Raw genomic sequence first — 1,153,433 nt, 5'->3', positions numbered from 1 at the left:
CATATTCCTAGCCTTGGTTTCCTGTCTTTTAACTAGTTACTGATCCATGAGAAGACCTTCCCTATTATTCCATGTCTACTTAATTTCCTTAAGAGACTTTGGTGAGGGAACTTGTCAAAGACTTTCTGAAAATCCAAGCACACTATATTCACTTGATCACCCTTATTCACATGCTTGTTGACACACTCAGAATTCTAATAGATTGAGGCATGACTTACCTTTACGAAAGCCTTGTTGACTCTTCCCCAACACACGGGGGTTATCTATGTGTTTGATAATTCTGTTCTTCACTATAATGTTTACAAATTTGCCTAATGCTGAAGTTAGGCATACTGGCCTGTAATTGCCAGGATTGCCTCTGGAGCTCTTTTTAAAAAAATCAGCATTACATTATCTACCTTCAAGTCATCTGGCATAGAGGCTTGTTTCAGCAATAGGTACATACCACAGTTACTAGTTCTGCAATTTCATATTGGAGCTCCTTCAGAACTCTTGGGTGAATATCATGTGATCCTGGTGTCTTACTGCTGTTTAATTCATTAATTTGTTCTAAAACCTCTTCTCTTCTACTTATGCCTCGGAAGACTGATGTTGAAAGATCTGGTGTCTCCAGGAAGCTGCCTGAGGTCCTCCCAAATGGTAGAAAGGAGTATACCAAAAGAAAAAACTTGGATGCCTGGTGTGAAAAGTCCATCATTGACCATTTCAAATGTGCCCCACAAAAATCACTTCATGATCTGCTTCAGCTGTCAGAGTCTTGCTTACATCTGGCAGCTATTTTTCATGAGTTTATCTGCAGCTGCTAGTCATATAGTACAGAAGATACTTATTGTATTATAATCTCTATTTAAGAAACCCCCTTTGTAAAGGTCCAGTGTGGCTCTCATTGCCTGCGAGCTGAAGGTCTCCCATGGAAGGTAATTTACCAGTAGCAGTGACTTCACCCCAGAGAGTGAGCAAGCTTCAGGCCTTAGTAACTGATCCATCTCATTCTAAATAAAGTTGTGCAATAGATACATCTGCAATTCCTCTGAAAGGTGGTGTCAGAATTCCATTTTAATTCATCAATCATCCTTCCAACATTTTCCTTATACTCATATGTCTACTCTAGTCAGGCTCCTCTCCACAAACCAGTGTGAAAAAGTCTCTAGAATTTTATCCAAGAAAGACTAAAGCTGTGTTTCGTTTCACACCTGTACGGTAAAAGAGAACTATGTCTAAATGACTGCTTGTCACATCGTTACATTTTGGCATCTTTGTAACTTCAAGGTCATGTCAAGGCATAATTGGTCTGAGTGATGCTTCTGTAGCAAACCTCTGTACAATTTCTATCCAGAATATTTATAGGGAAGCCACATGGTCTTTCCTGCACAACTTTCAAGAGCATTACCATGTGGTCTCGGTCTCACAAGAAGAAATAAGTTTGGGCTCACTGCTGTTACAGAATCCATTTTTAGGCTTACAAGGGCCATCTCTTCCAATACTAGTACTTTGGGGACATCTCTAGAATTGTTCGTTTATGTACTTGTGTGAGAGAAGATCTCTCAAGAAAAACACATTATTTCTGCCTATCCCACAAAAACATACTGAAAGCTCATAAGAAAGTTGCATTAAATTCACAAATTCTTCCTGCCTGACCAAATTTTTCATACTTGGGTGCCAAAAGTTGGGCTTCTAAGGCCATATCTAGGATTTACAGCAGTGCAGAACACCCACAAGTCCCAACGATTTCTATGAAAATCAGGACATATACTCCAGGGCCTAACTTTAAACATCCAAGTTCAAAGGGAAACAGACAAACGAACCATTTCTTTCAGGCCAATCCAAAACACCCCCCACTCGTGGAACTCCCATTGATTTTAAATAATCTTCCCTGTGTGTAGAGGCTTACAGGGCTGGATCCTTTCCAGTGTACACTTCTTTGTTCTCTTCATTATGCTATCAGTCTATGCAGTAACTATCAACACAGTTAAGTCAGCTCAACCAAAAATACCAACTATTTCAAATTCACTTGGCATACTTACCTTTACAAGTAATTTTAAAGAGTTGTATTCAATATAAATATTAAAATAGCTTTTTGGGATAAAAATGTTTTCCTAGACTTGCTGGGCTTTCTTATTTGATTTCAATTATTCTTGATTTGGAGTCACTTCTGACGCTTGTTTCTTTATTACATTACTTGGTTTATGAAACTTAAAAAAAATTCATGTAAAACAAAAAGTGAATGGGAAACACAAAATCTCTAGAACTTTCCCAAAACTCATCCTACTTTTCAGTCTATGACTGTGCACATGCAGGTAGATCGCTGCACCCAATAAATACAAGGGATCTCTACACAGGTGCAGGTTAGCTTCTGTGGAGCCATTGCAGGATCAGGGCCTAAAGCAGCTATTCTCTAGCACCTGAAAAGTTCAGGATCCATAAAGCACTTCCACAGGCAGAGAAAAATACATGTATTTATCACCAGAAAAAACAAAAGCATTTTTATGAGCAAGTTGTTACTTTTTCCATAGAACCTTTTAAACATTATTCAGAAGACTTGATGGGTCTTCTCACTGGTATCACCACTATCTCTGGGAGCTGATTAACTAACCTCCTTACAACAGCTTAAAGTGGCTTGAAAAAATCTTTACTCTGTCATTGCCTAGATTTTCATTAGTTCACAGGAGACGTTCAAGGAGTCAGATAGGTGGTTTAAAAAACTGGAAGGGGGCAGAGAGTGTGGACAACTGTTGCTACTTTCCTGGTATTCCAGCTGAGAAATGTCTCTCCCTCCTGAACAGTGATCGTCCTGCCTCAGACCCACCTCAGTTTCCGATCATCTTTATTTGCACCCTGGGTAACCAGCCCACTGTAAGCGGATATGATATCCTAAAGTATGTTTCTCTAGCTACTAGTTTTTTCTTCATCTTGAGATCCTCTGTCCTTTTGGAGGTATGGGCAAGTGTAACTGACATCAGCATATAGGTCATATGCAACACTGGGTGATGCCAGGTCACTTATTATCTCCCCTTAGAAGTAGTGAGCTGTGCTCCCTCCAACGCAAGTGTATGTGGTTCAAGGTGCATTTACCCAACTATGGTCATATGGAAAATATCAATTTTTCCCCTCAAAGAACAAGTAACCCAACTGTTTACATGACCATTCCAAAAGAAGTTTTTAAAACAATGAAAGCTCCAGATTTAATGATCATTCCGTTTTTTAAATCTGTGGTCTTGTTCTTTGCTTACGTATAAAGTCCTTGGATTTAGAATGGATGAAGCTTCTTATGCTGCTGGTAGCAATGAAGAGGATTTTAATTAACAATATGGCAAAGTAAGAACTGGTGGGTGTAGACAATTAAAGCAAGCAATTAATAAAAACTGAATGCAATAAGTACATTCATTGTAATTCATAAGTAAAATCACACACATACTTCCCCACCACCCTTGCCCAGTGGAAATCCAATTTTTTTTAAGCCCAGGAGCTTTTCTATTCCTCTGGAAATTTAGCAACTCATTCCATCTATGAGAAAGAAGCCTATGATGTAAGCATCGAGAACTTTATTTTCATTTCTCAGTGCAAACTGTTATGCAAGCAAGAGGGAGTAACTCCCTGCAAGTCTTTGCTTATTGTTAACATTTGATAAATTGCTAACATTTGATACAGAAAGCTGTATGAAGAAAATGTTGCTTCCCCCTTACTAGCCATCGCATAATATTCTATTCTTTTCACAAAGATTTAGGGAGCGGTGTATTTAAAGCTTTCCAAGTTTACTGGAACTATTGCAGTGCCATGAAATTTAAAAAAAAAAAAAAAAGTTTGCCGTATACTAAATTTATGATGTTTCTACAGTGCAAAGAAGCCAGCTTTCTTAGTTAGTTAGACCCCTGAAATTCCTTTATAAACAAAGGTTTGATGGGAAGGTATAATTAAGAATTCATAAAATTTCCCTTGCTTTCACTTGGAAAGCTTTCAGGTTGAATGATCTACTGTAGGTGTGGCCCAAAATGCTGGCAGGTGAAAGAGAGCAAGAGAGAAGCATTTTTGTACAGACAAATGTACTTTGCCATATAATACAACTATAAAAAGTTAAAATATGGTCCCAGAAATGACATGCATTATGCAATAGTTGTGATTGACTCAATAGGCATAATATAATGCACACACGTTGGTAAAACTTATCAAAACCACAGTGAACTGTGAAGTATAAAAGAAAAATCACAAGATTCTTTCTTTAGGCACACACAAAATAATTCTGTTTCTCACCATGGCACAAAGGGAACTCTTCATGTAGTCATGGTTCCATACTGTAGTTTAGATTAAGGCCTGGTATAAATGAGAAATGCTGATTTGTGGATTGTTCACTTTGTTATAATTTTCCAAGAGTAATAACCTGCAGGGAACAGTCAAGTTAATACAACATTTCAACTCAGAAATTGGCCTGAATGCAGCCGATGGGGTGTATTTAATGAGAGTCTGCCTGCTGATAAAATGTTATTGCAGGACATAGAGGCTAAGGAGCTCCTCTTATTTTCCATCCTAAAATGTAACCTTAGACTAATGAAATTTGGGCTAATAGTTCTCTGGAATTGTAATACACTATGTTTTACTCTATTTTTAAAAATGGGCTGTAGTTTATAACCTGTCATTCAGCTATTAGGCAACCATATGGATAGCATTTTGTCTAGTTTATTCTCAAAGGTAAAGGCCTGTGATCTGCCAGAAGATGCAAGTCCCACCAGTTATTTTTAAGCTTAACATCGCTGTGCAATAAAACTGTATATTGCTCAGTTTATGCAGAATGGAAGCATAATTTATGTCAGCTAATGACTTGCGACAAATGTATTTGTCTATCTTCTTTGCATACTCACAGACTGCAATGTAACTACACTTTTCTCCAAAGTTCCCTACTTCAGACCGGGCAAATAAATTATATTGAAATGTGAAAACAATAATAATGAATAAGACAAAAATTGGTATTGAGCAACTGAACTGAAAAATCTAAAGTGTTAAAGAAACTGCTGCTCTGTTCCAAGAATTACATGAGAACAGCAGATGTGTACTACTGAAGCTATCCTCCTCCTCCTCCCTTTCCCAAACAGTTCAGCAAACACCTTTAACACTCAGCATTCCCTTCACTTCCACCTAGGGTGACCAGATGTCCCGATTTTATAGGGACAGTCCCGATATTTGGGGCTTTTTCTTGTATAGGCTCCTATTACCCCCCACTCCCTGTCCCGATTTTTCACACTTGCTGTCTGGTCACCCTACTTCCATCAGCTCAAATAAGGTTAAATGTTTATAGAAACTAAGGTGAAGTCTGAGATAAACAGGAATCCACTGTGAAAAATAATGGTCATAGTCTTGATATCTTTATTCAGACAAAACTCCATCTGAAGTCAATGGCAGTTTTGGCCCACTGTGTTTTATGCTAAATTTCAAATATCCGAATCAAGCAAATACACTGCCAGTAATTTATTATTGCATGGAACTGGTGTTACTTGTGTGGCAACCACCATCTTGGTTGACACTGGGGATTAAACTGGGGACGTCAAGAAGTCGAAGTATGAGTATCCGCAGCTTGAGTTTAAGAACCAGGTTCTTAAACTGAGAGCTGTAAAAGACCCACATAGTCTGTGGACTGGGCACAGCGGAAGGCATAATACCCACTAATGAGTAGATTATACTTGCACCTGTAGGAACTCCAGAATTTACCAATATGCAGATACATGTTACAACTGTTGTACTGTTACCTGGATACATAAAAGTGTTACTGCATTCACACAACAGAACTATCTGACATCCAATATAACATAGGAGGTTTCAAAACTTATTCACAGTGGTAAATCAACACAGACTTTGATTCTGGGATAGTTTTCTGCCCATTATTACTAAACTGTGCATTGGAAGATACTAAAAAAAATTACACACATGCATACACACAGTACAGGCAATCCACTAATGCATATTTTGCTGCCTCTTCATAATTTTGCTATATAAATAATCATTAAACAGCATTTTTTTAAAAAAATCTAGATGTTACTCTCTAATTTAGGATTTTTAACGAAACAGTCTAGCCAACTTATTATACAGGAATAGGATTGAGCATTTGATCACAGAGGCACACTGTATATTTTCAAAGATGGACATTTAACAAGGTGAGTGATTTCTTAACAACAAGAGTTCCACACAAAGTAAAAATTAGAGGCTTTAGAAAAGTGAGAATATGATTTCAGAGACCTAGGTGACAATAATCACAAATACGACTATCCTATTTCCCCCCATCCTCACTTTTCTGTAAATACTTGACAAAAAAAAGCTTTCCATTCCTGCTCCCACAAATGAATAGATATGAAACTGGTAACCGGATATTAGCAAGGGCAATGAAAAGAAAGATTTCTCGGGACCATATATTGCACTGCTCTTGATCCAAACACACAGCTTCCATCCACATCAATAGAAATGAACAAACAAGAAAAAGAGGGAGATTATGCAGGAGAGGTCCACTGTTTACAAAGGAGCCTGTTTGCCTCTTGATATGCATATGTAACTCCAATTGGTGCATACCAGTTGCTGAAGGAATATAACCACAAATCCGTGGAAAGTAAACTGACTTCTGTTTAAATAATGTCCCTTCAGTTTACTATGCATATACTCATTTTTAAGGGCATTTTCTAAAATCCTGAATTGATCCCATGAATAAAATTGGGACTCACTCCCCCCATTAGGCAATTCGGTTTTGTTTGGGGGAAGTTTGGCTGGAGGACAGCTATCAAGGCCCCTTTTTTCCTTCCCTTTACTTGTCCCCCCACACTCAGAAAAGGTTCTGTGTCGCAACAATCTCGCCTCTGGCAGAGGAGACTTATTGTGGTTCCTGCAGCTGTTTTGAGCACTGGCCAGAGGAACTTGCTCAAGACCAACAGGAGGTGCTTCCTCACATGTTCAAGTCTCTTTTGCATGGATCTTAAACTTGGATGAGAAGACTAGTGCCAAGTCTAGTACATTCTGTCTTTACCAGCTGTTCCATTTTATTATTATTAACTTTTCTGCTAGTGAAGTTAGTGCTGGGGAAAGTTGCTGGGTTGGGAGCACAAGTAGCAATAGTGAAACCCCCTCTTCCCTCCCCCCCCCCAATCTACCTTGTTGAAGTGCCTCAACCCTAAACTCAAGGGATCCACTCTAAGACCAGAGCTGCTAACAAGGTCACCAATTAGTGTTAGTTTGTGATGTGGACACTCGTTTACCAGGAGCAGGACTAAGAGCACAACCACCCATCATAAGGAAATGACTTGGTAACAACTGACCTGGACCAGATTCACCTGCACTAGATTCAGACTGGTGACCTAGAAGTGAAAGGTTCCATTCCACTGCCAATCCCACAACAAAATTTCACTAACAATCTGTTCCATTACCAAACCTCAAGCCATTTACTATTGCCAGTTCTATTTTATAACTGTTATGTTGATTTCTGATTTTTAATTTTGCCATAGATATAAAAACCTTGTAAGCTATAGAAACAGATTTCCCCTGGTTTCCGCCCTCTGCCCCCCCCTTTCTTAAAACAAAAAAAAAAAAACACTCAAATAAAATTTTAACCAGTGAATTCAACACACAGTCTGTATTACCAATAATAATAATTATTATTATGCATTAAATTCCCTACACAATGTACTGAAAGTGGACCTATTTATGACTTAGCTTACCAAAGAAATATTCAAAACTATGTTGATTTAAGGCATGAGGGATTTTCCTTTGCATTATATAAATTTCTGATTTAAGTGGCAGGTTTTCTTCTTGCCGCAATGATTAGGGAAGTAATTAATGAGCTACCCAGCAAATGTCACATTTCACTAAAATTGTAGTAAGACTGTATGAAGTTGTTACATTCGGGATGGAACATGACCATGTTTGTAATCCATCCAAATAGCTATATCTAGCGACTATTTGGAAACTGGAGCAGGCTAACAATTACAATTATTTGAGGCATTGGGTTGTAGATCTGTATGGATGAGAGTAAATTGCACTCCCAACACAATGTTGTCAATACATACTAAAAATAAAGCACTTAAGTTTCAAAGGGGCCATTAAGCTGTTAACTGTCCACTTAACACTAAAGCAACTAGCACTGCTGGTCAAATAACTGTTTGTACATGATTATACTTCAAATTTGGATGAGAAGCTATTGTCTGTTACATGATTTGTGCAGATGTGTTTTTTAATGGATTTAAATCTCTAATAAGAGAAAGGGTCACTCTCCAAGACTAGGAAAGCAACAAAACAAAGGATAAAGTACAAATATTGTTTCTTCCATCTACTTTCCAGCTGCCATGAACATTAAGCTCTTTTTGTGCGCCAGAAAAAAATAGAATGTCAATAAAAATCAAGTTTCAGAGTAGCCGCCGTGTTAGTCTGTATCCGCAAAAAGAACAGGAGTACTTGTGGCACCTTAGAGACTAACAAAGTTATTTGAGCATAAGCTTTCGTGGGCTACAGCCCACTGCATCTGAAGAAGTGGGCTGTAGCCCACGAAAGCTTATGCTCAAATAAAAATCAAAATTCTGTTCTTTTCAGGTTCTTACACCACACTCATCACCCTGCTTCCAAGCACCTTCCAGAGTTAAAAATAAACAGTGACTAATATTTGTCAAGGTGTGTTCCTCTTCATTCCTCACCCTAAAGGGAAAGATTGCAGATGTATAACGTATACCTATGTGTGAGGGGGAGTTAATCTGATATGTTATGTGCAAGAAAGCAAGTTTGAAAAAAATGTGCTTTGCACTGGGACTGGAAAATGCTAAGATTTGTGGTTGTTCTTTGATTCTGTGGATGTTAAGGCTGGTCTACACACTGGAAACTTTCCTCAGCACAGCTACGTCTCTCAGGGATGTGAAAAATCCACACTCCTGCGTGAGGTAGCTAGGCAGACCTAATTCCCTGTGTCGACAATGCTAGGCTGACAGAAGAATTCTTCCATCAACCTAGCTACTGCCCCTGGGTTAAATACAGTGACGGGAGAACCTCTCCCGTCGCTGTAGTGAGAGTCTACTCTACAGTGAAGCGCTGCAGTGGTGCAGCTGTTCACTATTAATTCACAATGAAAATTCCTTGCAAAGACAAATCTGTGAGCCCGTACAAAGGTGCAGCAATGTGAAGGGTTAAATATAACTTAGCTGAAAAAAGAAAAAATAAGAATACACCCATGACTGGCTAAGTTTTTCTTTGTTACTGAATAGTTTCCATCTCCCTTAGGGCTCAATCTTGCCAATTGCTAAGTGCCCTCATAACCCATCGATTTCAACAGGAGTTTGCTCAGCCCCTTTTAGCTCGCAGAACCTTTCAGGTCAGATTCCCAGTAAACAAAACTTCAGGTTTTTGCATCAGATCATCATCATTTTCTAAATGTTTATAAGAACCTTAAACAAAACATTACACTGTGATCTTTATATTTCTCAGCTAAAGAGGAGCCAGATCTTCTGCTGGCATAAATAAGCTTAGCTCCATTGAGCATATATAGGATCAACCATATTTTTTTTAAAGACATGAAATAAATTTTAATACCTATCAGTTATCCTGGTAGAGTGACAACTGAAATAAAAAATAACAATAAAATTAATTGCAGGTGTATCAGGAATATCACATTTACATGTTTATCCACAGTTGATTTTGGCCTACAGCAAAAAAAAAAAAAAATGGATTTTCATTTTCAATATTAATTGGAAGAGAAAAAAATGCCAAATGTGTGAACTATTAAAATACATTTTTGTTATTGGATTGCAGGGGGGGGGGGGGAGATTTGTAGTTAATCAGCGTGTGGTTCAACAGTTTATTTTTGTGCCTTTAATTACTCCATTACATATACAGATTGCCAGACTTTATTAGGCTATGCTGTAGGTAGATAAATTAGAATGAATTTAATAAACTACAGATTATATAATCACATACCCATATTTTTAACACAGTGAACCATGTCTAATCCAAACAGAACCTTCAAGTTTATCAACAGAGGATTAATTTCACCAGACACAGAACAACTAAGCTTCAACTAGTAAGGTTTCTGGGGCTATTAATATGGAGGATAATTGTGACTATGAGATTTCTTATGTAGTGTTAGGGCCTGATTCTGAGAAGTGCTGTGCATCCTTAACTTCAGTGGGAGTGGAGGTTTCTCACAGCCTGTCTCTTCGAATCAGGCCTTTAAATAAAAAGGTATTAGCATGTTAAAAAAAGCCACATGTTCTGTGAAACAAACAAACAAGGTCCAGATCATGGAGCTAAATGGATTTAAGCCAGCTGAGGACCAAACGATTAAAATTATATCATTTAACCAGTTAACTGTTAACCTAGGTTGCGCCGACTGGCCTAGTGTGGCCGGGGCTGGGATCCCTCTGGCTGGCACGGGGTCACCGGGGTTAACGGTTAAGGTTGGTTAACAGTAAGCCTAATGCTTACCGGTTAACCAGTTAACCTTTTACATCCCTAACGGACACTGGACATATAAGGCTAGATGGTGATATAACAAGTGGCACTGCCCTCAGGAACAGACGTGGGAATGAGTTGCAATTTCAAGAGCCACAATTTGCATTGCTCTTCCCCCATTATGCCAGAATGGAAGTCATCTGGTACTGGTCTGTACCAGCAGCACCACCAGAAATAAAATAATGGTCTAGACCAGAAACAGGTGACTTCACTTCAGGAACAAGAAGCAGAGAACAAATTACTTCCCCCTCCAGAATGGCTCAGCTCCATGGAACAGTGCATTAGAGGACAAAGCCAGGCTTGGCTCATTTCTCACCTCTGTCCGTCCACACCTTGCCCATCTGAAAGGGAAATGGAGGAGTGGCCTCATGGAAGATGCTGTCCTTCCTACACTGGGATCTGCAACATAGGTAGCCCACACTATGCTGTAAGGTCACACCTTATGCCCCCTTGCCCTTATGAACCCACTTAGAAGAGTGAGACAATATTAGCTTTATTAATGTAAAACTGAAGTTCCCAGAAAAGAGGAATATTACAATAATATTTTCTTTTTTAAAAACACTTAATTGTGTGTCTACACGTGCGCACGTGCGCACACACACACACTTTTTCAAGATACACCTCTACCCCGATATAATGCTGTCCTCGGGAGCCAAAAAATCTTACCGCGTTATAGGTGAAACCGTGTTATATCGAACTTGCTTTGATCCGCCGGAGTGCGCGGCCCCGCCCCCCCGGAGCACTGCTTTACCGCGTTACATCTGAATTCGTGTTATATCGGGTCTCTTTATATAGGGGTAGAGGTTTACAAGCAAAAAAATAATAAAAAGCAAAGGTGTTTTTCCTTAATCTTTTATCATCCTTACATCTTATCATGAATTTTTCCTCCTCCTTTCATACATAAAAGTTAAAAAGAGATTAATCCCTTTAGCCCATGTATTTTGTACTCAGGAATATGATTTCTATTTTATTTACAATTTCTAATGTTTCTTTTAAGGCTTACCAATAATATGTAATTTGCAGGTAGTCATAGGGAATACACAGATACTGCCCTTATAATCCTCTTTTGGCAATCTCATGGGAAATCCATTATTCTGATCCCTATATGGTCAAAAATCAGAGCATGTAGTGGATTTAATGCTTGAATTCAGGCCATCTTTCATAATAGGCTCCCCTCAAAGCAACTTTTCTTGCTGTATTTCTTCCATATGCCCACAGGTCACAGGAATATTATTTGACACACTAAACCAAAATTCCCTGCAGTTAAAGTAAACAAAACAAAACAAAACCCAAACAATACATTTCTGATAAAACTTAAATTAATAAAAGTAGCACTTCATATAGTGCAGAAACATTTTCTTCTAATGTTATACAGTAACTCCTTACTTAAAGTTGTCCCGGTTAACGTTGTTTCGTTGTTGATCAATTAGGGAACATGCTCATTTAAAGTTGTGTAATGCTCCCTTCTAACGTTGTTTGGCAGCCGCCTGCTTTGTCTACTGCTTGCAGGATGAGCAGCCTGTTGCAGCTAGCTGGTGGGGGCTTGGAACCAGGGTGGACCGGCAGACCCCTATCAGCTCCCCCATCAGCTCCCTGCTCCCCTAAGTTCCCTGTGCAGCAGCTGCCTGCAGTTCAGCTGTGTCCCTCCCCCCACTGCCATGTGCTGCTCCTGCCCTCTGCCTTGGAGCTGCTCCCGAGACTCCTGCTTGCTGTGCGGGGGGGAGGGAAGGAAAAGGGGAGCTAATGTCAGGGTGTCCCCCTCCCTCCTGCTCCTGCACCCCGCTTACCCCATCTTCCATAGAGCAGGGGGGGCACACCAGGGCTCAAGATGGAGGGAGCTTGCAGCAGCTGCCTTCTCAGCAAGCTGATCTAATTAACAAGGCAGTGTACTTAAGGGAAATGCGCATACAGGTATCTCCGTCCATTCCTGCTGCCTTGTAGAGTGAGAGAGTTAAGCCTTGAGGGCTCAGCCAATTGCTAGTTCATCATTTAGCAGTAAGGGAAATATCCCACCCTCTGACTCTTCCACCTCAACCAAGTTTCACAATCATCATCACTGTGTACCAGTATTAAATTGTTTGTTTAAAACTTATACTCTGTGTGTGTGTGTGTGTGTGTGTGTGTGTGTGTGTGTGTGTGTGTGTGTGTGTGTGTGTGTGTGTATATATATATAATATAGTCTTTTGTCTGGTGAAAAAAAATTCCCTGGAACCTAACCCCCTCATTTACATTAATTCTTATGGGGAAATTGGATTCGCTTAACATCGTTTCGCTTAAAGTCGCATTTTTCAGGAACATAACTACAACGTTAAGTGAGGAGTTACTGTATTGAGCTAAAATAATATGTAATTATGTGGGCTTTACACATAGTTAAAGGTTATGCTAAAATACTTCAGACAATCCTAAAGGCTTCACAGCACACTGGCATGACAATTTGAGTCAGAACACGTGTTTCATTGCTCCACTGTCACATGAGATCTTTGCAAAAGGGTAAGGAAACAAGGAAGCTTACTCCTGTTAAGCCCACTGCTTTGAGATGAAAGGGGCTACAAAAATAAATTTCTGTTACTCTTCACTTTACCAATGAGGATCCAGTTTTTCTTCAATGAGCACAAATGATTGCTGTCTATATAAATGTACTGTTTGAGACCAATGCATATTAATCTATAAGCATCTCACATAACCAGTTTAGGGCCAGGTCTGAAGAAAAGCAGAGCAACACAATTCCTGCTCACTTCAGTGCGCAATGGCCATGCAGCATATATTGCTAGGAGACTACAATTGAAGTCTTCCATTTCATAGCAAAGAATATTACCATGTAGGTGAAAGTGCAGTCCTGCTAGCTCAAGTGAACTGATTCACCGCATTAAACAGCACTAAAGCTTGTTAAATGCTTCTTCCCTGTTTTATTCCTTTCATTCATCCTCTAATCAACTCTATGCCAAAAACAGAGAAGGGACAGGTACTTCCTGGCTTTGAATGTTTCCTTATGAAAAAATCTTTTAGAATGTAATAGGATTAGGTCAATAGGGTTCTACAGAAATTATTCTAAATAATCTATTGAATTTAATAGTGATTAAATATCCTCTTGATAATTTTTGTGAATCATCATACAGAGTTTTATAGCATGAACATAATTCTCTATTCAATTCTACAGTAGTCCAAAAAACAAAAACATAAGTTATTCTCTACTGAATTCTATAGGATTAATCCATAAGAGCTGGTAGGGTTGAATACAGTTCATAAAGGTGAAAACTGGGGCTTTGCCACAAATTCTATGTATAGGGCAGCACAGTTTACAGGAAAGAAGGTAGATTTTTGCCTTTGTTTTTCTGGATATCTTGGCCCAAATTCTATCTTTAATTACACTTATGTAACCTCAATATTTCATTGGGACTACACCGGCTTAACTGAGGGCAGTACTTGGCCCTGTGTTTACATAACGTCATGCTACCGATTACTTAAAATCTTGAGTTCCATACCTGTACACACTGTGGTACTGTTATCTAAAGCTAACAGCTGCCCATACATCTGGTTGCTGCACAAGTAAATGTTTGCTATTCCGCCCTATAAAAGAAACCTCCCTCTATCAAACCAAAATAATCTTTCATTTTTTATTTTTCTTGCAGCAGACTTTAGTTCATGTCCATAACTAAGGGTACGTCTACACTGCAAAACAAAAACCAAACAAAACAAAACACCAGGCAGCAAATTTCAGAGCCCAGGTCAACTGACTCAGGCTTGCGGGGCTCGAGCTATTTTTAGCAGTGTAGACATTCCCACTCGGGTTGGAGCCTGGGCTCTGCGACCCATCCCCCTTGCCAGGCTCCAGAGCTGAGGCTCCAGTTCAAATGGGAACATCTACACTGCTATTTTTAGCCCTGTAGTGTGAACCAGTTGATCCGTGCCCTGAGACTCACTGCCGCAGGGCTTTTGGGGGTTTATTTTGCAGTGTAGACATAGCCCTTAGTTATGGACATGAACTAAAGGCTAAGAGGGTACCCCTAAACCAACAAGCTTAATCTGTTTTTGAATGCACCACATGGTATATAATCAGGAAATGCAGCTACAACGTACATATGTTTTAACAGGATGGGCCAGATGCTATTGCTGAACTTGGAACAACAAAACACAAAGCCTATCAAATGATCATCTAATCCCTGAGAAATTTCTCTTTAATTCTAACTTCTGACACACACTTTTAACTGCTGCTTTTACAGCAAATTCGAAAAACAACAAAAAAACTTTCCCTCATTTTAAATCCTTGTTTTCTATGGCCCTGACTCAGCATGGCAATTAAGCACATGCCTAACTTTAAGTATGACAATAGTCCTATTGTCTTCAATGGGACTACTCATGAGTTTAAAGTTAAGCATGTTGCATGGGTACCTTGCCAAAATGGGGTCCAAGATCATAGGGCACGATAAGCTATTCTTAGTAGTAAAGATTTGCACTATTATCCTTGGTAACTGCTTGGAGGATCAGACCAATAGTTAGAACTGCAATGGACCTAGTAGATCACGGGGTTTAACCCCAGCAAATGCAGGACAGAATCCCTCAGATAGAAGATTATTTCATAACCTGGATGGTGTCCATTCCGTTCTTTTCCAGGAAAACATACTCAGGTTTGATGGATTCAAGTTTCATTACACCACATTTGTGTTATTAGCAACTTAAAGAAATCAAAGTGCAGACCACTAAACAGAAATGGACGTCACCTCATCCCTCAACCTATTTGTACATAAAATACCAAATAAATCCCCTCACTGTTTAAACCATGTGCGCCACTAGGAACATCTTTCATACAAATTAGCATCAAACTTCTGAGCTTTTCTATTTTTGGTGTTTCAAACTCCAAAAGCATTTTTTTTAATTTACATATAAAACAGCTTTTAGAGGAAAGTATACCTCATACAATGCCAGTTTCATCACCAAGAGTACAGTAACTTAATTGGAAAGGCGGGGAGTTGTACTTTTAAAAGTATGCACATTTTCTCAAAATAAATTACAACTGTCAATGGGCTGTAATTTATTCAAATTGTTATGTGCAAACACACAAACATGACTTCTCATTTTCAAATCATGCTGCTTGACTATCTCTTCACGGACTATCAAAAACTGCTAGTGGAGCCCTGGTTGTGGGAAAGAAACGAACAATTAAGTCAGACTTCTGGGAGGTTTTGGAGGTTCTGGGGGGGGTTTCTGTTTGTTTTTATAATTGTGTCTTAAGTATATGAACTGGATTTTTTTCAAGTTCAAGGCAAATTACCACACATGTTTAAATGCCTTTAATTAGATATATGCAACATTCACTGGCTTTTTTACAAATTTTTTTGCATAGACTATTGGGCTTTTTAGGCCCAAGCCCCGATAAGTTATTTAAATAGATTTTCTTAGTGAACTTCACCCCACCCAACTGCTAGGTACTCTCTTGTTTTTGTAGTAGGTCCTAATAAATTCTGACACCCATTGTACTGCCAGCTGCCCAAGATTCAACCACTGGTACTGTCCTCAACCTCAATGAACTTTGTTAAAGTGCTTTGATATTTGTTCAAATAAACTTTATTGAGGTTTCAGGCAGGTTACCAATGCAAATATGCCACAGCACACCTAACTAACTAGCGACAATGAAGTGTTGTAGCCCTGTCAGTCGTGGGGTATGAAAGAGACAAGGTGGGTGAGGTAATATCTTTTATTGGACCAACTTCTGTTGGTGAGAGAGACATGCTTTTGAGCTCACCTGGAGGTGACCTGAGGAAGAGCTCTCTGTCAGCTCGAAAGCTTATGTTTCTCACCAACAGAAGTTGCTCCAATAAAAGATATTATTACCTCAACCATCTTCTCTCTCTAGTGACAATGAAGGCACATATCTGGAGGGCAACTATTGAAGAGGTACAATGAAGGACTTAACACTTTGGGTGGTGTGGGAGAACATCAGCATGTGCATTACAAGCTATCAGCCCCAGAGAAAAAAGTTTGAAAGGCAGAAAATTGGCTTGAAGTTACCCTTTAGAGCTGTTTGTCTCAGCTCAGCAGGGGAAGAGTAGAAAATGGCATAATATCTATGTAAAAATGACAGTTTTCACTTTTTGTGAATATGAAGACATGTTTTTTGCAGGCTTCCCTGTGATGTGTAATGTGCCCACAAAAAGGAACAAAGGCCTGATCCAAAATCTAATGAAGTCAATACTTGCATTGACTTTATTGGGCTTTGGATCAAACCCTGAGGGCCTTATGGTAACCTCCCACTGAAAAAAATTGCAGCAGGACAACAGAGGGCACAGGACACTGACATTCACTTCTTATCATTTCCAGCTAATGCTCTTTGCAGAGAAGGAGGGATTTGAGCCCTGATTCTGCAAACACTTAGGCACGTGCTTAACTTTAATGCCCGGAATAGTGCCTGGCTGCACCATGGAGAAGGCACCAACTGCAGGAAAAGGAGCACCCAGACCAGGGCCGGCTCCAGGCACCAGCTTAACAAGCAGGTGCTTGGGGCGGCCAAGGGAGAGGGGCGGCACCTGCGGCAATTCGGGGGCGGCAGGTCCCTCACTCCCTCTAGGAGCGAAGGACCTGCCGCTGAACTGCCGCCGCCAATTGCGGCTTTTTTTTTTTTTTTTTTTTTGCTTGGGGCGGCAGAAATGCTGGAGCCAGCCCTGACCCAGACTACTAGATATACTGTTCCTGCAAGGTGCAGCCCTCCAGTCTCTGGCATCACATTTCGCTTAACATTTGCCGATTAATATTAGCAGAGGTGGATTGGAAGTTATTGCTGCAAAGAACAGCATTAACATCTGCCAGAAATGCATAAGTATTTGCATAGAGCTTTTTCATCTGCCGATTTCAAAATGTTCCAAAATGGTAGGTAAACATTAGCTCTTTTACAGATTACTGTGGATGAAGATAGGGACACCAAATGAAAATTGTTCCAGAGTCTAGCTTTTTTCCTCCTTTTATTGCAGGTGTCAAAGAAATGCATTTATGTTTTTATATTATATAGCCTGATAAAAACTAGTAGCTGGAAAAAGCAACAGCCCTCTGTGCAACAGTAATAGCAGTGAATGGTTGTCTTCTTTTTGCATGAGTGCTATTAACAGTGAAAAATGATTCCTCCTAATCCCAACATGGTTTGTCTGGACATATGTATTCTATTAATGCAGATACCCTTGGCTTCAGTTCTTTCCTAATAGTCACTGACGATTAAACTAAACATTAAGGATATGAAGAAACCTCATAAATTAAACAGTGCACAAGTCTTTGAGCTTTACCCAACTTCCTCTCCTACTCCAGGGGTTTCACATAAACTTCAAGACAGCATATTAATCTTATAGCTGGGTTATAAGTGATAAGGTATTTTTCTAATTGAGTCTGCACTGGTTCTAAATCTTTACTACCTTATCTATGTTCTCCCTCCCCATCTCTCACCTCCCCCCACTGATAAGATTTTACTGTATTGGAAACCTTTATTGTATTAACTACAACTTTATGTTTACTATAATGATGCTTTTCTGTATATACAGACATAGATGTCCCTTTTGCTGTGTCAAATAAAAGAGATATAGAAATTTAAAATCTAGATAAGGTTTTACGTGACTTTTGGTGCCTCAATTTGTTTGCTCAGTTTAAAATGCCTTAGTAGCATAAAGGCCCTACCGTCAATCAAACCCTAACCCGGCCCCCTTGACCCCTTAAGCCCCACCCGTTGACCCCTTAGTCCCTCCCACCTGTCACTAGAAGTCCCGCCCTATGGGGGTATTACTTCCGGGGTCAAGGTGGCCACATGACCGGAAGCAAGCAATGTTGTCCCTTTGTAGGTGTTAGTATCAACTATCACCAATGCTATCGGACTTGGGCTATTTCCCTGCTTGTGTGAACTAATTCTATACATATTTCCCTCATCACCATAGTATGCAAGTATCTTCCAGTAGTGCCTTAAGCAACCTGACAAACATCTGTCATGTGTGGTTTGTTCTCACTCATCCTCTCTCCAGAGGGAAGATTTCCCATCACCTATGAACAGATGTCACATGATTGTTACTTAACCAGTCATGAGGAGGGGATGGGGGCAACAGGGAATAGTAACCATGAGAAAAATTTAAAAGGACATTATAAACTTACGATTGATACAAAATATAAGTTTTAAACAAGCTAAAATGTTTCCGTAATATTTTAGAATGCCAATTAAAGCACATTTTAAACACACATTCCACTGCAGGGTCAGTTTCCAATATTGCATCATTAAATGCCTGAAAATGAAACGGACAATGAAACCAAAGTAAAACTGACAATTGATTTTTTTGTCCAAATTGAGAAAAATGTTTAAACAAAGAATATAACTAATGACAAAACAAATTTTAAAATTCTTTCCTTCCCAATAACCTAAGGTGTTATTGGCAACATAGATAAATTAACAGTGTTGGTGTAAGCTAGTCAATGGAGCTTTGCTGATTTACACTAGTTGAGGATCTGGCCCATAAATTTTAAGCTGACAGTGTCATTTTTTTTTTTCCAATAGAGGTATTACATCTATGGAATGAAAGTGTTGTTTTGTATAATTACAAAAACACAGTTGATGGTGTTAATTTATTAAGGGAGCTGAAGAAGTTCATTGGAAAGCTCCGAAAGGTAAGAATTCTTACTGACAATTTTACAAATGCCTTTATCTAAATTTATGGACCATAAAGTCTAACAAATATGATTACCAGTGAGATAGCATCATTTTCAATAACACAATGTTGCTCCAGAACAATCTATTTTATAAACCCATCTATTCTGGCTAGTTTGTTTACTCAGATAGAAGTAACACTCTTACTCCTTCTAAAATGACTGAGCATTTGAAACATTATTTGATAATAGTTTACAGGCAGAGTCCACTTTCCACCATATGAAAAGAAGAAACAGTCTCAGAGTCTCTCTTGTAAATGCCAACGACTGGCTTATGTACTCTTTTCATGTAATTTAATAAATACAAAATATAGACAGTACATGAGCAGACAAGTATGGTATTTATGACCTAGAAATGCAGCTGGGGGAGAGGGGGACAATTTATATCAGAGGGCAATAAATTTTCTCCAAGAACTTTGATAAATTTTTGATACCAGCAGCTTCTTGGATGCCCTATGCTACCCTTAATTCATTAGGTTCATAATTAGTACCGGCCAGACACAAAAGAAACAGACACTTTGTTAATTAATAGTTAATTTTTACTCTTTTAATCCAGTTGGTAGTTTGCATTAATTGAAGCACAACAGACTGCTGTTCAAGACTTAAAATACATTCATGTGAAGTACTAACCAACCCTAAATCTGGTGAGGGTCTATTCCCCTTACTTGTGCCCAAACAATTCTCCTGGTAGTGTCAAGGGGAATCATGTATGCGTATTGATGGAAGCAGCATATATATTGATGGAAAAAGAGACTCCAGAGAAGATGTTGCTGGATTACTTATTCTGGTATAGATATCTGTGACCAAATGATGCTGTCTAGGAGACAGTCTCATTAAAAAGTAAAAAAGAAAGAGAAAGAGAAAGAACAAGCTTTGAAATAATAAAATCATTAAACAAGAGCAGCTTGCAGAGCTTATTAAGAAGGAAACAGACTGAAAATACATTTTTTCAAAAATAATTGCATCCCTTATTGAAAATGGAAATGAGCGTGTGGTAATCCTTTCAAAATCTGAGGAAGTGCTCAAATTGATCCAGTAATAAGATGTATATCTAAAACCTGCATATTAAAGTAACATTTAGGACTTATCAACTAGCTAAAGCAAAGAAACGAAGAGCTAAAAAGTTTTTTTCCAGCCTTAACTCTCTGCCCATTAGAACTAGTCAGGTTATTCACTGCAAACAATGGGCTCTCAATTTTTAACTCAATTGAACTCACTGGTTTACTCCTGATTTACACTGGTGCAGCTTTTTTTTTTTTTAATTTGCTCCCACAGAAACAATATTGTGAATGGTGTCTAGTTATTGCATTGGTCTCAGTAAAGTGCATGATATGATCTTTCATGTTATATATGCGCTTCATTCACTCTGTTGGACAAAGTGGACGCCGAAATCTAATCTAACTTCCTCTAGTCAGATCATTACATGAAGTTTTAAATACAGGTTATGTTCCTTTGTGAATTTACCCATGGCATAATGAAATTCAAAATATGTAAAGTAAATAAAGATTGCTTTGGCATTCTAATGGAATTTGCACTACCATCTCATCCTTTCTCTGGCAAATGTGCATGCAGTCATTGAAAATCTACGTTGTTTTGCTTTTTGGATAGTGGAAGTCTTTAAAGTAAGAACAAATGACCAGCTATATGGGTCAACACTCGTATAGCTAATAAATTTGAGAGTAAAATATGTTTCTGCTCCATACATAGTAACTTCTATTCACACTGTATACAATCTTGTGTTAGACACCTGATACAACACACACACACACACACAAATACTTAATTTTACATTGACATCCTATTACAGTAGTTAGTGTGTTAACAGGGATGGAATTAAAGTTATCTGACAGTGTATTATCAGTGTCAATCACAACATACTGAAGTAGCACTTTTGGAATATACCACCACCAAAGACACCAGTCTATATTAAGAACTATAGGCCCACATCTTGCAAATTGCTCAGTGTGAGCAGACCCGGTCCTCAAGCAGAGCCCCAATGGCTTAAATGGAGCTCCACCTACACAGAACAGCTTGCAGGATCAGGGCCTCACCGTCTGTAAAATTTCAATTTAAAAATATGTCTTTTGTAATTTAGGACAGGCCAGAGAAAAGGAAAAAAAAATTGGAAGTCACAACAAAAACTGACCAGTCTGAATAGAACTAAACAAAATGAATCCTTTTTTAAAAAGCAGGAGGATTAAGTTTCAGCCTTATGGGAAGTTGAGTTATAACATCAAACAAAGTTTAAAAATGGAAATAGTAACTGGCTCGTGGCTAAAAGCACCAAATTCTTGTTCTGTCATTCCATAATAGTGCACTTTGCCAAATGAATAGTCACTACTGCAATTTCATTTAATACACATTTGGGGGAGTTTTCTGTTTGTTTGTTTGTTTAAAGTTCTGTGTTCACTTGCCATAACAGACAATATTAATCCACCACGTGCCTCCAAAATGAAAAATGTATACTTAAATTTGCCAAGTTATAGTTGTATCTACTTTTTTTTTTTTTTTTATTAACACACACACACCATGGCCTCATTTTCCAGCTAAAATGCTGAAAATAATAAGGAGTTTAGCAGATTTATGCTGCAGGCATTCAAGTATGAGAAAGGAATCCAACCTGAACTTCTGTTTGTGAAAGAAATATTTTTTATAAATGGAGATATCCCATCTCCTAGAACTGGAAGAGACCTTGAAAGGTCATCAAGTCCAGCCCCCTGCATTCACTAGCAGGACCAAGTACTGATTTTGCCCCAGATCCCCAAGTGGCCCCCTCAAGGATTGAACTCACAACCCTGGGTTTAGCAGGCCAATGCTCAAACCACTGAGCTATCCCTCCCCCCACATTATTATCCCCATATAGAAATAATATATTTTCATATGGCACTGAAAGTTTGTTTTCCTTAATTTTCTTACAAGTCTACAATGTTAAATTGGAATCCTCAATGTTTTAGCTGTAAATTAGCTGATATCATTTAAGTTATATTAAGGGGAAAGAAGCAGGCAGGGAGAATGAGGAAATAGAAGACATAAATCTCCAGGGATTAGGTATGCAGACGATGCTGATCCCCCACACCCACCCTATAGGGGTCCAAGTCCTACCTGTTATACCACAGCAAAACCACAGTATTTCTAGGAAACAAAAAGCAAGTTCAACCTTTATATCTGGAAACATCTTGGGAAAGTGTTGCTGTCACCACAAGTCCAATCAGGACAATAGAAGTTGGAGATGGAAGAAACCTGATTGATCATGGAGCACATCCTCTTGGAAGCACTAGAGATAATACATACCTCACATACACACATTAGAGAAAGGATTAATCTGATAATAGATTGATATTGCACTGCTTCACTTGGAGCATCATAAACAACCGAGGCAACAGTGTAAGCAGGACACCTAATAGTACAGGAATTGCAGGAAAAAAAGAGAAACTTGCCTGAGAATTCTCAAAAATTATAAAAATGTAAGTAGGAGTGGGAAAGCATTTTCACAGTCAAAATTTTGTTTACTGAAAAGTGAAAATTCAACCATAGGCTGAGGATATAATACTGCACCCTGTGTACAAAAAAAAGTGTACATGTTTATTTTAATGTAAGCCTTTGCTAAGTGGCTTTGATTCAAAATGTGACACAGTATTCCAGCAGCAACCCACCTAACCACATCGATTCTAAAGGACACAGTAAATAACGTGAGATATGTGACGTGCCATGCTATTTGTGGAGGTTGTCTCCTTTACTAGCAGTCATTTACTCATCCAAATGAGTTGTAATATGTGTTCCAATCTGAATCATGGAAACTAGCCACTGATTTGTGTAAGTAACTTCTTACTTCTTTGCTGAAGGCATTGTTGAAATAACTGACCCAACTGCTAAAACAAGCTTCTTCCCCCAGCCTTGCCTCATTCCCTTTCAGTTTTACATACCTCCACATATTGGATCAGTCTCAGGAAACCCACATGAATTTGCTGCACAAATTCATTTCAAAGATACACTTCTACTCTCAAACATGCAGTTTAAAAACAGAGACTCACAACTTGTTAAAATATGTGTGCAATCAAAAAAATGTAGCATTTTCAAGACCAAATGATCATTTAGACTGGATTTAATCACAGAACCATCAGCAGCAATAAATGGAAATAAGTGCATAGAACTTAGAAAGAAGTATTAACTATTCTGCATTCAGGGCAAATTCTACTCTCAGATGTGCACACAATTTTCATTGAATCTAATCAGCAGTGTGCATGCATATCGAAACTCAGAAACTGACATATCTAGTTGCCATGGTAATAGAAATAATAGAGTAATATTTTGTTTAAGGGACCAAATCACTGAAGTCAGAACTACCATTAAAACTATATTGCATTTACAGTGGAAGAGTGATTTAGGAGTAAATTCAAACCTGATGTGAGTAGGCAGCTGCCTACACCAGCCCGGAATTTGACTCTACAATTACAATTCTCTATTATTTAAATATCCACAGGAGACTCTCTTATTGGTTCTTAAAGTTTTTTATCATAATCCCCTATCAGCAGTTGCAATGAGGATACAGAAATAGAATTTTTGCATATGATAGGATTTAATGTGTTTTGGTTGTAACAAATCAAACCCGGCATATTCCATGAGAGCTCTCCTTATGAGGTTGATTATTAGTTATATTGTGGTAGTGCTCAAAGATCCAGTCAGGCGATGGGAACGCCTTGTGATAGAAGCTGTACAAACACAGAGAAGCACACAGTCCTTGCAAGCCCAGCAAATACTAAAACAGACTTTACATGTGTGCACCAGTGGAAATAGAGCGCTGAATGAAATATATATTATTTCAAAGCTTGACAATAAGCATAACTGGAGAAGTGGGAGGTGGGTTACATTAAAATGACAGACAGTGTTGATTAGTAGTTAGAGCAGGGGTCAGCAACCTTTCAGAAGTGGTGTGCCGAGTCTTCATTTACTCACTCTAATTTAAGGTTCTGCGTGCCAGTAATACATGTTAACGTTTTTAGAAGGTCTCTTTCTATAAGTCTATAATATATAACTAAACTATTGTTGTATGTAAAGTAAATATGGTTTTTAAAATGTTTAAGAAGCTTCATTTAAAATTAAATTAAAATGCAGAGCCCCCCGGACCGGTGGCCAGGACCCAGGCAGTGTGAGTGTGAGTGAAAATCAGCTTGCATGCCGCCTTTGGCACGCGTGCCATAGGTTGCCTGCCCCTGAGTTAGCGCATGGGGCTGGAGGCCAAAATCCTAAATCTCAGCTCTCCCCAATCTCTTTGTGCCTCAGATTCCAAATTTGCCAATAGGCAAAACAATACTTAGCTACCTAAGACAGGAATTGTGAAGGTTACATTGCCTCTTTGCCAAGCAGTAGCAGATTGCCAGGGCCTTGCAGGTCAGTTACCCATTTGGAGCATAAACTGATGTAGAATCAAATATTATTTTCCTGTAATATGTTTACTTGAGTGCACTTTGTAAATAAATAGTGTTTCACTGAACAGGACACAGGTAATTCTCTTCGTGCAGAAACCTCAAGTAAATCACCATTGCCCTGTCCACTGAGCAGCTGATTTGTGCCCTTTTCTTCCCCTCCCCTGAGCCTCACAGCTTCATAGTCTCTTCTTCCTTTCCCAGCACCCAACATTTACACCCGAGACATCTCTAGGGACAGTTCTACACTACAAAATTAAGTCAACCTAAGTTATGTTGATGTACAACCACCGCAGTGATTAAATCACTTTTGCATGTCCACACTACGCTCCTCGTGTTGGCGTGGTGCATCCTCACCAGGAACACTTGCACCGATTTAACTATCGGTGTGAAGCATTGTGGGATGGCTTCTGAAAGGCAGCAACAGTCAATGAAAGCAATGCAGTGTCTACACTGACACTGGGTGGACCTAATTACATTAACTTAAGCTCTCATGGAGGTGGAGTTAAGTCAGTGTAATCAGCGAGTGGGAACTACATTTTAGTGACATAAATGTAGTGACATTTAGGTTGACATAAGCTGCCTTATGTTGACCTAACTCTGTAGTGTAGACAAGGCTAGGCAAAGCTATGTCAGTCAGGGGTGTGATTTGTGACTGATAACTGTGCGGGCCAAAGCTTCCAGTGTTTGTCCAGTATAGCTTGTTTTGCTTGGAGGGGAGAAAGGGGGACAGGAATACACCATATCGGCAAAATCGCAGTTTTGCCAATATAAGCTGTGTCCACACTAGGAACACTTTGCAAATATAGGGGTACGTCCAGACTACCCGCTGAATGGATCTATCGGGGATCGATATATCGCGTCTCGTCTAGACGCGATATATCGATCCCCGAACGCGCTCCCGTCGACTCCGGAACTCCACCAGGGCGAGCAGCGGTAGCGGAGTCGACGGGGGAGCCGCGGCTGTTGATCCCGTGCTGTGAGGATGGGAGGTAAGTTGAAATAAGATACGCTATTCCCGTAGCTGAAGTTGCGTATCTTACATCGACACCCTCCCCCCCCCAGTGTAGACCAGCCCTAGTAGACCAGTGTAGCTATAGCAGCAGAGTGCTCCTAAGGTAGACCTGGCCTAAAGCTCCTAAAGAGACCATATGGCCTGAAAGGAGTCTGGGTGCCTACCCTCCTTGTGTAGCTGCTCTGCAACACAAAGGAACTGCAAAGCCTAAACTATCAGACAACCTACCTTTCTATACCCTTAGAGACCTTTAACATACCATTACTGAGTCTTGGGATGCAGTTAACGAGTGCTTATACATCAGTGACCGCTAATGTGCAAGCCATTAGCACTTTCCACAGCAATTAGTTACTTAAATGTCTGCATTATACCAAGAAGATGTCACTTATATATAAAGGCCATCGAAATAGCAAGTATTCTATTTTTTGGTAATTAAAAATGCAGAAACAAGCACTTCAGATTTTGTATACATTTGAACTTATCTTATATATTGGTATATACATATGAACACACAGATACTCACTTTCATATGTGTAGGCATACATAGTAACACACTAGAGGAGGCTAGTTAAAATACCAACTTAATAAGAGTAGGAGCCGTGCATCTGTCAGAGATGGAGCTGTCAGCAGGCAAAACACATACAGTGTTTTAAACACACACACACCAGTACAATTTACATAAGTTGAGCATTGTCTACTATCAATATTTTGTTCCTCAAATGCACTTAGGCTGTAGTGTAGACATAACCTATGTCAGCAAAATATATGTCACTCAGAGTGTGAATATTACACACACACACACACACACACACACACCCCAAGCAACATAAGTTACACCGATGAAAGTGTTTTGTGCACAGCTTCTCCCGCTGACATAGCTTATGCCGCTTGCGAAGGTGGTTTTTTTGTCCACCTAGAGTGTCTTCACCAGACTCGCTGCAGCGGCTCAGCTGTATCAGTACAGCTGCGCCACTGCACGTATCGATATACCCTTAGTATAACTATTTGCAGCAAGTGCACTTATAAGTTTGGTTGCCAATTGGCATTGCCTTCTTTGTTGATTATGGTTATAAGAAGGCTTTTTTTCTTTAAATGAGAAAACTAATGAATAGATTCCTCAACCCTCTATTTTGAAAGCACTTGTGCTCAGGCTAAAGGAGCAAAAATTGAGAGCTCTTGTTAAGTTATTGGCAGCACAACCCTGCCACCCATACGCACGCATTTTCCCTGTGAGGAAAACAGCCAAGGTATGTCATAGTTGGATCAGTAAATAAGCAATCTTCTTGCAATATAACCAGACAATTACTTATTTTGATAGGGCCCCACTCTACATACATTAACTCACACACACAGGGGCCAATTCTGCCACCTTTATTCCTGCCGAATGTTACCTCGCTCCCAAAATATTTGCAGAATGAGTACTACTCAGTATGATTAAGGTGGCAGAATTAGGCCCTAAATAAAGAAGTATTATAGTCTATTTTGACATAGCTGAAAGCCATGAATTACAGTACCAGAGAAGTGTTATAGCAAACCATTTAATATAGGCAGAAACAGTATCAGACTTCATACTGCACACACTAATCAAATAGCACTATTGTCCTTCCTTGCAGTAAGGTGCATGTGAAAAACAAACAAAGTAAAAATGATATGAGTTAAAGAGTGAAACCATGTGTTATAATAAGTCTAACAAAGATTGTCAACTCAACATGTCAGAGTCCAAATGAGGTATCAAATAACAGACTCCCACAACATGTACCATGACCTCATGGCCATAAAGTGCAAAGTGAAACTCAACTGAATGTTGTGTGTCTGGACCAACATAAACCTGATAGAACTCTCTCACCAGCCCTTAACGTCTTTATGCATTTCATGGAATCACTAAAGGTGATAAGGATGAATGACAGCATTGCTTAAGAGGGGATGACTTTCAATGAATCGTATCTATGAAGGCTTTTATACCACCCTCATCATCAAGATGTCTAGACTGTGTTTGGCCATTCTTACATGACAAGCGAGTTCTGGAGTTAAGGGCCCCTCGCTTAATATCACATCACTGACCACAGATTATGCTAATTGCAACTGTGGCACAACAGACTGGGAAGAGAAGCAGACTTTCTGGCTGACAGCTATAGCAGCTCACGCATCACCAGTACAACAGCTATGTGTGAAGCACTGCTTAGGAGGTAGACACACTGGATTCCACGCTACCTTTAGTTTCCAAATGATCTTTAGAAGTAACCTGAAATAGAAAACATTACTGTGGTCTAATTTTGAGATGAGAAAGGCATGAATAATTGTAGCAAAATCCTATTCATGGCAATAGCGAGTATGTAAGTATCAAGAGGCAACTGCAGATCTAACATGATGGCCGTATTGCAAATCTGCATAACAAAAAGCTGGCACACTCTTTCCAGCATGGGGGCAAATAAGATCTTTGCCATCTTTTTTAATAGCTTTCACATTATGCCAACATTACCAGAGTCTTGGCAGGTTGAAACTCAAAAAAGCTGAGACTAAATTTTGATTGTTCTGGATAGGAGGCTATTTCTACAGGGTAGAAACTCGCCTTCTAAAATGCAATTAGAGGGAAATTCCTGTAATTGTAAATCAGGAATATTCATTATGTGTATGATATAAAGGCAAATAAGATGACATACTGATTATTAATTTTGCATATTTGTGAACTTAGTACATTTCTTAAATACAATATTCATTAATATAAGGTGATCGTACCTCCTGATGCACACATGCATCACCAAGACTTGGAATAACCCAAGCACCACTGGGAATATCAGCAACTTCTATGCCAAACCAATTCATCAAGATACAGACAATCTGATGAAAGTGAGTTAAGGCAGGCATGTACGTTCACTATGCTTGTTCTTGAAGAGTTACAAAACAAAGTAAGGTTTGATCTAAAAGGGAACATGGAAGAACTGTAGCATTATGAACAAACTGGTTGGACCAGTCACTTATACTGCTGCCTAAAACTGGTCTATGAAAGATTACAGCAAACGCACATACCCAAATGCAAGAGCCAGCCCTCAGAAACGTCATGAGATTGTCTGACACCCCATGAAGGAGTTTGTCTCCCTAAATTAATAAATGGATTACAATGGATTTAGACTAGTCTCAAGGGCAAGTACCTTTTTTTCTTTATTGTATGTAAAGCACTTAATACACTGTTGTTGCAATAAATAATATATTCACATTTTTTACCCTCAGCTATGCATATATTTTATCCATTTCTATATATTTCCTATAGTTATTCTTAATTTAAGGCCCAATCTTTTGTTGAGAGTAATTTTGCTCACACAAGGATTTTAATCTGACCATTTTTGCCAGAAGCATAGATTGAGGATGAAAACCAAGGGCTATATATGATATACATTTGGCTGCACCTTTACTGCTATATGTTTCCCTCCTTACATATGAGAAATTCCTTGAAGGTAATGAATTTTTTGCACTAAGGCTGGGGGTAAAATATGGTCCTAAGTGGATGGATGTACATTTTTGTTGTTTGTTTGTTTTTAAACAGGTAGGATTAAGCTTTTCATACATAAGGTACCAGAATAAGGTCTGATCAACACATAGTTTTTGAACAATTTATGTTGTTTTATCAAAATAAGCTATACTAATATACACACTTTTATGCTGGTATAACCACATCTACACCAGGGTTTGCACCAATTTAACAATATCAGTTTCTAAACCAATACAGTTACTTTGTTACAAAAAGTATTTGTGTGTAGACAAACCCATAGATGTTAAAAGGGCATTCCACCTTCTTTTCTTATGCAAAACTACCATTGCAAGTCAATGGGAATTCTGTGCTAGAATGTAGCGTAATATATGGCTCTGATACAAATCTGGGACCATATAATGTCCTTGACCCATACATGCAATTCCCATTGGTATCTGGTAGACAGATGACAATATATGACCCAAAAGTTGTAAAAGAAACTTTTACCATTGGTTTAGCAGTATAAAGCAAAATTTGAACATGAGTAAAACATTTTGTTCTGTGCAGTCTACAGAATAATCTAAAAGACACCATAAACGTGCATACTAACATACATTTAGTGATGTACAAATATTGCAGTGTATTGGACATGTGTTTTTATTTCATATTAAAATGAATAAATGAAAAACCCTTAAGAAAAGTAGAGATCCAAAACACCAGACACTATGGGAAACCGAAGAGAACCTCTGTAGTTAATGAGTTGCCCAATATTTTGCCTTGCACATTCCCAGTGTATAATACTGTGCTCACATGAATGGTTGAGCACTGAAAATCAAAACTAACCTGATGCAGAATACAGTGGAAAGCAGGTTATCTGAACTGTAGTGCTACCACTGATTTGCCAGTTACACTTCAGTTTGCTATTGATGAAGTGCACTAGACAATAACTGGCACAACTATTACTGGAAATTACTACTATTAAAACTATTACTGTGACTGGATTGGTGAAAATGCATGTTAGCTTCACTGTTGTGTTAATCTGGGTTTACACCAACATGTGTGAGACAGATTCTGATCTCGGTGTGTTTACATTTTCAATAATTCTGTTTTGTTTGGTTTTGGAATGTTCATGATTCCTTTTTTATTATTAAAACGTCAACAACATTAATAATAAATTCAGTTGTCTCTCAGCTGTATTGAAATTTGTTTTTAATACTCAAAGTTTGGAGAAAGATATAATTTTATAAAAAATTGACGTTGAAGTCATCTCCTTAACCAAAACTTAAAGTTGTACATTTTTGGCACTCTAATGAGCACTGTACTAGCATCAGCTCTTTGTATAGTAAAGAAGTGACATTCAGTTGAAATTTTTAAAAAGTGAATGCTCAGAAGTACATCCAATTTAAAATTTCTCAGATGCATCATTTTAGTTTACTGTAGCACTTCATCGGTTTGTATTGCTGCACAAATTCATTACAATATATTTGGATTTACAGTCAGGGCAGGGGTGCTGTATCAGTTTTTATAGTGGGGCGGCTGAAAGCAGAAACTGTGTATTTGGTTGTTATTACTACTTCAAGCCAGGGGGTGCTGCTGCACCCCAGCATCCCTCGTTCCAGCCCCCTGAGTCTGGGCCCAGGATATGTGGTATCAAAAGGATGATCCCATGTACCTGAACCGTGAGGCAGGTTCTGGAGTCATGATGATGGTCTGATCTATCATCCACCCATTACTTTGAAAGAAACGTTAACATTTGGAACTGCTATTTTATTATTCTCAAATGAGGATTCATCCTGTATCATTCACTTCAATGGTAATTTTACCAATTAAGTCAATGGAAGCAGTAAAACACGCCACCAAAAAGCATTCTTCTGCTGCTCACCTTTAGTGATCATACATTACAGTGAACTATCAGGCAACTGGCATTTTGAAGATGGCATACTGCGTTTTATCTTTGTCAACAGGTCTAACTCTCCTGGTGTGAAAAGCTACTGCCAAACAATTATACGGTGGAAAAAAACATACTCGTTATCACGTCTTTACTGCTATTTAATAGATTGGGGTCCTGGTCCATACCTAGGGCTCCTAGACAGGACAGTAATACCAATAAAACAATAACAATTGCTACCTCTTAATACTATAACCTTTAGTATTACCCTTACACCTAAACTCAGTCTGTGTTTCAAAACAATTTTATCTGAGCTGCACAATCACAGCAAACGGAGTCAACTCCCCCCAAAACCCTGCCCTCATTACATCAACAACAGGTACGAACTTGCTTCTTGGAACCAGAGTGTCTCTTGATTTCAAGATTGTGTAATTAGCTTTTCTAAAAGGGGTGTTTCTCCTTTTCAAAGATGGTTTTATTGTCCAGAGTCACGAAATGCAAACTCACTTATGCTCAGCTCTTCTAAAATACTTTCTACAACTATCAGGTCTTTTCTCAAGCGATTTTTTTTTAACAAAAATCTGCATTGTGTTGTTGTTGTTGGAGGATTTCCAAGATAAAGACGATTTTCCCTGGAACTGAACTTGGCTATCTGCTCTTGAAACTTACAAAAAAAAGGGGGTGGGGGGTTGACCAGCCAGAAGCTGTTTTTCTCCCAACACTGAAACCGGTTCCTTAACGTATTAAAATCTTGCAATAAACTAGTCTACACAGTTTTCAATATGCACAGATCAGTGCAGGGGATAAGAAGAGAAACAGCAAGCGCAGCTGACAGTAAGAGACATGCAGTTCATTCATAAAGCTTGCCAATTTGTTTAGACTGGGCACCACACGTACAAGTGCTTCCCGTTTTTAAGAAGAGTGGGGGGAATGGACACATATTGAGCTTTTTCCTTGGTGTATTTCTGTCAGATAAACAATGCTCAGGAAACGATTAGGAGCAGGTGAGAATGACTAGCGAAGAGACCAACATCACTGCAGTTGTTATAAAACTTAGGCTTGCATGGAACATGAGTTATTTGGCTCAGGCATGCATGTGAATCATTCGTCGTCCCCCCCCCCATGTTGTATTAGTTACAGGAAGACGATAATAAGCCTGGGGCAGTAACCCCTTAGTAGGGCAACCTAACCTCTTGTGAAACCGACACAGCAGCCTGCCACTGCTTCTCCCCTTGTGGCTTATTACCCCACCACCGATGCTTCCGAAAGGCACTAAAACACTTCCAAGTATATTGACAAGATGTGCACGCGGACACGCCGGGAGGGATTGCTTGACCAAGCTGCTTAGGAAACTCATCGGGCCAGGTGCTGCTGGGTCACACCCCGGCAGCCCCACGTGCGGAACCAAGCCAGGGCAGAACATGGCCCCCTAGTTAGTAAAGGGGAGAGTGGGAGCTAACAGAGGTGCCGATAAAATATGGGACGTTTTGTCTTCAGCCAGCCTAGGAGATCGCAGCGCGGTGTGATTACTGGGTGAGGGGGAAGGACGTGCCAAGGCTTCCCTCCCCCGGAGAAAGTAAGCCCCAGACTCAGGAAGCGGCACGCCGCGAAGCTGTCACAGCGCGGCCAAGGAGTTGGGACATTGCCCCCCTGGCCCTGACAGCGCAGCGCTGGAGGAGCGCCGGCCGGCGCCCGGAACTCCAGCTATGGAGCCGGAGGAAAAGTTTAAAGCTTCCCCGCCCCCCAGCCCTGGAGGCAGCGGGGCTCCTTCCCTCTCCCCCCGAGCCGCCCCCCGCTGCCCACAGCGCGGCCAGCCCCACGGGGCGCGATCGGTACCTTTCTTCTTCTCCACTGCGGCGCTGAGGCAGAAGCAGGCGAGGAGCAGCACCAGGACAGCGGCTCTCCCGGCCCGGAGACGCCCGCTGGCTGCTGCCCGGGGCCGGCGGCTGCAGTCCCCCATCCCGGACTGGGAAATAATCCCCGGGGCTCGGCGCGGCTCTTTCCTCGTCCCTCCGGCGGCGCTCAGCTCCTCTCCCCGGGTCCGCGCCCCGCGGCTCTGCAGACCATGCTGAGCTGCTACCCGGGCACCAGGCGGCGGCGGCGGCGCTGGGACTAAGGGGCTCCGCGCTCCCCGGCGGCTGGCAGCGGCTCCCACCCCACGTGCGTGGCAGAGAAAGTGCCCGGGGTCTGGCGGGAGCCGGCGGCTGCTCCCGGGTCTCCTCCTCCGGCGGTAGCTGCGCGCCCGCGGCTGAGGGAGCTGACGGCTCAGGCAAGAGGCAGCTCCGCTCTCTCCCCCTCCTCCTAACTCCTCCGCTCGCAGCAAAACTTTCCCCGCACGCAGCGACCAAGCCAGCCGTGCTCAGGGGTTCCCTCTGGGGAATCCGCCCGCCCACGAGGGGGCGGGCCGGCGGGGATAAGGGCGGGGATGAGCAGGGGGAGGAGGCGGCCGTGGTGGCGCCTCGCCCTGCTGGGTTCCAGGTGAGGGGCTGGCCGGGGAGCTCACCTGCCCGGGGGGCGGGGAGGAAGCTAAGGAAATTCCCCTCCCCAGTCTCCCTAGGCCCTGGCTCCCGCTGTCCCACCCCTGCCCAGCCAGGGCATCTCTCCCCTCAGCTGGAGCCTGCCGCTTGCATTAGCATTTGCTAAAGAGAAGATCGCACCTTAGCTCTGGCTGCAGCTTTGCAGCCCTGCCCGCCAGCAGCCCCCTACCTGGGAAGGGCAGGAATAAAGCTCTGCCTCAAGTCTCCCTGTTTCATCAATAGGCGGCAGAGTAAGCTAGGCACTACGGGGAAACGCTTAGAAGGGAAGCCAAGAGAGGACTGGAGCCCTGCTCGCTTGCACATTCGCTCGCTCTCTTTTTCGGCGGTTACACGAGATGTGGCCTGACTTTGTTGGACGTTCCTACTTTACACCCCTGTAAGTAAACGCAGGATCAGCCCTCCTCTCTGAGTGAGAGAGAGTAGGATGGCTGGCAAAAGCGAACTGGCAAATCTAGTCTCCTATGTTCTTGAGGAGGCGAGAATGGAAATAAGTTACTGAGCAACTCTATCAGAAAACAAAAGGCTGATACGGAGCAATTGTGGGTGATTGAGGTGGGAGGCTAAAACCAGTCGGTCGCTCCTTTGCTTTCAAAGGAGAGATTTGCAGATGAACTTCTTAAAAAACGCCAACAGAGCTTTATAAAGGACCTCATAGGGAAAAGTCAGTTAATCAATAATTACCTTGTGAAGTTAATGTTTGAAAAGGTTATGACATAGCACTAGATCTTGGAGTTTTGTTACTGGCTTCTATGGGACTGATCCTGTTCCCATTGTGTGCATTTTACCCCAAAACACTTTAAGGAGTTTGTGTGAGAGAGAAAAAAATGAAGACAAACTACATTATTTCTATGCATCCTTTCTTCCCCCAGTAACTCACAGTCCCATTGGCACTGATCCTACTTGGGACTAATTTTTTTTTGCTATACTGTATGCTTCTGTTCCTGTTTTGACCTGGATCTTCCAATCTTTATACAACCCAAAAATCCTCAAAAATCATTAGAAGTGTTACTTGATTAAGGAATACTGAATTAAACAAAAATAATTAAGTCTTTGTTTTGTATTACTGTATTTTTCCTTGTACAAACCATTATACATACATACACATACACACACACCACAGTAAATGATGTTTTTATATGGCAAGCATTATATACTGAATTTGTGCATCTGGAAATCTTGTTACACTATCAGATGCATTCTGGGTAGATCTGCTAGCTTTCATTAGCTGAGACAAATAGGATTTTTTAATCACACAGGGCCAATATAAATAATCTTTGCAGCACTGTGGGATAACACCACATCTTACAGGTTGCAAACTGCACTATAAGGATAGATGCTGGATTAACGCCACTGGGAGAGAAGTTTGTCACAGGAGGCATAAGAAGAAAGTATAATTTAAAGTCTAATGTAACTACCTCCTTGAAGATAGTGCAAGAATAATTTATTTAACAGTCTGCATTAGCCTCCTGAGTGCTAACTTGGTTATATTTGGCAATAGGACCAGACATTAACAGGGTTCACCAAAAACCAAATAAACCCCAAACCAATTCTGCAGGTAAATATATATATTCAGACAGTATAAAGATACCATTTACAAAAAATAATTAAGGGTTATTGGCTTTTTAAAAATAAAGAACAAGAAGGAAATCAAAAAAGTGATGACTGAAAAACAAACTAAACAAAAGAAAGAGAAACCATCTCCAAAACATGAACCCAATAAAAGAACACACAGAAGTCCTAGGTGTTGAAAGTGTTTTACATTCTGGTTGTGAAACCATCTGCAATTCTGAGCTGGAGCATTTCACATCTCCTTTATCTATGGTCAATCATCTTTTCTATGTGAATTTGTATGAAACTGACTGATCATGAGAGAACGCCCATCTCACTTCTGACCTAAACTGAAGGCCAATGGAAGTCTAAAGGCATGTCTACAATGTACACTCTTTATGGTGGCATGTAGAGTATATATAATATACACCCCCTTAGCATGTGTATGAATAGCAGTGGAGACAGTGAGGCACTGCTTAGGCAAGTAGAGTGTAGATATGCCTGAACTCTGTGGGTACGTACCCTACACAGCTCTCTTCTCTACATGCTCAAGCAATGTCTCCCCCACATATAGTGCTATTTTTAGCAGTGTAGGGACCTGCTACATCCCCACTGTTGGAATCTTTCCCATCACACGGAAAGGCTCTAGCAACAAAGAAAAGGCATGGAGGAGACAGTGAAGGAAGGCTTCAGAAGTTTATCATTGCCAGAGCCTTTCCCCACCACAGCTGCCTCCCCTCTGCCGCAGCCTTTCATTGCCATGTATAGCTACACACCACAGAGTGTATGTATGCAGCTTGCTTTTCATTATAGCCTGTAGCTACACATACCCTATATGCTACCACTAGTGGAGTGCAGTCTAGATGTAGCCTCATAAAATTCCCCCATAAGTTATCCTTTCTCCTACTGCAAATGTTCAACTCATTTTCCATGTGGGAAAGGCTCCTTCAGCACTGACACTATGGAGTTGTATAGCAAGCTGCTATCAATTTTTTTCCTGCCCTGTCCCACTGAGTTCAAATGTATTATGTTCATGACACCTGAGCTCTACTAGTCAAGGAAGTAAGATACATAAAGACATGCCAAGACCTGAAGACCCTATGCTGCAGCACAACTGGGACACTGCCAAACCTGTCAGGTCTGCAGATGTCTCCTGTTCACATGACCAAATAATCGCTGAAATTGTTACAGTTTACATAATATATCTGCTTCAAACACAGAGGCCCACATCCTCAGCTGGTGTAATTTGGTGTAGCTCTACTGAGGCCAATGTAGTTATGTCAATTTGCACCAGCTGGTGATTTGGTCCAGGGCATGTAATATTGCAAAACATTTATTGCATCAGCGGCATCTCATTGCGTGAATCAAAGGTCATGGAACAAAGATCAATTCTTTGACCAACATCTTTTAAATGAACATTTCTTAGAGAGGCCATCATACTGAATGTGAAACATTGTATCAGTTTTCTTCTGTATTATTCATTTATTCCCATTAAAGCATGTACCCAAAATTCTAGGTGTGAGCCATAGACATATGGCCAAATTCTGTTACATGGAGCAAAGCCCATTTAAACTGGTTTTGCTCTATGTAAGGACACTACAGGCCTGAGGAACAGAATTCTAACTTTCCACTGCTCATGTTGCCTCGGCAGTTGGGCTGTTGTCCCCTACTACATGGCATGGGGAGTATGACATTGCACTCCATATGTTTTATAAAAATATGTTTATAAGTGTGAATGTGATGTAACTGGAATATGCTTTATGCAAAAGGTCTCTTGTAAGGTATCATTACAAAGGTTATAATCTACTGAGTGTGCTCATCCTATTTGTATGAATGTATAATTCTTGTATCTAAAACTAGGAATACGAAGTATAACTCTGATGTCCTATTGTAATTATGCAAAGTGTGGGCCATTAATGGTGGTTTAGAATCTTGATGGCTCCCATTGTCTAGGACAATTGGTTGTAAATGGCTCTGTTTACTTATAAGCCTTTCTGTATACATGTGTGCCAGCCAGTGAGTAATGAAGTCTTACAGTGACATGTAACCATGTCACATGATACTGGAATCCATCTTAAACCTGGTGCTTTTCCATTTAGAAGGAAGGGTGGGAACCGAGAGACACAAAAGATTTCCACCTTGTGCCAAAGATATAAAAGGGGGTGGAACAGAACAAAAGGGGTCCCAATCATGAGAAAGTCCCTGCTTTTCACCTAGGATGCCTGCTGGAACTAACAAGGTCTGTACCGGGGAAAGGATTGGGCCCAGACTAGGACAGAGTCTAGTCTGTGAAAGAAGCTTATTGGAACATCTCTGAGGGTGAGATTTACCTGAAATCAGTTTCTTAATGTATTAGGCTTAGACTTGCGTGTTTTGTTTTATTTTCCTTGGTAACTTACTTTGTGCTGTCTGTTATTACTTGGAACCACTTAAATCCTACTTTTTATACTTAATAAAATCACTTTTGTTTATTGATAAACCCAGAGTAAATGATTAATACCTGGGGGAGCAAACAGCTGTGCATATCTTTCTATCAGTGTTATAGAGGGTGGCCAATTTATGAGTTTACCCTGTATAAGCTTTATACAGAGTAAAACGGATTTATTTGGGGTTTTGATTCTATTGGGAACTGGGTGTCTGGGTACTGGAGATAGGTGACCTGCTGAGCAGTTTTTGGTTAAAGTCTGCAGCTTTGGGGGCGTGGACCAGACCTGTGTCTGTGTTGCAGCAGGCTAGTGTGTCTGGCTCAACAAGGCAGGGTTCTGGAGTCCCAAGCTGGCAGGGAAAATGGGCTCAGAGGTAAATTCAGCATGTCAGATGACAATCCCAAGGGGGTCTCTGTGACCAAACCCATCACAGGGAGAAATAACTGACATGGCCTCATTCCATCAAACCCCATCAGTGGCAGAGGTGGAGTTAGTCTGCATGGGGGAGTGAGGTTGTGTTGCAGAACAAAATGCAACTTCAGAACTCCATTCTGTGGTGGGTAGAGGGGTTGTGGAATCTTGTTGCATGGAGTCCCTGCAGCTTGGTCCTCCACTCCAATAAAGCATAGGTGTGCTTTGCCTTCCATTGCCTTCTTGCAAGGATGGTGTCAGGATTTGCCCCACACAGTGAGAACTTGCAAGTAACTATTCATTTATCTTAGTGTGGTTCTTTTCTGTGAGTTGGACAAGGTGGTTTATCATGAGAGGGAAAAGAATGAAAGAGCGTTGATTAGAAATAATTTAATCTTTGATTTTTCAGATTTCATCTGCATTGTGCTGGAGCTTGTAGAGATTGTAATTTGTATGACATATTCTGCACCTCCCTATTGAAGTTTTAATGCAAGAACTGAGGAAATGATTTGTAGCACTTCTAAGGCACTTGACATGTTCAAAACAATGCACAAACCTTAACTAGTTAATCTTCACAACTCTCCTGTGAAGCAGGTTAGTAAATACAATCTCCACTTGTTAGAGAAGTAATTTGGCAGGGCAGAGTGTCCATAACAGAACTGGGGTTAGAACTCAGGAGGTCCTAATCCTAAATGCTGTGTACAAACCCTCAGATCATGCTGCCTCCAGAGAAGATACTCACTGTATATATATCACATATATTATATATATCCACATAGACACAAATATTAATTGTTTGCATAACAGAATGTAGGAAGAGCTGGGCCGGTACACAGATGGGCACTGGAATTAAGCCTTTGTTACCATAAATCCCTTAGTCAATATTTCTTTACAGAACATGTGATGTGACTGTGTCCAAATCAAGAGGTTTTTAATTTCAAGTTTGTACTGTCTCTATCTATGCTGTCCTGTTCTGTGGATAAACAGAGGCCTTCAGTCAGCAGTGTATCAATAAAGCACCTTCCATGAGTACTCAGTCAATTAAAAAAATAAATAAATCTGATATTTGCAGCAGTGGATTATTCCCAGATTTCAAATGGACACTCATATAAAGTCTAATGCATGGGTGTGGCATTGAGATTTGGTTTGCCCCAAAATCCTACACCACAAGTGACACAGTTAGAACTGGTCTGAATTTCTTTTCCAAAATGGTTTGATGAAAAATGCTGCTTCTGTTGAAATCAAAATATTGTTTTAAAAAAACATGCTGATTTAAACAAAATTTTGTTTAGGATAAAATTCAATGACGCAGAACAGAGTCATTTATTTTTTTATTTCACAGTGACTTTTCAAAACAAAATCCATTTTTTTTTTAATATTAACATACTTTTTTAAAGTAAAAAAAAATCAAAAAATCAGAACAAAATGTTTTGATTTTATTAAAACAAAACAATGATCCAAAGTGAGGTTTCTTTGGAATTTTCATTTTGCAGGAAAATTCTATTTTTTGTTTGCTTTCATTCTGTTTCAGAATGGAAAATTTTTTGATATCATAGATTTTCCTAGTTCTAACTGTCAGCTATCTATTTATTCTCTGCCAGCATAGCTCCTCCTTTGAATGAGATGAAAACAAACCCCACTTTTGTCCAATATGTAGCAACAATCCAGGTGTATTTTGGATATCACTTAAGGTGAATACATGAAATGCCAAATGTGAGGATAAAACTCAGTCAATATTCAATTTAAAGATTGCTAATTATTAGACTGCAACACATGAACAGAATCATTATCAAAGGCAATACATGATTGTAGCTTCCATATGCTTACTACTTACCCTTCTTCTGAAATCTCTCTAAAGCTGCCAGAGGACTTGGCATTGACACTGCTATCCATTAAAGAGATTCAGAAGAAAAGAGTGAGTAAAAAGAAGTGTTATTCATATGCCTGTGCTACTCCACATCCTTTAACACTGGAACAAATCCTGAAGTCTTTAGCCAGTCCTTACTTAAGCAAAACTTTCAATGAAGTCATTGGGAGTTTGACTGAGAGGACCTCAGGACTCTCTGTTGGGATGATGATGACGAACACCCTTTATAAGATCTTTGCTACTAAGTAGTCCAGTAGCTTCCTATATAGAGAATAAGCAGTTTGCTTTACTTCAATATTTTGTTATTGTTTGGTATCTATATTAGTATGCTATGTAACTACTTTTCTTGGACAAATGTCATGTATATTTATACTATAGCAATGAGATTGTAATCTGTTATCAAAGCACCTGACTTCAATATAAATTTTGCTTATGCTATGATTACAGACTGCATAATTATACAAGACAGCTATTATTAAAATGTCCATATTAATAAACTGCTTATTACATTATGGTCACAATGCAGACTTCTTCGACAAAGGAAGAAGCTTTGTTCAGTCCTGTATTCTGCCCTCTCTTTACAACTCCTGTTTACTGAGTATGCTTCCATTTTGAATGATTTCTTAGCAAAGCAGAAAATGACAGAGCCCTGATCTTACTCTCATTGCAGTTAATAGAAGTTTTGCCTTGTGTAGTACCCCAGAACAGGGATTGAGCACGTAAACCAGTGGGCCCTGGATTGGGATCACATATTGTATCTAGTCCTTTCCATCTCAAGTCAGCTTCTTCCTCTCTGCCACCTCTCCCAATATCCACCCTCAGTTAAATAGCACATACCAACATAGCAAACTGTTGCTTCAAGCACTAGCTGCTCAAGTGTTCCCAGCAAATGAGGTGTATGGCTAGGACAGACATAGGTAAGTTGATGTAAAATATGCCATGTCTATGGTGCTGAAGGGCAAGCAAGTGAATTATGACCTGTTTGAAGGGATGCATGTCCTGATGAGTTTATAACACTGAGTCAGTGGACAAAGGAAAGAATAATATGAACAGAATAGCTAATGGAATTCTTTTCTTATTCATCCATCTAAGTCTGATATAACAAAGACATAGGCAGGTATGCCAAGGGATTGTGGCATTGTAACACCCCAAAATATCTGCAGCCTCCAGTCTTTATCTGCTGCTAATTAGTAATTGAAAAATTCAGATTTCCATGCATCTGAACAAGATCTCATTACTTTGGATGATGGAGACCAGCATGTTTCTGGGTTTGACTTGCTCACATTTTAATCTTATTTTTCAATTTTTCACTCAAACAAAACATATTTCCCAATGTTTTGAGGCCAACAGTTCTATCCTCTACTTCATTCCAAGACCCAGTCATCCAATAACCAGCAGTAGATGAAAGTATGATACACACAACTTGGAGGTGAATAGCTCTTTGAAAGCTAACATGGGACTGACAACTCTTTTCTCAGCCCTATAAATGTAATGGATATGCTAATGATCATAGACACATCATTGCCTTTTGCAGCATTCTCATCCTCATCGATTAAACCCATGAATAACTTCTCTTTGCCTATGCTTCTACAGAAAAACATTCAGTGCTCATAAACCATCTTTTTGTTTAAGATTAATGTTTATGGCAAAATCCTCTAGTGTGAATGCAGTTTTATCTCTATACATATTCTGATATTGCTATAGCTTAAGCTCAGTCCCCTGACGGTCACAAGCTATTCTAGTATAAGTACAGTTATATTGGTATAACTGCATAGCTATGTTGGGTAGGGTGACCAGATGTCCCGATTTTATAGGGACAGTTCCGATATTTGGGGCTTTGTGTTATATAGGTGCTTATTACCCCCTGTCCCAATTTTTCACAGTTGCTGTCTGGTCACCCTAATGGTGGGGGAAGAAAAAACCCATGCACCCCCTACTGTCGTAGCTATGCTGGTCAACCTTTTAAAGTGTAGACCAGGGCTCAGTTGCCAGTCAGAGGCAGAAGATAGAGACAAGTTTAGAAACATAAATCAATACAGTTCACTACTGGAAGAATTGTGGTTGTCTTTAAATACTTCTCTCATCTTTACATATTCTCCTTGTTCTCTCCCCCTTTCCATGTTATTCTTTCCCCCCCATCTCAATTTATCTCCCTCTGAAGGATTCTCTCTTCTCTCTCTTCCTTAGACAAAATAACCTTTTTCCTCTTGAGCAATTTCTCCTTGATCCTTGTGCTTTCATCTCTTCCACCTTTCCACTTGAATTCTTTCTCTCCCCCTTGCTCCTCCTTCTCAGATCTCTCATCTTCTCACTGTTTTCCTTATCCTCCACATTTTGTTTATAAAACAAACCAAAATCACAAATTTTAGGGTACTTGAAATTCTGGACCTGAATCTTAATTTAACAAGTTTTCTCTGTCTTTATAATGGGTTGAACCAAAACTCAAAATCCAAACAATCTCAATCCTTTACTTTTACCTAGACAACCACCAGATATGGGAACTAGCAGAACATAAGAATGGCCATACTGGGTCAGACCAAAGGTCCATCAGCCCAGAATCCTGTCTTCTGACAGTGGCCAATGCCAGGTGCTTCAGAGGGAATGAAAATAACAGGTAATCACCAAGCAATCCAGACCCTGTTGCCCATTCCCAGCTTCAGTAGGATGACTGTAGTGCTGTTTTGGGGGTCCATCCACATAAGAGGTGTATGAAAGCTGCAATCTGAATGCCATGCTCATTGCACCTCCCTATTGATGAATCCAAATCTCAGAATATCCATCCTCTCTATCCCTCTCCTTCATATCAGCCCTCTCTCATATCCTTCCTGAGCTGCTAGCTCTTCAGCCTTGCCAACAAGGCTCTCCTGTTCAGAGAGGTGGACAATCTTTGCCTTCTCCTGGTTACCACTAAGGTTTGACCAACTATAGTTTCCTCTCACCCAAACCAAAGTTCAACAAACCAGAAGACAATCCAAAATAAATGTTACTCATTGCCAACCTGAAATTAACATAATACCAATTCCAAATGCATGCTCCTGTCCCTTCTCGAAGGCCTCCCAAGTAGGGAACATGCATTTTTCTGCATCATTGCTAATAACGTGGTATGCTGAAATGAGCAGAAAATATGCAACAAAATAGCTTGGGGCTGGTCAACATTGTCCTCCTCTTTTATCAGGTCCGGTGGGCTATTTCAGATCCTGTTGTATCACGTACCTTCATCATCAACAGACCAATTGCAAAAGACTCTTTATTTAATAGTTTGCGTTGTTGTTTTTTCAGCTGGGGCTGCAAAACCCAGCTAACTTTAACCATTGAATGCATCACCAGAGCTCTGAACCCATCCAGTCTTTCAGCGGCCCCCTCCTTTTACTAACCCCTCTCCCCCCTCCTCCCCTACACACACTCACTCAGTTTATTTGGTTAGAATTAAAAGAACTAATCCTGAAATTTTCAAAGGGGTTATTGGAGTTAGGCCCCCAGCTTCCACTGAAATTCAGTGGGGGATGGCAACTAACTCCTTTAGTCACCTTTAAAAATCCAAGTTAATATTTTACAGGAAAGTATTTCCTTTTTCCAAGATGTTGATTCTATGAAAGCAAAAAAATGACTCAAGCTGCCTTGAAATGGAAGTAATCTCATTTCTCCATTAGTCTGAGCCAGATTGTGCAACCCTTACTCACCCTGCTCATGCAAGTAGATCTGCTGACTTTAATGGTCTTGTTTGTGTGATCAAATTTCCCATTCACACAAGAGTTGCCCAATCTAGCCCTTTGGCAGTGAAGGTCTTGCAGGAATTGCAAATAATCCTACAGATGGATTTAGTTAATTAAGATTTTCCCTGTTTTCTGTATGGCCACAATTGAAAATTGTAACAACCAGGATACTGGCATTAGCCTTAGTGGTCAAACCAGGAGCTAGGAGTCAGGTCAAGCAAGTACTGGGAGGTCAGAGTCCAGGACAGACCAGAGGGCAAACCAAGAGTCAGGCATCACGCAGGGTCGGGTGCCAGAGTCTAGGGTCCCCCACAAGCAGGGCCTGGAGCAGAGACAAGCTGTCTGATCCGACTTACCCCGCTGTGAGGACGGCGGCAAGTTGACTGCTGCGGCTCCCCCGTCGACGGCGCTTACTCCTACCTGGGCTGGTGGAGTACACGCGTCGATTCGGGGATTGATTATCGCGTCCCGACGAGACGCGATAAATCGATCCCAGAGAGATCGATTTCTACCTGCTGATCCGGGCGGGTAGTGAAGACAAGCCCTTAGTGTCATGGGGTAGCAAGTCAGGCATAATGGCCTAAATTCAGACCTGGTATAGGAGGGTACAACTATATTGACTTCAATTGAATTGGAGTTGCTTGCAACAGATCTGAATTTTTCCTTCCATCCCTCCCCTCCCCCCCCCCCTTTTTTTAAAGTTTAGTTTAAAGAGAATACAGTCCCTCATCAGTGCACTATAAGGTTAGTAAGAAGGTTAAGGTTAATGGGGACAGCATGAGTGCATCATGCATAGCATGATACTGAGGTTTGTCATTCACAGATCCCTTACTGACCTCAATTTGTTATCTCTGAAATCTCACCATAAAATGACATAACATGGAATGGAATTCAGACCCACTTGAACAAGCCCGCGCAGAGGATGAGAAACTTTTTCTGAGTTGAACAACCCATGCAAACTTGTCTTGAAAGATAACCAGGGTTGCCAAGTTTTATTTTATTAAGTTTTCCAAGATACAGAATATATTAGAAATGTTTTATGCCAAATTTGTTTTAATCTTGATACAGAGAAAATGGAAACTAAAGGGATTAAAACAAGAGATTTTCAAAAAGCATTTAAAGGAGTTACGAGCACAGGTTGTATTGGCTTTCAATGGGCCTTCTGTTTCTTATTCCCTACGTGCTTTTGAAAATCTACCCCAAAATAAATAAATTCTCCTGCAAGAAACAAGCACTTACTTAAGAGTCAGCTCACCCTGAGCCTTGATACTGGCTCAGTGCTGACTCACTGTGTTGCTTTAGGCAAGTGTCTGCCTTTTCCTCTTTCAGTTTCCCCATCTGTTAACTGGGGATAACACTTTCTTACCTACCACAGTGCAGTGTTCTGAGGAATGGCTAGTTAGTGTCTATACAATATTTTGGACCTGTAAAACACTATACAATGCTATTATTAAAATTCCATTATTTTATCTGGGTTTTGGTTTGAGGTACCTGAGATGGTGAAAGATACATGTTTGATGTTTTAGGAATGAGTCTCACTGTCTTTTCTTAACAATTTCAGAAGTGAAGGATCTCCACCTTCAGGAGATTCTCCCTGAAACTGAAAGTTGGTAAAGCCAACTTCTTGTACTGACACTACTGCTCTCTACTCCTAATTACACATGGGGTGACGAGCACTGAATAAATCAAGCTTGCCTGGTAAACAGTAATTGCCATGTTGTGGTTAACCACTACATTAATATTAACATCTGACACTTCAGTCTCTATGAGGGATTATTTTTTTAATTTATTAAAGGCTTAGGGGGGAAAACATAGGGCTGGATTCTCAGCTGGTGTAACTGGATGAAACTCCACAGAAGTCCATGGAGTTGTATCCATTTACACCTGAAAAGGATCTAGACAGGAACACTGCAAATGATTTAGATGAGTTTTGGTGAAAAATGGTCACACATGGATACAAACTATATTCAGGTTGAAAACGGACAAGGTAATTCACTACCATTGAATATAATATGGGTTGAAATGTTTGGTTTTAAAAATGCAGGGTATTTTTAATAGCAGCATCTCTCTAGAAATGGTATTTATTTACTTTAGTGGATGTAAAATATGCCAGAATGATAGCCTGGGAAAATGAAAGCCTCTCTTCATTCATTCACAGAACAAGTACAGGAGGAGAGTAAGCTTCATCTCAATGCTCCACCCATATGCCTCAACTCGCAGTGGGAGAGGACCATTTCCAGAGAATAGGAAGGCTGATCAGTCTTCATGCTCATTTGGCCTTCGTCCCGTTCCCCTCCACCCATCAAAAGTGCCAACAGCATTGCTAACAAATGCAAGTTTTCATGTGGGGTTTTTGTGCTGTGGACACATGTCCAGCTAGAAGTGAACTGGGATCACCAAACTCATTTCACACAGGCTAAATAGCCATCGGATGGTAAGAACATTCCCTCACTGTCATTATATACTGAATTAGAACTGGAAAGCTAGAGGTGAATGTTTTTAGATCCTGGGGTCAATCTCTTGAGTCATTCATTGATCTCATGTGTATCTTCTCTTTCATTTGTCAGAGAGAATATGCCCCATCCTCCACAATGGGCATCATTTCTGTATAGGGAAAAGTGAACACACCAAGTGTCAACTCAGAATTCACCTGACATTCTTCCACTGGGGGGAGGGGAGTGGACTCATACGTTTTCCCACTTACAGAAAAGTTTTGACCCACTGACTTCCGTGGTATTATCATGGAGGAAGGCAATATTGAACATGCGTGAAGGTATCAGAATCTGGCATTTAATATGTGATATCAAACATATGTTAGTAATATTGAATATTTAAATCCAAATTTAATATACAGTATGCATATTAGTAATCAAAATACTGCATCACAAAAAGTGAAATGTGGAAAGATGCCTTGTGGATCCTGTTGTATATTTTATTATAAAACAATTATAATCATGAATTTCTGTTTTTATTAGAGATATGTAAGATTATACAGTTGTTTTTGAAATTCAAAAGGTTTTATTTATCATGAAGCCAAAAATTAATACAAATGAAAGTTTGCATACTAAAACAGAACTCTGAACTGTGAAACACCTTGCCCTGTTTATATACATTTGTAAATTGTATGCATTTATATGAATAAACTAATATTATTAAAATTAATGTATAGTGCACTAGTGTCCCTGGGTCAGATCCTCAGCTGGTCCAAGTCAATGGAGCTATGTTGATTTACCCAAGTTGAGGATTTAGACCTACATTTTTATTTCACAATAAATTGCAGGAACATGATGTTGATTATAACTAAACATCTGCTCCCTTTTTTCCAGTAGCTAACTTATCAAATCTGTCCACGTACTAACTGATATGCCCCATACTCATAGACATGGCATGAAAATGAATATGAAAAGAGATGAACCTGCATCTACTTGTCTACAGAGAGAGGTTCCACACGTAACAGAAATTTTCACAAAGACAATATCACTCAAAACCATAATGTTTGCTGTCTAGGACATTCACTCCTAGATGTAGAATCCCTGAAATGGTTTGCACTGAAAGAGAAGAAAAAAAGACAAAGAACTGTATTTTATCCTTTAGAGACTTTTATACAAATGCCACTGTGCTACAGATCTACAAAAAATATAAGGCTTTGTCTTCACTACCCGCCGATCCGGCGGGTAGCAATCGGTCTATCGGGGATCGACTTACCGCGTCTAGTGAAGACGCGGTAAAATCGATCCCTGATCGCTCTGCCGTCGACTCCGGAAATCCACCTCGGCAAGAGGCGGCAGCGGAGTCGGCGGCAGCGCGGCAGCGGTCGACTTTCCCGCGTCCTCACCGCCAGGTAAGCCGACCTAAAATACGCAACTTCAGCTACGGTATTCACGTAGCTGAAGTTGCGTATCTTAGGTCGGACCCCCGCTGTAGTGTAGACCTAGCCTAAGAGGGCAGAAACATGATCTCAGCATTGGCTCACACTGGTGTTCAATATACACAGGGAAGTCAATCTAGATTGTAGTGTTAATGAAGGGGGAAAAACTCATCAACTTGCAGCACGGCATAGGGACAATTTAATTGAATGATTTTGGGATTTTTTAAAATTGTTTCAGGGCTTGTTTTTCCTCTTTTTGCATAGAAATCAGTTTTATTTTAAAGTTGTACTCATTTTTCTGTAGCGCAAAATTGCATTTAGCAGCTATTTATCCAAAATAAACCGGAACTGGACACAGTATTCCAGTAGTAGTAGCACCAAATACAGTGCCAAATACAGAAGTAAAATAACCTCCACACTTCTACTCAAGATTTCCCTTTTTATGCATCCAAGTGTCCCATTAACCTTTCAGCCACAATGTTGACTGGAAACTCATGTTCAGCTGATGATTCATGACCCCCAACTCTTTTTCAGAATCACTGTTTCCTCAGGTAGAATCCCTCCTCCTGCCTAGATACACCTCTACCCCGATATAATGCTGTCCTCGGGAGCCAAAAAAATCGTACTGCGTTATAGGAGAAACCGCATTATATCGAACTTGCTTTGATCCACCGGAGTGCGCAGCCCCGCCCCCCCAGAGCGCTGCTTTACCGCGTTATATCCGAATTCATGTTATATCGGGCCACATTATATCGGGGTAGAGGTGTATATACATTTAGCCATATTACAATGCATATTGTTCCCTTGATAAACTGGGCACAAACAATCCAGATCGCTCTGTATCAGTGACCTGTCCTCTTCATTACTTACTACTCCCCCAATTTTTATGTTATCTGCAAACGTTTTCAGTGATGATTTTATGTTTTCTTTTATAAAAGTGTTAAATAGCTTAGGGTCAAGAACAGATCTTTGTGAAACCCCATGAGAAACACACCCACTCAATGATGGTTACCCTTTACAGTTACATTTTGAAACTTATCAGTTAGCCACCTTTTAATTCATTTCATGTGTGCCACATTAATTTTATATTGTTTTAGGTTTTTAGTCACAATGTCATGACGTACCAAGTCAAACGTCTTACAGAAGTCTAAGTGTATTACATCAATTCTATTCTCTTGATCAACCAAACTTGTAATCTCATCCAAATCAGTTGGAATAGTTGGCAATGCAGTTGTTGTTTGGCAGATTCCACAGATACTTTCACGTGTGCAGTGCTGTTAGTTGTTCTAACAAATTCAAATGGGAAGTTCTGCACCCAGAGAGAAGACAAAAAAAATGTTAAATGATTCAGGAGTTATAAAGAACCTGTTTTTTTTAATGCAACCTTCACATTCTACTAAGTCATTGTGAAATTAACAATACTGAGCAAATATCAGGGCTCTTGATCGGTTTACATTTAGTCTACAATAAGATTACTTTCTGGCGGTGAATCTAGTTCAAAATTTTCTTCAAAGCATGCAGCCTCACTGGACATGCATGCTTTCAGTTTGTTGTTGTTAGAGAAACAGTATTTACAAGTCTTGTGGCAAGGAGAAAAAACAATGGTTTTTAATAAGAGGAAGAGTAATTCAGCTGAGCTTAAGTGGAATTGTACAAGCAAGCTGGAGAGAACTAACACCAGATGGTTCCATGCAATGTAATCCTCACACTTTCAGAGCCCTCCCACAGGAGATCATGTTAGTTATCAGAACAAGCGCTCACTCACTGGTCATACTCGGGGAGCAAGAGTAGAGCTGGATGGGAAATGGTTTTTCCATCCTGCAAAAAATTGAATTTAAACATTTTCCCATTCTGTACTGGGATGAAAGAGGTAGCAAGAGACCCACTGAAGAAGATCCCAGTGTAGACACTAATTTGGGATATGACAGACCCCTATTCAAGTCTCTGTTTTGCCCAATTCAGAGCAAACATCTCTCAATATTCACTGGTCCAGAGAAAGAAACATATTCTATACCTCGGTGGTTAGGGCACTCACCCAGGATGTGGGAGATGCAGGGACTTGAACCCACAACTATGCCCTAATCTCTGGGCTATAGAGTCAGTTTCTCTCTGTCTGGCTCAGTGAATATTTAATTATTTCTACAAAGTGGAACAGCTCCAACAGGAGAGCTTGAGAGAGAGGCTAACTATAACCTGGTGGTTATTGCACCTGAGCTGTGGGAGACCCAGGTTCAAGTCCCTGATATGTCTGATACAGAGTACTCTGATACAGAGAGCTTGAACCTGGGCTTTGTATATCCCAGGTGAGCGGCCTAACCACTGGACTACTCTTTTTCTCTCTCTCAACATAACTTCTGTTGGGAAAGGTTCTCAGAAACACATACATTTGTGCAAAAAGTTTGCTTCAACAAATTGGCATTTTTGAATGAAAAACTGTTTTGTCAAAATAAACAAAAAACAAAAACCATACCAGCTCTGGGCATGACACTGTTGCTAGCCCTTTGTGGAATCAGAAGCTTTATACAAAAGTTAATTCTTTTATGGTTCACTTACACCACCCAGACACAATCCCCAGCATGGCTTATGTGTGCACTCTACAATCTAATCTAACCAACTTTTTCATGCAAATGACTACACCGTTTATATGTTAAATAAACAACATTGGTAAGTTTTGCTACTTTGGTCTGTTCTGCAACTCTTTTGTTTACAGTAATAAATCTAAGTGCTGTTCTAGTCTTCTATTGTTAGATACATATGGTCCAAAATCAAGCGATTTAAGAGTCCCTATTCCTGATACTTCTCCCTAAATTCTTCAAATTTTGTTCTTCTTCCCAATTATTCATTCCTTCAATCAATCAATCAGGGAACAGAAACAGCACCAGGTGATTTCTAACCAGTCACAGTGAATAAATACTACACAATTTTCATATGTCAAGTATACAGCTATTTGTGATCAGTTCAGAATTTTAAAAAATTCCCCCAATAGTGAGATGATTAAATACAATAATTAGTAAATTTGAGAATCACAACGGGCTTGCAGACACTCCAGGAACAGAAAGAGGCCAAATCAATCACCCTAACTTTTAGTTGTTACCATGTACTTAACAAGGTTACTAAGAGGTCACTCTGTATGTCACCGGGTTGGTGACATAGAATGAATCTGTATAAAACCACTTCTTGGATCAGGTTATCCAATCACGAGCAAGCTCACCAACAGGAAAGCAACTTTATTTCTCCAGCTTGCTCTGGCTGACTTTATTGCTTGGCTGACAGTACAGACAGAGTTATTCATATGATCTTTCTACTGTAGTTCCCTTCTCAGCAATTGACTCCCACTTACATCTTCTAGTTCTTTAAGCAACCATAGTACCAAAAATGTGACTGATCTGGCCCTTCTCTCACATTGACTTGCCCACACGTCAATCATGATTTTACAGATTTGTTTTTCAGAATTGCTCACCAAACATACTTCCGTTTTTACAAACGGTGTGAGGCAAACGCTCCTCTATGGCTTTGGTCTCTGGAATTCTGTGTGATTGGCTACTGGTTATAACCTACGGTTTCTGTTCCCTGAATTGATGACTTACCCTTTAAATAAATAGGAGCAGTGCCCAAAGAAATCACTAAGACATGTAATTTCCCATGTAAAAAGGTAAGGAGAAATAGGTAAGCAGTAAACAGGCTTAGAACATGTGGCAGGCGAACATATATTATATATATGTTTATGTACGTGGATCCCTGATTTTAAAATAGGTGGATTCCCAGGCAACTTAAGAGAAATACACCAGATTTATTGACTGTCGTATCTAATACATTGTACTTTTTCTTGTCACATTCCCACCATGTAACTGCATGTATTGACCAGATGAACACTTTGGGCTTGAAAACACTCATTTATGCATGGATATCTGGAGTTGGATGAATAAAAGATTTTCCCTCGAGCATTCATGTGAGCAAATGTAATGGATACTAGTCAAGGTGCTTAGTGAGCCTCTGGAAGGTACTCAGCTACCATGGTGATGGGCATGATATAAAGCACCTGAAAATAAAACCCATTCATACAAATGGTTGCTAAATCCAGCTCATTAGATTTCCTGAACACATTTACAATTTTCTCCCCCTGCATCCCCACACTATTCACACAGCCAGCTCTCCTGAAACCCCCATGCTCCAAGAGAGACCACGAGAATCTGCACCCTTCTCTTCTTTGTATAGAAACTTCCCTTCACAGGAGGATCTCAGAGGAGAAATCAGCCGAGTTAGCTACACATAGCTCACTCTTAGAGGGCATGCAGCCAAGTACCTAAGGATTATTGCATTTCATGAGCACTAAAATGACACCTCAGGCCTTGTCTACACTGGCAAGTTTCTGCACAGTAAAGCAGCTTTCTGTGGTGTAACTCCCGAGGTGTACACACTGCCAAGCCACTTAGTGTGCAGAAACTGTGCAGTTGCAGCGCTGTAAAAGACCACCCTGATGAGAGGCGTAGAGCTTTCTGCGCCGGGGCTACAGCGCCACGGTGCCAGTGTAGACACCGTGGTCGATTACAGCGCTTTGATTGGCATCTGGGAGGTGTCCCACAATGCCTGTTCTAGCCTCTCTGGTCATTGGTTTGAACTCTACTGCCCTGTCCTCAGGTGACCATCAGAGATGCATGCAGCCAGGAGTTCTTCTCTACCCCGGGGGAGGCTAGCCAGTCACAGCTGTCGGAGCTTAGTGAAGCATAAACAGGAGAGGAGGCCCCTCATAAGTGGCTTTGATTTTGGGAATCACTGAAGTGAGTTGTTGGGGACAGGAGGGTTGCAGAAAGCAGGCTTGTGTCTGTATGATGCGCGTACCACCATATGCCTAGTCTGAGCGGTGGAACAGGGTGTTGATTGACTCCCTCACTTCATGGGAATCTGCCTCAGAGATCTCCAGGAAACTCTCACGGAGATACTGGGCAATCTGCTGCCACGGGTTCTTTGGCAGAGCTGCTTTGTTTCTTTCCCCACTAAGGGTAACTGTCCTGCGCCATTCTACCATCACTGCGGGGACAGAGGGACCGTTGCTGCACACAGGCGAGCTGCATAAGGGCCAGGGCGGAAGCCACAGTCTTGGAGAACACCCTCCCTTGATTCCTTGCTCACCCTCAGCAGCGAGATATCTTCCATAAGGAACACAGCCTGTGGAAAATGTGGGGACAGTAATGATTATAAGCCCCCCCACTACAGTTCTGGCTCTCCCTAAAAGCCACATGCCCAGTGTACAGTATGGTTCTGGAACACTAATTTCCCCTGCCCCTGCAGTTGTTCACCATTTGGGGGTCTTGTGGCTCATGTGTGCTTGCCTGGGTTCAGCCAGTTAGTGACAGATATGTGAATAGTGGCTGTGTTTTAAATCACTGAGCCAGTGTTCTCTGTGTTGCAAACAATACTGCTTCTGTAAAATGTTGCATTTTGGCTTCATGGAGATGACCTTGGGAGCCCAGCTTCCCTCTTTGTTATCACCGGCTGAACGGTTGCGCAAAATTAGAAAGTGGCCACGAAGAACTCAAGAGGACTTTGAGTGAGGTCATGATGTAGTCCACGGCCAAAGAATTGAAGGAGTGGCAGGACAGCGAGAAGAGGGACCGAAAGGACAATGCGGCACGCCATAATGAAGCCACAAAGCGGCTCTTAAATGTTATGGAGCACCAAGCGGACACGCTCCAAGCACTACAAACTGAGCAGCTCCGCGCCCGCCCTCCCCTGCAGCCGCTGTCACAAAACTCTTTCCCGTGTGCCCCCCAGACACCACTAACACACTCTTATCGACCTCCTGGCTCCACTCTGTACCCGCAGCATTCCACTCCTGCCCCGTCACAGTCCAGTCCTGCGGACTCCCAATACCCACTGCACTCAACATCCGTCCCTCTGCAGTTTAGCCCTGTTGAAGTACAGTATCCACTGCACTGTACTCCAAAGGACAAGGTTGCATATGATACCTGGACATACACAAATCTTTAACCGTCCCGGGACCTCTCCTCCTCCCTTCCCCCATCCCTCACAGTGCTGATGTGTTTTTTTGTTTGTGTAAGCGGGGGAATGGTCCCGCTATTGTGGGGAACTTTCCTGGCTTCTGCACTACCCCGGTGAAGTGGGATAGCGAAAGGATCTGAGTCCTCAATCCCACTTCCTTTACCCAGAGGCCTCCCTGCCCTTGAGGACTCCCCTTCCCCTCTCCTGTCTGGCAGAGTCCTCGTAAACCCTGACAAGGCTGGGCCCAGGATTCCTGGGGGTCTCGACCCCCAACCCTGCTGTGGTCACCCAGGACAGGGGCTAGGGTGTCCCCACTCCGGGGTACTCTCTCTGCACTGGGCACCTCCCTGACCCACTGATCATTTCATACAATTTAAAGCAAATACAAGTTGTTTAATTAACAATTAATTTAAAAAAAAGAATAAGGAAAAATGGGAAAAGTTAAAGGAAAAAACATCACCCTGCTCTGTGGAAGGGAACATCACAAACAGTGTCTCTGGAACGTCAGGGCAGTTCACAGTCTGTTGCTTGTAGGTCCCAGGCTCCTTCTCAGGCCCTGGCTGTGCTGCAGAGACGCTGCAGGTTGGACACTTGCTCTGGCGGTGGCCACACGCTCTCAGGCTCTAGGTGGCAGGACCCTTCTTCCCAGTGTCGCCCCCGCCCCGTCGGGGTTACAATCCCCCTCCAAGTCTGGCCTGCAGAGCCTCTTGGCTGAGGTGTCTCCCTGTGCTGGGCCCGCTGCCCAGGGTCCCCCTTCTCTCCCCAGCTGCTCACCGCACCCAGCTCCGGACTGCTCCAGCCCCAGCTTCAGCTCCACTCTGCCTCAGCGTGGCTGCTGCTGCTGCTCTGCCTTCAGCTCCCTGGGCTGCTTCTCTGGCTCTGGTTGCTACAGCTCTGCTCCCAGCACAGGTCTGCTCTGCAGGCTGCTTCTGTGACTCTGCTCCCAGCTCTGACCTGCTTCCTGGCTGCTTGTCTGGCCCCTCTGGCTCTGGTTGCTGCAGCTCTCCTCCCAGGGCAGGTCTGCTCTCTCTGGGGTGTGCTCTGGCTTTGGGGCTGCAGCTTTGCTCCCAGCAACTTAGGTTGAGCCCCTGCTCTCTCCTTAGCTCGGCCCCACTCTGTCTGACTCAGGCCATTCCAGTTCACACGGAGGACAGGACCCTCCTGACTCCCTGATTAGCCTACCCGCCCTGTCAATCAGGCTGATCTGGAGCATTGGCCTCTCCCCATTGTTCCCGGGGACTGTCAGTCTCAGGCTCCTGATTTCCCATCAACCCTTCCCCTTTTAGTGCTGGGAGCTAGCCAACCAAAACACCCCCACTGAATGTTAGTAAGGGGGCAACAGTCCCCTTACATTTGTCTCTCTCCTCCGGTTGTTGTTTTTTAATAAGAGAATTGTGTTGGTTTGAAAGCAATATTTATTCTATTAATTGAAAGGAAACAGAGCCCTGCAAAGCAACAGGTAATTTTCTTAAACCTTCACAGTGCATCATCTGCACCAATCACAATAACCTCCTAGCATTACAAGCTTTGAGACTGTAGAAAAGTGTCTGACCAACAGCCCACCTTATTTTACACTTCAGCAGTAGGGTTTGTAGAAGTTAGAAAATGCGGTGACCATAAAACGACTTAGGCCAATATTTTCAGTACAATGCGGTTATGTTAGAAGTGGTGTGCTTAATTCTCCATGCACTGCCCTGAAAATTATCCCCTTAATATTAGCCTGGGATTTAGGTAAAAAAGACAAACCCAAGAAAAAGTACAAGATGTCCGACAGTCAGAAGCCTGGGTGTTTATACAGGAAACTTACAGGGGCCAGGGACATTCCTATACCACTGCACTTAACTACTCCAGACATGGTTGTACAGTGATTAGGGCACAGGGTTAGGCAACAGTATATTTGCATTCCAGTTCCACCTCTGTCACTAATTTGTTGTGTTTCAATGAGCAAGTCACTTAACCTTTCTGTTTATCCATCTCACAGGAGTTTTGTGAGCCTTAATTAGATTATTTAAGATCCTCATAGGACAGGTGCTATCTATATAAGTTTAAAGTATTAATTCATCAAAATTCTGAGTTTTCAAAAACAAAAATAAACCCCAATTACTTGATTAGAAAAAAAAAATCTCTCTCAAATCCAACCATTGAGGTTTTTCATAGTGCCCCAAAAATTTCCACATGGCATAAGGAATTGTATGTAAGAAATTCAGTTCTACTTATTCAGTTTCCCGTTGAAGACGATGTGGTGAGGTGGAAACCCATTTTCAGTGTTGGTGGTCTTGCCCTAAATTACACAGCTTCTAGGAGTACAGTGTTAGTTGCCTACAGTAGCTTGTTCCAGAACTTTGAGCTGGAGCCAGGACAGTAGACAAATGAAGTTCATGGTTGTTTTGGAGCCTGATCCAGTGCCCACAAACTCAATGGGCATCTTTCCACTGAATCTAATGGTAGGAGGACTTGGATGTTGGAGAGACTGTCTGCCAACCTTGGTGAAGTCAAGGCGACTATGGGGCAGATCCTCAGCTGGTGTAAATTGTCTTAGCGCCATTCATGTTCATTTATACCAGCTGAGAATCTACCCCTATGACTTACAATGGTCTGTACACTGAATCTATGGCATACAGTAACTCCTCACTTAAATTTGTCCCGGTTAATGTTGTTTCATTGTTACGTTGCTGATCAATTAGGGAACATGCTCGTTTAAAGTTGTGTAATGCTCCCTTCTAATGTTGTTTGGCAGCCGCCTGCTTTGTCTATTGCTTGCAGGATGAGCAGCCCGTTGCAGTTAGCTGGTGGTGGCTTGGAACCAGGGTGGACCGGCAGCCCCCTATCAGCTCCCTGCTCCCCTAAGTTCCCTGTGCAGCAGCTGCCTGCAGTTCAGCTGTGTCCCTCCCCCCACTGCCATGTGCTCCTCCTGCCCTCTGTCTTGGAGCTGCTCCCGAGACTCCTGCTTGCTGTGCGGGGGGGAGGGGAGGAAGAGGGGAGCTAATGTCAGGGTGTCCCCCTCCCTCCTGCTCCTGCACCCCGCTTACCCCATCTTCCATAGAGCAGGGGGGGCACACCAGGGCTCAAGATGGAGGGAGCTTGCAGCAGCTGCGGTCTCAGCAAGCTGATCTAATTAACAAGGCAGTGTACTTAAGGGAAATGCGCATACAGGTACCTCGTCCATTCCTGCTGCCCTCTGTAGAGAGAGAGAGTTAACCCTTGAGGGCTCAGCCAATTGCTAGTTCATCATTTAGCAGTAAGGGAAATATCCAACCCTCTGACTCCTCCACCTCAACCAAGCTTCACAATCATCATCACTGTGTACCAGTATTAAATTGTTTGTTTAAAACTTATGCTGTGTGTGTGTGTGTGTGTGTGTGTATATATATATACACACACACACACAGCATATATATATATAGTCTTTTGTCTGGTGAAAAAAATTTCCCTGGAACCTAACCCCCTCATTTACATTAATTCTTATGGGGAAATTGGATTCACTTAACATCGTTTCGCTTAAAGTCGCATAACTACAACGTTAAGTGAGGAGTTACTGTACTAGAGCACAAGAAGGAGTGCCTCCTAAATGGGCTCCCACACATTGACTATGCAGGTTCCCTTTTATAAACTTGGAACTCAGAGTATTCCACTATTGCTATCTCCTGGGTTATGTATGGTTTGAATACTTCCACTACTTCTATTTGCTTCCTGTGGACAGACTCTGTAAAGTGCTTTGCACCTCAAATTCCATTGGCTCCTATGGGGCCTTTCAGAGCCTTATACTGCCTTCCAATAAAATAGAACCTTAAAAAAAAAATCAATAGGGGAAAAAATTATCAGAACTTTTTTCAGGGGCTAATTCCACCCTGATTTGATTATAGTATATTTATTTAATTAATTTTGATTTATTTTGATTTATACTATGCTGTCTAAGATCAGAGTGTATAGTTTACTTCATCCCGATACAAATTATTATATTATCACTGCATTTCAATTAGTCCAGATTTATGGACTGAATCCAGAGCCCAGCTCCTCTACTCCCTTCGTGTCAGAGAAATAGTACAGAGGGATCGGAAAGCAGCTGGATCTCTCCAGCTGCAGATGGATTTCCCCAGCTCCTACCCCATCCCTCTTTTAGCTCCTGTTTAGAGGGCATGCCAAGAGTGTTCCCAATGGGAAGGGGTGTTGCTGGATCACTGCTACACTTCTGCAATCCCCAGAGGGGGCTGGGTGTAGTTCGAGCTATACTAGAGATATGATATATGGTGAAAGGGAATTACACTTTAAAAAATTTGTCCCACAGTATAGTCAAGAACTTTCTTCAGAAGCAATTGTTCGCACTAACTACCCTCTAGGGCTGCAGCTTCCATTCTTTCAGTTAAAAGTGTTTCTATGCTCTGCATTAGTGGATACCACCCAACCGAATAAATGCTACTTATAAGAGTGCTGAATTTAGGATGTGGTTGGGAGCTGGGAAAATATGCTTTCTCTGTTACTTGCCAACTTTGTGGTAGCATAAAGCAGAAGACAGACATCAAAACATTAGCTCTCAGAATGTAAAATATAGACTGTATAATATCTTTCACTTACTGGAGCCTTGGTCCAGTTTGAAGCTGTAAAGATATTCACAGCTGCTTTCAAGTACGTCCAAGATGAACATGGCCATGCACAATGGCTTAGTGCTTTTGATAACTGCACTTGAATTAAAATAAACCAGTCTGATAGAGTCATAATTCAGGGCCAGATTCTGAACCCTTTACTCATGCTTGACTACCATATTACTGCTTGCCAGGGTACTGTACTGGTCAAAATGAATTAAGGTAGTAGATTCTCATGCTCAGCCATTTAGCTTCAGTGCTTATGATTGCATCAGTCTACGCTTGATATTTAACCTAATTCCTTCACCACAGACGCCTATTTCACTTTGGGGTGCAATTGTCTTCTGCTGAGCAAAGCCCAAGAAAATGACCTTTATATGAAGAACAACTATGGGGGGGGGGGGAGGAATGGAATCTTACCCTCCTAATCTCCCCTCCCTAAACAAACTCAGAGCACAGGGCAATTCTGTAACTACTCTGTGACCACTGCCACAGCACATGGGTTAGAGAAGCAGCCACGGTGTCTTGTTTTATGCTGAATCAGGAAGCAGGGCCACACTTGACCTCTAACCTCCCTTGAGGTTATAGGGAACATATCAATTTGTTTGCAGATAATTTGTCTAGATGGTTATATATTTTGGAATGTTTAAAAAGCTCTAGTTCCCATTCTAAAAGAAAACATTGTGGGTGAATTTACTGCTCCCCCAGGTCAGGAACTAATAGTGCTGGTTAGGAATGTTTAGATATGGAACTCCCCAGAAACTCTAATGAAATGGCTGTACTCTGATGAAAGCAGCATAGAAATGATCCCACTGGCTAGAAATATATATATATTTTCAAACATGTGGGCATCCGTTTGTAGTGGGTAGGTGGTATATTTTTCTACTGACACATAGATGTGTGCATTTTTTGTGGCAAAATGTCTATTTTTCAAGAAGGTCCCCTATCTTGCCCTCTCCATTTTATTAATAAATTTTGCTCAAATTTCATCAGATATTTTTAAACATTACTAGGTCTTTACGAACTTTAATTGTTACAACACCCCATCATGAGAAAGGTAAGTATTATCATACCTATTCTTCATATGAGACTAATAATACTTCATACCATTTTTGTAAGGCAGAAAGGTTAAGGACTAGATTTTGCCTATAAACACAGCCCTGAGCAAAGGGTGCTGTATAAGCGGCACTGTCCTAAGAAGTAGTCCCAGGAGGTGCTGTGCTTCACAGACACTCCTCTAAAGTTATAATTCCCTACCTGATTCCCCATTGCTTTGGGATGGCCCATAATACAGTAATTTGTTGCTGATCTATAACAGCTGCGTATTATGACAATTTGCAAGCTGGTCTAATTGGTTATTGGAGGTGGAGCCAGTGCTCTGTCAACTTCCCATCTGCTCCAGGAGAGAGGAAGTAATGGACACAGATGGCCACTTACTTCTGCACACCCACTGTATGGGTAATCTGTGCAGTTGTTCAATGAGGAGGTGGTTACTCCTCCTTATGCTCCTGTTTGGGCATGTAGTCCACATCATAGCCCATAGTGATTTGATGAAGGCTACAGAGGGAAATCAGTGTCAGAGCTGTGACCAGGACACTGAAATACTCTGCTCTCCATTCCCTGCTTAGTACACCAGATCCTGCTGCCACTTGTGCTCTTGAGTTGCCCCTCCTATGGTCAGAGGCCACGTTGGCTATTCAGCAGAAGAGCTGGTTCAACTGCAGGCAGCCAGCAGCCAGGAGAGAGTACTCAGGAGCAGGGCTTTGGAGCTGTGCTCCGGCTCCGCTCCAGCTCCAGGCAAAAACCTGCAGCTCCACTGCTCCGGAGCTGCTCCGCGCTCCAGCTCCAGGCTTCGCTCCAAAGCCCTGCTCAGGAGCCCTAGCATCGTTGGCAGCAGCCTGAGTGACATGACTCTTTCCCATACTCTCCAATTGGCCTTGAGTTACTCAAAAGGTCAAGTGTCCCACAAGTGGCAGCCTTGCATTACTGGAGGGAGCCATAAGTAAACCATGACTTTTAAAAATCATCTTGAAAAACTTTCACCCTTAGGTATAATGTATCATTGGTATTATAGTAGCCCCTAAAGGCTCCAGCCAGCATCAGAGCCCTATTGTTGTAGACACTGAGTTCCATTTGCAGGGTTGTCTTCACAATAACAGGGGTTAGAATAGATTGTTAAGCCCCACTCTAAGGTTACAACTTCAGCCAGGACAGCAACACAGAGCTGGATGCTACACTAAGTTTTCACCTATGGACTTCAAATAAGTTGAAATTAATTCATATTTGATATACAGTCTTGGAGCCTTAAAATCTCACCTGTCCTACTGGAAGTTAGGGCCTTTTTAAAATAGAAATCAGGGCCAGATTCACTAGTACACTCCAGCTGTGTTGTGCAGCTCTGGTGACACAAAGCAACCATTATTAACCCACTTTCACTGTCTGGTTAGACTGGGTTTGGAGCTGCTTTGTATTGCCAGAGCAATGCAAAGGAGACAGAACATAACAGTGAATCTGGCCCTCAGTATTGTTGTGCCTTCTTCTGATACCAGTGCCATGTTCTAAGGCCAATGTTGTCCTTCTGCCAAGTGGTAGCAGGTGTCTGGGACCTTGCCAGTTGTCTTCCCAGTAGGGGGAGAACTCAGTGATGTGAAGTCTGGGATACTTTAAGTGTGACTTGCTTAATTTAAACACATAATCCAGTCCTGAAATGAGATGGCCAGACAGCACGCAATCCCTTCCTCCAGGAATCCCAGAACAACACCAGTGCCCAGATCTCAGGGAGCAATTCTGCCTGAAGAACTGACTCTAATCAGAGCCCGAGGCAAATAGCAAACTCTTGTGCTGATTGTGTAACTCCCTCTCTCCACAAGCTGCTTCTACACAAAAGCCTTGCCTAATCCAAAACTAACAGTGACAGCCCATCTCCTCAAGAGTCAAAACTTGCTTGTACACTAAGAAAAAGAGCTGGCAAGACTACGTGAACAGCCCCACCTTATGACACTTACCATAAGAGTATATTGCTCAAAGGTATTCACGCTGTTGGGCAAATGGAATTATAAGGCTTCAAGACTGTAGCTGTTCAATGAGAAGTATTTTGGTTTCCATTTAGTCCATAATGTACAGATAGCAACTAACCTGGGGAGAACTACAAGAAATGCTGCAGTGAAATTTGGTTTGTATAACTCCCAAAGATGTGAATACTTAGTGAAAATTTATCCCAATTATACCACAGTCTCATGGACCTACAGCACTAGAAGAAAATCTTGGCATTTCTGTACTTACACTTGTACTCCAATCTAGAACCAGGCAGTGCGGAGAAGAATGAAAAATATAAACAAAAATTGTTCTGTAATGAGTGTGACGTTGTGCAGTCTATATGGTTTTATAAAAACTTGATAATAAGTCAATATAATGTAACTGGGATAGTTTTAGAGAAAATACGGTAATAAGTGAATATAACGTAACTGGGATATGCTTCATGCAAAAGGTCTCTTGTAAGGTATCATTACAAAGCTTATAATCTACTGAGTATGATCATCTGATTTGTATAAATGTACCACTCTTGTATCTAAAACTAGAAATATACAATGTAACTCTGAGGGCCTATTGTAATTATGTAAAGTGTGGGCCATTAATGATGGTTTGGAATCTTGATGACTCCCATTAACCAGGACCATTGTCTGCAGATGGTTGTGTTTACCTGTTAGTCTTCCTGTATATGTGTGTGCTGGCAAGTGGGCAATGAAGTCTTGCAGTGACATGTGATCATGTCACCTGAACTGGAATCCATCTTTAACCTGGTGCTTTTCCAGTGAGGGGGGGTGGAAACCCAGAGGGACAAAGGGTTCCCGCCTTATGCAAAAGATAAATAAAGGGGTGGAAGAGAACAGAGAGAGGGAGGAGCCATCACGAAGAATCCCCTAGCTACCACCTGAGCTGGAACAAGAGCTGTACCAGGGGAAAGAATTGTGCCCAGGCCTGGAAGGTGTCCAGTCTGAGAAAAACTTACTGAAACATCTCTGAGGGTGAGATTATCTGTATTTAGTTTGATTAGACATAGATTTGCGCATTTTATTTTATTTTGCTTGGTGACTTACTTTGTTCTGTCTGTTACTACTTGGAACCACTTAAATCCTACTGTCTGTATTTAATAAAATCACTTTTTATTTAGTAATTTACTCAGAGTATGTATTAATACCTGAGGGAGCAAACAACTGTGCATATCTCTCTATCAGTGTTATAGAGGGCGAACAATTTATGAGTTTGCCCTGCATAAGCTTTATGCAGGGTAAAACGGATTTATCTGGGTTTAGACCCCATTGGGAGTTGGGCATCTGAGTGCTAAAGACAAGCACACTACTGTGAGCTGTTTTCAGGTAAACTTGCAGCTTTGGGGCAAGTGATTCAGACCCTGGGTCTTTGTTGGAGCAGATGGGCATGTCTGGCTCAGCAAGACAGGGTGCTGGAGTCCTGAGCTGGCAGGGAAAACAGGAGCAGAGGTAGTCTTTGCACATTAGGTGGCAGCTCCCAAGGGGGTTTCTGTGATCCAACCCGTCACAGTGAGATCTCTCATCTTTCTCCTAGATCCAAATCCAAAACTGGTTCCCCTTTCTCCACACATTTTGCTTTTGTCTAAAAATAAGATTTTCTGGTTAGAGTTGACAGGAATAATAATTAAAAAAAAAGTTGCAAAATCTTCAAATTCCCAAGAAACCTGAACTTGGTGTACAGGGTTTATGGTTACTTTGTGGTAGATAAAACACCCTTGAGATTTAGTGGGACAGTGGCCCTGCCTGATGTCCACATACCAAAGGTATAAAGTGAAGGAAGCAGCCATAAGATTCTAGAGAGTGAGCCAAGGTTCCTTATGAACTGCCTTACTAATAGCTTACATCTATTGAACATAGCGCCTCTTATCCCTGAAGTTCCCAAATTGCCTCTCAAACAATTATACAGGGTCACCACTGAAATGCAGCCAACTATGGGATGAAAAACAACTGTGTAACAGCAAACAGTTACACTACCCAATAGGACAGGAAGTTAAAAAAAAGAAAAAGACACTCATATGCAATTGCAATTATAGGTGGAATTTTGGATTGCAGAATGTAAACACCTGAGTTGGAATTTGGCCATGTTCTCCAGAGCTAGTACCCTACTACTAAAAAATTAGAATGGGATCTTGAAAGACCAAAAGTGATCAGGATCTCATATGTATGTCTTAGTAAGAAGACAGAGCTGGAAGAAACATTATACCCCCAGTACATCATGGAGTTTTGGTTCTGTTTCAGAATGAAGAATGCCATCTACTGAGTTACCTATATCCTATAACACGTAGGTGTTTCTTGAAATCTTCTACAAGTATTGATACCAAGGATTCTGCTTAGCATAAGAACTCTGAAGCAATCACAGCACAAAGTGGTCGTGCTGCACACTTAGAACATTATTATGGGCAAATCAGGAGCATTATGTTTGGTCATTCTAGCTCATGACAGAAAAAGGGTAGACAATACTTTCTGCAATCTTCCCTGTATTGCCCTATCTGCAGATGGAACTGTGCATATGAATGGGCACTGTTTTTTAGAGAAAAACATATTACCTTCTGTGATGGGGCGCACTTGCCCCACACTGGTACTGCGAGGGTTAATGCCACTCTCTGGGCCAAGGAGGCCACACTCCCATGGCCCTGCGGGGCATGCTCCAGCTGAAGACTAGGTATAAAAGGGAGAAGCTCAGCTCATTCAGGGCTGGTCACCGGAGGGGAAGGACCTTGAACAGAGGCTCCAGCTGAAGAGCCGTCCCAGTCATTGCCTGTAGGAGCCGGAGATCCTGAGAGTCAGACTGGAGATCTGTGGCCAGCAAAGTCCCAGGGAATCATCCATGCTGAGGAGCCTGGAGACCCCGATACCCCATGGACTGTGATTTCGGGAAACATGGTAGGAAGTGACCCAGGGATGGTGAGCGAGTGGTATCTCCCACCCGAGTGAGGTCAGCGTATTTCAGTGGGATTCCCCACTGACCCAGTGATGGACCACTCCGCCACTGTTAGGGCCCTGGGTCGGGGCCCAGTGGAGTTGGGTGGGCCCGGGCCCCTCTACCAGGCCGCCACCCCCACCTGGAGGTGGCCCGCTGTGTACTGGCCGCTAGGTTGCACTGCTCCATGTCTGGAGGCTGTGATATTGACTCTGGCTGTTAGGCCATGATGACCTGCACACAAGGGCCACTATAACTGACCCTGGCCATTGGGCCACACATCCTTGAGAGGAGAGTGGCCATATTGACTTTTTCGATTAGTCCTCAGCACCCCAAGACAAAGTCTGGTTGTAAGTATGTGACCGCGGGGAAGTAATTACCACACCTCACCCCAAGAGGGGATGGGGCGTACTTGCCCCGTGACACCTTTCTAGCTGGGGCTTAGGTGCTGTGACAAGCATTACTACAGGAACACATCTTCACTTTTGTGGCTGTCAAGCCAGGTAAAAAAGAAACTTTAGCATGGAAGTAGGGCAGCATGAAGTCCTGTAGAACTGCTACAAAAATGTTGGCAAAAGCTTTAGCTTTTTTTCCCTCTTATGAAGTCACACAGTTTTGTAGCACGTGAACTTTGCTTGAAGGCTTATCAACATTTTATTACTCTTTAGGAATACTTACTGAAACTTTAATTAATGTATCCCTCAGTGAAAGAGCATTGTTGAGAGTGTAAGGCAGTTCCAAGAGGTGAACTAAATTCTGAACACTCCCTTCCCTCAAGGTAAAACGTGGAAGAACAAAACAGTTGCTAAACCGGATGAGCAGAAACAACTGGAAGTACGTCTCCTGAAGGGTGGTACATGCTCCCTCCTCAATGTCAGTCAAGAGTAGCACCACCAATTCTTTGCCTTCTCCTAATCTTGAAAGGGTTTGGAGAGTCACACTTCTGTTTATACGCCGGCATTTCCCCTAGCAAACCACATGCAGACATTATCTGATACTGCCTTTGATCCATGTACAGATCTCCCACTGATGGAAAATCAAGGGTAATAAAGGGTCCTAAATATCTAGGTTGCTTACTTGCTATTTCCAGTTAGTGTATGAGCTCCTGATGTGACAGAATCTCTCTGACAGGAGTATAACAGTATGTACACTGCAAGAAGACAAGATAAACTCAGCTTAGTCGGGATGGCTGCTTTGTGAGTGTATCTCCTAAAAGGAACCAGTTTAACTTAATGACAGTGAATTGTAATGACTGATACTTAACTTGGACATTATTAACATACATTTGGGGTAATAGGAATGCATTTGCCCAGTGATGAATGTAGGACTAAAGTAGGTAAGTGGGTGGTTAATGACATTAATTGTTGTAATTTTTTGAAGTCTGGCATAAGTCCAGAGTAAGTTCTGTGACTTCAGAGGTGTTACAGAAGATTTACAACAGGATAAACAGAGAGCAAAATCAGGTCTGAAGTATCTAGTAAAGACATTGCCCAATACCAATCTGTTCCTCATCTGTATGTTCATACAGAAAAATCACTCAAAGTATCTAAGAAGGTTTTCTCCTTAATAAAAACCCACAATAGCTAGTAGGCCAAGTACTGCTTTCTGCTACTCTCGTGTATCCTCACTGTATTGTTTACACCGCAGCTAGGGCTTCCCAGAATAGGTAGACAGACATGTATTAGCTCTGCTTGAGTTAGCATGCTAAAAACAGCAGTGTAGTACGGCAGTGCCAGCACGGATATGAGGAGGTCCACTGGCAAAACAAATGTGGTACCTCTAACAACCATTGCAGCTAGTTTCATCAAGCCTTGATTTGGGAATTAAAGTAGCATGGAATAATAACATTGAGAATGCTGAAAGAGAAGAAAAGCGTGAACCAGTGCATCGTCATGGAAAACAGATGAGGAGAAAGCTGCCCAGCATCCCAGGCACCCTTAAGCCTGACCTCACTCAGAAAGGAACTAAGTCTGTTTGGGGGGAATGGATGCAAAAGCCACCTGGAGGTGGAATGAGATGCCGCCATACATTCAGATAACCATTCTGGTCAGACACCAAACCTGAATTCCTTTTAAAATCTGCCCATTACAAGGAGTAACCAGATTTAGCAGTTCAGCCCCGTGGATTCTGACAGTCATTGGAGGTGATTGTTTCCTGTTTCCCTGACAGAAATATTTCCCATTCCTACATCTTTCTGGTGCACTGCAATGGGTATGACACCTATGGGTTGCAATGAATAACAATTATTTAATGCCTGGCATGTGTGAGGCTAATAGCAAAGAGCAATGTGTTCCTAAGGAAGACCACAGTACAAGTGGGAGCTGTTTCTCCCTCCACCTGCCTTTTTAAATGTATTTACCCAGGAGAGCAATGCTGAGATGCTGCATGTGGTTTTTAGAGAGAGTTTCTGCTAAAGGTATATCAATCATCAGTAATATAGCAAGAGCTATACAGAAAGACTGCACACTACATGTTCTAGATTGTATTAAATACACACAAATAAGTTGCATTGTTCTTGTGATTCTAATCATAGTACAAACTGGAGTGTAGTTGTGGCCAGGCATCTGAAGGTCAATGTACAACTTCCATTATCTTGACTGGCAGGAATGGGCCATCAGTGTGTTGATTCCAGGTTCTCTAAGGTCTGGTGCTCAAACAGGCCAATTTTCAAAAGACAACCTCTAATTGTGGTTGTTTGCACATTTTGTGCACCACCCTGGGGTATGTGGTTAATACAGACTATCACATGTGTAGGTAGAAGTGCAGAAATTGCATAAGCACAAGTGGAGACCAGGTAGAGGCCCAGTGAAAAATCAGGCCAAACATAGGCGCCAACTCCGTGGGTGCTCCGGGGCCGGAGCACCCCCGGGGAAAAAATGGTGGGTGCTGAGCACCCACCGGCAGCCCTCTACCAGCTCCCCTCCAACCCCCCCGCACCTCCCGTCTGCCGCAATCAGCTGTTTCGCAGCGTGCAGGAGGCTGGGGGTGATGGGGGAGGCCTGGGGCAGAGCCGGAGGTCGAGCACCCCGGCACTTTGGAAAGTTGGTGCCTGTGATGCCAAACACATGTGTGTATGTGCACACGCACACATGTATTGTTATTTTTAACATCTTTTCCCTCATAAATTAGAAAAAATATTAATTTTATTCAAATTTGGATACAGCTTCCTGCCATGGGAGAGGGTCACTCATTTTAATGCATCTGCTTTCAAACTTTAAAGAACAGAAATGCCATTTATTTTTTAAAGTTTAAAATACAATTAAAGCTGGTTGAAAATTTTCCAGTGAATATTTTTTTAGACTCCAATGGAACCACTCACAACGGGTGAAGTTAAACACATGTCTAAGCCTCTGCTGGATTAGGGCCTAAAACAACAACTGAATTACAAAGGCATCAAGGGGAAAAGTTATAATCAAACACACCATTTTAACATGTATATATACCTTTCACCTAAAGACCTTCGAGCTCTTCAGACTTCTAATTACACCTCTACCTTGATATAACGCTGTCCTCAGGAGCCAAAAAATCTTGCCGCGTTATAGGTGAAACCGCGTTATATTGAACTTGCTTTGATCCACCGGAGTGCGCAGCCCCGCCCCCCTGGAGCACTGCTTTACCGCGTTATATCCGAATTCGTGTTATATCGGGTCACGTTATATCGGGGTAGAGGTGTACATAACACAAAAACCAGAGGCCACTCAATAAAATTAATAGGCAGCAGGTTTAAAACATACATAAGGAAGTACTTCTTAACACAGCACACAGTCAATCTATGGAACTAATTGTCAGGGAATGTTGTGAAGGCCAACACTATAACAGGGTTCAAAAAAGAATTAGATAAGTTCATGGAGGATAGGTCCATCCATGACTATTAGGCAAGATGGTCAGGGATGCAACTGCTTGCTCTGAGTATCCCTAGCCTCTGATTGCCAGAAGCTGGGAGTGGACGAGAAGGGATGGATCACTCAATGATTGCCTGTTCTGTTTATTCCCTCTGAAGCACCTGGCTGTGGCCACCATGAGAAGACAGGATACTGGGCTAGATGGATCACTGGTCTGAGCTAGTATGGCGGTTCTTATGTTTTTATGTAATTAAGTGGCCCATTAAAGGCCAGATGCCAAATCGCAAATATAACATTTTAAATATACATGTAATTGTATTTTTTGGATAAGCATAAATGTGATGGATGGAGCCACCATCACTTATATTCTCTCAGTTTGCAACTTCCACCTTTTGGTACATTAAAGCAATACCAATGCCTGTAGAAAATAAATACATTGTTAACAGTTGTTAATGTAAAGGTGTAATATAAGCAAAAGATATGGTAGTACTGAGCTTGCAATAAAATTGCAGTAGAATTGCACAGGACTCAAATGCTTCAGGAATGAAGGTTTAAAATTCAGGTCATCGGTGTTAGGTTTGGTATTTCTAGCTCAGATCAAAGGGAATTCTCTTGAAGAGAAGAACTCAATTCGTCCTCTTGTCCCAGTATGATGCCTGCCTCTGCATAAGCAAAATGCTCCAATTATGGTGTTCATTATATTAACAGGGTATCTTTGTACCGTGCCGTGCACAGCGATTGCTATGCAAATGAAGAAAACCCATGGACTATAGGTCATTTTGACAAAAATAATAGTTCAAAACTACAATTGCTTTCTCCATGATGGCTATGTAGTGTGACCAGTTCTGCTCTTATTAACATACACCTCTACCCCGATATAACGCGACCTGATATAACACGAATTTGGATAGAACGTGGTAAAGGAGTGCTCCGGGGGGGGGGGGGGGGGGGGAGGGGCTGCGCACTCCGGTGGATCAAAGCAAGTTCAATATAACGCGGTTTCACCTATAACCCGGTAAGATTTTTTGGCTCCCAAGGACAGCGTTATATCGAGGTAGAGGTGTACCTGTGTTACTCACTGGTGGGTTACATGCCCCCCACTGTGCCTGATCCGCAGGGAATGCAAGTCTGTTACAGCCCCCACTAGAGAGCCCAACTCTGTAGAGACTCATGTTTTCCCCTCCATAGGTCCCTGGTTCAATTCCTGGTGCTGGCAGCCACCACCTATGTATTCACATTGACTTCATGTCAAGCTGGTGATGTGGCCAAAGAGTCAGATCTGCCATTTCTATTGGTGAAGATCTGTCAGAGGTGCCAAATGGATTCAGACCAGCTGGGGATATGGCCTTTAATCTGTAGTGTTGTGTGTAAGCACATTTACTTTGTACATGTAACAGATGACTATCATAGACTCTGGGTCAGATTCTGTGCTGCACCTCCAAAACAAGGGGTGGGAGAGGGAGAGCAAGGACAGCTTGAAGTAACCTCCCTGCTACTTAGCTAATTGTTCCTCCCCCCGCCCCCCCCGGGCTGGGGACCCATCTAAAAATTGAAGTTATAGCAGCCTCCCCAGTGTTGCCTATGCCTTGGCAGAATAAGCCGTTGTGATTTTTGGACCTAAAAATTTACCCTAAGTAACAGTGAAAAGTATGTGAAAGTTCATAAGATGTCACAATAACTTTTGACTTTTTGCCTGCCTGAGAATTAACATGGAATATAGGTCACGTTATTTTTAATAAATGAATGTTATGAACAGGTGGTAAGAAACCAGACAGAAAAATGGAATTAGTCCAAACAAAAATGGCCTTCTGATATAAGTCAAAGACTATGGTGAGGGTAATACTTGGTAAACAAGAAAATGTGGAAAGGAATTTACCCCTGCCATGTTTGGCCTTAATGGAAATGGATTTAATTGGCGGACAAAATAACGAGGATAAAATATGCTAAACACTTTTACTCCTTTTTGGGGTTCTTAAAAACACACTTTGGGAGGAAAAAAGAAGAAGAATCAACCTCTCCCCAGCTCATCCCCTCACCTGCCAGCTTTACAACTCATCTCAGCTTCCTCGACCTCGAGGCAGCAAAAGCAGATGTGGCAAAGGGACTTTCTTCCTGAGAGGAAGGCTGGCTGGCCTTGCTCTTGTTTAAGGAACTTTGTTTTCACTTGCCAGTGCTGAAAGTCATCACATTATCATGCCATCCAGTCATCAGCGGGGCTATCTAATTGTCTGCATCGCAGAGACATACAAGATCCTGTATAGTTTTCCCTTCCCTTGTTGTGTTCCCCTGCCTCTTTCCTCCTATCCTATCTCTTATTCCCACAGCTATTAATTGAATCCTGAAATCAACTGTACTGCATTCATACAAGCCTGCCTTGCCTAAGGAGAAAGGATCCAAACAGATGTTTCTGATCAGAACATGAACCAGGGTCTAAGCAGGTGTCGTGGTGGACTTGTTGGCCAAAGCATCCACTTGTAACTAACTAGCAGTCCAGTATTCCAAAACCTCAGCAAAAGCTGTGTTTCACCCATCTTTTCTATCCTCTCTCTCCTCCACCTTGTGTCCTCTACCTCTCCCCCACCTTTGTTAAAAACAGGATAAGTGAATGCGCTGGGCACATCAGTGCTGAGAGTAAAATTAACCATTTCCTTTTAATCAAAGAAAGGTTATTAATGAAAATTAAAGACTCTGATATTTTGATTCCAATTGAAGAGTGACTTTGATAGCATCTGACTAAATTTGTTTTTTGTGATTACTCAGCTACAGTTTCAATATAAGTACTTATTTTTAATTCCTTGTTCTTTGGGTGTGTTTAATCAATAAACTTTCTGCTTGTATGAATTGGGTGTTTGCCAATTAACCAAGTCTATCCACGGTCTCTCTAGAAAATACCCCCCTGCCTATCTATCACTGTTTAATGTTGAACAGAGGTTAAACACCTTTAACTCTTTAGGCCTTTGAGATCAATATTAATACAGCAGGCCATAGTGACATATGCTATAGTCCTATCTCCTCCTGCCCCTGGTATGCCCCCTACTATTCCAGGACTTGCATAGGGAGTCTCTGTAGAGCCAGTAGAGGTGGCCCAGCACAGCACGAGGAGAATTTTCCCTTTGCCCTTGCAGACTTTTTATGGTCTGTCAGTGCCTCCAGACCAGCTAAAGCATTGCTTGGCTTGGTTAATCTGCAACAGAGAATTTCCCACCTTTCTTAAAGTGGACATCTTAATAGACACTTAATACCTTCCTACCATTCACAACTGCACTGACAATATTCTCTCCCATTCCTCCACACCCCTGTAATTCATGGTTACATAACATTCATGTGGCAACTATGACAAAAGTTTACATGGAAAATTAACATTAAAATAGATTAAATATTTTCCCAGCATCTGCCATTGTAATCTAGCGATTAGAAACAATTAGAACCATGTGAACTATCAGATCTCTGGACCACAGCTTGGAACTTTCTGCTGTAGAAGTTATACGGTAATTTAGAAGACCCTTCCCATTGATTCCTAGATCAAAATAAAATAGAAATAAAAATCAGTGCTCATTTATACCCTGTTTAGAATCAACTGACTTCAGTGGTTTTACAAGGTGTAAGTCATTGGAGAATTTGTCCACTAATCTTTAATATACATCCATATTCTGAGATCGCAGCTTGAGTCACTCTCTTATTCAACAGACTGGGTCTATTCAGTGCTTGCAGAAACTCACAAGGACTGACTGCACTTCATGTGCACTATATTCATTTTAAAAATTGTAAAGAAATTAAATAACAACAAAAGTGGGTATGACAGAGGGCCTGATTCTCATTTATACCGAGGGTTCTTTACCCTGAAGAGCGATGTAAAAGGGACCATAGTATAAACAAGAATCTGGCCCAGTGCAACCAGAGCATATTCTTTAATGGCACCTAGGTTAAGTACATTAAGTAATCTCACTGAGCTTTAGAAGAAAGCATAGGCCACCTGCTATCCCAGGGATAGCCACATGCTAGTTGCGAACCTTAAAACTCACAGACTTATTTTAACTTCCTTTCCATGATTACAAAGAGTCTAAAAGAAGTACTCTAATAGTATCCCTGACTGAAACATCTGAACAAAAAAAAATCCCATAGTATTTTTCTTATGTGCAGACAGACACACCCCACACTGAGACCATACAGTCTGACTTTGTCACTCCTCCTCCATCAAACTGCTTAGTCTCTCCAGTGATTCATACACAAATCAGAAAAGCTACAGGCCTAGCAGACATGTGGTTTCCTGTCCAGGAACACTGAAGTTTTAAAGGAATAAGCAATGGCAATAGATAAATAAAATGTTAGCAATAGAATAGAAATGTGAGATTTGGGGCTGTATTTGTAATGTGAATTGAACTGTATTGAGCATTTTTAGAGGATCTGAGTAGAGAATGGGGACCAAAACCTGCCCTTAGTTACACTAATGCAACTCCATTGAACTCACTGCTGTTGCAACAATAAAAGCAAATTTGGATAATCTATGCACTGTTATAATAATTGGGGCCTAGCAGGCCTACTTTAATTGTTAGCCTAATTGGCAAAAAGTGAGCAATTGTCACCACCATCTGTTATATAACACTGTTTAAGAAAAGATGCAAGAAGGAGACAGAAAGACTGAATTAATTTAAACAGAAAGGGTCAGCTGACACCACTCAAGGATTGCGTTACGATTATGACTGGTGAACAAGAGGAGCAGAAATCAATAAACCAAAGTTGATGAGTCAGAAATTAAGCCTAATTTGTGGACAAATAATGAGATGTATTATTCCAACCATCTTGGGGGAGTAAAGGGGGAACTTTTTACCATCACTGCAGCTACGGCATAAGGATTGTTGCCATGACACCAGACACCTCAATACTCCAATGGGGATACTTGACCATCATTGCTGCACCAGAGAGGACCCCAACAGGATACATGTGAGATCCTGCTGTGTCTTGCCTTTCCTCATGGGCTTTTTTCTATCCCTCCTCCCCACGCCTATCTTCCTTCTGTCTTCTCTCTCTCGGCTTTTCACCTGCTCCTGGAATCAGTTGTACTGCATAACACCAGCATGGTGAGCTGAGATGGCTCATTCAGCTCTGCTTGGCCTGAGAAGGACCAGTGAAGAAGAGGGACCTGACCAGACCAACCAGATTATTTTTCTGACCAGGCAAGTGAGCCAGGGTCCAGAGTGTGACAGTCTGTACCCTCATGTTCACCCCTTTACAGAATTATGATAATTTTTCTGCAAAGTATGCCTTGTGCGGTATGATTTTGAAAAGTCATAGTCTGCAGAACATTATTGTCCTGTTAAAATATGTGTGGCAACAATATATGTAAAGTTATACAATTACTGAGACATTTCACAATTCTGGGGAACACCCACAGACCTGTTCCTCAGAGACAATAAGGCAAACTGATACCTCAGACATGTGTCAATAAAATCAAATGGACTATCACCTGGTTAAGTGGCCATTCTTTGGCAGGAAAGAGGGTGTGAATGAGTTGACAAATGAACAGCTTGAGGTTCCCGTTCTGACAGACTTTCTGCCTCCTGAATCCAGCTGGAGAGGATTCTTGCACAGGAAAAGAGAACTATGAGAAAGGGGAACCGACACCCCAAAATACTCCTCCATTTCTCTCTGCTCATGACATCACCACCACCTGAACAACAGGAGGAGGGGTCCTGGCTGAAAGGATTCCAGCCAGAAACACTGCTAAAGGATGTGGTGAGAGAAACCTCTTGCTTTGTATTCATTTAACTTGTTAAGTTAGATATTAGTTGTGTTTTGACTTTTATTTCTTTGTAACCTATTCTGACTTTTATGCCTCATTACTTGTAATCACTTAAAATCTATCTTTCTGTAGTTAATAAACTCATTTTATTGTTTTATCTAAACCAGTGTGTTTGGATTGAAGTATTTGGGAAACTGCATTTGAGATAATAGGATTTGTGCCTATCATTTTCTAGTAATGAAATGACAGACTTTATATGAGCTTGTATTGTCCAGGAGAGTGCTGGGCAGTATACGATACATATTTCTGGGGGATAAGTTTGGGACTGGGAATTTGCTGGTGTTGCTCTGCAGTGTAATTCAGGAGTGATTGGTCATAGTGATCATATAATACAGCTGGGAGCAATTTACATCCTGGAGGCCGTGTGTGAGCAGACCAGGAGTGGTTGCTGTCATAGCAAAGCAGTGTAAAAGGCACCCCAGGTTGGAGAATTGAGGGAACACAGCCGTTCAGCAGTCCAGATTGTACACTGGGTAATGTCACACACAACAACAGCTGTCAAGGATGATCTCCAGCCCAAGGCATCCATCTGTGACTGACCAGCCACCCTTTATCCTAATAACATCAACAAAAGCTATATTTCCCCCATCTTTACAATCCTAGTTCTTCCTTCTTTCTGCATCTGTCTGTTTTGTCTAAAGCAGGAAAGTCCCAACTCAGAATTGAACAACAGAACAAACCCCTTTCTCTCCCATTGAGAAAGACTGTTTGACTGAAAAAGAAATTTTAACCAATATTGACTGCCTCTAAAATGGGACTCTAATAGGTTTTGATGAAATTTGTTTTGCATAAACAATCCGTTTCAGTGCTCTTTACCTCATTTAGACTCTTTTCCTTTTGTGTTTTTCTATCAATATATTTCTAAACTTGGGCATGAATTTTATAGTGTTTACCACGGAACAAAACAGGCTAAGATCTCTGAATACCAAAACTTGTTTAAAACTGTTTAATGTTGGACAGTTTCAGGGTCATAGTAACACCTTTGGCTCTTTGGGCCCTTTTACTTCATCTAAATAAATACACAAATACCTAGCTGGAAATATTCAGCATAAATGAAAGCAGAGCTGGGACCTATATTTATTCATGAAACAAGTAGAACATGCATTTTGCATTATCTGCCATTACATGTGGCACACAAATAGAATAACCATTACATGTTATTGTTATAAAGTAACATTTGTCTGAAAGTGACTTCCCAAGGGACCAAAGAAATCTGGTTGTCTAACTGAGCTGATCTTCTAATCAACGTGGAGAAAAATTATATTTAATATGCTTGGGTATATTCTGAAGCAGTCTTACAAGGCAGGGACCATCTTTTTATACTATGTTTGTACAGTGCCTAGCACAGTGGGATCCTGGTGTATGACTGGGCTCCTATGTGTTATTGCAATACAAATAAGGATAGTGCTCCGCAAGGGTAACCTATTCAACAGCTTTTCACCTACATTTACTAAATTTTAATTACATTAAAAAATATAAATTACTACACATATTTTAGCAGTTTCATTGTTGAGTAACATAAGGGAAAAATTGGGGCCAAAGACATTTCATGTTCCAAATATCTGGTACAGTCTTATTGAAGTTTCAATATTCCAGAGGAACATTAGTTCTAGATTAAACCCCCACAAAGATCATTACCTTGGTCTATTGCAGCTAAGATCTACAGGGGAAAGCAAGAGTAAATAACGTATGCTAACATTTTATTTAAATGTGAAATGAATGCAACAAAAATATATACTTTCAAGTGACACATTTAGGTTATAAATACAATGGGCCAGATCAACCCCTCCTCCACCCAAACTGTACAGGAAAAGTTTCAGCGGGGTAGAAAAACTCTGAAGAGTCTGCATAGAATTCCTTCCATATTGTTCCAGGGGCGGCTCCCTTCCCTTCATGGATCAACCAGAGAGATCCATCCACAAACATGTAGCATCACAGACGTTCACTGCAAATCAAGGCCACCTACACAGATGTCTGCAATAGCTTCAGCCTCCAGAACCCTGCCGTCTCTGCACCATCAGCACAGCTCTAAGCATCTTGGCTGTAGATTCCTTGAGGACCCAATTTAAATGAGGTCTGGTGTTTGTACGACACCTTGCACACCTGGTTGGTGGCTCAGGCTCCCCTGTGTTACCACAATTACAAATAAATAAGTTTTCAATCAGTTTCTAGGCAATTTCACTTTCTGGTTCTCATATTCTAGCTGAACATTGCAATGTTTGAGAGTTGCTGGAGTCACAAATATTTCAGGGACAGGTTTAAAACTAAGCAAAAAAATGTTATTGTCAAAATTTAAATAAAAATCATTGAAACATTTCTGTTAATAGTAGTTTTAAGTGAAATAATTTAAAAAAAAGAATTCCAGCCATAGGGACAAAGTCCTTATGTAGAACTTCACTCCACAAGTAGCTCCATTGAAACCAGTGGAACTATTCATGGAATAAAATGCTACTGAATGTGATTAAGGGGGGTCTACTGCCCTAAATTTGGGATCCAAATTACTCAACAGAATCTTTCTCACATATTAAAAACGTTAAATAATATGCAAACATTTTTAAAAAAATGATGCTACGCATTCGAAGGTAGGAAGATGAATGCAGTCATGTTAACGGCTCATATTTTCTGTGACTAGATGGATTTAGTCGCAAAGCATTTTTCATGAGTATCAGATTAGTGCATGGAAATAATGGTTAATTAAGGATATGTCTTCACTGCAAAAATATTGTGTTTTTATACTGAGATGACTCTCTTGCTACAAAATGCTAGGGGGAAGACACACCACTGCAGTCTTCAGCTTGATGTAGTCAGTCAAGGAGAGCCCCAGGTCAGAGGCATACGTTTGACCTAGACTAGCTACATTGCAGTAAAAACCTACCTGTGCCTTGTCTCCACTAGGATTTTACATTGAGATAGCTATATCAACGTAAATACGCACCTTTTACCCCATGAAGAGAAAGCCTAAGTATGGTCCTGAACCAAAGCCTATTGAAATCAATGGAAAGACTCCTATTAGCTTCAATAGGCTTTGCATGAGGTTCTATGTTCCAAGTAGTATGAATGGTAGTTTAAAGTAGCACATTTAAGCCATATGTTGCTAGGATACTGCACTACTATTTTGGCTGCAAGAGAAGATTACCTAATCCTAGGGGGGTCTGAAGGGGAGGACACAAGGAAGTGCTGGATGGGAAAAACATCAGTAGGCCAAGTATTTCTGGAGCAATGCAATTGAAAATTTTATTTTGCATTTAAAGATGAGTCTTAGAACACTTTTCAGTTTTACTGCCTCCAGAACTCTTCCTACTAGAGTGCCATTCACTTCAAAGGCCAGAGCTGCTGCAACAGAGGAAAAGGCTGAGACCAGCAGGAATAGGCAAAAGGTGGGTGAACAGTGTCAGTGGTTCAGACTTGCACAGTTGTAAACATATGAGGAAAAAAAGGCAGGATTTAGGACTAATTCCCTTTTATTACAGGCAGGGCCGGCTCTAGGCACCAGCAAAGCAAGCAGTTGCTTGGGTCGGCAGATTTGCAAGGGGCGCAAGACTCCAGCATGGGAGCTGAGAACCAACAGGGGGCCCTGGGAGCTGTTGTTCCTTGGTTAGCTCCCTGCCTATAGAGCCAGCCCTGGAGCAGGGAAAGAACTACATTTCCCAGCATTCCCTTGGCCACTAGCAACAGGAAAGGGTGTGGGAAAGGCGTATGGAACTGAAATCTGCAGCTTGCTGTGAATGGTAGGAACAGAGCCAGCTCTAGGTTTTTTGCCACCCCCCCCGCCGCCCTGGGCTCCCCCCTGCAGCCCCAGCTCTGGCCCCCACCTGCAACCTCCTGCTGCCCCAGCCCTGGGCTCCCCCCTGCCCACACCCCCTGCCGCCCCAGCTCTGGCCCCCACCTGCACCCTCCTGCTGCCCCAGCCCTGGGCTCCCCCCCGCCCACACCCCCTGCTGCCCCAGCTCTGGCTCCCACCTGCACTCCCCTGCCGCCCCAGCCCTGGGCTCTTCCTCCCCCCCCCCCACCCCCGCATCCCTGGCCACCCCAGCTCTGGCCCCCACCTGCACTCCCCTGCTCCCCCAGCCCTGGGCTCTCCCCCCACCCGCACCTCCTGCTGCCCCAGTCCTGGGCTCTCCCCCCACCCGCACCTCCTGCTGCCCCAGTCCTGGGCTCTTCCCCTCCCCCCCGCCCCCCCCCTGCTGCCCCAGCTCTGGCCCCCACCCGCCCCCCCCTGCCGCCCCAGCCCTAGGCTCTCCCCCCCCACCCGCACCTCCTGCCGCCCCAGTCCTGGGCTCTCCCCCAAAGAAGGAATTGGGGGGACTAAATGGATGGTGCACCTCTCTATCTGAAGCCTAGCAAGGGAGGTATGTGGATCCCACTAGAATTTAAAATGAAAAGTAAGGGAGGGGAGGCTCTGGACCCGGGCAGCTTTAGATACAGTACCAGGCACTTAGGAGGATTTCCACTTCTGAGCCATGAAGCAGAAATTGACTTTTCCTCTCCAGATATAGCTAATATTCAGAAAGGGAATCTAGCACCTGCCTTCCAGATTTGAACACCCTCAAAATTCAGGAGTGCTCAAGCTCAATTTGGGCAGCTGTTACTTCATTTCCCCCAAATCAAATATACTGATCCACTGTAACTTGCTGTAGAAAAAGTAGAATAAATTGAGCAAGAAATGCTTCCCAGTGGTTATTAGGACTGGAATTGCTATTTTCAACAGCCATTGCTTTTTTTTTTTAGTTTTAGTTTTAGTTTTATTTGTTTAAAAGGAATACCGTGATAGTGCATTCCCCGTAGAAACACAGAATGGAACAAAAGAATAATAAAGGCACCTCAACTTTTCCTCATTTATGTAAGACAGTCTTATAATATGCATCCAGATATCCTCCAGTCACACAATCTGAAAATTGTTCCACTTTACTGCAGTTCTGTAACCATATGGGAACCAATCCTGTCTGTGTTCTGTGCACATCCAAAATTCCTGGTGAATGACCCGCCCTGGGAGCGAGTTACCAGTGACCCAGGGCTGGGGCAGCAGGAGGGTGCAGTTGGGGGGGAGGGAGGGGGAGAGCCCAGGGCTGGGGTGGTGGGTAGCCAAAATTTTTTTTGCCTGGGGCAGCAAAAAACCTAGAGCTGGCCCTGCTTCTATAAGGTGTTTTGAGTCAAGCACCCCAAAATCACTCAGCACTTAGTAAATTTAGGCTAATCTATTTTAGTAACCAAAAATTTTAACACAGTCATGCTCAATTCTATGGCCAAGGCACATTTTGGAGGTCTGCTTTGCATATTAAAAGGCATGTAGCAAATTGTTTAGAAAAGCCAGGCACAGGCAGGTATGATCTGGAAACACCCTTTCAAGAGAAAAATGTGGACAAAAACCTGAGTTTCTACTGTATGTCAAGAACTGTGTGGTGAGGTGAATACTGCTTTTTAACAAAGTGAATCATTCAAACACATCTTATGTAGCCGTGTGCGACAGTGCAGCGGAATCCCGCACAGTGTGTGGCAACGTTGGGTTAAGAATTCTCACTTGGGCAGCTAAAGGCACCAACTCCGCTTGGTTTATTAAATCTTCAGTATTTGTCAACAGGCCTTGGAGCCTATAAAGGATGAGACTATAAACCCAGAGCTGGGGGGCGGGGGGGGCACTGTACTGAAAGCTTGATGAGTTCACTTACTAACTATGATCCTACAACTGATTCTGAGCTGCAAGAAGCATGATCTTTTATTTTAACCCTTGCAGACTGAAGCCTTTTATTAATTCTGGCTATAAGAAGCCTTCAGTTTACACCAACACTCAGAATTGTGTTACGGAATTGTTGCCCTTAGTTTAACTAGCTGACACACCAACTGGTCCAGAATATTATACTTTTATCCCTTTCGACCCACGCTGACCTCATTTCCCTTCAGCCATTTGGCATTCTCGGCTGTTGGTCTAATAATAATATTACAATTTGGATTTACATCTCTTGGGTTAGAGACAGGGCTTTAGTCCAAACAACTAGGTTTTTTCCACATAGCAGTTCCAACCAGAATATTAAATGGTCTATAAAGAGAGAAATAGTTTGTGACAGAGACATGGAACATGCTCATATAGAGTCATCACCTTTTGCTATTTATTCTGCAGGGCAAGTACTCTGCATTGAGATGTCTTGATCAAACAGAGTCACAACTTGATGCTAATATAATTATGTGCAGGTATCAACCTGATGTGCAGTTGAAATCTTTACCCATCCTTTGAGCGCATCACAAACAAAATTGTATGCTTAAAAAAAAATCTGGTTTACATTTTTGGTTTTGGTTTGGATCAGCAGTGGGAATATAGAAACACAGTCAGAAAGGCTAATCTACACTATTTCCAGGACAGCTGGCCCCTCACTACTTGCAACAATTTTTTCATCCATATTGGATTGTTTTTCCAAGGTCATCAGATAGTCACAGTGTCAGTAAAATTTGTGATTAGTCAATGAAAAAATTCATCCCCTCCCACACTTGCTACTAAAAACACTTTGCAGAATTTGGTGTTCTATAATCTAGATGAAGCCCACAGAGCCCATTCCTTGTCCCATCCTACATGCTTCATTTATATCCAGCTGTGCATAAATTATAAGTGTATTTGGGCCTTGATCCAACTCCCAATGACTTTAATGAGAGTTAAAGGCCTTTTTACACATTGCTGTAGCCCCTTTCCTGTTTCTAGAAAAATCAATGAAATCTGCAATAGAAGAAAGAAATGATTCACAGTATAAAAGAGCATGTACATTGTGCCTGCCAATTAGCCTAATTTTGGGCCTAAATCTGAGAAGCGCTTAACTCCCCTTTGATTTCATTGCAATCAAAGGGGAGTTAAGGAGATTTAGTACGTATCTCTTGTGAGTCACTCAACACTTTGCAGGATCTGGCTACCAGCTAGAAACTAGATTATGCCCCCAGTCCAAACCTCATGTTCTGTACTTCTTTTGCTATTTACATTCTTGTAAATGTAATATCCTTAATATTGCCATGCTTTTACCCCCGCAGAGCATCTAAACTCATAAGAACTAATAAAACCCTGCTTTGGGATTTAACTATTTATCAGTTAGCTGTTTTGATTTTTTGACAGCTGTCATTTTATAGCATTTTTTATTTAAGCTCCATTTGCCAGATAGCACATTTTAAAATTACATCATCTCACTTTGACTACTAAAAATGATGTTTGACTCGCATCCTGGCAGCAATGAGTATCTGATATGAAATGGTGAAGTGCTCTTACCACTAGTTAGCTTGTGCCATATACACCTTCATATGTCTCTGTGGATTAATATTTGTGTGGGACTGAAGTTCTAGGAACATGTAAAGTGGAGTGATATAAACCGATTAAGTGCGCCTTCATTGTTTAGTTGAATTCTCTTCGGTTAAGAAGCCCACAGTTATTGGCCCCACATGGAAAGAATTAATTTGAGCTACTTACATTCTTTATTTCGATTTGTTTACATTGGGTTGCCTTGCACTGTAAGAATTTTAAGTCACCGTAGTCTGTGTTTATCGGCAGCCAAACACGAATTATTTTTGTACTCTTCTCCAAATAAAACTACTTTCTTTAAATCCAAACCTATTAAAAATATGCAGCTGTAAGGTTACACCCACTTCCTTCAAATTACAAATATTAAATCATTCTGTCAGGGCTTCCCCTGTAGAAACATACAATGAGACCAAAAAGCAGGAGGGAAATGCTGATAATGCACTAAATTTCATTTTGGAGCCTATCGCCAGCCATTGCAAAAAAAAAACATTTCTTATTTAAAAGTGTTGCACTGAGTCAGCTGAGAGGCCTTCAACTGAGACAAAAACCAAGGGCCTGGCCATATGTGGTTCCTAAGGATCTCATGACCATGTTCATAACAGTAGAGGCATTATGCCCCATGCTCTGACCAAATACCAATTTGGGATATTATAGTCTGCTTCCCAAAACGTCCTTCAGGTTCAGTTCAATGAGGTTTTTATCATTTCCTGTCCTGAGTTATTGTGTAGTGTCCTTGTGTGCTGCTGAACATAAGTTATGTTTTCCTAGGACATCATTCACGTACTTAACAAAGGTGTTGTAATGCTTAATTTTCAGTCATTAGTAATTGGGCCCAGACACACGGCACCCTGCCACAAAGAACAAAGAGGAGTCAGTGGCCCTGTACCAAGGAGCTTACATTCTTGTTTGTAAGGTATCTTGAGCAGTGATGTGCTGAAGGGGACTCCCAGGAAATACTATTAGCCCCTTTCTACCAATCTGAAATGGAGGGATGGGTAGTTTCCTAGCCTGTGGGAATTCACCCTCTCTTTGGATGCTGTTGAATCATCCCTGCCAGAAAAGACTTTGCTCCAAAGCTCATTAAAACAATTGTTTGATTTTGAAATGCATCAGATTGTGCCAAATGTCAGATATATATAAAAAAAATTAACAAGGGAGGAATGCCCTGACTTCCTGCACTTGATATCAGCCTCTCACTGCAACGTCACACATGCATACACACAGCCCATGTTTCACACTATACAAACTGAGCACTACTATTAATATACTCCATATATTTTTCAGGAAGAAAGTATAAACATTTCTAGCCAGTGCACTTAATACAAGTTTGTTTGCCAAGATACGTTTCATCTTTCCTTGCTTATGACTACAAGCTAGTGTGTTTAAATGGGAGAACAAATGAGTGGATTCTCCAATCCTTGGCATTTCTTTTTTGAGGGGTCGATCCTGCAAAAGGGTTGTGCATTCCACCCCCAATCCAGCAAAACAGTTAAGTGCATGCTTAACTAGAGACATATCTAATTGAAATGGATTTTCTTTCCTCATAAGAACAACCATACTGGGTCAGACCAATGGTCCATCTAGCCCAGTATCCTGTCTCAGACAGTAGTCAGTACCAGAGCTTCAGAGGGAGTGTACAAAAAAGGGTAATTTCGGAGAGATCCCCCACGTCTTCTCTTCCTGGCTCTGGTAATCAAAGGTTTAGGAGTGTCCCAAGTATGGGGTTGCATCCCTGACCATCTTGGCTAATAGTCATTGATGGACCTATCCTCCTTGAATGTATTTAGTTCTTTTCTGAACTCAGTTGTACTTTCAGCCATCACAGTGTCCCATGGCAATGAGTTCCACAGGCTAATTGTGCATTGTGGGAAAATGTATTTCCTTTTGCTTGTGTCAAACCAGTTGCCTATTAACTTCATCAGCTGACCCTCATTTTTGTATTGTGGGAAAGGATAAATAACATTTCTTTATCCACTTTTTCCACACCATTCATGATTTTATATACCTCTATCATATCCTCCCTCAGTCCTCTCTTTTCTAAACTGAACAGTCCCAGTCTTTTTAATCGCTCCTCGGATAGAAGCGGTTCCATACCTTTGATCATCTTTGTTGCTCTTCGCTGAACCTTTTCCAGTTCCACTATTTCCTTTTCAAGATGGTGCAACCAGAACTGGACAAGTATTCAAGGTGTGGGTGCAACATGGATTTACAGATTGCATTATGATCAAGGCTTAAATTCAGCTGGAGCCCACTGGTAAATATTTTCAGCCCCAGGGGAGGCACCGGGGCTCGGGGCTTCAGCCCCAAGCCCTGGCATACACCCCCACCCCCAGGCAGGGCTAAAGCCTGGAGCCCCGAATGGGGAGAGGACTCTGGGAAATAATAGTTGAGAATTGAAGACCTGATTATGATATTTTCTGTCTTATTTTCTATCCCTTTCCTAATAGTTCCTAACATTGTTAGCCTTTTTGACTGCTGTTCTGCATTGAGTGTTTGTTTTCAGAGAACTATCCACAATGACTCCAAGATCCCTTTCTTGAGTGGTAACAGTAGGGTTACCATACGTCCGGATTTTCCCGGACATGTCCGGCTTTTTGGGCTCCAAATCCCCGTCCGGGGGGAAATCCCAAAAAGCCGGACATGTCCGGGAAAATCAGGACATGCGGGGCCGGGGGTGCTGGGCCAGGCCGGGGGCCGGTGGTGCCGAGCCGGGGCCGGGGGGCCGGCGGTGCCGAGCCGGGGCCCGGGCCGGCGGTGCCAAGCCGGGCCGGGGGCCGGGCCGGCGGTGCCGAGCTGGGGGCCGGGCCGGGGGCCGGGCCGGCGGTGCCGAGCTGGGGGCCGGGCCGGCGACCGGGCTGGCGGTGCGGTGCCGAGCCGGGGGCCGGGCCGGCGGTGCCGAGCTGGGGGCCGGGGGCCAGGCCGGGGACCGGCAGTGCTGGGCGGGCCGGGGGTGCTCGGCCGGGGGCCGGGGACCGGCAGTGCTGGGCGGGCCAGGGGTGCTCGGCCGGGGGCTGGCCCGGGGCCGGCACCCCAGAGCCTGAGCCGACCCAGGCTGGAGACGCCGGGGGGGCCAGACTGGGCCGCGCCTCCTCCCCCCACACCCCCCTTACCTGCTTCAGGCTTCCCGCGAATCAAATGTTCGCGGGAAGCAGGGGAGGGGGCGGAGTTGGGGCGGAGTTGGGGCGGGGGGGCGTGGGCGGGGCGGGGCCGGGGCCCCGTGGAGTGTCCTCCTTTTGGAGGCTCAAAATATGGTAACCCTAGGTAACAGCCAGTTTAGAACCCATCATTATATATGTGTAGTTAGGATTTTTTTTTCCAATGTGCATTACTTTTCACTTTTCATCTGCTATTTTGTTGTCCAGTCACCCAGTTTTTTTTAATGAGATCCCCCTGTAACTTTTCACAGTCAGCTTTGGACTTAACCTCAAATCACCCACAAAAACAAAACAATCAACCAACAATAGATAATTTTTCACAGTATGCATAAATGCTACACAACTCTGAATGTTTTTCCCACCCCATCAAATCATTTCATTGCAAGGCTGAACAAGCCCATCAGAGATAAAACAAGAGCATGCTGTTTGATCCTTTCGCAGGGCCCATCCTAATAAATTCAGTCTTCCTTATGGCTATCCTAATGCTGTTAGAAAAATCTAAGGAGGGCTCAGAAGGTTAAGTGGAAGAGCCTGATCACCTCCAGCTGAGGACTATCTATTTAACTTGAACATGGTGCTGGGGCTGTGTGCAACCTGGGCTTATTCTTTGCTTTTGGCTGAAAACTTACAGCAAATCTCTACTTCTCAACCTTCTCAATGTACACACGATGCTTTTCTGAAAGAACAAGAGAAAAATATTAGTGTCTTGGCCAACACTGTCCCTCACCAACTGTCTAGGAATCTATTGCAGACTACAGAATGGCTGCCTTGTTTGCCAACGTAGTAACTGCCTAGTTCTACTAGTCTCTAATTCACCCCTTTATAGAGCATGTTAGAGAACGACTCGGTGCTCGGAGCACAAAATATAATATACAAGTTGTGTTCCATTCAACTTCACCCTGTAGAGTCAGCAGGGGTTGCAAAGCTGAGATCAGTGGGTCAGCAGCTACCTGCAGCTCATAGAATGGCAAGGCTGCAACTGAATCATATTCAGTGGATTTAGCTGCCAAATAAGAGATGCCTTCAAGGAAGAAGTGTGGGGTGAAAGAGCAATAAAGTAAGGCAGTAAACGATCATTTCCAGATGCAAACATGTAGTTTGGAAAAAAGTTTGAAGAATTTAAAGAGGAGAGAAAAAACAGTCACTTGGCTTTCCCTGTTAATAGTGGGAGGCCTGGATAACGTGTGACTAGAGCTGTCCAAACAAGGGAATTTCCATTTCATGGGAAATTCTGGATTGGCAATGTTTCATTTCATTCTGGCTTGCATGAGGGAGGGAGTGCTGGCAGAAAACCAGGCAGGTTGGTAGGGAAGCTGGCCAGTTGGCCAAGTTTCCATCAAAAATTTGGGCAGAATCATCATGTTTCTGGGGAACTCTGATTCTCGCTGAAAACTGTTACATTTGAACATTTTCAGCCAGCTCTGAAAAGATCATATTTTAAAGGCATAAAGAAAAGGGAGCAGAGTTTAGGTCAAGACCCCAGCTACTGTGTGCCACATTTTGGACCTAAATTATATAGTCATGTCCTCCAATTGGTGTTTCAGAGCTCAGGGGAGATTTTCAAAGGCACAAATGGCAGTTAGGCACCCCACTGCTATCTGTACTTTTGAAAATCTCTTCTATGCTGAATTCTCCTGGAAAATGAGAATTACACAGCAATGTTAGTTAATTATGAAATCGTATAACTCTCAGTTTTAGTGAAATAACTGCAAAAATACACCACAAAATGAAAACAGCCAACATACATGTTTTTCATTTGAAAGTACTACAGGAATACCATGGCAACTGGTCAGAAAAGAGTCAATAATTTTCCACCTTTTTTTTTTTAAACAGTTTTCAGTTTTTAATTTAACAAAATGGACAAGAGAAAAAAAAATCTAAAATTCTCATTTTAAAAAGAAAGGCTTGTTTTGTTGAAAATGTAAAATACAATTCCTGTGTACCCTATAGCTCTGGAGAAAGGGAGCATTACTGGACTCTGTGGCTGGCTGGGAAAAGGAGGACCAGGGATGTGCAGCAGCCTGAGGGACAAAAAGGGAAAAACCATCTATTTGTGGGAATCACAGGATGTAGCTGCCATCTAGGATTTATAAACTCTGCTGGGTGGTTACCTCTCCAACTCTGTGCATCTCTGACACCAGACAGGACCTGAAGCATTGCATGACAGACAAATTCCCCTAAGGAGAGATCTGATCCTCTGAAATCCCTTTTGGCGGCTTTGGGGGAAGAGTACAAGGGAGAAGGAATACAAAACAGCAGGTGCGCAAGCTGAGAATCTGGAAGATGACAGGAAAAGAGACTTAGATGCAGACTTAAGGAATGCAAATAGATGTATGCAATAACTTGGCATGAAAGGTAAATTGTATGGTCTTTTATGGTGCAACATAATGCATTATAGATGAGGCCCAGGTTAAGATTGAGCTTTCATCTTTAAAATCTGCATTCCCGGACTTCTGAATGGTTGATTTCTCCAACCTCAACACTGCTAGGTTTTGCATGGAACACGTATGGATGTTTGGTGTATTTTGTGTTTCATTTACACAGGCAAGAGGAACTGAATTTGCTTTGGGGCATTGCCTCCATTCACAAACTGCATTCGCATACACATTCTCTGTATTCTGAGTCATAGCAGTGAATAATGAACTACATCAGTGAACATTCTCGAGTGAATATATAAGCAGCCTGGTATTCTGTCACTATTCACTGGCTTTTTAATGAATTCTCTTGAAGCAGGTCAGTACTCTGTCTGACCTCCACAATCTTCCATATATGAACATTCTTCCTTAACTTCAGCTTGTACTAAAACACTCCAGCCTACTCACTTTACATCAGGAACTATCCTTAAACCAGAAGTGATGGGGGGAGGGATGGGGGGTCATGCACCCCTCCCCCCCGATTTGCTGCTTGGCTTGGACTGAGCCTGCTCAGTAACATCTGCTGAAGCCACTGCCCTCACTGTGCCCCTCCCACTATCAGCAGGTATGGGTCGTCTCTGCCTCAAACAAACTTTAAGACAGGGTTAAGATTGGAAATATAAATACCTTAAGCAAATAGAAACTCATTAAAAGATTGTAGTTTAAAGAAACCAAACATTTGAATGCTGGAGTTTCAGAGCTAAGCTTTCACAAAACAATGAGCCAGGCAGGCCTTAGTATTTTTTTCAAGCCCTGTGAAATATTATGCCACCAACCTTCTCATCTTCTCCCCAATTTCCAATTCCACCCACTCACAGATAATTAGATGCCTAACTTTATGCTTCTCAGATTCTGCTCTCAGTTACACCTATGCAACTTTCATTGCTTTCAGGGCTGATGAATAGGAAAAAAACAGCTCATGCTATGAAGACAATGGGGTTACTCAGGTGATCCTGAACTGGAATTCAGATAATTCTGCTGACATAGCAGCACCAAATGATTCAACATAACCATCCCAGAACTGCGTCACCCCTGAGAGGCTGACAATAGTAAAAAAGGAGGAGAAAAGGGGAAAAAAATATCCTTAAAGTAGGCAGCTATGAATCTAGATACACAGGGCAGATTTGTTGATAAAAAGGAATTATTTGTACTAATTCATTTTTCAGCATAGTACCACACTAAATCTGTCTCATACCTCTACCACTGTAATGGAGAAAGAGACAAACCCATAATTTTCTAGTTTTGAAATAAGTGTTACTACTTATACAAAATCCCAGCTTTTAAAATAAAGTGCTTTATAGTTATCAAGACAATTTCCAGAGGTATATATTGATTAATTCTCATTTCCCACCACTTAGGTGAGGATTCCTGCAAAGAAATCATCAGTGAGTAGGAAGCTTTGAAATTCCATATGCTACTGTTAGCTGGTCTTCACTAAACAGAACACAGAACTTCAGTTGTGCTGGTATGTACCCCTAGTATCTGTAACACCCTAGTCTGACCCCATCATGCTTGGCACAGATAAAATTACTAGCTCTCCTTAGATCAACAGGCAAAAAAAATATGGAATTTTGTTGTATATACTTTGGAAGAGGAAATTATATTTTGGTCTATAACCATTTTAATAACATTTATTATACCCAGCAAAGTAAGAGGTAGCATCATCCATCTATAAAGACTTTTGATGGGGGTTTTAACAGTTTATCATAGGTCAAGATGTACATTGATTTTAGAGTTCTTTAAATTGAATGCCTACACATCACACAAGTTCAGTAGCAATTCTTGCTTGGATTCTTCCAGTGCTGGGGGCTCCCGAACCAGATCCTTGGCTGGTGTAAATCTGGATAGCTCTAGCAAAATCAGTGGGGCTATATCAATTGAAGTCAATGGAGCTATGCTAGTTTACATCAGTCGAAGCTCTAGCTCAGATACTGTTTTGTGTCAATTAGTGTTGTGCAGAAGTGACCCTCCCTGCTCCAAAATGGAGATTTTATGAAAAAGTATTTGCAGTGTATCCAAGCTTTCAGAATTTTCTGAACACATCTGTTCTCCATGACCATATGCGGTAAAACAAGAGATCATCCACAAAATGAATCATTAACTACAGAAGTATCCAGGATAACTGAGTGAAATCCTGGCCCTATTGAAGTCAATGCCAAATCTCCCATTTAGCGTCAATGGGACCAGAATTTCAGCTTTGGGGTGTAGCCTATCTAAACTTTACTAAAAGTGGCTCAACTATCAAAACTAAAAAACATGGGAAGAAAAGCAGACACCCCTTTCTTATGCCATATGCCAGTAGGATCTGTTTTGTAATATTCTTAAGATGCTCTTAGAATGCTTGTATAGAATTTTTATTCATTGGATTAAAGTTACTGAGAAATCCCTTTTCTTTCATTACTGTGGCCTCAATTCTATAAAGTACCTAAGCACGTGTGTAACTTTAAACATGCAAGTAGCCCCATTAACTTCAAATGAACATGTATATGTTTTTTCCTGGAGCCTGCATATACACCCGCTCAAGGGACCTGAAACATTTTCTATAGCTATGGCCAAAACTTGCCACCAGCCCCCAATTTATTTGTAACAGAGAATATTCTCTAAATTACAAATTGTGGTTTTCATTAGCCAAATTATTGCTCTAAGATTATTGATGCAATCATTATTTCTACTCATGGGATTCATATTTAAGCAATTCTCTCCTCCTATCTCCTTGAGTGTAATAAACTTTTTAAAGATTCACATAGTTCTCAGCAGTGTCCTGATTTAATACAGAACTGTAATGCAGAGACAGCTTGAAGGCATTAAGTAGTTCCTCTTATTACGAGAACTAGCCATATGAATCTAGAAGGACTTCTATTTGGAAGTCTACAAATTATTAGATCAATTGGCAGTCCATTGGGATTTGGTGGGATTGAGTGTTTTGATTGCATCTACCACAATATTTTCTCAGAGGTAGTTTGTTTTTCATAGCAGGCAGTTTGTTATGGGCTAAACCTTGTTGTTTGAATTTATTCAAAGAAATATATGAAAGCATTATTGTCAGCCTGGACTCTGGAGCTGCATAAATAATGAATTTCATGTTGACAGGTTTATGGAAGAGGCCATTCCTTGTTTCTGTTTGGGAGATGGCATATCCACTCTCTTTGCTTTCTGACCAACCACACCAAAGATTGCCTTGCTTTTTCATCCCATTGTGTTGGGTCCTAAAATTAAATTTTCCTGTTACAGTTGTGACATGGATGGACAGTTTATTATGAACCACGTTAAAGTTTGATTGCCTTTGGGCAGGCTGTTAATGGTATTCCTGCTCAATATAATTAACTCTCTTTTTCTAAATCAGAGATTATATTTTTATGCCAATTTCTGTGATGGGATATGTGGAAACCTGATCTCAGATTCTAGCTTTGTAGGCATCTCGCTGTATCCCGCAGTTGGTGCTTTTTCTTTTCTAGTGTTGAAAAATAACCTTGAATTTCTGTCAAAAACTGTGATATAACTTCTTGAGGAACTTAAAAAAAATTAGTATATACATATGTATAATAAAGATGAGTAGGAGTACTACTGATATTTATTTGCATATAAAATATATGCAATCCTTTAGATGTCTTAGAGCTTCTATTACATTATGGGAGTTGTATATATTGCAGTACATTGAGGAAGTTCCACTCCTACTTTTCTTACTTTGGAATGGGTCTAGTTTTAGAGCTGTCTAAAGAAATACCTAGTGGGTAATTAAAATAACTCCCTAAACCTTACAAAATCCTGTGGTAGTAGAGACATGATAATACCTATTTAGTAGGGCTGTCAAGCGATTAAAACAATTAATCGTGATTAATCGCACTGTTAAACAATAATAGAATACCATTTATTTAAATATTTTTAGATGTTTCCTACATTTTCAAATATATTGATTTCAGTTACAACACAGAATACAAAGTGTACAGTGCTCATTTTATATTTATTTTTGATTACAACTATTGGCACTGTAAAAAAGCAAAAGAAATAGTATTTTTCAATTCACCTAATACAAGTACTGTAGTGCAATCTCTATCATGAAAGTTGAACTTACAAATGTAGAATTATGTACAAAAAACCTGCATTCAAAAATAAAACAATGTAAAATTTCAGAGCCCGCAAGTCCACTCAGTCCTACTTCTTGTTCAGCCAATCGCTCAGTCAAACAAGTTTGTTTACATTTGCAGGATATAATGCTGCCCGGTGCTTGTTGAGTTAACTGCAATTAATTGACAGCCCTATTTAGGTTGAAAAGGGGCTGTCATTCACACATCTGGCATGGTGTGAACATCTTATTTTACCTTTATGGGGCCCTTAATGAACCATTAGTACCAGCTTTTTTCTTAGCTATAATTTTTTATTAATTTTTCCAAATACAACAAATATGGCAAAATACCAGGTTCATCATAATACACAAAGTAAATAGGGTTAGAATAAATGGAGGGGTGGGGAAGCAATATATCTATCTTCAGTGTCTACATTACTCATAGACCTGTAAAAAATCAGTACAAATCGCTTTGAATTTTTTGGGGCATGCCCCTTCTGCAGAATGCCAGTCATTCATTAGCTGTGAGGTCAGCCATATCTCCAAGCCAGGCATCAATGTTTGGTGGGGATCGACTTTTCAATTTTTTGCAGGATACATTTTTAGGCGACCAAAGCTGCATGGTGGAACCTTGCTGCCTGGTTACCAGTGCGTGTGGTTACCTAGGGTTACCATATTTCAGCAAGCAAAAAAGAGGACGGGAGGAGCCCTGCCCTAGCCCCGTCCCGTCCTGCCCTAGCCCCGCCCCTGCCCCTCCCACTTCCCCCCCTCAGAACCCCCAACCCTCCCCCCGCTCCTTGTCCCCTGACTGCCCCCTCCTGGGACCCCTGCCCCTAACTGCCCCCCAGGACTCCACCCCCTACCTAAGCCTCCCTGCCTCTTGTCCCCTGACTGCCCCCTCCTGAGACCCTCCCCCCATCCTAACTGGCCCCCTAGGACCCTACCCCCTACCTGTACCCTGACTGCCCCAACCCTTATCCACACCCCCACCCCCAGACAGAGCCCTGGGACTCCCACGCCCCATCCAACCACTCTCCACCCCCTGACAGCCCCCCCTAGAACTCCCAACCCCCCCCGCTCCTTGTCCCCTGACTGCCCCCTCCTGGGACCCCTGCTCCTAACTGCCCTCCAGGACCCCACCCCCTACCTAAGCCTCCCTGTTCCTTGTCCCCTAACTGCCCCCTCCTAAGACCCCCCCCAACTGCCCCCAGGACCCTACCCCCTACCTGTACCCTGACTGCCCAAAATCTTATCCACCCCCCCCGAACTCCCGACCCCCCCCCGTCTCTTGACTGCCCCCTCCAAAACCTCCCTGCCCCTTCTCCGACCCCCTGGCCCCCTTGTTGTTGGCCTTCGCCTAACGTCTCTGTGAGCTTGCTCAGGAACAGCCTGAGCCGCTCGTCCCGGCATGCTGGGCAGCAGTGGAGGAGGAGCGGGGGAGGAGCTCCAGACTGCCGGAGGCGATCTGCGAATGCAGGGAGGGAGGAAGGGAGGGAGGGAGTGATCTCTGCTGCAGGGGAGAGGAGGAGGGGCTCTCTCTGGCTGTCGGAGCCCCATGTAAGTGGCACCATCCGGCCGGCTGCCGTTAGCCGCGCGCGCTCTGCATGGGGGGGGGGTGTGTAAGTCCAGACATTTACAAATTCCCCCCGGACGCTATTTTTAGCTCAAAAAGCCGGACATGTCCGGGGGAATCCGGACGATTGGTAACCCTAGGTTACCAGTCTCCCCTTTTTTCCAAAGCAGCTACGGTACATATGATGTAGCGCAACAGGATTATTCTGTTTTTGAAGCAACTTCATAATATGTTCTGTTTTCCTAAGGTGAAGAAATTGTTAAGAATTAAACTTAAGGAGTGGACTCCAACTTAGCATAGAATTTCATATTGGGTCTTTGACCCATCTCCTACCAGAAATTCATGATACCGGGACACCCCCAAAACATCCGAGTTAATGTAGCAGCAAGGAAGTTACATTTCCAACAGTGGCCAGCATTTGTGAGGCCCATTACTATTAGTCTATGCAGGACCATTACTTTTCTTGAGTGCTAACAGCTAATTTAGACACCATCATTTTATATGTATAGTTGGGATTATGTTTTCCAATGTGCATTACTTTGCATTTATTTTGAATTTCATCTGCCATTTTGTTTCCCAGTCACCCAGTTTTGAAAGATCCTTTTGTAGCTCTTCGCAGTCTGCCTGGGACTTAACTATCTTGAGTAGTTTTGTATCATCTGCAAATTTTGCCACCTCACTGTTTACCCCTTTTTCCAGATCATTTATGAATATGTTGAATAGGACTCACAGCAGAATAGTGTCTCACATATTTAGCTCTCTCCATTCTGAAATCTGACCATTTATTCCTACTCTTTGTTTCCTATCTTTTAACCAGTTACCGATCCATTAGAGCACCTTCCCTCTCATCCCATGACAGCTTACTTTGCTTAAGAACCTTTGGTGAGGGACCTTGACAAAGGCTTTCTGAAAATCTAAGTACACAATATCCACTGGATCCTCCTTGTCCACATGCTTGTCGACCCCCTCAAAGAATTCAGGTAGATTAGTGAGGCATGATTTCCCTTTACAAAAACCATGTTGACTCTTCTCCAACAAATTATGTTCATCTATGTGTCTGACCATTTTGTTCTTTACTATAGTTTCAACCAGTTTGCCCAAATACGTTCATAAGTAAATGCTTTACCTGGAGATATTTCCACACTCTGGAGCAGGGCAAACCAAATTTTTGCTGAAGATCTACAAATGGCTGAAATTTATCACTGTCAATTAGCTGTGACACTGTCATAATTTCTCTCTCCATCCAATCCCTCCACAAGACCTCCTCCTCTACATGGAAGAATGAATGGAAGTGGAACTTTCTACCCAAGTTTGACCAAACTTGCCTCACAGTCATTATTGTGGGATCTCTGGAGCCATCAAATCTATAATAATTTGATCCTACAAGGCCTGAAAGGGGGAAAAGTTAGACCAATACTCATTCAATCTGAATTCAAGGTAGGGCCTGTGTGGTCATATTTAACAGTCATGAAGATGTCTGGCTTAACGGAAAGGAGATATAATAATTTTCCAAGTTAGGAATGAAAAACCCCTAGATAGCGGGGGAGCTGTAATTTGTTTGGAGCCAGTTTCAGTTTCTTACCTGCACCCCAAAGGAATGTTCTGAAAATTTTATTGAATTTCTTAAAATAAGTTTGAGGAATGGAAACAGGGAGCCCCTCGGGGCATACAAATTCTGGGAAGGACATTCATTTTCAGTATATGAATTTTATCGCACAAACCATGGTTAATGAACTCTGTCTTCTCAAATTGTTAGGCACTTGGGCAATAACTGGTTCTACATTAATCTTAGGAATGTCCCGAACACTACTAGGAATCAGAAGTCCTAAAGATTTCATGTAACAGGATTACCATTGAAAGTCCCAATTTGAGAAAAGGCCTTTGAGGGCATATTTGTTAACTACCAAGACTTGATTTACTTCAATTCATTTTATATCCTGAGAGGTGTGCAAACTGATTAATAGTGGTTAGAAGGTTGGGAATGGTAACCTCAGGCTTAGATACAAATACACGACCATCATCCACATACAGCGTAATACTGTTGCTCTGTTTGGTCCACCCTCATCTGTTGATATGCTCAGATGGCGATGGCTAAAAGTATGTCTACACTGTGTCGAAAGACCTGTGGCTCAGCTGCAGCTGGCCTGGGTCAGCTGACTCGGTCTCTCAGGGCTCAGGCTGCGGGGCTATACAACTGCAGTGTAGATATTAGGGCTGAGGCTGAAGCCTGGGCTCTGAGACCCCACGAGGGGGGAAGGGTCCCAGAGCCCAGGCTCCAGCCTCAGCCTGAATATCTACACTGCAATTTTATAGCCCCAGAGCCGGAACCCCGAGAGACTGAGTCAGCTGACCTGGGCTCTGAGACTCGGTGCCACGGGGTTTTTATTACATCATAGACACACCAGAAAAGTTCTACAGCTAAATCAGACAGATGAGGAGAAAGAGGGTAGCTCTTCCTCATACTTCTCTGTAATGGAAATGATACCATTCGCAACTACCTTGGAAGTGGGGTTAGGGTATAAAAGCTTGTTCCAAGCAATAAACTGATTCCCAAATCCAAATTTTGCCAACACATGAAAAAGATAGTCCCAGGCTATGTGGTCAATGGCCTTTTTGGCATCTAAATGGCAGCTCAGGGTTCTTTACAATCTCTCAAAGTAGCAGTTATATCAGAGATGGGCAAACTACAGCCCGCAGGCCATATCTGGCCCGTGGGACTGTCCTGCCCAGCCCTTGAGCTCCCGGCCGGGGAGGCTAGCCCCCGGCCCCTCCCCTGCTGTCCTCCCTCCCCCGCAACCTCAGCTCGCCGCGCCGCCAGAGCTCCAGGGGGGTTTGGATGGGTCGGAGGTTCTGAAGGGGACAGTCGGGGGCAGGAAGTGGGAGGGGGCGGATAGGAGGTTGGGGCCAGGCTGTTTGGGGAGGCACAACCTTCCCTACCCGGCCCTCCATACAGTTTCGCCACCCGATGTGGTCCTCGGGCCAAAAGTTTGCCCACCCCTGAGTTATATCAATCAGCTAACAGACATTGTCTATTACGAAGGAAGCTGACCTGACTTGTGTGTATAATAGCAAGAGCTTTAGCTAAAATCTTAGCATCACAATTGATTGAAGTACGGTAATTACTGTATCATCCAAAGTCTTTCCCAGGTTTAGGAATAACTGAAATTACAGCTTTTCTTAGAATAGGAGAGAGAGTTTGCTCATTCTTGGCCTCACTGAACATATTCAATAACCTAGGTGTTAAAGTTTTAGAGAACTTTTTGTAAAATTCAATAGGCAACCGATCTGTGCCAGGAGTTTTTCCAAACTTCATTTCTTTTATAGACAGAGTCAGTTCCACGATTCTACAGGGGCATTCTGAGTGTCAGAGATCTGTGGCAGGGATAATCCCCCCAAAAAGCTTAAACCAGCCATGAATGTATGTACATATGAAGTACTTGACAAGTATTAGTGTTTCTATGTGGAGATGGAGATTTACCAAGGACTGAGTTCAGAGTTTCATTAAAGTCTTCAGCAGTAATAAGATAGTGGTCCAAGTCCTTTATACTCCTAAAAAATTATGAAAAAATTTGGGATCATTGTGGTTTGGCCGCTAGAGACTGGCAAAGATGATTATAGAATTGCCAATTTCAGCTTGGAGGACAGTAAATCTGCCCTCGCTGTCAGATACTGTGCTCAAAATATTAACATTAATTTTTTTATGTATCAGTATAGCAACACTCCTCGCTTTAGAATTGAAGCAACTAGAAACTGAGAGGTCTACCCAAGGTCTATTCAGATTACTTGCTTCAAGTTCTGTCAGATGTCTCTCAATGTCAACATTCTCTATTTTAAGCACTGAATATATATATTTCTTTTAATAGGGTTATTAAAACCCTTTATATTCCAAAAGACACATTTCATTATTGGAGCCATCATTGTTAAAATATACCAAATAAAATGAGAACAAATGAGAAATTGCAATTTTTCCTGAGCAGCATACAGTGTTTGCATATCTAAGCAGCAAAAATTATATAATCAAGGGATAAGATGTTGCTTCCCAGTACCTATTCTACCGGAGCAGGAAGGAAAATCTCTGCCTGAGAGGGTAATGGGAGAGGGTCAGAAACAGGAATTAAATAAGTGAAAAAACAAAACAGAAAAGCTGTTGTATTTCATACAGTAAAAAAGAAGAATCTGTTTCAAGAATCCAAAAAATACACACTTGCGTAGGCACTGACTCAGTTGATGCTCTGGGACTGGAACACCCAGGGTAAACAAATAGTGGGTCCTTGAAAGTTGGTGCCTGTGCACGCTTGACACCCACAGGGGGTGGCCAGATCAGGTGAAGGTCTTCACAGTCCCTGGAACCACAAACATTACCACTAGTAGTCACCTATTACTAGTGCTTAATTTGTGCCAGGACTTAGCCATGGCACCTCTAAGCTTGGCAGTTCAGAGCTCTGGCACCTCTGGAATTGCTGCATCAGTTATGAACGTAAAAAAATTTCTTGAGCCTCAGCACCTAATTGCTTGAGCCCCAGCACCTCTTTCATTACAAATTAAGCACTGCGTATTACCAATAAAACCTTGCTACAAGGAAGCACCATCTAATAAAACAATGGTTTTATATATTTTATATAGATATATATACTAATAAAATTATTGATTTTACATTGATGCTCCTTTCCCATGAGTTAAGGCAAAGGGTGATTATCAATTTGCTTCCTATTAACCCTTAACTCCAATGAGTGAGAAAAAAAGAAAAGGAACTAACATATCAGTATCAACCCGTGGCCGCCAACCTGTTTAGAAGAGCCATATTGCATCTGAGGGAGTAATATATAAATTCCATAGGGTCAGATCATTCCATAGATGTCTCCTCTTGCTAGGTAGGAGTTTGCAGATTTTTCGGGGATTTTTCTACCTCCAGAGGAGAACTGAATTCTCACCATTCTTAATGTGGAGCATTGCTGGGTATTTAATAAAATTCTTCAAGTACAGCTTCCCAGCCAATTATTTTGCTTGGTTAAAAGCTGCCCTTATTGCAAACACATCATGGGCATAATTTTGAAAGAGCAGTATTTTAACTGCTGGTCTTTCCCATAACAGCTCCTTTTTACCTCTGGATTTCTGCAATATAAGCTCCTTAGAGGTGAACTGCACAATCAGTGCTTTAGGCCAGTTTCCAGGAGCTGGCTTGGGGGCAAGGGCCTGTGTACCTGTTCTGTATCAAAACAAAACCTAGCTGCAGATCCAACAACTTAGTTAGCAATTTATGGACAAATTCAGAGGGGTTACCTTTCTCTGTTCCCTCGGGGACACCCACAATCCTGACATTACACTTTTGTGAGTGGCTTTCTAGATCAATTAGCTTGGTCTTAATAGTCTTGTTATCAATTAACAAATTCATCACAATCTGTAATTTCAGGTTTCAGAGTAGCAGCCGTGTTAGTCTGTATCCGCAAAAAGAACAGGAGTACTTGTGGCACCTTAGAGACTAACAAATCTGTAATTTGTTCTCTTTGAGATCATCTTCCACGCCAGAAATTTTGTGTTCTGCTTCACCCATCCATCTGGGTAGAGCTTGTAGGGCACTCTGAATCTCAGTCATGGCGGTCTTTAGGGTGGACACTATAGATTTAATTTCAATGGTATCTGTGGCCACCTATTATAGCACAACCATCAGCGGCATTCCATCAGGCTCAGGCACCATTTTGTTTTTAAAAGGGCAGGGAGGCCTTTCTTCTCTCTCTCTCTCTCTTTTTTTTTTTTTTTGGTGCTTTCAGGTTCAGAGAGGAAGATGCAGAGCTAGAGGGTATCTTAAGGGTTTCAGTAGTCGGGCGCAATATTTCTCAGGGTTGGATGGTGGGTTTTAGGGAATGTTTGGGGATTCCCCATGCAGGGCCGGCTCTGGCTTTTTTGCCGCCCTAGGCAAAAAAGCCACCGGCCGCCCCCCCCCCCCCCCCATTGCGGCCGCGGGCCCGCAGTCCCCGATCGGCCAGAGCGCCGGGGGGACGGCGGAGAGCCCGGCCGGGGCTCTCCGCTCTCCCCGGCGGCCAGAGCGCCGGGAGCAGGGCGGAGAGCCCGACCGCGGCTCTCCGCTCTCCCCGACCGGCCGGAGCGCCGGGGGGAGGGCGGCGAGCCCGGCCGGGGCCCCGCTCTCCCCGGCGGCCGGAGCGCCGCGGGGAGGGCGGCGAGCCCAGTCGCGGCCCCACTCTCAGGCCGGAGCGCCCCGCCGCGTCGCCCCCCTCCAGGCGCCGCCCCAAGCACACGTTTGGTGGGCTGGTGCCTGGAGCCAGCCCTGTCCCCATGGGCCGCTTCAGAACTCAAGCAACTTGCCTCCACCTTTGTCATACCGCCTTCTGGTGTCTCTTGAAGCACATGCTTAAGTACCACTTACTTTCATGAGACTAAAGAAAATTTTTAAGGACTTTGCAGGATAGGGATAGGCTTAATCATGTGTTTAAGTATTTTAATAAATTGGAGCCATAGGGCCCTAGTTATTACAAATTATTAGTCTGTCTCTTATGTTCATGGGTTGAATGAGAGCACTGCAGGCACACACTAGCTAACAGATCTGTTCAGACACCAGAATTTCCATCCCTTGGGAAATTCAGACATTTAAAAACCAATTCATTCCAAATCAGAGGGAAAAGCTAAGATTTTCTGCAAAATGAGAATTCTGAAAAACTGATTCAGAACGATCAAAACCCTTTGTTGAAACACTGACTCATTTTGATAATGTAAAACGGTTATAACAGAATATAAATAAAACGAACATCTCAATTTTAACGTAAGTTGAAACGAAAACCATAAAGTCAAAATAATTCATTTAAACATTTTCCCATAGAAAATGTCCAAATGAACACATCCCTGAATGATCCAGGAACGCCTTAATGACAACTGGCAGGGAGCACAGGCAATGCACAGAGATTTACAAGGATCCCTTGGTTCAGATATGTGCATAATAGTACATCAAAGGTTGGCATGTGAGGTCTCTACCAAGAGCCAGCAGCCTACGGGTCATAATTATTGCAAGATGTTTGTATGAGAAATGGATTAAGAGCTATGTACAATGTAAAATATTAGGTTCCAAAACTGCTGAAATAAAGCTGGTCACCTGAGTCAAGGCAAGCCTCAGGGCTGATTCTATCAGTATATAAAACAAAAAACGTCTGTGGGGACAAGCTATATTTACTGTCTGGGCCAGATGCGGGCCTGAACATTTACAAAAACAAAAGAACCCCAAGATAAGTCTCCAATGAGGGGACCTCCTGGGGTAAGAGACAATGGTCAATAACAGCATAACCCCCCACCCCACCCACAAGAGAGGAGAGAGCCAGGATTTTATCCTGCACCTAAGAGTCAAGCAGACAGCATATCTTGTGTCATGAAAAAGGGATCACAATCTGCCTGGCTGGAAAGTGCTGGTGAGAGATACTTTATTAGCTATGAGAGTGCCTTTGAGAAACAAGGAGGATGAGGTAATATCTTTACTTGACCAACTTCTGTTGTCCAATAAAAGATATTACCTCACCCGCCTTGTCTCCTAATATCCTGGGACTGAGAGGACTACAGTTACACTGCATACAATGAGAGTATCTGGTTAATTAAGTGTAGGCTATAGAATGCGTGTTTTGATTTTATTTTACATGTAACCATTTGTTTCCAGTACTTCTACTTGCTATCACTCAAACCTCTATACTTTGTTAAATAAACTTTAACTTGTTTTCACCATAAATTTAGTGATCTGAGGTGAAACTGGTAAGCTAGGGTGTCCTGTTCCTTTGAGAGCAGCAAATCTGTGAATACTGTGCATGCCCAGCAGAACAGGGGCTGGACACTTTAGGGAGATGCTCAGGCTTGGAGATTGGAAGGTGACTATCGCTAACCTGCAGAGAGAGAGAGAGAGTGGGGCCCGTATAGGCTTAAAGGATTGGGTGTGTGTAATACCAGAGGAGTTGGGGAGCTCACCCCTACCAGGCACAGACAAGGCTTCCTCACACTAAAGGCAGGTGGTAGCAAGGTGTCTCACAATCCTGGGAAGTGTCACACTCTGCCAAACATTTGAATTTAGAAAAAATAGAATTTTCCCAATGGAAAACTTCCGTCTAAAATTTTTGACCAAACTTTACCAGTCAATATTATTTTTGGCTCTGATTATGCAAAAAGAACTGTATGGGCATCTGTCCTGTGCCTATGCAGATCTCCAAGGAATTCAATACAAGGTGCAGAGATCCATCTGTGCAGTTCTTTTTGCCAGATCCAGACCTCCAGATGTATATGCCATGACTTCATGTCATGAAGAAGGAAGGAGATAGTCTCTCGTGGTACAGCTCTGGTGAGACCATGCCTAGACCATACATACTGCATGTAGTTCCTGGAGCCTCCGAGTACTGGAAAGACATCAGCTGTTTGAAGGACCATAACAACCAATACATGTGTAGTTTTAGTTGTATATATTTTTTCAGTTAGTACATGAAACATCAGATTTACTGAAGCCCATATGAGACCTAACCTAACTCAAAATAGGCCCACCCATGGGAATATATTTTTTCTCATCCCATTTTTCATTTATTATTTGTATTGCAGTAGCCTGCAGGAGCTCCAGTTATGGGTCAGGATCCCATTGTGCTAAGCACTGGACAAACAGAGTAGTCAAACCCTTATTTATTTCTAGAGCAGGTGAAGCAGTAATTACAAGGAATGCCACAAATGCTCTGACAGCCATCCACAGACAGTCATTTGAGCATCAGTCTTTTTGGATAAATATGCATTTCATATGGAGACAATGAGCAGGCAGCAAGCTTGTTCACTAGTGAACGAAAGCTCTTTTACTTGGGTTTTGAATTTTACATTCTCCCTTGACACCCCACGCTGGCAACACAGATTTGCCAGTCCTAACTGGATTTTTTTTTATTGCTGGATTTTTGTAACATTTTGATTCAGCACTGCAATCATAATACACTTGCTATAGACTCCAAATAATTTGCTGCAGTTCCTATCTCCATCTGTACGAGGGAGACTTGGGTAGCTACTACCAGCCCATGAAGAGTAGTAGTCACTATTTATTATTACAATAAAAAATTGCCATCTAGTAGTTAGATCAGGGGACTGGGAGACAAGACTTCTGGACTCAGTTTCATGGCTGTAAAGTAGTCAATAGTCTATTCCAGGAATGCTTAATCCAGGCCACGATTTAGAGAAACCTATGTGGTAACACCATACAGCACATGTGTTGCTCAGTCCAGCTCTCATCTAACCTCCCACTGAAATTAATGGAAAGACTCTCTGTGAAGCAGGGTGTCAATGCAATGGCGCCCCCTCTGGCCAAACATGGCTCAGCCCCTGAGCTCTCATAGCCTAGTGGGGCTGTCAGTCTATTCCTGGTGCCCAGGGGTCTGAAAACTCTTTCTTCACACCCAAATCCATTAGGAGGTTATAGTAGGGGAACCCAGACCTGCCCACTCTACTGGGTTTCAGCTCACGGCCCTTGAGCTAGATAAGCAGGACCAGGGTTCTTCAACTCTGACAGTGCCCTGAGCTCCTTCCTACCTTCCCCTGGATCTCTGCAGGCTCTCCAGCCTGTTAGTCGGTTAGTCCCCTTCTGGGCTGTTGTCGCTGGGCAGGGGCTCCTTTCTCCAGCCTGCTCACTCCTCTGGTAGCTGCCCCACCCTTCTGCTTCCCAGCCTTTTTATCCTCCCAGCTGTTGAGAGACTGCCATTCAGCAGTGGCTAGCAGTGCCTGCATTAACCCTTTGGTTGCTGGGCTAGCGTAGGGTATGTACACTCCATGACACTCTCATAGACATCAAAGGGCTTTGGATCAGGACCTCTGTGAATTGGAGAACTACAGTATCTGTTTGTGTCCAGCATATTAAATTCCCTTGCCCTTGCACTCACTACAACTGAGACATGGAGACACTGCAATGTCAACCATTGACTTGCTGTTATAATCTTGGGCAAGTCATTTGAACAAACCTGAGTGAGTGAAACTCAGTGGGGATTTGGGCACCTCATTCAATCTCCTTTGAAAACCCCAGCCTTTAATCACTCTGTTCCTCAGTTTCCCCATCTTTAAATTGGGGAGAATAATATTTCAAACCCTTGGAAAATTGTATTAATCTAGTAAAGATTAAATTATTAATTTATTAATCTAGCAAATACTAAATGCAATTCATGATGTCACAACAGCAACCAAAATTCATTAACAGTAAGGGAAACAATGCAAGCATCAAAATAGTCAAGGAGTTATCCGTTCAGATTTACCTCTCCTCCCACACTTCTGCCTACACACCACGTACAGGCCTGGGGACCTTCGCCTCTTGTACAGGTTCATCACAATTTTCTTTGATTTCATTATACTGTATAACTCATCCATGCACTGAGCCCGTGCCAGGGTTCGATACAAGAGTTTCCAGCTCAAACTGTAATTCTCTGTTTCAAGTGCAGCGTTGACTTGGCTGGGCAAACAGTAGGTCTCTGCAGAGCACTGGAAAGGTAGATGCAAGAGAGACAGGGTGCAGAATGCAGTTTCTGGCCCATGCTATAAAGGTGAGTAGAAGCCATCTGCTTATATGTTGAGGGGTGGAGGGAGGCAAGGCCTTCTGCTGCCCACTAATGGGAAGAGGTGTGTATGTGCTGATGCCTGTTCATTCCGGTTCCATACCATATATTTTTGCAGGATGTGGAGGGCTCTCTAGTCTTCAGCCCCTCAAAGAGCAGGATCTTCCAGCAAGATTCTGTTCTAAGCTCCTATTTTCATTAACTCTTTTTCCTTTAAAACTACTTTTCAGCAGTGCAAGATTTCTCTTGTGATTATGAATTTTGTATGGGTTACAAGTAGAGTGAGGTGAATTTTTTTGTTTATTTTTTGTCCGAAAAATGCATTTTGGGGGGTTTGTAACTATTTGCTGAAATTGGGTAGAATTCAACTAATAGTTCTGGTTGAGGAAAAAAACCTGAATGAGTCAAAATGTTTCATTTAGAAAATGTCAAAACGTTTCATTTTGATTTGAAACAGTGTTGCAATTTCAAAATTTGGCCAATTATAAAGAAGTGGGGAAGGTATGAGAAAAACCTGAAGTGGCTAAATTGAAACAAAAAACTAAAAGAAAAAGAATTAGTATAGAGTCAACCAAAATGTTTTGTTCAACTCTAAATGAATTAAAAAAAAATGAAAATGTCGTGTTTCAAATCAACGTGAAATGTTTTGGTTGATTGAAATCAAACTGGATTTTTTTTTTAAAACTCGGATTTTTCATTTTGGCCGCTGGGCTGGAAAAAAACATTATTTGCTCAGCTCTAGTTACAAGGCACTGCACACTCAATGAAAGAGATTCAGTAGCTAGATTGTATCTATCCCTGGGCAGAGTTCAGAGAGAAGAGGGTGGGGGAAGGAGGGCAGGAAGTAATTCAAGGAGCCTTCTCCTTCCCCCCCCCCGCCCTTCTCCTCTGTGTAGGGACCAGTCACAGTCTCAATTCTTGTGGGCTCTGCAAACAGGTGAATCTAACACCACCAGCAGAGAGCGAGAGAAAGAGAGAGCTGGGAGGGGGCAAGGTCACGATTCTGTAGAACTAGGCCATCGCAGGGGGCGTGCATGCTGCATCCATAAAATGGAGCAGATGCCACCACAAGCATATGCTCCCTGAGGCATTGTGTCTGCCTTCCATATAGTGCCTCCAGGATCAACTGATTAGGTTTACAACCTGATGATCTCTTCAGCCTCAGCGCAGTGACTAAAACCACAATCTATCCCTGTGACTTTAAACATGAACAATGATTATTCTTATACCAATAGCTTTCAATCACACAACATTACAGCTTATCATTCATAAGTATGTGGTACTTGAAATACAAAGTTATTTATGTGAGAACAATACATAAGAACAGAGCAAAATACTTGAGTATTGCTCCTCAAGTATACTTCAATCTTAAAAATTCCTCTTTCCACTGACACAACAGATACAAGTCAAAGCACTATATTTATTCCTAAGAGACGTGGGTGAGTGGGTAAGGCCCTGGATTGGGAGTCAGGAGACCTGAGTGCTATTCTTGGCTCTGCCACTGATCTGCTGTATGACCTTTGGCAAGTCACTTGACATCTGTTTCCATCCATCTGTCTTGTACATTTAGATTGTAAATTCTTCAGGACAAGGACTGTCTCTCACTATGCATTTGCTCAGTGTCCAGTGGGATCCCAATCTTAGTTGGGGCCTTTAAACACTACTGTAATACTAAATAAGTAAGGGGATTGTATTTTATTTTTTTAATAGAATATTTCCTTTAACTTTAATCATGGCCTTGCTGGCACAACGCTATCATATACTGCTAGACACTTCTGGAGAAATGCTCAATACCAAGTCTTTGATTTGAATCTTTTAAAATGTATTATTGCTTTTAAAGTGAACTTTCCACAACACATTTTCTGCACTTCCAGCTAAGTAGCTGAGGCCTTGTCTACACTGCCACTTTACAATGCTGCAACTTTCTCTCTCGGGGTGTGTGAAAAAACACCCCCCTGAGCGCTGCAAGTTTCAGCGCTGTAAAGTGGCAGTGTAGACAGTGCACCTCCCAGTGCTGGGAGCCACTCCCCTCGTGGAGGTGGGTTTTTTATACAGCTGGGAGAGCTCTCTGCCAGTGCTGGTGCCGTGACCACACAAGCCATGTTAAAGCGGTGCCGGCAGCGCTTTAACGTGGCTAGTGAAGACATGCCCTCAGCTAATGTTAATAGCACCTAGTGGGTGTTACCTCACCACTTGCACTGCAGAGCTGAACTGAGCAATTAAGTAAAATTCCACCTCACTTAGACCTGTGGCTGAATTTAACTCCTTAATGCCAGGAATCAGATTTTCCTTAAGGGGGATATTCCTTATTTGCTGTGAGATGCACTGACACCACTGCAGGGCCGGCCTTAGGGATGGGCCACCCGGGCAACCACCCAGGGGTGCCATGCTGCAGAGGGCTCCACGTGGCAGTGCAGAGGTGCGCACTGCCAGTATAAAGTCAAAAACTCCTCCTGGCTGGCAAGGGAGCTCTGCGTGGGGGGGGGGGGGGGGGCAAATTTCTGCCTGCTTCCTCCTGGTGGAGAAACATGGGCAGGGGGGGCGAGCACTGTTGCACAGATACTGCTCATCCCCACCACAATATTCCTCCGCGCCCCCTAGTGGGCTGTGATGGGCAAAGCGAGAAGCAACACCAAGTGCTCCATGTTTCCCCACCTGGGCTGTGCTGTGAGGTGAGCATCAGAAGCCACTGCTCTCCTGTCCTCCCCACACACAGCCCAGAAAGTGACCAGGAGGTCACTCCTCACTCCTCCCCTCACAGCCCCCTAGGGGTGTGTGGATGAGCAGCTTGGGGGGCGGGAAGGGGGCCCCGAGCAGCAATGCCTGCTGCTCCATGCATCCAGGTCAGCTTCCCCATGTGGGTGCAGGGATTGGGGCAAAGGGGCACAGTGCTGGGATTAGGGGTGCAGGGGGAGTGCGGGAATTAGGGTGAAGGGGGCACAGTGCAGGGTTTGGGGCACAGGGAGGCCAGGGTTAGGGGCATGGGTGTGTGTGCAGGGGTTAGGAGTGAAGGGGGCACAGTGCAGGGATTGGGAAGCCAAGTTCACCCAGGGCACCATTTTCCCTAAGGTTGGTCCTGACTGGAATCAGAAGAATGAAATAAGTTTTCTTGCTTCTTGATGAAAGGGTACAGGGAGGACTCCAGATGTCAACAATTCTTAAGCTGTCTTGGAAGAGGGACTTAAAAGAAACACTGTATAACTAGAGGGGAAGGTAGTCGAGTTGGACAGGATTTTCTTTTCTGATTTATAAAAACACGCTTAAGGCACTATTCCAGTCTGATTTATGCATCGTCTGGGGTATACTTTATTATATGGGAAAATTGACTCTGCTTTTTACTGACACACAATTGGGATTCAACCTTATTTAGCTTGCATGCAGCAGAGAACTTTTCAACATTTGGGCGGGGGAGGGGAGGAAGGGGGGAGGAGAGAGAGAGCGCTCCTCCAAATAAGAGGAGCAGAGAATAGAAGTTAAAAAAAAAAAAAAGTGTGCACCTAGTATACTGGTTCATAAAAGCACAGGCTGTGGCACTGGAGGAGGGGGGAAAATGGGGCCCAACTGTGGCCACACCTGTCCCCAGCAACCTCTCTTGGACCCAGTAGTGTGCAAAGTAGACACTACCACCCTAATCTGGACTAGAACCCAAGTAGTGCCCCAAAATCACCCCCCCCTCCCCCATGGCCTTGGGGGGAAATTGCAGTGAATAGCCAGCCAGAGGCTCCAGCTGAAGGAGCCAAAGCAGGGACCTCTGAACGTTCAGAGACCTTTCTACAGTTGACTGGACTTCCTATACCTGTGCTGATTGCCTACTTGCTCCAACCCTTGCTCCCCCTCATCATCATCACCTCAGTATCCCTCCTCAACTGCTCCTCTTACTCTCTTCTCCCCTGCCTCATCCCCCTCACCTCGCCTTCTCTTCAATGTCCCATCTCCCTTCCCTTTTCTTTCTATCTGGCTTATCCCCTCTTAACAAAACCCCCTTCACATGCCATTGGCTTGTGTGTTCTACCCCCTCCCTCAGCTTGTGCTATTCTTGTCTGTTTAGACTGTAAGCTCTTTGGGGCAGGGACTGCATGCTACTCTACCTTAACAGCGCCTAGCACAATGAGACCCCATTCTTGGCTGGTGCTTAGATGCTGCCATAATAAACATGAATGATTAAATGAAAACCCCATGAAAATCTTCTGAAAAGTAAAATACCCAAACCATAATCCTTCTCACCCCCCATTTTATGCAATCTGCACTGTGTGGTAAATATGCCATCCCTAAGGCCCCACAGCCCTTGGGTGAAATCCTGACCCCAATGAAGTAAATGGCAAAATTCTCATTGACTTTAACAGAGGTAGGATTTCACCCCTGATTTTAGTAGTAACAATGTGACTAGAGTTTACTGTTCTTGAGTGATTTCTCCAGTGTATGAGACTGTAGGAGGAGGTCCCGACTCACCCCTGCGGCGCCTCCTGCTGGTCATCCAGGGAATTAGCTCACCAGCCCCTGGAGCGCCCTCTGCAGCCCGGTGATCCGCCTTATCCTCTTCTCTGGCCCCAGTGTCCCTCCCAGGACCCCGGGGCCCCTTTGTTCTGGGTGCTGCCCCCTGGCAGTACCCACACACTAGGTCTCCCCTCCCAGGGAAACCCCCACCCACTAACCCCACCTCGCCTCAGGATAAGATCACTGCCAGTCACCAACTAGCCCCCACTCTCTGGGGCAGACTGCAGTATAGGCCACAGGGCCGGCTCCAGGCACCAGCCCACCAAGCTTGTGCTTGGGGCGGCACCTGGAGGGGGGCGGCGCGGCGCTCCAGCCGCCGGGGAGAGCGGAGCCCCCGCCGGGGCTCGCCGCCCTCCTCCCAGGGCTCCGGCTGCCCTCCCCCCCCGGCGCCCTCCCCCCGGCCGCCGGGGGGAGAGCGGAGCCCCCGTCGGGGCTCGCCGCCCTCCCCCTGGGGCTCCGGCCGCCCCCCCCCCGGGGGGGGGGCGGCCGGAGGCTTTTTTGCCTGGGGCGGCAAAAAAGCCAGAGCCAGCCCTGATAGTCCACTCATCACTGGCAAGGTTGGGTTTGGACCTGCTGCCTCCGCCTAGCCCTGGGCTGCCCTCTGCAACCCCCAGTACCCCTTGGCCTATTACCAGGCCGCAGCCTGGGGCTATCCAGGCTGGAGCTCCCCAGCTCCTCAGCCTTCCCCAGCCCTGCTCCACTACAGATACCCTGTCTAGCTCCCTGCAGCCAGGCCCTTCTCTCTCTGAAGGCAGAGATAGGGCTACCATACGTCCGGATTTCCCCGGACATGTCCGGCTTTTCGGTCTATAAATAGCCGTCCGGGGGGGATTTTAAAAAATCTAAAAATGTCCGGGATTTCCCCCCGGTCGGCTATTTATAGATAGAAAAGCGGCGGCCAAGCGCCGCTGGGCACCCAAAGCCCCTTCCCGGCTCCCCCCATCCCCTGCAGCCTTACCACGCTGTCCGGCCCCGCAGCTGTCTTCCCCCTCCTCCCCTCCTCTGAACGCTCCGCCCCCCTGCTCCTCCCCCTCCCCTGCTTCCCGCGAATCAGATCTTCGCGGGAAGTCTGAAGAAGCAGGGGCAAGCGGGAGGAGGCAGCAGCAGGTAAGCTGGGGGGGGGGGGGGCGCGAGGAGGAGAGCTCCGGGGAGGCGCAGCCCTGGCCGAGCGGCTCCCTCCGGCCCGGGCCGAGCGGCGCCCGGCTGCCCCAGCGGCGCCGGCCCGGCTCGGGCCCCAGCAGCGCCGGCCCGGCTCGGGCCCCAGCACCCCCGGCCCGGCTCGGGCCCCAGCACCCCCGGCCCGGCTCGGGCCCCAGCACCCCCGGCCGAGCACCTCTGGCCCGGCCCCAAGCCCCGCAACCTTGGCCGGAGCGCAGCCCGATTCCTGGGCTCTTTAAAGCCGGCCCTGGTCAGGGGACAGGGAGGGGGGGTTGGATGGGTCGGGAGTTTGGGGAGGGGCTGTCGGGGGGGCAAGGGTGTGGAGAGGGGTTGGGACAGTCAGGGACAGGGAGCAGGGGGGGTTAGATGGGTCTGGGGTTCTGGGGGGGCTGTCAGGGGGCAGGGGTGTGGAGAGGGGTTGAGGCAGGCAGGTAGCAGAGGGGGTTGGATGGGTCAGGAGTTCTGGGGGTCCTGTCGGGGGCGGGGAGCAGTTGGATAGGGCATGGGAGTCCCCAGGGGTCTGTCTGGGGGCAGGGGTGTGAATATGGGGTGGGGGTGTGGATAAGGGTCGGGGCAGTCAGGGGACAGGTAGGGTCGTAGGGCGTTCTCAGGAGGGGGCAGTCAGGGGACAAGAAACAGGGCGGCTTAGATAAGCGGTGGGGTTCTAGGGGGCAGTTAGTGGCAGGGGTCCCAGGAGGGGGCAGTTAGGGGACAAGGAGCGGGGGGGTTGGAGGTTCTGAGGGGGGCAATCAGGGGGTGGGAAGTGGGAGGGAGTGGATGGGGGCGGGGCGGGGCGGGGCTAGAGCGGGGCTCCTCCCCCCCCCCCAGTGTCCTCCTTTTTGCTTGTGGAAATATGGTAACCCTAGGCAGAGAGAGACTCTTGAGCTGCCTGGCTCCCAGCCTCTTATATAGGGCCAGCTGGGGCCTGATTGGGGCGTGGCCCAGCTGTGGCTACTTCCCCAATCAGCCCAGTAGCTTTTCCCTTTGCCCCAGCCCTCTGCCAGGGCTCTTTTAAACCCCTCAGGCAGGAGCGGGGTAGCCACCCCGCTACAGAGACATAAACATACTTCTTTGGAAAACATGCTTTGTTGCTAATTTCTCTCTTAATAAACTTATTTATTGTAAGGAAAACCCCAACCTGACTCCCCAAGTCAGAGTAGTGATTATTTCAAGTGACGCTTGCAGTGTTACAGCCCATTCATGCAGAGGGCACAGGGAGAAAAATTGATTTTATAGTTAAAGTATAGAAGAGTATCCTTATTATTAAATATTAATATTGTAGTAATGCCTAGTGGGCCAATAGGAATCAGGACCCCATTATGATAGGTACTGTACAAAATACATAGGGAAAGACTGTCCCTGCCCCCTTCTTACAATCTAAGAAAGACAATCTGCCTTTTCTTCTCAACTCTTTCATGGACATCCTGTGTGTCCTAGGCTAGTTATTTCATTGTCCTTTACTCCATTTCCCCCGTTTTTGTGATACCAGTAATTACTCACTTCAGAGGAGCGCGCCTCCCATATGCCCCTCATTTAGGGAACGATCCTTCATTTTAGCCCAAAAGTTACTTACTTTTCACACACATTAGGTGCCCCCCGACTGTTATTGCCACAAATTATTTACATCATAAATAATGAACCAGAGGTTATAGAAAGAGTCATTTATGCTACAGGAAGGACTTGGAATATTGTAAGTTTGTTGCTTAAATAAATGATGAAAATAAGGGACAGGCAACACTGTCTCACATTTGGGCACTGGCAAGTTGTGAGGTATGCACAGGAGTGCTCTGAGGCTTCGTTCACTAGGGTTTATAGAGCGCTTAGGATGGAAGCTACAATGGAAGCGCAGAGCTCTACAGTATTAGTCTGTCAAGCCCAGATCATTTTTTCAGATCCCCTTTCTCTTATAGCTGCCTTCTAGGCTTGCAAAGAGGTCCTTGGACGTCAGCCTTAAGTTACAGTTTTCACAGTGCCTCAACTGGAACCAGGGCTTTTAAGGACCCTCCATGCCAGCCCTTTTACCCAGCACAAAGGGGCCAGAGCAGGATCTTATCCAACCAGTCCTCTCTTTCCGTTCTCTCTCTCTGTTCCTCTGTCTGAAACACAAGGCTAGAGGAAGGATCCAAGCATGACCAGGAGAGTGCTCTGTTTAACACATACTCCCTTTTCTCTGCATGGCTCCCCATTCTGGCCACATGCTAAGTAGATTAGGGACTTCTAGTGATCACTGTGGTTCAGGGAGACAAGTGCAGTGGTGATAAGTAGCCCTATGACTCTGCTACAGCAGTGTCAAAGGGATGCAAAAAGGAGGAAGTTGGACAAGGCAGGAAGGAGAAACCAAAAGCAGGAGATAAAAAATTCATTTAGGGTAGGTCTACACTTACTTCCTGGTCCGGCCGTAAGCAATCGATCTTCTGGGATCGATCCCGGAAGTGCTCGCTGTCGACGCCGGTACTCCAGCTCGGCGAGAGGAGTACGCGGCATCGACGGGGGAGCCTGCCTGCCGCGTCTGGACCCGCGGTAAATTCGAACTAAGGTACTTCGATTTCAGCTACGTTATTAACGTAGCTGAAGTTGCGTACCTTAGTTCGAAGTGGGGGGTTAGTGTGGACCAGGCCTTAGTGTAATTACTTGTTGGAACGGTTGTAGAGAGAGATGTAGTAAAATCTCATATTGCTTGGCATCTTTGAATCAAGATATGCTTTAGGTCAACCATCAGTTATCAAGCACGAGGAGGGAATTACAGGGTGAAATACCATGGCCTGTGTTAAGCAGAAGATCAGACTAGACAATCATAGTGGTCCCTTCTGGCCTTAAAAAACTATGAACCCATATATTCCTCTAGAACTGAACAACTCTCCCTGGAACCTGTCCTTAATCTAAATTCCACTGGATGTATTTTTTTTTTAAATACATCCAGTGGAATGGCGCAGGTACCATTAAATTCTGTCTTTCCAGAATCAGAACTGATAATCTACATCTTGGTATGTGAGGCATCAATAGGAAAGATTGGGAATGTAGCAGAGCTAAAGGTAATAAGAACGTCAGCCACTATGGTATGAAACCATCAGTTCCTGTCTACTTTATACTTGAAGAGGTTCTCTGTTTTCTCTGAATTAGGTGTAAATGTTTAGATCACTCCACGCTGAGACTCACATTCCTCCTTATTGGAGCCAAAGAAATTCATAGTCAAGTATACAGATAGTGAAAACCCCACCCAGATGCTGGCATAAAGATGTATACTCTCAAAGTCATTTCTGATTAATTCTGTGCTGCAAATACACACTCTGCAAGCAAAGTAAAGCCAATTTCTTGGGTGTACACCAAGTTTAACAGCATAATTCATTCCCTGCATCGGAGAGGATCTTTTCTCCCAGAGAGGGGGAAGATACATTTCTCTTCAGTCACTCAGACATCCCGAAATCCATATGGATTTTTAGGCATCTGTGTGAAGGGGAAGCCTCTCTCTGAACTACACTCTCTGAACTTCCTGTCAGCAAAGCTTCTGGCCAGGCCTATCCCTTGAGGTGCTAGAAAATGTGAAGCCAGGAAGTGTACAGTGAGTTGCATTAGCTTGTGTGGGAAAATAGAGTGGAATTTCTGCAGGCTCGGAGATGGATGATACCACACAGAATGCCCATTCTGCAACTCTGTTACATTAAAACCAGGAGGAACTACTGGAAGCAATAAAACTACTGAAAGCTCCCATCAAAGCAGAAAGAAGAACTGCTTTCCCTATCCTTAGCAGTCTTATGCGAGCTCTGAAAGCAGCCAACTGCTGCACAGGAGAGAACCACGCTGTACAGATTCCTTTTCGTGTCTCATCAGCAAAGATGGAAGAAGCAAGCTGCAGAAAAAGGTGGAAATTGGACAAGACAGAGAAAAATAAAGAGGAGAACAAGCTCTGTAACCTGGGATATGTGTCATGCAGGGGGGGAAAAAATCTCCTTTAAGACAAGGAAAACAAGAAAGAAGCACATCTTTCCCCCACATCCCAAAGTCTAGACGAAATATGAGAACACCCAGGCCAGATTATGATACCCTTACTCACACTAACTATATACCAGGAGTGGCTGCAAATTTTTGATTTTGCTGAAATATTTTGATTTTTCCATTGGGAAAACCCCTTAAAATATTTCATTTTGAGACCAGTTTGACCTGAATCGATATACTTCAGTTTGTTGAACTGACTCAAAAGGTTTTGTTTCAAGTCAGTTCAGTATTAAAATATTTTCCCCTATGATGGTGCATTGCCTTATGGAAGTTTTAGTTTGGATGCCTAATGCCTCCATTCCTTCCGACAGGCCAGTCTCCCTCGCCATGTTACATCTCCTGTATTGCAATGCAGTTTCCCCTTTGACCAAGTGGCCTGGTGCATCACCTAGATGGGAGATGTAATCTGGACAGGGAACCCAGCCCACAGGCTAGAAAGGGGTATCAGGCACCTAATTACAACTCCCATGAGACATTTCCAGATTGAAATTTTTTGCAGCATTTTGTTTTGTAAAAGTTTCGATATTTCAACTTATTGTCCCAACATGAGAAACCTGATTTCCTTTTCTGATGAAACTACAGGTTTGGTTGATAAAGGTAACTGTCTAGATGTAAGATGCTTAGACTTTTGTTAGATTTGACTTAGTACCACACAACATTCTGCTTAAAAAGTTAGCACTATTCAGTATTACTAAAGCACACGTTAAATGGATTAAGAACTGAATAACTGACAGAGCCCCAAAAGTTATTTTCAGTGGAGAATCATCATTGAATGAGGGTGTTTCTCGTGGAATTCCACAGAGATTGATTCTGGGCCTGATGCTATTCAATATTTTTATAACATTATCTGGAAGTAAATATACAATCATTATTGATAAAATTTGCTAATGACACAGGTTGGTGGAGTGGTAAATAATGAGGAGGGCACGGCCATCATACAGAATGAACCAGAACACTTGGTAACAAGGACCCATTAAAAGAAATGCACTTTAATACATCCAAATGCAAGATCAACCATCTAGGAGCAAAGAATGCAGGCCATACCTATAGTATAGGAGACTATCCTGGAAAGTAGCAGCTTTGAAAAGGATTTAGAGATCATAGTGGACAATCAACTCAACATGAACTCCAGTGAGATGCTTTGGTAATTAGAGCTAATATGACTCTTGGCTGTATAAGCAGGGAGTAGTGAGTAGGAGCAGGGAGGTGATTTTTCCTCTGTATATGGTCTTGGTGAGAGGTACTAAAGGGCAGTTTTAATCTAACAGACAAAGGCATAACAAAAATCAATGGCTGGAAGTTAAAGCCAGATAAATTCAGACTAGAAATTAGGCACAAATTTTTAATGGTGAGGGTGATTAACCATTGGCACTAACTACCCAGGGAAGTGGTGGATTCTCTTAGTTTGAACTGTAATCCCATCTCCTGGAGCAACAACCTTGGTGTATGAGAAATTCATCTCCATTATCTGCAGTCTAGGAGCATGTATGTATTCTTCCATTCATCTTTGGTACCCTTCCTTTGTGAGACTGACTTCCTGATCCAGAGGATCAGGGAAGCCAGTTCTATTCCGTAATAGCCCTATATGCCATCTATATAATAAATAATAAAACCTAGCTCTTATATAAACCTTTTCATCCATGGATCTCAAAGCACTTTACAAATGAGGTAGGTATTATTATCCCCATTTTACAGATGGGGAAACTAAGGCAGGGAAAGGTGAGGTGACTTGCTCCAAGTTTTCTTTGGTCCCAGTCCTGTGCTTTATCCTCTAGGCTACACTAAACAGTTCCATCTTTCCCTTTTTTCTCTCAAGGTCAGCAACTCTGGCCTTAAGGTGCTTGTAATCAGGTGCGGACTCACCCCTGCAGCGCCTCCTGCTGGTCGTCTTGGGAATTAGCTCACCAGCATCCGGAGCGCCCTCTGCAGGCCAGGTGTCCCACCTGTTGTTGGCCCCCATGTCCCTCCCGGACCCCGGTGCTCTTGGCTTAGGTGCTGCCCCCCTGGCAGTACCCCACTCTCTCTCTGGGTCTCCCCACCCAGGGGAACCCCCCCGCATCCCAGTGTCACCTCAGTTATGGCTACTGCCAGTCACCGTCTAGCCCCCGCGCCCTGGGGCAGACTGCAGTCTCTCAGCCAATCATCACAGGCAACAAGGGGTTTGGACTGGCTGCCTTTACCCACCCTCAGGTTGCCCCTCTGCAACCCCAATACCTATATGAGCCTAGGACCAGGCCCTGCAGCCTGGGGAGTTGCTGGCCTAGGGCTTCCCAGCCCCCAAGGCCTTTCCCCAGCCCTGCCTTACTCTAGGTCCCCAGGTGAGCTCCCTGCAGCCAGGAGGTGTGTGTGTGTGAGTCATGTCAGAGGGAGACTCCTCAGCTCTGGCTACCCTGGCCTTCTTATAAGGCTGAGTGGCTCAGTTTGGGGCGTGGCCCCAGCTGCAGCCACTTCCCCAATCAGCCGGGGTTTTGCCCCTTTACTCAGCCCCAGCCCTCTGCAGGGCTTTTCCAACCCCTTCAGGGCTGGAGCGGGCGTTCACCCCACTACAGTGCTGTACCTGGGCTCTGAGACCCATGAGCTACTCATGCTTACTTAAGAGATAACCCAGTTGTAAAGTCAATGTAAATCCTACAGGAGCTCTAACACAGCTGAAAGTACCAATACAGGTGCATATTCTTAGAACTTAATACTTTCAAAACACAATATATAGGAATAATGCCTTACATTTACATAGCACCTGTCATCCAGAAGGACTTTACAACTCAATCCCACGGCGTATTTGTGTGTGTGGGGGGGGGGGGGGGTGGACATTGCTAGCTATCTCATTCACCACAGAGCTATATTTCACATGAGCAAATAAGTAACTGAAATAAAGACCTTTTTAAAAAAGAGTAACAAAAGTATTTAGCAACTAATAACTGTACCATTTCCACATGCTGTCACTTTATACACCTAATAAATCTATCTTTCTTCCCCCAACTACTGGAGCCCACATCTGCAGTATGCTCCTCAAAGAGGCAACAAATCTTCTATCCTTTCATCCCCTGCTGAAACGCAGCCACATGCCAGCACATAGATGGCAGGATTGGGATTCAGAGCTCTGCATTAATTCCCTGGACAAGTAACTGAACCTCCATCTCCCCCTCTGCAAAATGGAGATCCCAGTGCCAAAAAGATTAGAAGTGCCACATATGTGTTCAGTATCATCCCATGGTGTTTCATGGCAGCCATTGGCTGCCAACTATAATTAATAACTATCCTTTTAGAAGAGGAAGCTACTAATGGTTTTAATAAATGAAGCTACACGCAAATTTTTAGAATAGCAAAAATGGGTTTGTTGACCTTGCAAGAATGTGGTCTACTGTGAGGTTATCAGTATTGCTTGTAGCATCTGTACCTATGTAAGTTATGGTTCTATTTGTGCATCCTTACATTTTTATGGGTCTTAGCCTCAAGGTCTTCAGAAGGCAACTGTCATTTGACACAGACTGTCATAGAGGAGACATGCAGGGCCTGGTTCTCCACGGTCCTGCACGTTGGGTCATCATTTACACCTCTTCACAGTTGGTACAAGTGCTGTTATTTTGAGCTGGTCGTATTTTACACCCACTGTGCACAAACGTAAATGACGACACAGGGTGCAGGGCGGAGGAGTGTTATGAAAGAGTAAACAGTATTGGCCTAACGACCTCGCTTCTGTTCTTTGTCTTGTTCACTTACACTAAAACTGCTACTGGAAGAACATGGTTATTCTTTTATATGGAAAATATAACACTACTTCTTTCCTTCCTTCCAAACAAGCCAGACTAAGAGGTCAGACTAGAAACTAGATGATCACAATGGTCCCCTTCTTGCCTTGGAATTTCTGAAAAATATTGGCTCATATGATTTCGGCATTTCTGCTTCTTGTCCAGTCTGGAACCTTGACTTTCAGAAGGGAATAAAAATAATGGAAATAGTTAAATGAACATTTCTGTCTTTTCAGAGTTTAGATTCCAATTCTGTCCTGAAAGTAGAGATCCTTATTTTTTTCCAAACCAGGTCACCCAGCTCTTACTTCCATTGGGCAAAATTAGACATGGATTGTGTGCCATAGTCCTGGAGCAGCTACTGATTTTATAGCGTCTATATCCCTCTGAAGGCAAAAGCATTCTTCTTGTCAGCATGACTTTCATCTACTTTGATGCAGCTGCTGAACGAGTTTTGATGCACTTGGAGCTGGGGGATGAGATTCCCAGGTTGCACATACATACTTGCATGAGTGAGCTAAAAATAACAGTGCAGCTGGGATAGCATGGACAGTGGTGAGCAGCAGCACAGGCTAGCTGTGCCGAGTACAATCCCACCTGAACCCCATGGGTACATATTCAGAGAGGCCCACGCTACCCCAGATACACTACTATTTTCCAAAGGGAAAATGGGACACCGTGTGGGGCTAGTCCAAGCATCCCCTCCTCCCCCATGCAGGGCTGGCCCAAGCCGCTCACCAGAGGCCTGCCCCCCACTCCCCACACGGGGCTGGTGTCGCTGCTCACCCGAGCCCCGCCTGCCCCCCAATCAAGCTGTGCCTCCCCCCTGCATGGGCTGGCGTCGCCACTTGCCCTCCTCCTCCACACACCACTTTTTTGACAAAAAAGTCAGGATGGCTGGGACAGGGCTTAAAAAGGGACTGTCCCGGCCAAAACAGGACATATGGTCACCCTAGCACTAACTCAATAAGTGTTAGCATGAGTATGTCTATGTGAGCTGGGAATCACATCCCTAGCTCCAAGTGTAGGCAGAGCCTTAAACAGAGATTTGATGTAAGAAATCAGTTCAAAAGAAATACACGAGGACCAAATTCATGCTTGATGTAAACTTACTGAATGAATCGGTCTTTGGGAAATCACACAGGTACAATAGGTAGAGACATTAACTGATACTGATAGAGGAAATTAACTAAAAAACGAAGAGCTCTGGCGAGATATTGGCAAAGCTAACTAGTCATTTCTTCTTGTGCAGAAAGGGATAGATTATGACAGCTTGACGTAAAAAGAACTGATTTGTTTGTGTCTATTCTGCACTAAAGATGCATGACCCTTCAAGACTTTGAAACAACATGAATTGCACTGGATTCCATGTAGCTTTAACTGTAATGCCCAGGACAAATACTGACAACTTAAAGTTTTGAATCCAAGAGGGCTAGGTTAGAGTCTATCCCTCATTGGGCTATCAAAGATCAAGGTTTTGTTTAAAAGATAAAAGGCCTGATTCTGAAACCAATACTTCACAAAGGTAGTCCTAGTGAAGTCAATGAGCCTGTTCCTGTGAATAAGGACTACAGGACTGGGCTGAAATGACTTTTCTGAAAGGCCAATGGACAGCTTTACCAGGCATGGAAGTTAATCTATTTCCTGTCTGAATGCATGCTCACATATAACCCTTCAAAAGTGACAACTGAAACAGTTGAAACTCTTCTGAGATTTCCCAGGACATGGGAAGAGATTCATTCAGAGCTTGTCTAAATTATTCCACGTAGCTTGTCTGAATTATGTGCAAATTCAAGCAGTTTCAGAGCAGTAGCACAGGCTCTAGAATCAGCACCTGTGAAACTGGTTAAATATTTGTGGTTAGATCTGGCTAACACGGAAGCAGTGAAACTTGAGTCACAAAGTCTATTATTTGAGTAGTTCATTTTTAATTAAAGGTCTCTGTGTTTTAGCTAGATTTTCACTCGTGTGGTATTCTTGATTTTGGACATCATTTGTTCCTCTACTTTGACTGGCACCGATTTGAACAGTGGAAGGATCACTGCTTGGTCTATGAAAAAGTTTCTGTGGATGAGAAAATGAAGAAATTCCGACTTTATAGCAGAATGGCTTTGGGGCCAGTTCAGTAAATTGTGTCAGCCAGTGCCTAAGAGAGCTGATGTCAGCTTTCCATTGTCCTCCCCTGGGACCTTTCTGGTTATTCTGAAAATTCCTGATTGGATAGTGGCCCCAGCATGGCCCTGGTTTCTATTTTGTTCAGTAAAGAGCAAGCAAGTCTGGCGATTAAACAGCTTTTCACTTAAGCAAAAATAGAAGCTGTAATTGATGCACGTGATACCTGGAGTTCAAAGGTGAAAGTAAGTGTCCACGCTGCTTCACAGAGTTTCTCTCTGCATCTTAGCCATGTGATCAGCAGCATTCCTAGTCAGAAGTGACGGGTGAGGAAGGAATGAAAGGCATGAGCAAATCCTCTAAAAGGAATAAAACCGGAGAAGCAATAGACATGAGGCCAAATTCTGCTCTCAGATGTGACACACAACTCCTATCGATTTTACTAGAATACACACTTCCCAGGCTGAATCTCGCCATTATAATTACCCAAGTGAAAAATGCTTATTTTAAATTGTACCTTTCCATTTTATTATTTTAATAGAAAAAATATCAGAAACTGTCCTACGTCACTAGATAACACATATTACTTATATTACTACAGTACCCATGGTGTGCTAGGCCCTGTGTGATCATATACAGATTCTCTCACTGTTACTCACATTGTGCAGTGCTTTACTCCACATGCAGTCCCACAGAAATGAGAGTGAAACCAGGCATAGGCGCTGACTCCGTGCATGCTCCGGGGCTGGAGCACCCACAGAAAAAAAAATAGTGGGTGCTCAGCACCCACCAATGGGCCCCACAGATCAGCTCCACCCCCTCCCCCCAGCTCCGCCCGCCCGCTGAGGATCAGCTGTTCAGCGGTGTGCAGGAGGTGCTGGGGAGGTAGGGGCGGAGCGAGGGAGGGGTACAGTTGGGGGAAGGGGCGGAATGGGAAGGCACAGGGCATGGGTAGGGCCTTGGAGGATGGGGTGGAGTGGGGGTGGGGCCTGGGGTGGAGCGGGAGTCAAGCACCCCCAGCAAATCAGAAACTCGGCACCTCTGAAACCAGGGATTCAGATACTAAGTAAATGAAAGATGATAAAAGAACCTAAATAGAAGTATGGATGGCAGAATCTGGCCTACCGGAAGGCACAGTTGCTGCTGCAAAAAACTTTTTTTTAAAAACTCAGTCAGGGGATGTGGTAGTGGATTTATCACTAAGCCAGAGGCCATTAATATCATCCTTTCATCCAAAGCATTATAAAGATTTTGTCAACAGCAACCAACCCTTTGGTACTGCTGGATGCTATACTGATACAATGGTCTTCTCCATTGGACTTTAATTTTTTTTTAAAAAGGGTTAAAATAATGAATAAAGACAATATTAAAAAGGAAACCTGTAATTTCTTCTTTAACATTTTTTATTCTAAGAAAATCACTTACAAGTCAGAAACAAAATGACCTTTAAGCTCCATAAATCAATATGACAGGCGATTCAATCAACCACATGCCTTCTCTGATTTAAACAGCTGCTAACTCATAGAGCAAGCCGAGTTCAGGTCCCAGTGGCTCTGCAAATGGGGAAGAAAGCAGCAGGTTTGCACTTTTGAAACCACTGAAGCCTAGCTGAGGAAATCACTGACACAAGTGAAATAAAAGGTACTGAATATTTAATTGACACGAGCTACTGGTACTGCACACCTTCCCATTCCATTTTCTCTCCCCTACATGTACTGTCAGAAGTGCCATAGAAAATCTACTCTCTGAGGATGGAGTTATGTTCCTATTGTGAGGTATGAATCAAGCCTGGTTTGAAATTTCAATGCACTTTACAGTAGGTACTTAATGAACTTTAAAGCAAGAACTATAACTATTGTGGCAGTCGTATAACTATTAGCACCAATATGGAGGAAGTAGAATTGAATAGACTCCGGGTGCCAAGTTCTGTTCTGACATACACCTACCAGTCCTGATTCCCCTTGCACTGGTGTTACACCAGAGCAACTCAATTGGCTTCAGTGGAGTCACTTCTGACATAGACTGGTGTAAGTAAAAGGAGAATCAGGCCCACAGAGTTCAATGGAGTTTCACGGAATTTGTCACAGAATCTACAGGGCATGAACCCCCACAGATTTATTTGGATTCAGTTCACACAGTCTATATTTTTTCCACTCCAACTATGTATTTGTATATACTATATCAAATAATGAAGATTCAACAGCTTAGAGAGTGTCCACATAGCAGCAACCTTGCCTTTTCTCAACTTTAGGAAGCAAGCCACATAAAGAATCACAAATAACTGATCAGCGCGAAAGATTCATAGCCTTCTTTACAAAAGCTATAAAAGTCAATCTTTCAGTGTAAATTGCTAATGTATTCTCAGCTTCATGATGAAGTCTGTTTAGGAATATTGTTTAACCAGCCTTCAGGATCAGTGGGTTTGATGTTTAGCAATTACTTAGAATCAGGTGTTCAAGTCTCTGTCCTGTTTTATTAATGAAGGAAACATACTGTATAGATTAATTCACTGAAAGAAGGAAACAAAGGGGAAAAAACAGCAGAAGATGGTCTCTGTTGGTCTTCACTCCATTCAATTAATAGATGCTCACCTCTTGCTCAGAAATGCACACAGGGGAAAAAGTTAATGCAAAAACTCTGAAAGAACTATGAAGATGGCACAGTCCATCCCTTGTATGCTGTACCAGTGGGGGTGTGAAGTGGGCAGACTCTCAAAAACAAGGACAATAATGTCCCAACTCCATGGAACCCAGCCAGATGCACAGATACTGTTTCCTTCTTTGACACCCTCCAGCCTCAACATGGACCATGCTACCATTGTTTGGCTGGCCCATGACCAGGTTATCTTATTGCCCTAGATTATGCAGTGTGAGTTTAGGGATTCGCTTTTTGCAACTTTAACTACATAAAGTATGCAGCTTATTGCAATCCCATATCCTCTTTTTCCAAAAGTTATTTTGGCCACACAGATCTGTTGCAGAGAAGAGGTAAGTGGTTCATCAGAAAACAAGGCTATTCTTTCCCACCTGAATTGCTTTGCCCCCCTTCATACTGTTCCATCACTACTTTTCTCCACAGGTCTGTTCCCATCCACACTGCTTAGGTCTTAGATCCTTCAGGCGCATACTTTTGTTATGTCTCCAGATTCAAATTAACCCATCATGCTTTTTTAGTGAACCAGTTGAGAGCAATAAGAAAACAAAGCCGCAAAAATGAAGTGAATTAATAAAGCAGATTCTTATTCACAAGCTACATCCAGCCTCACTTCATTGTTGGATTCCATCTCTAATTCCAGCTGCAATGGCTACTGTCAAACACATCTTTTAAACTCTGTCCCACAGAATGTTCCAAAACCTTAGAGGTACAGTAACACCACATTTCTTAAAGCTCTTGTATCACAGGTCATCTCTTGCTCACAACAACAGGAGATTCAAGAGCAAAACATTGAAGTCAAGAGCAGCCCCATGGTTAGGGCAGCAGAATTTTGCCTGAAGTGTGTTGTCTAGATAAGAGAACTATGAAGCTCAGGAGTTCTGGTACCCACAGATCAAACAAAAGGCCATTCCTAGGGGATACTCCACACAAGTTTTAGTCATTTACTATAAGTCACACTAATCTTACTTGAAGCATTTTTTGAGAAAAAAATTGGAAAATATTTAAGAACACGGACTTTACCTTCCAACTGGAAGACTCACTTTCTCACCAACCACAATCCACCAACATAAAATGAGTTTAAACCTTGGAGAAACACAGTATTGCTGACTGGATCTTGGTGAACAAATGATTTATGCTGCATTTGCACTTAGTCTAGCTGAAGCCCCGTCAATAAATAATTCTTGATATATTACTCATTTTAGTAGTTGGAAGAAAGACTATAGAGTGAAATCCTCAGCTGGAGTACATCTGTGTCGTTGTATTGATCTCAGTGAGGCGACACAGACTTACACGAGTTGTGGACATAGCCCTATATTTTTCCTAGCTGCTTAATTTATTTTCTTTTTAAACCAAAGAATGGAATATTTTAGTGGAACAGTTTATTATATGGATTAAAGGAAAAATATGAGTTGGTAGCATGTTCCAACACTACAGGTCCTTCGAAAGTGCAAGTTCCTCAGGCAGAAACCACAGTGAAATATTTTCAGTCCATTACTTCATCTGCTCAAAAATTCCTCAATAAAAAAAAAAAATGCATCGATAGTCCAAAACTCAGTCATTTATCCTGCATTGCTTCATTTCTTGGAATCTGCTTGAAATCTCTCTCTAAAAATATATACCGGGAGAGAGGAAATTAACAGCTGAAAAAGTAACTGCTTGGAAACAGCTTTTCGTCATAGGCATTATTAGTGTCCCTGGGACAAGAAAGGGTTTGTTTTTGCCACAAGTTCTGTGAAATATTAAATGCAAAAAACCCACTTAGAATTACATGTATGATGAAATATCCAGGGCTAGACCATGCTTTGAGGCAGAATCCAGAGTCAGGGGCGATGCACAGACAGACTATCCAGAAGGAGCATCTTGTGTTTCAAAGATTCCTGCTATCTACGATACTTATATGGCCCCCACTACCTTAACATCCTAGCACCTCTATCTGTAATATATTTATCTTTACAACTCTCCCTTGAGGTAGAAAAGTCCTGTTGCAGATGGGAGCTAATGCACAGGAGACTAAGTGATTTGCCCAAGTTCAGACAGGTGGCACAAGGAACTGAACTCTCAGGGTAGGGCCCTAATCACTGGACCATCCTTCCTCTCAAATCCTCCTGGGGAGCTCCTATTGCACTGGGCAGGGGAGTGATCTGTGAAACCTTATGTAGTACAGCATACTCCCCTCCTCACAGTATGATCAGCTAGCTCTCCTGGCAGCCAAGTGCAGGTGGCATGGGTGGATCACTTGCTCCATCGCTAAATTGAGAGATTATTCATTCAGTGCATTTTCCATTCTTTAAAAAGTTATCCTTCTCTCAATTTACAGAACCTTACAGCCATGTTAGAGCTCAGCCTTGTCTGTTTTCCAGACTCTCTTAAGATTCTCCAAAATTCACCCGGGAGATTACATTTTCCATGCTTAGTCTCTACCCAGAGCTGAATACTCTACTTGTGACAAGTTTGAGCAAAAGCCCACTAGATTTCAGTGGGGATTGGGGGAAAAAAAGCAGTCACCTCCCAAATTAAAAATAAATCTTATCCCTGGTTTTTCTAGATATTGTTTCAGCAAAAACAGCTGATACTTTAAACTTGACATAGGACTGGTCCTCAGGGGAAAAAGTATTTAATCAAGTTCTGACCATTTCGTTATTATATATAGAACTATGCTCAGTAGATAATCACTGTCTAGAGTTTCACACTTATAGGCAGCTGTTCCATGCATATATGTACAGCTTGGGCAGTATGTACCTTTATAAGAGGGTTGAGCGGCTTTACCTCACCGCTATTACTAAAATACAAGCATTCCACCCCCTGGCCAATCCGCTGAAGCCCCTATATTAACCCTCCATTTTAAGCACTTATTCTGCCTTAATGTCTTAACTTACTCCACCTTAAGGACTTCAAGAAACTTAAAAGTTTAAAGACTTATGGTAGTTGAAAAATTCATGCAGTTTACATTTTTTCCCTGTTTACTCCCTCCTCCCCCCAACTTTTTTCTTTTAAAGAACTTAGGAAATGAGATGCAAAACAACATTGAGGCACTAGTAAGGAGGTACATTAAAACAAATAAACAAAAAGTCAGGAATGGAAAGACTTTATGGGTTACATCCAGACTTCTTGTGAGTAAATGCAGCTACTCATTTCAGGATAGTATTTCAATAGTAATTGACTTTAGTGATTGCTGCTGAGTGCTCAACACCTTTCAAAGTCACAGCACTTATATAGGTGCCTAAATCAGGATTTAGGAGCCTAAAATTAGATTGAAAATCCTTTGCCTATATGTTCAGAAGTTTGTAGGAATTAACTGGCTAATTTTCCTAACATCCATATGAAGGGGGTCGGTAAGTGTAAATTAGCCCCATTTTATAGATAGGGAAAATAGAGATAGACAGACTCACCACCACCACCACCACACAGTGATTCCCGGGCAGAGCCAAGGTTAGAACTCAGTGTGACGCTGTTTAGAAAGAAAATGACTATATATTTTGCTGTTGCTACCACGGATATACAATTGTGATAAATCTTATGCAAAGTATGCCTTGTAAGGCAATTGGAAAAGTTGTGATCTGTTGAACAATGTTATTCTATTTATATGTGTGTATTATGGTCGTGTATGAAATTATGAATCTTTGCTATATGTTTGTTTCTCAAACATATTGTGTTCCTGGGTAACACCCACAAGACAGATTTACATCCAGACCGGCCAACTGTGGTTGAAGGGCCATTAAAGAGAATCAACTCTCCCAGTGGGCCCCTCCCAAGGGCACCTCAGAGAACACGTAGACAATGGATGCTCATGACTCAGCAAGGCACATAGAACATGTGATCCATGACTCCATGTTTGAAACAGTAACTTTCCATGCACATGGACTGGGGGATATAAATTAGAAAGTGTGACATCATTCCCTTGCCTCTTTCCTGCTTCAGATCTCTGGATTATGATTTTTAACAAAGAAGAGCTTTGAACAATGGACTGAGGATCCCAATATTTGGGATGAACTAGAGAGACTTATTACAAACTAGCAGATTTGACATCACTGCTATTATCCTGATCTACAAATTCTGAAATCAACTGTAATGTATAGGATTCATTAATAACACTTCCTTTTTTATATTAATAACCCTTTAGTTTTTAGTTAGTAAAGGATCGGCTACCAGCATGATTTTTGTGTAAGATCTGAAGTATATTTTGACCAGGGGCATGTGTCTTCTTCTTTGGAACAGGAAGAACTTAATATACGTGATTTTTTGTTTAAATAATCATTTATCACAGAAGATTGGTTTGTCTGGGTGGTACATGAGGGGCTAGAGGAACTGCCTGTGGCTTCATACTAGCTAGTATAGTTTTGGAAGCACACATTTGTTACTGGCTTGGTGAAATCTTATGAGAGAATATACCATCAGTTTGGGGCACATGCCCTGTTTCCTGGCAGTCTGACCTAAGATTGACGCTCTTAGCTGTGTCCCATACCAGACAGCATGACACTCATGACCTCCTAACTCCAAAACCCATGCTTGGTCTTACAGGGCACTGCTGTTTCTCACAGTCCAATAGCTCAAATTATTATTCACTTTTTAGCACCACCCTTGAACATTCATTCCCTTTTTGATTTTGTCCTTGAACAATTCATCTCAGCTTTGCCCTCAACACAACACCAAAGGGGAAGTCCAAAAGAAGAGCAACGGTTGCATAAAACTTACAAAATTTTATGGAGGAGGGAAAAAAAATCTTTTTAATGTGCCAATTTATTGAATCATAATTTTCCATGTTGTAAAATAGGTACAGCATTCCTAAGGTTGGTACATGTTTGTAATGCATTCCTCTTGCAATTATCAAATGACTCTGCTTCCTTTCGGTGTACATTCACCCATAAAAGTGTGTACTGCCTGGTCTGTGGAGAACTGTATGAAACTTTCATAACCCCAACAACCCAAGCTCACCGAGTGGTGTAGTGGTAAAAAATAAGTAGTGAACAAACTAAACTCCATATTCCCCAAATGTGAAGTGAGTAAACTCAGTTTAATTGCATTTACCATTGACTACATTACTGAGTTCACCATGGTTTGTGAACCTAGCAAGCAAACCTGGGACCAAGTTTTGAGTGAATCTAGGAAGAATTTCCCTCTCCATGGGAGTCAGAAATGGATTTACTGATCATTTTAAATCATGAGAAAAACTCAAGACTAGGTAAAATTAGGTTAAAATCTTGGTGGTTTCAGCTGAGGATTTTTCTGAGTTAGGAAATAGTTATTAATTGTGTAAAAATGGTAAATAGCACCTGCAATGATGCATAAAATTCTAGAAACCTCATTACCAAGTAAGGCCATTATTACATAGTGAATGCTACAGCACCAATCACAGCAGTACTTGGATACTACGTTTTGCCAAGATATTAAACAAGGAGGGCCATCCAGAATGGTTCAGCAGGTGGGTAGGATTGCTTAGGAGAAAAGAATAAGAGATAGATAGAGTATGCATACTCTAAGTGATGATGACTAAGAGGAAAATTCATACGGTAAGACAACAAATATCTGGAGGAGGACTAAAGCAAAATAAATAGGATAGAGCTAGGAACAATGGGATAAAATTTAGAAAGGAAAATTTGGCCTGAAAATTAGATGACAGGAACCACAAGATCTATTAGGTTATAAACCAGAAAGGAATGGGTACAGAATTAGCTAGGGAAAAGGTGAAAGGCCTATCACTTGGTACATATAACAGTACACTAGTACACTGAAGTGTCAATATTTACTAATAGTTACCAGAGTTACTGCTGTTCTTTTCTAAGTATATGGATAGTGATCTCTAATATTAGAGAGGGAAATACTTTTGAGAATTCTGTCATAATGGGAGACTAACTTCCCAGATATAGATTGGAGAATAAATGCTACTACTACTGGTAGGTTCCAGTTATTCCTGGATGGGATAGATGACAGCTTTCTTCATTGAATTGTCACCGCACCAACAAGTGGGGAATACTAAAACCAAGTCTAAAATGGCAAGTAGTGAGGACATCATAGAAGAGTTGGTCATACAAAATAACCTTGTGGCGAGTGATGACAAGCTGATTTAGTTTAAATTAAAAGGAAGGATACTCAAAACCAGGTCGTCAGCTATGTTTTTTTTTTTTCAAAAGGGCAGGCTTTGGGAAATAAACTAATTCCCTTAATGAAGTCAGCTGGACTGAAGAGCTCAAGGGCTTACATGGAGAGGCTTGGAATTTCTTCATATCAAATTACAGGTATATACAACTACCTGAAATTTGCATCCCAAGAAAAAGGAAAAAAACTTGGAGGGAAAGGCTCCAGACCCAGCTCAATGAATAACCATCTCAAAAAGGTTATTAAGAGTAAGCAGAGAGCCTATAGGGAATGGGGGAAAGTGGTTGATCAGCAAAGAAAGCTGTAATGTGGAGGTTAGAAAATGAAGAATAAAGTGAGACTTGCTAAAAGTCAAGCTGAATTAACTCTTGCCAAGAAAAACAAAATATTAAGATTTTTGTATTTATATAAATAGAGAATAAGGAAGGATGAGGTTGGACTGCTAAGCAGTGTGGTTAGAAAGGATATTGAAGATAATCTAGGTATGGCCCCAAACCTGAATAGATACTTTGCCCCAATTTTCAATAACGACGATAATATGGAACATGGGTATGAAGGCAGTAGGGCTGATGGAACTGAGTGTCTAGAAATGCAAATTACCACATCTGAGGTGGAAGAAAAAAAATTAAAGAGCTTAATGTGCTCACATCGGGGAGCCCAGATAACTTCAATCCCAGAATACTGAAAGAACTGCCACATGAGATTGCTAGTCCAGTAGTAAGGATTTTTAATAGATCTATCTATTCTGGGGTAGTGCCATATGACTGCAGTGTATCTAATGTTGTACCTATATTTCAGACAGGGAAAATAATGATCTGGGCAATTACAGACCTGTAAATCTGACCTTTGTAGTACGCAAGGTTTTAGAGCAAATTGTGAAGGGAAGAATAATTAAATTTGTAGAGGTAAATGGTAATGGAGATGTAATGCAACATGGGCTTACTAAACGTAGATCATGCCAGACTAACCTGATTTCCTTCTTTGAGAAAATAACTGATTTTTTTAGACAAGGGAAGTACAATACATCTAATATATTTGGACTTCAGTAGAGCATTTGACATGGTACAACATGGGAAGTTATTAGTTAAATTAGGGGAGATGGGGATCAGTACAGGCATCATAAGGTGAATAAGTAATTTGCTAAAGGGGAGAATGCAAAGGGTTGTGCTGAAAGGTGAATTATCGGACTGGAAAGAGGTTATTAGTGCAGTTCCTCAAGGATCGGTCTTGGAACCAATCGTATTCAATATTTTTATTAAATGACGTTGGCACAAAAAGTAAGAGGGCGCTGATGAAATTTTCTGACACTACAAATTTGGGAGGCATTGACAATACAGAGGAGGATCAGAACAGTATATAGGAAGATCTGGATGAACTTGAAGACAGGAGTGACAGAAATGGGATGAAATTCAATAGTACAAAGCTCAAGGTCAAGCAATTAGGATCTAATAATAAGAATTTCTGCTAGACGCTAAGGGTTCATCAGTTGGAAGCAACAAGGAAGGAGAGACACCTGGGTGTGTGGGTTGATCACAGGATGATTATAAGCCATCAATATGATGCAGCTATGCAAAAGGCAAATTCTATCCTAGCTTGTATTAGGCGAGGAATTTCCTGTGAAGATAGAGATGTATTAATGCCATTGTACAAGGCATTGGTTAGACATCATTTGGAATACTGTGTACAATTCTGGTCACCCATGTTCAAGACAGATGAATTTAAACTGGAACAGGTGCAGAGAAGAGCTACTAGGTTGATCCGGAGAATGGAGGGCCTATCTTATTGAGAGGAGACTGGAAGAACTTGGCTTGTGTAGTCTTGCAAAAAGAAGGCCGATATGATTGCTCTCTTTTAATACATCAGAAAGGTAAATACCAGAGTGGGTGAAGAGCTATTTAAACTAAAGGACAATGTTGGCACAAAAACAAATGGATATAAACTGTCTATGAACAATTTCAGGCAGAAACCTTTTATTTTCCAAACCATCAGAGGGGCAAGATTCTGGAACAGCCTCCATCAGGAGTTGTATGGGCAAACCACTGAATTAGTTTTAAAAGAGAGCTGGACAAATTTATGAGTGCAATTGTATAAAGGGGTTGCTTTGTGATGATGGTGGGCAGGGTTCCATAGCCCTGGGCCTCAATTCCAGTTTATGTTCCTCAAGCTCATGCTTCAAGGTTACAGCTAGCCATAGGCAGGGGTTGGAAAGGGATTTTTTCCTCTCCCCAGTATATTGTGGGAGATTCTTTCATCTCCTTACTCTGAAGCATCAGGAATGGCCATGGCTGGAGATGGGACACTGAGTAGGGTGGACAAGGGCTGTGAGGTGGCACTGAGCACTCTCTCTCTCTCAGGTGCTTGACTGGCTGGTTTTTGCTCACATGCTGAAGATCTAACGGATCTCCATATATCGAATTGGGAAGGAATTTTCCTCCAGGTCAGATTGGCAGCAACCTGAGTTTTTTTCCGCCTTCCTCTGCAATGTGAGAGTGCGGGTCACTTGCCAGGAGTATCTGGGTCTCTCCCACTTAATCATTTCCCTTTCACTGCAGGGGCCTCAGGCCACAGTGCTTCCTATTCTCTGCTTATTTCACATCATAATCTAGTTTTCTGAGGGTCTCATTTACTTTGGTCCTACTTCCGTTGTTGGGTTTGTTGGTGTGCAACTGCTAGGTGGTGTTGGTGACCTGTGACATATAGGATGTACGATGATGTGATTTAGTGGTCCCTTCTGGCCTTAAACTCTATCCGGAGTATAAGGGGAGAAGATGGTAGATAAAGGTAGCAATGTTTGGTAAACATGGGCAAATGCTGTAAGTGGACACTAGGGAATAAGGACATAAGAATGGCCATACTGGATCAGACTAATGGCCCATCTAGCCCAGTATCCTGTATTCCAACAGCGGCCAGTGCCAGATGCTTAAGAGGGAATGAAATAGAAGAGAGCCATATCGTGGATCCATCCCCTGTCATCCAGTTCCAGCTTCTAGCAGTCAGAGGTTTAGGGACATCCAGTGCATGGGGTTGCATCCCTGACCATCTTGGCTAATAGCCATTGATGGACCTAACTTATCTAATTCTTTTTTTGAATCCAGTTATATTTTTGGCCTTTGCAACATCCAGACAGTGAGACCATACTGAATTAAGTGCAAGTATCTCTAGGGTCCATTGTATTAAATGTATATTATTGGGGGGACAGGACTGTATGTAACCTCTCAAAGGGAGAGATGTGACAGATATGAGACCTGGATATTCAAAGGACTATATTGAACCATGTGCCAGACAAGAATGGACTTTTGGAATGAAAGGAGTGGGTTTCCTGGGGCCTATCTAGGGGGAAGATGATTGCAAATTCCCCACCTCCGGTTACGCAAAAACCCAGCCTTTTGAATCTGTGCCCTCAAGAGTGAGCCATTGTCTGCTGAACACCTGTTACCTGAGGACATAACTTTTAAAACAGAGAGAGAGAGAGAGAGAGAGAGAGAGAGGCGGGGAAAGGGGGTTTGAAGAGTAACCTAGGAAGGTAGCGAGACCTGAGCCAAGAGAGATTAACTCTATAAAGTTATCTTAAGATACAGGCAGCAGCAGCAAGTTTAGCAAACTAAGGATATAAAGGAAAATTTAGCCAGTATGTAAAAATATTTGAGAAAGGTGGTTATATTTTTAGCCATGAGCAAGGAGTGTGGCTCCAGGAGTTAAAGAAGTTGGGAACCCGCACTCCTGGTTTTTATCCTGGCTTTGAAAGGTGCGGGTCATTACCTGCTCTTGCAAAACCTGAATTTGTTCCCTCAGTATCTGTTGCTTTTGTTTGCATGCCAAATGGATTGTGGGAGTGCTCTTACATGCTTTAGTTAACTGTTTTGGGACAATTCCATCTGTTAATGCATCAATTCTAGGTGTTAACCTGCTCAATTTTGGTTTTTCACTTTGAAGTTCTTTTTTATTCACTCCCCTGCAATTGAGTCGCAGCTCCTGTCTCCTAATGTGCTTTCTGAACTGTTCCATTTTCCCCTTCATTTGATTTAATAATTCAGTGAAAGTATTGTTTGCTACTTTTTCCTTCTGTGCACTTACTCGTCCTATTCTGACAGGCACCAGTCTAGGTCCCAGTTTAGGTTTTACCAGAACTTGGATTTAATTATATGGTGGTGGGTTGCAATGCAGCAGACCCCATTTTATCTTCTAATTTTGCTAGGACCACCTTTTTCCATTTCTGTCCCATTCTTCAGGCACAGGGTAGCTACCTGAAGCCTGCTGTTGACCACAAGTATTTATAACAAGGGATGGCACATCTTTTTTTGTAAGTTTTTTACAGCTGTTTTCAATGTTTTATTCTGTTTTTGTGCTTGCTATCTTTGGGGATTTGCAGGGAGGGGATAAGGGAGTTCCCTAGCTTGTGGTTTTTTGCCATGTTAGATCATGATTCCTACAGAGGACAGCTCACTTACTTACCTGATCAGCGGTCGTCGATCACCAGTGTGGTTAGATGTTTGGATGCATATGTGTGTGTTCCGTCTGCCACCCCAGCCCTGCGCAGACAGCTGGCACAGCAGACCTTGAGCAAACCGCCCAGTGACCACAAGAGCCATTCAGGGACAAAGGCAACCAGCCAGGTTTATTGTCAATGAAGCACAGTATTATCCCGCAGACTCTACCGGATCACTAATACATGTATGTCCATAACAATGGACCAGCTCAGTGAGCAGTGCGACTTTCCGTTCCTTCTTAGGCCAGATAAAAATACTCCCTTTGAGATACATCTTTATACCCCAATAGAAGCAAGTTAGCACTGCCCCTCTGAGATAGTTACTGCCCCCTGATGTGGCTAGTTATCACCCATTACCTTGTACATGTTGGTTCAATCAAAACATCTCTATTACGTATGGTCATCCTGACCTTATCTTTTAGGAGGGGTCAGTGTGTTCCTGTTATCCTTGGGAAATGTATTTGTACCATCCTTAATATCGGGATGTGTTTGCGTAAGTATTCTGTGACTAGCACTTCTTAGGCATGTGTATTTCTGCAACATCAGCCAGATTCTGAAAGCAGGTCCTGCCTCATACCAGGCCTCTAATACAATGGCTTATGTCTCAGGCTCTCTTCCTATTACATTTAGGTTGCACTGTGCTTGTGGTCTGAATAAACAAATGGCTGTATTGCTCAGGATTGCCAGTCCACACTTGCCAACCTTTCTGTTTCTGCTGGAAGGCCTCTGTTTTGGAGACACCCTCTTAGCCTATATACATTGGCAAACTTCCTGGATTTCTTGGAGCCCATCACTCATTCAAAGACGCAAAACAAGGATGGCACGCCAGGCAGCAAAAAGGGCCATTAAAAAAAATCACAATCGCTAGGAAATGAGAGTAGGGACCACATCAAAGTACATTCTAAACACTGGAAACGAGAGCCATCCTCACAACAATGAAGGGGAAAAATATCTGAAGAGGTGATGCTGCCTATCAGAGAGAAGATTGTCCCAGACGTTTCCCTATTACACATATGCTACAGAATATTATACCACAACTATTGAATTCTATCGGTGGTTACAAACCCATAGAAATTATATTTTTCTGTTAAATTCTCTAGATTTTTAAGAGTAATTTCTATAGAACCCTTGTGGTAGCATCTCTATTAAACTCTACAGGATTTTTCATCAGGGCTGGTCTTTATGTCCACAGGATCAAATTTCTACCTTGGAAAAGTCTCTTTGGTGATCGGTTATGCCGATGTATTTATGGGAGAGGGCGGGGGGGATTTTTAGCAGTTAATGACACAATATAACATTTTACCAGGCTCAAACTGCTACAGGCTAGAGCATGCTAGGGATTTGTAAAGCATGACGCCCAAAAGCAACTGCAACAGAGATGCAGTAAAGCCTCAGACAAGCCCTGAAGAATTCCACAATTCTTTTAGGCAAGTCCTGTCCACCTTTGCCATCTGTCTCAATCATCTTTGCTTCCCCACAATGTTCATTTGGTTTGGATTTTTGCAACCCCCTCCCATAATCTGGTAGGCCTGGCTCTCTGCTGCCTTCCTCCTTGCATAGTTTACACTCATGCAAAGCTGTTGTAAAAAGCTACTGAATGAAAATGGTAGCATCTCACACAGGCGTAAGGAACTTGATCAAGGTGAGAGGCAGTAGAAAGCCAGATTCTTTATGGTATAAGCATTACATGAAAATTCATCTCAAAGCTATCTTAAAGAGCGCAGCCCAGGAGTAAGCTCTGAGTGTCCCTATTTAGCTCAAGTATAGAACTCAATAGACAACATCTGAGAAACATGGGCGATGGGTATAATAGACCAGGGGAGGGTAAGTCTCCCCTAACCTAGGCCGTGGGGCCACCCACACTCCCCACCCTTGCTCTCTCTCTCTCCCCTGAAGCCAGTGGGGGCTCAGCTCCGGCCAGCGGCACGGAGCTCAGGGCTTGGGCTGATTGATGGGTCGGGCCAGTGCTTGGGCTGGCTGGCGGCCTGGGCGGGCACTCAGGCCCGCTGGCCAGTGTGGTTAGGGCGGGCTGGCTGGCTGGCAGGCCGGAGCTCAGGGCAGCTGGGGCGGGGGGGGGGACCAGTGCTCGGGGCAGTTCAGCCAGGGTTCCTCTGGCCATGGTGGTGGTGGTGGTGGAAGAGGCGGGGCAGGGTGGGGCCTTGAGTGGAAGGGGCGGGGCCTTGGGTGGAAGGGGCGGGGCCAGGGGCTAGCCTCCCTGAAGGGAGTGGTTCAAATACTGCCCATGCTAAGATAGATAAATTATAAGAGTGAAGTCTTCAGAAGAGAGCATATTGTATTTCTTCTCCCTAGTAGGTTGCATCAACTGAACATTAAATGGTAGATACCTCCAGCAGACAGAAAATTCTTAGAAACTTAAAGGTGCAGTATGCAGAAAACAGACTACAGTTCATAGCTACATGCCATATTATTGGTTGGGGCTTTTTTTGATTGCAAAACGAAAACGTCAAGTGGTTCACAGAGTCCCATTTATCTCAACCTAAAGACTGAATTTAAGTGGGGTGAATGGATAAATGGACTGTACTTTGGCCTACTTCCTATTCTTAACAAAAATGCAAAAAAAAATAATATTAAGATAGTAATATCTTATTTGTCAACTAAGCAATTAATCCACATTATAACAAACCTAAATAAGTTAGGGTGGTAATTAGCTTGCTTGAAAAATACTGAAAACTTCTCTTGGGGGTGGAAAATAATTCTTTTTAGCTCAAAAGAATTAAGTATAAAATGACTAGGACCAAGAAAGCAATCCGATTGACTAAAGTAAAGTTCCAACTCATGCAATTAATGATAATTATTATTAAACATTTTACTGCAGTGTCTAGGCGCCAACTGCACAACCTCAACCATATTATTCAAATAATAAAATTATAAATGGAGCAACACACTCTAGGGCATGCACTTGTGAGATAGCTGTACTTCTGGTTGCTTGAAGGACTTCGCTACTTTCCCTGGACCTCACTACGAACCTGAGGTGCGTAATTCTCTCTAACAGCTGCACGTTCCATCATGTATCCTCTCTTTCTGCTAAAACACTCCATTTTCTCATGGGCTTTACTCCAGTGGACCTCACCAAGCTATTATTTTAATGTGTGTTGTGTTTTGAATATGCCATGAGCCAATGGGTTGCCTTGTCCATGTTTAGCTCATGCAAAGTCTTTTGTATTCAAGTTTTCACCAGAGTTTGCTGCTTTTCCTCAATCTGCAGTTTGGTGATTCTAAAACCTCATAATTATGTTACCAACAAATTAAAAAAATATAATGTCATGATTGAGCTGTGAATAAGTGATGCTATGAAGAGTAACCTTTGAACTGCATGAAGCTGAGAGCTTAACTACTCTGTTTAATTAGGCAACCCCCAAAGGCACTATTAGAATTATTCATCAGCATCACTTTCATCTGGGACTGTGTGTGTCGAAATTATCCCTGGCAGCTTGCGTGAAAGAAGGGGAGCCCTTTTATAAATTGCACTCAAGACGTAGGATACTCAGTAAACACAGATGTGTGTTTTGACAATTGCAGAGTTGCCAGATTTAACTTCAAACACTTAACAGAGAGCTAAGCAGCCAAAGCACTTCATAGAGGCCTGGGTTTATTTTCTTTAATTGTCTCATATAATGTTTATAGCAAAAGTATGTGGGGTGTTGGGACAACAATTATTAAAATTATACAAACCCCCAAACTGACTCAAACTGTCCTGCTCTTCATGAAATCATAGCTTTTCTGAGAAACCAGTGAACCAGAACAAAAACCATCACCATGGCCACCAACAACAACAAATACAGGGGAAAAATTCAGTCCAAAGCCTGATTGAACAAGAAAACCTTGCAGCCGGATCCAAAGCTCAAACTCAGGGTCTGAAAGCCACACAAGTTCCACAGGCTTCAGCTGACAATGTCCTATTGCTCACTATAGAATGCTGAGTGCTGTCTTCAGATGTCTAAAATGCCCCAGTGGACCTCAGTTGTTGTGGCAGGTTACAGAAAGGCAATCTCTCAGATAACTAGGTCCCAAAATCCCAAAATCATGCAGCATTTTAAAGATTCCAAGCTCTTGAATACTACACCTGAAACTGAATTATTGGCAATGCAGCATGAGGAACACAAGTGTGAGCTATAGCTCATTATACCAGGGTGGATAACTGGGGTATAGTCTTCATCAGAAAGGACAGGCTGCAGTCTCCTGGATAGCTGCAGATGGAAGGAGATGTGATGAACAACTGCTGCTGTCTGGGGTTCCAGAAATAGAAAGAACCAGCAGGACAATGAGTATGGGAACCACAGTGGAAAATGGTGGCTATGCACTCAATATAGGTGCAAGCATGGTCTTCCCCTCTCTACCTCTCAATTTAATTTATTTAGATTTAGTAAAAACCGTACCTGTTTAGCACTATAGGCATCTTCCATTTAATTTAAAAATACCTACTTGGTTTAATTTTTTTTATAATCAACAGCCATAAAAAGAATTGCCTAAGAACTACTAAAAAGTTGATCTAATTCACATATAGCACCCATCATTTTCACAGACTCAGAGGATGCCATCCCCTTTGTTCCCTAAGTCATGGATAACAAACATCTTTTTGCTCCCCTTATGTTTCCCCAAAGTCCATTGTCCTTTGCTCTGTTTACCTTATATGTAAAGGTACCTTCATTGTCCTCTGTCTGCAATCAGGCTGGTCAGACAGGCAAATCCATATTCCTTTGTCTAGCAGGCTGAGTTTATGCACTGGTTCCAACACACATATATATAAGAACATATTTCCAGCATGTACATACAACTCTTTGTACCCAATCCGCACATCCATCACACAATGTTATTCCTGACCAACGCATTACTAGCTTACACACGATACTTTACAAGATACTTATTATGACAACAATGTGTCGGGAAGAGTATGTCAGGCCTAATACGAGTTTCTGTATAGTGGGCCATCTGCCAGTGAACACTGAGGGCTCTCATGGTCACAGTAAATTTTTTACTTCTCTAACTTTTTTAAAGTGTAACTGTTCTATTGTCTGAGCCACTGGGAGCCCACAGACCCAAATGGCCCAACTCAACTCCTACTGAAGTCTTTAGAAAGACAGACTGACTGACTTCAGAGGGAGTTGAACTGATAAATCACTTAGGTTAATTTCATGGTTGATACTGGGTGGGAGTAGCTCCATGCTGGTGAACTAAAAATAAAGATTTCTGCAGCACCCTAATATGTCTCATACTGATCCTGTAAAGCTTTGCACCGAGCTTAATCAAGAGTTCCCATGCTCAGTGTGAGATGCACAAACATGGAAAGAACTCACCTGAGTCGAAGTACCCTGAACTCAAGGACAATCGGTTGTTCACTGCAGCTCAAAATGTATTATTTTGTTTTAGAGTAATTTAAAAAATTGCATTATGGGTGCGTGAGCCCCCATCACTAGTCTATCTGCACACCCCTTTCCTTCCCCAGCTATCAGGATTTGAAAGCCTCCACATTTTTTCATCATGAAGCCTTCCTACAGGGTCTCCTGGGCCCCAGGTGAGTGGTTTCAAAGGGTCCTATGGTGAACTGATCTCAAAGACAGAAAGCAGAAGAGTTCGCTCCAGCCATGGATGGATCAAGGCTAAAGTATTGCCCACACTGGCCATTAACACAAAGCCACAAAACCTAGCATGGGGACATGGAGAAAAAAGGGAAGCCCTTCTCCCCGGAGCCATTAGCGCTGAGGCCTCTTTAAGTGAAAAATATTGGGGGGGGCTTAGGACTGGATTTCTTTTTGGGATACAGAGTCTGCTGTGGTTGATCCTATCTTAGCAATGGTCCTTGGCATAAAAGAATGTGCAGCCTATATATATATATATATATATATATATATATATATATATATATATATATATATATATATATATATATATATATATATATATATGAATGACAGCAATAGAGTTATGTTTGTTTAAACAGTAGTCATGTCAGGTTGTCATCTCTTGAGTTGGTTGTCTACCTTTGAGGGTAACCATTCCTGCAGTCAAATCTTTCCTCTTAGGCTACATCCTCACTACGGGGGGGGGGGGGGGGGTCGATTTAAGATACGCAAATTCTGAATTCGACGTATCAGATCAGACTTACCCTGTTGTGAGGACGGCGGCAAAATCGACTGCCGCGGCTCCCAGTCGACGGCGCTTACTCCCACCTCCGCTGGTGGAGTAAGCGCGTCGATTCGGGGATCGATTGTCGCGTCCTGACGAGACGCGATAAGTCGATCCCCAAGAGATCGATTTCTACCTGCCGATTCAGGCGGGTAGTGTAGACCTAGCCTGAGTCTTTGTGCAACAAAGCGTGAGCCAGACATGCCATGACTACTCTGGAAAAAAGAAATGGCCTACTACAGCACCTGTATCAGAACTACAACTCTAGCTACCATTATATGGCGGGCGTGCTGCCTGCGCACAACATAGGCAAATAATAATTAAGTGCAAATCTGCTTGGAAAGGCAGCTACAGTAAGAATGGTACTCTCTTACTCAATAGATCAACTTTGGGTATATTCAGTCACATAATGACTTTAGTGACAAAAATATATTTTTACTACTTGTTAGCTTCTATTTGCCTTGCAATGTCAACACAGCTATGAGAAAGGGAGCTCAATTCTATTCTGGCTCATGCATCATCTATACCAGTGCAAATGCATAATAGTTCCAAAAGCCTAGGTACTGCCCTCTGTTACAGCTATGCACGCCCACTAAGTACAATGGAGTTACTCATCATATTGTGCACCCCAGTCGATCTATTAGCTGCTTTGGGGGGAGCAAGAGGCTGGTGACCCCTGACCACTACATTGATACTGTGAGCACATAGGAGGGTACAGAGTGCCTTTCCCCTCACAAGGCATGCAAAACTCCTTGGGGGCAGGATAGGAGCTTTTGAAGCATTCCACTGGAACAAACCAAACATACATCAGTGACGTTATGCATCATTGCCAGGAATTGTGGGATAGATGCAACAATCCACAGGGCCTGAAAGACTGGCAAGGAGAGGTATGCGTGGGTGTGTTGAAACAGTCTGGCTAGTGTGGATTCACCACACCACCATAACGTGCACTCGGGTGATTACACCAGTACACATAGTGATGATGTAATTAACACTCTTCTGCAGATTTTTTGCTCATTTTGCCACTGTTTCTAAACATTTTTCAAAAGGGAATGAGGAAGGCAATTTTGATTCACGGCCAACTCCTGCAGTCTTTCCTCTGTCAAAACTTCCAAGGACTTCAACGAGACATTTGACTGGATTAGGACTGCAAGATTTGGCCCATCATCTCTCTTCAAAAAATGGTATAGGATGCAGAACCATCAGGCTCTTTCTGGTTAGGACTTTTCATCCCTGGATCCTAATGCTGCTCTGTATTGCATAACTGCACACAGCTTGTTTTATTTAGCTCAGATCTGGCCCCTGAGAACTGGTACTTCTTGTTGCAGTGAACGGAGATGAAGTAGAGAAAAGTAAGCCCATTGTTACTTGGGAGCATGAGGCAAAGAAATTTGGAAGTGTTATATATTTGGCTTACAAGATGAGCATGTTTCCTACCCTCACCATCCACAGGGACCAATTGAACTACAGACTTTTGCACATTTAATCTGGAAAAAATATTTCTTTCACAACTGCAATGGCACTGCCAATTTCCCAACATCTCTAGCGAGCTAGCAGAACTCCTTGGCCCCCTCTTTCATGGCAACTGCAGTCATTTTCAGACAGTTAATCCGTTTTGTTTTCTGGATTTTGCCAAGGTGTCTGGTTAAGACTCTTGACTGTCACAAAGGCCACAAGAAAGCTGTAGGTTTCCCTCTCTCATTAGCAGTCAGCTTTGTGCTTCCTTTGGGAGAGCTGAAATACTTGTTATCCTCTTACCCTAGTGAAAAAGATCATATACTGCTTGGAGAGTGCATAGCTCTGCTGGGCTGGTCTCTCTTATAGTCCCCCTTCAGCTCCTCACAGAGGTGTTGGATGGCTTTAGCTGTTAGCCTGAATTTCTGGACAACCTGGGCCACAGCGAGGTTAAGGAAGGTTGAACCTCTGCTTCCCTTTCCTACTATCTTTTTCCCCAGTGTAGCCTCACGTTATACAGACATGGCATGATTAGCCACTGTGCTACAAACTTTCACAGTCTTTTCCACCACTGCTCCCTAGCTCCTAATCTTGACTTTTCTCCATTTGGTTTCCAACTAGATTTGCCCCTGGCTAGCTGAACCCCTCTCCTAGGATATTGCCCTAAGGTCCCTGAGCTACGTGTTTATCTTTTCTCCTTGCTTGGTAAATTAACTAATCTGCCCACAAGTTGGTGATATCCCAAAAGGTGCTGAGCAAATGCAATTCCTCCTTCAGCCCAGTGAGAACTGTGGGTGCTCACCAGACCAACATTTCCCTTCACCACAAAAATATTATTAAAAACAGATGTGGGACTGGCTTTAACCACACAACTTCAATCGTTTCTCCCAATCCCCACATCCATTTGGGAAACTGGCATATCAAGCCTGAGCACAGAGAGCTGCAATTAACGCAGTTAGCACGCTGAGAAAACGAAGCGGTTGCTATTAATTCCTTGTATACAGGGTTACTGTAGTTATACTTAGAGACGGAATCAAGCCACAGAATTCAGGTTTGGTTTTAAAGCCACTCAATATCTGACAAAGTTTAATTCCAGGGTTTTGGTTGAGCTTGTTATAGAAGGAGAATCTATCTGCAGATCTTGAATCTGGCCTCATGCTTTGAATAATCCCAAGGTTTGGAGGTGTTTGGAGCTAGTACTTAGAGTAACATAGGAAATAGAAACAACAAGGAGTCTGGTGGCACCTTAAAGACTAACAGATTTATTTGTGCATAAGCTTTCGTGGGTAAAAACCTCACTTCTTCAGATGCATAGAGTGAAAGTTACAGATGCAGGCATTATATACTGACACATGGAGAGCAGGGAGTTACTTCGCAAGTGGAGAACCAGTGTTGACAGGGCCAATTCAATCAGGGTGGACGTAGTCCACTCCCAATAATAGATGAGGAGGTGTCAATTCCAGGAGAGGAAAAGCTGCTTCTGTAATGAGCCAGCCACTCCCAGTCCCGTCTTGGAGAGGTTTGGAATCTGATTGACAGAGCAAGACGGGTACCCAGAAATCACCTACTACAGGACAGGCCCAACAAGGACAACAACAGAACACCACTGGCCATCACATACAGCCCCCAGCTAAAACCTCTCCAGCGCATTATCCACGATCTACAACCTATCCTGGAAAATGATCCCTCACTCTCACAGACCTTGGGAGGCAGGCCAGTCCTCGCTTACAGACAACCCCCCCAACCTGAAGCAAATACTCACCAGCAACTACACACCACACCACAGAAACACCAACCCAGGAACCAATCCCTGTAGCAAACCTCGTTGCCTACTCTGTCCCCATATCTACTCTGGCGACACCATCAGAGGACCCAACCACATCAGCCACACCATCAAGGGCTCATTCACCTGCACATCTACTAATGTTATATATGCCATCATGTGCCAGCAATGCCCCTCTGCCATGTACATTGGCCAAACCGGACAGTCCCTCCGCAAAAGAATAAATGGACACAAATCAGACATCAGGAATGGTAACATACATAAGCCAGTAAGTGAACACTTCAATCTCCCTGGTCATTCTATTACAGATTTAAAAGTCACTATCATTGAACAAAAAACCTTCAGAAACAGACTTCAAAGAGAAACAGCAGAACTAAAATTCATTTGCAAATTTAACACCATTAATCTGGGCTTGAATAGGGACTGGGAGTGGCTGGCTCATTACAGAAGCAACTTTTCCTCTCCTGGAATTGACACTTCCTCATCTATTATTGGGAGTGGACTACATCCACCCTGATAGAACTGGCCCTGTCAACACTGGTTCTCCACTTGCGAAGTAACTCCCTGCTCTCCATGTGTCAGTATATAATGCCTGCATCTGTAACTTTCACTCTATGCATCTGAAGAAGTGAGGTTTTTACCCACGAAAGCTTATGCCCAAATAAATCTGTTAGTCTTTAAGGTGCCACCAGACTCCTTGTTGTTTTTGTAGATACAGACTAACACGGCTACCCCCTGATATAGGAAATAGAGATGGGGCTCTAAGTACAACGCTTGATTTTAGATTATTATATTGAATTACAATAGTAGTAGTGATCCAGCTATTTGGGTGCTGTGCCCCAGAAGGACAGTGTTAGGGTTTCCATTCCAAAACAAATATTTCTAGGTTCTATATTCCAATACTTTGAATATTAGCCAGATGATGATTCTTGAATAAAACATCCTTGGACAGTGAAGCAAAGAGATGTACATATTGTTGGCTCCAGTAATGGTGAAGATGCACCAAAAGGCCTGTTTCAAGTCAAATGTTGAAATTAGCATCTAAAAACAAGATTCCTGCTCCTGCTCAAGAGAAGCCTCATTTTATAAGCTCTGCACTATGGTAAGCAAAGAAAGTGTTAGAAATACTGCTCAGGAAATATGTGCTGCCATGACAATCCTAACGCAGGGATTTTGCAAAATATTCTCCTGCTCTTGGTTAACTTTGGATTTCTGACAGCTCATACATCAGGCGATTCATAGTTAAGAGGTCTGCCTTGTAAGACTTGTTTTTGTTCCCTTTTTTGGCTTCTATAACCGAGCTTCTCATATGAGATTTGTGACTTTTAAACAAACTCTTCCTTCGGAATAAGACATTTTTCATGCTGGAATTCCACAGTGCAATAGTTCTGAATGTATTACTCCATTTGACAAATGTAGTGTAGCAATTCAAAACTAAGGACTGTATACTGTCCTCGATACACATGCACAACTCTCATTGGGATCCAGGTTGGTATATTATCTTAACTGTGTACTTTACATAGATACCTGAAAAACAATTGTCTGCTTCTACTGTGAAAGCTTATATATCAATATTCTGGCATATATGATACCAATGTAGTTCTCTAAGTTCCTTGTACAGCCACATGGATATATGATGACTAGAGCTGGTCAGGAAGCATATCTTATTTCTCAGGGAGAAAAAAAAATCAAAGAAAAACTAATATTTGTTTTCTGCAAAATTTTTAAACTCTTTTTGTGTGCAATTTTTGAAAATGAAACCCCTAAATAATTTAGTGAAAAGGGAAATTTTCATGAGAAAATTTACATTTAGTCAAAAAGATATTTTCTCTAAAATATTTGGTAAAACATCTCTGACCAGCTACAATGCTGATGCAGCATTTGGTGGCTAGCATTCTTATTCAAGGACTTCCATAGGTTGGAGAGGGATATAAGTTACAGGACTAGAAATTGAAGCTATTTGTTCTAGTGACTAAACTCCAAAAATAATCCTTCAATATAAATGAGACTTAGGTTACAATTAAAAAAACAAACAAACAAAAAAGATATTAAAAAGTGTCTAACTTTAGGCTTTTGAATCCGTATTTAGGCATACGAGTTTGTGGCCCAAATTTTAAGACTGCAGAGCACTAAACATACCCTTTGACAGGTGTAATGTCCAGCTCTAGGAGACAGACCTGCATGAGCTCTGATTGAGCTAGTGCACTAAAAGTAGAAATGTAGCTGCGGTGGTGCAAGCGGCCAGCTGCTCAGAGTACGTACCTAGCCTCTTGGTTGGTATCATACTGGGGCAGGTAGCCCCTCCTGCCGCTGTGGCTACACTTCCATTTTTGATCCAACTGCCACGGGTATGTCGCCTCAAGCTGGAAATTACACCCCCAGTTCAAAGTGAAGACATGCCCGATGAGTGGCTGGGCTCTTTTGAAAATCGAGCAACTGATTCACAATACCTAGCTTTAGGCACCCAATTTTGAAAATCCTGGCCTTAACTTCCACATAAGTTTGTTAATTTGTGTGTTTTATTCATGCAAATCAGCTTCATTTACAGTAATATTTCAACAGACAAAAGGATTTTGTTAAATGTCAACTGAACATTGGACAAAAAGAACATCAGTTTGACTCCCCCCAGTGTAACTCCACCGAAATCAGTTACTCCCAACTTACACCAGTGTAGCTAAGAGCAGCATCTGGCCTATTAGCGCTTCCTGATCTTCAAATGCCCCTTTGTAGTATCTTCCTCTGGGCATGTTCTGAATCCCTGGGACAGCCTTGATCCTTCAAAATTAAGCAGATGGTCCAACCACCCCATTGGCCTCTTCTGTAAGGAACACTGGTTCTAGCAGCTGTAACCCTGGTAGATGAAGTCCTGGACAGGGCATTACTGGTGACAGCTGTGTGACTAGCTAACCTTTGATTGATGGGTCATTTGTGATGGCTCTGGCTGCTAAAGAGATTGACAAAACTGAGGCCATGCTGACAGCTCAGAAGTTTTATTCACACTGTACAGAAATTCATTTTATTCTCTTCCTTCTTGTTGGTCATTTTACAGAGATATAGCCATGCACTGCTGCTCTTGCTCTGTGCAATCCTTGTCTACATCCTAAGCCCTCCTTGTCCTTTCACAATTTGAATCTGGCAGGTACACAGGTATGGTCTCTGTGTTAAAAGGAAATAAAACACTAGACTATAGTAAATCTGTAGGCCACAGACAGACAAGCCAGAAACAACAATTAAAGCCACAATGCTGAAAAGTGACTGCAAAAATGACAATGGGATTTCATATTTATTGGATGACACTTATTTCCAGATTGCATATGCTCATCTTACAAGCAAAAAGATTTCTTCCAAATTCCAGCGCTGCAAAGTGCAAACCCAACTGGACCAAAGAGCCAGGCTGAGTTCTTTCCTTCTCATGCATCACCACCAGTTATGAAGGGTCTACTGACCAAGTTATGCCCTCAGTTAAATTTGTGTAAGCCCATTGCTTTCATTGGGTTTGCCCATATAGAATTGATTGGAACTTGGTAAACATTTCTGTTGATGCACAAGAAGAAACAGAACCCAGGTCCTTCTCCCATAGCCACATTGGCTCTGCCAACTTCAGGAAAACTTGTTTTTCCTCAATAGAGTCAGCAGATATGACAGAGTGCAGGTCAGCTGAATAAGAAGGTGCTAGTTTTACATAGTCACTTTTCAAACAATAGAACTACAATTTACGCTTAGTATAAATGTGATGGAGTAATAAATTGGAGCGCTTTTCTCTTTACATACCCCACACAAGATTTCTCTATGTATGGTTTCCGAATCTCCATTCATCTAACATTTGACATCTCTTTGGTTTCAGCTGCCAGCTATAGAGTTGATTTCAGCCTCTTACCAGAAATGGGGATATAAGTCCCTTTCTAACCAGAACCATGCACCCAAGTTTGAAATTCTGCTCATGACTCTACTCCCACCTGGACCAGGTGTCCACAGCTGAAAGGGCTAACGCAGTACACACAGTAGCCTAACACAACTACACATGCTTCAACATTTTTTCTATCCAGGATCAAGCATGAGGAACCCCCTGTAGCTGCAGGCATGTCTGGCTGACTTCTCCCACCTGACTTAAAGACATTTTTGTAGGTGGAACTCAGAACTCAGTAGATTCCAAAAATCACTGAAAGAACTGATTCTTAAAAATGAACAGAATTCAAGCCAAAATGACTGTTTGCAGAAACATTCTGCAGTTCTGCTTCAAAGGGTTATATAAATATTTTTTATTTCATAGAATCATAGGAACGGAAGAGACCTCAAGAGGTCATCTAGTCCAGTCCCCTGCACTCATGGCAGGACTAAGTATTACCTAGTCCAACGTTTCTCAAATGCGGCCACATGCGACCAGCAGGTCGCATGTGAGGCCATGACAGCCTCCTGGGTGATGATGGGGTGGGGGGCAAAGCATCAGCTCCTCCCCTTCCCTTCCTGTTGCTCCTGGATGCCCTGCCCTGCATCGCCTCTGGAGAGAGGGGGGGTACAACGCTGCAGGACGAAGGTGAGTTCTTGACCCACGTTGTGGGGAGGGGGTTTGGACGTCAGGCTCCAGAGGCAGGATTTCAGGAACCTGGCCGTGTGGCCCCAGGCTCTGACCATGGGGCAGTGAGTACTGACCCCCCCGACTCTGGACATGTGACCCTGGCCTCCAACTGCGGGGCTTCAGCCTCTGGCCCCTGGTTCCAGCTGTGTGGCAGCAGGCGCTGGCTCCCGGCTCCAGCCCCGGGCTCTGGCTGTGCAGTGACAGGCGTTGGCCACAAGCGCCGACCCTGAGCCTCCGCCACACGGCAGCGGGCTCCAACCAGGGGGCTTTGGGCGCCAACCCCTGGTTCTGGCCACGGGGCAGCAGGTGTAAAATAGAGAGAGAGATTTTAAATGGCAATAACCAAGGATTGCGTCGAAGTCCTTTGACCCCAGTAAAGTACAGCCAGGCCCATGCAGGCATTGAATCCAATCTTAGTTACATTATTGTAAATCTGGGGCAACTCCACTGATCTCACAGGGACCCCAAATACACCCCAGTGTAAGTCTTGGATAAGAATTTGGCCCATTAGATTTTAAGCCACATATATAAAGTTTCCTTGTCAAGTTACTTCTGGGATTTGTAAATTCTTACCCAGAATTTCAACATGACGACAAGTACCTTGGCAAAGCCATTTTTACTGAGTGAAATTCACCCTTGTGCAGAGGGCCCAGGAATTAAAGTTGCTCATGGGGTGAAAAGTTCACCCACCATGAAAACAAAATAGGTGCAAAATGAATGCAGGGTACAAACTATGAATAGTCTCACTTACCCCAATGCCTGACTGACAGCTGATGTCAGGCAAACCTTTGGGACCAGATTTTTGCATACTAAGAATGTGGCACATGGAAAAGATATTTACTGCATGTTATTTCAGGACTTTTAAATCTGACATTATTGGTGCCATTAAGATAGAAAAACAAGTCCATAAAGTCTCTGAGATCTGTTGGATGCTTCTCAAAACCAAAGGATGCACACAGAGGTAGTAATTGTGTCATTCCAGGAATAGAGAAAGAACAAACCCAACAAAGTTGCAGATGATGCCTTTCATTGTCCAAACAAATACATGAAAAGGAAGCAACCTTCATAAGATGACGGAAAAGCAGAGCAGATGGTAGAAGGTACGGACAAAATGGTGAGTGTTGGTTCAGACTCTATAGAATAATTAATTGCAGCAACGTAAAGCTTGAATTAAAAAATTAAAGTCAAGGGCCATTTCATCTCCTCCTGGTGAAAAGAACAAACTCTGCTGAATACTCAGTATGTCGCCGTCAAATCATGTCATTGGGGGAGTGACATGTGTTCCTGTTTCTGCATATAGTGTTTAAATGGCCTCTCTAGCTGTGATACTTGGTACACTAAATGCCACTTGGGCTGCACACCCCGAAACTTTTAACACGAAGTTGGGCATGTGCGTATTTGGAGGATGGAGTATACAACCTGGTAGATTGCTAGCCACATGCCTCAAGGACTATGTCCACACTTACAGGTAAATAAATCTCATGTGTGCACAATATAACACAGCACCCATGGGAGGCAACGGGGCAGAAGACTCAACCCTATAGACCTGTACTGTACCAAGACTGGTGTGGACATTTTAACTCCCAGGGTTTCCATATAGCTTCCTGGACTTCCTCCCCTATAGTAGATATTTCTCTCAGGAGCTATGATCTTATGTGGATCCCCTGGGTGGCTGCCCTGGAACTGTGGAAGGGGTTCCTATGGTAGAGGCAGTCATCACAAGATGTTGCCTATTGAGCCAACATTATCTTCCATGGGGAATCCATGTGGAGTTGAGGGAAGAAAAAAGCCACAGTCCTGCTCTATCTCCTGACAAGTGGAGCCCAAACTTGGAGAGGGTATTCCACCAGTCTGGGGCCATGCTGGGTGAAAATAATATGGAACTGACATTTCCTCCTTCCACATGGACCCAGCCTTTTTCACCAGGTCTGGCTCATATCTACCATCGTAGCAAAGAGCGAAGCATCCCGCACGTTGATACCATACAGATGTGGAGTGGATTGCAATTTCTTCCCTATATAACTGACTTGATTACAGTGACATGAGGCTGTACTGATTATAAAAGGGGTAGGTAAGATTAATGACTGGTATTAAAAATATGTAGGATTTGGGTGCCCCACTCAGGTTGCCACTTTAGAAAATTAGACCCTTCTAGATTTTGGCCTCCTAAGGGTGAAGAAGAATGATAAATTGTTTTACCTTTGACAAAAGAGATTTTTTTTTTAATTGTTTTAATTTGCTCCCAAGATCTTTCTAGACATTTCAGGAAACACCATCTCATGGCTCTCCCTTCTCCAATTGGAACAATAAGACTTCCTGGGAGCAAGGAACCCAGAGAGATGCTATCTGCATATCATATTCCAGTGACAATTAATCAACTGAACTAGAAGCAAGTCAAGATTTCCATTTTACTTGCCTCCTTCCAGTCATCACCCTGCCCTTTCTGTGTACTTGCCAAGTCCTCCTTACTCCCCTCTTGGCTGCTCCTGAAGAAGGGAAGAGACTGAGTTAGTCCTAATAACTTAAAAGCCTCCTTTGAATGTTTCATGCAGCACATTATCTTATCAGGAGCTGCACACACAAAAAACAGGTCTTCAAGGCATTTCACTTAATAAATAAAATTAACTAAACAGAACTTTACGAGAGCGCAAGCCTGTCAAATTTTAAGGGCCAGTTTTGGAAAGGGGCCTCAACCCAGCTTGTGTTTCTTTATGCTCAACATTGCCATTTTTGAGCACTGTCGCTTGGGCACATGCAAGCAACACATCTACATGAGCAAAACCATTACACTGCATCTAAGTATGCCCAAGGCGGTTTGTTCATGAACATTCTGCAACAGCTGTGCACACAAATTGCACATGCAAGTTCCTGTGCACATTAAGACGTGCAGGTACAAATGCAGGCCACATTTGGAATGCTTGGCCCACTCAGAAGTACAGGATGCATATCTTTGTTCAGTCTTTTAAACTAACCATAAGCAAGTATTCTACTGTCTGATAAGCCCCTGGCCTGCTCCCTTCAGGGAAGTGGATACAGTCAGTGTAAGGGGAAATATGTGTGCACAATTTTCAGTGTGGGGGACAAGGTGAGCTTATCTGTCATGTTCCACAGCCAAACGTTTCAAACTGAATGCCTGAAGGTAGGCATCTGAATAAGTGACCTGATCTTCAGAGGTGCTGAGTACCCACAACTCCCACAGACTTCAGAGGGAGCTCAGGGTGTTGAATACCTCAGAAGATTAGGGCACTTAAAGGGGCCTAACATTAGACATCTAAAGATTTGCAAGTTTTAGCCATTAGGTTTAAACTGTTTGTCCAGGCAAAGTGTGTTGCTGAGGTTTATTGGAAAAAAACAACAACAACCCACCACTAAAACCCTTCCAGATGTTTTGTGAGAGCAAGAAAAGTAAAGAGCACAGCTGAAGTCAGAACTGCAGTACTATTCTTGTTTGTCTTTGTTTTCAGAGCTGCTTAATGGACTAGAAAAGCTCCTAACACTACATGAACAGTGAGGTTTACATTGCGTAGATAAGGTAGCAATTTACACACAATTTGCAAGGGCCTGACTTAATCTGCAAACGTTTGTAGTCTGCAAACATTATATAAATGTGTGAGGACTAATATTAATTAGCATTAGGTATGTAAGCTATCTGCAATCTGTCAATACTTGTTACCGTAAACGTATGTACACACTTGAAATGGATACTAGTATACACCACTGTCCTTGCTGACGGAACAGTAATTTACATTGCTGTGCAAGAGATGTGTGCCCATAAATGGGGATTTTGAAACATGTACACATGAAGATAATTGTTGTGCCCCAATGAGACACCTACCATGCTATGTGTCAAGTTACATATGCCATTTCTTCCAACCCAGCACTTACACACACTTATGATCTTTCTAGCACACAAACCCCAGTTCTAATACTGCAACTCCAAGTTACAATCTATGTAAGAAAGAATAGGGGAATAGCTTAGTCAAGACTTTCCTGCGTTAATTCCTGAATCTGCATCCTTCACTGATGTGCTCAGCCCAGGATGGGAGTGCGGGTAACCTTTGTAAACCAGATAAAAGAAGAAGACCTTGTCCCTGCCTGACTACCCCTTACAGTCTCTACTCCAACTCTGCTCATCGCTCACCTGGCTACCATTTCCCTGGCCCAGCAGGAAATGGCAACATGCTTTTGGGAGTGCCAATCAGCCACTCTTGCCCTCCCAAGACCATTCTCTCCTTCTGGCTGCTCGTTGCGGAGTCAGGCTGGAGCACACAATGTGTAAATTAGAGCCTATATGACCTGTACATCACTGTTTACACATGAATAAACTTTATATTACTTTCAGTGAAATACCCAGGATAAGACATTGCCTTTCCCCTGCATTTAGAGGGAGCCTGTGTTTAAGCAATCAGCCAAGGGGGGGAGGGGGTGGGAGGAAGAGAGAGAGAGAGAGAGACTCAGACTTTAGGCTTTTAAGTCCATATTGAGGCACCTATCTAACTTTCAAAAGCATGGACTACTTGACACAGCTCCCTTTTAGGTCTGTGTACACTGTTGGGGGATCAGGACTTTTAGTGATCAGGTAGGTGCCTCAATAGACACTTATAGAAGCCTAATGTTAGGCTTCTATTTAAAAAACAAAATTAGCTCTTGTCTTATGGTCATTAGCACTGCCTAAAGTCAGGCTACAGCGAACTGGATCCTTAAATCCTGAATTAAATCAATAGGAGCTGCAGTAGCTCAGCCCCTCTTGGGATTTGGCCCAGGATGAGCAGATATTTTGTTTTTTGTACATACACTGTTTTACCAATTCACCTCATCCCTCTCCAGCTATATCCCTCTACTGGGTCTTCCCTTAGCCAAAGACTGCCCATAAAATAAAGTAGTAATGTACAGTTGAACCTCTCTACTCTCTTCCAAGTACTGTAACTCCTCACTTAACGTTGTAGTTATGTTCCTGAAAAATGCGACTTTAAGCAAAACAATGTTAAGCAAATCCAATTTCCCCATAAGAATTAATGTAAATGAAGGGGTTAGGTTCCAGGGAAATATTTTTCACGAAACAAAAGACTATATTTTATATTTATATATATATATATATATATATATACATACACACACACATACATACATACACACACACACACACACAGAGTATACATTTTAAACAAACAATTTAATACTAGTACACAGTGATGATGATTGTGAAGCTTGGTTGAGGTGGAGGAGTCAGAGGGTGGGATATTTCCCTTACTGCTAAATGATGAACTAGCAATTGGCTGAGCCCTCAAGGGTTAACTCTCTCACTCTACAAGGCAGCAGGAATGGACGGAGATATGTGCATTTCCCTTAAGTACAGTGCCTTGTTAATTAGATCAGCTTGCTGAGACGGCAGCTGCTGCAAGCTCCCTCCGTCCTGAGCCCTGGTGTGTCCCCCCTGCTCTATGGAAGATGGGGTAAGCGGGGTGCAGGAGCAGGGGGGAAGGGGACACCCTGACATTAGCCCCCTTCTTCCTTCCCTCCCCCCCCACACAGCAAGCAGGAGTCTCGGGGAGCAGCTCCAAGGCAGAGGGCAGGAGGAGCACATGGCAGTGGGGGGAGGGGCACAACTGAACTGCAGGCAGCTGCTGCACAGGGAACTTAGGGGAGCGGGGAGCTGATAGGGGGCTGCCGGTCCACCCTGGTTCCAAGCCCCCACCAGCTAACTGCAACGGGCTGCTCTTCCTGCAAGCAGTGGACAAAGCAGGTGGCTGCCAAACGACATTAGAAGGGAGCATTACACAACTTTAAACGAGCATGTTCCCTAATTGATCAGCAACGTCACAACGAAACAACGTTAACCGGGACGACTAAGTGAGGAGTTACTGTACGAGTGGAAATACCGTTATATGAACTAACAGATTTCATTTATTGTATTTTTGTTAATCAAAGCTGGTTTGGAGTTTTAGAGAAGCATCTGGAAACATTTGTTTAAAAATAAATTGCTTTTAGTCTGGATTTTGGATGGCAGTTTCTGGCTGGAGTGAGCTTTTAGAACAATTTATAAGAGATCTGCTGGCAGAGGATTCCATATAGTGCACAGCTACAATTAGAGCAGTATACACAAAATAATCCCAGAGTTATTTTTACTGCCTCTATTTGGATGTTTATATTTCAGCAGGAAGCTACACCAGACTGAAGGATTTGATCCTGTTCATACTGAAAGTGGTGGGGGCTTTGCCTCTAATTTTCACAACCTTTTCACCGTATGAATGCCATTCACAATACTGACACCTTCTTCTGCCCCTAAATAATTCAAGAACAAAAAGCCTACCCCCAGTAGAGTTTTGACCCCAAAAAGAGAGAAGTGCCACAGACTCTATGAAGTCCACTAAGGACTGAGCTATTGCTACCGATGTTACCTGAAAGGCACTTAGATACTATAAAACCCCCAAGATAAATTTTGATGGAAGTCAAGTCAGGGCCCAAATCAATCTAATCTGTCTAGATATTTCTAAAGTGGCATCACCTTCATATCTAGATGTCAATGCAATTGTAATGCAGGAACAAAGGATAATCAATTCAGCCTCTGATAATTTTATATATGGCTCTATTGATCAATTAAAATACAGTAAGTGCTATAATTTTAAACAGGAAAATAGTTACTAATATTACTACAGGCAAGGCTCAGACTGACCTCCAATGTAAAATACTGTATCTCTTCAAATTAAAAAGAAACTAATGGAAGTTTTCTTCTCAGGTTGTTCAATTTTATGACTGTTCTGATGAAGACTCTCTCCTAACAATAACCTTCGCTTGAGACTAAAGTTGAAAGGGAACATTTTTCAAGGATCTAAAGTTCATGATTATCAGGCTGGCTGAGTGACTGGGTTTTCCTGCTAATTCTAAGTAACACTCTTTTCCCTCTGTGTATTACCCTGACTCAAGCCAGATGGTAGAGTGACATGGAGACATCCAGAGAACAGATGATACATTCAGAATACACTATCAACTTCAGCACGCAGCACAAAAGCCAAGCTAAGTTCCTCAGAGTCAAGCCTCTTACAATATTTTGAGATTTATTTTAAAACTGTTCCTCAAAGGAGTGAAGAAAACTAGATCTGAGTCTGATTTGTCTGGGGCCTTCAAACTTTCATTCATTTTTTGTTTGCAGTATTGTTGTAGCCATGTTGGCCCCAGAACATTAGAGAGACAAGGTGGGTGAGGTAATCTCTTTTATTGGACTAACTTCTGTCAGTGAAAGAAACAAACTTTCAAGCTACACACAGCTCTTCTTCAGGTCATTAATAAGACCTGAATGTAGTTACTCAGCAAGTACTCAGTATCTAGCTCACTTTCTTCTATACAGGAGCATAAATAACAACAGTATGCAAAAATCTGCACTAATAATAATTTAGATATTGCCACGATTTTAGATGTGCACAAAAGCCAGAAAAATTCAAAGCTAATGTTCCCATATCATATGTAACAGCCACAAAACAGTATATAGTATTTTGTATTATTTAATATTAGGGATAGTTCTGAGGCACAATCTTTGTGAATATCTAGACTGGGGATGGTTCTGTTCATTAGATAGGTGGAAGCCTACTGCAAACAACAGACCTAGGTTCAGATTTTCCAGAAGTTTTGGATTGTAATGATCTAACATGTTACTTTGGGACCATCTCCACTCTATCTGGCATGTTCATGCCTGTGCCTTATGCATACAGCACTCCTTGTACATTCAATGTGGCACAGCCTTTCACCCTGATAATTCAGAAATACTGGAATAGACTTTCCTGGAACTTGCCAAATAAATTAATTTCTGGGTTGGAGCAAGGCTGAGAAATATCAGCTTCAAAAGGTCATTTTAAGGAGAAGTTGTAAGCATCTGAAAATAGGAATTTGGAATGAAAGTGCCAATTTAACACGCATTTGTTGTGAAATCCACAAGTTACCTAGTGATCAGTTTAAAGGGCTGTGCACCATGCAAAGCAGACCATTCAATGGTTTTAACGTTTTCTGATTTTAATCTCTAGGCCACACTCATCCCCATAGTCTTCTAAGGGTGTGCACCATTGCCAGGGTCCTGGATGACAAAGTCCACCAGGGTTAGATTACGCTAATGCAAAGCAGCCTTGGCCTCCCTTCCATCAGGTACAAAGAGTCCATCACTAGCCAGGATGAGATGTGGCCTGGATAACGCCAATTCACAGCATTCCTGCTGTGATGCGAGGTTTATATTTTATGAAGTTCTTATGAAAGATGCTATACCATATAAAGTTGTATTGCATTAATCTTGGTCCTGTTAAAACCAATGGGAATTTTGCCTTTGGGTCCTCAGTTGCCCCCTGGAACTAAAAGTTTGTTCCCAATAACCTCATAAACTAGCACTTTTCATTTGAAAAACATAAGGAAATCCCAGACTAGACTGGATTCTCTGGTCATCCTAACAATGAACTGAAGCAATACCCTCAGTCGGAGATAATCATAAATGCCTTCCTGTGTGCAGAAAGTACTTTCCCCCCCCAACTTAGTCATACAGCAGTTTATATAGGTTGGCTCTAGATTGTTGTAATTGGAAGGGAAAAAATCCCCAGCATTTGTAAATTCTTACTGAACAAAGAACAAAAAACGTTGGTGGAAATTTCATCAGCATCATTAAGAGGTGTGTCTCAGTGACTGAACTGAGGTTCTACACTTGGAGATTCACCCACTGATACATACTGGTGTGATACTAGCACTCCTCTGTCAGCACTGTGTGAACAGGTGAGGATTGCAATACTGGCCTCGTCTTCCCGTCTGTGCAGTGAGGAGATATGTTGTGCTATCTGAGGAATGTGCTCAACTTGGCTTTTTCTCCAAAGTACACCAAGCAGACGTGAATCTACACACTAAAGCTCAGTTCATCTTGTCCAAGATGATCTAATTCCTTTAGAGTGAGCCGCCTGACACTTCTGTTTTACATCTCCCAGAGACTGTCTCCCTTACAAAACACAGATAACAGCTTCATAGCATCTGAACAGTGTTTCCTCCATCTGCTTGGTAAATTTAAACACAACACTGTCTGGTGCAAAGGGAACCAAATATAGAACTTTTTAATGCTCTCTCTCTCTCTCACACACACACACACACTATACACTGCCGTTTCAGATCCAGGCACTGTTCAAAAACAGTGCACGTCCCAGATTCTAAAGCCACATGTAGATGGAATTCAAGAAAAAACACAAAATTCTAATATCATTCAGTAAAAATGGAAGTGTGTTTCTTTTGGGTGTTCTGTGTAGCCTTTCTTAGAACTGATTGACATCAAAGGACCTTTCCACTTACTCTTATGCATTTGTACTTTGTTGGTGGAGATTTAGAACTGTGTTTTCTCCACCTATACCTGCACATGTATATATATATATTGGATAGCACCATTATGACACTTTGGGGTTCAAGGGCAAGTGGTGACATAACCCCTAACTGGTCTGAGCCCCAAAACATCACAAACAGACCTGATTTGAGTGACTTGGAATATATGAAACAACTTGGGATGGTCTTCATTGCCTAGAATGTTGAAAATATTAGGCTGTAAATTGACGTAGGGGGGTATTTTGGAATAGATGTGTAAAACAAGTCTGATGTAATTCTTACTAGAGATGGGTCTCAGCCACAAAGTTCAGATAAATATCTCAAATCCAACCTCAAGCTCAATGGTGTTAGGATCCATAGTTTTGAGTTAGCCCATAGGTGCCAGCTGCAAAGTTCGTATCTTCATCTGAAGCTAGACTAATTCAGATTGGAAATAAGGTGTGAAATTTTAACAGTGAGGTGTGACAAGATGGCCAATGTAGTATGGTGGGTCCTGCGCTTTTCTTGGTGTGGGGCTAAGATGCCACCCCTTGCCCCTGCTCTTGGGGCACCAAGGGCCCCTCTAGTGGCCCGGGAAGGTGGTAAAGGAGGGAAGAGGGGGAGGGGTCTGGGTTTGCTCCTTACTCTGAGCCCCAGCCCCTCTCAACCCATGGGGTTGGGCTACTTGGGACGAAAGACAGTGTTGTCGTGATAGGCTGTCCGTGTTGCTGTGTTGACTTCCGGCTCTATGCTGGATCCGGAAGTGAAAAGGTTGTAGGGATAGGAACCATCTAGTCACTCATGCATTCCTCTCCTTATTTGTGTGCATCCATTGGAGTGGGGCGTGGTCCGTGACAAGGGTGAACCACCACCCAAGTAGGTAGTACCGTAGAATCTCCATGGCCCATTTAATCGCTAGGCATTCCTTTTCTACTACAGCGTACCGTTGCTCCCTGGGCAGGAGTTTTCGGCTGAGGTAAAGGATTGGGTGCTCCTCATCCCCCACCATCTGTGAAAGGACGGCCCCAAGTCCTACCTCCGAGGTGTCTGTTTGTAGGATGAATTCCTTTGTGAAATCTGGGGCTATGAGCACTGGATGGCTGCAAAGGGCCATCCTTAGGTCTGTGAAAGCTTCTTCTGCTTCCTCGGTCCACTTAACTATCTCCGGGCCCTGAGCTCTTATCAGGTCCATCAGAGGTGCTGCCCTTGTGGCGAAGTGAGTGATGAACCAGCAATAGTACCCTACTATCCCTAAGAATGCTCTGACTTGCTTCTTGCGGATCGGGCGGGGCCATTTCTGTATTGCCTCCACTTTGTTCCATTGGGGCTTCATCAGGCCCCTTCTGACTACATACCCGAGGTATCTGGCCTTGGCTAGCCCTATTGCACATTTGGATGGGTTAGCGGTGAGGCCAGCCTGTCTTAGAGTACCTAGTACCGCTTCCACTTTCCCCAGGTGCGTCTCCCAGTCAGGACTATGGATTACCACATCATCTAAATGGGCAGAAGCATACTTGGTATGGGGTCGAAGTAATCTGTCCATCAATGGTTGGAAAGTCATGGGGGCCCCAGGGAGCCCAAAAGGGAGGACAGTATATTGGAAGAGGCCATCAGGTGTAGAGAAAGCAGTTTTTTCCTTGGTGTCCTCAGACAGGGGGATCTGCAGTAACCTTTTGTCAAGTCCAAGGTTGTCAAGTATCGGGCCTTGCCTAACTGATCCACCAGCTCATCAACATGTGGTATCGGGTAGGCATCGAATTGGGATACCTCATTTAACTTCCGAAAGTCATTACAAAACCTCAGGGTGCCATCAGGCTTGGGGACCAAGACAATAGGGCTGGACCACTGGCTGTGGGATTACTCAGTCATCCCAAGTTCCAGCATCTTCCTTACTTCTGCCCTAATTTCTTCTCTCTTTGGCTCCGGTATGCGATATGGTTTTATCATCACCCTTGCTCCGGGACAGGTGATGATGTGGTGTTGGATCAGCATCATATGACCTGGTTGTGTGGAGAACACGTCTTGGTTCCGCTGGATCATTTCGACGACCTCTGTTCGTTGTTCTGGGGCTAATTCGGGGGATATCCTTACCTGCCCTTGTGGGCCATCTGCCTGGGGTGGAGCCGGCAGGACAGCCAGGCACATCTCCCGATCGCGCCAGTGTTTCAGTAAGTTGACATGATAGATCTGCTCTGGCCTTCGGCGGTCTGGCTGCTTTACTTTATAATTCACCTCCCCAACGGCTTCCACGATTTCATAGGGCCCATGCCAACTGGCCAGGAGCTTACTTTCTGCTGTTGGTACCAGCATCAGCACCCATTTCCTGGTTGAAATTTCCATGTTTTTGCCCGACAACTGTAGTAGGTTCATTGGGCCTCTTGTGCTTTCTCCAGATGCTCTCGTACTATGGGGGTCACTTGGGCTATTCGTTCTCTCATCTGGGCTACATGTGCAATGACATTTTTCCCTGGGTTGGGTTGGGTTGTTCCTCCCATTCCTCCTTCGCAATGTCCAATATGCCACGTGGGTGGCGTCCATACAGTAGCTCGAAGGGGGAGAAACCAGTAGATGCTTCTCGTATTGCAAACATCAGGTATGGTAGGAGGTTATCCCCGTCTTTTCCGTCTTGGGCCACCACCTTTTGGATCATACTCTTGAGAGTACGGTTAAATCGCTCAACCAGACCATCTGTTTGGGGATGATAGACTGAGGTCCGCAAGGCTTGGATGTGGAACAGGGTACATAATTCTTTCATTACTCTCGACATGAAGGGAGTCCCTTGATCTGTCAGAATCTCCTTAGGGATGTCTACCCTAGCAAAAACCTGCACCATTTCTTTTGCGATTTCCTTGGACATGGGGTTTCTTAAAGGAATGGCTTCGGGGTACCATGTAGCATAGTCCAGGATGACAAGTATGCTTCAGTGGCCCCTGGCCATTCTTTCTAGTGGGCCCACTAGATCCATTGCTATCCTTTCAAAAGGAACTTCAATTATAGGCAAGGGTACCAATGGGGCCCTTAACTGAGGTCGGGGACGATGCAGCTGGCACTCTGGGCAGGAGGTGCAATAGCGTTGGACTTCTGCCTGTACCCCCGGCCAGTAGAACCTTCTTAGGACTCTATCCAGGGTCTTGTCTGCTCCTAAATGTCCCCCAAACAGATGAGTGTGAGCTAACTCTAATACAGCCCTTGTGTGCTTCCGTGGCATCAAGAGCTGTTCTACTACTTCCCCCCGTATTGGTACTACCCGGTACAACAGATCCTGCTTGATTATATAGTATGGCCCTGTGCCTTTGGTTTTCCCTTCTACTGGCACGCCATTTACCTCTACTACCTCCTCCCTCACGTTTGCATATAGTGGGTCATCAGCTTGGTCCTGCCCAAAACATTCGTGTGCGGGACCAATCTGGCCTGATTCTATTGACTTGGGCGCCCCTCCTTCTTTTGGGGTGCTTCCGCTTACGCTGGGGGCCGTCTCTGGGTCTCCACGGGGCCTCCTCCCAACCAGGGCAGCTCTCTGGTTTGCTGCCAAGATCCTAGTTCCTAATCTTTTGTCAGCCCCCCTTTCCCGTCTGGATTTCCGGGACTTCCCGGGGGGTGAAAATAACTCTGGGGAAAACCCATCAAAAATTGTGGTAGGGTCATCCATGGGCACCTCAAATTCTGCTCGGGGTTTACTTCCCTCCCCTAACTCTACGGGGGGAGTAGGCGCTCGAACCCAGGAAAGTCCCTGCCAATTAAGACTGGGTAGGGGAACTTGGGGACCACCTCTGCAGTCATCTTGGTAGTATTTCCCTGGATCTCAATCCATATTGGAATTGTGGGGTAGAAATTTACTGTGCCATGGACACATGGCACTCCAGTGCTCTTGGCCCGGCTCAGTTGGTCTTGCCCCACTAACTTCCCTGAGACCAATGTGACAGCACTCCCAGAGTCCACCAAAGCTATGGTCTGGATGCCATTCATCTTTACTGGCCTGGTGTACTCATGTTGGGCCGTCGCGACCCCCATCAGGCTGATTAGGCCACATTGGTCCCCAGGATACCCCAGATTACATTGCATGGACTCCTCCCTGTTGGGGCACTGGGCTGCTATATGCCCCAACTCCCCACACTCATAACAGTGATATCTCATTCCGGAGGTTGCCCTCTGTCTTGGGCCCTCTGACTCGCTTCTCCAACCCTCTCCCCCCGGACCCTCAGGTCCCTTTGGGGCCTCAGGCCGCTCCTTGGTGCCTATTTTTCCAGCTATGGCTTTCCTGGAGTTCTCAATGATCCAGAGCCTCGGGGTCGGGACTGGTTTCCTGAAACACCGTGTTTCACCTCCCGGGGTTTCGAACAGTTCACAGGCTGCCATTGTCTCTCTACAAGGGTGACTAGTTCATCATAGGTGGAGGACTAGTTCGTCATTCTGGCCTACCCAGGCTCGGAGGCCCGAGGGTAGTCCCCTCGTATAGCAGTCCAGCACCAGGAACTCCATCATTTTCTCCGAGCTGAGAGCCTCCGGGCATAACCACTTCTGGGCTAGGTGGATTATTCAAATAGTTGTGATCGCGGTGTCTTGTCTTCACAGTACTGCCATTCATGGAACCTCCGGGCTTGCAAGGCCGTCGTTACCCCTGCCCTGGCTAGGATTCAGTCGGGGGTAATCTGCTGCCTCCTCTGCGGTCATCTCATAGTAGGCCTTCTGGGCCTCCCCGCACAAAAATGGGGCAAGGATACCTGACCACAGGTCTCGGGGCCAGATTGTGACCCACCCTGGATTATGTTCACAGCGCAGAGATCCCACTCCTGACACCATGTGTGACAAGATGGCCAACGTAGTATGGTGGGTCCTGCGCTTTTCTTGGTGTGGGGCTAAGATGCCACCCCTTGCCCCTGCTCTTGGGGCACCAAGGGCCCCACTAGTGGCCCGGGAAGGTGGTAAAGGAGGGAAGCGGGGGAGGGGTCTGGGTTTGCTCCTTACTCTGAGCCCCAGCCCCTCTCAACCCCTGCGGGTTCTTACCCTCTTCCCCCTTGGGTGGGGTATCTTCGGTCCTTAAACGCTGGAGGAGGGAGTCTCCCTCCCCTGCTGGGGCAGGGTCTCCCTTACTCCGGTTTTCTGTTCTTCCAAGTCTCACAGCACACCTCCAAGCTCCAGTCCTCTCTCCTTCCTTCTTCTCCCCTGACTGCCTGAAGCAGGGGGTTTTATTAGGTTGCTAACAGGGCCTTAATTGACTACAGGTGCTCCAATTAACCTGTAGCAACCCTCCCTAGTCTACAGGGAACCACACCTTAATTAGCCTAGGGCTTATATACTTCCCCTCTCCTACTGCTCCCTGGCCCTCCTGTATCACAGAGGGTAATTAGCCATTGGTACAATTTACCAAGGGTCATGGTGGATTCTCCATCACAGGCAATTTTAAAGACAAGATTGAATATTTTTTTAAAAGATATGCTCTCAGAATTATTTTAGGGAAGTTCTGTGGCCTGTGTTATACAAGAAGTCAGACTAGATGATCACAATGGTCCCTTCTGGCCTTGGAATCCTTGATTTATGTATCTGCATTTGGATCGCAAAGAGCTTCCAAACGGCTTTGCAGACCAGCTCAGGAAGGACATTTTATGTGTACAGAATGGTGTAGAAAAAAGAGGAGTCAAGGATGGTGATGAGGGAGCTAGCTAAATAGAAACTTCAGTCTTCAAGGCTGTCCATCAAAATCTTTGGCCATCATTAAAGTCACTTAGATGAAAAATAAGAAAAACAGCATTTAATTGTCCTTTTTCCATTCTATGTTCTGTCCTATGGCTTCTTAATTTTAATCTCTCTCAGACTATGTCTTCACTAGAAACCCTGCAGCAGCACAGCTGCAGGTGAGCCACTGTAGTGCTTCAGTGTAGACACTCACAACAGCAAAGGGAGGAGTTCCCCCATCAGCATAGTTAATCCACCTCTCCGAGCGGTGGTAGCTAGGTCAATGGAAGACCTAGTGTTGTCTATACCAGAAGGTAGGTCATCTTTTGGATTATTCACATGCCTGAGCAATGTAGCTGAGTGGACCTAACTTTTTAATGTAGACCTGGCCTCATTCAGTGTTATGTTCTTCAACAATACCCTTCCAGTGTCTTGGACACTTGAAGATGCATGTGCTTCCACTTATAGAGGAGTCTTGCCCATGCTCACAAGGCCGGAATTTGGCCTTCCCTATAGGTGATTATAAATTCAAGAGCTCGCTTTATAATCAGGTATATTTCCAGCAATGGATGTAGGAAATATAGCTGTACGCTTTTCATTTATCTTAATGGCAGTCATCTAGTTTAATCCTTATGCTGATACTTTCACAAATAGCTCTTGTTTATGTGTATAGTTCCCACTGAAGTTAAGCTTTGCAGAATGGAATCCTATAATTATACTCTTAAGTGATTAAATATTTGTCTGAGAAGTGAGTCTTTCCAACACTGGTTCCAACTGAACTGAAAGAAATTAAAATTGGTTCAGACTTTGTAACTGGATTTTATAGTACTTTCATACCCTAGGTGAGAAAAATATTTTCAGACACAATGGAAAATGGTGATTTTTATTTCCTACAAGACATTTGCTACAAGACAATTGTGTAAAAAAAAAAAACCACAAAGAGTGGAACTAAAAACTACTTAAATTAGACGTAGGATTTGTACTGTTGGAACAAACACTAAGCTGTTTTTTTAAGCTTAAAAAAAACCAAAACAAAAGTGCCAAGAACTACGCTCCTCCATTGGTCTCATTCCTACATTAATGACCTGACCATACTTTTCATTTCCTTTAGTAACATGAGAGCTGCAGGCATGTGGATGAATGGCTACATGTACAGAACTTACAAGTGGTTGATGCAGGGTTGAGCCTTGAGCCCAGAGAAGGAGGAGAAGAGAGATTTACAACTAAATGCCACCAATAGAAGCAGGAAGATGCAAATGAAGGGATTATATGGATGAGAAAAAGGACATCCTAGTCCTATCTGTCCTTATAAAAATTACTCACTATTCTAATGGTCCAACACATAACAGCTTACAGTAATATTACTGCAGCTATGAAGTAGTACAGATGATTACATTTCTATTACAGCATAGGATGATCAAGGGTGAGCAGCATGCCCTGGATATAACCTTTTGTTGTTGCCCTGGATATAACCTGGATGCAACACTCAAGCAGAATTTCAAACCAGAAAGTATGGTTTTAACTACTTGACTTCCATTGACTCCAATGGGAATTTGACAGCTAACACTCAGCATGCTGCTTTGAAAATGTGCCAGTGAAGTCCTCACTAGGGCAAATTCAGCCCTGTTATAAGCAAGCACAGTGCCATTTTGGCCCATTTATTTCAATAGCATTTTTGCTTAACTACAGTGTTTAACCCCTGGAATATTGGGCATTACATTAGAATGCATTCAGATTTATATTTGAATTTCTTCCTCTGAAGTGTCTAACAGCAAAACTTCAGACCCAGAACTAGGCATCTTTTAATATATATTTTGATGATGATGTCACCAAATACTACACTGCAACACTAGTTCCCTAGTGTCTCTGATCTGCTGATGTTAAAAATAAAGACTTTTTTTCTATTTTCTTAGGGCTTTTACCTTTCCCAGACACCACATTCATCACAAAAAACTATTTCAAGTGAGGAAGAAAGACCTTTAGCATACTTTTGATGAATAGTTAACATCATATCAAGCACTGGCAGGCAAGCTCTTTTTCCCTGTTAACTTTTAGATTAATTTTTTCCTCCCACTTTGACTTAGTTCCTTTAATAAGTATTAACACACTTTAGCCACTGGCAAGGCCGAGAGGAAAAAAAATATGTTTAGCATTTCCTAACAACTGTTTGCTAGAACTGATAACCCCTCAAAGTCCAATTAAGCAAGCTGTAGACACGTGATAAATAACTGGGGAGACTGAAAAAGTGTGTGTGTGTGTGTGTGAGAGAGAGAATTTTAAAAATAGAAATATTGCTGCTTCTTTCTGTTAGGGAAATTTAATTAAATATCTTCTTAATTCTTCCCTGAAAGAAGGTTAATCATACTGGCAAGAGCCCTAAAAAGAGACAAGCAGGAAATTTGTCTTATCCATTTTAAATGCCTGTTATGAAAGAGGTGAAAAAAATGCTATTGATAAAAGTTTTTTTTCTGGGAACCTTTTGGCATCTTCTCAGTGATGCGTCATTTCCACTCAGCCATCTGAAAAGAAACACAATGTTCCAACTTGCTTGTATGTCTGAAATGAAGTGGTCCATGGGGCAGTGATGTAAAATATACATCAATCCCATTCCTCTTTCCTCCTCCCACTCCTCTGGAAGAGGTGGACAGACAGCATTATTTCCTGAGTTAAGGTGCTTTTTAACTGCTCTTAATACTTAGAGAGAAAATCTGCTCCTAACTTATCATAATACCTGCCATCACTTGATTGTAATATTTTCAGCAGAGCCCAATCAGCCATTTCATGGGTTTATTATTATTCGGCCTTACTGTGCTGTGGAATGAAGTCTGGCACACAAAGTATAAAGCAGGAGGCTTTTTTATTATTATTAAATCTGGCTGACATTTATTGAGCCATTTTTCAGTTCTACAAAAGAAGAACCACCCAACAAGGGAAGTAGTTTTGTTATTACAGGTTGTTTTTGCTGTCCTAGAACCAAAAAGTTGCTTCCATTTAAACAGTATGATTCTGTATGCAATGAGCCCATATTGTGGGCTTTGGACATAAAAAGCTTGTAATAGCTAAGATAATGGGCCAGATTCAGAGGCAATCTGTAACATGGTTCAAGTTTCACATCCAAGCCTCATTAAAATCAATGACAGAGTTCCCATTGTCTTCGCTGGGACCAGAATTTCACTCCCAGAGTGAAACTTTCAACTTTCATGCACAAGGTCAGGGAGAAGGGATTCAGATGAAAAATAAAGTGGAGGAAGCAAAAACTACTTCAATTTACAATTTCTTACACTTTTCTCTTGTGAAAGACTATAGAATTTAGGTTTCCAAAGGTTTCCAAAGATTTTGGGTTCAAAAAAATCTACAGAACGTTAGAGAATTATGCTTTTTTCTATAAAATGTTTAAGCCAACCTGTAGAATGCAACATAGGATTCTATAGGTCGGCTTAAAATAATTATAAATGCATACCATTTTCTATTAAGTTCTGTAGGACTTTTCCATAATGGCTGTTATTTGAGTCTCTGAATTTAGCCCAGTGGCACTCAGATTCTGCAAGTGATGCACAACCTTCCATTGAGGTTATCATTACTTTTTCCATAGGGTAAACCTACAGAAATGCACTGCTGATAGGCATGCATAGGATGCCGGCATTGTCCTTTAAATGAGACATGCCCAAAACTATCAGATGGAAATTTAGATAGCTGGGTATTCCTGATCATCGTGACCACTGCCAAACCAAGGCAGTTACAATGATCACAGTACACAGCCCAGTGCAGTGAGGCCTGAACGTTATTGGGCCTCTGTGTACTACAGTCATGCAATAATAATATATTTTAAGACTGCCTTCCCCATTCTCACCCTTGGCCAGAATAGGAGGTCAGGTGCCTTATTTTTTCATATATGAAATATTTCACTAAAAAAAAAAAAAAAAAAAAAAGGGTGGCATTTTCCAGTGGTGACAGCAGCAGCACGTTATGCTACCGTTCTGAGTTCAAAGGAATCGCCTGGCTACAACTCTGCTGGCTCAGGTCAGAGATCAGGTACATAGTGAAGGTAATGGAGATGGGATCTGTCTTGGTTACTCCGCCAGTAATCGTGTACAACATGATTCCCCACATACTGTTTATCTCAGAAGTACCCATACAAGTTAAAATGTGAAACCAATCAACTGCGACATGATACAGGTGATCTACACCCTGGACTGGCTCTTTGACTTGGGTGCACGGGAGATTAAAAACTACATGATGTTAAACAGCACAGAATTAGTGTCTAAAAGGTCAGTGAGGGGATCACTTGTTGGGAGTTAGGTACTTTCCTGCAATCAAATCATTATGTGGAAAGGCGCAGATTTCTGAAGTCAAGCCTGGTTTAAACTGGTACAACTCCACTGGAGTTGCAGCAATTTACATCAGGTGGAAACTTGGCCCATGAACTTTTTAGTTTCCTTATTTTAGTATAAGTGTACAATGTGGTTGAGGGACATAAGAACATAAGAACATAAGAACATAAGAAAGGCCGTACTGGGTCAGACCAAAGGTCCATCTAGCCCAGTATCTGTCTACCGACAGTGGCCAATGCCAGGTGCCCCAGAGGGAGTGAAACCTAACAGGCAATGATCAAGTGATCTCTCTCCTGCCATCCATCTCCATCCTCTGACGAACAGAGGCTAGGGACACCATTCTTACCCATCCTGGCTAATAGCCATTAATGGACTTAGCCACCATGAATTTATCCAGTCCCCTTTTAAACATTGTTATAGTCCTAGCCTTCACAACCTCCTCAGGTAAGGAGTTCCACAAGTTGACTGTGCGCTGCGTGAAGAAGAACTTCCTTTTATTTGTTTTAAACCTGCTGCCTATTAATTTCTTTTGGTGACCCCTAGTTCTTGTATTATGGGAATAAGTAAATAACTTTTCCTTATCCACTTTCTCAACATCACTCATGATTTTATATACCTCTATCATGTCCCCCCTTAGTCTTCTCTTTTCCAAACTGAAGAGTCCTAGCCTCTTTAATCTTTCCTCATATGGGACCCTCTCTAAACCCTTAATCATTTTAGTTGCTCTTTTCTGAACCTTTTCTAGTGCTAGAATATCTTTTTTGAGGTGAGGAGACCACATCTGTACACAGTATTCGAGATGTGGGCGAACCATGGATTTATATAAGGGCAATAATATATTCTCAGTCTTATTCTCTATCCCCTTTTTAATGATTCCTAACATCCTGTTTGCTTTTTTGACCGCCTCTGCACACTGCGTGGACATCTTTAGAGAACTATCCACGATGACGCCAAGATCTTTTTCCTGACTCGTTGTAGCTAAATTAGCCCCCATCATGTTGTATGTATAGTTGGGGTTATTTTTTCCAATGTGCATTACTTTACATTTATCCACATTAAATTTCATTTGCCATTTTGTTGCCCAATCACTTAGTTTTGTGAGATCTTTTTGAAGTTCTTCACAATCTGCTTTGGTCTTAACTATCTTGAGTAGTTTAGTATCATCTGCAAACTTTGCCACCTCACTGTTTACCCCTTTCTCCAGATCATTTATGAATAAATTGAATAGGATAGGTCCTAGGACTGACCCTTGGGGAACACCACTAGTTACCCCTCTCCATTCTGAGAATTTACCATTAATTCCTACCCTTTGTTCCCTGTCCTTTAACCAGTTCTCAATCCATGAAAGGACCTTCCCTTTTATCCCATGACAGCTTAATTTACGTAAGAGCCTTTGGTGAGGGACCTTGTCAAAGGCTTTCTGGAAATCTAAGTACACTATGTCCACCGGATCCCCCTTGTCCACATGTTTGTTGACCCCTTCAAAGAACTCTAATAGATTTGTAAGACACGATTTCCCTTTACAGAAACCATGTTGACTATTGCTCAAGAGTTTATGTTTTTCTATGTGTCTGACAATTTTGTTCTTTACTATTGTTTCAACTAATTTGCCCGGTACCGACGTTAGACTTACCGGTCTGTAATTGCCGGGATCACCCCTAGAGCCCTTTTTAAATATTGGCGTTACATTAGCTAACTTCCAGTCATTGGGTACCGAAGCCGATTTAAAGGACAGGTTACAAACCTTAGTTAATAGTTCCGCAACTTCACATTTGAGTTCTTTCAGAACTCTTGGGTGAATGCCATCTGGTCCCGGTGACTTGTTAATGTTGAGTTTATCAATTAATTCCAAAACCTCCTCTAGTGATACTTCAATCTGTGACAGTTCCTCAGATTTGTCACCTACAAAAGCCAGCTCAGGTTTGGGAATCTCCCTAATATCCTCAGCCGTGAAGACTGAAGCAAAGAATCCATTTAGTTTCTCTGCAATGACTTTATCATCTTTAAGCGCTCCTTTTGTATTTTCATCGTCAAGGGGCCCCACTGGTTGTTTAGCAGGCTTCCTGCTTCTGATGTACTTAAAAAACATTTTGTTATTACCTTTGGAGTTTTTGGCTAGCCGTTCTTCAAACTCCTCTTTGGCTTTTCTTATTACACTCTTGCACTTAAGTTGGCAGTGTTTGTGCTCCTTTCTATTTGCCTCACTAGGATTTGACTTCCACTTTTTAAAGGAAGTCTTTTTATCTCTCACTGCTTCTTTTACATGGTTGTTAAGCCACGGTGGCTCTTTTTTAGTTCTTTTACTGTTTTTCTTAATTTGGGGTATACATTGAAGTTGAGCCTCTATTATGGTGTCTTTAAAAAGGGCCCACGCAACTTGCAGGGATTTCACTTTAGTCACTGAACCTTTTAACTTTTGTCTAACTAACCCCCTCATTTTTGTATAGTTCCCCCTTTTGAAATTAAAGGCCACAGTGTTGGGCAGTTGAGGTGTTCTTCCCACCACAGGGATGTTGAATGCTATTGTATTATGGTCACTATTTCCAAGCGGTCCTGCTATAGTTACCTCTTGGACCAGCTCCTGCGCTCCACTCAGGATTAAATCTAGAGTCGCCTCTCCCCTTGTGGGTTCCCGTACCAGAATGTGGACCATGACCACATTCATCAGAATCTGGCCTGAAGTAAGCTAACCCAGTGTAAAGTTGAAGCAGGATTTTCTTTAAGGGAGAAGGTAAGAGACTCAAACTCCACTTGTGACCTGGCTATATGTGTCTAGATTACTTGGGAGCGGCTTACATACTATAGAAAGCCCCAACGTAGGCAGAATAAAAAACACAGTGAAAATATGCTCAATGAGCAGGACAGAGGGAAAGGGGGTAAATGACCCATATGGAAAACATACAGCTGTTCCTCCTGGTTAAAGTGGAATACTAGAATTTGGGAGAGGAATTTTAATAGAGATCAAAAATGATACAATTCCCTTGAACATTTACACTCAGCCTAATATGACCAGATTTTTCAAAAAATATTCAGCACCCAACAGCTCCTACTGAGAACAGTGAGAGTTACTGGGTGCCAAGCACTTTTGAAAATCTGGCCAGAACTAGATAGGAAGGGAGTAGAGTAGTGCGAGTAACTGATCTTTCAGTTTGCTGGAAGATCTAGAAAAACAAATAATCAAAAAATGTTTGTTTCGGGTCAACCTGTTTTGAATGAAAACTGAAGGAAATTAAAAAACAAAAAATCATTGAATTTAGCACAGCATCTCAGATCACACCACATAATTCATGGAAATAATCTTAATTATCTGCAGTACCGTAGCATTCAGAGGCCCCGCTCAGGATCATTTGTACAAACACATTAAAAGACAGAACTTACCCTAAAGAGATTACAGTTCAAATTAAGACAGGAGGCAACAAATGAGTCTTAACATTGTGAGAATTGGGGGACAGGAGGACAAGAGTAACAGTGATAAGAATGTGTTGTTATACTTGATAACCAGAAGGTTTCAAGTAAAATTTTGATTTAGATAAATAACCCAGAGAAATTAGTGATGTCAGTTATCCCTGCTGGCTACTATTGTTTGTTGCAATTTATCACGGGTAATAGCATCCAGTGGTTAGGATGCTAGCCTGGGATTTGGGAGACTGGGATTTGATTCTCAGCTCTGCCACAGATTTCCTGTGTGACCTTGGGCAAGTTACTTTGTGTCCCAGTTCCTCTGGGAAGTGGGAATAATAGCACTTTCCTACCTTGCAAGGCTGTTGTAAAGATAAATACACTAAAGACTATGAGGCACTAGACAGGATTGTAATGGGGAAGGGTCATAGAGAGAAATGGGGTGAAGAGTGATTTGAAGGACAGAATGGTGGCTTTACAAATTAATTTGGGGATGGCTTTCTATGGGAGTAGCATGGCGGTACAAAGGCTTTCACAAAAGATAATTTTTTGGGTCCCCTCATAGCTAGGATTTTTATCTGCAGATAGTAGATCTGTGCTTAAATTTGCTTATGCTTGGAGGAGTCCAAGTAGGATACTCAGTGCAGGGACCTCCTGGGAAGTTTCCCTGGAACCCTGCAGTCCAAGACTACATGAATACCAAATGTGTAATTTACACACACAAAGAATCAAATCTGCAAGATTTAAATTTAACCTCTACATCCCATCATTTGGGAGATGTGTGTTTTTGTAACCAACATCTACCTGTTTCAACCTCCCGCCCTTTACCTTTGTTCTTCATTCCAATATTCCTCCCCTTCTCCATGCCACACATTAGATAAAGAGCAAACATATTATCCATTTGCCAGAAAAGTTGTTAATGGTTATTGAATCAAAGAAGATCTTTAACAAAAATTGACATGCATTTGGCCCTTTAATATTATCCTATATCAAAGTCAAGCACATCATGTTGTAAAAGATTTTGTACACAATTGCCCATAATCTAAAGCTACCATGCCAGAAATTGAATTAACAAGCCTTTCATTGAGATCAGCTATCCAGTTGCAATTCAGTTCTCAAATGTCCAATCCAAATTCAGTGCAGTAAGCTGAAGCAAGGGAACAGTAAGAGGCACTGAACTGAGGCAACGAAGCAGGTGAGGCACTTATGAATTGTAATATTTCAGGTTTCTCTGGGCAGAGCATCATTCATATGGATAATCCATAACCCACTGGTCAGAAAAATTGGGGAACAGCATGAGGAGAATGTCTGCTTAGTCATCCAGACTGAGAGCCAGAGTGATATTTTGGATTTGGCTGAAAATCACTCCTGTGGGATTTCTGGCACTTGTCACAAAAATGTGTTTAAAATCAAGAGGAGTTAAAGCTGCAAAGCATAGATCTGGCCTTCCCCAAAGTTCATTTGACTCCAAGGGTTTAGTTTAAACCCATCTCTAAACTGAAATAGTTGAATGTAACCCATCTAGATTTGCTCTACTTTGGTTCTGCTTCTGTCAGACTCAAGAATATAGGCCAAAAGTTTGAAACTTGGGTGCCCAAAGCTTGGTACTTGGGGCTTGTCTACACACACACAAACATGCAAACCCTTGTCTGGGTTATAGAGGAGCAAAACTAAGCAATTTAAGCCCGAGAAGAGTGTCAACACACAAAATTGCACTGAGCAACAAAAGCAGGTTTAAAAAAAAAAATCAGTTAATTGAGAGCACAGGTGTTTGTGGAAACTATCTCCCCCAAAGTCCAAACCATGCAGAGCATACAGCTATGCATGGTTTCAAATCAAGACCATGAAGTCTTCCCCGACTAGCTGAAACGCAAGCCAGGTTTGCCCAATTTTGCCCATGTTTGTTGAAAGTGTCACAAATCTTGACGATTTTGCAACAAAGCTTTGCTCAGCCCCGTTACATAACCCTTGTCTTCCATGACTACACTTAAAACGCTACAGTGGCATAGCTGCACTGCAGTAGCACTGGAGTGTAGACCCTCCAGTGATGGAACAGTTTCTCCCGTTGTTGTAGGTAATCCACCTCCCCAAGAGGCAGTACCTAAGTCGATAGAAGAATTCTTCTGTCAACCTAGTGCTGTGTACCCTGGGGTTTAGGTCAGCTTAACTACATCTCTCAGGGGTGTGGATTTTTCCTGAGAGATGTAGCTACGCCAATGTAACTTTTCAGTGCTGGATATTTGCATTTTCCTCCAGATCTGTTGCTTATCAGAACAGTAAGAAGTTTGGACTATTAAGAAAAGGCTCATTCATTTGAAGTTTTTTGGTATGAGTTGGATAGTTCTCTTTTTCTCTCTCTATTTTTTTTTTTGGGGGGGGAGAACAAAAATGGAGAAGTGCAGTGCAAAGTCAGCACAAGAGACAGCAGGACAAAGTAACAGGCGATAATTATGGGTATGGCTCTCACACCTTTGCACTGTAAATTTTTAAAAATGCTGCTGCTGAGATCCTGTGTTTTGGGAACCTCTTACATTGTGAGTAAAGCTGAGCTTTCACTTCAATTTCTAAATAAATTAATGGCATTGCAGAAAAAAATCCAAACATTTTTCTTTTAATAAAGTATTATTGTGCTACTTTCCTGACTTTCTTCTCTTCTTTTTCACACAGATCATGCTTTGGCAAAAGCGTTCTATAAGTAAACTCTGAAAAACTATGGAACATATAGTAGAAAATTTGAAGAGCTACCTCTGTTTCTAAAGAATTCAGATTGAAAGAACATCTTCAACAAAGGACAAAGTGAAGTGACTAGTATAAATACTGACAAATTCTTACCAAGATGTTGTCTAAACTAAGCTTTATTCTGAAGAATTTCCTATCATTAACACCAGTGCAGCTCCACCAATGGCAGCACTAATGTAGACAAGGCACCGACAGCATTTTTACCATCTTGAGTAAACCAAGCAGGTTTAGATAGCACCATGGTTAGGATTCCGTCTACAGCAGTGCTCCCTCCTTTGCTATAGACAGTGAAGATGTAGTGGTGTTAGCAATGGTAGGTATTTCTCCCTTCTCCCCCATAACAATTCCTAGTGAAGAGACAGCCTCAAGTTATCAATTCCTGTTCTACAAGTACCACACAGAATTCTATTTTCAACAGGTTGTCTGTCATTGACTGTATATCACACCAACTCTTAAAGGACGTATCCTCTGTTGAGCAGAGATTGATTTCCGCTTCAGCCTCAGTGTACATCCTGTACATGTTCCCAAAAGGTGTGAGGGGCTCACCTCCTTGTAAGACATATTGGAAGTATGGCTTGATTTAACTGTCAAGCTCACTCAGTGCCCACTACAGGAGATTGTCATGTCACTCATCTTTTCATTCTGGAAGTGGGTTTCAGTTATTTGACGCACGCGCAAAATTATTTTTAACAGCATCCAAAAGCATGCTGGCAGTTTCCTTGTCTTCATTGCCTAGAGCTGTATCAGCTGCCTCCTCTCTAGGACAGAGAAAGCAACACTGACTTTTTTCCCCAGTTGAAAAAAAATTGTTAAAGTGGGATCTCGCCCCCCCTTTCCCCTCCACACACACTTTGAATCATTTTTACCTCCTCTCCTTCCCACCCCCACCTCCCCCATAAGAAAAAAGGGAGAAATAATTGAGAGAGATTTTTTTCTTATCAAAACTAAACAAAAAAATTAAGGAGTTAATTTAAAAAGATTTCAGCATCACTATTAAAGCATCCATTATTTAAGCATCACTACTAGCACTATTCCAACATCAACAGGAGTACCACTTTCAATGAAGACTCGGACTTTAAGGCCAGAAGGGACTATCATAATAATAGTCTGACCTCTGCTCATTGCAAGCCGCAGAACCAAGAGTGAGCAAAAGATCAGAATACATTTGAAATTGACAAGAAAATTGAGAGAGATAGGCCAGATATTGAAAATCTTTCTAGTTTAGAGATTTGATATTTAGAAGTGGAACAAGTGATAGTTTACCTGCTGCTGCACAACAATACTTTGGATTCAACATTCAGATCAGTCTTTGACCACACAGCTATCTGTTCCATTACCAGCTGTTGAGCACACTCTGACCGACAGCCATAGACGTGGTATAAAAGACTTATTAGAATAGACTGTGGAGCACATCCATCACGCTGGTATCTGAGAGCAGTTCCTTTGCACTTTCTGTTACTGGACCCATCACACTTCATCTGGGTGAGGAAACAAATACAACCCAGGTCTTCTTATGTAATTGCAGATTGTTCAGTTGTGTCTTTATTCACTCCACCAGGGACCATCGCTAACACAACCTATCAATGAGTGGAGAGGAAACCCTCTTATCTAAGCCATGCTGTCAGTACATTTCAGAAAACAGCAGCCTTACTGAAAAGGAGAACAACTTATCCTCTCCTTTAAACCACTGTATTATTCAGCTCATGCAGCTTCTCCGTGTAAAACTAACTCAATATTTTTTTCCACCCTAACTTGCATTTATGCCCAAAAGTTTGGCTACAACTCAGATCAGGGTCTGATCATTTGGGTGCTTATCCTTAATGAAGTAACTCTCTGAACCTGAGCTTAACCCATTATCAGTAAATTGCAATTCGAGAGCATAAGAGTGTGCTGGTAAATCATACTTGAAAGATAATTATACCTATAATTTATATCAGTTTTTGTCAAGGACAAGGACAGTTTAGAAACTCACACTATATTCTCCATGCTAGCTTTGAGAATTCCATTCATATGTGGAAATAGATTAGATGCACTAAAATCATGTGTATGCTCTATTGTTACCTATGTGGGCTCGACCAGAGATCTTGCCAGGCGAGACATATAAGACTGGCACCACCATTCTACTTTCTTTTATTGCAGAGCCAAAATAAATGTTGTGCTGTTGATTCCTGCAGCCAAAATAAGCATACAGCTAGGCTAAAATTGTCCAATGGCTCCAGTTTGCTGAGCACAACTTGGGTTAAGAGAGGTTTGTAGTATCCCAAAGGCACTGCTCTCAAAGCTCTTGGGTGAATGACTTACTCAAGCATGTCTCTGCAGAGGGCATAAAAGAACATAAGAGGTAGCATCACAGGGCGGGGTTCCCTCACCCTGGATTCTTACCGCAAACAGTCCTCACATATATCAGTGGCAAGCTCAACACCAAGTGCTTTACACCAAACCTTTACCTACTACCATGGCACAGAGCGGGGAGGAGAAGAGATCTGGTTTCTCTGAGGTCTTGGGCTTCTCTGGCCTACCCTTCCTCCCTGCTTTCTCCTCCTTCCTCTCTTAACTGTTTCCAGCTGATAAGCTGAATCACCCAGTCAGCTAGTTAAATCACTTATTATTTATTACCCCATGGGGGAACACTTCCAAAGTGCACAGGGTGGAAAGTCAGGCTGTTCTCACGCAGTCACTGGTAGCAATTCAAATGACAATAAGAAAGCAACACAGACTGATGATCTGGAGGACATGCAAACTGTACAGCAACATGTGCTGCCCATTGTTTGTGGTGCTCACTACTGCAGTGAAAACAGGGTGTAACAGCAATAAAGGAGATGTTGCAGTGTTTTAATGATATTTTCACTGATCCTTTTACATCCATCGCACTATCTTAGAGGACTCTTTTTTGGCAATAGCTACTTCACGGACAGAATGCAATACACACACACACACACGTTATTTTAAAGATTACATATATAGAGCAGAGTATGTTCTTATAGTGCTTGGTTTCATTTCTTGTGAATATTCTTGACCATCTGTCAATGCAGTTTTGAACAGCTGGATTCATGGATCAAATGGCATCACTTTCCAAAGTGCTTATTCTCTGAAGGCAGACAGGGGAGAGTCTCAAACTAAACTCACTTTTCAGCAAACTGTTTTGATTCGCTAGAAGCATTTTGCTTAATTGCTCTGCCCCGTGCATATTCTCACCCATTCCAGACAGATTAAAAAAAGATGGACCCACCTATGCTCTAAGGAGCCAAAGAATAATGGGCTTTTTGGTACTTTCCATTTGCGAAGGGAGTGGCAAAGGTGAATCAGATCAACACCAAGGAGATGCAAGATTGATGTTTCCCTCTCCAGGTTAGATGGGTGGTTGCTAAATTTTCTCTTTTCATTCCAACCCATTACCTAATTCCAATTTAGATAATTACATTCCGCCTACCAAATGCTCTCCCTGCAGTTAAAATTGGATATGGTATTCTTCCCTCCTCATTCCTAAGTTATTTTGAAGTGTAAGTGTTGCTGTATACTGTTAAATAGTTGCCACAGTCCATCCTATAATATGGGGGTGGAACATTTTAGTTATGGGTGAAGTGAACACATGAAAGACTATAGGATTGGGATCCTCTAGGTGAAAAGAGTGACAGTGTCATCAAATCTCTTGGAAACCAGTCAGAGCCCCCGCTCAGGCTTTTCTACAAATGTGGCTCCTCCTTTCGTTTGCAATTACAGGGCAGCTGAAGTCAAGTGTGTTTCCTGTATGATGGGCATGTCAGGATGTAGCCATATCCTATTTAAAGAGTGATTGTCCTTTCCCTGGAGCTGCTATTGGGACAAAGATGTTCTATCATTAGTTTTGTATTAATTAAATCTGCAATGCCCTTTCTATTTTGGTTAAGTTCCCACCACAGTTATAAGTTGCTGGACAAATTATATCAAGTGCCTATTTTACACAATACATGGAGACTCACGTGTTTGTTCAGTTCTTCGGCTTGCATAAGCAGCTTTCTAACAGCAGCCTTTAGCATTACACCAGCTATCACCGCTTGATCAAAAAGACCTGGGCCTGATCTGACACATATCTAGCTAGGATAGTGGAGTTCTTAGATGTAGGCTAAAGGGAGAAGTAGTACATGTTTTTCTTCCCCTCTTGTTGCTGTGCTGCATTCAGAAAGGGATAATTCATGGTCTGTAACCCTTCTGTTGCCCTGGCAGAAAATCACTCCCCTATTATGACAATCAGGGTCCAGACACCCCAGGGAGAAAAGAGGGAGTCTGAACACCCCAAATAAGCAATTGAATCATCTAATTGTATACAGTATTACCGTTCCATAAAAGTATTGAGGTATGATATAAAAACTGGTGATACTCGGATCATGATTATCATTGTGCATAAAGAGTTATGTATGTGTGCTGGAAGTATGTTCTTAAAATATGTTTTTGGAGCATATCTGATAAACAGGTTTGTCTAGACAAAGGAAGGTAGATTTGCTAATTTGCCAGGGTAAGCCAGAGACAAAGAAAGTACATTTACGTATAAGAGAAACAAAGCAAGCTAACGAGATACAGCTTGGCGAGCACACCAAAGTCTGTAGCCCCTGGCTCTGGAAGTATAGACAATGGACTTTGGGTGATATAAGGGGAGCAAAAAGCCATTTTAGTAATCCATCACTTAGGGGCCACAGGGTACAGCACCTACAGAGCCTGTGAGAGTTTGGATGCTGTATTGAAATGCTCTCTCTGTAACTGACCTTGCAGACTCTGCTGTGAAACAACGTGTTGGGTAAATTCTGAAAAGCGTAGGGGGGAGCACAGCAGTTGTGACTCTCACTCACTGCACAGCTGTAACTTGTGGGTCTTAGTCCCCCCCCGCCCCCAGTGATTAGATTATATATAGAGATTTATGAGTCTGCTACTGTCACCGGCCTAAGAGTCCGGGGCTCCTAACTGAAGCGTTAGAGACTCATGATTTTTTTTTTAATCTAGAGTTCCTGGGTTCAGCCTCTGCAAGGGACTCCTCCAAAGGTGGTGTGAACAGTGAGTCACAGCAGTGACCCATACAGGAATTTGAACTACTATGGACAGCTGAAGCTTGAGGTGTTTTGCTGGCTGGGACTGGGGGATGCCCAATATGTAACCCACATAAATCCAATGTCAGCATTTGTCTCCTCTAGTGGCTAGAACCTGTGTAGAAGGGGGCCACCAGTGCTGGAACTTTGGCCCTGCCCTCTACTCCGCCTCTTCCCTGGGGGCCCCACCCCATGCTCCTGCTCTTCCCCCAGAGGCCCCACCCCTGGCCAGGCCGGAAGCTGGAGCTGGGCCGGGTAAGAGCCACCCAGCAAGTCCCTGACCCTCCACTTGCCCTGGGCAGGGGGTCCCCCAAGAGCAACTTCAAACCTGTGTCCCCGTCCCCCTGGGCAGCTCTTACCACAGCCCGGCTCCAGCTTCCAGCCTGGCAGGGCGGGGCCTCCGGGGGAAGAGCAGGAGCAGGGGGCGGGACCACAGAGGGCGGTGGACCATATGCCCTCCCTCCCACGTCTACTGAGGTATAGATCCTGTCCGGAGGTCCCTGGTTCATTCACTGCAGACAATCTGACCAGGGGCATTGTTACACTGTTATATTAAGGTTAGTGTAATGAGAGAGTAGAGACCTGGCCTTTCCATGTATATGCCAGGGGACCAGAAAATGGAGGAAGCAAGTGATTGCTGGAAAGAGAAATTAGAGAAAGGAAAACTTACTGCAGTACAACTGAGCAGGATCTGTTCCACTGTGTCCAGTGCATTCTTGTAGAGACAGATACTTGGAGATCTTCATCTTTGTCAAATTCAGGGGCTTTTACCCTAGGCAAGAAGTAGTGTGGGTGGGGATAGGTGTTAATCCACTGGGGTTTCCCTGCACAGGTTCGAATCCTGCCGACTACTGCATTGTGACGTTCTGCTCAGGACACCCAGAACTGTAAGCCATTGTGTTACCACGCTGCCTCAGCAAGAGTGAGCTTTGCTGGAGATTAGACTGTGTGTCAGCTCCCTGCCGCTGCAGCCTGTCTGCTTTACCTGGAGACTGTTACCTGCAAGACAAGGTTAAGACTAGCAATCAGTGAACCCGAGTTCCCCTGAGACGTCTCCCTGCAGTGTCCAGGCCCTCTCACTGGACATTCAAGAAATTAAGTTTCCTGCCTCCAAAGAGACAGTGTACACATCAGCCTGTTAGGTTGGCTGAAGACTCTCACTTACTTCAGTATAACAGCACTGAGATGGTTTATGGTAAAACTAAGAAAAGGTTTATTAACAAAGAGCAGAGATATAAGTGATACTAAGCAAGAATAAAAACAGTATGGTACAAAGAAAACAACCTTAATTTTAGCAAGATATAATCTTTGCCTAAACTGTTTTCTTACTTACATCAAGTTACCAGCATCCAAACTCTTCCAGGCTCTGTGGGTGCTGTACCCTACGTCCCCTAAATGATGGATTATTAATGATTGCTGATCATTTTAACAGGTGGAAGAGGCTAGGAGCGAAACCTATTGGGAATTGCTGCGGGGAAGGAAATGCTGAAGGAAGAAATAAGCAAGACAAAAAACAGGGAAGGAGGGAAAACAGAAAAAGAACAGGAAAGTGGGAGAAATAAAGGGCAGAAGGAGACGTGGTCCTGAGAAACATACTCTCCCAGTGAGGGATGCAGAGTTGACTGTTGGGTCCTTAGTGTTAAGTCCCTAAAGGCCATATTCTACTCTTGATCTTTGTGCAAACCTGCCATTGACAGATGTGGGTAGCCTGTTGAGGACTGAGCAGAGGATACACTCCTCATTTTATACCTGGCCCACGGAACACATCCAGCATTCTCTATAGACTGAGTCTGACCTCCCTGCTCTAGCCCTCTGGGACAAGACTGCAAGTAAGATAGCAATTGCCAAACTGTGATGAGATTTTGGATAATATTGTTTTAAAAGGATTCCAAATCAAACTCAAGAGTTAATGTATCATAAGTGGAAAACATATATGTATGCTATTTAATTAAGCAGGGCAGCGTGCTTGGCAGTGGAGTGGTGGTTGTTCACCGTCTATGGATAGCACTTGAGATCATATTACCTCTCTGCTGATGACTGGTGGTTAACGTGAACAATTTTTTTTTTTTTTTATTTGGCACAGCACTATTTAGGTTATCTGGGACTTGGCCAAGCCCAGAGGCTGCACTCGTCTTTCTTCAGTTATGCAAACATTTCAAAGTACGTGCGTGCACACACATACGCCCATTTCTCATGAGGAGAGAGAAATGCTGCAGACAAAGGGCCTGATCTTGACATCAGTAAGAATTTTGGCTAATTAAAGGGAGCAGGATCTGGCCCAAACAGAAATTAAATGGAGATTTTTACAAAAAGAGACTGAGAGGAAGTTTTGTCCAGCGGTTATGGCTCTATGCCAATGAATTCCTGAGGTGATTGGGCCAGTCACTTATTCTCTTTATGCCTCAGTTTCCCATCTGCAAAATGGGGATAATAGCACTTCCCCACCTCCCACAGGTGTTGAGAGACTGAATGCTTTAAAGACTGAGGTGCTCAGACACTGCAGTAATGGGGTGGCCATATAAGTAGGACAGTTTGTGGTGGGAAGAGACTGATGGACCAGCTGGTCAGAGTCACTACTTAATAACACCAAAAAACAGGTTCAGAATTTCATAGTAGCACTTTAAAAAAAAAAGTATCTATTAAATGTACCACACAACACTTCACTTTTCCTGCTGTCAGACATGCTAATTAATTTATTTTTATTATTTGGGAAGGGGAGGGAGTAATAATAGGGCAGAAACCTTTATCCCTCCCACCTAAACAGGCTTTCACAAGTGATCCTTGAACTTACAACTGTGTCAGCTCTCTCCCACCTAAAATAAGTAAATAAAATCAAGCCCTATTCTTAGTTACCTAAAAGAAATAAAGATATTTACTGGCACTCAGAGTACAGCATATGTTAGACGACAGTCAACTAACAAAAGATGGCTGCTTACTTTTTCCACTGAAGTCTGCTGTAATAGTTACATAGTAATTCATAAGTAGTCATCTGTGGAGAAGATCCACATATTACCCAACATCACGACCCATGGGACTTTCAGGATTTCCAAGGCTTATACCTCACTTCTGACTTACAGATGCTCATTTTAAACTCACTGGCAAAGGTCCCTTTGAGTTGAACGAGTGCAGGATCAGGTTCTTAAACTTTTTAAAAAACACAGTATGTAAACAAAACACAATGCTGGGTTTAATTAGCTTTTTGTGGTCGTTTTCATGAGACCCATAAAGACAGGAGGAGAGGTCTTCTTGGGACCTAGCACCACGGCTCTCCATTTTGATCCCTGCACAACTTAATCCTGGTTTGACAATGTTTGGCAGGCATGAAGCACTGAATACTTGTCCTTCGTGATTGGTAGAGAAATGTAGCGGTACAGGTGGAAAGCAATAAAAGCAAGTAGGAGCCACAGCAGAGACCTGTGGTCTTTTGGCCATTCAGAGACCTTTCTACAGTTTTAACTTCCTTTGCCTGTACTGATTGGCTGTTTGCGCCTGTCAAGGATAATTCCCCACTCTGGCACTTTGATTGCATCAGGTGGGGGTCCGCAAGGATTCTAAAAATTAATACTGGCCACTCAGGCTTGTATTAAACTCCGAAGGTTACAGCTTCTCTCTGACCTTGGATTGGTAGATGCTGCCACCATCCAAGTGCAGAACCCCTTTGAGAGCCCAGGAAGGTACACTTGGGAATTCCTTCCTGTAGGGTACCCTCAAGCCCCTTCACCCCCCATCAAGGAAAGAGCTGAGATAGAAAAAGAAAAAGAAATCAGCTGTTGCCAGCAGCTAATTAAATGACATGCACAAACCTCCTAAGACAAACAAATCCAATTCTGTTCTAAAAAAAAAAAAAAAAAAAAAAAAAAAAAAAAGGTAAATTTTAATAATAAAAAAAACCACCTCGGAACTAGGCTATGGCTAGATTTGAAAAGAGCAACTACGAGGATTAGGCATCAAGAATAGCTTTCTTGAGGTCAAGCTTAAAGGTTACAAGCAAAACAAAAGCACCTGGGGTTAGCGCAGAGGAATCCAAAAGCCATAAAGAAATAGAAGGGATAAACCTAATTGCGTCTTCCTAGACATTTTCTGATCTACTTACATACCTGGCGGTTTAAATGAGTAGTTTTTAGATATGATACTGATGATTTTTCATACCTGGCCCAAACTTCTCACAGCATAACTCTGCCCTGTTCATCTCTCCCCGGGAGAACAGACAGACAGACAAAAGGGAAGTCTTCGTTAAATTTTAAAAAGTTCTAGCCTTCCCATTGGTTCTTTTGGCCAGATGTCCACTCACTTCCTTTTACCTATGCATAGCAGAGAGACTTTTTAACCCTTTACTGGTAGAGCAATTAGAGAACAGCTACTAAGAGGGATTTTATAGCTACCCTTTTATGGACACCCAGCTAGCCAGTAGCTATAAAATCCCTCTTACTAGCTGTTCTCTAATTGCTCTACCAGTAAAGGGTTAACCTCCCCCGCCCTCACAGTCCCTTCACCTTCACTTCACTTCACTCCACACCTGCCCATTTTACCCTCTTTTCCTCAGCTCCTTTCCAATCACTTTTCTTTCCAGTTAGCTGATCCCCTCCGAAGTAAAACCACCCCAAAAATAAATAAATCATGGAGCTAGCATGAGGTTTGCAGCTATCACATCATTCACTTCGCTTGTACGTTCTATCCCTTCCCACACTCCCTGTCTGCCTTGTCTGTTCAGACAGTCCCTTTTTGGGGCAGGGACTGTCTGTTACTCAGTGTTTGTGCAGTGCCTAGCACAATAAGGCCCCATTTTTGGTTGGCCTTGAGGCACTACCATAATAAACAAGATGCATAATAATAAATCAGCAGATACAGAAACCATTGAGAACATTTGGCTAATGAGACAGAAGTGGCAGAACTTTCCAAAATATCTGACAAGTGCTCATGTACTTAAACGGTTATAGCACAGCAGACACTGCAACCTTGGAGCGATTTATTCCTCTGATACCTAAAGAACGAACTCACAATAAGTGTCCTAGCAGGTGTTAATCTCTTTCAAAACTGGGTGCATGTGTGGCGTTTTGCCATCATTGCCCCTCACACAGTGTTATATGCTACAGAAGATTTGGGGGGGAGGGCGGGGATCACGTATCAGTTAAGTGGATTAAATAATACAACCCCTAGGGACTTGAAAGGAACACTCAAAGCCAGGACCAGCCTTAAGCACCAGCAAAGCCTCTTTCAATATCATAGCTCAACTCACACTCAATAGCTCACACTGGCCTGATTTCCCACTGAATCACCTGGGCCAGAGCTGAGGCAACAATTTCTAATGAGATTCCCTTGGTCTCTGGCAATGGGATTGGATAGGTAGGCAATTTAACCAGGCTTCTGGTGTCTTAAGTCTCTGCAAATGACAAAGCTGGCCATCTCAATGGTACAGTACAAGATACCATGTGACTGAGATGGACAGTCACCCGGCTCAAACATTGAGCTGCAAATATCAGCTACTCAGAGAAAACAAGAAAGTAAAGCAGTTTGTCAGTAATCTACAAAGGCTGAAGCTTGCTTACACAACACATTCAGACTAGGATGTTCAAAGGAGCCTTAGGGAGTTAGGTCCCAACTCCAATTAAAGATCAGTGTGAGTTGGGGGCTTGATTTAGGCTGCTTTGCAACCCCTGACTCAGCCAATTTCAATCCACGAACAAGTTTTTAACAGTCTCAAATAAAAATGAAGTAAATCTGGTTTTGACCATTGCAAATTATTTGTCCAGCTCTAATTATTAATCTCTTTTCATGCTATTGTATCTTTTCAAAACATTCACCTGTAGCACTCAAAGTTTTCATGGCTTTCTACCTTCAGATGAATGACATGGTGTATAGATAGTACTGAGATTTCTCCCCTCTGCTTTCTACTAATCACTACAACATTTCACCTTTTCAACCCTTCCCCAGAGTGGTGTAGCATACAGATCAGCGACAGTTGTAAGAGAATACTAATGTAACTTAATGACAGAAAAACCCTACTATTGTTTAGTTTAATCTTTGTTCCCCCAGTTCATAATGGTAGGAGCTCTTACCTGAATAGGGCAGGAGAGAACAGACCTCATTCTCTCTCCAACTAGGTAGAAAAGGTGAACTAACTACTTCCAGGTTTCAGAGTAGCAGCCGTGTTAGTCTGTATCCGCAAAAATAACAGGAGTACTTGTGGCACCTTAGAGACTAACAAATTTATTAGAGCATAAGCTTTCGTGGGCTACAACCCACTTCTTCGGATACTTCCAGATGCACCTTAGGGTCTAACCAGCTGAAGGCAATTTAAAGCTTCACAGGTGCCACAATAACCAGTCAGTGGAAAAGGAGGCAGTAAGGGTAGTCTGCTGAATAAAAGCCTAGAGCAGAAGAGTAGGTTACTTCAGGCAGTTATTTTTAAGAGATAAGGTTCCATTTTAAAACAAGTCACTGAGTGCATCTCAAGGAAGATATTGTGAGGCTTAATTCACTACTAACTAATATGAGTACAGTCCTTGGAAAGAAGGGCCTGTTTTGGATCTGTTTGCACAGTACCTAGCACAAACGAAGTTCTGGTCCAGGAGTAGGGAATTTAGGTGCTAGTGCAATATAAATCAAATAATATATATGTAAAATTAAACACATTTGTAAATGTCCTTAAGCTATTAAATAATTATGTATTGTATAAGTAACATAGTCTGAGTCTTAGGCTGTCTGTTATAGGGATATTAAACTAACCTGTGAAATGAAAAGAAAAATCTGTTTGTGTAGACTGCATTTTTATTCCTGCAGGACACTTCAGTTCCCTGTATTTGATCTTCTCCACATTCTGTAAATCCTTGAATTTTGAGTTTCATAATTTGCCAGTTACTTGCCTGCTAATACTGACCATGTCACCTAGAGGTTTCTTAGGAAAGGTAAGTATTGTAATTTAAAGTCTGGGAAAAAATGAGAAGGAAAAAGGCTTTGAATTATCTCACATAAATTCCTGTTACTCACACAAAAAATTTCTTATACCAGTTCCACCATCCTGCAGTGGCTCCTCTGTTCCTAATTCCATGGATGAAATGCATCTACCTCTGGTTACATCTGTTGCAGAGTTGCTTTCAGAACTCAACCACCCATTGAAGTAAATACAATTCTTGCATGAAATACACCTGAAGTGTCCTGTCATAAAAGACACAATTATTTATCCTGTATGAATGCAAAGGAACAGCAGGGCATTATATTTGCACTATGTCAGATAAAATCACCAAGACTATTATTAAGCTACAGGCTTCAAGGAATAAGTTGATCTCCAGTTGCAGAGAGCTCACCTGATTACATGCAGCATTATGAAGACTTTAGACTGCTGTTGGCAATGGGACAACAGACTAGAGGGTGGCCTGTTTCAGGATGGCAAGTCTGGGATATCTAATCTATTTTGAACTCTGCTGTTCACCTGTGGACGCCTTGGGTTAATGTCACAAAGCAAAAGGAACCAGATGTTTGAAGAAAAAAAGACAGACATTTATATAGAAATCAGATAAACCCCTTAGTTTTTCTAATAGTTTTGAACAAAAAAAAGTCTGCCCCTCTGGAGACAATAATGGTCCAAATTTCATCCAGATTAGATTCTATGCAACTTCATTGTCTGAAGGGAAATTTGGGCATGTGGGCTGAGGAAATGCTGCTGCTGGTGTCACCCATATACTTAAAATATAAAAATTGGCCGTGTTTTAACCTTTTAAATAGCATTTGAGATCCCATTACCTCTAGTTTAAATAGGTGCATATGTAAATACACCTCTACCCCGATATAACGCGACCCGATATAACACGAATTCGGATATAACGCGGTAAAGCAGTGCTCTCGGGGGCCAGGGCTGCACGCTCCAGCAGATCAAAGCAAGTTCAATATAACGCGGTTTCACCTATAACACGGTAAAATTTTTTGGCTCCTGAGGACTGCGTTATATCGGGGTAGAGGTATATTTTCTTTACAGTATGGCAGGCTCTTTGGAAGATGTGCCATGAACACAGAATAGTTTGTTGGATGTGAGAAGAGTCTGCACCAGGTGGTGTTCAGATAGACTAGAAGGAACAAATTCATCCTTGGCATAACTTCACTGAAGCCCTTGAAGTAACACCAGTGATGAATTTGGTTCCAAGACATTTGTTTAAACTATTTAAAAGGAACACAGACCTAACAGATGGAAAGGAAATAATTTTCCAGCAAATTAAGATGATTATGAAATATTGATTTGAAATTCGGAGCCTCTGAGAACCTTATTTAAAAAAGCTTCCTGAAATGGACAGCACATCCTTTCACGTGAGGCAGAACAATCCTCTCTCTGATCTGTGGACTCACCAACTCTATTCAGGTTTATTATTAATTACTTCTTAGAGATGCAGCAGTAGCAGGGAAAGCTTAAATGGGGTGATATATCTAGTAGACTTTTCCTCCATACTAATCCTTTTTATCTTTGAATTAAGGCCATAGGCTATGGAAGTTAATTCCACACTGGATGTGATGGAACTGTAGTAACCTGTGAAAACTGCAACCTTGACAAAGAGAGTTAATCACTTCTTGCATGTATAGGCTTGTGAAACTGAGCAAAGATTTACATCAGTAGGAAGTGTGTTTTTCTTACACTGATTGAAGGACATGAATCTACACGCTAACTCGTTCTCTCAGTGTCATCCAGTAGGGTTAATAAAAAAAAAAAAAGCTTTACATTCATTCTAGAGGAACAGTGACTGACGAAGCAATTTCAAACACAGAGCCGAAAGACTTATTTATGCAGTGTTAAATAAAAGAAACAAAGTTTTAAAAATGAAAACCTTCCTGAGATTGTGATGGAAGAAAAGATTGAGAGACTTCATCTTCCCCCTCAGTAAAATGCAAAATTATTGCACTAGTTCCTCGAGGTTCCAAAACAACATTTGGGGAACCATTGTGCAAGCTGCTTTACAAAAACATAGTAAAGACAGGTCTACGCTCTTTGAATTTACTTTCTTATTTTTAAATCAAATTCCATTACAGTTTAAAAAAGGCTATAGCAACAAATCCTGCATCTCACTACAAAGCCTTCATCTTGGCAGGGGGTTAGACTCGATGACCCTTGTGGTGCCTTCTAAGCCTGTGGTTCTATCAAACCCTATGGATCTATGATTCTACATTGGCACAGATGCACTGCTGTAGTGCTTAAGTGAAGATGCTCCTATGCTGACAGGAGAGCTTCTCCTGTCAGTGTAGTTAATCCACCTCCCCGAGAGGCAGTAGCTATGTCAATGGGAGAAATTCTCCCCCTGACATAGTGCTGTCTACACCTGGGGTAGGTCAGTATAACTCTGTTGCTCAAGGGTTTTTTCATACCCCTGAATGACGTAGTTATAGTGATATAAATCTGTAGTGTAGATCTGGCCTAAGAGAACATTCCTAATCTGAAGATCTAAATAGAAGAGAGACAAAGGAAGCATTAATCTCCCATTTCACATATAGAGAATTGAGATACAGAGAGACTAAGGCCTGGATTTTTAAAGATATTTACACCGTGCTCTGCTCAGCATTGCAACACTTAGCTGAGGAGCCCAAGTAATTTTCAAAAGTGGTTTAGGGCAAGTCTAAACCACAAAATTAAAATGACCTAAGTACGTCAACTTACAGCCACTGCAGTAATTAAACTGCTTTTGCGTGTCCACACTATGCTCCTTATGTCAGCTGTACATGGCCTTACCAGGAGTGCTTGCTCAGATTTAACTGTCAGTGTGGGGCACTGTGGGACGGCTTCTGAAAGGCAGCAACAGTCGATGTAAGGAACACAGTGTCTATACTGACACTGCATCGATCTAACTACATCAACGTAAGTGCTACACCTCTCAGGTAATGGGTGAGTTACATTGGCAGGAGTTGCATTTTAGCATAGAACTTACAGAGTTAGGTCGATGTAAGTTGCCTTACATCGACCTAACTCTGTAGTGTAGAGCAGCACTTAGACACTTTTGAAAATGAGATTTAGGGCTTGTCCACACAGGGTGATCCAGGAAAATTAATCTGAATTAACTAACTATATGAATTTGAAGTGGTTTAGTTAAACCGCATTAAACCCATGTATTAAGACCCTTTTTCAGAATTCAAGTGGCCTTAATTTGGTTTATCTTAAATTATTTCCAAAGTGAATTAAACTAAACCAAATTAAGGTCACTTTAATTCTGAATAATGGCATCAAAGGGATTTAATGCACTCTAATTAATCCACTTCAAACACACACCTTTAGTTAATTCAGATTAGCTTTCCTGGATGTCCCTCAGTCTACAAGACCATTGGCTCCTAAATTAGTTATACCTTCCAACATCCAGATACCTTTAAAAATCTGACCAGGTCACATAGGTAGAACCCAGAATTGAATACAGAACTTCAGTCCCTGATCAGTGACTTAGCCAGAAGGCCAACATACTTCTCCAAGAAGTGTTCTTTCTAAACTCTAAATAGGGTTCATACAACACACCTTCAATTGACTTTAGGTTAGAAAGCCCCACATCATTAAGTGGGACAAGTTTTTAGCTTTGTGTACCTATGAAAGCTTTACTTTTTCACAAGTTGGTGACATTTTTCATTATTTTCCTCTAATAATATAAAAGGTACAGGTTTGTTTTCTCTTTATTCCCTACCTCTTCCCATTTGAGGGCTGCCAGCCATTTTCTATACTCAAGGAGTAGCCACATACATTTAGTCTGGTTTATTTTTATTTTTGACTACCAAAAGCAGGAAGAATGGACAAAACTTAAGTCTCTAGGAAGGAGCTAAGTGTGCTTTCTTTCCAACAGGCTGCAGCAACTGCAGGAACAAAATAGCTGCTCTCTCTGCAGACAAACAGGATTCATAGGTATTTAAAGGAGCTGTATGTAGAACAGAGACTTCACAATTTCTTATCTTCATTGTAACAGCATGGAGGTCACTCCAGCACACGCCCTGTGCTCAGGCATGACATTGCAGTTGAGTCCTTGCCTCAGTTTCCCCTCCCTCAGGGTATAAACAAACCCACGCAGGCTTTCTAGTATTAAAGAGCACTCTCTTCAGAGAGTCTCATTTAACAGAAAGGGATAACATGAAAACATAAATAAAAGCTTCAGTCAGCTACTTCACTGGACACGATCCACCCCTGGGTTAATCAGGCTTATGTCTCATCCCTCTAACCACAAAGCACTCTCAGGCTGGATTTCTTGCCTGGAGCTTGGGCCTCTGCTGGGCATGCAGCCACAGGCTAGTCTTCCCCAAACAGGGCATCACTCTTGGTTGAACCAGTCCCTAGTAGCTCCACAGGCAATGCCATGCCCAGTTTGCTCTCCTGGGCTGCTCCAGTCACTGGCCTGGCTTCACTTTCCCTCCAAGCCTGCTCCTCTCTCCCTGGGCCTCTACTCCCCAGGGAGACACCACAAGGAGTAGTTTCTTGCTCCCTGACATCTCTCTCTTCTCCAGCAATTCCTCTGTTCTGGCTTTCATAAGCCTTTATTAGGTCCAGGTGCTCCTTATCTAATTACCTGCCACCCAGTTACTTAGGTAATTAACTATCCACAGTTGGATCTCGGCTGGCTCATTCTTCTTAGCATAAGGGGCCAGCCCCCATGACATTCACATACAACAGTGACAGCCCAGTAAATTGCCAATATTCATACCAAGACCCACGATTCAGAACATCTGGTTTAAGAGGAAAGATGTGCTGCCTGAGAGATTTCTAAATGTCAAACCTCCTCTGAGTGCTACGTCTAGGTTTTATTCAACCGGGAGTTTTGCCACTTCATTACTGTACATTAAATTACTTGACGTTTTACACAGAATCATGAGATGATGTGTCATTCCATAACAGGACAACCCTCACATTCTTGTTTTACTGCCATAAACAAACAGTTGGGCCAGGGATTTAAATTCCTCTCAGGGTAGGTTGGCAACTTTTCTGTCTGTGAGATCAGGGGTTGATAACTAAGACAATGCAAAACTCGGAGGCTTTGACTTATAGGGGTTTGCATGAACCTTTAGATAAATTCTAATTTCTGTTACACCTGTAGCTTTCGCAAGCACTAAGTTCACACACAAACACGTGAAAACGTATGATACAGATCACATTGACTATAAAGGAGAAAGTCCAGTGGATTGACTCAGTTCATTACGCTGTCTGGCTCAGTCAGCCGTACAGTTTCAAACATCATGGAGCTGTGTTAGTTTTGGATTTTTCTATGATTGACTAATGAGTCACTAGCAAATTATGGTCTGCCTATGAGTAGGCATCAAATGTGTGGGATAAGCCAGGGTGGATTCTATGAGAAACTAGTGAAAAAGGAGTAGAGGGAATGAAGGAAATCACCTCGTAATTGAGCTCAAAGGACAGTTACGCCAGTAAACTTCAGTTTCCCAAGTATATCCTTTCAATAAATTAAAATGTAACTTCACTTGCATGTTTTTCTGTAAACAAAATATAATCTCTTAGAGTAAATCATAGCAGGAACATAAGAACATGCCATGGCACATCAGACCAGTGGACCTTCTAGTCTATTATCATGACCCAGAATGTGGCTAATGCCAGAGGAAGGCACAAGAAGTCCTGCAGTGGGCAATTAAGGAAGAACCTGTGTATAAGAAAAGTTCCCTCCTAATCCCCCTCGGTTAAAAGTTGGTTTATGCCCTGAAGGATGAGAGTTTATATCCCTTCTAAACATTATTTTGAACCTTCTAATCTAACTGCCAAGGTTCACAATTTCCATCTAAATGACCAGTCCTTTTTTGAATCCTGCTAAATTCTTGCTCTCAACTAAATCTTGTGATACTGAGTTCTGTAGGCTAATTGTGGACTGTGTCAAATAGTAGTTCCTTGGGTCAGTTTTAAAATTGCTGCCTTTCCATTTCATTGATTGTCCCCTTGGTCTTGTATTATAAGCAAGGATAATTAGACACCATTGATCTACTTTCTCTCTACCTATCACTCATTGTCTTGTATACATTTATTATGCCTCCTTTTATTCACTTCCTCTTGAAAGTAAATAGCCCCATTCTTGTCACTCTCTCTTTATATGGGTGGTTTTCCCTGCCTCTGTTACCATCAGTCTCTGACCATCATTTCTCCTATTCCATTCATTAACACATTAAAAAACCCCAGTGCATCATTTAAAAATGTAACCAAATCGTCATATTTCTTTCATGCAGCAATCAAAACATACGTGTTAAGGCTATATTCAGGCATATCTTAGCTTTTTATATACAATAAATGATATTACCAGCATTAAGGTGAAGGTCTGTCTAAAATCTGTTGTAATAACTACAAGTCTGGCTCCATTGGGAAGCGTATTCAGATTTCCCTTTATTCTGTAAGCTTTATTTACTCTGTTTGAGCCTTGACCTTAAACAGTATTCAGCATAGTGTCTGCCCTATAAAAACAAACGATAGTGTATGCACTGTACATCAAATACAGAATGTTATTTGAGGGATTACTGAGGAGAGTTCTTATAATAGTCACAAAGTATTTCTCAAGTGGTCACTATTTACTCAGGGATCCTGACTATCTGGATCTAAATTTCCCTCTAACCTTCCCCACAATGGCATTATTGCTTTACTAAGGGCTCAACTGTACTACATGAAAAGCAAATACAAAGCTTTACTTGTTATATATTCAAAACAATATTTCAGCAGAGACTTCCACGGCCTTTTACTTTATATATTTACTATTATAGCAACCATTTTATTTCACGATGAATTTTATACATTATGGAGTATTTCCTTACACTTCAGGCAGGGGGCATCAAAGAGATGAGTTTGACTGTAGACTGATTTAGGAAAGAAGGATGAGTCCATTGGCTAGGGTGGTAGCCTAAGACTCAAACCTAAGTTCAACTGTCTTCCCTGCAACATACTTCCTGTGTGACCTTAGGTGAGTCGCTTAATCTCTCTGACTACAAACTGTAAAATGTTGATGATAGCAACATTTCCCTATCTCCCAGGGGTGTTGCAAGAATAAATACATTAAATTGTGTGAGGTGCTAATGTACTCTGGTAATGAGGAGCTATACAAGTCAATAAGATAGAGTTAGGGGTACAGAGGTAATGAGAACTGGTAATTAATATCCCACAGAAACCATGTCACCCTCAATATCGTTGTGCGATACTTTGCTTATTCAGTCTTTCTATTTACAGATGGAATTGTGAGGCAAAGCCTGATTCCACTGAAATCTATGGCAAAACTCTGACTTTATTGAAACCAGGATTTGGGCCTTTGTGTTTAAGGGGATTTAAGTATGGTTTGTCGTAGATTATGAAATCTAGCCCCAGGGTTATTAACTAAGATTACGTGTCTGGGCTTTTCCTTTCTGGAGTAGATGGGGTTGATTGCTATCAACTAGCCAGCACGCAAAGGGTTAAAGTGTTTGTGTTTAATCCAAATGCACAGAAACGATCCTACTTTGCCCAAAAGGCTGGATCATGGGTGAAAGGAGTGTGGGAACCGCACAAAGGGGATTCTTCTCGTCCTTGTCAAGTGCAGCATGAGGTGTGCTATTATATTCCTGAAGGAGGTCTGCCAGCGATTGGTGTACAGGCCTGAACTTGATCAGCTTCTATGTTTTTAATGTCTCAATAGTCTTATAAATCAAAAAGATTTTTAAAAAAACTGCGGAGAAGTAAGCTTAACAGCTCATACGAAACCCTGGAGCTCTAGTATGAGCACAGAAAATTAACTCTTTCTCCACTCTGTAGCACAATACACAACTCCACTTTAAGACATGTTATCAGAAGGATAAATAGTTATTTAAAAATTGATTAGGGTTGGGTAGTGTCCAGCAACTAAGCACCATTCCCCATTTGATGCACCTTCATCCTTTTGCTTCCTGTTTATTTGTGAATGCTTATTATTCAAAAGCTCCCCCATTAAATTTAGCAAAAAATGGTGGCCCTCTTCCCTCTGCAGCAGCACTGAACCAATGCCCCAGCTTTTTACAGGTACTCATGGTCCTGAAAGTTCTGCCAGTGCTGTCAACTCCTGCTATTTTCTGAGGGGTGTTTGTTTTTCTAAGAGCCCCAGCATCAAGTAATTGTGTGCAAATCTCAGCTTTTATTAAAAGAAGTAAATTTGTAGCCCTTTTGATTACAGTAAAAAGCTGGGAAAATGTGACTCCTAAAGGCTCAAAACTGAAAATCTCATTTTTTTTTTTTTTTTTTTTTAAATCTCATGGTTTTTGGAAGGGAGACTCATGATTTTTGAATATTTGGGATTGGCACTACTGAAGATATAAAATCAAACTAGAGAACATGTGTGGTCAAAGATCACATGCCACTTTTTGCTGGGATAAAGGTATAAATCCTGGCGTCCTGGCAATATTCCATCTGGAGTAATTATATTCTGCTCCATTTAATTCCCTTCAGTTTGAAATGAGTTTTAGTCTGTATGCTCCTACCTCAAAAAGATTGTTGTGTAGAGTTCCTGATGCAGAGTATCTGCTACCTTTTATCCTCAGAGGTAAAGAGATCCCTTTACATATCAGGCCAAATGTTTTTTTCACTTGAAACTCCATTGGTCTAAGTGAAATTACTCTGAATTCTCACTGGTGAAAGAGTAGAATTTGGCACAGAGTCTGTAAAACACTTTGAGATACTTCAAGATGAAAGGTTCTATTAAATGGAAGGAATTATTATTATTAAGTTGTGAGCTACAGCAGAAAATCTATGAGAACTTGGAAGCTAGCCTAAGAGAAAAGTTTTATTAAACAAGATCAAACTAGCCAATTGAGAGCATGTGGCGGGGGGGAAGGAGAAGAAATGACAGAAATGTAATTCATGTGGCACAAAGCCAATGCCAATCTTGTTGGTGCATGTAAATAAATCCCTGTTTTCTTCACCTTCCAGCTAAAAAATTAAGTTTTTATAAGGCGCACATTTCTTCCTTCACGATTCATCAGTTGCTTTGGGGACTGATTCTACAAATTGGGCTCCTGCAAATTTTGTTCAGCATTTCACAAGATTGGGCCACTGGGTTTACTTTTTAATTTGGTCCCTAGCCTATTGCTTTGCATTTACTTTGATATGTACATATAGTTCACACTTATCTGATTAAGCGAACTGATTAAAAAAAGTCAACAGGTTGTGCCCTTGAGATTTATTTTATCTTGGGCTGGAAGAGTGGGTGGGGACAATATGCTAATATCAGTGATGCTTATCTCATACTATCCCTTTGCTGGATTTCACTCCTTCCTGCCCAGAGCTTGGAAACCATGGCTATATGCCCACATGCTGTATAGGCCCCTCTCTGAAGCTACTATCTTGTTTTCCAGAATCTCAGTTATTTTTTTTTTTAAATCAACAGTAGTAGTACTAGAACCCTCAACCAAGACTGGGGGGGCCTATTGTGCTAGGCACTTGTATATACACATAGTAAGAGACAGTCCCTGCCCTAAAGAATTTACAGGATACCTAGAGAGACAAGACAAACAAAGGTAACTTAGCCAAGGTCACACACAGGTCAGTGGCGCAGCTAGAAAGGCTCAGTCTCTCCTTCCCCTTTTAAGGCCTCCAAACAACCCATGTATGGGGAACACCCACAGTGAAAGCAACAGGAAAGCTCATTTTCAGAGCACACGCTTCTCCCTGGAAGTGGCTCTAAAGTTTGGTAGAATGAACAAGTCTGAATCTCAAGTGAGCGAGGCTTCCCCTTCCAACAGCAGAGAGGTCTGTCTGTCTCTCAGCATCAGAGAGCAGGAATGTCTCCTGTAATTACGCTAGCACCAGACACTTTAAGTAGCAGCCCTTGCTGTGCTCCATAATTAATGTTCTTTCCCTCTCACTGCCTCTGTCTCCTTCAATAATATAAATGCCAAATACAGTGAGCTGTCCTTTTAGCTGGAGTTTCTTTTTTTAGTCATATCTTCAGCATATGAAACCTTTTGTTTGTTCAGTGAAACATCCAGCCAAACTCTCTTCACCCTTCCCTTCCGGACAAGCATAAACAACCACCCGTCACTCAGCAGTACGGGCTAATCCTCGGGACATGCATCTCAGAGCAGTTAGGAAATTCTGGTATCATTTCTTTTACTCATATCATTGGACTCATGTAATATTTAGAACAAGGCTCCTATAAGGGAGCTTAGACTTTCACCACAGAAGGTGGGTCTTTGGAGATCGGCAACTGGCCTACAGCAGGAGCTACAAAATGTGAAGTGGAAAAAAACAATTGAAAATCTTCAGCCTTACCAAGAAGGCTTCTTGCTGCAGAATTTTTGACTTTAAACTTGGAACAATACCACTGTTTTGTTATACAATTCCTATCAAATATAAAGTTGGAAAAAAAATATTCCCCTGGACAAAATCACAATCACAGAAATCTCTTTATCCACCTGGATGATGCTCCATTACAGTACAGGGGCATTTGTTTCAAATAGAGGAAAGTTTCCCAAAGCTGAAAGTTTTGCTCTGATTTCTTCAGGACACAAATCCTAGAATGGCAGAGTAAGCAGAAGACAAGTAACAAAAGAAACCATTACTGAGAAGAAGGGAAATTGGTTCTGAAAAGTAAGAAATCCCATTTAATTACTCTTCATTATATTCAGTTGTTATTCTTCAGATATAAAAAAAGATGTGCACTCCTGCAGCTTGAGATGACACACACTCATTAGCAGCTTTGGGGTGACAATGTATGGGGCACTTTTCAACTGAAAGAAATTATGGTGCTAATGTGACTTTTAGGCCCATCTACATTTATAGGGGGACAGCTGCATTGAAAACTGCATCATGAATTCTATGAAAAAGTTACACTTGCTGTGGGGTGAATAGAGAAGTCAACCATGGGATATGGTAATGAAAGGGTTACACTTCTGGGGAGTAAATAGAAGGCAGTGCATGCACTCCTGGACTGCTAGGTTTACATGTGGGTGAGTGACTGCACCCAGTTGTTAAATGGTTTCAGCTGCAAAGAAGTGAACTGGGAAGTGGCCATGGTTGTGCTCTAGTTATGAAAGGCCAAGAGTTGCTGGAGAGTGAATGAGAAGGGGCTGCATGTGCTCTGACATGGACACGGGGTTACACTTTCTGGGAAATAAATGGGAAGGAGGCAGAGAAGGAACATTAATTCAGACTGGCCCTATTCCCCCTCATGGGCCATGGCTGACTGAAGAGTGGCTCGTCTCCAATCCCTGGCCTTTCAGTCTCCTTTTCCTCCTCCCCACAAGTCCTCCAATTTCCCTCTCTCTCATCTGCAATTTTCTCTGCCTCTTTTCTCTCTGCATTTGGCCTCTATGCTTCCATTAAATCTAATTACCAAGAGCTTTTGTGCTCGGGGACTCTTCCTTTAATGGAGTTGAGCCCAGCTGTCTGAAGTGGGCTCCAGTGAACACATGGCTGAAGGGGACTGGTGTTTGAGGCATTTTTTTGTTTTCTGCTTTTCTTGTCAGCTAATTAAAGTTGTGGAGTATATTAAAAATCTTTACTTACATTTTTCGAGAAAGACCCTTTGAAAGGGATATTTTCTAAGTTCTCTGCAGGAAGAATCTGGTTGGATGCAGAACTGGTGAGTTTAAGTGCACAGGGCCTTACATTTCACAAATCCATTTCTACCTCCAACTACCACTGAGACAAGAAAAGCATTCTGAGGACTGGTGGACCCGAGTATGAGAAAGGAAATGCATGAGTTTGAACAATTACTGTTCGTAAAATGAGTTCTAGTTCTGATGAAACGTAATGGGAAATTGAAATCTGCTCTCCATAGAACAGGTATAAAGCATCAGTGTAAATTTCACCACTCATCCCACATGTATACCTAAACTGTGTTCTGAAGGGGCCAACACTAACGTGATTGGATTGTCTCCAGTACTCACCCAATTAGTAGTCTCTCTGGGTAGATGGTCAAAATTGTAAACTGCAGTGATGGTTTTTCGGATGTAGACACCTCTCCACTAGGAGTGTTTGTGTTTGAACTGCAAAACTCATTTCACATAGGCCATTTCACTGCAGCCACTAAGAAAGGGTAACAATTTTTGGTCACTACTAAGGTGAAATTCAGACTTTTGGCCAGAAGTTGAAAGGTGCCATATCCCATTATAAATTCTCTGACTAGTCTAGTCACAAGAAAATTAATGTTTAAGATGTTTAAAAAAAAAAAGAAGAAGAAGAAGATGGTTGGGAAACAGTTGGGTCAAGGTCTCCCCCCCCCTCCCCCCATAAGACTTCATTAGACACTTAGGGCTTTGTTACCTAAATAATTGTAGACTAAGCATTGCAGATCCCCTTCAGTCTTTTGTGTTCTCTTTTATCAGTATCAAAAGACATTCTTAAGTGAATCATACCCAATAACACACTTGATTAAAGAGTAAAATCCCTTTGGTCCAGCTAATTGACAAAACTTGTACCAGTATTTATTTACATAATTTTAGGAAGACTGAAGGATATCTTTCATCATTATCAATCACCAGGAAAAGCATAACTGGAGCTTTCTTTAAGGTATGCAGCTTAATCCTATTGGACTCTACTTAATGATGATATATAATGAATATATAATATAACACAATTTAGTAATTTTATGTATACACACATACAGCATAGGTAGTGATAAATGCAGATTATCATGCATCTTTGATAGTCTCACCTCCATTCTGCTCAATAATGCATCTCAACCAGGATTATTTCTAACATTCCAAACTCTGAGTGGCTTCAAACTGCAGCCATTTAATAAATAAATACTTTTAAAAAGGCAACATTTAGCAATAGGTTTCCTTCTTTCCCCCAAATCTGGAATTTATTCCCTCAAAATTATACTGTTCAGGGTGAAGGATAGTTAATCCTTGACCAGTGTCAGGAATATGGTCCAGTATCATGCAAGCCATGAGATCCTGGATACTGGCCATTTGTCACTCTGTGCAGATCAAGGTGAGAGACTGGTCCCAAGGGGCAACTTAGATTGTTCTTCACTGCAAAAAAGATGTGGGTTTTTTTTTTTTTACTTTAATATAGCTGCCTCAATGTAAAACCCCAGCGGAGATAGAGCACAGGTAGTTTTTACCTCAAGGTAGCTAGTCAAAGTCAGCTCTGTCCCCCTCAACTGGTATTCATCTTGATGTGACAGAATAGACCCCTGTGTTTGCACCCTACACAATTGTAATTATTTTTGTATAAGATATGTCTTTTAAGTTATCATTTGAAAACTCATAATTTGCTGGCCAGTATTATCCTGATAAAATGTGTGTGGCAATATTGTATGTGAAGTTATAAGATTTCCCTGTATGGTGTTATTAACATGTTCCAAACCCCACAGTCCTGCCCATACAGAAGCGTGCAAACAGTTCTGTCCTAAATAAAGGAACATGTATTCTATTTAATTTGCATTTAAGCAGTAAACAAAGTCATCCATCAGGAAGTGAAGACAAAGGAAGTTCAAATAGGTGAAAAAAACAGCAGGGAACATCATTCCACATAGGTTCGCAACTGGAAATGTTTTTCGGTAGAGGGATAACACTATAAAAAGGAGGGACAAACACCAGAAACGACTCCTCCCTCTTCCTCTGCCCATCATATTCACTTTACCTGAAGAGACAAAGGAAACAGGCACTGGACTCTGAGGGTGGGGTCTTGACCTAAACAGTTTGGTCAGTAAGACTGCTGACAGCCTGTAGTGAGAAAACTTTGCTTTGAATCTAATGCAGTTTGTTAAATTAGGCATCAGTAAACATATTATCTTTATTTCTAACTTTTATATCTCCTTACTTGTACTCACTTAAAATCTATCTTTGTGTGGTGTGACAAAGTTCCTCCTCTATCTTGGTGGGTCCTGTGCTTATTGGTGGATTTTCTTGCCCCAGAGATTCACCATGTGGGTTGGGGAACAGCCCAGAGACCTTCCCCTCTGGAAGAACCCACAGTCCAGGTCAATTGGGAGGTTTGGGGGGAACCCAGGCCCACCCTCTATTCCAGGTTCCAGCCCAGGGCCCTGTGGACTACAGCTGTCTATAGTGCCTCCTGTAACAGCTGCATGACAGCTACAACTCCTTGGGCTACTTCCCCATGGCCTCCTCCAAACACCTTCCTTATTCTCACCACAGGTCCTTCCTCCTGGTGTCTGATAACACTTGTGCTCCTCAGTCCTCCAGCAGCATTCCCACCCCCTCTCAGCTCCTCACACTCTCACCACAAACTGAAGTGAGCTCCTTTTAAAACCCAGGTGCCCTGATTAGCCTGCCTTAATTGATTCTAGCAGCTTCTTCTTAATTGGCTCCAGGTGTCCTAATTAGCCTGCCTGCCTTAACTAGTTCTAGCAGGTTCCTGATTACTCTAGTGCAGCCCCTTCTCTGGTCACTCAGGGAACAGAAAACTACTCAACCAGTGACCAGTATATTTGCCCTCTACCAGACTCCTGTACCCCACTGGTCTGGGTCTGTCACGGTAGTTAATACATTTGTTTTACTGTTTTATCTAATCCAGTGTGTTCAAGCTGAAGTGTCTGTGTAACTCCATATGGGGCAAAAAGTTGTGTGCATCTTATTCCCGTAAAGGAATCAATATATATGTAATGTCCAAGAGAGGTCTGCACAGTACAAGACACATTTTTTGGGGGAGGAGGGGAAATCTGGGACTGGGTGTGTGTTGGGGTCACCCTGTAGCATAACCAAGGCTGGATAAGAGCCAAGGTGTGATTTAGTCTCAAGTAGGATTTATTCTCTGTAGTTTCCATTTTAACAGAATGTATAGGGTCAATAGAAGAGGAAAAGACACTTAAGACCCACCCACCCCCAATCCACTGGCCTTTGTTGTCCTGCAGATATGACATTTTAATCTCTAAAAGCAGGGAGGAGTGGGTGGTAGCCTCATGGTAGGGGAGATGGTGGGGCCATGGGAAACATAGTTCTGTTCATTTTTTGTTATTTATTTTTCTGTCATTCTTAATCTCCTGATTTAGCAAGGAGTGAAGTGAAAGTACTTGAAATGCCACACAAATGCTATTTTCACAATATATTGGAACTCCATAAAACGCTAAGCAAATACCGTCAAGTTGGTCTGATCCATAAACAACATTATATATACCCACAACTATGTGGGATTGTAAAGATTAAATATGACACACATTGTATATACACATATAAATGTTCAAATACAGAAAAATGCATTTTAATACAGTAACTGATTATACTGATAGAAGACATTTTAGATAGATAGAAGATCTATAAGATCTACAAGATAGAAGTGATCAAATAGCAAGTAGTGACATGCTGCTTTTGAGTCTACTGCTGTTGTAGATGCCTTGGGGTATTTTTGTTTAGATAACATTGGTTATATAAAAGGGAGAGAGACACACTGCAAAGACTAAAATTAAAGATGGGCAATAAACCTAGGTCTGCTGAAGATTTGACATTTTCTTCTCAGGAGTCCACTAGACAGGATATGGGGTTTTCAGCTTCTCACATACCCAAACTCATGGATACTACTACAAAGAGGCTGTGTGCGCTAAACACTATGCCAGCCTGCAAGAAGGGCTTGAAAGCCAGTTTCCACATGGCTCAGGGGGGCAAAAACCAAACAAAAACATCTGTAAATAGTGATCGATGAAGACAATTTAGCTCTGACAGAAAATACTTATCCAATGCTTACTATTCTTGCTAGCATGAAAGAGGAGCTGGTATTGTAGTATCTATATTGACACAGTCTGTTAGGACACATTGGGACAGGACAGAGAGTCTTGGAAAGGGCTAAGTCAAGCAAAACTGGCAAATGTGTTTCTGTGAGGCTTGGGTATTTAGAGGGACATAGGGTAAATAGTGACTAGCTGGAGACAGGTGGAACAGGTTAGTTTAAAAATGCAAATTTACTGTTTTGAGGCTCCATTAAACCTCAAGATGTCTATCTGGTTGTACCAGATATCATCTTGACATACTCTCCCCTACTAAATAATGTTCAAATTGCTGGATTCAAGTTTCAGAACTGAATTAGTTTTTAAACCTTCCTTTGAAGGAACACTGCCATCTAGTTGTAGCTTTCCTAATTATGATTAGCAGTAGCAAGCTTTTTTAATTTAAAAGACATTGGTTATAAACCTGCATCAATTAAAACAAAATATTTTACGGACAAAATTCTTCCCTCCACTACAGGTGCAAAAGGAAAGTGAATGGGAGCTGTACATACATGTCTCCGAGCAAAATCTGGTCTCAAGAGTATGTTTTTTCAGAGAATACAGTGCATCCTAAATTCCCTGAATCACACGGGTGAAGAGGGAAGGAGGTTGAATACGTTTGGATACTTGAGGGTATTTTCAGTGTAATTAATAGTCATGGGGCGGTGGAGGAGGGAGATGATCCTGTTTCAGATACCAGGAAGTTGTGAGTAAATGATAGGAGAATAGAAGTCGCACTGTATTTTAAATCTTACTGGGGTATATACATGGCCCTCATTACTATAGTATCTGAGTGCTTCACAATCTCTAATGTATTTATCCTCACAACACTCCTGTGAGTGTAAGTAAGGTAAGCACTATTATCCCCCATTTTACAGATGGGGAACTGGGGCACAGAGACAATAAAAGGCAGATACTCAAAGGTACCTAGGCTCCTAACTCCCATTGAAATCAATGGGTAGCAGGTGCCTAAATACTGCTACCCATTGTTACTTGACCACAATCACAAACAAAGCCTGTAACAGAGCAGGGAACTGAACTTGTGTCTCTCTAAAGTACTGGGTTAGCATCCTAACCCTTGGACCATCTCAATGAGCTCGTGAAAGGATATATAGACCCCAGATGAATGAGGAAGGCATCATCGAGGCCCTGTGTTAACAGCTTGCCAGGTCTGGATAGGTGGGACTATCATGTTTGGTAGGGAGGAGACCTTTAAAATGGAGGAAACTGCAATTAGCTGGGAAGAGAGATCTCCCTGAGCAGGAAATGGCTGGAGCGACTTCTGAAACTGCAGGAAGTATACTCATCCAGGAGATTTCCAGCCCCCCGTAAGCCTGACAGTGTGAGCTCAATTCTGTAGCTCAGCAAGAAGGACTCCTAGAAAACCATACACAGACAGCCTGTCATAACTATAAAGGGAAGGGCAACAGCCCTCCTGTGTACAATACTATAAAATCCCTCCTGGCCAGAGACTCCAAAATCCTTTTACCTGTAAAGGGTTAAGAAGCTCAGGTAACCTGGCTGACACCTGACCCAAAGGACCAATAAGAGGACAAGATACTTTAAAATCTTGGGGGGGGGAGGCTTTTGTTTGTGCTCTTTGTTTTGGTAAGAGTTCGCTCTTGGGACTAAGAGGGACCAGACATCAATCCAGGCTCTCCAAATCTTTCTGAACAAGTCTCTCATATTTCAAACTTGTAAGTACAGCCAGGCAAGGCGTGTTAGTTTTATCTTTGTTTTCTCAACTTGTAAATGTACCTTTTGCTAGGGTGTTTACCTCTGTTTGCTGTAACTTTGAACCTAAGGCTAGAGGGGGGTCCTCTGGGCTCTTTAAGTTTGATTACCCTGTAAAGTTATTTTCCATCCTGATTTTACAGAGATGATTTTTATCTTTTTCTTTAATTAAAAGCCTTCTTTTTAAGAACCTGATTGATTTTCCTTGTTTTTAGATCCAAGGGGGTTGGATCTTGATCCACCAGGAGTTGGTGGGAGAGAGGAGGGGGGATGGTTAATTTCTCCTTGTTTTAAGATCCAAGGGGTTTGGATCTGTATTCACCAGGGAATTGGTGAAGAGTCTCTCAAGGCTACCCAGGGAAGGGAATTAGCACATTGGGAGTGGTGGCAGCGGACCAGATCTAAGCTGGTAGTCAAGCTTAGAAGTTTTCATGCAGGCCCCCACATCTGTACCCTAAAGTTCAGAGTGGGGAAGGAGCCTTGACACAGCCCCAATGTCAGAAAGTACTGCTGGCCCTTTCCCCTTTTAGTTGACTCCAGGAAGAAGTTATTCTTGGGTGCATTGGAACATTTATTTTCCTTTTGATTCCCCCTATCAGAAAAGACACAAGTCCCACCACAAAGGGGGAATGCAAGGACTAAGAAACTGGAGCCTTAACATAGGCCACCTAGTGTAAATAACTGGGCATGGCCAGGGATTCCCACTGTCTGGGAGATAAAACTAGGAGGACTCTTTTACAGAGCTGGTGAATTTTTTCAGATTCTTAATTTAATGCATCCTGAGGGAATTCATGAATGGATCCAAAATAGAGTTCTAAAATTTGTTACAGGTTTTTAAACACCACCACTTTGGTGGACTTGCTGGGCTAGAGGTATTGCCTTACATTGACATTACATTCACATTCCAGACAGTCTTTCACTCCCTGGGAGGAGGGAAGGAGTGTTTAGCATTTCTCACCCTTGAACCTATGCCTAATTAGAGAGCAAATAGGAAAAGAAAACAAACCACCACAAATGTCTAATTTTAACTCTGATTCCAACTTCCTTAATCTATGCCTCAATTTCCTCGTCTGTAAAATGGGGATAACACTGTTTGAATGCCTCTAGTGGCCATTCTAATTTGCACTTAATACAGGCAATGTTGGACTAACCCCACATTAAGTGGGATTCTGCTCTGAAGAGCGTCTATGAAAGTGGTAAACTTGTGACTCTATACACTAGGTCCCTATGTATAAAATCAGAAATATAACTGCCTACTTTACTGGTCTTCTGCTTTTTTACTCCTATCAGCACTGAAGAGCCAGTACAGCCATGAGAGAGTTAGCTGAGTGAGCTACTCTGCTTCACGCTGTCTTCAACAAAATTGTTAGCCAAGTTACAATTACAGAATTTATATTTAATTTATATGGCTGGTGTGAGCCAAATAGAACCCAAACTGATTTTCAAATCCCAGGCTCACATTGATGGGGGAAAAAATCATTCTTTTACTTGTCATCTGAACGGATTTGATATAGAAGTTACTGAGAAACATGGAACTTTATGATGCAATTTCTACAGTCGCTTGTCAGAGCAGAACTGCACTTTAACAAGTTGGGTGTGATGGTTTGGGGGCGCCTGAAGGCTCAATGGTGGACTGTCAGCAGAGCTCAAGATCTTTCCAAAGGTCTTTCCGAAAAGGTAAACTCTTTGGAGGATCAGAACTCAATGTAGCAAAAGAGGCAGTGAACTTAAAAGCAAAGTTATACTGTTGTTGTAAAGAAAGATCAACAAATGATCTCAATGGGGCTGAGTTACAGGCTCTGATTCTTTGCTACCTTGCAGCTTCTGCTGTCATTTAAGCTTATTCAAAATGGGTGCAAAAATACCACTACCAGTGTGAATGGAGAATTCTGAGTTGGTAACATTTTACTGACATTACATGCAGGTGACAATGATTATAGTAGATGCAAAGCAGTGGAGAATCAGGACCAAAGAATATAAGGAAGTAAAACAAATTTTTGACTTGTTTTAAGAGGCTGGAGGACTGGCTAGTTACATAAACTGAAAAAGGAATCCCTGATTAGAAGCAAACAAATAACAGTCATAATTTTCCATGATTTTTTAAAAATTAACTTCATTGTTACATAGAACCACCCCCCTCACCCCCAAATGGCACGATCTCTTTAGGACATTCAGTAGAATTTGTGTCTGAATTGTTCTGCCTAATGTCAACTATAGTCTGTATCACTCTTGTTCACACTGTCTGTTCACTGTGCACGTAGCAGCAGCCTGGAAAGCTGCTTTTCTGTGGATGCAGTTATACACATTGTGGGAATGTAGGACACAAACAATGAGTGTTGAAAAAGAGCTTAGAAGGGTTTTTTGAACTTGTGTTTGTTTCATTGCTAATGAAACAATCGATTTCTGCTCAAAGCATATGTGGTCACAATTCAAATAAACCTATAAAAACAGTTTATAGGAAGCTAAAGCATGAAAGCATTCAAAGACAAACAATGAAAAAGAGGAAAATCAGAAACCTGTGTCTCAGAATCTATGATGTGGCTGAAGAAAGACAAACAAGCAACTAGCCTATGCGTTGCTAAAGGCAGAAATGGTGCAGAACTATGCTGAAACCTGAGTGTGGGCTGCTACGTCTCAAGCTGTATCCTTCTCCCAGATAGCTCATTTCGGTTAACTCTAGTTTGGCATGTCCTGTTTTTGGTAGCAAGCATCCAGATGATAATCTTCCCATTAGCCATATATCTTTCAGCCACTGAGAGGGGTAAGGTAATGTCTCCTTGAGATTTTAGAGGTTGCGACATTGGTAAAAAGAGGTTAATTATGGCATAGAAAATATACAGCAGAACCTCAGAGTTACAAACACCAGAGTTACGAACTGACCGGTCAACCACACACCTCAATTGGAACCGAAAGTACGCAATCAGGCAGCAGAGACAGTACAGTACAGTACTGTGTTAAACAAACTACTAAAGAAACAAAGGGAAGGTTTAAAAAAAATTTGACAAGGCAAGGAAACTGTGTCTGTGCTTGTTTCATTTAAATTAAGATGGTTAAAAGCAGCATTCTTCTTCTGCATAGTAAAGTTTCAAAGCTGCATTAAGTCAATGTTCAATTGTAAACTTTTGAAAAAACAAACAATGTTTTGTTCAGAGTTACAAACATTTCAGAGTTACAAACAACCTCCATTCCTGAGGTGTTCGTAACTCTGAGGTTCTACCGTATTATCTCATATCTCTTCAGTATTTACAAAAATAGAAAGGGATGCAGACTTGAGCTCCAAGTGTTACGCTGTATTAAGTATTACAAACAAGGTGTCATTTTAAGCTATAAGTATATTGTTCAAACAAGTGGCAAAGGCAAGTCCCAGCACCAGTGGTGTTCTGGCATTTCTCTCTCCACACTTCCTGGTTCTTTTTGGTGTCAGTGGAACGTTTTGGATCTGCTCCTTCTTTTGGACTGCTGTGGTAACTTGCTTTTCTCTGAGTTCTCCACAACTTGAATTCATTTGTCCTCAAGCAAGGTTGTATAATCTTCTAGCTTCCTTTCCCAATCTGGAGACATCAAGTCAAGTTAAACATAAAAAATGTGCATCCTCTTAGTGGTTTCCAAAATTAGTACTTTTCACACACAGAGCAAGTGGACATCTGTAGAAACTTAGTAATTCTCTTTCCAGTAGTTATTTGAGCATATTTGGTTATTTTTAACAATGTTTTTGGAAAAAGCTTGTTGCCCTGTTTTTCCAGTCAGCACCTCATATTGCTGAGATTTGTGATTTCAGTGCAAGTAAGGGTAGCAGAATCTGGCCCTGTGTTAGGCAGCCTTTGGGAAATTAATCAAGAGTCTCCATATAATTCCTGGGGGACAAGTGTTCACATCACAAAATCCACCACCTTGATTGGTACTGATTGGTTCTTTTGTTGGGGCAGTCTCAGCAGAGAGAACAAGGATTGAATATGCTACAGAAACTAAAACTGGCCATTCCAGATCAGAGTTCAGGCATGTTGTCAGGGCAGTGTGGACAAGTTTGCATTTCTCCTGCAGTGCTGTATTTGTTCTGTGGATAAATAAAGACTTGAGATCTAAATCTAGCACCTTCCACAAACACTGATTGAAGCAAAAAATTAAAAGTTTGGGAGAATGTTTATACAGAATGGAATATACTTTATCAGGGTTTTCATGGTTTACAGAGAGAAGGTACGTTTCCTGTGGCACAGAACGTTAGAAATGTGGGCCTGATTTTGATCTAACTCAGTGTAACAGTGATGTAATTCTACTGAAGTCGGTAAGCTGCTCCTCACTTACACTGATGTAAATGAGATCAGATACAAGCCCATCGGTGTCTTGATAAGAGATCACTACTATTTATGGATGTAGGTCTGATTTCTGGTCTGCCTGTCCTGATGGTATGAGGTTTTTCCTTATTTTTACCTCAGTTTTGTTTTCTGGCAGATCCTGCAGCAAGGTCATAATCTTGCATTTGTGATGATCAGTTGCCATGAAAAGGGTAGTAATGTTACAAATTTTGCATGAAAGAGTGTTGGATTTGCATACAGTATTCAATACTGAAATGCATCCTGAGACAAATTTTAGTCCCTATGACCTTGCTAAAGAATCAAATAATAGGAGCAGGTGGACCGTGAGAAAGCAAACTCTTGTTTAACTTTTGGGAATTGATGGATTTCTCTGGGTAAAAATGATTAATTTAATTTGATTTTTGGTATAACTGTTTTGCTCCTTTAAAGTTCATGTGAAAGTATTTCTAAATGTCAATCACTTACTTTCATTGATCTAGGGATTATATTTCATGCAACTGTTTCTATCACTGAGTCCAATTTGCTAGGGATACATTTTTTTAGACACTCCTCTTATTAGAAGCTTGTCTACCTTATTTAAAAGATAGTGGCTGAAGCAGGCATGTACTATAGAGTTCTATATTTTCCGAAAGGTTGTGTTCAATTTAGCAAGTTAAATATCAGTCTTAACATTTAGATAAAATAAAAAAGTCCCAAGTACTGCTGAAAGGCATTTTGCTTTTGCGATATTCACATTACAGGGAACACATGAGATTCAATAACAGCTAATAGATAAGAGTTTTGTATAACAGGTTGTCCTTGTCCATGACATTTTTGCTGTACGTGAACAGCCAAATAACAGTACATAATGACAAACTGTCATGCAAGATAAGGAAATCAGCTGATGTGGCAAAAGCATTGGTCCATAATAGAATCCCAGATAATGGGGCCAGGAAGAAACCAGTTGGGTTTCTATCAGACTACATTATACTCAGTACATCATAACTTCTACCATCTTATCTAACCTGTTTAATATCTGTAGGGATAGCGCCTTGGCCATCTTGCTTGGTATCAATTCTGCTATTCAATTTATCTTATCACTAAGCAATTTTTTCCTGATGTCTAGTTGAAAATATCTTGCCTGGATTACTGCAGTGAATAAAAACCCCATTGCATTTGTAACTGGAGTCCTAACCCTGGTGTCCTGGCCCAGTTCCATTTTGAGTCATTATTATATTCTGCTTACCTAACATTTCCCATCTAGTTTTAGTGGAATATGGTGTTTTTCACTTTCTGTCCTAACTGTTACACAGCGTTCATAGGTGCTGGAACTAAGAGTGCTGGGGGTGCGTCACCAGCAAGCCCATCAAGAGAAATTTGGGGGCCTGGTGAATCATGTTGCTGGGTCCTCACCCCTTCCCATTTCACTTTACTTACACAGATCTTACCGATATTTTTAGGGAGGGGTGTCTTTAGCTCTTGGCCCCAGTACGACTGAACCCACCCCCCATCAGCCCTGTTCAACAGTTCAAATCCAACTGGTTGCAGAGGAAGGAGAGACCAATTTTTGGTTTCTTGGCTGAGTGATACTTAATATCAAGAGTGCTGGTGGTTTTTGATGTGGCTATGGAAACTAACCAATGGGAAATATAGGCCAATACTACCAGCATAGGAATTGGAGTGGTAATGCCAAGAAACCAAAAATTGGTCTCTCCTTCCTCTGCAACCAGGATACCAATCATTGGGGCAGTGATGAATGCATCTGCTGGCTTACAAGTATTGAGTATTCATGTTAGCAGTTCTCCTCAAAAACTGGCTCCTCTCAAAAGCTAAACTTTTCATGACAAATCATTGACATTTATCCAAATTTTCTTCAATATTTCCCCCCTGAAATCTTTTGTGGAATGAAAACCATGTTTTCTTATTGAAACAGGTCAATGGAAGTGTTGGCTAGAATGTCGGCAAAAATGAAAAGTGGATCCACTTCAAACCCTGCACAACAGAAATAAATGAAATATTCACAAAATTATTAACCCGTTTCCCCCAACTGGCTCTTAAAAATATTATGTGAGGACATAAACACAAGGTTTATGCATCTTTTGGGCTTTTTCTATCTCTTTATTCCTCCTCTTCCCCTTCTCCCTTTAATGTCACTCCCTTCCCCTCCCCCCACAGTCTCCCGTTTGTTCCCTTCTTTGTTTCTTGTCTTTCCTCCTTACTTTCTCAGTAATACCCATTTCCCATTTCCCAACCCTTCTCCAGCTCACTTTCCCTCCCTCTTCGTCCCACAACTCTCTCTGGCCCTAACACATTAATGCTCCCTTCCCTGAGTCCTTTTATTTGTACCTCCCTCTTCTCCTTCACACAAAATTTGAATTTTGCCCTTTCCCCACTCCCGCCTGATTATGCAGTGAAATCACATGCTTCTGGCCAACCTGCCCTCTTTCCTACTCTATTTCAGCCTTCCTTTCACAAGGGATACTCCGGCCAACAATAAAATTAGCATGGATTTGGTCCTAACTACTCTTTGGTGATTACACTTCACAGGGCGTAATGGAGTGTGAAAGAATCAAGTTCACAAATTGAATGAACTGTTTTCTGCAAGGTCAGGTTAACAGCCTAAGGCCAGGTACACATTGCGGCTGTAATTGTGATTTTTGTAAGCAGTTAAGGGCACAGTCAGCTTAAGTGGTTAAAAATTAAATAGCGTGGTCTGTCCACACAGCTACTTTTCTGCCATCACAACAATGTTTTTACCTCTACACCTTGCACTCTGCCTAACCATGAGTGAATTCTGGGCAGCAGTCCCATAGACCCTTAGGACCAGTCACCCCTGCCAGGAACTACAGGGAGTTTTACAGAGCCCACCCACCATTCTGCCTAGGATCAAGGGATAATCACCTGCCTCAGCGGTCACTATGGCCATTTTCCATCATAGACTGTACTGACACTACAGCATGCTTGATCTGCTTAGCTTCTGCATTCTATTGCTTAGCAGCCTGGCCACAGAGTGGGTCAAATATGGTAACAGCACCCAGAGCACTCAGGTGTTACCTGAAAAGGAGGCAGAAGCATATGCAGTTTATGTCCGGCTACAATGCTCTCCTTGTAGTTCAGTTCAACAGACTCAGGGCCAGGACAAGTTCTACCTATTGGTGGGACAATGTTATGGGTATCTAGACAGACAGTGACTAGCTGAGACATTTGCACCGAACTAATCCCATTTGACTCTGAGTTCAGAGCCAGGAGCTACCTCACTATGGAAAATCCACCTTTTCGGAGAACTGCTGCCCCTGTTGACAAGAGAGTTACCATAGTCCTGGACAACGCTGACTGCAGCAGCCAGTCAGGACTCTTTGATGCAGGGGAGAGGTGGGGAGGGAAAGGGTTAGACCAGAGTATTTTACTACAATAAAGCAAGTACCTGTGTGATTAATGTTACCAATATTTGTAAAATAACAGAGGGTTTGGAACCTAACTATGCTGGGGGTGACTCCCTTCCCAGTTTTTACTCCTCAATCAGGCCATGGAGTTCTCTTGCTGTATGGTCTCATAGACTCATAGACTTTAAGGTCAGAAGGGACCAATATGGTCATCTAGTCTGACCTCCCGCATGATGCAGGCCACAAAAGCTGACCCACCCACAACAGAATCCTCCAGGCTGCGACCCCTGCCCTATGCTGCGGAGGAAGGCGAAAAACCTTCAGGGCCTCTGCCAATCTACCCTGGAGGAAAATTCCTTCCCGACCCCAAATATGGCGATCAGTAGAACCCCGAGCATACAGGCAAGATTCTACAGCCGGACCCTCATTTTACCTGCGATGGCACGTTAATGCCTAATTGACTAAAATCACGGTCATGCAAGCTGTGGTGGGATAACATAGGTCACTTCCTGGAAATAAACACTGACTAGTCTGGCAAGATTCATGATGCATGAACATTAAAGAAATCCTGCTTCTACAGGAAGGGACACTGTCCTCTCCACACAGGAATATCAATTGTGTGATAACTGTGATTCAGTATCTTCTGATCAGGGACTGTTACGATCACATAGAACCCAGTCATTCCTGTATCTAGTTCGACAACATCTTGTTGAAAAAGGTCATATCTTTTAAAAGACATCCCCATAGGAAGAGAACAGGACCAATGAAGGAAGATTTGATCTAACATAGAAGTAACACCAGGGATCTGGGAGGAGAAAATAAGATTTGATCAAAACGTTTTCAGAGATCCTTTTGGGGCCATGAGCGATGAAAGGAGAATACTGTCATGTGACAGCAGTACATAAATCACAGAAAGAGTTGCTTTTTTCCCCTAACACTGAAGGAGGAACTATATCAGAAAAAGAAAAGCAATATTTGTAATAGAGGTGTGACACACAAGAGTGCTTGTAAGAGACCGATCTTAAATTCCTGGCTCCAGAACATTTACCATATGCTGTCTTAACTGTCCCTTATGAAGTCAACCCTCATGGAGCAGGGCTTCAAAAGGTTAATACCCAAAACATGATTGAGGTCAGTAACCACAAACTAATGGCTCCCGTTACAGTATTATTCCTAAAACTACTTAGTTTCTTTCTCCTTCCTTGTAGAATTTCTACCTAGAGTTTTCTCCAACCTCTTCTGACCTTCGCTATGGACATAAAGACACTGTACATATCAAAGACAGATACTGGATACTAATCAAAGTGATGTGCCAATAGGTTATTAAGGAAGGTTTGGGGCTTACTGACCATTAGGAAGTCTTGTGTAATGAGAGACAGCCTGTGTCAATATAGTCTGATTAAAAAAGCAGAAGGCCAGAGCCCCAGAATTTTGCTTATGATCATGTCAGAACCAATATTTTTTTTCCATTTAAAGGTTTTGTAGCCTTTCCTCATGACTGGCTCTTTCTACAGGCCCTGAATAGCTATACTGACCACATCCCCCTCCCCTCCAAAAAAGATTATCCAATGTTGTACACTGAAAAGTTGATCTAATAAAAACCTGCTTTTTTAATAAGAGTGAGAAATTTATAACAATTATCAATACGGTCTGAAGCAATTTTATTTCTCCACATCTCAGTGTACACAGATGTACTGCGGTGCCACCGAGTGTCAAAATTCAAAGAGTCGTTTCACATGCACAGCTCTACATTAGTCAATATTTAAAGGTGGGCAAATGTGCATAAACAAATATATGCATTTACCATGGCTGTGCATGCTGAAGAATCCATTTTCACATTCAGTTGTCATAACAGTGCACAGTTTTGTATCTGCCAGTTTGGAAACAAATGCACAGGTAAGTGAAAAATGATCCCAACAACAACTTAGGAGTAAGTGGTGATGAAAACTTCTCTCTCATATCATATTTAAGAAAAAGAAAAACCAATCTCAGTTCTGACGTAGTCATAACTCATTAGAGAGCATAGTATACCAGACCAAATTTTTTGAAAAAAATCACAAATACTATCCTATGCCTGACCTAAAACAAAATACTTAACAAGTTCTACTGGATACTAAAGAGGTCACAGACCACAAATTGCTGGAGATGCAGCTACGCACATGCCTCATGGTTTGTCGACACATGGAGTTATTCTGGAATAGCTACTGTGGAATAACTATTCTGGAATAAGTGTGTCCATATGTGGAGTTATTCTGGATTAGTTATTCTGCTTTAAATTCACAAAGTTTCATGTGTAGACAAGCCCCCATTATCACAGCCTTTGGTCCATGAGAACCAAACACCTGGATTATTATCTGCACCTGTTCCTCAAAAGCACTAAACTATACCAATATCCCTTCTGTTAAACTGTTCCTCTTTAGCCTCAATGAAGACGGCTCTTCTTTCATACAAGAGTGAATTTTACTCATACGCTGGACAGAGCCACACCCTCCCCCAGTCTCAGAGTGGAAATCAGATTTATCATCTACCATCATAGTGAGAGGGAGGAGGAAACATCTTCCAGTAAGAGCCAATGAGTCAATCTGGACTTGTACTTCCCCATTCTGGGAAATGTGCAAAATATTTTCATGCCAGAGAAGCCACTTTCTGATAACATGTTGATACCTTTTTCTCCTTCTCACCCTACCTCTCTCCGTTCCTTTCTTCTATGCTGCTTCCTCAGTTTTCATTTTGCACACTCAATAATATTAACACATTATTAAAAACAAATAAATAAGGTGTTAGCTGAATGCTGTTAATTGCTGCACTCCTACATAATGCCATATCCCTTTTATTTTGTTGCTTTCTATTTTTTTCTCTAAATAATGACATATTTAGGACTAAACTGAAACTTTAAATGTTTTTCTTTGAAGTTTGCCCATCCACTGTTGTTTGCTTAGAATGAATGATTGTTTTGTTTTTTAAAGAAACCGCCATGACAATAAATATTTATTAGAACTAGCTGGAAAAATGAGGTTTCCCCTCATGGAAAGTTTTGATTAAAATGAAATGTGTTATACATACACATGCACACCACATTTTCAGTGGAACAAATCAAAAATGTTTTGTGGGTTTTCTATTAAGCTTTGAAATTTTCTGTGAAAAGCAGATAATTTTCATGAAAAATTTCATTGAGTCAAAACCCCAATTTTCCATTAAAAACTGTTTAAATGTAAAAATGTTGCTCAACTCTAATAATTAGTGCTCACAAGATGCTAGATACTGTCTGTGGCTATATATAAAGGATGGTACATTCCCTGCCCCAGAGAATTTACAATAGACTTCTTCCAATTCATTTTGTCTGTAATTTCGTATGCTGTTGTCTGTTTATATTAAAATATCTATATCTATGGGAAGAAAAGCTTTCTGAATAAAAGGTAGAAAGAGTTTCATAACCAATTTGCTTTTCACTATTTATTCATGGTGAATGTTTACTTCTGCACTGACTCAGATGGAACATTGAAGTTAGACTAGTCAGTTTTATTATAGTTCATCCGCAGTTCCATTCTCTCTCTCACTCTCTCCTACTTTAGCACTGTGCTAATGTGCAGATGTGTTTATGTTCACTGAACTGCCAGGGCATATTTGTGTCCTAAAACTGTTGTCAATTGTACTTTTAAAAATGTATTGCGGTGTACTCTCTGCTAAGTATCTTCCACTTTCATGGACATCAGCGGGAGTGGAGTGCACTCAACATCTCACAAGAGTCAGGCCACAGTTGCAAAGGGGGGCGGGGGTCAAAAGACAATACATTTTCACCCACTGAGGACTCCACATCTACCCACCACTTCTGCAGGACTCTATTGAAAGAGGTAAGCTGCAGAGTAGTTTGTTAAGACACAAAAAAAAAGTAGATGTAGGTACATCTGTAAGGTTAAGATATGCTCAAAATAGATCTTCTATCATCCATAATAGAAAGGGAAAGTATTCAGGTATGAATTCCTCAGGCCAAGTCCCAGAGTAACATTACCAGGAGTTTCTTTTACCCAGTCACATCAGTCATTTTCTAGACGCTTGTGACAGGGCACTCTACTGTAGTCACAGCAGGTGGTGCCCCCTCCTGGTTGTTCTGGAGATTTAGCTCTGCACAGCCAACACCCCTTCCTGCAGTTGCACTCTGCCACACTCTTGTCTTTTGCCATCTGTGGCCCCTCTCTTGCTCCAGGAGCCGCGGCTTCCTTTTCGTGACTCAGCCCTCTAGCCAGGTCCCTCACCACGTATCCCCCTTGCGGGGTACCAAAGTCCTTCCGCACAACTGGTCTCAGGCGGTCTTATTGGGCACTACCTGATGATACCACTTCCCTAGTGCGGGTAGAGGAACCCAGGCCTGGCCACTACTCCAGGTTCCAGTCTAGGGACCCTATACCTGGCTACTGTGGTTTCACGTAGACCCTGTTGCTCCTTCCCTGGACTCCTTCCTACAGCTTTTGGTTCCACCCACTCTGGGTCTACCAGCTCAAACTCCCTCCTCACAGGGAGTAAATATAGACTACTGAACCCCGCAGTCTCAAACACACCTCCCTTTTCCCAGGGAGTGACTGCAGACCCCTTCTTTGCAGCCCCCAGCTGCTCTTAGCTTTATACAGCCCTTTCCTGTTCCCATGCTCCCTGGCTCCTCCTCCAGGTGCAGCCTGGCGAGTTAATTGGCCCCTTAACCCTTCCAGGGCTTGTGTGGGGTGGGTGCTCCTTCACAAAGCTTCAGCCCCAATACACTCCAACTTCTTCAGGCAGCAATCAGATAGCTTCAGAAACTTTGGTCCAGCCTAAGAGCCTCTAATTCTACTTTTCCTCCAAAGCTAGTTTGGGACTACCTCCTCTTTAGTTCCTCTAGCCGTAATGAGCATCATCTGAAGGAATCTCCCTCCGCAAGCAATTAGCAGCTGCAACATTTTTGCCATAGATTCTAAACCTCTGCTTTATTTGCCTTGGGCTCAGCCATGTATAATTCATCAGAATTTTCAAAGTTGCCAAGTGTCACAATATTTGGTGATTTTATTTAAAGTCCCAGCTCCAAGTAATTATATTCATTAAAAAAAAAGTTTCTAGCATGCATGGTAGCAGAGAAGAGCTTGAAACCATGAACCAAGTGGACTCTAAAGGCTCAGAAATCAGAACACACATAAAAAGAATAAAGATGTTATTATTTCAAAATAAAAAACCCTCATGATTTTTAAGCCAATCTCGTGATTTTTGAGGCCAGACTCGTGATTTTTGCGCTCTTGAAGTTGGAAATACTGGATTTTACACACCCAAATTTAGATTTGATTTAAAAAAATGGTTATGTCTAAACCAAGTCTCTGATGCTGCAAGCTGCTCCACATGAATGGGCCCCTGTGCCTGCAAAGCAATCAGCTGACATCAAAGGGGCTCTCCCTACCCAGAGCCGCTTGCGGAATCATGGCCCCTTTCATGAACTCAAGCAACTTAAGAGTTTATCCCGATCATGTGGCCTATACATCACAAGCAATGCACCCTTTAGTCATGCTCCCACCCATAAATTCCCTCTTCCCTTCAAAGCTCCACATCAAGACCCTGGCCTCCCTCTTCAGTAATAATTCCCTCCATCACCCATTTATCTGGAGGCTCCTCATCCAGCTGGTCATGATCAGCTCTCATTTGCTGCTCAAATCCCTCCCACAGATTTTCTGTTGGCAGCATGTTCAATGTCTTCTTTCCCTCATCCCCTTTTACAGGAAGAATGATCAGGAGAGGAAGATTCCAAACCCTCCTCCCCTTCACGGACCAGTCTTTGAGAAAGTACCAAGGGGATCAAATAGACATTGGCAGAGAAACCGAAATGTGCAAGCTCCATTTGCAGTTTATCTATTAGTGTAGCAATACTTAGGCTGATGAAGGAAGTGTCTTTGGGTTCTTTAACCTACTCTACAGCCCAATGACTGAGTACCTGAGGCACTCATATTCAACTGGAGAGGAGCATTCCACATAGTCTATGTATACTTGTGCATGCGTCAAAACACTGCATGAGAAGTGCTTTAATCCTTTAAAACCTGTTTAGATGGAGAAATAAAAAATAATGGAAAAATTCTGTTCATATTTGTGTTTTAATTTCACTTTAATGAAAACAGCAGTTGTACACGACCTCTAAATTTACACACTGCCGTGAGCATGCATCGATTCCTGTGTTTGTTAATGTTTGCTGGGTTCCAGGACAAACTCAGACAATGGCTCAGAATTCTGAGTCTAGCCTGATTCAAAATAGTCCCAAATAGATTTTGCGAGAGGTCTTAATGAACTTGTTGCATGCTCTGGCCCTTTTTGAGCTCTCAGTTGTTCCTCAGTGGCTGTTTCCTGTTCCTCTATGTCTTTCTCCTGATCTCTTTCCTGTTCTACACAGACCTTTTCATGAGCTTTCTCCCATTCCTCTAAGTCTTTTTTCTGTGCTCTTTCTAGGTCTTCACAAAACATTTTATGAGTTCTTTCATGTTCTTCTGGGGCCTCTTTCTGAGCTTCCTCCTGTTTCTCTGGAACCTTTTTCTGAGCTTTCTCATGTTCCTCCAGGGCCGCCTTCTGAGCTTTTTCTGGCTCATCCAAGACCCCTTTCTGAACTCTCTCCAGCTCCTCTAGGGAGTTTTTCTGAGCTCTCTCCAGTTTCTCCAGAGCTTTCTGGGCCCTCTTCTGTTCCTCCACGGCTTTCTTCTGAGCTTTCTCTTGTTCCTCCAAGACCCCTTTCTGAACTCTTTGCAGCTCCTCTAGGGATTTTTTCTGAGCTCTCTCCAGTTTCTCCAGAGCTTTCTGAGCCCTCTTCTGTTCCTCCAGAGCTTTCTTCTGAGCTTTCTCTTGTTCCTCCAGGGCTTTCTTCTGAGCTTTCTCTTGTTCCTGCAGTACCTCTTTCTGAGCTCTCTCCAGTTCCTCCAATGCCTTTTTCTGAGCTTTCTCCAGTTCCTCCAGGCCTTTTTGAGCCCTATCCTGTTCCTCCAGGGCTTTCTTTCGAGCTCTCTCTTTTTCCTCCAGGGCCTTTTTCTGAGCTTTCTCCAGTTCCTCCAGGCCTTTTTGAGCCCTCTCCTGTTCCTCCAGGGCTTTCTTTCGAGCTCTCTCTTGTTCCTCCAGGGCCTTTTTCTGAGCTCTCTCCAGTTCCTCCAAGGCCTTTTTCTGAGCTCTCTCCAGTTCCTCCAAGGCCTTTTTAGCCCTCTTCTGTTCCTCTGTAGCCTTCTTCTGAGCTCTCTCTTGTTCATCTAGGGCCTCTTTCTGAGCTCTCACCAGTTCTTCCAGGGCTTTCTGGGCTCTCTCCTGTTCCTCTCTGGTCTTCTTCTGAGCTCTCTCTTTTTCCTCTAGAGTCTGCTGCTGAACTCTTGCCAGTTCCTCCTGGGCTTTCTGGGCTTTTTCCTGTTCCTCTATCGCCTTCTTTTGAGCTCTCTTCTGCTCCTCCATGACCTTTCTCTGTTCTCTTTCCAGTACCTCTAGGGCCTTCTGAGCTCTCCTCTGCTCCTCTAGGGCAGCCTTCTGCGCTCTCTCTTGCTTCTTATGAACTTTCTCCAGTTCTTCCATAGCCATATGAGCTTTCTTTTGTTCTGCCAAGGCCTTCTGCTGGGCTCTTTCATGTTCCTCCAGGCCTTTTTTCTGAGCAATCTCCAGTTCCTTCAGGGCCATCTTATGAGCTCTTGCCAGTTCCTCCAGGGCTTTCTCAGCCCTCTCCTTTTCCTTCTGGGATTTCTTCTGAGCTCTCTCCTGTTCTTCCAGGGCTGCCTTCTGAGTTTTTTCCTGTTCCTCTAAGACCTTCTTCTGAGCTCTTTCCAGTTCCTTCAGAGCCAGCTGTTGAGCTCTTTCCAGTTCTTCCAGAGCCTTCATCTGGGTTCTCTCCTGTTTTTCCAGCACCTTCTTCTGGGTCCTCTCCTGTTCCTCCAGCAACTTCTGCAGAGCTCTATCCTCTTCCTCCAGCTCCATCTGCTGAGTTTTCAACTGTTCTTCCAGCTCAGTCTGCAAAGCTATCAACTGTTCCTCCAGATCCATCTGCTGAACTGACTCTTGTTCTTTCAATGCCTTCTTCTGAGCTCTCTCTTGTTCCTCCATTGGCTCCGGTTGATTGTCCTCCTGTTCTTTCAGCACTGTCTGCTGAGTTGTCTTAGGTTCCTTCATGGATTTCTCCTGTTCCTCCAGGGCTGCTTTCTCATCTATCTCCTGTTCTTCCAGGGCTTTCTGAGCACTCTCCTGCTCCTCCAAGACTTTCTTTATCCTCTCTACCATCTCCTTAAATTCATCTTCCTTGCACTTTTGCTCATACTTCCTCCAGTGGTGAGTGATTTTCTGGGCCCTTGGCTGTACCTCATTCAGCATGGCATTGGTCTCTTCATCATAATCCAGCTGACAGGCCAAGGACAGGTCCTTGGCAGCCTCCTGCCAGTAACCTAGGAGTTGGAGCGCTTTTCCTCGCCACTTGTAGGGCTGTGCGGAGTCAGGGTTGATATTTATGGCTCTGTCACAGTCTCTAATGGCAGCATTTGGCTTCTGCAACTGCACATAGACACTGGCTCGGTTGGCATATAAAATTGTAAGCCGTGGGTTCAGTTTGATGGCATCTGTGAACAAATCAACAGCTCTCTGAAGTTCTCCTTTACCCATTGCATCAAAAGCCTCCCTCTTCTTTTCAATGGCCTGCTTCATCATTTCGTCTGTTACCTTCAGATTCTCATCGCCCATCTCTTGGGGCTCATCCTCATCGGGTTCACTCACCCCTTCGTTACCGATCTCCAACTCACTCTCCACACTGGACTCTTCCTCACTCTCAGCTCTCCCCTGGGCCTTCAGCTGGAAATTCTCCTTATCACCATGGGCCACTGGCAGAGCTCCTTCTTGTACTGTAGAGTATTTAAGGTGTGGACCCCATTGTTCCCAGGAGGCCTGAAGCTTAACTCTTTCATGTTTCTGGGTATCCTGAGGCTGAGCTCTTTCCTCTTCTTGCCAGGCCTCAAACTCATCTCTTTCCTGTTCCTCAGGTGTCTGAAGTTGAGCTCCCTCCCTCTCCTCCATGGCTTTCTTCATTCTCTCCAGGGCCTCCTTAAATCTCTTTTCCTTTTGCTTTTGCTCATACTTTCTCCAGTGGTGGGTGATTTTCTGGGCCCTTGGCTGCACCTCATTCAGCATGGCATTGGTCTCTTCATCATAATCCAGCTGACAGGCCAAGGACAGGTCCTCAGCAGCCTCCTGCCAGTAACCCAGGAGCCGGAGCGCTTTCCCTCGCCACTTGTAGGGCTGTGCGGAGTCAGGGTTGATATTTATGGCTCTGTCACAGTCTCTAATGGCAGCATTTGGCTTCTGCAACTGCACATAGACACTGGCTCGGTTGGCATATAAAATCGTAAGCCGTGGGTTCAGTTTGATGGCATCTGTGAACAAATCAACAGCTCTCTGAAGTTCTCCTTTACCCACTGCATCAAAAGCTTCCCTCTTCTTTTCAATGGCCTGCTTCATCATTTCGTCTGTTACCTTCAGATTCTCATCGCCCATCTCTTGGGGCTCATCCCCATCGGGTTCAATCACCCCTTCATTATCGATCTCCAACTCACTCTCGGGCTCCTCACTGGACTCCTTCTCCCTCTGAGCTTTTTCCTGATCCCAGGAGGCTGTCTTATCAGCTCTTCCTTTTGCCAGAGCCCTTTTCACTCTCTCCAGTGTCTCCCTGTGCTTACATTTTTGCTCATTCTTTGTTTTGTGTTCAGAGTTCTTCTGGGTTCTCACCTGCACTTCCTTTACCACATTACTGGCATCTTCATCATAACCCAGTTTGCAAGCCAAGGCCAGGTCACAAGCTGCTTCTTCCAAGAGCCCCAGGAGCTGGAGTGCTTTTCCTCGCACCTTGTAGGGCTGTGCTAAGTTAGGGTTGAGCTCTATGGCTCTGTTACAGTCACTAATGGCAGCGTTTGGTTTCTGCAGATGCACAAAGACATTGGCTCTGTTAGTATACGAGTTGACAAGGTATGGATTCAGTTTGATGGCATCTGAGAACAAGTCAATTGCTTTCTGAAGTTCACCTTTAGACAGGACATCAAAGGCCTCCCTATTCTTTTCATTGGCCTGCTTCGTCATCTCATCTGTTAGCTGCAAGTTTTGGTCTACCATCTCTTGGTGATCATCTTGGTCTGGTTCAATGACCTCCTCTGCATCAGTTTCCAAATCATTCTCTTTGTTCCCAGCCTCTTTGAGGAGCTTATCTGACTCCCTGACCATCTCACCTGCACCTGTATGGCTTGAAGTGGGAGACATGGAATTTTCCATACTCGCTACTGATTCCCGAAGGAAGCGGCGATCTTCAGAATTTATAAAGCCCTGATTCAATTTTGCCAAGTCCTGCATCTCACTGTGAACTGTCCTAGGATTCATGGTGCCCATCCCAGGAGAGAGTATGGGACACAGTTTGGTCTCAATGGAGGCGGAAGGAAGTAAAAGCAGGAAAATGACTCACTCCAGACAAGGATTTGGTTAATAAGTTAACTTGAGGCCTCCTGGCAAACATCTTTCTTCCTTCTTCTTCCATTGTCCTGAATCCTCTTACAAGGCTAAAAGTCATCCTCAGGGTCCTATTGACTTCATAAACTGCAATGGTTTTTGTGATGTCATAAATCGTGTCATCATCAGAATCCTGAGATGTGTTCTTAAAGTCATGTGCTGCCAATGTTTTAAGAAGGAGTTCCCACAAAAATTTACCTCCTCAGACTATAATATATTTTGTCTACCAAGGGTGTGTATGCTGCAGACAGAAGTGGGTACAAGACTGGGGAATTTATTCATTTGTCTTCTCATTTGAACAAAAATTCTTTTTCACCACCATAGGCAGAATCTGACTAACAATCTTCTATTAAGCTGTGCTTTGCTGATATGTTTATATTCCATTAGTGAAAATATACTAACTATGTTGATACTATAGCACAATGTTCAACTTGAGTACTTTGAAGCGGGGAATGGGAATGAAAATCTCAGGGCGAATATGAGGGATATCCTCTGGGACATTTTCCAAACATTTGGGAGAACTCGTTTATGCCAAAGTTATAAATTGTTCTTCAGAAGCATTTTGAAGCAAATATTTCAGGAGGGATGATTTAGCTGCATCCAGACAAGCCAAGAACTCCACCAGAGTCACAGAAAACACCTCAATTTCACTTCAAAGGGCTCCTAAAGTGTTTTCTGCATGTCACTGCGATGTAAGCATCTTTACATAACTTTTTTTCATCAATTCAGGGTTGATGGGTCAGCCTCTGTGGATCTCCATCGCCTGTGATGCTGGCAAGCCAAGTGCCAGCTTATGCCAAAGTCCCCATGCATCACTTGGATACTGACAAATACATAGCTAGAATTAGTCTGGCTCAGCTATATATTAGTATTGATGAATAGATATTAGAGTTATAAAATGTGCTTAGCGTTTAGACTTTATTGAATGTTTTTAAGTTGCTGCATGCATTAATCCCACTTATAGCACCCATATTGTAAGGTAATATTGGAGCATTTGCATTGTGATTCTCTGTAATTGTGTAAATCACTAGACAGGAAGGAGACATGAATTAGTATGAAACGCTAGCTTTCAACAGAAGGTGTTAGGTCCTGCCCAACAGAGAAGGCCCACAGACACCAGATGAACTATTGTGGAACATGTAAGGATAAAATACTTTGTTGATTGCTCTTCCCATCCCCCTGCTCCTCCAATGAAGAGAACATGTGAGTGAATTCCTCCCATCAGCTGAACTGGCCGCTCAAACAAGGGGTGGGGGGAATGGGATAAAAAACCCCTAACAAGAAGACTCTTGAGTGCAAGGTTTTCTAGGCATAAGCAAGAGATCTCACATGTTTAGCCTGGGTTAGCCCTAAGGGACATATAGGGCTTGCTTATTATAGAAGTTTCTATTACCTTTTGGAGCCTAAGACAGTAACTCATTTGTGTGTGTATGTTTACCTGCTTTAACCCTTGTCAATAACTCTCATATTTCCTTTTCCTAGTTAATAAATCTTTAGATAGTTTATTATGGGATTGGCTACAAGTGTTGCTTTGATGCCACTGACCTGGGGTAAGTGACTGGTTCTTTGGGACCGGGAGTAGCCTGAATATTGTTGTGATTTTTGGGGTAAGGGACCATCTGTCACAAAGGCAAGGTTGCCTAGGTGACAAGATACATCGGAGTACCCAAGGGGACTATCTGTGACTCCATGATTAGGCTGTTATAGTGCATGAGGAGTTTACACTTGGTATTTGGTTGATGAAATCTAAGTACAGAGTTCACAGCCAATTTGGGGTTTGTGCCCTGCTCTTAACACTTTGCCCTGAGGTTGGTACTCACACTTTTGAGCCACTGCAGGACAGCTTCAGTAGGTTGGCCCTCCATGGTACAGTCCATTAGATATCAGACTTTCCTAGGTATTCACTTTGTGTCATTTCTGGAATTGGGTTCTGCTCTCGAAGTTCCAACAGTCTGGACTGGCATGATGGGGTGCTAGAGCAAGGACATTTCTCAGCTGTAAGATAGTTTCTCCAAGTCCCTCCATGGCCAGGCCAAGACGAAATCCTGCCGCTTCTTCCTCCACAGCATACAAAAATCTGTCCTTTCCTATCCATCTCAATGGCTTAAACTCTTGTCCATGCTCTCAGCATCCCACTTCTCAACTACCACCTCCTTCTCCTCCCCTCTGACCTTCTGGATATCCACCTCACCACCTTGCCCCAAAGTCTTTGAATAATGAGGTTGTCAGAATCAGCCTCACCAATTATTTACCTTTGAACCCCACTCATTGCCCATTGCGCTATCTGGGCGAGGGAATATCCTTTATTGGACCAGTTTGTGTTGATGAGAGAGAGAAGCTTTTGAGCTACACAAAGTTCTTCTTTCCCAGACCTGAAGACAAGTTCTGTGTAGCTCAAAAGCTTCTCTCTCACACCAACTGAAGCTGGTCCAATGAAATATGTTACCTCATCCACCTTGCCTCTCTAATATCCTGGGACCAACATGGCTACAACACTGCACACTGCACTACATACTTCTTGGTCTTGCATTTATAGCACTACATCCACACATCTCCAGTGTGTACCTCAGACCTTGTCTTTTTCCAGGTTTCTCCCAATCCTCCCTTCAGCCAATGATGACCTTTGAACATGGAGCTTCCACGCAAAACCTCCTCAACAAGCGACCACCCTCTCTTCACTTAAATTATTATTATAATTCACTTCTGCCAGATCATCTACGCAGAGTCAATACACTTAAGACAAAAACCAACCAAAAAAGAAATGCTCAGTATAGCCTGGAAACAGGAATTAGCACAGGAACAATAGAAAAACGTACTATTCTAAACTATCAGAGTGGTAGACCCTTAATAAAATCAATTATCCTAAATATGCTAATATGCTATGATAAACATGCTAATTCTGCACAGCTCTGGTACTGAGAAAAAAGTGACTAGTGATTTCACCCTCCTCAGCTTACCAATCCATTTTTTTAAACTCAAAAAGGGGAATGAATGGAAACAAGAGATGAAAAACTAAAACACAAATTAGAATGTGACTTTTACTGTAGTAAGTCTAATGGTGCCACCTAGTGGAAGAAGGTGATTACTTTAAATGTATCAAACATTTATTTTAGCTAGGTCGGGGGTCTCAAACTTCATTGCACTGCGACCCCCTTCCGACAACAAAAATTACTACATGACGCCAAGAGCGGGGACCGAAGCTTGAGCCCATCCAAGCCCGGCTGTCCCAGCCAGGGGGTGCAAAGCCAAAGCCCAAGGGCTTCAGCCCCAGGCAGGGGGCCTGTAATCAGAGCCCTGACACCCATGGCGGAAGCTCATGGGCTTTGGCCCTGGGTGGTGGGGCTGGGGCTTGGGCTTTGGCCCTGGGCCCCAGCAAGTCTAAGCCAGCCCTGGCGACCCCATTAAAATGGGGTCCCGACCCACTTTGGGGTCCCGACCCACAGTTTGAGAACCACTGATCTAGGTGTACAATACAATCTCTAAATATATTTTTCTTAAAATGGTTGCATGAAAAATGCAGAAGGAAACACTTCTGAAAATAAAAATTCATTTCATGTTACCACTTAATATTTTAAAGTAATAATAAGTTAAACAGATCTTCGATGGGCACCCTTAAATTTTGATATTTCTTCTTTTTCTTCTTCTTCTTAACTCTCTCTCTACACAAGGCAGCAGGAATGGAGGGAGATATGCACATTTCTCTTAAGTACAGTGCCTTGTTAATTAGATCAGCTTGCTGAGACCGCAGCTGCTGCAAGCTCCCTCCATCTTGAGCCCTGGTGTGTCCCCCCTGCTCTATGGAAGATGGGGTAAGTGGGGTGCAGGAGCAGGAGGGAGGGGGACACCCTGACATTAGCCCCCCTCTTCCTTCCCTCCCCCCCGCACAGCAAGCAGGAGTCTCGGGGAGCAGCTCCAAGGCAGAGGGCAGGAGCAGCACATGGCAGTGGGGGGAGGGACACAACTGAACTGCAGGCAGCTGCTGCACAGGGAACTTAGGGGAGCAGGGAGCTGATAGGGGGCTGCCGGTCCACCCTGGTTCCAAGCCCCCACCAGCTAGCTGCAACGGGCTGCTCATCCTGCAAGCAGTGGACAAAGAAGGCGGCTGCCAAACGACGTTAGAAGGGAGCATTACACAACTTTAAATGAGCATGTTCCCTAATTGATCAGCAACGTAACAACGAAACAACGTTAACCGGGACGACTTTAAGTGAGGAGTTACTGTATATATAAAACAAAACAGGTGAGATTCTCCGCTGTGCTACGGTTCCTTTGCACTGCTCTGGTCCTCCAAGCTTTACTGACTTTGCTAAGAGGCTATGCCAGCCTAACCAACTATGTGGGAATTTCCCATCTATCAATGGAAGCCCCAGATGGCTGAGAGCTGGCTAGCAGCATTACATCACCAGAGCTTTGATCCCCCAGAGTGCAGAGCATGGCTGGGGGAAAGCGGCTTGGCTGGTGTGCTGCCATGCCTTGGAAATGCCTGGCTGTGAGAATGGCCCCTTGTGGTCATAGGCAGCTGGGTATAAATTACAACAGCCCTAAGGCTGCTCCACCTTACATCACAGGCCAAATTGGTACTGGGTGGCCCCCAAAACCAGGGAGCGGCATAAAAATCTTGTAGTGAGTAGCATAGCCACCAACTCTGGGGCTGGAGCACCCACGGAAAAAAATAGTGGATGCTTAGCACCCACCAGACACTTGCCGATCAGCTGTTCGTCAGTGGGTGGGAGGCGCTAGGGGGAGGGAAGAGGTGGAGTGAGGGTGGGGGAAGGGGCAGAGTGGTGGCAGAGTCTCAGGGAAGAGTGGGGGTGGAGCACCCACCTGGAAAAATGAAAGTCAGTGTCTGTGGTGAGCAGAATCTAATCTGTCTAGGGCATTAGTAACGCACACATTACTGTAGTAGCTGGGCAATCTTGAATGATCACAAGTGATCAGAACCTCTGTTTTGTATTTGATCCAGAAGTTAGCACTTCCAACAGTATTATTCCTCCTTTAACACTGTGCTGGGAAACGGTTCAGTAAAGACCCAGACAGAAGAATGACATCTACTGAGTCACAAACACCTTCCTAGAGGTCTCCTATCCTTCCACTGACTCTGCCTGACCCCAGTTTAGTTTATAAGATCTGACAAGATCATAGCCTGAGTTATTTGGCTGCATATTTATTACAATATTATCAACCTGTGGATGACAGAGTTAAATGCATTGTAATCCATGCGATCACAGGTGTGATGAAAAATTCCAGACTTATTTGTCAGAATTGCCAGTCACAAAGCTTATCCAATCAGGTGCTGCTTTCCACTCAGATGATTAAGGAGCAGTGTAAATATTTGTTTACATCAGGATCCATGTATATATAAAATAAAAATCAGGCACATATTGAATTCTGGGGCTGTCATTTTATTTTGGACTTTGGAATTTTCATGTGTTGATCTCACACAACTGCAGATGAAATTAACAAAAGCGCTGAGTGCTCAGCAATTCTGAAAATCCTGGCAACTAAATAAATGATTCAAGCTTCACTATTTTAGTTTGACGAACTGTAACAAGGACCCCTTGATGGAATTACAGCAGCACAATTCACAGCTGCCTGTTATTTATGCTCTATAATGTGTCACCAACACCTGTTATTGCAGTAAAATATGTCTGCTAGTATTGCAATGAGATTGTAAGCTCAGATGTAAATAAAATTTTGTTTTTCTCTTGACAATGGCATAAAAGGTTAGAAACCAGAAGTAATCAGGAGTATTTTAAAATCAAATGTGATATAAATCTATTGTGTTGTTATAGAATTTGATATCTATAAAAACAACAGAACTTTCATTTTTCAGATGCATGTTTGAATGTGTGCTTGTATTATTAAAGGTTTTCAAGAGATTTCATATGCTACATTGCTCAATCTCCAGCATCATTTCTGCACTACTACTTCTTGTGTTTAATACTCACCCAAAAGGCAGGCTAGCTGGAGAGAGGACTCTTAACTGCATTAGCACCCAGGTCAGTCTCAGGCTCCTCAAGGTTTTGGAAACATCAAATTCACACTCCCCATGCCCAGATGCTTTACACAGGCACCAGCCTAGTCACTCCCATGCTAACATTACATAGTTACATTATCTCATTTGCTTAGCCACTTCCATATTCATAACTTGATAGCTATTGCTACAATACCTGGTGTAAAACTGGTAACAGGTTGACTGCTCTACTGGGGAGTAAAATACATTGCATGTAAAACTGAGATCCACACTATCAAAACTAAAATTCTTGATTTCTTCCCCGTTCCCGCCACCATACACACACACAACCAGACAGACCATGATTTTCAAAAGCTTTTGTGGATATTACAAGTTTATTAAAAATACACTATCATGCTGTCAGGAGTGGCTCATGGTTGTGAGTGCCTATCTCAGTGCAGACTGTAAAAACCAGGGCAGACACCGCAAACTGGTGGTGAGTTCTATAATTAGATTTCACCAAGCCAGTAACAAATGTGAACTCCTGGATCACTATGACAGTCTTACCGTGGAGTCACAGATGGTCCCCTTAGGCCCTCCAGACAAACTGGACTTCGTGATAAATTGTCACTTATACCAAAAATCACACCGTACATATTCAGGCTGCTCCCAGTCCCAAGAGACCAGTCACTTACCGCAGATCAATTGGTACCCTAGAATGATCTTATACCAATGACAACACCTGTAGCCAATCCTGTAATAAACCACCTAAAGGTTTATTAACTAGGAAAAAGAAATGAGAGTTATTTACAGGCTACAGCAAGCAAAATTATACATACAAATGGGTTATCATCTAAATCCTAAGAGTTTTAGTGACCTGTTAATTGAAAGTGTCCTTCAGGGCAGACCCAGGAGATCTCTGACTTCAGTTTGGTGTCTCAAACCCTGTCAAAGTTTGAACACTGAAAAAGATGGAAAATTTTCCTATGATTTAGTTTTATTTCCTTCATTTAGCTTCCAAGTCCACAGGATGAGCTTCCTTGCACATAGCATTTCCAAGGTGTGACTTGGCCATTAACCAATCCTTTGGATTGCGATGTTCCTTGATGGTCCAGCTGATTTTGATAGTCTTTCTGGATGGGCAAGGGCAGGGGAACAATGCCCGTGCCTGGGTTCACAAGTTCAGAGTACACATTTTCAAAGTTATAAAGCAAAACTTCCATGCTGTAAGAAAATATGTAATACAGACATTGCAAGTGAGATTAATGGGTGCAGCAATTTACAAGCATTTCAGAGTCTAAACACTAAATATATTCTTATAAGACTACTATGTATTTTGAGAAAAACTAACATACAGGTGAACTGGTTTGGTCTCCAGCTATGAGTTTGTTTGTTCTTAGCTAATGCCTGCAGTCTTGGCAAGAACTGGCACCTGGTTTGCCAGCATCGCATACACTAAAATGGAATCAGATGGATCAAAGAGAAGGTGGGTGACACCTTTAATCCCTGTATTAGTGATGTGAATCCAGCCCAAATCAGTGGTGACCATAAACTATTAGCTGGTGCCTATTAGTTGATGTTTGTGGTGGAGTGAGCTGGTGGTGACAGTCCATTTCTCCACTAGACTGGTGCCCATATTACAAAAATGAATCCCACAAGTCACGGCCACTGGCACGCTTATCACTCTCAAAAGAGAGGCCAAAGAGTGAATGGGCATAAAGGACAAACTGCCCTATCACTATGATGGTGGCCTGTCCAGTTCTTGGTGAAGCACAGTGGGACAGTGTGGGGAAGCGGGAGCCACTTCAGACCTGCTCTGGGAAGACAGGATTTCTGTTTCTGAAGCTGTCAGCCTGACACCTGTCACCAACACTAATTTCACACTATTAAAATGATATTGTCAAGGTTTTCAGAACAATCATTTCCTCTGCCTTGACAGCAATCCCATGTGAGAGTTCTTTACTTCCATATTCCTTAAGGCAAGTTTTGATTCATAGATTCCAAGGCCAGAAGGGACCGCTGTGATTATCTAGTCTGACCTCCTATATAACACAGGCCTTAGAAGTTCCCCAAAAATAATTCCTGGAGCAGATATTTTAGGAAAAAAAACCCAAACCCCAATCTTGATTTTAAAATTGTCAGTGATGGATAATCCACCACAACCATTGGTCATTTGTTCCAATGGTTAATTACTCTCGATGTTAAAAATTTACACCTTATTTCCAGACTGAATTTGTCAAGCTTCAATTTCCAGACATTGGATCACATTACACCTTTCCCTGATAGATTGAAGATCATCATCATCATCATCGTGTTCCCATTACGCCTTTGGCATTTAGGGCAGCGACAAAGCTCCTCCACTCCTGTCTGTTTCTGGCAAGTCTTTCAATGGTTCCCCAGCTGTGCCCCAGGTTTTTCAGCTCGGCTTCCACAGCTCTTCGTTGTTTTCGGGAGGCCTCGTTTTCGCTTGCCTTCAGGTGTTCATCTTATTGCTACTCAGGTGATGGAATTATTGCTACTCATCTGAAGCACACGGACATTCCATCTCCAACGCCTGCTGGAAATGATGGTGCTCATGTCCTCTTGGCTGCACTGTGTAAATAGATCTTGATTTGAGATTGTTCTGGGCCAAAAGATACAGAGGATTTTTCTGAGGCAGGTTGTATGGAATGAAGACAGTTTGGACATGTCATACTTTCTCATTCCCCAGTATTCTGCACTACAAAGTAATGTTGAAAGTATGCAGCTCTGATAAATCTTGAGTTTGGTTCTGGTGTTGTATTTTGATGATTTCCAGGCTGTACTTAAACTCCTGAAGGTGTTCCTGGCTTTATTGATTTTGTTCTGGATGTCCTGGCTTGTTCCACTGTCCTGGATGATGATGCTGCCCAAGTATGTGAATGTTTCTACATTGGTGAGAACATAATCCTCTATCCGTACTGGTGATGGTGAGGCAATATTAAAAGTCATTATATCGGTCTTATTGCGGTTGATTTTCAGTCCAATTTTCTGGCTGAATGTGTTGAGTCGAGTTGTTTTTTCTTGTATATGGTGTTGGGTATGTGATAGGAGAGCGAGATCATCTGCGAAGTCGAGGTCTTCAAGGGATGAGAAGGGTGTCCATTTAATGCCTCTTGGCATGTCTTCTGAAGTTCGCTGCATTACCCAGTCGATGGCAATGCTAAAGAGGATTGCAGACATGACTCACCCCAGACGTACTCCTGTTTGACTTCAAAACTGAGCTCACTGTGATCAACACTGCATGTAAAGTTGAAATAAAAGCTTTTGATGACATTGATTATGCGGAGAGGTATTCAATAGATTGAAGAGCCCATTATTAAATATTTGTTCCACATGTAGGTACTTATAGATTGTAATCAAGTCAATCATAGACTCAGACTTTGCAGCCAGAAGGGATTATCATGATCATCTAGTCCCAGAATCGGCAACCTTTGGCCCATGGCCCATCAGGGAAATCCGCTGGCAGGCCGGGACGCTTTGTTTACCTGCAACGTCTGCAGGTTTGGCCGATCACATCTCCCACAGGCCGCGGTTCGCCGTTCCAGGCCAATGGGGGGCTGAGGGAAGCGGCGGCCAGCACATCCCTCAGCCCGTGCTGCTTCCCGCAGGCCTGGAACAGTGAACTGCAGCCAGTGAGAGCTGTGATCGGCCGAACCTGCAGACGCTGCAGGTAAACAAACCGTCCCGGCCTGCCAGCGGATTTCCCTGACGGGCCGCATGCCGAAGGTTGCCGATTCCTGATCTAGTCTAACCTCCTGCACATTGCAGGCCACAGAATCTCACCCACCCACTCCTGTAATAGACCCCAAACCCCTGGCCAAGTTACTGAAGTCCTCAAATCATGATTTAAAGACTTTTCAAATTACAGAGAATCCACCATTTACACTAGTTTTAATCTACAAGTGACCCATTCCCCATGATGTACAAGAAGGTGAAAACCTTCCAGGGTTTTACCAATCTGACCCAGGAGAAAATCCCTTCCCAACCCCAAATATAGTGATCAAACAGACACTGAGCACATGGGCAAAAACCCACCAGCCAAATACCTGGGAAAGATTTCTCTGTGGTAACTCAGAAAGCTCCCCATCTACTGTCCCATCACCAGCCGTTGGAGATATTTGCAACTAGCAGTCACAGATTGGCTACGTGCCATTGTAGGCAGTCTTCTCACACCATCCCCTCCATAAACTTATCAAGCTCAGTCTTGAAACCAGTTAGTTTTTTTCCACCCACTGCTCCCTTGGAAGGCTGTTCCAGAACCTCACTCTTCTGAGAATTAGAAACCTTCATCTAATTTCAAGCCTAAACTTGTTGATGACCAGTTTATATTAATTTGTCCTTATGTCAACATTGGTGCTTAACTTAAATAAATCCTCTTCCTCCCTAGTATTTATCCCTCTGATGTATTTATAGAGAGCAATCATATCTCCCCACAGCATCCTTGGTTAGGCTAAACAAGCCAAGCTCTGAGTCTCCTCTCATAAGGTAGGTTTTCCATTCCTTTTCCATTTCTTCTCCAGCCCTTCTCTGCACCTGTTCTAGTTTGAATTCATCTTTCTTAAACATGGGAGACCAGAACTGCACACAGTATTCCAGATGAGGTCTCACCAGTGCCTTGTATAATGGTATGAACACTTCCCTCTCTCTACTGGAAATACCTCATCTGATGCATCCTAGGACTGCATTAGCCTTTTTCATGGCTGCCTCACATTGGTGGCTCATAGTCATCCTGTGATCAACCAATAGAGACAGGTCTTTCTCCTCCTCCTCCTCCTCCTCCTCCTCTGTCGCTTCCAGCTGATATGTCCCCAGCTTATAGCAAAAATTGTTGTTGTTAGTCCCTAAGTGCATGACCTTGCCCTTTGCACTATTAAATTTTATCCCATTTCTATTACTCCAGTTTTCAAGGTCCTCCAGATCTTCTATTATATCTCCTCCATATTGGCAATACTGCCCTACTTTATGTCATCCACAAATTTTAATACATTCCCACTTTTTGTGCTAAGCTCATTCATAAAAATGTTAATATAGATAGGGATAGGTCTTGGGACCTGAGAAACTGCACTAGTAACCTCCCTGCCGCCTGACAGTTCACCTTTCAGTATGACCAATTGTAGTTTCCTCTTTAACCAGTTCCTTATCCACCTTTCAATTCTCATATTAACCCCCATCTTCTCCAATTTTACTAATAATTTCCCATGTGGAACTGTATCAAATACCAGGTAGAGTAGAGCTACTACATTTCTTTTGTTTAAAAAATCATTTATCATCTCAAAGAAGGAGATCAGGTTGGTCTGGCATGATCTACCTTAACTTCTTCCTCTTTCAAAATTTGTTCTAAGAACTGGCACACAATTGAGGTCAAACTAACTGGTCTATAGTTTCCCGGATTACTTTTTTCCCTTCCTTAAAAATGGGTACTATATAAGCAATTCTCCAGTTATTGGGTATGACCCCCAAGTTTGCAAATTCATTAAAAGTCCTTACTACTGGGCGTGCAATTTCATGTGCCGGTTCCTTTAACATTCTTGGATGGAGATTATCCAGCGCGCGCCCCCCGCCCCGGTTTGGTCTCAGTAAGATGCTTAAGTTTAACTTTCACCTCAGATGGGGTAATTTCTACTTCCATATCCTCATTTCCATTAGCCACCCTGCCACTACCACAAAGCTCCTTATTACCCTTATTAAAAACTGAGGCAAAGTATTTGTTTAGGTGTTGGACCATCCCTAGATTATCTTTAATCTCCACCCCATCCTCAGTGCTTAGTGGTCCCCCTTCTTGCTACAGGGCTTCATTCTATAAGTCCTTTGCAACTAGAACTTCTGGTGAATTTGGCTCACAATTCATAGATACATTTAAAGATTGTGAGATGCTCAGCTACTATGTTAATGGGGGGGCACATAAGTATGACAGACAGATAGATAACCAAAAAACTGATAAATGGATTTACATTTATTTTACAAACAAGAAAAAAGTGCATACCCTGTATACAAGGAGCCTCCTTGAGTTCCCTGATACAACCCACAGTTAAATTGCAGCTCAGGGTCAAAAAATCAATTTAGTCTCTGTCAAGATTTCTCTTCTTTCCTTAAACTTGTACCTCATTATAATATGAGAGATTGTGTTGTCCCATGGTATTTTACAATACCATGCATTTTGAAGTGCATACATTAAGTTGGCATTCCATGGATGAAATCTTGGCTCCACTGATATCAGTGGCAAAACTCCATTGATTTAAAATAGGCCAAGATTTCACCTTATATGGTTATTTTCACGCCCAGAGAATGTACTATGGACAGATTCTATCTTCTCTTCCATGTGCACATATGAGGAGAGGTGGAGAGAGCGCACAGGGAGAAGCCAAAATCCAAGTGTTCACATTCCCTCAATCCAAGCACCAAGGGAGCCATAATGCCACTAGACACCATGAACGGGGTGAGGTTGTGGTTAAGTTGGAGAGGGTGCATGCTGCACTACTTCTTAGCGTGCTCTCCCAGCTTCTCTGGAGACCATTTCTGCCTATCACCTCCACAGAGAGAATGTCTCTGTGAACCACTGCTGGTGGGCTGTTTTTCCCCAACCCTCTGCCCCCTCGCCAAGCTGTGGGTTTTACAGTCACAATATAGCCCCAACACTGTTGCTTAGTGACTGCATATTAACCTGCCACCTTGTTCCTAAACTATCATGAGGTTGTGTTTTGTTTCTGGTTGGTCTCTGCTGAATTTGGATGAATAGTCATTCACCCAAGTCTAGAGGCAAGTTGGAAAAAAAAAAAGGTAACTGAGTTTATAAGATTGAACTGTTCAAGTTGGAGAAAAAATTCTTGGAGTTTCTACAATGCGCCATCCAAAACAACCATCCAGCTGGATAGCACGTAACAATCCATGTAACCAATAAAACAAACCGAAAAGCTTTAGTGCAGAGGAATAGGATAGTATCCCTTTAAATAGTTGTGTGCCCTCTAGTAGTGCTCACAGTATTCTATCATCAGAACAAATCTGCTACCCGAATATATGCTAAGAACAGGTGACAGTGTCTTGCAACCTGTCACAGCTGCTGTTTCCAACCTAACCCTTTGATGGGTGTTACATCTCACTGCCACGACAAACCAATTCTTACAAAACAACGAGTATGGAGTCCATTTTTATTCACCTGATTAGCTATCAATGAAATCTCATGATCTGTAATTGCACTATACCTGGGTAAAGTGGAGGCACTATGGAACAGTCAGACCTGTTTCCTGAGCATTAGAAATGAAAATGACCAACATATAGCAGCACTGAGGAATTCTTGCCATCTTACTTGCCTATTTCAATTAATATTCCCATGCAAAAATGAATGCTTTTAGATAAGTGCTCCTTTCCTAAACATGCACAGAGACATATAAAAGAAATCTAAATTGAATAAAATTACTGATGTAATTAGGACAATCTTGTGATGTTAGAGGCCTGTTTAATAGCATTATGCAGGAAGTGCCATAATTAAAGAGCAGATTTTGACACTAACAACAGTAGCATAGAACATAAAAGTTATATTTACAAAAACAAATTAGTGCCACAAAACGTTACAAACTGATCCTTTCAGAAACATGTTTTTCAAACTGAACAGCACACACGGAAAAGCTCTTCTGGGGACTGCATAAAAGAATACCCGCCTTTTCACTCTAGGAAATCCTGCCATGGATGTATGTAAGTCACAAAAGGCATTTCTGAAAAGAACACAGACAGAGATGATCACATCAGACAGCAGAATAATTAATTAATATATGGAGATATACCTATCTCATAGAACTGGAAGGGACCCTGAAAGGTCATTGAGTCCAGCCCCCTGCCTTCACTAGGAGGACCAAGTACTGATTTTGCCCCAGATCCCTAGGTAGCCCCCTCAAGGATTGAGCTCACAACCCTGAGTTTAGGAGGCCAATGCTCAAACCACTGAGCTATCCCTCCCCCAATAAGGCTTGTGGGTAGAAAACTTCAGCAAAAGCCATGTACTTCATTATCTTCTAAATGAAGGAAGACCAGATGGCTCAGATAATTGTAAAAAAACCTTCCACCTATCCCTTGATATTACTTAAGATGTTATATTACTCACTTCAGGCTGGATCAATATGTTTGAATTTTTTTAACAAAAAGTTAAACAGATCAATAACTCAGCCCTGAGAGAACTGGAAAAATGGAAATACATGTGGGCAACACCCATTTACATGTTCTTATATAGTGCATTAAAAATAATTCCTTGGAGCAATGTTACTTAGTTTAGGATATTTTAAAAATATACTTTAAACATTAAAAAGATTACATTCAGAAAACAAAAAAATCTCTCTTTAAAATTGCTGTCAGAATTTTTATTTGTTAATTACTCACAATATGAACAGTGCTGGCCAAGAAACAAAATAAAGACAGTGTCTAGCCTTAAAATATAAAAAACAGAAACACAGAAAATAGGTTTCCCAGCACAAACTATTTAATATGTTGTTTGGTAAAGAGTTCACCTGACAAACTCAAGGTTAGTCACACAAGGCGCCATAATCAGAGGTGATGTGTAAGGTGTTGTAAGTTTCCTATCTTTAAATGGGCATGAAAGAGTCTAAGGTCCTGTCTACACTAGAAGGGTTTTGCCAGTATAGTTATATTGGTATAGCTATACCAGTAAAACCTTCTAGTGTAGATAGTTATGTCAGAATAAAAGTGCTTATACCATTATAACTTATGCCAGTTCTCTCTGGCATAAGCTATACTGGTACAAGTACAATTATACCAATATAATTGCACCTATTCTAGAACTTTTACTGGCATAGCTATGTTGGTAAAAAAAAAAAATAACTCCCATAACTGTTAAAGCTAGTCTGGTAAAACTTTTAAAGTGTAGACTAGGCCTAAGAAATAGCTAGTAAAATACAGAAAGGATGACTTACTGACACAGTTAATTTCCATTGTATGTTTTACCCACTCATTCATTACTAGTGTTGCCAACTCTTGCTATTTGATCATGGGGTTTGTGATATTTGGTGTTTTATTTAAAGACCCAGCTGCTGGAGACATTTGATTTAGTGAGAATCACAGCTTTCAATTTTTTAAAAAGTAAGTTTCTAGTCCTCGTGGTTGCAAAGCAATCTTGAAAATGTGACCCAGGGGCCACTAAAGCCTCAGGAAGCAGCCGAAGAAGAAAAAGAACCCAAAGTGTATTGTTTAAAAATCCCATGATTTTTAATTCACTCTTATGATTTTGGGGCCCTGACTCATGATTTTAGAACACCTGGAATTTGTAATGCCAAGGGCCATTAAAGCACAGGAAAAACAATTCCTGAGGTCTGGTCTACACTACAGACCTATATTGGTATAGCTATGTCTCTCGGCGGTGTAAAACATCCAGAAACCTGAGCGATGGAGTTCTACTGACCTAACCCCCGCATAGACAGCATTATGTCAGCGAGAGAGCCTCTCCCATCGACATAGCTACCACCTCTCATGGAGGTGGATTAACTATGCCCTGAAATTGATCTTTCCATGAAAGGTCACCAAAACATCTTTCTTATGGGACTTCAAATATCCAAGTACCCGTTGAACAAGAATGTTGAAATTTGGTTCATTCATTCATTATGGGCCACCTTTAGAACATCTTGGAGCTGCTGAACCAGCAAGGAGAGGGAATGAGCCCAGCAGACTCCTGGGCCATTGGAGAGCGGACTGGAGCAACTGTATGTGTAGGGGAGAGAGGTGGCAGGCAATAAATAGCAGAGTTGTCTTTGATTCAATCATCCCCCCCGCCCCCCGCTCTGCCCAGCTGACAGGAACCCCCCCGGGAGCAGCTAGCCAGGGGCAGCTCCAATGCGGGGGCCAGTAGCAGCAGCGGGGGGATGGGCATTCCTGCTCCGGAGGCACCCCAGGCTTTTGCCCCGTTGGTCCATATTGAAGGCCGGCTCCGTGTAGGATAGGTAGAGATGTGTCACCTGCATATTGCTGGCACTGGAGTCCATGTCATCTGACCAGTTCTCCTGATGTTTGCATACAGAGGCTGAAAAGGACCACAGAGAGAATTGAACAAAATTACTATTATCTATTGTCAGCGAGGAAAAGAGAGTCAAAAGGAGGAACACTCTGGTTTTATGGCCAACTGTTGCCCGGAGTTATTTTTTAATCTTTTAATCTTTGTTGACACTCCTAGATGATGCTGAATACATAAATAAAATTATATTTAATATAAAAAGTCAGCCCACAAACTATTAACTTACACGTGGCTGAAAATAAAGAAATACACTATATTGGAAGTACAATCTTAGGCCTGGTCTACACTACGAGTTTAGGTCGACTTTAGCTGCGTTAAATCGAATTAAGCCTGGACACGTTCACACGACGAAGCCCTTTCTTTCGACTTAAAGGGCCCTTTAAACCGGTTTCTTTACTCCACCTCCGACGAGGGGATTAGCGATAAAATCGGCCTTAGGGGGTCGGAATTGGGGTAGTGTGGACGGAATTCGACGTTATTGGCCTCCGGGAGCTATCCCACAGTGCTTCATTGTGACCGCTCTGGACAGCACTCTCAACTCAGATGCACTGGCCAGGTAGACAGGAAAAGCCCCGCGAACGTTTGAATTTCATTTCCTGTTTGCTCAGCGTGGAGAGCACAGGTGACCACGCAGAGCTCATCAGCACAGGTAACCGTGATGGAGTCCCAGGATCGCAAAAGAGCTCCAGCATGGCCAGAATGGGAGGTACGGGATCTGCTCGCCATATGGGGAGATGAATCAGTGCTGGCTGAACTCCGAAGCAGTAAACGAAATGGCAAAATATTAGAAAAGGTCTCCAAGGCCATGAAGGACAGAGGCCATAACAGGGACGCACAGCAGTGCCGCGTGAAAATTAAGGAGCTAAGGCAAGCCTACCACAAAGCCAGAGAAGCAAACGGAAGGTCCGGGGCTGAGCCGCAAACATGCCGCTTCTACGCGGAGCTGCATGCCATTCTAGGGGGTGCAGCCACCACTACCCCAACCGTGTGCTATGACTCCCTCACTGGAGAAACACACAGGGAAGAGGGTTCGGAAGAGGAGGATGGAGAAAATGTAGATAGCTCACAGCCGCAAGGAAGCGGAGAAACCGGTTTCCCTAACAGCCAGGATATGTTTGTCACCCTGGACCTGGAACCAATAACCCCCGAACTCACCGAAGACCCTGAGGGCACACAGGGGACCTCTGGTGAGTGTACCTTTGTAAATATTACACATGGTTTAAAAGCAAGCGTGTTTAATGATTAATGATTAATTTGCCCTGGCAATCGCAGCCAGTACAGCTACTGGAAAAGTCTGTTAACGTGTATGGGGATGGAGCAGAAATCCTCCAGGGACATCTCCAGAAAGCTCTCCTTCATGTACTCCCAAAGCCTTTGCAAAAGGTTTCTGGGGAGGGCTGCCTTATCCCGTCCGCCATGGTAGGACACTTTACCAAGCCAGGCCAGTAGCACGTAGTCTGGAATCATTGCATAACAAAGCATGGCAGCGTATGGTCCCGGTGTTTGCTGGCATGCAGACAACATCCATTCCTTATCGCTCTTTGTTATCCTCAGGAGAGTGATATCATTCATGGTCACCTGGTTGAAATGGGGCAATTTTATTAAGGGGAAGGGACATTCAGAGGTGCCCGTTCCTGCTCTGCTGAACAGAAATATTCCCCGCTGTTAGCCACGCGGTGGGGTGGAGGGGTGAAGTGATCATCCCAGAGAATTGGGTGTGTGGGGGAGGGGAGTTAGTTGGGTTTGTGCTGCATGTTAACCCTGAAACCGCAGCCCCTCCTTTTACATTGCAAACCCATTTTAAATGGCCAACCCAACGGGTGCTTGGTATGGGAAATGAGAGCACTACTGTTTGAAACCATTCCCACATGTTAAGAAGGTTAAAAAAGCCAAAAGACTGTGTCTTACCATGGCTGCCTGCAAGCTGAAATCTGTGGCCTGGCACTGCGTGAGTGATCTCTCACACCAAACCGGCAGGCCCTCAATATAAGAGGAAAAATGCGACCTTGTAACGAAAGCACATGTGCTGTGTAATGTGAACAGCAAAATTTAACGTGAAAGAGTGTACCCATTGTTCTCTAAAATGTGTCTTTTTTAACCACCTCTCCCTTCTCCTCCACCAGCTGCAAATGTTTCTCCTTCACAGAGGCTAGTGAAGATTAGAAAGAGAAAGCGTAGGACGCGTGATGACATGGTTACAGAACTACAGATGTCCTCCCACGCTGACAGAGCACAGCAGAAGGCGTGGAGGCAGTCAATGACTGATTTCAGAAAAGCACAATATGAACGAGAGGAGAGGTGGCGTGCTGAATCGCGGGATGAACAGAGCAAGTTGCGGGCTGAAGATGATAGGTGGCGTCAGCTTGCACACAGAAGGCAAGAGTCGATGCTCCGGCTGCTGGAGCATCAAACTGATATGCTCCAGCGTATGGTTGAGCTGCAGGAAAGGCAGCAGGAGCAGAGACCGCCGCTACAGCCCCTGTGTAACCAACAGCCCTCCTCCCCAAGTTCCATAGCCTCCTCACCCAGACGCCCAAGAACACGGTGGGGGGGCCTCCGGCCACCCAGTCACTCCACCCCAGATGATTGCCCTAGCATCAGAAGGCTGGCCTTCAATAAGAGTTAAAGTTTTAAACTGCAGTGTGTCCTTTTCCTTCCCTCCTCCCCCACCCATCCCGGGCTACCTTTGCAATTATACCCCTAGTTGTGTGATGAATTAATAAAGAATGCATGAATGTGAAGTAACAATGACTTTATTGCCTCTGCAAGTGGTGCTCGAAGGGGAAGGGTAGGGGAGGGTAGGGTGGTTGGTTTACAGGGAAGTAGAGTTAACCGGGAGGGGGGGCAGAGGGTTCATCAAGGAGAAACAAACAGAAGTTTCACACCGTAGCCTGGCCAGTCACAAAACTCGTTTTCAAAGCTTCTCTGATGCGCACTGCGCCCTGCTGTGCTCCTCTAACCGCCCTGGTGTCTGGCTGTGCGTAATCAGCGGCCAGGCGATTTGCCTCAACCTCCCACCCCGCCATAAATGTCTCCCCCTTACTCTCACAGATATTGTGGAGCGCACAGCAAGCAGCAATAACAATGGGGATATTCTTTTCGCTAAGGTCTGAGCGAGTCAGTAAGCTGCGCCAGCGCGCTTTTAAACGTCCAAATGCACATTCCACCACCATTCGGCACTTGCTCAGCCTGTAGTTGAACAGGTCCTGACTCCTGTCCAGGCTGCCTGTGTACGGCTTCATGAGCCATGGCATTAAGGGGTAGGCTGGGTCCCCAAGGATCACGATAGGCATTTCAACATCCCCAACGGTTATTTTCTGGTCCGGGAAGAAAGTCCCTTCCTCCAGCTTTCGAAACAGAGCAGAGTGCCTGAAGACGCGAGCATCATGTACCTTTCCCGCCCATCGCACGTTGATGTTGGTGAAACGTCCCTTGTGATCCACCAGGGCTTGCAGCAGCACTGAAAAGTACCCCTTGCGGTTTATGTACTCGGTGGCTTGGTGCTCCGGTGACAAGATAGGGATATGGGTTCCGTCTATCGCCCCACCACAGTTTGGGAATCCCATTGCAGCAAAGCCATCCACTATGGCCTGCACGTTTCCCAGAGTCACTACCCTTGATATCACCAGGTCTTTCATTGCTCTGGCAACTTGGATCACAGCAGCCCCCACAGTAGATTTTCCCACTCCAAATTGATTCCCGACTGACCGGTAGCTGTCTGGCGTTGCAAGCTTCCACAGGGCTATCGCCACTCGCTTCTCAACTGTGAGGGCTGCTCTCATCCTGGTATTCTGGCGCTTCAGGGCAGGGGAAAGCAAGTCACAAAGTTCCATGAAAGTGCCCTTACGCATGCAAAAGTTTCGCAGCCACTGGGAATCGTCCCACACCTGCAGCACGATGCGGTCCCACCAGTCTGTGCTTGTTTCCTGGGCCCAGAATCGGCGTTCCACGGCATGAAGCTGCCCCAGGAACACCATGATTTCCACATTGCTGGGGCCTGTGCCTTGTGAGAGGTCTATGTCCATGTCAATTTCCTCATCACTCTCGTGGCCGCGCTGCAATCGCCTCCTCGGCTGGTCCTGGTTTTGCTTTGGCATGTCCTGGCTCTGCATATACTCCAGGACAATGCGCGTGGTGTTCATAGTGCTCATAATTGCCGCGGTGATCTGAGCGGGCTCCATGATCCCAGTGCTAGCTATGGCGTCTGGTCTGAAAAAAGGCGCGAAACTAGTATCTGACGGACCAGGGGAGGGAGGGAGGGAGGGAGGGGCGAGTGACGACATGGCGTACAGGTACAGGGAATTAAAATCAACAAAGGTGGCTGTGCATCAGGGAGAAACACAAACAACTGTCACACAGAATGGCCCGCCCCAAAGATTGAACTCAAAAGCCTGGGTTTAGCAGGCCGTTGATTTGACGGAGGGAGGGGGAAGCAAATGAATACAGAACAAATCTATTTTTTACATCTTAAGACGACGGTGCAGCATGACTGATAGCCCTCGGCATCTTCTGGGTGCTTGGCACCAAATACTGGGCGCTTGGCAGTTATAGACACATTTTTCCTGTATGATGACGATGGCCTTCAGGCCTATTGCACGATCTGATGCTCAGGGAAGACTCTGCTAATGTGCGATGGGCGCTTGGCAGAAAATGGCATACTACGACTGATAGCCAATATCGTCATTGTGAAGGCAGCAAAATATGACTGGGGGGATGGGGGACTGGGGGATATACGGAGTTCCAGCCACTGCTGTACGACGATGACTGTTACCAGTCGTAATAAACCATCTACTGCCAAAAGGCAAAAGGCAAGGGCTGGTGCAATGCAGCCCCACGGCTGCCAGCACCCAGATCGCCGATGAAGGCTACCACTCATGCTGCACCGTCTACCGCCAAAAGGCAGTTAGCTGCTGCTGCTGTGTAGCAATGCAGTCCCACATCTGCCGGCACCCAGATGACATATGGTGACAGTGAGCTGAGCTGAGCGGGCTCCATGCTTGCCGTGGTATGTTGTCTGCACAGGTAACCCAGGTAAAAAGGCGCGAATCTATTGTCTGCCGTTGCTCTGACGGAGGGGGAGGGGCCTGACGACATGTACCCAGAACCCCCTGCGACACTGTTTTGCATCATTCGGGCATTGGGATCTCAACCCAGAATTCCAATGGGCGGCGGAGACTGCGGGAACTCTGGGATAGCTACCCATAGTGCAATGCTCCGGAAGTCGACGCTAGCCTCGGTACTGTGGACGCGGTCCGCCGACTAGAGCAGGTAGAGCATTTTATGTGGGGACACACACAATCGGCTGTATACAACCGATTTCTATAAAACCGGCTTCTATTAATTCGACCTAATTTCGTAGTGTAGACATACCCTTAGCCTTCAGCAGTACTAGCATTATGCTGAAATAAAATATTGCAAGTATTTTATCAGGGAAAACATTAATGAAATAGTTTCTCTTTAATCACCTCTCATACATAAATGTGTCCTCTGTCTCACTGATGCATCTATTTCTCAGTTAACTTCTTTATCTTCTATTTGCCCTTTCAAAACTTTATTCTGGATTCTTCACACCCTTTGAGTTTCATTGTCATTTTTTTTATACAATCCTTGTTTCTGTCAAAATCATATTTTTAATGTCAATGGAGATACAAATATTCAAAATGACCATGTTAATCAGTTCTTCTGAATGTTATTGAATAAAAATTTTGGATTAAAAGGTCAACTTTAAAAATGCACACAATAAATTCACTGATAAAAATCTATTCTAACAGCATCCTGCACCTTCTCCACTGCCACACATTACATTATTCATGTTATCTTCACTGAATTTTAAGCAGTGCAAATCAAAAGATGGGGCTTGTTGACTGCTTGAGACTTGCACAATTTCTTTCGTGCCCACAGTGCTGAAGGCTGATCTAGTGGCACTTCTTAAATTAATGAAGCTGATGCAGGGAAATAGAGCACAGACACTTAATCACTTCCTTCAGAACAAAGAAGCGTAGCTATCATTTTTCCTAACATTAATCCCTTAGTATGCCCTTCCTTCACACGCACACTTCCACAGCCATTGTGGAGGGGAAATCATCATTCTTCTCATTGTAAATCATGTAGAGATGCTCAGCAAATAAACAAAGACTTACAATCACATTAAGATCCCTTAGTGGAATGAAAAATAATTTTTAAACCCTCAGAAGCAAAGATATTCCAAAGATTTCCCAGGACAAAATAAATCACAGATATTTATGATATTATAAAATTAAGAAATAAAGGCCCTATCTATCTTAGGATCCTCCATAGCACTGGTTTTCAAACTTTTTTTCTGGCGACCCAGTTGAAGAAAATTGTTGATGCCTGCGACCCAACAGAGCTGGGGATGAGGGGTTTGGAGTGTGGGAGGTGCTCAGGGCTGGGGCAGAGGGTTGGGGTGCAGGGGTGAGGGCTGCGGGGTGAGTCTGGGAATGAGTGGTTCAGGGTGTGGGAGGGGGCTCTGGGCTGGGGCAGGAGGTTGGGTGCGGGAGGGGGTCAGGGCTCTGGACTGGGGGTGCAGGGTCTGGGGTGGGGCCAGGGATGAGGGGTTTGGGGTGCAGGAGGGGGCTCCAGGTTTGGGGGGGCTAAGGGCTGGGGCAGGGGGTTGGGATGCAGGAGGGGGTTAGGGCTCTGTGTGCAGGCTCTGGGATGGAGCCAGGGATGAGGGAATTGGGGTGCAGAAGGGGACTCCGGGCTGGGGCTGAGAGGTTCAGAGTGCAGGAGGGGGCTCAGGGCTGGGGTACAGGAGGGGGTGTGGGCTCTGGGAGGGAGTTTGGGTAGGGGCGGGGGCTCAGGGCTGGGGCAGGGGGTTGGGGTGCAGGAGGGGGTGCAGGGCACAGGCTCTGGGTGGGAGTTTGGGGGCTTGAGGGGGCTCAGGACTGGGGCAGAAGGTTGGGGTGCGGGATGAGGGCTCCAAACGGCTCTTACCTCAGGTGGCTCCTGGAAGTGGCGACATGTCCCTCTCGCTCCTAGGCGAAGGGGTAGGGTGCTCTGCGCACTGCTCCCGTCCATAGGCATTGCCCTGCATCTCCCATTGGCCATGGTTCCTGGCCAATGGGAGCTGCGGAGCTGGTGCTTGGGGTGGGGGCAGTGCACAGAGCCTCCCTGGCCACACCTGTGCCTAGCAGCCAACATGTCACCGCTTCCGGGAGCCACGCGGAGCTGGCCACTGTGGCCAACCGGACTCTTAACGGCTAGGTCAGCTGTGCTGACCATAGCCGCCAGGATCCCTTTTTGACCTGGCATTCTGGCAACCCTATGTCAGCCCCAGTTCTTCCAGTCAATTGAGCATTTGCCTCAGCTAACTGACCTCCTTTCTTCAGTACCCCCAACTGATTTCCTGCCCCTCCTGAGTCTGTCCCCACCAAGCCATGCAACTTACTGGTCCTCTGCCTCCCCCTTCCTCCCTCAGTCAATTGATCCCGTCTCTCGTCCCTCTCAGGCTGCCCAAGCAACAAAACCTGTGTCTCTCTCGGTAAAACGAGCGTGTGCCTTCCCACATACACACACATCCAGCCATTTTAGACTGTGCCTCGGCCCCCACTCCAGCAAATTCACACTTTGCCTTCTACAATTTATCTGCTGGCTTTTTTCCAGGCTAAGTGATTCTCAGTAGCATCCTGTGGGCTGCACTGGATACCTGCAAGGGAGGGCAGCTATCCTGTAGTAGGGATTCAGGAGAGTGAGTGGAATACCTAACCTAATTCCCCTGTGAGCAGGAAAGAGCTGCTCTTTCTCTTCCCTTCCAGCCCCTGGGATGCAGCAGGCAGCCCTTGACAAGCTGCAGCTGGGGAGAAAGAGGATATTCAAATCTCTCCTGGCTTACACGAGTCTGCTAAGTACCCAAGGGGCAGCAGGAAAAGCAGTGAGGAGGGGATGGGGAGATGCCCTCTATTGCCTCCCCCTTGCTACCAGCCTGGTGTCTCCTCTGTGACAGTCTGAACTAACTGAACACAAAATATCTACCTGTCTCTGCTGACAGCAGAGGCCTTAGAGATTTAAAGGTGCAATCCATGAAAAACAAAAGTGTTAATAGTTACACCACTAAGTATCGCACGGATCAAAACACTGATAATTTGATATCTGTCTGGTAGCCTGTGTTAAATGAGTTTTGTGGTCTTAGTCTAGTGGATAAGTGCCCACATCTAAAAACCATCTCAGCTGACAGTGTCATCCTTGCTACAAATTTCAGCATAGAACACCAGGCCTGGATGGCAGTGAAAACTGATTACCCTTTGATCCCAATCAAGGATGAGGCAAATCAGTGGAGCAGCAATGGGAAGTTTGTGCTACAGCTCATACTATGGATAATTTGACTGCTTCGCTTTTCAGTTCTAACAATCTGCCCCGTTCAACTGTACTCACCCACTCCTGCCTTCTCAAAATAAACCCTCAACTCTCTTTTAAAGCCATAGAGGGTCCTGTGGCACCTTTAAGACTAACAGAAGTATTGGGAGCATAAGCTTTTGTGGATAAGAACCTCACTTCTTCAGATGCAAGTCTCTTTTAAAGCACACTGCTAAGTATTATAGTTGTTGTGTACATGGGTTTAACTCCCTACATTTTATAACATCTTTGCAAGACCTATTCTAGCCCCATCAAAGCTCTGTATGTAGTCAAATATATTAAACATGGTGTTGAGATATTTATACAACTTGCTTTCAAATGCAGTCTCTTTGACGCTTTAAAAGCATTGCCAAAAATATACAAGATGGCAGAACCACACCGTTCTATTTATTAATAATAATAATAATAATGTTTATTTCTGTAATACCTAGGAACCAACCAAAAATGGGGCACTATTCTGCTAGGCACAAACACAGAATAGCAACCAGTCCCTGCCACAAAGAGCTTACTATCTAAACAGACAAGATAGGGATAATGGATAGGGGAAAGGCATATAACATACAAGCCTAGAAAACAACATAATGGTGGCAAATGTTAGTTCCATGATTTGTTTCTGGTGGAGTTTAGTTAGGTGGAGATTAGCTAAACAGAAAGACAAGTGTAGGGAGAGGAGATGCTGAAGGGAAGGGGCTGGAGGGCAGGAGGGTAGCATTAGCCTGCTAAACCCAGGGTTGTGAGTTCAATCCTTGAGGGAGCCACTTAGGGATCTGGGGCAAAATCAGTACTTGGTCCTGCTAGTGAAGGCAGGGGGCTGGACTTGATGACCTTTCAAGGTCCCTTCCAGTTCTAGGAGATAGGATAGGATAGGTGTAGGTTTATTCTCTTGTGTTTGTTTTTTTTAAACATAATACCCATCACCATATAGCTGGGTTCTGCACAAAAGCCTAAAATACCATTAATTAAAATAAGGCAGGGATTCAAAGACCCAGCGAGAAACAGACACTGCCAAAAGAAAGCTAAAATAAAAATACTCCAGAAAGCATTTTCTCATCCTAAAAATGTATGAAGAGACACAAAATATAAGACAGGGCTGCCGCTTATAAACAATGAATATCCAGAACCAAATCTACATTAGCATATTACACTATAGGATAATAAATGTTTCTCTCTGCTGAGAGTTATTATTTATTACTTATCTACTGCCACAAATTCAACCTTGTAAAACTCATGAAAATTTATAAGTACAGGCAAAAAACTTACTTGCCCATCCCCATCATGACGACAAGTAAAATGAAGAGAGGTTGAGGTGGAGTAGTAGTATTTTAGTCACAAAAAAGTGCTCGTCCAGGGCAGGTAGAATTTTTCGAACCCGCTGTAAGGTTTGTAGCTGGCTCTTTATAAATATATGAACAGATAAGATCCTTGCCCTGAAGACCTTAAAGCCTAATTCATGGAATAACTGGTCAAGGACAAGGAAGGAAGGGACTGTCACTGGAAATATTCATGAAAGTGGATGGAAGGAGGAGAGAGAGCACTTGGTGCACACATAGAGAATCCAGACTTTCTAACTCCAAATCTAGTGCTCTGTCCACTGGACCGCATTGCTTCCCCTGACCTGGACCTGAATAGATAGCCTGTGCAAGCTGACAGAGATCTACCCCATTCAAAAGGCAGATTGCTGCATTCCACACAAGGGTCCTGATTCAGGAAAGAATCCCTATTCATGAAGGGCATTTAAGCATGTACTTAAAGTTATGTACATGCATAAGCCTCATTAATTTAAAGGGGCCATAAGCAGGTGCTTATGTGCCCTTCCTAAATACAGCTGCTTTCCTGAGTCAGCTCCTCAATAGCTCTTGCCCCACATAAGGCATGGTATAGAAATTCAGCCTGGAGACCTAGGTAACTGGGGTGAGGTATTTAAGATTTTTGTTTTTTCTGTCTATACAGGTAATTTGAACAAAGAAAAAGAAATACAGCTGGCCAATAATACATTTAATTTTATAATATGTTTCAGTCATAGTATTCTAGGCTGTGAAACAACAGCAGAATCAAACCTATAAAAGAGTGAATCAGTGAGCTAAGCATATAAAATTTCACAAGATAAGTCCACATAAAATAAAACTAAATTATTGTGCCAGACCAAAAATGTTTTCCAAACCAAAATGGTCTTTGTAATACAAACTTGAGACCTCCCACTCTGAGGTGCGGAGAACCCACAACACTGAATCAATAGGAGGTGAATGCACTTCCAAGAGAATGCACTGAGCAAGTTGCAGGATCCAGGTCTGAATTTATGGCACTTCCCAATACCAAAGAGACGGTATTCTACAAAGCTGAGAGTGCAGAAACAAAGATAATAAGTATTCAGAACCCTTAACAGCTTTATGTGCTTTCCATCCATACATCACTATCATAGGTTTTATCATTTCCATTTTACAGAAATTAAAGAAGTTAAGTGACTTGCAGCAAATCACTATTCATCTATTCTGCCCTGTAAGAACTTAGGACCTTGATTTTAGAAGGTGACATGGTATAACCCATAATTGCACATAATGATTTCAGATGTTCAAGGGTAAAATCAAAGACTTCGAAAACAGATTTATTCATGGCATGAACACGGGCTGCAAACACATCACTGCAGACACCATTTTGTTCCTCTGCTACAAGCATGCCATCCACTCCTACTCTGAAACTAAATGGCTTCTTGAGTAGTGTGGCTACATGTCCCTGAAAATCAAGAATGACCCACTTCCCAGGGCCTGACTGGTTTTACAAAAACAGTATTTTATCTAAGTTTACAAACGCCCCTGTCAAGGCTGCTTCCCCACTTTGAACTTTAGGGTACAAATGTGGGGGCCTGCATGAAAACTTCTAAGCTTAACTACCAGCTTAGATCTGGTCCGCTGCCACCATTCCCAAAGCTAATTCCCTTCCCTGGGAAGCCTTGAGAAACCTTTCACCAATTCCCTGGTGAATACAGATCCAAACCCCTTGGATCTTAAAACAAGGAGAAATTAACCATCCCCCTCCTTTCTCCCACCAACTCCTGGTGAATACAGATCCAAACCCCTTGGATTTTAAAACACGGAGAAATTAACCATCCCCCTCCTTTCCCCCACCAACTCCTGGTGAATACAGATCCAAACCCCTTGGATCTTAAAACAAGGAGAAATTAACCATCCCCCCTCCTTTTTCCCCACCAACTCCTGGTGAATACAGATCCAACCCCCTTGGATCTAAAAACAAGGAAAAATCAATCAGGTTCTTAAAAAGAAGGTTTTTAATTAAAGAAAAAGGTAAAAATCATCTCTGTAAAATCAGGATGGAAAATAACTTTACAGGGTAATCAAACTTAAAGAGCTCAGAGGATTCCCCTCTAGCCTCAGGTTCAAAGTAAGGCAAACAAAGATAAACACTCTAGTAAAAGGTACATTTACAAGTTGAGAAAACAAAGTAAAACTAAGACGCCTTGCCTGGCTTTTTACTTACAAGTTTGAAATATGAGAGACTTGTTTAGAAAGATGGGGAGAACCTGGATTGATGTCTGGTCCCTCTCAGTCCCAAGAGCGAACAACCCCCTAAACAAAGAGCACAAACAAAAGCCTTTCCCCCCCCAAGATTTGAAAGTATTTTGTCCCTTTATTGGTCCTTTGGGTCAGGTGTCAGCCAGGTTACCCGAGCTTCTTAACCCTTTACAGGTAAAAGGATTTTGGAGTCTCTGGCCAGGAGGGATTTTATAGTACTGTACACAGGAGAGCTGTTACCCTTCCCTTTATAGTTATGACACGCCCCCCAAATCACAGATAGTGTTGGACAGCCGGTTCCACACTGGCTGTGATTTCTTCCTGGAGCTCTAGGAGAAAACAGAGTTAATAAGACACATGCACCTTTAGATATACTACTGATTATATAAAAACTAACAATATGTTCCATTCCAAGAACAATTTTTAACCAGTTGACTCTGGGAAACTTTCCCGGGAGAGTGCATCAGCCACTTTGTTAGAAGCTCCTGAAATGTGTTGTATTTCAAAATCAAAATCTTGGAGAGCTAAACTCCACCGAAGAAGTTTTTTGTTATTCCCCTTGGCGGTATGAAGCCACTGTAGCGCAGCATGGTCTGTTTGTAGTTGGAAATGCCGTCCCCAAACATATGGGCGCAGCTTTTCCAGCGCGTACACAATGGCGTAGCATTCCTTTTCGCTGATTGACCAGTGGCTTTCCCTCTCAGACAGTTTGTTGCTGAGAAACACGACAGGATGGAATTCTTGATCCGGTCCTTCCTGCATTAAAACTGCTCCCACGCCCCGCTCGGACGCATCTGTGGTTACTAGGAACGGTTTGTCAAAGTCTGGGGCCCTTAGCACAGGGTCAGACATGAGCGTCGCCTTAAGCTGGTGAAAGGCCTTTTGACACTAATCAGTCCACTGAACTGCATTTGGCTGTTTCTTTCTGGTTAGGTCTGTCAGCGGGGCGGCGATTTGGCTGTAGTGTGGTACAAATCGCCTATAATATCCGGCCAAGCCTAAGAAGGATTGGACCTGTTTCTTTGACTTTGGAACCGGCCACTTTTGGACAGCATCCACTTTGGCCTGTAGGGGATTTATAGTTCCTTGACCCACCTGGTGCCCCAGGTAAGTCACTCTGTTTTGGCCTATTTGACACTTTTTAGCCTTAACAGTCCTGCCTGCCGGATGCGCTCGAAGACTTTTTCCAGGTGCTCCAGGTGTTCTGTCCATGAATCAGAAAAAATGGCCACATCATCAAGGTAGGCAACTGCAGATTCTCCCAATCCCGCTAGGAGACCATCTACAAGTCTTTGGAAGGTGGCGGGTGCATTTCGCAACCCGAAAGGGAGTACATTGAATTCATACACCCCTGCCTGGGTGACGAAGGCTGACCTTTCCTTAGCGGGTTCATCTAGTGGTACTTGCCAGTACCCTTTGGTTAAGTCTAAAGTAGAGATGAATTGGGCATGTCCCAATTTCTCCAATAGCTCATCTGTGTGTGGCATTGGATAGTTGTCAGGACGAGTTACAGCATTTAGCTTACGGTAGTCCACGCAAAAGCGTATTTCCCCATCTGGTTTGGGAACTAGAACCACTGGAGATGCCCATGCACTGTTAGAGGGGCGGATTATACCCATCTGTAGCATGTCCTGGATCTCCCTTTGTATAGCAGTTCGGGCATGAGGTGACTCCCGGTAGGGTGGGGTTCTAATTGGGTGAGCATTACCTGTGTCAATGGAGTGGTATGCTCGTTCGGTCCGTCCTGGAGTGGCTGAGAAAATTGGTGCAAAGCTTGTGCACAGCTCCTTGATCTGCTGTCGCTGCAGACGTCCAAGGGTCGTGGAGAGGTTCACCTCTTCCACGCCACCATTCCTTTTTCCTTCGTAGTAGACACCTTCAGGCCACTCCGCGTCATCTGTTTCCTGGGCTGTAAACTGGCAAACGTTTAATTCTCTGGAATAAAAGGGCTTAAGAGAATTAACATGGTATACCTTAGGCTTTATGTTGGAGGTGGGGGAGGCTATGAGATAGTTAACAGCTCCTAGGCGCTCCTGGACCGTGAATGGTCCTTCCCACGACGCTTCCATTTTATGGGCCTGGAGCGCCTTTAAGACCATGACTTGGTCTCCTACTTTGAAGGACCGTTCTCTGGAATGTTTATCATACCAGGCCTTTTGCTCTTCCTGAGCATCCTTTAGGTTTTCTTTAGCAAGGGCTAAAGAGTGTCGGAGGGTGCTTTGTAGGTTGCTTACAAAGTTTAGAATGTTAGTTCCTGGAGAAGGCGTAAACCCCTCCCATTGCTGCTTCACCAACTGTAATGGCCCCTTAACCTCGCGGCCATACACAAGTTCAAATGGTGAAAACCCTAAATTGGGATGTGGTACAGCCCTGTAGGCAAAAAGCAACTGCTGCAACACTAGGTCCCAATCATTGGAGTGTTCATTTACGAATTTACGTATCATGGCCCCCAAAGTTCCATTAAACCTCTCCACCAGACCATTGGTTTGATGGTGATAAGGGGTGGCAACCAAGTGATTCACCCCATGAGCTTCCCACAGGTTTTTCATGGTCCCTGCCAGGAAATTAGTTCCCGAATCTGTAAGGATGTCGGAGGGCCACCCTACCCTGGCAAAAATATCTGCTAATGCCTGGCACACACTTTTAGCCCTGGTGTTGCTTAAGGGTACTGCTTCCGGCCATCGGGTAGCAAAATCCATGAAAGTCAGTACGTACTGCTTTCCTCTGGGTGTCTTCTTTGGGAAAGGACCCAGAATATCCACAGCTACTCGCTGAAATAGGACCTCAATTATGGGTAGTGGCTGGAGAGGGGCTTTAACCTGGTCTTGGGGCTTTCCCACTCGTTGGCACACCTCACAAGACCGGACATAATTAGCAACGTCCTTGCCCATTTCCTCCCAGTGGAAGGACTTCCCCAACCGGTCTTTGGTTCTGTTCACCCCAGAATGGCCACTGGGATGATCATGGGCTAAGCTCAAGAGCTTTACCCGATACTTAGTGGGAACTACCAACTGTCTTTGAGGATGCCAGTCTTTCTGGTGCCCACCAGAAAGAGTCTCCTTGTATAAAAGTCCTTGTTCTACAACAAACCGGGATCGGTTAGAAGAGCTGAGAGGCGGTGGGGTGCTCTGTGCCGCCGCCCAAGCTTTCTGAAGGCTGTCATCTGCTTCCTGCTCGGCCTGGAACTGTTCCCTTGATGCTGGAGACATCAGTTCCTCCTTGGACTGTGGACTGGGGCTTGGCCCCTCTGGAAGCGATGCAGGTGCTGGGGCTGTTTCCATTGACTGTGAACCGCTGTCCGCTGGTGCACTATGTGGTATTTCAGGCTCTGGCTGAGCCTCTTGGGTAGGGTTATCTGCTGCTTCCGCCAGTTCAGGTTCGCTGGTGCCCTCTGGCATTGGAGTTGTAGACGGGTTTGCAAGCGCTGGACTCAGTGCTGGCAATGGTTCTGGTGCTGGTTGCGTTGCCAGTTCCGGTTCTGGGACTGGCTTTGGCTGGGTCTTTGGGACTGGATCCACTACGGCTGTTGCAGTCGTTGGCAGGGGATCTGGTTCCACCACCTTTGTTTGGGTCTCTGGTAACACAGACGGGGCCCTGGTGGACGGCTCAGGAACAGAGATAGGGGTGAAAGCTTGTTTAGCCTGGCTGCGGGTGACTATTCCCACCCTCTTGGCTAGCTTCACATGGTTGGCCAAGTCTTCCCCCAGCAGCATGGGAATGGGATAATTGTCATAGACTGCAAAAGTCCACATTCCTGACCAGCCCTTGTACTGGACATGCAACTTGGCTGTAGGCAAGGTTACAGACTGTGACACGAAGGGTTGAATTGTCACTGGAGCCTCCGGGTTGATGAGTTTGGGGTCCACTAGGGATTGGTGGATAGTTGACACTTGTGCCCCAGTGTCCCTCCAAGAGATAACCTTCTTTCCGCCCACTCTCAAGGTTTCCCTTCGCTCCGAGGGTATGAGAGAGGCATCTGAGTCTGGGGATCTTTGGTGTTATTGTGGTGTAATGAACTGTAATCGGTTGGGGTTCTTGGGGCAGTGAGCCTTTATATGTCCCAGTTCATTACATTTAAAACATCGCCCTGCTAAGGTATCACCGGGGCGATGTTGGTTGGTGGAGACTGGTGTGGTGGGGTGAGAAGGCGTCTGGGGTTTCTCTTGGGATGTGGGTGGGGCCTTGGGTTGTCCCCGGTGGTAAGGTTTTGTTTCGGCTTGCCCCTTCTGATATTCGCTCCAACTGCTACTAGTTTTTTTCTTTTCTGTCACCTCCACCCATTTGGCTCCAATCTCCCCCGCCTCAGTTACAGTTTTGGGCTTCCCATCTAGGATGTACCTTTCTATTTCCTCAGGAACACCCTCTAAAAACTGCTCCATTTGCATTAGGAAGGGCAACTCTTCCGTAGATTTAACATTTGCTCCTGATATCCAGGCATCCCAATTTTTCCCAATGTGGTAGGCATGTCGGGTAAATGACAAATCTGGTTTCCACCTTAGGGCTCTGAACCGCCGACGGGCATGCTCAGGTGTTAGCCCCATTCTGATTCTGGCCTTGTTTTTAAAAAGTTCATAACTGTTCATGTGTTCCTTAGGCATTTCAGCCACCACCTCTGCTAAGGGTCCACTGAGCTGCGGCCTCAGCTCTACCATGTACTGGTCTGGAGTGATGCTGTATCCAAGGCAGGCCCTTTCAAAATTTTCTAAGAAGGCCTCAGTATCATCGCCTGCCTTGTAGGTGGGGAATTTTCTGGGATGGGAAGTGGTACCTGGAGAGGAGTTGCTAGGATTGGCTGGTGTATCCGGCCTAGCCCTTGCTACTTCCAGCTCATGCTTCCTCTCTTTTTCTCTCTCCTCCATCTCTTTTTCTTTCAGCTCCACCTCTCTCTTGTGGGCCCCCTCTTTGGCTTTTTCTTCTCTTTCACTCTGCTCTTTCTCGAGTTTTTTTAACTGAAGCAGTCTGATTTTTCTTTTCATTTTCTTCTGCTTCTAGTCTGGCCAGTTCTAGTTTGTTAGCTACATCACTGGTACTCATTTTCCTGTTTTCTTGTGCTGGGTCACACCCCTCTGCAGTTGACTGAAACTGGGATGTACTCAGCTCAGGCTGCTGCTGAGTTAACAGAGACTTTCTAACTAGCTACTCCCGAGGATGTAAAAAGAAAAAAAAACAATTCAGCTTGTAAATTCCTTTTACCAGTCGTTTGCTCATTAATTGAACCCTTCTCTTAACAAAGGCCCTTGTTAAAAAAACTTAACACCTCTGCCTTCAGGCAAGGAGAGATAAGATATGCATCTACCTTCAGCTCTGCTTTCCAAGCAGCTAGAAGGAAAAAAAAATCTTACTGGCTTTTGGGTTTAAAATGATTCCCACCGCTCTGCCACCATGTGAAGGCTGCTTCCCCACTTTGAACTTTAGGGTACAAATGTGGGGGCCTGCATGAAAACTTCTAAGCTTAAATACCAGCTTAGATCTGGTCTGCTGCCACCATTCCCAAAGCTAATTCCCTTCCCTGGGAAGCCTTGAGAAACCTTTCACCAATTCCCTGGTGAATACAGATCCAAACCCCTTGGATCTTAAAACAAGGAGAAATTAACCATCCCCCCTCCTTTCCTCCACCAACTCCTGGTGAATACAGATCCAAACCCCTTGAATCTTAAAACAAGGAGAAATTAACCATCCTCCTCCTTTTTCCCACCAACTCCTGGTGAATACAGATCCAAACCCCTTGGATCTTAAAACAAGGAGAAATTAACCATCCCCACTCCTTTTTCCCACCAACTCCTGGTGAATACAGATCCAACCCCCTTGGATCTAAAAACAAGGAAAAATCAATCAGGTTCTTAAAAAGAAGGTTTTTAATTAAAGAAAAAGGTAAAAATCATCTCTGTAAAATCAGGATGGAAAATAACTTTACAGGGTAATCAAACTTAAAGAGCTCAGAGGATTCCCCTCTAGCCTCAGGTTCAAAGTACAGCAAACAAAGATAAACACTCTAGTAAAAGGTACATTTACAAGTTGAGAAAACAAAGTAAAACTAAGACGCCTTGCCTGGCTTTTTACTTACAAGTTTGAAATATGAGAGACTTGTTTAGAAAGATGGGGAGAACCTGGATTGATGTCTGGTCCCTCTCAGTCCCAAGAGCGAACAACCCCCTAAACAAAGAGCACAAACAAAAGCCTTTTCCCCCCCCCAAGATTTGAAAGTATTTTGTCCCCTTATTGGTCCTTTGGATCAGGTGTCAGCCAGGTTACCCGAGCTTCTTAACCCTTTACAGGTAAAAGGATTTTGGAGTCTCTGGCCAGGAGGGATTTTATAGTACTGTACACAGGAGAGCTGTTACCCTTCCCTTTATAGTTATGACAACCCCCCAATCCCCCCCCAACTCTGGGCAACTTTCTCTGTGCAAATTTCCAGCATAAAGACTGAAGAAATATGCACCTCAAGGACAATTCTTCCCCAAAGCTCTCTGTGATCTCCCTCATCCAGATGAGACTTTGAGTGACCCCTCTTTGCCCACAGGGAGTCAGACACCAAACCCCATCTGACTCCGGGCAGTGTTCTGAGGGGCAAGCTTATAGACAACTTAGCCACACCATCATCACATGCATCTAGCTACCAACCTGTCTGCTGTCCTCTGTACTTCTTCCATCTCCCCTGCATCAGTGCAGTGGTGAAACAAGACTAGGAAAGCACAGGGGGTTAGGAAGAGCGGTGGAGGGAGCATGTTTTTGTGGAATGAAGGGGAACGAAGGAAAAGGATGAAAAGTAGAAAAGTGAGCACAGTTCTCTAAAGCTCAAAAACCAGAAGGCAAAAAGAAAAGGTTCCCATATAGTTTTCTTAAAATCTCATGAATTTTTAGCTAGTCTAATGATTTTGGTAGTCCCAATTACTGAATTTTGAATGTCTGGGGTTGGCAATACTTATGAATCATAGAAGTGTAAGACTGGAAGGGACCTCGACAGGTCATCTAGTCCAGTCCCCTGCACTTCAGGCAGGACTAAGTAATAACTAGAGTCTAGTTACTAGACCATTCCTGATAGGTGTTTGTCTAACTTGTTCTTAAAAAACCTCAAAGGATGGAGATCCACAACCACCTTAGGAAATTATTCCAGTGCTTAACTACCCTGACAGTTAGGACGTTTTTCCTAATGTCCAACCTAAACCTCCCTTGCTGCAATTTAAACCCATTGCTTCTTGTCCAATCCTCAGAGGGCAAATGCCGTACTAAAGTCAAGATATACCACATCTACCGCTTCCCCCATCCACAAGGCTTGTTACCCTCTCAAAGAAAGCTATTAGGATTGTAAGCTGTATCTGTTTTATGTACTATTAGAACTATTTGTATATGTTATTTTGTGATTTTATTGAAATCGCCATCTTGAATTTTGTAAGTTGTAGTTGGAACTCCATATTTGTGTCCTTTCCCCCCCATTAGTTTGGCACCCTTTCTGAGGCGTAATTGCCTGATTGGTTGCCGCACAGACTTAATCTACCTAGCAACCCAAAAGGTGAGAAAGTACTTAATCTACCTGACCCTAAACTAATCTGCCCAGAGACAGAAGGATATATAGAAACCCAGTGCAGCCCGTGTCCATTCTATCTGCGCGGTCTTCGAGAGGCAAGATCAACATCTCCAAGGAGTCAGAGTTTACCTGAGTAACATCATGTCTGATCTGAGTTCCTCCTGTGAGATTCCAACATCACAGTAGAAGGTCCGGATCCATCCCGCTGAAGCTGAGGCAGACTGAGTTGACACGCCGTCCGTTTTGTGTCTCGGTGTCATCCATCTGAAAGTAACATTAATCATTATTCATAGGCCTGTAGTCTGTTAAGGTAATTGGTGGGGTCTGGGCTTCAAGCCTACCTTGGGATATAAATCACGGAGCTGTTATATATTCAGTTTGTTCTGTTTTATATACATTGCTTCCCTCTCTCCCATTACTGTATCTTACCTTCAATAAATTACTTACCTGCTTTGCACCCTTATCATTACCTCCCTATTTTATTTTAAGCGACACCAGATGATAGATGCTCGAGGGATAAAAGATCCTGTCTATAGGGGCGGGGGTCCTGCTAAACAACTAAATTAAAATAGTTATGAGCCCATCTAGTCTGTTACTACACAACATCCTGTAACAGGTTGGCCTGACATGATCTTTACAAATCCATGTTGACTGTTACTTATCACCTTATTATCTTCTAGGTATTTGCAAATTGATTGATTATTTGTTCCATTATCTTTTCGGGCACTGAAATTAAGCTGACTGATCTGTAATTCCCCAGGTTGCCCTTATTCCCATTTTATTTATAGATTAGCACTATATTTGCCCTCTTCCAGTCCTCTGGAATCTCTCCCGTCTTCCATGAGTTTTCAACGATTATTGCTAATGGCTCATATCTCCTCAGACAGCTCCTTGAGTATTCTAGGATGTATTTCATCAGGTGCTGCCAACTTGAAGACATCCAATTTGTCTAATGTAATTTTTAATTTGTTCTTTCCCGATTTTAGCCTCAGATCCTACACATTTTCACTGGCGTTCAGTATGTTAACATGTCCGATTACTACTAACCTTCTTGGTGAAAACTGAAACAAAAGTCATTTAGCACTTCTTCCATTTCCACATTTTCTGTTATTGTCTTTCCCTCATCATTGAGTAATGGGACTTCCTTGTCCTTGTCCTTCCTCCTGCTTCTAATGTATTTGTAGGATGTTTTCTTGTTCCCCTTTGCCTCTAGCTAGTTTAATTTCATTTTGTGCTTTGGCCCTTCTAATTTTGTCCCTACATGCTTGTGCTGTTTATATTCCAGGATGTTTGTATTCATCCTTCATGATTTGACTTAGTTTCCACTTTTTGTAGGACTCTTTTGAGTTTCAGATCATTGAAGATCTCCTGGTTAAGCCAAGATGATCTTTTGCTATACACAAAAAGAACAGGAGTACTTGTGGCACCTTAGAGACTAACAAATTTATTAGAGCATGCTCGGGGGTCGCATAACTAGTTAGCATGGTTAATTCCGATAACGAACGAGACTCTGGCATGCTAACTAGTTATGCGACCCCTGAGCATGCTCTAATAAATTTGTTAGTCTCTAAGGTGCCACAAGTACTCCTGTTCTTTTTGCGGATACAGACTAACATGGCTGCTACTCTGAAACCTGTCATTTTGCTATACAGTACTTCCTATCTCTCTTATGCAATGGGATAGTTTGCACTTGTGCCTTTAATAACGTCTCTGAAAAACTGCTCTCTTGAACTGTTTTCCCCTTAGTCTTGCTTCCCATGGGATTGTACCTACCAACTCCCTGAGTTTGCTAAAATCTGCCTTCTTGAAATCCATTATCTTTATTCTACTGTTTTCCCTCCTACCATTCCTTAGAATGAATCATGAACTCTGTCATTTCATGCTCACTTTCACCTCAGCTGCCTTCCACTTTTAAATGCTCATCCAGTTCCTCCCTATTTGTCAAAATCAGATCTAAAACAGCCTCTCCCCTAGTAGCTTTCTCCACCTTCTGAAATAAAAAAATGGTCTCTAATGCATTTTAAGAACTTGCAGGACATCACCCTTGTTTTTTTACCCCTTTTTTTACCCAGAGACTTTCAACAAATTTGTATCCTATTTCCATCTCAACCTCAGTCCAAGTGAATACATCTTTGATATTCAAGGCGTCATCAACTCTTCCCTGTTTTCCCTGCCTGTCCTTCCTCAGCAAGCTGTACCTTTCTACACCAATATTCTAGTTGTGTGTTATCCCACCAAGTTTCTGTGATGCCAACTATATCATAGTTGTGTTTATTCACTAGTACTTCTAGTTCTTCCTGTTTATTCCCCATATGTCTTGCTTTAGTATACACACATAAGATAATGATTTCATTTCCCCGCTATGTTTCCTCTTGTCTCCCCTTTGTCCCTGCTATAATTGCCCATGCTCCCCCCAAGAGTCTAACCCTTCTCCCAGGTCACCATTTGTTTGACTTACCTCTGGGCTTTTGTCTCCTAGGTGTCTGAAGTTAGGCTCTTAAATACATATTTGGACAGCTGAATAAAAGAGGTCTTATTTTAGCAATGCTGAGCACCCCACACCTCTCCCCCAAAATCACACTGAAGCCAATGGAAGCTTCAGGGGATGCTCAGCACTTTTGAAAATTCTGTCCATTTTTGTGTAGGTGCCTAATACAAATTTTGAAGCCTAAGTTCAGGTACCCAGATGTGAACATTTGAGCTCTATTAGGGCATGGGATTTTCCTCTTGCCCAACAAATCAAAAAAGCTGTGCCCCGGGTTTGCATTTTATTTGAAAACAGCAGAAATAACTTACACATCAAAACAAGGAAAATAACAGCCACTGTCCCACTGGCTGCCTACCCATTCCCCCCTACACAATGCTGCGCTGCCTATATGACCCCCCTCCACTGTATTCACTGTTGGGAAAGGCCACCCTTGGGAAACTCTAGCCCAGAGGCTTCCCAGCTGGGTAATGCCTGCAAGAGGTGCATTGGATCTCTATGCAGAGAAGGAAGCAGAGCCCATCTTTTTGTTCTGCGTTTGTACAGCACCTTGCACAGTGGAGGGATCCTCATATCTGAATGGGGCTCACAGTTCCTCCGGCAATACAATTAACACAATGGCTCACTACAGTGCTGCTACTACTATGGGACGCTCCATTATGGCAATGTAACCGCTCAGTAAAAACGAGCGCGGGAGCTGTTACCACCCCAAGCCCCCTCCCACGATAGGGACCCATTGGGGAGCGGGGCACTACAGAGCAGGGGGCTGGACCGCATTGAAACCTACACACGGCAAAGAGAAATGTACGTGACGTGTCCACCTCAGCGTTCCACCCCCCCCACCCCTCCTTTCTTAAGTACGTAACGCTCTCCACCTGCGCACGCGCAGCTTGCAACACCCATCCTCTCCCCACCCGCAAGGGAGTGGGCGTAGCCTGCCGCATCTCCTCACAGCGCATGCGTCAGCGAGGGGCCGGGCCTGCCATCATCCCGGCCGGGATCAGGCGACAATGGCCTGAAGAGGGGGGGCGTAGCGCCGGAAGTTCCGGCGCAGTTTCTCTTTCCGGTTCCTAGCCGTGACTTGTGCAGTTGCTACGTGTCCTTAGCGCGAGCGGTTCGTTCGGTCCCGGAGCCTCAGGTGAGAGCGGTAGCGGCGCCTCCGGTGGGGAGGGGGCGGCGCTTCTTGAGCGGGGCCCTCGGGGAGCGAAGGCGGCCGAGCGCCGCCGCTGTCCGTGCGGGGCCCCCGCCAGGCCCCGGGGCAGCGCGCTGGGCTCTCGCCGCCGGCTCCCCCCGGTAGCTCTGAGGGGGGCGAAGAGTGGGGGGCGCTGCCTCTTTCCCCAGCCCCCCGGTCCGCCCCTGCCCTGGGGCTGTAACGGGCTGGCGAGCCTCGCTGCGGGCCCGAGGTTCGCTGAGCTAGTGTCTGAGGGCTGGGGCCGGCCTGGAGCCCACACGCAGCAAACCCATCTCCCCTGCCCCCAGCCCTAGGGTGACCAGACAGCAAGTGTTAAAAATCGGGACAGGGGGTGGGGGGTAATAGGAGCCTATATAAGAAAAAGACCCAACAATCGGGACTGTCCCTATAAAATCGGGACGTCTGGTCACCCTACCCGGGCCCGAGGGGGCGGAGGCTGCTACACTCCGTAAGTGGAGTGGGTGTCAAGGGAAAAGGGAATGTGAGTCCGGTGAAAGCTTTGGTTATGGCTGGTCCACAATATCCTGGCCATAAACCAGCCCCCCCCCCCCCTCTTTCCCTCTGCCAGATCCGCTAGTCTCCCTCCTGCCCCCCCCCAGCTTGAGGAGTCATCCCTCTTCTTCAGGGAGAACCCAGCAGTGAATCACAGCAGGGTCCTGCTCCCTGAGTACGGCTCCTGGGTGGTGTGGTAATACAAATAATAAAAGCTAGTGTGAATATATCAAATGTTGGGTGATCTAATTCCACAAGGAAAAGGGCAGTAGTTTCACGTCTCTACATGCTTAATAATGGCAGCTGACAGCAGTATGTCGCCAAACTGCCCGACCCCTGCTATTGTAGGATGGTTTGCCTTACTAAAGAAACTTCTGATTTGTATTTCATTCAAGCAGATTTGCAAACAAAACTGTAAAACCTGTAGTAGATTTGTAATTCATTGCACCCCTCTAGCAAGTTAAAATTTTGAAAAGGAATAGGTTTTAACTGATAATTTGAAGATATTTGAAAGGTATCACATGGCAGTTGGATCTTGCCCTTTGTAGGTACAAAAACCTCCTTTGCTATCTAGGGTTTAGATTAGGGCTGTTGATTAATTGCAGTTAACTCATGTGATTAACTCAGAAAAATTAATCACGATTAAAAAAAGTAATTGCAATTAATAGCACTGTTAAACAATAGAATACAAATTGAAATTTATTAAATATTTTTGGATGTTTTTCTATTTTTTCAAATATATTGATTTCTAATACAACACAGAATACAAAGTGTACTGTGCTCACTTTTTGATTACAAATATTTGTACTGTAAAAATGATAAAAAGAAATAGTATTTTTCAATTCACCTCATAAGTACTTAGTGCAATCTCTTTATTGTGAAAGTGTGACTTACAAATGTAGATTTTTTTTTGTTACATAACTGCACTCAAAAACAATGTAAAACTTTAGAACCTACAAGTCCACTCAGTCCTACTTCTTGTTCAGCCAATTGCTAAGACAAAGAAGTTTGTTTACATTTACAGGGGATACTGCCTCCTGCTTCTTGTTTACAATGTCACCTGAAAGTGAGAACCGGCATTTGCATGGCACTTTTGTAGCTGGCATTGCAAGGTATTTACGTGCCAGATATGCTAAACATTCATATGCCCCTTCATGCTTTGGCCACCATTCTAGAGGACATGCTTGTATGCTGATGATGCTCGTTTTAAAAAAAAAAAATGCATTAATTAAATTTGCGACTGAACTCCTTGGGGGAGAATTGTATGTCTCCTGTTCTGTTTTACCCAAATTTCATGTTATAATAGTCTCGGATGATGACCCAGCACATGTTATTCTTTTTAAGAAGGTTTTCACAGCAGATTTAACAAAATGCAAAGAAAGATACCAATGTGAGATTTCTAAAAATAGCTACAGTACTTGACCTAAGGTTTAAGAAGCTGAAGTGCCATCAAAATCTGAGAGGGATGAGGTGTGGAACATGTTTTCAGAAGTCTTAAAAGAGCAACACTCCACTGCGGAATCTACAGAACCTGAACCACCAAAAAAGAAAATAAACCATCTGCTGGTGGCATCTGACTCATGATGATGAAAATGAACATGCGTCAGTCTGCTCTGCTTTGGACAGTAATCGAGCAGAACCTGTCATCAGCATGGACGCATGTCCTCTGGAATGGTGGTTGAAGCATGAATGGACATATGAATCTTTAGCGCATCTGGCACGTAAATATCTTGTGACGCTGGCTACATGTGGACTTGTAGGCTCTAAAGTTTTACATTGTTTTATTTTTGAATGCAGTTATTTTTTTGTACATAATTCTATATTTGTAAGTTCAACTTTCATGATAAAGAGATTGCACTACAGTACTTGTATTAGGTGAATTGAAAAATACTGTTTTGTTAGTGCAGATACTTGTAATAAAAAATAAATATAAAGTGAGCACTTTACACTTTGCATTCTGTGTTGTAATTGAAATCAATACATTTGAAAATGTAGAAAACATCAAAAAATATTAAATAAATGGTATTCTATCGTTTAACAGCGTGATTAATTGCACGATTACTTTTTTAATCGTGCAACAGTCCTAATTTAGATCATGACACCCTCACTTAAATGTTTACTGTTGGTTTGTTTTAACTACAACCAGAACAACAAACACACCTCCTGGAAGTGTGTTCAGTCAACTTGTAGATGAAAACTCTAATGTGATAGTATATCAGTAAGCCAGTTAGATTCAGAATGTATAAACTGGTAACTATAGAAGGAATAATGGAGACAAAATAGAGGAACACTATGCAGGAGAATGGGAACATCAATAAGACTCGAAGAGGATGTAAAAATTGGAAGTCAAAGTTCATGGTTCTTTGGATTGATTACTTGACTGTGCCTCCATCTCCTGGATACAAAATACATTGCAACAAAATATGGATTTTTAACAGCTTTGTAGACTTAAAAAAACCTAGAATCCTGACATTGTGTGTGATTAAAGTGTTAACATTTTCACATTCAGTATTTAATGTACATTAAATAAGACCAGCAGAAGGGCAAAGGGAGGATTTGCCTCTTTATGTAAGATGTGAAATGATTTTTCAAAATGATTCTTGAAACAATCTATGTATTAAAATGTGACACTTACTCTTGCAGGCAGTCATGGATCAAGTAATGCAGTTTGTTGAACCCAGCCGTCAATTTGTAAAAGATTCCATCAGGCTTGTTAAAAGATGCACTAAGCCAGACAGAAAAGGTAAAGTATGCAAGAAGGAAGATTAAAGGGGAAAAAAACCTAGGGCCATAATGCTCATTACACTTTAATTTTCTATCTTATGATATTGTCTGAAACACAAAGAACAGGAAGTTCATGTGTTTATAGGCAACATGATGTCTATCATGTTGACTGATTCTTAGTTTTGCACTTGTGTAGCAAACAACCTGTTTTGCAGTCTGAAAAATCATGAGATAGACTTCATTCTGTGTATAACAACCAATTTGAAAGTTTTTGTTTGTTTTTTTCTGGTATACATCTTGCTGAAGTCAAACTTGTGATAGCAGTATGGTAGTGAGTTTCTGAAGCAGTCTACACAGCTGAAGTGTTCTGAAATGTAAATTGCTTAATTTCAGAATCCTTTTGATAATGGCTTCTATGGACACTTCACATCCTGATGTTTAGTCTGATCAAATTAATCTTGTCCAGTGTCACTAACTTGATTTTGCTTGTTTTCTTTTGGAAATTGAATGATTTAGTACTTTGTTTACAATATTGTCAGTGACTTAAAGCCAGATAAGCTAACTTGAACTTTTAAGTAATGTGTGATTCTGTATTTTGTAATCCTGCATTTTGTAATCCTGCAAGTATTAATCCCTGGAAACCTAGTATTTCTAAAACTTGGGTTATTTTTAGGAATGAAATAACGGTGTCTTTGTCTCTGGGCATTTACCATCTAAAAGGCACTTCTAAAGTGCCTTTTATCTTAACATTGGGAGAAACTTTCAAAGGCACAAATCTCTCCATGGTCATTGTAGTAACCTAATCTACTGCATTTTAAGTGGTAGGTTTAAATTTACAGGACTAAAACCTATAACTTCTTAAATTGCAGAATTCCAGAAGATTGCCATGGCAACAGCAATAGGTTTTGCGATAATGGGATTTATTGGTTTCTTTGTGAAATTGATCCATATCCCTATCAACAACATCATTGTGTAAGTAAATCTGATAAAATGGTAATGCCAGTATCAGAACATGAATAACAAAGTGTTCAGAGTTGTATTGATAACTAAACTTAGTATTTCAATGAACATAATCATAAGGCCGCTTTGGTATTCATTTATCCAAGTACTTATGTGGCCCCCATCACTATAGTACAGTATAGTGAGCACTTCAGCAACTTCATCTATATCTTGCAAACATTCAGGAGTTTTCAGTAAATCAATTTTGCTCTCAGATATTAGTGCTTCATCTTTTGTTTACTAAGTAATATACTGCAAAATTTTAGTGCTATTCATTGCACTTGTAGATGAGAGAAGATGGCCCAAGATGTTTAGAAGCTAAATGTTGAACATTTAAATACTCCTGGGGAATTCTGTACCACTGTGCAATGCAGAATTTGTGCAGAATTCCATGTTTCCCCTGCGGAACTGGGCTGCAGAGCTGCTGGCTGCCACTAGGGGCTGCTGGACTCAGCAGAGTACAGCTTACAGTGAGTGGTGTGCCCAGCCCAGTGGGGATAGAGGCTGCACATTGTGGCTGCCCAGCTTGAGCCTCATTCTCCTGGGAACAGGAGAGGGCCTGGGAGACCCAGCTCTGGCAAAGGGTGAGGAAGAGCAGGGTCGCACCACACCATGTCCCCTGGCGGGACAGTAAAGAAATTGGTGGTGCATGCAGGTGGGATATGGGGACCCCACACAATCCCCTCCAACACTCCTCAAGGGGAACTGGGTCGTCAGAGGGTTTCTTTAACTCCTGGGAAAATCTTTTTAGTCGTTGTATGTATTGTTGACAGGTATTTTGAAATAAATTACCAAACTAATTGAAACTGGAGTGCTTTATTTGTCAAAATAAAACAATATCAATATGCAGAATTCCCTCAGGAGTAAATACTTGCCACATGTTTAGGCAGTACAGTAGTTTGTTTGGATTTTGCATTTTTAACTTTCCACTTTAATTTTTAATTAGAAATTTCACCAAGTGGCTTGAACACTTGCAGAGAATGTAGTATAAATGAGGCATATAGTTTTGAGAAGTTAATGTCTTGAGATTGTATTGGAAGAAATCACCCAACAGAGCTAATAAATAATAGTACTAAAAATACCTTTATTAAAAGTAAAGCAGTGTTTCCAATTTTACATAACTTTTGTACAATATACCACAATTTGTGTATTAAGCTTTTGCATATGAACATTGAAGCTTAAATCAATCTGGTAAGTAGCGCTACAAAAATCACTGATATTGAAGGTTTCAAACACTTCAGTTAAGACTTCTTAATTGGTTAAAAAAAGCAGTCGTTTTGGCAAAGTTGTTCTCAACCATTTCCCTAGTAGGGATGCATATTACAACAAAAGTTTCAGGACCTCTCCCATCTAATCAAAGAAAAGAGGGCGACTGTAATCCTTTTACATCTGTTTACTGCCCCTTTGGCAGCAAGAGTGGCATAATCCTCAAATTATTATTATTATTAAAAGTACTCCTGTTCTTTCCTCAAATTAAGAAAACTCTCTCCGAGCAAAGATGAGACTAAGGAACTGTGTAATGTCTGTGCTGTTTTTAAGGCATAGTGGGGACTTAGTTCCAATTAGAATGGGATGATGTAACTTAAGATCTTGGTCTTACTTGAAACTGATCAAACTCTCTTGTTCTACAGTGGTGGCTGAACACTCATCAAGAAGATCTGTTACCTGAAGTTTGGAGTGATGGACAATGGGTGTGGGGTGGGGGTTTGTTTACTAATATTCCATAAATCTGTATCTTGTTTACTTACTGCTATAAACCAGGTTAAGATTTAAAACAAGCTTGACATCTCAGTTAGTCTCATTTTGTTTTACTGACTCTTTGAAAACTGTAGGTTCAGTAAATAAATAACTTACCACTGTGTGTTGCTCATTGTACGAGATGAGGTAAAGTGACTGAACTGCCTTTCTTGGTTTTTGCTTTCAGTAGTAGAATAATTCTTTACATATTTTGGCCCAGCATTAGGTGGTACTAAAACCCAATTCTAAATCTGTTCATATTAAACACTAACCTACTGCCATTTTCCTATATTGTGTCTTGTAAGCGGGGGAGGGGAGACCCCTACAAAAAGGAATGTGCCTATATAAAGTGTTGTCAGAAGCATAAAGCAAGCTGAAAAGACTTCACTCTAGTCTTTGAACTGAAGTAATCTTTGGTTTTACTTACAAAAAGTAGGGTAGTTTTTCAGATCTTGTTCTAAACACCATCTCTGTAAGAGGCAACAACTGAAATACATACTTACAGATCACACTGTCGGCTGAGGGCCCTTATCCTTCCTTACCAAACAGTTTTGGATTCCACTAATGTCTTTACAGTGCTTTTCAAGATGGTGCAACTTGACACCAACATTAGCACTAAATTTGTTATATACCATCGTGTTTAGCATCTATTCAATGACGTATGCATTCTGTACCCACAAACTCTTTAAAAGAAAATATACCAGTTTGGTTATCACAGCAGTCTCTTAAAATTTTACAAATTAAAATGCAACTTTATCCAGTTGTTTAAAGAACTTGCATGAACTTCTGCAGACAAAGCTCATACAGTTGTGACAAATCTAAACTTATTAATCTATAAAAGCTTGCATACTAACCGTTTACTAGCACTTTATTAGTTTAATGCTGCTCACCTTCTGTTAATTAGAAGTTTGTAAATAGTACTTGATGCTGGAAAGTAGAAGTAAAATGGCAGCACAGACAACAGCATTAAAAGAAATACTCAGCCTGCTATTCTAAACTTCACTGCAGCGGTATTATTTATTGCTGTTTTTCTTTAAAATTTGCAATTAGCTTTTATGTCTACTTCACTTGAGTTATGTTACTAAACATCAGGGTAGAAGATCAACCTGTTCTAGTCACATTAAACAGCAAAAGGTTTACTTATACAAAACAAGTACTGTAGTATTGTAAGTCAAGAACATACATAATACATCAATTAAAATTTGACTTGAGAACAGATTCTTCAACCACTGATTAACAGTAATATTAAAACCTAATATGGACGCACTCCTGCAAGGAGTAAAGTGGGTCAGTCTATGCTCATTAGTCCCTTTCAGTGCTGCTGGTTTAGGAAGTGCATGTGTCCTACACATGGAACTAGAATGAGAGAGTCTGTTTTGTCACTACTATCTTCCTAAAGATTTTTCACTTGACCGATTGATCTCCACTATCTTTCCCTTCCCTCTGCTCCTCCAAAAAAAAAAATATATTTTTTTTTTACTGCTGGCACAGTAATTCTGTTTCTGTTAATGAGTGAAATTTTCCAACATGTTTAATGTCTTTGGTTAGCTGAAAGAAAGGCAGTTATAATCTTAAGCATTTTTTGATACCCATTGTCCACAGCAACGGTTCATCTGTTTCTATGGTCACAACTCCAGATTCATCGTAGGTATTTGAAGTGCTGACAAGTGTTCCAAACTTTAGCACATGATTAGCTGTAAATAATAAAAATAATTTAAATAAACACCAGGGAAATCTCTTTACAAAGGCATTTAAAAAACAAACTGCCAAATAAGTAAACAAAGTGACATTTATTTCCTCTCTGGTTAAGGAGGTTTAAATTTCATGTTGACTGCACTGAGGACAATATACTCTAAAAATCTATATAAATCCTTTTGTTCCCTAAATGTTTATATCCAAACCATTCTTGAATCAATATGTGCCATCTCAAAGGTAATTGTGCATAAATCTAAAAACTAAATCCATCATCTCTACTACAGAATAACAAAGTAAAATACAACCAATCTTAAAGCACAGGCCAGCAACTGACAGTAGCATGTGTGTGTTTGAAATTTATTTTTTCTGCATAAACTAATTGAAAATAAGAATAGGTGAGAGAATCCTTCATTTTCCACTGTAGGTTAAGTTAAGAATTCAGCTGTAGTTCAATCATCAATTCACATTTTTAAAAATACCGGTGCTTTTGAAAGGCAGCTGAAGGAAACAACTTACATGAATCAAGTACTTTTTTGGCCCAGAGTGATTCATAAACAAAATATAGGCATCATCTCCTTTTGGAATGAAGAAAACCCAGGGGTAGAAGAAAACAGCTGTTTAACAATGCACAGCAATAGTTTAGGAAGGGAACTGAATGTAGTAGCCAACTGAAATTCCTGCAAGGGGAATTTTAGGTAGGCAGAATTGTAATTACTCAAGTTGGAATTTGGCCAAGATAGCAGGGCTGATTCCTTTACACTTGCAGGAAGTACCAGGGGATCTTTAAAGGCCAGTATGACTAAAAGAAGAGAAAATTGTCATACTCCTTTACCACCTCCTTTCCACCAATTTAAAAGTTGGGGTGTACTTGTACCTTTGCCACATATCTCCCATGCAAGATGATGTACACCACATACATTGGATCTCTAGTCATTAAAGCTTGTTTATATTAGAATTATTATTTTTAGCTTTTAATGTAACTACAGCTGGAACTGAGATACATGAGCAAGGCTCTACATACCAAAGTTTGAGAACCACTAGTCTAAGCAATTTCTCTTGTAGCTGAGGTGCTCAGGAAGTGAGCTTGTTCCATGCACAGACCAATGAAGAAGGGGCAAAGGCTATGGGCCATTTTTGTTCTGGGTTACTTTCCACCGCCAAACTGGCAGCAGTTTTCCAGGGAGCGAAGTAGCTTCTTACATTATATAAATGGATTCGCATTGGCCAGGATCAACCTGCGATCTGCTAGCTGACTTTTATCTCTATCTGTACCTGCAGCAGCAAGCCATCTGGAGGGGTGGAAGGGAGCGGGGGGCTTAGGGGGGAGGGGGTCTTGCAGGGAAGAGGCAGCACAAGGGCAGGGACTGGGGGGAAGGGGTGGTGTGGAGGAGGGGGGCAAGCTGCTGGACAGCCCCAATTCTGACCTGATGCCCAGCTCTAGCTGCTGGCTGCCGGCCCTGAGCATGCTGCACCCCCCAGGCTGCCCAAGCCGGACACCGTGGGACAGGCACTGCCATGAGACACGGCACCAGAGCCCAGCTGCTGCTGCTCAAGATGTACCTGCCAGGTACTGGGCCTGCTGCCTCAGGGGACAGGACGGGGCCCAGGCTCGGAGCCCCCGCTGCACGCATGGGCCTGCCCTTCCTGCGGGGACCTGGCCTGAGAGGATAGGGATGGGCTCCCAGATCTTCTCACCCATTCCTGCTTCCTAATCCCTGGGCTCACTGACTTTCATCCCTCCACTCCCTGAGTGGGCAGCCAGGCGGCCCTGCTCCTTGGCACTTCATGGACTCTCTATCCCCTGCCAGGCACCGACTTTCTTATTTTCTCCCCCTTCCCCCTGACTCTCCCTTCTTGCTGCTCCCAGCCTGGTCGGCGGACTTTTTATCCTATTTAAAGCACTCCAGGCTCTGCCAAAAATTGGATTTCCTTTTCTTTGACATGTTTCCTGGCTTCATAGCCCCAGCCGGGGGGAAGCAGCTGCAGCTGCTGCGAATGGAGGCTGGGGCCCCGGGCGCTGGGAAGAGGCAAAGCGCCTCCAAAGCGGTTTGGGGCTTGGCTTGGCCCTGTGTGAATGCATCTCTGTCTCCACTCCAGATCCATACAGCCCTGTCCTGTTGTATCTGCATCCGCTCCACTATCCTCAAAAAGGTCCACAGATTTGCAGGGCTCTATATATAAAGATTATAAAGTCCATCCATGTGTGTATTTTAAGATCAGTATGTCCTGTACCAATTTCTGCTTAGCAAGAGCATGAACTCCAAGATTATCCCCAATTTCTGCTAAGCAGTATCACTAGGCTAAGGCCTTTGCAAGCCACATTAGAGGAAAATATTTACAAGATGTGCTTATTTTATCCATCAGTTACTTTATTACTAGCTGATGGGTAAAATAAGCACATAATCCACAAAATGGTAGCACGATCTACATGTCAGGGTACAGGGAGACCTTCGGAAACAGAGCTCAGGAGTGTGTAGAGACCAGCAAGACCATGTCTGTGGTCTCTACGCCCTGTCAACGTATGCAGCAAAAATGCATCCGTTGTGGTGGATCTGAAGCTGGACCCCTCTGGATTTGCAATTAAGTGGCCCAATGTAAATGAAAAAGTCTTTGCTTTCTGGGAGCACAAAGCATGGAAAGTTACATCTATCAACTAAGTAGTGGGCTGCTTTATCTGCAGCCCAAGGCCCAAAGAAATTCCCATTGCAGACATGAATGTGGGCTGGGCAGTTCACGTGCATTGACTGGCTCCTTGCCTCCCACAACTCACTATGCGGGACTATCTCCCTCATCTTAAATCACAAACTAGAGGAGTTGCCATAAATCTAGGGCAAAACAATCTCTCTGCATAGCCTCAAGAACTAGGACAGACAAGAACTAGGCCTAACTTTATAATATACTTATTTTAAAGTAATCCTTCCTCAGGTCAAACCTTCAGTTGCTGCTCCTATAGGCCCTACCCTCACTTTAGTTGCTGACTTGGGACTGCTAAGGAGAGGCTTCTCTCCTCTGTCAGCATTCATTATGGTAGTGTCCAATTCACACAGCCCCTTCAAAATTCTTCCCTAAGTCACTAAAGGTCTTGGAAACCTTTCGGATCACGGAGTAGTCTGCGTTTTTTACTCCCCCACCCTGATAACATTCCCCCACAGCATGACTGCCATACAGGAATACAGAAATTCAACAGGAAAGAGCTACTATGTTAGGTCAAGACCATACCCGCCCCAAACTGGTTACCTACAGTGGTGAGCTGGAGCCGGTTCACACCGGTTCGCGGGAACCGGTTGTTAAATTTAGAAGCCCTTTTAGAACCGGTTGTCCCGCGTGGGACAACCGGTTCTAAAAGGGCATTTAAATTTAACAAGCGCTCCCCGCCGCGGCCTCAGCTCACCTCAGCTCTGCCTCCTCCCATGAATGCTCCCCCCTGCTTCTCCTCCCCCCTGCTTCCCGCGAATCAGCTGTTTGCGCGGAAGCCTGGGAGGGCTGAGAAGCAAGCAGGCTTCCCGCTCAGGACCAGGAAGACGGAGCTAAGGTAGGGGGAGGGGGGAGCAAGAAGGGCCATGCACCCCGGCCGGTCTCCGGCCGTGGCCCTGCCCGGCCCCGCGTCCCCGCCTGCCCAGCTCTGGCCGCGGCCCTCCCTGGCTCCGGCCGGCCGCCCTCCCCGGCTCCAGCCGCGGCCCTGCCTGGCCCCGCGTCCCTGGCCGCCCGGCTCCGGCCGTGGCCCCGGCCGCCCGGCTCCTGCTGTGGTGTGACGCGGCCCGGCTCCAGCAGTGCAGGTCCGGCCGCGGCCCCGCATCCCCAGCTGCCCAGCTCTGGCCGTGGCCCTCCCCAGCCGCCCGGCTCCTGCCGCGTCCTCCGGTCCCGGCCGCACAGCTCCAGCCCCGCGACTCCTGCCCCGGCCCCGCGTCCCCGGGCTCCGGCTGCCCGGCTCCTGCTGTGGCGCAATGCGGCCCAGCTCCGGCAGCGCGGGTCCGGGAGCGGTGGCGGCCGCAGCCCCGCATCCGCAGCCGCGCGGCTCCGGACACGGCGGCGGACCTCCCCAGCCGCCCGGCTCCCGCCGCGGCCCTCCCTGGCCCCGGCCGGTCGCCCGGCTCCCGCCGCGTCTCCTGGCCCCGGCCGCCCGGCTCCCGCCGCGTCTCCTGGCCCCGCATCCCCGGGCTCCGGCTGCGCAACTCCTGCCCCGGCCCCACGTCCCCACACTCCAGCCCCACGTCCCTGGCCCCCCAGCTCCGGCCGTGGCCGGACTGTAGCGCAGCCAGCCACATCCAGTCAGCGCGGTAAGGGGGCAGGGAGGGGGTGTTGGAGAGAGGGCAGGGGAGTTCAGGGGGTGATGGGGAGGTGGATAGGGGTTGGGGCGGTCAGAGGGCAGGGAACAGGGGGATTGAATGGGGGCAAGTGTCCCGGGGGGGCAGTCAGGAAGGAGCAGGGGTTGGATGGGGTGGTGGGAGGCAGTCAGGGGCAGGGTTTCCAGGGGCAGTCAGGGGACAGAGAGAAGGGGTGGTTGGATGGGGCAGGGGTCCCGGGGGGCCATCAGGAATGAGAGGAGGGGTTGGATGGAGCGGCGGGGGGCAGTCAGGGGACAGGGAAGGGGGGTGGATGGGGCAGGGTTCCCTGGGGTGGGGGGTGCATCAAGGAACACGGGGGGTTGGATGGGTCAGGAGTCCCAGGGGGTGGGCCATGACCCCCTCGTGGGGTGAGGAGGGAACCGGTTGTTACGATTTTGGCAGCTCATCACTGGTTACCTACCTTTCCTGTTGTTCTTCGAGATGTGTTGCTCATGTCCATTCCATTCTAGGTGTGCATGTGCCGATGTGCGTGGTCATCTGAGATTTTTGCCTTAGCGGTATCCGTAGGGTTGGCAGTGGTGCCCCTTTGAGTGCCGCACTTATGTGCCAGTATATCAGGCGCCACCGACCCTACACCCTCGGTTCCTTTTTGCTGGCAACTCTGACAGAGGGGCAGGAGGGTGGGTAATGGAATGGACATAAGCAACACATCTTGAAGAACAGTTATGAAAGGTGGGTAACCGTTTTTTCTTCTTCGAGTGCTTGCTCATGTCGATTCCATTCTAGGTGACTCATAAGCAGTGCCAATGGAGGTGAGCTCAAAGTTCACGGTCTTGCAGCACTGCCCTGCCGAAGCCAGCATCGTCCCAGGCCTGCTGGGTCAGTGCATAATGGGATGTAAATGTGTGGACAGACGACCAGGTAGCAGCTCTACAGATCTCTTGGATCGGCACCTAGGCTAAGAAAGCCGCTGACGACGCTTGCGCTCTAGTAGAGTGCGCTTTGACTATTGCCGGTGGAGGCACACTCGCCAGCTCGTAGCAGTATCGGATGCAGGCTGTGATCCAGGATGAAATACTTTGAGCAGACACAGGGTGACCTTTCATCCTGTCTGCCACCGCAATGAACAGCTGTGTTGACTTACAGAACGACTGTGTCCTATCGATATAGAAGGCCAGCGCCCTCCGGATGTCCAGGGTGTATAACCCGCGCTCCTCTTCAGATTTATGGGGCTTCGGAAAGAAAATGTCCTGGCCAGTATGAAACTGTGAAACTATCTGGGGCAGGAATGCTGGGTGCAGCCGCAACAGGACCTTATCTTTGTACACCACCATACAGGGTGGTTCTGATGTAAGCGCTCTGATCTCAGACACTCTGTGAGAGGACGTAACCACCACCAGGAATGCAACCTTCCAGGAGAGAAGGAGAAGACAGCAGGAAGCTAGAGGTTTGAAGGGAGACCCCATGAGCCTCGACAGCACAAAATTCAAATCCTGGGGAGGGACAGGATCCCGGACATGAGGGTAAAGACGCTCCAGACCTTTCAAGAACCGGGCCACCATGTCGTGCGCGAAGACCGATCTTCCTTGGAACGGGGAGGAGGGGAGTGTGGAAAACCAAAATAGCAACCAGATGGACCCTGATCAATGACAGGAACAAGCTCTTATGTTTGAGGAGCAGAAGATAATCCAGGATCACCTGCAGCGAGGCCTGCTCCGCCCGGATGCACCAATCCGAAGCTCAGCATGTGAATCTTTTCCACTTCTCCCAGTAAGTCGCTCTGGTGGAGGGCTTTCTGCTACCCAGCAAGACCTGTTGCACCTGGGTCGAACATTCACGCTCTTCCGCATTCAGCCATGCAGCAGCCATGTTGTCAAGTGCAACGCCTCCAGGTTTGGGTGCAGGAGACTGCCATGGTTCTGGGACAGCAGGTCCGGCCAGAGAGGGAGTCGCAGCGGCGCAGCTACCGAAATGTCCAGCAGCATGCCGAACCAGTGCTGGTGAGGCCACTCGGGGGCTATCAGGATAACCCTCACCCTGTCCCATTTGAGCTTCACGAGGACTCTGTGGATCAACGGCACCAGCGGGAAGGCATACATCAGGGCTCCTGACCACAGAAGCAGGAAAGCATCTGACAGGAAACCCCTGTCCATCCCCCAGAGTGAACAGAACACATGACATTTCCTGTTCTGGCGGGATGCAAACAAGTCCACCTGGGGAGTTCCCAACTTTCGGAAGATCATACTGGCTGCCTGCGGATGGAGCGAGCACTTGTGGCGAGACGAGATGGTTCTGCTGGGGCGATCTGCTAGCACATTCTTGGTCCCGGGCAGGTGCGCGGCTACCAGATGAATGGCATGCCGCACACAAAAGTCCCAAAGGCTGAGAGCTTCTTGGCAAAGGGCCGATGACTTGGCTCCGCCCTGCCTGTTGATGTAATACATTGCGGCGGTATTGTCCGTGAGGCTCTGCACCACCTTGCCCCTCAGGTGGGGCAAGAACGCCTGGCAGGCCAGGCAAACCACCCATAGCTCCCTGACATTGGTGTGAAGGGCCAGATCGTCTCTCAGCCAGCGGCCTTGAGTGCTGAACTCGCCCAGGTAGGCTCCCCAGCCCAGGTATGAAGCATCTGAGACCAGGGTCAGGGTTGGGGCCGCGAAGGTAACACCCTCCAACACTGACCCAGGGTTCAACCACCACTCCAGGATGTGATCCAGCACTATGACTACCCGATCTAGATCGTGTCTGTTGGGGGTGTAAACCGACACCAGCCATGTTTGCAGATGCAGGAGGTGGAGCTGGGCATGACTAACCACGTATATACAGGCAGCCATGTGGCCCAGCAACCGCAGGCAGGTGTAAGCCGTAATGAGCGGATGGTTCTTCACATGGGAGATCAGGTCTGACATGGCCTGAAAACATCCCTCCGGGAGGAAGGCCCTGGCTCGCTTGGAGTTGAGAACCGCCCCTATGAACTCTATGCATTGGACTGGCTGTACGGTGGATTTTTTCTTGTTTATCAACAGGCCCAGATGGAATGCACCAGATCAAAGCTTCTCTGCACTTGATCCCGAGACCTGCCCTTGATGAGCCAATTGTCGAGATATGGGAAGACCTGGACCCCTCGACGTCTGAGGTGAGCCGCCACACATTTCATGAAGACCCTTGGGGCCAATGAGAGGCCAAAGGGGAGCACCGTAAATTGGAAATGGCGTTCACCCACTATAAAATGGAGGAAATGTCTGTGACCTTGGAATATGGAGATATGGAAATAGGCGTCCTTCAAGTCGAGGGCAGCATACCGGCCTCCCAGATCCAGGGGGGGGATGATGGAGGCCAGGGAGACCATGCGAAATTTCAACTTTTTGAGAGACTTGTTGAGGCGCTGCGGGTCCAAAACGGGTCTGAGGCCCCCTTTTGCTTTCGGGATTGGGAAATAATGGGAGTAGAAACCTTTCCCTGCCATGTGCCGAGGGACCTCCTCCACTGCCCCGATGCGCAGGAGGTTTTTGACCTCTTGAACGAGTAGTTGCTTGTGAGAAGGGTCCCTGAAGAGGGACAGGGGTGGGAGGAAGGGGCAGCCATAAACTGCAGGGCATAACCTTGAGATGCTATGTCCAGCACCCAACAGTCCGAGGTGACTTGGGACCAGGCCGAACAGAAGGGACAAAGACGGTTGAAGAGTGGGGTGGATCCTGGAAGGTGACTGGGGTGTCGCTCTCGACCGCACCCTGAAAAGGAGCGCTTTTGGTCCCCGGGGTGCAGTTCCCTCTGCCTCGACCTCCGAGCGTGCCTCTTGCACCAAGCCTAGTGCTGTTGGTGCCACCAGCTGTTGCTCCGAGGCGGCGGCTGATGAGTGGTGTGAAGGGGGCATTGCTATAACCAGCACTCCCCACATGCTCAAATAAGGCCTCTGAGCTGGCCACTGGCCGTGTTGCCAAGTCGTCGCCATTGATGTTGACACGGCCTCAGGTGCCCATTCGTGCCGGTGCAGTCTAGGCAAGGGGCTGAACTGGGCTTCTATGCTGGAGGAATCTCCTTCTGGTGACCACGGTGGGGCAGTCAATGCCTGGGTTTGTTTGCTGACCGTTGCCGTCGGAGACCAGTGCCCAGAACAAGGTGATTGGTGCCTGTATCGTGGGGACTGGTGCCGGGGGAACTGGCGGCGCAATGAGGAGCGCTCCCACAAGGCAGGCAATCGGGGCGTGTGCCGAGAGGATGACTGGCAGGAGGGTGAATGGCGTCGGTAGTACAGAGATTGGCGACTTCCTCTAGGCAATCCGTGTTGAGATGGCAGGGACTGCAAACGTGGCACCAGTGACTGAGGGCGAGCCCCAGAGGGTCTGGGCTGTGACTCCAGTGATCTGCGGTGCGGCGGTGGAGACCGCTGCTTCGTCTTGGGGGATTGGCAGCACTCCACTGCTCCCTGAGTGGTCTTAGCAGCTGGCTTGCCCTCGTGGGAAGCCTTTGCTGGTTCCTGAGGCACGTGCTGCATCGGCGGTGCAGGCAGAGGCCTGTGCTCAGCGCCGGGGGAGCCTGTGAAAGCGTTGGTGCTGTCAAGGTTTTAGGTCCCATGCCGCTCCCAGGAGTTGGTGGTGGACCTTTCACGGGGCTAAGGACCCCAACTGGGGAGGCAGAGGCCTGTGCTCAGCGCCGGGGGAGCCTGTGAAAGCGTTGGTGCTGTCAAGGTTTTAGGTCCCATGCCGCTCCCAGGAGTTGGTGGTGGACCTTTCACGGGGCTAAGGACCCCAACTGGGGAGGTACGAGCGTGCAGCTCCGGAGTGGCTGGGCAGCCCGTAGCGGGTCCCTTGCCTGATGACCCATGGCCCTTTTTGCCTGGTGCCGGGGAGCTATGCTTTTTGGTCTTCTCTTCAGGCACCGGTGACGGGGGTGCACTGCGCACAAAGGCCGATGTACTTGGTGAGTCCTGGTGGGGTTGCATGGAGGCCGGACGCAGGGCGAACTCCATGAGGAGCGCCTGTAGCCGAATATCCCGCTCCTTTTGCATGCAGGGCAGGACGTTTTTACAAATTCGGCACTTCTCTGTAATGTGTGATTCCCCCAAGTACTTGAGGCATAGGCCTGTGGCAGTCCATGCAAGGCTTAAACCCTGGAGCCTGGGGCATGCCCCTCCTGGGGTGAAGTCCCCTCTGGGACCCTAACTGCTAACTACTAACTAAATTTAACACTAACTACTATAGACAAACTATTGACAAGGCCCTAAGGCTCGAAGTCAGTAGACGAAAAACCTCTAGCCTTTGCAATGCAAGGAAAGGCATTCTGACTAACTCCCATGGGCGGTAAGAAGGAACTGAGAGGGCGTAGGGTCAGCAGCGCCTGATATACCGGCACCTGAGCGTGGCACTCAAAGGGGCGCCACTGCCGACCCTATGGATACCGCTAAGGTAAAAATCTCTGATGACTGCGCACGTGGGTGCACGCACACCTAGAATGGAATTGACATGAGCAAGCACTCGAAGAAGAACACAGGTTATAGTTCCAGGAGGGCTGTATCAGACAAAAACTACTCCTGAGGGAATTCTGAGCCAAAAATTTGAAAATTCTGCACCAAAAAAATAAAAATTCTGCACACAATACTTTAAAATTCTGCAAATTTTGTCAATGAATAAATGTGAAGGCTCCAGCATGGCAGTAGTGGGAAGCACAGGACACTGGCTGCATGGAGGTGGGCGATCACCTTGCAGCTCCCCCATGGGACATGGACTCGGCGGTGAGACTGTACCTGACCCTGACACAGTGCAAGGGCCAGGCCCGCCCCAGAAACACCCTGGGGCCCTGCCCCTCTGCGCCAGGCGTACTAGGTGTGTGCAGACAGGCTCAGCCCGGCAGGATCCAAGTGTGGACGGACTTATTGTGGGGGAATCCAGATGTGGACTGAGAGGATTCTATGTGGGGCAATCTGGGTGTGGGGGTGTCCGAGTGCGCGGGGGAATGCACAGGGGCTCATCGAGGGGATTCCAGGTGCAGGGGCAATGGGACTCTGCAAGGGCATCCAGGTGAAGGTGGTTGGTGCTCAGCGGGGGGGTCTGGGCAGTGGTGAGCTGGAGCCGGTTCGCACCGGTTCACACGAACTGGTTGTTAAATTTAGAAGCCGGTTTAGAACCGGTTGTTAAAGGGCTGGGCAAACTCCGGGCCGCAGGACCGTCCTGTCCAGCCTGCCTGAGCTCCCGGCTGGGGAGGCTCCCCCGACCCCTCCCCTGCCTTCCCCCCTCTCGCAGAGCCCGGCGCCAGCGCTCTGGACCGCTCCTGGGCAGCTCTGCAGCTCCTGCCGCTTTGAGGGGCATGGTAAGGGGGTGGGGCTGTGAGCTCCAGCGGGCCGCGCAGCATCCATACACACTGCCCTGAGCAGCATGGTAAGGGGGCCGGGCCGGGAGTGGGAGGAGGGGTTGGATAAGGGGCAAGGAGCGGTTGGAGGGGGGCGGAGGTTCTGGGGGGGCAGTCAGGGGACGGGGAACGGGGGGGGTTGGGTAGGCGTGGGAGTTCCGGGGGGTCTGTCGGGGTAGTGGTGGATGGGGTCAGGCAGAGATGAAAGTAAGCCGGTACGCCTCGGTATGGCGTACTGGCAGGAGCCGGTGCGCTGTACCAGGGCAGCCCGGCTTCCCCAGGCGGCAATTTAAAGGGCCTGGGGCTCCCAGCAGTGGCTGGAGCCCCAGGCCCTTTAAATTGCCGCCACAGCCCCGCTGCTGGAGCCCTGGGGTAGCGGCAGCGGGGCTCCGGGGGCTATTTAAAGGGCCAGGGCTCCCGCTGCCTCTACTGCCCTGGGCCCTTTAAATAGCCCCCGGAGCCCCGCCACCACTACCCCAGGGCTCCGGGGGCTATTTAAAGGGCTGGGGCGGTAGAAGCAGGGGAGTCCTGGGCCCTTTAAATAGCCCCCAGAGCCCTGGAGTAGCGCCGAAGACCCGGTAGGGAACCGGTTGTTAACATTCTGGCAGCTCATCTCTGGGTATGGGGGGAATGGGGTTCGTTGGGGGTATCAGGGGCTCAGCGGTGGGGTCTGAGTGCTAGGGGAGTGGGGCTTGGGGGGGTGGGTGGGGGGGTTGGTCTGGGTGCAGGTGGTTGAGGCTCAGTTGATAAGTGTCTGAGTGCTCATTAGGGTGGTCCAGGTACAGGGAGGTGGGGCTTGTCGGGTTGGGGGTTTGAGTGCAGGAGGCTCAGCGGGGGGTGGTCTGGCTGTAGATGTAGGGGGTTGGGGCTCAGCTGAGGGGTCTGAGTGCGGGGGCGGGGGTTGAGCTTGGCCAGGGGCTCTGGATGCAGGGGGTGAAGGTTGGCACAGTGGGGGGTTGAGTGTGGTAGTCTTGGTAAGGGGGTTCTGGGTGCAGGGGGGCAAGGCTCGGTGCGGGGGTTTCGGTATGAGCGGTCCAGAAGCACGAGAATTGGGTGGACAGGGGTGCAGCTCCCTGTACAGTGACCCCTCCCCCTATGGCTGAGAAGCGATGCAGTATGGAGCTTCCTGCAGCCAGGGAAGGTTTCTGGGTGTGGGTCTGACCCAGCCCCAGCTGTTCCTTACAGGGGAAGAGGAAGTCCTGTCCTCCCCCAGCCCAACCGGGACTAGCAGCTGAGCCTGGCGCAGGGTAGGAGCCACCAGCCGTGGCTTCACCCTCCTCTTCCTCCCCCCGCCCCATGATTTACCTCTCCGCCAGCTGCTCCAGGCACCCAAAACGACATGCCTGCACTGCTGGGGAGGGGCGTGTGACAGCTGTTATGGCTTCCCTTTGTTTCCCCGTCAGAAGTCATTTTTTCTGCAGGGAAGCAAAGAAATCTGCAGCGGACGCGAATTCTGCATACGCACAGTGGTGCAGAGTTACCCCAGGACTAATAAGACTCATGCTACAGTTATTCTTAGATAAAGGCCAGAAGAATGGAAGGAGTTAGTGTCGGCTGACTATATAATGGCTGGCTAGCGTTAGAGCACTGGACAGACATGTAGGAGAGACTTGGGTTTTATATCCAACTCTGCCACTGGCCTGTTGGATGAATTTGGGCAAGTAATTCACATCTTCGGGCCTCAGTTTCTCCATCTGTAAAATGGGGATAATCATACTGACCTTTGAAAGTGCTTTGAGACCCACTGATGAAAAGCTCTGTGTAACAGCTAGGCATTTTCATTAGATTGGAGTCAATGGGAGAACTACTCCATCATAAGAGAGAGCAGCCTCTGCAGCTGTCTAGTCATAGAAGCCTATGGAGAATCCCTTCCTCTGGAGAAGGCCTTAAAATAGTTTGCATGCTTTGTTTTGCAAGCTTTGCAGTTCATCTTATTTCTTTAAAACCAACTCTGCATTTCTGAACTTTCATGCTAAAAATTGATGATCAAGTTAAACATTTATATGATCAAGTCAGCTCGTAGAAGCTGTTTATGATCTGAAATGTCATAAAATTTCTTTACACTGTCTCACAGACATTTAATTTTGTCATCTTTGAATATAGTACACAGATTATACATTGCAGCTTTAGGGAAAAACACAAAAAAACTCTAAACAACCTATCTGTTGTTCAGCCCAGGACTTTTCCTCTATAAATCTGATGGTTTAATAGTAGTATTTATTGCACCTTGCTTAATATTACGAAAATGATTCCTATTGTTTCATCTCCAAGTATGAAATAAAGGCTCAGTAACAAAGCAAGCATTAAGAACCTGTCAGCTTAATAAAACAAAACTGGAAGCAGTACATCTTCATGAATAAAATGTTAAAAATGAAGTAAGTTAAAAGAGGGACAAGACTCTCTAATATCCCTGGGACCAGCACAGCGACAACACTACAAACATAAGTTAAAAGAAAGATTGTCAGTAATAACTTCCCTTCTATCCAATAGGGGGAGCCTTTTATCTTCATCTACACAGGATTTTCTTCTTTGCAAGGATGGAAACAGAGGTGACCATGCAAAAGGATATAAACAACACTTTATTGATTCACACAGTTCAAATGGAAAAGTTCAAATGATTTGCTTTCACACCCAGCCAACATTTCAACTAGTGTAATTAAGAAAGCACATTTTTAAGACAGCAAATGAGCAGTAATGTGTGGCGAAGTAGAGTTGAGCTGGCAAAGGTAATAGAACTAATGCAGCTTCTGTTTAACTGTTAGTCTTACAGGGAAAATTTATTACATCCTAATGTTTGTGTCACAACATCATGATGCTAGGTTATAATATTCTCAAAGTATCAGAAAATAGAAACAGTAAAGCTCTATTTGTTAATATCTGATCCCTTCATTCCCTGGCCAATGCAAGATTATTCACCATAGTCCATGTTCTTATGCTGTATCAAATCTAGCTTGAAAAGTCCCAAGTAATAGCTCATCTACTCTTTTCAGGAAGTTTTTTCTGCTATTCACTCCAATTAAATTTCCCTTTTTTTAGTGCCATCCCATTACTGCTATTTATACCTCCATATAGACCTAGGCAGAGAACAGAAGTTATATTTTTGAGGGGATTTTGAGATTTCAAAATCTGTTTTCATTCAGTTTCAGAACAGAAAAATTGCTTTTTCTATTTTGACTTTATTTTATAATTATAATACAGAATAAGAAAATTTATAATGAAAGTCATTTCAAAAGGAAAAATCAAAAGTTTATATCCAATAATGTTGAAACATCTTGTTTTGATCTTGGAAGTTTTTCCCTCCTTTTTCCCCCTCGGAATTGGAATTTTGGTGAAAATGAAATGATTTTGCAACGTGTTTCAATTCAGACGGAACTGAATTTTCTGAGGGAAAACCATTCTGCTGAATTTCTTCTGACAAGTTCTACCCCTATGTGCTATATTATTTTTTCATATCCCTCCATCTGTAAAGCCAAGCTACTCTAATACCACGAGTCTAATTGTCCAGGCTTCCAAGGGAAAGAAAGTATAACATACATTTTCAAACTGTAAAAATTACCTAAAAGGAACTCTGCCATCTGTGATGCTGTGCTTTTAATGTGTGACATCACAAGACCTTCCGGGGCTAAAAGCAAATGCTAATCTGCCTTTGGAAAAGTGGGGATCTCTTTCAAATGTGTATCTTTTCCACTGATAAAAACCTCCCATTTCTAGCCTTGATGAATCACAGCCTGTCTCTGGTGCACAAAGGAATATTGCCTTGTCATTTGGGGGGAAGTCAATATTTGGGGGGGAAGAAGGAAACAGTTCTCTGGTGGTTTTTGAATGATATGACAGCCAGATATTTGGAATGCTGGCAATAATGTAGAAAGAGGTGGATTAGTGGGGTTGATGATAGATGAGACTTTTGAAGGGGCATGATACATATAATTTATTACATGGAGATCACTACTACATATGTACATATTCTTTGGTATATTTTAACCTCTAATGATCAAATTATAAATAAAGCCTCACATAATCTGTGGTAAACTCAGTGTTGGCAACTCATGATTTCATTGCAGGTCTTGTGATATTTGGTGTTCTTCGTAAAGCCCCAGTCCCAGGGGACATGTGGTTAGGTGATAATCTCAGCCTTTATTTAAACCAACCAACCAACCAACCAACCAACCAACCAACCAAACAAAAAACAGTCAACCAAACAAACAAGTTGCTAGCCCTCGTGGCTGCCCAGAAAAGCTTGAAAATGTGACCCAAGGCCACCGTAAAGTTTCAGAAACCGGAGGACAAATAAAAAGAACAGAACATTTATTTTTAAAATCCTTATGATTTTAATCTAATCTCATGATGTACTGGGGCTTTACTCATGATTTATGAACTGGCAATGCTGAATGCTAGGCCTAAATTCTGCTGCCAAGCCACCTGTTTTCTGTGGTTCCACAGCACGGCAGACTGGACATTCATCTGCAACATCAGAACAATTAAAACAATTGAGTTGGGGTTTTTTATTATTATTAAATTATAACCCTCAGCCACAATACAGCTTCATTGTGCTAAGCACTATAAAAACAAAGAGTAAATGGCAGTCCCTGATCCTAAGAATGGGATTTCAAATATTGTATAAATTTTAATAATTGTATGTATTCATATTTTAATATGAATAACCCTTTAAGGTTACTTCCATGGTTCCCATGTGTCATAAGTAGTATTGTTTAAAGATGAGGTTCATTCCTGTTTGGAGAGGCCTGCGTAGGCCTATGCACCTCTTACAACTCACTTAAATCCTCAAAATATCATGAGTGGGAAATAAAGGATGCATAGCCCTCTGCACAAGGAAGCATTTCACTTTAATACACCATTGGATATGGCATGTAGTGGAGCTGGCCACCCCCTGAGCGCCCCCTTTTGACTAGAGGTAGCTCTGCAGTGCTCCGCCCCCGTTGTTTCCTTCACAGGGTTCCTTAAACTCAAAAGTCCAAAGGAAATAAAAACAGTCTCCAAGGGGGTCCAATTTATTCAGTCTTCAAGCACACACTGGCCTTTCAGGCCTGAACACCAGCTCAATGTCTCTTTCCCCTTAGTTGGCGGGATTCTAGCTCTCTTTCTCAGAGCTTGGCACAGCTCAAAGTCTCTGTAAGAGCTAATCTTGCTTTGCTGCGGCCGCCACCCATCACCCCCCGCCATAACTTCACAGTTTTCTATTTCTAGAACCACCCCCATCCCCTGCTGCTTTTTATAGGCAATCAGCTACTTTCCCAAGGTGTGCCTCCTTTAGTACTCAGGGTTGGCTAGCCCCAGGCCCTCCAGCCATTAAGGGGAGAGCCATTCTGTTACATGGCACAAGGGAATCCTGAAATTAATCTTAAAGGGTTAATTGAACACAGTATTCTCCAAACTAGTTAATTGCATAAATAAATAGCACTAGGTAAGAAATGACATTTTGGGGTGGTGGCGGCAGTGAAGTTTCTGAAGAATATTATAATTATTGCCATAAGTTATTAGTATTACCATAGCACCTCGGACCTCCAGTTACAGACCAGGATCCTTCTGTGCTAAGTAATGTACAAACAGAGAACAGAGATTACAATGATAGACCTCTCCCAACATTAGCAGTTATCGATGCAAATCAGTATTGTCCAAATGGGGAAAGGGGCAGGTTTAGTGGGGAAATTAAACATTGGGTGTGGGAGGACAAAGAGCCAAATTGACCCCCAACTCTCTCTCCAGTCGTTTAATGAATCAGGTCCACAACATTTAGGCCCTGATCCTGTGGCTGCCACCAAAGAATTGGGGCCTTACTTTGACCCAGAAGTGTTGGAGAGTCCAATACCCTTGTGACCAGAAAGGTTGTTATGGTGAAGTGTCTGCCTCCCTTTCTCCTTCCTCCTCTTCCCAGTTCTGTGTCTCAATTACTTCCTGCAATATGTAAGGTCACACCTTGCCAGTTTCCATTATTGCAATAGGTGCCAGGGTATAAGCACAATGCCTCTAGTGGCATAGATATGTGGAATATCAGAAATAATTAATAATTAATTACTAGCCTTATTAAAATGCATGCAATCCTCTCTCTTTCCCCCTAGGCAAATGTGGCATTAAAAGTGATAGAAAATTAAGATCAATAAGCTGAAACATACGTTAAAGTGAAATATTGAATTACAATTTGCTATCCTATTACAATTTATCTGGAGAGGATTTCCCTGAAGTCCTGTGTAAAGAGCAAAAAATCTGCATTTAAATGGGAATATGTTAGTAATGCATGAGCTTGTGCTTTGCAGGTCACCGTGTGCCTGCAGAAGAGCAAGCATTCACTTTACTATTTATTTTTTAAAAATTATAAGGTTATAGCCTGATTCTCCTCTCACCTCCAATGTTTTTACCCTTGTGTAACTTGACTGACTTTGATTTATACTGGTGTAAATGAAAGGAAATATCAGGCCCTTAATCTCGATGTGCTGAAAACTGCAAGTCTTAAATAAAATAAAACATGAACTGCGATTTTCTACAGAGCTGTATGGAGAACAGCAATTGTTTCTTGGAGAATTTCAGACTTTTGCTTTATTCCAGTTTGGAATGAATACCATACATTTTGAAATTCTCTGTAAACTAGAATTTAAAATTTTTTAAAACCAAAATGGTTCACTTCGATCTTTTCAAAATGAAATTCCATCAGGCAGGCTGACAGGGAGCCAGTAAGCACCAGTTCCCAAGCTCTCAGACTCTTGGCACAGCTGGGGCTTCCAGGCTCTTGACTCCCTTCATCCCACCATGCCCTCCCAATCTCACTGTGCTGGTGATACTTTAATCCCTGTCACCGACATACACAGTTGTGTTTTTTTATTATTAGGATGAACTAAAGGGGAGAATGCAAGTTAAAAGGTATCAAATGCGTCTCCCTTCATTAGCGATTCACCTTTAGACAGCAGTTGGTATTTCCATCACCATGCTCCCCTCTTGGGCAGTTCCAGTGGGGGTGAAGCAGCATTAGTTTCTGGTGAGGCCTGCTGTTTCGAGTCTGCCTGAGGGCTGCACTGAGTTACCACATCCTCCAGTAAACACTAACCAGTCTGCAATCTGTGGTGTGGGGTACAGGTGTGTGCGTGGGCGCTACATTGGCACAACTCCCTCTTCCAAGTGGACTTTCCACCACAGGGGTCTTATGCCTGCAGCCAACATCAGCCAGAGGTGAATCAAACCCCAAGTGGCAGCTTTAACTCTTCATTTCATTGCTTTCTCTGGCTTGAACCCCAGACATTTATAAGCATGGTTTTCTATCTATCAGGACATGATTAATTATTTTTCTCCTCCTCTCTACACTATGTTCTCTGGGTTCCTGATAAATTATGTTACACACCAATTTATGCCTTATTAAAAAGGCCTTCATTTTTGTTTTTTATTTTGTTTAAAATTTTCCAGGAAATTATTGATGTTTATTACAAAAATAAAAAAAGAGTGAAAATCCATGCAAAAAATTAATTTCACAGTTTTCCAGAGCAGGGAGTGAGGTCTGGGGGTCTCCCAGGTATGACCAGGTTACCAAGTGGCCATCTCTCCTTCCAGAGCAGGGAGCCAGGTCCAGAGAGTTTCAGCACTTCTTTATTTAGGACTTGAGCACTGATGTACATAAATGCATGTTCATGTGTCAGTCAGTCTTGCATTTATACGTAACCTAATTTATTATTAATATAAACATCTACCTAATATAGTGTTTTGGATTTTCTTAAGTTTATTGCTATTTTCATGTAGTGGTCCAAAATTTTTGTGAAAAAAACGAACAATAGCTTTTGTAAACCTGAGAATTTTTTGGTAAAAATTGGTTACCCCCCCCCCCCCAAAGCCTTACATATTAAGAACATAAGAATGGCTATACTGGGTCAGACCAAAGGTCCATCTAGCCCAGTATCCTGTTTTCCAACAGTGGCCAATGCCAGGTGCTCCACAGGGAATGAATAGAACAGGTAATCATCAAGTGATCCATTCCCTGTTGCCCATTCCCAGCTTCTGGCAAACAGAGGCTAAGGACACTAATAGCCATTGATGGACCTATTCTCCATGAACTTATCTAGTTCTTTTTTGAACCCTGTTATAGTCTTGGCCTTCACAACATCCTCTGGCAAAGAGTTCCCCAGGCTGTGTGTGTTGTGTGAAAAAATACTTCCTTTTGTTTGTTTTAATTTCATTTGGTGACCCCTAGTCCTTGTGTTATGGGAAGGAGTAAATAACACTTCCTTATTTACTTTTTCCTCACCAGTCATGATTTTATAAACCTCTATCATATCCGCCTTAGTCGTCTCTTTTCCAAGCTGAAAAGTCCCAATCTTATTAATCTCTCCTCATATGGCAGCCATTCCATACCCCTAATAATTTTTGTTGCCCTTTTCTGAACTTTTTCCAATTCCAATATGTCTTTTTTGAGATGGGGCGACTACATCTGCAAGCAGTATTCAAGATGTGGGCATACCATGGATTTATATAGAGGCAATATGATATTTTCTGTCTTATTATCTGTCCCTTTCTTAATGATTCCCAACATTCTGTTAGCTTTTTTGACTGCCACTCCACATTGACTGGATGTTTTCAGAGAACTAGTCACAATGACTCCAAGATCTCTTTCTTGAGTGGTAATAGCTAATTTAGACCCCGTCATTTTATATGTATAGTTGGGATTATGTTTTCCAATGTGCATTGCTTTGCATTTATCAACACTGAATTTCATTTGCCATTTTGTTGCCCAGTTTTGAGAGATTCTTTTGTAGCTCTTCACAGTCTGCCTGCGACTTAACTATCTTGAGTAGTTTTGTATCTTCTGTAAATTTTGCCACCTCACTGTTTACCCCTTTTTCCAGATCATTTATTAATATGTTGAATAGGACTAGACCCAGTACAGACCCCTGGGAGACACCACTATTTACCTGTCTCCATTCTGAAAACTGACCATTTATACCTACCCTTTGTTTCCTATCTTTTAATCAGTTACCAATCCATAAGAGGACCCTCCGTGTTATCCCATGACATCCCATAAGTTCACTACATGAGCCATTGAGCCAAGATTTAAAAAATGTTTCCTAATAATAGAAAGCTCCCAGCTTTTGTAATGTATTGCTTATTCCTTTCGCTTGTAATATGTTTGTATGAAAAAAAAATCCTTATAAAAGGCCAGACTGGACTTGGGTACAAAGCTTAAATAAATGGGTATTGCACAGCGTGGGAGAGAAGAAATTCTGCTCACATATGCCAGGTGCAGGAAACCAGCACAGCTGTTATAGAGCCTACAGAGTGGTGTTGGCCAGTGGATCTGCATAGGCAGCACTGCCCCTCAGCCCAAAAGAGTTCCCATGCATGGCTTCTCCACAGCCTGCCTCCCCATGCACTAGAACCACCATGGCTCTGCTAAACATATGGTCTCTTGTGCCTGTGGAGGGAGTTGAATGTGCCTAAGGGTATCAACCTGAAGCCAGCTCGTGGTCTGCGTTTTATCTGAATTTAAACAGGTAGGCCTCATCCTCATGTAGTCTTACAATGGTCTCCAACAGTAATTCAGCTCTATCTCCAATATCTTACATTGATACACCCGGGTTGATTTGCCACTCTGGGACAGTGTGCAAATATGATTAATGTGTGCACGGAAAGGGCTCAATTAGGCTTCCGAGCCTGTGGTGTTTTGGTGAGACAGGAGCACAGCACCCAAGTGGCAGTGACTGGAGCCATTAATCATGGGTAAAGCAACAGGTGGCTACAATTGTTAGGATTAATGCAAACAAACCCAGTACTCAACCTGCCAACTAAGGTGGCTTAGGAAGAAGCTTTCCCTGGGAGCAGGTTATCCCATAATTGTCGACTGCAGGGATTCTTTTTCAAACATCTGATACTGGCCACTGTTGAGGACAGGATGCTGGACTAGATAGACCATTGGTCTGACCCCATATGGCAATTCCTATGTTCTTAATACCTCCCTTGGCACTAGGAAGAGTATAGTCAGAAGTGGCAGCTGTTGTTCCAAGTGTTAGTGTGCACTGGCCTTCCAGCACTAGCCAAGGTGCAAAGGAAATGGACGCCAGCCACGTTTCCAATCCAGCCACACATGCCCCTATTGGGGTTTGCAATGCTGCTGGCAGTGCTAGTCACTGCACGCAAGGACTGCAGCCTGTCGCATTACGGTTAGTGGGCTGGAGGAGGGGATGAAAAAAGGCTCCCTACATGCAAAATTCCAGAGCAGACACAATTTGGCTATTAGTGCTCCGATTATACATAGCAGCCTTTGCTCAAACTAAGCCTTACAATAAACAACTCTACTGTGCAGGCTTTAATAGCAAACTGCCATTTCCTACAAGAACTTTATAGTGTTTATGGAAATATGATATTGCATTTACATAGGCAAATGAAAAGAACAAACTAGAGCATTCATCCTCATGCACACAAGGTCATCACCAATGAAGCAGCTGCGTTTTTGTCTAAACCATTCCTGTTGAAGGGGTCATTATTATTATTTTAAAAATATACATTGATCTGCTGCAGACAGCTCACAAGGTGTATGCTCATCTCCTTGCTCTCTCTGGCAGCTGATCTATTTTTGAGCTCAGGTGAATGACAAATAAGGCCTATTATATGTCTAATAGAAAAGTGACAACGTTTATCTTTATCCTTTCTAGCAGCATTGGGCTGGGATGTTTTTAAGCTTCCAATATGTAATTATTTTTACTCCTACAACCACTACGTTATTACTTAGAATTTTAGATTACTGCACTTTCTTCATAAAAACAATTAGACACAGATAATATCACTCCAAGGATGAGGCCAAGCCAATTATTTCTGTTACAAAATGTCCCCTTAGATTTGCATGTGAACTTTCAAGGTTTTTTGATTTTTAATTTTAATCACTTGGTCTTTACATTAAACAAATTCCTTCTACTAGCAACACACTGTGTACATCTAACATCTACACGATTTCATTTATAAAGCCATTACTGAAACTTTTTTTTTTAAGCGGTCTGTTTATATAAAATCTTGCAGATGCAAAATATAGTGAACATGCACAAATTGTTGGCATTCATAGAGTGGCAGCCACTGCCAACTTGTTCTGCAGAAAATCAGCAAAGTGTCTATGGGCACCCAGAAAATACAGCAAGGAATTTCACAAGACCCCAAAGATAAAAAAACAAAACAAAAAAACCTCAAGCCCACGATCCTGCAATTAACTGGTTATTCCCATTGAAGTCAATGCAACTATTTGTATAAGTAAATGTTACAAGACTGGCAATTACTGGTATGAGTAAAAGTTGCATGGCTGGGCATCAATACATTTTAGCTAAATATATTAGCCTAAATCCTGTGTGGTGCTGAGCACAAGTAACTCCCATTAACTTGAATGGAAGTGATAAACAGCTATCACCTCTCAGGATGTGCCTCACTGTAATGTACAACTTTTTTCTTGGTAAAAGATTATTCATTGAGAAGCAGGGAAGGAATGTGAGGCTTTTACAAAAGTCACAGAATTGTATGTTCTGCTCTGTTTTCATTTTGATACAGCCAAACTTGATATGTTTAAGATCTGCTTTGCAAAGTTAGGGCTTCCAATGTCCAAAATTATCAAGTGTTTTCAGCACTAAACAGAGATGGTTGGTAATGGTTCCAGCATGAAGTCATCCTGTAATATCATATGTGGCAACATTGTGACAGAACATCTGTGAAAATATCGTGACGTCGCCATCCACCTTGCATGTGGTTACACAAAACACCATTAAACTTTGTTTTCAAATAAAATGGAATTCATCTTGCTTCCTACATTTTTATTTTTTACAATACAAAGTAGGTACGGTTTCAAGGGCCCCCTTTTACAAGGTGCTGAGTGTCTCCTTCAATGCCTTAACTTCAGTGGAGGTGGAGGGTGCTCAATTGCAGGTCAGGGCCTCAAAGCAAAAACTGGACTGAGGTGGGGAAAAGGTGTGTCCTAATGAAAAATCCAAGCCAGCATGTATACAGGGAGTTGAATCTATATAAATCCATGGTGTGTCCAAACCCATGAATACTGCCTAGTTCTGTTCATTTCGTCTAAAAAAAAGAGATAGTGGAACTGGAAAAGGTTCAGATAAGTGCAACAAAAATAATCAAGGGTATGGAATAACTTCCATATGAGGAAAGACTAAAAAGATTAGGGCTGATCAGCTTAGAAAAGATGACTAAGGGGGGATTTGATAGAGCACTGGTTCTCAACCACGGGTACGCATACCCCTGGAGATATGCAGAGATCTTCCAGGGGATACATTAACTCAGATATTTGCCTAGTTTTACAACAGCCTACATAAAAAGCACTAGCAAAGTCAGTACAAACTAAAATTTCATACAATGACAAACAAGAGGAAGTATTTTTTCCACACAATGTACAATTAACCTGTGGAATTCATTGCCCTGGGATGTTGTGAAGGCCAAAAGTATAACTGGTTCAAACTAGAGCTAGATAACTTCATTGAGTATAGGTCCATCAATGGCTTTTAGCCAAGATGTTCAGGGATGAAAAGGTATGCTCATGATCATCACAAGTCTCTGACAGCCAGAAGCCAGGAGGGAAAGCCTGGCGTGGATCTCTCCAAAATTGTCCTGTTCTGTACATTCCCACTGAAGCTCTGGTACTGCGCACTGGGCAATATGGACCACTGGTCTGACCCAGTATCGTTCTTATGTTCTTATCTCTGTAGTTGTCTAATATACATTTTTTCCAGTGTGTGCATAAGCTGCCCTGTGTGTCAATGAAGAGAGCATTTTAGAGGCCTGCTCAGCAGTTGAAGGTCCCTTGGATTCCACAGCACCCTTGATAAAACTCTAGAAAAGATTCCACAAGGAACAATCCTGTATCAAATTGGGATAGGCTCTTTCTTCTCTCTTTCTAACTTCCGTGGACTCCGATTTTTATTTATCTAATTGTACAATACCTATTTCCAAGGCTTACACCAGGCTAATGGATTCCCTCCCACCCATCCCCCCAGCAAAATGTGCATGGCTTTTGATAGTTTGGGAATGTTTGCATTTGGATGTGGCAGTAAACAGCTGAACCAGTTCCACTGAGAACATTGAGAGCTGCCACGTAAGAACCTGGGCAGCAAGGGATACTAATGTAAGGGGACTGTTGCCCCCTTACTAACATTCAGTGGGGGTGTTTTGGTTGGCTAGCTCCCAGCACTAAAAGGGAAAGGGTCGATGGCAAATCAGGAGCCTGAGACTGACAGTCCCCAGGAACAATGGGGAGAGGCCAATGCTCCAGATCAGCCTGATTGACAGGCTAATCAGAGGGTCAGGAGGCCAGGGAGGTCCCGTCCTCCGTGTGAGCTGGAATTGCCTGGGTCAGACTGAGTGGGGCCGAGCTAAGGAGAAAGCAGGGGCCCAAGCTGAGCTGGAGAGCAGAACCGTGCCAGATCCAGAGGGGCCAGAGGCGCAGCCACAGAGCCAGAGACACAGCCCAGGGAGAGCAGATCCTGTGCTAGGAGCAGAGCCGCAGCCACAGAGTCAGAGACGCAGCCCAGGGAGAGCAGATCCTGTGCTGGGAGCAGAGCTGCAGCCACAGAGCCAGGTGTGGTGAGCAAGTGGGGCCAGCCAAGGGGGGACCTTGGGCAAAGGGCCCAGCACAGAAAGACACCCCCAGACAAGGGCCCTTGCAGGCCAGACCGGGAGGGGGACCTTAACCTGACGGGGGGCTGACGCTGGGAAGAAGGGTCCCACCACTCAAAGCCCGGAGGTGTGTGGCCACCACCATTGCAAGTGTCCAACCCGCAGCATACCTGCAGCACAGCCAGGGCCTGAGACGGAAATCTGGGACCTACAAGGAACAGACTGTGAAGTTCCCTGATGTCCAGAGACACTGTTTGTGATGTTCCCTGCCACAAAGCGGGGTGATGTGTTTTCCTTTAACCTTTCCCATTTTTCCTTATTCTTTTCTTTACATTAATTGTTAATTAAACAACTTGTATTTGTTTTAAATTGTATGGAATAATCAGTGGGTCAGGGAGGTGCCCAGTGCAGAGAGAGTACCCCGGAGTGGGGACACCCTAGCCCCTGTCCTAAGTGACCACAGCAGGGTTGGGGGTTGAGCCCCCCAGGAATCCTGGGCCCAGCCTTGTTGGGGTTACGAGGACTCTGTCAGACAGGAGAGTGGAAGGGGAGCCCTCAGGGGCAGGGAGGCCTCTGGGTAAAGGGAGTGGGAGCGAGGACTCAGATCCTTTCGCTAGCCCACTTCACCGGGGTAGTGCAGAAGCCAGGAAAGCTCCCCACAATAGCGGGACCATTCCCCCGCTTACACTAAGATAGCAGAAATTCCCATAAATTGGGCTGTTGGTTTTTCACATAGTTGTGAGATTCACAGTTCATTTTTATTCTCCCTGATTTCATTGTCACTGATTCTGGAGGAGGAGGAGGCCATTATTATAGTAGAATGCCAATCTCAAGGATTAGAAGTCAGGTCCCCCAAACTATAAGAGTAGCTTTAAAATCTTTTTTTTTTAATTGGGTTTCTTTTGCTTTGCCTTCTGGTTTCTAAGCTTTTAGGTTACACTCACTTCAACATTCAAGATTTTCTTGTTAACCATCATGAGAGCTGGAAACTTACAATTTTTTTCATGAATCAGCTAAGAATCTCCTGATTTCAGCAACTGGGCCTCTAAGAAAAACATAAATAACTCAAAACTTGCTATAAAAATCACAAGAGCTAGCAACACTTGCTATTGTACAGATGAATTGGCAGGATAAAGGAATTTAAGTAACTAAGCTATTAGTTCAGTATTACTGAATTGGTTTTATTTAAAAATAAAGGGTATTATTATTACCATCATTGACTTTATTGAAATTATGCAAGCCACCATTTTCTTTCTGTTCTCTCTCTATTATAAACCTATATAGTCAGAACTTTTGACATTATTTTCTATAAAAATATTAATAATAAAACAACATAAGTTAGCCATTGAGCTCTAGGTATCTTCTGCGTGACCCATTACTGTAGCAGCTGACTGCCTTAAAAATTCTAGAAAGGACACAAATGAATTGTATTGGTATATGAATTTGTACGTCAGATTGCTTATGGCTCAGATATATTGGGAGATTTTTCTTAGTCTTGTTTGTGTTACATTCTTTGGCTTATTTTATCAACATACCAAGGGTTTCTATTTGCTGTAAATAAGATAGGGGATTTATCAGCTTTAAGACGAGCCAAGTCCCAAAGATCTTACTCTTACACTGAGCTGAATGCAAAGATCTTTATTCTAGCACTGAGCTCAACGTTGAGGTCTTTAACTCAGTTTTCCACTCTGGTGAATTCGCATTGGTTTCAATAGTGAGTACAGCCCATAGTGAATACAATTTTCAATTGAAAAAAAGTTCTCATTCTCTGTAATCTTCTTTGAAGTTCCCCCCACCCCACTCTTTTTTGGGGGGGGGGAGAGGGAGTCCCTTTTGCAAATTGGCCTAGCAATATCCCTGAATTCAGAAATGTGTCACATACTCATAGGCCTGTGATCGTTAAGGATTCAGTGGTTCTGGATATATTTTCCTCCAGAGACCACAACATAGAACAAGACTTCTGCCTAGGCTGAGTGAAATTAAAAGCCTCGGGATTAATCATGCAGTTTTGTATTAGATACCGACCAAGTCATGTGATGTAATCTCTTGACCCTTAAAAGCAGAGGCTTAATGCACCACTAATTTAATGTACTGGTATACTCTGCAAAGACATTAATGTTTTAATAGTGCAACTGATTACATGTAGTCCAATCTTCAAATATGTTGTTCAAGATGAATTACAATAGTAACACTGCAGTACAATGATGTATGTCAGTGGTCTCTACAATTTTAGGATATGGAGGACCTGGTATTGGCTTTCAACTTAACCATAAACCTGAAGTAAAAAAGAAACTTCACTCTCCACCTTAAGAACTCTGGAGGAAACCAGAAGGAATACAAACTACAAAGGCAGTGCCACCAACTGGAATAAAGTGTTAAAAGAAGAGACTAAATCACCTACATTATAGCTTGTCTGGATTTCTGTCAACACCAACTAATTTCCAGCAGTTGGGGTTAAAAGACGATGACAACTGCAATTGTAGAGTAAGGAAATACACTCTCAAAGCATATCTTTTCAGGACTGTTCTGAATTCTTGTCAAGTGAATCTGATTTATAGCATGGGACATGCCTCATCTTGACTGAAATCTCTGTTCTTTTTCAGGCAGATATTACTCAACACCAAACACTAACATTTGAGAAGCAGATGGAAAGACATCAGTAATTACTGAAATCACCTTTCAATGTTTTATTTTAAATTTAAAAAACATTTATAGGTGTTTAGTATTTTATTTCCACTCATTGGACATGGTGTATAAACACTCCCTGATTTCAGGTTTCAGAGTAGCAGCCGTGTTAGTCTGTATCCACAAAAAGAACAGGAGTACTTGTGGCACCTTAGAGACTAACAAATTTATTAGAGCATAAGCTTTTGTGGGCTACAGCCCACTTCTTCAGTATCACTTAATAAAATATTTGATATTTATATAGCACTCCCTGTTGCTTTACAGACATTAGTCAATCCATCCTGACAAAACCACCAAGTAGTAATTATTAATCCATTTTACAAATAGGAAAATGGAGCCCCAGAGAGGTTAAGAATATACCTAAATCTACACAGAAAACGGTGTCATAGCTGGGATTATAAATCCTCATGGGGCAGGGACTGTCTCCTACATATGTTTGTACATTGCTTAGCACAGCGGTTCTCAAACTGTGGGTCGGGACCCCAAAGTGGGTCGGGACCCCATTTTTTAATGAGGTCATCAGGGCTGACAAACTTGCTAGGGCTGAAGCCCCACCACCCAGGGCCAAAGCTGAAGCCCACAGGCTTCAGTCCTGGATGGCAGGGCTCAGGTTACAGGCCCCAAGCCTGAGGCTGAAGCCCTTGGGCTTTGGCTCCCTCGCCCAGGGCAGCGGGGCTCAGGCGGATTCAGACTTCTGTCCCCCATCCTGGGATCGTGTAGTAATTCTTGTTGTCAGAAGGGGGTCACGGTGCAATGAAGTTTGAGCACCCCTGGTCTAGCACAATGGGCCCTCAAACCCAATGGGGGCTGCTAGGAGCTCTCATAATATAAACAACTAGAGCTCATTGAAAAATAGCTATTTTCTGTGAGAAACTTCAATTTTTTTTTTGTTTTCAGCAAAGTTTCACATGAAAATATTTTGTTTGTTTTTTTCAATGAAAAAACAAAACCTGAAGATTTTCAGTTTTTTAAACAGTTTTTGGTAAAACTTTTAAAGATTTCATCAGTTTTCAATTTCCAGTTTTTCATTAAAAATCTCAAAAAAACATTGTTGAAAATAAATTTCCGTGAACATTTCTCTCAAATGAAAAGCCATTTTTTGTCAAAACTACTTTTCAATAACAAATTTCAATCAGTTCTATAGACAAACAACAATGGAGAGCTCCTGCACTCATTCTGCACTCAGGTCATGCCTTCCTCAAAGCACCAGAGGGATGAAAATATTACACTGTAAAAAAGCTTTTAAATCAAAGATGTCATGGACAGCAGACTAAGGCAGTCCTCAAAGATATGGCAGGAATATAAGAGAAGGAAACAAGCCACAGACAAAAGAGATGATGATGATGCAAAGCTGGGCAAGTATTAATACCATCTGCCATCTGAAATTTCCAGGTGATGGGGAAGATAGCTAGTGTGGGTGATTAATTCTAACTTTATTTTTTTTGTTTGTTTCCACACATCTTTTAAGTGTATACGTTTGCTTAAAATTAAACCTGTCCCCAAGGCACAATTGTGTATTTTCAGTCAAGTTAAACTAATGATAAGAACATTCCAGCCTATTGTATCTTGAGGTTTAAAAGACACTCAGCACTAGACTGGTACCACATGGTTACATAAGAGTAGTTTTAATGTACTTCCTATGCCTCACCTGGTGTGTTTAGCGATAGTTTTAGAGATATAATGTCACCTGCATTTTCCCCCTATGTTCTAATCTACAACAGGAACATACAATGAAAACACAGCAAGAATTCAGGGCCATCCTAACAGAATAATCTGGAAAATAGAATAGGCGTGTAATCCTGCTCTCTGATATCCCCATCACCACAATTTGAGTAAAATTAGTTATTGCACAAGCAGAAGTATTTTACAAGGCATGCAGTGATGTACATATCTAAAGACTGAACCTGGCACAATGTACAGTGATTGTTGGGCATTTTCATGACAAGTCAAATCCAGCTGTTTTAAAAAGAGCCAGACCTGAACATGTACTCACAATAGAGGTTCGACTTTTTGGATGCTGTAGAGATATGCATACTTTCTTCCTAAGCATTTACTTGGCTAGTGGTTTGGAAAAAGCCAGCATTTTATGGGTTACCTGTCATACCCTAGAGATTTCTCATGCTCAAACCTGGGACAGAATGATGTATATACAATATTCTGTGTCTACTGAAAAATAGAATCTGCTTTTGGATTAAAGGCATCTCGACATCACATTGTTATTAAATATGCAGCATTGCTCCTCCACTGATAGTGAGCCTAGCTTCAAGATCCCACAATGTCAGTGATCAAGGAAGTTTTTACATTTATATATGTGTGTGTGTGTGTGTGTGTATGTGTATATACACATGCACATGTATAAGTGTATACAATAATAGTGCAGACTACATGGGCAGTCAAGTAGCAGTTTTTTCCCCAATGCTTGTTTCACCATATTTTGGTCCCACGAAAGATGCATGTATTTCCTAGTGGGATTAAGATTTTCCTGGTGCCTTTGGTGTTTGCTCCAATGCTGGCATAATGCTTTGGCTTTTGTTGCCACGTGTAGTTTCAGCAAATCAGAGACAATCTTCAAGATACCTCTAGAAAACTCCCCGATCATTCTAGACTCAGTGGTCTTGTCTCTTACACAAACAAACCATCTTTCTCTGTGTCTTTAACTAGATCATGTTTACAGATATTTCTTGAAGCTAGTCAGGTGTCAATAACCTCTGATAAGAAATTCTTTTTAACAGAGTTCTTGATACTCACTTTGCAGGCATTTATTATTTGTTATTATTATTATTATTATTATTAAAGATATCATAGATCCAGATTCAGACTTGGGCTCTGGCTGAAGAGAATTTCCTCAGGGATTAGCTATATTGGTTATACCATGGCCAGATCCAGAAGACCTGAGACTTCAGGTGTCCATGGCTATTAATATTACTATGGTATCTGACCTTATTTTCTTGATCATCTTCTGGATTGATGGAACTGGTGGAAAAAATCATACAGTGTATGTGAGATAGGGCATTTGGCCTTTGAGGCCCTTTGCTGGAGAGCTATATCTGGAATATTTTGAAATTCTGCACTGAGGCAAACGTTTTGGCTGTTGGGATTCTAGAGACGTGTGTGAAAACTTCTGAATGAAGACTCGATTCTCTTTGATCTACTTTCTCAGCTAATTGGCTTGGTAGCTCTTTCCCCCCCTTTACGTGCATGGCTTTGACTGACTGAAGATTCTTCCTGTCCAACTCTGAACCCTGATGGCTTCCTTAAACATACTGTTCCCCCTTGTTGATTTATGTATTACACTGCCACAATGTGGTGAGTCATGAGCGAGATGTGTCTCTTCTTTAGGTGGTCTTCGACTTTCATTTGAGCATCACTGAACCTGAGTTATTCTGGAAGCAATACGAGCTCGTATTGCAGATGATCACACACTTGTCTTGTTACATCAGATTCCTCCCTTGAGAGAAAATTCTTTCCTATTTCTGCTAATAGTCCCCTTCACTACCTGTGGTCCTATTTTTGTTTTCTCTAAGCTTTTACAGGGTGTCCTTGAGCAATAAGTTTGTAGCACTCTCATATAGTCTTGCCAAGGTGAAGATTTCTATACAAGAGACATCCATCTCAAGCAGCTCAGTAGAAGTCATAGATTGGAGTAGTTGTTGAATGGGACAGTTGTCATGGTGCATTGTAACTATCTGTTGTTGTCTTTCCTGAAGCTATTTCTTCTGTTTATCCATAGCCTCAAAGATTAGATTTTCTGTGCTGGGCTCTTCTGATTATTATGAATCTGTTTTTTAAGTCTGGATTTGGATCCTGGTGTTTCTCTAGCCTTTTGTTTTGAATTTGCTTGTCTCTCACATGGAGATGACTGCTCACTTGACAAATTTCTTGGGGATCTTGTTACAGCAGATGGAATAGATTTGTACTAGTAAGTAGAGCTAGTTGAAAATTTTCTGAGAAAAACCTTTTTAATCCAAAGTGAAATTTCCATAAAAAATGTCTGGTTTTGTTTTGGGAGATTGGAGGTCATCAGAAAGATAAAAACTCCAAAACATATTTTTGTAGTTTTCAAATAATAAATAAATAAATAAACCTTTCTATGAACCTACCCACAACATTTGAAAAAACTAGACGAGGACAAAAAAGTCTTCATTTTTGTAGAAAATTTTCATGGGAAAAAAACCCATAATCTTTCTCCCATCATCTCTACTGCTAACAAAGCTCACATCTCCGATTGGCAGAGCTTATTTGCTTATGAAGATAGGATTCCTTTAGATCCACAACTCTCCTGATGCAATAGCTACTAAGCTAGTCTAATATTTCCATCCAGAAACACATTTGTTTGTTGTTTTAGGTCTAGCACTGCTCAGGTACTTCTATAACCTTTGGGGACCATAAAGAAGACTAAGTGCCTGCCAAAGAACTTTTTTGTTGATGCTTCACAGCACTTGTCCCCAAGTGATGGTAAATGTACTTCTTCCTTTAACTGAATCTCCCTGGGAATTGTTGATGCTGTTGATTGCATTTATCTTATGGAATTCAATGCAAATATGAAATTTCTGGGTCGCCACCACTTAGAATCATAGAATATTAGGGTTGGAAGGGACCTCAGGAGGTCACCTAGTCCAACCCCCTGCTCAAAGCAGGACCAATCCCCAACTAAATCATCCCTGCCAGGGCTTTGTCAAGCCTGACCTTAAAAACCTCTAAGGAAGGAGATTCCACCACCTCCCTAGGTAACCCATTTCAGTGCTTCACCACCCTCCTAGTGAAAATGTTTTTCCTAATATCCAACCTAAACCTCCCCCACTGCAACTTGAGACCATTGCTCCTTATTCTGTCATCTGGTACCACTGAGAACTGTCTGATCCATCCTCTTTGGAACCCCCTTTCAGGTAGTTGAAAGCAGCTATCAAATCCACCCTCCTTCTCTTCTGCAGACTAAATAATCCCAGTTCCCTCAGCCTCTCCTCATAAGTCATGTGCTCCATGCTCTTTTGATTCAGAAATTTTCTCTTTCTGATCTTTTGTTTTCTGATTCCCCCCCCCCCTTTGCAGGCCTGTGATTTTCACTAGATTTCTTAGAAGAGCTAGGATTGTTGGGAGATGTTCTGTATTTTCTTTCAGTTTCAGTACAAAATTCTGCGCCACCTTAATGTCCCCTTTGTTCTGATTGAAGTATAAGATCAGACGTATTTCAGATTGTGATTTAGAACTCCTTGATTAAATGTATCTCTTGTCTGATTTCCTTGATGGTTGCTATGGCTTTTGGATAGTGTGTCTTATTTCCACAAATTGGAGTCTTTAGTTTTGATTGACATGTTCAGGAGCTTGGACTTTTGCTTAGGTGTTGTCTAATTTATGGCCTGAATCTTGCTTTTGTGTCCTCATGAAGTCAGTGTGATGCTCCTTTCCTTGTTCCTGAGATAAGGGAGAGCCTTAACAAAGAGATTCTGATTCCTCTTCTAAGGGGAAAGAATGATCCTGCATAATCTTGAATTTCAGACTCATTGAGAGGAACAGCCACTTCAGCACATCGAGGTACTGAGGAGATTTGAAGACTATTTTGAGGCATTCCCGTAAAGGTGGCATCAGGCATTTTAGCACTAAATGGGAAATTCTAAAAAAAATTATCTAGTTGGGGCTCCCTTGTTATGAAGAAAGTTGAGGACATCCCCTTGGAACAGGGCGCTGCTCCTGAGACACGTGTCTGACCCAGAGCACCATTTCAAGGCCTCAGCTGAAAGCGAAGGTCACGCAACAGCTGGTCAGAGAAGGAAACACAGGGTCAAAGGAAGGACTTGGCAGGGGGTCTCCACACCAGCCACATGGAAGGTGTGGCAGGACATACTTGTGGGGAGCATGATAAAAGCCTTAATGGTGAGAGACTTTAGGAGAGGTTATGCAGCAGGTCCAGAGGTTCCAGAAAGAATCACAGAGTCTAATACAAATTTTGTTTTGAGCTGAGATAGAGAGGTGAGCCCATGCATGAGTAGTGATATCACTACATTGCATGAGGATGTGATCTTATATGCAAGAATGAAATCAGGTTATACATAAGCTTTGTTCTAAGGAGTTCATTCTGGGGCATGTAAGTGGAGATGAGAGCAATAAAGTGTAAAATTTGAAAGTGATGTGCAAAAACGTAGCAATATGACTGTTTTAATGTAATTGGCAGCCAGGTGGATAAATTTCTGCATGCTACTTTGAATGTGTAGCCATAAATAGTCAGCTGATTCATGGGCAAAGGGCAAGGACCCTTAAAGACGGCGGGAACTCTGCATAAAGTTGTTACTCTGATAACAAGTCTAGAGTCAATCAGCTTCAAAGAATGATTTACAGAAATTCGAAGTATATGATGTTGGAAATGGACCTAGGAGCTTAATGCTAATGCTGTACACTAGGACAGTCCCCTGTTTAGACAAGGAGTTGGACTTGCTAGGTTATTGCTAAAACCCATCACTTTGGGGCAGGAGGCAAAAGGCAGCCAGTGGGTTGTAGCCCACGAAAGCTTATGCTCTAATAAATTTGTTAGTCTCTAAGGTGCCACAAGTACTCCTGTTATTTTTTTAGAAGGGAAAATGACATTTGGGAAATCTGCTCATTTGATGCAATTCACTAGCTGATCTCTTTTGCCTGAGATAACCATAGGTAAACTCCCATAAGGATTTTCATTCTCTCTCCTGAATCCCAGAAATGAAGTCAGCAGAGGCTGAATGCAACAAGGAGATGACCTGCTTAATTTGTAGAACAGAGAACAGACAATATCATTGACATAGTGTAATGAGCCGTTTCCCTTCTCCCCACTGTGATTAATGGTGTGGAGAGGAGGCCTGCTCTCTGAGCTGACAGACAGGATTCTGGCCCTAGGGGCATGCCCTATATATCGCTCTGTGTGAGCACATGCATGAAAGATTGGCAGCTTAGAGCTGTGTCAAGGACCTCTGCTATTGTCCAGCTTACTCTTTTCCAAACTCCTCACACAATCTGTCTAGCTTCCAGGGAGGCATCTTTAGAACAGTATTACTTGATGGAAGGAACTGCTCTTCTTGATGCACATAGTGCAAAGTGATGTGACAGTGACTGACAGCAAAAGGGGTGTGTGTGTTGCTTTAGAACAGTAAGAGGTGGTCTGGGAAGAACAAGAAAAGATTCCTCATTAGAACATCATGTCTGCATTGGAAGACATAAGAGTGAGTTGCTGTTTATTCTAGACACTAAAATCAGTTAAACTGACATAAGTGTAGTGCGATAAAAATGGTTTTCGGGTGAATACTTTGGGGCTTTTTTAAACCTGATTTTCCCCAAATGGAAATTTTTAATACGTTTAGGCATCTATCAATGCGCTCCCCTCCCCTCAGTGTTAATGGGCATTGCAATGAGAACAGACACCTCAGAGCCTAATCCTACCTTAACTTAGACTGACATGGTATGCTCCCAGGTACCTCAGGCCCTGACTATCCTCTCACACCGGAAATCCAATTATGAATTTTTATTAAATAAAACAATTAGGCTGATAAAATACACAAGGCTGAGGCGCACTGTGTATTATTGGTGTTTTTGCAGTCATGTTATGGGTTTTAAGGTCCAAGAGCAGAAATTTCTTCCATCTCACATTTTTGTATCAAAAATGAAAAATACACCCTTTGTGTAAAATCTGCTATTCTAAAACATGATGTGTTCAAAGCTTTGGGTTTTTTTGTTGTTGATTTTATTTTGCCTTTTTAAAAAAAAACTTGGGGAGTTGGAAAATGATAGTGAAATCAGAAAACATTACAGTAAAACTTCAGTAAACTGCAATAATCTGAACCAATAGTGCAGCATCTTGTAGTATTTGTTTTCAAAAAGGGAGGTGGGGTGGGAGAGAAGAATGCTATTACAAAATATGGCTAATGAAAAGACCAGAGACAGTAAAAAGATGTTAATGGGAAACGGGCTTATTTGAATGTATACTACAGCTGGATTTGATGTTCAGGGATTTCTTTTTACATAAAACACCAAGTTTTAAAGTGGCAGTAGTCATACCTGAAACCTCCACCTCTGCTGCTATTTGGAATTATGAGTTCTACAAGCTTTCCATAGGAAGCTGCCAAGCCTGCAATCAGCCTCAAGGAATTGCCTCGCTATTAAGATGATAGCACTGTACGTTTCCTTCCATTGTATGTATATGTACATCTGTGTCTATTTCAACCACACAAGCTAGTGTTGGGCCCGGTCTACACTTAAAACGTATACTGTCATACTTATGTCAGTCGGAGGTGTGGAAAAAACATACTGCCTAGCTGACCACTATACTGACAAACCTCTCGCTGTAGATGCAGCTATGCCAACAGGAGAGGGCTTCAGTCAATGTAGCTAATGTCATTCAGGGAGGTGATGTTTCTATATGGGCAATCTCCTTCTGTCTGCATACGCTGCATCTACAGTAGGGGCCTATGCCAGCATACTTACACAGGCATAGGCTCTGTAGTGTAAATATAGCTTTAGAAAAGGTCTTCTATGGTAATTGTCTCAATGCCAGTGCAGAAATCATTTGGTCCAGAAACAAGGCTTGAATTCTGGACCCTCAGATTAAAATTTTGATGCACTACCATCTCAGGTATCCAGGTGTATATAAATAAAGCACTGGACAATATGCTATAGTACACTGTTTGATACAACATTAATACACACAATTTTAGGAGTGCTCTAGGAGTCATCATGAGGCAATGTAGCCAGAGTACTGAACTGGGACTCAGGATACTTAGGTTTTATTCTGACCTCTGCCACTGGCCTGCTGGGTTACCTTTGGCAAATCAGGTCATATCTTTGTGCATCAATTCCCCCATCTGTAAAATGGGGATAATGATACTGACATCCTCGGAAAAGCCCTTTGAGATCTATGGCGGAAAAGCACTGTATAAGAGCTAGGTATTATTATTATTATAAATAAAATCTCCTCCACTAACAGATTAATTTGAGATGCTCCCAAACCAAAATGCTGGATGTAACTGCCCCTAAAACTTTATAGAAGTTTGGATGCAGGTGCAAACTTTGCAAGTGGCCCCCATCTCAATATCAGGGTCAAACTTTCTACAGGTTTGAAAGTTCCTGCCATTTCTATTAGTATTCCCCATCATATGTATGAGAAATCTCTTTCAACCAATAAAAACTTTAAAGCAAGTAGAGTGTGATCACTGCAATGGGATGTAGCAAAACACTGAAGCGAAACAGCTCTTTGGAGTTCAGTTGCAACCCTGAAGGGCTCAGGCATACCTTTAGGATCAACTCACACTCAGTTTGGACCTAGCCTCGTTGGGTCAGCTAACTGCTTTTTCCTTTAGCCCATGATTTAGCAAAGCACTTAAGCATGTGCTTAAAGCTAAGTACATGTAGAAATCCTGTTAACATTGATAGGATAGTACATGCCCGAGTGTTTTGCTGAATTGAGCCCCCAATCAGTATTAGATCCAGGATTTGAAAAGGGACATGATGGTGTAGTGAAAAAGGATGGAGTTAAAAATGTGGAGCTTATGAGGATTTTAAAAAAAACGGGCCAGGGGAGTGAAGAAGAGCTTACATCTACAGGACTTCAGAATATCTGGAACTACCAGTGCCTCTAATCCTTATTAGGCTACATCTACACTACGGGGGGGGGGGTCGATTTAAGATACGCAAATTCAGCTACGCGAATAGCGTAGCTGAATTCGACGTATCAGATCCGACTTACCCTGTTGTGAGGACGGCGGCAAAATCGACTGCTGCGGCTCCCAGTCGACGGCGCTTACTCCCACCTCCGCTGGTGGAGTAAGCGCGTCGATTCGGGGATCGATTGTCGCGTCCTGACGAGACGCGATAAGTCGATCCCCAAGAGATCGATTTCTACCCGCCGATTCAGGCGGGTAGTGTAGACCTAGCCCTAAAAACCTATTTTGACTTAAGCTCTTTAGTTATGCTCTAAATAATGGTGAAACAAATCAATAATTGTGGGGTCTGAAAACTATTCTCTTTTCCCCAACAGCCGTTTTCCTTACGGTGATTATTGTAATTCCCCTCCCTCCCCGCCCGTCTCTTGAATAAATGAAGGACACTTGCTTCACTTAGATAGGCCTTGTCTAAGCCAAATGGCTATACATTTTGACATGCACTGTTAAGAAGCACATGGCTCTGAAACTAAAGGGCATTTGCTAAGAATGGATTGGGGTTCAAAAACCAGTGAATCTGGAAACCAAGTTGTCTCTCCCATTTTGGCACAACTTTGTTTCAGAGGGCAGCAGTTGTTTTCTTTCACACATTACAAGAAAATGGAGTTAATTTGACCCTATGCAATTTCAAGGGCACTCTGAAAACCTGGTATTACTTTCTGAGGAAGTTAAGGAGAGGAGGGGGGGAAAAAGCCCAAACCACCTGCCTTTAACACATGAACTAGAAATGTGAACTTGGAAATACATTCCATGAAGTGATCTAGACATTCCGACAGCTGCAATTTATCAACATAAATTACTGTGCTTAGCTGCAAAGCTTCTGTCATACAAAGACAGTGCACTTCCTAAATTGCCTACTGCCCTCTTCAATAATAATCTTAGTTTTTAAGATCTAGATATCCACTGATCAGAGACACCTCAGTGCATACAGAGACAGAAAAATTCAAGTCTCATGTACATCATTGGACACATTCGCACACTGCTCTATTAATCTTTAGATTAGGGTCATTTTTCTGCCTAGATGTGGCAACAGATTACTTTTAGTGCAGAAAATGGGGGAGGGACACTTAGGGTGCTGCTGAGCAGTAAACAAACCTGCCTCCCTCCCTTTAATTTTAATCAAAGAAAGAACCTTCTGACAAAAGTTTCTGTTAAACCCCTACTGACATCCACAGATAAAATTTGAGGAACACAACAGCATGAAAATATCAGGAGCTATGGTAGCTTTAGTAAATATAACTGTAGTTTTACTAACAAAAACACCATATACTGTAGATCCAGTCAACTAATTATATATATATATTTTACACACTGCATCACTGAATTTTGCTTTCTCTGATCTCAGTTCATCAGGATCAAGTTACCTGGCAGCTCTAGAGGTGTTTTTCTTTTTTTTAAAGTCTGGTGTCTCCTGTTTGACCCAAGCCACTCACACTGCTCCTTCACATTTTCACCACCTCTTTTTCAGTTGTCTTCCTGGGGCCCAAACTTCACTCACACAAAACAGGCATTGAAGTCTATAGGAATTTTACATGAGTGAGGTGAGCAGGATTTGACACTTGAACTTTTTCATCTCTGACGACTTGTTACCAGTACTGGTGTATGTTCCCTCTTCCCTCACTGTGCAATGTTTTTGAATCATATCAGTTTGCTCCTTAATTTTCATTGCTGATACTGATGCTTGTGTGTTGTACTCTAATGCTCCTTTGCTTGAGACTTTTAAAACTAAACTAGATAATGCACCTGAAAATACACTGCAGGGAATAATCCTACATAGTTAATGGGTCTTTGTTTAACAGATCTTTTTCATCTTCGATGCCACCTCTTCTCAGTTATACTTTTTGAAAACCATGTCCACCAGCAACTCAGTTTCATGGCAAATGCCCAAATTTGTATTCAGGACACTTAATTCTCTACCCACATCAATATAAATCCAGAGTAACTCTACTGAAATCAATGGAGCAACACCAGTGTAAAACTGGTGCAAGTGAGAGGAGAATCAGGACCAGGAAAAAAAAAGCTGCCCTTAATTCAGTCATCATATTGTGTTCACCTTTCTTTACAGACTTCCTGCTTGTTGTTAGGCTTGACTCTTCAGAACATGCTTTCTAGAACCCATATTGTGTTCTCACTTTCTTTATTGCCAGTCCCTCCTGATGGCATGTCAGGGTGCAGCGAGTGCATGAAGCACTCTGACAATCTCAGACCAATGGAACAGCCCATATAGAGCCATTCCTGTAGCTGTAAGTTAGATCAGCACCGAGGATGCTCTAATTTATGCCAGGGGCCAAACTGGCCCCCCAGATTGTCCCAGAATTAGTATGGGAGAAGAGGGTGGAAAGATGCTCCCTCAGGTGTTGTGACCTCAGCTCAGGAGTACCTGAAAACTGAGATCTTTGGATGTATTTATACAGTACCCATATATAAAGCACAGTCTTAGCAGCCCTGTTTATATATAGTATACACACACACTTTGCAATGTGTACCTCTAATTGTCGAGGACTGTTTCTATTTTCATTTTATATATATAATTTTTAAGAGGTATTACCTCAGGCTGTCTTATACTACTGGCTATAAAAAGTTGTCAGCAAGCATCTCATTTTTAATTTATATGATAAACTTTTGGTTTTGTATGTTCAAGATCTGAAACAACTTCATTGCCAGTTAGAAAAGTTCACAAACAGATGGAGCCCTTACATGGCTGCTGTCTTTTGGTATTGGGGAAGCCAAACACAGACTGGAATGGTTTGAGAAAAGAAGGAAGATATTGAAATCTGAGGAACAGATTGTACTATTATCAGGTGGCCCCATGCATTAACCCTGGAACCAAGAGTCATGTGTTTTGCTAATTGTTCTCTCAAAGGTTTATCATTTACTAGGCAGCCTTCAAACCCTAGCTGCCATTTGTCCTGCACAAAAGGAGCCTCTTTATTACAGACTCTCATTGATATTAAAGACATTTGTCCTACAGCACAGGAAATCCCAAGCAAGACAGAAGAACTTTTAAGGCTTTGGGACTTTAGGATGTTAACATTATTTCTGTTGTATTGCATCTTAGTATAATGTAAAATGATACATCCATGCACTAGAGAAAGATCTCTCCATTTTTAGAAGAGTTTCTTGCAGAGTATGCTGGTTCTTGATATTTCAGATGCTAAGGACGATATTGCTAAATTCTAGTCTCTTTTCAAGCATTCACCACCCAGGGCCGTCTCGTAGTTGCACTGTGGAGGTGAGGAAAGAAATTTATTCTGCCACTGGGCGGGAGACTGACCAAATGAAATACAAAGGGCAGGCTGGAAGTAGCATCCTAAAGCACATGTACAAGTGGTGTCCAGGGGATCACATTTTGCTTCCATCTGGGCACTAAACCAAGGACAAAAGACCTGGCTCAGTTGGACTGTTGGCTGCGAAGAATGGCTGGGCCCTGCCACTACATAACAGGGTGAAACAGTTGTACATCACATTGAGAAGGCAAACGTTGAACCTTATTATGTTAATAAACTCACAGTTTTTGTTCCCATGTCAGTGGAATGGAAGCAAAACATTAACCAATGCACTTAAATGCACATGGGAGAAATGGAGGAACTATGGATAATGTTTGCTTTACCCAGGGGCAGATTAGGGTTTTGTGGGGCCCCTCGGCCACAGCAAGTGGGAGCTCCTCCCCACGCCTTGCGCTTGCTGTCCCCCGCCTCCCCCAGCACTCCTTCCAGGGAAATGGGGTCAGGGTGCGGGGGCTTGCCCCTCTCTACCCACCTGGTGCTTCGTTTGGGGGGTGGGTGAGCAGAGCGGGGCAAGCTCCCATGCCCCATCCCCACAGCATGGCTGGAGCGCTGGGCAGGTGGAGCGGGGCAAGCCCCTGTGCCTCGTCCCCGCTGCCCGGCTGGAGCGCTGGGTGGGCGGAGGGGGTCGTGGCACAGGGGTGCCCATTTTTCCAGGGCCCCCCAATTGGCCAGGGCCCCAGGCACGGATCCCGTTGGCCCAGTGGCTAATCCGCCACTGGATTTACCAATGAAAAATATTTGCCACTTCGCAGATGCTCAGACATGAGTTGCTCTTAATTGAAAGGGACATCATTAATTTTGATAATAGTTTCACCAGTGTAAATCCAGAGTAACTAACTGATTTCAATGGGGTTATTCAAAATTTACACTGGTGCAACTGACAGCAGGATCTGGTCCAGACTCTGATGTTAGGGCTCATTTACATGAACAATTAGGCAAGTTAGGGTGTGAATCTACCCTACACTAGCCTGACATGCACTAGCTGTCTGTGTGGACCCCGCTGATGTGCTTTAATAGTTCATTAATGAACTTTGATCTACTCCCATCTCAAAGAGGACTAGATGAAAGTGCATTAACATCAGCAGGTCCACACAGACCTATGTTGGCGGGAGAAGCTCTCCCGCTGATGTATCTCTGTCTACATAGGGGGTTAGGTCAGTATAACTACATCGCTCAGAGGTATGAATTTTTCATATTCCTGAGCAAAGTAGTTATACAGGGTCCCCCTCCCCCCTGCTCCCCGCTTACCCCATCTTCCATAGAGCAGGGGGGACACACAAGGGCTCAGGACTGAGGGAGCTTGCAGCAGCTGCCGTCTCAGCAAACTGATCTAATTAACAAGGCAGTGTACTTAAATGGGAAATGCGCATACAGGTATCTCCGTCCATTCCTGCTGCCTTGTAGAGTGAGAGTTAACCCTTGAGGGCTCAGCCAATTGCTAGTTCATCATTTAGCAGTAAGGGAAATATCCCACCATCTGACTCCTCCACCTCAACCACGCTTCACAATCATCATCACTGTGTACCAGTATTAAATTATTTGTTTAAAACTTATAGTGTGTGTGTGTGTGTGTGTGTGTGTGTGTGTATATATATATATAAATATATATATTTATTTATATATATATAAATAAATAAAATATAAAATATAGTCTTTTGTCTGGTGAAATTTTTTTTCCTGGAACCTAACCCCCTCATTTACATTCATTCTTATGGGGAAATTGGATTTGCTTAACATCGTTTCGCTTAAAGTCACATTTTTCAGGAACATAACTAGAACGTTAAGTGAGGAGTTACTGTACATACCCTCAGGAACACTATGTAAATCTAGGGTAATTTTACTGAAGTCAACAGAGTTACTCCAGATTTACTAAGATCAAAACATGGCCTTCTGTGAATACCCTGTACTGAAAAGGTTCCAAATCAAGTTAATGATCTGGAAACAAAACATTCTTGTACACGGTCCTGACAGAGGCACTCACATTGACCCAATCAGATGTAATGACTCAAACAACACTACAGGTTATTTAGGTCAGTTTCCTGTAAACTGAAAGTATTGGACATAGGAGACCACAAGCTTTGTGCCAGAAATCAGCATTTTAATAATTATGTAATTGCATGTTTTTTGCAATCTGGTGACTATTACTTATTTTTAAAACATCCAAAGAGTAAAACAGTCATCACTAGACGTTCTGGTACTGTAAATTTCATAATACAGTTTGCAACAACTCAATAATTACTGTGAATAATTCATAATGAGGGTTATAATAATGTGACATATTTCAGTGTATCCCTGTGATTTAGGATGTTTAAGTGATTAAAATAAAATCAAAAATTAAATTCAAATATAATTATTAGAAGAAAAATAATTCAATTATTTTTTTTTAAATATAACAAATCCAGTCTGAGTGGAGGAGTTGGTACCCAAATCGTATGATATCATTAGCAATGTTTGTTTTAAAAATAAAAATGTTAAACATCTGTAACATTAATAAAAAAAGATCCTGATACCACAAAAGCTAATGCATATGAATAACTTCATGCATGTACGTGGTTTTGTTGTTCAATGGGACAACTCGTGTTTAAATATTTGCAAAATGGGGACCACATTTTTCAGAACAAAACAGTTGTAAAATAATCCATCCTAATTAAAAAAAAAAAGATATAAAAACAGAAGCATTTCTACTTCTCTTTTAAAAATCGTCTGGAGGGGTTCAGAAAATAAACAGTAGGGTAGTGCAATACTTAAGCCTTGTCTACACTACCGGGGTAAGTCGACCTAAGTTACGCTATTCCAGCTATGTGAATAATGTAGCCGGAGTCGATGTAGCTTAGGACGACTTACTGCATTGTCTACACTGTGCTGCTGTGACAGGAGATGCTCTCCTGTCGACTTACCTTACTCCTCTCATTCCGGTGGAGTACCGGAGTCGACCAGAGAGCGTTCTGCGGTCAATTTAGCGGGCCTTCACTAGACCCGCTAAATCAATCCCCGGTAAGTGTAGACATGGCCTTAGAATGGCAGTGTTAAAATAAAAGTCATCAGTCTGATTTGCTTCAGTGTAATGCCATTGATTTCATACCACTCCCCATCATCATGTATGCTGATGTAATTCCATTGATATCAAAGTAATTCAGTGGGGAATTGGGCACATATTTCTTAACGGTGTTACTACCAATATATTAGATTATGAACATAGAATGGATTTCAGATATTCCATAGCCAAATCTTGCTCACCTTACTGAAGTAAATAGTAGGTTGGTATAACTAAGGCAAAAATGTTTTGCCCCCACAATAGACTACTCAACATTTAGCACAAGTCCCGGTGATAAAGAAAATAGTTACATTCTTTATTTCAGGCAGCAGCACAAACTGTTTCAAATGTTCATATTTTAAAAAATAGTTTTAATTTACATTTAAATATTATTTTTAAAACATCTTTAGCAGTTTTTTTAAATGGTCAAACAATTTTAGTCCCAAAATATAACTATTGGACTGTTACCACAAGACACCAGAGATCCAGGAAAAAAGATGTACATCAGTTATTTTTTTTTAAATAATTTTGTCTTTTAGCCAAGGAGTTAAACTACAAAGGGATTTGTGTCCACATTTCACAAAGAAACATGAAGGGCCCAATTCTATCCCCTTACTTACATTGAGTAGTCCCACTGAAATAAAAATCAAGCCTTTTAACTTTCAATAGTTGCACCGAGGGGATCATTTCATTGCACAACAGCCACTTATTTTCCTTTGACTAAAAGGAAAATGCTTATCACAAAAGGCTACACCGGGAGATTATACCAACTCCGGCTCCTTTCATTTTCCCTCTTGAAAGCCAAAGATCAGAATTCTAAGTGGATAGTGAATTTTCCAGCTTCTAATTCTGTTCTAGTATGCTGGTAGGGATGGAGCAAGGCCCCCTATGATTGGATCTACTGTGGTTCCAATAGACATGGAGTTGGCACACAGGTGATTTTGCATTGCTGAAACTGGGTTCTGTGCTAGGGCTAGAATAGTGCCTCTGGAAGGACTGCAGAGCTGCCCTTACCCAAGAGGTGGATGGATTTTGCTACCAGCCATCCTGTAATTCTCTGTACAAAGAAAGAGGTCATTCACTCAGACTGTGCGGGAGAGAATTTTCACCTGTAATGAACTATGCCCTAATTTCCATTGCACTTTACAGAATGCAATGAAATATTTGTTAACCTAATTAAGAAGGTTACATCAAAAATCCAAGGCAGATGAGTTTTTACCCGAAGTTTTAATAATGACCTTTTTGACAGCTTGTGGTAATTTTTTCCCAATGCCCATTTAGCTTCTTAATCATTCATTCTCTTTAATAGACACAATATGTACCATAGCTTTCCTGTTTGACAATTCATCACTCGAATGGCTTTGACTGCATTGAGGCGCCTCTAATGTGCCTATTTTTACAAACACTAGATGGGATAATAAAGTAGGCTGAACTATCAAGCTAAAATATTTAAATACTACACACTGTCCACTATGTAAACACCCCTCTTCCCTGACTGTGATAAGTAGGCAGCAGAGCCTATGGTGATGGGGGCTGCAATAGATAAGATAGGTTAATTAGAAAAATAGAATGCCAGCATTTCTCTGTATATATTTCTGAACCTTTCTGATGACTATGGGAGTCTAAGACACCATATGTACACTATAGAGCAGGGGTCGGCAACCTTTCAGAAGTGGTGTGCCGAGTCTTCACTTATTCACTTTAACTTAAGGTGTCGCGTGCCGGTAATACAGTCAAAGCCATTCGAGTGATGAATTGTCAAACAGGAAAGCTATGGTACATATTGTGTCTATTAAAGAGGATGAATGATTAAGAAGCTAAATGGGCATTGGAAAAAAATTACCACAAGCTGTCAAAAAGGTCATTATTAAAACTTCGGGTAAAAACTCATCTGCCTTGGATTTTTGATGTAACCTTCTTAATTAGGTTAAAAAATATTCCATTGCATTCTGTAAAGTGCAATGGAAATTAGGGCATAGTTCATTACAGGTGAACATTCTGATTGGTTGCCTATCATTCATTCTTGAGATGCTCAGGGCTATGGTGGCAGCAGCATATTCAACCTCCTGGTTCTCGTGGCTGCCCAAAGGTGCAGTGTTTGCATGGGAGGAAAATAACGTTTAATTTTACTTCTTTATTGGAGAAAAACAATTTAACAAACGGCCCCTGAAATAAGGCATTTCTTAGAGAATTGACCAGTTGAGGTTAATGGCCCTTGGCCATGCTGTGGGCTATAAAATTTCCCAGCCAGCCATTAATTTCCAGGAAATGCTGTGTGCCTCAGTCATTATTGCTTAAATAAAAACACATATTGTATATGTGGCTGACTCAAATTATTATTGGAATTTTGTTAAGCGCAGATAAGGGTGTAAATGTAATGTGCTTTAAAAAAAAGGAGGCTTTTTTTTTTTTGGCAGACAACGACGTGTCTGGCAGTTGAAGGAGCATTTAGAAGTCAAATACATGCCCCGGGAAATGCCCTTGTTTTGTCCTTACGTGAAATGGTCACGTGATTAGAAACTGGAATTAATGAAGATACATCTTCATTAAATAAAAGCAGTGAATTGCCTTTATTCTTCTTGCACATTCATGAAGAAATACAGTTGTGGGTTGTTGGGTTAAACCTCGTTTAAAGTGAGGCTACGTGTCTACATTTAAAATGCCACAGCAGCACAGCTACAGCTGTAGGTAATCCACCTTCCTGAGAGGCAGAAGCCAGGGTGATGGAAGAATTCTTCCATCAACCTAGCATTGTCTATGCCATGGGTTACCTTGGCATAGCAATGTCTCTATAACTATGTGGATTTTTCACCCCCCCCCCCAAGAGACATAGCTATGCTGATGTAAATTTCCAGTGTAGACCAGCCCGTGCTATAGCGACTAGAGGGGTTCTCAGTGCCTCAAGTCTTCTGTCGACATAGCGGCATCTACACCAGGCGTTAGGTCAGCTGAACTGCATCTCTCAGCGGTGTGGGTTTTTCACACCACTGAGAAATGTAGCTATGGCAATGTAACTTTTGCAGTGTACACCAGCCCCGAGTGTAACAACCACCCTTCACTCAGGTCAAAGATAAGGCTTGGTCTACACTAGGAAATTAGGCCAGCATAACTACATCGCTCAGGCGTGTGAAAAATCTATACCTCGAGCAGCATAAGACAACCTAACCCTTGGTGTCAGCCTAGCTACCGCCTATCGGGGAGGTGGAGTACCTACGCTGACAGGCGAAACTCTCCCGCTGGTGTAGGTAGTGTCTTCACTGAAGCAGTGCAGCTGCCCTGCTGAAGCGTTTTAAGTGTAGAGAAGCCTTATGAAGCTATAGCAGTCTCCAAGACAAAGGCACACCCAAGGTCACTCAGTGTTGTAATGACTTGGGCAGAGGGGTTCTAGCTGGGCATTGTTTTGTGTAAGGGTGAGAGAGAGGGGGGAAGAGTAGAAGACAGCACAGAGAGAGACAGAGACCTGGTCTACATTTAAAAGTTAGGTCCACACAGCTATGGTGCTCAGGATGTGAAAAATTCATGCCCCCGAGTGCTGTACCTCTGCTGACTTAAACTCTCAGTGAAAACATAGCTACTTCAATGGAAGAATGCTTCCATCAACGTAGCTACTGTCGCTCGGGGAGGTGATGTTCCTACAGTGACAGGAAAAACTCCTTCCGTTGCTGTAGGAAGCATCTACTTTATGGCGCTACAGCAGTCTAGCTATGGCACCGTAGCTGTGCCACTGCACTGCCCAGGGCCGGCTCCAGGCACCAGCTTGTCAAGCAGGTGCTTGGGGCGGCCGCTCCGGAGAGGGGCGGCACGTCCAGGTATTCGGCGGCAATTCGGCGGACGATCCCTCACTCCGCCTTGGAGCGAAGGACCTTCCGCCGCAGATCGCGACTTTTTTTTTTTTTTTTTTTTTTGGCTGCTTGGGGCGGCCAAAACCTGTAACGTAGAGCTGGCCAGAGACACACACATCCTGGACAAGCATGGGAGAAACCCTTCTGGGTCTGGACAAGTTAGCTAAAGAGGCTTGGGGCTGCAAGCAAAGAATCTCTCTCCTATTGTTTGATTCCTCCATGTTTGGAGGGGAAAGGACTTTGTACCAGGGTACTGAACTTTGACTAGCTGTACAAACAAGATTGGATCAAAGGTACCAGACTCCATCTTAAATTTCTCCTCCCAGCCGCAACAATCCTCATGGCCCTGCATGTTGATCAGCTGCTAGAGTCACAAAGGGTAACAATACATACTCCCCACCCCAAAAACCATATATTGAACGGTATATAACCTGCACAAGCATATATAAAGAGGTGTGGTGTAAGATTTATTGGCATGAGTTTGGGATGCTTGTATTATATACCTGTGGCAATCATGAGTGTATTATGCAGACATCCCAAATGAGCATCAATAAAACCTATATCTCATAACTCATGTATTCTGTATATGCCCCATGCTACAGAAACACCAATTTACAAGTGAGAGTTTAACAAAATTTTATTGAGGCTGTATTTTGCATCCCCAGACCTATAAAACTAGGGACTTTAGTTGCCATCAGTCAGATGACACAGGGATTGGAGGAACTGAAATATTATAACTAGTAAAATTTTAGGAGCCTCTATAAATGATCAAAAATAAATTTTCTATACAGTGTCATGACTTTAAAGTCCAACAATTTAGGTCTGGGCCTATGACAGGTTTGAGGTCCAGTATCTTGTGATTATGAAAGGCACTAATGAGAGCTTTATACCAACGGAACGAGGGGATATACCAGATTTCCAGTGGGACACACAACATGTGTGTCTAGCTGTGGACGACCCAGAGATACCAGACTTTAAAGTCTTGAGAATTTTATCTAGAGGAAAGTGGTCCTAGCTCATTTTTAGAGGTGTTTTACATTCATGAGCTATATTTTTTTTCTCCCACTGAAACAGAAGGAATCATGGGGTGGATTGTGCCTTTAGACACAGACTTATTTAAAAGGTAGGACATAGCTGTATCATCCCAGGAGTAGTCTGGGAAAAGAATTGTGACTTGCAGTTCTTACCAGCAGCAGACTACTTTCCATTGTCATCTTGGAGGGGCAGAGCAAAGCCTCTGTCCACTCCTCACCTACCTGTAAGGAGAGGAAGTGCAAGGCGTGCAACTCCTACTCTGCCCCTTGCACCTCAAGTTGACATGCGAGGAGTCTATGGGTACGTCTACACTTACCTCCGGGTCCGGCGGCAGGCAATCGATGTTCTGGGATCGATTTATCGCGTCTTGTCTAGACGCAATAAATCGATCCCGGAAGTGCTCGCCGTCGACGCCGCTACTCCAGCTCGGCGAGAGGAGTACGCGGCATCGACGGGGGAGCCTTCCTGCCGCGTCTGGACCCGCAGTAAGTTCGGACTAAGGTACTTCGAATTCAGCTACGTTATTAATGTAGCTGAATTTGCGTACCTTAGTCCGAAGTGGGGGGTTAGTGTGGACCAGGCCTTTGAGAAAGATAGAGAGGTTTTTTCAGCACTCATTTGGGAGGATCTGTGTTACTGACTCATGGCTTTGCCCCTCGTAAGTAACTAGGACATCCTAAATTAATGCTAATAAAACCTACCTACCATAAACACACCACCTTGTATATCCTATTTATGCTGTACACACACATGCACATAGTGTCTCTAACCTCATCTTCAACTCCTCTGTCTCTTATCTCATTCCAGCTCTTTCACCCACAGGACAGTGGTGCCTCCCTACACTCACTCCTCTAGTGCCATTCTGCCTTTTCATCACTCTCTCATCTTCCCCAACAAATATGCCCTCCTTTCTTCTTCCTCTGCTCCCCAACCCGCTTTCATTCCCATCTCACATGGATTCTCACAATTCATAACTCAATCCTTTCTCCAGCAAAAAGTGAATGCTCCCCAAACAAAGGATGGCCTCACTTTCAGAGTTGCTGAACACTTACAGTTCCCACTGACAAATCAGAGTTGGGCTTACACACAACCATTGAAAAATAGTCCATAATGGAAGACTTTCAGCTTTCTGAATTTATCATTTATAACATACAACCTTCCAAATTATTTCACCTCAAACCTGGCTTGTTTTGTAGATATCACCAAGACTTACTAAAGGTAAGTCTGAAAATGTGGTAGTGCACCTAAGGTTGTGAAAGAAGGTCCAGTTAGTCTTCTTAAACTGTAAAAGACTCAGCCCATACATTATGTCTTGCTATATATTTGGACAGGGACTAACACATTATCGGCACTACCATAATATACCATAATCAAGGCTATGTTTGAGTCACGGGTATTTTTAGTAAAAGTCATAGACAGGTCACGGGCAGTAAACAAAAATTCACGGCCTGTGACCTGTCCATGACTTATACTGTTTACCCATAACTAAAACTTGAGCTGGGACCCGTGAGTGCTCTTGGGGGGGTGGGAGGGCAGTCTGGGAGCACCGAGGGTCCTGGGGGGTGGCCCGGGTCCCCGGCTGGTGCTGGGGAGGCGTGTGGCAGTGTGCAGCCCGAGACTCTGGCTGGCACTCGTGGGGGTGCGGGGTGGGAGGAGCGGGCAGCGGTGCGTGGCCCGGGACCCCTGCTGATGCGGGGGGGGGGGGCGGAGGGGGTGGTGGCAGGGGTGGTAGGCTCCCTACCCAGCTCCGCGTATCCTTGCAGCTCCTAGGGGGAGGGAAGGCTGGGGGGCTCTGCGCGCTGCCCCTGCTGAGTTCCAGTTCCGCAGCTCCCATTGGCCGGGAACCGCAGCCAATAGGAACTGCGGGGGCAGTACCTGCAAGTAGGGACAGACAGGGCCGGCTCCAGGCACCAGCTTACCAAGCAGGTGCTTGGGGCGGCCACTTCGGAGAGGGGCGGCACGTCCAGCTGTTCGGCGGCAATTCGGCGGACGGTCCCTCACTCCTGCTCGGAGTGAAGGACCTCCCGCCGAATTGCCGCCGCAGATCGCGATCGCGGCTTTTTTTTTTTTTTTTTTTTGACTGCTTGGGGCGGCCAAAACCCTGGAGCCGGCCCTGGGGACAGAGCGCAGAGCCCCCTGGCCCCTCCGCCTAGGTCAGGAGTTGCAGGGTCATGCCAGCTGCTTCTGGAGAGCCCCCCCAGGTAAGTGCCGCCCCGTACTCTAATCCCCTGCCCCAGCCCTGAGTTCTCCCGTCGCCACCAGCTGGGAGCTGGGGGTTCCCCCACAATGCCGCCCCTGGTGGCAGGGAGCTCGGGGGTTCCCTCGCCGCCCCAAGTGGCAGGGAGCTGTGGGGGCTGCCAGAGGCGGCAGAGGTACCCCACAGCTTTCTGCCCCAACGGGCAGCGAGGGACCCTCCAGCTCCTGACCACCGCAGGCTGAAGTAACAGAGACTGCTGGAAGTCACGGATTCCGTGACTTCTGCAACCTCCATGACTAAATCACAGCCTTAACCATAATACACCTCTACCCCAATATAATGCTATCCTCGGGAGCCAAAAAATCTTACTGCGTTATAGGTGAAACCGTGTTATATCAAACTTGCTTTGATCCATCAGAGTGCACAGCCCCGCCCCCCCCCCGGAGCACTGCTTTACCGTGTTATATCCGAATTCGTGTTATATTGGGTCGCGTTATATCGAGGTAGAAGTGTACATCATCATCATCAGTTGACAAATAACTTCTAATAAAAGGGAAACCATATTTGAAGACAGGCCAAAGGGAGCAAAGTTAAGATTGAGTTTTCAAACTTAATTCTGCATTTCCTGGAAAATATTCTCCATTGAATTGCACTTAACATAATCATTGACATCTGTGCAAACTGAATGTAAGTGACACCATTCAGCATTTTACACCCACTTTGGGCAGGTACTAGTGACTATAACTGGTGGACAATTGGGGCCCATTGATTTCAAAACCTTGATTTTTCAACCTTAACATTGTATTTCCTGACAATTACCCAGTTTACACGAGCAAACACTTGTTTGCAAATATGCAAGTTTTGCGCACACGCAGTATGGAAGCCTGTAGTGGGGAGTAAAAAGCGACAAAGAGTCCTGTGGCACCTTATAGACTAATAGACGTATTGGAGCATAAGCTTTCGTGGGTGAATACCCACTTCATCAGACACAAGGTAGTGAGGCGGTCACCCCGCTCCAGCCCTGAAGGGGTTAAAAACAGCCCTGGGAAAGGGCTGCAATGGGGAGCCAATAGGAAAAGGCTGGGAGGCAGCCAATCAGGGCCAGGCTGGGCCCTATAAAAGAACTGCAGGGCCAGAAGGCAGAGCAGTCTCTCTCTCTAGCTGTGGAGAGAGAAGGACCTAGCTGCTGGAGAGAAAAGGGTACCTGGAGTAGAGTAGTGCTGGGGAAAGGCAAGAGAAGCTGGGGAGCTCCAGCCTGGTAACTCCCCAGGCTGCAGGCCTTGTGCAAGGCCTAAGGAAGGTAGTGGGACTGCAGAGGTCCAGTCCAGGGTTAGGCAGCGGCAGCTGATCCAAACCCCCCTTGCCAGTGATGAGTGGTTTACAGACTGCAGTCTGCCCCAGTGAGCATGGGCTAGAGGATGACTGGCAGTAGCCACTGAGGCAAGGTGGGGATAGAGGGTTGGGGGTTCCCCTGGGAGGGGAGACCCAGACTGTGGGTTACTGCTGGGGTCAGAACCCCGAGGTAAGGGGCAACGGGGTCCAGGAGGGACACGGGGGCCCTAAGGCAGGCGAGACACCGTCCTGCAGAGGACGCTCCGGGCTGGAATCGAGCTAATTCCCAAGATGACCAGCAGGAGGCGCCACACCTTTGAAGCTTTGTCCCAAAGTGCTAGCCATTAGTCTGTTCCAGGAGCCCACTGAGGCAATGCACCATGATTAGGAAAGTCAGTAGGTGATTCAACAGAAAATACTCTAGCTCTCTTTCTTCCATTCTACAGAACCTCAACTTATTTATGCACGTATGTGAAGTCATGAAAGAATCAGGACACAAATATTAATTTTGTGCCATAAAGCTGATGAGCAGTATTGCAAATATTTGGTACTGCAAAAGTCACTGAGAAATGTACGTCCACTTATGACAGCATGAACCCCCTACACCAATGAATTTTAGTAATTATTATTATATTTCATGCACCAAACAAATGGTGCATAACAGATTATCTTAAAATGTGAAGTTGAAGAGATGGTGAAGCAGTCTTTCTGCCTTGGCAGAATGAATAGAATGAAATTCTAGCCTGTGCCATCCCTCTAATCAGAGAGCTGGCAGTAGTACTGTTAATACATAACTAAGACTTCTTATTTTAGGTTTTAAGCAATAAACACCAAAAACAAACAAAAATAAACAACAACCCCAAAACCCAAACCCCAATACAAAAAAAGAAATTATGTTTATCCAATACACACCAGAAAAACACTGGAACATCGTTACTTGTATATAAGGACTTGTGTACACAGAACTGCAATGTAGACTACGGGGGTGGGATTTCTAATGCGCACTAATGTGTTGTACATTAACTGGTCCATGTAGACCTTGATGGTGCACACTCAAGGTTCCCTAGTGGGCTTTAATGTAGTGCTGCGTGAAACAGTACTCCATTAAAGCACCTTAGGAAACAATTATAAAATGATTACTCAATACAGTATATACTACTGTATTTACAAAGGAAACTAACTCCCCCAATTTTGGGGGATTACTAAAAACTCAAAAATTGCTAAAAATAAAACCCAAAATATGAAAAAACAGAAGTCTTCTATATCTATATCGATATATATAAAATATGTGTGTGTGTGTGAGTGAGTGAGTGAGAGAGAGTGAGAGAGAGAGTATATATAGACACATTTACATAACCATATATTTACATTTATAGCTAATTGCATTTTGTCCTTTTCTAACATTTGAATCTCTCATTCACCTTTCATGCACATTATTAAGTGATATGCCTCTCAGAAACGCTACGGTTCCAGGAGAACAAGGGCACTTACTGTGACGACTGAGATCTTTGACAACTGATTTACGCAAATCTACCTGTCTCCATTGTTAGCTATCCTCCCCACTTTTATTGTCCATTTATTCACAAGTTACATATCTAAATCCTAGATGAAAGCTCCCTTGGGCAGGGACTGTATTTGTACAGTGCCTCATAAAATATTTGTTTATGCCTTGTTGTGGTTCCCACGCACTACTGCAACAGAAATAGTCAAATAATAAATAGTAAATTATAACAGCTTAAATATGAGCCACACTTTTCCCATCTTGCAAACATTTGGAAAAAAAATCCTTTCTGCACCACAGACCTTTTGAATTTTTCTGGCAAAAAAATGAGAGATTGTGAGACCGCCCTACCTCAAAACAGCCAATAGCTCAGTGATTAGGGCACTCACCTGGAAAGTGGGAGTCATAGCTTCAAGTCCCTGCTCTGCCTGATTCAGATCAGGGACTTGCATTTGCATTTCCAATGTCCCAAGTGAGTGCCCTAACCATCAGGTGTGAGGGTATTTGGGGCACCTAGGGCTATGAGTCACTATGTTACTCCCTGCCTCCAGTGAGAGGGAATCTTTCTTGTGGTGTCTGGGGGTCAGCTTCCTCACACCACCAGCCTTTCAGTCACTGAAGCACTCTCCTCTGGGCTATCCCAGCGCCCTAACTTTACCTTGCAGATTAGCAGTCGGTGCATCCCAAACCCGAGTCCCTTTGAATGGTTCCCCTGTGGTATCCAGCCCCTGACACTGGCTACTCACAGAAATTCCAGATACACTGCTCCCCAAGCTGCAATATATCCCAGTTTTATTTAAACCACTACTTCTGTAAACTACACAGCACTTGTGAGCACTTACAATAAAACCAAGTAGGTTTATTTGAAAAAGAATTAACATTTGACTAGAAGTGTGACAAAGTGATGGAAACAACTGGTTACAACACAATCATAAAATGTGAACCTGGGTCTACATTTATCAATAGTTACCTTTCCAAAGTAATAAAATAGGTTTCTCCCCAAAGTTGCAGAGTTAGGCGGTTACACAAGAACCAGGATCTAAACGTTCATGACCCCCCCACACTTTTTAAGGTGTTTCCTCAGTGAATGGATATAGAGTGCCTTTCTCTCTGTTATACTGAAACACTCATTTTCAATTGTCTTTGATGGTTTTCCATTGATGGTTCTGGGATGTGGCCAGGGCAAACAACAGAACCTTGTATAAAATTATCGGCTGGCTAGGGAGGTGGGGGTAGGGAGGGTTCCCTCTTGCTTGAATGGGACATCTCTGAGATACATTACCCCGGTGTCTAATTTTTACTCTAAGTCCACAACGTATATTTTCAATGTAAACATATTAATCCTTAAATATTACCCATACATACATTTTGCAGTGATTATGAGACTTGACAAGGCATGAGCTTTCTGTAGATACCTTACATATTAGTCTTTATGGATAAATATCCTGCAAGATGTCTTTGCTGTTGTGAGTTTGTTGGGTCTGAGGTGAGTTATTTGCAAAGAACAGGTGACCCTTTGCCATGGAGCCTGTGTGTCACACCACAACCCACCACATGCTGGCTATACTGGGGTAGGTCTCTCTCTCTCTGACCAGAAAGTTGATCCTGGGCCTCAAAAAACTTTCCCAACAAAAATTTAGTCCAAACTAGTATGTTCGCACAAAACATTTTGGTTTTGATGAATTTGCATTTTCTGACAAAAAAGTAACATTTTGTCAAAAAATTTCTCCTTAGCACTAGTTGGGGATGCTCAGCTCCTCTGGAAATCTGGATTTAGGTGCCTAACTTTAGACACAACTTTGAACATTTTGGCCATGGGTAACTGAAAAGTGAAAACTTCTGACTGTTTTAAAAATTTAGTTGGCATTGACAATAAAATAGAAAGTTGTGGGAGGATGGTTAAAATGACTGATTAGTTCTTCTCTATCATTAATTTCGATAACATCATTCACATGCTGGAGATGATTAAATGAATCATTAGTACACTGTTCTCTGGCATTTTCTACAAACAAGCTCAAATAAATATTTTCCTTCCGAGCTAAATAAATACATATTTTACACGCCCCCCTCCCCAGCCCCTCTGAAAACCTATGTTAAAAGAATGTTATTCAGATTGCAAAGTCAAGCACTCAAAAGTTAAGAAATGTCAGAATTATTTGGCGTCCTTGTGCATATGCATTATGATCCATTTTTTAATCACTTGATCACACTATTTTTTTCCATTGCCTCACTGACTTCAGTGGGTTTTGGATCAGGCCCTTAACCAATTAATTTTGCTAATTATTTTGCCAATTTAATACTCTGGAGCAAAATGACCACTGCATTTATGCCCTTGGGACTGAAAATATGCTGTAGAGGGTGAGACTCAAATTATGATGGTGCTGAACATGGCGCAGATGGCTGACTGGCACTGAAATAACGTGAGATGAGTAGTAGAGTCCTGCCTGATCTTGATATGATTGAACATACATTGCTGGTAAGGTCTTTTGTTTGTATAAAGAATTTTGGGCCAAGCCCTCACAGTGAAAAAGGGTCTCCTGAAAGGTTAACACGTTCTTCAGCATACTAAAGAGAGATTGCTGCTAGCAGCAGTGTGATCCACTTAGCTTATGCATACAAAAGGAATTTTCCTGCTTCACATTTTTGAATTAGTCCATCACTCTTTGTGAAGGATTGTAAGTAATGGACCATAGCCAGCATCTGGCCAGTCGCTGCCTTGTTTTTATTCTGATTTATGAACAAACAACTTCTTCCCAGCGTGATCAGGATAAAAGTTACCAGCTGATGGCCTTTTCAGCTGTGAGGTTTCCATAAAAGTATTACCTTGTGGAAATCAATCCTTTAAGATGTGCTCATGGAGATGTAGGATTGAAAACAAAGAGTACCAAAGATTCTTCAAGGTTTGTGTATGGTTTACATATCTTGTAATTCCATAAGGTGTTCTCACGCACTAGTGATGAACACATTATAAATAACCAATTAAAACTGAAAAAGAAAATATCTCTACAAGATGGAGACAAAAACATTTCATATGATTAAGGGCTCATCTACACCAGCATACTGTAAGGTGTGAATTTAAACCTATGTACTTTTACTGCTATACCCCTCACGTGGATACTTATTCCGCTGCAAGAGTACTATTTTTCAGTTTACCTATGTTGTTTTGGAAGGGGTTTAAACTAAACCAAAAAAAGCCACTCTTATACTGGAATAAGTGTGTCCAAATGGGGAGTTATACAGATATAATTACACCAGTATAACCGGTAAAGCTTTCCTCTTGTAGACAAGCCCTTATGCTTGCTCAATCTCTACTCAACCTCAAATCGTTCTCTCATGAGAGACTAGCACAATTTCCACGGAAATCAATTTCCCACAAGGCTAGCACCAGAGACATGACAAACTCCATGTATAAGACCAAGGATGGATTCTTGGTTCCCAGTTCCTTGGTCCCCAGGCCGTGCAGAATTGGGTGAATGCTGAGGAAGGCGACATAACTGGTTGTCGGGGACAGGATGCATTTCACATCACTGCACAGTAGCCCCACCCTGGGCCAATTAAAGAAGGATATAGGAATTTCATCCCAAATCATCCTGCAGCAGCAGAGTGGAGGCGGAAACATGGAGCTTCAAAGCAGTGGGAACAGCCCAGATCTCTTATGGCTCCAACCAGGGCCAACCAAAAAACATACATTGTCTTTAAAGCTGTGATAAACTGTGCTACTCTCCATTAGATCTGTGACGTTCTATGCTACATGCTGTCACTCTGGAAGCAAACATGATCTAATCCAGTGCATCAGAATAACAACTTTTAATCTGGACAGAATAGAAGCTGCTCTGCCCTGCACTGTCCAATTTACATTTCTGGAAGAGACACGACCTTATCTGGTTCACTGCCCAAGTGCTGCTGACAGAACCTGGGCCACAAACCTGTGGGAGTGGAACATCTACCAGGAATGGGAGCACAGTGCTGCAAGCTGCCTACAGCTCTCTCCTGAGGGAGCCTGGTTGGACTGAAGGGGCACTGATTCAGCACATCTCCTGGACAGTCGCCATTGGCAGAGCTTCTGGGGGAAGTTAAAGCTGCTCCTCAGGAAGAGGGGTGGGGAAATCCCCACTCTGATACTTCTGTCCCCCTATGAGCCCCAGGGAGTGCAGTTTGCTGTGCAAACCTGGCTTTACGTTTCTAGTGAAAGTAGGACATTCAATTCATGTGGGGAAGCAACTGAAACTGGTGATTATCCATTCTAGCAGACTCACACATACCTACTGGGGAGCTAAAAATCAAGATAGTCACAGCTAGCAGAAGTTTAGAAGAGGATTAGTGAGCTTCAACACCATGATAGCAATAAGTGCTGCTAACACAAGTCTTTTGCTGAAAGCCTGGTCTACACACAAAGTTATCCTGGTATTAATAAAGAAGTGACTTTATACCAATTTAGTTAAACCAGAGCAATAGGGGATATGAATACTCATTTTGGTTTACACCTGACTTATATCTTATGTCATCTACACTTTATGTTAGTAAATTTACTGGTATGCGCGCTAAACAGATATGATCAGTTTTAAACTGATATACAATCAAAACCATTTTAAGTTCAACTGGTACAACTTCTGTGTCTACACAAGCTCTAGAGCAAAGGTTTATATTTTCTATTGAGGACCTCCTATGGTAGCTCATCAGGATGGCAGATGAGTCCTCTATCTTCATCATAAGATGCCACTCCCATTTGTCTCCTATGCCCCGATCAAGTTTTTGAAGAACAAACCAGGACTTTCCCCAGTTAAGGCTCCGATTCAGCACTTGAAGCATGTGCTTAACTTTAAACAAGTGAATAATTCCTCTTTGTCAAGCACAAGTAGTCCCAACTAAAAGTACCCATGTGCTTTAAGTTAGGGTTGTGAGTTCAATCCTTGAGGGGGTCACTTAGGGTTCTGGGGCAAAATCTGGGGCAAAATCCTTGGTCCTGCTAGTAAAGGCAGGGGGCTGGACTCGATGACCTTTCGGGGTCCCTTCCAGTTCTAGGAGATCAGATATCTCCATATAGTATTAAGTAACTGTGTGACCGGAGGCCCAGGGGAGCCAGCTGAGGTCACTCAATTAGGGTGAACGGCAAAGAATAGGGCAGACAATCCCAAAAGCTGGTGGATATTTCAATACTTAGATTTACCAAGCCAGCACAAAACAGCTTCTTTATTACCTCACTGGTTACTCAGAAGTCAACAAAACAGTTCCCTTAAAGTAACCCAGCCCCAGGCCTCCACCTAGTCACCCACGTCAAATATGAGGAGGATTAATGAAAATCTTATTCATTATATAAAAGAAAAGGTTCTACCAATCCCAAAGGATCGGACACATTACCTCCCAAGTTAATGAATATTCAAGATCTTACCCAAACACATGCTTACAGCCAATTCTTATTAGCTAAACTAAAATTTATTAAAGAAAAGAGACAGAGTATGGTTAAAAGATCAATATACACACAGATATGAGTTCAATTCTTGAGGTTTAGATTTATAGCAGAGATGGTGAGCTTTGTAGTTCCAAAGAGTTCTTTTAGAATTTAGTCCATAGGTTATGTCCAACATCATATTCAGGGTGTTCCAGCTTAGGACTGGGATCTCATCTTGTGACTCAAACTTCCCCTGATGAAGCTTAAGCAGATCTGAGATGACAGGATCAAGACCCAAGGGTCTTTTATACAAATGTTCTAGCATGCACTTGACCATACAATCCTGGATAAACAATAGGCAATCAGGGTGACTTTGAAGTAGGTCTACTTCCTAAGCATCCCCGGTAATTATTCACACAGATTAACATAAGGCAATTGCCTGTTTTTCCACCATTTGCAGATGATTTGCTATACATTTCAAAGAGATTAATACAGCGACATCCTATATTTAGAGTTTATTTAAATGTTAAGATGTTATTTTGATCTCTGAATTAACAGAATACAGCATAGACAGGGACTGTTTGATTACATTGCTGACCACTACCAAATATAGGTAAATACACAAAAACACAAACATTATCTCCCCATATGTCTTTAAAGGTTGAATTTGAGTCATTCATCCTGCAGGACGCTTAGCCCTTTCTGGTCATGCATCACAAATGCTTAAGTGCTTTACTGAGATAGGGCCTGTGTTAATGAGAAATATGGGTGCTCAGAACCTCTGAAAGTCAGTTATTTAGGCCTTCAGTTTTTTTGCCTTGGTTTCCGAGTTGGTAAAATGGGTAGAATACCACCTACATAACAGATATCTTCTGAGGCTTTTCAAATTCACATCTGACCATTTTAGATTCTCTTTCTTTCACTTGTTTCCCCTCCTCCCCCATCCTGGCTTCTCTCTTGGTCTCCAACATTTTTTTAACAACCATAAGTTCTGTACCCAGATACATACTGATGAGCACTGTATAAATAAAAATTAATTGATCCAAAGCTGTACAACTCTGTCACACATTCTCAAAAGGTGCTATATACCTTGCTAGATACCACTGCAACAGACACTCTATCAAAAGCCTAAGATAGATAAATGTAAACTGTCATTATCATAGTAAACACCACTTATGGAATCCAAGCTTTTGAGTTTACCAAGGATCTGACTGAGGAAAAAAACAACAAAGAGGCTTACCATGGTTCGGAGTGATATATAAGTCCTGTACAGATGTACATAAGCCAATATTACACAGAGATGTGTAACAGCTAAGGCAGGTTTTGTGCCCCAGTAAATGGTAAACAAACTGCATGAGAACCTGAAGCAAACCCTGCACCCGATCAACAGGCAATAATTAGTTGTTGACTGGGCTCAGATCACTGTAACTTGGTCACTGGTTAAGAAATGGCTAGGGAGTAGGCAAAGAAATATTTCTCCCAAGAAATCAATTCAGCTGCCTCAGGAAAATATGATTAATGTTTTCTTGGGAGGCCGCTGCACTGGAGGGACAGCTATTTCTTTAGACATTATTAATATAGAGTGCACTTCTGCTATAAAATTCATTCAAGTAAGGCTACCTAGGATTGAATTACCGACCTGTCAAGTCTCAAAGACTTGCCCTGTAATACGAAGTTTCTGTCCGAATCTTGTGTCCGCACAACAAATCTGTTATTTCTCTGTGTTTCTGCAATCTGATGCCATGTTTCTGCAAGTGTATGTGTAGGCTGTTTGATATGTTCCTCCTGCCCCCCGAAACCACTTTTGCCTCTGTGATTAGGCTTAGATAGGCTAGAATGGCTGTGGAAAATAGAGAGGGACAATAGAGTGACCCAGGCAAAAAGGAGGCTAATGGCAAAAAGATCTTGTTATATTAAACATTTAAACTGTTGGGGGGGGGGGGGGGAGAAGAGAAACTTAAATCTCGCCCTTTATCAATGAGATGAAAAATATTCCTTCCTTATATTTTATAGCTTTATACTATAGGAAATGGTTTCTTTATAGTGTTGTTTAACTTGCTTTGGAAGTTATTGTAGGACTCACACCTCTACTGAAAACCAATCTGAACACAGCATTATAGCATTATTTTTCCTTAGCTGCCAAGACACACACACGTGTGTATTATATACGTAGATACAAACACTCACACCTGTCTATACACATGTACATATACAGCAGCTAGACAGTCCAAGAGAAGGACACTGTGTTTGAGTTTTTTGTTTTAAATAACATGCTTACAATTTTTAGTTCTCTTCTCAAGAAAAAGGACATTACAGAGGTTTATTGGAAGGTTTCTTGTTACTGCAGAATAAGACAATTTAGACTCATGACACCAATGTCATGATAAAGTAGAAGTTACTGTGAAGTAACAGGAAACTTTTCTGCACTTCACTTTTTATCTGGGATATTTTTATACATGAGCAAATGAGCTCATATATCATCCAGCTTGTCATTAGCTTATCCAAAACTCGACACAGAGTATAATTGTTCATGATGTGCAAATAATATTGCAAGTACTAAGAGCTGTCAGAAGTATTTAGCAGGGCCAAAAGTCACCAAGACAGGGTAAATGTAAAACTTTATAATGTAAATAGCTTCCTCCTACCATCTGTAAGTCCACTGAATTTGACCACACCTGGTTTGAGGTGTTGGCCTCTTTCCTCTGTTCAGAGAAAAACCTGTTTATCAACAACCCAACATGTCAGGTTTAAACACCTTTCAGTCACAGACTTTAAATCATAATATCAGTGAGTATCCATAATTCCGTGCACATCACTGTCACATACATTTCATATTGATTATTGACCACTGTGTTATTAGTTTTCAAATGATGCCGTTCAAGGCATATTTTGTACAAATAACATTGCAGTGTTGTGTAGGATGAGAACACAAGAGTGCCTGGAGGCACGGGGGTAGTTTATATTAATTGCCCACCCTGTAGCTACTCTGGAAATAGACACATATGTTCAGTCTCCAGGGCTGTCAATCTGGTGCATTTTGCCAGCATTGAAGTTCATCTTAAAAATAATAAATAAATAAATAAAGTAGCCACCTGGACTAATTTTCTGTGTGTCCCAAATTACTTCATTTACATAACGATCACTTGGGGAGGGCAGCTCCAGATCTCCCTAGGCAGGTGGAGCGGGACATCATGCAAATTGTGTTCATTACTCTCCTGCAAAGTTGAAAATGATGAAGGAACAAACAATCATGTGGCTAAACTACAAGGACCTAGTCGTCTTAAATTTTCTGTTTTCTATCCTCACATCCCCTTTATGTTCTGGATGGGGAAAAATGTAAAGAGGCATACAACAGATGGAAGACGAGAATTAATGTGAGAACAGGAGAAAGAGAAAAGAAAGACAAAGAGAATGGGGACCAAAGAGAAGTTGTGAAGAACAGAGAGGAAATCCCAATTTTACATATAAATTATGTAATAATCCTTCAGTTTTACCCCCAGATTTCAAACCATACTATTCTTTTTAACCCAGAAATGGGTTTACCAAAAGTTGGCAACCTGAGCAATCATTCAACCAATACACAACACTGATTTCTGAACAGAAGAGATTCCAAACAGGCCTGCTATTAAGCATGGGCAATTAATTGGCCTTCTGTTTTAACAAATCAAAGGAGCAGAGAAAGTCCACATTATCTTGGCTTTTGCAGAAGTGACCTCCTAAATTTATAATAAACACTCAATTGAATGTGCTGATTTACAGCCAATAAAAAAATCTAGATGTAAATGTTTTATCTTTAGTAGCATGGAAATGCCACTAGAGTGCTCATTTTTCAGTCTCAAAGTTGCACTAATTCTTAATAAAATATTTTGAAAAACTCTGATTAATTATAGTAAGAAAATGTTAGTCAACACAGCACTTGTTGCCATTAGAGATTATGCAAAGGTGCCAGATGACACATTTTCCTGTGCTACGGATTTCAAATGCTACATCAGATTTAATCCCTCCAAACAGCAGAGTTTAGACCATATGTCTTCTGTATGACAACATCAAAAGGTGCATGTAGGGGAGTGCTGAGGAGAGTTTGTTTTGAAAGACTGCAGAAATGGAGAGGATGTAAAGTGATAAAGTAATCCTTCTGACAGTCGAGGAGTCAACTGGCTACATTCCACAGGCTTACAGGGAAAGCAACATAGATGCTACTCTAGAGAGTTTGCAGCTGCAGCAAGGAGCAGCACTGCCGTAAGCTCTGTAACATAACTGCTCTAAGCTGACGGGAGAAAGCTCTCCCATCATCTTAACTACTCCAGCCCCGCGAGTGGCAGTAGCTCTGATGGTGGGAGAAGGTCTCCTGCCAACCTAGTGCTGCTTACACTGGCGCTTAGGTTGGTGTAACTTACATCGTTCAAGGGGGTGTTTTTTTCACAACACTGAACGATGTAAGTGCTAGAGCAGACCTAGCGTTGGGAGCAGACAAACAACAATGCCTGCTGTGGAGCTCAGAGTACATACCTCTAGCAACAAAGGCTAGCCAGTCAACACAAGTTTAGCTCTCACTTGCATAAATGACAAAGGGGAGCCAAATTGTTCTGTTATGCTACGAGGTACCGGTGACTGCATCAATCTCAAATTCTTTGAGATTGAGTGTGAACAGGACTCTCAATTAATGTAACTGTCAGGATAAATTAATCGCCTGCCTCTCCCACGTAAGACAAAGGGAGTTATGAACCTGCTCAAGAGTTTTGGATTGAGTAGGCGGAGGGGTTTTGCTGTTTGGGAAGGGGAAGATAGGGCAGGGCAGGAGGCAGAACACACAGAATAGAGATTCTGGGCCAGAGCAAGAAGGCGCAGCAGAAGCCTGTAAGCACTGGTGTGGCCGTGGGAGACACCTACAGAGGTCACTGAGGTCAGCACTATACCCCCATCTGGGGTTGACCTTGCCTATTTTAGAATGAGAATCTCAGCCAGTCTTCAGGCAAGTCCCTGGACAGGCAACTTTCCCCCTCATTATCTCATTATTACTGTTTCACCCAGTTTTCTTCTTGCCAATTGTAAGTACTTACATTTTATATGTACACGTACTACTACAAATATATATGCAAAAATAAGTGTTATGCCACCAAAACATACACATCTCAACCTGTACATAGAAGAAGAATAGATTGTGCTGTGGAGATAAGGCAACAGTGTTATAGATGGTTATAAGCACATCAGGAGATTCATAGATTCCAAGGCCAGAAGGGTCCATTGTGATCATCTAGTCTGACCTCCTGTATAACAAAGGCCAAAGAACTTCCCCAACATAATTCCTACAACATATCTTTTAGAAAAAATATCCAATCTGACTTAAAAATTGCCAGTGATGGAGAATCCACCACGACCCTTGGTAAATTGTTCCAAAAATTAATTACCCTCACTGTTAAAAGCATGCCTTATTTCAAGTCTGAATTTGTCTAGCTTTAACTTTCATCCATTGGATTGTGTTACGCTTTTGTTTGTTAGAAGGAAGAGCCCATTATCAAATATTTGCTCCCCATGTAGGTAACTATAGACTGTAATCATGTCATCTGTAACCTTCTCTTTGTTAAGCTAAATACAGTGATAGACTCAAGGAGCTCAATCTCAAGCATGTTTTCTAATCCTTTAATCATTCTCATAGCTCTTCTCTGAGCCCTCTTCATTTATTCACCATCCTTCTTGAATTGTTGCCACCAGAACTGGACAGAGTATTCCAGCAGCTCTTCAATTTAATGTGTGCCATGTTAACTTTCTATCTTTCTAGTTTTTTAATCAAAAGTCAAATGCCTTACAGAAGTCTCAGTCTATTACATCAACACTATTACCTTTATCAACCAAACTTTTAATCTCATTAAAAAAAGATATTAAGTTAGTTTGACAGGATTTATGTTCCAGAAACTGATGTTGATTGGCATTAATTATATTACATTCCTTTAATTTTTTTGTTAATCAAGTTGATTATCTTGCCCAGGATCAATGTCAGACTGACAGGCCTATAATTACCAGAATTACCAGGAGAATGTGTAATAAATCGTAGCAAGCAACTCACTGACCTCCTGGACTCTAACAATCTCTAGCCATTGTGACCCTAAGAGTACTCCAATGCTAGAGGGAAAGGGCCTCCTGGTATCTACCAGTGAGTCTCAGCTGGCCTGATCAGCTCAGTTTTCCCCATTTCACTGTTGTCACATAAGGTATCTTATGCTAACTGGTAACAAGCTGGTCATTAACACAGTTACCTGGTGTATTTATGAGTGATATATGAAAAATTATAAATATGCGCTAGAAGTATGCTCTTGAAATGTGTTTGGCAGGCAGGGCTTGAATCACCCCACCCTAGACAAAGGAATGTGGTCTCCAGTGTAAACTGAGCCAAGGCAGACAGTGGAAGTACATTTATATAAGAGGTAAACAAAGCCGTCGAACTTGAGATTGGAGATCGCCACTTAACTATCATGATATGGGGAGGAGATTGCAAAAATTAACATGACAGCTCCCTGATGGACACAGAAAGCTGAGCCCTCAGGAGCAGGGCCGGCTCCAGCATTTCTGCCGCCCCAAGCAAAAAAAAAAAAAAGCCGCGATCGACGGCGGCAGTTCAGCGGCAGGTCCTTCGCTCCTAGAGGGAGTGAGGGACCTGCCGCCCCCGAATTGCCGCAGGTGCCGCCCCTCACCCTTGGCCGCCCCAAGCACCTGCTTGTTAAGCTGGTGCCTGGAGCCGGCCCTGCTCAGGAGGGTTTCCTGACTTTGAAAACAAAGAAACTTGGAAGATATAAGCAGAGAAAGCCATTTTGGCATCCTTCACCTGAAGAGACAAAGAAACCAAGTGCTAGGAGCTCTGTGTTAGCGCCTGGCTAAGGACTGGCCAACCATGCTGGAAGAACAACTGTGGTGAAAAAACTACTCTGAACAAAAGGCTCTAGTTTGTTAAGTTTGGTTTCAGCCTTAGAAACATATTTTTACTTTTGCTTGTTTGTAACCATTTCTATCCCAATTCCTTCTACTTGGTATCACTTAAATCTCAGTTCTTTGGTAATAAACGTAATCTTGTTTTATTACACATCCATCTGAGTGCAGAGTAAACCGAAGAGTAAAATCCTCAGCCAAACTAACGGGTTCGTGCTGCGCCCTGACTCTCGAAAGAAGCAGTGAGCTTTTGTGAGTGTTAGGCTGCGCACTAGAGAGGAGGCTTTTAGTGAGACTCAGGACTGGAGGGGCTGCTGTGTCACCTTGCATGGAGTAACCAAGCTGGTGGAAGCTAGGATGAGGTCACTGTTGTAAGCAGGCTGCTGGTGTCAGAGCTCTGAGCCAAAGCTGCATGGCACAAAGCACCCAGGGTTACAAGGCAGATGGTGACACAATCCCTTACTGGTCTGGCTGAACCCCCAAAGCATCACAACCATTTATTTAATAGATCTATTAACTCTTTATGAAATATATATAAATGGAACCCTAATATAAAGGGTGACTAAATTTCTAGAGTGTCCTATTGGTTTAATCCCTGTAAGCATCCACTAGCAGTGTCTTTTCCACTTGTTTCCAACTCTGCTAACCCCCTTGCCAACACTTCCTTGTTTGTCTAGAGCAATTCAAGGGGTTGTGGGAATCAGTAACAGGGAAAGGAAGGTGTAAATGCACAAACAAGCGAATCTGGTGTAGCATTAGTGGACTCCTTGAAGTGCAACCACCATGAGTCGCAAGGCAGGTTAACAGCATCGAAATGAAAGCAGAGTTATTAAATTAAGTAGGAAGGCTGGGAAATCATGCACTAAACAAACAGAGAAGGAAGCAGAAGGCAATCCAAGCTGTTGTGCTCACTCTCATGTGCACATATCTTTAACTTTCAGCAAAACAGTTTTATCATAATTCTGCAGTCGCTGGCAGGAACATCTGAAAAAAAAAATCTCCCTCCACGGGCACAAGTTCTTCCACAGCTGGCCAGCTGCTTTACTAGCAACACTTTGTGTTGTCTTGGGGGAGCAATGTCGGTGCAAGATACATTAAAAAAATTCTGCAGCATGTACCTGCGAAGAACAGTGTGTTCTACTTACTACCGTCACTGGGGGAGGGGGAAGGGCAGGTTCAGCTTCTTTTAATAAAGCACTTATCTACAAAGCAATATTTATAGAAATGTAAGAATTGCCTTCCCACTCAATATTAAGTGCTGGAAATAATTAAAATACTGAGGGGAGAAATGGGAGAACATAGTGACCATTGGCTTTTTGACATGCTGCAGGCTGGAGTCACCCCAGAGATAAGGAGATATTTTTGAATTTGGATTCCCCTCCCTCAAAGAGCTGTAGCTTAACAAATTCACAGAAGGCCAGCATTTAGCAAATAGGAAAGGATGCGCCAGTTTTGTTGAAACATAGGTCAATTGCAATTGTCAGGGCCATTTATATTGCATGGATCCCCACTCTTGCTGCAGAACTGTAAAGAATCTCGCTCTCTCAAAATATTTTTTTCTAGCTCTGATCATAAATGTAAGCCAAAGCAATGTTACCCGGGCAGCCTGAAAAACCAACAGCTAGGAGATATTCAGAATGCTGCATTCATCACAGCACCTTGTTAACTATCAAACCTGAAGGTGACAATTTAAATATCAGGGCAACTATTTCACTGCTGATCATTTTAGCAGAAATATTGTGCGTTTGCCACAATCTCAAGCTGTCTTCCAAGCAGCCTCAGGTGGGGAATTTAATATCAAAAGCCATAACAAAGAGAACCACTGTTCCAATTCCACACTTTTAATTCTAGCATTTATTTAATTAAACACTTACTTTTTTTTAAAAGGACTTGTCTACATGGGAAAGGCATACTGGTATAACTTCCCCCTTATTTCAGTGTAAGAGGTGCCTTTTTCAGTTGGTTTGTCGCTTGGGAAGGGGGTTAAGCTAAATCCAAAACCACACTCATACCAGAACAGAGTGTCCACACGGGGAGTTATATTGTTATAACAGCAGCAGTTAACCATACTAGTATAACTGGGAGAAAACATGGCCTTGGGGCTTTTTTACACTACAGATGCTACAGTGGCACAGCTATGGTGCTGCAGCTTTAGCACTGTAGTGCAGACGTTTTTTCCCATCACTTTAGTTAACCCACCCCCAGATACATTCTTCAACCTAGCCGCATCTACACTGGGGGCTAGGTTGACCTAGCTAGAGTGTTTTGGGGTGTACGTTTTTCACACCCCTGAGTGACACAGTTAGGTCAAGCTAATTTTTCAGTGTAGACCAGACCTTGGATATTATTAAATTGCAAGCAATGCCCAGTAGAAAGTCAGTAATGGGTCCCATGGAAATCACAGAGATCTCTGAATATGTATGGGACTGAGCAATGCAGTGGTACCCACAGCCCTATGCACATTACACATGGTGCATACCATTGAAAGGGCTGGATTAAGGTACAGGCAACCTAGGCACATGTCTAGGGCCCAATTCATTGGGGGGTGGGGGGGCACTTGAGCTCTGACTGATCTGGTTCAGGTATTGATGCAGGAGCTGGCCCAACAGCAATGGTGAGGAGGAACAGTGCTGGCTGCCCCACTGGCCACTCAGGTTTGGTCCCATGACCCTCCGTCATGATGAGGCGGGAGTGGGGCCAAAATGGAGTGAGTGATGTTGAGACCTGGTGCACAGGGGTCATAGCACCACTCCGGTTTGGCTCCGCAACCCCTCTGTGACAGAGGGACCATGGAGCCAAATGTGAGTGGGCAGGGGTTGGGCCAGAGCTGCTACTCCTTGCCACTGCCATGGGGCTGGCTCCTGCACCAGGCTCCCTCCATCCTGGGAGCCTATTCTGCCTCACCCCACTTCCAACAGCCGGTGTGTCCTCCCCCTCCCCACTCTGCCTGCAGGACTCGCTCAGCAACAGCTTCAAGCTCTGTTACAGCGTGTAGAGCTGCAGTGAATGCCTGCGTGGGGAAGCCAGCCAAAAGAGGGGCGGCTGGGAGCCCTTGGGGGTTGGGACCGACAAGGAGTTTTTGCCCAGGGTAAGATAAAGCGTACGGGTAGATGTCATGCTAAGTTAAAGTGAGAGTGATTCAGTGCACTGGAGTGATGTGAACTGGAGAATACAGAAGGAGGGGTGCCACGTCTACAAATCTCAAACTATCCTCCCAGGAACTAATTTAAAAAGAAATTTTTAAAGTTTTTGAGACTTTATGGAACACTTCCTTTTACAGCCACAGGACTAGCTCCCCCTTGAGCGCTCAAAGACCAGTGAGGAGGCAAGTGTTCATCCTCTTGCCCTCACGATTCTTCCACTCCTAAAATGGGACCCAGGTACATTATGTGGTGTGTACCAACTACTCATCAACCTGCAGGCCTGACTGGGTTTTCAACACCCACATTTCCTCCCTTTTGGAAGCTGAGAGCCGTGATACTCACCAACACCCTTCTTAGAACAAAGTATTTTTACTTAGCACTTGGAACACAGCATTACAAGGAAAAAATTAAAAAAAGAGAGACATTAAAATAACAGACAACCTACAGGCATATTTAATCTCATCTAATCTTACACTTCACTACAAGCTAAAGTTGGATAGGCTTTCCTCTCAAGTCCAGTTCTTCCTGACTATGAAGGTCTCTCACTCTCTCTTGTTCATACTGGTTTGGGTTAGTGCCATTAAAGACACTTGTGCTGGCATTGTCTCTTAATAACCCTTACAAGTCAGATGGTGATGGTTACCAGGAAGGACCTCTTCTCTCATTGCCTAGGTGGGTAGACTCTACTTCCTTGACAAACCCCATGGGTGAAATATCCATTCCCATACATGGTACAGAAACACCACACTAGTGTGGAAATAGTATGCATAATTCTTAAAGAGAACTGCAATGTTTGTCATAGTAATTACTGGTGGAGATTAGGGAGATTGAAAAAGTAAAACCAAAACAGAGTGAAAGGAATGGAGAAGCACCAGTATAAGTGCACGGAGAAGGAGTTGGAGGGATGGAACGAGCTAAGGTGAAAACAAATGAAGAGAGTGAATGGGAAGAGGAGGAATGGAGGATAGTCTCAGTCTGGAATTTGTTTCCCTGAAATGGAGTGGTTGGAATAAAAAGAATGTCCAATTTAGGATGGTGGTGTGGTTACATCTAGATAAAGTTTTCTCTGACAGGAGGAATTCTGTTTGTCAGGGGAACCATTTTAAAAATTGCTGTTACGTCACAGCTTGCTGCTTCAGAGCAAAGAGACAAAAGAAGCTGGCTGTGGTTACAAGTACAAGTGAATTTCCAGTTAAAATAGCAACAGTAGCTTTGAATCATTAAAAAGGTACTTAGGAGTAGCATGTAGAATATCTGTATTATTGGCAGTCCTATAACTTTTGATTAGTTCATAAAGCTTGATTGGCAAATTGATAAGGACTTATTCTGTTCTGTTAAATGATGAAAAACTTTCCAAAATATAGATGCTTATTCCTTCCTTATTTAATGATATAGGTTGACAACTGAGTGCATCTATTACTGGATGTAGGTGTGTGCATGATTAGCCCCGCCCTCTGACACACTTGAGCACTTCCTCACACTTCCAAAAAGTGGTATGATTGGCACAGCAAAGGACTCTCAAAGTTCCTATACATATATTAAATGTAGCCACCACCTGTGATTCCCTCCATGAGACAAACTCCCCTTGGCTTTAGGAGTTACACCTCTTTCAGTGTAGTCAATCTAAATAAGATTTTCCTGTTTCCTTTCTGCTTATACAGAATATAAGTAATTTGCCTAGTTGAAAAGACAAAGCAACCACAGAATAAATGTAGTGCAAGGGCACCTGTATCTTTTTCTAGAACACAGAAGTTTCATATAATAATTACATAATGTTTTTCTTATGCTCCAAACTAGATGTAAGAAAGTGTCATGTAAGTCAATTAAGTTCAAAAATTAGAAACAAATAGGCTTGTGTGGGGGACAGGAGCCAAAAGCAGCAAAAGATTTACTGTTTTATGGCAACTTTATATAACTGAATTATTACAAAAGAATATTTAAGACACTTTCACATTAAAAAAATTAGTACTTTCAGAGCTTGCGATGTTGTCAGATTCCCAAGATTGGGAACTATACTTCTCTCTTTCCTAGCCTAAGAGTCTATCAATAGGTAACAAAAGCAAAGCAGCAAACATATCCACCTCTCCCTCACTGAAAATATAAATGTCTTAAGTACTTTCCTAGACCAGTGTAGATACAGTACTGATTATCCTAATGAAATATTTGACATAAGGGGGAACATTACTGTTTCCCTCACATCAATGCATACAAACAGGGATTTGTGTGTATCTATGTGGAGCAGCTGAGAGCAAGGAAACTCATCGAAAGCCAACTTCTTAACCCTGAACTTCCCTGCTTCCCTTTTGTGCTTGCTTTACTTTTTATGTTATTTTTCCGAAGCATCTTTTGACTTTCAAATTTCAAAAAAGTTCAGAGTTGTCTTTGAAAGATTGTGTTCCACCTGCTGTGTCTCACTGAATTCAAACAGGCTGGGTAGAAGCAGCTAGAAAGAATTCCTTTTTATAATGCTCTGCTACAACCCACTGATTGTGCCATCTGTCCAACACACAATGAAGAATCTCTCAACAGAGAATAGCTGTGGGGGACACCGTACACTATTTGTAGATCTATGTTTGATAAAAGATAAGAGCTTGTATTAAAATGGCAAGCTTGGCTGCTTTGAACATGTTAGATATGCAGTATGTTTCTGGCACAAAGAGGGAGGAAAATGATAGAGCTGTCCAGATGGAAGGGGAAGCAAAGCCACAAGCTGGACAAGAAAAAGGTGCTCCTGCCTGTGTGAAGACCATGTCAGTGAATTCTGCCTAGCATGAATGCAAAGGAAGATCGCAGAATGTGCGATGTTGGAGTTTTAACAGATGACTCTCTGCAATGCAGGAAGACGTGAGGGGGAAAAAAAAATACAGCTTTAAATACCATGCAAAGGAAGTGCAAAATTGCACTAATAAAAATGGTAATGCTAAGGACCATGGATACGTATTTTATGTAATTATTATGGCAGTTCCAATAAATCTTTCCACACCAAATAATTATGTAGGAATATCTCTTGTTGTGATAATAATTGCTATAAAAAGGCTCCTAAGTGGCCCTTCTGTCATTATTTTTTATTAGTATGGCTAGGAAACACTTATGCTTTTGACTGGTATGCCATATGATAGCGAAAGAGTTACATATGGGCCAGTAATTAGGATGCCAGTTTATACCTTTGGAGAACAGGGTTCAATGCCCTGCTTTATCAAAGAATTCCTGTGAGACCGTTGGACAAGTCACTTAGCCTCTCCGTGCTTCAGTTCCCCCTCTGTGAAATGGGGATAGCAGCACTGCCCTACTTCACAGTGGTGTTGTGAAGATAACCACACTGAAGATTGTGAAGTGCTTTGAGATCTACTGATGAAAAGCGCTATATAAGAGATAAGAGGCGGTTACTTACCTGTAACTGGAGGTTCTTTGAGATGTGTGGTCCGTATTCGGATTCCAGACGTGAGTGCACATTCGTGCCATATGCTGGAACGATTTGTATCAGTGTCCTTTGACCTGCACGTCCGCCGTGTGTCACACTCGTGTCTGCAGCTGAGGCTATAAGAGATCACGTGGGTCGATGCCACTACAGTATCCTTCTTACCATTCAGCAGTATAGTCCACAGCAGAGGGGATGGAGGGCAGGTATTGGAATCAAAATAGGGACCACACATCTTGAAGTATCTCCAGTTACAGGTAAGTAACCCTCCTCTTCTTCTGCAAGTGATGGTCCCTATAGGGATTCCAAATGTGGGTGAGTAGCAAGCAATGATCAGCGTGGAGATGGGTGTGAGGACTCATGAGAAGTCATAGCCTGTAGTATGGCGTGGCTTACAGCCACATCCACAGCTGCTGCCAGGTCAGTGGCATAGTGAGAAGTGAAGGTGTGAACAGAGCTCAGTGTAGCTGCCCGGCAAATGTCCTGCCATGGTCCTGGCAAGGCAGGCCACCATGGCCACATGCACCCACATGGAGTGAGACGTGTCTCCAGGAGGTGGAGGTACATTAGAGAGAGCGTAGCATTCATGAATGCAATGGGAGATCCATTTGGAGATGCAACTCCTCCATTGGGAGCTGCAAGGAGAGGGCCTGTCTCTTACAATGTTCGGCAATGGCGACAGAGAGCGTGGGTGAAGCTGAAAAGGATGGGTGCGTTGGAGACAGAAGGCCAGTGCACTTAGGAGATCGAGAGTGTAATGTTCTGTCCCTGTGGAAGGTGTGGCATGGGGTTTGGGATAGAAGACGGAGACATGGATGCACTGGTTGAGGTGGAATGCAGACACCACCTTAGAAATAAATTTGAGGTGCAGACATAAGGAGATCTTGTCCTTGTGGAAGACGGTGTTGGAGGAGGGGTCAGCCACCATAGTTGCCAGTTCACTAACGCATCACGCCAACGTGATGGCTACCAACAAGATCACCTTCAATGAGAGGGAGAGAGCACATGGTAAGGGGTTGAAAGGGTGGCCTGGTGTGGGCAGAGAGGGCGATATTAAGGTCCCAAGAAGGGACAGATTTGAGCACCGGTGAAAAGGCATCAAGCAGAGCTTTGAGGAAGCCAACAGGGCTTGCTTGTGTGGAAAAAAAGAAGTACTGTCCATTGGGGGGAAGGAAGGCACTGAGCGTCGCCAGGTGCACCCGGATGGAGTTGTGTGCGAGGCCTGATGTTTTGAGTTGGAGAAGGTAGTCTAGTAGGCTAGGAATGGATATGGAGTCCAGCGGGTAATGGTGGTGTTGAATTGTTTCCATTTCTCTTGATAGCAGACACTTTAGTGACAAGATGAATGAATCCCTGCATTCACACAAAAGTTTGAGGGTGTCATAGGGAATGTCCTCAAAAGTGGTTTGAACCTCTTTGGGAATCTGGAAGATTGTAGCCAGGAATCCCGATGGAGTACAACGCTGGTTGACAAGGAGCAGGAGGCAGTGTCAGCAGCTTCCCTTCATCCAACAGCGCCTGGAACTGCCGTTGCTTGTCCAGCAGCAGAAAATCATTAAACTCCAAGAATTTGAAATGTGAAAATCATATTTCGGCAGCATGGCTTGGTAGTTGGCTATACAAAACTGGAGTCCGATGGAAGAGTAGACCTTTCTGCCCCAAAGGTCCATTTTCTTCACCATCCTGTCTGGAGGGGTGGACTTGAGATGTTGTTGGCGAGTGTGCTTCGTCGCTGCAAGGACCACCAGCGAGTTAGTGGGCGGACAGGTGAAGAGGAAATCTACTCCGTTCAAAGAGACAAAGTATCGCCTTTCTGCTTGTTTGGGGGTAGGGGCATGGGATGCCGGTGTGTGTCAGACTGTCTGCACCAGCTGCAGGGTGGCCTCTTGGATGGGGAGGGTCCCTGCAGTTGGAAGATGTTCAGGAGTTGGTGTTGTGTGTCCTGGAACTCCTCCATTGGGAGCCCAAGATCTGCCACCATGCACTAGAGCAGCTTGTGGTACTGCTTATGATTGTCAGGAGGGGAGAGAGAGGTTGGGATCAGTGCCTCTTCTGGCAATGATGGGGCTCCAGTGGGGACCAGCAGAACCAATGGTACTGACTGCACTACTTCCTCCTCCCCTTCTTCGTAAACTGAGGGAGCTGCAGTTTGAACAGGGGATGGCTGGTACGAAGTCATCGATGGTGCACCACTGGTGTAGGGCCAAACATAAGGGTCTCCGGCCAGTAGTGGGCCCCGCGGGTACTGGTACCATGGCTCCGTGGCAGGGTCATATGCTGGAGGATAAGACAGTCTGTGGTGGGGAGACTGTAAGACAAGGCAGACGAGAAGGAGGGCTCTGGCTCCGATAAGCCCTTAGAGAGTCAGAGGATGGATCTGGCAGTGGCAAAGGGGCACGACTCTCCAGCAGGAGCAGCAGTGGTTCATCTGCCATAGACAGCAGGACCAAGGAGCCCATGGGTCCAGAAAGTAGAGAGGAACACGGGTATGGCAGCAGAAGCTCCTCAGTGAGCAACAGCGGTTCCAAGTGGCCCGGCGTGCAGGGGACCACATGTGGCAGACTGGAGGGGCCAAGCAGTGATGATGGTGCACGTGGCAGTACTGGAGCAGTGACAGAGCTGGTGAGGGTACCGGTGGATCATGCCTGTGCTTCTCCTTGCTCTCCATCCAGGATTTTTGGGAGCTGGAGCAGCTGGGTCAACACACGACTTCTCACCTGACCTGGCTCGGCTCAGAGAAGCAATGCTGCATTCAGGGCCGGCTCCAGCATTTCTGCTGCCCCAAGCAAAAAAAAAAAAAAAAAAAGCCGCGATCGGTAGCGGCAGTTCAGCGGCAGGTCCTTCGCTCCTAGAGGGAGTGAGGGACCTGCCGCCCCCGAATTGCCGCAGGTGCCGCCCCTCTCCCTTGGCCGCCCCAAGCACCTGCTTGTTAAGCTGGTGCCTGGAGCCGGCCCTGGCTGCATTTATGGGCAGCCTCAGACAGGGACCTATCCTTGTGCCCATGGTCATGCTTCCTATGTTCATGGTGGGGCTTGTTGGACCTCTGCAGTAGCAACGGAGCCAGTGCCCAGGAGGTAGATACAGGGGCACTGATGGATGTTGATGGACACTGCTCCAGCAGTTCCACCAGTCCCGGATCCAATTGCGCACACAGGTGCACAGCCTCTTCCATGAGGAACTTGCGTAGACAAAGTTCACTAGCTTCCTGCATGTGGGGTGGGAATGAGAGGCAGATGGTGCAGCGAGTGATGACATAGGCTTCGCTGAGGCAGTACAAACACCACTGGTGCTCGCTGCTCACAGAGGAGTGTTTGCGCATCTTTTGAAGCTGACTTGGTGTGGCATAATCCCTGGGGACAGGGGACAAACTCCAGAAGAGAGTGAACCTAATGAATTACACTACAAAAACAAGAAAAAAAAATACTATCAAGAACTATGTACAAGGAAAAAAGAATGGACAAATCACTCTTTTAGCAAGACTAAGAGTATGAAGGAACAGAGGTTCTGTCTCAGGCCATGCAGCGGTAAAAGGGAACTGGAGCAGAGTCGACCTGGACAGCCTCTCATAGCCTTGAGCATGGACACAAGGACAACGCACAATGCACGTGCGGGTCAAGGGACATTGATATGAATCATTCTGGCTCTGGTGCACGGCACGCATGCACACCCACGTTTGGAATCCATATAGGGACCATCCCGTGAAGAAGTAATATTACTTGTGTTACAGTCTTCTCACAGAGAATTTTAAGAGTTTAGAGCACTTAGGTACAATGGTAAAAAGAGCTACAGACCAGAAAAAGGGCCAACTTCAAATGATTTAGAAATTCAGTTTGGATACTTATTTGATCCTTTTGAGGTATCCCTTCTGCAATCCTGTGCACTCTTACACCACCCCTTTGATGATCTCTTGCTCCTGGGGAAATGCTAGGTGACCCATTTTCTATTTGGTTGCATGTGCTCTACAGAGGAAGGCTGGGCAACGTGCTCCTTTTCCCGCCCTGTTGTGACAGGTCTGTTGAATGGGCTCTTCAGCTAGGTGGTGGAAGCCAGCAGCCTGTCCACCGAGTCTTACCTCTTCAGTTTTAGCTGTATTCTTGAGCTTTCTTGGTAGTCATGCCCCAGAATGCATTGCTGATAACTGAAACCCCAGAGTGGGTGAGAGTCTAATGACTTTGGTGCTACTAATACTGAAGAGAATTGACTCCAAAGTTCAAACACGTTGTGTAAACAGCTGCTAATGAGCAATATGCTCTGTGCTAAGCTTCAAACAACAGCAATGAGAATGCAGTCACTGGAGCAGGGACTTGAACCCAGCTGTTCCTCCTAGATGAGTACCCTAAACACCAGACTATGGAGTCAGTCTCATTCTCTCCCAATGACTAGTCAAGTAAATAGAACAGATTCAACAGGAGAAATTGAGACACCTACCCCAAACTAGCTAATAGCCTGGTGGTTTGAATGCTCAGGTGCTATGGGGAAGACCTTGGTTCAAGTCGCTGCTCCAAAGCAGAAATTTAAACCAGGTTCTCCCATATCCCAGGTGAGTGCCTGAGCCACTGGGCTATTGAGTATCAGGGGAACACCATCTGCTGTTTTATGACTCTAGCCCTGCCTTTTCTTTCCTTTTAAGTTAAAAATGCCTTAAATCAAAACAATTTTTTCAATTTGCTGAAAATTCCAAAAAAATATTCAGTTTTGGTTCTAGCCGAGCTAAAGCTCTCTCCCCCCGCAATTTTTCAGAACTGCCAGTGAACCAAACATTAGTTATCCATATAGGTCTAGTCAAAAAATCAGGAAATTCAACATGTTAAAGTTGCTCCTATTATACATAGCAGGACTACTTATATGATTGTTTACAGGACTGGGACCTTAGAAGATTTATACATTTATTACCCAAGTTATTATTTATTAGTGGCACAGTTCTGGAGTTAACTGCATCTCTGCTCCCTCCAGTGTTTCCTCAATATTGCCCTGTTAGGTTTCAGGCTTCCAGCCGTCATCTCCCTACAGGGCAGAGTTTTAGGGTTGCAGCTCCCTTGGAATTTACTGAGCTTAACACAGCAGGTCTGACTTGAATCCAGTTCTGCTCGCTCCCAGGGGCTCTGACTAGGGTTGCCAATTTTGGTTGGATGTATTCCTAGAGGTTTTGCCACACGACAATCTAATTCCTGGAGAGTCCAGGACAATCCTGGAAGGTTGGCAACTCTGACAGCGTTTATCAGTAAGCGGCCAACTTTCACAAAGCACAGTACATTTATTTTGGACAAAGTATTACCAAGAAAAACATATAATAAAACAACAGACTACCCACATGCTAAGTTTTGCCAGGTGTTATCCATCCTCCATATGGAGGTTTCAAAGTCCTTCAAACCCTTCTAGCAAGGTTTTGCTCTCTTGGTGAAAGTCTCATGTCAGTTTGTCGATCAAGTGAGGGTCTACAAGTCAGTTCAGGCTGGCCCTTTATAGCAAAGCCCTGTTCTTTCTCTGCTGGGCCTCTTGAACCTGGTCAAACTCAGTATATGCTCTCCCCATCCCCCAGGGTGGCACGACTCCAGAGTTGTTTACTTGTCTAGGGATTTGCAGTAATTACCTCTCACTGATTTTAGTTCCAGTTAGTTGTACCTCTCCCCCATAGAATCAGAATACAATCCCTAGCTCACAAAGGTGCATCTAACATTTATAGATATAGCAGTCTCAAAGATATTGCATGTGCCCATAATATCTGTCACAATTAGTATTACAGTAGAGCCTTGAGGCCCCCATTGTGCTAGGTACTGTACAGACACATGGTAAACAACAGTCCCTGTCCTGAAGGGCTTAGGATCAAAACAGAAAAGTACGTTAAAAGAAGGGAAGGGAAACAAAGACACAAAGAGATACACTGGCTTATCCAAGGTCATACACAGCAGGTTGGTGGCACAGCCAGGTATAATAATACCTAGCTCTTATAAAGCTCTTTTCATCAGTAGATTTACCGAGGAGGTCAGTATCATCATCCCCATTTCACAGATGGGGAAACTAAGACACGGGGAGGGAAGTGACTTGCCTCAGGTCACCCAGAGACAGAGCTGGGTCTCAATCCAGTGCCCTATCCACTGGACCACACTGCCTCTTACCTAAAGCATAGCTGAAAATTAACAAGAAAGTAACACACATTATGTTTCTATTATGGTGTTAAATCTCAGTGAGAGCATTCAAACCACTAAGAACACAGCAAATTGATATTCATTGTAACATGCAATTATTAATAGCAGCACTCATGAGGTGCTTTTTATATTCAAAGCACTTTGCAAACAATAGGGCCTATGCTCTCTCCCATCTGCGCAAGTCACTCCATTTGATGCTACTGGGAGATTTCCCTGTGTGAAGGGAACTCAAGTCTAGTGTTGCAAATGGTGCTTTTTACAAATGTCACAGTCCTGAAGTTCCTCCCACCCCTTATTAATTTTTTATGCTTGGCTTGACAAAAGTTAAGTTTACAAACAATATGAAGAACTGTCATGTCCCTTTCTGTACATGACTGAGCCATCTAGGAGCGCCTCAGCCAGGGCCGGCTCCAGGCACCAGGCAACCAAGCTGGTGCTTGGGGCGGCACCTGGAGGGGGGCGGCGCGGCGCTCGGGCCGCCGGGGAGAGCGGGGCCACAGCCGGGCTCGCCGCCCTCCCCCCGGCGCTCTGGCCGCCCTCCCCCCCGCTCCCTCCCCCCGGCAGCCCTGCGCTCTGGCCACCGGGGGGAGAGCCGAGCCCCAGCCGGGGCTCCCCCCCTCTCGCCGCTCTGGCCGCCGGGGCTCGCCGCCCTGCCCCCTCTGGTGCTCGCCGCCCTGCGCTCTGGCCGCCGGGGGGAGAGCCGAGCCCCAGCTGGGGCTCGCCGCTCTGGCCGCCGGGGGGAGAGCCGAGCCCCCGCCGGGGCTCGCCGCCCTCTCGCCGCTCTGGCCGCCGGGGCTCGCCGCCCTGCCCCCGCCGGGGCTCGCCGCCCTGCCCCCGGCGCTCTGGCCGCCGGGGGAGAGCGGAGCCCCCGCCGGGGCTCGCCGCCCTCCTCCCAGGGCTCCGGCCGCCCTCCCCTCCGGCGCCCTCCCCCCCCGGCCGCGGGGGGGGGTCGCCGCCCTCCCCCCCCGGCCGCGGGGGGGGAGAGCGGAGCCCCCGCCGGGGCTCGCCGCCCTCCTCCCAGGGCTCCGGCCGCCCTCCCCTCCGGCGCCCTCCCCCCGAGCCCTGCCCCTGGCCGCCGGGGAGAGAGCGGAGCCCCCGCCGGGGCTCGCCACCCTCGTCCCGGGGCTCCGGCCGCCCTCCCCCCGGCGGGAGAGCGGAACCCCCGCCGGGGCTCGCGGCCCCCCCCCTCCGGCTCCGCCCCCCCCCGGAGAACGGAGCCCCGGCCGGGGCTCGCCGCCCCCCTCCCGGGCTCCGCCCCCCCCCCGCGGGGGGGGGGGGGCGGGCGGCGGCCGGAGGCTTTTTTGCCTGGGGCGGCAAAAAAGCCAGAGCCGGCCCTGGCCTCAGCTCCCAAACACCCTTGGTCACATGTGGGACTTGCTGATCAAGTCAATGACTCATTCCTCAACTGTCAAACAGGGAGTTTTCATTTTGACAATGTTTAGCTTCTGAAGAAGAAAATGCTGACCCATAAATTCTCCCTTGATCAATATATATATATATATTATCTCTTTGCATATATATATAAGTCAAACACAGGTTTATATGCAAAGAGATAATAGGTATAATCCCCAAAAAGGACCAACTGCCCTTTCAGGCATAATTCTGCTGCTTTTTAACTAATCTACGACATGTGTGATGGGTAACTCCACCCTGTCTGATTAGAGAGTAGTTTATTTGTTTCCTGTGGAACAAAACATCTTTATGAAAGAATCAGATACTGTGTAGCTCTGGGATGTAAATAATGTGTAAAATACAAGAAACTGCAGCATCCATTGTGATCTCGGAAGCTGCTCCTTCCCTAGCAGGGTCGGTGCTGGGGAGAGACCTTCATTGAAGTTCCCTCTGTGACCACCCAAGGTGGGGACTTTCTCCAGGTGGAACTAGCCCCCAAGGGCAGCCCTGGGCTCTGCTGAGTTTAACTCCTGATCCAGAGAGTATGCACAGACCCTTTAACAACAACTAACAGTTGTCTTTCAAATGCTTAACAACCTAACTTTGATACCATCTCTCCTGCAGAATACATCCAGTTTCCATTTCTGTTGAACACAGACATGTAACTTCTTAAAAAACAAAACAACCCAAAACCAACAAAAATACCACCAAAGCTTTCTTTCCTGAAACAAGTTACTGCCCAACTCATCTTCTGTTACGAAATATAAATCATTGCCAGACCCCAAGGCCCTGCGCCACAAAAGCTCTTAAAATCGTCTCACCAGCTGAGAAGTTGTCCCGAATACTGTATTGCACAAAGCGTATTGTATCATTGATATTGTCATACAAGTGATTGAGATTGCCCAGAGTACATGAGGATATGCAAACAATTTTACAGACACTTCTGGTTGCTCTATGAGGATTGCTAAGGAGGATTTTAAAAATGAGCTTTAAACCATTTTATTTAATTCACCTTAAAAGTTGTTCTGAGTCAAATGTTTTCAAAACTCAGATATTTTAAGGGAAATAATGAATACTGTTAAGAATCCAGTTTATAAAAGGAGAAATTCATGGGAAAATGAGGCAAACTTTATGGGAGAATAAAATTATGGCAGAATTGCTGAAGAGCATTCCCGAGTTCAGGAGATACCATGTTTTATTCTAAATTATTTAATAAAACAGTAACAACACTTTGTGCTTATAAAGTTCCTTTGCATCCCACAATCTCAACGTCCTTTATTAATTATTTAAGCTGCCAAATGCTCCTGTGAGATTCAGCAGGTAAGCATTATTAGACCTATTAAACACATATAAACCAAAATTACGATGCTAAATTATATGCAGAGTTATTGCTTTTTAAATTGATTTCTCTCTATAAAAGAAGATGCCGAGTTTACTATTACTTTTAGAACAGGATTTTATGGGTCAAATCTTTAGTAGGCAGAGTTTCACTGCACATTTGCATATACAATTACCCAATTAGCATGCAAAACCTGGGTAATAGTGCACACAAATGGATAGCAGGGCAAGCACAATCCAAACCAGAGTTGGTGATGGGATGGAGAAACTGACATGCTGATCAGTGGTCCATCTGCTCCTGTTTCTGACAGTGGCCAGTTCCAGTCAATTCAGAGGCAAGCATAAGAAACCCTGTATTAGGCAGTTATGGGATAACTTACCTCCAGGGAAAGTTTCCTCCTAATCCCCTACAGGGTTGTTACATGCTATGAAACATAAATGTTTATATGCCAAAGTCTTTTTAAAATATTTACTATTTTAATTCTGGATGGTTTCATTACCCATATGACTATACAGTAGTCTTGGATTCCTGCTAAGCTCTTGGCCTCAATAACACCTTTCAGCAATGAATTCCAAAGGCAAACCACACATTGTATAAAATTGTTTTCTCTTATCAGTTTTCAATTTTCTACCTTTCAATTTCACTGAATGTCCCCTGCTGACTATGTAGTCTGCATTTTGTTTAAGTTCCAGAAGAAATGAATATTTACAGCAGTAATCATTGATAAGTAGTGCCATTTTAACTAAGGTTTCAGAGACATACACTGAATTATGAATTGATAAAATGCAGTGCATCTGTTCTCAAATGTTAGGTACACAGAGTAGGATAATTTTACTTATTGTTTTATTACAAAAGCTAATCTTACTGTATGAGACTGACTACTCGAGCCAGCTATCAATACAGGAATGTCTAGGGCAATATGATTTCCTTCCTTTTGCATTCAGAAAAGCAACTGGTCCATTTCTTTGGTGCTGGCAGTTCTGAAGTTCACATGAAATAATTACTGTGGTTGTTACTCCCAACCAAATTAGTGATGGTGGAGACTGAACTATAGTGTCTAGGCTGTAGCAGGAGCTATATATTTGAATCATACTATACCAGCACTAGCAAACCTTAATCTGACAAGGCCTAAGAACTAAAATACTAAATAGTTTCATGTATTTTTTTTTCTTTCCCAGACAAGAAACAATGGCACATTTTTTCTTTTTCTGAAGGGAATAAGCAGCTTAGAAACTTAGACCCTCATTGCCAATACCATACATTAACTCGTCAACCGTTGGGGACGTTGGCTTCAATGTCATCTGCTCCCACCAGGCTTTCAATTTATTACAGAGGAAAAAACTTGGACCAAACCATCGAGCCAGTTCATTGATGATGTTACACTCCTATACTCTACCAAGGGGACCTGGTTTCAACAATTAAAGATAATGTCTTTGAACACCCTGCCAGAACGAGGTCAATACAATGAACACCCATGGAGATTTTGGACTGGATAAAATACTACTGTGAGAAGGCCTCTCCTCTTTCACAGCTTCTCAGATGTCTGCTGTCAGTGAATGCCTTCAAAAGGCTGGCTTTTGCATTCTACTTCTTTCAGCCTGCATAAAGTTTATAATCATTTTATTCTGAGATGACGTGAACAAGCCAAAGTTAGCAGGTGCAAGTCTCAGGTACTAGAAAGTATGCAATGTCAAATTTTTAAAATAATGCGATTTTATCCCCTGATTTATAAAGACAGTTCCTTTGATTATTTTTTGATGCTTTGGTTTATCTGAATGGAATGAAGAAGTTCTTCCTCACCTGGATTTATACACACTGGTTTATGTCACTGCTTCACTGACCTGCACTGTATTGCAGCTAGCAGAGCAGAACTGTGTACAATTTTTCCAACTACATCCAGGTACATACATAAAACTGGCAAAAATGATTCTGCTACCCTTATAAACATTCATCGACTCTGAGTACAGACACAAGGCTACACAGGTCCAAGAGCAGAAGCCAAGACAAGATAAAGTATTGACTACTCAGATGTTTTCTTTATAATATAGTACATGAACAAGTTCCCCATGTATTCAAGCTGTATCTATTACAAGGTATGTATTATTTATTCATATTGCTTGAACTATTCCCTGCATTGATTCCGTTATATTTCAAGACGTCTGATTGAAAAGTCAGTTAAGAGGGAAAGGGCAGATCCATTTATAGGGATCTTTGACATCCTTGGGGGGCTTCGTCCAGTTGATGTCATGTAATTCTTTGCCCTCTACCTCATACATTACTTTTCATGTATCTCCATTCTCCTATAAGTAAATCAAATGACCTGTTCAAAAATCAAAAGTGAAATGTTTTAGCTCATGGCAGAACAATTCAAGGAATAAAAAAAGATCTTGAACTTCTAATTATCCTACAATGGCCCAACGGAACATAAAAAGAATAAATCAAGTAAGAAAATACTACAGCGGCAGTCAGCAGATATATTTCTCTCTGATTATTATATACTCTGTCAATGTCAAACTCTGTCATTAGCATGTGCAACCCCCTTTTCTTTCCCTCCCTCTCCCCCGTTACCCTAGTGAAAATGTTTGGTGGTGGCATAAAAGTCACAAAGAGAAAATGGCTGCAGTCAGAATTTTGACTCCTTAGGGTACTACCAGCTGCTAGTGTGTTTCCAGGACACCAAAGAGTTTATAGAGTAACAACAATATTGAAAACTGTTTCATCTAATGAGCTAACACTACACTACCGTTTTGCCTTTTCACTATAGGTAGTGCTATGAGCTACAAAGGTGCTTATGAAATTTTTCCACATGCCTTTTTTCCAAACCCTAAAGCGGGCTCATAAAAAAAAATCCCTAAACGCAACATGCACTAGACTTGAGTCTTGTGTGTTCATATGTCCTGCTACTCTCACACTTCGCATAAAACGATTCTCAAAGGCCAGCAGAAAGAGAGTACATCAGAGGGCCTACATTCAGAGATGAGTCTAACCTGACAACTTATTGTAATACATCCCTTAGGGTCCATTATTTTAGATCCCTTATGTTTGCTTATTCCCCCATACACATCAGTCTCTAATTAGCCCTCAATCAGTGGAAGGGAATCAGTGATCATACTGGCCCAATTTAAAAATGGGTAAATTTAGATAAAATAATCAGGTAATTCTTCCTATTAGGATTAGGCTCTGGAATAGTGTCCTAAGCACAGGTGCAAATGCCTGATTGTTTGGAACATTTAAAACCAGGCTGGACAAAACACTAGGGCACAGACCCTCAAGGTGGTGTAAACTGTCAATGGATTATGACAATTTTCAACAGCTAAGAATGTGCCCCAGATAATATTTTGTAGAATACAATCCTGCATTGGCAGGAGAAGAGTCTAGAGACGTTAAGATTTTCTAGATGTCTGAGTCTGTGAATTCACACCCCACATGGAAACACTGAGGATCTGTTACTGTCAGCCGCAAGAGATTAAAAGTCACCAGCTTGGAAAAAAAATGAAATTACAAAAAATTATATATTTTGATCTGTATTTTGATTTTTTAAACACCCCCTGCCAACCCCCATTGTGTGTGATAATAAGTGCTCCCACTCCCCCAGAATTTATTAGGTAAAATCAGTTCAGCTCCCTACCCCCCGCAGCTCACTCCCCCACTCCTCCTGTGGTTCTTTACCCCCACTTCCAGGCCTGAGGGGGCTGCTGCAGGGTCTCCCTTCGCCTTCATAGGGAGAGGCAATTCCAGGGGCTCTACTCCCCCCCCCCCCCCCCGCCCAACTGTCCTGTCCCAGGAGGCAAGGCCATCCCTTCCAATTATGGTGCCCTATGCAGCCCAAGCACCTGCCCTCCCCTCCCCCCCCCCCCCCCCCAGCAGAGGGTCTGGGCTGTGCTCAAGGCCTGCAGTGCCGTGGAAGCAGGAGCTGTGGGGGGCACCACAGGCCCAGCCCGGGGGATTAGCGGGGGGGGGGGGCTGGCACCAGCAGCAGGAAGCGGAACAACCCGCCCCAGCCCACTCCACTCCCCCTGCCCCAGCCGTGTCGCTCGGGGGAGGGGTCTTGGGGGAAGGGATTCCCCCCCACCCCACCCCGCACTCACCAGTGGCGGGAAGCAGAGCGATACAGCAGGGAGACAGCAGAGTGGAGCGCGTGGAGCCAGTGGAGTGGAGCGGGCTGGGGCTGAGTTGCTCTGCTTCCCGCCATCGCCAGTGAGTGCAGGGGTAGGCCTGACCCCTGCTGCCATCGCCAGGCCGCCCCGCTAATCCTCTGGGCCACGTCCGTCGCTGAGGGAAGGGGCTTGGGGGAAGGGGTGGAGGGAGTTCTCCAGGCCCCGCACCCCCCTAGGAACACATGGGGGGCCAGCTGGGAGATGGGATTGGCCGCCGGTGCTGCCGCATACGAACCATGCAGCTGCGTAGGGCACCATGAAATTTGGGGAAATTTGTGCCCTACGCAGTTGCATATTCTGTGTATGCCTAAGGACAGCCCTGCCAGGAGGGGTGCTGCAGTAGGGAGGAGTAGATACGCTGTCCTGTCTGTTTCTCTCATGAGGGGCAAAGGGGGAGCAGAGCTGCACTAAGTTACTGGGCTCTTTGCTCCCTCCTCCCCCCTTGTGAGAGCAGGGAGCATGGAGGGAAGAATGCAAGATGCACTCCAGCACCCTCGGAAATCCTGTTGCTTTAAAAAAAAAAAATCATGAGTTGACAATACTACATATATTCACTTTTCAAGGCAGCTACCTCGTCTCCTGGTTAACCTTACTAAAAATAGCAGTTATGCTGGCAATTAAATATCAACAGGATGTTGACCCTGGGACCAATTTTATGAGACTTTGAATTAAATTTCTACTGCTGGTTACACCTATGTAACATCTAAGTGCAATGAGGGTGCATAAGTGTAACAGAGCAGAATTTAGCCATCTATTATGAAAATAAAGCGATGGTGGTAGTAAAAACTCAGACATTTTCAAAATAATAAACTGGGTTTATAAAAGTGAAACAATCAATTTCCTTGTTCTATTTTTTTCTTTCCAGAAAAAAAAAAAGATGATTATTTAGCTCAGACACATGTGACTTTTAGCAAGCTAAGGCCCCTGTGCCTCAATTTCCTATTCTGTACAACGGGAATCGTGACACAGAGCCCATTTGTGGTTCAGTACTCTGTCAGCAGCTCTTGTCATGCCTGACATACTCACTACACTTAATACACTTGTAATCTGTATCTAAAAGGTGGCATGCAAGATATCATTGGAAAACTATCAGAGGGGTAGCCGTGTTAGTCTGAATCTGTAAAAAGCAACAGAGGGTCCTGTGGCACCTTTAAGACTAACAGAAGTATTGGGAGCATAAGCTTTCGTGGGTAAGAACCTCACTTCTTCAGATGCAAGTAATGGAAATCTCCAGAGGCAGGTATAAATCAGTATGGAGATAACGAGGTTAGTTCAATCAGGGAGGGTGAGGTGCTCTGCTAGCAGTTGAGGTGTGAGAAACTACAGAAGCAGTTTCTCCTCCCTTGGTGTTCACACCTCAACTGCTAGCAGAGCACCTCACCCTCCCTGATTGAACTAACCTTTGTTATCTCCATACTGATTTATACCTGCCTCTGGAGATTTCCATTACTTGTATCTGAAGAAGTGAGGTTCTTACCCACGAAAGCTTATGCTCCCAATACTTCTGTTAGTCTTAAAGGTGCCACAGGACCCTCTATTGGAAAACTAATAACTCACTGTCATGAATATGCTTGCATTGTGTATGCATAAGCATGTACAAAAAGTTATGAATATGCACTAGAACTATACTCTTAAAATGTCTTTGGCAAGCAATGTATAAGCACAATCTACCTTAGATAAAGAAATGTGTATTTGATTCTCTGAGCCGCTAAGTTGTCAGGCAAAGACAATGCAAGTCCATTTTTACATATGAGGTAAACAAAGCTATCAAGCCAACAAGTGTGGGAGATGACAGCAGGGTGTCTACACCCAGCATGAGAGAGAAGCTTAGTATGGGTTTTACTTTTCAAAGAATACATTTCAAAGGTTTACTGGTCTATAAACATGGGGGCCGGGGGAGGGGGCTGAACCTCAAGTGATAAGCAATTCAATCAACTGATTGTATATAATATTACTATATTATTAAAGAGTATTGAGCTGGGTCTTTTATGAAAGCCTGTGCTACACTAGTGATTCATATCATTGAGAATTGTATGTATTAATACTACATAAGGAATGAGGAACACTCTTTAATATTATGCTTTACAGTCTGTGACCCAAACAAAGGGAGAAACAGGTTTTCCCAGCCATGAGGGAACATCACAGCTATCTACCTGTCTCCAAAGAAATGAAGCAAGGTGTGACCAAAACAAAAATGAAAGCTCCATTTACATAGAAATCATACAGGGGATTCGGAAGCCCACAGGAAGGGAAGAACAGCATGAAGTCATCCTGTCTCTTGAAGCAAGGTCACTGACCTATGGAAGATATAAGCAAAGACAGAAGCCATCTTTGGCATCCATCACTAGACAGACAAGGGAAGAGCACTCTTGCAAACTGAGAAAGATGGGTCCATCAAACAAAAGAGGCTGAAGTCTCCGGGAGGTGAATATCGATGAGGAAAAAAAAAATCCCATCTTGAACAAAAAGAGTACCTTGCTATGTTAAGTTTTACACTTTTAGATGCACGTTTTCACCTATAGTTTCTTGTAACATTTTCTAACTTTATTCCTTTTACTTGGCATCTCTTAAATTTATTAACAAAAACATAGGTTTTTTGTTGTTGTTGTTGTTTTTACTATAAACCAACATGGTGCTGTATTTAAGGGGAAGGATGTATTTACCACAGATAAATAAATAAGCTGCAATGTGCTTTTGTGTCAGCAGAAGTAGAAACGAAATTTATTATTTCTCTGAACTGTCCAGGAGAGGGCTGGACACTGCAGAGCACATGGTTTTCCCAAAATTCAGGACTGTGAGTGTGTTGGGGTCACAGTCACCTTGCTGGTTGTAACCAAGGTTGGCGGAAGCCAGAGTGGGGCTGTAGCCAGGCTGCTGGGATCAGAATAGCTAAACCAGGGCTGGCTGCATAGCATGCTGACACTCAGGGAGTAACCTGCATGCTTGCACAGTGGCTGTAAGTGTCCCACACTGGAAGCTACAGCAGCAAAGCACTGTAATGACACCCAGGGTTGCGGGGCAAGTGGAAACACAGCCCCTTACTGGTCTGGATTGTATCCTAAACCCTGTCACAAGAATATAGTATTTTTCCTACCACACAGATGTTGTCAGGTTAACAAATATATTAACATTCGTAAAGTGCTTGTAGATCATTAGATGGCAGGTGCTATTTAAGTGCAATAAATCATTTCTTTATGCATCTCCTCTTACTCCTCTGCAGAGACGCAGTAAGGAGGAAACTTGTCATTCTTCCTTTTATTAGTGAATGCAGCTGGGAGCTAAATACACTGGTGACTCCGACTAACTGATTTGCTAGTGTTTATGCACGTTGTAAGCAAGGAACACTAAATCAGAGCATAAACAAATCTTAGGTTAAACCCTAGCACATAAAAAAACTATGTTCTTGCAATTAGCAGTTCCCAATTTTATTTTCCCCGTTTAATTTTCAAATAATTCCTATACTAAAACATAACAGCAGATTGCCCAGAGAGAAAATACTGAAATGGTTATTTTCCCCAAATTTAGAAACCATCTGTTTTGAAGTTTTATTTGGCTAAGCAAATTACAGGATTCACAGACTATCTAACTCTTAAATACATACAAAATACCCTTTTCCTAGTTTCTAAGAAGAATGTATTTAGATAAGTTGTTCTGCAGAATACGTCCAATTTATCCCTTTTCTATTAACTCTAGCATCTGTTTTGCTGCTGCTATGTGTAACAATCGCATCAAGGGTGCTCACAAAGGTTAATGCAGACAATAGACTGGCAGTACTTTGACGTGTAAAGAAACAGGGCTACCATTTCACTTGCATCTTAAAGGTCAACAAAATATAACCTAATTCACTTCTCTTATACAGACACAAGAATAGGCACATAAGATATGCACAGGCAAGTTTATTTTCAGTACTGCAATGACACAGTGAAAGTAAGTTAGATTTCAGCACTGTAGATAAACTGATGTCAAGAAACAGAGCGTATAGAGCAAATACGTATAGAGCTGTAATAATTCTATGGTTGTCTTTGGTAATATTATTAAAGTTTCCAGTGAATATTATGTACAAAGAAAAGTTACCTTGTAATTAATAACTGAGTTATTTATACAATACCAAGAGCCAATGTTGAATCCAATCTGCTGTAATACAATCTCTTTCAATTAATCTAGTTACCAAATATTGTTGTATTGATTGTCAAGTAATTGGCAAGTGGCAAATCAAATGAAATTATAGTATAACCCTGATTACATGAGCCCCCATCATCCAAGCCTCCCTTTCTAAGGAACTGCTTGCTCATCTTGTTCCATCAGCTTCCAATGATCAAAACACACTTGGTAGTGCTCAAGTGGCTCATATAATGGGAACTCTACTGCATGCTCTCATACAGCCCTAAGCATTGCATTTTACATTTCTTACCATTTGCATCCATTTATCTAATCACAGTCTGCAGTAACTGCCATACGTCAGCAGTTCAAAACCACTTTATTTAAAGATGGAAATGTTGAGCATAACTGCAACATAATTATTTTAACATTCTGTGGAGCTCTGTTAACTCATATTTCTGTCCCTTTTCAGGTTTAATATACATTAAAGAAAATGGCATTAATTTACATATACATACCCCCACTCTCTCACAAGCAGTGATATCCATGTGATAAACTGAACTTGGCATGAAACTTCGACCATCTCCTAGGCACTAAGCCCACTGATCCATCTCTGCTGGTACTACTACTATTTCAAACCTCTGTGCTATGTCTAACACGCATCATTTAAAAAACAAAACAACCCACCATAAAAATATTTCTCACTTTCCCTCAACTGTAGCATCCCTCCCATCCTCCTTTCCCAACTACACTGGCCTGATGTGTAATACTGACCCTTGGACTAATGACAGCTTAAGTCTGCTGCCTTGCAACCCTGGAAGGCAAGAAATAGAAGCATTTTATCTGTCAATGACTGGGACATTGGGGCAGTCATGCCCGGGTTAAGAGCAGGAGTCAGGCCTAGTGGATAGAGCAAGAGCTGGTAGTCAGGAAACGGAGCCCAGTTTCAGAGCTGAAATCAGAAGTCAGGACTCAGAGTCAAGGGTCAACACTGGGCTACCTGGAGCAGGGCAAAGTAGGAGCAAAGCTGGCAAAAGCAAGCACAGAAGCTATCATAGCGATGGGTGAATGCTTTGAGCAGCTGCTGAACTATGGCTGCTGCAGGGCTTAAGAGCTGGTCTGCTGACTTGTCCAACCAAGGAGGCAACCTACTGCTGTTGTTAGATTGCTCAGAGACTGGCTGTGCTGCAGGCCCTGATTCCTGACATTATCACTGGAAAGGTCAGAGTCCTACTTTTCCAACGACCATGACTCTCTTTGCTAGCTTGCAATAGGATTTTTGCTATACCAAGTAAACAGTGAAACCTTGAAAGTGAAGTGGTTATTCATCTATGTATTTTTCCAGAATAAGCGAACTATGGGTGTAATTCAGCCTTCTGCCCCAGGATTTTTGTGAACAACTTTATGGGGATTTGTAGGAATCAAAATCCAACTCCCCAGTCAACAGAGAGGCCCACAAGGTTGCACTGCACTTCCCACTCTGTGGCTGCTACACCAACGTAGATAAGTGTCTATATAATGCTGATAGACACTGGTTGTTGGTGGGCAGGATTGAACTTGGGACTTTTGGACCTAAATGCATGCGCCTCTACTGCATGAGCTAAACACCACATGGCTCTTAGGCAAGGCTGTAACAGATTCATCAATCTCTAGATGGCCTAGGTGCCACTAGAGAGGGACAGAGACTACACCAAACAGGCATGAGTTACCCTGCTAATTCCTTCAGACCCCTGTGCAAGGTATTTGGATGACTAGATGCATGTCTTACACTGGAAAGTGTTAATGACTGACATCAACTGGGTCTTTGATCTTTATACAACAGACCTCATTAGAGTCAATGAGTGTCCTAAGTGCTCTTCATTCAGGGCTAAATGAGAGGACCAATTAAGCCCCTTTTACAAAATCACAGCTGGAAACAATGGAAGCCATGGCCAAGGCTTGGCAGGCCTGAGCAAGGACAGGGAGAATAAGGGTATCTCTACACAGCAAAAAAAAAAAAAAAATACCCACGGCTGGCCTGTGCCACCCAACTCAAGCTCGCGGGGCTTGGGCTTGGGGGCTGTTTCATTGCTCTGTAGACGTTCAGGCCTGGGCCTGAGCTCTGGGACCCTCCCACCTCACAGGGTTCTACAGCTTGGGGGACAACCTGGCAAGGCCCTGAATATTAGCAAACTGTTCGAGCCAAAGGGGAACACGAGTCCCTTCCAGCTCTATGAGATAGGTATATCCTTAGATTCTAATTTAGCATTTATCTGCTATGGTTACGCTTATGATCCATTTTCTGACTGTGCACATTCATGACATATTGTGACCACAGGTGTAATCTGTACTGTGACAAAAAAAACCCAGAGGATATAAAGTACTATCAGACTGCCTGGCCTATTCTGTAGATGGCACTGTATGTTAAACAATGATCTTTTCCCCTGCCTACCCTACAGATACTGTGAAGCATTATCTAAACACAGTATCTAACACAGCACGAAAAACATGCTTACTTACATCCAAGGGATCATTCCACAATATTAACCTTTAAGCATAACTCTGGAAGGGATCTCGAATTTGCAATTTAATTACCAGATTCCCCTTGGTAGGTCACTTACTTGCACTACTGCCCCAGTGAACCTGCAGGAGGTACTGCATAGAACGATTCCTAACTTCAAATCTTAGATATTTTTAAAAAAGATTATTTCTAATTATAGCAAACATGAAATATGTACTGCACAATGGCTCACCTCCGTCCTTTTGAGAATCAAATGGCTGTGCATCACACAGTTAACAAGAGCCAGAAAGAAGTGGTGTGAAAACAAGACTGATTGGAGCCGCCGGGAATCATGTAAATCGAAGACTGAGAGAGACAGGAGCAAAGGAGCAGTTGATTTTTGCAATGGGACACAATTTTTCAAGGTGAATTTAGCTGTGGAGCTGAAGTAATACTGGAGCCATTAAACCACATCCTTCACTCCTTACTCAGACTGAACACTCATTGAAGTCAGTGTCAATTTTGCCTGAGTAAAAGATACAGGACTGGGACTTTGACTTATAAAGCTGAGGAGGAAAGTCTTAGAACCATGGAGGAAAAGAAGTCCAAACTGTTTCAGGAGTACTCTATTTAGCTCAATAGCTCTTCCACTGGCCTGCTAAGCTGGGTGACCTCGGGCAAGTCATAGCCCATCTGTGCCTCAGTTTCCCCATGGGTAAAATGGGGATAATGATACTGACCTCCTTTGTAAAGTGCTTTGAGATCTACAGATGAAAAGTGCCACATAAGACCTAGGTATTATTATTTTATATGAAAATTGTTAGATAAATTACCAGTAGGTGGCACCAAAGAATACGTAGCAAACTTCTTAAGTTTGGCAGAACCAAAAAACTTCTTGTGCACTGCAAGTGGCGTTTCCCAGCAGCTCTTTACATCAATTCTTAAGAAAAAGAAGGAAGAAAGCTCTATTTAAAAGACTTGCTCCAGATTTTTGGTATTTTATGCAGTTCTATTATGAAAACTTGATATTTCATTTTAACTACCATTACAAAAATGCATTTTTGTTTTGGCTAGTTTGTCTGCAGGTTAATATTTTGTAGACCCCAGCATATAACATTATGTTAAACTTCTTTTCCATCCCCTCCACTAGGAGTGCTTTTTGCTATGTAGGGTATTTGTATTAGTGGCATAAAAAGTTTCAACCCCAGTGAACAATTTTATAACCAACTATGAAAATAGACAGTTTGGCCATTTTTAGGTCACATGAAGGCACAACATGTGGCTGCTGGAAGAAGTAATTTCAAATTTATTATGGGTAATTCTTTAACTCAGAAGTGTTATGTTCTCTTACTTACAAATTGGCAGGTTGGTACTATATCCTATTACTTTTGGCTATTTGAGACAAAATATAATTGATTAGAAACATTTCCATATGTACCAGAGTACATTGTCAACCAAATTGTCATAAGAGAGTGTACTAGATGCTTCAATGGCAGCTGTATTGATAGGATCTTACGTTGAGTTATAGGTCAACAAGCAAGAGAGTTGGGATATGAACAAGCTATGAACAAAATGTTTGAAGAACACTTGTTCACACAACCCTAGTCATGGTTTCATACTTCACCCGGACAATCCAAAGCAAAATTAGGAAGAACTCATGTAAATTATGATTGCCATTCCAGAACACATAATATACGGGTCATGATTTTAAAGTCTGTTATTTTGCCAACTCGCAGAGATAGAAATGGGAGCTTTATAGCATTAGAGAGAGGAGATATTAGGGGGACCCAGCACTCATGGAAACTACTGAGATTTATAGATTTAAAGTTACTATTACATTTTAGGTTATTTTGGAGGTTGTCTCTCTCAGGATATGTCTACACAGCATCTAGGAGTGAACCTTCCAGCCCGGGCCCACAGACTCACGTTAGCAGGGTTGACGCTAGTACTCCAAAAATTAGTTGTACAAATGGTGCTTTTATGTTGTGGCTCGGGCTGGAGCTTGGGCTCTCAAGCTTAGAGAGAGGGGTGGGCTTGACAGCCCACGCTGCATCGTAAAACACCATCTACACAGTGAATATTTATGCACATGTTTAACTTTACTCAGTGAGTAATCCCATTGAAGTCCATTGTACTACTCGTGCGCCTCAAGTTAAGTAGGCATGTAAATCTCTTGGCTGGGCCCACACATCATCTGGATTTAGCATCAAGAAGTTCTACATAATTCCCTAAGCCTTCACGATTAAGATGAGTGAGACATTTGCCCACTACTTCAATAAGCATAGAATCAAGCATCTATAAAATATTAATTCTGCAACATATATGGCATATACAAAATACAAGACAATGTGGTAGGATTGAAAAGGTTTTATTTTACTCATGAGTAGTAAAGCTGCTCATAAGTTATGCAGGTCATCCCAAAGTTCATGTTATTAAAACCTTTTTAGTCATGCACCATATCACCATGTATGCTGTATATGCCATATACTTCATAGAAAATCTTACAAATATTTAGAGAATTAAAAAATAGTTACTGTTCCTATGACATAACAAAAGAATAAAGTAGCTACAGATTAAGTATGAAGAGCAATCAGTACCTTTTGCTAAGTAATAAAACAAATACAGATTCAAATCTTTAGAGCCTTTCCAAGTTTTACATCTAGATACTAGAAAAAAAGTACAATATTTGGAATTGATGTGAGCCTGACTTTTTTAGCTGCCCACCATACCATCTAGAACAGCAAATAATGTATTATTGCTATTAAATAGGCTGATGATTGGAAACACACCACCAGTTTATAAAAGAAGATCCTATATTTTAAGTAATTATCAGCCAATTTCAGAGCTACTAAATGCAGTAAAAAAACCCTGAAGGATACTAATTCATTCACACCTCCAAATCAGTTCTTGATTTGACAATACCACAGTGCTAATAAGGGCACAATACAGATTTCTGAGGGAAAAACAGCTTTCTACAATTAATGAGTTCATAACATTTTTCTATAATACATCGTTTTATAAAATGAACATGATTGATTTTTTTCTTTAAAAAAATAAACCCATACCACCATCCCTGATGTAGCACCTCCAACTGATTTGCTTCAAAATTAAGAGCCTTATTTTTGATGAGTGCTCAGATAGCTGATTAGAAAATTGTCTTACAAACACAGTCATTAAACAGTAAGCCAATCAGGAGAGCTACAGTGGTGCTGGAGGCAGGGTGTAAATTATAATAAAGTAATGTGCCACATTGGGGAACCTAGTGGTGCAATTACGAGACATTTTTTATTGATCGTTAGATTATAACTGCTACATTCTGGCTTGTACCAGCAATTTATTATATACTCTCTGTGTGTGTGTGTGTGTATATACATATACACACACACACACACACACACCTTTACCTCGATATAACGCTATCTGCTGGAGCCAAGAAATCTTACCGCGTTATAGGTGAAACCGCGTTATATTGAACTTGCTTTGATCCACCGGAGTGCGTAGCCCCCACCCCCCTCCGGAGCACTGCTTTACCGCGTTGTATCCGAATTCGTGTTATATCGGGACGCATTATATCGAGGTAGAGGTGTATATATTTTCTATACTGTAGGTGCAGAAAATAGAGAGGAATATGCATTCGCTATCTATTTGCTGTATGTCATTTATTTCATCGAGCTATTATCATTATAGATGAAGATGCTTTGACTGGTTTGAAAATGTTTACTGTTTTTATCCGTATTTCCTTATAATAAGTAAATGAAATCTCTTTCCAAACAAAATATTAAGTTTGGTCATTATATACAGACATATATACACATACCTCACATATTATGCGTATGTGTAGATTATCGCTCCCCTCTCCCCCCCACAAAATGGAAAATACCTTAAAAGAGCATTAAGGTGTCAAAAGCAAGAACTCCAAAGTTGTCTCTGCAACTTTAATATTGCCCCTTTGTGTGTATGCATTATAACACAGTCTTTAATTACATGATCTCATACTATTTTTTTCACAGGACCACTGATTCACTCAGTGCATAGGATGGATCTGCTCAGGGGATGAATCTGAGTTATGTAGTGAATGAAGCTTTTATGTGTATGAACCCTGCCGAATTCCATCATGTGGAGTCATAATGACCTCTACATGTGTCAGCAGCACAGTTGGAACCTTCAGATCCACAGCACAGAACTAAAGGAATAACTGACAGCAAGATAAGATTGTCATCCTCTGTTTGGACCAGCCACTAACTGGACCAGCCACTAAGAGGACTACGTTAACATGAAATAGGTACCTTTTAAAGCGTACTAACAGAGCCTACCTGGGCAATTAGAGAGCAGCACATTAGACAAGCCCACTGTTTGGGGAAAAACAGATTTGCCACTATCCTCTATATCTGGAATCTAGGCAGAAAACAGATAATTCCAAATCATACCCATTTTAGTCAAGATTGCTACAGGCTACAGTTAAGTGTCACACTGAATCACATATGAGCATGGACCATATATTTTTCTGTGCATTGTACAAAGCCAAAAGCATGCATGGTATTCAACAGAACATCACCACCAACACCACTATACCATCACATGGTGGTGAGGGAAAAAGCCTTTACTCTTCTATAGAAATAATTATGGACTGATGGCATAAACCAAAAGAGACCAGAGTGTTGTAGGCACTAGAGCTGGGTGAAATATCGCTGAAAAATGTAATTTGGGAGCAACCAAAACTATTCACAAATTTGTGTGAAGTTTAGCAAATAGTTTTGGCCAAATACAAAAATTAGATTATTTTTTTGTATTTTGAAAAAGTCAGAATGGTTCATTTTGAATTGTCATTTCGTTTGACCGGAAGGAAAGTTTGTTGGTGTTTCATTTCAGCAAGGGGGGGAAACAATAAAATCAGTTTTGGTTTGAAATTCTCCTCCTTCAGTTTCAGCCACCACACTGAAAAATCAATTATTTACTCAGCTCTATTAGGCACCCTTTGGAGGCAAACTGTTTAATCCCACACTGAAGTACCAGAACTCTGGAGTCTCTTTTACTGCTTGACAAAACACACACTTATCCCACTACACTGGTAGCTGGAAATTCTAACAACTGACAGAATGTGGGAATAGCTACACTAAGACTCAAAATGGAAAGTGAAGGGTGGGGGTAGGGTGGGTGAAAAAAGAAAGGGCAAAAAAAGAATAAACCAACATAACCAGCACCACTTGGCACCTTTATTATGACAACTTAGGTGAGGACAAGGGCAAGAGAAGGTAATGTTTCTCAGCAGCCCTGGGATGAAGATAACAACGAATTACACTGATTTTTGCAGTATACAGAATTAAAACATAGATTTGCAAATATGCTAATTGGAAGCAAATCAATTTTTAAGTGTACAGTCTAATAATTAGCTCTATGCACAGGCAGTTTAAAAACAAATACAATGGGATAAACTATATATTTCTTTAACTTAGCTCATGAGCTAACACATCCCACTTTTAAGTTACAGGAACTTGAACCAGACATGATTGATTTGTCCTTCTTTCAGTCCTTGCCCTTTTGTGATTCTGCAGAGAACACTAGGAACCAGCAATAACTCACCACATGCCTCAGAGATCTTTTTTGTTTTTGGAAATCTCTCAGCAACATGACATCTCACATTTGTTATGGTTGATTCTGGGCATTTAAATATGCAAACAATTAAAGTATATTTGCAAGGCATATGACAAATGAGCATTTGCACACTGGCCAATTTTTCATTGACTTGCATTCAAGAACACGATTATATTTCAGCTTTGCCTCCACAGTTGTCTAAATGAGTTGATTTCCTAATATTCATGTGGGCAGGTTGACTGATGAGAATGACTTTAGTATAAACTCAAGAGTCTCTCTCCTGGACAAATTCCACTCCCATTAAACTGGTATAAATTCATAGTAATGGTTGAAGTCAGTGGAGTCACTCTGGATTTAAAATGGTGTAATGAGAGCAGAATCTGACCCTTTTCCTCTTCCGACATCTCTTCCCCTGCCACACAACAAAAAGCCTTCTAAATTTTTTACACTTCCTACTTGGCCTATTTCTGTTGATTTTTAAGTGATTTTAGTATTTTAAATTAAGTCTTTGATCTATATAAATGAGTCGAAGTACCACAGCTGGGACTGGAGCTAAACTGGTCTTGAAAGGACATAGAGGAGATGCAAGGGGAAGAAAGATTTCATTCTCCTGAAACCTCTCCTACACCAAATGTCTGAAGAAATGTACCACTGTACTTAACAGTGGAACACAGCAGGATTCAAACATCGGCCAGGCTAATTCAGTCTAGTTTTACTTACAGTTATGTTCCCAAACCATATAAGAGGGGGAAATTTCTCTATTGCAGAAGAGCTGGAACCTTCCCCCAGATTTCAGTGGATGTCTGGATTTGGGGAGGAGATCCAGACTTGAGGTTTGCGCATAGACTCTGCTTTTACCAGGAGGGACCAAAAACCCAGCTCCAATGCCTCCATCACACACTTATGATCCAAATTTTGTGGCTCATTCACAACTGTAAACATTACTTTTAGGTTTTAAAACTTGCAGCTACCATAAACTGAGCTGAGCACTGCTTCAGTGTGGAACACTTCCTAGTTTTAAAATATTTTATGCATTGGGCAGTGCCCCTGTCGTTGCTTTGTTAACTGTTGTTCTGCTTTGACATCAGTCTGCCCGCACCAGGACATCAGCCTCACTAAGTATATTTCAGCAGGCCTTGTCTTATAATAACTGATCAGCCTCCTTGAAGGCAGACAACAAAATGCTTACAGCTGAGCAGCTAATTTGCTGGCAACAGGCTGACACTGCCCAAAGCGACTGTAGCAGCAGCACTGATTCTGATGCCCAGTGCTAAACAGATTTTTAAAAATAAGGAAACTGGAAGGAAGCAAGGTACTGCCCATGGGAGCTCTGAAAATGTTTCCCAGTTACCGAACTAGAAAGATATTTATTTACTAATAGAATAGAAGGGGACTGGATGCTTCAAACTGTTGATTGTGAAGCCTTTCACCTACCGGTCACTAGTTAAAATCCAGCCCACGCTGGAAATTGCTGCACTCTGACAGCTGTTTGGCAGCCTGTAGAGATGAGTTTCATTTAGTTGTCTCTATCCAATTTCTAGTGGCCAAGTCTCAGTATCATAAAAGCCATCATCACAACCAGGACCAATCATTTAACACTCTGAGAAGAGGCACCAAGGATTAAAGGGGTGTGTTGATTATTTGCCCGCCCTAACTGGAAGGAGGCCCATTGGCAGGGCATCATGGGGAAGCTTGGATTGCTGTGGACCATACTGTATCCGATTTGGGGGAATAAACAGCTCTGCACAGTCTCCACTGCTGTTAATTCAGAACTTTTCCTGAACAATAAACCCATAAAATAAAAGAGACTCAATTGGTTTAAGATTCCAAATCAGTAGATCAAATGCCATCTAAAATGCACTTAAAACAACAAGCCTGAAAATCAGCTTCTTCTTCTCTTTGGAGCTCCAAGTTCTGTGTTTCCTCTGCAAAACTTGGCCATAAACACTTAAAACAGTGCAGTGCCTTTAAAATAAAATTGTAGCCGTAACAGTAATGGCAGCATCCCTTTTTCTTTTGTGGGTGGGTGGCAGGATTCTTCAATTTCATGAGCACAACAATTAAGCAGTTTAGAAACAAACAAGGAACACAAAAATAATAAGTAATACAGCAAAAGTTTGATTTTTACTATCAATGGCAATATTTAAAAAAAAGTTGTGGTTGATATTAGCAAAACTATTGACAACAACAGAAGTAAGAGCTTTCTCTTATTATTATTGCCTCCTTGTAGTCAAACAGTAGGGAGACTCTGTTGCATAGAAGTAGTTCACAGCAGTATAATTCCCACTCTACAAAAGCCAGTTTGCACAAAAATTACATGGAAAAAAAACCATACACACAATGTGCTCATTCACTTGCAGAGGTTAATAATACAGGTATCAGAAGGTACAGCATATGAAAGGAAATATGCATTGAGTCATAACTTACTATTTGCTAGTGCGATCATTCCTTACTATAGAAAATCCTTAGAATGCCATTATCCTCCAGCCAGCTTCCCTTATCAATAGCAGTACTGCAGCTTTCTTTCTTCATTCTCAGTTAACCTCCATGAAGGGACCTCAGAGGATATATACTGGATAACACTAGCACTTGAAGATTTCTTTTCTTTTTAAATGGTATGAAGCTGTTATCAGCAAGCAGCCAGATGAGTCAAATCAGAGCTAGTATTATCTAAATTCTCTGTTGTAAATCAGATTTTAATGGAGAAAAGATTTATATCCCTTTGGGACCAGGTAAGGAATATGTTATTAGTGTGATCCAGAATGTGTACTTTACAATAGTAAATACAACTAGGAGTTGTTCCCCTGAGCAATTTTCCAACTTCTCCAAATTTCTTTGCTCATAAGGTGGAAACTAAAACAAATGAATCTCCCATTTTTTCCCAATACTAGTAAATGACAGTTTGTAAGGAAACATTTATACATATATATATGCGCATGTGTGTACATACATACACACACACACACGTGCATATGAGAGCTTTTTATACATTTTCATCACATGGGAATTTACATATGCCCAGAAAGAAAACTGTGTTAAACTCATAAGTAAGGTTGATAAGTGAATCAACACTTAAATATACTGTAGTGCAAGAAAGTTAGAGATAAAATAAAAAAAGAATCTAAAAATGCTGGAAAAAATGTTATTTGTATTACAATAATGTCTACATGTCCCAATAAAGATCCAAGGCTCTATTAATAGTGTGACAGACCCAGACCAGTGGGGTACAGGAGTCTGATAGAGGGCAAATATACTGGTCACTGGATGAGTAGTTTTCTGTTCCCTGAGTGACCAGAGAAGGGGCTGCACTAGAGTAATCAGGAACCTGCTAGGCAGGCAGGCTAATTAGGACACCTGGAGCCAATTAAGAAGCTGCTGCTAGAATCAATTAAGGCAGGCTAATCAGGGCACCTGGGTTTTAAAAGGAGCTCACTTCAGTTTGTGGTGCGAGTGTGAGGAGCTGGGAGCAAGAGGTGCAAGGAGCTGAGAGTGAGAGGGTGTGCTGCTGGAGGACTGAGGAGCACAAGCGTTATCAGACACCAGGAGGAAGGTCCTGTGGTGAGAATAAGGAAGGTGTTTGGAGGAGGCCATGGGGAAGTAGCCCAGGGAGTTGTAGCTGTCACGCAGCTGTTATAGGAGGCACTATAGACAGCTGCAGTCCACAGGGCCCTGGGCTGGAACCCGGAGCAGCAGTGCGGGCCCAGCAGTATCACAGTTGGAGGTACCAGGAAGACAAAACCCCGCGGTCCCAATTGTATGACCTCATCCATCTCGCACGAAAGTGGTTGCAAACAGAGTCCCGGAGTCCGGAAGAGATACTAGCGGTTCTGGTCATCGACCGATACATGAGGGGACTACCACCAGACCTTCGTGCCTGGGTAAGCCAGAACGAACCCTCCACCTATGACGAGGTTGTCACCCTGGTAGAGAGGCGAAGGACAGCGAGGGAGCTGACCCGACCAGTTAAGGAAGAGGCACTCCGGGTTAAACTAGCAGCACCAAGCCCTAAAGTTTGGGTGACTGGGCCACCAGGAGGGCCCCGGTGGAAAAAGAGAGAGGCTGAAGGCCCATCAGAGGCCACAAAGAGTCGGAGCACTGAGGGAGAAGAGGATCGTGATGTTAGACTGCCCAAACCAAGAGACCGGGGAACGCCTAGGGCTCCATACAGATGTTATGCCTGCGGGGAGTGGGGACACAGCTGCACAGTGTCCCAATACTGAGGAGCCTATGCAGTGTAACCTGGGGAACTGGGCAGATCCATGCTCCCTAATCCACCTTGTGGGGGACTCACTAACCCCACATATGTATACCAGACCAGTGAAACTAAATGGGGTAGGGACCACAGCATTGGTTGATTCGGGGAGTGCTATCATGCTTATCTCAGGGACGCTCGTGAAGCGTAGTCAGCTGCTACAGGCTAAACGTACGGGGATAACATGTGTCCATGGGACAGTTAGTTACTACCCCACCATCCCAGTAAAAATCGAGATCCAAGGGAACACTACTGAGGTAGCAGCAGGTGTAGTCCCTAAACTCCCATACCCGGTGCTCATAGGGAGGGACTTCCCAGGGTTTGGAAACTTACTCCCAGTAGGGGGATTGGAGAAAGATGGGGACCCTAAAATTGGTGAGGCATCCACAGCAGACTGTCAACCCCCAATCTTCTCTGAAATATCCCCAGATTTGTTCTCCACTCCCAGACAGGGTAGAAAGACAAAAAGGGAAAGAAGGGCAGCTAAGGCTTTGGGAACCCGAATACTGACCCAAAGCCAGAGGGTCGCTCTTGTAGGTAGGCGGACCCACGCAGCTGAAAAGGAGGCCACGCAGGAGGGAGAAGCACCTGAGTCTGACCCTCACCCTAATGCTTCTGAACCAGTAGAGGTAACAGAGACTGGGCCCCTAGATCTTGGGCAGATTAGCCCCGGGAGAGGAAATTTTGGACGGGACCAGGCAGAAGACCCAAGGTATGACAACATTAGGAAGGAGGTGACTGAAATAGATGGGGTCCCCGTGGAAGGGAAAACCCAGGGACCAGGACCCTATTTCATAATGAAGAAGGATCTCTTATACCGGGTTGCACCAGTACAGGGGCAGAAGGTACAGCAGATCCTAGTACCTCAAAAACACCAGAACGCTGTATTAAGTCTTGCTCATAGTCATCTTTTTGGGGGGCATTTGGGGGTAGAGAAGACCCTGGCACGAGTCCTACGACGGTTCTTCTGGCCCGGAGTACATGAAGAAGTGCGGAGGTACTGTGCCTCCTGCCCGGAGTGTCAGCTGCACAGTCCCCGTCCCCACCTGAGGGCACCTTTAGTACCCCTTCCCATCATAGAGGTCCCCTTCGAGCGAATAGCCATGGACCTAGTGGGACCCCTGGAGAAGATGGCTCGGGGCCACCAATATATACTTGTTGTTTTGGACTATGCTACTCGCTACCCAGAAGCCGTCCCCCTGCGGAACACGGCCTCTAAAACTATAGCCAAAGAGCTGGTGGGGATCTTTGCCCGAATGGGGCTACCGAAGGAGATATTAACCGACCAAGGAACCCCATTTATGTTGAAGCTAATGAAGGACCTCTGTATGCTGCTCCATATATATACCCTGAGAACTTCGGTCTACAATCCGCAGACTGATGGGTTGGTAGAAAGGTTTAACCGAACCCTCAAGGCTATGATAAGGAAGGTGGTAAGTCGGGACGGGAAGGATTGGGACACCCTACTACCCTACCTTATGTTCGCTATCCGGGAGGTACCTCAGGCCTCAACTGGGTTTTCCCCCTTCGAGTTATTATACGGGCGTCACCCCCGTGGCATACTAGATATCGCCAAAGAGATCTGGGAAGAGGAACCCAATGAGGGGAGAAATATAATAGAGCATGTAATGCAGATGCGAGACCGGATAGCCCGGGTTACCCCTATTGTACGGGAACATTTGGAGAAGGCACAGGAGGCCCAGCGAACCCATTACAATCGCCAGGCAAAAGTGCGACAGTTCCAACCAGGGGATCGGGTTATGGTGTTGGTACCCACGGCAGAAAGCAAGCTTCTGGCCCAATGGCAGGGGCCCTATGAGGTGGTTGAACCCATGGGGGAAAGTAACCTACAAGGTGCGGCAGCCAGGACGCAAAAAATAAGAACAGATTTATCACGTTAACCTTCTGAAACCCTGGCATGCACAAGAGGCATGCACAACGGTCCAAAAAGACCTAACCCATGAAAACAAGCCTTCCAAACAGGTGAGAGTGTCTCCCGATTTAACACCAGACCAGAAGAATGAGGTGTCTGAGATGATCTTCCGGAACCAAGATGTGTTCTCGACAAAACCGAGTCAAACAACCGAGATATATCACCACATCGTCACGAACCCTGGGGCCAGAGTATCAGAGTATCTATCGGGTGCCAGCAGCAAAAAGGGAGGAAATAAAAGCAGAAGTAAAAAAAATGCTGGAGTTGGGGATCATCGAAGAATCCCACAGTCAGTGGTCCAGCCCAATCGTGCTGGTGCCCAAACCTGATGGCACCACAAGATTTTGCAACGACTTCCGGTGACTAAACGAAGTATCCCAGTTCGACGCGTACCCCATACCTCGCATAGATGAGCTAGTGGACCATCTGGGTAATGCCCGGTACTTGACTACCCTAGATTTGACAAAGGGGTACTGGCAGATTCCCCTTGCAGAAGACGCAAAGGAAAAGACTGCGTTCTCTACACCAGAGGGTCTTTTTCAATATACTGTCCTCCCTTTTGGACTACATGGGGCCCCAGCTACCTTCCAGCGCCTCATGGACAAGCTATTAAGCCCGCATAACAGTTATGCTGCTGCCTACTTGGACGATGTGGTCATTCATACCCCAGACTGGGAAACCCACCTGGAGAAGGTGGAGGCAGTCCTCGATACCTTCAGGCGAGCTGGCCTTACAGCAAACCCTGCCAAGTGTGCAGTAGGGTTTACAGAGGCCAAATAACTTGGCTACATTGTGGGAAAAGGTTTGGTAAAACCCCAAGTGAGCAAGTTAGAGGCCATCCAAAATTGGCCCCGACCAAGTCGCAAGAAACAAGTCCGGGCGTTCCTAGGTGTGGTGGGGTATTACCGACGATTTATCCCCCACTTTGCCACAAGGGCAAGCCCCCTGACAGAACTAGTGAAAGCCTGTGGACCTGATCTGGTGAGATGTCTGACGCAGCAGAAGAAGCATTCACAGACCTACGAACTGCCCTCTGCAGTAACCCCGTACTGATAGCCCCTGATTTCACCAAGGAGTTTATCCTGCAGACGGATGCATCGGAAGTAGGGTTGGGGGCCGTTCTATCACAGATGGTCGGGGAGGAGGAACACCCAATTCTATACCTCAGTCGGAAACTCCTTCCAAGGGAACAAAAATATGCAGTGGTGGAGAGAGAATGCCTCGCTGTAAAATGGGCCATGGAAACATTGCGCTACTACCTGCTCGGGCGCAGATTTGTCCTCGTGACCGACCATGCCCCTCTTCAATGGATGCAGCAGAACAAGGAGAAGAACACAAGGGTGACCAGATGGTTCTTATCCCTCCAACCTTTCCAGTTCCGTGTGCAACACAGAGCAGGGAGCCGTCATGGCAACGCCGATGGCTTGTCACGTGTGCACTGTCTGGTGTCCCAAGCTGCCCAACCCCTTGGTGTTGAGCAGGGGGGAGGGATATGTGACAGACCCAGACCAGTGGGGTACAGGAGTCTGGTAGAGGGCAAATATACTGGTCACTGGATGAGTAGTTTTCTGTTCCCTGAGTGACTAGAGCAGGGGCTGCACTAGAGTAATCAGGAACCTGCTAGAACCAGTTAAGGCAGGCAGGCTAATTAGGACACCTGGAGTCAATTAAGAAGAAGCTGCTAGAATCAATTAAGGCAGGCTAATCAGGGCACCTGGGTTTTAAAAGGAGCTCACTTCAGTTTGTGGTGCGAGTGTGAGGAGCTGGGAGCAAGAGGCGCAAGGAGCTGAGAGTGAGAGGGTGTGCTGCTGGAGGACTGAGGAGCCCAAGCGTTATCAGACACCAGGAGGAAGGTCCTGTGGTGAGAATAAGGAAGGTGTTTGGAGGAGGCCATGGGGAAGTAGCCCAGGGAGTTGTAGCTGTCACGCAGCTGTTACAGGAGGCACTATAGACAGCTGCAGTCCACAGGGCCCTGGGCTGGAACCCAGAGTAGAGGGCGGGCCCGGGTTCCCCCCAAACCTCCCAATTGACCTGGACTGTGGGTTCTTCCAGAGGGGAAGGTCTCTGGGCTGTTCCCCAACCCACATGGTGAATCTCTGAGGCAAGAAAATCCGCCAATAAGTGCAGGACCCACCAAGATAGAGGAGGAACTTTGTCACAATAGCTAAATCATCAGTTGATTCGTCCAGCTATTACAGCACAGATTCCAAATTAATTTATAGTTGAGACACTTAAAAATATGTGATGGTCCAGAAATCAAGTTTTTAAAACAAGCCTTTCAGATCTTTTTCTATTAACTGATGACAAAACGAGGAAAAGCCTTTTACTTTTTGTCACATTTAGCGTGAAAAATAGCATCGATTTACACACCCAGGGTTGAATTTATAATATGTATAAGCATTCTGTCCATTAAGGTTAACTGGGGAGGGGTGTGTCTCATACTTCCATGCACAAATGAGCAGGCAAAGGTCTGCCATACCCAAGCTATCAGCAAAAATTTCGACACTTATGTCACACTTCATAGCAATGTGTGCCCTCCTTCCCTTTGCTTCTTTATATTATCCTTCGTGGGTGAGCTGCCATTTTCAATTTAAGTGTAAAATCACGGGCAGAACAGAAGTCAGGAGGATCATTAGTGATAGCTAGTACTAGAGCTACAGCATTTTTCCAGCAATTTTAATCTAGAGCTTGTCATGAGAGAAAAAAAGCTTGTTGCAATGGAAATTAATATGCATTCTGGATTTGGGGTATTTGTTTCACTGCTTTTTGTTCTACCATCATCTGAATAATAATCAGCTTCAGAATTTGAGTTATTAATGGTTAGGTTCAGCCACTTACTTGGGCACAGGATCAGTTTCAGGCTTTAGAGTCTCAAGTTGCTTTTGGAATACCTAGAGAATCCCGGCATTCTTAGGTTCTATACTTTCGTGATGAAGAGGTTGAGGTATAAATAATAGAACTAGCCAGATTTTGTGATTAAAACATTAATAATGAGACCAACCAAGTCAGCTGGAGCAACTGATGTGCAACGTGAACATTACCCAGTCAAATAATGCAAAGTGCAGTGTTTGGTTTCTCATTAAAAACAGAAAGGAACAAGGAAAGGAAGGAAGTAGAGCTGCTGTTGTAATGTTAGTTTCCTACCGATAGGTCACATTGTCATTTCTATGCCTGCTTGTCTCCCTGCACAAAAAAGGTAACTGAACAAAATGAAAAAAACTCTTGAGTTTTTTCCCTATATAGTGCTCATCACCATAGTATCTAGATACTGTACCTCCCAGAATTCAGCAGCTAATCACAGTATTGTTGGTATCATAAGCATTGAGGACAACTGAATTCCCAGTCCAATACCATATGCAAATTGTGTCTGATACCATTCCAACCCTCCAAATCCACTCCCCTCAAACCAACCATGGAGTGGTTAGTAACCCATGTCCCCATAAAAAACAAACAATTCTTTGGCCAATAGAATAAGGTTTAAACTCAGACTTCTCCATACAGAACATGTCTGAATGGATCAACCCAATTACGTGTGTGACAGATTTTTAGTATCATTTTAGTATACATTTTTAATACACAGCCCCAGCCTAACGTATTCCAAATTGCCTGTTCCCACTTTTCTCTTAAGTAAAACATCTATTAACATAAACTAGACTGTAAACAAAAGGTACATGATAAGATGGAGAAGAGGTGAGAGCACCTACTAGGAGACAATTATGCACCTATTACACAGATGACCATTTAGCAAATTTTCTGGTCAGATGCTGCTGCTTATACTATTTATAATTTTGAAAATTATTCTGCACCCTCCTGTCCAAATGGGGGGAGGGGGGAGGGAAAGCAAAAGTGGCTCAGTATTTACATACATAAAAAAGCAGACAGCCACTCCACCCCCATTTTGCGAGTTTAGGCTCCTTTTTAAAATTCTAGCCTACACGAGTTTGGTGCCCCAAATCCATGGAACTTGGACTCCTAACTCTCTTAGGCTCCTTTTAAAACCCCAGCCTTAAGTTTTCAGACAACCACATTTTGAGGTTATATAGTGTAATAATGACTGCACACCGTGCTCTCTTTAACAATAATGATCCACATTAGCTTTTTGTGGTGCTTATGTCATAGAAAGTTCTGGATCACATTCACTTCATGCATGGCCCTATGCTAGGGGATTCCCCATACCTCTGCATTTTCTTGTGATTCAAGAATGCCCAACATGGAATATGCCCGACTGCTATATATGTAGTTACTCTAGCAAATATTTAGAATAACTCTTGCCATTGCTAAACAATATTTATTTCTATCTGGTCAGAGTATATTTAGTTCAAGCAGGTCAAACCAGCACAGTTTGGACATTCTCTTTTCTCTGTGATCAAGGGCAATAAACCTTCAATCTACCCATTCCTTTCCCTGTTTAAATGTCACTATGGTAATAGCCTCTTTGACAGACATGGCGGGCCCTTCCCATGAAAATGAACATTATCGGGTTGGACATTCCCACTGGATTCTCTGACTATCTGATTCCATAGAAGGCTGTGGATGGTAAGGCAAGTTTAGAATTGACTATCTGCTAGCAATGGTCTTTGGGGAAAGAGCTATCACAACATTTTCCAGACTTTAATTACAATTAGGATCTACAAATGCTGAGTTATGATAAGCTATGGAGCTTTTGCCAAATTGCTATCGTGTTTTGCAAATTTTCTCTCATGAAAGAGACCACAGCTTTAGAAGCAACAGAAAATTCCATGGGACATATTATACGGGGTAGCAGGCAGACTCTCTCCAAAATTACCCTGACAATCCTCTCTGTTTCCCAGCCAGGGACCTTGTTAAGGTGACAAAGATCATGTCATTTAACTCAGGGAAAATTCAATGCATTTGAAAAATAACTAGCATTTGAAACAAACAAAAAGTTTCCTCACAAAGTTCATCGCATTTTGATACAGTGCAGTGTGTAACTTCAGCTGGCTATTTTACGAAATGATGTGAACTCCTTAGACTCTGCTTCATTAACTTAATGGTGGTTTAAGCTTCCTTCTCCTACTCTCTGTAAGTCTGGGAAATTTATTGAGACATTATGTTACTCATTTTTTATACAGTAGACACAAAATTCATTGTACAGCCAAAAGCATATGAGTGAGGAGGATTTAGAAGAATCTCATCCTATCCCTATCATTGAGAACACATATCATAGAATATCAGGGTTGGAAGGGACCTCAGGAGGTCTTCTAGTCCAACCCCCTGCTCAAAGCAGGACCAATCCCCAGACAGATTTTTGCCCCAGACCCTTAAATGGCCCCCTCACGGATTGAACTCACAACCCTGGGTTTAGCAGGCCAATGCTCAAACCAAGTCTTTCAAATTAGAAGACGAGTGCTCCTTTTATATGGTACAGCCAACCCTTACAGACCAGTTGAACTGTGCCAGCCAGTCAGCTCTTCACCCCAATTTCCTGCATCTGGAAACTTCCTTCCATTCTTAATTTAATGCAGAATTCAGAACCCAACTACTAGTGAGCCATTGCTAACTAGAGATTTCAGCTGTGCACACTCAAATCTGCAGTGGAATTTAAGGCTTTCCAGATGCTGAACTGCAAGAGACCATGTAAAACTATGTTTTGCCAAAGATTAAACCCCTAGTAAAAGGTAAACGCCGACAGCTAGATGTGAGGCAGGCAGTAGTGACACAGTAGGCCCCAGCAGAGTGGCTGGACCTCAGATTCATCATTAAGATAAAGAAGGTATTCCTGTGGATGGGCACAAGGGTCTACCTATGTAGATCAGACTGCAGGATTAGGACCCAGGTTAGAATCATAGGACTGGAAGGGACCTCAAGAGGCCATCTAGTCCAGTCTCCTGAACTCATAGCAGGACTACGTATTATCTAGACCATCCCTGACAGGTGTTTGTCTAACCTGCTCTGTGGAATCTCCATCATTGGAGATTTTTAAATCTCCTTGGCAAATTTATTCCAGTGCTTAACCATCCTGACAGCTAGGAAGTTTTTCCTAATGTCCAACCTAAACTGCCCTTGCTGCAATTTAACCCATTGCTTCCTGTTCTATCCTCAGAGGTTAAGGATAATAATTTCTCTCCCTCCTCCTTAGAACAATTTTTATGTACCTCAAAACTGTTATGTCCCCTCTCAGTCTTCTCTTCTCCAGACTAAATAAACACAATTTTTTCAATCTTCCCTCATAGTTCATGTTTTCTAGACCTTTAATCATTTTGGTTGCTCTTCTCTGGATTTTCTCCAATTTGCCCACATCTTTCCTGAAATGTGGCACCCAGAACTGGACACACAACTCCTTGTCAGCCTGGAGTAGAGCAGAAGAATTACTTTTCACATGTTGCTGACAACACTTCTGCTAATACATCCCAGAATGAGGCTTTCTTTTTTTGCAAGTTTTACACTGTTCACTCATATTTAGCTTATGATCCACTATGACCCCCAGATCCCTTTCTCCAGTACTCCTTCCTAGGCAGTCATTTCCCATTTTGTATGTGTGCAACTGATTGTTCCTTCCTAAGTGGAGTACTTTGCATTTATCCTTATTGAATTTCATCCTATTTACTACAGACCATTTCTCCAGTTTGTCCAGATCATTTTGAATTTTAATCGTATCCTCCAAAGCACTTGCAACCCCTCCCAGCGTGCTATGCCATTATCTAAATCATTAATGAAGATATAGAACAGAACTGCACCCAGAACTGATCCCTGGAGGACCCCACTTGATATGTCCTTCCAGCTTGACTGTGAACTGCTGATAACTACTCTCTGGGAATGGTTTTCCAGCTTGTTATACACCCACCTTATAGTAGCTCAATCTAGATTATATTTCCCTCATTTGTTTATGAGAGGATCATGGGAGACCATATCAAAGTCAATTACTAAAGTCAATATATACTACATCTACCACTCCCCCTTTTCCCCCTTATCCACAAGGCTTGTTATCCTGTCAAAGAAAGCCATTAGGCTGGTTTGACACAATTTGTTCTTGACAAATCTATGATGACTGGTTTCAGAGTGGTAGCCGTGTTAGTCTGTATCAGCAAAAACCCTGTTAGTCTCTAAGGTGCCACAAGGACTCCTTGTTGGGTTTTTTTATGATGACTGTTACTTATCACCTTATTATCTTCTAGGTGTTTGCAAATTGATTGCTTAATTATTTGATCCATTATCTTTCCAGGTACTGAAGTTAAGATGGTTGGTCTGGAATTCCCCAGGTTGTCCTTATTTCCCTTTTTATAGAAGGGCACTATATTTGCCCTCTTCCAGTCCTCTGGAATCTCTCCCATCTTCCATGACTTTTCAAAGATAATCGCTAATGGTTCAGATAGCTCCTCAGTCAGCTCCTTGAGTATTCTAGGATGCATTTCATCAGGCCCTGGTGACTTGGAGACATCTAATTTGTCTAAGTAATTTTTTAGTTGTTCTTTCCCTATTTTAGCCTCTGATCCTACCTCATTTTCACTGACATTCACTGTGTTAGATGTCCAAATAACACATTCTCTCCCCGCCCCCCCATCAAGTAACAGGCCTACCTTGTCCTTGGTCTTCCTCTTGCTTCTAAAGTATTTGTAGAATGTTTTCTTGTTACCCTTTTTATTTATGTTATTTGTTTATATTCATCTCTTGTAATTTGGCCTATTTTCCACTTTTTGTAGGACTCTGAGTTTCAGATAATTGAAGATCTCCTGGTTGAGCCAGGGTGGTCTCTGGCCATGCTTCCTATCTTTCCTATGCAATGGCATTGTTTGCTCTTGTGTCCTTAATAATGTCTTTTTGAAAAACTGCCAAATCTTTTGAACTGTTTTCCCCTTTAGACTTGCTTCCCATGGGATCTTACCTACCAACTCCCTAAGTTTGCTAAAGTCTGCCTTCTTGAAATCCATTATCTTTATTCTGCTGTTTTCCCTCCTACCATTCCTCAGAATCATGAACTCTACCATTTCATGATCACTTTCTCCTAAGCTGACTTCCGCTTTCAAATTCTCATCCAGTTCCTCCCTATTTGTCAAAATCAAATCTAGAACAGCCTTTCCCCTACTGGATTTCTCCACCTTCTGAAATAAAAAAATGTCTCTGGGTTAGTAGAAGATGGCCTTTACGGAACATTCCAGTATTTGTGAACCACTTCTTTGGTTCTTTCCTTTTCAATTTTAATGCATCTCCACAACAACAACAAAAAGTTGACTTCATCTTCTTGGGTAAAAATACCCTGCATGACTCAAAGGAAAAATTTCCTCTTTTTATTTTTCTGTCAATAGAATTTTGTCGTCTTTTTCTCTTCTAACAAATACTCCTTTTTTAGGGCAAATGCACTTTACCCATTTTAAATAATAATAAAGAAAAGATATATTCATCCAGAGTTGACAAATAGACAGTATATGTCAAGCAGTTCTCAGAAAGTGAGGTGGCTTTAATAATCTGTATCACATTATTATTTCTCTCTCATAACTTTATGGCTTATAGGCAGGAGTTTAGGCACTTGCAGACTTACCTCCCTGAAGAGTAATGTATAAGGATGGTAATGCATCATGATCTCAACAAATGTTCTATTTAAACAGTATTATGATTCCCAAAAGCAAAACATATTACAGCCTGGGTTGTCTTAGGTTTTAATATAATGCATGCATTTCCTTTTCTGACTTTTTTATTGCTGGAAAAACTTGCTCCACTAAAGTTTACTATTTCCCTTTCCCCCTCCCCCTTAAACATATAGGACAAGATTTAAATGTGTGTTACACGGGTGTAAATCTGAAATAACTCCAATGAAGCTATCCCTAATTTGAAATGGTGTCAGCAATGAGACATCTGACTTACTGAGGTTCCATTTTAAGCCCGTCGTAGTAACGTTGTAACAAGGGTTCCCAACTGGAATGAGGCCACACCACTTGCTTTCAAGTCCTGTGTTTACATGCAGTTTGTGCTTTCCCTGCAATACAGAAAGAAGTTTTCTTTAGACAGTAGCAACCAAGGACCAGGAAGCCATTTATACAACACATTTTAAAAATACAGTAGAACACATCTGAATTAGAGACAGGACTGATCTTAATTCTCCCAAAGTTCAGAAGTATTTGGATCTGGGATTTCAGTGCGGCCTATCATACAGAGAGAGGGACCAATCAAAGATCCAGATTTGAAAGTATGGGATTTTGAATCTGGGCTTTTGGTTTGGTCCGGTCCCATCTCTAATCTGAATCCAATACTGTTCATTATTCCTCTGCACTAGCATTCACATCCAAAGTTAGATTGTTTTTTCCTCCATTTTGGAGGAATCCTGATCTAGTCATTAATTTTTTTAAACTGTTGACTTCCCACGTAAGCTGTGTAACACTTTAGAAACAAAACTAGGCAAAACTTACCTAGTTTGGGGGTTCATCACAAAGCCAAAATTTTGGTCACATTTGTAAGTTTCATGTACTTTCCTTTCTGGAAAAAGTTCTAAACCAGTAATGAAACTAATGGGATTCTACAAAGTTTAAAAGGGTTCCAGAGAAATAAATCTAAAATCTATGGAATTTAAGAAAATGACACCCCCTTTTTAGGTTTTTAAACAGCATCCAAAATAATTCCATAGCAGGGATACAATTATCTTAAATATGTTGATATAGAAAGTTATTTTCTATTATGTATTATAGGACTTTTCCATAAGGGTTTGCGTGAATCTTAGCTGAATTATAATTTGGAGTGAAAAATTAATACTTGTTTCAAATGAAACTCATGAGGTGTGAACCCATTTGAAATATAATGATATAAGAACACTACAGTACGACATGCAGTGAAACAAACTCTCTATTGAAACTGAGTTTCTCATATCTCTAATGATAACTCATTTCATAGCTGTTAATATTCTCTGAAAGAGCTACTTTTAGTGATGAATTATTTAGGCTTATATTTGGCATAATACCCTTCTATTAGCTGTCCTAGACCCCCAATTCAGCATATTAGTAACTTTAAGCATGTAAGTAGTCCCAATGAACTAAAGAAGAGTAGACAGTGCATTTCACAGTAGAGGGACAATAATTATCTGTACTCAGTTATATATGAAATTGTTTCCTGTAACAGAGCTAGCAGGAAACATCAAGGAATGAAAGATGGAAATTGTGCCAATATTTGTGGAAAAAATATCAGATTCTTCCTGTATAATTAATTTGTTCTACATAACAAAAGAGATAAGATGCTTCAGAAGCACATGATTTTGGCTTTTATTCTCTCAGCTGCATGGGAGCACTTAACTTCTGTAAGTGCTAATTGGAGTCACAGACATAATTCCCTCTCACCACAGTGAAAAATTTAGATTTTTTTTTATGGTTTATTAATTTCTCTACCAAAATGGGTATTTAAAAAAAATACAAAACCAAGAAACCTAAAATGTATCACTTACTGAGCGTATTATAAAGACTAAAATCCTGTTTAAAGCAAAAGAAAACTAGTTGTGTAACTCAAGCAATATCCTAAGTGGCAAGTAAATAACCTTTTACTGAAAGAAAATATTGTAAGCTTCAGCCTTGTATTTCATGTTTCCTCTCCTACAGCAGCCTCCACCACTGTGAAGTGACAGTTAGAAGACGAAAATGAAGGAAAAATACCTTACTGCCAAGATGAATTATCTGAGGTGTTTAACAAATTCTACTGCTTATGCCAAATACCTTATAAAAATCCTCAATATGAGCCATGCTCTCAGTTATCAAATGAACCTTAGAAAAGCTGTCAATTAAAAACTATCAGAGTTAATAGCTTTAACCTGTTTGATTGTTTGCAGAGCAAGACGGAGAACAGTTCGACATTGATTACGTCCAGACTACCCGCCATATCGGCGGGTAGCGATCGATTTATCGGGGATCGATATATCGCGTCTCGTTAAGACGTGATATATCGATCCCCGAACGCGCTCCCCGTCGACTCCGGAACTCCACCGGAGCGAGCGGCGGTAGCGGAGTCGACGGGGGAGCCGCGGCTGTCGATCCCATGCCGTGAGGACGGGAGGTAAGTCGGAATAAGATATGTCAACTTCAGCTACGGTATTCCTGTAGCTGAAGTTGCGTATCTTACATCGACACCCCCCGCCCCAGTGTAGACCAGGCCATTGTCTATCTTCTCAAATCACAGAACTTCACAAGGTGCTGAGCCACAGGTTTCCATGGGTACTACTGTGGGTGCTCCACAAATGCAGGTATTTACAAATTCATGCCGAATGCCCTTTTAGAAATGCAACAGGCGTAGCTATTTCTCTACTGCAATGTTTCTCATATCTTGTGAGCATTACCTTCCTGGGAAATTGCTCTGGGCCCTGGTCTACTCTACAAACTTATGTTGGTATAACGTCCCTAAGCAATGCAGTTATACCAATCTAACTGCTGGTGTAGTCAGTGCTGTGTTGACAGGAGGGTTTCTCTCATTGACATAGGTACTGCCTCTCGGGGAGATGGAGTACCTACATTGAAGGGAGAAGTTCTCCTGTTGGCACAGGTAGAGTCTTCACTAAGCACTGTAGTGGCACAGCTGCGCTACTGCAGTGCTTTAAGTGTAGACAAGCCCTGAGTTATTCCGCAAGAGGTGCAAGCTACAAAGCTCCATTTCAGAGAGCGGCTGCTTATCCGATCAAACAAACAGCTTCTGTTTGCTTGTGTGTGAGTGAGAGAGAAGCAGGGGGCTCTCTTTGGAAGTGCCGACAGCTAATGTTTGCTTAAGAGTGAGTGAGTGAAGAGGGGTGTGGGGTGGGGTTGCCATTGCTGACAGCGGCTGCTTATCTGGTCTGAGAAAAAAACAAGCAGCTACTGTTTGCTTTGAGTGAGTGAGAGAGAGGCGGGGGAGGGAGGGGAGGCTGAACTTGCAAGACAGCGTGCCTGACACACTCTCAGCACCCTAAAAACCCACTCTCTCCCCTCCCATGCTCCCTGTCACACTCCACCCCACCCCCCCATTTGAAAAGCACGTTGCAGCCACTTGAATGCTGGGAAAACTGCCCATAAGGCACCGCTCCCAATGCAGCTGCAAATGTGGCCACGCCAGTGCGCTTTCAGCTCTCAGTGTGGACAAACTGGAGCGCTTTCCCTAGTGCGCTCTCCGAAGGCTGGTTTAACTTAAAGCGCTCTACAGCTGCCAGTGTAGCCATGGCCTTAAAGTATGTTACTTATACAAAGAACATGAGATCTTTAAAACAGAACTACCTCAGGTAATTATCAAAGTGTTGCCAATTCTCAGGGTTTTATCACAAGAGTTATGATATTTCACATTTTTCTTAAAGCCCCAGCTTACACAGCCAAGTGAGTAAAGAAGAATCTCATCTTTCATTTAAGAAAGAAAAGAAAAGTTTCTAGCCTTCATGCTTGTGGAGAAAAGTTTGAAAACAAACACTAAACACTCAAAACCCAGATGGTAAATAAAAAAGAATTTACAAGCTAAATACACATGTATTATCTTAAAATAAAATCTCATGATTTAAGCCACTCATGATTTTTGAATTCTCAGAGTTAGCAATATTTAAAGGCCCTTTGTTTTCGGTTTTTACCAATTCTTACTGAAATTCTGGAAGTGCTGGATCTCCGCAGATACAACTCTCTCCTTCTGGAATGGGGAGCAAGCTCCAGGGGATCCCTCTGGCACCTGAGGGATGCTCCAGAAGGACAGTCGGCCACTTGGTAAGCTGTGTGTCCTGTCCCCCAATACTAAACCTAATATTTTCCCAGAAAACTGTGAAGTTAATGTTTGCATTGATTTTTATCTGTTTTTAAATTTTTGTAGTAAACACTGACACATTGCTAGGAAATTTTAAACAAAGTAAAGCCAGAAACAAAGGGCCTTAGCAATACTGTACAAGGAATAAATTGACTTATTTAAAAAAAAATCATACATTCTTAGGGAGTTTATTTTGTTTTGGGAAACAAATTTGTTAACTTTTTAAGATATGAGTTCATTTCTTTGGCAGAAAGTTTAAAAACAACAACACGTTTGTACAGAAAGGGCTAGACAGTCAAAGCACTGTGAGCCGCCCACAGGGAAAATTAGGTGCAGAATGATATTTTCAAGTTCCCATGTAGAAATCTTCCATAGAAGCAACACTTAATGGAGAATTCACAAAATCAGAGTCATCATTATTGGTAACTTGCAAATACAAACATTAATTTGTTCTTATTTTTAAACGTTAAGATTAAATAAGCAAATACACTGGTACTAAAAAATGAAACTGATACTCTGTTTGTAGAAACCTTTGTAGAAACCAAAGTTACAAAGTTTAAGAGTAAAAAGAAACCCAAAGATGGATTAAAATTACTTCCTTTTAAGTTTTTACCTCTGAAGTAGACAGCTGAACTGCTTTAGCATTTTAACTTATAAATCAAATATCAACATTTTCTAATGTTACAGGTGATAATAATGGCAAATAATATAGCTGTATTGATTTTTATCTTACAAAGTAGTTTTGAAAAAAAATGATCAGTTTTGAGAATTGATTCAATTTATTTTTCCACTTTGTGTCTGGTGCTGGGAAATGAGATCAACTTCTAAGTTTAGCAATATGAGGAAAATATCAGAAGGTTGTTTTTTTAGTGTGTTTTATCCAAACAGGCTTAACTTTTACCCTTGTTTCTGATGTTTTACTCATTTTAGGTGACATTTTAATAAGAAAGCACTAACCGAATAGGGGACAAACACAAAAATACTTGTTGTTAGTAAAGAAAAATCCGAGAAACAATTTTTCCTGTGTTAAGCCTCCTAAGTCAAATGGAACTAATGAAATAATCAGCTGAACATTGGGTGCACCTATACCTAACACACGCATCAAAGATAACAGGAATGTATAACCTTTGTTCAAAAATATGAAAGTTAAATTTGGGTAACAAGTAAAGAGTATCAAGTTGCAAGCAGTTGGGCTTAAGTCATTTATAGTGCCTAAGTGTCACTTCACAGAAACACAAAGGCAAGGACCCTGTCCCAACGGGCTTACAGAGTAACTTAAACAAATCCAATACAACTTGCAAACAATAGAATATATAATATAATTAAAGTGGTTCAAACACAAAAAGGTGTGCAGACATGATAGGTGCAGAGCTCAACATAAGCTGACAAAACCAATTTTAGACAGATCTAAAGAAGGAAAGGGATAGGAGTTGGCACATGGCAGTTGAAAGATTGTTCTGAATATAAGGTGGAGTATGGAAAAAAGGCACAAGGTCACAAGGAGGAGGAGACAAAAGATTGAAACAGTTAACAGAGAGGTTGCTGGCAAGCATAAGAATGAGGGGGGGGTATCAGCGGAGAAGTAGGAAGTGGATGTTATGGAAAGTGGTGAAGGAGTGTGAACTTTAACATGGAAGGAAAAGGAAATCAATAAAGAGACCTAAGGACAGAAGTCGTGGTCTGAGCAGGAAGGACGATGGTCCTTAGCAACAACATTTGGGGTAGATTGGAAAGAAAAAAAAAAGGGAGATGCAGATGGTCAGGGAGGGTTCTGCAGTAGAGGAGATAAAAATAATTAATGAATGGACTAGTGTTTCATTCGTGGGGATTCAGAGGGAAAGACAGATTTGAAGGTATTTGGGAGGAAAATGCTTCAATTTGATGAGAGGAAGAGAGGAGCCGGACATGACAATGAAGTTTTAAGCTTGGGTGTTTTTTTCAACAGTAAAGGGAAAGAGACGAGAGTTTATGTGGAAAGATAAATTTGGTTTGGAACAATATGGAGATTCAGGAGGTGAAGGGATATCCAGGAAGACACACTGAGGACATATGGAAATGTGTGACAGGACAGATGATGAAAGGTCATAAATAGAGAGGCAGATATAGAAGTCATCAGCATAGAAAGGGATGTGACGGGCAGCTATTCTTCTGCCTCAACAGGACTCTACTGTGGAGCCCAGAAGGCTCAATATTATCCAATATTCAACAAACACAACAAGGTAAGCCACAGGGTCAACAGCAAGAAGCCACAGACTTCAGTGCCAGCAGTATGCAGTTGACACTCTGTTCTATACAATATCAATACTTAGTCCTGCCATGAGTGCAGGAGACTGGACTAGAAGACCTCTCGAGCCCCTTCCAGTCCTACAATTCTCTCTCTACTTCAAACACATGCAAAGCCATCATCCATCTTGCCCAGTGTCTGGGTGTGGTAGCTCCTTGATGAAGAGTATATGGCTGAAACTAAATCTGGGTAAGATGGACACAATGGTGACAAGAGAAGGAAATCATTCTGAAGAACTGGCTGAAACCATAACATCATCCTCAAATGAAGGAATATGTCCTCCAGTCAAAGTTTTGTATTGTGTCAGGGTTCTTCTAGTCTTCCAGCCTTCTTCTAGACTCTTCACTGCTCCTGGACACCCATATGGCATTAGTAGTCACAAATGACTTATCAACCTCTGGCTGGCCAAAACATTGCACCCCTTGCTATTGCATGAAGCTCTGGCCACAGTAATGCACACTCAGGCTTGAGTACTGCAGCACTGTGTATCTTATATGTTAGAAGTGAATGTCCTGAAGAAGTTCCAAAAGGTGCAGCCACAGGGTAGCAAGTCTTCTGAGTAAAAGAGGGTGATCAGAATTCATCACCCTGGTGCTCTGCCCACTGCCCTGTCACCCTGTCCAATACAAATTTAATAAATTTGTCTCAGGGATCACCTCTTTCCATGACCATGACTTTCCATGGCAGCTTGCCCTTCATCTGTGCCCATTGGGACACTCAAGTGCAGGGAATCAGGAGTTCCTGGGACCTTGCCAGCTGCTATACTGACTATGATTCCCACAATATTCTGAACAAAATTTAAGACCTAACTCATTATATTAGCTTTCTTTCAGTGACTACCCTATAAGTGGCAGCACAACAAAGTCTGAGCACAGCTGTCATTGTGTTATGTAAGGAAAGGGCAGAGAATACAATATGTCTTACTGTTTTCTTTACATACATGTTTGCACTTAGACATAATAATGCTGAGTACAAAAGATTACCTAAATGACAGGCAGATAGTATTTGAGTCCATGGGAACAAATTAAATCTCCAAAGTTACAGTATAAATGGAAAAGACGAAGGGAACAATGATTAAACCAAATAAGAATATGTTTATTTGTTTAAAACCAAATGTTTTGACAGGAATATTTTAAACAAATTCTGGTTCCATTTCTATTGGTGTGGGATTTTATAAAAACTGTTTTTTCCCCCCAACCTTGACATTTTAGGCCAGATTTGTTGCCAGAATCTTTCTGAATATGGTAAAGCTTTCTTAAATGAATATCCTTTAAATATGTAATATTGTAGTATTGGTATAAAGAGGTGTCACAAAGCAAGCGGTTGTGTGATTTGTCAAAGGAGTCTATGATGCAGAGTACCAATTGTATCAACATTAATTACACAATGGGGCTAGAGCTGGTCAAAAGTGGGGGAATTTTTTTATTTTTATTTTTTAAATTCTGACCTGCTATATATGAGATCTTATTAAATCAAAAAAGTGAAGATCACTTACATCTGCTGTAGTGTGTATTTTAAATTGAATTGATTGATAGTTCTGTGTTACCCTAAAATGGATTCAGCTCCGATTGCTACTGTTTCCCTTTATGATTCTCTTAGAATGGGAGACTCTTAAGAGCACATGCAGAACAAATACAGTGACCACCAACACAGTTACAAATAAAGTCTTGTTTGCATTATAAGGTATAATTGTAGCCAGTTAGTTCATTTTATCATTTAATTGTGTTATTGTTGTAGTTAACTCACATATTATATGTAATCAATGTGTGATGAATAGATAAGTAGGACAGGATTATACGAGTAGACAATTGACAAGTATTTAGGAGTGATAGATTTGTATTACAGATATAAGTCGGGTAAGGCAGTAATGCACGGCCTACACTATGTTGGGAAGGGACTCATCTAAGTGCTTGGTGAAAAGTGTCATCACTAATATTACATGGTGCTGTAATCTCAGGAGAGTCAATTATTTGCTCTTTGCAGATAATTTATATTTTATATATACAGCGGTGACCACTTACATGTTTAACCTTGGGGGATAGTAAATCTCATTTTACTGGCATTCACCACTAGAGGGATTTTATCCCATAGACTTGTCATAAATTGTTTGAAGCAGATGTGTTCATTAATTGGGTCTAATAATCATTATAATTCACTCTCTCTAGTACCTGGGATTTAATTCACTGTGGAATAGTTCCTTTATTAGGTGTGCCTCTTCTAGGGTAGCACTAGAAGTGTAAAGCCCTATCTTGCAGATAATTCAAGCAACCAGCACATGCAGTCCCATTAATTACAATGCAATAGAACTATTTACAGTTGATTGGACCCAGTCCTGCAAATTCTTCCTAAGGTTGGACATTGTTTTGAAGTGCAATAAATTTACTATTTTTCAAATACAGTGTAGCCAATTAGTTATTTTGACCATTTAATTGTGGTGTTGTAGTTATCTCACATATTATATGTAATCAATGTGTGATGAATAGATAAGTAGGACCGAATTATAGGAGTAGTAATTGACTCCTGAGATTACAGCATCATGTAACATTAATGATGACACTTTTCACCAAGCACATTAGGTGAGTCCCTTCCAAACATAGGGAATAGCAGGTAAAGTACCTTTCTACATTTGGAACAGTAATTTTGTCCTCTGCTGTCAAGCCCATATGATGATTGGTGAGTGGTCAGCAATGGTGGTGGTGGTGGGGGGGCGGGGGGGAGAATGATGCAATCTTCAGGGGGAAAATATGTTTCCATCAGTTAAACTGCCAGTGGTGAAGACATTACAAATATACACACAAATAAAGTGAAATTACAACACAATCTGAAGTGAGCAGCATGCTAGATGGGAGTATGAACAAGTTATTATCAGAGGGAACTTGGGAAATTCAATTCTTGCACACAAGAGCATCTTCAGCATTCACAGGTGCCTCATAATTTAACTGTCAATCTACTGTATGAATGTCCCCTCCAAGCACTCATTTTATTAACCCTTATCTGCCAACTACACATGCACCTACACAACTCTTTCCAGATGATCAGAAAGGTGCAGAGAGAAGATGCAAATGGGAAGTACAATAACCAAGAATATCGTGTTTCTTCTCAAATTTCCAACTAGCTTTTTACTGGTCCATTGTGACATTTTATCCTTAAGCCTGTGAGTTTGATATCCTATACTCAGCAGGCCTATCATTATGGGCTAAGTACAAGTATTAGCATTTTTAGTGATTTCATGCTTAAAAATCAAAACCACTCTAAAGGCCCTAATATTCTGCAATCCCAAAGTGATGAGTATTACAACATAATTTTCCTCACAATCCATTATTTTAGAACATTTAATATTATCATTCAATCCTTTTTAGTGCAATTCTATGCAGAAGAGTCTAGATAGTCTCTCATCTACATTCATTCTGTCCTTTTCCTATGATACCAGAGATCTGTGAGAGTTAATTCACATGGCAAGGATATTGTTCATATATCTGTGGCACAAATAACTTGCTGTGAGAGCTGAGAGGCTCAATTGCCTCTTCACTGTACTATTAAACCACTACTTATTGCTGCCAGATGCCTCTGTACCAAGTCAAGATCAGCTTAGCTTCAAATTGAGTAGATGGTTTCATTGCTTTCTTTGTAAGAACAATACTCTACCACATATTAGAAGAAAGAATGCTACAGTGGTTTCAAAATCAAGTTAGCAAATCTGTACTATTCTTCTAAGGAACTATGTCAGGGTTTGGCTACACGTGGTAAACAGTATTCAATTGCTGATCTTAAGCATGATTTAAACAGTTGTGACTGAACTGGTTTGTTTAACCAACTCGTTATTAAGCATGGGTTAAACAGAGATGTGGTCAAACTGGATTATTATGCAGCGTGGCCAGCTAGCCTAAATGCAACCAAACCATGTTATCATGAGTTAAAAATCAGTCTTCTCTTCTCCAGACTAAACAAACCCAATTTTTCCGCCCAATCTTCCCTCATTGGTCATGTTTTCTAGACCTTTAATCATTTTTGTTGCTCTTCTCTGGACTTTCTCCAGTTTGTCCAGATCATTTTGAATTTTAATCCTATCCTCCAAAGCACTTGCAACCCCTCCCAGATTGGTATCGTCCTATAAGTGTACTCTCTATGCCATTATCTAAATCATTGATGAAGATACTGAACAAAACCAGACCCAGAACCGATCCTTGCGGGACCCCAGTCGCTATGCCCTTCCAGCATGACTGCGAACAAGTGATAACTACTCTCTGGGGATGATTTTCAAACTAGTTATGCGCCCACCTTATATTAACTCCATCTAGGTTGTATTTCCCTAGTTTGTTTATGAGAAGGTCATGCAAGACAGTATCAAAAGTCTTACTAAAGTCAAGATATACCACATCTACTGCTTCCCTCCTATCCACAAGGCTTTTTAACCCTGTCAAAGAAAGCTATCAGATTGGTTTGACACGATTTGTTCTTGACAAATCCATGCTATTATTTATCACCTTATTATCTTCTAGGTGTTTGCAAACTGATTGCTTAATTATTTGCTCCATTATCTGTCTGGCTACAGAAGTTAAGGTGACTGTTCTGTAATTCCCTGGGTTGTCCTTATTTCCCTTTGGTCACTTGGTTCCTTTGGTCACGTGTCCCTGCAGCCATAACCCAGAGGCTGTTTGCAGCATCCCCAGGAAAGCTTCTCAGTGGGTGATTAGCATTTTAAGACCTATTGTTCTCCCTAATGGCTCTTCCCAACTGGCCATCCAGACTGATTGCATTCTGTCTAGTGGGCATTCCCCAGGTGTAAAAACATTTGTAATAGATGCATAGACAATATTCCTAACTTCAGATACAAAAATGATACATGCATACAAATAGGATAATCATATTCAGTAAATCATAACCTTTCAAATGATATTTTACATGATCCATCTTGCATAAAATATCTTAGTTATGCCATAATCATATCATAACCATATCTATGAAGAATATGGGGTGTAATGTCACAACTACATGTACACCTTTTCGGTTTTACTTCTGGTTCTAGGAAGGAGTAATCTGATGCCCTTGTAGCAGTGCTCTCATTGACAGACCTTGCTTCAAAAATCTGGGGTCTTTCCTCTCCCAGCTGACTCTGAAGAGAAGTTATATCTCAGGTGTCTGTGCTGAGGATGACTGATTATCCCCAAGTTCCAACCCTGCTAGTATTAAAGACAGAGAGCCCTAGTTCCCTAAATCAGGATATATTAAAGACTAGGGTGTCCTGCAGAAGCAGTTTCTTCCCTACCACCATCCCTTTCTCATGTAACAGCAGAGTCAATTGAACTTTACAGTGCATAAAACATATTCCTTTTGGCAACAAGATGTATAGTGAATGTGGAATTTCTATTAAATATTTGTAGAGCACATGCTGGTACAACTCCCATTCATTTCAATAGGAATTGTACCCACTAATATCAGGGGTGAATTTGATCCTTAGAATCCAGAGGAGAATCCCTGTCACATTAAAATAATTTTAAATGGGCCACATTTGGTCCTAAACTATTTCACAGTGCTGTAAGTGTTACAGTCAAACCTGCACCCTTTCTCAAAGGTCTCTGAAGGTCTGAAAGTAATATTTGCATTTTCCTGGCATCCCATTTATCATCACAGCCATAAATCTGAGAGATTATCTCTACAAAATTAAATTGATATATTTAGAGTACCACCAAAAGGTAAAAGAAATTGTATTGGTTTGCAGCAAGGACAACAAAAAGCCCTGACGATATTTAACTGCTTACTGCTTGCTGGACAAGGTGCTGACCTCCTGCACCTGGAAAAATTAGTATTTAAAAACCTGAATCTTCTGACTGACAGCACATCTAAGTCTTAACACTGATGTACACCTCATTTGCCTTTTATACACCAAACAGCATTTGCACTCTCAAAATATGTGACTAATAAAGGCAGCCAGAATTAAATAATGCTGTACAAATTGCAGAGCAACATGAGGCGAAAAGAAGAACCATTACACAGAAAATATAAAACTAATGATCAATGTAATCACGCTTCATGTTGTAACAAAAACCATGTAAGTGTTGAGAGGTTGTAACAAGTAATGTTGCTTACTCTATGCCTTTCATATGATACTATAGTGATATATGCTCAGTATACTGAAACTTTTAGCCAGTTTCAAACAGCAGCAGGTTGAACATAGAGGGTACCTTCCTGGAGAGAAACTAGACTCCAGGTCTCTTGTGTCCAAAAGCAATAAGGACTTTTGATAGGAGACAGGGGCTCTAAATACACAACCCAAAACTAAAGAACAGAGACTGATAAACAAAGACAGGTTGGATTATTCACAGCCTGTGTTTCCAAGGTAGGAAAGGTAATTTTGACAAGAGCTGTCCAAGTCTAAAGATGAACAAAACAGTTTCTTCCCAAGAGAGAGGTAGCAATAAAGAGAAATTCTGAATAAAATGGGATGGATGGGAAGAGCACATATGGCTGAGTTGCTGAAAGCCTGAAAAGCCAAGCAATAAATTCCACATAACCTGAAGTACCAGTAACTTCTGGGAAAAACTACATGGATGTGCCCAGCATTAAATAGCATATAATCAAGGATCCTTTATTAAATAGGATGTAACAAGGAGGGGGCACCCCTGAATTCTGTATTCCTTTGTTCTGAATCTTGTCTGGCTATAGAGGCAGCTTCCCTTTGGAAAATAGGAGTGCTCTTTAACTCATTCTTTCAGCCCATGAAATGAGAAGCCCACTTACACTAATAGAAGAGATATTAAGCATAACATTTTGAACTGAAATGAAGATTCTATTTTCTGAGATCCCAGCCAAACACAAATTGTCAGCAGACAGAATATTCATGCAGAGCTGAAGAATTCGCATCTAACGTTGGCTTAAATTTGTTAAGTTCCAAAGATATTATATATTTATATATTATTCTCCAGGTGATGGACTAATTATTTTAAACTAATCAAAAAGGCTCAGATTATCATAATAATTTTTAAAGAAGTAATTAACAATTTTTGGGACCTCAGTTTTTTGGAGGCCAATCTGATACACCTTAGAGAGGCCTGATTTTCAGAGAGCAGCTACTTAGCATTTTTTGAAAATTAAGTCATTTTATGGTGTCTCAAGTTGAGTAGTCAAAATTTGAGGCACCAAAATTACTAGTCAGTACTGAAAATCTTAGCAAGTGTGTAAATGAGCTATAGAAAGCCTATAATGGCTTAATCACTACATTCACCTTAATTGTATATTTATTTATATTTGAACAACTAGTTTTATATTGGATGTGTAGGGATTGAGAATGATTGTTCAGCATTCTGACACCTTGAAATTTATTACATGAAATATAGGTAAAGAGGGGTATTGTTATACCAAATGAACACGGCCCATTACTGTTTATACAAGAAACCATTTCCTACATGCAGAGTAAAAAAGATAAGAAAGCATGTCTAAAGCAACCTATAACTCAAAGAGTTAAATACTTATAATGACCTCCTAACATCTGAAACAGTAAGAAACTGAAAGAAAGAAATCAATTACTTGACTTAATTATTTAAGGATTAGACTCCTGAAGAATTTACCTTTGTTTTTAGCTATGGTTAAACCAGGAAAAAAAAGTTAATTACTTTTAAGTCATACTTGATTAGTGAATTTCAGAAGAAAGGAGAGAAAAAAAAAGTTTAAAAACTATTCTATGAGAGTAACTGAGTTTGTAATAGACCTTATCTACAGAAGTGGAAAAATTAATTATGGTTTGTTTTTATTACTGCTGGAGAAATAATTTTGTTTTAAACCAACACTTGAAAAACAATAATTGTTCAAATAATTTCAACTTCTAACTTTAGAATAGATTTGTTTAACTAACAGCAATAAGTACTAATGAGCATAACTCTGATTAGCCAGAAGAGGGTCTGTATTGGGTATTGTGTGAACAAAATTGTCTTTCTAGAATTAGTTTAAGAGAATGAAGATGGATTAATACTGAGTAACATATGGATTTCTCTGTTACTCTGCCAAAGCTGCAAGCAGTGGGAGCTATACGGAGCTGGAGCTATACTCTAAGGCAGCGTCTCTCAACCTTTCCAAATTTGTCTTGCGTACCCCTAAGTTTCATCTCATTTAAAAACTACTTGCTTACAAAATCGGACAAAAATACAAAAGTGTCACAGCACAGCATTACTGAAGAATTGCTTATTTTCTCATTTTTGCCATATCATTATAAAATAAACCAATTGGAATCAATATTTCAGTGTATAGTATACAGAGCAGTATAAAGAAGTCATTTTATGAAATGTTAGTTTGTACGGATTTCGCTACTGCTTTTTATGTAGCCGGTTATAAAACTAGGCAAATATCTAGATGAGTTGATGTACCCTCTGCAAGACCTTTGCATAAGCCCAGGGGTGCACATACCCCTCGTTGAGAAGCATAGCTCTAAGAGGAGATGGCTGAGGGTATGTGGGTGCATGTTCTCTCTGGGCTTGTCTTCACTGCTAAAATGTTGTGGTTTTCACCTTGGGAGTTATGGTGCTGACCCAATGAACATACCTTGTGGTAAAAGTAAAGTACCTTGTTTTCACTGTGTTTTTACCTCAGGAAGAGCGTATACATTAGTAGCTCAAAGGGAAACAACACATCTCTTTTTTAGCAACAAAGACGAGCCTTGTGATGGCTACTCAGCTTTGGAACTCAGTATCATCCTTGGTCTGTAATAACCCTAGTTTATTGATTTTTAAGGAATGCTTCTGAATCTACTTCTTAGCGACATGTATTTCAAACAAACTGGTGAGAAAAGCATGGAATAGTTCATTAAAATTGTGTAACCCTTGTCTATTCCACCTATTTGACAGGGTTTCTGGAGATGGCTGAGCATACTACAGACTGAGCATACTATGGCTGAACAGACTACGGAAGGTGGAAAGGAGAATTTTTGTAGCTAATACAGCTGGCTGGCTGACCTGGAGATCACTCCTGTTCAATTTTTTTTTCCAATGCTGCTCAGTGTATTATGCTGCTGTAAGATTAAGTGTTATTAATTATTTGTATTACATAGCATTGAGGAGCCCTAGTCATGGATCAGGATGCTATTGTGCTAGGTGCTGTACAACACAATAAGACAGCTCCTGCCCCAAAAAGCTTGCAGTCAAGTGTCACGGTGCCTGGGTAGGCTGTCCTTTTTGAGACCCCAAAATGCACCCCTTTCAAATAGTAGGCCCATGCTTCCACTTCTCTCTGAGATGGTATCCTGCAATCTGGCCACTCTCCAACTGGGTCTCTAGGTTACACCTCCCTGGGTGCCAATCGTGTTATCTAGCAGGTCCAACTGGACTTGGACCCTGCCAGAATTCTTCTGCGGGAGCCTGTGACACAGAAACTATCCCTGTCAGCTTCCAGATGAGCTGACCACTTTCCCCCTCTGCTTCTACAAGGAACTGCACGCCATCCTCAGTGGCGACCCCACCTCCACTGCCAAGAGTCCCGTGGATACTTCGGGGGGACTGAAGGCAGCAGCCAGCAGAGTCAACCCTGAGGACAAAGTGGTTGACAAGAATGTCAAGTTGGAGGAGGATGTGGGACAGGCGACAGGGTCGTCTGGTGGAGTGGCGAGCCAGGACCTCTTTTTGAATCAGGAGGGGTCTAGCCAGTCCCAGTACTCTGACTCTAGTACACCAGAAGCAGGAGAGGAGAGCTCCGGTAAGTACTCACTTTGCTTTTATATTGCACAGTGACATGAGGTAGAGGTGTCCTTTATTTTGTTACATGGTGCACATGGGAGAAGGGATAGAAATTAACAACACTAGGTACTGTTTGCATCTGCTTCTGATTCCTCTGTGCAGCTATGCAGTGGGGATCCTGCAGAAAAGTTTGTTAATGCACACTAGGATCTCTAGATCTAGATTTCTAGATCTCTAGAAAACTTTCCTAAAGGTACTGTGAAATCCTCTGCCAAAGTTTCCTTGGCAGAACTGCTTTGTTTCTTCCCCGATGTAAGAAACTTCGTTGTGCCAATCAGTAATTACTTCTGCAGGACCCAAAGCAGCACACAGGCAAGCAGCATATTGACCCGGTCTAAAGCCACACGCATGCAGGAGATGTACCCTTGCCCGCCTCCATGATGCACTGCGATCTATTCTCAGAACTCCTAGCGACAGGTGGCGGTGATTTGCACAGTGGGATAGAGCACCAACTGTGGACGTGCTCCACCGACACAAGGAGCATTGTGTGAACAGTCACAAGCGATGTAATTACAGAGGTTTATGATCATTGACAAAACTTAAGTTGACTTAACTCTGTAGTATAGACATGGCCTAAAAAATAAATCCAACCTTTTCCCAATTTGTCACATCAAGCGTAAGACAAGGAACTACAGCTGGCTACAGACTGACTGACTGGGAGCATAAGGAAAGCCTAGAGGTCATGTAAAGAGATCTTTTTCACTTTTATTCAAATCTAAAATCATAAATCAAATATATATCCCACAACAACCATGCTTCACTTTAGGACAGGGCTGCCCAGAGGATTCAGGGGGCCCGGGGCAAAGCAATTTCGGGGCCCCCTTCCATAAAAAAAAGTTGCAATGCTATAGAATACTATATTCTCGTGAGGGCCCCTGTAAGTCCCGGGGCAAATTGCCCCACTTGCCGCCCCCCCCCGCCCCCCCCGGGGCGGCCCTGCTTTAGGAAGAATACTTATATAATGAGCCATATCTATGCTGGTGGCAGAGCAGGGATGGGGAGCAATTGGCTGAATGGAACCAGAGAAGGCCTTTAGAAATTAACTGACTGGGTGGGGCAAGTCATCCATTTCTTCTGCTTTTTGAAGGCTTTAGAAAGACACTATGCAGAAGGCCAATGTGCATTTCTAACCTTAGGTCAGACGTACTTGTCAGTCAACACATCCAGGATTTTTTATGCATATGTTAGATCAAAACACCATCTTCCCTCTAAGAAAGAGACATACTTCATTTAAAAAAATAAAATAAAATTTGTTTTTTTGGAAAAATACATAGAATAATCATATTTTTGTTATGATTAGAAAGCCAATTCAGGAATCCAGGTTTTCTTTGGAAGAGTTTTCCAAAAAGGATTGCCTATACTGATATCTCCCTAACAAACCATGACGTCATAATACATTGATTCAATTTATAGACTTAATTTCTATTCAAATGCATTAGTAGTGTTATAAACACTTTCCAATTTATGATTCCTATGTAATTAATTCATAACTAGAGTGGTTGAAAGCTAACCAATTGTACACAGTCACTTAACAGATTTTATTATACTTAAGCAATAAGCAGGTGTGACGCAGAGACCCCTTGGAAGAGGGTCCCGTTTTTTGCAACATCTCTGACGTCAGACCTGGCAAACTCACGACACCAAACAGGTCTCACAGGATATTTATCCACAAAGACCAATATGTAAGGTATCTACTGAAAGCTCATAACTTGTCAAGACTCATAACCATTATGAGATACATGTACAGGTAATATTTAAGGAATAATGTATTTATATTCATGTATGCTTTATAGACTTGGAGTAGAAATTAGTCATCAGGAGGTAATTTATCTTGGTGATGGCCTATTCCGGCAACAGGGAGTTATCACCCCACCCTGTTTGGCCGGTGAGATGATGCAAGGCTCAGTTGTTCAACTTCACACAATACTAAGACTTTGAATGGGAAACCATCAGAAGCAAGGACAAATAATCAAATCCACTTACAGGTAAAAAAGAAATGTAACAAGCCAGGAGTTTGCACCTTGTGAGAACAAAACAAAAGGTTGTTTTCAGTATAACACAGGGAGGGAGAAGCACTCTGTAGCCATTTCATTGACGAAACCCCTTGAGGAAGGGAGTGCTTTCATGAAGGTTTGAATCCTGGTTCTTGAGAAATGGACGGAACTTTGGGGAGGAAACCTACTGGATTAGATAGGAAAGTTAACTATTGTTACCATTTGTTTTCATCACACTCTCGTTTCTAGTTAAATCCTCATTCTCTCTTAAATAAACCTTCCTTTGTTTTATTATAAGTGCTCCCAAGTGTTGTGTGGTTTACAAGGTAAAACTGGAGTACACTGCACCTCTGGGTGCGGAGGATCTGGAATTTATGTGAGTAGCCAGTTTCAGGGACTGGGATGGTACAGGGGAACGATTCAAAGGGATTTGGGAATTGGGCTGCACCTATTGTTAACCTGCGAAGTGAAGTCAGGGTTGGCAGAGCCCAGCGGAGATGCTTAAGTGGCTGACAGGCTGGTGGTGTGAGGGAGCTGACACCCAAACACCATGGGTAAGGTTCCTTCTTGCTGGAGGCAGGGAGTAACAAGGTGCCTCACAGTCCTAGGTACCCCAAGAACTGTCACTGCAGAATGTTACATATCAGCATTTATTAGACATAGCTACTTGGCTAACAAGTTACTTCAAACAACCACTGCTACAGGGTTCTATTGGTCAGTATGAATTTACTAACTAGTTTCATTTTGATATTTGAAATTAATTAAAAATAGAACTTCCAATTAAAAAAATCCTGAATTAAGTCAATCCAACTAATTATCAGGAGACATGGTGTCTCTTTCTTTAAAATATAGAACTGCGTCAAGAATTAAATTTAAAATGACACGTGCAGACACAGCTAGACAAGGGGAACTTTATTATCTTGATGCATGGATAAGAACATAGTATAAAGACCCTTACTATTAAGCACTAGGGAATTTTTTGAGGAAGAGACCTGAGTGTTCCTCCACACCTATCAGCTGTCCCGCCAGCTCCTGCTTTCAATAATGCTCAAATATTTTTTGGCTTAAACTACCGGTCTTCCTGATCAGGTATCCAGTAGTGAAAGAGAGCCAATTAAATATAATACAAAAGGTATTAATAACTGGATTACAGGTACTTGCATATAAACTAGTCAAGTGCCACAACGGGGTAAGATTGAGGGAAGCAATTTCTTGAAACCTTAAAATGACTGCTGTTGCAGATGAACTGTTCTATAATGGCCTATGGATACTGAATGCTACCTGCTTACTGGAAAGTTTACGATACATTAGTTTTAGTTTAATAGTGGGCTGTAAGGAAAACCTGCAGGAAGGAACCAGTGCTCAAGATAAGCCACTCATTAGTAAACACTTAAGGCTTAAGAGTCAATGCTCTATTAGCTGGGGTGGGGTGGCAGCCAAAAGCCTGGGAACTGACCAGAAAAAGGGACTCCGGCTGAGTTAAAAGGACTCTCTCTCTCTCTCCAGAGCAGGGGCTGTGGCTGGGGAGCTGTTGGGAAACCAGACTGTCAGACAGGCATCCACTGGAGTATCTGAAGAAGCTAGGACTGCCTCGGCCACCACCACAGGATGGAAGGGCTTTAGGTAAGAGACATACCTGTAGACCCTTGCTTTAATATCCCTTCTCTCTAAATGCTTAACCCTCTCTCCCCCACAGTTAAAGCAAACAATACTTTGTTTTGAGAAGCCTGTCTGGCCTTTATATACACCACTGGTCACAGACTCCCAAAGGGAAGAACTGCACATGCCAAACCCAGTCGGACCTGCCAGGAAATGGGAAGAAAGAAAAACAAAACAAAAACAAACTAAAAACACACACTCAAGCAAACAAACTCAGAATCGTCCATGCTTCCGACATGGTTTATATTGGCTACCAGACCAGAGATGGTCCTGAGTTGCATAGTTCAGATAACAGAAATTAGTATCTGTATTTTAAGTTGGAGGGTGTTTAAAAGTCATGGTTAAAGTTTCGCCAGTTATACATATGAAGCCGCCATAAAGTTCAGATCCCTTTCTGGATCCAAAATTTCCCCAAACTTTATTGGCAGTAAGACTTGGGGTTTTGGTAAAAGTCTCTCTCTATACCAGACATTCATAAACCTGGAAAACATGTCACAGCATAGAAGCCAGGGGACAGACTAGCAACGGTGAAATATTGTTGGAAGAGCTATGAAGATATTTTATGAAAAACATGGAGTTATCTTGAGAGAAAAATTTGGGATTTTTTTAAGTGAGAAAATTTCAGAGTTTACCAAACTGTGAATTCCACATATTTGCATTAATAGTTTTGTCTCTTTTACATATGTATTGGGTGGATAAATATTTTATGGAGACATTTTCTCCTACCTGCAATTTCTAAAGTTTGCAGCTGCTGCCACTCAAACAGGAACTATATTATATAGCCCAGTGATACTCAGACTTAGGCTCGCGAGCTGCAAGTGGCTCGGTAATGTGTCCATCTAAGTTATTAACCAATCACAATGCTTTTACTAGGGTTATTAATGCTTTTACTATGTTATTAGTAAAAACAACAGTACTTGGTCAGTCATTTTGCTGTGAGAATAATATATAAACTAAATATTTCCTGTCATATTGTTTAAATACAAATATATAGTGCTATCGTAAATGAAACAATGAATTCTCACCATTGTAGCTCTTTTGGATAATGATGATCACTAATTTGGCTCTTGAATCACTGAGGTCTGAGTATCACTGATATAGCCAGTCCTACAATCTCCTGAGATGTTGATTTGTCTTCAGTCTAGAAAGATATCATTCATTACAGAAAATTCTCTCTCAAAGTACACTTGAGAATATCCGCTATAAGTCTACTGGTAGTTCTGTTGTGAAAAGGGCTTCATTGTGTGTGCATGGTTCTTTTGTTTTTTTAACGTCAAAGTTAATAGTTGCTTCAGAACAGGTATCTTTTTTCCTCTTGCTGTCTTTGCAGTTTTCTTATCAACCACATAATGCTTAGCCTTTGTATTATTAGTACTGTATATTCCTTAGGCAATTTTCATCAAAGCAGCTAGCAATTCTGTCCAAAAATTTCAAACACTCAAAAAAGGTTTTTCAACTTCTTGCTAGAAAACAAGGGAAGAGAAAGACCTAACGCAACATAACAAATCATAAGCTATTACCCTGACCTAGAGTTACTGAATGCATATATCAAAGGAAATTGACTGATTCCTTGAATGTCACAGTTAAAGTGCTATGTTTTCTTTCAGCATGTTAAATGTCGGCAGCTTAAGATTCAAAGTTTAAAATGCCATTTTGTTTCTTAAGACTTGTACTCTCTTAACATCCTATGGGCTGATTCTGCCTTTTGATCCATCCTGCAGTTCTGTAGTTTGTGATTTTTTGGGTTTTTTTAATCCCCAAACACTTTGCACCAGATTTCTAAAGCCTGCTCTCTCTTTTAGTATCTGCCGTTTGTAGGCATAAATAATTGCCGACACAATTCAGTTCATTTAGACATTTAAATACTTTATTGCACTAGGTCAAGAATTTAAACACATAAATAGCCAAAATTGCACAAACACAGAGGTCTGGATAGAGCTGGGCTGAAGACCAGCCCTTTACACAGCTCTCTTTAGGGCCTGATCCAAAGCCAATTGAAAGCAATGGGAGTCTTTGCACTGACTTCAATGGAGTTTGGATTAGGCCCTTGAGGGGCTTGCTCACAACTCTCATCTGCTTCAAGGCCTTAGAGATATGCATGACTTTTACATCTAGGAGAGATTTTAACAAGATTGTTTTTCCATATTCCACCATCAGGAGCAGGAATATCTGGTGCAATTTATTAAACCCTCTAAACCCAGGATGGCCTTTTGATATATAACCTTTGTATAGTGTAAGAAGTTGGCATTTGGCAAGTTACCACACAATGAAATCAGATACTGCAGTTTTCCTCTATATTCAGAATAGGAGCTGTGAGATAAATCGAGAACTAACTGCTGGGAAATGTTGGCTTTTTAATGGTAAACACTGTAAAAAAAAAAAAAAGCAAAACTGGCCACTTAGGAACCCTACAAAGGATATGAGATTACGCATGCAGGAATTTTGATCCATAAACTGTTGACTATATGACACTAATCCATGGGTAACTATATATATCCATACATAAAATATATTTCTTTAAAAACTGTGACCATTGTAACACAAATAATAGTCTTCATTTAAAAAAAGGCTGAATATAATGCAGTACAAGTAAATTAAATTACTCTGCAGTATGTAAAAATGAAACACATGCTAGATGCTGAACTGGCTGATTTATACGTAATGATCCATACCACACATGGAGCTTAAACACAGGTTATATTTGCTAGAAGCAAGGATATTTACCCCCTGTGCATAACCAGATAGATCCTAAAGCACAAGAGAATCACACATGGTGTATATCACACACCCCTTAAGAAATGCAGCCATTTTTGTCTTGTGTACCTTTTGCATCTAAAAGAACAGAAATCTACCTTTATTTCTTTTCTTTCACAGCATAAGTCTTCTGTCTTTCACATAAAGAATAGGTGAATGAAAGAGTGAGAAGGCTTAACAGGAGTCAAAGGCAGATCTCACCATAGGGACTTTTGATTTTAACAAAATAAATTTATTGGTTAAGAGACACAAGGTGTGTGAGGCAATATCTTTTATTGAAGCAACTTCTGTTGGATCAGGTCCAATAAAAGCGATGGGGGGGGGGGGGGGTAGAGAATAAGTCAATCTTCGGCTTTGATTTGGTAGTGAAAGTTCACATCCTCCAGTATGAAGTGTATGGCAATTACCCAGTTACCTGTTAATGTTTAACCTCAACAATCTTCCCTGTAAACCATGTTAATGACTTCTGCAATTACTGGCCCACAGGAAGTCACAGTTTGAGTGAAACAGCATTGCACATAATTATGCAACACAACTAAAATCCAACAGGCTGCAGGCCAAATCTTTGTTCCAGTGTAATCAATGGGACTTTTATCAGTCTTCAATGGGATGAAGGTTAGATTTTGTGGCTTTAACTAGCTCCTCCCAGAACTTGCAGATTTCAGCTGCTACAACATGCACTGCAGAGGCCTCAGCATGTTGAAGTGGGCTAAGATTAGTGGGTGGGTGAGTGAATGCCCCAGCTACATAAATCACACACACACACACACAGTTTCCTTCCCGTCCCTCCCCCACACATTAGGGTTGCAAAGGTTTTATCACCATCTCCAGACTCAGCTTATGGAAAATGCTGCCACTTTCCTTCCTCTCAGACACAAAGAGCTCAACCCCATCTATAGCGCCAATGGTTCCCCATTAATTTAAGGCATGATCCAAAGACTGTTCAAGTTAATGGAACGGGTCCCAGATAAAAAATGCCCTCCTTGTTCTAAAACATTCCATGGAATTATTCTGCTATCTTTCCTGTTCACTGCCCTCACCTAAAACTGGACTGCTCTCTTTCCCTCCATGTAATCTCAACACTGTTGATGTAAGATACCATCCCTCTGCAGCTTTGGTGTCTGCACAGAACAGCCTTCCTCCATCTCTCAGATCTTCAACTCTCCATCTCATTTAAAAACCAAAAAAATCAGCTGAAAACATACCTTTTCTCCCTTGCCTATAAAATACCTCTTATTTTTTCCCCACTCTACTGCAAAGTATGTTGGGTGCAATTTGTTTGAAAGACAATGTGCAAAATAATGTTGCCAGGCACTCCATTTCTATAAATTCTACAAGAGAGATGCAGCCATTTTGAAGAGGCAAGCTTTTTCTTGACACAATACTGTGTCATCACTAGGCCAGTATAATCTCTGATGCAGCTGCAACTGTTCTAATTTATTTTTCAACTAATAAAAACTAAATCTTACATAACTCATTCCAATACTTTGTTACAATAAGTCATTTGTAATTACATAGCTGGTAAGTCACTGGCTAACCCAGAGGACAGTCCTTGATTTAACAACCACAATATTTTCCGAAATAGAATATCCTCATATAGACATCTATGTACAATTAACAAAACAGCTATGTACAAGTGCTGTAGATGTGAGCCATTCACGATTATCTGCTCTACTCCTCACCTCCCTGCCTTTAGATTATCTACTCATTTTTTAAAAAGGCACCAAAAGATCCTCTCCCTGTAGTTATCTAAACAGCTCCACAGTACATGCCTTAGGGAGAGGGAAAAAAACAACAACAGAATTTGAATGATTCCACTGACTCATATTCAAACTATAGAAAACTGCTTCTGAATGCAAAGGGTGTAAATTAACTGATGTACCTTATACTTCCCTGCAGATTGGGGGTCTACACTATTTCTGCCCTAGTGTAAATAACTTTATGATATAAAGGACCCATCTCTGAGAAGTACAGCACTTCTGTAACTCCCATTAATTCTTAACCTCTTGGGATCAGACCCTTTGGATGTTGCACTTCAGTTCTTCATCCCATAGGTGGAAGGATGAGAGGTATAAGAATTAAACAGGTTAGTTTGGGTCACTGGCATCAGTTATAATTAGACTTGGAAGAATTAGATTTATATAGGCAAATGTCAGTAGACGTCAATTTCACCATATATATATATATATATATATATATAAACACATACACACACAGCCAAAAAAATTATAGATAGGCTTGAGAATGTATTTGAGTTTAAGGATACTTTTTTTTTCATATTCTGACGTGTGAAGTTGACAATTTGTTTAATGGTTATACAGCTTTAACTTTTTGAATCTCACCATCTACTGTCATTATTGTCTGGCTCTCTTCTTGTCTGACCTCCTTCCCAAAAATATTTTTCCCCACCACTGTGGAAAATTTAAGGTAGATTAAAAAAAAATAAATATAAACATCGAGATCTGTCAAAATTATAAAAAATAAAAATTGAGTTCTGCAAAGTATAGTTATAATTATGCTTGCAACTGACAGCTGTATGACTGCTATGATGTGATAATTCTGGCATCCTATTTACATTTAATTAATAGTCATTTGAGGGGTTACCAAACAAAATATTTTCATTTGAATACAAAGGGACATCTTTCAAAAGACACTTTATTAATCCTTTTCTTAGCGCAAGTTTGAATTCTGCCTAATATTTAAATATGAGAATGAAGGTCAAAAAGGAATATATGTCTTGTTAGTCGAAGTTACTGAACCAAGGCCATTACATTAATTATTATGGAATGTATACCACCATTAGGAATTAAGATTGAAATAAAAATTAACAAGGATAGGCAAATGAATGTATGAAGCATTTCTCTGAAAGCAAACTCTCTTTTTAGTCTTTGCTCTGACAATCATTAGTTTCTAAGCAAGGTAAGCACTCTTGATTGTTAACTTGACATTTTAGAAAAATAGTCAGCAGCATAAAAGTCCCAGAACCTCTCCTATCCAATCTTATTTTAGTACAACAGTTAGTATTACAACTTAATGGATATGGTATCAGCATATACAAAATCTTTTCCCTGAACGGTTTGCCTGTTTTTCTTGTATTTTCCTACAATTTCTTTTTGATGTCTAATGATATCATTTTATTAATGCCAGAATCAATTTGTGCTTTCAAGATGTGTTTCTCAGTCCTCACCCTTCTTTTTCCCACAAAAACATGGGAAAGTGCTTAGTTAAGCCAGTTACCTTTGAACGCCCAAACACTACAAGCAACTGAATTTTTAAAAAGACTAAAATATGAAATCACTTATGTGGGGTCTCTTTGGTTTCATTGGGAGCTTCAAGTGCACTGAAATGTACAACTTGACCTATACTCTTTTAGGCATATATTTTCTTCTCGACATGTAGTAAGAAGATGGCCTGAAACATAAGCCCATGTATCAAAGGCCTGGTATGAGGCCTGAGCTAAAGTAATCAAAACTTTGCTGATATAAAGCAAAGTTAAGTTGTGAGCAAGAGGCAGGCTCTGTTCACAGAATTTGGCAAGCATAGGACTGATACTGCAAAAACACATATTCCTAAGAGGTGCTAGGCACAAAACACTCATGCAAGCACATTCCAGAAGGCTGGTACCAGAACACCCCGATAAACACATTCCCCAAAGATAACAGGAACATGCTGACCTATCTTAAGGGAGAAGGTCAGGATGACAGCATGATGAATAGAGATGTTTTGATCGAACCTACAGGTACAAGGCAATGGGTGGTGCCCTAAAACGTCAGAGGGTGGCACCCTGATACGTCAAGGGTAATATGTAACTTGTTTGTATTGGTGTACAAAGAGGTATCTCAGAGAGAGTGTCTTTGTCCAGCCGAGGGGGCAGTGGAAAGTCCCGCCACTGACTGAGATGCATCCATTGTCATGGGCATACATGTGCTAGTATAATTATAACTGATGCCAGTGACCCAAACTAACCTGTTTAATTCTTATACCTCTCATCCTTCCACCTATGGGATGAAGAACTGAAGTGCAACATCCAAAGGGTCTGATCCCAAGAGGTTAAGAATTAATGGGAGTTACAGAAGTGCTGTACTTCTCAGAGATGGGTCCTTTATATCATAAAGTTATTTACACTAGGGCAGAAATAGTGTAGACCCCCAATCTGCAGGGAAGTATAAGGTACATCAGTTAATTTACACCCTTTGCATTCAGAAGCAGTTTTCTATAGTTTGAATATGTGTAGACATTGATCTGGGGAGCTAGGACTGTGCTTTGCTGACAATAAACCTGACCAAGTGTTTTTGCACCTTAAGGGATTTTGTAGTCATTGGGCGGTTCACTCAAGATCTGCTTTGCCAGCTATCTGCACAGAGCTGGGACAGCACACAGGGAGAACACACTCGCAGCCGAACATCTGATGACACGACATACAACTCATATTGAACACATAGAAAACAGGTTTGTTTCAGAGCCTGGACAAAAAAGTATTTTTATTTTACCAGCACTATACCACAGTTAATCATGTGAATGTTTTTTTTCTTATAAAAACCTTCTTTCAAGTGCTTATTTCTAGACCACAAAAATTTGCTTCAAGCAGAGATATGCAGAAGTTAACATTCCTAGCTTCTGTCAGAAAAATGAGGTACTTGCCCATTCTTAAGTCACTGGTGTTAGTGAGTTCAGGTTAGTTTAGTAAAATTAGATTCTATTTTAAAGTTTAAATTTACTCACTATTAGTATAGAGATGCATTGGTGCCCTGGGGTTCCTTTTTAAGAAAAGCAGCAAATTAGAAACAATTGTATCTGTTTAATTTATGGAAGGAATTTAATACAATAGAAATACGTGAACTGAAAAAACAATTGCAGAGAGAATTTTTTCTCCCCATTTTTCCCTTTTCTTTTAGTTAAGTTTCCAATAATCTTTCACACTGGGTTTTGGTCAGTTACCACAGAACATTGAACACGGTCAAAAATCCATGACTTGGAGCAACCGTAAACACATCTATATTGTTTCCAGCCGTCAGAGCTTGCATCGCTAAATTATGCAAGATTATGATAATTTTGTAATGCCAAATATCCAAGTATAAAACAGTCTCTGATTATCCCAGTAAGGGTGATCATTTTGGGAGCACAAAACTTATTTAGTTTAATTCAGTGAACCTTCCCATCCAACATTAACATCTCAAAAACACTTAATGGTTCCAGGTTCAGCATGGTATGGCTAACCGGAATTATGAACATCTTACTCTCTTGGTTTAAGTGTGCCATTCTTTAAGCACTGTTACCCTTTGATTTTACAGAGCTGTTTGAGTTCAGCATCTTCTTACATATTAGTACCAAGATACTTGTCCTGATTTGCTTCCTGTAGTGTTGGCATTGCATGAGTACCACAAATCAGTGATTTCTTTGGCTGAATTGAATAAGTTGTCTCAGAGAACAAGCAAACTCTGGAAGACAAGAGGTACCAGTAATCCTTTGCCTCTGTAATTAGAAGACTCTCTAAGGCTACGTCGGGGGGAGGATCGATTTCAGATACACAAATTCAGCTACGCGAATAGCGTAGCTGAATTTGACGTATCTGATCCGACTTACCCCGCTGTGAGGACGGCGGCAAATCGACCGCCGCGGCTACCCCGTCGACGGCGTTTACTCCTATCTGGGCTGGTGGAGTATGCGTGTCGATTTGGGGATCGATTATCGCGTCCCGACACAACACGATAAATCGATCCCCGAGAGATCGATTTTCTACCGCCGATCCGGGTGGGTAGTGAACACCAGCCCTTATACATATCAGGAGACTTTTCTACTCATGAACCCTCACCAACCACAGAGACTTTTGAAGAAATTCAGAACAAGAACTGCAGTAGCAGATGATGTGTAGGAGAAATTCTATAGCAGCATTACTGAAAGACGGTGTGGAATTTTCAAACGCACTCAGTGGTGGTCTAACGCTGTTCCCAATGAAGTCAATGGCAAAATTCTCATTAACTTCAGCTGGAGCAGAGTTAGGCCAATGCTGAACACTTTTGAAACTACTACTCAGTTTTTTATAACACAATGTAAATGTTCAAGTATAATTTCGGTATTGTAAAGATTTCTCACTTTTTTCTTGATGTTACTTAAAATATATTAGCAAACTACATTGTTGGGTTTTAGTTTGGTGTGATATGGTCATTGTTTTTGATCAAATATATATACACACACACACACACACACACAAAATAATTAAGGCTACGATTTAATCAAGAGTATTTTTAGTAAAAGTCATGTACAGGTCCATGGGCAAAAATAAAAAAATCACTACCCATGACTTGTTCATGATCTATACTAAAAATACTCATGATTAAATCTTGGAGGGGGCGGGGAGGGAGAAACTCTGCAGGTGGGGAGGGAAGCCAGGGGCCCACTGCTGATCCAGCCCTCGCCAAAGAGGTAGCCCCGGGGGCCCCGCCGCCACCAGGGAGTCCCGGGGGGCCCGCCACCGCGGGGAGGGGGGGCGCGGTGAGGGAGCCCCACAGGGACCGCTACTGCTCCGGCCGCCCCAGGACTGCTGACTCCCTGGGCCAGCCGCATCGGCTGCTGCTCAGGCGGTCCCCGGGGCCAGCTGCCTGGGGCCACCAGAGCAGCAGCCGGTGCGGTTGGCTGCAGGACTGCCTGAGTGGCTAGCTGCAGAGCCGCTCCAGCAGTGGCCAGTGTGGCTGTCCCCTGGGGTCAGCCACACTGGCCGCTGCAGAAGTCACGGAGGTCACAGGAAGTCACGGAATCCATGACTTCCGCGACAGACATGAAGCCTTAACTATAATACACACACGCACCTGTATGCACAGAGTGGTGTGGGATGTGTGTGTATGTATATGTGTATATATACACACACACACACACACAACCACTCTGTGCATACAGGTGTGTGTGTGTCATGCTAACCTAGATATATAGATAGATAGATAGATAGAGTCTGCAAACTTTCTTCCCCCTTCCAATTCCACCCCAAAGTCAATTCAATTAAAAACATAAAAGGATCTCTAGCTAAACTGTGGTATGTAATCTATCACTTAAATCTGCTTCTGTACCAGATGACTGGACAATAGCTAATGCAATGCCAATTTTTAAAAAAGGCTCCAGAAGTGATTCAGGCAATTAGTGGCCGATAAGCCTAACTTCAATACTAGGAAAACTGGTTGAAACTATAGGGAAGAACAGAATTATCAGACACACAGATGAACATGATTTGTTGGGGGAAGAGTCAACATGATTTTTGTAGATTCTAATCTACTAGAATTCTTTGAGGGGGTCAACAAGAAGGTGGACAAAGGTGATCCAGTGGACATAGTGTACTTAGATTTTCAGAAAGCCGTTGACAAGGTCCCTCACCAAAGGCTGTTAAGCAAAGTAAGCTGCCATGGGATAGGAGGGAAGATCCTCTCATGGATCAGTAACTGGCTAAAAGATAGGAAACAAAGGATAGGAATAAATGGTCAGTTTTCAGAATGGAGGGAGGTAAATAGTGGTGTCCCCCAGGGGTCTGTACTGCGACCAGTACTGTTCAACATATTCATAAATGATCTGGAAAAAGAAGTAAGCAGTGAGGTGGCAAAATTTGCAGATGATACAAAACTACTCATGATAGTGAAGTCCAAAGCAGACTGCAAAGAGTTACAAGGGGACCTCACAAAACTGGGTGACTGGGAAACAAAATGACAGATGAAATTCAAAGTAATGCACATTGGAGAACATAATCCCAACTATACATATAAAATGTTGGGGTCTATATTAGCTGTTACCACTCAAGAAAGAGATCTTGGAGTCATTGTGGATAGTTCTCTGAAAACATCCACTCAATGTGCAGCAGCAGTCAAAAAGCTAGCAGAATATTGGGAATCATTAGGAAAGGGATAGATAATAAGACAGAAAATATCATATTGCCTCTATATAAATCTATGGTATGCCCATATCTTGAATACTGCATGCAGATCTGGTTGCCCCATCTCAAAAAAGATATATTGGAATTGGAAGAGGTACAGAAAAGGGCAACAAAAATTAGGGGTATGGAACAGATCCATATGAGGAGAGATTAATAAGACTTTTCAGCTTAGAAAACAGACAACTAAGGGAGATATGACAGAGGTTTATAAAATCATGACTGGTGTGGAAAAAGTAAATAAGGAAGTGTTATTTGCTCCTTCTCAGAACAGAAGAACTGGTGGTCACCAAATGAAATTAATAGGCAGCAGGTTTAAAACAAACAAAAGGAAGTATTTTTTCACACAATGCACAGTCAATCTGTGGAACTCTTTGCCAGAGGCCAAGAAAATAACAGGATTAAAAAAAGAACTAGATAAGTTCATGAAGGATATGTCTATCAATGGCTATTAGCCAGGATGGGCAGGGATGGTGTCCCTAGCCTCTGTTTGCCAGAAGCTGGGAATGGGCGACAAGGGATGGATCACCTGTTCGTTCATTCCTGCTGAAGCACCTGGCATTGGCTACTGTCAGAAGACAGGGTATTGGGCTAGATCAGGGATCATTGGGCTAGATCCACTGGCGGGCTGGGATGGGAAGCGGCGGCCAGCACATCCCTCGGCCCATGCCACTTCCCTCAGCCCCCATTGGCCTGGAACGGCGAACCGCGGCCTGTGGGAGCTGCGATCGGTCGAACCTGTGGATGCTGCAGGTAAACAAACCGTCCCAGCCCACCAGCGGATTTCCCTGACGGGCCGTGTGCCAAAGGTTGCCGATCCCTGGGCTAGATGGACCTTTGGTCTGACCCAGTATGGCAGTTCTTATGTTCTAAAGGTAAGCATGTGGTAATTATTAGAGATTGGACAACATTCCCAAAACCAAAATGTTTTGGTGCAAGTGGGTGCCTATACATAGTATAATGCATATATAAAGCATTAGACAACCTCAAAACTACAGGCATTACTGCCAACTCCTCCTAAAATATATACTGCTTATATTTTTCATTAGCTTTCTCTCCACCTCCTCCCCCTGGTTTCTCTACAGTGATATTTCACTGTGGTCACTCTGCTCTACTGTTCACTATGTTTATCCCCTGGATATTTTCCTATCTCATTTATATCAAGTCTATTACATGGAATAAAAATCAACCCATGTTTGAGCTTAGCTATTTGCACCACAATGATCATAGCCAAATATTAGCCAAAACAAGTTCACTTATTCATAAATAAAAGAATAGTACAGATGGGCTTGAATTGGAACCTCAAATTTGAATTCAAGAATTTGACAAAAGTTCAGATGTGAGTTTGGAACTGACCTGTGTTATTCAGGCCCAGGAGTAGAGATAAAAATCCATCAAATTTTGGTACATGAGGATAAAATCAAAAAGGTATAAAATTTTGAAAAATATAGAAGGAATGAAAAAATGAAAAGTGTAGATATTTAACACAGGTAAAAGTGTCTTGTCAAGCAGTGGATTTTTTTCCTTCTTACTCTTGACATATAATGTCAGTAATGCCAATAAGAGTTGCTAAACTAAGACATGTCAAGGCACCATTTCTTAGCTTGACATAACATTTTGACAAGTATTTTAAGCTCTCAAACTTTAATGACTATGGAACCAATAATATGAATACTCTGAATATATGTTTTGATCGCATGCTGTCAATTAGCATCTTTCTCTAGTATGATAAGCACTACCACCAGTAACCTCTCCATGTATGGGGCAGGGCAAACTAATGAACTTGTGAGTAACACAATAATCTTTAAAATGCGTGTCAATAAAACTTTTACAGCACACAATTGCATATTTTCTATATTTTATGTATGTATGTATATACATACACCGGACCCCTGCTAGAATGCGTGTCTATATAGTGGGAATTCGCATATAATGCGGTCGCGGCCATGGATCCCAAATTTAATGACTTTAATTACAATTGATTTTAACATGGTTCCTGCTATAACGCATTAACGCCGTACCGTGAATGGATTCCAAAACCCGCATTCTAGTGAGGGTCCGGTGTATATAGACACACATACAACAAACATGCATACAATTTAAACAGACATTGGACTAAATTCTGTCCTCTGCTACACCCAGAAAATCAATTTTACAGATGTAATTTAGGCCAGGATTTTGCTCACTAAACAGACATTTAGTTTTTAAATAAACATATATACACAAACATGCATACCCCCAGAAATCCCATTATAAGATGTTAAATTAAAAGTGTCAGGAACCAAATTTCCCTGCTTGACACCAGGGTCCAAAAAATTATAATTTAAATTAACTTCTGCCACAACAATCACATGTTTCCTGCAGGCAATGTATTTTGAGAGCAATACCATGAACTCAAGTGCTTTAGAGAATGTGACTTCCACTTCCACAATGACATAACTTTTTGAATAAAGCTAGAGAACTTCCATCTCTGTTAAATTAGTAACGCATGCATTGCTTTGGTGATGCTTAAAATATCTTTAATAATTCAAACTAGATCCTGCAAATATTAAATGTCTGCTCAACTTTTAACTTGTAAGTATGGCTGGAAGCTGAATCCAAGCAAATTCAGATTAGAAATTAGCCACACATTTTTTTAACAATGAGGGTGATTAACCATTGGAACAAATTACCAAGGGAAGTGGTGGATTCTCCATCTCGGAGTCTTCAAATGCCTTTCTGGAAAGTATGCTTTAGCCAAACACAAGTTCTTGGGTTCAATACAGGAGTAATGGGGTAAAATTTAATGCCTGTGACATACAGGAAGTCAGACTACATGACCTAATGATCCCTTCTGGCCTTAAACTATAATCTATGAAAGCAGCCCCAGTGAAGTCAGTGGAGCTATTCACAATCTTAAAATAAGGTATGTGTGTTGTCTGAAGGATGGGGACCTTCATAAGCACTGAAAATATAAAATAATGTTATGACTATTATATGGTTTTAAAAGTAATTTGGGCTGGTTTATATTTTTAAATAGGATTTACCAAGAAATACACTTTTTTTTTTTTACTTATGTCTAGGGCTAGGGCTGTAGTTTACAGTATTGTGATGAGGCTGAGAAATCTCACACCAGCAAAGACAGAGTTCAAAGAGCTTATGGCTCACCTAGCCCTGCCCATCTATACCTGCAGCCAAGGCCAGGCCTGGAGGAGGCAGAAAAGGTGGGAAACTGGCTCGGTTCAGGGCTGACTGGTGAAGGAGCAGGCGCTAGCTGCCTCCCCTCATGAGGGGAGTATCACTAAGAGCCTGACAGTCAGAACAGCCACTGGGGAAGAAGCACTGCATCCCTGATTGAGGAGACTGCTGAGGAGACCAAGGAGCACCAAGGTGCGAGTGAATTGAGTGACTTAACTACAGAGACATTCTAAGGTTAGGCCAATCTTACTCCATCCTCCCACCCAGAGGGGCCTGAGGCTGTGGCTGGACACTGCAAAAGATCCACAAGGGGGCAATACTCAAGACAAGCCATTACAGACTGTTTGAGGCTTGGCCCCTATAGTCCAAACTGAAGAAACAGAGGTAAGAAGCAAGGGGCTGGAAATCAGGCGTTCCCACTAGGGAGCCCAGCCCTCTGAGCACCCTATTACAGGCATATCATGACAAATGGCCCAGAAATTAAATATGATGAAACGGAAACAGCCCTTTTAACCAGGGGAAGCATTGATCATCTTGGCAAGAACTATAATTCACAATGGGGTAGTATACAAATAATTTGCAGTAGATATCATTATGTTGCTTTTTCCCAGAGTAGTAATAAAACAGTGGCACAAAACACTGCTCCCACATGACTTATAACTGTACTCAAGTCATCCTTTCTATCTATTCATCTTATTCCTTTATGCACAACAGTTATAACATTATGTTTAATAACTCCCTCTTCAAAAATCATGTTCCTTTCTTGAGAACACATTATGGATGTATAAACACGATGAAATGTTCTTAGATAATACTTTTTTTTTTTTAAATTATGTACTCACTATGTATGTAAGAACATAGCTAAGGGGAAAAAAGTTGAAGAATATTTGTGTGGGGGGGGGAGAACACGTACAGCCATATTTGTCTGCAGGCTCTTACTTTTTCGTAAGGCTAGTTTTAGCTTTGTGATAGATGTGAATTATGGATCTATGTGGATGTGTGTGTAATATACATCACAAATTACATATTTTAATTATGTATTAAATTATATAGTGTATTTTTGTGATTCTGCTTTGTAGTCAACATTTCAGCTACGTAGAGAAGAAACTACTTTCCAGAACCATTTTCTATTGCTACTGCTGTATTTTGCCCCTCACTTATTTTGATCAGTGGAGTAATTTGGTTACAAGGATCAGATTGGGAGTAATTCCTTTCATTTTCTTTGATGGTTTATAAGGTAGGAAAGACTTTCACACATTTCTGATTAACACTCAAGAAAATTAATTCAAATTAACTAAAGGTGTGAATTTAAAGTGGATAACTGCATAAAACCCTGTGTGGAGACTTTCATTCCGAATTAAAGTAGATTTAATTTGTCTTGGTGTAAATTAAAGTAACCTGAATTAAGACAAGTTTAATTCTGTATGACAGTGTCTACCACAGAGGTTTAATGCACTACTTTAAATTCAGACCTTTTAGTTAATCCAGATAGTTAATTATTCAGACAGTTTAGTTAATTTTCCTGTGTGTCCCTGTGTAGAAAAGTCCTCAATTAGAGGGGAAGAATGTTACATCTTGTGATACTAGTTAGAGACAGTTCTGAGCAGACTGACATACTTTGCATGATTTGTTCTATCCTTGGAAAAGGAAAGCTTTACTTTTATGATAGTGTCTGATTTAGGAAGCTCACAGTTTTATGCCTCTGGATGATGCAGTCGCCATTCAGACAAGATTTTTGTTTATATATATATATATGAAATACACACACACACACATATTTAACCTTTGCCCACATGGATACTCATAACAATGAATCCTGTGTGTGTGAACCTACTCCTACCTGAGCGTTTCCATCAGAACATCTATGATTAGTTTTGAAACTCTTAAGGTCTGCCTATTCAGGCCAGAGTAGGTCTCCACTTAACACTTTTTGCCAGTGGCAGATCGGGTTTTTATGGTAGTGATCTGTAAACAGGATATTAGGCTCAGTTTTTGGTTAACACACTGTTTCTTTGGTAAGTCAGATGTCCTGAAAAGATTAATGGGGTACTTAGTAAATTATTTAAATAGCCTCATGACATATGCTGTTTGAGTACACATTATAGAGAGAGACAGAATTTCAATACATTACTATAATGCCTCAAGTTTCTAACAGGGATTGGGTCCCCTTTTGCACCAGCCACTGTACAAATGCGTAAGAGTCCCTGACCTGCAGAATTTACATTTTAAGACCCAGATCCTGTGAATACTTACTCACATGAATTATTCCATTGATTTTAATGGGACTAGTCTCATGAGTAAGTTTAAAAATATGCATAAGTGTTCTGAGGATCAAGTCCTAAATAAATGGTGGGAGAAAGGAAACAACTTTATTTAACAAACAAAAACATCTTCTTTTGAACATACAGTACTATGTGACAATGGTAGTCCATTGTATGCAAGTGTATTTTACACATATTTTGAAATATTAAATTATAAATAGTCTATGTCTCCATAGTCTACACAAGTTTATCAGATGCATCAGGTGAGCTCCCAGTAGAGGAGCTTTGTGTATTACAACGGTATCAGCCATTAGTGGTATTTGCTTAATTTAATAAAATCAGTATTTTGAATCAATAACCACTATTACAAAACAATAGCAAAGGACAAGGTATGTGCACGTGCACATGCAGGAGGACAGTTGTATGATGTGGTAGGAACAATTCGCATAATATTACCTCAGACGGGCCTGACCAACATGTGCTACTGCTAATAAACTTACAACTCTTTTTCAAGGAGAATCTACTGCAATGAGAGTCTCTGATTGGAAAAATATTTCTCCAAAATAATGATGCTGTGATCTGGGGTCATCTTCAACTTCTCTTTCCACCCCCCCACACATCCAACTTTCATTTTTATCCTGACAGCTAAATACCCTATTTGTTCCTCACTCGGACTACTGCTATCCCCTCCTCTTTGGGACCTACACTGTGCCCCCTACACTCCATTCATAGTGTGGCTAAAATTATGGATGATCTGACCACATCATGTTCATGGATCTGATCGCAGAATCATAGAAATGTAGAGCTGGAAAGGACTTCAAAATCTGAGGCAGAACCAAGTAAATTTAGATCATCCCTGACAGATGCTTTTCCAACCTGCTCTTAAAGACCTCCAATGAAGGGGATTCCACAACTTCCCTTGGAAGCCTATTCCACAGCTTAACTACACTTATAAGTTTTTCCTAATATCTAACCTAAATTTTCCTTGTTGCAGATTAGGCCCATTATTTCTTGTCCTACTTTCAGGACACATGGAGAACTCTTGATCACAGTCCTCTTTATAAGAGCCCTTAACATATTTGAAAACTGTTATCAGGTCCCTCTTCAATCTTCACAGGAATACTATGCTTGTGCTTCTCCAATCTTCTGAGATCTCACCCATCCTCCAGGACTTCTCAAAGATAATTGCTAACAGTTCCAAGATTGCTTAAGCTAATTCCTTAAATTCCCTAGGATGAATTTCATCAGGCCCTCCTAACTTAAAGACATCTAACATCTAAATATTCTTTAACCTGTTCTTTCCCTATTTTGGGTTGCGTTCCTTTCCCCTCATGTCACTCTTGTCTTTGCTCTTTTACCAACTGGACTTCTGCAACACCTCTAGTGGAAATATTTTTTCCTTGCCTTCAAGGCCATTGCATAACTGCGGCCCTGACTATATAGTTGATCTACATTCTTGCCTGTCTCCTCTTGCCCGTTTTATTCTGCCAACATGTGATGCTGTATGACTGAAATATGACCGTGTATATAATTGTTGCTACCACTGTTATACAATTGAAACAAATCTTGTACAAAAGTATATCACGTAAGGAGGTGTCAATGAAAAAATTATGATCTGCTAAGTATTTTGATCCTGTGATACAGAGATGATACATGCATAAAGTTATGAATATTGCCTGTTTAGCTGCATTTCAGATGTGTTTGCTCCTGAAATAACATCCGCAAGATAATTTACATCTAGTCTGGCCAGCACATTGTGAATGGACTATTCAAATTGACGGTCCATTAAAGAAAACTTAACTCTCACACTGGGCCACAGAGGAAACTTGTCCCACCCAGCAAGTCTCCCTGCGGATGCCTTAGCCTCCAAGTGGGCAATGGCTGCTCCTGTGAGTTATCAAAGCCAGGTAAGGGCATGTGACCTGCTCATGTGACCCTGGACTCCATCTTGTGACTGTAATTTTCCATAAACTGAGATTGAGCTTTGTTTGGGACGGTAACATTCCATCCACATGGGGGAGGGTATAAAAGACTCTGGAAACATTTCCATTTTGTCTTCATTTCCTGCTTCATTTCTCTGGATTGGATTTCTAACAAGGAAGCTCTAAACAAGGATTGATGACCCTCAAGATATTTGGGTAATTTCCAGAGAGACTTTTGCAAACTAAAGCAGTTTATTCCATCACTCCTTCAAACCTGATACAATCATTACAAAATTCTTGTATGTATATAATCTATTGACCATATTAATTCTCTATTTCTTTTCTCTTAAAAATAAACCCTTAGATTGTAGCTATTAAAGGATTGGCAACAGCGCGATTATTGGGGAAGATCTGAGTTATATATTGACCGGGCTATGTGGCTGGTCTCTTGAGATCAGAAGAACCCTTTGTTTGATTAAATTGGTTTTCAATAACCACTCATCATAAAGTCTAGTGCCTAGGTGGTGAAATAAGGGCTGGAATGCCTAAGGAGACTGCATTTTTGACTTCTTGTTAAGCAGTGTGGTGAGACAGAAGTTTATGTTTGTTACTGGCGTGGTATATCTAACATTAGAATAACCACCAGTTTGGGGTGGGTCTGCCCTATTTCTTAGGGGTTTGTCCTGAATCTTGTATTCTCAGCTGTAACCCACTGAGGCACAGCGATAGAACAGTACTAGCTTTGACTCCCAATTCATCTGCTTCTCCCACAACCGATTCAGTACCTTTCTCCATGCTTCCCACTATACTTCAAAATATTTTGGCCTGCCAAACCACATCTCATCTTTTTTTTACCAACGTTTAGGTCAATATCTACTGAGCACACAGCATATGCATTCCTTGGTTAGGAAACACCCAGAACTAGAGATGAGGTAAATTTAGAGTGTGGAAATTCTCTCTTTGTCCTCTCATCCACAAATGTTTTTTCTGATTACGTATGAAAAGAGTAACATTATTGTGCTTCAGTATTTTGCGTGGATGACAGCTCATTGCATTGGCGACATAAAGTATGAATTTTCTGTGAAAATTCTTGGAATGTGAGCAAAACTGAAGTCTAACTCTAAACTCATTTCTATGCTGTTCTATGCTTCTCTTGTGCTCATCCAGCTATGAAAGACTGTCACGTGTGTAATTATTTTTCTCCTTACAAATATTTTAGGGAGGTGAAGGTTAGGAATGCTTAAAAAAGAATTTAATGAAATAAGCATGCACACAACCATCCTTTAACCTGCCATATGTGTGATCTGTGATGACAATCGTGAAGGGTTTTGTAATATTTTGATTAGGGGAAAAATATACTTGGATGCTAAAACATCCACTACTCAAATACAAAGAGAAGAGGAGAAGGAGAACCTTGTGACACAGGTTTTCAAACGAGTTGAACAGTTTACCAGAATTTGACTAGCTAGTCCTCTTCTTCCTCTCTCTTTGGTGAGGTTGTTCATAAAAAATAACTTATGATATTAAATTAACAGCTGTTGATGTAAGATAGCTCTTGTGTTTTTTAGAATTGAGATTATTAATTTTCTATATACATCTTATTTTCTCCTAAATGTAATGCTGCTGTAGCATCACAGAATATATTTCTGAATGCTATAATGAAGTTGTTACTGTTCAGGGCAACTACTCCCGTATTCGTCCTTTGTGGTCCAGCAAGGGCACCTACTCTTTGGGTTCCAGCTCCCCAGCTATCTCTCTCCCTTCTGACCAGAATATTTCCAGGCTGCACAATTCTCTGCCTATACTGTGAATCTCCCAGAAAGTCAGACTGCCTTAGCAGGCCTGCTTTGCTTTCGTCCTCAGAGGCTACAAACAGCACAATTGCCCACAACATCCAACTCCAATAAGGGCTCTGGCATGTGAACAGTCTTTCAAACCCCTCCAAGAGATTCTTCTGTGGTTACATGTTTGTAACAGCTGTTAATGCACAACAAGCACATCCATGAATCAGTGAGTTTCTCCTTTGTAGAGTAAGGTTCAAAGACCCAAAGAGACCCTGAACAGGTAATCATTCAGACAACGAGCTTCTCCTTAGAACGTAATTTCAAAGGATTAGGTCAGGTGGGGGGGTAGGAGGCGGGAGGAATTTGCATTCCCTTCCCCCAGGTACTTCCTAGGAAACCCACTTAACTTTAAAAGTTCACATTATTCCAAATAGTCCTTTGAAGCTCGCAACACTGCCCTGGAGACATTAGTCATGTCTCCCCCTTAGAGATGTTATATATAGTCCCACACTAAACACACAAACATTTGCATTTTAATACAATGAACTCCTATGATACTTAATTCAATAAGGTTTGTCCAAGATATTGCAAGACACTGCCATATTTATAACAGAAGTGATTTTATATTAACTTTTTGTTGCTTTTTTGAATGTCTGAGAATTCATAAACAAGAAAAATAAATATTTTAGTTTGGAACTAGGTTTGTTTCATCAATAAGGTAGCTCACGGTCAAGTTAGGGTGGCAAAATGACCCATGGATAAGGTATTTAATTAGGACTCAGAAAACCTAGGTTTTATTCTCAGATCTGCCACTGGCTTTACTGGGACTTTGGACAAATCACGTCACCTCCCTGTGCCTCAGTTTTCCAATCTATACAATAAGGATAATGATACTGCCCACCTTTATAAAGTCCTCTGAGATCTATGGATGCAAAGTATTATATGGGTTCGATCCTTAATTTCTGTAACACAGGATCAGGGCCAATATAAAAACTAGGTATCAGTATTACCATTACATCTTGCATCCTCTCAACAAGACAAGAACATGGCCATGTCAAAACAACTATTCCCACCAGGGGCTCACTATGTCAAACATCATCACAAGATCAACAGTATCACAGACAATTGATCGACCTAATGAATTCCGCATAGCAATCCTCATTCATTGCCAGCAATAAATAAATAATTAATAAATAATTAAATAAAACCTTGCCATCTCTGTACCATACCCAGACCTAAAACTACATTGAGCAAGGGCTGAGGAAGCCTGAATTTTAGAAGTATTCTCAGATTTACTTTTCCACCATCTATCTCTGTAACTTTTCTCGCAAAGAAGATTAAAAGCCAAGGGGAAATTAGCAAGATGACAAGTGTCAACAGATGGTTTCTGAGAAGGCCCTAAAATTACTGCCTCATTGTAACCAGTGGGGGCCTGAAGCTCCCTGAGCATCTCCAGAACCTCGGTGCGAAATAGTGGCACATTCGAGCAGAGAAGATGCTTGTTTTTATCCCTTCAAGGAAACAAAGCTCAATCTGCTTCTCAGCAACCATATCTATGAAGTACAACAAGAACTCCTTCCCATAACAGATTTTCATTCTGCTCCCAGGAGGACACAGTGATGTGTCAACTTCAAACAACATTTGTCTGTGCCAGTCTCAAGTCTAGAGACTTGTGCCATTTTTAAAATGAGGAACTTTCAATCACAGCACAAAGTTTCCTGATACTACACAAATAAGTTATTACCTTTTCTTTATTATCAGAAGATAGTGGTCAAGTAAATGTTGGTGACCAGGTGTACTTCTGTCCTTGCCCCAAAGGGGTGAGCAAGGAGGAGATGTGTCTCATCAGTTCTATTTGAGTAGCACCATTCTGAACATGGTTAACTACGTCAGCTACCTCAGCCTAATACTGACAGTTATTTCTAAGTGTTTTGCACCTTTTAACAAACTGTTCTCAGTTACACATGACTGGGGATAAAAGGTAAATGTTCAAGGTTTGTTTGTTTTTTAAATATAGTTTCCTGAAGAATGGATTTGATATTTGAATGTGTCTGTTTCTAGCAATCAGAGAAAGGCTTTTGTTAAGAGACCTAATTCCTAAATTCATGTTGGTATAAGACTTCTTCAAGGTCAAATGAGATATATAGCAGAATGTAAAGTGCAGTAGTTTGGTACCAGGTCTGTACAGAGTGGTTTTTACGAGGAGGAATTACTATTAGTAAATGAATAAAACAACAATGGTTGTTTGGTATTCACGCTGTGTCATAAATAGTGGATGTGCTGGGAAGAAAGGAGTTCCACTGAAAAGTCAAACACACAAGTGACCTAGAGGCAGCTAAGCCACTGACAGTGTAGCACTTCAGCGGAATTCATTGAACCACCACATAAAGAAACTAAAAATGTCTGTAAGAGTGAGTGGGGTGGAGTTTCTTTAAATGGACAGGTCTCTAACTAGATGTACTTTCATTCACAGCATACATGAACAGGCACAATGGATAATATTAGTATTTGTGTGCTCCCAAGAACTTCGCTTTCCTTGCATAGAGGGACAAATGTAGGCTCTTCAGCCACAGGGAGGTGTAGAGAACCCAAGAAGGAATGAGGCTTCAGAGGGTGTACACAAGGAAACTACTCTGCAGCAGCAATCAAGGAGCAAGAGGTTGTGGGGCTTTGAATTCTGTCTCTTCCATCTTCCACCCATAGAAAGCAGGGAAGAGGAATGAATGCCCCTCATGGAGACGATTCTGGTATCTGCCTTCCCCACATGAATCTGCCAGCTGTCGTTCATTTAATTACTTTAACATTTCCATTATCCCCAAGTGAGAAGTTATTGCCAATGCCTTTCTTGTTCCCAAATTCCAGTGGCACAGACCATGTGGGTAGCTCTTCCTTGTATACAAATTTAACAGGTTTGCTGCTAATGATAAGCTCTTACTTTGGCATGCTTGAGTTAAGCCTACCACCATGACCTTCCACTGGCCTCTTCTTCTGAGGTATTTCCCCAGCTGAAAAAAACTGCCAGTAGTTATAAATTGGAGAAAAATGCCTATTTATTAGGAAGAAGTTTTTAATTTTATTTCCCCCAAGAGAGATGTGAACAGGGACGGAATATGCTGGCCTCTATTTGCCTCAGGAAAGGCATTCTACTGTACTACACTTTTTAGCAGAATACATGTAAGAGGCTTAAAATGGCTCAGATTCAAGAAGCAAGTTCTTGTTTTATTGCCAACACTTCGGTTTCTAGATGGGAACCAGGCAAGCTAATTACTGGTCCATCAGATAATTTATTCCTTGAGTTAGATCAAAAGGATTCCCTTCTGGGTGTAGTTCTTTCATCTGCCTCAGGTGTTTGACATTACTAAAACTGAAGACTGTAATTCCATTAACAAAGAATGGGAACTTCTAATAAAATTAACCATTCAGAAACAGATGTAGAAATCAGTGAAGTTTAGATATTTCCCTATGAAGAATTCAATGAGTATTACATACTGATGGGAAAATACAGAGAGAAGACAGACCGATTAATTTAGCATTATGGACTGGATGGAAAATGGGATACTATACCTTTAAACTTGCAGGCCCTGATTCAACATAGCACATGCTTAAGTCTAATTGAATTTAACTACTGTATGCTTAAATCTAACCTGTACAAGTAATACACTTTTGCCCTTTGCACTAGTATAATGCTCCTGGCTGTTGAGCTTCTTTTAAAAATTGTATTTCATTTATTACAGAGTTATATAAAGATTAGACTATAGGAAATAGTTAATAAAAACATAACCATCAAAAGTAAATGGGAAAATATGTCTGCAACAAAACATATCAGTAAGGCTACAACAAATTCTAATCATTCAAAAACCACATTCAGAAGCCAAAGAACACCACAGATGTTGCTGGGTCTGGTACTATTCAATATTTTCATCAACGACTTGAATAGTGGAGTGGACAGTATCCTTATAAAACTTGCAGATGACACTAAACTGGGAGGGATTGCAAGCACTTGGGAGGACAGGATTAGAATTCCAAATGACCTTGAGAAATTACAGAATTAATCTGTATTGAGCAAGATGAAATTCAACAAAGACGTGTACCAAGTATTTCACTTAAGGCTAGTCTACACTGGCAACACTAAAGCGCTGCTGCGGCAGCGCTTTAACATGTCTTGTGTTGTCGTGGCACAGTGCTGGGAGAGCACTCTCCCAGCGCTCTAAAAAAACCAACCCCCACGAGGGGCCTGGCTTCCAAAGCAGGGAACGCGGCTTTACAGCGCTGAAAATTTCTGCGCTCAGGGGTGTGTTTTTTCACACCCCTGAGCGAGAAAGTTTCAGCGCTGTAAATTGCCAGTGTAGACAAGCCCTTAGGAAGCAAAAATCAAATGCACAACTACAAAATGGTGAATAACTAGCTAGGTGGTAGTACTGCTGAAATGAATCTGGGGTTATGATGGCTCACAAATTGAATGAATCAACGATGTAATGCAGTTCCAAAAGAGGCTAATATCAGTTTGGGGTGTATTAACAGGAGTGCTGTATTAACAGGAGAGGTGGGAGGTAAGTCTCCAGTTCAACTCAGCTCTGGTGAGGCCTCAGCTGTAGTATTATGTCTAGGTCTGGGTACCACACTTCGGGAAAGATGTGGACAATTTGGAGAGAGTCCAGAGGAGAGCAACAAAAATGACAAAATATTTCGTAAACCTAACCTATAACGAAAGGTTAAAAAACTGGGCATTTTTAGTTTTGAGAAAAGACGACTAAGGGGCATACCTGACAACAGCCTTTAAATATGTTAAGGGCTGTTGCAATGAAGACTGTGATCAATTGTTCTCCATGTCCACTGAAGGTAGGAAAAGTAGTAATGGGTTTATTCTGCAGCAAGAGAGATTTAGTTTAGATATTAGGAAAAACTTTCAAACAATAATGGTGGTTAATGGTGGAACAGGCTTCCAAGAGAGGTTGTGGAATCACCATCACTGAAAGTTTTTAAGAATAGGTTGAACGAACACCAGTCAGGGATGGTCTAGATTTACTTGGCTCAGTGCAGAGGGCTGGACTTGAGCTTCTCACGGTCCCTTCCAGCACTACATTTCTATGATGCAAATCATCATTAAAATTGGTAACCAATATGAATATCATATTTTATTTAAGTATAAAAATGGGAAGCATTAAGGGAATATGGAACACAATGAGTAATCAAAGTTTCACTGCGTTTTTTTAAACATTTATCTCCAAAATTATATTTTGTTTGATAGTAATAAAAATATATACTTCCAATGGTTAATATTACAGGGCAGAACCTGTTCCTGCTGAAGTCAATGGACCTGATCATCGGCAAACCCTCTCAGTTTCAACCAACTTAAAGGTGATAGCCTTCTGCATGGTGTCTATCAGCACCTTGAAGGACATTGTAGGGGGTGATACCTGATAACTGCACGGCTTCGGCAAATCTGGGGATATATCTGTACATGGGTTGGAATAATAAAACCATGTTGGTAGTAACAGAAGAAAATTCAGATTTCAAAGTCACTTTTTGTGGTGAGACTGAATAGATCTCACTAAGTCAGTAAGGACATATGCTCATTTATCAGAATGGTATAGCATTCTCCCCTGGGCCTCAGATATTACTGAATATAATCCTTCTTTACAGGCTGATCCTAAAGTAACAATAAGAGTAAATGTAGTCAATCCATAAATAGCTCAATCCACCATGAAAGCAGAAACAGAATTAACACTGATACTAGAAGGGATTTTGAAAAGCCTGAGCAATTTTACAATGGGATCAAATTTAAGAGATAACATTTTTCAATATCGTTATGGGACTCGGGTATGGATGAATTCAATACTCTGAGATTTGAGCTTTCAAAAACATTTCCTGTTTTTCTGTAAAAGAAAATGTCAGTCATTAAAGACTTGATCAGTGAGTATTTTGCATTCTGAATTTTCTGGTTTTCGTAGTAGATAATAATTGAACGTCATTCTCTATCATCTCAATTTTTCTGGCATTTACATTCATTCTAGGAATACAAGTACTCATTTTTCCCTTCTACAATTTTAATAACATGTAGTAAAATACTTTTCAGACATTTATTTTCCTTCCAGAAGCAACTGTTTTATAGATTACAGATCCCAGGACACCTGCCAATTTCTCTACAACATTCAATCAAAATTACATGGAGGATAGAGGTGAAGAATCTCACCTCTTACATACCCCCACCTATCATGAGAGTCCTGCTAATATTAGAAGTGGGAAGCAAACCACAATATCATGTTTCCCCTTACAGAACCTTTTAGGAGAAATTCACCTCAAATAAGGCAGTAGGATAGGGGAAAAGATGCTCTATGGAGAGGCAGTGTAGTCTATTGGGTAGAGCACTGGCGAATCCTGGGTTCTAGTCTCAGCTCTGTCTGATGTGCTGCATGACCTTGGGCAAATCACTTCCTCGGTTTTCTTTTCATTCTTTTGCTGTCTTGTTTATTTCTGCTGTAAGCCAGGTCTATTTCTTACTATATGGCTTCTAACTGAGGCTTTCTTGGCAAAATCTGGAATTGATACTGCTTCCTGTATTTGGATAAACCAAGCAAAATGATGATCTTCCAGTATTTATTATCAATATGAATTCATTGTTACAAGCATATGCATGCATGAAAAGCAAGTGTATTCCAAAGCTGTAGTAGAGAATCTAAGAGTTGACTGAAAAGAAAAACTCTTCTGGCCCTTTTGTTATGAATAAAATCTTCTAGATCAATAGAATCTGAACTGCTCACTGCAGTCTGCCTGTCTGCAGAGAGCGTAAAGGTATGTCTACACTGAAAAAAGAAAAGAAAAAATAAGTGTTCTTAATTTGGGTTAGCTAACCCACATTAGCTCACCCAGGTTAAAATAGTAGTGGACACATGGCAACTCTGCTTTTAACTGAGGTTAGCAAAAACAACGAGTCTGGTGGCACCTTAAAGACTAACAGATTTATTTGGGCATAAGCTTTCGTGGGTAAAAACCTCACTTCTTCAGATGCATAGAGTGAAAGTTACAGATGCAGGCATTATATACTGACACATGGAGAGCAGGGAGTTACTTCGCAAGTGGAGAACCAGTGTTGACAGGGCCAATTCAATCAGGGTGGATGTAGTCCACTCCCAATAATGGATGAGGCCGTGTCAATTCCAGGAGAGGAAAAGCTGCTTCTGTAATGAGCCAGCAACTCCCAGTCCCTATTCAAGCCCAGATTAATGGTGTTAAATTTGCAAATGAATTTTAGTTCTGCTGTTTCTCTTTGAAGTCTGTTTCTGAAGTTTTTTTGTTCAATGATAGTGACTTTTAAATCTGTAATAGAATGACCAGGGAGATTGAAGTGTTCACTTACTGGCTTATGTATGTTACCATTCCTGATGTCTGATTTGTGTCCATTTATTCTTTTGCGGAGGGACTGTCCGGTTTGACACCTACAAGATCTTTATCAAGCATTCGTAAAACTACAATACCCACCTGGGGAAGTGAGGAAACAGATTGACAGAGCAAGACGGGTACCCAGAAATCACATACTACAGGACAGGCCCAACAATGACAATAACAGAACACCACTGGCCATCACATACAGCCCCCAGCTAAAACCTCTCCAGCGCATTATCCACGATCTACAACCTATCCTGGAAAATGATCCCTCACTCTCACAGACCTTGGGAGGCAGGCCAGTCCTCGCTTACAGACAACCCCGCAACCTGAAGCAAATACTCACCAGCAACTACACACACCACACCACACCACAGAAACACCAACCCAGGAACCAATCCCTGTAGCAAACCTCGTTGCCTACTCTGTCCCCATATCTACTCTGGCGACACCATCAGAGGACCCAACCACATCAGCCACACCATCAAGGGCTCATTCACCTGCACATCCACTAATGTTATATATGCCATCATGTGCCAGCAATGCCCCTCTGCCAGGTACATTGGCCAAACTGGACAGTCCCTCCGCAAAAGAATAAATGGACACAAATCGGACATCAGGAATGGTAACATACATAAGCCAGTAAGTGAACACTTCAATCTCCCTGGTCATTCTATTACAGATTTAAAAGTCACTATCACTGAACAAAAAAACTTCAGAAACAGACTTCAAAGAGAAACAGCAGAACTAAAATTCATTTGCAAATTTAACACCATTAATCTGGGCTTGAATAGGGACTGGGAGTGGCTGGCTCATTACAGAAGCAGCTTTTCCTCTCCTGGAATTGACACCTCATCTATTATTGGGAGTGGACTACATCCACCCTGATTGAACTGGCCCTGTCAACACTGGTTCTCCACTTGCGAAGTAACTCCCTGCTCTCCATGTGTCAGTATATAATGCCTGCATCTGTAACTTTCACTCTATGCATCTGAAGAAGTGAGGGGTTTTTACCCACGAAAGCTTATGCCCAAATAAATCTGTTAGTCTTTAAGGTGCCACCAGACTCCTTGTTGTTTTTGTAGATACAGACTAACACGGCTATCCCCTGATACTTGAGGTTAGCAGTTCACATAAAAGCATATAGAGGAACCAGGTTTTGAACTAATCTGAGTTAAAATCTGGTCTGCCAAGTCTTCATTGCTATTTAATCCGAGTTAGCATCGTATCTTTTTTGCATGTAGACAGACCGCAAGACAAAACATGAGAGGTATGATCTATTCCCATCAGTCTCAATGGGGTGTTAACTCTGAAACCTGAAGACCACAATGTAACAGTCATATTATTTCATTGTTGACCCTTTTAGTAGAAACACCTAATTAATGTGGTTATCTTACAATTTTAGGTCGCCTTCCCCATATCTCCTTGGCTAACAAACCCAGCTGCCCATACTTCCAGCTGTTTCCCTCAACCCATCATAAGTCCTGAAGTGCAGTCAGGAACTAATCAATACAAAAGTCTGCGGCACAGTGAATAAAACCTGAAAATATGCAGACAGTGTCGAAAAAGTCAAAATAAATATCACAGAGGCTACTGTACTGAGTGTATTATTATTTTTCAAATATAACTTAATGAAAATTCATTTAAAAAGAAATTAAAGGAAGTTGCTGAACAATTTCCAGTCTGGCATCATATATGAAGAATTGTTTGTATGGCAAAGGAAAATGTTCATATTGCATCACACACACAAATGAACGGTATCAGAGTACTACAAAAAGAAGTTAGTAAAAATCAAGATTACAAAAAAAGTGAAGAGCAACAATGCCAACATGAAAATCCCAGACCTAAGAAAATTAGTCTTTTAACAGAAAGCTTTTTTCGATACAGTGCATCCTGTTTTCATGAAACTGGAAGGATCAGTTATTAAAATACTAATAGAGTCCCATTACAACAGCTAGGGTCAACAGCAGAAGTAAGCAATCTCCCAGGAAGAACTTTATTAGATTCAGGATGCTCCAATATGCTCATGTATGAATTGCTGTGGGACCTAATTAGAAGTTTGGACAAAGATTGAATATTTGATAGCAGAACCATAGAAAAGTAGTGAAATCTGGGTATTGACTACCACAGTCCAGATTTTAGAAATACAAAATTAATCTAATTAGCTCATTTCTAGTTAAATCTGTATACTCTTTGGAAGCTGCATTAATCAGAGGTTAATAGGAACAACAGTTGCGTGATTAATCTAACTGGCCACAGGATATTACCCTTGTATCATAGAAAATATGGCTAAAAGAGGATTTGTTTAGTAATGAAAAATGTACCTCGTTTGATAGTGGCGGTTTGGATATATCAAGCCCATGTTAAAAGTTAAAGCCTAGCATCCTGCAAGCACTGTCTTCAAGTTTCATTGCAATTTAGTGCCCTATCCTGCAACCCTTACTCATGTTAACAGCTCTTACATACGCAAATTGACCTCTGAATTCAAAGCAGTCACTTGCATGAGTATAGGCTATTTGTGTATGCAAGGCACATAAAATCTTTAATATTTTACACGTATGCCTGCATTAAATAGAAACATTTTGTAAGTATCTGCTGTCATACACTGCAAACAGTCCCTCCACTTACCCTACACAAAGTGCTCTGTCAACACATTTGAATTATACCATCTCACAAAATTCAGGATTATTCTAAAACACTCTTCTGAAAATTGGTGTAATACTGCATTTCTCTACTGATACTAATTATGCAATTCAAAAGGATAACAGCGTTTACAAGGATATTTTTAACACTGTTTTTATTTAATATTTGTAAATTTATTTGACAGCAATCATGTGTCATACTGGAATAAAACAACTACACAAAGTATCAGTATGAGAAATTTGCCCTTAGATTTTCCTGTGGAAACAGCAAAAAGTAGGATAGCTCATAAATTCCACCCAACTCTTAAAATGTGAATGGGAAAAAATTAATCACATCTGGATCAACTGAATTCAGTAGATGCAGGAAACAAATGGTGACAGTTACACAGCCTTGACCAAAAGAAATAGAGGCTTTTGTAGGCCACTTTTATACAGTGTCATCAAAGCTGCAATACTACAATAGTGAATCCAATGACTTTTAGCCCACTGATATTTTCCTACAGGAGTTGGGCGGGAAAGGAATTCTTTCTAAATAAAAGTGTTGGAGTGCTGACTCTCATTTCTTTTAAGGGTAGAAGCTGGGTAAAGCTATCTTCTTGTGATATCAAATGAAGTTTCTGTTTCAGCAAGGAAATAGTGCATTCCTCAGGGTGAGCTTCTTAAGAAGCGAGGGAGCAAGAGTATTGGCACTTTTAAGACTTTAATTAGGACTATATTTATATTACTATATACCCATTTACATAAACATCACCCTCACACCCCAGCTGAGAGGCGTGTTGTACAAATGCATATAAAGACATGGATCCTGCAAGAAAGAACTTTCAGTATATGGATGGAGCATCCTGTAAATAGGCAAGCAAGTACCTTGCATTGACAGGCTTAGCTACATCCAAAGACTTTGGAGGCAGCAAGACATTTGCCCAGTACTGGGATTAGAGCATCATGATTAAATCTGACTGCAGGGAAAGCTAATGTAAAATGACCCAGCTTTAGGGGTAAAATAAAATGGCCAGAGTTACTATCATGTCTTTATTCTCCTAGATACTTCTGTTTTGGCATTCCTCAAGCAGACCCTCACTCCTCTGGAACCATCTTTGGTAGCCAATAACTAGGGGAGAACTTTAAGTGATTCAGTATTGTTTCAAGTATAAATCCACCTGCTAAGCAAGCCAAATTAAAGTGTATCATAACCTTTTCTGGAAGGCATTAGTATATCAGTCTTATGAAGCCTTAGAAACATAACGTATTTCACAACAATCCCAGAACCCTCAGTGAAGGTTCAGACTCCCAGAGGAGGAATTCAGTCCATTTTCACTGTTGCTAGTTTTAGACATCAGCCATTCAGCTGGAATGAAATGCCTTATTTTCTTCAATAGCCACAGAAAGATTTGCTTTCTCAGGAAGAGTCCATTTTATCCTTAAGAACTCCATAAAATGCAAGGTCCTGAATTAGGCCAGCTGTACAAAAAGAGGTCTTTGGAAGTAGAAGAACAGAGATTCGTTGCTTTGATTAGAGTGGTGATGTCCTCATGCTAGCAACAGAAAAACTAAACGAGACGCAACCTTAGAGGAGGAGGAGGAAAATAAATATTTTGATATCTCTAGAGCAGAATCTTAAAGATCTCTTTCACTCAGGCTACCATGGCTTCATTGTAAATGAGACTACCCTCACAATATGCCAAGAGTATATTCAAAATAGACATTGATTTCCAAAATTTTGTGGAGGAAGAATGAGGAGAGACTCAAGAATTGAGTCTGCCAATTAGGAACTTCAATAGGAGTGAAATCAGGACCTTAGAGACAGTCTTGTATCAGAAGAAAGGCAGTAGGGAAATAATCTGTGCTTACTCCTCAGAGACCATTTCTCTGAGTTGGAGGTGAAGGCGTGATTCCCACCTGAAAAACATACTTGCTCATTGAGGTAGCAGGCTAAAAATAGTGGTACTAACCATGGTAGTATGGGCAGTGGCAGCAGCACCACCATTAGGGCTGCCTCAAGTACAAACCTAGCTCATGCTGCCACTGCCTGCGCTACTGTAGCTACACTAGTTTTAATGTGCCAGCTCAATCAGAGCTAGCACACGTATACCCACTCAAGCTGAGAATCACATTCCTAGATTAAGTATAGACGTAGCTTAAGACACACCTGTTCTGTGAAATTCATGATACTGGACGCATGAGGGAAACTCAGAGGCTGACCACATATTATCTGGATTTCCCATTGTCTTTTACCATACAAGCAGGGACATAGTGGCAAACAAGGCAAAAAGATGTTGCCACACCAAATTGCAACCACAAACCACAGGAGAGCAAGTACCTAATCTTATATTTTTTCTTGTTGATGCGTGCTGCACTGACTGTGTCTAGTCACATAAGGAGCAAAAGTTTTGATTGGTGTGAAATCAGTTCACAGAACTTGACATGTGTGTATGTGTGAGAGTGAGAGAAAGACAGGCAGACATTTGCCTCTGTTGAGTAGTTTGCCTATTAATTGAGAGGATGGACTTGGGCCCCAGTCCTGCAAAACCCTGCACTGTGCAGAGCCCAAATGACTTCAAAGGCATATGAGTTTGCCCGTGTGGAGTCACTGGCAGGATCAGAGCCTAAATCTGTAGAGATGAAGAAGAAATGGTACTTCCCCCCCTTTTTTTGTAGGTGTAGATCTGGAAGCGAATTAAAAGCCTGTTAGTTATTATTACAACTATTACCAACAGCATTATCTTGCACTTCTGTAGAGCTTTTCATCTCAGGATCTTATGGTATTTTACAAGTAAGTAAACTCCACAACACCCAGTCTGGTAATTGTATTTCACTCCCTTTACAGATGGGAACACTGTGGCACACAGAGGTTAAGTGACTTGCCCTAGACTACACTCTGAGTCGGCAGTAGAGCTGAGAAAAAAAACACAGGAATCCTGACCCCGAGACCTTAGATTTAACCAGAAGGGATACACTCCTAATATTATCAGCATTCTATTTCCTTCCTCAGTTTCTATGACCATTATTATATTCCTCATTATTTCTTATGGGAAGGAAAAACACAAGGAAGTACAACACAGCATGGAAGAAATAGGTCAAAACAGCATTTCTGGAGAGTTAGATAACTGACAAAAGTATTCTTGTGCAACATATTTTCAAGTACAAATAGCAATACTTCTTCCCACATCTCAACGGTGGAATCCTGCAAGGGGAACACGGAACTCCGCTCAGTATAATGAAAAGACATGCCTCATTAACTCTTGGACATCTTCTCATTTCTTGGTCATAAATCCTATTACCTTGTATTACAAACTGCCATAAAACTCACAGATAAAAGATAATTTATGCTCAGTGTACAGAAGCTAATGTTTCTGTACTCCCGAGAAGCACAGTACCAGAAAATGAGAAAGTATGTATGTGAAACCTTAAGCCATTCGTACTGAGCATGGGTAGCATGATAAACATGACTCTGAGGGCCTAATGTTCTTCAGCCAGGGTATATCCTAATGGTAATTGACATTAGCAAAATTTCAAGCATAAAAAGTATGGACTAGTACATAAAATATCCTGCTCATAAGAAATGATTATTCCTTATTAAGGATTCTTTTTTCACCACAGAGAGAAATATGATCACTATTCAGTGCAGAGATATGTATCCTATTTTTAATTTTTTGCTTAAATCATCACATTGGAAACTGCTTCAAAGGAAATGTCACCTGCTGGAGCATCTACTCTGCCTCCCTATTTATAGTCAGAGGAATGTGACATACTAAAAAAAAATAATTTCCACTAGTATGCAATCTTTCCTTTGAAGAAACCAAAGTGCTTTACAAGTGTTCGGCTAAAAACGAAGCTCTTAAAGGTATTATTTTACCCATTTTACAGACAGGTAAATAAAGGCACAGAGAGAGGTTAAGTGACTTACTAAGGGCACAACATGAGCCAGCGGCATTGCTGCTTTCCTGACCTAATCATGTTGTCCACTTCTACAAATTCAGCCATACATAGAATTCAATCTGTCAATTGATTCTTTTAAGATTCACAATGAATGAGGCAGGAGATCATTCTTAAAAAGTATAAAAAACTGACATTAAATTGATTAGGTTATATACTTTCATATACTTAAAAACACATTGTATGAACAGGGATTATAAATGCTTTACCAAAAAATCCTCTGTCCTCTGATAGATATATTAATTTATAATACAGGTTCCTGCAATTAACTCTATCTGGGGCTACATCTTAAAACAATCCAGAAATTTAAACTGATTAAGACTGTGGCAGCCTCCCTAGCAAGTGGCATATCTCAATGGGAGATGACACCAGTGCCCTGGGATCAGCAGTGGCTTCCAAATCTGTTGATCTTCAGGGCACAATGAAAGGATCACCGTTTATTCAGGCTTTTGGGGAATGAGAAAAATGATAAAGACTGGTGTTTGTGGGTGAGGCAAGATAGTCACACCCCAAAATTATCTCTGCTGATTATTTCTGAGGGGTAGGACTAGGGAAAGCTGCTGGCTTTATGTTAATGTCACCCTGTTTCTAACTATGTCAAAGATGTGTACAGCACGGGGTAGGTGTACTCTCCATTTTGGTTATAAATAAAAAACAAACAAACAACATATAGGGAGGATACATAATATAGAACTATACTATACTCTTATGTTAATAGGAAAGAGTCTAATTTTATCTTGGAGCTAAAATGCTTTTTGCTCATACTTTGCTGTCCCAGAAACCCAACAACAAAAATGGATCCTTCCTCCTGAAGAGAGAATGCTTTCCGATCTGCATGCTACATGAACGTGAAAGATTTCCTTGCAAGACGTTGTCACAGTTAAGGGAAACTGTCTTGTGTTCTCCCTCTGTGGTCCAGCAAGGGCACCTATTTTTAAGCCTTCGGCTCCCAGTCGTCACCTCTCTTGGGCAGAAAACCCTATCTTTTCCCTACCTAACTGGGATTTTTCCAGGCTACACAGTTCCCTGCCTACATTGTATTATTCCCAGGTAGCCAAACTACCCAAACAGGCCAGCGTCAGTGCTTTGCTTTTCCTTCAATGGCTATCAACATCATAGTTGCCCACAGTTATAAATTACCACAACTCTTTCTAAGCAAGCATATTTATTCTTAAGGTGAAAGCATCAGAGAGAAAACATTAAAACAATAAAAGAACCTACTCGTACACTAATAAGCTTACCAGAGATCACCCCCACTCCAACAAGGCCTCTGGTAGGAGGTCGTCCTTTAAATATGACAAAGAGGTTTTCCTGTGGTTACAAATTCCTAACAGCTTCAGCTTGGAGCAAGAACGCAAACTGTGCATATCAACCTGTTTCTTTATACAGCTTGGGCCTTTAAAAGCTCCAGCCTCCAGGAACAGGTGAACTGCAAACAATGGATCTCTCCTCAGGGCATAGCTTCCAAAGGTTTCGATTTTGAACAACAGGTGGAGGGCATTTGCTTTCATCTCCCCCCAAGTATTTCCCAGGAATTCCACTTCACACATACTGCCCCCCCCCCAAATCATTCTTGTCTGCCACATTGTTCAGTATAGTCCTTTGATCATCCAGGCCCACAATAATACGTAACCTTTGCATTTAATATAATGGACTCCAAAGATACTTAAACTTAATTCAATAGGGTTTTTCAAGAATATTGCAGGACACTGCCACATCTGTCACAGATATCCTTATCAATTTTATAATTTGTCTTCATGTATCATGCTATCCCACTTCTTTTGTTCCTCACTTGCATTATCTCAAAAAAGTCAGTTCATCTCCCACTGTGCTCTAATTCTCTCCTACCTTGATTTTAAATTACAAAGCAAAAAGAGCTGTCATTTTCCATAGCTATTTACAAGAGAAACTATCATAATGTAAACCTAAATTGAACGGAATAGGAAGAAAGTACTTCCAATATAGGAATATTATTTATTCCTATTTATAAACTACTTATTTGACCTTATCTGGAAAACAGAGGGTTAAAATTATTTTCCGAAAGAATGGAAGATAATGGAGATGACAAGTTTAAACCAGCAATGAAATGGAATTGTGTGTCAGTTAGTTTTAAGATTGCTGTAAGATTCCTGCCCCCTGAATCTGCCCTTTATTTCTAAATACTAGAAACAGCCTGGAGTTATAAAAGTCATCAGCTGGCAATGCTGTACACCAGCCAGAAACTGAGTGAAAGAAGCATTAGCCTATGCCAATGAAAAACAGTATTAACACGTTTTGTAAAAGTGTAATAAAGGGGTAAAAAATTATCAGTAAAACAAAACCCCCCACTTAACACACTGCACAAATAAGTAATAATGATACAAAGGACTTTTGTTCAAGTTGTTAGGGGGGTGAATTATTCCTTCAAAATTACATAATCTTAGCTCTGACATTTTAGAAGCCATTTATAAAAAACAAAGAATTAAAATAGCTACATGATAAAAGCAAATATTTTAAATGCTAAACTGGGCATTTCTAATCTTATTGAAACTCCTCAAAATGCTCTAGCTAGCCTTCTCAAAAGTTTCCTAAAATTAATTTAGTGTCAGTACAGTATGTGCAAATCACTCACAGGCAAATTACTTCCCACTTTCAGATTTGATCGCAATTATCCTTCAGCCCAGGTTTTTCCTCACTTTGTTCGGTATCTAGCCTTTTAGCTCTGCAACTAATAATCACAGTCATTCCTTGTCATAGTGGCAAATGAGCTCCTGTGCCCAGCATCCCTCCTACAGACAGAGTGCCTCATGTTGATAATGTAGAATTCGCCTCTGTGGATTTAAATCTGCAATCTCTTATAGAACCCTATTAATACCTCTCAGATTACAGTGAAGCATGCATGCATAGTGCAGGCTTGGTCATCAACCTTGCCAGTGAATCTCATTTTATAAGACAAACTGGATAGAAGTGTATAGCTAGTTAAACTTCTAGAAATCCAGCCATCAGAAAAAAATATTTCCAAACAGAAGCCAATAAGTAGCTGTTAGAAAAAAAGCTCTTTTACTCAGCTTTTGCTTCTAAATTAATTCTTAAAAGTGAAAGCTGCACAAGATATCATTTGTGTTAGTTTCTGAATCAATAACTGGATAAAAACCTGAACATCACAAAATCAACACATTTCTAAATAGATTCCCTCATTAATCACATCTGGATTTCTGTCAAAATAAATTGCACCACTCGGACTATATGAGAATTCTGTCTGACATGTTTGTCAAGCCCTTGAATTTTCCCCTTTTGTTTCTCTCTCATGTGACAGTCATATATTTCTGTTTAAAATGAAAAACAAAGGGGAGAGGGAGCTACGTTTAATTCCATTGGAATTTAATTTAAAAGTTGAAAGATATTTCCATTCATAACCAATTACAAAACTGAATAAAGTTTTAGCTCTTACTAAATTTTCACTTTTTCAGTTTCCCACCCTCTATTTAAAATCTGTTCTTGGTGAGTTAATCCTGATCTCTACAGACAGAAGGTGCAAAATATACCATTCCTGCAGGGGTGCGGCCATAGGTCATCTCCCAGCTGCTAGAAATATATTTTAAATCTAGAGTCTAATTCTACAATCCTGAAGCAAGTGAAGCCTTGCTGAGGGAAAAGGCAGTTTTGACTGTTGGAATTGCAGGGTCATGTTTATTGGGGTCTCACACTTCATTTCACTTACAGTTTGAAGTAGGTAGATGAGGGAACATTCTTGAATAACTATAACTGGAGTGGGAGTGATATTAGTTGCATGAAAGAGAGTCTCCACTGATGCCATGACTTGGTCAAAGCGTCCTCCAAGTCCACCCAAGGTCACAATCATATCAATCTAAAAGAAAAAAAAAATCAAAATTAAAAAAAGGAGAACTTTAAGGACAGTTCTCTAAATACAAAACAAAATATCAGAGTTTATATGACAGGAACACAAACAATGCTTTAACTTCAGAGGTTTTCACCCAGATGAACAGTCTTTGGAACAGGAATGTTACTCCAGGATTTGGCCATCTGTCTGCTGGCGACTTCTAACTATCTATGGGCTATTACTGGTCTATTTGCAACTCCAGTGACTTCAGTTAATTTGTGCCTATGTGTTGGTGAACTCACTGGCAGCTCAAAAGTCCAAATCTTCAGAGGGGTCCTTTAGCTCACATTAGTTGCCCATGTGCTCATGAATTAAACCCAACAGCCACAGCTGAGGACACTTTTGAAGATACTATCTGTAGAGGCACTTGCTCTGTGTTCCCATAGCAAACAGAGTCTGATATTAATGTCGTTCTAGTACCATTGAATACTATTATGTGACTCCTGGGTTAATAAAACTTCATGTATTTGCTAGGGCTGTAGACTAATGCTTTATAAATTCATGGTCAGTGATGGTTAATCTAATAACGAAAGAACAGCTAATAACATCACACATGCACATAGTATTTTTCATCCAGAGATCTCAAAGTACTTTAACAAACATAAGTATTATCCCTGTAGCGGGGTGGACACCCGCTCCTGCCTGGGAGGGCTTGAAAGCAGCCCTAGAGAGGGCTGTAGCTCTAAAAGCTGGGCTGATTGGGGAAGCGGCCGCAGCTGGGCCACACCCCAATCAGGCCACAGCTGGCCTGTATAAGAGTCTGGGAGCCAGGAGCTCAGCAGTCTCTCTCTGCTTGTAAAGAGAGAAGGGTCTGGCTGCTAGGGAGCTGAGCAGGGTACTGGGAGTGGAGCAGGGCTGGGGTAAGGCTAGAGGAGCTGGGGAGCTCCAGCCTGGAAAACCCCCAGGCTGCGGGCCTACCTGAGGGCCTAAGACCAGTACCAAGGCTGCAGAGGGGCAGCCCAGCTATAGAGAGAGGCAGCAGGTCCAGCCCAACCTTGCCTGTGATGAGTGGCATATACTGCAGTCTGCCCCAGGGGGTGGGGCTAGATGGTGACTGGCAGTAGCCGTACACTGAGGCGAGGTGGGGTTAGTGGGTGGGGGTTCCCCTGGGGGGGAAACCCTGAGACTGAGGGGTTCTGCAAGGGGGGGCAGAAACCCAGTGAAGGGGCACCGGGGTCCTGGGAGGGACATGGGGGCCAGAGTGAGGTAAGGCGGATCACTGGCCTGCAGAGGGCGCTCCTGGCTAGAAAATGAGCTAATTCCCGAGGATGACCAGCAGGAGGTGCCGCAGGGGTGAGTCCCACTCCTACAATCTCCATTTTACAAATGGGGAAACCAAAGCAAATAAATGCTTACGGGTTATATGCTCTCACCCCCTTATTGCAGAGTACCTTACTTCAGGAGCAAACCCTCAATTGATTCGGTCTACTCAATCAGTTAAGTATTGGTGAGTGTAAGGATGGCAGAATCTTGCCCTGAGTGACCTGCAATTCTCCCCATAGCAAGTCAGGGGCAGAGCCAGGAATAACATTCAGGTCACCTGTCCAGTTGCCTGGCCAATAGAAAACACTGCTTGGAATAGGTCACAGTCTGCAGACTGGGTTATAATCTCAACTCTGTCACTCAACAAGCAAGGCACAACCTCTTCATGTTGTATCTTTCCTTATCAGTAAAATGGGAACATTTGCCAGTCTTTGTAAAGGGTTTCCAGACCCTCAGACAAAAGGTATCATCTACATGTAAACTATGATTATTAGTAGTACCATAACATAGGTCAGTTATGCTCAGTAATGACTTTTTTTAAAAGATGCTATTTTCACATTAGTCGTAACTAGGGCCTTGCCACAACGCAGCTCTAAAACTTTTACGTCTGCTGTGAAATGGCCATCTGGTGGAATTTCCAGTTTTATAGAGCTTTAGTCTACAGCCAGAGTGACTACATGACATTTTACGCAACCCATGAGCCACATAATGGTACTTCATGTATCTGGAATGATATATTAATAAACATCAGCTTCTATTTTTATTACAAGGGCTAAGACTTTATGATTGTGGCATACTTGTTTGCATGCAAATTAAGCCCCTTTCCTTTAGTCAAGAATATTGCCACCTCTCCTACTACCCAGGGACGGCCTTAGTGAAAATGGTGCCCTGGGTGAACTTGTATTTTGGTGCCCTCCCCTCCACCCCCAATCACCACCCTTGGCTCCTACAGGCTCCCTGGGGCCCCCCCGGCATTGCCTCTGGGCCATTACTTATACTTCATATGGAATGTCCACAGGAAAGTCCATTCAGTGTAGATGGGCGTCTCCCATGGTCCATTGTGAGTTACGTGTAGGGTGACCATATTTCCCTATACTGAATACGGGATACCTGGCAAAATTACTCTTATTCAGGTGAGTTCAACAGCAATCAATTGTACAAACATTCAAATTAACATCAAGTTGACTGAGCCCGTTAAAAATAAATACTGCTAGTTGGATTCTTTTTATTTACTTTCTTATCCTTAAGGCTTTAGGGTTCACATAGGGAAGGGTGACACACAAACCCTACCCCCCCACACACACAGGGAGGGGTGACACACACACACTCCCGTACATCTCTCTCACACATGGTGGGGAGGGGGTATGTGACCACCCAACCCAGCCCCCTCTGCCCGGCGCTCTCAACCCTCCATGCCTGGCTGGGCACCCGGGACGGACCCGCCTCTCCTGGTACCTGGCACTGTGTCTTCCCGAGGCAACGTGTGTGTGTGTGTGTGGGGGGGGGGGGGTGGGGGGGAGAACGCAGGGTCACATGCCCCCTCTCCCCAGATTTCTGCCAGGGTTCACACCAGAATGTGGCTGCCAGCAGCCTTTCGGCACTGTGAGGGAGGGAAGGGATGGGAGCTGCTTCCAACTGCAGAGGAGGGGAAGGGATGACCTGGCCCATGTCATCTCTCCCCTGACCCCTCCCGTGTGGCTGGAAGTAGCTTGTCCCTTCTTGCCCACACAGTGTCGAAAGGCAGTTAACACCTCCAGGCTGCTGCTGACCACCGACATAACCCAGCCGTCTCCTATCCCCCGGCTACAGCGCTTACAGGAAGGGGTTAAGCCTGAAGGATGCATTGTGCTCCACGGCCCAGGAAACCTGACTGCAGGGGCTTCAGTGAACCCAGCCAAAGAGGTGAGTCAGCAGGGGAGGGTACCCAGGGAACAGAGCAGGCCTAGGCTCCCTGGGGATAGGACCCGGGACAGGGTGGTGGTGGTGGTGGTGGTGGTGAAGAGGTGCTAAGCCCCTGCCCCGGGGGGTGGAGGTGGGGCGCTGCTGTGGAGCCTGCAGGTTCAGGGTGTGAACAGGCTGGAAATTGCTATGTCCCTCCAGCCACTCCACAGCTTAGCTGAGGGGTGGAGAGGCTTCCCCAGGCCAGCGCTGTGTGGGGCTTTGGCACATGCAAGGCTGGGCTCCTCCTGGCCAGTGCCCCAGGCCGGAGGGTCTTCAACTTTCCTGGGGTGCCTGCCCAACCAGAGGCCGTGGGGGAAGGAAGGAGCCTTCTGACCAGGCTGTTGGTGAGCTGAACGCTCTGACCAGGGACTGCTTCTCTGCTCAGCACTAGGAGCGGGACACACTCCGCCGGGGGCGAGGGAAGATATGGAGGAGCAGCGGAGCTGCGGGGGCAAAGGGACAAAGCAGGGAGAGGAGAGTGAGGGAGGAAGCACGTAAAGGGTCCCACCATCAGCCTTGCACACCTACCCGCATCATCGGCCACTGAATCCCCCCCACTCACCGCTGGTGGGCAGATGACTGGCGAGCAGGGATCTGGCCAGCAGCAGGACCCACCAGTACTGATTGGTGGGGGGGGGGGGGGGGGGGGGAGGAAGAGAGAGAGAGGGAGAGAGACAGAAAATATGGGACAGTTTGCCCGTTTTTAAGAAAAAGTCGGGACACTTGCAGAAGGTCTTAAATACGGGACATCTGGTCACCCTAGTTAAGTGTCCCTTGATGAGCCACTTACTTTGACTAGTCCTTCCAAGATGTGCTGGCTAACTACCTTGTGGGCATTACCCCAGGAGAAAGCATTTGAAATATAGGTATAGAGCCAATACTCATAATTTCAAATACAAAAATGATACTTGCAGACAAATAGCATATTCAGCAAATCATAACCTTTTCATAGACATCTTACATGCCACATTTTGTACAAGATTTGTTGCAAATATTACAGTGGTTGCAACGATGATCTACATGGTCATGTTTTAATCAGATAATGTCACAATGAGTAACTGCTACAACTAGCAAATTCCTAGGCCACTGTCAGCAGAAGTAAGGGTGGCATGGTATATGGTGTATTGCCACACTTCTGTGCTGCTGCGGTGGCTTGTGGTGCCTGGCGCTTGGCGCTGTCACATGGTGGCTGCATCTTGCCTGAGCCCACGGCCCTCCTGCAGCCCCTAGCCACTCCTGGCTCACCACGCATTTTGACGGGAAGTAGCAAGCAGTAATACCAACAGTAATAATACAAGTGTGTGTGTGTGTGTATGCGTGACAGTGTGTTTGTGTGTGTGTGTGTGTGAGAGCGCCAGTGTGTGTGTGACTGTGTGTTGGGGGATTGTGTGAGACACAGAGTGTGTGTTGAGGAGTGTGAGACTGTGTGTGTGTGAGAGACAATCTGTGTTGGGGGACTGTGGGTGTGGGTATACGTGGGTGTGAGGGAAGTTTGAGAGACAGTGAGCGCACTGTCACCTTAAGTTCCCCCTCTTCCCCTGCTAGGTCCGGCTCCCCCCCCCATGTGGAAGTTTCGCTCCTCCTGACCCCGGCCTGGCTGGCCCCCGCTGGAGACCAAGCGACGCAGGGATGCAGGCAGGGAGGGAGTCAGCTCTGCTTTGGACAGCGAGCGGTGGGCCGTGCCGCCAGTGACCAGCTGGAGCTCTCAGCCGGCCGGCTGAGGAGCGAGGGGGTGGGGAGGTCGAGGAGAAGCCTGCCGTCCCAGCGTGGGGGAGGGGCCGGAGAAGACAGGCGTCCGGCCACAGCCACCCAGGGGAAGCCCGAGCCCCTTGTGGCACCATCCTGAATATGGTGTCCTGGGTGTGGGCCCTGTTTGCCCAGCCTTGCTACTACCCCCGAAAAAACAACATTGAACTAATGTAATAATTGTTATTAGCTGTGCACATTTAAATGAGAAATAACCAGAGCCTTCCAATGGAGAAAGCACTATTTTCCTATATTGATAAAGATCACACAAATCTAAAATAGAACCAGCATAATCTTGGGTTTTCCTCCACTTTCCCTGCTTGTCTTACTGGTCTTCTGTTTAATAAAGTTATATAGCCTAGATCTCTGGCTAACTTATGCTACCTTTTTCATTGTATTGATTCTATTGTAGAAACAAACTGTGTTAGTTTGACTGGCAGCAATTCCTATTTAACAAAGCTGAATCTGATGTTATATTGTTACAAAAAAAGAAGTCCTTTAAATCACTAACAATAGAAAGGCCCCAAACCCGCAACTGACAGCATGTGAGTGGATTGTTATACCCGTCTGGAGCTCCACTGACATCAAAGAGGCTCTGCAAAGGCTCAGTGGGTGACCTGCATACAACATATGGTCAGCTATAAGATTGGGGCTTTAATTAGCCCCAATGAGCCAATTTTCAGAGAGCTGCTCTTTAATTTTATGATATGGGTTTTCTACCATATGGGAACCTGGAAGGATTGTGTTCTTTTGTTTGACTTTGATATTTTCTGTCTTTTAATAAAATGGAAGGGAACACACTTTATTTTGACTTGTTGGACTGTTATGCTGCAATTTTAATATTACACCTGACAATATTTACCGGTAAGTACACACTATTTAACTTGGGGTGGAGGAGAGAGATGGAAATTTGGCTAGTTTTCCTCATACACTACACATTTCCCTCCATTGCAAAGCTGCCAATTTGGATGCTGAATTTTGCTCTCAGATACGTACACAAATGATACCTCTTGTCATGAACTATAGGACCTATTGAAAACAATACTGTAAAGTCCTGGCTGAATTATTTTGTGATACTGGTAAAAGATTTCTAATTAAAAAAATAAGGTTTTTCTATTTCTATTAAAGTGTACTATAGTACTATACAAAAATGGTCTAAAATATTATTCCACTAAAAATAATGGCACTACATTGTTTAGGTAGATTAGTGTACAATACAGTACTTTTAAAAAAAAGTTTAGTTCTACCTTAGTGTTTTAAACATCACAGGAATATCCTGCTGAGCACAAAACTATAAAATATCAGGGTTGGGTGAAAAAAGATTATATTAATTTTCACGTGATCCTTATATCTGTTATTCAGGAACTATTTGGACTTGGGAAGACATATAATAGAACTGTGATGAGTAGGCAAGTGAAGACAGTGCAGCATCACAAAAGCAGAAAGAGAGAAGTCAGATTTTTGTTGTTTTGATTGTCGGCGTCCCTGCCTTACAAAAGAATCCTGGCATCAGCAGCGACAAACAGGTGCAGACGATATACTGATTTATAAAGGATCTGTTTGAAGCACTAGGTGTCAATGCAAACTTCTCTCTCTCTCTCTCTCTCTCACACACACACACACACACACACACACACAAAATGCACATCCACACCATCCAAAAATCATAACCTCCACTTACAAAGTAAAATCATGAACCAACAAAACAAGAAACGTTTTCCGGTCTTTGATATGCCAATGGATATGCCTCGCAGACACACAGACAACCCCCCCCCCCTCCAAGAAATATTTCAGACTATGGGGCAAAAGAGGAATGAATTCCAAAGCCCAGAACTTCTCACAGATTCAGAGATTTTATGGCCAGAAAGAAATCATTAGATCTAGTTTGACCTCCTGTACAACACAAGCCATAAAATTCTACCCAGATACCCCTTTAATGAGCTCCCTAACTTGTGTTTAACTAAAGTGCATCTTCCAGCAAATCTTCACTTTGATCATCAGCCCTTTATCTACAATTTGTTTTCATAAAGTGTTCTCCATTCACAGCAATAAAAATACAAAATATTTTTTGAAGTTTAAATCCTTAGAAATCATGGCCATTTAATAGCTGTGCGTGGACAGGGTTGTACTCCTCACACACCCACTGCACCTTCTCCAAGACTCATCCATATTGTTTAGCATTTTACAGGACAACTCACTTTAATTCTGAAACAACTGGAGTCTAATGACCAATGTAGCGGTCTTTAAATGATGTACTTGTGAATTCACGACACAAAGGATTTCAGGAGTTACTAACATACAATAAAATAATACAGCAAGGGAGTCAAAAACATATTACTTTGTACCTGCAGCTCAAAAGAGGCTGTTAGATTTTTCTCTCGCACAATTAAGACCTGATTCTGAACACATGGTAACCACAGGGAACAAAGGCTGCCATCACACCATGATCAAGTTGCCTAGTTTTTGCTACCTTTCCTATTGAGACTATTTAAATGTACAACTGGCTTTAAACAATATTCCTCCATATACATTGGTCTCGCTGACTTTCTTCTTTTTTGTGTGGACAGGTTAATTACCAAGAAATTAATTATGTAATTAAAGAATGCGTATTTAAGGAACACAGGGTCGGCCCACAACATTTTGGCACCTGAGGCGGGATGACGCCCCCATACCTCCTTGCTTGGGCCAAAACTTTGAAAGGTCTCAATTCTGCCTTCTTCCTGTTCTACTCCTCTCATGGTACTGCTCTGCTACCTACCCCAATAAAGGAGAACTAACAACTTAAAAGGCCTTGTTCAAAAATTTGAAGTACCGTATATACTGGTTCATAAGCCGATTTTTTTTTTAGTAAAAAAGGGAAGCACCAGAGAAGGGGGTCGGCTTATGAACGGGTATAGAGAGGGAGACATGGGACACAGCCCCTCCCCCCCAACAGAGGGAGCAAGGAGAGGCAGCACAGCCAGCAGAGCCAGGTGGGAAGAGGCGGGGCCAGAGTCTCTCCACTTCCGGCCACGCTGCTCTCCCCCCAGCCTCCGAAGCAGCTGCAGCCAGGTCAGAGACATCCTCCCTGGCCCTCCCCAGATAAGGTTGGAAGGGATGGGATGGGGAGAGTGTGGGGGTCCCGGGCTAGGGGTGGGGTCATGTGGGGTGTGGTCACAGGGGTTACTCCCCTGACTCCCAGCTTCTCCCCCCCAAAAAAATTTCCCCACCAGTTGCTGTCCCGGCCCGTCAGGGTAAGCAGCTGGCGCACCAGGACACTTTGTTTACTTAGGTTTACCTCCGTGCCTGCGGACGCTTAAGGTAAACAAACCATCTCAGCCCACCAGCGGCTTATCCTGATGGCCCAGGAGCCAAAGTTTGCTGACTCCTGAATTATAGTGTCGGCTTATGAACGGGTTATAAAAATTTTCCATTTTTACGTATCCATCTGGGGGGGGGGGGGTCGGCTTATAAACGAACCGGCTTATGATCGAGTATATACGGTAACACTTAACTTTCAAATGCCTGAACAGCAAATATAACTTTGCTTGTCTGCATAGTAAACACTGGCATTTTTCTCTGTTTGAATAATCAAAGTGATGCTTTCCGTGCCTTCTTGGTTGCAAAGATTTGAACTGCTTCCTGCTGAAGTTCCACAGTCTGGGCCAGCTCATGGTCTATTGAGATGGTTGCAAGGCCAACCAGCCTCTCCTATGTCATTGTAGAACATAGATGTGTTTTTATTAACTTCAGCTTGGAGAAGCTGCGTTCTCCACTGGCAACTGTTACAGGAAGTGTTAGAAGTATGCACAGAGCAACAAAAGCATTTGGAAAGAAGATGGTCATCTTATTTGTGCACATATATTCCAGAACAGCCTTTGGAGTTGATCCTGCTGAAATGTATCTTGAAAGGGCTTTGAGTTCATCACCTAAATCACTCACATCAATATCGCGCATGTCATCATGTGTCAACAGTGTCTCTAGAGCCCTGCATTGCTGGTGTAGGTCTTCTTCAGGTATAGTGAGGAGTTTTGGAATATCATACAACATCCCAAATATACTGCTGTGTTCCTTGAGCTGCATGAAACCGACTGTATTGCACAATCTAGCACCTGGTTAAAGAACTCAATTTTGAATTGTTGTTTGGGGTCTCTTATGGGATTATCCCATGCCTTGTAATCAAAATGTCGTCTTCTTCAGTGATTCTGTATTCTTGAATGGGTGGGGAAATAGCTTCAGTGTGAAGTTCCTCTGCCAACTTCTGTGCACTCTTCAGAAGTTTTGAAATCCCTCATCTGACCGGAAAGACTGTAGGTATGACTTTGCTTTGTCCAGTTGTTCCATTGCTCCAGATAGATCATGGTCAACACCTTGGAGTCTCTTGCTTACAACATTTTTTTTTCAAACAAACAGTATGTCATGCCACAACACTAAGCCACATAGAAATTTGAAGTTAGGTATGTTTCTGGTGATTCCATTTCCCTCTTCCACTGTTCTCCCACGAACAGTTCCTGTCATAGCATTATCCTTCATAATGGCAACTATGGCATCATCTATCTTCCCAATTTGGTGTTTGATAGGCTTTATCGCCTCCATTCAACTTTCCCATTGTGTGGCACTCAGTGGTTTCAGTGTCAGAGAGGAGGTTCCCAGATGTTGCTCCAAAATTTGCCATCGATGAGTTGATGCAGAGAAAAATACATAGATGCTTTGAATTACATTAAAAAATTCAGCAGCCTCACTAGAAGCTGATGCTGCATCACTGACCACCAAGTTCAATGAATGAGAACTGCATGGGACAAAAAAAAAGCTTGAGGGTTTAACTCTCGGATCTGTGTCTGCACTCCTCTGTTCTTTCCTCTCATGTTGGCACCATTATCATAGCCCTGACCTCTCATGTCAGCTATCACAATTCCCGTATCTTCCAGCTTTTTAAGAAGCACATTTGATGATACTACAGCTCCTGTAGTATCATCATTGTCAATAAATTCTAGAAAATGCTCTCTGACAGTCACCACTGCAGGGACATTTTCACTAGGTTCTGTTGTTGTTACAAAACGCACCATTAAAGTCATTTGTTATGTATGGCTGATGTCAGGTGTGCAGTCCAGAATAACAGAGTAATATCTTGCTGACTTCAGTTCTGCCACAATCTTCTGTTTGACTTTTGTTGTCAGTAACTGTATGATCTCATTTTGAATTGTTTTTCCAAGGTAGAGATGTGTGTACATTTATTGGGTGGTGACTCTTCTTAGATGCTCCTGGAGTACAGCATCAAACTCAGCCATCAGCTCCACAATTTTAAGGAAGTTTCCATTGTTTGGCATATACAGCTGATCTGAAGTGCCGCGCAGCGCTAGGTTTTGGGTAGCAAGCATTCTCACAATGGCAATGAGCCTTTTCAGAACATTTTGCCAGTAAAGAGACTCTGATGCAATCTTCTCTTGATGCTGATCACCTATGGTGGCCTTTAACCTTAGTCTCATCTCAAGCTCTTTCCACCTATGGAATGGTCTCTGGTGATTTGCTGCCTTCTCATGGTATGCCAGATTTCTAGCCAGATTTTTTCCAGTTCTTTGTTCCTGTAGCACCCAATGTGGCTGGAACATTAGACTGGAAGAGTTTGCAACAAAAACAGTATGCAGCATTCTGGGTTTTTGAGTACATAAGCCATGGCCTCTCCACTTTTTTACCATTGGGGATTTCACACTAGTAATGTGTTGGATGGAAACTTCTATTTTCATTGTCTTTGGGGAACATGATGTTTTTCACTTGCCGTGGCCCATGCAGTACAAGGAAGTCCCTCAGGCTACTGCTCAAGTGGGTCCACAGTCCTGGATCATCTAGACTTAAGGAACTAAACTCAACAGCAGCTGTTTCTTGCGCCTCCACCACACTCTTCTCTGATCTACACTTTTCTTCAGGAATGTGCATGGGTACATCCATTTGAGATGGAGATATGGATGCTGCAGTAGCTGCCAGGTCACCTGCACTCTAACTGGAAGATCAGGCATCTCCACTCACATCCTCACTGGGACCAGAAGGCTCATCGTGAACATTTGTGTCTATGTATCTCAGGAGAGCTCCTTCCTGCTTAGATAGAAAAGCTTCCTTTGCTTTCTTTCTTTTTCTGAATGCTGCCCCAGGGGGGCGTTTTCTTCTTTCACTCATGACTGCTGTTCTGTGCCAGCTATAGTAGCTCTCAGCACTCAATTGAAGGGGACAAATAAGCAGGCTAGTAGCAGGGCCTGAGTGAGGGAAGATATCAGCATTTTAAGGGCCTAATTGTCTCCTACTACTTCAGTTGACTGCCTGTTTTCCTCAAGTGGGTTCAGGGAAGCAGGAGGAAACAGGAAGTTCCCTGAGAAGCTGGTGTTAAATCAATCCAGGCTCCTGGGGGTGCTAGAGAGGTACACAAGAGGCTCCTCCTCCTCTCTCTCCCTGCAGCTCCTGCTGCTTTCTGTTATTCCCTCTCACCTTTTCTCCTGCCTGCCTGTTATGTCTCTTGTGCCCTCCTTCCTCCAGCACAGCACTCCACCATCTCTGTGCATCTAAAGCAGAGAGAATACATATGTACCAGCAGCAGACACAATTTTCTACACTCTGGGTTCTAGTGGCGCCCCCTCACAGTCTGGCACCTGAGGCGGCCACCTCAGTTCGCCTCATGGTAAGGCCAGCCCTGAAGGAACAGGTAAAAGGGAGGGCTCTAGGAAGCAGTGTGAAATGGGTGAAAAGGGTTTCCTATCTATACATTTCTACTATGACCATCACTGTGGTATCGAGATGCCAAATACAAAGTTAAGAATCACACAGAACACCCACTCTCAAATCTTTTGAAGCACCTTCACAGTCAGTGCCTGGCTGTATTCTATCTAGATTCTCATATTGTGCTCATCAGCATAGTACTGGATATCATGAACATGCGGATCACGGTGGCTTGGTTTTTTTAAAGAGGAAAGAGCACAATCTCCCGATAACCAGATGAAAGAAGGCCTCTCTTACCTCTGTTGCCATCTTCATATCTTACAGTAACCTTGAGACTGTGCGCTGTGGCACACAGAGGGAAAAATGTCCTCCTGTAGATGGTAAGGTTAATGCTCTGGGCCCATTCCCAAAGGGCTTCACCCTTTCTACCTGGGTTCAGCTCCAGTCAGCTAACTTTCAAACACACATGGCACTGGAACCTATTCCATCTTATGATCTCCCTTAGCGAAAAATCTGAAGGAGATATGACTGAAGTCTGATCCTTCCATGACTTCACTTGTAGGCTTTCAGGGAAGAACAGCTGTTTGACCAAAAACTCTGAAATGTGTCTCAGAAGACTGGGCAAAACCAGTGTAGTGCTGTACAGTTCAGTCTTATTATAGTTTATATGCAAGTCAGCAACACCTTCTGATCAACAGTGTCAAAAGCTCCCAAGAGATTGGTCATATGAGCATGGATGTTTTGTCCCCTCTCTGTGACTATGGAGATCCTCCATCTCTAGTGCTATTTCTGTGCCATATCCTGGTTAGAAACTTGATTGTGAAAGGGCTGAATGCTGTTTCCTTCTACTCTCCCATTCCTCTACTAGTTCTCATTCATAAAGAGATTATCCCTTTGTCCTTGACAATTTTTTTAAAATTTCCCAAGCACCCATCCCTCACAGATATTGGAGAGCATTGCCCTTCATTTAATTGCTACAACACATAATAAAGGGGGTTATTTGGAGAGTCAAATACCTTAGCAATAACCAGATGCTTGCATTTACCTGCTGAAAAATGAGAGTATAAATGGCACTGAGTTATATTTATTGTCTCTTGGTAACACTGTACCAAGTTTGATCAATTTAGAAGAAAAAACATTTTTCTCAGTCAGCCCTGCAAACTCAGCCCGCAATCTCTATTTCCAGCTGTACTTTTTCTGCTTCATACATCAGCAGCAGTATTGAGGATTCTGCCATTTGGAAAGTAGTTGACAATTCCTTTGATGATGCACGAGCCAGAATAGATTTCAGTTCACCTTCCTGTAGCTGTATTAGCTCTCTAGTGCTAGCTGGAGTGTAAAGTAGTCAATTTATTGTGATTTTACTTTGCAGCATGCGATATGTAAATTTAGTAATCTATAAATATGTCAACATTTTTAGGCCAAATAGCTGCTAAAATCAATAATTTTTGTTTTACAATATATGTTGGCCCTTCATTTCCTAGTAAAACAATCATATATTGACATCAGAAGTTTGCTCAGGTACAATCCTCTTACCTCTAGCAAGAACTTGCTCATTGCTCTAGCCAACTGACTCTCCAAGGGAAAAAGAACTCTCAGATGATGCCTGTCACTGTACCTGAGATGATAGCCCTCAATCAATTTCATTGTCACCTCACTGATTCCATTAATCTTGACATTATTTCGTTCCAGGTCAGTTGTTAGCTCCTTCACAGTCTCTCTCTCTCCTCTTATGTTCCTTGCCTTACATTTTTGCTACAGTACTTTTCTATTCATAGCTCTTTTTTTAATTTTAAGAAGGGAAGATTTAATTCACTGTGATAGCAGCAATAATATGCCAATGGATTGTGTTGGTCTGCTTAAACTGAGCAACATATTTGACAGTGAGATACAAAAAGGGAAAAAGATGATCTAATGGCTAGATCACCGAATTGCAAGTTAAGGGATTTTCTCAGCTCTCTTATGTAACCTTGGGCAAGTCACTTAAATTTCCATACCTCAGTTTCTCTACCCATAAATAAAATAAATTATAAATATATTTGTTTTACCTGTATAATGCCGTAAAACATAACACAGTGTTTGACAGCCGTTGATTTAGGTTCTGTAAGGAAGGAAGGCCAGTCTGTGGTAAAGACACTGGGTTTGGAGTTCATTTTCTGACTCAGCCACAGACTGTGTGTGACCTTGGACAAGTCACTGAATCTCTTTGCGTCTCAGTTCTCCATCCACAGAACAGAATAATAATATTCTCTTTCTCCCTCCTTTTGCCTGTTGGAGTGAAGTGCTATGGCCTGTGTTATGCAGGAGGCCAGACCAGATGATCAGAATAGTTCTTTCTGGCCTTAAACTCTATGGATGAAGGGTACGGTATTAAAGCAGTACACATCCTTGTTGCCCAGACTTACAGCATATATTTGCAGGTGTTGCGTTAACTTTCTTTCAGTGATCTCTATGGGGATTATGTAAAATCTGTATCTAGCACCAGAGATGTGCTTGACACTGTGCACATAAATTAAAAGACAGTCCCTGCCCCATGGAGTTTCCATCATCAATTAAGAGCTCTTTGAAAAATTATCCAAATTTTTTCCACAGTAATTTGTTCTTTGTGAATGGTTTAAATCTCATGTTTCATTTCAATAAACTCCCTCGTTGTCTGATTATTGGTTAAAGGAACAGAGGGCCTGATCCAAATAGAGGGCTCACTTTACCTAATAAGAGTCTTTCCCATGTCTTTGATTTGGGTTGGTTCAGGCCCTACATGACTTTATAACCAAAGCTCTAAATTTAAATCTAAACAGATTTTCTTCTGTAAAATACACTAAAGCCTAATCAAGCTTTATGCCTGTTGAGCTTTTGCAGGTTTAAAAACAAAAACAAAAACAGGAGTGCAAGAGTTCCAGTGAAATCAACCACAACAAATCCAGCAAAGCAAATCACTGCTCTCAGGAAAGAATTTAACTGAGATGATTAAACAGCTTCCCTTTTACTTTCAGAGACCAGTCCTTCACTGCACTGAATAATGCAATTCTCTGCTCTGGCAGTTTGATGCTGCAATCTGAAAACAGAGGACCCCGTGAAAGACTGGAGAGGAAAAAGCTGGATCAAGTATGACTGAAAACAAATTAACTGACAAAGGTAGTAACAATGAAGTAAGCTTTAATAAGACTGCAAACTATAACCCCAGCCACTGGTCAAAGGTATCATGATCAACAGGAGATTATACCATAGGCCTAAAGTTTTGCATTCAATCATTAATAAAAATAGCTGTAAAGAAAAACAAAGGATGTGAACTCTTCTTGACAACTTGTGGAAACTATTCTGTCGGGATTCCCAATACCAGCCCATTTTAAAATGTTAATCTATGACCGAAGTGTCATAGCTAAATGAAAGCTGTATTAGTGACTCTGTTTTCTGATGGGAGAGAGAAGAAAAATGGCCTGTTAGAGGCTGACAACAAAGTGGAAGTTTTTGGAAACACTGCGGACAAACACATGCCCCTGAATGTGTTCTTTAATACCGTTGTGACGTTGCAGTCTATATAATTTTATAAAAATATGCTAATGAGTGAATATAATGTAACTGGAATATGCTTCATGCAAAAGGTCTCTTGTAAGGTATCATTACAAAGCTTATAATCTACTGAGTGTAATCATCCTATTTGTATAAATGTACCACTCTTGTATCTGAAACTAGAAATACGAAATATAACTCTGAGGGCCTATTGTAATTATGCAAAATGTGGGCCATTAATGGTGGTTTGGAATCTTGATGACTCCCATTAACCAGGACAATTTTCTGCAGATGGGTGTGTTTTACCTGGAAGTCTTCCTGTATACGTGTGTGCTGGCAAGTGGGCAATGAAGTCTTGCAGTGACATGTGATCATGTCACCTGAACTGGAATCCATCTTTAACCTGGTGTCTTTCCATTGAGAAGGAGGGGATGGGAACCCAGAGAGGGACAAAGGATTCCCGCCTTATGCAAAAGATATATAAAGGGGTGGAACAGAACAAAGAGGAGGAGCCATCATGAAGAATCCCCTAGCTACCACCTGAGCTGGAACAAGAGCTGTAGCAGGGGAAAGAATTGTGCCCAGGCCTGGAAGGTGTCCAGTCTGAGGAAAAAACTTACTGAAGCATCTCTGAGGGTGAGATTATCTGTATTCAGTTTGATTAGACATAGATTTGTGCATTTTATTTTATTTTGCTTGGTGACTTACTTTGTTCTGTCTGTTACTATTTGGAACCACTTAAATCCTACTTTCTGTATTTAATAAAATCACTTTTTACTTATTAATTAACTCAGAGTATGTATTAATACCTGGGGGAGCAAACAACTGTGCATATCTCTCTATCAGTGTTATAGAGGGTGAACAATTTATGCTTTTACCCTATATAAGCTTTATACAGGGTAAAACGGATTTATTTGGGTTTAGACCCCATTGGGAGTTGGGCATCTGAGTGTTAAAGACAGGAACACTTCTGTTAGCTGCTTTCAGGTAAACCTGCAGCTTTGGGGCAAGTAATTCAGACCCTGGGTCTTTGCTGGAGCAGACAGGAGTGTCTGGCTCCAGCAGGACAGGATGCTGGGGCCCCGAGCTGGCAAGGAAGACGGGGTAGAAGTAGCTTTGGCACATCGGGTGGCAGCTCCCAAGAGGGTTTCTGTGATCCAACCCGTCATCTATGTTAAGTATTCATTTACTGAGATGTGATCCAAAAGAAACTGAGCACCCATGACCTACATTTAAAAACAATACCACAGTAGTTAAAATACATAAATCATCCAAAGCAGCAGGACTTCTCCTTCTCCTGTCATCTAATCACTAGTCAACAGACCAATATGATTCAAACCCACCACCTGAGACCAAACAGAAATCCTTCCCTCCTTTCCTCAGTGCTGCACCAGGGCTTGCTCAAATCACATTTGCTTTGCAGCATATCCAGGTCAACAGATTCAAGAAATGTCAATCAGAGAAGAGAAGCATTCCAAAGGAAAGGCACTCTTCACTGAGAAGGCTCTGCCAGCAGTTCCCTGCTGTTTATACCGTGTGTGTCTCTCTCTGTGTGTGTCCGTCCAGCTTAAGCACCTCTGCAGATCTTCACTGCAGCAGTAAGGCACAGACTGAGAAATAGTCTCATGTAGGAAGGTCCCAGACCATTCAGGGCTGGAAAGGGCAAAAGCACAGCTTTAAATTCCACCAAGTAGCTCAGAGCCAGAAAGCACAAATCCCAGGGCACCGGTCAAATGAGGATATACACCTTCTCACACCTCCCTTATCCTCAGACAACTCCCCATTCACTTCATGATAGACCACCTTTTAAAGTCCCTTTCTAAAAAATTTTGCTTCAGCCTCACCTACACAGAGTCAGTATTTTGTAAGTTATTTTTGTTCTCTAACCCAGATAAATATTTCCATTCGCTTGAAGAGCACTGTAGCAGAATTTCTTTACAGCTTTGTGGGTAGAGTGCCTCCTGTTTCAAGTTCACATGCTTACATTTAATTTGTGTAGGTAGGGATATTTAGTTGCTTAATGTATGTAGAAGAGAACTGTAATAGGTTCTTTAAGTGACATGGGGGAAAATGCCCATGTCTGACCCTTTAACTGGGCACAGTCAACTTGAAATACAGTCAGGTATTATTTTTTTAAAGATCAGTTTAGTTTCAGAGACCACTCCTTAGCACTGCACCATCCCCACCTCTTTCAATTTTTTTCACATTCCTACTTTTAAAAATATTTTTCTCTTCCTTGCTGCTATATGAAATCTTACAAATGGCAAGAGACACTGACTTCATTATAAACCATTCACAAAATTTTGTCCAATATATCAAGTAAACAAGGTGAAAAAATATAATTTTTTCCTCTGATCTCATTCAATTATAACTAACTGAGGTGTTTTCTGTCAGGCATGTATGTTTCAAGTTGACTGTGTCTCTAACATGAGAGGAAAAGTAAGTAATGGAAAAAGGGTGATTTTCTCCCATTTGCTGAGCCAACCTTCAAACATTGGGGGGTGGCGGGGGGACAAATCACTGGGGTATTACTTCCAATAAAGTCCTTGCGACTCCATAGTTCTGCTTAGGGTCAAATTTTTAAAGGTAATTAGGTACCTAAACATGCAAATAGGTGCCTAGTGGGATTCTAAGCATGTAGCCACCTAGCTCCTGTTGAAATCAATAGGAATTGGCCACCTACATGCTTTTGAAAAGTCCACTTAGGCACCTATCTGCATCTTTAAGTGCATAATTACCTTTTAAAATCTCACTCTTAAGAACCAAGAACTATGGTGAAAAGCAGTACTGAATACAAGCTGTTGAATGAATAAAACGTGAGTAATCTGATATGATTTGGCTTGATATTATTTCTCTTGCAGTAGCACCTAAGAGCACAAGTCATAGATCAGGACTCCATTAGGAGCAAGTTTGGTAAGGATCCATGCTTAGTTTTCCCATAGTGCCATCTTTTATTCTTAGAAAAAAAAAATCTAGACTTAGGAAAAATGCACATTGTAAAGATTTTTTGTTTTAAAAGGGTAACCATTTTTATTTGTATTTCAACATTCCATACCACTATGTAATGACATTCATCTCCAAAAAATTACTTATTTTAGGGGGGGAAAGAGACAAATTTTCATTAGCTAATAAGTGTATAAAACACCAACAGTGAGACTTCTAACCTTGATGCCTAAAGTGAAGTTCACCAAGTCTATATTTAAGCCCTTAAATAAGTGGCCTGATTTTCAAAAGTGCTGAGCACCCAACAGATCACATTAACTTCAGTGGGTTTGGTAAACAGGTCTTCCTTGTGAGGGAGTCTATTCTATTTCTCCTGTGGCAAGGATGGGTTAGGTATTGCAGCCCGAGGCCTCTTTTAGAACTACTGCAGTGTATTCAGAGTCATCTATGAGAACCAGGCCTATCTATTTGTCATCTTAAGTTAAATGTCCGCTGTTTTCTAAAGAGGAGCAGCAGAAGATGGGATTTGAAGTGCTTCTTTATCACGATCCTCTAGGGACAATTGAATCAACATAACTAGTGTTCCAGCTGTGGGTCATAGATGCTACAGACACATGTATAATCTGGGTCTGATTCTCCACTTGCACCAGTATTTCTAGTGAGGTCAATGAAGTCACCACAGTAGTATAAAACCAGTGCAAGAGGTGAATCAGGTTCACGTATAACAGTAGTGGAATGGTTGTCAATCTGAAGCACTAAGGAGCATGCAAGCCTATACCCATGTCCTGTTTGAGTATTTACTCCTGGTGGAAGTGTCTGCCACTCGCCAGAGGGAATCCAGCCACTAAATCCCCAACTGTTTTAATTCTCCAGAGTATGAGCAGAGACCAGACCAGACACTGCCACTGTCTTAGGGCCTCTGGGAGAGCTCTCGAGGTGAAGATCTTCAATCTGGCACCCCTGCCTAAGAACTGTGTCCATATGGCCCCCTTCCTAGTCCCCAGCGCTGCCTCCTCAGACATTTCCTTCTTAAACGCACATCCTCTTCCAAAATCCCACCCAATGGTACAAGCCTTCTGGGTTACCTCTTCGAGGGGGCACATAGTGGGCATAACTTATAAAACGCACAGACACGTTGCACAGTAATTAACACCATTTATCTTTAATCACATGATAAACACACAGATCCTCAGAAAAAAATCCTACACATATATCCCTGCCTCAGTTTCCTCATCACTCCAGAGCAGGGGTTCTCAAACTTCATTGCATCGCGACCCCCTTCTGACAACAAAAATTACTACAGGACCCCAAGAGGAGGATTAAAGCCTGAGACCACCCAAGCTCCACCACGTCAGGTGGAAGGTCCTGTAACCTGAGCCCCGTCACCCATGGCTGAAGCCCTTGGGCAGTGAGGCTCAAGCTTTGGCTTTAGCCCTGTGCCCCAGCAAGTCTAACGTCAGCCCTGGTGACCCCATTAAAACAGGGTCATGACCCACACTTAAAGAAAATAAATTGGGGGAAGTTTCCAGCCAGCCCATTGTCATTCAGATGTTTCTACCCGCATAGGCAGTCCTTGAGTTCTTATGGGTTAGGGTTAGGACACAGCCCTCCCAGTTCAGGGTAGATTCCACATTTACTTAGAGGCAATAATGCAGAAATATTTATAGTAACTTCATTATATCAACCAGAATTCATAAGTTGTAAAGACAGAACTCCCAAATCATCACAGGTCGTCATTTAGTCCCTTCTGGAAAGGGCCAAGTGACACGTAGTGCTAATGCCCTCAACTCTCAGTGATCACAATGAGAAATGAGGGCGTTCTGCACTCCTCAGGATCGGGCACTAGGTTGACAACACTTCAGATTCCATCGTCCAATCAGGAAAGATTTACTAAGGGCTTGTCTACATAAAACCTTGAAATGAATTAACTAAAGCTATGAAGTTAAAGTGCAGAAGTTAAGTTATGTGCTCTAACTTCACAACTTTAGGGTATACCTACACTGCACGCTCCTTTCCGTGGTGTGTAGCGTAGATACAGGCATACTCCCCCTAGCCCAGATATGAACAGCAGCATAGACTGTGAGGCACAGCTTAGGAGAGTAGAGTAAAGACAGGCCTGAAGGGCCTGGGTATGCAGCCAAGTACATATCCTACATGGCTCTCTGCTTACCCAAGTCATGCCTTCTCCAGCTACATGTTCTCTTCAGGAACATAATGTCCCGCTGACTCCCCGCTGCTGGAGCCCTTCCCCACTTCAGGAAAAGACTCCAGCAGCAGGGAAAAGGCTTTGGCAGGGCCAAAAGGCTCAGCCTTGCCCTGTCTCCCTCCTCCCCCCCCACACACCCCTTTCCTCCTTGCCGTGAAAGGCTCCAGCAGCAGGGAGCAGCTGAAGCCTTTTCCCCACTGCCTCCCCCCACCACAGCCTTTCCTTGGCATGTGTAGCTACACACCGCAGCATGGACACAGCCTGATTTTCACTGTGACGTGTAGATACATGTACACTACACGTCACCGTCAGTGGTGTCTAGTGTAGACATAGCCTTGTTAACTTAACTTTCCCGAATGTCCCTGTGTAGACAAGCCCATAAAAGGACTCCTTAATAACTAATGAAGAGACTTCAAATATAAACAGTCCTCAAAAGCACAGGCTCAAGAAGTCAAATCAGCTTTAGTTTATTCATCCATTATTCAGATTTACAGGGAATTTTTATAATCCAGTGATAGGTTTAAAGCGTTATCTTTGTCTGGAAAGTACAGATTGTTCTTTCTTTAACTGTTTAATCTAAAATACCATCTACTTTAAAACTGAGCTCTGAGACTTTTAATATAGCTTTATTATACTCCCTGCTAAAAACAAGGTTATAGCAGATCTTCATTTCCTTATATAGGCCAACAATATAAAAATGAATTTTATTGAAACTCCTATTGCCTTTCAAAAGGTTTAATGTTAATGCTTTTAAATTAATAAAACCACCAATGTCACTGTGGAAAAGTTAAAGAAAAATACATTTTTTAAGGTCACTGGTAATATATTAGCATTTTCATTTAAAAATCACATTTTTCAAAGCATCTCAACAGCTTCAGAACCTAGCTCTTTTAAATGTACAGTATAAGTCCGAATCTGAACTTTTTCTTTTTATCATTCTATAGAAAGTGTTTGCATTAGTTCAGTCCCTTTTCTATTCAAGAGAAACTATCACACACACACATTAGTAAAGTCCCGGGTTTATTCTGCAGTGTGAACTAATGTTGATACTGCTGGGAGACTTACCACCTTGGGAAGTGACTTGTCAAGTCTCAGACAGGATGTTAAGCTGGGTCTAGGTTATACATTACACACATGGAAAACCTAGAAGGAAAACCCAGGGTGTTGTGTGAAGTGGTACTGGTGATTCAACAGGTGAGGACTCATCTCTTTGAGTCAGTACTGAATCTATGGTCCACTGTGGTAATACAGGTATGGAATGACAGGAGGTGCCAGAGTTTGACTAAATATAAACCCAGGCTAGATCAGTCATGGTCATTGAAGACGACATGAAATTTTTGCCAGAGCAGATGTGTTAGCCCCAGCACTTGAGTCAATTCAAACTTGGAAAGTTATACTTTACCTATTTAAAATTAAGCAGGTAATTTCAACTGAAGAAGTTATTCCTCATTTTCCCTCCTGGAAACTGATTTGTAAAAAGGAGGGCACCCAAAATAACAAGGGGTGTGGGTGGTGGTGAAGCTTGCCAGCAGCAGGGTCTGATGGGATAGGAAGGGAAACAAGCTGGCAAGTACCAAAGATGGGGAGAAAGACAAGCTGGAAGAGCAAGAGCTATGTGAGGTTTGACTGCACAACTTTTTCCTGATCCTGAAATTCCTGGCTGCCTCTCAGAATCCCAAGTGGAAGGGAGAGATGGGGCAGAGTGTAACTTAGTTAGCTTTTGTGGTGTGGGGCTTTAAACCCTCTATTGATGCTGACTTTTTGATTGATCTTATAAACCCATCGCTATAGGAGGAAAGAAAATGCAAGCAACATTTTCTCTAATCAAGACATTCTAGATCAGGGGTCGGCAACCTTTCAGAAGTGGTGTGCCGAGTCTTCATTTATTCACTCTAATTTAAGGTTTTGCGTGCCAGTAATACATTTTAATGTTTTTAGAAGGTCTCTTTCTATAATATATAACTAAACTATTGTTGTATGTAAAGTAAATAAGGTTTTTAAAACGTTTAAGAAGCTTCATTTAAAATTAAATTAAAATGTAGAGCCCCCCGGACTGGTGGCCAGGACCCGGGCAGTGTGAGTGCCACTGAAAATCAGCTAGCGTGCCGCCTTCGGCATGCATGCCATAGGTTGCCTACCCCTGTTCTAGATGAAGTTAAGTTGTATGAAGAAAGGTTATTCTCCCTTCACATACATTGTTGGTAACTTTATAGGCTTCAGTGGAGTTACTGATTATTGTCACTATCAAGTGGTGTGGCTTAATGGAGACAGTACTAAACTGGGACTTGGGAGACCTGGGTTCTACTTCTGGCTCTGCCACTAGCCTGCTGGGTGACCTTGGGCAAGTCACTTCCCCTCTGTGTGTCAGTTTCCCCATTTGGGAACTAGGGATAATGATACCGACCTCCTTAGTAAATCACTTTGAGATATATAGTGCTTTGCATCAGTAGAAAAGCTAGGTATTATTATTGTTATAATAAGTGTGTTCAACACCTAAGTTTAAAGGATTCCTTGTAGTAATATGCACTACATGAGGGGGAGGGGGAACGTGCTGTTTATCTAAGAAAGCCAGGTTTCATTAAACAGTAGACACAGTAATATATTACTCCAGAGAAGAATAATCCTAAATAAATTTATTGCAGATATTAAAATGAAATGAAATTGTCCAAATGCTGATATGAAGAAGGACTTCATGATTAAAGTGGTAAAACAGGATGTGCATACTGAAACATCAAGTGACTTAAACCGTATAAAAAGGGCACATGCCAGAAGGGACAGAGAGCTTTCCTGACATGGAACTGTATCCCATGGACCTTAAGAGAGCCATAAACTAGAAGAAAGATATAAAACAGAGAAACATCTGACAACCTTGGAAACAAAGTCTAGTGTCAAATTCTGTGTTGCTTTACTTCATCCCTCTCTCTTATCCATTCAACCCCCATTAAAGTAAATAGGGTGTACAAGGAGAAAACAAGTCAGAATCTGGCTTTTAGAATTTAAGAAGTGTAGTCTTGCTTGTATCCTTCTGCAATGTACTACAATGTCTAATTATCCACACATATAATTTGATGATTCAAAAATTACAGAATTATATTGTTATTTTATTGCACATTATTTGGTTATGGATACACAATGTGATATCAAATGAGGGCATGTAAAGCAAAAGCAAGCACTCCAGAGATGTTAGATGCCATATTGAATCTGTACATGAGCATTTTTTTTTTTTTGGACTGTCTAAGGAACAGTAATCACATATGATTAACAAACGATGCTATGAATTATTTTTGTTAGCGAAAAATTCCCCTTAGAGGCCTGCATGATAGATCTTGACTGACATTTAACTTTCCCTACAGACATAAAAGAAGCAATTTCCATGGGGAGTATAAGCAACTCTCACGCCAGTCCAGGAAAAACTCTGCTCAGATATCCAGGCTTCTAAATGTTGTATTTTGTTCTAAGACAGAATATGTTACAGTTGATTGTGAGCATGCAATACATATTGAGTGCATCTAGTTTCCTAACTTTTTATCATTGCTTACCTGAAGAGCAAATAAGGAACACAGTGTAAGCTCAAAATATTTTGAACAAGTATGGATGATATAAAACAAAAAGTAAATTCAACACTAGTGCAAGGGAAAAGATGTTGGGGCCCTCTTTATACTTCTAGTTGACTAGTGTGATTGCCTCAACCCCAGCTGGCTTGAGGGTAAAAATGAACTTGCACACATGAGTTTAAGTTCTGGCACCAGGAAAACATCTTTTACTCAGTAACCATTCACATAAGGAAAAGGATTCTGAAGCCAAAATCCAAAAAGTACAATGAAAGGTCTTCCTACATTCCAAAAAGGAGTACAGTACAATACCTTTTTGTTCTCCTCAAAGTTTCAGACACCAGGAGCTCCTTTCACCCTCTGCTGCTTTTATTTTTTGGGGAACCAAGTGATTGTGTGACTCATCACTATTCCCTTCTAGAGATCAAGCTGGCCACCATGATAAGCCTTTTGCCACAGAATCAGATGGTTGCTACCTTATCCAATGTCAGCATTGCTTGAATCTGGCTGTACTCAACAGTGTTTTAATCCTCTGGTTTTGGGGTCCATTCGACTCATCCCTTGATACTTGTAAGCAAAATTTTCCAATTTGGGTGTTGAAGGTTAAACACAAAATCTATTAAAGGGGCCAGATTTTCAGAGGTGCTGAGTACATGCATCTCCAATTGAAGTCACAAGAGCTGCAAGCACTTATCTCTAAATCAGGATCAGGGTTTCTCAGGCGAGACCCCTAAAAATTGAGGCACCCAAAATTAGTGTCCATGCTACTCCTGACAAATGACACTTAATTCTTGTAAGCAGAAGGAAATGTCAACAAAAACTAAAACTTTAGATTTGTGATGCAGTCTGGGATTTCATTTGTGTCATTTATGTATATCGAAGCAGTGATTGTTTCTGCCATAAGGTGGGTGCTAGAAAGAGAAAGGTCAACAATAGAAAAATAAATGTATGTATTCCATCAAATTGCACGGCTCACAACTGATGGCAGCTTAGGTATTTTATGCAATAGACGCCTCGAACACGAAGTAGCCAGCATTTAATAAACACAGTAGCTATGTTTGGAGAAATCATGCCCTTTTCAGTTGATTGTATCCTCAGAAAAGCAAAAGGTTAGTAACAAATTCAAAGTCAACACCTCAGCTGTCATTACATATAGCAGCATAACAATATAGTTGAATTGAAAAGTTAGGTATTGTGCGATAGCAAGCATTCTGAACAATTAAGGCAATTACACTTAGGTTTGTGCTTCACAAAATATCAAGTATTTGAAGTGTGATATCCTTTATCAGTCTTAACAATACAATACATTACACTAGTCAATGAAAGGGGGATCAAAGCAGTCAAAGATTTAAGGAAGAGGTTACTTGTTTCTGAAATGCCTTTGTAGACGTCACACTCCTACTGCACCAATTTTAACTGTGTGGTGGTTATTCAGTTTTAAACCTCTCATGACATCCCTTTAAAACCCATCTGTCCACAGTAAATTGGACTGATAAGAGCATAGGGTGCAGAACTCAATTAAGTTTAGGTTTACCGTAGTCCCTCCTCATTCTGGGTCCATTTCTGCCACCCTCATTCATAATGAGCAGCACTTGACTGGCTCAGTGGTCAAAGCAGATTCCGAAGCTCACCAGTTCTGATGTCTGTTCTCACAGATCTTGGTGTTACAGGGTGAGGCAGCCTTACACTATCTTGTGCATAGGAGATGAGGTAGGGTACAAAGGAGTAAACATATTTGAAAGGGTTTCCTGACTCATAACTAGCCAGACAACAGCATCTGCAGTATGTGGAGGGGAATCACCCACCTCAGTTTTTATCAGGATGGAGAATCTGTATTGATGGGAAAAGCACATAAAAAGGTGCATGGTGGGAGATCCTTCACCAGAATCTTTAGAAATGCCTCAGGGAATTGCTTCCCTATTAGAAGGTGAAGACATTTCAAAAGGGATTTTAAGCAAAATAGATGCATTATGTATTTGCACAGAGAACAAGGGAGCAGGGTGGGGGTAACATTAACACTCCCTTCTTCCCTGCTTCCACAGTAAGAGAAAGGGAGCTGGTGGAGGCTGGAATCTTTACCCCCCCCCCTCCCTCCCCCACCACCACTGAAGTGGAAAGAGTGAGTGAAAGGCTACAGTTTCCTTCACCTCTCATCTCTGGGGAAGGCAACAGGAATTGGTATTTCCTTTTTCTCCTTTCAGGATTTGCCTTTCGCCCAGTAGGTTATCCGTGGAAGGGAGAGATCTTTCTTCAGAGGAGGACTAAAAGGGGATTCCCTCTTCTTTCCCTGTCAGGTGCTGTTGCTGTTCTACTGGAAGAAAAAGATGGGATCCCTAGGAACTCCTCCTCATCAGCTCCCCCAAGCCAGAGAAGGGGGAGCTAAATTCCATGTCTCACTCTTGGCTTAACCTTTGCTTACTCTGAAAATAGTCCCTTTGATTTCAAAGGGAGTAAGCCGTTGGTCAACCTGAGGTTCTTTGTTTTCTTAACTCCTTTTCGCAGGGCAGCATCAATGTCCAGAGTGCCAAGATTTTAAGAGTTATTTACATACCCAAGTGGGACTCTTGCTTTGAACACCAGCGCCAGCAACCACCCACAAATCACTTTTCAACATGTTAGGCAGTTCATTAAACACAAATCAATACAAGCTGTCTTAAGAAAGCTGTTTGTTTGTCCGTCTGTCTAGGGTAATTTCACCTAGCAAAAACAAATATTTACTCTCCGTGCAGATTGTCAGGGCTACAGTAAATAACCATTTCATTTCAGTGCAAGCTTAACGCAGCAGCCTAGGCTCTCTCGGGAGGAAGAGTTATAACTAGGGTGACCAGACAGCAAGTATGAAAAATCGGGACAGAGTGTGGGGGGAATAGGTGCCCATATAAGAAAAAGCCCTGAATATCGGGACTGTTCCTATAAAATCGGGACATCTGGTCACCCTAGTTATAACACTACCACAGATTGAAAGATTAGTTGGCTTTACCTGGAGACCTTTTTCTTCTATCTTTTTCTGAAGTATCTGAAGGCACTTGGTGAAGTCAGTGAAGTCTTGATCCGGTGTCTCTATCAACTCACATCCCTAGCAATAAAAATAGGAAATGAGAGAACACAAAAGGTCAATTATTTCTCAGTTTCAAGAACAAGAAAAAATGGTTTCTCTAGTCGTTTGCTGGTCTTATGATGTACATCATGACTATGTAGATTGGATTATATATTGGTGTATGTTGTTCTTAATTAAATGAACTGTGGCCCATTTGCCCACAAGTCTGTGCATAGAGATGCAGAATCAGAATACAAACTAGAAGGTGGAGAGATGCTGAGGACCTAAGCCCCACACCTAACTAGATACACAAGTTACCCTACTAAATTCAGAGAGAACATTTGAGAGTCTGGATACCCACGTCCTTAAGTGGTTTGTTGGATCGGTGCCTTCCCAAGCAATGAAAGTTGCAAGTACTCAGCACCTTGTAAGATCAGACTCTTTTCCAGTAGTTGCCCCGGTGCTGCAATTGTTACATTTCTACTATATGCTGAAACTCGTGTATAAACGTAAGGCCACAAAAACATCAGCTTGCTGGAACCAGCAACGTTGTGTAAGTTAATTTGCAAGGATTTAAAAATCAAGCCTCCTTATACTACAGTAAATAATAAATAATAGAGAGAACACGTTAAAAATGGAACAGAGCAGTTCAGATTTCTTAATTCAGAGCTAAAATAATTCCTAAGTCTCTGCCAAAGAGCTGAGTAAGGAAAAAGTAATGTCTACCGTATAAAGTCACCATTCAAAGAGGTTTCAAGGATACAAAACACCCGTATGGCATCATAAATTATAATAAGAACCACACTTGCTAGATTTAGAGGTTCCCTTACCTACCACTTCAAGGTCTCCTTAAAAGCTTCCTGGCTCTATGTCTGTCTGATTCATTTTATATTTCTGCCCTACACCGTAGTGACCGATAAGAACATTAGGTTCTCACCGCTCAAAACATATTATAAGAGTCTAAAAAAATATTGCATACAATGTTGGTAAGGCAAATAAAACAAATCTTGTCAAGTTTCTCCCCCATCTCCATATTTAAAATATAGGGCCAGAAACTCAAAACAGAGGCAGAATTCACTAGTGCAGCATGCAAGTAGCGCTTAGTTCAGTGGTCCCCAACCTTTTTGTGGCCAATAGCACATTCATGTTTTCAGAAGTGTGTGGCGGGCGCCAACAATATTTCAAGGCTTATTTTGTATTTGTACATTAAATAATACGAAAAACATCGTATTTAATATTACATAATATATGAATCCATAAGATAAAAAAGGTAATTTTACATGTAAAAGGTATTAATTAAATTATTCGGCAATTACTTTCACCTTACCATATGAATTTGATCTTTTTTATCTACCTATAAGAAAAATTAAGGAGTTTTTACAAAATAAATATCAAACAGTTTTCATCTTATTTATTTTAAAAAAGTAAAACATTGTTGAACTGCTGGTCCAAATATATTTATTATTCTAACTTTAACATAGATAGCCAGTTATGGTTAATTAAAAATATTCTTTGTATTGTTACTTGTATCTGGATTTCAATAAACAAACAAACAAACAAACATGAAAAAAAGTTAAACACAAGTTAATCATACGCGCTCATCAGCACTTAACGGAAAATAGGTATCATTCATTCATGTGGTTTTTCTAATAAAGTCAGTGTGATTTTTGGCACTGCATTTCTTCAGCCAATTTTTCGTAGTTGGGAGAGTAGGATGATATTCCCGTTCGTAAGCAATCATCAAGATGGGCATCTGTAAGCCGAGATCTGTATTTTGATTTTATGATGTTCATTGTTGAAAACAGAACTTCGGATAGATAAGTGGAACTAAAATAAGATTTTATTTTGTATGCTACATTTTTTAAGGCAGGAAACTTTTTTCGGTCAACCAGATTCCAAAAGTTTTCATCTGTTGCGCAGGATTTTAGAACAATATCATTTTGAAGGTCCAAAATCTCCAGTTCCACATCTTCTATTCTTACTTGAATGAGACTCTCAATCGATGAAGCCATTTCTATTACCTCTATTTGGCAAGTAAAAGGATTCACAAGAAAGGCAACTACAGGCTCAATGATGGTGAACTGTTGAAATCTCTTTTAAAATTGTTCCAGAAGTGTTTGAATGTGGATAACAAATGGTGATGGGTTAAAATCACTGTCACATACCATTTTCTTCATACTTGGGAAATGTACGAGAGACTTTGTCTTCATATGTGACATCCACAAGATCAGTTTTGTTTTGAATGATTTTACAGAACCTATCGTTTGAGCCACATGTTTGTCTTTTCCCTGGAGCTCAAGATTTAAAATGTTCAATTTGTCAGTGATGTCGGCAAGAAAAGCCAAGTCCATTAACCAGCTGGAGTCTTCTAGTTGCTCAAAGTTCTGATTTGTGGACTTCAGAAATTCTTTGATCTCTTCAATTAGGCTTAAAAAATGTGCAAGAACTTTACCTTTGCTCAGCCATCATACTTCTGTGTGCAAGATAAGATCAGATTGTTTATCATCAACATCTTCCAACAGGGCCTTAAAAAGTCAGTGTTGCAAAGGTTTTGCTCAAATAGAGTTAATTATTTTAATAACGACATTCATGACGTGTTGAAAAGAAAGAACTTTGCCGCACAAAGCTTCTTGGTGGATAATGCAATGATGAGACAAAGTTCGGAAAGGATTCATTCTTCTTGAAGAGTGCAATGAATCCATTGGTGCTGCCCATCATTGCTGGTGCCCCATCAGTGGTGATCGCAGACAGCTTGTGTAGTGGCATACTAATTGATGTTGCATATGATTTGAATAAATTATAGATGTCCTCACCCTTTGTTCGCCCTTTCACCCTTTCATAGGCAATACTTGTAGTAACTTTTCTTTTACGGTGAGGTCACTAAATACCATCCTCACCATAACTGCCAACTGCGCTGTATCCGAGATATCTGTCGACTCATCGAACTGCAGTGAAAACCAGTCATATATTTCCAAGTCATCCTTTAGCTGAGTTTGCATGTCGCTTGAAATGCATGTATCCTCCTCGTAACTGTGTTGTCTGATAACTTCAAGTCTTGTATTGCCGACAAAATCTCACGCTTGTTAGGAAATCCTTGAAACAGGCAATCAGCACCAGTCAAAAATGCTTCCTTCAACAATTCACCATCTTGAAAGGGTTTTTTCTTCTTTGCGAGCAATTTTAAAGGAAGCAATGGTAGCACTTTTAGACTTTACCACCTGTCTAGTGAACACAGATTGCTGGGCAGATAGAAGAAAATTAATCAACTCAAATCAAACCTCTCTCAACTCAGGTTTAAGTGGATGGCTAATGCCAAAAGAGCCGTGATTAGTTTGGAAATGGTGTTCGACATTATGTTTTTTTGGCATTGCAACAGTACTACCGCACAATAAGCAAACACATTTCCCTTTATTTTCAATAAAACAATAGGAGTCTTCCCACTCTGCGTTGAAATAATACGTACATTGTCTTTTATTTGAACCACTCATTTTGGGGCAAAATGTTAAAAAAAATAATAAATCGCAAAGCACAAGAAAACAACAGTATCAGTGCAGCAGAAGAATACTCACATATAGGGCCGGCTCCAGGCACCAGCGGAGCAAGCACATGCCTGGGGCGGCACATGCTACAGGGCGGCATTCTGTCCATTCTTGGGGCGGCAGAGTCTGAGGCCTGGTCTACACTACCCGCCTGAATCGGCGGGTAGAAATCGACCTCTCGGGGATCGATTTATCGCGTCCCGTCAGGACGCGACAATCGATCCCCGAATCGACGCTCTTACTCCACCAGCGAAGGTGGGAGTAAGAGCCGTCGACGGGAAGCCGCGGAGGTCGATTTTGCCGCCGTCCTCACAGCGGGGTAAGTCGGCTGCGATACGTCGAATTCAGCTACGCTATTCGCGTAGCTGAATTTGCGTATCGTAAATCGACCCCCCCCTGTAGTGTAGATGTAGCCTGAGCGGGTTTTTTTGTTTCTGCTTCGGCAGTTCGGGCATGGGTTATTTTGGGTTTTTTTTGGCCCTTTGGCAGTTTGGATGGCGGCAGCCCGAGCTGCCCTTTTTTGGGGGGGGGGGGCAGTTCTAGCCCGACGATCTAGCCAGCTTTCTATCCACCTTACAATCCATTCATCCAGCCCATACTTCTTTAACTTGGCAGCAAGAATACTGTGGGAGACCGTATCAAAAGCTTTGCTAAAGTCAAGGAATAACGCATCCACTGCTTTCCCCTCATCCACAGAGCCAGTTATCTCATCATAGAAGGCAATTAGGTTAGTCAGGCATGACTTGCCCTTGGTGAATCCATGCTGACTGTTCCTGATCACTTTCCTCTCCTCTAAGTGTTTCATAATTGATTCCTTGAGGACCTGCTCCATGATCCAATGGTATCCAATGGTTTCTCACATAATCAACAACTTTCCTGAGGCTGATACAGCATCTATTCCTCAAAGCATTTGATCCTTGGACTTTCCTCTCTCTAAAATGACCTGAACAAATGGTAGCTTTTTTTTTTTTTTAAACTTCTGGGACTTGTCTGCTTTCTTTCTTGTCTGCACTCCGAAGCCTTCTCCTCTCGAAAAAAACTCACCTCAGGGCTTGAATAGTGTCATCTCAGCTCACCACCAGACACCCAAAGCAATTAGTGCCTCCACAGTCGCTTCAAAGCATCCATGCTTATTACAACAGGTATCCAACCTGTTCAAAATACTCTACAGACAGCTTTTACACCCAAACTCTTGGACAACAGAAAGAAACTGTCCACAGAGCGTTTAGAAGAGGATGGGCACTCTTTAAGGGGAAGTCCCCTGACCTCAATGAAGTCATTAGGATCCAGCCCAGATCTGGTGAGATCCACCTTTGAATGCCTTCCTCTCATTTTGTGCAACTTCATGTTGTACGGTCATTAAAAAGCCTCAGAGAAGTTGTGAAGATTTGTCATATTACCCCAAACCAGAAAGGATTTTCATCCTTACCAGAAAGATGACAGAAACCAAACCCAGGGAGGTTAGTGTGTGGTACGGTTTCTCAGTGGAATGTTGCTAATACTGTGAGGCCCCTTTTTGAAGATATTGAACTGGCACTGAGTTGGACAATAACATTGCTAAATGTGATTCCTTAACTGAAGCCCACTTGAGAAAAAGAGTCTGCTCACTCACTAATAGTGGGGCAGGCTCATTGTTTTATGTCTCCAGTGACAGGAGAAACTAGGTTGTGAACGACTGCATGAAAAGACAAGAACCCTCCTCAAACTGTTAAGAGTTCCCTAACCTGGAAATCCCAGACTCCAATGCAAGGCTCGAATCGTGCTGGAACATTCTGGAACACCATCCTAGCACTTCTTTGGGAACTAGACCACCATTCTGGCACTTTCAGTACTATCACTTATGGGGTACAGAAGTGCCGGAACACACTTCCAGTACCTTTTTTCCATCTTGAGCATAGCCCCCATAGCCAGTCTTATAACAACAAGAAAGTGAAGATGACTAAATCAATGGCAGGAATGGTTACTCCCAAGCCTGGGGTGAAAGGACAGGAGAGTTTAGGACAGCTCCTAAATTCACAACAGAGAAGGAGGGTCTTATCTTTTGACAGGATCATTCCTTGGCTCCAGAGTGCTGGCAGAAGTAAGCAGTTTATAGGTCAATTAAAAACCCCCTCAACACTGAAGTATCCCTTTCTGCAATCACCAGCAGAGAGTCGTATCTCCTCCCTGCAGAGTTAATTTCTGGCAATTGCAGGCAGACTATAACTCTGCATTAAAATCTAGGAAGGCTGAACTACTTTACACTCTATTTTTCAACTGAGGGTCTATGGCAGCTTTTACCATTTACCATTTTCTGTTAAGAAAGCCATCTTGTAGGATGCTCTTGGAAAATAAAAAAAAAATATTGAAAAGCAGCCACAAGGCAGTTCTCAGAAGACTCAACTGCAAGCTGCTGGATGTAAGCTGCTGTAGTGAAATATCACAGTTCTTGGAGAAACCAGAGGTATGCCACACTTCAAGTGCAAACACCAAAAATATTCTGAACAGTCTCACTAGAACCTTCAGAGCATATTGACTGTAAAAGACCTGGAAGAAAGATTCCAGGAGTCCTGTTCTCTACATTCAAACTGGCATTTGAAGTGCTTAATTTAGTAACAAATTCAAAAGGTTGCTAACTAGATTAATAGCAAAAAATGAAGTCATAACTTGAAGAAAAGAATCCCATAAAAAGGAGGAAAAAGAAATATGTTTCTACTCAAGCTCCAAAGCTGGTACAGCTTTGACAATTGCCCACATTGTCCTGTGGGTCCCACTGTAAGTCATGTTGGAAAATAATGAAAAGAATGTGTAGGAAAAAAACCTGAGTGATCATGGAGGACTTCAATTTGAGTGACACATGCTGGGGGTCTCATACTGCCAGTACTAAAACATCCTTGGAATTTCTAAATATTATAAATGACCATTTCTTAATGCAGAAAGCCTTGCATACCAAAACAGGGGAATTCTATATTAGACCTTGTCTTGACGGATGAGGAGGAACTGATCACAGATTTAAAAATTAATAGTAGCTTAGGTACAAATGATCATGACTTGACCACCTTTATAATGTGCAAACAGAATTAAAGACCAGAGCAGTGATATGAACACTTGGTGCTTTAAAAGGGCCAATTTCACAAAGCTGAAAATAATTATGACACAAATCAGCTGGGAAGAATGTAATAAAAAAAATGTGAATTTTAATTGGAAATTGTTTAAGAACACTTTATTAGATGCCCCCAAAGCCACAATTCTACAACTGAGGAGAAGGCTGTATTGTTTAAAAAAACCTGATCTGGTTTAGAGGGGAAGTGAAGACAGTTATTTTTATTTTTTATATAACAAATGGAAGAATGGGGAAATTGGCAGTAATGAATATAAATCAGAAGCGAGGAACTGTAGAACGTTAATAAGGGAAGAAAAGAGATACAAAGAGAAATTTATGGCCAACAGAGTTAAAATAAATCTCCTTCTGACTGTCTTTATGTATATTAGTAACAAGAAGAATCCTAATAATGGTATTGATCCACTATTACATGGAAATGATAAAATGATCAATAATAAAGCAGAAAAGGCAGAAGTGTTCAATAAGTATTTCTGTTCTGCATGGGGGCGGGGGGGAGAAGATAATGTAGTCAGATGATGAGGATGATATCACTCTTTCCATTTCACCAGTATCTGGGGAAGATGTTAAACAAAAGCTACAGAAGTTGGACATTTTAAAATCAGCAGGTCAAGACAACTTACATCCAAGACTTTTAAAAGAGCTGGCTGAGTGGCTCACTGGATCATTGATGTTGATATTCAGTAAGTCTTGGGACAATAGGCAAGTTCTAGAAATCTGGAAGAAAGTTAATGTTGTGCCAATTTTTAAAAAGGCTTGTTAGTCTGACATCGATCCTCATCAAAATAATGGGGCAGCTGATATGGGACTCAATTAATAAATTAAAGGAGTGTAGTATAATTAATACCAATCAACACAGGATTATAGAAAATAGATCCTGTAAAACTAACTTGATTTTTTTTAAATGAAAATTACAAGTTTGGCTGATACAAGTAATAATGATATAACAGATTTAAGACTTGATACCACATTTTGATTAAAAACTAGGACGATATAAAATTAAATAGATTAAAAGCTGGCTAACTAATAGGTCTCAAAATGTAATTGTAAATGGTGAAATCATTATCAAATAGATGGGTTTCTAGTGGGGTCCTGTAGGGTTCGGTTCTTGGCTCTACGATATTTAACATTTTTATCAATGTCCTGGAAGTAAACAAGATCACCACCGATAAGGTTTTCAGATCATAAATGTATTGGGGAGGAGTGGTAAATGATGAATAAGACAGGTCACGGATACAAAGCGATCTAGATCTCTTGGTAAGATGGGAACAAGCAAACAACATGCATTTTAATATAGCTATATGTAAATGAATGCATCCAGGAACACAGAATGTAGGCCATACTTATAGGATGCGGGGGGGGGGGGGGGAGGGTCTCTATACTGGGAAGCAGTGACTCTGAAAAAAATTGGAGGTGGGAGTTGACAATCAGAGGAAACATGAGCTTTCAGTGCAACACTGTGGCCAAAGGGCTAATACAAACCTTGGTTACATAAACAGGGGACCTATGTATTTGACACTGCTGGAATACTGTGTCCAGTCTGGTGCTCGCAATTCACCAAGGACATCGATAAATTGGAGAGGTTTCAGATAAAAGAGTCACAAGAATAACTAAAGGATTAGAAAATATGTCTGATAGAGATAGCTTCAAGGAGCTCAATCTATTTAGCGTAACAAGGAGAAGGTTAAGAAGTGTATCTTGATTACAGTCTATAAGTACCTACATAGGCAACAAATATTTGATAATGCACTCTTTAATCTAGCAGAGAAAGGTAGAACATGTTCCAATGGAGGAGTAGTTGAAAATAGACAAATTCACACCGGAAATAAACAATTTACCAAGGGTCGTGGTGGATTCTCTAGCTTTGACAATTTTTAAAATGAAGATTGAATGTTCTTCTAAAAAGATGGGGATGTTCTATGGCCTGGGTTATACAAGAGCTCACACTAGATAATCATAATGGTCCCTTTCAGCCTTGGAATCTATGAATCCCCACCAAAACCACTCCTGCTACTAATTGCCTCTTCAAATTCAATTCAGATTCCGCATTCTCTTTCACAGCCACAAACAGATCTTCTGTTTGGGGTCTGATGACCTCTTTAGGACTATTCCTGCTGCTGCGATGCTAGAGGAATTGGCGGATACCAAAGCTTGGCCAACATGGGTTGGAGAAGGCATGTCTGTAGTAGTCAAATCTTTCTTGGTCTCCTTCATGACAGTGTCCGAGTGACTAAACTTTCCATAGACTTGCATGTTCACTGACTGATAGATAAATCTGTTGGTACCAACATACCAAATCTAACATTTTATATTATGATTTCTCACTTTTCTTGATCAACACTTCAAATCAGCTCTTGTCAAACTTCATTGCTTTATTCATGAATAACAAAGTTCTTCCAGACACAGTTTTCCAAGGCAAGCAGAATTTAATCAGACACTATAATAATTGCAACACTAAGCAATAATATCTGTAACGTTATATATACCCTCTTAAACTTAATGGTGTTAACCTTTGGGAAGAAAACTAAAAGCAAAGCAAATTTTACATTAAGACAATTCAATATCACCGCAGGAAAGAAAATAGGAGATTGTGTCTGGCAACCACATCACATTACAGAGTGGTAGGATGAGGCACCATGGAATTAGGGCCTTTGTTGTTATGCCTTGTTATGACATTTATAAATGGTTCGTTACTAAATAACAACAAGACTAAGAAAGAAATAGGATTCTTGAATTCTGAAATGGACAAAAATGGACAATCGGACGCTGGAACATTCGCGCACTACTTGACCCAAAGGAAAATTGAGCCTGTAGAAGAATCTCATTAGTAGCAAAAAAGCTATACAGATATCAAAGGGATATCACGGTCTTATCTGAGATTAGACTACATGAAAGCAGCGCACTTAGAGAAAAAGAAAACGCTTTCTACTGGTCAGGTTACAAGGCAACTTAAAACATCCGCCAACACAGATTAGGTCTCGCAATAGCAAACCCCATCAATAATCAGCAACCTCTGTCAATGTCAGAGCACCTAATGACGTTGAGGATACTACAGTCCCACAACAAGTTTCTGACAATAATAAGTGCCTATGTCCCAACACTACTTGTTCCCAAAGAAAAGATGACTCAGTTCTATGGCCAGTTGAGTGACACCTTAAGAAACATACTCAACAACGACAAAATCTTATTACTGGGTGACTTCAATGCTTGCACTGGAAATTATTACATCACTTGGAACAGAGTCATGAGCAAATTCAGAAATGGGTCTCCAAATACAAATGGAGAACTACTCCCTAGCAAGGTCAAACTCTGTGCAGAGTATTCAACGTGCCAGAAAAGTGGTTCTATTCTTGGCAGTACTCTCGGTTAAAATGTCATTAGTCATCATAATGCCTGAGGGATCTTTACATTACCAGGGCTAGGCGAGGCACAGAATGTTTTGTGGATCACCAGCTTATCCGTACTAGACAATCTCAGGATTCACAGTCCTAGATTGAAAATTGCCCCCAAAACTAAACAGATGTGTCCAGGTCTCAAAATTTTGCACAGAAGAGGGGAGAACCCAGTTAGTAACTTCCATTCATGCTGCACTATTAAGCTGTGCCAATTCAAGAGTAAGTGGACTGTCGATGAAAGGTGGGGTGCCTTTCAAATTGCAGCACAATCAACAGCTGAAGAAGTCCTTGGTGACAAAATGTGGACTGGTTTGATGCTAATGACAATATTCAAGCACTCTTTGTGGCCCATCAAGCCATGTACAGAGTTAAACTGAAGAACCCCTCCTCCTCAAAATCTGAAGTGCAGAAAAAGCTGCAGGAGATGGAAGACACTTGGTGGAGAAATAAAGGAACAGAACTACAAGCTCTTACTGATACTAATAACACCCGAGGTTTTTTTCAGGCGTTAAAGTCCATTTACGGACCATGAAGAGCCAATAACTGTCCAATCCTGTCCACTGACGGCACCACCATCCTGACTGAGCAAGTAGGATATTAGAAAGATGGAAAGAACATTTTGTGATTCTCCTCAATCGTGAGTTGAGCGCATATGATCAAATAGACTCAATCAAGCAAAGAACAGTCCAATTTGAACTCGAAGATCCACCAACTTCGGAGAAAACCAAGAATGCATTTATGGAAATGGCAAACAGAGCTGATGAAATCCCAGTTGAAGTGTTGAAACACAGTGGTCCTACACTTCGTAAAGCTTTACTAGACTTACTTACTTTCTGCTGGGAAAATGAGGTTTTACAAGCGTAAAGGGGACAGACATGATTGCGGCAATTATCATGGCATTGCACACCTCTCCATCGCTGGTAAGACCCTTGGTAAGCTGTTGCTGAAAAGACTTCAGGCTATTGCAAATGATATACTCCCTGAATCCCAGTGTGGTTTTCGTTCATCATGCAGCACTGCTGACATATTTACCCTACGCCAGTTACAGGAGAAAGCTGCTGAACAACAAATACCCCTGTATGTTGCCTTTGTCAACCTTAGTAAGACGTTCTACTCCATCAGATGCTCTGTTCTGTGGTGACTTCTTGCAAAGTTTGGCTGCCCAGACAAACTAATCAATCTTATATGCTGCTTCCATGACAACATACAGACCCATGTATCAGTGGGTGCCGACTCATCTGATCTTTTTCCTGTAGCCCATGGGGTTAAACAGGGCTGTGTGCTTGCCCCTACATTATTTACTTTGTTCTTGGCTAGAGTGCTAGAAGTTGCTGCACATACTACCCCTACAGGTGTCACTTTAGAAGTCTGCCATCAACTCGGGTTGTTAAACGCCCGCCGATTCAAGGTCAAAAGCAAATCCCAGCAAAATGAAATAAAGGATCTATTGGATGCTGATGACTCAGCATTTGTCGCCCTTTCTGAGAATGACCTGCAAGATTTGCTGAATTCCTTTGGCCGTGCTATATCCCTTTTTGGCCTTTGTATTAAATGTAAAGAAAACAGAAATCCTATGTCAACCATCTCCTGGCAGAAGCCCATTTCTTCCATCACCACAAGAAATAAAACTGAATGGCTGCCAATTAAATAATGTCAAGTCCTTCTGCTACCTAGGTAGCACAGTTACATCAGCAGCATTGATAAAGAAGTTTCAGCACATTTCAAGTCAGCAGCCTCAGCTTTTGGTAGTCTACAAAAAAGTCTTTGGACAAGATGGGGCGGGGGAGGGAAGGTCAAAGTGTCCACAAACTGCCAAAAACTTACAGAGCTGTGCTCCCTTGTCTTCTATACTCTTTAGAGACCTGCCCCCTTTATTGTCACCCTATCCCACAACTTAACTGCCTGCAACAATGCCACCTACGCAGCCTAATGGGAATCAATTGCTCTGACACTCACCAACAATGAAGTACTACAGCTAGCAGCCATGCTAGCATGGAGGCAAATGACTTGGGTCAGCCACATCATACGTACGGATAACAATCGACTAACTAAGAGTTCTAGATGGTGAATTTGAAAAAGGCAGTAGGAAGGCCATCCCAAACTCCACTACAAGTACTGCATCAAGCAGCACATACAGTCTGCCGGGATGGACTTAATGACCTGGGAGAATATGGCACATGACAAGCGAGCTTAGCACTCTGCTATGAAGGAAGCAGAATGTCCAATAGAACAGCAGTTCTCAACCTTTTTCTTTCTGAGCCCTCTCCCCCCCCGCCCACATGCTATAAAAAATTCTACGCCCCACCTGTGCCACAATAAGTGGTTTTCTGCATATAAAAGCCAGGGCCAACGTCAGGGAGTAGCAAAGCAGGGCAATTGCCTGGGGTCTCATGCCACAGGGTCCTCTGCAAAGCTGCATTGCTCAGGCTTTGGCTTCAGCCCCGGATGGCAAGGCTCAGGGTCCAGGCTTCAACTCCATGTGGCAGGGCTTCAGCTTTCTGCCCTGGACCCTAGCGAATCTAATGCTGGCCCTGCTTGGCGACCCCCCTCAAACCTGCTCGCAGCCTCCAGCAGGCCTCGGATCCCTGGTTGAGAGCCACTGCAATAGAATATTGTCACGCCACCTTCGTGGACAGTAGGAGGGAACATAGACACCAACTTGCCTTGGCACGTTTCCTGAACCCTATATGTGGAAACTGATTTCCAATTGTAGTCATATTTAAAGACAAGTGACAGTCATTATGGGAGCAAAGGAATTACAACTGCGCTTGCCTGCTGCACAATGGGTTACAAGAGTGAAAGTCTGAATCCTTCTCCATCTACAAGCATCTTTGTACACTGAAATTTTTCTTCCAGCCACATAACTTTTGAACCAAAAAGTTTTCATAGAATTATATATATCTTTGCCACCATTTGTGTCCTCAAGTGCACCCGGCAGCATGGCTATTGAGGAATAAGGTACGAACCCATTTTTACAATCTCAACATATGAGTCTCCATACGGCCACTGGCCTCGACTACCAGGTCAATGTAAGAGGGGGTCGCTCTGTGGCTTGAGAGAAAACAGCTCTAACACATCTTGGAAATGTTGAGATGCTACTTCTGACAACATTCCCTCTCAACATTCTTCTCAGGCTGACAGACCTTAAATCAAGTTATGGAGTAATGCCTCATTTTATATTGTTCAAGGGCTCAGTGAGCACCCCCAGAGCCTGAAACTGATTTTCAGATGGGGACAGACTGAAATGCATCATGAGGTTTTCACAACAGTGAGAGAGAGAGAGGATTTGAAGAAATAAAGGCATATTTGGGCTTAAGCAGCTGTGAAGCATGAGTGATTCATACATTTTCCACAGGCCAGGCTAATTTAGGATGGACTGGGATCTAAAAACATGCAACAGACTTGAGCTGATTAATTTGTTTTAATTATCAATCAATAGGAAATTAGTGAATTAAATACTTTTTCAATTTTTGTGAAGGGACAGAGCGGGGCTCACTGATTTCTTTTAGGAATTCCAAAGGATGCTGAGTAGAAAAACTACTGAATGATTTCCTTTTGGATCAGACTTATACTAAAACTAAAAGAAATCGTTTGACTATTTAAGAGAACAAATCATTTAATTATTTTAGAGAACAAAACCAATTACTGTAATTGGTGAAAGGGACTTTAAAAATCCAAAGGCACAGAATAATTAAGTGAAATGCATTCTTTCCAGTTTCTGGACTCAGCTTTTAGCTTATTGTTCAGCAGTATTACAGAGCTAATATTATGCAGACCACTTGTCTTAACTATGGGGTTACTTCATTTCAGCCTTTAACTTTGGGGTGGGATGATCTGATTTGCTAAAACGTCACACTGCAAGTGACATTGCAACTCAAGATTAACAAAAGCAATTTATTAATCAGGTTTCAGTATATGCAGCAAAGTCCAAACAATCAGGGGGAGGGATAGCTCAGTTGGGGGAGGGATAGCTCAGTTGGGGGAGGGATAGCTCACTGGTTTGAACATTGGCCTGCTAAACCCAGGGTTGTGAGTTCAATCCTTGAGGGGGCCACTTAGGGATCTGGGGCAAAATCAGTACTTGGTCCTGCTAGTGAAGGCAGGGGGCTGGACTTGACCTTTCAAGGTCCCTTCCAGTTCTAGGAGATAGGATATCTCCATTAATTTATTTAGTACTCCTGGGGGAATTCTGCACCACTGTGTGCATGCATAATTAATGAGCCATGCATATTTTATTTTTTTGTGCAGGAAAAAAAGCTTCTGCAGGAATGTTGCTGCAGTTCCACCTTTTGTCCACCAGAGGGCACTGTGGCACTGGAACAGAGCAGCCACTCCCAGCTAGGGAAGAGAAAGAGCCTGCCTTCTTCACAGAGCCTGCCGGACCAGGTCAAGAGACAGAAGATATGGGGAGACAGACAGCATGGGGCTGCTGCAGGGTCAGACAGGGGCTCATAAGGGCTAGTGGGGGAGGAAAGACTGGGTCAGGGGCTGAATGGGAGTTAAGGCGCAGGGCCACATGAGCAGAGGGGGGAAAGGGTGCAGGGCCACATGGGAACAGGGGTGTGTAAGTGGGGGGTGGAGGGACATGTGGACAGGGGGTTCAAGGACACATAGGGGTGCAGCAAAGATGTGCCTGACTGAATGGGAGAGGCTAGGGGTCAGCCAGAGTCTGCATGGGGGAAAGCCCCCTAACAGTCCCTCCCCAACCCCCCAAAAATCTGTTCCAGACTTTTCCCACGCATACCAAACAACCCTTCAAGTTCACACACAGACTTTTTCTCGGCAATTACTTCCCTCTCCCTCAACTCCTCCGTTACCCCAACTCCCCCAAGCCTTTGCACTGCCTCTAAGGGGTGTGGGAAATACAGTTCTGTATTGAAGTTTAAATGAATTATTACTCAGAGTTCTGTATTAATATGTCTAGTAAGGAATCTATTTGTCAAAAACAGTTTTTGAATCTTTTTTGTTGTCTCTATTATTAGAGACATATTTGATGACAGGTATTTTGAAATAAATGACCAAAAATAATCAAAACTGCTGTGATTATATTGACAAATAAAATATGCAAATTTTTGCAGAATTTGAAAATATTGTGCGCAGAATTTTTTTGGTGCAGAATTCTCCCAGGAGTAAACCAAAATTCTTACTCAGGCAAGACACCCATTAGCCTAAAAAACAAAAGTAAGGACATGACTTCTTACTAAGCAAGCATAACAATTTATCAAATGAATACCACCTGCTGGCATGAAACAGAAAATATAAAACACATGTACCCCTCCACAAACCAAAATCTACATGAACTTGTCAAATCTGACCAGTGCTGAAAAAAGCTCTACAGCTGAAACTTTGACTTCAACATCTGCAGCCTCCTTCCCTGCTGGTTCCTTTCTCAAACTGTTATTTTTTCAAAGTAAATAAGATGTGGGGTTGTTTTTGTTTGTTTGGTTTGATTTATTTTAATGAAGCAGCATGTGGCTTCTGGTGGAAGATGGGTTTTTCACACCATATATTTGATGCTAAAACAGCAGCAATGGAAAAATTGTCCACCATTGAGAAAAAAAGAACTGCATATTGTTTTAAGAGATTTCAGTGATTTCCTATATGTGCAAAGTATGAGAGATAATTTCCTTCTTCTTTATCCTCCCACACTCGCAGGTGCTTAGGGCATCCACCAGCTTATGCTATTTATTCCAGTCTTGTGCTGGTCTGTTTAGGCTTCTGATTGTCATGTTGATTGTTTTGGCTTCTTTCTCCGTTGTTCTGATTAATGTTTCTCTAGATTGCCCTCGCTCTCTGTTTCCAGCTCGTGTCCATGTTATTGCCATCAAAGTCATGATGGTGGCATCCTTAAAGCGTGTCCTAAATATGTCCATCATTGTCTTCTTACAATATTTGATGTTTTAGATTGGTTTGCTCTACTTAGAAATTCTGATGTTGCAAGAAACTCTTTGCAATGGACTCTGAAGATCTTTCACAGACATTTAACTTCGGAATGAGCAGATCTTCTCACCAATTTCTGTTGTGGATTTCCTTGACTCTGTCCATAAAGGAGGACAGACATGAGCCCTTTGTTAAAAATTCATATTTTGTGTCAGTGCCAATCATACTACTATTCCAAATATTTAAAATTCATGTTTAGATATTTGTTACTTGACATCTAGCATGGTGTCAACTCACTGTACATATCCCTCCCTCAATACGTAAAATAACTTACTTCTTCTAGTGTTTCTTTCTCCACTCTAATGATTACTTTTGTTCCCTATGTACAAAGTATGTACACAGCATAAATGTACAAGTTAATGCACAAAGTATGAAAAATATTGTTTCATTACAGAGAAAAGTTGGGAAAGAAGGCAATTTGCTAACTATTAGAAATGCAAGATCAAAAGTAGAAATCTTTAGAAGGACCCTGGGCCTGGATTCTGCAGTCACTTACAGCAGTGTCCATCAAAGACACTGTGGTTACATGGACAGAAAAAACTGTAAATGAGAGCAGAATCAGGGCCTGTAAGTTTATTTGCAGGATACGGTCCCAGAGATTAATCACATCAAAGCAAGAGGCAAGCCAAAGACATCCAACTGCAAAGTAAAGACATGCAATAATAGTAATAGTCATCACTGTGACGGGTTCGTTCACAGAGATCCCCTTGGGACTATCGCCTGATGTGCTGAAATTACCTCTGAGCCAGTTTTCCCTGCCAGCGTGGGACTCCAGAACCCTGCCTTGTTGAGCCAGACATGCTAGCCTGTTGAAACACAGACCCAGAGTCTGGGCCATGTCCCCAAAGGTGCAGACTTTAACTAAAAACAGCTCAGCAGTTACCTGTCTCCAGCACCCAGACCCCAAATGGTATCCAACCCCCCCCCAAAATCCGTTTTACTCCGTATAAAGCTTATATAGGGTAAATTTGTAAATTGTTTGCCCTCTGTATCACTGAGAGATATGCACAGCTGTTTGCTCCCCCAGGCATTAATCACTTACTCTGGGTTTATTAATAAACAAAGGAGATTTTATAAAGTATAAAAAGTAGGATTTAAGTAGTTTCAAGTAATAACAGCCAGAACAAAGTAAGTCACAAAGCAAAATAAAACAAAAACACGCAAGTCTAAGCCGAATACATTAAGAAACTGATTACAGGTAATATCTCACTCTCAGAGATGTTCCAATAAGCTTCTTTCACAGATTAGACTCCTTCCTAGTCTGGGCCCACTCCTTTCCCCGGTACAGTCCTTGTTAGTTCCAGCAGACATTTCAGGTGGTAAGCAGGGGTTTTCTCAGGACTGACAGCCATGATTATCTGCTATAGCTACAACCAAAATAAAGTACTGACCCTGAAGTTTGACAAGGAAAGAATTGTAGAGATTTAATGGATTTTTCAGCTTCAGTGTTTTGTTACTCTCTTGGTAGGCAGATTTAAACAGGTTTTACCCATTCAAAAGAAAGTTAAATAAACTGTTCTGTGAATAAGTCAAATACTCTGAAGCTAACAACGACAACAAACACCAACAAAAGGATACTTTATCAGAAGCTTTATCCTCCTCCTCTGACAAAGATCACCAAACCATCTGGTAGCTCAGTACATGGTAACTGGAACACCGACATCTGGACAGACCCAAGAGAAACCTCAGACAAAAATTAAACCATTGGCCTGCAGAAAGGTTTTGATACCATTACTGTTGAGTATGCCCTAGCTACCAATGAATTACAGCTGGAAATGTAAGGTGCTTGCTTTAAGTTAGAATGCCCTCACTGGCTTGGTTCCAGTTACCTCAGAGGTCACCTCTCTCCTTTACAACACTATTGTAGCTGATCAGCAGAGGTGCTCAAGTTCACTCTATTTAAACAGGGGGATGATGAGAGACCATTTGCCATGAGGGGTCTTCAACACCGGAAAAGTTTTTTCTTAATTGGTCTCTAAGAGACTGGATTTGTTAATCTTCTGGGCATGGTTTGAAGCCTACCTTTTATCTCAAGTGGACTACGGAGGTTTGGCAGTTAGGCAGCATTTTTTTCCACCCTGTGTAGGACTCTACTAAAGTGAAGACCTGTTCAGCTCAGCTGAAGAACTGATTTATTGTGTTGTGACACATTTTTGCGGCTGTGGGTTTTAAATAGTGTGAGGTGCCTCAAGATTGGGAAAGATGCCAAATGCATGAAAATTAATAAAATAATGTGCAGTTTGTTAACAGCAGCAGCTCAGCAAGCAGCACAGTGCATTACTATACAGTGTGTTGGGACCCTTCCTTGTTAGGTTACCATCACCTACATCTCATAGCAGGAATATTCCAATTCCCTAGATTTTCCTATACTCTACAGAACCTACCACTGGCATATCCAATGCTCCTACAGGCTTTCACACACATGGTGTAGTAAGCTAATACTGTGTGTGATATTACACACCATATTCTTTATGGAAATATGCTTATGTTATGGATATGACAGAACAGAGGTACTTTATGCAAGATGGGTCTTGTAAGATATCATTGGAAAGGTTAAAGTTTACTGAATGTGATTATCCAATTGGTATGCCTGTATCATTTCTGTATCTAAAGTTAGGAATATGGACTATGTAACAATTACAACTGGGTGTGTATTGGGAAGACACCCACCAGATGACAGGCCATCAGATTTGATGGGCCATTAGGACGGAACAATAAGACCATGAAGATACTAATCTCTCTCCCTCCTGGGACGTGTCCGGGGGATGTAACTGCGACACTACTAGATCAGGTGGTCTTGTCACCGGATACTAAACATTTTCTGGGACTTCTTGTAACTTCCACTAAAAGGAAAGGGGGGAAAAATTTGGGAAACAAAAGGATTCCTGCCTTATGTAACCCTTATTAAGGGTGGGGAGGAAGGCAAATGGGACTTCTCTCCCTGGCCAGTCTGCCCAAGAAGACAGATTGTTAAAGACACCTGAAGGGAAGGCAAGGGGGGAGACAGGGGTCCAGTCTGAAAAGAAATATAACTGGAACTCTAAGACACAGAAACTTTGCAACCTGCCTAAAACAAAATGTAGGGTAAGAAATTACATTTTGTAACCGGTTTCTTAACTATATTGAGCATAGCTTGCGGATTTTGTTTTATTTGCTCAGTAATCTGCTTTGTTCTGTCTGTTACCTCTTAGAGTCAGTTAAAATTCACCTTTTTTAGCTAATAAACATATTTCTTGTTTATAATATAACTCAGTTTGTGCAATTCGTAGGGGCGGGGGGGAAACTGTGCATACCTTCCTCCACATTGAGGGAGGAGGCGGATTTCATAATATACCTTTGGGTCTGCACTCCAAGGGAATTGGACACCTGAGTGCTGGGGCAAGTCCCTTAAAGCGGAGTCTTCCCAGAGCTGATCTCAGAGTCTGTGTCTTTCTGTTGCTGGGTGTGACCCTGCCTGTGTGCTGGAGGAGGCTTAATAGCCTGGCTCAGCAAGACAGGTAAAAAGGGTGCACGGGTTGGCAGTACAGGAGGGCTCAGCGGTATCCCAGTACATCAGGTGGCATCCTAAGGGGTGCAACCTGACACACTGTGCAATACATAAACTATTTTATGCACACCTCGCTGTCCCCAGGGGGAAGAGTTTTTCTCAAGCAGGTTTTGTTGTAGTGATTCTCACAGGGCCTGTTCAAATCTCCCTCTGTTAACTGCTCCTACTACACTAATATACTGTATCCACTGAGGTGTCCACTTTGGGTCAGATTCTGATCTCTGCTACACTGGTGTAATCCAGAATGAGTTACTCTAGCTTTGCACCAGAGTAATAGATCAGAATTTGACCATATGCACGCCAGGGTAACTCAGGTCAGATTCTGACCCAACATCCCCCAGTTGATGAGGGGCAATGGATCAGTTAGTGCATCTACACATATATCAAATTGCAAGCTAAAATCCTTTGTATAAATCCTTGTAGTTATGGAAGTTTATCCTACTGTTTTTGGAACAGAATATTAGAAAAGCTTTGTAAAGAGTAACAAAGTAAAGGCTATAATCATACACACTACTTACTTTAGAAACAACAAAATTGTCTCTAAGATAAAAATGCACAAATTGTACTGAAGTCAATGAGCGCTGTGTGCAAATACCTGAGGCCCTACGTGAGTCAATGTACTGCTCCGAAAAGGTAAACCTCTGCCTTGGGAAAGTGAGATGTTTCATTTTCTGTGGCAGCGTTCATATGTAAGAATCACCTTTGGAGGTATCCTCCTGTGCTTTTAATTCCCTAGCAGTTGCTTCTATTTACAGGTTAAGTTTATTGGTGTATGAACCCAACCTAACATGCCCTCATTCTGACACTGAAGAAAGCCTGGCACTGAAGTGGAAATTCATGTTAGTGTACTGCTGTATAGACTGACAGTAATATCTCTGGGTAAGTGCATTATAGTAGAAATCATTTGCACTGGGACCAGGAAAAGAGCATATAGAAGCTAAACAAGTCAGAAGGTGAAGTCTTCACCTCCATGGTTTTGGCAAATAAGCCCAAGTTTTAGGGATTTCTCTTTGTTCCTTACAACTTTCCAATCATATCTTAACAAAAATACTATTTTTTTAAAAAACAGAAACAGGTGTAAGTAAAACTTCAAAGCCTGCTCCTCTCTGCATTTGTATTAATGATCCAAAAAAGGCTACAACTTCAGAAACCAAGTTATGGGAGGAGAAAATAGGACAGCAACACATTTGCTTGTGCACAATTTTAAGAGGTGACAATTCCCTTACCACCATGAAAACCATTTTCTGAAGAATATCTGTCAAAATAGCTTCTAAAAAAATGTTTCCTTCTCAGGTCACAGTGCGCAGCAGCTCTGCACACACATCACATTTGAACACGTTGCTACGCACACTTTCAACATCTGCAACATTCGGGATTTTCTGCACTCGTTTAGCAAGCACCTACAGAAGGTTTAAAAAAAAAAAATCAACATCCCACCCCCACAAGTGCAATGGGATTATCAAGAAGTGAGAAACTTGAGAGAATTACCCTTTAACTACTCCGTTAAATTCTTGTCAGGCATTGCTCAAACAAACAGTAAATATGCTTCCCCACTAAATTTTCCAGAGTGGGGTGCCTTGTGTGACGGTGATTAATAGAATCAGATCATAGGAGCTAGAGATTAAATTGACCTGTTTGGTCATCTTGTCCATCTTCCTGCCAGTGTGGAATTGTTCCATACAGTGTATTCTTAAATGCTGTGTGCAACTTAATTTTAAAATGTCTCCAGCAATGTAGTTTCACCACTTCCCTTAGAAGATATTTCACAGCGTAACAGGTCCCATCAGAAGCTTTTCCTGATATTCAGCCTAACTGTTCCTTTACTTAATCACATCCCATTACTTGCAGGAACTATAAAATAGTAAATACTCCAAAGCCTGTGTGATTCCAAAAGCTTTAATGAGACTTTGATGGCTAAAATACAGCATAACACTTTAGAAGTGAGTGTTCTGGCAGAGCTCGCTTTTGCGAATAATAACAATATCATGTTCTCTTCCTCGTCAGCGCCTTTTCTTTAAGTCACATTTTGAAATCCCTAGCAAGGGGAGAAAAATTAAAAAACGTAACATGTATAAAAGAAGTGCATACAATAGATGAAACCATCGCTGTTGATGGAAGCCAGCAAAGCTCCTCCTTTCAGCTGAGCTCATGGTGCACTGACTTAGACAATGAGACTGCAGTTCCATGATTGAGTTCTGCCACACACAATTAATTTGTGGAGTGGTGTGTTGGTCTGAGAGGTCCTACTTTTAGACTGGCAGGTACTACTCTGCAAACATTTGTATTAACCAGACGTATAAGGTCTGAAATCCATTGACTATTTTTAGAAAGTGAGAACTCCATTCATGCAGAATGACAAGTTGGATGCACTTGGCATCTGAAAACCATTCCTGGGGCTTACTATTAACCGCAAATAAGAAACCGTTGGTGTGGCCCTCTTTTCACTCATCTGTCTTATCTGTGTATGTAGTGAAAAACGGTGTTGTGATCAAGACACTAGGCTAGTGTCAGAGTCATCAGCTGAGGCTGGAGCGGATGTAGGCTGGAATATGGGCTGACTAGCATGGAAAAAAGCATGGTTAGAAGCAATCTGTTGAAATTACTGGCAACGGGAGCGTTCCTAGCCAGATAGTGACCATTAGCAGCTTGGAGAGACTGCATCCCATAGGAGCTTATATACCTGCCTTGGGATCACCTGGGGTGGGTCCTTACCTATGGATTGGCTGAACCCTGGTTGAATGACATGGGTCCTATCATAAGACCTGAAGGTAACTGCCTAGGATGATTCATCACACACTCTGGCTCAGGGATAACTCATCAGGCTTAAGCAGGCTCAGAGGTACCACAGATGGAACTCCGGAGATGTAGGTTCACTTACTGACTCTGAGATGTAATTCCTGTGTGACCTTGTGCAAGTCCATTGGAGAGCCACACTTAGGTTGCACAATCCTGTACAACAAAAAGATCTGCAACAGCTTCCTGTGTGATCGGCATGCAATGGGAATTGCAAATGCTGGAGGATTTGCTGTTATGTGGACCCTCCTGCACTCCTACCAGTTCACAGAAGGGATGCATGAAGGCCTCAGAGCCACAGCAGTAGCCAAATAATAGCTCCACAGTTGGAGGTGCAGAAAGGGATTCCTCTGCACCATTTCCCTAGCTTAGCTCTTCTACTCTAAGCCCAGCTATTCTATTTCTTTCTTCTATGTCCAGCCCAGCTATGCTACTCAGGCTGGAAGCTGAGCTAATGATTTGGCCAGTGAGGTTGATCTAGGGTGAAATCCACTCAATAGTAAAACTCCCAGGAGACAGGATTTCACCTCCAATCCTTTACTTTACAGAAGCAAGTTTTGCCCACAGGGACAGCTATAAACATAGCAGGGTGCAGTATACGAGTCTAATGCTCCAATAAATCTTTACTGTATATGCTCTATATATAGGTATGTGCCCAATACTGTATGCACTGTTTAGTGTTATGGCCTAATTAGTCAATTTGTGTGCCTGTGTAGGGGTGCAATTACCTGCAATTACTGCCTGGAACAATACTGTCAATTTTGCATGCAAAACTTGCATACACTTTTTCAAGTAGCTATGAATAGTCATCTGTGCTTTGGATAAATAATAAGCTCTTAAAACAAACACAAATAATATCCCAATCTTTATTTTTATTGGAGGACAGATTAGAAGGCATACAAATGCATCAATTAAAATCTATTCAACAGCTCTCTTCTTAGCCCTGAGGCAAGTTTCTGCTTCCTTTTCATAGAATGAATTCTCTCAAAGGCCTAGGCTGGAAATTAAGGATTCCATCAAGTAAAAATAACAATTCCACTGCAGAGGATGGGAATTGCTGGTTTTCATTTTGAATACTTCATTGGGAGTTCATAGCAGAAAGGATTTAATAGCAGACTTAAGGCAAAGGTTGTGCTCACTAACAAATTATATTACTACTAAGTGAAAGATGTTATTATTTAATACTTTTCCTTCACATAAACATTTAGCATCATTCTCTTACACTCCCAAAAATTTTACATGACCACTAGTTTTTTCATATACTGGCTTTACTTTTCCTAACTTTATTGGTGTATGTTATGAAAATGGAATATAAACTGGAGTCTTCAATCTGACAGTATTTTGAACGCGACAGCCAGCTACTGAAATTACTATCTAAATGCAATCTAATGGAATAATGTACCATATTTTAATGGTTTTCTTGTAGTGAAAAACTCTGCATGCTTTGTATTAATTTGAATGAAGTGAACAAAGGATCTGATTAGATTATTAGTTTTAATGAAAAAAGAACAAATACAAATTTAGCTAACAATGAATGCATTCTACAAGGTACAAGTACAAGGTAAGAGGCATGTGCACTGTATGTTTCTGGAACACACCATATTAGTGTGTCTTAATTATAGCAGAAACTTCTTCCTTCATAGCAAGATCATCCAACATTTTGCTAATATCATGCCTTAGAGAGCTACAACATAGGACATTTTCATTAACTATTTATCTGTTCCCATAAAATTTGGCTCAAAGTGTTGAGAATGAATAGCATTCCTTATAAAACAACTAGATTATTATATGCAGGAAGAAATATAGTTCTCCCTATGAGAGGAATTAGTAAGACACTGTAAATAACATCTGCACTCTTACTGTACATCATTTTGGTGACAGACGGTACCGCCATGGAGTCTGATCAACGTTACCACTGAAGCAAAGCCAATTATCTTGATATGTTTGTATGACAAATTGCTGTTATTAGTCAACATTAGGATGTTCGATGAAGTTCCATGAGGCAGACATTAACCCCAGACAGACTTGTTTTGTACTCTCAAAAGTATCTATGTAAAAATTTAACAGGCGTGGGGGAGGCGGGAGGAGATTTATTCACTTTCAGTTACAGCAGGGGCGGGCAAACTTTTTGGCCTGAGGGCCGCATCGGATTTTGGAAATTGTATGGAGGGTCGGTTAGGGGAGGGGGTCGTGGCCTGGTCTCCCCCCCATCTCCCCCCTCCCGGAACCCCTCCCCCGCACTCCCTGTCCCCTGACGGCCCCGGGAACCCCCGCCCGACTGCCCCATCCAACTCCTCCTCTCATTCCTGACAGCCCCCCCGGGATCCCTGCCCCATCCAACCACCCCTTCTCCCTGTCCCCTGACTGTCCCCGGAACCCCTGCCCCTGACTCCCCCCTGCCGCCCCAGCCAACCCCTCCTCTCATTCCTGACTGCCCCCTGGAACCCCTGCCCCCATTCAACCCCCATTCCCCACCCTCTGACTGCCCCGACCCCTATCCACACCCCTGACCAGCCACACAAACTCCCCTGCCCTCTATCCAACCCCCCGCTCCCTGCCCCCTTACCGCACAGCCTGGAGCACCGGTGGCTGGCGGCACTACAGCCCTGCCACCCGACTGGAACCAGCCACGCCGTCACCACTGCGCAGCACAGAGCACCGGGTCAGGCCAGGCTCTGCAGCTGCGCTGCCCCAGAAGCTCGCAGCCCGCCACCCAGAGCATTGCGCCGGCGGCGCAGTGAGCGGAGGCTGCAGGGGAGGGGGAACAGCAGGGGAAGGGTCTGGGGCTAGCCTCCAGGGCCAGGAGCTCAGGGGCCGGGCAGGAGGGTCCCGCAGGCCGGATGTGGCCCGCGGGCCGTAGTTTGCCCACCTCTGAATTATAGCATACCATAATTTCCAGACATATTTTCCCCCTAATTTCTAGCCCTGCAACTCATCCTGGAATCTGAAAGAGTTAGGCTGTGTTGTTCTTTCAGCCTCTCACATTGTCCTTTCAGCCTCTGACATTGTCATCAGTGAGAAAGGTTCTACAATTTCATCTTAGCTGAATTTTGCTCATGTGTAATGCAAAACAGAATCCAGCTCCCTCTCCCGTAGCTGTACTGGCTTTGCAGAAATAAGAGTAAAATCTCGTTTTATCTACATAAAATAAGCTGTTAACTCCAAATCTCTTGAGCTACTGGTAGGGGAAACCACAGTTTCTGTAGCTACAGCGGTAGAAAGGCTCTTGGTATTTCTGCTCACCTGCCGTCACTGCAGTTCTGTCAGCTCTGCCTGCTGGAGTATGGGAAGTAGGAAATCTTGAGCCTCCTTGAAAGACCACTCTTCAATTGAGAGTACAAGCAGATACACCAGGAGGAGAACTGATGGGCCCTGTAATTCCCTGAAACTGGTGTGGGAGAGGAGGGATACATGACATAGGATGACTTTGGGAAGCAGATAACAGACAACTGTCCATTAGAAGACACCACCGAGAAGGGGGATTTTAAAATCCATGGAGGCAGAGGAGACATTGCTGAAGGGATTGCATGCAATAAAAGGCAGCCCAAATACTTGGAGCAAAATATCTGAGTGATATTTAAGCCAGTATTGAAGCTATTCAAATTTTTTTTAGTGAGTCGCACATTCCTACTCCATTTTGTTTGTGAAATTATCATGCATTTTTGGGATAGGAAGAATTATGGGTTATCGCCCTTACCTAGATTTCTTGTCTCACTTCAGCTCAGTGGGGTTGTTGTAAGAGCACGACAATCCTTCTACTGCAAGCAAGCAAGCTCTCAAAACAAGGAGAAATGGTACTTTGTGCACCTCTTATTTGAAATTTTCTTCTGCCATTGCAGAGGCCTCAGGCACTGGTGCACCTCAGTCTCCTATTCTCCGCCTATGGTAAATAGTCTAGTCTGCTGTGGACCGTAATACTTTGATTTAATTTTGACTGTTGGGTGGTGGTGGTGGACTGTGAGATGCAGGAGGTCTAAGATGATGATCTGAGGGTCCCTTATGGCTTTAAAGTTTAAGACTCTTCAAATGCAAGCCACTTGAGAGCTATGAGTCAGTACTTTCCCCTATCACACTGGAAATTTCAGATGACCCAAGCAGAAGTCTACACTGACACAGATTGTACCTGCATCCTGTCTCACTATGGTCTGTTCTCTCACTCATTACACCCTGTATACATTCTAGATTTTAAATTATTTACTTCTCTGATCTCAACTCCCTATTTGCTTCTGGAGGCTCCTAGCATGTTGGACGTAGTAGACATAATAATAAAGTCACATGTAAAGATTTAAATTGAGAAAACGTATTTCCAATTTTTAGCATCATTCTTGTATCCAGTTTACTGCTAGAAATATTTGAAGATTGTTACCTCATATTAGCCTCTAGTGGTCCTAAATCATTATTCACAGACAACCCCCCAACCTAAAGCAAATACTCACCAGCAACCACACATCACTGAACAAAAACACTGACCCAGGAACCTATCCTTGTAACAAAGCCCGATGCCAACTCTGTCCACATATCTATTCAAGTGACATCATCATAGGACAGCCATACCATCAGGGGCTCGTTCACCTGCACATCTACCAATGTGATATATGCCATCATGGGCCAGCAATGCCCCTCTGCCATGTACATTTGCCAAACCGGACAGTCTCTACGCAAAAGAATTAATGGACACAAATCTGACATCAGGAATCATAATACTCAAAAACCAGTAGGAGAACACTTTAACCTGTCTGGCCATTCAATGACAGACCTGCGGGTGGCTCTTACACAACAGAAAAAACTTCAAAAACAGACTCCAACGAGAGACTGCTGAGCTGGAATTGATATGCAAACTAGATACAATCAGCTCAGGATTGAATAAGGACTGGGAATGGCTGAGCCATTACAAACATTGAATCTATCTCCTCTTGTAAGTATTCTCTATCTCCTCTTGTAAGTATTTATCAAACTGTCTGTACTGAGCTATCTTGATTATCACTTCAAAAGTTTTTTTCTCTTACTTAATTGGCCTCTCAGAGTTGGTAAGACAACTCCCACCTGTTCATGCTCTCTGTATGTGTGTATATACATCTCCTTAATATATGTTCCACTCTATATGCATCCGAAGAAGTGGGCTGTAGCCCACGAAAGCTTATGCTCTAATAAATTTGTTAGTCTCTAAGGTGCCACAAGTACTCCTGTTCTTTATGCTATTAAACAGGAACACAGAAAAAGCAGCAATTGTCATATTCTGGGGTTCAATTCAGACCAGTGAGAGATTGTGTCACCACTTGTATTACAACCCTGAGTACCCTGAAATATTTGTGGCTCCCTTCCTGGGACATTCACACAGCCAGCACCCATCATGCATTTGTTATTCTGTATGCCATACAGCTCTGATTCAACCACGTTGAATCCAACAGCCTGCCAGCAGTTGTCAAACACTTGGTTGGAGTCAGCAGGTGACCCAAACACACTCCCTGCCCCGAACTTCTCCAGACCATATGTTCAGACATCTTCAATCCCCTCCAGCAACATTCAGATGAATAAGAAGATTCATTTGCTCCCTTAAGGAGACAAAACCCACCAGCTTATTAACTTGGGGTAAATATACCGTTCCCTTTAAACACAGCACTGAGCTGCTTATGGTAAAAATGAAATAAATAACTAACAAAGTACACATAAGATTAAGTGAGTTCAAGTATAAGGAATGAAGATAGAGTGACAAGTGAAACAAAACATTTCTAAAAGTCTAAAACTTAGTCCAGCAAGAATCATTCTTTGTTCAAGATGGTTTCTCCTCAAGTTATTCTTCTTCCAAGCCACAGCGAACTCTCTCTCACACTTTGTCTACACTACAGGGGTAAGCTGACCTAAGTTACGCTACTCCAGCTACGTGAATATCGTAGCCAGAGTCGATGTAGCTTAGGTCGACTTACTGTGGTGTCTACACCATGCTGCGTCGACAGGAGACGCTCTCCCGTTGACTTACCTTACTTCTCTCGTTCCAGTGGAGTACTGGAGAGCGCTCTGCCATCGATTTAGCAGGTCTTCACTAGACACTAGTGCTACATCAATCGCAGCAGCGTCAATCCCCGGTAAGTGTAGACATGGCCTCAGTCAGGAACTTCCTCAAAAGCAAAAGGGGATGGTTTCCCTTTTCTTCCTAGGTGAAAGATCTTTGCCAAAGCAGGTTTCTCATTTATATTCAGTTCCAGAGGCTTCAAAATCCCTGCCCCCCCAATCCCTTGGTTGATAGTCTCATCTTTCTCAGCTGACAAGAGCTCTGTTCCCTTGTGCCTGTCTGTGATAAATGCCAAAGATGGCTTCTGTCTCTGTTTATATCTGCCAAAGTTCAATGTCTTTGTTTCAAGATGCAGAATGACCTCATGCTGTTCTTCCCTTCCTATGGGTTTCCCATCCCCTTGGTGATTTCTATGTAAGTGGAGCTTCCATTGTTTCTGGTCACATCATTGTTAATTTACATAAGAGACAGGTAAATAGCTGCCTTTTCTCCTGTCTGGGAGGGAACCTATTTCTCCCTGTTTGGCCCCACACTTTAAAACATAATTGCATTAAGTATCCATATTTCCTCATGTAGTTTTACTAGACATTTCACAGTCATTTTAATCACCAGTGTGTCATTAGCTTTCAGAAACAACCTCACTTTATACACTTTTATGATATAGTAATAGTGTATACAAGCAGTTGATTCAATTGCTTGTCACCCGAGGTTCAGCCTCTATCTTCACAGACGAGTAAACCTTTGCAATGTATTATTTGAAATGTAAAACCCAGACCAAGTTTCTCTCCCCTGCTGGGTGTAGACGCCCTGCTATCTTCTCCCCCCGTTATTAGTGTGAGGCTTGCCTCCACCTTTTGCTAGTTTGAGGGATCTGTTTTATGCCCAAATACACCTCTACCCCGATATAACGCTGTCCTCGGGAGCCAAAAAATCTTACTGTGTTATAGGTGAAACCGCATATATCGAACTTGCTTTGATCCGCCGGAGTGCGCAGCCCCACCCACCCGGAGCACTGCTTTACCGCGTTATATCCGAATTCGTGTTATATCGGGTCGCGTTATATCGGGGTAGAAGTGTATACATAAATTCTCATTGTCTTTCAAAGTATTTTAGAAGTAGCTCCCAGCTGGGGAAAACACATTCCTTTGTTTGGGACAGACCTGATTGCTAACTCCCCTGACATACCTGGTTTTAATTAAATCATATTCCATAACTCTTAATACCAACCACATATATAACACAAGAATATTAATTATCAGTGAGTTATTAGTTTTCAAATGGTATCTCAAGGCATATGTGTATGGTGTGAATACAAGGATGCTAAGTGTCACAATGCTGTTAAAGAGGAACACAGAAAAGCAGCATTCCTGACTATGCTTGGAAGAACATTGGAAATGCATCTGGAGCTGCAAAGACAATGGAACATCTATATAAACAGCTACCATAATCTCACTGGATTTGTACCTAAGAAAACAGATTCAAAAGAAAAAAATGAGGATATGATGAAGTGATGTGATATGTGATGAAGACATGAAGAAATGGAAAGCGTTCACAAATAAATGAATGTGGGCCCCAAGAGTTAATATATTGTTATAATGTGAAGACTAAATTATGCAATCAGAGAAGCATTGCATTGAGTCAGAAACCAGAAAAGTTGGAAGTGGTCTCTCAACAAACAATATCTAACTCTTTAGTGATAACCCATATCACTTTATACCATTCAACCCTCCTCCACCAATAACTCACTTCCAGACTGCCATGGTCCCATGGCCCTACCCCTCAAGTGTATGCACATGGGAAGCACCCACAACAGGAGCAAATCATGTATCAACTTTTAACAGAGCTATCAGTAAAACATTTGTCCCCCTCAATGTTTGTTTTGCTATGCTTCATTGTACCACAATAGTAAACTTTCTTGCTCAGAGGTATGCTTGCAAAAATGGCTTTTATGGTTGATAAATTAATCACAGCTGACATTTATAGCTTCAGATGCCACAATGTGATAGGGAACCACTGAAGAAGAGCTCTGTGTAAGCTCGAAAGCTTGTCTCTTTCACCAACTGAAGTTGGTTCAATAAAAGATAGTACCTCCCCTACCTTGTCTCTCTAATATCCTGGGACCAATATGGCTACAACAATACTGCGAACAACAAATTACTTAAAAAAAAAACAAAAAAACCCAATGTTAATTGTGAAGGACATGGGGTTGCTTTGTAATAACTTATGAATACTAGGTGTTTGATTGTCACATGAGGGGCAAGCAGAAAAGAGTATAATAGCTTCAGACACCCACCCATCTATCAATGCTTAAAGGGCAACACAAAGAACCATTGGCTTTGAAATTTCACCTCCAACACCCTGCTGAGGTCTCTGGACTGGTTTTGGGCAGCAGATCCAAAAGGCCTGGGAAACTAAGGGCTTATTTATACTTGCAAAGCTGCACTGGTGCAGGTGGGCCACTGTAGCGTCTAGTGAAGACGCAACCTAAACGGATGGGAGAGCTACTCCCGTCGGTGTAGTACTCCACCTCCCCAACAGGTGGTAGCTATATTGACAGAAGAAGCTTTCCCGTTGACAAGCGCTGTCTACACGGGTAGTTCGGTCAGTATAACTGTGTTATTCACACCCTTGAGTGACATAAGTTATGCCGATATAGGCTGTAGGGCAGACATAGCCCAAGACAAAGAAAATCATGTGATTCCACCCCAAGAGAGGCAAAGGCTCAAGGCCTGATACCTGAGAGAGCACACTCAGAGACCAGAGAGGGACAGAGGTGCAGCTAGCCCTGTAACCATAACATTAAAAAATGTTAAAGTTGTCTTGGTAAAAATGCAGAGACTGGGTAATGCAAAATTTAAGATTCCAACAACATTAACACAGGCATATTGCACATGTGAGAATGTAACAGGGTAAGGAGACTACCCCATGTACCTCCCTACACCTTTAAGATACATCTTTGCACAGGGGAGCTCCAGAAGGCATTATTTCACATGACTTCAGCTGCAATGCCTTTTGCAGTCACACTCTGGCTGGAACACTGCATCTTCACATGCACATGAAGGCAAAGCTGCAAGAAGACTAGATCTGAGGTTTCTGTTTGGGCCTCCCTATTTCAAAAAACATATAGGGCCAGAGTTTCAAAGTTAGGCACATGTAAATTATTTGTGCACACCTAGTTTCAGAATACAAATACCAGATGTACAAACGGGCATTTTGTGAGTATGGGGCCTGTGTGTGCATGCGCGCATCTGGTATTTGTGCTCTTAATTTTGGCATGCATAGGTATTTGCAAGCACATATCTGAAAATCTGTCCCAGAGACTTAAAAAGAAAGGTGAATGTGTTCATCTAATTTAAATTAGGAAAGCATTAACTTCAGATTTATTAGGACAAGTTTCAGTAAGAGGAACCAGGATTTTAAAAGGTATCCTCAATCCAGGAATGAAGAGGAGAGCCAGCAGTAGGAGTGGATTCTCTGTGTGCTAAACTACTAATCCAGATTAATATCTGCTACAGTAAAATTAACTTGGTCAAGTGAAAGTGGATTTCAGTCCTATAAAGCATGAAGATCCTGCTTTGTTTCAAAACCAAGAACACTTTACTCCACTAAAGCAAACCAAGCACCAGAAATTTTATACCGAAATATCTGTGGAGAGTTATTTTCAGGTACGAGTACCGCATTATATGTAATTTGATGAGTTACTAAAATTATATTATGTGCCTTACTATTGTAAATATATAATATGTATGTTTATTAAGACAACACTGTAGATTCTGTGTGCAGTGTATATGGTTAATTAAATGTTTAGATGGCACGTTTGCTCTCTACAAAATTCAGGAGTTTTATTTAAGTATCTTTGCATATTACTTGCAAATCATTCTAAGAATCTTGTCAAAACTTAGGAGAAGTGGATTTGTGAAAAATGATTGCAAGAAACTTTGTGCCAATAAATCACTTTAATTTCCAAATACCAATACAGAAGTTAGCAGTGTCGTAGCTGTGCTGGTCCCCAGATATTAGAGAAACAGGGTGGCTGAGGTAGCTTTTTTTTCCTTTTTTTTAATTGGACTGAAGTTGGTCCAATAAAAGATATTACCTCACCCACTTAGACTCTCTAACTCAGGAATTAACACCCTACATTATTTGACAATTTAATTTATCAATTTAATTGTCATTAAAATAAAATCTATGTTCTCTACATAGCAAAAGCAAAAATAAATTAAAATCATATTAAGCTGACTATTAAACTGTAATAAACAGGCTAGATGATTTTAAAAATACCTTTCTCAGAAGACAGGCAAAATTATTAGTACATATTAATGTACACAGAAAGGCAATGTTGGCTAGTGATTAGAGTTTGGGACTGAAAATCATGACTTCTGGGTTCTGTTCTTTGGTCTGACGCTGACTCTACAGGGAATCTTGGAAAAATTATTTAGGCATTTAAGTTGAGGATCCAAAAGTTAGAGGTTATATTTGAAAAGTTGGACTTAGCCTCTAAGTCTCAGCAGACCCATCTGAACAATAAAATACTCTCAATGGTATTGCAAACATTTAATTAATGGTTATGGACTGCTCTGAGATCCTTCCATGAAGACATCACATAAGTATACTAGATATTACTACAGTGGGAACCCTCAGAAGTAATTGACACACAGATTTTAAGAAGTGTGTGAATCAGGTACCCAGCAACATCAAGTACAAAAATACATGCACACAATTTGTGCTTGAAGTTACCATGACTTCATGTCTAATCACAGTAATTGCATATGCAGGTGACCAGAGGGAGGTGGCCAGTTAAAAGGCATTTCTGCAAATGGTTATCTGATTGCACAATTAGTTGCAATCACAACATGCACAAATGGAGTTCAGACAGTATTCTATAGACAATTTCAAAGCCTGGAATTCCGGTCACATTTTAACTCAACTCCTTTGGTCAAATCCTGAGGTCTTTACTTGTTGGTTACTCAGGCAGGACTCTCAGGAAGTAAGGATTCGATCTCTTCACTTCACATTAGAAATAGAAATCTTTTAAAGAAGTTTGGGATTGTGCTGAAAAGTGTCCTATGAAATGGTTACAGTTTGTGCCTCTGTTGTCCCTTAGATTTCCATGTATATGGCTGTAGCGAGGAGACTCCTTTAAGTGTATTTAATTTAATGGGAGTCACACAGCTTAAACATTTTGAACAAGGGATAGGGATAGACTACACATCTTTTAGAGATATACATCTTTCTATATCTACCAGACAAAAATCAGATTTAGCCCAGCTTTCTAATGCATCTTGTAATCTTCATGTGAAAGGCTCTACATAAGTGTGAAGTATTATTATTACCTAAAGGAATCTTATCTTGATCTACTGCTCTCTCTGATCATTCCCCTCATCGGGCACCAGCCTCCTCTCTGTCCCCTCAACCATCTCGCTTCAGTCAGTGTGGGGATTTACAGCTGGTCTGTAGCTTGCACTATCCATCAACCTTAAGGAATCCATCTCTCATACAAAAATCAATATTTAGTCCTTTTCCCACAATACTTCGTTTTGCTACCCCTCTACCTAATTGTATGCAAGTCTGCAAAGCATTGAGGGACAGAGTTTACATGAAACAAACTTGTGTTGTATTATGTACTGCTTTACCAGAAGATTCTTGAAGCTTAAATCAGAGCATAACAATCCACTTTGATCCTCGGAATTGTGAAATCCTTGCCAACCCCACCCTCCCAGCCCCCTTTGATAAGCCTTCCTTTAAAAAATGTTCTGTGTCATGTTATCATTTTAAGAAATGGGATTTAAGGCAAATGGTTGGCAAATTCACTAGCTACTTCAGTCTAATAAATCAATGCCTAGTTGCACTGCAGTTCTGGCTTCTGATCCATTTTGTAGATGGCTGTATAGCTTTTGATTAGTTGGGGTACAAATTGCACAAGTCACCACCAACAGGTTCGTAGTTAGGTAGCTACATAAAATTATGTATATAATGAGATTAGTGAGTCAGAGACGTGAAGACTTTAGTTCCATACAAACCACCATAATTGCAGTTACAGAAAAATAAACATAAATATAGATAGCAAAGTAACCTCCACTGAATTGTGCATACTCCCTATTCAACGGATACCATTAAAGTGAAGAGAGAGAAAAACAGTATGTAGAGGAAGCACCATAAGTGGGCATGACAATCCAATTTGCATCAACCTGTCATTTTGATGTCCCTAACTACAAGCTGGTCTGACCATCTTTTATTACCCTATTGTCCTTTCACCCACTCATATCCAGGACCATATCTGATTTGGTCTTGACCCTTTGCCCATGTTTGTTATTCCAGGAGACCATAATTAGGGTTACGACAGTTATGGTAAGCTATTTGCATCAACAGATTTCCTAGTGGATTTGATACATTAATGCAGTTTTGCTCCATGGTTATAATACCAACAACCCCCTACAAATACTTTATGTTGAGAATAAGCTGTTTTACAGTTTACTTGTCCATTACAAGATACATATTGTTAAGTCTTATATCCCTTGGTCAAGCACTCATACTAGCTACTTATGTAAACTACCAGACCCTATAGGCCTCTGACTTATTGCAAAACCTATTCAAATATTAATTTATGTATTTTATGTTTGCATTGCAGCTTTAATGGCTCTCATTATTACCACCTCCTTAAGTATCCTAGCATGTGAATTATAGTTAAGTTTTGATTTCAATCGAAGATCAGGTTAGAGCTCAAAGGTCATCAGTTATTTCAATCAAGACCAGGCTGAAAATCCTGGCTCCAATGGGAGTTTTGCTATTGATTTCAGTGATTTCAATGGGGGCAAGGATTTCATCCAAGGGCAGTTGAATTGTGTAGCACTGCTCAGGTTTCATTGAGAAGTATGGCACTAAAGGCTATAATTAAGGCATTATTCACAACTACTGTAACAGTTTATTACCATAAGGTGGGATATTCCTGGTTGAAATATATGCAGAAAGGCTTTCTACTGAAGAAAGAAGCTTCTTGACAGTCTGTAGCACCACTTTGATTCTCAGCCTGTCAGTCAGATTCTGAAGAGGGTTCCAACCTGTTCACAGGAATTCACTGAAGACCTCGGACAATGCTACTGGGATGTTCCGCTGTGGTAGAGGAAAGGACCGGAAAGGAATTGGCCCTGGTGCAGGAGGTGGTGGTCAGATATTGTCATTATGAGAACAAATTCCCAGTCAGACTACATGGGCACCAAGAACTCTGAGACAGGGTTGGTATTATTGTGCTGGATAGGCGTGCTGCCAACAGAGCTCCAGCTCTTCTCAAAAGGGAGCAGCAGACCAATGGGAGCGCTCACACTATGGCCATGTCTACACTTAACAGAGATCAACGCTGCTGCAATCGATGCAGTGGGGGTCGACTGACCGGGTCTAGTGAAGACCTGCTAAATCGACAGCAGAGTGCTCTTCAGTCAACTCCGGTACTCCACTGGAACAAGAGAAGTAAGGTAAGTCGACAGGAGATGCTCTCCTGTCGATGTAGCGTGATGTAGACACTGCAGTAAGTCGACCTAAGCTACGTCAACTCCAGCTGCGAGAATAATGTAGCCGGAGTAGCGTAACTTGGGTCAACTTACCCTGGTGGTGTAGACAAGGCCTATGAGAGCCTAGGGCTGCAGAATTCACAACCCAGATTTGCAGATCACAGGCAGACCAGTATAATAAGGGTAATACCAGAAGACTATACACAATTTTCATAACTCACTTGGACCGGACTACCAAAGAAAGTAAAATTATTCAAATTCATGACCATTGGGTTGTAGGATAACAGATGGTGACACTTCAGAGCATCTAGTTCTGTAATAAACTGTAAAAATGTCTCTCCTACATCTGCCCACTCATCCTCTACCAACTCCTGGGATTGTTTTAATGCTGCAAGCCCTTGAACATCTAAAGATGCTTCCCCCCCCCTCTCTTTCTAAAATCAACTTGCCAAAGAAATCTCCCCTCCTCTGAAATGTAGAATTTCTCCCTCAAATTACACCTGCCTGAAGCCTAATATGGGCAAGATTCACATCTGCACCAGTAACAGCTTCTCTAGACAGAAGAATGTCACTAAAAAGTTTTAAAGTTTATTTTAACAGCTTCACAGAGACAAAAATAGAACTTATAATATCAGACCTGGGAGATTCCCAGCAGGACACAACACATGCTTCTAGCCCCAGAAGGCCCATGATATTGATCTTTAAAACTGTAGGGTACAGAAAAGCTATTTTAGGTTGGTTAGGGGTTTTAATAGCTCCTCTTAGGCCCAGCACAGTTAGATTTATGGCAACTGAGGCACCTTTTTTTTTTTTTTTATAGACAACAGAATAAAAAAAATATTCCCAATACAGTTTAAGACCTCTCTCCACACACACAGTAGTGCAGTCAGCTGTCCATTCCATAGCTGTGAAAGTCCAGATCAGAACTTAAGGAGAGCCTTTGTGGTTACATTAGGCAGCAAAGAATATTTTTATTTCCTCAGGGATCTTGAGAGAGCTACAAGGATCTGTACATGATAGAACAGTAGGTTAGTCTGTCCTGAAACTGCAGAAGAGATCGCAGAGGAGGACTGGGCAGATTTTGGAGCTACTACTTTTTGTTGCATCTGCAGGTTTTCTACCAGGATGTGATCATAGCTGGAACTGCAGGGGCTGGGCCTCTAGGGGGAATGAAGTTTCCAGGAACTCTTCCTGATCTTTCCTGGCCTTTAGCAGGTTGACAAGGTACACCTCAGTGTCTTTCCACTTGCTGGGTTCCCAAATCTCAGTTTAGTGCTCTAACTCATCCGATAACTTCAGAGGGGCCTTGCCATCTGGCCAACAATTTGGATTCTGAGGTGTGAACCAGGAGTAACACCCAGGCCCCTGGTTGGAAGTCCTGGACACAGCTTCCCTTGTTGTACGCCTGTGCCTGCCCCTTTTATGCCTTGACTAGATTCTCTCTTGCAAACTTGCCTAAGAACTTTAACTTCTCTCAGCAATAGCACATACTGTACTAAGTTTGCAGCTTTGGAATTTCATTCCTCCCATGTCGCCTGAAGGAGGTTTAGGATTCCCCTTGGCTGTCTCCCGTAATTTGAATGGGGGGAACCCTGTTAATGCCCGATTGACTTCGCGGATAGCGAACAGGAGCGGCAGAAGTAATTGATGCCAGTAGCTAGGTTCCTTGGCTACCAACTTCCACAACGTACTTTTCAAGGTCTTATTACATTTCTCTACCAGGCCATCAGACTGGGGGTGGTACACACCAATCTTATTAAGGCTTTTATCTTCAACAGGCTATGCAGTTCCTTCATGAGTTGCGACTAAGTTGGTGTTGTGATCTGTTATTTTCGGAGGAATTCCCACCCAGACAAACACTTGCATGAGCTCCAGGGCAAGGGCCGTTGCCTTCGTGGGGTGGAGTGGAATCACCCTCAGGTATTATGTGGCATAGTCCAATAGATGACTATTATGTGGTGGAATCCAGCAGCACTCATCTCCGGGAATTAACATTTCCAGCCTCCAGAGCACCCTCTCCCTATCAAAGGGAGGGGTATCAGTGGGGATCAGGGTACCTTCCATTGACTTGCCCATTGCCATTCTGGGTAGGAGGTACAGTACTTTTGGTGGATGCCTGGCCAATAAAATAAAAGCGTCACTCGGTCAAGTGTTTTCTCCTGACCAAGGTGTCCCCTACAGTGTATGGCATATACCAGGCCTAGTATTTCCCTGTGGGTCTTCTCTGGGATGGAGGTGCTGATTCTCATCCCTCAGTGAGGGTTTTGGGATGGTGGCTGTAGCGGGGCAGTAACCCCACTCCTGCCCTAAAGGGCTTAAAACAGCCCTGGGAGAGCGCTGTGGTAGGGGAAAACCTGGGCTAATTGGGGAAGTAGCCACAGCTGGGCCATGCCCCAATCAGGCTGCAGCTGGCCCTTATAAGAGGTCAGTGGACCGGGGAGCAGTCAGTCTCTCTCTGCTTTCAGAGAGAGAGAGAGGGAGGGAGAGAGAGAGAGAGGGAGGGAGGGAGGGAGGGAGGGAGAGGGAGAGGACTGACTGGCTGGCTGGCTGGCTGGCTGCTGGGAAGCTCAAGGTACCTAGAGTAAGGCAGGGCTGGAGAGCGCCTGGCTGGCAACTCCCCAGGCTGCAGTCCAAGGCCCCATAAAGGTACTGGGTTGCAGAGAAAGGCAGCAGGTCCAGAACCCCCTTGCCTGTGATGAGTGGCTTATACTGCAGTCTGCCCCCGGGAGTGGGGGTGAGTTGGTGACTGGCAGTAGCCTACGACTGAGGCAAGGTGAGGATAGGGGGTGGGGGTTCCCTGGGGAGGGGAGACCCCGAGACTGAGGGGTATACTGCCAGGGGGCAGCATCCCAGATAACGGGGCACCGGAGTCCTGGGAGGGACACGGGGACCAAGCGGCAGCGGGACACCAGTCTGCAGAGGACGCTCCGGAGGCTGGAAATGTTAATTCCCAGAGATGACCAGCAGGAGGTGCCGCAGGGGTGAGTCCCACACCGCTACAGTGGCATATCAATCACTTTCATCCTCCAGCCAGGAGAATCTGTGTGAACTGTTCTAGGACAATTATTTTGGCTACCTGGGCTCCTGTCTCTTTGCTGAGCTGGAGCCACGACCAGCAATGTTCTCTCAGGTGCTAGGCCACCGCCCATGGCTGTGCCCCAGGTGTGAACCTTTCCTACAGAAACCGCTGGTGGTACGTCACAGTGGAAATTTGAAAGGCAACTAGGATGGCCACCGTAAGTTGTGGATAGTCTTTTGCAGCCATCACATCTGCACAGCCTGGGCCACTCCTGTCAAGTAGGGTGTTAGCTCTCTGCAGGCCAGCAAGCCACCATAGCAACCCTTGCAACGGGGACCAGGAATGCCTCAGAGTCATCCTGCAACCCCATTTTTGTTAGCTTTAGTGGAGGTCTCAAAACAGGGAGTGGGCTGTTTCCACACTCCCCAGTGTACCCTGATCTGAAACAGCATGGCCATCTGCTGCACCACTTGTTGATCTCTTTGCTGGGAGGCTAATTCCCCGGTAAGCTGTTGCAAGACTTGCTGCTGTTGATGTGTGGTCAGCTGCCGGAGCAACTGAGTGTTGCTGTTGCTCTTCGTCCATACCCATTTCAACAGCTTGTCCACATTCATCTTTAGCTTGCTCTCCTTTTTTAGGTTGCCCATGTTCTCCACTACTTTGTAGTGGGCTTCATTCAGGGGCAGCAGACCTAGTGGTCAGGCCATGACCAAAGAGTCCCTTTAAGTCTGGGGACTGAGGGGTGGATGGTCAAGTCACAGTTCATCACCTTCCCTGGAATCTTCAGACAGCCAGGGGAGGAGAGAAGGGTACGGAGACCTTGGCCTTCCCCTCTTCACCTGGTCCCAGCCCAGAGCCCAAGTAGAGAGAGAGGCAAGGGCTGGGTCAGTCTCTTTTTGGCTTCCACTCCAGACCTGCCTCCACTGGGCAACTTCCTACTTTCTCTGTTTTTCCTTTGGTTTGGTGTGTGGCTCCAGACTTTTCCTTCCATAGGCTCAGGAATTCAGAGGATCAGCTCACCCTCAGAATCAGTTGTTCCCCCTAGACAGGGAGAATGGGGGACAGGCCCTTGGCCTCCCACCTGAGTCTTACAGTCCCAGTCCTTCCCCTGAAGATGAGTCTGCTTCAGCAGCTGCTGCCTGTCTGCCTTCTTGCAGCCACTCTTCTTCACTCTCCCTCCACCTGATTGCCAGAGCTCCCTATTTAGCAGGTCCTCCATAGAGACCGTGCCCAGCAGCTACTGAGGGGCAGGGCCTTCTCGACGCACCATTGCTCAACCACTCCTTTTAAGGTCTGTAAATCACACCACTTGCCCTTAGTGCCAGTTTCAGATCTCTCATGGCATGGAAGGAAGTAGGGCTCCTAGTATGTTCCCACCACTCCAACAACCCATCCCATTAGAAGCACACAGCTTGCATTCCCCCACACCTACTGTTGAACTGTGAGTAGGCTTCTTCTCAGGCAGATCCACAACATAGAATGAATTGTGCCCAATTGTGTGGATGAAGCCAAAATCTGGCTGTATGTTTTCTATGACTATATTCCATTCTTTGGTATCAATGGTTCACTTAAATGTCAGTGTCACCTAGACAGGCATACTAACTGCTGCCACGTTCACTCAGAACTTGGCTCACACTTACACCCCTTTCAAAGAACCTGACCTGAGTTTGTAGCAAAACCAGGTGAGTTGGGGGGTTTGAGTCCTGCAATGTAAGAGCGCAACTCTAATTACTTACAAATAACCAATAACAGATACCGAACGTAAGCTCTTTGAAATGTTCTGCCCTCAGAGATAAATAGTGAGCACCTAAAAATGAAGACAAATTTTCTCTTATATTTGCTCCAAGGTGAAATAGATGGATAAGGCCCACCTACATCTATCCTAAGAGTCTTCTGCAGCTGGTGCTATATTAGAGCTGTCTTTTGCTTGAAAAGGTTCAATCACAAAATAACTCTGTTCAATTTTCTTCTCTAGATTAAGCAATCATTGTTTAATACACTCTCCCCCCCCCCCCACAACCCTTGTATTTATTTTCTTTCTAATGAATTTCTCCTTTTCTAAGTGTTCCAATGTTTTCTCCATCACAGATTGACAGACTGGAGCAATGTCTTTTTAAGAGATCACAGAATTAATTTCTTTGGAACTCTCAGGAAGAAGTATCTTCTAAAGCAATATGGTCTTTACTTTTTTCTAGACTATTTATCAAGGGGAGGAAGGGAGAAAACACTTTCACCTTGGACTGAAAAACAACCCTATATTGAGGGCCCTACCAAATTCATGGTCCATTCTGGTCAATTTCCAAGTTGGTAACTTTCACGATTTCAGCGGTTTATATCTGAAACAATCACGGCTGTTCTAACCATGAGGGGTCCTGACCCAAAATGGGATCATGGAGGTGGGAGCAGGGGGTTGCAAAGTTATTGTGGGGCCGGGGTCCGAAGATTGCCACCCTCGCTTCAGGAGCCATGAGGGATGAAACCGCGAGCCCAGCTGCACTGAACCCATCTGAAGCCCTGATCCCTGGCTGGAAACATGAGGGGTGGAAACCTCGAACCCAGACTGCCCCAAGCCCCAGCTGGTGGGCGGAAGCCCTGAGTCCAGGCAGCCCCAGCTGCAGCTGCCAGGAGCAGAAGCCCCCAGCCCTGGCAGGAGACGCTGCGGGAGGAAGCCCTGAATTCTGTGCCCGGAGCCGTGGCAGAAGCTGTGGAGGGAGGCAGACACCCAGAGCCCAGGCTGCCTTGGCTGCAACCGCTGGGAACAGAAGCCTCCAGCCCTAGCTGGAGCCGCTGCAGAGAGGAAGCCCTGAGCTCCATACCCCGAGCTGCGGCGGGAGCCCCGGGTAAGGGAGGGGTGGAAGCCAGGATCCCAGCTCCTCGGCTGCTCCAGTGCAGAAGTGAGGGTGTACACCCTCATTTCTGCACTGCCTCTTGAGGTGGGTCTGATCTCCCCACCAAGAGTGGCTGTGCAGTGGAAGGACAACTCCTGTCCCTCCCCGGTCCAGCCAAACTAGCAGCTAGGAGCCCCAGGCTCCCAGCATCACAGGGGGGGGAAAAAAATCAGATTTCATGGTCCGTGACACATTTTTCCATGGCCATGAAATTGGTAGGGCCCTACCTATATTTAACCCAGAGTTGAAGAATAAGATAGGGGATCACTCAGTAAGCTGGGTAGATGCAAACAATATGCATTAATACAGCTAACTGTAAAGTCATACATCTAAAAACAAATATAGGCTAGATTTATAGGATTAAAAACTCTAACATGAGAAACAAGTGACCTGAAAAAGATTTGGGGGTCATGTAGATAATCAGCGGAATGTGAGCTCCCCATGCAATACTGTGTCCAGAAGTGCTAATACAGTCCTTGGATGTACAAACGGGAATATCAAGTAGCAGTGGGAAGGTACCATAACCTCTGTATATGGCAATGGTGCCATTGCTACTAGAATACTGTATCCAGTTCTAGTGTCCACAATTCAAGAAGGATGTTGATAAACAGGAGAGGGTTCAGAGAAGAACCACAAGAATGATTCAATGATTAGAAAAATATACTTTAGTTACTGACTGAGGGAGCTCAATCTATGTAGTTTAATAGAGAAGATTACGGGTGATTACTTGATGACAGTCTGTAAGGACCTATATGGAGAAAAGAAATTTGATAGAGGCTTCTTCAATCTAGCAGACAAAGGTATACAAGATTCAATGGCTGGAAGCTGAAGATAAAAATTTGCACCTTATTTATAGTCTAAATTTGTCTAATAATGAGAGTAATTACCTATTGAAACAGCTTATCAAGGGTTCTGGTAGATTCTTCATTACTGGAAATTTTGAAATCAAGATTAGATTTTTTTTAAAATATATTCTCTAGTTCAAACAGGAATACATTTAGGGAAGTCTGATGGAGTGTGTTATACAGGAACCATAATTTTGACCATAATTTTATTTTGACCTTCTGACCTCATAATTTAGCAATAAAATAATCCGTGTAGTTTTTGGTTGAACTATGAACAGTTTTGTTATGTAAATTATTGTTAAAGATTTTTTGCTTTGCTTCTTTGGAGAAAGCACATTTAAAATAAGTTAGTAGCACCATCTAAAAAAAGGAAGAATTAAGGCTGGAGTTTTTAGAAGACCCAGAGGTGGACTGGCACCCAACTCCAACTGAAGTAGTCTCAGTCAGCATAAGGGCCTGATTCCAGAGTAAATGAAGAGTCTCTCATTGACTTCAAAACAAGCTGAATCTCAATGGAGTTACTCTGGATTTAGAATTTGACTCCATTTCTTCTCCTTAAAAGAAGTTCCAACAAATAAAAAGAATGAACCAAATTTTTATTTTAGGGAATATTCATGCAGTTGTATCCATCTATCTACTACAAGTCTTTTCTGCATTGGAATAGGTAATTCTGCCTTATCCCTTTTAGAAATATAGACACTAGCTTGGGAGGGGATGGTTAAAAATAGAGGTTTCAATGGTACTTGGAGATTTAAAAAAAAAAAAAAAGGCATCTAAAAAGTGGTAACATAAGCCCAGAGTCCTAAAATTCCACCAATGCTGCATGTAAAGGAAGTGTCTATTTGACAGAAACTCACTCTTATTTTAGGATATTCACTCTGCAGGGCAGAAAGTGTCCTGGAAGACAAAGAATTTTCAATATTTTCAAAAAGAGGAGCCTAAATTAGGCTCCTGAGTAAGTGGTCTGATTGACTTCATTGGGAATTGTTGGGTCATCACCACTTTTGACAAACAGCATATTTATTTAGAAACCAACAAGCAGTATTTTCAAAAGCACCTAAGTGACTTAGGAGCATGTTGCAATTCCTTTCAATGCAACATATACTCCCCAATCACTTAGGTGTTTATGAAAATCCCACCCTGGATTAGGTCTCAGAAGTACAAATTTAAAGTCCTGGTTTTGAAGACATTGCCTCAAATATGCAGAAGTGTACTATATTGGAAGGATATGTTTTAATAATATTATGGCATAAGGGAAATAAAAGGTATAATACGACTGTCATTATAGATCATTCACCATACTTCCTGTATGGACAGGAAGTTGCAGACTGCAACAGTGACAGTATTCAATACAGCACTGTTCAATGTATGCAAATGTTAAAGCCATGAGAAGTAATCTCAAGAAATTTAAATCTAACTGTAGCGGTGTGGCGTCTCACCGGCGCGGTGCCTCCTGCTGGTCGTCCTGTGAATTAGCTTTTCCAGCTCCGGAGCACCCTCTGCTGGCCGATGTCCCGCTTGCCGCTGGCCCCCCGTGTCCCTCCCGGACCCCGGTGCCCTTTACCCGGGGGTTCTGCCCACCGCAGCAACCCCCAATCCAGGTCCTTCGCTCTCTACAGGCAGAGAGAGACTGTCTCTTGGCTTCTGGCCCACAGCCTTCTTATAAGTGCCAGCTGGGCCCTCATTAAGCCAGCCACAGCTGTGGTCAGCTACCCACTCAGCTTCCCCAGCCATTCTTAATCCCTCTTACCCTGCTGCAGCCCTCTCCAGGGCTGCTTTTACCCTTTCAGGACCGGAGCGGGGTGACCACTTTACACTAACACTCCTTGTCCTGTAGTTGAAATATTGGTGGCTTGCCTGGTTTTAGTTGCCCATGTACACTAAAATATTTTGGCTGTGAAATGGAACTATCAGCAAGAGAAGTCAAAAGTCCACCCTCATGGTGGCTGGTAGAGAGAGAAGAGCAGACATACAACCAGTCATAAAGGAACTTACTCTACAAGTTGTCCTCAACTGACAGTTTAACGAACTAGAAAGGCTATTGCAGTCTAGCTCGGTAAAAGGAGGGAGAGGAACCAGGACAAGTATCCAGAGAGATCTCCTGCATCCATACAGCCTCACATACCTGAGATCTGTTGGACAGGTACAGAGCTTGCTTATGCTTTGGGGCTTACTCTATTTGTCCTTACAGCCATGTATGCAAACCTCCGGACTTGGCTGTTTGTAAAGAATAGCTAATGCTACCTATCTTTATTGTCATTCACTCTGGCAGAGAAAACAGAATAGGTGCAGTTCATACTAATCATGATCTTAGAGAACTAATAATAATCTTATTTTAGAGTGAAACAAAGTAATTACACATTTAAAAAAGACATATGTTACTTTGTTCTACTCGGGCAGCTTAAAAAAAATCATTTCAGCAAACCTCTAGCAGGCCACGATTGGTTTGTTTGGGTTAGTTCATCCTTCGCAGTCACTTGATAAACAGAGGCCAAGTAGTGTGTGTAGTTAACCCACTTCTACAAAATTGCCTACCCATCACAATAGCTCTTGATAATTTCTGACATTTCTGGAAGGGTACAATATTACTTCCATTAGGCTTCAGCAGAAGACCAACATAACCTAAGTTATCTTTTACCACTTGTTAGAAAACTTGATCCCAACAAGATCTGAAAAATATTGTTTCAGAACAGAAAAATGTATTAGTGGCATAAATACTATAGTTGTTAACATAGCAAATACTTTGGCTTCTGCTGAATAATCACATGGCATATAATCAACCTAGTCACAGAAATCTAAATTGTATATACAATTTGCCCTGTGAAGAATGGAATTATCTTGTCATAAAAATATTTAATTTACTTGACAAACTAATATTATATTAATATAGTAAGGCCCCCTTAAATGAATACCTGTTTATGGAGGGTTTTTATAAGAAGAGTTATTTAAGGCTTGGTTACACAGGACTATGATTTTTGCTATAAAACTGATGTACTGGGTTGGCTGGGCAGCTCTCTGTGGTGAGGAAACTCTGGATACCCCTAAAGTTCAGATATATCCAAAGCTTAGACACACTAACCTACTATCATTCCCTAGATCCAATCTCTGCTGTAGTAGAGCTGTGCCATAAGATCTGGCAGCAGCCATCTGCCAACTGTGTCAGGTATCTCTAAAGGGAAGGTCCCACACTTTCCTCACACCCCAGGCAGCTGTTTTCAGCAGCCTTCCCATCATTATTTGAGGGGAGGCTTCACAAAGTGCCATCCCCAAAAGCAGCAGTGGTATCTTTTTGAAAGCGTTACAGAACAGAAGCGTGTCCAAGAAATCAAAAAGGACATGAAACTTGAGCTTTCCCAGAAAGGCTGAGCTCTCTGGGACATCACTAGCAGGAAAACCACAAATCAACGTTAGTAAATGGCCAGCACAGTTAGAGATTGGAGGAGGAACCAGGGAGGCATTAAGAATGTTCTTCCAAACCTAAATTACATTTCTATTTGAGTCCAGTTTAATGAATGGATGAAAGTTTGTGGTGCCGTGTGGTGACAGATTTAGGGCTGGTCTACACTAGAAAATCCACCCCCGAGTGACATAGTTAAGCCGACCTAAGTCCTTGGATAGATGGCGCTAGATGAACAGAATTCTTCCGTTGACCTAGTTACCGCCTCTTAAGGAGGAGGATTTACTACAGTGGCTTTTATAGGTACAAGTATGGAAAAAAAACAGCTCCGTATTATTAGAGGGTCAAACAATTCTCCCTCTCACAATTCAATGCGAGGGAAGAATGATGTCCTAAATGCAAACCATTTTTACTTTTAAAAATATTCTTTTAAAAATTAATTAATTTTAATGACCCAGTTAAATTCCTCAGGATTCAGTTTTATCCTGTACCCAGTCATATAATTTAAGATTTAGAAAAAGAAATGCATGAAAATAGACACGAGATATTTATAACCTTTAATATACGTGTTAAAACTGATAACATAACTAATTTTCATCAGTTAACATGGGGTGATAACTGTTCACTTCTCCTGACTACAAGCATTTTCAGCCTCTAATCGACACATGTAGCACTTAGTGAGCAAACAGAAACACATTTATAGCTGAGCAAAACACTTCAGTGTGGAATGTAAACATACACATTAACATATTTGTAATACTGAGGCAATGTTCCTGAACCTAATAAATACATTGGCAGGGAATGCACTTTGTCAACACCGTATGCATTTAGCATTAACACAACCTTGATGAACAGTAAAAATCAGGAAATGTAACAGGAATGCCAGATGTGGAAGCAACTGAAGAGTTATTAGAAAGGAAAGTTTTGCAGTGGTAGCCTCTCTGTAAAAATAAGCAGTTCTCAAGGACTTAAAAAAAAAAAAAAAAAAAAAAAAAAAAGGGAAAACAAGCCTCTAAATCATCAATTAAAAGAGATACTGGACCTATAAATGCATATATTTATAGTGTCTGATCAGAGATTTGAACTAATGCCCATAGAAATCAATGGCAAACCTCTCCCATTGATTTCAATGGGGACTGGACTGGGCCTTCTGGTTTTAGGCATAAGTGTGGATCCTGTATTATTTTAGGAACACCCCGGCAACTTCTTTACTTTCAAAAACTTTTTAAATGGGCTTTGTTTGAGGCACAACAACAGTACAAGTGGTTGTTTCATATTTTAATGTTTAAAAGATTCTAATAGAAACGCTCAGCTATATTAACAAGGCGACAACACTGGTGACAGCAGTATCACCACATGTCCTCTCCATGTATGGTATCTTTTCCCCTAGATATTTCAAACTATGCAGGCCAATGGAAAAGATAGCTTAGGCTTTTATTATGGGATCACACAATATGATGAAGTTAGTGCCATTTCATACATTTTAATAATCAAAGGGGCAGGAGTAGTGAAGGATATATTAAATTCCTGTCCACCTCAGATATTATATACAGCAAATCCTAATTAAAAGGGGAAGTGAGATATAGTATTCCAAAAAGAATTATTTGACAGTTGCAGGGTAATTTTGTCCAATTTTAAAGATATTGAATGCTTAAATGGGGGGGAGGGGTCAGGTTTGAAATAATTTTTTTAATGTAAAAGTTGAATGATTTTAGGCAGCCTTCTTCACTACTGAACTAGCAAAACCAAGACTGTAGCATAGAAAAATAAAGCTCAGGTTGAGCTTTTTATTCGGCAATAAATACGTTTGTTCTGTCCTGTCCTCAAAACAAAGCGCTCCTAACCCATCGTCTGTGCTTCACATTTATAATCATCCAGTACACAATTAATATCCTGTTAAACTTCACAATCAAGTGGCTTTGTTCTCACACCTCTTCATCCACTATTACATGTCACATCTAGAGAAGATAAACCAAGATAAATTGTTTTATGAACTTATTTAAATCAGGGAGCACTGATTTAAATCAAAGTGATTTACATCACTGATTTTAATAATGATTTACATCAGTATGCAGGAAGTCTTGATGTAAATACTTGATTTAGTCTTCTTTGGAAGACAACTAAAATGTGCAAATGTCAAAAGTTTTATTTTCATTTGTTGGTAAATATTAAAACATGTTGATTTATAATTACATATAGTCCTTATACTAAAGGTGATGCTTTTTGCTAACCAGGAAGATATAGAAGATCACTTTTAAGCAATTTATATAGCTTAACATAAAAAAAAATTAAGAATTTGAATAAATGTAACATTTATTATATTAGAAAATGGTGGCTCTTATTTACTAGATAAAGTTTAATACAAATCATGAGTAAAAATTAATTTGGATAGAAAATGGAATTCAGTTAAAATGCACAAAATACAGCATTTTAAAATTTTTTCATTAGTTACATAAAGCTACCGTATATGTGCTGTATACATAAGAAGAAAAGTGTAACAAAACACGTTTGTATTCAAAACTGATTTATTAAACAAAGGAAGTATCATTGGTAATTAGTGAACTGAATGTTTCCAATCACCATGTCCTTCAAAATTTTAAGAACTAGTAGATCTCATCTTCTCACACCTCATTTTTATTCATAGGTTAGAAGAGGAAAACAAGCGTTACTGTTTTTTCAACTCCCAATCAGTTTCTCAATTTTGAATGAACTAATCATTGAACTGATTGAACAAACATAAATAAAGAAAATATTCTCTCTGCACCTGCGTAAGAGGCTACTGCTGTCAAAAGCTGGTTTAGCATTTCAAACTGGTTCTTGGTATGTGGCCAGTGACTTCCACCAGCTCAGTGGTTTGACTTTCTTTAAAAATGTTTACTGCTTGAATTTTTTTAAGTTTAATTTAAATTTTAATATATTATAGTAAATTTAGGCCTTCATATAGGTTGTCAAAATTAAATTTGAAGTGAATAGATTACAAAAGAAAAATATAATTTAAATTAAAATCTGTTTTAATAAATTGCAACTTGATTTAAACACATTGATTTCCCCCCCCCCACCCTGATTTAAATGACTGCCCTGTAACACATGACATAACATTGCTGAGCCTGTTAAGAGAGAAAGGAAGGTGTTGCTGTATAATCCTCACATAATGTTGCTTGCCTATGAGCATGACAACAAATCAACCTAAGGATTCTGAAGGAGCTTACCTGTTCCATTTAAACCCTTTTGACTTTCGGAATATACCAAGGGATGCCGTATTTCCTATAACATTAATGTCATAATGAAACAAATGGACCTATTCTCTTCTTATTTACATCTGGTAAATAAGGAGTAAACTCACTGAGGTCAGTGGACTTAGTATGAAAATAGTGTGATGGGAAAAATCAGGCCCATAACTGTCTCTTGCACCTTGACAAAACTGCTTCCAGATCAGTATACTTTATATCATACTTAACGTCATATGTGGGCTTCAATACTTCCTCTTAACCAGCAGGGTGATACATCCTGTGACAACTACTTCCAAATGAGTATATTTTATGACATGATTAATTTCACATTTAAGCTTTAACAACTAACTCCTCTTATTCAGACACTTCAAAAGTAATGCATTTATCTCAATCAACCAATGCTGCTTTAAAAAGTAGGGTTTGACACACTGACATTTTATGCATAAGTGAAAATTAAATGAACTATAAAATACATTTATAAAACCAGAGAGAAATGTAGCTTTAGTTTCACAAATATGAACAAACTTACTTACTTGCTGGTGAAAATTAGCAGAATGACACAATTTGTTACGGACCAGTACCTTCAAATATTTGAACACAACTCACCCTTTATCTAGCAAATATATCAAGAGCATATGATATATAAATTAAATATCATACAAACTTTTCCGCTATTTAGAATCTGATGAGCACATAGGGTGGGATTTTCCAAACCACTCAGGTGGTGGCCTAACTTTGCTCCACATGAACCCATACAGTTGTCCAAGGGCATGTCTACCCTCAAAACGAGCATAGCGGCGCAGCTGTGCCTATGTAGTGCTTCAGTGAAAACACGACTATGCCAATGGGACAGCTCCCCCCGCCCCATTGGCATAGTTAATTCACCTCCACGAGAGGCGATAACTATGTTGACACTAGCAACCCTCTCATCAACATAGCGCTGTCTACACTAGGGGTTTTAGGGCTGGTATAACTGCGTCACTCAGGGGTGTGGATTTTTCACAATTTTATCCATCTATGCAGAGCAACAAAAGTTGCTCCATTTTCCCATTTGCAATCATTCACTCGGTTTCCTAATATAAATGTTTCATTTAACAATTTATCTACATGCCTTGATATCTTGTTTATCCCAGTCTCTTATTCCATGCTGTAGAAGCTGAGCTCAAAGGAAGGGGAAAGTTAAAGATCAATTATTTTTGTAGCAGTTGTCCCCCCGTTTAAACGTCCAAAAAACCAACCCAAATCAAACCAAACCAAAAAATGGGGGGGGAGAGGGAAGGCGGTGGAGCGCATATAGGCAGGGCCCTACGAAATTCATGGCCATGGGTGGGGGGGGGGGGGGGGGGGGAAAGGTGTCACGGACTGAAATCTGGTCTTTTGTATGCTTCTACCCTATACTATAGGGATTTCACGGGGGAGACCAGCGTTTCTCAAACTGGGGGTTCTGACCAAAAGGGAGTTGCAGGGGGGGAGGTGTCGCAAGGTTATTTTAGGGGGGGCCGTAGTATTGCTACCCTTACTTCTGCGCTGCCTTCAGTGGAAGCAGGAGAGTGGCGGCTGGTGGCTGGAGAGCAGCAACTGTTGGCTGGGCGCCCAGCTCTGAAGGCAGCACCCTGCCAGCAGCAGCGCAGAAGTAAGGGTGGCAATACCACACCATGCCACCCTTACTGTGGCCACCCAGCTCTGAAGGCAGCAGCACAGGAGAATGGTGGCTGCTGACTGAGGGCCCAGCTCTGCATGCAGCAGCAGAGAAGTAAGGGTGGCAATACCATACCATGCCATCCTTACTTCTGCCCTGCTGCTGGTGGTGGCTCTGCCTTCAGAGCTGGACTCCTGGCTAGCAGCCACCGCTCTCCAGCTGCCCAGCTCTGAAGGCAGCACTATCGCCAGCACCAGTGCAGAAATAAGGGTAGCACTACTGCAATCCTCTCCACCCCCAATTAGTTGTGAGGGGTCACAAGCTCCTTTTTGGGTCAGGACCCCTACAATTACAACACCGTGAAATTTCAGATTTAAATAGCTGAAATAATGAAATTTACGATTTTCAGAATCCTATGACCATGAAATTGGCCAAAATGGATTGTGAATTTGGTAGGGCCCTACATATAGGGGTGCAGAGCCTTAGCTGGTATAATTCAGCCTAGCTTCACTGAAGTCAGATCAGTGTAGCTCCACTGATTTAAAAAGGAAACTGCCATTTTACACCAGCTGAGGACCTGTCCCAACGTATCTGGGTAGGCATCATCTATTTTTATGTGATTCATAGGTGTATTGTATATTACAGACTGAAAACAAAATTAGATGGCTATAGGAACTGAGTAAACTACTGCTAGTCCTTTACTATCCCAAATGTTGCAGTAGGAGACAACAGTGTGGAGTACTAGCCAAATCCTCCTTTTTTGCCCCCAACAGAAAAATTTCATACATTTACTTCCACGTTTACATCTGAATTTCAGACCAAATTATTTCAGTTTAAAAAAAAAAAAAGTTTCTTTCCTCCAGCCAAGCACACCCCAACAGGATCTCAAGTCAAGCGGTGTCTTTTCTGGCTCAGGCACTACCAACAATAGTACAGATTCTTCAGGTTAGATTATGCCCTCAGTTACAGTCGTACAATCACATTGAACTACTTGCGATCTTTACATCACAAATACAAAGTTATAGGCTTACAGACACTCTTTTCAGAGTTGAATGGTACATAGGACCAAATTCAGAGTGGACTAAGTCACAGAATCACAGAAATGTAGGGCTCGAAGGGACCTTGAGAGGTCATCAGGTCCAGCCACCCCTGTGGCGACACAGGACCTAATACACTTAGACCATGCCTGACAAGTGTTTGTCCAACCTGTTCTTAAAAATCTCCAATGACAGGGAGTTCACAACCTTCCTTAGAAGCCTATTCCAGAGCTTAACTACCCTTATAGTTAGAAAGTTTTTTCCTAATATCTAACCTAAATCTCCCTGGCTGCAGATTAAGCCCATTACTTCTGGTCCTTTATTCAGTGAACATGGAAAACAATTGATCAGTCCTCTTGATAACATCCCTTAATACATTTGTAAACTGTTATAAGATCCTCTCCCCCCCCCCTTTTCTTTTCTCTTCTCATGACTAAACACGCCCAGGTTTTTTTAAACCTTTTGTCATTTTTTGTTGCTCTCCTGTGGACTCTCTCCAATTTATCCACATCTTTCTTAAAGTATAGCACCCAGAATTGGACACAGTAGTCCAGCTGAGGCCTCATCAGTACAAAGTAGAACAGGACAATTACCTCCCATGTCTTACATATGACACACCTGTGAATACAGCCCAGAATTATATTAGCCTTTTTTGCAACTGCATCACACTGTTTAGCTCATTCAATTTGTGATCCACTAACCCACACATTGTTTTCAGCATGACCACCACCTAACCAGTTATTCCCCATTTTGTAGTTGTACATTGATTTTTCCTTCCTTAGTGAAGTAATTTACACTTCTTATTGGATTTCATCTTCTTGATTTCAGACTGTTCTCCAGTTTGTCAAGGGTGTTTTGAATTCTAATCCTGTCCTCTCAAGTGCTTGCAACCCCTCCCAGTTTGATGCCATCCACAAATTTTAGTCTCCATACCATTATCCAAGTCATTATTGAAAATATTGACTCGTACCAGACCCAGGATTGGTCTCTGTGGGACCCCACTAGATACATCCTCGCAGTCTGACAACGAACCATTGATATCTACTCTGAGTACAGTATTTCAAACAGATGTGCACACACCTTATAGAAATTTAATCAAGACCACATTTTCCTAGTTTGCTTAGGAGAATGTCATATTGGTCTGTGTCAAAAACTTTACTCAAATCAAGATAGATCATATCTACTACTCCCCCCATCCAGTAGGCCAGTAACTCGGTCACAGAAGGAAATAGATTTGTCAAGAACAAACCATGCTAAACCAACCTATGTTGGCTATTCCTTATAAACCTTAATATCCTTTAAGTGCTTAAAACATTCCTTTTATCATATAAATTGTAACAGGAAAAGGAACTGGCATAAAAAGGTGCAACACCCCCGATATAGCATACACCTTCTAATACCCTCCTACTAGTTCTCCCTCACCAACCCCACCACTACATTATAGCAGTCCCTTGTTTGAATCCGTCGACATGCAAGCTACACCCACTTACCAATGTGTAATTTACAGCACAATGTACAACCAACTATTAAGTCAAATGTTCTCTGTGGTAGCACTCTTCAAGCCTGATCTCCCACTACACTTTGAAATTAGCAGTTTACTTAGGCAGAATGAGTCAGATAAACTCTAATAATTGGCACAAATAACATTTTTTAAAACTTCACTTTGCAAACATTAACCAATTAAGCATGAGCTCTTAGGAATTAATTTAGTTGCTGAATCTGGATCAGATTCACAAATTGTTAGAAGATGGAAACTCTAGGTCTTAGGAACACAACACATGAAAACTCATGATCAGATGGGAGCTCTTAGATCAGAAGACAATGCCAACAAAGCACCTTACATCCATTGTGCCTTAAGCAAGAACTCGCGTTGGGCCTGGAGTGGTAGCATATTACAGCTGAACTAGCAGAGGAGAATTGGGCCATTAGCTATTTTCTATTTCAGTCTCAGTAGGAGCATCCTTCTGTATGTTCTCCTACACAGCTGAAACCCAAAGAAGAAATATCAGATCTGTGAGTTTTTGAGGCTAAGTTACCCACCTCATGAGGAACATACAGTCATTTAGCATGTTTGTAACTAGTGCCTGCAGTGCTTATAAGCAGAGTTCTGCAAATTCACAGATGTTACTCCAAAAGGTCAGTTTTCTTAGGCCTGAGGGTAAGACTCAGAACACAAAGTCCCAGACAAACAGACTGCTAAAATGTTATGTGCAGTCCAATAAAAGATTTTACCTCACTCACCATTCTCTCTAATGTACAGTAGTTTAAGAATAGTGATTCTAAACATGATGTGGTGACTCTAAATATGAAGGGGAGTTTAATCAATAGCCAAGGCAAAGACCTAAGAAAAGGGAAAAGGTTAATATTAACTGTGTTGGTGGAAAATGTGCTGGCTGCATTAGCTACAAATTAAGGTATGCAGGGATCTGTCCAGAAGTCCCACTGAAGTCTGTATTAGTCAGTGCAGGACTCACTGTTTCAATATGTAAAAAGCAACAGAGAGTCCTGTGGCACCTTTAAGACTAACAGATGTATTGGAGCATAAGCTTTCGTGGGTGAATGCCCACTTCGTCGGATGCATGTAATGGAAATTTCCAGGGGCAGGTATAAATATGCTGGCAAGAATCAGTCTGGAGATAACGAGGTTAGTTCAATCAGGGAGGGTGAGGTCCTCTGCTAGCAGATGAGGTGTGAACACCAAGGGAGGAGAAACTGCTTCTGTAGTTGGATAGCCATTCACAGTCTTTGTTTAATCCTGATCTAATGGTGTCAAATTTGCAAATGAACTGAAGCTCAGCAGTTTCTCTTTGGAGTCTGGTCCTGAAGTTTTTTTGCTGTAAGATGGCTACCTTTACATCTGATACTTGTTTCAATATGTGATCAAGAAAGCAGCAGCAAAAAAGTCTTAACATACTGTTTGTTGCTTGAAGGATAAAATCATAGCCCATGAAAAATCACATTTCTGAAAATATCTGTAGAGCTTATGTGGGTGCCCCGCTACATATAAATCATAGGAGATTGAGATCAGGAAGTAACAATTAGTTAGGAAAAACTACAGTCTTTCAAACTCAGACTTTCAGAAAGTTCGCAATAGTTTTTTGCCAGGAAAATCTCTACACATCTCTACCATATTGAGGTAATGCTGCAAATTCCCAACTAAAAGCCAACTGCTTCAAAGTCGCTTTGTTTTTTCTATACATTATTACTTATTACATTGTATTGAGCCACTCATATAACACAAGGCCTGGTCAAATTCCTCAGAAGCCAAGAGGAATTGAGGATGATCAGTAGGTAGTAAGGATTTCTCACTAATGAGTTGGGTCCCATGGTGCTTTAACAAAAACCAGTGCAAATACATTAAAGGGATTTAATTTACCTTGACCTTGTAGTAATCCTTGACTTCAGGCCTAATGGAATCAAAATCGCCGCTGATGTAATCAGGCAAGAAGCTGAAAGAAAAGCAATGAACAGTAAAATGGAAAATTAAGGCATCTTATTTTCTTAAATTAAAAAAAAAAAAATGGGGGAGGAATATTCTTCTCTCAAAGGAAAAGAAACAAGATTATGAAGTAGTCTACATCCAAAATTAATACTAACTAAGTAAGCCCCTATCTGAACATGCTACAGGTCTAATAAACTGGTGTCCTCTCTATTCTAAGGGGCAAATACTACACCTTTACATAGACACATGCAGCTCCCAGATGGAGTTGAGCAGGAGCTGTGCATGCATATTTTAAGAAAGATTGGCTCTAAATCTCTCTCTTTTTAAAAAAATTTAAATACATTGCCATCAACAAAACAGCTTAAAAGCCAATTCATTATACCGTACCATCTAGTCTCTTAGGATCTTGTTCCTTTGTTAACAGCAATAATAGTTTCAGGGTGTCAGACATTTAGCAGAATTTGTTCTTTTATTCAAGTGTTGTAAGACATTATAAGCAAGTGGAATGCAACATAATCTCTCTGCTTGCATTGGCTTGAAAGAATAATGGATTACTTGATGGGAGAGGGACACCACAAAAGGCCTAAGTGTGAGCTTCTATGTTGGCAAGCAGCACATAGAAAGTTTTAAATCTCCCCCAAGGGATCTGAATTAGCCCTCTGCACCTTCAGATGTCATCAAGCCTTTCAAGCTTTTGTGGGCTGGCAGCCACTAAAGATAATTTGTTGCCCAATTTAGCACTCAGGAATCTGTTCCATACATTGCACCCACACACACAAAAAATAGCTAATCAAATAAAAATTACATGAAAATCCATTTAATTTGGCTTTCATTCTCCTAGTGATTTAGTACACTAGAAATGTGCTGAATAAAGTCAGTTTGGTTAATCTTCTTCCTGCTGTGGTGTGCTTAGATGCATTGCATGAGATGCTGAGTTTATTTTCTCTCTAAATACCTATGGAGAAGAGGACACATTGTATTAATATTGGCAACTGCTCATTTGGTTTTTCAGGTGGTTTGTTTTTTAAGTTATTACTGATTTTCTATTTTATTATGGTTCCCTCTCCTTTTTTTTTTTTTAGTTTATTTATTAAACTTGCCAGTGATAAGTACTCCTAAAATTATCTATGCCCGAGGTTGTGGAAACATTATCTCCTTAAAAAAAAAAAAGAATGTCTAAGATCCATAAGAACTTAATTTAAATTAAATTCTTAAAAGCATTTCTCCTAAAGTCTCATTGTCTTTGCTGTAAACAACAGAGGAATGGAGATTTTAGGGTATTTATTTTACCTTAATTGGATTGGTTTCTCCCCAGTATAGCTTTTAAGTGCATCAAACAGATTTGTAAATGCCATTATTATTTTCAAATGTATAATGAAACTTTAACTATGCTATACGAAGTATCATTTAAGGGTTTTGAAGAAAATAGTTTTCCCCCTTACTAAAATCTTGTAAATTTAGATTTAGATCAGATAGCAAGAGAGATGAAAAGGCAAGATAGCATTATGAAAGTGCTGGTTACTGTTTCATAGATAAGGCTGAAGTTAGTTTTGAAGTTAAGTAGGGATTGGGCCATTTTGTAACTTTCTCTTGAGGTCAGCATGATTTTTCAAAGGATTTATAAGTAAATTCACTCACTGGCATATAACTTAAAATTAATTTTAAAAAGGTCCTTAAAGAAATTTAGAACCGCATCAGGAAAATTTTCTCCCACTTGATCTTAACAGAATAACATCTTCTTTAAAGTTCCCACATGATTAAAGCTCATAAAAATCTTCTACACTAGTTATATTAGATTTTTTTCTTTAAAAACTTAATAGTTATTTGCCATCATTGTTCTTAATAACTGAAAGTTGTTTTTCAGCAGGGGCTGAAAGTAATACTCTTCTACACAGCATTCAGCATAGAACTACCCTCTTTCAAAACAGCCACCAGTGAAGCCAACCTGTTCTTAGGGAAAATGGCAATCCCCTATGCTGTCTGGTTTTACCCAAGACTCCTGTATACTTGAGCAGGACACACCATGTTTTAGGTAATGCTCCTGTGCACCCACTGACGTCAATAACAAAACTCTCTACACCTGATCCTCTCATTCTCATCAGTGTAGCCCTACTGACTTCAACACAAGTATAAGTGAGAAGAGAATCAGGCTCATTCACTTCAGTGGAAATAGGATTGGACTCCTGGTTTGTTCTATTCAGACAAAGAACACCTGTTCAATAAAGCTGCTATCAATTTAGTTTGCTACTGAGTTATTAATTAGAAGATCTCAGAAGCCTGAGAAACTTCAAAGGTGAACTCCTATCCTTTGTTCTTTTCCCTGCTTTCCTACTTGCTAATGCAGGGAGGCTATTAAAACTAAGTTTACTCTGGATGTAAAAATGGTCCCCCCCCGCCCCCAAGTCAATTCCTGCCCTTCACCCCACCTAAGAAGGAAAAACAGTTGTTATGAAGAGCATCATATGATATCTCACATTTACTTCTATGAACTTCCATAGATCATTAGCTGCTTTATAATTAATCTTGCTCAAACACCACAGACAGTCTGGAGGATTTAATGTGGGCAAAACTGTCCTTTATGATCACCTGTTTTCTTATGCTTTAATTCCTTACACTAATTACTAGCTGCAGTGTTTTTCTAACCATTAAACATTTCATAACATTGAAACATAGATGTTTCAAGAGACATATTGAGGGGCTAGGAGCAGAACTACAAGAGAAATCGAAACAAAACACATCCTCTCCAGGTTGCAATTTACCCCAGAGATTCTGGCTTAACCCAAATTGATACTAAGGGTATGTCTACACTACGAGAGTAGTTCGATTTTACTTAAATCGAATATGTGGAATCGATATTACAAAGTCGAACGTGTGTGTCCACACTAAGGACAGTAATTCGACTTTGTGCGTCCACACTAACGGGGCAAGCGTCGACATTGGAAGCGGTGCACTGTGGGCAGCTATCCCACAGTTCCCGCAGTCCCCGCTGCCCATTGGAATTCTGGGTCGAGCCCCCAATGCCTTCTGGGGAAAAAAATGTGTTGAGGGTGGTTTTGGGTAACTGTCGTCATCCAACCGTCACTCCCGCCCTCCCTCCCTGAAAGCACCGGCGGGAAATCAGTTCGCGCACTTTTCTGGTCAGTGACAGCGCGGACGCCACAACACTGCGAGCATGGAGCCCGCTGCGACCATCGCTGCAGTTATGGCCGTTATCAACACCTCGCACCTTATCATCCACCTTTCCCAGAGGCAGATGCTGAGAAATCGGGCGAGGAGGCTACGGCAGCGTGGTGAGGACCTGAACTCTGAGAGTGGCATAGACCTGTCACAAAGCACAGGACCCCACGCCGAGGACATCATGGTGGCAATGGGTCATGTTGATGTTGTGGAACGGCGATTCTGGGCCCGGGAAACAAGCACGGATTGGTGGGACCGCATAGTGCTGCAGGTCTGGGATGAATCACAGTGGCTGCGAAACTTTCGCATGCGGAAGGGGACTTTCCTGGAACTTTGTGAGTTGCTGTCCCCTGCCCTGAAGCGCAAGGACACCCGGATGCGAGCAGCCCTGAGTGTCCAGAAGCGAGTGGCCATAGCCCTCTGGAAGCTTGCAACGCCGGACAGCTACTGGTCAGTCGCGAACCACTTTGGCGTGGGCAAATCTACCGTGGGGGTTGTTGTGATGCAAGTAGCCAACGCAATCGTTGAGGTACTGCTCTCAAAGGTAGTGACCCTGGGAAACGCGCAGGTCATCATAGATGGCTTCGCCGCGATGGGATTCCCAAACTGCGGTGGGGCTATAGATGGAACTCACATCCCTATCCTGGGACCGGACCACCAGGCCAGCCAGTACATTAACCGAAAGGGCTACTTTTCAATGGTGCTGCAAGCACTGGTGGACCATAGGGGACGTTTTACAAACATCAACGTCGGATGGCCGGGCAAGGTTCATGACGCTCGTGTTTCCAGGAACTCTGGTCTGTTTAGACGGCTGCAGGAAGGTATTTACTTCCCGGACCACAAAATAACTCTTGGGGATGTGGAGATGCCTATAGTGATCCTCGGGGACCCAGCCTACCCGCTAATGCCCTGGCTCATGAAGCCCTATACAGGCGCCCTGGACAGTGAAAAAGAACTCTTCAACTACCGGCTGAGCAAGTGCAGAATGGTGGTGGAGTGTGCTTTTGGACGTCTCAAGGCGAGATGGAGAACCTTACTGACTCGCTGTGATCTCAGCGAAACCAATATCCCCATTGTTATTGCAGCTTGCTGTGTGCTCCACAATCTGTGTGAGAGCAAGGGGGAGACCTTTATGGCGGGGTGGGAGGTTGAGGCAAATAGCCTGGCTGCTGATTACGCCCAGCCAGACAGCCGGGCGATTAGAAGAGCCCAGCGGGACGCGCTGTGCATTCGGGAGGCTTTGAAAGCTAGGTTCCTGAGTGAGCAGGGTAACCTGTGACTATTAAGTTTGTTTACAGAGAAGCTGAACCTGCCCCCGTTTCTTTACCCAGTAAATGTTCACTATCCTCTCCAATTACATACCCCGTTCACCCCGTTCACCCCCTTCCAACACACGTTTAAAAATAAAATCACTTGAAATTTGTTAATGAACACCGTTTTCTTTATTACTGTTTTCGCGGGAAAGTGTTGAACCTGGGACGCAGACTGTGGTGGGGAGCAGGTGTAGTGTAGTGATGCAAAGGACGCTTCTAAACTCCAGGAATGACAGGCTCCACACTGGTGGACTGGTTGTTTCAACGGAGCCTGCCACCCCTCCTGTTCGGGACTCTGTGTGTGGGGGCTATGTGACTTTGTGGCAGGGGGAGGACGGTTACAGATCCCCTGCTGCGTGGCTCTGTGATCCAGGATAAGGACCGCTGCATAAGATCTCTAACCGCCCTCCCCCGCCACAAAGTCACATAGCCCCCCCCCCACATAGAACATGAAAACCACCTCCCAGACTGACCAGGGTAACTAGTGAATGCAATGTGTGTGTGCCCTGCTGCTGAACCTGCCCCCGCGTCTGTACCCTGGTAAAGGTGACTGTCCTGTCCAATTACCAACCCCCTTCCCCCCCTTCAAACAGACTCTCCTCTAAAAGAACATGATGGAAACAGTAATTAACAGAAACGTATTTTTTATTAGCAACTACACATGAAACTGGGGGATGAAACTGGGACGGGGGCTTGGGTGAGGCGGGAAGGAAAGGACTTATCAAATTTGGGGGAATGAGAGCCTTCTGGTACTTGAGCAGTCTGCAGGGGTGGAGTGAGAGTTTTCACGGACTCTGCCGCCCCTCCTTCTTGGGACTTTGGGTGAGGGGGGGTATGGGACTTTGTGGCGGGGGAGGGCAGTTAGAGATAGACTGCAGCGGGGCTCTGTCCTCCTGCCTCCGGTCCTGCAGAACATCCACAAGGCGCCGGAGCGTGTCCGTTTGTTCCCTCATTAGTCCAAGCAGCGTTTGAGTCGCCTGCTGGTCTTCCTGCCGCCACCTCTCCTCCCGTTCCATGTGTGATCGGTGCATTTGGGACAAGTTCTCCCTCCACTGGGTCTGCTGGGCTGCCTGGGCTCGGGAGCAGCCCATAAGTTCCGAGAACATGTCCTCCCGTGTCCTCTTCTTCCTACGCCTAATCTGCGCTAGCCTCTGGGAGTGTGATGCCAGGGTAGTTCGGGATACAGTTTCAGCTGTGGGATGGGAAAAAGGGAGTGAATTCCTCAGAAAGATAAATTTTTGGGTGAACAAAGAACATAGTCTTTCTCTGTGAATAAGACCATGCACAGCACCTATCACATGCGCACTCAGGACAAGGTCGAATTTTCGGCCTTCGCATTCAGTGCCTGGGGTTATGCAGTGCAGATCAGACAAGCGGGACAGGACAGCAGAATTTGGGTAACAGGCTGACATGGTAAGCCGTAGACTTGTGGCTGCTTAAAACTTTAATAATAGCACTGGCCTCCTTTCACGTTCAAAGCGATGCCAGTCCCTGCTGCCAGCAATCCGGCAAGCATGAACTCTGCCCCGTCCCACCCCCTCGCGGCTGTCCCAGGGAAAGATCCCTGTATGCTGCTCCTCTCCCGCCTCCACCGCGTGGCTCTAAACCTCCGGTTACAGTTCTGTAAAGGAACAGGCAAGCAGTCCCAATACTAACATTCCCCTACCTAATTCAAAGCAGGTCACCATGAGCGACATCACTCTGATGAGGATTTCAGAGACGGAGAAAGAACGGATGCTTCGGGAAAGCCTGCAAAGACCAGGGCCGTATGCTGCCATGCTCTGCAAGGCAATGATACCCGAGTACTTGATTTTCTCCTGGCGCGGAAACGTTTCCTACCACGGAGGACCCAATAAGGCCGCTCTCCCCGGGAACCTGATGCAAAGGCTTTCCAATTACCTCCAGGAGAGCTTCGTGGAGATGTCCCAGGAGGATTTCTGCTCTATCCCCGGACATATAGACCGGATTTTACTGTAGCTGCACTGGCAGGGACTAAACAGTAGAGCGCCTAGGGCAAAACAATCATGCTAAACCGGACATTGTTAGATTTTTTTTCAGTAGTTGCACTGCCAAGGACTGAAACGTTAAGCGCCTAGGTCAAAGTAATCATGAAAAACCCATTGTTAATATTGTTAATATTCCTGTTCTGTTAAAAATAAATGTTTACATGTTTAAAACACTTACTGACTGATCCTTCCCCTGATTCTGTGTCCGGGTTAACGCCTGGGGATGGTTGGTAGGGGATCTCTGTAAGGGTGATGAAGAGATCCTGGCTGTCGGGGAAATCAGCGTTGTAAGCGCTGTCGACTGCCTCGTCCTCCTCATCTCCTTCCTCATCTTCCCCGTCCGCTAACATGTCCGAGGAACCGGCCGTCGACAATATCCCATCCTCAGAGTCCACGGTCAGTGGTGGGGTAGTGGTGGCGGCCGCACCTAGGATGGAATGCAGTGCCTCGTAGAAACGGGATGTGTGGGGCTGGGATCCGGAGCGTCCGTTTGCCTCTTTGGTCTTCTGGTAGCCTTGTCTCAGCTCATTGATTTTCACGCGGCACTGCGTTGCATCCCGGCTGTATCCTCTCTCTGCCATGGCTTTAGAGATCTTCTCGTAGATCTTTGCATTCCGTCTTTTCGATCACAGCTCGGAAAGCACGGACTCATCGCCCCACACAGCGATCAGATCCAAGACTTCTCGATCAGTCCATGCTGGGGCCCTCTTTCTATTCTGAGATTGCATGGCCATCTCTGCTGGAGAGCTCTGCATCGTTGCCAGTGCTGCTGAGCTCGCCACGATGTCCAAACAGGAAGTGAGATTCAAACTGCCCAGACAGGAAAAGGAATTCAAATTTTCCCGGGGCTTTTCCTGTGTGGCTGGTCAGAGCATCCGAGCTCAGATTGCTGTCCAGAGCGTCAACAGAGTGGTGCACTGTGGGATAGCTCTCGGAGCTATTACCGTCGATTTCCATCCACACCTAGCCTAATTCGACATGGCCATGTCGAATTTAGCGCTACTCCCCTCGTTGGGGAGGAGTACAGAAGTCGAATTTAAGAGACCTCTATGTCAAACTAAATAGCTTCGTGGTGTGGACGGGTGCAGAGTTAATCCGATGTAACGGTGCTAAATTCGACATAAACTCCTAGTGTAGACCAGGCCTAATAAACCGTTGCTAGTTGAATTTCCATCCATGGAATTTTACAAACAGTAAACTCAAGAAACAAGTACAACCCAAAACAAGTAGCTTTGCTGTGTCCCTAGAACACACTGCTTTGGCTTCTGATCAATACAACTGCTACATAGGTTTCTCTCCTATGGGCAAAATACATCTTTTTAAAATGTTGACTTCAAATGGATTCAGCTTCACCTAATTATCTCAAAGCTAGGCATGCCTTCCTGAGAGGCCTGGGAACTCTGGCTGAAAATTAACCCCCAAAACCCCAGGCCACTGCCTCTCCCTAGAAACACCACTGGGGGCTGGAATAGAGCAAGGCTTCAGAATCTCCCGCACGGGGCACCAAACTGCCTGAGTGCCCAACCACAAGGTTATTGTAACTTCTCCTTTCTTCTCTTCCCCCAAAACATACAAAAACAAACAAAGGAGGAAAAACTTTGAAAGGGTACAGCATTCCTGAAGGATGCAAAAGACACACACCATGGGTTAGATTCACAAAGTAACTTAAATGAGCATCACCATGCCTATCTTTTAGGTGTCTGGAAAAGCACTGGGATTCACAAAATCAGGGTTAGGCATCTAGGCTTCCTACACAATGAATGGGGAGAGAGAGGCACCTCAGAATGGGATTCACAAAAAAACAGATGGCTCCTTGCCTAAGGTAGCCCAGGGGAGCTGCTAAGCCCCGCTGCCTCTCTCAGAGATAGGAATATAAAATTGGCCTGCAGGGGTGCAACTCTCTCTGCCTGGGAGTCTCAGCTGTAAACCCTGTTCTATGTGACAGTCTGTACCTCAAAGCAGCACCCTGGAACCCCCATATTCACCACTGTCATATAATTATATGTTTTGTACAAAGTATGCCTTGTGAGGTATCATTTTAAATGTCTTGATCTGTTGAACATAAATATCCCATTGGATTGTATGTTCTATACTTATATGTGAAGTTATGAAGTATTGCTATATGTGTTACTGCAATATGTTGTGAGGTTGGGAACACCCACGGCCAGCCTTTCAGTTACAATAAAGGAGTAGCCATCACTGACCAGACGCTCATTAATGGCTCATCAACACACAAACCACTATCACAGAGGCTCCTTAGAGAAGGCACATATGCAATGGAAACTGCTTGACCAATGGAGACTGCCTGGCCCCCACATCACAGCAAGAATCTTTCTAACAGCTGGAAGAAAGTATAAAAGAGGGAGAATGATATCATCATGTGGCTTCTCTCCCCCACTCCATGCCATCTCAACACCTGGAGGACCATCTGGAGGAAAAAGACTTTGAACAGTGAAAGAATGATCCCGGACTGTAAAGGGAGTCCAGTATGTGTATTGAGGAATTGTAAGCTTTTCTTTCTCTCCGAAGGCTATGAACAGCTATAATTGCCAGCAGTTGCAAATTATGACACAACTCTCTAAAAGCACGCACATTTATTCTTAAGGTGAAAGTATTACAGAGAGAACATATTTAAACAATAAATGAACCTACATACATGCTAAAAAGCTTTCCAGAGGTCACCCCAATTCCAGCCTGGGGTCTTATAGGTGTCAGTTCTTCAAAATCCACAAGTGGTTTTCCCTGTAGTTACAAATTTGTAACTATCTCAGATTCAGAACAAGAACACCCAGGAACAGTTCAGTCTTTCCTTTATACAGTTTGGTCATTTAATGTTGGTCTCAGGGAACAGGTGATTAGAAGACAAGGCCCACCCCTCAGGACGTAGCTTCAAAAAAGCTAGTGAGCATCATGTTGAGTCTGAAGTGTTTGCAGAACTGGGACTGGGCCCTTTACTAACTCACTTTCAAACTTTAACATAAAGAGTAAAATGCCTTTTTATACAATTAAAAAAATCACGTTATAAGTCATTTTATAATAAAATACAGTGTGGTTTTCTTAAATAAATTACTCTGGCATAACTACTCAGTTGTATCATTAATTCAAAGTTACGATTTCCTACTATTGATTTTTCTTGTGATGTAGCTCCTTTAGCATATAATGGTGTGCAATGAACCTTTTTAAAACAAATGTTAACACTGGAGACATGAACATTTGAAGACAGAGTACAGTACAGTTTGCTTTCAATTACAATACAACAAACATCTTCAGGAAGCCAGCCTGTCCAAGTCCATATTTCCACTTAACCCTAAAGTGGGTTCTTTGGCTGCTCTGTTGTGAGTTTCACCCTAAGGGAATTAGGGTTGGTTTTTAGCAGGCGTGTTCTGTGAATTTAGCACTTAGAGAAGGATGCAGTAGGACAGCTGTGGGGACTGACGTGTCCTGTTCATCCTAAGAACAGGTACAGCAGGAGATTTGTGTTTTTGTTACATTCAGTTCCCATGCCTATTCAATCTATCAACTCTCTACTGAGATTATGCACAAGATTGTCTGAGACATGGAAACTGGTCACTAAGGGCTGAGACAACTAACTACAGTAACTCCTCACTTAACGTCGTCCCGATTAACATTGTTACGTTGCTGATCAATTAGAGAACATGCTTGTTTAAAGTTGCGCAATGCTCCCTTATAACGTTGTTTTGCAGCCACCTGCTTTGTCCACTGCTTGCAGAAAGAGCAGCCCGTTGCAGCTAGCTGGTGGGGTCTTGGAACCAGGGTGGGCCGGCAGCCCCCCTTTCAGCTACCCTAAGTTCCCTCTGCAGCAGCCGCCCAGCAGGCTATCAATTGACGGGCAGTTCAGCTGTCCCTCCCCCCACTGCCGTGTGCTACTCCTGCCCTCTGCCTTGGAGCTGCTCCCAGGAGCCTCCTGCTTGCTGTGCAGGGAGTGAGGGAGGAGAAGAGGGGTGCTAATGTCAGGGTGTCCCCTGCTCCTGCCCCCTGCTCCTGTACCCCATCTCCACAGAGTGGGGGGAGGGGGGGCACGACAGGGCTCAGGATGGAAGGAGCTTCCTGGCAAGAGCTGCTGTCTCAACTTGCTGATCTACTTAAAAAGGCAATGTACGTAGAGTGCGGGCAGCGTACTTAAAGGGGCAATGCACGTCTCTCTTTCTCACAGACACGGTGTGTGTCTCTGTCTTTCCCTCTCTCTCTCTCACATGCACACATGGTGTGTGTCTCTGTCTCTCTCTGCCATGCTGTGTCTCCTCCTTCCATTCGTGCTGCCTGTAGAGTGTGAGGCTACATTAACAATAATGTGTTAACCCTTGAGGGCTCAGCTAAATGCTAGTTCATCATTTAGCAGTAAGGCATTCCCTGGGAAATATCCCACCCTCTGACTTCACCACCTCAACCAAGCTTCACAATGATCATTGCTGTGTACAGTATAAAATTGTTTATTTAAAACTTATATTGTGTGTGTGTGTGTGTATAGATAGATAGATAAATAGATAAAAAATATAGTCTTTTGTCTGGTGAAAAAAATTTCCTGGAACCTAGCCCCCCCATTATTTACATTAATTCTTATGGGGAAATTGGATTTGTTTAACATCGTTTCACGTAAAGTTGCATTTTTCAGGAACATAACTACAATGTTAAGCGAGGAGTTACTGTAATTTCAAACACATCACCAAAAAAGCTACTAGATGACAGCAACTTGCAGTCACAGCACCTTCATCTGTATTTGAACTAGTCACCCAAGGTTAACAGACTCCATATGCTATAAATGTACTGTTATGTCCTGCAGAGCAGTGGCTCTCAATTTTTCCAGACTACTGTACCCCTTTCAGGAGTCTGATTTGTCTTGCGTAACCCCAAGTTTGAACTCAGTTACTCACTACTTGCTTATAAAATCAGACATAAAAATACAAAAGTGTCACAGCACACCATTACTGAAAAATTGCTTTCTTTCTCATTTTTACCATATAATTATAAAATAAATCAATTGGAATATAAATACACCTCTACCCCGATATAACGCTGTCCTCGGGAGCCAAAAAATCTTATTGTGTTATAGGTGAAACCGCATTATATCGAACTTGCTTTGATCCACTGGAGCGCGCAGCCCCGCCCCCCCGGAGAGCTGCTTTACCGCGTTATATCCGAATTAGTGTTATATCGGGTCGCGTTATATCGGGGTAGAGGTATATGTGACGCTAAACCATCTTACTGTAGTCTCACCACTCTGTTATTCACAAAAACCACAACAACAAACTAGAGTAGAGTAGGGTAGAGGTGTATTGTACTTACATTTCAGCGTATAGTATATACAGCAATATAAACAAGTCATTGTCTGTATGAAATTGTAGTTTGGACTGACTTTGCTAGTGCTTTTTCTGTAGCCTGTTGTAAAACTGGGAAAATATCTAGATGAGTTGATGTACTCCCAGGAAGACCTCTGAGTCTCCACAGGGGTACACATACCCCTGGTTGAGAACCACTGCTGCAGAGAATAGTTTTTTAGCAGAATTAAAGCATGGGTTCTCACGATTTTTCCATAGTGTGAACCACATCTTAAAATATAGATTATGGACACTTCCACTTCTGTTCATGATCCCATAGTCTACCTCCACTTTCACTTGCAATCACAAAACTTCCCTTATTATTATTTGTATTGCAGTAGCACATGGGAGGCCTCATCATGGAGCAGGACCCAACTGTGCTAGGTACTGTAAAAACAGAACAAAAAGAAGACCCCTGCCTCAAAGAGTTTACTAATCCTTAATGACAGCAACAGTAACATCTTATACAGAAAAGCAATATTTGGAAATTATATAGTGTACTTTTAGCTTCTTGTAGTGAGACTTAGCAGTTAGAAATGTGGGAGAGAACCAGCACCCTGGCCACAATTCAAGCGAAGCACTTCAGCACACACATAATGCTTTGCTGAATCAGGACGCATATGACCAGCCAGCCTGCTGTGGACTACCAGAAAGTGCTGCATAGACCACCGTGTTAAGCTGTTTCCTAATATTTGGCAGTCTTGGAGATGAATTTCTTTCCAATGCCTCTGAAAAGCTATAACATTCAAGAACATTAAGTATTATTTAATTTGGAAATGCTATGATTTAAGGAAAAATATAAAATTGTGTGAGGCTATCACTTCAATAATGTATGCATTTATGCTTACCTCTAATGTAGTGTGCCACCCTGCAAATAATAAAAATGTAGTACTTGAAATAAATTGTAGAATAGATTATCATCATCTCTAACTACTACCCAAAGCATACATCGGGGGAAATTTTCTGCACAGGGACAGCCAAGCAACTTCCATTATCATTAATAAAAATCATGCTGCAAAATTCTCTGTTCTGAAAACCTACCCCTTAGTGACAAGAAGAAATGTTAACGATACGTAGAACTATTGGATTTATTTTTGCTAATGTTTGAAATGGTTCTCCCGTCACTAATGAGCTATGCAATATAAACTAAAATGCTACTCCAAGATTCAGAATAGCCTGACTTTCAAAGGTGCAGAGCACCTGCAGATCCCACTGGTTTCAATGGGAACTGGCGTTGTCCTTCTGAAAAATCAGGTAATAAAATCTTCACAGAGTTGCTGAGCACCCTTAACTCCCTCTTTATTATTTATTGCTACTGACACATTACTTAAAAGGTAAGTATAACTGCATGCTCCATTGCAGTCATAAGTTTACTTAATTTGAAAGCAATGAGAGCTAAGGGCCTTCAGCACCTTGCAGGAAAATTCTTACCAGCACAAGATCAAGCACTATACTTGGTTTTATTTGTTGGAGTCATGGTGGTTTGAAAAGGGAGGAATGGAGGTTAACAGAATCATCCATCCAAAAAACGCCAGCTTAGCTCAGGGCAGGCCAGAGGAATTTTGTAATGGGATACACCCTGCTGTGTCTTCAAAAAAGGAGCATTGTAAATCCTTACCTAGCATGACTACACACCACAGCACATGGGTCTGAGAGCTAGGAGGATGACCACTTGTCCCTTGCTGCCAGACTATGGTCACAAAAAGCAGCCAGTGCAGAGAACAGGCCACGGATACAGAGTGATCTGGATTGCTTGGTATGCTGAGTGCAACCAAACAATATGCATTTTAACATGGCCAAATGTAAACATATACTGTAACCGAAGGCATCCTATATTCACATCCTACACACTATTGTAGTAATCTTTATAAAACATATGCCTTGTGAGGCATCATCTAAAAACTAACAACTCACTGGTCAATAATATCCTGGTGAAAAGTATGTAGCAACATTACATGTAAAGTTATGAACATAAGCTGAAATTATGACAGAAATATGTTTACCAGACAAGTCTGGGTAGGGGTAAACCTGTTCCTCGAACACAAAAGGAAAGCTGACGCCTCTAGCCAGGTGTCACCAAAGCTGATTGTCAGTCACCTATCAAGTGGCCATTCTTTGGCAAAGAAGGGGGGCAGGAATAGATTGATCTGCATTTTAGCAAGCTACCACACGGAACCTCTTTCCCCATGAGACTCCATGTCTCCATCCTCACAGCAGGAAGCAATTTTATTTCTAGGGGTAACCCTCAGGAAAATACATTTTGAAGGGTGTCTGGACTATTCAAGTGAGGAAGAAAAACACCCCAGGGTTATCTTCCCCCCCTCTCCCTATCTCTCTCTCTCTTTCACCTAAGAAGACAAAGGAACCAGCCCTTTGATTTTGGGAGGGATCCTGAAAGGTTGGTTAGCAATGTTGCTGGGTACATGTGGTAAGGATTTTACCTTGAAGCAAGTCGAGTTTGTTGAGTTGTAGTTACTAGAAAGCGTTTTATCCTTGTTTCTCTTGTAACCATTTCTGACTTTAATGCCTTATACTTGTTCTCATTTAAAATCTCTTGGTAATTAAATAAACTTGTTTTACTTTTTAATCAAAATGAATCCAGTGTTGTGTTTAAATTGAACTGCTTGGTAACTCCGGTTAAAAAGCAAACTGTTGAATACTGACTCTTACAAGGGCAATAGACCTCTAATATCTGAACTGTCCAGGAGAGGGCTGGGCAGTACAGTGCAGAACACACATTTTTGGGAAAATTCAAGACTGGGAGTGTGTTGGGGTCACCCTGCAAGTGGTAACTGAGGTTGGTAGAAGCCAGAGTGTGACTGGAGTGTTGCTGGCAGGCTGCAGCTATCCACAGATACTCAGGGTGTGAGCTGCATGCTGTTTGTGAGGGGCCCAGGTTGGCAAAGCACTTTGAGGCACTGAAGGTTGCAGGGCGGGTGGTGACACACCTCTCTAGATTGCACCCTGGAATATGACATACATATCTATGAAAAAAGAATGTAGGCCATACTTACAGGATGGGGGATTCTATCCTCAGAAGCAGGGACTCAAAAAAAGATTTGGGGGGGGAGGGGGAAGGTGGACTATCACTTGAGCATTGGCTCCCAGTGCAATGCTGTGGCCAAAAGGGCCATTGTGATACTTGGACGCATAAACAGGGGAGCCTCAAGTTAGGAGTAAAGAGGTGATTTTACCTATGTAGTTGGCGCTGCTAGAATATTGTACCTAGTCCTAGTATCCACAATTCAAGAAGTATGTGGATTAACTGGAAAGGGTTCAGAGAAGACCCACAACAATGATTTAAGAATTAGAAACCATGTCTGACAGTGATAGATTAAAGGAGCTCAATCTATTTAGTCTAACAAAGAGGAGGTTGTGGATGAATTGATTACAGTTGGTAAGGACCTACATGGGGGAGAGAAATTTGGTAACAGAGGGTTCTTCAATCTAGAAGAAAAAGGTATAATACGATCCAATGGCTGGAAGCTGAAGCTAGACAAATTCAGCCTGGAAATATGGCATAATTTTTTACCATTTGAACAATTTACCAAGTATCCTGGTGGACTCTCCATCAGTGGCAATTGTTAAAATCAAGAGCAGATGCTTTACTCAAACATATTTTCTAATTCAAACAGGAATTAATTCAGGGAATTTCTACAGCCTGTGTTATACAGGATGTCAGGCTACATGATAACAATCGTCCCTTCTGGCCTTGGAATCTATAAATCAACAAACTACACCTGTAACAGGATAAGGGAAAATGAAGAAAGAGTGTCAAGTTTTAGAACGGACCTAGTTCAGTGTGGCTCAGCAATGCAAATGGAATCCCAATTGTTAGCTCTCAAACTCCGGAGCCTCGGCATATAACAATGGCATCCAGAATGCTTAATACGGGTCTCTTTCCTACCACTCTAACTGTCTGATGCATCACCTATTGCTAACAAAACAATCACTGGTCAGCACATCCCTGAAACACCTGATTAAACTTTAAGCATGTGCTTTAGTCCTACTGACCTTAATGGGACTTTAACTCATGCTTAAAGTTAAGCATGTGCTCAGGTACTTTGCCAAATAGAAATGGACTTAAGAAGCTGCTCAGGGGCTTTGCTGAACTGGAGTCCTAGTCCCTGATCCTACATTGAACTCCACACTGCAGAATTACAGGAGTGGGCGGGTGAGATTCTGTGATCTGTGTTGTGCAGGAGGTCAGACTAGACCAGGGGTCAGCAACCTTTCAGAAGTGGTGTACTGAGTCTTCATTTATTCACTCTGATTTAAGGTTTCGCATGCCAGTAATACATTTTAACATTTTTATAAGGTCTTTTTCTATAAGTCTATAATATAGAACTAAACTATTGTTATATGTAAAGTAAATAAGGTTTTTAAAATGTTTAAGAAGTTTCATTTAAAATTAAATTAAAATGCAGAGCCAGGATCCGGGCAATGTGAGTGCCACTGAAAATCAGCTCACGTGCCGCCTTCGGCACACGTGCCATAGGTTGCCTACCCCTGGACTAGACGATCATAATGGTCCCTTCTGACCTTAAAGTCTATGATTCTATGATTAAAGTTTATGAATGCCATTGAACTCACTGGGACTCCACACAGATGCAGGCATCCACTCACCAGAGATTAGTGCAGGACTGGGCCCTTATGTCCTTAATGTGGGAGACAGGGCATGCATGTTCATTTTTCAGAGTGCTTCTTGCTTGGAGGCACATTCTCCTCTTTATGTCCATACATAAGTCATATCAATGATTCAGTTGCCTAGGTGCACTGAGCAGAGAAGAGATGCCTTACAATTATGGCAATACGAAAAGAAAAGAAAAGAAAAGAAAAGAAAAAGCAAGAAAAACCACCAGGACAAAAACTACTGCAAATATAGGTTTAACCTGAAGCCAAAAGGATTTAAAGAAAAAATAAAGTGTGTGTCTAAAATGACACCATATCCTTATTGATTTGACAAGACGACTCCCTTGTGGTTAGTTAAAATATCTCTTGCTCTAGGTTCTAACCTAGCAATAAGTCAGACACTGTGAACAAACTCCCTCCCCTCTATTAATTTAAACTCTCTCACTCCTCAGCATCATCAAGGATGTATCTGAGCCTTGCAGATTTATTTCTATTCTTCCTTCCTTCCTCACTCCAAACAATGCTAAACATGGCGTAAAGGAAAACAGTGCATTGTGGGTTCTGAAATGTTCCTATTAAAAATATACATTAAAAAGAGATTGCTCCATTTCAAAAATACACGTGAACACACAGGGAGACGAAGAGTGGAGGATAGGGAGAAGCCGCATAGTGTAGAACTGTTAACAGCCAAACAATTGTATTTGTCTAACTACTGCACAGCTGACATTTGATAAATGAGTAGGATATGGAAGTCTTATGAAACCTTTTGCTGCGGTCCTCTGCTGCAGCTTCCGTGCATTGATGGAACATAGTGATGTTCCATTGGACAACTGGCATTTTTTAAATACAACCACACCTGGTACACCGTGTAACACTGAAGCACATAATTACAGAGACAGAAGATAAATATAGGTTCAGAATGAGCGCTGGGTTCATGCTGGTGCCTAGTGATGTTTACAATAATTTTTTCTATTTTCAACAGTGTAACTCAGGCAAATATTCTCCATTTACTATGTACCTTAATTATAAGACACACACATATACATTTGGTAGCCTGGGCTACCAAAAATGGCAATTGGGACAAGAAATAAAGGATGTAGCAAAATATTTAGTAGGGAGTTCCACTCTTCCGAGGTTAATACCTGGGTGAAAATTAGACAGCAAGAGGTCTGCAGAGAACACAGGGAAATTTGGATGTCTAAGTCAGGACTTGGGCAAGGCTTCTGGCTTGTCAGGTAGTAGGATACATGAGCACGTGGGACAGCTGAGTTTGTTTTTTCTGTTCCAACACAGGGATCTCTGTGTCAGGACAAGATCTGAAAACATCTTATGGGAAGGTGGCACATACAGACGCTCCCCGACTTACGCAAGCGTTCCGTTCCAGAACACCTTGCATAACTCGAATTTTGCGTAAGTCAGAAACATATACCCGACCATTACGCAAAAAAAAACCAACAACAAAATATTTCTAGGTTATGGAACTTTTTCCGTAAGTGTGGATTTGCATAAGTCAGGTTTGCGTAACCCGGGGGGCGTCTGTACTGCATTGTTACTGAACACTACCAAGAAAATCAGCATGAGGGTGTGGGGCGGAAGGGGTGGTTCACAGCTTGAGAGACACACTCACATTAGTTCTCATCAAGCTAGCATGCTGAAAATAGAAAGGTAACCACAGTAGCACAGGCAGCAATGTGTGCGAGCCCATGCTAGCTGCCCCAAGTACAAACCAGCCCAGACCCCAGGGGTACATACTCAGAGTGGCTAACCTGTGCCTCCGCTCACCACTGCTTGTCCTACACAACTAGTTTGAGTGCACTTGCTGATGAGAGCTAACATGAGTATGTCTACTCAAGCTGGGAATCACACTCCGAGTTCCAAGTGTAGACGTAGCTATAGGGTAGTCTCTCAGCCTCAGGTTTTATACAGCCATAGAGCTGCAGATGATGCACCAAGAAGGGTGCAATGACATCTAATGTGCAATGGAGTTCCATAACATAGAGGTGGGTGAAAACTCTCATCACGCTTGAATTGGCCAAATATTCTGAACAAAGGTGGGATCTGTTGTACTTTCTAGGCCAGGTGGTGATCTGAATCACCTTGAGCATTAGCTAGAAGATGCTAAAGCATATTACGTGTTGCTATGCTACTGTGATTCGATGCAATCTTTGAGAGTTAGAAGTTTCTGGAATGGTATGGTACTACTGCTCCATTCTAATTTCAATAATTAACTGTAACAGCTATTTATGTATAGTCATTGTCTAATTCACATAATTATGTATGGAAAACATAATGTATACAATCTTGTTCTCCAAAAACCATAAACCTCCTATTCCTTGAGCAAGCAAAGAGTATCTTTATGTTGTTAGCAGTAGCGGGTGTAGGTCCTCTTTTTCAATCGAGCAAGACAAACACCAATCAATACTCTTGCCAACCAGTTAAGGGGGACCATCATGAGGGTCTGTAAGGAGGCATGGGATGTGGTGTTGTCATTAGGCTGATGACTCCCAACTGTATGTGTCGTTATCTCATCCAACTCAGATGGTGTAGTACTGCTCTTCAGTCCTTGTCTTGATGAGATTGAGGCATAGATGAGACCAAGCTGGATGAAACTTAACTAGACAAGACTGAGCAGCTGGGAGAAGATGGCAGAGGTAGTATCAGTCCCTGTGATTGAGGAAGTATGTCAACAGTCAGTTACTAGGATTCTCAACTTAAGAGTTATTTTAGACTCCCAGCTGCTGTTCTATTACCATATTACAGCTGTAAGCTGGTCAGCTTTTCATCTGAATCAGGCTAGGGGGTTGTGACTTTTTCTTTCGGATGCGGGCCTTGCCACTGTTACCCAAGCCTTAATTACTTCAAAATTAGAAACACTGGAATGTGCTCTGTATGGGGCTTCTCCTTGCAACCATTCAAAGACTGAAGCTGGTGCAGAACACAGCAGTTCACTTACTGAGTGGGGCATCTCGCTGGGAGCACATGTCACCAGAGCTCCAGGAACTACTCTGGCTCTGTCCATTGGTCTCCAGGTGGAGTTTAAGGTGTTGCTTATGACCTACAAGCCCTAACTGTCCTGAGACCAGCCTACTGGAGGTATCCCCTCTGTTCCCAGGCCAGAGGGGATACCTCCAGTAGGACATCTATGGTCAGCAGGGCACTTGAGCTGGATCCCCTTCATTATAAATGAGATGGGATGGCTGGCAAGGCGTTCTCTGGGAGGGCTCCAGGACCCTAGAATCTGCTCCCTAAGTTTTGAAATAGCCCAAATTTGGTGACCCTTCCAGGACAAGACAACTGTTTGGTAGGTGTTTTGGAGAGCGCTGAGCGTGACCTTTCCACAACAATACAGGGCCGGAGAGGAGTTTCTGTAGGTAGCTGGCTGAGTTCTGGTTGAAATGATTAATGCTACTGGGATTTTGTATTATTAAGGCACCTGAGACCTTGGATAGGCATCTTTTTAATTATTTTAAATCTAAATCAACAAACTGACCATATTAAAGTTGAAACCCCTATTGAAAGACAGATTTTGCTAGTAGGGTACAGCACAATTTCCCTGATCACTGTGGAAACTGATCCCATCTCCCCCACCCCCATCAAGACTATTCCTAGAAATTTTTTCTAAAAATTCTCTATATACAGAGCATATAATACAGTGTAGACATTGTACCCAATGCTCTGAGAAACTCTTAGCAACAACAACATTTTAATAGGTAGGAAAGTGTTAAACTGATCTGCACTTGGCCTGTGTCTTTTTGGGCTTGAGCATCACCTGCAGGGTTAACTGGAGTAAACAGTACCAAAAAATTATATGAGTCAGCAAAGCCAGCTGATGTGAATTTGAATACACACGAGAAGCTGGGCTCGTGAGGAAGAAGCTAGTATTTTAAATAAGTTTGTTTCTGACCATAACTGCACTTTGACCTCGCTGCTCAAACTCTAGTTAAATTTCAGAAAACAATAGAAGAGTTTCTCATCCCTACTTCTCACATGTAAAAAACAAAACAAAACAAAAAACTAAGCTGTGCTCTGTTCAACTGAAGTAAATAACTCAATCCTTAGGCTTTCTTCAGTCTGATTTGTTAAATTTAAGATTATTTGCATATACAAATATATTTCTTCTTTTTTTTTTTTCTAGTGGGGTTGGGGGAGGGCAGAATGGACAACATAGTGTGCATCCATTGGAACAAAATCTGCCACTGACTCCTGTAAGATGTTGAAGTCACTGAAGCAAACATCCAGGTTCATGCCTATGCTCTGCACCTTAATCAACATAACAGGCTGTTTGGCTGACAGTGACTTGCTGTGGGTTTGATTTTTTTCCCCTCCTCCTTCTTCTTGATCCTCTTCCTTTGTGAATGAACTGAGATGTAACAAATAAAATCCAATAAACACAGCGAGGGGCAATTCCACACTGATCACTAATGGGCTGTCTGCTTTCCCAAAGACTGTGACCACTGAATAGAAGAAGAAAAGTCAGTCTTGTTAATGTGTTGCTTTTGCTATGTTTGCAGGCACAGATTCCCTCTTGCTTTGCAGTCAGTATAGCTACTAAATGTTCTCCGCAGACAAGTAAAATATTTCTAAAAGTCAGCCATCCCCAGTGCCTAAATGCCAAAGCATGCAAAAGGGACAAGGCAGGGGAGAGGGGGGAGAAGAATAAGATAATAACTTTTACTGGACCATCTTCTTGTCTCTCTCACCAACAGAAATTGGTCCAATAAAAGATATTCCCTCACCCACCTTGTCTCTCTAATATCCTGGGACCAACACAGCTACAACAACACTGCAAACAAAGCATGCAGAAGAAATCTGTAAACATTATATTTTAGAGTGAAGCGGTATCTGAATATGTGTGTAGTAGTTAATCAGCCACAGAGTCCAATGTTATAAGGGGGAAGGGCACTAGTTTAGATAATTAGATAAAAATCACAGGACCAAATCCTGATGTCCCATGGACAGCACACAGAGTTTTGTTTGAGTATGGACTGAGGGGCCTATCCTCAGCCGGTGTAAATTGTGAAAGCTCCTTCAAAGTTAATGGAGCTATGACAATTCACAACAGCTGAGCATCTGCCTTTGAGCGGGGACTTTAGAATTTGGCTTATAATAGGTAAAACCAGGCAATGTAGTTAAGAAGAGAGAGGTTGTATAATATTTTACGGAGTGTTCATTTGATTTCAGAGCATTTGACAATTTTGGAGTAAAGTTTCTTTCTGCTTATTATATAATCTACCATACAAATTGAAACTGCAATGGGTACCATCAAAACATTAGGTGTTTGCCAAAACACAGTATTTACCTTTACCACGTAGCACTTGTAGGAACTACGTGTAGAAAGAGAAATACTATAAATACTGCAGTAAAATGAACTACTCCAGATGGTAAAGGTTTTTAAATAGAACTTACTGAACTAAAACATGTATTAGCAGCTCGTTGTCAGTACAAGGATTTAGCAACAACACTCATTAAGAGGCACTGTGAATCTAAAATCCCGTGTTGAAAATTCATCTGTTAGGGCCCAATCCTACAAACACACACTTGATTAACTTTACACACATTAACAGTCCCACTGAGTTCAATGAAGCTACTCATGTATGAAGTTACTTGTATGCATAAGTGTAGGATCAGGTCCTTACTGGCCGGTAAATATTTACTTTAAGATTTTCAATATTTTTGCTACTTTAAGTATATGTAGGAATGAAAGAAACAAAATGCACACCAAAGGTCTCCATGTCAAAATTATATGTTTTTGTACTTGAGAGTCAAAAAAGGATTACAGTTCAATACAATGTTATTGGTTTAGAAAGAAAAGATGTATTACAAGTGCTATGGAGCCCCATATTATGTTAAATTTAATGTCAAAACTTTGGCTGCCACCTGTCTGCTAAACTCCTTCACCCTTCGTAGATCTAACTATCGTCAATGCTTCATTAAAAGCAGTGACATTCATTTCTGAGGCCAACTTTTAAATATGCCTCAACCAGTCCTTTATTGTATCTGCACCTTTAGTCTTACATCAGTTCCTGATGCAGAATTTTGAGTGCAAATGCCAGCATTTAGCTATCTAACCAGCTGATGAACAATCCGGTAGTTAAATGTCTAAATTCTGTCATTTGCACTCACAAGTTTGCACAGACCATCAAGAGACTCAAATTATAGGCTGTTTTTAAAAATATTACTGTTAACATTTACTTTTCATAGATGCATTAGTGTATCATATGTTAAGAAAGTGTAAGGATGATATTGTGTTTTGATTTTTAGTTCCCACACTTTGTTTTCACTAATCTTACAGTCTTATTGTGTGTATGTATAGTACCTAGCACAAAGTGCCCCCGTCTTTAAAAAAAAATTATATCAGAGCAATCATAAGGGCTAAACATACTTTTCATTTTAAAATATTGAATGTTGTTGATGTCAGCCGCAGAGTATGAGAGTATAACATCCTTCCTCACCAACCTTCATTATGGATAAGGTTGAAAAGGGGTTACAAAAATTATTATTTGTTGCCTTTTAATTAAGTTACACTATTCTATAAATACTGTATGTAGCAACTACCATTTTTATTTATTTTATTATATTTCAAACACTGATTAATGCTTCTTATGGAATCAAAAATTACATTTTACAGTTTAAGGATATTATATTTACAGATAAATATAATATACAAGACAGTATAATAAGTTACCAAATATAGTAAACTGACTTGCTCCTCCAGAGAAGACATTTACAGCCTGATTAAACACAGCCTCATTCCTTGTGCAGCCATTTACACTCATCAAAATTGGGTATAAAATGCCACCATTCCAATTTGGTAGCATTTTACACTCTTGTTTGCTCAAGTGTAAATGACTACATACAATGCAGATGAGTGGCGAATCAGACACTTTGAATTAATTTGTACTTAGCTGCCCTGAGGAGGAGCCCATAGACCACTTCCAATGACAGTTACATTACATTCAATGTCATTAGAGATGGCATTTAGTAGTTGGTAGAATACTATGGATGACAGTGTGGTCCATTCTTTCTGTGAAAGATTCATTGCTAGCTAAATTTTTCACATCATTTTAAGACTAATATTTGCATCAGGCTGTTTATTCATGAGTTTGAAAGATTTTCAGGCGTATGCAAAGTTGTGAGGGATAATCCAATCTGCCCGATGAGACAGGTGAAGGATGCATATTTTAACAGGCTGCTAGAAAACATTTTTCTAGCTGAAGATACTTCCTTAATTGTGTTGAAGAGACAATGAAAGTAGTGCTGAAGATACAGAGGACCTGATTTCATCATGTTACCAAAATACGAGCCAAAGTACAAATATTGCAATTCTAGATAATTAAATATATATTGGAAAATGGGAGCAAAATAAGCAGTAAGGTTCTAACAGGTGTGCCTGCAAATCAGGGTTTGAGCTTATGTATTGGTGTTCGTATGCAGGCCAATGGGCACAATTTAGATAATTCACTTTTGAAAATTTGTCCCTAGAATATCTAAAGGATGAGACATCAAGAGGCACCTAAGAAGCTTTAAAAAATAATTTTGGCTAGACTGTGCCACCCTTTCTCACGCTGGTTAGTGTTCCACTAAATGAGCCTACTCACTTTCATAAGTGCTTACCACTGTGAGCAAAGACTGCACAATCTACAAACAGAGGAAGGCAAAATCAGATTAAGGCAATCTGCTACCATACGCATAACCCACGTGTCCCACTAATGCCATCCTCATGCCATGTCCCATCCCTTCCTTGGGATGGCAGTGGCTGGTGCCACCCACAGAATCGTTGTTTAGTGAGAGCCAACCATCACTCCTCTTTGGGCAGAATACTTATCCACCCTTTCCAGAACACCATCGCCATTATCTTCAGGTGCACTGAGATTCAACTGGAGAAAGGAGGACACAGCCCCCACTACCCCTATAAGAGCCATGATTAGGTGGCATTAGTGAGGGCCCCCTACCTACAGAGTCCTTTCTAGAACTCAGGATGCTGTCAGTGGGAGTGCCCCAGAGCTGCAGGTTTCAGATTTAACATTATACTGTGATGAATGGGGGCAATTAACAACTCTCTCAGCTATTTATTCAGGCTGTCTGCAAACTCAGGCAGACAAAGCATCGGTTACACTCAGGTCATATTTGAGGGCTAGAAATATTTAAAGTGAAAGCTGACATTCCAATATCATGTGACTCCAGAAGCCAGGCCCCTACGTGTATACCCATAGTGTTTCTGCCTTAATTTAGCCCTGAGTAAAAGCAGGGTTTCTGCAATTTCCCATGTTGGTTTTTTATATAATACGGCTATTGTTTATAAATGCAATTTATTTTGACACACAAAATAACTAAGGTTTTGACTTCTTGGGGCAGAGTAATTAGGAGTTAAAACTTCCAACTGCTGGTAGCTTATGTTTCTGTTTAGATAGTGTAGTGCATACGGTATAGAAGATTAATTAATTCTTCACTGATCTCTGAAATTACGAAGTGCAATATCTGGGCACAAGGCTGTGAACAGAAGTCTGAATCAGCTAATTTATACCATGTTTTCAAAAAATCCACATCTGGATTGACAACTTGTCTCCAACACTTGTACCAAGGTCCCCCCCAATGCACTTTAAAATGTTGAAATGCTACCGAAAGCACGAGGACTATAAGGAAAATTCTGATGGGACTCTTAAATAGGGTCATGACGATGTTTCTATAACACTGGTGTGAAATTTAAAGGCATGAAAACTTGTGGCAGCGTTTCCAGTGTGAACACAGTAAAAAGCACATTACACTCTGATTAGAAATGAAGTTCTACCTAGCTGGAAAGGCACTGCACTTTTGATGAAAGTTCTCTTAAGTATGTCAGGAATGTTATTAAAGTTCCTAGAACCGCTCTTGAGATGTATTATGATTACATATATGCATGGCAAAGCTGACCACTTAATCCCCCTTCTGTCATATCCAAGTTCAGGAATAAAAATTACACTGACACCCAGGGGTATTTTATAATAGAATATGTAATAAAATAATAAATTTGCAGATGATTTCAGCTTTGCCTTGTGGTACTGCATCATACACCAAATACTTCACAGCTCCTCATTCATTACTATTTAATTACAACATAATACCTTTCTTTCAGACTTAATTAACCTTTCAAAAAGAGTTTCTGACCTTGGGGCCCTTCTGCACATTTGCAATGTGCTGTTAGAATATTACCCTGCCAGGAAACATTTCCTCTTATGCTGAGATTTAATGAAATACAGAGGTATTCATGGGGAATGTATGAGAGATGAGATAGATCCCTGCACATGGCTGCTTAATAAACATGATACGATTAGCATCCAAAATCAACACTGAGACAGTAAAAGATAAGAGTTTTTGAAAAAAAGAGAACAATTTCTTTTTAAAACAGTTATTACACAGAACAAGACCGTGGAAGCTGTCCCTACCACTTCCACACATGCTGCTATCATTTTTGCCTATATAATTCTTATTTGCTTAAGACAGCAAAAGATTAAGTAGTCCAGCGAGTCCCACAATCGAGAAACAGGGGATGGAGAAGAAAACAGAGGCATGGATCCAACTCTCAGAAACTGCTGTCGAATTTGAAATTCTTTGATTCTAAAAGGAAATCAGAGAGCAATAACCTTTTTTACAAGATGGGAGATGGAACCACAGAGCATGCAAGCATTTATATTTCTTTATGGCAAAGCTTAGAATTATGGATCAATGTTGGCCCCACGGTGCCAATCAGCACAGTTGCATTCAGAGCATGTGTAGGTTCAGTAATTTGCTTGCTAGCACGGCTGTTAATTCCTCAAAAAAAGATTCTTATCATATGAATTCCCATAGAGAGACAATATCTCCGGAAATCCATCATGCACTCCTCAACAAATCCCCTCCACACACAAAAAAGCCTCAAACAATCATCCACTTTATACATAATGTTTATTTTATCTAAAATAGAGATCAATTTTTTTTAAAAACAAAGAGATGGTTTCCCTCTTATTCGTCCATTTGGTGATTAAAAGGAGAGTTGTCAAATACAACTCAAAGTTGATTTTTTAAGAGAATGTCACTAAAATTATTTAGCCCTTCTCCTTTCCTGAATTATATGTTTGGGATAGTCTCTCCCTCCACCACTTGTTATGCACAAATCCAAACGGACCTGCTGAAACCTACTATATAGGACGAGAGCAGCAATCCTATTGCCAGTAGTGCTGATGCTTGGATAGCCAAACACATATTTTGTTTTACCTATAAAGAGCCTCACTTGCTTTCTTAAAGCCCAACAGTGGAGCAACCACAGTGATGTTGAGTAATCTTTGCTCCTCTGGCAATTGCACATCCATGAGTAGTCACGAGCCCATCGCAGTCCAGAGGCTTTGCACCATTTTGATGGTTAATCGTGTTTTCTTCTTCCTACCAGCAGGTCTTTTGCCTTTTCTGGGTTGAGCTTCAGCAAAATCGCTTGATTTTTAAACACTGGAGGATGCCGATGATGGCAGAAGCTGTGCTAGCAGAGAGACAGACGTACAGTTGGGTTTCATCAGCACATGGGTGTCACAGCATTTCATGATCTCCCTCAGCAGTCTCATGTAAATGTTGAAAAGTCTACAGACTGAAGGCAAAAAATAATGGCCAGTTCTTGAAATCTGGCCCACTATTTGCATGTCTAGCACTCTGAAGACTATAAATGAATTTTAGAGCTCCCAAAATATTACAGATTCCAAATAAAGAACACCACAATCTATTCCCAAATCAGATGCTTAAAAAAAAATTGTACTAACACCATGAATTGTATCATCTCAGCCATACCTGAATATCTAAATCTTGCTCTTTAGCCATTTCTGCATTGCAGAAAAAGATGAGAGAATTGTCAAATATATCATCCTTTATTGACTTTGTCATTACTTCATAGCTCAGGCAGTCTAAAAATACTTATCTACAGCTCTGCTCCTTATCAATCTTCTTTCTGACATTCTGTTAGCCCTCTCCACAATAATGGGATCATCCTCTGTCTCAAGCCGCAAAGACCCTAATAGTCTACAGTGAGATATCCATCCCTCTCTGTCCCCAATGTTAACGATGCATAATTGAGCGGGGCAGATAAGTAATTATTTGCTGTTCTTACATGCCAATCACCTCTTTCACTGAGCTTAAAATAGAAAGTACTTTGTATTTTGGGGGGAACCCTCCCACACACTGTGACCCAGATTCAGGAAGGCATTTAAGCACATGCTTCACTTTAAGTGAATTTCCTGAACTAGGGTCCTGGTGAGGGCTCTTCAACTTTGGAATTCACTTCCGTCTTTAATCTGAAATAGTCTGAATCTGTCATCTACCAGGCCATGCTGCAAGGCCCAACCATTTGTTTGGGCTTTTAGAAAGGGATGAGATGCTTGGGTGGGTGGGATTTCAATCAGAAAAGGGATTGGAACATTTCTCCAAGCACTTGCCTATTTAAGGAATGATTATTATAGAATCATCTGCTGCAGTTACTATTTCTGTGGTAGGTTGAGCCCAGGATAAAGTCTGGAAGCATGTGAAATCCAATGGGCAAGTTAATGATATAAAGATAAGGGAGGTGTCATTTGAGTTGTAAAAATATATAGTATCAATTTCAATGGTGTCACCCTCTGTGGTGTGGCAGGGGGCACTCGCTGGGCCTCTGTTTGGTGGAAATGTTGATAATACAAGGTCATCAGACACGGGTCAAGTTGGATATCATTCAAAAGCCTTTATCCCACGAACACTTTAGTACCAAACATGACAAACCTAGAACAATTAGGTAGTTATAGATTCCAGAAAATGTTTAAAAATCAACTTTAAAAATTCTATATATACTCTAATACAGCCATGTCAAATATGCAGCCCCAACAAAGTTACTTGTGACTGACAGTACTATGTTATCAGCTAATGCTCAGAACATGATAGCTGATAAAGAAAATTAATGTTACAGATTACAATAAACTGAAAGAGTGCTTCAATATGATTTGCCACCACTGAATTAAGACACAGTTTGGTGGTACTGATTATCAGTTTTGTTTATTATGCCAAGAGTTATAATAAGGCACAGGTTAAGACATCAGCATCCAGCCAGAAATTACTGGAATCCAACCGCAAACAATATGCACATATTTGCAGAACTACACAGCACATCACATAATTAATTACAATCCCAAAGTAATTTATTACAAAATCCTTGTTTTTCCTTTGGTCTTGATCATTTTTAGGCATCAATGGGAAGACAAAGGGTACTGACTAGTAACTGAATCTTTGGAGAATACCACCCTTGAGGACCTGGTCAAACACTGCTCGATGGCCCTTACATGCTGTAAGAAGTGCACCCATAAACTGAATTTGGCAAGATTGGAGAGTACATAGAGCATCAGGAAAAAAATTGAAGATGCCGGGACAAGTCCCACACTAGGCCCCATGACATGCATTTTGAGAAGAACACCATCTTCTTTTGCCATAAGATAGAAGCCAAAAGGCATTCATTAAGCACAGTTTTAACATTTAAGACAGGTGAGAAACTGTATGAAGCAGTCACTCTTAAAGAGAATGTTGCACGGGAGGTAAAGTGGATGTATTGACACAAAAGATACCCAAGCGTATGACATTGCATATCACACCGAGTGCAACACCAAGAGTATATGTAAAGTGCCCCATCAAAAGGTAAAAGCAACAGAAACCAACACTAACTTTATTACTGAGACTCAGCTGGAGTTTATAAATTGCCTCACAGAGATTCTACTGGATGGGAAAATAGCAGCAGTGGCTGATGCAGAGGCAAAGTATAGAGAAATATGCTTTGAACAGGATTGGAGAGGAACAAATGCTTAGCAGAAAGATTCTTAGAACACTTATTGAAGATGAACTGTGGGATATGGACATAGTTTTTAGCAATCCTATCCAGAGAAATCAATTACAGCGCATAACCTTCAAAGCTGCAAAAGATCAGGCACTATCAAAAGTGGAAGAAAGCACTTATGTCAGGGATACAAATGTTTCCAGATGCTTTTTCTTTATTTAACAGAAAAGAATTTTTCCCTGAAGTACACAGAAGTTTCAGGGATCTATAGCTGATGCCCTATCTGAAAACAATACTCTGTGGCCAGTACTTCTTTAAGTTGTATACTGGTGTTTGCAGTGACTTCAGCACCAGCGAGTGTGACAGTAAGCAAGTGGAGCACAAGGCAGCCCTTGTATCACAAAATCTCATGTACAAGTGGAAAGGCAGGGTTCCAACATATACATGACAACCATGCAGCATATGAATAATCTATCAGTAGTGGCTGTTAGTTCAATAATTCATTCCAAAACCCACAGTAAATTCCTTGTGCAGCTTCCACTCAACACTGGCGCTTCCATCGACTACAACAAAGTACTCTGCCTGGAGACTGCAAATGCAAACGTTGTTCACTGCATGGAACTTAATGAAGGATTCTACATTCCCCCAGACCTCATCAAAGGTAGGTTAATATTTTGTGCTGCTAATAACTTAGGCTTCTTTGAAGATACAGCAGATGGCAAAGGTGCCCCTTATGCTACGGTTGTGGGTCTGCTACCAGGAGCATATTAATAGGGACCAGTCCCAGCATCAAGTGCTGTCTGGACCAGCAAAGAACCATTCTTTGAAGGAGCTTCCTGACTCATTCACTTTCCAATCAAGGTCCAACAATTCTGAAGCCAAGAAGTCCAGTTTTCAATGAAGCAGCAGTTACATTGACTGTAATAGAGCTTTCTACATTTACCAACCTGGATCTCACTTGGTTATTGTGCATGCAAAAGTGGGATGCATTCCAGAGGCAAAAAAATCATTGCTGAAGAGATAGAAGATCTGGATACCCATGACACTACATATCACACCACATTATTTCAGGAGAAAAGGTACATTTCAACATGGTCAGCCTTTAACTTGGTGTTAAAGCTTTGAACTACATAAGGTGCCAGAGCGAATGACCTATGTATGCATCCTACCAATCATACCTGCTAGCCCCACTGATTGCTCACTTCAGTTAACATTTCTTATGCAGCTGGAATGCATGAACAAATACATTTGTGGTACTGAATCAAAACTTGTCACAACTCTAGTGTGACGTTCCCCCGGTGTTATCTGGACCAGTGATCTGCTAGGTCCCTCCAAGCCTCGACTCTGGGAGCCAGCCTTACCCTGCTCTGCTGTGAGAACCCCCACTCACAGGCTGTTCACGCACAGCCTCTAGCATGTAAGCTGCTCCCGGCTACGTGAGTGAGCACTTTTGGCCAGCCGCTGCTTGGATTGTGCAACCGAATGACACTAGCCAATATCTCCGGTCCCAGACACAACCCTAGGAACCTCCGTCTTGCAGTGTCCAGTTACACCCGCTGGACGCTGCAAGCTTATATGAGTTCGTCAATTTAACAAAGAAATTGATATGTACCAGGCTTGTTATCCCAAGGAAAGTCTCTGACACGCTTCAAACCAAACACACTGCTTCAAGTATAACAAACAAATAAATTTATTAACTACAAAAGATAGATTTTAAGTGATTATAAGTCAAAGCATAACAAGTTGGATTTGGTCAAATGAAATAAAAGCAAAACACATTCTAAGCTGACCTTAACACTTTCAGTGCCCTTACAAACTTAGATGCTTTCTCACCATATGCTGGCTGGTTGTCCTTCAGCCAGGCTCTCCCCTTTGATCAGCGCTTCAGTCGCTTGGTGGTGGTGTCTGTAGATGGAGATGGAAGAGAGACAGCATGGCAAGCGTCTCTCCCTTTTATCATGTTTTCTTTCCTTCCTCTTGGCTTTGCTCCCCCCCTTCAGAGTCAGGTGAGCATTACTTCATCGTAGTCCCAAACTGACCATGGGAATGGGGGTGACTCACTCAAGAGTCCAACAGATCCTTTGTTGCTGCCTAGGCCAGTGTCCTTTTGTTCCTGTGAGGCTGGGCTGGGTTTGTCCCATACATACCCTGATGAGGTGTGAACTGCACTTCTGCTCTTGGAGAGTTTTGCCTGGGCTTGTTTTAAGCCATGAGGACACATTTTAGCCTCATAACTATATATATGAAATTACAACCTATAACATTACTATTACAACAATGCTCAGTGCATCATGAGCCTTCCGAAGACACCTGACATGACAAACTTTGCACTGGATACCACACAATCATATTATAAGGATGAACATGGGGATGCAGGGTGTTCTCCTGAGGTACAGAGTGTCACAACTAGACATGGGCCTTTACGGGCCTGTGTCTAGCAGTGGTGGCCCTAAACAGAGATGTCACCAATGAAGACTTTGATAAATAAATGTTTTCAGTCCGATGTGCCAAGGCTAACTCCCCTAGGACTAGTTAAGATCAATGCCTTTTTTAGTTAAGCAATACATCCCTGTGTTTAAAGTATAACTTTAAAAAATGTTGTTTTTTTAACATTTGCTCAAATATATATCTACATAATTGTTTAGGTTTGTCATATTTGGTACCATTGTGTTCATGGGAGAAAGGGCTTTCTAATGATACCAACTTGACCCATGTCCAACGTCACTCTATTATTAACATTTCCACCAGCTGAAGGACCCTGAGCTGGGAAAGAGTGGCAGAGAGTCCCACCCGCCATGCCACAGAGGGTAGCACCATCGAAACTGTGATTCTGTCGATTTTTTACAGAATCAAGTGAGACCTCCCTTACCTTTCTACCACTAACTTGCCCATGGAAGGAGATTTTAACTACATTATACTCCCAGATGCCTTTTAATTTTTGTATATAGATCATAAATAAATACATTTATCTAGATCCCATTTTATACTTCAATAAAGATCTTTAATTCAGTCACTTAAAACTACAATGAATGAGAACTATCTGTTAGGAATGTAAATGGTGGCCTGGAATCTGAAATCAGAATGGCAGTTATCTGCAGTGCAACTGGATGGCTAAAAAAGTTTGCTCCTGAACACCGTAGTTGAATATATGTGACTGACAATTATGTGTGAATCGCTACAATGACCAAAAGTCTTTCTATCAAGTGGTTTTGGTTCTCCTGAATGTTCAAGTCAGCTTCCAATGTTGTGCTCTGTTGTTGTTTTTTTTTTTGACTCCTTCAATTTACTCTCTTTTCAATTGGAGCTATTTTTTGCAGTCTACTTTTGGAAAATTTCAACGAGATAGATAAGTGGTCAAAAACAGAATGAATTTTTTTTTCTCTCACACGCACCAAATCTGGAAAAATCATCCTTTTCTTTACATAGAAATACAAACAGAAAATTGAAAAAAAAAATCAAAATTTCAACATACTGTATCTACATTAGTGATTGTAGATATCTTCCACACCCACCCTAAAATAGCTTACTTTATCTACCCATCAATAGTATATCTAATCTCCAGTCCCTGAAATATCTAGTACTTGGTTGAGATTATGGGTGAGATCCTCACCCCCTCTCTAGCCACTTATGGCAGGGAACGGGCTAGAGCTAAAGGCCTCATGTCCAGCTGTGGGAAGATTCCCCAGTGCAGGCATTACGGAGGACAGCCCAAGGACCACCTCACAAGCCTTGACATAGGGGGCATGCCAACGTAGGAGGGGAATGTTGTGCTGTGGAGGTTCTGGGCAGTACTGCAGCCTATAAGGCAGCCTGGAGAGGGGGCTGTAACTCAGACAGACCTGCAGCACGGTCAAAGTTATACTAGAGACCTCTCCAGCCCCTGGAGCAGCCTCCAGTCAGAAGGTAACAAATGTGGCTTAAAGCCACCTTAGCTAATACACCCCCTGGGCTGAGAGTTGTGTGTGCATCTCTTCAAGATTGCAGTACAGAATCTTACCCTATGTGTTTCCAACATTTGCATCCAAGACCTAATGTCAGATAGTCCAAAAATAAAGCGTGCATCAGTTTGATCTAAGGCATTTAAGGTTTGATGCACTTCCTAATGAAATCAATAGGAGACTTTGCATTGATTTCAATAGGAGTTGGACTGGGCCCTTATTTGACAACTGCTGTCTCTGTCTATTCCTGTGTTATGAAGTTAATACAGGAAAAATCACCACCACCAAAAATTAAAATAAAATCAATTTCAGCAGAGCTCGAAGCACACTCATATAACTCATTGGAGCCACAGTTTCCCCACACTCACCAGCTGCTTTTTAACACACAAAACAAAAATAAAAATTGAATATAGCACAGAAGCAATTTGCAGTGTGCCCACAGATAATCACTGGTCATGGTTTTCTCCTAAAAAAAATAATAAGAATTGCGAACATGGAGAGTTTTATTAATTCTCATATTATGTTTGCTTCCAAGCATTATTTATATGACCTTTTCTTTACTCTGCAATCAATTTAGTTCAACATTCATGGGCAACTCAGAGGAATAAACTATGAAAGGAGTGCATATCAAATAGTCTTGTGCTTTCCCATGGAACACATATCTCTTTCCAATCCAATTTCAAGATGTTCTGTATACAGTGCATTCAACCATACTCCGGGTTAACTAGAATTACTGAGTATGGACCATTATGTAGATACATAAACTCAGACTGCTTTGCATATTATTCTAGTTGCTTTCAGTATTCTTCTGAATTCACCCATGCTTTTATCTCCATTCAGCAAGACTACTGCTATTCTCTTCTCTGGTCACTCCAGAGCCCACCTCTGACATGCTGTGAAGCATGAAGACATCCTTCATATCTGCAGACAACTCCAATGGGCCCTGATGCATTTCTATTTAGTTTAAGAACCTCCAAATTCTTAGATCCAGATTACCACATGGATTTTATAGTCCACCTCTTCCATGCCTGTTTGTCTACTTACTGAAAATCTTGTCAGTGTGGGGTAAGAAAGATCTTCTGCACAGCTCCCGTCATCTACAACAGCCTTCGTGCGTCTCTCCACATCATTGATGATACATATTCAATTATTATCCAAAAACACACCTTTTCACCCTTGCCCAAAACTCTATAATTCTCCATCTGCTATTAATTTTTACTATAAAACTTTTACATGCATTATTTAAAACATTTTGGAATACAGTTTCTATGAAAGGCAACTACAGAAAACACTGTATTCCATTTTATCATACTATGTGCAGGACTTGGAAAGTAAAAACATTCATGTGGTCCTTCTTGATTTTCTATTTCACCAACAGTCTCTTAGAAAAAGAATCTAGCAGTAGATGTCACAACCCAGCCAGTATATTTGTGTTCATAGTTCAGTGTGCAGAGTAATTTGCTTGCACAAAAGTCTGAATTTATGCATGTGGATGGAATTTGGATGTGTAAATTTGAGTTTTTGTGAATACAGTGAAACTAAGATCACAGCTCAAGAGGTATTACTGTGTACATTAACTGATGGATAAATTGGTTTTGGTGCATAACAACTTGAAGTCGGCGCCGTGATCACTTACAACTCTAGCTTCTAGCCAAGGACACAACCCATAGTCTTCAGTGACAAAAAGCTCAGAGTAGCATAGCAATCCACCATACAGATTGCTTAATGGATGACTGGTGGCATTAGCCACTTGCCAGGAACTACTTTATTGGCTATCTTAGATGGCAGTCGTTGCCTAGCCAACCAATGGAGGTTGCCTCTTGAACTGTCTTTGCCCGAACTATGCACCAGTCAAGACTGCCGCACAGTCATTTTTTAGTAGTTCCAGCACTGACAAGGAGATGTATCTAGAGACAAAATTACACAAAAGAAGACTACCTTTCCTATCATTCACCATGAAAGCCTGGATTTTTCACTACACAAATACAAGTGTGCAAGTTCATGGCCAAACATATAAGAAGCTAGGGTAGCTAATTTCCCTAAATGGTTAATTTCTGGGAGCCTAAGTATACCTTTTCATCTTATTCTTGTTTATTCATTACAATAAATATTCTGTCATAGTTATAGGATGCAATTCTTTGTTCTTAATAGCATTTTCTGTGAAAACAATTGTGATGCACAACATTTTAGAATGAAAAATCTGAAGGAGGTGATTCATAAAATGGAAAGACTTGCCTGGACTAAATTTAGATTAAAAAAATCATAGAAGAGGAACTAGGAAAAACAGTTTAAAAATAAATGGATTTACATTTGAAAGTTATATTTCCCCATTACCATCAAGTATGTACAAAATCCCCTTTTTGTGAGCTACTGACTTCACTAACAACACTAAATTTAAACAGATTTGTAGTACACAGTAATCTGTTTTCAAAATGAAGGTGCATATTTGAATGCAAATTGTTTAAGTTAGAACTTCAGGCTTTCACATATTTATAAAAAGTGAGCAGGGCCTTGAGGAGAAAGAGAATGGGAAAATCTAAGAAACATTCAGAATCTATTTATGCTCTAACAATCCCTAATACATTTACTGAAAAAGCATTTCAGTGACAGAAGAAAGTAATCTGAATAATTTGTGTTCAGGTGCCATGCTTACTCCCATTACACAACTTCCTATAAAATTTGAAGTTTTGTGGCGTTCTCTCTCCTGCCACCTTCAGCTTCTCTCTGGGCTATGAGTTCATAAGCTCTGAAAAAGAAAACAGGTACCGCAACACTGCTAACCCTTGCCTAGTTCTCCATGGTGTGGCAGCGCAGCATAGCTCACTTTAAGGCTTGTATGTTGAAGCTGTTGGCATCATGCACAGTTCTGTACCTATGGCTTGAATGCTCTTCTGTCTTCTTGGCATTCTTCTCAGCCCTAATGAAGCTTCCTTTAAATTGGAGATACATGTTGTTGAGTCTGAGTTAATGTTGCTTTTTGAAAATTTACAAATATGAACAAAAAGTCATATGAGCTTCCTGTTATGTCCATCTTTCTTCTTATTTATTTATTTTTAATAGGGGAAACTCTTTCCCACATGATGTAAAAATTGATTTGTAATTCCTTTTTCTTCTATTTAAAAAAAAAAAAATACTAATCTATAAAAGACACTATCACCCACCTGACCCTTCATTTCTATTGATATTCAGGGCCGTAATAACTCCACTGGCACATTTTTCACCTTAATGCTACACAAGTAACAAATTTCCCAGACATTGGCAGTTACTCCTAATGCACAATGAACTGGAACGCTAAACGAGAGTATTTTAGACTAACTCAGATTTCTTTCTGAACTTCTTTTCCACTAGTGTGACAGTGTACAGTATTTCATTGCTAGGAAATCCTAACTCCTGTCACCAAGATGGCTATAAATGACTTACCATGCCATAAAGCTGGAAATCACCCAGACTGCAGTGACATTGCTCTACTTACAGTATGCTGGAGGCACAAAAGCAGTCTATCTGCCCATGGAGCTGAAGCAATAAAAACCATTAGATTGTGGGAACAAAGTTTAGATGAATATATCCCTATTTTACCCCAAACAGGTTCTCTGTCTGGCAGCTGTCACAGCTTCCCTCACTCCCCAATCTTATTATCCATTGTGGAGTAATTGTATTTTCATGAATTGCTATCACGTATAAAACACGATCCTCCATTTTCTTGGCTGGTAGCTACCGCTTAGCTAACCTCCTCCTAGTCTCTTTTCTAATAGAGAGGCAGAATTATTATATTATTATATCGAGGGAAGTAATTATTCCCCTCTATTCGGCACTGGTGAGGCCACATCTGGAGTATTGCGTCCAGTTTTGGGCCCCCCACTACAGAAAGGATGTGGACAAATTGGAGAGAGTCCAGCAGAGGGCAACGAAAATGATCAGGGGGCTGGGGCACATGACTTACAAGGAGAGGCTGAGGGAACTGGGCTTGTTTAGTCTGCAGAAGAGAAGAGTGAGGGGGGATTTGATAGCAGCCTTCAACTACCTGAAGGGGGGTTCCAAAGAGGATGGAGCTAGGCTGTTCTCAGTGGTGGCAGATGACAGAACAAGGAGCAATGGTCTCAAGTTGCAGTGGGGGAGGTCTAGGTTGGATATTAGGAAACACAGTTTCACTAGGAGGGTGGTGAAGCACTGGAATGGGTTACCTAGGGAGGTGGTGGAATCTCCATCCTTAGAGGTTTTTAAGGCCCGGCTTGACAAAGCCCTGGCTGGGATGATTTAGTTGGTGTTGGTCCTGCTTTGAGCAGGGGTTGGACTAGATGACCTCCTGAGGTCTCTTCCAACCTTAATCTTCTATGATTCTATGATTTAGTGGACAGAGCACCATACAGACAGTCAAGGGACTGGGATTCTACTCCCAGTGGACACTGCCCTGCTCTGTGACCTCAGCCAAGTCATTTCACCCCTCTGTGCCTCTGTTTCCCCTCCCATCCTTTTTCTGTCTTGTTCAATTACATTGGAATGACTTCAGGGAAACAACTCTCTAGTACTATGTGTATGAATGGTGTCTATCCAAATGTGGCATTTCATTTGAGCTCTCTAGATGCCACCAGAACACAAATAACAATAATAATAATACTTCCCATTATTAAGATCTCTTCCAATCTGAAGACATCAAGTGCTTCAGTGCTTTGTTAAAATTTAGGGGTAAATTTTGCCCTCATGTAGGACCTGCTCCTGCTCCCAGTGAAATCATTGGCAAAACTGCCACTGAATTCAAGAAGGTACAGGTCCTAATACAGGTCTATCTTTCATCAATAATGTAACATTAGAAACTTGGATGGGAAATGGCCATGTGCATAAGGACAGGATTGGTCCTTACTAAAGCACCCACCAAGCGTTATCTTCATTTTACAGATGGGCACACTGAGGCACAGGATGGTAAGCCCTGTACCACTGACTCCTGATTCCCAGTTCCCTGCTCTGACCACTAGACAACACCACCCCGCATAAGTGAAATTTACTCCATTATGCCTGATACATTTCCTTAATATACATAGGGATTCAGTTAACTTATCATAGAGCTGATGTGCATGAAGGCAATACTCTAACAGTCCTTATTGGTTGACTAGAGAAATCACAGCCATCTGTCCATGGCTTACCTTATAGTTATTTTTCCTCCCATAACATAAAAAGAAGCAATCTACACTGAGACAGAAGAAACTACCATTTCATAAACTTTACAATAGTGTGTACAGAAGATGCCATCTTTCTGGTGAAATTCTGATTTTTGGGAGTTACTTCTCAGGGCCGTAATTCACCTGCGACCTCTCTCATGTGTTTTCCTATTGAAGCGCTATGATGATTTGTTGGAAATGAGCAACGCTTTCTGATAATGCTGGTTATGTGATTTCCATCTTTAATTGCAATAGCTGCAGACATTCAGCTAAGAAAAGCAGTTCCACCTCAGTCTTGTAGTGTAACTGGTAACTCACATTTCCTTGCAGCTGACTTTCTGGTATTTTACTTCCAAAGGACCTACCCACCTGAACAAAGTTTCTCAGGAACATACTGTATGTAATATAATAACTATAATCAACAGTGCCTCTAAGTAAACTTAGCTGTAAAATGGCTTTTGCAGCTGCTTCCAATGATATCTCCTTCAAAATTTATTCCCACTTTGTGTGATCAGAAAAACATACTACTTCTGGCCCTCCAACAGTCCTAAAATGAATCAGGATAATACTTAGGCAACTTTTCGATCTCTAGTTTACAGCATCTGATAACCAACTGTCTAGAAATATATCATACTGACTTAGTCAATAATTCAAGATAATTACAGCCTGATGCTTTGGATCTATATTGCTCTTTTATACCAAAAATCCAGTAGTAAATCCCTCTCAGATGTACCAATCATTTGCACCTCTCATCATTTCTATGAATGTCTGATTCAGAGACCCAATAAGACTGATATGCTTACATAATGTAGCAATTTTATTGCCCACATACCTTTAGGAAATATTTATTGATGCAGGGAGCTAATTTTTGCTTAAATTTAGGATTATAACCACCAAAATTTTTAAAGAGCTTTGCTAATTCTGAAACAAACTTTGAATTTCATTATCAGAGTAAAACTATTAGAAGAACAATATATTTGAACATGTATGGATGTGTATCAAAGTTTAATTAGTAAAATTTTAAATAAAGAAATATTTGTAATCTTAATTGTTCCTACTATTAGAGGCCTCATCTGCACTAGAAAAAACAAAACAAAAACACATTAGCTAATCCCACTGTTTTTGTAAATAGTCTTATCCTCCTAACAAGGATTTAAAAAAGACTCAGCCAAAACAACAACAACAACAACAACCCTGTTAAAACCATTTTTTACTCTAGCCAGGGGAATAGTGTTGAAATTAGTTTTTTTAAAAAAGTTTGTTTTTAAAAATGCAGGCCAGATCCAGCATCTCATAAGAGATCAGGCTAGATGGTAGATTTACCAAATACTGATCTTGCATGAATCAGAAGGAGCCTGAAACCCTGATATTGGACCTTAACAGCTGTAGTCTTTTTAGGGTTAGGCAGAGAATGTTTAATGTAAAAACTCCTTCCCTAAAACTCTTGCCAAATAAACTGATTTATCTCTTTTAAACTTTTTAGCCTTTTCTAGAGGTTCTTGAACTCTGGGCCTTGAGTTCAAAGGACAATTCCCAACCATCAGCTAACTGATGGTGCAGAGAGTCATTTCAAAAGATATTTTTCTTTATATTCTGCCTCATAATTTTCCTCAATTACAGAAATGTACTTTGGGAACAGAAAGATGTTGCTTGTTTTTTTTTTAAAGACAGCTTGCATCCTCCTGAACACAAATGCTTCATAGCTTTTTAAGGGATCATGATGATCATCTGACCTCCTGTATATAAGACAGGCCATAGAACTTTCTGTATCAAGCCCATAACTTCTGTCTGAGCTCTAGAATATCTTTTAGAAAGACACTCAGTCTTGATTTAAAGACTTCAAGTGATGCAGGAGCCACCACATTCCTAGGTAAAACATTCCAATGGTTAATTACCCTCACTGTTAAAAACTTACACCTTATTTCTAGTCTAGAATTTACAATACTCTGTTGTTTTTAAAACACATGAAACTTGTATTCGCTGCTGCCCTATTAAAGAACACTTCTGTTGTTCTTGTCCTCTCAATTCTATTCAGTTTTCTTTACACTATGCTGCCAGCAGTGACTTATGCTTCTTCCTTGGATTACTGATGAGGACAGCAGCCTCCTATGATTAGGCAAATTCTAAATTTAAAAAAATCGTATAAATATTAAATCAAACTAAGACAGGCTGGCTGCTGAATTGGCGCCACTAAATTGTGCTTACCTCTGGAGAACACAGGCAAGGCTGTCGGGATTTACTGGCTCGTCTCACCATATGTGATCTTTCCACATTTCATTCAAGGGAGCATGCCTGCTCACCCTCAAGTAGACGACTGCTCAGTTCTTCATTTCAGTAGTGAGTATGCTGCTTACCTTTCAAAATCCTGGGGTGAAATCCTGGCCCAAATAAAGTCAATGGGAGTTTTCCCATTGACATCAATAGCGCCTGGATTTCACTCCTGATCTCTTTATGCATACATAATCTCCTAGTTATTTCAACTTCAACAGACTCAGGCTCTGAGTGACTTGCCCAAGGTCACACAGGAAGTCTGTCACACAGCTGGAAATTGAACACAGGTCTCCTGCATCCTCTGAACCACAACACCATCCTTCCTCTCATACTGTCCAGTTCTACTTTACTATGGCCTTAAGGTCTAATTAACAAAGGTCTTAATGCCTGTAAATCTGAAGTAAAGACTACAGAGCATTTACCACCATTCTAGAAAGTAGTATTTCAGAGACACATGAGTGAGTATAACAATTGCTTTTTCCAGTGTCAATATTATAACAGTTTTTAAGGCAGCTTCACCTTTATGTGCCTCAGATGGCTAGTCACATGGAATTAATGCCTTAAGTCTTAATCAGAAAGTGTTTAAAAAAAAAGTTGTTCAGAGATGGACAGTTAAGTAGTAACCTACCTGTAGAGTGGATACCATCACTCCATAACAATTCAGTGAAATGTGCTGCAGCATAGGATGATCAGACACAACAGAATAGGACTAAAAGGTTAATTTTCTTTTTTTGGGGTGGGGGGAACCTCCTTCTTGCTGTACATTAGAGCTGACAAAAAAACAGGAAATATATTTGCAAAAATGTTCACAAAATATTTGTCCTGTATTCTCATTGATTCTAAGGCCAAAAGGGACCATTATGATCTAGCCTGACCACCTGTATAAGGTAGGCCATAGAACTTTCCCAAAATAATTCCTAGATAATATCTTTCAGAAAAAAAGCCATCCAATCTTGATTTAAAAATTGTCAGCAATGAAGACTCCACCACGAGATTGGGTGAATTGTTCCAATTGTTAATTATTCTCACTGTTAAAAATGGATGCCTTATTTCCAGTCTAAATTTGTCTAACTTACACTCCCAGCCATTGGACTGTGTTATACCTTTCTCTGTTACACTGAAGAGGCCATTATTAAATATTTGTTCCCCAAGTAGGTATTTCTAGACTGTAATCAAGTTACCCCTTAGCCTTCTCTTTGTTAAGCTAAATAGATGGAGCTTTCTGAGACTATCCTTTAATCATTCCCATGTCTCTTCTCTGAACCCTCTGCACATTAATCAGCATCCTTCTTGAACTGTGGGCCCCAGAACTGGACACAGTATTCCAGCAGTGGTTACATCAGTACAAAATACAGAGGTAAAATAGCCTCTTTTCTCCTGCTCAAGATTTCCCTACTTAGGCATCTCAGGATTGCATTATTTTTTTGGCAACAGTGTCACCCTTGGTCACAACAGTGTCACATTCAGCTGATCACCCACCCCAACCCCCAAATCTTTTTCAGTCACTGCTTTCCAGGATAGGGTCCCCCATCCTGTAAGTATGGCCTGCATTCTTTGTTCCCAGACACTCATTTACAGTTACATATGTATTGCATTTACATATGTATTCATTACATTTAATACATATGTATTAAAATGACATTGTTTGCTTGCATTCAGCATATCAAGCAATGCAGATCGTTCTGGATCAATGACCTGTCCTCTTCATTATTTACCAATCCCCCAACTTGTGTCATCGGCAAACTTTATCAGTGGGTTTATGTCTTCTTCCACGTCACTGACAAAAATGTTAAATGGTGTAGGGCCAAGAAACAGACCCACTTGATGATTTCCTGTTTACCGTTATATTTAGAGATCTGTAAGTTAGCCTATTTTTAATTCATGTAATGTGTTCTGTGTTCATTTTATATCTTTTATGTTGCTGGAATTTTGAAATTTACTGTCTCCATAGCTGGCTGAAAAATGGGATTTTTTAAAATGAAAACTGTTGTAACAAATTCATCTAGATTTCACTCCCACCCCGACTTCTCCAATTTAACAAAATCCTAATTTGGAAAATGTCAGCAAGCTCTAATGTACATTCATATTTCAGAAAAACAAAATAACTTATTTATAATAAGAATTCCATCTGCAGTTTTTAACATTTTAAATATTTTAAGCTAATGATTTTGGGCCAGGGTGCAACCTAATCTATGTGCTGCAGCCTATAAAGCACCCTTTCCCCCTGTAGCCATAAGGTTTAGCCAGATAAAAAGTCCAGCATGTGGGGGAGGGAGGAGCCAGGAAAAAGCATGGTCTGTGGAGCAGCTACACCTGGCTACCTCAGCTGTGAGCAGGAAAGGGGCACTGTGATGGGAGTAGACTAGGACCCAAAGACCCCCTGCTGGAGGCCTCAGGGTCCAGCCACATCCATCCCAGGAAAGGAGCAGTGGAGAGGTCCTCCAAGCAGGCTAGAGTGGCTGCAGGGGAAGCAGCCAATCAGAGAGGTTGCAGGGAGCAGCCAATGAGGGCCCAGCAGGCTCATATAAAAGGAGCTGAAAGAGCCTGGGTAGAGCGGTCTGCTTGCAGGGACCGAGCCTGAGGATATGGCCCTACCGGGGCCGGGACTACTTACTGAAAGAACACAGACACACCCTGTCATAAATATAAAGGGAAGGGTAACAACCTTTATGTATGCAGTAACATAAAGTCCCTTGTGGCCAGAGGTACAGAATCACTTACCTGTAAGGGGTTAATCAGTTCATTTAACCTAGTTGGCACCTGACCAGAAGGACCAATGGGGAAAGAAGATACTTTCAAATCGAGGAGAGAGGGGGGAGAAGGTTTTGTTTGTGCTCTGTTTGTTGGTTCCTTTTTGGGACAAAGAGAGAGACCAAGCAGGTAAACCAGCTCCCAACAAGATCCTGAAATGATACATCTAAAATTACAGAAATTGTAAGTAATTACAAGGAAATATGTTAGATTATCTTTTGTTTTAGCTTGTGAATTTTCCCTAGGCTAAGAGGTAATTTTATTCCTGTTTTGTAACGGGAAGCAGAGTCAGAGGGAATCCTCTGTGTTTTAAATCTTTTTATTTACCCTGTAAAGTTATCTTCCATCCTGAATTTGCAGGTGTGATTCTTTTACCCTTTTTTTTTTTTTTTTAATAAAATTCTTCTTTTAAGAACCTGATTGATTTTCAGTGTCCTAAAAACCAGGGATTTGGTCTGTGCTCACTTTGTTAACCTATTAGTTGGTATATTATTCTCAAGCCTCCCCAGGAAAGGGGGTGAAGGAACTTTGGGGGATATTTTGGGGGACATAGGGCTCCAAGTGGCCCCTCCCTGAATGTTTGTTTAAATCACTTGGTGGTGGCAGCAATACCATCCAAGGACAAGGAAAGGAATTTGTGCCTTGGGGAAGTTTTTAACCTAAACTGGTGGGGGGTCTTTCATGCGGGTCCCCACATCTGTACCCCAGAGTTCAGAGTGGGGAGGGAACCCTGACACACCCAACCAGAGGGGGCACTCACAAGAGGTGGGTGCTGATCTCATTACATTTGGTACTAGAAGGGGGATTCTTTGGACCAACCCCAATTAACAAGGGACATGTCTATGGAGGAGGTAATCTGCCTGTTGGTGGCAGGCCAACAGCAGCAGGTAACTGAAATGCAGAAGCAGCAAGAACGCAGCAGTGCACACAGACCCTGCTGATGCAGCTGATAGAGAGCCAGCAGAGGCAACAGGAGACCCAGTTTGAGACACCACAGTGGTGGCGTGAGATCCATTCCAAGAAGCAGAAGCAGATAGAGAGATGCTTGAGCCACATGACACCTTGTAATGTAGGGAGTTTAGCAGGCGAGAGGCCTGAAGCCCAGCCATGGAGATGCTATGCGTGGGGACAGTTGAGACATTTAAGAAGGTCCTACCCTGGCAGGAACCAGGGAGGAATGGGAAGGTTTAACTGCTTTTATAGTGGAGAAATGGGCCACATAAAAAGATTTTGCCCTTTAAAGAATTGGGCTCATTGCAAGGGGAAAGGCAAGGGCCTGAAGGATAGGCCAGATGAAAAGGGGACTCCAGGCACAAATCCCTATGATTTAGGGGTATGTGCCCCAGAGCTGACAGGGGAACCAGACAAGGGTGTCTCTGGGCAGCAGAACAGTAGGGCTATTGTAAGGGTCCCAAGAGATATGCAGCCCATGGCCAAAGCAAGGGAAGAAGTGGTATGTCTTGCCTGCAGGATGGCAGGGCATTTAAAGAGATATTGCCCTCTGAGAGAAAGGAGGGGCAACAATGGAAAAGAAAGATATCCCAGGTTGAGGCAAGACTGGGACAGTCAAAAGAGACTGGGTGGGTTTCTCATGCAGGAGAGACCAGGACGGTGGCCTAGGACGGGGAGAGTCCGGGACTGACTACGTAAGGAAGCAGAGGGACTGGGAACCAGAGGAAGGATAGCAAAAGGGGTTCAGATGGTGCCCCAAGTGCAGAAGGATAGTCTGGGGATCCAGACAGAATCTCAGGAGCAGCGGGATACAGTTGGGACGCAGACAGATTTTCAAGGTCAGCCAGTTACAATGGGAACCCAAGCTGGACCTCACAGTGAACAGATTAGCATAGGGGCTCAGACAGGGTCACCCCAAAGGAAAAAGGTAGAGCAGAACAGTTCTACAAGTCCCTCCTAAATGTTGACGAGCTAACCAAGCATCTGGAGTCAACGGAGCATGAAGTGGGGATCTAAAGTGCCTCAGAGAGCAGCTGGTCATGGATCTCCAGCTTGCTAAGGCGGAGTAAAAGCACCTGCTCCACTTGATACCAGGACAATAGTAAAGCGCCCTTTGTGTGAATGAGAATCAGACCCAAAGTCTCAGTCTAGTCTTTTTAGTAGTATACCTTAACAGGGGTGGGCAAATCCGGGCCCTCGGGGCTTTGGATCCGGCCCGCAGGATTGCCACCCCAGTGGCGCAGCGGGCCCCGCACCGCTCCCAGAAGCTGCCGGCACCGCGTCCCTGCGGCTCCTGTTGGGGGGGGGGCAGAGGGCTCCGTGCACTGCCCTCGCCTCCAGGCACTGCCCCCCGCACTCCCATTGGCCGGGAACGGGGAACCTGGAGGCGCAGCAAGAGCAGTGCGGGGAGCCCTGTGCCCCCTCCTCCAGGGGCCGCAGGGACGTGGTGCCGGCCGCTTCCAGGAGCGGCGTGGCACAGGGCCAGGGCAGGCAGGCAGGGAGCCTGCCCTGGCCCCGGTGTGCTCTGCTGCCACCCCGAAGCTGCTCCAGGTAAACGGCTCCGGGCCAGAGCCCAAACCCTTCCTGCACCCTGCACCCCAACTCCCTGCCCTGAGCCCCCTGCCACACCCCGGACTCCTCCTGCACCCCCATCCCCCTGCCCTGAGCCCCTGCCACACTCCACAATCCTCCCTGCACCCCTGCCCTGAGCCCCCTCCTGCACTCTGCACCCCTGCTGCACCCCAACCTGCTTCCCTGAGCCCCCTCATACACCCTGCACCCCTCCTCTGCCCCAATCCCTTGCCCTGAGCCCCTTCCTGTACACCGCATCCCCTCCCGCACCACAATCCTCTGCCCCGGCCCTGCATGCAATTTTCCCACCCAGATCTGGCCCTCAGGTCAAAAAGTTTGCCCACCCCTGCCTTAACACTATAATTAATTTATAATTAACATACTGTGGCTTTTAGTTTTTGATACAATACTATTAACTACCAAAGCTGTGAATTAATAAAATAGAAGACTATGCCTGCATTAAAAAAATAATTAACATGTCAGTAGTCTCTGAACAGACAGTTCTTTAATAATGTTGGACAGGGAATTTCAAGAAAAAATATTTTAGAAAAGTAAATGAATATTCTTTCCAGCAGACTTAGTTTCTTTAAAGGAAAATATAAAGCCCTGCTGGATTTAATTTTTAAAGGTTGACTTTGATGGTATAATTTACCTCCTCAAAAAAGAACACTCCAAGGGCCAAGTATGTAGAGAGTATATGAAACTATTCAGTCAAGGTACAATCAGCTATTTTTCCTGAATTGCATTTATATTAAATGAATGAAATGTGTGCAGGAGAGATGAATGGGCTATGGAATGAGGTAAGATGAGAGTTCTAGAATATTGTTGTTCATATTTCACAGCTCATTTTGTCTCTATCTGCAAAACGTATCATGTTTTTTATCAACCAAAACTGCTCGCTTTGTGTCAAACAGCTTCTAGTTCACATTAAGGGTCAGGTTGTGTCTGCTGCTGCACTGGGGCAGAGGGGAAGGGGAATACAGAAAGTAAAGGAGACTCCTTCATTCTTGCAACACTAGGCAGTGGCCAGCCTCCATCACAGTCATTGTGATCACTGATCTTAGGCATCATGTTCCCCACGGATGCCAGGTACAGGTTGCGTTGTGATTTTTCCCAACTTGGCAAAGAGGCAAAAAACCCACCAAAACAACACACCACACACTGCACCTTTATTTGGAGCTGATAAGGAAAGGGGGGTGGGGAATCTCATGAAGTTTTAAATAATTTAAACACAAAATTCATGCTATGGGATTCACTTTGCAAACTAGTAAGCTTGCAATTCTGTAAAGAAAACACAAGACTCAGGAGTGAATCCCCCTGTCTACCAGCTAGTTAGGCCTATCACCCTTTCATATCTGCCCTTAAATATAGCTTTACTTACTTACTTGGTTTATTGTCCTTATCCATTCATGAAGCTTTGACCAAACCGATCCAAACATACTAAAAACACACTCAGTTGATCCAGAGCAGGCTTCAAAAGAGTGCACATCTTTTAACATTGACAAGACTCTGAATCCAGTTGTCTTGTCTTCCATTATTTTACTTCCAAAATATGACACCATTTTGATGCAATGCACTGTGACACAACCTTCTTTGCAAACAGACGTGGGAGAGAAATCTGCTGGAAGAAAAGGAAGGAACCTCAGGATTATGTTCCATCAGTCACATCCTTTCCATCAGTCACAGCCTTTTCTTTTCTGGACATTGTGACATTTGTATTCGGGTTTGGTCATATATAAAGCTGCAGCATTGGCTCAAAAGTGACTTAGGAGGAAGAGTGATACTTACTTGATCTCCAATATCATCTCCTACAAGCACCTACATTTTCCTTAGAGGCATCATCGAACCTTTCTTGGGACATTGCAGAAGCTCCTTCACTAGGAACCCACCAGTAGATGGGATTTGCAAGGTTGCTCCACATGCCCAACTCTGCTGAGCATATGAGGCGTGACAGGACCATAGTACAAAGTAAAGATGTCAAAGAATAAGAGGACTAGACTTACAATAAAAAAAGAGAAATGTTTTAGGCTGTTTCACATTTCTAAATGTTGTAATATAAGGCAGAGCTGGTAAAATCATTAAATACACCAGGAAATATTGCTATCCAGTGCCTCTTCTATACAAATCATTACATAATTGTATACTGAATATTTGTATGTAAATGAGATGATGTGGTGGATAAGACTAGTGGATCCCTTACTTAATACAAGTATACAGAATACAAGTATCACTACAAGGTTAGTAAAGAATAACAAATCAATTGCTTATAAACAGTCCTCTTTAACTCTCCCCACCCTCAACCACACTCTCCTCTTGCGTCCTAAGCATGTTGGCTAATGTTTCATCATATGAAGATTTAAGGAGGAAAGAAAGAGCCTGGCAACTTGTTAAGGGATGTACCAATCATCTCTTGAGACAGGAAAATGCTCAGCATTCATAAGTAATTACAGAAAAATAAATTATACTGGTCTTTTCTTGGTAATGCTGTAAATGTCCCCCCAGAAAAAAAAACCAGTCAATTATGTATTTCATTTACAGGTGTTCAGCTTTTGTTCATTTCAACTGGGTATCACTAGTCTCTTAAATTACAATTTTAGGGGACTGGGGGGCTACTTCCTTTACTGTGCAGATGCTGTATGTTTACACTCTACTTCAGTTAAAATGACGATGAGTCTAATGAAAATATATTGATCAGAATAAAGGAGAGGGATTAGAGAAAGAATGTGCAGACAGAAAGTGCAGGCCCATTGATGCACTCACTCAAGATTAAAGGTAAAGTATTAGAAAATATTATTATTAATGTACCTCTCATGATTTCCTTCTGTGATATGATACAGGCGATTAGCACCTCCATCAGCGCAAGCTCTTAGAACAGCTGAAAATAAAGAAATATGTTGTTAAGATACTGCCACTATAAGCAAAAAATCTTATTTTTTTTACTTTTAGACATGTCTGTGATGATCAGCACAATAGTGACTGAGAACCTTACAAACATCAGTAGACAAAGCTTCACAACAACTATGTGAAAACCTATTGAAGCATTATCCCAGTTATATGGTCTATGATACCGAGGTACAGAAGTTATTGTGAGACCTTGGGTAAATCAGTTATATCCATGGCGGAGCAGAGAATAAACTCCAGAATTCTTTGGTTCCCAATCCTGCATCTCAACCACAAGACCACTCTTCACCTCCTCCTTTCTCAGGCTTTAGGACTTCTTATGTTTAATTAGAACAGGTTTTCTTAAACAAGTGCAACCCTCCATGTGAACAGTCTTATTTCAGTTTGGCTTTAACTTGCATTTGTTCCCAATGAATGCAAGGTAAACCAAAAAAGGCACTCAAACCAAAATAAGGATGTCCACATGGGTTTGCACTTGTTCAACTAAATAGTATTACTCCTGTGGGAATTCTGTGCCACTGTGCATGTGCAGAATTTATATCCCCCGCAGATTTCTTTGCTTCCCCAGAGAAAAATGACTTTCTGACGGAAGCAAGGGAAAGCCACAAGAGCAGTCATGCAACCCTCCACAGCAGTATGTTTCAGGTGCCCACGGCAGCCAGCAGAGAGGTAAATCACTGTGGTGCAGGAGGCGTGACTGGGGAAGACCCGGCTCCGTACCCTGTGCCAGGCTCAGCTGCTAATCCTGGCTGGGCTGGGGAGCATGGGACTTCCTCTTCTCCTGCACGGCATCCAGGGCTGGGTCAGACCCACCCCCAGATTTCTACCCCAGCTACAGAAAGCTCTGCAAACACCTCTCCTGCCCCCTGCTTCCTGCACCCATCGGTCCTCAGCTGCAGGGGGAGGGATCCCTGTACAGGGAGCTGCTCCCCCATCCACCCAACCCCTGTGCATCCAGAACCTCTCATACCCAGACCCTCCTGCTGATCCTCACCCCCTCTCTCTCACACACACACACACACACACACACACACACTCTCAGAAACCCTCTGATGAGCCCCACTCCCCCTGCAGCTGGACCGCCCCAATGAGCCACCTACACTCGGATCCCCACCCCACCAAGTCCCAGTCGGCCACACCTGGATCCCCACCCCACTGAGCCCCACTCCCCCAGCATCTAGACCCCGCTTGAAGCCCCCCAGACCCTCCTGCCGAGTTCTATCCCTCCACATCCAGACAGACACACACACACACACACACACACCCGCTGAGCTCCAACCACCTTCACCTGGACCTCCCTGCAGAGTCCCATTACCATTACACCCAGAACCCCCCCAGCAAGCCCCTGTGCATCCAGATCCCCCCGCACCCAGATCCCCCACTGAGCTGCCAACACGCAGATTGCCCCTCACAGAACCCTCTCAACCCACACCTGGATCCCCCGACACTAAGCCCCTGCACACTTGGATCCTGCCTTGCTGAGCCTGCCTGCCCACACCTGGTGCACAGGGCATGGAGGATCAGGGCCCTGGGATGTTTCTGGGCCAGGCCTGGTCCTTGCACTGTGTCAGGATTGGGTGCAGCCTCCCCACTGAGTCCATGTTGGGGGGGGTGGGGGAAGGGGGAGCTGCACAGTGATCTCACACCTCTGTGCAGCCAGTGGCCTATGTTCCCCAATGCCATGCTGGAGCCTCCACATTTATTTGGCAAATAAAATTTGCAGAATTTTAAAATATTGTGCGCAGAATTCTTAATTTTTTGTTACAGAATTTTTAATTTTTTGGCACAGAATTCCCTCCGGAGTAAAATAGGTTTAAGAGGTGAATTTAAACCCACCAACATTCCCACACAGTCAAGGCCTTAGTAATAGTACCCACATTGGGTATGTCTACACTGCAATTAAAAACCTGCAGCTGGCCCGTGCCAGCTGACTCGGGCTCACAGGGCTTGAGCTGCGGGGCAGTTTAATTGCAGTGCAGACTTCTGGGCTTGGGCTGGAGCCCAGGGTGTAGGACCCTGTGAGGCGGAAGGGTCCCAGCGCTCAGCCTGCAGCCCAAGCCCTAATGTCTAAACTGCAATTAAACAGCCTCGCAGCACAAGTCCTGTGACCCTGACTGAGCTGGCACGGGCCAGCTGCGGGTGTCTAATTGCAGTGTAGACATACCACAGACAATGATTTATGCACAAAATGGAATAGGCTGTTAAAAGCACTATGGTCTGGTCTGATCCGATCCCTGTTTTTCTTTGTTTGCTTTCTTACTTACATTCTCTGTCCCCCAAGGCAGAAGTCTGGCTCCACAATGGTAACCAAGTAGGCAACTAATTCCTATACTGTTCCACAGATGGTTTGACTCAATTGATATACCATGGTATTAGCTTTAAGTATTAAATCTTTAGCTAGCCTGGTCCAGAAGAAGCAAAATCACAATCAATTTGGATGCCATCATTAGATCACCAATTGATTTAAATTGTACTAACAAGCAGGGATGTGAGGCTTTATTTTGATCCTGTAGTTTGCCATATTTTACCTTACATTTTATAAGAGGGAAATGTATTCTAACTGTATCATTATGAAATACAACAAACACCCAGACATCATTCATAAGCAACCCTACTAATGATAACCTACTAGGCATACAGCCTTCTCTCACACAGGGCTTTAAAATATGACATGCTATTAAAAAAGTAAATGACCATCTTATATTACTCAGACTCCGAGAGGTGCAAGCCTCTTAACAGCAATATCCAGGATAAAAGAAGCCCTTAGACCTACATAGGGTCAGATCACTCTCTCCGCTTCCACGAGTAGAGGATGACTGATCTAGGGTTACCATATTTCCACAATCAAAAAAGAGGACACTGGGGGGGGGGAGCCCCGCTCTAGCCCCGCCCCCGCCCCATCCACTCCCTCCCACTTCCCACCCCCTGACTGCCCCCCTCAGAACCCCCAACCCCCCCCCCCCCGCTCCTTGTCCCCTGACTGGCCCTTCCTGGGACCCCTGCCACTAACTGCCCCCTAGGACCCCACCCCCTATCTAAGCCTCCCTGCTTCTTGTCCCCTGACTGCCCCCTCCTGAGAACCCCCCACCCTAACTGCCCCCCTAGGACCCTACCTGTCCCCTGACTGCCCCGACCCATATCCACACCTCCTCCCCCAGACCCCCGGGACTCCCACGCCCTATCCAACCACTCCCCACCCCCTGACAGGACCCCCAGAACTCCCTACCCATCTATCCAACCCCCTCTGCTCCCTGCCTGCCTCGACCCCTCTCCACACCCCCTCCCCCAGACAGACCCCCAGGACTCCCAAGCCATATCCAACTGCTTCCCGCCCCCTGACAGGACCCCCAGAACTCCCGACCCAACCAACCCCCTCTGCTCCCTGCCTGCCTCGACCCCTCTTCTCCACACCCCCGCCCCATATCCACACCCCCTCCCCCAGACAGACCCCGGGGACTCCCACGCCCTATCCAACCGCTCCCTGCCCCCTGACAGGACCCCCAGAACTCCCGACCCATCCGACCCCCTCTGCTCCCTGCCTGCCTCGACCCCTCTCCACATCCCCGCCCCATATCGACAACCCTTCCCCCAGACAGACCCCGGGGACTCCCATGCCCTATCCAACCGCTCCCCGCCCCCTGACAGGACCCCCAGAACTCCCGACCCATCCAACCCCCTCTGCTCCCTGCCTGCCTCGACCCCTCTTCTCCACACCCCCGCCCCGACAGCCCCCCCCCAGAACCCCTGACCCATCCAATCCCCCCTACTCTCTGTCCCTTGACTGCCCCCTCCAGAAACCCCCTGCCCCTTCTCCAGCCCCCTGGGCCCCTTACCCTGCTGCTCAGAACAGCATGTCGGGCTCCACGTGGAGCCCGACACGTGGCTGCGCTCCCCAGCGCAACACACAACCCGGTCCCTGCCCCCCGCACAGTGCTGCTGGAGCGGGGCGCTGGGCAGCAGGGGAGGGGGAGCAGGGGAGGAGGAGGAGCTGCCGAGGCCCGATGCGAACGGCCCGGCCGGCCGGCGATCTGAGAATGCAGGGAGGGAGGGGAGGGGATTAGCTCTACATTGGCCGGGCTGGACTCCGGCAGCTGATCTGAAGCTGCGGGGGGAAGGGCTCTGGCTGCCGGAGCCCCATGCGAGCGGCTGAATTTCCTGCAGCCCTGCCGCGCTCTGCATGGGGGGGAAATCCCGGACATTTGTAGTTATTTACAAATTCCCCCTGGACGCTATTTTTAACCCAAAAAGCCGGACATGTCTGGGAAAATCCGGACAAATGGTAACCCTAACTGATCTCATGATCTGGGGTGAGATGGGTGATGGCTGAGGAGGGGTGGGGGGAGGGACGGCATCTCTCTCCCTTCCCTCAAACTCCAAAGAAGTGCTCCAAGTGGGGTAGTTTGCAAGATTTTGGAGGAAGCGCATTGCATAATAGCAGATCAGCCTGGACTGGCTCCTGCTAACCCCATGGATTTCAATGTGAAAATCCAATTATGAGTTAAATACTGCTCCTTCCTGCATCCCTTTTGCAGTTACTGCCCAATCAAACAACACAGCCCATACCAAAGAGGCAGCATGGTCCAGTAGGTAAGTTACTGGACTAGGTTCTACTCCTGGCTTAGCCACGGACTTCAGGTGTGATCTTGGGTAAAACACTTAAGCTCTGTGTGTTTCCTCTCACCCTGTGTCTGTCTTATCTATTTAGATTGTAAGCTCTTTGAGATAGGGAGTCTCTTACTAGGTGTCTCCATGGTACTTTGACAATTCGACCCCAATATCAGCTGATGCCTCTAGGTGACAGTGGAATAGAAATACTAAATAATAAAAGCATGGCCACTTCTGCCCCTGGACTGGGCATACACTTCCCTGCAGCTCACTAGTATCTGCAGGATTATGAGGTACCGCACTAGACACTTCAGTGTCTCCCCAGTGTTTCTTGGAAACTTTTCAGTGCCAGCCTATGCAACATTAGTGGGTTTTTTTTAAACTTGGGAATTAAACACAAAGAAACTAAGTTTTTGAGAAAGCTATCTGAAAACCAGAAATTCCATCATGCGTATTCATATTGACACCCACATTGGCCATCAGTCGGGCTGGAACCTTTCAATCCACCCCACAGGCCTTTGCCACTTGAGCTAACAGAGTACATGATGACAGCAATAGTAGGCTGGCATTCTCTATGTGAGCCAGCTGCAGGGTGGGAAGAGAATTAGACACATATATTTTGCTAGTGGGGTTCAGATATTTGTTGACAGAGGAATAGCAAGAATCAGGAATTTGGGGTTCCAGTCCAGATTTTGAGCTCTAGTGGTCACAGACCCTTTTGCTACTTTCCCCAAACCCCAATCCCTTTTGCCCATGACTCCTCCAGACTCTTCTGGTGCAAGTCCTGTCTCCCCACCCACATCCCCATCCCCCTATCACAGACCAGGTCTACAACATAAACTTACATTGGTATAACTGCGTTGCTCAGGGGGGTGAAAAATCTATGTCAACAGGAGGGCTTCTCCCATCACGGAGGCAGGAGTTATTAAGCTGACAGGAGAGCTCTCTGCCGTCGGCTTAGAGCATCTTCACCAGAACCACTGCAGCTGCGCCGCTATAAATGATGAAGTGTAGACATACCACAGTCTCCTTACCTTCACCAAGCCCAGTCTCCACCCCCTGAGGCTCCTCATCCTAGTATTAGCCTGCTCAGTTAGTCCAGTCTCCCTCCCTGGGATCCTTGCCCAGCCTGTTGCATTCCTCCTGCCTACTCAGAGAGCTCCTTGTCCCAGTCTCCCCCAACCTGCAGGCTCCTTGTTCAACCTGTTTCTCACCCACGAGCTCCTCCTCACACGGGTGCCCAGTCCCAGTAGATTTGATCCCAGAACGACAGGGTTCATTCTTGTTAGCAGGAGCAAACAATCAGAAGACCTGACAAAGGTTGTTTCAGAGTCTGTCCGCAGTTTGTGATACATTATCAGGTTCCTAACTGCTTCTGAGTAATCAAATAGCTTGAATGGCAAAGAATACATCTTTTCACCTGCGTTTGGCTGGAAGGTTGTAACCTTTTCTCTCAAATGAAGATATCACTACAGTTACCCCGTGCCCTTGTTACCTTGAGATTGGATTACTGTAATTTACTTTTACACAGGGATATTTGTAAAGATAGCTTCAGCTAGTATACAGTTGGAAGCTTCAGTTAGTATATAACTTGGCAGTCCATTCAAGCAGCAGTGCTCCTTGCAGGGAGAGCATATAGCAGCTGTGTTACATGATCTACACTAGCCATCAGCTTGTTTCAGAGCGCATAACAGTCTTGTAATCTAGAAGCCTAGCAATGTTTGGATTCTGGCTACGAGCCAGGTTCTTTCTCCTCTTAGGATACCACAGCTGTAGATCAGCTGCGACATTTGTCCTAGCTATAGCCACAAGAGGACTGCAGGCAGGGCATTCTCAGTGAATGGCCCATCGATTTGCAACCTGCTTCTCTCCTCAGTTCAATAGAATCCCAAGTTTGTTATCTTTCTGGACATGCTCCAATGTCCATCTCTTTTCCCAGGGCTTAAAGTAGTGGACAGGTTAGAATTTATGGGGATGTTTATACAGATAAGTGAGAGGGAAGAGCCCATTACTAGTCTTTGGTTTATTTTGAAGTGGCTTAGATCCTCAGCTGTTGTAAAGGGGTATAGCTGCATGACTTCATTGGAGATGTAACCATTTATACCAGCTAGTGTATGCACCCAAAAAACAAACCAAAATAAAGAGGAGCTAAAATAAAATAACCCTCATTTGGTCTGGTAATCACTGTTGGGATTCTAATAAAGACCTGAAGCTCAACATTCTTTCCCTCTCATGTGCCACTCTCAAATTAAAATAGTTGCCTTATGTAGCTGGAGTTTAAAGAGACCCCCCTCCCCTCCCCCAACCCCCTTCAGTCCTCTAAAGTTATTTAGAAAGCCAACAAAGTGCTGATCCTTTACCTGCAAGTTAATGACTTACATTGGTATGGACCAAAGCCCCAGGTGCTTTAGGTAGCTAGCAGGTAATTAACTGTTGGGCGAAAAGTCAATAACTCACAGTATGTTTACAGCTCTGGACCAAATCTTGCTTGATAAAAAGTAATTATATGTATTAGCTATAAGAACACGCAGCACTATTATCCAGAGGAGTTTAAGCAGACAGTCAGCAATCTTGACCTTACGATTCAGATGGAAAAATTCTCTATGCAAAGATAAAACAAGAAAATAGAAGCTTATTTTATACAGTGCCTTTTATATTAAAGATGAAAGTGCTTTACAAATAGTTAACTGGCCACTGCTTAGTGCACCAACTGTGTAGGCAAATGTAGCAGGTTCTAGGCATTCATCAGCAGCTCACCCAAAATCGTTAATTATTATTATTATTTGCACTACAGCAATGCCTAAAGGTTCCAGCTAAGATTTAGGCCCCATTATGCTAGGCACTGCGTACAAAGTACATAGCAAGAGAAAGCCCTTGCCCTAAAGAGCTTGCAATCTAGAGAGACAAGACAGACAAAAGATGAGGGGAAAGAGGCAGAGGTGCTCAAGGTCACAGCAGAGCTGAGAACAGAACCCATATCCCTTGCGAGCAAAGAAGCTGGGGGTTTTGAGATATGGAATATCAGCCAAGATACGGATGCTATCCCCTGCTCTTTAACATCTACCTACACAGCCCTTAGACACAGTTTAATATTTAATCTGAAAGATATCTCTAGCAGTGCAGCACTATGATTTGGACAACATCCCAAGGGAGGCAGAACACAGCAGACATTTTGATAGGCCTCTTACAAGAGATACAAGAACAAGAAACAAATGGAAAAATGATCCTATGGTGAAGCTGCCAAAGAAAGGAGCCCTCAGTCAGTGCAAAAACTGGAGGAGCACTCAACTAGTGTCCATCCCAATGAAAATAATTGCACCCATTATGCTAAATAGACTAAAGAAGGCAGTAGATCAGAGGTGGGCAAACTACGGCCCGGGGGCCACATCCGGCCCTCCAGACATTTTAATCCGGCCCTCGAGCTTCCGCCGGGAAGTGGGGTCTGGGGCTTGCCCTGCTCCGGTGCTACAGCCAGGGTCTTGCCCCACTCCGCACGGCTACCGGAAGCAGCAGCACATCCCCACTCTGGCTCCTCCACATGGGGCAGCCAGGGGGCTCTGCACACTGCCCCCACCCAGGGCCGGTGCTTCCACTAGGTGACCCTAGGCAGTCGCCTAGGGTGGCAGCATTTGGGGGGCAGCATTTTGCCATCCTCGGCAGAAATTCGGCGGCGGGGGGTCCTTCCGCTCCGGGTCTTCGGCGGAAATTCGGCGGCGGGTCCTTCACTTGCTCCAGGACCCGCCGCCGAAGTGCCCCGAAGACGCGTAGCGGAAGGACCCCCGCCGCCGAATGCTCAGAGGAGGAGCTTCCGCCTAAAGCAGCAAAAACCCTGGCACCGCTCCTGACCCCACCCCAAGCGCCGCCCCCGCAGCTCCCACTGGCCAGGAACCACAGCCAATGGGAGCTGCAGGGACGGTTGCCTGCGCACAGGGCAGCACACAGAGCTGCCTGGCCACGCCTCTGCATAGGAGCCGGAGGGGGGACATGCCGCTGTTTCTGGGAGCTGCTTGAGGTAAGCGCCGCCTGGAGCCTGACCCCCTCCCATGCCCCAACCCCCTTACCCAGCCCATATCTCCCTCCCACCTTCCAAACCCCTCGGTCCCAGCCCGGAGCACCCTCCTGCACCCCCAACTCCTCATCCCCAGCCCCACCCCAGAGCCCGCACCCCCAGCTGGAGCCCTCACGCCCTCTTGATCCCCAGCCCCCAATTTTGTGAGCCTTCATGGCCCGCCATACAATCTCCATACCCAGATGTTGCCCTCAGGCCAAAAAGTTTGCCCATCCCTGCAGTAGATTCAAGGCTATGGCAAGAACAGGCAGAGTTCAGACAGAAGAAATCATACATAGATAAGAACATAAGAACGGCCATACTGGGTCAGACTAAAGGTCCATCAAGCCCAGTATCCTGTCTTCTGACAGTGGCCAATGGCAGGTGCCCCAATGGGAATGAACAGACAGGTTACACTGGTCTACAATTTTTGAGAAGTCGTCTGCTTCAGAGATAAAATGTGCTATTTATTATGTATTTTGATGTGCTGAATTCAAATATGACAATTAAAACAACTGATTGGCTACTGTTTCTAAGATATTTAAGTTTTTACATTTTATGTCTATGTATATTGTGTAGATAGTAGAGTTTTAATCATAAATTGTAAACCTAGGTCTTTTCATGTGTTTATGGTTGCTTTACATGATAATATTTCACCTGTCCTGTTTATGTAACACTTTAAAAATCAGCAAAAGGGTTATATAAATAAAATTTATTATGAAACAAAAGGCAAAAAACTATTATGTACATAGTTTAGTCCTATTCAGTGTCTACTCGGCGCTTCTTGGCTTGTCTCTTGTATTCATTAAATGGAGCATCTCTTGTCACTGTCCAGCAATAGTCTGCAAGCATTGATGGGCTCTGGATCGTGAACGATGTTTAGGGCTGCCATCACACCATCGATGTTGTTGCAGGCTACAAGATCACCTTCCAAGAAGAAGAATGGGACAAGATCCTTTTGACGGTCACAGAACATGGAAACCCTAACATCACCTGCCAGGAGATTCCACTGCTGTAGTCTGGAGCCCAACAGCTCTTCCTTACTCTTGGGTAGTTCCAAATCCCTAACAAGGTCATTCAGTTCACCTTGTGTTATGAGGTGTGGTTCAGAGGAGGAGGATGGGAGAAAATGTGGGTCCTGTGACATTGATGGTTCAGGACCAGAAGTTTCATCCTCTTCCTCTTCCTCGTCTGACTCAAGTGAGAATGATTCTGGTGCATCAGGAACCGGCAGTCCTTCTCCGTGGGGTACTGGGCGTATAGCTGATGGAATGTTTGGATAATGCACAGTCCACTTTTTCTTCTTTGACACACCTTTCCCAACTGGAGGCACCATACAGAAGTAACAATTGCTGGTATGATCTGTTGGCTCTCTCCAAATCATTGGCACTGCAAAAGGCATAGATTTCCTTTTCCTGTTCAACCACTGGCGAAGATTTGTTGCACAAGTGTCGCAGCATATGTGTGGGGCCCACCTCTTGTCCTGATCTCCAATTTTCCAGCCAAAATAAAGGTGATAGGCTTTCTTAACCATAGTGGTTATACTGCGCTTTTGTGATGCAAAAGTCACTTCACCACAAACATAGCAGAAGTTATCTGCACTGTTCACACAAGTACGAGGCATCTCTGCTCACTTTGGCTAAACAGAAATGTGTCCCTTTGCAAAATCAAACACTGACAAATAAGAGAGCACAACACTGTATGATTTCTAGAGCTGATATAGGGCAATTTGTTCAGCAGAGTGATGTAAGCTTCGTTATGATTGCATCATCCATGACTTCTAGGAATAACATGATGCAATTCATATCATGTATGACGCAATACCAGCTTCAGATTTCATCATTCATTGTTTTGCCTAAAAAGCAAGTACTGTTCAAACCCAGTCATAGATTTATTCATAGATCTAGTCAAAGATGTATTTTAGTCATTTCTGGTTTAAATTGAGATCCCTTCCCTTTATAACTCACTTATCCTCCGCCATTCCCAAGTCAAGGGTCGTATATACTGACCCAATCGCATATCTTGAAAACTAGAGCCAATCAACAATTTTAAGCATCATTTTCGTTCTCAGTGACCCAGAATTAGTAAAGTTTGACTATATTTATTTCAGAAGCATTTTGCCTGTAGAGCAGTGTTATCATCAAGTGATCCATGCCGTCACCCAATCCCAGCCTCTGGCAAACAGAGGCTAGGGACACCATTCCTGCCCATCCTGGCTAATAGCCATTGATGGACCTATCTTCCATGAATCTATCTTGCTCCCTTTTGAACCCCGTTATAGTATTGGCCTTCATAACACCCTCTGGCAAGGAGTTCGAGAGGTTGACAGTGCATTGCATGAAAAAATACTTCCTTGTGTTTGTTTTAAACCTACCACCTATTAATTTCATTTGGTGGCCCCTTGTTCTTGTATTATGAGAAGGAGAAAATAACACTTCCTTATTTACTTTCTCTATATCGCTCATGATTTTATAGACCTCTATCATATCCCCCCTTAGTCGCCTCTTTTCCAAGCTGAAAAGTCGCAGTCTTATTAATCTCTCCTCATACGGAAGCCGTTCTATACCCCTGATAATTTTTGTTGCCCTTTTCTGAACCTTTTCCAATTCCAATATACCTTTTTTGAGATGGGGCGACCAAATCTGCACGCAGTATTCAAGGTGTGGGCGTACCATGGATTTATGTAGAGGCAATATGATATTTTCTGTCTTATTATCTATCCCTTTCTTGATGATTCCCAACATTCTGTTCGCTTTTTTGACTCCCGCTGCACATTGAGTGGATGATTTCAGAGAACTATCCACAATGACTCCAAGATCTCTTCCTTGAGTGGTAACAGCTAAATCAGAGCCCATCATTGTATAGGTATAGTTAGGATTATGTTTTCCAATGTGCATTACTTTGCATTTGTCAACATTAAATTTCATCTGCCATTTTGTTGCCCAGTCACCCAGTTTTGTGAGATCCTTTTGTAGCTCTTTGCAGTCTGCCTGGGACTTAACTATCTTGAGTAGTTTTGTATCATCTGCAAATTTTGCCATCTCACTGTTTACCCCTTTTTCCAGATTGTTTATGAATATGTTAAATAGGACTGGGCCCAGTACAGATCCCTGGGGGACACCACTAACATAACATTCTGTGACCGTGGCAGGGCAACAGAACTATAGGGCAAATGATACCACAAGGAAATTAATCCAGCTGGAACCAAGACAAAAAGTCATGCACCTTAAAGGAGAAAGGCAAGCAACTTATAGATCATAACATTGGGTGTTCAATAATATTGCACATTCATGTGGGAAAAGAAGATTCTGTACATGTACAGCATGTTCAGCTGTGATGCTCTGAACAAAAGATAAAGTAAAGGCACATAAGGTAAAGAGAACAGGTTTTTCTAACCACAACCAGCCCAGGAATACAAACTTAACTGCAATCATGTCTTGTAATTGCAATACTATGTATTCAATTCTCTTACAAGAAGGGCCTTTTAGGGATGTTGAAATTAACAAACATAATTAACTCTCCCAGTTGTGAGAGTTTATCCCATCTCCTCATATAGCCCCACAACTTTCTCTTGCCATCGTTTTCTAAGCATAGCTGTTCACATCTATCTCCCACATTCATTTATTGATTTGGTAATCTAGTTACCATAATTAACCTACTGAAATAATCTACATGTAAGACAACCCCTAATTAGTGACTTGAAAATGTGACATTTATATGTAAAACTATATGATAGAAATACACAACATTGCTTGGATTGCTTGCTACAACATATGACTAACAAGTTCTTTGCCTTATCATTAAAGTAATAATACTAGCGATCAGGAGCAATGGAATTGTGCATTTATGTTTTCTGCACATTTTTGCTTAGTTCTACAGAAGTTATGAGAATCCAGTCACAGAATCCATGGATTTCTTTTGCTCCAGCTCTCCATGCAAAATCTACCCCATACTGTAAATCCATGTAATTTTCTGCTCTGCAGCGAGACATTAATGTAACTATAATGTCTACTTTTGACCATTTAAAGTAAGTATATTTTAAGCTAATTCATCTACAAGTAAAAATGTCTAGTCTTGTCACTGATATTTAATTGTACAACATTTATCCCTATATTTTCAGTGCTGCACAGGGCTTGAAATAACCATGATTAAGCATACCATCTGTGCTCAGGTTACGCTGTGATATCAACCAAATTAACAAGATATAAGATTCTTTCCTAACCAGCAGTTACAAGTGTGCATTCACGCTGTTATAAGTCAGTGGGAAATGAGAGCAGCATCACAGCGGAACACTCAGCACTACACAGGATTGAGCCGATAGTTATGACTGTGTCTGCAATTGCATTTACAACTTTGCATATGCTATTTCAGCCTCTGAACAAGTTTTGTTTTTAACAAGTGTTCTAAACAAAATGATGGTTGCTATTTTAAAATTCTACAAGTGCAAAAAGAAAAAGTCTTATCAGTTGCAGATGTTTTGTATGAACAGCAAAAGACAACAATGTACTTGTGGTGAGGTAATTCTGGGTTCTCTTGCAAAACTACTGAATTCCTCCTGCAGTTATTGCACCGGGAGTTGTGAACTCTTTAGATCTCACAAGCCAAGCAGGGGCAGGATTGTTCAAGTAGTTAAATGGGAGACCATGAAAGAAAAGCCAGGATGCTGCACAGTTTTGTTACTGATTTAGTAAATCGCATTTTTCCCTCAGTCAATACTGAATCAATGAACTGCTATATGGTGTTCTGGGAGGGCAGAAAAAACACCACTTACATCATTACAAACTAGAATGGTTTCCCCCAGGGAAATTTGACAAAAATGGAAAAATATTTTTGTTGATGTTTTCCATGGACATTTTTGAGTTTTCAGCTGAACAACCAAGATATTGGCCAAAAGCTGACAAATATCAACCAAAAACACTCACATTCTCACACACACACACAATTTCAGCTCAAGGAGATGTTTTAAGGCCCTGTCAAAGGCAAAATTCTGCCATCTACTAAAATTTGTGAAGCGGAAGGGACTCTGAGGATGAAAACTGATAGCACATATAAAATCAAATATATTCTTATTCAACTTTTTCCTCATATTTATTTATATTTTAAGATGTGCCTATACATCACTCATCTCCCACAGTATTCTTGCTGCCAAGTTAAAGAAGTATGGGCTGGATGAATGGACTGTAAGGTGGACAGAAAGCTGGCTAGATCGTCGGGCTCAACGGGTAGTGATCAATGGCTCCATGTCTAGTTGGCAGCCAGTTTCAAGCGGAGTGCCCCAAGGGTCGGTCCTGGGGCCGGTTTTGTTTAATATCTTTATTAATGATCTGGAGGATGGTGTGGACTGCTCTCTCAGCAAGTTTGCCGATGACACTAAACTAGGAGGCATGGTAGATACACTAGAGGGTAGGGATCGGATACAGAGGGACCTAGACAAATTAGAGGATTGGGCCAAAAGAAACCTGATGAGGTTCAACAAGGACAAGTGCAGAGTCCTGCACCTAGGACGGAAGAATCCTATGCACTGCTACAGACTAGGGACCGAGTGGCTAGGTAGCAGTTCTGCAGAAAAGGACCTAGGGGTCACAGTGGACGAGAAGCTGGATATGAGTCAACAGTGTGCTCTTGTTGCCAAGAAGGCTAACGGCATTTTGGGCTGTATAAGTAGGGGCATTGCCAGCAGATCGAGGGACGTGATCGTTCCCCTTTATTTGTCATTGGTGAGGCCTCATCTGGAGTACTGTGTCCAGTTTTGGGCCCCACACTACAAGAAGGATGTGGAAAAATTGGAAAGAGTCCAGCAGAGGGCAACAAAAATGATTAGGGGTCTGGAGCGCATGAGTTATGAGGAGAGGCTGAGGGAACTGGGATTGTTTAGTCTCCAGAAGAGAAGAATGAGGGGGGATTTGATAGCAGCCTTCAACTACCTGAAGGGGGGTTCCAAAGAGGATGGAACTCGGCTGTTCTCAATGGTGGCAGATGACAGAACAAGGAGCAATGGTCTCAAGTTGCAGTGGGGGAGGTCTAGGTTGGATATTAGGAAACACTATTTCACTAGGAGGGTGGTGAAGCACTGGAATGCGTTACCTAGGGAGGTGGTGGAGTCTCCTTCCTTGGAGGTTTTTAAGGCCCGGCTTGACAAAGCCCTGGCTGGGATGATTTAGTTGGGAATTGGTCCTGCTTTGAGCAGGGGGTTGGACTAGATGACCTCCTGAGGTCCCTTCCAACCCTGATATTCTATGATTCTATGATTCTATGATCACTCATTGTGCATAAATAGTAAAAAAATGTTTATGAACGGACCTGGTCAAAAAATTGAAAAGTTTTTCATTAAAATCTTCACCAAAAAAACACTGTCTTCTGCTTCGCTACCCCGACCCCTTCATTTCTATTTTATATGAGTCATGAAATCCTCCTTTCCCAATTACCCTTTCAAAGTCAACAAACATCACATCTTACCCCTGTTAAGCCTGTTCAGCAAAATATTCAAGTACATACCTAACTTTAGGCATAGATTGTTCCACTGAAGTAAACGGGACTGGTCAAGCACATTGCCTGGTCAGACCCTAAGTTCCAAACCAATCGGTGCTTTAATAGGATCGAAACAACATCTTGAATTGTGACCAGAAACTAACTGGAATTCAATGCAGATCACAAGTATAATATGCCTAGTTGAAATTAGGGGTATGATTCCCTGCTTGGTTAGACAGGCTGACGCTAGCTCTCATTGAGCTAGCATGCTAAATATAGTAGTGCAGCCCTGGTCGCATGGGCAGCAGCAAGTGGTATGGGCTAGCCCTGCACAGTACGTATCCACAGGATTTACGCTGGTTTGTACTCGGCATGGCTAGCTCATGCCGCAGCTACACTACTTTTTTTAGCACGCTAGCTCAATGAGAGCTAGCACAGGTATGTCTGTATGATCCCAAGGAACTTGATCTATTGGGAATTGATTGTCCACATCAAATTTCTTGAGCTGAAGGCAGTACAATTGTTCCTCCGGGCTTTTAGGTCTTGGGCCACAAACCCAAGGCAGCGCACATCTGAATAAACAACAGTACAGTGTTGTTGTTTATAAGCCAATAGGTTGACACAAGGAGCAACAAGCTAGCTCGGTGGGCTACACAGAATGCCATGCTCGGATACCTTTCAATGCTACTGGCCTAGCAGTTCTGTCCAATCTTCAGTCTGCTTGCAGCTATCGTAGGACATTACCAGGAAGAGCTGATTGCAGCCAAGCAGACGTCTCAGAGAAGGGGATTCTGGTGGCATCTTGTAAATTGCCCTTCTGTGAAGGAAGCCGCCAATCTTCAAGTCTTACCATTTTTTCCTTTCCCCTCCCTCCATCCGTTTCTAATCAGAGTTCTCTGTTCTGAATTTGTATTTGAGGAAGGTCTGGCTACTTGCACATCTAGTTTGTAGAGAGCTTGGAAATCTACCCTGCACTGCACTAGCCTACCACGCAGTAATTGTTCATGTGGACCCTGCTGGCATACGCTAACAATTCTATAGTGCTCTTTTATCTACTCCACTTTGAAAAGGAACTAAATCAAAGTGCACCAAGGAACTGTTAATGCACAACAGCAGGGTCCAAATGGACAGCTGGGCACAACAGGCTAGTGTGGAGTAGATTCACACCCCAGCTTGCCGCCACTGTGAACAAAATGTTCATGTAGACAAGCCCAAAGGGATATTTCATGGAGAAAGAGAGGTTTCTGTGAGGAGGGGTTATACTGGGCTTCAAAAACTTAGCAACCAGCTAGGGGGAGCTGCTACCTGCAGCAATAACATTTAGCAGCAGCCCTGATTCTAGAGTGCTGCTTTGTGTTGTATAAAGGCAATTTACAAGATACGATCAAAATCTCCCTTTTATGTGCAAAAAATCAAAGAAAACAAAACAGTTAAAATTAGGATATCTGAAAATCAAAAATCAAATGAACATTCATTCAGGGGAAAAGTGCTTTTCTTTTTCTGGTTTCAGGGTTTTCACTGAGTTCTCAGCTAACAAATGTCATTCTTGGGCAAAAAGGAAGAGATAGTTGAACAGAACATTATTGGCTCATGTCATTTTTCTTAATATTAATCCCCCTTTTAGGACAGACATCACCCATCCTCCCACCCACCCACCCTGAAAAGGAGAAGATAAACAAGGACAACAAATTTCTCTGAGGCTTTCTCCACTGGCAGGTGGCAAGCAGGACACATGGCCACACAGCCATGATCCTCTGTGGAGACTATGGGAGCCACCACAAGGCTCTAGGGCAAGGGTTGCCAACCTGAGCCTTAGAAGGAGCCAGAATTTACCAATGTACATTGCCAAAGAGCCACAGTAATACGTCAGCAACCCCCCGTCTGCTCCCCCCACCCCCACTCCCAGTGCCTTCCACCCACCGGCAGCTTATCAGCACCTCCCCCTCCCTCCCCGCACCTCCCAATCAGCTGTTTCGTGGCATGCAGGAGGCTCTGGGGGAGAGGCGGGAGGAGCGAGGGCATGGCAGGCTCAGTGGAGGGAGTGGGAAAGCGTGGAGTGGGGGCAGGGTCTGTGGCGGGGGCAGGGGTTGAGCAGTGGGCATCCCCCGGCACATTGGAAAGTTGGCACTTGTAGCTCCAGCCCCAGAGTCGGTGCCTATACAAGGAGTCGCATGTAGCTCCAGAGCCACAGGTTGGCCACCCCTGCTCTAGGGCAAAGCAGCATCCTGAAAATGCTTGACCCAGAGCAAAGCAGAGCAAAGTCTATTTGTGTGATAGGTATTGTTAGATGCCTTTACTGTGATTTAAGAACAGGAAACAAGGAGGAAAGCTAGCATCATCTGACCAGTCAGGTGTCTGCAGAACAGCAGCAAGTCCGACCTGGGTCACTAGCGATCCATAGGCCACAGGATGGGAATCACTAGTTACTAGAACCTGGTTAGCTCTGAAGGGGCTTTGCACCTGTTAATGCCAGGATTGAATTTAGTCCTGCATTCATAGTGTTTTTCTCTATTAAGCAGTACTTCAAATACCACTCTCCTTCCACTGATTTCTTAAATACATCCTGCCGATACCCCAAGACTTTATATCCACTTCACCACAACTTGTCTACAGGTGTCTTGAACTTGGAGAGAACAAGTATATAAAATCACAAATTAAAGTTAAAACTACTGAAAGTGTGTGTTGCTGGGTTTATTCTGCATCTATTACCTGATTTTGCAGATGAAATGGAGATGTTTCAGTGCTGATGGTATTTGTGAAGTTTTAAAATTAGATTGTTTAATAATTCAGTGCAACATGCACTGACTTTAGGTTTTGACTGACTTTTTATTTCTTCATTTCATGTTGTTTTCCATAGCAGCATCATTGATTTCTGACACAATGAAGACAAACAGCTACAAGGATGATGGAATGCTCCCACTATCTGTGATTTTAATTGCCATTCAGGATTTCCATCAAGCAAACTTTAAAAGCAAACTAACTTCATCCTTAATGAAAAAAATAAACTCTCAACATTGACAGCACTTATGAAAACATATTTGTGAAAGGCAAGATTGTCTATGCACCCACTCAGGGGAAGTTCAACACCCTCTTACTCCCTGCACCAGCTATAGGTCTGCCAATCCTCCAGGTTTGGCAGCAACCCCGGTGACTACTGAAAGCAATCCAGGAGATTTTAATAGGATATTTTAAGAAAATGACATTGTCATGTTGTGAAAAAAAATCTCCTAGAATAGCTTCAGTCAGAGTTGGCAACCCTAATGAGCTATTTCTGAGGCTGGACTCAGCACAGGTGGGGGAAGAGCAGCTATTTCAAGCCCACAACTCCCATCGCCCTGGTGCATGGGGAGGGGTCAGGCAGACATAGCGAATGGGCAGGCTTTGATTCCACACTTGAATATGTTGACCAGCAGAGCTGAGACAGCATGGAGAGAAAAATAATCTGCTACCATTATAGACCAGTAGCAGAGTACTTCCCTGCCGAAGCAAGCATCACAATTTCTTTTCTAGTGTGCTTGTGGGGCAGTGCGCCTAGATGCTGTCACAGATCCACCCACCACACTGCCGTGAGGGAAATCCAAGCCTCTAGATCCCTGGGTGTTTTAAGTCTGCTGGGTCCAGACACTGCCCTGGTCTTTGGGGTCCCTAAGCACACTCGTGGGGTACAGATCCTTTGTCTATATTCCCATCCCGAGAGCTGGGACCTGCTGTCCAGTTGCTTAGCCCCTTGGCTCAGTGCTCATATTTCAGACTCCCCCATGCTTAAACAAGCCCTCTCCCCAATGTATGAGTCTTCTGGTTTATAGTTTAACTCCCTCTGGAGGCTTGTGGTAACTGTAAACCATTTATCACACACTTTGCCCAGAGTCTAACACAATCATATAAAGCACAAGAGAGCACAAATAATTTAGAAAACAAACAAACATCCTAATGGCAATGCCCCTTACTAGCTTACCCTACCCTCAGGACTCCTGGTAGGGGGCAGGAGGGGGAATATGGGCTCAGAAAAGCAGGCAGAGCCCCAGCCTCATGAAGGCCCTTCTGGGTGTGGTGTTCTGTCCCATCTAGTGGCACCGAGACCACTTAGAGAGAGAGATATTAATGAGTCTGCTCTACAGCCTTAGCTAACAGCCAGTTAGCTTTTAACTCATGCGGTAGAGGCTCATGCACTAAGCTCCAGAGGTCCCAGGTTCAATTCCACCTGCTGATAACCGGGGTCTGTCGGCATTTCACCTACATGCTGGGTTGCTTCTCTCTCTTCACCTGGAGATCAAATGGCCAAAGACCCCACATAGATCAGCTCCTTATATAACTTTTAGTCCCTTGTCAGATGATGTCCTGCTTGGCCACCCCAGGTGAGCATAAACCCTGGCTAGGTGACTTCGTTTTCAAGATGACTTCTCCTCTGCTAAGCCAGTCATCCTGGCTGGGAGCCAGTCTATTGTCTATAGCAGTTATATTTCCATAGTCAAGCCCTTAAATTCAATGACCCTCTATTGTTAGGCCTGTGTCCCCTACCATTGTTGGAACTTTCTTCCAACACGGAGTTGAAAGGACAACTAGAGAAGACAACTAGTCCCCTCCCCCATTCAAAATGGAGTTTGCAGTCTAACAAAGATACATACAGAGAGGCATTTGGGATACAGCAGTTTTCATAGTAACACTTCATAATCAGTGGTCCCTCATCTATTTGCACAGTGTTTATCACTGGCAAGGGTGCCCAGATTTCAGCCTGTTGGAATTGGGGTGAGGGCTGGGCAGGCCACCCGACTGCCCATTCATGTTTGGCCCACTTATCCTTTTCATGGAGAATAGGTCCACCAATGGCTATTAGCCAAGATGGGCAGGTATGCAACCCCATGCTCTGGAAGTCCCTAAGCCTCTGACTGCCAGATGCTGGGACTGGATAATGGGACGGATCACTTGATAATTGCCCTGTTCTGTTCACTCCCTCTGAAACATCTGGCACTGGCCACTGTCAGAAGACAGGATACTGGGCTAGATGGACCATTGGTCTGACACAGTATGGTCATTCTTATGATATTAACGCTGCAGCCCCTTGCACCATGTCCTAATACCACTCATTCAGTTTTGTCCCCACTGCCATGTGAAGGAGTTTGGGGCTAAACTTGAATGGGCAGTTGAGCAACCAGTGCTGCTCCTCCTTGCCGCTGCCGTGGGGCCAACTCATCCACCAGAGCTCCCTCCCAGAGGCCTGCCTGGCTTCTCTGCACTTCCAACAGCCCGTATCCCTCTTGCTCTGCCCGCAGGACTTGCTCAGTGATGGCCTACAGACCTGCTACAAGCACGGAGAGCTGCAGTGAGTGCCTGCATGGAAGAGCTAGTCAGGAGAGGGGCAGTGGGGAGCTCTGAGGAGTGGAGACGAGGGAGGTCATTTGTGTGTACTATGTGAAAAATTTCTGCTGGGCACCCCCAATCATAATATCAACCAGAATTCATACAGTTTGTATAGACAGATTCCAAATTGTCATGGATCCCATTTTTCACTCTGGGCACAATGTAAACTTACAGTCTAACCCAAAATAAAGAAAATGTAAGATGAGTACTCTGATTTCAGACATAGTTATGATTTGTTTTTAAACATTTTTGGCTGATCAATTGATTTGATTTTGTTTTCTGACACTGGATTATACATGGCTTGCACTTGGTAAATCTGGTCATTTTTGGTCCCTCACTAACATTTAGCAGCATGAAATATATTAACCATGGTATCCCCAGGACCAGAGTAAAATGTCTGGTTCTCCTTATCACTACAGAATATATTTCCCAACAAGCATCTTATTCTGGAATCCATCTGTAACCCTAAATGGCAACTTTCTTTCATTGAAATTTCAAAACAAAAATCAGATATTCCAATTTTCTTAGAAGGAGACTGGAATACCACAGTGCATGAATTCCTGAACAAACCCAACTCAAGTGGCACCTTGTTGAAAAATAATCCAAGATAGCCTGCCTTTCAAATTGAAAGATCTCCATTTGAAAGTTGCTTGGAAACTTAAACACGTAAAAGAAAGTGACTACCAAATCCAACTAGAGATTAAAAGGACCTATTAGAATAAATCCAATCCCTCAGCCAATGCATAATTTTTCCCCATAGTATATTTTGAAATGCTTTAATGGGGTACATTAGAATCATTTGTTCACTTCTTGTATAGATTTCCCATCCACCCCCAGTCTTTACTTAACAAATACATCCTGCATGGATGCCAAAATAAGTAATTACTCCTTTCAGATCACATTCAGCATTCATATTCTCAGTTAGTTTCAGAGTATGGGATTGCACCCCAGGCACACAATGAGTGTGTGAAGGCTTAAAGAAAAAGCGGGAAACACAGAGTACAAGTAAATAATAAAAGCAAGAGCAATGGAGCACAGAAATAGGAGAACAGAAAATGGGATGGAGATTAAAAAAAGAAAATTGTTAATTAAGGTACAGCTTAGTTAAAAGAGCTAACAACAAATAACCCAATTAAAAAGATTGTTGGTTTCTGTTAATGGATGGAGTAAGCTACTCTGTGGGTGGAGAGTATACATTTTAAGTTAGCCACAGTTAACAAATACCTAAAACTGTCTAGTCATGCTACTCCATTCGAGTTATGCTCCTGGGGGAATTCTGCACCACTGCGCAATGCGGAAATTAGCAGAAATGAACATTGTGCATGCAGAATTTCCTTTCCACCACAGAAATGGGCTGCAGTGCTGCTAGTCGCCACTAGGGGCCACTGGACTTGGCAGAGCCCAGCTTGCACATAGAAGACACTGGGAGGGAGAGGGAGTTAGAGCAGTGGTTCCCAAACTTGTTCCGCCGCTTGTGCAGGGAAAGCCCCTGGCGGGCCGAGACGGTTTGTTTACCTGCCGCGTCCGCAGGTTCGGCCGATCACGGCTCCCAGTGGCACGGTTCACTGCTCCAGGCCAATGGGGGCTGCGGGAAGCCGGCGCGGGCCAAGGGGTATGCTGGCCTCCCTTCCCGCAGCCTCCATTGGCCTGGAGCAGCGAACCGCGGCCACTGGGAGCCGCGATCGGCCGAACCTGCGGATGCGGCAGGTAAACAAACCGGCCCGGCCCATCAGGGGCTTTCCCTGCACAAGCGGCGGAACAAGTTTGGGAACCACTGAGTTAGAGGGTTCCTGGCAGCTGCAGTTCCCAGCATGCCCTGAGGGAAGGAGAAGGCAGCGCGCAAGAAATTCTGTGCAAGCCTGGGAATGAATATCAGGCTGTTTCTCCCTCTGGATCCCTGGGCTCTGGGGGGAGGAGGGGGGAGGAGGACAGGAGTCTGGGCTCTGGGGGGGAGGGGCAGAGGTGAAAGTAAGCCGGTCCGGTCCGGTCCAGCATACCGGTAAGAGCTGGTGCACAGCCGAGCGTACCGGCAGGGGGCAGCTTCCCTGGGGCCAGCAATTTAAAAGAGCCCAGGGCTCCTGCCAACTTTGCCACCACATTGTTTAGTCTTTTTTCAAGATCCACTCACTATATAAACTCTTTCCATTCTAGATCTGTCTTCTCTGCTACTGGAGGCCTTCAGCCACTTGTCTTTCCCTGATATTTGTTGGAAGAGACATCAATATCTTGTTGAAACAAGTGACTCAATGGCTGTAAAATGACAGAACCTCCTGCACTCCATTGTATGTAGACTAGAAATTGCCATGATGAACACAGCTTTGTGTTTGACAGTCTACTGTACTTCTCAAAATCTTCCCACAATAGGTAGTCAATAAACTAATCATGGACTTCATATGGGACAAGAATAGTGATGGACATCAGGTCCTTATGTCCTCAGGCCCTAATTCGGTAGTGCATCATTATTCAAAGCAGTCAGACATGTGCTTTAAGTTAAGCACATACTTAAATGGTTTGCTGAATAGGGATGAATTTAAGCATGTGTTAAAATGATGCTTTCCTGATTTAGAGTCTTACGGAGGACTGGTAGCCTTTTAAAACCTGATGTATAACTGTATTATTTTGCCTTCAACATCAAGTGTTCTCAGAATCACAAATCAAAACTTTTGTTCAATATGGAAGAAAAATACTGCTCTGCTTTTTTCTGCATAGTGGGAACTCATCCATCCATTAAGTGAAAACCTATATTTAGCACACCCGGAGCTGTACTACAATATTGCTTCAAGAAATTCACTCCAGTTGAAAAAATTCCCCATGCACTTTGTTGTCTGAATTGTAACGCAGTATACAATGTAATATGATGTTCACTTATTAAAACTATTCAATAAAAACATATTTAATAGATGTGAATTCTATTATTGTGATTCTTCCCTTTAAACTTTGCTAGCTAATAAGAGCAGGTTAATGTGAAGACAAGGGTTCTTAAAATGTGACTTGAGTCACCATTACATCAATCCTGTGTCAACCTAGCTACCAGATGTGCTGCATTACCCAATATTTGACGTTTTTCATTAAAAAGTAGTATGTTCCACCCCCCACCCCATTCTGGTTTAAATACACAGCACTGAGAAGACGGCTTTGAATTATTTAACTGGGATTTTATCTTTCACACATCCTGACAGCATACAATTTATATTATAGTTATTGAACCTTATAGCTTAAAAATTACAGTTATTTCCTTATGTACATTCTTATGTTCTTTCATCTGCCTCTTGGTTCCTTGTTCTACAGAAATAAAATTTCATTCTTTTCCCCCTTGCCTATTTTGTCCCTACACATCCATCCTCACTTCCCTCTGTCCCCCTCAAACCACCAACACTTCTGGGCTTTACAGGGAAAAACAACTTAATTTTAGGGATAGTAGTCTTATGTGTTAATCGATCTATCTATATATACAGTAGAATCTCAGAGTTACAAACACCAGCGTTACGAACTGACTGGTCAACCACACACCTCATTGGAACCAGAAGTACGCAATCAGGCAGCAGCAGAGACAAAAAAATAAAATAAAGTACAGGACTGTGTTAAACGTAAACTTCTAAAAAAATAAAGGGAAAGTTATAAAAAAGATCTGACATGGTAAGGAAACTTTCTGTGATTGTATCATTTAAATTAAGATGGTTAAAAGCAGCATTTTTCTTCTGCATAGTAAGAAAGCTGTATTAAGTCAATGTTCAGTTGTAAACTTTTGAAAGAACAGCCATAACATTTTGTTCAGAGTTAAGAACAACCTCCATTCCCAAGGTGCTCATAACTCGGAGGTTCTACTGTATATAAATGCAACATGAGAAAAGCAAAAACCACACCTGAAATGAGGCAACTTCTCCTTCTCCTGCACCATATCAGCAAAGATATCTATATACTAGTCATCTTCCCATTGCCTGCAGTCAGTAGAATGACTCCAAAAGCTACTTTTGATTATTTTGCACTTGTAACGCTTCACAATCAAGTTCAGTTTATTCACAAACTCCTCTTTGGTATGAGTTTTCTTGCTGTAGACCCCTTCTTCTTCCTAGGATTATTGACAGGGAGGCCAACATCTTTTATATTTGATTTGGTCTCATAAGATCATAAGCCCATTGGAACAGCCACTTATCTTTTTGTTGTATGTGTGTACAGTGCTTAACAAAATGGAGCTCCGATCCCTGACCAGGTATTCTAGAGTTTGCCACAAATGCAAACAACTACAACTAGAGCCTGTCTGATCAGTCAAAAATATTTCATAATCTGTCTCCATGTATGATTTCATCACACAGAACTTTAAAAGCATCTTTTTTTACCTGTTAAGGGCATACCAAGCCCAAGCCATCAGCTGCAAATGGATTTCCTAACTTGCCTCCCTGAGCTTGGATATTGTATGTTTTTATACAATAGAGAGAAGGGTAGTTTCACTGACAAAGTGAAAAAGGACCTTCTGTTGCTATCTTCAACAGCAGAAGGTCTTGGCACCTGGTTGAAATTTTAAGTGGAGCAACAGGGGTGGCTGATAAGTTTCAAACAAAAAGATTAAATGATTCCTTTATGAAAGCAGATCAAAATTCCATCTTTATAAAGTTAAAAAGACACCATGGTGATCTCATTTATTCATCATGTGCACAGGTAAAACTGAACATTATTAACTCACAGTTCAATCTATCAATATTCCCCTGGCAGAGAAAGAGTTTCACAAATTTGGTTTAACAGCTAGCCTTCCGGTCTAAGAAATATTTGTTGCTGTTGCCCTTTTAGGAAACCAAAATCAATAGGCATGAAAAACAAAAAGCATATTAAAACCAGAGAAACTAGGTAGGTGAGTGTGGTGACATACTTGCTTGGGTCCAGATTCTGAAACCCTTACTCGTACTAAGTAGGTTCCTCACCCTTTGAGAAGTGCTACATGCAGTATTGGAGGCTTTTTCCTGCTCCTGGAGCCCCCTGTAGGTTGTCAATCTCACTTGTTGAATGTTCAGTGACTCAGCCCTCTGGCCCAGTCACAGACAAAAATGATCCCCTTCTGGGGTAGCAAAGATCAACAAACTGTCTGCCCTCACCAGGGTCTTCAGCCTCAATTCTGGGCCCTTTAAATTCAGCCCTTCACTTGGGCTTCTAAATGAGTCTTACCCCCTCTCAGGGCTTACACCACTTTGCCAGTAGCCAGTGGGGGAACCTGGATCTGCCCACTATTCCAGGTTCCAACCAGGGACCCTATGAACAGCAGCCACCTACTGCTCTCTTCAATTAGTTGCCTCTGCTTTCCTGGGTCTCTTCCCATCTGGTCCCTTTATCTTCACCCCTTGTCTTAGGGTCCTCTCTCTCAGCTTAAGCAAATGCAGCCTCTTGAGCTCCTGTGGACAGAGAGAAGCACCCTTCCTCGCTCCACTGATTCCAGCCAGGAATTGACCTGCTAAGGCCCTGCAGCTACTTTGATCTGAGCCTGCAGGTCTCTGATTGGCTGCTTCTGTGCAGCCTCCACAGGCAGACCTGGAGAATCCACCTTCACTGCCCCTTTCGTTAGGCAGGGTGTGGGAGGACTGGCGGGCCCTGTACACCCCATCATAGGCTACTTGAGGAATAAAGTATTACTCAACATGAGTAAACGTATCAGAATCTGGCCCTTACTGAATACCTACCGTACTATGTTCAAATATAGTGTGCCCATAACTCTGGTAACATACCTAACTTCCACCTATTAAAGCTCCACACCTAATACATTATTTCCTCTTCTCCTCCTGCTGTTTTGCCCCTATTATCTTTAATCCACTTGGCTCCTCCCATTGTTGTTTCACCTATTCTTGTTTCCACATTGACGATCACCAGGCCTTCAATCTGTCAACACTACAAATGTAGTCAGTCAGTCACTTTCTTTGCACAGCTCACACAAAGCCATGCACTGGTTGGTCTCCCTTCTACTGTAAGGAACTGTCTTCCCCGCAGCATCTCCTATCATAAGAATGGCCATACTGGGTCAGACGAGTGGTCCATCTAGACCAATATCCTGTCTTCTGACAATGGCCAGTGCTGGATGCTTCAGAAGGAGTGAACAGAACAGGGCAATTTACAGAATGATCCATCCCCTGTCGTCCAGTCCCAGCTTCTGGCAGTCAGAGGTTTAGGGACACTCAGACAGAGCATGAGGTTGCATCCCTGACCATGTTGGCTAATATGCATTGATGGACCTATCCTCCATGAACTAATCTAATTCTTTTTTGAACCTGTTATACTTTTAGCCTTCACAACGTCCCCTGGCAAAAACTTCCACAGGTTGACTATGCATTGTGGGAAGAACAAATTCCTTTTGTTTGTTTAACCTGCAGCCTATTAATTTCATTGGGTGACCCATGGTTCATGTGTTATGAGAAGGTTAACAAAACACTTCCTTATTCACTTCCTCCACACCATTCATGATTTTATAGACCTCTACCACTTCCCCCTTAAGTCCTCTCTTTGCTAAGCTGAACAGTCCCAATCTTTTTAATCTTTCTTCACAGGGAAGCTGTTATATACCCCTTATCACTTTTGTTGCCCTTCTCTGTACTTTTTTTCAGTTCTAATATATCTTTTTTTGAGAGCGGGTGACAGACCTGCACATGGACATACCATGGATTTATATAGAGGCATTATATTTTCTGTCTTATTATCTTTCCCTTTCCTAATGGTTCCTAACATTCTGTTAGCCTCTTTGACTGCTGCTGCACACTGAGCAGATGTTTTCAGAGAACTATACACGGTAACTCCAAGATCTCTTTCTTGAGAGGTAACAGCTAATTTAGACCCCATCATTTTGCATATATAGTTGGGATTATGTTTTACAATGCACATTACTTTGTATTTATCAACACTGAATTTCATCTGTCATTTTCTTGCCCAGTTACCCAGTTTTCTGATATCTCTTTGTAACTCTTCAGTCAAAATTGAACTTAACTATCTTGAGTAATTTTCTATCATCTGCAAACTTTGCCACCTCACTGTTTACCCCTTTTTCCAGATCATTTATGAACATGATGAACAGCACAGCCCAGTACAGATCCTCCGTGGACCCTGCTATTTTCCTCGCTCCACTGTGAAAACTGATCATTTATTCCTACCCTTTGCTTCCTATCTATTAACCGGTTACTGGTCGATGAGAGGATCTTCCCTCTTATCCCAGGACTGCTTACTTTGCTTAAAAGTTTTTAGCGAAGGAACTTATCAAAGGCTTTCTGAAAGTCCAAGTACACATTATCCACTGGATCACCCTTGTCGGCATGCTTGCTGATTTCCTCAAAGAACTCTAATACATTGGTGAGACATGATTTTCCTTTACAAATGCCATGTTGACTTCCTCAACAAAATGTGTTCATCTATGTGCCTGATAATTCTGTTCTTTACTATAGTTTCAACCAATTTGCCTGGCTTATTGGCCTGTAATTGCCAGGACTACCTCTGGAGCCTTTTTAAAAAAAATTGACATCACATTAGCTATCCTCCAGTCATCTGATACAAAGGCAGCTTTAAGTGACAGGTTACATACCACAGTTAGCAGTTCTGCAATTTCATATTTGAGTTCCTTCAGAACTCGTGGGTGAATATCATCTGGTCCTGGTGATTTATTACTGTTTAATTTATCAATTTGCTCCAAAACTTCCTCTATTGACAACTGAATCTGAGACAGATCCTCAGATTGTAATCTTAAAAAGATGGCTCAAGATTGGAAATCTCCCTCACATCCTCTGCAGTGAAGACCAACGCTAAGAATTCATTTAGCTTCTCTGCATGATCTTGTTTTCCTTGAGTGCTCCTTTAGCACCTCAATCTTTCAGTGACCCCACTGATTTTTTGGCAGGCTTCCGGGTTGAGTTGTACTGAAAGCTTTTGCTGTTAATTTTGCTGTCTTGGGTCTATTTTATAACAAAGAATGATTTTACTTCTAATTTGCTGTGAAAACTTAAAAATTGGAGTGACAGTGAACAGAAAATATACCCACAGGAAAGACAGCATCTTTTCTCTGAGCATGGATATATTTTACACACGAATCTAGAAAAAATGTGTTACAGGAACTAGTGTAATAGGCAAGAAGAAACATAATAAAACAAAATTGCCACACCATTTCTATGCAGTGTTGTTGTAGTCATGCTGGTCCTAAGATATTAGAGAGACAAGGTGGATGAGGTAATATCTTTTATTGGACCAACCTCTGTTGGTAAGAGAGACAAGCTTTCAAGCTTACACGGAGCTCTGGGAATTGTACTCAGAGTGTCACAGCTAAATACAAGGTGGAACAGATTGTTTAGCATAAGTAGCTAATACATATTTCTAGGGATCATTTCTAGCGATTTTCAATAACACTATTTAATGATCCATCGTTCATAAGCAATAAGATTAGAAGGTGAGTCATTTATGGGCAATCAGCCTCCCCAGTCCACCTAAACATGGAGAGGCCCCAAGGAAGCGATCATCTGAAAGACTCCTTCATCTGATCTGTTCCTAGGGAGCTGCACAGGACAGCAGATCTGGGAGGATGGGGAAACTTGCAGCCTCCTACCCTCTCTCTCTCTCTTATCCTGCCTTCCTTCCCACAGTTGAAATGGAGCTAGGAAAACAAGCCACTGTTGGCTCACCACTCCATAGCACTCTACTAAAAGAGGAGCCACCACGTCCATAGGCGCTGACTCCGTGGGTGCTCCATAGCAGGAGCACCTGCAGAAAAAAAATAGCACCCACCAATCAGCTGTTCAGTAGCAGGTGGAGAGGGCGGAGCAGGGGAGGGAAAGGTGGGGTGAGGTGGGAAGAGGATGAGTGAGGGTGGGGCTTTGCAGAAAGGGGCAGAGCAGGGGGTGGAGCATCTGCCCAGAAAGAAGAAAGTTGGTGCCTGTGACCAGGTCAATTAACTCCCTGTAAACTAGGAGTACGACACAAGCTGAAGAAAGCCTCTCCCAGCAGGACAAAGAGAGGTTCACTTTGGAATGGGTGATTGTCCACCTTCTTTGCTTTCACTCCTCTCCCCTCCCCAGGATGCAGCAATCTGTGATTCTGCAAGGGAAGGATGGACAGGAAAGTGAACTATGTTATTTCTTCTGCTCATTCCAGGAGAAGCCAACCATCCCAAAATACATTATTTAAACAACAGGCACTGTTTAAAGAAACATTTACTGCCCACAACAGCTACAGTCACTGTGATATATTTGCAGTATTTCCTAATCTCTGTGTAAGAAAATACCACACATTCAGCAATTAGGTGAAGTAATGCCAATTGTTTAATAATGCTCACTGTATTGGAGACAAAAATACTAGAAAAAATTATGGTTGCATAACAAAAGATAACTAAAAGTAACCATAAAAACATTAAAATAATTAAAGCTAGATCTTAAAAATAATGATTATTACAGTTTGGCTGCAGAACTACTGCAAACTTCAATAATAATGTTTGTAACCACATCAGTCGCTTTGCTCTTGCAGAAATTCAGTTTTGGCTATGCAGTAGTAACAGCTCACGAACAACATTAAGTTTCCACTTTATATTAAAGTAAAATGGTATTAGCATGGTGCACTATGTCTACCCCTGCTGGGATTATTTTCATGCTGGAAAAAACAATGTTATTTTTGTATTACCAAAATATGTTATCTATTTTAACAGTAGAAAATATATTTCACCCACACAAACAGTAGAAGTTTCTCTCATTATTAACTTAAAATTTGTAGCCAGCAGTAACGTAGCTAACTTTTTTCGCTTTAATCAATATGATTTACATAACACTAACTCACTTGTGTACTAAAATTAATAAATCAGCATTCAGTCCTAACATTTTTGCTCAGTTCTTACCCTCCCTAGGAACTTTGCCTGAGTAATGTCTAAGTAATACAGTATGATTTATAATATATTTATCTCAGAGTAGAGCCCAAAGACCTCACTCAGGATCCCATTGTGCTAGGCACTGTACATTAATAGTGGTAGACACAGGGTATGTCTATACTGTAATCATGGGGTACGATTGCAGCTAGAAGTAGACATACTTGAGCTAGCTTTAATTTAGCTAGCTCGGTTACAAGAGAAGTAAAGCCACGGCAGTGCATGCGGGCAAGATGCCTGAATAATTTCTCAGGGTTCCAGTGCTGAAATGCGCGCGGGGCTTCACTGTTCCAGCATCCAAGCTAGCTCATTAAAGCTAGCTCGGGCATGTCTGCTCAAGCTGCAGTCACACCCATGATTTACAAGTTTACAATCTGAGAAGATGAGCAACAACTGTAAACTCCTTGGGGCAGGAACTGTCTTTTTGTTCTGTGTCTGTGTAGCACAAGGGGGTGCATGACTGGGGCGCCTAGCACGTCCTGCAATACAAATAATAATAGAAAGGGAGAGAGGGACAAAATCAAATAAACATATTTATTACACACACATAAGCGGGTCAGATTTTGAAAAGCACACAGTGTTGGCCTAGCTCTCCTCCCAGTTTAATCAATGGGACCATTGACTTCCACGGAAGTGGAGTTAAGGCAAGTGCTTGTGAAAGTCCATCTAATGTTCTGAAAGCCCAAAACATTTATGTTTTGTAATAACAAATAAATATCAACTCCTACAACTGTCCCTTCACTATTAAAAAGTGGCTGATTGCTTGTAGGTCCTGGGGTAGAAATGAGTTTGGATAAGAGACTTGAAAAGGAGGTGATCGGTGACCTTACGTTTCAGTTAGGGGAAGGATTAGTTTAGAATAAAGTGCAAACGTATCTATGGCAGGAGCAGAGAAGTAGGTGATGCAAACTGGTAGCATTCAGAGGATGAACAATGTGAGGAGACCGGGCTGTAAGTGACACACTTCACATCACTTTTGTTGCTGAACTCTCACTGACCCATCTGAATTAGACCTTGATATTCAGAGTGAAATTAAATGCCCCCCAAAAGTTATGTGATAACACTCCAGATTATTATTTTTCTTAAATGTTAGAGTCAATTTAATGCAAGTAAACAGTGCCAGCCCTGGAGGCTGAAATCCTCTATATGTAGCAGATGACAAGGAAGGCAATACAGATTACATGTCAGTAGGTGGGCGTAAGGAGTCTACAAAACTGTACAGGAGTGACAAGGGACATTAAGAGCAAGACTCACTATCCACTAAGTTCATTTTGCACCATTTATACAGTGCAAATTGAAATTAAACTGGCCAGGGATTCCCCCTGGAAAAATCCCCCTACGTAGGGGGAATCTCTACTCCTGTAAAGCTGGTGGTGGTGATGAAACTGCCTCCTATGCCAGCTGCTCAGCATTCCAAGGTGTAAGTGGAATGAAGGGAGATTATCAGGGTTGAGCTAGGGAGGTGGGCAGGGGGTAAGCGCCACGGCCCTCCTGCAACTCTAACATCTGCTGGGACCAAGCAGCCAGCCATAGGGCAGCTACAGCCAGCTCCCTGCAGCCACCACTATTCACTACGTCCAAGCGAGAAGTGGGACCTGAAAGAATCAAAGACTTGGTATGTAACATAGGTATTTAAGCACAAGCCTCACTTGTAGCACGATTTGTCCCTTGAATTCAATGGTCCTACTTACAGGTTTTAATCTAGGCACATGCTTAAGTAGCTTGCTGAATTGGAGTTTTATTCCATTGTGCTGGATAATATTAAAGTAGTGGGTGAGCTACATGAATCTAAACCTTCTTACACCTCCAATTAGTTACTTTTTTGGCAACACTTCCCTCTTCTAGACCCTTAATAGGCAAGTTACACTTGCACACTTTCTCTTGCATCCCTTTACCAATGGGTAATTTACATCACTTTACCATGATTTCTGAAGCTAACATAATATTCATATTGGGCCTGATGCTCATTTATGCTGAGGCCGTTTTACACCACTCTGGCAATGTAACAGAGCCTAAAAAATTGGGAGTAAATTATATTTGCACCCACTTTACGTCTTCTTTAAATGACTAGAGCAGTGTAAAGAGGCCTTAGTGTAAATGAGAATCAGGCCCAATTTAAGCACTATGTGGATCAGAATTGCTGGCATGAAGGCCGTTCCTGGCCTGGTGATAAACTGGAGACTGGAAGAAGATAGGAAACTTAAATATGTTCAGGATAAGCTGCTGGCAGGTGATACAGGTGCAGAAAATTAGACACCAAAGATAAGAGGCAACATGTTTATTCCAGTCCTGTCTCTGGCAGCAGGTGTCACTATAAGGCAGCTGTAGGAGAACTCTGGGTGTACTGAGATACGGGGGCGAGCATAAAAACAAAGGATGAGGACAACTGAAAAATGAGGAGGAAAAAAAAGTATTATGGATGGTCAAGCAACAGCATCAAGAATAGTGACATGGAAATTCTCAACAGCTGGTAACTGGGCACAGTTCTCACGTTAAGTGATATTTTGTTTGCAAACAAGATCAGTGGAAAGCAGCTTGCTAGTATACATCTGATAAATAAATACTTAAGTATGGAAAATCTCACATTGTTAGAATTAGAAGCAGCTATAAATAGCATATATTATATCTGAGGGGTTTTCCATTTACATGCAGAGTGTTCTCTCCTTTACTGGTGTCAGTTGCCTGCTGTGCATTTAAACCATAACTACAATATTAAGTGAAAATAAAAAGCTATCTACTGCCCAAATAAAGCACCTTTCAGGTGGAATTGTTCATTGACTTCAATGGGAAGAGGTAGGACAATGTGCTTCTGAAAAAAGCCATCCTAAAGCTTTTCTAGCAGTGGTTCTTTTGAACCTAAAACTGCACATTTTAAAATTCCAATCAAAGTTTATACAAATTGTTTTAGTAAGAAACACATGAGAGGTGGTGGGGTGGGATCACTGAAAAAATCACATCTGTCTTTTCCAAGTTCTCTTTGGGTTTGTGAAATCCTGAACTCTGGAAAAAAAATAAAATAAAAGCCCTGCCTTGATAAAACTGACCATCTATCCAATATTATCAAATAATTAAATGGGAAATTTATATTAACCTAGCACTGAGTCACTAAATTTAACTCACAAAGGCTCCTAAACTATAGTGCCTATAAAGGGCAAGTGATCACAGAGTTAGGATTAAGTGGATTATTTCCAAAAATCTGAACAGATTCCCATTTCCTCTCCCCCCAAAGGCTCTCTCATTGTTTCTGTAATTTAGGGGTGCTACCTTGTTGTGGCTTTGCCCTGCCCAGAATGCAAAATTTTAGTACCAGTAGTCAAATTTGTTGGTCTGGTCTTTTTCTCATGGTGATACCTGGGATAAGCCACTCTCTACTTTAGACCACACATCATCTTGGGACTAGTCTGTTAAGCATATCATTAAAATGTGAGTGTAGCAAAATTTATTGAGACTCTTGAGAGTGCAGTTTGAAGACACTAAATAAAACCCTTGCAGTGATCATTGAAACCACCAGAGCAAAAGAACCATCCCAGTAGACTCAGCATAAACAGGGTCTAATATGTTGTATGAAGTTATAAGTAGAACAATGGAACAGACAAAGGGAGCCAACTAGAGGGCAGGACAGAAGGATGAGGCCCATTTAGTATCTGTAAAAGCTTTTCTTAATGTATTCAAATAGACCTCAACTTAAACCCAGATGTCAGGACAAAAATGGATCTTAACTACCACATTATCTAGTCTAGGAATATAGAAGGCAGAATTTCCCACACAGAACATAACAGAGTAGGGTCATGAATTTATTTAGGTATCAATTCAGCAGGGTACGTAAGCACATGCTTAATTTTAAGCATGTGAATAGCCCCTTACCGAGCTCCAGGGGACCACAAGTGCCTAACTTCAAGCCTGTTCTTAAAGTAAGTAGCTTTTTGAATCAGGGACTTATTACCTAATCTGCTCCCATTTAAACCATTCCCCCCTTTTTTGTTCCTTTATTGGATACTAAGAGCAAGGTGAATACAGCTGAAACACAAATCATTGGCCTGAGGAATGGTTTTCTAACCAACTGCAAATACGCAACTTTGAAAATGAATTTTGCCATCTAATACATAAAAGAGAATCTAATACATAAGCTGAAACAGGAGAGGAGAAAACATCAAAGGTGAAAATTATTTTAAAATGTTCAATAGATCAATAAGTGCACAAGGGATAGATTCCTAAAATTCTGAATTAACATAATTGGCAAAAGAAGAAACATGGACCTCGGAGACCATCAGTATTGGGGGTGCATCTAAAATACAGTGGATAGGTGAACTAGCTAGTCTTAAACTTTTGAGATCCTAGCATCTCTACATACTTTTTAGTTCAAGAAGTGAAGGCATTTTATCTGGCAGTAACACCATTATGTTCAAACCGGCTGATGCCAGTTCACTTCTGCTTGCCCTAATATGGAAATTAAGTATTTATAAAACCCCTGTTCACTTTGATATCTAAGTACTGGGCACAGTTTAAAAATACAGTAAGAGAATGTCCAGAAGACAGTCAGTTTAGTTCTCTACGTGTAGTCCAGACACCTGATTTGAGTGTGTTCAGGTCTCCAACCTGCATGGGTTGTTATTAAGGGGTACTCTTTTGGGCTGTCTGCTCCTCCAGTTCTCAGGGGAATCTTTGAAGGGTTTCTTACAGCATGAGCTGAAGATGGCAAGAATTGATTCTTTCCCTGGTCTAATTTGAGAGGGGAGATTGACCTGCTGTCAAGAAGGCTCTGCCCTCTGCTCCTTGAAGTCTGAAACATTAGCTGTCAGTTATCATAGTCACAAGGCCCATGTTATAAACAGACTGCCAAAAAAGTAGAAAATGACTCATTTTTAAACAGGTGCAGCAAAAGCAATCCCAGCGCTTCCACAGGGAAGTGCGAATAATTACTAGACTGGAAAAGTGCTGCATCACCAGTCCAGAGATTGCTAGAACATTGCTTCCTTGATTTACTGAAGCTGATGGAAACGGGACTGCTCAAACTTAATATGTTAGAAGCAGCTTGCAATTGGTCTTGCTTTAATGGTTATAGGCATGGAATAGGAGTCAGCGCTGTTGCTGCTGCTGCTAGAGACAAATATTCTACATTCTTGTTTAGTTCAAGAGGTAAAGCTAATGCTTACAAAGTAGGGTCACATTCCAGTAGGGGCAGATAGTGCTGAAGCTTAAAAAGAGACTGACACCGATCACGATCTTGAAAGTGCTGTGCACCTGCAACTCTTATAGAAGCAAATGGAAGTTGCAGGTGGTCAGAATCTCTCAGGATTTGGCCATAATTCCTGCTAGGTGACCCATTAAAGTAGAATCAAGAGTGTGTGTAATTTTCCCATGGATGCCAGTGTGAACTCCCCTTTCAGCTTTAATTGAAGTGAACATTTATTTAGCAACTGTCTTTTTCAAGGGCACTGATTTTATGTTGTTTCCTATGAAGTATTCTTGTAGCCCATGTTTTCCTTGGGGGAAGATATGAGAACTTACATAGCACACAACTGTACAACTGAGGTATTCTATGAGACACACAGACACTACAGAGCATACAAAATTGCTCATTGACATGGCTGTGACCCATGAACCACTCAGTACCATTTGGAAAGGGAGTTACAAAAATATCCTTCTTCTGGTATGTACACTCCAGTTCACAAAAGAATGTCATGTGAGGTCTCAAAAAACCAAGGTCACACTGGTCATTAATATCATTGGGAAATGTATATACAGATTCTATGTGTAAGGAATTCTGGATGTATACTGAGAATATGTTTTAAAGTCTGGTTCAAGGCATAGTTGACAAACGGGTTTCCTGTCAGACCAAAGATGTTTATTCACCTGTCTCTTTGGTTATCACAATGGAAAGTCATTTACATATGAAGGGGCTGAGGGACTGGGGTGCACCTACTGTTAACAGGCAAGGGAAGATGAAGGCTGGCCTAGCCCAGAGGAGAGTGCTTGGATGGCTAACAGACTGGTGGTGTCAAGGAGCTGACACTCGGTTAAGCACCAGCAAATAGTCTCTCTCCCTGGAGGCTGGGGAGTAACAAGTTGACTCAGTCCCGGGTATTCTGAGAACTGTCACAATGCAATAGCAACACCTCAAAAGAAGCACATATGGTTTATTGCAACAATGAACTTGTATAAGTCTGTATCTTCAGTAAAAGTTTTTTTTTTAAATTTTCTTTCATATCTATGTCACATCTGCTTTCCCTCTCTGAGTTCAGCACTAAAAACTTTGTCAGCCAATAGTTCTATCACACCATTCCATTCCCCTTCTGCAACTGCTTCAGTGGAGCAACAGCATGTACTACCTTGCAAGTAATGGTAGTCAGGTCAGGTCTCTTCAGATGTGAGCAAGGATGCTTCTGCAGGGAGCAATGTTGCATGTGGTTTCTCTTGATGCTGCTAGCTGGCATAGCTTTATATTTAGTCAAATCTTTGCAAGGATGAACTATGAACCTCTGCTCTGGAAATGGGGAAAGTATTATGGATTTTCAGCCTTCTCAGATTATTGGTGTGGTGGACAGTCAGGAGACCATGGCTCTGTTCCTGGCTCTGCCACTCACCAGCTATGAGATCTTGGACAAGACACTTCATCTTTCTATGCCTGTTTCCACTGTCATCATTTGTCTTGTCTATTTAGTCTGTAAGGTATAGAGTGGCTAGCACAACTGCAGTACAAATAACATACAAAACACATGCCAAAAATAGACACCTTGCAACAGTATCTACAACAGTAATCACCAACCGGTCGATCCTAGAGGATCTCCCAATCGATTGCAATCTCCGGTGGTGCAGCGGGGCTGCCGCTAAGACAGGCTCCCTGCCTGCCCGGCCCCTAGTTCAGTGGTAAAACCGGAGACCACTTTCCAACAAATGTTCTACTTTTTTTTAAAGTAATGATTTTAAGGGCTTTTTTGGGGGAGGAGGGAATGTAATTATGATGTAGCAAAAAGATATCAGGATATGTGTAATGAAAAAAATATTGAATTAGTTCCTAAAATATTCAATATATTCATACATTCAGAAGATTTCTGTTCCATGGAGTAGCAAAAGCATGTTAAAATTCTATCTGTTTTCCTTATTTACTTTCTTCTAACAACATTAAGAGGACTGTACCATTGGCTAGTTTTGCAATTTTTTTTTATTCTTCCCTCTTTGGTGGTTGCAAAGACTTTTCTTAAGCTGTCCATACGCATGTGCACACACACACTTCCTGAAGGCAATACTGAACTTTGTTGTCAAAATGTCAGGGTCTCAAAAGTCTGGCTTTTAGGCAAAATGCAGATGTTTGAATTCTAAAACATGGATTGTGACAACATTGTTGCTTCACTGCTTGTGATGCCATATCTAAACCTGAATTTAAATCTCCACCTGCACAATAAAATGAGAGCTATCAGGTTGTATTCCATTTTTTATGCAAACTAGCTGTAGCAAGTTGCCAATACGTCCCACAGTTTGCAGAAGTTGGAGCTTTTCTGTCCTTATGTGAATCTAGATATGTAATTTATCTATCTTTTTAAATGTTCTACAACAAAAGAGCAACCATCCTAAGCTCTGGGCACCCCTAACAATCTCTTAAACAAAAAAAATCCAACATAGACTCTTACAACAAATAGACTCCCTCAATTATTCCCCACACACAATTCAGAAATTCAGAGCAAATACAACAAAAAAATTAAAATTCTCAATAAATAAATCCCCACCAGAGTCCCTCTCCCACGACCCCCTGCCTCATCCATCTTCTCAAAGGTCAGGGAAAAAAGATGGACCTTACATCATATTCTGGAAGTAAAATTCAAGCCATTATAGGAGTCGGCGGGGGGTGGGGTGGGGGAGTAAATTCTAATGGTGCAGGGTCCTAACAGAGTACACCCTGGCAGCAACCCCCTCTCTTTTACATCAATGAAAATCCAGCTCAGGTGCCACAGCTGACCACAGTTGTGGTAGTTTCTCAGAGAAGGGCTGGGTCTCTTAGGATCTGAACCACAGCTTACTAAAGTCAATGGGAGTCTTTCTATTGAAGTCAACAGGCATTGGATCAGGCATTTAGATGGAAAGATTCCAGGCCATTTAGCTACCATGTTGGATAACCTGTGCATGAGCTTGCACAGCTGGTGGTTTGTTTGTTGTTGTTTTTGGGGGAGGGGGGGATTGTATATATAAAATCTTTAAAATGAAAACACTTACTTAAATTTCCATTCCCCACCTGCTTAACTATGGATCAGCACTCCAACAATACCTCCAGAGATTACTCTAGCAAACAGTGGCATACCATATACAATAACAATATAATTTACAACACCACATATACATCAATAGAAAGGAAGAGCTTAAATAAAGTACAAGGACATATATACTGAACAACATATTTGACTGAATGAATTGTCCTATAAAAAAACATTCCGTGGAGTATGGAATGGGAAAACCCAGACCTCACAACATCTGATGAACTTTCAATTGGGACACTGTAAGCAATTATTAATTTCTGATGTGTTTCTTCTGTTAGGAGCCCATGCTCCTCACTATTCATTCATACATACATACATTTGCCCTTCAAATCTAGCCTCTCACACTTGAATTTTTCCCATGCTGCTGCTCTATTCCTGCCTATGTTTCTCTCCACCAATACCAACATTGAGGAGGAGAAGAAAGCAGGAAGACAACAGAAAAAAGGAGAAAATAAACTAGTTCAGCCAAAGATTTGTGAAAGTTTTTTTTAAAATGCATACAAAAAATCTTTACCTTTAATAATGTTTTTTAGTTAAACGTTTCAAAGAATCTTTTCCTTATTTCTTGCCAGTCACTAGATGCTGGTCCTGTCAACAGGGTGCTAGGTGCTGGTCCTGTCAACAGGGTGACTTGCATGGAGTCCTCAGTTCTGTCTGCTTTCTTCTGAGTATGATGCTGTGCTACCTATCTTCTGTACTTATACATGGCCCCCATTTCCATAGGATAAGAGCGCCTCACAATTTTAAAAATATTTATCCTCACAGCACTCCTGTGAGGCAGGGGAGTACTATTATCCTGATTTTACAGGTGGGGAACTGAGGCATAGACTTGGCCACGGTCACACAGGAAGTCTGTGACAAAGCAGGGACTTGAATCCAGGTCTCCCAAGTTCCAGGCTAGTGCACTAACCACTGGACCACCCTTCCTCTCTAATCAGAGAGACACTGATACTGTCCCTCTGCAAATCCCATGGGTTTACTGTTCTCATGCTTCCAGGGATTTGTAATGATAGGCTAATCTGCCAACCCCTTGCCCATAATGTACACATTTAGGGTAGGATTTTCAAAAGCACTCAGTGTTGGCCTATCTCTGCTCCCACTGACATCAAAGGGAATGTTTCCACTGCCTTCAGTGGGAGTGGAGTCAGGTCAGTGCTGAGGACGTTTGACAATTCTTTCTACCCTTAAATTGCCCTCCAGAGACAATCTTCAGAGTGGCATTCAAAAAGCATAAACGAGGGGGGAGGGAGGGGAGAGCTCTGCAGTGGACTCAGAATAGTATCAGTTTGCACATAATACAACTTTGATATGTTTTCTTCATAACTCTAAAGCTGTGAATTCTCCCTTAAATAACAGATTTTACAGATATTGATTAACATCATGTTGTGCTGCCCTTCCTCCCTAAATCCACCACTGAAAAAGACCGAAGACAAGTTTTATATAATATACATATGTACACACATGAGGCTAGATGCATCCAAAGCCTGAGCACCGTATTAATAAAATTCAGAAGAACAAGGCGGAGTACAGAACATTACTGAACCATAATTTCTTTGTTTTCCCAGAGTTATCTTAAACCCAAGAAACACATTTTTCATGCTGAGGCTGTCTGGGGGCGGATATCAACGGTATCAAAAATTCATTATGTTTGTGAATATCTGGAGATCAAAATTTCTCCATTGTAAAATATCACAGGTGGTTTGAAAATGAAAAAGCATTTATTAAATTTGTATTTTTGAAGATGTCAGATAATTCACTAGAACCAACCAGCACACACTCAGCAGCCTCTCTACCCAGCAACTAATCCATCCAGCACATATCTCCCTCCTCCAAGCCTGACCCAATATAAACCCAATCTAGAAACTCCCCTCAAGCAGATAGTGAGATTTGGGGGCACAAGATTCTGTGGCAGGATTTTGGGGTCAAGAATGGAAAATGTTTGAGACTCACTGCACACTAAAGTGAGCACTTCTGAGGTGCCACAAGACTGAAAGCAGCATTTATATACTTTAAGCTCTAATGCTACTTGTCGCCTTCTGGAGAAATGGGTATTCATGTGCAAAACACTACTAACGGTGAAGATAATTTACCATTGAAGATGGTTGGAAATACTGAAAACTGAAATGTTGACAAAAAATGTAAACAATTTTTGTGGATTCTTTTTAACATTTTAAATCGAACAGTACAAAAATTCTCATCTCAAAATAAAATAAGAGACTCTAGAGAGGGTTGTTATCTTAACTTGGAAAATAATGAAACTTTTATTACTCCAGTTTTATGTTTGAAATATCCATGCTCTAAAGAGACACCTGAGAATGCACAGTAGGGTCTGATTTTACAGTGAAAGGTGGGGGAACTCATTCCTAGACTTGCATTGCTCATTTAGGACTTGATTGTGCAATGTGCAGCACACCCTCTGCTCCCACTGCAGTCAGCCACAGTTAGGCCTTGATCCAGTAAACAACTTACACACATGTTTAAGTTCCATTGAAATTAGTGGGGCTACACATGTGCTTGAAATTACGCAGGTGGTTATGTCTTTGCTGACTAGGGATTTATTCATGTGCCTAAAGCTAAGCATTGCTTTGGTGACCTGGGGCTATAAATCAGTGGGCTTTGAGAGAGGTCAGCATGTCACAGGAGTGATCACAACATGTTAAAGGTCTAACTCCCTCCACTTCATTTTATTCTTACATGTTCTGTAGCTTGTTTACATAGCATCTCACTTTCCGTAACACAGAATGGCAGACAAACTGACCGGGCATTCTCCTGCCACAGCCACAGACCCAACTAGCAAGTCATGGCGTTAGTCCAATGGAGCCCATTTTGATAACTTTCCAGGCATGCTGCAAAGCTCATCCTTTTCTCTTGGTCTTTTGAGATAAGGCAGGCCGAGATCTGGAGACATTTAGGTTTATTTCTTTCATCATATTTGCTAATGGAATCTTATTTATTTCTCAAGATAGGCTGAGTAAACTTTTACGGTATTGTACAACTATACTGTGTATTTTAAATATCAATTTAAGTAAATAAAAATGAGGAGAAAGCAACCTGAATTTGGCCCTCGAAATGTGATAACATCCATAGATAAACTGAGACACAATGTTTGGTGACTTCCCCAAAGTTTACCAAGTGTGAGTGTGACACAATCAGGAATACAACCCGGGATACCACCACCCCTCTCCACCCCCTCCAATCCCACATATACCTTTTCCTCTCCACTAGACACACTCAAGCACAAGCTTCTTGTCATCATGACAATAATCAAAAGTAACCGTTGTTATATTCTGGCTAATTCTTAGGGGGGATATATTAAAGTATTTTATTGAATGTGTACTTCCCCACTTCTACCCTCTTGGAGGGAGGGAAGGAACATGCAGGAACTCAAGAGACATGAAACCCACCTGCACTGTGGGCCCTCCCCTATCAAACATCTGCTTGTCTACGGTGGTGCTCTACATTAGCGCCCCCCCGGCGCTCCAAATGATACAGACTCCAGAGACCGGGAGAGCAATAGCTGAAGCTACCACATGGCCCCTGATTTCCTGCTCCCTCCCACTGAGGCAGACAGGGCCACCCCAGATTCTCTATTCCATGCAAGGATTTAGCTTACAGGGTTAATACATCTTCTCAATAAACAGCCTCTGTGCTATTTCCTGCACATCAGTGATGGCCCGATTTGTGACTCCTTTACACAAACTGGTGAGTAGTTAATCACACGAGTAGTCCTACTAACTCCAGTGGTGCCATTCAAGTGTGTAACTGCTCACCAGAGTGCATAAGGTGGTTGCTATCTGGCCCTTTGAGCATTCTCTGCATGGTGATAATCTTGCTTTTATGGGAGTTTTGCCATGGCTTCTGGGCCCGGGTTAGCTCATTTACAATCACTCTTGCCAAAGTACTCGCAGCAATAAAAGGGAAATACATACCTATATTTCAATCCCTATCCTATTAATAAAATCTGAATAAGACATTATTTAATCATTATTCTAAACTGAATATAACATTAATATAAGCATAAAAACTGAGGAAGTCTGAGTACACAATTTTACTTTTTTTTTTTTTTTTTTTAAGGATGACCATTAAACTCCACTTTCCACTGCCATTTGTGAGTTATGTGGTAATCCCAAACACATGAAAATAAATTGTTTACTCCACTTCCTCCTCCTCCCCTATGTTCTTTGTATTTATGGTGATTGTAACTATGCTACTCATAAACAGTGATGGCAAACACAGCATTAACTAATACAAGAAAATCTCATCAGGGAAGGGCAAAGTTATCAGCAAATTTAAAAACCATTTGAAGTTAGCACACAAATCCAGTTCATAGTAGCTTTTGAGTAAATTCAAAACAAATTCCCCTCACTGAGCACTGAATTTAGAAAGGAGGAGTGCAGGGGGGGAGAGAGGGGAGTAGAGAAATATGTGAGCAAGTAGAGCCAATATGTATACATTCTCCTTTTTAGCATAGTTACTGGGCAATGCTATTTCCTATGCTTTTAAATATACAGCTTTAAATTATTATTTCCTGTGCTTTTTAAATATATAACTTCAAGGGCTTCCAAGTCATTATATTGAATGCAAACATCTGGGGGAAAGGAAATTTAATTTTTATATATATATATATATATATATATATATATATATATATATATATATATATATATATATATATATATATATATAAAATGAGCAATTTTATAATGAAGAAAGACCAAGCAGAATTCCAACTAAGACTTTTTTTCAGAAGCAATGGAATAATCCAAACAAATTTATCACTGATGAATGATTCCTTCTGCTCATGTCCTTCTACGAACACATTCTGATTGATTACTGTTTATCTGGGACCATCTCCTTTCTTTCTGATATTACTTTCTCTGGCATGATGTATCTGTAAAATCTCCTGGATCCTCAAGAGATCTCCTAAAAGGTAGATGATACTACATATTCAATATATCTATATGCTAGATATACTTTAATACCTTACAACAAAAGACACGAGGAATTTTTAAACATTGCAGAAGAAAGCTGGTTTGTATATTTTGGGAGCAGAGAAACAATGTCTATTGTCACTACCATGTCTCTTCAACCGTAAATGCAGTTTCAGAAATACTTTGATTCATATTTGGGGGGAGGGATAGCTCAGTGGTTTGAGCATTGGCCTGCTAAACCCCGGATTGTGAGTTCAATCCTTGAGGGGACCATTTAGGGATCTGGGGCAAAAATCTGTTTGGGGATTGGTCCTGCTTTGAGCAGGGGGTTGGACTAGATGACCTCCTGAGGTCCCTTCCAACCCTGATATTCTATATTTTAGGTAAACAGAGTTTCATGTTAACTTTAGTGATATTCCAGCTAATATGATATGCTAATATATTTGAAAAATGGTATTAATATGCAGAAATACTACATATTTCTGGTACAGTTACATAATAAAAGAAAATATAGCCTCTTAAAAGAATGCCCTGGACTGCCAATCAACACTTTAGAGACTCACCTGAAGGGTGTAGGTCTATATGAGAGTGCATATCTAGGGTTACCATATTTCCACAAGCAAAAAAGAGGACACTGGGGGGGAGGAGCCCCGCTCTAGCCCCACCCCTGCCCCACCCCATCCACTCCCTCCCACTTCCTGATTGCCCCCCTCAGAACCCCCAACCCCCCCCCACTCCTTGTCCCCTGACTGCCCCCTCCTGGGACCCCTGCCACTAACTGCCCCCTAGGACCCCACCACCTATCTAAGCTGCCCTGCTTCTTGACTGGCCCCTCCTGAGAACCCCCTACGACCCTACTTGTCCCCTGACTGCCCCGACTCTTATCCACACCCCCACCCCATATTCACACCCCCGCCCCCAGACAGACCCCCGAGGACTCCCATGCCCTATCCAACTGCTCCCCGTCCCCTGAGGGGACCCCCAGAACTCCTGACCCATCCAACCCCCTCTGCTACCTGCCTGCCTCGACCCCTCTCCACACCCCTGCCCCCCTGACAGCCCCCCCAGGACCCCAGACCCATCTAACCCCCCCTGCTTCCTGTCCCTGACTGTCCCAACCCCTCTCCACACCCCTGCCCCCCTGACAGCCCCCCCCCAAACTCCCGACCCATCTAATCCCCCCGCTTCCTGGCCCTGACTGTCCCAACCCCTCTCCACACCCCTGCCCCCTGACAGCCCCCCCAGAACCCCAGACCCATCTAACCCCCCCTGCTTCCTGTCCCTGACTGTCCCAACCCCTCTCCACACCCCTGCCCCCCTGACAGCCCCCCCCCCAAACTCCCGACCCATCCAACCCCCCTCCCTGTCCCCTGACCAGGGCCGGCTTTAAAGAGCCCAGGAATCGGGCTGCACTCCGGCCGGGGTTGCGGGGCTTGGGGCCGGGCCAGAGGTGCTCGGCCAGGGCTGGGCCGGCGCTGCTGGGGCCCGAGCCGCCGGAGCCGGGGCCGGCACTGCTGGGGCCCGGGCCGAGCCGGGCCGGGCCGGGGGTGCTCAGCCGGGGCTGGGCCGGCGCGCTCGGCCGGAACCAGGGCCGGCGCCGCCGGGGCCCGAGCCGGGCCGGGGGTGCTCGGCTGGAACCGGGGTCGCCACCCTGGGGCCGGAACCGGGGCCGGAGCCGCTGGGGCCCGAGCTGGGCCGGAGCCGCTGGGGCCGCCGGGCGCCGCTCGGCCAGGGCTGCGCCTCCCCGGAGCTCTCCTCCTCGCGCCCCCCCGCCCCAGCTTACCTGCTGCTGCCTCCCACTTGCCCCTGCTTCTTTTCAGACTTCCCGCGAAGATCTGATTCGCGGGAAGCAGGGGACGGGGAGGAGCAGGGGGGCGGAGCGTTCAGGGGAGGGGAGGAGGGAGAAGACTGCTGCGGGGCCGGACAGCGTGGTAAGTCTGCAGGGGATGGGGGGAGCCGGGAAGGGGCTTTGGGTGCCCAGCGGGCTTGGCCGCCGCTTTTCTGTCTATAAATAGCCGACCGGGGGGAAATCCCGGACATTTTTAGATTTTTAAAAATTCCCCCCGGACGGCTATTTATAGACCGAAAAGCCGGACATGTCCGGGGAAATCCGGACATATGGTAGCCCTATATGGCATATCCCACATGCTCTCTATTTACCCCTGTCTACACAGCTATTTTTAGCCATGTAGCATTCCGCTGCATCCCTGCTGCTGGAGCCTTTCCCCTCCTTAGGAAAAAAGACTCCGGCAGCGGGGAAAAGGTCTGGCAGGGGAAGGCAAAGGGGAAAGGCTCAGCTTTTTCATACTGCCAGACCCTTTCCTTGCCACAGTGAAAGACTCAGGCAGCAGGGAGCTGCTGAAGCCTTTTCCTACTGCCTCCCCTCTGCCAGAGCCTTTCACTGACCTGTGTAGCCACACACCGTAGTCTGGACACAGCCTACTTTTCACTGTGGTGCGCAGCTACACTAGGGTTACCATTCGTCCGGATTCCCCCGGACATGTCCGGCTTTTAGAGTTAAAAATAGCGTCCGGGGGGGATTTGTAAATGTCCGGACTCCCCCCCCCCACCCGCAGAGCACGCGCTGCTGACAGGGCAGCCGGCCGGATGGTGCCACTTACATGGGGCTCCGACAGTCAGAGAGAGCCCCTCCTCTGCTTCCCCCTCCTCTCCCCTGCAGCTGAGAGCACTCCCTCCCTCCCTGCATTCGCAGATCACCAGCCGGCCGTTCGCACCGGCAGTCTGGAGCTCCTCCCCCTGCTCCTCCTCCCCGGCACGCTGGTCTGAGCGGCAGAGTAAGGGGGCCAGGGGGTCGGAGAAGGGGCAGGGAGGTTCTGGAGGGAGCAGTCAAGAGACAGGGAGGGGGGGGGCTTTATGGGGGTGGGGGTGTGGATAAGGTTTTGGGCAGTCAGGGTACAGGTAGGGGGTAGGATCCTGGGCGGGCAGTTAGGGTGGGGGGGGTCTCAGGAGGGGGCAGTTAGGGGACAAGGAACAGGGAGGCTTAGGTAGGGGGTGGGGTTCTGGAGGGCAGTTAGGAGCAGGGGTCCCAGGAGGGGTAGTCAGGGGACAAGGAGCGGGGGGGCTGTCAGGGGGCAGGGGTGGGGAGAGGGATCGGAGCAGTCAGGGGACAGGGAGCAGAGGGGTTCAGATGGGTCGGGAGTTCTGGGGGGGGCTGTCAGGGGGTGGGGAGTGGTTGGATGGAGCGTGGAAGTCCCGGGGGTCTGTCTGGGGGTGGGGGTGTGGATAAGGGTGGGGGCAGGTAGGGGGTAGGGTCCTAGGGGGCCAGTTAGGATGGGGGGAGGGTCTCAGGAGGGGGCAGTCAGGGAACAAGGAGCAGGGAGGCTTAGGTAGGGGGTGGAGTCCTGGGGGGCAGTTAGGGGCAGGGGTCCCAGGAGGGGGCAGTCAGGGGACAAGGAGCAGGGGGAGGGTTGGGGGTCCTGAGGGGGGCGGGAAGTGGGAGGGAGTGGAAGGGGCAGGGGCGGGGCTAGGGCAGGACTGGGGCGGGGCTCCTCCCGTCCTCTTTTTTGCTTGCTGAAATATGGTAACCCTAAGCTACACATACCCAATGCGCCACTGCCAGTGGTGTGTAGCGCAGGCATAGCCTTACTTAGATCCCACAAATGACTCCATACTGTGAATTCCTGCACCCACGTGAAGCCCCACTGAAATCATTAATGTCAATTTAAGAGGAATTTTCTAAATGCCATTCATCGTTTTCCAGTCCTATGTTACAACCAAAACAACCAGAGTTTTGCTATTGGGTATACTGTACTACTAACTTTATATTTACATTCCCCCCGCCCTTTCCCCCAATTCAGTCTTGTGCTGCATTTATTTTATTTGTTTATATTAGCACACTTCATGTGAACTGAGCCCATATCGCAAATTAAACTGAAGTCAATTTGGAGAGCAGTTCGGAAGCTTAATTAAGTGCTAATGATTTTGGCATTTGTTTAGGTTAGTCTCTTTACTTAATTTATTGATGTGACAGTATATAAATGTGACATGGTTTATAAAAGACACTTGAAAAGCAAAAGGGTTGGTCTTGGAACATTCAGTATTACATACCAAGAAAATCAACAGGTATAATAAAAAATATTTTAAAGAGAAACTGTTAGGTTAAAAATCAGTCTTACAAACCAATCTTTTTCCACTTAAGTTATTGTAACACTTCAGAGCAGAATTATTAGATTCATTGACTGCAATGGGAACAGCGAGGTTTTCCCTTTTTCCTACAGCCCCTGTTGTGTACTATAGCTGGGTGAAAAAATTCCATCAGAAAATGAAGTTTCATCAAAATGTTTCACAGGAATGTGTCGATTTCAATTAAATTATAGATAGAAGAAAGTTAAAATGAATCATTTTGATAATACACTATACATTATGTTTCTACCTTATCAAATTGAAATGTTTCAACAGTTCTGAATCGAAATTTGTTCAGAAGTTCCATTTCATGGGAAATGTTGAAATTTCAAGCTTTTCATTCTGAGGCAGAATGAAAACAAGTTTTGAAATGTCAGAATTTCCAGTCTTCTGACCACCTCCAGTAACAGGTCATGCACCTTCTACCAAGAGGTGCTGCATTTCAGTTGAGATGATTGTATTTGGGACAACATTTTCATTGGGAGCTGTGGGTGCTCAGCATCTCTAAAAATCAAGGCACTTACCTAGCTACCTAAATATGTGGTTGGATGCTTAACTTCAGGTGCCCACATTTGAAAATTCTGAAGATAATTTTGGGAGTCTTTGAGATACAGACATTATACAGTGAAATTCATCCCTGTACAGAGGACCCAAGATAATGCCTGTGCACCACTTAAGTCACACATAAGCCCTATTTTGAGGCTTTAAGTGGAATTTACTATACAGGCTCTGTGTTGATTTCTCAGTATGCACAAGAGTGCATTTCATTCTCAAAAAAACACTAAATTATTTTATTGTGCTTTGAGCAGAGAAAGGGAAAAAAAGGTCTGATGAAAACCAAACCCTACAGTATCTGGACTGTATTAAAAAGACTTTGACAACATTTCTTAGTAAACATTCTAATCCATGAAGACAGGACACATGGGGAAAGGGATGCAATAAAAACAAAGTGTTTATATAGCAATCCAGAATATCTGTATAAAAGATAATGAAGAGCTAGTGAACTTTGACATCAATCAGCTATATCTATCAACAATGGATTATAGCTAAGGCAGAGGTAAAGGGAAAAAAATAGAGGAGTCATTCTGGAAAGCATTTTAAAAATGGTTTTATAGATATACAACACAGAGCACACAGACTTATACAGAACATGAATTTCAAGATGGATGTGTATTAACAAGTGTGGCTGCTTGACCAACAAGCTTGTATCAAAAGATACAATAAAGACTAATGACATTTATTGTTAGGAGAAAAGAGCAGGAACAAAAGAGGATTTGCCTTATGTAGAACAATAAAGTGACAAAGGAGCCATTTGATCAAACAATCTCCAATGGACTTATACAAAACTAAACATTTGCACACACTCAACCATAATCAATAAAATAGCAAGAAATAAAATAGCAAGCTGCATCTAGGGTTACCAGACAGCAAGTGTGAAAAATCGGGACAGAGGGTGGTGGTGGGGGTAATAGGAGCCTATATAAGAAAAAAGACCCAAAAATCGGGACTGTCCCTATAAAATCGGGACATCTGGTCACCCTAGCTGCATCGAACCAAAACAGCAACTCTCAGCCTCACTGCTCCAATAGAACACTAGTAACAAGGAAATCATATGCATCACAAGTGAGACAGTTGCCAGCATAGTCTCTGCTCCAGTTTGTTTGTTTGCACAACACCTGTCACAATAGCGTATCACTCTAGTTAGTCTCTAGGGACTTCCACAGTATGTATGTTAAATAATAAGATTTTGAGAGGAAGAATGGTCTTACGGCAGTGGACTGGAACTCAAGACATCGAGATTCAATTTTCAGCTCTGTTACAACACCCTCCGTGACTTTCAGTAAGTTACTTGGTTGCTACATGCCACCGTTTCCCCATTTGTAAAATGGGCATAATACTAGTTCCTTTCTCTCACCTTTTGACTGTCTTGCCTTTTTATTTTTAATTTATTGTTTTAGATAAAATATAAACACATAAAACAAAACATATATAAACTACATGGACAAGACAGAAATACCATATAAATAACAAAATTCAGTGTTGCTTGTTTGTAAAACCTCGGGGGAAAACCAACCAAAACCAAACAAACAAACAAAATAAAAACACCTGAACCCACAGAGGTCATGCAGGGCATCAATTGTTGAAGTGACTAAATAGATAAATAAGTGAGAATATAACCTATGCGTATTGGGGTCTAATATATACTAAACTGCAAAAGTATGCAATAGATTCATGTGTGACCAGACGTCTTCATATTTTTTCCATTAAGGCAGTAGTAGAAAGTTCACTAAACCAGTCTGTGTATGAGAGAGGAATGGCAGATTTCCATTTTCTCAAAATAACTCTTTTGGCCACTAAAATAGTTACTGCAATCCATTTCTTAATGTTAACTGGTAATACTAACTCATCCAGCACTAATAAAACACACAAGCCTAAGCTTTAAGGTGTCCGTTTCTTTAATTTCCCTGGTTTCAATGGCAGTCTTTTATAGCTCATTTTCCAAGTGAGCCATTTGGGAGTTTATATCACATACATCTATAGAAAGGCAATTCATATCTTTTGAGACTGAATCCGGTCAGTCTGTGAGGAATTCTTTCAGTGCTGCGATATCCTGGCCTAGGTTCTGTGGTGGCCTTGCGGTCTCCCCCTTCAGCTGTTTAAGTGATTCAGGCTTAGCTCTTTTGTTGCCTCTCATTTGTCCATGGGAATCCATATTCAACAGTTTGAAGTTTATCCAGGGGATTAATTTAAACTTGTATGACAGAAACTTATTGCCAATTTGCTAGAAAAGTAATTACTAAAGATGAACTGATATGTGGGGAGTGAGGTGGTCTGGGACTAGGCAACCATCTTCTTCCTGGGTACCATGTGACCCCCATCTTGTCTTTTTAGATTGTCAGCTATTAGAGGTAGGGACTGTCACTGTATGTTTGTACAGAGCCTAACACAATGGAGCCCTGATTTTGGTGGAGGCCTCTAGGCGCTACTGTAATACAAATACTAAACAACATAAATAACAATATGAGCAAGAAAGAACTTTGCTTCCCGTCTGCTTTTTGTCATATTAAATCCATGCAGCCACAAAAGAACACCAGTGCGACTCACTCAAAGAATCAGATCCCTGAGGGTGCTGCAGGAGGCTCAACCGGGGGCATTTATTACAGAAGTGATGCCCCTTGTTGGTGGTGTCAAAAGCATTGTGCTGCTGGAGATGACATCTCTGTAATGAGATGCAAAGCGAGGTTCAAACCATTTGCAGTCATTGAAGGTATCTTGATCTTTTCCAAGAGATGGGGTATTGTCTTTAGGGCCAAAATCTGCTATCAGCTATGTCTGTGTAAATCCAAAACTCCATTAGCTTCAACTAAGTAAGCCTGGATTTACACTGGTGTAACAGAGAGCTAAACGTGACCCATCATTTCCTGGCCCAACTCTAATTTAGGTAATAACATCCTGCCAACTTGAATTTCCTGTACAGTATCAAAGGGATACCAAAGACTTCTTCCCTAGTTACCGTAAACTGTTGTAAAGTAAGGTTATGGCTGAAATAACCTCTACCTACTCAAGGAACAAAATTATTACAATTCTACATTCTAATCCTACTGGCCAGGAGCCAGCAAAAGTGTAATATTGCTCATATAGCTCTCGGAAAACAACAGAACATTTAAAGGGGCTGCTTCGCATAATTCAGTTGTTTTCATCCCTCCCTACCCCACCTTCAGGCAGCTACCAACTGCTGCCCCACTTACATATGTATCGATGTAAGGAAAGAGTACAGTTGCCTCCTTTGTACTCTGGCTTTCCACATAGCTCTTCACTACTCAATGCATAAAGGTTCAATGGGAATTTTGCCTGAATAAGGACTCCCCTTCCTATGCCACAGCAAGCACGATGGGAACTCCAGGAGGCATTCCACATCATCCTTACATATTGGCTGTGCCTAGATGGCACAATTGAGTTCTTAGGTATCTCCTACCTGTATACCCAGTGTCCCATGAACTAACACAATCATAAAAATGCAGGGCAGGAATGGACCTCAAGTTGTCATCTAATCCAGTGCCCTGCGTTGAGGCAGGTCCAGGTATACCTAGACCACCCCACCAGGTGTTTGTCTAACCTGTTCTTAAACACTCCAATGACAGGGATTTCACAGCCTCTCATGGGCCCCTATTCCAGTGCTTAACTACTCTGATAGTTGGAAAGTTTTTCCTAATATCTAACCTACCTCCCCCTTGCTGCAGATTAAGACAATTTCTTCTTCTCTACCTTCAGTGAATATGGAGAAAAACTGATCACTGCAGTACCTCACTGGATATATTCCATTCCCCCCAGTTTGACAGCGAACCTCTGATAACTATTCTATGGTCTTTCAAATAGTTTTGCACACAACTTATAGTCATTTCATCTAGACCACATTTCCCTAGTTTACTTAAGAAAATGTCATGTGGGACTGTGTCAAAAGCCTAACTAAAATCAAGATATATATCAAGTCTACAGCTTCCCCTCTATCTACTCGGCCAGTAACCCTGTCAAAGAAACAAATTAGTTTGGCATGCCATGGTTTGGCATGATTTGTTCTTGAAAAACCCATGCTAGCTATTCCTTATAGCCCTATTATCATCTAGGTGCTTACAAACTGATTGTTTAATAATTTGTTCCAGAATCTTTTCATGTAGCAAAATTAGGCTGATCGGTCAATAATTCCCTGAGTCCAGTTTGTTTCCCTTTTTAAATACAGTTACTATGTTTGCCCTTCTCCAGTCCACTGGGATCTCACCCATCCTCCATGAATTCTCAGAGATAATCACTAACAACTCTGAGATTGCTTCAGCTAGTTCCTTAAGTACCTGATGGTAAATTTCATCAGACCCTGCTGACTTGAATACATCTAACTTATCTAAATATTCTTGAACCTGTTCTTTCCCCCTTGTTAATATTGTGTTAATTATCTGGTCACAATTAATCTTTTTAGTGAAGACTGAAGTAAAACAGGCAGTAACCACCTCGGACTTTTTGATATCAGTTATTAGCTCTCTTTCACCACTAAGTAGAGGACTTAACACTTTCCTTCATCTTTCTCTTGCTCCTAGTGTATTTACAGAACCTTACTGCCTTTTATGTCACTTGCTAAATAACTCATTTTGTGCCTTAGCCTTTCTGATTTTGTCCTTAAATGCTTGTGCTATTATTTTGTACTCATCCTTAGCCATTTGTCCATATTTACACTTTTTGTAGGTTTCCTTTTGTTTTTCAGCTCATTAAAGAGCTCCTGATATAGCCCTATTGGCCTTTTACTGTTCTTCCTATCTTTCCTTTGCATCGGGACAGTTTGCTGTTAAGTATTTAATACTGCCTCCTCAAGAAACTGTCAGCTCTCCTCAAATCCTTTTCAGGAGACTCCTTAGATTTTCTTACCATGAGACCTTAACTACCGGTTCTCTGAGTTTGTTAAATTCTGCTTTTTTGAAGTCCATTGTCCTTATTCTGCTGCTCTCACTCCTTCCTTTCCTTAGAATCATGAAATCTATTATTTCATGATTACTTTCACCCAAACTGTCTTTTATCTTCAGGTTTGCAACCAATTGCTCCCTATCAGTCAGAATCAAGTTTAAAATGGCTGTCCTTCCGTTTACTTCCTCATGAAAGAAAAGTTGTCCCAATACATTCAAAGAACTTATTGGACATTTTCTGTTTTGCTGTATTACTTTCCCAACAGATGTCTGGGTAATTAAAGTCCTCCACTACTACCAGGTTTTGTGTTTTGGGTATTTCTGTTATTTGTTTTAGAAATGCTTCATCATGGGTAGCGCGTGCCTCCGGCATTTGGGGAGGCTGGGCGGAGCCCAAACTGAGCCCCCGCCCACTGGTCCGCCCCTGCCTGGCCTCCTCTCCCCCAGACCCTACCCATGCTCTTCCGCTCTGCCCCAGGCCCCGCTCCCGCTTGGCCCCCTCCCCATAGGCCCCTCGCCCACTGCTCGCTCTCCTCCTCCGCCCCTCCCCCTAACTCCACTGCCCACTGGCCCTCCTTCCTTAAGGGTGTGTGACAGGGGTAGGGGGTGGAGAGGAGCGAGTGGTGGGGCCCTACCTAACAGCTGACGGGTGGGGCCAGTGCGGGGGGCCTCAAGTGGTAGTGGCAGCGGCACACCAAAGGCAGTGGGTCGGCCTGTTTGGGAAGGCTTAGCCTCCTCTGGCCTATGATACCTGCCGCCCATGTGCTTCATCCTCTTGATTTGGTGGTCTATAGTAAACCTCTACCATGACATTGTACCTGTTTTTTCCCCTTTTATCTTCACTCAGAGATTTTCAGCCGGTCTGCATGTCACCGGCTTCTGGACATCAGAACAAGTGTATATATTCTTGATGTTGTATGCAACACCTATTCCCTTTTTTCCCTGTGCTCCTGAACAAGCTATACCTCTCTCTACCAATATTCCAGTCATGAGGTTTATCCCACCAAGTCTCTGTGATGCCAATTAAGTCATAATTTAGCTTACATGCTAATACTTTCAGTTCTTTCTGTGTGTTCCCCATACGCCTTGGATTTGTGTATAGACATCTAAGATTTGAGCAGATTCTCTCACTGTTATCCCTGTTGTTACTCCCATAACCCTACTGTAATTTTCCATTTCCTCCACAAAATTTAGCCCTGTGTTAAGGTCATCTTGTTTTACACCTATCTGTTGGCTTTTGTCATCTGCTCCTTTTGGACCTAGTGTAAAGCCCTCTCCCTGGGTTGACAAATCAGTGTGCAAAGACACTCGCCTTTTCTTGGTCACATGGACCCCATCTCTTCCAGTGTGCAATAACACGGCATAACTTCGTTAAAGAGAAATAATTATGTAGGAACTGAATGTTTTCAAATGCTTTACTAAAGCTTTTAGACACTGCAGGATGTGCTTTATTGACTGATTTATGTATGACTGATGCACTGTGAGGTGACCTCATGCGTTTAACTACTCAAGGCTTGTATGAATGGACAAAGAAACACACTGGAAACTCTTAACGTTATTCTGAAAATCCTCCAGTTCACCACCTCTTTTGTTTTGCTGCTAACTTACTTTGAATCCTCCACGATATTTTCTCTCTACCTCGTTGTTCCCACTATCACTTTTCTCCCTTTCTCCTCTTTCTACCTATTCATCCCCCCTCTTCCCTTTGATTCTTCCACAGCAGTAGCACTTTAGATCACTGTTTGCACAGAAGCACAGGCCTGGCTGGCTGTACTCCTTTGTGCCGTGCCAGCAGCCAGGCTGCTTTCTAGCTTACTTCCCCCCTCTTCTTTTTTTTTTAACCTAAGGAGATAAACTAGAGACTGTGATTTATCTTCTTAAGTAAAAGTTCAAAGCAGCCTAGTTGCTTGCAAAGTGCTGAGGAGTGCAGTGGCTAGGCTAGGGGACAAACATGGCATTTCCTTTTGAAGTTCAGACGTCTGAGAAGAGCTGGCGGCCAAACCTCAAAGGAAATTGCTACGGCTCTCCTCCTCTTGCCAGCCAGGCCTCAGTACATTTTGACTTTCACTTAGAAACCTAAATCTGCAACACTTAAGAAAAGGCTCACTTTAGCCTTAGGTAAAGGCAAACCTTCAAATATGCCCAGCTAGCTCCAGAGTGCTTCTGAGACGGTGGATGGAAGCCGGGTGGAGGAAACAGATGCTAAAGGCTGCCTTTGCACTAATGGTTCATGGTGCATTTTAAAGCAATAAAAAGATCACAAAAGATTTTCTATTGTGGTTTTCCCCCCACCCATTTTATTTGTGTAAAGGTGTCTTGAAAGCAATTATGCAAATAGGAAGGTCAAATCCTGCTTCTTCTGTGTTAACATGTCCTTGGGAACTATGGTCCTCCAGGGCTCTAGAGCTGCAAAAGAGAAATACTCAACATCAGCCAGGCACAGGAATGGAGCCAGGATTGTAGCCACCAGCATCAGTCAACTCCTCAGTATCAACCAGGGTTGGCCCAAGAAGAGTTGGTGTTAAGGGCTGATGTCATACTCATTTGCTCCACAGCAGATTTAAACACAACTACAATCCGCCCTGCCCCGCACCACACATACGCACGTGCACACACAGAAAAGGCCCAATCAGTTAATCAGAACTCAGCTTTGCCAACAAATGTCAAAAGCTATATTATGATGCTAGAGTTCTAGTAGCCAGCATATTAAACTTCAGATGTGTCAAGGAGGACACTGCATTTTTTAAAAGGGCACATTCCTTTTGTAATATATAATATATGGAACTAAGGAAAGGGGATCAGGTTTCAGGAGAGACCTGGACCGGAGGGGGACTAAAAGCTCAGAAATGCAAGCTTGGGGCAGGTGGCTGGGAATGACACAGCAGAGCCTGACTGAGTAATGCTGGCCTCTCCTCACATTTTATAAAGTTGTTTTTTACAACTCTGCTTGCTTGATTGCCACATCACTTATTGATAATCAAACACTAGGGAGAATATTTTCATAAACAGCACTCTGGCCAAAGTTCAGTGTTATTTATTACTTGTTGAGCACTAATCACATGGTCAGTGCCGCACAGAACACAGCAGAGGTAAGAGCCTACATTTTCAGAACTGACTAGTGATAGTAGAGGCCAAATTTGAGACACCAGAGGGGCCTTATTTTCAGCAAGCACTGAGCACCAACTCTTCTGCCCCAAGGAACGTATGGCTGAACTACCAATAGACAGTAATTCAGACATGCAAAATGCCATAAGACCAGAAGGTGAAGCCAATCCGTAACAGTGCAGCAGGTTTTTTGTTTCCTTTTTGTGAATAAATGACAAGCTTTTTGGGGGTGATGGATTAACAGAGATAGGCTTCCTGGATGACATGTTTTGAGGAAGGATCAAAAGGAAGAGGGAGTGAAGATTTGGCACCCCAAGATAGAGAAGTAATTCTAGGGACTAGGGGTAGACAATTTTAAGCTGTTCTTCAAAACTGAAGCATATGATACTACACAATCAAACTTATGTCCTGGCCCAGTTGGAATAGAGTGATTCATATGGCAATGGCTACTAACTAACAAACCTGGAAAATATTTCTCTGAGATTTACAGTCAAATCCTTCCATAGCCCCTTTCTGCTTTGCTTTACTTATCTCAGCCACAATAATTTCAACCCCAGAAGAGAAACAGGGATATAGTTGACATTCCTGCTGCAGAGCAGGTACAGTGGTTTAAAGGTGTTCACTAATGGAAAAAAAGCAACCTGAAAACTTCCAGCGTGCCGTGCACATTGTTACATCCAAAACCAGCAACAGCATTTGAAGTGTCTCCTTATCTACTGTTACAAGTCAGCAGTTTATACTGTGAACACATTTTTCTTTCAGTCAGACAAACTACATGACAGCTAAAAAAGACTGACGCTGGATCAAATGATATAAGACAATTTAGAGAGAGCCAGATAAAACAAGGCAAAATATTGACTAACAGTTCAGCTGCTACTGTTCACTAATGATTATAATGATTAATACTACATTTTCATTTATATATAACCATAAACCAATAATGAGCTAATATAACTAATATATTTTAATGTATATGGCACCTCGTGGCACGAAGTCTATGGGTGCCTAACAACCACAGCTAATGTTGCGCCTGCTGCCCATTCTCTTCAACCCACCATAACTTGACATCATCCTGAGCGGGGAACACGGAATCCAGGTTCTTCCTTTCTGCAGCCAGCCTGCTGCTCCTGCCATTTAAAGTATGTTCTCCAACAAGCAACTCTGCTGGGATCACCAGGGATAGGGAGCCTTTAAGACGCAATCTCGCCCTTGCTCCAGGTGGTCTCCTGCTCCACCTGTGGCCCTGATCTTATCACTCAGGCTGGACCTGGGCTAGAGATATTTTTTTGTTAAGACCAGGTTCTAGAGAATTTGAATTCTGTCTCTCTCTTTGTACTGCAAGGAATGAAGCTGACACCTCAAGAACACGTTTATTTGTGCCTTGAGGCTGCCTTAGAGACAGATGCCAGCTTGAGTATCAGTTTCCCTTGTAATGCTGTCTATTGGGTTTTTTCTACTTGTTTCCTTGACAGATTTATACATCTGTTCTGATAGCTTCTCAAAAACATCCAAAGAATAAAGCGAGATCCCTAATGCATTTTTGGCCCCTTCAGTAACAGAGTTTGTATTGGATAGAAAAATATTAGGAGAAGTACTCCACATCAGCAGCCATCCCACATAGCCAAGCATCTACAAGGAGCCCTGCTTCATTCAGAGCTAGATTTTTCAAAGGGCTACAATTTGCAAATGGCCTGGCCTCTCTATTAGATAGTGCTAATTGTTCAGGCAAAATCTGCACCACAAAATAAATTACAGGCCTAAATCTAAGTACTGGTGCCTCTGGCTACCTGATCTGTGCCCACAGTTGGGAAAATAGAAGTGAAGTTACTCCAAGATACCTAGAGACAAGTTTTACAGGTGCACATTGCTTATGAAATAGAGAGTTTGGGCCTCTTGGAAATATGGATCGTAAATTACACCTTTTTAGGAGATTTTTCCTTCCTCCTACACTAGCAGCATTGTTTTTTTCCTGCCTTCTTATGCCATCCACCCCTTCATACTCTATGCATGATGCCTCCTTTACCTTCATCCTCAACTCTACCCCAGCACTTCAGCTCCTCCTTCCTGCACGACTCAGAAATTCGATACCATAGTAGATAAACTCCTATGTTGTTCCTGAGCTCTGCAAGAGTGGTTGATACTCATAGTTGCTTTCCTGAACACTATCTGTGACTCCTTTAGCATCTGGCTTTCTGAGCACTTTAGCATTCACAGAGTCCCGTCACTCACACTGAGCACCTAGATTAACCACACTTCCATGTGCAACTCACTTTTCATTTAGAACATTGGTAAAACTAACAATTTATAGCACATAAACTGCTTATGTACAAAGTGTTCTTTATAAACAAAACCAGTTTTTTTGTGGAACACTCAAAGAACTTTTTCCTCACCGCCAAATTTAAACTTCTTATCCTCAACCATTTTAATGCCAGCGCTTTTTAGTGGGGAGGGGGATAGAGGAATTGATGCTATATTATCATGAGAAAAATGTATTTTTTCACTTTCCTTGTATTCCAACAGAGCTGAACCTTTTTGTTCAGTTATTTTTAATTTTAAAATCACAATTGTACAATTACCAAGCCTAGAAAATTTCATCTCAAAAGATGAAAGTTTTAGCAAGTTATAAGCAATCGACAAGGGGCTGCAATGGAAACTTTCACACATCCTTGACTACAGATATCTTTAGTGCTTCAGCCATAATAAAGAGAAAAGAGCTGTGTTAGGCCTGGATATAAGTACTTGTCTTAGTTTTTCTGTGCTTTTTTTCTTTTTACGCTGTACCACTGTGTGCATGTTTATACACTGTTATAATTAAAATTTAGTATTTGGCCCAAGTTAGGAGGATTAAGCATATTTGATTATCCTTTATATTACCGTATTTATTACTATTTTATTACCTGGTTGGAATGATTTATTTAGTCATACACTGCTTTGCTGAGACTCAACAGGGTCAGTCGTAGAACAGCAATGCTTTTTTTTTTTTAGTTAATTAATAGACAACGTGTTTTTATTGTGGAAGGTAACAAAGACAGTGAACTCCCACTGTACCTGCAAGGTGTCGGGGGTCACAATTCCTTGGCACACATTACCAAAGGGATCTGCATGATCCCCCATAGCCATGTAGGAAGCATCAACACTTTTATTTCCTCCATTCACTCTAAGTTGTATTTGCTGCAGATCTGCAGAACTGGCTGAGTTAATACTACATCTGGGAGCTGGATATTTTATCCCACTTTCATTAAACTTGCTTCCTACACAGATTAGCCTCATGGAGTCACTAGATAGGTTTCTATTAAGTTTACAGACTCACTTGTTCATCATTACCTCTTTTTAACTAGCTTTGATTCAGCCTTTTTTTTTTTAAAAAAAAAAGCCCATTAAGATGTTTCTAGGAAGAGTATTATGCTCTCCAAAGGAGAGTAACAAAAATGATAAAAGATTTAGAAAACCTGACCTATGAAGAAAGGTTAAAAAAAAATTGGGCATCTTTTAGTCCTGAGAAAAGAAAACTTTAAGGGGAATCTGATAATGGTCTTCAAATATGTTAAGGGGTATTGTGAAGAGGACAGTGATCAACTGTTCACCATGAAGGTACGATAAGAAGTAATGGGCTTAATCTGCGGCAAGGGAAATTCAGGTTATATATTAGAAAAAATTCTGTAACTATAAAAAACAGTTACCTACCTTTCGTAACTGTTGTTCTTCGAGATGTGTTGTTCATGTCCATTCCATTCTAGGTGTGCATGCATCCACGTGCATGGTCATCAGAGATTTTTGCCTTAGCGGTATCCATAGGGCCGGCTGTGGCGCCCCCTTGAGTGCCATGCTCATGCATTGATATATCAGGCATCGCCAGCCCTATGCCCTTTCAGTTCCTTTTTGCTGGCTACTCTGACAAAGGGGCAGGAGGGCGGGTAATGGAATGAACATGAGCAACACATCTTGAAGAACAGTTATGAAAGGTGGGTAACCGTTTTTCTTCTTCGAGCGCTTGCTCATGTCGATTCTATGATGGGTTGGACCCCTCTGTCTGTGGTGCCACCTGATGTGCTGGTGTCCCACTGAGCCTGCCTGTTACACCAACCTGGGCTTCCTTACCCTGTCCTTACTGTGCCAGTCCCTCAAGCCTTCTCTGGCACACACACAGGTAAGGCCACACCCAGCTGCAGACACTGACTGAAATCAGCTCTGTGTGGGAGAATTCAGCTCGGGGATTTACCCAGCACTCACATGCACACCTCCTTTGGGGCGCAAACCCAAAATAATATTGTCTTGCGCTGTATAGAGAGATCTGTACCGCCCAAGCTCATAAAAATCACCTTCTCTCTCAATGTGGAGGGAGACATGCACAGCTTCCCCCCTGCCCCCGATATGAATTACACAAATTGGGTTTTGAAATAAACAAAAAAGTTTATTAACTACAAAAGGTAAAATGTACGTTATTATAATTGATAGCAAACAGAACAAACCAGATTACTGAGCAAATAAAACAAAACACGCAACCTAAGCTTAATTCACTAAAGAATCTGGCTACAAATAGTAATTTCTCACCCTAAATGTTGTTTTAGGCAGGGTTGCAGACTTTCTGCAGCTTAGAGTTCCAGTTATTTCTCTTCACAGGCTAGACCCCTGTCTCAGCCTGGACTCAGCCCTTGCCTTTCCCCAGCTTAGTTCCTTTGTTTCTTCAGGTGCTTTCAGCAGTCTTCCTTCTTGGGTGGGGAGGCAGTGGAGAAGAGACTTGATTGACTCACTTCCCAGGCTTAAATAACATTTACATAAAGGTGGAAATCCTTTGTTTCCAGTGGAAAAATACCAGCAGTGTCCAAGGTGGTACTCCATACCAGGTGACATTATCACATGACCTTGCAGTATTAAAGCAACCATGAGACAAGGTTTATTTGTAATATCCACAGGAAGGAACTCCAGGAAGACAAGAGATCAGCGTCTTCAAAGACCCGTTGTCTTTCCTAATGGCTCATCCAGGCTGATTGCGTACTGTCTGGTGTAACCACAGTTGTAATTGTTACATAGTCAATATTCCTAACTTCAGATACAGAAATGATACATGTATACAAATAGGATAATCATATTCAGTAAAACAATCTTTCCATGACCCATCTTTCATAAAACATCTTAGTTATGCCACAGTCATATCATAACAATATTTCTATGAGGAATATGGGGTGTAACGTCACAGGTTCCATTCTAGACTCACAAGCAGTATCAATAGAGGTGCGCTTGGAGTTCATGGTCTTGTAGCTTGTAGCACTGCTTTGCTAAAGCCAGCGTCGTCTCGAGCTTGCTGGGTAAGCACATAATGAGACACGAACATGTGGACAGATGACCAGGTAAGGGTCCTACAGATCTCTTGGATTGGTATCTACGCCAGGAAGGCTGCTGACGATGCAGGCCATGATCCAGGACGAAATCCTCTGAGCAGACACTGGGCGACCTTTCATTCTGTCTGCCACCACAATGAACTGCATTGACTTACGGAACAGCTTCATTCTATTTATGTAGAAGGCCAGCACACTCCTGACGTTCAGGGTGTGTAGCCTGCTCTCCGCATGAGGCTTTGGAAAGAAATCGGCTAAGTATATGTCCTGGCCAGTATGAAACTGGGAAACGACCTTGGGCAGAAAGCTGGGTGCGGTCACAGCTGGACCTTATCCTGGTAGAAGACTGTAGCAGGGTGGCTACCCCGCTCCTGCCCTGAGGGGTTTAAAACAGCCCTGGAGGAGGGCTGCAGCTCTAAAAGCTGGGCTGATTGGGGAAGCAGTCGCAGCTGGGCCACACCCCAGTCAGGCCACAGCTGGCCTGTATAAGAAGGCTGGGAGCCAGGAGCCCAAGCAGTCTCTCTCTGCTTTCAGAGGGAGAAGGGCCTGGCTGCATGAGCTAAAAACAGTCTTTCTCTAGCTGTAGAGGGAGATGGGCCTGGCTGCAGGGAGCTAGAGATAGGGTACCTGAGTGGAGCAGGGCTGGAGAAAGGCAGAGGAGCCGGGGAGCCCCAGGCTGCAGCCTAGCATAAGGCAAATAGGTACTGGGGGTTGCAGAGGGCAGCCCAGGAGTAGGCAAAGGCAGCAGGTCCAAACCCAACCTTGCCTGTGATGAGTAGGCTGATACTGCAGTCTGCCCCAGGGAGTGGGGCTAGATGGTGACTGGCAGTAGCCTGACACTGAGGCGAGGTAGGGTTAGTGGGTGGGGTTCCCCTGGGAGGGAAGACCTAGCGTGTGGGTCCTGCCAGGGCGCAGCACCCCGAGCAAGGGGCACCGGGGTCCTGGGAGGGACACAGGGCCCAGAAGTAGAGAGCAAGGCAGATCACCGGCCTGCAGAGGGCGCTCCGGAGGCTGGGTCGAGCTAATTCCCTGAGAGACCAGCAGGAGGCGCCGCAGGGGTGAGTCCACTCTGTTACAAAGACCATATAGGGCGGCTCCGAAGTAAGCGCTGATCTCGGACACCCTGCGGGCCGATGTTATTGTGACCAGGAACGAAACCTTCCAGGAGAGAAGCAAGAAAGAACAGGAAGCCAGAGGCTCAAAGGGAGGCCCCATGATACTTGACAGCAGGAGATTCAGGTCCCAGGGAGGGATGGGATCCCAAATGCGCGGGTAGAGACACGCCAGACCTTTCAAAAACTGTGCCGTTATGTCGTGAGCGAAGATCGACCTGCCCTGGAACAGAGGATGGAATGGCAAGATAGCGGCCAGGTGGACCTTGATCGATGACGGGGACAAACCTTGCAGTTTGAAGTGAAGCAGATAATCCAGGATCTCCTGCAGCTGGGCCTGCTCGGCCAGGATACGCCGTTATGAGGCCCAGCATGTGAACCTTTTCCATTTGGCCAGGAAAGTTGCTGTAGTAGAGGGTTTCCTGCTACCTAGCAAGACCTAGTGAACACAGGCCCAGAATGCCCATTCATCCGCGCTTAGCCATGCAGTAGCCAAGTCGTCAAGTGCAGCGCCACTAGGTTCGGGTGCAAAAGGCTGCTGTGGGTCTGGGACAGCAGATGCAGCCAGAGGGGCAGCTACCGAAAGGCTCAGCAACATGCTGAGCTAGTGCAGGCGAGGCCACACGGGGCTATTAGAATAATTCTAGCCCTGTCTTGCTTGATCTTCATAAGGACTCTGTGAATCAACAGCACTGGCGGGAAGGCGTACATTAGCGCCCCCGAACATGGAAGGAGAAAGGCGTCTGATAAGGAGCCCCTGTCCATCCCCAGGATCGAACAGAATACATGGCATTTTCTGTTCTTCCTGGACGAGAACAGGTCCATCTGAAGAGTCCCCCACCTCTGGAAGATTATGCTGACCGCCTCCAGATGGAGCGACCACTCGTGGCGAGATGAAAAAGTCCTGCTGAGGTGATCTACTAAGACATTCCTAGATCCGGACAGGTATGCAGCAATCAGATGCATGGCATGCCACACACAAAAATCCCAAAGGTGGAGAGCTTCTTGACAACTTAGCACCGCCCTGCCCGTTAATGTAATACATCGTGGCGGTATCGTCCATCAGGATCTGCACCACTTTGACCTTCAGGTGGGGCAAGAAAGCCTGGCAGGCCAGGCAAACCGCTCTGAGCTCTCTGACATTGATGTAGAGGGCTAAATCGTCCCGTAACCAGCGGCCCTGGGTGTTTAGCTCACCCAGGTGGTACTCCCCAGCCAAGGTTCGAAGCACTGAAGACCAGGGTCAGCGACGGGGACGGGATCACGAAGGGGACTCCCTCCAACACCAACCCGGAGTCCAACCACCAATCCAGGGACGACCTGATGTGGTCCGGACCCTGATTACCCAGTCTAGGTCGTGCCTGTTGGGGATGTAGACCAATGCCAGCCACGCTTGCAGAAGCCAGAGATGGAGCCAAGCATGGCTGATCACGTATGTACACGTGGCCATGTGGCCCAACAACTGAAGGCAGGTGTGAGCTGTGGTAAGTGGGTGGCTCTTTACCTGGGAAATCAGGTCCGACAAGGCCTGAAAACGCACTTCCAGAAGAAAGGCTCTGGCTCGCGTGGAGTCGAGAACCGCCCTGACGAACTCTATTCACTGAACAGGCGTTAAGATGGATTTTTTTCTCATTTATTAACAGGCCCAAGTTGCAATAGATTGAGACTCCTCTACACTTGCTGCTGAGATCTGCCCTTGATGAGTCAGTTGTTGAGATACGGGAAGACCTGGATTCCTCGACGTCTCAGGTAAGCAGCCACTGGTTCCAGACATTTTGTGAATACCCTCAAGGCTGATGAGAGGCCAAAGGGCAGCGCCATGAATTGAAGATGGCGTCCGCGCACTATGAAATGGAGGAACTGGGTCCTTTCCCTGATGCCCCATGGCCTGCCTTGGCCAGTACCAGGGAGCCATGCTTCTTCGCCTTCTTTCTGGACACCGGCGATGGGGTGCACAGCGCACTGAGGCTGAGGTACTAGGCGAGTCTTGGCGGGACAACTCGGAAGCCGGATGAAGGGCAGCCTCCATGAGGGGAGCCTGCAAACCAATATCCCGCTCTTTCTGAGTCCTGGGTCAAAATTTTTTACAAATACGACACTTGTCCTTCACATGTGATTCCCCCAAGCACTTGAGGCCACTGCTATGGGGGTCACTTACAGGCATAGACCTGTTACAGTCCACACAGGGCTTAAACCCCAGAGACCGGGGCATGCCCCGCCTGGGGCGAAGTCCCGGCTGAGACTTTAACTTCTAACTCCTAACTACACTTAACAACTACTAAAGACTAACTACTAAAAACAACTATTTACAAGGCCCTAAGGTTTGAAGTCAGAAGAGACGAAATCTTTAGCGCTTGCTATGCAAGGAAAGGTGCTTCGACTAACCACCACGGGTGGTAAGAAGGAAATGAGAGGGTGTTGGGCCAGTGGCACCTGATATACCGACGCATGAGCATGGTGCTCAAGGGGGCACCACAGCCGGCAAGGCAAAAATCTCCGATGACCACGCAAGTGGGTGCACACACACTTAGAATGGAATCGACATGAGCAAGCACTCGAAGAAGAAATACTGGATCTAGGTATACCTGTTCCTGCCTCAGTGCAGAGGGCTTGACTAGATGACCTCTTAAGGTTCTTTCCAGCCATGCCTTTCTATGATTCTTTGATAATCAAAAGATATAAGAGATTACTACACTCTGCAGCTTGATCAATCAATTGATACACTGGAGATTAATATGGGTAATTCCCATGAGCTTTAATAGGTGTTATACATAAATCCTAAATGCACTGCTGATATATTCAGCTTCTTTGAGTACACACCCCTGAAAACCAGCTAAAGCATACAGGGTACAATATTATTGCAATTAGTGGAATTTGTATTTCCTAATCCGTTTTATACTGAGGCCCCACAGAAATTGCTGCTGGACAGTTGTGAGAGGGAAAGATGTGTTTATGGCTTTTCAGTAGATAGCCAGTTGTCTACAATCCAATCTCTGTATGTCCTGGGCATGCAGACTATGATTTATTAATTCCTGAATGGACATTCCAGTATTTTGCATACTAGCCATTCAGTTCTGTGCCATGTATTCCTTTTAGTTTATGATGTAAATTCCTGGGAGGGAACAGAACCCTTACAATACAAAAACATCATGGGGAACCAGTAAAAATACTATAATAATGGGAATGTATCTGTCATAGAAAAATTATACATGAAATATGATCAACAGCAACCACGTTATGCTAGATCAGGGGTCGGCAATGTTTGGCACGCGGCTCGCCAAGGTAAGCACCCTGGCGGGCCGGGCCAGTTTATTTACCTGCTGGCGCGGCAGGTTCGGCCGATCGCGGCCCCCACTGGCTGCGGTTCGCCATCCCAGGCCAATGGGGGCGGCGAGAAGTGGCGCGGGCGAGGGATGTGCTGGCCGCGGCTTCCCGCCGCCATTGGCCCGGAATGGCGAACCGCGGCCAGTGGGGGCTGCGATTGGCCGAACCTGCCACGTCAGCAGGTAAATAAACTGGCCTGGCCCGCCAGGGTGCTTACCCTGGCGAGCCGCGTGCCAAACGTTGCCGACCCATGTGCTAGATATACACAAGGGGTTGAACATTCAGGAGTTGGGATGAACAGCAACAAAACGATTACTAGGGTGAGATCCTCACCTGGGATAGATCAGTATAGCTCCATGGACTTCCATTGAGTAATAGTAAATCACAATATGTGGGATGCTTATTTTCATCTAAACTATATGGTTTTCTTCTGTTAAAAAACAGTCAATACAGTGGGAAATATGACAAATATGTATAGAACAATACATGAATGAAATCTATAATGCCCAGTAACAAAGCAATCCTGGATGTTCAAAAACAATTTTTTTCTTCGTTATTGCACACATTTATATTATTTTATACTAGCTTCCTTTATCATCCTCAGCCATGGATTTTAATTATTGTCAATAAGCACTAATGAGATCAGGGAACCAGAACAAAAATCAGTGTACACACATCAAAAAGACTGATTAAGTATTATGCATAAGATGTGCAAGTGATTAGATTAGAGAGGTTTTACAAAGGAAGTTCTCATAATAATGCTGAATTACAACTCCTTTATTTCTCTCTTTTTAAAAAAACATTATTGTTCAGTGCTTTCTCCTGCTATTAGTCAAGACAATTTGAAAGTTCACTTTTAAAACAAAGGTTTTATTTTCTATCTTTGCACTATTGGCATTGCCTTTTTTAGTAGTTTGAAAATATAGTTTCTTTCACCTACCACAAGCCTGTCCTTTTGCACTTAACGCACATTGATTTTTCTCCCGTCTTTTTAAAGGAACACCAGCCTTCAATGCTTTATTTTGTTTACTTCATCAATGAAATCAGTGGAAACGTGCACCAGACATTTGAGAACAGAGTTTGGTAGTTAATTGCTATAGCAGAGAAAGTAGGAAGAAAACAATACAGTGCTCTTCCGTAGGTCTTACTAAAAACAACAGCTTTTTTACATACTTTATTGCAAGGTCTTTCTCTGGACCAGGAGAAATTAAGCATTCCTGTGACAACAAACTTCTTGAAGCCAGGAGTAAATCCAATAAAGCATTTGTCAAAAAATCATGCGAGTTCCTGGGCGAATGTTAAAGTATGACATTCAGTGTGAATTCACACAAATAAAATCAAACACAACTTACCTACGATAACAACAGCAGAAATAAGACAGTGTACTATAGTTCGTTTTCTTCATCTTAAGAAGCGTATTCAATAACATTGGGCCAGGTTGGGGACACGGTGATTTAGTGAGGCAACACTTAAAACGGGGGTCTCAAACATGCAGCCCACGGGCCACATGCGGCCTGCAGAGTTATTTCTGCGGCCCGCCATAGACGCCGACTCCATGGGTGCTCTGGGGCTGGAGCACCCATGGGGAAAAATTAGTGGGTGCTCTGCACCCACTGACAGCCAAGCTTCCCCATCCCGCAACACCTCCTCCTTCCTCACCCCCAGTGTGCCGCATCCCCGCTCCTCTGCCTACCTTCCAGCGCTTCCCGCCACCAAACAGCTGTTTGGCAGCGCTTAGGACTTTCCAGGAGGGAGGGGGGAGAAGCGGGGACATGGTGCACTCAGGGGAGGAGGCAGAGAAGAGGCAGGGTCAGGGCGGGGATTTGGGGAAGGGGTTGGAATAGGGGCAGGGAGGGGGCGGAGTTGGGGCGGGGACTTTGGGGAAGGGGTTGGAATGGGGGCCGGGAAGGGGAAGAGAGGTAAAATATAAATTAATGGATCCTGTCAGCACAGCTACATTTAGCATTTCTTCAGCAGTACTTTAGCGGGGGATGTAAAGAAAATAATTTGCACTGATGTCTTTGAGCTACTCATTGGGGGAGGAGATTCTTGGGGCAGCGGTATGAAGGAGGTAAATGGACTCATTCTTGTGAATGATGTTAGTTACTTTAAATCCGTCTGTTCTGTGGAACAGGCCAGGAGCTTTCTTCTTTCTGTATTACTTTTCTTCCCCCATGTCAGTGAGTTTCCCTCATTCTGTCTCTTCCCATTCTCCCAATCACTTTCATTCTGCTTTTTAGTTACTCTTCCAGTCACTTACTTTTCAAATCCTGTGGTCTGATTATCAGGGCCATTTCCAACAAGGCCTCAGGTGAGAGAGAGGGGCAATTTTAGACCTTAGGGCTAAACATGAACACTGCATACAGCTGGGCACACCATCGGCTGGGGTAAATTGTCAGAGTTCAGTGGAGGTATGGCAATTTACACCAGCTGAGGATCTGACCCAGCATTTCTATTCTGTAGGGCTATTATAACATATCCAAGGTTTCAGTGATGCGGCCCTAGGGCCAATTTACTAGTCCTCATGTGCCCCTCATGGCGATTTGAATTTGAGATCCCTGACTTAAAATAATGCCAATTTCAAATGTTTAATGCCTGTTCCAACAAATGCTCAAATTCTTAAAATAATGCCAAATGAATGCTTAAATTCCAATTCCAACAAACCATTTTTTATTAAAGAACTGCTAAGGGTAAAACCTGCTCACATATGTTATTAGAAGCCAAGTTACAAAACACCTCTTATGCACACACGTGAAGCACCACATTACACATGACATTAAACACTGGCAGTCTCCACCCTGCACAGTAAATTCCCTTCCACCTCCTACACAAAGAAACACACTGCACACAACACAATAATTTAGTCTGCACGATAATGCAAAGCCTTGACTAGAACCTCAGTAACATAAATATGTAGTCTGCATGGACACACATACGCTGGTTATGTGTGATCTGTCATGTGTTAGAGGGGCAAATATGAGGTCATAGTTAAGGTTTTACGTTATAGTGTTGGAAAAAGGACCAAAACATTTTATGTCTTGGCTGTACACACATACTTTCCGACCCCAGCAGATCTATTTTTGGAAAACATTTATTTTTTAAAACATAATTTACGTTTCTAAATAGTTTTGTGTCTATTTGGTGATGGATTTCTCTTGACTGGGAAAAGGCATTTGATCGAGTGGATTATAACCATCTATTTAAAATGATTTGTGCTTTTGGGTTTGGGCCCAGTTTTGTTTCCTGTATAAAGTTACATACAGTAATGTATACAGAGTAATTAAAGTGAAAGGTGGTTTGAATTCTCTTTTTTAATATACACAAAGATTGGGCAAGGCTGACCTCTCTTCGGGAAGTTTTAGCCCCCCCCCCCCCCCCCCATGGAGCCTCTTAAAAAAACTGAGAATTTGCTTTAATAGCACTTCCCTTTCAATTCCAGACTGTGAACCAGTTTGTCAGTCTATGGCAGGGGTCGGCAACCTTTCAGAAGTGGTGTGCCGAGTCTTCATTTATTCACTCTAATTTAAGGTTTCGCGTGCCAGTAATACATTTAAACATTTTTAGAAGGCCTCTTCCTATAAGTCTATAATATATAACTAAACCATTGTTGTATGTAAAGTAAATAAGGTTTTTAAAATGTTTAAGACGCTTTATTTAAAATTAAATTAAAATGCAGAGCCCCCCGGACTGGTGGCCAGGATCCAGGCAGTGTGAGTGCCACTGAAAATCAGCTCACGTGCTGCCTTTGGCATGCGTGCCATAGGTTGCCTACCCCTGGTCTATGGTGAGAACCAAAATGCTCATGAACACAATGTACAGGACTTACTAGATAGTCAATGTTTTTGAGAAAGCCTCGTCTGCTCCCACCCCTCTGGGATGGGAGGGTAGAGGGCTTGAGCCACCAAATCACTCAAGATCATGCTTAATTTTAAGTAAGTGAGGATGTGACATCGCAGTCTATACGGTTTTATAAAAATATGATAATAAGTGAATATAATGTAACTGGGATGTGCTTCATGCAAAAGGTCTCTTGTAAGGTATCATTACAAAGCTTATAATCTACTTAGTGTGATCATCCTCTTTGTATAAATGTACCACTCTTGTATCAAAAACTAGAAATATAAAATATAACTCTGAGGGCCTATTGTAATTATGCAAAGTGTGGACCATTAATGGTGGTTTGGAATCTTAATGACTCCCATTAAGCAGGACCATTGTCTGCAGATGGCTGTGTTTTACCTGTGAGTCTTCCTGTATATGTGTGTGCTGGCAAGTGGGTAATGAAGTTTTGCAGTGACATGTGATCATGTCACCTGAACTGGAATCCATCTTTAACCTGGTGCTTTTCCACTGAGGGGGGGTGGAAACCCAGAGGGACAAAGGGTTCCCCCCTATGCAAAAGATATATAAAGGGGTGGAACAGAACAAAGAGGAGAGAAGAGCCATCATGAAGAATCCCCTAGCTACCACCTAAGCTGGAACAAGAGCTGTACCAGGGGAAAGAATTGTGCCCAGGCCTGGAAGGTGTCCAGTCTGAGGAAAAAACTTACTGAAGCATCTCTAAGGGTGAGATTATCTGTATTTAGTTTGATTAGATATAGATTTGCGCATTTTATTTTATTTTGCTTGGTAACTTACTTTGTTCTGTCTGTTACTACTTGGAAGCACTTAAATCTTACTTTCTGTATTTAATGAAATCACTTTTTACTTATTAATTAACTCCGAGTATGTGTTAATACCTGGGGGAACAAACAGCCATGCATATCTCTCTATCAGTGTTATAGAGGGCGAACAATTTATGAGTTTACCCTGCATAAGCTTTATGCAGGGTAAAACGGATTTATTTGGGTTTAGACCCCATTGGGAGTTGGGCTAAAGACAAGCATACTTCTGTGAGCTGTTTTCAGGTAAACCTGCACCTTTGGGGCAAGTAATTCAGACCCTGGGTCTGTGTTGGAGCAGACGGGAGTGTCTAGCTCAGCAAGACAGGGTGCTGGAGTCCCGAGCTGGCAGGGAAAGCAGGGGCAGAAGTAGTCTTGGCACATCAGTTGGCAGCTCCCAAGGGGGTTTCTGTGATCCAACCTGTCACAGAGGAATCCTGTTGAATTCAATGAAACCTCAGTAGAAACGTTTCCTCACCAGGTTTGCTGGGGAGTTTGTGTCTGAGCCAAAATGGTTCAAAAATACTGGGTGTTATCTGTGGGGAAATGATTAACATAATCAAAACTGAGAAGCATCAGAAAGAAAGAAACATTTCCCCTGCCTATGAGGAGCCAAGAAGAGTTTGTAATGAGGAGTGGGGGAGAGGGAGCAGCTGACACTATGCTCACAGGAGGATGGAGAGGGAAGGAGCAGAGACCCAAGCACTCTCAATGGCACTTTTCTCTCCCCATCCTTCCAGTAATAATTGGGTCAGCAGCTCCTCACCCTCTCCCCAAAGCCTGGGAAGGGGAATATAGAGCAGCACTGGAGCCACTCTCCTGAGACCTAGGAAGGGGCAAAGGAGGGTGAAAACCTCCTGGAGCTGCTCCTCTCCATACCTGTGGAGGAGAAGAGGAGGACCCTGCTCAGCTGCCTCTGCCCCACAGGCTGGGGAGTAGGGTTGCAGGGTGGGGCCAGAAATGAGGGGTTCAGGGTGCAGGAGGGGGCTCTGGGCTGGGGCGGAGGTTTGGGATGCAGGGGAGGTGAGGGCTCCAGCTGGGGGTGCGGGCTCTGGTGTGGGGCTGCGGATGTGGGATTTGGGGTGTAGGAGGAGGATCCGGGCTGGGACTGAGGTGTTCAGAGTGCAGGAGGGGGCTCTGCGCTGGACAGGGCGTTGAGGTGTGGCGGGGGGGTGGAAGGGCTCTGGCTGTGGTTGCAGGCCCTGGGGTGGGGCTGGGGATGAGGGGATTGGGGAGTAGGAGGGTGCTCCGGGCTGGGACCAAGGGATTTGGAGGGCGGGAGGGGGATATGGGCTGGGGAAGGGAGTTGGGGGGCAGGGGAGGATCGGGGTGCAGGCTCCAGATGGCACTTACCTCAAACAGCTCCCAGAAACAGTGGCATGTTCCCCCTCTGGCTCCTACACTGAGCTGTGGCCAGGTGGCTCTGTGCGCTGCCCTGTCCGCAGGCACCACCCCCGCAGCTCCCATTGGCCATGGTTCCCAGCCAATGGGAGCTGCAGAACCAGCACTTGGGATGAGAGCAGCGCACGGAGCCCCCTAGCTTCCCCTATGCGTAGGAGCCAGAGGAGGGACATGCTAGTGCTTCCGGGAGCCGCGGCAGGCAGGGAGCTTGCCTTAGCCCGGCTGTGCTGCCGACTGGACTTTTAAGGGCCCAGTCAGCAGTGGAGGCGTGGGGGCAAGGGGCTGACTGGGGGAGGGGTGTGCATAACAAATTGCTAGGTTAAGGGATGGGCAGATGTAGGGCTGGGTGAGCATGACCGAATATGGAGGAATACAGAATTAATTAGAATGCTGGTGCTTGGAGAGAAGCTGGAAGCGCTACACACCTTCAGCCAGCCAGAAAGAACTCCTGCCAGGCGGGAGACAAAAATCACTGGACTCGATACATTGGGAAAGTTGGCAACACTAACTGCCACACTCAAGTTGAAGGTGGGCAGGGGAGTTCAAAAACCAACAAACCAAAATCCACAACATAATCTTTAACAAAGTCAAGATTTTGGGGGGCCTGATTTACGGTTTTTGAAGTTTGGGGGGCTGGCAATTATGGGACTGATAGTGGTGCATTCCTGGCTTTCTACAACTGTTTTACATATTTTGAGATTTTTTAACAAGGTTATTGGAAAGTGCTTCCACAAGACTCCATGGTAACTGCAAAAGCCTGAGCTACTTTCTAACCTTCAAAAGTCTCAGAACATTCAAAACGCTTATAGAAAGCCAGTAATGCTTGTTTTCTGTTAACTTTATAGACTTATTGGTACAATGTCATAAGAAAACTGTACAGAATTGTAAAACTGTGCCACATTCACATGTTGCTAGTGCTGCCTGGGAGGGAACAGTTGATGGTGGATGAGTCTATAAAATCACACATGCAGGCCTGCATGTAAACTTATTACTCAAAAGAAATCAGGTGCTCTTCACCAGAGGACTCTTACTGCCATAAATGTGTTTGGGAACCACCTGATTCATGAGGTGTCTACGTCCTACCCACTGTGTACAGAAGAAGACTCTATTTTTCAGGTGTTTTTTAACGTGTACTAGATTGCAACCCCTCTTTGACCTGATTAATTCATAGTCACAGATTCCAAGGTCAGAAGGGACAATTGTGACCATCTAGTCTGACTGCCTATACTACGCAAGCCATAGAACTTCTCTAAAATAATTCCTAGAGCATTTCTTTTAGAAAAACATCCAAACTTAATTTAAAATTGTCAATGATGGAGACCCTTGGTAAATTGTTCCTGGTTAATTACTCTCACCATTAAAAATGTACACCTTATTTCCAGTCTGATTTTGTCTAGCCTCAACCTCCAGCCATTGGATGGTACTTCTAGACTGTACCCAAGTCTGCCCTTAACCTTTTCTTTGTTAGGATAAATAGACTGTGTATATCACTATAAAAGGCATGTTTTCTAACCCTTTAATAATTCTTGCAATTCTTCTCTGAACCGTCTCCAATTTATCAACATCCTTCCTGAATTGTGGACAACAGAACCGGACACAGTATTCCAGCAGCAGTTGCACCAGTGCCAAATACAGAGGTAAAATAACCTCTCTACTCCTATTCAAGATTCTCCTGTTCATGCGTCCAAGGGTTGCATTAGCCCTTTCGGCCTCAGTGTCACACTGGGAGCTCATGTTCAGCTGATTATGCACCACAACCCCAAATCTTTTTCAGAGTCACTGCTTCCCAGGACAGAGTGCCCGACCTGTAAGCACAGCCTACATTCTTTGCTCCTAAGTTTATACATTTACATTTCACCGTATTAAAACAATTAAAAATTGTTTGCTTGTGCCCAGCTTACCAAGCAATACAGATGGCTCTGCATTAATGACCTGCCCTCTTCATTATTTGCCACCCCCCAATTTTTGTGTCATCTGCAAATTTTATCAGTGATAATTTTATGTTTTCTTCCAGGTCATTGACAAAAATGTTAAATAGCATAGGGCCAAGAACTAAGCCCTCTAGGAGCCCACTAGAAACATCCGTTCAACGATGATTCCCAATTTACAATTACATTTTGACACCGATCAGTTAGCCTGTTGTTAATCCACTTACTGTGTGCCATGTTAATTTTATATCTGTCTAGTTTTTTAATCAAAATGTCATGCAGTATCAAGTCACATGCCTTCCAGAAGTCTATAATATCAACACTAATACCTTTATCAACCAAACTTGTAATCTCATCAAAAAAGATATTAAGTTAATGTGACAGAATCTATTTTCCATAAACTCATGTTGATTGGTATAGCAGGGTTGCTGGCCCAGGAAATGAAATTGGGCTCGGCAATCCTGTTCCACAAGAGGGGCTCCCAGTTGGGCCAACTAAGAGGGGGCAGGGAAGAACCTGGGGGCTATGACACCAGGGTGTTAGAGTGGACAGGAGTGAGTCAGTCAGGAGTCAGACACAAGAGGGGCAGGAGATGATAGTTGCCAAAGAGAGAAGCGACAAAGAGTCTTGTGCCACCTTATAGACTAACAGGCATATTGCATGCATCTGACGAAGTGGGTATTCACCCACGAAAGCTTATGCTCCAATACGTCTGTTAGTCTATAAGTCTATGAGTGCCACAGGACTCTTTGTCGCTTTTTACAGATCCAGACTAACACGGCTACCCCTCTAATACTTGAAAGAGAGAAGGTGGTTCCTGCGAGCAGGCGGATAGCAGGAGAGCGGCAAGAGGAATTTGCTGGCTGGCATCCCCAACCTAGAGAGCCAGGTCTGGGCAGGTCTGAAGGCAAGAGCAGCAGCAGGAGGAGATGCTTGCTGGCTCTAAGCTGGAGAGCCGGAAGCAAGGGCCAGAGAAGACTGAAGGAAGAGAGAGCAGCAGAGGGACTTTATGCCCTGATATCTCCTCTCTGGAGACCTGGGCCCTGGAGGAACCAGGTGAGGTTCCCATCAGAGAGATTATGGGAGCTCCCGCTGGGAAAAGCAGCGTTGCATCTAGAAGGAAGAGCTGGGTTGCCTGTCTTGGCAGAGTGATAGAGGAGAATTGACAGAGTCCAGGTGAGGCAGAAGACACCAGGATGGTGAGAATGAAGCTGGGTTTTAAGACTACTTGCAAGGGGGTGATGTGAACTCTGTTTGGGACTTTAGGTTATGGACTTTTGCACTATGGTTTTGTGAATAAAGCATGTTAATGGCCTTGAATATCAGCTCATATGGAGTTACTGGGGACCCAGGAGGGAAAATGAGATGAGGGGCCAACATGCAGGGCTATCACCGGGGGGGGGGGGGTGCCTCACAGGAGGCCACACACCTACAATTAGCATTAATTATATTACCTTCCTTTAGTTCTTTATTAATAAGTCCTATATCAGACTAACATTTTCAATGTTCTGTGTATTGGCTTTTCACCAAGTGTATTATCTTTGGCATTAAGTAGCAGTTTAGCAAAAGATAAATAATATGCATAGAATACTATTTGTAGCGTGTCAGGGAACGCTGGTATATGTAACAGAAGGTAGTAAAGAATTCTAGCTTCAAGTGTGAGTGATGTTCAATGTTTACCCACTTTCTTGTGGTTTTAATAAATAATGTTGAAATTACATATTTAAAGATATTTTTCTAACTTGACACGTTTCGAAAAGGGCTGTTTAGAATGAATGCAGAATTAATGTTATGAATGGAGAATTGTTTTCATTTTTACTGTTCTATGTATGTTATTTAACTGATTTGGGCTGGAGTTTTAAGAAGAATCCTCTGGGAATTAGGTAGCTAACTTCCAAAGGCTCCTCAGGTAATTCAAGTCTCTTTAATGAACTAGAAGGAGCACTTCAGAGGACCAACCAGCAGGGTACATGCATCTCAGAGGAAACTCTAGTGAAGAGCTTATGTCGGGCATTTGTTTTTCAGGGTTTACTAATTTCATTTTTCTGGGTTTATTTTTTAGCAATATTTGAGTTTTCTGTAGATGTCCAAAAAGCAGGGGCCTTGGGAGCTCTCTCTTTATATACATTGTAAAGACAAATGAATATCTTATACATTACTCAGTATAGAAGTATATACTGTAACACACAATGTCTTTGTAATGTTCCCTATGGGGAGGGGCAGAAAGGAGGTTATATAATCATGGAGAGTGGAACCAGTGGGGAAAAGGCAATTAAGTACCTGTACACTGGTGGTCCCATATACAAGCCAGTCTATTAAAAGCTACATTCAACAGCATCAGGATTTCAAACCCTTTTCTTCAGGGTTGAGTTCTATTTGTCCCAATAAAACAGATCAGCATTTAAATTGGGTCCTTTCCCCTGACCCAGGGTCTCCAGCAGGAGCCTACCCAGCTTCTGGTAGGTCTCACTCCCCAAGCCCTCTGCTTGGGAGTTAAGGTGAGTCTCTTTTTCCTCTGCTAAAGCAAACTGGCTTCATGCCTTTCTAAACTGCTCCTTTCAGAACTGTACTCCCTAGGTCACCTGCCTAGAAACTAAGAACCACCTCTCTGTACCCTTCTCTGCCCCCAAACTCAGGCAGCCTGTTTCTGAATCATACAGCTTTGACCCAGAGACTTATTCCCTTCACCTGGGGAGGTGGGCTGAGCCCAGCTTGGAATGGAGCTGTGATCCAAACCACCCCCTCCCAAAAAGGGCCAGCTCACCCTGTAACAGGACCCAATTCCCATTGACTTTCAATGTTAAAAACAACTCCAGTGTCAGCTCTGCTCCAAGGCCCAGATGCTCAAAAGTATTCTGACTCCCAACTTCCACTGATTTCAATGAAAGTTGGGAACCTGAACACCTTTGACGATCTAGGCCCAAAAGGCTATATGCTGCTACTGATAAAAGGAGGAAACAAGTATGACCCTTTGGTAGGAAAAATCAGGATCCAGGTGGTTCAGAAAGGACTTCCCACCAATGTCTATTTAAATAAAAACCTTACTTGTGTGTAAGAAAGCCACTGACCTCAACACCTTTTCTCCCTTCCACCTCTGAACCAAGTCCACAGTTCTCCAGGGAGCAAGTGGTTCACTATTTGTTAAAATTTAAAAATTGATAACACCAATTTATTAAAAAAACAACCAAACAAAAACCCTTTTCTTCTTTCTTGCTCAGGGTCACCAGGCCCCCTCAGGACTAGTTCTGCATTGTTTTCTGTAAATTATTCTAGAAGCCTGTTTATCCAAACACCCGCCTCCCTTTCTCACAAGCTGACAGCCTATTTCTCTGTTCTATTGATTTCCATTATCTGAACTCCCAATTATGCAAACATATTTAGCCTCACCCAAGCAGTTTGGATTACCAGGATTCTCCTGTAATTTAAATTACTGATATTGTTAGTACTCATTTATCATTTAGACTCTCAATCCCACTGAAAAACCAGCCAGCTTCTCTGCAGCTACTGTTTCTGGTTGTTTGCTTGCTCTTTTGTTTCACATATGAGCAATGCTTTTTCGGTTTTGTTTTTACAGATACAATCGGGAACATTTGCTCTCCCTACTCTTCTCCCCTCCCCCCCCCAAAAAACAACACCACAAAAACTAAGTAATTTTTAGAGAGATAAGAAACAGGTACTTTGGTGACTCAAAGAACTGGCCACGCAGTCTTTCCTCTCTATGTCATTGGTGTGAATCCAGCTCATGTAAGTAGCAAAAGTATGCATAACTGTTGACTATTTTGTTTTTAACTGATATGAAAACAGTTTGGTGTTTTCAGTGTGTTTCCAAATGGATAAGTGTCCAAATTATAAAAACTTACCACAACAACTGGTAACTGGGGACCACCTCAGCAGAGGTTCCACTGAAAAGACATTTACCTTTTTCTGTAACTGGTGTTCTTCGAGATGTGTTGCTCACGTTCATTCAACTTAGGTGTGTGTGCTCGCCACGTGCACCGGTGCTGGAAGTTTTTCTTTCAGCAGTATCCGTAGGGGACTGGCTCTGATGTCCCCTGGAGCGGCACGCCTATGCCGTGGCATATAGGGCACTGCCGGCCCCCTCCACCCTCAGTTCTTTCTTGCTAGAAATTCCGACAGTGGGGAAGGAGGGCGGGTCGTGGAATGGACATGAGCAACACATCTCAAAGAACACCAGTTATGGAAAAATGTAACTGTATTTTCTTCTTCAAGTGATTGCTCATGTCCATTCAACTTAGGTGACTCCCAGCAGTACCCCTTAAGGCGGGTAAGGAGTTCACAGACATGCAGATTGCAATACAGCTCTGCTGAACCCAGCATCGTCCCTGGCCTGCTGAGCGATGTGAACATGTGCACCGAGGACCACGTCGCGGCTTTACAGATGTCCTGGATCGGAACGTGTGCCAGGAAGGCCGCCGAGGATGCCTGCGCTCTGGTCGAGCAGGCTCTGTCTATCGGCGGCAGAGGGACTTCCGCTAACTCGTAGCAGCTCCGAATGCAAGAGGTGATCCAGTTAGCAATCCTTTGCGTGGACACTGGGAGGCCCTTCATCCTATCAGCTGTAGAGATGAAAAGCTGAGTCGAATTACGGAAAGGTTTTGTCTGATCTAGGTAGAAAGCCAGGGCCCTTCTTACATCCAAAGTGTGGAGGTGCCTCTCTTCACTAGTCTCATGGGCTTAGGACAGAAGACTCGAAGGAAGATGTCCTGGCTCATGTGGAAAGCAGACACCACCTTGGGAAGGAAAGCCGGGAGCTGGACCTTGTCCTTATAGAAGACCATGTACGGCAGTTCTGAGATCAGGGCTTGCAGCTCAGAGACTCGCCTCGCCAACGTCACCACCACCAGGTACCTTCCATGATAGGTGAGATAGGGAGCATGAGGCCAAAGGCTCAAAGGTCGGGTCATTGAAACTGGTCAGAACCAAGTTGAGACCCCACTGAGTGGCCGGGGACCAGACTTGAAGAAAGAGCCTCTTGAGGCCTCTAAGGTACCTGACTGTCATCTCATGGTAGAACACCATCTGCCCCTGGACTGGCGGATGAAAGGCCGAAATGGCCGTCAGATGCACCCTGATAGAGGAGTGCACCAGGTCCTGGTTCCTTAAATGAAGCAGGTAGTCCAAGATCGACTGCATCGGAGAATGGGAAGGGGAGATGCCCCGTTCGGCCGCCCAGCGGGAGAACCTCGTCCACTTTGCCAGGTAAGTCAGCCTAGTCGAGGGCTTTCTACTCTTGAGGAGGACCTTCTGGATCCTGTCTGACCAGGGCCGCTCATCCGGGTTCAGCCACGCAACATCCACACTGTAAGGTGGAGGGATGTGAGGCTGGGGTGCAAGAGTTGGGTGTGATCCTGTGACATCAGGTCCGGTCGGTTCGGCAGAGGCCAGGGAGGGATTGCTGACAAACTCGATAGCGTCCTGAACCAGTGCTAGTGGGTCCACGCCAGGGCGATCATGATAACCTGCACCTTGTCCCTCTTGATTTTTGCTAGGACCTTGCTGATGAGCAGAATCAGAGGGAACACATACATTCAGCTTCCTGCCCATAGCAGGAGGAAGGCATCGGAGAGGGAGCTCTTGGCCAGACCCCGTCTGGAGCAAAACCTGTGGCACCTCCTGCTCTGCCTGGTACCGAACAAACCCACTTGGGGAGTTCCCCACCTCTGGAAGATCATGCCAGCTACCTCCGGGTGGAGCACCCACTCGTGGTAAGAGGAGAAGTCCCTGCTTAGGTGATCTGCTAGCATTTTCCTGGCACCTGGAAGGTGACACACTTATAGATGGATTCCGTGGTCGATGCAGAAGTCCCAGAGATGGAGTGCCTCTTGGCAAAGGGCCAAGGATCACGCTCCGCCTTGCCTGTTGATGTAGGGGCCTGGCTGCGGTCCCGCCGACATAGTCTGCACCGTAGGTGCCGGAGCCTGTCCTGCCACTAGGGAACCTGAACCTGAGCCAGAGCCTGAGCGGTCGCTCCTCTGCAACCAAGACGGGGCTGATTGGTGGGGCTCTGTCCCGATGGGTATCCGTCGCCCCTCCCGGAGTTGGATCTGGCTGACCTCGATGAGTGTCTGGATCAGGGCCTCAGCGACTGGCGGTGCTTGGTGGATCTATGATGGCACCAGGCCAGCGATCTATGCCTCACGCTAAATGAGCAGTATCAGGACGTGGAGTGGGATCGGGAACTAGAGAGGGCTTGGCTTTGTGAAGATGTAGCCGGATGCCATGACACTGCCCTCGGGGATCGGTGACGGTCCGTGAAACGGTATTGTTGGTCCCTCGACCTGTCCCTAGAGCAATACCAGTGCCTCAGAGATTCCGGGCACTGACACCAAAACTCCTGCCGGGGGGCGCGTGCCTCCAACGGTCTGCGCCCAGCTACCGTCGAGCCACACTCGAGCCTCTCTGCCCCTGTCTGAGGTCCAGAGATCAGATGGGGCTGTGAGGCTTCTGCCTAACACGGTTAGAAGCATGTCAGCTGTGAGAGGGCGACAGGTTGCGGGACATCCCCTGCGATGGGGAGCACTGCCGGAAAGGTTTACCCTGGGACAGGGACCCTGAAGGGGCTGGAGTGGGCAGCACTGGGAGGGACATAATGTCTTGCACCGCTGGCAGGGCCTCTGGCGTGGATGGCACCCAAGGCTGATGAGGACCTCCGCCACTATCCAGGGTAGTCGGCGGGGAGCGGGCTGGGCTACACCACTCGATCTGAGCTGGGGCCCAGGATCCCGAAGGGGGTGAAGAGGCGCCTGAGACAGGGCATTGGTCCACCCCCAGACTTGTCCTTTCCCTTGCGGGAAGCTGGAGATCTTCCTCGCCCTGTCTTCCTGGGCTTCTTGGCTGGAGCCATGGAAGGAGACCGGTGCCAGCTCGTAGAAGGTACCGGCAGGGCGCTGTGCACTGAGGTCGTGATGCTCTACGCCAAATTGGAGCACTTCTCCAGCATCGGGGTAAGGGCACACTCCATCAGGAGTGTCTTCAAACGAATGTCATGCTCCTTCTTCATCCTGGGCTTGAAGGATTTGCAGATTTGCACTTATCACTAATGTGACCTTTGCCCAAGCACTGTAAACAACTATTATGTGGATCGCATGGGCCTTTTACAGCAATCGCAGGGTTTAAAGCCCCATCCTGAGGCAAAGCCCCTTTAGGGACCTATAAAGTCTCTAACTTAACAAATAGGTTGAACTAATTAGAGGGAAACTATATACAATCATATTTGGAAGAGGCAAATGAGTTCGATCGAACAAGAAGTAACAGCTCTAGTTGAAGCAGCACGAGTTCCATGTACCGTCACTGGCGGCAAGGAGGAACTGAGGGAGGAGGGGGCCAGCGGCGCCCTATGTGCCACAGCGTACGCACGCCACTCCAGGGGGCGCCAGAGCCAGTCTCCTATGGATACTCCTGAGGGAAAAACTACTGGCACCGGTGCATGTGGCGAGCACACATGTTATGCTTATAAGAAGCACACAGGATCTTTTTCAGGGGAAAAGGCAATACGCCGTGTTTATTGAAGATTCAACAATTAGCATATGCATTTAATAAATTACACACACACACACACACACACACACTCTGTCCCGCCAGTTGGTGTTATAGTTACCAGTCCAGAGCCAGGATCAATCTAGTGGCCGCTAGGTTGATCACAGGTAGGTAGGAGGCGGGTTCTGTCAGTCATGACATGATGCTCCAGGGAAGTCTTGGCAGGACGAACCCAAAGTTTCATGGCAGGGCACCCTGTTTATATAGTGATTTTTCTTCATTGGAACCAATGAGTTTTGCACCGTCATGCTGTAATCAATTGTTGTTTGACGAGTGCTTGTTTTCTTAAATTGTCCTTTGTATTTTTTATTTTGTTTTTTTATTAAGTCTTTTAGGGAGTTATTCCATGCTGGTTTTGATTACAGCTATTTTGTCCCCATTGATAGGTGCCTGTCTCATTTTTAGAGTCCATAATCTGCCCTCTGACATTTCAATAGGGCGTGTTGCAGCCTCCTGGCGCCCTTGCATCTGTCTCCAGTTTTTCCCTAGAACATCTGGTTCAGCGATGGCCTTCAAACTTATCTCTTAACACACATTGCATTCTTTTACTTATTTTAAAATGCTAAACCTACAACAAAGTGGTGACCCTGAAAAGGTCTGTTACTGCCTTGAAATCAGCCCAGACACAGATTCCAGCTAATGCATCTTTACCAAATGGCCCATTAGGCCATTCCTTTCTGCTATTCAAAAAGGGTAGCTGGCAGAATATGGTCAAATCATACATCAATACATGCTACATTATGATTATTTTTCATTCTTTATTCTAAATTATACAAAATACAAACATAAAATGCTACTACTACACACATACCTAAGTTGAATGGACATGAGCAATCACTCGAAGAAAAACTAATATTTCTCCCACCATGACACAAAGCGTCACACTAGATTTCTGTTATCATTTGCACTGTGAGAGAATGCCCAATAATTGATATTAAATTTGTGCTTATTTTTTCCCCACAGAGTTTGCCAGCCCTTATAAAGATGGAATCAGGTGTCAAAACAGACAAAAAAACATTAGTAGTACTCGCCCAAGTTCTCTGCCAAACCCAGTCCCACCCACTTGAGGTGAAATAAGGCATCTGAACAAGATGCCAATTACACAGATTGAGCAGATCTTCATAATATATGTCTTGCTTCTTTCTTAAGTATCTTGATCAGCAGGAAATAATTCACAACATTAATATTTAAATTGCCATTAAGCTTCAAAGTCAACGTTCCTCTGATGTCAATAGGAGCAGTTTTTGCAGACTGTCTACAGATTCAGGAAGTTTTCACTCTGCTCTCAATCTCAGTGATATCATCAACAATAAAGTCCAGAATTTTTTTTTAAGTTTAGATTCTGGAGCGCAGCAGAATGGAAGCCTCCACAAATCATACCAGCTTGTCGAGTTGCCATGATCTGGCCCAATTTGTCCTCTGACAGGAATATTATGTTCAGGGTTATGTCTTCTTTTAAGGGAGTTGCTACCGAAGCTTTCTGTGGGTGTAAGAGAAGAAAGGGAAGTTTTTGGTGGTTTGGTGTGTTTAAAATGTTTTACCACTGATCTCGACTCTCTTGAGGTAGCGGTCATGCATTTTTATAAAGAGATCTGTGTTGAGCTTTATATTAAAGGTACATGTATAAATTATTTATTAACCCTTTATAAACTATTAATAGATGTTATATGCATGTTACAGACATGAGTCGTACGTGTTATAAATGTTAAACACCTTCATAAACGATAATAAGCAACCTCATGATCTGCTGGACTCAAGAACTGAATAACCATTTATTAAAACATCCTATTAATTATTTACTAACCCTTTATAAACTATTTATAACTGTACAGCGTGTGACCAAGATCTGAAGGAGTTCTCCAGATTTGCTCTCACCTATGGAAGAGTTTCTTTTCGGGGAAAGCTCAGGCCTCATTACTACTGCAGCACAGACTAAACTATGACAGTAACTTTACTAAAGGTCAGTAGGCTGTCTACGCTACTCGAAATGACATAAAGAGAAGCAAGAGGAAATGTCACACCTGGTGGGTTAGACACAGAGTCGGTTCTGATAAATGTGGAGCCAAAAACCACCCACACAGATTGTGGGAATTTATTAAGTGCTATTGGGCAAACAGAGTTACACTGAAAAAGAGTGAGCATAAAATAGAGTAAAGCTTCTACACCTTGGGTGAAATCCTGGCCGCACTGAAATCAGTAGCAAAACTCCTATATACTTCAGCAGGGTCAGGATTTCACCCACTGTCTTTCTAATCCTGAGGGTCTCAGGGCATGCCTACACTGCAGTATAAGCCCATGCTTGAGCCCAGGCTCCAGGCTAACCCCCTTGCAACTGGGCACCAGTAACGTTTTATTGTTAGTTTTCTTGTAACCATCTCTGATCTTTATGCCTCATTATTTGTACTCACTTAAAATCTCTCTCTTTGTCGTTAACAAACTTGTTTCATTGTTTTATCTAATCCAGTGTGTTTAAATGGAAGTGTTTGGGAAACTCCATTGGATGGCAAGTTGTGTGCATATTATTTCGATTAAAGAAATAACAAGTTTAATATAACTTGTATTGTCCAGGAGCGGGCTGGGCAGTACAAGATATACATTTCTGGGGGGAAATCTAAGCCTGGGGGTGTGTTGGGGTCACCCTGCAGTATGACACAGCCTGGTCAGAGCCAGAGTGTGACCCAATGTGGCTGGCAGGCTGCAGTTACACAGACACACTCAGGATGTGGTTTGCATGCTGGAAGGCTGTTTAAAAGTGGCCCAGAAGGGAGCTTTTCTTCAGCAAGGCATTGTATGGCACCCAAAGTTGCAGGGAAGGGTTGACACATCTGCTCATTAGTCTGGATTGTACCCTGGTATGTCACAAGCACATTTCAAAAGAACTAAATTTAAATTTAAAAAATTAGACAGCAATGTCACTACCCTCAATTGGTATTTAGTACAGATAACAACAAAGTTGTGGGAGATAACTGAAAGCGAGACTGGAAAAAACTTTGAAAGTGGCTCTTTAATAATTTAAGGTAATTTTACATAACTTTCCCCCCATTCTTTCCAAGAATTAATATATTATATTAACTACTTGTTTACGCTAGGCTTTTCTTTATGTTTTGTTAAAACCTGTGAATCTGCCATTTTGTAAGTGCATTTGATGTCTTCATGTGGAAGTGCGTATCTAAATCATGTTCCAGCTCACAGACATTTCATGGTAGTCTGAGAAAAAGGACCTGCTCTAAAGCCTACTGAAATCAGTGGAAAGACTCCTGTTAATATTGGCATGGTTTGGAGCAGAGCCAACGAGGTTTAGAAGTGCTTGTGTGTATGTGTCAAGTTCTTTAGAGTGTTTTGCCAACAAGAGCTGTGGGAAGCTATTTCCACTGTTACTCTCTATGCACTAATAAATTACCTTCTAAAATAAGGTAACAACATGATTAAGGCTGTATGGCCATGCAGCTATGTACAAGCTTCACAGGTGCTGAAGGCATTTGGCCTCTTGCCTTATTACACCCAAAGTGTCCATATAAGTCTTGCAGCTGTAAACTATGTTGAATGTTATTCTTTATACAGTTCTCAATAGCCAGCAAAAAATCTATGGGTTGCTCTTCAGGGATACCCATATTTTAGCATGATGGTAGCTTTGTGCCATCTCCTGCCTATTAATCAATACTAAATGTCAAAGATTCTCACTTACATCAAAATGTATATTTACATATTTGGCTGAGATTTTCCAGTTGAAATTCATTGGGATATGGGCATCAAAGTCCCTTAGGTTCCTTTGAAGATCCCATCCTATATTCATTTATGTGCAGTTAAGTTACACTGGTCTACAATTTTTGAGAAGTCGTCTGCTTCAGACATAAAATGTGCTATTTATTATGTATTTTGATGTGCTGAATTCAAATATGACAATTAAAACAACTGATTGGCTACTGTTTCTAAGATATTTAAGTTTTTACATTTTATGTCTATGTATATTGTGTAGATAGTAGAGTTTTAATCATAAATTGTAAACCTAGGTCTTTTCATGTGTTTATGGTTGCTTTACATGATAATATTTCACCTGTCCTGTTTATGTAACACTTTAAAAATCAGCAAAAGGGTTATATAAATAAAATTTATTATGAAACAAAAGGCAAAAAACTATTATGTACATAATTTAGTCCTATTCAGTGTCTACTCGGCGCTTCTTGGCTTGTCTCTTGTATTTCTCCATTGTTGCAATGTCCTGGTGAAATCGCTCGCCGTGCTCGTCGCTCACTGCTCCGCAGTTCGGTGGAAAAATATCTAGATGAGAGTGCAAAAAATGTATCTTTGGTGACATGTTGCAACCAAGGCTTTTGTATGCCTTGAGGAGGTTTTCCACCACCAACCTGTAGTTGTCTGCCTTGTTGTTTCCGAGAAAATTTATTGCCACTAACTGGAAGGCTTTCCATGCCGTCTTTTCCTTGCCACGCAGTGCATGGTCAAATGCATCATCTCAAAGAAGTTCACGAATCTGAGGACCAACAAAGACACCTTCCTTTATCTTAGCTTCACTTAACCTTGGAAATTTTCCATGGAGGTACTTGAAAGCTGCTTGTGTTTTGTCAATGGCCTTGACAAAGTTCTTCATCAGACCCAGCTTGATGTGTAAGGGTGGTAACAAAATCTTCCTTGATTCAACAAGTGGTGGATGCTGAACACTTTTCCTCCCAGGCTCTAATGACTGTCGGAGTGGCCAGTCTTTCTTGATGTAGTGGGAATCTCTTGCACGACTATCCCATTTGCAGAGAAAACAGCAGTACTTTGTGTATCAAGTCTGCAGACCAAGCAAGAGAGCAACAACCTTCAAATCGCCACAATGCTGCCACTGATGTTGGTCAGAGTTTATGCACCTCAAAAGTTGTTTCATGTTGTCATAGGTTTCCTTCATATGGACTGCATGACCAACTGGAATTGATGGCAAAACATTGCCATTATGCAGTAAAACAGCTTTAAGACTCGTCTTCGATGAATCAATGAACAGTCTCCACTCATCTGGATCGTTGAGGGCTGCCACCACACCATCGATGTTGTTGCAGGCTACAAGCTGTTCCATGAAGAAGAATGGGACAAGATCCTTTTGACGGTCATAGAACATGGAAACCCTAACATCACCTGCCAGGAGATTCCACTGCTGTAATCTGGAGCCCAACAGCTCTGCCTTACTCTTGGGTAGTTCCAAATCCCTGACAAGGTCATTCAGTTCACCTTGTGTTATGAGGTGTGGTTCAGAGGAGGAGGATGGGAGAAAATGTGGGTCCTGTGACATTGATGGTTCAGGACCAGAAGTTTCATCCTCTTCCTCTTCCTCGTCTGACTCAAGTGAGACTGATTCTGGTGCATCAGGAACCGGCAGTCCTTCTCCGTGGGGTACTGGGCGTATAGCTGATGGAATGTTTGGATAATGCACAGTCCACTTTTTCTTCTTTGACACACCTTTCCCAACTGGAGGCACCATGCAGAAGTAACAATTGCTGGTATGATCTGTTGGCTCTCTCCAAATCATTGGCACTGCAAAAGGCATAGATTTCCTTTTCCTGTTCAACCACTGGCGAAGATTTGTTGCACAAGTGTTGCAGCATATGTGTGGGGCCCACCTCTTGTCCTGATCTCCAATTTTGCAGCCAAAATAAAGGTGATAGGCTTTCTTAACCATAGTGGTTATACTGCGCTTTTGTGATGCAAAAGTCACTTCACCACAAACATAGCAGAAGTTATCTGCACTGTTCACACAAGTACGAGGCATCTCTGCTCACTTTGGCTAAACAGAAATGTGTCCCTTTGCAAAATCAAACACTGACAAATAAGAGAGCACGACACTGTATGATTTCTAGAGCTGATATAGGGCAATTTGTTCAGCAGAGTGATGTAAGCTTCGTTATGATTGCATCATCCATGACTTCTAGGAATAACATGATGCAATTCATATCATGTATGACGCAATACCAGCTTCAGATTGCATCATTCATTGTTTTGCCTAAAAAGCAAGTACTGTCCAAACCCAGTCATAGATTTATTCACAGATCCAGTCAAAGATGTATTTTAGTCATTTCTGGTTTAAACTGAGATCCCTTCCCTTTATAACTCACTTATCCTCCGCCATTCCCAAGTCAAGGGTCGCATATACTGACCCAATAGCATATCTTGAAAACTAGAGCCAATCAACAATTTTAAGCGTCATTTTCGTTCTCAGTGACCCAGAATTAGTAAAGTTTGACTACATGTATTTCAGAAGCATTTTGGCTGTAGAGCAGTGTTTATTAATCTATCAACTTCTCTGAAAATGTCTGTATTGTTTCTCTATAAGGACATTAAGTGGCAGCATTCTAACCATTTAACTATTCCTGCCATGGATACAGGATGAAGCTTGTAATCTGCATACACCTATAGTATTAGGCCATTTTTATTTCTCAAAATCAAATGTAATAACATTCTGAAAAAAGGTTTCAGAGTGGTAGCCGTGTTAGTCTGTATCAGCAAAAACAACAAGGAGTACTTGTGGCACCTTAGAGACTAACACATTTATTTGCGCATAAGCTTTTGTGGGCTAAAACCCACTTCATCAGATGCATGGAGTGGAAAACAGTTGATCCCCCACTTGGTAAGGCAGCGCCCATCTTTTCATGTACTGTGTATATATACCTGTCTACTGTAAATTTTCCACGCCGTGCATCTGATGAAGTGGGTTTTAGCCCACAAAAGCTTATGCGCAAATAAATTTGTTAGTCTCCAAGGTGCCACAAGTACTCCTCGTTGTTTTTATTCTGAAAAAAGTGACTATTATCTTAATCAAAATGTGTGACTATTTATACAATACTAGTTGATGATAAATACCAGGACTAACTCATGATCCTCAGGTTTTATAGTCAAAGAATCGCATGAACAAAGGGATATCACAAAAACGGTTTAACATTAATTGCTTTGTTACACTGGTCACTCAGAACACTTGTGTGAGAAGCTCTGCTGTTACTTCAGTTTCTCTCTCTCCCTCCGATCATATCTTGTGTCTGGAGCCTCATTAGCACTTTGAAGCTTCAAAAGAGAGACCTGCCTCAGAGTCATAGTTAGTGGGTGCCATTAAAGTATATTCTGATTTTAGACATATTACTGACTCCAGAGACGTTCCCTATACTTAAAATGGGGAATGCTGCTGGAACTGGTGATGTCTCTAAAACCAGAAGGAACTGTTTAAGTGTACTCACTATACCCATCCAAGGACTGTAGAATTAGCCGCTGGCCCATGTTAGGGGCAGTACAGAAATACACTAACCTAGGGGGGAATTTGGGAAAGAATTATCCCTCCTTGAAGTTCCCCAGCACACAGAGGACACTATGCTAGTTTTAAGACAGTGTCATAATGAGCCACCCAACAGGACAGTGTGATGGGGAACTATGGCCCCACCTTCTCCCTGCTCTTTTGGGGCTACTGGCACTCATCACAGTGCTAAGGGAAAAAGTCCTTCAGTCCCATGGGTTCAGGGAATGCAGTCCAGGCCCCTGCATGGGGAGGGGGAACTATGGAGGAAATGACTTTTTTCACCTTCCTCCACTCCCCACACCAAGGGCAGGAACATTCTAGCCCATAGTATAGTACAAGTTTTGTTTCCAATCATGGCACCATTTCTCAATGCAGCTTTTAGGCCTTCTGTGAGGCTTAAAGCCACTATCAGCTGGTATCTGCTATTGCACAGCTCGCAGTGCTGCCTCTCACAGAAGTGCCAGCACTAGATCCTACACACCTGATGAGGAAGAACAGGCGAAAAGAAAAGTTAGTTCCAGGTAATCTCAATGAATGATCTCCTTTCTTTCAATAATTTAATGATTATATAAGTCGGACTGAACATTTTCCAGCAGACATGCAGTAGCATATCTTCTGAGCTGATGTTGTTTCAAGTATCCAGAATAGCTAATGGGAAATATCAGTGTTCTTCCATTACAATACAATGTTAGATGCCATAAAGCAAATAAAACATGAATGATGCTGGGATTAGGAGTAAAACAAAAGGCCTACCTATTCTTTCCTTAAAAGAGCACTCTAATTAATGGAAAGCATCTTCTGGAGCTTGGTAGGGACTACTAAAATGGATGCCTCCTTATTAAATCTGAACAGACACACAAAATCTAAGTCAAATCTGTTGCCCAAAAAGGGGCTTCAAGACTCATTTTTCCCTGCTTTATGGTTTGTGAGATGAGTCATCAACTAAAGGATGCTACACTGTCATGATAAATAAATGCTTAGACTATGCAATGCTACCATAAAAGCTGGAACCCAGGTTTAATATGTAGTTACTCATATTACTTTAAGAAGTCCCAGAAGAACTCACTAAGATGGCAAGCTTGTAAAATAAATGGCTAAGACTTGCAGCAAACTTGAACAAATTCTGCACATCTCTAAATTTAATATCTAAATATGAAACTGCATGCACCAAGCTTTTGTAGTGCATACGAGAAGCCTGTTTTAGCAAAAATTTATTGCACTAATAACTTTGGAGCCTACCTATTGTCCTGCATGTTTCAGAAAGGACACTGTACTGTGTATTTAAATTATCAGAGATGGAAGCTGGGTTGCAAACAAACTGTAAAATGTTCAACTGCGTCAGCCAAATTGATGATGTGTTTATTATTTCTATCCTTTCTCCCACTTTCCATATAGCAAGATCTGTTGCCAAAGCATTTTCAGAAGGTGAATACAAAGGGTATCTTAGCATTGTAAGTACTGAACGAAATCTGACTGATGCATTAATGCTCATTCAAATCTCTAGATCGAAAAAAAAGCAATAAAGTTAAATGTATGATTTGGAAGTGATCTTAAAAAACTAACCTGCTCCTAAACTCACTGCAGAAAGCAAGCTCCAAAAGTCCCCAACAAGAGCATTACCTCTCCCTCTCCCAGCCAAAAGGTGAACCTCAGAGGTATCATTAGTATATGGCTTTTAGAAAGCTGCACTGAGGGTTTCACTCCATGGGTACGTCCAGACTACCCGCCGTATCGGTGGGTAGCAAATCGATATATAACGAGACACGATATATCGATGCCCAAACGCGCTCCCCGTCGACTCCGGAACTCCACCGGAGCGAGCGGTGGTAGCGGAGTCGACGGGGGAGCCGCAGCCGTCAATCCCGCGCCGTGAGGACCCAAGGTAAATCGATCTAAGATACTTCGACTTCAGCTATGCTATTCACGTAGCTGAAGTTGCGTATCTTAGATTGATTCCCCCCCCCCAGTCTAGACCAGCCCCATGACAAAGATGCATAGGCTTCCAAAGGGATGGTCAAGAAAAAAGGCAGCCCAGGTGTCAAGGCTGTATCCCCACTTTGAACTTTAGGGTACAAATGTAGGGGCCTGCATGAAAACTTCTAAGCTTATCTGCCAGCTTAGCTCTGGTCCGCTGCCACCATCTTAAGAATTCCCTCTCTGGGAAGCCTTGAGAAACCTTTCACCAATTCCCTGGTGAATACAGATCCAAACTCCTTGGATCTTAAACAAGGAGAAATTGACCCTTCCCCCCTCCTTCCTTTCTCCAACTCCTGGTGAATACAGATCCAAACCCCCTTTGGATCTTAAAACAAGGAGAAATCAATCAGGTTCTTAAAAAGAAGGCTTTTAATTAAAGCAAAAGGTAAAAATCCTCTCTGTAAAATCAGGATGGGAAAATAACTTTACAGGGTAATCAAACTTAAAGAGCTCAGAGGAATCCCCTCTGTCTTAGGTTCAAAGTATAGCAAACAAGATAAGCACTCTAGTAAAAGGTACATTTACAAGTTGAGAAAAACAAAGTAAATCTAAGACGCCTTGCCTGGCTTTTACTTACAATTTTGAAATAAGAGAGACTTGTTTAGAAAGATGGGGAGAACCTGGATTGATGTCTGGTCCCTCTCAGTCCCAAGAGCGAACAACCCCTTAAACAAAGGACACACACAAAAGCCTTTCCCCCCCCAAGATTTGAAAGTATCTTGTCCCCTCATTGGTCCTCTGGGTCAGGTGTCAGCCAGGTTACCCGAGCTTCTTAACCCTTTACAGGTAAAAGGATTTTGGAGTCTCTGACCAGGAGGGATTTTAGTACTGTACACAGAGAGCTGTTACCCTTCCCTTTATAGTTATGACACCAGGCAATGTAAATTCAGATTTAGACTACTGGTTTTCAACCTGGGGGCCATGACCACCCTGCCTTTCCCAGATTACAAAATGGGATGGGGGGGGGGGGGAGGTCTCAACTAGACAGGAAGGGGATGAAGGGTGGGGATGGTGTCCTGGTAGGGAAAAGGTTGAGAACCACTGAAGTAGACTAAATGTAGGCAGCAGCTCCCACATGGCTTTTGCCCTTCCTAGCAAACTGACCAAAGAAGCAGGCTAGAAAAGCATCCTTGCTGCTAAAGTGCATCTCTCTTTCTTTAATGAACAGAAAGCAAGGGATTAAATTTGGCTTTCATTGGCCATTTAGGTCTCCCCACTTTCTCCTCCTCTTCAGCAACTGGAGGGAAGTCTGCTCCCACACATTCCTACTGAGGAGACATGGGCAGTGAGATAATTATTATTAATAGTTATTTATATTACTGTAGCGCCTAGGTGCCTCATGAAGGATCAGGGCCCCACTGGGCTAGGCACTGTACAGACATGTAGTACAAGACAGTCCAAGACCAGAGATTTTATAATCTAGGTAATCCTAGTTGCTCATAATCCCTCCTTGTCCCAATCCACAGAGTTTAGTTCTATTATTGTTATTTGCATTGTGGTTGTGCATAGGACCCCAGTCACAGACCAGAACCCCATTGTGCTAGGCATCGTACACACAGAACAAAAAGATGATCCCTGCTGTAAAGAATGTACAGGTTAGGACGGGGACACCATTCTCCTTTACATTATTGCCCCTGTCAAACTTGTGGGGAAGAGGCAAGAGTTACTTCAGAAAGTCTGCAATCTTTTAGGCAATTTGAGTATGCCTTTTGGTTATCAAACCAAAAAAAAGGGGGGGGCATATATCATCCTAGTATAAATTTACCCAAATGATGAGATAGCTCAGGTTACTGGCAATGAGACACAGAGTTTCACAGCTGTCATCTCGTAACTGTTTACTGGGAATTTGACTGAGATCAGCAGACAAATGACCATATCACAAACAACCCCCAAATGTTGGAATTTCTTGACATCCTTTATAGTAGCCAAGACACCAAAGCTTAAATGAACATGGCAAATGCTTCTTTTACTTGGGGAGGTGTATCCAGGTAAAGATTGAGCCACACTGACATAGATGTTTGCATTACCACCGTTTGTGTTGTACCAATAATGGAGAACATTAATTTCCCACAGCATTAAGTTTGTCAATCAGTTTCATTATCACACCAAAGAACTGTTCTCCTGACACATGGTCAGTAGATCTTGAAGCTCATTCAGGTGGGCCAGAGTTAGTGGAAACTGACTATGACAACTAGAAAAAGATCATTTCAGTGCCACACCCATGATCTGAGTCTGCATCTTAATTTAAACAAGGTTTATAAATCTGGAAAAGGATTAAGAGTATTTTGCAAACTGAGCGAGAGAGTAGAACTGAGGTGATTTAGATCATATTATGTAATTCCATCTACAGTCTAGTTTACTTTTGTGTTTGCTATCAGAAAAGTAACTGGACTGGTCAGACACTAAATATGTAAATAAAATGGTGAAACAGTGCTAAAGGAAGATGAAACATAGGCCAAGATTTTGAACTAGCAATTTTATAACTAGTTATTAGTCGTTTTGAACTAGTAATTTTGAAAGCCTCAATTTCTTGCTGCCTACCTTGAGACACCTTCCGGGGGCCTGATTTTCAAAGGGTGTGCAGGTAATACTTTTTGAAAACTGAACCCTTTTAAGATGTCAATTTTGGCACTCTTAGGCCTGGTCTACACTAGGAGTTTATGTCGAATTTAGCGCCGTTACATCGAATTAACCCTGCACCCGTCCACACCACGAGGCTATTTAGTTCGACATAGAGGTTTCTTAAATTCGACTTCTGTACTCCTCCCCAACGAGGGGAGTAGCGCTAAATTCGACATGGCCATGTCGAATTAGGCTAGGTGTGGATGGAAATCGACGCTAATAGCTCCGGGAGCTATCCCACAGTGCACCACTCTGTTGACGCTCTGGACAGCAGTCCGAGCTCGGATGCTCTGACCAGCCACACAGGAAAAGCCCCGGGAAAATTTGAATTCCTTTTCCTGTCTGGGCAGTTGGAATCTCATTTCCTGTTTGGACATCGTGGCGAGCTCAGCAGCACTGGCAACGATGCAGAGCTCTCCAGCAGAGATGGCCGTGCAATCTCAGAATAGAAAGAGGGCCCCAGCATGGACTGATCGGGAAGTCTTGGATCTGATCGCTGTGTGGGGCGATGAGTCCGTGCTTTCCAAGCTGCGCTCCAAAAGACAGAATGCAAAGATCTATGAGAAGATCTCTAAAGCCATGGCAGAGAGAGGATACAGCCGGGATGCAACGCAGTGCCGCGTGAAAATCAAAGAGCTGAGACAAGGCTACCAGAAGACCAAAGAGGCAAACGGACGCTCCGGATCCCAGCCCCACACATCCCGTTTCTACGAGGCACTGCATTCCATCCTAGGTGCGGCCGCCACCACTACCCCACCACTGACCGTGGACTCTGAGGATGGGATATTGTCCACGGCCGCTTCCTCGGACATGGTAGCAGACAGGGAAGATGAGGAAGGAGATGAGGAGGACGAGGCAGTCGACAGCGCTTACCAAGCTGATTTCCCCGACAGCCAGGAGCTCTTCATCACCCTTACAGAGATCCCCTACCAACCCTCCCCAGCATGTAACCCGGACACAGATTCAGGGGGAGGATCAAGCAGTAAGTGCTTTAAACATCTAAACATTTATTTTTAACAGAACAGGAATATTAACAATATTAACAATGGGTTTTCCATGATTACTTTGCCCTAGGTGCTTAACGGTTCAGTCCCTGGCAGTGCAACTACAAAAAAAAATCTAACAATGTCCGGTTTAGCATGATTGTTCTGCCCAAGCCACTCTACTGTTTAGTCCCTGCCAGTGCAGCTACAGTAAAATCCGGTCTATATGTCCGGGGATAGAGCTGAAATCCTCCATGGACATCTCCACAAAGCTCTCCTGGAGGTAATTGGAAAGCCTTTGCATCAGGTTCCTGGGGAGATCGGCCTTATTGGGTCCTCCGTAGTAGCAAACATTTCCGCGCCAGGAGACAAGCAAGTACTCCGGGATCATTGCCCTGCAGAGCATGGCGGCATACGGCCCTGGTCTTTGCAGGCTTTCCCGAAGCATCCTTTCTTTTTCCGTCTCTGAAATCCTCATCAGAGTGATGTCGCTCATGGTGTTCTGCTTTGAATTAGGTAGGGGAATGTTAGTATTGGGACTGCTTGCCTGTTCCTTTACAGAACTGTAACCGGCGGTTTACAGCCACGCGGTGGAGGCGGGAGAGGGGCAGCATACAGGGATCTTTCCCTGGGACAGCCGCGAGGGGGTGAGACAGGGGCAGAGTTCATGCTTGCCGGATTGCTGGCAGCAGGGACTGGCATTGCTTTCAATGTGAAAGGAGGCCAGTGCTACTATTAAAGTTTTAAGCAGCCACAAGTCTACGGCTTACCATGTCGGCCTGCTACACAAATTCCGGTGTCCTGCCCCGCTTCTCTGATGTGCACTGCAAGACCACAGGCACTGAATGCGAAGGCCGAAAATTCGACCTTGTCCTGAGTGCGCATGTGATAGGTGCTGTGCATGGTCTTGTTCACAGAGAAAGACTATGTTCTTTGTTCACAACGAAATTTATCTTTCTGAAGGAATTCACTCCCTTTTTCCCATTCCCACAGCTGCGACTGTCTCCCAACCCAGCCTGGCATCACACTCCCAGAGGCTAGCGCAGATTAGGCGTAGGAAGAAGAGGACACGGGAGGACATGTTCTCGGAACTTATGGGCTGCTCCCGAGCCCAGGCAGCCCAGCAGACCCAGTGAAGGGAGAACTTGTCCCAAATGCACCGATCACACATGGAACGGGAGGAGAGGTGGCGGCAGGAAGACCAGCAGGCGACTCAAACGCTGCTTGGACTAATGAGGGAGCAAACGGACACGCTCCGGCGCCTTGTGGATGTTCTGCAGGACCGGTGGCAGGAGGACAGAGCCCCGCTGCAGACTATCTCTAACCGCCCTCCCCCGCCACCAAGTCCCATACCCCCCTCACCCAAAGTCCAAAGAAGGAGGGGTGGCAGAGTCCGTGAAAACTCTCACTCCACCCCTGCAGACTGCTCTACTACTAGAAGGCTCTCATTCCCCAAAATTTGACAAGTCCTTTCCTTCCCGCCTCACCCAAGCCCCCGTCCAAGTTTCACCCCCCAGTTTCATGTGTAGTTGCTAATAAAAAATACGTTTCTGTTAATTACTGTTTCCATCATGTTCTTTTAGAGGAGAGTCTGTCTGAAGGGGGGGAAGGGGGTTGGTAATTGGACAGGACAGTCACCTTTACCAGGGTACAGAGGCGGGGGCAGGTTCAGCAGCAGGGCACACACACATTGCAGTCACTAGTTACCCTGGTCAGTCTGGGAGGTGGTTTTAGTGTTCTGTGGTGGGTGGGGGGTGCTCTGTGACTTTGTGGCGGGGGAGGGCAGTTACTGATCTTATGCAGCGGTCCTTATCCTGGGGGCGGGGCTGCCCACTCCGGCGGATCAAAGCAAGTTTGATATAACGTGGTTTCACCTATAACGCAGTAAGATTTTTTGGCTCCCAAGGACAGCGTTATATCAGGGTAGAGGTGTATGTGCTCACACCAACACTCAAGTATGTGGGAGCTCACTATAAGAAAGTGGGAACTTTGCCCAAGATTTTCAAAAAGGGCAAGTGACTTAGGGTATGTCTACACTACGAGAGTAGTTCGATTTTACTTAAATCGAATATGTGGAATCGATATTGCAAAGTCGAACGTGTGTGTCCACACTAAGGACAGTAATTCGACTTTGTGAGTCCACGCTAACGGGGAAAGCGTCGACATAGGAAGCGGTGCACTGTGGGCAGCTATCCCACAGTTCCCGCCCCCCCTCCCTCCTGGAGCCCTGCTTTACCGCGTTAAATCCGAATTCGTGTTATATCGGGTCGCGTTATATCGGGGTAGAGGTGTACAACTCAATTGACTTCAGTGCACTTATACCTGCTTAAACCAGTGTTGAATTTGGCCCTTGATGTTTTAACTTTACTTTAAAACATTTTTAATGGATTAAAATAACTTGATTAAAATCCTTAGTAAAGACCCAAGTTAATTATGTGAGTACAGATTTTTAAAATTATCTGGAGTCTGTACATCACTTTGAAAGCATTTTCTAGACTTACAAATATATTTTCTTTCTGAAGCTGCTCATGCAGCCAAAATTGTCAAGTCCAGATGAATTCTGAGCTTATCAAGTTCCTTAACTTCAAAATATTTGGGCTTCCTTCCAAGATCTGGAGGAAAGTCAAATTCACTCAGTGTCTCTGGACACGCCAAGATGTAATCTTCCAGGTTCCTCTACCTTGTCCAGAGTGGAAACACTTCTTTCATAGCTTATCATTCCACACAAATGCAATGTCCTGCCAACATTGAGGGTTAATGAGAGTTAAGGACTAACCCACAGTGCTTAGTGTATCTGACCCTGAAGTAGTGAAGGGATAAATACAGGTTCAAAGATGAAGCCAAAATTTTGTTCATTCATGCAGTCACTCCTCTTGTGAGAGTGTAAAGGGCCAAATGTCAGCCTTTGCCTTGACTTTTGTGGATCATAACATCTCCCAGTAATCTTGTGCAGCAGCTTCTCTGTCAAGTTTCACAAAGTTGAAAGTTTCAATTGTTTGAGAGTACCAGTGATAATATAGCCCCAAACTGATAATTTCTTTTTCCTGTTTGGGGAAAAATACACGTTATCCATCATCTCTCATTCACTACCAAGCTGTCAGTGCTCAACTCAGATTCCACGATGCCAGTCTCCTATTGCCCACTTGTTAAATTTTGAAACAAACACATTCATGCTTTTTCCCATGCTGCCCCACACCTTTGCCCCAGGCGTCTTGTAAACATCTGCAAAACTACCTCATTATCCATCTTCAAATCCCTCTTCAAAACTCTCATTGCCCTAATGGCTACAAAAAACTTGATACCCGTCAGGCTGGTGGTGTCCTGGCCAATACTGGCTCATTGTTCACTTGTAGTCTCCCATCTGCCTGTATCCATCTGTTGTCTCTTGTCTTAGACCAGTGGTTTTCAACCTGTGGTGACTGGAACCCTGAGGGGGGGGGGGGGGGTCTGCAGACAACGTCTAAGCCAGGATCCGCAAAAGGTTGTCATTACCATAGAATAGTGGTTTTCAACCTGTAGTCCCCAGACATCTGGGGGTCCATAGACTTGATCTTGCTCCCATCCCAAAACCTGACTTCAACAGAAGCATGAGCAAGCCCCTTGTATGCCAAGCTTCCGACTAAGGGCCTGATCCAAAGTCCATTAGCTTGAATGAAACTATTCTCATTGACTTCAGGGGGCTTTAGATCATGCTCTAAATTATAAACTCCTGACAACAGGGGTTTAAAATAAAAAATGATGCTAGAAACCTATGGAGTGATCCTACTCCCCCTATCATCAGTGGAAGTTTTTGCTATTCTCTTAAATGGAAGCAGGGTCATACCCATAACTAGGGCTATGACTTTGTCAGGGAGGTCACAGAAGTCACGGAATCCATGACTTCCAGAGACCTCTGTGACTTGAGCCCCTGCCACCCCTGGAGGCTGGGAACTGCGGGCCCAAGCTCCCATCTGCCACGGCCAGCGGAGGTACCACGCAGCTCCCAGCCCTGTGGCCAGCAAGGGTGCCCCGGAGCATGGAGCGCTGCAGCCAGCGGGGGTGTCCCAGAGCTCTGAGCCAGAGCCACTGCAGGTGGCGGGGGTGCCCCGAGCTTGGAGCCACCAGTGATATGGGGACCCTGCAGCTCTGAGCCAGGCACCCCTGGGTGGTGTGGGGAGCCTGCAGCTCCCCATTTTGTCGTGCATATTTTTAGTAAAAGTCACAGATATTCATGGAAGCCTGTGACCTTTTTCTTTATTGCCCATAACCTGTCCGTGACTTTTACTAAAAATAGAAGTGACAAAATCTTAACCTTACCCATAATTAGTGCAAAGTGAGTAGGGTGTGAAAAAAAATGTCTTTCCCCTCAGTAAGAGCCACTTTCCCTTTCCCTCTCTCTCCATCTCTGAAGTCAGGCTGCTGTGTAAGGTCTTCCATCCACAGTATATTAAGTCTATGATACCATAATTCCAGCTGATTTGGGGTGGTGGTGGTCCTATTTTTATACACATACCTATTTGAAAAAAACATGTTATTCTTTATGGGCCTGTAGCGGGGCAGTTACCCCACTCCTGAAAAGGGTAGGCTGATTGGTTGTGGCTGCAGCTGTGGCCGCTTCCCCAATTAGGTCACAACTGGCCCTATAAAAGGGCTGCAGGGCCAGAAGGCACTCAGTCTTTCTCCAGCCCTGGAGGGAGAAGGACTGGGCTGCCTGGGAGCTCAGGGAACGGAGCAGGGCTGGGGAAAGGCAAGAGGAATTGGGGAGCTCCAGCCTGGTAAATCCCCAGGCTGCAGGCCTTGCTAAAAGGCCAAAATAGGTACTGGGGTTGCAGAGGTGCAGCCCGGGGTTAGGCAGAGGCAGCTGGTCCAACCTCCTTGCCAATGATGAGTGGTCATGACAGACTGCAGTTTGCCCCAGTGAGAGGGGGCTAGAGGATGACGGCAGTAGCCACTGAGGCAAGGTGGGTGAGAGGGTTGGGGGTTCCCCTTGGAGGGGAGACCCAGAGTGGGGGTACTGCAGGGGCAGAACGCCAAGGTAAGGGGCACCGGGGTCCGGGAGGGACACAGGGGCCCTAAGGCAGGCGAGACACTGGCCTGCAGAGAGCATGCCGGGCTGAACAAGAGCTAATTCCCAAGACAACCAGCAGGAGGTGCCGCACCGGTGAGTCTCGACCTCGCTACAGGGCCAAATTCTGTGCTGTGTAAATCTATGAAACACCACTGAAGTCAACAGATCTCCATCTATTTACATAAGCAGTTAATATGGCCTATGGCCCTTACGGGGGGAGGAGGGGTTATTCCGTTTTATTTTATTTCTCTCCGTCTCTCCACCCCACCCCCCCAAAAAAACCCTAATGCCGCAAAGCTCATTTCTCACCCAAACTGGAAAAGGGTCATCAACCCAACATTCATGGTCAATCCCTTATATTATGTTATGTTGTTGTTGTTGTTGTTCCTTAACCAATGTGTGACTCCCCACTTTATGCCTGTTGAGATGGAGTGAATTAGCAGATTTTCTGATTTATTTTGTTTGGGTGATGTGCTGGAAGCCTGAGACATTTGCTGAATAAACCACCTTCCAGTGCATCTTCTTGTGTAAATTGCTAATGCTACCTCCCAAATAATGCATTGTGAGATCTATGGGTGATGGAGGCTGTCAATTTTATAGTGTTTATCTACCTGCATTTCATTTAATCCTTTCTTTACCTTTCAAGAGGTCTTCTGTGGAAATAGTGCCATAATGTTGAAAGACTACAATGTCCATCTACGTTTTTTCCCAATGCTCAGGTTTTAGTAACATTCTTGATATATATTCTTTCATGTAATGCTCAACTCTGCAAGATGCTGAGCACTCAGTCAAAATCTAATGATGCACTATAGCATGTGCTTAACTTTAAGTATGTGTAGTCCCACTGAAGTCAGTGGCATTACCCGTATGCTTAACTTAAATGCTTTGTCGGATCAAGCCAGCGCATTCAACACTTTGGAGGATTAAATCCTAAATGCAACATCCTTAAAGTGAAAATAATAAAAACTGCCAAGACATTCAAATGTCTGTTATTTTGGGTGCTTTAATATACTAAGAAGCCAGCTGGAACTACTATGAAGAGACCCTGATTTCCAAAAATTGCTGAGCACCTACCTCCTGAAAATCAGGTCCCTTTCATGTCGCTCAGACTGAGCCCCTAAAAACTGAGGTACCCAAAAATTACCAGTCACTTTGGAAAATCTTAGCCTTTGTGTGAGAATAAAAAATAGCTTGAGCAAGTTTCTTTCAACTGCACACCTGAACAACACCTAAACAACGAGGCTCCTAAGAACATAACAATGGCCATACTAGGTCAGACCAATGGTCCATCTAGCCCAGTATCCTGTCTTTTGACAATGGCTGCTGACAGATGCTTCAGAAGCAATGAAAAGAACAGGGCAATTTATCAAGGGATCCAACCCCTTTCATCTAGTCCCAGCTTCTGTCAGAGGTTTAGGGACATCCAGAGCATAGGGTGGCATCTCTGATCATCTTGGATAATAGCCAATGGCCTATCCTCCATGAATTTATCAAATTCTTTTTTGAACCTGGTTATACCTTTGGCCCTCACAACATCCCCTGGCAATTGGTCATACAGGTTGACTGAGCGTTGTGTGAATAAGTACTTCCTTATGCTTGTTTTAAACCTGCTGCCTATTAATTTCATTGGTTGACCCCTGGTTCTTGCGCTATGTGAAGCGTTAAACAACACTTACTTTCTCTACACCATTCATGGATTTTATAGACATCTATCATACCCCCCTTCAGTCCTCTCTTTTCTAAGCTGAACAGTCTGTCTTTTTAATCTCTCTTCATATGGAATCTGCTCTATAACCCTAATCATTTTTCTTGTCCTTCTCTGTATTCTCCAATTTTAATACATCTTTTCTGAGATGGGGCAATCAGTATTCAAGGTGTGTGTGCACCATGGAGTTTTACGGTGGCATTATGATATTTTCTGTCTGATTATCTAACCCTTTCTAATAGTTCCTAACACTGTTAGCTTTTTTGATTGCCACTCCATATTGAGCAGATATTTTCAGAGAAGTATCCACGATCTTTCTTAAGTGGTAACAGCTAATTTAGACCCCATCATTTTATATGTATAGTTGGGATTATAATTTTCCAATGTGCATCACTGTGCATTATCAACACTGAATTTTATCTGCCATTTTCTTACCCAGTCACCCAGTTTTGTGACTTCCCTTTGTAACTCTTGACACTCTGCTTTGGACTTAACTGTCTTGAGTTATTTTCAGTTGTCTGCAAATTTTGCCACCTCTCTTTACCACCTTTTCCAGATCATTTATGAATATCATAAACAGATCCTTGTGGGACCCTGCTATTTACCCCTCTCCACTCCGAAAACTGACCATTTATTCCTACCCTTCATTTCCTGCCTTTTAACCAGTTACTGATTCATGAGAGGACCTTCCCTCTTATCCCATGACTGCTTACTTTGCTTAAGAGCCTTTGATGAGGGACTTTCTGGAAGTCCAGGTACATCATCCACTGGGTCACCCTTGTCCACATGCTTGTTGATATCCTCAAAGAACTGTAATAGACTGATGAAGCATGACTTCCCTTTACAAAAGCCATGTTGACTCTTCCTCAACATATTGTGTTCATCTATGTGTCTGATAATTCTGTTCTTTACTGTAGTTTCAAGCAATTTCCTTGGCATGGAATTTAAGTTTACCAGCCTGTAATTGCCAGGATTACCTCTGGAGCCTTTTTTAAAATCACGACATTATCTATCCTCTAGTCATCTGATACAAAGGCAGCTTTAAGTGACAAGTTACAATCACAGTTAGTAGTTCTGCAATTTCATATTTGATTTTGTTCAGAACTCTTGGGCGAATAACATCTGTTCCTGATGACTTATTACTCTAATTTATCAATTTGTTCCAAAGCCTCCTCTATTGACACCTTAATCTGGGACAGTTCCTCAGATTTGTCACCTTAGAAGAATGGTTCAGGTGTGGGAATCTCCCTCACATCCTCTGCAGTGAAGACCTATGCAAAGAATTCATTTAAACTTCTCTGCAACTGCTTTGTCTTCCCTGAGTGCTTCTTCAGCACCTTGATCGTCCAGTGGCCCCACTGATTGTTTGGCAGGCTTCCTGCTTCGGATGTACTTAAAAACATTTTTGCTGTTAGTTTTTGTGTCTTTTGCTAGTTGCTCTTCAAATTCTTTTCTGTCCTACCTTATTATACTTTTACACTTCATTTGCCGCTTACATTACTTTCTATTTTCCCCAGTAGGATTTGACTTCCAATTTTTAAAAGATGCCATTTTGTCTCTAACTGCCTCTTTTACTTTTGTTGTTTAGCCATGTTGGGGTTTTTCATCCTCTGATTGTTTGGTGTGTGGGTTTTTTTGTTTGTTTGTTTTTTAATTTGGGGTATACATATAGTTTGAGCCTGTATTATGGTGTTTTTAAAAGGTTTCCATGCAGCTTGCAGGCATTTAACTCTTGTAACTGTTCCTTTTAATTGCCGTTTAACTAGCCTCCTCGTTGTTGTGTAGTTCCCCTTTTTGAAATTAAATACTTTGGTATTCCCCACCCACCCATCCACAAAGAGATTAAATATAATTACATTATGGTTGCTTATACGGAACAGTTCAGCTATATTCACTTCTTGAACCAGATCCTGTATGCCACATAGTCCTAAATCAAGAATTGCCTCTCCCATTGTGGGTTCCAGGACTAGTTGTTTCAAGAAGCAGCCATTAATGGTGTCTAGACATTTTATTTTGGCATCCAGTCCTAAGGTGACATAGTCCCAGTCAATATAGGAATAGCTGAAATCCCCCATTATTATTGAGTTTTCTGTTTTTGCAGCGTCTCTAATCTCCTTCAGCATTTCACAATCACATTCACCATCCTGGTCAGGTGATTGATAGTATATCCCTACTGCTATACTCTTATTATTCAAGCATGGAATTTCTATCCATAGAGATTCTGTTGCACTATTGGATTCACATAAGCTTTTTACTATATTTGAATATGCTTTCTGTCACATATAGTGCCATTCCCACACCAGTACCCTGGTATTACTGTGTCCCATTGATTATCATTGTTCCTCTGCGTTTCTGTGATGCCTATTATATCAATATCCTCATTTAAGACCAGGCACTTAATTTCACTCATGTTAGTATTTAGACTTCTTGCATTTGTATACAAGCACTTGTAGAATATGTCACTGTTTAGCTGTCTGCCTTCATATGATGTAACTGAATGGGACTCTCTTTTGTTTGACTGTTTCTTTTCAGTTTCTACCTGTATTTCATAGAATCATAGAATATTAGGGTTGGAACAGACCTCAGGAGGTCATCTAGTCCAATCCTCTGCTCAAAGCAGGACCAACACGAACCAAATCATCCCAGCCAGGGCTTTGTCAAGCCGGGCCTTAAAAACCTTTAAGGATGGAGATTCCACCACCTCCCTAGGTAACCCATTCCAGTACTTCACCACCCTCCTAGTGAAATTCATCAACTTCTATCCTCCCCTTTAGGAGGACATAGAGTATCCCCTTTAATGAATGTCTGTCCGAACCATGTGCTACTCCACACCTGTTGGCTTCCCCCAGCCCTTAGTATAAAAACTCCCCTACAACTTTTTTAATTTTACATACCAGTTATCTGGCTCCATTTTGGTTTAGGTGGAGCCCATCCTTCCTTGATAGGCTCCTCCTTTCCCAAAAGATAACCCTGTTCCTAATAAATCCCTGCTGCCAAAATCGTCTCATCCATTCATTGACACCCTGCAGATCTGCCTATCTAACTAGCCCTGCACGTGAAACTAAAAGCATTTCAGAGAATGCTACCATGGACGTTCTGGAATTTAAATCTCCAACCTACCAGCCTAAATTTGGCCTCAAGGACCTCTCTTCTACCTTTCCCTATGTCACTGGTATATGTACGACGACCTCCGGCTCCACCCTAGTACTGCACATAAATCTGTCTAGATGTCTTGAGAGGTCCACATTCTTCACATCCCAGTAGGCATTTCAGCAGGTGGTTCTCCCAGTCATCACAAACCCAGCTATCTATATTTCTAATAATCAAATCCACCATTACTATTACCTGTCTCTTCCTAATAACTTGGGTTCCCTCCCCAGGAGGGGTATCCTCAGTATGAGAAGATACTATGACATCATCATGGAGGAGGGTCTCAACTATGGGATCGTTTCCCTCTGCTCCAGCTTGATGTTCTCCTTCCCCAAGACTTTCATCCTCCTCAACAGCACAGATACCGTCAGATGGGGGATGGGACTGACCTACTCTGTCCCAAAAAGTGTCATGTATGTACTATTGTCTTCCTTAACTCCTCCAGTTCAGCCACTCTGGTCTCAAGAGCCCATACTCTGTCTCTGAGGGCCATGAACTGTTTGCACCAAATGCTCACATATGCCACCTGCCCACAAGGCAGGTAATCATACAAGCTACAGTCAGTGCAATAAACTGGATAGCCCCCAGACTTCTGCCTGCATTATTTTTACTCTTGCTGGGGTTTGTTTATTCTGTGTGTGTGTGTGTGTGTGTGTGTGTGTGTGTGTGTGGTCGGTTTTGAACAGTGTTCAAGAGTGTACAATACACAAAAATACACAACAAATAATTTTAGAGCACTTAAAGGATAGGAGACAGTTACATTAAATCTGTACTGATGACTTGCTTTGTTTTGGTAGGTTTGTCTGATTCTTTGTTCTTTAATTTATCACACAATACTTAGTTTCAAACTCTAGGCAATGTGACAAACCGTTCAGCAAATAATACAACATATCATGGAAAAATAACTGCATGTCTTTCCAAAACTTTAGATGTGCATACTATTTTTAATACTACATATATGTAGCGAGATCACATAATGGAACATCCTATTATAATGCATCTGCACAACCAAGCAGTGTTGTAAGAGGTGAGAATTTTGACACTGAATTTTCTGACTTCTACGACTTTTCTGACTTCAACCTTAACATTGCATTGCAAATATTTTCCTGAATATTTACATTTTGCATGAGACTCACTTGCCAGCTTTATTTACGGAGACAGCTTATATGTAGCACAGTTTGCTTAACAGACCTTAACCGAACATGTAAATTGCTCGTAAGAGTTTAAAAAAAAACCCACCAAATTTCATTTAAAATGTAGTTGAAGAGCAAACATTCCTTCGGGCAGTAAAGAATACACATTGCATCAACCAAGTGGCCCAATAAATACCGTGATGGTCCCAACTATTACAGAATAGTTCAACTGTTCAGTGGCTGAGTTCCTCAATATTAGAATCACGGTCACAAAGCAATCAAAACTCTTAAAAATCTAAGGTTGGCAATATAACAAAATCTAAGTGATTTTAAAAAGGGGAGATCCACTTTTAAAAAGCAATCAGTGATTGAAATAAAACCACCAGGCTAAGACTAGTGGAGAGGTGTTTGCATCAATACAGGCCTTTTTTTGTTCCATTTGTCTGCCCCAGCACAGGCCTGGAGTAACAAGAAGAGAGACTAAAAGGTGAGCATCTGATTCAAACCCCAATGAAGTTAGTGAAAAGACTTTCATTGACTTCAGTGGGCTTTGGATCAGGCCCTAGATTAATTACTACTATTATAAGGTCTCACACTTTGGGCCTCTTTGCTAATGTAGTGGATCCATACTAAGATCTGCCTACAGCAGGGATCGGCAACCTACGGTACGCGTGCCAAAGGTGGCACGCAAGCTGATTTTGCCTGGCACGTGGCTGCCAGACGGGGTCCCAGCCGCCGGCACCACTCAGCCCACTGCCAGCTGAGTGAACGGAACCCCAGGCCAGCAGAAGGCTGAGCGGGGCCGGCGGCCGGGACCCCAGACCGGCGGCAGGCGTGCCCCCCGGCTCCCCCCCCACAGCGCTCGGGTTCTGCGGCTCCCAGGAGTGTGAGCCGCCGGGGCGCGGGGCCCTGAGCCTGCTGTGGGAGGGGCGGTGGCGAGAGGGGAACCAGGGGGGGCGCACGGGGACCGCCGCCCGCATGCATCCGCTGCAGGAGCCCCCCGGGGGGGGGCACCGGGCCGCAGCCCGGGCAGGCATGCCCCCCCAGCTCCCCCGTCACCACGCTCGGATTCTGCGGCTCCCGGGAGTGTGAGCTGCCACTGCCCCTCCTGGAGCTCCCTCCCTCCCGCTGCCTCGCACTCCGGCAGCATGTTTTGCCTCCACATGGAGCCAGCGTCTGACCGGCATGGGCATGGTAAGGGGACTCTCGTGGGGCAGTCAGGGGCAGGCGGAGGGTTGGATGGGTCGGGAGTTCTGGGGGTCCTGTCTGGGGGCGGGGAGTGGTTGGATGGGGTGTGGGAATCCCGGGGGTCTGTCTGGGGGCGGGGGTGTGGATAAGGGTTGGGGCAGTCAGGGGACAGGTAGGGGATAGGATCCTAGGGGGGCAGTTAGGGTGGGGAGGGTCTCATGAGAGGGCAGTCAGGGGACAAGGAACAGGGAGGCTTAGGTAGGGGGTAGGGTTCTGGGGGGCAGTTAAGGGCAGGGGTTCCAAGAGGGGGCAGTCAGGGGCCAAGGAGCGGGGGGGGGGGGGGTTGGGGGTTCTGATGGGGGCAGTCGGGGTGGGAAGTGGGAGGGAATGGATGGGGGTGGGGCTAGGGCAGGGCTCTCCCCTCTTTTTTGATTATGGAAATATGGTAACCCTAGGTGAGGAGGGAGCCAGGGGGGCGCATAGGGGCTGGCGCCCGTATACATCCACTGCAGCCTGCAGGAGCCCCCGGGGGGGCACTGGGCCACAGCCTGGGCAGGGAGGGCGGCTGCTCCCCGCTAGCGGCGCCGCCGCCTTTGCAGGGCTGCTGCCCCCCTGCACCGCGCCGGCTCCTCCATGGCTGGGGCTCGCTGCTGACGCAAGCTGACGCTCTGGCTCTCTGGTGCCTCCGGAAGGCGGCTCCTCCCTGCCGAGCTGCTGCAGCGGCCCAAACCCGGCAAAGCCAGTGAGTGCACTCGGGGCGGGGGCCACTGGGGTGAGGAAGGGAGGGCTCGCGGGGGGGCTGTGCACCCTCCAGGGGAGTTCAGGGGGCAGGGAGGGGGGAACCTGGTCTGGGGAGCAGCCCTGGGCACGGCTGGCCCCTGAGCAGGCTGGCCCCTGGGTCTATAAAGGCTCATTGGGATTTGAATGAACCAATGTGCAAGGGGCGGGGGGGGCCGCAGGGTGGAAGTTTTGCCTAGGGAGCAAAATATCCTTGCACCGGCCCTGCCCCAGGGTGTGTGTGCGTGCACCCCAGGTTAAGAACCACTGCACTAAACTGATGAGATCTGCATTTTAATTTAATTTTAAATGAAGCTTCTTAAACATTTTAAAAAACTTGTTTACTTTACATACAACAATCGTTTATAGACTTATAGAGAGAGACCTTCTAAAAACGTTAAAATGTATTACCAGCACGCGAAACCTTAAATTAGAGTGAATAAATGAAGACTCGGCACACCACTTCTGAAAGGTTGCCGACCCCTGGCCTACAAAAACAATATTCTTGATAGGTATTTACTCCTGAAGAGCAACCCCTCAAACCCTGGACTGTGAAGATGGAGTGAAGTAGCCAGTGGATGCCAAGTAATATCCCAACTATCTGATGCGTCACTAAAATGTGGAAACCTCCTCCAGAACACGGCACAACTTTTTCAATGCACATAAAGTGACCTCTCCTTATGTGAGCACTCATGCACTCCCCAATAAGCTCTTCTCTCTTCTCATCCACTCTCACTCCTGCTTTCTTCCCCAGTCTCCTGATCTTTACTTCTACCATCTCACTTTTCCACTGTATTCTCTCCTCTCCCTCTATCTGCTGACTTCCCCCTATGTAGGATGATCATCTGCATTTCAAAGAAGTAAAGGACAACGGCATGCAAATTGCATGACAAAGCTATTTTTTAAAAGGATGGCACTTCACAATGTTTTGTCAATAAAACATTAAAAAAACATAATAATGGCCATACTGGGTCAGACCAATGGTCCATCTACCCACCCCAGTATCCTGTCTTCTGACAGTGGCCAATGCCAGGTGCTTCAGAGGGAATGAACAGAACAGGGCAATTGTTGAGTGATCCATCCTATGTTGTCCAGTCCCAACCTCTGGCAGTTAGAGCATGGAGTTGTGTCATGATTCATACATGTATCAGTCAAAAATTTAAGATTCACAAGTTCAGCAAAAACTTGACAAAATTTTGAATTTTAGTGAAAAAATAGCATGCAATGTTTGTAAGTATTTTCACAAATTATGCCCCTCTTTTCAACCAGGTCTAACTCCAGCATCTGATCCTTTGCATCATTATTGCTTGAAATCATAGGTTTTATCTGCTCAATTGTTTCTTTGTTGTTTGTTACTGACCTAATTCATGGACATTAGTCATTGAATGAGGAGCATCCCTTAAAATAGGCAATCCCACTGCCATCAGCCTATGGACTGCCTCCCTCTGCTTCATTGTCCATAGCCGCATAACTCCCCACACTATCTGTTCTTCAGTCTGGCAGCAGAGTTCTCTCGGCCAGCTTGCCCCTCACCTCACTGGTCCTCTCCCTCCCTTTATTCTGAGGTTGCTTTGCCTTGATGAACATACTTGCCTAGATGGCTATGGCTACAGCAAGCAGGTCAGTTCTAAGTGTAATGCCAGTGAAAATCCAATGGATATTTTAAGTGGAGAACTTTCTCCTTTCTCTCAGCTCAGGCATCTGTGCCAATTCTGTGTACTTACTCCTGGCCCTTGGCTTCCCATGCCACAGCTCTGTAGCCAAAGCACTTGCTGGTTATATTCTTTTTTTAGCGGCTCATCCCTTCCATCTTTGTACTGGGCGCTCTGAACTTTCCTCTTGGTAACAGTTTCTGAAGCTTCATGTTTTAAACAGCGTCCGAAAATGTGATGGCAACAGGATATATAGTAGGATGCTATCAAAGGCTTCCATACAGCAAAACTTTTGACAACAGAAGTTCCCTAATGGGATTTGCATCCCAGCTCAGTAGTAAAAAGCATTGTAATAGCCTCCCTCCACTATTTTTTTTTCCTTCTGCTCTAATCATCTGTTAGGCTTTTCCCTAGCACTTCAAAGCAATTCTCTATTGTTCTGTTACTCTGAACTAAAGCTCAGCAGGGTTTAGCTTTTCAAAGCACCACAAAGGGAGTTCTTAATTATTCATCATTCTTCCATTTAAAAAAAAAAACACACAACAAATCTGCAATTCTTTAAACAAACAAAATCTCCTCTTAGATCTCAGCATTTCCAGTTGCTGAAATTGTGCAGAACTAAAAACAACACAAAGCTTACAGTCTAATGGCCACCTACCACAGCTACTAGCTAAGGACTTTATTCGATCCTACATATTAAGGGAAACAAGATTGAACGGTGGTTACAGCATGAAACAAAGTCAAGGGACTTGCATTCTGTGCTTAACTCTACCAATGACTTACCGAGTAACCTTGGGCAAACCAAATTAGACCTTCATTTTCAAGTGTCCACTAGTTTTGGATAGCTCAATTTTAGAATGTGCAACCTAAGTCACCTGAGCTATGATTTTCAAAGTGCTGCGTGTCTGCACTTCTGAGCAGGAGGCATTTGCTGTGACTAACCTTTGAAGCCTCTCATCTTTATGAAAAGAAATGTAAACCTCTGAGTTCACTACTGGGAACGTGGTAGAGTTAATTTTCTTGATTTGGAAATTTGGGAATGGAAACTCTTGGGACAGAGCCTCAGCTGATGTAAAATGCTGTATTACCAAGGATCTGACCATTGTTATTGTTTTGTTTTCAAGTTTAATGTGCAGTAATAGCCCATGCTAACCTTGACCACCTTTTCTTGCTTATAGTAGTACATTCTCAAGCCCATGCACTCAAGAAAGCTGATAACTCTGCTCAGACTCCTGTAGTTAACGAAAATTAACTCACTGCATGAAGTCCAACATCAAGCCTTCTATACTTGGAAAATATTAAAGTTTTAAATCTATAGCAAGTGTATAGAATGATGAACTTAAATTACTAAACATGAAAAAGAAATTATATTCTTGATTTGATTTAAATTTTTCAGAAGGAAAAATATACTCCATTGTTGACTTATCAGGTGCCTAGCATCACCTCAGAAAGGATGAAGAAGTTTTGCTGAGGCCAGCAGTAAGAGTTACTGCTAGTCCGGATGCCTGCATGAAATTGCAATAAAGCACATAAGTCCATGTGACATTCCAATCACCATTTTATGAACATTTTCCTATTTATTAATAGTAGCTGCTCTAAATTCTCTTAAGTTTTATGCCAGCTGCCAATTCTGGGTCTGGTACAAATTTGAAATGTATTAGAAGTATGTTCAGCTGGAAATGATGAAAATAAAAGGTGAGGAGAGAGTACAGCATATGCCAACACAGCAAGTTCATTGCAGACTAGTAACAGAGCAACTGAATATATATATGTATTTAATAATTTCAAAGGCTTAGGTGAATTGCTCCAACTCTTTTCATCATGATAAATTGAGGCAATGAAGGAAAAGATAGCAGTCACAGGGGAGAATAACCTAGATTTTCAGCCTCAACCTCAGAGATTTAAAAAAATAAATCGTTGAGTATATTGCGGACAAAAGCATATGGAACATGACATGTAAGATGGTATATAGTATTTGCAGACAACCTGCACTGTGATACTTAATATATGCTTCTAACTTTTTCCTTGCAAGAGTTTTTGTAAGCGGTAAATAACAATGTGAGTCATCAGTAACACAAATTACTCAAAAAAAGAAGTAATGTGTAGTTATTAAACAACTTCCAGTGATAACCTACTCCATTCAATAGCTGCCCTATCATAGTTCAATACTGAATAAGACTGACCAGCAGTTGCATTGGCACAATTTTTATAATGGGGGTTGCTGAAAGCCATTGAACAAAACTGTTAACCCTGTATATCAGGGGTTCTCAAACTGGGGGTCAGGACCCCTCAGGGGGTCACGAGGCTATTACATGGGGGGTCATGAGCTGTCAACCTCCACCCCAAACCCCGCTTTGCCTCCAGCATTTATAATGGTGTTAAATATATAAAGAAGTGTTTTGAATTTATAAGGGGGGTCGCACTCAGAGGCTTGCTATGTGAAAGGGGTCACCAGTAAAAAAGTTTGAGAGCCACTGCTGTATATGATGGAAACCACTTCAAGCCACCAGGTGCTACTGCACCCCATCTGACCAGGATAGATAAACTGGCCCACATTTAGCTCTAAATCTGATCGTGATTTTGATAGTGGAAAGGCCTTTGTAAGATTTCTCCTGTTTTGGCTGTAGAGCAGAGTCTAGTTTCTGGTCTTCTCCTCAAGCTGTTCATCTCTTTTTCTTGCTTTTACTTCTTATCCGTGATCAGAACTCTCATAATATACCTATGGATCGTTTTGGGAGGTAAGAAGGAAATTGCTGGGAGGAAGCATAACAAAACCCAGCTAGATCTCAAATTCCTGCAGAGGGAGGAGTCCCACATGGAAGACAGGAGGAAGAGGGAACCTTCCTCCTGCTATCCATACCTAGGGAGTGCTCCCAGAAGGCAAGGAATTCTGCTGGCCAGTTTAAGGAGGAAGCTGAGATTAGCCCCACCCCCACATTCATAGATTCTAAACCAGAAGGAACCATTATGGTCATCTAGACTGAACTCCTCCATAACACAGACTACAGAATTACACTCAACGATTCCCCACTCAGGAAGTCCTGATCCATTCAGCTGCTTACTCAGCATGTGCCCAGTACCAGTAGTGCCTAATCACTACTGAATATGCAGCTCACAGTCAAGGTTTGGCCAGCCCCAGTGCTCTGAGAGTGTGCTGGTAATATATTTCAATACAGGGGCTGAAGGATATTTTGTAGCAAGAGTGCCTAATATTTAGAAGAAAATAAGAACTTGAGCTGTTCTGCCTGATTTATAACTTTCTGTGACAGCCTTTATTTTCTGATGAAGTCAAAACCTGCTTCAGGAATGGACAGCAGCTAATGCTATGGAGTATCAACGGATCAGCAAGATAACCACAACCATGTCTTTCTTACACAAGGCACAGACATAACATCTGTCAACAGCCTAGAAACAGGACTTGATTAACCAACACTCAAACCTGCAACCAGATTTTACTAATAAATCCTTGGATACAAGCCCACCCAATTTGGAGCAGGAGAGAATCTAAGGAAGAACACTTCTGTAATACATCTTTCCCCACTCACAAACTTAAAGAGACTATTTAACAGCACAGCCTAACATTTCTAGAAATACAATACTGTATGAGAATTTTATCAAATCCCTGTAGAATGCTAACATATTATTCTAACTCTTTAAGTAATAACCCTATTTTTTCAGCGCATAACTGCTGCTCTTTATAGCTTTCATCATTAATCTTTCAGCCACGGAGAGGATTCTGAATGCACAATTATTTATCATTCTGCCACCAAGTGAGGGCACACGGACAATGCCAGAGCATTAGGATACGAGAGATTATAAGGGCAACATTTTCAAAAGTGAGAAGCAACTCCTGGTGCCTCAAATTCAGGTGCCCAACTTGAGATACTTTTCAGAAGGCAGATGTTCAGCACTTTCTGAAAAATCAGATCCCTTTCAAGTTGTCTCAGAAGTTGGGCATGCAAAAATTAAGGCATTCAAAATTGCTAGTCACTTTTGGAAAAATCCGGCATAAGTGACCTACATTAATGAGAAAAATTGGTCTTTTAGAAACTTATTGTACCTTCCAGATGGCCTTTGTGGTTTTGGTGTCCAAAGTCTGGGCTTCCTTGGGTTCTGAATTAACGTGGAGACTGCTTCAGTCTTTAAATCCAGAATCCATCCTTTTGTAGACATATTATATTTCAAGTGTTACCATTTTTTCACACCATCTGTAGACAAGCAGTAGTAAAGTACAGACTGATATGGTATTTTAAGTGAGAAGCAATATTGATACTGGAAGCTGCAGAGGTTGGTGAAGTTTCTTATGAAGGCAAAGATCCATGTACAGCATGACTGAAGAACTATCAACAGAAGGAAGTGGTACTGATCTCTGGTCCACAGTATCCTACTACCAGAAACTGGAAGACCTCATGTGGGTAGAGTGGTGAATGTTGCTATATTTATTCCTAAAAAAGGGCTAATTAAGCGCAGAAATCACATTATAGTGGCCATCACAAAGCACAGACTGGAAATAACTTTATTCAAACCTATGCAATTTGAAGTAGTTCTTTGCAAATTATGTCAGTAAAAATATCTGCCAAGAAAGTCACAAATAAAACAGAGGCTAATTAGCTGTAACAACTGATTCTTGAGGTCAAGCGAAGTTACACCAGGGATGGATTTAGCCCAGAACGTCCAAATTTATCCACGTGACTCGATAAACTCGGGACAGAGCAAAATGTGTAGATCACCTCACACCTTTGTTCTCACCTATTGCTGAGATGATAGGACTAATGAAACAAGTTATCTTGTTAAAAGGACACCATCCACTTGAAAATAACATTTCTGTCTGAACACTTTGTACCTGCTGCAACACCAAAGACTGCTGTAACTGAAAGAAGTTAGTCAAAAAAATATTTTTCTCCATTTTTCTCCAGGATCTCTCCTTTATTTTTTACTTTGTGGATTTGACAGCGCGTTGTGTACAGTCGGTTCTCTGTTTCTCCTGTAGTCACAAAGAGTGGTATTTTGAATAGATTCTAAGTGACTTATGAGAACAAGTCCTATTGGCTTTCTAATGGGAATTGTGCTCCTAATTCACTTAGACACTTTTGAAAATTTCATCCTTCCTAGTAGGAGTAATTGTTATTTTCATTGCAGTAGCCCTAAGAGGACTGGGTCCCATTGTGCTACGCTCTGTCCCTCATTGTATTAAATTGTATTCAAGTTGTTATTTCACTCCCATCATTGTAGTGTAGCAAAGGAAGTATTTCTTCACACAACGCACAGTCAACCTGTGGAACTCTTTGCCAGAGGATGTTGTGAAGGCCCAGACTATAACAGGGTTCAGAAAAGAACTAGATAAATTCATGGAGTATAGGCCCATCACTGGCTATTAGCCAGGATGGGCAGCGATGGTGTCCCTCGCCTCTGTTTGCCAGAAGCTGGGAATGGGCAACAGGGGATGGATCACTTGATGATTACCTGTTCTGTTCATTCCCTCTGACACACTTGGCATTGACCACTGTTGGAAGATAGGATACTGGGCTAGATGGACCTTTGGTCTGACCCAGTATGGCCGTTCTTACAGTAAAAAGTGTCCCTGTCCCTAGAGCTTACAGTCTAATGCTCCCATCCTGCAGTGGTCCTGTGCAGGTCTAAGAGTCACCACACACACATCTGATTGCAGGAGCAGGGCTTAAATATCAAATAACAGACCAAAGGAAAGGTATAGCAGAATACAGCATACAAGCAATAGGGTCAGGGTATTGCAATACCATCAGAAGGCAATTGTTGGCATGTCTGGTATATAGTTTATGGGAGAAAGAGACAATTGCATGGTCAAAAGCAACACAAGAAGACATAGAAGTAGATAAGAAAGGAGCAGCCCAGCTGGTAAAGGACTTTAGGATACCAACAAAGAAGCTGGTGCTTTGTTGTGGAAAAGGGGGAGCCACTGGAATGATTAAGAAAAGTGATGCGGTGAGTAGAAAAGATGATCTAAGCAGTGGCATTCTGACTAGACTGAAATGGGACAATGCAGGCTACAGGAAGGCAGAGAGGAAAAAGATGCAGTAATTAGGACAGCAAGTGACCTGGGCCCCGACAAGAGCTTTAGCTCCTGAGATGATCAGTTATTCTTATTCATTTTTAAATTATGGTAGAGCCCAGAGGACCCGATTATGATAAAGGCCCCATTGTCCTTGGTGCTATATAGCTATAAAGTCAGAAATATTCCATGCCCTGGAAATTTTATAACCAAAGTTTCTTCCCAGACTGTATCATTATCCTTTCCACAGAGCACCACCCTCCCTCGGGACACCTGTACATTGTAGCCATCCTGCCAAGGAGGTGAGGAACTGCTTGGGGCCAAAACTGGTGCAGGGGTACAAGGCCTCTGCAGAGATGGCCATGGCCTTCTGTGAAACCTCTGGGAGCCATCACTTTTGGAGACAGACCCCATCGAGGTTCAGTGAGGGAATTTCTGCAAGGGGATATTTCCACCTAAAAAGCCCCACAGGTTTCAGTTCAAAATTAATCCACTTCCTGGGGTTTGGCTTTAACAGTAACTCAAATAATAGCAACACATAAACCTCTCCCTCAGCATGGCTATTCCTCTGAAGAGACTTCTCTGTCTCATACCCTAGTTTCCTACAACCATGGAGCCTCTCTCACCCTTCCTCATGTCCAAGGTAGAATTAACAATTCGCACCAGCCACAATAAGTCAGCAGGACTCTCTTTCTGCAGGATTCCAAACTTGTTAACAGGTTACACACTGCCCCAGTGCTTTATCAGAAGCTAGATTCTTTTTTTAAATTGGTCAATTAAAAATATTCAAACTGACAGCATCTCTTTAAATCAAGCTCCGTTCGTAGCAAGTAAGAGTAACTCCATGAATGAATATTGGAAATTAGGTTTCTGTCTCTGTGCTGCAGCATTTTAAGAATATTTTAGGCAAGAATTCCGAGCAACCTTCTGAAAGATTGAGCTTCTCCACTGAAAAAATGAACAGCTTAAAGCATGTAAAAATTTCTAAAAAAAATCCCTACAAAATATTAGTAGCGTTACAGCAACCATGCCAGAGATTATTAGCTCTACATTTACTAAACAAAGCAAACATGCCCAACATGCACATTTCCAACAGAAAAAAATCCTCATATTTTTATAAATCTTTGTACATGGTTCATTTGATTTTGATTAAAACTAACACATTTTGCTGATGACCTATCAGGAACGTTCACTTCCTAAGTTACCAATGCAGCATTGATCTACTGCACTCTCTCAGTAAAACCATCATAATTCCTGAGGATGCCTCTGAAAAGCTGCCGTCTTATTTTACATAAGTGAACATACATGCACCCCTTCCCAGTCCATGAAGTTCCCACTGAAATGCATAAGAGATGCAGAATTTGACTAATCTGCTTATTTGCTGCACTCAACAACAAGGAATGTATTCTGCTGATTCACATTCCCACCCGGTGGTTGCTCTAGTTAGTGGAAATTGCCACATTGAGAGTCAATGGACATAGGGTAGATTAGCTGGGCAGCAGCTAAGTAAATAAGCAAATGAAGATATATGAAAGTTATTATTACCTTTGCTCCACAGAGGATGAAAGTAACCTTTCTCCAAAGGCTGATTAAGAATCAAAAGGCAAAACGTCAGGTTTCCTATAAAAAAAAAGAGATGATAGTGCTCATTAACAAGTAAATTGACTTCTCCCCTAATTTTCTTTGCTTTGTTTGCACCTAACATCCCTTCCTATTTAACGTTAGGCTAGAAACTTTGGAGCACACTTCACTAATTGCCCTTCTTAGGTTTCATCATTTCAGATATATAGAGGCAGCCAGAGATTCATTAGAAACATTTTACTTGGTAGTTATTTTAGCAAGTCCTTTTCATTTATAACAGTTGTTCTCTGCTAATGGGCCCCCTCAATAGGACCCCATGTCTGTGCAGCTCTCTTGTTCAAACCTCTGTCTTGCTGTTGCCGCCTGTGCATGACATTTAATAGTATTAGCATTCTGGGGAGTGCATGTGTTCTATTAACAACAGAAGCTGTTGATGTCTCAAGATAAAGTTCTCCTCTCAGATCTACTCAGAAGTTCTAGGCTCTGATTGTCTGCTCTCCCTTCAGGTGCAGTATTCCTGTTGACATCAACAGCATCTGCACCTGTGTGGAGAGTGGATAACGGCAGTCAAGATTTGCTGTGCAGAGCTGGAAGAACTTTGCCTTTAAACTGTTTGTTGACACACTTAGGGAGCACTGTGAAAAAAGTTATACAAGCCAAGAGTTCTGAGAGACAGAAAAGACTGCAGCTACATTATTCAGCATTACTGTTAATTATTTATTAGCATTACAGGCATGGACCAGGGCCCCACTGTGCTAGACACTGCACAAACACAGAACAAAGAGATGTTCCCTGCCTCAAAGAGCGTACAATCGAAGAAAACAACACAGGGAACATACTTGACAAGATATAATTATTTTACCAAAACATATGCTTTTTAGCATACGTCTGTTATCATGGTGATTCCACCGCCTAAATCTCACTCCTGGAAACAGACTATCACCAACACGCAGCCCTGCAAGTCTGCAACTAACCAATCTGCATTCCCACAGCCTGAACTGGCTTGTAAGCCCCACCGTCCTTAGACTTTGTCCAACACAAGTGACAAAAATGAACACCCAAAATGCAAAAGTTTTAAAATAAATGGATACTTGCTATTCCAGACTGTGGCTCCAGGGAGCAAACGTAACCCCCATGCCTTATTAGGGTTGCATATGCTGGGAATAGCATTTATTTTGTTTCCTAATTATCTATCTTGGAATAGAAGTTTCCCCTGGAGCTTGATTTCCTTAAGCTATCAGGTTAATGAAGTCTATTTGATCATGTGAAGCCAATGTAATTGCAAGGAGAAATGATCTATCCCTAGAAGGTCTTCCGTGCCTCTGAGCACATTTAGTAGAGCAGAAGAAAGAGTCGTGCGGAAGTATGAGGAAACATAAAGGTGAAGAAAATCTCTGCAATGTGCATGAAAATCTTGGCAAAACAAGGAGGAGTTGCATAAGTTGAGCCACAAATGAATGTGCATGACAGGTAGGAACCTGCAATCTACTAAAAACTACATCAGTCTTATTGTAGGGCAAATCAGACCATGAATGTACAAACACAAAACTTTTCACATGAGTATCATTATATGCTGTGATGGGGCATTGGAATGCTATGCTGGAAGAATCACATGCTCACCACCAATGGGGAAGCCATTATTGAGATAAGAGCACTATAGCTCTGCTATAAATGAGAAGCTGTAGCCTGGCTCCTGCTTGACTCAATGAAGAAGACGATCAGAAGAGAGGTCAGCAAAGTACAAGATTCAATACTCACTTATCTTTTATTGCAAACATCTGAACTGGGGGGTCGTAGGCTTGTACTTACTTACATACACCATGGGTGTCATTACAGTCTTGGCCTTTACCTCATCACAGTACTTTCTGATGGGTGGTGTTATGCAGAACCTAAACTGCTGAGCATGACGAGGACTGCTCCCCATTTCAGCACTTTGTTGATATTGCTCTACTCTTCTGCCCATTCCCTCTACAATCTGCAGTAGGGTAGAAGCTAACACCAAATATATATGGTCAGAGAAGAGTTGAGGAGACCACAATAAATAAATGAGAGGTGGGTGTGGAACTCTCTTCCATCCTGAGTTTGAACGTGTCTTTACCTTGTACTTGAACTGACAGAGACAAATAGGAACAATACAGCCGGGAACGGCGAACCGCGGCCACGGGGAGCTGCGGGGGGCCGTGACTGCGGATGGTCAACGTCAACAAAATGTCTTGCGGCCCGCAATCAGATTACTCTGATGGGCCACATGCGGCCCAAGGGCCGCAGGTAGCCCACCACTGCTTCAAACCACAGCAAATGAAAAATGACTAAATGTTAATATTTGTGCCACCAAAGCAAGCACAAACATCAACATTTTAACAGTGCTCATTGTACTGATATACAACTAACCAAAAAGGGCCAGATCCTCAGCAGGCATAAATTGATAGTGAAGTATAAACTGGAGCTACAACAATTTACACTCACTGAGAATCTTGACTAAAAATGGCTATTAATAAAATGGAGATTTCTGATAAATGTGAAGACCAGAGAGAAACTTCAGCTAGTACAATCTACAGCAGCCCTCTTGCTAATCAAGAAAGATTGTTAAGAGTAACTACAGCATTGCTCCATGCGCTCTACTGGCTTCTAATTTGAAAAAAATCCACTTCCAGGTCTCCATCTTTAAAATCTCTTAATAAGTTAAGAAGAATCTATCTCATGGCTGTCTGTCCATCCATTACTCAAGAAGGCAATTAGCACGAGCTGAAGGTTAACCAAACTGGGCTGTGCTGGACTAACAGGGGAAGAAAATTCCATAGTCAAGGGTCCAGCAGGGAAAATAACTTGCCGGCAACCCCCTGATATGGAGATCTCTCCTGAGAGGACACTTATTGACCTCAATTGCTGCTGAGGTGCACATGGAGAGAGTTGGTCCCTCACGTAGCTTCTTACAGTTTTAGTGCAATTCTGTCTTTTATTATGTACTTTTCTTGTGGACTTTATTATTGCAGACTGTACAAATCAAGCCATCTGTAGCGTGAGGAGTAAAAAAATAAATACTTGCATACAACATAAAGCTTAAAATATAAGTTGCTCAGTTTATTTTGGTCCTTATGGCATACACAAAAAAGAAAAGGACCAAAATCCAACAATGCCAGTCCCTTCATAATCTCAGGAAACTGATTCAGTGGGATTTCACACTTGATTCCTAATTTTGGTTTTGTCTTCTGATTTTTAAAAAACCTCTATCTATTTAACCAACTACATGTTTGTTTGTTAATTTCCAATCATATCCAAGTTTTCCTATTTGCTGCTTATAGATCCTTACCCACTTTTTTGTGACAGTACATACCATTTTCAAACACAGTCCTCCATATTTATGGGCATAGTTTCTGGGCACAAATTATTATAGGTGCACAAATGTGTCACAGTCAGTTATACCCATAAAACTACAGGTATAAACATGGGGAGACAGTTCAGGCAGAACTGATCATTTGGCTCACACTGTTTTGTTAGGTCTTCCTAAAGGAACTTGCAATCCTTAGTCTTGAATAGCCTGATAATTTTTATGTCGACAACAAAGTATGATTTCTATTCACTCTCTTTTCTAGATTGCACACAAGTATGTTAAACAACAATTCTCGTATTTACCCCGGCATACTCCCACTTAATTATTAACCCCTTTCAATTCTGAAAATTGGTCCCATATCTGTCCTCTTTGCTTTCTAACACTTACCCAATATTACTCCTCCTCTGAGTTTTCTTAGTAGCTGCTTGTAAATGACTTAATCAACTTTTGAATCTCTCTACAAATTATATCTAATATTTTGCCTCTATGCATTATTTAATTCTTTCAAAAGAATTCCAATATGTTTGAGAGACACAAATTTACTATTATAAAAGCCTTTCTGGCCTATCCCTATTATCTTACACTCACCTAGGTGCACTATAAATATTTATAATATCATTATACATTTTTTTATAGATTGTCCCTTGCTATACACCAGTCAGCAGGCTATATGGCTCTCACAAAATCAGCATATATATTTTTAAATATCAGCTTTGTCTGAGATCTACCATAACATATAACCCTTCCTTATTTCCCTTGGGTGTCAGAAAAATATCTTAAATTACCTTACATACTATGAGTTTCTTTTCTGTGTGTTTTGAGGCTAGAAAAAGTTTTTATTACATCAAATAAAAAGGCCTTTGGGGAAGACACGTACTACGCTTGTTCTTAGCGGAATGATGTAAGCAGTAAGACACAATAGGGCATGTGTTGTGCTAAGATATTGCCATGCCTCTGGGTGCTACTGAAGTATGAATCCAAAGGCTGAGCAACTTCAACCATACAAATGGTCTCCTGTCAACCAATAATATTTACATTTTATTGCTTGCCTGAAGAACAACCATTTCTTTACCATTCCCAGTGATCTGATGAGTGGTATTCTAAAGGGGGGAAGAGGAGAGGAAAAAGGAGAAGAGATGCTCATTTCCATGGAAAGAGGAAATTTTACCTTCTAGCAAAATACTGCATGAGTCTAAACAGAAAGTTGCAAAGTAAAAGGAAATAAGATATAAAAAAATAAAAATATTTCCTCCTACCCTGTAAAGGATATTTCAGGGATCTGGATCATATAAATACCAAGATAGATGGAAGTCCAAATCAGGCTGATTTCTGTGCCCCTCATGAAAGACTCTTAAACAAAGTATGCTGTCATAGGATAAGAGGGAAGGTCCTCTCATGGATCAGTAACTGGTTAAAAGATAGGAAACATATGGTAAGTATAAATGGACAGTTTTCAGAATGAAAAGAGGTAAATAGCAGTGTCCCCCAGGGCTCTGTACTGGGACAGAAATGTTTAACATACCCCTTTTTCCAGATCATTTATGGATAACCAATGAGGTGGCAAAATTTGCAGATGATACAAAACTACTCAAGATAGTTAAGTCCAAAGCAGACTGCAAAGAGTTACAAAGGAATCTCACAAAACTGGGTGACTGGACAACAAAATGGCAGTTGAAATTCAATGTTGATAAATGCAAAGTAATTCACATTGAAAAACATAGTCCCAACTATACATACAAAATGATGAGAGTATAAATTAGCCGTTACCACTCAAGAAAGACAGCTTGTAGTGATTGTGGATAGTTCTCTGAAAACATCCACTCAATGTGCAGCAGCAGTCAGAAAAGCTAACAGAATGTTGGGAATAATTAGGAACAGATAGATAATAAGACAGAAAATATCATATTGCCTCTATATAAATCTATGGAACGCCCACGTCTTGAATAGTGCATGCAGATGTGGTCACCTTATCTCAAAAAAGATATATTGGAATTGGAAAAGGTAAAGAAAAGGGCAATAAAATTATTAGGGTTATGGAACAGCTTCCATATGAGGAGAGATTAATAAGACTGGGACTTTTCAGATTGGAAAAGAGATGACTAAGGTTGGATATGATATAAGCTATAAAATCATGACTGGTGTGGAGAAAGTAAATAAGGAAGTGTTATTTACTCCTTCCCATAACACAAGAATTAGGGGTCACCCAACGAAATTAATATGCAACAGGTTTAAAACAAACAAAAGTAAGTATTTCTTCACACGACACACAGTCAAACTGTGGAACTCCTTGCCAGAGCATGTTGTGAATCCCAAGAAATTAACAGGATTTAAAAAAGAACTAGATGAGTTCATGGAGGATAGGTCCATCAGGGACTATTAGCCAGGATGGGCAGGGATGGTGTTTCTAGCCTCTGTTTGCCAGAAGCTGGGAATGGGCGACAGAGGATGGATCACTAGATAATTACCTGTTCTGTTAATTCCTGCTGAAGCACCTTGCATTGGCTACTGTCAGAAGACAGGGTATTGGGCTAGATGGACCTTTGGTCTGAGCCAGTATGGCCATTATTATGTTCTTATTCAAATGCAATGATAGAGGAGATATGAGACCTTGCTAAAAAAAACAAGCTTTACTTTGGTAGGACAATGTAGCTGACACTGAAGCTACTACATGCTTTGTGAGGATAAATAGAGGGCTTCAGTTTTCAGGTACTGTCATTCCGGCACTTTCCACTGAGAACAAATTCACTTAAAAAACCCCAAACATACCATCATTAGGCACTTAATCACTGTGTTAAAGCATGGGGACTGGGAACTGGGATTTTTCTGATCTTCTGAAGTAATACCACTAAGGCTATGTCTACACTGGCAGAGTTTTTTCGCCGAGAGCTTCGTTGCTGATAATAAAGTGCTTAAAGGAAACTGCTGTCGTATGTTCATATTGTCTTCCACTGGCGGCATAGCGTGTTCACACTTGCGGCACTAGCATCACCAATGAGAGCAGTGCACTGTGGGTAGCTATCCCACAGTGTAGCTCTCCCCCTTCTGATGCTAGGTCTTGTGAGAAGGCGGAGGGGATTGAGGCGCATCATGGGTCCAGGCTCATTGCCCCATGATGCACTGCTTTCCGTCCCAGTATTCCATGTGCTTCTGTCTTCAGTTCGCATCATTTTTCAATGGCCCTTGTTTTCTGCTTTCCCCACATCTATCTGCAGGAATGGATCCCGCATTGCTCTCTACTACTCTGCTAGCTCACACTAGCACATCATGAGTGGCAGTGGAGTTATTCTTGAAGTTACAAAGGCAACGGCAGTCACAGTTGCCTGACGTGGTGTCCAACATGGAAAGTAACAACATTAAATTGCTTTTGGCATTCACGGAGGAGCTAGCACAGAGTGGTGGGATCACATCATTATGCAAGTCTGGGATGACGAGCAGTGGCTGCAGAACTTTCGGATGCGGAAAGCCACCTTCCAGAAACTGTGTGATGAGCTCGCCCCAGCCCTGCGGTGCAAGGACACCCAAATGAGAGTTCCCCTCTCAGTGGAGAAGCGCGAGGAGCTCGCAATGTGGCAGCTGGCAACTCCAGACTGCTACCGGTCAGTCACAAACCAGTTTGGAGTGAGGAAGTTGACCGTTGGGGCTATGCTAACGCAAGTGGGCAAGGCCATTAATTGCATCCTGCTGCGAAAGACCATGACTCTTGGCAGCATGCATGAAATTGTGGATGGCTTTCCTAACTGCGGAGGGGCGATACATGGCACACATATTCCAATTCTGGCACCAGACCACCTTGTGACCGAGTACATCAATCAGAACTTTTCCATTGTTTTGCGGGTGCTTGTGGATCACTATGGACGTTTCACTGATATTAATGTGGGGTGGTCCAGAAAGATGCATGACACACATCTTTAGGAACACTGGCCTGTACAGAAAGCTGCAAGCAGGGACTTTCTTTCCAGACCAGAAGATCACTGAAGTGGAAGTCGAAATGCCCATAGTGATCCTGGGAGACCCGGCATACCCCTTAATGCCATGGCTCATGAAACCATACACGGGAAACCTAGACAGCAGAAAGGAGCAGTTCAACAACAGGTTGAGTAGGTGCAGAATGACCACTGAATGTGTGTTTGGCCGATTGAAGGCATGCTAGCGATGCCTATATGGCAGGTAAGACCTGAATGAGGAAAATATTCCCATGGTAATAGTCGTGTGTTATACGCAGTATAATATTTGTGAAGGGAAGGGAAAACGGTTTACTCAGGGATGGACTGCTGAGGCAGAATGCCTGGCTGCTGATTTTGAGCAGCCAGACACCAGGGCTATTAGAGGGGCACAACGTGGGGCAATAAGAATCAGGGATGCCTTCAGGCAACACTTTGAAGATGAAAATCAGTAATGTTTGTTGCAATGCTTTGGACTGCAATGGTTAATTACATTTGGTATGCTAGGAAGCAGTTGTGATTGTTAAGGCCTAGGATTCAATGTAAGGAACTAATAAAAGTGCCTGTTGATTTGCAGGTGCCATGAGGTACCATACCTTGCATGGAAACAAATGGAGTGCTTATAATTCAAAAAAGTTTTGCTTTTATTGCCAAATAAACCACAACACCACACAGACTCTATTGGTGGGGGAGAAGGTACTGGGGTGGGCGGGGGGCTGATTTTCATAGCTGAGTATAGGTCCAGCTTTCATTTGAAAAGCTGGCTGCGGGGGTGGAGTGTAGGGGAAAACGCGAAGTGCCAGAAAGCGGAAAGGAATGCGCAGGGGGACTTTTGGGAGTGCATGGGAAAGAGTTCTAAATGTGCTAAAGGGGAGGGCAGGCATGCATCAGCTCAGTTTGGAGTGTTACGAGAGTCTGGAGTATGTTGGCTTGACGCTCCAGAACTTTAATCAGCCTCTCTGTGGCATCCCTGTTGTAAGAATCATTCTCTTGTCTTTCCCCTCCACTTCTTGCGTTCAGTGTTTTCTGCCTCTGACTGCTGCAGCACCATCCAGAACATATCTTCCTTGGTCCGTCTCAGCTGTTTTCTCATCTTGTTTTCTGTTTTCTCAACAGACGCTCTGCTGCTGTTGGGGGTTGGTTCTCAAGGTCAAGTCTGGAGAAGCATAATTAACAATAAAAAGAAGCACTACTGTCAACTACACACAGAGCATTGAAACAGTAACACTGTTGGTAACATACCTATCACTTTCTCGGTGACCCTAGGCAAGTACACATGAGGCAGAAGACCCCAAGAATGGTGAGTGAACCCAGGGATAGGGGTCTTGTGTATTTCAGAAAAGCAATCTGAAAAGGTCTCAGGGCACTTATGGGGGCAACACTATAAACTTTCCCACTGTTTTCCACAGGCGGCGGTCACTATGGAAGATATCTCACTCCTGAAGGTAAGCAGGGAAGCAAGGGTACATCTGCTACATGCTTGCGGCTTCCACCCCAGTCCCTATGTTGCTCGCCTGTGTGCACTTTTGGTCCCTACCCAAATAATTGCAGAGTGGCATGGGAAAGTGTCTCTCAGTGGGGGAAGGAACAAAGCAGCTCTGCCAAGGACCCTCCGGCAGAGGATTACTGAGTACCTGCAGGAAAGTTTCCTAGAGATCTCTCTGGAGGAGTCCCGTGAAATCTCGGAGTGCATCAACTCCCCGTTCCGTCATACTGCCTAGCTGTGCGGGGAAATGCCCAGCACACAGAAACAAAGCCAGCCTTCTACATTTCTCTGCCTTCAACCCACTTCAGAACTTCACAAAGCAAAACCACTTGCCAGGGGTCTCCTCTCCTGCTTCTGGCTCACCAGAGAGTGACTGCAGAGACTGGCTAGACACCTGAATGGACGCATCACAGGACTCCACATCTTCAGCGTCCACCTCTTCATCAATTACTTCCTCCTCTGGGTTAGGTCCACTCTCCACTGGCTCCAGACCCGCCAAAATATCCACGGTGCTCTTTGCGGTGGAGATGGGATTGCCACCTAGGATAGCATCCAACTCCTTATAGAAATGGCAGGTCTGGGGCGCAGCACCGGAGTGACAGTTTGCCTCCCTTGCCTTCTTGTATGCATTCTGCAGTTCCTTCACTTTTGCTCTGCACTGCAGCATGTCCCGGTCATATCCCTTTTCGTGCAAGCTGCGCGCAATCTGGCCATAGGTATTGAAATTCCTACGGCTGGAGAACAGCTGGGACTGGACAGCTTCCTCTCTCCAAACACTTATCAGATCAGTAACTCTGCAGTGGTCCAAGCAGGAGGTTGTTTGTTGTGCGGAGCCGCCATGGTCAGCTGGGAAGATGTGATATGAGCTCTGCACGCCAAGCAAACAGGAAGGGGAATTTCAAAATTCCTGGGGCTTTAAAGAGGGAGGGGCGGAAGGTTGTTTACCTGGTATCAGGGCAGCAGAGTTGAAACTGCTGACCAATGTGGTCAGGATGGGCATTGTGGGACACAATCCGGAGGCCAATAACAGCGCTAAAGTCAATTACAGTGTCTACACTGGCACTACGGTGCAAAAAGCCTTATGACTCTCATCGGGGTCATTTTATTACAGTGGTGCAACTGAGAAGTTTCAGCACAAAAAGTGGCTTTGTAGTGTGTACACCTCTGCTGTTTCATCACCAAAAGTTGCCTTTTGGAGAAAAAAATTGGCAGTGTATACCTAGGGTTACCATATTTCAGCAAGCAAAAAAGAGGATGGGAGGCGCCCCGCCCTGCCCTAGCCCCGCCCCTTCCACTCCCTCCCACTTCCCGCCCCCCTCAGAACCCCCAACCCTCCCCCCGCTCCTTGTCCCCTGACTGCCCCCTCCTGGGACCCCTGCTCCTAACTGCCCCCCAGGACTCCACCCCCTACCTAAGCCTCCCTGTTCCTTGTCTCCTGACTGCCCCCTCCTGAGACCCTCCCCCCATCCTAACTGGCCCCCTAGGACCCTACCTGTACCCTGACTGCCCCAACCCTTATCCACACCCCCACCCCCAGACAGACCCCTGGGACTCCCACGCCCCATCCAACCACTCCCCACCCCCTGACAGCCCCCCCCAGAACTCCCGACCCATCTAAACCCCTCTGCTCCCTGTCCCCTGACTGCTCCGATCCCTCTCCCCACCCCTGCCCCCTGACAGCCCTGCCCCCAGAACTCCCAACCCCCCCCCGCTCCTTGTCCCCTGACTGTCCCCTCCTGGGACCCCTGCTCCTAACTGCCCTCCAGAACCCCACCCCCTACCTAAGCTTCCCTGTTCCTTGTCCCCTAACTGCCCCCTCCTAAGACCCCCCCACCCTAACTGCCCCCCAGGACCCTACCCCCTACCTGTACCCTGACTGCCCAAAACCTTATCCACTCCCCCAAAAAAAGTCCCCCCCCGAACTCCCGACCCCCCCCGTCTCTTGACTGCCCCCTCCAGAACCTCCCTGCCCCTTCTCCGACCCCCTGGCCCCCTTACCCTGCCACTTGTCTCGGCACGCTGGGCAGCAGGGGCGGAGGAGCGGGGGAGGAGCTCCAGACTGCCGGAGGCGATCTGCGAATGCAGGGAGGGAGGGAGTGATCTCTGCTGCAGGGGAAGCGGAGGAGGGGCTCTCTCTGGCTGTCGGAGCCCCATGTAAGTGGCACCATCCGGTCGGCTGCCCTGTTAGCCGCGCGCGCTCTGCATGGGGGGGGAAGTCCGGACATTTACAAATTCCCCCCGGACGCTATTTTTAGCTCAAAAAGCTAGACATGTCCGGCGGAATCCGGACGAATGGTAACCCTAGTATACCAGGCCTAAAGCAAAGACAGTTGAATGACTTCCTGGAATGCGTTTTTCCTGTGATGGGTGATGTCTCCACTACTGTATCAGAATTTCCACTATAGCTTGTGATTCTATTGCAAAGAATTCATTTGCAGTGGGAATCTGTCACAACAACACTGGGATGGCTAAGAACACAGTGCTTTATGGAGCCAGCATATAATCACTAAAGAATGCTTATGCAGACTTGTATCCTGGAAGTGGAAAGGGTATTACTAGAACTGGTCAAAAAATTTCACTTTGAAATTTTATTTTTTAAAAGTCAAAATGGAATGAAACATTTCAATGTTATTGAAATGTAATTTTCCAATCAACTTGAAACATTTTTTTTCAAAAATTCCATTTTGCAGAAAATTTCAAATATTTTCACGGAATAGAAATCCTGGTTCCTGCACAGCTCTAGGTATTACTAAATTAAAAAATGTTAGAACAGGAATTTTTTTTCTATTCAGGAACGAGAATTCCACATAACATAGAATGACTGAAAAACATCTACTCAATATGAGTGACTTAGTGAAAGTGTGGGATACAACATCAAATAAAACCTGGCTTTTCAATTCCAGGAATTCTAACAAGCTGTTTTTAATGAAGGCTTAGAAAAAAAAGGTTTATATGTCATCATTCCTGAGATTAAAAATATAGTTGGTGGCAGAATAATGTTCTACCATTTTATCAAAGCCCAGATTTTTGGGTAATGGTCTCTGTTCTGTTCTTATTCACACTAGCACAAAACTAGAATTACTTCATAGGTTTCACCTCAGTTATTCAGGCTTCACATAAGTGCAAATGAGAAAAAATTGGCCCACAACCTTATGTACTCCCCAGCACCAGGGTATGAATGCCTTTAACTTGCAGAAAGAAAGATCATTCAGACCACTAATTATGATCTCATACTTCCTCACTAAGTCAATTTCTTACTACGCTTTGTGAGGTACCCTTAGCTAATTCAGGCTCTTTCTTGACACCCCTCAGCCTTTTGATTTCAGACATAACTGGTCTTCTTTTATATAGCCCCAGACTTTATTCTAAAAAAATGCATTTTACAATAATCAAATGAAGATGCAAGGTATGCTCATTTTGCTTTGTAAGAATGAAGAAAAGAGAACAGACACTTCACACTTCTAATATGTGATGGTCATTTAGGAGATTATCTCACAGTTTAAGAGTGTGGATTCTAAGATGGTGTAAATCAATAAAGTTCCATTGGAGCTATGCCAATTTGCACCAATTGTGCATCTGGACCAAGATTTTTAAAAGTCAGAAATATAATTTATTTTTCTGTAGCGCTGTGCTAGTTTCTAAAAGCGCTATTGCCAGCTCTTTGAAGCCATGCATTTATTTCAGAGATGTTTTTAATAGCAGTACCATGGAGTTCCCAAACATGATCAAATGGAACCCCATATCAAAAGCTGAGAGAGCAGCGGTTTTGTCAGAAAAAAAAATTAGGCAGCACAGTTATCTGAGAAAGGGTTCAGCAGTCTTCTGACCATCATGTACTTGCTGCTGTAAATGTTTTGTTTTTTAAATGTTGCAACTTCAGAGTCAGGAGTTTCTTACACGAATTGCAGATACAGTCCCCTAATCTACTCTCTGGTGTGAAGATGATTTTGCCAGTTAAATTTTGACTCAGAGGGCCAGATTCTGATTTTATTAGCACTGTTGTAAATCAGGTTAGATCACTGACGTCAGATCAAACAGATCATTACAAGATCAAAACCTAGCCCGGAGTATCGATAAGTTTCTTTCTATGACTCTGTACTCCACTCTAACAGTTCCTCCCCCCAATATATATATATACATATTCATCACCACATCAACTGAATTGTCAGTCCAGGACCAAATTCTGCTTTCTTATGCTCAGGAGACTACAGAGGGATAAGATGAGGACAAAACCTCTGATTCCAGATCAGTTATTACTGGTGAATTTAGACCCAAGAACCCAGCTTGACCCTCAGATCTGCAGTTGCAGGGCTGGCAGCTGGGGGAAAAAAATGTTTTACCTGAAAAATGAGCACTGTAAGTTACTGAGATACAGCAGACATGGAACCTTGCAATGCCATTTTGAGAGTCACTTTTCAGATAGAAACTCATTATATGTGAAAGTCAACAGAGAGACACTTCTAACATACAAAATAACACAACTGATGCTCAGTCTCCTGCTCTATAATTTGAAGCTACTTACATGTAATAGTCTGTACCTTATCTGCTTTTAGAACTAGCACTCTGGAGTGTTATAAGGAGTGATAAAAAGAATATGGGACACATAAATACAAAATTAGCCAATATTCTATTTAATATTTAAACAAATTCAATAGTAAACTGATTTCCCAAGTAACTGGTATTTCTAAATCTGAAAATCTTCCATAGCATCAGTTTCACTAAAGTCTGTGCCCTGTGTCTGTGCACTTGCTAACAAAGTAGTTGTCTGCCCTAATTCTGAGATGCAGTTCAGTTAATTATACCCACTATTTATAAATTATTTCTGTAGTTGCATTTTACTAGCCTGAATCCCAAGTCACCAAATGAGATGTTTACTCTTCCTCTTAAAAGTGACAACTCCACTAATAAACCAGCAAAAATTATGCCAATAGATCACAGCCCCTACAAATATGTTCTCCGGCTCTTTTAAACGAATCATTCAAATCTGCACAGCCAATTGCTTTTCCTGTGAATGCAGTGTTAGAAAACGTATTTTCAATGTATTTTTGCTGTTAATTTTTTAATGTACATTCTATTGATTTTTTTAAAGTATTTTACAGCCATTAATTCTCAAGGTAAATGCCAAGAGGGATAGGAAGAAACAGGGATTTGTGCAGACACACACATATCAGTCTTAATGAAAAGGAGGGAAGTGGCATTCTCTCGAGAGCTTAGCAGTAGAATATATGTGGAAGAATTCAAACCAAATCAAAAACTAATTCCTCATAAGAATCCACTAACACGGCCATGCTCATTTATATTTTGGGCTCACTGCTGCTCGAGTCAACGGCAAAACACCCAAAAAGAAATTCTGTCAACTATGTTTGGGTGCCCAATTTGAGACACCTAGGGCTGGATTCTTCCAGAGCATTTAGTAATGGTCCAGGGACATCTACATCGAGCACATCACCGGCCACCGACAGTACCAGGAGGCGTGAGCCAGAGTGACATTGTTCTCCCACTATGAGAAAGGGACCAAGTGACCTTCTCCATTGGATCATATGAACTGGAACCATAAACTCCCTAAACATTAAATCTCACCAAATGAGGGTCAATCCATCCTCATCATCATATCCACTAATTATACTCCACACCCAAACACAATCACTCTATGAACTTCATACCCTCATATCTCAATGTCTGTACTTTGACCCATCAACCTTTACCCCCAATCGGGGATATTGCAGATTATGTATTCCTCATGCCACCTGATCTTTTTGCACCCTCGATAATCTGTATGTTATTCCCTGATAACCAGAAACTTCTATGCTCAAACTCTGTTCAAAATTTTTTTTTAACGTCATCTTAATAAAATTTCATAGCACTTTGTGTGTCCAGAGCAGAGCTTCTATTGACTACAGTTCTGAGTGCTCGGCACTTCTGCATGTCAGACCCTCGGTGTCTCAATTTGGGTACTGAGAAAATGAAGAACACACAGTGGCCATGTGGAAAAGTTTGATTTCAGTGACTTGCCCAGTATTGTACAGGAACTCTGTGGTACAGGCAAGGCTAGAATCCAGTTCCCCAGGGAGCATGCAACTCCTTTTAACCACAAGACCATCCTTTCTCTTCCTAGCTATCTAGATATTTTAGGTATTTATATGGCCCCCATTACCATAGTATCCGAGCACCTCACAATCTTTAATATACACAATAGTCCTGTGAGATAGAGGAGTATTATCTCCATTTTACAGATGGGGAACTGAGGCACAGAGAAGCTACATGGGTAAAGTGACTTGTCCAAGGTCATAGAGGAATGCTGCGATGGAACAGGGACTTGAATCTAGGTCTCCCATGTCCTAGGCTAGCATCCTAAGTACTGAACCATTCTTCCTCACTCTCTTTCCTGCATTCCCCTGCCTCGTTCACTATATGCCTTCTAACTTCTGCAACAAACGAGACAGGGGTCCTACAGACAACAGTCTCTTTCACAACCCTGATTCATCTGCAGAGCAGGTCTATCCAATGTACTGAATAAGGCAGACATTCAATGGAAAAATAGTAAGTGATCATGTAATTCAAAACTGTATCATACTGCATATGTCCAGGCTCCTACATAACCCCTCCCTACCCTCAGCTCCTGCTCCAACCCCCTGACCCAAGGCTGCCATCCCCCTTCAGGCATCTACTCCTCCATGCCCTACTTCCAATTTCTCACCCCTCTGAATTTCAGTCAGGTGGCTTCCTAGTTCACAGCACATGGGCAAGGCAGTTAGGGCAAAGGAGTGACAGCTTTCATACCTCATACTCTCACTTCCAGTGCCTGGCACCAGAGCTGACCCCAGAAGCAGGGAGGAGCAATTGAAGGGAAATTCCTGCTCAGCCCCTGTTGTTCTGGTATGGAGCATGGTCAGTGGCTCTCTGTGGATGATGCATGCACATCAGCACACACAAGCTGTAAGGAGATGGAGCATGCTCAGTGCAGACAGAACCTTCTGAGAATTCAGCTGCCAAATGCTAACATATCTCTACTGAGCACATGTGAACTGAGATTTTCCAGAGGTTTATAATTTGACCAAATTTTCAAGAATTTTCACAGGGATGGCAGACACACCATTGATACCTGGGTGACTTCCTTGTCAAATTTAATGTCACTCACTCATGTGAGGGACCATTGCGCATCATGTCCCAAGTGCCGGTGGAGAGGTCAGAAAAGGATTCCAAAGGCCCCTCTGGCACCACTGCCCATCATAGGGGTGCCCTTTGTTAGAAAAGTCCACAGCCAGGTAAAAATACAGATCAATGATACCGGACTATGCCATTGTGAGAGCTGTGTGTCCTTAATGGGCCATCAACACATAGATACCTAGCCCTGATGTAAATCCATCTGGGGTAGGAGGTGTTATGTTTGAGATAGAGATAAATAGCCAATATTCATAACTTCAGATACAGTAATGATACATGGATTTAACCAAGATAATCATTCTTGACAGATTGTAACTTTTCCATTGATACCTTACATGATATACTTTGTACAAGAATTATTGCAACTTTGTAACAATGGTGACTGTATTAATGTAACTCATCATTTTTATACAGTATCACAGCTCAGTTTGGGATTTCTATATGCCATCACTTCCACACCCCCTCTCCTTTAGTTCCTGAGTTGTGGTGTCAGGGGGCTGATCCAAATCCCCTCTGTCCTGTGAAAAGAATTCAGCATTTTTATTTTCTGTGCCTCTGTGGTGGGAAACTTAAAAGCTATACAGCTGCAGCAAGAGGTACATTGCATGATGTGTGGTTGATCTTTCATTGGAGTTTAACCATTGGAGTTGTTCATGGTGAGTTACTAGGTAGAAGGGCTGCCTCCATAAGTACTATCACAGGTCATCGACAACCTATTTCGCTGCTAGGGCCTCCTTCTCGATGACCAAGCATGCAGCCTCCCATGAGAACATCTTTCTGCTAAAAAAGAGGATGGGATGCTCTTCTCCTCTGATTCTTGAGACAGCACTGCTCCAAGCCAGACATCAGCTGCATCAGTTTGTAAGATAAGCAGCCTCAAGAAGTCTGTGGGGAGACAGCACTGGTTCCTTGCTCAATTGGTCTTTCAGTATTCTACATGCCCCATATCACAGCCTTTTGTCCAATGGATTTTTGGGGTGGAATTTTTTTTTTACTAGGTCTGTTAAATGGGTGGCAATGGTAAGGAAATTTGAGATGAATTGCCGATAGTACCCTGCTAATCCCAAGAAACAGAAAACTTGCTTCTTGGTGAAAGCGACAGGGCAGTCTGCTAGGGCTTGGACTTTGTCCACTGCGGGTCATAACTGTGCCCCTCCCACTGTATACTTCAGGCAGGTGACTTCCTGGGTGGCCAGCTGACACTTGGTTGGGTTGGTCATCACTTGTGCCTCCTTAAGAGCTTGTAGTACTGCAGTGACATGTCTCATGTGGTCAGTCCACCCTTCACTGTAGATGATGATATCATCAATGTAGGCAGCTGCATATGAATCATGCAGCCACAACACTCTGTCCATCAACTGCTTAAAAGTGGCAGCGGCCACATGGAGCCTGAATTGATATAACCCAAATGGAATGGAGGAGGTGGGCTTCTCTTTAAACTACGATGTCAAAGGGATCTGCCAATACCCCTTTGCTGGGTCGAGGGCAGATATATATTTGGCCACCCCCAGTCTTTCTAGCAGTTTGTCAACTTTGGCAAGGGGCAGGTGTACCTTAACTGTGCCCCTTGTAGGTCTCCATATCAATGTTTTTCCCAGAATGTCTTTCCTGTGGATGCCTCAGACAGCGAGGAGCCAATGGCCACCCCCTGTGATTCAGTGAAACATGTAGGGGCATGTAATATGCTCATGTGACCCTGCTCTCCATCTTGGGCCTGTAACTTTCCATACTGTGGGCTTTGTTTGGGAAAGTAAATTTTGATTCACATTGCAGAGGATATAAAAGATACCCGAGGAATCTCCCATTTTGCCTCTTTCCTGCTCCAATTCTCTAGACTGTGGATTTACAACTAAAAGGAGTATTTTGAACTATGGACTGAGGCACTTCCAATCTTTTGGAAGTTACCAGAGAGACTTTTGCAAGCCAGCAGTCTATTCCATCACTGCTACAAACCTGATATAAGGACTTTGCAATCATTTGTATGTATATGCTATATTAACCATATTAACTCTTTTCTTTTCTTAACAAATCTTTAGTTATTTTACTTAAGGATTGACTGACAGCATGATATCTGGGTAAGATCTGAGATACTTATTGATCTGGGGTAAGTTTCTGATCCTTTGGGATTAGTAAGAACCTCATATATGGTGAATTGGGTTTTCACTAACCTCTCACTATCTTAGACCTGTTTGTCTGGATGGGAGCCAAGGGCTGGAATGCCTAAAGGGGACTGTGTTTGGCTTCTGGTTAACCAGTGTGGGTACTGCAGAAGCTCTTTGGTTACTGGCTTGGTGAATCTAATTATAGAATAAACCACCAGTTTGGGGGAGTGTCTGCCCTAATTCTCACAATCTATCCTGACTGTGGCATTCTCCATGTGGTCCATCCCAGACACCCAGTCACATGGGCCCAAAGGGGTTAAAAGATAATACTGGGCCCAAGTACCCCCCCCCCCCCCAGACCTGCCCAGTATGGCAGAGTGGGTTAAAAGGACCTCAGAAGCCCTGGGAAAGGGAGGTGGACAAGCCGCAGGAAAGACTAATCCTTCCTTGGAGGGACCACAGAGCAGATAAGGTCCCCAGGCAGTGTTTTCTCCAACCACCACCCCATCTGAGAACCAGCAGGTCCTGCAGGACCCTGCTCATTAGGACTTTTTGTTAAGCTATTGACCACTTTGGACTATACCCCAAACTGAAAGAGCACACACGTAAGAAGTAGCCCAGAGTGGCGGTGGCGAACTTAGATTCTCTGTAGTGAGGACCCTGTCAGTGTTACTTGCCACAAGGCCCTGAGTGGCGACCCAGTGGAGGAAGATCCCAGGTCTCCCTACCACACTCCACTTAAAGGGAAAGGCCCAGATGTGGGTGGAGACCCATACACTCCTGACCTAGGATCAAGAACCAGGCACCTCTACCATCCCCAGAGAGAGACAAGGAGCTGGTGGTCAGGTGTGCTAACCACTAAGCCACCTGGTCCTCCCTGTACCCTATCATTTTTTTTAATCTAGTAAAATGTTTTAATGGGCAATCCAGACCAACACTGAAATAAATCTCTGAGCAGAACACTGATGCAATGGTTTTTAGCTACTGCACCTCCCAATCTCTCAGTCAAAACATTTGTTTAAGTAAGTGAAGATGCCACAGAACTAACAAAGTTTGATTATCTAGGTTGTTACATGGTCCACATCACCATGTAAACACAATCATTTCTGGATTTTACCTTCATAAAACCCTGTGAGGTATCAGTTATCACCATTACATTACAGATGGGAAAGTGAAGCACAGACTAAGTGACTGCCCAAGGTCACACAGGAAGTCAGTCCCAGTCCAGTCCCCTATAAGCTAAAACCATTCTTCTTTCCTAATATAGCATAGGAACAATCAGCAAGCAAATATGGAGCCATTTGTCATAGATAAAGCATCTTCCTAATTTGCCACCTTATTTCTCAAATGCCCAGGAGATTTTTATACATGTTCTATGAAATCTAGCAAGCATCCTAGATGCATAAACAAAGTATTTCTTTGAAATGCTACCATTTTTCTTTAAAGTCCTTCTAAGTGGCCGTGATCCCCTGAAATCCGTTTGCAACCCCTACGTGGAAAACCATGATCTGGAAGCAACATAGGCAAGTGGTTAGAGTAGGGGACAGGGAGTCTGTACATCATTAGCAGTGGCCAAGTCATTTAATGTTAATGGACACATGTATTCTAAAGCACTTTGAGATCCTGTGATGATGGAGGGAGTGGGGGGAAACACCTTAGAAGCAAAACATTGATATGGAGAACTATAAGAGGCATAGTTAAGGTAGAAATTGAAACCTTATTGGAATATTTCCTAACTTGCTAATGTGAAACTGTTTTGCTAAAGTGAATTAATTTTCAGTCTTCACTGTGCATCAAGAATCATTTTTGCTGTGGGACAGGATGTTAGGTTACATAAACACAGGAATAAATTACAAAGCAAGGGAAAAAATTATTCCACTAGATAAAGCTCATGCAAGGCCACATTAGAGAAACTATACAGAGTTTTTGCTAATGACTTTAAATTAGGATATTCTTTGTCTGAAAAAGCAAAAACTGAAGTGGCAAGAAAGCCCTAAAAAAAGTAGGATTATTGAACTAAACAAGTTCAGGCTAAAAAAAAAAATAGGCCACTATTTTCAGACAAGCCTAGCACTACATCTCTATATCCATATTTGGGCATGTAAATGAAAGTGGCTTAGTGCCTATATCTCCTCTTGGAGTCACCATCACCATCACACCTGGCCATGGACAACCATCATGGTAAGCAAAATATTGCATATAGAACTGTATTCTCCACCCCCTCATTTTATGCCATTTGTGATCACAGGGTCTTTGGTTTGGTTTTTGGATTACTTAATTTGCTTGTCTTCAGGAATGTGTTACTGGGCCATTCTTCGGACACCGTATACTTTGGGAAGTCTGTGCAAAGAGATGGGTCTTCCATTTCACTTTAGGGGTGTTGAAATTCAGTCTTATCTGAAAGGGAGTTCTATAGTTGAGGCAGTATCACGTTGCCAAGAAAATACTCTCAGGAACAACGCCCACATTTATCTGGCCTCATTCAGCCATAGAGTCCTGTTGGGTTGAAAGGAGAGGAAACATCTGATGTAGCCAAGGTCCAGCCTATTGAGGGCTCAGAAGATACGGGTCTTGAAACAGATCCATTCTTAGATAGGGAAGTATATACAGGACAGTACGCAATGCACCAGACTAATATGCTATTGTTAGTTTGTCTCACCTAATAGCCAGGCCATGCTATACTGAGCTGGCTGGAGCTTCTGCAAGGGTTTTAACTGTTATCCTCACCTAAAACACATTGTAGGAATCAAGCTTTGAGGTAACTAACTGGTCCACAGCCAGTCTAGAGAGGTGCAGCCTCCTGGTGAGCCCTCAGGTGGGGAAGAGCGCAATGGACTCAAGAAGGACAGGCACAGTGGTTAGAGAACAATACCCAGATGGTTTATGGTCTCTAACCCGCACCCTGGAGTGGGATTGAGGAGAGAATCCAGGAGCCACAACTGACCGGCCCCCAAACCAATGCTGCTTAAGCCTGACATAGCAGAGAAGCTGACCATAGGATTGCAAACCATCTTGATGATCTGAGAGATGGACGGGCAAGTCAAAATTTTCACCAGTTCTTGGGAATACTACTCTCTTTTTACAATGCCTGGGGTGAGTTTTATCCACCTGCTTTTGACCAAATATTTCTCTCTCTCAGTCATCAGGATGGCTGGGTAATGACACACTCTGCATTTGACAAGAAAAAGGGATGTAGACTTGGGTATCTGCAGTATACTGAAGGCACTGAATCACACTGTAAATTTGCTTTAGTAGTACAATACTAAATACTCAGTATGTTTATCTTTGAGGTAATAACGGTGAGCTCTCTGCACTCTTAAAGTTAATCATTTAACATCTTGTTGGCAAAGGGATCTAAGAAAAGTTAAGTAAATCTAGACTTATACAGCTGAAAAGATTAAACAGGAGCTGGTAACAGTGAACAAAGCAACTGCACATATTAACCTTAAAGTGATACTATACAACTGTAGTATCAGGTAAGCTAGACCATTTAGAAGTTCTGTTTTTGTAGTGTACTGTATTATTTTTTAACTTTGTAAATGCAAAGCCAGGGATAAGTGCTTAATCCAAATAAAAATATACAGACACAGACAGACAGAAAGGGAGAAAAATTAAATTTTCTCTTTTATTCTGAAGCTTCAAAATAAACATTCTTTCCTATAAAGCCTCAACTTTTAGTTATTACTTCTTTCTTCTGAACAAGATATTGAAATATCTTCACTTCAATAAAATTAGTGACAGGAGCCCTCTAGACATGTTACTCTAGATATCCCTGCAATTTCAAAATTGAAAAGAAAAGAAAAGAAAAGAAAAGAAAAGAAAAGAAAAGAAAAGAAAAGTTGTGAACTTTCTAATTGGTCAATAACTGTCTTCCAAGGCCATGCTGCAGAGTGTTAGGCCTGGTCTACACTATGACTTTAATTCGGATTTAGCAGCGTTAAATCGAATTAACCCTGCACCCGTCTACACAACGGAGCCATTTATTTCGAAATAAAGGGCTCTTAAAATCGATTTCTGTACTCCACCCCGACGAGCGGAGTAGCACCAAAATCGATTTTGTCATTTCGAATTAGGGTTAGTTTGGCCGCAATTCGATGGTATTGGCCTCCGGGAGCTGTCCCAGAGTGCACCATTGTGACCGCTCTGGACAGCAATCTGAACTCGCATGCACTGGCCAGGTAGACAGGAAAAGCCCCACGAACATTTGAATTTCATTTCCTGTTTGCCCAGCGTGGAGAGCACAGGTGACCACAGATAGCTCAGCTCATCAGCACAGGTAACCATGCAGGCCGATAATCGAAAAAGAGCACCAGCATGGACCGTACGGGAGGTACTGGATCTGATCGCTATATGGGGAGAGGATTCAGTGCTAGCAGAACTTCGTTCGAAAAGACGAAATGCCAAAACTTTTGAAAAAATCTCCAAGGGCATGATGGAGAGAGGCCACAATAGGGACTCAGATCAGTGCCGCGTGAAAGTCAAGGAGCTCAGACAAGCCTATCAAAAACCAAAGGAGGCAAACGGTCGCTCCGGGTCAGAGCCGCGGACATGCCGCTTCTACGCCGAGCTGCATGCAATTCTAGGGGGGGCCGCCACCACTACCCCAACCTGTGACCGTGGATTCCGGGTCGGGGATAGTCTCATCAGCTACACCTGAGGATTCTGTGGATGGGGAAGAGGAGGAGGAGGAGGAGGACGAGCTTGCAGAGAGCACCCAGCACTCCGTTCTCCCCAACAGCCAGGATCTTTTTCTCAGCCTGACTGAAGTACCCTCCCAACCCTCCCAAGCCAGTATCCAAGACCATGACCCCATGGAAGGGACCTCAGGTGAGTTTACCTTTTAAAATATAAAACTTGTTTTAAAAGCAAGCGTTTTTTAATGATTACTTTGCCCTGAGGACTTGGGATGCATTCGCGGCCAGTACAGCTACTGGAAAAGTCTGTTAACGTGTCTGGGGATGGAGCGGAAATCCTCCAGGGACATCTCCATGAAGCTCTCCTGGAGGTACTCCAAAAGCCTTGCCACAAGGTTTCTGGGCAGTGCAGCCTTATTCCGTCCTCCATGGTAGGACACTTGACCACGCCATGCTTGCAGCAAGTAATCTGGTATCATTGCCTGACAAAGCCTGGCAGCGTATGGTCCCGGTGTTTGCTGGCATTCAAGCAACATCCGTTCTTTATCTTGCTGTGTAATCCTCAGGAGAGTGATATCGCTCATGGTAACCTGGTTGAAATACAGGAATTTAATTAAGGGGACAGAGGTGGCCGTTCCTACTGGGCTGTTTGCCTGTGGCTGAAAAGAAATCCTTCCCTGCAGTTAGCCAAGCGCAGGGGGGGGGGGGAATTGGCCCTGAGCTTTTCGCGTTTGGCTAGCAGGGATCTTCCCTGTTACCAGCCACGTGGTGGGGGGAGGGGTACAGCGATCATCCCAGAGAATTCATGGCGGGAGGCGGGAGCGGGGGGGTTAGTTTGGTTTCTGCAGGGATCTTCCCTGATACCTGCCACGCGGTGGGGGGAGGGATAAAGCGATCATCCCAGAGAATTGGATGGGGGGGGGGGTTAGTTTGTTTTCTGCTGCTGAAGGTTAACAGGAAAACCGCAGCAGTCAACAGGCTTTGCTTGGTATGTGGGAAAGGAGGGCGCAGAAGCCGAAAGACAATGGCTTACCATGGCTGCCTGCAAGCTGAATTCTGTTGCCCGGACCTGCGTCTGTGATCTCTAACACCAAAGCCACAGGCACTCAATATTAAGATGGAAAATGCGACCTTGTACTGAAATCACATGTGCTATGTAATGTGAATAGTGTTTTTCACCATGAAAGAGTATAAGCATTGTTCTGTAAAATGTATCATTTTAAAAACTTCTCTCCTTTTTTTCAACCCTCCCTCCAGCAGCTGCAAATTTTTCAAGCCTCCCTCCTCCATCCCGAAGGCTATCTCAGATAAGGCGGCGTAGAAAGAGGACGCGAGACGACATGTTCACGGAAATAATGGAATGCACCCACAATGAAAGAGCTCATTTGAATGAGTGGAAGGACACTGTATCTAAATTTAGGAAAGATGCCAGTGAACGTGAGGTCATGAGGGACGCTCGAGATGAGAGGTGGCAGGCTGCAATGCTGGGGCTGCTGCGTGAGCAAACGGACATGCTCCGGCGTCTGGTGGAGCTTCAGGAACGGCAGCAGGATGACAGAGTGCCGCTGCAGCCGCTGTATAACCTCCCTCCCCCCTCACCATGTTCCATATCCTCCTCACCCAGATGTGTAAGAACACGGGGGGGGAGGCTCCGTGCACCCTCCCACTCCACCCCAGTGGACAGCCCAACCAAAAGGCTGTCATTATATTGAATTTGTTCAGTGGCCTTTTACTTCCCTCCTATCCTCCTCCCAAACCTCACCCAGATTACCTTGTTGGTTCTCTCCCTATGTTTATAATCACTTAATAAAGAATACATGATTTTTAAACGATAGTGACTTTATTTCCTTTGAAAGAAAGCTGGGGGAACGGGGAGGGTGAGTTCCTTACAGAGAATGAATGAGTCAATAAAGGGGGCGGGTTTTCATGAAGGAGAAACAAACAGAAATTTCACACTGTAGCCTGGCCAGTCATGAAACTGGTTTTCAAAGCTTCTCTGATGCACAGCGCTTCCTGGTGTGCTCTTCTAATCGCCCTGGTGTCTGGCTGCGCGTAACCAGCAGCCAGGCGATTTGCCTCAGCCTCCCACCCTGCCATAAAGGTCTCCCCCTTACGTTCACAGAGATTGTGGAGCACACAGCAAGCAGAAATAACAATGGGGAGATTTCTTTGGCTGAGGTCAGAGCGAGTCAGTAGCGATCGCCAGTGACCTTTTAAACGGCCAAATGCACATTCTACCACCATTCTGCACTTGCTCAGCCTGTAGTTAAACAGCTCCTGACTCCTGGCCAGGCTGCCTGTGTATGGCTTCATGAGCCATGGCATTAAGGGGTAGGCTGGGTCCCCAAGAATAACTATTGGCATTTCAACATCCCCAACGGTTATTTTCCGGTCCGGGAAGTAAGTCCCTTGCTGCAGCCCTTTAAACAGAGTAGTGTTCCTGAAGACGCGAGCATCATGAACCCTTCCCGGCCAGCCCACGTTGATGTTGGTGAAACGTCCCTTGTGATCCACAAGTGCTTGCAGCACCATTGAAAAGTAACCCTTGCGGTTTATGTACTGGGTACCCTGGTGCTCCGGTGCCAAGATAGGGATGTGGGTTCCATCTATCGCCCCACCACAGTTAGGGAATCCCAGTGCAGCAAAGCCATCCACTATGACCTGCACATCTCCCAGAGTCACTAGCTTTCGTAGCAGCACCTCAGTGATTGTTTTGGCTACTTGCATCACAGCAGCCCCCACAGTAGATTTGCCCACTCCAAATTGATTCCCGACAGACCGGGAGCTGTCCGGCGTTGCAAGCTTCCACAGGGCTATCGCCACACGCTTCTCAACTGTGAGGGCTGCTCTCATCTTGGTATTCTGGCACTTCAGGGCAGGGGAAAGCAAGTCACAAAGTTCCAAGAAAGTGCCCTTACGCATGCGAAAGTTTCGCAGCCAGTGGGAATCGTCCCACACCTGCAACACTATGCAGTCCCACCAGTCTGTGCTTGTTTCCCGGGCCCAGAATCGGCGTTCCACGGCTATAACCTTCCCCATTAACAGCATGATCTCCAAAGCACCGGGTCCCGCGGTTCGATAGAATTCCATGTCCATATCCTCATCACTCTCGCTGCCGTAGCCTGCTCCTCGCCGCCTGGTTTTCCAGGTTCTTGTTCAGCATAAACTGCACGATAAGGCGCGAGGTATTTACAATGTTCATGACTGCTGTCTTGAGCTGAGCGGGCTCCATGCTTGCCGTGGTATGGCGTCTGCACTGTTCACCCAGGAAAAAGGCGCAAAACGGTTGTCTGCCGTTGCTTCCTGGAGAGGGGGGAGGATATACCCAGAACCACCCGCGACAATGTTTTTGGCCCCATCAGGCATTGGGATCTCAACCCAGAATTCCAATGGGCGGAGGAGACTGCGGGAACTATGGGATAGCTATGGGATAGCTACCCACAGTGCAACGCTCCAGAAATCGACGCTAGCCCCGGTACATGGACGCACACCGCCGAATTACTGTGCTTAGTGTGGTTGCATACATTCGACTTTATACAATCTGTTTTACAAATTCGAATTATATAAATTCAGATTAATCCCGTAGTGTAGACATACCCTTAGGCCTGAATTCCTAGCCAAATTCCAGTTTGGATTATAATTACAATACTTCCCGTAATGTTTACCTAGCTCCTTCTGCAGTTTCAGTGAGATATAATAGTTTTTTACTGCACTAGACCTTGATATAATATTGCTGTGCTGTTCAGTAGCGGCTGTATGCAATCAAAGAGGGGACTATTTATCAGTTGTGGATTAACTGATTTGTGAAGTGCACTGAGAACTTTTGAGACTAAAGTAGATATGTAAATGGAAGGTGATCTCTGCATCCACAGAGGATTTGATCCTAAGGAATTATGGGTGAAATCCTGGCTCCATTGAAGTCAATGGTAAAACTCCCTTGACTTCAGTGGGGCCAGGATTTCACTTTATTCTTTCTGACAAGCACTGATTTGCCTAGGCCTGTGTTGTGAGGTACTCCTAGGATCATGGTCAATCTAAGACACATGTTAGGACCACAGAGAATACTGCTACTGTAGTAGTAGTTATAGAGCTGCTCACAGGCTTGGAGAGCCCCATGACGATCCCCTGTAAGTTTGCAGGCCAGGGCCGCCCAGAGGATTCAGGGGGCCTGGGGCAAAGCGGGGGAGCTGCGGCGCTTGTACTCACCCGGCGGCGGTCCGGGTCTTCGGCGGCATTTAGACGGCGGGGGGCCCTTCAGTCGCTCCGTGTCTTTGGCAGCACTGAAGGGCCTCCTGCCGCCGAAATGCCGCCGAAGACCCGGACCGCCGCCGGGCCAGGGCTCGCGGGGCCCCTGTGGGGCCTGGGGCAAATTGCCCCTCTTGCCCCCCCCCGGGCAGCCCTTTTGCAGGCTGGGAACTGGACTTGGGCTATATTGCACAAATAGCCATGGTTCTCAATGTTGTCACATGTAATTTATCCCATATGTATCCAAAAGGGAAAGCTGTGATTAATTTTTAAAATGAACAGACTTAACGATAGTTCTCCAAGTGCCAGCTGAAACTTTTGAAGTACAAAAAAAAAAAGTTATAAATACCCTAAAAAGGAAAATACAGACTCCAAGCCCTCAAAGTGAGATTCTGTTAAAAATATAAATCAAGGAAATATTTACATTTTTATCCTAGAGTTCTTATCCTAACAGATGAAGGACATAAAAGGAACGACTGCGTTTTGGCAACAACATTTAAAAACATTTGACTTCTAAAACAATGTATTTTGTCTTCATTTGCTTCTCTTAGAAGTTAATACTTGGAGGCTGAATTTACTACCTAATGAAGGTATAACGCAGATCTGTTGCTGGTATGAGACATTCTACAATTCTAAATCCATTACAGGCTCCTTTTGACAAATGGCTTTTAAGATCAACTTTTGTTTACTGCATGATTAGATAAATCTGTATCTACAGAAAATAAGCTAAAATACAAAAAAAAAAAAAAAAAAAAAAAAGCCAGAAAAATCACATTACAATATCAGAGCCACATAAGGAATTTTTATGAACTCTGGAGAAGGGCTTGACTTCTCATTTTATTGTACAATGTGTCATTCATGTTGCCTTATGGTAGAAAAATACGATCAAAAACGAAGGTTGTAAGCACGCTGATACTCAATTAAATGGGTCTACTAAAATCAGAAACTGGCTAACATTTATATCCAGTAGTTTTATTCCAAAATGTTAAAGAAACGGCTTTAGGCTACTGTTGCAGCATTGACATTCCTTCTAGAGGTGTCCAAAACTACATGATGTAGAATATTAATACGCATCCCCCTAGCTTAAAACCTTTTGTCCAAGAATTTCAAAGCACTTTACAAAAGAGGGTAAATAATATTAGTCCAATTTTATAGCCAGAATAAACACTATGAGGCATATGACCCCACCCCTGCAAACCCTATGTTACATATTTAGTTTTACTTATACAAGTAGTCACATCACAATTAACGGGACTATTTGCATGAGTAAAATGCTATTCAAATGAATAAGTGTTTGCAGGCTCAATCCCTACACAAAGGCTATATTTAAGGCTGCGAGTCTGTCATGGAGGTCATGGAAGTCATGGATTCTGTGACTTTCCATGACCTCTGTGACTTCTGCAGCTGCTGGGCTGAGCCAGGCAGGCCCTGGGCCAGCAGCAGCAGTTTGGGTGTGTGGGAGGGGCCTCAGGGCTAGGGGGTTGGGGTGTGTAGGGAGGCACTTACCTTGGGGTGAGGGGCCCCCCAGCTCCCATTGGCATGGCCCTGCAGCTCCTAGGTAGCGGAGGAGCTGGGGGTGTGGGGAGGGGGAGCTCCACATCACACGCTGCCCAAGCCCGCAGGCCCCGCCCCCGCAGCTCCCATTGTCTGCGGTTCCCAGCCAATGGGAGCTGCAGCAGCGGGCGCTTGTGGCGGGAGCAGTGCGCCAAGCCCTCTGACCCCTCTGCTACCTAGGAGCTACAGAGACACAGAGCTGCGTAGGGAACCCCTGCCAGGCCCGCCAACCATCCCGCCCCAGCAACAGTGGGGGTCCCAGCAGTGCGCCGCAGCCCTCCCCTCCCCCCCAGCAGCAGTGGGGGTCCTGGGCCGCGCTGCCCGGCCACCCCCCCCACCAGCAGGGTCCCCCGGGCCACCTCCCCCAGCACCTGGGGCGCCCCCTGACCGCACTCCCCCCCGAGCACCCATGGTCCCCCACCCAAGCTTTAGTCACGAGTATTTTTATTCAAAAGTCATGGACAGGTCACGGGCCATGAATTTTTGTTTACTGCCCGTGACCTGTCCATGTCTTTTACTAAAAATACCCATGACTAAAATGTAGCCTTAGCTATAATAACTGCTTTTATTTTAAGCTGCTTGTACTTGTTTATGGTTACGTGCTTTGACATGTTGCAGATCACAACGATCATTAAAGATAACTATTACTTTCTTTCTTCCTCCAAAATACAGTAAAGCCTGTAAATAAAGACAAGCTTTAGGGCCAGTAAGAAAGGTCCTTATTCGCAACCCATCTTTTCAACTAGATCATTCAACTTTAATACTAAAACTGTCAGACTTAATTAAGACTTATGGGGCATAACCATTTCAATGCCATAAATCCATATTGCAGGAAAGTAACATGACTGTCTCAGTGAACATCTCTTTTCAAATAAACAATGTCTCTCTTTGAGATCTAATTTATGTTCTTTATATGGAACTTCATACTGTAAATAGCTTTGGTTCTCCTGCCATGAATATACCAACTGTCAGGAAAGAATTTCATTCTGATGTTTTCTGGTTTATTTGACTATTTAAAATGGACTTTAATGCATATTCCAATGTTTACGCTGCTATTCTACCCAAACCAACTGTAACTTTCTGAGATTATTCAAAATTCTGCAGAGCATTACACGTGTCTCCTATTCCCTTTAATCTTCGCCTTTTAAGGTCAGACTTACAGACTTTAAAGTACATACAGCTGTCCACATGCTCTCAGCGCCTTAAGTAGAATTATTGTTAAAAGAGGGTATATCAGCAAAGAGATCCTAAATTAAGCCCGATTCTCAAAAACACTTCTAAAGTCCAGCTCTGAGGGCTGGGTGATAAGCACTCTAGCCCGGTCCAGGAAAAAGACTTCTATACATGTTTAGCTTTAAGCATGCGAATAGTCTCATTCATTTCAGTGGGGCCTGGTCTACACTAGGCGTTTATGTCGAATTTAGCGCCGTTACATCGAATTAACCCTGCACCCGTCCACACCACGAGGCTATTTAGTTCGACATAGAGGTCTCTTAAATTCGACTTCTGTACTCCTCCCCAACGAGGGGAGTAGCGCTAAATTCGACATGGCCATATCGAATTAGGCTTGGTGTGGATGGAAATCGACGGTAATAGCTCTGGGAGCTATCCCACAGTGCACCACTCTGTTGACGCTCTGGACAGCAGTCCGAGCTCGGATGCTCTGACCAGCCACACAGGAAAAGCCCCGGGAAAATTTGAATTCCTTTTCCTGTCTGGGCAGTTGGAATCTCATTTCCTGTTTGGACATCGTGGCGAGCTCAGCAGCACTGGCAACGATGCAGAGCTCTCCAGCAGAGATGGCCGTGCAATCCCAGAATAGAAAGAGGGCCCCAGCATGGACTGATCGGGAAGTCTTGGATCTCATCGCTGTGTGGGGCGATGAGTCCGTGCTTTCCGAGCTGCGCTCCAAAAGACGGAACGCAAAGATCTATGAGAAGATCTCTAAAGCCATGGCAGAGAGAGGATACAGCCGGGATGCAACGCAGTGCCACGTGAAAATCAAAGAGCTGAGACAAGGCTACCAGAAGACCAAAGAGGCAAACGGACGCTCCGGATCCCAGCACCACACATCCCGTTTCTACGAGGCACTGCATTCCATCCTAGGTGCGGCCGCCACCACTACCCCACCACTGACGGTGGACTCTGAGGATGGGATATTGTCCACGGCCGCTTCCTCGGACATGGTAGCGGACGGGGAAGATGAGGAAGGAGATGAGGAGGACGAGGCAGTCGACAGCGCTTACCAAGCTGATTTCCCCGACAGCCAGGAGCTCTTCATCACCCTTACAGAGATCCCCTACCAACCCTCCCCAGCATGTAACCCGGACACAGATTCAGGGGAAGGATCAAGCAGTAAGTGCTTTAAACATCTAAACATTTATTTTTAACATAACTGGAATATTAAGAATAAGAACAATGTGTGCTTCATGATTTCTTTACCCTGGGCGCTTAAGTATTCAGTTCCAACTATTTAAAAAAAATCTAACAGTGTCCGGTTGTGCATGATTCTGCTGCCCAAGCTACTCCACTCTTTAGTCCCTGCCACTGCAGCTATATGAAAATCCGGTCTATATGTCCGGGGATAGAGCAATAATCCTCCACGGACATCTCGACGAAGCTCTCCTGCAGGTAATGGGAAAGCCTGTTCATCAGGTTCCTGGGGAGAGCGGCCTTACTGGGTCCTCCGAAGTAGGAGACGTTCCCGCGCCAGGAGACAAGCAAGTACTCCGGGATCATTGCCTTGCACAGCATGGCGGCATAGGGCCCTGGTCTTTGCAGGCTTTCCCGAAGCATCCTTTCCTTCTCGCTGTCCGAGATCCTCATGATAGTTATGTCGCTCATGATGACCTGCTTTGAATTAGGTAGGGGACTGTTAGTATTGGGACTGCTTGCAAGTTCCTTTACAGAACTGTAACCGCTGGTTTACAGCCACGCGGTGGAGGCGGGAGAGGGGCAGCATACAGGGATCTTTCCCTGGGACAGCCGCGAGGGGGTGGGACAGGGCCAGAGTTCATGCTTGGCCGATTGCTGGCAGCAGAGACTGGCATTGCTTTCAATGTGAAAGGAGGCCAGTGGTACTACTAAAGTTTTAAGCAGCCACAAGTCTACGGCTTACCATGTTTGCCTGCTACAGAGATTACGGTGTCCTGCCACGCTTCCCAGATCGGCAGTGCAAAACCCCAGGCACTGAAGGCGAGCTCCGAAAATTCGACCTTGTCCTGAGTGCGCATGTGATAGGTGCGGTGCATGGTCTTGTTCACAGAGAAAGACTATGTTCTTTGTTCACAACTACATTTATGTTTCGGAGGAATTCACTACCTTTTTCTCATTCCCACAGCCACATCTGCGACTGTCTCCCAACCCAGCCTGGCATCACAGTCCCAGAGGCTAGCGCACATTAGGCAGAGGAAGAAGAAGACGCGAGAGGACATGTTCTCAGAACTAATGGGCTGCTCCCAAGCCCAGGCAGCACAGCAGAACCATTGGAGGGAGAATTTGTCCCAAATGCACCAGACACACATGGAACGTGAGGAGAGGTGGCGGCAGGAAGACCAGCAGGCGACTCAAACGCTGCTTGGACTTATGAGGGAGCAAACGGACACGCTCCGGCGCCTTGTAGATGTTCTGCAGGAACGGAGGCAGGAGGACAGAGCCCCGCTGCAGTCTATCAGTAACCGCACTCCCCCGCCACCAAGTCCCATACCCCCCTCGCCCAAAGTCCAAAGGAGGGGCGGCAGAGTCCGTGAAAACTCTCACTCCACCCCTGCAGACTGCTCAAGCACCAGAAGGCTGTCATTCCCCAAAATTTGAAAAGTCCTTTCCTGCCCGCCTCACCCAAGCCCCCGTCCCAGTTTCACCCCCCAGTTTCAAGTGTGGTTGTTAATAAAAAATACGTTTCTGTTTATTACTGTTTCAGTCATGTTCTTTTGAGGGAGAGTCTGTCTGAAGGGGGGGAAGGGGCTTGGTAATTGGACAGGACAGTCACCTTTAGCAGGGTACAGAGGCGGGGGCAGGTCCAGCAGCAGGGCACATACACAGTGCAGTGACTAGTTACCCTGGTCAGTCTGGGAGGTGGTTTTCATGTTCTGTGCGTGGTGGTGGTGGTGGGGGGGGGGTTTGCACTGTGACTTTGTTGCGGGGGAGGGCAGTTACAAATCTTATGCAGCGGTCCTTGTCCTGGATCACAGAGCCACGCAGCAGGGGATCTGTAACCCTCCTCCCCCTGCCATAAAGTCACATAGCCCCCACATACACGCAGTTCCGCTCAGGAAGGCTGGCAGGCTCCCTTGAAACAACCAGTCCGCCACTGCGAATCCTGTCATTCCTGGAGTTTAGAAGGATCATTTGCATCAGTACACTACACCCGCTCCCCACCACAGTCTGCGTCCCAGGTTTCAAACATTCCCGCGAAAACAGTACTAAAGACAACGGTGTTCTTTAACAAAATAAAACTGATTTTATTTTTTTGGAAGGGGGGGGGAGGGGGTCTGTAACTGGAGAGGATAGTCAACATTAACTGGGTAAAGAAACGGTCGCAGGTTCAGCTTCTCTGTACAGAAACTTAAAAGTCACTGGTTACCCTGCTCACTGTGGAACCTAGCTTTCAAAGCCTCCCGGATGCACAGCGCGTCCCGCTGGGCTCTTCTAATCGCCTGGCTGTCTGGCTGTGCGTAATCAGATGCCAGGCTATTTGCCTCAACCTCCCACCCCGCCATAAAGGTCTCCCCCTTGCTCTCACAGAGATTGTGGAGCACACAGCAAGCTGCTATAACAATGGGGATATTGGTTTCGCTGAGATCACAGCGAGTCAGTAAGCTTCTCCATCTCCCCTTGAGACGGCCAAAAGCACACTCCACCACCATTCTGCACTTGCTCAGCCGGTAGTTGAACAGTTCTTTTTCAGTGTCCAGGGCGCCAGTGTAGGGCTTCATGAGCCAGGGCATTAGCGGGTACGCTGGGTCCCCAAGGATCACTGTAGGCATCTCCACATCCCCAAGAGTTATTTTGTGGTCCGGGAAGTAAATACCTTCCTGCAGCCGTCTAAACAGACCAGAGTTCCCGAAGACGCGAGCGTCATGAACCTTGCCCGGCCATCCGACGTTGATGTTGGTAAAACGTCCCCGATGGTCCACCAGTGCTTGCAGCACCATTGAAAAGTAGCCCTTTCTGTTAATGTACTGGCTGGCCTGGTGCTCCGGTCCCAGGATAGGGATGTGAGTTCCATCTATAGCCCCACCGCAGTTTGGGAATCCCATCGCGGCGAAGCCATCTATGATGACCTCCACGTTTCCCAGGGTCACTACCTTTGAGAGCAGTACCTTAACGATTGTGTTGGCTACTTGCATCACAACAACCCCCATGGTAGATTTGCCCACGCCAAACTGGTTCGCGACAGACCGGTAGCTGTCCGGCGTTGCAAGCTTCCAGAGGGCTATGGCCACTCGCTTCTGGACAGTCAGGGCTGCTCGCATCCAGGTGTCATTGCGCTTCAGGGCAGGGGACAGCAACTCACAAAGTTCAAGGAAAGTCCCCTTCCGCATGCGAAAGTTTCGCAGCCACTGGGATTCATCCCAGACCTACAGCACTATGCGGTCCCACCAGTCCGTGCTTGTTTCCCGGGCCCAGAATCGCCGTTCCACAACATCCACATGACCCATTGTCGCCGTGATGTCCTCGGCGCTGGGTCCCGTGCTTTCTGACAGGCCTGTGCTACTCTCAGACTTCAGGCCCTCACCGCGGTGCCGTAGCCTCCTCGCCTGGTTTATCTGCATCTGCCTCTGGTAAAGGTGGATGATAACCTGCGAGGCGTTGACAACGGCCACAACTGCAGCGATGGTCGCAGCGGGATCCATGCTCGCAGTGCTGTGGCGTCCGCGCTGTCACTGACCAGAAAAGTGCGCGAACTGATTTCCCGCCGGCGCTTTCAGGGAGGGAGGGAGGGCGGTAGTGACGGACGGATGACGACAGTTACCCAAAAGCACCCTCGACACATTTTTTTACCCAGAAGGCAATGGCGGCTCAACCCAGAATTCCAATGGGCAGCGGGGACTGCGGGAACTGTGGGATAGCTGCCCACAGTGCACTGCTTCCAATGTCGATGCTTTCCCCGTTAGTGTGGACTCACAAAGTCGAATTACTGTCCTTAGTGTGGACACACACGTTCGACTTTGCAATATCGATTCTACATTTTCGATTTAAGAGAAATCGAACTACCCTCGTAGTGTAGACATACCCTGGGATTACTCATGCGTTTAACTTTAAACACATGCTTAAGTCTTTCAGTGGATCAGGCCAAAATGCTCAGCACTTCTCAGGATCATGCTCTACTGGACAAGTAACCAAATCATAAAACCCACTGCAATTAGCACCATTGTTGTCATTTTCAACAGAGAGATCAAAAACTTGACACGCATGTAGACTGAACTACTTACAGTGTATCCAAGTCTGGAGTCTCACACTATTTGGTGTTTTTCTTAGTCTATAAAATTTTGCAGGTTTCGGTGGATTTTTGTTTGTTTTAAAGCCCTAGTTCCTGGAGTCATGTGATTATGTGAAAATCTTAGGTTTCATTTTTTTAAAATGAACATTTCTAGACATTGTGGCTGCAGAGATAAGCTTGAAAAGGTGAACCTTAAGGGTTCAAAACCCAAAACCTCAAATTTGTTATTTTTAAATCTTAAGATTTTTAAACCAGGCTCAGGATCATTTTGGTGTGGCGAAAACCTCTCATGCTACAGTCCATACTCAACCTGGTCTGTGGATAAACAGAAGTCTTCAGTCTACAGGCCTGCCAATCCATCACATTCAATTTATTGAAACACAATAATAAAATTAAAAAAAACTCTCCTCTTTTCAAATAAACATTTTTCTCTCTAATTTTTAAGTGGGTTCTGGAGGTCCCTTTTATGCAGTGGCCACCATCTTATCCTGAGGATTGAACCAAAGACCTCCAGAGCTAACACCATAAGCTGCTACGGCTTGAGTTTATGAGCTCTCCAACAAAGAGCTCACACAGACCCATGCTGTGTGCAGATCAGTCCCAGAGGGCGGCACATAACAGACACACGGGGGCTGCAGGCATCCAGGAGATTATTTTAAGAAAAACAGCCAAGTCACTGAACCTTTCTGTGCCTTATTACACCATCTGAAAAATGTGTTTAATAATGCTGCTTTGCACTTACATAGTATTTCCATCTGTAGATCTCAAATCACTTTACAGAGGTGCATATGCATTATCTTCCTCATTTCACAGTTGGTCTCACTAAGTATACAGATTTGAAGTAATTTGTATGAAAGGCACCGTGTTTTAATGAATATGCTTTGAGACTGAAATTATCAGCCAGTGGTTCTGTTCCCAGCTCTGCTACCCACTTTGATCCCAAACCTACACTGAGATTCACTGGGATGGACCCAGATAGAATCCAGCTGAAGTCAGTGGGACTCTGCAGGGGAATAGGAATCTGTACTAGAGAATCCCAATGCTGATTCAAGGCCTTTCTATGTAATGTTGAGCAAGTCAATTAAACTTCATTACTTTTCCCATCTGGAAAATGGGCCTTTGCACACTCCCCCAGGTCATTGTCACTGCCAGGCAGGAAGAATGACAATACACAAGTGATGTGGTTTTTTAGGCTGCAACACTGTTAACTTAATGCCTCAGTAGTTATCCTGCAATAACTCATACAGTGCAGGTCACGATTCCTTAACAGTTTCCCCTGGTGGAGGGCTGTTGCCACCTCCCTCCCCTCCACAGAGGGTCCCAGCCTGTTACTGGTATCCCACCACCCACACAGGACTGGGGAAAAGGGGGTTATCTCCTCACTGTACCAGACATGAAGAGCCCCAACCCCATTCCCTAGCTTCTTTAGGGGATGCCTTCCCCCAAGTCCATTTCCAATTCTGGAATATGAGGAAACCAGGCCCACTGTGGAACAAGACCCTGCACTGGACACCTGTCACCAGGTGTCAGGACCCCAACAAGGCAGGGCCAAGGGTCAGAGCAGGGGAAAACCTAAGGCTGGGAGTAGCCTCAAGTTTCATAGGGAGTTCATAGTCAGGACCACGCTAGGATTGATACCTAGGGTGAGAGTCCAAGTCAGGTTTCAGGGTCTGAGTCAGGATGCGAAATCCAAATCAAGCCAAGGTCAAGCCAGAAATTCAAGAGCAAGGAGTAGGAACGGTCATGTCAGCTACAGAATCATAGGACTGAAAGGGACCTCAAGAGGTCATCTAGACCAGTCCCCTGCACTCATGGCAGGACTAAGTATTATCTAGTCACACAGGTGTTTGCCTAACCTGCTCTCAAAAATCCCCAATGATGGAGATTCCACCACCTCCCTAAGCAATTTATTCCAGTGCTTACCCACCCTGACAGTTAGGAAGTTTTTCCTAAGGTCCAACCTAAACCACCTTGCTGCAATTTAAGACCATTGCTTCTTGTCCTATCCTCAGAGGTTGTCTGGACACTTTCTGGAATGCTCTTTGGGTTTCTATAGGGCAAGGAGCCAACCAGGAGCCATGGGGCTGCTGTCTGTCAACTCCTTGAGGCAGAACTTCCCCAGTCTATGTCCTCAGCAGGTTAAGGCAAGTGGAGCACTGGTTGCTCTACAAGCCTAGGTTCTAGACCCGTGAGGCCTTACACCAGCAAACAGCTTGTCTGACTCTCCACACCTCCAGCTGGGTTCCCAAATAGTTAACAATTCCCTTCCTGACAATCAGCCAAAAATACACCCGGCTCCCTGGTCAGAGAGGTGAACCCCATCACTCCCTGAATAACTCAGGTACCAAACATATTACTGTTAGTGGGTAACCACCAATTCCTACATAGTATTGTGAGGTAGTTTTCAGACTAATTTTCCAAGCCAAAGTTGGGGGTGAGGGAATGCTAAAATCTTAACTATGAAGAGGCTAACATCTCTGTATAATATAGTTTGTAGATTTTAAAGGGGCCCATTAGAAGGGACCATTAGATCATCTAGTCTGACCTGCTGCATAAAACAGGCCAAAGAATTTCACCCGGTTAGCCCTGTACTAAGCCCAATATCTTGTGTTTGACTGAAGCGTATCTTCCAGAAAGGCATCCCATCTTGATTTGAAGACATCAAGATAAGGAGAATACACCACTTCCATTGGTAGTTTGTTCCAACGGTTAATCATCTGCACTGTTAATATAGAGCAGTGGAGTCAAGATCTATGCCTGTGGGCCAAATCTTGTCCACTTGAGGTAGTTATAGTAAATGTGCATCTTCTGCAGAATATACACATGCAGCTTTTACACTGTGGCACTCACTATTTCTAGCATTCATAGGTGAAAATAGAGCAAGTCAAAATTCACCATATTTCCAGTTTTTGATGGAAAAAAGGGCTGAATTTTTCACATTTTTGAGAAAAAATCATCCATTTTGACCCGCTTTTGAGCCAGCTGAAAATTTACAAAATTTGAAATGTCAATGAAAAATATGAATTTTTCACAAAAATCGTCATGACAAATGTACCCATTTTTCAACAAGCCCCAGTTTCAAGTACTGTACATAAACCATTGCTAAGTCTGCTGCAGAGAGCCTGATACAATGGCTCATTGGGTTATTAATGTGAGAACATAATGATGGCAGTTTACATGTCAATGTTAGCTTGACATCGCTATTATTTTAGTAGATCGGATGGCGAAAGGTGTGGGAATGAAACCCATATGGTAGAAATAGGGAGTTGCTGCAGAAAGAGAAATGAAGAGAGACAGAAAGGAGGAGAAAAACCAAGGCAGAAGGGGAAAGGAGCAGAACTAAGGGTGGAAACAGCAATGGTCACAAAGATGAGCATATTTTCTCACTGAGTGTGGCTGATTGTGACAAGACGGTCATTAACAGTAATAACTAAAACCTTCATTACTAAATAAAGGACATATTCTTGCCTTAATCTTTGTATAAACCTCCCACTGAGGTTAGCAGATGTTATGCTGTAGGCTAGGGACAGTATGTAGTCCTGAACTTATACTCAGCCCATGAACCATAACTAAAAATGCACATGGTCTTTATTTCTTTTAGAAATGGACTAATCATTGTCTTTCTTTGTCTAGCATTAAGCATTTTTATTTTACACACCTACATGGACTATCAGGGATACACCCTTAAGTGGTGTTTTTCTAACATCGATCTCTTTGCCTTTTTTATATTAATTATTATTCCTCTAATCCGCCTCCTGAAGTCGCCATAGAGGATCCTTCTCCTCTACCTGACACTATCTTCCTTTACTCTATCCCTTTTCTCTTTATATCCATCTTCATTCCTACAACAAAGAGATACATCAATGATTTTGACTCAAAAGAGTCACTGAGGGTAAAATTTTCAAAAGTGCCCAAGTCCCATTGAAAATCAAAGGAGCCTAGGCGCTTGTGAAAATTTTACCTTTAAGGTTTCTCTGATTCTCTTGTTTCAATTTTCTACCTACCTATGTTACTCTGTTCAAATTCATTAAAAAGAATTGAGACTTAATTTTTCTTTAAAAAGGGAATTTGGTCTTCTCCATGGAATGAGTTTAGCACCCATGGTGCAGATCAAAGAGGGAAAAATAGAGAATGCTGTTCTCTATAATGAAATCATTATTTTCCAATAGAAGAACTTTGCTATGGGTTCTGTGCACTTCCTAGACAGCAGGGCCTGATCCAAAGGCCAATGAAGTCAGAAGGAATCTTTCCAATTACTGCAATAAGCCTTGGATAAGGCCCTGTGTAGGTGATGTGCAGGGGCTTTACAGAAGTGAAATACATTTCCACAACTTAGAGCCAGAGTACTGAAGACTATGAGACTTGAATATCAGCTGCAGCCCCTCCTGGTGACTTCTTCGGTACGTTGTGGCCATTGGATCTATAAAGAAGCAGATCATTTTTCCCAATTAATACCCTCCATGCAGGCCCACATAGGAGTGACCCAGGGGCCTCTTCCTATGGCACCCAAGGGGAGTAGAGGCCTCTTTGTGGAATTACACTGCCTGCAGACTTCCTCAAGCAGCCCCAATGTGGGACTTACGAGATTCAGAGAGTCTTTTGTTGAGGTTTTGCACTATGGCTGAATTTCACCGGAGAAGTGGATATCTTGCAATCTGTGGGCAGGTCTACACTTAAAATGCTGCAATGGCGCAAGCTGCACCGATGCAGCTGCACTGCTGTAGCATTTTAATGAAGCTACACTAAACCAACAGGAGAGAACGTCTCCCATCGGCTTAGTTAATCCACTTCTGTGAAAGGTAGTAGCTATGTTGGCGAGAGAAGATCTCCCACCAACATAGTGCTGCCTACACTGGCGCTTGGGTCAGAATAACTACATCTCTCAGGGGTGTGGATTATTCACACCCATGAGTGATGTAGTTATACCGATGTAATTCTGTAGGGTAGACCAGGGCTGTGTACTTTAGTGCACTGAAACAATGAAGGACTTTCATTATATTGCACTATAACTGGATGTTAACTATATCCAAGTTCACTTTAAGAGATCTCCTCTGGAAACACATTGTTATTTTTTAACAGCTTTTAGGCTTTTTATACGACTACTACACGGCCACCGTACCACCCCCACCCCAAAAATAACCAACCCAAAATTGTGATTCTCATTGATGGCTGTGATAACCATTACCAAGGTCAGAGCTGATAAACTGCAGATTTGATCCAATCTACAAGCTTCATATGCCTCCAGCAGATATAGATTTTTAATAGGAGGCTGAAATTTTATCTGAATGTAGTTAAAATAAATAAAACATATGAAATACAAGTGACTTATTCATATAGTATGTTCAAACGTCAATGTGGAGTAATGTGAACAGCATCACTAATGGTGAAGAGAAGAAATAAACAGCTGTCCTATGTCAATTTTGTACTTGGAATATAAAATATAATTTTAATAAAAGTTCATAATTTCCTTAACAGTTTAGATCAAACTTATTTTGACTCCCATTGGCTTCTATTTAAAAGCCAATGAGGAGAAAAAACAACTGGCTAAACATATCTTGCCTTATGAGATGATAATGCTGTATTCAGTTGGCAGACCAATTCAATAAGGTTTTTGTTTTGTTTTGTTTTTTAAATCAAAAAGCCAAATAAAATTTTCTAATATGAATAAGCCAAGGATTTAAAAAAGAAAAGCCTTTTTAATGAAGAACAAATGGCATTTAAAACATAATAGCCTTGAGGCCTAATAGCAAATGTCAAGTTATTTATTTAAAAATATTTTTTTTAATAATCACAGTCACCATTATGTGTAAAGGGAACCATTTTTAATGAAATGGGTGCTACTTATACCAGCCTGACTCTCTGAAGACTACTGGCTGTTCTAATGGAAAATGAAAATACATATGCCTGGAAGCAATATAATAAACACAATAAAAATCAATGAAGGAAAGAGAAACTCTAGAACTTAATACTGTCAGTATCTTTGCTGTTCTTCATGCTTCATTGCAAAAAGTTCCATTGGTTATAAATTCACAGCTTGCACTTAAGCCCACAGACATCCACTACTTTTGCTTGCTGTCCTGACAGCCTTCATATTACCTCTCTCAATAGAACCAGTTAGAATGCAGGCAGCAGTTAATGTTTCTTTAGAATACACAAGATGTGCATACTAATGACAACCATAATTGAAATGATTACATCAAAATGGAGGTAGTATTGACCACAGTGGCCAATAACTATTTCTTTTAAGATCAGTTTTATCATTGACAATTCTTTGTTATCTTTATCAGCCACAAGGATAAATATATTTGGTGACCCTTATTTAATAGTTATGTGAGGTTGCATACAGGGAAATTTTCAAAATTAAGTATGTGCAGTTGTACATATCACTCATTTGCACAAATGCAGTCTTCTCCACTTGGGTTTCCCCTGGTGTTACTTGCTGAGACTCTGAAGATGCTGGCAATGTGAGCTGTGCACCAAATCAAATATCGGTGCGTGGCTAATTAGACACCTAACTGGCCAAGTACAAGTGCACATACTTAATTTACACACATCTTGTATTTGCAAATCTCTTAGGCAGGCATGATTACGGCCCTGATCCAGCAAAGCACATGAAAAAGTGCATAAGTGCTTTGCTGGATCGAAGTCCATGGGCAAGATCCTGTCAGGAGCCACTGATTTCAGTGGGGAAAGGATTTCACCCTATGTACCCAACTGTGAAAATTTGGTCCTATACATACCACATACCTTCATGCTGCTCTGCCTGACATGTGGTTAAAAGAACAGGTTGGGTCTTTTAAAGCAGGCAGTTTCATGGGTAAAAAAGAAATTAGTATCACAGAGATTCCATCTAGTATGTTTTATTCACAATATGTATACAAGCCCTGTTCACCTTGAACAAGGACAGCAAACAGCAGCACCAAAGCTCCACAGAGATAATTCAGCCTTCAATTAAGCCCGTGTTCCCGGCCCTTCATCTGTTTCTCCTCTTTTTAACTCTTTACCCTCCTTCTAGCATTTCAGCTTGGCCAGACAACCACCTTAGCCCAAAACCTCCATTCCTGCTAATACACAGCCTATTTTTTCTGTTCACTGAGTATCTTTGGCCCTTTTGGAGTCCTCTAGTCTGAGATAACCAATACAAGAATGCACGCTCAACCCATGTACCTTTAAGAGCTGCATTAGACATGCCTACGTGAGCTACTCCTGGGGGAATTCTGTGCCAAAATATTAAAAATTCTGTGCCAAAAAATTTAAAATTCTGCACACAATATTTTAAAATTCTGCATCTTTTATTTGTCAAAATAACACAATATAATCATGCCTGTTTCAATTATTTTGGTGATGTATTTAAACTACAATACAATGGATGGAGAATGGGAGTGGGAAGCATTGGAGGAAATCCCCAAACCCTCTTTGTCTAATAGTAATGTAACTAGGTTTGATCCGTTATTTCTAGTTCTTAGTCAAATATATGCAGCCATATGCTCAGTACTACATCATAGGCAACTGAAGAGCAAGTGAGGGATGGGGAAATCAAACTCACAATTTATATTGGCTACTAACCATCTCAGAAAGGTCAGTAGTAAACAGTTCATGAGCACATTTTTTTTATTTCAGTCCAAAAATTTAGACCAGTTCTAATCACTAAAGCACCATAAGCATTATAAAGCCATACTGTCATTTACAATAAGGCTCCATACACCACTCTGGCAATGTAAAGGAGCATTAAATCTTTTGGGGATTCACTAAGAACAGTGGGAACAATTGACTAAGCAGGCAGGCTGCTACATTCTGCTCTGCCTGAGGGACACAGCCTGCCTGAATGGACAGAGCCTGCCCCATGCCTACCTCCTCAGAAACACCCCAAAGCCCTGCCCCTCCATGTCAGGTGTGCCGCAATAGCGAGCGAGAGAGACAAAGTCTTGTTTGCTCGCACACTTAGGGCACGTCTTCACTACCCACCGGATCGGCGGGTAGCGATCGATCTATTGGGGATCAACTTATCACGTCTAGTGAAGATGCGATAAAATCGATCCCCGACGGCTCTGCCGTCGACTCCGGAAATCCACCGCGGCAAGAGGCAGAAGCGGAGTCGATGGCGGCGCGGCAGCGGTCAACTCGCCGCCGTCCTCACAGCCAGGTAAGTCGACCTAAAATACGCAACTTCAGCTACGCTATTCACGTAGCTGAAGTTGCGTATCTTAGGTTGACCCCCCCCCCCCGTAGTGTAGACCTAGCCTTAGCCCCACCCCCAGCAGTGATTGACATCTCCCCAGGCATGCACGCTCGCCCAGCCCCGCACCCATACCCCAGCGGTCATTTACATCTCCACAGGCTGCTCTGGGTGCCCAAATCAATGTACCTGTGCTGCTGGGGAGGGGTGCATGACTGCTTTTGCGGCTTCCCTTTGTTTGACAGTCAAAAGTAATTTTTCTGTGAGGAAGCAAAGAAATCTGCAGGGGACATGAATTCTGCGTGTGCACAGTGGTGCAGAATTCCATCAGGAGTAATGAGCCAGCTATTATCGAATACTGTGAAGTAACTTTTGCTAGGTCTCCCTTAGTGTAATCATTTTTATGAAAAGTCAAGTTCTTTTATCTCAATAATTCAACAACATGCATTTCTTTACTACCTTTGCCAGAACCATACTGCTGTACATTAACATGATTTTGTTATTTTACTAAAGAAAGACACTATTTGGATGGGTTTGCCCAATCAATTGTGGTAAGCAACTGAATTTAAGAAGTTTAGCACCTGTGGTGTAAATCAATGGAGTTTAGATGGTGTCAAACTGGAGTAAGACAGTGGAGACTCTAATTCCTGGTTCCTCAGAAAGCCAATCTCACCGCCAACAAAATATAATTATATATGGTACTCACCTCTGCAAAACTTTTCTTGATGAGTCACTTTTTAAAATAAGTATAAACCTGTACTTCAAGTATTTTTGAAATTCAAATGACAATCCACTAGGCTGCTCAGTGCACTTTTACAGACAAGCAAATGAATCTTTTCTTCTAATTACCTCCGTTCTGTGATGTGGAATGCTAAAAATCAAGCAATTTCTGCATTAAAAAGGTGATTAAAATGCCCCATTTGGCACCAAATGCTACCATCATAAAAACAAACGAAGGAACCTAAAATGCATTTCCACTTTCTGAATATCCCCATGAAATCTAAAAGCCATGAATTTCAGATCAACGTGGATTCAGGAGTCTGGTCACTTTTTTGAAAATTTACATTATTCCGGTATGACAGCATCAAAATTGTTCAGAACATTATCAGACCGTCAATAGCTAGAAGATACTAAAATACTAGTTGGCCCATAAGGGGCCAGATTTTCAAAATGGGTAATACGCTCTTCACATACCTGACTGCTGTATTTGCAAAAACTGACCTGCATGCATACATACACCAATTTTGCATGCACCCTTTTGAAAATCTCGCCCAAACTAGCCATCTAGCAGAGGGATCCTTTGTAAACTCAGTAGTAAACTAAATGGCAGGCTTGTTCTTGGAACATCCATATAGAGCACTAGACTGGTGTGAATATAAAAGGAGATAGAATGTCACTATCTCAATTATTTTGGTGACTGTGACATTCTCCTTGCAAAACAGTTCCATTCACTAAGTGATGTGCTTCCTGATAAAAAGCAATTAAAAACAATAAATTAAGTTAACTAAATGCAATACTAAAATATTGGGTTGCAACACTGCAATGGGGCTTTTTGCATAAGTCTAATTATATGAGGAATGACCTAGAGAATTGGGTCCTTTTTTCCTAATAGCCCAATTTCACTCCCATTGAAAACAAATGGGAACCCGTTGCCTAATAATGTAGAAAATTATAATTATCCTAATATACATGTTCTGTTTCTGTGATAAAAACCAAACTGTCCATTTAAAGTTAACCTGTCACCCACCTTAAGACATAGGTTTGTAAATATCATTTATTTGTGTTAATGATTTTGAGCATAGTTTGCAGTTAGGAAATCTTTGTAAAGTGTTTATAATAAGTCAGCAATATTAAATTTATAATAAATAAGATTTTTCTGAGTTAGGGCCAGTTAGATGATAGGAGACTCATTTTGGAGGGATCAGAGAGGGTTGCTAGATTTGAACATTAGTTCAATTTGTACATTTTGTTTATTAACAAATTTTGTATTTTCCCCCAGAATTCTGGATGGCAGGGTTTTTTGAAACTAAATCAAAATAAATAATTAGTAAGAAAATTGGCAGCAAATCTCATGTTCTTTAATTAGAGGGCTGCCTCTTATGAAAGATTTGCCTTGCTTTGATGCAGCCACTACTTCTCGTGGAGACCTGGCCAATCTAATTTCAGAAAGAGCAGAACATGAGGTTTTTGGTGCCCAAAAGAAGGAAAAAAATGAAGAATGTTCCATCTCTTAGTCTAGTTCACTTAGTGGACTTAGTGCTTTGAGCAGCGGGTTGGAGTAGATGACCTCCTGAGGTCCCTTCCAACCCTGATATTCTATGATTTTATGACTAAATCATGAGCATCTCCTAAAGCTAGAAGTGTGCAGTGCTGTATGAACTGTAACATGAGGGATTCAATCTTGTCCTTTCCTGTTAGTGATCATGGAAGTTTCTTCTGTTTAGAGAAGCAACAACATGCACCCACAATACACCATTCCAGCCTGGCCTGTCGGATCCTATCCTGGCAGGATTCCTGGGGCAAAAGATATACTAGACCATGCATCTGTTCTGCCTCCTTGCAATAGCTAGGGCAAGATTTGCCCAACTGTCTGCCTCTACATCCCATTTATAAAATATATTCCAAATGAGTGTATGTACAGCCCTTTGAGTAGTTTGGTCTAGAGGATGCAAAGCTTTTTGTTGAGAAAACTGGGTAGTAATTCTGTTTTCAGGTAGGTCAGTTCATCACTTGGGCCATATGAAATATCCAGCCATGGAAAGAAGAAAAGAGACACTGTCAAGTCAAGAAAGTGAGAGAACAAGGAGCTGTGTTTGCAATCCCCACAATATATCACAAGCATTTACACTGTATTTGCCAATCTATTATGGGCATACTGCATGTGGCTCAAATGTAAAAGCCTCTCTTTACAACACCAGACTTTTTTTTCTGTCCCCTTGCCACTTCCCATTGCACATGATCCATGTTGCTAAACAAGACAAGACTGATGGTAAAACATGCTTAACCCCCAGAAGTCCTGCAAAGACAGAAAGAATATTATGAGCCTACACTTAACCATTCTGAAGTGACTCCATGTCCACATCTGGATCCATTAGCAGCAAATTCAATACCTGATCCCAAAACTTGCGTAGATGTACCTTTGTTGGACAAGATTTGCTCTGCCATAAAGAAACTTGTGAAAGGGGTGTGCTGCCAGACCCGACGGCATAATGCCTGAACTTCTCAGGTATGCCATAGAGCCCCTAAGAGTAGCATTATACCATTTTTTTTGCCATAGCCTGGACTACTGGGAAGGTACCTGCAGCATGGAAGGAAGGGATCCTAATCCTGCTCTATAAGGGGACATGCACTGTGTGCAGTAGCTATAGGCCAATAACTCTGCTCTCTAGTCTCTGGAGCAATCTTCACACATGTCCTATTCACCCAGCTCCAGCCTCTCTTTATGAAATACCATCACCCAGGGCAATCGGGCTTCACTGCTAGGCGATCTACAATGGGCACTATACTTGCTCTCCATCTTTTATCTGAAATCCACTGTGAATTTAACTGGCCTCTGACAGCAGCACAGTAGTCTCAAACAGCCTTCAGTTCTGTCAATGCAGCTGCCTTGTGGAAGGCCTCATGAGGCATCAGTGTTCCTGACATCCTCTTGAGGCTAATTTAAGATCTACATAATGACTACGGGGCAGAGGTGCGTTGGGGGACCCATAGGTCTGACAGGTTTCACAGTAGATCAAGGCTGAAACAGCGATGTGTCCTGGCACCAGCCCTGTTCTGCAACGCAATGAATTGCCTCCTTGAACATAGCTCCACAAATATCGATATAACTGTCAGTTCAACCTCTTTTACAGACCTGGATTACATGGATTAGGTTGTCCTCTTTGGTCCAGACACAAATGATCTCAAAGATGCGAGAGCTTCCAGCATAAGGCAGCTGCTCTTGGGTTAAGGGTTTCTTGGGCAAAAACAAAAATCCAGAGCGTTGGCACAAAAGTTGAGATTCAAGACAGCTGTGGGTCAGGTCACATGGTGAAAACAGTGAATGACTTCAGCTGTCTAGGCTGATAGTCATTGAACGGGCACAGTCAGCCAGACATCCTAAGGAGAATGGATTTAGCCACCTCAGCCAAGAAGGACCTAAATAGGTTCTGGAGCCAAAAGAAGGTGAAACAGATTTATCAAACCTAAATACTTCTGATCCTCTTATATGGATCTGAAACGTGGATGTTGCTTAAACAAGGCATGGAGCCATTTCATATGCACTGCCAGTGATAACCACTGAGTATAAGATGGTTTGACTTTATCAGCAATAGGGATGTATCATTGAGAACTGGTCTCGAGAGGACTGAAGTCATCATCATTAGCCAGCTGGCCCTTGTTTGGTCATTTTGCCTGCCTTGGAGACAAAAGTCCCAACCTATCGAGCTCTGAAAATTGGACTGGAGGTAAGGAGGGGGCACTACCCAGTCAAAGACTGGCAGTGGTCACGTAGTCACCCATGACTAACCTGGCTGGACCAGATTACTAATAATAATATCCCTGTGGAGCTCTTAGACACCTGGAACATAGGTATGTGTGGGCACTACACACCTCTGCTATCTAAGCATATTGATGCTAAGAAATGTATGCATGTACTTGAGGTCAATATGGAGCAATAGCTGTGAGATGTGAAGACAAGCATTAGTTGTAGACATTTTCAGTGAATACAGCAGCGTTGCTATCTATGAAGCCGGCTCCCCTGGCACAGGTACTTCATATTTCTAGTATTCCAGTGGAAAGTAATTTGATGTCTTTTGAAAGCAGCACTTTAAATTATTCCCCATGGGGGACAATTTTCCTCCAACATACTTTGTTTACTGCCTCTGCTGCTTCTAGCAAGCGGCTTGATAGATGCCAATAGAGACAATAAGCTTTACAACGCACATTTTTCGATGGCTGAAGACAAAATTCTCTGCTTCTTGGCACAGTTTCCGACTGATTATGATTCCTAAAGAATTCATTACCGCATAGTGAAGTGATCTATATTTCTGTCAAATCATGGTATTTCCAACTTACGGAGAATTAAGAGAGATATTTCAATGTACAAATCACATACTACACTATAGGAATGTTTTCTGCGCTCATTTTTCCCCCTGTGACCTTGGTGTCCTTACACCCAAATGACGACAAGGGGTCATTAACTACCATCAGACTTGAAACAGGATTGGCAAGAGTATAATAAAGCACTCATACCACAGTGAATGCATTCAGAGATCGTGGTGATAGCCTTTTAAAAACACAAACAGACAGGATTAGAGCACTTTAGACTTTGAGATCTACTAACAAAAAACATTATGTAAGACTAAGTATCATTATACTGTTATTATAATTTTTCCTTTTACTGGACATTTTTGCAGTATTGTTGTTATTATTTGTATTAGAGTAGCAGCTAGAGTCCCAGTCCAATGATTCATGAATGAATCCTCTGGCCCATGCTACCTCTGCACACTCAATCAACAAAAAAGGGAAATAACCTGCATTTTAAAAATGTTCTGAATTCTGTAAGACAAATTCATATCGTAGCGCTGAAGTATCTAAGTAGGAATAAGTTTTTAAAATCTCAAATATAAAGGCTTAGTAACGACTTCAAGGTCACTACAGTCACACTATGGTGCTGCAGCTGTGCTGCCATAGTACTTAGACACTTCCTACATCAATGGAAGAGGCTTGTCTGTCAATGTAGGCAATCAGCCTCTCAGCGAGGTGGTAACCAGGTCGATGGACAAATCCCTCTGTTGACCTAGCCATATGTCTACACCAGGGGTTAGCTTGACCTAACTATGGTGCTCAGGGCATGAAATTTTTCACAGCTCTTAGCAACGTAGCTGGGTCAACCTAAGTTTTAGGTGTAGACTAGGCAAAATACTTTAGCACTTGTATGTTGACCGTGTTGGTTCCAGAGGCATTGAAATTTCATGTCCAAGCATTGCTGCATACCTATATTCATAATTAATGCTCAGATCCAACAGTAGCGTAGCTAGCGGGGTGCAGGGGAAGCAGCCGCTTCCCCTCAGCACATTTTCCAAAGGCGGCACCTGCCGGGCCGGTGCTGGGGGCAGCACGGCCAGAGGAGCCATGGGGGTGGGGGGGCGGCGGGCGCAGCCGGAGAAGCGAGGGGGCCGGCTCCTCGGCCATCGCGCCCCACGCTCAGCGTGGCCCCAACATCGCCGCAGCCACCTCCTGCCTGCGGCGGCTCAGGGCTGGGCGGCCAAGCGCTCCCCGCCCCTTGCTAATGCGGTAGCAGCAGCATCTCCCGGCAGTGGCTCGCGGCCCCCGCATCCCATCGCGGCGGGCAGGGGGAGGCGAAAGGGCCCAGCGCCTTTAAGGCCGCCTGGCTGGCGAGCCCCGCATGGAGCGCACCGAGCGCCGGGAGTGGGCTGGTGTTTACCCCGGACAGCGACAGGAGGGTCAGGGCCCAGCCTGGCCCGGCAGCGGCATGGAGCGAGGCTCGGCCAGAGACTCACGAGCCGGAACCGGGATCCGCCCGCGGCGCGGAGCCGGGATCAGCCGGGGACAGACTCTGGCGCGGCACAGGAGTTTGGAGCCCGGGGCAAGGGGGACGGGACCCCGTGGGTGGGGCCGGGTGGTGCAGCCCCGCGGGGGACACCTGCAGAGCGGGCTGGGCAGGAGAGACTCTCCCGGGACCGCGGGGGGACGGGGGTATCCGCACCCCCGGGAAGCCCGCAGGAGTCCTGAGTCGGGCCCCGGGGTTAATCTGGGGGGGAAACGGGAGGAGCCAAGGGGGGCGTGGCCTGAGGAGGAGCCAAGGGGGGGGGCGCCTTTTTTATGTTTGCTCCCCCTACACTCAGAACCTGGCTACGCCACTGATATCCAACACTCGCCGGTTGGATTCTTCCTTATTTCCAAACAATATCTTCTGTTTATGTAGTTTGCTTTGCTGTGGAGCTAAAAATCCCTTTTGGTTATACAATATATTTTCTGTGTAGAGATTCCCTGCTTTTATGGCCAAGAATAAACTACTGTATGTGTTTTTTATAATTTGGTCACGACTGATTCACTCAAAATATATTCATGCTTATAGAGTAGAGCAATTTCCTACTATTTATTCAACTTGTGAGAGTTCTAATTAAAAACAAAACAAATAATTATTTTGCAAAATGATTTTCACAAACCCCATTTCTGCAGTTTCTTAAAAAAAGACTGTGACTATTCCTCCCTAACATAGACCTCCTAATTGCCATCAACACCTTTTGTCATCTCCTGAGTAAATTGCTACAATGATTTAGGGCTACTCTTTAAAAGTGCTATGTGGCTGCCTGCTATTTAACTGGTGTGAATCTTTCTGAGCACATCATTACAGAGTTCAAGACTAATTACTTCCTGTTCAGCTTCAGGCTCCATTCAGGCTTCTGAGGATGATCTTAAAGGCCCCAATGTAGAAAGGTAGTTAAGCACTTATCTCACTTTAAACATGCGAGTAGCCTCCTTGCAGTCAATGAAACGACTCACATGCCTAAACAGAGGCAAGAAAAGTGTTTAAAGTATCTTGCTGAACTGAGCCTAAAAGCCCAGGTAACAGATATGTCCATTTGTGATTGTAATCAATGTAGTATGTACACCTCTACCCCAATATAATGCTGTCCTCGGGAGCCAAAAAATCTTACCGCATTATAGGTGAAACCACGTTATATCGAACTTGCTTTGATCTGCCGGAGCGCACAGCCCCGCCCCCCGGGAGCACTGCTTTACCGCGTTATATCCGAATTCGTGTTATATCGGGTCACATTATATCGGGGTAGAGGTGTACTTAAAAATGTGACTATGTTTAGCTGATGGAGAGCTTTCAGACACATGTATTTCATAACTTTGACATATTTTGTCACAACAAAGTTCATGCTTTTTCTCCAGATTTCTCCTGATGTACACATAAACCATGATTATAGGCACAGAATTTCTCTCAACTGCATTTGCTTCATCTGACCTACCTTAAAAATACAATTAATGTGGCAAATCAAAACTGTTCGCATCTGCCACTAAAGACAACCTTACTAGATATTTCCAATCCCTTCAGGTCCTTATTCTTAAGATTAGGATTATGTTTGTTTCCCTACAGTTCTCAGATACTTCTCTTCTATGTCCTGGGAACAATTACAAATCTGTCATTGGCTCAGTAATCTCTTTACAGCCTGAGTTCTTAAATGATTCAAAGCTGGCCCCGAAACTCTATCCTCAGCAATTTTAGCTTATATAAAATTTGTTGTAAAATGAGATGGAATTGTTGGGTTGAGAAACATATAGAATTTAAACGTTTGTATCAGAAACTCTGTACCTGTGAATGTTTTGCAAGAAAAAGGCTTTTCTTAGGTAGCATTTACTTTAAATTACCCATGTTTCAGGTGTCATTTAACCACGTCACTGAGTGACTGTAGAAACAATTGTTGGCAGGATTTTTTTTAATGGTTTTGGTTACAGGTACAGCTCACAGGGCTGAGCAACCTACACAACATCCTGCCCATTTTAAGGAAGGGAGAGGTAATTTCAGCATTTCCACCTTTCACCCTCTTCTTCCTCAAATGTCCCACTTCGCAGTAATTCTCCCAAGAGCACAGGAGAGTTGGACGTGACTAATTCCAGAGTCCATGACAATGTGCAGTCAGGGGTGCCGGAATGGGGGTACCAGGAGGCCATGGCCCCATCACTTTTTACCTGCCTTAAGGGCGAGTGATGGGGGGGACGGGCGGCAGAGAGGAGTAAGCAGAGGGTAGGGGCCTTGGGGTGAAGAGGCAGTGCATGGGCGGGGCCTTGGGGAAGAGTCAGAGCAGGGGCAGTGCCTCGGGGAAGAGGCGGAGCAGGGGGTGGGGCCACAGTTCAGGCACCGGTGGCTCCACCACTTCTAGGGAGCTTCCGGGGCTCCTGTATGCAGTGACAGGACAGACACCAATACAGTTGTTACACAGTGAGCCTGAATCTGATCACCTGGTACATTTGGAGCAGCTTCAAGATAAACTGATTTATAGCAGTGTTTAGTGAGAGGAAAAATCAGACCCTTGGTGCACAGGAAGGACAGATGGTTTGATTCCAAAGCAGTCTATTTTTATAGCCAATTAATGCTGATGTTCACGGAAAAACTGTCTTTGAAAGAAAGAATTTGAGGTAAGAAAGAATGGATGCATGAGCAAGGAAGGCAGTTCTAGGTTCAAGAGGTAGCAGGAAATCAGGCATGCAGACAGGAGTGGGAAGAGGATACAAAAGGGAACAATGAGGTGGCAGGGTTGGAGGAGCAGAGGGAGCATGGACTGAGATGAAGAAAATGATAGAGTTGTGCAGAGCCTTTAAGGCATGGGCAAAAAACTGAGCTTGATGCAAGTTGGGGGGAAAAATGCTATTGAAGAGTTTCAGCATAAGGAGTGGCACTGTCCAAGCAGTGGGCAAGGAACATTTTTTAACAGCTCTCCCCCAAAGGTCCAATGTGTTTGATGAGGAAAAACACTGAGAATTTTGCTTACAATTTTGCTGTTGGATAAGTGGGTCTAACAACTTTCCATAGGCAAGCATGGAGAAAAACTGCATGTCCCACTGTAACTTTATTCAATTCCACTTTTATTTTTCACTTAGTCACCACTAGGCAGCAAACTTTGGTAGGAAGCTTTCTGACAATACACAACAGAGCAATTAAAACAGAACAGGTTTTAATACAAAACCTTGTTACACATCTCTGGATTGCTACATTTCACCTCACAAAAATGTTTTCAAACATGACACCAACTGGGAGGGCATAGATCAACTGAAACAAATATTATACATGATTTGAGTTCCTTCACATGCCAGCTTGATTAAATTTTTAACACAATCCTCAGGTTTTTGGTCTATTTCAGGGGTCGGCAACCTGCGGCACACGTGCCAAAGGTGGCATGTGAACTGATTTTTAGTGGCACTCTGCTGCCAGCCAGGTTCAAGGCTGCTGGCCCCACTCAGCCAGCTGCCTGCCTGGATGGACAGAACCCCGGGCTGGCAGCGGGCTGAGCAGAGACGGCGGCCGGTACCCCGGCTAGCAAGGCTGGTGGACGGAAGCCCAGATCAGCAGCGGGCTGAGTGGCTTCCCGGCCGGCGACACCGCTCAGCCCGCTGCTGGTCTGGATGGACAGAACCCAAGGCTGGCCCCACTGCCGGTCTGGGGTTCCATCCACCGGCCCCTGCCAGCCGGGGTCCCGGCCACCGGCCGCGCTCAGCCCGCTGCCAGTCTGGGGTTCCATCTGCCAGCCCCTGTAAATGTAAAATTTGTCACTAGCACGCGAAACCTTAAATTACAGTAAATAAATGAAGACTTGGCACACCACTTCTCAAAGGTTGCCAACCCCTTGTCTATTTGTTACAAATTAAGACATTTTATATGGATGCAAATAGAGGGAGATGGCATAAGAGGCATGCATGGATATTGAGCACACTTGTCAGACATCAGTTGGCACACGTCCAGCTCACCCACAACCACAACATACACCCAAATCTCATTGAAAAGAAACACTCATTGGAGGCATAAACTGGCACCCAAAGCAGAGATCACTACTAAGCACTTATGGCTATGAAGATGCAATAATTTAATATCTGCTTTACACAAATTTTTAACAGGTGAATCTGTAACCTACTGGTCAGTGTGTGTTACCTGTCCCACTCTGCACTCAATCCAGAGACGACGTGGGCCTGCTACTACATCCCCTAGCTAGAGAATCTGGCTCTTTAACTCTAGCCATTAGAGACTCATGCTCTCAAGCTCTCGATGCCTCGTGTTCAATCTCTGGTATTGCAAAGGTACCGGCCATCGCAAAGACAAACACCAGGATGTCGATACTCTCTCCTAAGAATGAAACCACCAACCTTGATAAAGCTACAACTGGTTCACAACACAGAAGCCTGTCTGTTCAGTAATATGGGCTGGTGAAAGAATATCACATCCATGCTCGGCTCTTTTCATTGCCTCCTCACTGAATACCAGCTCAGGTGTAAGATTTTGGACTTCATCTTCAAAGACCACGCCCTGAAATTAACCTAAATTGTCAAGGGGAAATGCCTCAAGTCTATACACTGCTACCTCGATATAACGCGACCCGATATAACACGAATTCAGATATAACGTGGTAAAGCAGTGCTCTTGGGGGGCGGGGCTGCGCACTCCGGTGGATCAAAGCAAGTTCAATATAACGCGGTTTCACCTATAACGCGGTAAGATTTTTTGGCTCCCGAGGAAAGCGTTATATCAAGGTAGAGGTATACTGCCATAAACCTCCCAACACTAGTTCTTTCCACTGTAACTATTCACCTTGAGAGAGAGAGCACTTCTTCAGCAATTGGACACAAATCTAGAACTTGTTCCCAAAGATATCTAAGCAATCACAAACCTCGGAACCTCCCACTTCTTTAACTCAACTTAAGCTAAGTTTAAAGCAGGAGAAACTGGCTCTCAAGAACAAGAATGAAAATAAAAGTATCCTATATGACTCAAAAGCATGAAGTCTAACTAAGGACCGTTCTACTCTACAAAAGCAATTAGCTATATCAAGAGACCAGGTTACACATTTTTGTCCTCCAACAGAGTCAAAACATGGCTCAGTTTTACCATGTAGATATGACCTACACATTTTAAGAATCATGTGAAAGCTTAACCAAAGCCCCCTGAGCTGTATCATAAATGAGTCAAAATATGGTTCAAATCCCATCTATACAACAAAACCACATTTGAACCATGTTAATATTGTTATCTGGTCTCGCAGCATAGTAGCATTCTCTACTACAGATGGGACCGTTGCTAAGCTCTATTATGTTTAATACTACCATAGGTATTTCAGCTCCCCACAAGATTCATCCATACCAGATCTATTTATAGAATTTTTTTTGCAAAGACATGGATAAAAATATAATGCCAATGGTTTCTATTGCTATTAAAACTTGCTATCTCCATATGTAAAAAGAAATCAACATACAAACTTGAACTGTTAACTCTGGAACTGTTAAAAGTAGTTCTTTCTGTGGCAACGAAACTTCATATTCACAAGAGCAGCTTTTTGGGTCAGACCCACAGCTGGTGTAAATTAGCACAGCTGCATTGAAGTCAGTGAAGCTATGCTGACGTGCACTTGCCAAGGGTCTGACCCTATTTTATTTGATTTGATTTTGCTTAATCTCTGTGCAGTATGTAGAGGGAGTAGAGCTAAAAGAGTTGTTTTAAAAAACAAGAAGAACAGAGCCAGTGTCAGCGTAGGAGGAAATATTACAATAATACATTCAAACAGCATTCCCAACAGACCACCAGCAAGATATAGTTTTTATCTCAAGGTTTGTGGTTATTTTCGATAGCATAAAACCTCGCATGGTGCTGCATGCCACCAGCTTGGTAATATTTTGAAATCATCCACAAAAGAATACGACTTTATTGAATCTGCCTTGCTAAGTAGAGAATTTCATCTATCGGTTGCAAAGAAACTATGGCTGCAGAATGGGTATGAATTGAAAAATGAATGAAAGGATATTGTAAGGGAAACTAAAGGGATTCTTTTGGCTTATTTCAAAAAGTTGGAAAACTTTCTTTAGTTTTTAGTTTTAAGCAAACATTAGCAGGCTGAACAGGTCAAAGAAGGGTGGATGGAGTAATTGAGTACAGTTTAAGAACATGAGCAGTTTGTTCTTGCTGATAAATTAGACAGCTGCTCTGAATTACATTTCATGCTGTTTTCACACAACAGCTAATTTCCTGCTGCTAGTTCTAAATCTACTTGGAACTGTACGCAATTAACTCCATCACCTTTCCTTTATCCTTCAAGAAAAGCATCAATTTTATTTGCTTACAGTTAGTTCTCAACATATTTTCATTTTTCCCCCTCCTAAAATATCATAGGAAAAATACACACTTGTAATAGAAGAAATGCGTTAGCGTCCCAATGCACATTCTAAAATGGGTAGGTATAATACAATTTTTTTTTTAAAGGCAAAAATATCTACACTCTTGTATTAAGGTATATCCATTTCATTGCAAGCTTTATTAAACTAATGGATTTTTTCCACTATCTGCATATTTTACAGTTCATAAAATATTTTTTCTGTATACAGAAAAATTACAGTGTTTAGTATCAGCCTTTTTGATTGCTGAATCCAATTTACATTTTTACTTCAAACCACTTCCAATCAACATTATGCAAATTATACCATAATTGAATGCAACATAAAACTGCAATCCTTTCTAATGAAGATTTAGGAAAAAGGGGAGGAAAATACCCACAGTTATAAAGAGCATTTATCAAGAATAAGATCACTTTGCTATAATTCAATATAAAGATACGTACAAAACATATTTTTGAGAGAGATGCCTCCTTCAATGGTTTATTTGCCATTAACCCCAGTGTATCGATGGTACAGGAAGAACGGTGGTTCTTTGGAGTAAGGATACTAAGATTTGAAGGACAGCACTTAATTAAGTTCTTAATTTTAATCAGAGGCTTAAATCTCACTGTCTTGAGTGGGACTTAAACATGTGCTTAACTGCTCTCCTGAACAGGGATGGATTTAAGCATTCATATAAGTGCTTATCTAAGTAGGGGCCCAAAGATCTGATCCAAAGTCCACTGAAGTCAATGGGAGTCTTTCCACTGACTTCAATGTGCTTTGGAATTAATCCCAACAGACACTACAGCATCATATAAATTCCTATAAATAAACACATTCATTCAAAATAAATTATAATACTTCTCTCACTCAGGAGTTGAAACCAACTTCAGCTCCAAGCTTTATTTCTCTCTCTCTCTCTCTCTCTCTCTCTCACACACACACACACACAAAATGAAGTTGGTTATTATCTTAGACATCATTAATAAAAATTTCAGCATAGCAGCATGACTTTTTTATGAGACTTTTTAAAACAAAAAATTCTGATTGTAAATGCAAAACAGTAGATTTTTTTGTAGTAGATAACTTGAGTTATGTCATATTAAAATAATTTATCTTGCAATTTAAATTTCATTCTGATGTTTCTTAGCTACGAATGGAGAGAAATTTTAATTCAGTTCCAAACTTCATATTACACACTAGAGGTTCAAAACAAAAATATTCCTATAACAATGGCATAAATTGCTTTCCTCCCCACACATTCGCTCTCTCTATACGGTTCTATTTAAGTCAGTTTTTCTATTTGCCACCATAAATTGTTTGATACTAAAATAAAAGAGCTTCATTTCAAATTCTGCCAAGCTATTAAAAAACTGGAGCATGTGCAAGTTGAAATTATTTGTACTAATTCATAAAACATATCCACACATTACAGCTAACTTCTCTGGGAACAAGCAATGTCTGCTCACAACATTATAATTCAAAATTATTGATCCACATTTAATATAGTTTCTACTGTTGTTTTCTTGTTACTTGTTTGAATGCTGAGAGTGCAATCATAAGGTATGTTTTCAGCTGTACCAGCCATAACAGTTCAGCCATAACAGAAGCAAACACTATTCCCAGTGAAGTCAATGAGAGCTGTGCCATCAAGGCTAGATCTGGTCCAGAATTTAACCACATACTCCTGATAAAAGTCATTTATAAATACAAAGTAGGGCTATCTATTAATCGCACTTAACTCACGTGATTAACTCAAAAAAATTAATCACAATAAAAAACTTAATTGCAATTGCAGTTTTAATGGCACTGTTAAACAATAGAATACTAACTGAAAATTATTAAATATTTTAGATGTTTTTCTACATTTTCAAATATATTGATTTAAATTACAATACAGAGTACAAAGTGTACAGTGCTCACTTTATATTTTTATTACAAATATTTGCACTGTAAAAATGATAAACAAAAGAAATAGTATTTTTCAATTCACCTCATACAAGTACTGTAGTGCCATCTCTTTATCATGAAAGAGCAACTTACAAAACTAAGGGGTTTTTTTGCTACATAACTGCACTCAAAAAACAAAACAGTGTAAAACTTTAGAGCCAACAAGTCCACTTAGTCCTACTTCTTATTCAGCCGATTGCTAAAAGAAATAAGTTTGTGTATATTTATGGGAAATAATGCTGCCCGCTTCTTATTTACGTCACCTGAAAGTGAGAACAGGCTTTCGCATGGCACTTTCACAGCCAGCATTGCAAGGTATTTATATGCCAGAGATGCTAAACATTTGTATGCCCCTTCATGCTTCAGCCACCATTACAGAAAACAGGCTTCCATGCTGATTATGCTTGTTAAAATATTAATGTGTTAATTAAATTTGCTACTGAACTCCTTGGGGGAGAATTGTATGTCTCCTGCTCTGTTTTACCCACATTCTGCCATATATTTCATGTTAGAGCAGTCTCGGATGATGACCCAGCACGTGTTCGTTTTAAGAATACTTTAACTGCAGATCTGGCAAAATGCAAAGAAGGTACCAATGTGAAATTTCTAAAGATAGCTATAGCACTTGACCCAAGGTTTAAGAATATGAAGTGCCTTCCAAAATCTGAAAGGGATGAGGTGTGGAGCAGGCTGTCAGAAGTCTTAAAGGAGCAACACTCCAATGTGGAAACTAGAGAACCCAAACCACCCAAAAAGAAAATCAACCTGCTGGTGGCATCTGACTCAGCTGATGAAAACGAACATGCATCGGTCCGCAGTGCTTTGGATCATTATCGAGCAGAACCCGTCATCAGCATGGACTCATGTCCTCTGTAATGGTGGTTGAAGCATGAAGGAATATATGACTCTTTAGTGCCTCTGGCACATAAATATCTTGTGACACCGGTTACAACAGTGCCATGAGAACGCCTGTTCTCACTTTCATTGTAAATAAGGCCTGGTCTACACTACGACTTTAATTCGGATTTAGCTGCTTTAATTCGAATTAACGCTTGACCCGTCCACACAACAAAGCCATTTAATTCAAATTAAAGAGCCCTTTAATTCGATTTCTGTACTCCTCCTCGACGAGAGGAGTAGCGTCAAAATCGGTATTGTTAATCCGAATTAAGGTTAGTGTGGCCGCAATTCGATGTTATTGGCAATTAGATGTTATTGGCTACCCACAGTGCAACGCTCTGGAAATCGATGCTACTACGGTAGCTTGGACGCACACCACCGAATTAATGGTGCCTAGTGTGGCCGAATACATTCGAATTTATAAAATCGGTTTCCTAAATTCGAATTATATAAATTCGGATTAATCCTGTAGTGTAGACATACCCTAAGAAGCAGGCAGCATTATCTCTTGCAAATGTAAATAAACTTGTTTGTGTGAGCAACTGCTGAACTGGACTTGTAGGCTCTAAAGTTTTACATTGTTTTATTTTTGAATGCAGGTTTTTTTTTTCATAATTAGACTCACAGACTCATATAGACTTTAAGGTCAGAAGGGACCATTATGATCTTCTAGTCTGACCTCCTGCACAACGCAGGCCACAGAATCTCTCACCCACCCACTCCTATAACAAACCCTGACCTATGTCTGAGCTACTGAAGTCCTCAACGTGTGGTTTAAAGACTTCAAGGTGCAGAGAATCCTCCAGCAAGTGACCCGTGCCCCACGCTGCAGAGGAAGGCGAAAAAACCCCAGGGCCTCTGCCAATCTGCCCTGGAGGAAATTCCTTCCCAACCCCAAATATGGCAATCAGCTAAACCCTGAGCATGTGGGCAAGACTCACCAGCCAGACACCCAGGAAAGAATTCTCTGTAGTAACTCAGACCCTATCTAGTGTCCCATCACAGGCCATTGGGCATATTTACCACTAATACTCAAAGATCAATTAGTTGCCAAAATTAAGCTATCCCATCATACCATCCCTTCCATAAACTTATCAAGCTGAGTCTTGAAGCCAGATATGTCTTTTGCCTCCTCTGCTCCCCTTGGAAGGCTATTCCAGAACTTCACTCCTCTGATGGTTAGAAACCTTTGTCTAATTTCAAGTCTAAACTTCCTGATGGACAGTTTATATCCATTTGTTCTTGTGTCCACATTGGTACTGAGCTTAAATAATTCCTCTCCCTCCCTGGTACTTATCCCTCTGATATATTTATAGAGAGCAATCATATCTCCCCTCAGTCTTCTTTTGGTTAGGCTAAACAAAACAAGCTCTTTGAGTCTCCTTTCATAAGACAGGTTTTCCATTCCTCGGATCATCCTATTAGCCCTTCTCTGTACCTGTTCCAGTTTGAATTCATCCTTCTTAAACATGGGAGACCAGAACTGCACACAGTATTCCAGATGAGGTCTCACCAGTGCCTTGTAACAGTACTAATACCTCCTTATCTCTACTGGAAATACCTCGCCTGATGCATCCCAAGAACGCATTAGCTATTTTCATGGCCATATCACATTGGCAGCTCATAGTCATCCTGTGATCAACCAATACTCCGAGGTCCTTCTTCTCCTCTGTTACTTCCAACTGATACGTCCCAGTTTATAACAAAAATTCTTGTTATTAATCTCTAAATGCATGACCTTGCACTTTTCACTATTAAATTTCATCCTATTACTATTACTCCAGTTTACAAGGTCATCCAGATCTTCCTGTAGGATATCCCGGTCCCTCTCTGTATTAACACTACCTCCCAGCTTCGAGTCATCCGCAAACTTTATTAGCACATTCCCACTTTTTGTGCCAAGGTCAGTAATAAAAAGATTAAATAAGATTGGTCCCAAAACTGATCCCTGAGGAACTCCACTGGTAACTTCCTTCCAGCCTGACAGTTCACCTTTCAGTATGACCCGTTGTAGTCTCCCCGTTAACCAGTTCCTTATTCACCTTTCAATTTTCATATTGATCTCCATCTTTTCCAGTTTAGCTAATAATTCCCCAGGTGAAACCGTATCAAATGCCTTACTGAAATCGAGGTAAATTAGATCCACTGGGTTTCCTTTGTCTAAAAAATCGGTTACCTTCTCAAAGAAGGAGATCGGGTTGGTTTGGCACTATCTACCTTTTGTGAAACCATGTTGTATTTTGTCCCAATTATCATTGATCTCAATGTCCTTAACTACTTTCTCCTTCAAAAATTGCATACTACAGATGTCAAACAAACAGGCCTGTAGTTACCGCATCACTTTTTTTTCCCTTTCTTAAAAATAGGAACTGTGTTAGCAATTCTCCAGTCATACGGTACAACCCCTGAGTTTACAGATTCATTAAAAATTCTTGCTAATGGGCTTGCAATTTCATGTGCCAGTTCCTTTAATATTCTTGGATGAAGATTATCTGGGTCCCCCGATTTAGTCTCATTAAGCTGGTCGAGTTTGGCTTCTACCTCGGATGCGGTAATATCTACATCCATATCCTCATTCCCATTTGTCATCCTACCATTATCCCTAAGCTCCTCATTAGCCTCATTAAAGACTGAGGCAAAGAATTTTTTAGATATTGGGCCATGCCTAAATTATCCTTAACCTCCACTCCATCCTCAGTGTTTACTGGTCCCACTTCTTCTTTCTTTGTTATCTTCTTATTTATATGGCTACAGAACCTTTTACTATTGGTTTTAATTCCCTTTGCAAGGTCCAACTTTACATGGCTTTTGGCCTTTCTCACTTTATCCCTACATGTTCTGACCTCAATAAGGTAGCTTTCCTTGCTGATCCCTCCCATCTTCCACTCCTTGTAGGCTTTCTGCTTTTTCTTTATCACCTCTCTGAAATGCTTGCTCATCCAGCTTGGTCTACAACTCCTGCCTATGAGTTTTTTCCCTTTTCTTGGGATGCAGGCTTCTGATAGTTTCTGCAACCTTGACTTGAAGTAAATCCAGGCCTCCTCCACCTTTAGATCCACAAGCTCTTCAGTCCAATCCACTTCTCTTTAATAATTTCCTTAATTTTTTTAAGTTAGCCCTTTTGAAATCAAAAACCCTAGTCACAGATCTATTTTTGTTTATCCTTCCATTTAGTTTGAGCTCATGATCGCTCAAACCAAGCTTGTCCCCTACAACCATTTCTTCTATGAGGTCCTCACTACTCACCAAAACCAAATCTAAAATGGCATCCCCTCTTGTTGGTTCAGCAACTACTTGGTGAAGGAATCCATCAGCTATCGCATCCACAAAAATCTGAGCCCTATTATTACTATTAGCACTTGTCTTCCAGTCTATATCTGGGAAGTTAAAGTCTCCCATAATCACATTAGTATTTACTTAATTAAAAACATTAAAGACGTCTCTATCCATATCGAATCCCGGCAGTCTATAGCACACCCCAAGCACTATCCCAGGGGCGGCTCTAGTAGCTTTCTTCCCCAATGTGATTTTTGCCCAGACAGACTCTATCTTATCCATTCCATCACTTCTTATTTCTTTACAGTCTACCTCATCATTGATATACAATGGTACTCCACCACCTTTGCCTTTATTTCTGTCTTTCCCAAACAGCACATACCCTTCAATACCTGTACTCCCATCATGACTACTATTCCACCATGTTTCTTTTATCCATATAATATCTGGTTTCACTTCCTGCACCAATAGCTCTAGTTCCTCCATTTTGTTACCTAGGCTCCTTGCATTAGTGTACAAACATCTTAATTTTTGCTGTTTGGCTTCTCTCACATTCTTTACCTGATTAGGCACAGACATTCTACCGCCAGTATCACCTATTAGACTGGTATCTACACTACCCTTCCTCCTTATGTCCATTCTCTTACCCATGGCTGTATCCTTTCTTACTTCGTTTTCTTCCCTCTCAATGTTAAAATCCGGCATGGAGATTACCTGGACATCTCCCAACCATCTCCCCCAAATTCCTAGTTTAAAGCTCTCTTAATCAGTTGTGCCAGCCTCCATCCTAGAAGTCTATTTCCCTCCCTACTCAGGTGAAGTCCATCCCGAGAGAACAGTCCTCTGTCCATGAATGCTTCCCAGTGGCCATACATCCCAAAGCCCTCCTTATAGCACCACTGCCTGAGCCATCTGTTGATCATCATAATCTTGTCACACCTTTGTTGCCCTTCTCTAGGAACAGACAGAATCCCACTGAAGAGGACCTGAGCCTCGATTTCCTTAAGCGTCTTCCCCAGCCTGGCATAGTTTCCCTTGATACGTTCCAGCGAGAATCTAGCCATATCATTTGTTCCCACATGAAGAACAATCAGTGGATTCTTTCCCGCTCCTGTGAGGATCCTCTTCAGCCTCAGGTCCACATCCCATATCTTAGCACCCGGCAGACAGCACACCCTTCTGTTCTCCGGATCAGCTCTAGTTACAGGCCTGTCTATTCTTCTCAGTAAGGAGTCCCCTATCACGCAGACCTGCCTTTTCCTGGTGATGGTGTGATTCTCCAGTCTATCCCGTTCCCTCTGGCTTCAAGTCCTCTCGATTCCTATTGTCCCTTGCAATCCTCCACAACCCATCCCGTATCCTCCTGGGGCTCATATTTGGTGTTGTTACCTCCGTTGACTCTTCCCCACTTCCTATAGGACTAGCTGCTCTTCTCTTCTTCCTTGCCCTCTCACCTTCAGCGACCACCTGCTGTGCCCCTTCTTCATTTTCCAACTCCGCTAACCTGTTCCTGAGCTCTTTCTCTCCTTCACTAGCCCGTCTTTTCCTCTGCCTGGTTCTCTTAGTCACATGCTTCCACCATCCACTTTCCTTACCGAGCAGTCCCCCCTCAGAGTTCTTTGGTCCTGCTTCCACCTGCAAGTCTGAGCTTTTCCCTTCAGCCTCCTCATGTCTTTGCTCCATCATCTGCTTGAACCCCCTTCTAAACTCAACCAGAGTTTCCACCTGCATCTCCAATCCTCGGATCTTTTCTTCCATCAGCTCTATCAGGCGGCACTTCATGCAGACGAAACTCTTTTCAGGTACCCCCTCCAGGATCATGTACATTCCGCAGCTTCCACATCCAGTCATCTTCATTGGGTCTTCCACAGCTTGGGTCATTACCACAGCTGCCTCTGTATCTGTCATAGCCTTCTCACCTAAGTCCTGTTAGTCCGTCCGGGAAACACAAACCAAACCAAAAGACCACCACCCACAGCAACACAAACCCCCGAGCACCAAAACACTGCCAGACCACCACACACTCCCTTCATTAGCCTGTCTGTTCTTCTGCCTGGCTCTCTTAGTCTTCCCCTCAAGCTCCCCTTGCAAACTCCCACTCAAGCTCCCCAGTTTACAGCTCTGTTTGCTGGCTCCTGTGCCACTGCAGCTGTCTAATTCTACATTTGTATATTCATCTTTCATGACAAAGAGATTATACTACAGTACTTCTATTAGGTGAATTGAAAAATACTATTTCTTTTGTTTTTTACAGTGCAAATATTTATAATAAAAATAAATATCAAGTGAGCACTGTCCACTTTGTATTCTGTGTTGTAATTGAAATCCATATATTTGAAAAATGTAGAAAGCATCCAAAAATATTTAAATAAATGGTATTCTATTTTGTTTAACAGCGAGATTCATCGCACAATTAATATGTTTAACCGCACGATTAATCACAATTAATTTTTTAATCCCTTGGTAGGCCTAGTACCAAGTAATAAATTAAGGCCCTGATCCTGGGGTGAGCGCAGTGTTGCCAACCCTCCTGAATGTATAATACATCTTCTGATATTTGGGTCTATTGGGATATTTGAGACACACAAAATTTTGTACAGATTTAACTGTTTTGGTTAGAGCTGTGATATTATTAGGGCCTTTGTTTTCATATTTTATTTTATTTTCCTCAGGAATTTATCAGTGTGTATTACCACCACAACAAAAACAGGTGGAAATCAGTGCAAATAACTATTAATAATTTTTCTGGGTAAATATCGGGGTTTATTTTGGTGAACGGAAAGACGGGGGGGAAATATTCAGTAGATTAATGCTCTGAATTCCGTTCATCAATGTGGTTTGCTGCAGAACTAAAACAGAACTCAAAACACAATGCCATCTCCGAGTTTAAGAAAACAATATATCTCTAATCCCCAAATAAAACTTTTCATTTGAATAAACAGTTTACTATTGTAGACTTAGAACTATTAGCCTATAAATATTTACATTTAATAATTGGGTCATACCATTTGCAGTGCATACACTCAACTTCATCCTTTTCTCCTGTGTTTTTTTTTTTAATTTTCAAATACTTCTTTGTGTTCTGAAACATATTCTGATGCAGATTTTCATTTTCTTCCCATTTTAATGTGTCAAATCTTTAAACCATTATCTGCTAGCAGCTTGAAATGTGTACGTGATGGCCGTGAGATTCATCAGTACGTTCAGATGCGCACGCTCTTCAGAGCTTGCATGCGTGCCTGTTTCTTTATTCTGTGTATCTAAATAAGAATCAGGCTCAATGAGTTAAATTCATCTCCAGTGCAACCCTACGGGCTTACAACAAGGAATGAATTGTGAAGCTCATTTTTTTTCCTTTCCATTTTGTTGTGATCCATTCTTGTTTGTGCTAACAAACAGCCAGCTACACTTTATTTATTCTTTTTCCATACATAAAATGATGGATCTTGTGATTAACCCAGAAGAAAAAAAGCCTATTAAAAGTCGCCTTTTTTCAAACTGTGTTTATTTATAATGAACATACAATGTTAGATTTTTATTCCACTAGAGAGACACTTTTTGCTACTGCTAGTTTTCACTATTATTTATATAACAACCTAGCTGTACATGGTGCTTGGCAAGAAAACATATTAAACAAAACCAACAGCCTAATTCCAAGCACAAACCGTTTGCAATATAAGCATATGTACAAATAAAAAGCAGAGCACACAGGGCATATGCAATGCAGTAGCTGGTAGGCTTTGTAAAGGAGATGGCAGTTCAGCAATCACATGACAGAGGAGGGAGCTTAGTGTACGGTGGTTTGGAAGCTGTTCTGAATCTGCAAGGAAGAGGGCATGAAACTGGAATAGGAAAAAAGTGGCAGTGAAGAGAGATGTTTGGGTAGAATAAAGGAAGCAAATGGGGGAATAAGAAGAAATAAGGGTACAGATATGTGGTTTCATACAATGATTAACATGGCACACATTAAATGAATTAAAAACTGGCTAACTGATAGGTGTCAAAACGTAATTGTAAACAGGGAATCATCAGCAAGTGGGTGTATTTCCAATGGAGTCCTGCAGGGATCAGTTCTTGGCCCTATAATATTTAATATTTTTATCAGTGATGTGGAAGAAAACATAAAATGATCACTGATAAAGTTTGCAGATGACACAAAAATTGGGGGAATGGGTAAATACAGAAAAAGACAGGTCACTGATTCAGAGGGATCTGGATCGTTTCGTAAACTGGGCACAAACAAACAATATGTATTTTCACATGGCAAAATGTAAATGTGTACCTCTAAGAACAAAGAATGGAGGCCATATTTACAGGATAGGGGACTCTATCCCGGGATGCAGTGAAAAAGATTTGGGAGTGAAGGTGGATAATCAGCTGAACACAAACTCCCAGTGTGACACTGTGGCCAAAGGGCTAACGCGATCTATGAATGCATACACAGGAGAATCTTGAGTAGGAATAGAGAGGTCATTTTACCTCTGTATTTGGCACTGGTGCAACCGCTGCCACAATACTGTGTCCAGTTCTGGTGTCCACAGTTCAAGAAGGACATTGATAAATTGGAGAGGGTTCAGAGAAGAGCTACAAGAATGGTTAAAGGATTAGAAAACATGTCTTATAGTGATACGCTATACAGATTGAGTCTAACAAAGAGAAGGTTTATAAGTACAGTATATAGGTACAATGCAATGGCTGGAAGTTGAAACTAGACAAATTCAGCTGGCAAATGAGGCATAATTTTTTAACAGTGAGAGTAATTAACATTTGGAACAATTTAGCAAGGGTCGTGGTGGATTCTCCATCACTGAATTTTTAAATCAAGAGGAGATAGTTTTTTTAAAATATATTCTCTAGGAACTATTTTAGGGAAGTTCTATGTCCTGTGTTATACAGGATGTCAGACTATTTGATCACAATGATGCTTTCTGGCTTTGGAATCTAGGAATCTAAATAATTCATAGCTAAACATACTTCAGAAATCAGTTTAGGAAGGTACAAGATGGCTCTCCCAAAAATTCTCAGATAATTTGCTTTTATAATTTTCTACTATCAGAACCGCAATATCCCCCTTGACCTACATGCAACTTTGAGGATGGAAATGGAGAAGAAAAGGCACACCTCTCAGCATCACAGGGTTAGGTCCCCATTAACCATCCTCCTGTTGGACAGCACATGGACCAAATTGTTTCTGTTGGCACCATCTAAGACTGTGTGTGACTACATTACAAACACGGTCTTGCAAGGAAATATTGCTTTACAAAACACGGTTGAGGTTTAGGGCAATAAGTACAAAGTGGGGTCATGTTCATAACTTGTATAGAGGACAACTATATCCTAATCAGGTTTCCTGGCACAGCTGGATGTGTAGTGTTGGCAAAACCAATAATGGGAAAGTGAAAAGGTAGTTATGGCTTGTGATTGGGGTTTGCGGATCTATATTACAGCCCACACTCCAAGTGCATTTCCACTTGATCATAAGTGGAAATGTAAATCTGTCTTCCCAAGTGGATGATTTAGTCGGAGGTATTTGGAAACGTTACAAAGCTGTAATTAGGTGCATTTAGGAAAGGAACCTTTGTGTGCTTGTTAGTACATAGGATTGGGAGTCTGGAGACACGAGTTCTATTCCCATCTCTACAAATGACTTGCTGTGTTACACTGGCAAGTTAATTGGCCTCTCTGTGATTCAATTTCCCCTTCTTTAAAACATAGGTAATGCCTAATTCACCACAGTGTACTGAAGCTCAATATACTTGTATTTGTAAAGCATTTTGATATCTCATATGAACAGCTCTGTAAAAGTGCAAAGCACTATTGTTAGAGAATTGCAGCTTGTGGTATTTCTGCAATATTAAGTTAGCTCATAGTTGACTAGAAAATTACTTTGTGTGAAAAGTTGAATGCTACACTCAAAAATCTTCTCTCATTTTCACAAGTTTTACACAGCTTAACTCCAATAATTTCATTTGAGTCAATGCCAATTTGAACCACTGTGACAGGAAATAAGCCATCTGTCTGTGTGGTGTTAACCACTATCATACCCTGTGAAGGGCTATTGACCTAGTTCTACTGAACAACTGACAGTGTCTCTTCTGTAAGAAGATGCAATTCTTGGGGGGGGGGGGGGGGGGGTTGGGTTAAACCATCAATTATGCCTGCAATCATTCTTTGGGAATTTAACATTCTGACATATAGAGGAACACTTTTAAACTTTCTTTTTCCCTTGAAGTAAGTTGATAAGCTAAGAAGTAAGAGGCAGAAATGGGTAACTCAGTAAGTAAATTATGAAAAAGAAGTGTGTCAATACATTGACAGGACTGTTTTTTCTCTCTTCCCTACTACACAGATTTCCACAGCTGTCCACACAGCAGAGGGGGGCAAAAGGGGTAGTTTTCCCCAGGGCACACGCCCCCAAACTGAGTGCCATTGCAACCTGTAGCACTGGGCTGCAGTACCACTCAGGTTTACCAGAAAGTGGCCACCAGACCAAATTTGAGTGAGTGGCATGACCTGGCATATTGGGTCACAGCACCACCCAGCCTCCCCTCCCCAAAACCTGAGTAGCGTTGCAACCCCATGCATCAGGTCACAACGCCCAGAGCAAGAAGCCAGGTCCGGCTCTATGGTATAGGAGTCATCACCTGGTGAGTGCAAGGTGGGCTTACTCACCAATCTCTCCACCACCACCCAGAGCCTCCCTTCATTGTTTTTGCACCCTTGAGGGGGTTTTTTTTTGGAAGGGGCCTGTTTCAGATTTTGCCCCAAGCCCCCAAAACCTCTATGTGGCCCTTAAAATTTCAGTGTTTCCGATATTTAGTTACAAGATTACATAATCTGGTACTGAGAAATTTCAAAAAAAAATTCAACTAATTGTTTTTAATCGATTAAAAACAGTTTAGGGAGAAATATAATCACTGTCTGTCAACCCTCAGAAAGCAGCTAGGATCTAAAGTGAACAGTAAATGTTGTAACAATACAACATTCTAACTCATGAGATTTTGTTCCATATGATACTATATTTTTATAACTCACCTCCTCCTCAGTACACAGATTCATGAGGCTTTTAAAGAGAGAAAGTAAAAAAATAACTGTGTGATAAAGCACTCCTAAACACATCTCCATGGCTTAGCATCTGCTGGCTTCCGTAAATTTCAGAGAAAGTCTGCTGGACAGCAATATAAGGTGGGCGCAAGGTGGAAATCAGTTTTCTAGCTTGCCTAAGGTCTAATATTGCAGTCCACGTTTCAAGTGAACTCTTCATTAGATGTCACTTCAATAAGTTCCGAACAGTAATTAAACCAAAGAGGACACGTTGCTCCATGCTCCGTATTCATTCCTCCGGAGACATCGAATAGAACTTTTTCTGTAGTCAGCCCATCGTGTTGACACACTGCTGTGAATATATTTACATTTTAATTTCAATGGTGGTTAGAAAACAAGTTTCATCGGTTTGCTCTGATGGGAAATTCCTGTTACAAATTGTAATGCTTTGTGGTTCACAACAAGCTCATAACATCTTCATTGGCTATGTTTAATTACAGCTCTCTTTTAAAAAAACAAATCTATAATATTGTATAATGAATGCAGGTATTTTTGCTATCCTTTTGATACAGGCTTGCTTTATTTTTTCCAGCCTCAGATATTAAACTACGTGGCAGGTGGAATGAAAATATGAAGATTAAACATTTCTTCTAACTTCCCATTTCCAGTCAGATTTACTTTGCTTCCATACTGCTTTTATCTCTTTTGAATGATTAAAAAGTACAAAGCTGCTCACACATGTATGGGGGTTTGTTTGGGGGCTTTTTTGCAGTGGGGAGAAAGGTCTAATCATTTTCCTGCATCATTTTCCTATCTGCTTTGCCATAATAATAATAATAATAATAATTTTCCATTTCTATAGTCTTTCATGCAAGGAACTCAAAGCGCTTTACAAACCATTAAAAAAGGAAGAGTGAGTTTTTGCCCTCTGCACTTGTGTCAAATGGTGCTTTACTCCAGGAGTAGTCACATTAATTTCAATGAGGGCTATTCACAGAGCAAGGTTGTATTCAAAGTGAATATACGGTAAAAGAACCTGGCCTTAAAACAACATATGCCCTCTCTGTTTTTATTTTATTTTATATTTTACAAAATCAGCAATGAATGTAACGCAGTGCTTCTCAAAGTCGGGCAGGTGCTTGTTCAGGGAAAGCCCCTGACGGGAAGCACATCCCTCGGCCCGCGACGTTTCCCGCAGCCCCCATTGGCCTGGAGTGGCGAACCGCGGCCAGTGGGAGCTGCTATCGGCTGAACCTGCTGACACGGCAGGTAAACAAACCGGCCCGGCCCACCAGGGGCTTTCCCTGAACAAGCGGCGGCCCGAATTTGAGAAGCACTGATGTAAAGGTTCTGCCCCAGTGGAAGTGAATACATTTGATGTACTCAGGGGAAAGGACTGGAGATACAGGGTTCTATGACCACATTCTGCAATGGGAAATAGAATAAACCTTTGTGCAGGAAAGCACCCAAGTGTTCAACTCCTTCAAGGAAATTTTTCAACAAAAATATTTTTTTCCACTGGAAAATGCCAATTTATCAAAGCTGAAACTGTTCACAGGGGAAATAATCAATTGTGATGAATTTCCTGTTTTGAAAATATTTTGGAAGAAAGATTGTCAAGATGTTCCATTTTGACATTTTCTGAACAAAAAATTCCAGTTTTTTAGTTCAATACGACAACTTGTTTAGAAATTTAAGTTAGCTATAGTAAAAATAAAATAAAAATAAAAGAGGTTGAAATCAAACCAAAACCATATGAAATTATTTAAATGAAATATTTCAGTTGGCATGAGTCTTTCTGCTTCAGTGCATGACTTATGGGCTACAGTATGGACCATTTTTCCCCCTTGATCAGCTTGTTTCCTTTGTCCTTGATCAGACTCACCCCTTCCGTAGGGAATCCCTGGGGGAATCTGGGATCCAGAAAGCAGGCAGGGGCCCCTGACTGATTCAGGCCTCTGCTAAAACATTTTCCTCTTTGGGAGCCAGTCTAGCAATTACATTTCAATAGTCAAAGCACTTTAAATCCATGACCCTCTTCTGATATTCTTTTGGAATCTCAACCCAACATGGAGGCAAACAGACATTAGAGAACCCAAAAAGGCTGCTCATTCAAGATGGAGTTTGCAGCTTGGTAAAGATACAGAGTTCATAATCTCACACAGCATTCATCTGTTGTACAGATTCCCAAATCACCACAGATGCCTATTCTGCTGTCTTCCTGAGGTCCACAGGAGCAGGGACCCTGCTTCTATGGACTGCTCCGCTGGCTAGGTACCATCATTTTTCTTTCAAAAGAAGCAATGTCTTACATTTAAATCACCAGAGTGATTTATTTGATCATTATTTGATATATAATCTTTTATCCGTTTCCATGACACAGACACAATAATTACTAACAATGCTAATAACTTCATTCTCATAATTGTTTTTATTGGTTTTCAAATCCAACTTATGCACAAAATTTTATTTAGTTCTACATCCATCAGAAGTTACAAATGGATTTATTTTTAACCATTCTATAAGTGGAATCTAGAAAAAAATGGAGACACCCGTTCCAGATTTTTGAGGAAAGGGGTGATTTTTCAGTTAAGCCTATAAACTATTGCAAGGATTGACTTGTAAGTTTCCAGAAAATTAAATATTTACTAAGAGAAAAATTTTCCTATGAATATAAATATTTACTAAGAGAAATTGGGGTAAATTTTGTAATAATCTTCATTTGTTTTAATGCCTAACAAAGTGATTTAAAATCCAGTCCAATAGAAAAATAGAACACAAACTTTAACTATGGATGTTAGTGTGGCTTCCATAACGTAACACCTTCATGACTGAAAGATTCCCAACATACTTTGAACAAACTAAGGCCCCAATTCTGCGAACTCTTACATGTGTGCTTAACTTTAATCCCAGGAACAGTCCTGCTGAAGCCAGGATCGGGGCATACTATACAGACATGGATCACTTATTTAATCCACAAATGAAATGTAGTCAACTTCCGGAGTGGAAAATGGCAGGTGATTACCAGTGCACAGCAACACTATGAGTATTGTTAACCCCAACCATTCAAAAATCATGAGCGAGACCCAAGAATGTAATATCCATAGCTGAAATTTGGCCAGGACACCAGAACAAACATCCCTACTCTTGCAAAAAGTGTCAAGTGATCTTTAATACCCCAAACTGACACTGATTGTACACCATTTCAAAAAGATTACTGGAACATCAAAACTGAAAATTGTATCAATATCTAAGTCAAAATTAAGACACTTTCTACCTGAGTGGAAATCTAACATTCCCAGCTAAAGATATTAAAGAAAGATATCTCTGGTGACGATGAGAGTGGTAGAGCACCATTACTTAACTGTCACTATGTACCATGTAGACTTAAGGAGGGAAAACAATATGTTTGTTACAGCCAAAGAATACTCTAAGTGATAAACCCCATTTGTTTGCAGCATCTGTTTGCTATCTCCCAAGACTAATTCTTTCTGACAAATTTAACAAAAAAATGGTAATAAAATGCTTACTATGGGCAACTTAATGCTTATATAGACTTCATATTCCTGTAAAACCACGAAACATATCAGGCATTATTGTATGGAAAAATAATAAAAGATTTTAATTTAGTGCTATAAAATAACAGTCTATGTATTTTAACATTTCAAATATTCCTTTCCCAATTTTTAAGATCCGTTTCCTCTTAATTCTGGAATTGCTCCATCAATAGGAATCCCCAGGTTTCTAGTGATGTTTAGAAAAGATCATCAACTGATAATACTTATTTTGTTAACTCTCTTCAGAAGCTTAATTCTTAAAGAAAAAATCCAATACAACTATAAAAATGCTAATTAGGAAAGTTTTGGGGGAAATGCTGCAGACTTAATACCACTATATGCACAGGAAATTAATTCTGTAGATGATGTGGAAAAGATGGCTTATAAAGTTAACGAGATATTACTTAAGGCAAGAGAAACAATTAGGCTATTAACAGTGAAGATAAACCAAACATTGTGCCATCAAATATAATGAAACTAATTAAAAGTGAAATGAAAATTAAGACATGAATATGAACACAAAACCAAATGAGATAAAAGGCAAGAGTTAACAGATTACAAAACCCCAACTGTGCTGTAACCGATAGCATCTAAAAAAGCTTAAGCAGTAGTAGTAGTAGTAGTAGTTGGGTTTTCGTTTTCTGTTGTGTGTTGTTGTTTTTCTTTATTTCTTTGTTTGCAGGTGCCTAAATAGAAAGATCTGTTTTCCTTCAGTGTTTTTTGGAAGGATAAAAGACATTTTTGTGGACATCAAAAATAAATGATCTTCTCTCCTCAAAGACAGGATATACCGTAATTATCATAATGAATTCTGAAAAAGCAATAAACTGTAATGTACACTTAGCTAATCATTATGAACAATATACAATGTGTAGGGATAGATTCTGATGTCAGATATGCAGGTATACAACTCGTATGCTTAGGTGACTTTACAAAATAGCATCCTGTCACTGTAGAAGTGCAACAGGTGCCAAAATACATTACTAGAGCCCTGCAAATCTGCGGATATCCGCGGACCATTTTTGCGGATCGCAGATCAGATGCAGATACAAATTTTGTATCCGTGCAGGGCTCTACACATTAGGCCTGATTCTGATTTCACTTACACTACTTTTTAAGCTAGTAAAACTCAAGTGACTTCATTCACTGGGGTAAATGAGATCAGTATTGGAACCTTTGGCCCAGCAAACTAAGTTTTGTACATGCAATGCAGCCACCAACTTGGATTCCACGTGGCCCTTTAGCAATGTAACAAGCATACTTGTTACGTTGCTAAAGGGGCATAGGAGGGGGTTCGGGGTTGGGGTGCGGGCTCTGGGCGGCGCTAACCTCAGATGGCTCCCGGAAAGCGGCAACATGTTCCTCTGGCTCCTAGGCGGAAGGGCAGCCAGGGGCCTCCACACGCCGCCTGGTCCACAGGCGCCGCTCTCACAGCTCCCATTGGCTGCAGTTTCCAGCCAATGGGAGCTACGGAGCCTGTGCTCGGGGAGGGGCAGTGCACAGAGTCCCCGCGGCTGCCCCTCTGCCTAGGAGCTGGAGGGACATGCTGGCCACTTCCCAGGAGCTGCGCAGAGCCGGGCAAGAGGAGCCTGCCAGCCCCACTGCGCCGCCCACCGGACTTTTAACCGCCCAGTCATCAGTGCTGACTGGAGCTGCCAGGGTCCCTTTTCAACCGTATGTTTCGGTCAAAAACCGGACACCTGCCAACCCTAGATGTATTCAACGTTGAAATAAGATGCAATTTCCTACCAGTCAGGGTAATTAAACATTGGAACAGCTTATCAGAGGATGTGGTGGACTTGCCCCTGCTTGGAGTCTTCAAATTGAGATTCCAGATCTTTCTAAAAGACATATTTTAATCCAGCTTCTGGGGAAAATTCTACAGCCTATGTGTATGTATGTGGGGGTGCGGCAGGCTGGAAGGTTGTGGTCAGTGCCTTCTGACCTTGAGGTCTACAAACCCCGCTGTTCCATTCTCTCCCTTCCTGGGCCATAGAAAGAATTGAAAGCTGTACATTGTCCTCAGCTTACTCACAATCCTTGCAGCTCTGCATTGAGACAAAAACTGTAATTGCAGGGGTCCAAAAGGATTTTGCTCCCATGATGCACAGTTGGATAGATGTATTCTGGGTTTTTTTGTTTTCCTTTCCATCTTCCTCTGAAGCCTCAGGAATTGGCCACAGCTGGAAAGGGGATGGGGATGAGGGGTGGACCACTGCCCTGAGCTGGTGTAGAGAATCCTGATTCTTAGACACCTGGCTGGGGTGTCTTGCTCACATGCTTATGGTCCAATTCAGTGCCAAATTTTGGCTTGTGAAGAAATTTCCCCCCAGGTCAGACTGGCAGGGACCTTGGCAGTTTTTAACCTTTGTCTGCAACACAGAGCATAGATGACCTTCTAGGATCATCCGGGCATATCCCACTTTATCAACTCCATTTCATTGCAGGGGCCTTGAATTTTGGTGGCACCTTGGTCTCTCCTGTTCTCCGCCTGTTCCACACAACAACAATTTAGTCTCCTGAGGACTGAAAAAAAATGCTTTAGTCTAACCCATGTTATTGGGCTCAACCCAGGGGTAACTGGGTAAAATTCTAATCTGAAATATGACTTAAAATAATGATTTAATAATAATACCTACAGCTTGTATAGTAGTTTTCATTCATGGATCTCAAAGCACTTTACCAAGGACGTCGGTATCTTTATCCCCATTTTACAGATGGTGAAACTGAGACAGAGGTGAAGTGACTTGCCCAAGGTCACCCAGCAAGCCAGTGGCGGAGCTGCAAATAGAACCCAGGTCTCCTGAGTCCCAGTAGGGTGCTGCGTCCACCAGGCCACAATGAGGTTTGGTGTTGCTCAGTGATCTCCATATTCAATACGCCAAGTTTACAAAATGAAAGGGGTTTTTTGCACACACAAGGTCTTGTCTACGTGAGGAAGTTTAATTGATTTAAGTGAAGTAGTGATTTTTAAACAGGGGTAGTTAAACAAGTACAAACAGCTGCACAGAGACTCAGATTTCAGTTTAAACCAGGCTCATTTCAGATTAGCTTAACTCTATTAGGAATCTATTTAAGCTAAAGCAAAATAAGCCACTCTCAAACAGAAATCAGAGTATCCACACAGGGGTTTACACCAGTTTTAATTACATTAATTTAAAAATCACACCTTTAGTTAAGACAGTGCAATTTTCTCATATAGATGAGGCCAAATTGTGCAAACTACCCCTTGGGATCTGAAAGTCAAACTGGTTTCTTTCCTCCCCAAGCACCATCAAAGATGTTATTGGCCAAACGATGGTACACCTACATAACCCCATTTCTTCAAATTATGCCCTAAATAACTCCTCTGTAAACTAATTGGTACAGCCCTGTGAAAATCTTTTTTTTTATTTTCTTTTTCAGACATTTCATTTTACCCCTCCCCCATGTGATAAACTAAACTAAATGAAATTACGGTAGATTCCTGAAAAATTCCTGGTGAGGAGAGAATGGAGGGTCTGCAGAGAGAGCCTGGCCCAGTGAGGAGGGGAGGTCCTGGGGTGGAGAGGGCTGACAAGTGAGCCCACCCCACACTGGCGGCTCCTGTCCCGCACAGCTGGTCCCTGGCTGCCTTCTCCAGGCATTATGATCCAGCACACAAAGTCACCTCGCCACTCAGATTTGACCTGCCCCCACCTCATGATCAGGGCAGGCAGGTCAAACCTGTGCAGTGCTGCAAACCTTGCTCTGGGTCACAATATCTCTCACAAGTGTCTGGCCCACCCATTCCCCTGGTCATTCTATTACAGATTAAAAAGTCACTATCATTGAACAAAAAAACTTCAGAAACAGACTTCAAAGAGAAACAGCAGAACTAAAATTCATTTGCAAATTTAACACCATTAATCTGGGCTTGAATAGGGACTGGGAGTGGCTGGCTCATTACAGAAGCAGCTTTTCCTCTCCTGGAATTGACATGGCCTCATCTATTATTGGGAGTGGACTACATCCACCCTGATTGAATTGGCCCTGTCAACACTGGTTCTCCACTTGCGAAGTAACTCCCTGCTCTCCATGTGTCAGTATATAATGCCTGCATCTGTAACTTTCACTCTATGCATCTGAAAAAGTGAGGTTTTTACCCACGAAAACTTATGCCCAAATAAATCTGTTAGTCTTTAAGGTGCCACCAGACTCCTTGTTGTTTTTGTAGATACAGACTAACACGGCTACCCCCTGATACTTGATGCCTGACAAAATAATTCCCATTTGTGAATGTGTGAATTAGCCCAGTCACATCTGCTCTCTTGCACATGTTAATAACGCGTACCTAGGAGTAAGAACTCCAACTTTCCAGCTCTTTGGCTTTCTTTTTAAGGAAATTAAATGCCAGGTTTAACAGAGGACACAATAGAAGGAAGCTGCATAAGAGGGGGAAAATAAGGAGTGATACACTAGTGAAACTCCATCCACAATCCCAACTCCACTCTGTCTTAAAAGTAGTTGGATGTTTCTGCCAAAAAATAATCAGCATTTATAACAGGGTCATGTAAATGTTTGTTGTTAGTCTTCAGAGTCAACACCCATTTTACATAGAAGTTTGTACCCTTGTAAGGTGTGCTGTGTTAGGCTAAGCTATCTGCATTGGTTCACATTCAACTAGGCACAAAAAACTTAAGGTTATTAAAGGTCCTGATTATTCCCAGACTTGGCACCTGATCCTTAGAGATACTGTGCATCCATATCTCCCACTGACTTCAATCGGAGTTGCTAGTGCTCAGCTTCTCCCAGGCTTTACCTATGTGACTATCTTCATATGTTTAAAACTCATGCTCTTCAATACCACATACTGCAATTTCAATGTTTTCAATTCAATGTTGAATAAAGTCTTTTTTTTGTGTCCATGACTGCTGTAGAATTTTTTATCAGGTTTCAGAGTAGCAGCCGTGTTAGTCTGTATCCGCAAAAAGAACAGGAGTACTTGTGGCACCTTAGAGACTAACAAATTTATTAGAGCATAAGCTTTCGTGGGCTACAGCCCACTTCTTCGAATGCATATAGAGTGAAACATATATTGAGGAGATATATATACACACATACAACTCCCACCTGTTCATGCTCTCTGTATGTGTGTGTATATATATCTCCTCAATATATGTTTCACTCTATATGCATCCGAAGAAGTGGGCTGTAGCCCACGAAAGCTTATGCTCGACTAAATTGGTTAGTCTCTAAGGTGCCACAAGTACTCCTGTTCAATTTTTTATCAGTCACTTTGAATTAGCAATGTTCTAATACTACAGGGATGTTTTAAATGCCACAGAATAACACTCATATTCATAATTATACTATTAATTTAATACTACTACTAATAATAATAATAATAAAAATAATATCTAGCTTTTCATCCAAACATCTCCAATACATTTACGGTATTAAAGGTGGATAAAATACACTTTGCCTATGGGGCAACTGATGCACAGAAACGGTGTGATTGTAGCACAGGTACACAGACCCATGCCAGCTTTAATCCAGCTAGTGTAGGTAACAATAGCAGTGAAGACATGGCAGCACAGACTTCAGCACAGGCCCGCAACTCAAATACGTACCCAGGGTCTCCAGTGGGCTGTACTGGGGCAGGGAGTTCATGCTGAGTACGTGCCACTATGCCTTCACTACTATTCTTACCTGTGCTATAATTACACCTTCATTTACAGTGTATATGTACCTTAAATGAGTTGCTCAAGTTCACACAGCAATACAGTGGTAGAGTATGGAAAGTACACTTGACACCCAGTATCATCCATCAGACCATGCTGCATCAGTATATAAACAAAATGGTGTTATGATTCTACTGTATAAAAATGAAATTCTAATTCGATACGAGTTTCCAAAAATTTATCTTTCTATGTGCTATACTGACACAACAATTTTCTATCACTTTTACTGTAACTGGATCAATCCAGTTGTGGTCAGTTGCATTCTATTCCATGCTGTGCACCATCAACACAACTATCAGTTAAAGTCTGACAGGTCACAGCAAAGAAGTTGAACCTTTCACCATAATACTATGTAATTCCCTAAACTAGTTTTCTTCTTGTGATTTTTGTCCAACAACTCTGCTGCATCATGACCAGACAGCAGCAGCCAAAACAAAATGCACAACAGATTGGCTTGAAATAAAAAAGAACTTTGGTGGAATTGCTGTTTTTCCACATCACGTCTGTTCAACCTTAATACCAAAAAAATAATTTGCCTTGCTCCTCTTGGTGACATTCAAAGGGGTGGAAGCAGATGTTATAATCTACAATAGAGTTATGTCATCACTATCACACAGGATAAGGGATTGCTTCAAGAGCTGATGAGCCAAACTGATAAATTTAGTGGGAAATTTAAAATTCAGCTGAATATTTAAAAATAAATGGAAATGGAAAAACCCTGTGTCCACATGGAACCCTAGGTGAAGTGTTCTATGCAGACCTAGAGGTCTTTGTGCAGCTTATTTCAACACTGGGGCCTAAAGTTTAATACAAATCAAAGTCTTATATACATTAAACGGAACAGTGGCTAAATGTGCTGAAACATTAACTGACAGGTTACAAAATGATCCAGATTCATGCTCTTGAACTTCCCTCTTGCTGCTTTACCCACTTATCTGTCATGATATTTGTCAGTATTTGATGGTACATATTATTGATCAGAAGCCCCTGACCACCGCTCTGCTGGCTTTTTGCACGTTCATTTTCCTCAGCTACCTCTAGCTAGAGATGTAATCCTTTCCTGCACCTTCATGACCACCGACATCCATTTTTTTCCCTCCAAAACTTCACCTTGAAAAATTTGCATGTATCAAATTCAGTGGAACTACTCTATCTGCGCCCTAGCTTACACTGTACATCTCCTATTGCTCCCAACTGTCTTATTTTGGAAACATGACAGCATTATTTTAGGATCTGGTGCCTATGCTAGCACATTTCAGACCTTAAATGCATTCAGTTCATGCTTTGCTCTCATAGGAGACTGGCTATTTACTTCTATCCTCTGAGGAAGCTCATAGCACGAATGACAAAATGTCAAAAATAATTAGGAAAGCTAGTTCTATATACCCCACAAAGAACAAAATGTCTTTTTTTTTCCTTTTAGCTGTTGTTTTTTTTTTTTTAAAGAAAATTTTTTTGGCCTTTGCCATCCAGCAAATTAATATCATTCCTCATATCACTTAAATGTTGCCTGTATTCATTTCTACAACCTTTCATTTTTGTTTAAATTCTGTTCTCTGACATTATCCCTTGTCCTCTACATTCATGTACATCCGTCTGTAAAGGTGCCAGGAGAGAGGCTTTGCTTCCCCTCCCCAGTGAAATCGCCTATAATTCTGGCTACTCCAAAAATGTGTGATAGCTTCATGGTATATAGCAGTTCTGAAAGAGCTCTCTCTCTCCTTCCGGTTGTGTTTTAGGTTATGTATACACTACAGCTTAGGTCGATATAAGTTATGTCACTCAGGCTGCCAATCCCGGGGGCTGGGGTAATTAAGTTGATGGGAGAGCTCTCTCCAATCGGCTTAAGGCGTCCACACTGTAAGCTCCATAGTGTAGCCATAACCCCATTTTTGTGGACAACCATTAACATTTGCCACACCTACTTAGGAGTTACGCTTACAGACAGAAGGTGAGATACAATTGATGGTGTAAGCAGAAATGCCTCTTGATGCACAATATTAGGGAAACCGTTATAGGGGCATAACCCATTTCTAATAACAATCGTCTTTTTGTTACGTTTAGTAGATAAGGGGGTTTTTTTGGTTTGTTTTTGTTTATTTAAAAAAGGAAAGGAAAGAAAAGCAAAAGCAACAAAAAACCCAGATATGAATACTCTGAGATGAGGTTGACTCACCTGTTTTAAAACCACACCTAATTCATAAGAATTTTCCATGGGACAGAAGTCCATCATGTACCTCCCTTCACAAAGATACTGCTTTGTGCTGCCACCAATTATGACCTTAAGCTAAGTAGAGGCCAATCATTCATCTTACTCACTCTCCCTTGTACCAGTTTAGTTTATGGATAACATGATTCACTAAGGCAGATCTTACAGATGACTGTTATGTCCCAGCTCACTGGGAGCCCCTTAAATCAAGACACGGTGACTTCTTAGAGCGGTACATTATTATATAAGCAGTATTGACTATGTCTGTGCTGTGGGAATATTCATTCACACTGTAAACTCTCAGGGTAACATCCTAGCTCGTTTTCCCAGTTTTCACCCTCTAAGTCCCATCCTAGCATGCACTAGGATAAGTGTAAACTTTGGGAAGGATTTTGTTAAGGATGTTTTTTTTTCTCTATTTGCTCAAAGTCCCATTTAGGAATCTAGAAAGGATGTCCCAGAAAAGCACAGTCAGACTCTTTACAAGCAACTTTGCTGGCACTCTGTTATAAATGAATCTTTGTATTGTAACTAATATATGCATAATAGAACCCATGAACCAGAAGTCCATTATCTAACACTCTCCTGCAAAGCATTTACTCACTCTAGATCAGTGATTCTCAACCAGAGGTACATGTCAGAGGTCTTCCAGGGGGTACATCAACTCATCTAGATATTTGCCTAGTTTTACAACAGGCTACATAAAAAGCCCTAGTGAATTCAGTAGAAACTAAAATTTCATACAGACAATGACTTGTTTATACTGTTCTATATACTATTCATTGAAATGTAAGTACAATATTTATATTCCAACTGATTTATTTTATAATGATATGGTAAAAATGAGAAAGTAAGCAATTTTTCAGTAATAGTGTGCTGTGACACCTTTGTATTTTTTGTCTGAAACTTGGGGAACACAAGTCAAATCAGACTCTTGAAAGGGGTACACTAGTCTGGAAAGGTTGAGCCACTGCTCTAGATACTCTATCTAATGTATGCAGATCTGTTACGTAAATGCTGAATATCAGTAACAGTAGTGCTAAAGTGAATTTACCTCAGGAGATTTTGCCATCTGGTGCACCTCACCGTACACCCCATCCTCTCCCATATCTCACCCTTTACTTTGATCACATGGAGCCTCAGACACAGTCTCAGTAATTCCTATATTTACATACCTTTAGTTTCATCTCTGTGATTAACTCTGTTAGAAATCATGTTTGGACAAAGCAAGTCAAAATGTATTGACACTCTAAGTCTTAAAAATGCAAATTCAGACAGCAGAATGATCTAATGCAAGGCTTGATCCTGCAAACCTTTTTCATGCATGAGTGTTCTTCCCACTTCTTTGCCTTCTGCAGCTTTCCCCACTGGACAAACAATTGGACTCATAGATTTTACATTTTTTTTAACCAATGCTTTGTGCACAACATACATATTCTCCTGCAAAGATTAACCATGCAGATGGGAACGGAAAGGGAGTGAGAGTACTATTAGTAGCATATTGGTCACTGAACTTACTGCAGCCCAGAAAAGGCTACAGGAGCAAGTGAATACTTTTTGTTGGAGTATTATGAATACCTGGGTGATAATCACTGGGCTAATGATGTAATTGGCAGTAACTGGGTGGATGCAAGTAAGACAGGAAGCAAGGAGCACTCAGAGGGGAAGCTCAGAAGGTGAGCTGTGCTGAGGAGAGAGGCTGCATAGAAAGCTCCTGCTACACGATGCTTGTGGCACGTTCAGTGTGTAAAAGTCCACAGGCATAAAAGATACATATGGTGAAAGGAAAAGAGCCTGGGCAAGTTTACGACCATTAGGTGACAGAAATAGGCTAGACGGTGTGGCACAATGGAGTAGCTGAGGGAATGCCCTGTGACAGGGTGAAAAACTAATGCAAAGATACCCCAGGGCAACAACAGCATTCAGACTACAAATCTTAAAACATTTGTACAGTCATACAAAACATTCCAGCTCTTCATTTTGCCACCTAAATTTACATTTCTTCTCTCCTGTTCTCATTTACGTCATGTAGGCTGTGTGACTGCACTACTTTAGATTTCAGTTGTTTTGTTAGCGCTCTGAACCCTTTACATTTATTCAGTTCCAGCTTTGTTCTCAAATGAGACTGGCTATTTATTTCAGTAAATTTATTCAGTACATGTAAATTTGGGTGAGAAACTGAATAGTTTGGCATAATGGTTATACAAGTTCAGCATAACTATTTCTCTTGCTTTCTACATTAGGCTTTTTCTTCCCCCTCATGGAATTTACAATTATTTATAGATAAATAAGGATACAAACTATGGAAATAATATAAAAAGTTTTCTGATATCTCGCAATAACTGGCAGTAAATTCAGCACTATATGCACAATGTCTTATTGCTGCAATCAGTTCTTCTACTTACAGGAATCTTAACTGATCACACTGCTTTTATATTTTTACATGTATTGTACATGTTCAAAATGTTGAGAAGAAGGATATTCATATGGTTAAAAGTCCCTAGACTGAAAGTCAGGAGAGCTAGGTTCAACCCCCAGCTCTATCAAAGACTTCCTGTGGGATCTTGGGCAAGTCACTTGATCTCTCCTTGCATTAATTCCCCATTTGTAAAAATTGGGATAATATTCCTTTTTCTCAGCCTGTCTGTCTTGCTGTGATGGGGCGGCTGCCCCTCACTGGCAGAAAAGGGGTTAAAAGCAGCCCTAGAGAGGCTGCACCAGAGGCAACCAATCAGAGAATGGCTGAAGGGAGCAGCTAATCAGGGCCAAGCAGGCCCATATAAAAAGGGAGATGCAGGACAAAGGCTGGCTCTGCTGGGAGCCCAGGGAGGAAGGACTGTGTCTCTGGAGGGCTGAGAGAACTGCCAGCACCCTGGACAGAGCAGTGCTGCGAGGACGGACCGAGGGAGCGAGACATAGCTCCTGGCTGGCTGCTGGGGTTTGCAGGCTGAGGCAAGGGCAAAGAGGATGCTGGGGCCTCAAGGAAGTGGCCAGACAATTCGCTGCAGTAGCCACTAAGGGAAGTGGCTGAACAGCAGACTGCAGGTCCCCCAGAAGTGGGGAGCATAGTGTGTGGCACAGCCAGAGGGCTGTGTCGCTGAAGAGGATGCCGTGGTTCAGGGAGAGATGTGGGTCCTAGAGCAGGAGTGACAGCGGCGAGGTACCGCCTGAAGAGGGCACACTAACACGCAGAACTAATTCCCAAGACAGCCAGCAGGAGGTGCCAGAGTGGTGAGCAAACCCCATTACACTTGCCTATTTAGACAGCAAGCTCTTCAGGGTACAGTATTCTCTCACTATGTGTTTGTACGGCACCTAAGTACATCTGTCCTTGGTCTAAGCACTACTGCATTATAAATAATATATAGTACCCACACAGCATACATACAATTGACCAAATTCTCACAAGTGGTTGTCTTCAGCATTAAACACCCTCATGACAAGAACATACTGACCCTGGAAGCCTTTCATTTAGTGCATCGAGCAAATTTATGGGATCTGATGAGTCAACTCAGCTGCCCATGGCCTTGAGCTGAACACCCATTCTGCTTTGAGATCTCAAATACGCGGGTGACATTGTCTTGTTGGTTCAGTTTGGTGAATCGCTGCAGCTGAAGGCCAATCTGGTCAGGCAAGAAGCAATGCACACTGACATGGCTATGAATCCAGATAAAAGTAAGTCTTTGGCCATTACCATCAAGCAGCCTCCAGTCCCTGATTACAACCAGTTCAATATTACCCTATCCGGATGGGACATCGAGCAGATGGTAACTGTCAAATGCTTCAGCAGCACCACAGACTGTACTGGAGGATGCATGAAAGATATGGGCACTCATGTAGCAGCAGTTTCTGCCTTGTTTTGGTCCTTCAGCAGCCTCTGGGGGGACATTGTGACATCAGGCTTGCTAGGAAACTGCAGATCTATAGAACCAGTTACACCAACTTCACTTGGATTTGGATTAGTCCCCATAATTTTAAGAATTGAAACTGTGACCTTGTTACAGGGTAGCAGACTAAGAATGTGAAGAAAAGAAGGTCCTTCTTTTCAGTGACCCACAGGCTCAAGTGATAAAACACTGAATTAAGAGTCATGCTGGTAGTCATTGTATCATGGCACAACCATCTTGTATCAGGACATGAAGAGAACCATTAGGGAGCTAGGAAAAGCAGATTCTAGGGGAAACCCTAAAAACAAGCAAGTTCAAGCAGGAAGTTTAGGCTAAAGCTTATGTTGTACTATTGTTTTTGAGTTACTATCAGCACAAAACCCCATGAACGAGGTGAGTTTGGCCATTAAGGGTTTGATCCTAGACCTATTGAAATCAATGGAAGAGCTCCCCTTGACTTCAGGATCAGGCCCTAACTCAAGGTCTATGCGCTTTGTTGAAGAAGGAGTCAGCCTATTTACAGCCCTGCTCTTGCGGTCCTGGGAGTGGAGAGGAAAACGGCACATTCTGGCCCTGAGAATTTAAAGGAAGTGTCAATTTAGAAATACTGTTAATAATAACAACTACTAAAGATTATTAACCCTGATGACATTTTTCAAATTCCAATTTACTCTTCACTGTTTAGGCTTTTAATTTACTTTGTATTTCTCTCCACTTAGACAATGAAAAAATGAACAAAGTCAGTTTTGCTTTTGTTTGCAATCTGTTTCATTTTCGGGTTCTCATTGCTACAAAATTTCAATTTCAAAGATTTCAGGCCTGTATGATTATGAACAATTTTTCCCTTACAATTTAAAGGAAAACATTCATAGAATTATTACTATTGGTTTTGTAAAAGCTTGTTTTTTTCAGAATCTAAATTTTGGGTCAAGGATGAGATGACAGAGTTGGGCCTCATTATTCCAGTTTTAAACCAGTTAAATCAGTTACACCAGCTTAAAACTAGACTAATGAGGTGGTAAGTCAGGCCCATTAATTTTAACAGCAAAAATGTCAGGAAATTCAAACATTATGGTTCTCTCAACAAAAATAATGAAGCCATATTAAATATATTTTAACGAGCGGTGGCTGATTTGGGGGGCTTGCTGGTTTCCCATGAAAGGAGAAATCGGAGATACAGGCTCAAGGTTTTTTTTACCTAGTGTAATTTGTTCAGTTACAAAGTGTACTCAAGTCCTATAGAAAAGGAACAGACATGGTCACAAACTACACAAAGGCAGAAACCTCAACTAAAGTACCACGTGTCAAGTCTCTGCCAAGAAGCAGTTCCCTTGGGCCCTGTCTCCCTAGCTCTCCTTTTTAAACACACTTCCTATTCCTGAGGCTATGTCTACACTATGTACACCAGCAAAGCGCCCCTAGTGTGGATACAGTGTATACTGGCAAAAGCCCAGTTTGGCCAGCATAACTGTATCTAAACTAAGGTCTTTTTCCTGGCACAGCTATGTCGGTCAGGGATGACTCCTCTTGACACCCCTCATTGACACAGCTATGCCAGCAGAAGCTTGTATTGTAGCCGTGGGGGTTTTTCGCCAAAGAACCCCTAGGCAAAACCACTTGCAAGAAGCACCAGGTCTCAAAAAGATGAGCCTGAAAAATAACTCTCCTGTTGTGTGGCCATCCGACAACACAAAGAAACCTCAGGAAAGGTTGGAGTGCCCATCCAAAGGAGAGTGCTTTAATCAACACAATCTGTTTATTGACTGTCTGGGTGACTGGGGTTAGAGCATGTGGTGCCTTTAACTCTTTCTATAGGAAGTTTCCTACTGTGCTTATACATTAGCGACTCATGACATTAACATCTTTTGCTAAAACAATATTCACCCCTTTTTAAAAAAGAAATGCGTCCAACTCTTATCACAGAAGCAACTAAGTACTTCTGACACAAATTACAATCATACATTTCTTTCAACTATTCCACTACCATTGGGGCTGCCAAAAAAAAAAATAATTTGTGGGGGAAAAAACAAGAAAAATAAGAGTAAAAAAAACCAGGAAAATCCTAAAAAAAACAATAACAAAGAGGAGTCATAAAAAAAAATTTAAATAAAACATAAGAGACCAAAATCCTGCTCCCATTGAAGTTACTGACTATATTCCCATGGATTTCAATCGGAGCAGGATGTGGCCTGACAGACATGCCTTACATCATACCCTGAAGTCTTCCAGATATAGGTTCTGGCAGACAATCCATGAAGACAAGTTACAGAGGCAGGACACTCTACTGAGAAAATGCTGCTGGTGTTTAAAAAAAAAAAATCAATCCCAGGAAATGACAGCAAGAGCCTCTCAGTAGCAATTGGGTATAGGGCAAGACACAAATTTAACAGCGTTCCAAAAATGCTATTTGTAGTTATCTATATATAGCGTAGCTGAGTGAATGTTGCTGAAGAAAATTTAACTTTTCAATTTCCTAACTTTTTAACGATGCAAACTTAATGATGCATTAACACAGTTGGTTGCATTCATCAAATATAGAAGTCACTTGTCCGGGTAGAATCCTCTATTCACATACACATGCTGGAACACAAATGCATATAAAAGATGCTTTTTAAACATCATTCTCAATTTACAGAAAGACATAGGCCAAAAATCAGACGTGGATGTCTAAAGGTGGGTGTCAGAGTGGCAGCCATGTTAGTCTGTATCCGCAAAAAGAACATGAAACAATGGGTGTTACCATACACACTATAAGGAGAGTGATCAGTTAAGGTGAGCTTTTATGGTAACACCCATTGTTTCATGTTCTCTGTGTATATATATATATATATATATATATATATATATATATATATATATATATATATATATATATATATATACACACACACACACACACACACATCTTCCTACTGTATTTTCCACTACATGCATCCGATGAAGTGGGCTGTAGCCCACGAAAGCTTATGCTCAAATACATTTGTTAGTCTCTAAGGTGCCACAGGTACTCCTGTTCTTTTTAAAGGTGGGTGGTAGCTCTGGGCCGTGATGAGAACCATTTTAGGATATAGATGGGAGGTGTAGGAAGGATAATCTCTCTGACTTTAACATTCGTTTGATCCTTAGTCCAAAACAGTACAGATCATCTGACCTTTTGAGCATACTGCAAACTACGTCTATTTGGACATGGGGTTAAGAATAGTGGGGAGAGGACTCATCTATGGCAGTAGGGCTAGGTGGGTTGTGTGCAGAGTAAAGATAGTTGTTTTCTTGCGGTATTTTGTGTTGGGTGAGATCTGCCACTACTTTTCTTTTTTTATAGATTTTTTTTTATTTTAACTGAACTTCGTCCTTAACAATTGCCAAGGAAGCCTCTAAGATAGGCTCCTTTTAGTGTGTTAAATTGAGATACATTTTCACAAGCAATTGAAAAAAGTTTTCTGGACTAAGCTGTCAATCAACAATGCTGTTAGCAAGAGGCCGACTCTTAGATCCATGCCTAATCAGCTTATTAAATTTGGAAGCCAGTAGAAGGAGGATTACCAACCGTACTTGGCAGCCTGATACTGTTTTTCATTGAATGAGGGAGGAATTATATTTGTATTAGGTTTTGGTCTAAAACTTGGGCGTCAATAAACATGAATGTGATCAAGTGCAACATTTTAACTATCCAAAAACTTGCACTGAACGTGGGCTAATGGTCTTCACATGTACAAGCTGAAAACAGATCACAAATACAAGTATTTATTTTGGGGTGGGCTGGGGGGGAATAGAGGGTTTTGTCATTTTTGGAACCCAAGACTTTCAAGCCTGGACCAGTCACCTCGTATAGTTTTTCCTGTGCAATAATTTACCACGTGTTCCCACTTCATATTCAGCTTCTACTTTATTCAGACTGGGTTCGTATTTGCAAACAAACAATTTCTTATTTTGTTTTCCATATTCAGATATCAAGCCTAAATGTGGACTTGTATCTGAAACCTTTATGCAGTTTGTATATGATTTTATAATAAGGCTGCTGTGAAACCATAAAATATTTATCTTTAAAAACTCATTGTGGAGGGTACCGTCAGGACTAAGGAAGGAAGTCAATATCCTTCTGAAAGCACGGTTGCTTCATTGAGTCCTGGTCCTTTCAGCAGGGCCATTATACTGTTATGAGCTGGGTAAAACATTTTTATGTGTTAAGTTAAAACTTTGTTAAAAATAGTGTGTGAACGTGCCGTCCATTTAAGCTAGTGGTAAGAGATATTTAAGGAGTCACATCTAAAACAGAGCACAATGGAGTCTGCCCAGAAACTAGCAACGTGTGAGAGAAGGGTTTCCTTTGGCGTTTTTCTGATCAGGAGGGTGAGTGTAGAAAAAGTATAGCTTGGGGAGATGTGGGGGCAGACAAGAAACTGAGGAAGACTCAGAGGCAGGAAGAAAGCCAGCACAAGGCCCAAGCAATAGCCTGTAAGAAGGGAGAGACCCTGGAGAAGCCTAGTGGACAGTTTTGAGTCTAGTGCTGGCTAAAGAGGCTTAGAGCTATAAGAAGCTGTCCCATTTTGTGGTTCCGCCTGTGTTTAGAGAAGCAGGACTTTGTACATTCTTTGTAAATAAATAAGATTACATCATAGACAATACCAGACTCCAATATCAATTTCTACTCCCAACTGGACCATCTCCAGGACCCCAAACTTTGACTAGCCACTTAGAACATAAGAACGGCCATACTGGTTTAGACTAAAGGTCCATCTAGCCCAGTATCCTGTCTTCCGACAGTGGCCAGTGCCAGGTGCTTCAGAAGGAATGAACAGAACAGGTAATCATAAAGCGATCCATCCCCTGTCGCCCATTCCCAGCTTCTAGCAACTTACCTTTACCCATTTGAGTTATAGGATGATGAATAAAAATGTTCTTGCCCCACCTAACCCCATTTTTTGAAAAAGATTAAACAGCAGAAACAGTTTCTATTCACTTGTTTGAATGGTAAAATTCTCATATAATTCAACTGTCAATTAAAAACATTGTTATTCACATGTTATATCACTTCCAAGTATAGCAGTGGTTCTCAACCTATTCACCATTGTGGGCAGCATCCAATACTACCTGTATGGCCCTGAAGATGTCACATGGGCCGCAGCCGTGTGCTGACTGGGCCGCAGGTTGAGAACCACTGATTTATAGTAACTCTTTTCTTTGTCAGAAAATAGTTTACCCCTGACTACACACAACATTAAGCTATGGGGGGGGGGGCGCGGGGGTTTCAGGTGATATAATACACTTATAGAGCAACGTTTAAGTGACAAGTGGCTAGTCAAATTTCAGGGTCCAGGGAATAGTCCAGTTGGGAGTAGAAATCAATGATGAAGTCTGGTATTGTCTTGGGTGTAATCTTATTTATTTACAAAGCATGTACAAAGTCCTGCTTCTCCAAAAGCAGGCGGAACCAAAAAAGAGGGGACAGCAGAAACAGTTTCTATTTCTAATTGGTTAATATGCCATCTATAGCCCACAATTTTTGCGCTTTTTTCAAAAATCCCACAAACCCGCATAGCCCTCCTCGCTGTCCGCCATCTCTGACAGAAGCATTGAGCCTGCACAGCTCTGCACTACTGTCATAAGCATTGCAAGCACAGGACGCATGATCCTCCGGTATTTGCAGAGCCACAAAAAGAACCAAGTCAGTGGGGAACATGATGATTTCTTGAAGAACAGATCACCGTGGCACATAGAAAGAACCAATTCAAGTGTGTTGGTGGAGTGCCACTTCTGGGCCCGAAAAACAAGCACTGACTGATGGGGAGGGAATTGCTCAGTTGCATGAAACTATAGGTACAGTATAGGGCAATAGCACTGAGTACTGTCACCATTTTCCACAGGCGGTCGTGATTTTAGCTGGTATCTCACTCCTGAAGGTAACAAAGGCATAGAGAACACAGCTGCTGCTGGCATCCCAAAGCTGCCTGGGCCCGTGTGTGGCTCACCTGTCTACTGCAGTGGTGCCTGCTGAAGTTATCGTTGACTGGCATGGGAAAGTGTCCTACTGCTGAGGAAGAAATAAGACAGCCCTCTCTAGACCTTTTGGGAGAGGACTGCAGAGTACCTCCATAAAAATTTCATTGAGATCTCTCAGAAGGATTCAAGGGACATACCTGTGCATGTAAACAAACTGCTCCTCATGGCCTCCGCTCCCTAACTCTACAAGGGAATGGAAAGCCGATAACAACTCTACCTCTCTTTGTTGTACCGCTACCTCTTCTAGTTAGTAGGAGCAAATCAATGAAAAGTCAATAGCTGGGTCCTGCTAATTTGGGGTTGCCATCAGTACATCATTGTAACGGGAAATACAATTACACACTTACCTGAGGTTCCTTCCCCTGCACTGGGCTTACCCACGCTTGACAACCAGGGCTGATTAGACAGTGGTAAAGTCTCAAACAGGTCCTGGCTCATGACATAGCTAGATTCCCTGGTCGCATGTCCCCCATCCTCCTCTTCTTCCTCCTCCACCTCCTCCTTGCTGTTTAGGCCAGGGACCTGTGGTTCGGGCTTCTTGAAAGTATCCACTGTGGTCAGCAGGATAGATTGGCCTTCTGATATGCCTGCTGCAGTTCCTTCATTTTCAGGCAGCCCTGCTGCTGATCTCTGTTGTTCCCCCTTCTCCTGCATTCCGCGTGCAAGCTGCTCATAGATGCTGATTTTTCTATGGCTGGTCCATAGCTGTGCTTGCACAGCTTCTTCTCCCCACAGGCCCAGAAGAACCAATATTTCCTGTCTACTCCAAGCTAGAGAGCATGTGGCCAGCATGGTCAGCTAAGCAGTTGTATGCAAGAATGGAGAGCAGCTCGGTATGCTTGCCAAACTGGACAATCAGGGAAAGACATTTTAAACATGTGCAGGGCTTTACAGGGGAGGGGGGCTTTCCAGTCTCTGTGACCTCTGGACAGTGGAGTTCACAATTGTGACCAGAGCAGTCAGTGCTGGGCATTGCAGGACAGCTGCTCGAGGTTCTATTAGGGTCGACATAAGTAATGCAGCATCCACACTCATGCTATGTCGACCTTGGTATTTCACCCATGGATCAATGCTTCTCAGGCAGCTGGTGTTACTACATCAGTATAACGGGACACTTACATCGTTGGGAGACAAATTTTAGTTTAGACATATGCACAACTCGGTCGATGTAAGGCGCCTCATGTCAACCTAACTTTGTTGTTTAGACCAGACCTAAAGTCTTGTGGATGTATGGAAGAGCAGTTAGGTGGCCCTGTTGCTTCCTCCTGCTCTCCTTCCCTTAAATTTAATGCATAACTTCATAGTTCCTGTGTACAGAAACAACTATACTGCTATATAATTGTAAAACACTCTTTATTCTCTCCTGTGGCTCGCTTGTGACATACAGGTGACCTTGCTTTAACAGAACAAAAGCTCTAGTTTCAAATGGAGGGGGCGGGAAAGGGGCGGGGAAGGATGGAAAGGGTTACCTGCAATAAATGGACATTTCAGCTTTACAGACAGTTACCTGGCGATATTCTTTTAAAGCTGAAACAGCTTTGGCTCATTTAACTGGAGACAATGTGATTCCAGACACCAGTGAAATAACTATAACATCAATGTAGCCCATATAAACTTAAGTTTTAAGAGGTACTTAAAATAATCATCTTGATAAAACCTCAAAGCCCATTCAAGTTGATGAAAAGGGTAAAGAGACTATCAAAGAATACATCCTCTTCTGAAGGAATCAAATCCAAGCCCCAACTACCACCCCTGGAACTGGTGTGGTTCTGATACACAGTGGGTATGGGGAATAGGATATAAGGGAGACAGCCCCCACAAATGGCTCACACTCCCCACACGATGTGAAAAATAGTTTCATGGAACTCTTTGTGGGCCAGGATACAGAGAGCAAGGCAAGAGGATTCTCTGCTATGCAGAGCCTTCCCCTCTGCAGGAGGGTCGATAAGGAAGCCACCAGGGAGCTACCTTGCTGGTGGACTTGAGCAATGGAAGATGTGTCTCTCTCTTTCATCCTCCTCATCTGGCAGAAGTTACGAAATGACAGAAGTTGTATCGGGGCCCCCTTAAAACTAAATAAGGTCAACATTTACACTGTAGATGAAAGGGCTTTTGTACATCAAAAAGTAAAGTTTGAATTACACGTGGGAACAAACAGAAATCCAGTGTAGATTATGGCATACAATGCTCCACATTAGCAATACTGCTGAGTAAGTGGACCTAGCATACCTTACTACCCAAAGATTCCAAGTACTAATCAGGTGCAGGCCTGTCTAAAGCATACAGCAGCACCCCAATGTTAAGGAGACAAAGGCATGGTATGGAGCTCTCAAAGTCCACTGTAGTTAAAGTTTAGTAAGACTAGTCTCACTGCAGAACCCACAATGGGCAATCTAGGCACAACACCAAGGTCACCAACCCGCATGGAAAGGTTATAAACAAACCATAGGAGGGAAACAAAGGGTGGTACACTGTAGAAGGCCCTAGATCTTTTAAAAAAAGAAAACAGAGCTGCTTTTTAAATGATTTCACAAACTGTAATATGACAAACTGTTATGAGCCCTGGGCATTTGCTGTATCACACTTGAACAGTTATGTATACAATCTACCCCACGCCACATAGCTGTGCTGCAGAATCTAAGTTTTCATTTTTAAAAAAGTATCTAGGCCCCCTGGTTGCAAAAATAACTTTCCAAATGTGAAACAAATGTAAATCAATGGAATACTGTCTGCAGACACAGAGTGCCTCAGAAAAAGCTGGAGAGCCACTGAGTACTTTCCCCCTCCCATTCATTGCAATGGAGCATTAACTGATGCCTGCCACTGACATTTTAAATATCACCATTTGCTATGTGTTTTCCATGACAGGATGACCTTAGCTATCCTGCTGCAAAATCCGAGTGGAGACAAAGCACTGTAGTTTTACATTGAGATGAACTAGGTGAGGCCCACTGTGTGAGTTGGAGGGGAGATGTGGGGGAAGGGGAGATGGTACAAAATATATCGGAAAGACAGAACAGGTTGCGCTGGTGTGGGAGTGGCACTACATGTGAAAGGAAGTGTAGAATCAAATGAAGTAAAAATCTTAAATGAATCAAACTGTACCATTGAGACTCTATGGATAGTAATTCCATGCTCTAAGAAGAATATAGCAGTAGGGACATATTACCCACCATCTGACCAGGATGGTGATAGTGACTGTGAAATGCAGGAAGATTAGAGAGGCCATTAAAATAAAAAACTCAATAATAATGGGGGATTTCAACTATCCACATATTGACTGGGTACATATCGCCTCAGGCCAGCCTCCTCATCAGCTTTAGGCCTTGTCTACATAAGAAAATTTCACCAACTAAACTAAAGGTGGCATTTTAAACTGATTTAGTTAAACCAGTGCAAATCCCTGTGTGAACACTATTACAGTTCAAATCATTTCTCTTATTTCCATTTAGTTTAAATGGATTAGGAACCAGTTTGAAATATACTGAAATAAGAGTGTCCACACAGGAATTTGCACTGATTTAACTAAATCGGCTTAAAAGCAAATTTAAATTAAACCAATGCAACTTTATAATATAAACATAGCCTGAGGCCTTGGATAAACTGCACCACTTTAACAGAATATGATTTGAAAGGGATATAGTTAATCCAGTGTAAACTCATGTGTGCGCACACTCTTATTAAACTGATTCCCATCACAATGACATCGAATTGGCTCTACTAGCAACAAATGAAGGGGAATGTTAGGCCTTATATATTAACCTTTCAAAATAATAGATGATAATCGAGCTGTCTTTCAAACCAAGAACGCAATTCTTAATGTTGTGCACACAAAATATACTTATTTTCAGGGTAAAGACTCTTGAAAGAGATTTAAATAGTAAGAAGAGGTACAATACCAGTGGGAAGCAGACATTCCAGCGGAGTAAACACGCGTTCCATAGCTTATTAACTTTCTGCTTTTAAAAAACAAAAAACACAGAAAACAGTGGGTTAAAAAGATTCCAAGTTCTTGCAAACCTCAGCTGTCAATTAAACCTCGCTTATTTTATTGGCATATTCTTGAAAAAGCACAGTTCAAGTTTACTCTGAGCAGAGGAAATGTACAGACCAAGGTTTGTTTTCCAAAGAAATAAACAAACAGCTTTAAAAGCGTTGTAGGCTGAAGTTGCGGGTAACTTGCAGCACGCAGGGCGAGCCCGTTTCAATGGGAGAGGGGGATTAAGCCACAGGCACATTTGGCTCTTGCCAAGACCTGATACATTTCGCCACACGGCGCCAGCGCTTAAAGCCAACGCAGAGAGGGGCAGGAACAGGGAAGCAGGAATCACAAGCATCCTCTATTTGCTGAGCTGAAACAGCTGCTTTTAGCTGCAAACTCGGCTAGCAAACTGGGAGGGGACTCCACGTTTAGATCTGAAAGGCAGAAGTGAGAAGAGGAGGCAGAGGTGTGAGGGGGCTTTCTCCCCTAGGAGCCTGTACCCCACTGGGGGGGAGTAGGTCTCCCCCCAACCCCCAGGGAAGCAAATGGTGACAAGAGGCGCCGTGGAGGCAGCAGCAATAGCGGGGGCTGCTGAGCACGTGAGTTTCAGCCTAGGAAGCAAAAGTAGCAGCTGACCGTGCAGCGCCCCCTGCACCAAGCACGGGAAGGGAGAGCGAGCGGGCGGGCTGGGAGCGGGGCGCTCGCGCCGGGGTACCTGAGACTCCGTTCCCTGCTGCTGCGGGGCCTGGCGCTAGGACGGGCGCGTGCAGGTGCCCCGGGGAGAGGCGAGGACAAGGGAAGGGGAGGAACGGCGATGGCATCGATTCCGGCACTGATCCGTTGCTCCGCGATCGATGTAGAATGGCTGCAGCAGGAAGAACGAGAGGGAGAGTGCCCAGCCCATGCAGGACGTGGGCAGGGAGTGCAACTGCAGATGTCCTCGCAGGCTGAGCACCTTTCTCTGCTGCTGACTCCAATGGGAGCTGCAGGTGCCCAGCCCCTGCGAGATCATTCCTGGGCTGTGCATTTTAGATGCCTGACTTCAGGCACTCACCCACCTCGACTTTTGGCCCCCCCGGCTAAGCTGTAAAAAGAGAGAGAGAGAGAGATGGCAGCTCTTTTTATTTAGGCTCTGTCCTCTTGCACGAATGCTTTACTAACCCCACGTGCGGCACTAGTAATTTGCACTGGCTTGAAAATGTTATATTTTTGTCTTTGCGGGGGGAGGGGGCGATGGGAGAATGGCAGACTTATCTTTCAAGGGAAAATATTAAGCTCTACAATCAATCTGTAAAGAAAGTCAGGAAGAGGACAACAGCTACAAAAAGAAAAGGGGTGCTTTAATAGCAAAGACAACTCAGATTTTCTTGCATTATCTATAATAGTGTAGGATATATGAGAACAGCATGCTGAGGAGAGTGGCAATGACCCAGTTCTGCTCCCTGTAAAAGCAAGTCAGACCAACTTTCCACCACAACCCCTGCCAGCAAACCAAAAGTACAGAAGAAATAGGTGCAGAAAAAGAGTTGCAAATAATACAAAAAAAGCTTTTGCTGATGTTTGAATATTTTATATTTTTTTCAGTTAGTGTCAGTACTGGATGTGTGTAACAAAAAACAACTTGGTAAGAAAAAATTGTGGGAGAGCCTATTTGTTTTTTATTTCTCTTGAACTAGATTTGGGCAGAGTGATATTTTGAAAAAAAAATATTAAATAAAGCTGGAGGACTGCAAAGAACAGTTTTTAAAGCATTGTATTAAGATGTGAGGAAGTACAGTTCTGGGGTAACAGATTGCAAGATCTCTGAGACAAAAATTGTCTGAGTATGATTCTGCAAACACTATAAGGCATGGTCCATTGACTTCAATTTAAGTACTTATATTGCTCTCATCACTGTAGTATTTGAATGTTACAGTCATTAATGGACTTCTTTCTTCAGAATATCCCCCTGTGAGACCGGAAAGTACTACCTCCATTTTAGAGATTGGGATCAGAGGCACTGGGTAGATTAAGTGACCTGCCCAAGGTCACACAGGAGGGCTGTGGCTGATCTGAGAATTTATCCCAGATCTAAGGTCCCAATTGAGTACTTTATCCCACTAGAGCAGCCATCCTACCCCAATAGGACTATTTAGGGTGGTATACTCTTTGGGCCTGATCTAAAGTGCATGGAAGTCTATGGAAGGGCTTTTACTGATTTTGGTAGGCTTTGGTTGAGGGCCTATAGCCAGTAGAAAGTGTGTGTTTAATTAATAAAGAGCTTGACTCTGCACAGGCTTACAGATGATCAGTGCTTAAATTAATAATAAAGAATGTTGTAGGTCTGTGTTACTCTGAGATGTAAAGCTGAATATATTAAGATAACTTCAGATGTGTACCTGTTGGTATAACAAGTGATGATATAATGTCTAATGCTAATAAAAATCAATTTAAAATCTAAAGGTTTTTTTAAAAAACAAAAACACCCCCTTCCTTTGTATTAACTTTTCCAAACAAATGGAGGTGTTGCATGAAGCAAATGAGAGAAACCATCATGCTTAATCACAAAAAAAAAAAAACCCAACACCTGTTAGAAACATTCTGGTTTAGGATTTTTTGTATGATTGTGCAGTCAACATACAAATAATAACTATCATCCTAAATTATTAAAACTAAAAGAATCTGGGGCTTAAGGTTGCAATTCTATAACTGGACTCCTGCATCCGTGTGGAAGTTAATTGTCTTCAGGGTGATTCTATGCAGGCATAAAGGTGCACTCATGCAGCTCAGATTGCAAGATCAGGGCCTGGATTACTATATCCTTTCTGAGGCTTACTTTTTTCAATGCTTTTGGCTTGGATCATGAAACTAGACTTCACATAAAAGGTTTTTGTTCCTAGTCAGTTTCACTTTCTAGTTTCCCTGCACTCACAATACAGACAGATGATCTTTAAATCTAAATAAGCATATTTTCATTTATATTTAAGAAAGTCATGGAAACTGTTTCCATTTAAGACTGGGTTTTGTAAATATATGCAAAATATATAACAACAACAGAAAAACAAACAGCATGAGGCCTAAAGTATCTGACAATATCTCTTTAAATTTAACTTTTAAAAGGTTCTGGATGGTTCTGTCATTGTTCTTTGAGGCCCTGAAAATGTGGCTTTTAGTTGCCATCTTTTAGGTTGGTGTCTGATTTAGCTGATATTTCATATTGACGCTACTAGAGCTGGTTGTCCTGTAACTAATGCCCTTTCTTACTCTGTTACTTCTCAACATCACCTACCATCTCTTTCTTTTTTGAGTTCTCAGTGTTTTCCTGGGTTTCAAGGCTTGCTTTGACTGGCAGCCTCTCAGAGGAAATATAAGATTGCTCTTTTTTTTTTTTTTTTTTTGACAATTTAGAGGAATTATACTGAGCCCTGCAGTAGAGGGCAGCAAAGGAACATGGCTCAAGGATTCAGATGGCAGTTGCTATTTTCAAGTTTGCTAGTTGCATTTATTTCCAGAAGAACAGAGACAGTTGAAGCAATCTGGGGCTCCTGCAAACCCATTCAATTGGAACACCTTGCTCCAGGATTTAACATGCCACCTTCTCTTCCATTCAAACTCTATATTATGTTGGTTCAGAGGCTGTGTCAGAGAAGAGGAAGAGAAATAGGTAATGTATCCAGAAATGATATATGCATTGGGGAAATTAAGAAAGGCAAATTAAGCGAACAGAGGTTTCCAGTTAAACTGGAGGATAATGGAGCTAATGTGCCCAATATAAAGGAAAGAACACCCCAGTTCCCTAGAGATATCAAGCTCTCAGTTATGTCGCAGCCAGTACTGCGTAACATATGGACCTGAGGCATGATCAAAAACAAACACACTGCCCCCGGCGGTGGACCCCATTAACAGACTCCAGTGGCTTTAGGTTTGGCAACATTGGTATGTCTACACAGCAAAGAAAAACCCGCGGTTAGCCCATGGCAGCCAATTCGGCTCACAGGGCTCGGCCTGCGGGGCTGTTTCATTGCTGTGTAGACTTCCGGCTCAGGCTGGAACCTGAGCTCTGGGACCCTCCCATCTACCAGAGTCCTAGAGCCTGGGCCTCTGCCCAAGCCCAGAAGTCTACACACACTTAAACAGCCCCGCAGACTGAGCCCCACGAACCCGAATCGGCACAGGCCAGCCGCAAGTTTCTCTTTGGTGTGTAGACATACCCATTGTCTCTGAAAAAGTATGTAGCCTTTAGGCCTTTTGATCTTTCAGGAGTGTTCTCCAGCAGTTTGCAAAGACATTAAGGATAAAGATTAAAATCTTCACACAATTTTACTCCTCAAAGTTAGCAAGAAAGTCAGGGCAGTGGTAGATGAAGTGCTTTTATCTTGAAGAAGCGTGGGGGGGAAATAGATGCAATCTGGACGCATTTTAATGAAAGATATTAAAAAATGGTGACGGACTTACTTTACACTACACATACCAGCAAGGCCATCCCCATGACAGCCCTTAGGATCAAATCACCTCCCTATTTCAAAATTGTCTTCCCAGTCTTGAGATTCTATATTTCAATCGAAGGATCGATCAGATCTGGACAGTATTTTGGAGCATATCAACACCATTCTTTAGACAGGGTAAAGAGCAAATTTTACATAGGCTGAGTATGCTGCTTCCACAACATACCTGGCTCAGGAAGCAATAGAATGGATGCTACCACTAAGCCTCTGTGGCGCCTCTGCTCTCATCCTCTTATTTAACATTCTCATTGTCTTTTTTCTTTCAGTTTTGCTGATTGTTTTCCCAACCATGGGTCCAGTGATTCAGTCTCTCCTGATGCTGCTTCTGCTTCACCAACATCTGAATCAACCTTTCTGGGAACAGTTTCCTGCCTGTCCTCAGTGCAGGGCCGGCTCTAGGATTTTTGCCGCCCCAAGCAAAATCAATTTTGCCCCCCCCCCCATTTTTTTCTTACCCCACCCCCCCGGCCCCGCCTCAACTCCGCCCCTTCCCCAAATCCCCAGTCCTGCCTCCTCCCCCCAGGCTCTCAAGCCTGGGAGGGAGGGTGAGCAGCGGCGCGCGAATCAGCTGTTTCGCGCGCTGCGGCCGCTCGGGATCTCCCCCTCCCTTCCAGGTTTGAGAGCCTGGGAGGGAGGGGGAGCAGCGGCGCATGAATCAGCTGTTTTGCACGCCGCGGCCGCTCGGGATCTCCCCCTCCCTTCCAGGTTTGAGAGCATGGGAGGGAGGGGGAGCAGCGGCGCGCGAATCAGCTGTTTTGCACGCCGCGGCCGCTCGGGATCTCCCCCTCCCTTCCAGGTTTGAGAGCATGGGAGGGAGGGGGAGCAGCGGCACGCGAATCAGCTGTTTCGCGAGCCGTGGTGCGCGAGCGGTGGCAGCAGCGGAGGTGAGCTAGGGTGGCTGGGGCACATTTTTAGGGGCGGCCCCTAAAAGTGTGCCGCCCCAAGCACCAGCTTGTTTTGCTGGTGCCTAGAGCCGGCCCTGCCTCAGTGGCTAATCTGTCCAGCTGATGTGAGGCGCTGGTTTGGAACAGCATGCCTTTTGGTCTCCCTCTTGTTTGTCTTTTCTGCCCCCCTTTCACCAGTTTTCTGCTGCTGTTTCTCTCCTGTCTTTGCCCCCTCTCAAGTTCTGCACCTCTCCATTTGTCTTCCTTACCTCTTCTACTTTCATTCTTTCTCTACTCCTTCACTGAGTTCTTTATCTGTGCCTATGAGTATGTCTACATTGCATCTAGAAGTGAACTTCCCCACGTGGCCGCACAGACTTGTGATGGTGGGGCTTGCACTAGTGTGCTCAAAAAGTAGCTACAACATATACACAGCTATTTTTAGCGCAATAGCAGGAGCTGCACCACTTCAAGTCTGGGAGGCTCCATCCCAGATGCAATGTAGACATACCCTGAAAGCTCCGGGTGTAGTGGTCAACTGCCTGCCAGTGCCAGCCACTGTTGTAACAAAGCAACCGTATCTCTTTCTAACTGCTATCTATTGTAATGCAATATTTATCATAAGGGAAGTGTTACAGGGGGAAATCAGTCATGAGTGAGTGGGCTGACAAAGGGACCTTTCAATCCCTTCAGCATGTGCAAGAATTTGTAAGGAAACATACTTTATCTGCATGCTCTGCTGCAAGGACGGGGAGGATTTCATGCTATCCGATCTTCATTCTTGCTGATTGATGAGCTTTTTGAAAAAACACTCATCTTACTTGGGTGAACCTCTTTTATCCAACATAATCTTAAAGCTCTTTAGGAGTTAACTCAGCAGCAGCAGCAGTCCCTTGATTAGAGGATGATCTCTACCACAGATTTAAATTAAGAGTTAACTATATAGGAATCAGTTCACTCCACAGTGAAATGCCATCACCTCTAGGGTGGAACCTGACAGTTATCTAACAGAGAACAGCAACAGTATCACGCAGACCATATTGGTCCCTTCAGACCTTAAAGTCTATGAGTCTATGAGTTCAGGACAGAAAGAAAGAGAAATACAGTGTCCAGCTGAACACTGCAAAGGAAATTTTATGTAGACAAAATGTGTGGAAAGTGCCATGGGTCCTTTAATGACAACAAGCAGTCAGGCCACTGATTTTGCAGGAGCTCTGAAAAACCAAGCAGCTCCAGCAGCATCCTGCAACATCAGTTTAATATTCCAAAGTAAGAGCATCACTTAATGACCACCAGCACCACTTCCCACTGCACAAAGGAGGTCCTCTGTTAAGTATGGACCTAGTACATCCCTGGTTAGCATAGAAGATTTGGCAAGATTTCCTCCTCCTTTCCAAGTTGGCTATCAAACCTAAAAGGTGGCTTTTTCTACTGTGTTTGTCCTTGCCCGGCCCCCATTACTTTGGAAGGGCAGTGAGAGGTTGCTGCTGTGAGGCTGCTCAAGAGTGCAGTTGGTGGAGGGGTGCCTAAAAAGTAGAGGTCGAGATCTTTTGGGGTTTTCTTTCCTTTGGTTTAGTTAAAAGGGAAGAATCTTGGGAAGGGTGGAAAGCTCTACCCTATGTAAGAAAATACATTAAACAGACAATAGAATTAATATCTGATAGAGGAAGTTCCTCAGATTGGCAGAAAACGTTATGGACGAATTCATGGGCCCTTTAAAATGTCCCTGATAATTAGTCAAGTCAGGCCATGGACTCAAAACATTTCCCTTCTCTTAGTTTTGCACAGGTTTAGTGAGCTGGCATTTATATGGAGACACTGCTTTTTTAAAAAAAAATAAGAACTATATTTAATTTTGGATACATAAGACTTGGGGTGAACTAATTTTGTTTATGAAAACTATCAGTTAGTTGAGCAATTGCCACAGAATGCAGTTGCTGCATCACTAACACTGCACTTTAGCGTTACTAGAACCAATCAAACAGGAAGAGCTGTAGGATGATTAGTAAGGAGGTTCTACAGTATTTACATAGAAATGTATATTAGCCCCAGAGGTCCTTCAGGCTTGAGGCATGCTGGTTGGCTAGTATGAAGAATTTGCACTGGTGCTGCCTGTGCTATTCCTATTTTGTAGCTAAACAGAGAAATTCAGTCTTCACGGCTGTCAATCTGATACCCCCACCCCTTCGAAAGAAAAGTGAAGACTATTTTCTCCTTGTCTTCCTTTAAAATAATCCCACAGTTAAAATGGAGCTGCCTGGGAAGAGTTCATTCCAATGTCTTTATGCAGAATAATCTGGTTAGGAATGATTAGCCAGCTCAGCTGTCCGATTGTCTGAACATCCCTAAATGCTTTATAATTCAAAAAGTGCAGACATCTGTAGATAAATAGGATGCTTTATTATAGATATTATATCTGTGCAACTCTCCTGTGTCAACCATTTAAGTCCCCACAACTCCCTGAAACACCATTTTGAGAGGTATGATAATTCAGGGAAGAAAGACCCACAAATAGACAGTCAATCACAGCCAGCCAAAACTGGGTAGCACAAACAGCTTTCAAGATCAGCACTGGAGCCAACTTCCAATTAGGGTGACCAGACGTCCCGATAAAATCAGGACCGTCCCGATATTTAAGTGTTTGTCCTGATATTTCACTCTGCCGGCAGCACTCAGCTTTTTTTTTTGCTCTGCTGGCGGACACCTCCCCCCCCCCCCCCCCCCCCCATGTGTCCCGATATTTTCTTCCTCTCATCTGGTCACCCTACTTCCAAGTCATTCTGAGTCTCCTTAGGAGATAATATTTTTAAATCTGCATGAAAGATTCTAAGTGCAATCAGTTGCTGCAGTGGTGGATTGCTCACCAAAGATAAATCTTGTGGATTATTTTAGGTCACACAATTGAGTAGGAAAGAGCAGTGGAACATAATCCTGTGGCCACTGGGTAGGTCCCTGAGCCAGAAGACCTGGGTTCTGTTCCGTGTTCTGCCACTGACTCATGCTGTGACCTTAGCAAGTTGATTAACCATTTCGTAAAATGAAGTTAATAAAGCTTACCCCACTCTTTAAAAGCAGACAAAGGCACTATATAAGTGCTTATTATGAAAGAATAAAGGGAAGTCTTAGTTTATTATTCAGTTGTATAAGAATCAGGGGGAAAAGCCATTTACTAAGGGCTAGTCTACACTAGAAGCATTACAGCAGCACAGCTGCACCAATGCAGTTGCGCCGCTGTAGCACGTATGGTAAAGACACTGTATGCTGACGGGGAAAGAGCTCTCCCATCAGCATAATAAAACCACCTCCATGAGAGGCAGCACCTATGTTGGCAGGAGCAGCTCTCCTGCCAACATAGCGCTATCCACACCAGCGCTTAGGTCAGTGTAACTCATGTCACTCAGGGGGGTGGCTTATACACCCCTGAGTGACATAAGTTATATTGACAAAACCCTAAGACAACCAGTAATACTATTCTGTGGTTAAAAAAAGGCAACTTTCTGAAAGAAGAGGATGATATTCTTATGGATAAGTAGTATAGCTTTTAACACTATCATGCTTTTTTCACAAAACCAACTCCGGTCTACAGACTACTGAGGCCATTGTCCATAGATTGCATCTTACGCTTTTCAGACATGTCGCAAGAATGCCAGAGGATGTTCCTGCAAACGCCGTTCTCCGGGGAGCTTGTACATCTGGGATAAAATTCCACCAGCCATGGGGTGGAGGCGGCCCAGCAGCAGATCCCCATTACATGGGTTCATCAAGTCTGTTCCAATGTTGGACTCTTGGGCTGTCAAGCCCTTGAGCAGCGAACAATTGCTATGGCTGACTGTTCAGATAAGTGTTGAAGAAGAAGAAACTAGTATAAGTGTGGAAAGTGGTATATGGTGACCTCTGAGGCAGAAGATCTGGATTCGATTCCTGATGCTGCTCAGTAGATTTGCTGTGGTTTTAGGCAAGCTAGTTATCTAATCTAGCTAGGAATTTATGAGATGCCCCATTCACTGTGATGTCTAGGCACAAGAATGAAGACATAAGAATATTCCAGAGAAATGCTGCAAAGGGAGAACTCTGCACTCTGTTCTGCCTATTGCTGTTACTTAAAAGAAGGGTATTCTTTTGGGTGTGTAAATTTTGTCTGACAAAAAATTGCCTCAGTGCAGAAAGGCCAATGTAATGAACTGTTTTGCATTTTCCTCTTAACACCTGTCTCTGACTCAGTCTAATTTCTTGTGGCAATATATTCCATAGTCTAGGATAGTGATACTCAGACCTCAGTGGTTCAGAAGCCAAATTAGCGATCAACATTACCCAAAAGAGCCACATAAGTGTGAATTCATTGTTTCATTTACTATATATACATATTATTCTCACAGCAAAATGACTGACCAAGTAGTGTTATTTTATCAACTACAATTGGTTAATAACATAGTAAAATCATCCTGATTGGTTAATAATTAAATCTCATAGTGTTTTAATATCATGTGCTGCAAAGAGCAGCATTAAAAAACCACTTGCAGCGCAGGAGCCTCAGTCTAAGTATCACTGGTCTAGGACCTTTCACCAAAAATGCCTTGCCTCCGGTTCTTGATAGCTTCACCTCAAGTCTTGCTAGGGGCTCTATCCCTGGCAAGTATAGTTCTCTCACTGGCCAGTAGATGAGGAGGCAGTCTTTGGTAAATCAATACCAGGCACTTGAATTAGGCCTGGAAGCAATTTTAGAAAGTGCATGAAGCCCCGGTGTGATACATGTCTGTCTCACCCAGAACAAGTGCTGCTGCATTCTGAATGAGATGTAGTGCATGCGGCCAACTGGTAAAGAAAGTTACAGTAGCTAAACTTAGCAGTGAGGAAGGCATGTGTCACAGTTACCAGGCCCTCAACCCATAAAAAACAATTATTGCTACCATCATTTCAGCATTCAGGAGTCAAGATACCAATTCCAAACCCACAAACTCTTGTTGATGGTAGGAGGGTGAAGGCTGTCTATGGCAATGTTAGTGAACTGAGTGAGCTCCTGTAAGTGCTTTCATCTTAGAATTAGCATAATTTCTCTCATATGTGGGTTTAGCTTAAGCAACTTGTGCTTCCGAGCTTTGTGATATGTGCATGACAGTATTTGACATGTCTGTCGAAAAGAAGACAAAGTGGGGTAACACCCATGGCTGACATTTACACCCGTACTGTGGTCTGAGCAATTATGCTTGGCCCTTCTCCACTGCCACTGAGAGGTCATCCATTAGTGCCACCAGGGCCGTTTCTGTTCGAGCCAAAATCTATTTTGACTAACATGCTTGCTGGTTTTGAGTTTGGGTCCCAAGCTGACAAGAGCTACACATGCTACAGGGGGCATGGTGTCAGAGCTCAAACCCTCAAGTATATCTACTGGGGACTTGAGTTGAGGAAAGTGTCTCTCTCTTACTATAGTACTCTTCAGCTAGAGCAAGGAGCAGCACTGACTAGCTGCAGAGGATTTCCATTGACATTTACGGATTTGAGTAAAAGGAGAAATTACTAATGTACAATATTTAACAATAAAACCCCCACAATGCATTCTGGCTGTCACACCACTTCCTGGTTTACATTTATAGGTTTCACCACAGTTAACACCTACAGGCAGGGTACGCACATACACATATGCTTATAGATTAATATATTGCTTCTACTTTTAGTTTAGTTGCTTAAGTTAACTGCAGGCTAACCTATGAAAGCATTCATATTTAAATCTTCAGAGTAAAGCACTTTGAGAGCAAACCTATTAAGGTTAATAGAATGAACTTACAATGCCCATGGTTAGGGAAGGGGGAGTGAGACGCTCAGTAAATTGTTCACCAAATAGCCTGTCACCTCTGGGTTTGCAGCTCAAGTCCTACCAATGTATCACTCCATTATCTTTAATGAGCTTAATTTTAAAGTGCTATGCTCTTCAAATTTCAAATATCAATGTCAGCTTTGCTATCTGCCACCTCACTCTCCCCTTAAATGCTATAATAGAGAATGTATATGGAATGTAAAATGCAAGGATATTCTAGATAAATACCAAATGTCTAAAGTTAACAGAAATGCTTTTTTTTTTTTTTTTAAACGGCCCACTGATCCAATCTAACTAGAATTAAACATTCGTAGAAAGAAATCTTAAATTGAATGAACCCACAAAATTAACTTTTTCAAGGGGTGGGACATAGGGGGAAATACAATTTGTAACAAGTAACTTTCTAGTTAACATTTCTTTGCTCTTAAGAGTCAGAGATTTGCTATTTACTAAAGAAGTAAGGCCAGATTTTCAAAGGTATTTTGAAGCCTAAAATACAGATAGGTCCCTAGTGGGATTTTCAAATGTGCCTAATTCCCAATGGACTTTTGAAAATCCTACTAGGTACCTATCTAGGAGCCTAAATACCTTTGAAAATTTGGCCCCTATTGTGTGACCACTGCACTTAGTTGTGCTATACCACTATTTAATGAGCCATACAATGGAGGTTCTCTCTCTCTTTGGAAACTGTGGTCTGCTCATCATTGTACTAACCATATTGGTTCATTAAACATCCCATGCCACATTTGAAGAATAGGTGTGTTAATCCCTGTATCCTGGTCAAATTGCAGTGCATTTCCCAATGTACCCTCTGCCGCATGACTAATATTCATAAATTAATATGATCATCTAACCTGACCTCCTGTATAACACAGGACATACAATTTCCACAAAATAATGCCTTTTGAAGTAGAACATATATATATATTTTTAAAGACAATCTGATTTGAAAATTGGCAGTGATGGAGAATCCATCATGACCCTTAGTAAATTGTTCCAATGGTTAATTACTTTCACCATTAAAAATGTATGACTTTTTTTCCAGTCTGAATTTATCTAGCTTCCAGCCATTGGATCGTATTATACCTTTCTCTGCTACACTGTAGAGCCCATTCTCAAATTTCTGTTCTGCATTTAGGTACTTGTAGATTGTACTCAAGCCATCCCTTAACTTCCTCTTTGTTAAACTAAATGGATTGACCTCCTTGAATCTATCGCTGTAAGGCATGTTTTCCAGTCCTTTAATCATTCTCATAGCTTTCTCTGAACACTCTCCAATTTATCCACAATTGTCTTGATTTGTGGACACCAGAACTGGGCACAGTGTTCCAGCAGTGGTTACACCAGTGCCAAATACAGAGATAAAAATAATCTGTCTACTCCTACTCAAGATTCCCCTGTTTATACAGCCAAGGGTTGCAGTAGCCCCTGTGGCCACAGCATCAGGGCCGGCTCCAAGCACCAACGCAGGAAGCAGGTGCTTGGGGCGGCCAATAAGAAGGGGCGGCATGTCCAGGTCTTCGGTGGCAATTCAGCGGCGGGTCCCTCTTGGACCGAAGGACCCACCGCCGAATTACCGCCGAGGAATGAAGCTGCCGGTTGAGCTGCCGCTGATCGCGGCTTTTTTTTCCCCCCGCTGTTTGGGGCGGCAAAAAAGCCTCAGCCGGCCCTACACAGCATCACACTGGGAGTCCATGTTCAGCTGATTATTCACCATGACCTCCAAATCTTTTTCAGAGTCACTGCTTCCCAGGATAGAGTCCTCCGTCCTGTAAGTATTGCCTACATTCTTTTTTCCTAGACGTATTTATTTACATTTAGCTGTATTAAAATGCTTTGCTTGCCCCTAGCTTATCAAGGGATCCAGATTGCTCTGTATCAATGACCTATCCTCTTATTTATCACTTCTCTAAGCTTTCTGTCATCTGCAAACTTTATCAGTGATGATTTTGTGTTTTCTTCCAGGTCATTGATAAAAATATTAAATAGCGTAGGGCCAAGAACAGATTGTTGCAGGACCCTGCTAGAAACACACCAACTCGATGATTACATTTTGAGACCAAGTCAGTTAGCCAATTTTAAATCCATTTAATGTGTGCAATGTTAATTTTGTATCTGTCAAGGCTGCTTCCCCACTTTGAACTTTAGGGTACAAATGTGGGGGCCTGCATGAAAACTTCTAAGCTTAACTACCAGCTTAGATCTGGTCCGCTGCCACCATCCCAAAACTAATTCCCTTCCCTGGGTAGCCTTGAGAGACCTTCACCAATTCCCTGGTGAATACAGATCCAAACCCCTTGGATCTTAAAACAAGGAGAAATTAACCATCCCCCGTCCTTCCTCCCACCAACTCCTGGTGAATACAGATCCAACCCCCTTGGATCTAAAAAACAAGGAAAAATCAATCAGGTTCTTAAAAAGAAAGCTTTTAATTAAAGAAAAAGGTAAAAATCCTCTCTGTAAAATCAGGATGGGAAAATAACTTTACAGGGTAATCAAACTTAAAGAGCTCAGAGGACCCCCCTCTAGTCTTAGGTTCCAAGTACAGCAAACAGAGATAAACACTCTAGTAAAAGGTACATTTACAAGTTGAGAAAACAAAGATAAACTAACACGCCTTGCCTGGCTGTTTACTTACAAGTTTGAAATATGAGAGACTTGTTCAGAAAGATGTGGAGAACCTGGATTGATGTCTGGTCCCTCTCAGTCCCAAGAGCGAACAACCCCCAAAACAAAGAGCACAAACAAAAGCCTTCCCCCCCCCGACAGATTTGAAAGTATCTTGTCCCCTTATTGGTCCTTTGGGTCAGGTGTCAGCCAGGTTACCCGAGCTTCTTAACCCTTTACAGGTAAAAGGATTTTGGAGTCTCTGGCCAGGAGGGATTTTATAGTACTGTACACAGGAGAGCTGTTACCCTTCCCTTTATTGTTATGACACGCCCCGCAAATCACAGATAGTGTTGGACAGCCGGTTCCACACTGGCTGTGATTTCTTCCTGGAGCTCTAGGAGAAAACAGAGTTAATAAGACATATGCACCTTTAGACATACTACTGATTATATAAAAACTAACAATATGTTCCACATTCCAAGAACAATTTTTAACCAGTTGATTTTGGAAAACTTTCCCGGGAGAGTGCATCAGCCACTTTGTTAGACGCCCCTGAAATGGGTTGTATTTTAAAATCAAAATCTTGGAGAGCTAAACTCCACCGAAGAAGTTTTTTGTTATTCCCCTTGGCGGTATGAAGCCACTGTAGCGCAGCATGGTCTGTTTGTAGTTGGAAACGCCGTCCCCAAACATATGGGCGTAGCTTTTCCAGCGCGTACACAATGGCGTAGCATTCCTTTTCGCTGATTGACCAGTGGCTTTCCCTCTCAGACAGCTTTTTGCTGAGAAACACGACAGGATGGAATTCTTGATCCGGTCCTTCCTGCACTAAAACTGCTCCCACGCCCCGCTCGGACGCATCTGTGGTTACTAGGAATGGTTTGTCAAAGTCTGGGGCCCTTAGCACAGGGTCAGACATGAGTGTCGCCTTAAGGTGGTGAAAGGCCTTTTGACACTCATCAGTCCACTGAACTGCATTTGGCTGTTTCTTTCTGGTTAGGTCTGTCAGCGGGGCGGCGATTTGGCTGTAGTGTGGTACAAATCGCCTATAATATCCGGCCAAGCCTAAGAAGGATTGGACCTGTTTCTTTGACTTTGGAACCGGCCACTTTTGGATAGCATCCACTTTGGCCTGTAGGGGATTTATAGTTCCTTGACCCACCTGGTGCCCCAGGTAAGTCACTCTGTTTTGGTCTATTTGACACTTTTTAGCCTTAACCGTTAGTCCTGCCTGCCGGATGCGCTCGAAGACTTTTTCCAGGTGCTCCAGGTGTTCTGTCCATGAATCAGAAAAAATGGCCACATCATCGAGGTAGGCAACTGCAGATTCTCCCAATCCCGCTAGGAGACCATCTACAAGTCTTTGGAAGGTGGCGGGTGCATTTCGCAACCCGAAAGGGAGTACATTGAATTCATACACCCCTGCCTGGGTGACGAAGGCTGACCTTTCCTTAGCGGGTTCATCTAGTGGTACTTGCCAGTACCCTTTGGTTAAGTCTAAAGTAGAGATGAATTGGGCATGTCCCAATTTCTCCAATAGCTCATCTGTGCGTGGCATTGGATAGTTGTCAGGACGAGTTACAGCATTTAGCTTACGGTAGTCCACGCAAAAGCGTATTTCCCCATCTGGTTTGGGAACTAGAACCACTGGAGATGCCCATGCACTGTTAGAGGGGCGGATTATACCCATCTGTAGCATGTCCTGGATCTCCCTTTGTATAGCAGTTTGGGCATGAGGTGACTCCCGGTAGGATGGGGTTCTAATTGGGTGAGCATTACCTGTGTCAATGGAGTGGTATGCCCGTTCGGTCCGTCCTGGAGTGGCTGAGAAAATTGGTGCAAAGCTTTTGCACAGCTCCTTGATCTGCTGTCGCTGCAGACGTCCAAGGGTCGTGGAGAGGTTCACCTCTTCCACGCCACCATCCTTTTTTCCTTCGTAGTAGACACCTTCAGGCCACTCCGCGTCATCTGTTTCCTGGGCTGTAAACTGGCAAACGTTTAATTCTCTGGAATAAAAGGGCTTAAGAGAATTAACATGGTATACCTTAGGCTTTATGTTGGAAGTGGGGGAGGCTATGAGATAGTTAACAGCTCTTAGGCGCTCCTGGACCGTGAATGGTCCTTCCCACAACGCTTCCATTTTATGGGCCTGGAGCGCCTTTAAGACCATGACTTGGTCTCCTACTTTGAAGGACCGTTCTCTGGAATGTTTATCATACCAGGCTTTTTGCTCTTCCTGAGCATCCTTTAGGTTTTCTTAGCAAGGGCTAAAGAGTGTCGGAGGGTGCTTTGTAGGTTGCTTACAAAGTCTAGAATGTTAGTTCCTGGAGAAGGCGTAAACCCCTCCCATTGCTGCTTCACCAACTGTAATGACCCCTTAACCTTGCGGCCATACACAAGTTCAAATGGTAAAAACCCTAAACTGGGATGTGGTACAGCCCTGTAGGCAAAAAGCAACTGCTGCAACACTAGGTCCCAATCATTGGAGTGTTCATTTACGAATTTACGTATCATGGCCCCCAAAGTTCCATTAAACCTCTCCACCAGGCCATTGGTTTGATGGTGATAAGGGGTGGCAACCAAGTGATTCACCCCATGAGCTTCCCACAGATTTTTCATGGTCCCTGCCAGGAAATTAGTTCCCGAATCTGTAAGGATGTCGGAGGGCCACCCTACCCTGGCAAAAATGTCTACTAATGCCTGGCACACACTTTTAGCCCTGGTGTTGCTTAAGGGTACTGCTTCCGGCCATCGGGTAGCAAAATCCATGAAAGTCAGTATGTACTGCTTTCCTCTGGGTGTCTTCTTTGGAAAAGGACCCAGAATATCCACAGCTACTCGCTGAAATGGGTCCTCAATTATGGGTAGTGGCTGGAGCGGGGCTTTAACCTGGTCTTGGGGTTTTCCCACTCGTTGGCACACCTCACAAGACTGGACATAATTAGCAACGTCCTTGCCCATTCCCTCCCAGTGGAAGGACTTCCCCAACCGGTCTTTGGTTCTGTTCACCCCAGAATGGCCACTGGGATGATCATGGGCTAAGCTCAAGAGCTTTACCCGATACTTAGTGGGAACTACCAACTGTCTTTGAGGATGCCAGTCTTCCTGGTGCCCACCAGAAAGAGTCTCCTTGTATAAAAGTCCTTGTTCTACAACAAACCGGGATCGGTTAGAAGAGCTGAGAGGCGGTGGGGTGCTCCGTGCCGCTGCCCAAGCTTTCTGAAGGCTGTCATCTGCTTCCTGCTCGGCCTGGAACTGTTCCCTTGATGCTGGAGACATCAGTTCCTCCTTGGACTGTGGACTGGGGCTTGGTCCCTCTGGAAGCGATGCAGGTGCTGGGGCTGTTTCCATTGACTGTGAACCGCTGTCCGCTGGTGCACATTGTGGTATCTCAGGCTCTGGCTGAGCCTCTTGGGTAGGGTTATCTGCTGCTTCCGCCAGTTCAGGCTCGCTGGTGCCCTCTGGCGTTGGAGTTGTAGACGGGTTTGCAAGCGCTGGACTCAGTGCTGGCAATGGTTCTGGTGCTGGTTGCGTTGCCAGTTCCGGTTCTGGGACTGGCTTTGGCTGGGTCTCTGGGACTGGATCCACTACGGCTGTTGCAGTCGTTGGCAGGGGATCCGGTTCCACCACCTTTGTTTGGGTCTCTGGTAACACAGACGGGGCCCTGGTGGACGGCTCAGGAACAGGGATGGGGGTGAAAGCTTGCTTAGCCTGGCTGCGGGTGACTATTCCCACCCTCTTGGCTAGCTTCACATGGTTGGCCAAGTCTTCCCCCAGCAGCATGGGGATGGGATAATTGTCATAGACTGCAAAAGTCCACATTCCTGACCAGCCCTTGTACTGGACATGCAACTTGGCTGTAGGCAAGGTTACAGACTGTGACACGAAGGGTTGAATTGTCACTGGAGCCTCCGGGTTGATGAGTTTGGGGTCCACTAGGGATTGGTGGATAGTTGACACTTGTGCCCCAGTGTCCCTCCAAGCGATAACCTTCTTTCCGCCCACTCTCAAGGTTTCCCTTCGCTCCGAGGGTATGAGAGAGGCATCTGGTTCTGGGGATCTTTGGTGTGATTGTGGTGTAATGAAATGTAATCGGTTGGGGTTCTTGGGGCAGTGAGCCTTTATATGTCCCAGTTCATTACATTTAAAACATCGCCCTGCTAAGGTATCACCGGGGCGATGTTGGTTGGTGGAGACTGGTGTGGTGGGGTGAGAAGGCGTCTGGGGTTTCCCTTGGGATGTGGGTGGGGCCTTGGGTTGTCCCCGGTGGTAAGGTTTTGTTTTGGCTTGCCCCTTCTGATATTCGCTTCAACTGCTACTCGTTTTTTTCTTTTCTGCCACCTCCACCCATTTGGCTCCAATCTCCCCCGCCTCGGTTACAGTTTTGGGCTTCCCATCTAGGATGTACCTTTCTATTTCCTCAGGAACACCCTCTAAAAACTGTTCCATTTTTACTAGGGAAACCAGATCTTCCAGAGAGTTAACATTTGCTCCTGATATCCAGGCATCACAATTTTTGTCAATGTGGTAGGCATGCCGGGTAAATGACATGTCTGGTTTCCACCTTAGGGCTCTGAACCGCCGACGGGCATGCTCGGGTGTTAGCCCCATTCTGAGTCTGGCCTTGTTTTTAAAAAGTTCATAACTGTTCATGTGCTCCTTAGGCATTTCAGCCGCCACCTCTGCTAAGGGTCCACTGAGCTGCGGCCTCAGCTCTACTATGTACTGGTCTGTAGTGATGCTGTATCCAAGGCAGGCCCTTTCAAAATTTTCTAAGAAGGCCTCAGTATCATCACCTGCCTTGTAGGTGGGGAATTTTCTGGGATGGGAAGTGGTACCTGGAGAGGGGTTGTTAGGATTGGCTGTTGTATCCGGCCTAGCCCTTGCTAATTCCAGTTCATGCTTCATCTCTTTTTCTCTCAGCTCCATAGCTCTCTTGTGGGCCTCCTCTTTGGCTTTTTCTTCTCTTTCATGGGCCTCCTCTTTGGCTTTCTTAGGGTTACCATATTTTAAGTGTCCAAAAAGAGGACACTCCACGGGGCCCCGGCCCCGGCCCAACTCCGCCCCAGCCCCGCCCCCTTCCCCGGCCCCGCCCCTTCCCGGCCCCGGCCCAACTCCGCCCCCTCCCCTGAACGCTTCGCCCCCCTGCCCCTCCCCCTCCCCTGCTTCCCGCGAACATTTGATTCGCGGGAAGCCTGAAGCAGGCAGGCAGCAGGTAAGCTGGGGCGGGGGGGCGCGAGGAGGCGCAGCCCAGTCCGGCCTCCCTGGCCGAGCGGCTTCCTCCAGCGGCCGGCCGGCCCAGGCCAAGAGGGTCTGGCCCCGGCGTCTCCCGCCCGGCTCGGCTCGGGCCCGGGGGCGCTGGCCCCCGGCCCCTGGCACAGCACCGCCGGCCCCGGCCGAGCACCGCCTGCCCCGGCACCCGGCCCCGGCTCCGCACCACCGGCCCTGGCCCCCGGCCCCGCACCGCCGGCCCCGGCCTGGCCACGCACCGCCGGCCCCGGCCCCCCCGGCCCCTGCACCGCCGGCCCCCGCCCCCCCCGGCCCCGCGCCGCCGGCCCCCGGCCGAGCACCGCCGGCTCCGGCCCCTGGCCCCGCACTGCCGGCCCTGGCTCCGCACCGCCGGCCCTGGCCCCCAGCCGAGCACCGCCGGCCCCCGGTCCCGCACCCCCGGCCCCCGACCCCCAGCCCTGGTCCCGCACCGCCGGCTCCAGCCCCCGGCCGAGCACCGCCGGCCCCTCCCTCCCGATTTTCCCGGACATGTCCGGCTTTTTGGGATTTCCTCCCGGACGGGGATTTGAGGCCCAAAAAGCCAGACATATCCAGGGAAATCCGGACGTATGGTAACCCTAGCTTTCTCTTCTCTTTCTCTCTGCTCTTTCTCTTTTTCTTTCAGCTCCATAGCTCTCTTGTGGGCTTCCTCTTTGGCTTTCTCTTCAGCTTCTTGCTCGAGTTTTTTTAATTGAATCAGTCTCTGATGTTTTTTTTCATTTTCTTCTGCTTCTAGTCTGGCCAGTTCTATTTTGTTAGCTACTTCTTTGGTAGTCATTTTCCTGTTTTCTTGTGCTGGGCCACACCCCTCAGCAGTTGACTGAAACTGGGATGCACTCAGCTCAGGCTGCTGCTGAGGTAACAGAGACTTTCTAACTAGCTATTCCCGAGGATGTAAAAAGAAAAAAAAACAATTCAGCTTGTAAATTCCTTTTACCAGCTGTTTGCTCATTGATTGAACCCTTCTCTTAACAAAGACCCTTGTTAAAAAAACTTAACACCTCTGCCTTCAGGCAAGGAGAGATAAGATATGCATCTACCTTCAGCTCTGCTTTCCAAGCAGCTAGAAGGAAAAAAAAATCTTACTGGCTTTTGGGTTTAAAATGAATCCCACCGCTCTGCCACCATGTCAAGGCTGCTTCCCCACTTTGAACTTTAGGGTACAAATGTAGGGGCCTGCATGAAAACTTCTAAGCTTAACTACCAGCTTAGATCTGGTCCGCTGCCACCATCCCAAAACTAATTCCCTTCCCTGGGTAGCCTTGAGAGACCTTCACCAATTCCCTGGTGAATACAGATCCAAACCCCTTGGATCTTAAAACAAGGAGAAATTAACCATCCCCCCTCCTTCCTTCCACCAACTCCTGGTGAATACAGTTCCAACCCCCTTGGATCTAAAAAACAAGGAAAAATCAATCAGGTTCTTAAAAAGAAAGCTTTTAATTAAAGAAAAAGGTAAAAATCCTCTCTGTAAAATCAGGATGGGAAAATAACTTTACAGGGTAATCAAACTTAAAGAGCTCAGAGGACCCCCCTCTAGCCTTAGGTTCAAAGTACAGCAAACAGAGATAAACACTCTAGTAAAAGGTACATTTACAAGTTGAGAAAACAAAGATAAACTAACACGCCTTGCCTGGCTGTTTACTTACAAGTTTGAAATATGAGAGACTTGTTCAGAAAGATGTGGAGAACTTGGATTGATGTCTGGTCCCTCTCAGTCCCAAGAGCGAACAACCCCCAAAACAAAGAGCACAAACAAAAGCCTTCCCTCCCCCCCCAGATTTGAAAGTATCTTGTCCCCTTATTGGTCCTTTGGGTCAGGTGTCAGCCAGGTTACCCGAGCTTCTTAACCCTTTACAGGTAAAAGGATTTTGGAGTCTCTGGCCAGGAGGGATTTTATAGTACTGTACACAGGAGAGCTGTTACCCTTCCCTTTATAGTTATGACAGTATCGTTTGTTTCTTTTTTAATCAAAATGTGAGTACAAAGTGAGTCTATTATATCAACACTTACATTTATCAACAAAACTCATCAAAAAAAGATATCAAGTTAGTTTTACAGGATCTATTTTCCATAAACCCACATTCATAGTCATTAGTTACATTACCCTCTTTAATTCTTTATTAATCAAGTCCCGTATCAGCCACTCTATTACCTTGCCAGGGATCGATGCAAGACTGACAGGCCTATAATCAACCAGGTCATTCCATTTACCCTTTTAAAATATTGGCACAGTATCTTTCTCCCAGTCTTCTGGAACTTGTCCAGTGTTCCAAGAGTTATTGGAAATCAGCATTAATGATCCAATGAGTTCCCCAGTCAGCTCTTTTAAAACTCTTAGATGCAAGTTATCTGACCCTGCTGATTTAAAATTGTCTAACTTTATTAGCTGCTCTTTAATGTCCTCCTGAATTAGTATTGGAATAGAAAGTGTTTCATCATCATCATACGGTACAAATATATCATCTGTTTTTCTCCCAGATACAGAACAGAAAAATGCGTCAAACACTTTAGCCATTTCTGCATTGTTACTGATAATTCTACCATTTCCATCTAGTAATGGGTCAATTGTTAGGATTCTTTTTGTTTCTAGCACACTTTAAAAACTCCTTATTTTCCCTTTACTCTGCTGGCCATAGATTTCTCCTTGTGTACCTTTGCTTCCCTTATCAATTTTCTACAGCTCTTAGTTTCTGATTTTTATTCATTACTGTCAACTTCCCCTTTCTTCCATTTGTTATATATACAGTTTTTTTTACAGCTCCCTTCACTTTCCTTTTAAGCCAGTTGTGTTTTTAAGCAGCATGTCCTTCCTGATTATGGCTTTTTGGGCATCTAGTAAAGTATTCTTAAATAATTCACAATTATCATTCATCTTGCTCTGTTTAAATTCTACCTCCCAGCTGATTTGGCTAATAAAAAGACTAAGTAGAAGAAGGTGTGAAAATCCTTCTGCCAAACAATTTGAGGATGCTCAAATCACTCCCAGTCCCATTAGTGTGAGTGGTGTATGTGCGTGTCACTAACTGTTTCCCAAAGTAGAAAATGCCTAAAAGCTTGTTGTCTAACTAGTAAGAGCTCTCTGGGCTAAAGGAGTGTGTAACTGGGGTGACAGCCTCCTTTTGCATAGGGTTTCACTACAGCAGCCTGCCTCTGTTTCTTCTCTTGGACTGTTCAAAAAACTCAAAAAACACTTTTGTCCATTCCCAGCCCTTCTCAAGTTGTGCTTCATTAAATTAACAAACTTTAAAAATAAAGTTTTCAAGTCCATCCAAAAGTTCACAGAAACAAAGGTTTCTCTTCCTCCGCCCAGGCCTTCCTGCCTGGGGCCTTTCCTGCTTTGATAGGCCATCCCAGGCCCTACCTGGCTGGAATCCCAGAACCTTCTGCTAGCGCTTACTCACTCCTAGTAGTCTCTAATCCTTGAACATTCCTCCATTCATTGCAGTGTCCTGCTGCTCTTTATAAGGCAGTCACCCTCATCGCTCCTAGCTGCAGCTCATTCTGTAATCAGGGTTGGTTAGCCCCAGCTTTCCAACTGTTAAGAGGCAAGCCACCTTGTTACAAATGTCATTCTAAAGGTGATGGATGTGTGGGATTCTAAAAATCATTTTGTTACTGTGCAAGATTGCCAGAAGGACTTATTGATTGTATTTCAATGATAACCTTGATTTGACTATTGCATAGTATTATTGTAAATTAAGCTCGGAAACTATAAATTAAATGTGCTAGTGACATTTCGCTTAAACTCGTATTCGTTTTTATAACTGCTTGCTTATTCTTTTAATAACAAAAGAGACACTGGACTGGTTTATCTCTAAAAACTTCCATGCAAACAAAGTAACCAACCTAGAGGAAAAAGGTAAAATCATGAAAAATGATTCCTGAACCCTGGATAATATTTCAATTACTTAAAATAACACATTATTATCCCCATGAGCCACTCTTGGAATAACAGGAGTACTTGTGGCACCTTAGAGACTAACAAATTTATTAGAGCATAAGCTTTCGTGGGCTACAACCCACTTCTTCGGGGTACTTGTGGCACCTTAGAGACTAACAAATTTATTAGAGCATAAGCTTTCGTGGGCTACAACCCACTTCTTCATTCCACTCTTGGAATGTTGACCTAGTTAGTATGCTAAGCAAAAGGAAACTTGGGTTAAAGTTGAAAACTGCCTTAAAAATGCATGTGAAGGAGTTGTTCAAAAGTTCGCAAAATGTTGCATTTTTTAAATTATGTTTTTGTTTATACATCGTTAGTGAAACGGATTTAATAATGTGATAGATTTGCCTGGCCTCAGTATAGGAATTGGATACAACAGAATACTTAAAAAGATAATTCTGAGGGAGAGGAGAGGCAGTGTAGGGCAATTTTAATTGAATGTGGATTTTACATGAACAATCATGCTCTAAGATTTAAGAGCAAAACCCATCCCAGATCAGTAGACATTAGAGATGAAAGAGAGCTAGTATTAGGTCATCTATTCCATCTTGCTCCCCGACGGTGTATGCTTCTGAGCCAATCTAATCCAGAAACACACTGCTGTCTTGTACCTAAAAGGATTCTCCCTGTGCCTCACTGAGTAACCATGACAGTTCTCAACTTTGGCAAAAAATTGAGTAGAGACATCAAAAGTTTGCTCTTAAATACCCATTCAGAAAGCATAATGTAACAATCTGTTGGTGTTGAATGGACACAATGTTCAGCCTTTTTCCATTTGGTTAGTCACCTGTCTAAAGCACAGGTCTAGCCTCCTACATCACTTGATTCATTTAAAAGTGGTCTGGATAAAGCACTTGTGAGTAGAGTGTAGTGAACAACCCAGCAGTGACATGGGGTGGATAAGAGGTGTAATAGGTCTTCCCCTCTCTCTAGAGTCTATGATTCTCTAACGGGAGTCTATATTTTAAAATGCATGCTTGCAATGAAAGGTTAGCATTTTGAGTCAGAATCTAATCAAGTGTCTGGCATACAACATTTCAGAAAATGTCTCTTGTTACTCAAAAGTTGAACATACCTTTCTTTCCTTTGCAAAAATATATAAACAGAGACATGTAGTATATGATTTTTTCTTGATATTACTGGTAAGTTATTTTTTAAAAAATATTTGTAAGCAGCATGGTATAGCGGATAGAGCACTAGATCATATCAGACCCAAAGAAGAGCTCTGTATGTGTGGAAAGCTTCTCTCTCTCACCAACAGAAGTTGGTTCAATAAAAGATATAATCTCACCCATCTTCTCTCTCTCTAAGGCACTAGATTATGAGTCAGTGGTCTATTCCCAGCTCTGCCACTGACCTGCTGCGTGACCTTGGGGAAGTCACTTCACCTATTTCTGACTCCATTTCCCATCCCACCCTGTCTCTTCATTTGAGATCATGTCCGCATTATCCTGGATGTTGTAGAAACATAGCAACAATATAGTATGTTATTAAATAATACAAGTGGTACATGGAGGGTGGAGAAGAAGATACAATCACATACACGTATTTTTGGTATTCATTTGCATGGATTTAAAATTATTATAAATAGCCAAATACCATCTAACCCCATCTGCCCTTAAAGCCAGCGATAACTGGCTCATTTCTTACAGGCATAAAACTAGAGGTGAATCATTTCCTTAGAGATCAGTTCAGGCAACATGTTCCATGTATAAGGGGCATCGCAGAAAAAGGTGCAGAAAAAGGCACAGCAGACTATTGGTTGAGCAATGTGATAAGAGGCAGACACCTAGGGATGGGCAGAATTGTGAATGGCCATGAATCTGGGAACAAAAAGCTTGAACTTGGTGCAGGGAAGGGATTCAAAATGTGGTTAGAGCAACGGGCAAGGATGGTGAACTTGGCAGCTGTATTTTATATGTACTGGAGCAGGATGACAAGGATGTTAGGGGAGACCAGAGATGTGGTGGTGGTGGTGGTGTTATAGTAATCAAGGTGGAAGAAAAATAGCACAAATGAGAGTTTTGGCTGGCTGGCTGGCTGGCGAGAAAAAGATGGATCTTAAAAGGAAGTAGGAGCAAGATTTGGACACAAAATGGATGAATAGTCAAAGAGGGAGAGGTTGAATATTTAGGTTACAGACTTCAAAGATGGAGAGGATGGTGGAGTTGTCAGTGACGTAGAGGGGGAGGTGAAAATGAGAAGCTTTGGTCACGTTAAGGAGAAGGGGAGGGTAAGACCCCAAGAAGGAGATGTAAAAGGGACAAGCTAAGGTGCAGGACTTAATATAAAGAAACAGATCAGAAGTGTAAAGATAGATCTGCACATCAATGGCATAGGCAATGTTCAATGACATACTTACCTTTTATTCTACAGTAATTGCCCAGAGCATTGCAATAGCACTTTGTAAAATGCACTGTTTAGTACCATTACTGTAAAATGCTATAGTGGTTTCTTTGTAAAGGTCAAAGATCAGCAAGCTTGACCTGGGAGAAGTTAATAAAGGAGATGACAATTCCCGCAGCAAGACCACATAGTGAACCCAGAGGTACAAAGAATCCCCAATAGTCAGCATCAACAAGCACAAGATGTTGAGAAAAAAGCACCCTTTTAAGTTATATTCCACCTCACGCAGCCCAAATGGTTGTCCAGTTTGATATAAAGTGATCGCTTCAACCGGCCTCTCTTCCAGTTGCTCAAATGATTAATTGATTCAATTTATGCAGCTCTATGTAAGGCAAGTATTAGCTCTGTGAAAATGGCATTCTTCAGGAAAGAGCAGAACCAAAAAGAAATTCAAAACTATGTAGCTAAATAATCACCCAGAGCTCCATGCTTGAGAAGGATCATCCCCTGTCCATGTGAGAAGGGGACTTAATCACTTTTGCATCATGGCTCCTAGACTACAGAGAAGATCGCCTCACATATGCAGATCCTTGACTTGATGAACAGGACAGGAGAGCTGGGCATCCCAGCCTCAGGCTGAATCACTTTCGCTCTGAGCCCTGCCTGGGACAGCAGCACATAGAGGGAGCTACACAAGAGCCCTGTTGATGGTGGGGAGGTCATGGAGGGCAATGTGGGATATAGCCTCTGTGCAAATGGCTCTGGACTCTGACAGCTTTCTGAGGTCCCATGAATCTTAGGGCAGATTTGAGGTGCTGAAACCCCTTTGCACATTAGGATGTGGGCCCAGAATGACTTCCTGCCCTCTTCCTCAATAAAGACATATGGAGTAGAACTGGCTTGCCCCATATAAGGTGACCAGATGTCCCGATTTTATAGGGACAGTCCCGATTTTTGGGTCTTTTTCTTATATAGGCTCCTATTACACACACACCCCCCGCCGCCCCCGTCCCGATTTTTCACACTTGCTGTCTGGTCACCCTAGCCCCATATAAAAACAGCGGGGTTTTAAAATATATATACACATATATAACATACTATATATAATTTAAATGATAAAAAAATCTAATATGCCCAGATAAGCCCTAGTGGAATCTAGTGCAACTGCACTGACACGAGTGGGTCTGTATCTCCCTTCACAGGGCTGGAATTTGACACAATTACTTTATCGATCCAGCGGAAGCTGAAAGCATTTGAAAGATGATGCTTTTCATTCTTTGTGTGCAAATGTGGGAAGAAAAGGCTACCACCCTGACAACTGGCACTTGTGCTGTAGAATCAAAGGTTCCTTGCCTATCCAGCTGCAGTACCAATATGTCTACCAGATGCTGCTGCTACAAATGGAGAGGATGTAAGTTAGAATTGGGGGGGGAGGAAAATGACCAAAATAAGACATGGATTAAATCATTTAATATTCTCCTTTACAGATTAAATAATTCTCCATCCTGTAACCATTGCCTAGGCAAAGTGATAAGAGCAGATCACCTGTAGCAGACACCTTTACCTGAGTCAGTGAGGGAATGAATAGAGGCTTCAGACTACTCAAATGGAAAAAAGGCTGGAGTTCCACTTGTATATTTGAAAATAAAATACAGACACCAATTTATTACTGCTTACGATTTAAAGATACATATATTTCTAAATCTGCTCTTGCAGTAATTGGTCTTCTCAAATGATGGTATTTAGCACATCTTCTCACTCCCTCCCCTGCATGTCAGCCTCTCTCTCTTACAGCTCTTTCCTTTGCTCTGGCTCAGATCCAATATCCTGATTATTATTTTGGACAGAGCCATTCATACCACCATTGTTTCTGACAGAATAAATGATAATCACTGCTCATTCGTCTCCCACTACTGAAGCTGTTTAAGTTGGACCATGGCACCAGTCGAGTGAAGACAAATTTTGGTAGTTCCTGCTTATTATTCATTTCCACAGTGCTTTCTCATCAGCCAGTGGTATCCACACAGGGATGAAAAGTGAGGCTAAATTTAGAATTTTATTAGTGTTTACTTGACTGCCGAAGACTATCAGCAGGATACTAATTCTTCTCCCAAAGTATTTTCATGCAACTTTCTACAGTACGGAGATCTCGGGCCATACTGATCTCAGTTACGTGTTTAAATCAAGCACAACTCAGTTGAGTTTGAATTTATAACAGTAACTGGGATCAGAATTTGACCCTTTAACTGCAGAATGTAGTCATTCTTGGAATAATACAAATTAGAGGCCAACGGGTCTGGGCAGGTTTGTACTTGGGGTGGCCACTCATAGACTTTAAGATCAGAAGGGACCATCATGACCATCTTGTCTGACCTCCTGCACATTGCAGCCCACAGAACCTCACCCACCCACTCCTGACTCACCGCTGCCTGTGCTACCATGACTAGACTTTATTTTTAGTACACTAGTTTGATGAGAGCTAGCACAAGTATGTCTACTCGAGCTGGGAATCACACCCCCAACTCCAAGTGTAGACATAGCCTTAAAACCACCTAGCCCATCCCCTACTTTGTTACCTTTGATTTTCTGTTGTTTTGTTCAATTTACTTTTAAGTATAAACATGAAAAAAGAGGAAGAAAAAGAAAACTAACTTCATCCCTTACCATGAATGTGAATAAACTACCTTTGTAATTTAAGGTATACTTTACTCACTAGTCTACACAGTCTTCCATTAAAAACAAGTAGTGGGATGTAGTAGCAGCAGCAGCAAGCTCCAACTATGGGACCTACAGAAGGCTATCTTAACCTGCTGCTGTGTTCCACTACTCAGAATACTTGCTGGAACATTTGTATTTGCTATACTGCATCAGACCCAGACATAATATCAAATATCAGGTATTCACACTCTGCACAAGTTTAAATGAACACATTGAGGGCCAGAGTTTCAACAGAACTCAGCTCCCACTAAAACACACTTTCAGCTGAACTCTTTTTTCAATGAAGTGTTTTCATATGGGAATATAGGTAGCTTCAAGGCCAGAGAGAGTTCTACTCTCATTTAGGCACTTAAACGAAGCATGCTTAATGGGAGTGACTGGTTGCAGAGTACTTCTGCAAATTCATAGATTCCATGGCCAAAAGGGACCACTGTGATCACCTAGTTTGACTTCCTGTGTAACACATGCCATAGAAATTCCCCATAATAATTCCTAGAATACATCTTTTAGGAAAACATCTAATTTGATTTAAAAATTCTCAGTGATGGAGAATCCACAGCCACCCTTGGCAAATTGTTTCAATGGTTAATTACTCTCACTGTTAAAAATGTACACCTTATTTCCAGTCTAAATTTGTCTAGCTTCAACTTCCAGCCATTGGATCTTGTTATACCTTTCTCTGCTACACTGAAGAGGCCATTATTAAATATTTGTTCCTCCTGTAGGTGCTTATAGATTGCAATAAAGTGTAATCTCTTTGTTAAAATAAATAGATTGAGCTCCTTGAGTCTATTATGATAAGCATGTTTTCTAATCCTTTAATCATTCTCATGTCTCTTCTCTGAATCCCTCCCCAGATTATCAACATCCTTCTTGAATTGTGGACACCAGAACTGGACACAGTATTTCAGCAGTGGTCACACCAGGGCCAAATACAGAGGTAAAATAATCTCTCTATACCTGCTCATGATTCCCCTGGTTATGCATCCAAGGATCACATTAGCCCTTTTGGCCACAGCTTTGCATTGGAAGCTCATGTTCAGCTGATTATGCACCATGACCCCCAATTTTTTTTCAGAATCACTGCTTCCCAGGATAGAGTCATCCATCCTGTAAGTATATTCTTTGTTCCTAGATGTATACATTTACAGTTAGCCATGTTAAAATGCATATAATTGTTTGCTTGTGCCCATCTCTTCAAAAATCTGACTGACTCAATAAGATTTCCCAGATAACAAAGTATAGTTTAAAAAAGAATTAACACTGAAAGTGTGTTCCACAAGAGTCCAGTGAACACTCAAAAGAAATGCTACCATTTCTTTACAAATTTCGACAAACTCGAAGTGAACCATTATGGAGTTTAATCAGTTTACCATTATCATATGATCCATTTTCACCCTCTCTCACTTACAATGCCTCCCCAACTTTAACCCTGTCTCTTGATTTATTCTGGAATACATATGTGCTGTTGATGTGTACTGTTGACTTTATATATTCATTATTAAGTGTGTAGTATAGTTTTCAAAAGAAACACAGTGTGTTGGAATCCTGGTCCATGACAAGGGCTCCTAAGTACTATAGTAATAGAAATAGTAAATAATAAAAAGGGTGTGTTAAGTCAATCTAAATTCTCACAGTGTGATGTGATGGTGGAGTAGAATACTCTTATGAATAGAATTGGAATGACTGATCTGTTCTGTATTAGATGCCTGAAGAAGTGAGGTTCTTACCCATGAAAGCTTATGCTCCCAATACTTCTGTTAGTCTTAAAGGTGCCACAGGACCCTCTGTTGCTTTCTACTCCATTATATTACTCCTTTCAGGAACTGAGGGCTTGCCTACACTTAACGGGGGATCAACAAGCGGCGATCAATGCATCCGCGGTTGATTTAGCGGGTCTAGTGAAAACCCACTAAATCGACCGCAGATTGCTCTCCCGTTGACTCCTGTACTCCACTGGATCGAGAAGAGTAGGGGGAGTCGATGGGAGAGTGTCTCCTGTTGACATCGCGTAGTGTGGAGCCCACAGTAAGTAGATCTAAACTACGTCAATTTGAGTTACACTATTGCGTAGCAACTCAAATTGCGTAGCTTAGATCAAATTTCCCCTGTAGTGTAGACAAGGCCTGAGCTCCCTATCCCCACTTCCTGTCCCCAAGAAGAGGAAAAAACAAAAATTTGGTGTTCATAGGCCAAGCCATTTTCTGAACTATGAGGAGACAACAATTTTTTTTCTGCACAATAAGTAAACAAGAGGAGGATTAAAAACAAAATAAGCCCCCCCCTTCTAAAAACCCTTTAAAACTACTTTTCTGGTGTTTTCAAAACTTCCCCCCCAAAGTCTATTATTTGATGAGATATGGCATGTGAAATTTCGGGAGGATTTAATAATTTTTGGGAGGATGTAATAATTTTTGGGAGGATGTTAGGGAGAATTTTTTTGAAAAAATATTAGGCCACCACTGCGTCATAACATTTTTATGTATAGGTTATCTCTGCAATATTATGGGAAGACACCCTTAGCACTGGATCAGGTTTTACTTTCCACCTTCCTATGTCAAGGCCAGTTGTATGATGCTCATCTAAACAGCTGCAGAAAAGATGCCCTCACTTTTTGCACACCTCCCATGTTTAAACAATTTATTTTACAATTCTACCCCCTTAAATAGGAGGAAATATGGTCCAGTTTTAGTAGGGTACTGGGAGTCAGAACTCCCTTGGTTCTATCCACAGCTCTGACATTGACTCACTGTATGATCTTCAGCTAGTCCGTTAAGCTCTCAGTATCTGCATTTGCCCATCTGTAAAACCAGTACCTGCCACGGGTTTTATGGGGCTTAATTCATGTTAAGCACTTTGAGAATCTTGTTGAAAGGCATTTCACTCCATAAAGGTAGGCTATTATGATAGCCTCTGACAGGTAAAACCTGCAATTATATGGCATTGTTTTAACATTCATAATATACAGCGCTGTCTTACCCCCTCCTTATATGTGATGCTAATTTCCTTCAACTGTATTGTTTGAACCGGTTCCCCTCATTTGGGAATCTAAACAGGGGATACTTATCTAATGGCTCTTTGTTATAATGCTTTATAACACCTTTACACACTTTCTATGCATTTTTCTTCTGAAAACTGTTCTCAGTAATTGTTTGTTTTCCTAATAAAAGACTGTGCAGTACATATTTCTCTCCTTTTCTCCCTCGTGCCATCTATTTTCTAGTAAAAATGGGTCCATCCCCGCAGACTTTGATTTAAACACCATGTACCTTCAAAGTGCTCAGACTCCGAATTCAGATCCAAATTTGGGGGCTGGCCTGTATCTATAGAAATCCATTATTTGCCAAATGGAAAAGGGTATGGGGGAAAATAGATTCCAGGGGGGAAAAACAATTTTCATATTTCTGAGACTATTATGCACCAATGTACAGTTAAAAGAAAACACCTGAACAGAGTTACCAGAGAGCGAGACCTTTAAACTGGGCAAGAGCTAAATATGCTGGGATTGTCCTATTGCTTTCTGAAATTTGTTCTTTGTTCTTCAGAGTATATAAAGGGTGCTCATGAAACACTAAGCTACAAATGCTTGCCAAATTAAAGACCACACAGCAATAGTGTAAAAAAGGAACAGTTATAATCACAGATGTACTGTACATAAAATAGCCATTTCCTTCTTCAAGGATAATTGCAAAAGTTGTTTGAAAATAATCAGGCTCTTATTCAGCAGATCTGGAGGACAGAAGGCAGCTGTACAAATATCAGCCACCATGACAGAGTGTAGCCAAAAAACAAAGCTGAGATTGAAATGTGCTGGTAAAAAAAAAAAACAAAAAAAAAACCCCTGTTTTAAATGATGTATAGCTATCTCTGAGCTTTTTGTGTGCCCATACACACATGCACATCATATGGTGACAATATTCATACATTAAAAGCAATTTAACATGCACTCTTTTATCACCTTACCTGTCCTCTGCCCACTAGCCACCTCCTCCATGACTACTAACACTCAAAATCTCTGAGCAGCTTTTAATAGCCACCTTTCTTGTCTTTTTCAGCTACATTTCTCTCCCCTTCCCCGAATGCCCCCCCACCTTCTAAAATGGGGGATTTCAGTCCTGCACTAGGATCAGATTTAAGATCTTATAATTTGTGGACTAGAAATAGGGACCTTATGCTCCTGGAAAAGGGGTGATGCCCTTTCGGTGATTCCCAAAAGGATACACAGTACCTGCTACTGGCCTGACATATTTTAGCTGTAGCACAACTTTAAAATCTATTTTTTAATGTCTAGCAAAGTTATTTTGAATATTTTAGATGTTATTTCTTGCCTTTTGGACCCTATGTGACTGAGTTCATGGTAACTAAGGTCTCCAGTGGAGGGATACAAAAATAGTTCTAATCATTAAAAAAAATATATCTAAAATAGTTCTCTGTAAAATATGATACACAGAATTCATAATGATTTAGTGTGGCATGACGTGTTTATTGGCACTTGGTTGAGACGACCTTTAATTCACTCAAGACTTGACAAGGTCAACTCCCTACAACCTTTGTACAACACTATCAGGTACTTAGAACAGAAGCTGTCTCACGTAGCCACACAAACATGATCCCCTAAGGCTAACCAAAAATGGAAACAGATTGAGAATATTTTTGAGATCAAAATGCCTTTTCACCACCCCCCTCATCATAGGAGTTTGTTGGCTCAAAAGCCTCAGAACATCTCAACTACTGCAGTGTAGTAGCAGGATTGAGGTGTTCTCCAATTTAACCAGAACCTAACCTGTTTGAGGTTAAAACCCAACACCTTAAATCGCACCTAGAAATGAATTGGGAGCCAGTGTAGACTGAAGAATACAGTGGGGTGTGTTGCAGATGTATTGTTCTCCGTGCAGGAAATACTTGTAGCATCTCCAGCACCTCATTAAGGAAATAGGGATGATCCTGTGTTTGGCACCTCTGTCCCTTTGACAACTGGGAGTTCAGTCTGAATCCAATCAATCCAGCAAAATATAATGAAAAGTCCTTATAAAAAATCCTTATCTCATCTTTGGAGGCAGCAAGCACTTATAAAACCGCCTACAGCCAGGAGCAGGTCTGCTGACTGGGACTTTGTGGATATTACAACAGAGGCAAGAAACCCCTCGGCATAGAGGGCACATTTTTATTCCTATACAGATGGTAATGATCCTGCAAGGCTTGACCTCGGACTAGGAGTACTACTACTGGCAGACAGGGGGCAGCTGGGAGTTGCAGAAAGGGGAGGCCTAGAGTGATGATAAATGTATTAAGCTTTTTTTCAGTGAAGAACAAGCAGTTAATGGAATAGGAGCATTTGATAGTCAATAAACAGATAAATAAGAGACTGACAGCTATAGATTACTAGGGTTCTGGTGACATAATAAATCACAGGAGCACAGGTCATCTGGATAAGGACATTACCGAGCCCCTTCACGTACTTCCTTGTAATTTATAGTGTACGTATTATAAAACAAGCCTGTGAACAACACAAACTAATAGAATTTCTTTTTTATTTTTTAACCAAGGAGCTATAACCAGCTAAAGATTGCAAGTGTCAATTATTTTTTCTCCACAAGCAATCGTTCAGAGTGAGTCTTCTCTATAAAACTCAATAGTTTACTTTTTCTGATACAAAATCCACATATATTTATAATTCATCATTGGGATGTCATGCCTGTGAATGACATTTTTCACAGCTGTATGATAAATAATACTTTGCAGTCTTTTTTAGCATCTATTAAGGGAGGAACTCAAAGCACCTTACAGTGATGGATATTTCCATTTTAAATCTGGAGAAATAGCTGTGCCTATCCTGAGATTTTCTTAACACTTTCCACCCTCTGTTGCAATTGTGGTAATCCTTGTGTAGATAGACATGGTGCTGCCATTTTTACAACTACATCATCTATTGCAGTTCACAGCAAGTCTAGACAACATACTGGTAAAAAAATGACAGCAGCTAGAGCTGATTGTGACAGCATAGTTAAGGTTGAGGCAGAAGTATTCAGTTTATCGTGAGTTTTGAAGCTTTATTTTGTAAAAAGTTCATAAAAATGGCAAAAAAATGCAATGTGGAATGTTAACTTTGAGTAGTATTTTACGATTTTATGGTTTGATGAAAATTGAATTATACAAAGAGAATAATGAGTTGTTAATTTTAGACATTTGGAAACATTGGACTGTCTCTCCTTTTATCAGACATCTTTTGCAATAAATCTAAAACATGGTTTGTTCCACATGTTGCTCCTCATGTGCTCATTAATATTATATATATAGGAAGTATTTTGTCTGTCTCATAATTTTTCATTTTTTTCCTCCAGAAACTGAAAAGTGCCAAGAAAAGCTTGCTGTATTTGGCAGCAATGATATAACACATCCACTGGGAGACACTGAGTCTGGAAAAGTGAGAAGAAAGAGACTCTCACCAAATATCTCTGCAGAAAGGTCCATGAATTTGCAGCCAGGAGACTGAGTTAATATCTCATTGCTACTGATTGCCCTTCATATTTTCATGCATTTCCCCACCCTAATTATTAACCAAGACCATAGACACCAGCCCTATAATGCTAGTATAAGATGCCCTGTTTTACAAATCAGCTAACACAGGCTACTGTAGGCACAGTTGGGAGTAGCATTCAGAAATGAGCCCCTGATCCCTGCTTTGGCCCCTTTATACTGGGTAAAAGGGCAGAAGTGGCATAGAGGGGGCTCTCAAAGCCCCAGTTCCAACAGGGAAGGATTCCACTGGGAGAGGCACGGTGGAAGGCCGCTATAAGGCTTCCCTCTCAGGCCTCCCACTAGGGTGACCAGATGTCCTGATTTTATAGGGACAGTCCTGATATTTGGGGATTTTTCTTATATAGGTGCCTATTACCCCCCACACCCTGTCCTGATTTTTCATACTTGCCATCTGGTCACCCTACCTCCCACACAAGCCATGTGTGTAGGGTGACCAGATCACCACACTAAAATATCGGGACACATTGGGGTGCCATCAGCCCCACCCACAGTCCACCCCCGCTCCTCCCAGGCTTTGCCCCCACTCTGCCCCAGGTCCTGCTCCCTCCCCGCTCGGCCCCCCCACCACGCCCTTCCTCATCCCCCAGCCTGCCACTGCTTGCTGCATCCCTCCTCAGTCCCCCACCCACCGCTCGCCTCCCCATCCGCTTGGCCGCCCGCCCGCCGCTTGTCTCTTCACCCCCCGTGCCCACCACAAACCCCTACAGCACTGACTTCCCTCTGCTGGGTGGGTGCTCGCCCACCCCCTGCCTCTTCCCGCCCCTGCACCGCCCTCGCCCCACCCCCATTCCACTTCCTTCCCCCAAGTCCCTGCCCTGCCTCTTCTCTGCCTCCTCCCCTGAGCGCGTCACTTACCCGCTCCTCCCCCCTCCCTCCTGGAAAGTGCTAAGCACCGCCAAACAGCTGTAGGCGGCGGGAAGCGCTGGTGGGGGGGGAGGAGCGGGGACGTGGCACGCTTCGGGGAGTGGAGGGGGAGAAGGAGGAGAGGAGTGGGGAGCTTGGCTGCAATTTTCCCCCATGGGTGCTCCAGTCCCGGAGCACCCACGGGGTCAGCGCTTCCCTCCCGCTCACCTCCTTACCTGAGTATTGGGACGAATGGCATCCCGATCGTACATTGATCAGGATGTGGGACAAAGGGTTAAATATCGGGACAGTCCCGATTTTATTGGGACATCTGGTCACCCTACATGTGTGAGCATGCTGGGAGCAAGCTTTTCCAGGGGGCCTCTGCCAAACAAAGCACTGAGGAGATTCCAGCACTGCAGCCTACAGAACAGCTTGAGGAGGCTGCTGTGATGTACACAGGCTCCCAGGGTGATGTAAGTTACGTAAGGAGGCACTACAGTCCCTGGAGCAGCCCAGGATTGGGAGGACACAAAATCTCCTTTAAATCCCTGCTGTCTTTGGGCTGTGAGTTCTGTGCTGAATTCGAGACCTGGGGTAAGATTCTGAGCTGCTCCTCTAATATGGTAAACCTAAACCATAAACACACTGCTTTTCATTCTTGATTGTGCTTCAATTATTCTGTCTCAAAGAACTAAACCAAGCACTCCTTTTCCAGAGCCAGGAATAGAAGCTAGGATTCCTGATCTCCAATATAAAGCAACAGAGGGTCCTGTGGCACCTTTAAGACTAACAGAAGTATTGGGAGCATAAGCTTTCGTGGGTAAGAACCTCACTTCTTCACTTCCTTGCATCTGAAGAAGTGAGGTTCTTACCCACGAAAGCTTATGCTCCCAATACTTCTGTTAGGCTTAAAGGTGCACAGGACCCTCTGTTGCTTTTTACAGATTCAGACTAACACAACTACCCCTCTGATACTGATCTCCAATATGTTACTGATGTCTAGCAATCATGTAACCCACTAGGAGGCAGTATTATTTAGTGGTTAGAGCACTGGACGGGGGTTCAGGAGTCCTGAGTTCTATTCCCAGCTCTTTCACTGGTCTGCGGCATGATCTTGGGTAATTCACCTTCCCTGCCTGTGCCCCAATTTCCCCATCTGTAACATGATACTGAGTTCACTTTGTAAAGTGCTTTGAGATGTGATGAAAAGAGCTAGATCACCTCAGAGATTGGATCAGTGAGCTACTGGCAATGTTCAGGAAGATGAGATCGAGCCAGGAGCTGGGTCATTGCCATCTGTGCTTGTTACAATATCTGTATTGTATTTTAAGTACACTTCCTCCCCCTCTACAACATGGCTGTACTTTTGGTTTCCATATGGCAAGATATTTACAAGGCTGCTCCTGTTATTTTTGATGCTGGGCAATGAATCAATGAAATGAATTGCACAGGTAACGTCGGTCTGGGTCGGGCAGCCCTTTTACACAATGGCAAGTACTTACATGAACAGTCCCACTGCTCTCCAGTGGGAGTAAGGCCTATGTGCCGTGAATGTTAGTGTTGTGCTTCCCAGTGATATCATTTTACCATTCATTAACATTCATTACACAGTTGTGCCTAAGTGCTGAACTGCACCACTGCTCTCTCGGGCCACGTAGTTCAGACAAGTATTTATGCACATCAGAGAAAATTTTCAAATGTGTTTTAGGAACCTAAGTTCCTTTTGAAAGTGGATGTAGGTTTCCAAGTCACTTAAAATTTTACCCATCCTCAACTTTAGGCATGTGATTAGTTCCAAAAAATTAAGCATCTTCCTGAATGGGCCTTAATCATTGTGTGCAAATTACTCTATGCACCTAGTTACACTAAATTTTCCAGTTAATAATATTATTATTACAACTTGAATTTTCCAACATAATCCATTAATACGTGAAGGATATTTTGGAGGGCTTTTTATTACTACTAAACAGGATCTTATTACTTTATTGAGATGTAATCAAGAGATATTTTATATACAATTGCATTTTTTTCTTTCTACAACTTTATTGACGTGAATTTGTTTCTCACTGGTCTGATTCATTTATTTTACTGCAATGGTTCCCTCATTAGTAAATACTAGAAAGTGTTTTTTGTAATTGCTTTGTGGGGTTTCTTTGAGGAACGAAATAGGTACCCAGCCTAAATTTGTATTGATTTCTGCACCCAGGGATGTGCCAAACAGAGTACTGATTACAGGCTAGAGGAGCAAAGGAAACTGCATTTTGTTCTCTTTCAGTTATAGAAAATCACTTTACATTTTTCAATGACATTAATAAAATCTTATAGCAGCACCTGTCCAATGGCATTTAGGTTATGCTCCCTATGTTTATTTCAACACTGTATATTTTCTTTAACACAAAAAAATATTAAGTTAAAAGAACATCCATGTTGCAAAGTCAGACGTTCAAAAGTTAGGAAATACCAGAATTAAGGTTGTCTAGGCAACCTTAATTTGGCCTTCTTCTGCATATGCATCATGATACAGTCTTTAATTAGATGATCACAGACTATTTTTTCCATAGGACACCTGCCTCATTCAGTGCTAAAGATGGAGCTGCTCTGGAGATTAGTTAGGGTTATGTAGTAAACGAAGTTGTCCGTCTGGCTCTTGCCTAATTTGTTGCAGAAACTCCCACTCTAGACTCCTAAATCAAGTTTCCCCCAACCTGCCCTAGTATCTTTGCCTAACCAGTCCCAGTTCCTCCCATCTTCTAGCTCTGCATCCAATCCATCTCTCTCATCTTCTTCCCTGCACCGCACTTGGTCCTTCCCACAGACATTCCCTCTTTCCCTCCCTGGCCTCCTTGCCACAACTCAGCGCCTTTTCCTAATCTGTTTGCCCAACTGGTCCCAGTTCTTTCCCCCTCCCACCGAATCCTGGCTCCTTGTCAGATGTGCCTCCCATTCTCCCAATCTAATTTCCACCACTCCAGTGATCCAGAGTCTCTTTAAACAGCCAGTCCCAGTCTCCACTCATCTCCCAGTCACAATTTCCTACTCCCCCTTATCTTTGGAAGCTCTTTTCTGTGACTATGTCTTCCCTGAAAAAATGTGTTTTTCCCCCCTTGATGTAACTAGTCAAGATCAACCCCGTGTTCCTATTAAAGCCTGAGCTGAGTTTGTCCTTGTAGCTTATTACTGAGCTACTGTAATCTATGCAACCTTTGGAGTCTGCATGCTTCCAAGCTTACTGGGTCTGAACAGCATCCAGACACTCTAAGTCTGGCCTCCCAGGAACATTCCTGGGATGCAGACTGTCTGGCTCCCTCCTTGAAAAGTGGGACCCCTCAGTCCAGCTGCCCTAGCCCCTGGGACCCGTGCTGAACCCTCCAACTCTCCCCAGTAGCTTATGTACAGTGTAACCAGAACTCCATGCTCAAGCTGTGGGCACTCTGATTTACACTCTAACTCTTCTGGAACCCCAAACCTGAAGAAGAATGGAGCTCAAAAGCTTGTCTCCTCCACTAATAAAAGTTGGCCCAATAAAAGACATTACCTTACCTACACTGTCTCTCTCATATCCTGAGACCAACACGGCTACAACATGGTCCTTTAAGGTCAGACTCCAGACTGGCCCTGTAACACAACCCAACATGGTGGTACAGCATATAATGAAAGACATAATCAAGGTTACACTCAAAATGGAGGCTGAAATACAAGATTTTTTTCAGGAAGTCAAAATGGGGACACACATAAGCCCAAAATGTCATAACCACCCACCTCAACTAGCTAACAGTGAGGAAAAAATGACCTATGCCTGGTCTCCAGTAGGATTTAACACCAAGATAGCTATCTCGCTATTAGGGCCAGCTCTAGGTTTCTTGTCGCCCCAAGCAAAAAAATTTTTGGCTGCCCCCCACCCCAGCCCTGGGCTCTCTCTTCCCCCCCCCGCACCCCCTGCTGCCCCAGCCCTGGGTTCCCCCCCACCAGTGCTGACTCTGCCCGCTCCCCCCTCGCCTCCAGTTGGTCCGGCGCTGGCAGGGTCGGGGTAAGCAGCGGGGCTCCCGGGCCGCACCTCAGCCCAGGGTCCCTCCAGCCAGGGCTCCTGCCTCCAGGACCAGCTGGGACGTGGGAGGACAGAGCCGGGGGACCGCCCCAGCAGGGGGCTGAGGAGCGGGACAGGGTAGCCCCAGAGGGAGCAGAGCCCCCGAGAGCGGGACGCAGGCCCCGCATGGCAGCGCCCCACCCTCTATGGCCGCCCTGCTGCAGTCCCTGGGCGGCTCGGGCCGCTTCGCCCAGCCCCGGCTGCGGCGCTGGGGGGCAGCCACCCTGCGGCACCTGCAGGCGGCTCCATGTGCCCCGTGGGGTGGCCCCCAGCCCAAGTGTCCCCCGCTCGGAGCCTGCCCGGCCCAGCCACAAGGTGCAGCACTGCTTCCCCGCGGCGCGAACTGCAGCAGCCCCAGGGTGCCCCCTGCGCACGACGCGCTGCTGCTGCCAGGGCTGGCTCTAGGCTTTTGCCGCGGGAAGCAAAAAAAAAAAGAAAAATGCCGCCCTTGAAAATGTGCCACCCCAAGCATGTGCTTGGTTTGCTGGTGCCTAGAGCCGGCCCTGCTCGCTATTACCACACTATTTTTTTGCAGAGAGTCAAAGCTTTAGTTTAATACAAGTATTTAATGAAAACAGGAATCTCTGAGACTATTACTTTACACCTCCCCTTGAATTTTTTTCTGTTATATATAAAAACTAATACAGGGTGACAAATATTTGGACAGTCAAAAATGGGATATGAAGTGGAAAAGTCTGAAGACCAGTTATTTAATGGTTAGAGAAGGTTGCTCTGAGTGCAAACTCCCAGCTTTGATTTCCAGCTCAGCTACTGACTCATTGTATGACCCTGAGAAGACCACTCAGTCCCTCCGTTTACCCACCTACAAGAACAAAATAATACAAACACTAAACTGCGCCGTGGTGAAACTTACTTATTTAGCATATACAGCATTTTAAAATCCTCAAATGAGAAGTGCTATATAAGCAAAGATATTTCCTGAATCTTCACTTTTATGTACATTCCTAAATAGTGGTTTTTTAAGTGCATGCTTGTACTGCTAAGCCAGTAACAAAAGTCTTGCAGAATCAGACCCCCACAAAATGGTGAACATTCTCTTTTGCAAGTCAGTGCCCACAGGGCTCTCTCTCAAATTCCAAGTACAAATTTTCTATGGAATTTGTAGCAAGGGATTGTGAAACTTTGTTAAAATGGAATTTGAGTAACTTGAGCATTTTGCTCTGTTCTCTTTATCAAGGTTTCAAAAAAAGACCACACCAGAGTTAGTTCAGATTCAGGTCACCTAAAATTTGCGGGTTGGGGGATATTAAGAGTTCAGGTTTTGATCCTCCTTAGCACTCAAGGCCAAATATGTTCTGAACTTCAGTAGTTACATCAGAGATAGTTTGGCTAATATGTATTCTAGCTCTGCTAAAAGCATACCAGTTGCTTTGTTATGCTATTGCCAGGGCCGGCTCTGGCTTTTTTGCCGCCCCAGGCAAAAAAGCCTCCGGCCGCCCCCCCCCCCCCGGGGGGGGGGGGGGCGGAGCCCGGGGGGGGCGGCGAGCCCCGGCGGGGGCTCCGCTCTCCCCCCAGCGGCCGGGGGGAGGGCGCCGGAGGGGAGGGTGGCCGGAGCCCTGGGAGGAGGGCGGCGAGCCCCGGCGGGGGCACGGCGAGCCCCGGCGGGGGCTCGGCTCTCCCCCCCCCCCGGCGGCCAGAGTGCCGGGGGCAGGGCGGTGAGAGGGCGGCGAGCCCCAGCTGGGGCTCGGCTCTCCCCCCGGGGAGGGTGCGGGGGGGAGGGCGGCCAGAGCGCCGGGGGGAGGGCGGCGAGCCCGGCTGTGGCCCCGCTCTCCCCGGCGGCCCGAGCGCCGCGCCGCCCCCCTCCAGGTGCCGCCCCAAGCACCAGCTTGGTTGCCTGGTGCCTGGAGCCGGCCCTGGCTATTGCACAGGCAAGCCAAAAATAATTTGTTTTTTCCAGGGTTCTTGATCTAGCTTTATAACACATATAGTTGGTGAATGTAAATTAATGGTTATTACAGCATCTGCTCTGCCTTTCACTTGTTTTTATAGTGAAAAGCTGACTTGATTTTTTTGTTTTAATAACACAATAGTCACACACCTGCTGGAGCCCTGTTATATTGCTACTCCAGGGAAAGATGGTTAATTGCATTTCCTGCCTATTAGAAGTAGGGTTTGCTAGATTTAGTATCCTATTCGGTGAGGTTCTTTAAGCATCTTATCAAAGCTTTTTTAACACTGTGTTAAACCTACTCCTCCTTAGCTTGCTATATTTTCTTAAAAGGCCACTGTCGAGATAAAAATCATGGTGCCTGATTCTGATTTCAGTCATAAAGTGTAAGTCCGGAAAAATAAATTCAAATTTTTTTTATGATTTCTTTTAAAACACCACCACCACTAACAACACCACAACACAGTGGGTGGCCTGAGAGCTATATGTGGCCCAGGGAGTAATACAATGCAGCTGCAGGGTGACAAAGGAGCAGGGTTGTGATTACTGGCAAATTTGGAGAGGGGAAAAATCAGTTTCAATTCAGTTAGCAAGTAAAAGAAATCATTTAGTATCTTTTATTATATCTAAATGTATCTGCAGTTTAAGGAAGGTAGGTAAAACATGATAGATAAAAACATCCCTTAATGTTAATAGGAGAAGCAGACCCTAAGTATGGAGTGAGCTGCCGAGACTTTTAGTATAAGGAGCTATCTATGGCTGGAGGTATGGAGGCTAGTGATGAATAACTAGTCACAGCCCCCAACTTGTCTGAAAGGGCCCATGGATTTTGCAAGTCCACTGCCACTAGGAAGAAGGTAGAGTGCCTAGGGCCATGCTATTTTGGCTGATCTGGGCAATGCTCATTCTTATTCTGTCCCTGACACAGAGGGATATGGTCATGTGCTCCTCAGTCACTGCTCTAAAGAATATGGAGCAGGTGTTGGAGACACGAAAATCCTGGAGGGGCTATGGCAAATTAGAAGCAGCAGTGATCAGGCACCCACACTAAGAACAGCTGCTTGATGATGCCAATTAAAAAAAAGAGAGAAAGAAAGAAATAAGACTGGGGTAGCGAATAATAAAAGAACAGGAGCACAATAAAGTCAAAATCTGGAAATTACAAAGTAAAGCCAAAGCCAACTTTTGTCGTTCACTATTATGATTATCAATGGAACCATTAGCAAAAACACAACACTAACCATAAAAGTTTTCCATTGTTTTGTCAGTTCCTGGGGACTCCCCACTTTTCCAAAGACAGCACACTGCTGCACAGACTGGTATGGGTCCCTGTTATGGGATGCATCGTAACACTGAGTATAAATTAGGAACCTCATTTAACTGCCTCTATCTACATGAGAGGGAGGATGTTTATGTTGTGTATGTAGGAGACTGGTTTTGAAATCCAACTTCAGTTGCATGAAATTGACTTCCTTATGGTTTCAGGCAAGCATTTCCCTGTACTGGAATAATTACACTTCTAAAATCCCTTTTACAGTAACAGACCTACCAAGTATCACACATACATTGGGCCAAATTACATCTAAGTCTAGAGGAAATCAAAAGTGGTATACTTTAGGATCAACTTTTAGCCTGCGAAACATGAATATTGCATTTGTGTACTTATACTACAACTTAAGTAATACAAATATGCTCGAACCCTAAGGCCACATCTATGCAAGTCACACTGGAGTATAGCCACCAAAGTTTGTATATTGCTCGAGTGCATGCATTCTTGGCCACTTGCATCAGCACTGCATGTACTCACCAAGGGTGAGTGTGTCAATGCAAAGTGCAGTGAACCATGGGTAATTAACCCAGTGTGCCACATACTTCCGTCCAGTGCAATGCCTTTGTGGAAATTTTTGCAATATGTTGTAAGATAGAAATGACTTGTCCAGAGATCTCTGGGAGGTAGGGATCAATCTTCCATCATGCAACTTTCTCGATCCATATCCCATAATTTTAATGCTTTTTTAATAAAAAGAAATCTTACAAACCCACATGGCATTTTTTGGTTTCCGCCATCTTTATCAGAAGCATGGAGTCCACAGAGCTCTGCACTATTCTCATAAATGTTGCAAATACAGGCTGCACAATTCTCCTGTATTTGCAGACCCCAAGGAACTATCACAAAAATGGGGCCATGACGATTTCTTGGAGTTTGCAGCGTTATTGTAGCCATGTTGGTCCCAGGATATGAAAGACAAAGTAGGTGAGGTTATAATCTTTTATTCGGGGAAAGAACAAGCTTTTGAGCTATACAGAGCTCTTTTTCAGATCTGGGGAAGGAAGCAGGGTGCCTCAGCTAAATACAAGTTGGGACAGGTTGTTAAGCATATGGGGTAACACATGTTGTAGAAGGTCACTTGAAATGGAGTGGGCAATAAGGGTTAGGTTAGATTGTTATACTTAAACGGTTTGAAGTGGGTCATTAAGGGTTAGCAGGCAGGTGTGTGCTACAAATTATTGTAATGAGCCATGAAATCAGTATCCCTGTTAAATCCATGGTTTTTGGTGTCTAACAGACTTATGAATTTTAGTTCACAGGCTTGCATTTTGAAAGTGTCATGTTTCCTTTGAGGACAAGTATTGAAAGATCAGATATAGTGACCGCTTTGTCATAAGTGTTCTCCCATGGGTGATAGGGTGTTCTTTTCTTTTATCATTTTTATGTGTGAGTTCATTCGAGTGTGTAGTGACTGTCGCATTTCACACACTCAGTTGTTATTAGGGCATTTGATGCACTGGATAAGATATACCATATGTTGTGATAAGCATTTGTAGGACCCATGAATCATGAAAGGTGTGTTGTAGGGGGGTGTTGATCATCGGAGGAATGGCAATATGTCTGCACGTTTTGCATTTGGTGTTCTGGCAGGGTCTGGTGCTGCTTTGAGTTGATGTCTCTTGGTCTGTGGAGAGCTTGCTTCTGATGACTAGCTTTGTGAGGTTGGGGGGTTGTTTGAAGTCCAGAAGAGGGGGTTTAGAAAAGATTTCTTTCAGGATGTGGTCCTCATTAGGTATGGGTTGTAATTGCTTGATGACACCCCGCCTGGGCTCTGGTCTGGCAGACCAGGCTCATTATCCTGGGCAATTGGGTAACTGGTCTAAGAGAAGGTCACTCTGAAAACAAACTCCTTCAGTTTTCTCTGTTTACCTTGCCACTGGAAGTGTCAAGGGAGTGTCTGAGTTGGTGCACAACTGCTCGTTCACTTTAAACAAATTATTGTGGAGCCTTTGACAATCCAGCAAGTCCTGCTGCTATGGGGGGAATGGTGAAAGTAACAGGTAATGGAAATTGCTGGGAGTCATAGTCGTGAACTGCACAGGTCAAGACTTTGGTCACTGTGTTGACCTGGGATGACACCATAGTCTGGCAGCATCTTGATTGATTCGGCTGTCCTATTTAGAGACAGCACATGGTTATGTACCAGCCAGCTTCTGAACAACTTTATCAAAACCCATCAATAAGCTTCGATGGTACCATGCTCCAAGCTGTCAAACACTTGACTTATCTTGGCAGCATTTTGAACAACGAAGCAACAATTGATCACAAAGTGGATGTGCCAATTAAGAAAGCCAGAGCCACATATGGTTGTCTCCATCACTGAATCAGGAATTAACATGGAATCGGTCTATAGACAAAAATTAAAGTCTATAATGCTATTCTCACGACATTGCTCTACTGGCGTGAAATATGGACCTGTTATCAATGGCAAATTAAAAAGCTTGACAGTTTCCATTTGTGACAGCTGTAATTATTACAAGTATCAGAGGGGTAGCCATGTTAGTCTGGATCTGTAAAAGCAGCAAAGAGTCCTGTGGCACCTTATAGACTAACAGACGTATTGGAGCATGAGCTTTCGTGGGTGAATACCCACTTCGTCGGATGCATCCAACGAAGTGGGTATTCACCCTTGAAAGCTCATGCTCCAATACGTCTGTTAGTCTATAAGGTGCCACAGGACTCTTTGATAATTATTACAGGGAATCAAATGGCAAGACTGGGTTTCTATCACTGTAGTCATGGCAAAAGCTGTTTCAGTCAGCATTGAGGCCTACTTGATCTGCACCGAATTGAGATGGACTGGATATTTAATTCATATGCCTGAGACCTGTCTATCAAAACAAGTCTTATATTCCAAATTAAGCCCTGGAAATCTAAGCATAGACAGCAGATGAAATGCTTCAAAAATACCCTGAAACAAAATCTGTACAAAACAAATATTTCTGATTTGATCTTTGAGCAACTGGTGATTGATTATATTGCATGGCACCACACCTAAGGGCAGGCGTCCATGACTTTGCAAAGAATCACGTTGATCAGCTGGAAGTACACGCCAGGCATGAAAACAATGTGCAGTTCAATCAGCATTACTAGGCAAATGCTTCTGTGGCCCATGCAGCAAGCGTTGTTCTTCCCGAATTGGTTTATGGAGTCACGGAAAGAGCCATTAGTACGAACTATGATTGTTGATGTTGCCCGTGAAATCAAGGTGACTAGCATCATCACCCCATATGGGTTCCAGTGTGGGGTTGTAGGTAACAACTAGGGGTGGTGAGTTTTATTTTTTTTCCTGTATGGAAGCTGGTTTTCCTGGGGTATTTGGGTGGCCCCTTCCATGATCTGAGTCTAACGGAGACTAAGTTGCTGTAACTTACAGGCTAAGGGGCAAGAAACAACGAGTATAGCTAATAAGGCTCTTCAGGGACAGGAATGGTGTCATACTATGTGTACGGAACAGCTGATGTAATACCTAGTGCAATGGAAGGCCTCATTTGGGGCCTTTAGGTGCCTCTGTAATACAAATAATAAGAATAACTGACTTCATTACCTGCTCTAACCATTAGTTATATTCTCTCCATACTGAAGGAACCTCTTAACAATGGAAGTGGTGTTAACAATCTACATAAACAATTACAAACTGTAGTTGTCCTTTAAAAAGGTACAACAAAGACAATGACTTTCCAAATACGTAAATGGAATTAAAGTACATAATACATGAACAGGAAAAAAAATCCACTTTGGTTCTCCCTAAGGTGGCACACTGCTTTTAAAAATATCTGAGCCATGACCAAAATAAGACAACAGAAATGCCCAAAACAGGACACTTTGGATAATGTAATGTAACAGTTACTAGCCACTCGTAATAGTTTTCATAGGCCTGCTCTTCACCAGTCCAGAATAAATGATTCATTTCATTAGGGCATTAATGCTAAACTTTCAGCAGTGTTACTGAGTTTGAGTAAGGCAGCCTCCCATACAGTGTCACCAGCATGTTCCTGAGATACTTGCCCAAAGGGAAAAAAAAACAGCAATTTAAGAGAGACATTCACCAAAGACAGAGAGGCTAAAATGGTCTTTGCCCTTTTAGCTGGTTAAGATGAATGAAAATATCTGCTTTGATGTTTTAGCTTGAAGAAAGTTGCTCTAATGGGAAGTAATTATGAAAATGGCCGTTGGGAATAGGATGAATTATGTTATGGAAAGGAGTAAAGTATAGAGGATTTGTCATCAGGCTCCTTGTCTCTAAGTGACTGCAGGCTACTGTTTCCCTGTATCTCAAATGAATTTAAATATCTGTAAAATGGTATAACTGTTCTCACCTACTTCACGGTGGTGGTGTGTGGCTTAATTATTGGACTGAAAAGTTAGAGATCATCAGGTGTATAGTGTTATAGAAATGCATCACACTGTATTAATATTAATCGAAAATAGCTTACCAGGGGGAATGTAGAAGAGAAGGGGTGGCCTGAGGCAACTGAACTACGTTTCTCATGAAGCACCACTGTGGCATGTCCAAACAGAAATTGTTCACTTTTTGGGTGTTCAACATTTTAATGAAAATTTGAAGTTTACTGCCAAAACCAGGCACTTTTCATTAAAAATTTTGATTAGCCTGTCGGAGAAAAACAGAGTTCTCACTATACCACCAGGGATCTCTCCCTACAGGGTATTCACACAGGAGAGACTAACGAGGATGGCCATGACCCTCCTACACCTCCCTTCAGCAAAGAGCGTTGGCTAGTCTCAGAGAGACGGCGCCGCTTATTCTGTTGCATCCAGTGAGATGATCAGACTGTCAGTGGCTCACACGAAGAGGAAAAGGGGAGGGAAGATGGGTTCACACACTCCTAGACCCAGGTAGCCTCCTCGCCGGACGATGCCAGGCCGAGTTAGCTTACCGTGGGTTGGATCTCCTAAAAGATCCTCTAGTTACCGGGCTTGCGTTAGAGTAGTTCTGGTCACGAGCCAAAAGACTTCGCAGAGTACTCTGGGCGTCTTCCGGTAACACTCAATTCACACTGGTGTACACACACACACACACACACACACACACACACACACACACACACACACACACACACACACACACACACCAAGGCCTTATTCCAGGTACTATTCCCAAGTACCTCCAGGTACTATTCCCAAGTACCTCGATGCATCACTCGAGGCGGTAAAAACCCCTCCTGAGGCGGTAACAACCCCTCAACACCGGTGCATACCTATGCACCTCGCATATGCATACAGGGGGCGGCAACAATTCCCCTAAGCCGCTCAGCATCTGACCTTGCTGCACAGTCAATAAGTTCGGATGGCGTGAGCCCAACAGAGACAGACGGCCCCACGGACAGTCCTCCTCCGACACCCCAATAGAGATTTCAAAAGGTCTCTTACCTCTATTGTGGCGCCATGGGGTTCGAAAGGGAACGATCCGTAGCAGCTGCCGGTGCTTCTGTGGGTGTTGCCATCCCGGACGAGCCCCCAAATTGTCGGAGAAAAACAGAGTTCTCACTATTTGTTTGGGTACAGCAAGTCAGATGCTTTATTAACTCTCACAATTGCGCAGAGGGAGAGAGCTAAGCAGGTCTCTCTACAGGTAAACAATTACAGCAAACCTTTATACCTTTCATTACAGACAATAACAAGCAACAGCTGCATTTTGTTTATACATAGGCCATCTTGATATCTTATTTTTCTCACTTGTTTTGACTCTAGCCTACATACAATATTTTCTACACATTATCTACACAAGGTCGCAACAACTTCTCACACAGTTCTTTCCCACTCGCCTCACACAATCCTCGCTTCTACAAATCTCGCGTTATTAGGGTTACAGTTAGCCTGACTCTTGCTAACGAACTGTCATGCATTGCAGTTCCTTCCTGTCAGTTCTTTCTCTGCTTCCACAAGCCCAAAACCCAATTGTGTTAAAAAACACTTTTGATGGAAAATTTTCAGCTAGTCTGTAAAGGCATGGCACACCTCTCGGGAGCATCCCTTGTTGGAGTGTGTATGCCTGCCCTTTCTTTCCCTGTAGCTCTCTTTGGTCAGGTCCTTAATTACCCCCACAACTTTAAATGGTCTCAGCCTGAGTATCGCACCGTACTCCAGGGCTTGCCTCCCTGGAGGCAATGTCCTCACCCTCTCTGGGCCTTTCTGGCCCCAGCTCTCCTACTGGGCCACTAAATCAGTTCAGTTCCTCTTCTGGGGTACATCAAAGTCCACGCCACTTCCCCAGTGGCTAATGGAGGGGACCCAGGTCTCCCCTGTACTCCGAGACCCAGCCCAGAGAGCCTATATATAGCAGCCGTCCACAGTATCCCTTTATCTAAGCTGCATTGCTGCTAAGATACTCTGGGCCACTTCCTTGCAGTCCCAGCAAATTCTTCACCCTTACCTCAGGACCTTGTCCTGGTTGAATTCCCTTAAGCCAGACAGGGGCTCCTTCTTGCTCCCCACGGTCTCTGCCAGTACTGCTCTGTCCAAGGTCCTGTAGCTCCCTCAGCCAGCACTCCACCATCCACACTCGTCCAGCAAGGAAGTGCCCTCCCTCCGGCCCTGCAGCTCTTTTATACTAGGCTGCTGGGCCGTAATAGGCTGCCTATCCTGCAGCCTCTCTAGACTGCTGGAGGACCCCACTCTGCCTTTTTCTGGGGCGGACTGTGATAGGACCGCAGTTTTGTTGAAATCAAAATGTTTCTCAGGAATGGGAAAATGAAAATCAATTATTTTGACTTAATCGTTTCAATTCAATTTGTTTAGATTTTTATATTAAAGTGTTTTTATTAATATATCTATTCTGTTTATATATTAATTACAATGTTGCAACATTATTGAAATGAAACCAATTTGATTATCCAAATCATTTTTAGAAGTTTTATTCTATGGGAAATTTCAAAATTCTGATGTTTTGTTCAGAGTCAGAACAGTTCCCATTCCTCCTGCCCCCGAAGTGTCAGAATTGCCCACAGAATGGAAATTCTAGTTCCTAATCAGCTCTAGTTAAAACTTAAACTCCTTTCCCGTGTGAGAGTTACATTCTTTTCTGCCCACTCTATAGAATGTAGGCCAGATTCTGCTCTGTTATACCTGTGTAAATCTGGAATAACTATGGGATTCTTTGGAGCCTTTCCTCTAATGTAACAGAGGCTATGTTTACACTTTAACTGCTACAGCTGCAAAGTTGTAGCTGTAGTGCTTCAATGTAGACACTCACAGCAGTGACAGGAAGGGTTCTCCCATTGCTATAGTTAATTCCTGTCTCCAAGAAGTAGAATGTAGGTGCTGTCTACACCAGGGTTTAGGTTGGCTTACCTGCATTGCTCTAGGGTGTGGATTTTTCACACACCTGAGCAACGTAGCTTGGTCGACCTAACATTTTATTGTAGACCTGGCCTTAGAGTGCTGTTGGGCCCAGTAGATAATGTGTTGGTCCTGGTAGGGGCCAAACAAAGTTAGTTTACTGGAAACCATCCAGATCTTCTGCATGCGATTCCCTCATCCTGAACTTATTGGCCACAGAGTCTCTCCAGTCAGTGCCCTTTGTACTTTGTCAGCATCTTTACTGTAATAATAAATGCATTAAATATGTGTTCCCCTCCTCTGCTAAATACAGATGAAAAGACTAAGCCACATAACATCAAGCAAACAGTGAGTTACAATGGCTGAAGATGTGCACACTGCTAAAATTGCTTTATGAGGGAGCCTTCGAAGGAGTTCTATTTCTCAATTACTCTTTAGCTCTTTTGGGTTGTTTTTGTGTTTCTCTTTTATCTCTAGAGTGAAGAGATTAAGGAATTCATTCACGTGGAACTTTTCAGGCACTTGTTCAAAGTGAGGGGTAAGAGGTAAACTGGATAAAAGCAGCGTTGATGGACTGCAAGCAGGACAGTTCTTGAAGTGTACACAGATGAAAAGCAGGTGTTATTTGCCATACCACTATGGGATCTGACCCATGACTCTCACTTTTTGTCAGACACAGTTTACAATAAGTGGAGATCTAAATTGGATTGCCTGATTCTTAAGGTATTTACGCTATTCGATTTAAAATATAGGGGAATGGAGTTATTCAATATAAACCAATTTTTGAAATGCAGATCTGCATACTGAATGTTCAGTGAGAGACAGAGTGCATAGATTTAACTCTGCATCCTGTTTTGTGTAAACACAGCCCATTAAATGGTGTCTTCATTAAGCATCCTTCAGCTCAGACATTCAAAGTTCTGCTGTCGACTGCACTGGTGCAAATCCAGACACCGCTAGTGTAACACTGTATTTATAGTGGTGAAAGCAGAATTTGGCCCATTCTGTTTAGATCCAGCAAGGAGTATGGAATGTTACGGGGATAAACTGTATTATAGCTGTAATAGTAGCTTTAAATTATTAGATCATTGGGGTCTTTTTATTTCATACCTGTACAGTCCCTAGTACAATGGGCTCTGTCCCTGATTGGGGCCCTTAGATGCTACTGCGATACAAATATATTCAGCACTATAGATAAACAAATATAAAAAAAGACCACTGCTTTCAAATACTGGGGCAATCTCTATTCTTATTAAAAACTCTACGGTAGTCACTCTGTCCTATTGAACACTTTGCAATAGCATTACTGCAGTAATTTGGGATATTGCTGTAGAACGTTGCAATATTTTAAATAAGGGTTTATTTTGTTTATGTAGGCAAAAGGCAGCAGTCTTCATTTTGTAGTGAAGGCCAATTAGATTGCAAGGAGAATGGACATCAGGAAGATAACATGAACAAAGACAGACCACTCCAGAAAGTAGCTAGAAATAGACTCCATCAACTGATCAAAGTCTTCAAAACTGCAGCATTAGTGTGAATGCTTTGAAAGCTTGGTTGCAAGATGCACCTCTCTAGTCATCATTAGCTGGTGTTGTAGAGCAGTTTCCTTTTGGATTAATGAAACTGATCTTCAGAACAAATAGGTACAAACTGGCCATGAATAAAGGTGGGCTGGAAATTAGATTTCTAACCATCTGAGGAGTGAGGTTCTGGAACAGCCTCTTACTAGCAGGGGTAAACAGCCTAACTAGTTTTAAGACTGATCTTGATACATTTATTAAAGGAATTACATGACAAGGTTGCTTGTGATAGCTGGAGACTGGATTCAATGACCCAAGAGGTTCCTTTCAGTCCTGTGTTTCTATGGTAACAGTTATTATATTTGTGATATAACAGTTTAATTTGGTTATATTAACTTAATAGGGTTTGGGAATCCAGAGAGAGGACTAGAATGAGAAGCTGCTTAATAGCCAAAAGGAATAATCAATTAAGGTTCCTTTTTTGCATACAAAATGTATGACGCATGTAAGGTTTGGAACTGAGGAATAATTGGAGGTAGCTGGACAAACTGTAAAAAGAACTGAAGAAGCGGAAGAAATTGGGAAATGAAACCACCAGGGTTGTATTGTGTCCTGATTTGGTTTCAGCAATATAAAGGCTGATTCTTTATAAAATCCAGAGATCAGAGTTGGGAGTAGAGCTGGATGACATTTTTGGTGAATAGATTATTCACCAAAAATTGAATGGTTTGGCTCAATTGAAATTGCACATCAACTGTCCCTGAACAGTTTTGACAAAAACAAAAAACCCACCAAAATGGTTGGGTAATATGAAAATGAAGTGGTTCCAGTTTCAACTCAACTTCAAGTGCCTACTCCAAATACTATTTAATCATTAGACAAAATGGATCAGCTTCAACAGGAAACATTGAGAGAGAAACTCACACCAGAAAGGTGCAGAGCCCAGTGGCTAGGGCACTCTCCAGCACTTGTAGGAGACCAGAGCTCAACTCCCTCATCTATATCAACCAGAGCAGGTGTGATGCTTCCCATAGGTACCCAGGGAGGGTTGTGAGGCACCTCACTACCACCTGCCCTTAGACTAAGGAAACCTTGCCTGTGCTTCTGTTGGTCATCTCACTGACTTCACCCACCACAGGTAACACGAACAGTCGCCTCTCAGCCTATGCAAGCTCGGCTGTCCCTCTGCAGGCTAGCGATAGGCATGCTTCAACCTCAAAGTATCTGGCTGAAGCTTCCACCCCTGTTCCACAGGACACTCAGTGTTCACAGACTCACTGTCCCAAAGAAGCAGTATACCTCAGCTTATCAGTTCCACCTAAATCACTGCCCTGTTTAACACACAGCACTTAGATAGGTTTATGGTGAAAACAAGCAAAGGTTTATAAACAATGACTCAAATGATAGCAAATTGAAGCACTGGAAACAAATGGTTACATATAAATTAAAATCATAACATGCACTGTAGAAGTTAGACTTATTTAACTACAGTAGATATGTTCATGCTTATAGAGCCAAGCTCACCCCAAAGTCCTTCTAGCATTTTTCAGCCAAACCTGGCTGTGATCCTTTTGTCATGAGACAAAACATGCTGCCAGCTTGCTCCCTAGGTGAAGGATACTGTGTGTCTCTTTGGAAACTCAGATATATTAAAACAGTCCTTTGATCTTTATTCCTAAACAGGACATCCTCCTGCTTTATGTTCCTTCCTGTGGATTTCCTTTCCTGTGATCTCTTGTTGATTTCATGGTCTTGATTAACTAGCGGCTTAGTATGCAAATAGATTTGCATTGTGAAAGACCCAATACACAATGACAGACAGAGATAAGCATCTGCCATCCCCTGCCTGAACAGAATATGTCCAAAGCATGTCGCCTTTTGGTGACCCGTCTTTAACTTCAAGGTTTTAAGAACATGTTTTCCGTATAGGTATATAACTTCCTAAATATTATCCATTTTGCAAGGATTATGATGACCAGTGTACTACTGGCTCTCAGTAGAGACTTTATATGCACAATAATTCACTAAAGGTTAGTATGTACTTGACCCAGGGAATCACTGTAAAACTCTTGACCTTCTGTGTCCTTTGCCAGTTGGCACAAATTGGGTCCTGGGTCTCCTACATTCCAGGGGAGCGCCCTAACCACTGGGCTAAAAGTTATAAGGAGACCACCTCCCTTTCGTCCTCCTCTGTGAATCTAGTTCTCCTTTGCATTTGTTAAAATGCCCCAAATCAAAGCAAAAAACACTGAGTTGGAAATTTTGAAAGACATTGTTTTTGGTTCGATCCAAAATGAAATTTGATTTTTCACAATTGTTCGTGAACTGAATAATCCGTTATCTGCCCAGCTCTAATTAGTAGTGCATGTGTGTCAGGAGGAAAAAAGCCAGGTACTGCCATCTTCTAACTAAGGAAGAGAACATAAAAAGATGTTTTTCCTTAGATTACACCAACAAATAAGAATCTGGATCCCTGTAAATGCAAAATGATGTATTTTTCAGTCCATGTTTGAGATGCTTTGTTCTTTGTGGATATTTGTTGTTGCTAACAAAGAATACATGTGCACTAGCAGAAATAAATCCAGAATCTAGTTGAGGGCCTCATTTCCCCAGAATTATTTTCAACTCTGTAGAGCTAGAACCTTTGCCAAACCCTCATAGAGGGGCATCTGCATGATTAGTGGGGGAAAAACATGCTGGACAAAGGGGTTACAGTCAAAATAATGAAACTTAGATACCTCATGTTAGGCACTTACACCCATGTGTAGACAACTTAAGAAGTGGCCCAATTTTCAGAGGTGCTGAGCACACTGTCCCCCATTGAAAAAGTTCACATGGCTACTCTTTACCAAAACCATACAGCCAATCAGCAACAGAGCCAAGAAGAAAACTCAGGAATAGGTTCTGAGTCCTGAATTTTAACTGCACTGCCTCATTATAATCTACAGGAGATTAATTCAAAACCAGAGTGTAAAAAATTCAAAACCCTTTTAAACAAAATTCCAGAGGGACTTAAACATTTTACTAGTCTCCTCTCTAGGGATATAGTTTACAAATTCAATTTGTGAAATATCCTTACAAGAAAGTATTATACATATTTATTTTTAAAAATGTTTGCCCCTCTCTGCCTCAAATTAAATTAAACATGAATTGACTGTAAATTAAATAGGAGAAAGAATTATTTAAATGTATTAAGTGGCCAACCTGTTTCTCATAATAATAATTGGAAAATTATTATTTACTTCTCATTCACTTGTCTTCAGTGTCCATACAACAGGTGAAAGCATACAAAAAAGTTTAACATAAACCTGTGGCATCTGATTTAATGTCTGGGGGAAGAGGATTTAATACACACAGAGCTGACATTGAGAGCTTGGGGAATAATTTATCTAAGAGATTTGGAACTGTTTGATCAGATGAAGATTCAAAGCCCCCCAAAACTCTGCTGTACTTATGGAATTACTACACTACAGGATTTATTACTTTTAGAGGAGCAGATCAATAACAGTCTGTGAAAAGCTGGAGTTAGAAACAACTTGAACTAAGACAAGTGTTCGATATAGAGTTTAGAGTTCACAGACTTCAAATTGTCCAGTAAAAAAGAGACTGATGCTTGACCTTCATCTGGCATCCCATGCTAGAGGAAGAGAACATTTATTTGCAGCAAAGAAGAAAAAACTGGAATCTGTGTGGGAGGGCATGTACACTTGTTACAGACACTTGGTAGCCATTTCGAAGCAGAGACTGGTACTGCAGCATAAAAGCTGACACTCATTTTAAAACAAATTTGTATATGTTGAACTAGCCTTGCCTTTCTCCAAGCTCTGAGGTCCATCAGCCATTAGCATAGGTATGTGACAAACATTAGGCAATAACTTAGAGTACTGAATTACTAGTAGATGGATATTTTGAATGAAATTACAGATTTACTGCTTTGTCTTTCTCAGATCCTGGCCTCATTGATTTCAATGGGACCAGGATTTCACCCAGAGGCTTTGGTGAAGCTCCATGTGGATGCCACAGTCTGCCTGAGCACAATAAATTGCATGATTCAAAAAAGTCCTTTTATTATATTTAATCCCTCCCCACCCCAAATCCAGTAATTAAAAAATAAAAATACAAATGTTCTAGGATGTTAAAATTTAGATGCTGAACCTGCAACTGAACCATTTGCGGACTGAGAGATCTGCCCTCATAGATCTTGTTCCAGAGCCTGTCACTAACACTTTACACCAAGGGCCCTATCACTGGGAGGTTCTGCCATTGATTCCAGTGGAAGCAGTAGGAGCATTATTACTGAACACAGAAAGACATGATAGATAGAGACACAAAGTGGAGGAGGTGTAATATCTTCTACTAGAACCACCTCTGTTGGTGGAAGATGAAAGCTTTTGAGCTACACAGAGCTCTTCTTCAGGTCTAGAGAAGGAAATGAGAGTGTTTGAGCAGGGTTGAGTTGGGACAGATTGTTAAGCAGAAGGGGTAATGCATGTTGAAATGGAGTGAGCAATAAGGGTTAGATTGTTATGCTTAAAGAGTTTGAAGTGGTCCACTAAGGGTTAGCAGGCAGGTGTTGTGCTACAATTATCATAATGAGCCATGACACCAGTGTCCCTGTTGAGTCCACAGTTTTTGGTGTCTAGCAGAGTTAAGAATTTAAGTTCCCAGGCTCACCTTTTGAAGATACTGTTGTGCCGGTTTCCTTTGAGAATGAGTATTGAAAGAGCAGATATGGAGTGATCACTTTGTGAAACGCATTCTCCCATGGAGTAATAGGATGTTTTTGTCTTTTATCATTTTTCTGTGTGAGTTCATTTGAGAGCATAGTGATTGCCTAGTTTCACCCATATAGAAGAAGTTGTTGGGGCATTTGATGCTCTGGATGAGGTACATCATATTGTGATAGACATGCATGGGATCTTGAAAGGTGTATTGATCAATATAGCAGTGGAGATATGTCTGCAGGTTTTGATGCAAAAACAACAACAGATGTATTAGAGGTAGGGAGCCAAAGGGAGGCAGATGTCATAATGGGGAAAGCACTCTGACTGCATTGCATAAGATGGGAACCTCAATCCCTACTCAAGCAACACTTCTCTCTACCATAGATTCCTCTTGTGCACTCCTGACCCTTTCAGTGGCTCCCAACATCCCTCTTTTGAAGTCTATTTGGAGGATTGGTGGGCGGGCCAGACCCCTGGATCAAAGAGCCTGTGTAGCCATTTAGGCTCAACAACTTAAAAAGAAGAATGTATTGTGCTCAGAAGTGACTGACAAGCAACGTAATCAAGGCCAGCGGCAAACGTACAGAGCTATCCTGCATGGCGTGCACTTCTTGGTTTTTGAATTTGAGTTAGCTGCTTCGAAAACTGCATGGAAATCGATGTAGCTGGAGATTTTTGCCAAGTTAGCATCATTTTGGGTTGAATCATACCCCTGTACTAACAAACTCTACCTAGAGAGTGGGTTTTCAAACCTGAGCTTTTGGTGAACTCTCTCCTGTTGTTCTGCCTCTGACCATGTTACCAGAACTAACTCTGTATGTCTCATACAGCCTCTACACAGAGGAAAGAAGAGGATGTATAGGAGCTTTATAAGCACCACAGTAATTGACGATTTTATACTCTAAAGGACTTATTTAATTTGTCCTACTGCCAGTGAAAGAGGTTCCCTATTCCTATGGCTTTGGGCAGACTAGTTTTAGGTGCCTCTACGTGACAAGGATTCTGCTAGCTTGCTCAAAAGTTTAACCCAATCTAAAGTGTTATCATTCTGCCCCCAGGTACACCTCTGCATTGACTTTGAAGAGCGCAGATTGTGGCTCACTGTTTATTTTTATTGCAGTATCACCTAGAGGCCCCAAATGAGATCAGGACCCTACTTCCTAGGTGCTATCCAAACACATTGTAAAAGACAGTCTCTACCCTAGTCTACACAGTCAAGGCAACGTGTGGGGAAAAGGAAGAAGTATTATCTCTATTTTACAGGTCAGGAATTGAGGCATAGAGAAATTAAGGGCTAGTCTACACTACCCGCCCGGATCGGCGGGTAGAAATCGATCTCTCGGGGATCGATTTATCGCGTCTCATCTAGACGGATAAATCGATCCCCGAATCGATGCACTTACTCCCACCTCCTCAGGAGGAGCAAGTGCCATCGATGGGGGAGCCGCGGCGGTCGATTTGCTGCCGTCCTCACAGTGGGGTAAGTCGAATAGGATACGCTGAATTCAGCTACGCTATTCGCGTAGCTGAATTTGCGTATCTTAAATCGACCCACCCCCCTTAGTGTAGACCTAGCCTAAGTGACTTGCGTAGTCACACAGCAAGCCTGTTGCACAGAGTTGGAACTTGAACCCAGATCACCTGAGTCTCAAGTCCTGTGCTTCAAACACAAGACCATTGTTCCTCACTGAAACCACATTTAAAAACGCTGAAGAACAAGAGCAGATACTTCCATGTATGTTTGGAAGAAAAACCCATTCCAACCATCCTCAAACACTTCAGATGCTAGAAAGATTTAGGACAATACCTGAAAATGAAGCAACAACAGGATGATTAATGGAATGTAAAGTAAAACTACTAATGTTATGGAAGAGGCTTAAACATAATATGAATAATAAGACCTGATTAAAATATGTAAAACAAAAAGAAATTTTTGATCTAAGGCTAAACATAATTCTGCATACTTCAATATTTAGAATTTACAGGACTCCAGATACGTAGTAAGATGACAGATCTTATTAATAAGCACTAGAACTGCAGAAGAGAACAAATAAGACCTCTGATATGATGTAGAATTGCTTGTACGTGCATATACCTTATATGTCTTGTCTGTTTAGATAAGCTTTTTGGGGCAGAGACTGTTTGTATATATTTGTACAATAGCTAGCATAATGGGACCTGTAAGCCATTGGGTCAACACGAGACAACATCAAATAAAGCTCACAAATGGCAACAAAATTGCAGTCCCATTCTTCAGGGATTGGTTTGTTTCTCAAAAGCCAACCAACCAACAGCCACAACCAACCAAAACAGTCCATAATAAATAAAACAAATAAACCAGGTCCTGCTGCCTGGCACCTTTCCCCTGACCAGGGATCTCCTGCAGGTCTCCCTGTTGGCCTTCTATGTAAGCCTACAGGTTATCTGGTCCTGTCACCTGATCCCTGGCCTCACATATGTCACTTGGGATGCAGGTAATTGGTCAGAGATGAGGCCAAGTGCAGCTCTCTGACCTGGTTGGCTTCTAGGTGTTACTGCAGTAAAAATGTTGAATAAATTAAAATTAATGATGTGTACTCATTCTGGGAAGAAATATTTTGAAAGTAAATTCATTATACTGGGAAAAAAAATATTCCTATAGACAAGGGCGTCCCAAACTTTTTCCCACTGAGGCCATGGGTGCAGCTGCAATAGGCACTGCGGCCCACTATTGCCATTTCTTGAGGAAAAGTATTAATTTTAATTACGTACATATAAATTATATGTACCAGCAGGGGGCTATCTTTCCACTCCCCTCCTGACCCTGGCCCTTCAGTGCTCTGGCCTGAGGTCAGATGCCACCCCTCCTCCCCAAAGGTAGTGCACCCCACTGATGCCCAGCACCCCCCTCCCTTGCAGAGCCAGGGGCAAAGCTTTATGTCCCCATCTTACGATAAGCAAGGTGCCCCTGGCCTCTGCCCCCCAGGGGCGCTGGTGGAGGGGGCGGCTGAAGTCCCTTGGTGTTGCCTGTCACTGGTGGCAGGCACAGCACATTCCCCTTGGCTTTGGGACTGCCACAGCGCCTCCTCAGCCCACAAGGCCCAGTTTTCCTCCAGCTGGGGAGAAATGGGGGAGGGGGAAACAGAAAAGAGACAATCTGTTACCCCAGTCAGAGCAGGGGTTCAGCCCCAGAGAACCCCAGCCTGGCCCTGGGGCAGAGGGGGTGATACTGAGTCCAGTTTAGTCCAAGATGCAGGACACTGACAGATGGCTCATAGGCAGGTGGAGATGGAGGGGGGCTGGCCTGGCCTGGCCTGTGGTGTATGAAGATTTAAGGGTGTTTCATAGAATCACAGACTATCAAGGTTGGAAGGGACCTCAGGAGGTCATCTAGTCCAACCCCCTGCTCAAAGCAGGACCAGTTCCCAGACAGATTTTTGCCCCAGATCCCTAAGTGGCCCTCTCAAGGATTGAACTCACAACACTGGGTTTAGCAGGCCAATGCTCAAACCACTGAGCTATCCCTCCCCCCCCAAAAGGGGTGAGGCAGCAACATTGTGGGGTGTGTGCGGGAAACCCCAAGTTTGGGGGGAATGAGGCGGGGGAACCCCCAGTCGGCAAAATGACTGAGCAAGCCCAGCTTCCGGGGCCAGGCTGAGGATGCTCCCGCTGGCTGCTTCATGCTCCACCCTGGCGAGGGATGAATGGCTAGGGACCCTGCACAGCCTGCAATGGAGGGCAGGGGTGGCTCCTAGCATGGACAGGAGAAATGGGAGGGGGAAGGGGACAGGTCTGTGCCCTGGGGAGGAGGGTCCTCTGACCCACCCCTCCACTGCAAAACAGCACACCCAAACCCCACTGCCGGCCATCGAAATGGAGGGGACAGCTCAGAGCACAGGGTGGGTGTGTGTCCACGATGTTCCCACTACAAAATAGCAACACCTGCTGCCTATAAGCCAGACACTGAGGAAGGGAGGAGGAAACCTTCCAGCTGTGCCTCTGCTGCTCTCCTGACCCCAGCTTCCCCCTCTCCCCTGAAAAATTCCTCTCTTCCAGACCCTCCCCCCTACACATGCTTACCATGCAGGCTCTGTCAGGAAGGGCAAGTGGGTGGGGCTGCGTGCCCTGGAGCTGCGTTGATGGACCAGGGTTGGGAGGTGAGTGGAAAGATGCAGTTGGGGAGGAGGGGAGCAACACACCTACATGTCCCCCAAATCTCCACCCCCTGCCGGCGGACCACCCGGGACTGTGTCACGGCCCATCTTTGGGCTGTGACCCACTGTTTGGAAAATAAATGTTCTGTCTTACATGGAATAATCGAGACTCAAACAAACGTGTTGGATAAGTAATGGACATGAAAGTAGCATTCATATCTAGTAGGAATGGACCAGCCCTTGTGGAATTCTTTTGCCTCATACAAGTACATCTCTCAGTACATTTTGGGCATCTACAAAACTAGTTAGAACTTTATAATCTTTTTTTAAAGACAAGCCTATGTAATTTATCATGGGCAATACTATTAGACAGCCAAAAAACAACTACCGCCACTGCATCATCTTAGACCTGCAGTGTATCCATCTTGCCTGGTGATAAGCCCAGACACTCCACAGGAAATCATAAGCAGCCCTAGGACATACCAGATACAGTAGCACATTTTATTAGAAAAGGGAGAGTGTGACATCACCAGCCAGAAACAACTTCAGAAATCTTAATTTAGAAGTTGTATGGGCCTATGAATGCTGGGGAGAGAGGAGAAAGACAGCACTAGAATAAAAGTAAAGCTCCCTTGTGAGCTAACCCACTACATTTTCCATATTCATTAGAAAACATTCAAGTTCTTATGCATATCCAAGAGATAATAGCTGCTGGACATTTTAAAAGCTCCTGTTCCTGGAAGTCTATCAGCAAGTCTTTTCTGCTCTATCACCTTGGGACTAACAGCACTCTTAACGTTGTCCTAAAATCCTCTGAATGATTTCATTCAATGAATTACTCATTGTCTTAAGTATAAAAAGCCTTGGTCCATAAATAGCTCTTATGGATATACAGCCTTCATTGCCAAGATTATTAAACACAGCTAAAAGTGAGCCAAAAAACTTTTACCAGTGCACCTGGGTGGCCATAAATAATAAATTGCATACAGTTCTGCAAGTAGAACAGCTTCCACCCATTGAACATGCTGGCCTTTGCTTTGTTCTTCACTCTGAGGGTACATCTACACTGCAGACATGGAGTGTGACTGCAATTTGTGTCCACACACCCAAACTAGCTTTAATCTAGCTAGCTCAGATCCTGGAGCAGTGATGTTGCAGCAGCACATCCTTCAGTGCAGGCGGTACGCAGCTGCCTGGAATCCTGGGTAACCACAGCTAACCTGTGCTGAAGCCTGTGCTGCCATGGCTTCACTTCTCCAGTACGTACTCTAGCTAGGGTATATCTACATGTGCTACGCTTCAGGGTACGTCTACACTCCAATCCTAAATTGCTTCTCTTGATTCGGATTCATCCAAAAGAAGAACAGGCACACATGCTACATTTTGTAACTTGAACCAATAAAAGGAGTTCCTTTAAAAAAAAAAAAAAGTATATGCTTTAGCTTTTCAGCAATGAATTGGGGGAAACCATGTACTCTATCCCTATTCACCTGAATATTTCCCTCCAAGAATAAAGAAGCCTTAGAAATATAGAATGCCTTTTCCTCAAGAAATGCCAGTTGCGTGTCCAGGATATGAAAAGGCTCAAATCTCACCTCTCCCACATAACAGAACACAGTATTCATTATTTATTCACTGAGCACCTAAGAGTGTGCTAGGTGCCATCCAGGCACATAAAGAAAGACATGGTTCCTGTCTCAAAGATCTCACCATCTAAGGCCCTGATTCTGCATCTGGATCCATTAGCACAGAGCCTGAAATCATGCAGAGTGCAGTCAACTTCAGTGTGATGCTGCATGGCTACTGCTGTCCATGCAAGTGGATCCAATACAGAATTGGGCCTAAAATCTGGACAATGACAAAGAAATTGTTACCAAGAAACAAACAATGGGGCACGGCTAAGGGAGAGGAGGACAAGTCTTACAAATACACAATAATGGGGCTATTTTATAAACCCAAGGGGGTTTCTTTTCCAGGTTATTTGGGGTCTGGTCGCCCCAGATGGCCCATCCTACCATGGTCATACATCCAGTTGACTGCTCATGAATTGTTGTAATCATCATGAGATTCTGTAGAAAAGGGCAGGGTAGATAGATTGGAGAAGTGACAGCAGGAAAACTGGAGAAAGACAATGCATGAGGGTTACGACTTCATAGAATGGGTATTCTTCAGAACCTTCCTAGTCCAGCAAGACTCCACTTATCTGTTTCGAGAGCTGGTGACTCCTGGCCCAGCTCTCTAGTCCAAATTCAATTATATACATTGACGCCCAGTTCTGGCATCACTCTTACAGATATCACGTCTGCATCATCTTCCTCTGCAACAATTCTGAACAAGCACCTACTGGGTCAGCCCGACAGACTTGGTTTAGCTCAGTCAAGTCATTGAGCATAGTCTCTCAAGCTCCTCACCATTGCCTCTGACCTCACTATGGACAGTCTTAGGGTCTGCACTGAGAAGTGGCTCTGCTCTTGTAGGTCCACCATCCCAACTACTTTAAGCAGTCAGTTCTTAGGGCTCCAGGCAGCAAGTCCCAAGACTTCAGACTATCCCTAGTGGCAAAGAGAGACAGCGTAGATGTTCTACACGAGAACCCCTGGCATTCTCAACACAATGGTCATAGGGTGGCTTTTTGTAGCCTTACTACACAGGGTTGTGTGGTATTGACTATAGGGTTTGGTATTCACCCTACAGGAGTGGGTAGCAGAGCCTCAGTGGCAACCTCCAAGAAGTAAGGTGTTACTGGCTGGCATCTGGGGAAGCTGAGATCTCTAGAGTGCTGCCCTGGTAACTAGATCCAATTAGGAGAATCAGCAGTGAACCATGTCTTCTTCCTCCAAAAGGTTCAGGAGTAATGAGAGAATTGGCAAACTTCAGGAGGAGAAGTGTAACCTCCCTACCCAGATGGGTTATTAAAACCCCAGCCACTCAGGAGGAGTCAATCCCTCCTCGGCAAGAGCCTCAAGAGCCTGACTCAGCCTAAGGAGAACTGTTAACACTCATAGTTACTCCCGCCAAGGGAGTTATGGTTACATCTTGAAAGTACTACTAAATAGGTAAATATTTACCTAGACATATGCATGCATACATGTGTATAGTTGTTTGGATATAGGTACCCACTTGAAGTATGTAGGAACTTCAGTTATACAATAGCATGAAAGTCATATCTTTTATTTGAGGTTCATGATGGGAGAGGAACAGAGGAGGAATGTGAAGGGGTAAAACTCAGAGGGATGGAGAAGCATGGTGCTTGGAAGAATAATGGGATCCAATGGGTAGGGTTCTGGCACACATCTGAGGATTATGGTATGAAAAAGAACTGCCTGTAATTGGAGGAGCTGAACACATTCTGTAATATTTACCTGGCTAGTTTCTTAATATCGAATTAGAAATAAATGTATTGTACAAATTACTGGCATGTTTACTCACACATCAAGTGGCTAGTAAAGAGGAGAGAAGCATCATTAGCAAAGGCAATAACAAGGATTTACAAATAAGGAAAAAAGGGAAAAATCATTATTCTCTATTTATGGCTGTAACAGGAGTGACTGAGCTTTTCAAATTGGTCTCATATATCAGTTACTTTCAATGACAGATGCATATATTTTATCACAAGAGGTAACTTCAGGATTTGTGTTAAGCCAGATGAAAGTTCATCTTATCAGGCAATATTGTATACAGGAGGAGCATAAAAAAAAAAAAAAAGCAATCCAGCAGAGTTGCTTCATCTTTCTGAAGTAGATATATTGAATTCTACGAAGTTTACTGTGTGTAGTGTCTTTCAAATGAGACAATAATAAAGCAGCCCTGTTGGCTTTCCGTAAACATTAAGTACATTAATGTAAAAATAGGATTGTGCCCCTGAGCTCTTGGTCAAAACTTTCCCTTCAGGTTCTGCTGTGTGGTATGCTTAATAGTTACTTCTCTGCCATGCCAGAGATGACTGCATTCTAGTAGTGTTATATGTACTGTATATAGTTAAGCACGTTTGGGGTACAAGGTTATAATATATTTATTTCCTGCATCAAAGAGAATTCACATTTAATTAATTTTTGCTCTGTGAAATTAGTATGGCAGATTATAGAGGATAATATCTTTTCGGATTATATACCACTGTGACTCAAGGTTTTTTGAGATGTATGCAAGAGTTTGGCACCTAAACCACAAGGGTCTAAATTGTTTTTCTATTGCTCATTTTGTAAAAACAGAAGTGGAGAAACAATCCACTTGTCCTTGGTAAAGTTGAGACATTTTACCATAAAAACATTACAAATCACAAAAAATCAAAAATGGCCAAAGATGCTGAGCCTCCATAGAGAAATTCAGATGCAACCACAAAATTAACATTTATGTTGTGGTAGTACCTTCATCCTATGGCATTTAGACTCAAGTGTCTAAATCCTTTTTGAAAATACGAGATTTAATTTCTTAATTCAGGTAGGCATTGCAATGCTGAGTGCAGAAATGCCTACATAGCTTTAAAAATCTGGGGAGAGAGAAATTTCCCCACCCAGAATAATCAAGTTCCCAGTCCTTATATTGGAGATAATGTCAAGGTAAACCAATGCACTCCCCTCTTGCAGAAAGTGCAGCTGAATAGACAAACAATAGCACTTAGCAAAGTGGGAAGAACCAATTCCATTCATCACAATGGGGTATTAGCTATGAACTTTAATTATCAGGGACAATGAGGAATATGGAGTTAAGAAGATATAGTTGCTGCAACTGTAAGCATACAACTGGAAAAAACTGACCTTTTGCTTCACAGTTAAGCAAGGAAACCCAGAGACTGTTCGGTGGAAGAAGACCACTACTATGCAACCAGATCAGCTACAACATCACCGGCTCATTCACCTGCATGTCCACCAATGTTATATATGCCATCATATGCCAGCAATGCCCCTCTGCTGGCTACCCCTCTGATACTTGACTACTATGCAAATAAACTTTAGCCTGACTAAGGCTAAGCAAAGCCATGTATATGCACAATTAGCTCCAATTTCAAGGAGTTCAAAGAAATGCTTGCAATTTAACTTGGGAAGGAACAGGAGAATGACGACACCAGAACTACTCATGGAAACAGGAAGCTATGCAATATTGAATGGCCCTGTAACTGGCAATAGATATTGGAAGCCACATTATTCTCAGATGCCTCTAATCTAGATGGTATATCATTGTGACATTTCGGAATGCAATCCAGACCAGTAAGGGGCTGCATCACCCCTGCCCTGCAACCTGGCATGCCTTACAAAGCCTTGCTGCTGTGGCTCCTGCCTGGGCTGTTCATAAACAGCCTTCTAGCATGCAAGTCACACCTTGAGTGTCTGTGGATAGCTGCAGCCTGTCAGCACACTCCAGTCACACTCTGGTTTCCACCAGCCCTGGTTACCACATGTAGGGTAACCCCAACACACTCCCAGTCCTGGATTCCCCCACCCCCAAATGTGCATTCTGTACTGCACTATCCACCAGCCCTCTTCAGGACAGTTCAGATATCAAATGTCTGTTGTATACAATATACAATTTGCCACTTTAAATAGAGTTACACAGTTCACACTATTGGATTAATTTTGATTAAAGAACAAAGAAAAGTGTATTTCACTACAAAGAGATAGGTTTTAAGTGAGAACAAGTAATAAAGAATTAAAGTCAGAAATGGTTACAAGAAGAAAAAATGCTTTCTCAACTTAAACTAGACTTGGTTTAAGGTGAATTTCTTACCACAGATTCCTGGTATCATTGCTGACCAAGTTTCAGGTCAGGATGTGCATCCAAAGACCATAGGCTGTTTCTTTTATCTTCTTAGGTGGAAAAGAGACAGATGGACAGGGAGACAACTTTGGTGTTTTTATCCCTCACTTCTATAGTTCAGTCACCCTTTGAAATGCGTTTTCCTGAGAGTGACCGCTACATAAAGTTATTAAGAGCTGAGAGTAAGGAGACAGGGAGTCTCATGGGGAAGGAAGGAAGGTGTCACACTGTTCTTTGCTGGCCCCTTTATTTCCCAAAGAATGGCTACTTGATAGGTGATGGTCCATCAGTATTGATAACACCTGGCTGGGGAATCAACTTGCCCTTTGTCTTTGAGAATGAGGTTTACCCACTTGTCTGGTAAACATACTTCAGTCACGATTTTAGCTTATGTTCATAACTTTACATATAATGTGGCTATGTACCTTTTACCATGCTATTGACCAGCAAGTTATTAGTTTTCATACGCTACTTTACAAGGCATATTTTGTACAAAGATTACTACAAGATAGAGTATAGGGTGTGAATATAGGGGTGCATTTCATCACAATCATATAATCTATCATGTAAAGGTTCATAGAGGGGGCAACAAAAAGACAGTAAAATGTGATGGTACAGCATTAAAATCTGTGCAACAATTTCAATGCCTTGGTTCAGTGTTGAGTCATGTGGGGATGTGGATGTGGATATTAGGAGCTCCATAAAGAGCGATTGATGTAAATGGAAGGAGTTGACAGGAATTCTCTGTGATAAGACTATACCAAGTTAACTAAAAAGAGCAAAGTGTATAAGATCATGATTAGGGAAGCTGTGATGTACAGGCCAGAATGCTGGCCAATGAGAAAGAGAGAACAACAACTGCTTCACACTGCTGAAATAAAAATGCTCAGGTGGACAAGGGCTGAAGGGCTACTCAGTGAAATGGTATGAGCCATGATGCAGGTAGCCTCCATCACAGAAAAGCTGAGGGAGGATACTGAGATGGCTGGGTCATATGAAGCCATGGGATGTGCATATGTTGGCTAGAGACAGAAGAGCTAGTAGTCACAAGACAAAGACCATGAGAATATTTTGAAAGAGGTGGTTTGAGATGCTGATGGGGGACATTAAGAAGGTTGGTGTCAGCTTGTAAGACCCACTTGACAAGAATTCTTGGACATGAGAACAACAGCTGCAGACCCAAAAGTGGGACAGGACAAAGAAGATGAAGATCAAATAAACCATCACTGCAGCATCTGACCACCTATTGCACAAACACTATGGTCAGGATGTTGACCACTAAGGAGGAATTCATTCACTCCTTACACAATAAGAGTGACCACAGCCTTTACTTTTAAAACTTGCTGGTATAGGAACAGAGAAAGAGAGAAAGGGTGGGCAAAAACACTTTAGAGGGTTGATAAGGTCAGTCTGATCTACATAGGGGTCAGTGATGAACAGGTTCCAGTGCTGACCAGCAAGTATTTCAACATGAGGGAGACATAGAATGTAAGATACCTATCTTTTCTGAACTGGGAAAAAGTATACCTATAAATTATCGTTGTACCTACATAATTTTTCCTTGTGTAGGCACTAAAAGGGCTTTCATTAGATTTGATAATTACCTTTCAGGTTTTTTCCTAACGAAGTTGTTTTCATGATGACATTTGGGATTTAATCTGTTTTCTGGGGTAAATTCACACAAAGGTGCCCAGTGGAGGAATAGAATAAGCTTCCACCCTCTGAGAAGAGATGATAAATCGTTTTGAGTCATAGTATTGCTTTGGATTTCAGTAGAGCCAGGCCAGAAATGAGTTTTCCAATCCTGCAAGTGTTTGAGGTTTCAAAGTTTTGTCCCGGATCTGAATGAAAAGTCAAATTTGTGACTTTTCATGAACCAATAATCTAAAAAAACTGGGTCAGGTCAATAGGAACATTTAGAGATTACTGTAACAAAATATGTTTTGTTTAAATTTTAATCTTTGATTTTTTTTTAAAGACTTTTTAGGTATAAATAAGTAAAAATTCAAAACCTGAAGACATAGGGGCATTGACAAATTCCTTCTTTTCAAAGATGTTTTGAACTGGGAGATTTGCCAAAAACTGACCCTTTCCCACTAATGGTTTCAGTTTTGAAAAACTGACATTTTCTAAAGAAAAAATGTTTTGTTGGAAAATTCCTGACCACCTCTAGACTGCAACCAAAGTCGTGGAGTACAGATTCCTGTCCTATAGAGGTTGATCAGTGCCAGGTGTAAGGTCAGCTCCATGCAAGAGAAAAGCCTGAAAGTCAAGGCTGAGAGAGTATGTCTACACTGAAGCTGGGAGACAGGATTCCCAGTATGGGTAAACAGATTCATGCTAGTTCAGCTTGAGCTAGTGCACAAAAATAGCAAAATATTGTGGAACAGGCTAGCCACCTGAGTCCAAGCCTGCCTTACCCAGAATCCTAGCTCAGATGACTAACCTGAGCTGCTGTCCATATGGCAAGTACATACTGCTATTTTTAGCATGCCAGCTTGAGCTGAGCTCGTGTGAGTCCACCCCACAGCTGCAGTGTAGATATACCCTCATGAGAAGTCAAGTTACAGCAGAACGTGTTCAGCAGGAAACGTTAGGTGCTCAGTAGAGTACAGCAACAAAATTAGTTGGGACATCCTTGCAGGGAAACACAGAAATAAGGGCTAAATACATTTGTCAACATATTCAAACCTGGGTGACATCCGTGGTTCAGCACCTCTGAAAAATCAGGCCACTTCCATTCAGGTGTCTAAATATGGCTTTAGGAGCCTAACTTTGTGCAGTCTACAGGGTAAAAGAGGCCAATGGGGCTAATATGAGGGTGGCACAGAATAGGCTAGGAGAGGGAAACTTTTTGTTAGGCCATCAAATACATTCTTTGAGAATACAGGAGTTCTTGGGGTTGTTTTTCATTTAAATAACTGAACTTTTATGTATGGATGGATAGTGTGATGCTTATATTACATATGCACATATACCCAGCCAAATTCCAACAAGTTGTACATCAGATATATACCACCATATCAGAACTTCATATCGCAGAAGCAGAATTTGTTGATTTCACTTGCCATGTTTCTCTGGAGGGGGCAAATTAAGCAAACAACAAAAACACAAAACACACTGGGCAAAACCTCATCCTGAAGAAAGTCTGAAAATTTCTACTATGGTATAGGAAAGTGACAATCACACCTTTCATTCAGATCTTAGACTAAAGTTTTCAAAAGCCCCTAAGGAACTTAGGCTATTAAGTCCCATTTTCAAAAGGAACTTTGGCACTCAGTAGCCTAAATCTCATTGAAAGACATTGAGACTTAGGCTGATAAATGCTCAAGGGGCAAATTTTCAATGGTATTTAGGCACCTAGAGATGCAGATAGGCACCTAGAGTGATGTTCTAAAGTACCTAAGCAGCTCAGGCACCTATGGGAGTTAGACCCTTAACCAGCTTAGGTGCTTTTGAAAATCCCACTAGACACCTATCTGCATCTTTAGGTGCCTAAATACCAGTGAAAGTATGGCCCCAAAAGAAGTTTGGAAAAAAGGAGTTTTAGGGTTCTAAATCCCTGAGTTGCTTTTGAAAATTTTACCACTACTGTTTTCCCTTCAATCTGAAGTGCCTCCAGGATTAATTACCATAGTTAATTCTAGTAAAGGATGAATTCTGGCTTTGAGTTTTATTATTGCAGGCTGGATTTTCTCTTCTACAAGATTAAGATTTTTGTTCTTTCACAAAAAATTGGAATGGACTAAACTCAGAAAATAATGATGTACAAGAGATATCCAGGGGATATATTATGGAGTGGTACATTTAGAATTTACTGTACCTCAGAGGGTCCTTCATTTATTAATGCCTCTACAGAATAACATTAAACAGGGCAAACCAGAATGAGTTAGAATTCTTTGGTGTTCAGTTAGCTGCACATCTAACATGCAACTACAAGCACCAAGACAAGTCCTTTGGCAAAGAAACAGTCTTTGTACTAAATATGCCTAGTAGTTATATTATTACATACAGAGACTTAATATGCACTTTTCCATCTGATGTACTCCTCCTGGGAGGAGGAAGAGAAGCCAAGCAAATTTTTAGCATTTAGACTTTAAGCAATTGAATAAGCGATACCTTATTTTGGCAGTCTGGATAAATGGAGACAAGTTGATGACAGGTCAACAGATTATCAATTAAAGATATACAGCTTTTTCAGAGCCAATCTCTGGATTTAGTAAGGATAAATGACACCAATGTGCAAAGTGCCCTATTTCATAATGAAAGGCTAGAAAGCATCAATGAGAAAGAGTCTGAAGGTATACAGAAATTTCCTGCTGAATTGTATTAAACTATACCTGCTTTATTAAAGCCCTCTCACTGGGATCACACTTTAAGAGAACATTGAAAAAAGAGAAAAGCTTTTGGCTTTTCCTCAGCTATGTAGTAACTAACAGAAGTATAGATATGATATTCAGATATGAATATACCCAAGTAATTCTCATTCTGCTGTTTTTATTGAACTCTGGTTGGTAGGTTTAGCTGAAAATTCTATATCGTAAATGATAAAATAGGAAGGTAGCTTATTGGGTTGAGTTTTTGGCTAATAAGGAAAGATGGAGAAATATTTGGCAATTCCTTCATGTCTTCTAAAAAGATCTCTATACCCCTCTTCCACACATGTATTGGCACTGGTTAAGCAAGGGTGACATTGTACAGTGTTAGGTGATGGATTTAGAAGAAAGATTCTGATGATATACAGTGATCCATAAGCATCTGTCATTTTTCATGCTTGCAGCTAGCTGCACTTATGGACTGCCATCTCTTCTCTTTCTTTTGGCTGCTGAGCCATTGGCAATAAAGAAATATAATGATCTGCAAGTGACAGGGAAAAATGTAAAAGAAAGAAAATACACATACAGAGCTGTTTTAGATGATTAGAGACTTAGAACATAATTAATCTCTATCAATTAAGCTCTATCAAATTCTAGTAAAGCTTTTCTCCCACCTCCGCTGTTTCTAAAAGATTTCTGATTACCAAATCAACAAAAATAATCCCCATACAGTATGACTAGAAGGTCTGTTTACTCTGTTTTAGCAGATATGCTTTTAGTGGGATTCAAGGATTGTTTCTGTTTACAGTACCAGAAATCACCCTATTTAAAACAAACCTACACAGCTCTATCCTAATAGGATGATCAATGTTAGTGCATTTTAAATTAGTTATATTTTCTAAAATTAAATACACAATAATTAGCAGCAGTCTTTATAATTTAGAGAACCAGATGAGAAAGACTAGTTATTCTGCAAAGTCTGTAGTATATAGCCTAATATTTATAGCATCAGAAGTGTACATGGTACCACACAATGGGTGAACTTTGCCATAAAAATAATAGGGTCTTGCCCCAATGGGCTTATCTTCTAAAGAAACAATTTTGAACAAACCTTGAGTAGCAAATGGTCATTAAATTATTATATATTTCAGAACAAATGCTGATAGGCTTAGTATTATTTATACACTGCCCAAAGGTATGCTGAGAACTTTACAGCACAGACATAGTTCCTTCCCCAAAGAGCTTATAATCTGATTTTAGATATGATGCAACCAGCAAGAAACAAATAAGCAAGGATGGGGACAAAAGTTACAGTCATAAGGTCATAAGTTATGGCATGTGCACATTTTAAAGTTAACTTACTGATATAATGTTACACATTTCAGAACAACCCTATAGCCCCTCAGAATCAGATCTGGAATATCTCACTAAGCACACTTATTCTGTGAAATTTGGGAGAGAAGAGGGGGAACAAACTTGGTGAATATTAACTGAGATGTATCAGAGGGGTAGCTGTGTTAGTCTGGATCTGTAAAAGTAGCAAAAAGTCCTGTGGCACCTTATAGACTAACAGACGTATTGGAACATGAGCTTTCGTGGGTGAATACCCACTTCATCAGATGCATGTAGTGGAAATTTCCAGAGGCAGGTAAAAATATGCAAGCAAGAGTGAGTCAGGCTAGAGATAACGAGGTTAGTTCAATCAGGGGGCATGAGGCCCTCTTCTAGCAGTTGAGGTGTGAACACCAAGGGAGGAGAAACTGCTTTTGTAGTTGGCTAGCCATTCACAGTCTTTGTTTAATCCTGAGCTGATGGTGTCAAATTTGCAGATGAACTGAAGCTCAGCAGTTTCTCTTTGAAGTCTGGTCCTGAAGTTTTTTTGCTGCAGGATGGCTACCTTTAAATCTGCTATTGTGTGTCCATTAACTGAGATGTGATTCCAGACTTATGGAGCAGTATGAAGGACAACATGGCATCAGCAATAGGTGAAAGAGCCAAACAGAGCTGGAAGGAACTTTGAGGTGGACATTGTTGAGAAGAAAAGGAAAGTGGTGTCAACAGCGCAGAGTTAAAGAGCACTTTGTAGGGGACAAGAAAACTTGAACTTTATGGGGAAGGGGAAACATTTAGGCCCCAATCCTAAGATTAACTTTACTACCAAGAATAGTCCCAATGAAATCAATGGAATTTCTCACAGTATTAAGGTTAAATGTGTGTTTTCAGAATTTGAATGTTAGTAATTTAATAAGTCTTTTTTAAGAAAAATTAATATTTTTCTGGTTCACATACCATTCACTTTTAGAGTTATTGGCTAATATCACTGCTCTCTTCTTTAGACTTTCACTTGACGTATTCATAGAATCATAGAATATCAGGGTTGGAAAGGACCTCAGGAGGTCATCTAGTCCAACCCCCTGCTCAAAGCAGGACCAATCCCCAACTAAATCATCCCAGACAGGGCTTCGTCAAGCCTGACCTTAAAAACCTCGAAGGAAGGAGATTCCACCACCTCCCTAGGTAACCCATTCCAGTGCTTCACCACCCTCCTAGTGAAAAAGTTTTTCCTAATATCCAACCTAAACCTCCCCCACTGCAACTTGAGACCATTACTCCTTGTTTTGTCATCTGGTACTACTGAGAACAGTCTAGATCCATCCTCTTTGGAACCCCCTTTCAGGTACTTGAAAGCAGCTACCAAATTCCCCCTCATTCTTCTCTTCAGTAGACTAAATAAGCCCAGTTCCTCAGCCTCTCCTCATAAGTCATGTGCTCCAGCCCCCTAATCATGTTTGTTGACCTCCGCTGGACTCTTTCCAATTTTTCCACATCCTTCTTGTAGTGTGGGGCCCAAAACTGGACACAGTACTCCAGATGAGGCCTCACCAATGCAGAATAGAGGGGAATGATCACGTCCCTCGATCTGCTGGCAATGCCCCTACTTATACAGCCCAAAATGCCATTAGCCTTCTTGGCAACAAGGGCACACTGTTGACTCATATCCAGCTTCTCGTCCACTGTAACCCCTAGGTCCTTTTCTGCAGAACTGCTGCCTAGCCATTCAGTCCCTAGTCTGTAGCAGTGCATGGGATTCTTCTGCCCTAAGTGCAGGACTCTGCACTTGTCCTTGTTGAACCTCATCAGATTTCTTTTGGCCCAATCCTCTAATTTGTCTAGGTTCCTCTGTATCCTATCTCTACCCTCCTGCGTATCTACCACTCCTCCCAGTTTAGTGTCATCTGCAAACTTGCTGAGGGTGCAGTCCAGACCATCCTCTAGATCATTAATGAAGATATTGAACAAAACCAGCCCCTGGACCGACCCTTGGGGCACTCCGCTTGATACCGGCTGCCAACTAGACATGGAGCCATTGATCACTATCCATTGAGCCCAACGATCTAGCCAGCTTTCTATCCACCTTATAGTCCATTCATCCAGCCCATACTTCTTTAACTTGCTGGCAAAAATAATGTGGGAGACCATATCAAAAGCTTTGCTAAAGTCAAGGAATAACACATCCACTGCTTTCCCCTCATCCACAGAGCCAATTATCTCGTCATAGAAGGCAATTAGGTTAGTCAGGCACAATTTGCCCTTGGTGAATCCATGCTGACTGTTCCTGATTACTTCCCTCTCCTCTAAGTGCTTTAGAATTGATTCCTTGAGGACCTGCTCCATGATTTTTCCAGGGACTGAAGTGAGGCTGACTGGCCTGTAGTTCCCCAGATCCTCCTTCTTCCCTTTTTTAAAAGATGGGCACTACATTAGCCTTTTTCCAGTCATCCGGGACCTCCCCCGATCGCCATGAGTTTTCAAAGATAATGGCCAATGGTGCTGCAATCACATCCGCCAACTCCTTTAGCACCCTCGGATGCAGTGCATCCAGCCCCATGGACTTGTGTTCGTCCAACTTTTCTAAATAGTCCTGAACCACTTCTTTCTCCACAGAGGGCTGGTCACCTCCTACCCATGCTGTGCTGCCCAGTGCAGCAGTCTGGGAGCTGACCTTGTTCGTGAAGACAGAGGCAAAAAAAGCATTGAGTACATTAGCTTTTTCCACATCCTCTGTCACTAGGTTGCCTTCCTCATTCAGTAAGGGGCCTACACTTTCCTTGACTTGCTTCTTGTTGCTATCATACCTGAAGAAACCCTTCTTGTTACTCTTAACATCGCTTGCTAGCTGCAACTCCAAATGTTATTTGGCCTTCCTGATTTCACTCCTGCATGCCTGAGCAATATTTTTATACTCCTCCCCGGTCATTTGTCCAAGTTTCCACTTCTTTTAAGCTTCTTTTTTGTGTTTAAGATCAGCAAGGATTTCACTGTTAAGCCAAGCTGGTCGCCTGCCATATTTACTATTCTTTCTACACATCGGGATGGTTTGTTCCTGCAACCTCAATAAGGAATTCTATTTAACTTCATTCATTCAGCATGTCTATTTTTCTCACTTTATGTATGTTGGTCATGTCAATATTACAAGAAGTTTCAGGAATGTTAAAAGGAATCTTCAATCCAAGTGAAGTTAACTCAAAGTCACAATTCTGAAAGTTGCCTGGATAGGTTTAATGCAGAATATTATACTTGGTTTCAGTCACCGGAAATTGATGATGAAATATTTTATTGTCTATACATCTTTTAAAAACAAACTCCTGACATTCCTCTTTTCCCACCTTAACACTTGCAGAAATCCATTCCTATTTTGAGGCTTAAGTAGTGCCATAGGCCTTTTGCTGGTTCTCTGCACTAGTGTGAAATGCACTTTTACTGAGTAGTATAAATAGTAAGGATAAAGATGGTGGTTTTCAGCTGAACATACCTAGCTTAACCACTCCATAAACTTTCCATATTAAACTTATCTTCCAAGTAGTATTATCACTAGCCTGAATTTTTCCATTAAATATTTAACATAGACTTTTATAAATACTTCATGTATGACGCATAAAAATAAGCAAATTTATTTCTCCCCCTTCTGCTACTAAGTTGATATTTCACACTTTAATATATTTTGTGAAACAGGACTATAAACAACACTACACTAATAACGACTACTGGGATAAACAATAAGACATCGTTATCAGGTATGCAGAAGATTCGAGGCATAGGGGACATAAGACCAAGTAGGAAGGAGGTTAGAGGCATCAGTATAATACAGAATTCTTCCAAGATGCATACTGAGACCTAGGAGTTTTTATTTTATGAGATACTTAAACCACACATTACTCAAGTCATCTGCTGTTGGACTTTATCTGATCACAGCCTCTCCAAAAGCTTAGTATTCTTTCCCTATGAAGTAGCCCTGCAGAATTTTATAAGAATGAAACTAATAGGATTCTACAGAAATTATTCTTAAAAAAACGGTAAAGTTTAATAGAGAATGATATCCATTTTATAGGTGTTTCAGACTCTCTTATATAACAGGCATATAATTATCTATTAAATTGTTTAAGATGGTCAATAGAAATAGAATTTAAGAAATAACTTAAGCTTTAGAAAAAGTGGATAGTTGTCTTACAGTAATGAATTTGACCTTAAACCACTGGCGTCAATAAAACCATTGCTACCAATTTCAGAGACAGCAAGATCTGGCTCAAAATTGAATTTAGTTCCAGGAACTTAAACTCAGATTAAAAGCATGACATGATAATCGTATGGCGTGGAAATCTCCTGAAAAGCTATTTTGTATCATTTAACAACTTCCATAATGAGGGCTCTCCTCACCCAACTTCTTCCTAACCAATTCTCCACCCATTAGTCTTCTTTGTGCTTGTATTTTGACTACAATTTTATTTTTAAAATGTTGCTTATTATTGAAGCCATATCCATACATCTCAAACCAATCAGGTATGACACTTTTTTTTCCTGATACACTGTGTTTGAACTTTAAACTTGGACTTTCTGTTATACTCTGGCTATAACTCCCCTGCTCCATATTGGGAGAACTGAGCTGAAGTTAAATAAAAACGCAGATGCTTATTAACTAAACTAACAAGCCATATCATAATGCCCTGTATTGCTATTGTGCATTATGAAATATGCAGCCAAAGAAGAACTCTCCATTCTATTCCACTGACCCTTGCAAGTTTCTACTCTTTTCAGAACATAGAATTAACACTAGTCCAATTTCAGTTTAACTTTTTCATCAGTCCATTTTTCGTGTCTCTCTACTTCTGCACAACTTAAGGATTATTGACCCCATAACTTAAAGAGTCCATAGTTTTAAGCTTCTTTTATTTCTTTGGAAAAGAATAAATCAAAGGTCCATTTTCATTACATGCTATCCACTACACAGCTTGTCATTCTGGGTTAAATTCATCCCTGTGCAGAAAGCCTATGCATGACTTAAGTCCTATCTGAAACCTATTTTGAGGGCTTATGTGGTGCATGGGGCTCGCATTGGATTGTTCCTCTGGATTAATTCTTTCAGAGGTTGACACTGTGGGCCAAATCCTCATCAACTGGTGTAAATTTGTGACTCCAGTGAATCTACAAAAAATTTCATCAACAAGATTCTTTACCTCAAACTTCCAGGTTCTTACAATAGTACATTTCTGTGCTAGAAATAACATTCTCAGAATATTGGTGGTTTTTGCTCTGGCTGTTTTAGTATTTGGTACTTCAAATATGACTGTCTCTGGGGGGAACTTTCTATTTCTCATTCCAGTAGTATTTTTGGTAACATTTATATATTTTTTACCAATAATTCTGTATTTTTGGGAAACACAATTATTTCTAAGTTATTTTCTTCATTGCAAGCTTTCTAGCACTGCTTCTGAGGCAGTAATTTTATGCACAACAGCCTTCCTGGTGTATAATAGAATCTATTAGAGCTGGTTGGGAAAAGCTATAAATATATTTTCCATTAAAATTTGAAATGAAAATGACACATTTGTCTTTTTTTTCTTCATGAAACCAATCTCTTTTTTTTAACTTTTTGTCCTTTTTCCATTGGAGAAGGGAGGAAGACTGCAAGAAAGTGTGGGTGTGTGGAGGAAGAAACCTACTTCTTTTGGGTTTTGACAACAGATTAGTTTTTGCCAGGTTTTGGGTCTATGTTTTGGTAAAAATCTTTTTTTAACCAACATTTTCTGTTTACAGTTGAAGAGCCATTTTTCCATAAAAATGTGTTGACAAAAAAATTCAAAAAGCTCTAAAAACAATTTTCAATTTCCATTGAGTTTCCATCCAGTGATAGTGCTCCTCATGTGCATAATTTCTAAGTCAAAAGCTTTTCCTGCTTCTTCTTTAACTTATTTTGATATTTTATTCAAGCTATGTAAGATTTAATATATCCTATCTGTAATCTCTTTCCTTGAGTGTCCAAGAATAAAATTATCCCCAAACCAGATATTTCAAAAGTTATATAGTTTTATCACAGAAAAAATGGAGGAGGGAAAAGAAATATTAAGTCCCTTCCTATTTCTTATATTATTCAGTGTAGTATCTTCTTCATTCTCTAACACTTATTGTAATATTTTGTGCCACTTTCGATTAAGCTGCTTTCTCAATGATCTTAAAAACTTTGGAGCAAGTATTTTACATTCAGTAATTGGAGTAACTGTAGTTATCTTTATTCTTTATCCCTTTTTCTTTCTAGTGTCATAATTAAGAAATGTTGTTGGAATTCTCATTGGTTTCGATGGAAGCAAAATTAGGCCAACAGAGATTGCTTTTCAAAATTCCACACCTAGTACGTATTCTTTACTCTTGGCCTATGGAAACTCTTTCAGTATGATTCCAATAAATTCACTGGCTAATAATATAGCTTGAAGTGTGGGAGCCCTGTGACTCCATTTTTTTGGATATTACTATAGAATTGTCTTTTCAACTTGTGGATTTAAAAAAAAAAACAAGCAGGAACATTTGCAGTCTTCTCCTTATTTCTCAAAGAAAATCCTATGGAAGCATATAGAAAAGACAGCCAGTTCACATGTCTACTTAAGTAGGTACATGGCCCATTACTAGGTTTTTTTTCCAGGCTCTGGCTTCCTTTCTGAATTGTTGCAGGAGGAGGAGGAGGAGGAAGATAATCTTACAGGACCAGCTTTTCTACAATGCTGTGGCCCATTTACACTGCGATGGCACAAAAGGGTGTCAAACCAGCTGGATCGCTCCTCCTGTGCATATCCCTGGTTTGCATATATGTGTGGGGGGAAAGATAGATCTATCACAGCCCTCTTCCTCTCCTCCAGTAACCCTCATGTGCTGAAGAGTGGAGTGGTATGGCCAGGGAAAATGGAACTTTGGAGACATTAGGCAAAAGGCATAGGATACAGCAGCCTCAAGGCTGTTCTAAGCTATCCATGCCTGAACTTGCATAGAACTGGCTCCACAATGAGAGAACCTTAACAAGCTCCCTTGTGCCCCTCTTCTCCACTCCCCCATCCTCTGGCTAGGCCCAGCAGTTTTTGAGTACAACAGAGGATCTGGGGCAAAAATGTAGTCTGCTTTATCTATTACATACACATTTAAGTATTTTATTTTTGCAGAAGTCCATGAGAAATTGCATGAAGCTTTGAGCTTCCCTGTGTTTTGATTTATTAATATAGATGATAGTGCTAGTTTTTGATGATTTATTTTATAACCTGACACTTCACTAAAGCTAATTAAAGTAGCACCTGGAGAACTGGAGGTAATGAGGATAAGAGCTGTGCAAGCTGACACATCGTCTATTTACAAACCTGTTTTTTGTTCTTTGGTTTCAATTTTGGGTTGTGTAAAATAAATAGATTTTTAAGGCCAGAAGGGAGTATTGGGATCATCTAGTCTGACCCACATAACACAGGCCATAAAATCTCACTGAGTAATTCCCACATCAAGACCAGAACTTTTGCTTGAACTAGAGCATGTATTTTAGAAAGATATCTATACCAACTAATTTTTCAAGGTAGTGGCTCTATTGCTACAACAAATAGAATTGATGACAATGTACTTTTCTTTTTCCGTATTTATCTTCCTGGATACTTACATGGTCCTCCACACTGTAGTATCTAAGCTCCCTAAAAACATTAATGGAGTCTATCCTCACAAAACTCCCATGGCATTAGGGTTACCAGACAGCAATTGTGAAAAATCGGGATGGGGGTGGGGGGTAATAGGAGCCTATATAAGAAAAAGACCCAAAAATCGGGACTGTCCCTATAAAATCGGGACATCTGGTCACCCTACATAGCATAGGAAATCATTATCCTGTTTAAGGATGCAGAACTGAGGCACATGACAGATTAAATGATTTGTCCAAGTTTATGGATTGCCACAAAATGAACTCAGGCCTCCTAAATGCCAGTCTAGAATACTATATTTTAGTGTTAAGTATATGGCATATTACTGGTTTTCTAAATTTGGGGTGAATACACAGTTTATAATAGTCCATTAAAAATAGCCACTCAACCATATCAAAGGCCTTCTATGCATCAAGGTGATTAGACATGTTTCTGTTTCTTTAACCAGGCCAAAGAGATTAAGTTAATCGTAGGTAGTAGATTATCGGATTATTGCCCTCCAATAATAAAGGCTGTTTGTTTGGTTAGTCTCCATTCTTGCTGCCTATATTTTAGCATGATTTTAAGATCTATATTTAAAGAGAAATTGGTTACTAACAACCATAATCATGTGTAGCAGAGCTGGTCAGAAACAGGAATTTCAATTCTGCAGAATATTCTGACATTTCTAAACTTGTTTTCATTCCAAGTAAGAGCAAAAAAGAGTGAAGTTTTCTGCAGAACAGAAGTTCTGAAAAAATTCAATTTAGAACCATCATAATATTCATTCTGCTAATACTGAAATATTATAACGGTATAAAATATTAAATATATTATGCTAATAAACATAATTTTAATAGAATAGTCTAAATGCAATGAGAAAGTCAACATTATTTGTATTGACTTTTTCCCCATTGAAAATGTTCTCAAAATCAAAACGTTTCTGCAAAAAAGTTTTGATTTAAAAGAAAATAGCATTTTCCGGCAGAAATCTCTTTCATTGCAACGTTTTGACCAGCTCTACTCTATAGGTTTGATCTCCTTGAATAACAATGAAATGGCAGCTTTCTGCTTTCCGGGGGATTACCCCTTTTTTAAAGTTTCAGCAAAGGAAAGACATTCTTCCTAAAAGTTTTTAAAAAAAAATAGATGTTTCAGTCTCCACTTGAGCTATTGGCTCCTCTAATCTAATTGCATCTTCTGATATAAATGGCAGCTTCACTTTTTAAAATATTATTGTATCTACTCTGTATTGGGATGTGATATGACATAATAGGTATAGAAATCCTGAAAAGCAGATTTAATAGATCTACGATCCCTTATCATACCCCTTTTCAGTTCTTATTTGACAAATTGCTTTCATATGAGCTCTCCTAAGGAGATAAGCCAATATTTTTTTTCAGCTTTGTTGCCCTTTCCATAAAAGGCATTTTAGCTAATTTTCTTTACCATGCTGCTTTGTCACTCAATAGCTTATTAAGTCCTTCCCTTATAAGTGCTCTGCATTCCTTTTGATTTCATACAGTCTTATGAAGAGATTCCAATCTTTGTTTTTGGGGGGGATTTTTTTAAAAGCAGCAATTATTTCCATTTTTTTTTTACTTAAGTTACCACATATACCAAGCAACCTCCCTCAAATTACTCCCTGGACCACTTTCCATAGGGTACAATCACTGCTGTCTGCTATATCATTGAGTTTTATGTAGTCATATATATTATTTTAGCAGCTATCCTTAGGCTCTATAAAAAGGTATCATATCCAGCATTTTCATAGAATCGTAGGACTGTAAGGGATCTTGAGAGGCCATCTAGTCCAGTCCCCTGCACTCATGGCAGGACTAAGTATTATCTAGACCATTCCTGACAGGTGTTTGTCTAATCTGCTCTTAAAAATCTCCAGTGATGGAGATTTTCTTACATTTGCCTCTGCCATTTCAAAGGCATAGGGGCATAATCTACATAGGGGCATAATCTACTATAGTATTATCAACCCCAACTTGATACACCTTTCAGAGATGTTTTGGTTCACAAGTATAAGCTCTATTTTGAGTATGAGCACTGACTATTTGAATAAAACATATACTCTCTCTATATATTGTATTCTCCACATACCTATTTGTTACAGTTCAGCTATGATTTGGGGCATCATGTTTTTTTCTTCCTACTATATAAAATCCCCCCCCCCCACACACACACACTGATTGACATTTTGTACTATGCCACTAAGCAATTAAGATGGATTCATGTCCTTTTGATTCTGGGCTGCTGCAGAGGCTGGAGAAGAACCCTTGAGTAATTTAGGTAAACCACATTTAGGTAAAACTATTTCCAACTGCCTGTGTGTTGTGGCCCTGCTTCTTATCTCCACATGCCCCTTATTCTCCTGGCTGCAGCAGTCTAAGGAGCCTTAATGGAGAAGGGAATTCCTCCCTTCATGCCTAGCTTTAGGTATGAGGCCCAGTTAAGGTTCTCTCTTAAAATTAAGCAACAAAGAGTCCTGTGGCACCTTATAGACTAACAGAAGTATTGGAGCATAAGCTTTCGTGGGTGACACAGTGGGTATTCACCCACGAAAGCTTATGCTCCCATACTTCTGTTAGTCTATAAGGTGCCACAGGACTCTTTGTTGCTTTTTACAGATCCAGACTAACACGGCTACCCCTCTGAGGCCTGGTCTACACTAGGAGCTTATGTCGAATTTAGCAGCGTTAAATAGAATTAACCCTGCACCCGTCCACACAACGAAGCTATTTAGTTCGACATAGAGGTCTCTTTAAATCGATTTCTGTACTCCTCCCCGACGAGGGGAGTAGCGCTAAATTCGACATGGCCATGTCGAATTTGGGTAGGTGTGGATGGAATTCTACGCTAATAGCTCCGGGAGCTATCCCACAGTGCACCACTCTGTTGACGCTCTGGACAGCAGTCCGAGCTCGGATGCTCTGACCAGCCACACAGGAAATGGCCCGGGAAAATTTGAATTCCTTTTCCTGTCTGGCCAGTTTGAATCTCACTTCCTGTTTGGACATTGTGGCGAGCTCAGCAGCACTGGCAACGATGCAGAGCTCTCCAGCAGAGGTGACCATGCAATCGCAGAATAGAAAGAGGGCCCCACCATGGACTGATCGGGAAGTCTTGGATCTGATCGCTGTGTGGGGCGATGAGTCCATGCTTTTGGAGCTGCGATCGAAAAAACGGAATGCGAAGATCTACGAGAAGATCTCCAAAGCCATGACGGACAGAGGATACAGCCGGAATGCAATGCAGTGCCGTGTGAAAATCAAGGACCTGAGACAAGGCTACCAGAAGACCAAAGCGGCAAACGGACGCTCCGGATCCCAGCCCCAGACATGCCGTTTCTACGAGGCACTGCATTGCATTCTAGGTGCGGCCGCCACCACTACCCCACCACTGACCGTGGACTCTGACGATGGGGTATTGTCGATGGCTGCTTCCTCGGAGATGTTCGCGGACGGGGAAGATGAGGAAGGAGATGAGGAGGACGAGGCAGTCGACAGCGCTTACAACGCTGATTTCCCTGACAGCCAGGATCTCTTCATCACCCCCAAGGAGATCCCCTACCAACCCTCCCAAGGCATTAACCGTGACCCTGAATCAGGGGAAGGATCAGTCGGTAAGTGTTTTAAACATGTAAACATTTATTTGGAACAGAACAGGAATGGAATATTAACAATGGGTTTTTCATGATTACTTTGCCCTAGGCGCTTAACTTTTTAGTCCTTGCCAGTGCAACTACTGCAAAAGTATCTCAAAATGTCCAGTTTCTCATGATTAGTTTGCCCTAGGCGCTCTACTTTTTAGTCCTTGCCAGTGCAGCTACTGGAAAATTAGGTCAATATGTCCGGGGATAGAGCTGAAATCCTCCTGGGACATCTCCATGAAGCTCTCCTGGAGGTAATTTGAAAGCCTTTGCATCAGGTTCCTGGGGACAGCGGCCTTATTGCGTCCTTCATGGTAGGAAACTTTTCCGCGCCAGGCTATCAGCAAGTACTCTGGGATCAGTGCCTCGCACAGCATGGCCGCATACGGCCCCGGTTTTTGCTGGCATTCACGCAGCATGCGGTCTTTCTCAGTGTCCGAAATCCTCCTCAGAGTGATATCACTCATGGTGACCTGCTTTAAATTAGGGGAATGTTAGTATTGGGACTGATTGCCTGTTCCTTTACATAAGTGTAACCGGCGGTTTACAGCCACGCGGTGGAGACGGGACAGGGGCAGCATACAGGGATCTTTCCCGGGGACAGCCGCGAGGGGGGTGGGACAGGGGCAGAGTTCATGCTGGCCGGATTGCCGGCAGCAGGAACTGGCCAACGCTAGGGGCATTGCTTTCAATGTGAAAGGAGGGCACTGCTATAAATTGAGCTTTCAGCAGCCAAAAGTCTACGGCTTACCATGTCCACCTGCTACACGAATTCCGCTGTCCTGCCCCGCTTGTGTGATCTGTACTCCAAGACCCCAGGCAGTGAATGGGAAGGCCGAAAATTCGACCTTGTCCTGAGTGCGCATGTGATAGGTGCTCTGCATGGTCTTGTTCACATTGAAAGACTATGTTCATTGTTCACAAAAATGTATCTTTGTGAGGAATTCACTCCCTTTTCCCCATCCCACAGCTGCGAGTGTCTCCCGACCTATCCTGGCATCCCCCTCCCAGAGGCTGGCACAGATTAGGCGCCGTAAGAGAAGGACACGGGACGAGATGTTCTCCGAACTTATGGGCTGCTCCCGAGCCAAGGCGGCACAGCAGACCCAGTGGAGGGAGAGCATGTCGCAATACCAGCAATCACACAGCGAACGGGAGGACAGGTGGCGGCAGGAAGACCAGCAGGCGACAAACGCTGCTTGGACTAATGAGGGAGCAAACGGACATGCTCCGGCGCCTTGTAGATGTTCTGCAGGACCGGAGGTAGGAGGACAGAGCCCCGCTGCAGTCTATCTCTAACCGCCCTCCCCCGCCACAAAGTCCCATCCCCCCCTCACCCAAAGTCCCAAGAAGGAGGGGCAGCAGGGGCCGTGAAAACAGTCACTCCACCCCTGCAGACTGCTCAAGTACCAGACGGCTCTCATTCCCAAAGTTTTGATAAGTCCTTTCCTTCAGTCCAAAAGCACCTCACCCAAGCCCCCGTCCCAGTGTCATCCCCTACCTGTGCAGTTGTTAATAAAAAAATACATTTCTTTTAATTACTGTTTCCGTCAGGTTCTTTTAGAGGAGAGTGTGTCTGAAGGGGGGAAAGGGGGTTGGGAATTGGAGAGGACAGTCACCTTTACCAGGGTACAGACACGGGGGCAGGTTCAGCAGCAGGTCACACACACATTGCAGTCACTAGGCACCCTGGTCAGTCTGGGAGGTGGTTTTCATGTTCTGTGTGTGGGGGCTATGTGAGTTTGTGGCGGGGGACGGTGCTTACAGATCTTATGCAGCGGTCCTTAGCCTGGATGACAGAGCCACGCAGCAGGGGATCTGTAACCGTCCTCCCCCGCCACAAAGTCACATAGCCCCCACACACAGAGTCCCGAAAAGGAGGGGTGGCAGGCTCCGTTGAAACAACCAGTCCACCACTGCGGACCGCTCTAAGAGCAGGAGCCTGTCATTCCTCAAGTTTAGAAGCGTCCTTTCCATCACTACACCCGCTCCCCACCACAGTCTGCATCCCAGTTTCAACCCTTTACCACGAAACCCTTAATAAAGAAAACGGTGTTAATGAACAAAGTTCCATTTATTTTATTTTAAAGGTGTGTTGGAAGGGGGGAAACGGGGTGAAGGGGGTATGTAACTGGAGAGGATAGTCAACATTAAGTGGGTAAAGAAACGGGGGCAGGTTCATCTTCTCTTTAAACAAACTTAATAGTCACAGGTTACCCTGCTCACTGTGGAACCTAGCTTTCAAAGCCTCCCGGATGCACAGCGCGTCCCGCTGGGCTCTTCTAATCGCACGGCTGTCTGGCTGGGCGTAATCAGCAGCCAGGCGATGTGCCTCAACCTCCCAGCCCACCATAAACGTCTCCCCCTTGCTCTCACAGAGATTGCGGAGCACACAGCAAGCTGCAATAACAATGGGGATATTGGTTTCGCTGAGATCAGAGCGAGTCAGTAAGCTTCTCCATCTCCCCTTGAGACGTCCAAAAGCACACTCCACCACCATTCTGCACTTGCTCAGCCGGTAGTTGAAGAGTTCTTTTTCACTGTCCAGGGCGCCTGTATAGGGCTTCATGAGCCAGGGCATTAGCGGGTAGGCTGGGTCCCCGAGGATGACTATAGGCATCTCCACATCCCCAAGAGTTACTTTGTGGTCTGGGAAGTAAATACCTTCCTGCAGCCGTCTAAACAGACCAGAGTTCCTGAAAACACGAGCGTCATGAACCTTGCCCAGCCATCCGACGTTGATGTTGGTAAAACGTCCCCTATGCTCCACCAGTGCTTGCAGCACCATTGAAAAGTAGCCCTTTCTGTTAATGTACTGGCTGGCCTGGTGCTCCGGTCCCAGGATAGGGATGTGAGTTCCATCTATAGCCCCACTGCAGTTTGGGAATCCCATCGCAGCGAAGCCATCTATGATGACCTGCACAGTTCCCAGGGTCACTACCTTTGAGAGCAGTAGCTCAATGATTGCGTTGGCTACTTGCATCACAGCAACCCCCACGGTAGATTTGCCCACACCAAAGTGGTTCGCGACTGACTGGTAGCTGTCTGGCGTTGTAAACTTCCAGAGGGCTATGGCTACTCGCTTCTGGACAGTCAGGGCTGCTCGCATCCGGGTGTCCTTGCGCTTCAGGGCAGGGGACAGCAACTCACAAAGTTCAAGGAAAGTTCCCTTACGCATGCGAAAGTTTCGCAGCCACTGTGATTCATCCCAGACCTGCAGCACTATGCGGTCCCACCAGTCCATGCTTGTTTCCTGGGCCCAGAATCGCCGTTCCACAGCATCAACATGACCCATTGCCACCATGATGTCCTCGGCGCGGGGTCCCGTGCTTTGCGAGAGGTCTGTGCTACTCTCAGACTTAATGTCCTCACCGCGCTGCTGTAGCCTCCTCGCCCGATTTCTCAGCATCTGCCTCTGAAAAAGGTGGATGATAAGGTGCGAGGTGTTGACAACGGCCATAACTGCAGCGATGGTCGCAGCGGGCTTCATGCTAGCAGTGCTGTGGCGTCCGCGCTGTCACTCACCAGAAAAGTGCGCGAACTGATTGCCCGCCGGCGCTTTCAGGGAGGGAGGGCAGGAGTGACGGTTGAATGACGACAGTTACCCCAAACCACCCTCGACACATTTTTTTCCCCAGCAGGCATTGGGAGCTCGACCCAGAATTCCAATGGGCAGCGGGGACTGTGGGAACTGTGGGATAGCTGCCCACAGTGCACCGCTTCCAATGTCGATGCTTGCCCCGTTAGTGTGGACTCACAAAGTCGAATTACTGTTTGTAGTGTGGATGCACACGTTCGACTTTGTAATATCGGTTCCACTAATTCGATTTAAGTAAAATCGAACTACTCTCGTAGTGTAGACATACCCAGAGTCTTAAAATTAAGGTTCTCTCCTAAAATACCCTTGACATGTGGGGAAAGGATAATTAATGTATTCTTTCCCTCCATTTAAAGAAAGCAATATCTTGCCCTCATACACATGTACATATCCACCCACTATCAAATAAAGGACTGCTTTTTTCTAATTAAGGTGGCAACTTCTGTTTCTTCTTAGAAAATGCAGGTACTCTCATGTCCAATCCAACCCTTTTGAGTTTAGCTATCTCTTTTCAAAGAGATTAATTTTTGTGTATCTATGATATTTGGAGGCAGTTTTGTAAGATGTTGCTTCCCCCCCTTTTTTCCCTTTTGCTGGGTTATCTAGATGTTAAGATTCTAAGAAACTATTTCATAAAGGGATAGCTCAGTCATTTGAGCATTGGCCTGCTAAACCCAGGGTTGTGAGTTCAATCCTTGAGGGGACCATTTAGAGATTGGGGGGAGGGGAATCTGTCAGGGACAGTACTTGGTCCTGCTAGTGAAGGCAGGGGACTGGACTTGATGACCTTTCAAGGTCCCTTCCAGTTCTATGAGATAGAATTTATAATAATATAATATATGGAGATATACCTATTAGTCTCTATTAGGTGGCAGAATTAGGGAAGGACATATTTAAACCAACTTTTTTTTTTAATTCTTTTAATTCTGTTATGTGGACACTATATCAGAGATGAAGATCTCTATCAAACAGAGTCATTATCCGTGAAAGAAAAAGGGTGTATAACAAGGAGGCAGTCTGGCTTAGGTGGAGGAGGGTTGGGTTGAGAAAAATGTAAACTGCATCATTTCTAAATTTTTGATAAACACAATGAACAGGGGGATGTCAGCCTCTTCCCCCTCAGGGATAATCTTCGTGAACATTTCATATCCCAACCTGAATTTAGTTATCTTACCCCTTCACATCTTTATTCCATTATGTATGTAGTTTCATTGAAGTCAAATGGGACTTAAGTGCATGCCTAAGTACTTTCCTCTCTAAAGGCCACAAATAACCACATTGACTTTAGTGGGACTGCTCAAGTGAGTAACTACTCCCATTAGTGAGAAAGAGTTTCATAATCTGGCCCTAAATTTGTGACCAATTTTACAATGCTATTTTAGTTTTAAACAAATTTAAGGGTTTAGGTTCCAATCCAGCAAAGCATGTAAGCACATGAATAGTTCCATTGACTTCAACAGAATTACTCACATGCTTAAAGTTAAGCACATGCTTAGGTACTTTGCTGGATCAGGACCTTACTGTCTGCTCTTCACCATAGCACATAAGTGTTCATTTCCAATTTTGACCAAATATTTGCAGAATTTCAGGTTGAATGCAACATTTAGTTTCATTTTAAAGTTTTTTAAAACTTAAAAAAATTAAATTCAAGTCAAATTCAAAATGAAAAGTGGTTGCAAATCAATTTTTTTTGAAGTTTTGGGTTTTTTTTAAATCAAGACAATAAGATGAATTTGACACGTTTTGCTTTTTTAAATTTGTCACAAAGAATGCAAACACCTTTTGTCTGAATAGTTTCATCCAGCCCTAGTTGATATTCATAGTAAAGTGAATAACTGAAACATTTGCAAAAAGTCTTCAGTATGTGGCCATATTGTTAGGCCACTTCATGATCTAGTCATTTAAAAATGTCCTCTTGCCCTCATGTCATCCTTATCACAAACAGTGGAGTAGAAAAATGGGATTCAATCTATTCTTCCCCCTGGAGGAAACACATACATCAACTCTCATACCATTCCTATTATTAAATGGCACAATAAGTGGAAGCATATGAAAAGAGTTCCGTCTTCAAGAAAAGGCACAAGGAAAATGTTTTTAAATAAAACTTCTTAGCAGCGAAGACACAAGAAGGCCGCATCCATCTTTTTAAAAACATTCCTCTTTTACAGACAATGGGAGCAAATGGACTCACTTTTCAGAAAAGGTCAAATCTTTGGAGTCAGAGAATCCTCAGTATCATTTGGGAGAAAAGACTACATTCCCATTCAAGACTCAAAAGAGACACATTTATAGAAGGAACAGGAGATTCCCCACCCCCCTCCCCAGTACTGATGAACCAAAGTTGTCAGAACTGGATGAGCTGCCCTTGACTGGACTGGGGGAATACAGTGGCAACGGGAATTTTGAGAGCTTAAAAACTTGAGATGGATACCAGTTGGGGAACCAGTGACAGACACAAAAGGAAGCTGATGCATGGAGGACATCTTAATCTTTGGGTCTTTAAATATCTACATATATCGCTGCATCATCTTATGTAAATTGTCTTTGTAACATTTAAATTATAATAACTACACCAGAAACAAGTTACCATGCTACATAGGATTATGTAAGCAATTATTAGAATTGATTTTTCTTTCTTTAGAAAATAAAGAACAAACAGTATATTATGGTGAAGTAGAATCTTCTTTCCAGTAGAAATAAGTCTAAGGACAAGTTCTTGCAGCTTTTTCTGCTAACCTGACTCCTCTGAATGGTCATTAAACTTTACAAACACTGGCTTTGCAATAAGCAGAAAGTTCTTGAGTAAAGAGACCACAAATGTGATACCTGTTTTAAAAAGATCAAATATGATTTAAAGCCCATATGAATTCTAATGAAATCTAATAAAAGAATAAGTGGCTACAACTGTGACCTTACTACTATAGCATAACATTTTAAAAAGAGTGATCATAGATTACTACATAAGGATCTAAATTAGATAAAATCTGTTTAGTTAGTGTATGTGACAAAGTGCAGCCCATAGAGCACTATAGTTTGCATTATTGCTAACTAACTATCAACAATAAGTTGCAAGCATCATGATATTTAGCATTTTTCTTAAAACCTCTGCTCCTGGAGTTCTGAGAATCTCAGCTTGCTTTATTTATTTTTAAAGAAAGGAAGTGTCTAGCTCTGCTGGTTGCAAAGAAAAGCTTGAAAACATGAATCCAACACGACAAAACCCAGATGGTAAATAAAGAACCATCTTGCCTTTTAAAGCAAAAAACAGCAACAAAAACCACCGAAAAATAAAGCCACTTGGTGATGACAATGCTGAATCTGACTCATGGCCACCATAATCATTAACTGGGCAGTGTAGCCCACCATGATTAATTCTATTAAATAAGAATATGGTGATTAGCATAATTAGATTGCCAGTGTGGTTCACAGCTAGGCAAAGCTTGGGCATTCAAGAATAAAATAGGCCAAGAAGGCTCTCCACTCCCAGCATTTAAACTAAGTAACAGCACATACTTTATAATCAAGCCCAGGACTAGAGGCATCTGAGCAGAACTTTCCCTATCATTACTGCTCCCAGCTGTGGCAGGTCTGGGTCCATGCACCAGAATCGAGAGCAGGAAGTCTGCCTCACCCCTGAGCTGAAGCATTGCTCATGGACAGTATCTTTGGGGAATTAAGCTGCAAAGCTCAAGCAAGTCTCCCCCGAGCATCTGCTAACTGCAATTTTTAAAAGGCTTATATCTTGGCCAAATTTGGATAGATTTTCATAGTGATAGTAAAAAGCCCCCACCCAGCCAAATCTCAAGTCCCTGCTCTAAAGCCTGGGGGCGCTAGAGCTTCTCAAAGAAAAGGTTACCAGCATTTTTTAATATGGGGAAAACAATGTATCCCCCCCCCCAAGCTGCATTCTTAGAAACAAGAGATCCATTTTGAGTGCAAATTTCCAAAAAAAAATTCAACCTGAGGAAAACACCTGGCGTGTGAAATTTCAGCCCAGCCAGTTATAGTTTGGCAATGTTATAGGCTTCTGAAAAATGGTGTTATAATGTGCAGCATTGGGCAACCTTAATAATAGGCAGTGTGAGCAGCCCACACACATACAGGACTAAAAAAAAAAAAAAGAATTAAGACCTTGCTTGATAATGAGGCAAAAATAAGTTCATAATTTATCTTTTACTGGTAGATACTTAAAACCAACTGAAGAGAAACTCTGAGAAATCAGAATGAGAAACTCTTGCTACAGATTTTGCTTGGTTGTGAACAAGGTTTAAGATTTAAATGAAACATATTTCATGCCCTGGGAAATCATTCTGGTGATGAAGCCCTCTGAATCTGACTGTGTTGTTGAAACAGAAGTTTGTTTTGCCTCTAGGAATTACAAATTGCCTGTTTGAGAGTAATTGAGCCAAATGGTAGCGTTAGCCCCCAAGTGAAATTAGTCCCACTATATGGAATTTAAAGCAGCTACAAATTTGTTCTATGTTCTTGATACCTAAGCAGTGACATTATTACTTGGCAGCAGTTAGCCAAATACCTGCATCTCTTTTTAATTAAGATATCATTGCTGCACTCTTTTTGTAAATATATATAAGTAAGACCACTATAATTTTCATTATGTCTAGGCACTTCACATGCTAAATAATTTTTTTTTTACACCATCTATAAAAGAAATAACCTCATCGCCAAAACATACTCGCATCTGAAGTGGAATATATATTCTGGTTTTTGGTTTAATTTACATTTTATTTTTAATGTTTTAAAAAAATCCATCTACAAATAAAGTAGTTCTCTCTGTATTTCGTGTGCAGGTGACAGTGTGAGAAAACAATAGGCCGTTACCTAATATTTGGGCCCTCCTTTATGCTAAATTATGGTGGTGCAAGAATAAAGCATACAATAGTGTATTATACATACATGCACCACAAAAACATAACTAGAGTAAAGGATTACTTAGGCTGCAAAGTCAACCACTCAAAAGTTAGGAAATGCCAGGATTAAGGTTGCCTGTGCAACCTTTATTGTCCCCCTTGTGCATATGCATTTTGATACAGTTTTTAATTACATGATCACCTACTATTTTCTCCACAGGCCCTCTGTGTCATTCAGGGCACAGGATGGACAGTGCTCAGTGAACAAAGCAGTATTATGTAATGAATGAGATGGATGTCTATTGATCTCCCTAGCATGCTTTGGGATTGTTTCGTTTGAAAATTAAATGCATACCTGAGGCTTATAGTGCAGTTGGCTGTGGTGTAACACATTCTCAAATTTGAGGCCAGTTTAACATAATTTCCTTTATCAGCTTTTAAATACCATTAGTACTGATCATTCCAAAGGCTCAAACATACATACTTTGTACACTTACACAAAAGATAGAGAGATCAGAGGCATTTTGCTCTGTTCTGTGTGTGGAACCTCAGGTTGGATAGTGCTCCCCCTCTTGTGGGCCTTAGGAATTCAGCAGAGTAGGGAAGGCACCAGCATGGAGTAGAGGGGTATTTTAACAAACAACCAGGTTCCAAAGCCACTACCAACTATTGGGATGGACTATCAATTATTTTTCTTATTGGTAGGAATAATTATTTAGTAGAACTTTGTAATAACTTAGTTAAGGCAAAGCCTGAAGGGAGGAGGGGTGAACCTGACTCTCTGTGCCCTTTTCTTGATGTGTGGAGCATAAGTGTCAGTGAAAAACAGGCATACTGGAAATATTTACACCTGCCAGACTAACCACTGGAAACCACAAAACCGCATCCTGTTTTCACTTCCTTTGTAACCAGCAATTTGATTCTATTTGATCAGCTATGTAACAGCTTTGATTGACATGTCTTTGTAACTTTGGGGTATAAAAGAGGAATTGTAAGTTGGGGTTAAGTGGATCTCATCATGGACACATTGAGAAGATCTCCAGCCACAGACGCAAAGCTGGCCACTGCAACGCTGTAGCTGAAGAATCACCCAAAGACCACTACAAACTCCTGAGGGGTGTTTTGCAGTTTGGGGTACTCTATAACCTATTGTATTTGTGCATGCTTGAGACTAGATAAAGCAGTGACTAAGTAGAGGCATTCCATTGGGAGTGCAGGGAATTAATAAAATACTGGCTTTAAGTGAAAGCATGTGGTTTTGATTTGTTTGTGCCAGCCACATAGCAGACAGAGGTGCTGCACCTCCCTTGGTTTGTCCTGATACCAACTCGGAAAGAGAAAAGTTACCAAGAGCTTCACATTCACTGGAACCAGGGTACTGAGAAATTAGGGTGACCAGATAGCAACTGTGAAAAAACAGGACAGGGGGTGGCGGGTAATAGGTGCCTATATAAAAAAAAGTCCCCCAAAATGGGACTGTCCCTATAAAAACGGGACATCTGGTCACAAGAGTAATAAGGGTTACAGAGAGCTTGGGGTTCACTAGAACACAGGTACTGAAAACTTTGACTTCACTGGAACCCCAGGTAACACATGGCAGAACCCTTAAGAACTATGTAGGATTGAGACCTATATGTCAGTGGTCCCCAAATTGTGGGACACCTCCCCCTAAGGGGATGCAGAGGAACACTGGGGGGGGGGCATACGGCTCTGCTCTGCCCCCAGGCCAGCTCCACCTCAAGCCCCTGCTCCTCCCCCATCCCCAGTTCTGCCCCCAGTTCCACCTTCACCCCAAGCTCCCCTGCTGAGCCAACTGTGCAGTCATGGGGGGAGGTGGTGCAGACAGATTCCATTACTGGTAAGTGGTGGCCGTGACAGGAAAAGTTTAGGCAACACTGGCTGAAGAATTATATAGGCCAGGGTCCCTCAGATCCCTGAATGATATTTGGTTGCTTTGAACACCTTCTATGCTTTTTGAAGGAGGATTTTGCTCTGACTCCACATGTGAAATATGTGGCTCAGACCCATCTCTAATTTCAGCACATTACACAATGAACTGAGGGCCCACGAGAGTGAACATATCTTCTGCCAAGGTGATTGAAACAAGATAGTAAGATGAAGACAGGGAGTGTCAGAGTTTATGTGGAACAAACTATGGAAGTTACTTGATATATGGCAGATATAACAGTATAAGAAATAATGGTAAGGAAAGAGGAAAAAGTATTGCAACCATACGACAAATTTCTGAAGTATCTGTACATGCAGGAGACAACAGGGGAAACTGGTTACCCCCTCCTGATGAGGACATAAGAACAGGTAATTGGGTCAGACCAATGGTCCATCTATAAGGGTCTATGGACCAGAACCCAGGTCTGACTTTTCCACCATGCTACTGGTAAGCTGTGGGAGCACTGTGGCGAGCATGTGCTCCAGGAAGTACCACCCAAGGAAGCCAGAGTGATAGTATCTTGCAGCCCTCTGATGGGCCAAATGCCCTATTTAACCCTAGGAATTACCCCGGGAAGTTGTCTGGACAATCACACAGATTTTGACCTACAGTGACTCCAGACATTGCCTTGTCTCCTGATCTCCAATACAAACCTGACTCTGACTCTGATTCCTGCCTGGTTCTACCACTGACTTCCAGTCTCTGACCCCAGCCTGAATCTGACCCAGACTCTTGCTTATTGAACTTGACTCTTGTGATTCCTCTGGCTCCTGCTCAGCAACTATCGTCCCTGATGTGCAGACCCCAACCCAGCTGTGACTGCTCTGCCAGACTGCAAACACCCCAGTCCCTTATACCATCTAGCCCAGTATCCTTCCAGATGATTCAGAGGGAGTGAACCAAACAGGGCAATTTATCCAGTGATCCATCCTGCCATCCAGTCCCAGCTTCCAGCCAGGGCTGGCTCCAGGGTTTTGGCCGCCCGAAGTAGCCAAAAAAAAAAAAAAAAAAGCCGCGATCGCAATCGCGATCTGCGGCGGCAATTCGGCAGGAGGTCCTTCGCTCCGAGCGGGAGTGAGGGACCGTCCGCCGAATTGCCGCCGAATAGCTGGATGTGCCGCCCCTCTCCGAAGTGGCCGCCCCAACCACCTGCTTGGTAAGCTGGTGCCTGGAGCCGGCCCTGCTTCCAGCAGTCAGAGGTTAGGGACACCCAGAGCATGGGGTTGCATCCCTGACCATCTTGGCTAATAACCATTGATGGACCGATCATCCATGAACGTATCTAATTCTTTTTTGAACCCAGTTATATTTCTGGCCTACACAACCCTCCCTTAAGCCTGTTACCTATTAGTTTCATTGGGTGACCACTGGTTCTTGTGTTATTTGAAGGGGTAAATAACATGTCCTTATTCACTTTCTCCACACCATTCATGATTTTATAGACCTCCATCATGCCCCCCCCTACCACCACCACCTTGGTCATCTCTTTCCCCAGCTGAACAGTCCTAGTCTTTTAAATCTCTTCTCCTATGAAAGCTGTTCCATTCCCGTAACCACTTCTGTTGTCTTTCTCTGTACTTTTTTCAAATTCTCATATATCTTTTTTGAGACAGAACAACCAGAACTGCACATAGCATTCAAAGTGTAGGCATATCATGGATTTATATAGTGGCATGATGATACTTTTTTGTCTCATTATCTATCCTTTTCCTAATGGTTCCTAACATTCTATTACTCCTTTTTTTTTAAACTGCTGCTGCACATTAAAAACATCTGCTCAGAGAACTAGCCACAATGACTCCAAGATCTTTCTTGAATGGTAACAGCTAAATTAGACCCCATCAATTTGTATGTATAGTTAGGATTATGTTTTCCACTGTGCATTACTTTGTGTTTAGGAACTTTGAATTTCATCTGCCATTCTGTTGCCCAATCACCTAGTTTTATAACTCTTGATCCCTTTGTAACTCTTGACACTCTGCTTTGTACTTAACTATCTTGAGTAACTTTGTATCATCTGCAAATTTTGCAACCTCACTGTTTACCCCCTTTTCCAGATCATTTATGAATATGATTGTCTGTTACAGCTGTCCCCGTTGGATTCCTTTTCCCCCTTCCTTTCTGTTTGTGCTGAGTGGCCGCCCCCCGGCCATGGAACTGACCAAAGTCACAGCCTGGCCCTGCTCATGGAAATGGCTTGTGCAGACTGACTGGAGCCATTGCTCTACTCAGGGCGGGGGGGCTTTTCGCTCCTTTATCTAGCTTCTTTGTTCGGACCCGGCTCGGTGTAGGGTGCTCTGCCCAGGTATGCAAGACCTAAAGTGACCACATAGCTGAGCATATGAGTCATACCTGTGACTCAGAACTTGCCCAGACATGTCCTGTGCCTACCTGCAGTTTTCCCTGCCTTCTCTCCTCCCCTGGATTAGGGGGAACCAATCAAAGTTACTGGCGGGAAACTGCGTGAGTTTGCCCTTAAAACCAGACATTTTCTGATCAGACCCCCGGGAGAAGGTCCTTGCTTTGCCACCTGGTCTGATCAGCTAGGGGTCTTTGGGGGGCCCTCCCCGCTCTCGTTTGTTTTTGAGCATACCCCCGTTTCTAAACTCCCCTCCCACGAACAACGAATTTGTGCCTGGAGATCTCCTGATTATTGTAAGCGAATCAAGTCCTCTCTGCGTCCTCTGATGCTGAAACTGCTGTTCCTGCTGCTGCTTTGGGGATTGGTTAGGAAAAACCTCTTGCACAGTCCCCTTGTTCTAGCTGCTGGCTTTCTTTCCCGAGCAGGCAGACCCAAGCTAACTTCTTGGTCTGTATCTGTAATCTGCTTCTAGCTCCTCAGCGCCTTTGCTGCTAGAAATAAGCCTGCTTGCAGCCACCACTAGTTAACCCCCCCCCACCTTGGAGCTGTATCCTGGGCACACACCACTCTGCCCTCTGGAACTACCCCTAGTATAAGGTGCACCCATTAGGTTAGGTTTAGCCTTTAGTCTAGATAAATTGTAATTTCATTTTGCATAGCTGTGGTTAAGTTAGGTTTAGAAAATTGCTTGCATTGTACTCTGTAAGTTAGGCTTAAAGAATTGTTGCATTGTGTTTTGTTACTTGCTAATTTGTGTAGTCTTGGTTAAGTTAAATCATAGATAAGATTTTGCTGTGTTCTGTATAATTGTCTCTCTGCTGTTTAAACTTGCAGCCTGTCTGCTCTCTGTGTCTCTCTCTCTCTCTCTCTCTCTTAATCCCTTCCCCCACGTGCTCACCCCGCTCCTACTGCTGCCAAACCTCAATTGTATTACTGAAGTCTAGCATAAAACCCCATTGGTTACCCTTTTTATCTCTAACACCCCTCACATTTTACATTTACACCACTGTGACACATTTTTACCTAGAGTTGTTGGTTATTTAACACATTTTACCCATAACTGTTAGTTGGTTATATGCTGCTGTGACACACCCTTTACACAGAAATTGTTAGCTACCTGTTACATTTATACTTCAGTGTTAATTGGTTACCAACTGTATTGTACCCCACTGTATTGTACCCCACTATTGAAACCCCCTATCCTATTTACTAAAAGAAACCCCTCCCCAATTGTCTACCTTAACAAACCCCATACCCCTTACTATTGAATTTTCCCTGTTTTTGCATTTTCTTAATAAAGTTTATTTTGCACCCCACCAGTGCATTAGTTGTCCTCCAAGATCCCCTACCTGCTGGCAGGGTCAATGATGAACATCACTGATCCCAGTACAGATCTTTGGGGGACCCTACTATTTACTTATCTCTATTGTAAAACCAACCATTTATTCCTACCCTTTGTTTCCTATCTTTCAACCAGTTACTGATCCATGAGGGGACCTTACCTTTTATTCCATGACTACATATTTTGCTTAAGAGCCTTTAGTGAGGGACTTTCTGAAAGTCCAAGTACACACTATCAACTGGATTACCCTTGTCGACACCTTCAAAGAATTCTAAGACTGGCGAGGCATGATTTCCCTTTACAAAAGCCATATTTACTGTTCCCTAACAAATCACGTTAATCTAGGTGTCTGATAATTCTGTTCTTTACTATAGTTTCAATCAATTTGCCTGCTACTAAGGTCAGTCTTACTGGCCTGTAATTGCCAGGATCACCTCTGGAGCCTTTTTAAAAAGTCAGCATCACATTAGCTATCCATCAGTCATCTGGTACAGAGGCTGGTTTAAGTGATAGGTTACATACCACAGTTGTTAGTTTGTAATCTCCATGCAGCTTGCACACATTTCAGTCTTGTGACAGTTCCTCTTAATTTCCATTTAACTAACCACCCCATTTTTGTGTAGATCTCCTTTTTGAAGTGAAACCCTGCTATGGTGGGTTTCTTTGGTATTTCCCTCCCCTACAAGGATGTTAAATTTAATTACATTATGGTCACTTCTACCAAGCGGTTCAGCAATAATCACATCTTGGACCATATCCTACGTGCCATTTAGGACTAAATCAAGAGTTGCCTCTCCCCTTGTGGGTTCCAATGACTAGCTTCTCCAAGAAGCAGTCATTTGTGGTGTCTAGAAATTTTCTCTCTGCAGCCAGTCCCGAGATGACATGTTTACAGTCAATATAGGGATAGTTCCCTATATTGTTATTGGGTTTCCTGTTTTTGTAGCCTCTCTCATCTTCCTGAGCATTTCCAATCACCATCACCATCCTGCTCAGGTGGTCAGTAGTGTATTCCCACTGCTATGATCTTATTATTCAAACATGGAATTTCTATCCATAGAGATTCTATGGTACTGATGGATTCATTTAAGACTTTTACTGTATTTGACTCTGATTTCTCTCACATAAAGTGCCACTCCCCCTACTCTATCATTCCTATGTATTTTTAACCAAGTATTACCATGTCCCATTGATCATCATCATTCTACCAAGTTTCTGTGATGCCTATTATATCAATTAATCTCCTCATTTAATACCACACAAAGTTCACCCTTGTAGTATTTAAGCATTCTAGCATTTATATACAAGCACTTATAAACTATCAATGTTTAGTCAGCCTTCATATAATGTAACTGAATGGCACTATTTTGTTTTACTGTTTCGCTTCAGTTCTCACCTGTACTTTATCAACTTTTATCCTCTTCTTTTTACTAGACTAAAGAGTATCCCTTTCAATAAATCCTCCCCTAAGAGACCATCTGTCCAAATAGCATTCTGCTCCATGCCTGTGAGCTTTTCCCCAGCCCTTAGTTTAAAAATTCCTCTAGGACCATCTTAAATTTACATACAAGCAATCTAGTTCCTTTTAAATTTAGGTAGAGCCCATCCTTCCTGTATAGGTTCCTTCTCTCCCAAACAGTTTGATTGTTACTAATAAACCTAAATCTTTCCTTCCAACATCATCTCATTCACACATTGAAATCCTACAGTTCTGCCTATCTAACTGGCCCTGGGTATGGAACTGGAAGCATTTCAGAGAATACTACCATGGAGGTCCTGGCCTCTAACCTAGCAGTCTCAATTTGGCCTCAAGGACCTCTCCTATCTTTCCCTATGCCATTGGTATGTACCATGACCACTGGCTCCTCCCCAGCACTGGACATAAGTCTATATCTAGATGTCTTGAGAGGTCTGCAACCTTCATACCCAATAGGCAATTCACCATGCTATTCTCCCAGCCATCACAAACCCAACTATCAAATCCTCCATTACTATTATCTGTCTCTTCCTAACAGGGGTTCTCTCTCCTGGAGAGATATTCTCAGTAGGAGACGAGTCATGACATCATCTAGAAGGAGGGTCTGAATATGACAGCTCACATTGTCCTAAGAGTGTATGTCCATTTCTACTCTGAATAAGAAAAAGGTAACAATATATTTTCAGATTTGAAGATAATTTCATTCCAAGGAAGACTGTCTTATGCCTCATACATTTTTCAAATGTATGGAAGGAAACAACTGATCAATATTTTAAACTTAAATTCAGACCATGCAGCGATATGCAAGGTTTAATGAAGTGAAATCTTTCAAAATGACAAAGTTTTCTGTGGGAGTATTGTGGCATTAGGAGCAATTATATAGGGTTGATTTAATCAAACAAGATATTTGCTGGCAGATCAGACTGAATTTCTTTCTCTGAAAGCATCTGTTTAAACTTTTGAAAGCTTTTTGTACCCTTTGTTGTATGGATATTAGGGTGTCTAGAAAAAGACACCAGGATAGAGAATAAATCTCATGTAAATGAGGTTGAGAGTGTGCATCTTTAAAAAAAAGTTTGCTCGTAAGTAGAACTGTGCTGAAAAAAACCCCTTTCCACTTTGAGCATTTGCATACAAATTTATGGAGCAATTTGGAGTCTATTTACAACTTATTAATTCTGTTTGATGATGAACTCTATGTTTATCAAATTACAAATGCTATTTTGATTGAAAGGCTAGTTTGCCTTCTCTGCTGTCTTTTTATCTCCATCCTGAGTTGAAATTCCAAGAGATAGTGACAGAGTGCTAATAATGTGGAGGAGGAGGAGGTCATTAAACCTTTATGGTCCTCTATTCAAGTGGAAGCACCTTTGGACAAAAAGTTCACTACTGCCCAGAGGAACCAGTCTACGCAGGTGAGCTGGTAACTAAGCAACTGATCAGCTGATAGGGGTTTTGGAGCTCACCAGGATATTATCTGACAAAGGAAACTGGAGACCTATAAAAGGAAGGCACTCTGATCAGCCATTTGAGAGAGGTGAAGAGACCAGGACCCCAAGCCCAGGCTCACCAGGAGGAAGGAAGATGATGAGTGTAAAGCAGAAACCCAGACCCCATGAACAGATACTGACCAATTCCAAAGAGCTCTTGGAGTGTAATGAAACAGAGGCAGGGATTTGTGTTCAGCAAACAGTAAAGAATTGCCCACAAGCTTAGAGCTCTTGGAAAGGGGGTGCTTAAATTACTGGTGTGTCTTAGGGGTCAGCGGTGGTCCTGGGTAGGGTTGCCACCTCCAAAATGCAGAAAAACTGGTCATTGGGCACTCCCACCAACAAAAAGGGTTCTGGTCCCAACTCTGGCTAATTACTCAAATGTTTTAGAGAACCATGTTACACCCTCAGTCTCTCTCTTACACGCAGTATTTTGATGTGAATTTATCATTGTTCTGGCCTTATGCTAACATGGCACTGCACTCCAGCCTAGGGGGTGGGAGTTGTAGAGCGAGCTAATATGTCCCAAGTTGTGGGGAGGGAAGAAGCACATTAAATCTTTGAACTGGGAAGGTAATACAAGAACTGGCCAGACCAATTAAAAACCAGCCAGATGGCAATCCTAGTCCCATGGACCTAAGGCAGCTGGTTTGCAAGATCACACTTCCACAAAGGGGTAGCAGACAGAGGCTGTGCTGAGGAAGCATTCCAGAGAGACCAAAGACAGACGGTGCTGGACCCTACCCTCATTAAGGGAAGCTTAGTTACATCATGGTGGGACTCAAACACAGCAGCTCGGTGAACATGCAGAAAGGGGAGCTCAGTTAGGGCTGTGACAATTATTATAAATGATATATTTTGTGAAGATGTGATTTTTTTTCCCTATTAGTGAGAATTTTATCCAAATACAGATGCTGAGCTGGGTTAACTGAAACCTTATGATTGCTTCCTCCCTGAGCATCCTGAGCTACCACAGTTGTGGGTTCAAAATACTTGCACTTTGCTCAACCTTGCCTGTTCATTTCAAAGTGCCTTGCCTGAAACCTGACTTCTGGAGGAGCGCTGTTGGTACTGCAGCCCCCAGCCACTGGATTAAGCTACATTACCTGTTCCAATGAGAGGTAGCAACTCAGTGTTGTTTTAAGACATTTTTCCATCTTTGAGAGGTTTTTGTGGGGAAATTTTGACTGAAATCTTGTCTGCTGTTCTAGATTATGTCCTTTTTTTTACATTTTGCTATTCAATATTATGGGCAGTTTCCTTAATAATGCCCACATTAAAATGAGATGAGTATCTCATGAAATTGTCACAGTGATTGTGTACATAAATAGATCAAGTACTTTCTTGCCAGGGGATTCAGTCTCTATTGGCCTCAGGACAGCAGGAAGACATTCCTTCCCCTCCTCCCCACTTTTTTAAAGGATATTTTCTCCCAATGGGTCAAATCCGGAGGGGTGTTGAGCAACTGTATTTTTTTCTAGAGTCAATGAGTTGCAGGTGCTCGGCACCACTCAGGATCTCTATGTCTCTTCTGAAGGGGGACTGGCTTCACGAACACGCTTGCTAAAGTCTGTCTAGAGGAGAGGGAAGCATCTGAGATTTGAAAGACGCCAGAGACTCAGAGTTCTCTGTGTTCAGAATTTCATAGAACACGTGTCTTGGGCACCTCCCTGGGGGATAAACTGGTGACCACTAGAGCTGAACGCATGAGTCTCTGTAGCTTGAGCTAAAGACTCTAACTGAAAGCAATAACAGAACCACATCCTCTGTGGAGTGAGCAGAAGGGGATGCTAGTGCATGCTGACCAGTGGGTTATACCACCATCCTGGAGAACTTTGCACTTATGCCATAAGCCAATTCTGTGGATGTGTGCTGTAATATTTAATAAGCACTCAAGTTGGTTGTAGAGAAGGCACTATTGCATGGCACTCAGCTCAATCAGATTCTGTTGAGCCATCTAAGAACATATATTCACATAGGGCATGTTCTAGGCAAATATGCCTGTCACTCCCATACCCATTTTACATCATTTTATTAGAATAGCCGTTCACAGTAACAATAATCCCTCTCCTTAAAGGTGCATAGTTGAAGAAGCTTTTAGAATTTATGATGGAACCAGCCTACAGAGACACACTTAACTTTGAATGAGAGTCCTTTGTACATGCAAAAGCTAAAGAAACTGCAAAACCCCAGGTCAGATAACTTTAAAAAGAAGATGGGAAACAGTTCTTGGTTACAGCAATGAATGTGACTAGAAAGCAGCATGTTGTATCTTAGCCTAGAAATGAATAGATGCTCAAAAAGCTATTTTGTAGCAGGTGGGGGAACTAACATAGCACTAGATCTTGTTCCGCTGTTGGCAATGATAAGAATGTGGATGGAATAATCCCTTTGCTTACTGCTGCAGCATAAAGAGCCAAGAAAACTGAGCACATGCCATGCAACAAACACCCAACCCCCCCCCCCCCAGAAAAAATCTTCAGCTGAGGAATTTTCTGTAGGCTCTAAGGGGCAAAACAAGAGAGAAACAACTGAATTTTATCTGTGGCTCTAAAATATGACTATCATTTAAAATAGGATAGAAACACTCATAGAAATTTGGATTCAGTTGCAAGATTAACCTTTAAAAAAAAAAAAAAAAAAAGCAGAAGGAGAGGGAATAGAAGGTATAATATTCCAGGCAAAAACCAGGTAGAGTCCAATTGAAACAACCCAATTTCTTTTTCTAACAGACTGAAGTCCAGAGATGTTGATGAATTCTAATTTAGACAAGGAAAGCACTAGGCTGTAAATCCAATCAGGGATTTACTGGTCTTGTCAACTGTTTTGTGTAAGATAATAAATACCTCCACATCTATTAAGAAAGTGAGGAATGAGACTAAGGCCTGGTCTACATCTAAAACGTAGGTCGACCTAGCTACATCTTTCAGGGCTGAAAAAAATATTCACACCCTGATCAGTATAGTTAGGTTGACCCAACTCTCAGTGTAGACACAGACAGGAAAGGTGGATGACTTACATCGATGGAAAACCCTCCTCTGTTGATGCAGGCAACATCTACACTATGGTTTACAGTGGCACAGTGCTGTAGCTATGCCGCTGTAGTGTAGGCAGATCCTAAGAGCCAGATCCTGCTTCCATTGAAGCCAAATGGTAAAATTTGCATTAAATTCAGCAGAAGCAGCAGTAAGCCCCGTTGAAAAGTCATTCATTAGCTGGTGTGCATCCTTGCGGCTGGGTGCAATGTAGCAGGCCCTCTGTCTCTGTTGCCTCATGGGCCACAGCGTGGGCCACTCTGAGGTCTATTCCTTTTCTCAACTCAGGCCTCCAGACAGGTTACTTGGAGCCTCATCCCTTCCAGGGTAACAGAAAAGTCCAAACAAACCCTGAAGTTCACTGACCTTATCCCACCTCTTCAGTCTTGGTTCAGGTGCAACCACGTGGGCTGCTGGGGTTGGGGGTGCCGGGATTAGGGTGACCAGACAGCAAGTGTGAAAAATCAGGACGGGGGTGGGGGGCAATAGGAGCCTATATAAGAAACAGACCCCAAAATCGGGACTGTCCCTATAAAATCAGGATATCTGATCACCCTAGCCGGGATTGGGGGCACCGGGCTCAGGGTGCTGTTTTTTTTCATGACAAAAGGGAAAATGGAATGTCTGAAGTTAAATGTTTCAGGTATTCCATATGTGGACTCATTTTTCACTAACCTCCTAGAATGTTCTGGACCTTTGTAGAATCTCCTGGAACCTTCCAGACTTTTTGAGAACCACATTTTCCTCCAACCTCCTAGAATATTGTCAGCCACGCCCTTGCAGGTACATAAGGGGTGGGGCCTCGCCAGTCAGATATAAGTGTGACGGGTTGAACCCCTCCCCTGTCCGGGATGCCACCTGATGTACTGGAGTTTAACTGAGCCTCTCCTGCTCAACCAGCCTGGGTTCCCGCTCCCTGCTTTGCTGAATTAGGCTCTCCGGCCTCTTGCAGCACACACACACACACAGGTAGGGCCACACACGACTACAGACACAGACTGAAGTCAGCTGTGTGTGAGAGGGCTCCCGCAGCACTCACATGCCCACCCCTTTTGGGAGACAAAACCAAAATAATACTGTCTTGCACTGTATAGAAATATCTGCACCGGACAAGCTCATAAAATTCACCCTCTTCCTCAATGTGAAAAGAGATATGCATGACTTCTTGCACACCCCCCCCCCTGCTCCCAGTTAGAAATTGCATAAACTGGGTTTACTAATAAGCAAAACAAATTTTATTAACTATAACAGGCAGATTTTAAGTGGTTCAGGGGATAGAAAACAGAATAAAGCAGATTACTAAGCAAATAAAACAAAATACAGAAACTAAGCTTGACACACTAGATAGGGTAAGAATTTGCTAATTTGTATCCTGAATGAGAAACAGGCTGGCAGAGTCTTAAGGCACAAGTTGCCTTGTCTTTCCCAGGTTTTCTTACACAGGCTAAAATTCCTTCCAGCCTGGGACCATCACTTCCCACCTTTCAGTCTTTGTTCCTAAGGTGTTTCCAGGTGTGTTGTAGGGAGAGTGAGGCCCCCTCACGGTATCATTATCTCTCTTTGATATCTTCCCCCACTTGCTGGAAAGCTTTTTTCCTTTGACCTGGGTCAAACAGTGCCCATTGTGTAGAGCTATCTCTGAGAGGTTTCTATTGCACACAGTTCCTGGGGTACTCCTTATGCTTGTGTGCATTTCTTCAATAAGCCACTAACATTGTTTGGCCTCATCCAACGTAGCACATTTGAAATACAGAGACATGGTCAATATTCCCAGCTTCAGATACAAAAATGATATATGCATACAAATTGGATAATCACATTCAGTAAATTATAACTTTTCCAATGGTATCTTACAAGACCCATCTTGCATAAAGTACATCTCAGTTATGTCATATCAGTATCATAAGCATATTTCCATAAAGAATATGGAGTGCAACATCACAATAAGAACAAACTGAAGTGAAGTGAGAGCCCAGCTGCGATATTGTGAATCTTGTTTTATTGTGAAAGTGTACTTGTGTTTTAAGACTTGAAGAGTAAGTAGCAACTAATAAAGGACATATTTAATGAGATGCCATAGAGATCTATTGAATGCCTGTCTACCCAACAATATAAAAGAAATACTTTTACTTCTTTTATCATGCTTAACACGTAATGTTTGATGACTGTCTAAGACTGCAGAACATAGACTTTTGCTTTCCCTAATACCGTCTGTTTTCCCCCATAGAAAATAAAAGAAGAAGCCTTCAGGGGCTCATCATAGGAAGCAAAAAGTTCAATTGCAATCTAGTTTGCTGCAAGGGGCAAATTTGATGGGAAACAAATGGGGTAGGGAGCACCAAAGATGCTCCTTGACTGGGGTGCCATTTGGTCTAGGTCCAGCCTTGGAGGGGGGCGGTAGGGAACTTTTTCTCTGGGGTCTAGTCCAGGGCGCTTCTGATCAGCAGCAAGGATCTATTTCTTATTGTCCCTCTCTAGCTCCTTGCGCTGCTTCCTACCTTTACCTCTCTGAAGACATCTGTCATGAAGCTGCTTTCTCCAGTGCCCTCTGCCTTATGCTTTGTCTCTCTGCAGCTTTCACCCAGTCTGTTACCAAGGAACTTTCTCGGGAGACTCTTAGTCTCTCTAGTAGTTACCCTCTCCTGTCTGAGCCACAGCCTTTTACCCCAGCTGTGGTTAATTGTCCAGTTAGTTGCAGCTGGAGAGGTAGCTGGGCCATCTACTAAACCCTTCCTGGCTGCCACAACCTGGGGTCTATGCATAGCAGACATGCCATTTATAATGGAGTTTACTTTGTTTCTGCTGTGTCAACTTGAGCACTGTAGAGCTGTTCATGCTTTCACCCACTTAAACACTTTAGTTTAACCCTTTCCAGGCTCAGGCCCTTAATTGTGATGAAGAAAATGTTGGTCAGCAGGTGAATGCATGATAAAGGCCGGAGACCCTCACAACTGGTAGAAGATTATTTCTATTATTTTTCAGGGAGAAAATGGAGGATACAGAATTCATGGTAAAAGTTTCAAAGCTATTTAACTGAGTTGGATGCCCATTAATTTCTAGGGATAACTGGACATCCAGATTCCTTCAAGTCCTTTGAAAAATCTCAGGTCCAACCATCCCCACTTCCACACTCCTAAATTTGTCTCCTTTTCCAATCAATCCCAATCTCTCCCCCCCAACTCCTAGTGTCTTCCTCTTGCCAGTTTTCTGTCTCAGTCTATTCCTTCTGCCACTCCCTGTACATCCATCTCTTGCCCCCTCTACTTCCTTTTCTATGCTACCTGGGAGTCAGTAGGAGGAGCACTGAAAGCACAGGGAGGGACAGACTTCCTGCTCTCAGTTCTGAGATTGTTTCACTTCCTGAGCCATGGAACCAGTGGGATGAGAACCCAGGATCTTTGGCACCCTATGTGAAAGCACTGCTTCTAGGCCACTAAGCATCACAGCAGCCCACAGCCACTAGGAGCAACAATTGCAGGGAAAGCCTAGCTCTGGGATGGCACATGCTCTGTTCTGTGGGGACCATGCATGGGCAGGCTAGGCCAGTCACAGGTGCTCCGAGTAGAAAATCTTTGCAGAATTTAGGTGCCAAGTTATAATAAATCTGAGCATATGAAAACAGATTTTTTTTCCAGAGGCTCATAACTTGATCAAATTTGGGTAGTATTCCCATAGAAACAGCAAATTGATGATACCGCCCCAGTTTTCAAAACGTATTTCCCTACTCTTGTTCTTGCAAATGTGGAACCATTTTTTTCTGAAATGTTAAAAAAAATCAAACTAACCAAAACAAACCCTACCTCTCCCCTTCCCCCTCCAGAAAAACCCCAAACAAACCAACAACAAAACCCCCAACTCAGCCTGAGGCAGACACCCAGCATGGAAAATTTCAGCCCCAATGATTTAAGCTTGGCAAAGTTATAAATAACTGGAAACAGAGTTTTATAAAGGAAGTGTCCAGGCAATATTAATGGTAGGCAGGCTACTAGCCCTGCCTATAATAATGCGGACTGTGCAGAGAGGATACACTGTATGCTTTCTCATGGACACTTAGTTATGCTTTCCTGTTTTGTTGTTCCCTGAGACTAAATTCAAATTCATTTAGGCTGAAATGATCCGTTTGCTGTATCAGTATGGAGGAAAGCAATAATAACCATGCAATTCATAAAAGCCTGCTAGCTTGTATATCTGTATAGATGTCTGCTTTCAATGCAAACTGACAAATCCAAAAAAGGAGGAAAATGCAGAGGAAGTGTTTAGTCTTCCCTTTAAGCAGAGAGATGTCTGTATAGCATAGCAAGTATACTTGGTAGAAAGCCAGGCTATTCTTCAACATATAATGTGTGTTCCTATTAAAGGCTATATTCCAGCAATAAAAGTCAATACTAGTTGAGAATTGTGTGTGTGGGGGGGTGTTGTCAAATGTTAGATTGTTTGCAAATAAGTGGATCCAGCTGATCTTTTTGCAGTTATATGAGTGTGTTCAGGTATATACATTTTATATTAAAATATCAGTTTGAAGAATGAAAGACAAAGCATGGAAGTATGGGGGAAAAGGTTTACGAATGAAGGACTAAATGATAGAATTTATAAGTGAAATTTAAAGAAAGTTACAGGTCATTTTTCTAAACATTGTCCATAAGTTTTAATATATAGATCTCTTCTCAGCAAAGCTGGTTACAAATGCTGTCAATTGTTTTTGCAGAAAATTAGGTTTTCAATACAATTTTTGCCCCCCACAAAAAGTATTTGCTTTCTATGGAAAATTTTGATTTTGTCAAAAACAAAACAAACCACCCCAAAATGGACAAATTTTTATTCATATATGCTGCCACAATGCCTCACAGTAGTTGTAGTTCAGCTACTTCATGCCCCAGTTCTCTTCTTTTGGCCAGGTTCCCCAACCAGACTACATCTCCCATAATGCACCACGGCAACTCAGCAAGAGGGGAAAATCATGGTGCATCATGGGAGGTATAGTTGAGAAAGGGAGCCCATATAAAATGTTGGCACTCTGCACCTGTACTACAACTCTTATGAGAAACTACGTAGCGTTTCCAAATCAAAATTTTGGGGTTTCAATTTTTTTACTAAAAAGTTGAAAGATTCCAGTGAAATTGTGAACAATTCTTTTTCATCTAAGTTTTTCTGGGAACTGTTTTTCCCAGCCAGCTCTGCTTTTAACTTGCTTCTATAATTTAGTATCTGATCCAGAGAGTCACTGAGCATCTCCCTGCGGGGTGCTGAGGGCTCTCTGATGAGAAGGTGAGCCAAGCATGCTCGTGCCTCGTTGGGTTGATTCTTTATTCCAATGATAAAACACCATATTGTCACTGACACCTTGTGAGTGATCACTTATGAATAACTTGATTTCAGTTTACCAGGAATGATGAGCTTCTGCTGCAAACTGCTATTAAAAATCATCATTTCCCTACCTGTCAGGCTGATGCTCGGTGCAATAGATACTTCTGTGAATATTACATATCACTGCATAACTGTAACACGAGCAATGATTCTGCATTTCAAATGATACCCCAAAAGCAAGTCAGATATAGTAGATTCTTATATATTTTATAATTTTGAAAAGGCTATTATGCAGATTCCTGAGCTTTATCTTTTACTCATCCCCATAAACAACATACACTATAATTAAAGCAAAGCATGTCTTAGAAGAACAAAATAGATTTAGCATCTCCCATAAGCACAACTTTGTGAAGGGGGAGAACAAAAAACTTGTAAGACAATAAGAATATACTCAGTGATTATGTGCTCTGGGGCCTATATGAGAACAGTTCATACTGTAAGCATGAGAGGGATTACAAATTTGCTTGCTCTGGCAGCAAGTATATGCCTATTAACTGCATCCAGCTGTTCCAGAAAAAATGTACTGCCAAATATTTAAAGGATCTCATGATTTAGCTTCAGGCCATGTTTCTTACAACAGAAGAGACTGGAGAAACTGTGATTTCAATACAATTAATAAAATACCAGTTATTCTACACAAAATATAAAGAATAGTTCACTGTATATTTTATCTGTCATGTTTAAAGCCACTCTCACCACCCAAGATGTCTTTTCCCTAGTTGATCCTCGTGTTTACAAGTGTATGACTTACTGTTGCAAGAAATCCTCTGCCTTACTAGTGTGTAAATAGTATAGTATGCAATAATAGCCATAAAAACTCACCCTCTGCCACGCCTTGCAGTGCCTGAAAAGTCATAGAATGGTTTCCACAGAGCAAGAAAGAGAACATGTGTTGGGTTAGAACTAAATTTGCTATAGAATAATCCACTCTTCCGCCCATCCCTCACTTCCCCCGATAACATAGAGAAAGCAATATTATAGAATCAAGGCCTTGTGGGTACATCTGCACTGCAACAAAAGACCTGCAGCATGGCCACAGCTGGCCTGGGTCATCTGACTTGGTCTCATGGGGCTTGGGCTGTGGGGCTATAAAATGGAAGTGTAGAAAGTTAGGCTCAAGCTGGAGTCTGGCTTCTGAGACACTGCAAGGGGGGAGGGTTTCAGAGCCTGGGCTCCAATCCAAGCCCGAACATCTACACTGCAATTTTTAGCCCTGCAACCTGAGCCCTGCAAGCCTGAATCATCTGACCTGGGCTTGGAGGCTTGGTGCTGCAGGTTTTTTTAATCATAGTGTAGGCGTATCCTGAGACAAACTGCTCCCCACGTGGTAATAAATAAATACATTCCTGTTACCATTGAAGACTACAGTGGTCTCTTACTTTCCTAAAGGTTCCATTTTAAAAAAAATTCCTAGCCCTTCTGTGGAACCATCATTATCTACACTTTTTTTTTCTACTTTTAAATTAAATGAGACTTGCGGGAAAAGATTTCAACAATTCAACCTGTTTATGAGGTTCCTAAAGAATCCCAGAAGTTATAGATGGAAGATCTCATGCTAACCTAATATTATCTTGTTCAACCTCTTACCAAGGCAGTGTTGCTCTCCACAACATATTCTGAGGTGCTTTATTCAGTCTAATTTTAAAGCAGCGAGACTTCACAAGTTTCCTTGGAAAACTATTCCAAAGCTCAATAGTCTTTTTTGTTTGGAAATGTTGCCCGAAGCCCCAATTTCTGTGTGGTCAAGAAGATTGAAATTCAAGGAATGAGTTATTTCCTTGGAAGAAAAAAACCCTTTTTGAACATGAGTTTTCATCCTACGGGTCATGTCACCCAAGTGAACGGAATAAGTCTGAAAGAAATGGGACAGTCACAACCACCGTTCCTTTCTATAAAGTTAGATGGAAGGGCATTCCCAAGACTTTTTTTCTGTTGTAACATGGGTCACTTTGATGTCCTGTCCCTTTAAATGTTTGGGCACTTTGTACTCCGCCCATCGCAAAGCCTCACTTTTGTCTTGGTTTCGGTTTTGCTGCCACAGCAATAAAACCACCACAGCAGACAGCTGTGTTTAAATCAGCTCCCCTTGTGTTATCTCCTTCTCTACTCTACCAAACAGACCATAGGCAATGAGGATTTTTTAGCCCACAAATGTCTAATGCTCTCCTGCCTGCACATAGTAAAAGAAAAAGGAAGCAAATAAATAACCGATAATAAAAGGAAAAAAGTTCACCTAAATGCACAAGGTGGCAGACTGCTACTTTTGCGGTAAGGGACAGTGTGAGCCAGCAAGCAAATAAGGGCAGGAGAAAGCAGAAGGTGGCTGCCAGAGACAAAGCAGTGAGGCGGGAACAGCCATATTTGTTCTCATGCAAGCTAGGGAGACAACCTTTAGCCTGTGCTGAGGGTCTACAGCCAGCAGTGGGAGCCTAAGTACAATCAAAAGAGTGATTCTGCAGTGTAAGCACCCAGCCAGAAAAAGGAGATTAAGTGCAAACAGTGCTCAGTAAAGAAAAAATAAAACAGTTTTCCTTTGGAAGAGAAGATGTCTGGGAGGCTGTGAAGTACGGGGAGGGGCGGGAAAATGGCTACTTTTGTGGGCAATGTTAGTGAATTCGACAAAAACAGTGAATAATGGGTGGTGTACCTCAAACGGTTTGAGCAATTTTTAGCCTGAATTCCATTCCAGATAAACAACAAGTTGCAACCTTGCTGACAGTGATGGGTCTGAAGGCATATGGACTGCTGTGTGACCTATTGTCTCCATCTGTGCCCGGAACTGCCACGTACATCACAGTTACTGCAGCAACGCAGGAACATTTTTCTCTTACCCCATCAACGATAGCAGAATGATATCGGTTCCATCAGCAACATCAGGGAAGTGGAGAGTGGGTAGCACAGTTCATTGCTACTCTAAGGAAGGTGTCAGAGCATTGTCAGTTCAGATAAACATTAAGTGATGCACTGCATCACCAGTTGTCTCTGGATTATATAATGACCAGATCCAAAAGAAGTTACTGACTGTATCAGCGCTTACATTCAAGAAGGTTGTTGAGATAGCTATTGCCATTGAATCCACAGGGAAGGATTTTCTGGAATTTAGTGTGAGCCAAGAAGTTCATCTCCTGAATTGGCAGGGCAGAAGACCATGAGAATGTAAGAAAAATTCCATATGGCTGTTGTGCACAAAGCTACGTTCACTGAGAAGGATTACTGGGCACGCCAGGTCATTTGCAGAAAGGACACATTGCTGTGACCTGTTGCACAGTTTAACGATCAGCAACACAGAATAACTTCCATCCAAGAAGACACGTATGAAGGCTGAAAATATCCCAGTTTATTTTATGCAATCAAAACACATGATTTAAATAACTATAAAATATACCACGGTACCAAGTGGAATGTGCCCTGTCCTATATACATTTTCTTAATTTTTTTTAAGCAACTTAAAAGTAAATTGATATAGGACACTTATTTCAAAATAAGAGTGTTCATACACAGACATCAGCACACTGGACTTCTATCTATTCAGAGGAAATTTGAGAATCACTTGTATAGAGAGAGGGGCCCATCATTTCTTTTGTCCCCTGCGCCTCCCCACTATCTTGCTGGTTTCCATACCTTGTATATTACCATAGTATCTAAGCAACTGAGATGCCCACTACTCACACACTTCTCCCAGAGCTAAGGCTATTGCCATATCCACCCACTTGCTCACCCGCTGGCCTAAAGGCATGCCATACACTCTTGTTTTCCATTTCTTTCCTGGCACTCCCAGCTCTGGTGCTTTCTCAGCCAGGGGAGCTTTATCAACAAGAATATTTCACATACAGCTGCCCATTCACACATCCTTGGGACCAGCTCTGATGAAGTCTTATAAATTAAAGTTGAACTACTCTTGCTAATATAAATTGACAAGTTATATTCCACTATGCCATTTATAGCATTTGTCCACTCACCATTTAAAAAAGCATGTGGTAACTGCAATGGTTCTTCTATTCATTAGAGCAAATGAGTGAAGCTTTCACTCTAGTTTCCAGATTTTAGTTCAACATATGGTTGCAAAGCAGTAAAGCATTTAGCAAATAGTGCAGTTTTATCCATGTATATAGATGGAGTGATCCCCATGGTGTACGTTAAAGGGAAGTGTGTTTATGGAAGACGTCTATGATCAGGAAGCCCTGGGTGGAACCCCTTGAAAGCGCCAAAATACAGGAGGAGGTTTTTGGCAGCTAAATTGAGAAATAAAGAGGTGGCTAATAGCTGTTAACATTGTGAACTCATGTATAGTCTCTTATTCCCTTAAACTCCCTGTTGAGGGACCTTACACATACTAAGTGCCTTTTAAAACTTTTTCAGTTACTTTACTTTAGAGCAAAGATAGGTCAGAGACAAACCTCTTATAATAAAAAGTTTGTATTTAAGTGGAATTCTGGTTGGGCAGAGGGTACATACTTATCTAAATTGTTGCTATTGAAAAAAAACAACACTCTTCTTTCTGGAACCAATATTTTTAAAGGCTTTTTCTAGTGTTAACTGTTATACACCTATTTATTCTGAGACTTGAGCTGAGTACAAAGACTATGCGTTTATTAACAATAACCAGTGCAGGTGGGAAAATCCCAGAGCTCAGGCTGCAGCCCGTGCTTGGAAATATCCAGCAATGAGCCCTGTGAGCTCGAGTTGGCTGGGAGGGCCAGCCATGGGTGTCTAGTTGCTGTATAGACATATCCAGAGAGAAAAGGGTGGGAATCAAGAGGGACCAGGACAGCATGAGTCTGGGCTCCAGGGGAACAAATGGAATCAAAGAAAGGAAGACATTTTAGATCGTAAGCTCTTTGGGACAGGGACTGTAAATAAATATTTGTACAGAACCTAGCACAGATGGGACCCACCTGTTCCTGGACTGGAGGTATTACTATAACCCACTTGTGAGTGGGTGTTACATGTCACTGTGATGGGGGAACTCATCACCAGAGTGCCCCCATGAGCCAGAGTGTGGCATTGCAGGAATTTTTGTACTCTACCATCCCCTGTTGTCTGGTTCTAGTTCTCCAGCGGTCTGCAGCTTCTATGGGCCAACCCTTCAGCCAGGTCACCTTTCCAGAAATAAAAATACATTGAGAAAAAAACAGTTTAATTGTCTTCAGCCCCATCTGGGACTATCAGTTTTTACCTCTTTTAATCCTGAGGTTTGTGCTTCTCTTGCTGGGGAAGGGGAACTCAGGCCAGCCTTCCCCTCTGGGTTACAGCCCAAGGAACTTGTATTAGGCAGCTAACACCTGCTCCTTCCAATCTCTCACCGCTTCCCTGTGCTGCTCCTACTTTATTTGCTGTTTGTCTGAGTCTCTCACAGTGCTGCGGACCTCACTCCTCCAATTCTGGAGTTCTGTCTCCTTGTATGGTTTCTTCCCAACCTGCTACTAAGACACATCAAGGCAACTTTCAGCCTCTGGCAGACACCTTTCTCTGCCAGAGCAGCAGCCTTTATGTGAGCTGTTTCTAATTGGCCCCTTCAATTCAGCTGGAGTACTAATTGGTTCATATATCAACTCTTTCCTGGCTGTTACAATGTTGGGTTTATCTACCCCATAGTCCCCCTTTATGACAATCCATAGAGGATATGGATTTGTTGCTGCATCTAATTACAGAGTATTGGCTCTTCAGCTCAGACTGTAGCAACTCATGCTTTTAGCTATAGAGGTCCCTGGTGTGTCGGCTAAGACGGTGCCCATCACACTATAATATAAAATTATTAAACATTTGACAGTATCAAAGGAGAGGGGAAGAATAATATAGTCAAGAGGGAACTGAAAAAGGAATGGGCAAGAATGTAATTTGTCTGGCTAGCAATGGCTTCCCCCCCACCTTCCTCTTTCTCCTCGGAGGCTGCCGTCTTGTTCTCTAGAGTTCCTTTTATAAATTATTACTTGAAACCTTTATGATTGCAAACAGAATCTTCAGATTGTGACCTGGGTGTAAACCAATGCAACAGTGTTCACCCAAGACTGCAGGCATACAGAAACAGTAATTCTGAGTGGTGTGAACTGCCTCCATTCATCAAAAGTTGTGTTGACTCTGAAGCCTAAAAATGGTAGTTTAAAATGTTAGATTTCTTTTGTGGCTCATCGAAACACACAAGACAGTGAAGAGAACTGTGACATTACACCCCATATTCTTTATGGAAATATGCTTATGATATGGATATGGCATAATGGATATTTTATGCAAGATGCATCTTGTAAGGTATCATTGGAAAGGTTATCATTTACTGAATGTGATTATCCAATTGTTATGCATGTATCATTTCTTTATCTAAAGTTAGGAATATTGACTATGTAACAATCACAACTGTGTGTGTATTTGGGACAGACCCACCAGACAACAGGCCACCCGTGATGGGCCATTAAAAAGAAACAATTAGACTTTGAAGATACTAATCTCTCTCATTCCTGAGAGGCATCCTGGGACATAGCGGTGACACTACTAGGTCAGGTGGTCCTGTCACCTGGTACTAAATACCATCGTGGATCTCTAGTAATTTTCCACTAAAAGGAGAGAGCGGTCAAGACTGGGAAACAAAAGATTCCAGACTTATGTAAATCTTATTTAAGTTTGGGGAGAAAGGCAAACAGGACTTTTCTCCATTGCCTTCCTGCCCAAGAATGGCGGCTCTTCAGGTACTTTCAGCAGTCTAAAGAACTAAGCTGAGAGGAAAGGCAAGGGCTGAGTCCAGACTAAGACAGGAGTCTAGTCTGTAAAGAGAAATAACTAGGCCTCTAAGCTACAGAAATTCTGCAACTTGCCTAAAACAACATTTAGGGTGAGAAATTACTTCTTGAAACCAGTCTTTAAGATCTTAAGCTTAGTATGTGTGTTTGGTTTTATTTGCTTGGTAATCTGCTTTGTTCTGTTTGCTATCCCTTATAATCACTTAAAATCTGCCTTTTATAGTTAATAAACTTGTTTATTATTAAACCCAGTTTGTGCAATTTCTAACGGGACGGGGGGCAAAATTTTTTGCATATCTTCCTCCACATTGAGGGAGGGGGCGAATTTATGAGCTTACGTTGTATAAATTTCTCTACAGTACAAGACAATATTATTTTGGGTGTACTTTCCAGAGGGGAGCTGCACTAGCGGAGTCTTCTCATAGAGAGCTGTTTGCAGACTCTGTGTGATTCTACAGCTGGTGCATCCCTACCTGTGTGTGTGCTGCCAGAGGACGGAGAGCCTAATTCAGCAAAACAGGGAGAGGGAGCCCAGGCTAGGAGAGCAGGCAGGCTCAGTGAAATCTCAGTACATCAGGTGGCATCCCAGAAGAGGGGTCCAACCCATCACAAGAACATCACATTATGAAGATCTGTACAATATTGCAATGACCCGGTTTGGAAGAGAATGCTGTTTCTCAAGTGTAGTCTGTTGCTAGCTGTCCTAATTTAAGGTGATTTAGACACCTTTTTTAGATATGGGACTATAGAGTGCTACATCATAGAATCTAGAGATGGGAAAGATTTATGCAATTGTCAATCCATCTCTTGCTCACTACAGGACTTTTCCCCTTATTTTAACTCCATTTTATACTCCACTTTCATCTCTCAGGCCTGGTCTACACTAACCCTCCAATTCGAACTAAGGTACGCAACTTCAGCTACGTGAATAACGTAGCTGAAGTCGACGTACCTTAGTTCGAACTTACCGCGGTCCAGACGCGGGAGGCAGGCTCCCCCGTCGACTCCGCGTACTCCTCGCGCCGAGCAGGATTACCGGAGTCGACGGCGAGCACTTCTGGGTGCTCCAGACAAGACGCGATAAATTGAACCCAGAAGTTCGATTGCCTGCCGCCGAACCAGCGCGTAAGTATAGACAAGCCCTCAGTTTGCACAAAGCTGACTTTTAAATAGAAACATGTATGGGTAGAGCAGCAGAAAGCTACCAGTCTCCACACTCTCTCTGAGACCAAAGAAAGTCTCACTGAGTGTAAGCTCATATAATCTCAGTCATAACCTTACCCTCAATTTCAACAGTGGCTCAGTTCTTGCTTCACACAGTCAGAATTTGCTGTCAACACACTAGCATAAATTTAATCTTTTTTCCTCTCATTCTTCACTGTAAACTTAATAGGAGCAATGAAGCTGAGTTATGATGAAGGACTAATACCTAGGTGAATCAAAATAATTTCACTAGGTTTGGTTGCACCAGGTCTCCAGAATCTGCAATTGTAGGGAAACAATTCCAACTGTACCTCTCATTTATTATTTGAACAATCGTCTCAAACATATGCTTCCAAGCTAGCAAGTTTACATTTTAAATAGCTACAGATCAAAATGTTGCCCATTTCTATACACTGTCTAAGAGCCGAAGAAACAAAAGAGCACCAAAAAGGAGTATTCAATCCAGGGCATTAAAGTCAAAGACGATAAGAGAACCTTGCAAGTCAACTGCTAAACATTTAATACTGCTGCTTGGCATGAGGTTTTAAAGCAGAAACAGTTTAGGCTTTCTGATACCTCTAGTGAATTGGGTAAGTGAGGGACTTATAACCATGTCATTGATTAAACACCATCTTAGGGACAGCGTGAAATGATATAGGATTAAAAAAGAAGTTTGAGATGGTGTTTTTATGTAAAAAGTTCAGATAGGTACAAATAATATATACATGGTAATCACTAGTAAAGCAGAAAGTGTAGAAACCTAAGAAAATCTTATACTTCCCTGGAGCAGACAGAAAGAAAGAAAAAAAAAAGGAGAAGAATGACCTCTGACTCTCAGTATAGGAAAGATTGTTCATGTATACATTCATATTTATCTTCTCCTCCCACAGCCTGTGGATTACCTTCTTGCTTGATGCAGCTTCTTTCTATTAAAGAAGCAATTCATTCTTGTACTGTCAGCTTCACATTTTTTTCTAGTGTCGCAGGAGAGCAGTCTTTGCTGTCAATGTGATAAAAAAATAACCCAAGGGATTTTCTTTTGACAGCCTCTGGAGCCTAGACTCATCATATAGGATACATATTTGTGGTATGTCAGGAAGCCCAACTTTCATGGTGATCTATTCTAGCCACTACACTTCTTGAAAAAAAAAGAAAGAAACCAACCCATTATTTTTCACAGCCTAACAAACATGTTTATAATTACCAGACAGACAAGAGCAGCAGCAACATGCAGCAAGATCTCTCAAACCCAAATGATTGGTTTTTGATGTAGTAATGCTATTGTGAGGGGCAGCATTTGGAGCAAATGTTTTTATTTTAACATGGTTTACTTCCATACTGGCTCCCTATTGTCTTGCATATCAAGCTTAATTGTCTTGGTTGAGATCTTCAAAGGTTTTAGCTAAATTTCCATTAGAATTAATAAGTTGAACACCCTAATGGGCTTTGAAAATCTCAACCCTTGTCCTTGCTGTATACCACACACCTCCTGCCTATATCCCTGACCTGTTCTACTTCCTGCCCTCTCCACTACTCCTTCATTTCCTTCTACGGACCTTCTTCCATGCTGCTCCTTTGAATGCTCACCCAAAACAAAGCAAACTGCCTGACCTCATTCAGTTCCCTCCCAAAAACTCACTTCTGCCACTAAGCCTACAAAAGGAGAAGGGGAAAAACCCAACACCACAAGAACTCGGCAGCCAATTGAGAGGTGCACTGGCCTTTCTGACCCAGGTACCCTTGCAATCGTATAATTCCTGTTATGTCTCCCTTACCTCTTTTTATATGCTTAGGATCTTCATTTATGTCATGTCAAATTTAGTCCCTGATCCTGCCCATACTTGTGTATGTGAGTAGTCCCATTGACTACTAGGGTAACTCACTGTAGATAACTAGTCTCCATGACAGTTTCTTGGCATAAAATACTGGCATTTTCAGTTCATTTTCAGCTACCTTCTCTCTGCTATCTATGGCTTCATCCCTACAGCTATTACTGGTGTAGGTATCAATCAGAAGCAATGCATGAGATTCAACATCTGCATCTTTTGCTCCAAATATAAAGCTGGGCAGCTAAAGGAGCAGATCTTCGGGAGCCACTCTAAGGGTATATCTACACTACGAAATTAGGTCGAATTCATAGAAGTCGATTTTTTTGGAAGCAATTTTATACAGTCGATTGTGTGTGTCCCCACTAAGTGCATTAAGTCAGCGGAGTGCGTCCACAGTACTGAGGCTAGCATCGACTTTCGGAGCGTTGCACTGTGGGTAGCTATCCCACAGTTCCCGCAGTATCTGCCACCCATTGGAATTCTGGGTTGAGCTCCCACTGCCTGATGGGGCAAAAACATTGTCGCGGGTGGTTTTGGGTACATGTCGTTAGTCACTCCTCCCTCCGTGAGAGCAACGGCAGACAATCGTTTCACGCCTTTTTTCCACGCAGAAGCCATACCACGGCAAGCGTGCAGCCTGCTCAGCTCAGCCACTGCTGTTGTGTCCTGGGTGCTGCTGGCAGCAGACAGTACAATAGGGCTGCAAACCATCGTCACGCTTCCGCTGCCACTCTGCTCTCCTGCTCTGGCAGCAGATGGTGCAAAAGGGCTGCAAACCATCGACATCGAACGACCGCTTCCGCTGCCACTCTGCTCTCCTGCAGACGCCATACCACTGGCAGCAGACAGTGCAATAGGGCTGCAAACCATTGTCATGTTTCCGCTGCCACTCTGCTCTCCTTCAGTCGCCATACCGCAGCAAGCATGGAGCCCGCTCAGATCACCATGGCAGTTATGAGCACTGTAAACACCTCGCACATTATCCTGCAGTATATGCAGCACCAGAACCTGCAAAAGCAGGTGAGAAGGCGACGGCAGCACGGTGACGAGAGTGATGAGGGCATGGATACAGACTTCTCTCAAAGCACGGGCTCTGGCAATTTGGACATCATGGTGGTAATGGGGCAGGTTCATGCCGCGGAACACAGATTCTGGGCCCGGGAAACAAGTACAGACTGGTGGGACCGCATAGTGTTGCAGGTCTGGGATGATTCCCAGTGGCTGCGAAACTTTCACATGCATAAGGGCACTTTCATGGAACTTTGTGACTTGCTTTCCCCTGCCCTGAAGCTCCAGAATACCAAGATGAGAGCAGCCGTCACAGTTCACAAGCAAGTGGCCATAGCCCTCTGGAAGCTTCCAATGCCAGACAGCTACCGGTCAGTCGGGAATCAATTCAGAGTGGGCAGATCTACTGTGGGGGCTGCTGTGATCCAAGTAGCCAACACAATCACTGAGCTGCTGCTATCAAGGGTAGTGACTCTGGGAAATGTGCAGATCATAGTGGATGGCGTTGCTGCAATAGGATTCCCTAACTGTGGTGGGGCAATAGACAGAACGCATATCCCTATCTTGGCACCGGAGCACCAAGGCAGCCAGTACATAAACAGCAAGGGGTACTTTTCAATGGTGCTGCAAGCACTGGTGGATCACAAGGGACGTTTCACCAACATCAACGTGGGATGGCCGGGAAAGGTACATGACGCTCACATCTTCAGGAACTCTGGTCTGTCTGATCGGCTGCAGCAAGGGACTTATTTTCCAGACCAGAAAATAACCATTGGGGATGTTGAAATTCCTATAGTTATACTTGAGGACCCAGCCTACCTCTTAATGCCATGGCTCATGAAGCCATACACAGGCACCCTGGACAGTAGTAAGGAGCTGTTCAACTATAGGCTGAGCAAGTGCAGAATGGTGGTACAATGTGCATTTGGATGTTTAAAAGCACGCTGGCACAGTTTACTGACTCGGTTAGACCTCAGCGAAACCAATATTCCCATCGTAATTACTGCTTGCTGTGTGCTCCACAATATGTGTGAGAGTAAGGGGGAGACGTTTATGGCGGGGTGGGAGGTTGAGGCAAATTGCCTGGCCGCTGATTACATGCAGCCCGACACTAGGGTGGTTAGAAGAGCACAGTAGGGCACACTGCGCATCAGAGAAACTTTGAAAAACAGTTTCATGACTGGCCAGGCTACGGTGTGAAAGTTCTGTTTGTTTCTCCTTGATGAAAACCCGCCCCCTTGATTAACTCTACTTCCCTGTAAGCCAACCACCCTTCCCTCCCCCCTTCGATCACTGCTTGCAGAGGCAATAAAGTCATTGTTGTTTCAAATTCATGCATTCTTTATTAATTCATCACACAAATGGGGGGATAACTGCCAAGGTAGCCCGGGAGGGGTAGTGGAGGAGGGAAGCACCGGGTGGGGTGGTGGAGGTGGGGAGGAGGGAAGGACAAGGCTACACTGCACTTCAAAACTTATTGAATGACTGCCTTCTGTTGCTTGGGCAGTCCTCTGGCGTGGAGTGGTTGGGTGCCCAGAGGTCCCTCCCCCCCGTGTTCTTGGGCGTCTGGGTGAGGAGGCTATGGAACTTGGGGAGGAGGGAGGTTGGTTACACAGGGGCTGCAGCGGAGGTCTGTGCTCCTGCTGCCTTTCCTGCACCTCAACCATACGCCAGAGCATATCAGTTTAATCCTTCTGTAGCCTCAGCATTGCATTCTGCCTCCTCTCATCACGCTGCCGCCACCTCTTGCTCCAGCCATCTATTGTCTTGCATGTCCCTCCAGTCCTCCCGTTCATTTTGTGCTTTCCTGGACTCTGACATTGTCTGCCTCCACGCATTCTGCTGGGCTCTTTCAGTGCGGGAGGACTGCATGAGCTCAGGGAATATTTCATCGCGAGTGCGTTTTTTTGCCTTCTTATCTGCGCTAGCCTCTGTGATGGAGATGATAGTGGGAGCATTGAAACATTTGCAGCTGTGGGAGGAAAAAAAGGGAGAGTTGGGTTGACCATTTAAAATGGGTTGGCCATTTAAAAAGAGGGGCTGTGGTTTTCGGGTTAACGTGCAGCACAAACCCAACGAATCCCCCCCCCCTTACACCCAATTCTCTGGGATGATCGCTTCACCCCTCCCCCCACCGCATGGCTAACAGCGGGGATTATTTCTTTTCAGATACAGACACACAGAGAGATAAAGAATGGATGTTGCTTGACTGCATTCCAGTAGCTTTACTGGTCGCAAATACATCCCAAGTCTTCAGGGAAAATTAATCATTAAACACACTTGCTTTAAAACCATGTATTATATTTACAAAGGTACACTCACCAGAGGTGCCTTCTCCGCCTTCAGGGTCTGGGAGCCTGGGTTGGGAGGGTAATGTCTCCAGGGTGATAAACAGTTCCTGGCTGTCGGGGAGAACGGTTTCTCCACTTGCATCCTCCTCCTCCTCCTCATCCCCAAAATCCTCATCCCTGTTGCATGAGACTCCCTTGCAGGAGTCCACATACAGGGGTGGGGTAGTTGTAGGGGCACCCCCTAGAATTGCATGCAGCTCATGATAGAAGCGGCATGTCTGGGGCTCTGACCCGGAGCAGCCGTTTGCCTCTTTGGTTTTTTGGTAGGCTTGCCTGAGCTCCTTAATTTTCATGCGGCACTGCTGCGGGTTCCTGTTATCGCCTCTGTCCTTCACGCCCTTGGAGATTTTTTCAAATATTTTGGCATTTCGTCTTTTGGAACAGAGTTCGGATAGCACGGATTCGTCTCCCCATACAGTGATCAGATCCAGTACCTCCCGTCCGGTCCATGCTGGAGCTCTTTTGTGATTCTGGGACTCACCTCTGCTGATGAGCTCTGCATGGTCACCTGTGCTGATCAGCTTGCCACGCTGGCCAAACAGGAAATGAAATTCAAAAGTTCCCCGGGCTTTTTCCTGTCCATCTGGCCAGTGCATCTGAGTTGAGAGTGCTGTCCAGAGTGGTCACAATGGAGCACTCTGGGATAGCTCCTGGAGGCCAATACCGTCGAATTGCGTCCACACTACCCCCAAATCGACCCAGCGATGTCGATTTCAGCACTAATCCCCTTGTTGGGGAGGAGAACAGAAGTCGATTTTAAGACCCCTTTAAGTCGACAAAAATGGCTTCTTCGTGTGGACGGGTGCAGGGTTAAATCGATCTAACGCTGCTAAATTTGACCTAAACTCGTAGTGTATACCAGGGCTAAGAGAAAGTCTGTTGTCCTCCATTGAAGGCTGGCATCACATGTGAGTGCTCACATGCAAATCTGATCAAGTACATTTTTGTATTTGATGATAGAGAACAGGAAAGGCCTGATCCAAAGCCCATTGGCATCAGTGGAAAGACTCCCCTTGGCTTCAACAGGCCCTAACTGCTTTGCTGTTATCTGCTCCTGGTATTCCAGTGAGTTCCACCCAAACACACAAAAATTGCAGTTTGCAAATAAAATTCATTGTAATATAAAACGTACATGTGTAAGTTAGATTGGGTTACACTGCTATGTGTATTGCTATGCTATCAAGAAAATCCAGACTATATACCTCAAGAAGGGAAGCTTAGAGATTCATGAAGGAGCTGTACAAAGCAACAGAGGGTCCTGTGGCACCTTTAAGACTAACTTCTGAAGTTAGTCTTAAAGGTGCCACAGGACCCTCTGTTGCTTTTTACAGATTCAGACTAACACGGCTACCCCTCTGATACATGAAGGAGCTGGCCAATCCTTGTTCAAACAATAGTTATGAAGATGGGGGTGAGGGGAACATGAAACAGTGCTCCTTACTGGCAGTACCCACAAATATAGACCTTGCCGAAGACTCAGGGAATGGGCCATCAGACCTGGAGATAGTACAATGAGGGTGGAGCCCACATTTTCCTCATTACCATTACTTTTGCAACAGCAAAGGTACATTGGTGGGTTGTAAGGCTTGCTGGAAGATAGCTTTGGTGGGCGAGGAAGGGCTGTGAGGTGGCTGGTGTTGAGAGGATGTTCTCTGTATGAGTTTCCTCCCCACAGATTCTCAAAATATACTGTAGCTCAAAATCAGGCCCCAGGCCCATGTGCAGTAGGTTCAATGTTTATTCAAACTGAAATTAGTTAAATATCAAACACTTACCCAGAGAACTAGGCACTGTACAGGTATGGTGTTTCTTTTAAAGCATGCCTTATTTCACACAACTTTGCCAAATCCTGCTTGTGCCAGAAATGATCACTGAGGAGCACAATAAAACTTTAATTTTTTTTAAAAAAGGTATCCTCACCTAACCTAGCAAATAAACTTTTGAGGTAACAATGAGCACATTTTTGTATGGCTCAGTACGTACTGCTCACAATAGAGGGAAACACGCGTGCCTTTTCAAGGGAGCTCAGGACTCCATGTGGTTCAAACAACCTGCATCTGCTTTTTTCTATTTAGCATTTTGCAGACCATGCTGCCTGGCACCACCTTCACTGCAAGTTGCCAAAGCACTGGCAGAAGAACGAGATATCTTGGCACCAGCTTATATATGTTTTCTAAAGCCATACAAAAAGAGGACTTAAGGGATATGCAAATCACTCTTCCATTGCAAAAGGTTTGTTACATATTATCCAGCTTGCTTCATCCAAATCTGTTTTATTGTGTTTTAGTAGCCAAGTTGAAAATGGAACAATACATAGACTGCATGTTCTTGTTTTATGTCCCAACAGTAATGGATCTTATTTTGATTTATGTCTGTGTGTATACTGTTATCCAGTTGAAATTGCTACATAAGTATTTAAGAGAAATCGCTGCATGCAGGAGTAAAGCTTTTCATTAATTTCCACTGTGCTTTTTTCAATTTTGTAAGAATGCAGACAACTGTAAACTGTTTTTTGGCAGCATGTGCCAATAGTAGATCTGTGCGTGGTGACTCTCAGCTATCCTGTGCTGGAAAGACTTAGAAATGATCATCATCGAGCTAGAAATGATTAGTGGCTTCACAAGGGACATGCCAGAGTGGTCATTGACATCCAATCCTAAATGGTGATGAAGACTGGCAAACAGCAGTTGTTTCACGGTTTGTTTTACAGAGGTCAGTCCTCAACCCTCCTTCTGCCTCCTCTGTTATTCCCTTTGTTGCACCCTCTAAACTCTATGTATGAATATTTGCTTCTAAGGCATGCCACACAATTACAGGAACTTTCATAGAAGATCATTAACCCGTAACTAATAATCCTCTCCATTACAATATGGACCTGATTCTCCTCTGCCTTGTACCTGGTATAGTCATTTACATCTGTGCAGAGCGAGAGTAAAATGCTACCTCTGATATAAGTGGGCTGAGAATTCTGCTATGGCACTATTCTACACCCACTAAGCACTTATTTTGAATGTGTATAAATAATTATATGTAGTACCAGTAATAAGTACATTAAGCAGCTGAACTCTTAAATCTGGCTCACATTGCACCGAGCTTGTAACAAAGGGCTAATCATACACTTCCTGAAAAGATTTTTTTTTTTTAAAAGGACTTTGCAATGTTTAGGCGTCTGCTATGCTGTGACCCCCCTACTCATCATGCTGACTAACATTGTCTCTTTGTGCTCCTCATCAGTATCCAGCTGTTGTCCCATCTTATACTTAGATTTAAGCTCTTTGGGGGTAGGGACTGTCTTTTTGCTCTGCATTTATACAGCACCTACCATAATGGGGTTCTGGACTGGGGCTCCTAGGCTTCAAATAATAATAAGTGTCACTAGTTCCCCCCGTCAGGCAAGCCATTCTGCAATATTAGGTGCTTTGCACATTTCTTGTCCAATAGTAGCAGTTGATTAGTTACTAGGGTTGCTCTCACTAAACACTTCGTATGACATGATCTTGAATGACTGTTAATATCAACTAGTGAAAGAGTTTTAGGCCATATGGAATAGCAATAGACAACCCTCCCCCCGCCCCCACCACAACATTTATTCATGGTTTCTTCCCTAAAGTAATTTTACTGTAGGGGTAATTTTTTTTAACTGGAGATTAGCTCTGATTCTGACGCTCTTCCACTCAGTACCATTTAGTCTGATTGGTGTGAGTAAAGATTGCAGAACTGAGCCCTTTGTGAGCACAATAATTTGGGCAATTTCAACATTAGGGCAAGGAAAAGTCTGGACATGGCTCCCTCTGGAGCCCATCAGGGTCAGTTGGCCAGAAAGTTTTCACAAAAGACTCTCTGCTCCTCGAGGGATAAGTGGAGTTCATGATTTTTGAAGCACTTCTAGCTAGACAGCAAAGGACAGAGGTTTGAACCCAAAGATGCCCTAAAAGGCAAGTCCACCTTTGTCTTTGTTTTATTTAATATCAAATTCTAAGTAATGGTTTAGCAGTTGGCAGTAAAATGAAGGGAATAAAATCAGAGTTTAGGACCTATGCTCATTTCCTAGATCCTAGGCTGCCAGGACCCTAAGAACATTGCTGGAATATTTTACTTTGCTAACAAATGGAACATCTGAGTCTTTTTACTGAGAACACTCAGCTAGAGCAGCACTGATGCAGGATGTTTTAACAGTAGTCCGAACCTCAGTCCTTCATCAGCTGTTGTAAATGGCTGATATATTTCTGGGCACTTCCCTCCTGCCCAGCTAGCTAGCTCACAGTTAGCTGTTCTGGGCTGGAGAAATCCAAGGATTTTAGTCCATCAGAGCAGCCCGGGCTGCACCGGAAGCTCTACCTAATCCAGCTGGGGTGGATTTTTACTTTAGTTACTGGATAGGGATGCCTGCACCTGTGTCCCTTGGTAGGCTGCAGCTTTCTGTGACTTCAGCCCAAGTTGCCTAGCTCTGCACTGTCCATCCCCTCTAAGGTGTCACCACCACTGCGCAGCCTTGGAGCTACTGTCACTGCTCCTTGGCCCCATCCACCTCTCCCCAGCTGCTGCTGCTGCCTCCGTGGATCTGCCACCACTCTGCATTGTTCACCGTTCAGCAGTCTCAGCTCAAATGTCAGGGAGGGAGGTCAGTAATGTCTAGGACCTTTGCCTTGATAGAGGCATTACCGGTGAGCTGCTCCCAGCTGAAGGCAAGACCATATTTTCTCCCGTGTCCCTTCCCTACCTCTGTCCAGGCTCCCTTCACCACTGTCGCCGGGACAGTTGGGTATCAGGGTGACCTCCCAAGCACACTCGATACTGATGTCTTATCCTTGTATCTCACAACATGGGCAATTGCATGGCCCCAGGCTCAAAACTTAACTGCATTTTAACCAAAATGCCCCCAACAGTCCTGTAATTAAAATGACAGGGAGGTATGGCTTAGTCAGTCAGCTCTCCTACAGCTGGCACAGGGCTCTGTCAGTGGATCCCTGCCGATCTATGGTTCTTAAGCAGCTCTGCACTGCTCCTTTTCCACTTCACTAATAGGTGACAGCACTGAGCTCCCTTCTCTTTCGGGCTTCAAGTCACAGGGTGTACATTACTGGGGGAGGGGAAATACAATTTGAGGTTATAACAGTGTTACAAACTTAACATAAAGGATATTCAAGATCTCATTCCTCTGGTTCCAAATCCTACACCTGGATCATTATCGTCATCCATCTGCACAATCTCGGGCTGTTCTTTAACTGGCCTAGTGAAACATGCAACTACTTCCTTGGTACCTTAGCCATTAGAGCAAGAAAGGCAAAAATGGCACTGTAGCCGACTCACCATCCCAGAGCACCCTGTTATGGACTTTTGGACAGTCTCCTATGCTGAGGACCTGACCCTCTGGCCAAGTCCCTCTAGAGTCCCACCCCTTCCCAGTTCACCCCTGTCCTTAGAGTCTCAAATAATGTTCACCATGATTGGTAAAGCACATCCAACTCAAACATCTTCAGCCCTTCCTTGGGTCCTCACTCCTCCTCACTCCTTGTCTGCAGAATGGTGACAGATAGAATACCGTCAAGCCATGCCCACATTTTCCAAATTCGGTATGCACAATGCTAATTTTTAGACTTCAGACACTACTCATGTGCTTGGAGTTAAGCACATGCCTAAGTGTTTACAGGATCAGGGACTTAGACATGTAATTTTAGGCACTCAAGTGTCGGCAAGAGTTTATAAACACACTGGGGAGAACATGAAGCCTCTTTTTCAAATACTTAACTTTATGCAATTATGTACTCCAGATATGTATTCATGCTCAGCAGATAACATGCTCAGTCACAGGAAACTTGGGGGGAAATTAATTAAAATATGCATTTAGACACAAAGTGGAAATATTTAGATATAAACATGGGCATTTAGTTTATTGCACCTTAGACCCATTTAGGCCTCACTAGAATTAAAATTTGTCAATTATGACTAAAGTGTGCTATAAATCCAGGATGGAAACATATTTGCCATGTACAATCAAAGCTGACAAAGGCTCTTTATAAAAAATGTAGCATAAATCTAAACCAAATTAGAATACTTGTAATTATGAATAATTTAGAGAACTGATATGCTGAGGATTGTGTACTTTATCATGTACTGTATTTAAACATCACAGGGAAAATGAAGGAGTCTCTCAGGCAGAGGGGTGGATAGGTAGGAATATTTTATCAAGTGGGGCAGTGGGGAATAGGGAAGAAGAATCTATTGTGCGGAGGGGGAAATGGAATGAGGAAGTGTCTCTAGACCTAGTGCCCCTGAGGGCATGTTGATTGTCAGAGAAGGTAAGCTGGACTTAGTGTAAATGAAAATAAGGAGTGTGTGCATTGTGGTCTAGAATTGAGGATCTGGGACATACGTATAGTTCAGTTAGCGATACAGTCAAGCGTCAGAATTCAAATGTGGATCCAAATTTTGAACTCACAAAAGTTAGGGATGAGGTCTGCTGCAATGGACACATCTGATAACAGGTTTAATTTTGGACCCCCCATGCCCGCCCAAATCTCAGTTGGTGTGTTCCTCATCAGAATCCCACAGTGTATGCAAAGCATTATGGATTCTTGAAACTTTTACAGTAGAATTACAGAGAAACAACAACAAAACATGCAAACACCAACGTCAACATGGGCAACCTACATGCAGAAGCAATGTGTTGCAAAGCAGCCTGAAAACTGTACTCATGAGCACAATAACATGAACTACCTCCCAGTTATACACTAACAAAAGAACAAGTACAGTCAGCCTCACTGTAACTAGTCCATAAACTTAGTCTCACCATAATAAAGCTGTACATCTAATAATATGGGGATCCTCATGAGTTTCAGAGTCTGAATGCTTATTGGAACTAACTGTTATGGAACTTTGCAGGCTAGACATTCCCCAATCTCACAACAACTTCTGTGAGAAACATTTTCCTCAACAAACACACTACACCCTTACCTAATGCGGTCTTCTTGTGGAGAGGGGTGGTCATCATCTATGCTCCCTACATTATTACTAGTAGTTCCCTCTAGTGTCTGCCAGGAAGCCATGAAGCAGGGCATCTGTTCTGGTCCCAGATGGCATTGGGAATCAAAGATATTATGAGCCAATGTCTAACACAATGCAACAGGAAGCTACACAAAAGCTGCTCACTAATGTTTCTGCTCACTGTTTTTTTCTGACTAGCTCAAACAGGGCACACAACACACACAGAGTCTTTGAGAAAATGATTGCTGATTTTCCTTCCTGACCACCTAGGCTTATTCAGTCAGGGAACCCGAGCTAGTACTAGTACCATGTAACTGATGTCACCAATCATAACCAAGCAACCCACCAAACTTAAAAGTGCAAAAAATAATTCAAAATGTGTAATATTTTTGTCCTCATACCAAACAGTTTTGGTGCAAAATTTCATTTTAAAGACGTGGAATATCATGTAATTGCGCTACATTTCAAAAGCCCAATGACAGGCATATTCTAACAAAAATTGTCTTACTATGAAAGTGTCACCCAGTCCTAACTGTAAGCCCGTGGAATGAAAAGGTACTATGGATAAACATTTCAGAAGTGCCTAAGTCCCATTTTTAAAAGTGACTGAAGTACTTAGGGCCCAGATCCTCAAAGGTATTTAGGTGCCTAAGGGTACGTCTATACTTACCTCTGGGTCCGGCGGTAAGCACTCAATCTCTGGGATTGATTTATCGCGTCTTGTCTAGACGCGATAAATCGATCCCGGATCGATCCCGGAAGTGCTCGCCGTCGACGCCGGTACTCCTGCTCTGCGAGAGGAGTACGCGCAGTCGACGGGGGAGCCTGCCTGCCGCGTCTGGACCCGCGGTAAGTTCGAACTAAGGTACTTCGACTTCAGCTATGTTATTCACGTAGCTGAAGTTGCGTATCTTAGTTCGAAGTGGGGGGTTAATGTGGACCAGCCCTAATTCCCACTGAAAGCAATTGAAGTTAGGTGCCTAAATATTTCTGAGGGTCTGGGGCCTAAGGCTATGTCTACACTGTACCTGGGAGCAAGTCTCCCAGGCCTAGTAGACAGACTCATGCTAGCAGGTTCACCTTAGTTAGTGTGCTTAAAATAGCTTGTGGATGTTGGAGTCCTGGCAGAGGCTCAGACCCATGCTCAAGTCTGAGCTTAGGCCGAGGCTTGGGCTAGCCACCCATATGGCAACATCCACCCAGCTATTTTTAAGCACTTCAGCACAAGCACTGCTTGCACGAGTTTGTCAGCCCAGCCTGGGAGGCTCGCTTCCAGCTGCAGTGCAAACATACTGTATGTGCCTAAATCACTTCTGAAAATGGGACTCAGGTGCTTATGAAAATTTTACCTTATGAACTGCACCCTTCTCAAAGGAGAATATCACCTTCTTGGTCCTGAGCCTGTGGTGAGAGCCATGTAGAGGAACACCCTGAGCCTTCCTGGATCTGTACTGAGCAGGACTTCTGTGCTTTGTATATTGGGGTGCTACAGGAAATAATAATAATAGAAACTCCAAGAATACACAGAGTTTAAATTCTGCTACAGATTTTAAAAAGGCAGGAATATTTAAGGTCCTTATTCAGCAACAGCTTATGCATATGCTTAGCTATACTATTGTGACTAGTCCCATTGATTTCAATGAGCTACTTATCGGAGGATAAATAGTTGCAGGATTGTGACTTAAAATGGTAATTATGTCCTCTGTATTACTGAAACACTTTGCAGCTGTGGTACATCCAGTGGCAGATTGGACAATATTACGTGGGTTCTGTCCAACCCCCTAATTTTGTTTTCTGTGATTATGAAGAACACATTTAGGTATGATATTTATCCTCGGTTTATATTTATCCTGTAGTCCTGATTCACATGAGTAATCCCACTGAAGATAAACTCAGCAGGACTAGGCTCATGACAATTTGTTAGGAAAGTCTAGATATAGATGTAGATATAGATATAGATACTATTTTTAAATAGCTGGAATGAATCTGAATAAGCTAAGTCAGAAAGGAGCTCATGGTAATAAATTCTTTTTTATGTATGAAACCTAACCCCATTTAATTGAAAATTATTCAAAATAGAAATCCCTTTGCTGCTAATTAAATTATTAGGAGTAATTTAGGATGTTCTTAAATCTGTCTTTAATCATATTTGTCTAGACCTCAATGATATAATCATAGTTACAGAAGAAGCTACTTCTATTGAAAAAAATAGCAGAATATGCTCATTCATAAAGTAATTTCTCTTTGAAGGTGTGAAATAGCAGCAAGGGATTATAGAAAGAGATTTTAAACAATTCTTTCTTCCAAAACACGTTTTAGGATATACTTCCTGATGTTTTTCGATCGATAATGTGATATACACCAGATTACAAACATTTTGTACATATAAAGTGCAAAACCAATCAGACCTGCATTTATGTAATATCAAAGCTGCAATTTTAAAATAAAGCGTTGTAACTGTGCCTCCGGGGGTCACAACTGAGAATACCAAATTCAGGACAGACTGCTGAGAAATAGGGCAGACACACCCCAAAACTGGTGGTTATTCTCCCCTAAGATATACCAAACCAGCAACAAAAGTAAATTTCTGATTCACCACACTGGCTAAGAGAAGTCAGAAAAGCAGTCTCCTTAGGCATTCCAGTTCTGGATTCAACACCCAGATACTAGACTTAAAGATGAGTGGTTATTTAAAACCAATTTAATCAAACAAAAGGGTTCTTCTGATCCCAAAGGACCAGCCACATACCCAGGTCAATATATAACTCAGATCTTACCCAATAACCACGCTGTTGCCAATCCTTTTGTATCTAAAATCTAAAGGTTTATTAATAAAAATATAGAAAGGTGAGAGTTAAAATTGGTTAAAGGAATCAAATACATACAATAATTGCAAAGTTCTTGGTTCAGGCTTGTAGCAGTGATGGAATAAACTGCTGGCTTGATAAGTCTGGTTGCTTCCAAATCATTGGAAGGTCCTCGGCAATGTTCCCTCTAATTTTTTCGATCCATGTGCAGAATAAATTTTGTTATGTGCACCGAGATATGTGAGGATATGCGCCACCAGTACAAACAAAAAACCTAGACATAATATATACTTTAAAAAAGTTACCATAGGGATAAATACTCTAGCCAGGACAGGTTAGGCATTTTAGAACTCACTACTCAAAGAATTAAATTTAAGTGTAAGAGAAATAAAAATTATGAAATGCATAGACCAGCCAAAACACTAAAATAACACACACTGAAAGAATAAAATTACAGAGAATATATATGCATTGCAAGAAGTACCAAGAAGTAATAACAACAATAATACATGTATGTGTTGGGAGGTGAGTGTGAAAGAGACAGAGTGTATGTCACCCAGAGACTGTGTGTGTGTGCACACGCACGCGTGTGTGACACAGAGAGACAATGTGTGTGCTTGCTGCTGGGGAAGTTTCTGAGAGATGCAGTGCACTGTCTCTTTAAGGCACTCACTGAAAGCTGTCCTGAGCCCTGTCTCCCCTCCCCAGCTCTGCAGAGATGGGGTACATGGGCAGAGGGAGGAGAAGGAGAGACAGAGACTGTGTGAGCTGGCTGCTGGGGAAGTCTCAGAAACCATGCACTGTCTCTTTAAGAAAGGCACTCACTCACCATTCAGACCTCAGAAGCTCTGAGTCCTCCTGAGCCAGGCTGTCCCTTCTCTCCTGCTCTGCGGAGATGGGGTATAGCAGCAGGGGGAGGGGGAGACCCTGACATCAGCACCCCTCTCCCCACCCGCTCTGCACCGCCAGTATGAGGGTCCCAGGAGCAGCTGCAGGATGGAGCAATATGGCTGCAAAGCAGCGGCGCGAGGGGCACGCTATGCTAATCAACTGGGTGGCACTTGAATCTCTCCTGGGTGGCTGCCCAACCGCACAGCTTACAGGGAACACAGGTCCTCAGTCCTTTGTTTAGAATGCTCCCATTAGTACAAGTTCATAGTCCAGAGGTCTGAGCAGGAAAGAGGCAAAATGGAGATGTTTCCAGTGCCTTTTATAGCTTCTGCCAATTGAAGGGAAACCCATTGTTCTCACTGTGGAAAATTAAGGTAGCAAGATGGTGTTTGGGGTCAGATGGGCAAGTCACATGTCCATGCATGATTTCACTTAGTCACAGCAGAAGCCATTAACTATACTCCAGATGGAACGTTCCCGGGAAAGTCCATTAAGTGTAGATAAGCATCTCCCACGGTCCATTGTGAGTTAAGTGTTCCTTGATGAGCCATTTAACTTGAATAGTCCCTTCAAGATGTGCAGGCTAAATACCTTTTGGGTGCTACCCAAGCGCAAACATTTGAAATCCAGGTATAGAGCCAATACTCATAACTTCAAACACAAAAATGATACATGAATAGCATAATCATTTTCAGCAAATCATAACTTTTCTATTGACACCTTACTTGAAACACTGTTTAAGCTTTATTGCAATCATATAACAGTGGTAGCAACAACGATGATCATATTTTAATCAGATAACGTCACAAGCGCTAACACTATTGTAGGAATCTTAACTGAGCCACATTACACACATCAGTAGGATTCTCTTCCTATCACTGGTTTTACACTTATGTAACTCCATTGACTGCCATTGAGTTACTTCTTGTTTACACCAGATTAAATGAGAGGAGAATCATCCCCATGCCATCTTGTAGCATTGTGGTAACAATTCCATAGTGAAGGCAGTAAGATTACTTTCCCACCATTCTGTCTTCAGGAAAGCCAAGTCAAGTGCACCTTACACAAAAGAGTATATATGTTTTCTCCATAAAACATATTGAATTCCACTTTGCCCCACAGCAATTACTAACTCTCCCCTCCCCCCCGCATAGTACAACATGCCTACAGAAGCTACGGGAGAGGAAAACTTTTCGGGGATCCCCTTGTGCGGATCTTTCCAAAATCGATGGGAGTTTTGCCTGAGTGAGGACTCCAGGATTGAGCTGCTTGGGGTGAAGGTAGGTCCAAAAGAGATGGGGATGGGACATAGTAGAAGACTAAAACAAAGATTGTGAGAGGAGGTAGGAGCTATCACAGGAAAAGGGATAATGAAGGAAAGGAAAGAGATTACAGATCAGACTCTGATGTCAAGAATGGGAAAGACACTGCAGAAGAGAACAGCAAATAAAAACACAGAAAAATAATACTGATAAATGAGAAAAGAAAGCAAGCGGAACCAAGAAAAGAGCTGTGAGAAACAGAGTTAATGAGAAAGAGGAAATAAAGACATGAAAAAAGTGAAAACCAAGCCACCAAACAAACATCTTCCAGAGCCATAACTTTGAGGTTAGTGCATTTTAACTACTGAGGCTATGTCTACACCACGCACCTTACAACGGTGTGGCAGTGCCGCTGCAGCCGCGCTGTTATAAGGTGTGCTGTGTGACTGCTGTTTATCGCCAGGAGACAGATCTCTTAGCGACAAAATAAAACCACCTCCAACGAGGGGCAGTAGCTTCGTCGATGGTAGTGCGGCAAGTGCTGTCCACACCAGCGCTTTTCATTGCTAAAACTTTTGTCATTCAGGGGTGTGTTTTTTCACATCCCTGAGTGACAAAAGTTTTAAAGACAAAAGTGCCAGTGTAAACATAGCCTGAGTCACACATCTACATTGTGTTGTGCTATTCTTTTACAAAAAAGTTTGATAGGCATGAGGGGACTCCACTACAAATCCAGGAGACCAGATTACATCTCTCATGATGCACTTCAGTCTTCTCTCTGGTGGAAATGTCCTGGGTATACCATGAGAGATGCAGGCCACTTGGAGCCCAGACCGTAGTGGGAATAGGGACATGAGGCATTCATACAGTTACTCCCATGAGGTACCACAACTGCTCAGGAGGACACAGATTAAATGTCAAATGGACTTGAAACAAAAGTTTTAATTCAGTTTGGACAAACCAACATTTTGACACTTCCAAATAAAAACTTTTCAGAACTCTTAATTCCATAAAACAAAGGTTTGATATTTCAAATTTTTCATCCAATTCAGGAGGGAAACAAATGTTGAAATATCAGAAATTCTCACTACCTGGAAATTCAGATTTTCAGTCACTCCAGGGAGCAGTGAAGGGGTTTCAGGATGAATGTAGACAGACTGGATGGGAGACAGTATTCCAGGAGTTTTAATTTTCCACTTTAAGAAACAGTATCTTCCACTGCTTCCCAGGATCTTTGCCGCTCACAGGCACATCTCTTCACTTCCCCACCTTATTTTGTCCAGTCTTCCTCCTTTTCACAACTTGAGGGTCTCTTTTATCTCTTCTATGGACACTCCCTGTCCCTGGCTGTATTGCAGGACCTTTGGCTACCAGGCATTCTCAGATGAACAGCCCCTTCAAAGTTTACAAGCCTGCTACTATTTAGCTTGTGGGCTGATGCGGCAAGGTTCAACCTGAAGAATAGATTGGGTGGGGAAGATGCATTCTTCTGAGCTGGATTTATTACAACTCATCTAAGGAGAGGTTGTGTAGCAGTGCATGTCAGGGGTTACTATTTGTCTCGCTAAGTTTTTATAAGGTCATCCCTCACTACAGTATTTGAGTGCCAGCCACAAAAACAAACCTCCTACAAAAATCTTTCTTAACCCATCTAGTAGGAACAACCTTAAGGTTGTTGGTGGGTTTTTAAAATATATAGGGAACTCTTAAATCAAGGCACTGAGATGCAGAAGTGAGGTACTTCTGAGGTTTATTGATTCTGTTTGCATGCAGAGCATAGTCACGTGTCAATGATTAAACTCCCAAAGTCCTGTCCCTGCAAGCTTTGGGCCCAGCATAAAGCCTGGGGACAGCCTCTTCTATGGTTATTCTGATCAGGAATCTGAATAATCCTGAGGATATCTCCAGTGCTAGATGTCAAGCAATGAACATCAAAAGCAGCAAACAACTTTCATAAACTTGAAAAAGATTTGGCAAAGTGGCACAATTAGCATGGATACAAAAGTACAAATTCTTAACAGCAGCATCATGCCTGTCCTTCTGTACGGAGAAGAGTCATGGAAATCTACAGCAGAAATGGATAAGAAGATTAATTCAGAGTCCATCAGAAGAGTTTCCTGCAACATCAGAAATCCTAAGCAGAGCAAGCCAATCTAAAGCATCAAATTTGGTAAGAAGGAGTTGATGGACATATTTAGGACATGCTTTAAGGATCCCACCAACAAGACTTCCATGGCAACTGATAATATGGACACCACCTGGAAAGAGGAAAAAAGAGGGTGACCTAGAGAAAAACACTCAGAACAATAGAGAAAGAGGCAATCAACATGACACTCAGAAGCCTGAACAGACCAGCACAAGACCGAAATAAATGGCAGAAATTGGTGGATGCCCTATGCACCAGCAAGTGTGGGAGGGTAAAGAAGAAATCTCCAGTGACAGCAGTTTCTCTGATTTCATTCTGCAATAAGAGAGAGGAATAAGTGGGGAATGCAGGCGATCTGAGAGATTTGAAAGTTTTGTCTATTTCATTACTCTAAAGAGGTTATTGGGCCAAATTCTATGCATGTAGACTAGTGTATATCCAGAGTAATGCCACTGACTTCAGATTCAATTGACGTCAATGAAGTTACTCTAGATTTATACCAATCTGAGAGAAGGATTTGTCAGTGTATGTGTGTTCTGAATAATGATGAGTTAAGTATCAGAGGGGTAGCTGTGTTAGTCTGTATCCACAAAAACAATGAGGAGTCCGGTGGCACCTTAAAGATTACCCACAAAAGCTTATGCCCAAATAAATCTGTTAGTCTTTAAGGTGCCAATGATGAGTTAGGTACTTAATTGGAACCCCAGAGTGCAAGGTTGACCCAAAAATGTAGCAGTGTGCCTTCCTGACATTGAGATAAGCATGCTTGTATCTTGCCATGCACTGGATGAAAATCCGATTCAATTATAAAAACATATCAGAAGACAGGAGCCCTGGCATTTTGGAAGCTGACAGACTCGAAGAGATCATAGTGCCTGCTCCTGTACATGAGTGGCTGATAGGCCCAAACTTAAATTCACTAATGAGAAGTTCTCTTTTTCTACTGCAGATGAGTCAAAGCACTACTGCACCAAGGACACAGATAGTTTGAGTGCCTGCCATCTTGCTGCTGAAAGAGTCATATTTATGTCAAGATGCTACTTAAGTCCTGGGGACATTCTGTCATAGTGTAATTTTAAATATAGATTGATCCCCACTCAGAGAGGGAGAATTGATTTTCTTTAAGATCCAATTGTATTAAAACTAACTGTCTGAAATGGACCAAAGGCCAGATAAACTTTTTAAACATATCTTTCTCCACGGGTTTTATTGATACAGGTTTTTGGGTGGGAAGAGAGAAAATAATCTTTCTGCATTGAGCCTTTATCAGGTCCATTAAACTATTCCCCAACCTTTAACTGGTTGACTTTGAAGTTTTAACCTCAGCATCTTTCATCTGATTCTTTAACTTTAACATCTTTAGTCCCCTCAGCCCCAATGCAGCCATTGGAATAGTGGCTAACAAGGGAAGAAAATCAAGGTGAATGATCTGTGGAGTTTAAGTAATTCTCTACCTTTTGCTTGGCATTAGAGTGGGAAATTGCAGCTTTTTTATTGCAATGCTCTTTTGTCCCCGGAAGGACATAAAAGCTGTACTTAAAATGATTACAGATACGCACAATGTTAGTAAACTTCCAACTGGAGGGAGTCTATTGTTATTTTTGTCTGGTTGGGAAATAGACAAATCTGAAGGGAGCACCACTAGAGCTCCAATTTTAATGCACTCTTTTTCCCCCTGGACCTGGAAAATGAGGAGACATGAGATTGGATTCTTTGCCATAAAACAGGGCTTCCCTAAGCTGGACAGCATGCAGACCATTGAAACTCAAAGGAATCTCCAACCTTACCTGAAAAGGTGATACTATTGAAAAAATATTTAGAAGCATACATTTAAAAAAAAAAAAAGAAGAAGAAAATTCACATTCTCTGACTAAATCCACAGTGTGCTCCAGCTTTCACCAGCTAGCATATGGTCCCCAGAAAGCCATACCCAGTATGGAAAATTAGAGCAGCCCCTAAGGTGCTCAAATTTGCACTAGAGTTGGGGCTGCAAAGAGAGCATTAACCAGCTCCCAGGGAGCCATTGGACACAGCATAGGATCCACCCAATTGTTTAATATAGAATAATCTGTCCCAAGTTTACAGAGCTGCTCAGTCTCGGGAAGGAGCACATGTTGCCTCCTATCAAAACATACCTGAGCTACCACTACAGACTGGAGATTTCAGAGACCCAACGCAGAACACAGAATCTGTGTTGCTAGCTATCAGAGACCCTGGACAAATTCCATCTGAGTCATTCTTCCACCTGCAGCTCATCTCCTCTTCACTCCCTGCCACATAGGCCAGGACTTAAAGCCACACTTTGTTAACTTGGAGTTAAAGCTGTACATATCCATTTACTGAAAGGAAAACAAACTCTAGGAGAATGTTGTAGTTGAAGAAATATTACCTTGAATGTCCCAAGTCAGGATTACACTTAAAACAAAAATATGAAATAAATTTAACTCTGCCCCACCTGCATAATTTTGCTCATAGAACAAACCCCCTCCCCAAACAAACAAACAAACAAACAAACCCCCCTCCCCAACACATACTGGCACACCTTCATCAGGAATCTGATCTCCCAGTTATCTAAAACTGCCAGGTGGCCCTGCGATACTGTTGTATGATATTTAATATTTTTATATTATTAACAAACTAAGTGCAAACTTCACTCCTTATCCCTACACTTTGAACCTGCATGGCATTCTCTCCTTTCTTTTCTACCCTGTGGATGAGAGATCTGCAGAGTGGACAGAAGAGGTGAAATTTCCCTTTGTCATCCAAATTGTTTTAATGCATTAGAGTTAAAAGATATTCCAAATCTGGCCTCTGAGGTACATTACTAATAAACTCTTTGCTTTCAGACATTTCTTTACCTCTGACTGTTTCCCTTTTCAGTTAATTTTCTATCCTGAAGTTATTATTTTAACCTCATAACTCCCTGCTTTATTAAATTATCTTCAGCATGGAATCTTATTACTTTTTGAAAATGTAAGTATACAAAACACAATGTAGTTCCCGTGTTTGCCATGGCAGCAATATCTCTCAAGAACTAAAGTGAATTAAAAAAAGACTTTTATAAATCCTTGTTAGATATTTAGAATCAAATTACATATTTCAAGGTCTTTTATAGCACATCCTTCAAAACATTTCCACCATTTATGAAGCTAAGAAATCTATAATTGCCTGCTACAGTATATTTTGCGGCTTTTTGTTTGTTTGTTTTTGTTTTGTTAAGATAGTGGTATTAGGTTTGCCATTTTCCAGTCCTCTGGAGTGTGTCCTGTCATTAGAAAATAGCTCTCCATATTCTTTGTCCTCTGAAAAGGCTGAAGCAAAAAAAACTGTTTAACAAATCTGCCATCTCCATCCTTGTCTCCAATTCCCTACTATAATTTTTTAGTGGACCAATTTTCTCTTTTATGGTCTGTCGACTGAGACTATATGTGAGGAAACCTTTATTGTTAGTTGAACATTCCCTTGCAATTTGGACATGGCAATACTGAGTAATTTTTACACCTCTAATTGTGAAAAGAACATGAATCCAGGTTGGCCTGTTATACCATCAAATGGCAATTAAAGGCACCCTGGTCAGGCTTTTTACTGATATCAATTAAAAACTAATTCTACTCCATTATTTGCCATTAGAGAGTGGTCCAATCACACCAAAAGCCAGGATCATACAAACCCACATTTTTGGGAGATTTGAAGTTTGTGGCTGATCTCAGTATCAAGTAAGGGCTGGTCTAAGCCCCATCCCCTCACCCTCATATCTGATCACTCCAGCCATAGGGAAAGTTTGATCCAGACCCTATAGTGGAGTCCGCAGGCTCTTCTATGACTGTTTGGCCCAGAGGAGGAGTTGGGCAGACTTTGTATAGGGAAAGTAGGCAACGCTGACTCTGTACATTTAATATGGGCACTAAAAAGCCAGGCAGAGAATGCCAGTTTTCTATGTCCAGCAGACTCAAATAAAGCTTCTCTTTTACATTGATCACAGCAGAATAATCTCTTTTCTGGTGTGAGGAGCATTATGGATCTAATTCTTTCATTGAAAATGTCATTTATTTCCTGACACATCTGATAGGACCACTAGTGGCCAAATCCCACTTTATTCATAAGAGTAGGGGCTCTTTTGTTTTAGACTGTTTCCTTTGTTATTTCTTTTTAAGTGACACTGTCATTGATCAGTTACTGAATAACTTTAGACATTTCCACTGAAACAAACCCTTTCAAGATTGACAACAACAAAATTTGTTTTTTATATTCACTTGCAAACTCTGTAAATCTTGCTTTTCCTCAAAAAATAAACACTTTCTCTCTCCTTTTACCCCCAAAGGCAAAATGGCAGGAGTTCTGCTACACTGAGTAACTCTGTAATGCCAAAATCTGTCTTTACGCTGGGCAAGAGAATGGGAATGACTATGGAAATGGATTTTAGATTCAAGCTTCTGACCGAACAGTGCCGAGGAGGCCATGTTACTCCAAAAAACATGTTACTACCATCCACTTTTGAGGAGACTAGTGATGGTTCTTCTCTGGAGCAAATACTCGGTTCCCCATGAAGAGCATGGCTGGCCCCTGTATCCTCTCACCCTCTCTTAGGTGAAACCACATTTTTGTGCTGGGAATTAACAATGATCAGCATTGCAGCAACCTGCATAGAATGTGGAGGGAGGAGCACAGATTGCAGGAGGGAAGAGTATGGAGGAGGTGGCATATTGCACACACCCCCCCCCCCCATTTCTGCTCAGCCTGCTGTGCAGGAGAGAGAGTGGCTCTGTCCTTCTCTCACCGCTTCTGGTGCCTGGCACGTTTGGCCCCTGTCACCGGGTAGGGAGTGGAAGAGGTGGGACCAGCCACTTCTCCTCCTGGCTGCTCTGGGTTACTGCTCTGTGCAGCGTGGCAGTTGCCTGAGAGAGAGCCTGCTCCACGCCCGGGCCCAGCTGCTGGGGACAGGGGCTGAAGGAGCCGGAGTCCCCTCTCCCTCCATCCACATTTCCAGCTCACTCGGCCCGTCCCCAGCAGCCGGGCCCAGGTATGGAGCTGGCCACTGCTACCACCTCCCCAGCTGGGATCCCTCTCAGGCAGCATCTGCGCTGCACAGAGGCAGCGACTGGAAGCTGCCAGCTTCAGCCGGAGTGAGAAGTGGCTCCATCCTACCCCCCAACCCAGGCCTGCCTGCCAGGGACTGAACATGCCGACGGGGAGGTAACTCTGGTGGAGCAGGGTGTGTGTGGGGGTGTAACGATGCGGCGACTCATCCCTGCGGTGCCTCCTTCTGGTCGTCCAGGGAATTAGCGTTTCCAGCTCCGGAGCGCCCTCTGCAGGCCGGTGTCCTGCTTGCCGCTGGGCCCGAGTTCCTCCTGGACCCCGGTGCCCCTTTCAGGCCGGGGTGCTGCCCCCTGGCAGTACCCCCACAGATCTGGGTCTCCTCTCCCCGGGGAACCCCCACCCTCTATCCCCATCTCGCTTCAGTCTATGGCCACTGCCAGTCAACATCTAGCCCCCAGTCCCTGGGGCAGACTGCAGTGTAAGTGCCACTCATCACTGGCAAGGGGGGTTTGGACCTGCTGCCTCTCCTACCCTTGGGCTGCCCTCTGCAACCCCAGTACCTTTCTTTGGCCTTTAACAAGGCTTACAGCCTGGGGGGTTTCTAGGCCGGAGCGCCCCAGCTCTTCTGGCCTTCCCCCAGCCCTGCTCCAGTCTCGGTACCCTGCTTAGCTCCTAGCTGCCAGGCCCATCCCTCTCCACATCTAGAGAGAGAGACTCTGTGTGCTTCTGGCCCACTGCCCTCTTATAAGGGCCAGCTGGGCCCTGATTGGGGCATGGCCGCATCTGTGGCTGGTTCCCCAATCAGCCGAGGCTTGCTGCTTTTCCTAGCAGCAGCCCTCTCGCAGCCTCAGCCCTCTCCCAGGGCTGATTTCAAGCCCTTCAGGGCAGTAGCGGGTGGCCACCCAGCTACAGGGGGTTACTGGGCAGAGGAGACGTGGGGCAATCATGTGTCCTCACCTTTAGACTGTGCCCTCCCCAGTATCGGGAGGCACGTGTTGTCTATGGGCAGCAGTCAGCCAGTTTGCACATGGCTTAACTGCTAGTTGCAGTTGTAACATCTCTAAATAATTCTCTTAACAAAGATCCAGTTTAGTATTACAAGCAAGAAGTCCTTTCATGTTATTACCCAGTAAGCAGTACATGAAATAGTCAGGTCTAAATGGAAACTCAGAGAGTCAGGTTCAGGCTGTAAATTGTTCTGAAATTATGTGTAAGTGGCAAAGGAGTAGAATTTGCACTGATCTGGCATTTGGTGGTCATGCAAAACCAGTGGAAATAGGTGTGAAATAGGAAAAGTATTGAATAAAAGTGTGCAAGTTCAAGCAGACTTCCCATCACCCAGTTTTGCCCCCTTCTGTTAGTTGTTTTTTCTGCTGTGACAACCCCCTGCCTGTGTATGTTATGCACATTTTCTGAAAGCCAAATCTGTGCATGTTACACTGCTTTACTTTGCTTTAGAGCAAGTTGGTAAAGGCACCTGCTGACATGTAAAACACTCCATTCTGTTAACTTGTGTTGAATCTGGAGAGCTGATTCTTCCACAGCTAAAAACAGAAAAAAACAATAACAAAAACCAGGCCAAAGCCTGAAGTTTTGTCTCAACAACACAAAGTCGCACTGACTCCAGTGGGCATTTGGTCCTAAGAAGAATTTAGAAGGTCTTCAGAATGTAGATCTTTGTATGGACATACTTTAAAATCTTCTTTTATTTCCTATTCATTCCCTCACTGAAAACATACTTCAATGGATTAATTTAATTGGCTTGCTAATGGAACTTGTTTATTATGTTTTTCTTTTTACATAAAACATTCTATTTCCCAGTGTGACATTAGTTAAATCAGAGGATTTTATTATTTTATTTAGCTGCTCTATACATGCCAGCATACAAAAGCCACAACACACTCTCCTGAATACCTTTTTTTTTTTTTTTTTGAGAGAGAGAGAGAGAGAGAGAGAGAGAGAGAGAGAGATAAAAATACAGTCCATTCACTTAATCTGTTCTTTAGTAAGCTAAGTAGCAGCTTGGCTCTTCTTTCCTGATATTTTCCTTGCTCTGAGCCACTGACATTTTTGATGACTTTGATAAAGAGTCCCTCAGTTCAGTAATGCCAAGTAATATTTTCAAGCATTACAGATTGAAACTAAAGTTCAAACTGATTAAAAGAACATTACGTTTTATCCCCAGAACCAGTTCTAATCAATTGTTGGAAGGCGATTTAAAAAAAGTAATAATTATACTAGGGCAATTCTGAATTGGACATGTATACCAAAGCCACACACATTGCATTGGTTTCAGAGAGCTATGGGATTAAGAAATAAAAATACAAATATTTAAACAGTAGTAAATCTTCTGTTGCAGTTTGTTATGCAAGGAGTAGGTGAGCAGAGAGAATGGTGTCTTTTGCAGATTGAACTGCAAATGAAGTTTTAGAACAGGGGTAGGCAACCTGCGGCACGCGAGCTGATTTTCAGTGGCACTCACACTGCCACTGGTCCGGGGGGCTCTGCATTTTAATTTAATTTTAAATGAAGCTTCTTAAACATTTTAAAAACCTTATTTACTTAACATACAACAATAGTTTAGTTATACTGTATATTATAGACTTATAGAAAGAGACCTTCTAAAAATGTTAAAATGTATTACTGGCACACGAAACCTTAAATTAGAATGAATAAATGACTTACACACCACTTCTGAAAGGTTGCCAACCCCTTTTTTAGAATAAAATATTTGTCCTAAAAGACTTGTTTAATTAGAATCAGAGTTTAAGGCTAGAAGGGCTCCAGATAATCTAGTCTGACTCTTGCACATCACAGATTACTAAACCCTACTCAGGTACCTCTCTATTATACTCAGTAACCTGGATTACACTAAAATGTTACAGGAGACTAAACTATATGGCGTACCACAAGCAGAGAACAGGAGGGACCAAGGTGTATCAATACCCGAGGCCCTTGCAGTGGCAGGGAATTCATTTGGGGATATATATGCCCTGGATGATCCAAGCAAGCAAGTGACCTACACCCCACGCTGAATAGGAAGACAAAAATACCCAAAGGTCCTTGCCAATCTGATCTGAGGGAAAATTTGTCCCTGAGCTTGAAAACAGTGATCGATTTGACCTTGTGCATGTAAGCATCTCCCACCAGCTATAAACCTGAGAAAGAATTCTCTATACTGCCTCAGAGCACTGACCCACCCATTTGGGAGACTTTCTCTGCACTTGTTTCAGTTTGAATTAATCTTTTTTGAACATGGTGACCAGAACTGCATATAGTATTCCAAATGACATCTTACTATTACCTTGTACAATGGCATTAATACTTCCCTACTTCTACTGGAAATATAATAACTCCTCACTTAAAGTCGTCCTGGTTAACACCGTTTTGTTGTTACGTTGCTGATCAATTAGAGAACATGCTCGTTTAAAGTTGTGCAACGCTCCCTTATAACGTTGTTCGGCAACTGCCTGCTTTGTCCACTGCTTGCAGAAAGAGCAGCCCATTGGAGCTAGTGGTGGGGGCTTGGAACCAGGGTGGACCAGCAGCCTCCCTAAGTTCCCTGTGTGGCAGCCTCCCAGCCAGGGCCGGCTCTGGCTTTTTGGCCGCCCCAAGCAAAAAAAAAAAAAAAAAAACCTGCGGCGCGGCCGGAGCACGGTTGCAGGGGGACCGGCTGGGGGGGGGGAAGGGGAGGGAACGGGCGGGAGAGAGAGAGAAGGGGGCGGCCAGGGCTACAGCAGGGGCGCTGCCACGCGGCCCCTCCCGCTGCGCCGCCTCCTGCTGCCTGCCGCGAGGGCTCCGCTCCGGTCGGCGGGGAGGGAAGGAAGAGGACTGCAGGGCGGCCAGAGCGGAACAAGAACAACAACAACAAAAAAAGCAGCCGTGCCGCCCTAGGATTGGGCAGAATGCCGCCTCCAACAATCTGCCGCCCCAAGCACCAGCTTGCTCAGCTGGTGCCTGGAGCCGGCCCTGCTCCCAGCAGGCTATCAATTGCTGGCAGTTCAGCTGTCCCTCCCCCCACTGCCTGTGCTGCTCCTGCCCTCTGCCTTGGAGCTGCTCCCAGGAGCCTCCTGCTTGCTGTGCAGGGAGAGTGGGGGAGGAGGGGCTAATGTCAGGGTGTCCCCCTCCCCCTTCTCCCCGCTTACCCCATCTCCATAGAGTGGGGGGGGGACACGACAGGGCTCAGGACGGAGGGAGCTTGCTCGCAGCAGCTGCTGTCTCAACTTGCTGATCTACTTAAAAAGGCAATGTACTTAGAGTGGTGTCAGCGTACTTAAAGGGGAAATGCACATCTCTCTCTCTCTCACATAGGGTGTGTGTCTCTGTCTGCCATGCTTTCTCCCCTCCCTCCATTCGTGCTGCCTTGTAGAGTGTGTGGCTACATTAACAACGTGTTAACCCTTGAGGGATCAGCCGAGTGCTAGTTCATCATTTAGCAGTAAGGCATTCCCTGGGAAATATCCTACCCTCTTACACCCTCTGACTTCACCACCTCAACCAAGCTTCACAATCATCATTGTTGTGTACAGTATTAAATTGTTTGTTTAAAACTTATGCTGTGTATATATATAATATAGTCTTTTGTCTGGTGAAAAAAATTTCCCTGGAACCTAACCCCCCCCACCCCATTTACATTAATTCTTATGGGGAAATTGGATTCGCTTAACATCGTTTTGCTTAAAATCGCAGTTTTCAGGAACATAACTACAATGTTAAGCGAGGAGTTACTGTACCTCATCTGATATATCTAGGATTATATTTGCCTTTATCACAGCTGCACCCCATTGGTGGCTCATAGTAATCTGGCAACTGACTAATACGCCAAGGTCTCTTCATTCATATTCATCTGAGTCCATAGCTCATAGCAGAAATTTTTCTTATTAATTCCTAAGTGCATGAGCTTGCACTTTGTACAATTAAATTTCATCCAATTTCTATTATTCCAGTCCTCTAGGTCATCCAGTTCTTCCTATATATTATTCCAATCTTCCTCTGTATTGACAATGCCCCCCAATTTGGTATCATTAGCCAAATTCATTGGCATACTTCTACTTGTTGTGCCAAGATCATTAATAAAAATATTAAATAAGATCAGTGGCAAGACTGATCCTTGAGGGACTCCAGTAGTAACGTCTCTCTGGCCTGATCGCTCCCTCTTCAACATCACCCCCTTTATCAAGTTTCCTACCCACCTTATAGTTCTTGTCCCAAACCCCATCTTCTTCAGTTTAAACAACTAATTTTCCATGTGGTATCATACCAAATGTGTTACTGCAGTCCAGATATATTAGGTTTACTGCATTTCCCTTACCTAAAAAAAAATCAATCATATCATCAAAGTTAAAGTTAGACTGGCATGATCTATCTTTGGTGAGCCAATGTTACAATTCATTCCCTTTACCTCCATGTACTTAATTATTTTTTTCCTTCAAAATCTTGAAGAGCCTTTCATCCTATTAAAGTCAGATTAACAGGTCTGTAGTTGCCTGGATCTTATTTCTATTTCTTAAATATAAGTACAACATTGGCTGTTCTCCAATCATATGCTACCACCACCAAGCTGATAGATTTATTAAAAATCTTTGTAACTTAACTTGCAATTTCATGTGCCAGTTCTTTCAATATTCTGCAGTGGAAATTATCCAGTCCCTCTGATTTGAGCACATTAAGCTTTCGCCATTTCTATACACATTTCTATCAGTCATCCTACCTTTGTGCCCTTATTCTATATTATCCACCTTATTAAACAGAGGCAAATATTCATTTAGTTTTTGGGCCACACCTATATTACCTTTAATCTTTACCCCCATTTTACTGTATAGTGGCCCTACCTCTTCCTTTCTTGTTCTCTTTTTACTCATATATTTCAGAAATGCAAGAACAATATTTAATTTTTTTGTGTATGTTTGGGGACAACTGCAAACAAGTGGGAGCTGCTGTAGAACAACGTCAGCAGCATGGTCTTCTGTTGATGGAAATATGGATATGAACATACAGACCTATCAAAAAGAGATGCGACTGAGCTGTGAGTTCAGATCACCAGTCAAATTCAGATCAGAACTTCCCCACTGTTTGAGGCTGTGCTTGCATCTGGAATTTTGGCTTGGTCCCACTCCTAATATGCCTGAAATTAGGATATGACAGACATAGGGATTCTATGCATAAAAGGTTTGGACTGTTCAGTGCACCAATATATTCTTGAAGAAACCAAATGAGTCGGTAGGTTCAGAGGTATTCGCAGTAAAATATTAGACATCTACATTTAAGAGCTAGCCCTTCAAACTATTCCACAGGGACAGAGAATTCTTCATAGAGCCCCATTGATTTCTGTGGAGATCCATATGGATTCACAGGTCTGGGTGCATGGAACAGCGTCTGCGATCTGGCTCTTAACAAACAGGTGGACTCTTAAGATGATCCAATGGGTGAAATTCTGGTTCTACTGAAGTCAGTGGCAAAACTCAACTTCAGTGAGGCCAGGATTCCAGGCATTGAAAGGAAGATAAAGAATAATGTAAAGAAGCTGATTCTGATGATAAAATAACCAGGAATAATGTTAGGATGGTCAAGTTGCCTGAAAGACTAGAGAAAGATAACATTGTTTCTGATGCAGACCATCCCCTTTGCTTCTGAGAACACTAAGGGGAGGAGCAGGATCTGGCCTTTGGCTTTCCTTGTGTCTGACTGACTGTGCTATACGGAAGTCTGTTCTACTGTCCCTCTCTGTGCCATCCCCTGATAATTATTTTTTCTTTGTGCTGCAATACATACATGACCTTGCCTATGCTCCAGGATTTTTGTATGACATTACACACCACTTCTCTCCCCTCCCAATCCTTTATCCGTGACTCTAAAAAAAGAATTAAAAACAAATAACTGGCTTTTAAGGAACAGGGGTTTTAAATGCAAAAGCTGTAAACCCACTAATTTCCACATGAATATTTAGAACATGTATTTCAGCAAAGATTACTTACAATTATTGCTTTTGAAAATGGTTTCACCCCATGTTATGCTGCTGAACTCTAAACACAATGACCTTAAAGTCAGATATAGTTGGGCCACATGACCATACCCAATGGGATTCTTTCATATGGAGCAACAATTGCTGCAACATTGCAGCAATCCTATTTGACTGTACATAGGCAATAAGGGTTGGATCCATGAAGGGACTTAGGTGTTGCAAGGTTGAGCATCACAGCACCATAGGCACCTAGAAAAATCACAGGCACCACACTGGGATTCACAAAGTTGAGTTAGGCGCATAGGCTCCCTATATAACACAGGGCGAGAGAGACTCCTAAGAACATGATCCACATGCTAGACAGGGACCCACCTAAGCTAGCCAATGGGAGATACTGACCAGAGGGATGTCTGCTAAGCTCCATCCCCTCTCAGATATAGGTGGCTAAGTCCAGGCTCAGGGAGGCACCTCTCTCTGCTAGCACTCCATGAATGGGAACCCACTGTCTGGAGTCAGGCAGCTTAGGTGCCTAAGCTGCTTTTTGAGGGAATGAGTTAGACACCTGCCTCGCTCCACACAAAGTGTCTGGAGGAGGTTGTGGTGATTTCTACCTTTTAACTAACCCAGTGGGTTAGAGCACTCACCAGTGATGTGGAAGACCCTGCTTCAATTCCCCTCTCTCAGCCAGAGGGGGAGAAAAGATTTGAACAGGGGTCTCCCCACTTTCAGGAGAGTGCTCTAACCACTGAGCTACATGCTGCTCTGATGACTTTAATAAGATATTGAAATGCTATAGTTTAATGTATTAGACAGCTTTTCCTGTTAAAAACCCTGTTGTTTAGACAGTGTACTTCTGGAAAGGAGATGTAAGCCAATTTTGATAAACAGAGAAATCATGAGATTAATTTGCATTTAAGATTCTTAATATTCATTAATTTGCTTGTCTCAAAATGGCAGAGAAACCCATCTCGCTAAAATAGTGGGAGTCAAATTCCTGGACTGGTACTAAAAGACAATTACTACAATCGGGCCTATCATTTCTTATTTCTCTAAACTAAGATTTTAATAATTTTTAAATACAATTTCCTGGTGTTTGACACCTTAGAACAGTGGTGAGCAACCTGCAGGCCGCACATGGCCCATCAGGGTAATCTGCTGGCGGGCTGCCCGCAGCTTCCAGTGGCCGCGGTTCATGGTTCCTGGCCAATGGGAGCTGCGAGAAGTGGCACGGCCACAGGGACGTGCTGGCCGCCACTTCCCGCAGCTCCCATTGGCTGGGAACAGCAAACTGTGGCCACTGGGAGCTGCGGGCGGCCATGCAAATGTAAACAAACTGTCTGGCGGCCCGCCAGCGGATTACCCTGATGGGCTGCATGTGACCCATAGGCTGCAGGTTGCCCACCACTGCCTTAGAACACACCGACCCCACACATTGAACACTGCTATTTTAGCTCCACCTGGCCATCTACCTCTTCAGGTTACTTTCTGTGAGCCCCTTTGGCCAAATTTTAATGACTGTTGCAAAGTTTCCACCACATCACACCCTCTCACGGCTCTATATGGCAGCTGTACCTCCATCTCCCCCCGTGACCTTCTTCAGCCTACTTTGGCCATTGGTATGACCTGACCCTCTGGCCAAATCACATAACTGAGTCCAACCCTTTACAGGGCCTCAAAGTCTTTCAATTAAAGTCCAAGAGAAAATAGCAATACAAATAAGACTTCAGCCCATTTGGGTTTAGCTAGTAGACTTCTTTGCGGGCTAGCCCCATCTTCAAACTATCCCAACTCTGGCCCCAGTTCTTCGGTCTCACTCCCACTACTGGGGACTGTCATGTTCTGCTTATACCCAGGATTTCAAGTAGGTGGCAGCTCCTGATTAGCCTCTCTCTCCAGTCAGGCTCCCAGCTCAGGACTTAGCTTCATATCTACAATGGCTTCTCTTGCTCTCATTTCAGAGCACAGCCGCTCTGGCTTCTTTCTGTTTGAAGGCCCTCTAGTTCTGACTCTAAACCTCCTCAGCTTCTCTCACACCTGTGCCAGACAGAAAGCCCCCAACTACCTCTCACTTCAGTCTCCTCCCTGGCCTCTCTTTTAACAGCCCTTTGCTCCTTCCTTTATGAAGGCCCAGCTCCTCTCTAGCTGGGCTTGATCACCAATAAGGCCAAAAACCCCTCCAGGTGTAGCTCAGTAGGTCAATTGGCCTCTCTAGCCACTTTAACCTTTTTAGACACCTGGGTGTGGTGGGTATACACCTGATGACAGACTCCATACTCTTTCCATCAGCACTTTAACTATCTTCAGAAATGTCAGTTTTGAAGTTAGAATCTTTGTGTAAAGCATCTTCATACTCCTTGATGATTCTGTCCTTGTGTAATAGTTCATGCAGCAATATGAAGTCATTTGACTCATTTGCTTGGTCAGTCACCAGTAGGGGATTGCAATTAATAAAATCATACAAAACAGCTGTACACACCTGTCACTAGTTGATTAATCTCTGCACCTCATATCACATTACATGAGGAACTCTGTTCTACTGCCAATTGTACAGTTAATCAGACCTTATGCTCATGTAGGCTGTATAAAATTTCAGTTGGTTCACTTTAAAGATTTGCACTTCATATTGAGAAGCCAATGTACCACTTCAATTTATCAACTTTTTAAATACAAAACAAATACTTCATGGTATTTCTTAAATACCACTAATATTTAACAAAGGTATCTTATTGATCACATTTCTAATTTATAAAAAGACAGCATGGTCTGAACTATTTGCAATACTTTGTGATCAGGTTGCCTAGGCAATGAAACTTCCTTGAACTGAAGGGGATTTTTACAGAATGTTTTGTATAAGAAACTATGTCAGAAAATTAAAGTCAAGCCTTAATAGACACCAGGAATTGAGAGTGGTTAAGTCAGCTATTGGAGTTAGTCAATCTATAGCTCCTGGGTGGGAGGCTTAGGCCTAAATTGTGTCAAGGATTCTGGCCAGTGTGTGGATGCTTATATCATTAATAAGATCGTCCTTGTTTGTATCACCACTACATAAGACAGCATTAAAAATTAGAGGTATTTCACAATTATAAAATTGATCTAGTGTTGATTTGTAATGTCTTAGTTCAAAGAGACACCTACCTAGGAATATGTTTTATTATGTAGTGCTCAGCAAAGGCTGATTTTGATTACTGAGGAAGACAGGCTAGGACATTTTTATGATACTTAACCCAGTTTTTGTGAACCTGTGAGGTTTCATGTACATAGTCATGTCTGTAGGCACCACAGGTAGTGAATATCAATATTTCTGGGAGCTTAGGCACTGAAGAGGTGGCTCTGGATATACTTATTGTTCTGAGAAGTAAAACAAAAGAAGAAAGGGCAGGAATAAAAAAGCGGGTCCAGATGTGACCAAATTTGTATTATTCAGGGACTCCTGCAAGGTCCAGATGCTGTACAAGGACTCCAGCAAATTTTATAAACCCAGTAAAAATCCCTGTGGATTTTATAATCTCTATGGGGATTTTGGCGGAGATGATAAGCCTTTCAGTGACTCCTAGGAAGTTTGTAAATCCTGTGTGATTCCTACAGGGATTATTAAATCTGCCTGAGTCATATAAAGTTTGTAATTCCTGCAAGGGTTCTTGGGAGGATTATGAACTTGATCCAATACCCACTGAAATTAATGAAAATCCTTGCATTGATTTCCAGGGCTAATCCAACACCCAGAGAAAGCCTGTTTAGGATCAGGCAGGGGTTATAAACCTGGCAGGAGTGATGCAGTGGTTTATACAACATTAATATTTCACAGATACCAAATATATTCCATCTTTTGAAACCAATAATGTATATTCAAGTGTTACAAAACAACCTTAAAAATGAAGTTTCTAGTTACAAATCTTGATTAAGCCATAGTTAAAATACTTAATCACTTATACAGGGGAAAAAGTTTAAGAAGGTTTAAACTTCCCTGTCCACCAGAAACTAGAAAATTGTAAATCAAAGATGAAATCATTAGAAATAATGGTGATATAATTAAAGTACATCAAGGAGTTTTCATTTTGTACCTGTATTCCCTGTCCATCATCCATCCCAAATAATGAGACAGCTTTGTGTCCACGCATTCTATGGTACATCTTCACCCCTGACCATAGGAGCCACATTAATACGCTGTATCATACTCAACATACTGCAGAACCCATCCATTATATATGTGCAACCCAGCACAATCACAGATCCTCTCCTCCAGTTCAGCCTTCATTTGCAGAACAGTCATAGTGTTTCACTTCTTACAATTCTTATACACGCGAAAGTCCTACCCAACACCCATTGCACCTTCCCAACCTGTTTGTCGTAAGACAGACCTTGATAACTTTTACAACCATTTTAACCATTCGTTATTCATAATTTGTCAGCTACCTCCAGATGTTGAATGACATCTTCCTTATGTTATTTTGTGATTTTGCTGGATACCTCATCCCAAGTAAAGATGGTTAAATATGTCTGCAGACATAGGCTGTGGAATTCTTAAAGTTCATAGATCAGCTGTCACATGGTTGTGTGTGTTTTTTAAACCACACTGTTGTTATTCTGAGAGTCTTTAATGGGAGTTGGTTTGAGCCCCTCTGGCCTCTTGCTCCCCCATTTCACTTTCTATGCTCTGACAGCTATTATTTGGACTCCTATAGGCTCCTGACCTGCTGCCAGAATTTCTTCCTTCTGCCCTTGAAGTCTGAGCAACACAGAACTTTCCCTCTGACTAGCTTCCTTTTTTATGACTCCGGTTCTTCTGTCTCTTCACAATAATGTGAAATATTAGTCTCTTCTGAGTTGATGGGGTTAGACAATCATTATCCTTGTATCGCACATACCAGAAAAGGATATGGGCTTTAGAAGAGGAAGTTATTGTTAGAAAAGCACATGATGATAAAAGCTGAGGACTAAAATAAAAGCTCTCACCTATTCAGGAATTATGTTATGCTACAGGAGACCTAGCTTCTTTCATTTTCAAAGAAGCTACTTATATTTTGATTTATAAAATTTCAAGGTAGCACTTAGCTGTCCCTTAATTGATCAGTAAGCTTCCCCCCCCCCCATACATTGCTTTTGCCAGTAAGCCATATTGCTGTGGCAGAAATGCACTATTTTCCATTTGCAATAGGGAAGAAAACTATTGCTCGATTGCTGGATAATTAATTCTGATTTACACAGTTTTACACTTGAAAATAAAGGTTAATGTCCTCTCGGTCACCCAAAATGCATAAGGTTCCTGCAGCATGCACTGCCATTCTCTCCCTGCTGCTTGTGTTGATTGTCTAGACGGGAGGTTGAAATTATTTCATTATCAGTCTATTTTAAATTGGACCTCTGTTAGTTAAATATCTCATTCTATCAAACTGCTGAGTGTTTTCTGAAAATAGTCAGGTCATTTTGATAACAAATACGGTTCTGTTGGTTCACTTCATACTGTTTTACTGTACTGGAGATTCATATTTGTTACATGATTGCAAAAAGACACAAAAAGTGTCATTAAGCCAAATTAATTCCTTTAAGGACTATCTTTAAAAATGTATGAAACAAACCTGACTGTGTTTGGTTTTTCTAAAATATTGAAATGGCCTAAATCTGAAGCTGAGGGTCTATTTACAAATGGGAGGGATAAAGGACAATCAGAAAAATGGAATTTAGCCAAACTTCATATTAATTATTCAGACTTTAAATGCTGGCTTGTCTAATATTTTCCTCTTTGTGCTTTTTGAGCCATGTCCTGTGTAATAGAGTATTAAAGGGCTATTGACATTTAATATTTCTATAGAGATTTCCTGAAAACTAGAGAGAGGGGCCTGAGCCACAAAATTAACATCTGGATGTGGATCTAGCTTTGTCAAAGACTGAGGGTGTTGCAATCTGGGGTTTGGTCCCATCTTGGCTACAGGCCTTGTAAAAGTAAAAAAAATAAATTACAAACACCCCCCCCCCCCCAAAAAAAACCCCTTTCTGATTCGTGGACAAAGATCAGAGTTGGAGTGCTGTGATTCATACTCTGTTGTCCTAAGAAAGATCATATCCATCATATAGTGTTAGACTTGCTAGAGTTTGGGATGTGGTTTCTTGTAACTGTAACAGATATATTTGGTCCTTCCTCAGCTCAGGGGGCTGGACTAGCCAACCTCTCATGGTCCCTTCCAGCTCTACATTTCTATGATTAGAGCAACACACAATGGATTTGCTTCATTTCTGCCAGTAGACCCTGGACTGTGGGCCCCTGTGGTGGAAAGACTGCCTGGTAGATAGAATTGTAGTGGTTCAAGGTGTCACTGGAGGGTATAAAGCTAGTCGGCGGAACCTGTCACAAGGAGGCTGGCTGCGGTATCTGAAGTAGGGCCAGTGTCCCTAGACAAGTGCTCCCATTTGGCTAGTTAAGCGGGCGAGGCAGCACTTGGGATATGCAAAGGATCAAGAGAGACCAAGTGAGTCAGGAATGCCTGGGTCAGTCAGGAGAGACCCAGTGAGAGGGAGTCCCAGTGAGTCAGAGCAAATTGTTTCAGTCAGGAAGGGTAGGTGAGAACTACCAAAGACCAGTGGACTGCAGGAGTCCTGGAAGGAGGCACAGGGTGGTTCCTGTGAGAAGGCAGAAGATCAGTAAGAGCTGGCTGGTGTCCCCAATGCAGGTCTAGAGAAGGATGAAGGTAGGGGAGCAAAAGAGGAGCTTACTCACTGATACCAGGGCCAGAGAGCTGGACCCAGAGGAACTATGAGAGGGCCCCTGGGAATGATGGATGCTCCTTTGGCAAGGCGGCTTCCCAGTAGAGCTAGTGGGGTGGGGGTTCCTTCTGAGGTGGGCAAGGTTGTACTCCACTTGAAGGACTAGGGTGGCTGTCCTGGTACAAGGAGAGGGAGGACAGAGACTGGGAGTGGCTGAAGGCACTGGTGTATGGCATGTGCATCATGCTGGGACAAGGCGTCCGGTGATCTTAATGATTATTTGCACTGGGGGTGGTGAATGGAATTATTTGGGATTTTGATTATGGACTGTTTTGAGCTGTATTCTGGTAACAAAAACATACTGATGCACTAGAGGACAGTCTTGCTACTATGGACTTTGAAGAGGCAAACTAAGGCAGGTGTGCCTGCCATGCTGTGGCATGCAGGAGGGTATTCCCTATGACAGACCCCTAAAAGCAGTCATAGTTGGGCAGGAAAGAAGTATGAGCAGTTCCCAGTGAGCTGTGCTAATTTGTTGCATCTAATGGGGATTGGCGGTTGGGAGGTTCCATACTTTTAGACCTGCTTTCTCCAGTGATGGTGACAACAAACAGTATCTTCCAATGGGGAGCAAGTTTCCCACGAGGCAATTGCCTTTGTGTTGGATTAGAGCAGTGGTTTCATTTTGTGCCCAAGGAGATTGAGGGAGATCTCTATTTTGTATGATTATCTGCACCTCAGTTTACCTGCTTGATCTTATCTATCTGACTGGATGGAGTTAAACCAAAGGGGCTGTTAGGAAGAACAAGGAGAAAATGAAACAAGGGTCAGAGCGGAGACATCTCTGGGTAAACTTAAAGTGGGTAAGGAAACAGTGGCTGTGCCAGTAGTTGGGAAGGCACTGTTTCCAGGCACCAAATGGAATTACACAGCTGGTTTGCCAAGGCCAGAACTTAGAGCACAAAAGGGGCATAAACTGTTAAAAGCACCCTGTGCAGAAAGCGGCTGCAGGGGAAGGGAAAAGAGAGTTGCTAGCTTCTGCTTGAGGGGGGACACTGACAAGGAGACACATAGAGAGAGACAGAGAATACAGCAGCGCAGCCTCCCAGCCCACAAGCCAGGGAACCTGGGCAAAGAGGAACTTATCAGGAAAGGATAAGGATTAGACCCAGGCCTTTTGTTGTTTTAACCCTCTTCTCCACTTGTTATGTATCTTTGGCTGAATAAGCTAGTTTTGAAAAAGCTGTTTTGAGGCACTGTAAGTCAGGTAGTGCTCTCATCTCCAGAAAGGAAGTTTCCTGCAAGGGCAAAACCCAGGTGGTCCTGCTAGAAGAGCAATGGTGGGTAAACAGGGAGATTGCAAACCAAAATCCAAGCTCAGAGTGGTTGAACTGCAGCTTTCAGAGAAGTGAATGAATCCAAGCTTAGCACCTGAGGGGTGCACTTGAGCAGCTCTGCATAGGGGTGTAAAGCACAGTTTATCCTATAAATCTGACAGTAACCATCAGTCTTCATGTGTTAAATATCTGGCACCTCTTGGTGCCTACCATCAATACTATGCAGTGGGACACATTAGGAATGTCGTTGATACATTTCATAGTGTCGACTGCGTAGAGACTGCCATGTGGCTTTGTGCTAAGGAGACAAATGACCACAGTCACCTTAGTTTCACCTTCAGTTAAAATAAAAATAAACTGCATGTTTCAATGGGAGCTTATGGTACTTTTAAATCTCCTTAGATTTGTAAGATATTCCTGCAGCAATACATATAAACAATATCTAATACAAGTCAAGGAAAGTGACTCTGTTGCCTTAAATTTCAGTTTCTGAATGCCCCCCATTGTCTTGAATCTCTGCTAACCTACCTAGGTAGAGGCTGTTCCTCACTGCAAGAGCATGCTGCCTCTAGCAATTTGAGATTTGTACAACATTGACAGCCATTTCTTCTTGTCCTTCTGCATTGCTGGTTGTAAAGCGCCATAATTGTGCCAAATACTAATGGGTAAGTCTTCACTGCAATTAAACACCTGTGGCTAGCCCATTGTCACATGCTGGGATGCAATCCAGACCAGTGAGGGATTGTGTTACTACATGCCCTGTGATCTTTGGTGCCTCACAATGCTTTGCTGTTGTAGTTCCCAATCTGGGCTGCTCCCAAACAGCCTCAGGTCACACCCCGAGTGTCTGTATGCTGGATAGCCCTGAGTCAGTAGCTCTGACCCCAATAGCCTGTCTACAGCTCCTCGACAGCTTACACCAACCATGATTATTATTTGCAGGGTGACTCTGGCACACTCCCCATTCCAGAATTTTCCCAAAACCGTGTGCTCTGTAATGTCCAGCTGTCTCCTAGAATGTTCAGAGAAATAATATGGTTCCTTTGCTCCTTTAAGGAGCACTCACTTTATTACAAACACAGCACTGTTGGTTTAGATTAATAGTAAAATAAGTTTAAACAAAAAGAAAGGATGTTAAGTGAGTTGAAGTATCAGAAAATTAGAGATAGTTACAAGCAAAAAATACATAAAACACACATCTAAAAGTCTAAAACTTAATCTAGCAAGTTTTGGTTCAAGGTTTTGTTCAAGATAACCTCTTTCACTCACAGTCTTCCAGCAAGGTGGTGACTGACGTCTCTTTGATCAGATTCTCTTCCAGAGGTCCAAAGGTGCTTGTGCCTTTGTCTTCTTAGGTGAAAGACATAACTTGGGATTTCTGCCCCTTTCTTTTATAGTCCAGTGAACCTTTGAAGTGAATTCCTCTGAAGGATATCCCTTAAGTAAAGTTTATTCAAGTGTGACCTATGTTCCCTCTAAGCTGCGTGGCTGTGCAGGTGGGGAGAGGTGCCCCCCCGCCCCAGCCCAGCCGCGGAAAAGTGCATCTCACCCTGCAGCGGCAAGAGAAGGCTGGAGGGAGTCCTTTCTCCCCGCCGCAGCCCCAGGGCAGCCCAAACCCTTCATCCTCAGCCCCACTCCAGATCCTGCACCCCCAGCCAGAGCCCTCACTCCCCAACACTCTACCCCAGACCTGAGCCCCCCTCACACTCCAAACCCCTCGGCCCCACTCCTACCACATATCACCTCCATATTGGTGCACATAACAAAATTCATTCCGCCCAGGGATGCGAAAAATTAGAGGGAATACTGACTGTGACAAAGGCAACATACAGCATGGAGCTTTCTTCGTCATCAGACTCCTTCTCCCCGTACTTGTGATTGCTGAAATGCAAATTGTTCTTTTTCCTGCCATTTCCTGCTGTCTTGATGAACCTGTTTATAAGTAAGTAGTAAACACCCATTCCTTTGTTTAGGATTGACCTGTTTAATAACTTTTGCTTAGGCAAGCCTGTCTTGTTTTGAACATGAGCTTATAACATCGTACATGGGGAATTCTGAACCTGGGATCTGAAACCAATTGAGCTGCCTGCCCCCATAATCCAACCTGCTCTGTCTTTCCTTTCCAGGACTGCTTCCTAGGTACTCATCCTATAACTTCTTGCTGCAACTTTCCTATCCAGATTCTACCTTTTTAGTAGAACATTTGCTTTTTCTAGCATTGCCTCTTACTGAGCACAAGCTGCCCTTATATCTCCCAGGAGGCCTGGTTCTTAGTCACAAGCTCCCTCTCTCATGAGACCTGTACTCATTCCCTTCACCTGGGAAGGCAGGCTAAAACTGGCAGAGGCGAGACTGAGCCCCAAGCCCCCGTTAAAGGACCGGCTCACTTTGTGACAGGGAGCTAAAAACAGGGCTTAGAACGGAGCACTTTAAGTTTGACCATTGTGCCATACTAATATTTTTTGCACTTCAGTGCATAAAGTGTTATATGCAGCAGTCTCTATTCTGAACTATTTTAATCACTTACTGAGTTTAATGCACATGAGCTTTATGGTCTGGGAAGATTTTATGACTGATTCCAGCCTTACAAACTCTGCATACTGCAAAAAGACCTATGGCTTTAAAATTTCCTGCAAGGCCCCTGAAAGTCTTAGAGTAGCTATTCACTGCAAAGTGATCCTGGGCTTGGCTAGCCCAACTAGAACATCCCTGCTTCAAAGTCCTATCTGTGCCAGAGCTGTGTATGTGCATTCACACTGGGTCTCTACTAAACCATGTCCTGAGCTGGACTTTTGCCTGGACAGCCCATGGCTCCGAGTTCTGCACAAGCTGCACTGTGCTATGAAGTCATTCACTGCATATTGTGGGAGAACTCGCTTGTCCTTTCTGAGCCCCTGTGCAGAAACTCACCAATTCTGTAAAGTTAAACAACAGATGGCAGGGCATGGACCTACTCTGGATAATGACCTATTCCAGCAGTTGTTAATGCAAGTCACATTTTGGGAAAAGTAGAAGAGGAAAAAGGAGGCAGGTGCAGGGCATGGGACATGGTCAGGAGCAGTAGTTGTTTGTTGCCCTGGGAAGGCAATGGTGTGGCTTGCTAAGGAGATCGCAGACATGGTGGAGTGAAGATAACTGATGCAGGGTTTAATAGCTGGGGAATCTGTCTATGCTGACCAGTGGTTTTGAAGCAGGACCACAAGTACAGAGTGGTGGGATCACATCATTATGCAGACCTGGGATGACCAGCAGTGGGTCCAGAATTTCTGCATAAAGTTGTGTGTGCAATGTGTCTGATCCTTCAGTGCCTGGACACAGAGATGAAGGAGGCCATACCAGTCCAAAAGGGGTTGTGATTGCCATCTGGAAAGTGATTGTCCCAGACTGCTATGGGTCTGTGGCTAATCAGTTTGGTGTTGGCACATCAACTCTTGGTGCTGTAGTGATTGAGGTTTGCAAAACAATAATTACTCTGGTTCACCCAGGGGTGGTGAAGATTGCTAATGCCCCCTGCAAAGTCCTCAGATTGTGAGGTTTCAGCAAATGGGGCTCCTGAACTATGGTAGGGTCATTGATGGCATATATGTCCATAGTCTACCTTCAATGGGTGCACATGAGTATGTAAACTGGAAGAGGTACTACTTGCTCATAAGGTAGGTCTTTATCCATCATAGAGGTTGGTTCAAGAACACCATGGAATTCAGTAGTAGGGTTCATGATGCCAGATTATTTTGGAAAACTGATGTTTTCAAATTGGCACAAGTTGGGACTTTGATATCCCTATTAGTGGTTAGGACTAATGGAGTGTCTGTGCCCAAATATTTTGGGGGAACTGAGCTTATCTTCTACAGTCCTGGCTCATGATGCCTTAGGCTATTGGAAGAGAGACTGATAGTAGAAGGTTTAATTAAAACAGTGAATGGTTGCAGGATTGTTTGCATTTGGAACACACTTTGGATTCTGGGAGTCCAGCCCAAGAAACTCATAGGTGTGCCCCAAAGCAGTCTGTGGGGTAGAGGCCAGCATCAACTCCATGTCCTCTCCTTCCTCCACTCTCTATAGCCCCCCTTCCTCATCCAAAAGCCCACACAACAGGAAAGTGGGGTGCATGCTCAAGGCAGGGCCAAGTACCCAATCAAATTCATTGTTGATCAGGCACATTTTTAGTCAATTGCTGGCTGTGGCATTGTGATCCTTAGCCTTCCCATATGCCATCTTGCAGGCTTTTGTATTCTCCCTGCACTGAAGGAGGGTGGAAGTATAGAGGGAGTGGGTAAGAAAATACAGCCCAGGTAGAACTGTGGGGAGGCACTGGAGAACTATCAGCATCCAGGCTTGACTAGCCTTCCTCCTCACTTCAAAGTCGGTGGGTCGGCTTCCTGGGCCAAGGCAAAGCCTGGGCTCAAGCCCATACCCTCAACACTGTATGGTAGCATGGGTTTATAGCACTCTCAGGCCTGTGTGAGAGGTTTTTCTGTGTAGATAACAAGGAGTTAGGGGCAACACCCAGGTTAGAATCTGGGCTAACTCTGCCGTGAATAAGTATTTACAAGCAGTATGTAGCCTTCTGTAAATATTGGACTTCAGCTCATAAAGGTTTATGGTACAAAATGTCCAAGTTGTCCTCTTCATCTGAGCTGGTGCTTCTCTCTCTGCATGAAATAAATTCTGGTGTTTCTGTTCCATGCTCACTCTCAAAGTCCACATGGAGCTCTTAGGCTTTTCATGGATAGAATTTTTGAGCACATCAACCCAGTTCTGTGGTAGAACTTGATTTGTAGTATGGAGTCCCACACTCTGGTTCATCAGCAGATATCTGATGGGGCTGGAAGGGAGGGAGAACTGGGCACCATTCTTATTAAGCCAAGGGCATGAAGTATTGTATACAAACATTTTCATGTGCTGAAGTCTCTCCATCACAAAATTGTCTGTATAGTATATGCTGAATTATGTTTTGGGCATGAGTGTTTATGAATACAATTAACCCCAGTACAAAAGTCCAACATAAAGCCTATGCAATGCACTACTAGGCCCTCAAATAGGGCTTATATTGAGGACATAAGTGAGACTTAGATGAGGTATAAACTTGTCCTGGGACTCCCAGCCCTTTACACAGGAGTAAATTTTATCCCATGTGCATACCACTTAATGCAATGAGAAGACGACAAAACTTAATGGCTCCTTTTCTCCCCCCTCACAAGTCATTGATCTAAAAGATCCCTGTTACCCCCTACCTTGTAGCTGCCACAGACTTTCCCCATCAAAACTAAGTCTGAAGTGGCATCTCCATACTCTCTACCAGTTGCTCCAGTCCATATGATGCTTCCAGCCTTAGCTTGAAATGAACATGAACTTAGGGGCACCACAAAGACTGGGGCTACTGTGTTTCTAAGTTCCATGGTGGTCCTTGAAGTCCTTACAAGCACTGCATGGACCAAATCTGCTGAGAGGGAATGTGATCCAGTTTCATCAAATTTAATTTTGTGTGGGCAGAAGACTAGCCTCATGGAGCACATGGAGAGTAGGAACAATTAAAGCCCTTTTTAAGAGAGCACTTAAGCCCATGCTTAACTTTAAACATGAGTTGCTTCATTGGTGCTATTCATGTGCTTAAAATTAAGATTGTATTCAAGTGCTTTGCTGGATTGGTCCTTAACAAGTAAAGATTTATTTGCCACAGTTCAACTTTTGCAGGAGTACACTTAACTTAAGAAGCGTTTTCCTTGTCAAATGCAATGAAATTCAGAATTTGCCCTATTGAAACTGCTCACATTAAATTTTGTGTACATTGAGCATTTCTAAAAATATGATCTTTATGTTTAAGCATTAGGAACTCAGAAGCATTAAAAATGAAAAATGCTAATCATTCTTTAGATTTTTTTAGTTAGGCTATGCAAGATGTTTTATAAAAAATGTCTTATACTGAAAGACAAGTGCAAGAGGCAAGAAATTTTGGTGTTAGAGATTCCAAAAACATTTTGATCCAAATTTCAAACAAGGATCACATTTAAAATCCTACAGCAGAAAATAATGGTTTCATCATTTTAGATTAAATTAAATGTCATTGAAATTAAATTTAAGTTGAACTCCTACCATTGACAAAGCAAAGACCACAAAAATGTTGTTGATGTCAGTTCCCCCTCCTCCTCTCTCTCTCTCCATTTAAACTATCTGGGTAAAAATTGGGCTTGTAATGGAGACCTGATTGCAACTGTAAGTATGAAGTGACTAGTGGATCTCCATAATGCTGTACCACATATATATCTCTTTACTTGTGTTCCCTATATTGCTGATTATTAGAGTTACATCTCTAGCAAATGTAAAATTTATGGAACTCCCAAAAAGAGCTATGCATTTGCTAGACAAAGAGAAAGAGGAAATATTATTGCACATAAATATTGTCAAAACCTGCTTCTTTCCACATGAACATTTTTTCTTCATATTTAAAGTTTATAGCAGAACACAGGGTACAGAGTTTCTCTTCATATCCGAAGTTTATAGCAGAGCTTGAAATACATATTAATATAGAAGCTGTAATGTATTCTGAGTTAAGCTGTCATAAAATCTGGGGCTTTTCACATCATCACTTTTGAAGGTCGGTGACACAGAGAAAAGAGGCATCTGTATTGGATCACCATGAAGGTTTGTAATACATTGCATTAAATACTGCAATATATATCATTTTTATATGTTTTTGATGAAGAGGCAAAAGTGCATCTTCTACAGTTGCTTTTCAAAAATTGCTCATTTGTTTGGAACGAGAGTAAAAGAGATTGAAGTTAAACATTATTTATGGATACATTACCACTCCTCACTCCAGACAGAGCTGAAATGAGAAGAGGATTCCAATGATATTTCATTTAGAGTATTGATTTTTCTGAGCTCATCCTATGAAGCTATCATATGTGCATTCCAGACAAATATGAGAAAATTGTAGATATGCTAACTGGGTTTCTGTATCCCATTTTTTTTGGCTTGGATTTTCTCGTGTTGCTAATTTTGTGGTTTTTACTTTCCTAGAAACTCTAACCATAGCAAAAACTCTGCACTGCTGTTTTAGACCTGTTCCTATAGTGCTCGTGTGAGCCTTCCATTCAGAAGGTACCCAAATGACTTTACAAATGACGGGTCAGAAGCCTTTTGCCCACCAATGAACAGCAATAAAGGGTGGCAGCTGTTTAACAGCACACAAACACTGGTCAACTGTTTAGTATACTGCAGCCATTAGGGAATACATCTGGAGAGCTAGAGGAGTTTCAACCTAGAGAACCAGCATAAGAAGAGGTTGCTGTTTCTAGTCTTCCTCCATATGTGGTCCAAGACAAGGTAAAGAGGTGTGAAGACTAGGGGCCAAATTCAGAGGTAATATGTAAGGAAGTCCAAGTTATCCCTGGTAGAATTGACATGCTTAGACCTGCTTCCCCACTTATATATAAGGGAGTTTAAATGGATGTCATTTAGATGTCAAAAGGATGGATGTATTTATGTTAAAGCTAGGTGGACGCTACTTTAGATTAAGACTCCATTTGTTAACATGTGAGTTGTACCAACATACATCCTTCATAATCAGACTCAATGGGCCAAGGCAGTGATGCATATGAGAGTTACATATTGGTAAATATATAGTAATCTAAATAAGTAATATGGTCAAAAAAAATCTTCCTATTCTATTGTTTTTCCCCATAGCCTACAAAGGTTGGGCCTCTCATGGTCTCTTGGTGTGGCCTTTTGAGAGGGCCCCAGCTTCTCCTGGCTAACCCTCCTTAGCTTGTCTTCAACCAGTTCAATACCAGGGCCATCACCTTTAATTAAGGCAAGCAGCCCTTCAATTTTAGGGCTTGCAGTCTGCTTCAGTCACTTGGTCATTTTCTTGGAGGCAGCCAGTTAAGGGCTGTCTCCCCTTTGCTGTCCCAGGCATTTCTGGCTCCCCTTCCTTCTCTGTACTCCTTCCTTTATAAAACAGGCCTTGTTTCCTCTATTGGTTGCAGCTGTCGGTGCCTGTCCCCAAAATTGTCAGCCTATAAACAGGAGAGGTTCTCCTCGCCCCTCTGTCTAGGCTCAGAATGGAGTTTGTAGACCTCATTACAGGTCCCTTTCTACAAAAAAATTTCAAAAGAAAGCCATGGAACTAGATTTTTTCTAGATAATCTTCCATTTCTTTAATGTCTGCAATAATTTAGATAATTCAAACCCAGATACTTAAGACAATTCTAAGGAAACATTTCCGTTGCCTTTCTGACATTTCAGAATTTGTCCTTACACCTGTATACATTGGGAGTATATGGTAATCCAACCCTTGACCTCTCTCTGGATGAAATAGCATGGGAATGAGGGGAGGGGAATGAAAGATTAGTTTATCTTTTGCTTCCTAGACATTAGTTCCTCCTGTGCTGCGGACACATCGGGCAGTCCAATTCTTTGATAGACTTGGCCAATGAGAGTGTCTAACAAAAAGAACGGAGACTGCCCTTCACACATGCCTGAGGGAGATACTACACATTTAAAGGAAAGGCAAAATAACAGAAATGTGAGAGGAAGAGAACTGATAGAGCAACATGTTAGAAAATATCAAAGAAAGCAAGCTTTTGCCCTCCACTACAGAGAATTGCTTGAAAAGTCTTGAGGCATACATCCAAGTTCCACCACTGAGTTCAACTTGATTTTTTTTAAAAAATTATCTACTAATTTTATCTGAGTGAGGTTAAGGGCATGATAGAAACTGAACATGGTCAACATTTTTTAAACTAAAGTTTCCATTAAAAATAAAAAAATTTAAAACAATTTTTTAAGAAAGCATTTTTTCCAAAACTGTTTGAAGAGCCCCAAAAGGAAGAGTATTTGGTCTTAGTTTACTCTTCTCCTAACCCTCCATCTCAGCCCCCTTTTTCAGTGGCAAAACTGAAAAAAAGAGTGGGGTGGGGGAAAAGCGAAAGTTAAAAATGTGAAAAGTTTCAAATAAATCAATCTATTCCTGTTCTAAACCTGAACAAAAAACAAAAACAAAAAAACCCAATCCATTCTTTTCCCCACCAGAACGCTCTACTATTTATGAGGCGGTCCTAATACAAACCAAGGCCCAGATCCTCAAAAGTATGTAGGTGCCTAACTCCCATTGATTTCAATAAGATTTAGCTGTCTAACAACCTTGGAGTATCTGGGCCCAAATATTTCAGTTGCAGAGTTACTAACTTTCCCTTAATCTCAGGAAATCACTTTTCTCTGGGAATGCATTATTGGGCCACCTTTACCATTAACTACTCAATGTGTAGGGCATTTATACCAGTGCAGGTACAATACTATCAACTCAGCATAGTAGTGCTGTGCAACCCTTGCACATCAATGTAAGTGACTACACAAAGTATCAATGGTAAATTGGGCCCATTATGTTTGGTGGGTCCTCTTGTGACTTTGGCAGTATTAGACTGGGACATGTCCACACACTAGGACCACTAGTTGGAAAATGCAGAATGCACCTTTCTGACCCAGATTATTATTTCCAGGGGATTCTCTAAGTGTTAAACTATTGTACTTATTTTGGGGGTTGACTAAGGAATGAATGGACAACTGAGCTCCTCTCGAGATGGTCTCTCCAGGTCAAGATTGATGCTCAGTGAGCAGCAGAGCAGAAGCTAGTGTTATTGCTGCTTCTCAGGATAGTTTAAGATTTAGCAATTTAAATCAATTGTACTATTGGCAGTGTAAGATACTACTCAGTGTCAGTAAAGGTGGTAGAATCTGGGTCTGTATAACACACAGGAATGGAAATTTCAATTCAAGGAATGAGTCTAGTGGCTGCTATGAAGAAGTCAATAGTAGGTACTCATCTCTTTCTGAAAGGCACAGCCCAAGGGAAGAGGGAGTGGAGGTTATTTTAAGCTACCCTGATGCCCCCAGGATTGTGAGCTGCTCTGAGGGCCAGTGAGACACCTAGCATAGCTTCATGGCTGCCTATGGGCTACTCTGCATCCTGGAGCAGCCCAGAATCTCCATAGCAGTATGAACTATCAGGTGTCCCCTCTTGACACCTCCCATCCAACCCCTGTGCTGGGGGTTGCAAGGGTGCTTGTGTTGGCTGCCTATGTTGACTCTATGCAGTGGTTGCACTAGGGGAATTTCTCCTGATCTAAGTGTGGGGCTTTCATGCAGGGCCGGCTCTGGCTTTTTTGCCGCCCCAGGCAAAAAAGCCTCCCGCTGCCTCCCCCCCCCCGCGGGGAGCGCGGCAGGGGAGGGCTCCGAGCCCAGCCGCGGCCCCGCTCTCCCCGGCCGGCCAGAGCGCCGGGAGGAGGGCGGAGAGCCCGGCCGTGGCCCCGCTCTCCCCGGGTGAGCGCCGCCCCCCTCCAGGTGCCGCCCCAAACACATGCTTGGAGGGCTGGTGCCTGGAGCCAGCCCTGCTTTCATGGCCTCTGTATAGCAGCAAACAGAGAGTCATAGTGTCGGGGAGAAACCTTCCTGATATTTTGCCAACTTGAATACCGCATATGGGATTTATGAAGAGAAAACAACCAGCTTTTAAGCTGTGGCATGCCTCAATAGAAGCCAGAGTTGACTTGCCTTTCTTATCAGAGGGATGCTACAAGAAATCAAATGCTGCACTCCACTTTTTTTTTTATATGCAATATCCAGTCTGAGGTTTTTTTCATATATGGCTTTATGGAACAGATCTATATTAATACTTCACACTGAATTATAATTGCATGACTTATTAACTGAAGAACATTATCAATATTACTATACATCTGTTACAGATGAAATGGCTACCTGTGTGGCTGAGAATAACCCAGTCACTGTTTTATGGACTCACGATCCTCTATAGAGAGTCACCAGTTTACATGATGTTCTCAAGTGTGGATTTTATATTTAAATTTTCCTTATTTGAAAGATATGTAAACAACAAGTAGGCAGAGTTTTTCTTTTTGAGTGTTTTCCCAAGCATATTTTAAAATAATGACACATAACTAAACTTTAGCATTTTTGTATTACTTTTGGTCCAAGGTTCTCAAAATGCTTTCCAAATCTGGGTGTTCGCACTTTACAGATGGGTAAACGGAGACTGTGGTGGGGCAACTGCCCCATCCCTGAGAAAAGGGCTGGAACAGGCCTTTGAGGCTGCGCAGGCCGGCAGCCAATTGACAAAGGCCTGTAGGGAGCCAATCAGGGCAGGGCAGAGGCAGCCAATCAGGGCCGGGCGAGGCCCTATATAAAGGCTGGCAAGGGAGAAGGACTGGCTCCTGAGGAAGGAGCTAGCACCTCCAACAGAGCAGTGCTGGGCAGGCTCGGGGGAGCAAGAGAGAGCTCCAGCCCCGTTACCTGCCAGGCTGCGGGCCCTGCTACAAAGTGCTGAGGAGGAGCACAGGGCCAAAGGGGAAGTGGCCCAGGGAAGGAAAGCGGACAGGAGGGGAACGAAGGAGGGCAGAAGGAGGCTGCCGCTAGAGGGCCCCTGGGTCGGGACCCAGAGTGGTGGGTGGGCCTGGGTTCCCCCCTTCCCCACTTATACTGCACCTGGCCACAGAAGACGGTGGCCAATACAGACTGCAACTTGCCCCTGAGCTAAGGGGCTAGAATTTGGGTTGTGGTTGGCCACTGAGGCAAGTGTGAGTCCCAAAGACTGCTGTTAAGCCCCCCCCAGAAGGGGGTGAGTCTGGAGTAGTGGGCACTACCCTGAAGAGGATGTTGCCAAGCAGAGAGCAACGTGGGTCCCAGAGCAGAATGGACAGCGGACAAGACACCACACGCTGAGGGCACTCTGCAGTGGACAGACCTAATTCCTGGAGCAACCAGCAGGAGGCGCCAGCGGTGGTGAGTCTTGACCCTGTCACACAGACCAAGATTTTCAAAAGTGACTAGTGATTTTGCCTCAGGTTTTTGGTGCAACTTGATACATGTTTAAAGGGGCCCAATTTTCAGAAAACGAGGAGAACAGCACCCGTCATCTGAAAATCAGGTCCCGTAGGTATCTCTAAGGCCTGGTCTACACTAACCCCCCAATTCAAACTAAGGTACGCAACTTCAGCTACGTGAATAACGTAGCTGAAGTCGACCTACCTTAGTTCGAACTTACCGCGGTCCTGACGTGGCAGGCAGGCTCCCCCGTCGACTCTGCGTACTGCTCTCGCCGAGCAGGATTACCGGAGTCGACGGCGAGCACTTCTGGGTTTGATTTATCGCGTCCAGACAAGACGCGATAAAATCGAACCCGGAAGTTCGATTGCCAGCCGCCGAACTACCGCGTAAGTGTAGCCAAGCCCTAAGTGGGCACCCAAAGACTCCATTCACTTTTGAAAATCTTGCCTAAGGCAATTATTTTTTCTTAATTTTTAAAGTTTTTGTTGTTATTGTATAGAAACACCTGGAATAGGCAATAAAGCTTTCAGTTGTATAAAAGTCTAGAAAAACATTGCCTGAAACTGTGCTCAACTTGGTTCATTTTTCACTCAAACTGCATACTGTACGTGGGCCATAAACTGCCACAGGGTCATTTAACATGGGGCACCAATTCAAATTAAAAAAAACGTAACTTTGTCTCAAACTTTTACCAAATATAGATTTTGTGGTTTGAAGAATTCAGTTTATTTTTAGCAAAAAAGAAGCAGCACATGCTTTGGCACTTTCTGAATTTGGCTGGAGGCAAAAATACTAAAAACCTTTGAAAAGGTTCTTGTGCTATTTCTGACAGAGTCCAAAAATCTAACAATAATGGAAATTGAAAGAAAGACTGATTCTTCTGAGATTTCAGTCCAATTTCAAAGACCAAAGAGGTAGGATATATCTGAATAAGCACACAAACTAATGTACTGAAACTCCAAACTAACACAGTCACAGTTTTCACATCTGAAGTTCCTCTGTTATGGCAGAGTAAACAGACATGAAAATTAAGGCAGAAGTTCACTTCCCTAAATTAGATGTAAATTTTTCACCTGTAACATTCCATATACTCTTACATGCCTCCTGTATAGACTTATTGCCTATTTCATCATTAAGATGCTCATTATATTCCCTTACAGTTTTTTAAAACAGTGACCCTGGGTAACTAGTGATTTTTTAAAATAGGTTTTAGTAACATTTTATACCCGTCTATTAATGCTAGTATATGAGCAGCAGAAATACACAATTCCTTCAGGATTATTTTTATGCTGACAATTTTATTACTATAAAAATTTCAGGGCAGTTTAAGTTAAGACCAGGAAAATGGCTATTAGGGTGCCTTAAGAAATGACATTTAAACAACCATGTGTCTAGTTTTACTAAATGAACCTATTTAAAGCTTCCTGTACACATTTAAAGAGATTTTAGTAAATTTTTTAGAAAAATAGCTATCTTTTTACATGTTTCTGGAGTGTAATAATTAAAGTGATCTGCTTACCAAGCAGTAAAGTCAAATTCTATTATTGGTCACTCTAGCCTGAAAAATCTTTGGTAGGCAATAAACCAAACAAAAGCTTTCCTAAATATATTTGTGGGGAGGGATAGCTTAGTGGTTTGAGCATTGGTGTGCTAAACCCAGGGTTTGAGTTCAATCCTTGAGGGGGCTATTTAGGGATCTGGGGCAAAAATCTGTCTGGGGATTGGTCCTGCTTTGAGCAGGGGGTTGGACTAGATGACCTCCTGAGGTCCCTTCCAACCCTGATATTCTATGATTTAGGGGAATATGATTGCTGACTTTTCAAAGGCCTGTATTTGCTACCTAAAACAAGTGAAGTATTACAAAGTTACCACCAGTGCTGTTACCACTGGAATTTCTGCAAGGGAGGGATGCTAAACAGGAGTTGGATTCTGCTAGAGACAACTCAACCATTTCTTTGCCATCTTACAAACTATTGCAAAAACACTTCTCAGGTTATCCTGAAGTCCTTACCCAGGGAAAACTGCAAGTCATTTCAAGGCAAAATGAAGTCAAGTTGTAAATTGTGATTATGTAAGAAGACAGGACCAGATCTACAGACAGAGTGGATATTTACATTAACTTTATATATATTTATATATATAAATATTTACATATTTATATTTACATATCATTTACAATGATATGATACTGAATCTTAGCCTACACACTAAGCAGCAGAAAATAATGAAGTGTAAAGAGTAATGCTGACAAGAAGTTTTTTGGAGAAGGGAAAAGTAGGGAAAGAGAACAAAGGATAGGAAGGACTGTAGAAGTTCCATCTCTTATGCATTCAAGGGCACATACTTAGTTTTTCTCCTCCTTTGTTTATAGACTCAGGCCAAGGTTTTAAAAAATGATTAGTAATTTGGGGTGCCTCAATTTTTAGGTGCCCACTGAGTACCATTTGCTGAAAATCAGGCCCCTCTGATCTGTCTCTAGTGGAGTATCCAAAATTTAAGCTGGTCAATTTTCACTAGTTACTAGAGCTGGACACTTTTTTTTTAAGCGAATAGTTTATTCACTGAAAAGTGTAGTTTTGATCAACCCGAAACTATTCACGAGTTTGTGCTGAGTTTGCCGAACAGTTTTGACCAAACAAACTGAAATTGGCTGGTAATGTTGACACAAACTAATGTTGCTGTAATGTTGAAATAAAATGGTTTGTTTTGACATTAGTGAACCATTTTGATATTTTTCAGTTTGGAGTCACAAGCCAGCTGGGGGAAGAGGTGGGAGCAGCAGTCTCCTGTCTTTTAGCTCAATGGTGAAGACACTTACCTGGGATATGGGAGACCCAGATTCAATTTCTCCACATCAGCCAGAGGTAGAAGGGATAGGAACTTGGGTCTCCTACACTGCAGGAGAGTGCCCTAGCCACTGGAGCAGGGACCTGAACTTGAGTCACTCACCTACAACGGTGCAGCTCTATCCACCAAACTATGGAATCAATCTCACTCTTTCCCTGGCCTAATGACTAGTCATTGTTACCAAATTTCCTCCTTCTTCTCTGTGAATCTAGTCCTCCTTTGACTTCAGGCCATTAACAAAAGCAAATATTTTTAGTTGGGCCAAATGAAACATTTCATTCAACTCGACTTGAAATGTTTTCTGACTTTTTGACTCAGACAATTAATGAAAAAAAATCATTTTTGGATTGACCTGAAATGAATTTCTTTCATTTCCCCCCCTCAGAATTGCTAGTGAACCAAATAATCCATGATTTTCCCCGTTCTACTAGCCCCTGGGAAATCTTGGCCTTCAAAGATATCCAAGATGCATTTTTCCTCCAGTATGATCACAAGGTACTCAAAGATACCTACTAATTTTACCCTCTGTAAGCGCCTCTTCTCACAAACCAGCACATTTCAAAGATCAATCATGGGGAGGCCTACAGATCTTGGAGCCTGTCAACACAGCTAAGAAATCATTCACTGGGTGAGTTTTATACAGCAACGCCCTCCCAAGAGTAACTGCATCGCTACTGTGGTTGCAAGGCAACAGTTCTTGAAAGACCTCTGCCTGTGTTGGTTGAAGTAGTATTCACAATATAAAATACCACAGTATGGAATGTATTGCAAAACTATTCAGAGAGTGCCCTGCCTTTGCAAAGATACAGCCTGCACTGTGTTTTCCATGTGTAAATTTTGAATCAATGTTTTCCCCTTCTTCCTAAACCAGGTAAATACATCATCACGTTACAGTTAATAGTGCTAATATTGTAGTTATATTTTAGTGACAAACTTTCTATAATTTCATTTTTACAGCTGTAGCAGCATCTTGTTTGAATCTTTTAGCTTCTCAGCTCAGCAGAGAGATTCATTTAAAAAGCGCCCTATTTTCTGGGTTTTTTTGTTGGCCACGTTTAATAGTTTGTTAGATTTCATGAGCTAGAGAGCTTTTTATCCTAATCTTCCTCTACTCGGCCATACATACAGAATGGGTCCCAGAATCGAACCACCTTGGTTTTGCAAAATGAAAACTAACCGATAACATATTGCAAAATAATCAAAACCAAAGCATAGCTTCTGCCACCCATCTCTAGGTTTAGTTATATTTTTAAGAGGTGTCTAAAACACTGATTGGTAAATGTTATACATACATTTTAGTAGTATTATTATACACAATAGACTATCACAATACGTGTATGGCTGTTTGATATGTTTAGATACACTTTGCAATAAAGCCTTGAGCTCTTTCCCCCCTTTCTGTACTTCTTGCATTTTCACATATATGGAGGGGGTCCGTACAGCTTGAAATGAAAGAGCTGAGCATGAGCTTCCTGACCAGAGTCCTCCTCTGTCTCACAGCAACAGTAAGAGGAGGTTGCCTTCCAAGTAAGCCTCACAAACTACCCAGCAACAATAGTAGACAAAACATGCTTCCTGAAACTAACTATAGATTTTTCATTTCCATGATCAGACAAATATAAAAATGCCCAGAATGTTTTTGAGAGAATCAATGGAAGAAATACACCTGCTTCAAAGACAATTCAGTGCATCATCTCGCCTTCTGACAGAATGCAAAGCCATTCTGTTGCCCAGATCTTGAATTTCCTTAATGAGTTTTCTGCTGGAATGTCGTAAGATGCTCTATTAAATCAGATGCTATTACACAAGCTAAAGACCTAAACAAGATTTGTTTTTAAATGATTCCCTATCCATCATTTTACTATTCAAAATTCAGACTATGAAAATAAAATAGGTACCATCTCTAAAATAAAACAACTTTGATATTTACCTAACTCTTCTCATTAGTGCTTTTAATGTGACCGGAATGCTGCCATTTAAATGAAGCTCATTCATGCAAGCAAATTGATTGATCCAGACAACTAATTGAATGCTAAATTCTCCATTCCTTTTGCCTGACATATTTCCTATGCCAACACTCAGTGTAAATCTGTTCAGCTCAGCCTATGCTGACAAAATGCTGCGACACAGGTCAGTAGACCTTTGGGTTGCTTGGTTTCAGTTCAGATAATTCTGTAGCCAACTGTAGTTAGTTTCAGCTTGATGCTAATTTGCATTTGACACAATAGCAAACATTAACAGGTGCTAAATAAAGACATTAAAGCTTGGTTCACTATGTAATTCATGCAGGGAAGAAACTATCACACAACAGGTTTTCCAAAGGTTGTATTTATGTACTGCGTATTGGAGTTGTGCAGCACTTTAAGAAGAGAAGAAGGGTGTTCTTGTGGTTAAAGCATTGGACTAAGCCTTAGATGATCTGGGTTGAATCCCTGGATCTACCATAAGCTTCCTGTGTGACCTTACCAGGGCCAGCTCTAGGCACCAGCATTCCAAGCATGTGCTTGGGGCGGCCCTTTTCAAGGGGTGGCATTCTGGCTCTTTGGGGGCGTCACTTTTCAAGGGGCGGCACTCCGGCTTTTTTGTGTGTGCTTGGGGCAGCAAAAAACCTGGAGCTGGCCCTGGACCTTACCAAGCCACTTTTATTTTACAGATCAGAGACTGAGGCACAGGGGAGTAATATTACTTCCTTTCTCTTATCTTTACCTGCCTTGTCTATTTAGACTGTTAGTTCCTGCCTCAAATAACAGTTTCCTAGTAGGTGTATGTGCAGTGCCTTGCACAGTGCGGATCTCCACAAGGCACACAGGGGAAGAATACCCTGTCATGTATCACTGCTCCTGCTCTCACGCTAGAGGGCTCTATAGCACCATGTTCAAGCACATTCCGTTTGCAGACTGCTAGACTAAAGCAAGGTGGGGTGAGTTGTGCTTCTCTGTTTTAGGAAGCAGGCTGTTCCTCCCTGCCCCAGGGTTCTACTGAATTCTAAAAACAAGGTAGTGTCACATTGTAACCTTCCAGCAAGAGTATTTGTGTTTTTAAACAAACTTCTCTGTGCACATGCTGAAAAACATAACACTCCCCACATGTTGCAGAGCGGCAGGGGACACATTATTACTCTAAGGGTATGTCTACACCCAGCCGCTAGTTCGGCGGCTGGCAATCGAAGTTCTGGGTTCGACTTATCGCGTCTTGTCTGGACGCGATAAGTCGAACCAGGAAGTGCTCGCCGTCGACTGCGGTACTCCAGCTAGACGAGAGGAGTACCACGGAGTCGACGGGGGAGCCTGCCTGCCGCGTGTGGACCGAGGTAAGTTCGAACTAAGGCTTTGTCTTCACTACCCGCCGATCCGGCGGGTAGCAATCGGTTTATCGGGGATCGGCTTACCGCGTCTAGTGAAGACGCGGTAAAATCGATCCCTGATCGCTCTGCCGTCGACTCCGGAAATCCACCTCGGCAGGAGGCGGCAGCGGAGTCGGCGGCAGCGCGGCAGCGGTCGACTTTCCCGCGTCCTCACCGCTAGGTAAGCCGACCTAAAATACGCAACTTCAGCTACGGTATTCACGTAGCTGAAGTTGCGTATCTTAGGTCGGACCCCCGCTGTAGTGTAGACCTAGCCTAAGGTACTTCGAACTTCAGCTACGTTATTCACGTAGCTGAAGTTGCGTACCTTAGTTCGATTTGGGGGTTTAGTGTAGACCAAGCCTAATCCAGAGTAGCCTCTGAGTGGCATGCACTTACCCTCCCACCTTAGGGAGTAAGGGCAGCGGAAGGACTGTAAGCACATTGGGGCAGGAACTGTTTGTTTGTTACGGGGCTCTGGTCCATGAATGGGGTTCCGTGTTTCAATACGGAATAAATAATACTAATCCACAGACCCTGGCTTTCTATGGATCACCCTTGATTCCCACTGCTCTCTGTAAGGCACTGGGAGGGGCTGTGGAGCTGAGCCCTGTAGCACTCAGAAGATACATCCCCCCTATACCAGCTCTGAGAATCCTCTTCCCTACCCCATCTCTCCTGCAGAGAGAGAGAGAGCTCCTACTGGTTCTACTGCTCACTGGAGAGAGGGATTTGTTCCATAGGGCTCACGTTGAGAGCCAGACTCTATTTTACCTGGTTTGAGAAGCCATTTGAACCAGATCCTCAGCTGGTGTTAATTGGCGATAGCACCACTGAAGTTAACTTTAAGCACATGTGTAAGAGCTTTGCTGAATCATGGCCTCTAAGGGTGTGTTTACACTGGAATAAAAGACCCAGGGCACGTCCGTGGCTGGCCTAGGTCATCTGACTCAGGCTTGCAGGTCTAAAAATTGCTGTGTAGACCTTCGTTGGGTCCCAGAGCTCAGGCTCCAGCCCAAGCCTGAACACGAATGTCTACACAGCAATTTTACAGCCCCGCAGCCCATGAGCCTGAGTCAGAGAACTGGGGCCAGCCATGTTTTTTTTAATTGCAGTGTAGACATACCCCAATAGCAAGAACTATGTTTACAGAGTGTAGAGCAGGGATCGGCAACCTTTGGCACGTGGCCCATCAGGGTAAGCCCCTGGTGGGCCGGTTTGTTTACCTGCTGCATCCAGAGGTTCGGCCGATCGCGGTTCCCACTGGCCGCGGTTTGCAGTTTCAGGTCAATGGGAACTGCGGGAAGCCGTGGCCACCAAATCCCTCAGCCTGTGCCGCTTCCCACAGCCCCCATTGGCCTGGGATGGCAAACCGCAGCCAGTGGGAGCTGCGATTGGCCAAACCTGCGGACGCGGCAGGTAAACAAACTGGCCTGGCCTGCGAGGGGCTTACCCTGATGGGCCGTGTGCCAAAGGTTGCTGATCCCTGGTGTAGAATATGAACTGATGTCAATGTATTTGGGGTAGCTTGCACTTTCCTTTGCCAGGCACCCTCTCCTGCTGTAGTTCCCACTTTTTGGGTTGCTTTGTTTAGCAGAATCTGCCACCACAAACGCTGTGTCTGGCCCTTTGTCTTTCTGTTCACTTTCAAGGTGAATCATCCTCCATCCAAATTGCTTCACTGAAACAATCTAGGCCTGTCTATTAATCTGCTTCAAATACATCGCGTTGAAATAGCTCTGAGGAAAGTAATCTATTAATTGTATTGATCCTCATTTGTCCCTTTTTATTGCTAGTATTTTCCTCAGGTGGATACTGTTTAATCTAGAGATTGTATTAAATCAAAAACACCACATAGAAACACATGACCTCAGAGTGAGAGTTTAAAAACTTGATGTAGATTTTGTAACTTGGGTCCATCACAGGTTGAATGAGATAGTGACTTTTAAATCACTCAGCCATAACATATAGTGTCCCCTTTTCCAAGGTGTGACAGGGTGCGACTCACCACTCCATTGCCTCCTGCTTGCTGTCATGGGGATTAGCTCTTCTCACTAGTGCACCGTCTTCTGGTGGTGCCTTTCCGCAATCACTTCTGCTCTAGGACCATGTCACTCCCAGGACCGTGGCGTCCTCTTCAGTGACACAGCCCTCCGGCTATGTTATGCTCTGGGTTCCCCACTTCTGGGAGCTCTGCAATATCTGTCCAGCCACGTCCCTCAGTGGCAACTGCAGTCCAGAGTTCTGCCACTTCCCCAGTGACGACTGGGGGAGGGAGGTGTGTGGGGTGGAGACCTAGGCCCACCCACTACTCTGTACCCTGTAGATGGTCTCCACTTTCTGCATCCCCTCTGACTCCTATGTAGATCTCCCTGGGCCACTTCCCCACAGCCCCAGCACCCTCTTTGCCCTTGCCTCAAAGCCTCAACCTGCAGATTCCTGCAGCCCACCAGGAGCTGCCTTTAGATTCCCAGATCTCTGTCTGCAGCACTGCTCTGTCCAGGCTGCTTGCTGTCTCCAGTCTGCAAGGCAGCCAGTCTTCCTCCCTTCTCAAGCTCCAGGGAGTGACTAAAGCTGCTCTGCTCTGCAACCCTTCTTATATGGGCCAGCCCAGCCCGGATTGGCTGCTCCTCACAGCCCCTCTCTGATTGGTCGCTTCCCAAGAGCTCTGTTAACCCCTTAGAATTCAGTGTTGGGCAGGTGCCCCATCACACAAGGCAATAATTAAGCTATTTTTTTCTTATCCATGGTTTCAAATGACAATCTCTCCATCTACTCCCACACGGGTGACTCTAATTTACCCACTAATAATTCCATAGGGCTTTAAGATGCATAACTAGCACAATGCATTTTAAATGAGAACAAAACCATGCTGTAGCTGAGTTGTCTGTTCAGCCAGTGGTCAGGACTAGCTCTCCAGTCTCTTAGTTCAATGTGACAGGAACCCCCTGAATGGGGTTCATCTGGGTCAGCTACCTTGTTAGTAAGTCCCTATTCCTGCCCATCACAGGACTAGGTGTAGAGGGATCTGGGGTGGGTAGGAGGACGCAGGCCCTCCTGCTCCACTGGGACCTGGCCCAGGGCCCTGAAATTGTGCCAGTGCGGGATGGCCTACACTCATCCCATCTCCTGCTCACCTTCACATAGGCCATTTCCTACCCACCCAATGTCTTAGTTTGGGGAAAGGCTGCTGTTTAATTGTACTCCTTTGTTCCAAACCACAGAGTCTCGGGGTTGATGCAGGTGACCCTCTGGTGGTTCTCTGTACTTCTGGGGTGCTGTCTGGAAGGGTGGGGGAGGATTCACAGCTGGACCTCCTCTGCAACAGCTCCTTCTCCGCCTGGAAATGGCTTCTCTCCATCCCCTGCCTGGGCTGCTGGAGCTGTTTTTATACTGCTCCTTTCCTCACAAGCATGCTTGGCAGTGTCTGAGGGTGGAGCTTTCCTGGCTCAGTACTGCTCCAGCCTTTATCTGCCTCAGCCTTAGTGTGATGTTTGTAAACCCCACAACAAGGGTTTGGGTTTTTTGTTTGTTTGTTTTGTTTTGTTTTTTTGTTTTTGTAATGATGTGTTACAGGAAATTTGGTGCAATACAGGCCATATTCCTTGTATGGGCCTATATGGAATCTATGTATACTAAAAGCAGAGTTCTATAACTGTTTTGGCCGATAGCTCTATTTTATCAATATTTCAATGACGACTTCAAAAGCCAATATATTTTTATAAAAACAATCTGTTCCAGGTCATTGGCTGGGCATCCTTGATGAATAATGTCACTGGGACTCATGGTGCCCACACAGATTTTAAGGCCACAAAAGGCAACTCACACAAAGGTCCTACTTTTATTCCCTTTCAAGTCAATAGCTAAACTCCCATTAGTTTCAATGGGAATGGGATCAGTTCTACTTCTTGGTATTTACCGGTGACTGCAATTATGGGCCTAATTACTTAGTTACACCAAATTCAATAGAATTACTCCAGATTAATCCTGAAAACAGAACATGGCTCATGCTTTTCAATAATTATGAAGATTTATCAAGAATATTTTAGGTATTATAGGAGAAATTAACACACACAAATTTCTGAAAGTCCACTCAACATATTTATCTTCCTACCTATGTTTACTTAGGGTCAGTGTGGCGGGGCCAGGCTACCCCGCCTTAGCCCGGAAGGAGTTAAGCCCCAGGGACTGTGTGGCGGGGCCAGACTACCCCGCCTTAACCCGGAAGGAGTTAAGCCCCAGGGACTGGCAGCGGAAGTCCCGCCTCCCTGGGCGGACTGGGCATGCTCCAAGTGCTATAGGAGTATAAAGGGAGGGAGACCAGCTCATTCTGGGCTGGAGCCCGTAGGACCTGCCGGGGAAGCGCCTGCGGCGGACCAGCCACAGCCGTTGGCTGCACTGGGAAGAGATGCCGTCCACGGCCCGCTGGTGCCCTGGCAGTTGGAGGAGACTCAGGGGACGACCGAATCCGCCGAGTACCAAGGACCCAATGACTCCTGGGAGACCCCAACGGAGAACTTGGTAGGAAGGAACCCCGGGAGGGTGACAGAGTGGTACCTTCCCTCCCCCCGGGGAAACTCAGCGTGTTTCGGTCGGAACCCCCCGCTGAGTTGGGGGAAAAGCACTACGCTACTGTTAGGGCCCCGGATCGGGGCTCCCTTACTGGGGCTGTCGCACCCCAATGACATGGACTCTGGCCGCTAGGCCACGCTACCCTCCACCCGAGGGTTGCTTCCGGGACTCTGGCCGCTAGGCCACGCTACCCTCCACCCGAGGGTTGCTTCCGGGACTCTGGCCGCTAGGCCCTACTGCCCGGTAGCCGAGGGTTGCTTCCGGGACTCTGGCCGCTAGGCCCTACTGCCCGGTAGCCGAGGGCTGAGTTACAGACTCCTGCCGTCAGGCCGCGTCTCCTTGAGGAAAAGGAGACGACATAGACTCTGGCCGCTAGGCCATACTGCCCTGGACTGAAGGGCTATTTGACGGACGGTGGCGGATAGTCCACGCCACTCACAACCTTAGGGGCGTGGACTGTCACAGTCAGCTTGAAATTCCTTTACTCATACTACACCCCACAAATACTACAGTGGACATTAATGGGACTACTCATGGTGCAAGGTATAAGGACATCACAGTCTGGTCCTTAGATTTTAATAGTAATTAAAGGCTCTTTTCTCCAGTGTTGACTAATTCATTTTACTTTCTTCATTGTTTCATCATTTAGCAATTCTGATTGCTGCCTATTCCTGGCCAACAGGCCATGCAATACTATCACTTGCTAAGTCATTGATCTCAGACCAGCACTAACATGACTGCTGTCAGAACCTGTTGTGGCTCCTACTTTTTCTGCATTTGTACCAATGATCAGCCTGATCTGGAAGCCAAGAGTAGATCCCCCCCCCCCCTGTTTTTTAAGAGGGCATGTTTAGTTTAAAATATCGAGTACTAGAAATGTATAATTTGAAGAAATGAGCAGGTTGCTTTGCTCTTATTATTGTTTGCAAAATGTTCCTTTGTCATGGTAACTGCAAACAGTATGAACAAGAATATTTTTAAAAAGCACTCTTTATTGCCTCCAACAATCTCTTCCCTATATATTTTTTACCATAATGGCACTCTATATCATCTTTCTGCATATATTTTGGCACTGCCATCTAAAGTTTCTCAACCATTTGAGCTGTAGGAAATACAAAAGAAACAAGTGTCTGAATTCTCAATGTTTCTTTTTTTACTGCTGTGCATGGAAAGACAAAAATATTTATATCATCTATATAAGTAAACAGTCACATGATAGTAGTATAGTGCAGAAATAAAAGTAAAAAGATAAAGATGCAATTAATCCTCTATTTCAGCAATTTTACCACTACTTTCAGAGATTACCCTACATATTTATTTGCCCATTCTGTTATCACCTGTATGAAGGCTGGAGCCTTAATACTTTATCAGTATGTAAAGAAAACAGCTTGTTTTTGAAATGTTACCATCACTTTAGTTAGTTTAAAAAACAATACAAAATTGCACATCTTTACACTTGTTAACATTGTGATATACTCAGGGTACAATATAGACTAGTGAGTAGCTGTATCACCCCAGCCCTTTAGCCTGGGGTGCCCTTTACACTGCTTTGCTGTTGTTGCCTCCACTCTTAGCCCTGGTCTACACTACTAGTTTAGGTCAAATTTAGCAGCGTTAGATTGATTTAACCCTGGACCCGTCCACACGACGAAGCCATTTTTGTCGACTTAAAGGCCTCTTAAAATTGATTTCTGTACTTCTCCCCGACGAGGGGATTAGCGCTGAAATCAACATCACCGGGTCGAATTTGGGATAGTGTGGATGCAATTCGATGGTATTGGCCTCTGGGAGCCATCCCAGAGTGCTCCATTGTGACCGCTCTGGACAGCACTCTCAACTCAGATGCACTGGCCAGGTAGACAGGAAAAAGCCCCGGGAACTTTTGAATTTCATTTCCTGTTTGGCCAGCGTGGCGAGCTGATAAGCATGGGTGACCATGCAGAGCTCATCAGCACAGGTGACCATGCAGTCCCAGAATTGCAAAAGAGCTCCAGCATGGACCGAAAGGGAGGTACTGGATCTGATCGCTGTTTGGGGAGACGAATCCGTGCTAACAGAGCTCCGTTCCAAAAGAAGAAATGCCAAAATATTTGAAAAAATCTCTAAGGGCATGATGGACAGAGGCTACAACAGGGACCTGCAGCAGTGCCGTGTGAAAATTAACGAGCTCAGGCAAGCCTACCAAAAAGCGAAAGAGGCAAACGGCCGCTCCGGGTCATAGCCCCAGACATGCTGCTTCTACGATGACCTGCATGCAATTCTAGGGGGGGCCCCCACCACTACCCCACCCCTGTCCGTGGACACCTACAAGGGGGGAGTCTCACACAACAGGGATGAGGATTTTGGGGAGATGGAGGAGGATAGCGCACAGCACGCAAGCGGAGAAACCATTCTCCCTGACAGCCAGGAACTGTTTATCACCCTGGAGCCAATACCCTCCCAACCCGGGCTCACGGACCATGAAGCAAGCGTGTTTAATGATTAATTTGCTCTGAAGACTTGGGATGCATTTGTGGCCAGTACAGTCTCCCCTTTTATATGGCCAACCCAACGGGTGCTTGGTATGGGAAAGGAGGGCGCTGCTGTTTGAAACCATTCCCACATGTTCTGAAGGTTGAAGAAGCCAAAAGACTGTGGCTTACCATGGCTCCCTGCAAGCCGAATTCTGTTGCCCTGCCCTGCGTGTGTGATCTCTCCCACCAAACTGGCAGGCCCTCAATATAAGAGGCAAAATGTGACCTTGTACCAAAAGCACATGTGCTATGTAATATTAACAGCTTGGTTCACCATGAAAGAATCTACCCATTGTTCTCTAAAATGTGTCTTTTTAAATACTACTCTCCCTTTTTTTCCTCCTGCAGCTGCAAATGTTTCAACGATCCCCCTATCATCTCCATCCCAGAGGCTAGAGCAGATAAGAAGGTGAAAAAAACATTGCGATGAAATGTTCTCTGAGCTCATGCAGTCCTCCCACACTGAAAGAGCTCAGCAGAATGCGTGGAGGCAGACAATGTCAGAGTCCAGGAAAGCAGAAAATGAACATGAGGGAGGGACGAGGTGGTGGGAGCAAGAGGAGAGGTGGCAGCAGCGCGATGACAGGAGAAAGAATGCAATGCTGAGGCTACTGGGGAATCAAACCGATATGCTCCGGTGTCTGGTGGAGCTGCAGGAAATGCAGCAGGAGCACAGACTGCCACTGCAGCCCCTGTGTAACCGCCTCCCCTCCTCCCCAAGTTCGATAGCCTCCTCACCCAGGAGCCCAAGAACGCAGAGTGGGGGAGGGCCTCCGGCCACCCAACCACTCCAGCCCAGAGGACTGCCCAAGCAACAGAAGGCTGGTATTCAATAAGTTTTAAAGTGAAGTGTGGCCTTGTCCTTCCCTCCTACCCTCATCCACCACCCCACCCGGTGCTTCCCTCCTCACCCACCCCTCCCGGGCTACCTTGGCAGTTATCCCCCTATTTGTGTAATGAATTAATAAAGAATGCATGATTTTGAAACAATAATTATTGCCTTTGCAAGAGGTGATCAAAGGGGGGGAGGGCAGTTGGCTTACGGGGAAGTAGAGTGAACCAAGGGGGCGGGTTTTCATCAAGGAGAAACAAACAGAACTGTCACACCATAGCCTGGCCAGTCATGAAACTGGTTTTCAAAGCTTCTCTGATGTGCAGCGCGCCCTGCTGCGCTCTTCTAATCACTCTGGTGTCTGGCTGCGTGTAATCAGCGGCCAGGCGATTTGCCTCAACCTCTCACCCCACCATAAACGTCTCCCCTTTTCTCTCACAGATATTGTGGAGCACGCAGCAAGCGGCAATAACAATTGGAATATTCTCATCACCACATGCATCTGACGAAGTGGGTATTCACCCATGAAAGCTTATGCTCCAATACGTCTGTTAGTCTATAAGGTGCCACAGGACCATTTGTTGCTTTTTACAGATTCAGACTAACACGGCTACCCCTCTGATAATTGGAATATTGGTTTTGCTGAGGTCTAACCAAGTCAGTAAACTGCGCCAGTGCGCTTTTAAATGTCCAAATGCACATTCTACCACCATTTTGCACTTGCCTATAGTTGAACATCTCCTTACTACTGTCCAGGGTGCCTGTGTATGGCTTCATGACCCATGGCATTAAGGGGTAGGCTGGGTCCCCAAGGATAACTATAGGCATTTCAACATCCCCAACAGTTATTTTCTGGTCTGGGAAGTAAGTCCCTTCCTGAAGCTGTTCAAACGGACCAGAGTTCCTGAAGATGCGAGAGTCATGTACCTTTCCTGGCAATCCCACGTTGATGTCGGTGAAATGTCCCTTGTGATCCACCAGTGCTTGCAGCACCACTGAAAAGTACCCCTTGCGGTTTATGTACTGGCTGCCTTGGTGCTCTGGTGCCAGGATAGGGATATGCGTTCCATCTATTGCCCCACCACAGTTAGGGAATCCCATTGCAGCAAAGCCATCCACTATGAGCTGCACGTTTCTCAGAGTCACTACCCTAGATAGCAGCAGCTCAGTGATTGCTTTGGCTACTTGGATCACAGCAGCCCCCACAGTAGATTTATCTACTCCAAATTGATTCCCGACTGACCGGTAGCTGTCTGGCGTTGGAAGCTTCCAGAGGGCTATGGCCACTTGCTTGTGAACTGTGAGGGCTGCTCTCATCTTGGTATTCTTGCACTTCAGGGCAGGGGAAAGCAAGTCACAAAGTTCCATGAGAGTGCCCTTATGCATGTGAAAGGTTTGCAGCCACTGGGAATCATCCGAGACCTGCAACACTATGGGGTTCCACCAGTCTGTGCTTGTTTCCCGGGCCCAGAATCAGCGTTCCATGGCATGAACCTGCCCCATTACCACCATGATGTCCAAATTGCCAGGGCCCATGCTTTGAGAGAAGTCTGTGACAATGTCCTCATCACTATCGTGATCACGCTGTCGTCGCCTCCTCGCCTGCTTTTTCAGGTTCTGGTTCTGCACATATTGCAGGATAATGCGCGAGGTGTTTACAATGCTCACAACAGCAGCAGTGAGCCCAGCGGGCTCCATGCTTGCCGTGGTATGGTGTCTGAAAGACAGCAGGAAAGCAGAGTTGCAGCAGAATCGGTGGATGACGATGGATACCACGAGAATAGATATTTATACTGAACGACAAGAGGACCTGCGAGGTGGATTCATGGCACCAGGAGAGCAGAGTTGCAGCGGAAGTGGTGGCAGATGGTGGTTAGGACCCGGGAGCCCATGATAGACAACATGGAGAAATTCGCTGTCGAGGCAATATCAACAGAGCAGAGTTGCAGCGGAAGCGGTGTATGATGATGACGATGGTTTGCAGTCCTACTGCACCGTCTGCTGCCAGCAGTACCCAGGACACAACAGCAGCGGTGTTGGTGAGCTGAGCTGAGCGGGCTGCATGCTTACTGTGGTGCAGAAAAAAGGCGCGTAACGATTGTCTGCCGTTGCTTTCACGGAGGGAGGGGTGACTGACGACATGTACCCAAAACCACCTGCGACAATGTTTTTGCCCCATCAGGCACTGGGAACTTAACCCAGAATTCCAATGGGCGGCGGAGACTCCGGGAACTGTGGGATAGCTACCCGCAGTGCACCGCTCCATAAGTCGATGCTAGCCACGGTAGTGAGGACGCACTCCGCCAACTTAATGTGCTTAGTGTGGACATACGCAGTCGACTGTATAAAATCGATTTCTAAATACTGACTTCTATAAAATTGACCTAATTTCGTAGTGTAGGCGTACCCTTAGACTGCTCACAAACAGCCGCCAGCATGTAAGTCACTCCCACCTATGTCTGTATGTGACTGCAACCTGAATTATACTGCAGGGTGACCCCAACACACTTCCAGTTCCAGATTCCCCCCCAGAAAAGTATGTTTTGGATTGCCCAACCCTCTTCTGGACAATTCGAGTGCATATAAAGTTGGTCATTTTATTAATAGAAATTATATGCACAAATCCTGTTACCCCAAATGGAGATTCCCAAACACTTCAGTTCAAACACACTGGTTTAGATAAAACAATAAAACAATTTTATTAACTACAAAGAGAGAAATTTTAAGTGAATACAAGTAATGGGGCATAAAAGTCAGAAGTGGTTACAAGAAAAATAAAGATGAAACACAACTAGTACCTAACTTAACAAACTATGTTAAATTCAAAGCAAAAGTTTTCTTACCACATGCTCTCAACAGTTTTATGGACCAAACTTCTTAGGCCAGGCTCCCTTCCTTTGTGTGATGGCTGCTTTCTTTGTTCTTCTGGTGCAGTGAATCAATGGACAGGAAGAGAGTGAGGAGGAGTGGTCCCTTGGGGGTGTTTCCCCTTCCTTTTTTATTCTTCCACTCCCCTTTGAGAAGCATTTCCAGCTGGGATCACAGTGACCAGCAGTCTTTGTGGACAGGAACCCTATGCTGTTTCTTTGCTAAGATGTAGAGTTTTCACCCACGACCCCTTTCCTGCCAAAGAATGGCCATTTAGCAAGTAATGGTCCATTGACCTTGTTGACACCCAGCTGAGACGTCAGCTTGCCCTTTGTCTCTGAGGAACTGGTTTGGCCACTACCCACACTTGGGACATGTTTTAGTAACACCATACAGTGGAATCTTATAACTCTACGTATAATGTTGCTACCCATATTTTACCAGGACAATAATGACCAGCAAATTATGAGTTTTCAAATGATACCTCAACAAGGCATACTTTGTAAATATATTACTACAATAGCGTACAAGGAGTGAATACAGGGTGTGACAGACCCAGACCAGTGGGGTACAGGAATCTGGTAGAGGGCAAATATACTGGTCACTGGATGAGTAGTTTTCTGTTCCCTGAGTGACCAGAGCAGGGGCTGCACTAGAGTAATCAGGAACCTGCTAGAACCAGTTAAGGCAGGCAGGCTAATTAGGACACCTAGAGCCAATTAAGAAGAAGCTGCTAGAATCAATTAAGGCAGGCTAATCAGGGCACCTGGGTTTTAAAAAGGAGCTCACTTCAGTTTGTGGTGCGAGTGTGAGGAGCTGGGAACAAGAGGCGCAAGGAGCTGAGAGTGAGAGGGTGTGCTGTTGGAGGACTGAGGAGCACAAGCGTTATCAGACACCAGGAGGAAGGTCCTGTGGTGAGACTAAGGAAGGTGTTTGGAGGAGGCCATGGGGAAGTAGCCCAGGGAGTTGTAGGTGTCATGCAGCTGTTACAGGAGGCACTATAGACAGCTGCAGTCCACAGGGCCCTGGGCTGGAACCCGGAGTAGAGGGTGGGCCCGGGTTCCCCCCAAACCTCCCAATTGACCTGGACTGTGGGTTCTTCCAGGGGGGAAGGTCTCTGGGCTGTTCCCCAACCCACATGGTGAATCTCTGAGGCAAGAAAATCCGCCAATAAGCGCAGGACCCACCAAGATAGAGGAGGAACTTTGTCACAAGGGGTACAGTCTGTCACAAACATATAAACAAAAACATAATTAACCTTTTAAAATATTCCCTGTTATTTAATAGACAGCTCTTTTATCCAGGGCACTAATGTAACTTTTGGTCTCCTATTCCCACCATTCCTTGTGGTTGGCTGGCTTTTCTGTGCCCTGCTTATCACAACCAACAGAACTGCTGACAATAGGGCTAGTAAGAAAAAGGTAGGAAACATTTTCCAAACTATTTCCCCCCCCCCTTTTTTTTATAAACTTCATCAACATTTTCAAAAAGTGACCAACTCTAGTAAAAGATGGCACAAATTTATCACAAAAGTTTCTCTCATTCTTTCACAACGAAAGTTCATGGAAACTTCAAAAGAGTTTCAACTAGCTCTGATAGGCTGTATCAGGATGCCTTCTGTTTAGGTGTTGGTTTGGCTAAGCAATTCCAGGATAAGTAGCATTACTTCCCTAATGGGGTCCCAAAGAGAAGAGACTGTTCGGCAGTAAAGTCATTGCAGAATGCTCCTAAAGAGAAAAAAAAAACCCCAATCTAAGTAAAATTATCTCACATTTATTAAGGGGAGAGAGAGAGAGAGGAAACAAAAAACAGGTAACAAGAGAAACAGTGTGCATTACATATTTGTTGCTAAACTCTGCCAGAGCAAACTCAGAGAAGCACCATTCATACAGATACAAGGAATAAGCTATAGCTTATATTTTCCAAGTGCCCATCCTCTCAGCTTCTCTTGTCTTTCAGTGACTCTTTGACAAAACGTGTGTAACACATCCAGGCTCTGACATCAGGTACCTTTCCTTCTTCCTGATGTCCCCCAACATTTTACAAGAGGCAGTGGGATGCAGCAGAGCTCAGTTTAAATTCTTGTCTCTGTTCCTCTGAGGAAGGAAGAAGCACCTTGTGTCACTGAAGAGATGCATCTCTAGCCAACTAAAGAGCTTTTCCTTCTCACCCAGGAGACTAGTGGCCAGGACATGGGATCTCAAGGACAAGAAAGAGAAGAATGGGAAAATTGGGATGAAGGAGAAGTACAGACAGCCTGAATTTGGGGCTGATCCTGCCAGGTGCTGATCAATAAAGTCAATGAGTACTGAACTTAGCACTGAAGGTGCTGAGAGGTGAAGTTAATGAGAACGGAGAGTGCTAACATCACACAGGAGGCTGTCAGCACCATGAAGAATTGAGTCCCCAAAAAAGTGGTTATTCTTCATCTGTCCTCTCCTTCAAATCCGTCAACATTAAGTGTCAGATTTAAAAAACAAAACAAAACCACAACCCAACACGCAAAGTCAGTAAAAATATTGCCTGTTTAGTTTGCACTAAATTAGACACTGTAATAAAACTATCACTTTATAATATTAACTCTCAAAGTCTTCATTTTCCTCACTGCCACCTCCACTAACTCATAGAAACATAAAAATTAGTGAAAGGAAGGATCTGCAGACAATTTCTATTCCATCTTCTTCTCAGTGCAACATATACCATGTACTACGTCAGCTTACACTTTGATTAATTGTAACTAATATTTTCAGAAAATACGAGTTATCTGCCAGTGCAGTCAGTTTCACTCTTGCTGTTTTACTGACAATATTACATTTATCTCACACAGGTGGGTTTTGTTGACAATGATACCCTATTCTTTATTGTGGGTTATGTAAAATAGTAGCTCAGTTCGGATAACTCCTAGTTCACACACAACAAATCTGTAGTAAAAATCATAGGGTCTGATTCTTTTCTCGCTAACACCCATGTAAGTTTATTGACTTCTGTGGAGTGATCCCAGATTTTACACCAACCCGAAAAGAGAATCAGGCTCCCCATATGGCTCTTACTCAAATCTATGGAGGTTATTACTCTTTATTATGAAAAACTCAACAGACCATGTTTTAGAAGGGAGTGAAAATATTCATTGATGAGAATAAAAACTCTTTTGTAATGTACCTGACATTAAAAATAGTAGCACAGTAAGCTGACTTGTACCAATTGCTTCTCAGCGGGGCTATTGTCATTCAAGTATAGGTATGACAGTTAAAGTACAATAAAGTACGATATTAGTTGTATTATTGAAGACATTTTACCTACAGTTACAGCTATTGAAATGATCTGCATTGTTGTTGAAATATATGTTGTTTTGGAAGCCCTGCCTGCAAGGCAGAAATATGATCAGTTTTTTTCATAGCAATATGTTATGCCACATGCTTTGTTCTCTGGAATTTCAGATGAGTGGGCGAATAATTGACAGGAGAGAGAAAGCTATTATTTTGCAAGACTGGAAAGTCAAGATCATTGAGGCTTTTCGATAATTATGGTAGAACACTAACAAGCCACAGAGCACAGTAAGTGCTGTTTGCATGGCAGTGGTAAGATTGCTTGGCCACAAAAGGGAAGGAAGGCGAAAAAAAGACAGAAAACCAACTTCTGTTTAGAGAAATAGTCTGAGTTTTCAAAGATACTGAGCAACCCCAGCTCCCATTCATGCAAACGAGAACTACAGGTGCTCAGCACCACTGAAAGTCAGGCCACTTCCCTTTAAGCATCTAACTAGGGACTGAGGCATGATTGCCAAATTGTAGTGGAGTCTCCAGGAAATAAAGATTAATTAAAGATTATGTCATGTGAAACCTCCAGAAATATCTCCAACCAAAATTGTCAACCCTGGATGTTTGTGCAAATCTGTTGTCCCTGAAGACAACTGCAGTGATATCAGGCTACTCTTTAACTCTTTCCTTTTCAAAACTGATGCAGTAGCAGAAGAGGAAACAAATCCAGAGGATAGATTTTTTTTTTCCTGTTGTGCTAGCCAACATGATAGGAGTGGCAAAAAGGAAGCTTCTATCAGTGAAATTAAGATGCCGTAGGCTTCAGTTAGCTGAATTTAAAAATTTGCTGCTGCTAGGCTGTGGCTATCATACTATACATGAATGACAATTTAGATTTTCACTTGACTAGCTGCATAAGATTGATGACAAGTGTCATAATTAAGGAAAAAGAAATTTTACTGATTCTGGATAAGTGCGCAGCACATTTTAAAGTTTCCTTGAGAAATGTGTCACCTTTTTCTCTTCATTGCTTAAGGCCACATATTTAATCCAACGAATAGACCAGGGAATATGCCAGAATCTTAAACAGCATTACAAGAAAAAGAACATCAATGAGGAAGCTATGTGTCATAGATGATGGCAACTTGCTCAAATAACCCAGTACAAAGGGTCAAAAATTGTTGCTCTTCGGTACTGCAAGTTATGTTTTCCATTCAAACATAAAATGCTAGATAATCACAACAGTCAATACGTCTTTAACAAAGGCCAGAAGCTGTTTTGTGCTAAAAGCAGCAATTGTTAGGCCCCATTCATACTACAGCTATAACTGTGATTATGTAACCTGTTAGAAGTTACAAAAATTAGCTTGTGTCCACATGGTGACATTTGTTGTCAGAACCATACTTTCACATCCCCATCCAGCATTCTGGGCAGCTACCTCCAAGTGCCTCAGCAACCGTTTCCTGTGCCACAACAGGGATGTTAATGGTTTTTCTGTGCCAACTGTGATTTCTGGGGACCCTGCATACTCAAAAGGCAGGGATGTGTGGGGTATTGTCCCAAAGAGGAGTGAGTGCTATGACTGGTAAAACAAATGCGGAGCATTTTCAGCCTGGTCATGGCTTATGAGTGACATATTCAGATAAGTCCTGATGCATGGTACAGAGTTGCCACAGGTCAGGTATACAGAGTAACACCCTGAACATGTGGGAAAGTACACCTTGGGATAGCTAACTGCCGAGAGTTATGGGACGTAGGAGAACCTGGTTTGACAGCTACAGTGACCCCCATTAGAGGCGACCATCTGTACAACAATGTAACTAGAGCTGGTCAAAACTCAGCATTTCCATTCTGCAAAAATTTCCAACATTTCAAAATTCCACTTTTGCCCCAAATTAGACTGAAAAGGCAAAATATCCTGTGAAATGAAAATTCTGAAAAAAATTCATTTTGGAACTACTGGAATGACCTTATTTAAGTGTTTTGTTTCAATAAGGTTGAAGCCCTCACTTTTGCCTTTTATAATATAATTTTGAAACAAATCACTGCAACCTTATTGAAATGAAATCTTTTGATACTTTTTTGTTGGGAATTTTGACAAAGTTGGCACGTTCCCACAAAACTTTTCAATTTCAGCAAATCGGCATTTCCTGATGGTTTACTAGTCTGTCGGAAAATTTTCAACCAATTCTAAAAATAGCCATGTGCCTAACTACTTACAGCTACTAAAGTTTGCGCTAGATTAGCCCACTAGCAGGGACTGTGCATGGTCAAAATTAGCTAGTTATTAACGAATGGCTAAACATTTGCTGTGTAGACATGAACAGTGTTTTTTTCCAATTGTGCCCCTAACCAAATAGTAGCATGGGAAAAAAGTGGTTGTGTGGACATTTCCAAATTTGTGAACTTACATTTGTAATACCAAAGCGTCTTATGGCCATAGGCTTAACTGATTAATATATTAGTCATCTGACAGACTGAAATCTAGAAGTGGATTCTGGAAAGATATGAAGAGCTGAGGACAAATAAGCATGGCATTCATCAACTTTGTAAATGATTACTAGTATCTGGAGATACTCAGCCAATGTACTAAGACTGAAGACTTAAAGAGATGTCACTCTTTTTAGCACCAGACAATAACATGCAGCAATCATCTGTATGCATCATCTGGAAGTCAACAGTAACTTATATTATATTCAAATACTGGAAACTGTTACTAGTTGTGACAATGGCTGCAATGTATTTTTATGAGTTATCATCAAATAGAACTCCCAGTGGTCATAAATGCCTTCCTTGGACACCTGTAAATAGAAAAGGTAAAGAAGCTTTATTCATATCTAATTAACTTTGGCATGAGATAGACCAGATGGTGGAAACACCAGCTCTTCAACATACTGTACTAAGGAGAGAATAAACTAAGATGGATTTTCATTGCTTGCAGGTGAAATCATTGCATTTTTTCTGACTAGAGTGCATTTGCATAACAGTACAGTTAAGGTAGCTGATGAAATACAGCACAGTACTTTTGAAATTGGCTTTTCAGATTTTTAATTAGATGTGTAGGTGGCAACCCATTCTTTTTAGAATGAAGCAACAACATCTTCAGTTATTTCTAATTGCTTTCAGTATTACAGCGTAGCACAATATTGTAAATGCATAGAATATATGGGGATTTGAAAGGCGGGAATAATTGCCCTGATTTAAATGAAAGCAAGCATAAGTATCTTTTTTTGACAACCCACAGTTCAGTGTGAAGATTATCTGCTTCTACCTACCTTGTGAATTCCAAATTATAGCTAATATTAAAAGACCAAATTCTGAAGTCCTTGATCAGTTTTGCCTTAGTCGTTACTCAGACAAAATTCCCCTCTAACCATAATGTTTTGCAAGTTCTTGACTTTCCAGTGAATATTTTCATTTCATAGGCTCTTTAAAAAGAGTACATCATACTTGATTTTCCTATTAGATACACATTAAGAATGGTATTTAAAAAGATGGTGGACAGACAACTCACTTGTCTAGAGTGATGACAATGAAAAGAGCAACATTTGGAATTATGTCGGATGGGCAAATAATTAAATGATGCAATTAGCAACATTGCAATCAACCGAAGTAGCAAAAACCCGATGTAATGGGGCCAGATTGATTATAGACCTGATCCTGCAAGGGACTGAGCACTCCTAGCTCCCAAGGAAGTCAATAGGAACACTGAGCCCCATGTGTATAAAGAGATCATGAACCAGAGCCTTAAAGGTACCAGGCAGAGCTAGTCAAAAGTTTTCCAATGGAACATTTTTATGCTGGAAAATGCCATTTTGTCAAAATCGAAACTTTCCTTGGGCATATGTTGATTTGGTGAAATTTTGGTTTTAAAAAATTGAAATGAAGCATTTTGCTAAGATAAAAAAAAATCGCATTTCGACCTTGTCATAATGTTTCTATTTTTCTTTTTGAAACCTTTTTGTTTCCAAATTTCATCATATGCATAACAACATTTTTTAAAAGTCAAAATCAGAACAAAATGTCACAATTTTGATTGACCTAAAATGAATTTGTTATGAAAAGGTTTCAAAGTGTGAGAATTTTCTGCAGAATGGAAACTCAGATTCCAACATTTCTAGCACAAAGCTCCCCCTGGAAAGTGCTTCACATCCTCAATTTCCATTGAAGTCAGTGGGAGGTGAGGGCATTCACGTTTTACAGAATCTGGCGCTGTGCTGGTTAAGTGTATAGCAATGTACTTACCTTTCATCATTTGAGAACAAAATTTGGGATAGAGAATTCTGCAAGGAAAGTTACAGTAACCCTCCCCCCTCCAATATATAGTAAAACGTGAGTGAATTTGCTGCAATATTAACACATTTGTGTTTGTTTTCCTTACATGAGAGTGTTTTTATGAAGATGTACTGATTTGTTACGAATACAGAAAAAGATGTTAACCACATTACATTGTTTTCATACAACTTTTACTCTAAATCACATGGCACTCGATGCAATAAATGAAAGTTCACCTGTCTGGGTTTAAAAAAAGGGTTCATTTTATAGCAAATTAGAATAGATCATCTGTCTCTCTTTGCAACTTCATCAGGAACTGAAGCCTCACCTCAACACATAGTCTTGTAGTTATTTATTTATAGGGACACTATATAGTTTAGAATTCTTAAGTGGCTAGAGTGATGCAGTTCACTTTTTGCTGTCTAAAAAAGGCAAAGTGCTGAAGTGTAGCATGCACAGAGCCATACATCTTTCAAACTGGCTTTGCCTCTCCCTTTAAATTTGCACTCTAAAGTCATACTGCTACCCCTTTGGCCTGAGTAGTCAGCCCATATTTGGGGCCTTACAGCGTTGTGTCTATTAAGAGAAGTCAGTGATATAAATCAGGTATCTTCTTTGGTGGCGAGGCTTGCGTGTCTCAATGATCCCAGAATGATGCTGCCTGGAGTCATGTACTCCCTTAGGGCTAACCATGGCAGAATGGTCAAGGGCTAGGTTCCAGACAAAGTGTGATCCAAGAAGTCCCTAATGGCAGAGCAGACGGAGGATAACTGCACAATGGAGGTGAAACTGTTGTGTAATGTTACAACAGCTGTGAAGGTGGATTAAGGCTACAGCAGATAGAGGATCTCCAATTGTCATGTGTCCATGCCATTGGTTTCAAGTCCTCTATCTGTCAAGGACAGTGGGGTGACTGTTGTGCACCAGTCTCCCCACTTTAAAAGAAGTCCTGCACAGGCATCTTCCAGTTTTGGGGGAAATAACATTTGCACAAGTCAAAAGTCCAGGGGCATTGGCGAGTGGTGATGGGAACAAGACAGTGAAATCCGGAAGTTCTTATTCACAGACCGACACACAGGCAGTGGGTGTGTGGTACAGTCGTCTTGCTCGAGGATTGAGGTGGGTCGAGCATCTCAGCAGCTGCACCCACGACTGAGCAGTTCTTTTTAGGATCCACTCTGCTCACCCCACATGGGGAGGAGGTTAGAAAAGGTACCCTGAAAATAGTCTTTCCTCTCTTTTTCCTGGCTGGATAGCCGCATCCAGCAGGATCACCACCTCAGCAGTCAAAAATCCAAGAAACTTTTCAACTTTGGAACTTGGAACGTACGTACCCTGATGGACAACTCAAACAGCGACCAACCAGAGTGACGTACAGCCATTATTGCTCGTGAACTGAGTCGGTTTAACATCAATATTGCTGCTTTGTCAAAAACTAGAAGAGCTGATGAAGGACAGGTGAGGGAGGAAAAAGGAGGATACACCTACTTATGGAAGGGAAAATCTATAGATGAACCCTAATTGCATGGAGTGGATTTTGCTATAAAGAATAAGCTTGTAAGGTGCCTCTCTGAGGTACCAGTTAGCATCAATGAGCGGTTTATAACACTCTGATTGGGGCTCACCAAAAATCAACAGACAACTATTGTGAGCGCCTATGCACCAACACTGGATGCCGATGAGAATGTAAAGGAAGATTTTTGTTCTCAGTTGGAAACCATTTTATTGGAGACCCCTACTGTCAAGGCTGTATCCCCACTTTGAACTTTAGGGTACAAATGTAGGGGCCTGCATGAAAACTTCTAAGCTTATCTACCAGCTTAGCTTTGGTCCGCTGCCACCATCTTAAGAATTCCCTCCCTGGGAAGCCTTGAGAAACCTTTCACCAATTCCCTGGTGAATACAGATCCAAACTCCTTGGATCTTAAACAAGGAGAAATTGACCCTTCCCCCCTCCTTCCTTTCACCAACTCCTGGTGAATACAGATCCAAACCCCCTTTGGATCTTAAAACAAGGAGAAATCAATCAGGTTCTTAAAAAGAAGGCTTTTAATTAAAGCAAAAGGTAAAAATCATCTCTGCAAAATCAGTATGGAAAATAACTTTACAGGGTAATCAAACTTAAAGAGCTCAGAGGAATTCCCTCTGTCTTAGGTTCAAAGTATAGCAAACAAGATAAGCACTCTGGTAAAAGGTACATTTACAAGTTGAGAAAACAAAGTAAATCTAAGACGCCTTGCCTGGCTTTTACTTACAATTTTGAAATAAGAGAGACTTGTTTAGAAAGATGGGGAGAACCTGGATTGATGTCTGGTCCCTCTCAGTCCCAAGAGCGAACGAACCCCTCAAACAAAGGACACACACAAAAGCCTTTCCCCCCGCAAGATTTGAAAGTATCCTGTCCCCTTATTGGTCCCTGGGGTCAGGTGTCAGCCAGGTTACCCGAGCTTCTTAACCCTTTACAGGTAAAAGGATTTGGAGTCTCTGGCTAGGAGGGATTCCATAGCACTGTACACAGGAGAGATGTCACCCTTCCCTTTATAGTTATGACACGCCCCCCAAATCACAGATAGTGTTGGACGTCCGGTTCCACACTGGCTGTGATTTCTTCCTGGAGCTCTAGGAGAAAACAGAGTTAATAAAACACATGTACCTTTAGACATACTACTGATTATATAAAAACTAACAATATGTTTTATTTCAAGAACAATTGTTAACCAGTTAACTCTGGGAAACTTTCCCGGGAGAGTGCATCAGCCACTTTGTTAGAAGCTCCCGAAATGTGTTGTATTTCAAAATCAAAATCTTGGAGAGCTAAACTCCACCGAAGAAGTTTTTTGTTATTTTCCTTGGCGGTATGAAGCCACTGTAGCGCAGCATGGTCTGTTTGTAGTTGGAACCGCCGTCCCCAAACATATGAGCGTAGCTTTTCCAGCGCGTACACAATGGCGTAGCATTCCTTTTCGCTGATTGACCAGTGGCTTTCCCTCTCAGACAGTTTCTTGCTGAGAAACACGACAGGATGGAATTCTTGATCCGGTCCTTCCTGCATTAAAACTGCTCCCACGCCTCGCTCGGACGCATCTGTGGTTACTAGGAATGGTTTGTCAAAGTCTGGGGCCCTTAGCACAGGGTCAGACATGAGTGTTGCCTTAAGCTGGTTAAAGGCCTTTTGACACTTATTAGTCCACTGAACAGCATTTGGCTGTTTCTTTCTGGTTAGGTCTGTCAGCGGGGCGGCGATTTGGCTGTAGTGTGGTACAAATTGCCTATAATATCCAGCCAAGCCTAAGAAGGATTGGACCTGTTTCTTTGACTTTGGAACCGGCCACTTTTGGATAGCATCCACTTTGGCCTGTAGGGGATTTATAGTTCCTTGACCCACCTGGTGCCCCAGGTACGTCACTCTGTTTTGGCCTATTTGACACTTTTTAGCCTTAACAGTTAGTCCTGCCTGTCGGATGCGCTCGAAGACTTTTTTTAGGTGCTCCAGGTGTTCTGTCCATGAATCAGAAAAAATGGCCACATCATCGAGGTAGGCAACTGCAGATTCTCCCAATCCTGCTAGGAGACCATCTACAAGTCTTTGGAAGGTGGCGGGTGCATTTCGCAACCTGAAAGGAAGTACATTGAATTCATACACCCCTGCCTGGGTGACGAAGGCTGACCTTTCCTTAGCGGGTTCATCTAGTGGTACTTGCCAGTACCCTTTGGTTAAGTCTAAAGTAGAGATGAATTGGGCATGTCCCAATTTTTCCAATAGCTCATCTGTGCGTGGCATTGGATAGTTGTCAGGACGAGTTACAGCATTTAGCTTACGGTAGTCCACGCAAAAGCGTATTTCCCCATCTGGTTTGGGAACTAGAACCACTGGAGATGCCCATGCACTGGTAGAGGGGCGGATTATACCCATCTGTAGCATGTCCTGGATCTCCCTTTGTATAGCAGTTTGGGCATGAGGTGACTCCCGGTAGGGTGGGGTTCTAATTGGGTGAGCATTACCTGTGTCAATGGAGTGGTATGCCCGTTCGGTCCGTCCTGGAGTGGCTGAGAAAATCGGTGCAAAGCTTGTGCACAGCTCCTTTATCTGCTGTCGCTGCAGACGTCCCAGGGTCGTGGAGAGGTTCACCTCTTCCACGCCACCATTCCTTTTTCCTTCATAGTAGACACCTGCAGGCCACTCCGCGTCATCAGTTTCCTGGGCTGTAAACTGGCAAACGTTTAATTCTCTAGAATAAAAGGGCTTAAGAGAATTAACATGGTATACCTTAGAATTTATGTTGGAGGTGGGGGAGGCTATGAGATAGTTAACAGCTCCTAGGCGCTCCTGGACCGTGAATGGTCCTTCCCACGACGCTTCCATTTTATGGGCCTGGAGCGCCTTTAAGACCATGACTTGGTCTCCTACTTTGAAGGACCGTTCTCTGGAATGTTTATCATACCAGGCCTTTTGCTCTTCCTGAGCATCCTTTAGGTTTTCTTTAGCAAGGGCTAAAGAGTGTCGGAGGGTGTTTTGTAGGTTGCTTACAAAGTCTAGAATGTTAGTTCCTGGAGAAGGCGTAAACCCCTCCCATTGCTGCTTCACCAACTGTAATGGTCCCTTAACCTCGCGGCCATACACAAGTTCAAATGGTGAAAACCCTAAACTGGGATGTGGTACAGCCCTGTAGGCAAAAAGCAACTGCTGCAACACTAGGTCCCAATCATTGGAGTGTTCATTTACGAATTTACGTATCATGGCCCCCAAAGTTCCATTAAACCTCTCCACCAGACCATTGGTTTGATGGTGATGAGGGGTGGCAACCAAGTGATTCACCCCATGAGCTTCCCACAGGTTTTTCATGTTCCCTGCCAGGAAATTAGTTCCCGAATCTGTAAGGATGTCGGAGGGCCAACCTACCCTGGCAAAAATGTCTGCTAATGCCTGGCACACACTTTTAGCCTTGGTGTTGCTTAAGGGTACAGCTTCCGGCCATCGGGTAGCAAAATCCATGAAAGTCAGTACGTACTGCTTTCCTCTGGGTGTCTTCTTTGGGAAAGGACCCAGAATATCCACAGCTACTCGCTGAAATGGGACCTCAATTATGGGTAGTGGCTGGAGAGGGGCTTTAACCTGGTCTTGGGGCTTTCCCACTCGTTGGCACACCTCACAAGACCGGACATAATTAGCAACGTCCTTGCCCATTCCCTCCCAGTGGAAGGACTTCCCCAAACAGTCTTTGGTTTTGTTCACCCCAGAATGGCCACTGGGATGATCATGGGCTAAGCTCAAGAGTTTTACCCGATACTTAGTGGGAACTACCAGCTGTCTTTGAGGATGCCAGTCTTCCTGGTGCCCACCAGAAAGAGTCTCCTTGTATAAAAGTCCTTTTTCTACAACAAACCGGGATCGGTTAGAAGAGCTGAGAGGCGGTGGGGTGCTCCGCGCTGCCGCCCAAGCTTTTTGAAGGCTGTCATCTGCTTCCTGCTCGGCCTGGAACTGTTCCCTTGATGCTGGAGACATCAGTTCCTCCTTGGACTGTGGACTGGGGCTTGGTCCCTCTGGAAGCGATGTAGGGGCTGGGGTTTTTTCCATTGACTGTGAACCGCTGCCCGCTGGTGCACTATGTGGTATCTCAGGCTCTGGCTGAGCCTCTTGGGTAGGGTTATCTGCTGCTTCCGCCAGTTCAGGCTCGCTGGTGTCCTCTGGCATTGGAGTTGTAGACGGGTTTGCAAGCGCTGGACTCAGTGCTGACAATGGTTTTGGTGCTGGTTGCTTTGCCAGTTCCGGTTCTGGGACTGGCTTTGGCTGGGTCTCGGGGATTGGATCCACTACGGCTGTTGCAGTCGTTGGCAGGGGATCCGGGTCCACCACCTTTGTTTGGGTCTCTGGTAACACAGACGGGGTCCTGGTGGACGGCTCAGGAACAGGGATGGGGGTGGAAGCTTGCTTAGCCTGGCTGCGGGTGACTATTCCCACCCTCTTGGCTAGCTTTACATGGTTGGCCAAGTCTTCCCCCAGTAGCATGGGAATGGGATAATTGTCATAGACTGCAAAAGTCCACATTCCTGACCAGCCCTTGTACTGGACATGCAACTTGGCTGTAGGCAAGGTTACAGACTGTGACACGAAGGGTTGAATTGTCACTGTAGCCTACGGGTTGATGAGTTTGGGGTCCACTAGGGATTGGTGAATAGTTGACACTTGTGCCCCAGTGTCTCTCCAAGCGATAACCTTTTTTCCGCCCACTCTCAAGGTTTCCCTTCACTCCGAGGGTATGAGAGAGGCATCTGGGTCTGGGGTTCTTTGGTGTGATTGGGGTGTAATGAACTGTAATCGGTTGGGGTTCTTGGGGCAGTGAGCCTTTATATGCCCCAGTTCATTACATTTAAAACATTGCCCTGCCAAGGTATCACCGGGGCGATGTTGGTTGATGGAGACTGGTGTGGTGGGGTGAGAAGGCGTTTGGGGTTTCCCTTGGGATGTGGGTGGGGCCTTGGGTTGTCCCCGGTGATAAGGTTTTGTTTCGGCTTGCCCCTTCTGATATTCGCTCCAACTGCTACTAGCTTTTTTCTTTTTTGTCACCTCCACCCATTTGGCTCCAATCTCCCCCGCCTCGGTTACAGTTTTGGGCTTCCCATCTAGGATGTACCTTTCTATTTCCTCAGGAACACCCTCTAAAAACTGCTCCATTTGCAATAGGAAGGGCAACTCTTCCGTAGATTTAACATTTGCTCCTGATATCCAGGCATCCCAATTTTTCCCAATGTGGTAGGCATGTCGGGTAAATGACACATCAGGTTTTCACCTTAGGGCTCTGAACCTCCGACGGGCATGCTCAGGTGTTAGCCGCATTCTGATTCTGGCCTTGTTTTTAAAAAGTTCATAACTGTTCATGTGTTCCTTAGGCATTTCAGCCGCCACCTCTGCTAAGGGTCCACTGAGCTGCGGCCTCAGCTCTACCATGTACTGGGTTGAAGGGATGTTGTATCCAAGGCAGGCCCTTTCAAAATTTTCTAAGAAGGCCTCAGTATCATCGCCTGCCTTGTAGGTGGGGAATTTCCTGGGATGGGAAGTGGTACCTGGAGAGGAGTTGTTAGGATGGTCTGATGCACCCTGCCTAGTCCTTGCTGCTTCCAGTTCCATCTCTTTTTCTTTCAGCTCCATCTCTCTTTTATGGGCCTCCTGTTTGGCTTTTTCTTCTCTTTCTCTCAGCTCCATCTCTTTTTTATGGGCCTTCTCTTGGGCTTTCTCTTCTCTGTCTCTCAGCTCCATCTCTCTCTTGTGGGCCCCCTCTTTGGCTTTTTCTTCTCTGTCTCTCAGCTCTATCTCTTTTTCTTTCAGCTCCATAGCTCTCTTGTGGGCCTCCTCTTTAGCTTTTTCTTCTTTGGTAGTCATTTTCCTGGTTTTCTTGTGCTGGGTCACACCCCTCTGCAGTTGACTGAAACTGGGATGTACTTAGCTCAGGCTCCTGCTGAGTGCTGCTGAGTTAACAGAGACTTTCTAACAAGCTACTCCCGAGGATGTAAAAAGAAAAAAAAAACAATTCAGCTTGTAAATTACCTTTACTAGATCAAAGTTTGCTCACTGATTGAACCGTTCTCTTAACAAAGGACCTTGTTAAAAAAAACTTAACACCTCTGCCTTCAGGCAAGGAGAGATAAGATATGCATCTACCTTCAGCTCTGCTCTCCAAGCAGCTAGAAGGAAAAAAAAATCTCTTACTGGCTTTTGGGTTTAAAACGATCCCACCGCTGCCACCATGTCAAGGCTGTATCCCCACTTTGAACTTTAGGGTACAAATGTAGGGGGCCTGCATGAAAACTTCTAAGCTTATCTACCAGCTTAGCTTTGGTCCGCTGCCACCATCTTAAGAATTCCCTCCCTGGGAAGCCTTGAGAAACCTTTCACCAATTCCCTGGTGAATACAGATCCAAACTCCTTGGATCTTAAACAAGGAGAAATTGACCCTTCCCCCCTCCTTCTTTTCACCAACTCCTGGTGAATACAGATCCAAACCCCCTTTGGATCTTAAAACAAGGAGAAATCAATCAGGTTCTTAAAAAGAAGGCTTTTAATTAAAGCAAAAGGTAAAAATCATCTCTGCAAAATCAGTATGGAAAATAACTTTACAGGGTAATCAAACTTAAAGAGCTCAGAGGAATTCCCTCTGTCTTAGGTTCAAAGTATAGCAAATAAGATAAGCACTCTGGTAAAAGGTACATTTACAAGTTGAGAAAACAAAGTAAATCTAAGACGCCTTGCCTGGCTTTTACTTACAATTTTGAAATAAGAGAGACTTGTTTAGAAAGATGGGGAGAACCTGGATTGATGTCTGGTCCCTCTCAGTCCCAAGAGCGAACGAACCCCTCAAACAAAGGACACACACAAAAGCCTTTCCCCCCCCAAGATTTGAAAGTATCCTGTCCCCTTATTGGTCCCTGGGGTCAGGTGTCAGCCAGGTTACCCGAGCTTCTTAACCCTTTACAGGTAAAAGGATTTGGAGTCTCTGGCTAGGAGGGATTCCATAGCACTGTACACAGGAGAGCTGTCACCCTTCCCTTTATAGTTATGACACCTACAGAAGACAAGATCATCCTTCTGTGGGATTTCAATGCATGTATTGGACAAGACTCAGACCTGTGGAAAGGAACAATCGTGAAAGAAGGAGTTGGCAAAAGCAATTCAAATGGAATTCTGCTGCTGACCAAGTGTGCTGAACATGAATTTATTATTACGAACACTCTTTTCCGACAAAAGGAAAAGTTCAAAACATCTTGGAGACACCCACGGTCAAAGCACTGGCATCTCCTCAACTAAGTTCGCGCCCGAGACCGTAGTGACGTACTTATCAAAAGAGCAATGACAAGTGCTGATGACTGGTGGACTGATCATCGCCTTATTTGATCCATAATGAAAATTAAGGTTGCTCCCAAATGGAGGCTGCAAAAGAAGCAGTCAGGCGCAAGTTGAAGGTTCAAGATTTGAATGACCCTATTAAGCGTGGCCACTTCCAAGCAGTCTTAGAAGAAAAGCTCCCATCAGAATTTCCGGAAGAAATTGAGGAACACTGGAGCCAGTTGAAAGCAGTAATCATCAATGCCCATGAGGAAACCATAGGCTATCAAACCAGAAAAAATCAGGACTGGTTTGACGAGAATGATGTTGAAATTGAGCAACTCATCAATGAGAAGAGAATGGCATTTCATGCTTGGCAGAACGACAAATATAAAGAGAGAAGCCCATGCCAAGGTGAGGGTAGAAGTCCAACATAAAACCGGAGAACTCAAGAACAAATGGTGGATTGAGAAAGCACAAGAACCCCAACGTCTCGCGGATATTCACAATACATGTGGTTTCTTTAGTGCCACCAAGGCTGTTTATGGACCAATTTGCCAGGGTATGAATGCTCTTTGCTCTAAGGACAGAACCACACTTCTGAAGGACAACAAAGCCATCAATTCTTTCTGGAAAGAACATTTTGAAGATCTCCTTAACCGTAATTCTATGGTTGCAGATGAAGTCCTTGAGCAAATCGCTCAACTACCATTTTGGGATGAGCTCGGAGACCCTCCCAATTTGTATGAGGTACACAATGCCACCAAGGAGATGAAGAACAACAAGGCAGCAGGTCTAGATGGGATCCCCACTGAAATCTTTAAAGACGGTGGACCAGAGCTAATTTGGCAGCTTTACCTGCTTATACTTAAAATCTGGATAAAGGAGGAGATACCAGTGAAATGAGGGATGCCCTGATTGTCATCCTCTTCAAGACTGTACTTTCTAAAATTGGATGTCCTGATAAATACAGCAATGTCCTAAAATTGCTTCATGATAACATGAAAGCGACTGTTCTGAGCAGCACTGGCTCCCAGAGTGAACCTTTCAAAGTACAAACAGGAGTCAAACAGGGCTGTATCATTGCTCCAACCATGTTTGCGGTTTTTATTGCCGTCATTCTTTACCTAATTGCTGGGAAGTTTCCAGCTGGCATTGAAATCATTTACAAACCAAGAGTAAGATCTCCACAACATCTATTGTGGAACTTCAGTATGCTGATAACAACGCAATCTTTGCCTACTCTGAGAAAGATCTTCAAACTATCTTGAATGTGTTTGCCGATGCTTACGCATGTCTTTGTTTCACTCTATCAGCCCTCTCCAAATAAGGTATTACATGCCCCATCTATCAAAATCAATGGAGTGGCACTGTAGAATGTCAATCATTTCCTCTACCTTGGAAGTCATCTTTCATCCAAGGCAGATATTGATGCAGAAATTCAACATCGCCTGAGCTGTGCCAGTGTAGCTTTTTCTCATTTACGGCACAGGGTTTTTGAAGATCACAACATTCGAACAGACACCAAGCTTCTTGTTTATCAAGCTGTTATTTTCCCAACACTGTTGTATGGGTCCGAAACTTGGAGAACCTATAGACACCACTTGAAAGTCCTTGAGAGGCACCATCAACGCTGCCGTCGTAAGATTCTGAAGATCAAATGGGAAAACAGGCGCACCAATATTAGTGTTCTGGAAGAGCCAAAGACCACCAGTATCGAGGCATCAATCATCCGTCAGCAATTCCGCTGGACTAGTCACATTGTCTGGATGCCAGACCATCGCCTCCCAAAATAGGTCCTGTTCCCTCAGCTGAAAGAAGGGCACTGTAACGTGGGTGGACAACGGAAGCGTTATAAGGACTTGCCAAAGGACAACCTAAAAAAGTGTAATATTGACATTGACACTTAATGGAGTGTCCCTACGTGATGGTCCCTTGCATTTTGAACTTGCTTGCCAACAAGCTGAAGAGGACAAGAGGCGCAGGAGCAAGAAAAGACTGGCTCCCAGTCATGGTCAACAGCCTCCTGCTGAGCCTGAAAACAGCTGCCCTCATTGTAATAGAACTTTTGGTTCAAGGATTGGCCTTATTAGCCATTTGAAGACCCATAACTCCCATGGAAGATGATTATACTCGGTAATGAGTGATCGCCCATCATTCTTTGGTGTAATCTCATTTACAGAATGAACAGAAAGTTCTGTTTCCCTGAACACAGTAGAAACAGCAAGCAGTTTCCTTGCTCAGAAATCCCATATGTGTCACTCCAGCAAGTTCTGTGCACAAGAAGCACTGTCCATCTGCTTTCTCCGAGGGTTATTCCTGTCTCTTTGCCTCCAGCGCCACCAGCCTGTAACAGCAGTATCCTAAGTTCTGCATTTGCAACCTGGAAACCCCCAGTCCACCCAACTTAGCTTTGAATAGAGCTGGTCAGAACTCAGATTTCCTATTTCACAAGAAATTCCAAACTTTTTTCATTCTGAATTGGAAGAATTTTTTTTTTCCTGTGGAATGAAAGACTGAAATTTTGTTTTGAAAAAAATCAAAATAACATTGATTTGTTTAGATGTTATATTGTGACTTGATGTAATTACATCTTACATCAAGTCATAATATAATAGTCAAAATGTTTCAACTTTTATATGATAAATTATAATATTTTTACTTTGTTCTATTTTTATTTTTTTTTAATTAGGGTTTAATAACTGTTTCTAAATTGCAATATACAGTGGGTGATTGGTGATTGGTACTTGGTATACTCATTGGTAATTGATATTCTAACTGGTGGTTGGTAATTTCCCTATGTAAATGGTATAATATACAAAAATAAATAACAGAGAAACAAAATTTAAAAACAGCCAACCTACCTGTGCCAGTGAGCCAGCCCCCGCACCAGGCAGTCACCCAACTGAGTGCCTCCCATTGAAAGTTTTGATGACACTGACACTTTCCCACAGAACATTTTGATTCCATCAGATCAATATTTTCCAGGGAAAACTAAGGGGAAAAACACAGATTGCAAACGTAAATGAGAAGTGCATGCAAGGGTAAGGAAAGAATGAGAGGTGTACAGTAACAAATGAAAGACGAGGAGCAGAGAATAGAGGAGTTAGATGAAGTATTCCTAAAGACAGAAGAATGGAGAGACAGACCATAAGATGAAGTATAGAAATACAAGATGTTGAAATCAGTCAAATCAGAGCTGTAGAAAATAGAGCTTGAATACGAGGATGGGAAGCAAGCCAGCATTTTAGTGTCTGGACAGAGATTTAGAGGAAGGGAGAACTGAAACTTTCTGGAAGAAGTCCAAACATGACAAGTTGAGAAGAGGGGGGGAATGGGGTAGAGATAAAAGAATGAAAACAACTTTGGAAAGTAAAAGGAAAGAGAGAACACAAGCTGCAAGAATAAACAAAAGGTGAATCTGTAAGAGCAGGAAAGGAACAAGAAAACAACTTTGGAAAGCAGAAAACTTGTTGCCGTGCTGGGAGAGATACTGTATTAGTGACTACTGATATAAGTGAGACTATAAAGCTGGCTAAGGATAAATTGTTGAGCTGAAGTTAGGGGGAAAAAACACAGAGAAGAAAGTAAACAAAATGATAAAAGAAATGAATGGATTTGGTGTGTTATGGGATATAAGACATCCCTCAGCTTATCTGTACACTAAAAGGCACTAGACTCTCCCTTTGAGGGACAAGTGCATAATATGGTCCCTGTTGCAGTCTTGCTGTGACGAAAGGCTGCCTGAGTTTCTGAAAATGGTATTTGCATGTTTCATGTCTGCAACAGCTTCTCAGTGGAAACACTGCTAAACAGCAGCTTTTAAGCAAACCCTGCTCCTGTGGGTATATTCCAAATAGATAGAATGATGTGAAAATAAGACAATACAATCCATTTTGGAAGGTTGAGAAGAGGTGTGCGTGTTCCAATGAACACATTTCCTAACTGGACAGACTTCCTTTTTCTTGCTATTTTATAATGCCCAGCTTAGGTGAAATACAAATTATTGTAGTTACAGTAAATGATTCACATTCTCAATTAAAAAGCCAACAGCAATCATAAGGGGGGAAGTTTTTAGAGACTGGAAGCTAACCTGTACCTGCAAAAAAATGCACGTGTACTCTTTTCACCCTCAACTTGAGTGCCATTTTGAATTCGTAAATGTGTGTTTGCACATGCAGCTAGATGCACATTGGTTCTGGGGCTACAATTCAGAGGCCAAATGTCTGAAAGTTCGGGCTTAATTTAGTTTTACAGATATGCACTTTGCATCTCAACGAGTGAGCTAAAAATAACATCAATCGTGTTCCTGACGCAAGATTAAAATGATTGTTATTCACTGCATGCAGACAGAGTGCTCAGTGCTGTACTGAACATGCAGAAGACATGGTCTCCAACATGTTACAATTCTTGGGGGTGCTCAGCTGACTTAACATGGGAAATGAAAATGCTCTGCTCCTGATAGGATTGTGCCCCCTGAGCTCTGGCAGAATTAAAGCAAATGCTCTTTATGTGTGGGCTGCTCAAGATATGAGGTAACCAGAAACAAATTAAAATGGAAATAAACTCAAGCGAAGACCAATTGTAGCTGTTGGATTACTGCACATTAGGGGCAGGCTCAGCTGGATAGAGCCAGTTAAGTTAGGGAAAGGCGGCACAGGTGCTTTTTATTAGGAGAGGAAATCTTTTCAAGTACGTTGCCTGAAGATGATGTTAAATTGTATTTCCAAAAAAAGAACAAAACCAGACTGTCAATGGCTCTTAGGTGCAGTGAGATGCCTTGAGGAGATAAAATGTTTTGTTTTAAAATCTTTTCTGGAAGAGCACTGTTCACGCTCACCAATTAAGAATCAGGGAATACATGACTTTTCTTAGAATATCTTTTGATAGGCTTACAGAGCACTCTGGAGCATGGCCTTGATACATGAAACATACAGATCTGCAGTAATGGCTTAATGGAATCACTATATCCTGACTCCTCAGTGAAAGCTGTAAGAGCCTATTTTATTTCTGCTTCCCTTTAACTAGAAATATTTTGCTTTGCAATTTCACACACTGCTTTGCAGCCCAAAGGGGGCTTTGGGTTTTATTTGGAAAGTTTGAACAGTCCCTAGAGGATTTTCAGAACATTTTGGGCCAAAGGGGGTCCAACTCTTTACCCAGCTTCAGAATCAAAAGATGGCTCAAAGCCACCTTCCTCCCACTCTGGATTCTGAACACAGCTCAGCCAGATTGGAGGACCTGGGTCAATGTCTGTTAAAATGGAGTACTGGAATTCATTTGCAAACCATCAGATTAGGACTGAATAAAGACAGGGAGTGGTTGGGACATTACAAAACCTAAACCTAATTTCCCCAATACTAATTTCCCCCTACCGTTACTCACACCTTCTTGTCAACTGTCTGAAATGGGCCACTCTCATTACCACTTCAAAAGTTATTTTTCCTCCCTTGGTATCCTGCTGTTAATTGAATTGTCTCATTAGACTGACCTTACACTTGGTAAGGCAACTCCCATCCTTTCATGTATTTATACCTGCTTCTGTATTTTCCACTCCATGCATCTGATGAAGTGGGTTCTAGCGCATGAAAGCTTATGCCCAAATAAGTGTGTTAGTCTCTAAGGTGCCACAAGGATTCCTTGTTGTTTTTGCAAATGGAGAAAGGTGAACCTGATGTAATTTGTGTCAATAAAAATATTGTCCACTGAATTAAGGAATTCCTGAAAATTTGTGTAAGCAGAGTCAGGATGAGCTCTACCCTGACATCTGGTGGTGAACTATGGCGAGTGCGGAAAAGAACTCCAGGGGCTGATCTTGTTTGCATAGGCACACCCACCCGCCTGGCATGAAACAACAGCAACTGAAAGTGGTTACTTTGGCTGGTGTGGGATCCCCAGTTTCTCTGTTATTGGGGCAGGAAGAATAAAGTTTTGTTACCCTGATTCTGTGAATCAAGGCCAGTGGAACTGTTGTATGACAGAAGGATTCACCATTACCTAAGTAGCACTTGCTTGACAAGGGGGCATGGGTTACAAAACCCAGTGAATTGAGAGAGGATGGGTCCCCTTTGAGGGCTTGAAATGCCAATTGCACCACCTCCTCTCTCCACTGTTGAATGTCAGAGCTAACTTTGATTCCATTAGGAGTCTAGTTACAGGCTGCTGAGCTGAATTCACTTTGGGCCAATGGTGCACCAGCACTGGGGCTCCCCTACTATGAGCTGAAATCACAAATGAGCTAAAGTTATTAAAAGCTGAGATCACTGAGTGCTGTGTTAACTAGTGGGGGAGCCTGAAGCTATATTGCTAAGCAGCTGGCGGAGCAATTTGCGGGGACGACTGGAGGAGCAGCGAGCGGCGCGGAGCCTTGCGGGGGTGGTTGGAGCGGCCCAAGGAACGGCGAGCGGAGCTGTTTGTGGGGATGGCTGGAGTGGCTCACAGGTCGGTGAGCGGAGCGGAGCAGCTCGTAGAGCAGAGCAGTTCGTGGGATGGCAGGAAGTGGACTGGCTTGTGGTGAAGGCTGCGGCAGAACCCCACGGAGAGACGGCCGGCCGGCCTCGGATCACGTAAGGTGCCTCTTAACACCCTGCATGCCCCCCTTTTACTCTGGGGCTGCACTGACCAGGGACAGAGACTTTGGGGGTTGTTGGACTTTTGGGACTTTGGGTGGTTGCTGGACCCAAGAGACTTTGGGGGTGTTGGACTTTGGGGACTCTGGGTGATTTTTGGGTTGCTGGATTCAAGAACCAAAGGGAAAGGACACAGCCCAATTTGCTGGGGTGGGTCTTTTGCTCATGGTTTGTGTTATGAATCCTGTTTGTGGTGTTTTTCCAATTTAATGCTGATGTCGTTTACCTCATGTTATTCAACATTTTCTGCTACACTCAGACTCCATGCTTGCGAGAGGGGAAGTATTGCCTCTTAGAGGCACCCAGGGGGTGGTATGTAATTGTCCAAGGTCACTGGGTGGGGGCTCGAGCCGGTTTTGCATTGCGTTATTGAAATGGAACCCCTAGATTCAGAACCCGGCCCTTGTTGCTGCCAACTTAGATGGGCAGAAGGGTTACACTTGCAAGGGAAAAAAGGAAAAACACACACACACACACACACACACATATATATATACACACATGAGAAGAACATTAGCTAGGTCCTTATTTTATATCCAGTCTTCCTCTTCTTAAAATACAGTGGTGACTGGACTATTTTTTCTGCTGGGAAACATTTCCAGTATTTCATGACTGAGTACAAGAATATTAGGTGGACTCAGGGAGGTGATTATATTTATGGGAAAGAACTTCTTTAGAACAAAGGAAGGACATAACTAGTATAAGATGCACCTTTCTCCCACAAAGCCATGGGGGTGGAGGGGAAATCTGATCACTTGTCCATGGATAGCTAGGACTTCAGATTTGGTTCTGATGCTGCTGGGATTGTCTGAGAACATTTCTTTGCCCACCCACACACTTGTTTGTTTTGATCTTCCTAAGAATGCCCTAGACTCAAATTACATCAGCCCCAGCTCAGTTTTTGCCAGTTGTTCCAAGTGAATGGCAGATGAGTGACAATTATGGATCATTGCTCTGGCCTGACTAGCAACTCACCATAGGTGACAGACACCTCCAAAACAGTAAACTCAAAGGAATAAGCCGAGTTTGAGGTTGTCATCTCCTTTCAGGGGTTAAATAGTAAAGTCTTACAAGATCTTCCAAAGCAAATTCAGACTTGTAATGATACAGACTAGTAAGCTCAGTGGCTGATATGGAGCTGAACTACAACATAAGATGTATTTTGTCTAAAGTTTGCCCTGCACAAAGAGCCCATATTTAGTGCTGTACCAACTAAATTCAGGCCAACCAGTTTTCATTTGAGTTCTCCTCACTTGATCCCCATAGCTCTTAAATATATCAGTATTCCCTGTGTGGTACCACCAGCTGTCTCCCATTTTCCAAGTCTAGTATGTCAAAGAGAATACTATGTTTCTGTGATACTACCTCTACCTCTCTGATATCAAGATGGCATAGTGCCTCGGTTTCCCCTTGTTCCTGGGTAATTTAGCCTTTTGGCCAAATTCTCTTCTCTTTATGGGGTAAATGGAAGTACAAACACCACCACCACAAATATTAAGCCTTTATCCTGGGTGCAGGGGCTCCACAGAGTCCTCCTTCTCAAAGGAAGCCCTCTCTCTAGGGTCTACACAGGACCTTCATCCCTTGCATCGGAGGGCCACAAATACTTTCACTTTGGTTGCAAAGTGATCAGCTCACTGCCTCCAGTTGACACAGCTAAGTTGGAGCCCTTGCTCTCCCTACACCTTGGGCACCAGCCCCACAGTCACTAAACCTGATTTCACTTTTGGAAATTTCAAAACCTCTTAAAAGGAAATCATGATTATCAGCTGAACGAGTGGTGTTAAAGTGGTAAATGTTTGGACCTTCTAATCTTGCATTACAGAGAAAAAAAATCAGGTAATAAAAGCTTTCTGTGGACAATGTAACACATTTTCTGCTTCCATGAATCACCTGAACTCCAGATCTGTCAAGTACATGTAGAGAAGCATTTCTAAAGGTCTTACACCTGACCATAAAAGAGCTGCTCTTTTTTTTTCTGGCAAATTACATAAGACATTTGATCTTTCTGATGTGAAACCCATGTTTTGCTTTCCATGAATACTGGAAAGTGTGTTTATGTCCAAGTTTCTCAAGTGCCATATACTTTATGCTTGCCTGGCCCAAGGTCTTCAGTTCTGGGCTGGCACTTTGGCTTAATCTTAGCAGGGTGGTTTGATGTGTCCTAGACATTTTTCAAATAAATATATATTTAAAATCAACCAAGTCTGTGTGCATACAGATTATATACCAATGTATTTGAAAAAAAAAACCCAAACAAGTCAAGGATTGATTAGCAAATTAAACTCTGTAGTCCTGGCTGCAGCAGTTAAGTTTGTAACTCAAAGGCTATCACATAATATTATAGAGAAGGCATTGCCCTCCTAAAAATCCAAATCAAATTATGGTTGTAGCAGCAGGTAATCCAGTTGTAGTTTATTTTATTACAAAGTTTAGTTTTTGGATTTGATGTCAAATTAAACTACTGCTAGCCTTTCTGGCTAGCTTGAACTATCTGGCTGCAGCCTACATCTTGCAAGCTTTCATTTCTTTTTAACAAACAACAATTAAACTGATTAAACAACAACTATTAAACCAGTGTTTCTTTTTGCTGTTCAACCACTCTTAGACATTGGCCTGAGATGCTAAACTGAGAGCTGCATTTAGATATGAATTTTCCCCAAACAGGGGGGTGGTTAGCTCTGGAATTTAGGTTTCCTCCTATCTCTCTTCTGTTGTTTGTTGTTTTCTGACTCTGAATATTTCTTGTTTTCAGAGATGCCTGCAGGGAAGGTGTTAGTTAGATGCAGATTATTTTTGGTGTTGATTCATCATCAGTTTTTTTTGCAGGAAATTTTTTTCTTTGCTGTCGGGCATTCTTTCCTGAATCTCTGAACTTCAAAAGTTTCACATCCAGCTTCAGTGATTGAAAATAAAACAAAAGGGATGAGAGGGCTATTGAACCACCAGGTGCAGTAGCAAAAATGTGACTCTCCTTTCTCTTCTTCCTGGATTTTATTTCTTAGAATTATTTTGCTTTTTCTTTGTATTATATTTCATATACATCAAGTGTTGGAAAGAAAAATAAGAGTGCCGCTTACCTTTTAAGCAATAAGAGACTGTCGTCCCCCATGTTTTGGTGTGAGGTGTCCAATGCAGCAGTTGTTTCATAGATGTGTGTGTGCTAATTTTCTGATAAGCGTATTATGTTTAGCTCATGGCATCTCCCCCCACAATGCTCTATTCACCACAGGTCCAGATCCAGCACAGACAGACCTGGGGGCAGAGTAGTCATTTTATTCCTTCGGGGGCTGAAATATGGAAAGAGCTGATTTCACTCATTAATATGATCTGTTCCTTATATTACCATAGCACTGAGGAGCCCTGGTCATGGACAAGGACCCCATTGTGCTAAGTGCTGTACATAGAACAAAAAGACAATCCCTGAACCAAGAAGTTTACAATCTAATTAAAAGACAAGAGACAAGAGATGAACACTGACTGATGGGGGAGTAAAAGAAGTCAGCGTGACAGACTGCCGAGACCACTGCCTACCTATTGTCACGTGTTTTGCAGGCATCGTGGCAAAGGAGAGTTTTGAGAAGGGATTTGAAGGAGATCAATGAGGTAGCTTTGCTGATGTTTATGGAAGCACTTTCTAAGCATGAGGAGCAGCAGGGGGGAAAAAAAGCACAATGGTGCTTGTTGGAAATTTAGCAACCGGGCGATGGAGGCTTGTATCATGGGCTCATTCAGATCCTTTGTGTGTTCACATAATCAGACAGTGAAGAAACAGAACAAACCTGGGCACCTTTCTACTGTATAATCCCTCTGAAACCGAAGGCTTCCTAGAGGAGTTGGTAAAGTTGTTGTCCAACATGGTGGTGAAGGTCAGCTCTTTCATTATCTCAAGAGATTTCAACCTCTGCCCAGACATCAGATCAGGTAGGCTAGTCCAAAACCTATTCATACTCTCAACAGTAGGAACCTCAGTGTGGTGCTGAGTCTATTCTAAGTCATAGTATTATGCTGAATAAGCATTTCTGGAAATGGCACTCAGCCTTTCTGAAAATGTTCATTCACCAAGGCCTGGAGTGGGATTTCTCACTCAGTGCCATTCTGTATTCAACTCACTGATGGGCATTCCTGTGCCAGGATTCTGAAAACTGCAACTCCCAGAATAATTTATCATGTTATTGTCATGGTGGAGGGTGATGGTAGCAACCAACATGCACCTCTTTGATCTGTAGGCAATCAGAGACCTTGGTGCAGGCTGATGGGCATGTTAGCCACCTTTCATTCAGGATATTGTAAGAAGCAATTAAGCTCCTTATGGAGTAAAATGGCTGAAATGATAGAGGACACCAGCCAAGGGACTAGGCCACATGCAGAAGCTGAATCATATGGGCAGAGCAGTTTCCCTGGAGGATGATGGCAAACTCAGCAACTGAGAGTGTCAGAGGCAAAAAAGCCGAGAATTATCTCTGCAAAAAGCACAGAAAAAAAACAAGGAATTACTGGAAGCATATCCCTGGGAGGACGCTGAAAGAGTGTGCTTCTCTTGGGCAGAGTAGTGGCTGGAAGCAGGCTTGGATTTCTGAAGAAGGAAACTGCCTCCTGTTGTTTTATTCCTGCTGTGTTCAAGGAAACAGTACTTTGGACATTCTTGGTAAAGAAACAGGATCACACCCAAGAAATATCGGACTATCTTCAATTTCTCCTCCCAGCGGAAACAACCCATCAAGGTCCAGAATATTGGGTAACCACTCAGGCTAAAAATGGCAACACTATTTATGTTGTGGATTAGCTAAGGAGGAAACTCAGTGAATTTTCAGTATCTTAAGAGAGAGAGAGAGAGCAAAAAATAAAGGTATACTGCTTACTGAGCGCAGCTGTCAGACAGCTCTCTCCATTCACATTTAAACCATAATAAAAGCTTTTACACCTACATATAGAGTAATGCGAAGATGCTGCCACAATTTTATCTAATAATTTCCTTGCTTTTATAAGTTTGTCTTGGGTGTAACATTTTTAATATCATTATTCAAAATTCCCCAGGCAGCTCCTGTTTCTGTATACTGGAAACAGTGCAGCAGAACATGTCTGAAGTTCTTCACGTGGCTCAAAAATGTTGTGTCATCACTATATCTGCCCAATATCATAGGCAGCTAATGTTAATGAGATTTATTTATGGCTTTTCATTCAGAAAGATCACAGACCAATATAGAGACTGCATATAACCATTTCACCCGTTACTGAAACTCATCTACCTCTAAATATAGCTGTGTGCCTCACAATGCGCACATAGACCAATAAAATATATCCTCTCATATTTTAATGCTGCAGAACATTCCTTCCTGTAGTAAGTTCTCAGGGCAGTGAAATAACTATCATCTTACTATTTCTTTTGGATGGTCATTTTTGTTTTTGACACATCTGAGCTCAAACAGATTCCATCTCATGGAAAACAGTTTGGTTTCTTTTGTTCTATAAAATATCAGAGTCATTAACACCTATGCATCCAAGGTCTCACAAGGGCACTTGCTCTCTTCCAAAGTGTCTCTGTCAGATATTATTAAAAACAAATTATTCTTACACTTCAGAAATGCCCTGTCAGGTTAAACCAAAACAGTCTTGTACTTGGTTTGCCACTTGATCTTACATTTTACTATCCAGCAAAGCAATTAAGCACATTGTTTTGACTCAGCACAACATCAGGAATAAGGAGGCTACACAGTCACTACGAAATTCCAATATACTAAACGTGTGCTTAAGTTTAAGCACATAAAGCAGTTCTATTGAAGTCAATGGGGACTACTCAGGAGCTTAAAGTTAAGCACATGCTTCAGTGCATTCCTGGAGTGGGGACAGGCATTTCTTTTGCTGCCAACCTCTTCTCTCTGCTTAATCCGAACCTGGACTATAAAACAACTAGTGATTGACTTCTTATTAAGGGACCGATTCTGTGACCCTTACTCATGTCGAGTAGTATCTTACTCTGAGTTCTTCCACTGAAAATCAGTGGGACTTCTTGTGAAGTAAAGCCCAGATCCATAAAAGAACCTAGGCACTGCAATGCTGAGAAACATGGCACCTAAAAGTTATCACAGGAACAACACTGCCATCCACAAAGCCTGAGTCAGGTGATTAGGCTCACTGCGCAATGAATAGGTGCCACCTTGGAATGAGATCTACAAAAGCCAGCATACTGGGGGAGGGAGAGCTGCCTAAACTAGGCAATGGGAGATGCCAACCAGATGGGGGTGTGCTAAGCCCTGTCCCTCTCACAGCGAGCAGTACCTATCTCTGCTTAGCAATCCACAAACAGGAACCCAGCTCCTAGACTCAGAAACTGGCTAAGCAGTTTTTTGTGGCAATGAGTTAGGTGCCTGCCTCGCTCCACACAAAATTGCCAGAGTAGGAGGAGTCCATGTGTTAACTTTTAACCCAGTGTTCAGAACACTCACCTATGATGTGGGAGACTCAAGTTCAATTCCCTTCTTTGCCTGAGCAGGAGAAAGGATTTGAACAGGAGTCTCCCACCTCTCAGGAGAGAGCTCTGAGCTGCATGATGTTCTGATGAGGGAATCCCTCAATCTCTCCTATTAATGCTGTTCCACTGTGGATAAACAATGAAAGAGTGATTGGACCCTAGGTCTCCCACCTTCCAGGTGGGAGCCCTAACCATCTGACTACAAAGTCATCCTCTCTCTTTTTCTGACCTAACAACAGTTCCACTGTGGATAGATACTTAAAGAGTCATGGTGCCAGGAAGAGAACCTCTGTTCAGATCCTTTCTCATCAGGCAGAGGCAGGGACGGAACGTGGGTCTCACCCATCCCAGGTAAGTGCACTAACCACTGGGCTTAAAGTTAGAAGGTGAACACCAGCACCTCTTCCTCCACTGGACAGATTTTGAATGAGACCCAACCCAGTAGCCAGCCTTGGCGTATAAGCCTCTGAAGATAGGTGGACAGAGGCCTATCTTCCACCAGTTTGTGAATTGCTCTGCGGGTTACGTGGGAGATAGGCCTCTGGACACCTAGCAGAAGGTAGCAGTGCACATACCTAGAGGCAAGAACTTATGCGCCTATGGAACTTTTACCGTAAAGACTTAGTTACCAAGTGAGTTTAGTGTATACCAGATTCAGTGGAAGTTTTGTGGATCACAGTGGAGCCAAAACTAGGACTTAGTTGCCTAAGTCTTGGGTTTAGGCACTGAAGTATCTTTGTTAAACAGTGTCTAAAGTGCTACTCAGCATTATGAAGAGTGGCAGAATCTGACTCTTAATGAACAGACCATTATTTCTATTAATATTCTCATGATCTTCCAGGGTGGTGAACAGGCTTGCCTAGAAAGGAGCTAACCCCTGCAAAAATAACTAACTGTTATTAGTTATGTGGGTGGAAATTTCTTAAGGAGTATTTTTTAAAAGCAGATATTAATGGTGGTAATGATGACCTTAACGTTTCACATGCTGAGGCTATGTTCGATTCTATGCTTCCTATAGCGAGGGTAACATTAACTATTTTGGTGAAAATTTGAGTAATAATGGGAAGTAAAATAGGAGGACAATGTAAGTTGGCTGTAGCATGGAATTTATTTATAAAGGGCCAGATTCACACTGTCATGTTGAATAGCACCATACTCCATGAGTAGTCTCATTGGAGTCAGTGGGACTACTCATGGAGTAAGGTCCCATAATCTAGCCCATAATGATATTTAGATTATTAAAGAGCACATTCTGATACCCTTACTCTGACTGGCAGCTACTCCACAAGTAGCCCAGTCGATTTCAGTTGCACTTGTAGTGGGGTAAGGTTCTATTCAACACTGAAATCTTGAATGGAGTGAAGCAAGGCTGCATACTTGCTCCAGTGTTGTTCAACTTTTCTTTGCCTGTGTCCTCAGCCATGCCACAAGGGACTTGGAACAGGGGACTTGCCACCGACTCGATGGCTCTCTTTGATCTTGAAGACGTAATGCTAAGACCAAGATGCCGGAGAGATTTCTCGTTGAGGCACTTTTGCAGATGACTGTGCCCTGATGGCCCATAGACATCATAACCTTCAGGTCATCCTTGATAGATTTTCTGAAGCATCCCAGCTCTTTAGCCTTATCACCAGTCTCGGGAAGACAGAGATCTTGTTCCAACCAGCACCTCATTCCAATGCCCCAACGCCAGCCATCTCCATCCAAGGCACACAGCTGAAAAATGTGGATCAGTTAAAGTATTTGGGCAGTACCATATCTAGTAATGGTTTTCTTGATAAGGAAATTGCCTCCAGAATCAGTAAAGCCAGCCAGGCCGTTGGCTGACTCCAAACAAAAGTCCTTATCCAACACAACATTTTTCTCTCCACCAAACTGAAGATCTACAGTGCAGTGGTCCCAACATCTCCCCTGTATGTTTCTGAGACATGGACTTTTTACAGACAGCATATTAAACAGCTTGAGCAATTTCACATCTGTTCCCTCCACTCAATAATGAGTGTTTGCTGGCAGGGCTGAGTGACCAATATTAAGGTCCTTGAGAGAGCAAACACAACCAGCATCAAGGAAATGCTACTGAGAGCACAATTTAGGTGAACTGGACATGTCATCAGAACGGAAGACCACCACTTCCCAAAACAGATCCTGTATGGGGAGCTGAGGCAGGGCAAAAGAAAGAAGCATTGTCCATATAAGTGTTTCACAGATAACTTGAAGAGCAGTCTCCAGTGGGTTGGCATCAATCTCAAACGGCTCAGAACAGGGCTCACTGGCAGTCTCTGACAAGATTAGCATGCAACAGGTTCGAGTGGGATCGATGAAATCGTCTCCAGGGTGCACATGAAAGGCCTCACAGAACTGCATTGTCAAACATCATGGATGTGGACTTCTCATGCCCTCAGTGCGGCCGACTGTGTATTAGGGTTAGGACTTCAAAGTTATATGTGTAGCCAATATGAGAATTGCGACAATATTATCATCATCAGTGATGGACTATTACTGCTACTAACATGAGCTCAGGTATCAGAATGTAACCCTAAGAGAGTAGTCAAACATTTTGGGCCAGATTCTGCCACCTTTACTTAAACTGAGTAGCACCTTTCTCTGCAAGTCATCCCACTCACTTCGATGGAGTTACTTGCTGAGTAAGGTGCTATTAAATTTAAGTAAGGGTGGGAGGATATAGCTCTTTGGTCTGATTGTATTAAGTACACTTATTGCTTGTCTAATTTCAGAGTATATTATTGACAGGCTATTTTCTCCTCTATGGAGATTTCTTAACCATGATGCAAAATATATTCTTATGAGACTCCTGTGGTGTTGTGGCTTAAGAAGAGATTCTTTTTGATGGTTGCATTGTCCTTGAGTTATTTAGAGACATGATAAGCTTACACAACAATAGATTACTTTCTATTGTTTTCAACATTGACAGTGTTTTCCTGGAATACTTTTGACACCTCTTTATTGACAAGCTTTGGGTCTAATACCCTTTCCTTCTCTCTCTTTCCCTATTCTTGTTTGTCAAGATGAATCAATATTTTTTATTGATGTGATACAGTTAAAATAAATTTAAAAAAATACTAAAGAGAAAAGAAGTTCTCTAATACACAATTCTTCCAGGAATCCTGCCTGCATTTTTAGCCTTACCAATATCTATCCCAATCTCCCTTGCTTGAATTGATGTCTCCTGTCTTGTAGATTGTAAGACAGACTAGAAAAACAGCCTGATTCCATGAGGTGCTGAGTGCTTTTACCTCACATTGATTTCAGTGAGAGTTGAGGGTACTCAGCTCCTTGCAGAATCAATCCCTTAGATTGTAGCAGTTTATTTGGCTTCAAGGGGTTTAGGATCAGGCCCTGGGATAGGGAGGGTTACTTAATCTATGTTTATGAATTGTGTTGCCAGTTTACAAGGCTATGTACATTATTTTAATTAAATCATCATGAAAACTAATTCCTCTCCTCAGAGAACAAATTCCTTCCTTTCCCACTTCTTCTGGAGAGGCACAAAGAAGGAATGTCACAGACTATCTAAGAATACCAGCAATTTCCTTTACGCAATATATACAGCGATGAGGGTCTGAATCTTTTCTATATAAAGTTGAATGGGGCTGCCTTCATTTATGTCCCTATACTAGTTGCTTTGCTGACATGATGACACCCCGAGGCAATTCCCGTAAGTCTTCAGCAAAGTTGTAATATCAACTCTAGAAATATTCCTCTGTACACCTGGCTCAGGGTCCCCTATCTCATATCATTTGTTACCACAGGACCCTGTGAGTATTTTCTTAATGGATATAATAATGCAGGTGTTTTTAGAGGAAATTCAAGACAAAGTGTGGTCTGTCAGGAGACTGAGAAAAGCAACCTTTGCCTCCATTTTATCATTTACCATTCTTTGAAAAGCAGAGTGCTGGGTCAATTTTTTTCACCCCGGCACTGATGCCTTGTTTCATGCTCTGTTGACATTTATTTGACTTCATAACACATCAAATCATCCATCACTGATAAAAATGAATGCACATTTTTTTTAAAAAACAAAAGGCAAGGGATTTTTTCATGGTTTCCCCCCTGCACCTTTGTCAAGTATTTAATCCAGCGGCTTTGCAGTACAGAGGGTCTCACTTTTTTGTTTTCCCTGTGTGTTTTCAGTTGTTCTTGAATTCTCCACATTTCCCTCTTTTTTCTGGCATTTGGGCAATGTCAGTGTTGTTTCTGAAGTATTCCTCGTTATTCATTTTGTCACCTAATGAGCAATATGAAATAGCAGAAACATGTACTTCAATAAATTAAAAAAAAACAGCATAGTTGTTTTAAAAATATTATTACTAAAGTTGGTTAGAAAAAGGGTTTTCCCATGGAAGATGTTTGATGTTTTGGGGAAAAAAAACACTAAAAAATAAAAATAAAGCCTGTAATATTTAAGCTGAAACCTGAAAATTTTGATTTGGAAATTCTTCTGCTGTGTCTCATGCTCCCATTCTCTGTCACCCTGGCTGGACTACACCTCCCATTCTGCACCATGCTTTCCCCTTTTTGGTAAGGGCAGATAGTACATTGCAGAAGGGCCACAGTGCCACAGTGCTTCATGGGAGATGAAGTCCAGCTGGGAAGCTCAACCCATAGAGGAGAATGGGTCATGAGTTTGGGGACATGAGTCAACCTAACTACCACTCCTATAAGAGAGTGTGTATACACATATAGATAGATAGATACATGTTTGAATAGAAATATTTTGGATTTCAGGCCTTTATTTTCAGTTAAAAAACGTGAAAGTTTCCACAGAAAGACACATGTCACAACATATTTCACTTAGGCAAAAAGTCAATTTTCTGTGGAAAAACAGTCAATTTTTTTTGACCAGGCCTAATTTCCAATCATTCAAACCAAGATACAATTAATTGGCAGCTTGTTTGCTGACACATATATCTGTACAGTGACAGTTAGATGGGGCCCCTTTGAATGGGTATGGAACAGGGTGCTCTAGATTCTATTCTTGGCTCTGCCACTCACTTGTCTTGGGAAGGTCTCTTCATTACTCTGTGTCTCAGTCTCTTCATATATAAAAAGAGGGAGAATATGATTTACCTATTTCTGTAAAATGCTTTGAGATCATTGGATGATAAGTGCCAAGTACTATTTTATGTACAAGTTCGGTTACAAATTAACACACAATACCCATCAATTAAGCTGCTGTGTTTTTACTGGGAGTATATTTTAATAGCATTAACTAATGTGTACAGCCTTCTAAAAAGAGACATTACAAAGAGTCAATTTAGTAAGTGCCTATAAATATATTAAATACAATTAAGTAAAAATAAAAACACACAAAAAAATTAGAACTAAATACACATTTAGGCCCCTATCCTGTAACTGGAGTTACATGAGGGCTCAGCTAGGCTCAGGAGTCTACTCACATGGATCCCTTTGTAGGATCTAGTCCTTAGGTATAAGGTTTGGATTAAAAAGATAATGTTCAATAAGTGCATGTGACAAATGCAATGTGTGAAACTAGAAAAAAATACAAATTTGTTTTAAGATAATGGATCATTCTAAAATGACTTCACACCAAATAGCATGAATTTCTCAAACTTAGGTTGTAAAACTACCCACTTTAAATAGCTAGATACAGATTTAGGTGCAAGACCCTGATCTTGCAATATTGGCCTCGAGCCTGCAAATTCACACACATGCTTACCTTTATGCACTGGGAGTATTCCCTGTGAAGTCAATAGGACCAGTCACTGTGTATAGCATTAAGCATGGGCATAACTCTTTGCAGGATGGAGGCCTCTTGTGAGGAGCAGAATGCCCTCAAATCCCATTGGTGTGGCTAGTAGGGATCACTGATATCTTAATTGGTTTTTTTCTGTGCTGTTACTGTTCTTTAAATATTAATGTTTCTTTTGCTTTGACACTAGCTAACTGCGCATATAACTGGAAGAGCTCACTACTGAGGCTTCGTGGATCAAAGTCAGGTAGCCCCCCCCCCTGTTGCTATGGATGATGATTCAAATGAATTCCTAAAGACTACTGGGAGGCGGGGAGGCAGAAGACCCATCATCCCTCCTTTCTTTTCCCCACAGTAGCACTCTTCCTTAACAGGATACAGACAAGCTGCACAAGATGGGAAAGATTATCTCTATAAAAATAAAGTCCCTCGTGATTTAATACAGACAATGAATCCCTTTCGTACAATTGTAGAGGAATGCAGTAGAATACTACTAATGAATAATTGGATGTATTATGTCGTCAAGACTCATATATATCTTACAGCTTAGGGAAATAACCGGTCATCAAAGAAAGGGAGAGATAGAGGAAACAATATAATCCCCCCTCCACTGTCCCTCACGCCACATTTAATCTCCAACCTCCTTTCCTCCCCTTCCCTCTTTCTGAAATGTCTCCTTTCTGTTCAGAAACTAATTACACAAAGGGCACCAACCCAGTTCTCTTTTAAATGTTAAAGTCATGAAGAATGTCTGTTAGGCCAAAGAGCAATTAGTAGTCCTATAGCTGTGAAGGTTTAGGAGAAAATGAATACACACCTTCAGGAAAGAACTGAGCTAAGTGATCTTATGAATGACTCCACCCCCACCATGATTTGTTTATTCCTCAGTGGATACATTTTACATGTACACACACATAAAAGGGTGAGGCCCTAGGAATGAGAGCACAACAGCAAGTAACAATGACATTTTCAAAGTAACTATTAGATTTTCTTGGTTGTTTTTTTTAAATCTCTGGGTACAGAAGACTGAGAGGAGGCTGTAAGCCTGTGCAAGTGGAGGGACCTGTGCTCCTCTATACTCTCCCACAGATCCATGGAAGAAAATAGCACAAACTAATACAGCCTGAGGTTCACAATCCCTTTTGGAGGAATCCACCTGGAAAAATCAGTGATGCAGGCAGCAGAGTAGAAGCAGGACAACTGACATCCTCAGCTTCTTCTGTAAGGGCTAGAATCCACTCCCAATGGAAGACTGGGGAGGAAATTCTGCAACTTTAAACCTGCTCAAGTTCTTATGCCTGATAGAGGCTATTTCCATTCAACTATGGTTATGCGCATCAGCTTTCCCATGTAGGCATGGCCTTATGGGAGAATAAGGCTTATCAACTGATAGTATTAGCGAGCTGCGAATAATGTATTTTAATAGGAATGATTGTCTACCTTCATTCCCCCTTAACAATAGGAAAGAAGGACTTTGTATTTGCAGTTTTATAACTTGTACTCCTTTGCTTTCCATAGAAATAAAACATTGTTTGTGGGCACAATTTCACAAAATGAATAAGAGATGTATCTATAATTTTCTAGAGATCACTGTGACAGATATGGCAATTTCCTGTAATATCCTGGACAAACCTTATTGAATTAAGTATTTCATTGCATTAAAAATGCAAATATCTCTGTGTTATTGAGGTTGTATGTAACTTGTCTAGGATACTTAACTAATGTAAGCCTGGGGAAATGTTATGAACTTTAAAAGACTCTTTTAAACAAGCGGCTAAGACAAAAACAAACTGTTAGTTGAGTAGGTTTCCTTGAAATTATGTGAAAAGGAGGGGAATGCAAATGTCCACCTTTGGATCTAATCTTTTGAAGCTTTGCCCTAGACTGGGGACCTGGCTATTCAAATTACCTGTTCTCAGGACCAAAAGGCCCAAGGTGCATAAAAGAGGGACTCATATATTTATGAGTGTGCTGGTTATGAACCAAAGCTGTTATGGACTGGGGAACCACAGAACACCCCCTGGGTGAGGTTTGAAGGGGTGTTCACCAGCCAGAGCCCTCAGTGGAGTTGGGGTGATCTCTGGCAAACTTATTAGAATGCGTGTAGGTTTTTCATAGTTTTAATGTTTTCCTTACAATGCTTTTACCTTAAGAATGAATGTGCTTATTTAGAAAGAGTGGTGTGGTGACTGAACTGTGGCAATTACACCATTTACTGTCTCTGAGGAAAAAAAGTAAAGCAGGCCTGCTTAGGAAGTCTGGCTTTTCTGGGGAATTCAGTATAGGCAGGGAGCTGGGCAGCCTCAAAATACCCCAGTCAGGAGAGAGAGAGAGAGAGAGAGAGAGAGAGACGTCTCCATCCAAGAGAGGTGATGGCTGAGGAACAGGAAGTCTAAGAGTTGTCTAGGAAGAATACAGGTGCAATTGCCTTGAACTGTGACAATCCTCTCTTAGGCTATATCTACTCTATGGGCCTTACAGAGGCTCAGCTGTACCATTGCAGTGTGCCACTATAAGGTGTCCTGCGTAGCCGTTCTATGCCAGCAGGAGAGAGCTGGCATAATTAAACCATCCCCAATGAGTGGCGGTAGCTATGTCGGTGGGAAAGTGTCTCCTGCTGACATAGTGCAGTACACACCTGTGCTTTTGTTGGTGAAACTTTTCAGACCCCTGACCAACAAAAGTTTTGCCAACAAACATGCTAGTATAGACAAAGCCTTAGATTCCATTTAGCCTCTGAAATAATATGTTAATAGGCCTGTCACTGGAAGGACTCTCCTTCCCTTAAGGTGCAAATGGCCTACATCTAGTCTTTTTGGGACACAACCAAAAATTCCCAACTGAACTGTCCTTCCTATGGTAAAACAACAGTTTAGATCAGGGCCGCCCGGGGGGGAGGGGGGCAAGTGGGGCAATTTGCCCCAGGCCCCGGGCTCCACAGGGGCCCCCACGAGAATATAGTATTCTATAGTATTGCAACTTTTTTTATGGAAGGAGCCCCCGAAATTGCTTTGCCCCAGGCCCCCTGAATCCTCTGGGCAGCCCTGGTTTAGATAAATGCCCAATGCCCTTTTATTTCTACTAGGATTCAGCCAAAGCTTTAAAATAAAAGTTCTGTCCCTTACCCATGGGATTCAAGCAAAAGAACAGCCTTCTCCCACCTTCCAGCCAACCAAAATGACCCTCTGCCCCTCCCTTCCTTCTCTTTTGATAGAGAGCAGATAGGCCTGATCAGTGACTGAACCCAACTGCACATGCTTCACTTGGCTTAACCCTTCACCATCTGCTTTCTACAGTAATCACTGTGACCGTTTTCAGGACATTAGCCAAAAGAAATGTTTTCTTAAGAAAAGGTTATCTAAGACCCAATTTTTCTTGCTCTCTGTTAAACTAGGTGCAGAAACCCCCTGATCCTCTTCAGGAATTTGTGACAGTGTGTATTACCCAACTATAGTGTTGCCAACTCTTGTAATTATATTGTAAGTCTTATGGTGTTTGGTGTGTCTCTTCTATTTCTAGGTGCTGAGGCCTGAAGAGTTGTGTAATTATGCCAGATCTTCAGCTTTCATAAAAAGTGTTTCTAGCCCATGTTTCCAAGTTAACTCTGCAACCATGAGAAACCTACAGGCTCAAGAGCCAGAAGACTTATATAAGAACTCCAAGTTTACCATTTTAAAAAAAGAATTATCATATTATCCCTTTTGCTAGGTGCCAGTGGGAGCAACACGAGCTGAGTTCACTCTGTCCAGAGTCCTTTTCTAAAGTAAAAGAAATTGTGGCTCAAGTCCCCACTCAGAGCCCTACTGTTGGCTCTGGGAAATTAAAGTGAAACTTCCCTGCTTACCTTTCCAGGTGGTTCTTCCCCTTCACAAGCACTCGGGAGGTCATGGGAATATGGATCTACAATATCTTTTTGCTTGGGAAAAAGGGAAACATGAAAACTCAATACATCTGTTTACATGCAAGAAAATTAGGAGCTCAAATCAGTGCATCAGGAAGTTGGTCAGTCCCAGGGTTACTAATATCAATTATCCATGTGATGGCAGCCACCCCCCTAAAACCTGTGTCACTCTTAGTTCACCAATTAGTTTCAGTAATTCTCCAGTTGGTCTCAGTTGTAATCGAAAGGTAGGTCTCCTCCAATCCAGAGAGAACCGCTCTGTCAGATTGTGCAGTTTTGTGACAGTAGCTCCGTTTCTGCTAGCTTAGAGGGCCAAGGTGCTGCAGGGGTGGTGTTAATGTGGGTTCATGGCTCAGTTGCACCCACAGAAATTATTAAACCAATGGTGTAAGAACAGGCAAACATATGTTTCTCCTGGCCTGGTGTGGAGGGGAGGCCACAGGGGGCAGTTGGAGAGTGAGCCTGCCCTGCACTCACCCTACAGCAGTGGGTCCTGTGCTGCAGGGCTGTGCCTTGCTCTCTGCTTTAGGTGTTGTAACGTGGTGCAAGGGGTTGCAGCGCCTCACAGGTTTGGCCTGGCCACTCCTCTGTCATGACAGAGGGTGACTGGGCCAAACGTTTGAGGGGCCGTGGCCCCACGTGTCAGGTTGCAATGCCCAGAGCAGGGAGCTGGGCCCAGCCCTGCAGGAAATGAGCTGCCGTGGTGGTGAGAGTATGGGGCAGGGTCACTCTCCAGGTCCCCCCACTCTCCCCTCTGGCCTCTGCTACATACCAGGCCAAGAGGAGGGTTGCGGTACCAGAGCAGAGGGTGCTGCTGTGGGTAATCAAGGCCCCCTCAGCATTTTAGCATAGTGGACCCATTGAAGCAGGAGGCTACACCTCTCTGAGGCACTACAAAGTCAATTTAAGACTACCACCATCTATCGGGTTGCTGTGCAGTCAGCTCTACATTGCTGCTAGTCCAGTTGGTTCTCACTGCAAAGTCAGCTCAGCCCTGTTACTGCCACCACTGCTCTAGTTAATCCTCATTGCAAAGCCTGCAGCACTGCTAGTCTAGTCAATTAACTCCACACAGGCCACAACCTCAAGATAGGAAATGCACCCAAACCATGGCCCTAAATTAGAATCCCTATACCTCCGCTTAGCACTTCTGATCAAAAGCTCAAACGAATCTCATGTATAGAGCTTGCATTTTGTTATCAAACCAAAGTCCAGTACCATACTCTTAGGCTGACCCCTCACTCCCAGGCCTATCCTGCACAATTCCTATGCTCTTTCATAAGTATACAAATGGTAATAATCTATTATCTCTTTAGCACATGAATATATAAATAAATTCCAGCCAAAGCATCAAAATTCTGTAGGTGGAATTCATGTAAATGAGACTGGCCAGAGCTGGTTGTTCCCTTTCTCCCCTACAGAGAAGGCTGAGAGTTCCATCCCTCTAGGTCAGAGGTGGCCAACCTGTGGCTCTGGAGCTACATGCGGCTCCTTGTATAGCACCGACACCGGGGCTGGAGCTACAGGCGCCAACTTTCCAATGTGCCGGGGGGTGCTCACTGCTCAACCCCTGGCTCTGCCACAGGCCCTGCCCCCACTCCACCCCTTCTTGCGCCCTCCCCTGAGCCTGCCGTGCCCTCGCTCCTCCCCCCACCCCGAACCTCCTGCATGCCACGAAACAGCATGCAGCTGATCGGGAGGTACCGGGAGGCGCTGATCAGTGGGGCTGCTGGTGGGTGGGAGGTACTGGGAGTGGTGGTGGGGGGGTGTTGCTGACATATTACTGTGGCTCTTTGGCAATGTACATTGGTAAATTCTGGCTCCTTCTCAGGCTCAGGTTTGCCACCCCTGCTTTAGGTCTCCTAGCCCTTACATCATTATTTTAAAAGACAGTCTCATGATTTTTTGAATGCATGGTGTTGGCAATACCGTCAGTAGCATTGACGGGAAGACAGAAAGTTGGGCTGGCACTATTCAGATGGAGCCAAGGCCCAGAGAGAGAGATGTGCTAGTCCAACCTGATATCCTTTTTCTTAAGAAAATATTTGTTTTGGGTGGTGTTCTAAAAACTGTCAGAATGACTACGGAAGGAATGCACTGTTCGGCTTTATGTTCCACTTCTCTTTAAGTAGAACTACTATGTCCACTGTATTGAGAAGGGTTAAGAATTTGTATTTGAGAGAATACCTCAGAAAACACTGTGAAATTAAACACAGGACAACATCAGCCCCCCTGGCTCCCATATACTAGTTATTGCTGTTCTTTTGTTTTACATCTTCTCTTTCTCAAGGAGCAGTGTAGTTTCAAAGTACTGTACCTTTTGTATACATCTCTTCTAAAAAAAGTCTCCTTACGTTTCTTTTTGATGTCACTCCGTTCCCTTTGCTTTACCTTGCATTCATTGCTTCCTTTGCTCCTTTATGGGGTTTAGCTGGCAAGGAGCAAGTTACAGCCACAGAAGAAACAAGATAAATTTCTGCTGACCTATGAAATTTGTTTAGTGGAGTTCCTCTGCTGTTTAGAATCCTAATGCTATACTCAGGCAGCATTTTCAGTCCATCAGTTATCTTACAGCTGCATGTGTGCACCACAGCAGGAAGATTTATGTGCTACTATTTTTAGGATTTTAGGTTTTGGCATCTCCGTACTGTTCATTTACCCAAACTGTAATATGCTAATTAAACCTTATGACCTAAATTATAAAAGCACTCAGGGATGTTCAGCCAATCCTATTGCTTGATTGGCTGAACATTTCTAACCCTATGATTTTGCACACGAGGCGCCTTGCATTGTGAAGCAAATGGTTTTTTGGACTATGCCATTTCTCATTTTGAAAGGAAATACATTCTCACAAAACCTTCCATTTCATTGTTGCGGCTTTTGTTATTTCAGTATTATATATTAAATGGATATGGATAACTTGTTTTCAATGATACTGCAGTGTCTAGGTTGCTACTAGTTGGGTCTTTGGAAGCAGGCTTCGTAAATGAACATTATCTTGGGAAATTACACCAAAATGGAGACTCCTGAGTGGATGTGATAACAGCTGGGGGCAGGTACTGGGGTTAAGGGAAACAGTCCTACTCTGTACAAGTGATGTGAAACTGATATGTAGGAATCAGTTTTAAACTAACAAACTCACCCTTAAGACAACCATGCTTAGATATTGATGCACTTCAGGTGATGACTGATGTTCATTAGAAGCCTGTCATGGGGTGGTCCCCTGAGAGTCCTCTGCACCCTCAGCCACTGACCACAACCACTCTTATCCACCACCATGCTTTTATTATATTGACAATCAGTAGCCAGCTTCCCCCACTTGCTTCTGGGGAAGGGTGCAGGTGCAGGAGCCCATCCTGCCTACTACTGCCTTCCATCAAGCTCTCTCCCCAGCACTTCTGTCTGGTTTACTTATATAGTCCTAGGTGCTGGGGATACTTCCAACCAATTAACCCCTCAGTTGTAGCTCCACTCAATTAATTGGCCTCCTCTGTCAACTGCCTGTCTTTCAATCAGAGCTCAATTAACATAAACTGGCAGGGATTTGAGTGACAGGGTGCTGAGATAGTTCCTGAGTCAGCTCTCCCCGTTACAGTGCCCTTTAGCAGAATAACAAGCTGCCACTCTGTGTTCTAGCTTCCATTAATAGCTGAGTTTCCAGTGATTGTGGTGACACGATGCAATATCTAACATTATCAAAGGAAGTAATACAGCCCACTGTTTTCTTCAACTGAAATCGTAATGTCCATGATGAACCTGACATTGTTTGCAAAATGTTCAAAATCTTTTTAATAAAAACAAATAAATAAAAATCAATACTATAAATTTAGATTTCTCAAGAAAAAAGGAATTGCAGTGTACTTTATTCATTTTAGGGGCTCTGGAAAGTGAAAACTGTTGTGAATAAGGGAACTCAGAGAACACACATTGTTATTTTCTTTAGTTGCAAAAAGGAAAATAAAGAGGCTGGGGTAAGCTAGCAATACACAAATCTACTTGAAAGCAACAGCAACCTATTGTACTGGAGTGAGCTACAGGACCCATAGCAGACTAACACCTAGGTATAAGTACCATTTTGATCTTATTTCTATGCATATTAAATAAAAAATACAGACTATAAAAGATAAATCTTCCCAAAGGCAAAAGTTACTAACAAACTCGAGGGTTTCCACGTTTAATAGGGATCAGGGTTTGAATGAGACTCAAATGGAGAAAACTGAAATAATGCTTGTGAGCTGTGGAAACAGAGAAGTGACCAAGGTCTGGATCATCCTCTCTAGTTTAACATACAGAGAGGCCCCCTCTGCATATGGATATCTCCCTCCCTCATGCAGTGGTAAGGTCAGCTACCTCTGTCACACTGCCCATTCTGCCTATGGAAATTGTAGAAGGCCCTTGTCAAACCTCTTGAAAGGGAGGGTGCAGGTGTGCGTGGGAGGTCCAGAGGTGTCAGGTGACAATGATGAAGAATCACAGAAAGCGTTGCTTTTTTCTGGAGTCGAACACAAAATGTTATGAGAATAAGGAAAACATTTTGCTGAAAGCTACTCTCTCTCTCCCCCCCCCCCCCTTCTCTCTGTCTCACAACAGAGCTTCTGCCTGGCCTCCTGCTTCAGATTTAAAGAAACAGTACACAGATTCTCACAGGAATGGACATACATTATCTTCCCTCCAGTCCTAAGGAGCTTAGGCCAAAAAATATACTGCATCCTAAGAGATTTATTATCTGTTTTGTGGAGGTCCCCAACCCATGAATTGCAGAAGTCGCTGCAGACAGGAGAAACCCTGATAATGTGGTTTCAATGAAGCTGTGCAGCCAGAGACATGGTGGAGCTGTTAGGGAAAGGGGACAGTGATGGTGCGGAGGCCTCCTGTGAAACCCTGCAGACCTGCCTGGTTTTGAACAGAACCTGGGCCTATTCCATGTGAGGAGAGAAAAACAGACACACACACAGGAGGAATTCTTCATGGGAGTCTTCACAGAGATTCTCTCCCCTGAAGTCCCCACCTGAACATTTGTCTGTGAGATCTAGGGCGGAGATTCAGCCCATTCATTTGAAGGATGAGTCTACTCATTTGAACCATTTCTTATTCACAACCTTAGGGTCTCATTGGATTCTCACTTTCCCCTAGAAATTCAGGGTAACAAGGGTGATATTTTAGATGTGCATTTGGCAAGAAGGCTGTAATCTTTTCCTTCTGAATGGGGCCTGGTCCCAGTTATTTAGAAGGACCTAACACCTCTATTTAATGATCTGTACTGGCTTTATCAGTGGGTTTCCAGATATTGGTTTTAGCATATTCAGCCACAAAAGCTTTGGGATCAGGCTGCTCCCTCCTTGTGTGATACCGTGGAGCTAACAGCCCCAGGATTTATACAGGAGGTGATTGATGGGAGTGTATTTCTGATGAAGGGTCTTCACTTGCTCAGTTTGTCACTGCAATCATAGGTTAGTACTAACAATAGGTATTGCATAAACTGAAGGGGAAATGGTGTGGTCTAAGAGACTGGGCATGGGAAGGGATACAGTGAACAGAGACTTTCTAATTCTGACTGCCACTGACTCACTAGAGGGGACATCCCTTATCCTACCTGTGGTCTCAGTTCCCCCCATAGTAAAATAGGAAGAATATCTCCCTACCTTGCAGAGGTGTTATGACTATTACTTAGTCAACATTGGCAAAGAGACAAGAAATACCATGCATAAGCTAGATATTTATATTATTGTTAGTCTATTATTCATATGTATTATACTATTTATGAACTGGATGCAGGAACCACTTGGTGAAATTCTGTGGCTTCTGCTATGCAGATCAGACTAGTTGATCATAATGACCCCTTCTGGCCTGAAAATCTCTGAATCTAGCTGACAGAAGAGAGACCCTTGAGGAAACAGGCCTTGGTTTTAGGAGGTAACACAAATAAGCAAGTATATGGAACAAGCTTCTACCACTAGAAGAACATTTATTTGTTGTTACATGCAAATGCTCAGTGCATCACTGCAATAACCGCTGTCCATGTATTAGCTCTGTTGTGAAAGCTGGGATATTATTAGTGCCAATTAACATAGTTATTTCATCAAAATAATGAATTCTGGGTTAGTAGAGAAGGGCTATAACCTCTCTACAGTAGATTTTCAGTACTGTCATGGTATCCATAGTGACTAGTTATCAAAGTTGTCAGATGGTATAACATGTCTGCTAAAGAATATGTTTCCTAAGAGTCAACCAAGCAGAGGGTGAGTGTTGTTTTGTGCTACAACCTTCATTCTCATCTAGAGGTGACAGGAAGACACAACTGTTATTAGCCATATATGACTTTCTGTGAGTTTCATTTGCTGGCACTTTTTCTTTGCTGGCTTTATATCAATGCCATGAGATATCTCCAGTGGCCCATGCAGCCTCTTTGATCACTGTTATAGGCCAGAATATATGCAGTGTGTGCATAAAATGTCCACAATTATTTAAGCACAATATCCCACACAGTATAATGAAAACTGACTACATTCACAGGATGAGCAAATCTTCATATGCACTTTGAAATATTTTATTAAAAAAACCTTCGGTGCCTTATTTCTATTCAAAGTCATACTGGTTGCTTCAGGGCATAATTGGTTGGTTCACTCTTCAGTGCTGCCAGTTATTTTATAAAATCATAAAATTGACTTCATCTCGGAGATCTCTGTAATGCACAGGTACTGATGGGATTAGCCTTTGTGAAAGCACTTACAATAAAGATATATACACACCGTTTTTATTAAACCATGGGATGTTCTGTTTGTTCCACAGAGATGAGAGTTTTGGAAAAGTTTCTCACATTACAGTTTTAAAAAACTGTTTTTGTGTGAATTCATTAAATACATGTTCATTTCTTTGATAGCTTTCCCTATGACATTATTTTCATTTGAAGTGGAATAATTATTTACATTATTGCCATTAATTAAAAGTAATGGGGTGATACCAATATATCTTAATAGAGCAGATATGTCCACAAATTTCAAACAGGTATGAAACCTTTCTGAAGATACACATACTGTATGTGTGCACGTGTGTGTGTATTCGTATTATTTGCATGCACATTAATTCAATATCACATGTGGCTGCAGTTGACACCAAGATCTGAAAGAGCATGTCGCTCAAAGCCATTGTTTACTAAACTGGCTCATGGTACTGGTATGTTCTGACGATTTAAAAAAAATGTAAAGTCAAAAGTGACCGTTTACTGTGAACCGTTCTGTTTCAACAAACCTGCATTTTCTGATGAAAAGACATTTAGTTGGAAAATTCCCAACTTGTTCTAGTATAAATCCTTTTGGTTATGGGAGGAATGCTTGATCAAAAATAGTTTTCTAGCATGATCAGACTCTGGATTAATCTAATCTGCTCCAGAAATTAGTTCCACAGCTGAATCCCCTTGTCTGAGATTGCTTTATCTCTGGGTGTCAAACACTTTGTGCTGCTCTTTCTGAGCTGCATTGTCTCAGCACAAGGCAGCTGCCTCAGAGGGGCACGACGGAGAGGTAGTCATGAATGTAGCTGAGGCCTGAATGTTGAGGGCTTGGAAGATCAGGACTAACGTCTTAAACTAACAGACTAGGCAGATTGAGAGCTAGTGCAGGATTTGACATACAGGGCCATGCACTTAGGGAGATAGGCAGCCATATTCTGCTAAAGGCAGCGGCGTAATATCGCCTAGGCCAACAAGGCCTAGGCCTAAGGCGGCAAATTTGCAGGGGCGGCAAATTTGAGCACCCACAGAGAAGCTCCCCTGCTCCAGCTCGCCTCCTCCGCGAGCGCGCCACTGCATCCTGTTTCTTTCCCCACCCTCCCAGCACTTGCGCAGCGAAACAACTGTTTCGCGGGGCAGGGAAGGGGGAGGAGGGGGAACGTGGCGCGCTGGGGGAAGAGGCGGGGCCGGGATGGGGATTTGGGGAAGGGATCCAATAGGGGCAGGGAGGGGACGGAGTTGGGGCGGGACTTTGGGGAAGGGGTTCGAATGGGGGCGGGGAAAGGGTGGAGTTGGGGCGGGGACAGGGGCGGGCAGGGCGGCAATTATTTCAGGGCCTAGGGGTGGCAAAATCACTAATCCGCCACTGGCTAAAGGTAAAGTCTCAGCATTGCATCTATATTCAGTCCCAGATAAGGTTGCAACAATCCAGTCTGGAGATGAAAAATGTGTGAAATCACTGTGGCCAAATCATCTATCAGGCCTGGGCAAAGTGCACCAAAGTAAAAGAAAGAGGGTTTTTTTGCCACTGATGCTACCTGATTATACCAAGTTAATGATAAGTCAAATAGGACCCAGAGTTTTTTCTAAATGGGGAGTGGCTACCTTCAGTAGAAGCAAGAGATAGTGTCCCAATTAGTTTTTCAAAGCATTTTCCCCCTGCTGAGCATCACTTTGTTTTCACCAGGCTTAATTTGAGTTAGCTATGTATCCAGGAGCTGAGGTCTTCTGGGATTCTTCTGATCATATATTCTGCTTTTAGAGAGAAAGATATACAGTTGAGTGGCATCTGCCTGTTATTGGTAGCAGGAGTAGAAGGAATCCCATTCCATTTAAAGAACATGGTTGTGGTAGGAAATAATTTACTGACAAAAATAAAGTTTTGTGACGCTTCTCTACTGTGAGCACTGCACAGCCAGCACAGCTATGGGAGAGTGGATGTTATTCTGCTTTATGCATCTTGAAAAGAAGTGTTCATTGAGTTATACTTGCAGAATAGTTATTGCTGGAGATGATACATAAGCCCAAAGAAACAGGGATTTATTTCCAGATTCCCTCTATGTTACTTTCCATGACCATGAGTAATCTATGATTTCTCTAAATGTTTCCTAATGTAAAGTCCCAGGTGTACATTTCTGATTAATTCTTTTGAAACTATCAAATTTTCCCAATTAAAGACCAAGATGGACTTTTTGAATCAGAACATGAACTGTAGAGGCCTTCGTTTAGAAGGCTGCAACATTATGTGGTTAGCTATTCTCTTGGCCATTAATGACTGCTAATTAAGGTTTTCATATGGCACAGTTTACATTACTTTGATTCCAAGGAAGCCAACGTAAGCTTTCTGTGAGAGAGACAGTCTGACTCTGTTAGTGGAGGATGTATTTATAAGCCATGAAAATGGTGTGTCAAGATTTCAATATAGTTTGTAAGCATTATGGATGAGGAAATAACCCGTTCTAGACATGATTTGTCCTCAGTAATGCAGAGGGATTAGAGTGTACAAAGAAATAATGTGCTTTGAAATTTTACTAGGCAAGATATTTTTATTCCTTCAGGATAAAAATGTTTGTAAACTTGCGAGCTAAATCTACATTAGCATGGAGAAGTATTCTGCAGACTGAGGGCCAGATTCTTGCAGCCCTTTATATGGGGGCACATTGTGTGGGTGGGTGGGGGGCGGGGGTTGTGTGTGCGTGCAAAAGATTTGTAAGAATTCCAGTCCCGTGTCTGGTGTGGTGAAGGAGGAGGCAGGATCATGGCTCCATCTTCCAATGCCCTGGCCTGCATAGCTGGCTGGTGCATGGAGGGTAGTCAGCTGCACTCCAAAAACGCTGTGCACTTGGAAGGTCCAAAAGGCATTCAGACAACAAAATGCCTCCCGGTGCTCTCTCTGGGGAAATACCACTCTATGCTGCCTGTTAGTCTATGGGCAATGCCTAAAGGGCACAATCTAACCTTGGGGTACTTAACATTACTCTGAAAATATTCGCTGATTTATAAGGTGTTTTTGTTTTTTAAGCTCATTACAGAAACAGTCCTGGGTTTTCAAAGATTTATAGTGTAGGGTCTGAAAGTTGCTTGCAGAACTCAACTCGGATAGGAATGTTTTGGGATTCTCTTAGAGTATTTCAAAGAGCTTGTCAAATGTTACTACATGACCATCATGAATTTTCATGGTATCTCAGTTTCTTAGGGAAAGGCAAGACAGCCCAATGACTTAATTTATTACTTTACAGCCTTCCCTTTATGAACGCTTCAAAATGATACAAGCATTGTGTGGAAGCCCTACGGATATTTATGAAAAAGTAGATTCATTAATGCAGTTGAACCACTCTGTACCATCCAGGAGTCCCAAGTTAAATTTGTGTGGGCAGAACAACAATGGAAAGTCTACTTTACATTTGAACAGTGGATGAATAGGGGATTTTTTTTTTTAATTCCTCATTTCTGAAGTAACTGGCATCATGATGGAATTTCACCAGAGATTCCGACTTTAGTCTCATTAGAATGAGTGAGGTGGTAGGTGTAATGGGGGAGACCAGAGGAAGCAGAGGATAGGATTGGACATGCGATGGGGCGCAACCAAGAGGGGATATCGTACCTAACCGTATAGTTGCAGGGTTATAATTCAGTTAGTGTAGGACATGGCTACGTCACAAGCCTGGAGGTGGGGTGAGGTTGAATCTAGTGAGAGTGGGGTGGGGAAGGGGCTGTTTGGGTAGCTGGGAAATTGACATGGGGAGAAGTGCAGGTTGGAAGTGGTAGCAAAGGAAGGTCAGATTCAGCTGCCTTTGAGAGCACGGGGTGTTGGACCTGCTGCAGGTAGTCTGAGTCAATAAAGAAGCAGAAGTACCATAAGTTTTAAACCAGGTGATTTCTATCACATGACCAGCCCAGCTCGTACTCAAAGTGCATCATGAAAAAGCTGCTCCCATTTCTTACAGACACACTTATAAAGCAAGAAAATTACAGTTTTTCAAAAGAGTTCAATTCCCATTTAGACTCATAAATTATTTTATGTGCTATTTCCAATCAGAACAACTGGGTGTGGACAGTTTTGAAAACAAAGCTAACTTGTTTAGGTGTCTAGCAGGGAGTGGAGCTCTTTCAAAAGTCTTGCCCATAATCTCTAACTTTGGTGAAATTATTCCATGTTAGTGGAAGAAGACGAGGCTTATAAAAATGCTATTTTTTAGTATGATAGAGTTTAGAGTTGAAGATTTAATATAGCTCTGTGTCCTTGTAAACTGCTGGAATGAAATCAGCTAGGTATTCCACTGATTTAACTTATGAGACAGTGAATTATTTAAAAGAGTTCAAATCTTGAGCCTCCAAAAAACCACTTATTTTTCTCTGTAAATTGAAAAAAACTCACGAGAGACTATTTAATTAAAAGGTGCTGTAAAGCCAAATGTATATATACCTTTGGAAATGAAAATGTCCACATCTCTGCGTAGGATAGGTACTTATTGTCACACATTTAAAATACAAAATGATTACATTTTCCACTAAGGGTCCAATTTGGCTTTCAATGGAAATTCTGCAATTGACTTCAGAAGAAACCATGTTCAGGTCATAGTGTTTGCTGGTATAAATGAGATCATATTTGACTCCTGCTCTCTCTCGCTCTCTCTCTCTCTCTCTCTCTATATATATATGCAGTCTTCGCATAGGTCTAAATTTCCTTAAGCTAGAAGTTTTACAATCTGGAATTCTCAGCATTAAATTGGGAACAGCATTAATTTTATAGTGTCTAAGATTTCTAAGCTTCCTATTATGATGGCTGACTTTTACAAGGGAATAGTCTCCTATGAAAGATCTTAGTTTTATTTCTGTATCACACACAGTGTTTGGTTATGTCATAGAAAACTATTATTATTAACCGCTTTTTTATTTTTTTAAACACAGATGGGGGAAACTGAGGTAGTTTACTCTAAGAGAAGTGACTCAAGTTCAGATAGTGATTCCGGTGATAGAGTTTAACCACAAAACTATCCATCCTCCTGGTACTAACAGAGAGAAGAATGCCATCTATTGAACCACCAACACAACTTCCTGAAGAAGCTAGGTGCTCCTTGGAAGTCTCCTACTCAGGTACTGTATAACTTCTTGCCTGAGGCTCTCAAAATGGCTGGGAATACACAACGAGTCACTGGGAGAAATAAAGCGAAAGTGCAGCATTTCCCACCTTGAAATGAGAGTGCTCCGCATTTCACAGACAATGTACTGGACCAGTACTGTTTAACATCCAACATCTCATGACTACTGAGAGCAAGAAATAAAGGATCTGACTCCGATACTCCATTACTGTACTTGGGAGCAGGAACAGGGTGCATGTGTGTATGGTGGTGGGGAACAGGGGATTGTAGTAGGGTATACAAACCCCACACTGAGCAACTGAGGGTTAATGACCTCCAGTCTTCAGCTCCTGAAGAGAGGGTTGGCTGAAGGCAGGAGCTCCTTGGATGACTGGTGCCTGGCTGCTCCTCCCGGAAGACAGACAGACAGACAGGCAGGCCGACAACGTGCAAATCTGCCTCTGTTGGAACTATTTCTTCATTTGAGCCTATTTGGGGCCACAGCTCAACAGAAGCCTCTCTGAAGGAAGACAACCATGGCCCACCTCTAGAATAATTTATTTGCGTTAATTCCTTTTTGTGTTCATGGACAACCCTGGAAAGGGCAGACTGTCCATGGTGCATCCAGAGGGTTAAGCGTCTTACGACTGGACTGGTGTGATGGAATACCTGGACGTCACAGATCCAAGGCCTGGGTGGGTAAAAGGGCACAGCCCAAGGGGCACCATGGGAAAGGAACCCAGTGCAAGGGACAAATGTGACTTTAGGCCACCATTGCACTTCCTGAGTGCTGGGCCCTGCCCATTCCTGGCATAAGTTAGATCAGCTTCTGAATTCCTCTTATTTATATTTAGCTTCTTATGGATCCCTGTGTTCCCTGGGAAGCAGGGAATAGCCAGAGTGCAGTGCAGTCCAGCTAGGCTGCTAGCATCTCCCTGACAGGGGGCAGGAAGCAGGGCCAGTGTAGAGCACTTCTCACAGCTCTCTACCAATCAGGGAGGTCCTCTGTGCACTATATATTCTTAGGGGACTATTTCCACCCAGTTCAAGATCTGGATCCCTTTATGCTGCCAGAGTAGCTTGAAATGGCCATTTTGTAACCCAGAATCATGCCCTAAGAATTTTAAACCAATGGAAATGGGACATTAGTACATAGGAAAAGCTTTAAATAATTCTAAGTTTGGTTTTAATTAATTAGTATTAAAAAGCTGTCCACATTTTTATTTCCCCTGAAGCTCCTTTTATTGTATTTTAATGCTTTAGTCGTGAAATAAAAATAATGGCCTAAGTTCATAAAAATGTTAAAAAACAGCAGTGAGTTTAGCATTACCCAGGACATCCTGTTTGTTACAACCCACCGCATCTTGTGGGCTATCTTGGCATTTTCATTCAGGGGGGAGCAGGCAAGAAGGAGCAGTCCTGCACTAAATAGAACCGTAAAGAGCAGTGCTGCCTCCTGAGATTTAGCACCAAATCCCAGATTGTTAATGTGGAACTGGAAACTGTTAGACAATGATTCCTGTTCCATCTGCTAATTAATTTGATCTATAAATCCTCAAAGAAAGATCTAGTGCTCAACAACAGGAGTCTCTTGTTTGTTTGGAAATGCTTTTCTAATACCAAAGTGAAAATACTAATAATTAGCCAGTTGACTTGGAAGTATTTATATGGAAAATACAGAGTGTTATATTGTGAACATATTGCCAAATGTAGCAGCTTTTTATTTATTGGGGTATTTTGATCAACAAACTAAACAAAAGGGGAAAATATTTAGAGACTTTATATATTAGATTGCAATTTGCATCTGCATATTCACTGAAGTGCTTTTCTACAAGGCAAATCACATACATCTCTCTGGGCCAGATTCATCCACTGAAGTCAATGGATTTACACCATGGATGAACATGGCCTGCCTGTGCTTCAACTGCATCATCCTTAAAATGGAGATAGCAGTTCCTGTTGCTGGGGTGTGGTGAAGATGAATGCAAATATGTGTATTAAATACATTGAAAATTTCACATGGAAGATGCTATATAGTTGAAAAGAACTATATTGTCATGTTAACTGCATACTACGTTCCTCTATGTAGAGTGTTTTACCAGTCTTTTCACCAGTGAATTGAGAACAGAGGTGGTCACATTACAAGAACTTTTCATCTCCTTTTAGAACCCAGGAACATATGCCTAGATAAATGTTGTTCTAGCTAGTGAGATGACAAGAAATTCTTAGCAGTAGCTTGTGACTATAATTACTGTATGTTTATTGCTTGTGTTTCTTCTTCAGTGGACATACCTGACTATGGTCTGTTTAGGACCAATTTTATACTGCAAGAGCATGTCAGATTTGAAGACCCTACATAGGAATGCAAGACTCTTCTTCTCCCAAGACTCATGCTAGAACCTTGCTTAAAGATGTTGTGACGCTCTGTACCTCGGGGAAACACCCTACACCCTCATGTTCATCCTTATAATATGATTGTGTGGTATCTAATGCGAAGTTTGTCATGTCGGGTGTCTTCGGAAGGCTCATGATGCACTGAGCATTGTTGTTATAGTAATGTTATAGGTTGTAATTTCATGTATATAGTTATGAGGCTGAAAAGGTATCCTCATGGCTTACAGTAAGCCCAGGCAAAAACTCTCCAAGAGCAGAGGGGCAGTTCACACCTCATCAGGGCATGTATGGGACAAACCCAGCCCAGACTCACAGGAACAAAGGACACTGGCCTAGGCAGCAACAAAGGATGTGTTGGACTCTCGAGTGAGTCATCCCCCTTCCTTTGGTCAGTTTAGGACTATGATGAGGTAATGCTCACCTGACTCTGAAGTGTGGGGGGGGGGGAACAAAGCCAGGAGGGAAGAAAGAACATGATAAAAGGGAGAGATATTTGCCATGTTCTTCTTCTCTCTCTTCCACCTCCATCTACAGACATCACCACCAAGCGACTGAAGCGCTGATCAAAGGGGAAAGCCTGGCTGAAGGGCAACCAGCCAGCCTGTGGTGAGAAGCATCTAAGTTTGTAAGGGCATTGAAAGTGTTAAGATCAGCTTAGAATGCATTTTCCTTTTACTTCATTTGACCAAATCCAACTTGTTATGCTTTGACTTAAAATCTATCTTTGGAGTTAATAAATTTGTTTGTTTATTCTACTTGAAACAGTGCATTTGGTTTGAAGTATGTTAGAGACGCCCCTTGAGATAACAAGCCTGGTGCATATCAATTTCTTTGTTAAATTGATGAACTCATATAAGCTTGCAGCGTCCAGTGGGCATAACTAGACACTGCAAGATGGAGGTTCCTAGGGTTGTGTCTGGGGCCGGAGATATTGGCTAGTGTCATTTGGTTGGACAATCCAAGGAGCAGCTTACATGCCAGAAGCTGTGCGTGAACAGCCCAGGAGTGGGGGATTTCACAGCAGAGCAGGGTAAAGCTGGCTCCCAGAGTCAAAGATTGGAGTGACCTAGCAGATCACCGGTCCAGATAACACCAGGGGAACGTCACAGATGTAGAGTTATTTCTGCTCATTCTTGCTAGCAGATGTGACAGCCCAGGATATGAGCTGTGATACAATTATCTTAAACCAGTCACTGAGGAGCTTCTTTGAATCAGAGGGAACTAGGGGTAGGAATATAGGAGTCCTTCAGGGGATAGCGATAGCCCTTGAAATAGCTTAACTCAGGACAAAGTTTAAGCTGGAATCTTGTGTTTTGTTTTTATTTAAATTAACAATACAAATAAACCCCAGGCAGAGGGTAAATTGGACTATTCACTGTGTGTGATCCATGTCTGAGGCAGAGTGGGAACTACCAGTGCTTACACACTCCTCATTATTGTGTTATTGGGGGGTGATGCTGCAGTTACAAAACAATGGTCTATTCAACTCTACAGCTCTTTGGAAGCTGAAGATGGAAATATTACTCCAAGCATCATAAAATCAGACCCTACCAAGTATTTGGTCCGTACCAACTAATTTCTGATTTCAGATACTTTAATGAAGAATGCATACCTCCAGTTGGAACCCTGCTGCTAGCACAGGGCCCTGGGAATCCCTTAGCAGCACACCAGCAGGCCTCAAAAAAGAAATGTGTGAATCTGCCCTATAGCAGGTTAGCAATAGGCATAGCTGTATCCAATCAGTAACCTGCCTTTTGTTCAGGAAAGGCAAAAAATGGTCACTCAAATCCAGAGAGAAACTTGGAATAAAACCAGGAACTCTTGCTCTTGAGCTACAGGCCAATGTCAGTGATAGTCAAATTAATACAAGAACGTGAATGATGCCCACTAACATCCACGTAAAATCCAGTAAGAGAGGTAAGCCCCAGTCCAAGCCTTGCTGGTTCTCTTGAAACCAAACCTATGTGAACCCTCTACTCAGCAGAGGGTGTCCTTTTTAAGAATAAAGACAAAGGATAGGACTGAGATATCTTGGGGGAGGGGAATAAAAAAAAAACCCCACCTGGAATTCTTCATCTATGAGGCAAGCTGACAGCATTTCTGTCTCATGAAAGGAGGGTCACAGCCAACCTGGTTGTAAAGTGCTGCAGCGATATCTGGGTGAGCAATACTTGGTGAGACATGGGAGTATTTTTTATTTAAGTCTAGGTTCTAGAATGATTTTGAATGTAACCTTTTGTTTCCAATACTTTTACTTGCTATTATTTGACTCTCCGTGCTTTGTTAAAAAAAACTCATAAGTACTGTGTGGTTAAGCAGAGCTGTAATCGGAGGTGGAACTGGTAAGCTGTGGCGAACTGTTTCTTTGGGAGCGGCAAGTCTGTGAATACTACAAGTGTCCAGTGGACCAGAGGCTGGACACTCCAAAGAGGGCTCAGGGATAGGGCTGTGCCAATCACTGACCTGTAGCGAAACAGCAGGGCCTGTAAGGCCTATAGGGGAATGCTTGTGTGGACTATGGCCACTGGGGTTGGGGAGATGACTTACAGCAGGCACAGGGAAGGCTTTCTAACATGAAGGGCAGGTGGAAGTGTGGTGCATCACAGCCCTGGATACCCCTGGGAAGCATCATACTTCAGAGCATAAGAATGGCCATACTGGGTCAGACCAAAGATCCAGCCAGTCCAGTATCTTGTCTACCGACAGTGGCCAATACCAGGTGCCCCAGAGGGAGTGAACCTAACAGATAATGATCAAGTGATCTCTCTCCTGCCATCCATCTCCACCCTCTGACAAACAGAGGCTAGGGACACCATTCCTTACCCATCCTGGCTAATAGCCATTCATGGACTTAACCTCCATGAATTTATCTAGTTCTCTTTTAAACCCTGTTATAGTCCTAGCCTTCACAACCTCCTCAGACAAGGAGTTCCACAGGTTGACTGTGCGCTGTGTGAAGAACTTCCTTTTATTTGTTTTAAACCTGATGCCTATTAATTTCATTTGATGGCCCCTAGTTCTTATATTATGGGAACAAGTAAATAACTTTTCCTTATTCACTTTCTCCACAACACTCATGATTTTATATACCTCTATCATATCCCCCCTTAGTCTCCTCTTTTCCAAGCTGAAAAGTCCTAGCCTCTTTAATCTCGCCTCATATGGGACCCTTTCCAAACCCCTAATCATTTTAGTTGCCCGTCTCTGAACCTTTTCTAATGCCAGTATATCTTTTTTGAGATGAGGAGACCACATCTGTACGCAGTATTCAAGATGTGGGCATACCATGGATTTATATGAGGGCAATAAGATATTCTCCGTCTTATTCTCTATCCCTTTTTTAATGATTCCTAACATCCTGTTTGCTTTTTTGACTGCCGCTACACTGTGCGTGGACATCTTCAGAGAACTATCCACGATGACTCCAAGGTCTCTTTCCTGATTAGTTGTAGCTAAATTAGCCCCCATCATATTGTATGTATAGTTGGGGTTATTTTTTCCAATGTGCATTACTTTACATTTATCCACATTACATTTCATTTGCCATTTTGTTGCCCAATCACTTAGTTTTGTGAAATCTTTTTGAAGTTCTTCACAATCTACTTTGGTCTTAACTATCTTGAGCAGTTTAGTATCATCTGCAAACTTTGTCACCTCACTGTTTACCACTTTCTCCAGATCATTTATGAATAAGTTGAATAGGATTGGTCCTAGGACTGCCACTTGGGGAACACAACTAGTTACCCCTCTCCATTCTGAAAATTTACCATTTATTCCTACCCTTTGTTCCCTGTCTTTTAACCAGTTCTCAATCCATGAAAGGACCTTCCCTTTTATCCCATGACAACTTAATTTACATAAGAGCCTTTGGTGAGGGACCTTGTCAAAGGCTTTCTGGAAATCTAAGTACACTATGTCCACTGGATCCCCCTTGTCCACATGTTTGTTGACCCCTTCAAAGAACTCTAAGGGCTGGTCCACACTAAGCCCCCAGTTCGAACTAAGATACGCAACTTCAGCTACGTGAATAATAAAGATACTTACCGCGGGTCCACACACAGCAGGCAGGCTCCCCCGTCGACTCCGCCTACTCCTCTCGCGGAGCAGGATTACCGGCGTCGACGGCAAGCACTTCTGGGATCGATTTATCGCGTCTAGACAAGATGCTATAAATCGATCCCAGAAGATCGATTGCTTGCCGCCGAACCAGCGGGTAAGTATAGATGTACCCTAATAGATTAGTAAGACATGATTTCCCTTTACAGAAATCATGTTGACTTTTGCCCAACAATTTATGTTCTTCTATGTGTCTGGCAATTTTATTCTTTACTATTGTTTCAACTAATTTGCCTGATACTGACGTGAGACTTACTGGTCTGGAATTGCCGGGATCACCTCTAGAGCCCTTTTTAAATATTGGCATTACATTAGCTATCTTCCAGTCATTGGGTACAGAAGCTGATTTAAAAGACAGATTACAAACCATAGTTAATAGTTCCGCAATTTCACATTTGAGTTCTTTCAGAACTCTTGGGTGAATGCCATCTGGTCCCTATGACTTGTTACTGTTACGTTTATCAATTAATTCCAAACTGTCCTCTAGTTCAATCTGTGACAATTCCTCAGATTTGTCACCTATAAAGGATGGATCAGGTTTGGGAATCTCCCTAACATCCTCAGCCGTGAAGACAGAAGCAAAGAATTCATTTAGTTTCTCCGCAATGACTTTATCATCTTTAAGTGCTTCTTTTGTATCTCGATCATCCAGGGGCCCCACTGGTTGTTTAGCAGGCTTCCTGCTTCTGATGTACTTAAACATTTTGTTATTACCTTTTGAGTTTTTGGCTAGCTGTTCTTCAAACTCCTCTTTGGCTTTTCTTATTACATTTTTACACTTAATTTGGCAGTGTTTATGTTCCTTTCTATTTACCTCACTAGAATTGGACTTCCACTTTTTAAAAAGTGCCTTTTTATCTCTTACTGCTTCTTTTACATGGTTGTTAAGCCACGGTGGCTTTTTTTTTAGTTCTTTTACTGTGTTTTTTAATTTGGGGTATACATTTTAGTTGGGCCTCTATTATGGTGTCTTTGAAAAGTGCCAATGCAGCTTGCAGGGATTTCACTCTAGTCACTGTACCTTTTAAATTCTGTTTAACTAACCTCCTCATTTTTGCATAGTTCCCCTTTCTGAAATTAAATGCCACAGTGTTGGGCTGTTGAGGTGTTCTTCCCACCACAGGAATGTTAAATGTTATTATATTATGGTCACTATTTCCAAGCGGTCCTGTTATAGTTACCTCTTGGACCAGATCCTGCGCTCCACTCAGGACTAAATTGAGAATTGCCTCTCCCCTTGTGGGTTCCTGTATCAGCTGCTCCAAGAAGCAGTCATTTAAAGTATTGAGAAATTTTGTCTCTGCATTTTGTCCTGAGGTGACATGTACCCAGTCAATATGGAGATAATTGAACTCCCCCACTATTATTGAGTTCTTTATTTTGATAGCCTCTCTAATCTCCCTTAGCATTTCATCGTCACTATCACTGTCCTGGTCAGGTGGTCGATAATAGATCCCTACTGTTATATTCTTATTAGAGCATGGAATTACTATCCATAGAGATTCTATGGAACATGTGGATTCATTTAAGATTTTTTACTTCATTTGATTCTACATTTTCTTTCACATATAGTGCCACTCCCCTCCACCCCCGCATGACCTGTTCTGTCCTTCTGATGTATTTTGTACCCTGGAATGATTGTGTCCCACTGATTGTCCTCACTCCACCAGGTTTCTGTGATTCCTATTATATCAATATCCTCCTTTAATATGAGGCACTCTAGTTCACCCGTCTTATTATTTAGACTTCTAGCATTTGTGTACAAGCACTTTAAAAACATGTCCTTTTCTGATGTGTCAGATTCTTTTTATATGACTGTTTCTTGTCTGATCTGGCCCATACTTTATCCTCTTCCATCCTCTCCTTCTGACTAAAACCTAGAGAATCTCTGTCAATAGAATCTCTTCTAAGAGAAGTCTCTGTCCGATCCACGTGCTCCTCTGCAGCAGTCGGCTTTCCCCCATCTCTTAGTTTAAAAACTGCTCTGCAACCTTTTTAATGTTAAGTGCCAGCAGTCTGGATACACTCTGGTTTAGGTGGAGCCCATCCTTCCTGTATAGGCTCCCCCTACCCCAAAAGTTTCCCCAGTTCCTAATAAATCTAAACCCCTCCTCTCTACACCATCATCTCATCCATGCGTTGAGACTCTGAAGCTCTGCCTGCCTACCTGGCCCTGCATGTGGAACTGGGAGCATTTCTGAGAATGCCACCATACAGGTCCTGGATTTCAGTCTCTTTCCTAGCAGCCTAAATTTGGCCTCCAGGACAACTCTCCTACCCTTCCCTATGTCATTGGTACCTACATGTACCACGACCACCGGCTCCTCCCCAGCTCTACACATAAGTCTATCTAGATGCCTCGAGAGATCCACAACCTTTGTGCCAGGCAGGGAAGTCACCATACGGTTCTCCCAGTCATCACAAACCCAGCTATCTATGTTTCTAATGATCGAATCTCCAGTTACTAACACCTGCCTTTTTCTAATGACTGGAGTTCCCTCCCCCGGAGAGGTAACCTCAATGGGAGAGGATACCCCAACACCATCTGGAAGGAGGGTCCCAACTACGGGAAGGTTTCCCTCTGCTCCTGTTGACTGCTCTGTTTCCCTGGGCCTTTCATCCTCCTTAATAGCGCAGGGGCTGTCTGACCAGAGGTGGGACAAATCTACAGTGTCCCGGAAAGCCTCATCAACATACCTCTCTACCTCCCTTAGCTCCTCCAGTTCCGCCACCCTGGCCTCCAAAGCCCGTACGCAGTCTCTGAGGGCCAGGAGCTCCTTGCATCGAATGCACACATACGCCACCCGCCCACAGGGCAGGTAATCATACATGCTACACTGAGCGCAATAAACAGGATAGCCCCCATTCTGCTGCTGGGCTTCTGGCTGCATTCTCTCCTACAGCTACCTAGGTTAATGATAGGGTTTTTGTTTAAATCAGGAAGTTTTGATTATAGTTTAGCTTAAAGGTTTTAAAGAATCGCAAGTGTACCTCGCCCCCTTCCCACTCCCCTTCCAAACTCCCTCTCGAAACTCCCTGTTAGCGGCCCCTGTTTGCAAAGGGCTTGGATGTAGGATGGACACTAACACTCCTTTACAAGAGATACAGTAGATCATCAAGACATGTGCAGTGGGTGATACTGGTCTCCTATCTGCAAGGGACAAGGTTTTACTGCAGAGCTGTCATACATTCTTAGCCTTATTTTATTTTTAATCAGTCATCACTGTGTCTACCCTTTGTGTTCTATCTGAACAGTAAGTCAATGGGATGTAGAATCCAAGGGGGAAATATTCTAAATTAATAGCAAGGAAACTGGGTAACTCAATCCTCTTTTCTACAAGGAGGATTTCTTTGGTCAGTAGATGTCATTTGGAGCCTGCTATATATTTACTCTGTGGAAATACTGGACAAAGGTGCAAGTCAGTTGTTCAAATGCCATTATTTTCCAAATTTAGCTACAATCTCCTTCTTATTGTTAAAGAATTGCAAACTGTCTGTTTTGGCAGTTTTTTTACCCTTTATGCAGGTTTTCAGGAGCTGTTAGGCACATGTTCTCATACTCCCTTAAATGAAGGAGATATGCATTTAGTGGGATTGTATCAGTACCTTTTGCAAGAATATTTTGAGGATAGTGCGTGAATCTCCTTTTTCTAAAATGTATTAGTAACTGATACCCATATTTCAATGATTAAAGGAGGCATCTTTGATCTTCCATACATTCCAGCTTTAACATAACATGTCTAGAACTTGTTTGCACTTGTATCATTTCTAGTTGTCATGCTTAACCTTTTTTTTAACCATATAAAGACAGGACTATGCTATCTATCCAAGGTCATCATAGATTTGCCTCAGCTATTGGCATCCACAATATGTTATATAGAGAAATGACTGTACATGGTGCAAGACAACATGCAAACTGTACCAAGCAAATACCAAAAAGTTCCTGCCATGAAGAGCCTAAAATTGGAATGCATGAATGCATAAAATACGATCCACCAGAGACCAGTATTTGAACTGGAGTGCTTCACAGAATGGGGAAGTAGCTCACTTTTGCGAACCCCTTCCAAGTAGCACTCTTTGCCCCCCTGTTTGAAATCACACCAGCACAAGATTGGGACAATGCAGTGGTGAATCAGACCTTGGGATTCCTCCAAGGTAGTAGAGATTCATCAATGAGAATGAGTTCACTGTTTATACTGTGAAGCTGAATTTTAAAATATAAAGGGTTTGTCATGCCATCGTAGTACCATTTGTTTTGTTTACTATCATACCCCATGTGAAATAATCTTTTGTCATTGAGCAGTTTTTATTAGGGCCATCAATTAATTGCAGTTAATGCGCACACTTAACTCAAAACAAATTAACTAGATTAAAAAAAATTAGTCGCAATTAATCACAGTTTTAATCGCACTGTTAAGCAATAATAGAATACCAATTTAAAATTAATTATAAATATTTCTGGATGTTTTCTACATTTTCAAATATATTGATTTAAATTACTACACAGAATACAAAGTGTACAGTGCTCACTTTATATTAGTTTTGATTACAAGTATTTGCACTGTAACAAGAAACAAAAGAAATTGTATTTTTCAATACACCTCATACAAGTCCACTCAGTCCTACTTCTTGTTCAGCCAATTGCTAAGACAAACAAGTTTATTTACATTTATGGGAGATAATGCTGCCTGCTTCTTATTTACAGTGTCACCTGAAAGTGAGAACAGGCGTTCTCATGGCACTGTTGTAGCTGGCATTGCAAGGTATTCATATTTCAGCTATGCTAAACATTCATATACCCCTTCATGTGTTCACTTGTAGGCACTAAAGTTTTACATGGTTTTGTTTGAGTGCAGTTATGTAATCTAAAATAATATAAAGTGAACACAGTACACTTTGTATTCTGTGTTGTAATTGAAATCAGTATATTTGAAAATGTAGAAAAACATCCAAAATATTTATAATGAATTTAAATTGGTATTCTATTATTGCTTAACAGGGCGATTAATCGCAACTATTTTTTTAATCTCACGATTAGTTGCCATTTTTAATAATCTTTTGACAGCCCTAGTTTTTATGCTAAACCGATTCATGAACAGATTTAAAAGGCAAGGACTGTGTCAGTGGGTATGCCTGTATTTGTAACACATTTTACCTCCTGATGGTTTATAGCATTGTCATACATAATGGAGAATATTATAAATTCTTCTACAAAATAGGCTTCCTGGGCCAGTACAAAGCTGTTTAAAAACCCCAAAATGCATGTCACATAAGCAAGGGCGCCATCTCCTAACACAGCATAGTGCATTTTATTGCATGAAAAATCTCTTTTAATGTCACACCCAGAAACAACACTGGAAGCCTAATCCCGTTGAAAGACTTCCATCAGCTGTCACAGTCTTTCACTTCACAGACAGCACCACATCTATGTACAGAAAAGCAATGACAAACAGAGAAGAAACTCTGAGAGAACAGCAGAGCTCTTTAAATCTTAGCAGAGGGATCTTTCCTCCAAAAGAAAAAGAAATGGAGGGAACACAATATTTTTTTTCTTTCATTTAAACAGAATCCAGATCTAGATATTACATTCTATAAACCTGGTTGAATAGTATTCACATTGCTAAATGCACACATTTGCAATTTTAATACACTTAAAAATAATAAATAGACAAACGAAAATTGGCTAGCATACCAAACAGCAATTGCTTCCAGAGATCCTTCCTTTTAGTACAGGTGCAATAAACTGCACAGCTGTGAACACGAGAAAAAAATGTTTTTTTTCCCAGGTACTCTGGAAGGGTTGAGAGCCACTGCTTCAGACTACTGTATCCGTTTCAAGAGTCTGATGTGTCTTGCGTACTCCCAAGTTTCACCTCACTTAAAAATATAAAAAAGTGTCACAGCATACTATAACTGAAAAATTGCCTACTTTCTCATTTTTCTCATATAATTATGATATGAATCAATTGAGATAGAAATATTGTACTTACATTTCAGTGTATAGTATATAGAGCATGGAGTGGGGTGGCTGCCTCACTGCCGCAGAACAGAGGTTGAAAGCAGCCTTGGAGAGGGCTGCGGCTGGGAAAAAGGGAAAGCAACTGAGGGAGTAGCTGACCACAGATGTGTCCAGCCCAATCAGGCCACAGCTGGCCCTATAAAGGGGCTGTGAGCCAGGAACTGAGCAGTCTCACTCTAGCCCTGGGGTGGGAAGAGCTAGCTGCCCGGGAGCAAGGTACCTGAGGAGGAGCAGTGCTGGGGAGCTCCAGCCTGGTAAACCCCCAGGCTGCAGGCCTTGATGAAGGCCTATGAAGAGGTACTGGGGCTGCAAAGATACAGCCTGGGAATAGGCAGAGGCAGCTGGTCCTAACCCCTTGCCAATGGTGAGTGGCCTTTACAGACTGCAGTCTGCCTCAGAGAAAGGGGGCTAAATGACGACTGGCAGTAGCCACTGAGGCAAGGTGGGTGAGAGGGTTGGGGGGTTCCCTTGGGAGGGGAGATCCAGAGCGGGGGTACTGCAGAGGGCAGAACCCCAAGGTAAGGGGGTCTGGGAAGGACACAGGGCTGGTGGCAGGTGAGACACCGGCCTGCAGAGGGTGCTCCATATGCTGGAAAAGAGCTAATTCCCAGCCGACCAGCAGGAGGTGCTGTGCCGGTGAGTCTTCTCTTCGCTACAGAGCAGTATAAACAAGTCATTGTAGGAAAGTTTAGCTTGTACTGACTTTACTAGTGCTTTTTGTGTAGCCTCTTCTAAAACTAGGCAAATATCTACGTGAGTTAATGTACACTCGTACCCCGAGGGATGCACGAACCCCTGGTGAAGAACCAGTGCTCTGGAGTAATGCATCTGGACATGTTTACATTGCCTATTCTAGAGTAACGAACAGGAAGCCTTTACAATGGACTGTACAGACAAACTTAGCCTAGAACCCTACAATAAAAGCTTTCCCGCCCCATTGTCCTATCGGGGAGTAGATGAAACCAAGGGACAATACAGCGCTGCTGACTACTAGTTAGGCAAAATAAGAATGCTAGGTAAAGATTTTTGCATGATTACATGACTAGATCTTCAACATCCATAAGGAAAGCTTAGTTAAAGGTTTCATTCTGCCTCAGAGACCACTGGCTGTCCTCTTCAGATACTGCAGTTTTTGCCCAGCTGTAAGTTATTCACAAACATTGGATTTGGATTAAAAAAACCCTCTTAATTGTCATTTGTGACCCCTTTAATTCCTTACCCATCACCATGCCTATGAGAAATTTTTTGTTGGCACACTTGTTTTTCAAAGGTCTGTCTAGCTTCCCTCCAATCACACAAGACCAGGTTAGACTGAGTTCACATGATTTTATTCAGGTTCTTATCCCACCCTCCTCACCATAGCCTCTAAGGTGCTAGCTGCTAAGTGGTGTTTCAGATCATGTTATTTAAATTGAGTTAGAGCGCTCATTTTGTAAAAGCACCTTTTGTCTGGTCTAGACAGACGAGAGGTCCCATCTACATGGTCAGAAAAGATCTTTTTTAATTGAGTTACACAAACTGGACTGAACCCCTCTTCCTGCCCCCTTACACACAGTTTAATATCTTTTTGATTATTTGAGCTGGTTGTGCTGTAGACAGACAGATCTATTTTTGCAAGTGCTTCTGTGAATATGTATTTAGAAGAGTATTCATTGCAGAAATGTTCATGGGAATGTCTTGAAAGTCCTTTCTCATTTGAGGCTCAGGGAGGAGAAACAATACCATGTGATTTGGGTGAGCAATGAAATGGTTTGGGCAGTGGACAGAAAGGGTTGGAACTTTGGCTTTGTCCCTCCATCTACCAGATAACACAGATGAGCCAGTGCAAATGGGAAAGTGACCTGCACCTTGTAATGTTCTGCATTAACTTATTTCCCCTTTTAGAGTTCTCTTGAGAGGATGCAGCTATGTGCCTCCTCTTACACAGGGCTAGGAGTTAGATTACAATCTAGCCCAAGCTAATTACTCGTGGGAATTGATACTTACCAAAAAATATGTTTGCTGATTTCCTAATATTGCAGAGAAAGAAAAAGCTCTATTTGTCATTGTTAAATATGTTATGTTCACAGTCCATCTCTCATTAAAGCATTCTGGGCACATTTATTCTGTGTGTAACATAACTGAACAAAATTGAGTTACACCAGCAATGAATTTGGCCCATTGTGTTTGCTGCTGCTCCTAAATATGTTTCTATTAAAAAAACATAAAGTGTGTGATTCAGTCTAATAGTATTTGTGCCTGCCAGCTTGTTCTATTGAATTTTGTGTGTTTTATAATCTTATTTTATAGGATTGCAATTGAAAAATAAGGAAATCTTTCTGTGATATTTTTAATTTATGTCTTCTGGTGTTCATTAGTGATTAAATTTACTACTTAACACAGGATGGCCAGAACAATGAGAAGGTTTGTTTTAAATGATAACCTCATTTCCAAACAATAAGGCCAACTTTGATGACTACTTTGGACTCCATAAGATGGAAAATGCTAGGAAAAAACCCTAAGATGATGACATCATAGGACATATATATATATATATACACCAGTCCCTCCCACCCCCTAAAATTTCACACCATTGCTAGGAATGGTGCAGCTCCAGGTGTAGAATAGCAGAGAGAGTTCTAGTGTAGATGAGGTTCAAGTATCTGATGTTTATAGCACTGTATTGTCTAGACATACTCAGAGCAGGGTTAGATAACCAGTGGCTGTGGGAACACTATTTGCATTAACGCTTCCATTGGTGGAACTGCAAGGGCAGTGTAAGCAAGGGTAGGAAATTTTAAAGAAAAAAGGCTAGTGTAGACAAGCCCCTAGGGAACATTATGCAAACTAGATGTGCTGATTAACCTTTCTCACAGCGGAAAGCATTTACTACCTGGTCACTTATGGCAGAATCACACCATTTCCCACTTGGATAATTTGCAAACACAATTATGCTCACAGGAGGAAAAAAAACAACAACCTGATATCCCTACCTTACTTCTCATAAAAGATTAAATAGTGGAGAGTTATGGTCAGGTCTGATAACTAAGACTTCATTACTTTCAGAAAATGTACAACAATAAATTTACTCAACTACTATGAATTACTGTCTTTAATAATTAAAAATCCTTAAATAATTAAAAACTAAAATTACATTTGTCAACATAAAAGAACAAAATACATTCTGTGAACAGTATCCTGACTAGTCACTCAGTTGCTGGGGTGAAGAGCACATTGGATGGGTCTATACATAAAAATCAATATTATCTTCTACTTTTAAAATTAAGCTGACATTCAAAAAATGCAGAATTTGGTGATTTGGGGTGGGTCTCCCTGTCATTCATGTGAATTAGTTATTTCACGTGTATTATAGTTGAAACTAGAAGCCCTAGCTGCCTAGGACCCATTGTACTAGGCACTGTACTGAGTGACAGATCATCCTTGCTTCAGTTAGTGTACAAACTAAATAGAGAAGACAAACAAAAGACTGGGAGAGGAAATAGGGGCACCGAGTGGTGAAGTGACTTGCCCAAGGAACCACAGCAGAGGACTAGCAGAACTGGGAATCGAGCACAGCTCGGCTGTCTCCCTATCTAGAACCTTATCCACTAGGTAACACTGCCTCCCACAGGGCTTGCTTTTCGTATGGGCTTCAGAGAGTCACAATCTGCCTCCCCTTTTCTGCAGAAGTGGGAAATACCTTGCACCATCTCCATTCCTGGTGCAGTTTTTATGGATTGGTGCAGTTTCACTGGCCAGTTCATTGCAGAGGCAGAGCCAAGGCTCTTTCCATTTCCCACTCTTTTTCAGCCACCCTTTCATAGTAGGGCACAGCAGTCATCTGCAGGCTAGTCTCTCCCTACACAGCCACCCAGTCTGGAAAGCTTATGCAGAGAATTAAGAGGGCCCTGTGATTGTCCCCAGTGTGAAGTGTGTACAGCCTGGCCTATTGTTATAGCATCTCACCCACCATAATCAGCATTCAGAGTTCCTCAGATTTTGGAATGCTTTTATTTCCAATAAGAACATCCTCCCTCACAACTCTGAGAAGACGGGGCAATTCTGAGAAGCTGGTGAGGAGATGGGACCCACGTCTCTTTCTTGAAAAGCTCTATTGGAAGCTTTCAAATTTTGAAAGAAAAAAGGGGACACATTTTCCCCTCAACATTTTCACAAAAGCGTCTTTTTTGCACTTTTTACCTACTAGACTTCTGGGGGCAAATCCTCAGCTAAAGTCAATAGAGCAATGCCAATTTACAGCAGCAATGGATCTCTCCCCTAAACTTCAATCAGCCACTTCAGCAAGGAAGATTGAGAAATAATTTATATTTCAAGTTCACCTACAAACCACTGAACCAGAGTTTGAAGAAGATCTAAATGAGCTTATCAACTATCTGAGGTCTTTTCTGACCTTTCCCTTCACCGTAATCCATCCTTCTCTCTCCCCACACAGCCCAGCCTTTCTGACAACACCCTAGCTATTCCTCAGACTATTCCCGTGGGCTGGAATTTTCAAAAGAGGCCCAAATATAAGATTAGGCCTCCAAGTCTTCTTTGAAAAATCACTGCCTGAAGTTTTGATCCCACTTTATTTCCTCTTTTTTTCCCCTCAAAGAAAAATTTGTTCTCTGGCAGATCTCTCAGATTCCCATTTTCTCTCTTCTCTATGATGCTTTTCATTCCACCTTTCACCGAATCCCTTATTACACTCATTCCCCAGCCTGAGCCAAGGAGCATAGAGAGTCACCAGCAGGTCTAGCCTCTCTTCTGGCCTACTGGCTCAGCTGCTATTTTCAACTGTCATTTTTCTCCAGCAGTTATTTGGCTGAGAAAAGGTACACACTGTGAGCTTCCTACCCCTGAGAAACCAAAGTGCATATGACATTTCAAAAGAGCATGTAGACCTGCTGAGACCATCAATAGATTTTTGTAAGATAACAGCTAAAGCACGAATGCCTTGTTTAGGGCCGAACGGATCATGACCTGGGTTTTTTAGGGGATTTTCTTAAGCAAACTGATGTGAAGCTTCAAAGAATTTCAGAATTTGTTTAGTACACGATCAGAGCTGTAAGACAGTTCTCACTGTTTCTAAACTGGTTTGCTCAACCCTTTGTTCTTATATCTTTGGTTGAGGATAAGGAGGGTTTTAAACTCATGGAAACAGAAGCAATGTTTCAAAGAGTAAAGGAGGAAGATTCCTGAAATTCATTTCCATAGAGAATACTGTGAAATTTAGCCTTGACAAAAATAGTAAGGATATCACTTTGAAGCATGGAAACAAGGAGAAACTATTTCACCAAAAACACTTTACTTCTGCCTAGAGATCTTCAGAAACATTGGGAAGAAAAGGACATTGAGATCAATGAAGATTAGCTGCACCACTTCAGATCTCTTGATGGCATATAACAGTCATCTCTGCTGAAACCTTTAAGAATGTTGAAGTACAGTAGAATAATCAGAAGTGAGAATAAAAAGTAAAGAATCAGAGGAAAAGAAAAGGAAGAGCATGGAACGCAGACTCACGAGGAACGTATCTTACCTCATTTTTGACATATCGTGGGACAGATTTTTCATCTGGTTTAGATCAGCTTAGCCCGATTGAGTTCAAGTGAGTTGCACTGATTCACACCAGCTGAGAATATAGGCCATGGGTCTAATTTTCCTCTTACTTTCACTGGTCTTAAACTGGTGAAACACCATTGGCTCCAGGGCAGTAACTCCTGATTTCCATTGGTGGAAGTGAGGATAATCAAATACTAGGAGAACTGCTTATTTTAATGAGATTTAACACACATTTTCTATATCAAACATATTTTAATTGAGTATTCAAAATCAGTGTAGTTTTATAACAAAAATTTGTACATAAAATAAGTTATTTTTCCACCTGAGCAGCTGTTTAATTTGGGGGGGAAATATATAGCGGCAGAGATGGGTTGCATGAGAGAAGATATGAATTTGAAAATGACAGCTGCTACTGGATTACAAGACCTTTTTTTATTTATTTAAAAAACTGGAGTAGTTCAAGATAAGTTATGACATATCCTTGCCATCTTAGTCTGTGCAGATCAGCCCAGTGAGACAGATTTCACAAAAATAAAATAAAATCATTATAATAGTATCTGGCCAGAATTAAGACATTTTCTTTTCTAAAGTACTTTTTTTCTTACTCTTTTCAAAGAAGAGCATTTTATATTCTCCCTGATTTCTAGCTTTTATTTCTAATGAGGGTTAAACTGATTTTTTGGATTAGTCAGTGAAAATATTACTTTTTTTTTGGAACTGTGCCTTTATCTCCCTAGTCTGTATGCCTTTGAAAACAGTCTACACTAGTTATTTACTTCTCTCTCTTCTTCTTCCAGTGGATATAAATATGAAATGTATCAGAGGCTTAATTTCAAACTGTGGATTAGGTTTCTCTCACTGTGACTTGCAAACCTCTCAAGGTTCAGGTTGCATAAGCCCTGTAATAGTCAGATCTCTACCCAAAGCTTTTCAAAAATTATCTAAAACTGTTTGCTTTATGTATATTTTAGGATAGGTGGTGAACAACTTAAACCCACTAGCAAGGGAGGAAAGGTGGTCTTGTGGGTAAAGTGGCCTATTGGCACACTGAAGACTTAGGTTCAATTCCCACTATAGTACAAACCTTCTGTGTGGTTAAGGCACTCAGACCCAGATCTTCAAAGGTATTTAGGCACCTAACTCACCTTGAAATCAAGGGGAATCAGACATCTAAATGGTTCTGGGGCTGTGCCTCTATTCCTACAATGTAAAAATGGAGATAATGTTTCCTTTGTCTCTCTCATCTATGTAAACTATAATACCTTCAGGCTGGGACCAACTCTTAACATGGTTCTGTCTACACTGGAACTGGAGGTGTAATGTTTAGCCTGGTAGACATACCAATGCTAACACTGATCAAACAAGCATGTTAAAAATAGAAGTGTCGCTGTGGGGATGTGAGCGGTAGGCCAGAGTATGTACCTAGAGTTTCAGAGGGAATCATACTTGGGTGGCTAGCCTGTCCTACTACTTATGGTGCCTTGGCAAGACTTCTATTTTTAGAGCCTATCTTGATTAGCACATCTACCCAAGATGGAAATTATACCTCTAGCTCCAGTGTGTATCTGTCTTTGTGCAGTGATTCATGCGATAAAGCCCTGTTGTCAGTTACGGTAATACAGACCCGGGACACTACGGTAATACAGATAAGAATTCATTTTATACTAAGCATTTAATGTGGAAAAGAAAAAAAGGAAAGGTGCCAAGCTGGATAATATAGATAATTTACAATTTTCAAGGTGTACTAGAAATATTAAATACATCTTCATAATACCCCAGTGACTTCAAATTTATTATTCCCATTATATAGAAGGGAACACTGATGTGCAGAGAATTTAGGCGACTTGTTCAAGACCACATAATGAGTCAGTGGTAGAGGTGATATTAAAACTCAGGAAGCCCTGGTTCTTCCCTATACACACGCTAGATAATACTATCTCAGAACTTAATGCCCTACACCATCCTTCCATGGAAGAAAATAAATACAAAACTTTCTCCTCTATTAATGACAGACTTTTTATGGGAATAAATGAGTATGTTAAACTTTGAAATGGTTAGTTCCTCTGCATTGTCAAGCTTCAGTCACAGTTTCAATCAGTTCTTTTGTCACTGACAAAACTATAGAGTATAGTTTAATGAATAATTCACAATAAGTAATTTATTTGTTGAATTTGTGTCTCCTTTCCTGCTTCTATAACTTTTGCTAATAGACAGGAAAATTCTCAGATTAAGGTTCCAATCCCGGAAACACTTATTCATGTGCTTAATGTTCAGCACATAAGTAATCCCATTGATTTCAACATGACTACTCAGACCGCTCCTAGTCAAGCAAATGTGTGTTTGCAGCACTAGAGCCTAATTTTAGATTTGGACTATAAAATTCACTTTCCAAGAAATATTTGAGCTTAAAATTCCACTTTTTGAGCATATTAGAGCTAGTAATGTGGGAATGTGCAAATGTTCCCAGATAATGAACGTGAAAGGGATACACATGCAATTTAATAAAAAATCACTTTTGAATTTACATGAATGAATATTTATTTCCTCAGCTCTACTTTACGTCTTCTCAGAACTGATGCTGAAAGGTGGGCACATAAGATACTGGCTACAAAAGCAAGGGATGGAAAAAACCTTTCCTTTGAAATCCAGCACAAAGAGAGAAATTCATTTTTTATGATATCGGTTTCTGCTTGGTCCACTAATAGTTCTGGCTTTCCTCTTAGGCTTGGTCTACACTTACCCCCCAATTCGAACTAAGGCCTGGTCTACACTACCCGCCTGAATCGGCGGGTAGAAATTGACCTCTCGGGGATCGATTTATCGCGTCCCGTCAGGACGCGACAATCGATCCCCGAATCGACGCTCTTACTCCACCAGCAAAGGTGGGAGTAAGAGCCGTCGACGGGAAGCCGCGGAGGTCGATTTTGCCGCCGTCCTCACAGCGGGGTAAGTCGGCTGCGATACGTCGAATTCAGCTACGCTATTCGCGTAGCTGAATTTGCGTATCTTAAATCGACCCCCCCCTGTAGTGTAGATGTAGCCTAAGGTACGCAACTTCATTCACGTAGCTGAAGTCGACGTACCTTAGTTCGAACTTACCTCGGTCCACACGCGGCAGGCAGGCTCCCCCGTCGACGCCGCGGTACTCCTCTCGTCTAGCTGGAGTACCGCAGTCGACGGCGATCACTTCCTGGTTCGACTTATCGCGTCCAGACAAGACGCGATAAGTCGAACCCAGAACTTCGATTCCCAGCCGCCGAACTAGCGGCTGGGTGTAGACATACCCTTAGTTACGCCCGTGTAAAGCAATAGTAAAGCTATATATATCAATGAAGTAATAAAGTTACAGTTACATAAAACAGAAGTAAGTTAGGCCCATTACTATCACTATGATAATTGAAGATAAAGATGCACTTTCCCTTGTAATGTTTCAGCTATCTGATCCCACAGATTATCACCATTTATATCCCCCCCCCACTCACCCCTGTGCAGATCTATTAAAGTTAGTGGGGTTGCCCTCCATGTAAATCAGGGCAGAATATAGCCCATGATGTCTATTAATTTGTATTCACTTGTGACAAAGATGTAGTAGGCATGTGAAGCACTGTTTTTCTGCTGGAGAGTATGAATAGGGTTCATTGGAGGCAGTGATGTTCCCACTTCAGTTAAAAATGCTGATCGTGTACATCTGTGCCAGTAGTGAGAGCAAGATGCTTGTTCCAATGGTCTAAAACATAGCAAGTAAAAGTCTATTTTTCCATAGTTGATGGGGAGGGATAATTCTTTTGGATCCATGGATAAATGGACTAGTAAGCTCATGAGGCATAGTAAAGCTGGGCCTGAATGAGGGCTTGGTTTGCCTGCATTATTTTTAATAGGTGCAAGAGTGATTTAACTTGTCATAACGTTTCTCACCAGAATGTTTGTGCCTACATCCCTCTGGCCTGGCCCATTCAACTCCACTTTCAATTCTTATGATACGTATTCACTGCCAAACTAACGTGCATTAGAAATCTCGCTGTAAAATAGTGGAGAGAAGGCACCTTTAGTATTTACCATAACGTAGGTCTGGTCTACACTACGAGGTTAGGTCAAATTTAATCGCGTTAGGTAGATTTTATAAGCAATGCGGCTATACAGCCAACCCCATTCCGCCTACCTAAAGGGATCTTAAAATCAACTGCTGTACTCCTCCCCGACAAGGGGAGTAGCACTAAAATCAACCTTCCTGGGTTGAGTTTGGGATAGTGCAGATGCAGCGTTGTGCAATTCGATGATATTGGCCTCCGGGAGCTATCCCAGAGTGATCCAATGTGACCGCTCTGGACAGCACTTTCAGCTTCGATGCACTAGCCAGGTACACAGGAAAAGCCCTGTGAACTTTTAAATTTCATTTCCTGTTTGGTCAGCGTGGCGAGCTCAGCAGAACAGGTGACCATGCAGTCCCAGAATCGCAAACGAACTCCACCATGGAGCGAACGGCAGACACTGGATCTGATTGCTGTATGGGGAGAAGAATCTGTGCAAGCAGAACTCCGAACCAACAGAAGGAATGCTGATATATATGCCAAAAATCGCACAGCGCATGTGGAGAGAGGCTACACCAGGGACACACAGCAGTGCCGTGTGAAAGTTAAGGAGCTCAGGCAAGCCTACCAAAGACCAAGGAGGCAAACGGTCTCTCCGGGTCAGATCCCCATACATGCCGCTGCTATGATCATCTGCATGCCATTCTAGGGGGGGGACCCTACCAGTACCCCACCACTGTCTGTGGACACCTGCAAGGGGGGAGTCTCACACAACAGGGAGGAGGATTTCGTGGATGAGGAAGAGGAGGAGAATGTGCAGCAGGCAAGTGGAGAATCTGTTCTCCCGGCAGCCAGGACCTTTTCATCACCCTGGAGCCAATAACCTCCCAAGGCGAATTGTTCCTGGACCCTGAAGGTGGAGAAGGCACCTCTGGTGAGTGCACATTTGTAACGACACTACAGGGGTTAAAAGCAATTGTGTTTAATGTTTGATTTGCCCTGAAGAATTGGGATGCATTCGCGGCCAGTACAGCTACTGGAAAAGTCTGTTAACATGTCTGGGGATGGAGTGGGAATCTTCCAGGGACATCTCCATGAAGCTCTCCTGGAGGTACTCTGAAAGCCTTTGCAGAAGGTTTCTGGGAAGGGCTGCCTTATTTCGTCCTCCACGGTAGGACACTTTACCACACCAAACCAGTAGCAAGTGGTCTGGAATCATTGCTGCACAAAGCATGGCAGTGAATGGTCCTGGGTTTTGGTCACATTCATGCAACATTCAGTCTTTATCTTTCTGTGCAGGGCCGGCTCTGGCTTTTTGGCCGCCCCAAGCAAAAAAAAACAAAAAAAAAAAACGGGGCGGCCAGAACGGCAAAGCAAAAAAAACAACACCAAAAAAATCTGCGGCGCGGCCGGAGCGCGGGTGCAGGGGGACCGGCTGGGGGGGGGGGGGGGAAGAGGGGAAGGGAGCGGGCGGGAGAGAGAGAGAAGGGGGCAGCCAGGGCTACAGCAGGGGCGCTGCCACGTGGCCCCTCCCGCTGCGCCGCCTCCTGCCGCCTGCCGCAAGGGCTCCGCTCCGGTCGGCGGGGAGGGAAGGAAGAGGACTGCCCTGCAGGGCGCTCTGGTTCTCCGCGCCGCTGCCCCCTACAGGGCGGCCGGAGAGGAACAAAAACAAAACAAAACAAAACAAAAAGCAGCCGTGCCGCCCTAGGATTGGGCGGAATGCCGCCTCGAACAATCTGCCGCCCCAAGCACCAGCTTGCTCAGCTGGTGCCTGGAGCCGGCCCTGTTTCTGTGTCAGCCTCAGAGTGATATAATTCATGGTCACCTGGTTGAAATAGGGGAATTTTTGTAAGGGAACAGTAAAAGGACCCTGTTCATGGTGGGCTGTTCACACTTGGCTAAAAGGGATCATCCTGGAGAATAGCCATGCGGTGGGGGGGAGGGGTGTGCTGCACATCCACCCCAAAACCACAGCCCCTCCTTTTAAATGGCAAACCCAACCGGCATTGCTTGCTATGGGAAAGGAGGGTGCTGCAGTTTGAAACCATTCCCACATGTTATGGAGGTGGAAGAAGCCAACCCCACATACCCATTGGCTTACCATGGCTGCCTGGAAACCGAATGCTGTTGCCCAGCCATGTGTGATGTGTCACCATACTGGCAGGCGCTCAAAATAAAAGGCAAAATGAGACCTTCTACTTAAAAAATGTGCTGTCTGCTGTGAATTGCTTGATTCACTGTGAAAGAGTCTCCCTTTTGTTCTCAGAAATGTATCTTCTTAAATTGTACTCTCCCTTTTTATCCCCCCTGCAGGTGCAAATGTTTCCATGCTGCCCATATCAACTCTGTCCCTGAGGTTATCACAGATTAGAAGGTGAAAAACAACGCACTTGCAATGACACGTTTTCAGAGCTCATGCAGTCCTTCCGCACTGATATGGCACAGCTGAATGCATGGAGGCATTTGGTGGCAGAGGCCAGGAAAGCATACAGTGAGCGTTATCAAAACACACAAGAGGAGCTGCAGAGGCTAATGGGGGAGCAAATGGACATGATCAGGCGTCTGGTGGAGCTGCAGGAAAGGCAACTAGAGCACAGACCCCCACTGCATCCATTGTATAACTGCCTGCCCTCCTCGCCAAGTTCCATATCCTCCTCACCCAGACGCCCAAGAACGTGGGGGTAGGAGGCTCCGGGCACCCAGCCACTCAACTCCAGGGGATGGCCCAAGCAATAGAAGGGTGTCATTCAAACAGTTGTGGCTACAGTAAGCAATGTGGCCTTGTCCTTCCCTCCTCCCCCACCCCACCTGGGCTCCTTACTACTGTCCTGGCTGCTTGTGTACGGCTTCATGAGCCATGGGAGCAAGGGGTAGGCTGGGTTCGCAAGGATAACTATTGGCATTTCAACATCCCCAACGGTAATTTTCTGGTCTGAGAAGAAAGTCCCTTCTTGCAGCTTTTCAAACAGCCCAGAGTTCCTAAAGATGCGAGTGTCATGCACCTTTCCCAACCATCCCACATTGATGTCAGTGAAATGTCCCTTGTGATCCCACAGTGCTTGCAGCACCATTGAGAAGTATCCCTTGTAGTTTATGTACTAGTTGTCAAGGCGGTCCGGTGCCAAAATAGGGATATGCATTCCGTCTATCGCCCCACCACAGTTAGGGAACCCCATTGCAGCAAAGCCATCCACTATGAGCTGCACATTTCCCAGAGTCACTACCCTTGATAGCAGCAGCTCAGTGATTGCCTTGGCTACTTGGATCACAGCAGCCCCACGGTAGATTTGCCCACTCCGAATTGATTCCCAACTGACCGGTAGCAGTCAGGTGTTGCAAGCTTCCACAGGGCTATTGCCACTCGCTTCTCAACTGTCAGGGCAGGTCTTATCTTGGTATTCCTGTGCTTCAGGGCAGGAGAAAGCAACTCAAAGTTACATGAAAGTGGCCTTATGCATGCGAAAGTTTCGCAGCCACTGGGAATCATCCCATACCCGCAACACTATGCGCTCCCACCACTCTCTGCTTGTTGGCTGGGCCCAGAATCAGCGTTCCACTGTATCAACCAGCCCCAGTGCCGCCATGATATCCCAATTGCCACATCCCGTGCTTTCAGGAATGTCTATGTCTATGTCCATGTCCTTCTCACAATCGTCTTCATGCTGGTGGCTCCTAGCCAGGCTCTGCACATACTGCAGGATAATATGTGAGGTGTTTACAATGCTCACAACAGCAGTGCGCGGCTGAGCAGGCTCCGTGCTATGGTGTCTGCACGGATAACCCAGGAAAAAAGATGCAAAATGATTGTTTGCTGTTGCTTTCAAGGAGGGAGGGAGGGGAGACTGACAACATGTACCCAAAACCACCCATGACAATGTTTTTGCCCCATCAGGCGTTGGGAGCTTAACCCAGAATTCCAATGGGCAGCGGGGACTGTGGGATAGCTACCCACAGTGCACCACTCCGTGAGTCGATGCTAGCCACGGTTAAGAGGACGCACTTCGCCGACCTACTGTGCTTAGTGGAGACATACACATTCAACTGTATAAAATTGCTTTCTAAAGATCAACTTCTATAAAATCGACCTAATTTCATAGTGTAGACATGCCTGTAGCTAGATGAGGTCAACACTATGCCTGCACCCATGGCTGACCTTGCCTAATTCATCTTGTGGTAAAACTACAGGTCCTGGTAGTGCCTTGACTCCACTGGGATTTTACACCAGGACAAGCAATGCATGTTAGTTAGTCTGTGGTAAAACACACATCTTTTTTTTGGTAGTTCATACATAGCGACACTGAAATTTAGGGGTACTGGAGCTGGGGGAAATGTGTCAGTATGCTTTATCAACATGTATCAGCTCACTGTGTCAACTGAAGCAAAAAATATGTTCTATTTAAGAAATATTACATTTAAGATCTTTGTTATTCAAGAGGAATATTTTCTAACAGATGTTTTACTAAAATAGGCATCCAGTCACATGCCCTTCATTGTACAAGTATGTATAGTTACTTAGGTCTGTAGTTCAGGTCCTTGTCTGAATCTCCTGAGGCCTGGCCAATCCACAAATATGCTATCACACCCAACACCATTAAAGCATAAACTTCCTCACATGCTATACACTGTCGCCTCCATTATTAACAACCTGGATTTTATCAGCCTAGCAAAGCAAAATTTTTAAAAAATGACAACAATGTGAGCAGAAATATCTATTTGATGATGCTTCCTCCTCCTTCTGTTGTATCCTATTAAATAGCAGTGTTAACAGCTGTGGCTACACATGAGGTACATTGGCAGATTGAACACCATTAGGCCAAGCTCTCTGGAATGTATCTTTCCAATTTCTGGCAGCATATCTGATTCTGCTGTAAGCGGCTTGGCTGATTCCATTGCTGATTATGCTATCAACCATGAAGCTGCCTTTGGGGTTAACTACTGGTTATGTTGACTGAATAATGCTCTGTATCTTTGTCTCACATGATCAACATGGCCACAGTTAAATTTGACTAAGAACCCCATGTTAGTTTATTCATAGATTTCATGGATTATAAAGCCAGAAAGGACCATTGTGGCCATCTAGACTGATCTCCTGTATAACACAGGCCATAGGACTTCCCCACATTAATTTCTATTTGAACCACAGCACATCTTTTAGAATCTTGATTAAAAAATTTCCACCATAACCCTTGGTAAGTTTTACTGGTGGTTAATTATGCTCACTGTTAAAAATATATGCCTTATTCTTAGTCCAGCCACTACAGTGCCTTTTCTACATGGAACTTTTTACTTCAAAACCATTGTCTTGTATAATATTTTGTCTATGAGTTATTTTAATGAGAGAGGGCATATTTTCACTAGTTAAGGTGTTGACAAAGCTTTCCATAGTAAGGCTGCCTTTGTCACTGTGGCCCCACATTTCATAACAGGAAATCCTGTGCACTTTACATTTTTCATGTGTAGGTAGTGGACAGAGCAGATTTTCTTTTTAGCAAAATTTGAGGTGAATTAGAGAAATTGTTTCTGAGATATGGGTCTTAAAAATAGGATTGAAAAGGCCTCTAATGCTTCCATGTCACGTCTCCAAAATGGCATGAACTAAAATTTTGTTCCATTCAGGGGAGTATCTGTGAAAAGCCAATGATTTTTGGGAAACATCAGCCCTAGGAATTGAAGACTTTTTTTCCTCATGAGAAATGGTTATAAATGTCTTCTTAAAAAATGAAAGCAGTTAGAGCATTATCACTGGAGGTATCACAAATATTAATGATCCCATGACTGCAGGCTTCATGGACCCAGAGGACGGCCCCTTTCACAGCCCAGGACAACTGCACCTGTGTTCCCCCTCCTCGGTCCCTGGAGAGTACCCACTATAGGCTTCTGGCTCTTCCGTTGTCTCCTCTCTTGGGCATTTCTCTCCTTCTGACAAGGACTTTTCCAAACCTCATAGTTCCCTGCCTATCCTGTGATATTCCCAGAAAGACATAGTACCTAAAAAGACAAGTATCTGCATTTTGCTTTCTCTATAAAGGCTTATGACCAACATAATTGCCAGCAGATATAAGTTACCACACAGCACTTTATAAGCAAGCACATTTATTCTTGGGCAGAAAGCATTACAGCAAAAACACAAAAACCATAGAAGTTCCTAAAAACTTACCAAACATCACCATCGGTTTAATAGGACTTCATTAGGCCAAAGTCCTTCCAACCATTCCCAGGAAAGACTGGGGTCATCCCCCCCTCCAATAGAAGGTCCAGTCCATTTGCTGGATCAGAAAGAAAGCGCTATGTCAGTTTAAATTCAAGCATATTTAACCAACAGTCCTTTCTTTGTTGGTCTCTGGAGAATCCAGTTTGAACTAGTATATGTGAGCCTCTATAGGGGGTGGTAGCTCTCTGTAGGTGTTATAACGTGAGTGAATTTGCCTAATCAACCCAACAGTTTTTAATTCCTAGAAGTGCTGTGATCACCCTCCCCAGACAGCTACAGCAGCCAGTGAACAGAGATTTAATCAGGGGAGTTTGAGTGGGAATTTGCAAGGGGAGAAGACTAAGAGAGCCAGGCTAGTGAAGGGAGTGTGTGGTGTTCTAGCAGTGTTTTGGTGCTCGTTGGGGGTTTGTTTTGCTGTGGGTGGTGGTGTTGTGGTTTGGTTTGTTTCCCAGTTTTACAGGATTTAGGTGGGAAGCCTATGACAGATACAGAGGCAGCAGTGGTAGTGACCCAAGCAGTGGAAGACGCAATAAAGATGACTGGACGTGGAAGCTGCGGCATGTACATGATCCTGGAGGGGGTACCTGAAAAGAGTTTTGTCTGCATGAAGTGCCACCTGATAGAGCTGATGGAGGAAAAGATACGAGGATTGGAGTCTGAAGGGAAAAGCTCAGACTTGCAGATGGAAGCAGTAAGGCATTTGATATGGTTCCACATGGGGAATTATTAGCTAAATTGAAAAAGATGGGGATCAATATGAAAATTGAAAGGTGGATAAGGAACTGGTTAAAGGGGAGATTACAACGGGTTGTACTGAAAGGTGAACTGTCAGGCTGGAGGGAGGTTACTAGTGGAGTTCCTCAGGGATCAGTTTTGGGACCAATCTTATTTAATCTTTTTATTACTGACCTTGGCAGAAAAAGTGGGAATGTGCTAATAAAGTTTGCGGATGACACAAAGCTGGGAGGTATTGCCAATACATAGAAGGACCGGGATATCATACAGGAAGCTCTGGATGACCTTGTAAACTGGAGTAATAGTAATAGGATGAAATTTAGTATTGAAAAGTGCAAGGTCATGCATTTAGGGATTAATAATAAGAATTATTGTTGTAAGCTGGGGAAGCATCAGTTGGAAGTAACAGAGGAGGAGAAGGACCTCGGAGTATTGGCTGATCACAGGATGACTATGAGCCGCCAATGTGATATGGCCGTGAAAAAAGCTAATGCAGTCTTGGGATGCATCAGGTGAGGCATTTCCAGTAGAGATAAGGAGGTGTTAGTCCCGTTATACAAGGCACTGGTGAGACCTCCTCTGGAATACTGTGTGCAGTTCTGGTCTCCCATGTTTAAAAAGGATGAATTCAAACTGGAACAGGTACAGAGATCCGAGGAATGGAAAACCTGTCTTATGAAAGGAGACTCAAAGAGCTTGGCTTGTTTAGCCTAACAAAAAGAAGGCTGAGGGAAGATATGATTGTTATCTGTAAATATATCAGAGGAATAAATACCAGGGAGGGAGAGGAATTATTTAAGTTCAGTACCAATGCGGACACAAGAACAAATGGATATAAAACTGGCCATCAGGAAGTTTAGACTTGAAATTAGAGGAAGGTTTCTAACCATCAGAGGAGTGAAGTTCTGGAACAGCCTTCCAAGGGGAGCAGTGGGGGCAAAAGACATATCTGGCTTCAAGACTAAGCTTGATAAGTTTATGGAGGGGATGGTATGATGGGATAGCCTAATTTTGGCAATTAATTGATCTTTGACTATTAGCGGTAAATATGCCCAATGGCCTGTGTTGGGATGTTAGATGGGGTGGGATCTGAGTTACTACAGAGAATTCTTTCCTGGGTGTCTGGCTGGTGAGTCTTGCCCACATGCTCAGGGTTTAGCTGATCACCATATTTGGGGTCGGGAAGGAATTTTCCTCCAGGGCAGATTGGCAGAGGCCCTGGGGGGTTTTCGCCTTCCTCTGCAGCGTGGGGCACGGGTCACTTGCTGGAGGATTCTCTGCACCTTGAAGTCTTTAAACCACAATTTGAGGACTTCAATGGCTCAGACATAGGTTTGATACAGGAGCGAGTGGGTGAGATTCTGTGGCCTGCGTTGCGCAGGAGGTCAGACTAGATGATCATAATGGTCCCTTTTGACCTTAAAGTCTATGATACAACATACAATCCCTGGCCTAAAATGATAAATAAACTTAATACAGCAAAATCTCCCAAAAACATTGCAGGAAATTGCCATATTTGTTACAGCCCCTAAAGAGAGGCTTTAAGGGATCTTCTGGGATGCATACATTCCATGTTATGACCCTGTAGGCTTACCAGTTTCCCCTCTGCTTTGAAGCCAAAAAGGAGAAGAACAAATATGAATTAAAAACTGCCATAATTTAACTGGCTTCTCAATCCTGCTCTAAACTGTGTGTAGTTTCAGAGGCAGGTCCTCAGATAGAATACACCTGTAACTCCATTGATTTCAGTGACTTCAGGGGAGCTATACTGATTTACTCCAGCTGAATATCTCGCTTTCATTTTCTAACAGCCAATCACCAGCTACTTATGCCATCAGTAGTAGGAAAGCTGCAAACATTGCAACATATTCCCCAAAAGAAGGAATATTTTGCCCTAAAGCCCCAAAAGCTTGAAACTGCCTTAAAAGTGGCATAACCAATGAACTTAAAATAGGCATTGACATTTTATCCTTATTTATGATTGTAGTTGCTTCAAGTTTTGAGGCAAGGTGCTCTATAAGCAGTATTTCAGACCTATTCCCTTGGAGAAGCTCAGGGTTGATTTAGCTGGATTGCAGTGCCTCACTTTTTTATTTTAAAAGATTAAATACAGAGACCTAAAAGTCAATAAAAGTAGAGGTATCTAAAATATTCATTGCAAACAGGCAAAACTAATTAATAATATTGAGTTTCTTCACAAGTATGATAAGAGGCCCACTGGGATGAAGTGTTTTTTAAACATTTTGTGGAAGTTTTTGCTAGACAAATGGGCAAATGTTTGAATGAAAGTGAGCCCATTCTGAGCAACTATACTTCCTAATTCCAAAGTCCAATACTGAAATGCAAACTCTGCTATGTTTTCAATGGAAAACCCACTATTTTGTTTCAATGTTTCAATAGTTTCAATGGAAAATTAAATCTGAGGGCATGAAATCAACCCAACAAGGCTTGTGGAAAAAACATTCGACAGTTTGACAATGTTCAGTTAATAGATATAGGAGCAGATACCAAGGTGGTATAAATCTGTGAAGCTCCATTGAAGTCAATACCCCAATTTACACTTGCTGAGCATCTGGCCCATAGTTCTTGCATCCAAATACTATTTGTTGTTTTCTCTCAGTGGAGAGAACGTCTCTTCCTACAAGACCCCTAGGAATCCCACCTATCAACCACCTTCACATAAAAAATTAGGACCTTTGGAAACTGTTAATGCTAGCTTTTACTTAGCCAGACAGGACACTGCCAAGACATACTCAGGGCCTGATTCTGATCTCATCTCAACCAGTGGAGGTGCTCCTGATTCTCACTGATGTCAGTGGAGTTATATTGGTGTAAACTAGTGTGAGATGAGAATGGGGCCGGGCCCTCTAAGTTCCTGCCAGCATGGGACCCTCATTGACTTCTTTTGAAGATATCAGACCACATCCTACCCCGTTACAGCTCATTTACATTTTCACCCCAATGCAAAGTATAACTGGTTTACCCTGCTATCGAGGATTATCTTGATGTGGAGGAATCCATTACCTCACAGACAATGATTTAGGGGCCATGGTCAAGAGAAGGATTTGTGGCTTAAATTCTGCTGTACTTTTTCAACCCCTACTGCCAAAATAGCCCGTAAGAAGCTGTTGAAGCTGGCACAAGTATAAGCAGATCCAAAAGAATTAAAATCTCAACATCCTTTAACTAGCAGGTGGTCTGAGAGTTCCTTAGTGAGCCCCAACCTTCAAAGCTTCTTGACTTCAGCATAAACCAGGACATAAACACACCTCTGAGAACTCACCTATCTTCCATAAGTTCTCAAAGATAATTGCTTCAGTGTGACAGGGTGCCATTAGAAGCTATAAATAGAGCCCTTTGGAGGCCAGCATCCTGGTCTCTTAGATCACCCAGGGCACTGGGTATGATGAAACCAGGAGAGAGCTAGGTAGCTTGATTGGGATTGGAAGGGTAGATGGGATCACTTATACCTGTAGGGAAGCCTGAGGAGCTAATGAGGTAATTAGCTCACCAGCTAGGGAACCCAAAGAAGAAAGCAAGCAGTATAAAAAGCTAACCCAACAAGCAGGAAGGGACTTCCATCCATCTGATGCTATACTAGGTTGTACTTTGAGTTTGAGGAAGAAACAATAACAACACAATTAATGAAGGTACCCTGATGTACTGTGTGTGCAGTATAATTCACCAGGAGAGCTTATCAGCCTGTATTTGCAGGAGCTGAAGGGGAAAGCTATTTACATTCAGATAGTTCCTTGAGTAGCCCAGCGTGAATTTCATCAGGTGCTGCTGATTTGAACCCATCTAACTTATCTAAATATTCTTTAACCTGTTCCTTCCCCCCCCTTGTTGTTAATATTAATTATAATGAGAAATCAAAGTTAAAAGAGACTAGGTAGGATCTTCTAGACCAGTGGTTCTCAAACTTGTTCCACCGCTTGTGCAGGGAAAGCCCCTGGCGGGCCGGGCCGGTTTGTGTACCTGCCACGTCCGCAGGTTCGGCCGATCGCGGCTCCCAGTGGCCGCGGTTCGCTGCTCCAGGCCAATGGGAGCTCTCAACCTTTTCCTTCTTGTGATGCCATGATACAACAGAAAAAGGGGTTAGTGCTCTCCTCCCACTGAGCCATAAGGTAAGGGAGCATGGTTGTGATCCCCTGCAACCTGCTTACGTTCCCCATGGGAACTTATGGGTTAGTCTCTCCCCCTGCCAGTATTTCCTACAGTACATTTTTTAGTGATTTAAACATCTCTAGTGATGGGGCTTTTGCCATTCCGTTGGAACCTCCTATAGATCTCACTATCTTCCTGCTATTCACCCTACGTTTTTCCTTTCTTAATTTCATCTATTTTCTCCTATTCCTGCTTCCTTGAACAACCCTGCATAATTCCTTCTCAATATTTGCTGACTCTGTGCCGACAAATTATTAGCTGGAATTTGTCATTTTGAGTCTTTGTGCTGTTTTCTGTCCTTACCCTCTCAAGGTCACTTTATATTATTTCTCTGGGATTGTTGGTGTTACTAACTGCTCCCAAACTAATATTATCTGAATCTTTAATTCCCATGCTGTTTGCTCCCTGCGAAGGACCTGGGAGCTGCTGTAATATTTTATGAATATTATGTTTCGTCTGTTTGGTTGTTATTGAATGGTTAGCTGGATGAGAATAAAGGGTTAATTCAAGCAAGAGCTGACTGTACATATGCAGGAAGGCAGACAACAGCCTCAGATAGCACCTCATTTACGCATACTTAGGGTACATCCATATGATAAAAAAACCACAGCATCAAGTCTCAGAGTCTCAGGTCAATGGACTCAGGCTTGCAGGCTAAAAATAGCAGTGTAGAAATTTGGGATCCGGCTGGAGCCAGGCTTTGAGATTGTCCCCCTTCATGGGGTTTCAGAGCCCAGGCTCCTGCCGGAGCCCAAACATCTACACTACTATTTTATAGCCCTGCAGCCGGATCCCAAGTTAGCTGCCCTGTGCCAGCTAGGGGGAGTCCCTGTCGGTAGCCACAGGATGGGGAATCCATGCAGGAAAAATGGGAACAATGAACATTGGGTGTATTAAAAAAACAAAACCAAAACAAACAAAAAACAGCCTCTGAAGAACAGGGGACAGGAGGCAGAAAGTGGACCTCCAGCCCCCAGAAGTTGGGGTGTTTGAGATAAATTAGGCCTACCTACACCTATAAACATGGATATACCTTTTATTATCTTAAAACCCCTTTTTGCTTGTTGTGCTTTGTTCCTATTATTGTGATTAAACATTTGCAGCTCCCAAAGGCACGAGTGGCAAGACCCGAACAATCAGGGCTGGTACCAGTGGGCTGCAGGCCAGGACCTAGTCTGAGAGTGGGAGAATCACAGGATTAAAGGCAATGCCTGACACCTAAGGGCATGCACTCAGACCAGAGAAGGGTCAGAAATAGCCCTGCACCATGACACCTCCTTTTCAGATTATTAATTAATATGCCTGATAAAATGTGGCTAGTCTAACAACAGTCCCAGTGGTTCCACATTATGCACTCACCCCTCCCTCCACCTCCTGCTTATTATTCTTAGATTAGGGTCCTTTGGCCAGTTTTTAATTTTTGTGACACTGTTCATGTTCAAAAAAATGTCAATTAATTTTGAGTGTAAGGTTTCATGTAGCACATTATTAAATGCTTTAAAAACTTATTACATCCACCACATTCCTTTCATCCTCTTATTTGGTAATTCTATCACCAAAGAAGTCCATCACCCATTCTATCACCAAGATGTTCTCTTTATAAGCCACTCTTATTCTGATGCTCTAAAGCTTAAAGGCTATTCTGTTAACATTTGTTATATGATATTAGTAGGGATTGAAGCTAGACTTACTAGCCAATAATCACTAGGATCTTTCTATTTTTGTATATTGGCACCACACGTCTTTTTCTGTTATTTACCAGCACCTCTCTGGTGTTCCTGGTAAAAAGCACTGTAGCAAGGATACGAGAAGTAGAAACAATGAGACTTAAGACATGACTGCCTTCTGGTGGACAACTGACAGAGCTATGTTGGTGTTGGAAGAATATGCCCTACAGTGCAATGATCTATTATATATTCATGACTGTTTGAAGTACTGTACAAGAAAATACACCTAACTTGAGTAATTAAATCAGACATTTAAATACCACTTATGATTTCTTATATTACCTACTTATTTATATATCTCATTACAGCTTCTGAAAGATACTCAACAAAAGTTGTAACCATATATACAAAGTGTCTCAAACCATGCTAGGTTCTGTACAGCAGCCATTAAATACTTCAGGTCTTGTACACACATGTGAACAAACCCATGCATGGTAAATGAATGGAAATACTATCTATGCTATCAAATAGACCAGAGGTTCCTACAATTTTAAATAGTCTGGATCACATTGTAGAAAGATTGGTCAGTGCCCATCCAGTTGCAATCCCATGGATCACCCTTTCACCCATATGCAACTGTGTTAGTTCTGTGGGAACTACAGCAATTGCTTACATGGAAAAAGGAATATTGGGAAAGTAGTGCATTTTTAGCCATCCTTCTTATATTTTGTCATTTTGGAGAAAACAGAGTTAATCACATTGTTTTGCCTCTTTACTTCATCCCCCACCCTCATGGATCTGTTCTGTTTCACGCAGCCAAAAACTCTTATGTTTACAGCATAGAGTCAGAGAAATTAGATACAAAAAAACATAACTACTTTTCCTGGAGGTTGCATTGTAACACTACTTTGTCACTTAGAATGCAGAACACCCAAGAACCCCAAAACAGAAAGATAACAGGCTGCTCTTAAGGCAGTGATGCACAACTCATCCCATCTTAATTTAAGCTGGCTATTTCCAGACTGACTGATGGCTAACAGTTTCCCACAGAGCCTCCTGGCTGCAAGTAGGACCAGGATCCCCTCTCTCTTCCCCCTGCCTCCACTCTCAAAGTGATAGCTTGCAGATCCAACACAGTCCTCAATACACCACAGGAACAAGGAGGAGAACTGAACCACATGACCAGCCATCTCTCTGAAGACCATAAGCAAGTGGCCAATGGGCCACAATTTGGGAACGGATGAAATACTGGTTTAAAGAGGAGAATCAGGCCAGTAATGACTGTGTAATAAACTAGCTTTATCCTGGTCTCAGTCAGTTGACATTAATATTAAAGTGCTGTGAGAACTGCCAAAGGTCACGTGACAGGAGTCAATATCCACTCACTGCACTGAGTGCTATTACAGCCAGTATGATCTTTAATATTGACCCTACATAAACTATCACTACAAGTAGTCACATGTGATAGCTCTCTATCTCTCTCTCATATGGACAAATTAATTCCACTATAATATGCAACAGAACTCTTTTTCCTCCCCCTTTCCTGAGAAACTGATATTTAGGCAACTTTTTGCCTCTGAAGAGAATTACCAAATAAATCTAATACTATAAAATGGATTTACTGCCTGATTCAATGTCCATAGAAGTCAATGGGAATGTTTCCATCACTGAACAGTGAAAAATTTCTGGCAGCTCCTGACTGGGACAGATATGACAGTTTCTTGCCATATCCTTGGGAGACCTTATTGAATTAAGTTTAAGTATCTCCAGAGTCCATTCTATTAAATGAATGGTTTATGTATTATTGTGGGGCAGGATTGTATGTAACCTCTTGAGGGAAGGAGATGTGACAGATGTGAGACTTGGGTGTTCAAAAGACTATATTGAACCAAATGCCAGACAAGAATGGACATATGGAGCAAAAAGTGTACAAGTGTGAAGCAAAAAGAACATGTACGGGAGGTGAATGCAAATTCCCCACCTCTGGTTGTGCAAAAACCCAGCCTTTTGAAGCTACATCCTGAGGAGTGTCATTGTCTGCTGAACAGCTGTTACCTCAGGCCAAGTTGTATAAAGGAAAGGTGGGAGGGATAGCTCAGTGGTTTGAGCATTGGCCTCCTAAACCCAGCGTTGTGAGGTCAATCCTTGAGGGGGCCACTTGAGGATCTGGGGCAAAAATCTGTCTGGGGTTTGGTCCTGCTTTGAGCAGGGGGTTGGACTAGATGACCTCTGGAGGTCCCTTCCGACCCTGATATTCTATGAACTATCTGTGGGTATTCTGAATCTGAGACAGTTATGAACTTGTAACTATGGGGAAAACCCCATTGTGGGTTTTGAAGGACTGACTCCTACCAGAGCCTGAAGTTGTAGTTGTAGTAACCTCTGGTAAGCTTTTTAGTAGGTGTGTAGGTTCTTTTGTTGTTTTTAGTATGTTTTCTCTGTAATGCTTTCACCTTAACAATAAATGTGCTTGCTTATGGAGAATTGTGTGGTAAGTTATAACTGTGGGCCTTTACGCTGTCCAGAGCTTCTGGAGAGAAACCAAAGCTCAGACACTGGCCTGTTTAGGCAGTCTTGCTTGCGGTCAATATCACAGTGTAATTAGCGAACCATGCAGCCTGGAAAAAACCCTCATCAAGAGGGAAAGAGACATGGTTCTGTACCCAAGAGAGGTACAAACTGAGGAGCTAGGAGCCTAGAGTGGGTGCCCTTGGTGTACACAAAGGGGGAATACGATGCAGTTGCACTGATCTGTGACACCAACAACTTAGCTTAATGAGAGCTATTGTCCAAATGTAAACTTATAATAGTTTTTTCTAGAGAAAATACTAGGGTATAGGGACATGTATTAGCTTTGACTAAGAAAACCAAATTAACGAAGAACTCCGACTCCTCCAAGGGGAAGAAATTCAAATGAAAAATTGTAAGTACTTTTGCACATTCAAAGCTTATATTAAGTTTAAATAGGTAATTTTTTATTTCAAAATTATTATATTTGGAACAAAGAGTAAAAACATATATTTGAGAAAAATTAATTACAACAGGCTGCAATTACAGAGACCCATTCACCCATGTAAAGGATGAAGCCTCCTTAATGTATATCATCATCGTCCTATCAACTTTCCGCAGCTTAATAATACTGAAAAAAAAAAAATGAAGCGGAAGAGAAAACACAAAGAACAACAACAGAGGTGTGGGAGGAAAATGCTGCTCTATGTGCCAGAGGGATGATTCATTGTTTTTAAGTTCAGATTTGAAACATGTAGGGCCTAATTCATCGGTGGTGTTAACTGCACTGGAATTAATGGAATTAAAGCAGGGATGCACTTGTGCTCCATGCTCCTTGGTACTAAAATTCAGATCCCAGCAGGAATAACTAAGCCCGTCATTCTTCCAAGACAGATAAATTGACTTCTATGCAGTTTACTTCCTTTGGGTCTTTCAGATTGTGGGCTAGATTCACTATAAGGTCTGTACTAGTTTCCGCTACCACAGACCCTGGCAGAGGGACCTTGATGGTAGGAAATCTGCTCACAGGAGGATTACTACTGAAGAAGGTGACTGCTACTTCCTTTTCCTGGCCAAAAGTGGGCAGCACTACCAAAGGAGAGGCTTTGGCCAGGACAGCTGGTATGGAAGAGTTGTACTGACTCAGTCCGTTCCTCCTATAGAACCCCTGGTGGGGAATAAAACTATCCCCGGCCCCGAGTTGAATGCTCTGTGGGGAACTGGTGGTAGAAAAATGGTCTGCTCTCCCTTGGGAATGAATTCCATGCCATCCCTGGGCCACAATGACTCTCTTGAACAAGGAGGGGAATCTTGACTGAGATGTTGAAAATCCAAGTCCTGAACTCTCTGCATGGACATTAAAGTTCCCTTGGCACTTTTGTAAGAAGTTTATCCCACTGTCCTTTGCTAACAATTCCTTTCTTCATTTGTTGGGCAGTGTAATATGTGGTGCTTATTGGATGCTCTCTGTCATAAAAGGGTTTAGCAGTGCTGTTGGAGGCCTTTGGATTCCCTTGCAGTCATGGGTGCCGTATAAATTAGAGGTGGTCAAAATGACAACATTCAGATCTAAGTTTGGGTCTTGATTTCCATAAGCTCCAGTCTGAGTTAAGCTCTAATATAAAACAAGATAACTATAAGCTAAATTGTATGTTTAACACCCACCCCCCCACCCCAAATAAAGATCAGTTCCTATAAGAATTACTTGCAGTTGTTTGGACAGAAACTGGAAGCTTAAGCAGACAGTAGCCAATTTAGCACTGCTGCCAACACTGAAATACTGCTTCTCCTGTAATAAACTAGCGGTGATAGATGGGACAGTAAATTTACTTGTTATGACTTAGGACTGAGAGCATTTGGGGAAGCCTGCCTAGAGAAAAAGCCCACTTTCAATTATTTTTTTAAAGTTAAGTTTGCTTGACACACAGATGAAGAAGGTGTGTGTGTGTGTGTGTAAATAAGTAGTTTGGCCATGGTTCAACATTTTACTTAAGCATGCATCCAACTAAGTATGTGAATAGTCTCACTGACTTTAATGGCACTACTCAGATGCTTGAAATGAAACACGTTTAAATAACTTGCTGAATCAGAATGAATGCATGCTCCCCCTTTCTCCCATCCTCAATATTGCAGTGACACAGAGATATTTTTGAGTAAAACCGAGCATTTGAAATTGTCAGAATGGGTCTCAGAAGATGTTGTCTCTACCTCTCATCCCCACACCTCCCCAGTCTCTGTATTGGAAGATCCAGTCCTTAGGAAATTCAAACCCCCATAAGAGTTTGATTGTGTATAGAGTATGGGAATATCTCATCACACTCAGTAACCCAAAACAGTTCTTTGGTGATTTGAAGACGACATGTCTGACACTAGATCTTGTGAACTGCTTTCTGGAGTAGAGATAGCTATGGAAGAGCCAGTTAGTTGCCTCCATTAATGCTGGAATTATACAGTATGGCATATGCTGGTTGAAATAAGAGACTAACAAACTAGTTTACTTCTCACCAAACATCTTGTGAAAAGCTTCACCTTAATGAGCTTCATCAGCAAGGAAGATGGTTCAGATACATCTACATATCACCACAATCCAGAAAGAACCACAGGTACATGACAGCTCTTTAGCCCAGGAACTGGCTCTTACCATGTTTGTATGGTGCCTTGCACATAGGCTCCTGATCTCAGCTAGGTGCTACCATAATCACTATTAAGAACTATAGAAATACCTGAGGCAGAGACAGATGGCAAAAGCCAGGAGGCTGGATTCTCATTCAGACCCAGTGAAAGAGAAGGATAGCTAGGGAGTTCTCTGCAGCTCCCTGATCTCAAGCTGCCTGGCCCTGGTACAAGTTGGAGCTGCAAGGATGCTCAGGGACCTTACACTAATGAAGACATAGGACAGCCGTGTTCTGCCAAGCCAAACCCTACCCTCAGCCCATTACCACCATGTCCCCATTCTGTTATGCTGATGCAGAGGCAGTTGGCATAGGAGGTGCCAGCTTTCCATTGACTGAGGTCCCCTGCACAGTGGAAGTTCTCCACTGGCCAGCTCATGGCACTTTAAGTTCACTTGGTGTTGCTCATAGCAGTTGGCGGTAAGATAAGTTAGTAAGTGGAAGAAGATGCTGCTTAACAGCCAAACACACCTAAGATGGAATTACCTTTTCTTAAAAAGGATGTGCCTTACCAGCTAAATAATAAAATGACCATGAACAAAACTTTGAAATCAATATATTGCCTAATAATTAATCAGTATAAGTCTACTAGCAGAATAATCAGACTTTCCAGTGAGGGGAAGAATTTACAAAAAGAAGTTATTGGCTAAGTTTAAAATAGATTTTTGATTTGCCCTGGGAAATATAAATATTGTCAAACAATCACATTATTTTCTTCTTAATTAAAAAAGATTGATCAGCCTTTGTACTGCAACCAAAGAAAATTACATAAAGTTTCAGTGCACATTAGGTTTTGGATTATAAAGGTAAGTATCATTTCACACACATGCACATGAAAAAAAGAGGACAAAAATAAAATTGTGTATTAGTTTCTTGGCTATCTTTTCTAATGATATTTGAAATTTTTTGTAAAAATGCTATAAGAACCCAACTGCTATTCATATAACTTGTATGATACCACTGCTTCCTCACTACAAATTATTTTCTAAAACCACTGAAATAGGTAAATAATTTGAGTAGTTCCCAAAATTTATTTTATCAAGGGTCACTATGATTCATGGGGTCATATTATTTAATATTTAACAACTGTTTGTAATTCCCAAAAGTCACCATATTTTACCATATATTATTATTCCTCTTAAAATCCACTCCCTGCATTACTATTTATTTGCCAATCATCAAATCAGAGAGCAGAAACAATATCATGTGATTTAGGGTACTGTAAGCAGGTGTAGTTTTCACACTGGTCTGAACAGAGTGTAGACTCTATACAGAGTCCAAACTTGAAGATTCTGGCTTTACTGATAACTCAAATGACAATGGAACATAAGCCTTAACCTACATTTTCCCCTATGCTTAACCTACATTTCTCCCCTGCTCTATCCCAGTCCCTACTGCTCTGTCACAGTCCCTACTTTCCTGTGTCTCTTAGACTCTTTAACCCATCTTATATCCTCAAGCACCTGACATCACAATACTCAGAGGAATCCTCTACTCCTTTGTAGGGTCCTAGAATCTGTTGGCCTGTTACAGTGGCCAACCATGCAACACAAATAAAACAGTGAATCTTGGGATGCTTCAGAACTGTATGATGCACAAGAAAGGGTGATAGCAAGTTGCATTGTTCCGAGGAGACAGGCGATAGCCTGCTCCTTGAAAATTGGCATAAAGGGAAAAGAAAAGGATCTTTACTGAGCTTGCGGAAAGATCACTGCTACAGGCTGAGAGGTTTGTTTGTCTGTGAGCAGCACAGCCCAGCTTGCCCCTGGTGTCACATTAAACTAGGTTCCTTCTGAAACCTGATAGTCTTTGTCCACCTCAACTCATACTATAATAACCTCTTCATTAAGGTCCAAATCCTGGACTCACTGAAATCAGTGAGGTTGCAGGAAATGTAAGAATTGGTTCTTAAACTTGTGACAAAATTCCTCCTCTATCTTGGTGGGTCCTGCGCTTATTGGCGGATTTTCTTGTCTCAGAGATTCACCATGTGGGTTGGGGAACAGCCCAGAGACCTTCCCCTCTGGAAGAACCCACAGTCCAGGTCAATTGGGAGGTTTGAGGGGAACCCGGGCCCGCCCTCTACTCCGGGTTCCAGCCCAGGGCCCTGTGGACTGCAGCTGTCTATAGTGCCTCCTGTAACAGCTGCATGACAGCTACAACTCCCCATGGCCTCCTCCAAACACCTTCCTTATTCTCACCACAGGACCTTCCTCCTGGTGTCTGATAATGCTTGTGCTCCTCAGTCCTCCAGCAGCACACCCTCTCACTCTCCGCTCCTTACACCTCTTGCTCCCAGCTCCTCACACTCTCACGCTACAAACTGAAGTGAGCTCCTTTTAAAACCCAAGTGCCCTGATTAGCCTGCCTTAATTGATTCTAGCAGCTTCTTCTTAATTGGCTCCAGGTGTCCTAATTAGCCTGCCTGCCTTAACTGGTTCTAGCAGGTTCCTGATTACTTTAGTGCAGCCCCTGCTCTGGTCGCTCAGGGAACAGAAACCCTGCTTGACCTGGGACTAATAGATCTGTCCCATAGATCGCTCTCCTGTAGCCCTCTGGCTTGGAGGGAGGAAGGTAGGGGCCTCCTCCTCCTGCTACTAGGTCTTGGGCTCTCCCTACCACTGCAGCTACTGTTGCTGCTCCAGCTACTCCCCTGGCTGGGCCAGAACCCCCCCCCTCCCCTTCTCTGCTACCTACTTGCTGGCTGGCTGCTAGACCCCCCGCACCCTTGATTGCTGCTGCTCCAGTTACAGCCCCTTGGGGGGGTGGCTGCTAGCCCACTCCCCAGAGGAGGGGAGGGAGAAACCCCAGCCATTGCTCCTGTTGCTGTGGACACCACCACCACCATCTCCACCTGAGAGGGGTCCTTCCTGCTGGCCACCGGACTGCTGCCTGGAGCTACTGTGTTTGCTGCTGGGAGCTGCTGAAGCCCCGAGGAGGAGGAGAAGAAGAAGACCATCTACCAGTGGGGGAGCGCGTAGGAATTCCACAGACCACCATGGAGGGGGCCCTTACGGACTGAGTAACTTTTGAACTGTGCTCTTGTGGTGGGGGTCTAGACTGTGTTTGTGGGGACACAGGGGGTGTGGTGTGGAGCCTGCCCCCTGGTCCATCTGTGTCCCCCCCGACCCCCACCACCACCATCATCGTTGCCCCCTCCACCACCCCCACCGGCTACTCACCATCTGCCTCGAACTCCTACCTCTGGGACTCAGCTGCTCACTTAGGCTTGCCACGCCCTGTTGCCACCATTGGGCCTGAAACAGCAGCCAACCTTAAAAGACTTTATTATCATTGCAAGCGCACGTGGGTGCACGTGCCCCCCCCTTTTGGACTGACCCCCTCCCCCCTGCAGCAAGCCCCCAGCTTTGCCCCTGCTGCCTACGCATTTGCCCCTTGCTGCCTTTTACCCCTCCCCTTTGCCCCAACCCCTCGCTAGCTCCAGCTTGTTTGCCTGCCCCGCCCTTTCCCTCTGCAGCCTTTGTTTGTTTGACCCGCCCCAGCCTCTGAAGCTAGCCCCGTGGTTCCTCTGCCCCACTCCCAGCCTGATTGTTCCCCTTCCCCTGCGGTCCCCTTGCATTAATTAGCCCCTCCCCTCGTGCGCCCATGTCCCCTCCCTTGCGCTTGTGCCCCTTCCCGTTTTAGTTTGACCTTGTCTCATTGCACCCCCCAATGCTGTTATATTCCCCCTTCCTTGGTGCGACTAGAGGAGCCAGAAACCCTCCCCGAGTCAGTGACTGACCCCTAGCCCTTGATAGTCCCGCTCCCATCCAGCCCACCCCTTTTTGGCGCCCTCCTCCCCTGCCTGCAGCCTAGCGGGGAGAAGTGGTCGACCTGCTTCCCCTCTCCCTGCCCCCTCCGGTGTTTGTTCTGCCCCCGTCCTCATTATGGCAGGGGACGAGGCAAGTGGGACCTCTCGGGCAGACCCTGCTGCCCCTCCTCCACCTGCCCCACCATCGTCCCCCCTAGCCTCTACCTCAACCGCCGCTGCCGTGCCACCTGCTAACGCCCCTGCTGGAGCGCCGGCAGCGGCAGATACCGAGGTGACCTCCACTGCTGCCACGTCCCTCACTCCCTCCGACTCTGGGGGAGCCCCCCCAGCCGGCAGGAAGAGCCAGGGCACAAAGAAAGGTAAAGGCCCCGCCAAGAAGGCCAGGCCCTCCATGGCGGGGGCTGCCCCCAGTGCCACGGCCCCGCCATCGGCCGCGGCATCCCTCCCCGCTGTTCCCTCCACCAGCTCTGTAGGTGTCCCTCCCCCGGCCCCCAGGGCATATGCCCAGGTAGCAGCGGCCCCCCCGCCTGCCGCTGCATCATCATCTCAATCAACCACCGCCTCTGCTACCATCTATAGTGGCCGGGGCCCCTTCCCCACCTTGACTAGGAAGCACGGCGTCCGTTGCCTCCTGGTACCCCGCCTCGCCCCACGTGGAAACCTACGTGCGGGCGTTGGCGAGGGTGGTGGGGCCCACAGCCATTGTGGCGGCCTCCAAGATGTACGGAAAGGTCGTCTTCTTCCTAGCATCGGAGGCCGCCGCCCAGGAGGCGGTGGAGAAGGGTCTGGCGGTGGGGGGCGTGTTCGTCCCCCTGGAGTCGCTAGAAGACCTGGGCGCCCGACTGGTCCTGACTTCTGTCCCTCCCTTCCTTCCTAATGCCGCCCTGTTACCTGCCCTCTCTACCCTGGGGAGGCCGATCTCCGTGGTCAGCCCTCTCCCGTTGGGCTGCAAAGACCCCGCCCTCCGTCATGTCCTCTCGTTCCGCCGGCAGGTACAGTTACAACTGAGGCCGGCGGCACGTGACGGCGCTCGAGGGGTCCTTCTTGGTCCCCTACCAGGGAGCCCGCTACCAGGTGCATTATTCAACGGGGGAGGCCCGGTGCTACCTCTGCCGGGCGATGGGGCACGTCCGGAGGGACTGCCCCTTGGCCCGGCACGGAGGGGCATCCGGGACCCCCGAGCCCCGGCAGGGCGCCGGCCCCGTCATCGCCGGCGCCCCTGGCTGCCCGGCGCCCGAAGCCACCCCTCCTCCTTTTCAGCCCAACAACGCTCCCGCTCGAGCCCAAGGGGTATCTCCCCTAGTGTGCCCAGACGAGCGGGAGGGCCCCGCCTCTGCCGCCTGCGATCTGGCAGGGCCTGTGGAGGAGGGTGAGGTAGGGATACCGCCGGGCATAGAAAAGGGCATGCCCCAGGGTGGCTCCTCCCTCCTACATGCTGCCCCACCATTGCCTCCCCGAGTCCCTGAGCCTTTGTCCTTGCTCCCTGACCCGACCCCTGTTAGCCAACCCCCGGATGATGCCATGGAGGGCTGGTCCTTAGTACAGGGGAAGCGGGGCAAGCGGAAGGCTCGAGCTCCGCTCCTCCCACCTGATGCGGTAGCCCCCCGGAAGACCAGGAAGGGGGGCACCGATGCCAAGCCTTCCGCTTTGCCCCCTGCCGATTCCAATTCAATGGTGCCGGCTGGGGATGCCGTGGCAGCACTGGAAGGTAATATCGCCCCTCCTCCGGAGTCCCTTCCTATGTAAGCCCCTGCTGAGGCCCCTCTCGCCCCCTTACAATCTGAAGCCCCTGCAAGCACCAAGGCGAGCGTCGCTTTGGGTGCTGGCGGGGAGAACCCTGGGGTGGTGGAAGGTGATCTCCCCTCCATTTATGAGGAGATCGAGGCCCTGGGTCTGACCCCGGTTACCCAGGGAGAGGACGACCCTCTGCCAGTGGGCCTCGATTTGAACGACCTCGCCTCGGCCCCCCTTTCCCTGTGTTCCGTCCCCTTATCCACTGCCTCCGTTCCCGCCTCCGAGGAGCCCCTGGACTCTTCCACGAACCAGGCCGCAGATGGCACCCCGCTAGCAGCCGCCGAGCCTCTTGAGGCGACGGCCAGTGCCACGCAGCCGGGACCCGAGTCGCCAGGGGACTCCCTCGTGGCTGAGGGGCAGCCAACCTCCTTCCCGGGTGGGGGCCCCATCATTGATTTTCCACCTACAGATGCCGTGGCCTTACCATCTGCCTTGGAGCACGAGCCCGGCATCGCCGAGGGCCCACCTCCCTCCCCGCAAATCCCTGAGCCCATTTGCGGGGTGTTACCCCCCCCACCCAGTGGCCTGACTGCTGGGACCCCCGATCCCAATATCGCCCCTTCCCCTGTCCCTATTCCTGATTCCAGCCCTACCCCTGACACTGACCCCGTCCCTGTCCCCTCCACTTCCCGTGATGTTTTTGCCGCCCCTGGGGCTGTCTCCTTCTATATCCCAGAGGATGACCCCCAAGGAGCGGCCTTTGTTTTTCCCTGTCCCGACCCACCAGGGGCTGCTATTTTCCCTCTGCCGCCCCCCATTGAGCCAGGATCTGAGGTGGGCCACGTGGCGTTGGCCCATCGGACACCACGTCGAGGGTTTGCCCCCTGCTTGCCCGTCTCGGTGGGCCACGGGGCTGTGACAGGGGCCCCACTGGGGGAAAGCCATAGATCAGTGACCCCACCCCCCCATACGCTGAGAGAGGAGCTACGGGAGTTCCTTGAGGACGTCCGTGGCTACCGCAACAAGGTACAGCTTGCACTCCAGCGATGGGGGGATTTTCATCAGATCCTCCGGGCCGCGAGGGCCCTCATGGGGGAGGGTAAGAGGATCGGGAGGCAGGCCGCTGCGGCCTACCAACGGGTCCGCCTCTTCCGTGACTCCTTAATCGCCCACGGGGTAGGTCACGGATTGTTGCGCGGCCCGACGGAGGCCGTGAGCGTCTCTGCCGGCGAGGATCCCCCCCAGCCCTCCTTATGGCACCGATCATCTTTGCAACATTAAACACCCGGGGCTGTAGGATGGGTCTCCGCAGGAGCCAGGTGCTCTCCTTCCTTCAGGGGGGGGGCTACTCTGTGATTTTCCTGCAGGAGACCCATACGGATGCGGCTGCTGAAGCTAGCTGGCGGCTGGAGTGGGGGGACAGGGTCTATTTTAGCCACCTCACAGTTCGTACGGCTGGAGTGGCGACCCTGTTCTCCCCCGACCTACGGCCCGAGGTGCTGGGGGTCGCTGAGGCTGTGCCAGGCCGCCTGCTACACCTCCAGGTCCGCATGGAGGGGCTTGTGGTTAATCTCGTCAACGTTTACGCCCCGACATTAGGCCCGGAGAGGTTGTGTTTTTATCAGCAGGCGTCCGCCTTCCTCGGCACCTTGGATCCTCGCGAGTGCCTGGTCCTGGGCGGGGACTTTAACGCCACCCTTGAGGAACGGGACCGCTCGGGGACCGAGCAGCACCCGGCCGCCGCGGATGTCCTCCGGGAGATCGTCGAACATCACTCCCTGGTGGACGTCTGGCGCGACCACCACCCGGATGACGTTTCGACATTCACTTTTGTCCGGGTGGAGGTCCATCGGTCGTACCACTCCCGGTTGGACCGCATCTATATGTCACGCTTCCATCTTTCCCGGGCCCACTCCTCCAGCGTCCGGCCGGCCCCTTTTTCAGATCACCATCTAGCCACCGTGACAGCCTCTCTCTGTGCGGAGAGGCCGGGGCCGACCTATTGGCACTTTAATAATAGCTTGTTGGAGGATGTGGGCTTCGTGGCGTCCTTCCGGGAGTTCTGGCTGGCCTGGCGAGGGCAGCGGCGTGCCTTTCCCTCGGCGCGGCGGTGGTGGGACCTGGGGAAGGTGCGCGCCCGGCTCTTCTGCCGTGACTACACCCGGGGCGCCAGCCGACGGAGGGATGCGGCGATAGGGCAGTTGGAACGGGAGGTCTTAGAGCTGGAGAGGCGTCTGGCCACCAGCCCCAGTGATCCATCCCTCTGCGGAGCGTGCCGGGAGAAGCGGGAAGAGCTCCGGATCCTCGAGGACCATCGGGCCCGAGGTGCCTTTGTTCGATCCCGCATCCGCCTCCTTCGGGAGATGGATCGCGGCTCCCGCTTCTTCTACGCCCTGGAGAAAAAGAGGGGGGCCAAGAAGCACGTCACCTGCCTTTTAGCAGAGGACGGCACCCCCCTCACGGATCCGGCGGAAATGTGCGGGAGGGCCAGGGCCTTCTACGCAGGCCTTTTGTCCACGGATCCGACCGATCCTAATGCTTGCAAAATGCTCTGGGATGAACTCCCGACGGTCAGCGCGGGCGACCGAGACCGGCTGGAGCTACCTCTCACTCTGGCCGAGTTCTCGGAAGCCCTCCGTCGCATGCCCACCAATAAATCTCCAGGCATGGACGGGCTGACCATGGAGTTCTACCGCGTGTTTTGGGATGTCCTCGGCCCAGACCTTGTCACCGTCTGGGCCGAGTCCTTGCAGGGCGGGGTCCTCCCTCTTTCGTGCAGGCGAGCCGTGCTCACCTTATTGCCGAAGAAGGGGGACCTCCGCGATTTACGGAATTGGTGTCCCATCTCGCTCCTCAGCACGGACTATAAAATCGTAGCGAAGGCCATCTCGCTGCGGCTAGGGTCCGTGCTGGCAGACGTGATCCACCCAGACCAGACCTACACCGTCCCGGGCCGCACCATCTTCGACAACTTGTATCTGGTCCGGGACCTCTTGGAACTCGGGTGTAGGGATGGTCTGTCGTTCGCCCTCCTGTCCCTGGATCAGGAGAAGGCGTTCGACAGGGTGGACCACGGGTATCTCCAGGGCACTCTGCGAGCGTTTGGCTTCGGGCCCCAGTTTGTGGGTTTTCTCCAGGTGCTGTACGCCTCCGCAGAGTGTTTGGTCAGGCTCAACTGGACCCTGACCGAACCGGTCAGCTTCGGGCGAGGAGTACGTCAAGGGTGCCCCCTCTCGGGCCAGCTGTATGCTCTGGCGATCGAGCCCTTCCTCTGTCTCCTCCGTAGGAGGTTGGCAGGGTTGGTGCTGCGGGAGCCGGAGCTGCGGCTGGTCCTGTCGGCATACGCCAACGACGTGCTTCTTGTGGTCCAGGACCCGGGCGACTTGGTGCGGGTGGAGGCTTGCCAGACCATCTATTCGGCGGCCTCCTCTGCCCGGGTCAACTGGGTCAAGAGCTCTGGCCTGGTGGTAGGGGACGGGTGGCAGGCGAGCTCCCTCCCACCCGTGCTTCAGGCCATCCGGTGGAGTGCGGGTCCGCTGCTCTATCTCGGCGTTTACCTTTCTGCCACGCATCCGTCTCCGCCGGAGAACTGGCTAGGTTTAGAGGGCAGGGTGTCGGAGCAGCTCCGGAAATGGACAGGACTGCTCCGGTGTCTCTCCCTTCGAGGGAGAACACTGGTGCTCAATCAACTAGTCCTGTCCATGCTCTGGTACCGGCTCAACACCCTGGTCCCGGCCCCGGGCTTCCTGACCACCCTCCGGACGTTGATTCTGGAGTTCTTTTGGTCAGGACTGCACTGGGTCTCTGCGGGGGTTCTCCATCTACCCCTGGAGGAGGGAGGGCAGGGCCTGAAGTGTCTGCACGCTCAGGTCCACGTCTTCCACCTCCAGGCCCTGCAGAGGCTCCTTTATGGTGCAGGTAGTCCGGCATGGAGCGTATTGGCGCACGCCTTCCTGCGCCGCTTCCGAGGGCTCCGATATGACCGGCAGCTCCTTTGTCTCCATCCGAGAGGTCTTCCGCGAGGCCTCTCCGAGCTGCCGGTCTTCTACCAGGACCTCCTCCGGACCTGGAAACTGTTTTCAGTGACCAGGTCCGTGGCAGCCACCGTGGGGGCAGATCTCCTCGCGGAGCCCCTGCTACACAACCCCCAGCTTCATGTGCAGGTGGCGGAGTCCCCCATGGTGCGCCAACCCCATGGTTGGTCCTAGCAGAAGTCACCAAAGTCGGAGACCTCCTGGACTACGACCGGGGAGACTGGCTGGATCCCCTGACGCTCGCTCAGCGCATGGGGCTCTCCAGACCTCGTACTCCCCGGTGCGTACTTCAGGAGGTGAGGGCCGCTTTGCCGCCCGCTGCTCGGGACTATCTCGACCGGGTCCTGCGAGAGGGGACGCCCCACCCACCCTCCACTCCGAGCCCTCCAGACTTTTTCATCGGGCCCCTGCCCCGTGGACCCAACCAGCCCCCTCCCCGTCCATTTGCCATGAGCCGGCTGCACCATCTGCAGCCGGTTCTGTTCCAGACCGCGCCAAGGAAACATCTATACACGCTCGTGCTCCATGTTCTTCATGTCCTCACCCTCGCGTCCCGCCCCGATACGAAGTGGCGGGACCTTCTGCCACCTCTGGAGGGTGAGGCGCCCCGGTGGGCCAGCCTTTATTCTGCTCTGATCCCGAAGCCCACCGGGGACATCAGTTGGCGGCTCCTTCACGGAGCCGTGAGCACGGGCGTGTACTTGGCGCGGTTTACCCCTATCCCAGACACCTGCCCCTTTTGCGGCGTGAGGGAGACCCTGGCGCATGTTTACCTGGAGTGCGCCAGGCTGCAGCCCCTATTCCGGCTCCTCACGGATATTTTGTTAAGATTTTGGTTGCACTTTTCTCCTCACCTTTTTATTTATGCACTCCCTATCCATCGCCCCACAAAGTCGCGGGACCTCCTGGTCAACCTCCTTCTGGCCCTAGCGAAACTGGCCATCTATAAAACCAGAGTGAGGAGGTTGGCCGATGGAGTTTCCTGTGACTGTGGGGAGTATTTCAGGTCCTCCGTTCTTTCACGTATCCGGGCAGAGTTCCTCTGGGCGGCGTCCACTGGCTCCCTTGACGCCTTCGAGGAGCAGTGGGCGCTGTCCGGGGTTCTCTGCTCGGTGTCCCCATCTGGTTTGCTTCGTTTGACCCTTTGACCTCACTCCTGTCCCTGTTCTTTTATTAGTTGTCCCCCATAATTTTTTGGTCTCCAGGTCCTGTGGACCCCCCCTTAGGCTGGGGAGGATCCTTTAGCAGTGGGCGGGCTTCGCCTGCCCACTTCCTGGATCCCAATAGGTCTGGTCACTCAGGGAACAGAAAACTACTCATCCAGTGACTAGTATATTTGCCCTCTACCAGACTCCTGTACCCCACTGGTCTGGGTCTGTCACAAACTATATACACGCTTTTGATGGCAGATTTTAAATCACCTCCCACCGATTATGTTTCTGTGGCCCTGACTTTGCTCTTACACCAGTTTAAATCAGGAATAACTCCACAGAAATCAATACAATGCGGGTGGAAATGAGAACAGAATCTAGCCCAGTATGCCTTTTGCTGTCCATCATTCTTCAGGAGCCTGCATTTCCATTTTAGCTGGATACTTTATGAAAACCAAATGTGAAATGAAAGCTAGAAGCTAACCCTATTTTCACTCCCTAACTCAATCACTATTTCTTCCCAAAGCTTCATTGGATATTGTCATCACAAAGTAATCTTGCTCTAAGCCACAGTAAAAAATTTCTCCTTGGATTCAGGATAAAATGGATCTTAACCACTAGTAACGTGTGCTCCTATATTACTGTTGCACCCAAATGAGATTATGTCCATTTGTAAATCACAGAACTTCCTGTGCTGGACAGACCTTGCAGAAACTTCTGAGGTGTCAGGGTGGCTAAGATTTGGAGTATTTCTATTGGAAAACAGTTTGCTCTAACATAAAACTATGAAGCAAGCTCCAGGTTACTGAGATATCTGCTCTCAGAGCTGCTTGAACTCAGCTGATGCTTAATAGCTAGAGTTAATGAGAATCCCTGGCAATGTGGATAACAATGCAGAAAATTTAAACAGTTTGGAAGGAAGGGAATGGAGGTTATTATTTTTTTGGAGATGAGAAGAAAAAAATCCTCATAAAACATTTATCATGAGATGGAGTAGCAGGTGTACCTAGGAATATGCAAATCTTAAATTCACAAGGAGTGTGTCCCAATCAGAGCAAGATTTACATGTTTAAATGGGGAACAGTGAAGTAGTACAGAAGGGCATTCTGCAAATGGCACTTCTGCTCCAGTACAGGTGGGCTATCCACCTGCATATTTCAAGCCTGATCCTCAGTTCCCCTGAAAAGAGTGTTTGTGGCTGAATTGATTCTTGATCATCACAAAAATCGGTGATGGGAGTAACATGAAGTAGGTGTGCTTTCGGTCTGAAACTGGGTGTATTACAAGTTTATATTTGTATTGGTTTAATAAAAGGTATTACATATCAGTGTCAGTGTGGGATGGACAGAAGACTTGTGGAAAAGTACAAATCAGCAAGCTGAAAAACGTCATGTATTAAGCTTCAGATAAACAAATAGCCCAGCCCCTGGTGATCCTGCTGGGAGGCCAGATAGCTTCCCAAGACCTGGCCCAAATTATTGAAATTGCTGGGAGTTTTGCTGTTGAGTTCAATAGGGCCAGGATTTCACTCAGAAAGATTCCTTGTCTCTGGGAAAGACTGGCTTCCAACTCAGGGATATTAAAGAGTGACCAGGTGTGAACAGAGGAGCTCTTCTGTGTTCAAAACAGAAGAGGTTCCCAGCCTCACCCTGGCTTGTGTCAATGGTGCTCCCCCACAACTCCCTTGGCCTACTGCACTGACAGCTTCCAGTCCACTTTAACCACAGCGGTTAATGTTGCATCTGCTTCTCTGTAGTCCTGACAACTTTACATTTCCAAAGTGTAGCACAGCTTATAGGTAATGTTCTCTTGCTGCTATAACAACAAGGGTTTGTCTTTTATGGATGTTAGTAACCTTATCAATTCAGAATTCTTCAGGCTAGACTTAATAAAGAGTAAGCATATTGCTGTTTTACCTATATCTGACCCATAGGTGTATAGATTTATTTAATATTTTCTGATTCTAAGAGACTATCATCAAGAGATTATATCTGGTACTCGCACAGTGAAAATCTGGAAAACATACTACACAATTTTTGAAAAAATGTTTGCATAAATATTAAAAGAGAAAACCTAGTCAAATACACAAACTGTATGAAAACTCAACTAAAAAGATCTCTGGTCTTAAATGGCAAAAATGAGGAAAATCAAGCTGTGTCATAAAAGTGAGTGACATTCACCACCAAAATGTTGGTAAAACATTGAATTAAGAATGGGATAGTTAACCCTCACCCTTGCATTTCCCAGTATTATTGGCTCAGTAGCTCATTTTTTTAAGTTCCCATTTGGCAGTTTATATAGGCTGGCACATTATGTCTATTACCTCAACGCAGCTTTTTTGTGAATTTGTATGTGAATTATAACTACTGTGCCTGGCTGGTTGTTCTGCAATATAATGGATGTAGACAAAGGCTGCCTAAAGTAGAATATTTTATTAGGTCAATTAATATACCAGTCACATCTTGTTCCTGGGGTTAATCACTGGGTTGAATCCTTAGCTTGCATTTAAATTTGGGTAAGACCATAAAAATGTCTTAGGGAAAAAATGACATCTGGGTAATCCCTATTTATTCTCTTCCAATGACTTTTACATCAAATCTATTCAGTTTTACAAGTCAAAACTAGATTTTCCCAGCTATCAAAACTGCAAGCTCAACCTGACATTGGAAAACAATTAAGTTGTGTGCTCTGTCTCTCCCCATCGTCATGACCAACCAGGATACTGGAATATGAATTAAGATGGCCATTTTTTCATGACACATGAAGCAGAATTAAATATACCTGTGGAAGAACAAGATGTAGCAACACTGACTATATTAATTTGCTTTTGTCTGTGAGTCGTGTAGTACCAAGAGAATTTCATCTTTTCTTTTGATGCTAATTTCACGCTTTCCTTCATGAAAGAATTCTTAGATGCCCCAGGAGATGGCTCTATTCAGGCAAACTCCCATTAAACTCATAGGCTTGATTACGTTCTCCTACCATTGGAAGTCAGGATTAGCTCCACGGAAGGTAATTGAGTCATACTAGTGTAACACTGGTGTGGTGAACTAAATTAGGCCTAATGGGAGTTTGTCTGAGTAAAAAAGTCAAGAATAAATCAATAATCTCAGCTTTTGCCTGAATTTACTTCTAAAAATATTAAGTTATAGAATCCAAAGAGAATGAACACTTTTCAACCTGCCTCCACTAAAAAGTCAATTTTTTTCTAATAGCGACCATACACTGGTACCTGAGTTACTGCACGTATATTCTATTTAAAGAGTGTAAGGAAATAACCCTGTATTGCAGACACCGTTGTATACGGTAACTATTGGCAAATTATCACGCTGGTGACTCCTTATACCAGAGTTATGCGTATGGGTCCAATGAGACTACTCAATGAGTTAATTGAGCAGAATTTGGCTAGACATCTCAGACCAATAAATTGAATACTAACTTTCAGAACTATATTCCAGAGAAAAGAGTGAAGTGCAGTTTATTACATATAAGATAAAACATTTTTGAAACATGTCCCTACATATAAGAAGCTGAGGCTACTGTACTAGCATTTCTTATAGAAAGACAGGTATTGTTGTTTGGAAACTTCAGTATTTCTCTGTTAAAATATTACACATTGATTTACGGTCTCTCTGTTTCATATCAGGCAGCTAATCAGGAGGTTTAAATCAAAGTTTCTTAAATACATTTGAAAAAAAGTTTAATCCTGATAAGGGTAACACAGTAAAACAACCTCAACCTTTAGTTTTGCCATAGCACAAAATGAAGCTAGAAACACAGGAATTGCCACATCAGAATGGATCAATTGTTTATCAACTCCTGTAGCCTTCTCTCACAGATCTAATGCTGAATGCTTTATAAGAAGGTGTGAAAAAGCCTTACAATATCAAACAGTGTAATACTATACCAGTGGGTGAGATTTTTCTCATTCATATAACTAATGCTTTTTAATACCACTGTGATCTAGCTCAACCACAAGATATGGGCTAGGTGCAGGAATTTACTGGGTGAAATTCTATGGCCTGTGTGGAGATTAAACCAAATAATTTTTGTTGTGTCTTTGCCCTCTACACAACATGAAGGAGGAGGAAATTATATGGACACGGTTGTGTTTGTTTACTAACTATATATTTATATAAACATGCAAGGCTCAGCTACATATATATACACATAGAGCTACACTGCTGCTCTGTTAATTTCTAGTAGCTTTTGCAACACAAGATAGGAGGTCAACTAGAGGACTCCTAAACTATGTTAAGGGATGCTACCCAATTCATATACACTACAATCATAATGATCACTTCAGGTCCTAAACTCTATGAATCTAAACTTTTTCTCAGCAATACTCTGTGGCAATGAAATCCACAAGTTAACTACACAAAGTGTAAAATAGCATTGCAATGGAAATGATACAGTATCAGCAAATAATGAGTTGACGGGCAAATTAATATATTAATTGTGCGAAGGAAACTTTGTAGACAAGGGAGGAAAGAAGCTGTAAAAACAAAGCTACAGCTGCAAACAACCTTTTAGAAGTGAAGAACTTGTGATAGAGAGGCTATGGGGGAGAGCACGTGTCAAAGCCGGGCACAGAACACAAGCTAACTCCTCATAATATTAGAGACAGCTTTCTCTTAAGGTAGTGTAACCCACACGCCTTCTGGGTGTGGTGTTCTGTCCCATTTAGTGGCACCGAGACCACTTAAAGAGAGAGAGAGAAAACCACTCTACTCTATAGCTTTAGCTAACAGACAGTTGGCTTTTGGCTCTGCAGTAAGCTCCAGAGATCCCCTCTGTTTGATCCTGCCTGCTGACGACCGAGGTCTGTCGGCATTACAGTAGCACAAGGAAATTTTATTTTAAGAGTTTTTTTACTTTTTAATTATATGTCTTACATAAGACTCTAGAGGCTCAAACCAAAATCAGGGCCCCTTTGTTCTAGACACTGCCTATACACATAGCAAGAGAGCGTTCATATCCCAAAGAGCTTACCATCTAAATAGACAAAGGAAATATTCCCATTATAAAGAGGGAAAACGGAGCACAGTGAGATTAAATAACTTGCCCAAGACCATGAAGGAACACTGTAAGACAACCAAGAACAAGATCTCAGATGTCCCAAGCCAGCGCTTTAATTGCAAGGCTGTCCTATCTATAGAATAGGAGTGTTTTTCTATTTAGAAGTTTCTAAATTTACATGCCTTAAATATTTTATAACACACTCTAAAAGGGAATAGGGTTTTTAAACTTGCTATAAAAAAAACCCACATTTGGAGATGACAATTGTTTTACTAAAATTACTTTAATATGGGTGTAACACTATGAAAATACTATTACATAAAGGCCACAAAATATCTAGTTACCCGATGTGGTAAGTAATGTTGAGTCTAGCAATTATTTTCTGAAAACTAGAATTTGCTGAAGAACTGACACTAAACATGCTACAAAACAAAAGTATTGTAATTAGTGACTCAGTGCTTTTAGAAGTGACGTATACCTCCAAGTAAAATATTTATCACTTGTGTTTCAAGTGTGGGAGAAAATAAGATGGACCGAAAAGTAGCTGCAAGGCTATTATTTTGCTGTTTAATCACTGTTATCATGTGGCAATGGGACAATAACTGGACACTGGTCCTCAACTCCTCTTTCAAGAACAACTATAAAGAATATTTGTGTCAGTGACATGGCCTGCTTTCTTTGCTGTTGCAAGATAGTTTCTGTACTATCCTGGGAATATCCCTTCAAGATTCTTAACCAGAATTGTGGACTATCCAAACTGAGATTCTCTCAGAGATTCTATTTTAGATACTTATATGGCTCCAATTACTGTAGTATCTGAGCACCTAGCAATTTTTATGTATTTATTCTCACAGCATCCTTGCGAGATAAGGAAGTGCTATTTTATAGATGGGGAACTGAGGCACAGATTCTCAAAGATATTTAGATGCCTAATTCCCATTGATTTCCATAAAATCATGGAATATCAGGGTTGGAAGGTCATCTAGTCCAACCTGTTGCTTAAAGCAGGACCAATCCCCAGACATATTTTTGCCCCAGATCCCTAAATGGCCCCCTTAAGGATTGAACTTACAACCCTAAGTTTAGCAGACCAATGCTCAAACCACTGAGCTATCGCTCCCTCCAAAAAGTTAGGCATCTAACTGCCTCTGAGGATCTGGGACAGAGAAACTAAATTACTTGCCCTATATCATACAGGATGCCTCTAGTGGAGCGGAAGCTTAACCCTACATCTCCTAAACCCAAAGCTAGGGCACTTACCACTGGAACATCCTTTCCCAAACGCATTTTACACTAAGCCTATAGCATTATGAAAGTTAATTCAGTACTGAAAGATACTCATGCAGTACAGGTATGATAAATAAAACCCAGAAATTACATCATTTTAGACTCTCAATGCCTTTATTTTAGGAACTCCCCAGTAATTAGGGACACAACAGGTACATCATTTTGCATTTGTATGTATGCAGCACAACTGGATCCAAAGTAATCGCTCTGTGGATCACATCAAGTCATTTGAGTATGATGTGACTGTCACAAGCACTGCCCTGTGGTGTCACGTTATATGGAGTCTATCAATCTGCATCGAGATGACAATCTTTCTGTTTCTCTCATGCTCTCTGGCTCACATCAATTTAGTAGGAGTACAATTTGAACTAGACATTCTGTCATGCCTTTTTCTCTTATGACTGCTTCTTATGTACAGGCAGGAAGTTTAAAATAAAAGTGTCTGTGGCAGAAATTCAGTTCTTAAAGAATTCACAAACTATAAAACCAGTCTATACAGCTGATCAAGAAATAAAAAAAAAGTTTTTGAATACACTTCACAATGTTGAAGTTGTTTGCATTTAGAAGTGTTTGAAATGGATCCACATTTGGTTTTCCCCCCACTTTTTTTGTGAAAATATTTTAATAAAAAAATTGAAACAAGGCCAAACATGGTATGAAACATTTTACTAAGTAAGAGAGAAATTTCAAATGTCAATTTTTTCCAACACTTTTTTAAAAAAGAGAGAGACCCGCCCCCTCCTTTTTTAAAAAACAAACAAACAACCAATTTGTTTTGAAACATTTCAACCGGCTCTTCTGCTCTGTATTACAAATAGGCTTGGAAGGACTACAGTTTTATCAGTAAACATTGGTAAACATTTATTTCACCATACTGTCACAAAATGATGAACAAATATTTCCATCGATAATACCTGACATTTACAGATAAGCAGCAGTTTTTTCCCTTGCCTAGGAACTTATCAGAGTTTGAGTTAAGGATATTTACTTTGTATATTTTGACCTATGATGTTGGCCATTTGTGGTTTAATGGTTATAAAGCTTTAACTTCTTGAACTTCAGCATATAAAGTCCTTAAATTATTGTCTATCCTCCCGCCATAATTTCCTGTACCTGTGAAAATTTAAAATCGATACAAATAGAAAAATGCTTAAAATAAACATCAATAGTATGCATCATAATTATGTAAAAAAAACATTCTCCCAAACTGACTTATAAATGATGGGATAACTAAGGATCCAGTCCTGCTCTCATTTAAGTCACTGGCAAAGCTCCCATTGCAGAAAGAACCACAGCCCCGAAGTTTGTAAAATGGCTTGTTGAAAGTTGCATTCTGATTGGATGCCAGTATTTCAGAACCCATGGAATTTTCTTCCAACAAACACATACTTCAAGAGTATGGAGACTCTTTATCAACATCATGCCTCAGCTTGCCCACAATCTGCATGCAGAATATTACCTGATGAACAAACACCATTTTTTATGGAACAACAACTCCTCTCTCTCTTTACTTGAATCTAGTGCAGTGGATGTGTATGCACAAGTGTGGTCTAGTGTCTTTCCTACTCAAGGTATACCACAGAACTGTACTTAATAATGAGGGATTGACAGCACAGGGACTCCAACAACCATAACACACTCAGATAGCACACACACAGGCCTAGATATTAGAATCTATTTTACTAATAGAGGGAATGTTACTGACCTTAGCCCGGTCTTCTTTCCAAGTACCACCATGGGACCTTGAAACTTTCACGTAGGCAGCCACTGAGCTGGGAAGAAGGCACAGCCAACCATCACACTCCCACAGAGTGCTGGCAGACTGTCATGAACTGGGACATGTGTGCTCAGGCCTAGTGGGCAGCACAGTGACCGCCAGGAATGGTGTAGAGAGTCAGAATCAGAGACAGGCACCAGGAGTCAGAGTAAAGGGTCATAGCCAGAGCTGGGAACCAGGAACTAGAGCCTGAGTCAGGAACAGAGCAGGGTTGGGAACAAGGTAGGCATAGAAGTGATTGCAGTTGCAGATACAAGGATTGAGCAGCCATTGGCCTACTACGGTTTCTGGGTTTAAGAGCAGGCCTGGGATGCCTCTCAGCAGGGCCGGCTCTGGCTTTTTTGCCGCCCTAGGCAAAAAAGCCACCGGCCGCCCCCCCCATTGCGGCAGGGGAGGGCGCCGAGCCCGGCTGCGGGCCCGCAATCCCCAACCGGCCGGACTGCCGGGAGCAGGGCGGAGAGCCCGGCTGGGGCTCTCTGCTCTCCCCGGCGGCCAGAGCGCCGGGGGGAGGGCGGAGAGCCCCCGGCGGCCAGAGCGCCGGGAAGAGGGCGGAGAGCCCGCCGCGGCTCTCCGCTCTCCCCGACCGGCCGGAGCGCCGGGGGGAGGGCGGTGAGCCCGGCCAGGGCCCCGCTCTCCCCGACCGGCCGGAGTGCCGGGGGGAGGGCGGCGAGCCCGCTGCGGCTCCGCTCTCCCCGGCGGCCGGAGCGCCGCGGGGAGTGCGGCGAGTCCAGTCGCGGCCCCGCTCTCGGGTCGGAGCGCCCCGCCGCGCCACCCCCCTCCAGGCGCCGCCCCAAGCACATGCTTGGTGGGCTGGTGCCTGGAGCCGGCCCTGCCTCTCAGCCACTCAGAGTGTCTGGTCAATCAGGGTGTTTGTCTGTAGGTCAATTAGCTGGTCCCAGATACAGCTGCAGACCCTGATTCCTGAAACAGACAGACTAAGCCTGAACCCATATGTCTGAACTAAGGAAAGGACTCCATGGACTGCTTTCTCATGTCTAGCATCCCAACGCAGGAGTATCTGTACTTTAGTCCTTAAAATGTCTGCTCCACACTAACTCATAGAATCTAGAAATAGAAAAGACCTAGCAGGTCATCTCATTAATCCCTCTACTTAATGCAGGATTTTTCTCTACAGGCTGCTTTTGAGTGTTTTCCCCAGTCTAGTACTAAGTGAATCAGAGCAAGAAGACGTCTTTCCCCTTGGGAGATGATTCTACAGTCTAATAATCCTCACTGTTTGGGAAATTTTACCGGTATTTTCCTTTGCTCTGAGAACTGTTTTTTTCTGTGTGTTCCATTTCAGCATAAATAAGCTGGTTATTATTTTAATGATATAAATACCTGGCAGAAACTACTTAAATTATGAAAGAGACAGATTTATTCAGCTTTATTCGTTTGATTTTTAAATTGCTCACAGAGTTCCTATTTCAACCACCCCACCTCCTTGATCTTAATATTTCTTTCACTTAACCGATCTGATATTATATATATTTTTCATCTAGGGAAAAAATTAGACAGACCAGAAGCGATACCTTTGCCAATTCATCTTCACTTACACTTTCTTCATTCAGCCTGTCAGACACTACCGGGGAAAGGAGACAAAGCTGGAGCATGACAAATAGGACCTGTGATTGTTTTCAACATGCCACAAAAAAAGTAGGACAAAATATCTTAATGTTTTCCTCTTTTCCTTCATCCGTCATTCAGCAGAGATTTGCTGTCATTTATAAAGGTCACTGGCTTATGAAGCATCAGAGAAAGTGAAAAACTTTTTCTGTCCCTCTAAGTATGCATTTAAAGACCAGCGGTAATACAATGCCTGTAAAACTAGGGCTCCAACCACAGCTCATCAGGATCAGTTTAGTGCAGAGGATTTCAGGAGACTGCGCTTAGCCTAATTAAGTCTGCCCAGGCTACCTACAAGCCAGGTAAAACAGCAGTTGAATGTAAAAACCTCAAAAGTGGTAATAACCCTGACAGTTCTTATTCTAAAGCTCACAGAGTATCTTATACCAATCATTCATCCCCATGCAAAGGGCCAGCACAGAGTCAATGTACCTCTTAAATCTCACTTAAGCAATACATAAGCTTTGTACTGGCACTCTACACAGAGGTCTCTTTCACCCAGGGTGTGATCCTGCAAGTACGGCTGGTTGAAAATGTTATGTTGAAACAGTTTTTAAGTGGAAAATTGGGATTTGACTAAATTATTTTTTTTTTGGTAGGAAACTGAACAAATGCCTAAAAATTTAAATATTTTTATTTGGAAATGCTACTGCTGGTGTCTCATGGGAGTTGTAGTTCTGGTACCTCATGTCCCCGTTCTTCTCTATGAGCCAGCTTCCCTGGCAGATAGTACATATCCCATGATTAACCAATGGTTGAGGGACTAGTTAAGGTTTTATCCACACTGGAACAGTCACTTGGCCAGCCAGAGAAAGACTGTAATCAAATTGGTAGGGCACCCATCTTGGAGGTGGGAGATCCATGGTACAGTCCCACTGCTCCAATCACTCTTTCATTATCTAATCCACAGTGGAACAGCTTCAACAGGAGACAATGAAGGAGCCCCACACCAGACTATCTCATAGCTCAATGGTTGGAGCACTCCCCTGAGAGGTGGGAGACATGTTCAAATCCTTTCTCCCCATCTGGCAGAGAGGGGAGAATTGAATCTGAGTCTCCCCATCCTAAGTGATTGCTTTAACCATGAGGCTAAAAGTTACAGCATGGGCAGCAGCACCACCACCTTCTCCTCCTCCTCCGGCAGCCACATTTTGAATGGTACCTGATCTGATTGGCAGCCTCTGAGCATGCCTATTGGATTGGGCCCCTCACATGAGATTGGTGGCCAAATGCCTATCTTCCCCCGGTTTGTGGATCACTCTGGGGCTTACACGGGAGATAGGTGTCTGGACACTTAGAGTGAGGCAGCAGGGAGTATGCCCAGAGGCAGAAATTTGGGCACACAGGGAACTTTTATCCTGAAAACTTAGGCATGGAGTTTAGCACCTATAGGGTTGAGTGGGGGTTCTGTGGATCACAGTGTAGCCTAAAACTGGGATTTAGGCCCTAATCCCTAGATTTAGGCACCTAGGTAGCTTTGTGGATCAGGGCCTTAGAGTTTGCCACTCTGGTACAGGCACAGTGGTGAATGGTGCCAAGTGCACCATATGGAGAAAGGATGAGCATTTATCATTGAGCTAAACGCTCACCCGCATCCTTCAACAGCCAAATATTCACATGCGTTTGGCCTCAATCATGAGAGCACTTATGCATAGGCCTCACTTAAAGTCTACTTGCATGCTTAAGGTTAAGCACATGCACAAGTCTGGAGGCTCAGGGGCTTTATGGGAGACTGTTATATCCATAATACAGAATATGGACAAGATTAATTATTGGAATAGGTTTTTTCTTTCATTCTGATGGTGAACCCTAACCAGTTTTCAAAGTGCAGGTTCAGGGCTGCCTTTACATTGTTCTGATGATTACTAACCTAATGTATACTTTAATTTTACCAAGAGAACTGACATTGGTTCAACAAAGACATTTTATTTTCAGATTTTAAGAAAAGGCAGTTTTCTGAACAATAAAATAACTTTGGTAAAGTTTAAAACAATAATACAGACAGAGCATGTTATTCAAGCTACATAGGCATTCATGCACCTCAACTGAATTTATCTAGAAGAGACTAGTAAAAAAACTAAGACTCTGAGTACACTTGACACACATCATCATTCTTGGTAATGTAAGAAAATATAAAGTCTGGGATAATTTAAGGCAATTTAAACCAGTGATGCTTGAGATTATCTGAACCTCTTCTTAACCCATCCAGGAGCTGCTTAAATGAGACTGCAAGTGTAACGTAAAATTACAGCTTCAACCAAAAGGGCTTGGTCTATACTGGTATTTTTTTTAAATCATCTCACTGTTGCACTACAGCTCTATAAGTGGTAGCAACAGTGGGAGAGTCGGTAAAAATTTGTCACTGGCTTTTTCACTGCCGTATTGTCTAGCCCTGTTGTACATGGAGCTCGATGGCACCGTGGTCACAAAATGCTTGAGTCCAATCTTCGCTAGTCTCTCGCCATTGCTACCCCAGGTGGTAGCACAACAGTAAAATGCTAGTCTAGGCAAAGACAAGAAGTCTATTAGTGGGCTCCAGTCCTTGGCTTCTGCATTCTCCAAGAGCATGACAATTAGAACTGGAAAAATACTACTAAAACTATTTGTAAATTGGATTTCTACCATATGACAGTCTGATGGGCAAATGATTAAATAAACACACAAAAATGGAAAAAGATCAATTTTGTTTAAACATGTCTTCCACCCTACTTCCCTGCCGCAGGCATTTCTAATGTAGTGTGTTGGGTCCCAGTCCTGCAAGGAGCTCCACACAGGTGGATCCAGGTGTCTGTCTGGCACCTCACTGAAGTCAACAAATCTCTGCATAAGCACAGGGGTCTGCTCATGTACAACTCATTGCAGGACTAGTGCCTTAGTCTAGGCCAGGGGTAGGCAACCTATGGCACGCGTGCCGAAGGCGGCACGCGAGCTGATTTTCAGTGGCACTCACACTGCCCGGGTGCTGGCCACCGGTCCATGGGGCTCCGCATTTTAATTTAATTTTAAATGAAGCTTCTTAAACATTTAAAAAACCTTATTTACTTTACATACAACAATGGTTTAGTTATATATTATAGACTTATAGAAAGAGACCTTCTAAAAAATGTTAAAATGTATGACTGGCACGCAAAACCTTAAATTAGAGTGAATAAATGAAGACTCGGCACACCACTTCTGAAAGGTTGCCGACCCCTGGTCTAGGCAGCCTTAAGCAAAACACAACACAAAAAATAGGTGAGGTTCTTCTCTTTTTGGGGCTCAGATTTTATAGGCCAAATAACTCTTCCATTCTGGTACAGGGACCCTGGGAAAGGAATCTCACTACATGATACCTACACCAGTGGAAATGTTGAGGGAGGCATTTTTTCCCCTTTCTCCCTATCCAGCAGCTTGGGGCTCTGCTAACTGTATTCACTAGTTATGCTAAATGTATGGATCCCATCACAGGTGTGTCACAGAGTGCTATTATCTCCAGTTTACAGATGGAGAACTGAGGCCTCGAGGCCCAGATTTTCTAAGGTATTTAGGCACCTAACTCCCATTGAAGATATGTGCCAGAATAACTAAGGGTGTGTCTACACGGCAATTAAAAACCCAACTCAGGATTGCACTGTGGAGCTGTTTAATGGCAGTGTAGATGTCTAGGCTCAGCTTGAGTCAGCTGGCATGGGCCAGCTGGAGGTGTCTAATTGTGGTGTAGACATAAACTAACTGACTGGCCCAAGATCACACATAGATTCAGGGATGAGAAGGGAATTGAACCTCAGTCTTCTAAGTCAAAGACTAATACCCTAACTGTGGCTCAAGCCTTCCTTCTTGCAGCTGCTGAAATACAGGGTATAGCTAGCGGAAAGGGAGGATAGGTGGGACTTCCCTAAGCCTTGGTGATTCTAGCTGCCACATAAGAGGCTTTTTGGGTAATTAGCTGCAAGTGCAAATTGCACCAGCCTTCAGGCCACTCTAACTGACACAGGGGGACTAGTGCAACATGTAGTTGACCCAGAATTGAGGGCACTTTCATGCTCTTCTTGCACTGTAAATGCCTCAGCCATTATCTTTACCACCAATTAGCTCCTAATTGCCTAAATTTTGTTTGAAAATGGGACTTAGGAACCTACTGAGTACTGATGTAATCTTGAAAATTTCACACTGAATTTTACCACAATGAAATCAAATAACGTAGCAACAATGTAAACACCCCAAAATCGAATCAACCTACATACACGGTCCCCCCCCATATCACCACTAATGAGCCTCATCCGACACCTCCCTCTTCACAAGCAAGAGAGAAAAGGTGGGCTTTGAAGACTAAAGCTTAGGATGTCACAGACGTAGGGCATTCCAAAGATCCAGAGCCCTAATAGAGAATACCCTGTACCCTCTCTCTTATATCAATGGGGCATCACATCAGCTCCACCAGCTCCATTGATCATACCTGTGAAAGTATACATGGGGGGTGGGGGTGGGGAGAGGGTGTCTTAAATGGATGGATGAATGGGTTCAGTAAAAATAAATAAACTAAGAACTGGACTTGAACCTTAATCCCCAAATTTAAACCAAACCCTAGATTGACTTCCATGGGAATAGACTCAGAAGAAAACTTTTTCTGAGGTTTGAAGAAGCTTGGTTCATTTATTTCTGGCTTATTTTTCACTTTCACATGTTCAGAGCAGAAGTGGAGGCATCACAATACCATAAGAAAAAAACATTATCCTAGCATTTCCAACATGAGCAGAGCAGGAATCACTGAAAATCTCAGGAGAGAACTATTTTGGCAGAGCCAAGAAGGTCAGATAAACATCTGAATGGAACTTCCTAAACGTTTATTGAGAGTCATTAGTCACCAATTTTAAACAACGCTGAAAGTCATTCACACCTGAAAAAAGCCCAGTGGTAATATGGGCCTACTTCAAAACCAGATTTGTCACTTTAAATAATTAGTTTAGTTTTCCCTTACTCATTGTAGCTTTCCTTTACCTTCAGTAAAATGAAACATTTTCAATGCAAATGAAGCATACACACTATGCTACAGTTATGTTTGAAACCTGCTACACTATTTCAAGCCCCCTGAGCGTTGGTATATTGGCCAAATAAATCTTCCAGATAGGTAATAATACAGTACAGGTTATACTACTTTCTTGTTTCCATGTCATATCATTTACCTTTACTGCTTATCAGTAACTGCATGTTTGCTGAAGAAATATACTCTGGCACAGGCAATTCTCACTTAATCTGCATAATTCCCAAATGGAGCATAGTAAAACTTTTGTTTGAAAGTATTAATAGGTGTTAAGAGAAAGGTCGCTTTGAATATCCCTGCAAAATGCTCTCTTCAGGTGAAATTGTCCTCTCTGCAGAGAGCCTTTGCGGCACGTAAGCCCCAATTAAACCGTACATTGACAATTTTGGTGGCTTTTAAGTGGTGCATAGGTCTATGCTGGCCTGCTGGGTTGCCAACTTTCCAATTATTCAAAACCAGACAGTACAAACCCACCCCACCTCCATCCCGTTGCTCACTGCCCCCTTCCCCGGGACTCACCTGCCACCTGCAGACCCGGGCTGGGAGGAGCAGAAGCAGAGCCTGCCTGCCTAACTGGGACATGGCAAGGTGTGTGTGTGGGGGGGGGGTCGGTTCTCAAAGTAAGGGACAATTGGGGCATGGTGGGGCAGGTCGGTCCCTGGAGTGAGGGTCCGGGGCAATTGGGAAGAGGGGGAGCGGTCCCCAGAGCAAGGGGCCGGGGGGGGTTGGTCCCTGGAGCTGGAGTCCCAGGAGTCTGAGAAGGCAGTACCTACATCTCCTCTCTGCTGGAGCTGGAAACCAGTTCCTAAGCTTCTCTCGAGTCCATTAGCTGAACTCCTCCAGCAGCAGCTGCTCTTCCCACCCTCCCAGCAGCAGAAGCCGGTTACTGCGGTAACCGGAGTTTTGGTGTCCAGTCAGCAGTACTGACCAGACACTGCACAGGTCTCCTTTCAACCGGACTTTCCGGTCAAAAAACAGACACCTGCCAATCCTGCCTGCTCAGGAATGAATATCGCTGTGACCGGAATCCCAGGGGAACCAGCTAAGGTCACTCAATTAGGGTGAACTGCAACAAATGGGGCAGACAATCCCCAAAGCTGGTGGATATTCCAATACTTAGATTTATCAAGCCAGCACAAAACAGCTTCTGTTATACCTTACTGGTTACTCAGAAGTCCACAACACAGTTCCCTTAAAGTAACCCAGCCTCAGGCCTCCACCTAGTTACCCAAGTCAGATATGATGAGGATTAATGAAAATCTTATTTCATCATATAAAAGAAAAGGTTCTACCAATCCCAAAGGATCGGACACATTACCTCCCAGGTTAATGAATATTCCAGATTTTACCCAAATACACGCTTACATCCAATTCTTATTAATTAAACTAAAATTTATTAAAAAAGAAAAGAGAGTATGGTTAAAAGAATAATATACATACAGACATGAGTAATCTTCAGATTCATAGCAGAGATGGTGAGCTTTGTAGCTGCAAAAAGTTCTTTCAGAATAGTCCATAGGTTATAGTCCAAGGTTTATATTTCAGAGTGGTCCAGTCAGAACTGAGATCTCAATCCTTGTGGCTTAGGCTTCCCTTGCATGAAACCTCAAGCAGATCTGAGATAAAAAGGATTGGGACCCAAGGATCTTTTATACAATTTCAAGCCTTCTTTGACAAGTCAGAGTACCTTGGCTTACAATAGGTAATTAGGGCGACTTTGAAGTAGGTCCATGGTACTTAGCTATACAAATTAACAGAAGGCAATTGCCCATTTCTCCACCATTCACCGATGATTTGCTATACATTTCAAAGAGAGATGAATACAGCGATATTCCGTGTTTACAATTCATTTAAATGCTAGGCTGTTCTTTTGATCTCCGAATTAACAGAATACAGCATAGACAGAGACTGTTGATTACATTGTTGACCACTACCCATATATAAATATGTAAATACACAAAAACACAAACATTATCTCCGCATATGTCTTTAAGGGTTGAATTTGAGTCATTTATTCTGCAGGATGCTTAACCCTTTCTGGTCATGCGCCACAATCGCCTTTCAGGCCAGACTGCTTAATCTAGACAATGACCCAAGTGTGGACATCGGGGGAGAGCTCTGCAAGGGATTGTATTTCCAAAGCACAGGGGAACATGCACACTGTACCATTGCTTTGGATGAAAATGACACCACCTATTCTTAGAGAGGATTTGTAGTCAGACTTTAAATATCCAGCTTACTTAATCATCTCCTCAGGAGATGGAAGAACATAGCCATGGCTCATCTGCACTTCCTCCTTGCTCGTTTGGGAATGAATCAAGCCCTGGGAGAACACAGGAACCACTATTGTGCCTAGCCCTTGCATAGGGTGGACGGGAGGCAGGGGAAATCACAGTCTGACCCTAAGTGGAGCAGGTATAAGAAGCCTTGTAATTAAAAAACAGAACTCAACCATAAATTTCAAAGCCTATATTTTCTGTGATGTATCAGATGTTGTCTTACAACAGAACAAGAGGAGCTATAAACCAATGAATATGAAATGGTAAAGAGTGTTAAATGTTAAGCTGCATTGAAAATATGCCAAACAATATAAACAAGATTTCTTCCTGACACCTTAAAAGGATGCTGACAGGTTGATCTAAGCTAAAATTTTAGTGTTTCTTAAAACAAGGGTTAACCTTAAGACAATAGAAATGTTTTCATACCCCCCATTTTTTAAAATTCTAATAGGAACCTTTTAAAAATATTTGAATTTAAATATTCCTTGGCTTCTGCTAATGCGTGATGGGCTGAATCGAAAACTCACTGAAAAGGCAAGTAAAATTGACTAATCCATTTTCATTGCCCAACCTGAGCAAAATACAAAATGTAAATAGCCAGCATCAATAATAAAAAAAATAAATTAGTTTTTGAGAGCTCATTCACTTTGTTAATGGTCTCAGGTATTGTTAACACAGATAAGGACATCATGTTTTTTTTAAACATGTAGGGCCGATTTTGTTTTCAGTTACGCTGGTGTAAATCCTTTCATAGAATTATCTCACATTGACACAGGTGTGTTTGAGAGCACAGTTTGGCCAATGCTTCTTAACCTGAAAATGTCAGTTTAAAAATTCTCAATGTTATAAAGTAAATGATAGGACCATACTTACAACTTTTTCAGCCTTGGTATATTACATCATACCAAAGTGAAACTAGGAGTTAATACTACTGGGAATTAAATAACATGAATAATAACTGAAAACATGTTAAAGTACTGAAAAAATTGAGACAAGTCTCTTCATTATAATATGCAACATAAGAGAAATTATATCAGATTCAAGCTATTATAGGATGTGAGGAAATGTGAGCTCTTTATGAATGTGATCCAAAGCCCATTAGGGTCTTTCCACTGATTTTAGATCAAGCCCTAAATCTTTTATTCAGGCATGGCTTGAGCTCATTTATATGTGTAAAAGGGACTCGATTATTTGGCAATAGGAACTTTGGGAATTCAGCCTTAATATTTAAATTAGACAAGTGCTTGATTTTGAAAGTGGAGAAACAGGAGCACTTAATTTCACTTCACTTTCCTTGCATGTGAGTTGGCAACCAGCTGACTGTAAATCCCTGATGAGATTTGCTTATATGTGATAATTTAATTAGATTTGTAAAAGTCTTTGAGGTCCTCAGATTATAGGTGTCACATAAATGCAAAGAGGGAGGAGTTGCAGTGATAACAGTTTATTTCTCCACATATATTTCTATTTTATTTTATTCCTTTCCAATGCAAGTTATGTTTTCTCCTATCCTTTCCCAGTTCTAAGGTTTGCTAAAATATGGGCCTCACAGAACATTCAAGTCCCTGATCCTAACTGAAATCATTGGCCAAATTCCCATTGACTTTCAACAGAAGCTGGGTCAGGCCCACAGCATTTTTCTTTCCACGTGTTATTGCAAGCACCTCTGTTTTCCTTTTCTTTCTCTTTCATTTAGACTCCCTGCCACTGATCCTGTTGCATTTGCTACAGAGTGGACCATGAAACCTGACAATCCCATTCAGTTACTGATCGGACTTTCCATCATGAAGACAATGTAATAAATCACAGGGAAGACTTGTTTATGAAACATTTGTATTTTCACCCAGCTGTCTTGGAAAAGAAAGGATTTTAAAAAAATTATAGAATAGGTTTCTAAAGCTCCATTAGAAATATAGAAATGGGGACAGATGATTTGATCCAAATATAAAAAGACTGGTAAATACTCTACCGCGATGTACACACTCAAATCAACATTGTCAAGGCAATTGCAACAGAAAATGTAAAATGACTGGACATATTTTCGAGTTTATCAAAGAGAATGTGAAAGAGGTAGTTAAAGAATCTTAAAAGTCATCAAAGAGCTAATTTAGTCAGGCTCCTTGTTTGTTGCTGCTAATGCATGTGGAAATGGCCTCCTTTCTGTGCTAAATGCTGAACTATTTTGTGCTTTCCATTAATTGTTAAAGCTTAGGAAATTGGGTTCAGTTTGATTTAAAACCAGCAAAGGGCCATCAGAATATGACCTCAGGTGTGACTTAAGACTAGATCAGGGTGGGGGGGAAATTGCAATATCAGAAAAGCTGGATGAAAAAAAGAAAAGAGATGTTTGCTCTATTTTTGTGAAAAATAAAGACATTTTAAAGTCTTGCCTCCAGCCTTTTGCGTTTTTTTCACTCATCTGAAAGGCAGCTTTATTATGAGTAGGAACCAACCATTTCCTTGTGGCAGATGGGGTGGGTGGGAACCATCCTCATAATAAAATTGACTAATTCACTATAGAAAATGGCAACATTTCACCTGGAGAAAAGTTGTGAACAATTACAATCTGCATTAGAGTGATATGTTGCCATTTCCCATGCAAACACCAGCTAGATCAGGGGTCTCAAACACGCGGCCCGCGGGGTGATTTTCTGCGGCCCACAAGCCCCTCGCAGCCCCCCTGCCCTCCCCCAGTGTTTACCAGAGCGGCGGCCGGACGTGCACTGGGAGCAGGGCAGGCTCCCTGCCTGCCCTGCGCAGCTCCGGGAAGAGGCTGGAACGTGGGGAAGGGGGGGCGGAGGGGCTGTGTGTTGCTGTTGCTTTAGGCAGCGCCCCCAGCAGCTCCCATTGGCCGGGAACGGGGATCCGCGGCCAATGGGAGCTGCTGGAGGCGGTGCCTCAAGCAACAGAAACACACAGCCCCTCCACCCCCCCTTCTCCACGTTCCAGCCTCTTGCGGGGGCAGACAGGCAGGGAGCCGGCCCTGCCCCCGGTACGCGCCAGGCCAGATCCTGCCCCCCGAACTCCTCCTGCAGCCGAACCCCCTGCCCTGAGCCCCCTGCCGCACCCTGCACCCCTCCTGCACCCCGACCCCCTGCCTCACCCCTCACCCTTCCTGCATCCCATCCCACTGCCCTGAGCCCCATGCCGCACCCCTCCTGCGCCCCGACCCCCTGCCATACCCTGCACCCCTCCTGCACCCTGACCCCCTGCCCTGAGCCCCCTGCTGCACCCTGCACTCCGACCCCCTGCCCTGAACCCCCTGCCACACCCCGCACTCCTCTTGCACCCCAACCCACTGCCCTGAGCCCCCTGCCACACCCCACACTCCTCTTGCACCCCAACCCACTGCCCTGATCTCCCTGCTGCACCCCACACTCCTCTTGCACCCCGACCCCCTGCCCTGAGCCCCCTGTCGCACCCCACACTCCTCTTGCACCCCGACCCCCTGCCCTGAGCCCCCTGTCGCACCCCACACTCCTCTTGCACCCCAACCCCCTGCCCTGAGCACACAGACTGCACATAGGAAGGGTTCTGAGAGTCCAGCCAACGAATCCAGAATGCCTCTAGCAGCTCTCTGATGCATAGGGGGATTTTGCACTGTTACATCCCTTCATGCTAACAAAAACAGCAAGGAGTCCGGTGGCACCTTAAAGACTAACAGATTTATTTGGGCATAAGCTTTCGTGGGTATAAAACCTCACTTCTTCAGATGCACCTGATACTTGATCCCTTCATGCTGTACAGCATACGTCCCCTTTGCTTGTCTGGCCAGTTCTCCTACATGGACCCTTTGTGAGACTATGTCCCCAGGGAAATAGTGAGTGAGCAGGCAATGCATGCCATGGGAGACCAGGAACTGGAATACTACCCGTCCCTTAGGTAGGCTATGTAAAGGGTGACTGGGCTCTCCCACTATACACCCATGTAAAGCCCAGGCAGAACCTGGCCCATGGTGTCTCTGAAGGAAATACATTTACATCTCTGGCAAAATTATTGTTACCCCCTTTGACCTGAGCAGCTAGTCAAAGTTTGAGGCTCTGCGGGTGTTCCAGGTGGGAGAAGAAATTGATGATGGAGTCTGGTATTTTCGTTGATGCAATCTTTTTTATTTACAAGGAATGTACAAAGTCCTGCTTTCCTGAACACAGAAGAAGCCAAACAGGGGACAAGGTCCTTGCCCACAGCACCCAGAACACTCTTTTCAGCCAGCTATCTCTCTAAGCTTTTTCCAGGGTTGAGTTGCCAGCTTCCTATTCAGTGTCTCTGTTTCTTGTCTTCAACTTGTCTCTGTTTGACACACACCTCTGGTCAAATAATACCCAACAGAACCCTCCACCTAAATGATGCTAATTTCTGGGTGGGCTCATATATCATTTTGTCTTAGCTCGGAACTCATGATGAACTTATTTTAAAATGAAGGGTGGAGGTTAATCTCATAACATTATTATTTAACAATTTGCTAACCATTTGCTCTGCTCTGTATAAACACACAAGATGATATAGTCCCTGTCTCAAACAACATATGTTCTAGTTCAGACACAGACTAAACAGTTCTGACATTCTGGGCCTAATTCTTCATTGCTTTCCATTGTGCATAGTCACTTACATCAATGCAAAACCGGTAGCATTTTTCACCCAACCAGAAGGGTTATACACCCACACTCTGCACAGATGTAAATGACTGGGGCACAAAGTGCAAGACACTGGAGAATGAGTCCAACTGTATAGGCTATGCTGGGTGAAAGAACCACCTAAGGGTGTTGGAGAAATTCTGCAATGAGCATCTTCCAAGGGCAAGATTGTGATTTGTCAAGAAAAGATTCTTAATATGTTTTCACCTGTGGAAATTCAGGAAGTGAAAACGTATAGTTATTCATAACCATATGCAGGACTTAGGAACTCCCTAGGAATTCTTTCATTTGCCTGGTTGCTTCATATCCTGGAACTACAGCATTAATGGAGATATCCTATCCTATCTCCTAGAACTAGAATGGACCTTGAAAGGTCATTGAGTCCAGTCCCCTGCCTTCACTAGCAGGACCAAGTACTGATTTTGCCCCAGATCCCTAAGTAGCCCCCTAAGGATTGAACTCACAACCCTGGGTTTAGCAGGCCAGTGCTCAAACCACTGAGCTATCCCTCCCCAGACTGTTTAGCAGCTCTTCATATATTGCAGTGTCATGACCTGCACAGACAAGGCGCACCTCTGATCAGAATTTGGATGCACAGTTGGTTTCCTTATAGGGAGCAGGAGACAATTTATTGCTGACTACATGAATTTTTCCAATGCACTTTAATCACAAGGAGGAGGTCAAGCACTGCTGTCATTCCTTCCCTGGCTTTTTGGCCAATAAACTTTGGTGATGTATCTTTAGACCTTAATGAGGATATAGTGGAGCTCAAGCAAAGATGTTTATCCCAGTCTGAAAAAAATATTTCCTTCACTTTTTTTCTGTTATATTTAAAAATAACAGAATTTGGAAAACATTTGTCAAATAGAATTGGACTGTGAGCAGCTTCCTTAGAAATGGTTGGCCCATTATCATGCACCATTCTGCCTGGTGAGAGACCATCTTTGAGAGTACTAGCATAAGCCACCATGTTTTTCATTACTAGTAATGGGATCCAATTGCTTCTTCATCTTCCCTTACTCACTTTCCTTTTTTTTTACTTAGGATGAAGAGAAGCAAAAAGCCAAAACACAAGTTACCAGAGAAAATCTGAGCCAGGACCAAGGGGGAGGAATGGAGGAGTTGGAATATTACCCAGGTTGTTTCCTGCACCAGGTCAGCACGTTCATATCCAAATTCAACAATAAGTGCTCACTGCTAGGCACTTAAATTCATATTTGGGCATCTATGTAGAATCTGTTAGTTGTCGGCCTCAATCCTTAAGTAAGTTGTGCCTGCCTGGAACTTCACTAAAGTCAAAGAAGTGGGCGCAGTGCCAACTCATATACAACACATTGTATCAGACTCTTATTGTATATTCAGCTGACAAATTTAGGCATGTCCATTTGAAAATGTTGGTCCCAGATTTTGTCAGGAACATAGTGACATTCTGACAGTGACAGAGTTATGAATTTTTCCAAACTTGGCACAGGATGAAGTTCTGCCCTTTTTCAGCAAGTCAGGTAATGGAATAACCATTTGTCTCCTGTGGTAACTACTTCTCATATCATGGCGGGTGGGGTGGGGGAACAGAAAAAAAAATAAGGATTTTCCTTCATTTTTTATTTATTTATGGAGCAGACTCACAAAAATGTTATCTTCTGCCAGTTGTGATCATTTGTCCCCCAACACAATTAATTTTGACACAAAAGCTTTAAATACGTATCAATTAAAAGGAGAGTGATTTTCTTCAAAAGCTTGATTAATGCAGTACTAAGCAAAAGTGCGAGACAGAGGAGTGTAAACTGAATTCCTTTGTTTATCAACAGAACAAATGCAGCATAGGATCCTGACTATTGCATATCAGTAGTGACCTGGGAGGATTATCTCTAGGGCTCAGAAGACATCCTATACGGTGGGATGGAGGAAGGATAATTTTATAGTCAAGGCATTGGACTAGGAGTCAGGAGAACTGGATTCAATTCCCAGCTTTGCCACTGAGTTCTGATGGGCAAGTCATTTACTCTCTGTGCCTCCATTCTCCATATGTTAAATGAGAAGAAAGTTTCTTCGCTGTTAATGTGTGTCTGCCTGATCTATGAGGGCTCTGACCCTGCACTGAGAACCAAAGGGGCAGACACATGTGCCTGGTTGTTGGTGCATCTGTGAGTTCCCGGGGTGCCCAGAACGGTGAGTCACTGTGTTACCTCCCTGTCTCCAGGGAGAGGGAAACTTACTTGTGCTCAAATGGGTGTCAGCTCCCTGGCACCACTAGCCTGTTAGCTACCCAACAATCTCCTCGGTGCTCTGCCAACCCTTCCTTTGCCTTGAAGGTTAACAATAGGTGTACCCCAATCCCCGAGCCCCTTCGATGTATTCCCTTGTAGTATCCAGTCCATTATCCCCTGAACACAATTTAAATTTATCATCAAAGACCAAGATTTAAGAGATAGTGAGTAAGGATAAAACAAACAGGTTACATATAAAACAAAAGTAATAACATGCTTTCTAGAAGCTGAATTTAGCAGATTAATCTTGTCTAAAGAAGCTAATTTCATCCCAAATCGTCTTCTGCAGTATTTCAACCAGGCTGGGTGTGATCCTGTTTTAATGAATGTAATGGCACTGCCTGATTATTTCGTAGATGCAGGATAAAGAGACATCTTTGTGTTGCATTCTTACATTCCCCAAATTTCATCCTCTCCCCAGAGACAGGACAACCCCCTGAGGTTCCTTCTCTGGTGTCCTGTCTTCCTGCTGATATCCCATCCTCCTGTTGATTTTGTATGTAAATTGGGCTTCCATTGTGTTGTCTTCAAAAACTCAATTTACATGTGAACTAAGAAACAGGTGAATATACATCCTTTGTCTGGCAGAAACCGGTTTGTCAACCTTGCCTTGGTATAGACTTTAGGAACGTATTTTCACTGTACATATATACCTACTTACATAGTATCTGTACATACATTTCACAACAATATTAATGACCAGTGTGATCCTCGCTTTCATTTAAGATCTTACATGACAGTCTTTGGTGAACCAGCACAGGGCTGCCCAGAGGAGGGGGCAAGTGGGGCAATTTGCCCCAGGCCCCGGGCCCCGCAGGGGCCCCCACGAGAGTTTTCTGGGGCCCCTGGAGCGGGGTCCTTCACTCGCTCCGGGGGCCCCGGAAAACTCTCGTGAGGCCTGGGCCCCCGGAGCTTCTTCCGCTCCGGGACCCGCCGCCAAAGACCCCAGGCCCCCTGAATCCTCTGGGCGGCCCTGAACCAGCATGAATATACCAGGATTAGGGTACTGCTTGGGTAAATCCTTTGATATCTGGCATTGAAGAGTTTTAGGGTCACAGCATTAAAGCTTTAGAATGTAAACTCTATGGGACAAGGACTGTCTCTTACTATGTCTTTGTACAGCACAATGGGACCCTAATCTCAATTATAATATCCATCATAATAATAATAATTCTAGTGCTTATAATTTTCATTAGTAGATCTCAAACATTTTACAAAGGATGCCAGGATCTTTAAACCCATAGTAAATAAGGGCCGATACTGCTCAGATTGTTGTCAATATATTGTATGATTCTTGTAAGCTGTGGAAAATATATTATAGGGAACAACCCTACACTGGTAGGGGCTGAACTAAATGGTATAACAAAATTTTTCTACCTCAGACATTCATGATGGTGACAACATTTGGACATGGATGTGAAAACTGCACTGAGACTGCCAATTTGCTAAACATAGCCTGCCAAACCACCTTCATGAAAATGACTTTTGGTCACCACTAATTTCATGCCTTAATAGGTAAGAAGGTTAGTATGTCACTGAATGCACTGCTGATCACAACAACTTTTATAGAAACAGCATGGGCCAGATGTAGACTATTAGACAGCATTAGTGATTCAGCTTCAGAAAGGCTTAGGAGCCTCTTTTCATGCTGAAGGCAAAAACTGAAGATACTAATTGTACTTCTTATAGTGTCAGACTCTTCATCTGAATGAGATGCTTTGTGATTTCCATAAACCCCTGGAGCATAATGATTGATTTGAAATACATTTCATGACAGATTGACAAAGAGGGCAATTTTTTTTCTTAATACAGCTATTGGAATATATCACCATAAAGGGAAGCCCCCCAAAAGACATTTTATATATATATTATGGTGGTATATATATACACACATACACACACACACACAGTGGTATTGTTTCCAGAAATGTTCTGCAAGATTTTTTCTAACAATAAACCTCATATTGTCTCCTCCTTGTCCCACACAGTGAAAATATTTTGAAAGTGGTTTACATATATATATATATATACACACACACACATACACAGTGCAATTTTTTAAACCACTGAGAATAATGAAAGTTTCATTCTGACATCAGTTATGCTTGTGGAAATGGGGACAGACTTCACTGAAATAAGTGGTGTCATATTGGTGAAAGAAACATGACATTCATGCCCCATATTTAGGTAACATCACATTTCATTTGTTGGTGTTAGTTACAGGAAGCATTCCCAAGAAGACCCCCAAACCAAACAAAATTCGCTATGTCAGGTTTTTGTTTTGTTTTGTTTGTTTTTTAATTAAAGAACAAACCTGAAATGCAAACCAGATTTCTTGGAACATTGAGTAAGGTTTATCGATTTTTACAGTGGAAACTGGATCCGGTTTTGAGAGACAATGTGTGTGTTTTTGTTGGTAATTTAGTGTGGATATTACATGTTGTGACTGATTTTTAATTTGGGCCTTTGAGTTTGATTGAACCCAAAACTCAGAGCAAAAGTGCAGGGCAGAGCAAGCCTGAGCAGAATAAAACCAAAGAGAATATTCCCATAAGGCCCTACGAAGTGAAACCACCAGGGTTGCCAGCATAGTTGCCAGCTTTCACGTGGTAAATAAGCACCCCAACTTTCACAAGCCAAAAATCAAGCTAATCCCATTTCAAAACAAGCCAATCTCTAAGAACCCCAACACTCTATATGACTAGATCCCCCTTGCGTGCAGTCTGGGACTGTGGTGGGCCTGCTGTGCACCCCTGACTTTCTCCCTCCCTTGCCCCTACTTGCCCCCCCTTGCTGGGAGCTGATCAAAAAAAAAGAAGCAACAACCAACAATCTACAAGCCAAACAAGCAACAAGCTAAAAGCCCAAAAAACAACTCACAAGCCAATTAAGCCAAAAACTAGCCCAATTTCTGAGGTTTTTTCACAGGTTTGGAATGTCTGGTTGACGGCTTTAGTCCGAACGGTTTGTGGATAGGTACGTCCTCTACTGCTTGGAAAATGTCACAGCTAGAACTGAACCCAAACCAACCCCACTGAGCCTTTTGAGAGTTTGGCATCCAACCTTGAATCTGCATGCAGGGAGGGGTTCTTCCTTGTGCTACGACTCCTCTACGCCACTGCAGCGCTTGACAGAATTATAAAAGAATTCACCTAGTGCAGGCAGTGAGTAGGGAAGATACAAGCTGACCTATGTAGGACTCCTTACAACTCCACATATACAGTGTAGGTGGGTGGGTGAAGGAAGGGGATGGGATGGCGGAGCACTGGCATAATGTTAAGCAGCTCCCTGGGCCACTCTCAGGGTATGTCTACACTGCAAAGTTTTTGCGCAACAAGTTATACCACTTTTATTAAAGCACTGGAATTAAACTGCTGTTGCGAGTGCACACTGTGCTCCTTGTGACGGTGGAGCGCATCCACATTAGCAGCTCTTGCCACGGCAAAGACAGCAGTGCATTGTGGTAGCTATGCCACTGTGCAACTGGCTGCAGGGTGCTTTGGGAAGGGTTTGCAATGCCTCGTGGGGCAGGCACAGCATCACATGATGCAGGTTTCCCAATCCCATTGTTCCATGGGCATCCTACAACACTGCCAGCTGTTTTGCAACTGAAGTGGAAGGGGGAGTGTGTGTGACAGGGACTGTGTATGTGTGTGGGGGGGGGAGAGAGAGACTGTGTTTTGGGGGACAGAGAGAGTGTGTCAGCCTGCTGTCTTGTAAGTTTAGACAGCGGCAGGAAGCAATCAGTCCCGAGGTAGGGGGAGGCAAAAAAACCCAACATCAGCTCCTGCCTCCCTCCCCAGCTCTCTGCACAGCAATCTCCCTCCCTCCCTCTATCTCGCTCTCTCACACACACACATACACACACACACACAGAGGCCTGCCTCTGTTTTCAAGAGCACAAGCATTCCACAATAATGGTTTGCTTTGTGTCCTGGAGCAGATCAGCACAGCACGCAAGGGCTGTCAGAAACAGAGCTTTGAAAGGGGAGAGGCGCATGTCTCCAGGGCAGCCAGCCGAGTTCAAAACAATGATACTTCTGGAGGCCACTTATAGCACTGAAAGGAACTGATGTGTTTACACTGGTAATGCAGCCCAGGAGCATCTGCGCTGTAGTAGTTTCTGCACACTAAGGCTATGGCTACACTGGTGCTTTACAGCGCTGCAACTTTCTCACTCAGGGGTGTGGAAAAACACACCCCTGAGTGCAGCAAGTTACAGCGCTGTAAAGCGCCAGTGTAAACTAATCCCCTCATGGAGGTGGAGTACCTGCAGCGCTGGGAGAGCTCTCTCCCAGCGCTGGCGCGCGACCACACTCGCACTTCAAAGCGCTGCCGCGGGCAGGGCCGGCTCCAGGCACCAGCCTACCAAGCATGTGCTTGGGGCGGCACCTGGAGGGGGGCAGCGCTCACCCGGGGAGAGCGGAGCCGCAGCTGGCTCGCCGCCCTCCCCTGGCGCTCTGGCCGGCCGGGGAGAGCGGGGACGCGGCCAGGCTCTCCGCCCTCCTCCCGGCGCTCCGGCCGGTCGGGGAGAGCGGGGCCCCGGACGGGCTCTCCGCCCTCCTCCCGGCGCTCCGGCCGGTCGGGGAGAGCGGGGCCGCAGCCGGGCTCGGTGCCCTCCCCTGCCGCGCTCCCCGCCGGGGGGCAGCGGGAGGCTTTTTTGCCTGGGGCGGCAAAAAAGCCAGAGCCGGCCCTGGCCGCGGGAGCGCTCCCGCAGCAGTACTTTGAAGTTTCGAGTGTAGCCACGGCATAAGTGGCTTGGCAGTGTCTACACCTCAGGAGTTACACTGTAGAAAGCTGCTTTACTGCACATTAACTTGCCAGTGTAGACAAGACCTAAGTTATGAAAGTGACTGTTTCAGTCTCTGACCAACCCAGAATCTCAAGGATGTAAAGGTGGCTTAAAGCTACCTTTGCTGCTATTATAACTGTAATTACCGGTGGCTACATGCTGAAACTCCTGGGGGCTTAGCACACAATCTGATCTCATCACACAATTTTGCCATTGTGTCTTATCTCTGTCATGTCTGAACCAAAGCCAGATATCCAAACTCCTTTAAAAAGGGGGTTGGTGAAAGTCCAGATTTTGTAGTTATAGTCTCCAGCAGCCCCTCTCTTGTGTGTGTATGCGCACACCCACGCACCCACACGCATACACACGCACACACACTGCTATCTAAAGGATGGAATATGTCCAATCTGTTCAAGTGTTTATCAGCTTTTAAACATTTCACTCTTTAATGCCTATCTTGAAAAGAGGGGACAAACCCTAGTACTATTGACAGCCAATGGAGAAAAATAGCAGGTGCTACATGGAAGCAGTAGAATCCAATGAAAAGGGCATTGAACTAGGAAGCAGAAGACTGGGTTCTATTCCTGCTTCTAAATGATTTACCCTAGATCACGCAAACTCCGTGCCTCAGTTTCTTCATCTGTGAAATGGTATGATAATGCTTAACTGCCAATATAAAATACTTTGTGATCGATAGATGAAAAGCACAAGTATAAATATTATTTCAGTGTCTTCTTCTTGCCCACTCACCAATAAAGTATGTGATGAGTATTATACAGTGGTTGAGCTCTGAAGTAGAAAGCAACACATAGCTCATTATATGTAATGTATCTCTGTCACGATGGAGAGGAGCATGGTATCAAAACTCAAAAGAAAGCATAGTTAGTAGGCTAAAAATGGCCACAGAGAATGCAGCACAGTTTTGGTTTTCCTAAATGAGCAAGAGGCGTATGCCACAAGCTACATTCCTTCACAGAATTCTTCAGGCTTAGATTACAGAGCAATAAAGAACATTCATCTGTAGGTTGGTGGAACACTTTTTGCACCTTATGAAGCACACAGATGGATTGCTGGGCCCTGTCACCACTGAATTACTGTGAGGGGAACGAATAGTTAAATACCACATCTATTTTTCCCAATGTTAAAACCAACCTCTGTTTTTCTATTTTGTTAAGCTGCTTTATAATGCAATTAGAGAGCTCCTGGAGGCACTAATTGGATCATAAAGTGTCTTGTTCAAGTTCCAGCTGAGGAGAGGAAAAAACAGCATCACTTCGCATCCTCTCTGCACCTGCAGATATGTTTGTGAGGCACCTCGGAATTCAATTATAAGCACCTACAGCAGCCACTAAATCACATAATATAGAGTCAGATCCTTGGCTCAGACAGCAGCATCCAGAAGCTCAGAGCCTGCAGGAGCTTCATCTCCAGCTCTGGACAGTGGAGAGGTTCCTCAGGTGGAAGGGTCCCTCTGTTGTGCATCCATCTATGTCTTCTCCCTTCCTGGAGATGAGGTCTGAGACTCTTCCTAGCCTGGATGACATTTATGACTGGTAGATCCTTGGGATGACATGGTCGCTGACCACACAAAGCATCTTTTCAATACTCCAGCACAGGTTGGGTTCTGACAGGGTATCTGGGAAAATGTGAATGGGCCTCACCACTAATGTAGATGGCTGAACAGAGCTTTGAAATGGTGCTGCCAGCCAGTGTCTTGAGATGGGGACTTCTAGAGTTCTACATTCCAAGGCAATTAGGAGGTGGAGAGGAAAGGCCTATTTTGTATCCTCTGTTAAATTTGAAGAAGACCCCACAGGAGCAAAGTGGGCTTCAGAAACCCCTAATGCCTTCCATCTGTGGCCCCAGACAGTTAAGCAAGAGAAGAGTCAACGACTCATGTAGAGGTGCTTGCCAGACAGATCTCTCTGAGGTTCCTGCCCTGATCCAAGCATTATCTTGCCTCTAGATCAGGTGTGGGTCCCCTTCTTGCACCATGCCTATGCACTGTAAAATTTGCTTAGCCCAATGCATAGCCAGTTTATGAGACCTGTTAGGCCTTACATATCTCTTACTGCTGTACAAACTGGCATAAGCACCAACTCCATGGGTGCTCCAAGGCTCAAGCACCCACTGGAAAAAAAATAGGGGATGCTCTGCACCCACAGGGCCACATTAATCTTTTGTGTGCCCCGGCACCCTGACCGTGGCCCTGTCCTCCACTTCGTCCAAGGCCCCATCCCCCACTCAGCCTCTTCCCCCTGAGACCCCACCCACCATTCACATTGGGGGGAGTGGAAAGGAGAATCTACCAGCAAAAACAAAAGTCAGAACCTGTGCAAACTGGTATGCAGATTGGGCTCATACTTTACAACCCTGTTTACCCAAAGGATGCAGGAGAGACACAAAATCCATGGACAAAGTTGAATTTTGGATAATGGGGTAGTTGGTCAGAAGACATTGAAAAGAATGCCCTCTGGGTCTCGAACCCCACAGTACAGAAAAACAACAATGGCCAGCCCCACTACAGTTGGCCAGCATTCAGCATCCCCCAGCGTAAGAGCACAGAGAAGAAAATTCTGCTTAGCTTTGCAGATCTACTGACTTTCACAGGGCCATTCTAACTGGCTAGCACAGGTATAGTATCTATACCATCATAGTGGGGGCATAACCATACTTTGGCCTCGTCTATGATATCAGAATGAGAGAGATGGAGCTGCCCAGTAACACCTTGTATGATCGATTGTTTTCATAGTCCTCTATGCAGAAATAGAATCATTAGTGGATGACTTAGGGCATGTCTACACTACAATCTTAAGTTAGGTCGACTTACAGCCACCGCAGTTGTCCACACTACCCTCCTTCTGTCAGCAGTGTATGTCCTCACCAGGAGCGCTTAAAGCAACTGAAGACGGGTAGTGTGGGGGACTGAGAGACAGGACTCTCAGCTCCGCTCAGCTCCCTGTTGGATCCCACTTCCCCCCCTGGGGCTTCTCACCTTCCCGCACCCAGCTGGGAGTGAGGGGGAAGTCACCTGGGGCTTGTCATCTCAGGCAGGGAGAGCCGCACTCGGAGTCCCGTCAGCTGCCATGCTCCTGGTGGGGGACAGAGAGCCTGGGAGGAGGGGGCAGCTGGGCTCCTGGCTGGGAGCTGGGAGTCTTGGTGCAGTCAGTTGACAAGACAGCCAACAGCCGGTGCAAGGAATTCAGTTTCTACACAGACATGGCTTCACCCTAACTACACCAACATAAGCCCTAAATAAAATAAATGGAGACATCCTATCTCCTAGAACGGACCTTGAAAGGTCATCGAGTCCAGCCCCCTGCCTTCACTAGCAGGCCCAAGTACTGATTTTGCCCCAGATCCCTAAGTGGTTCCCTCAAGGATTGAACTCACAACCCTGAGTTTTAGCAGGCCAATGCTCAAACCACTGAGCTATCCCCCAGCCCTATACCTGTTGTGAAGGTGGAGTTATATTGTCGGTGTAGCAGGGCCCTTACATCAGCGGGACAAGTCTGTAGTGTGTACACTGACATAATTAGGTCAACATAAGCTGCCTTCTGTCAACTGTCAACCTAACTGTGTAGTGTAGACCAGGCTTTAGTCTCCTGTTCAGTCTTTAACTCCTCTACTGAGATTGCCAACAAGATTCCCATTTCTGGTGATGAGTCTCGTGCTGTAGGCTCCTACCTGCTGAGAACTGCAGTGAGATCACCAGTCATTTCACATAGACCACTAAACAGGCATCAGATGTTGACAACTTTTAAGCACTACTGATATGGACTGGATGTGAAACAGTGCCGCTGGTGAACGACTCTATAGCCTACTACTGATGCTGCCATGCCACCCAGGCCTACTGACTAATACCCTCTGCAAGTTTGGCAGCTTTTCTCAGCTTTCTTTCAAACTTTGGCCCAGTTATGTGGTTTCAAGCTTTCCATCACTGCAGGTATTATCCTTCCAGCTTACACACACACACACTTTTCCTTCTTCTTATTAAGAAATACAAATATAATTTTCACTGTTGGACCATGTGTAAATAAAATGTAGTCATACAGAAGTGTTGAATTATTTTCAGTTAACCTGGATCATCCTATTTCTAACACACTATGTTTTTCTATAAGATAGCCATATTTAATTATGGTTTCCATATGTTGACTATTCTGCTAGTTAGTTACACTGTGACATTTATTCTATGTGGACAATGTGCTCTTTGTTTTGATAAGAAATTATGTGCTTTAATGTGAATTTATGTTGACATTTATTCAGTTAAAATGACCTCCAGAAGGGGACTACACACTCTTTCCTCCCCATTCGGATACATGGGGCCTGGTTCACTACTGGGTTACTTTGGTTTTATACCAGTGTGAATCCATTGAAATCAAGAATCACACCACTAAATGGCAGGATTGAGTGTTATTTTTGGTGTACCTTTGCTTGGCATGGCAGTAAACCCTAGGATAGGTGGATTGAAACTACATTGTTTCAAATAGCAGACCTGCCCCTCAAATTGGCAGTAGCCACAGACCTCCAATCATCCTGCTCTGGAGCCCCCAAACTCTTTTAGGTGCCCTGACTCATCCATCACACTTCAGCTATGTCACTACATCCTGTCCATACTGATGATCCTGATCTGGCCAATTCTGATGCTTCTAGTAAGCTATGGCTGTACACTCTGTGTTGCTGGTAATAGTGCATATCAAGAGCAGTGGAGTAATTGTAACAGTGGAAATACCTGAGCTGTAGACTCAGCTGTCAAAATGAGGACGAATAAGCTGGAACTGGAGTATGTTTGTGAAGGGAGGAGAGAATGGGTCAAAGGTTACTTAGGCAGTGTCCTATCTGGAAGTTACAGCCAAACAGTAGCACCAGAACTGATTCAGAATGAAATGAGCAGAGAAGTGATGCCGAGGTGTAACGTTCCTCACTTGGGGTCTGGTTAGGGAGTGTGGCCTAGTGGTCACAGCTGCAACCCCTGACTGCCAAGAGGGATGTGGTGAGGGAAGCCTGGGCCCTCCCACTCCACTGGCCTCTGATCCAGGGCCCTTTGGGCTACCTGGCACCAAAGCTGCTTAAGGCTGTCCTCCCTGGCCTCTTCCTTTCTCTCTCTCTCTCTCTCTCTCTCTCTCTCTCTCACACACACACACACACACCCACCCTCCCCGAGGGTCAGCTTAGTCCAAGGCTTTCCCCTGATGGGGAAATCCAAACCAAAATAAGTAAGAGGGAGTTACCAGTGTCCAAGGTCCACAGGATACTTTCCTCTCCGGGGTGGGTTCTCCCTTCCCTCAGGGTGGGCCGCTTTGGGCAGCTGTGTTAGAGCCTTTAGGCTTCTCACTGCACTACAGGAGCTGTGGGCTGCAGGGCTGCTCATCCATTGGACAGAATTTAAACCAAATAGTGATTTAAAAACAAATTGAAGTGAATGTTAATATCTGCATCTTAGCTGTGATTCCTTCTCTCTTATGCAAAAAAAATATTGACAGTGGTTAGGCAACCAGTGTGCTGAGACCACTGCCTGTCATGCTGTCTCATTATTTCATTGCTGTCTCACCCTTCGTTTTTAAATTCTTTGAGGCAGGGACATTTTTTGTTCTGTGTTTGTACATCCCCTAGCACAATTGGGTCCCAGTGTTGAGGCTCCTAGGCACTGCCACAAGTAATAATTAGTAATAAGAACGACAAAGGACCCCTCAGTAGCCATAGCCACTGGAGTCAGTAGAAAGGGGCTTAACTTTTTGTAACCTTTGTGGAATGAGTCCTGCAGGAAGTGTACAGGACATGTAACATCTCTACACTAGTCTAGATGTAGTCTTTTGTTTCCTGGGACACCTCCTGATAGGGAGCAGAAACAGAAGCCCAGGACAGTGCACTCACAGGCTGCAATGACACAGAGCAGTAGCTACCTCAATGCTGTACATGGTTTCTATTAATAAGAAAAGGCTTTTCTTCAAACATGTCTGCTCATCCATAAAATACAGCAACCCTGACCCATATCGGAAACTGTAACAGGGTGCACTCACCTCTCGCGAGCGCCCCCTGGCCGAGCGCGTGTGCCTGCACTCTCTCTTTGTTTGTGGTGGCTCTTCGGTGACTCAGCCCTCTGGCCGAGTCACACACAGTCTGTATGTGAAATACCCCAACCCCCCCCACATTTTAACCCTTTTTTGGGGATCAGCTTAGGGTTGCCAACTGTCTAACCACACAAACCCAAACACCATTGCCCTGCCCCCTGCCTTGCCCCTTCCCCAAGGACACGCCCCTGCCCTGCCTCTTCTTCGAGGCCCCACTCCCTGCTCCAGCCCCCCACTCTCCCTCCGTCCCTTGCTGTCCCCCACCCTCACTCACTCTCACCGGGCTGGGGCAGGGGGTTGGAGTGTGGGAGAGGGTGCAGGATCTGGACTGGGGGGTGGGGTCAAGGGTTTCGGAGTGCGGGAGAGGACTGGGGCAAGGCGTTGGGGTGCAGGAGGTGGTGCGGACTCTGGGAGAGATTTTGGGTGCTGGTGGGGGCTCAGGGCTGGGGCAGGGGTTTGGGGTGCAGGAGAGGGTGGGGGGTCTGGGAGGGAGTTTGGGTGCGGGCTCTGGGCTGGGGCAGGGGTAAGGGGGGTGGGAGGGGGTGAAGGGCTTACCTCAGGTGGCTCCCGAAAGCGACTGGCACATCCCTCTAGCAGCAGCTCCGAGGCAGGGGGACCGGGGGTCTCTGCTCACTGTCCCTGCGGCCAATGGGAGGTGTGGAGTCAGCGCTTGAGGTTGGGGGAAGCGCACGGAGACCCCCTGCCACCCCGGAGCTGCAGGTACATGACGGCTGCCTCTGGGAGTGGCACGGGGCCAGGGCAGGCAGGTAGCCTGCATTTGCTCCACTGTGCCGCTGGACTTTTAGCATCTTAAATCTCCCGGTTTGGCGTCAGTAGCCTCCAGGAAATAGGGCCTGATTCCAGGAGACTCCCGGTGAAACCAGGAGGGTTGGCAACCCTAGACCAGCTTTAGTTGGAAGAGCTAAGAGAAATAATAACATTACTCCAAGTTTTATGAAGTTGCTGAACTTTTACATAATTAACATTCAATCATGAAAACAGAGGGCAAAAATGTAATAATTTAGGTGCCACTTCTGCTGTAAGGCCTAATGCTTTGTGGCTTGCTAGGGTGAAGAAACATTTTGGCAGAAGCAGTACAAATGCGATCAGAACTAAACCCTGCTCTTAGGCCAAGGATCAGAAGAAAAAAAATTCATTTCTGGAAGCTTGGTAACATCACCCTCATTCACCCACTCATCAACACCAACACTGTTCAGCAATTACATTTCCCAACACCCATCAGTATTCAGGACTGGTTAAGAGTGACAACTTCTTGCATTGTGAAAAGAAAGGAGGAATATGGTTATTTTCCTGTATTGTGAAGTGGAGGTGGAGGAGGAGGATGCCAATCTGCCTGAGACAGGGTGATCTGAGGAACACATCTGCTGTGGTCTGTGATAAGACAACAGCCTCCTGGCCTGTGTCCCATCTACTCTGCCCTGGATTTAATTGCACTAGCAAATAAATAAATAAATATAAAATCTCTGGTAGCACTCTGTCTGCTTCATTAGCAGTTTAGAAGAAAAATGTTATCTTTGTGCTGATTTTTGGGTAGGATCTGAAAACCATCTAAACTGTTTGCCCTTTAAGTGGGAAGGAGTCTCTTTGGTGGATAAAGGCACTCCTTGTCCCTCCTATAAATTGCACCTATTGTTCAGGTGAAGTCTAATAGTTTCTTTCTAGGTTGTAGGGGGCAGTCAAGAGACTGATGATTGAAGGAGCTAGACAAGATTAGAGGGGGGGGGAATCAATGAAAGTATAAACAACAAGTGTTTTAGACTTTAATTGGGTGATTTATTGCCCATTTTGTGCCTCCTTTTGCATTAATGTTGTTAACTTAGTTTTACACAACAGAGTTGACTGTACACTTTGCATTGCCTTCTGGACTCTATTTGTACAAAGAGTAGAAGCATAAAGACCTTGTTTAACATATGAATTGAAATCATTACTTTTGGAGAGCCTTTTTTTTTTAAAGAGCTATTGACTACGGTAGATAAACACTGTCACAAAACTGATTATACCTCCATAAAGTGATTCCTCATCCCATTTACTGAGGACAGGTTTGAAAGTAAAATGCTATGTTTCCTTACAAAGAACCAACAGTTTATGCAGAAGGGCAGCAGAGAATGGTTTGCAAGTTTGCCCTGGTTGTATGGGCTACAGTAAACTTTGCTACTTTAGTCCTGGAAGGTAAGTATAAGCTGCTTTGCAGTGCCAGGAAAATAGCTACTGGAACAAATGTTGTAAAAGCTTTTAGAAAATGAAAGAATTATCAGTTAATTATATGGATAGGTGCCTATAAAGTAGAGCTGACCAGAGGACAACAATTTCATTTCACAGTCATTTTTGAGGATTTGAAATTTGTTTTTGTTCCACGTTGGAATGAAATTTCATTTTGCCAGAAATGTCCTGTCCAGCTCTACTATAAAGCAGCCTTCTGTAACAGTTTCCACTGGAGTAACCCTGATCCATGCCATATGACTGGAACATGGATAGAAAGACCAGTCTTACCTGCTTGTATATCAGATCTTTAACACACCTTGCATTAACTTATAAGAGGCCCTTTGATAGCAAGAAGCGGAGTGCTTCTTAGGAGTGCAATACAACACGTAAGCCCTACCATGAAGTTCAGTGCATTTGAATCCTGCACAAATGCAAAGTTCAGCCCCAAGGTGGTTCTATCCTTAAGGATTTTTTTAAATATAATTGACTAACCAGACAATGGTTGCACGGGGATATTCACAAATGCAGCTGCGACATAGATGCAGCTCTCCCGGGCAGCTCAAAAAGCGACTTGAGTCAGGAATAGGAGCACGCTGATCAGGTTACAGCAGGCGGTTCACTTCCATTCCCCACAGGAATTAGCCAGCGGTGGCTTTGCTGCACCATATTCTCTTGGCAGGTGCTACTCTGTGCCTGGGAGTGTGGTACTGTTTAAATAGAAGGAGTTTAACTGGAGCATTTAATTTTTCAGAAAGCTTTTGATCTTTCTAGTATTATCCCAGAACTCAGTGGTGAGAGCAGCACATTTCTGGTATATCCATGTGGCCAGCAGGTCTTTCACTGCATCAAGATGAGCCCTCCTTCCCCACACCCTGCATAAGCTTGAATGCTGTTTGTAATATTATACCCTGATGTAGGTGGGTATCATCCTATTAAACAACTGAATGTCAAAGCTAGCTAGTGAGTTGTCTAACAGTGGTTCTCAACCAGGGGTACACATACCTCTGAGGGTACATAGAAGTCTTCCAGGGGGTACATCAACTCATATAGATATTTGCCTAGTTTTATAACAGGCTACATGAAAAGCACTAGTGAAGTCAGTACAAACTAAAATCTCATATAGACAATGACTTGTTTATACTGCTCTATATACTATACACTGAAATATGAGTACAATGTTTATATTCCAATTGGTTAATTTTATAATTATATGGGAAAAATGAGACCATAAGTAATTTTTCAGTAATGGTGTGCTGTGACACTTTTGTATTTTTATATCTGATTTTGTAAGCAAGTAGTTTTTAAGTGACGTGAAACTTGGACAAATCAGCCTCCTGAAAGTAGTACAGTAGTCGGGAAAGGTTGAGAGCCACATGGTGCATAGTAGACAGTGGACAGAGGAATGCTGAGTAGAAATCTCTGCATGTGGTGTCCCTGATTGTTATTTCTGCAACAACTGACTTCAGAGAGCTTCCCCTCCTGTCTCATGTCCTTTATGCAGATCACACATCAGGACTTACCCTAACGTGCCTGTTTCCTGATCACTATGGTGTTTTCTGAGTAGGATGCTCTGCGCAATGGATGATTCCTAAAATGGCCTTGTATAGCTTAAGGTGTAAGGGGACTGAGATATAACATTATATGTGATTACTTCCCCTTTCCTGCACTTGAGCCTATTCCTCTGCTGAAGGATAGGATGGAGATTTAACATTGCACAGAATTGACTTTGAGAGGAAGAGCACGACAGTTTCTTAAAGAACAACATTTAATACGTATAAATAGTCAACTAGCAATCTCTTACTCCTGGGAGAATTCTGCACCACTGCACAATGCAGATTTTTGCAGAAATTAACGTTGTGCATGCAGAATTTCCTTTCACCCACAGAAATGGGCCGCAGTGCTACTAGCCACCACTAGGCACCACTGGACTCCGCAGAGCCCAGCTTGCACATAGAGAACACTGCTGGGAGGAGGGAAAAGGAGTTAGAGGGTTCCTGGCAGCTTCAGTTCCCAGCATCCCCTGAGGGAAGGAGAGGGCGGCACGCAGGAAACTCTGCTCAAGCCTGGAACCAAGCGTCAGGCCATTACTCCCTCTGGATCCCTGGTTCTGCAGGAGGAGGCGTGTCTGGGCAAGGGAGGGCCCTGCAGCTGAGCTCTGGAGGGGATGGGATGTGGGTATCTGGGCTGTGGGTGTGTGGTTGGACTCTGGGGAGGAGGGGGTTTGGGGATATTGGCTGGGGGGTGGGGTGGGGCCCACAGGTGGGCTCTGGAGGGAAGGGGGCAGAGAAACAGTAACTGGCTTGTCATAGGGGTTTCTTTAACGCTCTACTCCTGGGGGAATTTTTGTGTATCTGTATTGTTACAGACATACTTGCTGACAGGTATTTTGAAATAAATTACCAAAATAATTGAAACTGGCATGATTATATAGCATTATTTTGACAAAATTTGCAGAATTTTAAAATATTGTGCGCATAATTTTTAGGCGCAGAATACTCCCAGGAAGAATATCTGAATTGATTGTGACAATTTATTAAAACCACTATTATAGCTCTGGTGTTTCTCATCCAGAGTTCCACACTAGTTGCTATTAAAAAATCATATACATTGTACTCACCCATATGCATACACTTCCCTCCAACTTTCTCAGGGGGTGAGTCCTCAGCCTTTCCTTGCAGCACGTGCAAGTCAAAGTGTAGTACATGTATGTTCTTTGAGTTTCTTGCAGCTGTGGCAGGGTGGCTGTTCCATAGTCTCGCCCTAACACCTTCACATCTCTTTGGCAACAACAGTCAAATTCTAACATCCAGTAGTTAGTTTAAAGGTATGTCTACACTGCAATAAATGACCTATGACAGTGAGTCTCAGAGCCCAGATCAGTTGATTTGGGCTCACAGGGGTCAGGCTGCAGGGCTAAAGGTAGGTGTTGATGTTCAGGCTCATGAGGGAGCCCAGGATCTAAGACCTTCTCTCCTAGCAGGATCTCAGAACCCAGGCTCCACATTGATACTGCTATTTTTAACCCTGCAGCACAAGTATTGCAAGCATAAGTCAATTGACCCAGGCTCTGAGACTCACCGCTGCAGGTTTTCATTTCCAGTGTAGACATACCCAGTCTCCTTTCAGTACACCATCTGCATCCAGATGGAGTTTCACAGTCCTTGAGACACCCACCTCACAGCAGATACCTCTCATCCCTGCATGATTATGCTGCTGAGCTCTCCCAGGCCATCTCCACTTCCTTACTGAGCACTAATTGGCTCAGCCCTCAGATGGTGACTATGGGTATGTCCTGCCAGGTGATTTGCCCACAATGAAAGCTTCCTACATAGCCTCAAAATAGCTGAACATGCTAGTGACTGCCACACCGAGAGTCTAGATGCTGCTGCCCACATCTGCAGAGACAGAGTACTCCAAACTAACAAAAGGGGGGAAAAAATCCATGTCATCCCTCCACTACTCTCCCATATTTGAACACTGAATGGTACCATGAAAGCACATGGGTTACACTGAAATTTTTATTATTAGAAACATATAATTTTGAGGTGAAAATATGCTGGTGTTGCCCTCTATCTTAATTATGTTCTTTTTCGGAACCCTTTCGCTTGTAGCTAGCCTGAGCAGACATGGTATGAGCAATGTGGTAGATTTTTTTCTATGCATTTGATCAGTATTTGCCTCTGTGAAGTCCTGCTTATTTGCAGGACCTATGTGGGATCTTCCTATTCTTCCTCATATAATATTCCTTCTTTTGACTGTCTGCTTTCCTACTCAATGCTTGAGGTCCAGAACATCAGAAGATCTCACAAGCATTTAGCATCCTGCACTCAGAGCAATATCTCAGTCCCATCAACTACTGGTAAAGCTGCCTTTTGAAAATCTCAGTGGTTGGAATTAGGGAATGCAGGCAGTTCAGGCATCCTGGATTTTCAGAACTCCTGTACTGTTCCTTTGAAAAGACCTAGCACATCCAAAACAGAGCACTCACATTCCCTGACTCTTTTGGAAATCCCTCTGCTCCCAAAATAAACCAATAATCACAGATAATGGATTTTATGAACTTATGATAAACTACTTTCAAGTACTTAATTTTGAATTTCCTTTCAATTAATCTCTTTGTAGGCTTTGCTGACCTAGCAGGTTTGGAGGACTTGTTTGAATAATTGAAACAGGCTCACTTGTCAAGGTGGATTTTGCCCATTTTCTCTCCTTTCCATTTCCAATATTAAGGCCTTAGCTAAGAGTCATTAGGGATGTGCTGTACATTGGTTATTAGCATTCAGGAATAATATGAATTTAGAAATAGAATGGCATAAAATCCACAAAAATAATCTAGTGCAGGGGACTGCTGAGATGAATATTAGGCTAACTAGGGCAGTGGAAAACAGCATTTTGCCTCAGTTACAACAGACAGAGCCCACTTTTTAGCCCATAGGTGTGGGGGATTAAGTCTCAGTGATCTTACTGACACTCATTTCTCCCAGCCCAAGAAAAAAATCCCACTCTTGCTATCACTGGTAGTATTAACAATGGGAAGACTAGTGTTGATTAGGCATTGGCAGCTGCTGGCTTTTTTTTTTTTTTAAACACACATCAGTTTTGTTTAGATCTCCTCTGAACAGAGTTGGTTATTTTGATTGCAAGAATAGGGCAAAATTCCATTATTTTCAATGGTTTTTTTTAAACAGATGAATCAACATTTATGAATAACCAGAATTTCCAGTTGTGAAATAAAGGAGAAATATTTCCTGTAAATCAGAAGTTACAAAAATACTACAGTTTTGCAAAGCAGTAGTAATGATTAGATTCAGCTATCTGCCCATAATAGTTCAGAACAAATTCCTGAATATATCATGATGATATTTATGCCCTTTGGCTCTCATATGTATTCATGCCCTGACTTTCACCCCATTTGAACAGACCTACAACAATTTTTAAATACTGTTACCAGTGAAGTCTATAAACAGCCGTGTAGCCAGATCAGTTAGCACATCTTGGTCAGAGCTGAGGATTGAGGGCCTAAGACTTTGCTTACACTGGGGAATTCAGCCATTTGTGTCCAGCCATAGGTATAGCTGTACTGGTGGAAACCTTTACTGAAGACAAGGCAGAACAGCTATCAACTACATTTTGCATCAGTAAAACAGGATGTGATGCTGTCTGATTGAAGATGACAATTTATATCACTGTTATCACTATTACACAATTTCCAATTGTCTAGTACAAAGTTTGTCATGTAAGGTATCAATGGAGAAGTTAGGATTTCCTAAGTTTGATTATCCTGTTTATATGCATGTATCATCTTTGTATCTGAAGTTATAAATATTGGCTATGTACTTGTATCTTAAAATATATGTTATATTCCTGGGTGACACCCCCCAAACAGATTTACATTACGGCCAGACAGCTATGTGTTGATGACCCATTAAGGACACTCAACTCACAATGGGCCATTGAAGAAATTCATCCCACCCAGTAAGCCTTTCCTGTGGATGCCTCAGAAAGAATATGGGCAATGGCTGTCCCTGTGAGTCAGCAAAGCATGTAAGGACATGTGATAAAGACATGTGACTCTGGACTCCATCTTGGGCCTGTAACTTTCCATGCACCTGGGCTGGGGGCTTTGTTTGGGACAGTAAATTTCCATGCACCTGGCAAAGGATATAAGAGACACCTCAATTTTGCTTGTTTTCTGCTCTTATTCTCTGGACTGTGGATCTGGGAGTATTTTGAACTATGGACTGAGGACCTTCCAATCTTTTGTAAAGTACCAGAAGGACTTTACAAGCCAGCTGTCTATTCCATCACTGCTACAAACCTGATATAAGGACTTTGAAATCATTTGTATGTATATTATCTATTATCCATTAATAATTCTATTCTTTTCTTGTATTAACAAATCTTTAGTTAGTTTACTATGGATTGGCTGACACTGTGATATTTGGGTAAGATCCAAGATTCATGTTGACCTGAGGATAGGTGTCTGATCCGTTGAGATTAGTAAGAACCTCACATATGGTGATTTGGGTTTTCAGTAACCTCTCACTAGATTAGACCTGTTTGTCTCGATGGGAGCCAAAGGCTGGAATGCCTAAAGGGGTCTATGCTTGGCTTCTGGTTAACCAGTGTGGTACTGCAGAAGCACTTTTGTTACTGGCTTCGTGAATCTAATTACAGAGTAAACTGCCAGTTTTTGGGAATTGCCTGCCTTATTTCTTGCAGTCTGCCCTGAAAGTGGCATTCTCAGTGTGGTCTATCTCAGGTAGCCGGTCACATAAGGTACCCTTGAAAAAGGAAAACTGCAAGAATGTGAATCTCAGCTTATAGCAGCTTTATGTTGTTTACAGCAGGCATTTTTTTAAATATAGCTACACTAGTGGCTGGCCACCAATAGCTGTAACTGGAGTAAATCCCAACATAGACAAGACATAAGATTCTGTAACAGACAGTAAATTGGAATTCCTGTATTGTTCATAGATAATAATCAATCTAAGGGTGGCTTTTTCCAGACTTTTATCACCAGTGCTTCTGCAATTAAAACATAAAGATACAGTACCAAATTGTAATGATGGGAGTTGAAGTTGAAGTTAATGCTTCAGATTGAACCCAAGCAAGTTCTTAACTGCCATGGATGTTGACAAACAAATCTTTTGTTTGTATTGCTTTCCTGTCTAAATTGGTTTAGAAACAGGCTGTCACAACTCTCGTTAAAAGTCTCCAGCTTCAAGGGGTTTGTGAAAATCAAGTTGTCTTCTTCCTTTAGCTAAAAATCAGTCATATAAGAGGAAACTTGTTTTGATTTTAAGAGAACTGTAGGTTTGCGTTTTTTTGTTGGTTTGGGGATTATCTTTTGTTTTGTTTGTCAGTGACGTAGGAAGGGAAAAGAACAAAGCTTTCTTTTCACCGACTAATTAGACTCTTCAGAGCCAGAAGAGGAAAATAACCCTGCTTCCCTGGAAAATCTGAGACATGATGAGATAGTTATAGGGAATATAGTATCTTTACAAGTTCGCAACATCAAAGTGTCATTGTTTAAAAGTTATAGGACATATTGTTTCAGTCTATGACAGGATATGCACAGAGAAATCATTGTCATAGGTGCTGCACTTGACATAGGGAATAGAACTCATAATGAGAACTATGAATGTTTCAGTTTGCAAGGTTTTACCATTCCCTTTGCTTCCATGATCCACTTTGAGTTTTAGATTTGAGTGAACCCAAAACTCAAAGTGAAACTCTATTCCTAGCAGTCAAGTTTTAAAAAGAGTCTACATGAAACTATAAAACCAACCTAGATTCCTTCAAAAGGTGCATGAAGTTTAGAAAACCTTTAGAACAACCTACCTTGTGTTGAATATGAATTTACCTAGTTTCGGGTTTTGTAACAACATTTCTACCCAGCTGAACTCATTAATTTGGCTTCTAAATACATGTCTCCACCACTTGAACTAAGACAAAAATATCCTTTAGTGTACTACTAAAATGTGTATGACATCCTTTTAAGCCAGCCACTAGACAATGTAAATTGTATCCAGGAAAAGGCATATCAAACAATACCTAATATATGAGAGTAGATTTTCATTCAGGAACACCACAGTGTAGCAGATACCACTATTAACAGGTGGAAATGAAGTATTTGTGCACAGATAGGTAATTAATTTAAGTGCAAATAGATGACTTCAATGTATACATGGGGTATTAACAAGTATATATTAGGTGGTTATGATCTTTGCTTGCGAGGAGCATTGCCTGGTGGTCAGGGCTTAGGGCATTCAACATTCAGAGGGGGGGTTTGGTAGGGGAGTCCAAGCCATCCCATTTCATCTAGATCTAGCCCAAGGCCCTGTGAGGGCAACACAAGGGTCTGATGCCCAGGAGCACCTTAAGGCTTCCCTCCTTGGACCACTCCCTACCACCCCACTATTGTCCAAAATTCACAGTCTATCATAGTAGGCTGTGAAGGGGATCAGCTCACCACTTGGCATCTCTTCATAGCCAGGCCTGGCATGGTAGATCTCCGTCTCTTGGGGAAGCAGCTGCCTCCTCTCATGATGTCTTGGCCCTTCAGCCAGGTCATTTCCAAGTCTTTCCCCATTCAGCGGTAGTCCATAAACAAAACAAAACACAAATAAACTGGGTTAGTAGGTGAGAGGGGAAATGTCTCCCTCTCCAGGTATAACAGAAGGAGGTCCTCCCTTCCCTCAGGGAGGAACCTTCAGTCAGTTATTGAGGAAGAGATCCTACCTTCTCTCAATCCTTTTATCAGGAGCTGCAAGGTAAAGGTCCTTTCCCTTCCCTGGTCTGCCCACAAATAAGTTGTTCTGCTTCCTTTTAATTCCTCCTCCAGTCTGTGCATCTCTTGCTGGTGTGGCAGGGTGGGGCTGGATGAGCCCAGAGCAGGTCCTTAACCACTTGTTGCCCAGTGTGGGGTTTGTATAGCATCCCATAGGTACACACAATTCTATGTAACCAATGTTAGAAATCTGGCCCAGTACAGCAAGAAACACTGTTGAGGCATTGATTGTTTGCCATGATGACATGTAGCTTCTGATACTGTATTAATTATTATTTCTATGATAGTAACGACTACAATTCCCCCTTGAGATCAGGGGCCAGTTGTGCTAGGATATGTACAAACATACAGTAAGACACAGTCCCTGCCTTGAAGAGTTTAAGAGTCTAAGCAAACAAGACAGACAGCAGAAAGGAAGCACTTTTATTCCCATTTTTACACATGAAAAAACTGAGGCACAGAAATATTAAGTGACTTTGAATATAACCATATAGGAAGCCTGTGCCAGACCCAGATTTCCTGAGTCTTAGTCCATTGCCTCAAACTTGAGACCATTTTTTGCTATATTTAAATAAATTTGGCCTTAGCAGCTAGGCGGACTTTGTAGTCCATAACCATATCAGAAAGGAGCTGGTTATTCCAAAGATTTAAGCCTGAGACTGTAGGTAATTTTGAAAGTTTTAACAGCTCAGTTTTAAGTACCTCACTATTGAATGCAATAGTACACGGAAGAGCCAAAAGGTCTTTACAAGATTTATATATAACACAGGCTGTTGAGAAAAACCTAAAATACATATGGTGCAAAATAGAAAGGATTTAGTATCCGGAGGGCCTGCTAATTACACTTACTGCCATGTCCTAATAGCCTCTGAATTATTCCATTCACTCATGATAGAACTGCTCCTTAGAATACTTTAACTTTAAAAAAAATAGTTTTAAAATTTCCCCCCAACTTGTGCATTGGATCCCAAAGATACCCTCCACTGCTCATAAAGCTATATACTAACATCATTTTGGAGAAAGAGTGGAGGGGACAGGCTGAAGCTCTGGTCAGTGGAGATTTATGGCATGTGGACTGCGTTTAATCACTGCCAGGATTCTGAGATTTGAAGTGCTAAGATAAAAGTAAAAACATGGAACATCCACTACAGTACTAGCCATAGGGTTGATAGCAGAGGGAATTTATTGTATATCGGCAGGGGAAAGCCACTGTCTCCTTGAAGGATATATATTCTGAAGGCTGACATGGTATAGCAAGGCTAAGGTACAGATAAGATGAAAGATTTCTCTTCATACATAACAAGAAGTTAGAGGATCATACACTTTTGGGGGAAGTGCTGGGGGAGGGGCAGATAGGTGAAATTAATGACATCTTCATGGAATACCATTAAGTGGCACAGAAAACAGACTGGGACAGATTCCTGCATGAAGTGCTGATGCTTTCCATTGTACCCTTGACAGAATCTGATCATACAACTGGTGAATCCAGCCCAGGAGGATCATTGTGATGCAGAGAGATCTCTGCTAATGGTTCTGGTAGGTGTGGAAGCCGATAGAGGAAGAACAACTTGTCTTACTGTAGTTTTGGCCTGAGTCTCTCCTTGTGGCAGACATCTCATGAGAAAGCTTGTTCTCACCAGATTCCCTTTCCAGTTTTGCAGACACAAGACTTAAGTATTCAAGTTTTTCTAGTGCTTTTCTGAACCAAGAACTTGATCCTATGGAATTCTGCATCCCCTGAATATGTTGAGGTTCATTGCTGATTTAAAATCAACATGAACCTTAACATCTGTAGTTCAAAACCAGGAATCCTGCTGACACAGATTAGTTAAGACTTTTATTTCATCTAGCTATTTCAAAATACATGGTCTTATACAGCACCTCTTTCTTACAAGTCTTTTCTTCTCACTTATACCCATGAATGCAGAGCATTTGGATTAAATGCTATCTAGAGGTGACATCATCCTCTTTCTCAACTGAGATTTCCTCTTTTCAAGGGCTTCTATTTTTTGAATATAAATTGACTTCTTCACTCTCGTTTAAAACTTGACATCAGATGTTTTTGAATCGTGCCTATTATATTGCAGGTTAATCCATCTCTTTGACTGAATGCATGGAGGTTTAACAGATAAAAAAGCTGAAGGATAAACAATGAATGTAGAAAGAAGAAAGAGAAAAGGGATTTTGAAATATACTTTTGCTTAAAGTCTAGTCTAAAGACTAGAATGCAAAACGTATAAGCTGCCGTACAATGGTCCTCAGTTTTTATTTAAGAAAACCAGAAATGACAACTAAAATAAATGCTTTAAAACAAAGAGAAAAAATGTGAGTGTGGAGTAGTTTCATGACTTCTAACACTAATGGATGACAAGGTAAAGTTAATTAAGATGCCTAGTTAGCAAGTCTGTTTTTTTTTTTAAAAAGTGATTTTTTTTCAAATGATGGAGCAAAAAGCATATACAATGCTATTTAACTGGTTCAGGCAACTGATCTGCCATCCAAAACAGTTCTTGGTTGTTGTCACAAAGAGACTTGGACATCAATAAGAGCTTTGACATTATATATATATATATATATATATATATATATATATATATATATATATATATATATAAAAAGCATTTTAACAATCCATGATAAGAGCCACTGACAAAGCCACAGAAAATCTGTTAAACCAGATCAGGCTTTCTAGTCTGCTACCAGTTAAAGTTTTACCTTTACATTTCCCATATCTATTCATGGAGTTTGGAGTGCAGTAATGGCATTAAGTCCAGGAGGGAGAAAGAAAAAATTGCCTAGAAGATGGGCAGCCACCAGAGATCTATGAATATTTTAAAGGGCACCTGTCTCCCCTCAGATTGGCAACTTTGAACTGTTCTTTACTTGCAGAAATATTTTCACTGCCTCTTCAAAGAGAAGAAATATCTGAAAATTCTCAAGGAACTTTAGACTTCTTAAAAATTCTCAAAGCTACTTGCAGGAAAACTCAATTTTTATATAAACTTTTTCAACTTACAATATGCACATTTTTAACCATGAGGATAATTAACCATTGGAATAGTTTGCCAAGGGATGTGGAATTCTCCGTCAGCTGGAGTCTTTACTTCAAGATTGGATGTCTTTCTAAAAGATAGGCTCTAGCTCAGGGGTCCCAAACACGCGGCCCGGGGGCCGCATGCAGCCCGCGGGGTTGTTTTCTGCGGCCCGCGAGCTCCTCGCAGCCCCCCTGCCCTCCCCCCCAGCGTTTACCTAGAGCGGCTCCAGCCTGACACGCTCCGGGAAGCGGCCGGAACGTGGGGAAGGGGGGGCACAGGGCTCTGTGTGTTGCTCTTGCTTCAGGCAGCGCCCCCAGCAGCTCCCATTGGCCGCAGTTCCCCGTTCCTGGCCAATGGGAGCTGCTGGGGGTGGTGCCTGAAGCAACAGCAACACACAGACCCCTGTGCCCCTCCTCCCCCAGGTTCCAGCCACTTCCCGGAGTGGTGCGGGGACAGGCAGACAGGCGGCCTGCCCTGCCCCCGGTCCGTGTCGGGCCGGAGCCCGCCCCCCGAGCCCCTCCTACAGCCCAACCCCCTGCTGTACCCCATACCCCTCCTGCACCCCACACCCCAACTCCCTGCCCTGAGCCCCCACCACACCCGACGCCCCTCCTGCCCTCCCTGGGGGCAGGAAGGGGGCAGAGTTGGGGTGGGGATTTCAGGGAAGGGGTTAGAATGGGGGCAGGGCCTCATGGAAGGGGTGGAGTAGGGGCGGGGCCAAGGGTGGCAGGGGGAGGTGTCAGTAATGCAGCCCTCGGCCAATGTACTAGTCCTCATGTGGCCCTCGTGGTCATTTGAGTTTGAGACCCCTGCTCTAGCTCAACCAGAGGCTGTAGGGGTAGGTCCAGAAATCACTAGATGAAATCTAGGGCCTGTGTTATGCATGAGGTTAGGCTAGATGATCATAATGATTCCTTCTGTCTTTAAAAATCTATGACTATTAATATGAAATCTAATTACAAAGAAGAGTAAATGCTGTGGCTGAGTAAAATTAAAAAATTTGCTAGGTGGTGGATCGAGCCTGATGGTTGAGCAAAAAACAAATCATAATAATAATATACGAAGGTGTTAGTGTAATACATGTTATGAAGCATTGGTGAAGGTATTCAATATGAGACTCTACACAGAGAAAGTTAAAACGTTGAGGTGTTTTCCAAGGGCTGCTCCTCAAAGTTGTGCTACCGCAACTGCACCTGGATCATTATTAAGGGTATTGTATGGTCTAAGAATTCTCTTTTTGTCTGGATGAATAATGACAAGATGGCTCTAGTGGGACACTGGTTATGGATGGAAGAGTCAGAAAAGTCAAAATGACATTTCATTTCGACCTTATTAGACTATTTCATTGTGATAAGGTTGAAACTGTTTCCAGCTTTTGGGGAGCTGGCTGGTGGGCTTGCCGGCTCCCTGGTTACCTGGCAGGCCAACCACCCAACAGGCTAACAGGGAGCCAGAAAACTGGCCAGCCAGTCAGCCCAGAGAGACTGCCAGCTTACTCCTTTACCAGGCAGGCAACTGGGGAGTCGGCAAGCCAGCCAGCGAGGGAGTCCAGGGAGCCAGACGGTTCAGAGAACCAGGCAGCCAGCCCCCTCACCAAGGGGGGAGACAGGAAGCTGGGCAGCGTGGTTTCTTGGCAACCCTTCATCTTTCTCTCTTACACAGCACTGTAAAGTTGTGCTGCTGTAAGCATCTTTGGAAAAGTAACTTCCCTTACATTTGCTATAAAGTGTGATCTATGAACTCAAATGTCATGTGGTTTCCATAAAGCTTAATGTACTAGCAAATTAATAGAATATGTAGTAGGTACTCTTGTGCTAGAACTATTTCAGCTTAGGAGTTGAAGCTCTTGCTATGTGCTTTTCAGAATGTAATTTTCCTCAGCATTACACAAACTTATTGGATTTCACCTGTGCCCACCATGTCAGAAGGTATACAATTAATGATCTTTACATAGGCAAACAAAATCCAATATTTTATATATTGGATAGAATTTTATTAAATTACAAAGATGAACTCACTCAGTAAATCTCATTATGTCCTAAGATTTAATTTATTTACATTGAATATATCTGTTCTTTGGATGATTAGCCCCTGTAGTAATATAATGAACCCTACTATTGCTATTCAAAAGAGATATTATTGCAAACTAATCTCTTACAACATGTAAACAAATTCAGAAGGAAAACATGCCGGGAGAAGAAAATTGTATTTACTTTCCAAAATTGTAACAAGGATTTCAGAAATTGTTCCAGTACCTCATTTGTCGTAAGTTCCAGTTGCTGCTGAAAAGAAACTCCAGATACAGTCAGTTCCACTTACAATGGATGTGTGTTATTCAAACAATTTAAAGACCCAGACAAAATTCATATTTTGTAAACCAAACTGACCATGAAAGATTCATGTTATAGAAAGCCTATTTATCCTACTATTTTCCATACCCATTTTCAGTTTCCCCGATGGCTCTCTATCCTGCACTCTTTTCCGCTTCCTTTGTAGATTCCTCTTCCTGTCCAGACCTGTCCACAGCAGAAAAACCTGATAGCTACACAAGTTGGACATTGGGGAAGACAAACAAATTAGCCTTTCCCTAGTGAGTCCATCTTAATCAGCATTGAACTGTGATTACAACAAGGAGTATATAGCAATAACAGTATTTACATTCCCAGGCATGACGGAAGAGACATTTTCTAAAAAGTTTTTAAAGAAAATCATCAATTTTCCCCTGATGCAAGAACCCAGACATACAGTATATAAATCACATTGGTATAAAATCCAGAAGATGCTAGTTGTGAGAGAACCATAATCTTATCAGAAGAAATTCTTAGTAACATCTTGAAATTTAACACGGTGATGTTTACAATTGACATTGACAATGGCAAAATATGCTAAATTTATTTATACACCACTAAGGGAAGCCACTAGATGGAGCTGTTGCAGAGGGTCTTGTTAGTTTTGTTTGAACTGGGTGGCTAGGAGTTAGACCTTGGATAAATGCTAATTGTCATCTTTTCAGATGCTGAAGTTGTCACCAGTGTAGTCTGTTTTGCCTTAAAATCTGTCTAGCTCAGTAATTTCAAAGATAGAGTTGCCTCCTACAGATTATACCAACACACACAAACAGAAGCATTACATCACACGAGAACATTAGTGTATCAAAGTCAATTTAATCCATGCTTTGTGCAGTCACTGTGCATAGTTTGCATTTTCCAGAGTATGATAATCAGCAGAAGCAACCCCTTGATACTCCACTCTTTGCCTACCTATAATTGCTTTGAAAATGGTAACTGATGCCTGGGCATGACATTCCATAATGCTCACCTGTAGCTGTAGCAGCCCTTAATTTTCTCCTTTTTATTAATAAAAGCTCAACAGGGAATTTGTAATTCTGCTAAGTTAGCACTCTCTCTCTCTCTCTCTCTCTCTCTCTCTTTCGCGTGCGCTTTTTAATGAAAACCCAAGTCATAGTTAAAAGCTAATGCACCTGAATGTAAGGGGACTGTTGCCCCCTTACTAACATTTAGTGGGGGTGTTTTGGTTGGCTAGCTCCCTGCACTAAAAGGGGAAGGGTCGATGGGAAATCAGGAGCCTGAGACTGACAGTCCCCGGGAACAATGGGGAGAGGCCAATGCTCCAGGTCAGCCTGATTGACAGGGCGGGCAGGCTAATCAGGTAGTCAGGAGGCCAGGGGGGTCCCGTCCTCCGTGTGAACTGAAATGGCCTGAGTCAGACAGAGTGGGGCCGAGCTAAGGAGAGAGCAGGGGCCCAACCTAAGTTGCTGGAAGCAGAGCTGCAGCCCCAAAGCCAGAGCACAGCCAGAGAGAGCAGACCTGCCCTGGGAGGAGAGCTGCAGCAACCAGAGCCAGAGGGGCCAGACAAGCAGCCAGGAAGCAGGTCAGAGCTGGGAGCAGAGTCACAGAAGCAGCCTGCAGAGCAGACCTGTGCTGGGAGCAGAGCTGTAGCAACCAGAGCCAGAGAAGCAGCCCAGGGAGCTGGAGGCAGAGCAGCAGCAGCAGCCGTGCTGAGGCAGAGTGGAGCTGGAGCTGGGGCTGGAGCAGTCCGGAGCTGGGTGCGGTGAGCAGCTGGGGAGAGAAGGGGGACCCTGGGCAGCGGGCCCAGCACAGGGAGATGCCCCTCAGCCAAGAGGCTCTGCAGGCCAGACTTGGAGGGGGATTATAACCCTGTCAGGGCGGGGGCAATGCTGGGAAAAAGGGTCCTGCCACCAGAGCCTGAGAGCGTGTGGCCACCGCCAGAGCAAGTATCCAACCCGCAGCGTCTCTGCAGCACAGCCAGGGCCTGAGAAGGAGCCTGGGACCTACAAGGAACAGACTGTGAACTGCCCTGACGTTCCAGAGACACTGTTTGTGATGTTCCCTTCCACAGAGCAGGGTGATGTGTTTTCCTTTAACTTTTCCCATTTTTCCTTATTCTTTTTTTTTAAATTAATTGTTAATTAAACAACTTGTATTTGTTTTAAATTGTATGAAATGATCAGTGGGTCAGGAAGGTGCCCAGTGCAAAGAGAGTACCCCGGAGTGGGGACACCCTAGCCCCTGTCCTGCCCAGCAGGGTTGGGGGTCGAGACCCCCAGGAATCCTGGGCCCAGCCTTGTCGGGGTTTACGAGGACTCTGCCAGACAGGAGAGTGGAAGGGGAGTCCTCAAGGGCAGGGAGGCCTCTGGGTAAAGGAAGTGGGAGCGAGGACTCAGATCCTTTCGCTAGCCCACTTCACCGGGGTAGTGCAGAAGCCAGGAAAGTTCCCCACAATAGCAGGACCATTCCCCCGCCTACATGTAGGTAACCAATATGGAGATTGTAGCTGCCAGGCACCGTGACTTGTGAAATGGCCACTTAATACCTACTGCATAACACATAGCACACAACTGTCTTTTGTTATGTGCAGCATTAATCACTGATGGATGAACCTTACAACTTGCTGATTTAGGCCCCAACACTGCAGACACATTTAATTCCTACTGCGTGAACAGTCCTACTGAATGGGACTACTCATATGTTTAAAGGTATATGCAGTGCAGTTGTAGCCGTGTCTTTCCCAGCATATTAGAGAGACAAGGTGGTGAGGAAATATATTTTATTGGACCAACTTCTGTTGGTAAGAGAGACAAGCTTTTGAGCCACACCGAGCATTTCTTCAGGTCTGGGACAGCTATGTGCTAACTACTTATGTTTAATCTGTTCCACCCTGCATTTAGCTGTGACGGTTGGAGTACCTTTCCCAGACCTGAAGAAGAGCTCTGTGTAGGTCGAAAGCGTGTCTCTCTCACCAGTAGAAGTTGGTCCAATAAAAGATAGTACCTCACCCTATCTTTAAGGTTAGGCACATGCACAAATGCTTGCATGGTTTGATCTTTAGCTTGGAAAAGGCTTGATTAGTCTGCACGGTTAGCCAAACAGTCTAAGATCTTCTTTTCCTTGGTACTCTTCTCCTACCTCTTTGGTCTCGTTTTCCTTTCAAAAACTGCCTCGTGTGTTAATATCCCAAGTGAAACCACAAAATATTGCACTTCACACAAAATTGCCCCAAACATAATGTCTCAGATCTTTGCCTACCCCTAAAGGAATGTACAGTGTGGCTCAGGAAGGGATTTCAAAAGTGGCCTGTGTGCTCCCTTGTTCCTGGCTTGTTGTACCCTAGGCTAGTCCCTGCACATGATTTAGAGCAGGTGGCTGCTCTAAATTAGACTGGAGCTCAGATCCTCAAAGATATTTAGGTGCCTAACTCCACTGATTTGAAGCTCTGGACCTGGCTGCCAACAGTCCCAAGGGATTGGTATGGCAGCCAGGGACTGTGGGATTGTGAGGAAGTCTTGTGCCTGTCCCTTTCCCCCAGCCATAACAGTTAGGAGGACAAAGGAGGTGTAGCATAGAGGCTTGCTAGACTAGCTCTGCACCACTGGAAGATCCTTATACACTGTGGGACTACTCACATTTATGGCTACTGCAGCATCACCGTGCACAATCTGATCTGTTTACTGTTTTTCCTCTTGCTGAAAAAGTTTTGTAGAACTCTTCTAGGGCTTGATCCTGGAAGGTGATGAACAGTGTCAAGGGGGTCTGTACTACTGCTAAAGTTAAGCACATGCTTAAATGCTTCACTGGATTGGGTCAAAGTGCCGAGCACTTTGCAGGATCAAGTCCCTATTTGGGCTTCTCTGGCCATAGATAAGCATTTCATATATGTATGAGAGTTGTTATACATGTAGAGTGAATGCATCACGCAAGATCATGCCTGCAGTCTTATTCCTCAGGGCACAGTGGAGAATTATTAATCAAAAAAGCCAACTGAAATATACTTGTAAAACATTACTTTCCCTCCAGCATGTTGCAATTCAGCTTTCTGGAGAACTGTTCTCTGTTTGAGCCAGGCACACTTTGCAGAACAAAACCCCAAGCCATGAAACACAGGGCTGGCTCAGGGTTTGAATATGGAAACAAAAGTTGCTAAGTTGAGTGCTAAATTTTTGGAGTTTACAAACTTTGAAATGCCAAGCCATTTTTTTTTTTACTGTCCCTCTAGAAGAGTGGACTTTTCAAGAATGAGTATGTATCACACTTTTATTTTGGTTTTGTAATGAGATGTGTGACAGTCACATGGTGCATCTTGGGATATGTCTATACTGAAGCGGAGTGTTTGCTTCAGAGTTTGGATAGAAAGACACATTCACTTTGCTTGAATGACGGTGCTAAAAACAGCGTAGTCAGGGATGGCAGCTCTGGCTAGCCACCTGAGTACAAACATGCCTGGAGCCCCTGGGAATGTACTTGGGTGGCTAACCCGAACTGCTGCCCATATTACCCTCAGCTACACTGCTACTTTTAGCGCACTAGCTTGAGCAGCGTTAGGACATGTTTGACTCCCCGAGCTGGGAAGCATGCTCTCAGATGCAGTATAGATGTACCCTTAGTGGAGTGAATCTTAATAGGCACTAACCATCACAAAACCACATGCAATGAAGATTTGTATTTTTTGAATTTCATCTTCACCCTATAGGGTCAAATGAAGCTGAAACTTAAAGCACAATCCAAAGGGAGTAAAGAAGCTCAAAACAATACTAAGGAAAAGTCTTCTTTAAATGAGTAGGAACCACGCAGCAAGTATCATACAGCTCTGTTCCATGTCCTTTTCAGAAATGTTTGATCTTGACTATTTTTTTAAACATTGGATTTCTTTCTCTATTTCATTTTGCCCAGATGCCACATCTGTATGCCAACAGCAGGCAGGGCAGGGCGCAACATGCTCTTCATGCCTTCCCTTTCACTTTGCTGTACATCCAGCCTTCACTAAGTGAAGGAATTAGGTCATCCTGAAATTTTCTTCTCCCATATGGCAACGAAACAGCAAGCTGCTCCCTCATTACACGACTGACGGAGTGAGTCAGCGGTGAACAGGGGGAAAAAAAGAGTTTGTTCAAAATCCTTCCATTTCAGTAATTCGAGGTGCTGTTATTGACACAGGGGAGGAAATTTAAAAATAGGATTCTGAATCCGAGGTGTGAAAGGCTAGAATTGCTTCAATGCTGGTTAATGGAACCACAGCATAGTTCGTGCATGTTAACAGAAGTAGGCTTAACAAAGTCCCATGGGTGAATGCTGAAGGTAGACAAATCACTAATCAGACTACATAAGGTGCACATTTTTAATACTGAGGGTAACCAGGTAACTTCATATCATGTAAGTCTTAAATCAAGACTAGACATTTTCTAAAAGATATAGCTCAATCAGGAGTAATGAGTTTAATGCAGAAATTACTGGGTGAGGCTTCATGGCATCTGTTAGGCAGGAAGCCAGACTAGAGGATCATAATGGTCCCTTCTGGCCTTAAACACTGTGAATCTATGAGTAAGTTTATTCCTTTTATAGTGACTCCTTATTGTGAAATTACAATCCACTGTAATCATGTTCTACTCTACTAATCCCGGGCATTGGATTAAATACTGTATTCATTGGTACTTCACACTAACACTTCAATAATGGCGCCATTAGAAAGGACATTTATTTTAATATAAATTTTATAGCAAGAACATCCAGAATTACTATTGTGAACAAAAATTCTGGCAGAGATATTATATATCATGCTTTAGGGTTTAAACCAATCTCTAAATATTAGGGATTAATAGGAGACCTAATGTGGGAGGAAGATTATTCCACATCTGCCTACTGTTACAGTCTTACACCTTCCTCTGACGCATCTGGTGCTGACCACTGTCAGAAACAGGATATTAAACTAGATGGAGCTCAGATCTGATCCAGTCTTGCAACTTTATGTTCCTAGCCATTATGACCTCAATGCCACAACAGACTCCTTGTGGGTGGACCTACATGTAAGAAAGAAAATCCTTCTGAACATTGAATCCATGATTTCCCTTTGCACTGATAAATCCCCAAAATCAGTAGGGCTTTGTCTTCAGTATTTGTGGGCTCCAAAGCTCAACGCATGTTAGTTTTCCAGTTGTGTCCTTTCCCCCTCTCCATCTTGACCCCTTCCCTCATACACAACCAAGAATCTTCTTCTCTGCTGATTGTAATTTTGGAGCTAAACAAAACCAGCTGAAGCTTGGGGGCACCTTCTGGGCAAGCACAATGAGTAAACACTCTGCCCCGTACCTTTTCCTAAAATGAGGGATTCTCAGGCCACCATTTCCTTCCCTCCACACTCAAGCATGTGGTCCCAAGTGAGGAGTCTCCTTAGGCCAGTTAACCTCCTCTGTTGCCATATCTGGGGGTGCTCTTCCAACCACAGGCCTTTTCCCTATTCCTATTTTCACACTGATAACATCACTCCCCTTGCCTGGGCATGCAGACAGGTAGGACAGAGACCACTCCATCACAGGCTTTGATGTTATCTCAACAGATAAGGCGAAAGTGGGCGGATAGTTATTACAATTAGCTACTGAGCATGTGTTGCAGAAACATATTTAATTAGTTGTCCTTCTCTTTTTAAATTAAAAAAAAATAATTTTGCAAAGAGACTTTCCTGGCGGAGATCATGTTATATGCCAAGTCTGAAGGCTTTTGTCTCTGAGACTCTGTCCATTTTTTAGTTACTGGTAAGCAAAAAACCATATTAAACTAATACACAATCTGACCAAAAAGTTACTGCTGGAGATGAGGAAAATCTTACTGATGAGAGGAGAGAGAGAGAAAACCTAAACAACCTGATTCCTTGAAGTCTTTCCATGGGAACACCATACGGTCAGTGCAGTTTTGGAGAGCCAGAGCTGGACAGAGAGCATAAGGGACAAGGGAGCAGATGTTCACTTTGGCCCGTTGTGGCAAATCGGTGGATTTTTTCAAAGTGGTAATGGCTTCACCTCAGTTTATACTCCTCCCTCACCCATCCTTAGAAAAGATATCATGTAGACACAGCTGAGACATCAATGACAGCATGACTTATGAGTGAGCCAATGTGGGGGACTGTAAGGCAAGGGAGACAGCCTTCTAGGATGGCAGTGCTTATCCCTCACAGTCTGAGAGGCTAGACCTGGATTTGCCAATAGATCCATGGTCCCTGTGTGGTTACAAGTCTACACTTCTTGCTTCCTGTATGTAGTGATGAATTGCAATACTGTTAACTATTACGTTGTGTTTAAGTCCTGTGCTTATAATTAACCATATACTTAAGTTTCATCCTAAATAGGGGTGCGTTTCTGAATTGGGGCTTATACCATGTAGTGCATGTACACAGGACTGGACGCTTTGAATGGAATAGTTTTTTCCTTTCCATGGGTTTTCTACAAGGGGGAAGCATTTGGTTCAGTGAATGCGATGATAGGATAGCCTAGCATAGCATAGTCTTCTGAGGTAAATGGTGGGAACCATCCCCGGAGACAGAAAGTTAAGAATGACTAGATCAAAGGTTATAATGGAATTTAGTACCATATGGAATCTTTATTCTAGTGTTCACTGTAGCAACCTCCATACTGGAGTAAATCAAAAATTTAGAAGACTATAAATCATGCAGTATTTTAGTGTTTCTGCTATCTTCCTAAACTTTTCTGCACAATTACCCTAACTTTTCTGATACAGTGGATGAGAAAATTCTCTAGATAATGTAGTTCATTTCCTGCTGAGAATACATACTCTGAGATGGAGACTGGTGTCTGAAAATTATCATTAATTCTTCCCCTATTGCTTGTCAATCAGTAAAGTGGATACAGAACTTGGGTTTTTCCATGTGGATCTGCTTCTGAAATGTGGTAACAAAGACCTTGCTTTGCCAGCCTCAATTCTGGTGAAATAGTTAATATAAACCCATTGACAGCCACAGCTATGAAACAGCTCTTATAATATAATTTAAAACATGGAAAAGGCTTTGCTTGTTTTGCTTTGTATTTTGGAACCTACTGCTATTCAATTTAGTGCGCTAAATGAACTCATATCATATCCCATTATTGAGGAAAATGACCACCTGCCTCCCCCATATGTTGACTTCAGTTTTAAATACCTCCATTCGAAAGTCTTGAAACTCATTAAAGTGACAGTGCTTTCAGTACACAGAGTATGGCACTCAGAACAAAGGATTGCAGGAATCATTATTTTCTAATCTGGAAGCTTGTTTTTTCTTTTAAAACTCTGCTTTATTTTCCACTCCTCCAACTATGTGGTGACCTTATGGATAAATTTGGTGACAATCATCTGCACACAGTCATGCATTATCGGGTTCATTTTTTTCCCCTCTTTTTTTGTTGTTGTTGTTGTTGTTGCGCAAATGCTATATCTTTTTTGGCCTTCTAGTCATCTGGTGGTATTCATTCGAAATATTGAAAGATGATAGTTTAATACATTTAAATTAAGCAATGCTTAAAAAAATACAGCTCAAAACATCTCCACAAAATAAATATAAATATGTGAATCTGAACTTTCCTAAATTTGGGTGGTCCACCTCTGATGATCTGGCCAGACTAATATAGAGATTTTAAAGCTATGAACTCAGATCCAAAGGGAGATCTAGATCAGAGGTTCAGGTCCAGAGCTTCTTTTCAGGCCCATATTTATTATTAACATGGAGTAGGATTGTAAGCAAAGGCAATGGAAATCTACAATGTGATTCTATGGATTCATCAAAAGTTTCCTATGGGTCTTTATTAACTCTGACTTTGAAATTACCAATACAAACGAGCTTTCGTTTGGTGGAGCTTTTGTTTCTCTATTTCTTATGATCACAAATTTAAACTCTGAGCAAAGCAAAAATGGGCTTGGTCAGAAAGTTTTAAAATTGATCAACTTGTTTCTTTTAAGACTTACTGGATACTTTCCTTTTGAGCACCCAGGAGGAAAGCCAAATGCTGCTCCCCTCTCCCCCTACCATGGTCGTACAAGTCCCAAATGCAACACAGACAGTGTGCTTCCATTGTATGGGGCAAAGCAGTTATGGAGAGATGGCAGAGTTTCAGTACCCTGTGTCACAGAGCAGTTTCTTTCAGTGGATTTCCAATAGGTCATTGGGGGAGGAAGGCACAGGGGTATAATTAGTGTCTTCAGGAACCAAAAGCCCTGTATTGTGGAACAACAGCATAGTGTCTTCAACCCTGTAGAAATCCACTGCAGCACACTGTTCTTGCTATTGGGTGCAAACTCTCTTTGTCATCTCGCCATGAGCTGCCACTGTGCTGAGAGAGGGGTCCATCATAACAAGCCCCACATATTGGTGTACTGCCCTGTATAAGGCCCATTGTGTGATGGATGAGCATTTGGCCCTAGGTCTGGTGTCAGAAATGACTCACAGGCTAGATTACATCATTTAAAATCACAGCCTGGCATTGAAAGTGGTGCATGTTTGCACCAAGATAGAGGGAACGTCAGAAGCATCCTGCTGCAAAGAGCCAGAATGCCTCCCAGAGATCCGTGGTACACAAGGAGAGAATGCACATTGCTATACCTCTGTGCAGTATATTGCCTTAATGTGGCTGGACCAGTGTTGCCGGCTGACACAGGGTGAGGAAAGGAGATCCCTTACACCACCTACTCTCTGATGCTTCCTGTACCATTTGGGGGTCTGGCAAAGCCCCAGAATACGGGAACAGCAAATGAGGCTTACAGCTACCTTTACCTCCATGTAAAGACTCCCTTCCTGCCCCCAAATAACTGAGTGTCAGGCCCTATGTCTTTATAAAGTGACCAGATTGATCCAAATATACTCACTGAGTTAAATACTAGCGAGTTTAAACTAATAGAGGAAGGAAGGCTCAGTGGTTCAGGTGGTAGCCTAGGACTTAGGAGACCTGGTTCAATTCCCAACTCTGCCATAGGCTTGCTGCATGACCAAGGGTAAATCATGTAGGGTAATATTTTCAAAAGTGCCGTAATCCCATTTTCAAAAGACTTTCAGTGAAATTTAGCCCCTTTTGAAAATGTTATTTGTAGTCTTGCTGGGCATGACTTCCCCATCTGTAAAGCAGGGATAATGGCACTTCCTTACATCAAAGGGGTGTTGTGAGAATGCTGTCACACTGTCTGGAGTACTTAACTCAGGGCAGACTGGTGGTGTGTTCTATAATTAGATTTCACCAAGCCAGTAACAAATTTGAACTCCTGGATCACTATGACAGTCTTACCATGGAGTCACAGAGAGTCCCCTTAGACTGTCCAGTCTATATTGCCAACCAGACAAACTGCATTTCGTGAAAAATGGTCATGTACACTGAAAAAAAATCACACAATGTTCAGGTTACTTCCAGTTCTGAGAAACCAGTCACTTACGCCGAACCAATTGGTACCCTAGATCCTACACCAAAAACAACCTCTGAAGCCAATCCTATAATAAACTATCTAAAGGTTTCTTAATTAGGAAAAAGAAATAAGAGTTAAAACAAGCAAAGATATATACACAAATGAGTTATCATCTAAATCCTAAGAGTGACAGAGTTATAGTCATCTGTCAATTCAAAGTGTCTTTCTCGGTGAACCCAGAGGATCTCTGCCTCAGGCCTTGTCTACACTACACACTTTTGTTGACAAAACACTGGAGGTGTACATACTGCAGTGCTCCTCCCGCCGATTTAACTTGCCCTCTATGCCAACATAATACAACCACCTTCACGAGAGGCATAGAGCTTTTTGTGATGAAGTTAGAGTGACACAATGTCAGTATAGACACTGTGTTGCTTACATCACTGCAACTGGCCTCCAGGAGGTATCCCATAATGCCCACCGTGAGTGCTCTGGTCACTGTTTTAAACTCCGCTGTCCTGCAGCCAGTTACAAAGCCATTCACCCCTCCCCTTTCAAAGCCCCATGAAGTTTTGAAATTGCTCTTCCTGTTTGCTCAGCTGAAGAGCTCACATAGCAACTGTGAAGCTGAGCAGGCCCGCTCCAGACAGCAAACACACTCCTGCCTGGACTACATGGGAGGGCGTGGATCTCCTGGGTCTGTGGGGAGAGAAGGCTGTGGCTCTGTGGCTGGACCTGTGGGGAGAAATCACTGTAGGGAGGCAGGGGGCGAGAATCACAAGGACCTCCCTACATCCCCCTTTTGATTCCATGTATCTTCTGGGGCCGTAGCACTACCCAAGGCACTCCACCCAGTGGGAAATTAAATACAATGACAGCAGCAGGTATATAGGGCTCTAGGAAATCCGTGTTAACGAGAACACAGATGGAATCACAGGATCAAAATATTAACACTGAATCCTGCTCTCCCCACCACAAGGATTGCAGAAGCAGGCTGGTAGGGCGGGCTGCATGGCTGACGTCCCTGCAGCCACACTTAAAGAGACAGCGTGCTGACAAACTCACTAAGGCACACACACTCTCTCACACACTCCCCCAACACACACACTGTCTCTCTTTCACACACTCACCTGTGGACTTCTTGTGTTACTGTTCAGCAATGTCAGTTTGGTTATATTAAGGAGTGCTACTTTGAAAAGTGATTTAAAATGTGTTATTTTTCGGGCACACACAGCAATCATTACAAGGTTCATAGCATGGTGCAAACAAACAATGCCAGGCTTAGCACACATTACTGTGGCTCAGTGTTAAAATGCTCTTTCAAGGCCTCCCTCAGCGGAATAGCCCCCACATTGTTCTCCTCTTATAGCCTTGTGTTCATAACACACAGCACAATACTGAATAGCAGTGCAGGATCCATGCTTTCTGACAGAGATAGCTGGCTCCCAGGTTACCAGGGCAGTTGAAAAGTGGCTGGAAGCCTAGTAGGATGCCCATGAAATGATGGAATTGAGAAACCTATATCATGTGATGTTGAACCTGCCCACAGGAGGCCTTGCAAACCCTTCCCAAAATACCCTGTGGCCAGTTGCACAGTGAGATAGCTACCCATGATGCACTGCTCTCTATGTCAATGCAAGAGCCTGTATTGGGGATGCGCTCTCCCGACACAAGTAGCACAGTGTGGACATGCAACAGTGGTTTAATTACAGTGGTAGCTGTACGTCAATGTAATGTAAGTCAACTTAACTTTGTAGCATAGACATGGCCTCAGTTTAGAGTATGTGGCCCTGTCATAGTTCAAGGAGCGAAGGGAGATATGGAAAATTTTCCTGTGTCTTTGTTTATTTCCTTCATTCAGCTTCCAAGTGCACTGGACAAGCTCCCTTGCATGTAGCATTTCCAAGGTGCCATAGGGCCATTAACCAAGCCTTTGTATTATGATGTTCCTTGATGGCTCATCTGATTTTGATAATCCTTCTGGATGGGTGAGGGGATGAGATAGAGAACAACAATTTCTGTTCCTGGGTTCACAAAAGTTCAGCGCCAACATTTTCTAAATTGTTAAGAAAATAGGCAAGTTTTGCTTTTAGCATGGAATATCGATATTAGAAGTGAGATTAATGTGTGCAGCAATTTACAAGCATTTCATAGAGTCTAAAATACTACCTACATTCTTATAAACTAACATAGAGCTCCAGCGATGAGGTTGTCAGTTCTTAGCTAACACCTGCAGCCTAGGCAAGAGCTGGCACCCAGTTTACCAGCATCACAAATACATAAAAAGATTCTGAAGTGGGGCCATATAAGTATCTAACATAGATGGAAATGCTGCACTTACTTATAATACATATATCTAGGCTTGGAAGGATTAGATTATTACTGGTAAATGTCAGTTTCAGCACACATACACACAATCTGATGAAAAAAATATTTCCTTGATAAGAATCGAACTTTACAGATGGGCAAAGAAAGAAAAATGCTGCTTGGGAACTTATTAAAGTTTGATTTAATATATAAAGACTATTTACTTTATATATTTTGACATGTGAAGTTGGCCATTTGTGTTTCATTGGTTTATAAACTTTAACTTTTTGAAGCTGAACATCTACTGTCATTAAATAATAATTGTCCAACTCCCCTATTGTCTGACCCTCCCCCTAATTTCCTGCAAATGTGAAAATATAAAACTAGAACAATCTAAAAAACAACTAAAAATAAACATCAATATTATCCATTGAAATTATATTAAAAAAAAAAATCAAATGCAACCAACCATACTTGTATCCCTCTCATTCTAAAGTCAGAATTTTCTCAGCTGTGGTCTGATGGTGGGCATAATCCTCTTTCCACTGAATTCACTGGTAAAATTTCCGTTGATTCCATCAGGAGCCTCAGTTAAAATACATGCTTATTTGTAATGTCAAATTCTATAGTTCAGTTAATGTAACGTGCAAACGCAGTGTTAAGATAACTTCCCAATAGGGGGTGCTATAATATGATTATGCACTTTTGAGAAGTGCTTGAGGACAGCATATGTGGAAGAAGAATTAAAGTTGGAATGATCAACTCTCTTGGGTCTTTCTTCTTTTGTGCTTAAACACTGAACATACAGTGCAGGCTAATATTTCTATTTGTTCTCTAGGCCTGTTGGCCTTTGCCATACACACAGTCAGAGCATGCTCTTTTAGGACTGTTCATGTGTGTAGGGATAGTACAGTCCAGTCCTTAGACAACAACAGCAGATTAAGTCTATGTTTGAACCTAGAACTAGGGAATTTATAGATTTCTGAGCTGATTTTCAAAATCAGAAGCTCCTAAATGTAGCTGCCTGCAATACATGCAAATGCTGCCAAATTTCAGGTCTACAGGAGCATTCAGAGTGTAGTGCCCAACTGATCAGTCATTCCCTACAGAAGCTCACAGGCTTCTTACAAGTCAGAGTGAGTCTTCTGTTCCCTTGAAATCAGACCAAGAAAAAGCTTGCTGTAAAAGTTCACATGTCCCATACAGTCTTGTAATGTTAGTTTCAAACATGCATTGCAAAGGTGGTGGGAAGGCTGGGAGTGGGGGAGGATAAGGGAGGCAGAAACCATGCCCGGTTAAAAAATATCAGCTGAAAACCCCCACACATTTGTAAGTGCTCGTAAATGTTTTCAATGTATATTTGCTTGACAAGCTCAAGGATTCCTTCTTGATCAGAGCCATGTAACATTTAAACTGTGATGAAGAATAGAATAGAACAAGAAAAAGAAGAGCTGATTTCTCAGGAAGATTATTTCTCCCGATATGAAGTTCTTAGCCGTAAATCCTTGTAAGACTGGTATACTCTGAAAGAGAGAGTTGAAAACATGAATAGTAAATATAAATATAATATAAAACGAAGACACACAAAAAGGAGAAATTATCACTGTGTATCTTTCATTGGTTTTAGGCTTTCCCAGTGCACAGCTTGAAGGGGAAGTTAACTGAGACAGCCAAATTAATCAAAGTGCAATGCAGGAGTTCCTGATAGCTGTTGCTTGCTAGCAGTGATCCAGATCTGTGAAGATCTTACTCGGCAACATCCATTGATGTTAATCAGGGAAGCAAAGCTCCCATCATGTAAGAAGTTGGCTGAGAATGCTCAGGGCTCTGTTGTGGCATTCAGGATAGTCCTCTGTTGGGGAACATATGGAGTTTCTTCACTCCTGTGCTCAGATGCATTGTGTCTCTGGAATGCACCCTTCTTCCCAGAGCTCCAAATTATAAGTAGGGAGTGTGCTTGCTATGACACCCTTTTAGGGATGTAGCACATACTCCCCTGTGTAGGTTGCCAGGTCTTTAGGACCATCTGGAGAGAGGCTTGGGGAGCTGTCCCCACATACATCCTGTCAATTCCCAACTATTTTGAGGTGGTTACAACCCTGGGGGCACTAGCAAGAAGTACTGCCTGCTTTTAGGAGGGAGCAGAGACTGCATGTGTAGCTTTTTCTCTGCATGGAGAACAGAAACACAGAGAGCCTTGCACCTACACAAGAGAGAGCCACAGTTTTGCCTTTAATAGTATCAGTACTGCTCCTTCGCTGTGGTAGTAGATGTTGAGGCCTGGGAGGTCTGTTTCCCATTGAAAAAATAATCAGAGACAAGGAGCTTGGATATTTTCTTGGTGTAATTTTTTTATTTCTATATTGTATGAAACACACACACACACACACACACACACACACACACCAATCCTAGAACAGAGGTAATCACAAACACCATGCAGACAATCCCCTCTTTCAGGCAGTTCAGCCCAACACAATGCCTGATTCTCAGGGAACAATTCTGCCCAAAGACTTTACTATAGACAGAAAGATTAAGGCAGACAGCAAACTCTCCTGTACCTCCAACAGCTCCCTCAACATCACAAAATTAACAGTACCATATTTTCTCAAAAACTAACACAGCTCGCAAGCCAAGAACTTTTGAACAAATAAAAGAACTTTAAAACAGCACTACCTGGTGACTCCTGTTAAAACAATGTTTTACACTTCCATCCTCGGATGTCAGAGTACTTTAGAAACATTAATTAAACCTTCTCACATTCCTGTGAGGTGGGTATGTGTTATCCCCACCCATACACCCATTTTAGGGATGGTGAAATTGAGGTGCACCGAGGTTGAGACATGGCTAAGCTGAGATGGAAGTTTACTGTTTTTACCAGAACTATTTCAACCTGGTTGGTTTGAGCTAAGCACCTGGCTTCTTAGGTCATCAGTGAAGGTGTGTATTGTGCACCATAGGCAATATGTCTGGTTGCATTGCTGGTAACACAATTACACTTACAAGCATAGACATAAAGAAGACTGCAAAGGCCTCTCAATACAAAATTGCACTAGGAAATCCTGTATTCCAACTGGCTGGTTTTCACCATAACACTAGCTTAGCACAACAGCCTGGGTCAGAGCTACTTTTGTGTTTGCTGAACCATGTCACCAATAATATCAATGAACCTCCACACACAGTAGCTATTGATCAATGTAGGGTTTTAAAATGTAAAACTAAGATATAACTACATGCAGTAACTTTCCCTTTATCGTTCTTCTCCAGGCCTTCAGTTCATTTCCTTGTCACCCCCTCCCTGTTTCCCTTATCTTTTTTCCCCTCTTTCTCAGCCAGGCTTAGCCCTTCCTCTCCTGCCGTCTGCAATAAGAGGATTTTATTTTTTGGTCATTTAATTTCAGATAAATGGTGAATTGGGAGTTGTACATTACTCCTGATTCAGCTGTCTCGCGGGAAAATCATTGGGGGACTTAGGTTGAGTTCAACGTGAACCGCCTCTGAGATATATAATATATAACTGGAAGGTCCGATGGGGAAAAGAGGAAGTTTTAAAAAGGCAAAATTGTTGCCACCAAGATGCAGCTTGAGAGTTATCTTTGCCTTTTTGGCCTTTCTAACAAGAGTGCTTGAAGGTAAATCCAGATTTTATGAAACTCACAGTGATACACAAAAATTGCCATAAATGCAGGGATTCATAAAATGAAGGGAAAGTGCAATAGCTTACTATTAGTCTAACAAACAAATATCAGAAGCAGGTTCAAGTTGCAAACTTTAGATCTTGATCCAAATAGAAATGTCACAAAGCCCTAAGGGCCAGAGGTCAAATTTAGTATTTCAGATCATGCCCATCTGTAATTATTACAATGGCTTTTATCATTTTTCTATTCTCTCCCCCCCCCCCCCAACCACAGACTTAATACTATAGCTATCTGCACATAGCTGTCTTCTAATCCTAATATGTCACTTCAAGGTTTATGTTAAACCCGTATGTTACCACTTTCCACATGGTTGCAACACTCCGCATTTGAATTCATGCCTAACAATCTATCAACCCCAGTATGACACACGCGGTCTGTCAATATGCATTGCTGAAATGTAAAGCTTAATGGTGGGATGCTCAAAAGCACTCAATGTTGGCCCAACGTTCCTCCCATTGAAGTCAATCGTAAATCGCCCATTGAATGCAATGAGAGCGGAGTAAAGACAATGTCAAGTGCTTTTGAAAATCCAACTCTAAAGGCATCCCCACGTTCCGCAATACTGTTCTATTTGTGATGACGACTGAATGCCACCATCACTTTCAGAATAGCCTGGCAAGTTCTGCAGCTAAGCTAATCTGATAGGTCAGAGATTTGTTAGTTGTTGTTAAAAATTAACATGAAAAATACTATAGTTTTTATACATTTATAGAAATGGAAAGTTAAAAATGCATTTTCATGCCTTATAAGGCATTGCAAGTTTTGTTCAACTGGTCAAGAACTAATAGTGATGTAGTCTCTAATTTTCAAATTATTTTAAAGTGGTTTTGAAACAAAAAAGTTTGTTTAAGAGAGACATTAAAGCTAGCCATATTTCTACCAGACTTGCTAGTTGTATTTCTACTTACTACATAAAATTGATACAGTTAAAAATAGCTGTGTTGACTCCTGTAAAATATTTTTTTTTAAAAAGGTGGGTTTTAATTGTGTTATTTCATTGGTGAGAAGTTTTACTACTAATTCTACTACCTTGCTCTTATTTAATGCTTTGTATCTATAGATCTCAAAGCCATTTACAGAAGATATAAGTTCATTATCCTCATTTACAGCTATGGAAACTGAGGCCTGGTCTACTCTGAAAAGTAATATCAGCATAGCCACGTCAGTCAGGGGGTGTGAAAAAACACTCAAAGAACCAAAATAGACTGATCAGAATTTTGAAAAGATATTGGGTGTGACTATATATCACATAATTAAAACATAGACCCAAAATGTTCAAACTTGGTTACCTAAAGTGATGTACCTAAATGTCTACAAAGATACCAAAATAAGTGGGCTAATCTTCAAAGGTGCTGGGCACCCCCTTGTCCCCTTGACTTCAGTGGAAATTGTGCATGGGCATTTATTTAGTTGCCTAAACATGTATTTATATACCATTTTTAGTCACCTAACTATTTTGGCCCAATTGAACCCCTCCAAGTCTGGGCTGAGACACATTTAGGAGAAGGTTACATTGATGCAGTTGGGTTGCTATTCCTTGTAACTAGAATGTACTTTTGTTCTTTCTGTTTTACAGACGGTTTAATTGATATGGTGTCAAAAACACCAAATGTTCAGTCTGTGCTATGGGCTCCCACAAGGGTAATTGAAAAGGCAGCACCTGTGGGTACTTTTGGCTCAAACTCTCTACTGTAGATTAAGTCGCAGACTCCTGCCTTCTGCTTCTGCAGGTCCCAATGGAAGCACTCGTGCAACATCTATTTTTATTAGCAGCATCCCACCAGTCAGCACAGAGTCCACGACTATTTTCAGTCCTCAAACCAATGTTTTCCCATTTACAGAGATACCCAGAATTCATTCAGTACAGTTGAAATTGGTCCTTCTCCATATACAACAAAGCCTTCAGACTTCTAATTATTTTGTTCTACCCAGATGAACCCCCCTCTTCATATTTGGCAACAATTACACTATCAGAATTACCTTGTGTGTGGACCACCAAACACCTAATTTCTGGTCTGAAGAGGGTGAAGCCTCGTCCCCCAGGCAAGTTCTTAGTGCCTGTTTGTTGCAGTTATTTCTGTATTGGAAGGTTCTCAACAATGACAAGGCTACACTACTGCTGGAAAACCTACTTTGTTGTGGTTGACTCCTAACCCTTGATATTAGTGCCTATTCTGAAGACACATCTCTTGTTATTGCCAATGACCATTGCTAATGCTGCTGTCCTGCTCCTCTTCATTTTGTGCAGATTTTTCAAATGACCAGGATAGACCTCAGAAGACAGCTGCACTGAGGACACAGCCCCAGCTTCTCAGCTACTGTACATGGATGTAGCTCATTAACTTCAATGGAGCTATACCAATTTACACCACCTGAGAATACAGTGTATATTACATCTAATGCAGACAGGAGAAAGATACAGGTAAATATGAATTCAATGGCAATAAATGTGTAATATGAAAGGTAGAGGGCAGTTGGCCTTAGAACAAGGCCATATGCTCCTGGATGATATACTCTGTAAATGTGATGACAAATAAAGTGCACAGAAAATAAATATCAGATAGGAATATGCAGCCAGTTTGTTGCATAACAGAGGAATCAACCAAGAGAAATCTAGACAAGGGACTCCTGTCTGATCCATGGCTTGTTCAGAGGGATACAAAAAAGGCTAGGTGGTTTAAAATAACATGTATCTGAGTGCAGCCTGAAAAATGGAATGGAAAGGAATCAAAGTAGGAGAGCAGTTGCCCTTAGGATAAGGATATACACACAGATAGTTTATTTTGTAAATGCGATGTAAAATAAAAATGAAGTGTGCAGCAAATAAGTGTCAAAGACAGAAAGGCACAGTGGCTTAAATGTAAACAGTACAAAAAATGATCTAGCAATTGTGAGGTCAGGACTGAGGGATGGGAAACCTGCATTCTATTCTGATCTCTACTACCAGCCTAGGAATTTAGGATTTCTGGGTCTCAGGCCTTGTTTACACTGAAAACTTCGGTCGACATAACTACAGTGCCTAGGGTTGTGAAAAATGCTATGCCAACTTAACCCCGGTATAGATGCAGCTAGGTTGATGGAAGAATGCATCAATCAACCTCACTACCATTGCTTGGGGAGGTGGCGTTCCTACAGTAATGGAAATATAAAAGCCTTCCATTGCTATAGTCTGCATCTACGCTATGGGATTACAGAAGCATAGCTATGGCACCGTAACTGTGCCTCTGTAGTACCCAGAATGTAGAGATAGTCTCAGTTTCCCTGTCTCCAATAAGGGGATAATAATATTTTTGATGTCTCGAGAGCATTGGGTGAAAAGCACTATGAGAGCAAGGTACTAATTATTATTCTACCACCAGCAGTTTGGTCTCATATGGTCAAGACAAAGTCCTGAAATAATGGCCTAGGAAGGACCACAAGCAGATGGAGTACTACATAAAGGAGATGAGATGAAAACCAAATATAGGTTGTAAAACAAATAAATAGCCTATAATCAGTGGTATTTTGATGGTTAATACAAAAAAACCAGCACAGACTAATGTTGTGTATATTGTCTTGAAGAAAGAAAGATAGCTATAGGCCAAAGAAACACATTCTTCTTCTACTAAACAGGGATATAGAAGCAATACCATATAATTTATATGACTGATCACAAACAGTCATGGTCCAAACCATACAGCCAGTAGTTCCCACGACTTCTGGAGTGAGCTTAATACTGAGAAATTTTCCCACAAAGCTTGGTTGAAATTTTTGATGCAAATGTGAAAAATGTAAAGAAAAGTTCAGAAATTGTGCAAATTCAAATGCAGGCAAGTTTCAACAGAAAATGTTTTTGTGACAAATATTTCATTCAGCCCACTAAGAACAGCAGAGCATATAAATCTAGAACCTTCCATCGTCTCTCATTGTTCATAGGTTGGAGGTCAAAGGAATGCACAAGCATCGAGGCGCTAAAAACAAGTATCAGTATCAGTAAGATGTTAGCTGTTGTGTCTTCTTAATTATTCCTAGTACTCTACCTAGCCTCTGGTTACTTACAAGATTTAGGTCTCCACACCAATTATCACATTCTCCTTGAAACTTGTCATGTCAACCTAACAACTTTCATAAATGCTAAATTAACTTTTTAAAAAAATAATTAAATAAACAAGTAAAAATGCTCAGACCAGCTGCAGGAGACTATATGACCTTTGAATGTGTCAGTATGTTTGCTGGTGATTGTGATATATGGAGACAGAAATTTCTGACTGGGGTGTGAAAAAAGTAACATCCAGGAACCCAATTAGAAAATGGGACACTGTTGATATTATGGATAGTTTAAAGGAATAGCAAATTCCCAAACAGTGCAAACATCCAATTATTAATGACACTAGGGTTTACAACTATCCAATCAAAAATATTTGGCTGCTGGATATTTTTGTGCTGACTCAAGGAATGAGGGTTGACTTGAGATTCCCAAGTGTCATGAAAGCATTCCAGCCAATGAAATTCCTTTGGATTTACCATAGGGTAGCAGTGTACCCGAGTGCAGAATTTGTCTCGTAGCCACATAACTACACAATTAAGCTATTTGGAAGTTATTGCTCATTCTTTTTGGTGCTGTCTGGGAATAAATGTCTTTCAGTCCTGAAATATTATTGTTGTGAAACTTCCACACAACAAATCTCACTATATTTCCTTGAATAGCTATTTTCATCATTGCTTCCTCTTGTTATGCTGCTGCCCATCTTCTAGCCATTCCCATTTGCTTCTGCTGCTGCATGTGCTGAACGCCCTCTGCCCACTACCCAGTAAAGCCCCATTATCAATACCTTTTTGCTGCTGACTCTGAGCCCTGGCTTCCCAATGCTGCCTGCATCTTTCCTACGGACACTTATAATTGAAAAATAATCCTTTAAATTTAAACAAAAAAATCTGATTACCCCTTCTCTTTTTCTGCTCTTGAGATTTTAAAGCTGCTCATAGTCTCTTGCCATCAGAGTTCATGTTGTGAACCTGTTATTTCCCTGATAAATTTTTCAAAATCTTAAATCAAGAAGTTTCTAATTATCCTCCAAGTAATATCATGTCCAATTACAAATTGAATATCATTCAGTTCTGGATATTTGGACATCCCTAATGCATACAGCATATTTCAATTTAGTTGGCAACCCCCAGTTGGCAACCCCCCCACCATTTACTTGGTGAATTGATGGTCCAATGATGTCAAATACTAGGATAGAGCAGGGACCTTTACCTTGAAGATGCTGCAACTTTGAATATATTTACCAGTCTAACAAAAATGGGATTCATTCTTTATAATCATCTTGCTAAAGATCACTATGCCAGGAAAGGTTTCCAAGAACTTTTCAATTATGCAAAAAAGACCTGTTAAATATTTAAGGACTTTAGAAAATAGAAATACACATCTGTCCACTAGAACTGTGTGAAAGGACACAGACTCAATTGCTAAAGGTGAAAAGCCTACGTAATTAGAACTGAATCATATATAGCCAACTGACAAACTTCTTTCTTGGAGGTACCCACCCACCTACACACATAGCATTTCCTATATGTTTTAAAATAAAGGCATATTGAAGGGGAATCCTTGTATTGATGTGTGAAGTAATGTAACACCCAAACTACATACAAAAATATGACTGCACTGCTACAGAAATGTAGGATTGGAAGGGACCTCAATATGTCATCTAGTCCAGTCCCCTTCATTCAAGGCAGGACTACGTAATAATTAGATTATTCCTGATGTAACTAACATGTTCTTAAAAATCTCCAATGATAGAAATTCCACAATCTCCCTAGGCAATTTGTTCCAGTACTTAACTACCCTGACAGTTAGAAATTTTTTCCTAATGTCCAACCTAAACCTCCCTTGCTGCAATTTTAAGCCCATTGCTTCTTGTCCTATCCTGAGAAGTTAAGGAGAACAATTTTTCTCCCTCCTCCTTGTAACAACCTTTTATGTATTGAAAACTGTTATCATGTCTCCTCTCAGTCTTCTCTTCTCCACACTAAAACTCTATTTTTTCCAATCTTTCCTCATAGGTAATATTTTCTAGACCTTTAATCATTTTTGTTACTTTCTTCTGGACTTTCTCCAATTTGTCCACATCTTTCCTGAAATGTGGCACCAAAACCGGACACAATACTCCAGCTGAAACCTTATCAGTGCAGAGTAGAGTGGAAGAATTACTTCTCATGTCTTGCTTACAACACTCTTGCTAATACATCCCAGAATGCTGTTCACTTTTATTCCAACCGTGTTACACTGTTGACTCATATTTGGCTTGTGATCCACTATAAGCCCCAGATCCCTTTCCACAGTAATTCTTTCCAGGCAGTCATTTCCCATTTTGTATGTGTGCAATTAATTGTTCCTTCCTAAGAGGAATACTTTATATTTGTCCTTATTGAATTTTATCCTATTTACTTCAGACCATTTCTCCAGTTTTTCTAGATCATTTTGAATTTTAATCCTATTCTCCAAAGCACTTGCAACGCTTTCCAGTTTGGAATGTTTTGCCATTCCAAGGTACAGACAAAACATGGTAGGTAGACAGTTATGCACAACTGAAACATATTTCCCTGTTGATTGACATGTCCCTTCACGTAAACTAGGAAGTCTGTACTGCACTACTGGCACTTCTCTAGTCATATGCTGATAACACTGTGCCATTTTAACATGAAGCTGATTAATTCAGTCTTGTAGTCCGAATGAACACAACTGAGCTTTGCTTATCATGGAATTAAAGCAAGTAATTAGAGCTCCTGAGCTGTTACGACTGCAGTTTAATGCTAAGAATTATGACATATTGATGTAGTAGAGATGAGTTAGTAGTTCAGAGTAAAGGGAACAATCTTAGGGTCCTACAAAATCTTAAAAACCTTTCCCCTTTTCTTCTACCCTCAAAAGAGAAGGAAGGTAGCATATATTTGCTTTTTTTCAGCATTACAGCTAATCATTTTCTCAATTCCAGCTACACCTCTACCCCGATATAACGTGACCCGATATAACACGAATTCAGATATAAAGCAGTGCTCCAGGGGGGGGGGGAGGGCTGCGCCCTCCGGCAGATCAAAGCAAGTTCTATATAACGCGGTTTCACCTATAACACGGTAAGATTTTTTGCTCCCGAGGACAGCGTTATATTGAGGTAGAGGTGTATTTACCTTTAAATTGTAGCTTCTGAAAACTGCTAGCACTAGCCAAATGGGTGGACTTCCCAAGGCATACTAGCTGACGCCCAGATCACAATATTCTTACTGCACAAATAGTCCCTTTGACACCAGTGAAGCTACATTTATTTGGAGAAAACAAATTAGGCAGATGGGGGTGGAGGGACGAGAGGGAGGGTTGCGGCATGTATTAAACAGCTGCTGGTGTGCCATATGGCCTAAGGGAGGGTCTGCAACTGTGTGCTGGGCAGATCAGAGAAGTGAAGAGAGGGATGTTGATGCAGCACAGTAGGAGCATTGCAAAACTCTGAGTTCTGAGTTGTTAAAAGTGTTGCATGGGGATTAGAAGGCTAAGGAAATAGGAAGGAAGCACACAATATTTTAGGGTTTATGGATGGGATCATTTGAACTAGAGGTTAATTTAAAATAAAGAATGCGGTCCACAATAAACCAACCAACCAACCAACCACACACACACACACACTGAACAGGGATGCTGCACAGAAATTAGCGACAGAACAGAAGAGAGTGGTAGGTCATCTTGTCTATCTACTTACAAGTACTGATTGCCCCTCACCACATATTCTCAATAGGCTTGTCCAATCTAGTTTTGGCTATGGCACTTCTCCTTCTAAGACCCCTACACTTAGTAGATTTCAGTGTTAGGAAACATTCCTTCTACTTACCCTACATTTTCCTTTGTGTAATTATATTCAGTTCTTCCTAGATTTACACTCTGGTACCAAACCACCTAATTCCTCCTTGGTGTTGTCCTTAAACACATCAATTTATACCAACAGTAATTGTCATTTAGCATAGCCCTACATATTTTGTTCCCTTAATCCTTCATCATAGATAAGCCACTCCAGCCTATTACTCATTTCTGTTACTCTTCTCTTTGTGCTCACTCCAATTTGTTAACATTTTATTTTTGAAGTGCATAGAATTGTATTCAATCTTCCAGGCATATCCTCACTATGCTCTTATTAAAAAATGACCATTACCACCTTTCCCCATCAATAGATGCCTCTGCATTCACAGCTCAAAATCTCTGTGGCTATTTTTTCCCAGAATAATACATTGTAATGATCATATGGAACTTGCTGTTTGCTATGACTATAGGTCTTTTATGGCATTACTACTTTCTCCATCAAATAAATATCTGCTGTTTGAATTATTTCCACCCCAGATGCATTAGTATTTATTTTCCAGATTAAATCTCATTTCTTTTATTTACTGCCTATATTTAATTTCTTTAGGTCCCTTTGTATTATTTTTCTGTCCTCTCTGAGGTTTGCAGCAGCTCTCAGTTTAATATCTTCTGTGAGTTTATTTGACAATATTATTTTTAATCAAAGATTATCACATTTACATATACCACAGAACAAAAGCAGAGACAATGCTGATATACAATGGTTATACACAGAATATAAAGAACAGTTTAAATAATGTATTTGAATCCCTATGTTTAAAATGACGGGAACAATATAAAGAGAGCTATACATAGTGAAAATTACAGCGGTAAGGGACCACATTCAGTAAATTTACAACCAGGATAAATGAATTTGACTCATTTATTTAAAAATAACAACAACAACCTCAAAACAAAACCTGATAGTGTTGACTTTGGCTCTCAGTCTGTCTTCAATGTCCTTTTCTTGGGCAATGTCATTGAAAAACTAGTATTAAGAAACTGATCTCTACCAATATCCTGGACCCTGCATACTAAGACTTCAGTTTGGCACATGGCATGGATTTGGCTCTTGTAGCACTGCTGGACGATCTTCTTATGGTCATTGACAGAGGGTGGAACTCTGTGGTGTCACTACTGGATCTATCAGCACCTTTTGTCACCTTCAGTCATAGCACTTGGATGAATGGTTGCTGGCTCAAATGCAAAACCATATGTCAGTCCAGGTTTACTTTCAAAAGTTTTATGACAATTATGAACACAGTCTGGGTTTTGATTTTATAATGAAACACACAACCAAGTTAGTTCTGTGTGGGTTTGGATTCCATAATGAATTGCTGTGAAGTTCTACAGCTGACCAAAAGTTTTATAATTTCTTCTCTGCTGCTTTTTGCTGCTTTTCTAACTAAATACACTGTACAAACTAAAATGGTTACTGTAACATTTCAAAAGTTCATAATCCGTAATAGTTAGAATAATTGGGGTTTAAATAAAAATGATAAACAGAGGATGTGTTAGCAGAGTTATCACTATTGATTTTTATTTCCTGTCCTCTTAGTAAAATACTTGTTGGTGTCAAACTAGATTTATCAGTATACACTTCTAAACAAAAACAATGTCCTGTGAGTATAGATTTCCAGGGTTATGGAGTAAAATTTCCATTGACTTCAGTGGGACTGGTATTAGGCTCATGGTCTCTGTTTCCTCAGAATTAACAAGTATATTTGCATTGAAATTTCTGTCAATGCTCTATGGTTTGCATTTTATTCTCAATTACGTGCAAAAAGCCTATGCCCAAATTGTAATTTCATTTTAGACAGTTGTGCTGGGATCAATTGCAGGGTGGCTCAGAAGAACTTCAGCCTTACACTTCATTGTGAGTTTCTTGGGTAGATTCTGATCTCTGATTTCAGTGAAGTTACTCCAGATTTACATGGTGTAACTGAGATCAGTTCTGCCGCTCTGGCACTAGAAAAGGTTCAGAGAAGGACAACTAAAATGATTAGTGGTTTGGAACGGGTCCCATATGAGGAGAGATTAAAGAGGCTAGGACTATTCAGTTTGGAAAACAGGAGACTAAGGGGGGATATGATAGAGGTATATAAAATCATGAGTGATGTGGAGAAAGTAGATAAAGAAAAGTTATTTACTTATTCTCATAATAATACATAATTCCCAAAAACTAGGGGTCACCAAATGAAATTAATAGGCAGCAGGTTTAAAAGAAATAAAAGGAAGTTCTTCTTCACACAGCACACAGTCAACTTGTGGAACTCCTTACCTGAGGAGGTTGTGAAGGCTAGGACTATAACAGCGTTTAAAAGAGAACTGGATAAATTCATGGTGGTTAAGTCCATGAATGGCTATTAGCCAGGATGGGTAAGGAATGGTGTCCCTAGACTCTGTTTGTCAGAGGGTGGAGATGGATGGCAGGAGAGAGATCACTTGATCATTACCTGTTAGGTTCACTCCCTCTGGGGCATCTGGCATTGGCCACTGTCGGCAGACAGGATCCTGGGCTAGATGGACCTTTGGTCTGACCCAGTACGGCCATTCTTATGTTCTTATGCTCCTGTTTTGTAACATACTGAAGGCTTCTTTTTTTACATGCCTTTGTGAGTAACATACAAGTTAAAATTGTTTGACCTGTAAAACAAAGAACCTTAAAAGGCTGTCTTAGTCTATATAAATAAGGCAGTATATTTTTCACTTATAATTCAGAGCTCTTGTATTTCCTTGACCCTCTGATAATCAGCCATGTGTACGGAGTGGGCTATCAGTAGTAACTGCTCATAAGTAGTCACCACACACTGAGTTAGAGCTCTGATACACACTTATTTGCTTCCACCTCACTCCTCTCCTGTCTTGCTTGTGATCTTTACATAGGAGTGGAGTTAAGAGAATGTTCAAGGAGCTGCCTTCCCCCTTGCATGCTCCATGCTAAGGCCAGTCACAATTACAATCCCCTGCACATGCCTCCTCCAATCCCCAAGACATATCATTCCAGAGAGGTGACGCCACCTCCCTCTTCTTCTTCTGAACAGTCTTTCAGAGATAATCTGGCACATCAAGGAGAGCAGGTTGCACTGTCCCAACTGACACAGCATCCTGCACAGTCCTGCTTGGTATCAGAGAGCTCACTGAAGCATCCTCACTCCCAGTGCTCCCTCTGCTGTGAGGTGACTCCATAGCACCCCCACCGCAGAGCTGCATAGAAATCACAGCCTGCAATAAGCTACACATTCTTTAAACTGTTTGGGTACAAAGTATGTTTTTAACCTAAGAGCTATATCAGTGCCATCATACCATTTTACATGGCGATATTCTAGTTCCCTTATTGGGATAAACAACTCAGTTGAACCAGATTATTGCCTCATAAAACACAGCAGCAATACTATCATCGCTTAACTGCACCTGAATTCAGGCAGAACTACTTCATTGAAACAGCAGTAAACACATGGAGTAAGTTGTTAAGTAAGGTCATTGAAGCAAATAACATAAATGAGTGTTAGAAACACTGGTCACTCTCCTGAAGGAGACTGAAGGATTCAGTGACAGATGAATTAAACTAACCAAGGGCATGCTTGGATGGCAGTATTAAAATTCACTGCTGCGCCACGAATGATGCTGCAAGGCCTGTGCAGCACTTCTTACATCCTCAAAATAGGGCTTTAAGTGGGACGTAAGTGGCAGCTAGGCCCTCGGCAAAGAAGCTAATTTCAGCTTCAATAAACAGAGGACTTTGGTCATCAGGTCTGTCAATGCAATGCCTTTCAGGAGCATTACATTCATGTTTGGTTGTGATTTCAAAGAAAGCATGTATTTGAAAGGTGTGTAAAGTAGAACTGACACTGACATATGAAGCACGTGCTTACAGCTTGCAGTTTCACAGTATTCACTTCCTATGCATTACCTTATCCACTATCCACCTGGCCAAGGTACAGTCATGTAATGGTGCTGGCAGGAGCTTTGGTTTGTATGCTGAGCTGGCCATTTGGGAGAACATGTATTCATAACACACTCTTTTAGAAAACAAGGTCAGGTAACAGATACCTCAAAAGCATGGATGTTGCCATGTGGCAGTGACCATTTTAAAATCGTAGCAGTCACTTGAAGTATGTCACAGCTTTATAACCCGGTCCCTACTTCTGCCCAGCCTGCCTACTGCCGCCTTACCTAACCCCAGCACTGGTTTTCTGCTTATTGTGGCTCCCTCCTGCCGGCCCATCCTTGGCCCCAGACAGCTTCATCCACTCCATTGGGTGCATTCTGCCACCTTTCCCCATCCCTGACGTGTCTCATTTACTCCTTCTAGCACCTCCTCTAGTCTAGTTGGCTCCCTCCTCTAGTCTATCCCTCATTCCATAATGTTGTCCCCCTGTCTCCCACCAACTCATTTTTGCTGTGGCTTCCTTTGGCCCATTCCTTGACCCAGCTCAAGTTTTCTTACCTGTCTGGATTCCTCCCAAAAGGCCTAATCCAGAGCCCATTAACCTAAATAGAAAGAATCTCATCAACTTCAATTCACACTGGAGCAGGCCCTGTAGCAGCAACTGTACTTAGAATCAACTTGATACTGAAGTCCAATACATGAGCCCATACCCAACACACTCCCAAAGGAGATTTGTCACCTCCCTCTTTATCTTATTTTCAAAGGCATACTTTAACTTCTCTGAAGGGATTGGTGCTTTTCATGACACATTCATCTTCCTAGATTCCTCTGAGTGGTTACATGTGACACAATACTCACTTCTATTTCAAGGCTAACAGCAAATGGAAGTGCAGGCTTGAAATTAGAAGGTTTCTAACCATCAGAGGGGTGAGGTTCTGCAACAACCTGCCAATAGGAGTTCACTGGACAAATTTATGGGTGCAATTGGATGACTGGGTTGCTTATGATGATGGAGTACAGGTCTTAACTCCTGGTTTATGTTTTATGTTGCTAAAAGCTTCAGAGTTTCAGCTGATCACCTAGAGGATTTCCTCCCTGCCCCAAATGTATTGTGGGTACCGTAGTTTATCTCCTTCTCCTGAAATATCAGAGATGGGCACAGCTGGAGATGGGACATAGGACAGGGAGGGCCAGTGCTCTAAGCTGGCACAAAGCATTCTCTCGCTCAGGTGCTTGGCTGGCTGGTTCTTGCTCACATGCCCAGGGTCCAACTGATCACCCAATGTGGGGTTGGGAAGGAATTTCCCCATGGGCCAGATTGGCAGTGACTTTGGGGTTTTTTTTTTTTTTTTTGCCTTCCCCTGGAACATGTGAGTGCAGGTCACTTGCCAGGCTTATCTGGGTGTATCTTACTGAATCATTTCCCTGCCATTGTAGTTGCCTTGTGCACTGTTGCTCCTTGGTCTCCCCTATTCTCTGCCTATGGCATGTGATCATTTAGTCTCCTGTGGTCTGTAATACTTAGTTCTAATTTTTGGTTGTTGGATTTAGTGTGCAGGTGCTGGCATTAGGAGGTCAGAGTAAATGATCGGGTGGTCCCTTCTATCCTTTACCACTATGATTATATGAGAATGGTAGACTCTGTTTATTTTTACTGTATACAAGATAATAGCAGAATGTTTAATTCTGATGTACATTGAAGTAACCACACATTCCTTTGTCTAGGACACACCTGTTTATCACCTTTATCTAGGTGAGGTTGTCTGGTCTTAAACATGTTCTTGTAACATCATACAAAGGGAATTCATGACTTCACATATAATGTTAACACATATATTTTAAATGATCTTAATAACCAGCATGTTATTAACCTTCATATGATACCTGATAGGGCATATTTTGTACAAATATCATTGCTGTAGAATGTAGGGTGTGAATACAGGAGTACCTAGAGTCACTTAGGATAGAAAGGATTTCTGCACCATCAACTCACTTTACATATGTCACCACAGAAGGTAATGATAATGGACTTCTGGACTTAAAGTTTTTGGATTATTTTTAATTAAAATTGTAGAAGTGGAGGGCTCCATTTAGTTCCTTCCACTTTAAAAAAATTAAAGTTTGTATAGCCAGGAAAAAAAAATTGAATCATATTGAGAAAAACACTTGGCAACAATGTGGTTTGCTTCATGGCAGTGTCTGCTTATTTTTGTCAACATCTGATGGACTTGAAAAGTTCAGCTTTATTGAATTGCTATAGAGTGTTCAGAGAGAAATTACATCAACTTGTTCTGTAGGCTGGCTCAGTAGCCAACTACACACAAATATTTCAATAATTAAGATTCACTAATAAAAAACCACTAAACCAAACCTCAACTGTGTTACCATTGACATAACACAACAAGATTCTGAAGAGCTGCTTAAGTAGGCTGAATGCTAAGCAAACACGTTTACAAGGCTTGATCCTGCCAGAATATATAACCAGTGAAAGAGACATAATCAAACTTCATGTGTTTGCATTTTTTATCTACAGTGAATTAGCTTCCTGTGGTGAATGACAATTTAAACATTAGTCTACTGATACTTGTGTCCTGAAAACGCTGTTGGTGGCAAAATAGCTCTGTGATTCACTGTCAGCCTTTATTTATTCCCCATTAGTGTGTGTCACCATATGCCTGTATGTGATCTGTCCAAGAATGTCAACTTATCTAAAAAAGAATTTTAGAAATTTGTTTGAGAGAAAATGTGTTTTAGAGAGGACTTCACATTTAAAAAATGCCAAAGAATAATGGAGATAAAAATCTTAGGCCAAGATTTTCAAAAATGAAAAGTATTTTTGGGTGCCTGAGATTTCAGTTACTCAATATACACATTTAAAAGGGGTGATTTTCAGAAACTAAGTGTTCAGCACTACCTGAAAATCAGCCCCCTTCCAGATGTCTCTGGCTGGACACCCAAATCACTAATCAATTTTGAAAATCTTGGCCTTATGTCATCCAGTGATGATACCACAATGCTGCCACATATCATGTTTCTGGATTTCATCTATTGATCTTAGCTGCTAACAGGACTCTGTTATGCCATCTCATGATCTAAAAGTTGAATTCAGAAGAGTTATGTATTCAGTCTGTGGCAAATCATTTTAGTTGTTCAGTCACTGCAGACATTCCCACCCATATATCAGGGGATAGAAATGAGCAAAACCTTCTTAAAAGCAAGAAATATCTCAGAAGAAAAAAAGGATAACAACCCTGAGGCCCTAGGTTACATTGAGCATGGTTGAGCTGGGGAACAAGTTGCAGTATTAGAGTGTGTATCAAAGAAGGTGAGGACCCTTCATGTATTTCAGGTATACACTAATGCAAGACACTTAAAAGCAAAAATAGTTCAGCCACAATGAATGACAGCATAAGAGCATGTAGATGTAACTCCGCCCTTCTGTATGTCCTCTTTACACCCCTGCTGCATAGCCAACTATACACCACCTGCTCTGACCATCAGGCATAGGGGGCACTCTAGGGCATGACAGAATGTGACTAAAATGCCTGCCTTTCTAATACACATTAAGGCTTTGATTCAGCACTCCAGTGATCCCCATAGGACTCTTCTTTTTCTAACATCATTTTATTTCATAATTAACCATTTGGTATTTCTTGCCTTCCTTCTAAAGCTTTGGTACAGGCCACTGTTAGAGAGAATATACTGGAGCTAGATCAATGATTGGTTTGTTCTCGTGTAGTAGTTCCTAGGTTTCTTCATTGTGACTGGGAGCCTGCAACAAAATGGTATGATTTCAGGAGCAACTCTGAGGGCTATAAAAGATGTGTGGAGTAGAGGACAGCGGCGGCTCCAGGCACCAGTGCTCCAAGCGTGTGCCTGGGGCGGCAAGCCGCGGGGGGGCGCCCTGCTGGTCCCTGCGAGGGCAGCAGTCAGGCAGCCTTCGGCAGCTTGCCTGCGGGAGGTCCGCCAGTCCCGTGGATTCGGCGGCAATTCGGCGGCGGGTACGCCGAAGCCATGGGACCGGCGGACCTCCCGCAGGCATGCCGCCAAATCCATGGGACCGGGGACCTCCCGCAGTCATGCCGTCGAAGGCAGCCTGCCTGCCGTGTTTGGGGCAGCAAAAAAGCTAGAGCCGCCCCTGGTAGAAGAATAGACAATTCCTTCAAATCCTTCTTAAAAATTCACTTCCTTTGTCTTGTTTTATGTCACTATCAGCTCCTTTGCCCAAAGCGATTTAATACTAAAATAAAATGGGAAGCAAAACATAAAACTTTAACATAACATGCAAACAACCTGAGAAAAATACAAAACAGAATCAGATGACAGGAACTGACACTTTTTAAATGAAGCACCTCACAAGGTGTTCTCTTTTCCCTGGATCCCCTTAGTCTGATGCAATTGTTCATTATATTAGGATAGTTGCCTTTTTAACTTAGATGATAAGATCCTCAGAGCAGGGAACTTAACTTTTAAAGTGTGTGTGTAAACCTCCATGAACAACAGTGGCGAAACAAGCATTATATTGAGAAACAGATTACTTTCAGTTTATTTAATTTATTCAAAAAGAAGATTAAAAGGTGACTTGATCACCATCTATATTCAGAAAATATTTCTAATGGCAGATGGCTTTTTAATCTAGTAGAAAGAGGAATAATGAGCTCTAAGGATTGGAACTTGAAGATAGACAAATTCAGACTAGAAATAAGGTGCATTTTTTAAATAGTGAGGGTAATTAGTCATCAGAACAATTTAGCTAGGGATTTGGTAGATTCTCCATCACTTGAAGTCTTCAACTCCAAACTCAATGTCTTTCTAAAAAAATACGCTATAGCTCAAACAGAAGTTATGGGCTCGATGCAGAAATTATTGGGTGAGGTTCTTTGGCCTGTGTTATGCAGGAGGTCAGATCAGATTATCATAATGGTACCTTCTGGCCTTAGAATGTATGAATATAAATAAAAAATATGAAGTAGTTAATGTGTCTAAAATATTTCACTACAGAAAAGAAGTAGGGTAATGGCCATGAATGCAGGAACTAAGAGGAGTTAGAGATGGCTGGGAGGGCTAGCTGTACATCAGGGAAGAATTCAGATGTGAAGCAAATTTAGATGGTCAGTTGGAAAGTGAGGATCTGTTTCCAATTCCAGATGAAGTCAGCAAAGACAAAATCTCAAAGGATAAGAAAGGACTGTCTTAGGAGTAAAGTACTCGTATTAAAACGAAGAATGGCGATACACTATAGAGTATATAAGCTTCATATTGATTCCCAGCATCCCACTTTTGGAGCTTTATTGTTAAACACATCATAAAAAAATTAATTGCAGTTAGGAATGGCAATTCAAGAGCACAATAATATTTAAACATTTGGAAATTGTTCACACATTCTATTGGTGTGTGGCTACTGATTAAAACTTGTGTAAAAAAAACTACAACTTTAAGAAGAGCATTTTAAAAAAAGCATGTTTTTTGTTATGCAACTTTAAGGTACTTAGATGATTTTGTGTCCTATAGATATTCAGGACTACTTTCCAAAACAGATTGCACTTGTATCTGGTTCTGTGAATTAACATCAAATATCACGAACATCTTCTGAAAGTCTCATGCAGCCTGATCCGATGCCCACAAAAGTCAATGAAAAGCCTCCCACTGACCTGAATGGGCTTTTAATCGGGCCTATGGTGCATTGTTATCAAAATGGACAATTTTATGGTCCCTAGTCGTGTACAGAATGTAATACTCAACGGAATATGTTACTACTGACCTTTCTTTAAAAGGATAAATTAATAAGAGTAAATACTAGTCAAGCATCTATGCTGCAGGCACATAAGCAGAGGTAACATCTATGAGTCAGCCTGATCGATGTTATTGCTGACCAGCTAGTTCATGCAGCCTTCGGAAAGAAAATGTCTTCAGGCTTTTTAGGAGTTGCATCAACACATTGATATTTGGAAGAAAGGGTAATTAGAACCCTGCTGATTTTAACCATAAGCAGCATTCACATTTTAATGGCAAAGACATTCTATTAGTGAGCCAATTATTAAAAATATTTTCTGGTTTGGTGCAGCTCATGTTGCAGCATCTTTAGAGATTTTTGCCAATCTTGGCGACAATTTCTCTCACTCACACACAGCCCCCCCTCTCCTGAACCCTCATCTGAACTTTTTCTGTGTAATGAACGCTCCTGCGCCTTCATTTGGCTTCAGAAATACACCCCATCCTTCCCCTTTGCACAGCAGTAGGTGCTGTCAATCCCTTACAGTATGACATTTTTAAATGTTCAAAAGCAGCTCTGTTTTCTCAGAGGCTATTTGCCTTTGTCACATAAATAGGAAAAGGTTCCCCCCACCCTAGAAATTGGGAAAGTAGTCATACTGGTTCTGAACTTTAAAATAATCCTCTGAAACATTAAAGATCTCCTCTTTAACCACTTGGAATCATCTGTAAAAAGGATTTAAAGAAAAATAACCCCTGAACCTTCTTGCCCCTCTATTTTCCATCTGCAGCAACAGCTGAGCAAATAATTTATTCAGTGATTTTCACCTCTTCCTGTTCATAGGTTGTCCACAAATGATTGCAATTTTTCCATTTGTGAAGAAGCCATACACACAGATTACATTATGAGCCATCCATACTCATGTTTTTCAATCAGCTGCTACTGAACATGAGCTATTGTTTATGCACCTGCGGAATCTGGCAGGAGGGGACAGAACTATTCTCCTGTGGTTTAATTCTTTCACTCTGAAAGATCCCAAACAGTGGCATTGTGCAATTGCTCATCTTCCCTTAGGGTTCTGCAAAGTTCCATCATGTCAATCCTCTTGTTCAGTGTGTACAGATTCATGGATTTAAGGTCAGAAGGGACCATTTTGATCTTCTAGTGTGAACTCCTGCACAACATAGGCAATAGTGGTTCCTGCATCAAGTCCATAGCTTCTGGTTCAGCCATAGCACATCTCTTGGAAAGAAATCCAATTTTGATGGGAAAAACTTATCTAGGGATGTGGTGGATTCTCCATTGCTTGAAGTTTTGCAATAGCTAATTACCCACATTGTAAAAAATTGCTATTTCTATTCTGAATTTGTGTAGCTTCAATTTCCAGTTACTAGATCTTGTTATGCCTTCATTTGATGAATTAAAGAGCTTTCTATCTGAGCAATTTTATCTTCATGTAGGTACTTCTACACCATGATTAAGTTACCTCTTAAGAACTCAAACTACTTAGCTTAGAAAAGAGATGTTAAGTCTGTCGCTATAAGGCAAATGTTCCAGCTGTCAGTTTATTCTTGTAGAAAAACTGGAAAGGGTTCAGAAAGAGATCAATCCTTTCTGAAGTCTTGACACTAGAACTGGACACTGTATTTCAGTAATTCTAATAATGGTCTCACTCATGCTGTATAAAGAGGTAAAACCACCTCCCTAGTCTTGCTGATATTCCCCTGCTTATATACATCTCCAAAGCTTGCATTTGTCCTCTTAGCTACAGCGTTGCACTGGGAGCTGAGGTTCAGTCAATTGTCGTTCAGGACCTGTAAGTCCTTTTTCTAAATTACTGCTTTACAAGACACAGTCCCTCATCCCATAAGTGTGACCTACATTCTTGGCTCCTAGATGTAGGACCTTTTATTGAGCTGTATTAAAATATGTTGGTCAACTGAACCCAGTTTATCATGTGATCCATTCAAAGTTTTTGTCTCATCTGTAAACTTTACCAACAATCCTTTTGTGTTTTCTCCAAATTATTGATGCAAATATTCAATAGGATTGGCCCAGAATTGGCAGATCCCTGTAGGATTCCAAAAGAATCGCTCCCAATGGACAATAAGTCCCCATGTACAATTACTTTGAGATCTATCAGTTATTAAATGGATGAAAAACTATGTGCTGTATTTATAGAATATAGTGCTAGCTTTTTTTAAATCAGAATTTTGTGCCTTACTAAGTCAAATGCCTTACTCACAAAAGATGTAATTCCAAGTACATTAGGTCAACACAGTTACCTTTGCCAACCAAGCTTCTAATTGCATTAAAAAAATCAATATCAAGTTTGTCTGACAAAGCCATATTGATTGGCATTAATTATACTGTCACTAAAAATGTTTTGTGCTGTAGGGCCATGTTGGCTGGGGCACAGGCCAAGATGCTATGCTACAAGCACAGAACTCAACAAACATGCCTTCTCCCTCAAAGAGGCCCACAGACACCCACTTCCACCTACTCTCTGCACAGATGGTGATGGCCACCATCTTGGTCAATGCACCAAGAACTGAACCTGACCACCAGACCTGAAAGCATGAACTGCTACAGCTTGAGCTAAAGAGCCAAGCCTCTATAGCTGGGGGGCTGTAATAACTCATAACACACACTCACCAGTTAGTTACATAGCCCTTTACTTGTCATATATGCTGGCCTTGTGGCTGCTGTAGATGAGTGAATGTTGATTTTGTTGAGAGGAAGAATGGTCCAATAGTTAGGGAACTTGCCTGGCATCCTGGTTCATATCCCTGTTCTACCCCAGACATTCTGGACCTTGAGCAGCTCACTTAACTTCTCTGTGCCTCAGCTCCCCATTTGTAAAATAGGGCAGTACCATTACCCCTATCTCACATGGCTATTTCTCCTCACCACACATTAATGATTGTGGGGCACTCAGATATTACAGTAATATCTCCCGCTGACATAGGACATAGCGCTGTTCACACTGGTGCTCAGGTTTGTGTAACTTATGTTGCTCGGGGGGGGGGGGGGGAAGCTTTTTCACACCCCTGAGCGGCATAAGTTATATCCACATAACCTGTAGTGTAGACAAGTCCTGAATCTGTAGGTGGGAGTTTGTAATCTCCTCCTTCCAAGTACTTCCCAGAAACTCACTTCACACATATTGCTACATTGTTCAACATAGTCTTTTGAAACTCACAATACAGCCCAGAGATTGCATGATCCTGTTTTCCTCCTAAAGAAGTTCCATACAATCCCACAGTAGTACATAAAAATGCAAATGTTTACTACAATGGACTTCTAAAACATTTAAATTTAATTCAGTAAGGTTTGGCCAGCATATTGCTGTACCTGTCATAGTATACATTCATCCATATTAAATAAAGAAGAAAAAGAAAAAAGAAAAAAAAACCCACAGTGTTTGCTTGAACACATTTTACTAAGGCCTGGTCTACACTAGGAGCTTATATCGAATTTAGCGCCGTTACATCGAATTAACCCTGCACCCGTCCACACCAGGAAGCTACTTAGTTCGAAATAGAGCTCTTTTAAATTCGACTTCTGTAATCCTCGAAAACGAGAGGAGTAGCGCTAAATTCGAAATGGCAATATCGAATTAGGCTAGGTGTGGATGGAAATCGACGGTAATAGCTCCGGGAGCTATCCCACAGTGCACCACTCTGTTGACGCTCTGGACAGCACTTCGAGCTCGGATGCTCTGACCAGCCACACAGGAAAAGCCCCGGGAAAATTTGAATTCCTTTTCCTGTCTGGCCAGTTTGAATCTCATTTTCTGTTTGGACAGCGTGGAGAGCTCAGCAGCACTGGCAACGATGCAGAGCTCTCCAGCAGAGTTGGCCGTGCAATCTAATAGAAAGAGGGCCCCAGCATGGACTGATCGGGAAGTCTTGGATCTCATCGCTGTGTGGGGCGATGAGTCCGTGCTTTCAGAGCTGCGCTCCAAAAGAAGGAATGCAAAGATCTACGAGAAGATCTCTAAAGCCATGGCAGAGAGAGGATACAGCCGGGATGCAACGCAGTGCCGCGTGAAAATCAAGGAGCTGAGACAAGGCTACCAAAAAACCAAAGAGGCAAACCGACGCTCCGGATCCCAGCCCCACACATCACGTTTCTACGAGGCACTGCATTCCATCCTAGGTGCGGCCGCCACCACTACCCCACCACTGACCGTGGACTCCGAGGATGGGATATTGTCCACGGCCGGTTCCTCCTCGGAAATGTTAGGTGACGGGGAAGATGAGGAAGGAGATGAGGAGGACGAGGCAGTCGACAGCGCTTGCACCGCTGATTTCCCCGACAGCCAGGAGCTCTTCATCACCCTTACCGAGATCCCCTACCAACCGTCCACAGCCCTTACCCCGGACACCGAATCAGGGGAAGGATCAAGCAGTGAGTGCTTTAAACATCTAAACATTTCATTTTAACATAAGTGGAATATTTATATTGTTAAGAATGGGCTTTTCAGTCACTCATTTAAACATAGAAACTTTTATTTATAACAAAACAGGAATATTAACTATATTAGTAATTTGTTGTTCATGATTTAGTTGGCTTAGTGAACTATTTACTCCTAACTATGTATAGAAAATCAAGTACTGTCCGGATATTCATGATTAGTCCACCACAGGACGCTCCACTCTGTAGTCCGTTATGCTGAACTTAAATGAAAAGGCGGTCAATATGCCCGGGAATGGACAGACAGTCCTCCTGGGATAGCTCGGCATAGCTCTCCTGGAGGTACCGCTCCAGCATGCGCATGAGGTTCCACGGCAGGGCGATCTTGTTCGGTCCCCCGTGGTAACACACGTTCCCACGCCATGAGTCCATCAGGTAGTCGGGGATCAGTGCGCGGCACAGCATGGCGGCATACGGCCCAGGCCTCTGCATGCTCTCACGCAGCATCCTTCCCCTCTCGGTCTCCGAGATCCTCATGAGTGTAATGTCACACATGACGCCCTGCTTTAAATTAGGGAGGGGAATGTTAGTATTGGGACTGCTTTACAGCCACGCGGTGGAGGCGGCAGAGGGGCAGCATACAGGGATCTTTCCCGGGGACAGCCGCGAGGTGGTGGGACAGGGGCAGAGCTCATGCTTCCCTGATTGCTGCCAGCAGAGAGTGGCCTTGCATTCAGTGCGAAAGGAGCCCAGTGCTACTATTACATGTTTAAGCTGCCACAAGTCTACGGCTTACCATGTTTTCCTGCAGCAGAAGTAGAGGTGTCCTGCAACGCTTCTCTGATCGCAACTGCAGGACCCCAGACACATAAGGCGAGGGCCAAAAATTCGACCTTGTCCTGAGTGCGCATGTGAAAGGTGCAGTGCATGGTGTTGTTCACAGAGAAAGACTATGTTCTTTGTTAGCAACTTCATTTATCTGTCTCAGGAATTTACTCCCTTTTTCCCATTCACACAGACACATCTGCGACTGTCTCCCAACCCAGCCTGGCATCACACTCCCAGAGGCTAGCGCAGATTAGAAGAAGGAAGAGAAAGACGCGGGAAGACATGTTTTATGAACTTATGGAGTGCTCACGAGAGCAGGCAGCCCAGACGACACAGTGGAGGGAGAACTTGTCACAAATGCACAGAGCAGTCATGGAACGGGAGGAGAGGTGGCGCCAGGAGGACCAGCAGGCTATTCAAACCCTGCTTGGACTAATGAGGGAGCAAACGGAGACGCTCCGGCGCCTAGTGGATGTTCTGCAAGACCGGAGGCAGGAGGACAGAGCCCTGCTGCTGTCTATCTCTAACCGCCCTCCCCCGCCACCAAGTCCCACACCCCCCTCACCAAAAGTACAAAGAAGGAGGGGCGGCAAGGGCCGTTAAAACTGTCAGTCGGCCCCTGCACACTGCTGCAGCAATGGAAGGCTCTCATTCCAAAGTTTGAAAAGTCCTTTCCTACCCATCTCACACTAGCCCACGTTCAAGTTTCCTCCCCCCCCTTTTCATGTGCGGTTCATAATAAAACATCTGTTTCTGTTAAGTACTGTTTCCGAGAGTGTCTTTTGGAGGGGATTCTGTCTGAAGGGGGGGAAGGGGTTTGTTACTTGGACAGGACAGTCACCTGTAGCAGGCTACAGAGGCGGGGGCAGGTCCAGCATCAGGACACATACACAGCACAGTCACCAGTTACCCTGGTCAGTCTGGGAGGCGGTTTTCTTGTTCTGGGGTGCGAGGGGGTTGATCTGTGAGTTTGTGGCGGGGGAGGGCAGTTAGAGATCCTATGCCGCGGTCCTTATCCTGGATCACAGAGCCACGCAGCAGGGGATCTGTTACCCTCCGCCCCCTGCCAGAAAGTCACTTGGCCGACACATACATGCAGTCCCGCCCAGGACTGCTGGCAGGCTGCGTTGAAACAACCAATCCAGCACTGCGGAGCCTGTCATTCCCGGACTATAGAAGCATCATTTGCATCAAAACACTAAGCCCGCCCCCCGCCACAGTCTGCGTCCCCGGTTTAAAACATTCCCGCGAAAACAGTAAAAAAG

General features: G+C 43.1%; 4 protein-coding genes across 4 annotated transcripts; 1 reads left to right on the top strand and 3 right to left on the bottom strand.

Moving 5' to 3' along the window:
* Nucleotides 1-213,951: 213,951 nt before the first annotated feature.
* On the bottom strand, nucleotides 213,952-217,302 carry LOC135873771 (axoneme-associated protein mst101(2)-like). The gene has a single exon (XM_065398397.1). It carries the CDS (start codon nucleotides 217,210-217,212, stop codon nucleotides 213,952-213,954), a length of 3,261 nt encoding a protein of 1,086 aa, XP_065254469.1. The 5' UTR covers nucleotides 217,213-217,302.
* A 30-nt stretch (nucleotides 217,303-217,332) lies between these two features.
* LOC135873770 (hsc70-interacting protein-like) lies at nucleotides 217,333-218,085 on the bottom strand (the record flags this gene model as incomplete). The annotated part of the gene is made up of 1 exon (XM_065398396.1): nucleotides 217,333-218,085. A coding segment is annotated over exon 1 (753 nt), but the record flags the coding sequence as incomplete, so codon positions are not given.
* Nucleotides 218,086-257,058: 38,973 nt separating this feature from the next.
* On the top strand, nucleotides 257,059-263,370 carry SEC61G (SEC61 translocon subunit gamma). Its single transcript, XM_065398848.1, has 4 exons — nucleotides 257,059-257,242; nucleotides 260,432-260,531; nucleotides 261,382-261,484; nucleotides 263,143-263,370. The coding sequence occupies exons 2-4, from the start codon at nucleotides 260,438-260,440 to the stop codon at nucleotides 263,150-263,152; spliced, it is 207 nt and encodes a 68-aa protein (XP_065254920.1). The 5' UTR covers nucleotides 257,059-257,242; nucleotides 260,432-260,437; the 3' UTR covers nucleotides 263,153-263,370.
* A 1,441-nt stretch (nucleotides 263,371-264,811) lies between these two features.
* On the bottom strand, nucleotides 264,812-776,873 carry TPK1 (thiamin pyrophosphokinase 1). The gene is made up of 10 exons (XM_065399761.1): nucleotides 776,812-776,873; nucleotides 776,014-776,070; nucleotides 681,609-681,683; nucleotides 594,464-594,514; nucleotides 564,895-564,964; nucleotides 516,134-516,206; nucleotides 460,817-460,912; nucleotides 433,813-433,959; nucleotides 376,834-376,945; nucleotides 264,812-264,942 (listed from the first exon to the last, which is right to left on the bottom strand). Exons 2-10 carry the CDS (start codon nucleotides 776,054-776,056, stop codon nucleotides 264,812-264,814), a joined length of 798 nt encoding a protein of 265 aa, XP_065255833.1. The 5' UTR covers nucleotides 776,057-776,070; nucleotides 776,812-776,873.
* Between the last annotated feature and the right edge of the window lie 376,560 nt (nucleotides 776,874-1,153,433).

This window comes from Emys orbicularis, chromosome 2 (assembly GCF_028017835.1).
Source record: "Emys orbicularis isolate rEmyOrb1 chromosome 2, rEmyOrb1.hap1, whole genome shotgun sequence".
In the NCBI taxonomy this organism is placed as follows: Eukaryota; Metazoa; Chordata; order Testudines; family Emydidae; genus Emys; species Emys orbicularis.
The sequence above is the reverse complement of the archived record's forward strand: the minus strand, read 5'-3'. Positions and strand labels throughout refer to the sequence as shown.

Excerpts from the sequence above, each read along its gene's own strand:
- LOC135873771 (XM_065398397.1), bottom strand. The coding sequence starts at position 217,212 with ATGGGCGATGAGAATCTGAAGGTAACAGACGAAATGATGAAGCAGGCC.
- SEC61G (XM_065398848.1), top strand. The coding sequence starts at position 260,438 with ATGGATCAAGTAATGCAGTTTGTTGAACCCAGCCGTCAATTTGTAAAA. Across the intron at positions 260,532-261,381 it reads CACTAAGCCAGACAGAAAAG|AATTCCAGAAGATTGCCATG; the intron begins GTAAAGTATGCA and ends CTTAAATTGCAG.
- TPK1 (XM_065399761.1), bottom strand. The coding sequence starts at position 776,056 with ATGGAACGCGTGTTTACTCCGCTGGAATGTCTGCTTCCCACTG. Across the intron at positions 594,515-681,608 it reads TCATCCTCTGTGGAGCAAAG|AATCACAGATTGCTGCATCC; the intron begins GTAATAATAACT and ends CTTCCCTTGCAG. Across the intron at positions 564,965-594,463 it reads GAGGAGTGAAAGCAAAGAAG|CTGTTCTAAGAGCTTGCGCT; the intron begins GTGGACAATCAC and ends CTTTATTTTCAG.